The 1,105,575-nt window shown below is 38.1% G+C and overlaps 8 protein-coding genes and 3 non-coding genes across 26 annotated transcripts; 7 read left to right on the top strand and 4 right to left on the bottom strand.

The window, feature by feature from the left end:
* The first annotated feature begins 167,799 nt into the window (after positions 1–167,799).
* LOC134543239 (NADP-dependent malic enzyme-like) lies at positions 167,800–205,721 on the top strand. 3 transcript variants are annotated; one of them, XM_063388143.1, is made up of 13 exons: positions 167,800–167,940; positions 174,702–174,870; positions 180,311–180,469; positions 182,371–182,552; positions 182,784–182,964; positions 184,024–184,152; positions 185,837–186,019; positions 186,102–186,240; positions 186,880–186,966; positions 190,835–190,977; positions 191,060–191,230; positions 192,133–192,256; positions 198,836–205,721. In XM_063388143.1, exons 1-13 carry the CDS (start codon positions 167,933–167,935, stop codon positions 199,006–199,008), a joined length of 1,848 nt encoding a protein of 615 aa, XP_063244213.1. In that variant the 5' UTR covers positions 167,800–167,932; the 3' UTR covers positions 199,009–205,721. The 3 variants fall into 3 exon arrangements, with proteins under 3 accessions (XP_063244213.1, XP_063244211.1, XP_063244214.1); XM_063388141.1 differs by lacking the exon at positions 167,800–167,940 and adding an exon at positions 173,066–173,171; XM_063388144.1 differs by lacking the exon at positions 167,800–167,940 and adding an exon at positions 173,156–173,234.
* Positions 205,722–209,094: 3,373 nt separating this feature from the next.
* On the top strand, positions 209,095–294,941 carry LOC134543287 (AF4/FMR2 family member lilli). The gene is made up of 10 exons (XM_063388197.1): positions 209,095–210,476; positions 250,239–250,390; positions 253,445–253,651; positions 260,613–260,831; positions 263,026–263,163; positions 268,231–268,429; positions 276,104–276,396; positions 277,210–277,610; positions 280,693–280,907; positions 294,889–294,941. The coding sequence occupies exons 1-10, from the start codon at positions 209,411–209,413 to the stop codon at positions 294,939–294,941; spliced, it is 2,943 nt and encodes a 980-aa protein (XP_063244267.1). The 5' UTR covers positions 209,095–209,410.
* Positions 294,942–296,473: 1,532 nt separating this feature from the next.
* Positions 296,474–315,697, top strand: LOC134542849 (uncharacterized). The gene is made up of 10 exons (XM_063387418.1): positions 296,474–296,557; positions 298,623–298,833; positions 302,275–302,385; positions 305,049–305,122; positions 305,219–305,257; positions 305,890–305,987; positions 308,740–308,916; positions 310,498–310,656; positions 311,579–311,708; positions 312,720–315,697. The coding sequence occupies exons 1-10, from the start codon at positions 296,482–296,484 to the stop codon at positions 315,110–315,112; spliced, it is 3,468 nt and encodes a 1,155-aa protein (XP_063243488.1). The 5' UTR covers positions 296,474–296,481; the 3' UTR covers positions 315,113–315,697.
* Positions 315,698–319,708: 4,011 nt separating this feature from the next.
* Positions 319,709–1,097,807, top strand: LOC134543067 (heterogeneous nuclear ribonucleoprotein Q). Of its 14 annotated transcripts, none has more exons than XM_063387814.1 (15): positions 319,709–319,794; positions 645,464–645,552; positions 887,484–887,536; positions 1,034,097–1,034,243; positions 1,039,046–1,039,278; positions 1,044,053–1,044,160; positions 1,044,243–1,044,419; positions 1,045,629–1,045,764; positions 1,046,184–1,046,389; positions 1,060,711–1,060,860; positions 1,062,398–1,062,665; positions 1,078,943–1,079,088; positions 1,080,654–1,080,719; positions 1,081,009–1,081,174; positions 1,095,989–1,097,807. In XM_063387814.1, the coding sequence occupies exons 4-15, from the start codon at positions 1,034,099–1,034,101 to the stop codon at positions 1,096,180–1,096,182; spliced, it is 1,995 nt and encodes a 664-aa protein (XP_063243884.1). In that variant the 5' UTR covers positions 319,709–319,794; positions 645,464–645,552; positions 887,484–887,536; positions 1,034,097–1,034,098; the 3' UTR covers positions 1,096,183–1,097,807. The 14 variants fall into 14 exon arrangements, with proteins under 14 accessions (XP_063243884.1, XP_063243882.1, XP_063243880.1 ...); XM_063387812.1 differs by lacking the exon at positions 1,045,629–1,045,764 and adding an exon at positions 1,045,200–1,045,335; XM_063387810.1 differs by lacking the exons at positions 319,709–319,794; positions 645,464–645,552; positions 887,484–887,536 and adding an exon at positions 1,013,939–1,014,092.
* LOC134542799 (myrosinase 1-like) lies at positions 324,463–345,998 on the bottom strand. Its single transcript, XM_063387333.1, has 11 exons — positions 345,843–345,998; positions 343,572–343,705; positions 341,271–341,405; positions 337,845–337,967; positions 335,312–335,492; positions 333,502–333,596; positions 332,270–332,417; positions 331,465–331,625; positions 328,178–328,312; positions 326,786–326,892; positions 324,463–324,668 (listed from the first exon to the last, which is right to left on the bottom strand). The coding sequence occupies exons 1-11, from the start codon at positions 345,973–345,975 to the stop codon at positions 324,542–324,544; spliced, it is 1,479 nt and encodes a 492-aa protein (XP_063243403.1). The 5' UTR covers positions 345,976–345,998; the 3' UTR covers positions 324,463–324,541.
* Positions 595,508–596,071, bottom strand: LOC134543286 (protein atonal). The gene has a single exon (XM_063388196.1). The coding sequence runs from the start codon at positions 596,069–596,071 to the stop codon at positions 595,508–595,510; it is 564 nt and encodes a 187-aa protein (XP_063244266.1).
* Positions 606,124–606,196, top strand: Trnaa-agc (transfer RNA alanine (anticodon AGC)). The gene has a single exon. It is a non-coding gene; the product is annotated as a tRNA-Ala (tRNA).
* Positions 618,709–618,781, top strand: Trnaa-agc (transfer RNA alanine (anticodon AGC)). The gene has a single exon. It is a non-coding gene; the product is annotated as a tRNA-Ala (tRNA).
* Positions 622,582–622,654, top strand: Trnaa-agc (transfer RNA alanine (anticodon AGC)). The gene has a single exon. It is a non-coding gene; the product is annotated as a tRNA-Ala (tRNA).
* On the bottom strand, positions 630,769–642,349 carry LOC134542822 (glutathione S-transferase 1). Its single transcript, XM_063387369.1, has 6 exons — positions 642,311–642,349; positions 639,508–639,663; positions 636,677–636,735; positions 636,020–636,161; positions 634,634–634,751; positions 630,769–632,587 (listed from the first exon to the last, which is right to left on the bottom strand). The coding sequence occupies exons 2-6, from the start codon at positions 639,649–639,651 to the stop codon at positions 632,340–632,342; spliced, it is 711 nt and encodes a 236-aa protein (XP_063243439.1). The 5' UTR covers positions 639,652–639,663; positions 642,311–642,349; the 3' UTR covers positions 630,769–632,339.
* LOC134543285 (cubilin) lies at positions 689,586–985,217 on the bottom strand. Its single transcript, XM_063388195.1, has 14 exons — positions 984,720–985,217; positions 901,988–902,051; positions 776,322–776,417; positions 728,123–728,300; positions 713,977–714,188; positions 711,398–711,605; positions 709,543–709,751; positions 708,956–709,184; positions 705,828–706,024; positions 701,708–701,936; positions 696,394–696,614; positions 694,472–694,654; positions 690,689–690,818; positions 689,586–689,775 (listed from the first exon to the last, which is right to left on the bottom strand). Exons 3-14 carry the CDS (start codon positions 776,407–776,409, stop codon positions 689,586–689,588), a joined length of 2,274 nt encoding a protein of 757 aa, XP_063244265.1. The 5' UTR covers positions 776,410–776,417; positions 901,988–902,051; positions 984,720–985,217.
* Positions 1,097,808–1,105,575: the final 7,768 nt, after the last annotated feature.

Raw genomic sequence — 1,105,575 nt, 5'->3', positions numbered from 1 at the left:
CAATAGGCTGTAAGAAAGATCTTGTAACGGCAAAATATCCAATGCATTTGCTCGCACTACGGAAATTATGTAATCACATTATGGCTGACCGAACGAAGCTAGGTCAAAGCGATGTTTACCGGAAATGACCATAGATGACAGTAGCTAGATGTACCTACATACTAACAGAAAATTTCTTGCACCTTGGTGCAAAACAATGTCTAAACACTGGTTCTGTTCCAAAACAATATTTACTTTATACTTTAGCAAAACAATATTAATTAAGTTTTTCAAAGTTTTTACAGTTATTTTGGAATCTCGATGTGCTTCACAATATTGACCAAATCTGCTTAACTGTTTTAGATTTTAAAAAAAGCAGAAATTTTAAATAAAGTTTTTAACATTACATAACTGAAACATTGAATATTAATCAAGTAAATAAACTTACATTTTACATAAATATAAAGGAATTACCCAGAAAAATCATTGACACATAGGAAATATGGCGTCCAGTTTGCCATGAAGAAACATTAACACAAAAGGTTAAGCAAAATTGAGCACATGTTGTGCAGTGTCACTGTGCCACGGAAACTCCCACTTGATTATGGGCTATTCCCCTTAACTTTCACAAACTTTAAACTTTTTTTTCAAGCAAATCGCCATGTATAGCCGTCGTTTCAGTTCCACGGTCGCTGACGCAGTTACGGTGGAACCCTCCTGAGAGTAAAACAAGTACATAGTGAATTTAAGGAGGGATAAGAATCAAAATAATTTTTAGGAAACAAATAATTTTCTATGACTTGATTTTAAAAAATTGGCTTTGTTAAGAAAACAGTATAAAACATAACAGAATGTATTAACGGCTGCTGCAAATAGTTACCTCTGTGAAGTCATATAGGCGTTAAGACTTGAATTAATTTTCGGGGAATGACTGTGTAACATTTACGCCCAAGGTTGTCGTGCAATTCTGTGTTTTTTTTATCTCCGTCTGTGATCTTTGTAAAAATCTCCACTTAAAATATATTCTACATATTGTGTGAGAATATCTCTGGATGTAAATAGGAGGAAATTTACAAACTAAATTATGAACATAATAATTTCATTAACAACTCTGAAAAACAGTTTATTATTTGAAATATTCAGAATCATTGTAATGAGTTTTTTCTTTAACACTGTCAAAATATGCTACGTAAATGTGTAAAATTTCCATTCAAAATTAATTTTATAGTCTGATAGTAGCAATGTAAAATTTAAGAATGTGCCACATGTATCAATCGGCAAATTACTTGTGCCGCTTAGGTAGAAAGAAATAATTTACATTAAATAGCCGTTAAATTCTCAGGGAAAAATTTGTGAAAATCATTTATTATTGTTTTCAAGTACATTTAAATTCGTGGAGATGAAAGTTTTTATCTCTACCTCTGTACGCGGAAAAAAAAAAACCAATGTCACTGTCATAAAAACAAACGTAAACACTTAATTAGGTCTTTGTTTGATTTAGAAGTGTTTTTGGTGCCTGTGTGTGTTGCGAGGGTAGCTTTAACTCGTCGGCGTCACTAAAAAGTGTACTCAGTGACTTACCAAAACGGCCAAAATGTCCGATGAAAACTGATGTAAACTTAGTTTAGCCAAATAAAAAGAACGTAAAATGATGTACTGTCCAAACAAATTAGCACAACTCACTTTATGTGTCTTCGGGCACAAGTCACACGCAATAATCGTCTCGCGGATTACACAAATTTTCACTTTAAAAATGTCGATTGCGACTGGTATAACTTAAGTCGTCGTTCAATAATTCACTTCAGTTCCATTACCCAGCATACCGATGGCTTAGTATTCAAGTATCTCAACAGTCTAGGCTAGGCCTAGAAAGATTGAATATTGAACAGCGCACTGTGTTGACACCTCGTAATACGCGCGGTGGTTTTAAGTAAAACTTGAAATATGAAATTATATAAATAAGGAATTATGGACTGTAAATAAACCTAAACAAAACTGTAAAACATAATAATTATTTACGTAATACGGACATTAAATTAAATAAAACCAAACAAAATATTGGCAAACAAACAGTTGATTGAAGTCAGTATTAAATAAAATAAAAACTGTACTGTCAAACGTACTCTGTAAAATTGTGTTTGTACAACTGCAATTATAATAGCTAATGCTCTCAATAAACAATATTTCATTTTCATTGTAAATCTGAAAGTGTGGTGTTTACCTTTGCTATGGTATAAAAACTATTAACACCAATATGTCGACTTATGGTTCATATTTACTCCCTCTTAAAGATTTACAGAGACAGCCAGCGTAAAAGACCTCGCATTACCTAAAACTGATATGCCATATTGATTATATTACCTACGAAATATACAGGATGTGTCTGAACTATCGACACACTTCTCCTGCATGTTCATCACGAATATAATAAGTTGAAAACACACACACACACTTAAACTCGGACTGTAGTTCACATGAAGCCACCTACACTTACCAACCCTCTTGCTGAGTCGGAACATATTTGTGTGTGTGTGTGTGACTTGTGGCCCAATGCTGGTATGCGCTTTTACAGTATTACTATAAATAATTGATTGCTTGTAAGTTACTTAGGTGTTTGGTGTGGCTGTGTAAGTTTGTAAGTAGTATAGTCATCAAGGCTGCATCAAGCAGAGGCTAAAATTAGCAATTACATTTTCAGGTGTTTTACAGAAGCAGTATTGAATAATACAAATAAACTGAGGGTTATATGCAATGAAGGAATAGTTGAATTATCCAACTATTCGTTTATTTTATTCGTGGATTTCAAAGTGCTCAAACGGTTGTACGTCAGTGACGTAGTGGCCGTCAGGAGAGGGCTTTGCGGAGGAATCACTCGAGACTCCTTATCCTCGGTAAACAAGGACGTGGCGTCTAATCCAGGTTGATTGAAATTGTTAATTACCTTACTTCCATTATTTACCGTCAGCGGGTAAGCACCCCTGGATTTTCCGCAACACCCGACCCCCTTGTTTTTTCTCTCTTTCGCCATCCCCTCTCCGCCACACCCTTTACCAACTTGACCGCGTCACACTTTGAGATATTAAACGCGCCGCGCTGTTCGCTGGGCGGGATCAATTCGCCCTCGCAATAAATACAGAGGCGACGCGCGGCCTGTCCACTGACAGCGATCCATTATCATTTAACCGCGAAAAACCTATTTTTGTCTGTCATCCGTCATTCATTACTCCCCTCCTCTCCTCCTCCCCTCCCCCCCACCCTGCCCTAACCGAAAGAAACCTTTCGCGTTTGGCGCTGGAACAGCGGGGAGGGGGTCCGGCATAGCGAACGACGTGTCGCACGTGCGAAAGTGCATCAGCTCAGTGGCCCGCGCAGCCCGCAGCGACGTTTCAAACAAAAACGAACGTAAGCTGCTTTCCCGAATGTAGAACCGATTGCGCGCAAAGCGAAGTCGTTTTCACTCCCGCTGCAAATATTTACTACCGATGTAATGCACACTGGTCGCGAAACTATGCGAGTTGGTTGCGAGTGATAAACGAGATAGTATATATATATATATATATATATATATATGCGTGGTTACAAATATCCTGTAAAACCCATCGCTCAGCCACAATTGCTTCTAAGGGAAACAAACTCCAGCGAATTAGGCGCTGTATGTGCTCTGAAGTCTGGTGTAGCAGATTCGCATTGCTAGAAGTGCATTTGTAAGACCTGGCTGGCAGTGAATTATGCTCACCAACATTAATAGTGTTCTAAATGAAGAATATAAATATAAACATGTGAAACCAAATTCGCTATAAACGAAAACAGTAAACAGAAACTTATAAAATACATAAAATATATAAATAATTATTTTTCATTTGTTACGAACTTCAATATTTGAGTACCAAGCTTTTTATAATGAATATTACATTATATATATACGTATATACACTCTAATAACCAATTCTTTTCAGGGAAAAATCATAGAATGTTTAAATGTGTAGAGTGTTCTGTGCTAAAGCAGCCACGTTTATGTTTCTGTGTAAATATATAATTTACACACCCCTGTTGGTAAGCAGAAAAATATTAAAATTTTTCGCCATCAATTAATTTTTATAAACCATACTTAAACTGAATTGATTTCAAATATAAATGTGTTAATAAAATATTGCATTTTATTTAAAATAATCTCCATTTAGTGAATGTTCAAAATATTTAAAAAAATTCTACTTAACTTTACTTAAATATATTGAACCTAAATGAAAACAAATACAATAAACTCCCGCTGCCCAAAACGATATGTTTTTGATCTTATTGCTTACCGTTTTGCGAGAAACCAGCTTAATTTAGCATAAATTTATGTACTTACCGGATATTTGAAAACTAAACTTTTTGTATGCGAGCTACAATGTGAAAAATAATGAAAGTAATCTTTGAAAAAATTGAACTTTATCACCTAAAAAATATGTTTAAAGAAATTAATTTTAATTTTTTGAATTTAAAATACTGAAAAATAAGAACACGAAAATATGGGGGAGTAATATCTGCTATATAAGTTAAGTAAGTTGAAATATTAATGAAATTTTAACTGTTTATTAATATAGTGATTTTTAAAATCTTCAGGGGATATGTGCAATGGACAAATATTGAATTACCTATGGAACAATTCATCTTCATATTTGTGCATGTTTTACGTTACAAGTTAAATAGTTATTTTTTTAAGTTCTAATCACATATATTATTTCCTGAAATATCGTAGCAATTATTTTCTGAAAAAAACAAAGTTGAAGTTTCTGCAGAATAATATTATTTTATTACAGTGGTTTATAGACTAATTGTATTTTCAATAGATATTGGCAACACTGGAGAAACGAAACATGTTTTCTATAATGTTTCTCATTCAAATAAAATTGCACGTTATATTGTTTGAATGTTTTAGTAATTTTCTCGCTCTTTTTTCTTTTGTAAGCAGCTGGCACCTTCAACAGAACTTTTTGTACTAATTATAGTTTTGGTTTTGATGTTCAAAACGCATTTCTCACTTGTTATCGGGGCGCATCGAGGTAGTTCCGTGGCAGTGAATGCCACAACGCAACCTGATGTGTTCGCAGCAGGGGGAATCTGCAGTGGCTCGGCTGCCTTCCGCATTATGAAGGCCAGTGTTGGACACAACTCCCGCAGTAATGAACCCAGGGAAGGAAATTTTGTGGAAACCCCAAAAGCCAGCAGAAATAAAATAAACGATATTAGTACTACTAGCATGAGCAAAGGAAATGAATGAACGAATGATGCTTTACACGTTTCTTAGAGTCATAAGTGCTATTTTATCGGGAATATTTTGTTTAAATAACATTTAAAACTAAACTTTCTGGTATAATGTAATATTCATTATAAAAAGCTTGGTACTCAAATATTAAAGTTCATAACAAACGAAAAATAATTGTTTATATCTTTTATGTATTTTATAAGTTGCGGTTTACTGTTTTCGTTTATAGCGAATTTGGTTTCACATGTTCGTCATATTTATATTCTTCATTTAGAACACAATTAATGTTTGGTGAGTATAATTCACTACCAGCCAGGTCTTACAAATGCGCTTCTAGTAATGCGAATCTGCTACACCAGACTTCAGAGCAAATACAGCGCCTAATTCGCTAGAGTTTGTTTCCCTTAGAGGCAATTGTGGCTGAGCGATGGGTTTTACAGGATATTTGTAACCACGCATGAAGCGACACCAAGAATTCTCGAAATGTGTTTCAGCGTGGATGGCACCACGATTATTTTTTCCCCCGCTTTTGAAATTTATCGATGTGCCAGCTGAACTTCAATATTTGTCTAATCAATATGTTGCCTGCGCATACATCATCCGTGGATTTGTGCAAACGGATACGGCAATAATCTGTGTGTTCGTGCAGAAATTGCTTCAGACGAGAGTAAAAACGAATTTTTCTTTTTTTTGGGCTTGATTACTATTAGTCCTAAACCAAACCAAGAATACAATTTTATTTAATCAAACGATATATTTGTCTGCAACAAGCGTTTCAAATTAACAGTATGAGTTAATATTCGTGTATCTTTAGTATTGTTTTATACAAAGCATAAATGGGTAAGAATGAAAACATTGGTGTTCTCATTTGAGTTTGACAATGCTGGAAACACAAATTACTGCGATACAATGTTCAAACGGTATTCCATTATTTAATTTTATTACGCTTAACGTTAGTTTTAGTGTAATTTATATTTTAATTGTTTGTTTACTGCGTAAATTATATGACAAAAAGGCCTATTCCTTTTTCTGCCTAAAATTTGAAGGTATTTAAAAAGATGATTGCGAGTTAGGTCAGTTAAATCTCTTTGCAAACTGTTGAATGTGACGCCATTCTCTACTTAATACACGTGACGTATGCTATAAATACTAATTTATAATTTTCTTGCACATGTTACTCTATAGTAAGTAAATATATCGTAAGCTTTACAGATAAATTCAAATTTTGCTGACACACTGCGCCACAATTAAAGGTACGTAAATCTTTGTAGTTAAATTGTTGTTAATCTATCTCAGAATGCTAGGTAAGGAGTTGTAACAGTGGAGCTTTGCCTTTATATTGTATATATTTCAAATTGTTTCGCGCGTTCTTGCAATAGAGCTTTTATCGTCAAAAGACTGGGCAGCCAATTATCCTCGTGACTCAACAATAAATTAGCATGGAAAACACATGTTCTTTGGAGTGAAGTATTTTTTTTTTCATTCCACGTCTGAAAAAGGAAATTATTTTTTGCACACATTAATATGTGATGATCAGTGAGGACAGTGATAAAACTTAAAAATCATAATAGATTTACCATATAAATCGATCAATTAAGAAAATAATACGTAATTTACTTGGCGCTAGAAGTTGTGCCACTCTGTTTTATCTATTATCGTTTTATTAGACTTTCCCTGCTAAATGATCTGCAGTATCACCTTGTTTCCCTTTATTTTTTTTGACACAGTTCTATCGCAGCAGCCTTTGTAAGTATGTAACTTATCGCTAAATTTATTTGCGAAATGTCGTTGCGCTGCCCATACAATTGACCATTGGGAAAAAAAAATAAAACATCACATAACCAACCAAAATGGTATGAGGTATTCAGATATCCAGAAATTTGCCTTATTTTTGGTATCGGTGCCAATAAATTTCAAATTTTATTGGGAAGAAATATTAGCCGGTACCGATGACAGTCTTTCTTTGCGTCTTCTTTGCGGCAGGGCAACTTGCCAGACATTTCAACGGTATCAACTTGCCAGACATTTCAACGGTATCAACTTCCCGAAAGCTGTTGTTGAGTTGTTGATGGAAAATAATTTCCTCCCTCGCGGCTGGAAACTTCGGTGCGGGCCGTTTCGTCGACGGTTAATACGCGCAGAGAAAACTCGTTGGTATCGCCGGATACTACCCACCGTCGCCGCTGACTCTGAGTTTCAGCGCATCATCGCCCAAGTTTTAAACGTGGAGTCGGGCTCTCAAAAGAGCCAGTTCTCAGCACCGCTGGGGATGGTAGGACGGAGCGGCGATAAGCGAGGGCGGATAACGAGATGTTTGTTTGTTTGTCTGTCCTCAGACGAGGCTAGAAAACAGCCTCATAAAGGGGATGGTACTCACTTCACCCGTTGACAAGGAAGGGGGGGGGGGGAGTTTCCTCGGGCAAGTGGCGTCTGAAAACACTAAAGCCTAATTACGATTGGATGGTACGTGAATTCTTTGGATGAGAAAAAAAAGTGCAATAATCTCAGTAAGTTGGACAGTTGTTGATACAGAGACATAACAAGAACAGTTTTGTAGCCGCCACGAAACATACAGAAAGTCACTAAAAGAATGTCCATAAAAGAATGCCCCAGTTTTAATAGTATACTATAAAAGTTCAATTTAAACTCTTTACAAAAAATCACATCAACTTGAAGGAACCGTTAGTGAACCTTTCGTTATACGGCACACATCCAACCTAAAGTCCAATTCTTCCCACACATTGGTTAACAAGTATACGGAGTACTGGAAGCAATAGCCTCTTCAGATCTGTGTCCCAACATTGGAAAATTATTAGGTAACGGCGGCATATAGACACGATCTTTTATAAAAGCCCGAAAGGAAAAACATTGCACGGCTTTATGTCAGGTAAACGTGGAGGCCAGCGAGAAAGAGCTCTGTAATCGCGGCCATCGGCGGATTTTTTTTTTTGCTTCAATAAGGATCACAATTAAACTTTAAAAGAAACGTACGTCGAACTGAAAAAATAACAAATTCACTCTTAACAAAATTGCAGAACACAAAATGCATTACGGTCAGGAGTCGCCATTTTGCGTAGGTTTTTTCCGCTGCAAGCGAGAAAACAGCAATGCATGCGCTTATCTTAAACTGTTTGAGTTATAATTTGATTTATTTGTTGGCAACTCGTTTCCAAAGGAATATTTTGTAAAAGCACAGAAAAAAAATTCTGTGTGCCCTGTGGTGGAAGGTGGTATAATCTCCACTTTAAAAACAGCTGTGGGATGGTGTGTAGTCGGAGGAGGCTATGTAAGAGCTTGAATACGGCAGCCCACCCCGTCGCCACTCGGAAACCAAGGATCGCCGGCGAAAAGCCTCCCTCGCAGGGCAGTCTCGAATTGGAAACACGCGATCTTAAACTGACTTATTCGGAGATTCGTCAACCCTGCCTTGTTTTCGATTCCCGGCTATTATTCATATTAGGAGGTTGTAAGACGCCTAAGACACCCGTTAAAAAAAAATTGGTTGTCTGTAAAGTCGGTTTACGGACGATAGTTTAACGTGACAACGTCATAACAAAACATTAATGAAATGATTGCATACTTTATGAATAAAATTGAATCATTTTTATTTTAATAATAAAAGAATAAATACTTGAAGTTATACTAGTAATCAGATTTTTAAAATGCAAGAATAATTAACCTTTATTGCCGAAATTGTTGTTGTAATAAGCAATGAAAACCACATCAACTATTCACTTCACTTTATAAACAGTCGATTGGAAGAGAGATAGATGCGGCGCAAGCGTGCAATGGGCGTAATGGGACACAGCGTAACGGAACTATGTGCGTAACGGGACACTTTTTCGTACGTGCAGCCGGCGTTCATCGATTTATTAGACGTTGTCACGTCAAAAATTACGAATATACGAAACACTTTAATTTAATATAAACGAAATTTTTATTTAATTTCTTATAATATTGTGCAATTTTTATAATGGATGTTACGGCGACTCGAAGTTTCATTGTGAACAAATGTCAAATCCTTCAATTATTTGTCTAAAGTGAAGGATTTAGTTTCTCAACGTTAAAAAAAACTAATTGATAAACAGTACCAGCCAAATCATTTTTTGTTAAGTAACAGAAAAAAAACTTTTTTATTACCTTCCTTAACATTTTATTAGATTTTGCTTTGAATGATATTACACCACATGATTTTTATCTTTTAAATAATTAGCCACTGTTTGCAATTCTATTATGTAATTTAATTCTTTGTTTCCACAAATTACACGACATAACTTTGGAACCTTATTCAAAACAATCTTCGCAACTTACTGTAGCTGTTACATTAACGGCAGCCAGTCATGTAAAATGATCAGTGATTTCTTCCTTATAATGATATGCTGGAGGCTTGTACATTGATACAAGACTATAAATGTTGTAGGAAAACATCATAATATTTTTATTGCTTGTCGAGCTAATTATTATGAAAAATATTTTAGAATAAGAAATGGGGGAAAATGTCATAAATTCCAATATGGTGATGTATGTTTCCCCTGAAAAATCCAACTTTACCTCTTGACGTAGTTCAGAAGTACAGTTACTTGGCTCGCACTATACTTGAACTGGTCACTTTAAACGTATTTCACAGGCTTACAAATACGAATCATTTCCTGATTGAATTATTCCGTAGTATTTGCCCATTCGCTCGCCACGAACACTCAAGCAGCTTTTGGTAAATTGTTAGGAACGTTTTTCTTAGAGCAAACAAAATATATACCAGGCTTTGGTCCCTTCTTCTTGCATCAAAACACCAGCTTAAAGATTTGCCAATATTCTTATTTTTCTTTTTCTTAACTGACAATGAAGTGTTATTTGATACATTCCGCATAGCACAATGAATTAATTTATATATATTGCTTAATATATTATATAGTCAACACAATGTTGCACAGAAATATAAATTGGCTCAAAAATTTAAGAACTAAATTTTAGTAGCTATTCATTATGTAATAATTTTACTAAAGTGTTTAAAATTTTCCAGTTTGGGTTTTGTTAACTTCATATTTACACGGAAGAGTCATGGGCGAAGATTTGTTATTTTTGGTAAATGATAAATCGTCATAAGCTATATCTTATAACATTGCTTCAAATAATTTTTCGTTTAAACGATCTAAAATCTGAAGAAGAACGTTACGTTCAGTAATTTTCAGGTAATGTTCGTATTGAAGTGACGTAATGTCATTATATATATATATATATATATATATATGTATATATATATATACATATATTCAGAACTATTAAGTTTCATTGCCAGAAAAGAAAAATACACGTTGTCCAACATTGCGCCCTTTGTTTTTGGAAAATTTCTGCGCGCTCATTTCCGGTTTTATTTCCGTTCCAGTCGTTGAAATGCTAGATTCGGAACGAAAGGCTTGTAACTAGATGTTTCGGTTTTTTTGCTTTCGGGCTTGTCGTTGCCTGCTGTGACTCGGAGGACAGGAGACGATACAGGAAGAAAGGGAAAATAAAAACCAACGCCGTTAAATTTAATTTCCAACTTGTCGTGTCTCGTCGTGAACTCGCCTCCAGAATTTCGCACGCCGCAGCGCCAAAGAGAATTTCGAAATGGTGCGTGCTGCCGACCTGCGTGATTTCAGGACGCAAAAGGCGAGGGGTAAAAAAAAAAAACAAATCTTTTGTAGAGCGGAAGCAGGGAGAAAGATAAGCATCGTGGTCTCCGCTACCGAAGCCGGGCCCGAACGGGTAGCTAAATCGAATTTTAACGGAATGAATCGATAAGTTTTTGAATAAATGAATGAATTATCTCTTCAGAGATTTTATACAGTCTCATCTCTAGTGATGACAATCTTTTGTAATTTTCATATAAAATTGAGTGGTGACAATTTGGTTTTTCTCGCACAAGTAAAAACTAAAATTCTTTGAGGTATTTATTCATTATTTTTGTTATGGTGACGATGAATATATTTTCATTTAACAAATTTACGAAAGCGTTCAATTTTGTTGTTGTGATTTTCAGTTAGCTTGAAAGTAATTATTTCCAAAGAAAACTAATAACGTATATAGTCACATCAATGAAACTTGTTCAGGGTATAGAAAACTGCTAGCAAGTTTCGCGTGGGTGTCCTCCCAGCCCATGCTTTATTGTGTACGTTCCGTGCTCAAAGCAATCGCCCTTAAACATACACAACACTCCACGGGTCTCACTGACATCAGGGTAACTAGCTAAACGATGTGCGGTGATGAGACGAGAGCGGAACATTGATGGAATGCGAGCGTGGATGATGTATAAGTACTTCGAGAAATGTCACCGACTCGGGGCAACGCCCGCTACGTTTCCCACTTGCTAAAATTCAGGGATCAACCACGCTGCTAATCGAATACGGATCGCCATGACCGTACCCGTATTTGAAATGGTTTTGTCCAGAAAGCTATGGTCTGGTCTGCTGTGGTTTTATTTACAATAAGTTATTTGCCGGTTAACTGAAAATTGCACTATACATTAAGTAATACTATAATTTAAGGGGAATTATGCCCCGCCATCTTGGATTTTTCCATGTTTGTGCTAGAACTCTAATTTTGAAATATGTATCCCAATTTTTGGCATATCAACGCATAATTCATATCCCCCCAACTTTCTTTAACTTGTTTTAAACACATATTTATTAACAGGCTCTAGCATGCAAGCGCAATATTGACATAACTTCTTATTTCACGTGGATGACTACAACTATCATGATAATCACACCAGTACACAAGTGTTTATTTCAACAAGCAGCTAAAGCTAAGTCCTATGCCCTGCCAAAAAAAAAATACTACGGAAGTTTAGTTGCAACCAGTAGGTATCGAATAATTTAAAATTGCAAGATGGCGAAGCCTAATCCAACTTAATAACAATATTTAGCATCGCTGTAGTAAAAAAAAATCCATAGTTCATCGAATACAATATTGTAGTATACTCGATTGTGTCTAACCTGGATTTTACAAAAATGAAAAGAAAAAATATGGCGGCAGTTTATGGAAACCCTTTTCTTCCACCTATTTCATTCCATCGCCGTTCCATCCACACAGCTTCGCCTTTTTTTTCCCCGTCATACCAATAGTCTCGATGTTGCCGAGCTTCAAACACTAACTCAATTAATTGTAACGCCTCGTCAGTGATAATGCGATGGGCGGGGACATTTGGCTACGGAATCGTAACAAACAAGAACTTTGGTAGTGGACTCAAGCTAACTAAAACGTTTTCATGAGGATCATATTTCTACGTGAACTACTTTTTTTAATCAACTGTAATAATTCAAAAATTTTCACATCTAGTAATCACAAATGAATGCATCAGTGACTATCGTAAATAAGAATACTCTTCTTTTTTCGCAAGGGCTGTTGAAATAATTACATTTAATTAAGCTCGGTTTGATTTGTTCAAAGCAACAATAATTTAATTCTTCCGGAGTGTGTGCATCCCAAAAGCCTACATTAAAAAAAGTTTATAAAATAAACTAAACAGGAAATTTCTTCCGATTGGAAATACTGAAATACTACTCTCGGTGCAGGAAATGGTAATAAATATCCCTTGGAAACTTTTTGTTTTGTTTCTCCGTACCTCTATTCGCTTTCCATTTAAAACCTCCTTTTATTTTGCTTCTACCTGTATACGAGGAAAAACAAGTTGGAGCCAGGTTTAAAATTACAAAACAAATATCACGACTGTATTTTCATTTATTCGTGATGTAGAACTCTTCGTTTCTTACAGTTTGTAGGCATTATATTTTCTTTACTGAACCAGCAGTAAAACAAAAGTTAAAGGGAGAGATTTCCAAATAAGTATATTTTTAACTTACGTTTCATATGGATTCAATTTCAACCTCAGTGTCGTCATTTAATAGCACCCTGCCAAATAACAGTTGTTTGCCCGCGGTAGATGATCATGTCTTTTTTTGAGTAATGTGTCCAACATAAAATTAGTCGATTGTAGTAATATTCTTCGAAATATAAAATAAATCGCTAGTTCGCATATATCTCAGAAACACTTTAGAATAAATTAAAATTAATTAATAAGGGACATATTACACCAATTTCTCAATTACTGACTGTGTTAAGGATGCCGAAGCGTTTTGATTTATTAAATAACTAGCCAAACCCGCCCGCTTCGCTGGACGTGAAATAAGGTAACTGCATTGAAGTCAAATAATTAAGTAATGACTGTTATACGCAAGACCCCATTAAAATTCGTATAGTAGTTGTGTAGAACACCGCGTACAAACATACAGACAGAAAAAGAACTACTGTTTTATTTTAGTGAGATAAATTATTCTTACATGTTCGCATCCATGCAGTATATGAAAAATCAGCATGCATAGCCCTATACCTATAACTAAACGTAGCTGCTGCCCACGCTTTTTCCGCATGGAATTTTGTATTATCTTTCACCATTTAGAAATTTAAACATTATAACATAACAGTTGATACAGTTGTAGTAGTTTTCTTATGTTCACAAATGATAATTTTTCTCATCTCTATTTCAGTCTTTGCAATAAAAATATGTTACTACCTAAATTTTGGGTAAATATGTTTCTACTTTCAAATGTAATGTCGGGAAGACACTTCATAAAATTTCTTTGTAAACCACATTTACTGTTTTCCCGTCTTGAGCTAGAATGTTAAGATTGTCTGTCTTACTGACCCGCGAGCAAGCCACATACATCTGGCCGTGGGAAAAACAATCAGACCTTAAGTCGACACCAGCTGCCTTAAGGCTCTGACCCTGAGACTTATTATTGTCATCGCGAAACAAACTGCTATTGGAAACTGTGTGCGCTTGAACCCGAACGGGAAGTTATTCGGGATGATAGGTATGTGTGGTATGAAAACAGTTTCACCTGAGCCACATCCAGTAAGAAACTCAGCTTCGATTATATTTCGTTGTAGAGCAATTACTTTAAGTCGGGTTTCATTGCACAATTTTGGGGGAGTAAGGTTCCTATGAAGCATTATTGGAACACCGACTTTGAGAACAATTTTGTGAACAGGAAGACCACTTGCAGTGAGAGAATTCAAAAACTCAACTGGATAATTAGTGGCGTCGTTCTGATTAAGGACGTTGTTAAACGATGTATAAACCACTTCAGTCCCATTCAATTCGTTTAAAAAAAATTTCATTGATTGCAGCAGCTTGGTCATTTCTTGGAGTGAGTATGGCACGTTCACATAACCATGTATGTTCCTGATGTAGTATGTTTGACAGATCCCCGAACACCGAACGTATGAGTTCGTCTTCCGAAGATACGACTCTGCCAAGTATTTTTGGAAGCGTCACCTGACCGTGCTGCTCAGGGAGGGCACCTTCTCCAACTTTTAATAGAACACCGGAAAATTCTTGCGCATGAGAATTACCACCCAGCTGTGCTCTCATGTTAATTGTTAATTGCAGTTTTATTTATTTGAGGCCAGAGGTAATAATTCTTCAGTGAAGCTTTGATTTCATCGGCTTTAGTCCCTCGACTTACAACTGATAGAGTTTGCCGAAAATCTCCTGAAAAGAGTAGTGTGACATTCCCCATTGGCCTTTCATCGCGCCTAATGTCCCGTAGTGTCCTGTCCACAGCTTCAACTGCTTTTTTATTCGCCATCGTGCATTCATCCCAAACGATTAGAGAGCAATCTTGTAACACTTTCGCCATATCACAATTTATTGTTATCGAACATGTTGGTGATTCATTAGTGTCTTTATGAGAGCAGATTTTCATGAAATAAATCATTCAACGATAAAAGCTGTTTATTTAATTTAACTAAGCGGACGGGTTCGCTCCAAGGAGAAAATGGAAGCGGCGAGACCTCGTGGACATAGAGAAATGACACACACTCACTATTTATGTGTCTATGAAACATGATTTTTTTTTGCAATTTAAATTGTAATATACAAAAAAGGGTATTGAAAATTGAAACAAATATGGCGACACTACAAACTGTCAGGATATTTAATTTTTTATTACTCTCTACTTAGTTCCTTACAACAGCACAACCTAATGGCTTCTTATATTGATTATATTGTATGTCATAAAATTAAGATGTCTCTTCTTTCCTTGAGCCGATTTTGATGAAATAAGGCTTATATTTTTTTCTCTGCTACGCTCAAGTTAACTTGAAAACCCCATTAAAATTCGTATAGTAGTTTTGTAGAACACCGCGTACAAACAGACATACAGACAGACATACAGAAAAAAACTACTGTTTTATTATAGTATAGATAACAACCTTTATTGTCGTAGTAAAGCACTGAGTCTAGTCGCTCTCCGCTACAATCTTATTTCTGTATTTCTCTCGTAAACGAATTTTGTAAAGATTTATCATTTTATTATTTTATTTTATACAATATTGTCTCAAGATTCAGAAATGTATAATTTAAAGTGCAGAACTGTCGACACAATAAAAAAAATCCAGGATTTTACGACTACCACAATTCAGAAACGAAGTCGTGTGACAGGTCGTAAAATACTGTAAAAATGATACAGATAATATTCCGGTAGTTGTGACACGTTTTAATGTAGTGAATTGACTTTATAGTTTATACAAAGTTTTTACGCTACATCATTTAAACTTACTCTATTACCCACGTGAATAATAGACATTTCAGGTAAGGTAACTGATTTCGCGTAGCACACAGCCGCTCGTAACTGAATCATTTCTGCCTCATCTTTAGGATGACGCAGAAATGGGAATCATTCCAAGCGTGAGGCATGATATTTCCTGATTTTAATCTCAGCTTGAGATGCCAAAAAAGTTTATAAGTACCTATATTCGACTGAAATTTGTATTGGAAAAATACTAAATGCTCTCTACGTTAACCACACTTACTGCTGCCAATCTGGGTGCGAATGTTACAAAACGAATGTTTAGTAGTGTTGCTACGTTGACAAACACCACACGAAATATTTTCTGAAACAGGTCGTACGTGAATGAAGCTACGGTATCACGAAGTAAATAGGAGATTGTATTGAAATGTAAAGATTGAAGGAAAAAGTGAGAGCCCGATGTAATACTCCACCCGTTATCTTGATGCTGCACACTCAAAATACCCAACTGTAAAATCTTCTGAGGACTGAAAAAAAATTTCAAAAATTGCTTATTTTAAGAGATCGATACTATTCCAAGGTATTTTTACCACAACTTTGCCAGGCAATTCCTAGTTGGTTTCTACGTATTGTGTGATTGGACATTCGCTCTAGAGAGCCTCCAACAACGGTAACCATTTAGTCGTCGTTGGTGCTAAATCCGTGTGAATAGTGAAGACGGAGATGGGGCCCAACGCAACCAGCAACCGATTGACATTCAACCGTACCTCAAGTAAAAATAGGATCGTGGATTCTAACGTGGTGGTAAAACATGAAACGGCATGTGTAGAGATGTGCAAAATTCGCTTTATTACTTGATGATGGTCTGGAAAACATAAAATTTCACACATTAACAGCATTTTCATTAGTTCAGACAGGAAAAATCTGCGGATTTATCTTACAATACGCTGAAATTAAAAAAAAATAGACACCTCAAATATTCTTCTGGTATTGGCTCACAGCTAATATGGATGGCTCTCTGCAAATGATAGACCCTTAACTAACCATGTAGAGAATCACATGTTACGCAGCCTGAACATTTTCACAAGGCAGCAGCCAACGAGCAGGTCACATTTTCCCGAGTATGAAGAGTGTTTTTGGAGTCAATCCTAGAGGTCACTGATCCCCGAATTTTTCCGATAACTACTCATTAGTAGAGACCCGGAAATTTGACAAGTTTAAACTACAAATACTATTTTTTGTGACTTTTTTCTATTGGGTCACAGTTGTTTCGACACACCCTAAGGTGATCTAAACCAGTAACTAGGGGCACGTATTTTTCGCGAAAATATTTTGGAGACCAGCTAAGAGTTAAAACACTGTAGCAAACACTGTAGCATTGCTTGTGATTGGTTGAAAAATTTTCAGGTACATTTTAACTGTTAGTACATGAATCACAGCCATTTAGTGTGGAAGCAAACGCGTCCTGACTGGCCTGGTCGAATAAGGTAATTGCTTCTCTTGCAGATGGTCGTCAATTACAAGGCAAAAACCGCTGGCACGGGCATGCCTTATTGCAATCTAACGTGCAGTCACATTTCTTTGCGAAAAAATTCATTTCAACTGACACAATAATTCTGGTACTGTTACAGTACCAATTTTTAAGAACTTATGCCATTTATAACCGTGTAAAAATGCTACATTTCTATATGTGGCCTGTTGTGAAACATCTTTAACTAAGAGAACTGCCACTTCTTAGGGGTCCCACGTAGCGAGGGGTGACTTAGGTTTAGTGAGACATGGGTAATAAGTGCGACGCTCGCTGATGCTTCTAGCGCGGTATCGCCTCTAAGCACAAGGCTGTGAACAAGTGCGCAGCCTTCTCTTCGTGCATAGGTCAACTATGAGGTTTGAGTGATAACCACAACAATACATGGCGTATGAATGAAGCTAAAGGTATAATGCATATCCCCTGAGAGTTTTCAAGAAACTGTATCGGATGTCTCATGCCTGAAAACTACTCTGAAAACCAGCGTTTTAGCCCTTTTCACGCTCCTAAATATATGTATAGCTTAAAAACTAAATACGGAAATAGTACTAATAATTCGCCTTTAAATTTTTCTTAAATACTTATATTTACACATATCCCACTTGGATAACTTGAAAATTTGTTAAATTGCGTGGTTTTATCTGAAGCTCTGCACATCGTATGTGTGTCAAGGTGGGCGAAATCCTTAACATGTGACAGACTTGGACTAATGGACAGCCGTGCTATTATCGACAGACGGTGTGCAATAGAACAATAATAGATAATGTGGCAGTTTGGTCACGCAGCACTCTCAAAACCAACAAGATGTAAAAGTGACTCATGTCAAGTAAACCTGTACTTGAAAATTTCAAGTTTTTTTTACGAGGTTACGGACTATTTTGTGATATTAGGAATGGGTGTCACTCAGACCTTTTTAAAGGTTTGGCATTATTGTCTTAGGTGCAAAATGTATAAAATCTCAGGGGTCAATACACAAGCTATTGTATATTGAAATTAACAGCGTTGATTAATGTTTGAGCTGTTTGAATACTTGCGTCTGGAATATTAGCTCCCCCTTTCCAAACAAACTCTAAATCCGACTAAATTATTCAATTGTTTTTCACTAAAACTTCAGTCAGCCAGCGTTTTCTGACCTCGAAAAGTCGCCAACCTTCGCTGTGATTTATTCAATGAGCTTGATGTTGAGAAATTTCAGTACAAAATTAGTGGAAATCCCCACAAATCACAGGGACAGTGAGTAGGATTTTAGGATTTTGCTTTGCCAGGTGGATCAGTCATTACTCTCTGATATGAAAAAATATATATTTTTTTTTCAAATTTAGGTTGCGAAGCGCCTGCTTGGGCATAGAAACGGAACAACGCTGACGCAGCACGGTGCGCACCGAGGAGATCAACGATACACAAAGCCGCGACTAGGAGAGCTGTCATCGCGTAGCTTGCGTGTCGGCGGACCGTTTTGCTTTCGTATGGCGCGACGGTGGGGGGGGGGGGGGGGGGGGTCGGTTGCGGAGTTGTCTGTGCGGGATAAAGCCCTATGGCGAGAACTATGGAAGGGGCGGAGGGAAACTGTAATTGCCGGCAGCGAAGTTTTAATTAATGCTGACGCGACACGCCGTAATTAAGGGTTTAATTCCAGTCCGTTCCTGTTGCCACCGCGATAAACCCCTTTCTCTTCCCAGTGGGATCGTGTAGCGGTCGAACATTCCGAGCCGGCGTGTGTAGCGCTGTGTTCGTATCCCGCGCGCTGTTTTCGCGCCGATATACAGGGTGTCGCCCCCGGGGGGGACGAAGCGAAACGACGCGTTCCCGTTCGGTCATTATCATAAACCAATTTCAGGGCAGGGGGAGGTTAGTTGGGGCTCTAGAACGTTCGTCGCGCCCGGGAAATGATGTCGGATAGCGCATAACTAATTTTACGGCATGATAGCGTAAGCTTAGTTTTGGAAAAAGGAGTGGTGGGGGTTGGTGGGCCAATAGCATTCGTGCGCCGCGCCGTTATTACGACGATTTTCTCGTTCTCTGCCATATGGAGTTTAGGGCTATTTCTGTCAAATAAACACAATACCTCTCTTGAATTTGTCGTTCTCGAACAATTATTTTCAACTGAAATTACTGATAGTTTTAAAATATCACTTAAGTGGTAATAATAGCCAACACTTGCACAAATTTTTACACCCATTAAACTACATAAAGTGACTATCTGTTGAAAATATTTGTGACGGAACAACCAATACGAGAGTGGCATCGTGCTAAAAATTTACATATAAAACCTTTAGAGAAAAGTAAATGTATACAAATGGAAATTATCATCTTTCTGTGTGAGACCGAGCCTTGGGCAAGATGATTGCTTCTTGAAACTCGCGGGATGATTCTCGAGTGTGATACAAGCGCGGCGTGTTAGTTCGTCAGTTGACACTCGTGCGCTACATGGAGAACTACTTTCCTCACTCTTAAATACGTTTGTTTGCACTGCACACAATTTACGACTATTCTGAGACGTGTTTTCTAACTTACGCCTGAAAAGAACAAGCTTAAAGAATTCTAAGCAGTTTACATGCTAATATCTAGGAATTAAAATAATTCCAATAAGAATTTTTTTTAAATAAAATTAAATAATAAGCCTTTGCATAGTTTTCTAGTCTTGAAAGTGTAAAAATCCGTAAATTGCGTAAAATTGGTAATAATGTAACGAATGAGCTTATTCTGGATTTCATCATTAATTTATTAATATTATGTTTTAGGACAACTTATAAAAGTCAAGTATACATTTGTCGCCAAGAAGGTACAACAAACTGAAAAAAAATGACTACAGTCCATGGTAATAAAATAACACCCAAAATAATAATAATAATCAGCTGGCTTTATTTAAAGAGGTTAACAACCATGAATAAATTGTATCTTAATGACTTTCATTAATAACAAAAACTTCAATTTTATGTGATATTCTCTATGCATTTATTTTCAGGCGATATTAATCAAATGTTTTTTTCTGGTATTGTTTTATGGGCTCCAAAACTGGAAAAGGTACAAATTTTCAAGTATATTCTAAAGGATTTTGCTTTTAGAATTTTTACATTTAACATTTTTTATAAATAAATATTTTGAAAATATATTTTTTGTTATAATCATTTATCTCTGAAAGTACAGAACATGTAGATAATGAGATACCTTAAAGTGACTGGTGTAATTAACACAATAATAATGTTTTTAAATTCCTTTCTGATATCATACAGGTAGCATATAGCGTATTGTAAATATATGGCGATAAAAGAATATAAAACTCTTTTCTTCCTTCTCGTATACCAAACAAATCCTTTAGAATTGTCGTTTATGCTATAATGGCGTAAATTCGTAATAACACAGCGTGAAATATTCCAATATAAATATGTATCATTAATTTACAAATGGACTGACTTCCCGTAGAGTGCGATTTAATTGATTTCCTGGAGAATTCCATTTATAATCTAGTAGATAGTAAATAAAAACCTTACTTTGGTATAGTTTTTAATTTACTTGAATCATTTGTACATGCTAAAGTTATAATAATTTGAATTACTATGGGTGACGACAATGCCAGTGGGTTTATTTTAGTCCTTCTAGTATATAAGTAAACGTTAACTAAAATTGTATTTCGAATAATTTATTTTGTGTTAAAAATTCCAGTAAACACTTTGGGTAGTTATGGCTTATGTCAATAACGTGGGTTTAAGGATCAGTTATATAATATATCTAGGCAGCTTATGGCTATCCCAAAATTAATGCTAATGGAAGGAATGTTCATTGTAAGCAATGACAGCATATTTAGGCTAAAGAAGTTTCAACGAAGAGATACTTCGTTGTTCGAGGTAACTGTATATTCGTAGAAACCATACCGTAATCAGTCCTTGGAATTCTCTGCTCTGTTGTAAACAAGGTAAACAAACTCTTTTAATGAAGAATAGTGTTTTACTTTAGAATTGTTGAAGTCTGTGTTCACACTCCAAGGTGATTCTAGTGAATTCACGTTTAAAGTGAGTAAACCTTATATCCATAAATTTACAAAGATTTTTGTATAATTCGTAACTGGCTCTATTCGTAGGTAAATTTAATGTGAAAAATAACAACAGTGAGGTACATAATTTTGGTCTGTATAAGAGCAAAATTTTTCCTCAGCATAAAAAAACAAGGTTGACGCGCAGTAAATGGAAAATTATGTCCTAGCACGATGCTTGGCCTGGAGTGGAGGGGAGGGGGGAGGCTTTTTAACTTTGCGAGGATTAAGTTAAGGGTTTTAGCTACTTTCCAATTCATTCCAGTGGAATTAGATTGCCTGAAAGTGTAATCGCCCAGTGTAGTTAGCATGGGGGGAATTGACCGGGGGGAAAGGGGGATTGCAGTTGATGTATGGGGTTAAATGGGAAGAGAAAGTGAAAGGACGTTGTTTGGTGGATGGGAATGGGTTGGGTGTTGGGTTGATGGTCGATGACATAAAAACAGCGGGCGCCGCAGCTGTTTCCGGAACATTTTCGTTTCTCTTTACACTTTTCTGTGTGACTTTGTCCCCGATTCGCAGGTCGGGGAGATTCCACAGAGAAAAAAAACACAAAACCCTGTTTGCTTTTACTTAACCTTTTTTTTTCTGTCTCGCAAACCCTCTGCGAAGCCCAGAGTTCACTCCTCATCTGTTATTTGAATAAATCAGAAGGTTTATGCCCAACTTAACTTCGTCATCACAGAAGCTGAGAGAACTCCATTAGAAACTTGTAGGCTAATTGCTGTAGATACGTGTAGCTCACAAAACTTTACGGGTAAGATGCCATATCTAATGTGATTGGGCTTAACCAAGTAGCGCACTTTAATAAAAATTTAATACAGCTATGAGGATTATTTAGACTTACTGTAAAATTGCATTTTATCAGAACCCTGCACAAAAATTTTCTAAGAATGAGCAGATACATTAGCGAAATAATAAATTTCCTCAATAAGTTTTTTTTATTAAAATGATTTTTTCCTCAATGTTTTCCGATAGAGCACATAATATGCTATGTGCTGTCTGAAGTCAGTGACAATTCAAAATAAACTTCTTGTTTTCGGGGGACAAGTGACAAATTTGGAATTGTTTAGGTTTTTTCAAGTGAACTTTTTTTAAATCCTTATTCAACTTGCATACTTTTAAAACAAAGCAACTGTTATGCAGTACAAAATAACATTCTTTGCAAATGTTTAGAATAGTTAGCTGTTAAAGTGAGATTTATAACTTTTTTGGTACCTGAAAAATGTTCTAAAGTGAAAGCCTCCTGGTTCAAGGATTTTAAGAGATGGAACGCTAAGGTTAATTGTAGTTCGCACTTCACATGCTTCGTAAACTCTACTCACAATACACTGAGCAAGACAGCAATTATTTAGCACCTAACGCGGCTCCACAAGATTAAATATCCTTACAACATGCGGATGTATACGAAGATGGGATACACCTCCCTATAGCCTACCACTTGAAATGTAGTTTTCCAGATTTTTTAATACCAATAATATACTTGAGGACAAAAATGTTCTAGATATTTTGCTGAATAATATTCATTATAATAAAATCAAACTAGCGTCGGATTGTTGATATCTTAAAATTTCTTAGTTTCAAATTTCTAATAGGTCTTATTTTTTCTGTGCATCAGGTTGCGGTTCAAGCAGGAAACAAACGTAACAGAATAAACTTTTTCTTGCAGTGGTTCAGCGCAGTATTGACAACGTCCGCGGCTAAAATTATATTTATATATATATATATATATATATATATATATATATGCCGGAACAGCAGTAAACAAGCTGCCCACACTTTCTCTGGGGAAGTATAGAAGGATAATTAGCCCGTAGCGTCGGTCTGCACAATTTTTCATTGTTTTTTTTTTCTTTTTATGAATTAAACAATCCGGGTGGTTTTGTCTCCTCGTTTAACTTGTTAATGAGCGAATCCTGTTCCCGAGCGCACTGTTGGGAATATGCTGAAATAAATACAAGCCCTCCCTTCGCCCCTTCTCCGCAAAAACCACCGAGCACGCTCCGTTGACTGAAGGTCGTCGCCAACTGGATCCGCTCAATCTAGGTTGGCGCAGCTAGGTCCCTCCCTAACCCGGATCCCTCCAACACATAGACTTAGTTTTTAGTTACGTTAGGGGAAAAAAAGTGTTTCGATTTAACTCTTCTTCCATGCACAAATTATTATCGCTATTTACAAAATTTAGAAACATGAGGACAAGAATCTCTAAGTGGGAATGATTATTTCACGTATTTACGAAGGTAACACTTTGATGTTAGGTTTGCAAAACAAAGAGGAGAAAAGAAAAAAAAAATTCCGCGATAGCAGTATACGTTGGTGTTTCTGGCTACTGGTTCGCAGTTGTGGATTGTGCTCCGCTGAATTGGATTATGATGTCACAGTGGTCATGTTCGATTTTTTAATTTTTTATTCGAATTATAGAACTAATTTAAAATAATTCCTGTATATATAAAAGTTTTGAAGTGAAACTTATTTACAGCTGGTAGAGTAATAACAGAATCGCAGGCTAACGAATATTGTTCGATGGCGTGGGGTTTAATGGAAAGGTTTTGGGTTGAAACATCTTTACAGCCGGTCACAGATGACAGCAGCAACGCATGGTATCGTATACTTCCTAATACTTGTGTAAACGTTTACATACTTTCTCATACTTTGCATATTCTGGTCTACTTTTGCTTATTGCTGCATACTTCCGTAACTCTTAACTCTCAACTCTGAGGGTGGATCTATTGTTAAAATTATAAATGTTTCAATTAGTATATACATTTCCATTAGGGTTATGCATAATATTTTAAACATTATTCATTCTTAGATTCCATTAAAGATATAGACAATTACTAGTACACAAATATCTATTTTCAAAGCATTATTACGCATGTGTCGTATATTAGGTTACCCTAAAAATGTACTATCACACTTATCTGTGAAATTTCACTTCTAACACGCGTAGTGGCCACGAACACATGTTTTTTTTTACATCGATAGTTTCTGCCATTGATTAAAAATATCATATTAAGTAGCAGGTTGGGTCCGCTCCATAGATTATTCGTGAAAACGTCGGGATAAAATCATAATAAGCGTTTCGTATTAATATGTAATTTTATTATCTTTCTCTTCAGTACAGCTTGTGTTTTCTATAATTCCGAGCATATTACGAGTCATATCAGACGACGTATTTATTTATTTTGTAGCAATCGCGCGCATGCGCCTACACTTGTACGATGACGTCAAACGCAAAAAAAAAATAATTACTGCGCGACAAACACGTACAGACATGAACTATCGGCTGTGGGCTCAACCAATTTTGATGTAGCATTAATCTCGTTGTTAGTGGTTTGTCACAGAAAAACTTTCGACCGACTATCGCTGAAACAAGCGAATGGACGTTTTTTACTTATAAAAAAATCTACCATAAACTCCGAAAGAAAACAACAGTTGAACTGACGTGTGCGACTGCAGATGAAATACAGGTAGTAAATAGTTGCACTAGGCCTTCAACAAGTGTTTGTTGTTGAGCTGCGGCGTCGCCGTCCTCGACCTTGACCGGGATTAGTGCCCTTCGACATCATCTCAAAATTAGATTTTAAAAAATTGGTTATCTGTAAAGTCGGTTTACGGACGATAGTTTAACGTGACAACGTCATAACAAAACACTGATGAAATGATTGCATACTTTAATGAATAAAATTGAATCATTTTTATTGAATTATCACTATTTTGTATGGATACAAAGAAGGAGTGAAATGAAATCTGCAATTTAATTGATAAATTTACTTCTATTTGCACTCATTAATTCAAATATGTTTATTACTTTAACGAAGAGATTATTTCAACCATAACTTTCATACATGTTTGCTATTTAACTTCTTCCAATCTGTGTTATTCTTTTAAGGATAGGACGATGATAGGAAAAGTAGGAAACGAATGGGAGTGTTTCAAGATTAATGTGCCTCGAAAACGTCAAATCGATGGTTGTTCCAATCGAGTGTAAGAGAGATAGATGCGGCGCAGGCGTACAATGAGCGTAACGGGACACAGCGTAACGGGACAATGAGTCATCCTTTTTCGTGCGTGCAGCCGGCGTTCATCGATTTATTAGACGTTGTCACGTCAAAAACGGGAATTTCCACCCTTGAACGTCCCGCGAATCTCTCGCCGCCCGTAGCGGAGCCACTTCCTCCGCTGTTCCTCTCGACCGGCGCATTCCCGGGCCCTGCACTTGCGGCCGACGTCCGACGGGGTTACGCCACTGACGGGCTTGCAGCGAGGAGCGAACTCCCGGAGAAGGGCAGCGACACACACACACACACACACACAGAGAGAGAGAGAGATAGAACGCGTGTGTCACAGATTGCTGTTGCCCTAATTACATTCCGCACCCGTCTTAAGTCCCCCCCCCCCACCACCTTATTTTCCCTTTCCACACCGGAGGACGGAAACTTCGCAGGAGCAACCACCCTCTCCTCCCTCCCCCCCCCCTCACGGACAGACAACCAGCACCTGGTGCCGCCGCGTTGGCGGCGAATTGTACGGATAACACTAATTACAACAGAAACACCTGAGCACTCTCCCGCATATCTCCCCCCCCCCCCCCGGCGACCATGCACTCACACGCTGAGAGCCCCAAACAATTTTTTTATACCCTCCTCCGTTCCCTCTTGGCTGCAAATGTAAATGAGTAACAGTTGAAAGTTGTTCGGGCGAAGAGAGAGAAAAAAAATAAATAAAAGGATGTGCAGAGAGTCGCTGACAGCTGCGGGCCATTCATTAAACTTAATTGAAATTAATTATAATGGCGAGGTAAAAACTACCTGAATTGCAGCCCGTGCAGTTTCCAACTAATCGCAGCAATTTTTTTCATGTAGGTTCTAAAAATTATATACATGCGTTGCAGTAATTACGCCAGGTGAAATTTCACCCCATTTCTCTCATTTCAGAAAAGTTTTTCTTTTTTAACTTTCGTTGTAATGTATGATATGGAGTTTCAATAACTAAATTATAACTTGATACTGTAGCATATACCACTAGTTAATCTTAGTTTAACTGTAGATAACAAAAGGGGCCACAATTGAAGAAAAAAAAAGCATAAGCTTATCAAGATATTATTAAATACAACTGTTGATAATTAAAACCTACTGTTACGTTTTTAATTTTTCTTAAATATTAACGAAGTTCTAAACCACCGCGATATCACATTAGGTATTATTTATTTAAACAGTAAAGTATCAGTCAATAATGTTATGTATCTTAATGAAGTAAAACTAAAATATTAAATAACTAACATTTGCCAAAAATTAAAAAAATATTTAAAATGGCTTCTTACAATCCGCCAGCTTTTATCAGTTTTTTTTAATTGGCCATAGCGTTCAGTATACATTAATTATTTAACTTTATGTCTAAAAAGACACAAAACTTAACTTTCAGCCCTTGTTAAAGCTCGTTCTTACACGTTCATGTGGTTATTTCACTTTCTTGTAGTTACTATCAATTAAAGGATTTTGCTGTACAAATATTCCGAAAGCTCGTTTGTCGTTACGTCACAAATTTTGTCATAAGATATTCACTTAACTTAATTCTCGACATGTAAAAGGTCATGCAAGTCACAATATTTATGCGTGACTTTTAACCGCTATTAGATAACACTAAGTGAACTATCAGTGACAAAATTTGTGACAAAACACAAAATTCAACAGAGCTATAGTGATAGGTTTACAGGAAAAGTCCTCATACAATAGCAATTACAAGAAAATTAACTATATCCAACATAGCGTATGAGACCGAGCCTTAAAATAAACACTGGTGTCTAGGACTTTGATTATAAACAATGCAATGGTCGCAACAAAGCAAAACATACCTACGTAAATAAAGCACGGTCGTTTATAAAGCAAGAAGTTGCCATATTTCACCAACCCCACAACTTAAATTGTAAAGCACTAGAAAACCTGTGAATATTTTGTTGATTCATAGTTAAAATAAAAATATATGAAAATCTGCAATATATTTTATTTAAAAGTGTCAATTATTTCACTGTGCGGAAGATTAACAAGTGAAATCGTGACGTACCTATATGTATAATAAAAACAACAACGTTGTCATGTATGCAAACAAATTCTGCGTATTTAAAATATTTCGGAACACTTCACTGCAAATGTGGAAGGCGTAAACGCAAGCTAAAACGCAAGAAAACGTAAAGTTGGTCGATCCTTACGTTGGCATTTTTGCGCCGTGCGTAGTTTATAAAGGGGTATTTGAAAACCTCGTTGTTGAACTTTTTGCTTCTTGCGTTTCTTGCGTTCCTTACGTAGATTATAGACCTGGCCTTTGCTTAAACTTTGCGTAAACTGCGGCCACACACGGGAAATTATTAGAATTAACTCCCGAAGGTTGGAAGTCTAAGCCTCTTAATAAATACTGGACGAAAACAGCGTGAGACCAGGTATCATAGCAAAACCAAATTCAAGGAGGCCGTGTATGACCTGCATTAGCCTACGGCTGCAACGGATGCGTGTTCTGACGAGTTCGTCAGAACGATCAAACAATGCGAATGAGTGGAAGTGTTTACACTGCCTGCAACCGCGTCTGCAGGTTATGTACCAACACGTCAGAACTAGTTGGTCATTTGAACCAGTTTGATTTTTCGCATTTAGTTGTGACGTACACGTGCTTGTTGTAGGTTATTAATAGGTCATAAAAACGTATGTATGTAGTCAGAAAAAATAATTACCACAACAGAGATATTTATCAGTAGAAGTGGGACATATTATCATTTGATACTCTCCTTTATCGACTCCTGCAGCCAACAATCCGTTAGAATATGCAGTTTTTTCACTACTCGTATTTAAATACTTTAATATCGGACTTTCGAAGACATACGCATCGTCTATGTGTGCCATCTTCGCTGGTAGATAGAAGCAAGCTGATATCATAACTTACATCCGATGTAGCCGTAGCCCTAAGAGTAGCGACGCGTGCAGTTTTGACCGGCAGTGACGCACGCGGCGCGTAAGCGATTGGTCCCATGGGCACCCCTGTTCGGGAAGCTCCTTTTGGCTGCGCGCCTCTCTGAGTGCCGCCAGCCTGTTTATCCGAGATTAGCGTGAGAGCTTACCGCCGGTGGCGGCTGGCGCTGTTCGGCCCGTGGCTGCGCCCGACAATCCTCGGCCTTATCGAGCCGCCGGGCTCTTCTCTAAATGCAAATGGCTACACTCCGGGAGCGGCCATGATGCATCCGCCAGAGACATAATTAAGAAAGGGGAAAAAAAAAAGCGAACGAGGGAGCCGGGAAGGAATTCCCAAGTAGAAGAAAAAAAATGTATGCATGTACTAATGTACGCTCGTTACAAGTTAAACTTACTTAGCGTGATAAAAAAAAACTAACTTTAATTTTGCATACAAATAAATAATAGAAATAAAATAATAAAATGACTGGACTGATATTATAAATACGGTTGGTAGAGTATAAGTCCAATAAAATTAAACACTTTAAATGAATACTCATTATTCAATATAAAATAAATAGGCCTACGTGTATAAAAAATGTAATTAAGTCAAATAATTATGATAAATTTTAATTAATAAAGAAAAATTAAGAAATTTTTGATGGTACAATTTAATTTATTAATTTAAATTATGTATTAAATAATAATTAATAATCGAATAAGTTATGCATACCTGTATATAACCTCACTTATATGAATAAACTCAAAAAGTTTATAAACACAATTTATATCACTGATAATTACAATAAATAAATGTATTTTAATCACATGGACCATTATTTAATATCAATCACTAAAGTATAAGTTTTTAAGCGCATTAATAATTTTTTTACTAGACTTTATCATCCTGTGAAAATATTGTTGCATGGTGAGCGCGCATCGTGAAAATTCACTTTTATCATTTTTTTTCCATAATACGTCGGAAAGAAATTCCGAAGAAGAAGTTATGTACTGTTTGTGTAATCATCTTTATATGACAATATTTCTCAGATTTTCTAAGACATATAATCGAATGTGCGCCATCTGACCACCAATGTGGCCTATAGCCTAGATAACATGTAGTGAATTGCTCCACCTGGCTACAGATGTACCCTTGTACCCTGCCTGCAAATGTAGCCTTGTAGCCAGTCTGAAATAGCCTTGTAGCCTGTCTGAAAATGTAGCCTTGTACCCCAACTACAAATGTAACCTTGTAGCCTGACTACAAATGTAGCCTGGCTTCAAATTTAGCCTTGTAGTTTTGATACAAATGTAGCTTCATAGATAGGTACAAATATTGCTACATCTGGATACAAATATAACCTTGTAGCCTGCTTGCAAATGTAACCTTGTTTTCTGGCTACAATTGTAACCTTGTAGCCTGGCTATAATTGTATTCAGTATTGTTTCCAAAAAAAATATTTTATATGCTAAAATATCCATAGTAATTTGTTGTAAAAAATTAAAATATCTGCAAAAAATTTAAAATTTTGAATTATGTTTTATATAATCAAAAATCTCTAAACTATATAAAATATAGTAGAATATAAAATATTTTGAGTTATTTTTTAAAGTTAATTAAAGTGTGCAATTAATTCTGGAAAACTTTTCGGGGAACGGTTTACAAATAACTTTAACTAATGTAGGTACTGGGACATAAAAAAAGCATTATTGCCCGGATAAGAATCTAAACCCAGTATTACTAGCTTTTTTTTTGTAAAGATAAAGTTGCTCTAAATTAAATTTACAAATTTACAAATATCTTTTTTTATTTTTTTTTTTATTTTTTATGATCATTTCAGTTTTATTTACAAAATATGTCTACAATGTATTGTCGCCATCTAACCTCTTGCGGAAGGTCATTTAAGGAAGCAATCGCTACCTCAGGCATACTTTATTGTAGTCTATTAAGTACAAGATTATTTCGCGAAAAATGCATGTCCTCAGGTATAACTTTACCCACAAACCCCCATCGTTAGCTGTTGTGTATTCTAACCCACTAAACCAGTTAAGCAAGCTGCAATTAGGCTCATTATCAATACCTTTTTTGTATTTTATTTGTGAGTCGTAATGAAAATGAAAAAAGAAAGCGCCCTACGCTTTTTTTCCATTAAAATTAATTTATTTGTTTATTACTTGATTCTCATATTGATCTCATAAAAATTACTTCATACAGAGTTATAGTTAGTTCATTCTATCGCTGTTCAACAAATTACTTACATTTAAAGATAATTTTTTTACATTTTATTTTTTGCAACAATAAAAGCATGTTGCGTTTTTTTTTAAATAAAATTTTTTATAAAACCTAATTTATATCTAGTGGCAAAAGTTGTGACAAAACATAAAATGCAAGAGTAATCGCGATAAATTTACAGGCTAAACACTTGAATACTAGTAACGACAAGGAATCTAAATAACCATACAGCATTTGAGACCAAGCCAAAATAACCACGGAATCGATTGTATGTGTTAATTTATTTAAGTAGTATTCAATACGATTTTACTGTAATGCCGGTGCAGCAGTTTTCACAATTTTTTATGTAGCATTTCACCTATCTGCCGCAGGGCCCAGCGAGTTTCTCTTACCAGCTGAGGTCCTGAGCGATGTATCATCGGTGAACGTAACGATTGTGTTTAACTTCATACGGTTATGCTCGTGGACTGAAGGCGACGGGAATTCCGGGATTGTAGCGCACTCAGAGCCACTTTCGACAGTCGAACTGATGCTTGCTCGTGGGTCTGATCCATGCCGAAATGTTGGTTGCGAACCCGCGACCCCTTCGCCACGAGAGCGTAACGCGACAGCCATCGAGGACCCTGGAACGTGGGTTAGCTGTGCGTTGAAGCAAGCCCTCGGAAGGCCGATACTTGGTGCACTTCCCGTGTCCAGGAAACACCTCTATAACTCTACATCTCCATCACCCCGTAATCATCTCGTCGTCAGTGGCTTGCGGAGGCTCTAGCCTGGGGGAACTACGGGTGGAGAGTCGGGTAGGCCCCCACCCAACCACGTGTCCTTTGGGTCCAACAGTGATGTGGTGCGACAAGGTCAGCTTCAGCTACAGCTTAGGTTGTGGGGCTTTGAGCCTGTGCGAACTAACTGGTCAGCGAGACGTCTCAAATGCGATGAAACGGCGTACACACTTGTGTTTCGAAGTTTGGTAAGGCTTCGGGCCAAGAGCACTGCGTTAACAAGCCAAAAAAAAAAAGGTGTGGCATGGGATGTTTAACAAACGTATTTCCATGAAAATGAATCGAACATGACCTGGCAGGTGAAAGAGTGTTTTGGTATCTGCACCACCATAATGTCTTCCTCGGTACAGCCTCGTTTCACCGATTTGCTTCTTCTACTTCCTCTTGAGACGCCAGTCAGATATTTCAAGGCTTTTCACATCCTATTTAACCAAAAGAACAATCTACAAGTCAAGGGAAAATAGGCCTTAAAACAATTTAAAATGATTAAATAAATTTTGTTCCACAAATGTGCAAGTAATCACTTGCACCTATGTACTTCCACAAGTCTGTTTCAAGTTTAACTAACTTAATGTGTAGGTATCTCGTTGATACAAGTTTTTGTTGGTGTTATTTGCCATCTGCTTTGAGATTATATTATATTGTTTTGATTTCGCTGCTTATCCCTCTGTGTCCTGGGTTGGGGCATCCACCTACAACGGTGACAGATGGTGGATTGCAGGCGGCGGTGTCCTGTGCAGATAAGCGAGGCGAGTCCCGGGGTCAGGAAGGACGAGGCAAGCCGCACAGGCGGACCAACTTGGGCGTATCTAGTGATTCGGCCGGGTTCGCCCGGGAGGAGGAACAGTTAAGTCAACACGGCGAGCATAAGACGGCAGGATTAGCAGTGTTTGCACGCGAGATTTAATTAACTCTGCGGCGTCGATCCCGTGGGTGAGGGGAAGGGCGTAGGGGCTCCTGGAACAAGATATTCACCAGATACCCTTGCAGCTGTTGGACCTGAAAGTCTGTCCCGCGTGGTTTTCAGAGTCGCACATGGGTGATCTTTCCTCCGGAAGTACCTTCAAAAACTAGCCAATTCTGAAATTTCTCTATCTGGTTGACCAGTCATCGCAATGATCGTAAATGCACACCACAAAATTTTGTGATCAGCTAACTCATACTTCTTAAACGTCTTACTAATAAAATCGCTTCTTGAAAACACATTTTTAATGTCATATTTTGCCCTTTATAAAAGAAGAAGATACTAAGTTATTATATCAGTACAGTTTGTGACTAGAAAAGCCCCATGACAGTCGTTTTGGAATCCAGCGCAGTGAAACCCTCGTTCGGCCTGATACTCACCGCAGTGCCAGAAATAACCCGAACGTCCGACTGTCGCAGTTCGATACCACAGACCTGGAAATTCCTGCTTCTTCCCTTCCGAGCGATCAAACAGCAGAGTTCCTCAACCATTCACGAGCTCGAGAACTTCGAAGAGGCCGCGTCCGTGCGCCGCTATCTTGCTGCCGCCGGATAACTTCATCCGCGGGCCTCGCCCGCAAGTCTCGCAGTTAATTAAATCTGACTCGCGGGATCTAATCAAGGGACATCCAGTCGTGCTGCCGACCCTTCCTCTGGGGTGGCTGAACACGACTGTGTCTCGCAGTCAGATCTCACTGTCTTCAGGTCGTTGGGTCTAGATTCTCTCCCTCTCGATCGCCTCTTAAGTTAATTAATATAATTCTCAATTATTTTGCTTCTAATTATTGTTTTTTTTAAACATTAAATTCATAATAAATATTATTAAATTGTTAACAAAATTGTTATTTTTACCAAAAAAAAACTTTTAATGGTTATTATTAAATTTAAGCCAAAATGTGTATGTAAATCAAAGCATATACTGAAAACATTAATATATTTTTATAGTTTTGGACCAAACCATTTTTATATTGCCAGTTTATTGATGTGTAAACAAATTAGCTCTCGTATACGGCATCTGGTAGGAGTAATTTCGTGAAAGTAGAACGACAAAGATGTCGGACCCACGTGTAGCAACGTTAACATGTGTATAGTCAACTTCGTTAACATAAGGGGAAAATACCAAATGTATTGGTGTGCCAAATGGAACTTTATGATAGTGAAACTACCCTGGAATATATTTGGTACATTAAAATAGTCATAGTAAAAAGTAATCACAAGTTTTAAAATACCTAAGAAAACTTGCATTACTTTTATTATGATACTTATAATCCTTCCAAATTCCCAAGAGGCTGGCTATCACAACAGTAGTGCTCGCAGTTGGTAACCTCAAGGGGCGTGCGTGGCTCATATATTGTCACTATAAAAAAATTTCAACTTCTTTGAATAACATTATAATATAATAAAGTGGATTCAGCACAAAAGGCTAGGATATGTTTTTAGGAAGTAGATACAGGCATATTTAGTGGTTGAAGCAAAAAATAAATATACTAGTATATACTTAGGGTTATAAGAGGTATGTGTTTTATAATGTTTCAGGTTAATATTTTTGCAATGCCATAGAAGTGTAATTTCTAACCTGTGCGGAAACAACTGTTTAGTTGAATTTTAGCAATAAGACAGTATTTTAATACAATTCATTGTCGAAAATCAGGTCCAAATCAGAAATTTTATAGGGGCTGTTTATAATAGTTTAAAAATGTTTCGTGCTGCTAATTGCTATCTCCATTTGATGGTGGCAAGCAACGTTTACGATTCAGACAGCGAATTATAGCTGCGGGCGCAGAAAGTATATTTGTATTCGCATCCAAAAATGTTGGTATTTAAAAAGCGACTGTTTATTTTACACTTGGCGTTATTATAGAAAATTCTACGTTAAATTTTGTGACAGATGTTAGTATTATAAGTTTATTTGCAACATTAACAACGAGAACACGTGAGTTTGTTCGTTACCTAGGTTATATATGTGTATACATCACTGGCGAGTACTGAACGACTCGCTCACATTTCTTTTAGTTTATCATTTATACGTCAATAAATATTAGATAATTCCAAAACCACAGAAACCTCAGTTATTCGGGGTTTGGTGTAAATCTTTTTTTATTGTTTTATGAATGATGTAAAAAAAAATAAAGTTTTTGAAATGAAGGCTACATACAAGCAGTTAATAAAGTATTGTAAAAAAAATTCATTTTTCAAAATATGCTAGGACTGTCATAAAAATTTGTCATTAGTTCATAATAAACTAATAAACATTGAATATGGACTTGTTTAATAGAAAAAGCCATTAATGAAAAATTAAATACAGTTATCTAATGAATTATTTTAAAGCCATGTGAAAAAACATGAAATATTAGAATTGATATTCTCTAAATTATAAAAAAAAATTCTTTACTCCAAAGAAACTTAATTTTTATATATTTATGAATAGTATTAAAAAGTTTTAGAGGTTGCATACCAATAGTAAAATCAAAATTGTAAACTACAAAACTGTAAATACTCTCAGTTGGTGCTACGATTGAAATAAATCTACCTTTGGAGCTATAACATAAAAACATATTATTTTGTTAAAATCAGTTACGATCAGCCACCAATAATTACGGTATTAATATCAACACTAAATTACAGAAGCAAAATAATTATGAAACTACCCCTTTAAGATGCCACGCCTAATGTTGCTTAACTGTGTGATACAGATGATCACTGGGACGCTATTTCGAATAGAGCGTTTAAGAGGCCACTCCAGTGTTTCAGGGACACTACGCAACCTGCGTTAACCTCATAAGATTCAATGCTATTTTCATTTTGCTTATAACTAATTAACTACTATAGATTTTGAAATGATGCTTGCTTGATATGTAAGACAACGATGCTCTTATCAAAGCCCCTTTCTTCAAAAAGGTACATAAATTATGGTTTTATACTAATCTTTACTAATATGCAAACGTGTATTGTCTAGGTTTGAACCATAATTTAGGCACGTTTTTGAAGAAAGGGGCTTTGATAAGAGCATCGTTCTCTTACATATCAAGCAAGCATCATTTCAAAATCTATATTAGTTAATTAGTTACAAGCAAAATGTAAATAGCATTGAATCTTATGTTGTTAACGCAAGTTGCGTAGTGCCCCTGAAACACTGGAGTGGCCTCTTAAGTTTTGTCAATAAAAGAAAAAGAAATTATGATTTCCCCAAAGAAAACATAGTAACAAGTAATCTATAATTTTAACTAACTTTAAAAAGGCTATAAAATATCAGAAATACTTTAATCAGGACACACCGTTATTATTAATTTCTAGCTGTGATACTCGCATGGGTGAATAAAATTTTTTAACAGAATATAATTTTTTTCCAATAATCGCGTTACAAAAACTTAACCATTCATTAATATCAACTTCTTATATATTTTTTAAATCAAGCCTTCAAAGACGAATCTATTAAACCAAATAACTGAAAGGTTGGATTATGATTTAAAACGTGTGTTAACTTGCGATACATATATACACGTGTGCATCTCATGTTGGTGTGACATGATTATATTATTATATTATTATATCTGTAAAGATTTAATCACCGTAAGATAATATCGCAGTCATACTTATAGGTCGTTTACCTCCGTTAGCTAGAAATACTGCTACAACTTACGGTACCATAATTATTTTAATACTGCATCTTTACAACGACGAATGACTGATTTTGCCACCGTGGAAATTTTTGAGTAATCATTTTGATACGAACACAATGTGCGATTTGCTGGTATATTGTGGGAGGGCGTAGATTTGTCTTGTGCGTGGTAAGAACTTAGACTAAAAAAAAATAGTTTTTTGAAATTTAAACTTGAAGCAACTAGAAAAAAAGATATACAATTAATTGTGCTTATATAAAAATATTATATATTCTTTATTGACGCCAATTGAGGTATTTTAAATCAAATGTTTTTACATCCGTTATTTTATTTATTTTAAAATTGCAATGTGTGATGTCTAAAATAAGAACAGAAACACTTCGAAGAAATATAAAAATTAGATAGGAATAACGTATGAATGAAACACTTTATAAAAATATTTTTTGACGATACAAAAACTTTACAAATGAAGAAAACGCTTTTTTTTTTAATAATTGTAATTGGGAACTAATTAGGCGTACAATGGCAGTGGTAGCAATAAGCTTATTTCGCTTGCGATCCCAGAGGTATTAACTCGCGGGATGTGAAGTGATTCACACTATTGGCGAAGTAAGGGTGCTCAAGTCTCGCGAAGCCGCGTATTCCAACGGCTCATTAGGATCCCATTAGGAGCGGCCCGCCGCAGCCCTTTAGGTGGGGAGTGCCGTGTTCGGAGTCTGCAGGCAGGGAGGGGTCGGAATACCCTCCAGCCTCCAGAGAATCCAGTCTAAAGAGTCTCTAGATTCCAGAGTCTCCAGCCTCCAGATTCTCCAGCATCCAGAGTCCTCATCCTCCAGTCTCCGGCTTCCATAGTAACCTGCCTCAACCTCCAAAGTCTCCGGCCTCCAGAGTCTTCGACCTCCAGTGTCTCCGGCCTCCATAGTCTCCGGTCTCCAGTGTCTCTGGCCTCCAGTGTCTCCAACCTCTAGAGTCTCCGGCGTCCAGTGTCTCTTGCCTTCAGAGTCTCCAGCATTAAGCGCCTGGTCTTGTCTGGAGCTCACTCCCCGCTACCTCAGAGAACATAATCGCAATTATTTTGGCACCATCTATCATTCAATAATGTCTCATTTGAGAGCTTTCCCATTTGATGTTATGTAATGTGTTAAACAATCGCCTCAACATTTTAAAAATGCACTAAATTATTTTTTTCTTTTAACATGTAATTCCAGACGTTTGCCGGGAATAATAATGTCATTTACTGTGTTGTACGTATGCTGATTTGTTTTGCAAATATTTTTGTTTATGTATAAAAATCTTTAATTAATAACTTTTATTACTTGCAATATGAGTAGCCTACTATTTTTCTACAATACATATTTTGAGTCAGAAATATAAATAGTAAGAAGTTAATTCAAAAACTGCTGAAATGATTTCAAAAATAATTTCAGTATTAATGCTGCATTATTTCAGATGAACATAGGGAAATAATTAATTTCTGAAAAGTAATGTGCCAAAGATATAGCAATATTTTTAACTTAAACCGGAGAAATAGCACTAAATTTACTATTTTCTTGCCTTAAGCTGATGAAACTATTACAGATAATGATTTAAAAAATTATGTTAAAGTTCATACCCGAATAATCAGCAGAAACTTAACATTTATTCAGATATCAAAAATTAATAATAAATCTTAACTTGCTCTGTTAAAAACCTTCATCTACCAGTGCAAGCCAGGTACCACACTTAGTGTTACATATACCAGAAATGTAACACGTCTTGGATGGGTGTACGATAACAGTTTTCTACGAAACCAAATAATGACAGTAGAATTTGTCTAGTCTTTTGTATATTCCAGAAAATCTGAATACTTTTCTTATTTATTGTTTTAATTCATTTAATATTGTGCTTAAATTCAAAACAAATTATTTTTGTAGTATTTATGGTGTCAGAGGTTAAAAGTGGTACACTGAAAAAAAAAATGTTTTTTTTTTTTGTTTTTTTCAGAATGGACCTTACAAAATAATTTTTACTCACTAAGTGACTTATTAGGGACAGTGAGGTTTTTTGTCAGCAATAAATAGTTTAATTGAAGGTAAAAAATTATTTGGTTGTCACCACAAAATATTTGGTTGTCACAAAAACATATTTGGTGGTCTGTGTTTAGGAAAATAATTCATCACTGCCATGAAACTGCTTTATTTATCCTTTATAACAATTAAGTATTTTAAAATAGAATTTTGTTTACACGTGAACAGAAATGGCTGTGAGTCGATTCCAAATAATGAGGTTAGATGGGACATGGAACGCACTATACGAAATGTTTCCGAGCTTTGCACCAACCCTTTGATTAAGCTTTATTTTCTCTGTATTTGCATGTTTAATTTTTTTGTGTCGTATATTTATATTTTTTGTCCGTTATTCAGATTTTTTATGACATGCAGTATAACCAGCCATGGGTTATGTCCAAATTAACATCTTTAAACAACTGTCGATTAAGTTTCATTACGCGTACACTGAAAAAAAAATTGTAAATCGAAATTAAATAATCATATAAAATTACATATTTTTGTAAATTCGTGCATTTACATGAAAAAAACTGCATCGCTACAAAAAAAATGTTCGCAGTAATACTGGGTTTCGATTCTTATGCGGAAATGTATGTTGTGTGTTGTCCCAGTACCTCCAAATACTTAAAATTATTTGTAAACTGTTTTCTGAATTCCTCTCCATTATTAACTGCGCAAATTAATAAGCACAATAAAACAAAGTGAAAATTTTGAATATTTGATTATCTTTTCCAGGGTTTCAAATAATTTTGCTATTTTTTTAACATCAGAAAAATTTTAAAATTTTGCGTCAAGAAATATTCAGAATTTTTTTTTTTTTTTCAAAATAACGTATTTCATGTTTGTACAAAATTTACAATATTTTTATAGTAGTATTACAAACTATTTCTTGGAAAATAGTTTCCAAAGGAATCTTTCGTAATAGTACCTACAAAAAATAGAAGAGGTGCAGTTAAACGTCAGGTGGGAATGGAACTCACAGTGCAAGTGTTTTCGAGCCAAGGAATCTCGACAGTTAAATATCAGGACACAGTATTTTTTCCCCTCCCTACCACGGTTGGTTTGATGTGGGGTGGAGAGAGGGGAGACTCACTCCTGCTGGCAGTTCGGTAGAGCGCGCGCGCGCAGATTCATACGGCACGGTCCAAAAGATCGGATCCATTACGACCCGCCTCGTTTCGTTCCCACGCGCGTAGTCCCCTCCACCCCCCCCCCCCTACCCGGGTTCCGTTCCGGCCCGCTGAGTTATGAATGTAACACCCGATATCTGTCTGCGTCCTCGAATAGCCCGCGCGGCTTCGGCCGGCGAAACGCGCTCCGCACGAGTGGAAAGGGTGTATGGCGAAGCGGTTTTGGTGAAGGGGGAGGGGGGAGGAGCGTAATGGAACGCTTGTTGCGGCGCGGTTGTTCGAAAACTGCGCGTGTTTATTCCAGCTCGCGAACTGACTGCACGTGAAACACGAAAGTCACACATTTCGAACCAAAACATACCGACTATGCGTTATCCAAGGTCGTTAAGAGTGCAATCGTTCTGATCGAAATAGCCTGTTTTCTGAGTTGCTAGTAAAATTTAAAAAAAATATATATATACGTGTGTGAGAATTTTAATTTTATTTTGGTGAGGTTTAAATAAGTAATAATATTCCTCCTAAATCTTATCGTCAGAAACAAAGGCTTAAACAAACCAATAGAATAAATACATATTAATACATACACGTATGTATGCAAATGTATGAATATTTAACATGTCTTTGCTATAAGCCGTTGCTTGTTTACGCTGCTTGTCATAAAAAAAACCTCATGAATTGGCAAAAAATTATGAATGCATAAACACACGAGGAACAAGCCAAAATCAGCTGATGTTAAATGCTGCATTCTTTTAACAACACAGAGAAATCCGTTGTTCATTCCTGTTGGGTTTTTTTCTTCCTATTGCCAACCGCGTATACCAACAATGGGGAATGTCCTAGATCTACTTTGTAAAACTCTAACACTGACTGACAGACAGACAACACACAGCTTAAGCCTGTGGGTCTATAAGCACGAAATTTTGCATAGGAGTTCCTTTTCTAACTAAGGTGAGCACCAAGAAAGAATTTTTGAAAATTCTTCTCCAAATGGGGTTAAATAGGGAAGTAAAATTTGCATGGAATTTCGTCACTTTTGTAGTTAGATGTATGGAAATTGGTGTTTAGGCTTCTGTTTATAATTCATCAAAAACGAGGCAAAAATACTTTCCCATCGCTCACACGGCTATTATTATATAAAATATAACTTCCCCATTGCAAAAAACATTTAAAAAAACTCGGAAAATATGAGTATCCAATCCAGATAATTACGCAGAAGTAGAAAAACATAATGATGGTCTAGTTAGTAAACCTTGCAAAACGCCTTTTTTTTTGTCAAAAATTATTATTTTTTTAAATTTTTCTCGGAATTAATTTTACAAGTTCTTGCCAAGTCTTATAAACGAGAAATTTTTCTATGGAACAAAAATACAAATTTACTAAACCTCAATTTCAAAGATCTGAAGACTGAATTAGCAAACATTCTATCTCTAAACTTAATGAACGTTTGTTTGGTTTGATTCTTTATTTCAAAAAGTTCACTGTATGTATATTTTACAATAGCAGTCATTTGCGAATTTTAATCTTGCACTAGTATGTAGTAAGTATGTAGGAAACGAAGGTAAGATCTTAAGAGACATGAGGTAGGCATAATTTTTCAACCAATAATAACGATGGAGTTACGAATTTGGATGATTGTCTCCTTTGTATGATTTGTTTTCAAGATATTAAGGGGTTTGCTTACTAGACCAGCGATAGTTTGAATAATGGCATAAAATACCACGCATTGAAAACTTAAATTTAAAATTAAATATTGCCGAATATTTAGAAAGCACTTTATAAATGGTAACATCTTATTTTTTGCCTGCAATTGATAATTTTTGGTGGACTATACTTTTCATTAAGAACATATGACATGACTTGTTGTTACTGTACAAAAAATAGTTTGTTTGAAACTTGCGTTAGAGTTTTTTTTCCTTTACAGAGCGCAGAGTATCGCTTTTTTTTCCCCTTTTGTCTAACAAATAATTAAGGTACGAGGGTTTCTATATAATAATTCATTCATTTTTTGTGATAAAGAGATTTTGTTTCTAAGCCGCTTATATGAGATTTCATTGTCTAGCAGTTCCTGTAATAATAATAATTTCGACACGACTGTGGCATGTTTAAAATTCATCGTTAACGTGCTTACGTGCTTTTTTCTTTCTTAAAATTAATTTCAAAAAACATTTTCAACATAAAATAAAAGAATGTGAGAAAGTCTTTCAGTACTCGCCAGAGATGTTATGTAACATCTAACCTCGGTAACGAGCAAATTTATGCGTTCTCATTTTTGTATTACACTTACAATACGAAACTTATACACGAAATTTAACGCAGAATTCTTCAAAATAATTCTGGGGTGATAAATATACGCAAATTGAGTTTTCAACTGCATTTCTCGAAGCGAATTACACGTAGTTCCCGCACCCGCCACTAGAATTTGCTGCCGGAGCAGCTATGTGCATCATTTCATCAGCAGACCAAAGTTTTAAACTATATAATGAAACTGCTCCGATAAAAGCGGGGGGAAAAAAATTTTGAAAAGATACAAAAACCCGGATTTGGAACTTATTTTAGACAATTAATTTTATTAAAATTCTGTCCACCTCGCTAAAATTCCTTAAACCATGAAAGATTTTAAGTTTCACTTTGGCTTTGTGAACTTTGGTTCGCGCCATCCGTCACAGATGGTAGCACCGTGGTTACACATTTCCGTTCCATGTGACTTCCGTTTCATTCACGAAATTACTCCTACCAAAATGCCGTATGCCGAGAGCTAACATGTAAAACATCAAAAAGACAGTTTCCACTGTGCATACACGAACAGGCGGGTAGACGCGCACTCCTAGACCTGTGCATTCAAAGCATGTCGGAAGCTGCAGATAAAACTAGTCGTTCACGTTCGCTCCGTTAGGAACGGCGACGCTTCTGCAACCAGCGGAAGCATCGAAACGCGTGATGCGTGCGTCTAATTGCCACTCCGAAGAAGACAGAGCCGTGACGCGGAGACATTTCCCTAAACGCGCCATTTCGTTTCAAGGCTGAGAAGATTTTCCGCGATCGAAATAAGAACCCAAAAAAAAAAAAAAAACTGCTGCCCGTTCGGAAGGAATCCTTAGAAACAACTTTCCATTCAGCTCGCTTCTGCGCCTCCTGCCTCTCTTTTGCCCCCCAATACACCCTAACACCCCTCTCACCCCTCTTCTTGGTCCACTCCCGCCCAATCCTTTCTGTTCGCCACCCCCTTGAGGGTCTCTCCGAACACCCGCGGAACAGAAATACTTCGTAATTGCGAGATTCGAACGAGGGCGAACGGAGTTTCTTTCTTGTTCGAACCCAGAAGCTGCCTTCCCATTCAAGATATATATCGTGGGTATACTGTAAAAAGTGACCAAGTGAAAAAGTCGCGAAATGAGATAATTTAAATTAATATCTGCTAATAAGGGATGGAATTTTACTTGAAAAATGCCCTCGTCAACATCGGCAGACAGGGAATAAAAAAAAATTAATTATTCTGACCAGGTCTCAATACCAAAGATTTTGTTCGGCAAAAATTGAATGAGTCAACTTAATCAGTTTTTGCCGCTTATTGACTTATTATAGCTTTTTGCAGTATTACCACGATATATCTATCTGTCTCTCTCCCTCTCGTTTTCTGTAGCCTGCGGCACGATATGACCACATAGGTGCGTTCCCACACGCCTTGATCTGTTGAGCAAGGCACAAGAAGTTTAATGACAGGGAAAGTATACTTATAAGTTCTTTGAATGATTCTTACATAGGGAAAGAGTGATTGAAGATAATATCTTGAACATACGCGGATGCTTATTTACGCTGGCTGTCATAGAAATGAAGGAATGAAGATGAATGAATGAACACGCAATGAACAAAACAGGCGAATACCAGGTCATTTGAAAAGTTTAATTGTTTGTTCTCCGTGTGTTTTATGTATTCATCTTTGTCCATTATAAGTGTTCTTTCAATTCTTTTTAATCATTTTTAATGCAAGAAACACTAATAAACTTCGGGGAGTGGAGTAACTTTCGTTAGTAAACGTGCGACCCGAAACATCTGGGCCAAAGGCTCGGATTCAACCCAAATTTGTTGGACTTTCTTTTTTGTTCCTGCCAACTCCAGATTTGTATTAATAAATGTTTCAAAATTGTGATTTTAGAAGTAAATATTTTGGCATGTCCCAGCTGTGGAAATTCATGAGATTACTTCTGCAATCAATAAAAAATATTAACTCTGAGTATTTGTCTGAATATTTTCTAGTATTTCACCTCAAACTTTTCCATTTTTAGTGTTGGTACATAATGACCAAATTCATAACCCCCCATTCATATCTAAAAATAAAATAAAATTGCGTCCTCTGACAAACGCACGCTAAGCCCAAAAAAATGTAACATTTCAATGGACTCAATTAGCATATATAAAAAGAGAAAAATTTGGGCCACGAAGTACAAAATGGAATCCTTAAACAATATAAATAACACATCGGTAAACATTGTCTTAGTTGAAAAAAAAAGCATAGAAAATTCAATAATCTAACTTGGCAAGTTGAAACAAGAAAAAAAATTATCATACTGATTGGTCAATAATGTATGTGGGTATTTTATTGCCCATATCACCTCGGTAACACGAGCCCAGGATCATATTATTCATTCACCAAACATGTTGAAAGATTACTAGCGAATCTCGATTGTGTCCGTAATTTTCACGTAAAATTGCCACATCGTCCGCTACCTGGGCGCACATTCGGTGTGAAAGGCTTCAGGAAAACCACGTGATTAAAGAATTGCTAAGGAACCCCGAGCGAGATCTGTTTACGAAAAGCATTTAAGAATACGCTGAAGGCGGACGAGTAGTTCTATTTCCGGATTTAATTTTTAAACTTTTATTTCAAGGTGGAGAAAAAGTTTAAACGCGTATTTTCAGAATAAATTCGTGAAAGCACTCAAGTGAATTGCAGTGCAACTTTATCTTCATGTCTCCGTCATATAATGCTATGGTCACCATTTAAATTTAACAGATTCCCAATGCACGACGAGAAGACTGCGCGCCGGTTCAGAGCCTTCCGCTTGGAGGTGTCACCGCGCTAGAATCATTAGCGATTGTCACACTTGTCCTGCCTGACCAGCACAAACACACCCCTTATTGGGCAGGCGCTGAGAGTTTGGGACTCCAGCACGCAGATGATAGCAGGTACGTGCGACGGGGGTTGAGTCTACAGGCACGTCTCAAGGTGCTTGCGCACTGGATACAGCGTGGCCACGCAGAAGGACGTATCTCTTCTCCGTCCCCAGACGGGAAGAGAAGACTCGTCGTGCATCCTTTTTCAGATTACAGCAGTGTCGAGCCGAGAATTTTGTATTTGTTCACGATTGTGTGACGCAGAAAAAAAAAGCTTAAAATAACATTTGAACGTTAACATCACACTGGCCTGGTTAAAATTTCAATTCGCGGGAGATTATGTATGATTGTTGTTGTCTGCAAACAGTTAAGAATATTATAAAAAGGTTTATTTATACCGATTTGAAGTTTTTTACTTTGTGACCTAAAAAGGACTACTCTAAGTATTAAAGTATAAGATGAAATACAAACTACTCGAAATGCGACTACAAAAGAAAATATTACCTCTACCCCTGGATTGTTGAAGGAGGAGGGGGGTTATGTGTATACCTATATCCCCCTTCCCCTTGAATTTGCTCCTGGGCATAGTTATTAAATGGTTACTATAAAGCGCAATGTCAGTGGGAAGATAATTCCTCATTCATCACCATTAATGTCGTTCAGTTATCTAATTCCTAATTCATCACCATAAATGTCGTTCAGTTATCTTCCTAACTTTACTACTTGCAAAAATCCGAGCGTTTGAGATATAAATTTTATGTCATCGCGTTGTAGTTGTATCAAAACTTTATGCCTCCATCAACGTCAAACCTCAGGGTAAACAAATCTCCGATTCCTCTCCGAGAGACGTGTTTGCCAGGCTCCTCCGTTCCGAACCGCTTCTCGCGCAGTTTTCTTCCCTGGAGAAGATGCGAAGCTCTGCGGACGCGTCTTTCTCCGTCGAATCTCTTGCAAATTGAATAAATATTTGCGGTCGATGATGCGTCTCCGCGGCACCTGGGTTTCTCGTGCTTCGGGGAGGCTGTGGTGTTCCTCGCTCAGGATACTCTGTAAAACATGTTTAGTTGGTTTACACGTCATGTATGTGTAGAGCCAGTTTAATTTCGCTTGACTTTGCAAAATCAATCTTTTGTTTTTAGTGTTCATAGGGTCGATATCGATAATAATTAGAGCCCGGAAAAATTCGCGGATTCATTTCGCGACAGGCTAGAATCAAAATACGTTTGCCTTTTTACCGCATAAGTGATTGGGCAACAGTTTATCTGAATGACACTCGGCCAATGATACACTTTCAACAAAAGAAGTATCGAATCACTAGTGTCTCAACTAACAGGTGACACGAGTCAGTAGCCAAAGAGCAGACGTAATTTTCCCGCGTGCATAGAGGATCATGGAGTATATCCTACAGGTCATTGAAATCGCGAATTTTTCCGGTCTCTAATAATAATGTAACATTCTTTGGTGGGCTTCACGTGATTGGGTAACCACTTATTATTCTTGTCTATACCTGGGCCAGGTTCATAAAGGGCGTGTCAAGAGCACTGCAGTCCAATCACGAAACGTGTGTCAGACGCATACGAGGTTCAAGTCTACTTTGTTACTCAAATATTCCGCGAAATACTCTTGGCTATATGTATGTGGCAGCAGACACTCCAATGTTGTAGGTGTTTTTACACCTAATATGTACGTGTTTTTAAAAATAAGTTTAAGTACAAATAAGTACTATCAAAAATGTAAACATAATATTACTATAGTTTGGTAAATTTTCCACATATGTTTGTGTTTATATTACTTCCGGTATTTAAAATTTCATGGACAATCCATATTTACCTACATTTGCCACTTTTAAACTTTTGAAACTTCACACATTATATGATAGTGCAAAATTGTACCGATTCCAATTATTATATTTCTACTTTTTGTAGCCCAAGCTGGTGATCCATGATATGTACTGTTAACATATATTAAGTTTTATCACATTTAATGATTAATTAAGAGTTACTACTAGAGTGAGGAAATGGTAAGGTATTGAAGTCGCGACCTATGGATTGATAGTCTATTTTATTGCTTCTCAACCATCGTGTACACTGACAGATAATTAACTAATGAGAACATCACTAGCATAACTAGCATAACGATGTGTTTAACAAGTGCTAAATTAAGAGTAACCACTCATTAATTTGTTGAAATTGTGACAATATGCATATATATTCTGGTCGTTTTGGAACTATTTTTGAAATTATACACTTTTAAAATGAAGTTTTTTTAAACAATACAAAGTACTGATAAAAATAGGACACCAATTTTAGTTTCTGTTATGTATATATATGTCCTAACGTGCAATTTTAAATTTTAGTTATTGTAACTAAAATGTATGTTTGCGTAGTATAACCGAGACCCAGATTAGCCTGCAATTTGTTCTCTTCGAAATATCTGCGTAAAATTACACAATTTTATACTTATGTCAATGGTTACACAAAATGAATTTTAAGGTTACTAAACATTTGTGAAAAATTCAATTTAAGAAATGGTTTGCAGTGTAGTTGGTTATTCAGACGACACCGCATATGTGCAAGTCACAAACTGTACTTTCGTCACAGAGATAGTGGGCCTCGCGGTACGGATGTTTTTCCGGGAATCGAACCTCGGACCCGCCAGGAAAACCCAGGTGCCCATTTTCTCTACTGATAGTGTACGGAATTTAAACTATAATTGCAGTAGAAATATCAGGAGTCTGTCTTAAAAATATTGTGCTTGAATGAAACATAAATTGAAATATAAAATTATGTGCCAATTTTCGTAAAAAATAATCAGTATTATCTGGAAATTCGTATTTAATACATGCAAAAAATAACCACAGCCACGCATAGGTACAAAGTTACAATATTTCCTGTTGCAAGTATTACAAACTATTTCTCGGCAACTGGTTTCCAAAAAATATTTTGTAAAAGGACAAAAAAAAATTTTTGTATAAATATATAGTTGTAAACTGTCAGAAAAGGGGAGTAAACGACATGAATGAGATCCGAAAGAGCGGGTTCTAATCCCAGTGTAAGCAGTTTCAGCTGAGCCGTCCGTCCGATGCACCTGCTCATAAGGGTTAGGCCTACACGTTCATTCTGCTGCTCGTTGTCTGTGTGGTCGGTAGATACTTACAGCAGTGGCTCATGTACAGCAATGCTTGAGAGGGAAATTGAGGTGGTGCAGAGGAAAACAGCTGGGTGGACGAAGGGAAAGTGGAAGAGAATCGATAGAAGCGAACAGGGAGAGTATCTAAATACCTCGACAGAGCTGATGAAGGAAATGGGGTGAGAAATTCTAAAGGACATAAGACAGAAGGAGAGGTTAGTTAGGATGTACAAAGTGGTTGAGTGGGTTAGGAGGTTGGGGAGATCTGGGTAGACGAGTTTCGATGGGGAAGCCTAGAAAAAGGAGGGGAAACTCTAGGAAAGTCTTGAAGGAGCGAAGAAAGACGGGAAGGAGAAAAAAATCTAAGTTTGTGAGAACGATGGAGTAATGGAATTTATTGGAAGAGAAGTGTGTGTTGGCGAGGAGTGCAGGAGAAAAGAGAGAGGAACGTAGGGAGAATGCGTGTCACCGGGTTTTTGCCCAATCGCAGCAGTTATCGATAATATAAATTACTGCATTATCGATTGTATTTAGTGCTGTGAACTCTTGCTAGTCCTGAAATGCCCGTGAATCGTTGTAATATGAGACGTCTCCTTCGCCGGGGCACAGAGACGCACTCTCCCTTCAGTGTGCGTGTGTGTGTTGGGGATGTGTGGAGGGGGGAGGGATAGGTGCCACAGACTTGGCAGCAATATGACGTTGGCTCGTTCTAGCTTCAATCCCCGCCTCCCAATTTTCGCGGTGAGGGAGAGAGGAATGGAGGGGTAAGGGTGGTCTGCTGGAAGCATGCGGTGTGTGACTAGGGGTCGGATCCTGGAGGGGAGGAGGGTAGGTTTCTGGTGACAGGAGGGAGAAGGGGGAATTGAGCGATATGGTGGAAATGCTTCAAAAGAAATCACAGTGACGGTCTTTTCCCGGGCAGGGGTGGTTTAGGGTAGGGTGGGGAAGGGAATATTTCAATAAAGCCCGCCGGCGCCGCATTCAGCAGAAGTTGGCTAGGAGGGAGGTCGGCGGTGTGTCGCAGAAATGCGCGCGTTTCCGCGCACGTGGTGGATCCGACAAGGGATAAATTTCGCCTCGAACCGGGAAAAGTGTTTCGGAAGTAGGTCGTGCGTGACGTGTGGCTGAACGTCTTTGCTTGTTACAGGGTGATGAACTTTCCAAGGTAATATCATGTGTGATCCGCGATTTAAATTTATAGAAAATTGTTTTCAATTATTCAAACAGCGTCTATACATAACTGTTAAATATCAACAGTGCAGTATAATAATAAAGGTTTGGTCACTTAACATTTGAAATAATAAAACCGAAAATAAATTAAAATAATAGTAAAAGTTTTGTTTATGATAGTTTTTCATGAATAGGGGTCATGAAACTGACCATTTAGACTACAATCAGGTATACCTCTTTAGGCGATTAATTCCTTGTAATTGGCGGACGTCTGCAAGAAGAGACATTTTCTTATTTTGTTCGGGCCATTCAGAATATGTTTATTCCCGCACAAAATTTCTGTGATTTGTGAGTCGACAACAGGCATGTACCTAAAACCAAATCGAACCAATCGCGAAGCACAAACGATATGACAGTATTTCAACAGACAGACAGCTGGTCTCAAAATATTTTCTGCGAAAAAAAAAAATATATATATACATAGCTTTTATCGGAGCAGTTTCATTATGCAGTTTAAAATTTAGTTCTGCAAATCTAATTATTCTTGTAAATATTATGGTGGTTTTCTCCAAGTGCTTCTGGTTACAGATGAGAAATTAATCTCCGCATGAAGGACTTTTTACCTAATGAGTTATGTCTTTTTATCTTGTGATGCAAATCAATTGTTAATATCTGGTACTAAATCAGAACTTATATTTTTTTTTATAATGTGGATTTCAAAAAATAAAAAAAAACATTACTCAGTCCAAAAATATCTAATAAGACGGAAGAGAAACACTATCACGAAGGACGAACTTCTTTCTCCTTGTTGTCTATCGAAGACTTCCTTCTTTTGCGATCATTAGTGAGCATCCCGCATACCACATAAAATAAATAATATTTACCTGCAAGCAAAAAAATGTGTCGACATATGTCGTTGACAAGCAGAACTACTTGCTTCAATTTGCTTTGCATTAGATAATTTAACTCTCGCTGATGAAATATTTAAAAAATTATATTTAAAAAAATGGTTCCAATTGGAAAACTGTCAGTTTGTATCTAACATTAGTCACATAAGCTACCATGGTTCATGGTTTGTTATCTGCAGCTGAATCGGAAGGAATCCGCTGTAGATACTGTGGCAAGGATTTTGTCATGAGAAGGAATGCTAGACGTCATGAGAGGAATGATTGTGCTAAAAACCCACTACGCAAAATGTTAAGCTGTAATCGGTGTAGCAGGTTGTTAACACGAATTGACAGCTTAAACAGACATGATAGAACATGTAAAGCCAAGCCTACTTACGGCATAGAGGACATTCAATAGTCAACGTGGCTGCTCGGACAGCGAATTCTAGCGGCGGGTGAGGAAACTACGCGTGATTCGCGTCCAGAAATGTATTTGAAAACTCAATTTAAATATATTTATAATGTTTTGCATTATTGCAAATAATTCTACGTGAAATTTCGTGTCGAAGTTGCGTATTTTTAGTGTATTTGCAACATAACACATGAATTGGCACGTTACCAAGATTATATGATAAAAATTACTGGCGAGCATTGAAAGACTCGCTAAAGTTTTTTTTATTTTGTTTTAAAAAGTTTTTAAAGGTTTATTGTTTGACATGATCGTTAACGCGTCAAATCTCATGAGCCGAGGATCGTGTGCTCGAACTTAACAAACCGAAAAGACTCAAATGCATGAGTACTGATTCGGTATCCAAGTGTTTCGAATCCAACTTTACTCTTAAAATCCCCGTTGTCGTAAGTTTCTGTTTTACGTGCAAATCGTGTAACGCGAAGCCATTTCAAACAAACCATTTCACAAGTACAGTCTTTCATGTAATTTTTTCAAACTCGACAGTTACCAAAAGAAGTACCAACGGTCCACAGATCATTCCGCAACTGTGTTTCTATCAACAGTCAAACAACTTCGTGTGTTGTCATTGTACAAAAACAACAATTACTTGATACTTTACTAGTGGCAGTTGGGAAATGGATATACCACTGGTACTGCTTTGAAAACAGTCAATTATATTCCAAGCAAGTTACGTGACCCAGACTAGGCCTATACGAGATATTTTATGGTGAAAGAGTTTCCAATCGATTAATTATTCCCGTTCGCCATTTTGGCACGTAGATCATTATTGCTAATGGCCTTCAGATTCTTCACCGTCATTATAAAAAAAATAACCTCAGCGCCGACTGAAGCGAGCTGTGAACAAGTTTTACGCAGATGTTGGCTTGGAGGAAAAAAATATGTTTGGGTGTACTTTTTTATGTACGCGCGTTTGAAGTTATACTTAATTGGCGTAATAACTACTTTAATTTTGCATAGAAATAAAATAATAAAAGGAATAGAGTGAAATTATAAATACTGCTGGTAATTTAAAAAAAATCTCAGTTATCAATATTGATTAAGACACGAATATAAAATTAATTATTTAATTTAGTAAAATAATCCATATAAATTTTAATCACTAATGAAAATCAATTAATAAGCAAATAAATTATACACCCGGGAACGTAACATCGCTGATAAAATAATACATTAAAAATATTTACAAAAATTCAAATTTATATTATTAGAATACACAATAAATAAAGGTTTTAAATATATGGATCAGTATTCAATATCAGTCACTAAGTACGTACGTATATAATTTTTAGTTTATGTAGCCTTTTTTCTAAAATGTCATTTTTTTAGTTGTATGCTGTGCAGGTATCGGGAAAAAAAATTCTCATAAATTTTTTAAAACGTGTCTAAAGAGGTATAACTAACAAAAAAAACTTTTTTATGAATTGCGAAATCCCTGACTATTTTTTTTATATCGCCAGGCGTTCGCCCCGCCGCCTCGCTCCCCATCGACGCCCGACGAGACGAGTCCTGGCCCGGGCGTCCCTCGGCGCGGCGGGCGTCGCGACGGCCGGTCAGCTCGCCCAGTGGCGTCCAGCCGCGCGCAACAGCGGCTCAACTCGCGCGCCGAGCCCGGGATACCGACCATGGTCACGCAGTATGTTTCCGCGAAAAGATCTGAACACCAGCTGTGTGTTGAAACACTTCGGACTTTACATTATTTATATTTTCATGTCAATAGTATATTTCATGTTATATTTCGTTTTCAATGTATGGATAATCAGGAGCATACCAGGAAACGTTAATTTGGGGGGGGGGGTTATAAAAAAACCCTCCCCCAAATAAAAAAAATACTAAAAAAAAAACTCTATCATTCCCACCAACAACTGCAATGAATTTGAAAGCAAACGGCAGGGAAATTGTTACCGTCCGCCCTCTCATTCGAGAAGAAGATTGTACGTAAGCTACTGTGACTTATATAAGTAGGCTTAAAACACCGCACCTAGCATAAATAGGTTAGTAGCTATCACGAGCAAGCTTGCTTTTGTGAGTTTTAAATTTCCTGAAAAATCGAACATTATTGTGTAAATTATGCAAAAAGAATGGGGAAAATAAATAAACAACACTGACGACCTCTCTGCCAACGAGACGATGGAGCCAAAACAAAATGAAAATAAGAAAAGGATCGGATGGCCGCGGTGTGAATAATTTCCGTCGATCACGCCGATAGTGCGCGGAAGTACGTGCAGCATACGTACTCATCACCGACGCCGCAGGGCGGAATGCCGAGAGGAGCGTTTGGTGTTGAGGGGGAAGTGGGGCGGCGCGGCGGAGGATGTACGTTGTTCGCGCGCGCGCCATCAAGGGTGCCAATTTCGTAATGCGATTAGTCGAGCGGAGCTAGAGAGGGACCGACAGACGCTGTAGCCAACAGCAGATAATCAACATCCCTCCGCCTACAACTCCTCCCGTCCTTCCGAGCATGAAGGAAAAGGAGGAGGGGTGGTTGAGGAGGAGGAGAGGGGGAAGATCCGGCGACGTTGTTTCCCGCGGGGACCAGAAATGCGCTGCGTTAAGAGGGATGAATTCAAAGGGGAGGGTAGGGTGAAACACGGCGAAACACTCCTCCCACACACTCTATCTACCCTTCGTTCCCCCAGCACAGAGATAATAGACGGTCGGTGTCGCCGCGAAGCTTGCGGCGGGCCCGGAAAACAGCCATTTCCGACGAGCCGGAATTTCGGCGGCGGCGCGGCGTCGCGCCAAGTTGGGCGTGACCGCCATCTTGTTTCCTCGCTCCAAACCACTGCGCACAATGCGCGTCAGGGGCGCACGCGAGCGTGTTGGATCGACACCAATCACTTTGATTCGTGGGCTAGCTCGAGGATCACTCGTCTCCCTCCCAAAGGCGATCCGGACATCTTGCAATTATATGCTAGGACGAAAGTCGGCGGAGGTTTTTTTTTTTTTTTTTTTTTCAAAATACTCTCCTCCCCTCCACCCATTCACTCACGTCACGCTGAATTTTTTTTATGTATGTAAACGGAACAGAAATATTCATGTAAAATTACAGTTATTGGTAAATTTGTAAGTTGACATTAAAAAAGACGGTATCACTTCAAAATAGTAGTCGCTGTAATACTGGGTTAAGATTCTTTACCCGAACACTTTATCTTCGCTTGCTTTCTATGTGTTTGCACATTCATGTGTTTTGTATATTCGTATTTTTTTTTGTCTGCTATTGAGGTTTATTATGGCATACTATGTAACCAGCAATGGCGTATGTCCACAAATAAAATAAAAAACTTAAATCAATCTTATCCATTGCAAGAGCCATTCAAAGAACGCAAAGAGGTGCATGTTTAAGGCAAACTTGCTTCTTCGCCATCTCGTTTAGAGGTATAGCTGCGCCTAAAGATCTTGCCGCGGCCCAAGAAGAACGCACGGCGCTATTGAACTATAACCGCCGCTGAATCCTAACACGTGGAGTTTCGGGCGAGCAGAGGGGCGGAAAACCCCCGCGCCGCTTGGACCGCATCCAAAAACCCCCCCTCGCACTCGGCAGGACTATCGGGAACAAGGGTTGGCAACTTCGCGGCCGCAAAAGTCTCGGATATTGGAGCTGTAGCAAAACTAGCGCTAAGATCTCGGATCTCGGAGAAGGGGGGGAGGGAAAAGGAAATTCAACGACTTGGGGGTTAGATTGTGTGTGTGTGTGTGTGTTTGGGGAAGGAGAGATCGAGAAGAGGGGTGTGAGTCGCAATGAGAGAAGTTTCGCGTCGAACAGACGTAGTTAACGCCGTCCTGGTCCAAACAAGCCTTCTACCAGAACTTGGTCGCGGATTTCCCCAGGAGGAAGTGAAAAAAAAAGCACCCTGGAAAAAACAGTTAGCACGTGGAAGTCAACCCTGGCGCTCGTGCTCATGACGGGTAACGGCTTCCGCGATACTCGGCGCAACTGGCGCGACACAGGCTGCGTTTCCATCGACTGCGGTAATTGCTTCCTCGGGTTGATTGTCCTTTCCTGTTTCTGACCCGTACACGTCTGTGAGCATCTGGTGGTCGAATCGACAGCGCCATGGACTGCATCGGATGTTTTTGTGAGAAAGGGAGACAGAATTATTATTATTTATTAATTTGGAAGTTATACTTCTTTGTGAAAGTTGTTGGTAGTGTAATTCTAGCTCTTGGTTGCGGTTTCACAAACAGAAGTACTTGCAAACAGAATTTCTTGCGAACTGTTTACAGTCTTTAATGGCTGAAATCTCTAAAAATTGCGGATCGGCGTAATACATCCGTATATATTGCTTTCGTGAACATCACAGGACATACACAACCTATAGGTATTGAAAAGTAAATCTTTATAATACGTAGGCTTATTTGTTGCAGCCTTTCTAAAAAAAATTAAAAATATGTCTGTGGCTGCTGTTTAACGGCTCCTGTCATGTTTTACCTTCCGGCCGGATTGCGCGTGATTTGAATTTTGTAATGTTGTTGTTAAATTCCTGTACTGTAATTATTTTTGTAATGGAACAGAAATATTCACGTAAAACTTCAGATATATATATATATATATATATTACATTTACATGAAAACATCTATATCATTAAAAAATACTGTTCGCAGTAATACTGGGTTCCGATTCTTCTCCGGGTATTTATGCTTTTGTGCTGTTCCAGTACCTCCAATAGTTAATGTTACTTTTAAACCGTTGCCTGAATAGCTTTCCACTATTAACTGTGTATATTATTAAGCATAATAAAACAAAATCAAATCCAGTCATTGAATAATCAATTTTTTTCCGTGGTTTGCAAAAATTATGCTTTAATGAAAAATAAATTACAAAATTAAATTGTTCACCAGTTTTTGTAACAGTTATTCGGTGTTATTTTGAAAAAACATATTTCATACATTCACAAATAACCATAGCCGTGTGTTTTCCAAAGTTACATATCTTTCTTGTGTTATTTAAAAAAAAGTTTTGGCAACTATTTTCCTAAGGAATCTTTTAAAAAAGTAAGGAAATTTTTTTCTGTGTGTCCTTCGGGGTTTGTCAAAGCTACCTACGGACCAATTAAAATGGAATAATAACACGAATTTTACCCTTGTCTACTAATAAGCATTATTTATTTCATTTCTATTCGGAAATCTTTATATAATCCCAATAAGTTGTTAGCCTAAGGTACTGTGGTAGTGGTCATACAAACAACGACTAATGAAAACACGCAACTGCCAGTCTACATACTTGTGAAGTCACGGAATTTTGGTATTCATTTTAAATGTTCTTGAACTTTGACTAGAGAAATATAAGTTCTTTAATGATTGCACTGGAAATTTTATACAACTGCGTTACTGACTATCCACGCAACTAAACAGCAATTCTCCAGTGTATCTCAGCGAGCAGAGTTGCTGCTAAAGCTGTAAAAGGAAATATTTACGAACCTATGATCTACGACAGTTCTTCTTCATGAACATTTCTTGTTTATGTACCCGTAGTTTGGACACATGTTTTAAAACAAATTGTATTTTATAAAGTGGTCCTTTCTATCAGTTCCACTGATTTTGAAGGGGGGGGGGGGGGGAAAGTTTCATGAGAATCTAATGTCAGGTGTATTCATTCCAAATATGACATGTTAACCACTCAGGCAATTCGAAGTTCAGCAGCTCCAAAATATAAGGTTTAATGTATTGATTATGTATGGATTTATTTCGTTCCAATTTAAAAAAAAATTGGTTGTCTGTAAAGTCGGTTTACGGACGATAGTTTAACGTGACAACGTCATAACACAACATTGATGAAATGATTGAACCAGAAGAAAAGGAAATATCATATTCGGCCTGAGACTGAGCCGTAATAGGTTTTTGCAACCAAACCATTTAGTCATTAAAAATATAATATTCTTTGAGGAAGAAATTTTTTTCTATCTTTTGTATGATAAAATCTACCTCTGCATACTTTTATGAATAAAATTGAACCATTTTTATTGAATTATCACTATTTTGTATGGATACAAAGGAGTGAAGTGAAATGTACAATTTAATTAATAATTTTACTTTTATTTGCATTCATTAATTCAAATATATTTATTACTTTTGGAATGTTGCGTGCGCCGTATTTATTTTTACAAGTACAAAAAAGTTGTCGCAGCTGCCGGGATTCGAAGGAAGTCAGCAATGCTAGCCAGATGGCCACGAGGCCATATTTGAAATGTGATAGTTTCAGATGTTATATACATACAAAATTTTGTTCACGGTAGGGGAATAATATTATTTCGTTTTCATAACACGATTTTATAACAAATACGCATCCCAAATACACCAAACTTATTTACAACGTGTTACAATATTTTTTAAAACATTGTGCAAAAGATCCCTGGTTTAATTTGAATTATTGTGTAACTGTAAAACACCATTGTTGGTTCAAAACGTTTTTGAATATTCAACATTACTTTTAAATAACCGTACCGATTGTGATGAAAATCGGTGGACGATCGTTAAATTACATAATATTAATAATTCAAACGACGAAAATATGATTGAAAAGTCAAATCGATGGTTGTTCCAATCGAGTGGAAGAGAGATGCCACGCATGCGTACAATGAGCATGAAGAGAGATGCCACGCATGCGTACAATGAGCAAACAGGACACATCCGTAGTGGGACATCCGTAGTGGGACATCCGTAGTGGGACACTTTTTCGTGCGTGCAGCCGGCGTTCATCGATTTATTAGACGTTGTCACGTCAAAAAAAGTGTCTGCTTGATTATTTGGAAAATAGAGAACTTCAAGTGCGAATCACCTAATTAAATTCCTAAAGGAGAAATAGCTTCCAAATTACTCCTCCAGCCTCAAGCAATCAAGGTGATGGTTACGCAAGTTTCAAGCAGTGAAGTTGGCGCGCGCGCTTTGGCAGTCGTAAATATCCTGCAAGTTTGTTCATAAAATTGCGCAATGTTGTTTCGCAAAGTTAGAATTTAAAGCTCTACCAATCTCCGAAACATTCACCGTTTCTCTTTCTCGTAAAAGAGTAAATGCATAAATACACTGAGGATCCCGATTCCAAGCGAAAGGTAATAGTTTAATGCATTTAAAGTCAGAACTTAGCAATCAACAGAGTTAATTTATTTTTAGCAATCACTAATTAATCTACTCCATGATACGTGGAATATAGTATTTGGTAAAATAAGTTCTTTTGTTTGAAATTCACTTGCTAGTTTCCGTCTTTTTTTACAGCTTGACAAAATTTAATTAATTAGTTTTTGCAACCTTATTTCGAACTGTAACAATTTTCATCCTGGTATCCTCAAAGCAAATAATTACAGCTGTTGCCATTTTCATGTGCTAATTCAAAAAAAGGCCTAATTGTAATTTTTAAAAAATTTATTTCAATTAAATTATTTTATTATTACTAATAAGTAACGTTTAAAATTTGTTGACATTTTTTAAATAGCTTAAGACCATGCTCTTATATTACTTTTTACTTAAATGTATTAAAACGCACAGAATTAAGATTTCCCGACATTTATTTGTGAGGTATGTTATTCCCGTAAATATGACTTTGCAAATTTTTTCTAAAACTGAATTACAAAAATATTGTTAACATTTTGTTAGCTTAAAAAGAAAGATTTGATTAAACCTTCTTGTAGCAAAGACAATACGTCCTAAGCATCTGTATAGTTATTCTAAGGGAATTTTCGGGTAGATTTTTCTCTCGATAATATAGGCCCAATTTTTGATTTGCGTGCCAGTCCAGAAACAGCAATAAAACATATTTTATCCACAATCTTCAATAAATGTATATATATATATATATATATAGAGAGAGAGAGAGAGAGAGAGAGAGAGAGAAAGAAAGAAATAACTTAAAAATATAATTTAATGTCACTCAAAAAAAACCTTACTCGAATATTAGTTAAAAAATGAACTTATGAATATTTTTGGTTTCTCGTACAGTAGTTCCATTACGCGTGCAAACCTTTCTTGAACTTCTAACACGCTACTGCCAATTAACTAACTTTTATTATAACAGTACCATTTATCTGTTGCGTTGCATTTTCATACCGTGGTTTCTATTGTATTGAATGAGTGTAAGATTAACACTGTTACAAAAAGCATTCACAAATACGCCGTTTTTTTTTTTAACTGAGTAGGATTTAAATTACAAAAGCGCTCATTGTCAGCAATTGTATTAAAAGGCTTGAGATAATTTCGGGATTAAATAGTACATCTGAAAGTGCGGAATTAACCTTGAGCAATTTACAACTGAGAAGCGCCAGTGAGCAGGTGACTGTCGTGGACTCAATTACTGTCCTTACAGCACAATTGCAGTCCGACGCCATTTACCGGGCGTCACACCGCGGCGGTAGTTTTGAAATGAGGCCGCGGCAGCCAATCAGGCTGAATTCAATCGGCGCTCGCTGATTGAGAATTGCGTGAGCGGTGTCTGTTCGGGGTTGGTTCTCTTTAATCGCGCAATCACAAGCAGTTAATTGGCTCATGTTTATTTGTGTCAGGAGAACATTCGGTTAAGCGCCGGTTCTGCGAAAACCAAGCAAAACAATTAATACGCTTAATATGTTATTCGGACATTATTGAAATGTTTAGTATATTTTCCGCAATGTTTTTAAACTGTAAACAAAATGAAACGTGACTTAAAAATATTAATTTGAAAGAAACAGTTGACTTGAAATTTTTAGTATTCTAAGCGAATCTCCTCTTCTATTAATTATTACTATTATTAGGAAAGTTAACATGGTTTATAATTATTTAGGCTGCATGTTAACGATAATTTTTTTTAATCTCCGTACCAAAAACGTGGAATCCCATTGTCTGCCGATATCATTGTCTAAGTGTATTTTAAGTTAAACTTGATAACCTAAAGTGTATTAAGAACAACTTTAAGTAATGTGAAACTACCCTTGTGTTTGCTGCAAGCTTAACTGGAACACTAAAGAGAAAATTTTGTAAATGCTATTGGAAAGATCTACATTTCAGCGCAAAATTAAGAATTGAAACGAAAATGAAACTCGGCTTTTGACTTTAATATCAAATCAGACGAAAATAAGTTTGTAAGTTAGTTTATCGATATTCCATAAATTTTCCCAGTATATTCTCAGCGTTAGAGTGTAAAGAGAAGTTTTATACTAATATCCAGTGACACGAAGGGGAATAAACGTGTTTCGTTGAAAATATACTAAGAAGTTTTCCCAAAGCCGTTTTCCAATTTCCTCGCAAAAATTTGGAGTGCTTTCGCGCACGGCTACATTATATGTGTCTTTAATAATTAGCATACTTTTTTTTTACCTCAACAGTAAAGTTTTAATCAGAATTTAATTTGCTAATGGTGGTTATTACAGTATGTAACTCATGAATTCTGGCTAGGGAAGGATAGAGGCAGGGGCAGGAAATTCCCCAAACCGAAGCTGGCGAACATTGGAAATACGATTTCAACGTTTTTGTGAGCCGAACGCTCTAGGAACCCCTTCACAGGTCGGAACCCGCTACGTCAATGAAGTAAAAGCTCGTAACTGGATTCCAGTTGGTCGGAACATTGACGAGGTAAAAAAAAACTTCATCCCGAAAGCCTGGAGCTGTTCGTTGCCTTAATAAGGTTGCGGGTCGCATCGTTTTGCGATTAGATATACTATTCGAGTGAGACGTTATAAAAATTTCGATTGAAAATGCATGAAGCATCCTGTAAATATAATAGCCAAAGTACATTTTATTTGTTTCCTTCCACAACGCATATGTGTGTGTGTGTGCACGGGAAAACTTACGGAAATAGTTTGGCAGTATGATACAGCATTACACAAAGTGAAACTTTCGTATATTTAGATACGTTTACCAAATAAACATAACATAGTTAACTGGTCTGAATAAGTTTGGATAAAATAAAAACCCTAAAAATTATTTTTATAGTAAAACTGTTATAGCTAAATCGTTATGGTTATTTTTATTTTGCAGTTGACTTAGTTTGATTAAGTTGCGTGCTCATTCGGATAAAATCCAAGTATGTAAATGAGAAAAATATTTTTGTATTTGTTTATATTTTTAATTAACGCTGCTAAATATTTTACAGCGAAAAACCTATTATTTTGAAGCAAACGATGTCGAAACCTGTACTTAAGGCTAACTACCGTGTCTACCACTAATGTTACACTTAAATAATTCTATTCCAAATAATTTTATGATTCATTATTTTTAATAAATTTATTATTTCTCTAATTTCAAAAGTACTTAATCCTGAATCTATGAATCATTGCTATCCGTACTTCTGACACCAAATTTTACAAGGGTGAGACAGGTCCGGAAAGGATAGCCCCATTAATTAATTGCAGTTTTATTTATTAGCTAATATACTAGTGGAATTACAACAATTTTAAATCTGTCCAAAAAAATTCCAGACTTTCATAAATTTCATAAGTCCGCTATTTACCCTACTGGAGCTCGGCTCGATAGTGGATCTCTCTTCTGTTAGTCTCTTGCTGCGCAACTCGGTCCCGAACTCCCAACTCACTGCCGCTCACTACTCACTCGTCCGCCGCGTGTTGACACCGTCCCCGATGCTCCGATCTTCGCGCACGTCTCTCGTCGCCCGCTATCGCTCGCCAAGGGGTCACTCACCCTCTTCCCTTCCCTATCCTCGCAGGTCGCTCTGAGGACTCGCCAGGATCGCTGGTGTCCCCACCAGACTATAGCACTTCACGTCACTTCACTGCAGCTCATGGATTGGTCTCTTTCTTTTATACACACCTGCCGGTTACTCACGTGGGAAGATCTTGTAGCCCTTCGAAGTGTTGCGTCATCAGAATCCCCGTCCTAACACTCGAAGCTCCTAGAAAAATGGCGTTCTAAACACGCCACTTCACGCAGACGCTCCCACCGGCTGGCTGGCCAGCTGCATTGCTAGCCGCTTCGTGACCGTACTATAAACGAATCATTTCTTTTTTGAGAATTATTACATAGTGCAAAAAATAGTTCTTCCTGAATCGTGAATCCTGAATTCTCGTGATCTTTGTGGTGTCGAGGCAATATTGTGTGTTACTGAGAGGAAGTCGTACTTTTAAGTCCTACTTCCTGAAGAGCTTTATGTAGTAGCTTTTGAGAACTTCCGTCACTAACTCGACTGAAAATTGTAAGCAACTAGCTTTAGTAACTATTCATATGTATTTTTTTATTTTGAAATATTCGTGCCATCTCCACTTGAATGGGTTCACGACTTGATGTAAGCTTTTGGACCTATGCCATTGCTAAGCACTTTTTCTGTAGAAGAAAACTAAAAAATACCCAAAATACAAAAAAAACACAAATTAAGCAAAAAAATTGCTGTTGTCAACAGGATATAAACACCACATAATTATCCATAACAGGAATATTGTCAACAAACAAAGAAAAACAAAGAAAAATGGACTAAGAGAACGAAAAAACACAAATGATCACAGCACAAAAATATTGAACCCAAAAAAATTCAACAGAACTGTTGAAACGAGACAAAAACACGACGAAACGAAAAGACAAAACAAACACAATAGTTTTCCGGAACAGAAGAGAACGAAAAAAAAAAAAAATGATGACAGCACAAAAACATTGAACCCAAAAAAATTCAGCACAACAGTCTTTTTGCTTAATTTGTGTTTTTTGTCTTTTGGGTATTTTTTTAGTTTTCTTCTACAGAAAAAAGTGCTTAGTAATGGCGTTTGTCCAAAAGCTTACATCATATCATGCACTCCTTTGCACAAATCTTTCAGAGATAATTTTAATGGGTTCAGATTTTATGCTGAAACAATTTAGCTTAAGTAGCGCAGCACTCAAACCTTGTCTTCGGCAGAAACACTGTTCTTCTTATTGTCGTGCGCCTGCCCTCGGCCGAAGCGTTTGCGCTGTCCTGAAGAGGAGGGTCTTTAGTACGATTCAACTCCCCCGCACAACTCACACTCGCGAGCACCGAATGGTATCCAAGTGTTTATAAACTCGTTGTAATCTTGATGAAACCTTTTGATGATTGAAATAAAGAAAAAAAATTGTGGTACAGAAGTCGTATAAATAGACACAGGAAAAATTCGCGGATTCCTTTCACAGTAGGCTGAAATTCAAATAGTTGAAACCCTAAAGCTGTTTCTGCTATTGGTTTACAACAATTATGTAGGACTCATGGACTATGGGAAACACTCAAGCAAATATGTAACGAATCACAGGCTACTACGTTGGGACGTCTCACAGGACAGCAGCCTATGAGTTGGTGACATTTTCTCTAGTATACTTAGAACTGTGGAGTCCATCCTAGTGGTCATTTAATTAGCAATTTTTTCTGGTCCCTACACATAAAGAGTAAATAAGGAAGAAGCTAATAGAAGAAGGCCCAATAAATAATAAATATAAGTCAGGCACTTAAGTAAATTAAATTAAAAGGGATTTTATATAAAAATGTTTAAAAAAATAATATTAATTAATGGATAACAATAGAGAAATCTTCAAATGCCCTCTCAGAAACCGCGTGAAGAAAACCTCATCCTTTAAACTTAGTAGTTAATAGCATAAAGAAAGGAAATATTACGATGAACAAGATCAACCCATTCCCGAAGTAAACATTCAATAGGGACAAGATCAAGGAGGATAAAAGTTGAGATGTAACGCTCTGACTGAAAGAATCTTTAATAATATTGTAGGTCCCGTCGCGCTCATGCGTTAATGACCGTGAGACGTAACACCCCGTAAATTCTAAAGAAATTTAATTTTATAAAGTTTGATGTTTATTTGGATGTCCAGCTCAACGATTTGTTGAGCAACGGCGTGAAATAAATTTCTCTTGGAGCGTAAGCCGCGAGGTGAAAACGGAACATGGAATCTCCTTGAAGCGTGCCACGAGTCGGAGCTGGAGCGGGGACCTCTCTCTCCTCGTCGGTCGATCTCAGCTGCTGCCGGTGGGATCCCTATCATTCAATTACCTCCGCTGTTTGGCGGCGAACCCGCCCGTGGCGAGGGCGCAGCCAATCACAGGCGCGGAGAAGACGCGCGCTACAAACCGCTCGTTCCCGCAGGGACGGATTCCCCGGATGGGAGGAAGCAGCAGACGGACAGTTAGCTGGGATGAGGTCGCAGACGTGAAACCAAGGTCACGTCAAAATTGGTCACGTAATGGGGATGCGGCAATAGGCCGAGAATCATTAGACCGAATGGCACTAGACCGAAAGTCATTTAGCCCAAAGGCACTAGACCGAAATGCACTAGACAGAAAGTCATTTAGCCAAAAGTCATTTAGACCGAATGGCACTAGACCGAAAGGCACTAGACAGAAAGTCATTTAGCCAAAAGTCATTTAGACCGAATGGCACTAGACCGAAAGGCACTAGACAGAAAGTCAATTAGCCAAAAGTCATTTAGCCTAAAGGCAGCACTAGACCGAAAGGCACTATACCGAAAGTCATTTAGCCAAAAGGCAGTAAACCGAAAGGCACTATACCTGAAGGCATGAGACTGAAATTGTAGAGTGGACATACCTTTCTGCAGTCTAATGAGTGGTCATATCTTTTCGCGAAAAATACCTGCCCCTTATCATCATGTTTCACGCTCGCGACAGAGCCTGTAGTGTTTTTTTTTACCATGGTGGTAATGGTGGGTTCTTAATGGTCCATCACGTCCGTCAGTCAACCGTCCATCCTCCATCCGTTCATACGTCAACTAGGCAACTAGCCGAGCGATTCACAACATTCCGCAAATCCGTCATAAATCTTTACCATTTGTATGCTGCCAACAAACTTAAAGGCTATAATCGTGTTGAAAATTTCTCTTGCATAAGAAAATAATAGTGCTGTTCATTTAAGTTAAACACCTTTAAATCATTTAAATCAATTTTTTTCTGCTTTGATTTTTATTTTTTAACTACGATCACTTCCTGTTATTTTTAGTGAATTTTCCGTTGAAACGTCCGTGATTTAACAACAATTTCTAATATTGCAAGAGTTTTAAATTTTATATTTTAAAATACAATTCATCCTTTTCCATCTTCGTTACGACGAAACACACGAAGGATAATTTTTCATCAGAGAACCTACATCTTTTATTCTACAAATTCTTTTTTTTTCCTACCGCGTATTTCTTTCTTGTTTACTTGAAATACCGTGTTACGAAGCATACGCCATCTACCTCGAAGCACACCTAGTCTATACGGCCACTACATAAGCAGAAGCTGCAAAAACGTAACTTCCAGAAACGCTCTCATGATGTATGTGCGCAGTAAGAAATTTTTTTTTTTTTTTTTTTCATTTTTACAGCGGCAAGAACATTGCACGCGGAGGAAAACTTTTGTGGAGAAGGGGGATGAAGTTACCTCGGGGATTTACTGGACGTGTGCGGTACGACCGTTAGAGTAATGGATGAGGGAGAAGGCATAACAGGGGATTAGACGGAGTGGCCGGTAAAAAGGTAAGGTCGGAAGGAAATGAAGGGAGGGGATTCGAAGAGTTGGAGTATGCATCACAGGTCCCACATCAGTTCTTGAAGTGCATCGCGCACTCTTTGTCTGCTGCAAGCGGTAAACGGGTTCTGGACAAACAAGCATATTAGGTTTGCACAGTACATATATGCCTTTTGTGAGCCACACGAGGAAAAACAGCGCTACGTGGGTAAACGAAAAAATGAAGACATAATTTACATTACGCCAAAAAACTAATAAGTGAAATTATTATAAATATACTCGTATGTTCGTAAGTTTTGAACTGACTACAATTTTAACGCACAGAATGTTTCTCAAAAATATTGGAAATATCTGTTTAAATTAAAACTTATATTGTATATTTCTAATTTTTGATTCGTAATGTAATAAAATATTATGTTTATTCTGCATTATTCATGGAATGACTAAATCAAGAGCTCAATGGCTCACAAAGTAGAAGTGAGCTATAAGACTTAATTAAACATTTCGGACTATTTTACCAACGAATTCCTGTTGTAAGTTAACATTTTCAATACTAAATACATCTAACAGTAATTTGATTTTTTTCAGCTTGTTCTATCTGGAATTTAATAAAATTTACCGTATAAGATAGCTTCCAGCTACTCTGACTATACTGATAAGAGTACAGCTAAGTTCAATTTGTACCTCATTTTATTTTCCTTGATGAATGTGTGGCTGCAGGAAAGGATCTTATGTGCACATAAAACTAAAGAGTTTCACTGTAGATTCCATTTAAGTTGTAGTCTAAGTAATAATTTTTCCTGCTAAACTTCCTACACATTAACTCTGAATTATACTCTCTAGCAACTCATGTTAATTATTTGACACTTCCGGATTTTTTTAGAAAGTCGGTGAGCAAATTGTCGGACAACATAATTTGTTTTTAGAGGATTTTTACATTGTGATTAAAAATTTTATTTAAAAAAAGTGCATTTTCTCGTTAAAATTTTATAAAATTTTATAAAATTTATACTTGGCAAAATATATCCAGCCAGGAAATAATTTTAATGTTAATGTTAATATACGTATTAAAATTGAAACATTTCTTAGAAAAAAACTGTTCTTTACATCTCAGTACATTCAATTTTTTTTTTTTCAGTCAAACACGTACAACAGAATAACTTTTTTTGGGCTAGGAGATATATTTTTTGCAAACGTGTACAATATAATAATACATACATAACAAATAATTGTTATCTATCTAAAAATAATAATTGAAGAGTCTATTCATTAATAATTCCTCGTTTACTTAGTAATATAGCTTATACGACAGTTTTAGTTACCTTGAAGACAACCGAAATATGTTTTAATGTGGCCAATAATATTTATAATATTTTAGATTGTTTCACAACAACAATAAATGTTTGAAAACTATCGAGAATAAAAAATTTTACGGAAATACATAGTTTAGAACCAAAAACTCAAAGGGATATTAATTTAAGCAAAAATATATTTCGTTTGTCGAAAATAGTTTATTCCAAAGTTATTTATCTACTTCAGAATTTTGAACACGATGCTATACTCATTTAAGGTGGTTGGCCCAAATAAGGCCACCTTAAGCTTTAATGAATTTTTAAATTTTTTCAAATAAATAATAGAAGTTACACAATTTTATCAAACCTTGTTTGATCCATTCTAATCATGTTAAAAAATTCTTAACTCCAATATGTTCATAGTTATCAATATATTTATTTTTACTCGAAAAAGTGCAAAGTGGCCTTATTAGGAGCGAGGTGCTACAAATAAGGCCACATAATAATATTTAAAAAGACAAGTTACAAAAAAATCGGAACAGGTATAGAATGGTATTTAATTGTTAAAAAAGAACACAATAGAAGCTTGACAAACTCTGAAGGTACTAAATATTTAAAAATGACTATTCATAAAAGCAAAAAATTGGCAAATGGAGGACAATGCAAAATCTCTTTGATTAATCCGTCCAACACACACTTAACATTTATTATAACACACACGAAGCTGAACAAATTCTGAAGATTTTATAAACTTAATAATAAGTAGCTTTTTGTCAATGGCACAAAAACATTTTTAGGCACACTGGGGAAAATAGAAGATCTCTTTGTCTGATTTTGACAACCCAACACACTCCTCGTGCACATACTGCTTACAACTTTCACAGAGTCGCATATCAGCAAGACTATCTTGGTCACAAAGGAAGCAGTACCAGCTGTCAGATGTCTTGAATTTTCTGCTATGCTGTGTTTTTCTGGTGCTTGGCTGTGACAGAGTTCCGCTGGTGCTTGGCTGTGACAGAGTTCCGCTGGTGCTTGCCTGTGACAGAGTTCCAGTGGTGCTTTGCTGTGACAGAGTTCCAGTGGTGCTTGTTTGTGACAATTCTCTTAAAGTCAGTCTCCCTACTTGGTTGCGTAGATTATTCGGCACTTTATTTCACGGATATTTAGTCACTGCTCTTGAATTTTTTTTCTTGAAATAAAGATTTAACGACTTTTCGAGCCTTCGAATTGATAGATTTACATCGCTGGGTCTTTTGTGATTTCAACTTTGGTGTGGTAAGGATTGCCGAGAGTGTTCGACCAGAAGTGTTGATAGAATCAATGGAATTTTGGGCGAGGGTGTTTGTTGGAGTAGAGGAAAGAGTGTCAGTCGGTGCACGAACTGCAGCACACACATTTGTAACATTAGGTTACAACACAGTTGACCGAGAAGAAACATACTGAAAAGGAACATTTAAAGTGGGAACTGAGGGTTAATCTTCTGATTCTGAGTGTGCTGATGCAGAATAAGGTAGGCCTATATGTTCCCTGTTAATTTGTGAAGTGTCTTCTGAGACACAGGTTAGATCGGGACCATCATTTGTGAACTGAGTGTCAATCAAAGAGGCAGGAGCAAATGCTACTTCAGGGACAATATCAGGGTTATAAGGGTAAATTCCTGTTGCTTTAAATCTTGAGATTATATTTGCTGGAGTCATAGACCTGAGCCATACTGTGGAAAATATTTTTTCAAATGTGCTGCGATTTATTTTTCGATTGGGATGAGTCATCCAAAATTTCAAGACTTCATCATCCCAAAAAAATTCGAATGACTTGAAAACTGATTTGTCTAAGGGCTGCAGCTCGTGGGTAGTATTGCTAGGTAAACAAAACAATGTTATGTTATGTCTCCGCAGCTGAAACAATATTCGCATCTAGATGCGAGGAAGCGCCATCAAAGATTAACAGTGTTCTACCTATGCTGGCTTTATACTTAGCAAAATGTTCAATTCACTTTGAGAAAGTTTCACATGTCATGCTTCCTTTTGGTGTCATTACAGCAATGGACCCTGGTGGCAAGTTCTCTTCTCATTCAGGTTTCAGTCGTTTGCCTTTGAATAAAATCATTGGTGGCACAAATTATCCCATAGCATTCCCACTGCGGACGGCTGATATGGCTGCATTCATTTGCTCACTTGTCCACTGAGCTCTCCGCACTTTTGACTGCACGGGAGCCATATTTATCTGTAATTAAAACGTATAAGAATAATTTTATGTTTCGTAAGATCATAGAATATTTATTATCTGTGTAACTGTAACAATATTAGTACTGGTCAAATAAAAGTTTTGTCAAGCTATAATTATATTATATTTAAAATATTGACAATAGAATTAGTGACACCATAAAATCTTTATAAAAAATTATACCATTATTTTAAATGCATCGCAGCTACTACAAGATCTTTGACACTAGGTACCTAAAAGTTTAAAAGTGTAAATAGTTTGGAATCTTGAATAAAGTACTCTGTGGTCCTAACAAGGCCACCATAGACCTTTATAAGGCCACACATGGCCTTATTCGGGGCAACTACATGCTTATTTATTATTAAACTTTACAGCATTACATTATTACTTTTAGAATATACTATGACATATGCTTAAAGAGCACTTATTATAGTGCAAGAATACATATAAATAAGTATTTTTAAATTATACTTATCGCTAATTTTCACGCAGATATTGAAACTAAATATTATAACACACACACCTCATAAACATTGCTCTCAATATGGTCTACAACGAACGAGAGCAAGTAGTTCAAAACATAGCCATCAGATACTGCTGCAATGCAGATCAAGTAAATGCTGCCTCCTATGGTGTTTTCAATGTACTTTTCAAGATATCGATAGGTGGCCTTATTAAAAGCATGGTCTTATTTGGGTCAACCACCTTACTAGTCATTATGTCTAGATACGCATGCTTACAATTGTACTCCAGATATTTTTGTCCAATAAATGGGCAAGGGATTAAATTCTGGATACTCCAAGCTTGAAATGTCTTGATATTATCACGTACGGATCGGAATGAATCCAACCAAGTGAACAGACTTTACACGAATAATGACAAACATTTTGAGCACCGTCCTTCACATGAGGTGGGAAAAAAAACTTTCGCGAAAGTCCACATTTATTCTATTAAATATTTCTTAGTTCAAGTTATTTTATACATATTTTAAATATAATAATTACGTTTGAGTTTTAAAGACATTTAAATGCATTTAGATAAATATAATTATACCTGAAGAATAGGCCTATAAACGAAACATATATTCAAAGACAACAGTATCCCAAATATAATGAAGTTTTTAGACTTGCTACTATTATGGTTGTTCGTTGTATATCAAAGTTAATAATGACGTTAGCCGAGAGACATATCTAAACAGCTGTCAGGTGCAACTGCAGAATCTGTAAATTATTCATAACGTTTATTTTATCACGACGATTCTTGTTGTAAATCTTCTCATACCAATGGTATCCAAGTAAAAAAACATGAAACTTCAAACCACTTATCTGACTCGCTTTCAGCGTAATTTAAATTGTATATCAGGAAACGTATATTTTTGTGTATTCCTACTAGCCAACATCTGTTAATGTCTCAGGGCAACATATTTTTTAAACCGAAGAAAATAAAATCGAATATTCATATGTTTGAATTAATTTTGTTGTATCATGCCTATTTATGTGCCCAATTAATACTGGAAAGCTATTCAGGGAACGGTTCACAAATAACTTTTAACTATTGGATGTACTGGAACAATTCAAAGCATAAATGCCTGGGTAGTAAATTCAAGCCAATATTACTGCGAATAATATTTTGTAGAGATACAGTTATTTTCTTGTAAATGTACAAATGTACAAATATCTGTAATTTTACATGAATATTTCTGTTCCATTTACAAACATAAAATTATAGTGTAGTTCCAGATATTTGTTTACGAACTCTGGAAACCACAAGTATGCAAACACTGTTGACGGAACAACAGTAGCACCCGAATACGTAAACCACTATAACTTCTTTCGAGAATTATCAAATTTGATTGGCATACATAGACCTCGCAGAGACAAAAGTTTGTTCCGTACAAACAAAAAAAAACATCTTACTGTATGGCTAAACAAATATGTATTTGCTGTAAAAATGTATTTTTCGGTCTCACCAAATTTTTTTCTAACAAAAATTAATAATTCTTACAACATCAATAGTCAAGTTGACGGAACTATTTTGTTGGGTCAACAAATATCTTTCCTCCTACAAAATTAGTGTCTGAAACAACTGTAAATATTTGTTTTGTCGTATGCAAACTAATATAAAATATTTTGTCCCGGGAAAAAAACATTTCTTTCATCGGTGTGTAGTAACAATTTGTGCGAGGAAGTTATGCTTTAAAGCCAATGGAAACCAATTTTTTTTAAATAGTGAATTCAGTTCGAGTGCAAGTTGAAGAAGATGCAGGGCTGGCGATGCGCTGTCTGTCACCACTCCCGATGGGAATCAAACTGCGCGTGAGGATATTCCCTCGTCGCTCCAACTTCTCCAAGTTTCGTGAGGATAATGGCGAACTCTCAAGTTTGAAACACGTTCCGAAGCGTGAACAACCGGATTCGGGCTCAAAATAAAAAACGAGCGCTGTAAAAAAAAATTAATCACCATCTTCCTTCCTTTTGCAGGGGGTTGATTAAAACATAAGTGAAAATAATATTATGCAAATATTCGAGTCAACGCATTATTTTTTTGATTTTCGCGAGAAAAAAAAACTTTTAAAATAACTGTTAGAGCGGACGTCAGTAAATATGCGAACAGCGAATTCAAATATTAAATACAATAGAAAAAGTTTGAAAGGATTTTTTTTTTGCGAAAAAAAAACACCTGGGGGCTATTTTTGTTTAATGAAATGAATTTTTTTTATCATCCTCTAATATATTAAACAATTTGCGGAATAAATTTTTTCCGTTTTTTTTTTATAATTTCGTTTGTTTTTTTCACTTCTCGTCAAGTTGGTCAGGGAAAATCGGAAGCTTGAAGCCTCGGCTGCAAAGCTAACAACACAGGATAGGCCTACGTTATAGTGAGCCACAAGGACTATCAGTTTCCTAAATTAATTACATGTGCAGAATATCGCAATATATGTCCGCGCAAATGTTATATATATCTGATTTTAATCGACAAAGTGAACGTGCAAGGGTAATGCTGGAATGGCAATTGTGCAGCGGGAAAGAAACGATAGTCGCGTAGCGAATTGAATATTTTTCTTACCAATCATTTACGACACTTCTGTGACGTTAGCGTCTCCAAAATGATGGACAAGACAGAATTTCCGATTAGAAAGTGTGTGTATGTGTGTATGTGTATATAGGTGGGTGTGTATATGTATATGTATATATATATGTATACACACACACATATATATATACACGCTATTTCCATCACTTCGCGGGTGCGATGTTACTGAAATAAACGTTAGACTTGTTAATAATATTAGTTTCCTTGCATTTTAGAGTTTTTATTTTCTCAATTCGTTTGGGAATCTATTAAATACGTTCATTTACAACGACGTTTTTCGAAATAAATCTTAAATTTGAATAACACTTCATTATTTTCTCAAGAAAGTCAGTTTCAACAAACTTGTAAACATTGATGGCTGTCGTGTGTGGATTGCGCATGCATTGGCAATAAGTATTTTATACGTAGTTGTTTGGTTTATGTTTGTCGCGCGTGGTTTGTAATGGCATGCTCACAATAATGCGTAGAGATACGGAAATATCACGTATTATTTTTTATTACAAAGTAGACTTTAAACATGCATATCTTTGCATTGCTTCGATAAATTGTGGGCATAGCATTCGTAGGATTTTGAATTTTATCCTGAAGACAAGCAAATCCGCGAAATTTTCGGGACCCTTATATAATGTGTTTATTATCTGTCCTTCCGGTCAAGTCTGTCCCGCTGTTGTAATTCCAGTACGAGAAATACTCTCAACTTCGACATTCTATAAAATGAATTGCTCGCTAAAATTTTCCGTAAAAGTTTGTTACGCTCTTTGCTATAGTGAAAATTGAGGATGGTGGGTGGAAAGGGGGGGGGGGTAATTGATGAGTTCATGAACGGCTAAAGGTTCAACCTCCCTTCGAGGGCTGGAGCTCTTTAGAGACGCAATATTTCGAAAAAACAAACTTTAGTTAAAGTGGGGAATAAATTGGCTTTAATCTTTGGTAAGTGAACAGAACGGTGTCTGCGTAAAGATGAGGGAAGCTGGACTACTAGGAGTGTTTTTTTAAGTAAGTACCGTTTTTAAATAAAAACAAGTAGACTTTTATTAACAATTTTATCTTTACACGAAAGCCTGTACCTTAATCTACTTTTCCACATAATTTCCACCAATAGTAAGGCACTTATCGCCGTACATACAAACTTTTTAATCCCATCCTCATAGAAATCTGCCGCTATATTTAAACTCATCAGATAGTATAAAACGAATCACAGCGCGTATTTCACAGTCGACGGGATTCTCAATCGGCGGAGGCATTTTAAATACTCACAAATAAACGTAAACACAGTCGAATGTTTCCGTAATGGCGTCTGTGTCATTCCAAAAGATGTAGGTGCACAGTCCGCATGCGCGGAATTGCAATTGCAGCGCTGCAGCGGCCAAATTTCAAAACGACGCTTACTTTAAAAAAAAAAAAAAAAAACTCGTTCAATTTCAAGCCCGTCTCATCCATACCAAATATGGATCAAGTGCTCTACCATTGCGCCATCTCGTTTGGTCACGTGCTGAAACAACTTAACTTTTGATCAATAATTGAAGGCGAAAAAAAGGTAAGTCCCACTATTTAACACTGTAAATGATTTGGTATTTCATTGTGCTTCATCAATGTTTAATAAACCCGTATTTATAAACACCTTGCACGTAATATTCTCGTCATAATACAAATAGAAAGTTTGAGGGATTATTTCAAGTTAATGTAGAATTTCTGTCTGCATGGAAAAAAAAAGTGATTCTTAGTAATTTGTTTTCTGTAGTTTTGTCTGTCCTTTCTGGGTTGTTTAGAAAATAGTGGGTGGCGTTTCAAAAAGTGAAAGTCGCGTCTTTTAGTGCGTTTTGCTCTTAAGGCTCGGTCTCACACCTCATGTTGTTGTTTTTTCAGTTTTTTTTTCATTACTTTAATCTAAGGACTATGTATAACATTTTAAATCGATACCACCCCAAGAATGTTTTGTTCTGCCACTAATATTTTCAACAGATATCTAGTTAGTGTAATATCGTGGGTGTAAAAAGGCGCCCAAATGTTCGTAATTATCATTACTTGCGCGACTTTTTACACAATTGATACTACATTACATAAATAGCTGTTGAAAACATTTGTGACAGTAAAAATTGAGAGGGATGTGTTAAAATTTTAGAAATAACCATAAAAAAAATCAATAAAAAAACTGGAAAAATAACATCGATTTGGTAATTTCATTTTATTGTCTTTACTGTTATTTGAGGGCTTCTCCTGAATTTTTTGCACAACATTTGTCGTGCCGTTCATGTTTCGTCTGAAACATTTTTAACAGATATTTAATAAAAAATTATCTAATAGCTGTAAAATGTTACAGCTCGAAAATAACGTTTAGTAAACGTCTGGTGAGAAAATTTGAGACTCAACAACAAATGCATGAAAGGTATCGGAATAAATTTAAAGGAAAATTTCCCACAAAATCTTAAGATGGCCGCCCTGCTGTGTTGCCAAAGGCGTGCGGAACTCCAGGTGTTAACGCGCCATTTACAAACCGCTCAATATTTATTGAAAATGTATGATTACAAATAGCTTTTAAGAGCCACTGCATGTTTCTACGCAAGTTAATTTTAATGGTTTCTTCTATAGCGTGTATTATTTTAACAGTTAAAAAGGCTAAAAACGGGAGTTTTCACGGACGTTTTTAGATATGAAAAATTATACGCATAGTATTGTAGATGGCATAGCGAAGTACAGAGAGGCTTTATCTTTAATATTCTACCATAAAATTACAGAGTCACCGCTCAAATTTCCGTAGAGGCGCGTTACCAACGCGAAGACTGCACGCCAGTTCGGTGCCTTGCGCGTAGGGTCGAAGATACGTGTTACCCTTAGCGTCCCCACGCCTTTACAGCTTAAGGTGGTCCCCCTTAAACATCAGTGTCACTGAAGATGTTTCAATGCTAAATGCTTCCACCAGCCGCTTGATTTATTTCTTCTTTTGCACCTCTCGGGGCGTCGGCTGATAACGAAGGAAAGGAATCGGCCGAGCTCGAGTGACGCGTTGAGGGGGAAGTGGGGGGAAAGATTAAGTGTTTCGTAAATCACTCTACCGTGATGTATTTCTTCAACAGTTTCCAAGATCGACGGCGCCAACTTATCGGGACAAATTATTTCGTTCTGTCGAAACGCAAATAAATCTTAACTTGCGATTCGGTGCTGGCTACAAAGAAAAAAAAAAGCTGAAAACGAGATTCCAAAAATCCCGTGAAAGGTACGAAGTTTTCTCTACCCGTAACTAGCTTATTTTCTTGGTTTTGTTCAATTTTCACATGAAAAAAGGTTCAATTATTCTCAGTCTGTCCACATATAGTTACTCATACTTTTTTTACAGACAAATAATACTCAAATTTAGGCTGAGCAACTTGTATGAATATAAAACAACGTGTACAAACAAAAAACCTTATTTTCATAAAATTATCAGGGAGGAGTGGTAAAATATTAATTTCATGTTTACAGACAATCATAAAATTATAATATGACAACTCAAATGAGTCAAAGGATTTCAATAATTTTATCGCTTGTAAGAATTTTTCTCAAGCGATTTTAGTTAACACAGGGAAACTAAAATTTTTACATTAATCACTTTTTTTTTTTAATGTTAGAACTTTTGCCGCCAGTGTTTATCTTATGCCAATATTTCAAGGTTTGCTTGAAATTTCTGAAGCACAAAGTCTGTAACCCGTGGTAACTTCTAAGCAATAGTAGACAATGAAATAAATAAACATTTAAAAGTAATATTCACCACTGTTATATAGCTACTAGATAACATCTTAACGTGTTGTTCCGGTGTTACATTTATACCGCTGACACTACTCGAAGCGTGGACAAGCTCGGAATTTTTTTAGACCCAAATACTGATATCTAGCATTTCTGGGACCGAGTAAAGTATTGGATAGTACAACATAAGACTTTACCTGCTTTAAATGCGTTGCAAATCGATATAAAGATGTTCGGAGTACATTCCTTTTATAAAAACTGGGGAAATTACACGTACCTATACACATTTCATTTCAATAACGTAACCTATTTTCCACTTCAGAACAATTTTCGCTATGCCGTCACAATTTATATTCATGAGTTCAAACATGCCGCGGCCCCCTGGCATAAATGCAGAGAACTAAACTATTTATAATTTTTTTTTTTTTTACAGCATGAAAATGTCCCCTCTCCAAGCCAGAAAAATTATTGGCGGATGGTTTGTCAGCTAGGTCTGAAATCACATACACCCGAGGCGATGCTAGAACCAGCACTCCGGGGCTTCAAGTCAGATACACTGTCCCCTAAACCACCGAAGCCGGCAGTTTTGAACAAAATCGCTACGAAAATATTTTCCATAAAATGTATGCTAGGTATTTGATAAAATTTTATGTGAAATTCTAATGTTAGTTTCTAATGTTCTGAAATCTTGTAAAACTAAGCAAATAAAATCTATGTTTGTAAAAAATATATACAAATAGTGTTTGAAACTAAATCAGTATTTTATTTGGCACAATTTTCGTTTTATGTAGCCAATTGTAGAAGTAGGGTTTAAATTTACAAGTAAGTATTGTTATAACTGTCACCTTATCAGCAACACACTGTTTGAAAAGCACAGCCCGTTTTATTTCATGATCAATAAATAAAATCCAACGGAGGTTTCACAGAAATGCTCAATCGTGCATTAGCAAAATAAATAACGCCATCGGGTTCTGTTTTCCTACGCTTTCATTTTTATGGGTCGCAACAACGCGTGAATTTAAATTAACACAATGTAAAAAAATGCGAAAAAAAAATAATAAAGAGGAAAAACTGAGGTGATTTATTGAGTGTTTGAAAGCTAGGGAGCGATATAAAAAAAACTTTTGGGGATCTTTATTGTACCACAAAAAATAGATGATTATTATTGGTTAGAGACAAATTGCATGATTTTTCGTGAATCCGTGTTTCAGTATTTTAAAATATAGGCCTACATGAGATGTACGATCTAAAGAAGTATTTATACTTTGATGCTTAAATAACGGGTAGTAAAAAACTATTTCATCGATCATCGGAGCTATTTATTACAGCAAACTTCCGATAGTCCGGCAGTTCGGGGATTTGCTGGTTTCGGGCTATAAAAAAAGCCGTATGAAAAGCGCTAAGTTTTAGCGCAAATACGTCTGCAAGATGGTTTTCTGCTGCAGATACTGTTCAGCAGGAACATAACGATGAACATTCCAACGCGAACACAGGCCAATCCGAGCGGATCCGAACTGTTTCCGTGTTGCGCAAAGCACTTCCAGCTGCCACTTTTGTGCGTAATATAAAAGAGTTTTTCGACCTTAGCAATAAAACTGCAGGTTAAGTTCGCTTATTTGGCTTAGGTCCGTACATTCCTAGGTGGTGCCGGACCATCAGGCTTTCCATACCTTTGGATTCCGGACTACTGTATCTTCAAACTACGAGATAAAAAAATTTATTGGAACTGAAGAATTTTTTTAATAGTATAAATCTTTGTAAAATTTAAAAAAAAATAATGTTTTCTGTAGTATTGCAAGGATAGTAACAATAGCATTACCAAAACTATTTTTGTATTGATACAGAAATTTTGTAAGCGCTCATACCACGGTCAAGGGACACATTATGTTAAATACCATCTGGAACTGAATAATATTTTTTGTGCTTGTCGCCAGCCAAAACCAGGGTGTAACCTTATGTTTGCTCCCCATATTTAGGCCGAGTCCGAATTAAGTGCGCAGTTGTGTACTTGCGCACTGACAGTTCCGGACGGGTTCAATATTTATCCTCTCCAAGCGATATTACCCAGCCGAATTAATACCAATAAAATATAACAAAAGGGTTTTACAAGCCTTTAAATTACTTAAATATTATATTAAATATAACCCACAAAACGTTTTGAAAATGGCAACTTTTTATTAACTGGAAGTTTTTGCATACTTACATACTTCACTTCCAGTTTGAACAACCCTTTTGATGTCAATTCCGGGGACACAAACGTATAAGTATTTACGTGTACCTCAGACAAATTTGGACGTGTAGTTAATAAGTACGTGTAGTTACTACGTCAATCTCTTTGAAATAGGCTCTACTCCATCGTCGTCGTGTTGCACTATTCAACGATTGCGACCGACGCAGTAGGAATACAGGTAACTTCGTAGATCCCTAAACCTGATGCATAGAAATCAGATATTCCTAATCATTGAACTTCCTGAAGAGATCTACCTATTGACGCGGTCGACACGAATCTTTATGTTTCTCGTGCGGGCTCTGAGTATTCGGAAAGCCGCTCACACATAGAAACGTCTTGCTTTCTTAATGGCGTACTTCAATACACTCGATGTTTTAAAATCGAAAGTTCTCTAACTTATCATGTAACAACCAAGGAACAAGAAAGCTATAAGAAATACTAAAGACTGAAACTAATAAAACCTTGGAAAAGTGAAAAATACTGAAGACATATGTTTGGTGAATGGATGTTCTAAAACGGAATAATAACTGAAATAAATATGTAATTGAAAAACAGAAATTAAATAGTACCAAATCAAAATCTAGGTGGAATGAAATGGCTCCTACTAATTGTGCGAAATAAAGATATAAAAATAGCAAAAAATAAAATAGCACTTTGTCTAGGTTGAAAAATTAAATAAATATATATATATATATGTTTAACTTAATCTATACTAAAACATTTTTTGCAGACAAACCCCGTTCCTCAAAATAAAATCCTGGTTTCGCCCCTGTTACAAAAGCGCTACAGGCGAAATGTCTTGGGCGTCAGGAATTTGAGAAAGTTTGTTTGATTTGCGTATAAAAATAGGTAAGTATATATCGTTGACTACTTTCAGTGCTTCCTGCATAAACGCGGACTTCATGAACTCTGCGGCACGGCATCGCTCCAGGTGGACGGGTCTCTTAAACGAGCCGTGTCCGAGATGGGTGCGGGAAAAGGGAAAGAAGGAGGGAGGGAGAGAGAGAAAGAGAGAGAGAGAGAAGGAGAGGGTGTAGCTATGGAGTCGTCCTGGTCTGTATCCCCGAGAAGCACGCGACGCGGGATGTTCTTCCTGTGAAAAGGCCACCCACCCCCCACCCACCCTCTCGGCGGTGAAGAGACAGGAGAACTGCTGAATAATGCACCAAGGGGAGACGCCCGGAGTTTCCGGTTGTGCGCCCGGACCGGAATGGACCGCCGAGTACCTACCCCCTCCCTCCACCACCATGCAACCTTTAGCGGCGCGCTTTCCGGTTCGCTTGTCTCGTGCAGGTCTGGCCGCAAGAAGTCCAGCCTCTCTCTTCCCCCACCCCCTCTGGACCAGCGGGCAACTCTCCACATTCCGTCCGTTCGTATAGCTGTCTTCGGGCCCGTCGACATCCCCCTCCGCCCCTTCAGGGAACTCCTTCCTTCTTCCTGGGAGCGGCGCCTCCTCCATCGACGCAGCTCGACGCTGCGTGAATGACCCGCGACTGTCGGAGATTCGCTGATCGTGCGCCCCGATGACAACACGACCAGCTTCGCCCAACCTTTGAATATATATACTGTATAGAAGTCGCCAGCCCAGGTTAAAAATTTCTAATACGGTTTTGAGGTAGTTGGTTAATTCACCGCCGCAATCGCCACCATCTCCAGGGCATCGACTTGTGGTGGTCCCTAGCGGACAAGTGTCGAACTCTTCAAACACCCCTTCCCCCTCCCGTTGAACGACCTTGAGCTGCAGTGAATGATGGGTGGGGGGTGCGGGGAATGACAGCGGGCGTCAGTGCTGCGCTCTAACGTGTAAATAACAACTAAGACGATACAGGGCGTTACGGCAGCGCACTGCAGCGGTGAAGTTCCCAAGCTGCTCATCATACGCTCCTGAAAAACGTAGAGTTAATCCTATCCACTCGCGACTTCTATACAGTATATATATATTCAAAGGCCCAACTCGCTCAGCCGATGAGAATCAGATGTGTCGCGACGTGGAAACGCAGCCGCGGGATGTCTGAAATCCCGCCTGAACTCGGGCAAGGCGTCAGATTACATTTCTACGCATATTATTTGCCTTTGGTAAAAAATAAAAAGAAATAAATTCATGTGTTGACAGGCTTTGAGATTTCCTGCGTGTAGTATAGATTCAACAGCAAACGAGGTGCGCGCTGTGATAAAATTTATCCGGCACAGAAATCTCTTTAACACTAATGGGCCTGTCCCGAAATTCTTTCAAGCCCATGGAAACAACGGTTCTAAACCGTAAAATTTTTAACGTTTTGAAATGTTTTAATTTACAGTCTTGCATGTCTTCAGATTAACTACAAGTATATATATATATATATATATCTCTCTGTGTGTGTGTGTGTGTGTGTGTGTTTGTGTAGGTGTGTGTGTGTGTTTTGAAGGAGGATCTAGTCATGACCAAATAATAAAAGCTTTCCATTTATATAGGAAGGCACTGGTGGAACTACTTATTACGGAAAGGAAAAGTCATATTCATAAAAACATTATTCAGGGTAACAACATTACATAACAAAACATTTTATTGTATGACTATATAAAATTGAATATGGGAAACGGCAATTTATGTAATTTGGAACTCAAAGCAGTAGTTATTTATACTCTTTTGTCTGTCTTGTCTGTCTCTTTTATTGTTTGTTTATTCCGGCATCACGCAAAAACTATTGCATATAATTTAATAAAAAAATTTTTTATTGTGAGGCTATTTTTCTTAAGAGGAAAATTGGTACATTAAGTTTAATAATAAAATAAACAAATTATACCTAATCATTTTCCACCTCTTTCCTGGGTAAGTTTGGTTTTATATTTTAAAAATATCAACAAAGAAAATGAAATGGAAATTCACATATTGAGAATAAATTGTAAACATACAAAAAACTAAAAACTTATTTTAACAATCATTAAAATTACGCTCTTAAATAATTAGAGGGAAATTTTCGTTGGTTTTATAAATATTAATATTATTTCTGATATTATTTGTGATAATGCTTAACTACTTGTCTAAATTACTGTTCGGCCTACCACCGTCAATTATTTATTTTCAATTTTTTATTGCTTGATTCCTGTTATTCATTTTGTTAATGTTCGTTTTAATTTTTTTTGCTATGATCATCGTCTGCTTGTCACCTGTGAGACTCCTTGCTTTTTGTCTCAAGGTTTCGCCCTATCTGCTAGGAATATAGAATTATACTAGTCTAACCCTTAAGTAATGAGTTGTATTCATTTTAGCTCAAATGTTTTTCGTTATCTTAATTCGCTGTAGTTTGCGCTCGCACGAGCCTCTGCCTATTTTTCCTAGACACTGCGCGTGTTTTCAAATAATTCTAGTTCTTTGAACATTTTTTTTTTGCATTGAAATATTTTTTTACCTCTTTATTATTCATCTTAAACCTTGTTGTGCTTGAAACTTCAACACACTTAAAATCCTGATTGTTGTAAAGCTGTTATTGAAACTATGCTGCGTTTTCAAATTGCTGTGAATATTAATATTATAAGGCCCGCTATCATGTAGCTTTTTAACATTAACATTAGTATTATACAATGATATTACATTGTTTTTAAAATAGTTAAAAAGAGTTTTTCCAGCGACGGGATTTGAGCTCTCGTGAACAATGAGCACGTACTCTGCCACTGTACCACCGAGACCGTTAGTACATTATAAGGGGAATATATATTACTAGCTGCCCGACCCGGCTTCGCACGGCTATACTAATGGAAAAAGAATTATGCCACATCTCCCATTTACAGTAATGGTAAATAATAAAAAATTCCGTGAAAATTTATTACAATGCTGTATAATGTACCGATGGTTTCCCGACTCGTGCACGCAACATAAAACTGATGTACCCGTACTTCGCTACGGCAGTCTACAGGCAGATCACTCTTGCGCCGCTCATAATACATGCCCCTCGTTGTGGGTACGCCACTGCCGCGCGATGCCTGTTGCCATGGAGACGCAGAAGGCATGAACAATGCAAAATACTGTTCTCATGCAGACAAAGTACCCACTGTTGCCTGGTTTTAACCACCTATGCTATGGGATCTAATTTTCGGAAAATGTCATCCTGCGTAACATAAGGAACATTACTGTGAAGTTTCAAGTCTGTAAAATATATATACTTGAAAAAAAAGGGTAATTTTTGATATTTAAAGTACTTGCAAAATTTCAACGGTGATGAGGACTGCACTAACAATGAAATAGCCGTTGCCATAGAGACGAATGAAGCATCAAAAAAGCAACAGCCGTTACCATGGTGATTTCCTACCAAAAACTGGAAATAAAAAAAAATTTAGGGGTGGACTACCCCTAACATTTAGGGGGATGAAAAATAGATGTTGGCCGATTCTCATAGATACCGGATAAGCACAAAAAATTTCATCAAAATCGGTCAAGCCGTTTCGGAGGAGTATGGCAACGAAAACTGTGACACGAGAATTTTATATATAAGATAATGTTATAATGCTAGATTTCTTAGGTATTTAAACTTAAGCTTACTTTCTACTTTGACTAGGCCTATTTTAGTTGACTAAATATATTCCAGGGTAGTTTCGCTATCACAAAGTTTCATTTAACACACCAATACTTTTGGTATGTACCCTGATGGGTACTTATCTGTTATCTTCCCACCTACCAGCGACCAAATCGATCTTCTCACCTACCAGATCGATAATATACATCGATATTTATTTAAAGATTTTATAATTATTATGAATCTATAATGTAAAGGTTAATTCTACAAAACAAAAAATGACGTATAAAACGAATTATTACGTTTGATACACGCCATGACAATATGTTTTATACGTCATGTTACGTGCTATCGCACGAATGTGGGAGCTTTGAAGTAAGTTTCGCATTAAAGAATGTTGGAGTCCTGCGTGAATCCAGTTAATTTTTTGGGACTACTTAAACTTAGATGAATTCTTCGCAGAAAAAAGTCCGTGAATTTTCTGCCATTACTTTGCAGAAAGTTGACTTGACAATGTGGGAGAAGCGACTGAAGCATCAGCAGGAGGGACCGGCCTCGAAGGAAAAAAGAAGGAATAGCTGGAGAATCTCCCCGGAACGTTGACCGGAGACTGTCGCAGTCGTTCCAGGGAGTCCGGGTTCCTCGCCATCACTCGCGACAGGGAGATGAGTGGCCGCCGCGAACGGAGCAGAATACACGATGCGCATCGACCACCTTGTACAGTGCGGTTCAGACGTCATGCGAGCCGGACCCCGCTGTTGGATGGAGAACGCGTTGCTCGGAACGGACCGGCATACCCGAACATAGCCGGTTGAAGCCTGCGGAACAGAAAAGGGCCTACTTTGAGACTGCTCTGTGGAGGCGGCCATGCGCGTACAGGAAATCCTCATTGAAAAAAGCATTCGGGATTTTCTCCAGAAGTTTTCACAATTTTTTTTTAATATATATATTTTAGCTGGATTCTAATGGAAAGTAATTTTGTGACGCGCTTGAATTTTGCGGATTGTGACTGGCCTTTTTTTATTCTCTCGATTTCGATTCCTTGTAAAGCTATGTCTTGCCAGTGAGAAGATAATCTCGTCAAACAGCCGAAAAAGAATCGACGCGTATTCCCGCATGTATCGACTAAGCGCGTGAAATACTGTTGCCCGGTGAACGTCACGGGCGAGCTTGACAATCGTTTAAACACGGCCAATGATTTTTTTTTTATCCTTCCTCACGCCAGACAAACGCGGCCGATGTTTTCTTCTTTTTCCACGTCAGACCGACCCGACAGGGAAGGATGGCGACCCGCACATTTCGGCGCTGCGGCCTTCTCTCCGCGGCCGTAATCCAGAGCGCTCGTTTCGACATGAATCGATAGGCGATCGCACGGGGCGCCTCGCAAAGCCTCTCCTAACGCCATTAGGTTATTGGCCCTCTCTCTCTCTCTCTCTCTCTCTCTTTCTCTCTGGCCGTTGAAACAGCGGTCGGTGTGATGCATGAGTTTGTTTGCAACACTTTCGCGTCGCATGGCGATAATTCTCATGGTCGTCGCGAGGCTGATCGCCCTCCTACTCTCATGTTTTTTTTTTTTTTCATTTTGAACATATCGTTTTGTTTTTATTAGAGATCTTTTTATTTTTTTCCTAACCTAACTAAAAACTAAGTGTACTTAGCAGGGGTCCGGGTTAGGAAGGAGACTAAGTGCGTCTCAGGCCGAAGCCAATAAATACACTCTAATCATGCAGGGTTTAAACCATGCAGGAGAGTTAGCATGCATCATGTGCTAGGAGGGGATTGGTCAGACATGACTAACTCCCCTCACTGACTATTCTAGAATTAATCTAGATTAGTTGGGCCCTGGTAAAACCTGCATAGACACAGGGAGAACCCTGGACGCTTGCATGTGGGATGCAAAAATACCACGCATTAAAATCAAGCAGGTTGCTTACAGGAAATCGAGAAAGCACTACTGCGGCCTATATGGCAAGTGCTGAAAAGTTGACATTAAAAAAGTAATTAACTGCAGCTTATATATATTAATATAGATAGGATGCCATCCCTCCCCCCCCCCCCATCCACAAACGGAATTTTCTTACGATTAAGGTGTGATCAATGACGCTGCATCATTTTACAGAGGGTAAAACGTAATGCTTTAAAACTGTGACACTGCAAAAAATTATCTTCTCTAAATTAAATATATAAAAAATAATAAATTTTATTTTTTTTGATGTAGCGAGCGAATTGTGTGCGTACAAAATCTGCAATTTGAAAATTTTTAGAAAGTTATATAAAATAAACTCGCGAATTCGCATCTGCAAAATTTTAATATGCAAATATTTAAAACGCCATTTAGCGGGTGTATCGAGCCTTTAATCCTCACGTCATGTTAATTTTTTCTTCATTATTTTCATGGTTATTTCAGATTTTAAACTCGATACCTCCCTTGCTGTTGTTATTATGCTACAAATATTTCCAACAGATGTTTACTTAGTATAGCATAATGGATATAAAAAGTCGTGCAAGGGATGATAATTACTTGCGCGTTTTTTTACACCCATCATATTACACTAAGTGAACATATGTTGAATTTTTATTTAGCAGATCAACAATTGCAAGAGAGGTATCGAGTTCCAAATTTCAACAAAAGAGCCCTTGGATAAAAGTAACTGTGAAAAAAATATGTAATCGAGAGTATATATTTGAGGGATACCTAAACGGTAAAATGTAATCCCTTTTTTAAAACCTGTCCAAAATTCTGTCTAACAAGATGGTATTATTGTATTATCAAGGCTAGCCAAACAACAGGATTAGCAAACGCGTTCCATGTAAATAACTCAATGCTGATCATGTAACATTTCTCCCTAGACCGGAATTATCATTGAGGTGATTCTTATTAAGGCACGTTTAGGGTGAAAATTTAGTATGCAACAGAAATATATTGAAATAAGCGCGCATTACACTACATACATTTTACAGGTTGAAAGTCCAATACGCATGCATGCAGTAACTGCTATAGTCACGAGCCGAGTCGTCAATATGGCGGACTCAGGTGTGGCAACATGCACCCGTGCATGTTGCTCGAATATCGGGTTATATATTAAGCGTATTGGTGTGCAATAGTATACTCTATGATAGTGAAACTATTCTGGAATACATTTTGTAAACTTGAATAGTCATAACAAAATATGATGGCAACTTTATAAATAACTACAATTTATTTGCTAGAAAAATTGGGACAAACGTAGCGTCAAAGATATTTAACATTTTTCTGGTTCTCTAAAGAATTACGAATGTGACGCTATCTTTCCGTTATTTTTAATACTAAAAGTTGCAGTCAAATTGATCCCATCTATGGACTTTTTTTTGACCAGACATTTTATTAAAATACTGTATATCGTGTTAAAATTCATTAAGCAGTTAATACTACAAAATTTCCGCACACGTTTGAAGTTATACTTCTATGGCAGGACTATAACATTTACCTGAAACACTTGAAAACACATATTATAACATTAAGAATATGTTTCTAAATTTGTTTTTACCCAAACGATTGAAATAATTCTTTCAATACTTCCTACAATCAAATCTTAACCTTTTTAGACGTTTTAACATTATTATTATATAATATTAATGTATGTGATGATATAAAATAGTAAAAAAAAACATTCCCAGTGGCAAATATTTGAAACCCGTTCCCTTTAACATGAAGCTATCGGGACAATTTTAGTTTAGGGAAAAAACCAAGGGCAGTATTCCAAGATGTTCGGGTAAGGTAGTGAATAAGTACTGCCTTGTTGGGACACAACTGTAACCTAACATGCAGGCCGTATTCCAGAACGTGTCCCAACCCAATCCCAGTAAGAAACCAGAAAAAATACTAGAGACAGCAGCACCATCACTAGAAATTATAACGGCCTTTCCAGTATTCTCAAGTACTTTTAAAGTTGCTATTATTTCTTGTTATGGCCATTAAAATGTACAAATTGTATTCCAGGATAGTTTCGCTTTCACAAAGTTTCATTTGGTATAACAGCACGCTTAGTACGTCCCCCGATGTCCACAAAAATGAATGTTTATATATTAGTTAATGACGCCAGATGCGGTTACGCCATCTGGACAAAATCAACGCGGTATTTAGGCAACAGAACGGCAACGAATAGGACTAGCCATGTCCTATTTACACTAGTAATACGGTTAAAGTAAATGTGTAGCATATTCAATACTTTAACCCTTAACTTTGTGTCTTTGAATACCGGCTCAAGTATTATCAAGAGTGTAATGCAATTTTCCTAACGTACTTTAAAACTTGGGCTTACTTTTTAATATGACCAATTTACTTTACCAAATATATTACAGGGTAGTTTCATTATCATAAAGTTTCAATTGGAACACCATAACGTGTGGTATGTACCTTTTTTTTTTTTTTTTTTTTTACGAAATTGACTATAGTATACGAGTTTATGTTGCTGCAGGTGGGTCCACCATTTTTGTGACACATTTCCGTTCATACACTTCCGTTCAATTTTCACCAAATTACTCCTAATAATGGCGTATACTGAGAGCTAAGATGTTAACACATCAAAAAAAAAAATTAACATGGCGATTGAGAACGAAATTTAAAGCTGAACGAGCGATGGTCAGTTGCACCCGCAAGTCACGTGATCTTCCGCACAGTCACTGCGCTACGACTACTCTCACTGCAACATTTTCAATCATGGCGCAGAATTTTCGACGTACCTTAGTTTCCTGATCGTGCCTGGATTATCTAATACCTTAAAGGGTTATCTTTAAATTTTATATTTGACATGAAGCCATTTTTTATAATATATTTTGCATGTGTGCGTACCTCACAAATCGACTACATCCTAACAGTTTAGAGAAGGCAGTAAAATATCTAGAACAAAAAAAAATGTTTTTTTTTGGACTCCATCAATTATGTATATGTGTATATATGTATATTATATATATATATATATATATATATATATATATAATATTCTTGCCAAATAAATTGAGGTAACGCAAATAATTTTTCCGTTTAGAAAAAAAAGTAATATTTGAAAATTCCATAGAAAGTCATTACTAAATTATTTCGCCCTCCCCACAAAATTTTGGCAGAGTACGGAATTAAAAAAATATGTCGTGGAAGGTGTAAATTATTTGTGTGTGGTCAAGATGGTTTTTAGCGACTGGTCAAAACATTTTTTTTATACATAAGTTACTGATAATATAGGTTCTGTATGATTAAGTCTGCACATTTAAAATAAACCTTACTCCAGTAAAGCAAAAATAGCTCAGTAATTTGTATTGAAGTAATTTTTGCTGAAAAATACCTGGCGAAATAATTTTTCTTCAGAAATATTTCAAAGGTAAATTAAATTTCCGGTATCGTTGGATTCACTAAATCACTACAGATGCTATTTATATCGTAGTTACATTGGCAGAGAAAGTGTTTATTTTACATCTGCGAAGTCATTTACTACTACTTATATCAGTTCAGCGTAGTGACTGGTAAACTTAAATTGTTGAAGTTGGTATTTTTAATTCTATCATTTATAAAATGACTATAAATTGAATCATTTTATTAGTATACAATATTTTGTAGAAACGTATGACCTTCAACCCCGCAATATTTTACGTAATTTATTATAGCACGTTGTATTATCATAATTTGAAGCGTTCACATGTGATTTAGAGTTAATCGTACTTGGCTTTTATTATCTTTCGCTCAGTCTTCCAACATAAAGTGAGCACTTTAATATCTGACAAAAATATTAAAACAAGCTCCTATAATGTGAATCATACTCATAAAAATACATTACTTTTTTAATTATAAATTTTTATATTCATGAAAAATATAAAGTATATGTTAATCAATAATACAAGTATTGATCAATAGTATATAATATAAGTAATCAAAAGTGACTTAATTTTTCTTTCTACAGACACTAATTCTTTTCATACTATCTCATACTATCTATGTTTGAGTTATTATTAATGTCAATGTCGTTTCAAGGCTGAATTCTCTATCCCAGGACATAAATGTAATTTATTGTGGTAATTGGAATTGGAAGTCATGGTTAACTATTAATGACCCACAAATTAAGCTAAATTAAAAAATTTTTTGTAGGATATCTGTGGTAAATCAGCATGAAAAACGCTGTATAAATCACTCTATCACGCAAATAATAAATAATAAATCATTGTAATCGTCGCATTTTCAAAGAAATGAATGCAAAATATAATCCAGTGCACACTAGAGTGATGTGTTTGTTATACTTTCGACAAGCAATTCAGTTAGCTCTTGATTTGTCGTGCGTCAAATTGATTCCGTAAATCTGCCGTCGTTTCCTTCAACATTTACTCAGATTTCTCAAGGGCGTCCACATTTCAGCATGCGTGGTGTTGCAGGAAGCGCGAACGACCAACCCCCTTTGACTTCAGCCAGAAACCGAATCAATGTCGTGATCTCAGTGAGCTCAGTGTGTGAACACACGAGTGGTAGGAACATTTACATGAAGAAACGGTCTTTAGGGACAGTAAGCGGTTCTGGGGGAAGAAAACAACTTTTTCCCCTTTGTTGTTTTTTACTTGAAAACGTATTTCATTTCATTTTATTTTGTCCAGTAAATACAGTATACATGTTTTGCACATAACCGTATTGGACTTGTCTATACAGTTATTTTACAATTTATTTACAACAAATAATTAATTTTCACATTATAAAAACAAATTATAAATTGACATTATAAATAACAAATTTATAACAAATTTATAAAATAACACAAAAGTACTAACATATAAAAACACATTTTGCTAAAAATTATAAAATAATCATCTTATAATCTATGTAATTTTACTGGCATAAAATTCTTCTAAAGAATAAAGAGAATGAGGTTTTAAAAATTCCTTGAGTTTATATTTAAATTCTTTAGGTTTTCTATTCTCTCGTTACAGTGATAGTCGGTCGAACTCTCTTGCGTGACAAAATACCCGTCAGATTAGAATCTCTAATAACTACGAGGCTAACAATGCATCAACAGTGGTTGAGCCCACCACGGATAGATCATGTCTGTACGTGTTAGTCGCGCAGTATTTGTTTTGCCTATGACGTCATCGTGTCAGTGTAGGCGCATGCGCGTGATTGTTACTAATTAGCTTTGGGTAAAGATATAAATGTGTGTAGCGTAAAAACTCTTTTAGCAAGGACAGTTGTTCGGGCGTCATTGCGAGGAGCTTTTGTAGCACTACCAGGACCCAAAGTGAGACAATAAAAATTTTCGCCGGAATATAAGAGAAAATTACAAAATAATTAAATATGTCGCCTCACCTGACTCGTAAATATGCTTCGGAATTATATAAAACGCAAGTCAGAGGAAATCTCACGTCGAAAGTAATCTTAAAAACCTAATACATATGTCCAGTTCCGAGCGAATGCGATAACTACGGCAGCGTCGAAAAGGATATAAAAAAAGTCACAAATCGATTACGTAGCTGGCCCATCGGGCATACAGCGGCCAGCGACAGTTCATACGTCTACGGATCATGTAACAATTGTACTAAATATATTGATAATTAAGTTACATATTAATACGAAACACTGGTTATGAATTCATTCTGACTTTTTCGCGACGTTTGACAGTTGTATAGTCTAAATATTTTTATGTGATTGCTGCGTGTACCTGGAAAAACTACTCGAGTTCATCATACCTCAAAATTCCCTTTCCATATTTAAGAAAACATAATTCAGGTACCTGCTAGGCTCTGATGATCAGGTTAGCTGTGGTGTCAGTAATGTGTGACTGAATATCCGTGAATGTGTTTATGTTTTAAAATTGTTTATGTCTGGGTTAGTTTTTATAAATATTTCTGGCAAAAAATATTTTAAAACCATTAAAACTATAGATAGCATTAGAGAGATTTAAAAAATCGATCTTTAATATCTTATACTTTAGGTAAATCGTTTGTTTTTTTTTGTGTGCTAATTTTATTTAATTTGATAATTGATAGTAATACTGTTAATTCAATTTTTATTTTATTCTATTTGTGAGTACTTTTCGTCTTTTTTTAGCTATAGTTGTTATTAAGCTTATCTTTCATGTGCTTACTTAGTAATGAAGTCTGTGGTCAAGTGTAAGGCAAGGTGGTACGCCCTAACTTCGCCACTTAAAATAAGACAGTGTTAACCCTAACTGCACCTTTCGCTGTTTTTTTTTCTTTTGCTACAGAGCTAGCTTAATAATAGGTGCTTCCACCTCATGACCGTTCATTTCGTACCCTTTTCACCCTTATTAACACTTTTTTTCCCCTAGGCGCCCTTTTCAGTTACTGCTCCCTTTTGTAATTCAATACAGGCTTCGCGCGCGAACCGCCGCCTGCCCTTCCGCGCCCGGCCGACGAACGCGGGAACACGGATAAATGGGAAACAATCATACAAGAGAAAAATGTCCGCGATAGTGAGGGGGAACCATATTTCACGAGGCGCTGTAGATATCATGTACGCTTCATTATCTGCTTTAACCTTTCCTTCCTTCGCGAGATGCCACTGTCCGAGACGTAATTCACTGCCTCGAAAAAAAAAAAATTGTTACAAAAGATTTTGAGTCCAGTCTGAACGCGAAATCTTTTTTAATGTCTGGCACTTTATATAAAAATAACATACTGCCATCATCCGCAAAATGAAGTCATGTAATTTTGGGCAGGATGCTAAGATATGTTTGAGTAATGCAGTTACGTTTCATGACGCGTATTTTTGTGATCTATGACCACTGAAGTAAACCTACTTAAAAGCAATAAAGAATGACTGGTCAATATTTTGATAAGGATGTTTTTTTTTATTTGCAGCCCACAGATTAGAAACTCGCGTAAATGGTTAGAAATATGAGTAAATTCAGTTTCCTGCAAAAAAATTAATATGTATTTGTTAAAAAATATGTAAGTTATAATCATAAATAAATTATAGCATATTCAGGGTAAAGTCGTTTTACAAATAGTTCATTTTTTTACAAATATTAAAAATTAATATTTTACAGCATTATCACGTTACATTTTTGATGTGTAACATCTTAGCTTTCGGTACACAGCATTTGATGGTAGTAATTTCGAGAATACGACGTAAATGTGTAACAGGAAGTAGGAAGAAGGGCTCTCCCAACAGATATATCTAGGTTTCATTGACTCCGATGTAGACGCCCAAATAATCATCTTATGTATGTATGTATGTATGTATGTATGTATGTATGTATGTATGTATGTATATATATATACATACATATATATATATATATATATATATACATATATATATATATATATATATATATGTGTATATATATACCCTAGATGCAGTACCCGACGTTTCCCGGGCAGAACACAGAATGAAAAGGACTTTTTTTTCAAATTCAGATGTAGACAGTAATTGTCTTCTTAATTTTAATGTAAAATGTGCAAAATAATTTCTATCACTGGCATAACTCGGCAGACGTTGCTGTCTCAGTGTATAATTATTTACCTCTATGTATCCAAAAATGGATGGCCTGTCTGTAATCTATACTCTATAAAGTACTATATAAAAAAAAGTGGAAAAATGAAATATTAGTGATATTTAAGAGATTCCATTATCTAGATAATGCTCGGCATGCGTTGCAATGCTTCATTAAATTTTGTTTTTTAATTTATTTAAGTAGGTACATATATGTATACAAAGAATCTCTCTATCCCTCTAAATATATATCCATGCCTCTCTTTACCTCTATCTACATATATATATACATATATACATATATATACATATATATTTATATATACATATATACAACTTTACTTATCTCTCTATCTCTACATATATACATCTATATCTCCCACTATATCTACATCTCTCCTCGATATCCCAATCTCTATACCTCTCTTTATATGTCTCTACATAGCTATATATATCTACATATATATTTAACTCCATTTAATTCTCTATACTTCGCTATATATCCCTCTATCTCTCTGTATATAACTATCTCACTCTATCTCTCTTTTATATTTGATTCAATTAAATTTTTTCATGCGTGCGCACTCGTACAACGAAAACAGACGAACTGCTGCTATACAATATGAAATAAACACATTTGTTGAAAAGACTCTCGGGCTACCTATTGTTTACACACGAACTGAAATCTCGCTGTTTTTATTTCATTGTATTCAATTCTGTTAATTATTGCTGTATCTTTTTAATTCATTTCAATTCTGTGATGTGTGCGCACTCATGCACCGAAAACACACGAATGCCGCTAAACTATAAATATGAAATACACACATTTGTTGAAACGATTCGTGCGCCAACTACTGTAAAATAGTTGCACTAATAGTAGAGGATCCGCAATAGAAACTACCTTCACCCATCTGTTTAATGGATGAAAAGTATTTTATATCAAATTTAATATATTATAAATTACATCTCGAGTGGGTTGTCTAAAAAACTCCTGGCCAGACCTAGATTAATTTAAAAAAAAAACGTTGTCTGTAAAGTCAGTTTACGGACGATAGTTTAACGTTACAACGTCATAATAAAACATTGATGAAATGATTGCATACTTTTATTAATAACATTGAATCATTTTTATTGAATTATCACTATTTTGTATGGATTCAAAGAAGGAGTGAAATGAAATTTACAATTTAATTGATAAATTTACATTTATTTGCACTCATTAATTCAAATATGTTTATGACTTTAACGAAGAGATTATTTTAACTATAACTTTTATACATGTTTGCTATTTAACTTCTTCCAATCTGTGTTATTCTGTTAAGGATAGGACGATGATAGGAAAAGTAGGAAACGAATGGGAGTGTTTCAAGTTTAATGTGCCTCGAAAAAGTCAAATCGATGGTTGTTCCAATCGAGTGGAAGAGAGATAGATGCGGTGCAAGCGTACAATAAGCGTAACGGGACAAAGCGTAACGGGACAAAGTGCGTAACGGGACAATGAGTCATCTTTTTTCGTGCGTGCAGCCGGCGTTCATCGATTTATTAGACGTTGTCACTTCAAAATGCCTAAAAATTGTTTTTTGTGTGAATCGGACGATTCGTTGATTGAGTTTAGTGATTAAACTTTTAAAAATAGTTTATTGAAGTTAGCTTTACGGAAAAAAAGTATTTTAAATACAACGAAGTTGAGCTAACTGAAGCATCACTCGATTTTGTTGGTTACCATACCACGTGTTATAAGAAGGTGACTGTTTTGGGAAATAAATATAATGAAGAATTTTGAAATTTTAGCACGGAGATTTTTTAAACCAACAGGATTTATTGGGAACCAAACGCCAATGAAAATACAGGACATTGTTGAAATTACGGAAAATGAAGACGATTGTACCGAGTAATAAGCAATAAGTTATGCGGTGTAAAACTGGTTAACGCGTCTTTGCGTCTTGCTGGTATCACAACAGCGCCAACGACACAGTTTGACAACAAATAATATCGCATTATTGTAAACAAGAGGTTTTAACAGCATAGCGATAAATTGCTATAATACATGAAACTGTAAAAGAATAATTAATATTGAACCGACTTTATTTTAATATTTTTCCAATATATTAGCTTTTAAAGTGTAGTTTATCAAAATAGTATTATGTATTAAATTTTTCTTCGGATCTGTGACATGCCTATAATTCGATTATTAATATGAAATTTAGCAATCAGACATATTTAATTTTGGTATTTTATGTAATATTTTATTTCAAATATTGTGATTCTAGTCTTTACACTTTACTATTCGAGCATCACTCAATATCACTCAAGAGTTCAAGTGTAATTCGGAATTATTTATTTTTCCGTCCTAAAAAAATGCTCTTTACAAAATATATATTTTTATTTAATGTTGCCATTCCTTGCACTAATCAGCTTAAAGTTTTCTCGTATATGTGTACTGTATCTATATATATAAAGACTTTCCATTTTAACACTGTTTTTCCCTTCATTGTTTAACTCTGGAAAACTCTTAAGACGGTGAGATTAAAAAGTCCTTTCTGTGAGAGCTTTTTCTAGTATAACTTCCATGTTGTCTGGAAATACTTTATTTTTATCTACGTTTTGAAGATTTCGAGGAAGCTCTCTTTTAATAAAAGAGCTCGTGGCAGGCGTTACTCCTGGCAATAATTATATTTTCATTTAATTACTTCTTTTTTTTTCATTTTGTTTATTCCTGCCATGCTTTCAGCAACAAATCAAGGGAAGCACTCCGTCATCATTCTTTCTGGGCGATGGCCAACACGTTTCGCGAATAATTTGTATTTGAATTCCCTCCTTAGCTTGAGGAAGATATATTTGCTGGAAGCATGCTGCTTCCTGGACCTTGTATTTAACAGACATGAATTTGAATATAAGCATCAGATGCACCGCCAACGTTCACTAGACACGTTCAGCAATGAAAAAAAAATACATAAAATTTTCTATAGCACGGAAAAGAGAACGTCGTGAATTAAATACACTTTATAAATATTGCGTTAGTTAAAATTCCTTATTTAATGCACTGACGAATTAACATTTATATTAAGTGGAAACCAACTAATTCGATAATGAAGTTGTAAAATTAGTTCGAACTAACCTTAAAAATGTTCAACTAATTTTTTTAGTTTCCTAACTAACATTTTAATTTTTTTTTTGGGAGGGGAAGGTTGATAAAGTCACATCAACCGCATAGGCATCTAATTTAATAAAATACAGAGTTGGTCTGTCTATAATTTAGCACCCTATAAACGGTAACGCCTAGAGCTACGAAATTTGGTATGGGTGATACCCAGGGAGGTCCGTTTTTTCCTAGATTTTTTTTTAATTAGTTAAATTTATTAATTAATTTTTCTTTTAGCAATTTTCTACCACGTTTTCCCGATATTTCCCATGTCAACGGATGTTTCATTGTTGATGATGCTGTATTCACCTCGTGGCAACGGGTATTTCTTTGTTTATGATTCAATTTTGGATCAAAATCTAGTCTTTCTGTCTGCTGGTTAATATTTCTTCCGGTTATTATGGTTCAAAATATTTTTTGTAATTCGATTTTCAAAATTCGAATTAGTTTTTTGTTAGTGGCGTACTCACGAGGAAGGGCACGTATAATAAGCAGAGTTCTGCCAGTAGACTATCGTAGCAAAGCACGGGTGCGCATCAGCTAGTTAGGATTGACAGACAGCCATGGCCCAGTGTAAGGTTGAATCCCAGTGCTTGCCTGAAGCGTCTTCGGGAAACAACGGGAAACCGGAATAAGGATGGCCGCGGCCGGGATTCTCGAGTGATGAGTGAAGTGTGTTACCGCTGCGGCACCTCCTCGCTCCTCGTCACAGATGCGCCCAGCCTACGGACACTCAGGCGGTCTCAAAGCCTCGCACCCACGATCAATCCAGGTGTTAAGTTCGGACCGAACTGACAGTTTGGACTTTAACTGAAGCCTTCCCCACGCACGATCAGTCTGGTGTTTTCTGTTTCTGTTGGCTGTATCGTTGCATCGTAGAATATGGAAGAATATTGGGATTTTGCAGTAGTATATTACATAAAGGGGGATTGGGACTGGGTCCTAGTTCTGGAGCCGGTGGAGCCGACCACCTCTGACGTCACGGTGGCCATCTTGGATGACCCTGACCTTTGACAGTGACATTTGACATTGACCTTTGACCTTGTCCTCAGTCGCCATCTTGGATTCCGCCATCTTGACATCGAACGCTTCAATCCCTGAATGTTGCAATTTTTGTTTTGTCCTGCTGTTTCATGTAATATAGATTTTTTTTTTTGCTATTCATCCCGGCTCTTAGACTTTCATGGTTCGAATCACAGTGCTTCCAATGTACTTTGTAAAAAGAAATTTAATTTATTGTGTCGATAAGGACCACACCATCATTCGCAGGTAATGGAACATCGACCTTATGTGCATGAAGTAGAGCATTTCTGGTGCTCACTAGGGACAAACAGCAGTCTGTGTCGGTATCTTGAGGCCTTACTTAAGGCGCTCGAGTTTAAAGTCGGAGATCGCAGAAGGGAGTACCAACTAAATGCAGTGAGAAATACGGTCCCTAGGCAAAAAAGAATGACCTGGATAATAATTGAAAACATCACTGCCTGTTTACTATTTAATATTTCCGCTTGGCATCGGCTTGGTACATTGAAATACAGAACCATTTACACAAATCTGCAGAAGATCTAGATCTCGCATTAAAGAAAAGGACATCTAAAGTAATCACATATTATAAACACTATATTACGGGTAATTATACAAATATTTAGAAAGCATTAGTTTTTCCCTAACAGGTCCGTTGATTACAATCCTGGATGACGTAATTGTCTATAACTGTTGTTTAGGCACAATTCCCAATGTTTTGGTCAAACCGGACTCTCGCTTCGACGTAATTATGCGAGTCTCACATCCCGCACCACAGCAATGTGTTAAGTCTGGCTTGCAGTTTACGTAAATTCTCACGTAGCGTAAAAAGGAGAAGTAGAGTTTATTTCGCCACATTACGATTCAAGAAACTAGCAAGATAATGAATTTGAGTTTATGATCAGTCAAGTCTCTCTGCTCATTGTTTTTCCTTGAAAAACCAACCCGGTGTCCGGCTGTTAATAGCGGTTGCGTCGAGGCTTACTTGTAGTTGCGCAGCATGGTGGACGATAACCCGGGCTGGGCACTCGTCGATGCGTAGGTGAATGGAACAGCCTTTCCATTTTAGCAGCGGCGCAACACGCCTGCACCCGCGAGCCGAAGTCGACTCCACCAGCCGCCAGCACCGTCTCCACGCTCGCCAGCCGCAGACCGTCGCAGGTTAACGCGTCACCATGACGTCATAAGGCTTCGCGCGCCGCGCGGTGTTGGCTCGCGGAAACACACACAAGCGCAGCGCCGCGAATGTCCGTAATGCTTTTGTTTTAATCGATCTTCAAGACGAAAATGAACCAAGTGCCAAACAATCTATCATAACATATTATATAATTAATTACCAAATTAAAAGGACGTTAAAACAAACAAATAATAAAAGTAAAGTTAATGGAGGCGTGGCAAACGCCTCAATCTAAGATGGCGGCCTCCAGCGGAACAGAAAAAACTAAGATGCGATCGTGTCGTCATCCAAGATGGCAGCCTCCAGCAGACGACAACAGAATGTCTCCTGTGTAGTCAGAATCCTTGGATGTTGGACATGTTATTAGAATTCAATATGGCGACCGTAATGAAAGTTGCAGCATTCAGTGATTGGGTCACTCGATTTCAAGATGACGGAATCCAAGATGGCGACTGAGGTTAAAATTAAATGTTAGGTATCTTAGATGGCCGCCGTGACGTCACAATCCAAGATGACCACCGTGACGTCAGAGGTGGTCGGCTCCACCGGCTCCAGACCCAGGACCTATTCCTAGCATTCCATTTACTATACTACTCGTTGCAATTGCAGTTGCACTTTTTAGAAAAAGTGGGGGAAAAAAATAGCAAATATAACCAAAGAGTAAAGATGTCTGCCATAGACTGACGGGACTGGTTGTCTGGTCTGACAGCTTGGACTGACGACACGCAGTCGGGACTGTGGGCTCTCGAACATACAGTCCGATTTGACGGGAAGCCATCAGTTCGTCTGTCCGTCAGTTCTCGACTGATCAGTGCACCGTCCTTCCTCAAATCACGACTGATAATTTCCTACTGATAAGTACGAACTGATCGTGTAGGTGTGTGTGTGTGCGAAGCTCGTTGCTTGTGCTCGCGGACTTTGTCGTCGACGACAACGATGCGTTTCGGTTCTCTCCCCCCCCCCCCCCTCCATGCCCCAAAAAAACCCAACAACCTCACGGACAAACTTCAGCGCGTCTTGATTGTCGCTGTTTATTAAACTTGTTGTTGGTTAACGCGAGAAGTTCCCAAAGAGAGAGAGAGAGAGAGAGAGAGAGAGAAGAGCTGTTCCGAAGAGCCCACGGTTTTAATTACCTGCCGGGATGTGCGCGAACCTCGCGGCTGCGCGCGCCTGCAGCTTATTGCGGTCGTTGGAAACTTCGTCAGGAACACCGGCGCGCATTCTCGATTCACTCGTTCCGATGCCCCGAACGCCTGCGCGTAAAATAGAGAGGCCTTACCCATGTGGGTAACTACTTCACGGATGTTAGATCAACGATAATAACTAGAGTCACGGAAATTTCACGGATTCATTTATTCGCGAGCTAGAATGCAAACCTCCACACTGTCGCACTGTGCTCATGATTGGACCGCAGTTGTTTGGACACGCCCCTCTACGACCGTGAGCCGACGATGTCCAGCTAGGAGAGATGTAAGCGAATCAGGTAGTGCCAAATAACAAGGATAAAAATGTTCTCGCTAAGAAATCAACCAATGGGAAAGTAAACATGGGTCGAGCACACCTATAACTTAGAATTCTATCCTGAGGCCAGAGGAATCCGCGAAATATCCGGGACTTTTAATAATAACCCCTCTTGGCGGTCATATTACCGAGATGGGTCTTGGCCAGGTATTGTTTCACTAAAGCCCACCCCACACGATGCCCATTTTCTGCTATAACTTCTGTTATACCCATGGGTATAAAAATTTTCATAAAAATTTGTATAGCAGAACCGCAGAAAGATTTCTTAACTCCATACACACGATACCTAGAATGCTAACAGAAAACCAGCCAACGCAGTTGCCGACCAAAGCAAACATATCAGGGGAGGATAAACCTGTCGAAGTCAACTTATCAAAATCCTGAAAAAAAAAGTGAAAGTTACACCTGTTTGTGTTAAAAATTATGTAACTTGCGGAAATATTATTTGATATTTTATCTTATATTTTTCATTTGCAAATAAATAACAAAATTGGTTTAGTATTTAAAAACAAATTAAGAGCAATTTTGGAATTACAAATATATTTTTAAGTTGTAGGTTAATTTCAAAATCTAAAAATATATAAATTTAAATGATACAAGGGACATTGGGTTTACTAAATGTAGTTTATGTACGGTTTAAATTCTAATATTAATTTAATTATACAGTTAATCAAGCTAATTTCATTGTAATAGTAAAAAATGCTACCGATTCATATATGTTATATATAAGATTTATTGATTACTTATATATTTAACTACATAATTAGAGGAATTGTAACTAATATTTTTTGTAACCCAGTGAGACAAATAAACACGCACATACCGCGTAATAAATTTAAATCTTAGGTGAAGAAAAACATTTTGCATGTTTTTTTTTACCCTCACAGGTGTGTCGCTATGAAGTATCAGTTTATTCATTATTAATTTATGGACACTCGTTTCTTAATAAACGTTGGCGTTTTAATTATAAAATTAACTTTTGGTTTAAATTATTTGTGAACATGTGATTTTACTTTACTTTTTTAAAAGTAAAAATAAATCTAGGTACGTAGTACTATGAATAAAATCAATGGAATGAGACACCTAAATGTAGTTAATAATATTATATCATAAATTAATTCTAATAATTTATATTTGCAGAAAGCACAGTATGTTCAATTTAATTATCTGTTATTTAAAAAAAAACTAAAAAAAATTAGACTGATGAGGGTTCGAACCACATTCAAAATCACCCTTCTACCACTGCCATCGTGCCCTTCGCCACTACGCTACCGCAACTTCTACGAATGTAATAGGAGATAATGGGTAATATAAAATGAAACGTATTTTCATAACGTATTTTAAAATTTCCGATTACTTCTTTCTGTGGCAATTTCAGCTTAACAAATATATTCCATAGTAGTTTTACTATTATAAAGTTTAATTTGGCATACCATTACATTTGTTACGTCCCTTAATGTTGACAATACAGACTATATACGGGGTTATATTGCAACACGTGGGTCCGCCATCTTGAAGGCTCCAGCTCGTGGGTATAGCAGAAAAATAGAACACATTCTATTACGGTTTTGGCTAAAGGTGGGTCTACACTGTATAACAAAACAAGTTATAAAATGTTATATTACAAAGTTATACAACATGTTACAAAATGAAAATAATGAAAATTATATTACAAGTTATACAATAAAGTTATATAACTTGTTATGAAAACGTGAAGAAAAATGTTATATAACACCATGTTTTATAACAAAACAAGTGTTATAAAACAAGTTATATGTTTCCCATGCAGTGTCGGTAAAGATCAAAGGAAGTTAAATAACTTGTTATATAACATGTTGGCCGTTTGTCCACACTGGTATACACATTTAAAAACATGTAACATGTTATGAAACAAGTTGTATTACTTGTTATATAACTTATTATTTAACTTGTTATGTAACATGTTATGAAACAAGTTGTATAACTTGTTGTATAACATGTTACAAATATAACTTGTTTTTGTTATATAGTGTAGACCCACCTTAAGACTTCGGTTATGAAAACTTTTATACCCAGAGCCAGACCCCTTGGAAGGGTGCTGAAATGTTACCCACACGGGAGCAGGCGCGCTAGCATAAAAATTACATGAAAACTGCTAAGGAAATGGGTGTCGTGTGGGGCAGGCTTAAGGAAGGTTTTCCCAGATCCTTACATTGGCGGGTAGTTGTGCTAACCAACCGCCTAATGTCGGAGGGAAAATGTGAGCCATTCTTTCAGTACTCGCCAGAGATGTGTAACTTCTGATCTCGGTAACGAGCAAATCCGTGTGTTTTCATGTTGCAAATACAAATATAATACGAAACTCGGATACGAAATTAAAAAATTTATTAATGTACTAAAATTGTGTTTCTAACAACATTTTTGACACCAATCATACGTAGTTTCCACACCCGCCACTAGAATTCGCTGCCGGATAAGCTACGTCGACCATAGAATCATTCCATTTGCAGAGCGAAATTTTAAACTTTATGATGAAACGACTTCAATAGAATCGAAAAATATTTGAAAAAAACAACAACTAAATATCGGCTTTTGAGATGAATTTCGAAAAGCTATTTCATTAAAATACTGTCCATCTGTTAGAATTCACTATACAGTTAATACTATAAAGTTTTTCTTTGGTTCGCACCATCCGCCACATTTATGCGTTTTTGCGTAATTACTTCTACTAAATGTCGCATACCGAGAGCTAAGATGTTACACATAAAAAAAAATACAAAAATTTGGCTTCGCATTCGGGAGGGACCGGATCCAAAACCTTGTCCAGCTATCATGATTACGGTTTGTTTGATTGATTGTTCGATTCATTGATTTTTTTTTTCGTCAATAATTTCCCTGAGTTATAAAGCACGAGTCCTACTCAAACGGCGAGGGTCATTATGTCGGGCCCAGAACTCCGATATGACCTTCACTTGTGACCACTGAGTCATTTGCAATTGGTTCGGAGAAAACTGTAACCTTGGATGTTACTATTTTTTTTTTTAATTTAGTGGTTTTGCTCGTGATATTTAATGATTGAAGTGTCATAATAATCGTTTGAATTTTTATTAATGATGTTTAAATTTAATAAAAGTTAAATCGTTTTTTTTTTAATTAAATGTCAGATTATTTTTAAACATTAGCATTGTTTGCAGCAGTAGTAACACTGTTCATTTTTAATGGCATATACAATAGATAAATCAAAATTAGTTCAGTCCACTATCCTATAAACCTGATTTTTTTCATTGTTTTAAGTGAACCAAAGGTTACACGCAAACGGTTTTCATAGCCTTAATTTATTTTATAATTAGTTATGATTTGGCCATAAATGATCTTAAAATCATTAAATAAACATTTACTGAATTACTGAATCTTTTTTTTTCTTTTACATCTAACGCCAGTTAAAATATTAATTTTATTTAAAGAGTAGCTACCAAGAAACATTGTCCCTTAAGCCTCTGCGTACAGCTGTCAAAAGTAAAAACGTGTCAAAATCAAAGTAATCAACCCTAAGAGTCGCGTGTGTTCAGTCGTGGCTTGATTCACAACAAAGTTTTTGATGAACCCGAAAAATATTTGTTTGTTTTTTTTTTCTCACGTGACTATGCAAGCGGCCCCCTTTTTTTAAAAAAAAATTTTTGTCCGTAAAGTCGGTTTACGGACGATAGTTTAACGTGACAACGTCATAAAAAAACATTTATGAAATTATTGCATACTTTTATGAATAAAATTGAATCATTTTTGTTGAATTTTCACTATTTTGTATGGATAAAAGAAGGAGTGAAATTAAATCTACAATTTAATTGATAAATTTACTTTTATTTGCACTCATTAATTCAAATATGTTTATTACTTTAACGAAGAAATTATTTTAAATATAACTTTTATACATGTTTGCTATTTAACTTCTTCCAGTCTGTGTTATTCTGTTAAGGATAGGACGATGATAGGAAAAGTAGGAAACGAATGGGAGTGTTTCAAGTTTAATGTTCCTCGAAACAGTCAAATCGATGGTTTTTCCAATCGAGTGGAAGAGAGATAGATGCGGCGCAAGCGTAAATGAGCGAAACGGGACAATGTGCTTAACGGGACACTTTTCCGTGCGTGCAGCCGGTGTTCATCGATTTATTATACGTTGTCACGTCAAAAAATTAATTAGCACATATTATCCTACAAAGAAAATCATTTAACCGATTGAAAGCACTATTTATTTTTTTTTTACTTGGAGTATGCTTTTTTTTTTCCCCATTCGTCGTGAAGGCAAGAAGAGCGCGTGATGGGACGGGTGAACGTGTCTCAGACCCTTGTTTTCCGGGCGCGTCCCGACGAAACAGCAGCCATTACTCGCGCCTGGGGGAGAGTGCATTCCCTCGGGACTGAGGGACCGAAGGAACAGGCCGCGGGGCGCGCGCTCCCGCCTCCTCTCACCTCCTCTCACCACCCCCTTACCCACTTGGTGAGTGACGCACTCCCCTCCGAGACGGGAATAAGAACGCCTTGTTCCTTGTTTCTTGTGTTTCTCTTCCCTGCGCTCTTTACTCTGCCCCTACGTTCGACGGCAGCTTCCTTTTCTTTTTTTTTTTGCGCGTCGTAAAACCAGCAAGCCGATTCATCGGACACGGAGGTAGTTAGGATTTGGTTTTTATGTGTCGTCGGCAAAGGGGAACCAACCGCCTAGAAGGAAGTCACAAATTAGAACGGTCATGAACCAGAAAACCATAATTTATAATTTATAACTGTCCTTACTTATAAAGAAAGGTGTGTGTGTGTACTTACTTACGCGTGTTAGAAGTTATAAAGTAATTTTTTTTTTAATTTAAGACTCTGAAATATTTTATTTTTACAAAAATTATTAAATAAATATACAGTATTCAAAATGAATAAAACATTTGTATAAAATTAATTATTTAATTTTGTAAAATAATTGCGATAAATTTAAATTAGTAATGATATTTAATAAGTTAAAATTTTATTCTAATTTAATAATTTAAATTATTTATAAAAAAATATTGTAATAATTTATAACATAAATAAATTATACATACAAGAATATAACGTCACCATAGAACAAGGAAGAAAATTTATAAGTGCGACTCTTACAGTAAAAACTGAAACAATATTTCTCTTTACATGTGATGATATCGGTTGGGTGGGCCCATAACTACTAGCAAAAAACTTTGGCTAGAGTTTCAAATCCAAAGTTTTAGGTTTAGAATGTTTTTGTTTTAATACTTGACGACTTATTGTTTAGTAAAAGAGATTTAAACTGTGCGAAAAACACAATGCGGTTTGGTTATAAAAAGCATGTCTATATAAATGAGTAGGTAGGAGATGCAAAATTTCTGATATGCCACCTCACAAAATGTCTGGCTACCAAAATTAAGTGAATTAACTTTCACTGATTTTATTGCCTTGTTATATTTTAAGCATATCTCTCACAATCAATGCAGCTATGTTAGTAAAATATTATGAAAGCTTCTTTCTAGCATGTTGCCCCAAAACTACTTCGAAAAACCAGGTCTCATTCTCGGCAATTAGAATTTGTCCCCATTCTATCTCTGTGTCGACTCCGGCGGCCGCGTCTGGTGGGTCTGTTCCTTCTGGAAGGTTTTCCCTTGTTCTCTGCCATTCTCGGTTTTTCCCAACGTCACAGACTCAGGGTCTGTTCGCCTTCTCGCGCGCGCGGCGCTAAACATCACCGACCTGGGGTCAGCCGTGGTTACACAGGCGTAAAGGGGCGTTGCGGAGGTAACGCTCGCAACAAAGTGAAGCTACGTTGTTAGTAACATTGGCCGCGATTATGCGAGAATATAACTGGGAGAGTAAAATTATGAAGAAATATTTATTTCGTACCTGAAAACAAAACGCTACAAAAGTACAGTACGTGTTACGTATCGCTATTTTAAAAATATATCGTTGTAATCATATATACTTACTTTACTTTAATCGCCATAGTATTTTGAATTAACAATCATCCATTACATTTATATCTAAACTTATACGGTATCCATTTATTCGTGAACACAAAAAAAATGCCGCAAGTACACGCTTTACATAAATTTCTATCATGGTTTCCATGTTAATTTAATATTTCTGGTACCCTATGCACGTTGTGTGAATGCGTTTGTTATTAATAATAATTATATATGAACCCATTTCTGGAAATTTTCATTGAATACACACATGTATAAATGTTTATGTGTGATTGTGAGTGACGAATTGGAGGTATTTATGTTTCATTTGAAGAAGATATTAATGGAAAAGTACGGTTACAAATTTGAACCTAAGAAAATATGTGTTCGCAAGCATTGTTGCATGGCTCAAATGAGAATAGCTGAATCCAGGAAAAAAATACGAAACGTGAAGGTTTATAAATAAACATCATTATTATGTGTGAAGATAAAAGTTAAAATTTTCATTTTGTTTTTACATGTGGGTAGGTTGTCTCAACGATATGGATGAGCGATCTGCATTTCATGAGGCCTGTCTAACGGCTAAAGTGCACGCAAGGCTGGAAATTAAACTGGGCAGTAAAACGCGCCGCTTCACGGCTGTGTGTGACCTGGGCCGGGCCAGCCGTAACTCCCGCGGAGCTTAAGAGAAACGTTTACACAGGAGCAGCCTGCGTCTCGGCGCGCAGGCAATCCGCCGAGCAGACGTGTAATGCTGGTTGCCGCGGAGAGCAAACACAGGCGCGCCAGGGGCTGTCCCTGGAGGCCACGGCTCCGGGCTTCGCTGGCAAACAGTTCTGCGGTCGGCCAACTTTCCCGGGCGCAGCGGCGACCGTGTGTCGCATCTCGCTAGCGTTCCGCCGGCCTGCGCGCGCTCGCACGAGGATCTCCCTGGAGGAGGGTCGAACCCCCGCTCTCGAGCAAGAACAATAACACTTGTAGAAAAACTCTTTGTTTTGGAAAGAATCTACACAGAGAAAAAGGTTTGTTTGAATCAAACACATATTTGTTTATACATGGCGAAATAAATATTTACTTGGTGGAACAAAATTTTTTGTTAGTTTAACCAAACTCAGTAAGTAACAAAAATAATTTGTTACATCTAACCAAATATACATTTTAGTTGACAAAATCATTTTGTTGGGTCAACAGAATCTTTCCTAATACAAAATATTTGTTTGAATTAACAAAATATATTTAATTCGCCAAATATAAACAAATATTTTGTTGATGCAAACAATCCTTTTTCACTCAGTGTACTGTACTTTGCAACGACGCTTTTTGAAGTGAAACTTCAACTTGCTGAGGGTGCAACAATTTTCGAGCGTTACGAAATTTTCGATTGCATGAGGGGAATAGCTAGGTACGCGGTAGTGGAATCCGTGGAGGAGGAGAGTGCGACGCCACTCCAATGCATGCACTAGCGGTCGAATGGAAAGACGGCATGGAGGGGGGATCGGTTAGTTGTAACGGTCGGAAGGGGAGGTGGCAGGGGAGAGATATAAACGACGTAGCAGTGATGCTACAAAATTATCGTAACGCTGCTTGTGTTTGTCGAATCCTCTCTTTTCGTAACGGTTGACGAATTACACTACCATATTTATTTTATTGTATTTAAAGTATCTCCAATTTCATTCATTCATGATTCATTCGTGTGGAAAATAGTTATTGATTTGTGCAATTAACTTTGTAAGTTTCTTTCATTTTTATGTGAACAGTGTATTTGTAAAAGTAAAAAGGACATTTAGACTTAAGAGCTTAGCTATAAATGTAATTTATTTTTGGTATGTGAATACTGAGATTTTAAATGTAATAAGGACTTATAGACTTGTGAGATAGACTTAATAAGTGTAAAATATGTTTGTTTGAAGTGTTCTATTGTTTTTTTTAATTTTGTTAAGCTGGACATCGTGAATTAAAATCATGCCTAAAAATTATAAAAAGGCAAAAGCAACGTGGGAATAAACCGCTAAAAGAGGCGCCAAAAAGTTACGGTAAACGGATGCGAGAGTATAGGACACGGAAAAGGGCATTTTTTTTCATTTGAGATCAAACCCGCATCCTTACTGTTCTCAATTATTATCCATTTTTCAATAACAAAATTTTAACTATTAATTTATTTTTATATATACATAATATGCAAGAAGTTTCACTTCTGTCGCGCGTGGATTTCACGTACACATTCTTTTTTTATCCACTTCAAAAGTCACATGTGTCTTTAATTTTCGTCTAGTTTTCCAATCAAACGCTTGAAAAACTATCAATGTTAAATCAACATCTATCAATGTTTGTTTTGGCAGGTATAATTTGGTGGAATAAGAAGTGGTGGGATGACATTCAGTCACTTCTCTTTCATTCTGACGTCATCCCGTGCTCCATACTGTCTATGGAATGAGTAGTGATTTTTTATTTTATTTTTAATTTTATTCATTAATTTGAAGGTTAATGATCTCAAATTTCATATCTCTTAATATATTATATATTACAAACTAAATTTACAGAATATACTCCAGATATAAACTCTAATTAGAAACAATTTATGAGAACAAATGTGTATTCAACTCATAAAAAACGCAATTTTAAAAATGCAGTATATATATATAGCCTTTCGTCACTCGAAGAAATCATTCTTGAAAAGCTTGGAGTATTTTATCTGTGACTTCAGCTTTTCTATTTGGTATGATTATTTATTGAGCACAGTTTACATCAGGAATGAAAATTATTGTAAATTTAGTAAACTTAAGTATGCCAAGGGAGTAATTGGTTTTTAAGTGAGCATGGTGTAACTGGTTTTCGAAGGTCGAGACACATTTTCTACCTAAAACTGTGGCCACTGCATGTGGCATCATGAATTTAATCATGCTGGAGCAACTCAGTTTTCATGTAAGTTTCGTCATATTTATATTACGTATACATTTATATATATACTTATATATATATATATATATATATATATATATATATATATATATATATATACTAGCTGCCCGACCCGGCTTCGCACGGATGTATTAATGGGGGGAAATGAGACCAAATCTCTTATTTACAGCTATAATAAATGAAATAAAATTAAAAATAATTAATTTTGACAAAAACTAAATACAATTCTTTGTAATGTACCGAAGAAAAAACGAATAGCACCGATGGTTTCCCGACTCTCGAGCACGCAACGTTGTCATGGAGACGAAGTACCCACTGTTTCCCGGGCTTAAACACCAATCAACATTGATAATCAGTTTATTATTAATTATAAATTATTAAGACCATTAATCGAAATAAAAACTATCCTATCTCTCAAGTTGGAAAAAATTACACATAAATGCCAATTTTCATCGAAATCGGTTGACTTGGTGAAGAGATCACTGGAAACAAACATCAGGACACTTGATTTATATATATATATATATATATATATATATATATATATTAAGATATATATGTGTGTGTGTGTGTGTGTAATTTTACAGTAACGTGTTTCTCTTAAACATTAGACAGCACAGAAGATGCAGCAAACGATTGAAGTCCAACGTACATGACGATGCGAGTGAAGATTCTTTCGTGAGTCGCTTCGCGTCACAGCTCAGCGTTTACTTTAAAGTTTATCTTCCCCGACTTTATCTTTTTCTCTCTCCACGTTGAAGACTTTCACATAGCAACCGGCATAAACGGTATTTATGAACCCTTCTGTAAACATTATTTCGAAGGAACTTTTCTTAAAGCCAACTGGAGCGAGTGTTCCGCTTGGATTCTTCCCCCCCCCCCCCCCCTCCTCTATTATGCAGACGCGCAGGAGAAGAGAGGCGGGATCATTCACGTTACATCTCCTTTCTCGAGATAGCAGGGTCGTGTACTACCCTTCTACCCCCTACCGCACTCTTTCGCTCTCTCTTCCACTCCCCCTTCCCCCTCCCATAACCCTGGTTCTGCCCGCAGTACATCCCGCACATTTTGCTTTCGTTTAATATCATCCGCCTTCTTCGAAATGCCAGCTCTCGCGTGAGCCCTTCCCAAATATTTCTTACCCAGAGCAGAACTCGCGTTCCAGCACGATGAAGAGATTCAATTTATTAAAACAACAACATGCCGTATTGTAACTTAAATCTGACATCGAACGTTCGATGCTCCGGTCTATTTCATTACTACAACGGGAAAAAAAAAAAATGTTTTTCGTACTTTAACAAAAGATTCCTTTTGAAAACCGGTTGCCAAGAAATGTTTGTAATATTTAAATAAAAGTACTTTAACTTTGTACAACACATTGCTATTATTATGTTTGCAAGATTTTATTCGAGATAATACTTAGTATTTCTTACGTACGTGCCTGGGTAAGAATCCGAACTCAGTACTACTGCGAACACTATTTTTGTAGTAATGCAGTTGTTTTCATGTAAATGTACAAATTTACAAGTACCTGTAATTTTAATAAATATTTCTGTTTACAAAAAGAATTAACAATGTACGCGTCGCAGTTGTTAAAACATGTTAAACATTGTAAATAATATTTGAGACTGTCAAATTCCGTACCCAAGTCGACAAGTGTGTGGTGCTTATACAAAATTATTTTGTGCCTTGGATGTGCTTCCTGTGCTTTGCTGGTACAGAAAGTCGATGACCATGAACTTATTTTGCCTGAAAAGAGGATTGCCTAGCGGTTAGGGCAAATGATACGTGCCCACAGCAGTGGCTCAGTGGTGACCAGAGCAACTTATTGAGAAGCTTGGCTTCTATGCTAACCCCGGTGCTAGCAATCACAAACAAAAATTTACAAAGTGTAAAATGTAGTTAAAAATTGTGTTAGTTTCGTGTTGAATTAATCCCCACGCTTTTCTCTAAATAGAAGGAAAACTTACTTGAAATTTTCCCGCGATATTCTTATGTGAAGGAGATGCTTAATTTACAACCTAATATGTTTAAATTACACTTTTTTCTAATAAAATATGTTTCTGAGAGTAGCTGATTCTTTTGTAGTAAATAACTCTAAACTAATGATTAATAGCGTCAAGTCTAACTAAGTTTTTTTTTGTAATAAGCTAAATATTCAGCTTATCGTAGCGCCACATCTTTAAGATTATTTTTCTGGTATAGTTCACCATAACTGCACGTTTTGAAATTATTTAATATAGTTTGTCTCCTGCTACATATAGAGGGAGAAAAAAAATGATCTTGACTGTCGTAACTACGAAAAAAAAAATAGTTTACAACAGTTGAATAACAAACATTCCTCTCAGGTTTTTTTTTTTTTTTTTTTTTTTTTTTAACGTTTTCAAACAATAATTTCGACTAACACACTTAGTCCGTCGCTAAACAAACTTTTCTTCGGTTTTCTTTTCTCCTTTATTTCCCTTCTTGATTTCTTTATTTACTATTTTTCTGGAGCAATATTTTACTGACATTTCAAAATAAGTTCTTTATTGTTAGAGTCAGTTTTTTTTCATCTCTGCCAGAGACAGTCTCGTTCGAGTTTCTTTCTACAAAACAAAAAAATTCAATTTGTAATCTTAAGAGAGAAAATAAATTACTGTAGGGCCTATGGTCTCTAAACGATGAAAGCAAAATTTATTCCTCAGTGAACTTAAAACTGTGTAATATACTTGTTTTTAAACAGAGCGTGCATAAAGGTTCATTTTAATGTTTTTTACACAACACAAAAAGAGAGGTAAAATTGTATTCCGTTTCAACTCTTGAACATTGATGTACGTTCTCAGTACGCTACGTATTTCTGCATTTTCATAAGTAATTATTAATTTATCTAAAATTAAGGAATTTCGTCTGTCACAAAAATGTGAGCTTCTTTATAAAATGTAAAGATAACGGTTTTACGTGAACACAATCATTTTCTTTTCATTGCCATTAGTTTAATGGCTATTCCCGTAAATTTATCACGACATCTGTTTTGTATTTGTTGTTTGGTCCCACGTTATTTGCTAGCAGCAAGATTTCACGCATTACTATTATAAATACTGTTATATAACTCTTAGTATATATTGTGATACGTAGTTATGGTAAAACATATAATTCAAGAGAGCTGTCGTGATAAATATATAGAAACATCCCTTAAATAATTGTAAATGTAGTAAATTAAAAAAAAAAAAGAAACTGAACGTCGAATGAAACCGAGCTTTAAGATGATGAGATGGAGGACCCAAAATTTTGAAACGGCCCTAAGCCACTTGGGTAATGACTCTGCGGCTTATTATTATTATTATTATTATTATTATTATTATTATTATTATTATTAAGGCACCTTCTCCTTACGAAGTTTGGGGATCCACGTAGCCAGTTCTGAATGTGATGTTGCAGCATGGAAAGTTTCTTCTGACGTGCAGTCATACCATCTCTGATCTCTGAATGTCCTTCAGCCACGAATTCCTCTTCCTCCCAACAGAACATTTCCCTTGTATCTTCCCTTCAGTGATGAGTTGCAATAGCTCGTAGCTCTCTACTCTCATAATTTGCCTTAGATGTTGAGTTTCCCTTCGCTCTGTAGTAAGCAGCCAGTTTTTTTTCATACGATGAAGGACTTCGTTTGAAATTTTCAGCACCTAGAGCACGCGTAAGAGACGGCGATATAGATACATTTCAAAGGCATTACATTTTTTACTCTAGATTTTGGTAAATGGTCGAGCTTTCACATCCGTAGTGAAAAAATGGATAACACGTAGAAACGAATCATTCACATTCTCAGTTGCGGACTAAGATCCGAACATTCAAATAGTTGTTTCATGCTAGTAAATTGTCTTCTGGCTTGTGTACTGACTCGGTGCACATAAATTTTAGTCTTTCCGCATTTTGGGATCGAGCACATTTCTTCATGCCTGTAATGGAGAGAACTTACATAATACGATACACGACATTATAGTCAAAGAAAGAAAGAAAGATAGGTATTATTATACTGTTTAATTTGCGACTTTGTAATTAAATTAATAACGTACGCATAAATGTATCATGCCAAAAATCATTATCCAAAACTACATACTGAGAAATGTTTCAGTTTAAGTTTACCAAAACACCGATCACCAAACACTTCCACGATCTTATGAATAGTCCTCGTTAAAAAATAAGGACATTTTAGTTTTAAAAATAACACATTAAATAAAATAAGTATCACATTAATATTTGTGAAAATTGTAGTTACTTTATTCCCACCATTAATAAAATAGAACAAACACAATAACATAAAAAATTATTTCATTTATTATAGCGAACGGTTAAAATTACATTAAAAAAATAGTCTCGTATTCACAGATACATATTCACAAGAACTGATATTATTTATTCATGTAAATAAAGTTTTTGAAAAGCTTTCAAAGTCAGTTTTGTTGATTCTAAGTTTTTTCCCGTACGAAATCCAAAGGGAAAAAAACTGAAAATATATGTTTATCTTACTTTTACAAATGCTTCACAAACATAAATATATAAAGTTTTAATAAGTGGCTAAGGAAGCGTGCAAACAAACTCTAACTCAATATCAGACAGTGATTACTGAATGAGAAATAAAAAAATGTTTATATCAGCTTGTATTGATATTCATATTGATTTATGACTAACTTAAAAAGACTAACATATCATGATTTAATTTATCTGAACCACATACGACAGGGTGTTCCACTTATCATTTAACTAGGTTTAAAAATCGCGATGTTGCGCTTGGTATCAACAAGAAAAATCGTTCCTATTTTCATGTTATCGTAAAATTTAATATCAAAAGGAATGAATAGATTGTTCTTTTTTTAATTTTTACGGCTATTTTAATTTGAATCTTTTGCCTGAAATCTCAGAAAAAATATTAATTTGATTTGAACAAACATCACAAACGTACGTACCAGCATTATTACATTGAAGCCATTATATTTTGTTATGCACTTTTACGCCTGGGATGAAGAGCGATTAGAAAATGTATCCATGCACAGTTGATAACACACAAGTTTTTTTTTTTCCATCAATTCTTCATAGACTCGATACGTACGTAAATAAAATTGTTGGCTGAAATATTTATTTACTAACCTAGGCGAATGCCACACACCACGATGTAGTATAATAGTCCAGTGATGGAGAATTCGTTTAATCATTTATACATATAAAATGCTGTGAGCTTAAAAGGGATAATCCCGCTTTATATATTATTTTATTTTATTTTATTTTTATTTCCTAATTTGGACTTATCGGTGCAAGTTGTTGACATTACAGAGCATGAATAATATTTTTTTCCGATCCTTTGTTTTAGCTTATTGCAGTCTGATGTTCACTGTACTAGCTTGAAACCACTGGTAGAAAATATCTTATTATTGCACGCGGGTGACTATGCATATCAAAATAATTGCAATGGACCATGAACATTGATTTCAACATATTATTAAAAATGTTTTCTATTGCATAAAAAGCCACATAATTGTAGGGATTAAAAATATGTGCTGAAAGCTGTAGCTTGATATAAAAAAATTAATTGATTTCGGCACAGCCTTTAGGCGCAGGTAGATTGCGGGGTTACTATTTCTTCTGGAACGTTACGGGAAATTATATAAATTATGGGACATTCTAAGAATTTAATGCATGTTGCATCCTATTTGTTCCCCAATTTTCCAAAATGATCGGTAACATTTTTCTCACATTATATGCAGCTAAAAGATTTCGAATTTATTTAACTCATTGCATCCAGCATTGAATGGTTTAGTACGAATTTCATAATATGCTTACTGAAGTAGTTGTGGATTTTTTGACCTTAAAAAATTATTTTTCATATAAATTTTCCGTATAAAAATTTGTATCGGGCCAATGTTTAAGGCCATATTTCACAGGTTTTTTTTGTGTGTGTAAAAGAGTTGTGTATGGATACTTTAAAATTGTAGTTGTTTGTTCTGTAAGAAGCATAGTTTTCAAAATATTTCACTTCAAATCTAATAGTTCAGGGCTTTTTTGTACGATTTTTTTTATTAACTATCCATTTTTTTCCCTAATAAATTGTAGGTATTTGATGTGATCTGTACACATTTCCGTTCCGTGGAACTCCCGTTCCATTCACGAAATGACTACTACCGAATGCCGTCTTAAATATTTTGGAATGGTCAGTTGCGCGTAACACGGCGAACAGTGACAGAGAGAGGCGGCGGGCGTCGTGGAACAGGCTTTACGGCGGGAACAGGTGGCGAACACGCGGTCGTAGAGCGGCAACGGCCGCGAGACGCAGCCCCGACGATGCCCCCCGCCAACGACACCCGGGGCGTGAAGGACAGCCCAGAGAACGTTGGCGTTCCTCTCCCGCCCCGTTTGCGTCGCCGACGGAAGGGGGTGGTTTTTAAGGGTGGCCGGGCGAGCTCTACGAGCGCGGGGAGGTGCTAAGGGCGACACTGGCTTGCTCATGAAACGCCTCTTTGCCTCTAAGCACCAGGCACCCCACCTGGCGTCCAGACTTCGCATCACATGCCTCTGTGGGACGTTAAGCGGTAACACTTTACACTGTTACTCTAAAAAAAAAAAACGCCCGCTAAACGACCAGTGTTTGATTGATCCTGAACAAACAAAAGCAACTCTATAATTTACGCCACCAAGTGATATCAAGTGTATAACCCGCTTTATTTTATTGGTTCATTTTTTGTTGTTGTAAATTTTGTCTCCAGTTTGACTGAAATGGCAGTAACTTTGAAATTTTGTTACGGAAAAATAATATTAATTTTAACGGGGAGAAGACTAATAAAAGACTTTTAAAACATTTAAGAATAACTAATTTGAACAGGGACAAGACTAAGGCTTTTAAAACATTTAAGAATAACATTGTAAGTCCACCCGTCTTTATCACAGTTCTTCGTATAGTTGATTTTTCTAAACTTTAATTTTGCCAACTGATGCTTCTGGCTCAGGAATTCGACTGTGATCGGCAGCCCTTCAATTTTGATTTTTATATCCTCTATCAGCCAACAAGAGAAAAGCATCTGCAATTAATGAATTAGAATTAAAAGATAAATATGAAACATTGAAACCATAGGGAAGAATAGTGGCTCTCAAGTGCTATTCGCAGTAAGACACATTTCAGAAATAAGCGGTTTGGTAAACGGCGGGCTGACTCCTGAAGGTGGAACGTAAATATGTAACCACGGTGCTGCCATCTGTGGCGGATGGAGAGAACCAAAGTTCACAAAGCCCAAGGAACACTTAAAAATATTAACTGTTCAATTAATTTTAACAAGATGGGCAGTATTTCAATCAAATTCCTTGCAGAAAGCTGGTCCGAAGCCGGGGTAGAGTATTTTTTCAAGTCTTTTTCGCTTTTATCGGAGCCTCTTCGTTATATATTTTAAAATTTTATCTGCAATTCGAATGATTATATTGTCGATATAGCTGCTCCGGCAGCGAATTTTTTCAATGGGTGTGGAAATTACATGTGCCCGAGTGCTTTTCAAAGCGAGTCCACTGTCTTGCCACTGCGCCAATACGTTCCATACCGAATAAAAGTGTCGCACAGAGTATAAAAAAAATATTTTCGCAAGAACCAACTACTGGAGCTCGCATGGGATCATTCAAAAACGTTTTCACTGAATAAATTTAGTACTCGATACTTAATTCATACTTATGTGATCTTTTTTTTAAATGTACTCAAACGATGTTGAACTTTTACGATATTTAATATTATTATTATAAGAGTCTACTACTACAAATATGTTCCACAATTTTAACGCAACGGTATTGCATATTTTCTACGTGTCAAATTTTGACGTTTTTTCAAAGTGATCTACATCGCTCTTTCGACATATTTTTTTCTCGCTTTACAGGAGCACAACACCACCACAACCTGAATGCCTGCATGTTCCTATAGTTTAGGGAAAATTCTGCAGAAAACTGCATGCGACCAATTAACTAAACGTATCAGTAGACTATACTTAGGCCGGCTAGAACAGTTGTGACTTAAGGCCAATATATTTCTTCTGAAAAGTTTTTCCTTGGTTTTAATTTACATGAATCTTCAAGAGGCACTTAGTCTTCCGTAGAACTCTCCTCATTCCAGCGGCAATGAACGCTTGCGTGGGAAATTCCATGCCAAAACCTCACAGCAAAAAAAAATCAATAACCTCGACTATAATAGCTCTATCAGACCGCGACGTAAAACCATTTTACCGACCCGCGCGTTTAGCGCGAGGCTCGTCGTCGTGTCTTTCGTGATTCAGCTTCAGCCGCGGTTAATTACCCGTTTCAGCGGTCACGGCCCGGCAACCCAGAGCCCGCCAGTTCGCGTCTGCTGTCGCAGCGAACGGAACTGAACGTCGAAGCACTCCCGCGTGGCGGACTCGATTGATGTGACGTCCGGATTTTTGAGCCGCGAGATGACGTTTCGTCTCCCCCTGCACCCTGTGTTTCCGGCCGCGCGGTTGGACTTCCTCTGTGTGTGTGGGGGGGGGGATGGGGGGAGGGGGGTGGATACGTCAGGGCTGACTGGCTGACGGGATTGTTTCCACGATTGGGACATTTGCAGGCCGATGCGGCGGAAGCGTACGTCGATAGCATGCGGACATCGACGCAACACTGCGGATTTTGCTATCCGCCCGGACCGCAGGGAAGTGTGTGTGTGTCAGGGGCGTAGCCAGGGAAGGGGGGGTTAGGGTTTGAACCCCCCCCCCCCCTTAGCTCCAAATCTTTAATTAATTTATTATTCATCACTCAAACAAATTTCATATTAAAATTAATAAAAATTTTACCATTACAATATTTAAATTTAAGTACCGAAAACTGCTAAAATAACACTATTTTACACCTTAAAAACCAATCAATTTTCCCGGGGGAGGACCCCCGGACCCCCCCGCTTTATTACGGGGGGGGGGGGGCCATGCTTCTTAACACCCCCCATACACAAATTCTGGCTACGCCACTGGTGTGTGTGTGTGTGTGTGTGTTTTGTGATAGGCAGGCAAAAAGAAAGATCCTGAGCCACTACACAGGATGAGTAGGAAATTCGACCGACAAACTTCCGATGCAGGTTCATCGCGCCAAAATAAATTGAAAACCTCTGTACTACTTATGGTCTTAAGTGCTTCCCGAATCTAGCATACTTCTTTGAAGATGGGGATGAACAACATTTTTATTGTAAATAATAGACAAAGTATTTAAGATGGAGCACTGAGCGTCTGAATGATGTTAAACAACTACCAAGATTTTTTTTTGGATGTAGCAAAATTATTTTATTGAAATAGTTGGGAGTAACGTCTTTATTTTCTACATATTTTTGTGACGTAATACTTCCCCAATTGTTTCAATGAAATAATTTTTTGCAGCCACAAAATCAGAGGTAGTTGTATAACTTTATTCAATTTAACATAATCGAGACTCTCTATTAAAATGGAGAACTACTTTACTTTGCTTCAAGTTTCAATTGTGAAATCTTGGGTTGTATTTTCTTTAACCTTCTATTTTGGTGTAGCGTGTGTTATTAAAAAATGCTGTCAAAATAGATGCATAGAAAATGAAAATCTGCAATCGAAGCACAATATTTATTGAAAAATAAATGAAATAATAATAACCCGATAGTTATACAAGCTTCTTTATCAGAAAAAAATATATATAATTGTACAACAAGGTGATACTTTTACGAGTATTTTTTATCACTATTCATTTCCATGTTCTATTTCTCATTTATAAACATTATGGGTGTTTCGTGAGAATAAATATACACGTTTGTTTACCACAAAATACAAATCCAGTTGTGACCTCCCCACCCCCTTTTTTTCCGTCTGTTATCATCACAGAAGAGCACATTTAAGTAAGATTCGAGAGGTACACCTGTACTGGTGTATAGGTAGACTAATAGTATGGCCAAACTGTTAAAAAATAATAATTCAAAAATTACCGATGAACTCTGGTAACAAATTAACAATGTAACTTCGTAGATTTACGGATACATTCGTAAATTTACTGACTTTGAACATATTTGACGTTTTTACGTGAACTCACAAGAAGATGTATTTTGAAGAATTTTCTTCGAAGATCCAGTTATTTCAGACGAATTCATCGTTGAAATTTCCGCAATTTTTTAAAAAAAATTGTAGTATTATACCGCAATCCATTCTACCCAAGAGTATACAAATTTAAGATTGATTGTAAAACTAAACAAAATTAATTTAAAAAAAACAAACTCTCGTGCTTATTAAATTTAGCGCTTGAATAAACTTCGTATCAGTGTTCGATGGAGTAAATCTCGTATAAATCAAACAAACTTAATATCTTGAACAAAAGTTCGCAGACAGCAGCAAGATTGCAAACCAAACAACGCCTCTCAAATTGAGCTTGTCCCCGAAACTTCCCGCTACTAATATATATATATACATATACGCCCCCACCAACTTTAAAAGAGCCAACTTTGACGTTGTAATCGCCCCGGGTATAAATTTACGACGCGAGAAAACATGGTTAGTGTCATTACGCCACGGCAATGGGGCGAGAGGGGGTAAAGGGGTGTTATCGTGTCAGCGCGAATTTATGAAGTGCCTCTCAGTAGTTCGCATGGAAATATTATTAACCTCGTCGCCATGAGGCGTCGCGGCGCGGGCGAGTTTAATGAATATGAGCTCGGGCGCCGCCGAGGGTGCTTGTGATCCCGGCAGGGGCGGGAGGGGAGGGAGCGAGTGAGAGGTCCGTCGCTGCACTCGTGCACACTGTGCGCAGAAGTGGCCGTTCCGTTACTATGCCTCCGAGGGCGTGAATTCTCCACGCGAGCATGTTCATACACTGTCGTCGCAAGTTGTGATGGCTTGACGAGAACGATCAGTTTTGATGTGTGACATCACAAATCTCGGTGTACGGCATTTGGCGGGAGTAATTTCGTGAATGCGACGGAAGTCAAGGAAAGTAAATGAGTAACAACCATGGCGCTGCTGTCTGTGGCGGATGGCGCGAAAGAAATGTCACAAATACAAAGGGAAACTTCATAGCATTTACTACACCAGGTTACGGTTGCTGCTTACCAATATAGCAACGTGTGTTAAATCGTGAGATACCACACGAATTTTGAGATATGGAGCTTGGAAAACAGAACTGTCGGCTGAGGTAAGGTCTAGTCGGCAGTGATTTCACCGTTCACTGTTTTCAACCGTTAAATTTCACCGGAACCTATATTTCTCTGGAACCGAATTCACTGATACTCAAAAGTAACAGGTACGAACACCACCGGTGCGGAAACTAAGTATTATTCGCATCCATAAACTTAGTTGAAAACACAATTTGCGTATATTTATCACGCTCCGCGTTATTTAAAAAGATTTTACGATAAATTTCGTGTTAGATTTTCTTATTTATAAGTGTATTAGCAAAATGAGAACGCATGCATTTGCTCGTTAGCGAGATTAGATGTTACACATCTCTGGCGAGTACTTAAAGACTCACTAACAGTTTTCTTTTAATATCTAGTTGATTAATAGTCAAATTTGTTGATGCTTAAGATGCGCAAGTGTCTAGCTAGTCGCTACGGAAGCAAGCGCAACTTTGAGTGACTCCCTAAATGACTAAAGGACATCGTAGAGTAAATATTGTAGACACAATACATTGTGAAGTAAAATTAAGAATTTTAAGTTAAGCACGTTTGTACCATGACCGTTCCAGATTAGAGATGTTGCCGAATTACCGTACGGTTCTATAGTTTTAACGTAAATACCAAACAATAATAAGTATACAGTTTGATGATATCTAAAACAAGTTGTGATAAGCTATGCTATGACAAGAAACGTTACAAGTGAGCGTTTCTGTTTCAAAGAAAATATCCTGGCGGTAAAAGTCAACAAACTCCCGAATTAACAGGACCGTTGCCGGATTACAGAATGTGCCCAACCAAATAATACCGGACTTAAAGAGCGCCTACTTTATTTTCCAGCGAGTGCTGCCTCGATTTCGATAGCGAAACACCGAATCGAACGTGCGGAAGCCGATCCCCGCTGCTCTTTGCGGAGTTTCGGAACGGCGAGATGCGGGCTTCAGCGTCGGTGTGTGTTCGTGCGAGTAACGGGACGGCGCGGCGCCCTGGGTGAAGAAGCGGAGCTGTGTGGTGTAAACACGGGGAAGGGGAAGGGCAGGAGCCAGGAGGGGGAAGAGTGTCTGGAGCTTTTTCGGCCGCCGCTGGGGTGCCTCCGCGAACAATTTCTCCTTCTTTACTTATTCACGACCCCCTCTCTCTACCCGGCCTTCATTGAAACAGCGCCGTCGGCCGTCGTGAAAGAGAAGGGGGTGTGGGGGCGTCGCACACCTCGTAAGAAGATAATGGCCCGGGGGAGGTTCAGCTCGGAACCCGAGGCGACGTCGAACCAAAGGACCCCGAGGTCATTTCGAGGGCAAAAGTATGATGGCCTGAAAGAGGGGGGGGGGGGAAGGCACACGCGTGTACCTGCTTGCGGATGTATTATGCATCCGGGCTACTGACGTCCTTGTTTGAAAAGTTTGTAGGAGAACATGAAAAAAAAAAAGTGAGCAGGTCTTACAGTACCCGCCAGTGATGTATAAACATCTAACCTCGGTAACAAGCAAATTCGTGTGATCTCATGATGTTCATGTTGCAAATAAACTTTTCGACAAGGAATTTTATCAAACTATTGTCCACCTTGTTAAAAATTTACTTCAACGTTAATACTTTTATGTTTACGCACACGTTTGAAGAATATTAACCTGAAACATTTTAAACGCATATTATAAATTTAACTATTTGTTTGTATATTTGGAATTTTGATTAAATGATTGAAATAAGTCTGTAAATATTTACTACAAACAAACCTTAAATTTATTGAGCTGGGTATTATTATATTATAATGTTATTAAATATGATTCATTGACGAATTTTGAACCACGTCGCTTGGGTTAACAAGTGGGCGCTTTACCACTGTGCTTCAAGCCCGTTTAAATATACCAAAGAGAATATGTATTATAATCAATGTAATGTGGGTTATATTAGGTATTTTAAAACTTGAGATTTTTTTACTATGACTATTTTAGATGACCAAATATAGCCTATTCCGGAGTAGTTTCACTACCATAAAGTTTTATTTGGTACACCAATACAGTTGGTTTGTCCTCTAGTGTTTACGAAAGTAACTACATACGGTTTTATGTTGCTACAAGTGGATACGCCATTTTTGAATCACATTTCCGTTTATCGACTTCCGTGGGAAATTCTACTACTTTCACCTATAGTTTGACTTTACACTTAATTTTTTGCCCTGATTTCACGATCCCTGTTTCTTATCCCATTCATTTATATTCTTGACCACTGGACCTCCTTTTCGTTTGGTTCCAGAGGGGTTCAGAGATGGTCCAAGAGTTCGGGTCTTTCTCCGGCTTTCCAGTTCATCGCTCAATTCAGCCACTAGTTTACATCCTCTTCTTTCTTGATTTGATATGAATTCCACCCGCCTCTCCAGCCGGCTAACATTTGAGCCGCACTCCTCTTCTCCTCGCTTCTAGTCACCGCCAGTGAACAGTCACCGATATCTGATGATGTTAAATCAGAAATTGTTACCTAAATTATATATAGTCCCGCACTGGTCGGACTAACAAGTGTTTTAAGGCAGTATTTTAACCATGAAATATCCAAGTAAAATTTAAATGTTATTTTTTTGTGAAAGCTGGATTATTAGATGTCTTTGTTGGTGAAAGAAAAATGTTAATTTGTTTTCCATGTAAAATTAATAATCTGTTTGTAATCGATAGTTTTGACGACCGGGGCCCCAGTAACTTTGCTCTGTGTATTTTGTAATTTTTGAAACTAACGAGATCCGATTTATTATTTAATCAGTTATTGGTTCTTCTAATACTGTTAATGGATATAGTTCCATCTGCGATCCTTATAATGCTAAATACACAGGGTAAGCTTTGAAAAAAAAAAACACATTTTATTTATTAAACTGAATCACCACTAGATCCACTTTATTCTCCTTCTTTTTGAGAGTTATTAAATTTTTTAATGTCCCCCCCCCCCCCCTTCACCCAGGTGTTCGCACGGTTTTACTTGTACTCCCCCTTTTTTTTTTGCCCGAGCAGCTTCCTGGGCTTTTTATGAACTATTTAATGATGTACTTAAGAGAACACAAGGGGCGTAACAATTTTTTAATTCCACCCCGTTTTTTTCAACCCCCTGCAGCATTAACTCATATTATCAAAAATTGTTTCAAGTAAAAATTTTAGATAAAAATTATAATATTTACTAACAATTTTAAACGGATTTGATGGTGTGATTAAAAAGGTATTTATAAATTTATTTTTGTATTTCAACTACTCTTTATCCACCCTTTACAGCAACAGTTAATTGTATCAAAAATTGTTTGACAAATTGTTAGATAATATTTGTAAGGTTTACATACAATTTTAATGGATTTAATGTTGTAATTACTAAAGGAGTTATTAATATTTTGTCCTTCAACCCCTGTTATATATGTATATAATATGTTATATATGTATAGAAATTCTTTCAGTCGAAAGTTGCAGATAATAATTTATGATTTTGCAATAAGTTAGAATGGATTTAATAATGTGCATGGTGCGGAATTTATGATTTTTTTTTAAATTCTACCCCTGTTTTTAAAATCCCGTTTCTTCAATGGTTCGGTCAATCAAATTTTTTTCCCACAAATGTTTTAGATAAAATTATAACATTTACAAAAATTCAAATGGATTCTATAGTGTGCCTACTAAGGGAATTGTGATCATTTCCCCCCCCCCCCTTTTTTCCAAACTTTGTTTTTTCCACCCCTTGCAGTTATTTTTGGTCGTATCAAATATGTATTTAGACAAAAGATTTTGGTATTACCCTTACAAGTTATAATACGTTCAAAAGGATGTGATATTTATCATATTATGGAAGTTATAGCGATTTTTCTGTTTTTCAAAAAAACCTTCGCCGTGTATACCCCTTTGGTTGGATATTACCCATTAACGAACTCGACCGAGATTTTCCATAATTATATTTTATGTATCAGTTTGGAAGTATTTTTTGGAAAATTACGGCAGTTATCGTGTTCCTAAAAATGTTATATATAAATTATATATATACTTTTAAGTTTACAATGTTTTTGGGGTATATGGACCATGAAACGAAAAACTATATTAAAAAATTCTGGAAGTCGCACCATGGTAACGGCTACAATATGTAGTATTTCTTGGAAATCTACCTAAAATAAAACACTTTAAACGGTTTCCTGACTACGCACTACGATCTTTTATACTTTCACGAAAAAAGAACACAGAGGAATATTGCCGCTGCATTTGCGACACCCCGCTGGGTGTGAAACGAGGTCTCGCATTCCTGTGGAAAGTTATAAAAAAAAGGCATTAAGTTTGCGTGTCGCAGAGCGAAAGGGAATCTGTGCGAACAGAACTTTTCGCTCGTGTGCGTATACACGCTCGGGTGAATAAAAAAAAGGCTCTGTAGAACGATTTCTCATTGTTGTAGGATTCCCAGGCACGTCTCATATATTTTTTTAGCACATACAAAAAAAAACTGTGCCATTTTCCACCCTCAGTAGTGACACAGTTCCAAAGCTAGTAAAACATTCGATGTTTCACTGCGCACGGCAGTTCAATTAAGTAGCCTGTGCCAAGAATGTATGACTCTTTAAGTTTGCGAGATATTAAAATTAAAATTATAAATTTTGTAATTAATTTTATCAATAGTTCATTATTTAATTCTCTAAAAAAAAATTGGTTTTGTAGAAATTTTAGTACGTTCACAAGCGCTGTACCGTTGGTATCTGACACTACATGAGCAGTATTTCAATAAAATTCCTGGTCGAAAATCACTGTCAAAAGCCGGGATTTAGTATGTTTTCCAGTATTTTTCACTTTTATCGAATGGTTTTAAAGTGAACGTAGCGGAAACTACGCGTGATACGCGTCAAGGAATGTAGTTGAAAACACAATTTTCGTATATTTTTTTTTATCATGCTCGGCATTATTTTAAGGAACTCTAACGTTAAATGTCGTGTCCTAGTTTTGAATTACTAGTGTGTTTGCAACATTAGAACACAGGAATTTGCTCGTTACTCAGAATAGATCTTTACACATCACTGGCTAGTGCTGAAAGACTCGGTCGCTTTTTTCCTTACCACACACAAAAAGGTGAAAAGAAAGATCACGAATGTTAGGGAAGAGAATTTCTAGACGGCAATAAACGCCCCAGTGATCAAGCGTCAATTAATTTCGAGAAGATAATCGATACCTTTAATTAATTGTCGATAATTGATCGCGTGATAAAAAAAACGTGGTTCGGAGACACATGGAATCGTTTTTTTCCCCTTTTGCTGCCGAAGGATAATGTTCTCCAATAAAACTTTTCGTCGAATTACACTTAAATAAACGCGTGGTACCTTCGAATCGAACAACTTAAAATGGAAGACACTCAAACTGACTTATCAGCTGATCCATAATAGATTTTTGATTTAATTTTCTGCGTTTATCACCTAACTATCTTTTGGTCACTTAATTTTCATTTAAATTCAGTAAGTTGGGGGAACTTCTACTTACACGTATATGTGTACCAGTTTAAGATATATATAACTTTCAGTTCTGATTTTGAACAAAGATAACATCCCCAAAAAAAAATCAAAGCAGACATGTTAACGAGCGACTCTTTTGTTACAAGCACTGATCACCGTTAGAAGTAAAAGCAAGTGTCTGCTTAGTAATATTGTTAATTGGTTAGATTCGCCCATCAAGTGTGATTTGCAAGTAGGTAGTGTTTTTTAAACACCTTGTAAAACTCTCCTGATCACTATTAACCAAGCAAGGACGTTCAATCTCTTTTAGCTTGCTCCCTTCTTTAAGGCAGAGAAAAAAAATATTAGAAAACAAAAAAAAATTATTCAAAAATGTTTACTCTACTGCAGTTTTCAGTTTTGCTCATGTACAATGAAATAATGACATTGTCTAAAATATTCATTGTTATTAATTCTTCATATGTTATTTATCGTTAACTGAACGCTGAATTCGTTAGATTTTCAAAGCAAAAATTCTACATTGCAGAAACATAATTGAAGGGTAGATATCAAAAACAACACGAAACCATAGAAGCAGAAGAAAATTTTGCCTTTCCCAAGACCATTGATAATGAATTTTTTTTTGTTAACATCACCACTGCTTGTATACACTTCTATTATCGCAACCTCTTGAGTTATTTTCTATCCTTGGTTCCCACAGTACCAGCTCAAATTTTGGTACTTGTGGAAAATGGTGGAAAATGGTTGCCTGTAAAAATTTAAAGGGCAAGAATAAATATCCCTAATTGCGACCACCTTGTTTATTTTCTGTAATTTACTCATGCGCAAACCCAAAGATTTTACGGAATTTTTTTTCGGACACTGACTACGGAAAAAGTGCTCCACAGACCATTTTGTTGACTGGGATTTGAACATGTGACTTCCTTCATGCTGTTTCAAGGTTTTACCGTTGCGTCAACTTAGTAAAAAAATTATCTATTACCAACATTTTTACTGATGATTTCCTTAAAATATGTACTATTCTGTAAGCTTAAATGATCAAACTGCTTCTTTTTAACATTCTCATATTTTGGACACAGTATGTTTCCTGTTAAATTTATTTACCCAGAGCTCCCAGTTTCTCCTTAAACGTATTAATGGAGGAAAGTATTTTGTTCAATGCAAATAAATATTATTTTGTATACGACGAAACAAAATGATTTTATGTGTGAGAAAATTGGTTTTGTTCACCTAGTAAATTAATGGTTGGGTTGACAAATTAATTTTGTAAAATAAACGAGATATTTTCTATTAAGTACGAAATATTTGTTTCAATCAGCTCAGTATATTTATTTAGCCAATATAAAAACACGTATTATGTTGGACTGGAAAAACCTTTTCTGTCTGTGTAGAAACGTTCTGTCAAAAACGAAATAATTAATCGACTAAAACAAAAATTTATTGCCCTGTCACACTGTCAAACTCCTACTTCCAATTACTTCCAAAAATGGTGGTCAAAAAATGTTGAAGGTTTATGACGGTACGAAAAAGTGACTAGCGCAGCCTTGATGGTTAGATATGTTGGATTCTATAAAATATTTCCCCTCTACTATGGTTTCTAAAATTTGTTGAATGTTCGACGGAATCAGCCAATCTGAATAATTCCAAGCGAAAAACGTAAATGGCGGTGTTTTCAGTTCAGAAGAATTTTTTAAAAACTAATATCAAATACGAGAATAAATCGGTTATAAATAAAAAATAGTATTCACACAAATTTAGTTTGTTAAGATGGTATTTCATTTTTAAAAAGGAATGATGTGTCTATAACTTTTAAAGATCGCAGAAAATTTATGTGATCTAAACGTTCAATTGTTTTAAATATTAAGAGACGCATTACAATCATATGTTCAAATTTTAAATCAAGGGTGGAGATGCATTACTTTTATTTTAGCATTACTTAAAAATCGAAAAGTTTAAGCTGGTTCAGCGAAAAAATAAACTTTCGTAGTGTGACGGCATTGAAATTTTTTGGAGTTTATTTTCTAAAACACGTATATCACAAATGATTTTAATAACATTTGTTTCTAATATCTTGCATTTATCACATTTTCCATAATAAACAATATTGTGTACTAAAATTTGAGGCTTATTTACGACACCTCTAACTCTAGGCATGTTATTGCTCCAACCTGTCACAAGGCTCATACCCCTAAGTACTATTGGTCATGACATTTTTCAACTTATATTATTATTTTATGCACTATGACACTGTCAGTGTGATTTTAATTTTAAAACTGTGATTTTCCACACTAAATTATTTTTGCTGACATTTTTGGTTGCGTGATTGTTTCCTTTTAAAACGTTTTATCTGCACGGCCTTCCAGCTAATCAAAAACCAGAATACAAATTTAAGTACATTTTTTAATGAACAATTAAGAACTTTAAGTCTTCTATAATGATGATGAATAATGAAGTCACCCTTATGCTAAGACCCTCGTATTATGACAGTGCTAAAGTAATTTAGCTTATATGCAACAATACTGAAGTATTTTTATGTGGTCTTAAGTGTATATTTGTAAATTACGAGATAATATCGACAAAGATATTTACGGTAGGAGTGTTTTAAGTAAGTAGCCTACCGTTTGTACTGGCGCTATTTTCACCTACATACCGACATTATAACATTTTTTTTTAAACAGACTTAGATGTCATATATGTAATTGGAAAAAAAAATTCTGATTTAACGTAAATTCACATGAATTTTTATAATAAACGCATGCATTTACAAGTAAAATTTGAGACAAAGACATCCAGAAAATGGTATTTTCCTTCTACTTCCACCTCCATTGTGAATTGTATGTTCGGATGAATGTTTTTAAGGTGTTCCAGGGAGTTGTGCAGCTTATCTTTGCCATGGCTCCATATCACAAAGATGTCATCTACGTACCGGTACCAGCAAATGGGTTTTAAATTGCTGGTATTTATAGCATTCGCCTCAAAATATGATGATGGCGACTGCTACGTTGACCGAAACGTCGGTGATATCCTCACCTTCGACGCGGCTAGCACCCAAAAGCCAAAAAACTCAGTAAATTAAATTATAAGTTAAATTAAAGTATAAGAAAAGAATTTATGTTTTACGTCCTGATTGTTTATTTGATAACTGTTTGACTGCTAAGACCGCCGTTTTTTTTTTGTTTTTGTTTTTACCTAAATCTGGCTCTTATAACTTTTTTAGGTTTGCCAATCATTGACGCCAATAAAGTTATTGTCAATGAAAAAATTTCATCAATGCCACAAAATAAAATATTGCTACTTTTCATTACTAAAAATTAATTCAGTGACATTTTGTTTTGGAGGAAAAAAATTAAATTCAGCAACAGTACTTTGAAATATGTAAATACAAAGATGTAGTTAAAGAATATAAAATTAAAAATACTAACTACAGAGATTGTAACACTGTAAAAATATTTGGCCTAAATATATATATTGCTAAATTTTATTATAGATTTTGGGGGTAAAAATCACTCGCAAAATTGCGTGAGTCATTTTGAGTTTTTTAAATTTATTTTTAAACTTTCCGTTGAGCTGTTTACTTTAATTTCCAGTATTTGTCTTCCAAATCGCACTTATTATTTCCGCAGTCATAAAACATTACGGCAGGACTACTCTCAAACTTTTTTCTTTGTGCTTTCCCCTCTTTCTTTTTTCCCCCCTTCCTTATTTTCCCAGCACAGACGCGGGCCCTTCAAAGAAACTCGCGACTCTGCCTCCAGCGATATGGCTTAACGAGTCGGGACTCTTGCCATGCAAGCAGAAGTCAGCGATTGTATTAAGAGGGAATAAGAGGGTAGGTCTGCCTTTCTTCTGTAATTAACTTTTGAAAGTGTGGAGGGTGTCCCCCTGCTTTCAGAAGAAAAAAAAAAGTTTATTAAAATTCATAAATTTTGATCCAGTATCCTTAGTGCGAAAATGGACTACGGCATGAATGAACAAAATCGTTTTAAATCCGTGAAAAAAAATTGTGCGTTCCAAAAACTAACAACGTATTATATATATAACATATTATAAACAAAATGACGTTAGTCAATGGCATGTATCGTAACTTTGGTGTTAAGGTATGAAACGACTGAAGCAGTTTTTCCAGGAAAATAAACAGTTTTTTTAAGTGCGGTATTTTCTTTCGTTTTCATTACAAACTTTTCTACACTAAAAATAAAAAAAAAATTAAGAACATATTTCCCGTAACAGTTTTGTTATTATATTTAGTTCATATATGTGTAACATTTAAAAGTTATCATCTACAATAATCTCTGGCCTTCGCGCCTTGCATGATTACATCACCACTTTACACGGACTAACTGAAGTACAATTCGGTACTAGGAAACATATACCGATGTCTCTTAATGTTTGGTACACGAATTTCAGCCATTTGACATTGATGGCAAACAATAGTACCATTTTAGTTCAGTTGTTAGAATTTTATGTATAACTTCATTGACATATTTTCCACGTCTCGATTTTCTTATTCAGTTACCATGAAACACAAGATGATTCTGTAAATTTCAGTCTCGACTCCAATTAACCTTCATTTATATAGGTACCATCTTTATGGTCAATATATATGCTACTTAACGGAGATTAAACATGCTTACTATTTTTCTTGAGCCAGATGTCTTTTAGAAGAAATCTAAGTTTATCTATTTTTTATTCATAAAAAAGACTTCATTACTAACAGCCAAATAATCACAACTATTAATTCACAGCGCTGTTAAAAGTGTCAATGATTTTACAAAATTGCTTTACAATAAAACACTTGCGTATATTAACACACAAAATAGTATAACTTCACTTCAAAACGTTGGGACACAGTTGTGTAGATGATACAATAATTACTTAGCTATAATCCGATTTAAGTAGACTTAATTTAGTGACGCTAAATAGCCATACTACCCCGTATCATAATTTTTCTTCCATCACCCATGATGCAAAGGGCTTAAAAATTCTAGTGCATCAACAGCATAGCTTAGTTCAAAACACTGAAAATTTCGCTGTATTGGCAACAGCCAATCACTGCACTTGATCAAATTTACGCGAGAGATTTCAAACATTCAACTAAAAATAATAAAATCAGTTTATAAAGACATATGTGACTCTCAGAATATAAATAAAAATATTTCAATACAAGAACAAAGCCGTTTTAGAGATAATATTTACGTTCTGAAGAAATATCAGTTACAGTAAAAGTGTAAATGTTAAAAGAAATATCAAAATTACATTTAAAATTACCATGCAACCGATAATAAAAGTAAATAAGTAATGTTTCAACTACTGATGTACGTGTGTAGTCGTACAATACTATCACTGACTTATAACTCGAACACAATTTTTTTCTCCCTATAAAACACTTTGTCCACATTTTAAGATAGGACGGTCAATAAACACAGAAAATTTTCACTAAAGTGAAAGATTGGTTTCTGTGATTTATTTCCTGATTATCTTAATGATATATTACTTAGCCTATAACTATTGAAGAAAACACAGTACGAACTTTATGATTTACAAACTTTTAAAATTGGAAAATAGGCATGGGTGTAAAACAAACTAAAAAAATGTATTTCGCTAGTTGGTAAATTACATTTTCAAGCTGTTTAGGGGTGGATATCGATTTTGTAATCTGCATTAAAATTTTTTTTTCGGCAAGGTTCCTTAACATTCAATAGACGTTACTGATTTATATATATATATATATATATATATATATAGTGAACTTCCTTTGAAATAATTGTTATGTGAAATTTTAGTTGTGATGCTAAAGATACTTGGGAATTAATTGTACGTACTTTCTTATGCCATGAATTAATATGGCAACTTTTTTAATTGCTTATTCCAGCGTAGTGATGCGATCGGATACTAGTTTGTTATACTTCATTTATTATTTTTTTGCCAAACGAAATATTGTGAAAGTACGCTCGAACATTAATGGTCCTAAGACGGGGGCGCTGGTTCGTACTGCATCCCCTTGGCTCGATGTCCGTGAAATTCGACGCTTGGGGGGACTTGGTGAATTTCTCCCCCGAGCGCGCGGGGTGTTGGGGGTTGGGGTAGACGCTATATGTAGGGGTGGGTTCGGGGGGCGAGTGCGCCTCGTCAACCATCAAAATTTAACGAACTCCCGTACCCAGGACTCAACGACACCGCGGCAGATAACGACGGAGGGGAAATGGAGGGGGCGGGAGGAGTAGCGGCTCATCGCAACATTCCAGCCGGTGGCCGGCGTGATCCAGACGCTCTCGAGCAGCATTTTCCCCGGGTCGGAAATTTTCGCGGCGAACATTTTTTAATTTTATTTTCCAAGAGTATTATTTCATTTAAGCCTTCGTGGACCGGCTTTAAATTGTGCTGTGCGAGCAAATCTAATACATCCACACAAAAAAACTTTAAAAGTACCTATTTTACTAACAGTAAAACTATTAAGTCTGAGTGAAGTATGGGTTTGGAAGAACTTTATTTGAATTTACGTATGCCAAATACATACACCAGATTACGAAATATTGTGTACTGATAAAATATTAGCAACACAGTTTTAACTGTACGTTTCTGTACCGGACAACGTGCTCCTAAATATTCATTTGTTAATTACATCTTCAGTGTTACTCAGTAGTGTTCCATGTTTCAATATTTCTTATGTATGTATACAAACGTTTAAATGATTTACGACGTAAAAAAAAACGAGCCTCAACTTAGGCCAGACTCATTCAAAGAAAAGTCTTTTGTCTAACTCATTGACTTTTCCACGCTCACACACTTGTCACTTTCTTATAGCCAAGAATAAATAGTTGGCCTATTTCAAGCCACCATATTTAAATTCGTTATGTGGTTTTGTGTTTGGTCACCCGCATTGCCGTGACTGAAAGATGAATTATCTGTCAATTGTGATAGCTATTATTTCTTTATTAATAAATTAATCTAATTTAAGCATTGAATAATTTATGTTTTAATGGCTAAATTAATAATCTACAAAAAACACTACCACTTCAATTACGCTACTTTAGCTTCAGTGCTTCATATCTTTTATTTGAGAGAATTTTAAGCCATTTGGTGTATTGTGACGGCAAAATAAATAATTGACAATTTGTAATCGTGTATTTGTGTTATTTTGAACATGAACATGTATCCCAGTGCCTAAGTTTAATCACATAAAAAAAATCTCACGTAGCACATGCGACAACGGAGGACGTAAATAAAAAGCATTTAATATCGACAAGTCATTTCATTGAGCTCTGTCAGAGGAAGTGACGTCAAGAGTTTTCTGGAATGTTTATAGAAGAGCAATACCTACGGTCATGAAATTATAGCTTTCGTACAGTGAAATATATTTTCCTTTCGACTCTAGCGGCCTCGAATTACATTTCACAATGAGTTTCGCAAAACCGCTACGCCAATGTTTTTTTTAGTATTATTTTCAGCAACCTTTTGCAATATTCCATCTTCCCATGCGCATTCCTTACTGTTTTATTTTTCTATAACGTTTGTGACCCTCGCCATTGACAACATGCTTCGCTTAGCAAAGCTTCCTTTTATCTTTCTTTTTATCCTTTTATTTTTCTTTTGACGATATAGTTTTCAATTGTCCATCACGTCTCTTAACATGTGCAAACGTGAAGCATTTTCGTTTGAAAAGTGTTTATTTTTACTCATACTTTTGTTGGTAGCCGTGTTATTGCTGTGCATTCCTTTTCAAGATGGTGTTTCATTTTCTACTCAAGCAAATTTTTATTTCCTATGCGGACGAGTAGAAATTGCCCTTTATGTCATGATGGAAATACCTAGCTTTTATTTTTGCCTTTCGGAACTTAGATTGCATACCTAGAGAATTCCCTCGCTTCCCCAAACAAATTTATTTGTAAGAAAAAAATTGTATGTCCTGCGTTGCACCATTGGCTATAAATAATTATATTAATTTTTGCTCTCCAAAACATGGAGGTAAGATGTTAGGGATTGGGTATGTATAATCTGTCATATAATTATTGAAGTCAAAATAAATTTATCTTGTTTTTTAAATTATATTTATAATAATAAATTTGAAAGTAGATAATTTCTTGCTAATTCATTTCAAGCTATTTAACAAACTTATAGCATTAGCCTTAAAACACTACGATTTGTTTTGCTGATCAACTGCTAATCAAAGAGATTTCAACTGTAAAATCAGACATTCACTCAAAAAATCATTAATTATCCATTTTGGTTTCTCTTCCTTAGACTTTATAAATCTTTGGATAATTTTATTGTGTCTTCCCTGTTTCCTTTTCCAGGAATTATTTTCACCCAGCATGACTCTAGCCTCAAAGTTTTACCTTCGTAGATACGTAAAATCATTTCAACTTAGTGAAACTTGTTTGAAGTTTCTGAATTTTGTAAATAATTATTGTAATTTGTGCATTATTGTGACGACGCATCTTTGATTCCTAGTAGAATCATGGAAGAACAGTTTTATGCAAACAATTAAATTTTATGAATGCAATTGTACAATACTAGCTGTGTTACCCGACTACGCACGGGTAGATGAAGATATCAAAAAGGGCAAATTTTCTTTTAATACTCACTAAGAAAACTGATATCTTAATAATGTCAAGTTACTACTAATTATTTTGCATCTGCCTTTCAAATTGAATTTTTTTTTTACCAACACATTGTCGATATGATAGAAAATATAATTACAGAAAGATTAGCTTATGATAATAAAATTATGCTCACTTGCAAGACATATATTTTAGGTATATAAGTTAGCCTGTATTATAATAAAGCATATTTCTAATACGTGTTTTCACCACGTAACGGCATGACATGACTATTTTGTTACACCTGTAACAATTTAAACAGCGTACTTCAAGGAAACCGTCCAATTGCAACATATTGGGTTGCCAACGAACCAAATAACTTACAATACTGTGTAAGAAATAGAGAAAAACCAATTATTAATGGCAAACATAGCGGAGGGAACCACGTTATAATACGTGGTAGCAGGTGAAATATACTAATCTGTATTAAGCGAACGAAAATCAGAATGACAATAGTTTTCCAAAACACAATCAAATGACAGTTTTATTATCAAACTTGAACGTAAGCGTAACAAGTGTAAATGACTAGAATTGAAAACAGTTTATCAGCATTTTCTTTAGAAACCATGAAGGTAACTTTTACAAGCTATAGCTTGACCGAACAAAATATAACGAGAAATAATACTGCAAATAGTACGCCCTAAGGTATTATAATACTCAGATTTAATACAGACATTAAATATGAGGCTACAAATTACACTGAAGGGGTCACAGAAACGTAACATGACAACATTACGAAACTGAACAAGAGAATATACATTGCGCGCGCACGCGTCACTCAAAGTGTAATCAAAACTAAGCGATAAATCCAACGTCTTATTGCACAAAAACTTGATCAATCTGCGGGCAACAGCAGTTGCGATAGAAAACTTTCCGGGGGGTTCGACTGCCGAGCCTCGGTGCATCGGTCCCCAAAGGGCCCCATAGTGAATGGATCAGGCCCCATGGTAAAGGAAGGACTGGGTATGGTGGTTATGGTGTCGGGCGACCGGGCCTAATAAAGGGCTGTAAACTGCTCGACAAGGTACCCCCTTGGCCCAGCAGTCGGTGGAGGTACTGAGGCCACCCCCAGGTGTCTCCTGCCCAGGCACTGTAGTTGCCATTTTCCAGCTGGGGCTGACGGCGGTCGTCGCCCGACGAGTGCAGTCACATCCGGGCCTTAACCGGCTGTAAACCCGTCGGGCCGAGGTACGGCGGGTCGGAGGGTACTCCGAGGCAACGAGGACACCCCGTGGCTGCACTCAGAAGCGTGACGGTCTGGTCTAGCTACCGGCGAACAGTCTGCCGAGTAGACAAAAGTTGGTAGTAGTACGGGGAGAATCCACCATGTTTGAATGGTGCCCCGCTGAGGTTTCCTCTAAGACCCAGGATTCTTGTTGGGTAGGACACGTACTTGGGAGTGGTGCCTCGAGTGCTTTAGGGGCAGGTATCAGGGTTCCCTAGCCCTTTGACGTACTGACGTTGGGAGCGACGAGGACAGCTCCGTTAACCAGCCTGGACAGCTGGAAGAGGTTGGGTAGGCCTCCACCGGACCGCGGGTTCACTGGGTGATTGAGGAGTCCCAGTGTGAGGCGGGAGACTGGGGTAGGTGCCAGAAGTGATGACAACTCCAGAGGGCTAAGGGAGCATCCAACTTTCTGGTGAGCTGAGTGGGGTAGGGGGCCGGAGGTGGTACATAAGCTGGGATGGGTAGCCTCAGCCTCTGTGTATAGCCAAAAGCTCTAACGCCTTTCCCGGTTGCGTATGCGGCGTATCCGCATCCATGCCCATGGGGGCCCCAGGGCGGTAGGGCCTATCGGCTAAGAGCACTGGGTCAAAAAAGAAAAGGGGGGGGGGCAACCCCTTGCCTGGCATAATCATGTACGTAACACCTAGCAAAAAACAGGGAGTATGAAAATGGACTCTTCCCAACGAAAATTGCAAAAACAATTAAACGGTAACACGCCAGGCAACGCACTGAGACTCGTCATACCACATAGGAATACGGCTGTCAAAAACACACCAAGGCCCGCAGGCACAACTACTTTACGACCAGACTAAATTTGGAAGGTGATAGGTCGAAACAGGAATTTTGAAAAAATTAAAAATTTACTTGATTTTGCATTTAATCTACCGGTATGACCACCACATACCATGCAAGCTGACGGGAAAGCATACAACAGCCATGACTATCTCGAGCAACGACTGAAACGATAATAAGGCCGAGGCCAGGGCTTACAAGGATATTTAAGCCCTACCGAAAGTTCGTATGCGCACGAGTGACAATTGGGGCGGGGCAAGTAGGGAAAGTAGTGGGATAGCTGGAAAAATGAGTGGAGGGGGAAGCGGGTAAAAACAAGGAGGTCGCCGAAACGCCACCGAGAACACATCTTGCAGTTTTCGTGAGTCTGGACCCAGTGCACATTTGGTCGTTTTCCTTGGTTTTTTTAGTTACGAATTGCATGTTTCTATATTTTACAAAAACGAAATTTAAAAAAATATATATTTTTATAAAACATAGCCAATGACTATCTGGAATAATGTATCATTGTAATTAACAGTGGAATAATTTTTTTTAATCGGTACAGTAATTTTCGAGTTTATTTCTTACAAACAAACAAACTCTCACTCTCTCTTTGTAATATAAGTATGGATACCAATTTTATCCACGCAACGGCAAATCCAAAAAATGTTCTTCCTCCTCTCCTCCTTCCTTTTTTCCCGCAACAACCTCATGATCCAGGAGAAATATAACATTTTCCAGCGGGCCATGCATCCCCGCCGGGAGCAGAAAAAGACTACGTGATCATGGAATGACTATATCACTAATTACTTATATATATATATATATATATATATATATATATATATATATATATATATATATATACACTCTCTAGCAGCAATATCCAAACCAAAAGCAGTTGTAGTCCACAATAGATTCGATATTTATATTTCAATGTGTTAAAGATTTTTTTTTTCTTAAAATTATGAATATACTCATCTCAACGAAACATTTTCCGTTGAGGGTCTAAACTAAACTCGATCATCGTGTGTTTCTTTTATAATGAGATGCGCTGTATCCAAAAAAAAATTCAAACAAGAAAAAATGTTAATAACTTTTTAGGGATGTATTTAGTTTATCAAAAAACAAATGGTATTGCATTTTGGATATCAGTTCAATTTAGTTTCGATAGGCACCGTTTCAGTATCCGTGGATCGCTTTCACTTGTTTCCAACTTAGATGGTGAGCCATCTCGTGTCGAAACCCCGAAATGTCCACAAGTTGGCACGTTTCCGTGGGCCGGAGGGTGTTGCTTTCCTCGGGCTGCTCCCGTCTACTCACGCCCGTTCGTTCTGTCAGCGCTCCGTTCTCACCTCGTCGCCCTCTCGTCTGCAATGACGTCGTCCTCCTTCTCCCGGAGTCTCCCCCTCCCTCGTCGTCTGAGGCCTGCCGATTCCCGGCTCCCTCCAGCACCTTTCAGAGCCCAAACGTCGGGCAAGAAATTTCATCACGGGAGATAATCCTAGGAAACTCGTGAAGGGGAAGGGAATTTTGCTGGTAGTGGGAGGAAGTTCGTGAGGATGAGAAATGATCTCGTGTCAGGGCATAGCCACCCCCCTCCTCATCATTCTACTTTTTTTTCTATCTCTCTAAAGATAGGTTTACGATTAAAAAACTTTAGAATTACAAACTTATCCTGTAAGCGAAAAGTGCGTGGTTAATTAATACCCAGTTTATGATTGAATTGATGCTCGTTAATTCCAGCCAAAAAAAAAACGGGTGAGATAGCAGCCATTTTATTTAAGTTCATTTTTGTATTCGTAGGTATCGTCTACATTTTTAGATGCATTTCGGTTTGGAATCGTTGCCGATTGATAATATTTACAAATGTTTATTTTTTACCCGTGGTGGAATTGGTTATGTACCTACTTTAAATACCAGATACATGGCTACGATTGAAACTAAATTTTTTAACTTTTCAGCTCGTAACCTAGGGTCCGTATACAAAACAGAATCGAAGATAGTTAACTTTAATATATAAATACTAGTTCACCTAATGATAATATCATACATTACAAGCCACAATAAAGTGGCTTTACAGTAACAAAATATATTCATGAATTTGTAAATACACATTTATATACTCGTATAGTAGCAGAAACCGATCAGAATAATAATTTTCTGGAATCATAAAACAATATAAATTTTCAAATCAGAGCTTTTTTATTTTTCGTATAATTTTCTTTAAAGTATCTTATAATTTCTTAACATGATGCTAGTAACTCCGTATTTCCTAATCCTTTCGTACTACATCATAACCTGCTTTCCCAACGAAACATTATTTCGCGCTAACAACACATCTACTATGCTCTGATTGGCACTTCCCTTAATTCTTAAGAAACAATTTAAAATATAACCATCTCTGTTCAGTCAAAATTTTATTCGCACACGACCCGTCAAAATTCATAAACGACAATCATAAACCATTCCACTAGTATACAAAGAGTAATATGTTAAATACATGACTGACTCTTAACTCTTAATTTTCTATCATAAGCCCAGTTCGAGTGAAAGCGGGTCGCGGGACTACCGACATAGCTGGAGCCGCTATCACAGAGATAACAGCTGTATCATAATACACAGGGATGCATCCATAGCACACACATCTCTACATCTCTTAGCAAATGACGCAATATCCGAATACTTTTACAGCTAGCACCACCTGTTGACTGACATTTGGTCTTACTAATGTACACGGCATAGCTGTTTTGAGTAGTGATATCTACGAATATCCAGCAACACGTAAATAACAACGACCCATTTTTAAAAAAAATAATGTAGCGTGGATGTTATAAATGTTAGCGATCAAAATATATTTGGTTATGAATCTCAAAATATTAAAACTACTTATAGTAAGCATTAAATACTTAGCTCTGTATGTTTAAGGTTGTCTTTCGGTAATTTTCATTAACGTTTCTGTTTGTCTCTATTTGAGTTATCACTTGTGCTTATAACGTTTCAAACAAATCTAATGCCAAAAATCTAAAGTAATATTATATACAGACAAATTAAAACACGATTCCGAAGAAATGGATTTAGGGACGCATTAGTGGATGCGAGTGTCGCATCCCTAAAAATCTCGATTTTAGTGGATGCATGTATAGGGATTCCGATGGATCCCTCGTGAGAATTCGGAAGCAACGCAAAGATGGCCGCGTCCACTACGATGCACTTCTAGTGAATCCCTTAGCTTCGCAGAGCTTCAATAAAAACAACGTGATTTGAAAACTACTCAATATATCGGAGTGGGGTTTGTTTACGAAAAGCATTTAAGAATTCGCTGAGGGTCAACAAGTACTTTTGTTTTCATATTAAGTTTTTAAACTGTACTTTTAGAAGAGTTCAAGTGACTGAAAGGCATGTTTGTCAGAGTAATATTTAGGCATATTACAACCGGTACAGATTCTTGAAAGCACTTAAGGGACTTGCATTACACTTTTACCTTCATTTCTATATCATATAACGTTACTGTCACCGCTCAAATTTCACAGTTTTCCTATGGACGACGAAAAGACTGCACGCCAGTTAATAGACTTGTGCTTAGAGGCGATACCGCGCTGGAAACACCAGCGAGTGTCGTGCTTATCATCCCGCCTCACTAACACACACACACACACCTTGACTAGGTGGGCGCGAGCACTATCCTGCTCGCTTCACGAGCCATGACATGCGAGGCCTTGTTCGTACATCGCATGGCTTAGCGACACCCTTCTGTGAAGCATGTACACACCTCGCGCCGTGATTCCGCTAAGTCCGGTATTTCAAGAGACAAAAATAATGGTTTAGTGTTGAATGTGCTACACCTGTTCCCTAACCGTATACATTGTGCAAGTTAGGACACGGCCGGTCCCTTCTCCAAAATATACCAAAATTTCCATTATTTATTTTACATTCCGCCGAAGTTCTTTAAAAACTTTTAAAAAAATTTAATTCCATATTTGAGAGGGGGGGAACCCTCAAAAAGTCTAAAATTTGGAATTTTAAAAACCTCAAAAAACTTTTGTCTTAGAAAAAAAGTCCTAAAAGTGGCTTAAGACTCCTAAAAGCAATCCGCCATAAGCCACCGCGGTCATGACCTTGACAATTAGGATGTCATGACTACGATTTTGAATTATGGCATCATTTTTGCAATTTTTGTTACACCGCCATATTGAAAACCTTTTTTTCTAGGAAATTGGACATTGTCCGCCATTTTGAAAACCGTACGCCACCTTGTAATTACGTGACATTTATCCAAAAATCGAAAAAAATTTGATATATGAAAAAAATTTAATGAATAAAATTTTAATTTAAAAAAGGCTCTTTGTCATGGAGTTCTCGGTTCGAAACCGGTGAGGGCAATAAAATGGCAACAGAATCTTCCTCCATGGAAGCTACCTGGGCATTAGTGGTGGAAGGTCAGTAAGCCGGTAGCTTCCATGGATATATTATATATATATATATATATATATATATATATATATATATATATATATATGTAGCCAGCTAATATGACGTTAAGTCCGCCATCTTGTTTTCGTCCCTTCGTTGTTAACTTCTACAGCTGAAGTTATTAAAAATTGTGTCTTTGATGTGAAATTATATATAATGTTTCTATTCTTCACTCTTCGTGTGATTATCACAGTAATCATTTCAGTATAGCCCTGTATGAATTTTCCTTGCGCTAATTTTAAGTGGTACACTAACAATTATCATTTTTTCTTCGAGTTTTATTGGGTAATACATAATACTTGACTATAAACTACCAAAATCACAATTTAAAATGTACACAAATTATGTTATTAAAACTATGCACTCATATCTATAGTCAAATCTAAGCACAAGGGTAAGAAAATAAAAATTTTGAATTTTATGAAGTAAATCATTTTGGGGCTAAATTTTTATTTAAATTTTGTCATGTTAGATTAATTTGATGAAAGACTCACCTAGAATAAATAATATATGAGTCTGATGCTTCAAAAACACGTTTCGATTCTTATCTTGCTACCAATTGAAAAAAAAAAAGATTGCGAATAAAAAAAAATTAGTTATATATCTAACTCAATCTCAGTAGAACCTTTGAAACAGGAAGGAAAAAAATGTTTCTTGTCGGCAACCATCGAATTCTTCTAAAAAAGATCTTGATTTCATCGTCTTTGCGAAGCTCTTTCTTGTAATGATAAATGAAGCGACGGCTGTTTCAATTAACTAACGGACGCGATGTTCCAGGAAGCGTGTGCGTTTTGTGCATGGGGCAAAAAAGCAAACAAACAGAAGATGGAGGAAGCAATTGATTTCGTTCCTTTCCGCCCGTCGATTCCATCACAGTAAGTAATGGACTACACGAGGGAAACGCCCTGGTTTTGGGCGTGCAAGCCATGATACTTCATTTCGTAATGCTTTGCCGCTATGTTAAATTGTACTATCTATGATTTAAATCATCATTTCAGACGTGCGCCATTGCTAGTTTGCACTGTACGTCATAGAGAAAACCTGAAGAACGGACAAAGAAAAAGGAATACACAGATACATAGAAATCAAGCCGGAACCTGCCGATCTCATATGTTATACGTACAGATAGCACAGAGAACGCTGCGGAAGTATTAGTTAGAACAATGTCTCTACTGTTTTAAAACTTTCTCGTCGTTTTCAGCCCTGTGCTGTTATATTATTTTCAATAATTCGTTGACTGCTCTGGCAGCGAATTCTAGCGGCGGGTGCGGAAACTACGTGTGATTCGCGTCCGTGAAATTTTAGTTGAAATCACAAATTGCGTATATTTATCACGCTCGGCATTATTTCAAAGCATAATACAACGTAAAATTTTGTGTCCGAGTTTCGTATTGTAAGTGTACTTGCAACATGAGAACACATGAAATTGCTCGTTACCAAGGTTACATGTTACATATCTCTGGCGAGTACTGAAAGATTCGCTCACATTATTTTATGTGTAAACATCTTATTTCTCGGTATACGACATTTGGTAAGAGTAATTTCGTGAAAATGGAACGGAAGTCGATGAGCGGAAATGTGAAACAAAATTGGCAGATCTACATGTAGCAACATAAACCAGTATATATGTAGTAACGTTTGTAAATATAAGGGTACATTCCAAACGTTTTTTGCCAAAAACTTGATGATAGTGAAACTACACTGGAATTTAAACTAAAATAGTTGTATTAAAAGTAATCCCGTGTTTAAAAAAACGTGAGAAATCTAGCATTATTTATAATAATAACTAAAATTCCTGTCAAACATACTCCGTAGGACTGATGGCACAGTGGTAAAATGCGCGCATGTTAATCTTGAGCATTAGGATTCAAATATCGTTAAAAGCAAAATTTTCTTTTATGTTTATTATATAATAACGTTGATTCAGCTCAACAAGGTTAAAGTTTGTATGTAAGAAGTATTTACAACTTTATTTCTGTCGTTTGAACAAAAACGTGCATACAAACATATGTAGGTATGTGTTTTAATAGATTTCAGGTTAGTAGTGCCATAGAGGAATAACTTCAAACATGTACGGAAACTTTATATAAATAACTGTTTAATGAATCTTTTTTTGTTTGGTTTGTATATTTTTATAACTATTTCCTTAAGGCTATTACTTAGTTACTAGGGCTTAGATACTAATGTGCATTACTTAAATTGCTACTATAGAGGAACTGTCGGCGTGTAGAAGTCAAAGGCGGAAAAAAACAAGCTTGTTTTTTTTTAGTTCAGACCACGAAGTTCCACGAGCGAGTGACGAACTTCGGATATGTTCGGGTCATGATCGGGGTACGGTGAATATTGGGCTTCCATTTCTCACTTGCACAAATCAAGATGGGAAGTTGTGCGGTACACGCGTGAGGACATCGTGCACATAAATTTTATTCCCGCTGTCACGTGGCCTCTACCCAGAAGCCAAAAGAAGTAGTTAAAGCGCCTCCTTATCTCTGCCAAGCAACCGCGCGTGGGAAATTTTTTTTTCTTTTCTTTTTCTTTTTTTTCGATACCGCGTTTGGGACTATCTCCCTAACCTCGGGTTAAAGGAAAGGGAAAGTGGGAGGAGGAAAAAAATCTCACGTGAAATCAAGTCTTCGTCGTCCTTCCGTGACAAAGTAACAACGTAACGCAGGGGAGTGTGGGCCGCCCTTTCGCGCTTCGGGCCGCGCCCTTCCGTCATAAATATTTCGCGTGCGGTAAATTGGATCAGTCGGCGACGGTGAAAAGGCACAGCGATTTCGGGGGAAAAAAGGGGGGAGGGCGGTGGCGGGTTTGTGCTGACGAGAAGAGAATTGCGAAAAGAGGGAGGATAATGATGGTAGGGTGGAGGAGAGAAGGGAAGGCGAAAGGATCCCGAAGTGTGATGAATGAGTTCCTAATCCTGCAGCTCGAAGGATAAGCTTCCTGGCTGTTTTCCGGCTAAAGGTGCAAGAAAAGAAAGACGATGAATAAAAAAAGAGGAAAGAAAATGAGAAAGAAGGAATTTACATAGCAGAGTGCGTAGGGGACAATTGGCAGGCTGACGCCAGAATTACAAAGTTTCCGGCTCGAGGGGAAAGTCGGGCGAATTTCCAGCTCGGAAGAAATACCCCCGAACAGAAATGTAAAGTAAAAATAAAACATATGTATAAGAGTAACAAACAAATTTAGCAAGAATTTTGAATCTGTCTTTGATGCGCCAAGCTCTGACACAAAAATTAAAGAAACGAAAATAAATATTTGTGGTTCTTCTTTTTAGGCAATGTATTATGTATTATATGTAAATGCGTGCATGCTTCTATTTCCCAAAAAAAATTCTAGCTACGATTTAGAAATTTAAAACATATCGACCAATAAGTGTTCTCATTTAGGCAAACATTTTCGATCTACCAGCGTGTAATTCCGAAGTTCTGGCTCTTTATGCTAGTTTAAAATTATCTAAGCTAAAATAATTATACTATTTAATAATATCGTGAAACTTGTGTAGTATTTGGTGGTCTTGTCTGACGACTAATCTTATTTGGTTATTACATTACATCCATGGAAACAAATGGAAAACAAAAAAAAATAAGTAGGAAATTATCTGAAAATACGCTAAAAATTACGTTTATTTGTGGAAACATGTAATAAAGTGATCCTTGTTTTCACGCCGCATTAAGAAAAATTGGTGTAGATCTCTGTACGATAATATTAAATTTTACTCGGACTTTTCGTGTACTAAAAATCTCTTAAAACATTTAAATTTATTACTAACGACTGTCTTGGGCAAAAAAATATATACATCCCGGATGAAGAATGTAGTACTTTAAAATTATTTATGATCTATGTATATTCCATTACATAAATAAATAATGCTAAAAGTAAAGGCCACGACAAAGGCTTGGATTCCATTATTTATTTTTTACCGAAACTAAACACGTTTACTTTTACTCACATGTGTGTTTTGTTAAAAAAAAATCCTTTAGGCTACTAGAAGATAATTTGAAGCTTCAGTAAAAATAAAACTGAATAACTAAACCATTGTTTGCCGATAATAATGGACTATCAATTTTCTATTTGTGCCGTGCTTTATCTTCGTTTCCCCGTCGCAATTGTTTGTGCTCGGAGACGAGAGACGCTAGCGTTCGATATAATCGATTATCCGACACCACAGTGAGTTATTATTGTTTGTGTCGCAAAAGCCGCGGAGAACAATAAATTACGGTTTGCTGCGGCCACATTTCTCACGCTGCATCCTCGACCATCTCTCTCGCGTATTCTCCCTCCAAAAATGTATATATACATATATATACTCTTATACACATGCACACACTTATATGCATATATACAACCATATACAGTGGTGGATACAATATTAGTTTCAGGAGAGATTTAAAAAAAAATTAAATTTGAATATATGTATAAAAAAACTTAACATCAATACAAGGGGTTTGGACTGTTATCATTTCGTAACATTCGTCACTTCCTGTATGTTTTGTAGTTCGAGATATTATTATACTATCTCACCTTGCATCACCCAGAATGGCATACCCCCTTCGTAGAATATTGCAAATTTCTTTTTTAAAGATTGGGAGAGGGGGATATACATCACCTATCCTCTCTAATTTTACGTACGCCACTATGCATACATACCGCTAATAAATACACACACGTGTGCTTAAAATTAAGTGCCGAATTCCGTAAACCGAACTCGGTTTATGTAGGCTTTCGCTAAGCGGGTAGTCGTACCTACCAGACATTTCTCTGATAGCATGATTCTTGTAATGGTAATTGTATATATAATATATTATGGTATATTATATTTATATATATTATATAATTGTATATATATATATAATTACACGCAACATGTTTGTGGCGTCAGTGCAGACTTTATAGACTTTCCGATTAAAAAGTTTTATTTTTATTTTCATTGCGTTAAAAAATGAGCGTCAGGATGTTTTTTGTTTGTTTTAATTATAATTAAACTAGTGCATTGGTAATACAATATTTATTTTTAAGTTTTGTTTATTATAATTGTTTGTCACAATTTTAATTAGTCTAAGTACAAATACTTTACCGTATAAATTTTAAATTGTGAATTAATTAATTTTTGTTTTCAAACAGTTTCATTCAGTTGTATATCTAGTGCGAATGTAATCAAAGGAAACATTTTTTTTTTAAACCGCATGCTTGAAATAACTGTCATCGCGTCTGTCGCTCTTATTTAATTCCAGCATAACGTGTATTTTTTTTTTTTTAATTTCCAGTCCATTGCTGTCGCGAATTGGCTCAAATGAGCCTATGGGTAAACTAAGTGCATTGGCAGGACAACATCGTTCGCGAGTTTCTGAAATTTTTGTGGTGATGTGCAAAATCCTTATGTTTAGGAACGTAGACGATGGCTACGCATTAACATTGCTTTGCAGTGCATGTTTGGGAGCCTCGCTGGCAGCGCAAGAGGGGCTTATGTTGCCCAGCTCATAGATTTCAGTTTGTTTTCGAACGGAACCCGAGCCCTGTCACCCACGTGTGGAAAAAGCGTTCAAGCTGCAAATAGCCATCGGTTCTCCACTGACGCATATTTAAAAGTGTTTCAAGAGTTTCAAAGTGTTGTTGTATAGACTTAATTTCAGAAGAATCCCTTTTGTTTTGACTGTTCGGTATATATTGTTTAAAATGCTTGATTCAGAGGATAAATATCATTTTTTTATTAAATATTTATTTTTAAAACCTCCAAATAGTTGATGGTAAGAATCCAGTAAGTATAATCATATCCATGTTATTCCAAACTTTTGTTGAGAAGTGTACTTTAAAGGGGCAATATGGTATCTGATAAGTGTAATGAAATAAATAATAAGACAAAAATCCACATATCAAATTTTTCACCATTGCGGAACCTCTACTGAGTGAATAGGCGACTTTGCTATCATTGAAAGTGACACTTGCTGAGCTATTGGAAACACGTCCATTCGCGTACATATTGTCTTATGCGGTTACAGCAAAAGATAAGGGAGGAGGGGCGCCAGTTACAAGTGCCTCCCCACCCCCTTAACATTAGTTGCTGACTTTGAGAAAGTTATAGAACATTTTGTTATATATAATTTGTGTAACAATATGTTTATATGTATGTATTTCTTGAATCTACCTTATAAACAATGACATTTTTGAAGTTTTAATTTTTTAGGCGTGTTATGAAAAAAAATTATGTGAGTGAATTTTTACGGGGCGACGGAAGACTGCCATATCGGAAGAATACCATAATGACAGTATTCCGCCTAGCCTCTTCGAAAAAGGCGGAAAAGTAACATATCGGAAAAGCGCCATACGTCAAAAGGACGAAACGGAATTCTGACATATTTTCTTACAACCTCCATGGAATGAGTACAGCAGCATTGCTCTCGAAGTAGTGTATAGAATACTCGGTAGGTAGCGCTGTTTTTCAGGTTAACTTTAAAGATTACAGATAGCGCTTGTGATAGTTACAATAACAAATAACTTCCAGATCGCGGACGAGAAGAAAGAAATGTTTCCAATAGCACTCTATTCTTATTACGACGATTTAAAAATATATGTATATGGTAACTAGTATTCCATTCTGCCAAAATTTCTTATACATTCTACGGAAAAATGTAACTAGCTTCATAGAATTTACATTTTTACACACTGGAATAATTGAAGTAATTGGTAGATCATTATTTAATGAGTGCAAATTCAACGCAAATATTCAAGGATTTTCTTATGTAATGTTTTCATTATTAGGGTGACTGAACACAAAAAACTCAGATATTAACCTTTTTTATGTCTGTAATAAATTATTTAAAATCTACAAAATGTGTTTATAAGACGCTGAAATGCGAGGGAAATATTTTGTGTGGTGTAGTTTGTTGGCACAGGTCAAGCAGTACAGGCGCTCTAGGGGAGGCATAGTCTCGTTCATCGAATGTTGATGGGCTTTGCACAGGCTTGCAGTCATTCAAAAATAAACTCTGCTTAAATTTATGTATTTTTATATTAGAAAATAAAAAAAATTACTATACGCAGCATATTATCCTGCTTCATTAAAACTGTCAGATCAAATTGAAATTCAGTTTTTTGTGCCTTACAGACCTATAGACGAATTATGACATAAAATAACAACAAAAACACGAAACAACACAACACACAGATAGATAAAGATTGATAAAATTCATGTAAACCAATTGGTTACTTTTATTTTCACAAAAATCTTACACTGAAACTAAAATGGTGTATACAAATTAAATATGTAGATTACAAACGTTTTACCAATGAATATTTGTAGATTATTCAAAATGTGTTATAATTTTTTACACATTTTATAGTTACTAATAGTTTTAAAAGTGTCACTAATTCTGTAATTGCAAGTTTGAATTCTAAATCCAAACCGAGTCATTATGTCTGAACCAACAAAAATGGTAATAAAATGTATTTTAATAAAAATGCATCACTAATCAAACGTCTAATAAATATCAAATGCAAATAGGATATATAGGAATGTAGAATATTCAAAATAATTTAAATGCCTGACATTATTAAATATTATTTAAGAACTTTTTCCACACTTTCAATTATTTTCTAATTAAAATCATTTGTTGCAGAGAAAGTTTTAAATTTAATAAGACGTAAAGATCTTCATGTGTTGCTAATAGTATTATCTCCATGTTGGTGAAAAAAAACTTGGCATCATGTTTAATGTCATTACTTACTATGTGATAATTCTATTAAATAAATTAGTTTATTGACTAAAGGTTATAAAAAAATGCTATCCTAATTCAGAGACGTTTGTTAACTTGAAAATCAGATCCGGACAGCTGAAATATATTGCTGAATAGATTCACAAACATATTTCCCAATTATATATTTTTTCATCAGCATCTTTTCTTGATCAAATCTGATTACAGTTGGAATAAAATTTATTAAATATTAAAGAGTAGTTGAGATAAACTACTACTTTGCGGACACTTAATACCATGAAATTGCATTTGCAAATTTGACTGAAAAGCGTCTATTTGTATGATAATTAAAACAAATATATACCACTCATTGCTTGACAATGCCACAAATTGATAATTTTTTTAATCATAATATTATGTTGGAAAGTATCAAAGGCTTTGCTCATGTTGAAATAAATTGAATATTTTATTTACATGTGGAATTATACTGGTACACACAAACAAAAAACGCGTGTGTTAAAGACTGATTAAAAACAATGTGGTTTTACAGAAATAATATGTTTAGGAATAAAATTAAAGTGCCTATAAATATGTTTTCGCAAAAACTGCTACAATACTACAAAACAAAGGTTTCTGAATAGAAATTAACCGTCAGTAATACTTCAAGAAAATATATACCGATAAATGGTTGAACACACAACCACTCACAGACTGATGCACAATTAATTAAAATATTTTTGTACAAAAAAAACTTTTTTTAATGTTTTAAATGTTTGTTTGAGCTTTATTTATAACATGTTGGAATGATAATGCTACAAACTCTACAAAACTACAAAAAAAAATTTTGCGAAACTCCGTTCCCCCAGAGAAACCCCCGGAATGGCCACCGCATGGGGAGCCCAAGAAATAAAAGAAACGGGCTCTCCATTTGGAAGCCATCCGGTAGGTTTTTTCTGTTCCACTCACCGTTTCTTTGGTAGCCTGACTTGTTACAAGGGATTGTATTCCTACCAGAGAAAATTCCACCATTTTGTCTGGGCAATCCGCCTTGGAGGAGCCGGGACGCGAACCCGGGTCCTACAAGTCACAAGGAACCAGAGTGGTAGAGCGGATACTTGCAGTCTTATTAACACTGACATGATGTTATTCCACGAGTTTACTGTAGTTTCGTGTGTCAATAACACGTGCAGTAACATCTAACCTCGGTAACGAACAAATTTATGTGTTCTTATGTTGTTCGTTTAGCATGAATTATGTAATTTCATAACAGTGAAATATAATTTGTATAACTAGTCTGGATATTTTAGTTAATTTCCTGAAAACAAACATACAGTCCTGCTGTACAATAATTATATAGAAATATAGACTAGTAAAAACATATGTATGAGCTTTCACTGTCGATGGTTAGTTAATTTGAAATAAATGTTAGATATTAAAAGAGTGTGTTTAGTTAAATTTTGTATAAACATTTTATTTATTTGGTTTTAAAGCCAAATAAAAGTTAACTTTTTTATATTACTTTTAGCTTAAATTTGTTTTACCTTGCTCAACATGCGGAGCTAATACTGGAAAGCTATTCAAAGAACTGTTTGCAAATAACTAAATAAGTGAGGTACTGGGGCAACACGAAGCATAAATGGTAGCAAAATTCGGTAGTGACACAGTTATTATAATATATAACAAATATGTAAGTTTACGTGAATATTTCTGTTCCATTTACAAAGAAAATTTACGGTGCACAACGGCAAACAGATTAACTCAACGATGAAACATAACAGATAAAAATTGAAAAAACAACGGCTATACAGAGACACACATGAGTGAAAAAACAGATATTTTTAAAACCATAACGATGATAGCGCAGACTAACACAGTATATGATTCCCAAGATAACAGTTGCGACGTTTCCGGAAAGTGATCTATTCCCTTCTTAAGGCACAAACAGACTGAGGTTTGTCATGACATACAGTTTAATGAGTAATGGCGTATGTCCGAAACTACATCTTGAATTTATTGCCCTATTTTTTAAAATGTTGTTTGTCACTGGAAATTTTATTTAATGAACTACACTGAATTTTTTGATATTCACATAGATACCGACTTTCTTTAAAAATATTTGTGTTTTGTTTGTTTTATGTTTATATTTGTTTACACTTCTGTTAACAAGGCAGAGTAGCTTATATTATTCAAAACAGGAACCTGTTGCTGTAACAATAATTGTCAAGAGCGGGGGGAAGTAGGTTTGCCAGATTTATTTAGACAAAGAGTTTTATTTTACAAAAATTACAATGGCAGAAATTTCAAAAAGTACTTAAGGGATCTTCAACTAACTTAAGAATGTATTTTCAAGCATTATCTTTGTAAAAGAGTTTCCGGAGGAGGGACTGGCTTCTGCCCTCCCCTTCCACAAATATTGTCTACACCCATGGTAAATGTGTAAACAAAATCACATGTAGTTACACGCACTAGTACACGAAATAGTCAAAAGACGTGAATTAAGATTTTGGAGACCGTAATTTTTGATAGTTGTACTTATAATATTAGATGTCAATATTTTTTCAAGACATGTAATGATAGTCTAAATGGAGTACTGTAGTTTGAAACTATGTATAAGTACTGTTATGCAATAACTGCACACTCACGCCTGTAGCATAAGGAATCACTACTAGACAATCTGAAGATGAGAAAAGATACACTATCGAAGTTTATGGACCGAGTCGTTAGACACTTCGTTAGACACTATATTCGTATTCCAGTGAACATTGGTTCAAATCTTGACTGGTAATTGTCATATCATTTTGACGTAAAACGTCTTGAAAATCACAGCGAAACATATGGGTACCAGAAAAAGTCTGACGAAAAGGAAAAGGTCTGTATCATCTCGCTTTAACATTTTCCTAGCTATATAGGCTTCGGCCTGAGACCCACTTAAGTCGTCACCCAGATCTCCCAAATACGAATATGTTTTAATTTAAGGTCGGAAAAAAAATTTGTATTCAGTGTAGCTTACGACTCAGATGTAATAGCGCGGTGATTCGTGTGATTGTGTTTAGAGAACTGACAACACTGGGCAATACATATTGTACGTTCACCAAAAAACATTTATTTTTATATTATGCCTAGTACCTCATTTATCATATCGCACGCCAATGTTAAACAGAATTTCCGTCGAATATTAATTGAAATGAATAGTAAGCTACCATTTAGTGTCTGTTTTTAGTTTAATTTTTTAGTACGTAGTCAATTTCTCGTTTTTTTTTTTTTTTTTTTTTTTTTTTTTTTTTTTTTTTTTTTAAACCATTACACTAAAACCGACACGTTGACATAGAAGTTTCACGTGAAACCAACGGCCGTGAGTCTCGATACAGCCCCACCGATTTTTTCTAGAAAATTAGTAGGATGGTTCCGTACTGTAGATCATGGCTAATCCCTTTCACATTGTCGCTCTACCGTGGCGTTGTGTTTTGCCGTCTGCATTGACCTCGCTATTAATATGTTTACGGACAAGCAAGTATTTCAGAATAAGAAGAAACATAATATCGGAAATAGGCTTTTCCCCTGGTAAACATACATAAAAATGATTTCAAGGCTTTCATAAATTAATATTATGAAATGTTTTCACTTAACTAGCTCATTACAGTATTTCTAAATTATATCTTAGTCATTGAGGCAGTTAAAACATAGGTTAAAACATCAGTATAACTTAAACAGCTAACGTAAATCGTTCTCAAGTTACGTGTAACAAATATTCCGTAACAGTTCACAGATTGGAATTGCTGTGATTATTTTTATCTATTCTTAATGGCAATTTTTTTTGTGCATCTATATGTTAAAATACTCTTCTAATGGTTTTCATAGCACATGCTAAAAACATAATGCTGGAATCACAATAGCCTGTAACATCCCCAACATGACAAAAACAACACCACAGCCATTACAAAGTTAGGTAGTAGTGAAGTCAGCCCACGAAAAGTGAACCCCAATAGCCTATCAGAAACATAATGTGGGTATTATTAATGATTTAGTAACGTAAAAAAAATATATTTTTTGTGAAATCATTAATGCTTCAGGTTATTTTATTGTTCTTTTGATAGACATTACATAAAATAAACTCAATTGAATTGCCACCTCAGTAGTATAAATGACTATACACCTGATGGTGATAATCTGTCGTAGCATTTTAAAGATATGATATAATTCATGCGATTTTTTTCTTACTTAACCGTTGGTTGTCAGCAGGGGCGCAACAACAGGGGGGGCAAGGGTATTTTGCCCCCCCTCTGAAACCATTAAGTGGGGGCAAACGGGGCAAAGAAAGTGCTGTGTAATCAATTTTTAGATAATAAAAATGCTTAAATAGCACCATTTTCCACCTTGAAATACAAATTTTCCCGGGGGAGGACCCCCAAACCCCCTGCTTCAATAGGGGGGATCGATGATTCTTTATAAAAAGATATATTGCCCCCCCCCCCCCCCCTTTGGAAATTTAGTTGTTGCGCCCCTGGTTGTCAGGGAATTGTGATTTTCGATCACTAGATTGCATTTCATTTCAACTAGTGGCCTGGAGTTAAAACTTTAATTAGAATCGCATCACTTTGTATGCTGCTTATTTATACAAATTCTTTCTAAGATAATAGACATAATTTACTCATGTCGTTCGAGTATTAGGACTGTGTGGTCACGTTTTAACTTTTGGTAGTTTTCCGTCGCTCCAGGTGGAATTCTTCGATTATGGTAGTCTGCCAGTATTGCAGTCTTCCCCCCCCCCCCCCCCCCCAACCCAAGTCAAAACAGGAGGAAAAGTGCCATAATTGAAAACTACCATATTTTTATTTTTATAGATCGCGTTTATAAGTATATAGTGCTGCTTCCTATCACCCAATTTGGAAACATTTGTTTCTATTAGTGCGCGATCTTTTGAGTTGATTTATGACTGGAACTACAAAAAGTAACCGTCAGAAGCGCTATCTGTAACCTTTTAAGTTAACCTAAGAAACAGCTAGGGGGTTAACAGTGCTACCTAGTGACGTATTATATACATTACTTCGAGAGCAAAGCAGCTGTACTCATTCTATGGAGTGTATAAGGAAATATGGTAGAATTCAGCCTCGTCCTTTGAACTTATGGCAGATTTCCGTTATGATACTTTTTCTGCCTTTTTCGAAGAGGCCAGGCGGAATACTATTATTATGGTAGTCTTCCGCGCCCCCCCTTTTTTTTTTTTTTTACGAAACACGCGCACTATGCAACAAAATATTCACAGGATGAAATAAAGACTACAAACAAATAAAAATTAATTATATACATGCTTTTAAATCTTATATTTTAGTGTGTAACGTTGAATACTGGTCTATATAATTAAAAACATTTATTATTTGTTGTGAATATTAGTGATAGATATTGTGTTTCTAACCTTTTTCGTGTGAATTTTGATAAGTGAGGTTATGTTCCCGTATACAAATTATTTTCATTAAAAATTATAACGTATCTCTATTATTTTGCTAAAATTATTAATTTTAAGAATAATGAGTATATTCTTATTTTCTTGCTTTGATTGAATTAATACTTTACCAACCGTATTTATAATATCACCGCAGTCGTTTTATAATTTTATTTTTATTGATTATTTGCATGCAAAATTTATATTAGTGTTTTATTATGCCAAATAAGTAGTATAACTTCTAAAACACGCAACAATGTTCTTTTTAATTTAATAATACCAGTAGAATTTAAAAATATTTTTTTTTACAAATCTTTAATTGACTTAAAAGTTATATCAAATATCACACATAACCTGCAAAACTTTGTTCAAATGGTGACGTTTAATCAACTCAAAAGTACGCAAGAAGTACAAAGATTCGTTTACTTGTGCGCAAGTGGGCGCATGGTGCGCTAACTGCCTGTTTAGAGGGCAGCACATTCGCGCGCTGCACGTGCTTCCAGCGAGACTAGTGGGTTGCTGTTATGACGCGCCACCGCCACGTAGCGCTGGTAGGCGCATGGTGCACTAATTACCCGTTCAGAGAGCAGCACAGTCGCGCGCGGCACGGGGTTCCCGCGAGATTAGTGGGTTGCGGTTGCCTTGCGCCACCGCTGCGCGGCGCTGGTAGGCGAATGGTTCGCTCACTGTCCATCCAGAGGGCAGACCAGTCGCGCGCGGCAAGTACTTCGTGCGGGACTTTTTCTGTTCATGCATCATGTCTACAAGAGCCACTGGAAGGCCTCGTACCTACTGTTTACAATCCTATAAATACAGACATCACGACACTTATAGACATCGGTTAGCCAACTAACTGAGGGCGTAAGGGTGATTTCCCCCTGCCTATTAACTACACTAAATAAATCGGAGCCAAGCAACAAAGCGTCCGCTATATTACTGTTTTACTTTACTGGACCTTGAACCACTTTAATCTTAAAGTCGCACACTTCGCGCCCCGCCGTCGTTTCTAATGATTCGAACAAATTGACGGGGTCGCGATCTTATACAGGCCCTGATTTACAAACGAGCCAACCGGGCATCTGCCCAGAGCGCCAGTTGTTGAAGGGCGGGAGAATTTGAGGTGCTAGAATAATACGACAAAATACATGATAGTTCGGGGGGGAAAAAACTTTTTTTTAATGTACAGCAATGATTTGAATTTTCAAAACTACATGTCAAGGTTAATTGTTGGTTTATACTAACTATCGCAATTCGTTTACAACTATTATACCTTAAATCAATTGCATTAGAAATATATTCAAAACTCGTTGAACAATAGGTATTCATTATACTATAAAACTCATGTTTTAATACGGTAGGTATAACAGCCGTATAAAACTGGAACAACAGTTTTTTTACGTTTAAAAACCTTAGGATTTGGTTGCAGGATGTGCTGTTTTATAACTGATAATAAATAAACATTGAATTTATAAAATTTAATGATGTTGGAGGTAAAGTGGAAAAGCAAGGGGGACGGCTAAACATTATCTGCCCAGAGCGCTAGTTATCTGAAATCGGGGCCTGATCTTATATTGTAATCAGGGGCGTAGCCAGGGGGGGGGGGGGGTTTTAGGGGTTCAAACCCCCCCCCCCTCTTAGCGCCAAATCTTTAATTTATTTCTTATTCATCACTCAAACAAATTTCATATTAAAATAAATAATATTTTTTCCATTACAATATTTAAATTTAAGAACCGGAAAGTGCTAAAATAGCAATATTTTACACCTTAAAATCCAAATTTTCCCGGGGGAGGACCCCCGGACCCCCCGCTTTAATACGGGGGTGGGGGGGGCAAGCTTCTTAACACCCCCCATACACAAATCCTGGCTACACCACTGATTGTAATCCCACATAGCGAGTTAATGGGAGGATTCTGGTTCCTGGTATCGCTGTCACACGCTCCCGGCCGAGCGTGTGAGGAAAAGGCGGTGGTGGTTGTACTTTAGCATAAGCAGCGAAAGTGGCAACTAACTGGAGCAAATCACACACTTGAGTGGCGTTTGATGTTAGAGTGCAGTACAGCGAGGTGTTATTTCATATTTTTTTAGAGCGATTATTATGCAAATTAGATATTTCGGACTGATTAATTGTACATTCCGCCCCCCCCCCCCGGCCCCTTTTGTGTTTACAGGAATTTACTGATAAGCTGATAGTTTGCAAACGCAAGTGGGCCTCCGCAGTGAAGGGCTTTTTAGTTCAGGGGGGCGGCCACTCCAGTCCCCCCCAACCCCATCATCCTTGGGATTTACGCCCATTCTTGTAATATTTACAAGTTTATGATCTCAAATACTGAACTTCAGAACCTTAATACATTTGCTAAAAGAAAATTTCAAAACACGAATTTAAGTATTAAAGCTAACACATCTTATATTCACATAAATAAAATAAATATATAAATCTGGGGTTTATATGGGGGCTGTCGCCCCTACCAACCCCCCTTTGGAGCCGCGCAGTTGTGACCTCACACCCGTGCGGCAGCACGAACTAACTAACTGGTGACTGCTCTTCTGGAACGCCCTGTGTCCGAGGCGGGAGTCGGTATTTGCGCAGCGAGACGGCCGTACCCGAGAGATGTTTTTTCTTCCTTTTTTTTTTTTTGGGCCAAGGCTGTAGCTGTCGCGTCGACAAAAAAAAATAATAACAGTTGGTGAAGCATTTCCTGTGTTGCACGCGGGCGACACAGTGTGTTCGCTGCACCAGGCCAGAACCCGCTGGAACAATCAAGGAGTCGCGCTAGGGACGTCGGAACAGGGGGGGGGGGGGGGGGGCAGCAGGGGCGAGTCGTCCCCGAGCTGTCATGCATGGGGGGGGGGGCGAGAGAAGCATTTTGCCCCCCTCCTTTTCCCAGAATAAATGTTTGGTCCTAGTAGTATTTTTTTTCAACCAGTAGTTACAAACCTTGCATTGGTGATCACATTGATTAGAAAATCAAATTTATGATTGTCAATATACTGTAAAATGATTGCAAATTCCTAGATGGTATTTTATTTAAATTGTACTACATCTACTGTCAGAGTGGTATTTAATACATACTACGTCATCGAATTCTTGGAATGGTATATTTAATATTTTGGTTCGGAAACTCATTAAATAGCACAATTTTGCATTTAAAATTCCAAATATTCCCCGCTCTAGGACTGAGGTAAGTGTGATACATCTTTTCGCCCCCCCCCCCCCCCATGCATGAAAACGTTCCGACGTCCCTGAGTCGCACTGATAGAGCACCGAGGGGAGCACTTCACGCGCATCGGTTCTAAACACTCTTCCGCCCTCCGCGTCTTGACGGCTTTCCCGCAGACAGCGGGTTTACAACGGACAGTCCCGAAACTGTTTATATTAGGTATGCTCCGGTTAGTATCCAGTATAAACAACTACACTGAATCTCGAACCATTTTCAGGCGCAACGTTTGTTGACGATAGAGGTTTTCTGTGTATTTCCGGAAGGCTAGGCGACTTTTCTTTATCTCAAGAGTCCAAATTTTGAAGAAAAAATCATTGCAGATTATGTCTTTAAAGTTCAAACCACTTAAAAAAATTTTTTCTGAAGAATTTAGTTATACTTCTTTGAATGTCTTCTTGCAATGCGGAATGTTGATTGAAAAAGGTTTTTTTTTTAGATGCGTCGTTGCTGTTTTACACTGTACATCATAAAGAAACCACGATAACGAACAAAACATCTGAATACGCATACTCACAGAACAAACTTAAAACAGCCGATGTCAAAAGATAAATGCGTAGTGTAGTGATGCTACATATATATTTTTATTTATAATTTAATTACTTATTTTGTTTTATTACGTGTATGTGATTATCTAATCATATGCACACCTTTATTGGGTTATTGAGAGATTTCCTTGTAAATATTAAACACAGTGCGTTGAACTGAATAACAAAATAAATTTATGTATTATTCACAACAAAAATAATTATATATTCCTCAGCATTATAATCTAGCGTAGGTACATATGTATGATTCTATCTTGGATTAGCCTTTTGAAAGAACACATTTAACATTTACCATAATCCGTACTAGTCTGTTTCTTGATAATTTACAGGAATTAGAAAATGTCTTTGAAAATGACTTAATCATGAATTCTTCATTTTCACTCAGTTTAAAACATTTACTAAATTTTAGTTGATGTCTACAATTCATTACTTCAATTATTCTTAAGTTTGTTTGGGTTCGTTTACGTCCGGCTACTTAGAGAAGACAATTTCTTATACTTAGGATCTCTGAGGTCACGATTGTTCTGACTTTCTGTATGTTACAAATTTTAATGAAATATTTCACTTTTTATTGATATTGCTGCAGTAATACACACGTTAGCTGCCTTTCTTAACTACAATAAGTAAACACCAATTTAATTACGTTAATATAAAATTTCTAAGCTTTGGTGTCTGTTACGTTCACAATTATAAGTGTAGAACATAGTTGCTGTTAAAGACTTACTGCATATTTTATGTCCTTCACTGTCACTCCTGCATACAGTTTCGTAAGGAATTGCCTTAACCATTTCACTTAGCCATTATTAGACAATGGTATTTATTCGTCGTTGTACTGCGGATGCTGTAAATTTGCTAACTAAAACACTTATTAGTTGCAGACACAAATTGTTAACATTGTCTTTTTCCGAGGGCGTCACTAACTCTCTAAAAGTTCTTAACTTAAGCTATTAAAACTTAACATTGTTTCAAAATTCTGTCGTTCCATTGGCTGGCTGATACGCTGATAAAAGTAACCAGGCGTAGCAGACCAGAACTTAAACATAAACATTAAATTGCAAATATCCCAAAAATAATTAATTTTAAAATAGTCTTTTCATTACAATAGTCCGTATTAAAGAGGCATTATTGGGATAAAAACATATATCATTGCCTCCTAAAGGGGTTTTAGACAATAGGATTGATGCAGAATATGTGTAGACCTACATTCTGTAGTGCCGTAGACACGTACACAATCTTGAACATAACAAAGGTATAAGAAAATATATAAATAATAGTTAACTATCGATATTTATATTAAAAATATATACAACACAGATAAGTCCGTGTAAAGAATTAGATAGAAAAATATCACAGCACAGACTTACACAATGGACTGAAAACACGACACAGTTGCAACAAGAACAGTAAACCCATGCAAAATAAACGACCTTAGATATCACAGCGTTGCACAGTCGAAGCCAGCGATGATATTGTGGACACCGCAACGACGACAGCACAGGCAATCACAACAGGCTTCCAAAGACAAAACCGTGGCGACGTTTCGGAAACTGACATCTGCTCACGTCATCAGGCACAGACAGACCGATCAGTGATAATGATAGTTATAAAAGCCAAATTCCAAAGCTTTAGTTGAGCCAGACAAAAATTAGAGACCAGACCGGGGCTGTTGGAAAAAGTCCACTATCTGCCCTTCTTGCTGGTAACATGGAAATGGAAAACTCAATATAAATAAAAGAGCAGAGTATTTTTTTTTTCGTGTAAATTTACTCTTTTTTTGACGTGATAACGTCTTATAAATCGATGAACGCCGGCTGCACGCACGAAAAAGCATGACTCATTGTCACGTTCCGCCTGAGCCAAGCGTGCAAGAACCGGCCAACCAACGTGCGAGAAAATCTTCTATAATATCAAACAGGTTAATGCGGGCTTTTTAACTAATTGTTCGTGATTATATTTAAATAAATTATTTAAATTAAATTTGCAAAAACTGTAAATAATATTTGAAAATAAAAATGTATGCAATTTTTCATCAATGTTTTCTTATGACGTTATCACGTAAAATTATCGTCCGTAAACCGACTTTTTATTAAGTCTCGTTTGGTCCTGAGATACAGTTTTAATGTCATTTCAAGTGTCTGGGGGTTTTAGATATATTTTATCGCCTCTTTTCAACAACCCGATTGACATAAAATACTGTCAGATAACAGGTTTCTATACTCAGATTAAAAAAGAAATAGAACATATCACTCTTCAGATAAGCAGGTGTAATAAAATTTGCTAAAACGTTATGAGATAAAAATAAGGAACGAGTCTTTCAGTACTAACCAGGGATGTCCAACATCTAACCTCGGTAAAAAGCAAATTCATGTGTAAACTAATAGAAATAAAAGATAATAATAAGTAAACTATATAATTAAAACCTCTCCATGGTAGAATTATGTTAAGTGATGTCCAGGTTTCTATAAAAACATTTTCATAAATGTTATATTCATAAAAGGGTTAATTTGTTTTTGTATACACGATGTTTAAGCATTTTATTTTTAAATAAAATTTAAAGCAATGCTAAATGTTTTCTTGTGAAATTTGAAAGAAATACTGTCGATAACATTCAATTTCTTTTCTCTCTTGGGTTGGAGCGTCATATAGCAAATGCAGTAGCATAAACATCTCTTCAGTGCAGGCTGAATTTGTCGCTAATTTGGTATGTAATGCTCTTTTTTTTTTTTCAAAAATTGACTTAATTGGCTCCGCCATGCTGTGGAAGACCTTCTGTGGCGTTCGACCATTGTGCCGTTTATTGGTGAGTGGAATCATCTGTCATCACCCTGCTTCGGCAGGGTGCAAGAGATACCTACCGATTGAAGAAACACCCCCGTCATCCGAGAGTCACCCCTCCACAAATGGTCGTGATTGAAAGTCAATTGAGTGAACCCCAACAAAATTTATTCTGCTCTTCGCGCCGAATTTTACCTGGTCGTGAGTTCTGAACGACAAAATTTCATAAATCTTGATATGCCAGTGGACAGGGGAGAAGTTTTTGCTAACGATGTAAAGTTATATCTTCAGTAGTTGTGACTCAAGAAGAATCGACCCTTATCGGACATGGTGATATTGTAATTTTTTTTTACATAAGATTCAAAACCAAGGCAATATATTCTAACTATTTTTGTAAACATTTCACTATGGCTAGAACCTTGTTAAATTTTCGCTAGATTCGCGGTCCGGACTCGCTAGCACTATAAGTTGTGTTCATGTTTTCGTCATTAATGATTACTAAGATGTTAAAATGCTAATTTGTTGATCGATGTTTAATCTGCCTTGATCTTTTCTGGTGAAATCTATTAAAAGAAAGGTTATGCACTACCTAAAAGAATATTAATATAAATAAACCAGGAAGCCTACAGATCACATGACTTATTTTGTTGTTTTTATTTGAGTATCTATTTATATCTACCGATCCACTAACTTCCAAATGGATTGTGTGTAGGGAGTTCCTAAATTGTTTTGTTACCCGCCTCGTGCTACCTCTGGTGATGTTCGAATTTTATGTCAATTTTGTAGCTTGTTGCTCAGCTGTTTCCTAGGACTTTTAAGAGGTGTTATAACACTATAAAAATCAAGGGTACGAGGGGCGTTACACCATCATCTTGCAAGTTCGTCTCTTGCGCACAGTGCCTACATTTAGTTATCCTGCGAGAGTACTTAATTTACAACGGCGCTTGTAACCTGGACGCAATGTAAACGTCGCGCAGTGATCTGGACGACTTGGCAGTCACGCTACGCTACGCCTCAAGGTCAACCAATCTCAAGGTCAGCCAATATCAAGGTTGACCGATGCGGTCGTGGTACTTCCGAGATCTCCCAAGTTCTATTTTGGAAATATCAAAGTATGTCGAGATGAGCGACATATCGGCCCCTTTTATTAGTACTAGATGACAAACCCATTTAACGGCTGCAGTTCTCGGTAAACGATCGATTTGGGGGGGGGGGGGGTATTTATTGGTCTCATCAGATATACTGCCATTATAGAAGACATTATTATATCACTAAAATAAAAATGAACTCTCCTTCCATTTAAAATATAATTATTAACCAAAAATATACAGCGTTTTGACAAACATTTTTAAGCCCTTCAGGCATTTTCGTTGCATTGCAGTTTTGTAGATTAATTAAATTTAATATTCACTAGTAACATGGAGAATGTTTTACCATATAGAATATTTACAACGTATTATACCGAAGGTAACTAACTCATTCGTACGCTTAAAGTTCAAAGAAATCCCAACATTATGATACTTACTATTTAATGTTCTGAATGTTCCGACAAACTGATACATTGAAACATAGGTCACATGGCTATGCACAGAGGATAAAAGCTATGCAATCTCCCTCGTATCATCGTGGGCTCCGAACTACCTGGCCATAAACGCGATGCTCATAAATCAGTCAAAAGCTAGTGCGCCATATTATTAGAAAACTGATCTCAGTAACAAAAGCAAGTTAAAAAAGTATTTTTATTTAAAGCATGCCATGCATTCAATAAATTAATTTCACCAACGGGAACAAACAGGAAACCTTAACTATTTCTAGGTTCAATAAAAATTAATTTGCATAGCGAAATTTTAAAGAGAAACTATGATAAACATTTAGTTTTTGTATATATTTTTCCCTGTGTATTTCCTTACGATTGCGTTTAAACCTTTTGGCAGTGGTTTATTTAAATCAGACACAGGAACTGTTTGTACTTACATACAGCGTCTAATTAAAACAAAAAAAACCTGGCTGTTATACCTAGATCTGTTAGTAGACATAAAATAAACCATTGTGGATATAATTTGATAAACAATTAACTTTATATACCACCTATTTTAAAGAGTTCTAACGTAAAATCTCCGGGTTTTTCTCTCGCTATTTTAACAGCTTATTGTAGAACAAATTGCCATCCGAAACGGCACGATTTTCATTCTTCGATGTTCAATGTATCGACAATATTAACATCAATCCGTCATTCACTGAAAAAGTTGTGAAGTATGCGGTCTGGCCAAGGAAACTTTGCCTGCTGGCTCGCCTGTCTGGGAGACCTAAGATGCACATAAAGTTCTGCCATTCCCGATTACACCCGAACAATTCACCTTCGGCCAACTTCGGGATTTGTTTTATTTTTGCGCAGGAAAAATGAATTCAAATATTAAAAGTGGTCGGTTGGGTTAGCTACATTAAAACACTTTAAAACACTATGGACGGTTAGTTAGGTTAGTATAGCTACGTTAAAATAAATAGAGAAATATAAATATTAATAAATAAACCCGAGGTTGGCCGAAGGTAAATTGTTCGGGTGTAATCGGGAATGGCAGAACTTTATGTGCATCTTTAGACTTCCCAGCCTGGTCTACTCCGTCGCGCTCGTTCTAAAAACATCATCGCGCTCTAGTCGTATATGCATGCCTGCGTCACTGGAAGTGTTTTCGTCGCTCTTGGAGCGTTCCGTGATCTCCGAGGTGCGCGGCCTCGACCCAGAGCTAAGAAACGAAGCACAAGGCAAGCGCTATTATCAGTTACTGTTCAGCGCCTCGTGTAAATACGGGAGAATGACATCCAGTACAGCAAGTCATTGCGGCGCATCTCGGAATGCGGCCTTCAAGTCTGAGGAATGAAGACACATCGTTTTTGAATAGCGAGTGTGTGTCCGTTTACCGACGCAGCCTTAACCAAAGGCTGCGTTTAGTGAGAAACTAGACGTGAAAGTATTTTAGAATTTTATCTATACTTGCGCAACCTGGTGTTTCAACAAAAGGGATACTTTTCAACAATCATTTGTTTGCTTTTACAAATTTTTCACACTAATTTTTTAGGTTTTTTTTTTAATTTTCACACTAAGTTAATCTTTTTACAGTAATAGATAAACAACATAAAAAATGGCGTGTACAGAAGCTGACCGGCTAAGAAACAGACCGTCGTTATATTTTTTGACGTGTAACATATTAACTCTCGGTATACGGCATTTGGTAGGAGTAATTTTCGTGAATACGATGTGTAACCTCGGTGCTGCCATCTGTGGTGGATGGCACGAACCAAATTATTTCACAATGCCAAAGGGAAACTTCATAGTATTAACTGTTTAATGATTTTTAATAAGATTTAGTAATTTTATATTTATTTTTGGCTTTTATTAGATCCGTTTCATTATATAGTTTAAAAAATGTTGCCTGCTAATCAAATGATAAGCCGTAGTTGATCTGTGAACGCATTCTAGCGGCGGGTGCAGAAACTATAAGTTATTCGCGTCAAGAAATGTAATTGAAAAAACAATTTGCGTATATTTACCACGCTCGGCATTTTTTTTAAAGAAATCTACGTTAAATTTCGCGTCCGAGTTTCGTTATTATAGTTTTATTTGCAACACGAGAACACACAAATTTGCTCGTTACCGAGGTTAGATATTACACATCACTGGCGAGCACTGAAAGACGGGTCGTTACCACAACGCCGAAATACCACAACGCCGAACGTACAATAACGCCGAATACCATAACGCCGAATGCCAAATTGACCGCAACGCCGACAGCTAGAAAACTGCTGTGTACCACAACGCAGAAATACAGTAACGCCGAAAAATGTTGCTGCGTGGAAGGGGGGGGGGGGGGGCACAGGAGCAAAATTAAAAACAACTGAATGAATTTGTGTGTGTTTCTTAAATGTACCTTAACGCCGAAATACCACAACTTAACCTAATCTAGGCTAGCCTAACCTAGCCTAACCTAACCTAACCTAACCTTACTTAACCTAACCTTTGTGACAGTCCTGCAATGACATTTTTCGGCGTTAATGTATTTCGGCGTTGTGGTAATTCGGCGTTGTGGTACACATCAGTTTTCTAGCTGTCGGCGTTGTAGTCAATATGGCATTCGGCGTTATGGTTTTCGGCGTTATTGTACGTTCGGCGTTGGGGTATTTCGGCGTTGTGGTGCGTCCCCCTGAAAGACTCACATTTTTTTTTTTTAATATGGTGTTACATTGCACGGTTATGCACATAGTCTTGAGGCGAGTGGACTCAAATATCATAGTGGGGCTCCGAACCACTCTGGCACCGACTCAGCACTCGTGAATATGAGTCGTGCTGGGGAGTTGGGCTCGAACGCGCGGCCTTCGCCATAGGAGACCCCGCTGATTATTTGTTGCTGCTGTTGTCGTTGTTGACTGCTGGTGTCTCCGATGACCTCGTCAATGAAGTGCTCAGAGGAAAGTATTTGATCCTCATGTTTGATTAATCACCAAAATAGCTAATCAAACTGAAGCCTAAACACCAACTTCCATATTTCTTACTTACAAATGACAAACTTCCATGCAAATTTTCATAAACCTATTTAACCCTCTTAGGGGATGAATTTTCGAAAATCCTTTCTTATTACTCACCTGCGTTATATAAGTAACTCCTATGCAAAATTTCATGCTTCTAGTTCTAACCGTTTAACCTGTGAATTGACTGTCAGAGTTTTATTAAGTAAACTGCATAATGTAAAGTTTAAATAAGTTAAAATTAGCTTAAAATTGTAATATGTTTTCGTTCTAAGGTTTTTTTTCCAATAGAGTTTATTTTATGTTGTTTTAATAACTGTACAGCCATTTTTTTATTTTAGTATTTTTTATATTATATTATTTTATATTAAAAAAAAAGCTTGTTTTAAAAATAAACTGTGTTTGTGAGTGTGTGAGAGAATGACATTATCATATTAAAAATTTTAATTGTATTTTAATATTATTTTTTTCTATTTAAACCCATAATTAATATGTTTAAGGTTAGTATTAGATTATAGTTTAATTTGTCTGTATTCAATCTATTATTTTATATGGCTGGCGTTAGTAATGAATTTGGGTGTTAAATTAGTAGATTATTCATCAGTCATTGCTGTAATTTGTAATTTGTTAGTATGTAATTTTATGTTTTATTCCTAGATTAAACTTGTTATACGTTGTTTATGTATCGTGGGTCAGTTTAAAGGAAGGCGTACACGCCTTAACTGTGCCAAACTGAAGTCGAAATAATTAAATAAAATGAATATAGAAGGTCTGGGAGATATGATTTATGCCTTGGCATGCCAAAGAAAATAGGGATAAATAGTTGTTAGTTTGAACTGTAGCAAAAAGATGGCAAAATATGCCAGATGGCGGGGGCCAATACCCCTTAGAGCAAGCCTGCGCGGCGACCCACTGACGGGAAACATTTTCACAGACGGGAGAGACAAACTTCCGATCGTGCATCTTCGGTTGTTTTTTTTTTGTTCATTGTAAATAAATATGGCGGTGTTGATATAAGGATACTAATTGTCAATTATGTTAGGTTAGCTACATTATAAATACTTTAAAACATTGTGGACGGTTGATTTGGTTAGGATAGCTACATAAAAGATACGGGAAAATAATCATGAACTTCGGGGAACTTCGGGTTTTGGCTCTCTCGTCTGTGAAAAGAAGGCTTCCCCCCCGCTGACCCGGACCCCGGCGCGCGGGATCAGGGACGGAATAAAACCCCCTGCAGCCCGAGCGTGCGGCGATGTTGGAACTTGGAAGGCTTCCAGCGCGCGGCTCGAGTATCTTTAGCAATCTGGCCGCCGAGGCGCGCTAGGTGCGCGCGGGAGGTTTCCACACACACATCGGCACTTCGCACCTCGGATCCGGCAGCCGCACTCTCAGAAAAAAAAAAAAAAAAAAAAAAAGAAGTTCACTTCCACTTCACGCTGATTTGCAAATTATCCAGGGATCTTCGTCCATTCACGGACGCCGAGTTCACTTACTTCAAACGTGAAATCCAAAAGCACGTTCTTTGCTATGCTAACAAAACATTCAAAAAACTACAGCAAGAACACGCGTGTGTTCACTTTTGCTTAGAACGGAACATACAACTCGCCAAATAAAAAAAAATATACGGCGTAGTTTCTAAGAAGATTTGGTTATTTGAAATGACAAAAAATCTTCGTTGATTGTTCGTTGAAAACCCCGTAAATTTACTGTAATTTCTAACAGCGCGGCCGCGGTCGGACCCGGGGCGGGTAATCTCGCCGCGCATGCCTAATAGTCCGGTCAAATTAGACCAAAAAATGGGAGTGAAGTTACAAAATTTCGCACCCAGCAGAAAATTGGTAGGATTGTTCAAAACAAATGAAATCTTAAAAGTCCTCATGGATCCGACACCTGGAAAATAATTTACTCGGGGTCAAAGGTCACAAAAACGGGTTTTTCACGATTTTCAGAAAAACGGTAAGATTGATCATAAAATTAGTCCAGACAATAATTGTAGATCAGATAATTATCTATAAAAATGCCAAACTATTTTATTTCCTAAGAGCCACCGTTTTTGAGATATAACGATTCAAAAAGTTGAAAGAGTTGTAATCGTCATAATATGTATAAGTACACCACGTATATACATAACTAAAACTGTAATACAAGTAAAAATATTATGCTATCGGTCAGTGTAACTTACACATATAAAATATTATAAATATGAGAATGTCGGGGGAAAAGAAACCCAGGCCCACATTTTATACGCCAGTGTAACCTTGAGCAACATCTGTAATAATTTGTCTTCCTCCAACCTCAGCGGCTGCTCAACATCTTTTTCGGGTATATTACCAAGTTCAAGTGCGGCTTGGTTATCAGCTAGACCCAAAGGACGTTGGGAGTTGGAAGTTGGTTGACAATACATTAGAACCAGTTCAAACTTTACTCCCACCTGCGCCGGAAAAACTGCTCAACACAATTTTTTGCAACTGTAAAAAGGGATGTAGTGCTAAATGTGGTTGCAAAAACGTTGGACTGTTTTGTTCTGTAGCATGTACAAATTGTCAAGACCGGTCGTGCTCCAATGTTGAATCACCAACAATTGAGGATTCATTTGATACTAACGAGGAGACATGCGATGTGTGATTATTGGGGCAATTTACTTGCACCATGGATGAAGAAGAAGAACAAGGAGAAGAGGAAGCAGAAGTATTAGAGAATTATGAATTAGATGGATAAATTTCCCTTTTTTTTATCACTTTTATAATTTTCAACCCTTACCAATATCTTTAAATATTCAATAGTTTCAAATTAAACAGAATCACAACAGATCCGTGACATAGACCTACCGGGGAAACCACATTAAAAAATCGCGCTAAGTACACTACCTCAAAGGAGGCGTGGAGACGTGCACATTATGACGATTACAACTCTTTCAACTTTTTGAATCGTTATATCTCAAAAACGGTGGCACTTAAAAAAAAAGTATTAAGACGTTTTTTTATAGATAGTTATCGAATCTACAATTTTTGTCATGACTATTTTATGATCAAACTTACAGTTTGGCTGAAAATCGTGAAATAACCTTTTTTGTGACCTTGGACCACGAGTAAATTTTTTTCAGGTGTCGGATCGATGAGGACTTTTTAGATTTCATTTATGATGGTGTTTTGAACAATCCTACCAATTTTCAGCTGGGTGCGAATTTTTGTACCCTCGGGTGTCTAAATTGACCGGACTACATCGAAATTTTCAAAAAAACTTTAACACGAAACAAAATACCATAGTCACATACAAATAATCTGACCATTTTGTAATAGACATCTGACAGCCATTCCCATGCCATCCGTCCTTTTTTTTTTTTTTTCCTCATTACTTTTTTTCCAAGGGCTATTTCTAAAATTTTGTCTCGATACCTTCCTTGCATTTGCCGTATGCCACAAATATTTTCAACATATATCCACTTGGCGTAATATCGCATGTGTGTAAAAATTCGCTCGCATCTTTCGAAAATTCTTGTAGGAGAAAAACAAACGTAGAGAAGCTGACGAGTTACAGTTTTACAGATAGCCTCTAAGTATATTTAATTACAAAAAAAAATGGCATGTAAACGCCGACCTGGTCACTGCTCAAAATATCAGAGTAGGGTCTGTTTTCGAAAAGCATGTAAGAATACACTAGGAGTAGGTGAGCAGTCCTGTTCCCGAATTTCGTTTTCCAACTTTAATTTTCGGTGATTGAAAAGGGCTAAAACGTGTGTTTTCAAAATAATTTTTAGGAAAAATACACCCGGTACAGATTTTTGAAAGCACTGAAGGGGCTTGCATTATAACTATCTTAATTTGTCCACCAAATTGTGTTATGTTTACCGCTCAGATATCATACTGCATAAAGACCCATTATTTTTAGCACATACATTTCGTCACCATAAAATATGTCAAAGCAGACCGAACATCGAAAAACAAGTGTCACACCCGAAAAAAACTTTCTATTTATTTTTCATAATAGGGATTGTAATCTAATATTTATTTATTTATTTATGCAAGCCGAACATACATTGTCCAAAACCGGCTTGAGCTATATAAAAACAAAACAAAAAATACAAACAATTGGCAGTACAGGGATAAAAATAACTTTTCCTGTACAGTGGTGTACCTATATCTTCGGACGGTGCACAGAAATGTAAACACGCCCTATATCGATATTTACCGAACGTATTCAATGTTGTAAAGGAAATTTCCACAGTGGACTGTATCCGTACTTAGTCTACAGTTGAAATGCATATGACAAGTTCATATGTCTTGCGTAAACATCTCAACATTTTGTGTTTAACTTCGTAAGTGAAGTGATATTGATACCTAGAAATGAGACTTCCAACAACTTCCTGCACGATCTAATTCTGTCACCTGTCACGGAACCTTTCGTACGTTTGTGTGCCTTGCGTTTTAGCACAGGCTATTTTGATTTGCGAAGCAAACAGAACTTGGATGCCTCTCTTAAACTGTGTTCCCACTACTTAGTCTCGGTAGGTATCTCACAGGACACGAAAGTCACGAGAAATTTTATGAAAATGAAGGACTAGTCACGAAAGAAAAGATAAAGTATCGAAATAAGCAATAACGTGCTAGAGGTCATTAAATTTTAATATCCAACAATCTTTCGCTAGCCTGCGATTTCTTTTACGCCTTACTTCAGTATACAGATCACATTTAATATAAATATTAAGACTGTCCGCTTGAATCATTTGGAAACTATGCCTGAAAACGTTTTAATTAACTTTCTAACTTAAAATCATAACGTTCATGCAAATACTTCTACATCGTATTTCATTTACGCATGTTTAATTTTTCTTATTATTATACATAAATATTCACCCTGAGTTATAAAAAATATCTGAAAGATACGTTTACTAAAATGTCCTGAAAATATCCAATATTTGGTTTTACAGAAATTTGTAGAAACCCTGTCTTATAATCTCATATTTACTGACAACCGTTTTCAAGTACCGAAATATTCTTCAGGCAAATAAATTAGACTGTTATCTACTACTCATGGGCATATGAAAGTAATGGAAAAAGGCAAATACAGTCCTGGTTGCTTTAGGCTAATAAATTTTTCATACGTTCTTTGTCGTAGATATACTTACTATAAATTTTAGCTTGTTTTTACCCTTTGAATCTTCCAAAGTCCCTTTTAAAAAATCAGAGGGTGTTAGTTATGTATTCATGAACATCAAGGCATTTTGTCTACTCTTATAAACTAATTAAAATCAGAAAAATTAAATTTGAGCATTAGGTATCTATGAAATTTGAACTACGTTTTCACTCGGTATTCCGAGAACCATGTTACGATGCTACAATAATTTAACATTGTGCCCTATTAAATTTTCAGACTCAAACGTAATAATATATATATAATTTTGACATTGTCAATACCGAAAAAGAACTTAATAAAACTGATTTCGTTCGGAACGATCTGATGTTTATATTTGTAAAAGTAAACACAAAGACTTATAATTCATAATTCAGTGCATAGAATACATGTATATCTTATCTATGACATAACACAAATAGCGTTTGTCTGATCGAGTGATTTGCGTTTGATTTAGCAACGTCAGTGTAATACATACATCATGACTGCTGTCACATAAACAACTTAATCTGCAAGATGTCTGCGTAAGTAAAACACGCAAAGATCAAACCATTCCCTTACAACACGAAATATTCAGATTATAATTTATCATAAACTTAACAATTGCAGATAAAAAAGGAGGTAGCATCATAGTTTTGAAATTTTACTGAAACATTGTGTGCCAATTGGTCGCGAGCTATTTGAGTTCAAGAACTACAAATAATGATAACTATAGGGCTTTAGACTCGTTGTTGTGCTATCAGAGACACATTGACGGATTCTCCGATACTACAGTGGGATCGGTTAATTTCTAGAGTCGCGCGTCATTTTCTGTAAATAAAATAACATTCCGAAAGTGGTGTTCTTTTAAACATTACAGATCTTAATCTGTTTACGCGAAAAACAAAGTTGCAAAATTCTTACTGGATTCCGAGAAACTCACTTTTATAGGTGAAGTGACATCAATATAACACTAATATCGCCATGTTTAACTACGTGTGTATATCATGTATGAGTTGTGAATTAGTATTAATAAGGAAAATATTACCGTATGTAATTTGCTTTGGTAATACTTGTGTCAACTATCGTTTTGTATTAATGAGGAAAATAGTCCCGCATGTAATCTATAACGTATTCCTAATAACATTCCTGTCTTTTTGAAAAAAAAGCCTTGGCTACGCTATATCCCTGGAAAACCACAGTATCAGGTTGGGGGGCGCGAAAGACTACAATATCGGAAGACTACCATAATGACAGTATTCCGCAAGGCCTCTTAGAAAAAGGCGGAAAAATATCATAACGGAAATCTGCCATAAGTTCAAAGGACGGGGGCGGAATTCTACCATATTTCCTTATACACTCCATAGAATGAGTACATCTGCATTGCTCTCGATGTAGTGTATACAATATGTCGCTAGGTAGCACTGTTCTTAGGTTAACTTAAAAGGCTATAGATAGTGCTTCTGACGGTTTCTTTCTGTAGCTCCACTCATAAATAAACTCAACAGATCGCGCACCAATAGAAACAAAAGTTTCCAAAAATGGGTTATAGGAAGCAGCACTGTATACTTATAACCGCAATCTGTAAAAATCAAACTATGGTAGTTTTCAATTATGGCACTTTTCCTCCTGTTTTGACGGGGTGCGATGGAAGACTGTCATAATGTAAGACTGCCATAATGATATAATTCCACCTGGGGGAGACAGAAAACTACCATAAGTTAAAACGTGACCATACATTCCTAATACTCGAACGACATGAGTAAATTATGTATATTATCTTAGAAAGAATATGTATAAATAAGCAGCAAACAAAGTCTTGTGATTCTAATTAAGTGTTTTAACTCCAGACCACTAGTTGAAATGAAATGCAATCTAGTGACCGAAAATCACAATTCCCTGACAACCGACGGTTAAGTAAGTAAAATATTACATGATTTATATGATATGTTTGAAATGCTACGACAGATTTTCACCATCAGGTGTATAGTTATATATACTTCTGAGGTGACAATTCAATTGAGTTTATTTTATGTAATGTCTATCAAAAGAAAAAGAAAATAAACTGAAGCATTAATGATAACACAAAAATATATATTTTTATGTTACTACATCATTAATAATACCCACATTATGTTTCCGGTGGGCTATTGAGGTTCACTTTTCGTGGCCTGACTTCACTACTACCTTACTTCTTAATGGCTGTGGTGTTGTTTTTGTCATGTTGGGGATTTTACAGGGTATTGTGATATGTTTTTAGCATGTGCTGTGAAAACCATTAGAAGAGTATTTTAACATATATATGTACAGAAAACAACAATTACCATTAAGGATAGATGAAAACAATCACAGCATTTCCAACCTGTAAACTGTGAATACGGAATATTTATTATACTTTACTTGAGAATGATTTACGTTTGCTGTTTAAGTTTAGCTGATTAAGTAGTTGTGAAATTAGACCTATCGGTATTTTAACTGCCTCAGTGACTAAGAAATAATTTAGAAATACTGTAATGAGCTGGTTAAGTGAAAACATTTCAGAATATTGATTTATGAAGCCTTGAAATCAATTTTATATTAGTTTACCAGGAGAATAGCCTATTTCCGATATTATTTTTCTTCTTATTACGAAATGCCTGCTTGCCCTTAAAAATATTAATAGCGAGGTCAATGCAGACGGCAAGAAAAAACGCCACAGTAGTGCGACAATGTGAAAGGGATTAGCAATGACCTACAGTACGGAACCATCCTACCAATTTTATAGAAAAAATCAGCGTGGCTGTATCGAGACTCACGGCCGTTGGTTTCTCGTGAAACTTACATGTCAGAGAGTCGGTTTTAGTGTAATGGTTTAAAATTAAAAATAATAAAAACGAGAAATTGACTACGTACTAAATTTTTAATTCAAAACAGACACAAAATGGTAGCTAAATATTCATTTCAATTAATATTCGACGGAAATTCTGTGGTATGATAAATGAGATACCGAAGGCATAATATAAAAATTAATATTTTTTGGTGAACGTACAATCTGTATTACCCAGTGTTGTCAGTTCTCTAAACACAATCACACGAATCACCGTGCTATTACATCTGAGTCGTAAGCTACACTGAATACAAATTTTTTTTCGACCTTAAATTAAAAATATTAGTATTTGGGAGATCTGGGTGACGACTTAAGTGGGTCTCAGGCCGAAGCCTATTAGCTAGGAAAATGTTAAAGCAAGATGATACAGACCTTTTCGTCAGACTTTTTCTGGTACCCATTTGTTTCGCTGTGATTTTTAAGACGTTTTACGTCAAAATGATATGACAATTACCCGTCGGGATTTGAACCAATGTTCACTGGAATACGAATATAGTGTCTAACGACTCGGTCCATAAACTTCGATAGTGTATCTTTTCTCATCTTCAGAATGTCTAGTAGTGATTCCTTATGCTACAAGCGTGAGTGTACGATTATTGCATAACAGTACAAATAAATAGTTTCAGACTATAGTACTCCATGTAGGCTATCATCACATATCTTGAATAAATTATTGACACATGATATTATAAGTACAACTATCATAAATTACGGTCTCCAAAATTTTAATTCACGACTTTTGAGTATATCGTGTACTAGTGCGTGTAACTACATGTGATTTTGTTTACACATTTACCATGAGTGCAGAATTTATTTGTGGAAGGGGATGGCAGAACCCCAGTCCCTTCTCCGGAAACTCTTTTACAAAGATAATGCTTGAAAATACATTTTTAGGTTAGTTGAAGATCCCTTAATTACTTTTTGAAATTCCTGCTATTGTAATTTTTTTAAAATAGAAATTCTTTGTCTAAATAAATCTGGAAAACCTACTCCCCCCCCCCCCCTCCTTTTATTACTACGCTCTTGACACTTACTGTTACAGAAAAAGGTTCCTCTTTTGAATAAGCTTATCTGAAGTGTCAAAAAATATACACATAAAGCAAACAAAATAAAAATATATTTAAAGAAAATCAGTATCTATGTGAATATCAACAAAGTCAGTATAGTTCGTTAAATAAAATCTCCACTGACAAACAACATTTTAAATAATACTAGGTAAATTAATTCAAGATATAGTTTCGGACATACGCCATTACTAATTAAACTGTCTGTCATGACAAACCTCAGTCTGTCTGTGCCTTAAGAAGGAAATAAATAGATCACTTTCCCGAAACGCAGTAACTGTTCTCTTAGGAATCATATACGTACTGTGTTAGTCTGCGCTATCATCGTTGTGGTTTTAAAAATATCTGTTTTTTCGCTCAACTGTTGCTGTCATCACTGTTTATTCACATCGCTGGGTTCACCTGTGCTTCTCTGTATAGCCGTTGTTTTTTCAATTTTTATTTGTTACGTTTCATCGTTGAGTTATTGTTTGCCGTTGTGCACCGTAAATTTTCTTTGTAAATGGAACATAAATATTCATATAAACTTACATATTTGTTAGTTTTTGCAATTACATGAAAATAACTGTATCACTACAAAATAGTGTTACCATTTTTGCTTCGTGTTGCCCCAGTACCTCTAATATTTAGTCATTTGCAAACAGTTGTTTGAATATCTTTCCAGTATTAGCTGCGCAAGTTAATCACGGTAAAACAAACGAAAGCCAAAGTAATATAAAAAGTTAACTTTTCTGTGGCTTTAAAACCAAATAAATAAAATGTTTATACAATAACTTCATGCTAGTAAGCACACACATATTTCAACTAAACACACTCTTTTAATATCTAACATTTATTTCAAAAAAACATTACAATCGATAGTGCAAGCTGGTACATAAGTTTTTTACTAGTCTATATTTCTATATAATTATTTTACAGCGGAACTGTAAGTTTGTTTGCAAGAAATCAACTAAAAAATTCCTAGACTAGTTACACAAATTATATTTCACTGTTATGAAATTACATAATTCATGCTTAACGAAACAACATAAGAACACATAAATTTGTTTGAAATTAGATGTTACTGCACGTGTTATTGACACACAAAACTACAGTCAACTCGTGGAATAAAATCATGTCAGTGTTAATAAGACTGCAAGTTTCCTCTCTACCACTCTGGTTCTGGGGTAGAGCGCCTGCCTTGTGACTTGTAGGACCCGGGTTCGCGCCCCGGCTCCTCCAAGGCGGATTGCCCAGACAAAATGGTGGCATTTTCTCTGGTAGGAATACAATCCCTTGTAACAAGTCAGGCTACCAAAGAAACGGTGGGTGTAACAGAAAAAAAAACCTTCCAGGTGGCTTCCAAATCGGGAGTCCGTTTCTTTTCTTGGGCTCCCGATGCGGTGGCCATTCCGGGGGTTTCTCCGGGGGAACGGAGTTTTGCAAAAATATTTTTTTGTAGTGTTTTAGTTTTTAGTAACTGTAGCATTTTCATTCCAACATGTTATAAATAAAGCTCAAACAAACATTTTAAACATTACATTTTTATTTTTGCTTTTGTACTGAGATAAAAAATAAAATGTTAGAGGCTTCAAAATGAAACTGTAGTCACACATTGCATATAACTGTGACGCCACCCTTCCGAATAAAAAAACAAACTTCATCGCTATGGCAGAAGCCTTGGGCAGAAGCGTCACGCCGGGGCACGCCTTCATACGATCAGCTTCGACTCTACTCGGGTATCTTCGTATACAGCCGTCGGCGACGTTTGCGCAGACGCAAACCAGCGGCCTAGTCGACCGACAGGCTGGGCAGCTGTTCGGGGACAGACGGAGAACATGGTTTCTGTTATTCCAAGGGTACTAGTGTAAGTTTTCTGAAAACCAAAATATTTGCGGATGTAGTCTTGTCGTAAGTCGTTAAAAAATGGGTAAGTATAGTAGTTATTTGAAATGATTCAGGTGAGGAAAAAAAATTATAAAAAAATTTGCAGGGTTTTAGCTCGCCCAAAAATAGCTGTCGTGAAACGATCAATAGTGAAATTTGGCAGAAGAATACAATAGAGATAGTAGGAATTGTTCAGAAAATATTAAGCTATGTCTATTTTGTATATTACGTTTAATAGATGGAAACATTTTATATGATTATACATAATATTTTAATTTTAATTTCAAAGTGTAATTATTTGTTGACCAATCATAAATTATTTCGCCAATGTTTTTGTCGGCTTGCAAGTAGATAATACAACAGTACGGTTAGATTTCACCGTCACTAGTACCCATAGTAATTTAACAAACAGCTGCTAGTGTAATGAATTAAAAAAATCCCCATAATATAACTCGAATACCAGAATATCATGATAAACTGGACAAAAACATTACCAGTAGACTCTGAAAATCACATTTATTTTATACAAATTTATATTCCTTACACCATTTTGAGTATTCTCAAATTCAACCTAGGGTAATAAAATTGGGTTTTTATAGCCACTACTGTGATTCATGAAGTACACAAAGATAAAATTTTCATTTAAACAAATTTCTAAAAAAAAAAAAATTGTTATAGCCTATTCAAAACAAATGGCATTTAAGTTGTCCGTTTGTACAATGGAAAATTTGGTTATATATCTTATACTAACCAAAAGTAATGCCTTTTTTTAGACAAAATATAATTTTTTTATTTTAAATTTGCAAGTGGTTTCGTTTTTATTACTTAATATACTATTTAGATATAAAGTTAAAGAAATTGTTTGTAGATTAAACTAGTTATTTAGAAACTATGCAACCTAGAAATGTGTTACCTATTAAAAGTAACAAATAATGCTAATAAAAGTTCCTGAATACCCGAAAGATACAAATAATTGCATATTATGAACATTAGCCAACACATTACTATATTCTTCAAGGCTTCTTAAGTGTAGTATCAGAATTTGTATTTGCAAACATTCAGTTTTTAAGTGGAGTAAGAAAACTGTTTGGTTCGGTGGCAGCTCACTTACATTTGTGCAGAGGAAGGTACAAAGGGAGGAGAGACAATGCGTGAAGATGAACAGTGTTCCTGGTGGGGACAGGGCTGGAGTAGAATGGGCTAGAGGTGGGAGGTGTGAATGAACTATGAAAAGAGCTTAAAGTGAAGGGAGTGTGAAGTGGAGAGAGGACTCCTTGGCACTAAGGTGGAAGCGTATTTGCAAGTGGGTTCAAAAAGCAAAATAATAATAAAGTCAAAAGTTACAAATTCAGGTTCAATTTATTTAAGCATGTTTAGAATTGTTTAGAACCGCAAACATTTATTTTCCTCTTGTGTGACAGGATAATGCAAAGGATTTGAGCGGAAAGAAACTAAAATGTGTTGGTTTAACCGCACGCCGATCCATGCTCGAGCTTGGGCCGTGTTGCAGGGAGAGCCTGGGGGGCGTGGTCCGTGGCTCTCGGCTCCTGGGGAACAACTTGCGTCTCGTGTCGGTCGTCCTCTCCCCGAACCGCCTGTACCATGAGGTCACGGGAGACATCATCTGCCCCAATGTGGTGCAGGGCATCGACCACTTGCGAGACCCCAGGTTGAATAAGGTATGCATTGTCGCATCCCTGCGAGTCTTGATAACTAACTAATTGCCATGAACTTTTTATGTTCTCCGGCAAATCATTGTGCTAATGTTGTGGACGTTTTAGATTAGTACAAAAATAGGTAAATATGTACAGTCGCGGTAGATGCCAAAAAAAATGCTAAAAATCTGAAAATACTTTTATTCTGTGCCCTTTCACTTCCTCTTTTCAAATCAACCGGCGGAGGTAAGAAATTCCAAATACTTTAGGAGATATTGAATTTTTAAATTTCATCATATGTAGAGTCGCGGTAGATGCCAAAAAAAATGCTAAAAATCTGAAAATACTTTTATTCTGTGCTCTTTCACTTCCTCTTTTCAAATCAACCGGCGGAGGTAAGAAATTCCAAATACTTAAGGAGATATCGAATTTTTTAATTTTCATCACAATACCTGCGTAGTATGCGGCGATGACCATTGTTTCTTGTCATTGATAATAAGGTTTCTTGTTTACGAGTATCATGTTTCTTATTGGACAATTTTGTCACGTGACTGTTCTGTGATTGGCCAGTATTCAAATTAACCAATAGGTGATTATTTATTCCGTGATTGGTCAGTATTCAAATGAACCAATCCGTGATTATTTTTTCATTTATTGTTCAATACGATGTTTAATTAATCGGTGAACTTCTGCCGTGAACGACTGCATCATTTCCTTATAGTGGCAAAGGAAATGTACCCGCCTCCAACTTAGGTGAGTTTTTAACGTTTCTAATTTTAAAGTATTATTTTTTTATTTGGATATTGTTGCGCAAGTAATAAGTAAAAAAAAATTACGTGAGTTGTTAATGTTCATCATTTGTCCGGGTTTTGTTAGGTCAGGTCAGTTACATTATAAATAATTTAAAACTAAAGAAGGTAAATCTGTATTGTACGGATTAGCGCCAAAAAAAATCGTACAAATATGAAATAGATTTCATTATATGCACTTTTACGTCCTCTTTTCAGAACCGCCTGCGGAGATAAAAAATTCCAATTACTTCTGGAGATATTGAATTTTTTAATATTCATTTTTTGGCTATTTTTTAAAAAAAAAATTTAAAAATCCGAAAATACCTTTATTCTGTGCTCTTTAACTTCCTCTTTTCATTAAACCCGGCGGAGATCATAAATTCCAAATACTTTAGGAGATATTGAATTTTTTAATTTTCATGTTGTGCACTGATGCGGCATTAAGCGGGAAGCCTACGATTCACACATCTTTCTGGACATACCCGAATACTCACGTTGGCAAGCCTTCTTTTCTTAAAATTAGCAAGAAGTAATTAAAAATACTTTAAAACATTGTAGATGGTTGGTTATATCAGGTAAATATAGCTACATTAAAAAAACTGTAAAATCATTTTATGGTTGCTTAGCAAATAACATTTAATATGTAGCTCCAGCGCTAGGAAACCGTTTACATGATTTCACAGTATTTTTAATGTAGCTATCCTAACCAAATCAACCATCCACAATGTTTTGAAGTATTTATAATGTAGCTAACAACCTAATTGACCATTAGTTTTCATGAGTTGCATATTTATTTACAATAAACAAAAAAAAAACCGAAGATGCACGATCGGGCGTTTGCCTCTCGTCTGTTGAAAGAAGGCTTGCCAACGTGAGTATTCGGGTATGTCCAGAAGGATGAGTGAATCGTAGGCTTCCCGCGTTCACCATTGTTGCTTGTTTACAAGTATTATTATTTATTTTTTTCGCGACGTAGTTGAACGACTACATCACGTAAAAAGAAAATTACGTGAGTTCCTACTGTTCATCCTTTTTCCCGGTTTGTTAGGTCAGGTCAGCTACATTATAAATACTTTAAAACTAAACAACCATTAAAATTAATTTTTATTATTTTTAATGTCCGTTCAGTTTCAAAGTATTTATACTGTAGCTGACCTGACCTAATCTACCTTTGTCCCGTTTTGTTAGGTCAGATCAGTTACATTATAAATACTTAAAACTATACAAGTAAAATTAATTGATATTTTTAATTTCCGTTTATTTTGAAGTATTTATCATGTAACTAACCTTACCTAATGGAAAATTTCTGTTATTTAGGCATTTACGCACACACGGCAAAATATAAAATTGCGTCTGTTGAATGATTACATAGGGCTTGTATTGCAAAATAAGAACGGCGATATCTCCAAAAGTAATTGGAATTTTTAATCTCCGCAGGCGGTTCTGAAAAGAGGACGTAAAAGAGCATATAATGAAAGTTATTTCATATTTGTACGATTTTTTTTGGCGCTAATCCGTACAATACAGATTTACCCTAAAGAACCATTAAATTAAATTCACATTATTTTTAATGTCCGCTTAGTTTGAAAGTATTTATAATGTAACTGACCTGACCTAATCGACCATTTTATTTATTACGCATTCACTAACACACGTCTAAATAAAAAATGGCGACGTTCGAAGGGTTAAACGGGCGTTGCATTGCTAAATTAAAAAATTCGATATCTCATAAAGTATTTGGAATTTCTTATCTCTGCCGGTTGATTTGAAAAGAGGAAGTGAAAGAGCATAGAATAAAAGTATTTTCGGATTGTTAGCATTTTTTTCCGCATGAATACGCAGGTATTGTGATGAAAATTAAAAAATTCGATATCTCCGAAAGTAGTTGGAATTTCTTATCTCCGCCGGTTGATTTGAAAAGAGGAAGTGAAAGAGCACAGAATAAAAGTGTTTTCGGATTTTTAGCATTTTTTTTGGCATCTACCGCGACTGTACATATTTACCCAAAAATACTTTCGTTTGTGTTTTAGTACGTATTATCTTTTTTGAGTTATCTAGGAGAGAAGCATGTCTTAAAGAAGTGATTAAAAATATGAAAATGCAATTTTTTTAATGCCATGAAGTTTTTTTATTAGTTTGTATAATGGCAAAGCTACAATTTAATTATTTCATTACCGGAAAGAGAATTATTTTCTAGTTGCGTGTTCATGGGTGTACATGGTATTCACCATGTTGAATACTTGGAACAAGACGTTTGCATGTCATTTGAAATGTGGATGTTGTGAACGGTTGTATGTTATTGTGAAGGTGTGTTATTTAATGTTTACCTGTTTACTTGTTTTTGAGGTTAGATTTTTGAGCGTATTGCTGATTCTTGTAAACAGAAAGGTTTGTTGGGTCAGGTAACTTATATTAATGAAATGAGAATACGTAATGAATATTGCTGACATGATTTCACCAAATATTTACTTGTTTTTACACAATTTTTAATGTATCCAACCTAACCAATAATTAAAATTTTAAGTTCTGGGAAACTACTTGAAATATTGCAATGCCATTTTACAGAATAGTTATAAAAATATCAGGAAGTAAAAAAAAATACTTTTCTGTTGGATGCATCCTTTATTTAAATTCATTATTATTTTCATTGTAGTATTAGTTGGGCAATCTATTTCAGAATAACTGTTGATGACAATTTTAGCATAGTTTTTATGCTTGTGTAGTTAAAGAGTTGACATTTACAGGGTTCTTCCCAGAGACCAATTGCACTGCTTCTACTTAAAGTGTTTTAAATATCGGTTTATTTTTTCTCTGAGAATATAAAACCTGACTTAATATATTAAAGGCTTGAATTACCCCTGTTCAGATTTCAGAAGTGAGTAGTCTAAACAGATTTACACTTGGAAGAAAGATAGATCCATCTATAAACAAATAGCCTCTTAAGATCTTGATTGCCCTTAAACAAATTTGAAAAATGTTGATTTTCATTTAGTCATAATTTGTTTACAGAATAAAAGATATTTGATTATTTAATAGTTTTTTTTCTGGCGACTGAAAATAAAGTTTCAGGGAATGTTGTAATGTATTTTGTAAGCACAACGTGAAGCTTGAACAGAATATTTAAGGTAGCAAAATATAGCTAAGTATTACTTATTAAGATTTTTGTATAAAAAAATTTATTTTATTGGCTGCATTTTATAGCTGTCGGGTAGGATGGTGGTACATACTGTAAATTTTATTTAGCAAATTTAATTTCTGTTAGTGTACATTTTTACAAAATTCATTATTTCGTGCACTATAAAACTATAATGCATGTCTCTACTGTCATAATTATTATTAGTACAACTTATAGTTATCCCTCAAATATTTTCAATATTGGTTCTTGATCTGTAATGAAAACATAATCATTTTGTAGCAAAAAAAAAAAGACTGTGCCTACTTTGTAGGAAAACATTTAGTCATTCATTAATGTTAGAATTAGATAGTGAATTTTATATGTATGATTTACTAATGATTTTGTAGTGGAGAATATGTAGTTTGAATGAAAACTGACAACTAAAGTATTAATCTGTGCAGATACGTATTTCTTCTGTAAATGCTTTGATATGGAACAAAATAAAGATTCTTCTAAAGTTCATGATCGATCAGTCATAAGTGAAGAAATTTTATAGCTTCATGTAGGCTAGTAGGAAAAATTATAACAAATGAAAATATTCATGGAAATAAATACTCAATTTAAAATAAAATTATATAGTTATTCACAATTTCCAAATGATTGAAGATTATTTAAACACCATTTCAGAGAGAAGATATACCATTTTTATTTCTGCAGCTAAGTTACAGTAACATTCCATTCATACTGTAGTAATGTATGTTATAAGATATTGATTAAAACCTAGAAATAATTGTATAGGTGAGAATACAGTAAACATGCAAGACATAAAATTATGTTCATTATGAATGCAACTCAATTATAGTAGAAGTTAATCTTGAACTGAAGTAAGTATGAGCCTTTATTTTCACTAATGTAATACAATACAACGCAACAGGTTTGCTACGCCACTATACGCCACTATAGCCGAGTTTAATATTGGCATGGAGGAATTAATGTTCTGTTATTTTAGAGCGATAATTTTTATGTAGAACAATTTTGTCAGATGTTCCACAATATATGCCTTTCATTTTGTAGCAAATTTTGTCACCAGATGTATGGTTCCTATTATTTTCTTTTTTTTTAATAGTCTTGCAAATATTCATAATTATAATTTTTGCTTGACTAATTGCCATTTTGTTCAATCACTGTAAGTATATTTTCTGGTTTACGTAGCTCATTTTTAAAATATTCCTTCTGCGTTCAGCAAAAGGCTATGAATTTCTCACGGGTGTGCGAAGCCGAGCCTAGTGCTTGGATGCTTTCACGGTCTTTACTGCCTTGTCCCACTTCCCCGGGACGAGTGCTTAAGTCCTGTCAGCGCCCCCCACCCCTGCGGACGATGCCTGTTCCGTCATGTGCGTTTGAAGCCGAGCCTAGTGCTTGGATGCTTTCACAGTCTTATCTGCCTTGCCCCACATTCCCCGGGACGAGTGCTGGAGTCTTGTTAGTGCCCCCCCCCCCCCCCAACCCCTGCGGACGATGCCCAGTCTGTCACGTGCGTGTGCCTTGCGGGCGGCAGGGGCTGGCGTTCACCCTGGAGGAGCGACAGCAGCTGGGGATCCACGGGCTGATGCCGGCCCGCTTCAAGACCCAGGAGGAGCAGCTCGAGCTGTGCAGGATCAGCGTGGAGCGCTACCAGGAGGACCTCAACAAGTACCTGTACCTCGTGGAGCTGCAGGTGCGCTCCCTCTAGGAGCTGTGCTCGGGCCCGTATTCCAGGCGGAAGAATGTTCACACTGCAATCGGATAGCGCTCTTTCCGTGTTGTCGAGTGTGTGATGCGTGCTCAATGCATGTTGTTGGTTGATCACACATTTACATGCTTCGGTATAAAATGTTTAGAAAAACTTTAAATATTTGGAAAAAAATTTGAAACAAAAAATCCTGAACCTAAAATAGGATTATATTCACACATATCAAGGCCATAACAGTCAATCAATATTTGCACCTACATATATATATATATATATCAATTTATGATTCTTTCAGAAAAAATGAAATATTTTTGGGTGAGTGTAGGTGCAAATGTTACAGGAATGTACTCAAAATTTCATTTGGTAGGTCGGAGGGGTAATAGAACCATGTTTTCAAATTATTTTGGTTTATTGGTGGGAATGATAGAATTATTGGATTTTGTTGTTCAGGGGGAGGGGATATATCGCCCCCCCCCCCCCCCCCCTTCCTACGTATGCTCCTTAGTGTGGATGCATTCTATATGAAGAGTGCACAAGGAATTTAGGGAGAGTGTGTACATGTCAATGCTGGGTTTTGAAACATCAGAAATAATGTTATGTGGATAAACCTATAACTCTACATCACAACATGAGGTATGTGAAACTGGGAAATTAGTTGAAACTAAGTACTTTAATGCTGATGTACTTGTGTAAAATAAACCAATATTAGTGATCGCCACATAAATATTCCTTTTTATTAATACTAGTGATATATTAAGACATGGAAATCCATTACCATGTTCCTGGAAATTAGAGTGGTGTGTCAATACAGGCAAAGCTTTTTCCTGAAAGTGTATTATGTAAGATGCACTTAGAATAAAAATATTTTTTGCGAGAATGTGCAGTATACAATGCAGTTACAATTATTCTTTGTATTTATACTGAATGGCAAGAAACACTAACGAACTTGTCAGGTCCGTAAAGTAAGTTAATGGACATGGGCACAAGTACTCTTCGATAGACACTTTTTTTTACCATAGCTGTGTGGCCTTTACCTTTTGCTGGTTACACTTGGCTTCCTCATCTGTTTTTGCAGTGTGAAGAAGTTGGTTCAACTGTGACCTACAACATCACGCCTACTTAACATTGTGTTTGTTACACAATGATTCCTATCTGTGTAGATCAGTGTGGGCATAAAAATTTTATAAAAAATTTTTGTGTTAATATTTTTAGGTAGTTTTCAGCCTTCTACCTGAGAAGATAACTATCCAAAGTTGTCATGTTTAAGAGTACCTCTCTCCCATATACTCTTACTTGCACTTAAGCCAATAATTGTTTTCACCTATTGTCCATTGTGTCGTACGATGTGAATCCATTCTTGCTTTCATTCTTATCCTTAAAGGTTTAAATTTTCTGAAAGCATTTTTGCTATCTCAGAATTTTAATTTCTCTAAATACTTATATTTTTTAGTATCTTAATGTTTTATTGACTTGCAAAAAATATAAAGCAATAGGCCAGCACAGTTAAAAAAAAAAAAAAAAAAGTTTTTTTTTATAAAACACTGCTTTGAAACTTACTGAAATTGAACATTTAAATTGCTAGTACACACAATTGCACATGCTAGGCCTGTGGTAACACTAGATTTTTGATGCAAAGCCAATATTAAATTGAATTTAATGCATTACCTAGAATATGTTCTTTTAAATCTTTTTCTCAAATATTAATTCTTTCAAGTGCTAATGGTTTGATGGTATTTAAGGATTTGATACGACAATCTCTGCAAATAATAATAATATATAATTGGTAGAAACAAGAATTAAAAGGTCCAATTTCATTTTTTTTATTTTTCATTTTTATTACAGCCAATGAGAATGCTTTATGTTTTATAAGTTTGGTTGTGTGGCAGGATCGAAATGAGCGCCTGTTCTTCCGGCTCGTCTCTGAGAACGTGGAGCAGATGATGCCCATTGTGTACACCCCGACGGTGGGTCTGGCCTGCCAGAAGTTCGGTCTCATCTACAGGCGACCCAGGGGCCTCTTCATCACCATCAACGACAGGGGTCATGTGTTTGATGTGTTGCGAAACTGGTAGGTGAACGTGTTGAATCTCATGCTGAGATGTGATGTGCCCAAAATTTATAAAACTTTACTATGAATGTCATGCTGAACCAGTTTTTTTTTTTCAGTTTAATCAAGGCATATCTGTTTGGGATGATTTTACCTTCAAATAAAAATAAATTAACCACAGTAAAGAAAAATTTCAACTCCAGTTCCATATCTAAAGTACTCTTATCATGAAGTCTTGTTTGTTTTCCGCAGGCCCGAACCGGATGTGCGTGCGATCGTGGTGACAGACGGTGAGAGGATTCTGGGGCTGGGTGACCTCGGAGCATGTGGCATGGGCATCCCCGTGGGCAAGCTGGCGCTCTACACTGCACTGGCGGGCATTAAGCCTCACCAGTGTCTGCCCATCACAATCGATGTGGGCACCAACAACGAAGTTAGTAACTGTCACATTGCTCTCATTTCCCGGTAGTGATTGATGGTCTGTGCAGGAATTTCCTCTCTGTTGTTATGTATTTTTGATAATTCCTTGTCTTAAAGCTTTAGTCATTATTACCTAGTTTTAAAGGGGCCATTAAAATTAATTGCAGTACATACACTATAACTAGAGACACCTGTAATCAGTCAGTTTCATCATTAAAAATATGTTAAAGCAGTACTTAAGTCAGTGAATAAACTGCATAGTGGTGTAAAAATGTTAAAATTAAGTAAAAAATTTTTAACCAAAAAACATGTCAGTGTGTAGTATTAGTTTAATCTCTCGGTTTATGAAATTCTTTCTAAGTTGGTGCACATCACCATGGAACAGTAACAGTTACAAACCGAGTAAACATATAGGCCATATTGCCACTGAAATGTATGCAGCAAAACAAAAGTGTAATTAATTATGCATTGTAACTCTGGAAATGTTGAAAAAAAAAATCACATTTAATGAGTTATGAAAATGCATAGCTTTCATGATTTTCTAACTAATCTAATTACACAAGAGAAACTTTCTCCATAATTTTAAGTTTTCTCAATATCTGACAGCATTCAAATTGAAAAATATCATGATAGACGAGTGGATTGTTGTAAATCGATCTGCGATGGACAGACGTGACGAGCTATTGTAATTCCGGCTATGTTACGTTAAAACAAAATTTGTTGTGGATTTAGCATTTACTGTCTTTTTTTTTTTCCCCTTTTTATTTTTGCAAATAAAGCACGTCCATAACTATCAGATCCCTACAAGATGTCTTTCATTTTTGATTACTAAAATTTGTGTGTTTCAAATACATTGTAATGAGATTTCATTGTATGTTAAATATGTACCTATAATTGATTTTTTTTAATACCAAATTTAAATACTAAAAACCTAAATTTGTTTGGAATTGCCCTTTTGTAGCAATCCAATCTCCAGTCCATGCATTTTAAATTCTTATCAGTGTCTTAAGTGAATTTATTATTTTTTCACCTCAAAATTTTTTCACACCATCATGTTATTTTTTTCTTTCAGGAACTATTAAATGACCCACTTTACATTGGGCTACGGCACAAACGAGTAACGGGGAAGGAGTATGATGACTTCATCGATGAGTTCATGCAAGGTGTCGTAAAGCGCTATGGTCAGAACACACTTATACAGGTTTGTCCTATCTCCATTTAGTCATTTGGCCTAAATTACGTTATTAACTTTTAATGTTTTATGTTTACATTGTGGAACTAGAGTAATTGATCAGGTAAAATTCTAAAATGTTTCCCAATAATAAATTTTGGTAAAGAAGAAAATACCAGAAATTCTCTAAGGCATTAATAATGAAAGAGGTATTTAGGTTTTACATATTGTTGAAATGGACAAATACTACATACTACAAGTCAGGGATTCCAATTTTAAGGTACCTACCCACCATTTGCCTGGGGTGATGATTCCATGAAAGACCAAAATAAGGATGAATTGATTGGGATTAAAACCTGAAGTCATTCTGAATGCGAGTCCATTTTACAGTTGGCCTCGTCATTTTATCTGAAGTACCGTATTGACCAGTATAAGCCACTCCCTTGAATAAGCCTCGCACCAAACTTTTAAACAGAACAGGTGACCATATTTCAAGTTTCTATTCAATGTCTGTTCAGGACTTTGGTAATCATTCAAACTTATAATATAATTGCCTTAAATGTTTTCTGTAAACCTAATAGCATTCTCGATACTGTTGTTGATGTTTGCTGATTATTTTTTAAAGCACTCTTTATTCATAACACAAGAGTACTATTAGATGTATCAATATTTCCAGCAAAAATCTTTTTGAAAATACATAACCCTACAGATATTAGGCAGTAAATATTTATCTATTGATTAGTTGTGATAACGTTTACTTTGGCACGAGGGAAAAAGCATCATGAATGTAAAATAGCTACCGACCACAGCTGTTTTGTTTACTGCAGTGAAGTACCATTAACATCCCAGCCACGAATGACCAAAATCAATGCTATGTTACAAAGATTATAGCAAAATAATTTGGGAAATTTTGAAGAAGTGCACCCACAGAAAATTCTCACGTTTCAAATAAAAATTGTATTTCAATATATCATTACTCAAAAACACGGATTTTTCAGCAACCTGCAATCAGTCAGTAATTATTACGTCTTTTTCACAGAAACCCACACAAACCACATGCAAGATGTCCGTCGTACATTAGCAATAGCAAGTTGTCCTATCTTGGAGCTTGACGGAACTTGTGCTCTGCAGCGTTGTAAAGTTTTGAATAAGCCACCTTTTACGAACAGTTTTGCTCTGGTTATTTGGGTAAACATAGTAAATGAATTTTAGTATTTTTACACATTTACTGTATTTTATTGTTGAAACGTTGAAAGTAAGTACATATTTGCAAACATTTAAATTCATACTACTTTTAACAATCTTTTCAGTCAATGCTAAGTCAACCAATATTATGGTTTAATAATTTTGCAGTCATTAGTCAAGATTAGTTAAGGCTCTTACAATATTTGTTTATATCAGTCTTGTCTGTTAGTTCATGTATTATTTAACTATGGAATAAAAATCACTCATGTCATGATTTTTCTCTCCTCCACCCAGTCCAGCCTTTTATTTCTTTAGACTTCTTAAATAAACTATTGTATCTATCTCAAGCCAACTGACAATTTTTTCTTCTTAAATTACCAATATTTGTACTTTTTAGTATCGGAGCCTTTAAAAAAATTGCTTCATTTTTGTACAATTAATTTTTAACTTGCCAAAACTAATTTTCTTCTGTTTTTCAAGCAATTGGTAGTTTGATTGTTTCAAAGCCTTGCTAGAAATTATGTTTCAGTTTGAGGACTTTGGCAACCACAATGCTTTCCGTTTCCTGGACAAGTATCGGGACCGGTACTGCACTTTCAATGACGACATCCAGGGGACTGCATCTGTGGCTGTTGCTGGTTTACTCGCATCCCGTAGGGTTACCAACAAGAAGCTCTCCGACAACAAAATACTTTTCCTTGGTGCTGGAGAGGTAAAGTTTCCAGATTGTGAAAATGGTTATCTCTCAAGCATTCACCTGTTGCAAATTGCTGAAATTGTATGGTTCTTTACAGGCTGCTATTGGTATTGCTGATCTGACGGTGAAAGCAATGCAGGCTGAAGGAACTCCTGTTGAAGCAGCCAGGTCAAATATTTGGATGGTTGATATAGACGGTCTTCTAGTCAAAAATCGCCCTGAAGGAAACTTAGAGGGTAAAATTTAAATTGTACTCTAAAATATTATTGTGATGTTAGTGTGTACTTTTTTCATGCTAGTCACCATAAGTTCTTTTATTTCTCCCTTTATATATTATTTTAAACAAATGCTAGTTATTTTTAGCTGTTAAATGAAGATTTGATTTACCAAATAATATGTTTATAGATTATAGATGTTGTGTTTTTACATTCATAATATTTTTTTTTATATTTGTAACACATGAGTCCATTGGTTGACAGGCAGTCTAATTTTTTTTTCAAAATGAAAACCATTGTAGATTGTTTAGTGTTTAATCACCAGTTTTGAGTAAATGGTGGTAATACACATAAAATATACAATTCTAAGTCCACTGGACTTGTGTGATATAATCTATTAAAGAAATTATTAATTTTTTGGTTTTATAAATTTTGGCAAGAAAATGTGGATCCTTAGTGTAATTATGCTTTATAAAATCTTATTAGGTTTACTATTATTGTTGGACTTTTTAAGCTATTTTAAAATGTAATATAATATGTATACAATTTTTAAAAATTATTAATAGTTAAGGTATAATTAATTTTTCTATTTTGGATATTTTATTCTTTCTTATGTCCATTATTTGTATGCAGTAATAATTGACAATTTTGGTTTTCTAGGTCACAAACTGTACTATGCCAAAGATCATGCTGTGACAAAATCGTTACAGGAAGTTGTCAGAGAAATCAAGCCCAGTATTTTAATTGGTAAGTTTTTGTACTTAAATAATATTTTTTTTCTGACATAACCTATTGCTATCATTAAAGCATGCCAAGGAAGTACATAGGTAGTATACGTATACGTAATTGCATAATGTAAAAGTACCAAAATCCTAAGCATGTAAGGTATTCAAAGTTAATATATTCAATGTAGGATTGTACTGTAGTATTAGGTAACCAGGATCTAGGCATGCACTTGAATAACCCTCGCAACAAACTTTTGAAAATATAATTGTTACCGTATTTTTACGTTGGTGTTAAATGTATATTTTGGACATATTTATAAAAAATTATTTTTTATTGACCATTTTCTAGGATTCTTTGTACCAGTAGAGTATTGACATCTGCAAGTTGTATTTTTTGGCACACACTATTCTTGCAACAAGAATAATTAGGAACACCAGAATATGGTAAATAAAATAACTAAATACATTGGCTAAATCACACAAGAGTGGTGCTAAATATCTTAAGACCGCATCAAAAGAGAAACAAAACAATTACAAAATGTTGAAATTTTATTATTTTTTAAAGCTTCCCTTCTAAGAATTTGTACAGAAAACATATTAGTACCGCAATTGCCAAACATTTTTTTTTTAAATTTATAAGCCTGCCGTTGAGTATTATGATACAAGCACCATGTCAATGTTCTCCACTTAAAATTTTTTCCTCAGTTTGGTCAAAATGTACTAAAAAAAATGCTCTTTCGCTGTCTATATTTGATGGTGGAATCCAAATAGAAGAAATGGCACTTTCTAAGAAGTTATTGTGGTTTTCCTTCAGCCCATCCAAAATTTGCAGATCATCAACATTGCTTTCTTCTCATGAAGTAGCTTGAACTAGCTTTTGGAAAGAATGGTACCCGTCTAAAAACACACACTCTTTGATACGACCAAGAAAAGGAACAGCCTTTGCTACCTGGCGCATATTTTTTTTTAAATTTTTTTTTTTTTTAATCGTTGTCCAAGATGTAAAAGCCATCTTTCTTGTATTCCCATTCATGTTCGAATATTGACATAAAATGTTTTAATTTAGTTGTATACTGTTAAATTTAATCTTTGAGAAGAAACAGAACACTTCAGCATGTCCGTACACAGATTACACAGAAGATAATGTAATAATCAATTTTATAATTTTGCAGTGCTGTCACAGTAGCAAGATTATTGCAAATTAGTATTTTTAATTTTTTTAATTTAAGGTTATGATTAATAAAGTTTCAATTGTGCCTGGCTAAGGCGACAACTGTTCCTTGCACGTACATCAACACTTGAAAATATCCCATCTGAAGTTGCAGGTAGTGGGGTGAAAAGTTCTGTTAATGATTACAAAATTAATCAAAACTTTCCATGGTAGCATTTATTTAAAAGAGTTTATTATTCTTACCACATAAAATTTACGTGTCCATTCCACAAAATATCCGGCAGTAAACTAACATTCACTCACCTTCTCTGATCGCTACTCCCAGTTCTGTGCCTTCACAAAATAATATCCCTAGTGACCTCGTGCCTAGGTACGAAGAAACATGGGAAACTGTGTCCCGGTGGACCATCGGATCACTTGGGCCCGCGCCGCACGTCTGGGGCCTGCAAATTCTAGTTAACAGTCCAAAACAAAGGCAAAAACTTGTTAAAACTTAGTAGCGGAATACAGCCCCGGCATCCAGACGTGAAAATGCTTGCCCTTAAGCAATCATTGAATTATTTGGAAAGCAGCCACTCCCGTACGTCCTTTCGGCACAGTACGTTTTCAACGACTGACGAGACAAAGCACAGTACACAAAAAAAAACACAAAAAGTACAAACTGGGGACTTCCCTGGAAAAGTTTCCTTTCTATTGGCTACAATAATTATTCTTCCAACTACTACTATGGTATTTCCCGGTTAGAGAGTTCCTCCACGGTCCTGGATACGCCTGTGTCTCTCTCTAACACAGGATGCGATAAACTATTGTCTTGTCATTTCGACGCCACAGTGTCAGGCATCTTTCTTTCTTTCACAGAACCACTGTTTCAAGTTCTCCAAACATCCCAAACAAACCATGAAACACATACGTAGAAAAATGTATTCATAAAAAGAATATTTAAATGAAATAAAATAATAAAAATCGCTCATAAATATTTCTTTAGCCAACAAATTGAAAACCAGTAAAAACATAGTTAACAAGTTTTCTAAATAAAATAGTTAAATAGCTTAACTATTCAAAAAATATTAAAAAACTGGAGAGGACAGGGGTCTACACAGTAAAAATTTTATGGAATTATCAGAATCATCAAAATATATCAGGAGAACAAACACACAATTAACGTGGCAATTCTGTTAAAACTTCAATCTCATTTCATTAGTAAACCACTTATTTGAATGTACAGTGCTTGGATGTATTATCTCAGATATAGATTTAATCTGACATGGTAAAACAAACATGTACACATAATTTTAGGGGCTATGGAACTAAAACTAAAGATAAATGAATTTGAGTGTGCATGAACGAGCATTTTTCATGTTGCATAGATTTTAGTTACACCATAATGTGTTGCATGGACTTTTTGTCATCCATCAACGTAACTATAGATTGGTAGCTCAAGATTTAATTTATTTTGTGTGAGACATTAAAACAGAGCTTTATTGAGGGTAATGACGTAGATATCCATGTGGGTTGAGTTATGAAAACACATTTGGACCAAACAAATTAGTTTTTTAACCAATTTTTGTACATATTTGTGTGTGTCGCAATTGAACCAATGCAAAAATGTTATGTCCTTAAAAAAATATTAAAAGGAACCAATAATTTCAGTAATATAAGTTATATAAAAATAAATGCTAAGAGATCAGGCAGTAAATATTTTATTTAAATATGAATTTAAATTATATGTTTTCCGTGATAAGAGGGAAAGTATCGATTGATGTAAAATTGCTATGACAGCAGCTGTTATGTTTATTGTAGTGAAGTGCTATTAACATCTCGGCCATAAATGACTGAAATCAGTGATGTATTTCAAAGATTATAATCCATATAAATATAAAAACATGAAGAAGGTAACGTAACAAATTATCACCTTTCAAATAAAATTTTAATTGGTATACCACCATCATTCAAAAATAAATAATTTTCGTCCTCAATCATGTATGGGACTTTATGCAACCGCTTATTTTTTTCCTGCATTACAATTTCCCATTTACTCAGCTTCTTTGATCAATTTTTAGTTTTTCAGCAACTTTGGCATACATTGAAATTTCTTTCCCACATTTTCACATACTAACAAACATTTTGTCTCCATCCGATAAGCAACAGCAGGTGTTCCCAACCTTGGAGCTTGACGGAACCTGTGATATGCAGTGTTGCCATGCGACGATAAGTTTTGAATAAGTTGTGCACCGTGTTTTTCTAGCGCACAGTTTACAAAAAAAATCCTGCATGCTTTATTTGGGTAAATACTGTTAATTTTTTTTAAAACAAAATAATTTGACTATTTAGATACTTAAAAAATTAATTAAAATCTTTTCCATTGAAAACATTGGTATTTTCCTTAATACAGTTCAACAGCTGGCAATTTTCCATTACTATCAGTTCGCTTATTAACATTTAGCAATGGATGTTAAGTTAAAGAAGAATGTGCATACTGTGCTTGATTGAGTTAAGATATAATCAGAATTCTTACCAAAATATTATAATAATCTGGATATATGAATGTTGCCTAATCACACAATACAAATAATAATACCGAAAGAGTGTAATCAGTTCGAGCAATTGTTTTTATTTAAAGCCAACTTTAACGGCATAATGCTCAACTTTGCACTGCTGTGTATGAAAAATTGACATTCAAGTCAGAAGAATGATGTTCAATGTAGTGACTTTGTTACAGGTGCCTCGGCGTGTGGTGGAGCATTCACCCCTGAGATTCTGAAAGACTTGGCCTCATTCAACGAGCGGCCCATCATATTTGCTCTGAGCAATCCTACCAGCAAAGCCGAATGTACGGCCGAGCAGGCGTACACAAACACAGACGTGAGTCGTATCTTTTTGGCAATTTTGTTTATGCCTCATGTGACATACTAGTTTTCACCGATGCGGTTGCTTTTGGACGCAGGGCCGTTGCATCTTCTCAAGTGGTTCACCGTTTGCGCCAGTCAACTACAAGGGGAAGATGTACTACCCGGGCCAGGGTAACAACGCTTACATATTTCCCGGAGTGGCACTGGGCGTTATTTGCATGGGCATCCATCACATTCAAGAGGAACTCTTCCTTATTGCAGCGCAGGTAAGTTTCCGTAGTTTAGGTGGCGTGATGTTTTTCATTGATGAGGTAGTTTTTATAGATCTTTGCTGAGAGCACGAATTCTAAAATCAGGCTTAAAATTTTTGTGCATAAATTGCTTAATGTATATAGTAGCTTAAGGTAAAATATTATAAAATTGTGTGGTTGAATCTACAAGTGCTTCTCGAATATCCCCAAATGTACATTTTTCTCTCCTGTATTCTAAGAAATTGAATTGTGGAGAGGGCTTTGAAATAAGGCTTTGAGACATCTGAGTTGAACAGGATCAATATTTTTACTGTTCATCGCACAGTAAAAAAAACTTGAAAATTGCCTTAAGCTAATTTTTACATAACTAAGACGACACATGAAATACTGAAATGAGATAAAAATAACCTTCAATTCAAAATATTCTAGGTTCATGTTCACTTACAATTTTTACCTTTGCACCTTTAAATTTACATTTTGTCATCAGACTTAAAAGTAACTTAGGATGGGTGAAATCACAGTGTTTCATTGTTACTAACCTAACTGTGTCTCTAATGGATGATTTACAGGTAATCATTGCTAATTGGCACTAACCTAGATGCAGCTTTTTACTCCTGTGCTAACTTTACTTGTCAGTAAGTCCATATTATATTGGCATTTTTATATTTTCATTAACAACTACTAACAATTTTATAATTGTGTATCTTCATCATGATCTAGGCATAATTTTTCTCTGATAAAGAAAATTTTTTTAGCGTACTGTGCTCTTGTTAATATATTAAATTTTGTTCTGGGAAGATAAACTAAATAATGTAAAATTTTGATAAGTGAAATCTGTTGTGGTTTTGCTACCAAAAAGATCTAGAGTCTTGTGTTGGTCTGTCTTCAGTAGAGTACATGCTTTATGTTTTGGGCAGACCATTGCTGATCATGTGACAAGTGAGGATATCAGTAAAGGAAGTTTGTATCCTCCACTACGTACCATTAGAGAATGTTCTTTGAAGATTGCTACCAACATTGCTCAGTATGCATATCAAAGAGGTAAGTGTCACAATTGAGTCTCTACAATATCTTGGTACCAGTCTTGGTGGAATCACTAAATTAATTATTTTAATATGATTTTGTCTAGGATTGTAGATGATTCTGGTCACCAGTTATTTCTTTGGATCAGGGGTCTCCAAACTACGACCCTCGAACCAACACCGGTCGGACATGCCCGCCATAGTTTTATACTATGTTGGGATGATGACCCAGCTAGGTTTTGGCCCATGGGACTTTCCCTCTTTTATCGCATAATCGTCGCACCTATATTTCAGGCCGTCAAAATTGGGATAAAAAAACTTATCGCGTAAACGTCACATTTTGTTTTTGGTCCCGCTATTAGATGCAGAGCGCTTTATGTAGGTATCTTTTCCGTATGAAACAATGTATTTTAAAGTAGAAGTCTAATATTTATTTGGACATTACCTACCACTTATTTTATTAACGAAAATATGAAGTTGTCAAAGGGTAAATTTTCTTTTAAAGCCTTTTAAAATATTATTAGAGACAGGTGTTTTAGGTGAAAACATTTGCACAATTTCGTTACTTTTTATGAGATGATTTTGGTATATTTTTCGCTATTTCATCAGTAGTTTCGTCAAAAATTTAGTTGATTTTAAAACTGCAATATGAGGTTTATAAATATAAGTTCTACGTGAATGTGTTTAATATATGATTTAAGAGTAAAACTATACAGTTTCATACATAACTTTACCAAATACTTGCACAGAACAAGCAACAATTCAACAACTATGCAGAGGAAATAAAATAAATCTATAGATAGCACACATCAAAAATTAAATGAAGGTAAAGTAGGCCAAGCAAAATATTTTGAAACAAAATACTACACATAAATAGGACAAAGTCAGACAGTATTCCTTCAAGTGACAAAATGAATTTCAACATATACTTAGTCGGACATTGCCAAAGTTAACATCAGTTCCATGTTATCCGCACAAAGGTTTGTCCTTCGGTCAGACATGATGTTGTTATATATTGAAAAGGACCTTTCTGAGTCAACATTGTCGACAGGTATCCACAATGCCTTTACGGCAGCATCAACAAATTTGCTATGTTCGGACTTTAACAATAAAAGAATTGCAACAGGATCATAATCTTTACCTGACTTGCACAAACTTGAAGCCTGTTCTCTGAATACAAAATATGGCACAATTAGTTCTGTTGTTGCAAGATCCTTGAGCATAGGGATATTTTTTTACTAAAAGACAATTATCATTACTTTCTACACTACATTTAATAATGTTTCTATGGTCAAACAGCTGACCAAGAGATGAAAAGAAATCTTTTGCACTGTCAGAATCTATCAGCTGGTTCATTTTGCATAAACTTTTTTCGCCTACATATTTAAACAAACCTGTAAGTTGTGTCTGACTGTGTTTTGGAAGTTTGGAAAGTGCAGCAGATGTTTTTTCAAAGAAAAAGCCGTCATTAAGCAAGACAAAACTCTTAGATAAGTCATTCAATTTTGAATTGAGTGTGTGTGCCATTGGAATTTTACTACTTTCTAGTGTTAACAGTAAGTTGCAGCACTGTGCACAGTGTTCAACAAGCATTACAGCTTGACAGTGCATTTTGTTGACTTCACACGAAGCCAAAGCCTTGAAATAATTGATTGCAACACTTTCTTCTTCCACACTTACAACAAAGCCAACAATGTCATGTAAAAATTCACACAAATACTCTACGCTCTTGAACCAAGAGTTCCATCTGGTTATAACCGGGATGGGGAAAAGTTTAGGTTTGCAACTTTCATCGTTCATATACTTTTCAGTCAAAAATTGCATGTATGCATGCTTTCTTTTCCATGTGTTCAAAAACAAGTTTTTGATTTGTATGACACAGTTGTTGAAATCACTTAACTGTATGGCCCAAATATTTCCTACCAAGTTCAGTTTGTGAGCCCAGCACTGCTTATGAACCAGATCTTCAGACACCAAGATTCTGATGGCGTTGATGCACTTTCCCATATATCTGGCAGAATCTGAAGTTATCGAAACAATGTTCCCGTAATGAATCCCTAACTTATGAACAACACCTACAATTGCCTGGGAGCATTCAGTAGCATTTGCATTTGCTAGAACTTTAACACCACCAACTAAAAGTTTTTGAACAGACACATCCCCACAGCCAAGCACTTTTATTAGGACTACGAACACACACTGTCCCTTTCTATATGACGTTTCATCGCAGAGAATGGAAACTCTCTGATCCTTAACAGCTTCTTTCAACCTCTGTTCCTCCTCGCTAATAACCACTGGAACATAGCCTTCCGTATTCTACTGGCAGACGGCAAGTCCCCAGCGCCTTAGAAAAAAAAATAGTGGTGGATGATTAAAATGTGTTGTAAAATTTTTACTGTAACATAATTAAATGTACTCTCTTATACAAACCACAAAAATGAATACTTTTCTAGACCTATGTATGCCTTTTAAACTCTGTAACCTGTAAGGCCTACCACAATTCCGAGTAGGATAATTCACAAGATATTATTGCACAATTTATACAAACTTTTTTGTCTGCATAGTTCAGGTTTTAAAAAATGCATATATTTACTAGGCCTAAACATGTTACAAAGCACAGTACTGGAAACTGTTTTAAAAAATTTACTGACCAAAAAAAGCTCAAGTCCTAACCTAAAAACAAATAAGTTATGTCTATTTTTATCTGTGGCTAGGTTATATCAACTTTTTCCAATAAGTGCTGTAAAAAACACGACTCGCAGCTATATGAATATTTCAAGTGTAGGTAGGCCTAACAAAATTTATTATCGTAACGTTCTGTTTATCTGCTTAAGAATGCACAAAACTGTTAAAATATTGTACGCTTTAGCACCTACCTGCAATGTACTTATGCATCCATTGACGAAGTTTCGGGTCATCCAGTTTTTCAATTGGGATGTTCGCTTCGATAAAAGCTCGAGTTGTTGACATGATGAACTCATTCTTGTCAAATTTTGCTTTTTTTGCCGTCAACAAGGCTGATTCCAGCGAAACTTGCCTTTTTGCACCGGATTGTTGACTTTCCTTGTTTTTGTTATGCGAGGCACTGTTTTTTATGTGTTTCAAGCACGTGTCTTTCCGTTGCCACTCTATTCTAACGTTGCAGTACTTGCACATGAGAATTTTTTGCACTTTGTCAAAGACATAGAATCCTTCGCTCGCAAACTCCGCCGCCCTGTCAAATACTGTCACAACCATTTTAAAATCAACGTTTTACAAAAAGAAACAGAGCAAAACCGTTAGATTACATGCACGCCATTTTAACAAACTGTGGCGAGTCGATAGCGCAACACGAATACGACTTCCTAGACTATCGAAAGTCGTTAACAATCGATTATAATCGACTGCTGTTATCGAGTCATCAAAATACGGACGTTTAGCTATTTTCAGTGTGTTTTTTCTTAATTTTTTTTGTGATTTCTCTAAGTAATTGATAATTTCACATTTTTAAGTTTATGTATATTAATTTAGCTAATATTTCGCGATTTCGCGCATTGCTAAAAACACCTGTCTCTAGTTATTACCTTTATCTGTTCGTTTGCGTCGTCATGACGTACCATTTACAATAATGTAGAAAGTGCTAGTTGGCATCATTCGTGTTTGGTTATGTTGCTTCCTGTATAGAATGTGCACACGCAGTCGAATATCAATATCTCGCATATTGCATGCCACACGCGCTATCTGTCGAGTGCTGAGTTAACTACATCTGAAGGCCCGCACTCTTTCGTGGGAAGTGTGTACAATGACCATAGTTACGCATTAGTTCATGTCACAGATTCAAGTGGCTTGCTTTCGTGTCACAGTTTTGGTTTTTCTACTTATTATAGTCAAAGAAAGGTTTTAGTTGCACGACTTATTAATTTAAATTGTTTGGCGTGCTCTTTTAAACTTCACTTTTTAAATAAATGAACTTTCCATGAATGGGTTATGTATACAAAAATATCTTTATCTAACAATTTTTTTTCTCTCTCGTAATCATCGCACCCCTACTTTTCAAACTTGATTTTAGAATAAAATGTGCGACGATTGTGCGAGAAAACACGTGGAAGAGACAGTGTGGCCCTCAGACTAACAAGTTTGGGGACTCCTGATTTAAACAAACAATTATTGCTTAAGTTTTTATGGCTATTGTTAGAGAGAAGATTTTATGGTTTTATTTGTAATTCAATTTTGTTTTTCAAACAGAGAATTTTGGTATTTTTTTTTTATTTATTTTTATAAAAGCTTTTTTTTTAAATACATACTCCACCAAAATAGGGGTAAAGTTTATATGATGCATTATTATGGTAAAATAATTTTTAATAAATTGATTAAAAACAGATATAGGAGCTAAAGAAATTTTTTTTTAATAAACATTGGATAGCGAATATGTAAGACAATTGCAGTATGTGTGAAGAAACTCAAAGAGGGTGGGGTTAAAAAGAATATACAGTGAGCAGTTGTAATGTATAGTCTAAAAAAAATTGTTTAAATGTTTGTTGGGAATTTTTTAGTATGTGAAAAAAAAATATATATATCTGTGTGTGTGTGTGTGTGACTATTTATTGTAACATAATTAACATTTATGGATTATATATTTTAGCTTGTTTAAACCAAAGTGTAGGAACACAGTAGCTGCTTAGAATGTTCCTCTCTTTTTCTGTCCAGTGTATGGGGTGAAGTCCCCCCCCTCCCTCCCTTCCCTGGAGAGACTTTTTTTTTTGCCTCTGGTGACACGATAATTACAATTGCATGAGCTGTCACTACGCCAGGAGTGTGTGTGTGTGGGTCTGTATCACACACAGAGACAGACAGATACACACAGACACTACTACAAATAGCCTATGAGAGAAAAAACAGAAATACATTAATTAAAATACACCATTTCACATCCAAATTTTTGCCAGTTCATGATTAGCTTAAGACCACCCTGCACAAACCCAAATTCTGCAACCTTCTGTTTTGCCCATGGGTGTAAAAGTGGGCATAAAAGTTTGTATAGCGAAGAAAAGAAAGAATGCATTACTCCATACACACGATACCTTGAATGCTAAAAGAAAACCAGCCAATGCAGTTGCAGACAGAAGCAAGTACATATCTGATTCATATATATTATATTATTATATATTATGTTTTATATATTATATTAAAATTGTTGCTGTTTATGTTGAAAATTATGTAACATGGTTAATTTTTAAAAAAAATATTTTTTCTTCTATATTTTACTTGCCAAAAATATATAACAAAGTTTTTAGTATTAAAAAAACAAACAAATACAGAGCAATTTTGAATTTAACAATATTGAATTTTCATTGGTAGGTTAGTTTCAATATCTAGTAATATAAAATTAAAAGTATGTAAGGTAATTTGAGTTTGCTTTAATGTACTTTATTTATTATATATTTATAGTATGACATTAATTAGACAGCTCATATAGCTAATTTACAGAATTGTGCTAATTTCACTTTAATAGTTCATTTTTTATGTATGTTAATTGATAAATTACTTATTACATAACTTTGAAAAATTGTAATTAACATTTGGTGTTAGCAAGTGACACAAAGAAACATGCTTAGTTTAAGATAGTAGTAGTTCCTATAATAAACTTAAATCCAAAGTGAAGAAAAACCATCTTGCATTTTCCTATAGGCTAACAGGTGTGCCGTTTCTATGAAGTATTAGTTTAATCATTAATAATTTATGGATATTCACTTCTTAATAAATGTGTTTAATGGGAGGGTTAAATTTTTTTTTTCAATTATTTTTGAACATATAATTAATTTTTTTTTGTAAATTCCAGTAATCTGTTATTAAAAATAAAAGTAAAATGTTTTGACAGTGATGAGTTTTGAACCTCAAACCTTGCCCTTCCCAGCCAGGCTGCGCTACCAAGACCATTGAAATAATTAAGGATACTATGTATTATCAGTAGTGAAATGCCAGATATCTTAAGCTTTTTAAAATTGGTGCCTACTTCTTTCTATGACTATTTTAGTTTACCAAATATATTCCAGAGTAGTTTCACTATCATAAAGTTTCATTTTGCACACCTATGCATTTTATATGAGTTCATGTTGCTACACGTGAGTCCACCATCTTGTCGACTTCGGCTCGTGGGCATAGCAGAAAAATAGAACAGTTCTAGTACGGATTTGGCCAAGACTTCTTGCATGAAAACTTTTATGCCCAGAGCCTGACTGCTTGGAAGGGTGTTGGAATGTTGCCTACACAAGAGCAGGCGCCACTAACAGGAAATAGGTATGAAAACTGCTAAGGAAATGGGTATCATTTGGGGCTGGCTTTATCAGCGAGTTGCTGTGTGAGATAGAGGCCCCCTTCGCTTATAATATTCAAAAGCACGTGCAACCATGCCAGAGTTTCAATTGGGGCTCTCATTGTTTACAAATACGTGTTTACTGAAAGTTAGCGATTGTTTCTCTCCACTATAGTATTTACTTAAAATATTTGGTGTAGTAGTCGGTTCTCCTTTATTAGCAAACCAATTTTTAATTATTGAAGTTAATATTTTTATTTTTACTCTCCTAGAAATCCCATTTCAAAGTGATTGTTCTATTTTAAGGCCTGGCATCAGTATACCCAGAGCCAGAGGACAAACGTGCCATGATCGAAGAGAAGATGTACAACTTCAACTACGACAGTCCGTTGCCTGCAACGTATGCTTGGCCGGAACTCCCAACATTGGAGAATCCCAAGATAGTCAAAACTAGCAAAGCTAGAAGCATAGAAATTTAATTTTTTTGTGTCTGCCTGTGTGTTTTACCAATATATACATTATACACCAAAAAATATGTTATTCTTTGTAGTGTAAACAACAAAATAACTACAACTGAAGTTTATTTATGAAACAGTATTATTACAAAAAATTCCTTACCAAATGGAAAATTGTATTATTTTAGATAATTCTTTTGATTTTGACTGCAACGGGAAGCAAAGTGCTGCTGTTACCAGATGTATTTCATAGCAGTATTGTACATGCTGTGATGGGTTTGCTTCCATTTCTTGAATAATATTTAAACTTCAGAAATGAAATTTGAGAAATGGATATTCATTTTTGTTTATATGGCAGAGTAGTAATTTTACTGTATGATTCATTAAATCTATTTTGACACTAGTCAAGAGTATTCTGACATTAGAAAGCTTTAGAAAAAATAACAATTTCAGTTTGTTTCTTACAATATTAATAGTATTAATATTTTTTTTGTAGGAGTTGCTCCTTTTATTGTCATTAGTTTCTACTCTCGATATGCTAATATGTGTTTAGTTTTGTGAAGTATTATTATAACTTATAAGGTAGTGTATATTGTGTAGAACTTTAAAGGTAATACTAAAATTAGTACTTACAGTATTTTTTTTTTACTATTTTTGTAGTATTCAAATAAACTACAAATAATAGGCTTTTAATGCTTGTGTGGCACATTTTTGAATAATCTTAAAAAAAAAATTATATTATTTTGATTGTCATATTGTAATGTATGTGCTGCAAGTGCGACAAACTAAAATGAACTTTGTAAAGCACATCTGCACTTAAATTTTGTAATGAATTTAGTTGTTTGAATTTAAATGTTTTGTCATCCTTAAACCTATTTGAGGAAGTTTATGTATTGACAATTTTGATTGTTTGGGTAGTTTTTTAATTAGTTGTCATTTGAATCATTGCAGTATTAATACTTTTAGTCTTCATAATTTTTTGTATTAATACTATGTTACTGAACATGTACCATTTACATAACATTTTTCTTTCATCAAACATGTGATGGTATTGTTATTTAATAGAATACAAACTTATTTTTTATGAATTGATCAGATGATCACAGCTAAGATGGTGGCTCTGTATTGGTTTTGGAATAGATATAACCTTTAAATTTTTGAGGTGTACTTCGCACACACAAGAATTTGAATTAGAAAAAGTCAATGTAATAAAATATTTAGTTTAGAACAAAATAGTTCTTTGTTAGACTCAGAAACAAATTTTACTCGACATACATGCATGGAATTTCTGTGCAGATATTTAAAAAGTGCCATACATTGTTAAAATTATTTCCTCGTATTTTAAAGTCTAGAAAATATTGACTTTTCAAGAGTTAAAGGATAGTTTTTTATTTGCATATTTTTGTTTATTTATTGCTTAAGATTATTTTTTTGTATTATTTACATTAGTTGCAGAAAAGTTGGTGTGGTCTTAAACAAACATTTTGGAAAGGATTTGTTCATTTTTTAATGTTATCATAAATGTTGATTTTTTTGCAATAGTTAAATTTTAAGAACAAATGTGCTACTAGTTTATTTATCTTATGTTAATAGCTGGCAAATTTATTCATAAATATTTCCGCAGTTATTACGATGTACAAAATCAGTCTTTTTGGTCATTTCCATTTGTGGTTATTTGTAGACTTGGAATTTCTGATTATATACAAAAATTTTCTATTGAGTTACAAGTAGAACATGTAGGTATTTCTTATCAGCTGATGTTAAAATAGAATTTAAGTAAAAAATGTGCCAACTTGAGTATTTGTTCATTAATATAATACAAAAAGGAATACTTTTAAATTGCAGACATAAGTTGCATGTGTGTTTTAGGGTCATAAATATTCACATTTACAAACGTAAATATCAATTTTTTTAATTCAGAACAATTTTAAAAGTACAGTAATACCTCTTAAGAAAATTCCACTTAAGAAAGTTTTCCACACAATAAGTTTAAAAAATGTTGCACTTGATCTAGTATTACTTACAATTTTACCTTATTAATAAATTTAGTATTTTCTGTTTATATGTTTTAATTTATAAGTAGAATTATAAAATTCTTAGCAGTTATTGACTGTATATATTTGCAACTTCTGAAAAAATGATTATATAAGTCCTGACTTGTTTGCATGGCAAGATCACACAGTACAAAGTAAATATTTAATACAATAAAATTTTATTTTAATAAAATTAGTAAAACACACTTTTTTGGTTGAATTAACTTCAAAAAGTAAAATTTATCTTTAAATTTAAATAATTTGTTCAACAGTGATGGAATGGAGAACAACTTAGTAATACGTAATTACTCTGTCATAAAGAACAGCAATTATTAGGTAGAACTAATATCAAGCACCCCACTTTTTTTTCCATTAAAATTAATTGTTGTGTTTATTATATCTTTTTTTAAGATTTATAAAAAAAATTGTTATACAGAGTTACTCTTTCTATCACTGTTGAAAAAACTACTTAAATTTAAAAATTATTTTTTACTTTGTAGTTTATATTGAATTAAATTTTTTATAAATTATTTGCAATGCACGACAAAATCAATTTTCAAAGTCACTGAAATTTCTGGAGCAACTGACCCCCACCCTCCAAGGAGGTCGGATGGTGCCTGAAGTCATTGGAAGCACGTCAAAAATAAACTACTTTAACTGTCCCAACTTTTGAAAAATCAGGGACAAATGACCTCTCCCCTGAGGGGAAGGGGGGGGAGGTAGAGGACCCTGAATGGCTTGGAAACACTCAAAATCGAAAGAGAATATATTTTTGAAATTTATGATTTTCCTCCCCCCCCCCCCCCCCACCACCACCCCCCCAAAAGGGCATTCGACTATGCCTCGGACTCATGGATATACAAAAAGCATGATTATTGATTATCGAACAAAGTAATGGCTGAAAGTTGTTCAAGTATAGTTAATGTACTAATTAAATAGAAAACTGAACTGATTTTTTCACATATGTTTAGAGATATTAAAGTATTTAGCTCTTTTTACAATCTCTTAACTAATAGGTAGAGACATGCAAAATTCGCGGATTCATTTCGCAATAGGCTAGCATCAAAACAACTATACCTTTGTACCGCTTCTGCGATTAGCCCACATTTTATCCGGGGAACTGTGAGCCAATGGGAAACACTAAACCAAGAAAGTGCCAAATTACGGACAGCCTAGTCGAGACGTCTCACGCGTCAGTAGCCAATGAACAGGCGTCATTTCCGCGAGTATTTAAAGGACTGTGGAGTCTATCCTAGATGTCAATGAATCCGCGAATTTTGCAGGTCTCTACTAATAGGTATTTAAAAAATGTGAACAATCTTGATATCTGTTTCAAGTATTATGTTTTAAAAAAATAGATTATCTTCCCATACTTGCAGTGTGCTACATAAATAATGAGAATTTATACTTTATATAATGTGGTAAAAGCACTTCTTTATTTGGCACCAATAATTTTGGTTTTATTATCTTACTCATTAGTGTTTAATATTTCATCTCTCCCTTCACCCTCTCCTTCCTCATTTTATTTGATCATGCTAGATAGGGGTTAAGAATGTTTTGCAATAGCATACTTTTTCTTTCTTGTTATGAAGTGGTTTTTAAAATTACTGTCATTGTGTTTGTCATTTCTTGATTGTTTCATGAATGAATGTTAAAATGATTGGGAAAAGTATTTTTATGGGGTAAGAATTTCAGGAGTCAAAATTTGCTATGCTAAATGGAAAATAATTAGTGAAAAAGTGGTAATTTTTTTGTATTCAGTTTACTGTAAGTTTTAAATGAATTAGGGTTACAGAACTGTAATGATTAGCAAGAAAGCACTTATGTATTATGTTAGTGTACTATAACATGCAAGACTATGTCAGGTGTGTGTATTTAGAGGAGCTAAGTGGCTCAAATTGACAAAGCTATGCTTACAGTGTGACCTATTTAAATTTAAGAGAACTTCAGATGTCATTATTTTTCCACAAATTTAGTTACACAAAATCTATTCAATGTGATGATACATCAATAGCAATACAATACATGTTAAAACTTTAATTTGGTATGGAAAAAAAATGTTATTGTTAAATATTTCAATATTTGTCAATTTACTGAAATATTTGCTTGGCGGTGAATCAGTAGCATTTGCTATCTGAAAACCTCCTTTTAATTTACAATTTTACAAATGCGTAAGGTTTCAAGTGGTAATTACAGTTATCACTATAAATTGGATTCAGGCAGTGTGGACAGTTATTTATATTGGCTATTTGTTAAAAAAATACTTCTAAAACGTTTTTGTTAAAAATGACCCTTAAGATTTGGGCAGTTGTAGAAGTACATATATCATGTTTTGATAGTTATCGTCTGTATTAGAATTTAGATGGGATTGTAATTGTGTAAAGTTTTTTTTATGTCAGTATTTTCAACTACCAAATAATTGTGTAGTGACATGTTCATGTTAATATGATGTGTGGTGATCAATAATTCATACTGTGAAGATTTTTGCATAAGTTTTAATTCAGTTTTACTAGTTTATAAAGATGTGCTGGAGTGTTCAACAAAATAATTTGATAGGTTAGTGTTCTTAGCAGTCTGGCATAATACTTTACCAGATATCTTTTTGACAGTTAAACATATAAATACAACTAAGTTAAGTGTTGTAACGTTACTGTAAATGCCTAACAAACTATATCATGCAATTTTAAAATGCTGGTTCAAACAAATACTCCTAAAGAAAAAAAACTACCTGGTGGTTGTTTGTCAGCATGCTAGTAAAGGTGCCTAACTGTAAACTTTGGAAACAGAGCTTGTGGTGTGGGAGGCAGAGAAAAAGTGTAGTGTACAGGAATATTTGTGTTATAATGCAAAATGTACTGTTTCCTTTCATTGTTTAATAACAATACATTTTGTATTAAAACAAGTAGTGTAACAGTATTATATACACATAATCATTTGGGCACAGTTTGTAGGTTGTCTTTGTTTGTAGTATATGACGGTGGTTTAATTAGTTACTTGGTTTGAATTAAGGAAAACCATTTGAGCTTTTTAAATGTACTTTATCTTATGATATAGTTCCCTTGAAGTTCAACACACTAGTCCCAAAATTTTGTTAGCTTTGTAATTCTGTTGTGGAAATGAATTTTTTCAATGCTTGCAAAATAGTAAAATACTATTTTACTTTCTGTGATTGTGAACGCAGTTCAAATCGCAGCTCAATCAATTTTTTTTTCTAAGCGATACTGCTTAAATGCACCAATGCGACTGATAAAACATGTTGATATTTAAACAATAAATGCACTGATTTTCGCTAAAACTTCAGAACAACTACCTAAGTGGTTTAACTTCCTTTGATGAAGAGAGGTTGTAAATTGTGGGTATTAATTCTTTTAGAGAAAGTAAACATTTAAAAAATACATATTTCAACATTTTTGTAACAAGCCACTTATAATCCAAATCCATTATTAATGAATGGTTTGCAATTTTTAATAATCAATGGCATTACTCCTTCAATTAGCATGGATAGTAGGGTTGCACATTTTTGTTGTTATTTTTACATTTTTGTGTAAACAACTGTTTGACAATGAATTACTGTCCAAATGACTAAAGACCTCTGGTTATTTATTTATAGGATGAAAACTTGTTTAATGTGTATTCAGCTAGACTATATATTACTGTGTGAACCAATTTATTTATTAAACCACCCTAGTGTGTTAAAAAAATCATTAATGAACATGTGGCCAGTTCGGCTTCCTTCTGAGTATTTGCCTTCCAAGGATAAGGACTCTTTGTATATTTCAGGAAGTTGAATATGGTTCTTTTCACGAAGTGGTATTTTTGCTACAGAAAATGCTCCAAATGTGCATCATTAGCATCAACACAACCCGGAAGACATAAATGGTGTGATTGAGTAGTCATTTTATTGATCCCGCGTATACATACATATATATATATATATATATATATATATATATATATATATTTACTGTCTGGAATAAGCAGCATTCAGGATTATAAACAGTTGATATCAAAAGTGAGCTAGCCAGTTTGATTGTGTTTAATAGTTGCCATTGAAAACTATCAGACTGGCTGGTTCGTTCTCTGCAAATGTATTTTGGCTCAGTCTGCAAGCACTCTGCCCTCTTCCCTGTCTTAAGGAGACAATTACTCGTGAAGGATGTTGAGTCTGTCGTGAATTGGTTAATATTTTGTTTTTAATGATTAATAATATGATTGAGTAGCATTTTCTGTACTACATTACCTGTAGTACAATCTGTAAACAGTGCCCATAATTTTTTAAGACCTTTATTTGTATCTGATCCATTCATAATTTAAAAATATAAATTTTTTGCTGTATGAATACTGCAGCTTTCTAATTTTAAGATGGCTCATTTCTACTATAATTTTTACTTATTACTTTTTTTTTATAACATATGTGGCTAATTTTATGAGAGCTATTATTCAGAGGTGCTAATTTTTGTACTTTTAAATTCAGCGTCATGTATTCTAGAGCGTAAAGATATTGAAGATAAAACTATTTTGTTAGTGTTATACATTGACCACATATGTGGTCACTAATGTTCTCCATCAAACTTGCCAGACCTTTGTGGTAATAATTGTGTGATCTGCATTTGAGAGCAGTGTTACATGTTTGACAGCAATTCAAGGGTTAGAACTGTATTGTTATATCTGTTGACTTTATAAAATAAACATGATTTAAAAATATAGATTTATTTATTGAAATGGTTTGTTGTAGTTATCTACAGAATTATATGGCCAGGACAAATACATATGTTTTATATGGTTTTAATTGTTTCGCATATTATTACCCAAAATTAAATATATTTAGTTTTTTTTATCAACTTTTTCAGAATTGTACATGTGTCAGAATGACATATGTACTAAGCACACATTTGAGAAGTTCAAATAACAATCCATAACGAATGTCTAAATGCAGTGTATAAATCAAAATCACATTTAATACACTCCGTCTCAAGATTGTTGGTTAGATGTAGTAGATTTGGTTTCCTTTTTGTTTAAGTTGAAAGGTGTGTAATGAGTAGGGATAAAAGTATAAGATGAGTTGCAATAAAACTGAAATAATACTGAAAAGCTTGTCAATAACACCATAAAACACTAAATATAAGTTAATAGGTACACCAAAATACAAATAACATGAAATTAATCAGCATTTGTAAACAAAACAAAACTCAAATCACAAAAATGTATTATATTAAAATCCATGCATACAATGTATTCAGCTTGAAGTTTTTTGAGGTTGAGCACTTTCAGATTGTGTGGGAGGATGCGGTAGGATTACTGATTAGAGTGGAAAAATTTATTTCGCATTTTTTTTATTTTACAACTATTATTAGTAGAGTCAAGATTTTATGGTGACATAAAAAAAAGCAAATTTCATCATTAAAAAAAAGTGGTTTTTGACTATCGTCATTAAAAATTAAATCACATTTAATAATAAGTACATGTCAAGCATAATTACATTGATCAACTGCTTCAACAATTCGTGGTAAGACACTTCATACGTGTACATTAAACAATACTACTACGTATATTAATGAGAGTAAGTTAAACAAAAATCTGCAACTAAACCTTTCAATATTAAAAAATAATACAATGTTAAAAAATCAAAACTATTATACATGCAAATTTTCTTGTGATGTATTTCTACATGACTATGGTATCAGCTATAGACTGCTTTTATTTACTTTTAATTTGATAAAACCATGGATAGAAACAAAATAATATGTATTTTTTTTTATTCATACGCAACATAAAATTTTAGGTTTTCAAATAAAAACCTAAAATAAATATTTTTGAAAGGAATTTTATTTTTTATTACTTAAAATAAGGTAACTGAGGGGAATTTAGTTTCTTTTAAAGTTATGCGGTGTTTTGACTTACATTTCGGTAATTGGTGATGTATTATTCACTTCAATTTCAGTGTTTGGCGGTGTATTCACTTAATTTCACTGTTATTTCGGTTTTATTGCAATTCACCACATAATCTTGCCTCTAGTTATGGGTAACTCATATTTACATTATGATATTGGTACATTTTTCAAACAAGAACTTTTAGCAGATTTATTTTTATTGTTCTGAGTGCATCATCTATAAGTCAAAATGATAATAAGAATCATAAAACATTTGTATCACATGTGCTCAATTATTTATGTGCTTATCTTTATGAATAAACTGAATTCATAAAAAATGAAAATATTAACATTGAGATCTCTTGTTTTAAAAACCAATTTGGCCTCAAAATAAAACCATACAATCTTGTCTCTAGTAATGAGGTATATGTTTGCTATGCCATCTTATTTTATATTTGTGTCCAGTTTCTAGCTGAAAGTTTGGAGAGTGAACCAAAAGGAAAAAAACACGTGGTAGTCGTGTCAAGGACATGACACATTCGTCGGGCGCACGTAGTGGTCAGGTGAGTGAATGGTGTGTGTGACATCAGGCCAGTTAGCGAAATACCCACAGGCATTCCACGAGAGGGCGAGCACTTTCAGATTGTGTCGGAAGATGAAGTAGGATTACCTTGGTCGTCTCCAATGCTGCTAGCTAATTAGCAGATAGAATGAGTTCTGGTTCGACCGTCTACATCCAGTAGACCTGTGCAAAGCTTCAACTAAGCAAATCAATCTAAGCTCCTTCTAATATTCAATTTAACTTCTACAGGAAATTTGCTATTAGCAAAGCTTTACATTTGTTGCAAAGCTTTCAAACAGAAGCCTAAGATTAATTATTTTCACGAGCAAGTTTTTTTTTTGTTTTATTGAATGTGATGTTGGGTACTTCAAAAATAAAATGTGGCACTCCGTTTGCTTTAATGAATGCATATTATGTATGGTTATTCTATAACTTTCATTGAATGATGTTATACATAGTGCCCAATTGGTTAGTTAATCAGTTCAAACATTAAAAAAATGTTAAACTTTATTTTTTTTTTACTTCAATCTGGTATTTTATGAGAATGATATTCACAGTTCAATTAGACCATGAAAATTTTAATAATGTGTTTTTATGTTTACTTTCCTTCATAAACTAGCATTTGCAGAAGCCTAATGTCCAGTGTTCAAACATCGATGACATGAGACCAGGATCTATAAGCCAGATGTGCGGAGATTAGTATGAACGAGGTGACCATGTCGAGTGGAGATGGTGGCAACCAGCGGAGGTAGCATAGGCTAGCGGAGCTGCATCAGGTGTCCAGCATCTAGGAAAACCTGGAAATAACAGGAAAATTTTTATTTTCTATAATAATAAGGAAATGTCAGGAAAATACAGGATGTCCGTAAAAGAATATCCCAGTTTCAATGCTATGAACAATTTAAGACTATATTCAACAAATGATACATCAAATTGAAGGTAAACTAACCTAGATTTTTTTTTCCACAAATGTTCAATATATGCACTTTTAGTTATACGGCAGACATCCATCTTAAAGTCCAATTGATCCCACACTTAGGTCAATACGTTCGGAGTAATGGAAGCAATAGTCGCTCCAATTCTGTGTCTGAACTCTGGCAACTATTAGGTAGTGGCAGAATGTAGACAATCTTTTATAAAGCTTCAAAGCGTCCCTGACCTTGGTCTGTTCTGCCTGGTGCGTTATCCTATCATGCTTTATAATATGATTACAGTATAAACGTGCCACGATTGACTTGTCCGATTATCTGGTTTGCATGATGATACATGGGAGGGCAGCACACTAGATGGTGGCTATAGATATTTTAGCTTTCGTCATTAACTTTAGGCAAGATTAATGTCGATGAACTGATGGGATTACTACATATTTCTAGAAAATTATTTTCATAGATAAAATTCATGTTTATTTTTAAACTATTTATTATTTGTACTTCAGGTACTTGATTTTCCGTTTCAAATTAACTTATTGGCGAATATTGTTCAAATAGCACAGGTTCGACAGACGGGACTGCGCGGGTGTGGCAGACCCTTAACCGGCGGTCTCCCCAGCCGGACAGGCGGTGGGGCGCTGGCGAGGGAAGCGGTGTCGGTAAAGGGGGGCAGTGTCGAGAGATGAGGTGGCGGCGTAGCCGCGGAAGGGAGGAGGCGGCGGCGGAGGGAGTTGACGGGAGAGCGTAGGGCAGGGGCACGGATCCAAAAACTGCCTCCGCGTCGCGAGCCAACTGGCGTCCATCGCGCGCGCGCGCCCTCCCCAGTCCGCGGGCCGACGCCGAGCGTCGCAGCACGGGCGAGTACGACTTCTTTCCCGCGCCACCCCCCGATGCCGAGTGACAAAAGTTTAGCTTCGTGACCGAGGAGGTGGTGGTGGTGGTGGTTATGGCCAGTTCGACCGTCGTCAGATATCTCGCCGACCATCGCGTTCGCTTTTTCCCTCCGACGTACGCTTGATAGGCGCCGCAGCCATGGAGAGCGAAGCGGAGAGCCCGGCGGTGGACCGCGCGACCCCGGAGGAGCCCGCGGCTGCGGACGGTCGCCCCGACAGCCCCCTCGACAACCCGGACGGCGACGACGCGGAGCGGAGGAAGCTGATCAGCGACGCGCTGCAGCAGGAGGACGAGTTCCTCGAGTACCTGATGTCGCTGCCGGCGGCGAAGGAGGCGCAGCAGCTGGAGACGACGGCCGCGGGCAAGCCCGCGTTCGCGCGGTCGGCGTCCACGCACAGCGCCTGCTCGTCGGCGCCCACGGTGGGTCTGGACCACCTGGACAACCTGTGCAAGCTGATGGAGCAGCTGGGGGAGCTGCGCGAGCAGAACTGCAAGCTGCAGCGCCGGGTGCAGTACCTGGAGGACATGAAGAACCTGCAGGAGATGCACCGCCAGCTGCAGGGAGAGACGGCGGTGCGGCGGCGCGCGCGCGGCAGGGACGACGGCGGCGGCGGCAACCTCACGGACTCGTGCCTGCTCGACGGCTCGGACGACTCGCTGCCTCGCGGCCGGTTCTCCGGCGGCGAGGGGAAGTCTCGCCGCGGGCAGGCGCAGCAGCAGCAGCAGCAGCAGCGGGGGCGCAGCCACAGCGTCGGCGTCGAGGAGGAGGAGGACGGAGACGCCGGCGACAAGCAGCGCGGCGGCCGGGCGAAGCGGCGCGACAAGAGCCACCAGCGGCGCTCGCTGGCGGCCGCGGGCGAGGTCAAGGCCAAGGTGTCCAAGTGGACCAAGGTGAAGGAGGCGTTCCGCTGGGAGAAGGCGGCGGCGAGCGTGCTGCCCGAGGCCAAGTCCGCCGACAGCGGGCTGGGCGGCGTGGCGGAGGCGGTGCGCTACCTGCGCGTGCCACCGCCGGGGGCGGGCGACCACTCCAGCGCCGGGGACTCGGCCCTCAGCGGGCACTCGTCGTCGGCCTGCTCGTCGGCGGGCGGCCAGTCGCCCGGGCTGCGGCTCGGCGACTTCGTGCTGCCCCCGCTCGACACGCTGTCGTCATCGTCGTCGTCCGAGGACCTCGACCTCAGCTTCTCCGACATTCTGCGGGAGATAGGTGAGTGCGCGCGCTCTGCCGCCCGCCCCTCGCAGGGAGGGATGATGTCAGAGAGAAGGGGGGTGGTGACAAATATCTCCTCTCCTCCCCCCTCCAATATAACCCGGAAAAAAACATTGCAAGTTCCTCTTCTGTAGTTCTACGCGTTATTTTATCTTTAGTAACATTTGTAATAATGTAATGATAGGTATTTACTTGCACATTGTAAATACTGTATGTTTACTTGTACATTGTAATATTGTACATACACTTCATGTACTTTAAACCTTTTCTTAAAAAAATAAAAAAAATAAAAAAAACTTGGATAGATGTCATGGATTCATAGGAAATATCATTCGTAAAAGCTAATTGACCTTAAAATTATTGCCGTGGTACATTTCCGAACAATAGCTAAAAGGTGCAGTCTAACATGAATCATACCTATATGATCATACAAAAATTTCACGTCGCAAATTAAATTTCATCCACACCAGTTAAACTCCGTCGTTCAAATGCTACAAAAGGTATCTACTACTCCTAGTATCCTTAATACACTTTTTTCCGAAAATTTCCTTCCTTTAATATATTTTGATATAACCGTACGCGTAAATCACCAAGTATAGGTTTATAGCCAACGGTTATTGATGGACAAATTATATATAATTAGTTTTGGTTCTTACTCAGATAACCTTACCTTGTTAACCCGTTCTCTACCCCTCCCCCTTCTGAAATATGGGGCCTCTGTGGTTTTTGCACTGAAAAAAAAAAATCTGTACTTTTACAAAAGATTCATTTGGAAACCAGTTTCCAAGAAATAATTTTTAATACTACAAGAAATATATTGTAAATTTGTACAACACGTGGCTATGGTTACTTTTGCGTATATGAAATACTTTTTTTGGAGATAATCAGGGGCGTAGGAACCGGGGGGCACAGGGGGGACGTGTCCCCCTGAACTTTTTGGGTGGAGGGGACTGTCCCCCCTAACTTTCTAGAGCGTGATATTTTTATTTTATAATATTATTCTGCCCAACTTTATTTGTAATTTCTTCACTCATCAAATTTTATCTTAAGGAAACAATAATAATTTTAACATCGATGTATCCAATTGCAGGCTAACGGGGAGGGGAAAGCCCCCACCGCAGCGTGCTACCTCAGCGCTCCAGGCAAATCACAAGAAAATCCCCCGAACCGCAGGGAATACCAAACTAGAGTGCGTCCCTTCAGTTAGGGACGAAAGCAGATACAAAAACTGCTTAAAAAGCGCTATTTTGCACTTTTAAAATCAAAATTTTCCGGCGGAGGATCCCCGTACCCCTTAGTAAGAGGGGAATGGGTTTACATGACATCAAAATCATTATTTGTCCCCCCCAACTTTATGAACACAGCTACGCCAATTGAGATAATATTGAGTTCTTCGTACGAAAGTTGGTGCATATTTTATATTTTAATTGATGTTTCATTCAATCACTTATTTAACTATGGAAAATCTTTATATATATCTTTATATATATATTTCTTGTGTGCGTGTGTATGTCACTGAACTCCTCCTAGACGGCTGGACCGATTTTGATGAAATTTTGTGTGTGAGTTCACGGGGATTCAAGGATGGTTTAGATTCACAATTGGATATTTTATCTCGATTCTGAGTTAAGAAAAAACTAAAAAAACACGCTTTAAAAGCAAAAAAACTAAGCATTGTTGATAATTAGCCTCCATGGCAACGGGCTTTTGCATTGTTGTTGCCTTCTGCGTAAACATGGGAAAGGTTTTTGGTAACGGCAGTGGCGTGCCCAAGAGGAGGGGTATGTATAATGAGAAGATACAAAATGTCCAGCGTAGAAATACTTACCGCCATATGTACATTTGGGCAGGACAATGTCTGTCGGGTCCGCTAGAAAGATATATAGAGATATATATGTAGAAAGATATATAGAGATAGAGATATAAATAGAAAGATAGAGAGAGTTATAGAGATATACATAGAGAGATAGAGAATTAGAGAGATAAAGAGAGATGCTTAGTATACGTTTAAAAAATTGATTGAGGCATTGCAACGCATGCCGGGCATTATCTAGTATAATCTAATATTCAATGATGTGACTATTTTGTTGTATCATACTTATTATGTGCGTAGTAATACTGGAAAGCTATTCAGGTAACGGTTTACAAATAACTATTGGACAACACAAAGCATAAATTCCCGGGTAAGAATCCGAACCCAGTATTACTGCGAACACTATTTTGTAATGATAAAGTTGTTTTTATGTAAATGTACAAGTTAACCAAATTCTGTAATTTTACATTAAAATTTCTTTAACATTTACAAAAAAACGCTGGTTTCAGCAACGTGCAACTGCCTGCAATGCTGTAATTATAAAATTTATAATCTAATTAGCAATATGTATACTCTCAAACCAAATTTCATATGTAGCTGGTCTCCATCGTACATGTAACTTTTAATCGTATGTTATTAGAGATCTACCAGACTAATTACTAGAGCTAGCAGCAGCCCAGGACATCAAAAGCCAAGTTTTCCGTTCGGCCGCGAGCCAGACTGTTGGGAAACGAGTGAGCCGTCGGCGTATCGGAGATCTCGCCGATTATATCACTGATAATATATCACGGATATCAAAGCGAATGTTCTCTTTCGTGACTCGACGAATACCTGAAGCACGACGGATGCTATTTTCACTTCTTGGAAAGCTCAGAGGGTGGGATTTTTTTTTTAAGGGAAGGGGGGGGGGGGCGGTGAGTTGTAGACTGGAATTCATTATAGGTCTCCAACCAGATACACAAGTTGTTGAACTCGATAAAATTTACTACAGCAACTTCCAGATTGCTCACTTTATGGCTAGGCTCAAGGGAGTTTCTTCATGTGATGCACTTTGCTAAGCGTTAAAAATTTAAATACACTGAAATTGTGCTTAGAAATCAGTCAAATTTCATACTTTATTAAATTGTGTGAATTTTTAAAGCATAAAACAAATACATATAACGCAAAAGTTGTATTTTCAAATGTGTCATAGTGTTTAATACCATTTTTTTTTCGATGTGAAAACATCTTAGCTTCTCGCTATACGGTATTTGGTAGGAGTGATTTCGCGAATGGAACGGAATTCGCATGGAACGGAAATGTGTAACCACGGTGCTACCATATGTGGCGGATGGCGCGTGCCGTATTTCATAGATACAAAGGGAAACTTTATATTATTAACTTTTTTGTGAATTTTAACCAGATGGACAGAATTTTAATAAAATTCCTTGCCGATAATCAGGTCCAAAGTCAATGTTTAGTATTTTATCTAGTTTTTTTTTTTTTTTTTTTTTTTTTTTCGCTTTTATCGGAGCCGTTTCATTACACAGTTTAACATTTCTCTCTGCAAATCGAATGATTCGATAGTCGACGTAGCTGCTCCGGCAGCGAATTCTAGCGGTGGTTGCGGAAACTACGCGTGATTCGTTTCTTGAAATGTAATTGAAAACGCAATATTTGCGTATACTTATGACGCTTAGCATTTTAAAAAAAAAAGAATTCTACGTTAAATTTCGTGTCCGAGACTCGTATTTTAAGTGTATATGCAACATGAGATCACATGAATTTGCTCGTTACCGAGGTTAGATGTGTACATAAATCGTACTTACCAAAATCGTACTTTTAAAACTTTTTTTTTTCAGTTCTAGTAATAGTTATATATTAGTTTAGTATCTCCTGTTGCAGTCATGTAAGGAAACAACTCTGGTTCACTAATATAATAGGAACGATGTTGTTGGGCCTGTTCATAATGCGGTCTGTGTTATTTGCTCATACCGGCAGCACCAAATTGTTATTTTCAGTCAAAGAGAAATCCTCCGGTTAGCGCAGATGACAGATGTACTAACCTGCAAATTGCTGTAGGAGCAGTGAATGCAACATTATGTAATATGATGTTAGAAACTCTGGAGACTTAAGCATGATGTCCAGAGTCGGTTATCATATGTACAGCAACAAAATTCTCCGTGTCAAAATTTAATAATGAGTACCCATTCCCCGTGGTTTCGATAGGGATAAACAACGTTCTCAGACTACAAATAACTGAAAATACAGAAAAATGGAACATTGGTTAAAGTTTATGTGTTGCCTATTCTCAAAAAAACCTTAAAACTTTGAGATAATTTTTTTTTCCAAACATCATGGATCACTTTTTCTGTAAAACTTCTTAACAGCCAACATGGTAAGTCAATATGATGACGTAATCATAGAGTGGGGAGCTTGACATGTTTTGTATTGCAACACACTTAAATACTTGCGCACCTTGATACTTATTTACTTCCTCACTCGCATGCTTGCACACATTCTAGTATTCTAGTACATTCTAATACCTCCATCTGTAAAGTTACTCTTCTAACGCTCATGGTGGCCAAGTACCCAGGTGTTCGTACCCAGGATTTTTTTGTATTTGTTCATTCAACTAAACTGCATTAAGCCTATGACATTGTAGTGGATATTATAAAGCCACTATGCCTGTCACACGATGGAAGTTTCCTTGGAAGGTCTTCCATGGAAACAGGTATGGATGATTCTGTGGACGAATTAGCAGAGCGCTGGCAGTTTTCATGGAAGTTTTTGTTATAGATCGTGTTCGAATGTCTGTGAAAAGATTTTGCAGAAGGTGGATATTTTAGCTAATCAGAATTAAGTGGTGGTGTGCCCCTAGTGTTAAAAACTGTTATTTATTTGGGACGAATTGGAGTTTCCTTGATTATTGATTTGAAACTCGGTGAATATGTAGTCCGTTGAAGCAGTTACAGTATTATACGACAAATATGAGAAACATCCATGTTTATACAACACAAAAAAAGTATTAACTATCATAACAAAACTATTCTAACAAAATAGGCCTACACCAGTCACATTTCTACGCTTGATAGTTTCTTCCATAGAAACATCCATACTTGCTACCATGGAGCCTTTTCTAACAGTTTTGCTGGTAGATTATAGTGGAGCCTGTACGAAACCTTACATCAAGTGATACAGACTTAAATGTTAAATCATAAGTTACATTAAATGGTTTTACTAATAAGTTTGAACTGTATAATTGACTGTCAAAATATTTAAAGTTGGTTTGTCGACACTAATACGTAAGCAACGCCATGTGAAACAAGTTCAGCCCACAATTAACTAAAGAGACACCTTACCTAACATTCGAAAACTTTTCTTTTGTTGGTGAATTTTCGAATAAACATTTTTAGAATCCATACAACACTAAAGTTTCAGTAACATTTCTGTAATGTTGTAGAAACTTTACGTTTAAATTTCTTTCCTGAAACATTGTGTGTTGTAGGACATGTTTGCTTAAAAACGTTAAAGGCATGTAGGTAGGTATTCCAATGCATGATGAAGCACTTTGTTGAGCCAAGTGTGCGTTGAACAAATACGTTGGTGGTGCATTGATTTGCTGTAGTGCCAGGAAGGTTGGCACCACTTCACCCCACGTTACGTGAGCCCGCTGCCCATTGGGTCGGGGGGTTTCGTAGCCGACGACGACAGATAATGTCACAGTTTGTCCTTCGCGTTTCGCACGACCGTAATTTTTTTTCTACTTCCTCTGAGAAAAAAAAAGTGAGGTGGCATTGGAACAACCGGGCGTAAATGGCGTTGCCCCATCGCTAACTACGGGCCGTAAAACTTTCCGTGTGGCGGCCTGCCAATGCTAACAAAAACAAAAAACAAAAAAGTTACGGAAAACAAAAATACACCGAAAAACACCTTGCAGGACTGTGCGTTAAGAATAAAATACAGAAATAGACGCTATCTTGGATTACAAAGTTACTTATTTTATATAAAAAAATTTAATTACGTTAAGACGCAGCACCCAATTTTGTGTAATACCTGCTCTGTTAGAAATCGCACAAGATTTACCGACTTTGCAACGAACAATGCACTCGAGATAAATGAAGTGTTTTACGCAGTTCCATGCAGTTACGCCGGATTCGTGACTTCTGCAAATGTTTCTCGCTGTGTGACATGCGCGTGGTGGGAAGAAGAGAGTGTTTACTGAGTTTATGAAGGTTTTGTTAACACTTCAAGATGGTCATTGTGAGCTCACAAGTAACCATTTGAGTCATGCCATTAAAAATTTAAGATATATGACAGCACTCTGTCAAAGTTTATACCAGTCGAAGAGGGTACACCTGGATCCATTTTCAAAAATTGTTAAAGTTGATGTGGAATGACCGTAACTAACATTTCTTGAAAAACTCCACAAAAGTTTAAACTGTCATAAGTTAAAACTATTGTAAATTAGAAACACACAACTTAAAAATGTCGTAACTTAGAACCATCGCAACTTAGAAACTCGTGAGTTAGAAAAACGTTTCTGAAAACATAACTCTGAACCATCCAAGTTAGAACCACGTAACTTATAAAGGGGTTAACGTAAGACAATTATATCCCGTGTGTTTCTAAGGCTGTATGTTGCCAAGTTATAATAGCACCTCGCGGCAACAACCATCTTTCGACGGCTTCGGTTGCTCGGGAGTTGAACGGTTCTTCTTCCGCCCAACCTGTTGTGGTCCACCCTCCCCCCTCCACATTTATCCATCAAGGGCTAAATACACGGACGGCAGCCGTAAATCTCCGTCGGAACAGCGCCCTCGGTCATTGCGATTGCATATTTTGGTTGAGCGCGGAAAGACGTCGTGTGGCCCCGCGAATGGGCTTCTTCCGTTGGAGGAGGGGGTGGAGGGGTGAAACCACGAGTTGTTTTTCCCCCTCCCTGTACCGGAGCTCCGGGACGAGTTATCTCAACACTGGGTCGTAACACTGCGTCAAATCGTTACAAAGTTAACTTGGTTCCCTCGCGATGTCATCATCGGGAGCTCCCAGCCATCCCCCCCCCCCCCCCCAGAGTTCTGATTGGAGATAAACGTATGCATGCTGTAATCACAGTGAAGTAATCACGAAGGATGCGATGCGAAAGCATAATATAGCCTTAAAGTGAACACGTGACAAATAAAGATAAACAATTAAATTTAAAAAATAAAATAAAAATTCTTGTCATTTCGTACATATCGAAATCGACATGTTAGAGAAAGATATGCTTAGTAGAAATTTAATACTCAGTTGGAAAACTCACTGTGCATGAACACATTTCAGAGTGCACAGATAAACTTAGTAAACAAAATATTGACAATACACGAATAATAATTATTTTACCAATCACCCGCCTAATGTTTTTTTTTTTTTTTTTTTTTAAGAAAAGTTTCTGACTCTGTTTACAGTAACGTCCACACGGCGGCGCGATGGGATTATAAAATATTTATTATCGGGAAGTCTTTCACGTCCCATGTTACATCGGCTCTCATTATTTAAAATTCGTGTTAAAATCTAATTTTTAATACCTTTTATAGAGAGTAGTATATAAATGTAGATATGTCAGAGGACTGGAGTCGGAATGAGGAGCTGGAACCGATGTCCGCCATATTGGATTGTGACGTCATGGCGGCCATTTTGGATGATCTTGACCCTTGACCTTGACATTGACCTCGGTCGCCATCTTGGATATGCCATGTTGGATTCCGCCATTTTGAATTATGACATCACATCCACCATTCTGCTTCCCGCCATCTTGGTTTTTAAAACTTTCCACCATTATGAAAATTATCTCGTTACCGTTGCATTTTTCGTTACAGTTTCCATTTTGAAAATCAGTAAATTTCATTAGAAAATAATGAAAAAAATATAAAATTTATAAAAAAATAAGTAATACAATTTTAATAAAAACGATCCGTCAGTTTGTTGTCCGCCAATTTGAATTATAAAATCACCACTGTAATTTTCGTTGCGATCGCCATCTTGAAAATCCATAATTATTATCAGAAAAATTGAAAAAAAATTAAAATCTATATAAAATAATTAATAAAATTTAAAATAAATGTTCCGCCATTTTCCCCGCTATTTTGAATTATGATGTCATTACGTTCGACATCTTGAAAATCTCTAATTATTGTGCTAGAAAATCGGGTAAATTTTTTAATTCATATAAAATTATGTAAACATAATTTTATTTGAAAACGCACTAATATCATGGAGTTCGGAATCCTAAGTTCGAACCCGGTGAGGACAAAATAAAAAGGGTGACGGATTGTTTCTCCATAGTGGCCACCGACAGACTGACCTCCCATGACTAATACCAATGTATAGCTATATTACATAAGCTAGTATGTCACATCCGCCATATTGTTTTAGTTTGCTGGAGGCCGCCATCTTGGATTATGATATCAGAGTCGCCATATTGTTTAGTCTGCTGAAGGCAGCCATCTTTATTTTCAGAACTTGCTGCCAGGAGCGCTAGTTTCGCGTAGTATACATGTCAGTACACATTGCACTGCCACCATATTGGTTTAATTTTTACCTGCTAGAGTGCATTAGTATTTATTGCCAGGGCACCCGCCAATTTGTCAACTAACTTGGCCGCCATCTTGAAAATCTGTATTCATTAGCTATAAATTCGGAACTTATTCCGAAATTCATCAAAATATCACTCATTAATATATTGATTTGATTCATTTAAGTACTTGGTTCGATCTTTGTTCGATCCAAAAATTTAATTTTATGTAAAGAAATAATTAATTTCAATAAATATGGTGGAAAGTGCTAAAAGAGGCTTAAATTACTCTTCCACCAGTATCCAGTAAGCCGATGATAGCATATTGACCGCCATATTAGTTCATAATTATTTAGCTAGAAATTCTTGAAATATTTCAAAATTCGTAAAAAGATTCACTCATTCAAATATTGATTGCTTCGATCCTTTACAGCTAAGTTCGATCTTTGCTCGAAGGAAAAAAATAATATTCAGTTAAAAAATATTTATTTTATTAAATGTAGTGAAAAATCTTAAATGTGGCTTAAATTCCTATTTTACCAGCCGCCAGCAAGCTGCTATCATCCATCTTCGCCATCATTCTGAAAATCTATGATTAATTACCTTCAAATTCAGAAAGTAATTTTTAAAATCGTCAATAAATCGCCTATTATTGTAATGATTGATTCGATAGATTTTCGTCCTTGGTACAATCCTTGTTCGATGCAAAAAAAAATATATTTAAGTAAAAAATATTAATTGACTTTAATTTAACAGTGAAGTGACAGGTTAAAGAAATACAACAACAAATTACAAATAAAAATATATTACATAAATTCTATAAGTACACTAAGCAAATCAAATTACTAGTGTTTCTCGATTTTTGTAGTCTTTTTAGATGGCTAAGCGAGTCCTTTGCATGTGTTTTCAAGGCAGTTGTACATGCCAGGCGACATGACAGTCAGTAACAAGGCACACGTCCAGATAGATGACCATACCTATAACCAAGTTTACTTTTTTATATATAGTTTGGAATTTTTTAGAAAATTCTAAAAAGTTCCTCGAAAGATCCAAAACTTTGTAGAACATTCTATCATGTTCGTACATCTTTGCCACCCAACCGTTACACTTCGCTACTCAGTGAGTCTATTCTTAAACACCCTAAAACATTTTTGACTTTTCATGAGAAACCAATGTGTTCAGAAAAGATTTTCACCTCCCACTCCCCCCTACCCCCCCCCCCCACCCCAGAAAACTGATACTGTTTGTTATCCAACTCTGATATTATCAGTGGGGGACCAAGAGCTATGTGGTATACATGTGGCATATATGTGGCATTAGAACATGGTTGAGATGAATCTAGAACACACAAAGATCTAGATAGCAAGCAGAAACTGCTCACTCTTTCACAATTTGGCTATCTACGAGAGAAGATTAAAGCCTGATTTTGAAGTGGCTGAACAGATCCAAGAGTTTTATATATATCTAAGTTTCTACGCAGTTATCTGCAGCAAGTTATTTGAATCAAAAGCAGCAAACAGCAAATGCGCATCTTCCTGAGGTCTATATACATTAAAACTGATGTAAGAGATATTTTAGCTTTGCGTGTAGGCTTGTTGCCAAACTATACTTGAACCATTCATTTAAACCTGAGTGGCGACAACAGGGAGAATATAACGTTCAAGGCCAGCTTCTGTGAAGGACTGGCTATTTTTAGTTAATTTTTATTTACACTTTACCAGTAATCTGTACGATCAGTTTGCTGGGTAAATAAGGTGCCTTTAGAGGTGGCAAATGTTTGAAAATATGTAATCATGTAATCATCTTTCTCAAGGAAAATATTATTTATCGCTATAAACTAATCGAATAACATGTATTTCGTTAAAATTGTGTTAAAAGTTGTATTCAGCGAGCGAAAATAATGTATATCCAAGTCCATATTTGTTCATTCTTTTTTATTTTGTTGCTTTTACAATTGACTCAATTCACAATGAAAACTACGACAAATACGTTAATGTGATTTATTGGAATCTGCTTGAAATTTTCTGACGTCCAAAATGCATGCTTTACAATAAATGAAAACAAAAAAATGTAAGGGATTGTGCTGTCTGAAGTAGCTACACTGCAAAAGTTTATATATAATTTTTGAAACTGTAATAAAATTATCCGAATTTAACGCGAACAGAGCATTTTACCCATATACGACAGAAGTATCTTAAACATCCGTCGGCTACAGGCGGGGTGATATTGAGTGCGTGTGTTTGTACCTCACGCGGCTATTTACTGACGCCTTGCTGTGCTCGTAAGGGTGGCACTGGCTTGCGCATCTTACGCTTCTTCGCCTCTACGTGCCAGGCACAGTACTGGCGTGTAGTCTTCGAGTCGGCAACGCTCTTTTAAGGTACTCTATGCGATGACCTTATAATTCTTTGTTGGAATATTAAACACATGCAAATAGTACCTAATATAATACAACCAAATTGTTCATAACATCTAAAAACACACGAGAAATCACCCTATTTAGCATATTCGGCATTTATTGCTGTCAAAAAACATGTTATAACTAGAGACAAAATTTTATGGTTTTACTGTTAGGCCAATTTCGTTTTTAAAAGAAGAGATTTCGGCGTTAGTGTTTTTATTTTTTATAAACTCTGTTTATTCATTAAGATAATATATTTTTAAACAAATACCATACTTAAATATTAAAAGACTCTATCTTCATCAAAACAGTGTCATTTTGACAGAAACCTGATGAACGTTTACAATATGATAATTTGTTACAGTCATTCCTAACAGCTAGGAATAATAAAAATAAATCAGCGAGTGTATGCGCGTTTGAAATAAAGGTGCCAATGTCGTAACATGAAAATTAGTTATTAATAAAAGTTGCAATATCAAAAAAAAGCAAAAAAAAAATATCCAGTCTATTTAGTAGGTACATTTTGGTACAAACTCCATGCAAAATTTTCATAATTTAATATATTTAAATATTACGTATTTGTAATACAAATTGAGTTTTGATTAAATATGTTGAATAATTTCATTATTTTGGATTTATTTTTAGTGCTTTATGGTGTATTCACGTGCATTTCTGTGTGATATGGTGAATTTATGTGATTTTCGGCGTTATTTCGGTTTAATCGGAATTCACCATGTAATCTTGTTCCTAACGAAACCGCGAAACTTTAACCAGTAAAGGGGATTGCGATAGCTCTTAAATACCATTTGTAATCAGGCACTTGTAAAACATCTTGAACGGTTTGTAAATGGGGCGTAAACAACCGGAGCTGTACACGCCAATGGGCTACGGGCCATTTCGGATTCCGAACCGGTGCTCGTGAAATGGCTCCCATGAGGAGCTGGGCACGATTGTGGTCCCGGCTACCGGGAACTCGACCTCGAGAGAGTCCTTTATTTTCGCGCGGGCTGCACGACCGGAAAAACCGACGCGACTCTCTGGACGTCGGCTCTGATAATAACCCCCCAAAAAACTGCTTGCGTTATAAAAGAGCGGGCGCCTCATAAAACGCGGGCGCTCAGCCAACTTCCGCAACTGAAGTTAGCAACACGTTTACACGACGAAGATGTTCCCGCGGGAACATTAAACAGCAGTTAGCCTGCCGTCGTCTCTCCCGGCTACAATGTAGATGACCCGAGACAAGGAACCGCCGGCCTGTGACTTCACAGTTCTTAGTCGTCGTTCTTATGGAAGTAATTTAGGTAAACATAGATTGTTACTAGTGGCGAAGTAATAAAAAAAAAGAGCGCGCGTAACTCAGTACACGTGATAGAAATGAAACTTCTTTAACAATTAAAACCCCGAATCGTTAAGTTTACCGTAAGGGATAAAATGGCAGAGGGGGAGAGAGAGAAGACAATTATCTAAATAATTATTACTCACTGTTAAAATAAACCACAAAGAAAAAAAACTGTGCGTGTTACTGTTTCTTCAAACAATTCTGCCATTCGGAACACGCCAAATCTCTGAAAGAAATATGAAATTCACAATAGGTAACGCTATCTATGCGGGAAATTCAGGGACTGTCTCAACAGCACTCTGTACGCTGCTGGTTGAGGAACCTGAGTGCTCTGGTAGCAAATATATAATTTAAGGCATTGACAGTTGACTCTATAAGATACCTATATCTATTTTATGAAACAAGCGCATGCGCACACTCTGTCTTATTATTTCATTCATCAATCTCTCCCGGTTCTATTTTCTTTTTTTTTTGTCGGGGGACGAATCATCGCACAAAGAGGATAACGAAAACGAGCCTAGCAATGTATATAGCATACTGCTCTCTTTATATCCCTTTGACCAAGTACCTATTCTGTCCTTTTTGCGTCAGAAACGTTTCACAACAATGTTTCACGAAAACGATGCATTCAAATTCGGCCTTGAAATTTTACTCTAATTGCGCCCAAAGAAGTTTCAATTCAAAACTATGCGAGCTATGGTGAAGGTTAATTTCTTATTTTGGGTGATGCAATGTGGGCTGTTACGAAACCTGGAATCACAAACCGCAAAGGCAGTGATGCACGTTGAAAATGTTAATGTAACGGCCCAAACCCCATTTTATTGACATAAGATTTTTTCAAATCCCCTCCCGAAATAAATTATTGTGTCAGCCACCGGTTGTAACGTCACGTGATTGTGAACAACTATTCAGCAATATGTCTGTTCGACACGTATTACTCAGATATCCGTAAGCACAAATGTTCACAGTTGTATTACAGGTCAGGGTAAAAATATCACTCGAGGAAAAAAAAATTTCCTCCCGAGCGCCAGTCCGGGTGTTGTATTTTCCTTCGCCTCCGTACTGTATTAGGCAGTGAGAAACCATAGCAGAACCACATGTCCCGTTAAAACCCCAGGAACACTGCCCACTTCCATCACCGCGTTGCTACCTGGCTGCCATAGTGTTCTAATTTGAGCACGAAGGACACATCATTGCCCCGATACTGATAACTTCTGACCCAACAGGGAAAAGGGAAGGGGGGGGGGGGGGTTGCATGTTATTAGAGCTAACCTCTTTCGTACCTCTTTTGGTACGAGGGGTTGAAAATTTTGTGTTGTATGTATAGATTTAAAATATCAAAAGCCAGCAAAAACTGCCAAACTAAATAAAATCAATGTTAATGAAGAGTCTTAAAAGAAATTTGGTTGGTTCTTTGGTAACCCACGGGCATACTGTTTTAAAATAAATGTAATTAATTCAAATAAATCAATATAAACATTATAAAGTGAAATGACATTAGATCACTTTTCTCTCACCAAGGCGTTCCGGGTTACATTCTCGGCGGAATTAACCCCGAAATTTTCGCGATTGAGAAACTTGGTGGATGTTTCCGTGAGCCGACGGGTATTATTGTGGTTCTCCTGTTTAACTCCGCCCATTCACTCCTTCAATGCTCCAGTCTCCTCTCATCACAACACATCGAGGCGTTAAGTCCATTTATTCAGGCATTTTTTCACCCACTCCGCGTCGGGTCACTATCGTGGGGGGGGGGGGGGGGTTGTCCCTCACCCTCTTCGCCGATGTCGCACCTTCGCTCACGGAACTCCGGAACTGTCACGGGACTCGCTCGTAACTCCCGCGGAAGCCGGCGTCGCTGCTTAAGTAACCTGAGGCGCCCTTCTCGAACCTACGAGAGCGGATGGAACGAATCGCATCATCCTGGGCCGACCCGATGCCCGAAACATCGAGAAAGGCGGCGTCCATTCAGGTCACTACGCGCGGCCACCCGCGAAATTCCCAAGGCCGCTCAGCTGTAGATAACAGCGTCGAGGAAATACGATGCGCGGGGATAAGAGAGGGGAGGTGGTAGCGAGGACCCTTGTAATCCAGCCAGGCACGCGTGGCATGCCTTACGTCAGTGGAGGGCACGTGACACGGCGCGTGACGCCAGTGGCCTTGCAGGGCCGCCAGCCAGAAGAAGTGCGACTCCTATAGTGGAAACTGATACCATGATTCGCGCGACATGTGACTCTATCTGTTGGGTGTTCCCATAACCACTTACAAACAAAAACTCGGGATAGAAGTTCTGATACAAAGTTTTGGGTTAATTATGTTAATTTATCCACTTGACTCATTGCTTACCTAATAAAAGCGATTTCAACTGTGCGAGAAACACTTGTGAAATAAAAAAAAAGTAATGTTACATATAAATTAGTAGGAGATGCAAAAATTGTTAGTATGTCCCACTACAAGATATGTGGCTACCAACCTAGAGTGAATTAATTTACACTGGTTTTTTTCCTGATAATAGCTCATACATCATTACTTCTCACAATCAGCGTAGCTATGTAAACAATATATTATGAAAGCTACCTAGCGGGTGGGCCTAAAACTACTTCAAAAAGATCCCGGGTGTAATTTGAATTATTATGTGTAACTGTAAAACACCATTGTTCGTACAAAAACGTATTTGAAAATTCAACATTGCTTTTAAATAACCGTACCGATTGTGCTGAAAATCGGTGGACGATCGTTAAATTCCATAATATTAGGTAATAATTCAAATGAAAACATGATTGAAAAGTCAAATCGATGGTTGTTTCAATCGAGTGGAAGAGAGATAGGTGCGGCGCAAACGTACAATGAGCGTAACGGGACACATCGTAACGGAACAATATGCGTAACGGGACACTTTTTTTTCGTGCGTGCAGCCGGCGTTCATCGATTTATTAGACGTTGTCACGTCAAAAACTAGGTCTCGCTCCGGGCAATTGGAGTTTCTCCCCCGTGGCTACGACCACAGCTAAGTCGAGCCCAGACACGGGGATGTGCGGGGTGCGACGCGGCAAGCAGGCGGGGTTCAGGACGACGAGGACGGCCCGGAAGAAGAGTCTGGCTGGGTGGGAACGTCTCCACCACGAAGGGGGCTCGCGCGCTTGGACATCGTCACGACAGGGGCTCCCCAGCTGTATTTGTGTGCATTAGGTGTGCCCCCCCTCCTCCTTCTCTTTCCCCTCTCGCACGGTGTCGGCCGAGAGGGGGGTTCAGTGTTCGAAGTCGAGCCGCGGGCGGCAGTAGCCAGGGTATTTCTGGGGGCGACGCGCCGTGCCCCCCCTTTCCACCCCCCCTCTTCCTGCACGGAACACCTCCTGCGTTCCCCGGGCACCGGAGCGAACACGTGTCGCGATGAACATCGGTCACGGCGGATCTCCGCTGACTGGCAGCCGCACGGGGCGACGATATTTATAACCGTCTAAAACAAAACATAGTCTATGTCCGTTTTTCTATGGGAAGCCTATGATGTACATTCTGTATTGCACAGGCCCGAACAAGCCCGGATATCTACCTTCGGCCAATTCCTAAACAACCAGTAAAATGATTTGACAGTATTTTTAATGTAGCTATACTAACCTAACATAACCAACCATCCACAATTTTGTAAAGTAATAAAAAAAATTATCCCGTAGTTGGCCGAAGGTAGATATTCGGGCTTGTTCGGGTCTGTGCAAAACAATATGTACATCATAGACTTCTCGTTTTCTATCAGTACGAATAAGTGAAGGTAACCAAAATTAGGTTAAATAAACACTCAATTTTTATTCGCATTTCCATATCTCTTTGGCTTATCTTTATTTCTTCCTCATATACTTACATGTCTTCAAGATATACATATGTCTATGCTGTATTTGTTTTCTGTTATTTTTAAGTATTTTATTATACATCTTTATTTATTGTCTTAAAATTAAAACATAGCCTTTGTCCATCTGCTGAAATAATTTAAATTAAAAGAGTGAAAGAATTCTTTAAATCGGTTCAGTAGGTTTCGAGAGTACTTCAGACCAATCTCACTCTATTTATAAAATTAATAATATATATTATAGAAGTATAGATTTAAATTTTCCCTAAAGAAATTTATGTACATTATTTATTGTCAAAATTCTTGTTTTTTTTAAACCTCAATAAATATGAATTAACTTTATCTTAAGTAGTTAGTAATTATGTATTGAAGAAGCCATAATCACTGACTCCAGTGGCGGATACAGTGATTCTTTACAGGGAGGAAATAAAAAATAGATGCAATTAGAATCTGTGCATAAAAAAAGCCAAACAAGGGGGTTGGACTGTTACATATATCTCAACATGAGTTACTTCCTATTTAGTTTATTAATCTAAGCATTGTGAGAGAACATGTTGAATAACCAAAAATAAATAGCATGCCACTTTCGACGAAATTTCGCAATTTTTTCTTAACTTTTGCGGAGTTGGTGGGGGGGGGGGGGGTGTTACATATCCTCCAATTTCCCACCTCTACTCCCCTTGCGTCCACCACTGACTGACTTCTATACTAGGAAGTTTCAGAGTCAAAAACCAGAATGTTTTCTGTTTGGGTAGACAGCCAATTTTGCAAAACGGATTTGCATGATATTTCTATGTTATTTTATGAAACGCACGACTCTCAGAAGTCTTCACGTAGAGTCGTCGAAAGCGTTTAGCTGGAAGATGCGTGAAACAGAACGACAGAAGCAATTTGCAAGCGTCATGGGGGGGTCATGTTGAAACCAGTAAATCAAGCGAGGCCATAATCCGGTCAGACTTGTCGCCCCAGACACGCCAGACGTCGAGACGCTGCATTCCGCGGGAAGTTTACAACGACGCTAACGGTCGTAGCAACACCAGTCTGCGTGGCGGCCACGAATAGTTCCTACGAGTTCTTCGAATCGCAGAATGAAACCCTTGAATTCCTTCCGCGCCTTATTAATTTCAATGCCTCGACAAAATACCTGGACACACACGTTCAAAGATAAGAACCAATAATTGTAACTTTCTTAATTTTTACTATGAATACAAATGAATACAATAACTAAATTATTAAATGAATACAATAACTATAAACTTTTTAGTTTACATTTCTGCTAACTTAAATGTTGGTTTCATATTCCAGTAATGATTTTGAATAAATATTTTTTTTAATAAAATTAGGGGGGGGGGTTTATAATACCCCTTTGACCAGGGGCGCAACAACAAAATTTCCAAAGGGGGGGAAATATACCTTTTTTTATATAAAGAATCATCGATCCACCCCTATTGAAGCGGGGGGTTCGGGGGTTCTCCCCCGGGGAAATTTGTTTTTCAAGGTGGAAAATGGTGCTATTTAAGCAGTTTTATTATCTACAAATTGATTACATAACACTTTCTTTGCCCCCGTTTGCCCCCACTTCAAGATTTCAGAGGGGGCGGGGGGCAAAATACCCTTGCACCCCCCCTGTTGTTGCGCCCCTGCCTTTGACAAGCGGCGTGTCAGAGGGATCATCCCCCAAATTTTGTTTAAAGATGATGCTTGGGAATAAATATTTAGGATATCTGAGGGCTTTTAATTGCATTGTCAAAACCTGAAATTCTTAGATAAAATTGTCTCTTATGAAAGGTAGATCCTTACACTGCTTATGGTTAGGTATTGTTTAAAGGTAAGGGGAGCGTGATACTATCTGATTTTGCATATTAAAAAAAATCAAGCCATGCATTTATCTCTTCGCGGAGTGGTTCTCGGCCGCACCCTGCCCCTACCTGACCACGGCCTTGAGTAGGTGTTTCTTTTCCCAACGTGAACTGTTTATTATTGTTTGGATCACGGCCAGTTAATGGTACGTATTCGTTCAACAAATCCGACAAATTAATGATTTTAAAGGAAACACTTTGTTGCAAAACTAATACGCAACAACTTAACTGACATGATGGAACAATTTAGCAATGTTATTAATCAATTGAAACTAAAAAAAAATATTTAAAAAAATGTGTGTCTCCTTCTCTTTCGTACCATGTAATAGACATCTTTGTTTATTCGAGAATATGGTATAATCTCAACAAGATCCACCTGGCATAAATCATCAAGTTTATGTACTACAACTTTGCGACGAATGTATTCTCGTATTGCACGAGCGTGAAGTTCACAAACGATTCCTATTCGCGCATAGTATATAGCCTACTTCCTTAAGTTCTTCGAGTATGGAGACTATTTCGTTGGTGTGCGAATAGATTCCTGCACTAAGAAAAGCTAGCAGCAGTCTCAGCCGATCAAATAATTCGTTTGGGTCGTCCTTACACACATAGTCAAAGATCTGTATTTATTTCAGGTACATGGTGTTTATCATCGACGTGTATAGGAAGTTCACTTGGGCCAGGCCTGTGAAATCTAAGAATGAGACCGATGTAACCATGATAATGGCAGACATTTTTTGGGACGGATCTCAGCAAAAAACATTCTACTATGCGATCTTCAAGTTTTTTTATTGAAAATGTTTAGCATCAAACAATACTCTACATTTAGTAATGTCAAAGCCTATGTAGTTCCAAGATGCTCTGAGTTTGAATTGACATGTTCTGGACTTGTAATGTTAGTGAGGTTCTAACATGGTGGTTTTGACAGCAGTCTGCTTTTGACGGCCACCGCGCAAAAGATTTACTGGCTATAAATTTGAACACGGGTTTAACTTACCACGAGCAGCAGTTAAATAAAAAGTCTTGGCATCGAACTCTGGTCCACTTTATCAACCCTCCTCTCCCGCCACAATTCCTCCCCCAAGGCCCCCAACAGGCCAGTTCACTGGAGCTAATGTGTGTGCTCTCTTGCCAGCTATTACCCCCTCCTTTCCTGACCAACCTGTGGAGTCAGCGTGCAGCGCAGCAGACTGCGGCGTCGAGTGGGACAAGATGGCAGCGTGGAACCCGCGGGCACTCTGCGCATGCGCCGAGCGTCGGGCCAATGGAGTTGGACGCCCAACAGCAGTTCTGAACACGTCCGCAGTCCACCGTTGGCTCGTGTAACTTAGTACATGTCGTTTGTCCTAAAAGTTTATTTCCTTCGTTTGTCCTAACACCGCTTGTGCAGACCCTGATGACAGCGTCGCCAATGGTCATGAACATCCCATTATCATCTGTACCATCATCTACAGAGGTTCCAGTAGTGGTTTCACCAGCCGAAGAGAAATCTGAAGATGTTGTTCCATCGCTTATAGTTTCGTGAGCAACCTCGGAGACTTCAACTTACGACGGACGTTTATCGCACTTGTGCAAATACTGTGATTCATCTTTCACCACAACTTCAAATGCCCGTCGACATGAAAGAAATAGATGTCCAAACAATGCACAATGAATACTGTTTTAATGCAGCAAATGCAATTAACTAATTTCACGACTAGATGGCTTGCAACGACAACGACACTACAAAATATGCTCTGGGAAAGTTAAACGCAAGCAGGAAGAAAATGTTTAATGTTTTGACTCAAGTATTGTACCAGCCACTGGGGGTATATATAAGTGAGGCCCAGACGATGAGAACCTCAGTCCACCTCTAGCTGTGGTCAGTGCGAATCGGATGATTAGACTTGTCTAACATAATATTCCAGTATCTGGCTAGTCCTGTGAACTCGATGGTATCATTAATGTCGACCTGGATGGAAGGCCTGCCATCAACAGTGAACACCTCATTGACAGCAGAGCCAACAGCTGCAGTGGTCCCGATGGATGGTGCACCATCAACATCGGGGGCCCTGATGGCAGTAACATCGACAGCAGCGGAGACCTCGATGACAGCGATGCCGGCAGCAGCAAAGATCATGTTGACAACAGCAGCATCTGCTGCTCCAGCACTGTGCGACACCAACTGAAGAGAAGACAACGGAAACTTCCACGGTTGAAGTGTCACCATCGATTTCTGTGACTTCAATGGACGGTGGACTTTCATCGCGCCAGTGCAAATACTGTGGCACGTCATTCACTAACACTTCAAGTGTGCGCAGACATGAAAGGAGCAGATGTCCAAATAATGAACAAAGAACACTGTATCAGTGTTACAAGGGTAACAAACAGTTTGGACGTCATGGTTACTTGAAAAGGGATCTTATAACCTGCAGTAGGTCTCTGGCATTCTCTCGGAAGACATAAGTGAGGCAAATGCGATAAGGTTTTTTTCACATTTAACAGTCTGGGTAGCCACTATAAGATTTGCATAGGAATACAAACAAGTGCTAGTATGATTCAATATCATCAGACATCATCATTTATTTATTTTCCCGAGTCGATAGTCAACAAAAAGCAGTAGTCAATTGCCTAAACTTGTACGATCAGTTTTGTTTTAAATTGAGTATTTTGGCAAAATTTGTCGAAGGAAGTTATAAAAACAGTGTTATAAGAGGTATTATTCTTTGGAGAATATGTACAACTTTATTGGTCTGTACTATCCACCACCATTAAATCAGATAAATTATTTGAGAAAAATAACTTTGAAGTTTCAGTTAATGTGTATGCGCTAAATGAGGATAATAAGGTGTGTCCGATTCGGGTAACTAAACAAGAAAGAAAATATAATTTCGATTTGTTTCTTGTGACAAATGAAAGCAATGCTGCACACTACTGTTCCATCAAAAACCTTTACCGACTTGTGAGACCTCAGGTTACAAAACACCAGCACAAGATTTGTGTGTGTAAGATGTGCTTTAAGTATTTCGTTGATCAACCTCGAAAAGTGTCTTGAAATGCACAAAATGAAATGTGGAAAAAAATGTTGAACATAATTTGTTTAGGTAATCTAATTATTAAATCAATGCTTTGTGTTTTTTTGTAGTAGTGCAGAATTTATATAATTTTGTTTTGTTTTTAAAAGAACTATTGGTGTGAACCTGACACTTTTATGGTATTTTAAAAATCAAATTACTTTTTTTTCATTGACAAAGGATCGAAGCAAGAACATGAATCCATGGATTCGATCAGAAAATTATTGAGCGATTTTTTGAAAAATTGGGGATTTTTCCCCCGAATTTCTAGGTCAGTTATTACGAAATTTCAAAGTGGTGGTCAATATGTCATATCATCGGCTTACTAGAGGCTGGCAGTAGAGGAACTTAAGCTTATTTTAGGACTTTCCTCCATATTTATTGGAACTAATATATTTTACATAAAATTATTATTTTTTGCATTGATCAAGTATTGAACCGAGGACGGATATCGATTGAATTAATAATTATTGTATTAAGTGATTGTTTGATGCATTTTGAAATATTTTATGAATTTCTAGGTGAATAAATATAAATTTCCAAGCTGGCGGCTATTTAGGCTTACTGGAGGCTGGTAGATGAGGGACTTAAGCTGTTTTTATGATTTTGAACATGATTTGTTAAATAAGTAGTTTTTGAGTAAAATAATTTTTTTTTGCATGGATCAAGTATCGAACAAAGGATGGATTTCGATAGAATAAATTAATCAATCAATTGCTGATTTTTTGATTTATTTTTTATTTTTTCCCGAATTTCAAGCTTAAAGTTATGGATTTTCAAGATGGCGTTCAACATAGTAGACATCATGGCAATAAATGGTTTCTGCACTCTAGGGGATAAAAATTAAACTAATATGGTGGTAGTATCATCTAGCATACGAAAATAATATGGCGGCCTCCAGCAGACGAAAACAAGATGTTGTCCTCCAGCAGACGAAAACAAGATGGCGGACATGTCGACATACTAGCTGACGATATATAGCCTACCTACCTTGGCATTAGCGGTTGGAGGTTAGTCTGCTGGTGGCTTCCGTGGAGGAAGGATCGGTCGTCATTTTAACTTTTGCTCTCACAGGGTTCGAACTGAGGACACCATGAAGTAAGTGCGTTTTTAAATTAATATTTTATTAAAATTTTATTAATTTTTTTATAAATTTAAAAAACAATCAATATTTTTCTTATAAAAATTGTGGATTTTCAAGATGGAAGCCATAACAAAAATTGCACTGATGATGTCATAATTCAAAATGGTAGGTGTGAAATTCAAAATGGTGAAATCCAATATGGCGGATCCAAGATTTCCGCCGGGGCGAAGGTCAAAGGTCAGGGTCATCCAAGATGGCCGCCGTGAAGTCATAATCCAAGATGGTGGTCGACAGTTACATCACACCCTGAACTCTGGGCCAGTATGATCATTTATATACCTACTACTATTCAAGATGATTTTTTTTTAGTTAATGTTAAAAGTAATTAAACTCTATACTCGTAAATTTGTACTTTTACGAAGAACCCTGGAAAATTTGTAATCAGCATTCTTCGTAAATTCAACACTGTTAAAATTTTTCACCTTCCATTGTATTGCTGTTTAAAAACTATCCTCGGATATTCATAATTTACGGACACTGAGTTCACCTACTTGGGGCATGAATCTAAAAGAATATTTTTAGTATATTTTGTCCACGCGTGTGCTTACCCTTGTTTACAACGAAACATTGAACTATGATATGAAGTTGAAATACGGCGTAGTTTCTACGAAGATTCATTTATTTTAAATTACATTGATTTTTTTTTTTTCAGTTGAATTCTTCGTTGAAAAGTCCATACAATTACTGTAACTTTTAAGAGTGAAGGTGAAAATTTTTAACAGTGTGCTGTGGATGCGCCATCGGGCGTCAACTTGAGCATGCCAACGATTCTGTGCTTTTTACTCAACGTTCCTCTTTGACCCAACTCTTTAAAAAGCCAGGAATTAACCAAGGATGCATTTGTAAACCTAAGAGGTGGTGTTACAGCACATCCTTCCCAGTGCTCAGCTTCTTTATGATGATCGTCTCTACCAACCAAGGACATTACAGATAGAACTCAGATACCAATAGATTTGTTACTTTACCTCCTCCTGCGCACGCCACCAAAATGGCGGAAATGGCCAGCTGACGGCGGAACACAATCCGCAAATCATTGCCCCAGGGGTGAACCGACCAGAGGTGTCAGGCCCGGCCAATGCGAGATCTTCCACAACGGGGAAGGACCAATCAGATTGAAGGCCATACCTACAGCCCAACTAAGCATTGTCACTGCGTGAAGCCACTTTTTGTCCAGCTGTTTGTCTGCGCCATGTTTTACTGGACACCAAAAATCAGTTTATTTTATGGAAGCGACCGTGATTAACGACGGAAATTCTATTCAAAACTAATCAGTTACAATTAGGCGTGGCACAATTTTCTCAATGTTGCAATGTGACGATGGTGAAGTAAAAAAAAAATATTTCAACTACGTCACAGCAGGTTATCTCCTGACAATTCCTAACTCCGTGGCCCACAGACGCTTCTGAATGTTGGAGTGTACCGTGGCTCCACAGCGGCTGCTCTGTTCTTTGCGGCGGAAAGCACGCGCGCCTACACTGTTGAAAATTGTTTACGCCTTAATAGAGATTAGGCCCAGCCATCTAGGATTTTTTCATCACTGGGCTATAATTATAATTCTGAACTACTTATTCCAATTCTTTGCATGTCAATTGATAAATCATATCTTCCAGACCTCCTACACCTTTTTGCAAGCACACATTCACTAACAGGTTCTAGTCTCTAAGCGCCGCGAGGAAATAACTTATCATTCCACGCGGACTACATCTATGACGATAATCACTCCAGTTCACAAGTGTTGACTTCAACTAGTAACCAAAGCTAAGTTCTATGCCATGTCAAACAAAAAAAAACATTGCAATATTTGAAATTGCAAGATCTAGACTTGAAGTTACAAATAAAGCTTGTTACACAATATCAAGGGATCTTCGTTAATTGACAACTACTGAGTTAACTAGTTCTTACATTTATCCTCAAGAAACCCTTTTGGTACTATAACAAAACATTAAAGAAAAACGGAATAAGACCACAGAAAATAAAAATTTCTCTTTCTTCCACGTGTTTACAGCAAAACCGTTGTTAGTGTGAAGATCCGTTTACACTGAAAATTCTTGGTTTATTAGAGATGGATAATTCTTAGCTTGAAAGTTTGAATGCACTGTAGTTTCCAAGAGCGCGCCCGACCACACTCCCGGGGCTTATAGCGCCGTGACGTCGCCGCCAGACGCTGACCCACTTCGCGCGACGACGCCGACGCCGCAGCGCCTCGACGCCTGGCGCTGTTGCTCTGTGACCGTGGTACAGTTTGGCAGCCCGACAGTGGACGCGGGGACAGAAATAAGCCGCGAGCTCCGTCCGTGCGAGGAGGGGAACCCCGCGGCGGAGTGATCCAGAAACTCTGTGACGCGTCTGGCGTTAGTCACACTGGGTGCCTACATGCTGTGCAGATGTACTTCCGCGCCTTAATTATTGTACTGTGTCACTTGTACACTGGCAGCAACTGCAAGCGATTTCCATTTGTGCCGATGGAATAAGTAATTAACGTCACGATAAATTTTTCTGAGTATGGAATCTATACTAATATTAGACAGAGAGAGTGTGTGGCTAGACCGATTTCAAGAATTCTTCCAATTTTATTAACCTTCATTATTCCAGATGGACATACGCCAGTTTTATTATAATTAAAAAAATTAATAATAAAAAATTTAAAAATAACCTCTTTTCCAATTTCATGACAGCATTGATTTTTTTTTAACAAGAGCATAATTTCGAGGCTTCTCTTGTTTTGCTTGGCGGACATAGAGAAAATTCGTGCCCTATGTTTAGGTTTATAATAATTGTTATCCTGAATATTTAACTTCAATGTTTTTCATTACATGACATAGTTTACTTAATTTTTATCAATATTATAAATAATGCCTAAAATAAAAGCGCAGTTGTCTTGTAACACTTCCGTTGCTAGAAAAAGAATATCAATCCTCTCAATGGAAGTGAAAAATACCGAGAAATCAGTTTGTCTCAAGCATGGGCCTCTCTGGCGGGGGGGATGGGGGGGACATGTCCCCTCCAAAAATTCCTTGTGGAGGGAACACAATAGCACTCAAGGGTAATTTTTTTCCCCTTTATTTCATTCTAAACAATTCTTCAATCAACATTACATTATTTCTATTATTATTGCATTACATACAATACATTCTATTTGTATATTTTTACTTCTCTTCGCCAAATATATTTACATCCCATGTCCCCCCCTAAATTTACTTACCAGAGAGGCCCATGGTCTCAAGTTTTAGCTGCTGTTTCTTTGATATTATCAAGAGAATAAAGTTCTCAGCGCTCAGAGAGGCTTTTCATCGTATATCTCAGAAAATAGGAGGCACGAGTAAGTGAAAGCAGTAATGAACGCTCAGAAATGCTTGCCAATCAACATAATAGAACATTACAACTTCGAACCATAGAATAAAGTACTGAATTTACTGAAAGACGTACTTACTACTAGACATAATGCACATATCCGTGAAACTATAGGTAATCTTCACAAGGGCATATTACAGGAAATATTAACTACTTGAGATCTGCTTTCAAGTATGGTTCTAATGTTAACTATTATCAACACATAATATCCAGATTGGCAACAGGAACAATGTGTGTAATAAATGCAAAGCAAAGGAATGGTGTGATGAACGTATTGGATTATGTTTCGCTGCTGGCAATGTAGTTTTTTTTTGCCAATCCTGAGCCGCCACAACCAATTAAAGATTTGTTACTTAGCAATCATCCGCTCTCGGAAGATTTTTTAAAATAATATTAGGCTTTACAATACCTTATTTCAAATACTTCCCTTGGTGCGAATTAATTAATTGTATTATTATTTAGTGTAAAATAAGTAAAATATTATTTTTTGATTAATTTGCTACAGTCATTTCTAATACATATCGTATCTTAGCAAACAATACCTCAGTGACATTTCAGTGACTTACGAGGGTAAAAAAAATAACTTATTTTCAAGTAGGTATAATGTGTATTTAATGTAATGCTATTTTTATTTTCAAACAACTTTTTGAATACTTTTATTTATATCAAGCAAGGGTAACCAACTATTACCTCAGCATGGAGCCCACTGCAGTGGCTGCTTTGTAGATTTAGGCGGTGCCAGTATTGTGCGATGGTGCTGCTATCTCTAGGATTTTTTCCCGAAGAAATTTAGGTATCGGTGAATACGAAACGTTCTCTAGAATGCGTTGAAACCAGTTTATAGCCTCGCGCATGGCACCGTTTATTAAAACGGCTGCAGATATGATCCCCCCCCCCCCCCTTACTGAGTTTAGGTTTGGAATCGTTCTGGAATACGGCCCGCCAGTTAGGTTACGCTTGTGTCCCAACAAGGCAGTGCTTATTCGCTACCTTACCCGATCGTCTTGTAATATCGTCCTTAGTAAAGGGAATATGGGAGGGCGTTTATGTGCCAAAACACAAAAGGTTCAATGTAGACATGTAAGGGCGGCGGCTGGAAAAGTGTGTCGACGATGGTACCAGCTAGACCTTCTACACCGTAACAGAAAGAAAGTCGGACTGATCCACTTTAATATTTCTGGTGAAGGAATCGAGATTTCATAATCCACCCACTACATTCGTAGCTTAATGCATGAATAATTTTGGGAAATTTTTAGAAATATTGGCAGTTGATGTTTTTAGTCAGCTCAGTCACGTCAAATTGGTTTAGCCTCAAGTGTAATTTCTCGTGTGTTGGGTAAAAATTGCATTACTTATTTTACAAATAGGCAGTCTTGCAAGTGAACGATACATGAATACCTTTAGTTAGCTGTGCACTGTGTTTAGAAATTGGCAAGTTTCAGCGACTGTGGCCAATGTGTTTTTGATATTCAACCAAGTTGATTTTTATCAGAAGTTGCACAGCTTTAGCCGTGTTTGAGTTTTCAATTCGAACACGGACACGTCAATGTATTTTGTGTTAGTTTTTAGCTTTGGTAATTTTTTTAAGGATATTAAAAATGCATCTTTGCTATTGGACTTAATATTTAGCTCCTATTAACATCGCTGTAGCGTCGTTAGTCTATGAAACGACACAGGATTTTCAAAAAAATTTCAAGCATCAAGTTTATAATATTTTGGGATATTGTTTTAAAACGTTTTGAGAGAATTTTAATGTTTTAATCAAATTTTATATTTATGTTTTTTTTGGGTACTCATAATTTGTGAAATTGTTTAGTTAATTTCTTCTTGCTGCCTTTTAGATTTTAAATTAAGTTTTAATGTAAAATCTTTGAGCGTATTATGGGAGCATAGATATTTCGGATCTTTTTATTAACATTTAAGGATGCGGTTTACATAACCAGGGTACCGCGTCGTTGCTTTTAAAAGGGTTTTTAATCCATTTGTAACTGCGCGTTTGTTTATTGAACATGCACACTACGCTAAAACAGGATTCCATCTGCTCAGTTTGAAAAAAAAAAAAAGGGTCATTAGGAAAATCTGCAAGTATCTTTGTTAATATAGTTATAAGAATGTACTGTGAGCCACCGATAGCACATTGAAGTGTTTAACATAACTTTAAAAGATACCATAAGTTTGGATAGAATAACGGGTGGCATCATCTTTGTCTTTGCTGGTAACTTCCGTCAAATTGGTAATATAGTTGAGGCAGAAGTTTTTTAGACGATGTTTTTTTTTTCAGTTTTTCTTTTTTTACCGTTGGTAAACATGCTCGTCCGTCGCAGCAACTCCGCGCCAGGCTCGTACAGTCCACGGGAAGCCTTCTTTTCACAGGCGAGAGAGTCAAAACCCGAAGTTCCCCGAAGTTCATGCTTTTTTTCCGTATCTTTAATGTAGCTATCCTAACCAAATTAACCGTCCACAATGTTTTAAAGTATTTATAATGTAGCTAACCTAACCTAATTGATCATTAGTATCCTTTTATCAACACCGCCATATTTATTTGCAATGAACAAAAAAAAACCGAAGATGCACGATCGGGCGTTTGGCTCTCTCGTCTGTGAAAAGAAGGCTTCCCACAGTCCACACCTCGGAGCACGATGCCAGCGCCACGCCGTGTCCCGGGAACGAACCACAATTTGCGCGGTAATTTCGGTACGCACGGAAAAGTTCCCAGAAATTAAGGCCATTCACTGGTGCGAGGCACGTTTGCGGGACGGTATAATGTTTGTCAAAAATTGAAATAAAATCAACAGTTAAAAAATTAATTATTTTAGCCAAACAATGCGTGTGTACTTATGTGCGCGCGTTACAAGTTATACTTCTTTTGATTTAAGACACGGAACTATTTTGAAATTTACTGTAACAATAATAAATGAAATAAGTACACAGTATTCAATATTAATATAACCATGTGTATAAAATAACATTTTAACCATACTATAAAGTAATAAAATGTATTCATGTATATCTGCTTAAAGCAAAATTTGTATAATTCGGCAATTTGTAATTTAAATAAAGTAAAAGAGTTTACATTTCTGAGTTTCGAACCAAGTTAATTTAGATTTTGACCAGCACGCTATAACCACTGGGTTACGAAGCGTGATTAAGCATTGTAAGGAGAATATATTATAATGGTGGTAATACCAGAATCTTTAGAATTTTTAAAACTTAAAATTACTTTTTATTATGACTATTTTTGGTTTACCAAATATATTCCAGGGTAGTTTCACTATCAAACAGTTCCATTTGGCAAACCAATACGTCTGGTATGTCCTATAATTTTTATGAAAAGGACGATTTGTGGGTTAATGTTCATAAACGTAGGTCCGCCATCTACCTGTGGGAATTTCGTATCATGGTGCGCGCGCATCGAAAAAAATTCATTCTAACCATCTTCCCATAATGCGCCTAAAGTATAACTTCAAAATAATATTTAGTGAAAGTAACTAAACAAAAATTTTAAGTAGGAAGACCAACAAGTTAAAATACGAAATCGATGGTTGCGAACATAATTAAATTAACGGAGAGAGGCGGAGCAACACGCCTCAAACAGTTAGCACACGTTTAAGTCTTGGAGCCGGCATGCAGAGACTTGAGAGCTGTGTGCATGAACTCCACTCACTAGTTGGCAGCAAGTCCGCCGAAAGTTAATTCTTCCCTATCCAGTTTGATATCCTGGAAGATTCATTTTACCGCTGAAGAAAGTTTTGAGTCGGCGAGCCTGTATCAGTCACGTAATTTTATGCGTGCTTCAATACCTTACCCATTAACTTTGCACGCGAAAGTAACTTTAAAAAAATCTAATTAGGTAATTTAGTTTTGAAAAGGTAATTATTTTACAGAAAAATTTTGCAGTGCAAATAACTGTGAGACACTTGACTGCGTGTTTAATGTGTGATTTGCCAGCTCACAATAGGTATGTATAACTTAGTTTTAGGGAAATCTCACGCGGATCATTTAGTGTAGAACTGCATTTTGTATTGCTTATACAAGTGTTATTTTTTTTTCAACCTCCGATCGGCTGTAATAAAAAAAGGGAATGAATTGGAAAATTATTTTAATGTCAAAAGAAACGTACTTCTTTACTCTATATTTCCACATAATCACCGTGCAGATTGAGGCATTTGTACCGATGCACCAGCTTTCCAATACCCTCTGCATAAAATGATGCCTCCTGCCTATTCAGCCACGTTTTAACAGTGCTCTGCAGTGTGATTACAGTTTCATTTCTCCATGGCATGCCCATTAATCGATACCCTAATCGCTCGTACACGCGCATTTCGCCGTACAGTTTATCGTTGCAGCAATGTTGACATTCCCATAACCAAACTTCAACTGAGGTGTGAGTTGGCCGCTCCACATGGTTGGTGGAAGGGGGTAAACACTATGAGACGTGACGATTCGTGTACGAGCGATTAGGGTATCGATTAATGGGCATGCCATGGAGAAATAAAACGGTAATCACACTGCAGGGCACTGTTAAAACGTGGCTGAATAGGCAGGAGGCATAATTTTATGCAGAGGGTATTGGAAAGCTGGTGCATCGGTACGACAAATGCCTCAATCTGCACGGTGATTATGTGGAAAAATAGAGTAAAGATGTACGTTTCTTTTGACATTAAAATATTTTCCCAATTCATTCCCGTTTTTTTTATTACAGCCGATCGGAGGTTGAAAAAAAAAATAACTCTCGTATAGTTTAACCTGCCTGTGATTTTAAATATAATTTCTGGCACACAGTAAACATCTGATACTGCTAAGCTGTTGGGGGTGTAAATGTTCGCTCTATTAAGGCTGAAGTGGAGTTTGTCTGGGAACAATAGTTTACGAGGAAGTTGAACATTATGAGTGTGTGCCTCTTAACGCTCATTTGGCAGCTTAAATACGGTTCTTTTGCCTTTTTTGCGAAGTTACCTAAGGAACAAAGAGGTAGTCTGGTATAGAAATTTACGTTGGTGGAAAAGGCCTTCGTACATCGCAGCAGTTTACACAAAATATGTGTAAAATAAAGGTTTTACTTAAAAATATTTCAATGACATAATTTAGCTATAGCAACAAAATCCACGGTGGTTGTAGAACATCATTATGTTAAACATAATACAGACGCATTATGAATCCATTTTAAATACTTTCTCTATTAATTACAATAAAAATTTTGTTCAACTCCAACTTCAAACACATATGCCAGCCTTGGTAAGCACTTGAGACCATATTTGTTGATTAAACTACAGCCGAACTTCGTCGGTCGAATTCAGAGTTAACCTGTATCTATGTACCTCGGAGACATAAGACAACTTTGTCACATAAACCGTATTTTTCACGCGAACAGTAATAGAATTTTAAAGAGTGCTTCACTTATATACTCAACTATTTTCTACCCAAAATATCTTAATCATTTTTTTACGTATCGTAGATCTTAGAGTTGTATGCCACTAGAAAGAAATTCAGACGATTGGCCAAGTTTGTGGTTAAAAAAAATTGGTTGTCTGTAAAGTCGGTTTACGGACGATAGTTTAACGTGACGTCATAACAAAACATTAATGAAATGATTGCATACCTTTATGAATAAAATTGAATAATTTTTATTGAATTATCACAATTTTGTATGGATACAAAGGAGTGAAATGAAATCTACTATTTATTTGATAAATTTACTTTTATTTGCACTCAATAATTCAAATATGTTTATTACTTTAACGAACAGATTATTTTAACTATAACGTTTATACATGTTTGCTATTTAACTTCTTCCAAATTGTGTTATTCTGTTAAGGATAGGACGATGATAGGAAAAGAAAGAAACGAATGGGAGTGATTCAAGTTTAATGTGCCTCGAAAAAGTCAAATCGATGGTTGTTCCAATCGAGCGGAAGAGAGATAGATGCGGCGCAAGCGTACAATGAGCGTGACGGGACAATGAGTCATCCTTTTTCGTGCGTGCAGCCGGCGTTCATCGTTTTATTAGACGTTGTCACGTCAAAATGCATGTTGTCCATAAGTTTACATGGCGTCTTATGCCTCCGAGGTACAGATGTAGTAATTTTTTAATCGATAGTCAGTCAAATAATATACCAAATGCGAGAGATAAAAAAAAGTCGGTCACCAAGTATAAGACAGCGTTCACGTGATTGTCTGAAGGAAAAAAAAAACACCGCAGTGCTTTCCTCACGCGGGTTGCGACGCAGAACCCTGGCCGCCAGCTGGTCTCTCGTCGCCCCAATGTCCGCCCCGTGACGTCAGCGTGGCCGTTAGTCAATCGCCGCCCGACCACGCGCGCGACACTGCGTCATCGACGGCATCTCGGAAGAAGAAGGACGGGCGAGGGGGGGATACAGGGTCTGCCACACCTGCGGGCCTAAAAATAATGCGCTCTCGAGCGCACTTCTGTAAGCTCCAGCCGGGGCGACTGAATTGTTGCCCTTTGGATGGGCAGCCCATCAGGATTTTTCTGACAGTGGTTTATTTGTACAGAGACTGGAAGGGCAGCCCATCCAATTTCTGAAAACACGCTCCTTTATGAGTTTAAATAATCCTGAAAACTTGCCCCTTGGATGGGCAGCCCATCAGGATTTTTCTAAAAGTGGTGTTTTTGAAAGGTTGTCTGAATTGTTGCCCCTTGGATGGGCAGCCCATCAGGATTTTTCTGACAGTGGTGTTTTTGAAAGGTTGTCTGAATAGTTGCCCCTTGGATGGGCAGCCCTTCAGGATTTTTCTGACAGTAGTTTGTAAAGTGACCTAACCCAACCTAACCTAACCTTACCTAATCTAACCTAACCTAACCTAACCTAACCTAACCTAACCTAACCTAACCTCCAGCCTAGGGTCCTCCCCCCCCCCCCAACTCCACGGTTCACGTCGACAGCAATTGAACGGGCGCATAAACGCCCGTCTACAATTGCAGTGTCCTTAATTGTGTCCGTCGACGAAGACCGATCGCTGATTCACCCACGTGACCTTCTGATGTCACAAATGGCGTGGGCGATCGTCCGAAGCTACCTGGTCCGAATGCATTGGTCAGCTTGAACCTTTTTGTCACAATCTGTGTCCTTTGATAGCATAGAATAAGGGACACTCGTCATATTTGCTGGATTCCGGTACTTGTTTAAAAAAAATAAATATACAGACAATAACGAACTATGTAGTAGGAACAGGAATGCAAGGAAACCTAGACGAAATATTGATTAGTGCCGAAAGTATATATTGGGGGCTCTTGGCACAGGGTTTCTCGGGATATACTGGTTGGGTTGAGGTGCCACCCGCTATCTTCGATTCTAATGTCACATCGGCTATCTTGGTGTTAGATTTCCGAGACATTCTTCAAAAAGACTCAAAAATCCCCGAAATTCTTGGAATTTTCTCTATTTCGAGGGAAAAAGTAATGTATTAAGGGATAATTTCCTTTTTTTTTTCTTTCTAAAAATAGGGGAGGGAGAACATTTCCTCTGAGTGAGGAAATTTTTTTCAAAAGCCCCAGAAGAGGATCTGACCTTGACAATGAACGTAAAATTTAAACTCTTAATTTTTTTACCAAAAAATTCCGAAAAGATTAAAAGATAAAATAAAAAAATAGAAAAAGTATTTACTTCAAAAGTTTATTTACTTAAGTCATTTCAGACCTCGCTTCAATTTCTGGTAAGAGTAAATAGCAATTGTTTAATAAACAATTTAAAAAATTATTACTTACAATTTAAATAAAATTTGAATAAAATATCTTGCTTACGTCACACCCAACATCTTGGATTCTAGAACCTACTGCCATATTTAAATAGTAACATCACGTCCGCCACCTTGAAAATCCGTAATTTTTAAGATAGAAAATTAGGAAAAATTTGAAATTATATATAATAAAATTTTAATGAAAACACACATCATGGAATCCTCGGTGTGAACCCGGCGAGGTCAATCGATTAAAAACGGAATTCGACTAACGGAAATGTGTCACAAAGATGGGGGACCCACGTGTAGCAACATAAACCCGTATATAGTCACTTTCGTAAACATTAGGGGACGTATCAAACGTATTGGTGTGACAAAAGAAACAATGATAATGAAACTATCTTGGAATATATTTTATAAACTAAAATAGTCATAGTAAAAAGGAATAAGTTTTAATATACCTACGAAAACTGGCATTAAAATGATTATAATAATAACCCTCCTAATTTATTAAGAGGCTTTGTAGTTCAGTGGTAGAGCCCGCGATTAGTAATATCACAGGGCGTTTCAAATAGTTTAAATTTCCGATAGGTTCGGGCTGCTAATTGCTATCTGCGTTTAATTGTGACAAGCAGCGTTTAAGATTCAGGCAGCGAATTCTAGCGGTTGGCGCGGAAAGTATGTGTGTGTGATTCGCATCCAGTAATTTTGGTATTTGGAAAGCGTTTATTTTATTTATAAGTTTATTTATCAAGATCGACATTATTTTAAAGAATTCTACGCGAAAATTCGTGTTCGAGATTTGTATTATGGGTTTATTTGTAACACGAACAACACGAGAACACATGAATTTGCTCGTTACCGAGGTTACATGTTTACACATTACTGGCAGTTATACCCCTCTCTTTCATTTTAGTCAACCTTCGTTGAGAAAGTCCTGTCTTCGATAAATTAAACCCAGTACTTTAATTTGTTTCCTTATCTTTACATATACAGTACACTCCCGATTATCCGCGAAATTAAGTGGCAGGGCCACCGCGGATAGTGAAAATCGCGGATAATCCGCAAAAGAGCCGAAAATGGGAAACAAAAATGGAAACATTAATTTCAACTTAAAAATCTAAACATTTATGTACAGTAAAAGTTACAATGAAAGTACAATTATAAATGATGCTAAATTTTTTGTATTTTACTGAGTAATTAACATACAATACATTTCAGTAATGTAAACATAAAAGTGTTCAACCATACGACTAGAAACAAAGTGCGACAGAGACAAAAATAGCAACGCATGCCAGCTTACTGAGTGTGTTCCGAGAAGGCCTGTGGCGTTTTACTGTATACTGCACACAATACACTCGTCAGTAGAGATAAAATTTTTTCACTTGTAATAAAATACAGATTTACATATATGCTATATTTTTTCGTAGCATGCGCGGATAATAGGGAGTTTACTGTATGCAGAATAACATAGAGTTTTCCAGGGAAAAAAGCAAGCTTGTGTATGAGTGCTACTGGTCTACGATACACGTGGTATTTGAAGTATATAAACGTTCGTTACTTCACCTACTCACCAGGTTTTAAGCATTCATCAGAAACACGACACATTATAAACTTACAATCAGAATCCTCCATAGAGCAAAAGACCAGTCACTCGCCTTCCACCAATACGATACCCGTTCGAATCGTAGAACTGCTTACTAAAAATTTTTAAATTTTATTTAGATTATTTACGGTTTTGTAGGTAAAAGTTAAGGTGATACACCTTCTTATAAACATGATAAAATTTGTAAATTAACAACAATTGCATAAACTATTTAACTTAACAAAAATATTTTTGAAAAATGGAAGAGGTAATATTGATGCTGAAAAACATACTTAAGCGCTATTTAAAAATACAAAACTCGAATTTAAACTTTACCAAACCCAAAAAAAGTAGGCTAATTGAATTTTAATTTAAATTAAATCCAAGCATAAAACTGCTGCAAATAAATAGTGGGTAAACATACAGGTGATAAAATAGGTGGACGTTGTCTGTGAGTGTTTTCCTCCACCACTGCATTGCTTGGCTGCAATGATAGCACATTCATTCTGCCATAGTTATCTTGGTAGATAGTCTCTCATGTACACGCCCCTAAAGTATTATTTTTTAAATTTCCCTTATTCCTTTCTTTATATTTTTTGGCGGTAAAGGGACAATCGGGTAAATTATTCACCGCCATGCGTAACTCAAAACCTCAACTTCTAAGAGAAGTCAAAACCATAATACATTCGTAAGATGTAAAGCCAACTTCTTTTTTTATACGCCCACCCACATGCGACGATGTTTGAAATGGAGGAGTGGAGTTCAGAGATAACGTGTTTCCCGACGTCTCCCCGTCAGCTGTCGGCTCTTAAGCGAGGCCTCGACTGCTCGCAGAGTGGCCCGTCCGTCTGACGACGAAGGCCACCTCACTGCCTCCCCCCCCCCCCCCTCCTTGCTCAAGGCTTTGTGCGCGTTCCCCGCGGGGACAGAAGAAAATAAACAACGCCATTTCCCATCCCGTCCTTCCAGCGCGGGTGATTTCATCCCCGTCGAGAGGCGGGCGGGAAGTTTACTGTCCGGCGCGCCGCGGCGGCGCCTCTGAACTCCGCGAGGGCATCTAGCTAGCGCACCGCGGCACGGTGCGGCGAGTCCTCTGATCTCCAGTGTGTCGTCTAGCGCACCGCGGTGGGACCTCTGATCTCAACGAGGGGATCTAGTGCACCAGTGCACCGAGGTGGGGACCTCTTGAACTCCGCGAGGACATCTAGCGCACTACGGCTTAGTTATCTGATACACGCAAATGAGTATAGCACGGTGCAGGGAGGGAGTCCTCTGATCTCCAATGTGTCGTCTAGCGCACCGCGGTGGGTCTCTGATCTCAACGAGGGCACCTAGTGCACCAGTGCACCGAGGCGGGGACCATAGAACTCCACGAGGACATCTAGCGCACCGCGGCTTATTTCTTTGATCCACGCAAAGGAGTATAGCACTGTGAGGCGATTCCTCTGATCTCCAATGTGTCGTCTAACGTAACCACGGTGGGACCTCTGATCTCTACGAGGGGATCTAGCGCACCGCGGCTTATTTCTCTGATAGAACGGAGCGGCGAGTCCTCTGATCTCCACTGTGTCGTCTAGCGCACCGCGGTGGGACCTCTGATCTCAACGAGGGGATCTAGCGCACCGCGGCTTATTTCTCTGATAGAACGGAGCGGCGAGTCCTCTGATCTCCACTGTGTCGTCCAGCGCACCGCGGTGGGACCTCTGATCTCCACGAGGGGATCTAGCGCACCGCGGCTTATTTATCTGATAGAACGGAGCGGTGAGTCCTCTGATCTCCACTGTGTCGTCTAGCGCACCGCGGTGGGACCTCTGATCTCAACGAGGGGATCTAGCGCACCGCGGCTTGTTTCTCTGATAGAACGGAGCGGCGAGTCCTCTGATCTCCACTGTGTCGTCTAGCGCACCGCGGTGGGACCTCTGATCTCAACGAGGGGATCTAGCGCACCGCGGCTTATTTCTCTGATAGAACGGAGCGGCGAGTCCTCTGATCTCCACTGTGTCGTCTAGCGCACCGCGGTGGGACCTCTGATCTCAACGAGGGGATCTAGCGCACCGCGGCTTATTTCTCTGATAGAACGGAGCGGCGAGTCCTCTGATCTCCACTGTGTCGTCTAGCGCACCGCGGTGGGACCTCTGATCTCAACGAGGGGATCTAGCGCACCGCGGCTTATTTCTCTGATAGAACGGAGCGGCGAGTCCTCTGATCTCCACTGTGTCGTCTAGCGCACCGCGGTGGGACCTCTGATCTCAACGAGGGGATCTAGCGCACCGCGGCTTATTTCTCTGATAGAACGGAGCGGCGAGTCCTCTGATCTCCACTGTGTCGTCTAGCGCACCGCGGTGGGACCTCTGATCTCAACGAGGGGATCTAGCGCACCGCGGCTTATTTCTCTGATAGAACGGAGCGGCGAGTCCTCTGATCTCCACTGTGTCGTCTAGCGCACCGCGGTGGGACCTCTGATCTCAACGAGGGGATCTAGCGCACCGCGGCTTATTTCTCTGATAGAACGGAGCGGCGAGTCCTCTGATCTCCACTGTGTCGTCTAGCGCACCGCGGTGGGACCTCTGATCTCAACGAGGGGATCTAGCGCACCGCGGCTTATTTCTCTGATAGAACGGAGCGGCGAGTCCTCTGATCTCCACTGTGTCGTCTAGCGCACCGCGGTGGGACCTCTGATCTCAACGAGGGGATCTAGCGCACCGCGGCTTATTTCTCTGATAGAACGGAGCGGCGAGTCCTCTGATCTCCACTGTGTCGTCTAGCGCACCGCGGTGGGACCTCTGATCTCAACGAGGGTATCTAGCGCACCGCGGCTTATTTCTCTGATAGAACGGAGCGGCGAGTCCTCTGATCTCCACTGTGTCGTCTAGCGCACCGCGGTGGGACCTCTGATCTCCACGAGGGGATCTAGCGCACCGCGGCTTATTTCTCTGATAGAACGGAGCGGCGAGTCCTCTGATCTCCACTGTGTCGTCTAGCGCACCGCGGTGGGACCTCTGATCTCCACGAGGGGATCTAGCGCACCGCGGCTTATTTCTCTGATAGAACGGAGCGGCGAGTCCTCTGATCTCCACTGTGTCGTCTAGCGCACCGCGGTGGGACCTCTGATCTCCACGAGGGGATCTAGTACGCCTCGGCGGGTCCTCTGATGATCGCGCGGTCATCCAGCGACATCTCTGCCGGTCGTCTCGACGGTCTAAAGATGGCTGGTGTGTCCAGCACTGGCCCTGATTTTATGTTACGAATTCTATTAAAACACTTTCCATCTTATTAAAATTCACTAAACAGGTAATGCTTTAAAGTTTCCCCACACGTCAGAAGTTATACTTCTGGTGCATTACTAAAAGAGGATGAAAGGATGAAAGTTTCTTTACCTACTACTAATCATATGTACATTTTAACCTGTTATACGAGAAATGCTTTCATAATTTTTTTTTTGCACGACTAGAACACATATCTATGCTTATTTCTTTCACTTATGTTAAGTACTTTACAGAGGCAGCAGCAGTAAAAATTAGTTTATTTATCCTCGAAAAAAGTTTTTCATGAGCGCTATGGCTAAAATAATAATAATAATAAATATATATAAATCCAGTGTCCTGATGTTTGTTTCCAGTGAACTCTTCACCAAGTCAACCGATTTCGATGAAAATTGGTATTTATGTGTAATTTTTTCCAACTTGAGAGATAGGATAGTTATTATTTCGATTAATGGTCTTAATAATTTATAATTAATAATAAATAAATAACCGATCGCCATGAGAAAACAAAAAAAAAATCATAGATCATAAACATACAAACAGTAATTGTGTGAGATTTCTCTATGTCCAACACACTGCCATATAGCGCTATCCAGTTTGCTTTAACTCGCAGACAATAAAGCTCCATGTGTTTAGCCCGGGCAACGCCGGGTACATCAGCTAGTAAATATATACATATATATTGCTGGTCTGCGCCGAGCTACGCAGGGATCGCGAACCGCCCTTCAGCGACTGCAGCGCCGCCCCATTGCGTAAAGCAGCGGTCGTCGGCGGGAGCACGTGCCCCCCCCCCCCCCCCGACAAGGAGAGACGCCGGCCGCGCCTATAAGCGGACCCCCGGCAGTTGTGTCTCGACACCCACCCGGCCGCCGCCCGGGCGCTCGATATAAACTAGCGACGAGCACCGCGCTGTGACTCTCCTCCCTGCAGTAGCACAAGGCACCGTGTCAACAAAAAACACTTCCCCCCCCCCCTTCATTAAAGCAGTTTAAATAGTTCTTCGATTATTTTCGTGTTAAAACATAACAAAAATCTCAACAACCAAAAAACAACGCCTCTCGCGATAAACAAATCACAGTGCTGATTCAAACCAGTGCGAAGCACGCAGGTGTTTGATCGGCCCCCGGAGGTTCTAAGGGCTGAATCTCATGTCTGATGGGCATGACTCGCCTGGCAGGCCTCATTTCCAGTGCCGGCTGTTTCCGAAAGGCATGAGATTTTGAATCGCACGCTTCATAACACACATTTGCAGGGTTGAATCCGGCGTCATAAATTGAACGGATTTTTTTATTATTATTTCATACTTCCTATTTAAATTGGACTGGCTGGCAGCCCGGCGGGAAAAACGACAAAAAGTCGCCCCCGGAGCAACCAGTGCCACCCAAAAAAAAAAAAAAAAAAAAAATCCGGACAGCAATGTCTAACACCCCAACCCCCCCCCCCCCTCATGGTAGACTCTTTTCTACTGTGTCCAACTCTTCTTCCAGAACCATCCTTCTGTTTCTCGTGACCAACCTGCTTGATATTTGCATCCCGCATGCAAGTGCCCAGGGTTTTCCTTGTGTTCATGCAGGTTTTACTTGTGCACAGATAATCTAATTTTAGTCTAGAATAGTCTGTGAAGGGAGTTAGTGATGGCTGGCCAATCCCCTTCCTAGCACATGATGCATGCTACCTCTCCTGCACGGCTGACACCCTGCATGCTCAGAGCGTATAGGCTTCGGCCTGAGACGCACCTAGTCTCCCTCCCTAATCATGAACCCTCCCTTTAGTTAGGTTAGGGGGAAAAATAGTTACATTAAAATTCGGCCTGTAAATCGTACTGTGATCGTGTCCAAAGAAGTTCCGCGTGTGTCACGACCCCCCGTCCCGTGTGCCCCTAGGCCCGCAGCGCAGCGCCTCCGTCGCGGACTCGCGGCCGGCGGCCAGGGACGCGCGCCGCCACTCGCTGTCGCGCCTGGCCGAGGAGGAGGACGCCTCGCGCCGCTCCAAGTCCCTGGACGGCGACGCCGCTGCGCTCCTGCCCGCCGGCAAGGTGACCCTCGACCCTCTACCCTCAACCCTCGACCCTCGACCTTAGCTAAACACTCGTTACCACACACGGACACGCATATTTCTCAGCACTCGCCCGCGGGGAACACGCAATGTGTGTCCTTCGGAGTGTTGTTTGGAGACCGCGGTGGTCACCCGGCGAGATCCGGGTGTTCGTATCCCGTCGGGGTTAGAGAGACCCAAGTTGCATTGCAAGAGGGTATCGTGGCGGACGTTCACAGAGAAAAAGGTTTGTTTGAATCAAACAAATAACTGTTTATACATGGCGAAACAAATTTTTACTTGGTGGAACTAATTATTTTGTTAGTTTAACCGAACTCGGTAAGTAACAAAAATAATTTGTTACACCTAACCAAATATACATTTGAGTTGACAAAATCATTTTGTTGGGTCAACAGAATCTTTCCTACCACAAAATATTTGAATTAGCAAAATATATTTATTCCCCTATGTAAACAAATATTTTGTTGAGGCAAACAAACCTTTCTCTCAGTGTTGCTGTTGCGATGTGAGCTCTCAATCCCAAAAGGGCTCGCATCGGCGCCGCACCCCTGCAGGAAGGGAAAAGGGCTAAAAAATTATGTAAGACATGTCCAAAATTCTTACTAAACTTTAACTCCTCTCTATCTTGAGGTTTTAGTAAAGGTGAAATAGCTAAACGTTATCTGAGTGGAGGTAAAGTTGTAAACCGTGTATAAACTTATATAGAAAAAAAAGACTAAAGTTTAAAAATTCTAAATCTCCAAATGTGTAATAAATGCAAAATTGATGATCGTTGCATAAATAATAAAAAAATAATCATAAACCCAGCTTACTATTTGGCACTGATATTAATCTACTTAAATTTATACTTCAAGTTATAATTTTATACTTTCTTTAAATGTAATTTGATTTAATATCGTTACTAAGAAATCCCTAATGTTATTATAGTTTTATATTTGCAAATCGCTAGTAAATTTATATATAAAATAATTATAACTTAAATATGGGTTACGAATAGGTTATTTTAAATAACATTTAATTTAATGCGTAAAATTAACTTTCTTTGTTTTATTGTAAATTTTAAAAATTAATTATTGTTTATGTAATAACCATACCAGAAACTTCCATTTTCTAATATTACTTTACAATTGTAGCTTAAAACTGCAATGTTGAAATAAACTATTTCAACGTACTTTAGAGTGCATTAATGTGCTTTTTTCCTGCAAGTATTACTATCAAATTTAACTAAATAAAATCATTGGACGCTTCAAAAAGTTAAGAAGTATTAATATAAAATAAATATATGCTATAGGTATAGTTTTCACGCATTATGTGAGATGTACTATAGATATTTTATTTTGCTTGGTCTTTGATTTCTCTCGTCGGCAACGAGGTCGTGTAGAGACGGTGGCGCACAACGATGCAGAACATGAACATTGGTGAAGGACTCAGACGTATACTATGATAAGGAACCATGGGAGGACCGTAATCGAGATCGGGAAACTTGGATTCGAACCCGAAGGCCTGGAATGCGAGAACAAACGTCTCACCTCGCTAGGTTCTTTGACGACCTCGCCATAGCCCATGGACGTAGCCCGGGGGTGGGGGGGGGGGGATTTCCTTGGGGTCCGGACCCCTCCCTTATAGTTTTAAAAGGAGAAAAAAAAAACTCAAGCAACGACAGAATAAGACAATTACAGCAAATTAGCTAAATAAGTTTACAGAGAGATCAGTTCGGAAGGATTATTATAATCTTTAGTGGGCTACAATAATAATGTATGTCCTCCCCTTTATACCATTACAGCCCGACATGCCTCAGTCGCAGAAGCGGCAGGAATTGTGTTTTTGCAAGTTGTCTGTGCCGGTTTGCCCAAGTGTTACTGTAAGCATGACTTTCATACGAACTTGACATAAGTGTTTCATGTATTTAATAACATTAACATGTATAAGTATATATGAATTGTTTTAATATAATCATCCAACCATTGACTTAAGAACAAAGTATTTAATATAGCTACGTAAAAACCAAAATACAAAATTTTCCGTCTTCTTTTCTCAAGCAAAATCGTTAGGTACTTAAATTTCTACGTGTAAACGATGGAGTTCTAAAAAGTCTTCTATTCCATTAGATTTAAAGTGTGACAATCAATTATTTTCTTTTGCCGAATTACATAATGCTCCAAACCACAGAATGTCGCATTATAAAATGTGCCGTGACATAGAATTCAGGATTACATAATGTGCTGAAACATAAAATGCCGGATTACATAATGCGCGCCGAACCATAGAATGACGGAAAACATAATAGGCCGAACCATAGAATGCCGGATTGCATGATGTTCCGAAACATAGAATGCTGTATTATACCATTTTTCCGAACCATAGAACGTCGGAATGCATCATGTGCCGAACCATAGAATATCGTATCACAGAATAGAATGTCGGAATACATAATGTGCTAAACCATAGAATGTCGTATCACAGAATAGAATGTCGGAATACGTAATGTGCTAAACCATAGAATGTCGGATCACAGAATAGAATGTCGGAATACGTAATGTGCTAAACGATAGAATGTCGGATCACAGAATAGAATGTCGGAATACGTAATGTGCTAAACCATGGAATGTAGTATTAAAAAATGTATGGAACCATAGAATGCAGTATTAAAGAATGTGGGAAACCATGTAATGCAGTATTAAATAATGTGGCAAACCATAGAATGCAGTATTAAATAACGTGGGAAACCATTGCAATAAAGATGTATTTCTCTGGCGGTATGATTAAAGGTATCACATTTTTGTGCCTAACACGCCAGCCTCTTGATTTACTGAAATCTGTAAACCATGTAGGAAGTTTGACTAGGTACTGAAATCTGTAGTCTACACTTACCATCCATGTTTCGATCTTCTTGGATCTCTTCAGGTAAGTGTAGACTACAGATTTCAGTAGTCAAACTTACTACATGGTTTACAGATCTCAGTAAATCAAGAGGCTGGCGTGTTAGGCACAACAATGTGATACCTTTAAACCGTTGCAATGCCACTGCATGCAGCAGGAGGGCGCGGGGAAGGCGCCGCCCGGCGGCAAGGCGCACAAGACGCCGTGGGGCAAGGTCAAGGACATCATACAGACGCGCAAGGACAGCCTGAGGAAGCGGCACCGCGGCGGCGGCAGCAAGGACCGCGACGACGACGCCTGCACGTCGGCGGACATCGAGCCTCCCCCTTCGCCCGGCGACGACAACCCGCAGGACTCCGTCGTGAGTGCACTTTCTTCCTCCCCTTCCCCCTCCTCCCCTTTACCAGTCCATACATCCCCTCCACCTTTGAATATATATATACTGTATAGAAGTCGCGAGTGGATAGGATTTACTCTACGTTTTTCAGGAGCGTATGATGAGCAGCTTGGGAACTTCACCGCTGCAGTGCGCTGCCGTAACGCCCTGTATCGTCTTAGGTTGTTATTTACACGTTAGAGCGCAGCACTGTCGCCCGCTGTCATTCCCCCGCACCAACCCCACCCCAAAACAATCACTGCAGCTCAAGGTCGTTCAACGGGAGTTTGTGCGTCTCAAAACTGTAGGGTTGAGAGGTGGGGTAGAGGGTGGGTGGAGGACAACGCATGTTTGAGGGAGGGTGGGGAAGGGGTGTTTGAAGAGTTCGACACTTGTCTGCTAGGGACCACCACAAGTCAATGCCCTAGAGATGGTGGCGATTGCGGCGGTGAATTAACCAACTACCTCAAACCGTATTAGAAATTTTAACCTGGGCTGGCGACTTCTATACAGTATATATATATTCAAAGCCTCCACACACGAATGAATCAGGGCTCAACATTGCCAAAGTGCCAACCAGCTATATGCCCCGAACCAATACGGGACAGCAATGTCCGAAGTTCCCGCTCCCTTTCTTGGTAGTTTCTTTCTGCCCCGCCCAATGTGTGAGTTTTAAAACCCGCACGAAAGAGCCCAGGGATTTCCCCTGTGTCTATGCACGTTTTACCTTGTCCCAGCTTATCTAGTTTTAGCCTAGAGCTAAGAGTGTGGAGTCATGGCTCCAATCGCTGCCATGGCTGGCCAATCCCCCTCCCAGCACATGATGCAAGCTACCTGAATGGCTGGAACTCTGCATGCTTAGGCGTATAGGCTTTGGCCTGAGAGGCATGTAGAGTCTTCCCTACCTAGGCTCATCCCAAACATACTTAGTTTTAATTTAGATTAAGAAAAAGTCGCCATAGTGCCAAATGGCATACAGAGCCATTTACATACCGTTCCAGATTTAGTACAAGTGTCTGATTACGAATAGCATTTAAAAGCCATTGCACTTGTCAGAACAAGTTTCGTTTCATGGTGTCGTATGTAACATGTATTTTTATGACATTGAAAAATACTACGACTGGCGTTTTCATGGACGTGTTTAGGTATCACAAATTCTAAACCTAATATTGTAAATTGTATAGAGAAGTGCAAGTGCCCTTTGTGTTCAATATTCCATCATGGGATCACAAGGTAACCGCTTTAAGTCCCGACCGACGAGGGGACAGCAAGCCAGTTCGCTGCCTGGCGCGTAGGGGCGAAGAGGAGTATGATGTCGTGAGCCATTGTCACCCTTAGCGCCCAGCCAGTCAAACAGGGGGTTCATATACGGCATCCTGATTTAAGTTTTCCTTGGTTTTCTGATATAATCAGCTCCGGGAAAATGCTGGGATGGGTCCATGGCCGATTCAGATTCTTTCCCTAGTTTCGTAGAAAACCCTTTTTCTAGTCTAAAAAAAATCTAGTACATTATAATTTGTGCCACGTCAATTCCGGTCTGTTTGAACATTAGGTATTATCTGAATGAAACTTTTTTTTTTGGCAGATTGTAAGTCAGCGATTGGATCATGCGCAGGAGACGAAAATCAGTCGGCGTTATTATCGACCTATAAATCGTCGAGTCAGCTGTCCCTCCTACCCACATACAGAGTAGTCGCTGCGGGAGGGGAGGGGGTGACAAACAAACCTGTAACTAACCTCACGACCACAAATTACGCTGAAGGTGGGAATCTGGCGGGGCACACGAGCTCTATAAAGCTCTGGGACTGCTAAGGGTGACATTGGTTAGCGCACCACACGCCTTCTTCACCACTACGTACCTGACACTTAACTACGTGCAGTCTTCGTGTCAGTAACGTGTTTGCTTTTTTTTTCTTCAACGGGACTTAAAAAGCGATGACCTTATAAATTTTAGGGTGAAATCTCTCTTCATTTACTTATGCTACACACAATACAGTGTACTAATCATTTCCTGTCCAAAAAAATAGAAAGGAAACCATGAAACAAAACTACTTTGGAAAAGCTTAATGGTTCTTCAATGATATTCGTAAATAAATATGCTGGTACAAATTACAGTTTGAATTTATAAATATTGTGGTGTAACTTAAGTGAGTTAAATATTTTTTATTAATATATTTTATTATTTTTTTGTCTTTATAAATCTCATTTTCTCATTTCCTACCATTTATAATGCATTGGGTTCAATTGGGTTTCAAGATATATTTTATAGTTCATGGACTGATCGTTCTGATTGTTTTCTTCAATCAGAAGAGTCCCGTAACAATTTAAATTCAAACTCACTGCTGGTACATTTTTAGTATCTCTGTTTGAAAGGAAAATCTCCCAGAATAATAATTACAATGCTCTTGATCCTTCTTTTGGACCGTGGTCTATGTTCCGACAGAGAATGCTCTTGGCAGTCAGTTTTATAGTTTCGTAAAAATTCCAGTCGTCTCTCGTTGGCAAAACAGTGATATATTAGAGTCTAAAAACAGACTACACAGAACGTGGACGCTGAACAGTAGATATTATTAGCAAGAAGATTGCAAGGAATCTCTGAAGAGTTCCTATTTTAGTCCTCTCTTATAGTTGAAGAAATTGGTTGGGAAGAATGCCTTACTTTAAAAATTTAGAAATCTTTTAAAAGTACGATTTTAAATCTTTACAAATTTTATAGCTTCTTTACGAGAGTTATTTTTTTCTCGGCTGATAGGAAAACATAGCTTGAAATCATTTTATTTTAGCGATATCAGCCACAGATAGTAAATTGATATACATTACACTGCACGTCTAATAGAAAACTGAAAGGAAAATATGTATTGTGCTTTTTAAACTGAAATTTTTTATTGTAGCGCTTGAAAAAAAATACAAGTAATTAATTCACTTCATCGAATAAGCTAACATGGGGGCCGAATGGCCAGTTGCACCATTACATTACACCACACCTGCATTACATCTATTCACGAGCCAAGATCACATTCGTTTATGAGCTAGAATCGATCCATAAAATTATAACACAACTTAAAATTGACACTCGACCTGAGATCGACTTCGGTTAGTTTTGGAACCACCTATTTTGTTTGTTTAAAGAGTCGATCCGAAATATAAGTGTCTACTTTCGGCGAATGAACATAAATATTACCAAGTATTATACTTCGTTGCAGCTTTAGTGTAAAATAATTTTTTTAAAGATACTACAATTAAAATTTCATTAATAAATCAAGTTAAAATCATCGTTTATCTTAAAATTTGTCTCACAAACACAGTTTTGGTTTGAGGTGTGCGGAGATAGGAGCAATTTAAAAAAAATATATATATATCACTCCGTTTTGTGATCAATGATAATTGAAAACTGAAACTGTACTTTACTTTCCGACATAACCGCCGTACACACTGAGACACTTGCCACAACGTTTAACAAGTTTTGAAATACCTGTTTCAAGAAAAACATCAAATGCCTGGAATTAATAATGACAACATCGCGAAGTGCATTGTGACTGTCGGGGCATACTGAGTTCCGCTACCAAAAACGTTTGCAGCAGTTATGTTCGAATGTTTTTGATCTTCCCTCCGTATAGCCCCGATTTAGCACCGAACACAAAGCAAAGAAGATAAACAGTTACAACTCAATGCTATAACTAACGCTCTTATTTTCTTTGGAAATCCGAGAACTGTGCGGTATTTACAGGCGACCTAACACCTTAAAGTTGTTAACTTTTCTAAGGTAAATGTTGAAAACCTTGATAATGTTTCGTGGTCGTTCGTTGCTGGGAATATTCATCATATAATGTTAAAGATTAATTATTCTGCAATACGGAATAAATAAAACACTATGTTAAAATGCTTTTATCGTTTGTTTCAAAAATTAAAAACTGTATAGCCGCAAAGTATGATTGTTGAAAACCCTAATCAAAGCTTCAATTGCAAAAAAAATTGCACGCGTGCACATCTCTGCTAACCATATCTTTGAAACTAAATTAACATTTATGTTATGGAAACAACGTTCAAATACTAATAATGTGAAAATATACTTCATTTAATGCCTAAACTCTTTTCCAACCTGTAAAACGAAAGGGTAAAAAATACAACAAAAAAATTGCAGAATTAGAATAACTGCACCGTTACCGAGTGATAACCAATTCTTCAGGAACATGAAACTATGGCTTGTGACTCACCGCTTCGATGTTGTCATTGCACTTTGCGATGCTGTTACAAAGTTGCAAAATATTGTTTTACTGCATCATAATTTTTACGGGTCAATGAGAATGAATGTTTAACATTTCTACCCGAGCTTAACATTTGGATCCAAGATCGATAATCGATAAATTTTGCTCGTGGTACATATCTCCAGCGGAACCTTGTTCGAACGAAGTGGAACTTTAGAATTATTCGATCTCGGATCGAGCCAATCAATGATGCAAATGGCCATAAGTCACATCGGAGTCGTACAACAACCCTGACATTTCTGCTGACATTGAAGTTATCATTTTAAGGGCAGGAGTTTCATGTAGTATGCTCCTAGAACCCACAAATCGAGCAGATCCATACAGTGGCCGCAAAAGCCCATTAACTTTGTAAATTATGTTCTGCACTCGTTATAATTTTTATGACATTACTAGCTAAACCCGGCCACGTTTTGCTGTGGCACAGTTTAATATTATTTCATTGTTTAATTTAATATTTTACTGTGCATCCCTACATTTTTCGAAAAGTGAAATTAAAATTTTTTATCACTGCATTTATGCCCAGACCGTTTAAATGCTGCAGCGTCATAATCATCAAGTCGTGTTGACGCATTAAACATTGATCAATTTTCTAATTATGTATGGGGAAAAAGTGTTCAGAACTTATTTTGACACAACATGTATTCAACTTGTGTAAATTTTACACAATACTCTCTTGGAATTTATTTAGATTTCAATACATAAACGAATAGTCTTAAAATTTAAACATTATGTCTAATTATAATTGTAAGGCACACATTCCTGCCTTAAAACCATTTATTTTTACAGAAGGCAAATTCACGAGGTATTTTGACTTTTATAAAACACAACACGATTTTTCATACTTTGGCACCATAAGGTTTAATGATAGTAGCCTACATAATTCATATTTCCAGTGAAAAAATAAAGTTAAATTATTTCCAAGATAAAAAAACTATATGAATACAAAATTCTGAAAATAGTGTTTCATTAAATCACAATTTTTTTATAAAACATAAGTTTACTCACTTTACAGATGAAATCCAACCAATTCAATTCTTTAATTAAACGTTTATAAATGATACCATACACATAAACTGGTCACAGTGACACATTTTGTGCTTAATCAATATTTGGCTTATTAGAAAACAAAACAAAAGTGTTAAAAGATTATTGTTGGAAAAATCAACAAACACATTTTGCTATGACAACAGGGTTGATATGACAACCGGTTTGATATATCAACAATTATCATAACAACGTACGTGATTATAACAAATTAAAATAGCAATATATAAGATACAAGCTATAAGATAAGAATTATTTAATTTTCAAATGTATTGTACGAAATGTATTTTTTAATTTAAATGTATTTTTATCAATAGAGTCGAAAGAATATAGTTTCAAATTAAATAAAGTTTTTTATTCTTTCTTGAAATATCTATATATATACATATTTGTGTAAATTATAGTCGTCAAGGCACAATGGTCGAGTAGCCTGATGTGCTTCAACTTCGACTATATGGTACAGCATCGTCGAGCGTGGTCACAACTAAGTTGGGTGACCATGATATTTAGTTATAGAAACTTTTTTTCCGACTTTTCCGGTGGATTTTCTCAAACTTTTATTTCATATAAACACTCTTCTGTTAAGATGCAATGTTCTGTAAAAATTTCAATCCAAACCATCGTATACTTTCCGAGTTTTGCGGCCAAATACATACGGAAGCTAAATTTTTATATATATAGATTGAGAGGAGTAACGAACGAAAGGTAAGGCGTAGATAATTGAAACCGGGGATGAGGGTGTTACATTACAAATAAAGTTTATGTAATGATTTAAGTGTTAGATGCCACTACCGTAATTAGTTTCACGCACTTAACAACGTAGGTACACTCCAAACCTTCAGGTTCGTTGACATCACTTGTCCCAAATATTTCTCACCAGTTTCCCACATTGCCCCTGTAACTGCATATCATTCAATTCAAACACAGCCAGGTTGACACACTGTCAATTTGGCAGCAAATCATGGAAGGCAGCTAACGTTTAAAATAAAATAAAAAACTTACTTTAAGGGGTGCATCCACACTATGGCGAATCGAAAGCGAATCGTCTCGTTCGACTCGAGTCGAATAGGAAGTCGCCCAAGTCTGGACGTGATGAACGAGTCGCTTGTAAGTTGAAAGTCGAATCAAAAATGTGACGTATCCAACCCGAATAAAATGAATAGAGGTCGGAGTTGAAAAAGACAAAATCGAATGGGGCTGCCTCGTCTGGACGTGTTGAATCCTCTCGAATCATATCGCGGCAACTTACTCAGCCTCATTCTCTCAGTCCTTGCAAGAACATCTCGTGGTTCTCAGTTTCAAGTGATTTTTTTTTAAATTAAATAACGGAGTGAAGTGGTGAAAACACTTTTATAACGCGCAGGGATATCGTTGTGGGATTCAAGGGAGAATGCTGATTTGGAATTAATAAGGAGGAGGTGTAACGCAAAATTAAAAAATTTACAGAGATATAGGTATCTTGAAGGAAATCTCTTTCAACCCTTTAGACTCGTCCGCACTGCAAATCCGTTTTGACGTAATGACGAATCGAACGGGTCGAACGGAATGAGACGTACGACTACGTTCGTCGTAGTGTGGTGAATGCGCCCTCAGACACGGAATCGGAGGCGAAGTGACTGTGGAGTCGGTGTCGCCAGCGGCAGAAGCGGCAGTCGGCGGCCGAGCTGTCCGGCGGCGGGCGGCGGCAGCCAGGCAAGATCTCCACCTGCTCCCTCGGCTCCCACCCTCTGGCTCTGGAGCCGCCCCCGGCCAGCCGCCGCCTCACGCCCACGCTCACCATCACGCTGCCGTCCACCGAGGAGCTGCGCAGCGCCCCCGCCGTCGCCGCCGCCGCCGCCGCCTCCGCCGCCTCCGCCGTGAGTACCACGAGTCGAACCTCGAGTGTTAGCTGCGTCGATGGATCGATGTTGGCGCCGTAGAACAAGAAGTGCGACTCTTGCTGTGGGAAACCGAAACCATGTTTCGCGCGACATGTGCCGCCGAGAGAAAATACTTGTTTGTATATGGCGAAATAAATCTATATTTTGTTTTATTCAAACAAGAATAATTTGTGCTAGGAAAGAATCTGTTGACCCAAAAACTTACCAAGTTTGGTTAAGCTAACAAAATATTTTGCTACAGCAAGTAAATACATTTTTTTCGCCACAATACGAACAAATATTTGTTTTGATTCAAACAAACCTTTTTTTTCTCTGTGTGACGCTTTAACTAAAAAAAAATACACGTGACAGAATTGAAACTTCTTTGACAATTCAAGTGCTCTCTTAGTATCTATTTCGCTTCAGAAACTTTTCAGAAATAATTTTTCACTTAAAAATTGCATTAAAATTCGGCCTTTAAATAGTCATTTAAATTTTACTCTCATTGCGCTGAAAGTAGTTCCACTTTAAAAATTTATACTTGAGGGTCCCATAAAAAGTTTTAGATTTATAATGTTAATTTAACTACTTGACGACTAATTACTTAGTAAAAGAGATTTAAACTGTGCCAAAAACACGTAATGATGTTTTGGAAAGCATGTTCTATATAAGTAAGTAGGAGATGCAAAATTTCTGCTATGCCACACCACAAAATATGTGGCATCTAAAATAAAGCGAATTAGTTTACACTGGTTTGTTTATATGGTAATAGCTTATGCATTACATTTCCAAATCAATATAGCTATGTTAGTAATATATTGTGAAAGCTCTTATCTGGCGGGTGGACCCTAAACACCTTAAAAAAACTAGGTCTCGGCAATTATAGTAACATCCCCCCCCCCTCCATTATGGTTGGCGCACAGATCAGGAGCCGAGCCATGAATGGGTAACTGACAGAATAAATTGAGGGGGAATGTACGCGGAATTACAATACCCCGTCGCCTCCGTCAGTACGTCATCCGTACGTTGGTCACGTGACCTACGGACAGTCATATGGTCCGGAAAATTCCTTCCGTCCGTCCGTCGAAAGCTTGACGAGCTCTAACTCTTGACGGACGGACAGATGTATTATTATATCCATGGCTTTGGCCGCGGCAGTCAATTGTTAGCAGGACACAGGCCTGTGGTGTTTGTGCAGGTCGTTCAGATGTTACGTATTAAAACATTGAGATTCTTAAAAACTTGTGTCCAAACAAACCTTTTTTTTCCTCTGTGTAACGCTGTAACTCTAAAAAAAAATACACGTTACATAATTGACGGGTCCTAAAATATGTTGGATGTTAGTTGCGATCAGCCAATCAAAATAATGCCTAGCGAAAACGGAAATGACGTCCGATTCCGTCACAATGAATTCTTAAAAGATGAAGCACAAATGGGCGATTAAAGAAGTTATAAAGGTAAAATAATGTTAGTAAGAATGTCGTATGCAAAATAATGTAATAAGTTTAAAGTAACCTATGAGTAATTATCCCTAAAAAAAATAATTGAACATTTATTTACTAATGTATTCATATGAGTAAAATTGACAGAGATGTACAAAGCCATTAAATGCACAAAAAAATCATGCAAAAAACTTCAAAATTTCCATCCAGCAATGTGATGCATAATTTAATTTTAGTATGAGAGATGAGAATTGAAAAAAAAGTTTGAGATACTAGCTCAGACCAAAAGTAAACTTTGATAGTACGACATGACTTGAAAGATATTTGAGGTTAACTAATCCAACTGGAAGCCATTTTTCCCGTCCAGCTCGGAATGAACTCCGGGAAGCCTTCTTTTTCACAAACGAGAGAGCCAAAACCCGAAGTTCATGTTTTTTTTTTTTTTTTTCCGTATCTTCAACGTAGCTATCCTAACCAAATCAACCGTCCACAATGTTTTAAAGTATTTATAATGTAGCTAACCTAACCTCATTGAACATTAGTATCCTTATATCAACACCGCCATATTTATTTGCAATGACAAAAAAAAACCAAAAAAAAAACCGAAGATGCACGATAGGACGTTTGGCTCTCTAGGTTGTGAAAAGGCTTCCCTTCCCGATGAACTCGGGGGACGGATATTCGGCAGCGCGACAGGGCCCTTTAGGGGGCGAGCTCTGACGGCGCTACGCGTCGCCTCCTGTCCGCAGCTGCCCGCCGCCAGCCCGCAGCCCGAGGAGCGCGGCCACCACAAGACGTCCTCGTGTTCGGCGCCCGGCACCGTCGAGGACGCGTCTTCGGCGTCGGTCGCGACGTCCTCCAGCGGCAGCGAGTCGAACAGGTGCCAGGTAAACACGGCGTCGAGCTGGAACCATCAGGCCCCGCGCGCGCGCAGGTGGCGCTACGGCGAGCTGCGGCCGGAGAACGGAGGCAACTGGTGCTCCTATGCAGGGGCGCAACAACTAAATTTCCAAAAAAGGAGGGGGGGGGGCAATATACCTATTTATAAAGAATCATCGATCCCCCCTATTGAAGCGGGGGGTGTCCGGGGGGTCCTCCCCCGGGAAAATTTGTATTTCAAGGTGGAAAATGGTGCTATTTAAGCAGTTTTATTATCTAAAAATTGATTACACAGCACTATCTTTGCCCCCGTTTGCCCACACTTCAAGGTTTCAGAGGGGGGGCAAAATACCTCTCCCCCCCACCTGTTGTTGCGCCCCTGCTCCTATGGAGGGGAAGCCTGCAACTCACGTAGTTTCGGTTCCCTACAAGAATTTCCGAAGATTTCCGAAGTTTTGCGTTTTGGTATTAACGCCACTTCAGCCGCTAAATCAGAAGTTTCCAATGAAAACAAGCATGTTGTGACTGACCTAACCTAACCTAACCCTTCGATTTTTTTTTAAATTTCAATTTTTGAGAGAAATCCGAAGTTTCACGAACGTGGTAGGGAACCGAAACTACGTGAGTTGTAGGCTTCCCCCTATGGAGAGTTCCGGACATGGTTGAAACCAAAAAAAGATGGCCACATCTGCATGGTTACATGGCGACCGGGTGTAGCCGTTTATTTCCAGCTCATGCCCTGCGCCATGTTGGTTAGACGCGCATGGCATTGGCTTGTAGTTTAGTTTGTTTTTTTTTGCTATGAGGAAACAGTTTTAAATTATTTTTTTTAAGTGACTAGGTTTAACGCCGTAACGCCGTATACAACATCAGACGTGCCCAATGTTTTTGAGACGTTTGAAGTATGGCGATGGCGAGGTAAAAAAAAAAAAAAAAAAAAAGAAGTGACTTCAACTACGTCACAGAATGCCGTCTTCTGACAATGGTTAAAGTCACGAAAAATTCTGTAAAATAATGTTAATCTGCGTCTTTCCTTGGTGAAATGTGAAACAATCCGTGTTTACCTAAGTGTCCAGCCTATGACTTTGGAATTTTTTTATTGTTTGCGCTTCAAATCTCGTCATCAGTGAGGCCATAAGATGCGGTACCACACATTGACGCTGACCAGGAAAATTGGGCAGGAACTCGGCTATGGCCCTACAGTAAAAGAAACACCCCTCTATACTAGACCACTTCAACCTATTCATGTAAACAGGGTTGTTTACACTAAAAGTACATATTTTCATATACAATCACTTGTTTTTGCTTTATTCCTTATTCCTTTTTAAGAGTTGTGTTACAAACAATATAGAAGAAGCAAGCAAAACAGTAGGAAAATATTCTGTTTATAGTTCATTCAAGTCTCTAACCATAAAATACTATGATATTTTAAGTTTTAGTATCTATGCTCTTATAAACTTACGTTTCGTGTCAATAGCTATAACCATACAAATAAAAAAAAAGGAAAAAAAATATTTACAATAAAAATTGGTGACTCGATACTTTACTTGGGGTGGTTTAGGGAAATCATGTATTACCGAAATCTGGCTGATTAGACCGAAATTCAAACCTAGGTCCTTTTAAATGCGTGTTCATTGTCTTACGGTGATGGGGATGAGATAAAATTCAATAATTTGTAGTGAAAACCTGATTAAAGTAATCAGGATCCAAAAATGTGTCGTTATTTTGTCGCAAAGTTGCCCAGTTCCTAGGTTTTCAGTTGATTCCTGGCCGAAACGATGGTTTCAGACAGGAATAATTATTGAGGACGATACTTGCTAAAGGTTTTCTTATATTTAACACACGTTTAAATGTTCCAATACTTATCCAAATATGGATGTTGTTATTTGAAACAGAAGTAACACGAGCTTTGTTTAAGTTGAAATGTGTGCAGTTGTTAACAGGTATAACTGGCTGGAGTATTTTACAAATATGTGATTAGCTGAAAAGCGCTCAATGTGTTTCTGTTTCCATTCACCCGTCTCTCTGGCAGGAAAGTCATAGACTAACAATCAAAATATGATTAATTCAAGTACATATTTCTGTGTACAACACTGTTTATCGTATAGTAAAATACTGGAACTCTTGACAAAATACGATACTGGCTCCAAAAACACTGTTTGCTCCATTCATCATGAAAACTGTCTTTCTTAAAATATTTTTCAAGGATTGTTGTAGTAGTTTACAAGTTAGGCTTGGTGTTCATACAACTTTCTTTAGGAATTTTAGTTTGGCTTTAAATATTTCCATGAAAGTGACTAACAATCAAACTAGTTTGATTTCACTCACACACAGTGCAAAAATAATTCACCAGTCCCCGTTGAATTTAATATCTCTTTAAAGACTGTATCTGCAACAATAAGTTATGCGTGCGTTTATAAGCAGCTTCAACTGGACTTAGGCCTTCTCTTTTGTGAATCACACGGTATAAAATAATTGTCTCTCATTCCTTCTCTCGGCATGCCAAATGCCGGAGGCAAATCCTTAGCCAACAATTTCCATTGCGTCGACTGATGCGTCATTCTGTTATTCTTGGCTTAATCGCTGGCTAATTATCCAACATGTTACTGTGGTAACTCACTTACTAATAAATAATGGATAAAGTACACATTACTTATCATATCTTACAAAATATATACATCTGCCCTCTTAAAAAAACCATGTAAATACAGATACTATAATCATTATTTTAGAATTTCGAATTATTTTTATCCACTGTGCACGTATAAAAATGTAACGGTTTATAGTATTTCATTGATTACAGGTGGTCACATAAGAAAAATCTATCTCAAAGGAAGCCACAAATAAGTAGGCACATTTTTTAGATCCACATTTCTCTCAATGGAAGCTTATAAATAAATACAAGCCGAACATTTGGAAAATCGCCAAAGTGCTCCAGATCTTTGAGTGGAATTTTTGAGAACGAAAAATAAATTCCAAAAAATCGAAATGATAGTAAGCGTGAGGACCTAAACCTTTTGGGATGCATGAAATATTAGTCTAACGACGGAACACATTTTTCTACTACAATATTTCGCTAGAAGAATACGAGATAGTTACGAAATAAAGTTTCTAGCTTTTAGCGGGAAATTTTCATGGAAAGCAAATAAAATAAAAAATACTTGCTAATTTTGTAAATAAATTTGTTCGTTTAGATTGTTCCTAACTTTTAATTACTACATTTCACCATACATGAAATGGCATTTACAGGGAAAAATGTTTATAAAATAGATTTTCCAGAATTTCCATCTCTTCCGTGTATAAAAATAAGAGTGTCTGTGGGCTTGTTTCTTATATAAATCTACAGTTTTACTCCGAGTTTGATGAAATTTTTCACTCTTTACTTTTCAAACAAGATAAAGGTCGGTGTTAGCATGAGATTAGGAAAAATCACTCTATCCCCTCTTTCACCCATGAAAGTAGTATTTGGGTACTAATTTAACGAATTTCACACTTGCCATTCAAAATAAGAGGAAAATTACAGTTTACATATATCTGACTAGAAAAAAATAGCAAACGGTTACACGGCACAGCTGAATTACTTTTAATGATTATGTTTCGATATCCATGTATTTGAAAAAAATACTTGATTGAGAAGAACGTATTTGTCAGGTTAAACGGGTAACGATTTCTCACAGCTCGAATCGATGAAATGGTTATACCTGTGTTTCAGTGTTTTTAGGTCGTGTCATTATATTACTCGCTTAAAACTAGAATTCCACACAATTATTCTGTATTGTTATTGACTTACATAAAACAAATCAATTAATGTATTTTATTAATTTTCTTGTCTATTTTTCTGCTTCTGCGCGACTCACTTCGGCCATTTTTTTCAGCTATTGTTTGGTGACGTTAAACAAGCCAATACAAGCAACCACAGTAGATAAGTCGCTCTGAAGATGTACGTGTTTGGTTTGGATGAGAAATTACACCGATCGGAACATGTTCTGAACACATGTAGCCAGTTGCTGAGTCTAACATAGCTAATCCCAATGAAATATTTCAAAGAGCTGTATAACCACGGCCTTATACTTATCTAGTTCTGAACTACAGACAGTTCCAGCACTGCGAGGGTTTCGCCTTGCCGTAAACATGCCTTCAGGACACTAGAATAACGACAACTTTATTTAGGTAAGTGGCGGAAGGATACTGAAATTAGGTCAGAGCTGCAGGAAAACGTCCTTTAAGAAAACGTAAACGAAAGACGGAATCTTGTTTTCACAACTTTTATGCTGTTACAGATAACTGAATTGTAATAATACTATCAATATACACTATTCCATGCTTTTCCAAAATCTCTTTTTGTGTGATAGATGCCTTAACAATGCGAAACTCTAATATTAAACGATAAAAAAATTACAACATAGAAACTGTTGAAACCATAATAACTTATTTCGGTTACTGTGTCTCCCCCTTAAGGCTCGGTCTCGTAAGTCATGTTGAATTATTTAGTTTTTTCGTCATTAATTTCTGAAATTTTTAACTCTGTGCCTCTTTTTAATTTTTCGATCTTCCAAAAACAATTTTCAACAGATTTTCACTTAGTGTAGTATGCGTGTAAAAAGGCATCCAAGTGATAATAATTATGAAGACACGCACGTATTTTTACACCCATGATATTATACTCAGCGAGTATATGTTGAACAAAAAAAAATGTAAGGAAGGTTTGGGGTTCAAAATTGTAGAAATAGCCCTTACAAAATAATAATGACTAAAAAACGAAAATATAAATCAACGTGTCGGGTGCAGGAGCGCACGCAGACTTTCATTTCGTTGTTGGGTGTACCTACCTTAGTGGGGGGGGGGGGGGGAGGCGAGATAGAACTACTTTTTTCGGCTGTTTGCTGTTTGCTTTCAAATTATTGTCTTTTGTCGGTGGGAATGATGATTTACTTTTTTTTAGGATTACCGTGGATGGAGGAGGGGGGAATACTCCTCCCATACACACCCAATCCTACTGTACGTTCTTGGGCTTGTGAGACCGAGCTTTAGGCGTGAACCAGCTGTAGAGACGCGATGGTGCTGTCGTGCGACAGGCGGCCAACGGCGGCCGGGCCGCCCCCGGAGGCGGCGGCGGCGGCGGCGGTGGCGGTGCCTCGTCCCCGTCGTCCCAGCGCGCCGCCTCCAAGTGGACCAAGGTGAAAAAGGTCTTCCTGACGTCGGCTCCGGGCAAGAAGGAGGACAGCTCGGCCCCCGCCAGCCCCAACCGCCACTCCAGCTTCAGCTACGACTTTGGTGAGCCGGCCGATCCCACTCTCATCTCGCTTGCTTCATTGTGATTGCGATTTTTATTTGAAGGTAGTATTCAACATCATTGTTTTCTTTTCATTATACAGTTAAACCTCGTTTATTCCTGACTAACTGGAAACCAAAGGCATTCCAGACAATCGAAACCCGGATTATCCAGGAAATATGGGTAACAAGCAAAATAATTTTTTTTAAATAAGCAGACTTGTTTTAAAAACAATTTTTTTGTAACAAAATATACAGTATGCATTCCTTATATTTTTAACAATTTATTAAGAGCAATAACGATTCACATCATTTCTTAACAAAGAATTCGTGTAATTTCTTCTGTTAAAAACATGAACGGCGTTTGAACGAAGCACGATCAGGTACATTTTCGTGTGCTAACCGTCTTTGTTTGCATAGCGAAGAATAAACGAACATTAAATAAAATGTCAACAAATCTGACCCGGATCACCCGGAGATCCGAAGCAACGAGGGCCGGATAAACCAAGTTTTACTGTGCTCTTGATTCCAAATGACGGAAGGCAAATAAACTGCGCTGCAGTGAGAAGTTGTTCCAGGCCTCGAAACTTATCAGACCTGCGAAGATAAACGGCTGTGCTGGCCGTTCCCTTTGTTCCCTATCTTCTCCTTTCTTCTGCGGCGATGACGTCTATGGCCACCAGCGAGTTAGCGGCCGCCGTCTGTTGATTTTCTGGCGTCCATCACCATCGGACGCCTCGCGGGTTCCGTCCTCTTTAAGTCCCGAAACTAAAGCAAACAACTTATTCTTCGATTTGCCCGGTATTCCTCCTCCATCTTCGTCCAGCTCTTCTCTACACATCTGTCGTGCATTCAGGCGACGACGTAAAGTTTCTTCAGCAGGAGGTTTAGCATATACCATTTGAAGAGTCGCTAGTAGCGTCGACTTTGGCCTACAACACTGTTCAAAATTTTCATCTTATATTTACGAAGAACTCTTGCTACAAATTCTCCAGGGATCTTCGTAATTTCACTGCTATTTCGTAAATTCACGGGCACAGAGTTATCTTGCTTTGAACACGAATACAAATGAATATTCTTGGTACATTAGCAAAACATTCAAAACCTGGTTAAGTATACAGTAAAAACACTCTTCATTCGTTCATGTTTGTTCAGAAAGAAAAAAAAAACATATAACTCGGAAATCGAAATACGGCGTATTTTCCATGAGAAAAATTCAGTTCTTTTGAAAATATGAAGAACTATTCGTTTATTTCAGTTAAATTCTTCGTTGAAAATTCCGTAAATTTTACTTTAATATCTAAGAGTGTAGTGAAACAGTTATTCCAAATGATTTTGCAAACAGGGACGACGTTATTACGTGATCCGAAATTGAAAAGATAAATTTTTTTCGCTTGATATGCAGGGAAAAAAATTTTTTAGTTCTTCCATTTAATATGTGGTCGGATGCAATGAATGTTTCTGAACCTGCTGAAGCAAAACGAATGAAACGCGCACCAAGTGAGCTGAAATGAACCGTCAACGATATTGTCATCTAAACGATCATCCACGGTAGATGGAGCGTACAGACAATGAAATCTAAGGCTTAGAAAGTTTACAAGATGGGAATGTTGCGCGAAAATATGAAAGATATACACCGCCACGGTAAAATAATACAAGTCCTACTGAAAAGGTAAAACCCACTTAAGCGGGTATCTTCCTTAATTGTTTTGCTTCTAATATTTCGTGTTTTTGCTAGTGATTTTAAATTAATTCATTATATAACCATATCCAATTGATTATACAAGATTGTTTTCATAAACTTAAAGGCATTTTTTTTAACGTCAGTACTAGCATATACTGAAAGCACGAAATCATGTTGTATACAATTTTGGATTAACCGTTTGTATGAAGCATTCGTCTTAAAACTATTTATTTGTAGTTCATAGAATAAAAAAAAAATTATGTTTTTCCAAAAACTATAGAATCCTGAGTTGTTCAAGCAGACAGCACTTGACACGGGAGCGATGCTAATGGCTTTAATAATCAACGTGGAACGTACACTCCACGACAGCGAAGCGTGAAGTACCCTACATTTTGGCAAAAGGTTAGCCTCTGCCATTTTGGCAAGCGATGAGTTGCAAACACTGTAGGCTCAGCCGTGCACCACTCGGCCCCTTGACGCCACTCACTTCTCTGAACTCAGGAGCTCTGAAACCAGGATGTGGCGAGGGTGGAAAGGGTGAAAAGGGAGTTGGGAGTGAGGTTTAAATATGCCACAGACGGATACTCTTGCCTCCACCCGGGTCTGTGGCAAGAATGTTAATTGGTTGTAAAAAATAGATCCGCGCTGGGCCGTAAATTTCTGGTCTTTAGGCGCCGTCGGCTCTCAGGGACTCAACGAAAACAAAAAATCCCCTAAGGTGAGTCGAAGGCAGACGAAGAGCGACACTTCCGAGGAAGACTTTTAGGTGCAAAGTTCTGCGAAATATTTTTTAATAATCTTGACTTGAGTAATATGAATTATTCATTACGGTTTATACTTAAATATTAGAATTTTTTTACTAGCGAATCGCCCCGGTTTCGCACGGATGCGATCTACTAATGTGGCGTCATTTATATGTAATAGGTAAGTACTATTAAGTATCATGTTTTCGTAAGTGGTCCGGTGTTTTCAAAAATTATATACCCACTAACACGTACTGCCCACTAAAGAATTTCTTTGTAAACAATGTTGGCAGCTTTTCCCTCATGAGATAACTCAAACAGATTTTGTTTAGAAGTCACACGAGAAAGGTCTGCATGTAGCTTGTCCACGTGAAAAGCACTCAAGGCTCAAGTCAATTCCTTTTTAAAACCTACAATTCTGTAGTACATTAATTTGATGTATCAGTCATGTATAAGTCAGCGTAACCCATGTAAGTGCCCTAAATAGTCTTTTTACGACTTGATTGAAAAAAAATCGAGATTTCTTTATTTTTTAATTTGATATGAAGGTTTGTACACATATACCTTTCGGATCAAATTTTTTTAAATGGAGTTGAAAACTGCTACAAAAACAATGTGTAGTTTAAAAGTAAGCGAACAGAGAGACGCAAATAACGTCTTTGGTTTACACTATTTAGAGATTTAGTAACTCTATTTTTAAAATATTCTTACGAAATATTTTCTACTTCTCTTTAATTTTTTTGCTTTTTTTTCAATAAAAACATTAAAAATATCTACTCCTACTCAAATTGAGACGAAAATAAGTTTCAAACGAGTATTGTTTTAGATCTAATATTTGTTTTACGTATCTGTGTCTTTATAAGCCTATTGCTTATTGCTTATTATACACCTAATTTTGTTCAGAAAACGTGATGGTTTTTCTTAAATACAATTAGAACTTCAGATTGTATCTTTACACACACTTTACTGAAATTACAGACATTCGGGAATTCTTTTTTTATTTCAGTTATCATGAAATATTTTGGGTCTGAAGTAACTATAGAAGCCGGTTTAAGCTCATTTTGTAATGTAAAATGTAACTTAGGCATAGGGTAACCGTATGCAATAACGCCATGGCTACAATAACGCCACTTTTTTTGTTCAGTGGTATTTCCAGCGCTTGTACCTTGCCCCGACTACCTGCTTTGGGTTGTTGTAATCCCCACTGGGTGAGGCTTTAGTCGAGTCACAACAGTTGTGAAAGTTGGTCGCACAAGAATTTGGACAGCGCTTCAGAAATAGCATCCTTGATGCTAGCAGGTGATTCCAGTAAGAAAAAATTTATGTCGTGTTTAAACAATTGGCTCTTTGTTAAGAATTTTATTCATATGCATCTCCGACTTTGCGCATATATTCTCTTTGACATGTCAATAAAAACAAGTACTGCAAAGAATATCCTAAAAATTTTTTTTTTAATATTAAATAGGAAAATATTAAGTAAGTGTAATTGTATACAATAACGCCATACCTCATGGATCCAATACCGCCACTTATATGAGTTATGAAGTTATGAATTAATATTGCTATTTTATTTTGAAACCTTCCTCGTTTAATTACCCAAGTATTTTGTTTGTTAAGCATGTAACTGAAAACAGTCATTACTTAAATATGTATTTATATATAACGCCTTGGTTACCACATTAATTATTAATGCATAGGCAAATTAAATTTAAAAAAATGGTTTTCGAAGAATAATTTTACTTCGCGTTGTGAACCTACTGTTATTATCTTATGCATACATGTCATGGGTTTGAGTTCTAACCAGGTGATAAATAAATTAAGTTTTTTTTTTAAATTATTGTTAATGAAGAATACCTATTTAATTGAAAGTTTGCTCAAGATTCCATCATACACATGTTTGTTCACTGGAATCCGAAGAGTACTGTTATTACAAAACTATTTTTGTTTAGTATAAAATAAAACATAATTTAAAATACAATATTGTTTCGTAATAATTTTAGGAGGAATGCTCGATTTTATCGTAACCTACTTACCTCAATGCATTACCACTACTGATTATAGAAAAATGACGTAAAGACGAACTTAAGCCAAGATAAATTGAAACCACTTCCTTGCACTGGACTCAAACCCAGAGACTCACCGCTTAATTAAAAACACGCTACCAAAATGTTATTTAATTTTATTTATTTTTTTATTTTTAGCGGAAAATGGGGCGATACAAATCACAAGGAATTCGCGGCAACTGGACGCAGGAACAGCTCCTCAGGGCGGTACAACTCGTTCAGCAGGGATCCAAAGTAGCATCAGCTGCTAAGGAAACTAATGTTCCTCGAAGAACATTACGTGATCACTTGTTACGTAACAGCTGTTTCAAGAAACTCGGACGGGACAGAACATTGACACAAGAACAAGAAAATAATCTCGTTTGTAGAATAAAGAAAATGCAAGCAGTTGGTTTCGGTTTAACAAGAAAGCGAGTTTGTGAGGTAGTTTATAATTTCTGTTCTTCAAATAACATCAAAAATCAGTTTCGTGGTGAGAAAGCTGGAAGAAGATGGTTTGAGGCTTTCATGCTTCGTCACCCTGAACTGTCTATGAGAACTCCTGAACCTCTCAGCTACGGTAGGTTGATGCGTTTCAACAAAGAAACAGTGGGACGATATTTCACGCTTTTACAAGATAAAATTTTGGAAATGAACTTGTCAAACACACCGCAACTTATTTACAATGTTATTGAGACTGGCCTGCAGTTGTGCTACGGCTCTCCTGAGAAAGTGCTTGCTCAGAAGGGAAGTAAAAGAGTTTATGCAGCAACAAATGCTGAGAAAGGAGAAACAGTTTCTGTTGTAGGCTGTGTAAATGCTACAGGAACTAACTGGATTCCACCTTTCGTGATCTTTAAGGGTAAAAATAAAAAAATGGAGTATGGGGATGAACTTCCACCTGGGTCAGTTTTTGCAATGACTGAAACGGGCTACATGCAAACCAAAGAATTCTGCAATTGGCTGCATCACTTCAACAACCATCGTCTACAGGGAACTGTTCTTCTGATTCTGGATGGACATGCAAGCCACCAAGACATCAGTGTTCTGGATACAGCCGAATCACTTGGAATCCAACTTTTGATTTTGCCTGCCCATTGCAGTCATGAGCTTCAGCCGTTGGACAAAGGAGTTTTCAAAGCTTTAAAAGTTTACTGGACAGAAGGGGTAGACACATTTCGAAGAGCGAATCCTGGTCGTCCTATTGGAAAGCTCCAATTTGGTAAAATCTTTTGTGGTGCATGGTTTAGATCAGCCACTTCTAATAACGCTGTTTCTTCATTCCGTGCAACTGGAATACATCTGTTTAATCCTAACATTATTCCACTCACTGCATTCGCTCCTAGTACACTTTCAGAAAAATCACAACATTCAAATGATCTAAACCCCACTGTAAGTGCTGCTACTGGAACTTCCCCATCACCCTCAGTGTCTGAAACCGACGCATGCCAGGCTGCTTCTCCACCTCGCAAAACGTCCTCATTCAGAACTTTAATAGAAACGCCAGAAATAAAAAGAACGCAACCCAGTACAAGAAGGTCTAAGAATGTACATGCAACAGTGCCATGAAAACTTTAATTTCCTGGTATGTCTAAAACGATTCCATCAGCATCAACTTCTGCAAGTCCACATGAAACCAGCAACCTAGATACTTGTACTGATCCCAGCAATTATTGTGGAGATTGTGGGGGATACTACTATGATGATGCAGGAAAGAAAGTAAGCTGGGTTCAATGCACAAAATGCAGTCGTTGGTTCCATGAAAAGTGTTGTGCAGGGATGGTATCCAGAACTGGTTTTTGTGATATCTGCACTGACTATGACAGTGAATAGACTGCCCCATCGCCTCTGTCAACATATCTAAGTCAATTTTAATAATTGACGAATGATTTGTTAAAGTTTAATTTGTTTAAATGTAATTTTAAAATATATTTTGTAATATGGCGTTATTGTAGCCAATAGGGATGCAATAACGCCATTATGCATTTAATAACATTTGTTAATAAAAAAAATGGAACCACTATTTACTCAATTATTTCAGCATCAGAAACATTTGGTATTATTGTTGGTGTTCACCTATGCATAATATTACTTTAAAAAAAATTAAATGTTAAAGTAAAATGGAATTTTGAAAAGTAGTGGCGTTATTGCATACGGTTACCCTATGGATTTACATTAACGTTGCCATACGTTAGAGATTAAGTAATATAGAATCAAATGATTTGTAAAAAAAAGTTTGAATTTTTTTTTAACTTGTGTACCTACTTACATACAACTATTCTTTTCATCCTGTGAAACAGAGTGCACTTGAAGGCCAAACCTAACTGTTTCACTGTCATAAAGGACTTTTAAGGGACGTTTAAACTTTCCATGTTTAATTCGTTATTATTCAGTCTTGACTTAGTACTATTGGCTTTTATTTCGGATGAGAGGGCCTGTCTAAAAAAAAATTACATTAAAACAACTCAATATTATAAATGTAAATAAAAACTAACTACTGGCATAATTACTACATGCATGAGATAGTTAAAATAGTAACTTTTGTATCAACGCAGGGATGTCAACTTTAGCGGGGGGAAAAATATTAAGGATTATAATATGTTACTAGTTAAATTGATATGGTTAGTTGATTGTGCAGAAGTTGTTAAATCGTGAAAGGTTTGGTACAGTGTTGATAAAGGTTTCTGCAGTTGATCTGCAGTAGATGCGTCGCACGCAGCGAGTGGCGCATGGGCGTCGCAAGGATATATATATTTTTTTTTTGGGAGCGGGGGGGGGGGGGGGGGGTTGAAATTGATTTATTTGTTGAGGAATATCCATCCCCTGGGAAAAAAGTGGGGGAAAATTTGGGGTTTGAAGGTGCAAAAGGGTGGTTTTTAGGCATTTCTCTTTCCTAAATATTCAAATTATAGTTGGTTGCAATATATAATTTATTTTTTATAAAAAACATATTTTCAGAGTACAAATTTGTAAAATATACAGTGCTCACATTACCACGATTGGACTAAATGCACCATGCGCAACGTAAGGAGTTATATCACAAAGATCATATTAATAATGTAACTACGAAACTAAATATTTTATTGGAGGGGACGAAATGGAAGACTTTTATTATTGGTGGGGGCGGGGGACGTGTCCCCCCCCCCCGTCCCCCCCGGTTGCGACGCCCATGAGTGGCGAGTGACGGCCGCGGCGCGTCCCGTTGCAGACGGCGACGAGCTGAGCAGCGGCGACTTCACGGAGGCGGCAGCGGAGAGCGGCGACGCCGCCCCCTCGCCGCCCCCGCGCCAGGCACTGCAGGCCGAGGTGCGGCGCAACTACGAGCAGCTGCAGCAGAAGCTGAGCCTCGAGTTCCACCGCAAGATGTCCGAGTGGGAGCGCATCAAGAGCGCCGCCGCCACCTCCGGCTCGTCACCCGGGTGTGCCGCCGTCGACGACGACGGCGGCGGCGGCGGTGGCGGCGGCGGTGGCGGCGGCGGCGCGGCCGGCCAGCACCACAGTGTAATTATCTCGGAGTCATACTTCTTCAGGGGGCGTTGTTTGGGTGTTTCACTTCTGCGACGTTGTACTTATACGCAGCGTGATGTGGGAGATCGCGGAAAGCGCGCAAGCAGTGCTGATAAAAGTCTCAGGGCTCAGGACACAGCCAACTGTCTGGTCAGCTGAGTGCGGTAAAGGGGCTGAGGCGGTGACTATGCTGGGTTGGTGACCCCAGCCGCTGGTCATTGCCGAAGCCCTAATACCCTCCCGAACAAACAAAAGGGAGCGATCTCTAACAATTCTGTTTTTTTTATTCTTAAAGCTTTGGAATGTTATTAAAAGCGAATTGGAACGCTACTCTTCCACCCTACCCTATTAGGGCGCATATGTGGGAGGGGAACGTGAGAATGCCGGCCGTAAGGTCGGAATAATCTGTACTGATGGGAACCATACATAACTTAGAAAGTCACAACTTAGAACTGTTATAACTTAGAAAACTTGGAATAATCCACGTAACTTAGAAACACACAACTTAGAAATATCATAACTTAGAAACACACAACTTAGAAACACACAACTTAGAAACACACAACGCAGAACCACACAACTTAGAACTACCATAACGTAGAAAGTCATAACTTAGAAACACACAACTTATAACTGTCATAACTTAGAAACACGTAACTTAGAAACACGAAACGCAGAACCACACAACTTAGAAACGTCATAACGTAGAAAGTCATAACTTAGAACCGTAATAACTTAGAAAATTCTAAGTTATGTGTTTCTAAGTTATGACAGCACCCCTGCACTGACGTGCACGTCGCTGTGCAGAGCGACAAGAGCTTCCGCCGCAAGCTGGAGGAGTGGGAGCGGCTGCGGGGGCGGGGGAAGGACGACGGCCGCCTGCTGCTTCACGAGGACAACTTGTCGGCGGACTTCCGCAAGAAGCTGCACGAGTGGCAGCGCATCAAGGACGCGGGCCTGCCCAGGAGGCGGCAGCAGCAGCCGGCGGCGGCGGCGGCGGGCTGGGACTCGGGGGCGGAGGACACGTCCAGCCCGGGCGTGTCGCGCAAGAACTCGGGCAGCGGCGGCGGCAAGGCCAAGCGGGGCCCGGACAAGGCGGCGGCGCGCAACAAGGACCTCCAGTGGCTGGAGAAGGAGCTGCACAAGATCGACCGAGAGAAGCAGCGCCTGGAGCGAGAGCGGGAGAAGTTCCTGGAGAGAGAGGCGAGGTGAGCTCGGCTCGTAGGCAGGCCTGCATGCGTGTCATCTGGCCTATCACACTTTTGATCATTTACCCTCCCCCCCAAAGATTACCCTATTTTATGTGGTCTTTTATATCTAAAAATCTGTCAAACTGGCCCAAAATAATAATTAAATTAATACAGTTGACGATAAAAAAATATTCTTATAATTTTATTTAGTTTTCTTGTAGTCATAATTTTATTATTATTTTTAAGAATAAATTTCAAAATTTAAAGTTTGATAAAAAAGTATATTCAATACAGCAATATCCAAAACGATACGTGAAAAGATGGCATGGTACAGAAAATAAAATAATAATTATGTAATAACGTTTTTATAATCTTAAGTATACATACTACTTATGTATTGTATTCTGGATTGATGTCACTTCTGTGAAAATATTGACCTTTTGGCAAGTTTTGTTTTCCTACTGACTGATTGGATATTTTCTTTTAACCTGCGCTGTATTGAGAAAGATTTTAATATGGGTAACGTGTGTATGTAAGTTTATATATATATAATTTGCAAATATAAAATGTTAATAAAAATTTTGAAAACCTTACTGTCAGGAGTAACTGTATCTCACAAAAACTATCTATTGTAAGAAGTAATCATGTTTCTCTAATTTGTCTAAGACTGTATGGAATGAATTCATTTTTATGCTACAATTCTCAACTAAATTTTCTTGAAAACAGAAACAAAGTAAAATAAATCATAATTTACCGACATGATAAAGAGCCTACATAAATAAATATAGTTTAAAAAACTAAAGAAACATGCTTTTAAAGATTATCAAACTAAAAAGTAAAAAATAATTTTAAAATTAAATTTATGACAATAGTATATAAGCAATACTAGTATAAATGAGAAAAAAGCTTGAGGCGCTTTGTGCCATATTTTTTGAATATTAAGCGCCCCATGCTTTTTTCTCATTTATACTAGTATTGCTTATATACTATTGTCATAAATTTAATTTTAAAAATATTTTTTACTTTTTAGTTTGATAATCTTTAAAAGCATGTTTCTTTAGTTTTTTAAACTATATTTATTTTTAACTTTTTAGTTTGATATTCTTTAAAAGCATGTTTTTTAGTTTTTTAAACTATATTTATTTTTAACTTTTTAGTTTGATATTCTTTAAAAGCATGTTTTTTTAGTTTTTTAAACTATATTTATGTATAATTATCATAGGGAAATGAGTTACCGACACTACCTATTACCATCTGAGATAACTATTTGGAGTTGCAACGTCACAAAGAAATGGTAAAGTCTCTACTTTACAGTGATGAGTCACTCACTCTTAGTCGAAAGAGTTACAGACGGACAGACAGAGTTACAGACGGACAGACAAACATACAGGTGAAGCTAATATAAAGCATGTAAAAAAGCTAACAGTGCTCGGCTTTCACCATAAAGTCTTTGCCAAAAATGTTGATGAATAACGGCCTTGAAATATAGTTTCCGAAATGGTTAGCTGTGATTACTGACCACTGCCAGTTTTGTACCTTTGCAACCTGCCCGGTTTGAAGACAAGTGGTGCGGAGGGGGAGACAACTTTAAAGCAACATCGCTCCTTGGCATGGCTTTGAGTTCGGTGATTCTGGGACACGATTGACGTTAATGGCCGTAACGCGCCGACGACGACTTTTACGGCATAGTTTAAAATAAATGTTTGTTTCAAAAGAGCACAACTTGCCTGTGCTTTCTGTTTCCTTTTCCTCTGCTTGCATACTAATTGGTTTACAGTGTCATGAGGAATGTAAAAATAATTTAAATTATTTTTTCGTGAATTTTTTTATTAATCTGAATAATTTTCGAAAAATAAAATGAATAAGAAATATAAAACAAATTCAGATAAATTAGATTGTTCACTCATATCTACGTATACAATAAAAAAAATAGGCTATGTCCTAATCCACAAGGAAGTGATTTCTTATGCAAAAATATGGAAAGTTTTGCGATTCCTCGTGCAGCAGCACTAGCATGAACCCATTGTATGAAGGAGAAAAAGACCCGCCAGTGCTTTGTTCAACAGATACGCCGTACTTCTGAATTCGTGGAAGGTGATATTATTCCCCCCTCTTTCAAACATGTTTGAAGGTTCGCTTCACTCACCTTTTTTTTTATTTTTTATTTTTAGCTATTTGCAAATTTATTATTAATGAAGGAATTTGTTTCAAAACGAGGCTACGAAAGTAGAATTGTATGCAACTTTTTCAGCAGTGGAAACACGGAGAGAAAAAAAAAACTCCCTAGAAAAATAATTCTAAGCATATCTTCTTTGGCAATTCAAACCTCATCTTTGAAAGATTTGTGCAATGGGAGTGCATGACTTGATGTAAGCTTTTGGACATACGCCTATTGCTAAGCACTTTTTCTGTAGAAGAAAACTAAAAAAAAAAAAAATACCCAAAAGACAAAAAAAAACACAAATTAACAAAAAAAAATTGCTGTGTTTATATCCTGTTGACAACAGCAATTTGTTTTGCTTAATTTGTGTTTTTTTTTGTCTTTTGGTTTTTTTTTTTTTTAGTTTTCTTCTGCAGAAAAAAGTGCTTAGCAATGGCGTATGTCCAAAAGCTTACATCAAGTCATGCACTCCCAATGCACAAATCTTTCAAAGATGAGGTTTGAATTGCCAAAGAAGCTTAGTATCATTTTTCTAGGGAGTTTTTTTTTTCTCTCAGTGTTTCCACTGCTGAAAAAAAAATTGCATACAATTTTACTTTCGTAGCCTTGTTTTACAAACATGACTCCTTCATTAATAATAAATTTGCAAATAGCTAAAAAAAAAAAAAAAAAAAAATTAAAAAGCTGAGTGAAGCGTGCCTTCAAACTTGAATAATATCTATCACCTTCCACGAATTCAGAGGTACGGCGTATCAAGTCAATTCAAACCACCTCGACTCGCAAGCATATCGTGAGGGGTAAAAGAGGGGGGCAGAGAGAGAGAGAGAGACAGAGAGAGAGAGAGCTGGTAGCAAATATGAAATGACGTATCCGTGTGACTCTCCGAGAGAGTTCGGGAGACCATCCCGACGGACGGAAGGCCCTCTCGCGGGTTTGCAGACTGGAGAAGATGCGGTCGGCCATGGGCTCGCGGCCCAGCCGCCAGCAGGAGGTGCTGATCCGCACCTCGACGGGGTTCTTCCGCTTCCCCGGGATCTCGGAGAAGTTCACGCGCCGCCTGTACGAGTGGGAGGAGGCGCGCGGCATCGGGCCGGAGGCGTCCACCTTCGCGCTGCTCGAGCCGGGCTACAGCGCGCGCCTGCCCGGCCACCGAGGTGACCGACTGTTGTTTTTGCCATGGGCCTCTCTGGCGGGGGGGATGGGGGGGGGGGGGGACATGTCCCCTCCAAAAATTCCTTGTGGATGGGGATACAGGGACAAATTTATATGCTGTTTCGATTAATTACAAGTGTCTATTCTGTTTGAAGTAACCTTCGAACACTGCATAACAGAATAAATAAGTACCTAACAGAAGCGACAAGGCATGGTTTTTATCTAAATTTATTATCATTACATTGTTACTATTATTATCATTACATTACATACAATACATTCTATTTGGATATTTTTATTTCTATTCGCCAAATATGTTTACATCCCATGTCACCCCCCCCCCCTCCTCTAAATTTACTTACCAGAGAGGTCCATGGTTTTTACCCACCTCACAATTTTACAACTGTGGGTGGGCATTTCACACATTTGATCAAACAACAACTAACCTACACCGTTCTGCTCGTATATTTAAAAAAAAAAATTCCTTAATAAAACTACCGTTAATTGATAATAAAATAAATTATTAGCTTAGCTTCTGGGTTGTAGCCGTGTCCTTGGCGAATAATTAATATTCACCGAAGTTTCGGTCGACATTGCAGTCGCCATCGTCAGGGAGCAGTTAGTTAGTTAGTTACCTGCTCACGTCGCGTCGGTGAATTATTCGCCAAGGACGCGGCTACGACCCAGAAGCCAAGCTACTTCAGACAATGGCCCTGAAAGCCTGCGAACATTATAATTATCAAATGTTTTTATCAATTTATTTAATGGTTTTCCATACAGCTAAGTCCCGTATTTATGTATATATCTCAGCATGAATTAAAAAAACATGTTTTCTTGTTGTGTAAAGTTTTTAATAAGATTTCCCAATATTCTACAAACTACAAACAAACCTACCTGACTGTTGTTTCAGGGTTTGGGTAAATCCAAATTTTTATTCAGATATGAATGATCTACAAAAATTTAAGTAATACACACAAACGATTACTTAAAAATAATTTCTACAACGCGGTGCTGGCTGGTATTAATTCCCGATAACCCCCTATTTTTTTATCTACTTACTATGTGCGATGTTTCAAATACTTTCTTACCTACCTACCTACCCTTACCTGGCTCACCTGTTCGTTTGCTTCCGCCGTGTGTCACCAGGCGCTCATGAAATGTAAAGAGGTGTAGAGGTAGACTCGAGCGTTCAGACCTCCTTGAATGTTCTGGCCGCCTAATACTCGATGTGGCACTTGGGATGAGTCCAAAATAGGTTAACTCAAAACGTTGTCACAGTAAAAAGCAATTAAAAATTATAAAATAGTATGAAAACTAGTATTACAATAAGTATGATACATATTACTTGCAAAACGCCAATAGGCTCGGTAACACAGCGATAGAGCGCGCTCTTGTAAATCCAAAATGCGAATTTTTGACGTGGTTAAAAAAACCTCGACACAGGATTTTTTTTCTCACTTTTTGAATAACATTATTTATTATGTAACAATATTGAATCAGCTCAATAAGGTTAAGATTTATTTGTAGGAAGTATTTACAGACTGATTCCAGTTGTTTAAGCAAAAACAAATATACAAACAGATATTAGTGTATTAAAATGGTTCAGGTTAATTAGTGTCATAGAAGAATAACTTCTAACGTGTGTGAGAACTTTATGGTTTTAATTTTTTTAGTAAATTGTAACAAAATGGGCAGTATTTTAATAAAATTCTTGGTCGAAAATCAGTTCCAACGCCAGGGTTTAGGATATTTTAAAATATTTTTCGCTTGTATCGGATCCGTTTCTAATAATTTAAAACTTCCTTCTGTTTATTACTGATATCTACGCGTGATGGTGGCAAGCTACTTTAATGATTCGGCAGTGAATTCTAGCGGCGCGCACAGAAAGAATGTGTGAGATTCGTATCCAGAAATGTTGCATTTAAAAAGCAAATATTTTATATATCAGAATATTTACCAAGCTCGGCATTTTTTTAAAGAACTCCGCGTTAAATTTCGTGCCCTAGTTTCTTATTATAAGTTGATTTGCAACATGAACAACATGGGAACACATGAATTTCCTCATTACCAAGATTATTAGATGCTCACACTTCTTTGCGAGTACTGAATGACTCGCTCAATGTTTTATTTTTTAATTAATTGAACTGTAATAAAACGGTTTTAAGACACAATGGTTTTGTAAACTTTTTAATGTGTGATTTGTGCTTGAACGAAGACACATTATCAGTATTAAACTATAAAATATTATTATGGCATAAAATCTTTTGCAAGCAATATGACGTATTTCGTTTCCTATCTCTCCCCCATGAAGTAGACTCTTGTTTACATCAATAAAAAAATTGCCAGCATAACAACGAGCGCCTAATCACGAAAATAAAGAGCGGTTAGAGCCGATATACTCGTTTGATATTAAACCAATCACACACAACTTACTTACTTTCATACTTACTATTTTCACTTGTAATGCATTTCACTAACTTATAATATCCTGTTTAGTCTATTATTTCTACCAACTGGCTAACAACTCTGGGCACAACATGTGAAAAAAAAATTACCGTAGTTTTCCTTAAAAAAAAATAACCTACCCAAATGAAACAGAAAGACGTAATAATGTACGTGGTAGAGAAATTTTTTGATTTGATGGTGTGCGTACTAAGGGAGTTATAAATATATTGTCCTTTAACCACTGTTTATTACATCCTTTGCAGCAATGGTTTAGTTGAATCAAAAAATGTTTTAGACAAAAAATTAAGATAACATTTCAAAGGTTTACGACTAATTTTAACAGAGTTATAAGTGTTATTCTCCTCCAGCCTTGTTTTTTTTCTTCACCCATTGCAGTAATAGTTTGTCGTATATAATTTTTTTCGAACGAAAGTTGTAGATGGTAGCACAAGCACAATCACGTCCCAGTGTGTCAGTGAAAGCATGCGCGCATCTCGGGGCAGTTCATAATCCTTCTCGGCTGCAGCCAACAGTTACACACGCGGAAGAAAGTTAAAGCAGGACCCTTAAATTAGTTTTGTGACGGAGTAGCGTTTGTTTTCTGCCTCCCCTTTCGGACGGAACGAGAGCTATGTCCTACCACGTGTCGGTCTCACTGCGCCGCGCCGCGCGAAGAGAGTGGGGACTCGATGGGCACACGAGCCTCCATGGGTCTCTCGCTTCCGCCACAGTCGAAGACGTCTTGTCTTCCGCGTTAGAAATAGAGCGCGGATTTATTTACGAGAAGCGCTCAAAGGCGAATTGGGGAGGGGGGGGGGGTGTCCAAACGACTTGGTGCGAAGGGGGGAAAAATAAAAGAAACGGGTCGATCTCTTTGTACTTTTTTTTTTTTTTTTTTTTTTTAACGACGTTTACAATCGCTTGAGTTATAGTAGTATAGGTTAGTATGTTCTGGCACAGGCGGCAGGCGGTGGAGCTGTGTGTCCTTTCCGCCATCTTGGATTGTGACGTCACGGCGTCCATCTTAGATGACCTTGACCTTGACCTTTGACCTTGACCTGGAATTTTATCCTCAAAAATCGCCAAAATCCGCCAAAATTGGGCAAAATTTGCCCAAAATTCCTCAAAAATCGCCAAAATGACCATTTCTGTGGAAAAAATTTCCGCCAAAAAATCTCAAATAATTCCACAGTTCAAAAATTAGGATTTCGAAAATCCTCAAAAGTCGCTTTGCCCTAGAAAAAACGAAAACTCCTAAAAGCGGCTTAAAACTCCTAAGAGCTAGCCGCTTATAAGCCGCCGACCTTGAAAATAAGGATGTCATGGCAGCCATATTGGATGATGACGTCACCGTTGCAATTTCCGTTACGGCCGCCATCTTTAACTTTTTTATTTATTATCCGATTTTAATGAAAAAAATTTAAAAATTATAAAAAAATTCATTTAATAAAAATTTAATAAATTATTTATAAAAAATGTACTTTACGACACGGAGCTCAGAGTCCGCGGTTCGAACCCGACGAGTGCAAAAAAAAAAAAACTAAAAATGACATACGATCATTCCCTCGTGGAGGGCGCTGGCATACTGACTCCCACCACTTTTTTCAAAGCATATATATATTCACCTAGTATGACGTCATGTCCGCCATCTTGTCTTCGATGCTGGAAGCCATCATCATTGTATCGTCGGCTAGAGTGCGCTGACGCCATGTTAGTTTAACTCTTACCCGCTAGAGTGCAGTAATCATTTATTACTAAGGTGCCCGCCATCTTGAAATTTGGCCGCCATCTTGAAAATCCGTAATTATTTAGCTAGAAATTCGGGAAAAGTTCCAAAATTTATTAAATAAATTTGCAATCAATATACTGATTGACCCGGTCAGTTCCTATCCTTGGTTCGACCCCTGGCCGATACAAAAAAATTAAATATAACATCAATTTAACATAATAGTAACAGGTTCGAGGAATTAAACACCGCAAGTTCTTTTACAAACAGAATATTTATTACATAATTTCTATTCTACTACAGGATCACTTACGAAAGCTAGCAAATTTATAATCAATCATTTAGTTCCGCATCGGTGTGAAATGACTTATTCTTAGCTCCAATCGGTTTATACTAGACAGAGTCCAACCAGATCCTTTACTGACATAGTTCTCCTCTTCTTGACAGAGTTTCTGGATACCGTGTTTAACAGTTTGCTTCACATCGTTAGAACTGTAAATTACTGTAGCCGATGTCTTGAATGCACACTTTTTCACTTTGTCATCTAACGGATATGGCTTTCCATATAGACAGTCCAACCACAAGTTATATTTTAATGGTCCGTTTGTTGCTACGTCATCAGTAAGCTGATTGATTATGTCCTGTCTGATATCATCAAGAAAAGTACAAATATCCTTCGACTCACCGAACGTATTTAGATAATAGTAGTCTTTCAACGTTCCACGAAATGCAGTCTGCGCCAAGTAGAAACCATTATCGTTCACTTGTAATGCTCCGAACACAGTCTTAGGTTTAGGTCCATGTTCAGTCGTCATAGCAATCGGTTGCTGCGCATCTGTTTTTTTGATTGTACGCTCACGAGCCTTCAATCTAAAGCGAGGAGTCGAAATGTCTGCAGGTAGTTCAGCAGTAGGCACACGGACTTCACCTTTACATATTTTCGCATGTCGTCGCAAACTATCAATTCGAGTAAACCATTCATGACAATCATCACATCGAAACTTTATACGAGAAGGATTCTTTTTGCATTTGCTCCGCTCATGTCTTCGTGCATCATGGGAAAATGTGAACGACATATCACAGTAGCTGCAAGGATACCGTACCGATGTAGACGAACCTTTCAGACCCGATCCAGATATGGACGTTGCAACAGTAGTACCATTTCCAGGCATACTCTTATGAACATCGACGCATCGCTGTTGCACCGAAACCTTTACTTTCTGCCGCACAGCAGGACCTTTACATGTCTTCATGTGCGTTTTCATATTATCTTTTCTGGCAAACTGCTTATGACATTTCTCACAAACAAACATTTTACGATATAGGTTCTTGGCACATTCTCTCTTCTCATGCCGTCGAGCATTGCTGCTGTTTGAGAAAATCTTGTCACAGTAACAGCACCGATGTTCGTTAGTTGTTGTCGATTCGGCATCCATTGAAGTCTCCATCGAGGGCGAAACGAAGTTCGTCGAGTTTTCCTGCACAGCCAGCACTACCGGGATTAAAGTCTCTTCTGCTGGTGGTATCGCGTCTGTTGAAATCTCCTCCAGTGTTGTCGACGTGGTTGTCAACGGAATCTGCTCCTTCTCCGTCGTAGCTGTCGTAAAGGTTCCCGTAGACGATGGTACAACCTCCATCGAGTTCGACGTTAAAGTCGGTAAAGATGCCATCGAGTTCGCAAGAACAGGTAATTACGTGATTAATGCACCAGAAGAAATAAACTAGGTGATCCTTACACCGCCGACGTCAGTAACAAACTGAGCGCCCTGCTGTCTAGGACTCGCTTATATACATGCACCGTATGGAATAATACGCTAGTCAAATCAAGAAACATCTACAATAATACTAGAGTCAAAACAACATTAAAAATAGAAGGACCATCAACAAAAAGGAAGCACATTCTGGAAGCACAATAAAAAAAGGCAGCACATTTGGAAGCACCGACAACGAAAAGGCAGCACATTTGGAAGCACCGACATCTAAAAGACAGCACCGCCATCGAAAAGGCAGCACATTTTGGAAGCACCGACAACGAAAAGGCAGCACCGTCATCGTAAAGGCACGGACCGCAAGTCCGGATCATGTCAATATCAGACATATAGACCATGAACACAGTACACACAGGAAACGGATCGTACACACAGTACACACAGGAAACGAAACGTACACACAGTACACACAGGAAACGGAACGTACACACAGTACACACAGGTAACGGAACGTACACACAGTACACACAGGAAACGGAACGTACACACAGTACACACAGAAAACGGAACGTACACACAGTACACACAGGAAACGGAACGTACACACAGTACACACAGGAAACGTAATGATCACACATACAGTAGCGGAAACACACACAGGCTTAGTTGGAAATCAGAATACAAGAAATAAAAACATTAAATTTTTACTTTTAATATTTTATTACTTCTCAACATTACACAAATACAAGTAAAAGAAGCCATTATTGTATGTAGCCAGCTTTCCTCAGTTCTTTGAGTATGAAGGATATTTCTTTGATGCACGGATAGTTTCCTGCACAAAGCGAGCCATGTAGAAGTCTTAGCCGGTCAACCAATATGTTTGGATCGTTCCACGATGTATAATCAATCTCTTCTACCACCATCTTACTTGCTTGTTTATTATAAATACTTTTAATATCACAATCGTCCCAGTGATCATAATAAGCATTATCAGATTTATTTATTATAACACGACGTTTCCATCGTTTCGGTCTCAGGACATCGCCACATTCTTCGATCTTGTCAGCTCTAGGTGCTTCATCACAGTCTATGCCTTTGTCAACAGCCTCAGAGTCACTGTAACAATCACTGTAGAAGACATCCTCTTCACCCAGATTACCGTATGAATTCGCTATCGATGATGTCGAAGTGTCTTCATCGTCTTCATGCTTCCTTTTTAGGAGTCCATCATTTTTACAAAGAATGGAGGATCTACTGAATATAGGCTTGAATGTATTCTCACTTTTCACGGTGTTGATACTTCCATTAGTTTCAGTCTTCCTGAAGCCATTAGCAGCCTTCAATTTATGTTCTTCCTCACGATCGGGTGAGCTAATACCATCACGTTCAGGACAAGGAAAATTATTGTCGTAATACAGATCACTCTTCTTTAGTCTAGTGGATCCATCGGTGTCCTCTATGCCGTAAGTAGTCTTGACTTTACATGTTCTATCATGTATTTTTAAGCTGTCAATTCGTGTTAACAACCTGCTACAACGATTACAGCTTAACATGTTGCGTAGTGGGTTTCTAGCACAATCATTCTTCTCATGTCGTCTAGCATTCCTTCTCATGACAAAATCCTTACCACAGTATATACAGCGGCTTCCTTCCGATTCAGCTGCAGATAACAAACCACGATCCATTGTAGCTTCTGTGACTAATGCCAGATGCAAACTAAGAGTTTTAAATTAGATCCAATACTTAAATAGAAATTTTTTCATATTTCATCAGCGAGAGTTAATTTATCTCATACAAAAGTACTTGCTGCAACTAGTTCTGCTTTTCAACAACAGATGACGTCACGTATTGCTTGCAGGTAAATAAACTTTAGTTCTTTAATGCAGGATGCGGGATGCTCACTAACGATCGTAAAAGAAAGATGGCTTCGCTAGACTCCAAGGAAAAGGAAGTTCGTCTTGCATGTTGGTGCTCCACAGATGTCTCATGGCGTAATATTAATTTGACTGAGTAATGATATTTTTTAATTCCACATGATAAAAATATTACAAGTTTTGATTTAGTAGCAGAAATTATCGAATTAAATGTAACTCCAAATAAAATGACATGTCTCATTAAGAGTAAAACTCCTTCATGGAGAGATCGGTTTCTCAGAATAGTCAGATACACTTAAAGAAACCACAGGAATGATTGCAAGAACACGGGAAAAACCATCAAAATGTTGACAAAAATAATCAGGAGCACAGGAGAAAACCATCATTATTTTGATAAGAATAATCAGGAGCACACGGAGAAAAAACATCATAATATTGACAAGAATTATCGGGAGCACACGGAGAAAAACCATCATAATATTGACAAGTATAATTAGGAGCACACGGAGAAAACCGACATAAAATTGACAAGAATTATCGGGAGCACACGGAGAAAACCACCACACATTTTCTATGATATCATAAAAATAAAAAAAAATTGAAAATAAAAATAAATTAATAAAAAATTTAAAACAAAAAAAAATCTACAAAAAAAAACACATAAAATTCTGGCTTGTACTAAAACTCTATCTTTGCTCAACAATGATAAGTTTACAAGCTAGCAGAATCTATTTATGTATTTTTTTGTAGATTTTTTTTTTGTTTTAAATTTTTTATTAATTTATTTTTATTTTCAATTTTTTATTTTATTTTTATGATATCATAGAAAATGTGTGGTGGTCTTCTCCGTGTGCTCCCGATAATTCTTGTCAATTTTATGTCGGTTTTCTCCGTGTGCTCCTAATTATACTTGTCAATATTATGATGGTTTTTCTCCGTGTGCTCCCGATAATTCTTGTCAATATTATGATGTTTTTTCTCCGTGTGCTCCTGATTATTCTTATCAAAATAATGATGGTTTTCTCCTGTGCTCCTGATTATTTTTGTCAACATTTTGATGGTTTTTCCCGTGTTCTTGCAATCATTCCTGTGGTTTCTTTAAGTGTATCTGACTATTCTGAGAAACCGATCTCTCCATGAAGGAGTTTTACTCTTAATGAGACATGTCATTTTATTTGGAGTTACATTTAATTCGATAATTTCTGCTACTAAATCAAAACTTGTAATATTTTTATCATGTGGAATTAAAAAATATCATTACTCAGTCAAATTAATATTACGCCATGAGACATCTGTGGAGCACCAACATGCAAGACGAACTTCCTTTTCCTTGGAGTCTAGCGAAGCCATCTTTCTTTTACGATCGTTAGTGAGCATCCCGCATCCTGCATTAAAGAACTAAATATTATTTACCTGCAAGCAATACGTGACGTCATCTGTTGTTGAAAAGCAGAACTAGTTGCAGCAAGTACTTTTGTATGAGATAAATTAACTCTCGCTGATGAAATATGAAAAAATTTCTATTTAAGTATTGGATCTAATTTAAAACTCTTAGTTTGCATCTGGCATTAGTCACAGAAGCTACAATGGATCGTGGTTTGTTATCTGCAGCTGAATCGGAAGGAAGCCGCTGTATATACTGTGGTAAGGATTTTGTCATGAGAAGGAATGCTAGACGACATGAGAAGAATGATTGTGCTAGAAACCCACTACGCAACATGTTAAGCTGTAATCGTTGTAGCAGGTTGTTAACACGAATTGACAGCTTAAAAATACATGATAGAACATGTAAAGTCAAGACTACTTACGGCATAGAGGACACCGATGGATCCACTAGACTAAAGAAGAGTGATCTGCATTACGACAATAATTTTCCTTGTCCTGAACGTGATGGTATTAGCTCACCCGATCGTGAGGAAGAACATAAATTGAAGGCTGCTAATGGCTTCAGGAAGACTGAAACTAATGGAAGTATCAACACCGTGAAAAGTGAGAATACATTCAAGCCTATATTCAGTAGATCCTCCATTCTTTGTAAAAATGATGGACTCCTAAAAAGGAAGCATGAAGACGATGAAGACACTTCGACATCATCGATAGCGAATTCATACGGTAATCTGGGTGAAGAGGATGTCTTCTACAGTGATTGTTACAGTGACTCTGAGGCTGTTGACAAAGGCATAGACTGTGATGAAGCACCTAGAGCTGACAAGATCGAAGAATGTGGCGATGTCCTGAGACCGAAACGATGGAAACGTCGTGTTATAATAAATAAATCTGATAATGCTTATTATGATCACTGGGACGATTGTGATATTAAAAGTATTTATAATAAACAAGCAAGTAAGATGGTGGTAGAAGAGATTGATTATACATCGTGGAACGATCCAAACATATTGGTTGACCGGCTAAGACTTCTACATGGCTCGCTTTGTGCAGGAAACTATCCGTGCATCAAAGAAATATCCTTCATACTCAAAGAACTGAGGAAAGCTGGCTACATACAATAATGGCTTCTTTTACTTGTATTTGTGTAATGTTGAGAAGTAATAAAATATTAAAAGTAAAAATTTAATGTTTTTATTTCTTGTATTCTGATTTCCAACTAAGCCTGTGTGTGTTTCCACTACTGTATTTGTGATCATTACGTTTCCTGTGTGTACTGTGTGTACGTTCCGTTTCCTGTGTGTACTGTGTGTACGTTCCGTTTTCTGTGTGTCCTGTGTGTACGTTCCGTTTCCTGTGTGTACTGTGTGTACGTTCCATTTTCTGTGTGTACTGTGTGTAAGTTCAGTTTCCTGTGTGTACTGTGTGTACGTTCCGTTTTCTGTGTGTACTGTGTGTACGTTCCGTTTTCTGTGTGTACTGTGTGTACGTTCTGTTTTCTGTGTGTACTGTGTGTACGTTCCGTTTCCTGTGTGTACTGTGTGTACGTTCCGTTACCTGTGTGTACTGTGTGTACGTTCCGTTTCCTGTGTGTACTGTGTGTACGTTTCGTTTCCTGTGTGTACTGTGTGTACGATCCGTTTCCTGTGTGTACTGTGTTCATGGTCTATATGTCTGATATTGACATGATCCGGACTTGCGGTCCGTGCCTTTACGATGACGGTGCTGCCTTTTCGTTGTCGGTGCTTCCAAAATGTGCTGCCTTTTCGATGGCGGTGCTGTCTTTTAGATGTCGGTGCTTCCAAATGTGCTGCCTTTTCGTTGTCGGTGCTTCCAAATGTTATGCCTTTTTTTATTGTGCTTCCAGAATGTGCTTCCTTTTTGTTGATGGTCCTTCTATTTTTAATGTTGTTTTGACTCTAGTATTATTGTAGATGTTTCTTGATTTGACTAGCGTATTATTCCATACGGTGCATGTATATAAGCGAGTCCTAGACAGCAGGGCGCTCAGTTTGTTACTGACGTCGGCGGTGTAAGGATCACCTAGTTTATTTCTTCTGGTGCATTAATCACGTAATTACCTGTTCTTGCGAACTCGATGGCATCTTTACCGACTTTAACGTCGAACTCGATGGAGGTTGTACCATCGTCTACGGGAACCTTTACGACAGCTACGACGGAGAAGGAGCAGATTCCGTTGACAACCACGTCGACAACACTGGAGGAGATTTCAACAGACGCGATACCACCAGCAGAAGAGACTTTAATCCCGGTAGTGCTGGCTGTGCAGGAAAACTCGACGAACTTCGTTTCGCCCTCGATGGAGACTTCAATGGATGCCGAATCGACAACAACTAACGAACATCGGTGCTGTTACTGTGACAAGATTTTCTCAAACAGCAGCAATGCTCGACGGCATGAGAAGAGAGAATGTGCCAAGAACCTATATCGTAAAATGTTTGTTTGTGAGAAATGTCATAAGCAGTTTGCCAGAAAAGATAATATGAAAACGCACATGAAGACATGTAAAGGTCCTGCTGTGCGGCAGAAAGTAAAGGTTTCGGTGCAACAGCGATGCGTCGATGTTCATAAGAGTATGCCTGGAAATGGTACTACTGTTGCAACGTCCATATCTGGATCGGGTCTGAAAGGTTCGTCTACATCGGCACGGTATCCTTGCAGCTACTGTGATATGTCGTTCACATTTTCCCATGATGCACGAAGACATGAGCGGAGCAAATGCAAAAAGAATCCTTCTCGTATAAAGTTTCGATGTGATGATTGTCATGAATGGTTTACTCGAATTGATAGTTTGCGACGACATGCGAAAATATGTAAAGGTGAAGTCCGTGTGCCTACTGCTGAACTACCTGCAGACATTTCGACTCCTCGCTTTAGATTGAAGGCTCGTGAGCGTACAATCAAAAAAACAGATGCGCAGCAACCGATTGCTATGACGACTGAACATGGACCTAAACCTAAGACTGTGTTCGGAGCATTACAAGTGAACGATAATGGTTTCTACTTGGCGCAGACTGCATTTCGTGGAACGTTGAAAGACTACTATTATCTAAATACGTTCGGTGAGTCGAAGGATATTTGTACTTTTCTTGATGATATCAGACAGGACATAATCAATCAGCTTACTGATGACGTAGCAACAAACGGACCATTAAAATATAACTTGTGGTTGGACTGTCTATATGGAAAGCCATATCCGTTAGATGACAAAGTGAAAAAGTGTGCATTCAAGACATCGGCTACAGTAATTTACAGTTCTAACGATGTGAAGCAAACTGTTAAACACGGTATCCAGAAACTCTGTCAAGAAGAGGAGAACTATGTCAGTAAAGGATCTGGTTGGACTCTGTCTAGTATAAACCGATTGGAGCTAAGAATAAGTCATTTCACACCGATGCGGAACTAAATGATTGATTATAAATTTGCTAGCTTTCGTAAGTGATCCTGTAGTAGAATAGAAATTATGTAATAAATATTCTGTTTGTAAAAGAACTTGCGGTGTTTAATTCCTCGAACCTGTTACTATTATGTTAAATTGATGTTATATTTAATTTTTTTGTATCGGCCAGGGGTCGAACCAAGGATAGGAACTGACCGGGTCAATCAGTATATTGATTGCAAATTTATTTAATAAATTTTGGAACTTTTCCCGAATTTCTAGCTAAATAATTACGGATTTTCAAGATGGCGGCCAAATTTCAAGATGGCGGGCACCTTAGTAATAAATGATTACTGCACTCTAGCGGGTAAGAGTTAAACTAACATGGCGTCAGCGCACTCTAGCCGACGATACAATGATGATGGCTTCCAGCATCGAAGACAAGATGGCGGACATGACGTCATACTAGGTGAATATATATATGCTTTGAAAAAAGTGGTGGGAGTCAGTATGCCAGCGCCCTCCACGAGGGAATGATCGTATGTCATTTTTAGTTTTTTTTTTTTTTTGCACTCGTCGGGTTCGAACCGCGGACTCTGAGCTCCGTGTCGTAAAGTACATTTTTTATAAATAATTTATTAAATTTTTATTAAATGAATTTTTTTATAATATTTAAATTTTTTTCATTAAAATCGGATAATAAATAAAAAAGTTAAAGATGGCGGCCGTAACGGAAATTGCAACGGTGACGTCATCATCCAATATGGCTGCCATGACATCCTTATTTTCAAGGTCGGCGGCTTATAAGCGGCTAGCTCTTAGGAGTTTTAAGCCGCTTTTAGGAGTTTTCGTTTTTTCTAGGGCAAAGCGACTTTTGAGGATTTTCGAAATCCTAATTTTTGAACTGTGGAATTATTTGAGATTTTTTGGCGGAAATTTTTTCCACATAAATGGTAATTTTGGCGATTTTTGAGGAATTTTGGGCAAATTTTGCCCGATTTTGGCGGATTTTGGCGATTTTTGAGGATAAAATTCCAGGTCAAGGTCAAAGGTCAAGGTCAAGGTCATCCAAGATGGCCGCCGTGACGTCACAATCCAAGATGGCGGAAAGGACACACAGCTCCACCGCCTGCCGCCTGTGCCAGAACATACTAACCTATACTACTATTGTCCTTTAACCACTGTTTATTACATCCTTTGCAGCAATGGTTTAGTTGAATCAAAAAATGTTTTAGACAAAAAATTAAGATAACATTTCAAAGGTTTACGACTAATTTTAACAGAGTTATAAGTGTTATTCTCCTCCAGCCTTGTTTTTTTTCTTCACCCATTGCAGTAATAGTTTGTCGTATATAATTTTTTTCGAACGAAAGTTGTAGATGGTAGCACAAGCACAATCACGTCCCAGTGTGTCAGTGAAAGCATGCGCGCATCTCGGGGCAGTTCATAATCCTTCTCGGCTGCAGCCAACAGTTACACACGCGGAAGAAAGTTAAAGCAGGACCCTTAAATTAGTTTTGTGACGGAGTAGCGTTTGTTTTCTGCCTCCCCTTTCGGACGGAACGAGAGCTATGTCCTACCACGTGTCGGTCTCACTGCGCCGCGCCGCGCGAAGAGAGTGGGGACTCGATGGGCACACGAGCCTCCATGGGTCTCTCGCTTCCGCCACAGTCGAAGACGTCTTGTCTTCCGCGTTAGAAATAGAGCGCGGATTTATTTACGAGAAGCGCTCAAAGGCGAATTGGGGAGGGGGGGGGGGTGTCCAAACGACTTGGTGCGAAGGGGGGAAAAATAAAAGAAACGGGTCGATCTCTTTGTACTTTTTTTTTTTTTTTTTTTTTAAACGACGTTTACAATCGCTTGAGTTATAGAAATTCAGATGAGAGATCTTCGAGCTAAGAGCTACCCAGACACCCGAGCTCCTGCAGTTGGATGCAAGCTGGCTTTAGATGCGTGAAGGGTTTTTGGGTTCGAGTCCTAGGTAAACCGTAGGTGTGAAATTTAAGCCTACCTCTTAAATAAAAATTTAAAAAACCTTCATCATTAAGGATCTAATTAAATTTCGTAATTAAATATTTACTTAAATATTTCTAACAATTTGAACGAAATGTTCTTACCGGTTGCATCTTGTTTGGGCGGATCCATGCTGTTAAAAAAAAATCGGCATAGAATTTTCATGCCACTTCCATCCAAGCTTCACTCCTTTTTATTCTATCGCTGAGTTCCTCACACCTCGTATCCCATATCACGGAACTAATGCGAATTCCTTCTTTAAACTGCTCCACATTGAAACCGACAGGCGGAACGCCCTTCATTGCGACCTCGGTAAACTCGACTAGGCGACTGGTGCGAAGGACGAATGCCTAGAGGAAAGACTATGTGATGGATAGCGTTAGCCAGAAATAGCATCGAAATTGAAGTCAGTACACCGCCAAACACCGAAATGCAGAGCAAAAACACAAAATGCAGCGAAAATCTCCTTAATAACCTCATTTTATCTGTTAAAATATAGAATGCATTTCAATAAGCTTTAGTTTTGGCTTTTATTTAAAAAAACTTAAAATATCATGTAATAAGTAAAAAAATATTTAGTTTACATATATATATATTTAGAGTAAAGAAAATAAGCAGTCCACAGTTGATTCCACACTGACGTTGCTAAATGCCTGCAGAGAAACATCGTAAGAAAATGTATAAGAATGATTATGATTGTAGACTTTTCTTTGCATACTGATTTTTTTGATTTATATGAATGGTTTTGAAAAAAATAAGAAAGTGACAGTAAGTAAGCTTTAAATTTGAAAATATGTTGGTATTTCGCGTGTTTTAATTTTCAATGACGGTAAAGACGAAAACCCCTCTCTATAATGACGAATTATTCAGCGGCGTCGACTGACCTCGTGCTCGGCAGGCGGCGGCGCGGAGGCGGCGGACGGCGGCGCGCTGTCGCGCTCCAAGTCGGCCAGCAGCGTGGGCAACATGGCGGCGGGCGGCGGCGGCGGCGGCGGGGGCGGAGGGGGAGGCGGCGCCGGGGGCATGTCGCACCAGCCGTCCAGCCTGTCTCTCAACGACGTGGGCGCCCTGGAGCAAGCCGAGCCGGCCGCGCTGGAAGGTACACACACCCAGTCGCCTATGGCCGCGAGGCGCGCGCCAGGATCATTAAGAGTTTGCGTGTCTTCCCGTTTTTTTTTCTTTCTTCCCTGTTGTGAAAGTAAAATGCATGTTAAAGTTGGTTGCATAAAAAAAAATCTTCAAAAATAAATTGAAGAATTGGATGAACGAGAAATTATACAATTTGAAAAAAAAATTAGAAAACAGTTAATAAAGTTTATTTAGGCCTACTTAATTTTATTTTATTAAATAACTAGTCACGTCAAATTATCATAATTATACATATATATTGTTACGGAGAGAGAGAAAAATAACACCTTCATTCAACGTACAAATTAAAAAAAAATAAATCTTAGAAATTTTTGCATGAATCCTTTATCCACTCATGTCTTCAATTCTTCACCCAGCCCGGAAGGGTAGTGTTTATGCATGTCTAGGTGCCCGAAACTAAAATGAAATGATGTTTTAGTTCGGTTAGCGACATTTAATTATACGCGAATATCTTGCAAATATATAAATTTTTGCAAAAATTATATTAATATTACTATTAAGACTGCGAAGTTGCAAGAGCAAGAGATGAACTTCGGAATATTATTCTCATAACCTAACTAAAAACTCAGACCGAAGTCTATACACTTTTGCAGGGTTTTAGCCATGCACAACGGTTAGCATGCATCACGTGCTTGGAGAAGATTGGCCAGCCATGGCAGCTATTTATGCCATGACTAGCTGCCTTATTTTAACTATAACTTGTTAAAGTTGGTTCCAGGTAAAACCTGCATGGGCACAGGGAAAAAACCACACGCGGAAGAAAAGAGAAGGTTTTCGCTGTAGACCATAAATAAGGTTTTCGAATGTTTTGTTAATATAATAACTATATTGTTATTGATTCATGTTCAAAGTGAGGACCTCAAAACACCCTTAAACTTACGAATATAACCGTTAAATTAACGAATATCTCTGGATAATTTGTACCCAGCGTCCTTAGTAAAATTTAAGGAGAAAATTTGTAACAGTGTAGCCGCTATTTCACTTCCATTTCTTTCATTCATCCTTTGATTTATCATTTCCGTATTATTTCTTGATCGTCAGTTCCACGTTAAAAAAATAAGTCCATTCTTCATCTTCGTGATATCTTCAGATCCTCTTCTTTATAATTCGTCATTTTTCTGCCAGATGCTCTGTTCTGTTCTTTTTCCCGCTCGTGTTCGCTCATGCTCCCTGCGGTCGCCGCGGGCAGGCTCAGAATAATTGCTTAACGAAGCAGTCTCAAGCAGACTCTCTTCTGACCGACATGGATCTCATCATCGCCGGTGCGGGCCTATAGGGGGGCCACGAGTGCCGCGACTTGGCATCGAACCCCCGAGGCCCGTGTAGGAGTCCCAGGTCGCCTACTTGCGACCCATAACCTCCTTTTTTGACCTATAAAAGTTTTGTTTTGACTTGTTTTTTAAAATTGTTTTCTAAACTATGCTGCGAAGCTGTGGGTGAATGCAATTGGCCTTGAATATTTAAATTTAATTTCGTGTTGTGTCTTTACTTAAAACTCGTGGTGTTGTCCAGCCCTCAGGGCCGGTGCAAGGTCAATTGGCGCCCTAGGCGAAAATCCTTAACCCCCCCTCCTCCCCCGCCGGCACCCCCCAAAAAATTTTCCTTGCCTCAAAATGCATCACGTAAGCCTAAGATTTTGTCAACAATCAACTGTAAGCAGGCTTGTGTTTTTTTTTTACTTCTTTACTTATTACAAATCATAAACAGGTCACCGTGGACTTTAAATAATTACTTATATCAATATAAACATTCCAAACTGTTACAAAAATCCATTTTCATCTAGTTTGAATAATCGTTAAACATATTGTATCAGCTGTTGTGTGTCGTGCTGCGCCGCCCCCAGCTACTTGGCGCCCTAGGCGGTTGCCTAGTTCGCCTACATGGACGCGCCGGCCCTGCCAGCCCTCCCTTTAAGTTGAAGTTTAAAGGGGGAAATGGGGGTGGGGGTGAATATTAGGGCTGCTCAGGTCGTCTTGTTTGTTATTGAACGTGTTGATTGATGCGCCGCGGGGCAGACGCGCGCGCCTCCTCGGAGCCGCCCCCGGGGACGGCGGAGGCGGCGGCGGAGGAGGAGGAGGAGGAGGCGGGGGCGGTGATCGTGGACGTGGAGGACGTGGAGGAGGAGACGGCGGCGCCCCTGCTGGTGGCGCGCGGGGCCCAAGGTCACACCCCGGTCTACTGCTACGCGCCCGACGAGGTCACACGGCTCATCGACTCCAGCGGCAGGTCAGCATCAGTTTGCGATCTGCCTTAAGTTACGTACACCGAACAAACTTCGGCTGCTGGTCCATCACGTGTTAATGTGTGTGTGTGTATATATATATGTATGTATATATATGTAAGTATATATATATACATATATACATATATACATAAATATATATATATATATATATATATATATATATATACTGAATATAGACGTAGATTCATGATTCTTAGACGTCATGAGGTACTGATTTGCATGCTTTTGAGGAAGATTTGGAGTTATTGCAACGGAAGTAAATGATACACACACCTATATATACACATATATATACTCACATACACATATAATATATATATCTTTAAAGTTGGACCTTAACAACTGGATCATAGCAAACCACGCAGAAACTATTTAAAACGGATATTAAGTGTCCGGGGTATGTTTAACTAAAACCAAACTATCTTTAATTTTGCATGCAAATATTAATAAAAGGAATGGAGTGATATTATAAATACAACTAGCTAAACCCGGCCACGCTTTGCTGTGGCACAGTTTAATATTAATTCATTGTTTAATTTAATATTTTACTGTGCATGGCTGTGGAATGTAATAGAAGAAATAAAAATGTGTTTAGCTTAAATATTTTTATTGTAAAGCTAATGGAAGTACTACATTCCTTGTTTTCCCATTTTTTGCATAAACATATAGATCAGATGGTTTGCCGACTCTGGAGCACCCGACATATAACTGTCCATGAGAGAAGCATTCATTTTCTAAATTCAAACCGCACACTTGCAAAGATTGTCCTTGTGCTTTATTGATGGTCATAGCGAACGCAAGGCGTATTGGAAATTGAAGTCGTTTGAACTCGAACGCCATATCTGTCGGAATAAGTGGCATTCGTGGAAGTAATACGTCTTCACCTTTATGAAGTCCAATCAAAATTGTTGCTTCAATAAGATTATCCATTAATTTTTTAACTACTAATCGTGTACCATTACATAATTTAGGCTGACAGATATTTCGAAGCAATATAATTGGCACACCAATTTTCAAATTCAAAATATGTGGTGGTAATCCTGGAACATCGAGTGAATTGAGAAATTCCGTTGGAAAGTTCACTGCTTCATTTTGGTGCACTACTGAATCAATAGATTTGTATGTCATTGTTTCACCTTCGATTCTGTTTATAATACTATTGTTCATATCGTGTACGTCAACATTTTTAGCCGCTCGAATGGCTCTTTCGCTCAACCATGCATGATTTTTGAATTTTGTTTCGATGTTTTGGAATACCTTGTCTACTAATTCCTCTTTTGAATCTACGATGTTGCATAAATCAGATGATAAGCTGATTTTTCCTGTTTCTGGATTTGTAGGTACAGTGCCGTTACCAACTTCAATTAATTGTCTTGAAAATATGACTGCTGTTGGATCGTTCTGAAGTTTAACTCGCATATTCGTGGTTAAATGCATTTTTTTTACTGTGCTCCAAAAATTTGAATATTTTTTAATTTAAACGTATTTTTATCAATAGAGTCGAAAGAATATACTTTCAAATTAAATAAAGTTTTTTATTCTTTCTTGAAATATATATACATATACATATTTGTGTAAATTATAGTCGTCAAGGCACAATGGTCGAGTAGCCTGATGTGCTTGAACTTCGACAATATGGTACAGCATCGTCGAGCGTGGTCACAACTATGTTGGGTGACCATGAAATTTAGTTATAGAAACTTTTTTTTCCGACTTTTCCGGTGGATTTTCCCAAACTTTTATTTCATATAAACACTCTTCTGTTAAGATGCAATGTTCTGTAAAAATTTCAATCCAAACCATCGTATACTTTCCGAGTTTTGCGGCCAAATACATACGAAAGCTAAATTTTTATATATATAGATTAGTGAAGATTAAAATGAAAACAAAATTAACAATTTTAAAAAAATACTCAGTATTAAATATTAATATAAACACATACAAATATACTTTATTAGTTAATTTAGTAAAATAATCCAGATGATTTCAATTAATTATGAAACTTTAATAAATGTGTGGAATGTTTATTCTTATTTATTAATTTTAATTATGTAATAAATAATAATCTTATAATCAATAATTAAAATAAATTATACATACAGGAATATAATCTAACTTATATAAATATACTTGAAAAGGTTCATAAACACATTTTTCTATCACTAGTATTCACAAAAAATAAATGTGTTCAAATATATGGAACCGTAGTTCAATATCAATAACTGAAGTAGTCGACGTAGCTGCTCCGGTAGTGGATTCTAGCGGCGGGTGCGGACACTACGTGTGATTCTCGCGTCGAGAAATGTGGTTGAAAACTCAATTGGTATATCTATATATTTATGATCCTCGGCATTATTTTAAAGAAACCTGTGTCCGATTTTTCGTGTCACAAGTGCATCTGCAAGGGTCGTTACCACAACGCCGAAATACCATAAACGCCGAAATTTCAAAATTGACCACAACGCCGACAGCTAGAAAACTGCTGTGTAGCTACCACACCACCGAAATACCACAATCAAACCTAACCTAACCTAACCTAGCGTAATATAACCTAACTTGACTTAACCTAGCCTATCCTAACCTAACCTAGTCTAACCTAACCTCGTCTAACCTAACCTAACCTTTGTGGCAGTCCTGCAATGACATTTTTCGGCGTTAGTGTATTTCGGAGTTGTGGTAATTCGGCGTTGTGGTACACAGCAGTTTTTTTTTAGCTGTCGGCGTTGTGGTCAATTTGGCATTTCGGCGTTGTGGTATTTCGGCGTTGTGGTGCGTCCCCCATCTGCAACACGAGCGAGTATGGGATCGTCCATTAATCACGTGAGGCTCAAAGGGGGGGGGGGGGGGTTGGGAAAAATCACGAAATATCACAAGGGGGGAGGGGGGTGTAGAGAGATATCACGTGTATTTATTTTTTCGCGCGATTTCTATTAAACCGAAAAGCGACGCGTGACCTTGACTCGCCGTAGCCAGGCAACAATATCCCCGCCCGCCGCAACATGAACCACCCGACTCGGCTTGCCAGTCGCCAGTAAGACTGTGATTTTGGCGCCGAATACATGCGTAAATCACATATAAGCCTTTCTTTTATTATTTTTATGCCAGTGAGAATAAACCTGCAACCTTAATGTGTGTCTGGACATTTTTATCACTGTGCTTAATTTTCCAGAATTAAATTAGATTATACCTATATCTAAAGAAAATATTCAGAAATTTTTTAAAAAAATATTTCATACCAAAAAAATACACGTGATTTATTGGGGGGGGGGGGAATTCTAAAACCTCACCACAAATCACTAGGGGGGAGGGGGGTTAAAAATTTGCTAAAAAAAACATCACGTGATTAATGGACGACCCCTATACTGGAAGACGCGCTCACACGTTGATTCCCCCCCCCCCCCACCTCTCCTTGCCCGCCGCAGCGAGAGCGACAAGGACAGCGCGAGGGCAGCGCGCACCGAGTCCAGCTTCAAGCTGCTGCAGGAGGGCATGGACCTGCTGGGCCGGCTGAAGATCCACGAGGACGCCTGCAGGTCAGACCCCCGGCGGGACTGTTCGAGCCAGAAGCACTTGCCAGCCGAACGTGGGAACGGCCCTTTTTTTTTTTTCCCCTTCTTCTTTGCCGACGGAATCACTGTGTCAGGAATGTTTCACGTCGAGTCACAAAAGTGTTTTGAAATTTTTTTTTTTTCATCGTATGATTTAAAGTAATTAATAATAACTGACCATTGAAAACAAAAATTAATAATAACGGGCAACACGTTTCACAAGATCGCTAAATAATATCTTCATATTAAAAACTAAAAACTTTCACAGTTTCTAATGAACTCCTTAACCTTCTTATATATACTATTTAATAATCATAAACGACTTTGCTATGTAAAATGATTTTATTATATTTTGAGACTGAGACGTGACGGGTGTTTTACTGTGCAAAAAATAGTCTGTAAAACTTTTATTTACGGAAAACCAACAGACGTACAATGAACAATGATATAAATATTGAATATAGTTGTGGAAAATATATAATTCGATAGACACATCATGCCTAAGTTTCACGAATGTCCACAATCTTGTTTTCGTGTAGGTAGTTTTCTATTGGCTGTAAATTGCTAGCAGATACACCAACTGGCAAATAAAACACATCCTTTCTGTAAATTCACTGCCAACCTCTGCATATTATCGATTGCCAAGCCGTCGTAGGTAAGGCGCCTTAGCGATGACGGGAGAGATATGACGATGGGATCCGTGCTCGCATTTTCACGCGGCCGTCATAACTCCGCCGTCATACCGGCGACGCGCCGTCGCTATGACGGTGGCGAGGAAAAGAACCATGCTCGACCCACTGCAGGAGACGAAACGCTGTGACGGTGGTTGCAATCACGATTTAACCTCACCATATCGTCATGTCGCAAAAAACCCCAAAAAAAAATAATTCATAAATGGTACTTCTTCCACGCCCGATGATGGTTAAAAGTTATAAATTAGAATCCCCGTCGTTATAAACACAAAAAAAAACCTTCATAAACTACAATCCTTTTAAAACTTGTTGCAATCCACCAGTTCGACAAAAATTTATATCCGTTATAATGATACAACTGTCATGGGCCTTGTATCATGGCGCGTTGCTGAAGTTGTGACAACTGGCGCCACTTTATATTTCCGTATTTTAAAGCAGTTAAGTGCGTGCGTTGTGTTTCATTTAATGGTGCCTTTATATATACCTTGGTTCCGAGTCAAATCACTACTGAACTATAATAATAATTTAAGCAAAGGCGCACGTGTTTGTGGTAGTTTCGTTTGTAAATAAACTATGGCAAACATAAAGTCAATTATGATTTCATGGACAGCATTATACCATTAGCCTATGGTCAGCAACCCTCGACTAGAGATCAGGAAACTGTGCAGATGGGTCACGAGTCACACGTTTATGAAAGCCTCCGCTCACCCCCCACCGAAACTTGAATAGTGTTGTATTGCGTAACAAGTCCTACCTGTTGTCTCAGTGAGGGCCTCCGTAGCGCAGTAAGTTGCACGCAGGCTCACAGGGCGAGGGTTCTTGCATGAGTGTAAATTTGTAATCGTCTAAATAACTCACAACACTTTGGCACCGTCAGTGAAATTGTCAAAGCACAAATTAAGACTGTCACAAATTAGTCACTAAATGGGGTTGTCGTGCTATAAAAAATTTAATACAAAATTTAATAAAAAATTCAACCAAAAAAAGCAAAAAAAAAAGTGTAATGGTGAGCTGAAGGTCTTGGGTTCGAATTCCAATCGGGTTGGGATCCATAGGAAATTCCCTTCTCTGGTTAGAGACCAGTTATATTGTTGTCCCGTTCATCATAAATGGGAAGGTAATGTGGAATCACCGCATTTATCATCTCGCCTAGCAGCCCCCCCCCCCCCCCCAGTCAATGTCGTGGACAATACGTCGCTGCAATGACTGAGGGTCAAAAATCATAGCGACCGGTCAACCCTCGCAATCGTGTGTCAAAGCGATGTGAAAAATAATAAAATAGGAACCAAAATACCATACCTCAACCCTCCCAGACTGTTAGCACAGGGAATAGCCTGGGTTGAACTATTCCTGCAACACACAGAACTGTTATGAAATATGGTTTAGAATGATGCATACAGTGAAAACTTTACGGGGTGAGTCATAAGTCTCCACACAGATTTTGAAAGTGGTGTTTCTTTTATTTTTTTATTTTTTTGACAAATGACAGTATATTGCATTGAAGTTTCCTTCAATGAAGGAAAAAAAAAGACCTAAAATCCGATCATAACAAATAAGATACCTTGTTATTTGCATTCTGTGTGTTGCATTGATAGTGCGCACTTCATGACAGGTGGTTCCATTCCTAACCAACAAAATAATGTCAATCCGTTCTTTCTTCGTAATGGCATCTCTTTTTGAATTGGTTCACCTTCCTGAAAACGAAAAATAAAATATACACCGCTTTCCTCTTTGTATGGAGGCTTATCATTCACTCTTTATTCATTATAACTGAAGTTTTTTGGTAAATAAACTAAAAATCCTATTCAATAAAGGTCAAAATGCTGAATTTGTTTCAATTCATGTTTTTTAGAATAATAATAATTTAATTTTCCATTAATTTATAAAGCTCTGATAGACAAAATTGTGCCTTAAAATATGGGTTTTCTTTTGATAACTAGTATTGATTTTTCACAGGCAAATTGAAAGTAAGATGGGAAATATAGAAGCGAAGATTGACCACGTGACAAAGACACACGAGGAAGAAATTGGTAAGTTTGTAGTAATGCAGATACAAACTATTAACAAGCTACTGTCTTTGAAATTTATAGCTAACCTTTGAAATAATATTTGGATTTTATTTATAGAGAGACTGAAGAGAGAAGAAGAGGATATGTTCTCACAAGGTGAGTGTAGATAAATAAAAATATATTATGGTTATTTATTTTTGGTATACCTACTACGTGAATCATGTATAAATTCAAATTTAAAGATTCAAAAGACTTGGAATATTTTACCAATTTGGAACATTTTATTTTTAAAAAATCATATAGTACTAAAGATACCATATTAGTTATTTTATTAACGTGCCATGAAATTTGTGCAAAATCCTTGTTCTTCCAAATTGAATAAAAATTTTAAACTGAAGCATATATTTTACGAAATGTGAAGTTAATGGTTATGATTCCAGCCAATTGCAGCGAATATATCTTTTCCAGTTGGTTTTTTACCTACTGCAAACAAATATAGGTGAAATTGCTTAATATGTTTTTTATTAATTGGAGTCGTAATTAACCTTTGTATATAAAGGCTATACAAAAATATTTTCACATAAATATTTCAATAATGAATCTAAGAACAATTATTTTATCTTTTTCTAAGTACCTATGAAGCGTTTTCACACTTTATAAAATACAATCTTTGCGAGAACTATGAACCATATGTTTTAAACTTTTATCCTTTGAGTGGTTTTGGCGTAATTTAACTGATTCATAAAAGTGAAGTCTGTAATGTATTTTGTGTGGTATGCGTGATACAGAAGCATCCACTGATGATCGCCTTGGTCAGCTAAGAGACCGGATTCTGGACTTGGAGATAAGGCAGCAGCGGCTTTTGAAAGAAGGAGCAACACTTCAGGTAAAAACAAAAATTATTTTTTGCATTTCTATATATTTTTCTTTTCTACAACTTATAAAATGTGTGTTAGTTACTTTTTGCGCTTCAAGCTCAGAGACTGTCATATGATTCTGACTCAACGCGGTGAACATAAAGATCCAAGAGTTTTTTTTTTTTTTAATGATAGACTTGTAATTTATTGGCGAAAATAACTTTAGCTCTTCTCTATGTATTGTATTCATTTTCTTAAACTATTTCACGAAGTCAGTTACGACGTTTTTTAAAGGATTTTTTATATATTTTTAATTTATTGTGGAAAATAAATCAATTTTCCCCGTTTATTTGAAAAAATCAGAGATTTAATATTTTAACCAGATAAGCTGAAAAATACCGTGATAATGTTCGTACGAAATGTAAATGATGAATTATCGACAGTATTTTGGCATTTCTGCTAGATGGGATCTGATGACGAAACCAGCCCTTAATGTCACACCGCCCGTGGATACCTGTATGGAAATCAGCTGTTAATGTCACACCACCTGTGAACTCCTGTATGAAAATCAGCCATTAATGTCACACCGTCCGTGGACTCCTGTGAAAACCAGTCAATGTCACACCGTCTGTAGAATACTGTGGAAACCAGCCCTTAATGCCACACCATCTGTGGACTTCTGTGGAAATTCAGGGCACAGCCTGGAAACAGTCGAGTTGTAGGGGGACTAACCTACATACGTTAGAGTCGCTTCATCTAAATCGGGAGAGCGCAGATGTGCAGCTGACGACTCGTGGCGTGCCCATCGATATACGTGGAGATGCACGTGATGAAGTTCTACCTTCGTCTCAACCCAGTCTACAAATTGGAATCCACGAAAAAAACTAAGTTAAAAAGAAATGTGAGCAAGTCTTTCAGTACTCGCCAGAGATGTGTAGACTATATAACACCTAACCTCCGAGACAAGGAAACTAATGTGTTCTCATGTTGCAAATATCTTTATAATACGAATCGGACACGAAATTTAACGTAGAGTTCTTCAAAGTAGCATAATAATCTGAAGCATTTTAAAACACATGTTAAAAAACTAAGTGAATGTTTGTATATTTGTTTTTTCTCAAACGACTGAAATCAGTCTGTAAATATTTCCTTCAAACAAACTTTAACTTTATTAAAATGATTCAACTTTTAAGATTTCAAAGTGATTCAAACATTATTCGACTCCAACAGTATTTCGCTCCAACAGTCTTTGTCTCCAAAAGTCTTTGGCTGAAACTCTTAATGGCTCCAAAGCTCCAAATGCTCCAATGCTCCAAAACTCCAAATGCTCCAAAGCTCCAACAGTTCCAAGTGCTAAAAAGCTTCAATTGCTCCAATGCTTCAACTGCTCTAACAGTTCCAAGTGCTCCAATACTTCAAAAATTGCAAGTGCTCCATGTTTCCGATGCTCTGAGTTATACCATTGTTTCAACGCTCCAAAGCTCCAAATTCTCCAATGCTTCAAAGCTTCAAATGCTCCATATCTCCAAAACTTCAACTGCTCCAATGCACCAAATGATACAATGCTCCAATTCTCCAATGCACCAATGGTCCAATGTTACAAGTTCTCCAACAGTTCCAAATGTTCCCACGTTTCCAAGTGCTCCAACAGCTCCAACTATAAGCATGGCAAAGATGACACACTCACTTGCTAAACGTCGTACCTCCATGGATGTGACGTTGTTGCTGCGTGTTGTTCGGGCGCGGGACGTCGCCATTGGTTGAGATGAAGAGAACAGGTGTGGTTTTGGCCCGGGCTGAAAAGGGGAAGGGAGAGGGGTTGGGGGGTAATGCTCCATGTGCGCCTGAGGAAGACGTGAATGAACCGGGCCCCGGGCCCCGACAGACGACGGCGGTGCAAGTGGCTATTTCAGGGAGCGACCCTCCCGCCTCCCTCCCCGAGCGACGGCGACGTCAAAGAGAATGTCCGGAAGGGGGGAGCGGGGGAATTTGACGAACCCTAACCACGCCTGCGCCAACGGACTTGGCGGGTGAAAGTTGGTTACTCGCGGCGTTGTCGCCGCAGGAACTCTCGCCGGTTCAGCGACCATGCAAGCGAGGGCAATACAGTTATTATTACCTATAATTATTTACATCTTGAAAATTCAATGAGCATAGGGGTCAGACCTCTGACTGTGATGTTTGGGTGTTCGATTGACGCCTAGTGCACAGGTTTTTTTTTTTTATAAAAAGTACGTTCCTAAACCGTTCCCCACTTAGCCTCAATGCATAAGGAGAAGACTTCAATATTATATATATATATATTACTAAAAAAAAATGCAATGTTTCGCGAATGCGAGAAAGTCAAGGGGAACGGAACTGTTTAACAGCCACGGTGCTGCCATCTGTGGTGGATGGAGTGAAACATAATTATTCTTAAAGCCAAAGGGAAACTTTATATAGTATTAACTGTTGGGTGGATGTTTAACAAGATGGACGGTATTTCAATAAAGTATTTTTTTTTCTGTTCAATATTTTTGTGCTGTCATCATATGTGGGGGTTGTTTCGTTCTCTTACTCCATTTTTCTTTGTTTGTTGACCATATTCCTGTTATGGAATATAATGTGGTGTTTTATATCCTGTTGACAACAGCAATTATTTTTTTCTTAAATTGTGTTTTTGTCTTTTGGGTATTTTTTTTAGCTTTTTTTCTTCTACAGACATAGGTACATGTGCTTAGCAATGGCGTTATGTCCGAAAGTTTACACGTGGAGTCATGTATGTGAACCCCCGCCGTGCAGGAATCCTTCGCCGAGCAGTCGGAGCAGCAGGCCGTGATCGCGCGCAGCCTCGCGGACAACTTCAGGCTGCTGAGGGCGTGCAGCGGCGCGGAGGCCGGCCGACCAGCCGAGGTCCCCTGCAGCCTTGGAGACGCCGTCGCAGCCGTCCAAGACCTCGCCTCCGGCCTGCTCGCGCTGGTGCGTGTAGTGTGGACCCCAGCATTGTTCCCCTCCCCCGCGCACGCGCTCTGTCTGTCAGCATAGCTGCCTCATCCAGCTCTTGCGAGCCAGAGGATGCTCGTTACGTGCTCGAAACACTACAAATGTATTCATAATAGCAGGAACTATGGTCGGAGGTGTCATTGTGATGCATTTAAAAAAAAAAAATTAAAAAAAAAATTTCATCATCCGGGAGGGTAACAGACCGAGGGCATCATACCAGAAGGGCGTATCAACATTTTTTTTTTTTTGCAATATCGAGATAAATGTAATATAACCCAATTAGGTTCATAAACACTTATTCAGAACTTCTGAAAAACATAACCATGAATCGAATGATAATACCATGTTATGTAGACAGAGGAAGGGAAAAAAAACAGCCAAACTTCAAATGACTCCCCTGTAAGCTTGCATTTTCGTGGATACGCCCTTTTGGTATGATGCCCTCGATATAGTATTTAGTAAATGTGCTGAACTTACTTAACAGTTTATCAACAGTTGGTCACGCTGTATGCTGTTAATAACAAATGAATGGAAATCAGTAATGCTGCACTACAGAAAGAAATATTTACGGTCAGAGTATTTAATGAATAGCAGCATATCTTGAGTGAACGCATCAAAAAATTTTTTGAATAATTCATCTCGCGATAGTTAAAAATTCTTTAAACTATTATTCCTACATTATTTTATTTTTATTAAGTAACATCGAATCTGAAAGCTTTCATTACTTCATATATTAATAATCTCTTGAAGGATGGTGCAACTACATGTTCATACCAGCTTTCATTATTTGTGTTCTTCAATACGACTCCCGCCAGCTGAATACATGCGTTCAGTGCACGTTCATAGGCATTTTTAGACAGATGCATCAAAATTGTAGTTTTAGTTAGTTACTCCACGGTACATATCTACGGTTGACATAAAAAAAACACTATGACGCCTGTATTGGTTTGCTATAATTACAACTAATTTCAGTTATAAAATCAATACTAAAATCGTGTATCGAAATAATGAAAGTTTTAGTTTGATTTTTTTTTTTTTGGAATATTCTGAACGGCTTGCAGAACGTCGTATAATTTTTTTTTTCATTTCCTTTTACATTCGAGTTCTAGACTTTTTTTTTAATAACAACTTGTCAGAAAGATTTTCGAAGCTAATATCAAGCGATCGATGTTTGTTGCTCGTTGATCGCCTCCTGAAAGGTTGTATGTACAGCCAGGGGCGTAGCCAAGGGGGGGGGGGGTTTAGGGGTTCAAAACCCCCCCCCCCCTTAGCACCAAATCGTTAACTAATTTCTTATTCATCACTCAAACAAATTTCATATTAAAATTAATAAAAATTTTACCATTACAATATTTAAATTTAAGTACCGAAAACTGCTAAAATAGCACTATTTTACACCTTAAAAACCAAATTTTCCCGGGGGAGGACCCCCAACCCCCCGCTTTAATACGGGGGAGGGGGGGGCGGCATGCTTCTTAACACCACCCATACACAAATCCTGGCTACGCCACTGTGTACAGCAAAGCTACGCTAAAGGGAGATAGTTGTTTCATGCAGGCGGAGCGACTGGAAGCCTCGCTGGCCCGGAGGAGCAGGGACAGTCGCTCGCCGAGGCTCGGACGCGACGGGCAGTCGAGGCCGCCGGCCCCGAGGTTCCGCACTGGCCACCAGCGGTATTCCGAAGAAGGAACGTCGCTCTCCGCGGGATCCCTACACGTGAGAAGTGGTTTTACCCCTCGCGCACCCTCATTTGGTCGGGCGTGGACTGAATGTGTGGGAACCAGCACGATCGTCAAGACCTTCCATCTGTGTTTCATACAGTTCACGTCTAACAAGATTTTTTAACACCAGTATTTACTCGATTTGAGTTGAATCGATTAAAATGTATTTAATCCGCATGAAGAGTTGGCACAACCTTTATTTTTTTTCTCCCCTTGGGATTGGTATTTATGAATAACTCACAATTCGTCATTATGAAGATTGTGAATGTCAGGAAAAAAAAAAAATATCGTCAAAATTCAATTCTCTGTGGTATTTTTTTTTCACTGGATGCGTTAAAAATTATTTTAAAAATATGTTAAAATTTTTCATTTTAATTTACTAACGCTGGTTGCAAATTAAGATACAGTTATCGGGAACTACGAAGACTCCTTCGTTTTTTTTAGGCTTATTCTTCGTTGAAAAGTTCGTAAATTAACTGTAACTTCTGAGAATTGAATCACATTACTTTTTTACAGGTTTCTCACAGGTGTGATTACAACATGACTGTATATTTTGAAAACAACACAAAATGATCTATGAATCCTTTTTTGATGTGCAGCATCTTACCTCTCTATCTCTGGCAAGACCTGAAAATACTCACTCACATCTTTTTATCTTGAAATATACCCTTTTTCAAAAAAAAATATTGTAAGAAAATATGTGATGTAAACTTTCCTTTCTACTTTAATAAATAAAACTTCTTTGCACATAGTTAACAACGATTTCTTTGAGACTCATTACTTATGACTCATGACTTAGTCTTCGTCGATGCTGAAGCTTCCCCGTCCCAAATCATTGAAACTTCCAAAGGTTCTATCCTCCCGACAGACCTGGCGATGCTTGTGAATTGTTCCTGTCATTCGGCCTGTGTTTCCAGAGCGAGGATGGAGAGAGTGGTTCGCTGGTGGCCAGGCAGACCTCCGAGGACATAGCTCACTTGCCGGCGCAGCTCGCGGTCAAAGTGCTCGAGCTGAAACAAGCGCTCAACCGAATGTGCGCGCAATCAGGTCAGAAAATGACTTCCTTGCTGATGTCTGGTTTAGTGCTTACTACGTCCAAATAAATGCATTAAATCTTGTCTCAAATATTTGGAGAAATTCCCTTGTATTACTAATGATTGATAGTAAATTGCAAAATATTTATTAATCTACATTGTATTAATTTCTAAAATTCATCAAAACTTCAAAGCAATCATAATAAATTTAGTGAGTCTGACGAGGGTATGGTCAATGGGTTAATAGCTGTAGCCATCGCCTTGGTATGATAAGTGTGCCGAGACTGATTTTTTCTGCGGTTGAATACCTTTACCTCTTGCAGTGTGGGGGTCAAGAGGAAATACCTAACTCCATCCTAAGCCTAGGAAGTAGATTAACAATATATAAAATATTTTCAACCTGACTGGGAATCTAATTTGAATCTTTAGGCCCATATTTACTTGGTGTCAATATTTTTTTAATGATTATGTTTATTCTTGTTTAGATAAATCAATAATCTGATACCAAAATAGTTTGTTGTATCCAGAATACATAAAATACAAGAAAACAAGAAGCCTCGATAATTTAAGTGTAATTAATGCTTTAATTAGTACACGAAAAAAGGTTTTGCCCCCAGGAAAGTATAAATTCATTAAAATGACAAGAAAAACATCATGAAATAATAAATAAATAAAGATTACATTTGCACCCTTCCTTCCCTTCCTTCCCTTTCTTCTTCTTCTTTCTTCAAATTAACAGCAACTGGCTTAGATTTATTTTATTCTAGTGAGAGTTTATTTGAAATCATTTAAAAATATTATTTGTTGCTGAAACGTTCCCTATGCGGTGTGTGTGTTGGCTCTTTAAGTGGAACTAACTTGTTTTAACATTAAAGTTGTTTAAATAAATTGGAAAATTACAACATAATAAACAATATTTCTTAATATAAATTGTTCGGTCAGTTGTATTTAAAGTAAGAGCCATTGTTATAGAATTTTCATAAATATCCTGCAATGGTGATTTTTTTTAAATATTTTGTTGCAGAAGCAAGTGCTGAAGACCAGACCGGTGAAGATAACGCCGCAGCAAGGCCCTCCGAGGAGGCGTCCACCGCGACGTTCGTCGTGGAGGTCGGCAAGAAGAGGAGCGTCCCGCAGGCGGCCGTGCACGTCGACTCGGAGGGCAACATGTCGCCGGTGAGCGTCACCATCACGCCTGCCTTCTGGAAGAGGAGGCCGGAGGACGCCGGCGCCGACAGGAACGACGCCACGAGCTCGACAGCACGCGGCGACCCCAGCCCCGACCCGACGACGGGTTGCGCCGACGCCGCGGGCACAGATCGTCCGGACGCGGCGACCAAAACATCCCGGGCGAAGAGTGGTGGAACAGACGATGCGCCATCCGAGTGTAGATCCAGCGACGACTCAAACATAAATCCCGAGGTGGAAAATAATGCAACTGTTGGTGAGACATCGGCAGCAGCACCAGAAAACCAAAATAAAAACGAGAAGGGCGCATTTTCAAAAGAGTCCAGCAACCGGCTCAGCAGGCAGAAAAAACTGCTGAAGACCAGACGAGTGTCGGATGTCCGCGTGGGATGTGACGGACAGAGCGAAGGGAAAGCCAAGATAATAAGAAGACAAAAAGAGTGCGACGAAAGGTGCGAAAGAGATTCCTTGGATGGAAGTGCTCACAGGAAGGACGATGAGAGGCAGCCAGAGCCAAGAACTTCGCTGCAAGACGTAACTAGAATCACGCCAGAACTCACATTCGAAGAATACAATTTTTCACGGCATGGCTGGCCGTCATCTTCGGAAGGGCCGATTGTCAACTCAAGGACAACATTTTTAGTGAACGACAGTAGAGGTAAAACCACATCCAGCTCACCGGTAAACGTTTTCGTGCCGACCACGCGGAAGATATTCTCACCGATCCGACGAGACAGCAAAGGAAAAACATCAACCGTCATCAGCTACGTTGTCGCCGAGAGCAGCACGGAACGTCCCTCGAACCTCCCAAAAGAACCGGAATCAAAAGAAGAAGGCGACAAAGAGGAAAATAAACTATGCAATGGGATAGCTGCAACCCCTGCTGCGCGCATTCTTCGGGAGAACAGGTCGCACTCGTCGTCGCCGTGCTTGAAAAGAAAGCAGCTGTGCAAACAGGAGCAGACCTGCAGGTCGAAGGAAGAGCTACGCGAAAGCCCCGGCGCGGACCGCGAGTCGCGGCCGCTCGCGAACGGAGCGGCAAGTGAGAGCGAGCTCGACTCCTCAGACAACAGCACTCGGAAGACGGGGGAAGAGAGGCTCTCGCCGTCGAAGGCCTTCCCGCCGCTGTCCCCCGGCCCGGCGAAGCGCGAGTTGAACAGGTCCGTGTCGAAGGAGACGGCGCCCAGCATCCGGCTGATGATCGCGCGGTACAACCAGAAGCTGACGGAGCAGGAGGGCGCGGGGGGGAGGTCCCCGGATGTGAGCCACAGCGGCTCCGGCTCGCCCGTGGCGTGGAGGTCTCCGGCCACGGAGCGCCGGGTGCGCCTGCAGACGGAGAAGTACCAGGAGGAGGTGCGCAAGGTCCTGCAGGCGGAGGTGCAGAAGTCGGCCAGCGCCGGGGTCATCAGGTCGCCGGAGAGGAGAGAGGAGCACGCCAGACACCCGGTGGGCCGCGACGCGAGCTCGAGGAAGCCCCCCACGGCCGTGGTGCAGCCGCGCGGGATACTGAAGTCGTCTAGCGCAGGGGCCATCAAGCCGGCGTGCCAAGGGCAGCCCCTGGGGCCCGGGGTGCTGCCCCCGCCGGAGCAGTTCAAGGACGGCTCCCCCGGGCCGTCGAGCCCGTCCTCGCCGGAGCTGGAGGAGCCCTTGCGGCTGCGGCAGCTGCGGCTGCAGCGCGCCAAGGAGGAGTTCCTGTCGCGGGGCCCGGGCGGCCGCAGCTGGGCCAGCGAGGGCGGCGGCTGCCGGCTCAGCCACGTCAGCGTGGGCAGCGAGTCCAGCTTCGACGAGGGCCCCGAGGCGCCGGCGGCGGCGGAGGCGGACCCGCTGCTCGTCAAGTCGGCGAGCGCGGGCATGATCAGCGTGGAGCCGGGCGCCTTCCGCCGGCTGTCGGCCGAGGGCGAGGAGGCGGCGGCGGCGGCGGCGGCGGCGGCGGGCGCGCGCTCGCGCTTCGGCCTCGCCGGCATCGCGTCGCGCTTCCGCAAGGTGAAGATGCGGCGGGCGAAGGGGAGGGACGCGCCGGGCAAGCTCAACACGGTGTCCATGCTGTGCCGGCAGTCGCTCCTGGTCGACCTGCACCAGGCGCCGCCGCCGCCGCCGCCGTCCAGCAAGAGCTGCCCGTCGTCGCCCGTGCTGCGGAGGTCGGGGCCCCCGGCCGGCGACGAGGCGGCCAAGGCCACCGGCAGCTGGCTGCGGCGGCCCGCCAAGATATTCAAGCCCAAGCAGCAGTGAACCACGCCCTGTTCCGGAGTCTGCACTGCCACAGCGACACTGTACCTCGGTGCCCTCCGCTTTAAGCATCATACGAACAAAATAACATTTTCTTCTGTTACAATATTTTTTTGCAAATATTTATAAAGTGTTTTACTTCAATGTGTCCTTTTAGAAGTAACATTAGTTAAATATTAAAGCCTTATTTAAATAAGTACATCTACTTAATTTCTGCTTATTTTATTAACTTTGATTTCTCTAGAGCCCTTATTTTATTTAATGTAAGAACATTTTCTTTCGTAAATTTATGATAGGCCCAATCAAAGGGTCAAATTATTCAGTTTGGTTGTGTTTGTAATACCACGCGTGGGAGAGTGTAGCAATAACTCTGTTCTTTGTTTTTTTTTATACTGATTGTGCTCTAAATAGTGAGTTTCATTTAAGTGGTGTGTCATGCTTTTATTTACATTTTATGTGTAAACTACTCGTCCTGCAAAGTAGCATTTATTTGCCAAGAGAGTCTTTCATTTGTAGTGTTATAGATTTTTATAATATAATGTAGCTTGAAAACTGTTAAATGTTTCCCGAAGAAAGTCCTAAATTAAAGGTAGAGAATAAAAGTTTTAAAATTGTTAATTTTTAATTTGTGACTTCATATATTGATGTTGTTACGATGTCACATAAAAACGCATTTTCAACTGTTGATTTATCACAATATTTGCAACAAATTGTCTAGTTATTTATTGTGCATTGAAAATTTATCTGCCTTAGATTTTTTAATGAGGTTATTGTTTCTGAAATCATGAACAACATTGTTTTAAATTAAATAAAAGCGTGGTAAAAAGTAAAAATTTCCTTTCTCTGCTTCTGCACCTTATTTGTATATTAATTTATTGCTTGTGTTATTCATCCCACATTTCAGCACGATCCTAAACCGGAATTATTAAATGAACATACTTTCCTGTAAAAAAATAATCAGTACAACATATAGCCTTCAGATAAAAAATTATAGATACTTAAAAAATATAAATTACATTTCCTTAATTAATATAATGTTTCTGAAACAATACAGCCATGTTATTGAAACTTCTGCACTGTATAGTCAATTAGGCATACATATTCTTGTCACTGGTGTTGGTCGACTATTAACTGCAATATTTCCATTCTTAAATAATAATATGTACCATTAATATTCGAAAGAGGAATGATTAACATATTAAATGAACAAATATCTTATTGTAGACGCTGAAGTAGAAAATTTAATACGTTGGTTGGAAAGATATACATACAGGGGCGCAACAACAGAGGGGGGGGGGGGGGGGCAAGGGTATTTTGCCCCCCCTCTAAAACCTTGAAGTGGGGGCAAACGGAGGCAAAGAAAGTGCTGTGTAATCAATTTTTATATAATAAAACTGCTTAAATAGCACCATTTTCCACCTTGAAATACCAATTTTCCCGGGGGAGGACCCCCGGGCCCCCCGCTTCAATAGGGGGGATCGATGATTCTTTATAAAAAGATATATTGCCCCCCCCCCTTTTGGAAATTTAGTTGTTGCACCCCTGTACATACATGTATACATATTGTTACGACCTATGTGGGGAGAACAGGGTTCGTAAGGAATAGTCCATTTAATTTTTTTTAATTACTAATATTTATATTAACAATAAATAATTGTACTTAAAAATGTCCGATCACAAATCACTGGCACTTAAAAATGTTTATTAAGTTACTCAGTGTCTGTTAAGTTCAGCAGTTCGCACTCGTCACTGGAGCTATGCTGAACCGTGTTTCGCCCCTTAACTTGCACCTGTCCAAACACACAGTCTCGCGTCACTCAGTCACCGCACTCTCACAATACATTCGAACTCCGCGTCGCGCCACTCTCAAGGGGGGTCTTTCACCCTATTCGCCGATGTCGCACCTTTGCTCTCGGTACTCCGGAACTGTCGTGGAGGCCGGCGTCGCTGCTTAAGTACTCGTGGGTCGTCTTTCCAGAACCGACGAGAGCGGCTGTGACGAGTCGCGTCATCCCGGGCCGACCCGACTCCCGAACAGTCCAGAAGTGTGGCGTTCATTCGTGCCACTCCACGCGGCGGCCCGCGGAATTACCAAGGCCGCTCAGCGATAGATAACAGTGCCGAGGCGGGACGATGCGTTGGGAGCAGAGGGGGGAGGTGGTAGCGACGACCCTTGTAATCCGGCCAGGCACGAGTAGCATGGCTTACGTCAGTGGAAGGACGTGACACGGCGCATGACGCCAGTGGCCGTGCAGGGCCGCCAGCCCGATCCGAACCTGGCATCGCGGTTGGGTAGCTATCGTTCATAACAATACACACACACACACACATTGCCAAATATTTTTCTGGAAGAAAAAAAATGCGTTTCCTGTCCCAAAAAAAAAAATTTGCTTACTCTCGATAATAAGTCATTTTGTGGCCACTAAATAATTATTTTGTTTTTACAACAAAATAGTTGTTAGATATTTTTGATATTCACATAGTCGTGTGTAACTTTAGTTTTAGTTAGTCGAGTTTATTTTTATTTACGACACCGGCGTATGTCATTATGTGGGTCACCAGGCGTCGTTGACAAGAACCTCGCTGCCTGTGCCTGTGATTTCCGGCTTGGCACCCGGGGGAGGGCAGGTTTATTTCTGACTCCTAGCCCCCCGCCTCCCGGCCAATCAACACTTTATGGTACTCTCAGGGGCCTTTGGAAGCGCCACCGTCGCCTATGGCGCTAAGTTTGGTGTACAGCCTATTCAATGTAAGTATGTGTCAGATGGTGCAGGTAGTCTCAGGCTGTGGTTACTGTACGAAAGATAACTTTATGAATAGGAAAAGGGAACAATATTATATATAGGCTGTTCACAAAAGAATGTGCCAGTTTCAATGTTATATTATAACAGTTTGATTTAGACCATTTACGACAAATCATGCGTCAAATTGAATGTAAACACTGACCATGTTTTTTTTACGTTCAATTTGTTTGCCTTTCGTTACAAGGCACACATCCCACCTAAAGTCCAATTCTTCCCACACTCTGGTTAAAACAACCGAAGTAATATGGAAGCAATAGCCTCTTCAATTCTGTGCCTCAACTCTGGAAAATCATTCGATACGGCAGAACGTAGACACGATCTTTTATAACGCCCCAAAGGAAAAAAGAAATCTCATGGCGTTATGTCAGGTGAACGTGGAGGCCAGCGGAAAAGAGTTCTGTCGTCTAGACCATTACGACCAATCCAACGGTCAGGGACTTCGACAATCAATATTTAAATGAAACGCACGTTAAACAGAAATTGCAGATTCACTCTTAGCAAATTGCAGAACCCAAACCTATTTACGCTCAGTAGTCTCTATTTTGCGTCGCTGCAAGCGAGAAAACAACAAAGCACTACTCGCGCATGCGCTTGTCTAAACCTGTTTGAGTTACTCTTTAATTGTGACCGTTACCCAAAACTCTACTACGTTTACAGTTGATACTATTAAAATTTTTAACTGAGACATTATTTTATGGACAAACTGTATATTGAGTTGGTAATCACATTCAGATATGTATGCTGGCTTGGGGGGGGGGGGGGGGGAGCGAAGAGGGGATACATCCCCCTCCCCCCGAAATAAAAAAAAACATCATTCCCACCAACAAATGGAAATAATTTTTAAAAATGTTATATCCCCCTTTCCAACGAAATTAAATTCTGCTTACTCTCCTGATCACGTTCAATTACACAATCCTCGTTGCGAATTCCAACGGTTTGGTTATCTGCTTGTCGTGCAATAAGGAAATGTTGGCTAACGGTCTCATTGCAAATCAACAACTTCTCATTTAGTTCAAAGCGGTTTTCTTTAAGACGCAACGGCATTGATAGTTTCCCTTACTTAACCCAAACTTATTTCTTTAGTTTGTATGAGTAATATGATCACGTGTCTCAGAGAACAAGGTGCATACACTATAAGGCTGAGGCTGAGCTGTCATCTTGGATGCACCGTAATGTATTTGCTGGATTTAAGCGGCCATATTTGTTTAATTCACCCTGAAAAAATAAAACCAACAACTTACATGATCTATCAATGATTTATCACCCTCCTCAACCCCTTCCACGTATATCTTTGAGTATCTTACTCCAAATATTTAAAATGAAAACTAAGGTGATTCATTCCACAGTCACACACACTCTGAAAAGTAATAAAACATCGAAAAAATAATAATTTTTTTTAAAATGTGTTATATAAATTTTAAATAACGCATGTTCTTCTCCATAACAAAAGTACCTACTTTTACCGTTTCCTCCTCACGTGCTCCACACCTCAATGTCTCTCGTTAAGTTATTTTTAATTTATTCATATTTCACCTTTTATATATTTAGTATTTATTTATTTATAACTCTTTTGGTTTAATCGAATTGTTTTGTTTGGAACGGAACTTTTTTTTGTGTCTGAGTCTGCCGATAAATTTTGCCGCTCAGCTGTCAGCGTACAGAAACTATCGGCTTTGGCGTGTGTTTCGTTTCCACGCCACTGCACGGCACCGCCGGCGCGTAGAAACTGAACTGTGGCAACGTCGCTCGCCTTGCACGGAGACTTTACGCGAGACCTCGGGCTGTGACTTGTACTTGTGCTACTGTGGCCGAGCTGTGAGCATCTCGGGCGGATTTCGCGCCCACGACTAGGAGGACTGCAGAGTCGCTGCTTCATAACAAGTAAGCAATGTCATCATGCGCTTGCAGCCAGACATCAGCTGTGTTTGGCGCGTGTTGGAACTAAAGGCCGGTCCACACGCAACGTTTTGTACACAGTTTGACTGCGGAGGCAAAACTGTGCAAACAAAAGGTTGCAGTTTAGTCGTGTCCACACAACACAGTTTGCAGCCAAGTTTTATCCTATCAGTTGCGAGAATTCCTTACTTTAGCAATTTCTTTCCGGTATACCGACCTCAAAGAATTAATGTGTTTTTTTTTTTTTTTTTTTTTTTTGTGATTTTATTTCTGTTAGCCGCAATGTCAACCTCTTTGTATCTTTGCACAAGTGCTTCATACGCTTGAATTTATTTTGTCCCTATCGCTATATTCTTTTGATTTGACCCGTCACAAACACGGAAAGGACTTGTACAGACAAATGAACTCTGTTAAAAATTCACGTGAACACTGTCGCAAATCGGTCATTTTTGAACAGATTACACTGTTCCGGCACAAATACCGAGGGAGAACTGAGCCCCGTGTACGGAGAAGACGGAGGAAGTGTCCACACGCTACGACAAATCTGTGCAGGTCGACTAAACTGCGCGGACATAAATGCTGTTTTCCTTCTCTGTGTTCCGTCTCCGCGCAGTTCACAAAACTGCGCAGTTTTACTGTCTACACGCTACGTCTTGTCTACAACGATGTGACCTGCGCAGGTAAATCGTTGCTGAAAACGTTGCGTGTGGACCGCCTTAACTTAAACGTATTACACGCATCGGCTGTGGCGTTCTTTTACACGCATCGGCATTTTACTCGCCAGGCCCTTTCAGATATCTGTTATTTGAGCCTGTCGTTATAAGCTGCTGCAATACAGTACAAGAATTGCTGTAGGTGGTGCCTCTCTTTGTGGATTGAGCCATTTTGACTTAGACTGGGGCTACTTTTGAACTGGTTTTCGTTTCGACGGTCATTTTAAGTGCTTGGGAAGCCACAAAAGACTTTTTTTTTCTTTTTTTTTTTCAAAATTTCACTTTGCTATAGTAGGGTTGGACACGAATCTCTTTGCACATCAGCAGGTATTTTGTTGGCCTTAGGTGTGACGCTGGGACTCTTTAAAGTTTTGCAAGCTATAACAGTCAAATATTTTGCCTTAAGGTAGCTACGTTCGCTAATCTATAGCCTCAGCGAGCATTCTAGGAACATTAAATTGACTTTGGGACCGGCAAAGAAGTTTGGGTCGCGCAGTAGTTGTGTTCTGCGCCGGAGTTACACACGAGTGTGGAGGCGTTCGCTCGTGTTCCAAATGGACATGGCGTGCTAAATGAATATTAGTGTGTTCTTGATGCACGCTAAAAGTGAATGATTATAGACTTACTTTTGCGAGAAGTATTTATAAGAAGTACTTAAAACACTTAGTTATTATATCGACGCCTGTCATGATGAACTTATTCGTTGTTCAAGAGACTTTCAGCTCCGAGGAAACTTTTTTTTAATTTTTCTAATTTTTAGTAATATTAGGCCTTGTTGCTGATATGTGTAGGTTAAATTTATACAAGCAAGGACAGTTGCGCGTGTAATGTGGATTTAAATGACGTTCATTGCATTAGTTTAGCTTTGCCTTTTATCGTAATTTTTTTTTGTATTTACCTTTTTTGGGGCTTTCTAGCATTGATTGTAAATTTTATATTTTCTAGTATGCACCTAACGTTTTATATCATAAAATGTATTGCTTTAATAAACCTAGCATGCCAGGTTTTTTACTATAATTTCTCTGATATATATGTGCTACAGCACTTTATTATTTTTACCTTTTAGTGGCCCGAGTTCAATAGATGCTGGTGATGTTCTTCGTGAATCAATTTGCCTCACAGTAATTAAATGTTTGTCTATTATATTTTAAGTATTTCCTTTAAGATGCCTTACATATATTACTTTTATTTAATTCTGTGTATATTTTGGTTTTGGCAACTGAGACTGCTACTTCTATCTCGGGTCGACGTCAGAGCCCCCTTTAACGCCTCAACTTCAACCGCAACAACCACCCCACCAACCCAACAAACTACACCATACCACCACTTACCTGAACACGCTACACAAATTTATCTAATTTAGTTGAACCACCTTTATTCTTCTCAACATTTCATTTTTAGTTCTTCTTCTCTCTGCCACTTCACTTTCGGCCACGAATTTAACGCATCGCAAGCATAAAAGCAGAGTTTATTAGCATCGATATTGTTATTCGACAATTATAATCAGACAAATTTATCTTATGTTGTGAAATTTCACTTTTTATGAACTTTGGTAGATTACGAAAATGTTACCTAACTGAAACTGACTTAACTTTATATGCTCTAAGCATCAACATAGTTCACAAGTATAGTTCGCATATGTTACATACAATTTGTCACAGAACCCAAGCCAAGCCGAGAACAGTTCAAACGCCAATTTAATTACGGTTCTAAATTTTAAAAAAAAACTGAAATTAGATAGTGTCGTAGTTAATAGTGATAGGCTATATATATATACATATATATACATATATATATGTATATATATATAAATTTTAAAATCACTCAACTTGATTAAATTATTAGATTCTGTGACTACAAAAAATTGGTTTTGTAATCTTTGATAACCATAATATTGATAACAATTCAAAATAAAATCAAAAATACAATTTTTTAAAATTATTTTGGCACGAATTATGTGGTAAAAATTTTTAATCGGGTGCCGTTGACTGTTCATACTGTAATAAAATTTATTATGCTAACTTAGGAAGTTATTTGATTAAAAGTTATGCTATTTTTAACCACACAAATCGTTACAAAGTAGAGAAAGAAAAAACCTGTATTACTAAGCTACCTAAATAAAACTATTACCATGAATAAAATACTTCCAAGGAATAGAGTACTATGCTAACTAAATAAATAAATTAGTAGCAATTTAAAATATGTGACATATAAGAGACAAATATAATTTTTTAGTAAGAAATATAAATTAACCAAAATTATTCAGAAAATATTTCAATCTAACATCATAATCTATCTATCTATAATCATAAATTTAATAAAAAAAATCATATTTAGTTAAGAAAAATTAATAAAGGCATAACACTTAAAATAAACAATCTCTAAAAATATTTTACGTGTATTTACTAATACTCAATCACACACTCTTAATACCACAGCTAACCTAAACAATTAAGTAAATACCTGAATATTTGTTTCCTTAAACACTAAACCCCACTATGTCTATACTCTGCTTGGTTTGCGCTTTTCAGACATATACATACTGCAAGTCAGCTTTACACCAGGCTTGTAGAAACATTCGAAGGCTTTATTTGGTACAAATGACGTATTCCATAGATTCATTATAAGTAACTTTATCACTGATAGTCAACAGTACCTTGATTTTTCATTACCTAATGTGGTACAGACATCTGACTAGACAGATGTTACAATAAAAAAAAATTTAGTATATTTTAGCACAAAAATTCATTTTCCTGTTCAGGAATGTGTACTTGTCTGAACGGTCTGTCATATAAGCCCTGGTTGAACTTCCTCGCGAGATTTAAAAACAAATATAAATATATTCCAATATTATCTAAAACAGCGAGTTAGCTTGTTATCGAGATAAGGTCTTAAGGTACATTTTAATTAGAAGAAAGCTGAACTTAATGCATTGTTTAAAAATTGTCAGCTAATATATACCAGATTATGTATATATTTTTTATTAAAAAAATTTTAGTTATTATTTAGAATTTTTTCTTCAAGAACTCATTTTTGCAACAAAAAAAAGTTCAAAATTCTATCTAGAACACCCAAAAAGTCAAAATATATACACAATATTAATTCATAAATTAAAAAAAAAAACAAATATTTCCTCACTGTTCTTACTTTTTTTGGTGACTTATTAATAAAAGTACTTTAACATTTTTGCTGAAGCAACTAGAATCTGCGTACGTTGCTAAAGCTTGTTTTATTATCTGTCGACTTTTGGGCTATGTGCATGGTGTATTTGAACTTTTTGGAAAAATGTTGCTATGCCAATTTTAATGGAAGACTGTATAGTAAAAAACACAATTACTTAAGAACATTACCATCTGTAAAAAAAAAGTATGTAGATTTAAGACTTAAAGTTTATTCAAGTACCATATCGTTAGTGATACCAGTATTATGTTAAATTACTAGTTTTAATCAACTTAAACTCTTTGTCGCACGGTGATAGACGTAATTTTACAACAAATAATTTAAAATTTAAAATTGCTATGTTATTTATAATATTTTCAAATTAACATTACCTGGAAAGATTTGTAATTAGCGTCAATCAGATGCTATTTTTAGATCTTTAACACTAACACACTACCGCATATTACAGCTTCTCCAACACTATTCGCTTTGGAAATAAAATGGAAGTAATTCAACCATTTTAATTTGCAAAAATCATAAAACAAAAACTAGTCTTGTAATATCTGATATATTTTATAGAAAATTTAACGTGATTCATTGAACTTTACCATCTTGAATGAAACTTTTATTTATACCATCTAAATATAATAAAGCGATACTAATGATAAGAAAATTAACTTTTTTACCGCGTATTTTTTACTGAAAATGTAAAATTACTCAACATAATATTAGTAGTAAAGAAGTTAAAAATATCTAATGAGAAATAACTTTGATTCAACAATATTTGAAAAAAATTTAATAAACTAATTTTTACAAAAACACGTCACTTGTAGTTTATAGTTTGTGGAAGTAAGTTCTTTTTAATCCAAATATTTTGCAGGCACTGTTCTATTCTTTATGATATCAGCGAAGTATTTGGTGGACTCCTTTGCTACTCTTGTTCTGTTCGGGCTGTTGAAGTCCACGTGATGAAGGCCAAACCGCACACTGGAACAGCATAAATTAGGTCAATCTTCAATTTACGAGATAAATACTTATTTCGTATTTAATGAAGTTTTTTGGAAGTACGCCATTGCAGTTTTAAAAAACTTTATTTGGTACAAATTACGTATACCAGCAGAGAGAATATTATGGAACAATATCACATTACAAAATAACACAGTGGGCTGACCAAAACGTGACATTTGCAACAAGAACAGTGAATACAGTTTACCAACAACCTTGGACAACACAGTGACAATCAGAAAAAAACCCAACAATGATACTAAACGGTGGAAAACACAACTACGACAGCACAGACTAACACAGTAGACCACAGTAGACTTCTTAGGACATTTGACTGATTTGGACTTGTTTTCTGTTACGTTTATGTATTGGTTTTTTTCTTAGTCCATTCTTCTGGGTTTTCTCTATGACATAATCTGTAAGTTTTTCACGTGTGACGTCATGTCGGAACGACTAAACGAGGTAACTGCTCAGTAGGTACTTTTCTGCGGCAATCGGACCGAGACCGGGGACCTCAGTTACTTCAGAGCGACTGACAGTTGGGTACCTCAGGTCGACTGACAGTTGGGTACCTCAGGGCGACTGACAGTTGGGTACCTCAGGGCGACTGACAGGTACCTCAGGGCAACTGACAGGTACCTCAGGGCAACTGACAGGTACCTCAGGGCGACTGACAGTTGGGTACCTCAGGGCGACTGACAGGTACCTCAGGGCAACTGACAGGTACCTCAGGGCGACTGACAGTTGGGTACCTCAGGGCGACTGACAGTTAATCAGGTGATTGTTCAGTCCCGTCAGTTGCATGCAACATTTTGCGATGGTCGCATAGAATAAGCAAGACACGCAATCCATCCTTGAGCTGAGGGATCTGGAGACAGGGCGTCCACATTCTGAAAGGTCAGGGAAAGTCAGACAAGTTGAATTGGTCAGGGAAATCACTTTAACCCTGGAAAAGTAATGACAATTCCTCAGTAACAGTAATTTGAGAGGAAGTGTCATGTTTCTGTCTGCCATCACTCAGATTTTGAACACATTTGTTTTCCAGATGGCGTTTTAGTGCATATTCATACAATCTGTAAAACGGCTAATGCAAGGTTATGCTTGAACCCTGATACTACAGGGATGGTGGAGGTTGGATTGTCTTTATTTCTTTAAAAAAAATTCAAAATAGGTAAATATTTAAAAAAAATTGTCAAGGAAAATTGAAATTTTGGTCATGGAAAGTAATGGAAAAGTCAGGGAAAGTTACTAGTTATTGAACCATATGCTGATTCACGAAGAAATTAAATTTTTTTAGCAATCTTCGCTCATTTTTCCGGATAACTGACACAACTGAAAGAAAAACTTAGCTGTGGCTGCAATTTTAAATATTTAATATTGCTTGCAATAAAGCATCCGCGCTAATTTTTGTTTTGTTTAGCGTAGCATCGGACTTAGCTTTGTCTGCTTGTTGAAGTCAACACTTCGTCGCCTGAGAATTGGAGTGTTCTATGTCCATTGAAGTCGGAACTGAGATATAAGCATTTGAAATTTCAAATAACTTTGAATATCATGACATAGAACAAAATAATATTGGTCTTAAATTAAGAACAAACATTTTTATGTGCGTAGACGTGTGTGGATATAGTACAAATGAATACTAATGTTAATTTCGTGTCCATAGCATAAAAAACCTAAAAAGTGGACATAGAACACTCCAATACTCAGGCGGCGACTTGTGAACTGGTGTGATCATCATGCTAGTTGTAGTCGCCCGTATGAAGTAATAAGTTTTTTCATCGCGGCGCTTACAGACTAAAGCCTGTTAGTAAATGCGGGGTTTCAACAAGGTAAATAATGCCTGGGATATGTTTTATTTATTTATTGAAAAAAAAAACAGAAATGCGATAAGTACTTCAATATTAGAATCCAACGTAGCGGGGTCATTAATTGTTCAGTTCAGTCCTCCAATCAGGATTCAGGTAAATTTATAGATAAACTGATAACGTATAGGGGTCCAGACCAGTGTAAACCAGAAATGGCGTATGTCCAGAACAATGTGATGATGTGATATTTCAGTCTAATGGGGACTGCCGGAAACGTGTGGGACGGGTACTCACGTGTAGCCAGTGGCCCATTCAAACGTGTCCACTATGCTCCACGCCGAGTGGCCGAGAACTGTGATGTTGTCCAGGTGTATCGCGTCCAGTATCCCGGCCATGTAGTTCTGAAACCGCAGCGCATTTCGTCAACAGCGAGGTCTTGTTAGTGGAATAACATTTCTTTTGATTTGGTTCTGTTTAACTTGTCCAAACTCTCAAGACACGCTGTGAACTGCACGCAAATTCGTGGCTTACCCGCAACTCAGGCTCACCCTTGACACGGTAGTCATCTAACCTTTAACACTGCACAGTGATTAATATGTTCTTGGTTCAGCAAAAGCATTTTTTTTTTTTTTTTTTTTTAGTTTATAAGGAATAACTCTAGAAGTTTGAGTATTTTTCTACTGCTTTTTATGTACACAAAGCAAAACTTAATCAAAATCATTTACATCTGTAATGGCAGACAAAACTTTGATATCATATGTTTCATTAAAAATAACATGGATTTTATAAACCACTATTAAATATTAATTCAAACATAATTTTTATATCTAATGCAATAAATGTGTCCCCATTAGTACCGACATGTAACTATTTTTTTTTTAATAATGGAAATAAACTTCACTCAACTATCAGAAAAAATAAATAACAATATAAATAAGGCAAATTTTACGAAGTGATATGTCTTATAATGTTTAGTCAATATCATGATTTTAATTATTGTGATTTTCAAGAGGAACAAAGGTTATATTAGAGGCTTTATTGATATCAAGCGACCCACCCCTGGTTCGCATAGTCGCGATCTACTAATGTGGCGTTATTTAGCATATTATATGTCGTGAAGGTCAACTTTGATTTAAATTAAATGCCAACATATTTAATTATAAAAGTATAAATACTATACCAGCCAAAATATCTTCGCAAATAACTCATTATTTTTTAACCAATTTTAAAAGATAAAAATTGTTATTCTGAGTCATCCTTAGAAGATAAAATATGCTATCGCGGACTTTTATGTGGTTTTTTTTAGAACTACAATTCTTTCTACGTTAATTTGATGTATCAGTCATGTATAAGTCAGCGCAAGCCAAGTAAGATCACTAAAAGCGTCTTTTTAAGAGTTGATTACAAAAAAAGAGATTTCTAGACATCTTAAAACTTAATATGAATTTATTATACACACAAATCTTCTGGAATGAATTATCTAAATGATATTTAAAATAGCATCCAAATCCATTTGTGTGGTTTGGATGAAGTAAGCGAACTAACAAGACATACATGTATAAAGAATTTGTTCAGCTATGTTAGGATTAAGAATACGTTATACTAAAAAAATATACAGGTTTTAACTTTCAAATGGATTCAGAAATTCTTTTATACAAATTTGAGTTATTGTCAAACACAACTTACCGCGAAATATCGAACTCTCATGTCGTCATTCAGCGTTCCGTGGTCGCTCCAGCCATTCTCCGTGATGAGGATATCGACACCGTCGTAATTTTTCCACACCCAGTTCAGAACCTTCCTCATGTCCTTGGGTGAGTACTAGAAAAAAATGCAACAATATTTAACTGTTCCCTCCAGACATGATCAGCTAACATTAATCATCGACTCAGAGTAGGAAAGTCTGAATGAAGCAGGACTTGTTACCGTCCATTCTAAGAAACAGGCTAGAAGAAAATAAAACAGCGTGTATTCACTTCTGTCTTCATATGAAATTATGTTTCTATGACCATATGCGTGACCTTGTGCGGTGAAAAAATAATAGATTTTATTGTGGTCGCAATTTTTATTTGCAATATATTTGTAAAATATTTTTAGGAAAAAAATGGTAACAAAATGTTTGGAAACATTAATGTGCACTTTAAAAAACTAAAAATTAAAAAAAGTATGCAATATTAAATTTTAATTTGTAGAACTTCAGTCTATACCGTAAAAAGAAATTTGCTTTATCTACATTTTATTTACTATTTGCTTCTTCGTGTGGGTTCGAGAGTGGTAGAAATTAACTTTCCCATGAACACAAGAAGAGGGTTTTATACTGTACTGCAAATGCATTCATTCCCATGGCAATGATATATCCAGAAATATCTCATCTCTACCTTCTATTGCGCCGCCTAATCGCGTCTCTGGCGGTAAGTCTTGAGGCGGGAGCCATGCGCCCCACTCTTAGTCTATCAGCCTCACTGGCGACTAACTTCGAAGAAGACACGGAGAAGCATGTTACCTCGATCGTTTTGGATATTGTGCAGAAAAATAACTAAGCTAAGACCATCCTGAACTTACGGTAAAAAATTATTATGTTACGTTAATTTGTCTTTTTTTTTATAGCCCATCGGTGGTTGGAAAAAAAACACTCGCATGAGTAAATCATTGCTTAAAATTATTTTAAAAGCTCTTTATTGAACGTCATAGGCTTACATATTAATAGTTAGTTCTTTGACGTTAGTTTTTATTTCATAGTTATAAAAAACATACGTTTTGACAAGCTTTAGCGTTTGTATTAAATCGAAATTAAATAACTTCAAGTCATATAAGAAAACATGAAATAGATACCACTCAAAATTGTGTGCCATCACTAGTATTGTAGTGTTTACATTGTACCTGTGTGTACTGTGTACTGTGTACTGTGTACTGTACTGTACTGTACTTTCAATGCTACAAATACGTTTAATATTATTATGTATGTGACACAATCTCTCTCTCTGTGCTTACACTGACCACATGTTTATGTATTTAATATGACGTATGTGTATTCGTGTATGTTTATATGAGTCTGCATGCAATTAGTGTGACAAAGTTAGGCGACAACACTGAAGCAATTACAATGACATGTACACTCTAGATCACTTACGTATTTATACTGATTGCTATAGCAATATTTTCTGTTGAGATTAGTAATGTGAAAAGAGAGACAAAATATAAAGTAGGGTTCAGAATTAACTAATAGTTAATAATAAAATTAATTTTAGTTGGAACAAACACACAAAATATTTTACGTACTATATAGAAATCGGATTTACAAAATTATTTGCTGTTTAGACAATGAATTCTGCACAAAAACACTCCATTTAATAAAATTGTTTCTTTCAAAAATATTCTTGAAAAAAAAACTGTTCTATTATAATTCTGTTTCCTTTTAATATTGGAGCATCCAGACTGTAGGGACCTTAACTTGATAATTTTCTGGATGATACGTTGGACACAATTCATACAAATGTCTCTTATAATATTTTACGGCCTCTCTCCGAATCTCAATATCTCAGTTTATTTGAGAAAAAAAATAAATATGTATTGATTTAAACGTAATTGTCCGCCTGATTGGTTCAGTAGGTTCACACAAGGTCTTAAACATCAGAGCTCTGATCCACGAGTCACTCGATCGACTATTACCGCTTATTTGAGGTAAAACTATTTCCTAACAGAATTGTTATTATGGTAATTGATAGAAAAGTCTTTACTTTTGAGATTCTGCTCGATTCACTATACCAAATAGATACGTTTTTATTATACCCCCTTGGCGTCACTTGAAAGAATGTAGGTAAAATGGCGTTGTTGAATCAGTGATTTAATGCGTTTTTTTCCAATTGCACGTTCCTTCAGGGATATAACTGTCAGATAAGTCAACAAAATTATTAACATTTTAAACATCAATACAAAGAGGTTTCCTACACCTGACCCAAAAAATACACTTTTGTTTCGGTCAGTATCACTTAGATATCTTGCTAAAACTATGGTTAGTCGTAGAAGAACGTTTTTAGTAATGAAACGTTAAAATATTTTTAACTGTCAAAAACTGAGTTTTGATTGGTCCTTTGATGTGCTACTAAATCTTACAAGTCACAGCAAATCAAATGAAAACGTAAAAATTGCAGTAAAAGTTCCTAAAAGAATTGTTTTCGAAATAAAAATAGTTGAAAAGTTTATGCATTTTATATAAATTTGTTTAATAAGTTCATGGCATAGCCAGTAAGCCCTTAAAGGGTTCAGCTGAATTCACATCAACATAGAGTTGTTGACCTAAAGACCTGTCTATTGTATATTTAATAACAGAACACTGTCGTGTAAATATATCTACATAAATAAAACGGTCAATGATATATATATAAATAGTTTAAAACCCATCTGTAGCATTGGTTTGGTTCAGCAGAATAGGTAAAAAATTCGGAAGGAAATAAAATCAATGTTGTATTTACAAAGTTAAATAATTAATGTGAATGAACTCTGGAACTCTCATGAACATAAATAAATAATAAATACAGAATCTTTAACAAGACAGTGGAGCGAAACGTCGCCGTTCGTGGCAAGCCTATTCAATGTTCATAAGAATAAAATTGTTTGCTTTCATTAAATAGTTTTCAAGCTTTTAAGATCTAAAAGCAAAAAGCAAACTTTTTTCTTTAAAATTTGAATTTTAGTGGATCGTCCTTAAGAATTATCACGCTATGCGTTATTGCCACTGTGGCTACATCTTGCACAAATTATTTTTGGCTGGATAGTTGTCTTTTTTTTTCCGAACGCTTTTCTTAGAGTGCACATTGCAGGTCTCTCGATGATGCATTAGGTAAATTTATCAAAATCGAACATGCAAACGACTGATCTAGAAGAAATACGCGTAGAAACTGGCAAACAAACACTCCTGTCCAAACCGCATGAAGCGACACTGGCCCGAGATGACGTCAGCCATCGACACTCACCGCGAAGTCTGGATTTGGTCCCACAATCCAGCTCGGGTCGTTGCCCACCACAGGGTTGCCCATGTCGTTCTCCAGGCTGATCACGGAGCTGTTGGTGGTTGAATTGGGTGCGCTCACTAGGTTGGAGCTGTAGTAGTTCATGCCGTAGAAATCGTGTGTTCCTGTGGGAATAAAATCTCCGTCATTCAAACTGTGGGGTTGAACGACTGTCCAAATCATTTATTTATTTATTTCAAAATTACTCTCATACAAAGGTGGACTGTGGAACTTTGGAATGAAGTATATTTATATAAATAAAAAAGAAAAGTTTTTTTTTTTTGTAGTTTGTACCTAGACTAATAATCTGACTACACGCACCAGTAGCAGATCCAAGGGTTACTGAGAGGATAATATGTTTACGAAAGAAAACAATGGAGGTGTATATTACTTTTAAAAACTTCTTTATCAAACACTACTGTGCACTGCATAACCACTATCATTACAAATAGCTTTGAGGGTGTAATTATAAGAATTTTGTTCACAGAAGATATGATGAACCTGTTTGTGAGGGTACTATGTATTATATTTACGTTTCAGAATGTTAATTTCAATAGAGAATATAACCAAAAAACGATTTTTTTTTCGGTAGTAAATTGTCTCGTAACGGATAAACTTCCATCTTTATTCGTCCGTTTGATTTCCACTTGTGATCGCAGATAATGTCAAAATTAATTCATTTTTAAATGCTTATTTAATGAATGCTTGGTTACAATTTGCTGACGAATTGATGCGTATATACAAAAAAGAAATCAGGTACAAATCAAACCTCTGATGTAGTTGACCCAGTATTCACTGAACTTCGGAAGTCTTGACCTGCGAAGTCCTTCCGCCATGCTTTTGTTGTAAACACGCTCCTTCACGATGTCTGGGTAGTCACCTTTCTTGCTGTAGACTGGGTGGGCCATCCAGTTCAGCTGAAAGAGAAAAGATAAACATGGATATAAATAAATCATATATATAGTTACGCTAATCACTTTGTCAACCACTAAAATGTATGATTTAAAAGCACATAAATGATTTTTATTTTTAGTTAGCAATTTTTTATGTATCCTTTTTTCATCCCGCGAAAATTTTGTTGCATGGTGCGTGCACGTCTAAAAAATTTACCTTCGTCATAATATTTTTGCAGTGCACTTACATAAGTATAACTTCAAAAATTTCGTGTGTATTAAACAAAAGTGTTTTCGCATTCATCATCTTAGCAGATCCAAGGGTTACTGAGAGGATAATATGTTTACGAAAGAAAACAATGGAGGTCATCATCTTTCAACGGGCGCTTTAGTCGTCTTACATCCTCCTAGTATTATATATATAAAAATGCTCGTAAAATTATTTTAAAGTTAATCTTAAGAATAACTTTTGCAGTTAAAAACTGCGTCACGTTCAATGCAACAAGAATGTTAACAGAGATTTTAAGAAGTATAAATAGCTACAAACCAATCACCATTCTCTCAGCCTTTATGAAGTGTGCTTAAGTTTCAGGTACCTTTAATTAGTTTTGCAGCTTAATGTTTTATCATCATAAACTTGAATAAAAAACTATTATAATAAAACACGCAGTCAACCAAACCAACAACAAAAAAGCAAAATTATACTTCGTGTGTAAAAGTTACATCCATATATGTCGTTTGACTCCTCTCTCCATTGTATTCCTTGATTTAGTTTGACAACAGTGCGTTGTTTACATATCGGGGATAGTAATAATAATATTCCCATGAATCGTGTTAATTTACGTGTTTGGTTTCAGGAAAATGCTTTGAAAATGACTGTGCCTACAATATTATTGTTCGGTAATATTTGCAGTCATTAATTTATATTTTTTCCCCTAGTATTGGGGTTGGTGACATTGGCAATTGGGTTTCGTCACCAAATCGATGTGACGCCTTAGCAGATAACTGATAAAGAAGGCTCAAATAATATAAGCTACAGTAAGAATAAAGCTACGAATTGTTTTCAGTTTCCAAAGAATCCACCAAAAAAAGAATAATTCAAACCTACCGTGAACTGCTGGTAAAGTTCCGCTGCTTCGATGTCAGCTGGTGATTGCGTTTTTGGGTCAGCCATTGTTGTGCCCAAGGCCATGCCAATCTTACCTGAAAGAAAAAAGACCACGTGAGTGAGTCTTTCAGTGCTCGCCAGTGATGAGTAACATCCAACCTCGGTAACGAGTAAAATCATGTGTTCTCATGTTGCAAATACACTTGTAATTCGAAACTTGGAGGCAAAAGTAAACTTAGAATTCTTTAAAATAATTCCGATCGTAATAAATATCTAGGAAAATTGTGTTTTCAACTACATTTCTGGACACGAATCACACGTAGTTTCCGCACCCGCCGCTAGAATTCGCTGTCGCAATAGCTACATCGACTATCCAATCATTCAATTTGCATAGAGAAATTTATACTATATAATTAAACGGCTCTAATAAAAGCGAAAATAACTTTTTAAATATACTAAACCTTGGCTTTGGACCTGATTTTGACAAGTAATTTTTATTAAAATACTGCCCAACTGGTTAAAACTCATTAAGCGGTTAGCCAAATAAATTTTCCTTTTGGCTTTGTGAACTTTGTTCGCGCCATCCGCCGCAGATGGCAGCATAGTTGTTACACATTTCCGTGTGACTTCTGTTCCATTCACGAAAGTATTCATACGAAATGCCGTGTACCGAGAGCTAAGATGATTTAATGCAGTTTTTTTTTGGACATACGCCATTGCAGCTTTGCACTTTTTATCATGAAAAAAATTCCTAAAATAATAAAAATACATAAAAATTATGAAGATAAAAAATTCACAGAAAACAAGACTAAATCAGCTGATGCGGACAAACAGAACCAACGATGGAACTGAAAAAGTAAGAACCAACTATGAAACTAAAAAAGTATTATGGACAACACATCGACGAAAACACGGACAATATGTCCCATGACAAACAGTGCAAAACTGCAATGGCGTAGATCCAAAAAAACTGCATTAAATAAAAATTCCCCATTGCATGAATCATTTAAATAACGAGAGTTAAGATGTTACCCATATGAAACACACACAATTACGCTCACGTAAGGGGGAAATTATGCATGCAAAATGCTAACCATCCCCGTGTCAGGCATGAAACGTAAGATGGAACACACGCTGTTAGTAGTTCCATTAGCCTATTTCTAATTGTTGCTCAGATATAGCGCCACAGACGCCTCAAAGGCCACAAGGATGCATGAGAGGATCCAGTGCGAATCGTCCTTTTACGGAAGCATGCATTGGCGATTCAGTACTGTTCCCCTGCTATTATTCGTAAAGTCAACAAAAGAGGCTGTTGTACTTCAAGGGCTCCGCCTACCCTGGCACGCATACGGTGTGCAGAGTTTATGATTTTAAAGCTGCTCGAGATATCAGAGTGGTGTCGGTTTACGAAAAACATTTAAGAATACGCTGGAAGCGAATAGGTATTTCTGTTTCAGTATATCGTTTTTAATTGCTAAAACGCATGGTTTTAGTATACGTTTTAGGCATGAAACACCCGGTACAGATTCTTGAAAGCACTCGAGGGACTCGCATTACACATTTATCTAAATATCTCGACGATGTAATATCATAGCTGCCGTATGCGGGACGAGAAAACGGCGCGCATTTTCACAGCCTTGCGCTTGGAGGAGATACCGCGCCAGAAGCACTTTTCACCCTGCCTCACAAATTCAAATACACCCCTGGCTAGGCGGGAATCCTTTTGGTCAAAGGGTTCTTTAAGGGAGTGGTGTTCGCGAACCGCGTCAGCCCGACGCATCAAGAAACGGGCGCGGGTTGCCGTCGTCACCTTTCTGCGTGCTCCGGAACTCGTCGTCGTACAGGTGGTAGGCCCTGGCGTGCGCCTTGAGCAGGTTGTGGATGACCAGGTACTCGCCGACCCCGCACACCAAGAGCCCCGGCGCGAAGCACTGGCTGCGGTACCCGTACAGGATCGTGTACGGCTCGTTGAACGTTATCCACCACTTCACCTGGCGGAGAACAGCGGACGTGAGTATTCGGTGGCGTCGCACGGCTGAGGGTGGATGGACATGGGTATTTGGTGGTATGGAACACCTCCCAGTTAAATGGGGAGTAGAAAATTTTGAAAAAAAAAAAAAAATGTGTGCGTGGAGTCCACGACGTTGGAAGAGAATCTTCTTGATTATTAGGTATAGAGAAATAAATTATTAATATTTTTGACGTGACAACGTCTAATAAATCGATGAACACCGGCTGCACGCACGAAAAAGGATGAGTCATTGTCCCGTTACGCTCATTGTACGCTTGCGCCGCATCTATCTCTCTTCCACTCGATTGGAACAACCATCGATTTGACTTTTTCGAGGCACATTATGAACTTGAAACACTCCCATTCGTTTCCTACTTTTCCTATAGTCGTCCTATCCTTAACAGAATAACACAAATTGGAATAAGTTAAATAATAGCAAACATGTATAAACGTTATAGTTGAAATAATCTCTTCGTTAAAGTAATAAACATATTTGAATTAATGAGTGCAAATAAATGTAAATTTATCAATTAAATTGTAGATTTCATTTCACTCCTTTGTATTCATACAAAATAGTGATAGTTCAATAAAAATGATTCAATTTTATTCATAAAAGTATGCAAACATTTCATCAATGTTTTGTTATGACGTTGTAACGTTATACTATCGCCCGTAATCCGACTTTACAGACAACCAATTTTATTTTGTATTGTAATAGGGATAATAATTTAGGATAGTAAGTATGCGGGTATGATCTCAAATGAAAAAAAAATTGCCTTTTTTTTCGCGCCACGTACACTCGTATCAGCCCACTGGCCATTTTTTTGCGCCACTTTTGACGGTTTATTCCTACGTTTTTTTCGATAATACCTCTTATCTTCTTCTGCGTTTTTAAAATAATTTTTAAGCCTCCCGCTCAATAAAATGAAATAACACAAAAAAACACTCCAGTCTAACATAAATTACACTTATAAAGTCTATCTCACAAGTCTAAGAGTCCTTTGGACATTTCAAATCACAGTGTTTCACATACCGAAATTAAATTACTATTATAAAGCTTGACTCTTAGTCTATGCTTCTTTTTTTTAATTTTCAATTACACTATTCACAAAAAATTAATAATAATTATAAAGTTTATTGCACAAATCATTAATTCTTTTCCGCATCAAGAGTTATCGCAAGTTTTGCGAATATCGGGACAGAATGCACCGCGTTGTTAGTCCACCCGCCTCACAGCGGCGTCGTGAGGGAGGGGGCGATCAAGGCGCTGGCCCTGTATCTCTATTCATTGGCGGCTAACTTCTTCCGAGAAGGCATCGAGAAGCTTGTATTACGATATGACAAATGCCTCGATATTTTTTACGATTATGTAGAAAAATAAGTAAGACCATGCTGTACATTTGGTGATAAAATTATAGTTTTATGCAATTTGTCTTTTTTATAAGCTATCGTAGATTGAAAAAAAAGCCCTCTTATTTTAGTGAAGCCTTCACTGCAATGTGTGGAAACCAAGTAGAAATGAAAAATGTGATTTTGATACGAATACGATAAAATACTACGTATAAACAGAGTTTCAGATTTTTTAAATTATTACTTTTTGAGAATTAATTTAATTTGGGCTACTGGTTCTTATAAATGTGTTGATTTTTTTATCGACAACGCGCCAGAAATTTGTTTCTTTATAATTTGTGAGTTTTACTGACTTTGACATATTTTGGTAACGAATTCAGGCTGTACCAATTTACAGTTATGCCTTTCTCGGGACTTGAACCCAGAATCCTTCCACACTAAAGGGCGGCAGGCGCCCAACTGAGCTACAGAGTTAGGCGTTCTATGACATATCCTCATATCATTTTTTGATACCCGAATTTATGGTGTTCTCAACAAAAAAGTTCGACTGAGAGTAGTTAGCTATCTGTTACACGTTGTTTGAGCAGCATTTTTATTTTTGCTTTTAAAGGCATATGTAAAACATGAAGTTAGCGTGAATATCTCAGTTTTCATTGTATTGTATTACATTTCGTGTCTACGGTGGCGAAGATTGCTTCGTTTAGCTGACAAATAGGAATTAGACCTTGTCTCCCGCAGGTACAAGAATAAAAATAATTTTATTCCTTTAAAATTAAGGGTATAGGTTCTGTTTTAGAGTTTACTTTTTTTTATTAATGTAGAGTGTGTTTCGTAAATTTGCGATATATTTTCTTTGATTTAAACTTGACATTTAAATAATTATTTCCTTTTAAAAGTTAAATGCTCCATCCTGGAATAACCACGTTTGCACTGAATTTAGTATTTATACATAAAAATTGTTTTTTTTTTAAATATTACTTACCCTGTCACCAAAATGTGTGAACAAAAGCCTCGCATAGTCCTCGAAGTAGTCCACTATTATCGAGTTCATCATTCCTCCTAGGTCTTGAAGATACTGGGGAAGATCCCAGTGGAAAATGGTCACCTAAAGATAGAATACAATTTTAATTAAAACAATCTTTGCAAGGAAGATATCAGTTCATTTTGTAGAGTAAAATTATTGCAAAAACCTTAAGATTTCGTATATGAAATTAAAAATATATTCATTATTTTAAATATTAGAAATTATTTAGGATCCGTGGCTTTGTAACTGAGGCTAAATACTATTTAGCATAATTTATATCTAAAAGCATGAGTTTTTGGATTCACATCTCAGCCAAACCTTTTACATATCTAGGCGTGTATATTTTAATGAATGCATCTAAGAGAGAAAATCGTGATTTTTAAATGTATTTCTGTAGTATTATTTATTTTATGTAAGATTTGACCAAACTAATAAACTTGGGTACGGTTCCAATTCAACTGAAGTACCTGTACTTGTCGCGTACTTAGAGTTGAAGAAACGCCGCAATTTGAAACAAAAACTTTTGTATAGATTTTAATTTATAAAACTTATCTTTTTATATTTTATTTTAATACATTAGTTGGATAAAAACTAATATTCAAACATGTTTATAAGGAAGTATTATCAAATACATGCACATACACACCGATCGCAACTAAGAATCACAGGTAGAATTTAAATATAAATACGACACTAATAAAGTGATCAAAATTACTTATTTCAGTTAAAAATCGGTTTTCCAATAAAATGTTTTGTTATAAACTGTTCAGCTGGCTGATATCGTTTGAAGAGGCCTAACCACTAAACCCGTCTAGAATCGTTAAGAACGCAAGTGAAGCGCTTGAATTCGGGCACGGTCCTATTTAAGGCCCGTGTACAACAGTCCCAACTTGTGGGTGGTCCGTGTTTTTAGCCTAGTGTTAATGACTTTACATTGTCGCACGGATAACATTCCTGTCTACAATTGGGATGTTCGATGTTCGAATCAACCTATTTGTAAAGTAGTCACCAAAGGCGCAGTAAATATAGAGCGCAAAAATAAATGTTTTCGATTGTTATTCTTTCACGTGTTGTAAATGAGTACGCAACTAGGTTTCGTATCCGTCAGTACGTCATCCATCCCCGACGGTCACGTGATCTACAGACAATCATATTGTCCGGAAAATTCTATCCGTCCGTCAAAAGCTTGGCAAGCTGTAACAGTTGACGGACGGATGTATGTATTAGGTATATCTATTGTTTTGGCAGCGGCAGTAAACTGTTACCAGAACAGACCTGTGGTGTTTGTGCAGATCGTTCAGATGTTTTGTACTAAAACATCGAGGTTCTTAACTCATTTCCCAACAATTTAATCACGACTCTGAAATTTTTTCCGAGGAAATGCTATTACAATACGTGCTTAAACACGACGTAAGTACCAAACAAAATCTGTAACGAATCTCCGAGAGAAAAACATGGATTGTTGGCAGCCCTTATTTGGGCAAATATTCTGACGGACGGATGAAGTCAAGTTGTAAATCGCTTGGCTAGCTGCGTGTCGTTTACAGACGAAAGAGAGACGGACGGACGGACGGACGGACGGACGGACGGACGGACGGACGGAGACAGACGGAGGCGACGGGCTACTGTAATGCCACCTTAGGCCAGTCGAGACGATGTGGGTTTGTCGTCAAAAACTCCGGCTGACTGGGTTCGAGGTCTGACGAGTGACTTGGATTGACCGAGCGAGACTCGAAAAGCTCCGTCGAATCACGTTGACTGCAAGCTAATAAAAAAAAGGCCCGAAAAGCTAAATCCGTTCGTCCGTCAAAAGATTCCCGAGGTGTGACTATTGACTGGCAGGTGGATTAAATTATAACCTCCAAAACGTTAGCAAGGTATTGCTAACAAATGTTACTATCTTAAAAGGTTCTTAAGTTTATTTTTTTAATTTGTTTAGCTGCTTCCATATGTTTTTTAATTTACGTCTGAACACATTTTAATTTTGATTTTTGATACAAAAACTAACCGAGATATATATATAAATAAATTGATTAGGTACGGTAAAACTCCTAAAATATAAATAAATATCAGTGTAAAAAAATTGTTTAATGATATTTTCCCAAACATTTCACCATTCTATTCTTTTGGTAGCATCAAAATGAAAAAGTATTTGAGGGACAGGTAGATTATTGCGAGTGGTCTGGCTTTTAGCGGGTACAATTCGAAAGTAACTCGTCGCTGAATGAAAAATAAGGTGAGAATCTCCTTTCGTCTTAAGTGCTAGTTCCCGCATGACTACGAGACTATCTGCGCCCGATTTAACTGAAATGAAGTCTTCACGGATGTGTGCTGCATGAAAGAATAACACTGGGGTTTGAAAAAAAAATGTAAATTGATGAATTAAATGTGTTTGCTTCATAGCTTTCTAACGGGCTGGTGATAAAAGTTGGTTGTAGTACTGATGTCACGAGGCCAAAAACGCTTTATATTTTTAAGGTATTAGGAAAATTGATGTTGTAAGAGTTATGTTAATGTTTGTACTTGCTTTACACTTAAATACGCCACTGCTTGTTTTTTCTGGTTATCATAGAAAAAACATATACTAGAGGTCAAGACAATGTCAACTGATATTGCTATCAGTTTTTTAAGTGCTCATTTTGTTGTTTATTCGTGTATTTTTTTTCTTTTGTAATATCTTGGCTTAAGGTATACGACATTTTATGGGAGTAATTTTGTTAATGCGACGGGAGTCAAGGAACGGAAATGTGTAACAATCACCGTGCTGTCATCTGTGGTGGATGGTGCGAACTAAAATTTTACAAAGCCAAATAAAAACTTCATGGTAGTAAATGTTCAATGAATTTTAACATGATGGGCAGTATTTTACTAAAATTCATTGTCAAAATCAGCTCCAAAGCCGAAGGTTAGTATGTTTACAAATTGTTTTCGCTTTTATTAGAGCCGTTTCATTTTATAGTTTAAAATTGCTGTCTGCAAACTGAATGATTCAATAGTAAACAGCTGTTGCGGCAGCAAATTCTAGAGGTGGGTGCGAAATCTACAGGCGATTCGCGTAAATACATGTAGCTGAAAACACAATTTGCGAATATTTATCTTGCTCGGCATTATTTTTCATAATTCTACTTTAAACTATGTGTCATAGTTTCATATTATAAGCGTATTTTCAACACGAGAACACATGAATTTGCTTGTTACCGAGGTTAGATGTTACACATCTCTGGTGAGTGCTGGAAAAAAAGGTCACATTTTTTTTTATGACAACCAGCGTAAACCAGCTATAACGTACGTTCAAGATGCCATGTTCTATCCAAATTGTTGTATCAGGTTTCAGTAATTTTAAGTAATGGTTAAATTTTATATTGTCTGACACTTGATACGTACAACAGGGAAGATGCCATTTGCCAGCAGTTCGTTGATGAGATTATTGTAGTAGTCGATGCCCGCCTGGTTGATGACGGACAAGTCTCCTTTGGGTAGAATCCTGGGCCATGCAATGGAGAACCGGTAGTAATTGAACTGCAAAAGTACATGTAACAATATATGATTTAACATTCCCCTTTGATTTCTGAAACTAATTTAATGTTTAAAGTACTTAATTTTACAAAGAAATCAAATGCATATTTAGGTCAAATATTCATAGAAATCTTTCATATGTTTTACCAATAACAGCTTACCCTTAAGTTAGTTTTAAGGCTCAGTTTCATGAAAAATTCAATTGATGTTGAAAAACTGTAAAACATGCTTCTATGCATTGTTATCCATATTTACAAAATAATAGCGTCATGAGCATATATATAAAAGTACTTATACGCCCCAGAATTATATTGACATTTCATTTATTTTTGTTAAATAAATATTTTTGTTAAAATATATACACATATAAAAACTTACAAACCAATGCACAAAACACCACAAAAATTGCAAACATATACAGATGCACACAGGTGATTTCATAAACCATTCTTCCTTCTAAAAATTGATTAAAAATATTAACAGATAGCATAAGTTAAAATGGTTCTTTGCTTGGACTTACATGTATCATACATATCAAACTATCCTGCCTTTATAGGTATTTTAGTTTGATTTTTTAGGTAATTAATGATTATAACACGAGTTCAAAGAATTAAAAGCATTAAATTTAAAATGCATGTGTAACAACAGTGGATATACAGGAATAAAAAAAGTTCGAGTTTTGTTATACGTATATAATTTGAAGCACATAAACAGATTATCGAAGTTTTTTTATAAAAAATGTGAAAAGTTTGTTTAATGTCTCAGTGACGAATACACTTGTTACAGGGTGGCACACTAGGCGGACATCAGGGTTAAAGCGTCATCTATAGTCTGTCTCACGCTCAGATGACAGTTAAGAGTAAATTGCGAACGCTGTTCCCAGGTCGATTATACCCGGCTTGTTAACGTTAAAAATAAGTTTCAGTAATTTTTTTCAGCTACACTACTTCTGGATATTTCTAGGACCGTAAAATGGTATCACCTAATAATATTATTGAAGTTATACTCATTCTCACAGAAAAAAGAGATAAAATGCTTATCGCCAAATATTGTTTCAAGGCGAAATATTTTTTTTAGAATTTAATCACTATTGATAACAAGTCATTATATGAAAGTATATGCTATATACTGAAAAAAGCCAATATCTAAATGTTTTAAACAAATTCGTTAGCATAAAACTATTGAAACCCAGATTAAATATTTTAATTATGTAGGATAAAATCAGAAATTAAAAAAAAATAATTAATATTATCAGTTGAAACTCTTGATAAAATACAACAGAAAAAAAGGTATTTTAACAATTCTCATTAAAAAAAAATTTTTCTTTACAAAACACAAATTTTCAGATACATTAAAAAATTTTATTGCATTAAAAAGGTGTGTCTGAAACTGTTGCGCTCTATGGCGTGCATCTGGCAACAGAGCACACCGAAACAAGGACCGAACTGATGTTAGAAATCACGCAAAGGGAGAGAGAGAGAGAGAGAGAGAGAGAGAGAGTAAATACCCATGTACACGCGCACTGCAATCTAAGGACCAGAGGCGCTACGTCTGTGAAGCTCGGACCAGAGATTAGGGAGCACAAGGTCCGATTATAGCCGATAAAGGGGAGGGGGGTGTTAATCCGAAATGAGAGGGGAATTTCAGTGTACTATTCGTAGCAATATGACAGCTGTTTGTATAAAAATGTATCAGCTGTACCCGAAATGGGAAGAAAAAAATTGTCAACTCATTTCTTTTGTATTATGAAGATTTTTTGCCTTATGTATATTAAAAAGTTTACAAGTAATAATTTGATATTATTTTCTTCCGAACAGCTTTACCACAGTCGTTAATAAAAGCAGGCTGGACAGCTAATACAAATATAACTAAACGTCCGCCGTATTGGTATGTGATGTGTGAACATCAGAAGAAAATTGGAAAAGGGAGGGAAGGAAGGCTTCACGTCTTACCAGTGGCGGATCCAGGATTTTGGTTTGGGAGGGGCTTGACCCAACTGAGGCTAGGCTTTATATCAAGGCAAACACTAAAACAATAGTGGACCCAGATGCTTTTGGAGGGGGCTTGAGCCCCTTAGCCCCCCCCCCCCCCTCCCCTCTGGATCCGCTACTGCGTCTCACGGCTAATGCTCCACATGTGCCCCTTCCCTAATCTCTGGCTGCGACTCACCCCGATGTTCTTGATGAGCTGCACGTCCTCCTTGTACTTGTGGTAGGAGTCGGCGGCGACGTCTGCGTTGTCGCGGTCCGCGATGCAGTCGGGCCTGGTGTGGATCAGCCGGTCCCAGATGTTCTCCCCTTTGCCTGCGACAGCGACCAGCAGCACTGTCTTTACAAGAGGTCGCTGTCGCTGGCGTGATAGTCTTGTGTGCACGATCTGACTAATGGATAGGGACCGGAAAAATTCGCGTATTCGACGACCTCTAGGATAGCCTCCCATTATCCCCTGCACTTCTCAAGTAAACACGCGTGTTCATTGGGTTACTAAATTGAGAAGTCGTCTCCACTGGGTAGCTTGTGATTCGACGCTTCTTTGGTCGACAGTCTCTCATTGGCCCAGAGAGCTCCAGTTAAACCGCGAACCAATAGCACAACTAGCAGAATTGTACACTTTTTTTGAATTTCAGCCTATCACGAAATTAATCCGCGAATTTTTCCGGTCTCTACTAATGGAAGTTCGCAACATTTTACATCTGTATTAAAAAAAACTAGCTAATACCAGGCATGCGTTATAATGCCTCAATCATTTTTTTTGTTTGTAATTTGTCTGAAGTATGTACACACATACAAAACTTATCTATATCTCTCTGATTCTCTAAATATATATCCTTCTATATCTTTTTCCTCTATATGCCTATATATTTATTTATATGTCACTCTATAGCAATGAACGTATTAAAAATCTACGTTTTTGCCTATCTATCTTTTAACAGTCAGGAATGACATTGATGTATAAAAAGAAGCACGTATTCCAATTTCGGAGCAATCGGTGAAGAACTTTCGGATATTTAAGATTTTGAACGAACGAATATTTAAATGTTTATTTATATAGATTTCCCATGAATCCGTAGTATCTCTCAAATATTTGTTTAGGAAAATGTCCAAGCAATTTTGTGTGGTTAATATCCCCCTACAACTGTACATTTGAAAACTTTCATTACACATCTAGGGAAACGACCAACGTTTCCTTACAGTGTAGGCATACATTGTGTGTGAAATAAATTCTAACGAAAATCACTGCAAAACAGAAGACTAGTACTGTGATGACCACTATTTTTATTTTGTTTGCTTCTTACGTTTATCAAAAATTCAAGCGTGGTTCACCTTGACAATTGTCAACTACAACGGGTCATGACAAAAATAATAATATTCTTATCTTAAGATAAACTTTATATCACAAATCAAAAAGTTAGAAAACAAACATAATATGAAAAAATTGTAATGTTGAACAGCGATGGCACAAAATTTATTTGTTGGTTTTTAAACTGCATGAGAGTGAATTTACGTCCAGGCAATTAAAAACAAGTTAGATGATTTTTGCTGTCGTTACAAATTTTCTATTAATACAATAAGTAATTTTTTTCCAACTGGAAATTATTTAACTAAGTGCAATACGTCAAAAATATTTTGGGCCATAACAAAACGCGATTAAAAATAATTTCATGGACATACGCTTTTGCGGCTTTACACTGTGTCATAGAAAAACTTCAGGGATGGACAAAAAATCGATGAATACACAATAACACGGCCTTTTCTCCGTTTGTTTATGTATTCGTATATGTGTTTCACTCTTTAGGTTTTCCTATGTCATAAACAAAGAAATCTATGAATAAAATCAAACAGATATTTGTTCGTAGATGGATAAACCAATTTTTACTTACTGTAACAAAAAAAAATTGTAGGCCTAACAAAATTTGTTGAGTAACAAAATTGATGTGTCACACCAAAAAAATTATACAGTTGTGTTTAAAAAAAATCATTTCGCCATGTACAGATTATTCCGACCTTACGGTCGGCATTCTCACGTTTCCCCTCCCACATATGCGCCCTAATAGGGTAGGGTGGAAGAGTAGCGTTCCAGTTCACTTTTTAAACATTTCAGAGGTTTAAGAAAAACATAACTGTTAGGGATCACTCCCTTTTGTTGATCGGGAGGGTAATTAGGGCTTCGGCAATGACCAGCGGCTGGGGCCACCAACCCAGCATAGTCACCGCCTCAACCCCTCTACCTCACTCAGCTGACCAGACAGTTGGCTGTGTCCTGAGCCCTAAGACATTATCAGAATCCCACTTCACGCCATATACAAACAAATATTTTGGTTAAGGCAAACAAGCCAGTGTTAAGTCAGCAGTGGCGCCTGCCCGTGAAACTGTTCGAAATGAGCCATGCCCTGCTGAAAGAGCCACTCGGAAGAACGTGGTGTGGAATGTGCCACTCTACCGCTCAGGTTCCAGGCGCCCTCGACCTGGTAGGACGCGCTGACTGTGCCGAACAGGAAGCCGTCGGGGAAGGTGAGGTTCCTCGCCGCAGTCGCCGTGGCGGCCAATAGGAGCGTCGCTAGCAAGGTCTGCATGGCGGAGGAGTTGCTGGCCTCGTGGTCCCTACCGACCCGGGTGGAGCTCTTTATAGCGTCGGCGGACACCTTTCACCTTGAACTGTTGTTTGTTACCTTCGCACTCGTCGCCCGCGATAGGAACAATACCAGCCACGCTCCGCTCGCCTCGAGTGCCCACTCCACGCGCCTGTGACCGCTCGCCACACGCCAAGGTGCAACATCTCAGCTCTCTGCGCACGGCATTCGGTGGGAGTAGTTTCCGTGAACGGAATATAATGCGAATGGAACGGACATCTTGTAACAACAACCCACGGTGCCGTCATCAGTGACGAAAGGCGCGAACCAAGTTCACAAAGCGAAAGGGAAAATTCATAGTATTAACTGCTTAGTGAATTTTTAGCAAGATGGTAAGTATTTTTATATTAAAATTCTTTTACAAATACCAGGTTAAAAGCCGGTGTTTAATCTTTTTTTTTTAAGTATTCATCTCTTTTGTCGGATCCGTTTCAATATACGGTTTAAAACTTCGGTGTGCAAGTGGAAAGATTCGACAGTCGACGTAGCTGCTCCGGCAGCGAATTCTAGCGGCGGGTGCGGAAACTACGTGTGATTCGCGTCAAGAAATTTAGCTGAAAACACTATTTGCGTATACATTTATCACGCTCGGCATTATTAAAAAAAAATTCTAAGTTAAATTTCGTGAACAAGTTTTGTATTAGTATAAGTGTATTAGCAACATTAGAACAGATGAATTTGCTCGTTACCGAGGTTAGATGTTAACACATCACTGGCGAGTGCGGAAATACACACTATTTTTTTTTCTCTTCATTACTTTTATTAAGGGCTCTTGTTGAATTTCTTACACTATAATTCCCTTGCATTTTATGTTCTGTCACTAATATTTTCACCCAATGTTCACTAAGTGTAATGCAAGGATGTAAAAAGTCGTTCAAGTGTTTCTTAGTTATTATCACTTGCCTGAAATTTTACACACATTATATTGAACTTAATGAATATCTGCTGAAAATATTGGTGACAAAACAAAAATAAATGCAAAGCAGGATCTATAGAATTTAGAGAAAGAACCATTAAATAATATTAATGACGAGGGGAAAAATTAAACTTTAGGGCCTTAATCAAAAATTTGGCAAAAACTCGGAAATAAAGCTCTTAACTTTCTAACAAACGAAAGAAAGATTGTAATTTAAATATTTTAAAACCAAATAATGTTTACCTTGTAGAACTTACGCCACTGTTATTCTGCACACAATATTAATTAAATATGCTTAAAGAAACTGTAGTGATATACTATCATATATATACCCATAATTTCGTTTTATTACTATTAAAAATTTAAAATAACTGATAATGCACGTATTGTTCTGCTGAATTTTTTTTTTGCATCTGTGTACAAACGTAGATCATAGCCCGAACGGTTAGTAATAAAAAAACCTAAAAAGAAAAATTTTAGGAAATTTTAGGTGCTTTCGTTTTGAATAGAAATGTTATTTACGAAAATTTGATATTTTTTGAGTCATGAGCAAAAAACTGCCAAAAAATTAGATTTTTAACGTTTTGAATTTTTTTAACGTTGTGTCACGAAATTTTGTTAACAAACATGAAATTCGGATTCTGCACCCCAAAAAACATAAGCATGGATGAAATCAAAACTACCCCAAAACTTTCCTGTTAGGGGCCCTTTGGAGAACAAATGGACTGAATTATTAAATGATCTTTGAAAAAGGCTGAGGGTAATTTCGCTTGAACTGCGTGTGGAGTGATGTTGGTGGGGTGGGGTGGGTTTTCCCTCGAACAACATTCAGCGTTCACCATGTCCCACTCACCATCGCAATGCGTGCGCAGCTGTTGCTACAGTTTCAAGTGACACGTATCTACTCTTATCAATCAATCAATTAGGTGGATTTTTTTTTTTTTAGATTTTAGTTTCTGTCAAAACAAAAACTTTTCCAAGGTCAAGAGTTCAACAAAGACGGGCTGCATCGATAAGGCAAAGTTCACGCTTTCACATATCTCTGAAGATAAGCGAATGATGTATTGTGAACAGGCAGCGCCCACCTCTTGCGGTTAAATAACGTGTACAAGAGATAACACGAGAGCCATTTCGCCGGAAACACTGGATGATGAAAATAATCCGCCGAGTGAATCGTAACTCGGATGGTGCCAGATTGTAACAAAAGTTTAAGATCAGTTTGAAACATAACTAAATAAAACAATACACACATTTCAACTCTATATAAAGTTTTATTCACAGAAAAACCATTCAGGGTTTAAATTTCGAAGTGGTGTCTATTTAATTTAAGTAATTAATGCGTGCGCAAGAGTTTATTTTTTACCTACCATTATCATTCATATAATCACTTTAACTCCTTTATACTATCTATATATTTGAATTAGGAAGCGAATTTTTAAAATTGTTAAAACACGCATTACTTACTTTTAAATATTATTGTACTAACTCACACATTTATTGTTTAATTTTATCTAGCTATTTACATAGTCTGAAAAATAAAAAATTAATATGTTTTAAATAAAATGTAAAACACTCTCCCATTTTATTTTAATAGATTTTAAAAAACCAAATTATTAATTATCCTTATAACTGGATTCGTTAACATATTAGGAATCGGTATTACACACCATGTTTAATGATTTTATTTTTCTGTCATTGCTATTAGTTGTGGACTATTTCTTTAAACAAGCATTGTTTCCCCCTTGAAATTCTTAATTTGTCACAAATGCTTTGAACAGATATTCACTAAATGTAATACAAGGTCATGCAATACAGAAAGTTGGAAACCTGATTTCAGCAGGATGGTGTGACATCGCACACTGCAAGGCAATCAGTTGCAGCTTTGCGGGAATAGTTTGGTAATCGTGTCATCTCAAGATTCGGTGACATTCATTGGCCTCTAAGATCACCGGATTTATCGGATTGTAGTAGTATGTTCTAGTTCATACTGGGACAGGTATCAGGTTGTGGTGCTTGGTGCTAATCCGCCATCTTGGATTGTGACGTCACAGCGGCCATTTTTGACTCAAAAAATCCTCAAAAATGACTCAAAATGACTCAAAAATTCCCGTTTAGAGGAAAAATTTCCCGTTTTCGAGGGAAAAATTCCCGTTTCGAGGGGTAATTTCCCGTTTTAGTCCTCAAAAATACCAGCAGCTAGAAATGTCCATATGTAGGCTTAAGCGTCTATGTCTACAGCCTCAGATAAGCCTCTGACGTCATCATGGATTATGACGTCACCGCTGCAATTTCCGTTACGTCAGCCATATGTAAATTTATTATCCGATTTTAATAAAAAAAATTTTTAAAAAATTATAAAAAATTCATTTAATAAAATTTTAATGAAAAATATTTAAAAACATACATTAACGACACGGAGCTCGGAGCTCGGAGTCCGCGGTTCGAACCCGGTGAGGGCAAAAAAATAAAAATGGCGACCGATCCTTCCTCCACGGAAATCACCTACAGACTAACCTACCACCAATAACAAGGTCAACAAGTATGATGTCACGTCCGCCATCTTGTCTTCGTCTGCTGGAAGCCATCATCATGTTATCGTCTGCTAGAGTGCGCTGACGCCATGTTAGTTGAATTCTCACCCGATAGAGTGCAGTAATCAAATATTATTGCTGTGTCACCCGCCATCTTGTCATTTGGCCGCCATATTGGAATCGTGTAATTATTTAGCTAGGAATTCGGGAAATATTTTAAAATTCATTAAATAAATCACTCATCATTTTACAGATTGATTCGATCAGTTTCAGTCCTTGGTTCGATACCCGATCGATGCAATAATGTTTAATTTTATGTAAAAAAATAATAATATCAATAAACCATGTTCAACATTCTTAAAGAGACTTTAAAACCTATACTACCATCATCCTATAAGTCATCAACACCACCATCTTGGAAAATTCGTAATTATATTGCTAGAGATTCGGGAAAAAGTTCAGAAATCATTAAATAAATTTCCAATCAATATACTAATTAATTAGATCGACTAAGGTCCTTGGTACGATCTAGGATGATGCAATAAATTAAATATAACATCAATTTAACATAATAGTAACAGGTTCGAGGAATTGAACACCGCAAGTTCTTTTACAAACATAATATTTATTACATAATTTCTATTCTACTATAGGATCACTTACGAAAGCTAGCAATCTTATAATCAATCTATTAGGTCCGCATCGGTGTGAAATGACTAATTCTTAGCTCCAATCGGTTTATACTAGACAGTCCAAACAGAACCTTTACTGACATAGTTCTCCTCTTCTTGACAGAGTTTCTGGATACCGTTTTTAACAGTTTGCCTCACATCATCAGAACTGTAAATTACTGCAGCCGATGTCTTGAAAGCACACTTCTTCACTTTGTCATCTAACGCGGATATGGCTTTCCATATATACAGTCCAACCACAAGTTATATTTAAATGGACCGTTTGTTGCTACATCATCAGTAAGCTGATTGATTATGTACTGTCTGATGTCATCAAGAAAAGTACAAATGTCCTTCGACTCACCTAACGTATTTAGATAATAGTAGTCTTTCAACGTTCTACGAAATGCAGACTGTGCCAAGTAGAAGCCATTATCGTTTACTTGTAATGCACCGAACACAGTCTTAGGTTTATTTTCATGTCCAGACGTCATAGAAATCGGTTTCTGTACATCTGTTTTTTTGCTTGTACGCTCACGAGTCTCCAATCTAAAGCGAGGAGTCGAAATGTCGGCAGGTAGTTCAGCAGTAGGCGCACGGACTCTACCGTTGCAATTTTTCTTCGCATGTCGGCGCAAATTATCAATTCGAGTAAACCATTTAAGGCACTCATCACAGCAAAACTTCATGCGAGAAGGATTCTTCATGCATTTGCTCCGCTCATGTCTTCGTGCATCATGGAAAAATGCGAACGACGTATCACAGTAGCAGCAAGGATGCCTAGTTGAAGTCAAACCCGAACCAGATGACGATGTAACTGTGGTTGTACCATTTCCAGGCATGCTCTTATGCACATCGATGCATCGTTGTTGCACCGATACCTTTACTTTCTGCCGCTCTGCAGGGCCTTTACATGCCTCCAAGTGATGCTTCAAATTAGCATTTCTTGTAAATTGCTTGCGACACTTAATACAGCCAAACATTTTACGATAAGGGTTCTTAGCACATTCTCTCTTCTCATGTCGACGAGCATTGCTGATGTTTGAGAAAATCTTGTCGCAGTAACGGCACCGATGTTCGTTAGTTGTTGTCAAATCAGCAACCATTGAAGCCTCCATCGAGGGCGAAACAGCGTCCGTTGAGGTTTCCTGTACAGCCAGCACTACCGGCATTAAAGTCTCTTCTGCTGGTGGTATCATGTCTGTCGAAGTCTCCTCCAGTGTTATCATCGACGTTGCCAACGGGATCTGCTCCATCATCTTCGTCGCTGACGTCATGGTTCCCGTAGACGATGGTACAACCTCCATCGAGTCCGTCGTTAAAGTCGTTAAAGATGCCATCGAGTTCGCAAGAACAGGTAATTACGCGACAGTAACAAACTGAAAAAATACAAACATTCTGCTAGCTTGTGAAATTCTCTTTGATGTGCAAAGTTAGAGTTCTAGTACAAGCCAGAATCAGTTTTAGAATTTTTTTTCGTTTTTATTTTTAATTTTTTAATATTTTTTTTTTTGTAATTTTATGATATCAAAGAAAACTTGTGGCGGTTTTCTCCGTGTGCTTCCGATTATTCTTGTCAATATTATGGTGGTTTTCTCCGTGTGCTCCCGTTTATTCTTGACAATATTATGGTGGATTTCTCAGTGTGCTCCTGATTATTCTTGTCAATATTATGGTAGTTTTCTCCGGGTGCTCCTGATCATTCTTGTCAATATTATGGTGGTTTTCTTCGTATGCTCCTGATTATTATTGTCAATATTTTGATGGTTTTCTCCGTGTGCTTCCGATATTTCTTGACAATATTATGGTGGTTTTCTCCGTGTGCTCCTGATTAATCTTGACAATATTTTGATGGTTTTCTCTGGGCGCTTCTGATTATTCCTGACTAGACATCAAATGGTTTTCTCCGAGTGCTTCTGGTTACTGATGAGGAATTGATCTCTGCATGAAGGATTTTTTTACTTAATGAGGCATGTCATTTTTATTCAAGGTTGCATTTAATTAGTGAACTTCTGCTACTTAATCATCACTTGTAATATTTTTATCAGGTAGAAATTTAAAAAAAATCATTACTAAGTCGAATAATAATAATCTCTGAGAAATCTAAGAAGCACTAACAGGAAGGACGAACTTCCTTCTCCTTGGAGTCTAGCGAAGCCAACCTTCCTTTGCGATCGATAGTGAGCATTCCGCACCCCGCATTAATGAAATAGATATTATTTACCTGCAAGCAACATGTGTCGACATCTGTTGATGACAGCCAGAACTACTTGCATCAATTTGCTTTGAATTAGATAACTTAACTCTCGCTGATGAAATATTTAAAAAATTCTATTTAAGAAATGGTTCCAATTGGAGAAAACTGACAGTTTGTATCTAACATTAGTCACAGAAGCTACCATGGATCATGGTTTGTTATCTGCAGCTGAATCGGAAGGATGTGAAAAGTGAGAATACATTCAAGCCGATATTCAGTATATCATCCTTACTTTGTAAAAATGATGGACTCCTAAAAAGGAAGCATGAAGATGATGAAGACACTTTGACGTCAACGATATCGAATTCTTAAGGTAATCAGGGTGAAGACGGTGCCTTCTACGGTGATTGCTACAGTAACTCTGAAGCTTTTGGCGTGATCGAAGACTGTGCTGAAGCACCTAGAGCTGACAAGATCGAAGAATGTGGCGATGTCCTGAGACCGAAACGATGGAAACGTCGTGTTATAATAAATAAATCTGATCAGGCTTGTGATGATAGCTTGCTCGATGATGAAAGTTACCCTGAGGTTGGTGTTAAAACGGAAGACACCATAGATCATAATATTTATTATAAACGTGCAAGGAATATGGTGGTAAAAGAGAATGGTTACACATCATGGAAAGATCCAAACATATTGGTTGACCGGCTAAGACTTCTACATGGCTCGCTTTGTGCAGGAAACTATTTGTGCATCGAGGAAGTATCGTCCATACTCAGAACTGAGGAAAGTTGGCTACATACAATAATCATTTGTTTAACTGTCATGTGTGTGTACTATTGAAAAATAAATTAAATATTGAAAGTAAAAATTTAATGTTTTTATTTCTTGCATTCTGATTTCCAACTAAGCCTGTGTTTCCGTTACTGTATGTGTGATCATTCCGTTTCCTGTGTGTACAGTGTTTACGTTCCGTTTTCTGTGTGTACGTTCCGTTTCCTGTGTGTGTACGTTCGTTTCCTGTGTGTGTACGTTCCGTTTCCTCTGTGTGTACGTTCCGTTTCCTCTGTGTGCTGTGTGTACGTTCCGTTTCCTGTGTGTACTGTGTGTAGGTTCCGTTTCCTGTGTGTGTACTGTGTGTAGGTTCCGTTTCCTGTGAGTGTACTGTGTGTAGGTTCCGTTTCCTGTGTGTACTGTGTGATCATTACATTTATTGCACGTAAATTGCATGTATTGCGCGTACATTGCGTACATAAGGTGTTGGAGCTGATGGAGCTGATGGAGCTGTTGGAGCACTTGAAGCTAATGGTCAATTGAAGCATAGGAGAAAATTGTAGATGGATCTGATGACGCGAATTGTAGCTCTTGGAGCCTAGCGTATATTGGATAGATCGAATTAATGAGACGAGAAAGTAGCTTAACTCATCAAATTTGTTTCGATCATATGATCTTTTTTTTTTTTAATGTAGATTTGACTCTAGTATTATAGTAAATGGTTCTTGATTTGACTAGCGTATTATTCCATCCGGTGCATGTATATAAGCGAGTCCTTGACAGCGGGTTGCTCAGTTTGTTACTGTCGTCGACGGTGTACGGATCACCTAGTTTGTTTCTTCTGGTGCATAAGTCGCGTAATTACCTGTTCTAGCGAACTCGATGGCATCTTTAACGACTTTAACGACGGACTCGATGGAGGTTGTACCATCGTCTACGGGAACCATGACGTCAGCGACGAAGATGATGGAGCAGATCCCGTTGGCAACGTCGATGATAACACTGGAGGAGACTTCGACAGACATGATACCACCAGCAGAAGAGACTTTAATGCCGGTAGTGCTGGCTGTACAGGAAACCTCAACGGACGCTGTTTCGCCCTCGATGGAGGCTTCAATGGTTGCTGATTTGAAAACAACTAACGAACATCGGTGCCGTTACTGCGACAAGATTTTCTCAAACATCAGCAATGCTCGTCGACATGAGAAGAGAGAATGTGCTAAGAACCCTTATCGTAAAATGTTTGGCTGTATTAAGTGTCGCAAGCAATTTACAAGAAATGCTAATTTGAAGCATCACTTGGAGGCATGTAAAGGCCCTGCAGAGCGGCAGAAAGTAAAGGTATCGGTGCAACAACGATGCATCGATGTGCATAAGAGCATGCCTGGAAATGGTACAACCACAGTTACATCGTCATCTGGTTCGGGTTTGACTTCAACTAGGCATCCTTGCAGCTACTGTGATACGTCGTTCGCATTTTTCCATGATGCACGAAGACATGAGCGGAGCAAATGCATGAAGAATCCTTCTCGCATGAAGTTTTGCTGTGATGAGTACCTTAAATGGTTTACTCGAATTGATAATTTGCGCCGACATGCGAAGAAAAATTGCAACGGTAGAGTCCGTGCGCCTACTGCTGAACTACCTGCCGACATTTCGACTCCTCGCTTTAGATTGGAGACTCGTGAGCGTACAAGCAAAAAAACAGATGTACAGAAACCGATTTCTATGACGTCTGGACATGAAAATAAACCTAAGACTGTGTTCGGTGCATTACAAGTAAACGATAATGGCTTCTACTTGGCACAGTCTGCATTTCGTAGAACGTTGAAAGACTACTATTATCTAAATACGTTAGGTGAGTCGAAGGACATTTGTACTTTTCTTGATGACATCAGTAAGCTGATTGATTATCTTCTGTCTGATATCGTCAAGAAAATTACAACTGTCCTTCGACTCACCGAACGTATTTAGATAATAGTAGTCTTTCAACGTTCCACGAAATGCAGACTGCGCCAAGTAGAAGCCATTTCGTTCACTTGTAATGCTCCGAACACAGTCTTAGGTTTAGTTCCATGTTCAGACGTCATAACAATCGGTTGCTGGGCATCTGTTTTTTTGGTTGTACACTTTCGTGTCTCCAATCTAAAGCGAGGAGTCGAAATGTCGGCAGGTAGTTCAGCAGTAGGAGCACAGACTCCACCTTTACATTTTTTCGCATGATGTCGCAAACTATCGATTCGAGTAAACCATTCATGACAATCATCACATCGAAACTTTATACGAGAAGGATTCTTTTTGCATTTGCTCCGCTCATGACTTCGTGCATCATGGAAAAATGCGAACGACGTATCACAGTAGCTGCAAGGATACCGTGCTGATGTAGACGAACCTTTCAGACCCGATCCAGATATGGACGTTGCAACAGTAGTACCATTTCCAGGCATACTCTTATGAACATCGATGCATCGCTGTTGCACCGAAACCTTTACTTTCTGCCGCACAGCAGGACCTTTACATGCCTTCATGTGCGTTTTCATATTATCTTTTCTGGCAAACTGCTTATGACATTTCTCACAAACAAACATTTTACGATATAGGTTCTTGACACATTCGCTCCTCTCGTGTCGCCGAGCATTGCTGTTGTTTGAGAAAATCTTGTCGCAGTAACAGTACCGATGTTCGCTAGTTGTCAAATCAGCATCCATTGAAGTCTCCATCGAGGTCGTATCGTCGATCGTCGTGGTTTCCTGCACATCCAGCTCAGTAGTTATTAAGCTATCTTCTGCTGGTGGTATCACATCTATTGAAATCTCCTCCAATGTTGACGTCGTCGTCGTTGCCAACGAGATCTGCTCCACCATTGTCGTCGCTGACGTCAAGGTTCCCGTAGACGATGGTACAACGTCCATCGAGTTCGACGTTAAAGTCGGTAAAGATGCCATCGAGTTCTCAAGAACAGGTAATTACGCGACTTATGCACCAGATGAAATAATCTAGGTGATCCTTACACCGCCGACGTCAGTAACAAACTGACCGACCTGCTGTCTAGGACTCGCTTATATACATGCACCGTATGGAATAATACGATAGTCAAATCAAGAACCATTTACAATAATACTAGAGTCAAAACAACATAAAAAATAGAAGGACCAACAACGAAAAGGCAGCACATTCGGAAGCACCGACAACGAAAAGGCAGCACATTTGGAAGCACCGACAACGTAAAGACAGCACATTTGGAAGCACCGACAACGAAAAGGCAGCACATTTGAAAGCACCGACAACGAAAAGGCAGCACATTTGGAAGCACCGACAACGAAAAGGCAGCACCGACAACGAAAAGGCAGCACATTTGGAAGCACCGACAACGAAAAGGCAGCACATTTGGAAGCACCGTCAACGAAAAGGCAGCACATTTGGAAGCACCGACAACGAAAAGGCAGCACCGACAACGAAAAGGCAGCACCGACAACGAAAAGGCAGCACATTTGGAAGCACCGACATTGAAAAGGCAGCACATTTGGAAGCACCGACAACGAAAAGGCAGCACCGACAACGAAAAGGCAGCACATTTGGAAGCACCGACAAAGAAAAGGCAGCACCGACAACGAAAAGGCAGCACATTTGGAAGCACCGACAACGAAAAGGCCGCACCGACAACGAAAAGGCAGCACATTTGGAAGCACCGACAACGAAAAGGCAGCACCGACAACGAAAAGGCAGCACATTTGGAAGCACCGACAACGAAAAGGCCGCACCGCCAACGAAAAAGAAGCACATTTGGAAGCACCGACAACGAAAAGGCAGCACCGCCAACGAAAAGGAAGCACATTTGGAAGCACCGACAACGAAAAGGCAGCACCATCGACGAAAAGGAAGCACATTAATTTGTCATTGACTCCAATATTCATTGGCTCCAATATTCATTAGCTCCAATATTCATTGGCTCCAATATTCATTGACTCCAATATCCATGAGCTCCAATATCAATTGGCTCGAATTGCTCCAAAAGGTTCCATCAGCCTTTTGGCTCCAACAGTTTTTTGGCTCCGATAGTCATTGGCTCCAATAGTCTTTGGCTACAATATTCATTGGCTCCAATAATCATTGACTGCAATATTCATTGGTTCCAATATTCATTGGCTCCAATATTCATTGGCTCCAATATTCAATGGCTCCAATATTCATTGACTTCTAATTTTCATTGGCTCCATCAGTCATTGACAACTACAGTCTTTTGGTCCCAAAAGTCTTTTGGCTCCAAATATATTAGGCTAGAATTCTTCGAGTCTAAGAGACTATGAGACCACATGGTTACAGAACTACGTGACTACGAATCTTCAAGTTTACGAGACTGCGAGGCTACAGAGCTACGAAGCCTCTAGTACACAGGTTTACGTGACTGCGAGGATACAGGACTACCAGTCTGCATGAGTACTTGACTACGAAGCTACTCGTCTACAAGGCTACAATTACAGCATCTGTTTTCGTCAGAATTTTCTCTTTTGCTCCAACTGCACCACCAGCATTATGTTATAAGATTACAAGGCCGCTTGCTTACGTAGCTTCAAGTCTACGAGGATACTTGGATACGTAGCTTCAATTCTACGAGGTCCTAAGACTTCATGACTACGCGACTTCGAGCCATGAGGTTACGATATTACGTGACTACGAATCTTCATGTTTACGAGACTGCGAGGCTACAGAGCTACGAAGCCTCTAGAAAACGAGTTTACGTGACTGCGTGGATACAGGAATACAAGTCTGCATGAGTTCTTGACTACGAAGCTACTCGTCTGCAAGGCTCCAATTGACACATCTGTCTTCGATGGAATTTTCTCTTTTGCTACATCTACACCATCAGCATTATGTTATAAGATTACAAAGCTACTTGCTTACGTAGCTTCAAGTCTACGAGGCTCCAATACATCATGACTACGAGACTACGAACCATGAGGTTACGAGACTATGCGATTGCAAGTCTTCAAGGTTACGTCATCGCGAGGCTATAGGACTACGAAGCTTCCAGAACGCATGGTTACGAGAATGCATGACTAATTGACCGCATGGCTACGAAACTTTATGTCTCTAACTGACTACAATAGCACTATTCAGTGGTGAGAGTTAATTTATTTCATGCAAAGGTACTTGCTGCAAGCAGTTCCGCTTTTCAACATCAGATGACGTCATGTTTTGCTTGCAGGTAAAATAATATTTATTTATTTTATGCGGGATGCGGGTTGTTCACTATCGGTCGCATAAGAAGAATGGCATCGATAGTCTTCAAGGAGAAGGAAGTTCGTCCTTCCTGCTAGTGCTTCTCAGATTTCTCACGGTCCGCCATCTTGGATTGCGACGTCACGGCTGCCATCTTGGATGGGTGTGACTTTGACCTTTGACCGAAACCGCAGGAATGATCGCAAGCACACGGATTAACCATCATAATATTGATAAGAATAATCAGGAGCACACGGAGAAAACCATCATAATATTGGCAAGAATAATCAGGAGCACACGGAGAAAAACGACACATGTTTTCTTTGATATCATAAAATTACAGGAAAAAAAAATATTTAAAAATAAAAATAAATTAATAAAAAAATTTAAAATAAAAACAAAAAATACATAAACTGATTCTGCTAGCTTGTAAACTTATCATTGTTGATCAAAGATAGAGTTCTAGTACAAGCCAGTATTTTATTAATTTTTTGTTTTTATTTTAAATTTTTTTATTAATTTATTTTTATTTTTAAATATTTTTTTTCCTGTAATTTTATGATATCAAAGAAAACATGTGTCGTTTTTCTCCGTGTGCTCCTGATTATTCTTGCCAATATTATGATGGTTTTCTCCGTGTGCTCCTGATTATTCTTGCCAATATTATGATGGTTTTCTCCGTGTGCTCCTGATTATTCTTATCAATATTATGATGGTTAATCCGTGTGCTTGCGATCATTCCTGCGGTTTCGGTCAAAGGTCAAAGTCACACCCATCCAAGATGGCAGCCGTGACGTCGCAATCCAATATGGCGGACCGTGAGAAATCTGAGAAGCACTAGCAGGAAGGACAAACTTCCTTCTCCTTGAAGACTATCGATGCCATTCTTCTTATGCGACCGATAGTGAACAACCCGCATCCCGCATAAAATAAATAAATATTATTTTACCTGCAAGCAAAACATGACGTCATCTGATGTTGAAAAGCGGAACTGCTTGCAGCAAGTACCTTTGCATGAAATAAATTAACTCTCACCACTGAATAGTGCTATTGTAGTCAGTTAGAGACATAAAGTTTCGTAGCCATGCGGTCAATTAGTCATGCATTCTCGTAACCATGCGTTCTGGAAGCTTCTTAGTCCTATAGCCTCGCGATGACGTAACCTTGAAGACTTGCAATCGCATAGTCTCGTAACCTCATGGTTCGTAGTCTCGTAGTCATGATGTATTGGAGCCTCGTAGACTTGAAGCTACGTAAGCAAGTAGCTTTGTAATCTTATAACATAATGCTGATGGTGTAGATGTAGCAAAAGAGAAAATTCCATCGAAGACAGATGTGTCAATTGGAGCCTTGCAGACGAGTAGCTTCGTAGTCAAGAACTCATGCAGACTTGTATTCCTGTATCCACGCAGTCACGTAAACTCGTTTTCTAGAGGCTTCGTAGCTCTGTAGCCTCGCAGTCTCGTAAACATAAAGATTCGTAGTCACGTAATCTCGTAACCTCATGGCTCGAAGTCGCGTAGTCATAAAGTCTTAGGACCTCGTAGAATTGAAGCTACGTATCCAAGTATCCTCGTAGACTTGAAGCTACGTAAACAAGCGGCCTTGTAATCTTATAACATAATGCTGGTGGTGCAGTTGGAGCAAAAGAGAAAATTCTGACGAAAACAGATGCTGTAATTGTAGCCTTGTAGACGAGTAGCTTCGTAGTCAAGTACTCATGCAGACTGGTAGTCCTGTATCCTCGCAGTCACGTAAACCTGTGTACTAGAGGCTTCGTAGCTCTGTAGCCTCGCAGTCTCGTAAACTTGAAGATTCGTAGTCACGTAGTTCTGTAACCATGTGGTCTCATAGTCTCTTAGACTCGAAGAATTCTAGCCTAATATATTTGGAGCCAAAAGACTTTTGGGACCAAAAGACTGTAGTTGTCAATGACTGATGGAGCCAATGAATATTGGAGTCAATGAATATTGGAGCCATTGAATATTGGAGCAATTGAATATTGGAGCCAATGAATATTGGAGCCAATTAATATTACAGTCAATGATTATTGGAGCCAATGATTATTGTAGCCAATGATTATTGTAGCCAAAGACTATTGGAGCCAATGACTATCGGAGCCAAAAAACTGTTGGAGCCAAAAGGCTGATGGAACCTTTTGGAGCAATTCGAGCCAATTGATTTTGGAGCTCATGGATATTGGAGTCAATGAATATTGGAGCCAATGAATATTGGAGCTAATGAATATTGGAGCCAATGAATATTGGAGTCAATGACAAATTAATGTGCTTCCTTTTCGTCGATGGTGCTGCCTTTTCGTTGTCGGTGCTTCCAAATGTGCTTCCTTTTCGTTGGCGGTGCTGCCTTTTCGTTGTCGGTGCTTCCAAATGTGCTTCCTTTTCGTTGGCGGTGCTGCCTTTTCGTTGTCGGTGCTTCCAAATGTGCTTCCTTTTCGTTGGCGGTGCGGCCTTTTCGTTGTCGGTGCTTCCAAATGTGCTGCCTTTTCGTTGTCGGTGCTGCCTTTTCGTTGTCGGTGCTTCCAAATGTGCTGCCTTTTCGTTGTCGGTGCTGCCTTTTCTTTGTCGGTGCTTCCAAATGTGCTGCCTTTTCGTTGTCGGTGCTGCCTTTTCGTTGTCGGTGCTTCCAAATGTGCTGCCTTTTCGTTGTCGGTGCTTCCAAATGTGCTGCCTTTTCGTTGTCGGTGCTGCCTTTTCGTTGTCGGTGCTGCCTTTTCGTTGTCGGTGCTTCCAAATGTGCTGCCTTTTCGTTGACGGTGCTTCCAAATGTGCTGCCTTTTCGTTGTCGGTGCTTCCAAATGTGCTGCCTTTTCGTTGTCGGTGCTTCCAAATATGTTGCCTTTTCGTTGTCCGTGCTTCCAAATGTGCTGCCTTTTCGTTGTCGGTGCTTCCAAATGTGCTGCCTTTTCGTTGTCGGTGCTTCCAAATGTGCTGTCTTTACGTTGTCGGTGCTTCCGAATGTGCTGCCTTTTCGTTGTCGGTGCTTCCGAATGTGCTGCCTTTTCGTTGTTGGTCCTTCTATTTTTTATGTTGTTTTGACTCTAGTATTATTGTAAATGGTTCTTGATTTGACTATCGTATTATTCCATACGGTGCATGTATATAAGCGAGTCCTAGACAGCAGGTCGGTCAGTTTGTTACTGACGTCGGCGGTGTAAGGATCACCTAGATTATTTCATCTGGTGCATAAGTCACGTAATTACCTGTTCTTGAGAACTCGATGGCATCTTTACCGACTTTAACGTCGAACTCGATGGACGTTGTACCATCGTCTACGGGAACCTTGACGTCAGCGACGACAATGGTGGAGCAGATCTCGTTGGCAACGACGACGACGTCAACATTGGAGGAGATTTCAATAGATGTGATACCACCAGCAGAAGATAGCTTAATAACTACTGAGCTGGATGTGCAGGAAACCACGACGATCGACGATACGACCTCGATGGAGACTTCAATGGATGCTGATTTGACAACTAGCGAACATCGGTGCTGTTACTGCGACAAGATTTTCTCAAACAACAGCAATGCTCGGCGACACGAGAGGAGCGAATGTGTCAAGAACCTATATCGTAAAATGTTTGTTTGTGAGAAATGTCATAAGCAGTTTGCCAGAAAAGATAATATGAAAACGCACATGAAGGCATGTAAAGGTCCTGCTGTGCGGCAGAAAGTAAAGGTTTCGGTGCAACAGCGATGCATCGATGTTCATAAGAGTATGCCTGGAAATGGTACTACTGTTGCAACGTCCATATCTGGATCGGGTCTGAAAGGTTCGTCTACATCAGCACGGTATCCTTGCAGCTACTGTGATACGTCGTTCGCATTTTTCCATGATGCACGAAGTCATGAGCGGAGCAAATGCAAAAAGAATCCTTCTCGTATAAAGTTTCGATGTGATGATTGTCATGAATGGTTTACTCGAATCGATAGTTTGCGACATCATGCGAAAAAATGTAAAGGTGGAGTCTGTGCTCCTACTGCTGAACTACCTGCCGACATTTCGACTCCTCGCTTTAGATTGGAGACACGAAAGTGTACAACCAAAAAAACAGATGCCCAGCAACCGATTGTTATGACGTCTGAACATGGAACTAAACCTAAGACTGTGTTCGGAGCATTACAAGTGAACGAAATGGCTTCTACTTGGCGCAGTCTGCATTTCGTGGAACGTTGAAAGACTACTATTATCTAAATACGTTCGGTGAGTCGAAGGACAGTTGTAATTTTCTTGACGATATCAGACAGAAGATAATCAATCAGTTTACTGATGATGTAGCAACAAACGGACCTTTGAAATATAACTTGTGGTTGGACTGTATATATGGAAAGCCATATCCGTTCGATGACAAAGTGAAGAAGTGTGCATTCAAGACATCGGCTGCAGTAATTTACAGTTCTAACGATGTGAAGCAAACTGTTAAAAACGGTATCCAGAAACTCTGTCAAGAAGAGGTGGACTATGTCTGTAAAGGTTCTGGCTGGACTCTGTCTAGTATAAACCGATTGGAGCTAAGAATTAGTCATTTCACACCGCTGCGGAACTAAATGATTATAAGATTGCTGGCTTTCGTAAGTGATCCTGTAGTAGAATAGAAATTATGTAATAAATATTATGTTTGTAAAAGAACTTGCGGTGTTTAATTCCTCGAACCTGTTACTTTTATGTTAAATTGATGTTATATTTAATTTTTTTTGCATCATCCTAGATCGTACCAAGGACCTTAGTCGATCTAATTAATCAGTATATTGATCGGAAATTTATTTAATGATTTCTGAACTTTTTCCCGGATCTCTAGCATTAAAATTACACATTTCCAATATGATGGTCTTGATGTCTGATAGGATGGTGGTCGTAGAGGATTTAGAGTCTCTTTACGAATGTTGAACATGGTTTATTTAATTTTTTTTTACATAAGATTAAACATTATTGCAACGATCGGGTATCGAACCGAGGACGGGAATCGATCGAATCAATATGTAAATTAATGAGTGATTTATTTAATGAATTTTGGAACTTTTCCCGAATTTCTAGCTAAATAATTACGGATTTTCAAGATGGCGGCCAAATGACAAGATGGCGGGTGTCACAGTAATAAATGATTACTGCACTCTAGTGGGTAAGAATTAAACTAGCATGGTGTCAGCGCACTCTAGCCGACGATACAATGATGTTGGCTTCCAGCATCGAAGACAAGATGGCGGACATGACGTCATACTACCTGATGGTATATGTGCATTGACATAAGTGGTGGGGGTCAGTCTGCCAGCAGCCACCTAGGGGGAAGGATCTGTCGTCATTTTTAATTTTTTTTGCACCCACCGGGTTCGAACCGCGGACTCCGAGCTCCGTGTCGTTAATGTATGCTTTTTAAATATTTTTATTAAATTTTTATTATTTGAATTTTTTTAATAAATTTTAATTTTTTTTATTAAAATCGGATAATAAAAAAGTTAAAGATGGCGACCGTAACGAAAATTGCAACGGTGACGACATAATCCAAGATGGCGGTCATGGTATCCTTATTCCTAGAAATGGCTTAACTGAGGCTTGAGTTAAGGATGCTTAAGCCAGTTTTAGGAATTTTCAGCCGCTGGGATTTTTAAGGACTAAAAACGGGAATTTTTCCCTCGAAACGGGAAATTTTTCCCTCGAAATGAGAAATTTTTAATTTGTGGAATTTTTTAAGATTTTTTGGCGGAACTTTTTTCTACAGAAATGGAAATTTTGGCGATTTTTGAGGAATTTTGGGCAAATTTTGCCCAATTTTGGCGGATTTTGGCGATTTTTGAGGATCAAATTCAAGGTCAAGGTCAAAGGTCAAAGTCACAAACATCCAAGATGGCCGCCGTGACGTCACAATCCAATATGGCGGACCGACAATCTCAATCCACCGCCTGAGGCCTGTTTCCGGACCGGCCAAGCTATACTACTCACAGTATATATGTTTATTGAAATAATTAAGAAATTTTTCCCAGACAATTTTGATCATATAATAAGATATTAATTGCAACTGAATGCTAAACACATAGTAAAATTCAGTTAAACACAATTTAGCTTAGCCACAAGCATCTGAATAATTATTCCGCTGAAATTTTAGCTGATTTCTGGTTATTATTAGTATTTCTACATTATGAATTATGCTATCTTTAAAGTTTATTGAATTGAAAACATATTTTTGAGCATTTACATTCAAAATCCATATGAATCAGTCCAAACAATACTGATCGAGTCAATAATATACCAAAATTGATTTTGACCTAGAATAATTATACCTATATATATATAATCTACAAGGTTATTAATTGCTTATTGCTCGCAATATCATTTCAGTGTAAACGATGGATTTTTACCAAGTTTCCTTAGAAATAAAACTATGTCCTTGAGATATATTTTCTCATGATAAAAGTTAAGTGTTTGAAGCTCTTTCAGCATGACCGATTAATATACATTCTCTCACTGAAAACTTTTAAACAATAAGAATGCATTAATTATTCTATATGTACCAGTAGCCATTGGTCCACTCTAAATTGTCTATAATGCTCCAAGCAGTGTGACCGAGCAGTCACGTTGTCCATATTCACAGCATCCAGCGCTGAGGCGAGTTTAACCTGGAACAAACAATTAGTATGAAAGCACTTATAATATTTCTTGGAAAATAGCCAGAGTTTTTATTTTCATAATCTAGAAATTTCTATAATTTTTTTCAAATATTTTGTGATCATAAACTAATTTTCACAATAATAAAAATTAAAAAATCTATTTGTAATATTACACAATGCGAGACACATTTTCCTATTGCTAAATCTCTTAGCGTTCATAACATAACCTAGAAAATACTTATGCGGTGAAAGTCAATTCAAACATGGGGTCAAGGAAAGACTTTGAGAATTCTAAGGATAAATGTATTTTAAAATCACAGTTATCTCCAATACCATTTACAGTTAAGTAATTTTCTTTGGAGACGTTTATTGTGATTTGTTATTTTAAGAACTATTAATTTATTCTTTTGACGTGACAACGTCTAATAAATCGATGAACGCTGGATGCACGCACGAAAAATTGTCCCACTACGGATGTCCAACTACAGATGTCCCACTACGGATGTTTTTTTTTCCTAACCTAACTAAAAACTAATGATGTTTGGGAGGGGTCCGGGTTAAGGAGGGACCTAAGTGCGTCTCAGGCCGAAGCCCATCACGCCTTAGTCATGCTGGGAGTAGCCATGCAGGGAAAGGGTCACATGCATCGTGTGCTAGGAGGGGATTGGCCAGCCATGGCAGCGATTGTTGCCATGATTAACTCCCCTCACTCTTATCTCTAGTCTAAACTACTAGTTAAGTTGGGCCCAGGTAAAACCTGCATAGACACAGGGAAAACCCTGGGCACTTTCATGCGGGATGCAAGTTTGCATGCATTAAGTGTAGGAAAGTACAGGAGACAGAGGATGGTCTTGATGAAGAGTTGGCCAGAGTAGAAAGAGTCTACCATGCGGGGGTTGGGTGTTTGGACTCGAGGTCCGCTTTGTTTGTGTCCAGGACTGGAATTCGCTGGCCAGGAACGGAGGCGCCCCTGGCGGTGAGGGTAACACGAACCACTCACATCCGCTCGACAGCAGCACCTATAACTAAAAGAAATAAAATTAAACATCTTACATACTAGACTAATTTTAGTAGACGCATGTTGCGCGGGCTAACATGCCTTAATAGTACTTTAATTAAGCATAACTAAACTATGTTTTTGGTTTTTAGATTTTTCTTATTTTTTAATTTTGTTTTATTAAATATATAATATATAGCATAATATAGGCTAATATTATTATAATAACATCTACTCACTAGTTATAGTGGAAGAACTGCCGGAGTATGGGTTTAAGGCGAATGGTGAAAGCATTCGTATTTTATTTTTATTTTTATTAGTTGAGGTTTTATATGCGTGCCACTTTCAAAGGACGTCGCCCATTAGCATACAGCATTCCACTCGTCGGCCGGCGTTCGAGGTTATTGTTGTGCACCGCGCCACAGGAGTACATATATTCGCAAGGAAATGGCGTTCTTACAAATACGTATTATTATAATTACTAGTGTAAATCAGTATATTTAAACAGTGTTGTATGAGTATTGTTTTAGCTGTGTAACTAAATATTTATTGCTGGTATGATACTTTTCACGCTTTAGTTTGACATTGGTAATTATTTCTCATGAGTTATTATTTCATCAACTAAATCACACACCGTATTATAGTTATGAGCCCCTCGAGCGTGTAAATATTTCGAATCCAACAGAGACTATGCTAGTTAAAAGAAGTTCAAACAAATATCGTGAGTGGAATATTATTAATTTATAACATCTGAAACAATTGTTTCCAATATGGCCTCGTGTCCGTGCGGTTAGCATTGCTGACTTCCTAGCTAAAGGATGATGGATCAAATCCCAACCGCTACAATATTTTATTTTTGTACTTGTAAAAATAAATACGGCGCGCGCAACACTACAAAAGTAATAAATATATTTGAATTAATGAATGCAATTAAAAGTTAATTCATCAATTAAATTGTAGATTTCATTTCACTCCTTCTTTTTATCCATACAAAATAGTGATAATTCAATAAAAATGATTCAATTTTATTCATAAAAGTATGCAGAGGTAGATTTTATCATACAAAAGATAGAAAATTTAAAAAAAAATTCTTCCTCAAAGAATATAATATTTTTAATGCCTAAATGGTTTGGTTGCAAAAACCTATTACGGCTCAGTCTCAGGCCGAATATGATATTTCATTTGGTTCTGGATCAAAAATTTCATCAATGTTTTTTTAATGACGTCACGTTAAACTATCGTCCGTAAACCGAATTTACAGAAAACCAATTTTTTTTATATAATTTTTCGTTTCATGGTCCATTGACCCAAAAAAATCAACTAAAAAGTGTGTGTATCGAAATTTTTTAGGCACGATAACTTTCGAACTGTCGAATTAAAAAATATATATATTTCCGTACCACATACAATATAAAATTCGTTATTCTTTATTATAAATCCTTAATAATTATCTACAACTTTCACCCGAAAATTTTTTTCGTAGGACCAAATATTATAGTAAGGGGTGAAAAAAAAAGTGTTGAAGGCCAAAAAATTCATGATCCCCTTAGTACCTAATTTAAATCACAATAATATTCGTTATATAACGAATTCAATTTTCAGATATTTTTTTAAGTCATGAGTATCATAGTTTTATTTTTACGCACGAAATTTTTTCGCATACGACAATCATATGAACATTATTTTAGTTAAATTTTTAACCTCTGTAGTCGGCCATGTGCTGTTCGCCATTTCAAAGACTCGTTGTGACGGGAACGGATATGATTTACTTTTTCGCTCGGCACGATTTTGATTGGCCGAACACATCCAACATCTAATTTATTTTATAACCCGTCCCATGTGCAAACATTTTTCATGGAAACTCAAAATTATCCAACTTGCCAAAACAAACATGGCTGCGCTAATGACATTCATCGGTGACTTCAAAACCCTCCAACTTTATTTGACAAGAACGTGTCGGAAGGGGTTGCAGAGCGAAAGTTTGACGGCGTGAGAAGGGAAGATGGACGCGAGTTGAACGCCAGCAACGGGGCGCGTGAAGACGGGCGTCTGGCGCGCGCACACACTCGGTGGGTCAGCGGGTCGACGCTACCTGCCCATTATCACGTGACGCTAGGGCGGGATGGGGGGGAGCGAGGGTGGTGGTGACGGCAATGGGCGCAAACCCCCCCCGTGGGAAACCCTTTGAGCCGCGCCGCCATCGCCAACACGCAAGCAGTGCAAAGATAAAATAGAAAGGTTAGATGGGGTCGATGGAGGGGGGGGGGGGGCGCTGCATTCTCTCCCACCTCGCCCTTGCAGAGGCCCACGTCACGTGTCAGTCAGCCGCGTCGTACCGTCTGCTAGACGGGAGATCACGCGGAGAGTAGTCTACTGCAAATACATAGGGGAGGACGGGGCAAGTTGGCGATGTTAAGAGTTCACCATTTTTTATAATTTTAATTTTGGAAATACGATTTCCTTCTTTCCAGACACTATTAGAATAGTCTTTTGTCGTGGTGTAACTACATGAAAAAAATCTATATTTCTATATTATCTCAAAAATTCTGCCCTTTTAAAAATATAATGCAAATGTGCCATCTTGCCCCGTTACCGGGGCAAGATGACTTTGACTACGGGGTAAGATGACATTTTTGACACAAGTTTAAACATATTTATTCTTAGAATGCAAACTACTGTAAACTAACTAATTTAACATTGTTACATGCGTTTTTACATATAAGGCATGTTATTAAAGGCTTGGTTTGTTGAAAATTACAATTAATAGTTAACTTACATAACTAATTCAGAGTTGGTGTTTTATAAACAATACTCGCACACAAAGTTTCCTCCTTCAAAGTTCGAGCAGTCCTCGTGCCACCATGTGTGGCATTTGCAACACTCGATCCAGTCTTCTGATGGAGGATTGACATAAATCTCATCACACACTGGACGCTGCACTTCGGATATTTGAGCTGAAGTCATGCCTGTCGAAAGTTGGAGCTTCTTGGATTTTTCTCGAGAATCGAGCTTCAGTTTCTTAGTAACAGTTCCTTTTTTGGCTTCTCTAGACTCTTGTCTTTGTTGCTTCAAACGTTCTTGTTCTATCCTCTGAGCTCTCCTCTGAACCAGAATCGCTTTCATGGATGAGCTTGTGATGACACTTGCATTTTGCTTATGAGATTATAAAGCTCAGAAAATCAAACAAAAGTTATAAAAGAGTTGTATGTGGATACCACAAAAACCGTATAAAGCACTTGGGGCAAGATGACGAGTCGTCATCTTGCCCCAGTCAACTTGCCCCGATCAGCAATGTTATTAGTATTGGATTTTTTCGCTAGGAAAAAAAAATAAAAGGTTAACAATATATAGTGGTTAAGAAAAGTATATAGTCTAAGGTAATAATGTGTGGCATTGAATATCCAAATATCTTACCTGTTTGTCCATGAGATATTACTTCGAAGTTCTTGAAAATTACAATACGTCAGACCAAATGTACGAACATCATCTAACAAACAACTAAATGGTGGCAGCGGCTTCACTGTGCGATTCTTTAGTGCCCACCAGTGTGGAGCGCTAGTAGTGTCTGTTAGGTGGTGCTATCTAGTGCCATGACGTGGAAATAAGTCATTCGTCATCTTGCCCCGCTCGTCAACTTGCCCCGTCCTCCCCTACGTCATTCTCTGGATCGGTCCACACAGAGAGCTTCAATCAATAAGACCGGCAAGATTAAGTTTTACTTTATATATAATTGTGTGTGTGCACACACGTATACATATGTAAGGGCGTCGCTCACTGGTGCTTCTAGCACGGTATCGCCTCTAAGCGCAAGGCTGTGGACTGGCGCGCTGTGTCCTCGTTACCACTCGGAACCGCGGCCGTTGTTCCACTACCGGTAGTAGTAGCTGGCGCGAGAGTGGGGGTAGAGTCGCCTGCGCGCCAAATTCACACAAAAAAAACTGTAAATTAAATTACTTTGAAATTAAACTTTGTTAACTTGAAACACCTTCCTTCAGTGAAAAGAAAATGTTTTATGGGACTCAAGGTCTTGTAAGGTTTGATGTCCTGCCGTTTATTGAAATGATAATTTGACGACGTTATTAGTAGAGACATGCAAAATTCGCGGATTCATTTCGCGATAGGCTAGCATCAAAACAACTATATTTTCGTACCGCTTCTGCGATTGACCCACAATTTATCCGGGGAACTGTGAGCCAATGGGAAACAATAAACCAAGAAAGTGCCGAATTACGGACAGCCTAGTTGAGACGTCTCACGCGTCAGTAGCCAATGAACAGGTGTCATTTTCGCGAGTATTTAAAGGACTGTGAAGTCTATCCTAGAGGTCAATGAATCCGCGAATTTTGCAGGTATTTAGTTATTAGTTGTCTCTGAGGTCGCCAATTAGCCTAAAGTAGTAAATCCTGTGGGCCAGTTTTCACTGGTCGAGCGGAGACTCGTCTCTGGACGTGACATCGCCCCGTGGCTGGCAGAAAATAGAATTTAAATGGCAGAGACTCCTCTGGCTTTTGTATGACTGGTTGAATTGGTCACTGAATGACAACAGCGGATCCTGTACACGGCGCTACCTTAGACTTGGGCCTGTTCTACACCTGGGGCCGTGGCCCGATGCGGCACGTGTTACCAGAAACGCTATGGTAACAAACTTTAACGAACGTATGCAGATATAAGTTGCGTAAGGGCTCTCAACCCTTCGTAGTTCAAGCAACTTGCGCAGGCGCGTATGGCTTGATGTCTTGAATAAAACTCGGGTGGTCACACGTAGTTACGTGCGTGATACGTTCGTGACGCGCAGCTCAACTGAACAGAACAAAGTTACAAATCACTTCATGTGAGCGCTACCCCCGTTAGCGACGTACATAACAAAGGACACTAAACGTCACATGAACCGAAAAACGAAAGAAACCACTGTCGTGTGGTGAATATAATTACATAATGTACATAAAACTAAGCAATGTGGCTCTAGGCCTTAAATTAGTCCAAAGCCACATGGGCGAAACCAACAGTGATCCCGCGAGATCTCGGGATGAATTAATTGAGAAGTAGTCTCTCGCATGTATCACCTGACCGATGGCCCTGTGCGGGCGAAGATGAAAAAAATTCTTACAACTAACATCCATCATATGAGGCCTGGGCCGCAACCCACGCCCAGACTGAACTCGAAAATTGCATATAATGCAGAAACGTCCCACGATAGGGCACACATGTTTACGTTACGCGACCGATGAGCTCGAACTGGCCGAGGAGGGCTAGCCGCGGGGCCGATGTGAAAAAATCCCAGAGACTTACATTCTTGTAAAGAAGATGTTAAGCTATGTCCACACTTATGCGCTTTCATCTTCCTCTTTCCTTTCAGCTTGCAATTCCTCTTTCTTTTCAACTTTCCTCCAACTATATGCGTTTAACGCATGCCTCTGATCAAGCTATACCTGTCCAAATTGGTGGGTCAGTTTCGTTCAACACTCATGGTGGATGTTGCGGACGCGAGTTCACTTGTTATGATAAGTGCAGCTTATTTAGTCATTAATAGTGAGAAAAAGAAGAAAAACCACAGGCAACACTCAATGTGGATGAAGACGTTTTTGAAGAAACAGGATTACAAGATTTTGAAGGAAGTACGTCTGGATCATGGCATGTGCAGAAATTTCTCAAGAATTTCAGAAGCAAAGTTTGACACTTTGTTGAGTGTGTTTCAGCGGAAAATTAAAAAACAAGACACTCATTTCCGAGAGGCGATAGTACCTCCAGAATTTAGGCTGGCAGTCACGCTTAGATATTGGGTCACAGGTTATTTCTTCACCTCTCTTTTTTATCTTTTCAAAGTATCCTAGCAAAGCATATCAGAAATGATACCCGTCGTTTTGAAGGCCATAATTGAAGCACTTCAAGATTACATCAAGGTAAGTGATAAATAAAAACAGTATTACAGTTTGCTGTTTACATATAATTATTTTTAAGAATATATGAATTAAACATATATTAAAAAGTAATCATCGGTAATAAAAGTGTACATAGGTAGTAAAAATAGGCGTACTAAGAAAATTACTTAAATGAAAGAAACCACCCCATATCAAAATCATCCATATGGTGAAGTGTTCTGTAGCTGAATGTACTCATTGGTTTCCTCAGTCGACATCGACGATGACAGGGAGGGAGTTCCAGTGTAGGAAATACTACAAGAATGTTGTGGTGGTTGAGGGGAGCCCATTTCTTGCTTTTCCATCTTGAATAGGAAATTTTGAATTTGATTTTGAGCTACTGCTTTGTTTCGAGGGCTAAGCTTCCTGACTTTGGCCGCTACCTTTATGCCAAAAATAGCAGCTTCGTCTTTTTCAGTCAATTGAGAAGCAGCTAATTTCATTAAGTGATATGCCTCTTCTTCTCTGCTATTTTCTTCGTTTTTCTTTTTGACATTCCTCTTGTTGTTCAGAGGTGGAGGAAAAGGGTTGTCGTGTGTACGAGGTGGGGTTTCTGAAGGTTGCTGTTCGCAATCACTTCCTTAGTAGGCATGTTCTATAAAAGATTGAAGAGCCCTGCAGTGCGCGAACGCGTCCAGCCTGTTGAAAGCGGAAGTCGAAATGAGCGGAAACGTGCCATGTGATAAAGAATACATCAGCAGGGCGAGCATGGTTCTCTTTTTCGCCCGTCATAAGGACGACGCGTCATCGGTATGACGCTTCGCCACTAAAAGCGAGCATGGATCTTATTTCGCCTTCCAGCAAGACGCCTTAGCCACGACAGACCCGTCATACGTAAGGCGCAATGGCTTGTCAGTCGTAGACCCGTCATAGCCGTCATAACCCCGTCATACAGCCGACTACGTGTGTAACTTTCATTTAATACTGGGAAATAATTCTTTCAAATTAGTTAAATAATATATTTTCGTGATATTTAAGGTTTTGCCTCAATTCTATTTACTCAGAAATTACGTATGTGAGATATACGATGTATCTAAAAAAAAAAAGTTATGTTTTTCTCTGAACAAACTTTGAAACAACTTGTTTCCGATAATAATCACGCCGCATAAATAAATAGCTTCTATGTTTCGTGTGAATAAGACACATTGATTCTTTTTTCTCGTTATTTTTAACGGCACAATACTGAGTTTAAAAAAATATATCATACTAAAAAAACTGCCAATCTGCCTACTTTTGTCATATCACATAATAAAAAAATAAAGCTCAGGACAAAATAACGTAATATTTCAACAAGATAGAAGATTAACATCACATTAGTTAAATATTCTGTATAAAAGTTAAGTGTTAAACACCTATAAGCGTGTGGCTTATTAAACTTCTAAAAACAACTAATTTTCCTTTCAGCTTTTTACGTGTAATAAAACAAATCACTTGTAAAAATAAAATACATGCATTGATAAGATTGAAAATACACAAGAATGCCGCTGATAAATACATAGTAGTCTGATGGTTATTTTAAACGTTCGTTTTATTGCATTTTAAACAGAAAGCATTTCCTCCCAAGATTTAGTGACTTATAGGTTAGGCCTACTCCCCACCCTCGTTGGTGGTGTAACGCCCCTCGTGCCTCAAAATAGAATTATTTTAAATTAATTAAAAAAGCCTTGGAAACATGCTGAAAAAAAATTAGTTAAATAAATTGATTTACCAGAGGCGACACGAGGTGGGGAACACACAAAATTTAGGAACTTCCTGTAACAAGCAAGGAGGAAGTTGGTGTGGATCGTTAAAATCAATAAATAAAAACTACACGATTAACTTGATCTATAGTTTCCCTGTTTTATTTGCCCTGAAGAATTATCTTGTTTGGATTATTTTACACACACAAGGTTTTAACAAGTTTCAAAGATTAACAAAAGGAAAAACGAAAATGGGGGCCAGCCCTCGAATCTTTAAACACTTTACATTCTTAGTTTGACATATAAACATTTGCATTATAAGTTTCACACCCAAAGTTGTATGGATCCGATGATTACATTGATAATTAGTTCTATTCGCTCTACATTTTCTTGAGAAAAACACTGGTCGCTGGTGGTTTGGTCATCCGCTTAAAATAGTTAGTAGCTAGGTAAGGGGGAAATGTTTAATTTACATTACCACCCAGGGTCTTCAAAACGATCACGTCGGGTAGTAGAAGCGTTTCTTCTAATGTGACCCACGGAACAGAAGGGGGGGGAGAGTGGGCACGAGATGAGAGCAATCAATCTCTCCCCGTCATCGAACCCTGTCTGCAACAGTCCAAATCAAACCTGATTAGAACTTGTATACAGGCAGTCTATGGGGCAGAAAATGCCCAAAGAAATTTAAGGGAAAAAAGGGGGGGTCGCGAATTATCACTCACCAAAACAGGGGAGTTGCCCAGCACGCTGCCATCGTGGAGTCAGCCAGGGTCTGGAGCTCGCGAATAGCGCGGCAGGACGCAGATGATTTCTTCATTATTAAATTTAAAAGAGAAAAATTTCTAAGGCAAATAACTAAACTATACAGACAGACTAATCTACTAGAATTAACTTGAGGGATAGCATCCCTTATACGAAGCGACTACATAGTCGTTAGCGGTCGGATGAAGTCTTGCCGATTCGCCGATACTCGATGGAGGTCTGTCTGCAGACGCGACGTGAGTTGGTCTGTGTCGCGGCAAACCGCGTCTCGTAATTAAAGGTAAAACTTGAATCAAAAGTGGAGGGGAGGACTGGGAGTCCGGACCGAAAGGTCCCGAAGTTCCCCGAGTGAGGGCCATAAAAAAAAACTCTGATTGCAGTCTCGAAGCTGGTAGCATTGCGTCGACTTTAGCGCTACCTGTTGGGGGCTGTCTGAAATAAAAAATAATCGACTCGCCCAAGCCGTCTGCTTAAACCAAGGGTTAAAGGGCGCAGTCTAGTGCTACACTCTGGCGGCCTACAGGGCAAGTTGGCTGGGTGGTTAGCGAGTTTGCCGCTAGGTGTCGCGGGGTGGTCCATCCTGGCACACACATTTTTTTATGCAAGGCATCCTGGGAGACGGTCGCTGTCTGCTGGGGTTTCTGACCTGTCATTGGCCTTAGGCGAATTCTTAGAACCGAAAGAGAGGGAAGGGGGGGGAAATGCATCGACGCTGAGAACAAGCGTCCATGACGTGCTTTTCGAGGAGAGAACCTAATACGTATTCGTGACCAGATTTACTTCTCTCAGCAGCTCTCTGAGAAGTAGCGGCTTGCAGCCCAGAAGCTGCTCTATGCAGTTAGGGTCACGAAGAGAAATGATATTACAGGCTTGAGGCGTGACTGAAGGCGGGGGTAATGGTAAGCGGTCTGCCAGTCAGGGGTTAGGCCAGCAAAACATCCGATACGCCGATGGGAAAGGGGCTTCAGGGCACTGAGACAAAGTTTAACTCAGAGGAGTACACCAGACTAACAAATTAAAATTACACTATAGTAGAGCAAATAAAATTTCCACACAAAAATTTAAAATCATAATAAAAATTTAAAATATATCGTGTCGAATTTACTAATTAACGGCACAGTGGCTAGGATTGCTCCTGCTGTATCACATATTGAAACGTATTTTATTCACCTAATATTTGCTCAAATACTATCAGTATGATTAATTGTAACAATGTAGGAATAATAGTGTTTCACGTAGAGTTGAGAGGTTTCGTGTTTATAGTTCATACGAAAATTTTAATTTGTGAGAGGAGCGGCTTGTGTGAAATGAAAGAAAAGAAAGGTGGTTTAAGGGTATTTTTTAGTTCTACTTTCTGGTTGTTATAAAATGCAGACACAATACTTTCAACTACAGTTTACTTAATAAATTATATTCAGGCATTTAATTAACAACACCGAATTCGTGTTATATTGTTTCAAGCTTGCAAGAAGCTAAATAAATAATATTATCAACGTATTCAACCAATACATATGCTACAGTACAAAATAGTATGAATAAAACTAGCAGTGCACTAGAAAATTTGCTATAAACAAGTCTAAGGATAATGTAATTAAATATAGCAGTAGTATTTTTTGAACAGTAAGGTATTTAGCCTAAGGGACGTATAGCACACCTAGTTGTACCTTCAAATCGGCAAATTAACTTTAACGATGACAAAAATTACCAAATAATGATTAAATCAGGTCTAGTATTGTAATGTTTCACGTCGAATCACAAAAGTGTTTTTAATTTTTTTCTTCATCATATGATTTAAAGTATAACAACTGACCATTGAAAACAAAATTAATAATAACGGGCAACACGTTTCACAAGATCGCTAAATAATATTGTCATATTAAAAACTACAAATTTCACAGTTTCTAATACACTGCTTAACCATTTTATATACTATTTAATAATCATAAACGACTTTGCTATATAAAATGATTTTATTATATTTTGAGACTGAGACGTGACGGGTGTTTTACTGGGCAAAATATAGTCTGTAAAACTTATATTAGCGGAAAACCAACAGGCGTACAATGAAAAATGATATAAATATTGAATATAGTTGTGGAAAATATATAATTCGATAGACACATCATGCCTAAGTTTTATGAATGTCCACAATCTTGTTTTCGTGTATGTAGTTTTCTATTGGCTGTAAATTGCTAGCAGATACACCAACTGCCAAATAAAACACATCCTTTCTTGACGCCGTCCCCGTTGCCTGGTCTGATTCTACGTGAATTCTAACTGTTTGATTAATTTTGGATCTCAAGGGTGGGGTTCCTGGCCTCATGGCTACAGGCAGGGACGTGGCGACAAAGGGCCCCCCGGGCTGTTATGGCCTCCCAGGACGCCTGATTAATGAAACACGCACATACTTGCAGTTGTTTTATTACGTAGCACAATCTACACGTCACACGATCACGTAACTGGCCGCCTCATCGTCGACCTAAGCTCCGCGCACGATGCACCTGTTCTGGCTTATGCGAATGTCCGTGGACGTAACGCGAAGTGCGTGAGTGATAGGTCCCGCCAATTACTTATGAAAACACATTACACTATAAGGGCGGTAGGTCCCGCGAATTGACTTATGAAATCACGTTACACTATAAGGGCGGTAGGTCCCGCGAATTTACTTATGAAAACACGTTACACTATAAGGGCGGTAGGTCCCGCGAATTACTTATGAAAACACGTTACACTAAATCACTGTGATAAGTCCCGCACAGGAGGATATGCACAGGTGGCTAGTCCACGTGGTGGCGAGGGCCACGTTAAGCTGGGTACGGACACGGTGGAATCTTGAACGATATCACACACGTGGCCGTGGCATGTCCCAGTTGATGACTCGTCCAACTGTTTGTGGTCGCGTTTGGCGCAGTGCCGCCCTGCGTGGGCAATGAACTATGTCCCGAGGTGGGGCGTTATAGAGTGAGGCGCAGGTGCCACTAGGGGCCACCTAATTAATTACGTAGGAAATAAAAGGTCTATGGATGGACTACACACTTTATTAATAGACCGCGCGAGGTCGCTAACGGCCGATTTGGGCCGACCGGGGAGCTGATATAAAAACGATTGGGCTATAATTACCTATTGCAGTTACAGAATGTTGGCGCGAAAGTTGAAGGCTCCCCGTGCGTGGGCTGCCGGCCCGGGCGAGTGCTGGATGGCGACTGACTAACCTCCCTGGCCGCCGGGGCCAGGGAGGGGGGAAATTCCGCGGGAAAACTGCGGAGCGCGGAAAGATGACTTCGGCCAGTTTTGTGAATTATAACCTTTTGTAACATGATAGTTAAATTAACAATAATTATTAATGGTCTTAGACTTATTAGTTTCTGTTTATATTATCCAATGCATGAATACACAATACCCTTGCGCAGTGCCACACCCGGCCGGGCGCTTTGCACACGTAGGAGGCCGTGACTGACGTCACGCCATTCGGGGCACTGCACTACGTTGCGCGCACGGGCGCGTTCGGGGCGTGGCACTTATCAGGTGTTGAGGACACATAACGGCCTGTGCTCTCAGAGGGAGCACCGACGGCGGCGTCAAATGCCCCCCCCTCGACGAGGCCGCTATGTGCCTCAACACCTTTACACACGGCGGGTCGCAGCACTCTGACGTTGCACTGGTTCGCACTCGGGTCTGGCTAAGCTATGAGTATGACACTGGGGCAAGGTGTGGTCCCTCCAAATGAATAGGGCCCCCCCCCCCCTGTGGAGGCTGGGTGTCCCTGGCTGTGTGCCCCCGGTGAGTGCTGACATTGTCCCCAGGAAGTAGTCCCGGAGGTGGGTAGGGGCATGATGAGTGCGGCCTAGGCGGCCACGGGGGCCTGGGGGCCCAGTTTCGGACCGGTGGGCGCGAGTGGGGGGCCCCGGTCCCCCGGTTGCTATTTGCCTCCCTGTCGGCCTGGTCGCCGGTGACGTAGTCACCTAGGTGCGAAGGGGCCCGTCGGTCCCTCTGGGACCGGGCCGTCCCTGTGTCGGCCTGTCCGTTTAAGTCCCTTGTGTCTCTGTCTGCCCTAGCCTGCGGGCCAGCTGCCCCGTCTCCTTCTCCCCCTGCCGGCGGTTCTCCTGTACAGCACGTGGGCCGCACCAGACGCCGCCTCCGGCGTGGATACCTCCTCTCCACTATCTCCTTATCCACCTGCCTCGGCCGCCGGTTCCTCAATCACTACTCGGAATGTCGACGTGCTCAGGTTTAGGTCTAGCGGCCACCACGGCTCGTCCTCCTCGTCCGTTTCCGGTATGTCGGCCTCGTCGTCCGGGTGACTCAGGACGGGTGTGGTCTCGCCCGTGTCAGTGGGGTCAGTAGCGGGGTGGTTACGGGAGTACGTCGTCGCCCCTGCCCCGTCCGGTTGGTCGTCGGTGAGTACAGCGACTGGACTCGTCGGGATGTTGACGTCAGTGGGTACAGCGACTGGACTCGTCGGGATGCTGACGTCCGTGGGTGCGGTGACTGGGATCGTCGGGAGGTTGACGTCAGTGGGTACGGCGACTGGACACGTCGGGATGTTGACGTCCGTGGGTGCGGTGACTGGGATCGTCGGGAGGTTGACGTCAGTGGGTACGGCGACTGGACTCGTCGCGATGTTGATGTCCGTGGGTGCGGTGGAATCGGGGCCCCCCGCGTGTCGCCCCCTTGCCTCGTCGGTCGGTGCGTCGGGGAGGGTGGTCACTAGTCTTAAATCGTCCCGATGTACCTTGGCCGGACATCCGCTCGGGGTGCGCACGGCGTAGGTGGACAGCCCCGTCTTCCACAGCACCTGCCGCGGCGGGGACCACTTCGGGGCCAGCCCGGCGCAGAAGTTTTTTGCCCCCGCCGAAAGGTGGTGTTGGCGAACGTAGACCCACTGCCCGGGTGTGAGGGGTCAGGGGCGTGCGTGGTGGCGGGTGTTTTGCGGGCGATGAACTGTGCCTGTCTCTCCCGCGCCTGCTCTCGCATGGCCTCGATTTGGGGCCGCAGCTCCTCTCCCCACCAGTCCTCGGTGGCTGTGTTGGCTACTCGGCACTCTCCCGGGAGTGCCAGGTTTTGCCCCTGTACGAGCTCCGCGGGAGAGTGTCCGGTAACGGCGTTGACGCGCCGCCTCAGACAGTACAAGATCTTTGGCAAGTGAACGTCCCATTTAGTGTGGTCATCCCCCAGGCGTAGCCGGAGCTAGGCCTTGATGTCCTGATTTCTCCTCTCCGTAGGGTTGGCGCGGGGGTGGTACGTGGGGGTAGTATGGTGGGTGATGCCCCAACGGCGGCAGTCCGCCCGCCATTGCTTGCCCATGAACTGGCTGCCGTTGTCCGTCAGGAGGACCTTCGGGAAGCCGTACCGGGAGTAGACCTCCCCCTCCAACAGGTTGGTGATCGTCCGAGCCCGGACGTTAGACGCCGGAAACGCCTCCACCCATCGCGTGAAGAGGTCGGTGACGACCACGAGGAAGCGTTTCCCCCTGGGTGTCCTTGGGTACGGGCCCATGACGTCCAACGCCAGTGTGTGGAAGGGTGCCTGTGGCCGGCGGGGCTGTTGTTGTTCTACCCCGTCGGCCCTCCGGGCCTTGCGTTGTTGGCATGGCTGACAGCCCCTGACGTACTCCCGTACGTCCCGCGCTACTCCAGGCCAGTGAAAGGTATGCCGCAGCGCCTCCTGGGTCTGTTCCGCCCCGGGATGCCCCGCCAAGTCATGATCGTGATAGAAGTGCATTACCGCGGGACGGGCGGCGGCGGGCACGTACGTGCGCCAGCTCTCCATGTCGCCGGGGGCGCGTGTCTGTAGCTCGCCGTCCAGACACAGCTGGAAGGAGCGGTGCCCGGCCGCGCACGCGGCCACGTCGGCGCGCGCTGTCGCGTCCATCAGCTGTGCGTGACGCACGACCTGAACGAGGCTGGCCAGATTGTCGGGCCAGGGGGCTTCCGGTGTAGCGGTGTTGTGGGTGGCGTACAGGGTAGCTGTCCCCCCCCCTCGGGCTGGTCCTGGGAAGTTCCAGGTGGCGGCAACAACTCCTCCCACGTCCCCTCGTCCTCGAACTCTGTGCCCGGGTCGGGGTGGCGTGACAACTCGTCGGCCAGTTGATTCTCCCGACCCGGCACGTGCTCCACATGGAAGTCGAAAGTCTGTAAGGTGAGTGCCCACCGGGTGAACTTGGATTTCCGTCCCTGCACCGAATCCAGCCACTTCAGGCACTGGCTGTCCGTCCGGAGAGTAAAAGGTCGCCCCTCGAGGTGGTGCCGGTAGCGTCCCACGGCCAACACGACCGCCAGACACTCCTGCTCGTTTACGTGGTAGCGGCGTGCCGCCGGCCCAAATTTGGAACTGGCGTATTCCACGACGCGCCACTCCCCGTCGGGACCCAGCTGATACAGGACCGCGCCCATGCCTTCCTAGCTGGCGTCGGTCTGCAGGTATATGTGCTCCGCTGGATGTAGGCGAGCAAGGGTGTGACATTCCCGAAATAGGCGTTTGACGGCGTTCAGGGCGTGGTCGGCCTCCGGGGTCCACCGGAACCGGTACTTTGGCGACAGAAGGTCGGTCAGGGGGGCGGTGACGACGGCGAAGTCGGGTATGAAGCTCCTGAGCCAGTTGAACAGCCCCACCAGCTGTTGCAACTGCTTCCGGGTACGTGGGGGGGGCTTGGACTCGATCAGATCGAGCTGGGCTGGCAGAGGCCGGCACCCGTCCGCGCTCACCATGTGCCCCAGGTAGGCTAGCTCTACCGCGCCGACATGGCACTTGCGGGGCGCGCAGGTCAGGCCGTGGCGGGCCAGCCGTTCGAGGACCATGGCGAGGTGGTGCGCATGGTCCTCCCACGTCCGCGACCAGATGATGACGTCATCCAGGTAGACCGCGGCAAACTTGCCCACGAACCCGTCCAGGACGTGCACCATCATGGTCTGAAAAGTCGCGGGGGCGTCCATCAGCCCGAACGGCATGGCGCAGAACTGGAACCTGCGGCCGTCGGGCGCGGTAAAGGCCGTCTTCGGCCGGTCCTCGGGGCGGACGGGTACCTGCCATTACCCTGACTTGAGGTCCAGTGAGGTGAATATGCCTGCCTCCCCCAGTCCTGCTAGTGCGTCAGTGATGTTGATGATCGGTGGAGGGGCGGGGATGGTGACTGCGTTAATGGGCTTGAAGTTTACGCAGAACTGGAGTGAGCCGTCCTTCTTCTTGGCCATCACCACCAAGCAATTGTACGGCGACTCACTCGGTTCGATTACCCCGTCCCGCAACATCTCCGCGATCTGGGTCTGAATCGCCTCTCGCTCCCTGGGTCCGAACCCGAAGGGCTTGACAAAGCGGGGTTCGTGTGGTCGTGTTGGGATGGCGTGTTGGGTGACTGTGGTCCGCCGCAGCATGTCCGCGGCGGCGAACACCTGCGCCTGTTGGGCCAGTACCTCCTTGAACATGTCCCTGTACTCTGGGGGCACCTCATTCTGCAGGTCCGCTAGGGTGACGACGGGGGTTGGCGGGGCTGTCCCCCTCTGGTTGACACTGTACAGCGTCCTCCTCCCCTGACGCCCGACGTGAATCCTACCCTCACCTACGTCGATGGCGGCGTCCTCCTGCACGAGCCACGGTAGTCCCAGGATCAGGTCGTCCCTCAGCTCCGGCACCACCAGGGCTGTTGTCCGACTGCACATGTCCCTGATGTCGATCCTTACCTGGGCGCGCCCCGTCGTGAGCGCGCTAGCTCCCCAGGTGGCCAGCTGGACGCCTCCCTCCTGCTGCTCCAGGTCCGTCTCGGACACCAGGTGGGCCGCGACGTAGGTGTGGCTCGCCGCGGTGTCCACCAGGGCGTGGACGGGCTGGCCATTCAGCAGGACGGGCACCCGCATCAGCTTGTCCGTGGTGTTCCCCGCTCGCCCCAGCCGCGGCGATGGTGCCTGGTCAGGTCCCGCAGGTGGCGCCGGGTGTGTCGGGGGCGCCCGTGACACAGCGCCGCTCGCCGACGACCCGGGGCGGGACGTTGACGGGTGCTGGGACACACAACCGCCTGGTCTGCCGGGCGGCGATGGTGCCTGGTCAGGTCCCGCAGGTGGTGCCGGGTGTGTCGGGGGCGCCCGTGACACGGCGCCGCTCGCCGACGACCCGGGGCGGGACGATGACGGGTGCTGGGGCACACCACCGCCTGGTCTGACGGGCGGCGATGGTGCCTGGTCAGGTCCCGCAGGTGGTGCCGGGTGTGTCGGGGGCGCCCGTGACACGGCGCCGCTCGCCGACGACCCGGGGCGGGACGATGACGGGTGCTGGGGCACACCACCGCCTGCTCTGACGGGCGGCGATGGTGCCTGGTCAGGTCCCGCAGGTGGTGCCGGGTGTGTTGGGGGCGCCCGTGACACGGCGCCGCTCGCCGACGACCCGGGGCGGGACGTTGACGGGTGCTGGGGCACACCACCGCCTGGTCTGACGGGCGGCGATGGTGCCTGGTCAGGTCCCGCCGGTGGTGCCGGGTGTGTCGGGGGCGCCCGTGACACGGCGCCGCTCGCCGACGACCCGGGGCGGGACGATGACGGGTGCTGGGGCACACCACCGCCTGGTCTGACGGGCGGCGATGGTGCCTGGTCAGGTCCCGCAGGTGGTGCCGGGTGTGTCGGGGGCGCCCGTGACACGGCGCCGCTCGCCGACGACCCGGGGCGGGACGTTGACGGGTGCTGGGGCACACCACCGCCTGGTCTGACGGGTGGCGATGGTGCCTGGTCAGGTCCCGCAGGTGGTGCCGGGTGTGTCGGGGGCACCCGTGACACGGCGCCGCTCGCCGACGACCCGGGGCGGGACGTTGACGGGTGCTGGGGCACACCACCGCCTGGTCTGACGGGCGGCGATGTCGATGTGTGGACTGGCCTCGTAGTTGGTGCGTTGGCCGTGATCCAGGAACAGTAGCCCGCCGGTATCCTGTTCCCTAGCGGGCGTTTCCCGACTGCATTGCGCCGGGCCGGCGATCCTGCCATAGCGCAGCCCGTGTGGGGCACACCTCGTGCCAGTGGTAGGCCTCCTCCCTGCAGTAGCGGCACCGTGGGGGGCGGTCTCGCTGTCCCTCGGCCCGCGGGTTAGCGCGCGCGGCCCGTGGCGTGGTGGTGTTGGCCGCGGGCGCGGCGGGTTGCGTCGTGGTCCCTCTCTCCCTCACCTCGCCCCCCCGATGGGTGGCGCCGGGAGGGGGAGGGGGGTTCACGTACGGTACTACCGCCCACTCGTCCTCCGGGGCCATCGTGGGTGACGGGGACGCCCCTCGGCGGCGAGCTGCTGTGTCCCGCGGGTGCGGTGACAGGCGTAGGTCCCGCTCTATTTCCTTCGCCAGCTGGACGAAGTCCTCGAGCTCCCTGTCCATGGCCCCCCGCAGGTGTGGGCGCAGCTCCCGCTTCATCAGCTCTACCGTCACGTCAAGCGCCGCGTTGACTGGCCCGCCGGCGTCCAGACGCCGGTGTAGCCTCATCTTGGACCGGATGAAGGTTTCCACGTCCTCGTCTGCCCTTTGTGGTTCGCAGAACAGGGCGCGCTGGCACTGGGCGCGTGCGCGGGCGGCATTGAACCGGGCCTCCAGTCGTGGCGCGAAGTCCTCCCATTCCACTCCATACTCGCCCGTCATGGACCACCAGTCCAGGGCTGGCCCTCTCAGCTGTTCCGTGACGCGTTCTGTCCACTCCTCTTTCGGGACGCCGTACCTGGCTAGGCGGTCCTGGCACGCCCGTGTGAATTTCTCCGGATCTTCGTATGGGTGTCCGGAGAATTCGGGCAGCTTGACCCGGATGTTGTCCCGTCGGATTTCGCTTACGGCGGTCACGGGTGCGGGCGAGTTAACCTTGCTCTCGCAAGTCGCGCACATGAATAGGCCGTCGCGAAAGTTCAGGAATTCCCTAGCTTCCGTGCACGTGCGGTGCCTAGTGGTGCCGCACTGGTGGCAGTAGGCTACCTCTTCGAGCTGGCGGTGGCACCCCACGGCGTGGCAGCGTCGCGCCGACGTGACCCTGACCTCCCTCTTGACCTGGGCCATCGCTTCCCGCGCGCCGTCTTCCCGTGTGGTCTGTGTTTCAGTCCTTACGGCTCCTCCCGCCCCGCTTGTCAGGAAGTCCGTGTTCCACCACTCCCCCATGTCGATCGTGACGTCGGTCTGCATCGCGCCGCGGCAGGACGACCCAGGCGGCGGGTCGTGACGTCGCTGTCCCGACTCCGTGGTGGCGCGGCCGTGTGACGTCACCCCTCACAGCTGGTCTAGGGGTGGAGCGTGGTGGGAAGGGGTGGTGAGCGGAGTGAGGTGCGGGCTGAGGGGTGGTATCGGGCGTAGGAGAGGAGGGGTGGTGAGGGGAGTGACGTGCGGGCTGAGGGGTGGTCTCGGGCGGAGGAGGGGAGGTGTACTGCGCAGGCAGGAATGCGGGGTGGGGTTGTCCGGCTGGCGCGGCGCCGCTCCGTCGCGCGGTGTTGCCACGCTGCACGCTGTTGCCCTGTCCCTACTCGAGCCCTTTGTCTGCTAATTTCTCCGTTTCGTTTTCTTGGCTTGTTCGTCGAAAGAGTTTGGTGATGTTCTAGCCACACTAGTTGGGCGCCATTTTGACGCCGTCCCCGTTGCCTGGTCTGATTCTACGTGAATTTTAACTGTTTGATTAATTTTGGATCTCAAGGGTGGGGTTCCTGGCCTCGTGGCTACAGGCAGGGACGTGGCGACAAAGGGCCCCCCGGGCTGTTATGGCCTCCCAGGACGCCTGATTAATGAAACACGCACATACTTGTAGTTGTTTTATTACATAGCACAATCTACACGTCACACGATTACGTAACTGGCCACCTCATCGTCGACCTAAGCTCCGCGCACGATGCACCTGTTCTGGCTTATGCGAATGTCCGTGGACGTAACGCGAAGTGCGTGAGTGATAGGTCCCGCCAATTACTTATGAAAACACATTACACTATAAGGGCGGTAGGTCCCGCGAATTGACTTATGAAAACACGTTACACTATAAGGGCGGTAGGTCCCGCGAATTTACTTATGAAAACACGTTACACTATAAGGGCGGTAGGTCCCGCGAATTACTTATGAAAACACGTTACACTATAAGGGCGGTAGGTCCCGCGAATTACTTATGAAAACACGTTACACTAAATCACTGTGATAAGTCCCGCACAGGAGGATATGCACAGGTGGCTAGTCCACGTGGTGGCGAGGGCCACGTTAAGCTGGGTACGGACACGGTGGAATCTTGAACGATATCACACACGTGGCCGTGGCATGTCCCAGTTGATGACTCGTCCGACTGTTTGTGGTCGCGTTTGGCGCAGTGCCGCCCTGCGTGGGCAATGAACTATGTCCCGAGGTGGGGCGTTATAGCGTGAGGCGCAGGTGCCACTAGGGGCCACCTAATTAATTACGTAGGAAATAAAAGGTCCATGGATGGACTACACACTTTATTAATAGACCGCGCGAGGTCGCTAACGGCCGATTTGGGCCGACCGGGGAGCTGATATAAAAACGATTGGGCTATAATTACCTATTGCAGTTACAGAATGTTGGCGCGAAAGTTGAAGGCTCCCCGTGCGTGGGCTGCCGGCCCTGGCGAGTGCTGGATGGCGACTGACTAACCTCCCTGGCCGCCGGGGTCAGGGAGGGGGGAAATTCCGCGGGAAAACTGCGGAGCGCGGGAAGATGACTTCGGCCAGTTTTGTGAATTATAACCTTTTGTAACATGATAGTTAAATTAACAATAATTATTAATGGTCTTAGACTTATTAGTTTCTGTTTATATTATCCAATGCATGAATACACAATACCCTTGCGCAGTGCCACACCCGGCCGGGCGCTTTGCACACGTAGGAGGCCGTGACTGACGTCACGCCGTTCGGGGCACTGCACTACGTTGCGCGCACGGGCGCGTTCGGGGCGTGGCACTTATCAGGTGTTGAGGACACATAACGGCCTGTGCTCTCAGAGGGAGCACCGACGGCGGCGTCATTCTGTAAATTCAATGCCAACCTCTGCATATTCTCGATTGCCAAGCCGTCGTAGGTAAGGCGCCTTAGCGATGACAGGAGAGATATGACGATGGGATCCGTGCTCGCATTTTCACGCGGCCGTCACAACTCAGCCGTCATACCGGCGACGCGTCGTCGCTATGACGGTGGCGAGCGAAAGAACCATGCTCGACCTGCGGGCCATGTCTCGGGCGTGATCGAGCAAATCCAGAAGTTAGTTAATTATTATTACATAATTAAGGCAATGAAAACAATGTCTATTCTTTCTTAAATATCTTAAATAACAACTAACAGTTACAGTACAGGCGGCGGCGGCGGTCGTTCATCTTGTTGCACCATATTGCACTCTGCTGCACTTTATGCGTTCGTGATATCCATCCCGCTGCACACACGCCCCTGTGAGGCAACGAGATGGCATAACGATCAGTGCGAGCAGAGGGAGTATTATCGGGTGTCATCAGGTTTTTATAAAAAAATTAAATACTATCACAAATAAAAATGTACGTCAACTTAATTAGTTTCCTGTTCCATGGTTTCCTTCGTCATAAAATGATTGCATTTGTCATTGAAGTTATGACATACAGGACACTCATATGAGGTTTGTAAATTAAGTAATGAGACTCATTTTTATAAACTTGGTATTGAAATACAATCACAATTACATATTGTCTCCCTCAAAATAACTTCAGTGCTGGAAATGGTTCTTCCAGTCCTTATAACAGCGATTGATTTCTGGTTGTACTCAACACCCAAGACTCGTCACCGGTGAGGACATTTCACAGAAAATGGGGATCATTTTCAATCGACTAAAAAAGGCCAAGGTAACATTCCCTCCTGATGTCCTTTTGTTCCTGCGAAAGTTTTTTGGAACCATTTTTGTGCAGTTTTTTCTCATCCCCAATTAATTAGTCAAAATCTGATGAACGGTAGCTTGAGCCAAATTCAACTCTTCCCCGTTCATTCTAAACCGTCAACCGATGGTCTGAACGCACACGATCCCGAATTCTGTCAATGTTTTCATCGGTTCTGGAAGGCCTTCCGTTTCATGGTTTATCTTGAATCGACTGTATTCTTACTGAAAATGCTATAATCCACCGAAAAACTTGGGTTCTTTACAAAACACATCTCCATAAGCTGGCTGAAGTTTTGCAAATGTTTACATTGCTCTGTGCCCAAGTCTGAAGCAAAACCTGATAGCACACTGTTGCTCTAAATTGATGTCACTCATTATTAGCAAGCACTAGAAATAAATGTTTCACTAAAAAAATCACCATGGACGAAATCTCTCGAGCAAGTTAAATCTTATTATGAAAGCATATCACATGTTCACCTGCCGCCCCTTCAAGTCTCGCATCTCCAAGGTTGCCAAATCGAATGCTACATTGTCAGTCTCGTTACTTAATTTAGGCTACACACCAGGGACAAATACTTATTTAATCATGAGGGCACACTTGATTCGTATCCAGGAAACGGATGTGATCCGTCAGCAGGAGTGGCTACTAACAGGGTATAAACCCGGATTTAGCTGCTACAGGAGGTACGGAGTCAATTTAGGAATCTATACTGAACCATTCAAATGTTCCTGCAAGAATGTAAATAATGTATCTCAAACATCAGCACTGTGTGGAATAAAATAAGTTTATTGTTATATTCATTAAGTACAATTTTCTTAAAACATAATTATTTTGTTAAATGGCTATAACACATATTAATTCTTATTTCCTCCAAAAGCCTTTTTTTTAATTGGATACCTATACAAGAATATACACATCATTATAGAAAATGCAAAACAATCACTTCAATGCGTCCAGTTAGTACAATGCTGTTAGTTATTTCTATAAAAAAAATTATTAATTTGACGTCGACCGGGGCTACGCCCTCCCTAAGCCCGATGTGCCTCATGCCGTCGCCACCCCGCTCCCCCACCAACACCCTCTATTACAAACCTCCCGCCCTGTGTGCAAGTGTGTGTGTGTGTGTGTGTGTGTGTGTGTGCATGTGCGTGTGTGCGTGTGCGTGTGAGGCTGACAACAAGAGGCGAGATTAGAGTCTGTGCCACGACCCCTTTTATTTTACATTCAATTTTAATGTTTACGAAATTGGACCTGTCTTATCTTTAAATAATATTCCCTAAGGATTATGTTTGCAGTGCTAGTTGGTAAGGACGGCGCAGCACCCCACGCAGCAGGCAATGGAACTACCCGCAACCAGTTTGAACCATAATCCCAATTAAAATAATTAATACTCAACATAAATAATTAAAAGGAAACCTTGTTATAATTTTACTATAGAATTTTAGTGTATTTGTTTTAGATAAATAAGTGGTAATAAATAACAGGAGAGGCTAACGGTAAATCCAGCGCTTTCCGGCCGCCATGCTGCCCTGGCCTCTGCAGTCGCTTCCGTTCGTCACCCGGGGTAGGATGCTTGGTGAGCACCTCGCAACTTCATATTTTTCTTAATCAACTGATCTCTTAACATCCGCCGGACTTTTTATAATTCTTAAAACCTTTTTGTATCTGCGAGGCCTACTCCGGGTGGCCGACTCGTTTTAATAAATATTTAAGTTCATTTCGAACATTTAACCACGAGCCGCATTCTAAACTCGCGAGGCCAGGCCACGAGGTGACCTGGTCAGCCTGTAAACTGATTCTTTCCCGCCGTTGGCTTTATTAACAGTTTCATTGAGTGTATGTAGATGTAGCGCAATTGGAGACGTGTTGTAACGTAGCTGGAATAAAAGGAGTACATCGAACTTGTGATTTTTAGTCGAGTGACCACGTGTTCCTGCTCCTGAACCTCGAGGCGTGTGGGAGCCCACTGGAGCGATATCGCGTGCTAAGGAAACTGGGCCTAGCCCTACACGGGTCACGTCACGCCCTGAAGGGAGTCTCCGCCGGTGGTGGCGCCCACTCCGACATTTAATTTGTTCGATCCCTTACCTCCCTATTACGACAAGTGGCGCCCAAGAAGGTGGGGATAGGCAACGATCCGCGAAAAACCGAATGTGTGAGTTGTGCGGTTGTGCTACGGAACGCGTGGAATAACAACCATTGTGCGTCCGGACTGCCTAACGGTATTCCGGCCGGCCGAACACGTAAACAACACGTGCGCACACGGAATTCCGGACCACGTGATCGACGAGGTTCATCACAGAGGTGAGTGGGACTGTTAGAGAGTGCCTGGATATGTACGAGGACGAGTGTGTTGGGTGCTATTATCCGCGACCTGAGTGGGACTCGGGCCACAGGATAGCCAAGGGGTACGAATGTGGTTGGTGCTGTGAATATCGCATGTACGGTGTGACATTCTGCGATGCAAGAGGAATATGTCCTGGAGGAATCGGTAACGGGTATCGCTGCCAAGAATGTGCCGGCCTATGGCATCGGGGCTGCATCGGCGACCAAGAACGAGCCATCTTGCGACGGTACTTCACGTGCACGTGCCCGTCATGTGCCACCTACAGAGACGCCTGAAAGCAGCACGCTACCTCGACGCCGACCACTCACTCCATGAGCTATCCTCAGATGCTCCCATACTCGAGAATGCATGTCTTGACAACACCCGTCATTCCATGTCCGGAACTTCCTGTTTCCAGACCGCCACTCATCGATGTAAGTGTTCCCGACCAGATCACCGAACAACACCCTTCGCCATACGGCTCCCTGCCATTCGTCGACAACACTCCACTGGTCCTGACCACACACTCCCTCGGGTCCCTGCGATTCGTCGACAAGAGGCCACTCGTCCCGATGAATGCGCCACCGACGCCGACCTAGAGACGCACGTCACCGACCGGCTCGCCGCAGTCAGCACCGCTCCCAGCGACTCGTCGCTTGTCCACGACGTAACCCGACGCTGGAACTACCTCGCCCCCGCCCGCCGCCACCGCTCGCCGCCCAACCCCGCCCCCACAAAGGTACTTTCTGATGCCGCCCGACTCATCACAGACACTCGACCCGCTGCTTGCACGGCCTGACTAGTCACCGACGCCTTGTGACTCGTCGCCAACTTCAGGCATCACGACACTGCCGCCTACTGGTTTCGACATCATCCTGCCATGGAATCGCCCTGCCACGCCTGGCGTCCCGACGCCGACGCGACGCCTGATTGACACACCGCCACCCGGATTTGATGCCATCATGTCACCGGTCTGCCCAGCCACATCACAGCCAACCGCACCAATAGTTGAGAAAGTGCCATGCAACGAGACGCCTGGCACCCCGACGCTGATGCGATGTCTCAGTGACGCACCGCCGCCCGGATTTGGTCCAATGTGTCTGCCTGGCTTTGAGACACAGCTGGTATGGCCCTCGAGCTTCCATCCGACGCCGACTGCGCCACTATCAGTCCATCGCGCCGAGATGCCCAACACACCAAACGAGACGTCCTCCAAAACAGACCAAGACGCCTCAGGCCTGTCCGAGGCGCAGGTTGCGAGGAGACGCCGGCCTACGACTCCAATCGTACAACGGAAATTCCACCGCCTGGTCTGGCTGCCCGAAACATTTCGTGCGTGTCGCAAGACGGCTGGATTGCGATGCCCAGCAAAGAAGCCACTGCGGTCGCCGTCTCAGCTAGTGTCAATGTGCCCGCCTGACGCGGTGCAGGTTGACGCCGCGACGCCCCGCCAGTACACTCCACAAGCCACGAGCGTGACCAAGACCCAGGCCGCAAGGCATTCCGCCCACCCAACACCGGCCGCTAAGCACCAGCCTGTCAGCGAGGCAGAGCCGGGCCATGCCGAGCACCGCCCGCGCCTGCTGCCCGCCCGCAACGAGCCGCCAGACCGTAGTCACTCCACCAGGTGGCCGGTACCTTGGCCGCCGCCGATCCAGAGCTGCTACCGCCGCCCACCGCAAGGGACAGCTGGTGGGTCGCCACCTCCAGGTTAGTGTACCAGCGCCCTGTGTCTGTGTTCCTCGACCACAAACATAAACATTGCCACTTGGAAGTGCACGACGTAGGCAGTGTAGGCCCCCACCCCCGCGCCATGCTACTTCCTATGACCTCGGCGAGCTGCGGCGCCGCCCCGATGCTGCAACACACCGGATGCCATAGAATCGTCACATCGTGCTCCTTCAGGGGGGGGAGGGGCAATTTACGTCGACCGGGGCTACGCCCTCCCTATGCCCGATGTGCCTCACACCGTCGCCACCCCGCTCCTCCCACCAACACCCTCTATTTCAAACCTCCCGCCCCATGTGCAGGTGTGTGTGTGTGTGCGTGTGAGGCTGCCATCAAGAGGCGAGATTAGAGTCTGTGCCACGACCCCTTTTATTTTATCATTCAATTTTAATGTTTATGTAATTGCTACCTGTCTTATCTTTAAATAATAACCCTAAGGATTATGTTTGCAGTGCTAGTTGGTAAGGACGGCGCAGCACCCCACGCAGCAGGCAATGGAACTACCCGCAACCAGTTTGAACCATAATCCCAATTAAAATAATTAATACTCAACATAAATAATTAAAAGGAAACCTTGTTATAATTTTACTATAGAATTTTAGTGTATTTGTTTTAGATAAATAAGTGGTAATAAATAACAGGAGAGGCTAACGGTAAATCCAGCGATTTCCGGCCGCCATGCTGCCCTGGCCTCTGCAGTCGCTTCCGTTCGTCACCCGGGGTAGGATGCTTGGTGAGCACCTCGCAACTTCATATTTTTCTTAATCAACTGATCACTTAACATCCGCTGGACTTTTTATAATTCTTAAAACCTTTTTGTATCTGCGAGGCCTACTCTGGGTGGCCGACTCGTTTTAATAAATATTTAAGTTCATTTCGAACATTTAACCACGAGCTGCGTTCTTTACTCACGAGGCCAGGCCACGAGGTGACTTGGTCAGCCTATAAACTGATTCTTTCCCACCGTTGGCTTTATTAACAGATTCATTGAGTGTATGTAGATGTAGCGCAATTGGAGACGTGTTGTAACGTTGCTGGAATAAAAGGAGTACATCGAACTTGTGATTTTTAGTCGAGTGACCACGTGTCCCTGCTCTTGAACCTCGAGGCGTGTGGGACGCCTTAAGAGCCCACTGGAGCGATTATCACGTGCTAAGGGAACCGGGCCTAGCCCTACACGGGTCACGTCACGCCCTGAAGGGAGTCTCCGCCTGGTCCACGTGCCCACATCACGTGGTGGTGCCAACTCCGACATTTAATTAGTTCGTTCGCTTACATCCCTAGTACGACAAATTAATTTGTTATACATGTCAGACATATTTGTAATGTTTATTTAGATAAGTCAATATGTTTAATTTATTTAATCTTAGCATCATCTTTGGTTTTGGGTTCGAGACCCAGTGTAGGCTTAGTAGGTGGCTGGGTGAATTTAAATAATTTAAATTGGCTGGAGGTTGCCATGTTATCTCTGTGTATCTGGCCAAGTTTTCTGTCCTGGGTCGTCAGCCCCAGAGTGACCTACGAGGGTCGCTGCCTCAAAAATCGAATGTAATAAAAAACTAATTGTTATAGTGTGTTTATTCCTGTTTAACAAGGTGCAAGTTATTCGAAATAACATACAGTTGTCTGAAAGATCCGTTTATCTTGCCGTCGTCCGGGGTCTCGGGCTCGAGTCCGGTGTGGCTCCTAGTGGGAAAAGGTGTCTCTTGATACGTATTGTCCGGGTGGGCACCAGACTAGCTCGGCTCTAGTCGTGAATTTGGGGTCGTGGATGTATGTGCCCCTGCGTGGCCCACTAGGGCCGGCGGCGGTGTTGCGTGAGATGATGTTTAAATAAGAGACGTGAAGTTGAGGTGGCGGTGTCGTACCTTTTATTCATAGGAGCGAGTCGTACACAATACAACACTCTACAGAGGTCCCCGGGGGGGTTTACTCGTTATTCCGTGGCGCCGTATTGTTTGTGTTCCGCGTTACGTGGGCCTCGGACGCTGTTACGTCTCATACGTCTCACTGGTTACGCGGGTAACGTAATTTCGTAACACAAAGGCGGGACACAAAAGTACACTGAATTAAGGGGGCGCGCACAAATTATGTGGCGCTCGTTACTCGGGTAACGTAAGTTAGTAGTACAAAATACGGGACACAAAAATACACTGAATTAAGGGGTGGACGGTTGGAGACGGCCAATCCCGTATACGAATGTCTCTGCGCGGGTGTTGTGCCCACTGTGGTGAAACACGCACCGCAATTAAGTTTGTCCAAGCTCCCTTGCGGGTTTGTGGTCAGCGCCGTGCGCGTGACCTTCAGTAAAGTTCTGTGAGTTGCGGGAGGCGGCCCGTGCCGTATACTGAAGATCAACCCCGTTGACCAAGTGTGGTGCGGGGTGTCTTTAAATTGATGCGGTCGGATTAGGTCCTGGACCGAAAAGGGGGACCGGGTACTCACGGAGAGGTTAAGTAAAAAAAAGGGTTCTGTTAATTAGTGACTATATTTACCGGACGTTACTTTCGATGAAGACAAAGGCTGTTGCTCCTCTGTGGGACGTAGGTCGGCCCCGGTCCGTGAGCTGTGCTGAACTGCCGAACTGGCATGGCGTCCGAGGGAGGCTCGGCCTCTCTCGTGCCAGGTCTGACCTCATTACTCTAGATTCCTAATGGGTGTGTCTGGAAGAGACTTTATTGTCGCTAAAATCCTAATTTAATGTTCGAGGAGAAATGGGTACGGTTCTTCTCTTGTCTACTCAGGTTTTCGCGGGTTTGCCTTTAATCACTGTTCGGCTCGCCTGACTCGGGTGGGCCATGGCCAGGGGTGTGTTCCGTTAGCGGGAGCGTATACTGGCGGGTGCAGGTCGGGCTCTGGGGTGGTCGTCGGCCGGACGACATCAAAAGCGCCCCCCCCCCCCCCTTCCGCGAAGCCCGACCTTGCGCCGCTTATGGTCCCGCTAACATGGGGCCACCCCTAGCTCCGGCCGCCCCATCCCGGCGTGGTTCGCGGCTCAGCAGCTGGTCGGCTCCGCGTACCGGACCCGGTGATCGTGGCTGACTGGGCCAGTGTGCGCGCCGCCCCGGTTGCTATCGTGGCAGGCGTGCCGGGGGCGGCATCGTGGCGCCGGTGTGGGGTCAGCGGCTGGTAGGGCGAGCGCACTGGACCTGGTGATCGTGGCTGACTGGGCCAGCGTGCGTGCCGCCCCGGTTGCCGTCGTGGCAGGCGTGCCGGGGGCGGCGTCGTGGCGCCGGTGTGGGGTCAGCGGCTGGTAGGGTCAGCGCACTGGACCTGGTGATCGTGGCTGACTGGGCCAGCATGCGCGCCGCCCAGGTTGCCGTCGTGGCAGGCGTGCCGGGGGCGGCGTCGTGGCGCCGGTGTGGGGTCAGCGGCTGGTAGAGTCAGCGCACTGGACCTGGTGATCGTGGCTGACTGGGCCAGCGTGCGCGCCGCCCCATTTTCCGTCGTGGCAGGCGTGCCGGGGGCGGCGTCGTGGCGCCTCCTAGCTCCGGCAACAGCTCCACCAGGGTGGTGTTCGCGGTGGCCACAGTTGGTAGGGCCCGAGCACCTGTCCCGGGTCGTTCCACGCCGAACATCCGGGGGTCGACTCGTCGAGGTGGCCTTGCGGCTGACAGGCTCTGCGCCCTGGTCCCAGGTCGTAGCCGGCTAGGTGAGCTGGAGGTCTGTGGGCCCGTCGGGGTCGTTCCGCAGGCTCGCTGGCGGGTTCGCTTGTCCCCGGTTGATGTCCCGGTCCGCGGAGGTCCTCCTTCGGCGGCGGTTGACAGTTCGTGGACTGGTACGGACTCTGTTCCCGTTCGGGTATGGCGGCGATCTCCGGGTCGGTCTCTCCGGGTTGCGTGACGATCGGCATTGGCCCGTCGTTGTTGCCCGCATCGGATGGACCTATGCTGTGCGACAGCTCGGTGATCTCCACGGCCTCTGCTTCATCGCCCCGTGTGTAGTATTGCGGTGGGGGGCTCTCGTACACCCCGCTCCCCTCCCAGGGTACCACTGCCGTCTCCGGTGCGTCCTCGTGGACCTCTTCCGGTTCGTCTGGCATGTCGTGGGCGGGGTCGCCCCCGGTGTCCCCCGTGGTCATGCTAAGGGCGTAATCGTCGAGGTACGTGAGCGGGCGCCGCCACCGCCGTGGTCGTGGCCTTGCCTCGTCGTCTGATGCGGTCTCCGCGGGCGATGTCCCGGGCGTGTCCGCGGGTTCGTCTCGGGGCCTGTTGGACGTGGTGTTCGTGAACACCAGGGTGCGGTATGGGCTCTGTAACACCCCGCTCCCCTCCCAGGGCACCACTGCCATCGCCGGTGCGTCCTCGTGGACCTCTTCCGGTTCGTCTGGCACGTCGTGGGCGGGGTCGCCCCCGGTGTCCCCCGTGGTCATGCTAAGGGCGTAATCGTCGAGGTACGTGGGCGGGCGCCGCCACCGCCGTGGTCGTGGCCTCGCCTCGTCGTCTGATGCGGTCTCTGCGGGCGATGTCCCGGGCGTGTCCGCGGGTTTGTCTCGGGGTCTGTTGGACGTGGTGTTCGTGAACACCAGGGTGCGGTATGGGCGTGGTTCGGGTCGGCTTCTAGCGGGGGTCGCTTCTGGCAAGTCGTCTTCTTCGTGGACGGCGTCGCTCTCCGGCGTACGGCGTCCGTTTTCGTCCGGAGTGGGGGGTCCTGCGTCTCCATCTGGGTTCCTCTCCCCAGGTAGGGCGGTGAGTCGGATGTCGTCCCTGTGTACTTTCTTCAGGCGCCGTCCCTCCGTGCGGACTAAGTAAGTCGTCCTGCCTACATGTCGCCGTACTGTGTATGGCCCGCCCCAGCGCGGGGCCAGTCCCGCGCAATAGTTGCGGGGTGCGGCTGAAAGCGGGTGTAGTCGCGCGAACACCTAATTGCCGACCTGCACGGCGGGTGGAGGATGATCTGTGATTGGGGTGATCCGGTTGGCGTATCTCTCCTGCCTGCGTCTTGCCTCGTCGTGCAGAGTCACCCGTCGTTGGTCGCGTTCCTCCGTCGTCTCGTCGGTGTGTGGAGTGCCGTGTGTGGCCCATTCTCCCGGTAAGGGCAGGTTGTGGCCCTGTATCATCTCGGCCGGTGTGCGGCCGGTTGCGGCGTTGGTGCAGCGCCGTACACAGAAGAGGGCGTCAGCCACGTGTAGATCCCACTGCGTGTGGTCCGCCCCCAGCCGGATCCGGAGCTGTGTCTTCAGTTCCTGGTTCCGGCGCTCTGTTGGGTTCGCTCTCGGATGGTAGGCGGGCGTCGTGTGGTGCTCGATCTGGTGTTCGTCGCACCAGCCCTTCCAATGTCGCCCCAGGAACTGACTGGCGTTGTCCGTCAACACCGACTGGGGGTATCCCCAACGTGACAGGAATTCCCTGGTCAGCAGGCTGACGATGGTAGGTGTGCGCACGTTCCCGCATGGATACGCCTCTGTCCACCGCGTGAAGAGGTCCGTCACGACGAGGAGGAAGCGTTTACCGCGCGGCGTGCGGAGGTAGGGGCCCATCACGTCCAAGGCTATCGTTTGGAAGGCGGTGGTGGGTTCCCTGGGTTGTTGTTGCTCCTCGCCGTCACGCCGCCTCGCTTTCCTCGCCTGACAGATCTCGCATTCGCGCATCTACGTACGTCGTACGTGATGCGGGGCCAGTGGTAGCGTCGGGAGACTTCTCGTCGTGTCTGATCGGTCCCCGGGTGTCCAGCGAGGTCGTGGTCGTGGAAGAACCGAAGGACCGCTTCTCGGGCTTCCATCGGGACGTAGGTCCTCCAGTCCACCTGGTGTCCGGGCGTGTGAGTCTGAATCAGGCCGTCTCGCACGCGCCACGCCTCATGTCCGGCGGTCGCTTGCTGGCGGCGTTTTGCCGCGTCTATTGACGTTTCCTGTGCTCGACGTACCCGGTCCTGGACGTCGGCCACGGTGTTGGGTGGGTCTTCGTCCCTGTCCGCGTCGGCCGTGATGCGCGCGCATGCCGAGTCGTGCGATGCATGTCCGTGTGGTGTGTCCGGGGGTAGAATCTCCTCCCAGTCGTCCTCGTCCGTCAGCTCTGTTCGTGCGTCGGGTTCCCGCGACAGTAAGTCGGGGAGCTGGTTCTCTGTGCCGGGAACGTGCTCGACGTCGAAGTCGAACGACTGGAGGAATAACGCCCATCGTATGAGTTTGCCTTTCCGCCCCTGCATCGTACGCAGCCAGGTGAGGCAGCGGTTGTCTGTCCTCAGTGTGAAGCACTTCCCCTCCAGGTGGGGCCGGTACTTTTTCATGGCCCAGACTACGGCTAGGCACTCTTGCTCGTTGCTGTGATACCGGCGTTCGGCCGGTCCGAGCTTTGCGCTAGCGTAGTCGACGACCTCGCGGTCCCCGTTCGGGTCCGTGTGGAAAAGCACCGCGCCCACACCGAGTGCGCTGGCGTCGGTCTGGAGGTAGACGCGGCGTCCGGGGTCTACTCGTGTGAGGGTGTGACAGCGAGTGAAGGCGGCTTTTATTTCGTCAAAGGCGCGTTGCGCGGGTTCACCCCAATGGTACCGTGCCCGTGGTGACAGGAGGTCGGTCAGCGGTGCGATGGTACGGGAGAAGTCGGGAATGTACCCCCTGAGCCAGTTTACTAGGCCGATGAACCGTTGGAGTTGCTTCCTCGTCCGCGGTGGTGCCGCTTCAGCGATCTTGCGCAAGTGAACGGGTTGGGGTCGGTTGCCAGCCGCGCTTACTAGGTGGCCCAGGTTTTCGACCTCCTGGGTCCCTATATGACACTTTTGGTGTGCGGCCGTTAGATGGTGTGTGGCTAAGCGTTCCAGGACCAGCGCCAGGTGTCTGGCGTGGTCCTCCCACGTCTCGGAGAAGACGATCACGTCGTCGAGGTACGCGATCGCGAACCGGCCCAGGTACCCCTCCAACACTCGGGTCATCATTCCCTGGAACGTGGCCGGTGCGCACTTAAGCCCAAAAGGCATGGCGCGAAATTGAAACTTCCGCCCGTCTGGTAACATCAACGCGGTTTTTCCCCTGTCTTCCGCTCGTATGGGCACTTGCCAATACCCAGCCTTCAGGTCGAGCCTACTGAAGACTTTCGCGCGGCCGAGTCCGGCTACGGCGGCGTCGACGCTGATTTGAGGTGGGGGTGAGCTAATCGTGATGGCTTTTAACGGCCGAAAATCGACGCAGAAGCGTAGCGAACCGTCTTTCTTTGGGGCTAACACGACGCAAGCGTTGTAATGACTGTTGGACGGTTCGACTACCCCGTCGCGAAGCATGTCCGCCACCTGCTCCCGGATGGCCCTCTGCTCCCGGAACCCATAGCCTCTCGGGGGCCCGTGTACTGGGTTGTCGTGAGTGGTCGGGATGTGGTGTTCGGTGATGGTGGTGCGCTTCAGTGGGTCGGCTACCGCGAAGACGTCCTGTCTTTCTGCCAACACGCGTTCAACTGCTGTTCGGTGTTCGTGGGGGACGTTGTGGCGGAACTGGTCTAAGGTTACCTTCTCCCCCTGACACTCGGGGGTAGTGCCTATGGCGTACACCGTGAGTCGCTCGCGGGTGCCAATGTAAACTCGTCTGGGTTTCATTTCGATTACCGCATCTTGTCTCGCTAACCATGGTTTGCCTAGTACTATCCCTTCGTGTAAGTCCTCTACCACCAGGGCGGTTACTGTGGTGACGTCGTCCCGAATGCGTACCTCGAGTTCGGCTTGCCCCACTGTCGTTCCCGGTTGTGTGCTGGTTGCCAACCGCAATTCGGCTTGGTGGGGCTGCAGCGCGCCGGGAGGTACCAAGTGGGGGGCCACGAACACGTGGCTCGCGCCCGTGTCTACTAGGGCTGCCGTGGGTCGTCCGTTGACTTCCACTGGGATGCGGAGTAGGCCGTCGCGTGGGCGGACTAGCTGGTTTAGCTGCGGTGGGGCTGCCTCCGCGGCGGGTGTGGGTTGGCTCGGGTTGCTCAGAGGCGCAGGTTTTACCGCCGCGCCTCCGGGTGGGCGTTTCCCGACGTGTTGGTGACGGGTGGTGTTTGCCGGCGTGAAGGGCAGTCGGCATGCCAGTGGCGTGTACCTGCGGGGCAGCCCAACTGGCATCGCGGTAGTGGGGGTTCCTGTTGAGTCGATGTCCCATCGGGCCTACCGGGTGGTGGTGTGACCTCGATGGCTCGTCGCGGGTAGTCGGGTGGGTAGCCCCCTGCTTCCCGGTTCTGGACACTGGCTATTCTCGGACCCATTGGGCGTCTGACCAGGCCCCGATCGGTGTTCGTGGGGTCGTAGTGCCGCAGTCCCCGGATGTTCCGTTCCGTGTCTATGGCTTGTCGGACGTAGTCCTCGACTTCCTCCGCGCGGTAACACCGCATGAACGGTTGCAGTTCATTGTGTAGGAGGGTGGTTATGGTTGCGAGCGCGGCGGTTGGTGCGGCGCCGGGTGCTACTCGGTTGAACAGCTGCATTTTCTTGGCCAGAAACTGTTCAACCGGTTCGCCGTCGCGTTGGCGTTCGCCATAGAACTGCGTAGTGCATTGGACCAGTGCGTGGTCCGTGTCAAATCGGCGGTTGAATGACGTTGCAAACTCCTCCCAGGGCATGCCGAAGCGTCCCCAGAGGCTCCACCATTGGCGGGCGGTCCCCTTCAGCTGTTCGCTCGCTCGCCCCGACCATTCGTCGGTCGGTATTCCGGACCGCGCCAGTCTGACCTCGCAGTGCGTTAGGAAGTCTCTGGGTACATCGTGCCCTATTCCGCTGAACTCGGGTAGTGCTAACTTCCCTGTGTAGCACGGGTTGCGTGTGTGCATCCCCGTGTTTGGTCCGGTGATTGCGCTTGGTGGTTGGATGTATTTGGGTGCCAGATTGGTCCGGGCACTCGTGAAGCACGTAGTCGGTAGTATGCCTCCTAGTGTGACGTTAGCTGGTGCCTCAGTCTTGAGCGGTGCCCATGACCACGGTAATTGGGTGTGCTGCTCGCCGAGTAGCGTCTCGCTCCAGGGCTTGCCCCAGGTATGGTCGGTGACGTCTGCCCGGGTGTTCGCGCATTGGCATGTCTATACCACGGAGGTGATCCCGTCAATAGTTCTATTTCCCTTGGTAATAGGCAACGCGTGCACACGAGGTCTGTAGGTGGTGCCTGCATGTTGAGCTGTATGTTGTACGTTCAAGTTCGCCGTTTGTGACGGGATGTTTGTAGTCTGGGCGCTTGTTGTAGCGCGCGGGTTTGAGATCGGCGGTGGGCAGGTGCCCGGACAGCCGCACAAAGAGGAGGCGAAAACGGTCCGCGCGGGTGGTGGTATCAGGATGGTTGCCCGAAGCGGAGAGCGTGAAGAGGGGTGACGAGATGGGGGCAGGTGCCCGGACAGCCACACAAAGAGGAGGCGAAAACGGTCCGCGCGGGGTGGGGTGGTGACATCGCTCCGTTGCTCGCCTCGCCGTGATGACGTGCGGGGTTGGGGGGTTGGGGTGTCCTTTGTCCGCTCGCCTCGTCGCGCCGGTCTGTCTGGCCTTCGACCCTTCCTGTGTCCAAAATGGCCGTTTCGTGTCTCCGCTGTCGCCTGTTGGTGAATTTATCTCGAAAATGTCCAGAAGGGGGAAAAAAAAATTTTCACGTTATTTTCTGCCCCACGCAGCGGGCGCCAAATGCCGTCGTCCGGGTTCTCGGGCTCGAGTCCCGGTGTGGCTCCTAGTGGGAAAAGGCGGCTCTTGATACGTATTGTCCGGGTGGGCGCCATACTAGCTCGGCTCTAGTCGTGAATTTGGGGTCGTGGATGTATGTGCCCCTGCGTGGCCCACTAGGGCCGGCGGCGGTGTTGCGTGAGATGATGTTTAAATAAGAGACGTGAAGTTGAGGTGGCGGTGTCGTACCTTTTATTCATAGGAGCGAGTCGTACACAATACAACACTCTACAGAGGTCCCCGGGGGGGTTTACTCGTTATTCCGTGGCGCCGTATTGTTTGTGTTCCGCGTTACGTGGGCATCGGACGCTGTTACGTCTCATACGTCTCACTGGTTACGCGGGTAACGTAATTTCGTAACACAAAGGCGGGACACAAAAGTACACTGAATTAAGGGGGTGCGCACTAGTTACGTGGCACTCGTTACTCGGGTAACGTAAGTTAGTAATACAAAATACGGGACATAGAAATACACTGAATTAAGGAGGCGCGCACAAATTACGTGGCACTCGTTACTCAGGTAACGTAAGTTAGTAATACAAAATACGGGACACAAAATACACTGAATTAAGGGGGCGCGCACAAATTACGTGGCACTCGTTACTCGGGTAACGTGAGTTAGTAATACAAAATACGGGACACCTAAATACACTGAATTAAGGGGGCGCGCACAAATTACGTGGCACTCGTTACTCGGGTAACGTAAGTTAGTAGTACAAAATACGGGACACAAAAATACACTGAATTAAGGGGTGGACGGTTGGAGACGGCCAATCCCGTATACGAATGTCTCTGCGCGGGTGTTGTGCCCACTGTGGTGAAACACGCACCGCAATTAAGTTTGTCCAAGCTCCCTTGCGGGTTTGTGGTCAGCGCCGTGCGCGTGACCTTAAGTTCTGTGAGTTGCGGGAGGCGGCCCGTGCCGTATACTGAAGATCAACCCCGTTGACGAAGTGTGGTGCGGGGTGTCTTTAAATTGATGCGGTCGGATTAGGTCCTGGACCGGGTACTCATGGAGAGGTTAAGTAAAAAAAAGGGTTCTGTTAATTAGTGACTATATTTACCGGACGTTACTTTCGATGAAGACAAAGGCTGTTGCCCCTCTGTGGGACGTAGGTCTGCCCCGGTCCGTGAGCTGTGCTGAACTGCCGAACTGGCATGGCGTCCGAGGGAGGCTCGGCCTCTCTCGCGCCAGGTCTGACCTCATTACGCTAGATTCCAAATGGGTGTGTCTGGAAGAGACTTTATTGTCGCTAAAATCCTAATTTAATGTTCCAGGAGGAATGGGTACGGTTCTTCTCTTGTCTACTCAGGTTTTCGCGGCTTTGCCTTTAATCGCTGTTCGGCTCGCCTGACTCGGGTGGGCCATGGCAAGGGGTGTGTTCCGTTAGCGGGAGCGTATACTGGCGGGTGCAGGTCGGGCTCTGGGGTGGTCGTCGGCCGGACGACGTCAATCTTTATTCACACCATTATATGCATGTCACACATAAACTCAGACTGTAAGCTTTGTGGTACAAGTTGAACACAATACTTGACGACCAAATTGTAGGTGCTCCCTCTGGTCGCAACAGTCGTTATGCTTCGTCACTGCCTCAACCAGGTGTTTGCAGCAGTTATAGGGTCGTGCGATGCACCGAACACTGCCAAAGTGCAGGCGAGGGCACTAGGAAAACTAACTGTGCGCGCTGAATTGCGACTCTGTCTACTCTAACCTGCACGTTGGTCGACCCCAGGTTTTTCTGTTTCACTTAAAATACAGGTACAGTTGATACACACTAAATAACCAAAATGCCATGTAACTATTTCGTAAACATTCTTCTATACGAACTTAACCTAGACATGACCTAGATTTATTACATGTCTCCCATGCAAACGGACCCCTGGCAGCAGTCACTCCTGCCAAGGGAATGAATTTCCAGCTCAACTTCTATAGGGGGTTGGTGGGCATCAGCAATAGTGTAAGTTCACTTTAATCATTATGTCAGTCTTATGTTCACTCCCACTCGGCCCATTTCATATGTGGGCTTTCTAACCTAAATGCACATTGTACCATGGCTATGTTAACATGTTTGGAAACGAGTTGTGTCCAGGCCCTTAATGGTTCAGACCAGTACTGAATCACCCACACTGGGCCATTATGCCAGTGAGCTTCCTCATTTTTACTAAGGACAGGGAACCTTCACTGCCCTCTACTTAGTCGCCCACAGGATGTTTTCGACAGAATTTATAGCTCACCTTGTTTTTAACATAATGCCGAGAAACTGGCACAGGTACTACCCGAGGACTACCGTTGGCAACCCATGCATCATCTGCCCTTCAGGAATATTTGTAAATGTGAAACATGTGTTTTATTGACATTTGTAATAACATAACATCCCTTCAGTGCATTTTGTAACAACCCATGTATCACCAGAACTTCGTGACATTTATAATTGCATAACTTGCACTTCAATACACTTTATAACACCTGTGCATCACTTGTACTGCTGTTACATTTGTAATTGCATAACTTGTGCTTCAGTGGCATTTTTATTCATGTGTTATGTATACTCTCGTAGAACTAGGGCTTGTATCTGTCATGCAAGAATCAGCAAAATCTAGCAGTTGACTTCCACCAATGATCATTCACAGCATGCGTGTAAACTATGAAACATGTAACGAATGTCTCCTACCATGTACAGGGAAAAGGTCACGTCATATAGTTTCTGTACAAGTGTGACTGTATAATAAATGTTCTCATAACCGATGCAGATTCTTTAATCATTAGCCTAACATCCTAGGAGGCTATAACAACCTTGAGTAACTCTGCTTCGTTAGCACACTACTGCTCCGACTGCTACATGGCAACGTCACGTCCTGTCACCAACAGTTTTATCGTTCTGTGAGTTGATGAATGGGCAAATCACATCTCAACTGGCATCTCGGCATCTCCACTTTAACCATCATCTACAGACATGCAGACAACTTGCTAGCAGTAGTCGCTCTGGGGTTGTTAGGGCAGTACTGCAAAAAAAAATATATAAGTGTGGAATTGGGGTAGAGAGTTGAGTGCCATTACTCTACACTAGTTTTACTTAAGGCCTGAATATTCCTGGCCAGTGTAGGCATGGTTATTAGCAAAAACATCTTCTGACACGAACCACAGTTGTTTGATGACCTAGTCACACTATGAGTAGCACGTTATTTATGCAGAAACACACAGAGCATCCACTCCCGCGGGAACGTGTTAATATATGAGTTTGAGTGTCCCCCTTGTGGCCTTCTGCCTTAATCAAGTGTAGTGTTATGTCTACCAAGTTAGGCCTCCATGTTTTAACGCATAAGCAATCACTAGAGTAGTCAACAAGTGACGAACAGTCCTAGTGTGACTTTGGATTTTCAAACATAATTTTACATAAATTTCATTAGAATAATAGGCCTTCTGTCGCCTAATTTGCCTAAAACTAATTATTAATAGAATTTGTGTACAATCATAACTTACTCATGTTTCATATTTTTAGAATAACGGCACTTTAGGAACCTTGGCGCGAGAGAGCACTCACCCCCTCCCTCGCGCTAGGGCAGACACCAGTACCGCGTGACTCGCGAACCGGGGCGGACCTAGTGTTCCACGGGGAGCTACATTTTTGTCTTCACTGAACTGTTCATTCTGGTAACTATTAACTCATCATCCTAACCCTTTTTCTTAACTACCCCCCACGTCCTTTTACTGTGCAGGGCTTAGCCTGGCCACTTAATGTCTTGCTCACGTGTGACTTTGACCCAGATTGTAGTCACTTCACGGCACAGGATGACTCCCGAGGACTCAGAACTTTATTTAATGTGTCAGGTAGGTACACGAGTGCCGATATCAACCGTGTAACACACTTATTCGCTAAATTTAATTTGGACAATGGCTCACACAGGTGAGCCCGGCCTCCGCTCGGCTTGTAATTTACGGGATTGGCCGCCTCCAATCACCATCCCAACCGAAACTGGCGTTAGGGTATCATGTAGGAAGCAGTTCCTGTCAACCTACGTAGTTTTACAGTGTAATGTGTAGTGTAGCTTCCTTTGTAAGGTATCGTGTAACTTCATTTGTAACGTGTCGTGTCATTCCGTATGTAATTGCAAACATTCGTACAGTGCAGGATATGCCCAATGTGTGCGTGCTGCGCAATTAAAAGACTTTTCAGAAAACCTGTGTACATTATTTGTAGTAAGTACCACCGACGATCCTAGTAGAGCACGCAAGGGGCGAAACACCCACACCTACATCATGGTTAGAGCAGCTAGCCTGGCACCCACCCGGAGAAACACCTAAATGCCACATATCTACTAGGACATACGCCCGGTCTCAAGCACGAGACCCCGGACGATGGCAGAGCAAAACCTACCAAAAGTAAAAATTTTATTTAAGCGTTAATTTTCTGAACAGCCGCAATTTGTATACTAAACTTTATTTTAATTTAAAAAAAACATAATTGATATTACCACACACGATACTCATTCACATTATAGATATGACCTAGTTATTCAAATTATTTCAACACTTTCGAACGAAGAAGCAGAACTGCTTGAAAGAAATATGGCGTCTCTATCACAGGCACTTTTTAAATTTAATTGCTCTCTAGCTTGTTTCAAATATGGTATTTTGGTTTTCCAATTCTGCCGGTAGATAGAAGCGTCAGTCATGTATCTTATTAATTTTCCGCGTTTATTTAAATTCTACGAAAAAGTTAATACTTTTCTTTTAAACGTTTGAAAGAAAAAACAAACTACATAATGAATATAGACTAGCGGCCAATAAACCTTGACGTTAAAATGTTTTTTTTTGTAAAATAAATCCCTTAATGTCATAATTCTGGGTACTGCACAATCAAACGGCTGTACGTTGTAGTTATTACAACAATAACAAAGAAAATATGAAATAAAAAATTTAAAAATATTAAATTTAAAACAATTTACATAAAATATTTAGAATAATGAAATATACAACTGAATTGTGTCACATTTAACTATATTAGTTTACCTTTTTGGTCATAATTACAAGAAATCCGATGTGTGTTTTTTTGTCAACGAGGGAATTTTTTTTAATATTAATGACAATAATTACGTATTTAAAAATTATTCTAAATACGTTGGTTTGGTGCTTTAAGTGAAATGTTCCAGTTTCTGGCAGAGTGTAAGTTAAAATAATTTTCAATTAGAATCGTATAATTTTGAGTTACAATAATGTTTTATATTTTATTCATACCAGATACTAAATAACTAGGCATGTTTTGATGTAAGTTTCCAAAAATATATTTATACATTTAACACTTTAACAGTAGGATATTGCGTGGACAAATGGCCGAAACATGATGAAGTGGTGAGTTTTTGAGACTGTTACATGTTTATTATTGATTGGTTTGTATGATAACTAAGTGTGAAACCAAAAATATTAAGAATGACTAGATAAAGAGAGCTTTTTGTTAGATAAGTAACTGTTATAAATTCAAATATTTCTAACATGTGGCTCTGGCTATGTTGAAGATAGGAGTAAAGTAAATAGGTACTTCATTAACGACTTGAGCTTGGCTTTTTGGATTGACGCCTGCTTAATGATTTGGCATTGTTGTATTGTTGCCTACCTTTGTTTAGCCTACTTAGCGTCTCCGATGTCTGTAAGGATAAAAATTCGTCTGAAAATAAACATAAGTATATATATATTTTAAGACAATTTATTTGTTTCGAGCTTTTTTAATTAAGTTGTATCAAACATTTTAGGCTTTAATTACTTTATGTATTGGTATTATGTAAGAAGTTGAATTTTTATAAACAGACTACAAAACTATTTCTCAATTTTTGAAATGAAAATATTATATCTACTATTATTTTGAAACTATTATTTTTTGTCCAATAAAATGCGTAATAATATTGCGTTAAACTTTCATAAAGCATTTCCTACTAATAGCAAAGCAACGTTAAAATAAATAAACCTGAAACCAACTGAAAACTAGTTCTCCTGAAAAGTTATTATTTTGTGACATGGTAATCTCAAACCTCCAAGGTAGGTTATTTAGTACAGGTATATATGTGTGTGTGTCATTACATATGCAACCCATGTACAACAGGTATCAATGTTTACAGGATTTTTAATCGACATGTTTAAGAGAAATATGTTTAACTTTAATAGTATTCATTTGAAAAATAAAACACTAATCAATAATATTACCAATGCAGCAAAATATCTTTCGAAGACCAAATTTTAACGATCATTTCGGTAACATGACACCCGTTGATGGAAATAAAAACATTTCTAATCGGAAAGTCTTTTGCGTCCGCCATTTTGTCTTGCACGCCGGTGTAATGCCGTAATCATAAGACGTAATCGTTAGACGCGATCCGACAGCAATTAATCACAAGGTTCTCGCCATGCGACGAACAAAAATAGAAGGTTAAATTTAAAGTGTTTTTACATTAGGTACATAAGCAACAAACATACGACAGCCATCAACGTTTAATTGGAAAAACCACCGTGTAAACACATTTAAGATATTTCACAAATACATTAAAACTGTTTATAAATACGCGAATTTCCACCAAAGCACCATTTTAATCATCTTTAAAAAACAAAATTCTGACGTTCATCTCAGTAATGTAGCGCCTACTAAGCGATGGAAATAGAAGGTTTTTCTAATAGGGAATTCTGTCGCATCTGCCATTTAAGCCGCGTTGACGTCACAGATGTGTCGAACGAGATTGGTTAGAAATTATTTTTATTCCCGTTGCGTCGATCGCATCGCGTCCATCGCGCTCTTGCGATTCTAGCATAGCGCTCTTGTGGCGATATGATCTCCCGGCTTGATTAGAATTTATGTGCACCAAGTCAGTACCAAGTACCCTAATTTGTTTGGAGCCATTTGCGTACAACCATGCCTTGACCTTAATTATTTTATTATAATGTTTCCCGTTACTTTACAAAGGATGTAATTGTATAGAGATCAGTGGGAAGAGTTTTTAGCGAAAAAAAGAAGATATTAGCAATGTTAGTTAGGTATGGATTGTAGTACCTGAGGTCTTGAGCTCATTTCATTACGAGATTATCCATCCGTGATCTAAGAGCTACACTTCTTTATAGCTTATTAGAGCTGCGTGCATGATAAGATCTAAACCAGTAGCTAGTAATTTTTACAGCCTTGTGTCGACAAAAGAGACGTACGAATGAACGTCTGAGAAGGCGGGGCACTTTCCTAACCACTCTTTACAATCACGTCAGGGATGTCCAAAATTGAGCATCCATTCATTTGTGTTTTATTGATCATCTGCGGTTAACGACGTGACAGCCTTGGATATGTTTTGGTTGTTTTTTGGTTTTGTTTTTTCCCTATTGTTCCCAACAGTCTAGCTGTGTGCAATTTTCCAAGTTTTGGAATTTTGAGCCTCGGCAGACTTTGGTACTTTGGTTTGTCTACCTTAGTTTTATTTAAAAACGAAGAATGTTAAGTTTTGAAATTTAAAGCTACGAGGCAATAAGTGCTACTTATTTTTTCTAAATAAACAGGGTAGTTAATGTGTGTTGTGCCAAATAAATTCAACGTGGCATAGGTCTAGTTCAATTAAATTGTGTGTAAATAGTATTTTCTAACGTTTTAACGGGTCTAAGCATTAATTTTGATATTATGTTATTAGGTACATTTAGCGAGTATTATTAGCTTGTTTTGAAGTAAACCCTATATTAGTAATAAATTACTAAAGAATCTTCATAAATGGTATTTAATTTAACTCTTATCTCTTTTTTTCTCATAAAATTCATAGTTGTGAAGTAGTCTAAAATAACAACAGGAGCTGTAGTCGGTAATTTTTTTTTTGAATTTGCCTATACTGAACTTAAAAGGAAGTACTACAGTATAATTTTATTTTGAAAGTGCCTTAAATGTATATATGTTTTGCAAGAAATTAGCTGGGCGAGTATATTCAAATGTGGACGGAACCGAAGAGAGTGACGAGTTTAAAGGCTCTCACACACGATCAGTCAGACACACGGTCATATAGATAGGTCTGGCAACTTCCTATTCTTTGCCTTGGCGTGTCTCGTTGACTTGGTGAAGCTCGCGGCGGCCTGCGAACTAACGGCGCTAGTAGTAGTTAGTTGAACCCATCATTAACATTGGATTAAATGGTAGTTTAAAATAAAAGTAGGTATATTAAAAAAAACTTTCGATTTAAATTTCGGGTAATGTTAAGGGTTTTATATTTATTTGGAAGCTTTGTAGGGTTTTAATACATAGTGCATAGCAATTACTTGTAACTTTGTTTTGTGTAAATGTGAAACGTTTGGGTATGCGTACTTTAGCCTCTGCCGACAAATGTACCACTGTAAATGAACAATTTGCCAACTGCCTGAAACTGTTTGTCAATTTAAAAAAAAAGTGGTAAAATGCATGTGGGTAATCCTAGCAGGTATCGAACCCGCACAGTTACAAGTTATTGCTATGTATTCAAACCCTACAAAGCTTCCAAATAAATTAAAAACCCTTAACTTTACCCGACGTTTAAATCGAAAAATTTTTTATATACCTACTTTTATATGAAATTCCGATTTTATCCAATGTTAATGATGGGTTCAACTACAACAAGCGACGTTAGTTCGCGGGCCGCCACGATCTTCACTAAGCTGACGGAGAATGAAGGTAAGTTGCCTAACCTATCTATATAACCGTGGTCAGAGCTGTCGGTTCGGACTTATCAGTCGGAACGAATGGACTGACGAATTGATGGCTTCCCGTCAAATAGGATTGTGGGTTCGAGAGCCCTCAGTCCGAACTACCGTGTGTGGGAACAGCGTCTCGCCAGTCCAAACTGTCAGTACAAACTGTCAGTATACAAACTGTCAGTCCAAACTATTAGTACAAACTGCCAGTCCAAACTATCCGTCCAAACTATCCGTCCAAACTATCCGTCCAAACTATCCGTCCAAACAGCCAGTCCAAACTGCCAGTCCAAACTGCCAGTCCAAACTGCCAGTCTTAACTGCCAGTCCTAACTGCCAGTCCTAACTGCCAGTCCTAACTGCCAGTCCTAACTGCCAGTCCTAACTGCCAGTCCTAACTGCCAGTCCAAACTGCCAGTCCAAACTGCCAGTCCAAACTGCCAGTCCAAACTGCCAGTCCAAACTGCCAGTCCAAACTGCCAGTCCAAACTGCCAGTCCAAACTGCCAGTCCAAACTGCCAGTCCAAACTGCCAGTCCAAACTGCCAGTCCAAACTGCCAGTCCAAACTGCCAGTCCAAACTGCCAGTCCAAACTGCCAGTCCAAACTGCCAGTCCAAACTGCCAGTCCAAACTGCCAGTCCAAACTGCCAGTCCAAACTGCCAGTCCAAACTGCCAGTCCAAACTGCCAGTCCAAACTGCCAGTCCAAACTGCCAGTCCAAACTGCCAGTCCAAACTGCCAGTCCAAACTGCCAGTCCAAACTGCCAGTCCAAACTGCCAGTCTAAACTGCCAGTCCTAACTGCCAGTCCTAACTGCCAGTCCTAACTGCCAGTCCTAACTGCCAGTCCTAACTGCCAGTCCTAACTGCCAGTCCTAACTGCCAGTCCTAACTGCCAGTCCTAACTGCCAGTCCTAACTGCCAGTCCTAACTGCCAGTCCTAACTGCCAGTCCTAACTGCCAGTCCTAACTGCCAGTCCTAACTGCCAGTCCTAACTGCCAGTCCTAACTGCCAGTCCTAACTGCCAGTCCTAACTGCCAGTCCTAACTGCCAGTCCTAACTGCCAGTCCTAACTGCCAGTCCTAACTGCCAGTCCTTACTGCCAGTCCTAACTGCCAGTCCTAACTGCCAGTCCTAACTGCCAGTCCTAACTGCCAGTCCTAACTGCCAGTCCTAACTGCCAGTCCTAACTGCCAGTCCTAACTGCCAGTCCTAACTGCCAGTCCTAACTGCCAGTCCTAACTGCCAGTCCTAACTGCCAGTCCTAACTGCCAGTCCTAACTGCCAGTCCTAACTGCCAGTCCTAACTGCCAGTCCTAACTGCCAGTCCTAACTGCCAGTCCTAACTGCCAGTCCTAACTGCCAGTCCTAACTGCCAGTCCTAACTGCCAGTCCTAACTGCCAGTCCTAACTGCCAGTCCTAACTGCCAGTCCTAACTGCCAGTCCTAACTGCCAGTCCTAACTGCCAGTCCTAACTGCCAGTCCTAACTGCCAGTCCTAACTGCCAGTCCTAACTGCCAGTCCTAACTGCCAGTCCTAACTGCCAGTCCTAACTGCCAGTCCTAACTGCCAGTCCTAACTGCCAGTCCTAACTGCCAGTCCTAACTGCCAGTCCTAACTGCCAGTCCTAACTGCCAGTCCTAACTGCCAGTCCTAACTGCCAGTCCTAACTGCCAGTCCTAACTGCCAGTCCTAACTGCCAGTCCTAACTGCCAGTCCTAACTGCCAGTCCTAACTGCCAGTCCTAACTGCCAGTCCTAACTGCCAGTCCTAACTGCCAGTCCTAACTGCCAGTCCTAACTGCCAGTCCTAACTGCCAGTCCTAACTGCCAGTCCTAACTGCCAGTCCTAACTGCCAGTCCTAACTGCCAGTCCTAACTGCCAGTCCTAACTGCCAGTCCTAACTGCCAGTCCTAACTGCCAGTCCTAACTGCCAGTCTTAAATTTCAGTCCAAACAATTAGTCCATCAGTTGAGTGTCATGGCATACATCTTTGTTTATACTCTTTGGTTACTTTGCTAGATATATCTTATATATATATATATATATATTTTTTTTTACTTTTTCTAACTAAAAGTGCAACTGCAATTGCAACGTTCGAAGTTTCTTCCATATTCTACGATGAAACGATTTATCCAACAGCAACAGCAACCACACGACTGATCATTGGTGGGAAAGGCTTCAGCTCAGTCCAAAATGTCAGTTAGGGCTGTTCGGTCCGAACTGAGCACCTAGACTGATCGTGTCTGCAGGGGGCCTCAATTCAGTCCGAACTGGGAGCTGGACTGATCGTGTGTGAAGGCCTTAAGGGACCCGCCTCGTCAAGGGTGTATCTGTGTTAGTGAGGCGGGATAATAAGTGCGACGCTCGCTGGTATTTCTATCGCGGTATCGCCTTTAAGCGCAAGGCTCTGAAATGGCGCGTAGTCGTATCGTTTTTCATGGGACACCTATGAAAATTGAGCGGTGACCGCAACATTAAATGGCCGAGAAATGAAGATAAAGGTGTAATGGAAGTTCATAAGTGTTTTCAATAGTCGGTACTGGTTGTTATATGCCTGACTATTACTCTAAAACATGCCTTTCAGCCATTTTAACTTTTATAAAAATACACTTTAAAAACTTAATCTGGAAACCAAACTACTTATCGGCCCTCAGCGAATACATAAATGCTTTTCGTAAACAGACCCCGCTCGGATGTCTTGTAGTTTCCAAAACGCGTTGTTTTTCCTGAAGTTCTGCACAATGCATGTGTGTACATGTAGGCGGAGCCCTTAACATTGTAATTTTTGAACGAAGCTGCAAAGATTAATGCTAGAAGTTTGCTTGAAAGGAACACGATAGGAAGAATAATAAAAAGCCGGATGTTCACATTTTGACATCAATTTTTAATATTGCAATGATTATACTCTCTTTGTCTCTAACTTCTTACCTCCATGCTTTGTTCATTGTATCATTAAGAAAACTTTTTTCATCGAGTGGGCTTATTGTTCAGAAGGATGTTTATTGTTTATCGTCATTGATCGTTGACCACTGGCTAAGTGTCAGTACAAAAATATTATTGCAGCTGTTCTCTTGAAACTAATCGCATTTACCTACCTATAGTTCCTTTTGTCATATATATGTGTGTGTATATATATATATATATATTAATAAAAATAATATTTTTTTATTGTATTTTTTTATTTCACAGGAGAAATAATGGATGCTATTAAATCATAATTATCTCCAAAATGCCTGTTGGAGGATTTTGCGTGCCATAATTTGCTTTGTTTTGGATATTTTGTCGGTTGAATAGAGAAGTAGAGATTATTTATAGTGGAAAATATTTGGGCTAAAACAGCATTTAATGAACTGTAACTGTTTATCCAGACACTTAGCCTCCACTGCATTTTGTTTTGTAAAATATGCAGAGATTTTCATGTAAAATTACGGAAATTCGAAAATTTGTTCATGTACATGAAAACAACTCTATCACGGCAAAATAATATTTGCAGCAATACTGGGTTCAAATTCTTACCCGGCGCAAATTCCTTTTGCATAAAAAACTAACAAAATGCCTCTCTTTTTTTACGTTTTTGGTGCCAAAGTAAAAAAAAAGAGCTGGATTCCACAACGGATACTTTCGTTATGAATGCCAGTGTTATATACTCTATCAATAAAAAATTATAATTAATTTAACTCAAATTAATTCATGTGAAATTATTTATGTGTAACAATCTTCAAATATTTCAAAAATTTTCATGCCAAAAAAAGTTGCGTACTCTCTCTTAAAGCCGTGTCACACTGTAAAATTTTCGCTTCCAATATGTTGTGAGAAATAAATTTTGCTAGTTATGACGTCACTGAAAACCTCACTAGCACAGCCATGTTTTTTTTAACAAGTTCAATGACTTGAGTTACCATAAACTATTTTGAATAAAGAACTGGTTCTTAAAGATGTTGGATGAAATTAGCCAGTCAGAATCGTTTCTATCGGAAACAGAAATTACATCTGTTTCCGTCACAATGATTCTATAAAATGGCTATTAAAGAGGTTATTTAAGTTAAATAACTAAAATAATGTTAATATGAATGTCGTGTACGAAAGAGTTATTTGTTTAAAAATAAAATTATATTTATACATTTTTGAAAAAATAATTTAATTTCATTATAAAACTAATATTATTGTAAATTAAATTTCTACATCTTCAAAACCATAAAAAATGCACAAATATCATAAACAAGTTCAAAAATTCCATCCTGCACTGTGATAAATTATTTAATTTCAAATTTTAGATTAAAATTTAAATGTTTGAAATAGCTCAGAACAAAAATAAAATTTGATAGTGTGACATCATTTAAAACATATTTGATGTTTTCTGTCCAAATGCATTTGATGGAGAAAATTTGAAGCCATTTTCCGTCCAATACTTCCCCTCCAACTCTATTGTCAAATATATTGGAGACAAATATTTGACAATGTGCCAGGGCCTTTAGAGTTATTTGAATTACGTCATGAAGTAGCCAGCATCATTTATTTTTAACATGGGAATATTTACTCCTTTCGCGTGAGCTAATTCAGCGAGTTTATTTTTCATCGAGAAAATAATATTACTTAGGTCTACAAGCAATCCAGTGTTCAGCGTAAACATTAAATATTAATCTGCTCGGTACCAAGCATCTTAACGGGGAGGATAAGAGCCGATGGACACCATATTTATTTTAAGAATTAATTATTATATTACAAATTTTTACTTTGCCTTCGTTAAGACAGAGTTCACACATTACGAGATTGTCAATGGCAATAAGATAGTGTTTATAGTCAAATGAAACTACGGAAAATTGTTATGGCGTAAATACTGTTAATCAAGAATGTCCCTTTAAGGAGTCGGCCTAGTCCCGGATGTATCTGTGTTAGTGAGGCGGGATGATATTTGCGACGCTCGCTGGTGTTTCTAGCGAGGTATTGCCTTCAGCTGCAAGGTTGTGGGCTGGCGCGCAGTCTTCTCGTCGTGAATAAGGCAGTTATGACATTTTAGTTGTAACCATAACATTATATGGCAAACAAATGAAGATTAAAAAAATATTTAATGCAAGTCTCTTGAGTGCTTTCAAGAATCTGTACCGAATGTTTCATTTCTAATAATTATCCTGAAAAAACGCGTTTTAGCCATTTACACTCACTTATTTGAAAAACGAAATACGGAAACAGAACCACCTATCTGCCCTCAGCATATTCTTAAATGTTTTTCGTAAACAGACACCACTTGGATATATTGGGCAGTTTCTTATGAATCTATGTACACCGTATGTGTAGGGGCAGGCATTTTTCGCGAAAAGATCTGAACGCCTATTAGAATGCAACAAGGTATACCCGCACCAGTGGTTTCTTTCTGGTGATTGGCGGCCGTCTGTGAGAGAATTCGTTGCCTTATTTGAACGAGCCACTCAGGAACGCGTTTGCTTCCGCACTGAATCGCTTTGATTGGTGTTGTTTAAATCGATATGTACCTGGGAGAAACTCACCCAATCACGAAACACAGACGATGCTACAGTGTTTTAACTTTCAGCTAGTCTCGAAATCTTTTCGCGAAATCTGCATGCCCCTACGTATGTGTGTCTGGGTAGGCGGGGCGTGTGATACAAGGGTCTCGTTGTTGGCCGCCCCTGGAAGAAGAGACGTCTCCTCTCGAGCGTTCTCCTTCACGCCTCCATCCTCCTCCTCCTCTCGTGTCCCTCCCGAGCGAGCATTGAGTCGTCCGCCGCGGCCTGGCGTGTTTTGACAGGTGCCCGGGCGTAACGAGCCGTGGCAGGGCGCGCCCCAGCGGCTCGACCAATTAGCGACGCGTCTGCGCCCCGCGATGCCCCGCCCACGCTCGCCCTCGCCGTACTTTCACCCGTCCTTCGCTTCGTCCGAACATCGCCGGACCTGCAATTACAACGATTAAATCACGCCGCTCGCGGGACGCGCAGTCCGAAAACTCGTGAAGAGAATCGGTCTCGAGATCGGATGATGAAAATACCATGACATAAAATATATATCTCTTAGATAAAAATAACGAAAAAAAATATTTTTTTTTTGTTATTTTTATCCAAGAGATATTTCTACAAATTTTAACTCGATGACTCTTACAAATAGTTTCAACAGATATTCACTTAGTGTAATATCATGTAGGAAAAAAAAGACTTCATTACTATCATCACTTGCTCAGCTAATTACACTCATGATATTACATTGTATAAGCGAATATCTATTGAAAATCACATTTTTGAGTTAGACGAATTTGTCAGAGCAGGATCGGAGATAGGGTCCACCATTACTGAGGTAGGCTGTGTTGCTGACGAAAACTCGAGGTAAGAATAAAAGTTTGGTTATGAACATCGTTGCCTGAACAGTGACAGCTAGCAATGACAGCGCTCTAGTGCTGGCGTTCCTCCACTGACGGAAAACTACCGGAAGTGGGTGATTACCATGTCACCATGTCACCAGGCCAGATCCTCTCCTCAGCCATTCTGCTTTCGCTGCTCGGGCTAACAACAGTGGATTTTCTCGGGTTCAAAAGGTGTTGGAAGAGCTAGTAGCAAGGCCGTAGCCATTGAAGGTGGAGTGGGGCAGCTTCCGAAACGGAAAGTATGAAACAAAACCAAATAGAGCAACAAATTTCTGAAAGAGTAAAAAATGTGGCTTGTTGGTACTTCAGAACTTTAAAAGAAATTATTTACGAATTAGAGAACAAAAGCACAGAAGTAAACGCACCTGACGTAAATCCATCCGAATTTTGGAAAATAATTCTAATAATTCCCTACGTGAAATTCATGGAATCACCTTTATAATTCAGATTTTCTGATTAATCATCTGCCTTTTTTTTGACACGTTTCCATCCGGGTAACATGAGTGGTGTTTCAATTGGAAGTAATGGTTATAAAGAACTTCATATTGTGTAATATTTTACAATTTTGAAGGCTTCAACAGGGAAGGGTATTTATGGTTAAAAATGTTAAATGAGGTACAGGAGAGGCTAGATATTTCATTAAAGTTTAAAATTAAAGAGCGAAATATTTTCCCGGCCATTAGAAAAACACTACTGATATTACTCTCACAACCCTGCACAACAAGCACTACAGAGCGTTCATTCAGCTGCCTTCGCCTAACTAAAACATGGCTAAGAAACCATATTGGTAAAAATTTGTTAAATGTATTAGCTATGCTAATCTTCACTGTCAATAGGTTTTCGCATTCAAGGAGTTGTAATTTATAAAATTTGTAACTAAATCTCACAAACTATTGTTCGATTTTTTTATAAATGATGTTCTTCCATTTGTTATTCCTTATTATTGTATGGCATACAAGACCTTCCAATTTCATGAAAATGTTGGAATTCCAATAATTTCTCCCTTCCCCCCTAAGTTTGTAACTGATTACATTTACGCCATTGGCTGGTGGTTATTACCACAGAACTTGTATCTCTCGCTGAGGCCTTACTTAAGGCGCTCGAGTTTAAAGTCGGGAGCCGCAGAAGGGTGTACCAACTAAATGCAGTGAGAAGTACGGTCCCTAGGCAAAAAAGAATGACCTGGATAATAATTGAAAACATCACTGCCTGTTTACTATTTAATAATCCTGCTTGGCATCGGCTTGGTACATTAAAATACAGAACCATGTACACAAATCTACAGAAGATCTAGATCTCGCATTAAAGAAAAGGACATCTAATGTAATCACATATTATAAACACTATATTACGGGTAATTTTACAAACATTTAGAAAGGATAAGTTTTTCCCTAACAGGTCCGTTGATTACACTCCTGGATGACGTAATTGTCTATAAAGGTTGTTTAGGCACAATTCCGAATATTCTGGTCTAACCGGACTCTCGTTTCGACGTAATTATGCGAGTCTCACATCCCGCACCACAGCAACGTGATAAGTCTGGCTTGCAGTTTACGTAAATTCTCACGTAGCGTAAAAAGGAGAAGTAGAGTTTATTTCGCCACATAACGATTCAAGAAACTAGCAAGATAATGAATTTGAGTTTATGATCAGTCAAGTCTCTCTGCTCATAGTTTTTCCTTAAAAAACCAACCCGGTGCCCGGTTGTTAATAGCGGTTGCGTCGAGGCTTACTTGTAGTTGCGCAGCATGGTGGACGATAACCCGGGCTGGGCACTGGTCGATGCGTAGGTGAATGGAACAGCCTTTTCCATTTTAGCAGCGGCGCAACACGCCTGCACCCGACGAGCCGAAGTCGACTCCACCAGCCGCCAGCACCGTCTCCACGCTCGCCAGCCGCAGACCGTCGCAGGTTAACGCGTCACCATGACGTCATAAGGCTTCGCGCGCCGCGCGGTGTTGGCTCGCGGAAACACACACAAGCGCAGCGCCGTGAATGTCCGTAATGCTTATGTTTTAATCAATCTTCAGGACGAAAATGAACCAAGTGCCAAACAATCTATCATAACATATGATATAATTAATTACCAAATTAAAAGGAGGCGTGGCAAACGCCTCAATATCCCCCCCTTAAAAAAAAACTAAATTAACACCAAAAACCAAAGAAATTTAGGTAGCTTCGAGCCACTATAAGGCGAGAAAACGGGGAAGCACTCAAAACACGCCATTCAAACAAACGACCTCAAAGAAAAGCAAGAAGAAAAAAGCACACAGTGAGAAAAAACACGCGAAGAAAAACACATGAGAGAGACAAAAAAAAAACAATGATTAAGACCAAACAATGCTTTGTGCCACTTTCCCGTTTACTCGTTAACAAACAGCAACAATATTCCTTACTAGGGGGTAGTAACCGTAATCCACCTCAGAGACACGTAAGGCGCAATAAGAAACCTACTCAGCAGCATTAGCCCTATACTTAAGTCGAGCAGCCACCCAAAAAGAAAACAAAAATTTAAAACCCCAAAAAAAACTAACCAATACGACGATAAAAAAAAACTTTTAGACCTCAAGTCAAACCCGACAGTCACGAGCAAAATGCCCTAAACGCCCACACCTAAAACACGTACCTGCCTTCTTAACTTTATTTGGCCCTCGCGAACTTTCACTACTTTTGCCCACCGCGCCTTGCATTAATTGCTTTTTGAACTGGAAACTGGTAAAACAAACGTTTTCCACCGCCACTGCCCACTCTAATAAATCTGACAACTTATGTGGCTTGTTCACGTAACACGACTCATGACGCACCTGTGGACAAACATTTTCGAGAACAAGACTAACCCATTCCTCCTCAGTCTTACTCACTCCTAGTGCCTTCGCATAATCCAAAATCTCCTGCACAAAATGCAAGACGGTTTCATTTAGCTCCTGAAATCTATAAACTTTACTCATAATTAATTGCTCACGAACCCGCCGAGGACAAAGCTTATTCCACAGCGCCTCCTTACAATCAACCCATGACATATGACTCTTATAACCCGCAATGACTATATCGTAAGCTAAGCCTGTGCAACGCGAAGCAACAGCCAAAATTAAATCACTCTCATTGGAAAAATAATTTGCGTTTGCTAGCTTGTCCACGGCCATGCAAAACTCTAATATATCCTCTACATTTGCTGACTGCAGTTTCGGAACGTTTTCTAGTGATCGCAAAGCAAACTTATTTTTTAGAAAATTTGTACTAAGCGAGCCAGACCCACTCGCTTCTGCCTGTTCCGTTTGCCACGAAACTCTTTCTCCTTTCAAATGCGCCACAAACTTTTGTCTTAAAACATCTATGCTTTCGTCCGCACTGTGCTCGACTGACGCAGCTTTTAAATTAGTCATTATCTCCTCTTTATGTAATTTATATATCCAAGCCAATGCCATACTGGTGATATAAAAAATCAATAAGTATCTTAAACACCGAAAACTACCGCGTCTGCGACTCTGACTAGCAGAGTAGCGCAGTTTTGAGGCCTTACTTAAGGCGCTCGAGTTTAAAGTCGGGAGCCGCAGAAGGGTGTACCAACTAAATGCAGTGAGAAGTACGGTCCCTAGGCAAAAAAGAATGACCTGGATAATAATTGAAAACATCACTGCCTGTTTACTATTTAATAATCCTGCTTGGCATCGGCTTGGTACATTAAAATACAGAACCATGTACACAAATCTACAGAAGATCTAGATCTCGCATTAAAGAAAAGGACATCTAATGTAATCACATATTATAAACACTATATTACGGGTAATTTTACAAACATTTAGAAAGGATAAGTTTTTCCCTAACAGGTCCGTTGATTACACTCCTGGATGACGTAATTGTCTATAAAGGTTGTTTAGGCACAATTCCGAATATTCTGGTCTAACCGGACTCTCGTTTCGACGTAATTATGCGAGTCTCACATCCCGCACCACAGCAACGTGATAAGTCTGGCTTGCAGTTTACGTAAATTCTCACGTAGCGTAAAAAGGAGAAGTAGAGTTTATTTCGCCACATAACGATTCAAGAAACTAGCAAGATAATGAATTTGAGTTTATGATCAGTCAAGTCTCTCTGCTCATAGTTTTTCCTTAAAAAACCAACCCGGTGCCCGGTTGTTAATAGCGGTTGCGTCGAGGCTTACTTGTAGTTGCGCAGCATGGTGGACGATAACCCGGGCTGGGCACTGGTCGATGCGTAGGTGAATGGAACAGCCTTTTCCATTTTAGCAGCGGCGCAACACGCCTGCACCCGACGAGCCGAAGTCGACTCCACCAGCCGCCAGCACCGTCTCCACGCTCGCCAGCCGCAGACCGTCGCAGGTTAACGCGTCACCATGACGTCATAAGGCTTCGCGCGCCGCGCGGTGTTGGCTCGCGGAAACACACACAAGCGCAGCGCCGTGAATGTCCGTAATGCTTATGTTTTAATCAATCTTCAGGACGAAAATGAACCAAGTGCCAAACAATCTATCATAACATATGATATAATTAATTACCAAATTAAAAGGAGGCGTGGCAAACGCCTCATCGCTTTATTACCCCCTCCCCCCGATAACCAAACCCACACCCACCCACAATCATGTCCCTTGGTAGGTTTATCTTAGACTTAGTACAAATCAATACCTTGATTGTGTATTTAGTTTTGGCCTAAAGGCTTTCCATCAACTATATGATAGTCATGGCTATAATTTTAACATCCAGCATGAACATCTCAAATGTTTGAAGTATCGAGACGGTGACCTAGTGGTTCGGACCCCAGTGAAATCGTGAAGGTCATGATACTTTGTTACAGTACATAACCGTGCAAAAACCCAACCTTTAGAACTTAATTTTATCATTTTTCATGGCGTGTCTAAACTCAGAACTCAACCTGATTTATAAAGAATACTTATTAACGTTTGTTGATGTAGTTCACTATCTAAACGATTTGATATTGAAGATATTCAGCAGTTAAATTTTACTTATTTTTTAAGAAAAGGTGTTTCGTTCTACATGTTTTGATAAAAACTATTTTTGAGCAGTATTTAAAATAAAGTTATTCTTTGTTGCGAGAACAGTAAACACCCCAAAAACATTATTTTTAATGCTTGAATTATGAGTCTAAAACGTGTGGTGTATTGTGATACGAAATATTGGATAAAAACTCTATGTAACCAATTACTATAAAGCTTTATGATACTTGCTTTAACTTGTAGGCTCGGTACTGCCATCAAAAATGTTTATTTTCTCACACACACTTAACTTTTGGGTCATGTTTTTCACTATCTTATTTAAGGCCAACTGTGCAAATGTATGTGATAAACTTGAACTGAACTTTGATCTTTGAATAGCTTATTATTTTATAAATATATTCATTATCTATCTATTATACTTATTCGGAACATCTATCTGGTAGTCCTTAATTTGATTCAGTATCTTAAAATCTGGCAGCTTACAGAGAATCCGATTACGCCTTTACCCTAAATTAATATTAAGGGTCAGTGTCACATGCTATGTGATTTTATCTTCTTGAAATTACTATTATTTAAATGCTTAACCTGTTATTTTATCACAGTAGCTGTTGTGTATGTTATGTTTCTTCTCAGTTTTTTTACCAGATATTTATTTAAATTTATCTAATAGCAGTAAAATGTTACGTAATTGTTCACACTAAATTATGATCACTTATGTGACATTTTACAGTTCAAAATTACCTTTAATTATATATCTGGTAAAAAAATGTGTGACCCAACAACAAGAACACCAGACCTACGGAAATTAATTGACAGGAATAGCCTTTATATAATAGTAATGACAAGTAAATTAAATGACAATTAGGCGTGTGGGACTGAGCCTTAAACTTATTTTTTGGATACTGTTTCTATACTGAATACTAACACTTTTAGAAAATGTGTTCATTTTAAAAATTATTTTAATACTAATGGTTTTTTTTATTATGTCTACGTTAATGAGTCATAATTTTAGTACTGTTTGATTCTTAAATTTTATATGGTGCTTCCTCTTTATTTATTTTTAATTAGATTAGCTTATTTATTATTTTTAGTAAACCTGCTTGCTGGTAGAGGTTTGTAAAGTGGTGTAATTTTTTTTATAAGCAGCAATGAAACTTCTCCTTTAGTAAAAATTATCAATTAAACCTTCCGTTTAACCTGGTCCCATTACGTCAGACCTACCGCGCTCAAACAATAACCATTGATTTGGTTTTCTTCTAAAAAAAAAAGATAGTAAACTGTGAAAATTAACAATATCACCTTAAACTACACAGCGGGATAATGTACTGTTGCATTATTCAATATGAAACTCTTCGTCCACGACCACTACAGCTCAAGGACAGTCCTGCCCGCGGCTGTTTGTATTCCAGAAACAAAACCTACGCTATTATATATTTTTGAAGGAAGATATTCACTACCAACTACTTGTAATGGGCCGTCATAAAATTATAGAGCGGGGTGGGTGGGACGTCAACGTAATGTCGCCCTCCATAAACGCGGCCCTATAAAATGGGTCGCACTGCCGCTGGGTTGCACCAGGTAGACGGAGGGACGATAAGGCACTCCGGCACTCTCAAGGTCACCGCATCACCGCGGGGGTCGTGACGGCAGCCGAGGGCGGCAATTTGCAACCCTAATAGCGTGAGTCAACAACCCTTCGCGCGCCGAGGCACTGTGGGCGCGACGAAGGAAGTCGCAGCACGTGTCGTCCTGGCGAAGGTGTGCGCGCACCGCACATTTAACCAACAAGTAGAGACCCGGAAAATTCGCGGGTTCAATGACCTCCAGGATAGACTCCAATATCCTCTACACACTCGGGCAAATGCCAACTGTTCATTGGCTGCTGACTTGTGAGTCGTCTCGACTGGGTGGCCTGTGATTCGACACTTCCATGAGTGAGGGTCTCTAATTGGTCCTCAGTCCTCCAGATTAACAGTGAACCAATGACAGAAGCAGCACTAAGGTATAATCATTTGAATTTTAGCATAACACGAAATGAACCCGCGTATTTTCCGGGTCTCTACCAATAAGCTACTACTTACGAGGGCTATGCGTAAAATAGGCTCCGTTCGGAAATTAAAAAAAAAAAAAAAATCGTGAGGAAAACAATTTTACAGGCAGTTTTAATTTACTACATGTCTACTTCACATAATCACATAATTAACATTCAGTTCCAAAAAAAAAAGGTTTTCGTAACGCCGCAGAAGTTTCTTTAACCCACTCTGCATATAAGTCCGCCGCCTGGAACGGACGCCTTTGCCATAGGCATCATACACTTCGAACACGCAATGCGTGTAGCCGTATTACAGGCGCGTGGAAAATAAAATCCGGAAAACGTTTAAGCGATATCCGTTTTTTTTTTTTAATGGAAATTGCGTCGCTCTGGTTGATTGGATAAAACTTAGGTAAACAATTACAGCAAAAATTACAAAATTACGATTTTCAACTGGTTTAATTCCCAGACGGCGAACGTCTATGTATAGAGGTTAGAGAAACTGGTGCAGCGTTACGAAAAGTGTTTGTAACTGAATGGGGATTATGTGAAAAAATGAAGTAGTTCTGTAGTAAAGTAAAAATGTCAATACAATTTTTTTCTAACGATATAATTTTTTTTAATGACCAAATGATTCTAACTTTACTAATAACTCTCGTATTACCTTTTGTAATCCCTCATTCGCTCTTTTGACATGAATGTTTGCAGAATGGTGTGAGCGTGTCAGATGATTTTTTTTTGTGATTTAAGATGATTTTTTATTTCTGTCTTTTTACAGCATTTTAGCCACAATCTGTTCTTAAATGGCATCATCGCTAACGCATCACTCACATGGTGAGGGTCGAGATTAACTCATATTCTGCCAGGGGAAAGAATAATGTGAGCTAGTCTTTTAATACTCGCCATGAGATGTGTAAACATCCAACCTTGGTAACGAGGAAGTTAATGTATTCTCAAGTTACAAATAAACATATAATATAAAAATAATATTTATGCCGTGCGTATTATTTACTTTCACTGTGCCAAATTTTAACAAAAGGAAATCATCATGTTTTTAATAAAAACCACATCGTAGCCTTCTTTCTATGGACGTAATGTCTGCGTCTTTAAAAGTTTCCGGAACACTTATATTCCAATATGGCCGTCGAAAAAGCAAGCAAAAACGCAAGAAAGCTGCACATTGAACAATACTTGAGTTTCGTTATCATGCTTTGCGTAGTATATTAACCGGTACTCTTAAATTTGTTTGCTGAATTTTTTTTATTCTTGGGTTTCTTACGTAGTTTATAAACCCGGCCTCATAAAAGCCACATGGCAATGCATCGCGCTGTTCAATGCTGAGCGTGATAAATATTTGCAAAATACATTCTCTAGCCCTTGTACCATTTATTGAAGAAGCTTGATTTTAATAAAGCCGATATCTTATTCTCGTAGGTTTTCAAATACCTACCAACATTTCTGGACGCAAATCACACACGTACTTTCTGCACCCGCCGCTATAAATCGCTGCCTGAAACGTGGTTTACCACCTTTACGCATAGATTAGTAACAAGAAACATAGAAAAATTATTTAACAGTCTACAAATAATTTTAATCTATTAGAAACGGCTCCGATAATTGTGAAAAAAAAATATGAAAAAAATAGGAAACCCTGGCTTTGAACTTTTTTTGACAAGGAATTTTATGAAAATACTGCCCATCTAGTTAAAATTCACTAAACAGTTAAGCCCACCCCACAAAATACTAAATTTTTTATAGATATACATTCTGTTATACCCATGGAAATAAAATGGGCGTAAATTTTTGTTTAGTAGAAGAGAAGAAATAATTCGTTACTATACCCACGGTACCTAGAATGCTAACATAAAACCAGCCAACCCAATTGCCGACCAAATCAAACATATCGGGGTAGTATAAATATGTTGCTGTCCTTTTAACCAAATACTGAAAATAATATAAAACTTGAAGCTGTTTATTTAAAAAAAATTATGTGAATGATTTTTTTTTAATTTTTATCTTTTTTCTTCTACACTTCACTTGCAAAAAATATATAATAAAGTTGGCAACTTAAATCTAAAGTGGAGGAAAACCATCTCGCAATTTCGTTTATCAGGTGTGGCATTTCGATGAAGTGTTAGTTTATTCATTAATAATTCGTGAACATACATTTCCTAATAAACGTAGTTGTTTTAACTAGAGAATTATTTATTTGTTTAAATTACTTGTGAAATGTAATTATTTTAAGTAAAAATAAATTATATAGGCCTACATTGTATGAAATTAACAATCCAGTGGACTAAGCTATGTATTTAATAATAACTATAGCAATATGAAAATAAACGTGTCAATATATATTTGCTTAAAGCACAATTTGTATAAACCAGTAATCGGTTATTATAAAAGGCAAAAAGATTTTGCAGTGACGAGGTTTGAACGACGTTAAAAAGTTACTCCTTGAGCTTATAACACAACCCCCCGAGATTCTTCAGGATTTGGAAGTAGACTATGTATTATCAACAGTGTAAAGCCAGTTTTCTTACGTATTATATTCCAGGGTAGTTTCACTATCACAAAGTTTTATTTGGCACACCAAAACGTTCGTGTATGTCCCCTAATGTTTACGAAAGTGACTACATACGTGTTTATGTTGCTGCACGTGGGTTCGCCATCTTGACGACTTCGACACCGTGTTTGACACATTTCCGTTCCATGCGACTTCCGTTCCATTCACGAAATAACTCCCACCAAATACCGTGTACCGAGAGCCAAGATGTTTACACCTAAAAAACAGTAGATATAAGTCAACTATTGACTAATCCTTTTTTTTTCCTACAGGGATTCTTTATTTTCAAAGCTATGTCGTTATGTCGTGAAAAATTGTTTGCTAATGACTTATACTACTAAGACCACGTCCGCAGGTTTACGTGTTAGCGAACTATGTAATAATTTAATTTTGGCTATTTTGTGACTAAAAAGTTTTTTTTCTTGGCAGCCTAGAATTTACCTAGAACGTACACAATAGTTTGATTTTAAATACTTCCATTCGTAAACCCATGAAATTAAAACGACGTAGTTGTTGGTTGGCGGGATAGGTCAACCCGTGCTGCTCCCGTCGTAGAAGAGGCGAAGCGTAGGCACCGCAGGAGCACGGGCTATGTGCGGCATGGCTTACCTCGCGGGCTCGCGCCCCGGGCTGCGGCAAATTAAGAAATTATCCTCCGGCGCCCTTCACGGGCCCGCGATCTCCCCTCCCCCCTCCTTCCACCCTCCTCTTCCCGAACCCAACCATGCCCGACATTTACAACGTAATAGCAGGGCGCGGGGCGGCGCGCACCCTTCGGGCCCGGCGGGAGCAGCGGCGCTGTCTGGGGGCGGCCGGACAACCCCCCCGTGCCCCGCCCCCCGTGGGCGGCCGAGGTGCTGTATGGTCCTTTGTCAGGGACATTCAGGGAATAAAAGACAGCGCAAGAAAGGGAATAAAAAAAAGAGGGAACTCTGAAGGACGGAATCGTCACATAGGACCGGAGTGGTAAATTAATTCTGAACTCTCATTTGAGTTATACCTACTGTTCGGAGAGAGAATGGAGAGAGAGAGAACGAGAGAAAGAGTACGAAGGATGCATAAATAGAAAAGAAAAAGAGAAAGAAAAAGTGAAGGAGAGCGAGGAAACTCTGAAGGACAGTATTGGTAAGTAAGAACTGAGTGGGAAATAAATAAATGCTGAACTCTCATCCGGAAGGTACCCTATACCTACTGTTTAGAGAAAGATAGAAAGGGGGAGAGAGACAGAGGGAGAAGAGAGAAAAAGAGAAATAATAGAGATCAAGAAAGAGAGTAAGAGAGAGAAGAAACACTGAAGGAAATAATTATGACAAAGGACAAGAGTGTTTAATAAATCCTGAACTCGCATTCGGAATGAATAATTTTCAGATTCCGATTTCATTCTGGTAAAATTTATTGAAAAGTTCCTGACATAAGGTTGTATGGGTCTCTCCCTTAAACCCAACTCCTTGGGTGAGACGCACCCAACTAGCGATATGACTGGCACTCAACCACTGTATTCCACTATTAGTGCTGAACAATTAGTATTTCCTTCCCTCAGACGTTTCCTGCCAGCTTCTTTACTGCAAATAGTAACATTTTATAACAGTTTAGTGGCCGTTAATATACTGACTCCACACAACCTGAAAATCAGGGCCACATGTTGACGATATGCAACTTCTTGTGAGTATTTGCAGGAGCGGCCCGAACTGGGTATAAACAGCACTAATCGGTGCGTTTTTGCTGGGAAGCTTTCCTTGTAGACTGGAGTGTACACACGAGCGTAGTAGAAATTAATCCGCACTGAAAATGAGATGTTTAGTTTCATCGTTTTTCATATTGTTATAAGACTGCTAGAGACGATACCGGCGCGCTACACGGATTTGCCATTAGTGGGCTTTTTTTCTGTGCTGGATGTCCGGGTGTGTGTCTGTCTCGATGGAAGGTTCAGCATGTTCCCGGAAACGCCGCGTGAAGTGGCATAACTAGGACACCATTGTTCTCGCAACTTCGAGTGTTGAGTCAAGCGATACTTGGGAGGGCTATGAGACCTTTGCATGGCGGGACCCGAGAGCTATAAAAGGCCTATGCCGATCTGCGAGCGGCAATTAAGTGAAGAGGGTGAGTGACCCATTGGCAAACGATAGCGGGCGACGAGAAACAGACTTCTTTTTCAAAGATTGGAGCATTGGGGACGGTGTTGTGACGTGGTGGTCGTGTAAGTACACTGCTAGAAATTACAGTAAATTTAAGGACTTTTCAACGCAGAATTTAACTCAAATAAACGACGAGTTCTTCGTAATTTCAAATAACAAAATCTTCGTAGAAATTATCCCGTATTTCAACTTTTGAGTGGTGTGTTTCGTTCTAAACAAAGGTAAACACACATGTGGACAAAAGAAGTGTGTTTTGGCTGTAGACTTAGCTAGTTTCTTAAATATTTTGTTAATATACAAAGACTATTATTTTGGATTCATGTCCAAAATAAGTAAACTCAGTATCCCTAAATTAACGAAGATATCAGAAAATTTTACGAATATTCCTGGATAATTTATAACCAGCGTTCGTATTTAATTGAAGGTGAAAATTTTTAACATTGCAGTGCTAATCAGTGTGTTGAGACCGAGGTTTTTGGTAAGAGACGAACAATAGAAAGAGCGACTGTCGATACAAACTCTAATGGGGAGAGTAAATAGTTTACTTATTTTATTAAGGTATGATTAATTTTTGGACTGTCATTTAGATTGTTTTAATCTAGGCAAAAGTGTACATAGTAGGTAATAAATAAACTCTAGTTAATTAATAGCACTATGCTTTCGGGACTGTATTGCTCAATCGCAACAATAGTGATAATCTTTTCCCCACATACCTTTATTGATATTCAATCATTTCTACTTCCTACCGCTTGTTCATACTTGACATTTTCCAAATTGCTTTTTTTTTTTTTTGTTTTATTTCCACTTACACGGTCCTAAGTGTTTAAAGATCGGATCGCGGAGCGCGCGGTTTCAGTTCAGGCTTCTCACTGTCAAGTGTCAGAGTCCCAACTCTCTCACACCTTGTGTTGACGCGTCCTCACCCTGCCACCTGGCGGTAACATGCCAAACTAACACGGCCAAAAGCTCTGATCACCATTGCCAACTTTGATTCTGATCCCAAACGCAACGTATTTAATTCAAACACAGTAATATTAACGTTAGCAATATCTGAATTTACAAAATTTAATTATAAAATAGGTTAAATGTAAATATTGTGATCGGAGAAACAGAGCTGTTGTGCCAATTGGAATCATTTCCCAAATTCTCCTTTTTATTTTATGTCTCCGTCTCTAGTGACTTAGCAGGTGACGGAGAGACAATATTAATAAATAATCATTTTATCTTACATTATTTCGTAATGGTCTTACAGCAGCTCGTTTTTAAATATTCACGTTTTTAAATAACACAGTTAAACTTGACTATTTTAATTACGTGATTTCATGAAATAAAAATATAATATGATGCATATTATCCATAATTTTCTGTAGACGTCCCGTTTTTAACACATTGGAGACCTACCTACTAGGACAACTAAATATAAGCTTTCTCTAGCAAAAGTGTATTTGATACTGGCTACATCATAATAGAATAATTATGTCGATATTTTACATGATTTTTAGGATAGTCAGTAGTTATCAAGTTATTGGTAGGCCTAGGACTAAACTTATTTTTTCCAGAGTACGATATTTTTTCTTTGTTTCTTTTGGCAAAATATGTTAAAATTTTGCAAATACTATATACAAAATAAATACTAATTGTCTTTACTTCGTAGACGAGTTAAAGGCTCGTTTCGTGGCAAAAAAAATCTAACGCACTCAGTTTCATAATAGTTTATTTTATAATTACATATTAGCTTTTAAGGCATGTAATTTTAAGTTTTCTATATTATTGAAAGTATGACAAGTCCATTTTTTATTTAAAATGTTTAAATACTGTGTTATCTGAATTAGATATTTGCGTTCTTACTGAAAATATCGGCAACGAACACGATTCAGTATATCACCTGACGTTATATAAACAACTATCTCTCGATAACCGTAAGTACCAAATGTTTTTGGAGACAATATATTTTCAGATACATTTTCATCTCATATTTATATTTATTTGTGTCTGACCAACGGTTTGGCCGTATTATAGCTAAATTTCGGCAAAAGAACATAATACGGTTAGTTTTGCCAGCTTTTTAAACATCCACTATCTTGAAACTGCGAAATTTTTGAAGAAAAAACTGTAGTCATGTGTTCTTTCACGGCACTAAAGTATTTTAATGGAGAGTTCTAGTTTTAGCATTTGAGTAGTTTCTGCTTGAAAGAACAACAGATCCTGCAGATTAAAAAAAAAAACTTGTATTTTAAATAAACAATTTTAATAATAGATTCTGGGATTGATCGATAAAAGAGACAATTCGAGAGTATCCTACTGTGAAACGCCTCCAGGGTTTACGGGCAGTTATCGGGAGCTGGTCATAAATCCACACGGCCGAGAAATAAAAATAATTTCTTTTCCAAATATTGGCCTCTGTTTGCGTGCAGTTTACACTGTTAATTGACACTGGGTGGGGGGGGGGGGTTACGGGTTTTGGGGAGGGGGTTAGAGTAAGGGGAGGAGAGTGTAGCGAAGAGGAATTGATGCTGAAGTTTTTTTTTCCTCTCTCCCCCCCCCCCCCTCGAAAAAGAATCGATGAGGAACTCATCAATAATGATCGCTCTTGTTTGCGCGCGGGAACAAGGCATGGCCTGCTTTTGTTGGCGTCGGACGGCTTTTGTTTCCGGCGGGCTAATAACTCCCTATTGTTGCGGGCGCCCGTCCCAACTTGGACCGTATCGGCGAGTGGACTGTTGTAACAAGTAGCGGCACAATGATCGCCCGGCGATTATCGCACAAGTTCAACCCCCCCATCCTTACCCCCTTCCCTCTTTTCCAACCCACCCACACCCGGCGATCGCTTGCCCTTGGGGACAATATTTGAAAACACCAGGGTATCAGTTTCAATAGAGCAGCTTGTTTTGTCGATGCATGGTGCAGAGGGCCAGTGTAGTACCGGGCCGAATGCACACTGTGAGCACTTGAAAACACAGTTAGTTGATCGAAACTCGCTGAACAAAACTGCACACTTCTGCAGGAACATGACACAAAATTACCAAGCTATTCAGGTGGTAAACCTTGGACTGACATTTAAAAAAAATAGAAACTTATTAGTAACTTACTTAAATATCGCTATTTTCAATATTTATAATTCCTGTTGTGCAAATAAAAAGTATGTAAGGGATGAATTCAATGCACTTCATTTTGAAACTAATATAATTAAAAAATGTATGTTAGATTAAAAGTAAGTAGTTTAATAGCGATTGATAATATTGCCCAATCAATTTTAGGACTTCCAAGTAGTCTTGAGATATTGCGTACGGTTTAACTGTTTGTGTATATTGTATATTTTTTGAAAGTTCTGCTTTAATATCTCAAATTTGCTTAAAAAATAATAGAATGAATGACACTTTCAATATGATAAGTAAACAGAAAAGCTTAATAAATAGGTGTGTTAAAAACTATAATACTTAATGTTACAAACTAGAGCATTTCACTGGAAAGAAAATTAAACAGAAATATATTTTAAATTTATTATAATATATGATTTTATTTTTTGCCGTTAATTTAAAACATATTTGAATTCTAGTTATAATATTTGTGGAGCTGAAAAAAAATTAAAATCTATTTTTTAAAACAATATTAATAAATTATTTTAGTTTGTTTTGGGTGTTAAAATTGTTAATATATTCTTAGAACGAAGAACATATTTAACATATTAAATTTTTAAGCAAATTTTAAGTCTATATTTTAACATACAAAATGAGGCAGTTAAGGTGACTAATGCGGCATTGCCTTGTATTTTGGTGTTTGGTTGTGTATTGACTTCACTTTCGTTGTTATTTCCATTTAATTGCGATTTCCATTTCAATGTTTTTCAATGCTATCCTACCGTAAAATCTTGCCACTAGATACACGTAATATATTTCTCATACGTTACGTTACGTTACGTTACGTTACGGCAGCCAATAATGTGATTTTTTTTTTGCTGACTAACATTTCAGTATGGTCATGTTATAAATGTGTTTAAAAAATCATTTGCGTGTACACGAAATAGTAGAAGAAACGTAATCGTTAGAGACCTGCAAAATTCGCGGTTTCGATGGTCTTCAGGATAGACTGTACATACCCCTGTACGCACTCGGGCAAATAACGCAAGTTCATTGGCTGCCGACTTGTAAGTCGTCCGTCTCAGCTGGTTTGTCTGTGATTCGATCCTTCTTTGGTTGAGGGTTCATATAACTGGTTGAGAGATTCGTCCAGATGAACAGTGGGCCAACAGCAAAATTATCTAGGAGGTATATGTGTGTTTGAAGTCTAGCCTATCTCCGAATGAATACCGCGAATTTCGCAGGTCTCTAGTGATTGTAGATGATGCCCCCGCAAGCCTGCGTACCGCGCGTAGCCGCTCGACGCAAAGCCCTGACGGCCTGCAGGCGGCCTCCTCCCCCCCCCCCCCCTCATCACTCGGGACTCGGCCGTCGCCGTCGTGGGAGAGAGGCGGACCTGGAGGACGCGTGCGAGGAGTGCGCACTTGTTGTTACTGCGCACGCGCCGAGTGCGGAGCTCCTCATATCGCACGCACGTGGTCGGGCGTGCACGCGTGTGGGAACACACGACCCGCCCGCGCAGGAACAGGCAAAACACGCTGGAGGTCTTTTGTTGCACCCGAGGGCACGCGGCGAACCGCTTCCCCGAAGCCCTCACGACAGACGAAATCTGCGATGATCCGTCATCATCCACGCTCGTTACCACAGACCATTTTTTTTTTTTTTTTTTTTTTTTGTGAATTTCTAGCTGGGAGTGCCAGTGCGCTTCGCTACGGCAGTCATGCAGGCGGAAAACTATCGCACTGCCGGTTAATACTTGCCTGCTTACACCGAGAAAACATTATTTCGCCCCAGCACATTTTTTAACTGTGCTCTGACTGGTGATTTCCATAATTCTTAAGGAAAAATATAAAATGTAACCGTCTCTGTTAAGTCTCACATAATGGTTCGCAAACGACCCCTCAGAACTCCTACATGACAGTGACAAACCATCCCACTAATATAGTCGTAAGTACGCGACTAACTCTTGATTCTAAATTTCAAATCGTAAACCCGCCTTTAAGTCTCGGACAAGCGTCCCGACGGTGCTCTTTCGCAACCAGCACGCCAGCTCACAGCAACCCCCCTCTCCCCCCCCCCCCCATCATATTATTCCCGGGGCTGTATCAAGGTCGCCGGCTGGTGGCAGCAACCCAAACAAGACTCAATATTGTGTGAGATAATATTTTTGGAGGGTAACAATGGCGGAGCGGGGTGCAGGGAGGTGGTGCTGGCAAGACAAAGGAACATTGCCTGAATGAATTTGGAGGGAGGGGGGGGGGGTGTTCAGGAGCTGCCGTCAGCCAGAAGGGGAGGGGTGGTGAGGAGTGGGGAGGAGTGGGGAGGAGGCGTGTATGAGCGAGGGAGGATTGAGAGCAGCTACAGACAGAGAGATGGAAACTGGCCCACAAGGATGGTTAGGTAAAAGGGGGGGGGGGGGGAACACGGGCCCGGCCAGTAGTAATCACGGTGCCGTCTGTAATAACGCCCGTAAAACGTCGGTAAACACCCTCCCAGCCTGGTGATTTTCTTCTGTGCCGCCTTTTGCCTTCCTCGCGCGCAGGCTTCGTTCGCTCGTCGCGCTCGAAGCGCTGGGCTCCAGTTTCAGTTGCTTCGCGTGCACAAAAAAAAATTGTATATTTTTTGAAAAGATTCCTTTGGAAAACAGTTGCCAAGAACTAGTTCGCGATACAACAAAACATTTATTGTAACGTGTACAACGCATGGCTATGGTTATTTTGGATATGTGAAATAAGTTTTTCGAGATAATATTGAGCATTTCTTACAACAATTGGAACATAATACAATATTTTAATTTGTGTGTATAAAGTTCTATCAGATATTGAAAATATTCGTCAGTGTTGGAAATTACCAATTATGACCGAAGAGGACATCAAATCTAATGTCAATTCGGAATAAACACGACAAGCCAGTTAAACTTAGAAGAGGCGGCGAATTCAGGACAGTGGGTTCACCAGTTCCTAGCGTGTCCAGGACCTAGAAGGAAGGAAGGAAGGAAGGATACGTTTTTGGATTAGTGGTGTAGACTATTAAGTAACGGAGTTAACGTAACTTACACGTATCGTTTTATGCCTCTGTTGGTTTGCAGTTTATGAGATTCTGTTCTTGATTCTGGCAGTCCCCTAAACACAATCTTAAAACCACCAGATGTACTTTCATGGCACTTTTGTTTATCTTACAATGTTATAAAAAGATAGTGACTGCTTAGTCTTGTAGAGAAGAGTGAAAAAACAATGCAAGCTGGTTCAGTGTCTTGTATAATATTCTACAAGCCAGTACAGTAGTAGGTAGGGAACAAGCGCCAGGAAACAGAGCGCCAATTGAGCCGCTCGTGCATCACGTGGGCGATGTAGCGCATCGTCGGGCGCGGGGATGAACCAGCAGGTGTGGTGGGCGGGCGGTGCGAACCGCCGACATCGATACCCCCCTGCTTGCGCGTAGCCGCCGCCGTCAGCGCGCCGCGTCCCGTGACACGCTAATAGCCGGTGATCGGCGCCGGGGGTACGGTGGTTATTAGGAGCCATCCGAGTGCACGGCTGAAAACATCGACCTCCCCACACCGGCGTTTTCCACGGAAACCATCGACCACGGTGCGCAGGCGTTGTGTTCTGTGTACAACAGTGGCGTAGCCAGAATTTCTGTATGGGGGGTGTTAAGAAGGATGCCCCCCCCCCCGTATTAAAGCGGATTTTAAGGTGTAAAATAGTGCTATTTTAGCAGTTTTCGGTACTTAAATTCTTAAATTTAAATATTGTAATGGTAAAATTTTTATTAGTTTTAATATGAAATTTGTTTGAGTGATGAATAAGAAATTAATTAAAGATTTGAAGCTAAGGGGGGGGGGAACCCCTAACCCCCCCCCCCGGCTACGCCCTTGGTGTACAACAGTGGCACATGAAAACATCGGCAGTCTCCTCCCGCCTCTTACCGTATTCATAGGCATTGTAATCTGTCTTCATCGGCGTCTTCCCTTCCGGGGAATTTGTGAAAATATCGACCTCCATACGGGCATTGTGGTCTGTCTTCATCAGTGACGACTATAAAACATTGGCCTCTCCACCAAAGGCTACAGTGGAAAACATCGACCAACGTACAGAAGCTGGTCTGTCTACAACAGTAGCACCTGAAAAAAAAAATCGGTCTAATTTGCCGACTTTTTCGTGAAAAACATCGACTTCCATACAGGCTTTGTGATCTGTCTTCATCAGCGACGACTGAAAACATCGGAATATCTTCACCTGGAATATCCGTGAAAACACCGATTATGTAAGCCTTGCGGTTTGACTCAAACAGCCGCTACTTAAAATGTATCCACCCCCCCCCCTCCCCAATTCACAAAGAGTAGCGGTGAAAATGTTGACTCCCATGCAAGCATTGTGGTTTCTCTTCGCGGCGTCTGAAAACCCGGATTTCAGTGAAAGCATTGATCTCTTATAGGCACGCATCTGCGACGACTGAAAACATGTCTCCCCTCGTGAAGCTTCCCCGAAAACATCGACCCCGTAGACACTGTGGTCTGACTTCAACGATGGCACCCATTTCTTTTTTTCCAACGTACGCATTTTTAAAATAGTTGGTCCACTAACCTCTTTACTGAACTGTTTCAATTTGTTAAAATATACCCTTCAGTTTATGACCTCCTTCGCTTGTTGATAGATTTTACTTGACACCACACACTTTTTTTTGACACACTAGCTTTATTTATATTCGAGACTTTTTGACATGATCTTAAAAAAGTTATTTTGTATGTATTTTTAAAAAGTGTTCATGCCGTATCGTTAGTATACGCCTAATTAATATTAGTTGCATCCATTTGAGTAGAAATTAAGAACCAATCACGGAAGGTTTCCCGACGCCGTCAGGTGTGCTAACATCGCTCACGCAGCCAGTCATCAATTTTAGCCTCGTTCATCCCCGCGTTTAGGGGATGTTCCTCCTCCGTGTCAGTGATGTACTAGCGAAGGGGTTGCGCGCTTACCCTCGAGGGTTCACTTTTTTTCCTGCCACGCAAACGAATTAATAATCAAAATTCAATTAGTGAGAGACCATGTCAACTTCCTTTTTTTTCTATTTAACTTTCTTTGCCTGAACAGAGCTTGAAAAATAGGCTTTGCTACCTAGATACATTCTCTAGGTTAAAAAGTTTCCATTCAGTCTAAAGAAATAGTAGAGAAGAAATATACATTCTCATATAAGTAACTGAAATCAAAGGTCTGATTCTTGCATCTGATACTTTTATGTTTAACACTCCAAAAATTTAATTGCATAACTTTGCTCTTCCGCTGACATACATATTGTAAAAATGACGGCCAGACATCTATTTTATGGTTTCTTTTTCACGCAAAAACTGTGCATCGCAAAGACAAAATAAAACTAAATTTCACACAAATTGTCTTTTTCTAATTAATGTATTTTCTAACAAATTAAACTCTAATGATAGAAATAACATTTATGATGAGCGGTATAATTCGTACTTAAACTTCTAAGATATTACCGTTACAGTTTTGCATATTTTATATTTTTAGTTTCAATGATTTCTTTTGCAATTGAATATATCGTTTATTGGGGAATGTAAGTAGTTATGTCAGCAATATATTATGGAAACTACTATCTAGCGGACGGGCCCATTACACTCACATTTCTTCCAAATCAGAAGCTTTTTTTTCGCTGATAGAATGTACAATGAAATATAAAATATAAAACATATGAGGCATTAATCTGGTATTACTCACACAATACAGAATATTGTTTTCAAAGTAGCTAGACAAGAATAATATTTTGCTGCCAAACTAGAAACGTTGCTAGTTACCTGTCAGAAAAGTATACCCGTTCACCACATTTACTGCGTAGCTATAAAATGCTATCGGAATGTTTATTTTTTAAAAAAATTCTATAGGGAATTAATTGTAAACGAGTAATAGCAGGCAAGCATAAAGATTTCATGATCCTTAACAAAAACATAGTAGGTTATTTATATTATTACTACCAATAATTTATAACAACCATTAATAAAGCTTGGGGAACTTTTAAAAATAATCTTTAGATTATTTAACATAGTAATATTTTATTTTGATGTCACGCGGTAGAGCGTTTAACCGATCTTTTGTTTACTGAAATAAGTGGGGAAGTTCAAGTTTGATTGTTAAAAGAGTTAGTCTAACCGCTAACCGCTTTTTCAAAGGATTCTACGTGGCTGTTGAAATCGACGTTGCGGACCCGAACTACCATAGATAATTATAAAAAAAAAGAAAATCATTTAACTGCGAACCAACCGATTCGAACGTATCTCAGGTCCAGGCCGTGACGTGGCAGCTCAGCGACGCGGGTTTCCTGCAAGTCTTTGGCCTTCGGGCGAGGGTTGGGACGCGTACCCGCGTGGGGGCGGCGATTCCTTCTCGAAAGGTTACAATTTTCTCACCCCCTTCTTCCCTCGCCCCCCCCCCCCCCTTCGATATTCAACCTTTTACTCCCTCAGCCTTGTGTAATTAAGAAGGGTTTCTTCAACTGGCGCCGCCGCCTCCGCCGCCTCTCTCTCTCTCTCTCTCTCTCTCTCTCTCTCTATGTATCTCTATCTTTCTCTCTCGCACTCACCGCGCATGCGCATGAATACACGCGCCCTCGCCGTCTCCTGACCAGACCTTCCCCCCCCCCCCCCCTTTTCCCTTGTCCCACCGTGGCGCGGGACAATGACAAGACGTGAAAGCTACAAGGCGACACGTTCCCTCGGTTTCGATCTGGTTTGTGGAAATGGGTTTTACCACATCACGTCAGCCGACGACTATTTTTGACGTATCTGAAATCTTGGTGACCGTTGAACTTAATTTTTTGGACGAGGACAACAAATACTATGTAGTCCGAGGTTAGTATTTTCTGCGTAACAGCTTTTCAACTTCAAGTATTTAAAAAATAAATAATCGCAAAATAAAAAAAAATAGACCTTGCCCTTATTTGAAGGTATCATGTTGCAAGTAACAATAGTACCTATAGGGCAGATGCAGAATAAATCTTCTCTAAAGGCTTACCAGTAATTTGGTTTTCACAGTTTCAGATATTTTTTTTTTTAGATATTATGATGTGAATATTCTCTTGTAAACGTGGTGATATCTGTTAAATCAATTGATATAGCTCAAAGTTACAACAAAGGCAATGAGCTTTTTTTAAATAAGCCGTTTATATTTTTTTTCATCCTTTAAATTTGAAGCAGTCGAATCTGCTCAAAAAAATTATAGTATAAATCATTTAAAACAGTTACAGTTTTGACCGCATATTGTAGCAGTATATTTCATAAAGAAAATTTATCTGATTTATCAGTGTTTTAAGCTGATATTTTAATGAGTTACGCTACTGCAATAACGTATTCATAATGAAGTTAGTGAAACAGGAGTCAGTAACAAAATGTTAGCAGAATTTTCAGTAACTATCATTTCACTGATTGAAATCACAGATTTTAGTTTAGATCGTACTTAGCCTACTCTGTAGGGATTTTTACTATTTGTATTCAAAATGATTTGACACTGTTTGTTGGGTTGGATTCATCATTCCATTCGTATGTATAATTTAAGAGCCATGATATTATTATACACAATAACTAAACATGCAGTCATTTTCAAAGAGTTCTTTATTCTAATAATATTAGTTTAAATTTACGCTGCTGCTAAAATTATTATAGTGTTCTTTTACTATGCTAGAGCGTGAGTTTTATTTAATGGAAACACTCAATTTTTTTTATAGTTACACTAGCATTTCTTCTTCTAACGTCATAAGCTTGATTCTGACCTTGAGGCGACGGACTGTTAGCGCCACGCCTTACTGATTCGTCCCTCAACTATCACGTGATCAGCTCTGTTATTACTGACTCCTCGCCTGTCATTCGCTTTCAGTCGGCCCAGAACTGCCAGCGCTTGGGTTATTATGTGCGGTCCCAAATTATAGGATGTCACTTAACATTGTGTACGCCGCTTCAAGTATTAGAGTACGTCATTTTATGGGGCTGGATCACACGGATTGTACACACAGGAGAACAATGTTCCTTGCTGCCCCAGTAGTTACTGTATCTAGTTGTAATTGCCTGTATTGCCACGCGACTAAGATATAAACATCGAACATAACACCTGTTGATGAATTAACGGTCATCATGACTTTAACTGTCATCATTCTGGAAAAAGTTTTTGCTGTATTTTATAACTGGCTATTTGCGTAATGATTTAAAGAAAAAAATGTTCAATATTAGGTTAAATATATATATTTTTTTAATTGACCTGCTAGAGACACTAAAGTTAAAAGCTGATTCTGTTCTCCTGTTGAAAAATAGAGTAATTTCTTTTACGCTATGAACAAAAAAGTTCGATAAATCATCTAATTTTTTTAAGTGTAAAAATCTTAGAATAATACCTCTGAAATTTTTACATGAATGCGATTTAAATCTGAAAAAAAATATTATTTCAGTCAGCGATCAGCGAAAGGCTTTTCATTAAAACTTTAGACTTCGGGCTTTTGTTGGTTGCAAATGATTCTCATTCTATTTTTTTTTAATTGTTGGGGATTTAGAATTTAAAGCGTGGATTTGAAGAAAACGTCGTAAATAAATATTAATTTTCAAGCATATATGATGCTTGGCAAACAAATGCTGAAATTATAAATGTTAAAAAATAATTCTCGGAGAACCATATTAAGAATCTCAGGTGCGTGATACATATTGAAAATTTTTCATAATTTATCGAAATCACCCCAGAAAAAAATTTGGGATGGCTTCTTACCTTAGGCAGTCCAGGAAAAAATTATTCTCAGATATCCCCGATAAATGTTGCCTTGAGTTTCGTCTCTTATTACTTATATTATTGCCAACCAGATATTAAGTTAGATTTTTTTTTATGTTTAAAAACAGTTTTGTACACCAATCAACATTACTTCTCCGTATTCTAGCTACTGGCCCCAATCAAGGGCCAGGCCAAGAAGCTAGGTACTCTGTTTAGTGTCTCGGTGTCATTTTTTTTTTTTACGACGCGTCGACAACGACAAAAACGTCGACAATGGGACTATGCCTTAGTCTGTCTTCCACGCGACAGACGGGACAAGAGAGAAAGAGAGAGAGATGGATACACGGACCACTCTCCCTCCATCACACCTTGGTTAAGGGCACTGTAAAAAAATTCATAAAATTACATGTACAACAATTTAGTAATTTTACATTTTTCACGTATTATTTTGAAGGGGGGAAACCAGCACAGTTGGTGTAATTTTACACAAATATTCTAGAAAACCAAATTGTGCTAATGTATTCAGTAAAAATACAAGAATATTCATATTTTATTACAACTAACTTGTTAAATTACGCACGTGGTTATTTAGATGTAATTACACATGCATCAAGTGTTTAACTAATCAGTGTCCTGTTTTTTTTGTCAGTATGCTGTACTTGTAGGTACACACATACGCTGTTGTAAAAGGACAAAATGTTTATCAGAGTAAATTTACAACTACCAAGGAACTGCGAAAATCAACAAAGTATTTTGCATTTTGTACTGGATAAACCCTCATTCAATTTATATGAGGTTACGGAAGAATGTGCACAATGGTAAAGTGGTGTAGACGGTAGACTAACAACCAATAGGTGGTGAGTTCTATATTCCTTAAAACACACACATTTTTAAGATTGTAACTTGAAAAAATAAAGGTGATAAAACTAAAAATTTTGTGAAAGTACACATTGATCATTAACAGCTATAAGCTACAGAAATTTTTTTTTTGGAAGTAGGACAACTTAACATGTTCATTGAATATGTAAAAATACTCAACTATGCATTTAAAATTTAGTGACAGTAATGGTAAATATACACATGTATGTATGCACATGTATTTATAAAATAACGGAGTAAAATCAAACAAACAGCTTTGACATATTTACTTAACCACAGTTCACGTACTTTAACACATTTTATAGTATTTTAACTCGAACACAAAAGTAAAAAAAAAATCAACAGCACATGAAGGTGTTAAAATACACTAACTCTACTGCCAAAACATTTTATGTAAAATTATACAAGTTTGTACTTGTAAACATCTTAGCTATCGGTATACGGCATTTGATAGGACTAATTTCGTAAATGGAACAAAAGTCGTATGGAACGGAAAGTATCAACACGATGCTGTTATCTGTGGCAGATGACGTGAACAAAAGCACACAGAGACAAAAGGAAACATTATAGTATTAACTGTTTAGTGAAAACGAGATGTGCAGTATTTGAATAAAATTCCCTGTTGAAAATCAGGTCTAAAGCTTGGGGTTTAATATTTTTTCAAGTTTTTTTTTCTTTTATCGGAGTCGTTTAGTTATATAGTGTAAAATTACGGTCTGCAAATGGAATGATTCGATAGCTGACGTAGCTGATCCGGCAGCGAATTCTAGCAACGTGTGATTCACGTCAAGAAAAGTAGTCGAAAACACAATTTGCGTATACTTATCACTAGAGACCTGCAAAATTCGCGGGTTCAATGATCTCCAGGATAGTCTCTACTACACTCTACACACTCGGGCAAATGCCACCTGTTTATTGGCTGCTGACTTGTGAGTCGTCCTTTGAGCGAGGGTCCTCTAATTGGCCCTCATTAATCCAGATTAACAGTGAACCAGTGGTAGAAGCAGCGCTAAGGTATAATTATTTGAATTGTAGCATATCACGAAATGAATCCGCGAATTTTGCAGGTCTCTACATCACGCTTGGCACTATTTTTAAATAATTCTACGTTAAATATCACGTCCGAGTGTATTAGAAGTGTATTTGCAAAATGAGAACACGTGGATTTGCTTGTTACCGAGGTTAGATGTTCACACATCTCTGGCGAGAGTACTGAAAGACTGGCTCACAGCGGTAGGGCCTACCCCTCTGCTTATCCCCGTTAGCCTCCTCCGCGGCCCTTCCGTCGCGCGAGACCGTTAAAATTGGAAACGACACCTCTGCAGTCGTCAGCACAAATCGTCGTCTTGATGGCTCTCCCCATCGGCCCGTTACGCCCTTGTTCGGAGCCGCACTATTTCACCCCCCTACTATTTCGCCCCGGTGATTACGGCAAGGATATCTCACCGTAACGAGACATTAATCAAATGTCGGCGAGGGAAAGTGGGTCTTCCCCCTGCGCCAACCCCCCCTCACCATCCCCTTTAACACAACAGACAGTCGAGAGCAGCCTAGTTACAAGCGAGGTGCTTCGTCGTGACAAGTTGGCGGCCAGACACTGAGAATTCCGAACTAAAAATTTTGAAATTATGTATATTCCACACACCGTACATTTTATTTGTGTACATGGAAAAGCAATTTTAATGTCAACCTACATATACATTTATAAATTTGTACATTAACATGAAAGCAACCTTTATCACTACAAAATAGTGTTCGCAGTAATACTTGGTTCAGATTATTACCCAAACATTTATCCTTTGTGTTGTCCTAGTACCTCCAATAATAAATAAAGTTTTTGTAAACCATTCCGGAATAACCTTTCACTTTTAACCGCGCACGTTAATAAACATACCTAATAAACCAAACAAAGTAAAATTATTGAATGTTCAAGTATATTTTCCATGGTTTGAATGAAACTTATGATTGAATGAAAAATAAATTAAAATATAAAATTATGCGCTAATTTTTGTAAGAAACGCTTAATTTTATCTCTTAAAAACTTATTTCACACGCACAAAATTAACCATAGCCATGTGTCGTACAAATTTACACTATATGCTTTGTAGTATTACTATTTCTTGGCAACTGGTTTCCAAAAGAATCTTTTGCGAATATTTTTCCGTGAGGACAGTTCTTGGTTCGATCCCCGATGGAATCACTTATAAAAAAAATTACGGAGAAACCTGTCACAAACCGTAACACTAAGGAGATCGACTTTCACTCCTACCGCCGAGGCATATATTACCTCGCCTGCGACATCACAGCGGCCATTTTGGGTTCTCTTGACGTCCTCTAGAGTATGCTAGTTTCGGTCGCCATATTTGTTCATGTGTTGATAGATCCGCATCAGTATGGAAAAAATGTGTTGGATGCGATCTTGGAATATACCAATTTGTGGGCAAAGTTTTTACGTCATGAATTAGTGCTCGGTTTGTGCTGCTCACAGCCAAAATTTTAAAAAATTTGCCCTATGAAAATAAAAAAAAGTTACATCTAAGTTTTTACATAGCTTGACGTCAAGTTGTTGCCCACAATCGAAATTTCGAAAACAAATTTTTTGAGTAATTAGTGCTCGATTTGTGCTAAATGTGCAGCAGAAAACTGAATGGACGCCAACGTCACATACGTTTCATCTCGTCTTCAGGGAGACAGTATTTCGTCCGCGTAGCTTATGGGAAGAGAATGTCCTGAATGTTCCCGAAAATAATTTTTTTCATAGCGGCGCCGTGGATTGCTCTTGACAACGAAATTTCAGGTGCTTTTGGTATCTTGGCATCGACCTGCTTTTCATAGCGTAACCGGCACACGAAGAAACGTTTCTATAATCTCAAAGTAATGAGTATCTATTCGTACGTAGCTAACCAACCTACAGCTTCGCTCGTGAGAATCTTAAGATAGTACTAAAATTGTAAGAAAATAATGATATTAAATTCAAACATCCGTAAATAAAGCAAAAGACAAAATAAAATTTCAGGTCTTTAAAGTTTAATTCAAAGGGAAAAAAATTAGGATTGGAATTTTTAATATGGTCACATATTTAAGCCTTGTTTAATTTAACAAAGTTAATCCAGATGAAATTGCAATCACCTCCTTTTCTTTTTGTTAGTACGCTAATTTTGAATAATGGTAAAATATGCGCTTCTGTTTCTAATGTAGGTAGTACCAAATTTCATCATTCATGTTTCTTTGAATTTGATTTCATAAGAAATCTTAGTAAATTAAAAACTCAGTTTCCATCTCGTTAGCAATCAAGTTTGAAGAAATTGTGAAACACTCACGCTTTTATTTGTAATTTGATTACGACAATCAAATCTCTTTACTCCCGTAACTTTGGATTTGTACACATTTGTACATTTGTTGAGACATAAGCTGAAGTCATAATGCCAAGACGAACACGACACGACAAATCCGATTAGGTGTCATTCAAGGTCAAAATACCACGACAACATAACACGACGAACTTTAAAAGGGCGGTGGGCAAATATACATTTAACGGAGGCAAATCTACTTATATTTAAGTAAAGGTTAAAAAAAAATTACCTTCAGTATTAGGCAGTTTCCAGCAAAAATAAAACGAGTCGTTGAATACTTTAAAGCTTAACTTATTAGGATTTCTCTATCGTCATTATTCGCAGTGACTTGCACTAGTTTTCATATCCTGTGGACTCACTCCCAGTAGGTATTCATGTTTCCTTGCCTGCCCATAAAGTTTCGTTTGACTTTTTTAGTATCGTAAAAAAACTTTAAAACTTTCGTAGGTCAGAATCTATTAAAAAGGAAACGCGAAAACTAAATTTACGCATCATTTCGAGAGCTTTGCAGCCACAACAAGTAACAACATTTTCGTTTCTTTTCCGCTGGAGACTTACAATGCGTACTTGAAACTGACAAACATGTGTAGAGAGTGCGGTGCCATAATGAGTCATTGGTTATTGTTGCGTTGGCAGCACTAGAGGATGTCAGCGCTCCTGCCGACGAGATGCGGAAGTACAATATACTACCGCTCCCTTCCCTCGCACCAATGGAAGTGAAGTGCTGTTCAGTCTCGAGCCCTCTTCTGCTGGCGATGAGACATTGCAGTTAATTTGAGTGCTAAGAAACTGAGAGAAGAAACAGATGCAATAAAACGTTTTGCCCTAAACGTGGCAGAAAAGAATCATTGTGAAGGTTTGATTTATTTTCTATTTTTATTATTTTTTTATTCATTTAAATTTTTAGCCTGCAAGTCATGAACACTTCAAGTGACTCTCATTGAAATGGAAAATTGTAATATAAGGAAGTTTCCTTGCCTCAAATTCAGCACTTTACTTTCGTATATTTTACGAAATAGACGAATAGAGACGATTAGCACTTAGACAGAGGTAGGTTTATATATGTGAAGAACCAAAACTATTTTTTCTTTGTTGCATCTTGGGCTTTGGATGGCACTGATATCATGGAGAAGCTTTTCCGAGGATGCTTCACATTTAAATATTATCTAATTGGTACGTACTATAGACCCATATCTTAATTTGCGCTATTAATGTGTTGGAATATTTAACTAAAATTATTGCAGGAGTTGCTGAGGTGACATTAGATATGCTAAAATGCGTGTTACAAAAGACAGTAATCATAAATATGGATATCTACCGCAGTTATACCGAACCCTGAGTATTTGCAGCAATTTAGTGTGGTAAAAGCGTTTTCGAGTGTTGATACATACAACCCATAAAGTCACACTTAAGTCTTGAAGTATTACTATGCATTCAGTGGTAGCTCACTTAATTACTATGTCTTATATGAAGTGAAACTTCAGTTATTTGAATAAATTCAAATAAACATATTGCTACTTAAACTTAATAATTATATTAATGTAAGAAACTATATGTGTGACCTCTTTGAACTTTGAAAGAAAATGTTTAGTTTCAACTGAAATAATAATGGTTATTATTTTTCACATTTACTTCATTTATTATTATATTTATAATTAATTTAAATGTGATTTTTATTTCCTGGGTTCGTATGTGTTCATTGTGTGATATTGAAATTAACACGGCATTTATACACTATATTCAACACGCTACACTAATTTCATCATTTTATTATAATGATACATTCTGTGGGCTGGCATAGGCACATTGGTAAGAGATTTTGCATGTAGCAAAGACCATGCCACCACCAGTCGTGTACAATTTAAATTATTAAATAATATTGCAATAATGTATAAATTATACATTCGGGAACACAACCTCACTTATATAAATACAAATGCAGATATACTTGAATAAAATCATAAACACAATTTCTATCACTAATATTCACAATAAACAAATGTTATTTTTTTAAATTATCTGAGCCAGTATTCATTATTAATAACTAAAGTATATTTTAAAGCTCATGTATAATTTTTTATGTGTATGTAGCTTTTTTTCATTGTTTGATTTTTTTTATGTGCAGTGGCGCGCGCATAGTAAAAATTCATTCTTATTATTTTTTATAACGCTACTAAAAAGTATAACTTCAAAAAATAATAATTTGATGAACAATTTAAGTGGTTATATTATGAAGTTATCTAGACCGGTGGAAAAGGAGATGAAATATTATAAACCGGACGAAATAATCTAGGATACTAGCTCGTTATGGTCCCGGCTGTATGTGTGGTCCGGAGCGGCGGGCGATATGGTGATCGCCTCGTTATGATAATGCTCAGGGTTGTTTCGGGAGCCTCCTCCGAGGGCGCGCTCCCGCGGTTCGCCGGGGTCAGGGCGCGGTGGAGTGGGGGGGGGGGGGAAGTCACCCCACGTCGCGCAAGTGGCGAACCCCACCGCTGGAGACCGGGCAGCGCGGCGCAGGGCGAGCGGAAACCCGGTAAACGACGTGGATGGGCTTCTCTCGTAATTCACCCCGAGAGCATCTGCGTCCTCAGAGGAGGTCGGGAGGGTGGTGCGGTGGGGTGGGGGGGTACGGTGCTTGGACGGAGCAGAGCGCAGATGTGCAGATGACGGGGCCTCTACGGGAGAAGGACTGGGGCACCGAACCACGTGGAGATCCAGCCCACCGACGACACTATACTCCAGCACACTCGTTTAGCAACGAATTGGAAATGCGCATTGTTCACACGCCATTTTTTTTTTTTTTTAGATTTTTCATTTTTTTTTTTAAATTTTTATTTCTAAAATTTTTGCTGGATACCTCCATTGCATTTGTTATTTTTTTTTACACAAAAATTTTCAACGGATATTCACTTAACTGCAATATCATGGCGCAAAATGTCGCGCAGGGGATGATAATTACGAAGACCGTCGAAGGTATATAAGATTACATTGCAACCTCAGTTCAAAAGCTTATCGTGGCAACCTCCCTGCAAGCCGGAGGCGAGGAGACTAGCTGGAGGTTTGGTTCAAGGCTTGCAGGCTTGTACGCGCAGGCGTGCTATCAGGGTATTTATTGCATGTACCAATCTGCCCCCTGATAATTACGGGAGAAAATACGGAGAATCTCTCTTTGAGGGATGGCTTGAGAATTTCACATCTTTCAGGCTTCGAGCCAAATTCGAGCATAATTTAATCTACAACACCACGCTTCTCGCATGTAATGACACGAGTGTTCACTCCTGGCGCCAAAAGGGAATGGGTCCACCATTTGGTTGCCCAGATACCGCCCGAGCCTGACGGGGAGGAGGCGGGTCAATCCTTGACCTGCCCGCGGTGGACCGATGGCCTAGGCTGGGGACAGTAACGACACTTTAATGGGCCCGGCGGGGTGTCCCAGGGACAGAGGTCTCTCGCTGGACCGCCGGTAATGACCGTGGTGCCGCCCTCCTTCCCGGGAACAAACAGACGAACAGCCCAGACGCCACCGCAGACTCCAGAACACTGGCTGGCTGGTGTCCCACCAAAGGCCCGCGGGTTATCTCCACTCCATTTGCTCCACTCTCTTCAAAATGCATCTTCTCTCACAGAACAAAGTTGTATTTGTACAAAAGATTTCTTTGGAAAACAGAAATAGTTTGTAATACAAGGAATATATTGTAAATTTGTGCTATAGTTATTTTTTGAATATATGCAATACGTTTCTCGATATAGTTGTACTTAGTAATTTTTTTTTTACGAATTTTGCCGCATAATTTTAAACTTTGTTTCTTCATTCAAGCACAATTTTTATTTTAAAACCGCGAAAAGAAAATCTAATATTCAAAACTTTATTTTGTTTTACCGTACTTATTAATATGCGCAGTTAATACTGAAAAGTTATTAAGATATTACATAAAGAAATTAATAATTACTTTAATAGGCATGCCATCAAACCCGTTCACATTGTTTGTAAATATTATAATTTGTACCTAAAATATTGTATGAAAACATTTTTGATTATATAAACTATTACTGTAAGGGTTGATAAAACTTGGGGTGAAATACGGAAATAAATAAAACTATATACTCTATCGAATTAATGTACATTTTTGTTTAACTTTTTTAAATATTGATTAAAATTTTGTATAAAATATTTTTTTTGTAACAAACCATTACTGCAATAAGGTGGAAATAACAAGGGTATAAAGACAAATAAAGTAGTTACTTTTAGTCAAATCCGTTATAATTTATTGTTTTACTTTAAAGATTTGCCCAAAAAAAATTTTACGTGACCACATATTAGTGCAAGAGATTAAATATATTTTTCAAAGGTAAAAAAAAAAAAAAATATTGCGTTACTTCTTTAGTAGGCATAATATGGCATTCGTAAAAATAATTAATACTATATGCATTGAGTTAAAAACGTTTAGAATATTTTCGCTGCATGGAATATGATAGAATGTTTAAACGATTATTTTTTTAATATTGGCTCAAACTCTGTGCGGTATTTTCCGGCAACCTAAGAACGTAAGAGTCGTTATCTATTTTGAAGGAAAATGTTGACTACCTTGTCTTTTTTTATTTTTTTTTTGTCGTTCGTTGCTGGGAATATTCACCATAAATGTTTCGGATTATCTATTTTCCAATACGGAACAACCATAACTCTATTTTAAAGTGCTTTGTCTTTTGTTTCAAAACTCGAAAACTGCAAAGTGACGAAATACGAGTGTTGAAATCATAACTTAAGTTTCAATTGCAAAAAAAAAAAAAAAATACACACGTGCACATGTAAGCCATGCTTATTTAAAGACGATTCAATATTGTCAAACGTTTTTTCCAAAGTATAACATTTTGCAGTTTTACTCAATACACGCCACTGCTGCGTTAATGCACCATTCCATAAATTCTGAACTAATTCCTTTCTTATTTAAGTAATAATGTTCAATAAGTGTTTCCTTTTTATTTAAAACTTAATTTTTTGATGTTGGCATTTATCAACCGAACAGTTTTTGACGTGACAACGTCTAATAAATCTATGAACGCCGGCTGCACGTACAAAAAAGTGTCCCGTTACGCACACTGTCCCGTTACGCTGTGTCACGTTACGCTCATTGTACTCTTGCGCCGCATCTATCTCTCTTCCACTCGATAGGAATAACCATTGATTTGACGTTTTCGAGGCACATTAAACTTGAAACACTCCCATTCGTTTCCTACTTTAGATTGGAAGAAGTTAAATAGCAAACATGTATAAAAGTTATAGTTAAAATAATCTCTTCGTTAAAGTAATAAGCATATTTGAATTAATGAGTGCAAATAATAGTAAATTTATCAATTAAATTGTAGATTTCATTTCACTCCTTCTTTGTATCCATACAAAATAGTGATAGTTCAATAAATATGATTCAATTTTATTCATAAAAGTATGCAATCATTTCATCAATGTTTTGTTATGACGTCACGTTAAACTATCGTCCGTTAACCAACTTTACAAACAACCATTTTTTTTTATTTATTTTTTTTAGTGGCCGTGTTCCGCCTACTCAGTTGCGCCCCCCTGGTTCGACTCGTATCGGGCGTGGTTTGCCAGCCCTGGTTTCCTGCCACGTCGATGGCCTCGGGTTAGCTGAAGTGGACTGTCCGGACCCCCGGAGATGCCAGGGACCGAACGTGGTGGGCGAGGGGGGGGGGGTTCCTTCAGCCTAAACGTTGCGGCGAAACGAGTTAGCTCGCCACCTCTGCCCAGGGGCACACCGGCTCGAACCCGACACTGTCGTAACACGAGTCGCTCCCCCCCCCCCCCCCTCAAACCCAGGGAGACACGCTACACCCGAAAAATGCCGGAGCCTTCCGTGATGGGTAGGGATGGTTAGGGGGGGGGGGGCAGCATCGCATGTCTCATCGGACACGCTCACGGGCCACGCGAGACACCGTTGTTGGTGCGCGAGCAACCTTGGAGAAATGCAGATATGTACCCTCAAAAACTAGACAGCATTTTAGAAGGTCTTATTTTATAGTTGACATTGACTAAAATGAATTGCACTCGTGATAGTGCATTTAGCTTACAATGACGTTCCCTTTCATTTTAAAATATATAGCCTCTATGTATTATATATATATATATATATATATATATATATATATATATATATATATATATATGGACTTACAGCCCCGTGTTTTCCATGCACTTCACATTCATTTAGAATTGTTGAAATTTTTTTGAAACAGTTTTTAAGGCAAAGGCCTATATATATATATATATATATATATATATATATATATATATATATATAATATATTTGCTTGATGGATGGGACACTTCGTGCATGCTACAAATTGCAGCATGAAGCAGCATTGGCGTAGATTCCGGTGGTGACAAGGGGGGGGGGACCTTGCCCACTCCCCCTCCTACCCGGAAATTTCCGCGGGCCCCCCTTGCTAATGCTATAGATTTGCGCCCTTGCGCTGCAGAGATGAACATTCCGAAAAAAGGATTTAAGTACTGTCGTGGTTTTATTTTTAAAGTTTGGTGTAAATTGAGATTCAGTTTTACTCTCTTTACTGCGAGGAGAGGTAGGGATGGTTTGGGGGGGGGGGGGGGAGGAGCTGGAGTTCTCGCGCCGGCGCCCAACGTGTGCGGTCGCGTCGGCCCAGAGACCAGCGAGGCGCGTGGTTCCGTCTCGCACCCCTTTTTGGACCAACCCTCGTCCCCACCCCTCCCCCCCTCCCCCCGCGCACGCACGTCCGACTATGTTAATTAAGCACTGCAGAGGGTGGGCGAGGGGCGGGCTGGAGCAGTGGTGCAGTCATGTCTCGTTTAACGGTGCCTGCCCCCGAGCGACACGTCACACCCGAAACAACAGCGGGGAGGATAACAGGGTGGGGACTGGGTTACGAGCCAGGAAAAGCTTAAGGCGGTAGTATCCCTAATCTTTATTTTGCTTCTAATATTTCGTTTTCTTTTGCACATGCTTTTAAATAAATATCTTATGTAATTATTTATAATTTTTTTACTAAATAAATCCTTATTATCGGTTTTAATTAAATAAAGGCAAATTTATGTCAGTCCTAGCACGTACTGAAAGCATGAAACTACGCGATATACAGTTTTGGGTCATTTCGTATGTAACTTTAGTCTTAATATCTTTATTTTTGGTACGTAATTTATTAAATCAATATATAGTAAGTTTTCCCAGGACCATAGTAACTTTAGTCTTTCAGGGTTTTGGAAATAAAAACCATATATATTTATTTCTTTATTGATTTAATAAATTATGGGCTAACTGTAATTATGGGTAAATAATCACAAAAAAATTTTAGATACCAAACAAAACTGAGCACGCATATCCGGGGAGGGAACGCCTGGCGCGCTCGCGTGTCGACCATACAGTGTTGCCACAGCCAGTCACCGCCTGCCATGCGGCAGGGACTGCTTTGCCACAGACATGGTTGGTTATCTCGCGGTCGTTTTTCGCACCAGGCTATAAACTCCACGGAGTCATTAATCTAGGGAGTGAATGTCTGTCTGTAGTTGAAGTCAACTAGTTAGCAACTGGATAGCAAAACAAATCGTTGCTGTCTAAAGGCTAATCTAACTATATAAGATAGGATGTTGGTAGGTATGTATGTGTGACATTGATGAACTTGTCCATCGTTTTACCGATCGCCGTGAAGGTTGGCACGTCGAAGTGTTATTTCATAGAGAAAGTTTTTACGCTATCCATTTTTTGGAACTCGCCGTTAGATGGCACTGCAGCACATAAACTTATAAACATTTCAACCGATCGCCATGGGTAAACAGAAAATCATAGACATACAAATAGAAATTGTGTGTCATTTCTCAATGTCCACCACAATGTCATGTAGCGCTATCAATTTTGCTTTTAACTCGCGGACAATATAGGCCTATCACTCTGTGTTCAGCCCGAGCAACGCCGGGTACTGCAGCTAGTATGCCATAAATTTGTTTAAGAGCTTGAAAATAACTCGATCGGAAGACTCGCAAAAATTATATCATGTAGTAAATATCACTACCACACATAATACCAACACTTCTGCAAGAAATTAGCGGTGAACTTCAATATAACCAAACATTGTTTTTCTACGTATACCTATATAAAAAAGAGGGTGGTGTGAAGTCGCTTCTATCTTGACTTTAAGTATAAACATGGCGGAGATTGTAAACACCAACTCCCTTAATTCTTACCTCAATGATAAACTCAGTTTCTCTAAACATGATCAAGTTTCACTATTAATGTGAATATTGGTACATACATTTTTGGATCAACTGTCTCCCTCCTTGTTTATTACGGATGGAGGGTCATCCTTGACTGGTCAGTCGTCAAAGTGAAGCAGATGCACATTTCCGTGAATCCGTGAAGACCTCGTAGCCCTGAAGTGTTTCCCACGCTTATTTGGCAGTACAGAGTAGATGGCGGCCTTTTTTGCCGGTTTGATATTACACGGCTTGTTAATTTTAAAAGATATTGATATGTATATATCCTATCGTTGACTAGAAACGATTTAATACATTTTAAATTTTACCATTTGTGATTTTTTTTGATACTTTAAAATAGGGTATACAATATTACATATCACAGTGGTCATTCTGAAAGAACGAGAAAAAAAAATAAAAAGAAAAAAACCCTGCTAAATACCAATAATTATTTCAAATGAGAAAGTGTTTGTAGCAATCGGTCACTATTAATAACAAGGCATTTTAATTATGAGATATGCTCAAACAGACCCCATTTTTTAAATATTGAATGATTAAGAAAGTTAGTTAGAAACAACTGTTCAGACCAAGATTGCGTCTATCAGTGACGTCTCCGTAGATATGAAAATGTAGACGATCTTGCTGAAATACAAGTAAATGTTTTTCCAAAATTTTCATCCAAATGATATTTACATAACAATCGGATAGTAATAATTTATATTTTAATAATAATTTCGGATAGTAATCATTATATTTTTAAGTGGTGTGTAAATAGAACACCGAAACAAGGACAGTGCCAATGGCAGAAATCGGGCACTGGAAAGAGAGAGTAAATTCTCATTAAAATGGACCCTGCAAACTAATGATGAGACACTCTATAGCTATAGTGTTCACCGCGCGCGCGTCAGTCTATGCTAGCCTCGTAAACGTTTCGAACCTAACTCTCGCTTTCTGTTCAACGTCCAGGAACATACGTTCCTCAGACATATTTTTAAAAATAATTATTTTGAGTTTTGTAGTGTTACAAGCGAGTTTAAGCGTGCATAAAATACTGTTTAGTTAGAATTCTAGTCTAAATGAACTCGCCCAGCCATGCGAAATTGTATAATTTGAACAAAGCAGCATGGATTCTAGGGTTGCGTATATATATATATATATATTATAACCGTAATTTTTTTTCTCCCTGCGAGATTAATAATAACCCTGGCGAAAGTTTCTTTTACAACTGAAGATTGATTTTTTTTTTTCTGGTAGGGAAAGACTTATTTCTGGGTCGACCGCTGGGGGGATGCCATTGTGCGCCAACAATCCTCATCTATCCGTCTCGTCCAGATAATTGTCGGCCTCCCCGCTGCCGCGGACAATGGAGGGGGGGACCCACGCACAACCCCTCGGGACCCACCACGAAGGAGAGGCGAGAGCTACCGCCGCGCAGGGGAGCGGGGAGATAGATGGGCGCCGCGACTTTACACGCCTCCGAGTCACGTAAGTGATCCCATTTCTGTGCCGTCCACTTTTCAAAGGGTTCGGTGGAGAAAAAAAAAAGAATTTTTTTTTTTTTTTAATGTTTTACATTTCAGCTACCGTAATACTGCACTTGGTAGGAGCTTTGAATATATATACTGTATAGAAGTCGCGAGTGGATAGGATTTACTCTACGTTTTTCAGAAGCGTATGATGAGCAGCTTGGGAACTTCACCGCTGCAGGGCGCTGCCGTAACTCCCCGTATCGTCTTAGGTTGTTATTTACACGTTAGAGCGCAGCACTGTCGCCCGCTGTCATTCCCCCGCACCCCGAACCCCCAACAAACATTCACTGAAGCTCAAGGTCGTTCGACGGGAGGGGGAAGGGGTGTTTGAAGAGTTCGACACTTGTCCGCTAGGGACCACCACAAGTCGATGCCCTAGAGATGGTGGCGATTGCGGCGGTGAATTAACCAACTACCTCAAACCGTATTGGAAATTTTAACCTGGGCTGGCGACTTCTATACAGTATATATATTCGAAGGTAGGAGTGATTTCGTGAATGGAACGGAAGTGTGTAACCACGGTGCTCCCATCTGTGACGGATGGCGAAACCAAGGTTCGCAGAAGCGAATTTCCAGCGGCGGGTGCGAAAACCACGTGTGATTCACGTCCGGAAATTTAGATTTTGAAACGCAATTTTGCGTATTTTCATCACTCTCTCATCTCTGGCGAGTACTGAAAGACTCGATCGCCAATTTATTATTTTTTTCCCTTATTTAGTTCTTACTGTGAAAAATCTAGCAAATCGTTGAAGGAAATAAAGCTGCTTTATTTGGTACTTTTTTTTCAATTATTCGAAACAACTGCTAAATATTAATAGACTTAAATATGACCTATTATGCTACCACATAAGACACTGACCTTTCAAGAGATGTAATTAATCATTCTAGTAGAATTGAATTTTAAGTTCACTTACTTGCGTATAGACGTTTCCAGCAAAGCGTTCAAAATTATGATTACCTTTTTAAAAAGTTTTTGCCTTCTACTGATCACAGGCATGAAGGATAATGTTTGCAATATATTATTAGGCAATGTTATAATGTTATTAGCTTTATCATCCCATAACACATTACTTTATCATATATAAGATTCAAATCGATGTAAAAAAATATTGATATATTATCATAAAACAGTGTTCTAAAGAGTCATTAAACATGTTTTGAAGAATTTTACGCAAAAGTTTAGATGGTAAATTTTGAGAATAGTATATACAAATTATTTTTGCCATATTCACAAGCTAACATATAAGTTTAGAAAAAAAAGGAAAAATAAATGCTTATCAAAGAAGTCATTTCCCTGGTTTGCCTGGCCATTCAGGACGTGTTGGGTTCCGCACTGAATCGCTGTGACTGGTGTACCTGAAATAAACCCAGCCAGCCACGAAACACAGGCAATGGTACGAAGTTTTAACACACATCTAGTCTGAAATAATTTCACGGATAATAATTAGGGGCAGGCATTTTTCGCGAATAAATCTGAATGACTATTAGACTGCAAAAAGATGAACCCACACCAGAGGTTTCTTCCTTGTGATTGGCGTCCATTTGCGAGAGGAGTCGTTGCCTTTTTTGACCGGGCCACCCAGGACGCGTTTGCTTCCGCACTGAATTTCTGTGATTGGTGCTGCAACATTTTACATGCGCCTGGAATAAACTCACCCAATCACGAAACACAGACGATGCTACAGTGTTTTAACTTATAACTAGTCTCGGAATCTTTTCGCGAAATATGCATCGCCCTAATAATAATACATGGCCCTACATATAGTCTTTCAAGACGTGCCAAACACCTCGTGATCCGATGGCTTGCTAAGTTAGATCTTCAAACATTTGCAACCTATGCTGTCATCAAATTACAATAACGCGAATTGTACAGGTCTCAAAGCTGCTTGAGTGCAGTCTCGGCCAGTTCTTTTGAAAGATGAGATGTGCGAAACCTTCCACGGGCAGGGATGCCAACTTGGGGGTTCCCCCCCCCCCCCCAAATTTAGGAGGAACAAAGCCGTAATGGTTTTTTTAGGGGGTAAATTTATTTAGAGGCATTTTTTTAGCGGGTACATTATTTAAGAAAATTTTTGAGGGCGTGAATTTAAAGTGTATATCTTGAAAACAAAGTGGAAAAAAAAAAGCAACACAATTGGCGAAAATAATTTTAGCTCTCAAATGGGTGTAAAATTACAACTTTAGGGGTTTTTATTAGGAATCTAGGGGGATTTGAAGTTAATCCTAGGGGGAACACACTGTAGGAGTTGGCATCACTGTCCACGGGCTTAACAGGGCCTAATCAAGCCCGTAACAAACAGTTCGGCGGGCAGTGTCGGGATATCTGCCACACGCTGCGGTCAGGCCCCCCAGAATGGCAGACCGCAAAACAAACGCCACGTGACCACAAGTTGCTGTCGGAGGGCACCGGGGCGATGATGACCTTGGAAGTTAAGCGTAGCACTTTCGGTCTCAACAGTGAATCCTGACGTGCGGCTCGCCTGCAGGGCGAGACTTCATGTTCTACCAGTACTAACCAGGATACGATTTCAGATCTGTATGGCTTGGTCTCATACGAAATTATGGATAACTATAACAGTTATAACAAAAATGACATAGTTTCAGACGACATGTGATATAAATATAACTGCCATAACAAGAAATGGTTTAGTTTTAGACATTATTTTGGATAACTATAACCTTTATAACAAGAAATGGCTTAGATTCAGACGACATGTTGGATAATCACACGAGTTTTAACAAGAAAAAAATTTATGACTTAGCTTTCTTGCATTTTATATTTCATCACAAATATTCTCATTATATATTAATTAAATGTGATCAAATATCTTTGAAACGTCACCTAAGAGTTAAAAATTACGGTCTCGTACTTGCTTGACAATTTTCAGCTCTTATGTTACTAGTACATATCTGGTGACAAAATTTGTGACGAAACAAAATGCAAGAGAGCTATCGCGAGAAATTTTCAGGAATAGCTCTTAAATTACAGTAATGAGCTAATGACAAAAGAAAATTAAATAACTGCCTCTTCACATTTTTTTTTGAATGAAGGACCAAGCTAAAGTCTTGTGGGCTGCACATAGTATTACCTACTAAAATCATTGCGATGAATGTTTGTACGAGGGTTGTTTGTTGTTATTTTGCAAAACAAAAGACGTAACATAAATCAAATTACTAACATTAAAATATAAATAGTTAAAAAAGGAATTGGTAATGGATTGTACTTAACACGTATTTTTGTTTACTAACTAATTTTCAGTTTAATGTGATTGAACGTTTGTATGTATTGAGGTGTGGAAAAGTGTCAAGAAAGGGTATACGATGAAATGGTGCTGTTGAACTGTAATGGAATGCATTTGTGGGGGAAACGAAAGTAATCCGGATCACAGCAACTTCCACCACGTTTTCCTTCTCGTAAAATATTGCAAAAAAATGCAGAGCAAAGAAACAAATTATTGGTTTCGTTTAATTGCCTAAAACAGAGGCGAACCAGCTTAGAAAACTACCGAGAAACGTAAATATAGTCCGTATCATGTAAATTGTCTCCAATTTGACAGTTTTCAAAAGTTATAACAGCGGTATCCATTTTCCAACTGTCACTTGCAAAGAAAAGCATCGCATGTCGTTTGCTTACGAACAATGACAACACGGAGTTATTTACAGATACTGTTGACTGAACACATAGCAGGAGGATACGAGGTACCGCTTTTGCGAACTCTGAGACAAGGCTAAATTTGTGAACTGTCATATGTGACACACTTCACTAATAAAAACTCTGTCAATACAAAACTCTAATAAATACGAAGTGTTTTCACGGTACCTACAAATATAATTGTAATTATTGTAATTATAAGTAGTTTTTCATATACATACGTAATATGGTTATTATGTAATAAAAATTTGTTTTTGTTCCAAGGGTAAACAAATACAACCCATAGTAAAATATGGTTAGTTCAAATATCCCAAATTAATGTAAGAAATCAATGCGAAGTACAACTAAAACAATACTGATTGATTTTGTTCGTTTTAGATTGGGATATTGAGGTGAGAAATTTTATTCTTCCAAATTGATGGCAGTATGTTTTTTTTAAGGTAATTTATAAACCTTTGCTTTAATATTCTGTCTTGAAACCTTTTACGTGTGATACAGTAGATAATAGTTGTTTGAGCAACAGATATAGAACGTGACACAGGCTATGTTATAGTGGTGCGTAGAATAACAAACGCGTAGAGCCGGAGATGGCCGGTTTTACCACCACGCGCGCATCTCTCGACTCCCGACTTTTCGCCACTGTCATCGGCGCGCCAGGGAGTCGGAACGGCGAAAAGGGGTTGGAGGCTGAAAATTGAATTAAAATTGCTTCCTGTGAGGGCGTCCACCTCGCAGGGATTCTGGAGAGGAAGGGGCAAACCATCAATGAGCGTAAAACATTTCTGTGATTCCTCCCCAAGGAGGAAGAAGCAGCCGGCAGGAGACAAACTCTATAATCACCAGCTGATGCTCTCAAATTACTGTTGTAGGCCACAAATGGGGACCTGTCTCTCTGCTCGCCACTCGTTGTTTCAGAGAAATAATCCTCTTTTCGTATCCTGAGAATGGTTTATATATAAAAAAACCAACCGCGAAGGAGGGGTAGATCAAGGTCACTACGAAAGGACGTGTAGTACTGTTCCTGTCACTACTGAAGTTAACCGTTTCAAGAGGGGTTTGACTTGACTTTTGTGGAGCAAAACATGCAACCGGTTATATATTTGTAATTCACTCCTACTATTCAACAGTCCTATTGCGTTTTTCCTATATAACTTGATTAATTTCCAACTAACTCAATATAATAAATTTTAAGTTATAATGAAGAACTTCTAAATTACGTAATTTGCAGTTTGTGACATTACGCGTGTGTTTACTTCGTGTAATATGTGCTCACTCACGTTAAGTTTCGTCAATGAAATATCTCTTGATACCTAAAAAAAATGCGTTCATTTTATCACTACCCTTTTCGTACAATAATCCATATAGGCCTATATATATATGTCTACCACACAAGTCGGAACTAATTTTAGGCCGATGTGTACCATTACGTGAAGTTTGAGCGCGATGAACACAATATTAGTCATCTTACTATCGCAGAAAACAGCCTTGTGGGGCCCCTGAACATTTTCAGATCTGTTGCAGTGCAGAGAAACAGTCCTGGTTGAACTTGTGATGCATGATATATTCTTGTCTGGGCAATATCGTACAGTAGACATCCACAAAATAATAAAAAGTTTTTGAAATGGTGTATTTTTCTTGTAACAATTTCCATGAAAATACTGGGAAAAGTTTTATAGAAGCCCTTTTGTAATACCCTTTTAAGACCGTGGTAGACAATTTTTCAATGTGTTTTAATGCAGGCGATAAGAAAAGTTGATAATCCTATGTAATAGTTCTTTTCAACCTATATTACTTACATAAGATACAATTGACATAAACGTGATCTTACTTCCCAACGCTAATAACTTATAGTTAAGTTATTATTACAAGTTGAGCCCACCAATTCTCACTTGATTAGATTTTAATCGATGGTTTGTAATGAAGTGCTTGTGCGAAGTTTCGCATCGAAAACTAAGTTTAATGATTCCTGTTTCTTCAGAAAATGAGAACTAACATGCCACTTGTATTGCCTGTGGTTATTTTTCTAAATTATTAAAAAAAAATTTAAAAAACAGTCAAAGTATGTTTTTGAAAGTTTTCAAATGTAGTGCAGAAACCACACGATCATTTAGCATGCTATTGGAACGATATTGAAAGCTTAAATCGTTATTGTCAGGGAAAACTTTTGTAAGTTTCCATGCAGGAACGAAATGTCTGCCCTTTCAATCACGTGTAAGGCGCTCATAGTGACAGCTCCTAGGTTTAATCAACATCACTAGTACAAGGTCACGTGAGCTTGTCTATCTCTTAAGGCGGTAGTTTCCAATATCGTTGATTGCTTATAATATAATATATAATGTTAGGTTTGTGAAACTTAGAAACCATTTTCAATGCCAGTCTTGACATGAATTATAAACATGTGTTTGGTATACAGTTTGAAATTAACCGTTCGTATGTATCCTTTGACTTAAAAGTCATTTCTCTTAGGAGACCCTTCATAAATTAATAAAAACCTGTTTTACCCGAAATCCTGGAAAAATCTTTTTGTTATAGGTTTTCGTTGGTTCCAAATTGGTATTTGTTAATAAGTAATATTATAAAAGTAAGTGGCATGTAAAACGGTTATTAATGTTTCTAATTATTTTAATTATACTCTTATTAAATATAGAAACCATAAGAATAAACTTATTATGAAATTATTTAAATATAATAATCACTAATTTAGGAAACCACCTCCTTGCTCTGTGGAACTCCCCGAAGACCGTCGCACCCATCTTCCGCGCCGGGCTCTTCTCGCGGTGGTTGCTGCGGCAGGGCTGCTTGGAGGAGCGGCATCGACCACCCCCCTCTGCCCCTCTGCCCCACCGCGGTCCCCCAGCCTCGTGTTCCCAGATGCGGAAGATAACCGCGAGTAAACAGCGAGGCGTGTCCGGCTTCGCTCTCCGGTCAGAGGTCAGAGGTCAGCCCCGGGCGCTCCGACCTTCCCCCACAGACCTACATTCGGCCGGAAGTTAGGTGGCGAGGGAGGGAGGTGGGGGCGCAAGTAGCGAGCGCTCGTTCACTCGAACTGCGCCCGTGAAATGCCCTAAGCACAAATTGATCCATAAATCTCCGGACATTAAAGTCTAATAACAGTTTTTTTTTTTACCTGCCACAACTCGTTTAGTTACAAGAACAAATCTTTTATAATCCATACTAATACCTTGTTTTTTTTCTTCCTATCTACCACGAACATCTATATAACATAATGTCATATTCATAGACATCCGCTGGAGTAGATATGAGATATATCTGATAGTCACTTGTATCTTTTCCCCATATATAGTAGAAAAATTCTGCGTCGAATCCAGGTAGCAGAATTTCGGAGCTGTTTCACTGTCCTGAAACTATTTCTGTGAATGTTCTGCTGCTGAATTTCAGCATTCAAGATACACATGAGCCATTTTAGATTGTGCCTAATTTTTTTTTTTGCTGAAGATAAAATGAAATTCTATTATGAAAAGGTACTATAAATCAAATGGTAATTATTATTGTCTTTCACCACGTAACATATTATAATAAACTAGCTGCAATACCCGGCGTTGCCCAGGCTGAACACAGGGTGTAGTTAGTAATTGTCTTCTTAATTTGAATGTCAAGTGTGAAAATTAATTTAGATCACTTTCAGATCCCGACAGACGTTGTTATGCCAGTTTATAGTTATTTACCTGGTCTGTATGTAATGCAATATAGAAAAAAGCTGAAAAATAAGAGATTACTAATATTGAAAAGAGTCCATTATCTAGCTAATGCTCGGCCTGCATTGCAATGCCTCATTCAGTTTTGTTTTGTAATATGTTTGAAGTAGTTCCACATATACAAATAATCTATCCATCTCTCTATATATATTTATCTCTATCTACATCTATATACATCTATGTATCTCTCTATCTCTATTTATCTCTTTATATCTACATATATACTTCTCACTATCTCTAAATATTCTATATATGTTTCTATATAGCTCAATACATCTATAGTATATCTCTTTATCTAACCCATTTCATTCTCTATACCTCACTCTATCTCAACTTATCTCTCCGTCTCTATCTGACTATATATATATAAATATATATATACATATATATCACTCTATCTCTGTCTCTCTTTTATAGGCTTATTTAAATAAATTGTGTCATGCGTGCGCACTTATACAACAAAAACAGACGAAGTGCCGCCATATAAAATGAAATAAACACATTTTTTGACACGATTCGTGCTCCAACTATTGAAAAATAGTTATACCGTCTCAGTAACCTTCATGGGCATACGCATAACAAATCACCAAAATTTCTTCACAATCAGATGAATGGTATAGGAACGCATACGGCACAAACAAACGAAAATTAAAGACATTACAAACGCATCAAACGATGGTGCGTTTAAAATTCAAGGCAACTCTATCTATTGACGAAGTTAAGAAGAAAACTGTTATTAGCACCTTTATTTTGCTAGCCGCTGCGAGCTCCACTAAGCGGACTGGTCTCACCAAGGAGAAAAATATTAATTTGCCAGACCTTACTATGTGTATGATCGTGTATCAGACATAGAGAAATGACACTCACTCACTATTTGTATGTCTATGACCTATGATTTTTTCCGTTATAAAATGAGATTATCACTTTTTCACTCCCTTAGGGATGGAATTTCATATTAATATGGGGTCTATGTGTTAATCCAGGTTATGAGCTAGCTGTAGGCCAAATTTTATTCAAATCCATTCAGTAGTTTTTACGTGAAAGAGTAACAAACATCCATCCATCCATACTTACAAACTTTCGCATTTATAATATTAGTAGGATCATAACTTTTCATTTGTGTTAAAATTAAAATGGTCTTTACAAAATAAAACCATAACTTAAAATAAAGCTACTACATAATAGTTATTATAAAAGTATATAAGTTACAATAAATTTATATAGTATCTTTTGGTTTCACATTTCATTGGAAATTAAACCTAACATGATTTTGAGTACAATTTTCCAATGTAAATAAGTGAATGCAACTGACCGATTATTTTGTTTCACCAGATCTAATATTGTATCTAGTCAGTTTTAAAAATAAAGTTGTTTTAGAATAATTTCATATTTTTTTTTACTTAAGTTATACATGATAATATACTGCATTACAAGTGACTTACTTTATTCTTAACATGTCATGAAAATATTTAACAAATTTCCCAGATTTGACACATTTCCCAGCTCTCTAGCTCCATGTGAAATAATTAATCATTTACGTTATTTCTAGTTACTTTCGAAGGAGCAACAAGTAATACTATTAATATTCTCGGAGGTTATTTGTCGCTAAGAATTTTAAGGTAGTTTTCTATAAATAAAAAAGGGGGTATATCTGTAAAGTCTGTTTACGGACGATAGTTTTACGTGATAACGTCATAAAACAATATTGATGAAAAATTGCATACTATTTAATTTTCAAATATTATTTACAGTTTTTGCAAATTTAAATAATTAGTTTAAATATAATCACGAACAATTAGTTAAAAAGCCCGCCTTAACCTGTTTGATATTATAGAAAATTTTCTCGCACGGGGGTTGGCCGGTTCTGGCACGCTCGGCTCAGGCGGAACGTGACAAAGAGTCATGTTTTTTCGTACGTGCAGCCGGTGTTCGTCGATTTATAAGACGTTTTCACGTCAAAAATGATATTTAGTTCCTATCAAATGTCTACATGATAGAAGAAAGAAGACGCTGTATTGTGATGAGTTTAATTTATTTTGCTGGTATCTGTGTTAGTTCTCCCTAAATATTTCGTTGATCAAATTATTCAATAAAATATACCATAAATAGCTTAATACAGCTTCGTTCCAAATAAGATAACATATTCGATTGAAGAAACACCCATCCGAGGTCACTCGAATGGGTCTGCTGTTTTTGAAAGATAATATTCAGTAGACCGAAATTCATTTGACCGAAATTTCTGGTAAATGACTGTCTGACAAGTGTTTTCTATATACATATTTATATATATTACTGACGGACAAGTGTATTTTTGGATAAATATCTCTCTGGAAAGTATCTTTTCGAATAAATTATTGCCGAGCAATTGTCTTTTCGGTTTAGTTGACTGTTAAGCAAGTGTATTTTCGGATAAACGACTGACGAGCAAGTGTTTTTCCCCCCAGATAAATGACTGTCGAGCAAGAGTATTTTCGGTTAAATGATTGTCGGTCATGGGCCTGTCTCCAGAGTTAATATTTTTTCCCCCCAGAAATATACATTTTCGGGTTTTTGGTCAAATGACTTTCCAATTTAATGACTTCATAATTTAATGACTTTCGTAAAAATGACTGTGGGTGTTCTTCACGTCGGTCAAACAATGTTAGGTCTACTACCGAGGCCCAGTTTCAATTTACTTCGAGTAAAACTGAGATTACAGTTTTGTGTGCTATGAATGCAGTTCGTAGAGTAGGTTCCATTGGAGGGGGTGATAACAGCATCGCCAGCATCTGAACTTTAGAGAAGATACTGAGGTATCCTCGGAATTCTTTGCTAATAAATTATACAAAAAAATTATATCTTATTAATTTTATTTTAGAAACAGATCAAACCGTTTTTATACTTCATTCGACTAGAAAATTAAGTATACACACTCTTGATTTTGTATTTATCTAAAGCATACGGAATCTAATTAAAATTTTTATATTATTTTTGGGGAACGTGTCACCCACGATCGTTATTGCTCACTCATCACGATTTATGAGGGTAGTCTCATCCTTATCCCAAGGATGACATTTGTAAGTGTACCTTAGTCGGCAGCCAATACCTTCGGAGCTGACAATTATCATGGAGGTCCATAAAAATTACTTAAAAATAAATCGTTATGAAAATTTCAAAATAATTGTTTGCGGTAGTTTTCTTCACGCTAAAAGTATATTTGTAAACCAAATCGAAGAAAAAAAACTATCGTCACATGTAAGGAGCCGGAAATTTTGTGGATTCTTCTGGTCTCAGGGTAGGATTCAAAGTCATAGGTCTGCTCAATCCGTGTTTGCTTTCCCATTGGCTAATTTCTCAGTGAAAACATTTGTATCCTTGTTAATTGGCACTATCTGATTCACTTACTTCTCTCCTAGCTGGGCGTCGTTGGCTCACAATCGTAGAAGGACGTGTCCAAATAACTGCGGTTCAATCATGAACACAGCGCGAGCGTGTGAAGGTTTGCATTGTAGCTTCGCGACTTAATGAATGCGCGATATTTCCGTATCTCTTATAGCGTCGTTATAAATACTAAATGGGTTACAATTTTACGTCATACGATGACTTTAAAAACAAACCCCGTGGGCAATTCATTACACGTCAATTTAATCCCTTGCGTGGCCACCTGGCAATGGAAATGGACACGCCATTACATCACGATTTGGAGTTGTTTGAAGAAGGGCTCAATGTGAGGCTGAGTCAACCCATCTCAATAGAATTGACAGCACCCAACTCCCTTAAACCACTCATCTAACTTGAGGTTGACACAAAAGAGGATCTCATTTTGAGAATACCGGAAGGCGCTTTTCCGCGCACATTTTAAGCTTGAATTTTTAAGTGTGATCGAACTACTTACCTCAGATTGTCGTCGATGGTCCAGAAGCAGAGGTGAGCCGTCGGCCACAATAGAGAACTCAAGAGCTCTGACAATCGACAAAAAAGAAACCGTGCAGTTCTTTAAACGGCCAGCATACCGTACGTCACGCTCGCTTGAGCAGCCACGCCTGAATCTTGAAAATTGATTCGCAGGCTCATTCGCCATTCTTTGATATCTCTTCTCTTTTCCAGTATGTTTTGTTGTTTTTTTCATCACAGAATGCCTTGTAAATGGGGGGAAAACAATAAAGCAATGAAAATATCATGACTGGCTATAGCTCTTGTAGGGAAAACTAAAAATATTAAAGCTACATTTATAAACCCCCTAAAACAAAACAAATTTTGGAAAAACTTACACCTGTATTTTGTTGGTTTCTGTTCTGGAAGATGCGATAAATATTAAGCTAGGGTATTTTGTCATGATGTTATACTTAATAAGTATGGGCATTATTTTTCACGTAATAATATTATCGCCCATTAGACTGCAATAAGGTATGCTTGCTCTAGCGCTTGTTCCTTTGTAATTGGCGGCCGTCTGCAAGAGAAGCTATTGCCCTGTTTGGCCGGGCCATTCAGGACGGGTTTTTGCTTCCGCACTGGATGGCTATGACTTGTGTGCCCAGCCAACCACGAGACTTATAAAATGCTACCAAGTTTTAACACACGGCTGGTCTGAAAAATTAATGCAGTTTTTTGGACATACACTATTGCAGTATGTCCAAAAAACTGCATTAAATCAGTATTCCCCTTTGCATGAATCATTTAAAGAACGTATGGTCTGGAAAGTTATCTCGAAAAAAAATGATCATAATAATAAGGCAAACAAAAATGTAACATGCACGATGATATTAGCAACCTAGCCAGTAACTGATTGGAAATCGATTGAATACTTATAAACTGTAATTAATTAAGATATCTTTTTCGCTAGTCATCGTTTCTTGTCATACAGACGGTACATAACACGCATTTACAGAATGACTTTTTGTTATTCTTGTTAGTGGAAGTCGCAGGAAATCTTTTCTTAGTAAGGAATCACGCCTGCTTAGAAATTCCCAGTCGTTTCCCTATCTCAATATGAGCACCGGAAGAGGGGGCGGTGTAAAACCAAGTAACAGTGGCATCATAAAATTCAAAGCTACTTGATACTATATTTATGTTAAATATTTTGTAAAATTTTAACCAGCGCAATAAAAGTGGAATACATTTATGCAGGCACTGAATTATGATTATAGATTAACACCTTGATGTTATAAAAAAAATGAGGTTTTGGTAAGTCCGAAGGCCGGAAACCTAATTGACCAAAGTCTTGTTATCTACGGGCAAAAAAAAAAAATTCGGCCCCGACCCTTCTACAGTTCCCGTATTTCTTCAAGCCACGGATACAGATGAAAAGGACCGACGCTATATAAACAAGACCGAACCTTTTCAGCCAATCAGGCGCGCTTGCGGTTCGACAGTTTACAGTGTTTGCTTTTGGAATCGTTAAAAATAGGAAATTGGAAGAATCGACCGATAGTTTGTGGAGTTTTTTGAGGGGGCGAAGTTATTTCGGCGCCGAAGAAAAACAAACTAATTTTCCCCGGAAAGTATACGGTGGGACGGGCGCTGTAAAGGGTTCCACGTTCACCCGCCGCGTACGATGGGGTTAGGACCCAAGTGCGTGAGGGTTATGTATTTTTTTTTTTCCCTCCCTCGTCGTGGCGTGGTGTTTGCAGGGGGTTGTAATAAAGTTATTATCGGCGATCGGATCGCGGCGAGCGGCGAGAATTCCGCCACCCCGGGACGCCGCTTAGTGATCTCGTCGCCTACCTGGGGTGATTTATGGCGTACAGTCGGGGCGAGGTACAGTCCGCAACCGCGCGAGGCGCCACTGCCAGGAGGTGGCGCTTCGCTTCGCTTCTGTGCTCTCATAAGACATTCCTTTGGATACCAGTTGCCAAGAAACAGTTTGAAATACTACAATAAAGATATTGTAATTTTGAACATCACATGTCTGTGGTTATTTGTGCATATATGGAATACGTTTCTCAAGATAATACTCAGTATTTCTTACAAAAATTTGCGCAAGATTTTATATTTTAATTGATGTATCATTCAAGCATTTTTTTTTTCAAATCATGGATAATATGTTTGAATATTTAATGATTTGACTTTGTTTTATTATGTTTATTTGTGTACGCCGTTAATACTGGAAAACTATTCATAGAACAGTTTACAAATGACTTTACACTATCGCAGGTACTGGGACAACACAAAGCATAATTGCTCTGGTAATAATCCGAACATTATTGTGTAGCGATAGAGTTGTTTTCATGTAAATGTACAAATTTACAAATATTTTTAGTTTTATACGACTATTTCTGTTCCATTTACAAAAAAAAACTACACTGTATGGGAGTGGGACTGTGCGACATGTATGGATGACGACGTGAATATGGACACGTTAAGTTTATCGATATTTCTGTGTTATTTTAAAATGACTTGAAGCGAACAGGGGAGACCGGCGCACGTTTACACTCGAAGCATGTTTACAAAATGACGTTTATTAAAAAAAAAAGCATGGATTGCGCACCGCCGGCCGGTTAGAATAGTTCAGTGCTGCTTCTTAGCTGTTATTTAAATATTTGCAGTGTTTTCGCAGCTATCGTCTTTGTTCCATAAGGATTTATGTACTTTTTCTCAATGTACGTAAATTTTGTGTTGAAACATTTGAAAATCAAAAAATTTCTTACTTAAAGAAATGAAATAAAATAAAAAGACTTGCACAATTTAAAAGAAGAAATTTTTCACTACATATTGCAATGCGTAAGTTTCTAAAATATATTTTTTTTGTTTTAAGATTTAGCTACTTAAAAAATAGCGACGAGGCACTTTTACAAAAATTCGCTGGGGGCACGTTTGCACATTGTGTAAACTTTCCCCGTCATTTTAATTTGTTTCATTTATTTAAAAATATAATAATTATTGCTATGTGGTTAAAAAACGATCCAAAGTTTTTTTTTCAACAGGTAAACCACCATTTGTAGTGTAATCTCTCCCCTTATTACAGATGACAGGAGTGAGGCACAAGAGGGATAAGTGTAATAGAGATAGTGGCAAAGTACCGAGTTCTGTAATAAACATATTTATGAACAAACTCCATTTACAATTTGGGCCATTAACCTGATCAATTACAATTCCGTATATTCTGTTATGACTGGTCTTCCAGTATGCTGCCTTATTTCTGCAGAGCTCTGCGAACATAAAAATTTAAGGTTAAAACACTAGCCTTAACTCGGATGTATACAATACCCTTAATTGCGATAACTGCTAGTACACCTTGAATGTGCCGTTATTGCACTCAAACAAAAGGTAAGTAGTGTCTATGAGGCATTTACAATGTTAAACTATTAACAATAATCACCTACTTGATCCATAAATCGTTCGCAGCTATTTTCAGTTATCTGAAAAATCAGCATACTACCATTATTTTTCTAAACGAGATCCAAACTCGTGGGTATTTTTAAATCATTAACAAAATGTTCGTGCTCTCTAGTCCAAGTGGAAGTGGTTTGAATTTTAAATTGCAAAATTTGAAGTAAACAAACAAGCAAGCTTAATCAAGTTAAATAAATGCATGTAAAAAAACACATGTAAATAAACGATCGACACATTGCTGTGTTGTAAAACAGTGGCGGGATAAAATCGGTCACTTACCTCATGTATTTGTAGGAAAACTGCATCAGTAGAGATAGGAAAAATTCGCGGGTTCATTTCGCGACAGGCTAAAATACAAATCGTTACACCTCAAGTGCTGCACCCTGCTATTTGGCTCACAATCACCTGGATAACTCTGGGCCAATGAGAAACGCCCGACCAAAGCTTTATCGGATCACAGGCTGCTAAGTTGGGACGTCTCACAAGACGGCAGCCAATCGGTGGGTGACATTTGACCGAGTGTACGTGGAACTATGGAGTTCATCCTGCAGGTCATTGATACCCGCGAGTTTTTTCCTATCCCTATAGCATCGGTAACAAATGGAGCGGCAGCTTTGTAGGTACGACTCTGGGCGGGAGTTGCCGAAGAAGTGTCCGTGGACCGCGACTCGGTGGTCCGTCGGATGCTGCGAGTGGGAGAGGGAGGTTTAGCCCCAGGGCAGTGTTCGGGGAGAGGGGGCGGGGGTAACAGGTGTTGGAGCACCGGCTGTCAGCGGGAGGCGCCTACCGGATACACCCCGGTGGGGGAGCTCTCCCCCCCCCCTCTCACTCTCTCTCTCGGACGATCTGACCAGCACGGGACAGGTGCGTCAAGCCCCGATGGCGACCGTTACAACACGGGTTCGAGTGGAAGGTCGCGACCATTACCGGCGGTGGCGCAGCGCGGAGCTGACGGGGAACATCCGGGCGCATCCTTTTGAGCTCCCGACGTCTCGAGTCATCATCGTTGGAACTGCTGCTGGCTTCATTTCCCACTCCTCTGCCCCTGCGCTCACGTGTCGCAAGCTACATTGAAACTCATGTCTTTCACGTGATGTTACGTCACGAACAGCAAGCAAGAAACCTGCCTCTTATAACAAAACAAGTGTCTACAGAAAATGGCTTCATTTCCCACACCTCTGCCCCAGCGCTCACGTGTCGCAAGCCACATTGAAACTCATGTCTTTCACTTGATGTTACGTCACGAACAGCAAGCAAGAAACCTGCCTCTTATAACAAAACAAGTGGCTACAGAAAATGGCTTCATTTTCCACACCTCTGCCCCAGCGCTCACGTGTCGCAAGCTAAACAGAAACTCGTGTATTTCACGTGATGTTACGTCACAAACAGCAAGCAAGAAACCTGCCTCTTATAACAAAACAAGTGTCTACAGAAAATGGCTTCATTTCCCACACCTCTGCCCCAGCGCTCACGTGTCGCAAGCTAAACAGAAACTCGTGTATTTCACGTGATGTTACGTCACAAACAGCAAGCAAGAAACCTGCCTCTTATAACAAAACAAGTGGCTACAGAAAATCTCATATATATACGTTCTTTGAATGATTTTTGCTGTAAGGTATGTTGATTTCAAATAATTTTATTGACATACTCCGTTGCTGGAACAGAAACATTCATGTACAATTATAGATGTTTGTAATTTTTTTAAATGTATATAAAAACAACTGTACCACTTCAAAAAAAGTGTTTGCAGTTATACTGGGCTAAGGATTCTTACCAGGTAGTTTATGCTTTGTATTGTCCCAGTACCTCCAATAATTAAAAATATTTGTAAACTGTTTCCTCTATAGTTTTTCAGTATTAACTGTGCACACAATAAGCATGATACAAAAAACAAAGTCCAATGATTGAATTTTCGATTATATTTTCTATAGTTTGAAAAAAAATCTTGAATGAAAAATCAATTAAAACATAAAATAATGCATCAATTTTCGTATTAAATACACAGCATTATCTCGAAAAACGTACCTATTTCATACATGCAAAAATAACAAGTCTTTCTAATAGTATAATAAAGTATTTTTTGCTGACTATTTTCCATAGAAATCTCCGCGTATGAGAAAGAAATTATTTTAATGAGATATAAAAACATGATTTTTTTTCTTCGTAATTTCAGAGCGAGTTATCGGAGTTTTGAGACAATCGACTCACATTCCAGATGAACCCAGTTGGAGTTTCTGTCCGGCAGAACTGATATTAGTTCTTACATGGTTCGCAGAGATCCATCCATAAAAAAATGGCCATACCCGTTTCCTCCCCAAATGTCCCCGAAAATGTAGTTTTGTATTCCAGTCAACTGTAACAACTCTCTCGATGAAACGTGAAACTCATTTCAAAACTACAATTTCCTCGCACGTATGCTTCTTTTCCTGTTAATGCAGCTGCGTTTCAGTTGCAAGACATCTTTGATATTTGAGGAGAGCAGTACATTATTTTCAACAAAACATTGAGAGTGAACTGCACCAATGCCTTTAACTTAAAAAATATGGCGGTTTGTTGAAGAGGAGCTATTCTTATAAAGCAAACCAATCAAATACAAAAACTTTAAAGCTGGAAATGAATGAGAGTAATGTGTAATACCCGATGCGGGCCTAATGTTATTCTTATTGACTTCGTGGCTTACTCAGTTGTGGATTACCCATCGTCAGGAATCGGCCATGTTATGGCGTGCCCACCGCTCGGTAACTATGATCAGGACCTCGGCGGAAATTTTTGACAACTCCACATCCGCCATCTAAGAATCCGCCATTTTTGAAAATCTGTAACTATTCACCTATAAATTAATAAAAAAAATGCCAAAAATCATCCAAATATTCGCTTATTAAAATAATTATTGATTCGTTTGATTTCTGTACTTCGTCGGATTCTTAATAGATGCAATAAAATTAATTTCAGGTAAAAAAATTATTAAATAAAATATTACGAAAAATCTTAACAACTACTTATATTCCTAATCTACTGGACGTCCATATTGGCCGCCATCTTAGAAATTCGTAATTATTTACCTATAATTTTGGGGAAATTCCAAAAATCATCAAAAATTTCACTTATTAAAAAAAATATTGATCCGATTGATATATTTTCTTGGTTCAATCCTTGACTGAAGCAAAAATAATAATTTTAGGTAAAAAAATATTCTATAAAATATGGCGAAAAAAACCTATAAACTGCTTAAATTCCTCATTCCCCAGCCGTCAGTAAGTTACCGAAGCCATCTTGGCAGCCGTCTTGGAAATTCGTAATTATTAAGCTAGGAATTCGGGAAAAAATTTCCAATAATCATAAAAAAATTGTTTGTTAAAATAATGATTGATTTGATCGATATCTGTCCTATGCGACTAAAGGAGTAGAAATGGGGAGGGATATTAAAAAAAACATAAAATATTTATTATAACTCCCATAATATTATGAATATCGCCTCCGTTTGAACGTATACAATTGTAGGAGTAATACCAAAAACATTTTTGATACAACCAACCACAACTTGAAGGGTTGGAAAAAACAAGGTTTGGAGGACACAAAATTTCAAAACTCCCTTAGTATGCACACAATGGAAACCGTTCCAATTGTTTGAAAATCTTACAATTTTTATTTTCAACTTTTGACTGAAACTATTTTTGATAAGACGAACCATTTCTGTAAGGGGTTAAGAAAAAGCGGGTAAAATTTAAAAAAAATCCTCACATCCGTACCATTAACACTATTAAATCCGTTCAAATGGTTTGTCAACCGTATAAATATTATCTAAAACTTTTGTCAGAAATAATTTTTTTTTGGTAGGACCAACTATTATTGCAAGCGGTGGAAAAACAAGGGATGAAGGACAAAATAATTCATCACCCCCTTAGTAAGTACACTATCAAATCCGTTCAAACTGTTTGTAAAACTTAAAAATGATACCTAATACTTTTGTCTGGAACAATTTGTGATGGAACAAACCATTGCTGCTAAGGGTGAAATAAACAATGGTTAAACGCCAAAAAAATTAATTCTTAACTCCCTAATTAAGTAACTTGTAAAATATATAATAATTAATTGTAAATATTTTTAAAATTATCTAAAACTTTGGACAAACCATATTTTGATAATATGAACCATTAACTGCAAGACCCTGAAAAAACAGGGGTTGGAATTTAAAAATTAATAAAACTTCCGTACTATGTAAACTATCTTATCCTTTTTTTAATTATTTTAAACTTTGTAAATATTGTCTAAAATATTTGTCTTAAGTATTTTTTTAAGTAACAAACCATTACTGCAAGGTGTGAAAATAACAAGAGTGAAAGACAAAAAAAATCATAACTTGTTTAGTAGGTATACTGTGAAGTCCGTTATAATTTATTGTAAAAATTCTTAACATTACCTAACACTTAAGCTCAAATAATTTTTGAGTAAACAATCTATTACCGTAAAAAAGTGGTTGGAACAAAAACTCAGTTCTTCCTTACTATCAAATTCGTTCAAATATATTTTTAATCATTTTAATATTATTTAAACCTTGGCTCTAAGCTAATTTTATACTACTAAGTATAAATTCTAAGTTTTTTTAATGCTGGATGCATTGAGTTAAAAAAAAAATTCAAAACATTTTCGCTGCATGGAATATGAGGAAATATTTTATCAATCATTTTGGAATATTGGACAACAAATGGGATAACATGTACATAAAGTTCTTAAATTGTTCCTGAAGTTAAGAGAAGTTTCCACAACATTTTCAGAAGAAATAATTATGTACTGCGAAATTTACCTACGCCTGCAGACTTTGACAAAAGGGATTGTTATTATTTTTTTTAGAATTTGTTGTATGATTCTGTCTTAGTTGCAGTTTGGGCGATTCTGGGAACTAAGCAAATATGAAAACCACTCTGAACAAATAAATATTATTAGGCATTTACATGGTAATTTATATGTTTACCGGGAATGGTAGCCCTACACACCCGGCAGGTATAAAGTAACCTAAGGGTAGCCAAAGTTCGGTGAAAGTTGATTGCTGGAGAAATAGTTTGGGCGCGGAAGGTTCTCAGGGTCAGGTAGCCCACGCTCAAACGTTGACGGTGGAAAACGTTGTTTTTTTTTGCTATAAAAATGGGTGATAACACTTTAACCGTATATAAGTGCATGCTTACTTTCTTCCAGAACATGACTCTACATTTTATGTAAATTTTCTGTGAATTAATGTTAATTTTTAAAAACAATATGGTTGTGAAAATAGTCATCAACCGTCAAAAACTGAGTACATATATGAGCAAGCGAGATTTTTTAAATATGTGCATTGCATTTAAAGCTTTGTAGTCTTAAATACTCATAAATTTCCTACTCAGAAATTAACGCTTATTCTTCTGCCTACTAACAATTGGCAGAAATAGAAGATCAGGGATAAGGTTCCGAAAAAAGTTGGAAATTACAAACATAGGCCCCTACTTATTTGATTTTTTGTTTAAATTGACGGGTGACCAGCCGCTTTCATATTGCTAAAATGTCAAAAAGATTATTAAAAATTAATAAATTGTAATATATTTCTCTGACGTAGGAATTTATTTTTAAAAAATTAAGGAATTTTTGTTTGAGGCAAGTTTATTGTATACTTCAATTGTACATTTTTATTCTCTAGTATTCTTTACAATAATTAATCTAGTAAATCGCTAAAATGGATGATATAAAATTATCATATTTGTATAAAAAACTAGAATAAAAAAATTAAAGTAGTTCAGAAAAATAATTCATTCCTTCGTTTTTATTTTTGTTGTATTTATTTAGTTTTTCTATTAAGTGACGTGCTGAAGTTTTTAGCCAAAGTACGTTATTACAATTTTGTTACGATTTATAATGCGAGAAGAACTGGATTCGTAAGAGATATAGCAATTAAGTTTTATTGCAGTTTAATTGATTACTAATATTTACATTATTAATAAATAATTGTACTTAAAACTGTCCTATCACAAGTCACTGGCACTTAAAAATGTTTATTCTCAAGTCACTCAATGCCCTGTCAAGTTCCACAGTTCGCACTCTTCACGCCAGGTTCAACAATGTTTCACCCCTTACATTCGCACCTGTCTCCCCCCCCCCCCCCCCACACACACACACACAGTCAGGCGCCACTCGGTCGAACTCTTACGATCCTGTCGCTCCACGTCGCGCCAATCTCAAGGGGGACTCTCACCTTCTTGGTCGATGTCGCACTTCCCTTCACTTGGAATCCGCTCGGAACTGTCGCGGAGGCTGGCGTCGTGGGCTTAAGTACTCAGGAGCGCCCTTCTCGAACCGACGAGAGCAGCTGTGACGAGTCGCGTCATCCCGGGCCAACCCGACGCTCAGACAGAGTCCAGAAAAGCAGCGTCAATTCGCGCTACTCCGCACGGCGGCCAGAGGAATTCCCAAGGCCGCTCAACTATAGATAACTGCGCCGAGGCAGGACGATGCGCGGGCAGTGGAGGTGGGAGGGGGTTAGCGGCGACCCTTGTAATCCGGCCAAGCTCGCGTGGCATGTCTTACTTCAGTGTACGTGTATGGCACGGACACTGCGAACCTGGCGCGTGTTGCGGTCCTGCGCTCGTAACAATATCTAGCACGTTTGCTCAAAATGCGATCATAAATATTGTATTAAACACCCTTCAGTTTTAAATATAATACTAACTTTCTCAGTGTTGTTGCAGTAAATTTCCGTTTTTTTTTTTGCTGTTGAAAAAACGGGGGAATACATCAGGATGTAGCAGCATTTACGTGAGCTGATGAGGTTGGTCCAGCCATTAGTTCTATTCCGTTTTTCACAGTTTGAAATCTCGGTAGAATTTCGGTACAAGACCGTTTCGAGTACTAAGAAAGATCTAGGATCATCGTAAAGACCCAATAGGTCACCGGGTCATAGGAGATAATCTCTGTTCAGTACAGGACGGCGGGCACGTAATACCATCCCGTTACGCAGTTAACCGTAGGATATCGTTGCACGTAGTTTGTGTTACGCTTCCATTGTTCCTCTGTCGGGCGTGGCTTCCAGGCGAAACCGTTAGCTGTGTGTCGGTTGCTGAGGACCAGCTCTTGGTGCAGGGAGGGGCGAAAGAGTGGAAAAAAAAGGGGGGGGGGGGTTGTTGAGTTCGCTTTGTTGACGCGATTTTTAAGAATTATTTACCTCAGCCCTGCGCTTATTGACCTCAAAATAAACCTTACTCATTGAATAAAAAATCACTTTCTGCACAGTCTACAGGCGTAAGTAGATTTCAGAGTACCTATCTATAATATTCTATACATCTGTAACATTTTAAGAACTTAATATACATAACATTCAATGTGATCTCCAATATTTCAAAATGGCCGATTAAACATTGTCATATTCGATGAAGCGAAAATGTTTCAAATGTTTTTAACTAATGCATCCAGCTTTGTCTAACTTAGAACGAATTTCATATTATGCCTACAAAGATATTAATTAATATTTTGACCTTAAAACACTATTTTTCATACCTTGCACTAACACGTGGTCGTATAAAAATTTGTTTGTAGCAAAGTTTAGGTTAATATTAAATTTATTAAAATTATTTATAGAGAATTTGACAGTAAGGAAGTTTTGTTTTTGTTTCAACCCTTCCTTTTTTTTACAACAGTAGTTCGTCTAAACAAAAGTTGTCTCAGCTAAATATTTTAGATAATGTTGTTGATTTTTACAATAAAATATAACGGATTTGATAGTACCTATATATTTCTTTAAACCTTGTTATATTCACCCCTTACAAAAAGTATTTGAGACAAAAGTTTTAGACAATATTTAGAAATTTTAAAATAAGTATGAATGTAGAATAAAATAAATATAAAATTAAAAAAATTCATAATTTAGTACCATGTTCTTTATTAAATCTGTTCTTATTTATTGTAAAACCTTATCTACAACTTTCGTCTGAAATAACTTTTTATACGACCAACCACTACTGCAAAGGGGCAGAACAAACAAGAGTTGGAGAACAAAAAAAACTTAACTCCTTTCGTAGTCACAACATCGAATTCATTCGGATATTTTGTAAATCTTATAAATTTTATCTAAAAATTGTGTCTCAAACAATTTTTGATTAGCCGAATCATTGCTGCAAGGGGTTGAAATAATGAGGCGTAGAATTTAAAAACAAATTTATAATTCCCTTAGTAGATATACTATCAAATCCGTTCAATTTGTTTGTAAATCTTATATTTTTTACCTAAAACCGTTGTCTGAAACATTGTTGATAATACAAACCATTAATGCAAAGGGTGGAAATAACAAGGGTAGATTAACAAAATGTCATTACTTTTTTAAAAAGATAAAGTACATATTAAATCCACTAAAGTTTATTTTAAAATGCCTAAACATCATCTAAAATCTTTTTCTGTAACAATTATTTCAGTATTTCAGTTCATTTGAACATGAGCCGATAGAAATAATCTTCTGGCATTAACAACATTTTCAAAACATTGTGAAGTCTACAGTTGCAACACACTCATTGCTTCCACGTTCGTGTGTACCCCTTAAGGGGGTGGTTCACAAATTGTCAACAATAATGGTGTTTTTCTTTTGAAAGTAATAAGAATGTTAATCGGAACGGAGCGTCGTTTCTGCTAATAAATGGTTACATGGAACTGCGAAGAACCGCATTCTTGGTAGAAAAACCCCTACGTTTACTATAATGGTGTTACTGTAATTTTGTTAAGTTTTCATCAAAAAGAGACATGGTTGTACACTGTAATATTTTTTGAAAATGAAACAAATATTCATGTAAAATTACAGATATTTGTAACTATGTGCACTGGCATGAAAACAACCGTATCACTACAAAATAGTGTCCAAAGTAATAAGGGGTTCAGATTCTTACCCGGGCATTTATGCTGTGTGTTGTCCCGTTACCTCAAATAGATAAAGTTATTTGTAAACCGTTCCCTGAATAGCTTTTCCAGTACTAACTGAGTATATTAATAAGTAAGTAAAACAAAATAAGTTCAATTTTTTAAATATTCTTTTATCTTTTACGTGGTTTTTAAAAAAATATGCTTGTGTGAAGCATCAATTAAAATACTCAGTATTATATCGAGAAAAATAACCAAAAATAACCATACCTACGTTTAGTACAAATTTACAATATCTTTTTTGTAGTATTACAAACGATTTTTTTTTTCGGCAACTGGTTTCCAAAGGAATCTTTTGTGAAAGCACAGAAAAAAAAATTTCTGCATATTGCTGATATTTTATGCGAATGTTTAAAATCGGTGCTAAAGCGTTACTTCTACAACGCTATCACCCGCTTCGACGCGAGTCGGCAAACACGGCGCACAAGCGCATTTCCACAAAGCCCTTGCAGGGGTGGCGTGTGTTTGTCGAGAGTCCCCGATTGTCGGGCCTCTAATCGCCGATGCAAACAAGCCGGGGCTGGGGGGAAAAGAGAGCGCCCATTCTCTTCGCCCCAACGATCTCCCTGCAAAAGTTCATTAAACAAAGTGCACTTGTGCGACAGAGTAGGGGGGCTGAAGGTCGCGTACGCTAGCAGAGGAGGTGCGGACCGACCCAGCCGTGACGCGTGTGTTTTGGACGACTGACAACCCCTCCTCCCTCCCCCCCCCCCCCCTGCTGGTTGCCGTGGCCGCCACGCTAGTTAGAAGCGAAACTTCACAGAGATACGAGATTGCAGGGTACACAAATACCTCGACATGAAGGCGGTAGCACTCGTCAGCAAAAATTGGGGAATGTGTTTGCGCATGCTGTGGAATGTACTCTGTGAATTTTCAGCTATTTTGGAGGGGTAGTTGGTTTTAAACAATCGATTATGTGAGTCGATGTGCATGTTTGCGTGAAAATTAAAAAAAAAAGTATCGAGCTGTAATAAAATATTTGTTTTTGACAGACAATATGCCCATGCAAATTAAGAGCTACTTGTATATTGTGTATGGGGACTCTCTACCGTCATTTGCTACTGTGAATTGGTGGCTTGATCCTTGTTGGAGATTTTTTGTTTCTTTTATTTTCCTGGCTTGGTGAATTCGTCCTTGGTGGTAAATTGTTCAGCTTTACTGTCGTGGTGGTTGGGTTGTTCAGTGTTCCTGTCGTTGTGGGTTTGTCTTTGGTGGTAATATTTTTAACGTTTCCCTACTTTGGTTTGTGACGAACATGCTTTAGAGTAGTTCATTCAACACAGATAATTTTTTTAAATTCAGCAAGTGTATTCTTTCACTAAAGTAAACTGTAATTTATGGGTGATGTTCTTAATACATTGTCGGTTGTAATATGAATAATTCATGTTATAGCTAATATTTGTACAAATGTTATCGTAAAAATCTTTAAGAAAGGGTTTTAATAATTTTCAAATTGCTTGGGATGCACTAAAGTTAGTATTTCTCTACTTTAACCTTTGCTCGAGTTGGGATTGTTAATATCATAAAAAAATATTTTATCGAAATACAGATGTATGTAAACCTAGAGACCCAGGGCTATATTTTACCCTTCAAGAATGTTTTTTTTAACAGTTGATTAAGTAATAGGATAAACATTGTGTAAAGCTTTTGATTAATATAAAGATTGCTAGTATAACATTAGTATTTGTAAATATCCATAAACAATTTGCATCTTTCTACGTACGTAGTTAAAAGCGTATTTCAAACAAAACTTGGTGCCCTCTTGTAACCCAAATTCTGGCCAGTTAAAACTCCACATCGAATTTAAAGTCATGTTATCAGCAGCTGGCTTACTCTCATAACCTGAGGTATAGGGTAATCTGAACGTTTTGGGGATCGACTCTTGAGGTTCACACCTTTACAACAACTACAAAAAAAAAAAGAACTAAAACGTAGAATTCCTTTAAACTCCTTCATATGCCAAACATAAAACGTGTAGTTTTATAGATCAACTTTTTTTTTACTCAAAGAAGAAAAACAGCAAACACATATATTTGTCTCACACAATCCGTGTTGGTCATATCATTTTATTTATCATTACTATTAATTAAGGAATATCCCTGTAAATCTATCACCATGTTGCTTTTGAATTTGTTGTTTGGTCCCAAATTTCATTGCCAGATATGTACTTAACGTTATTAGCATACAGTAACATATCATGCTGGTGAAGAAAATGTGTTAGGAAACATAAAATTTAAGATAGCTATCGAAATGGATTCACAGGGATGACCTTTAGTTAATAATAATGACAATGAACAATGATATAATCAGCCTGGCGTGTGAGATAGAGCCCTAGAAGTACCTGTGGTGGCTGGAGCTCACCACAGTGGTGTTGCGGGGGCCCGGGGAACCGGGAGTAGGGGGTGGGGGTGGAGCTCGTCGGTCGCGGGGACTTGGCCGCAGATCGATTCCTCGCCGGCCAAGTCCTCCACACAAAAGGCGAGGTTGGGTGTTTTCTGCGCGCGTGCTCCCTGAGGCTGAGGCGTTTCGGAGGCGGCCCCTCGATACCTTCTTTCCAACCATCTGTCGAGGAGGGGTGGGGGGAGGTTAGGTGTGTGCGGCGAGGCCGGGGGGGGGGGGGGGGGATAGCCCCCGAAACGCCACATGGGGGGTTATTGTCTGAACCAATTCAACCTCCACCCTCTCTCCTCCTGCCGCAGCAGCCATCCTACCGAAGGCGAGCACCTGATTGCCCGAGCGTCCTTTAGCTCCGTGATGCACCACGGAGGCGCGCTCTGACGTTGAAACGGTAAACATTTCCACCCGAAACCAAAATTGATGCTGCACATGGATCGTATGAATTTTTTTTTTGTCGCTCCCCGGGCGAATACTTTTTGAAGTGAAACTTCTTAACAGCTTGCTGAGTAAGTCGAGGCGATTACGTCATCTGTAGAGACCTGCAAAATTCGCGGATTCATTCGGTGATAGGCTAGAATTCAATCACATATACCTCTTAGATAATTTTGCTATTGGCCTACTGTTCATCTGGTCGAATCTCAACCAGTTTTATAAACCCTCAACCAAAGAAGGATCGAATCACAGACAAACCAGCTGAGACGACTTACAAGTCGGCAGCCAATGAACTTGCGTTATTTTCCCGAGTGTACAGGAGTATGTGCAGTCTATCCTGAAGGCCATCGAAACCGCGAATTTTGCAGGTCTCTAGTCATCTGAAAACTCGGATATCAACGGAAAGTGGCGCGTGTTTGCGCACTTGCATACTTACGTACTTGCGTGCTTTTTAAACTTACGCACTTGCATATTTTCACAAATTCTTATACCTCTAACTGGAAGTTTCCATTTTTAACGCACTTGGCCGCCACGCGCGTATGTGTTTTTTTTTTCTTTCAGATTATAACTTTGTTAACGTAATCTTTTGCAGCATGTTAATTCATATCAATTAAAATTTCACGGTTTTACACACGACAAGGAGCAGTCATTTTTCGCGGGAAAAAAATCTGAGCGCCCATTAGACTGCAATATAGTATGCCCGCGCCAGCGATTTCTTCCTTGGAATTGGCGACTGTCTACAATAGAATATGGGTGAAGTGTTCAGCCTTTGATTGGGCCCTTGAGAACACGTTTTCTTCCGCACTTAATTATTAACATTGGTGTGCTGACGACAGTAGACCATTGCTTAAAATAAACTCGACCAATCACGAAACACAGACGGTGATACAGTGTTTCAACTCTCGGCCAGTCTCGAAATCTTTTATTTTTTGGATATGTTATGTGGTATGTATATCATGTTATAGCCTAGTTATAATATAAATTAACTATAAACTATATAAAATTATAAAAAAAATATTTTTTTTTTAGCCATGAAGAATCATGTCCATTAGAATTTACACAATAACTCTCACATTCAAATTATTTGATACTCTCTATGTATTATTGAGATATAAATTGTTCACTTCAGTAGACGAATAGTACATACCTGTGTAACCTAAAACACCGTCACACCAACCAGTAAACAAGCATATGAGAATATGTTTGTTGGTTTTTTTCTACTTTTCATTTAATATTTATGAAAATGAAACTGAAATATTACTTTACTAAAAAAAAAAAATATTTTGATTCGATATCATTGCAAGGGCAGATTTTACATATTTTATAAAAATAAACGATAAGTTAATAATAGAACACTAGATATTCTTAATTTTAGAACAATGTTTACGTATTTATAACATGAACAAACATGGCTACCACGGAAGCCAAGCACTCGGATTCTACTGGTCACACGGAGTGACGTAAAAGGAAGAGCTGAGCACTGCCGTGCTAATCCTCACGGGCCCATCTCCGTCTGCGTGCTATTGTAGGATCTCTGTTCCGGAAGGTTCTTCTCCGTTTACATGATCCGTCTCAGTTTCCGTGTCTTCGTGGAACGGGCCTTAGTCTGTGTGTACCACAGCTTTAACGCGTGGTTGTTGACCAGCTCTGTCAGCCGCGTTGTGTGAAGCGCGCACAGGGCAAGTCACCTGGTACGCACCGCCACTTGTTAAATTTCGGCCCGACTTTCTATCAAGTACCTCTTTGCTAAAGTATCTTTTAATACAGCATGGTTGGAAAACACCCGGAAAACATTTCCATAATTTTTTTTAGAAAGCCTGCAATTGGAAATGGATTTTCGTCGGTGGCAACCGAGCCCTCACCAGCATCTGCGGCGTTGTATGAAGGAAATAAACTTGGGTGACGTTGGAGAATGTTAATGGCTATAGTGGAAAGATGTACTTTTGCACGTACTGCTCCAGCAATTTTTTTCGCAGTGCTTTTTTTTTTGTGTTGCCTCTTTTAAAATTTTAAAAACCTTTTATTTGGGGACCCGGCCAAGAAATGTGTAATGAAATGCTATGGCCCCTAGTGCAGGTAATGGAGCACGTGAATTTTCGCTTGAATCTAAAAAATTTCCTAGTGTGTTTACATAATTTGCGTTTTTTTTTTTTACTTTGATGAAGAGTTTTTACAATCGGTACACCGAACTTTAGAAGTTGACTGTAATTTTGATCCAGGGGGGGGGGGGGAGGAATTCCCGTTCGTACTGTCCGTACCGTTTTCTCCTCGACTTTGTCCCGCCAAGGCGAGATGGAGGTGCGATCAATTCTCCCTGGACCTCCCGTGGCGCGCACGTATCCCAACCCTTCCGCGCAGGGGTTGAAGAAGCTCCGGTTGCTCGCGACGGGAGGGCAGAGGGAAATGGGTCGACCCATAAGACCCGCTACCTTACGCTGATTGCCGGGGCTGTTGATTGGTCGAGCCACTGACCTGCCACACCAAATGACACTACGTTCTGGACCTACCGCAATCGCGCGGCCTACACTCCGAGCAGTATTTCAAGAACCAGACTTGGCCTGGTTCTTGAGCTGTTACACGGAAAAATAAAATTCTGTACTTTTACCAAAGATTACTTCGGAAACCAGTTGACAATAAATAGTTTGTAATACTACAGTAAAGAAATTGTAACTTTGTACAACATAAGTCTATGGTTATTTACACATACATTAAATACTTTTTTCGAGATAATACTGAGTATTTCTAACGAAAATTGGCACATTATTTTATATTTTAATTTATGTCTCATTCAAGTATAACTTTTGTGAATCATGGAAAGCATAATTGATTATTAAATAATTTGACTTAATTTTGTTTTATTAAGCTTGTTAATGTGCGCAGTTTATACCGGAAAGCTATTCAGGGAATGATTTAAAAATAAATTTAACTATTTGTGGTACTGGAAAAAAAAAGCATAAATGCCGTAATAAACCGAACCCAGTATTACTGCGAACACATTTTTTTTAGTGGTACAATTGTTTTCATGTAAACAAACAAATTTACAATAATCTGTAATTTTACATGAATATGTATGTTCCATTAAAAAAAATATGGTGTACGGGATAATTCGTAAATGGCGAATCTCACTATTATTTTTAATCAGAACTCACACTTCGAAAAATTACTGCTCTTGAGTGTTTCATTTCTATATGCCAATTCATTGCCCGAAATTATTTGTCATTCCGAAATTAAGATATATATTATGTTAAAATTGATACGGATCACAGATATTTTATAAACTATACACATCATCCATTAATCTATCCATCTTGCATCTTTCTGTTTAGGCAACAGGTGTATGCTCATTGTTTTAAAATTATTCTTTATTACGACGTAGTAAATGTGGCGTTATTATGGAGATAAGTGTATATAAAAAACTAAATTTTAAGAAAATATTTATTAGTGGGTTTAATGAAATGTGAATTTCAAATTTGACAATGCGTGTTATCAACTATGTGTTTCAGTTGTTCCATTATAAAATATAAGTTCATTTAATTTTATACGTGTGTGTTAAATTGTTTGACGGTATACCTATTTAAACTACGTGTATACTTTATTTAAAGTGTCTAGTTTAAATTTTATTTTCTCCTATTTCTAGCATTGCTGCATTTACAGTTATACGCGAGTACCTACGCTATTTCATTAAATAAACTAACTAATCTGCACTTTTAAATGTGTCCATCGTAATACAGTTATTTTCCTTAGCTTAGCTACGAAAATGTTAAAATAAACCTGAAAAAAAATTTAAAAATATATTCTCAAATTATACCACGATTTGTTTAAATAATATAGCCGCTATCTGAAATCTAATCTCACCCTTTATCTCTAACCATGCTGAAAAGAGGTGAACTATTCCGAAAAAAATAATTTAATTAAAAACAGCTTTTCACTCAAGAATAGAATAATGCATTCCATTGCAAGATATGAAGGAAACACGCAATGTAATTATGTAACAAAATCTAATCAATGGGTCCTCTGGTCTTGAAAAGTATGCTGAATTCAACCGTTTAAAGTGTGAGTGTGTAAGTACGTTATTCATCAAAGGGGTGGTCGGATGTACGAGTTACAACATGGGCAACGGCATTAATATATATAAGTTTGGTAGAAAAATAAATAAAAATATAGGTTGAATATTGCAAACCTAATATAATAAAATTTATTTGGCTCTTTTAAAAAATGTTGGAAATAATAACATTTCGTTGTCAATAATATGTGTATTAATATTTTAACTTAAATGAATCAACTCTGCTATAAAGTTTCAGACTATTTTTATGGAAACTATAAAATGCTAAGTTCCCAAGAATAAATAAATGTGTAAGTACGTAGTAACAAATCACACGACCGTTAACGTAACAATAAATAATGTGTTTATCGTTGCTGGACCTAATCATTGGAATTGCTCTTGCGTACACAGTAAACAACCTGAAAGCACTATGTAATAAATTAAACTAAATTTGTTGATAAACTATTAACGGCAAGCAATGGCTGACATCTTCGAAAAGAATTTTCAGGAATTCAGCCTATGGTTTTTGAGACAAAAAAAAATTTCTCAGCAATTTTTTGTCTTATATGTACGATAAATCGCACCTTTAATAATTAAGCGGCGTGAAGTATTTCTACGAAAACCTCATGTTTAGGATGCATCTAGTAAGTAATAGTGAGATGAATAGTTTAAAAATATTAACTGTATAGGCCTAGATATTATGGAGATAAGCATGATCCATTTTATTGACGTTTTGGCCGGTCACAGCAAGTGGTAAAGTTGCACGAACAACTGCTAGAACTATATCCAGAGAGGGAATGCTGTGTGGGTCGGGCGTAAGCAATAAGGCGAGACGGTAAATATCTGTAATTACTCCTGTAATGTAGCACTCCTGATGTAGGGCAGGCGGTGAAACTATGGTCCTTGCTAGAGTTTGTGACTTTATATCCAGACCGCCTTCCCCTCCTCTCATCAGAACTAAACATCTCTTTCGAGGGCACCGTGCGTGCTCTGCTTCATCACGCGGCGTGGGTGGGTCACAACACAGTTGACATTAAATTTTTTTCTGGAAATTGATTGCTAACCCACACTTAGTAAAGTGCCATTTATAATTGCAGGATTCTATCTTGAAAAATATTAGGCTTTTACTAAGAATACATCGAAGGGCATATTCGAAGTGGGGGGGGGGGGGGAATTATACAGAAAAAATAAATAAACTAACAAATTCCTGAAAGGGTGTTGAAAAATAAAAGTTTGGTTATTGGTATTTCAACACTTAAAAAGACCCCAATTTCGAAATATAGACATTGCAGCATCTGCGAGAGGTCCTAAGAATATAAAAAAACGTAAAAGTTGGATCATGAAAAATGCTCGTGGTCCCCCGGCCCTTTTGTTTTAATAAAATACGCTCTTGAATACACCTGTGATTACGTAAAAACGACGTTGAGTCGTAAAGTTCCAACATTCTGCATAACCTAGGTTTCTGTTAGTACAGTCCAAGACCATTAAGGCCGGCGGGACTAGATGTGTGCCGATTAAGATAGTCTCTTACGTCATGTTGGGTATGTCATTGCTACAAGAGAGATATCCTTGCATATTATTTATCACAGAGTCAATAGCTATCCTCCATTTTTGGTTTGGTTTGCAAGTTTTTTCATGGGTCATTGGCCAAACATTATTTATTAAAAAAAAGTTGATAGTTAAAAAACGATGTCGTGATGTTAAAAGTAAATATAAATAAATTCTAAAATATAATTTTAAGTAATTAGATGGCGTATTAACTGTTCTCGGCGTGGCAATGATTTATGGGAAAATATGTATCAATTAGGCTCAAATAAAAAGAGGCGTCTTCAAAACACACACCCCTTCAACCGTGGCGTTAAAACGTTAAGTAAATAATTTATGTAATAACTAGAGACCTGCAAAATTCTCGGATTCATTGACCTCTAGGATAGACTCCACAGTCCTTTAAATACTCGCGGAAATGACACCTGTTCATTGGCTACTGACGCGTGAGACGTCTCAACTAGGCTGTCCGTAATTCGGCACTTTCTTGGTTTAGTGTTTCCCATTGGCTCACAGTTCCCCGGATAAAATGTGGGCCAATCGCAGAAGCGGTACGAAGGTATAGTTGTTTTGATGATAGCCTATCGCGAAATGAATCCGCGAATTTTGCATGTCTCTAGCTAATAACACCACAATTTTTGATTTAAACAAATTCTCTTGTTTCATACAGTATTTAAAAATTTACTTGCCGCACTATGTTTTTTACCTGTTGTATACAGTAGTTAATGTCGCAGTTAAAAATTAGGACCTAATTTTCCTAATCTGCAATAAAACACGTTAAATTATTTGATTGGCAATTATTTTATTAAAAATAAAGAGGTGCCAACCATTTACATGATTGGGGCGAATACTGCATTAACTGACTCCATTTTTCTCATCTTTATTGAATATATATTTTTTTGTATTAATGTAGCCCTACATTTACAAACTTTTCTTGCGATACTTTTCGTACATTTCATAATATCCCTCATAATTAAGGGCAGTTAATTTTCGCAAAAAAATCTGAATACTTTCTATTTGCAAAAAGGTAGGTATATGCCCGCGCTAACAGTTTTTTTATTTATTCTCCTATTTGGCCGAGCCAATCAGGACGCATTTGCTCCCACGCAAATTTGCTGTAATTCGTATGCTAAAAGTGGTCGTGCACCTGAAAGAAAATCAACCAATCACGAAACACAAACAATGATACAGTGTTTTAACCCACTACTAGTCTCAAAGTCTTTTCGCAAAAATACATGACCCTATTAATAATACACTTTTAGACCCCTACCATCCCTCAAGAGGTTCTATAGCCCTTCCTGCTTTGAGATAGAACTTTGGGTGTCTTGTATCAATCTTAATATTTTCGGGTCAAGAATAACCGGTAAAAGTTTGTACGCTTGTTTCTGAATCAAATAGTAGTTTTTTTTATTTCTGGTGATTGCACGCCATCGATTTGACAGCACCTTTTACCGCCCAAAACACCAAGTCCTCCAAGTGATTTGAAGTTGATTCCGGTTTCCTCGGGCTCGTTAAAACTTGACAGCTCCTGGTAGTTCGTCTGCTAACAAGATTGTGACTTCCGGCCCGTCGCCGCGCTCGTTTGTTTTATACTTATATATATTTATTTTCCTGCGCGGTGTTTTGTTTTCCCTCCAGCCTTTATTAGAGGGCCAGGCCGACGAGACGCGCGTATTTAACCCTCTTCGCTCTGCGTTCCGCTGAGTCACCGACGCCTCCAGCATCGCAACGTTGTCAAAACAGTGACGATGGTCAGCGTAACATTGTTACAAGCGCCTCACTCGAACCGCTCCCGTTGTTTGAGTTAATACTCGTTCGGATACTTCGTCAAGAAGAAGGGGGAAAATGAACCAACAATAATTCAAGAGGATGATGTGGATGGTGGAGGTTCCCAAGAATAATTTTTCTGTGTTATCGTTTACTTTCACTATAACATATGTAGGTCATAATATTGAAACATTATCTCCAGGATAAAATTTAATGATTCATATAACAAACTGTCACGCTTACTACTTTTAAATATTATTTTTTTTTATATAAAGGTTACTTTTTAGGACTATTTGCAATAGCGGATTGTTTAGGAATTTAACTATTATTATCTTTAAAAGATTTGTGCAAAGGGAGTGCATGACTTGATGTAAGCTTTTGAAAATAATCCATTTAGCAATGGCGTATGTCCAAAAGCTTACATCATGTCAATTTAATTATTACCGTTTATTTTCAGTACAAAATAATTTCAGTTACATTCTGGATAAATATAAAGTCTCAAATTTTTCAACGTATTAACATGTATTTACAAGTTATAATTATTGTTTTCAAAGAAAATTTGTTGCTGAGACTGTAATAATTGTTATGAATGGGAACGCGAGGAGACACAGCCAAATGGATGGAACCGGCGGACGAAATGGCAAGCAGTAAGTAGTGCATTACTTAAATATTGACTCGACACGCCTCATTTATCTCGGGGCCTCGCTGATTGAGTGGTCAGATCACTCGCACTCCCGCCCCGGTGATCCACCATTATTTTCGCAAGTGAGAAACGTGGCAGACGTTGCTAGGTTTTCTCGGGGTAGGTGTTCCATTTCACCAACCATAATTTAATATTGCCGCTGCACCAAAATGTCCATGCCTTTTTTTTTTTTTCAATTTTCTGTAGGTACAAAATCAACATTCGTAGCCGACACGAAAAAAATTTGTGGTTAGAACGAAAAAAAAATCGGGGTGCACTACAAGTGGCTAAATGTTGCTGTAACTGATTGAGTTGGCGTCCAGAACAATGCTGTAACCCTGATTCTTACTAAATGTGGATTTAAAATGGGAAAAAATGGTGGTTCACCTAAATAGTTCTTGGCACAAGGCAGGGATGGTAAAATCATTAGGTCGGTACACATCTTTCATTTTAATAATGGCCTTGGAAGTTAAACAAATTATGCAATAATGTATGGTCATGAACTTTTCGCGAAAATGATTTTCAGACCAGTTGCGTGCAAAAATGTTTTAAGCTAGTACTTACTGTCTGTGTTTCGTGGTTGGCTGGGTTTATATCAGGTACATGCCTACTCGCAGCACACACTTCGTAGCTATCCAGAGAGGAAGCGAACGCGTCTTGAATGGCCCGGTCAAATAAGGCAATGGCGTCTCTTGTATATGACAGCCAATTGCAAGGAAGAAACAACTGGCGCAGGCATACCACATTGTAGTCTAATGAGCGTACATATTATTTTCGCGAAAAATGCCTGCCTCTACCTATAGCTAGAGACCGGAAGAATTCGCGAATTCATTTCGCGATAAGCTAAAATACAATTAGTTATACCTCAGTGCTGCCTCTGCTATTGGCTCACAACTCACCTGGATGACTCTGTGCCATTGAGAAACACGCAACCAAAGCTTTATCGAATCACAGGCTGCTACGTTGGGACGTCTCACAATACAGCAGTCAATGAGTGGGTGACATTTGACCGAGTGTACGTAGAACTATGGAGTTCATCCTACAGGTCATTGAACCCGCGAATTTTTCCGGTCCCTACCTATAGCTATGAAATCTTTTTCTCTAGAATCAGAATGGAAAAAAATTTTTGTTGGTTACAGCTTGTTCTGGGTGGATATTCAATTAATGGTTTATGTAAATTAATATCTTTGTTACCCCGAAATATTATATGGGATCTATACAGACGAAGATGTGTTTGTGTGCGCTTCAGAACCCTACCCCCCCCCCCCACCCCCTCATCAAAACCTCGCGAGGAAGCAGCGGTCTCATTCAGGAGAGAACCCTCCTCGCCGGAGAGATAGCGAGACGCTGGGAAACGGGCCGACTTCCTGGGTCTAAACGTTTCGCCCAGAGCGATGCGGCGGCCCGTGATTGCTTGTAATCGCCTCGTTGCGGCGTCTTGTTTATTCGCCGTGGACTGCTTACGCATGCGCACAAACCCCTAGTCCCGCCGAGCCGGTCGCGCCTAAGCGGCCGGGCCCGGACGAGGGCACGGCCTGGCGTGCCACATCAAAAGGATTCGCGGCGGTGGTCCGGGAGCGGATGGCGCGCAGCTCCAAGGCCGCGGTGACACACTCTGCCTTTCTGCCGCGCGGCTAAAAACTACCGCAACTATTTTTTTTTTGTGCGGAATATTCCTTCCACAGCTTTTTTTTTTAGAGCGTACAATTCAGTCGTCACAATCAAAATCGAACATGTCAATTATGTATAAACTGGCAACCACTCCAACCAAACTGCATAGTGAGATACTGGCCTGACATAATGCTTGTTGATGTGTAACATCTCACCTCTCGGTATACTGCATTTAGTAGGAGTAATTTAGTGGAAATGAAACTGAAGTCCATGTAAGGAAATGCCACAAAAATGGCGGACCTTCGCGTAGCAACGTAAAACCGTATATAGTCACTTTCGTAAACATTCAGGAACATACCAAACGTATTTGTGTGACAAATGAAACTTTATGATACTGAAACTACCCTGGGATGTATGTGGTGAACGAAAATAGTCATAGTAAAAGGTACGTTATATAATACCAAAGAAATTTGACATTACAGTGTTTATAATACATATTCTCCTTCGACATTCTCAAAAGGCTTAGCACAATGGTAGAGGACGCGTGCTTGGTAACCTTAAGGGGCGTGGTTTATATATCTTATTATATAATAAAATTATATAATAAGGTTGTATCAGCTCAATAAGTTTGTAGAAAGTATTTACAGACATATTTAATTCGTTTAAGCAAAAATAAATATACAAGCATATAGTTAGTTTTATAATATGTATTTACAAATGTTTCATGTTGATATTTTAGTAACGTCTTAGAAGTATATCTTTTGACGTGTACGTAAACTTTATAGAATTAACTGTTTCGTGAATTTTAACAAGATGGGCAGTATTTTAATAAAATTCCTTGTCGGAAATTAGGTACAAATCTGGGGCTTTGAATTTTATCAAGGGTTTTTGCTATTATCGGAGCCGTTTATAATAGTTTAAAATTTCCGCTTGTTTTATGCCGCTATCTGCGGGTGATGGTGGCAAACAACGTTTACGATTCAGGCAGCGAATTCTAGCGGCAGGCGCAGAAAGTAAGAGTGTGATTCGCGTCTAGATATTTTGTTACGTACTTGAAAATGGAAATTTTTATCGATCAGTATGTTTCACTCTTGGCATTATTTTAAAGAATTCTACTTTCAGTTTCGTGTCGAATTTCGTATTTTAAGTTTATTTGCAACATGAACAACTTGAGAACACATGAATTTGCTCGTTACCGAGGTTAGATGTTAACACATCACTGGCGAGTACTGAGACACTCGCTCACATTTTGTTTTTACACTGAATGTCTAGAGTTAATGAGTTTTCTGAAAGTTGTGAAAGAGTTCACAAAACGAAAGGACGGGTCAGGAAATTCACTAAAAAAATACTGAAATAAACGGAAAAGAGCTGGATGTAACGGAATTTTAATTTCCAGCAGACATTTTATTATTTACATTTGATTTCTTGACACCTCACTTTGTTTATAGCGGTGCCATTTATACTTACAAATAGTTGTATATTGTTAACTGAGTCACGTGTAAATTATTTCTTAGGAGGCATGTATGTTTCTAACTTTAAAATCGGCTTGTTCCTGCGAATAGTAAATATATTTTGTTTTATGTTCAGTGCAATATTTATAATTAATTTGTTATAAAAGTTGTAATAAAACCTTATTAAAAGGTCTATAAAATATCATACATATCAGTACTAATTTTTAGATACCCCTGTTAATTTAAACATTAAAAGAAAGTCCCTCGTTGTAAAACTGAGTAACGACAAACTTTAAAAAAAAAGTATTAAAGATTTTTCTAAATTATTAATGTTTCTTAATATTTTTGTTGTGAAAGTATACATTCTAAAGAGGAAGATCCTAAGAAAATAAACTAACGACTTCATAGTCAAATGAGATGCTAAGCCCAAATAAAACAAATCTAATTATGGTAGTCGACTCCCAGAAGGCAGTTTGCTGAACGAACAACTCGGCGCAACGTGTTGTGAGTTCAGATCCGGGTTGATACGTGTATGTTTGTCACTAAAGAAGGGGGCGTTTACGAGCCCGATAAAATAAATAAGAAGCAAAATATACTGTCGCTTTCCAACTCAGTGTTTATAAACCGATAATTCACGTCGAGATTGGATGCCAACTGTCCCTATTTTAAACGCCTCGTTAACATGACACCGTAACACTTACGAAAATCGACATGAACTCAACCGCTTTGTCAGTTGCTCTTGAGAAAGGACTAACTGTACACTCCAGCAGCAAAGGTATTCTCCTCACACATCAACTTCACAAGGGGCAGGTTTGTTTTTGTTTCTTGTACATTGTAAAACATCTAAATGGATCACTTTACTCGGGCAGCAAACGGCATAAACATTTATTCTGTTACAGCAGTTTACGATACTGTTGTCTTCAAGTTTACTTTGCTGGCTTATGGCTACAGGACGAGACCTACCACACGGTAAACTCTAAAAAATGTTTATCATTATATTCAGCCAGAGAAGTTATTTTCAAGTTACGAGGTACTTTGTTCAAACCTGGCTAAATCATGGCTGTATACTTCGTTCTTAACTGTTACGTTACATTATTTAAGTATCTAGGTTTCTATTCTCACTAAGTTTATATTTTAAAAATGTTCGGTTATGGCATAAGTAAGGACCAATTCTGTGTCTGAAGTTAATAGTAGAGAGCATAAATTTACCTTTAGATCCAGACCAGTTAATTAATTTTGAGATTAAAGGATAATAGAAAAATACTTTCCAGCTATTTAATACCGTAAAAAATATTAATACAAACAAAATTAAAAAACCAAAATAATATTTAAAAATTTTTGTGTGCAATAAATTTTAAGTGGGAAATATCTGCATTTTTTTTTCTGAAGTATACACTTGTCGGGTAAATGTTGTAGCTTAAAATAAGAAAATCTTATGATGTTTTTTAATAGCTTGTCTACAAAGATGACTACTTATAATTCGAAAGTTATGAAGATGGAACAAAACTGTTTTAATTATTGTTCTCTCGACATGTATAGTAGAGTGCATTTCATTACCATATGCAAAATATGGGATTTTAAATGAAGTTTGAGATTTGACAGCAATGAACTTAATTTATAATATCCATAATAGTTTTCTATGAGATATTTGGTAATTGATTTTTTATTACATATCAATAATATTGTTTTTTTAAATTTGGATAGTGCCGCAAGAAAGACACTGGAGATTGACAATAAAAACTAAATGTTTCTATGAGGCTTTGTTAGAAAATTGAGATTTAATCCTCAACCGATGGTTTCTACAGCTATAGTACAATATAGGCTAATAAAAGTACCAGATAATATTGTATGCTATGTAAATAGTAATAAAATAATACTGTTTTAATTGTAGATACTTAATTGGATTAATTTTATTATCAAATAAATAAAGTAATATGTACTATTTTACAACTTAAACTTAAATTTTACATATCTCTGAATAAACATTTTGTGTGTTGAAACATATGAGGTACAGCAAGTAAATAAAATGAAGATTTTAAAAACAAATTTTTAAATTAATTATTAACAATAAAAAATTAACTTTTCTTCTATTTATTGTGGAGCACTCTTACAGTTGTTTACTCCAGGCTCGACACCATCCTTCAATAAGGGTTACTAGGTTTTCATTCCGTTATTTTTTATTCAGGACAATGTATTCGGATGTGCACCTTTGTGTTTTGTAGTAACATTTGTCTCCATGTATACGCTATTCACTATCTTCTATTCGTAAAACTTCAGGCATATATATTGATGATTAAAAAATTTTGCTGACTAATTACGCCGCTGTCACTAACTAGAAATTGAGTGTCTGAACTTCCATAGCTGATTAACACGTACCAAACTGCTTCTATAATTGAATGTTTGAAATACTTCTTCACAAAAATATGCAGTAATTAAAAAAACATTATCAAAAAAATTTAAATTTTATAATACTTCCAACTTTTTTACAAAACTGATGTGATTTTAACATAATTTTATTCTATTCCATCCTTAATTTTCTTCACAAAAAAGCCAGTACCTAAGCATGTTTTGTATAGGTAAACCCTTCTATTCAGAAATAATTTGATTTAATTTGTGAAAAAGTAAATCAAAATATATTTAACAATATAATGCCTACTTCTGACTCAGAGTTTTTTTCTGGTTCGTTTAGTACCGCCAGTAAATTTTTTACCGTAAAAGTTGTCCAATAATACCTATGTCTGTAGACAAATTGCTGTACACATACTGCCGACAGAATGAGTCCATAATGCTGATTTGATCCAAACCGAATTAAACACTAGCTTACACAGAGAGTATTAATAAATTTACAGTTTTAGAATTTGATAATTTTTATGAAAATTTTTAATATCACTACTAAGAGATTTAATTTATTCGTATTTATATTCATTACGGTTTCCTATTCGTAAATTATTTTTAAATCTGTAAATAATCTAAGGGTTTGTCAAATGTTATATGTATATGTGTAATAGGCATACATGAATTTAAAAGTAACAATAATCCCGGAATAAGTACTCTAAAAAATTGAGGTATGCAAAAATATAATATAAATACAGAACTTTCCAATTATTTGTAGGAAGAAATCTTTTTTTTTGATGCTGAAAATTCTATCTTAAAATATTTTTTATGAAAGTTTGATAATATTTAACGTAGCAAAAAAAAAACCGTTTTCGAGTCATTGGTTGTCCAAGACGTATGTATTTTGCTTAGTAGTTTTACAAACTGACTATATGACCTTTTTTAAATTTATTCAATATAATACAAACACTTAAATACATGCATATAAAATCAGTTATCACCCAGATAATTTTTTTTTCATTGCGCACTTTTTCTCGTAGCTACAAAATGAGTGATATTCATTAAAACGAACAGCATTCTTTTACTAACCATACAACCTTGTAAATCTGTATAAATTTAATTTTTACGCATCTGGATTTTTTTTAAGGAATTGCAGCTAACCGAGATAACATCTGGAAATTATTTTTTGTGACAGTAAAGCAATAAGGCGTCTGATAGTACGCTAGGAACACATCATCATCCTGCATTATGAACGTATAATTCACACAGTGAAGTAAGACAACGGCGAAAGAGAAATTCTTGCGCTGACCAAGACCCCTCGGAGCATAACAACACGCTCTGACGAGAATTCGAGTTCCGTTTTGTGTGGGACGCCGCGCCGAGCCGCAATCAAGTCAAAGTATCGCCCGAAGAGCATGAAATCACGTTAAGCCCCTCCCCATTACCGGCGGGACCTGCCCTCCCGCGCGACGGTGCTGCCGCCAAGTGGCGAGTTATTGAAATCACAATGGGTGGCCCTGGAAAAAAAAAGTGAATTAAAGTCGCATTAGTTTTGTGCGCTGAGGGCCTTCAACCCCCCCCCCCCCTCCGCCGCACCACAAAAGACTGTCGCATGTCTTTCGGGAAGAAGGGGTGAGAAGCAGAATAAGAGAGATGAAAAGTAGGAAAAAAGTATGGGTTGGGAACCATGGAGGAGAAGAAAGATATTCTAATGAAATGAGGGGAGTGCCTGACGAGCAGTTCAAATTGGTAGGGGAGGAAAATAAGCAGGTAGACGGAGGGGTCCTTTCGAACGCTGTTGTGGCATACGCTTGGCAGGCATAGAGGAAGGACGCTTCTGGAGACGTCCTACCGAAGGGCGTTAACGAAGCACAAAAGGCAGGCACAGCGCCGGCCAACCTGTTTCCAAGAAAATTAGTTGGATGCCTAGGCCAGGAAAATTAATTTCGTTCGAGGACTTCCCGAATTTCCCACCGGAGCACTGCACGTTCCCGGGGTTTTTAAATGAGAAATAACCTGCTGACAATTTCTTGTGCTCCTTATTGTCATCAAGTAACAGTTTTTAAAAGCGATACAGCAGACCATCTGCTCGCTAAATCTTAAGTTATTTAAATACAGGTAACGTTGAGAATCGAATAACAGTAGATTTCATTGTACATACGTAGTTAACGAACATTAATGTTAAATCGATGATTTTTTTTATCTCGTAAATATTTATTACTGAGACAAAATTTTGAAACTAGCAATTTAAAATATTTTCCTTCAGGCTCGTTGGCTTATGTTTTATTCATTTATTTAGAGTCAGTGTGGTTGCTAACGCCACCTTACTTATTGTCCACAAAGGAAAAATCTATCTTTATTTAGGACTGTGACTGAAGTCTCGGATTTCCCTCTGATACTTTTGCACGGCAAACTTATTATTAATGAAGAATTGCTCTGCCCTATTAGATAACTCTCTCGGATAGACTATTTTAATTGATCTGGAATCATATCACGTGGTTCAGTTGACTACGGTGGTGGTGCAAAATCTACAATTTTAGCAACGAAAAAAGTTATTTTTTATTTTTTTAAACTATATAACCTGGAAAATTCAATTTTGCAAATTAGAAAAACGTAAGCTAACGAATGCTACCTGCAGATCATTAATATCGACGTATTTTAAATTACTGGGGAAATATTATCAATACTTAAACAAAAAATGTTAACAGAAATTAGTTAACGTCGTTTGTCACTTATATTTACCATTAAACTCTACGGAACAGTTTTAAGAAGATAAATTATTTACTCTTCCGTTCGAGTTAACGTAAAATGAATAAGTTGTGGATCAATATAATAACGGTTTACTCAACGCAACTGAATACATTATTGCACATTTTTTCCCCTATATTGGAGAAAAATATACTGAAATTAAACCAGGTTTAATGTGCCGAATAGCTTATCAGTAAGAAATATTTAAAATGCATTTCAGTTCAAGTACTATTTTTCTAACACACAAAATTTTAATTTTTGAAACTATTATTTGATTCTACCATAAAGATAATTAACTCGGTTAAAAATTGAATTTTTTTGTTCGAAAGCACGTTATTGTGAACACAGTGGCTTAAGAAGATGTTACCACCAAGATTTTTAGCGATCTCTGATCACTGACACCCAGATCATAGCTGATATTCAGGAAGAAGTGAGTAACATGCCTGTCACAAAATACCTTCTCTAAACTCCTGTTTGTATGGCTTTTGAGTGAAAGTACATAGTTGAATGACTTTTATTAATTTTTATTTTATAAATAATTGGTCATATGGATAGTATAAAAAATTACAACGAAGATTTGAAGTAAACAAGGAAATAATGTTTAACACATGTTAAATGCATAGGTACATAAGCCTAGTAAATCCAGACAATTACCATTAAATATCTCGAAAATTATGTTCAACATAGGTATTATTTTGTCTCTACTAGCTGAGCCCACAAATTCGTTCGTTCGGAATCTAGGAATTCCGTTGGAGCATTTGAGAGCGGATGCCTGAACAAAAAATTAAGGCGCGTGCCCTGCGGGTATGATGAAATTTAGCCAGATAAATGGTGTCCTGAATGTTGCTGCATAACATACGTAGTGTATAATAATACAGTTCAACATCGTCTTTAAGATCCACTGAAAAGTTTTAGTGTGATGCAATAAGCAATTAACAGATGGACAAATATTTTGCGAATTGTTTTTTCGGTCTTCTGCATGAATCCATGAATCCATAACGGTCTTGAAAGTAAATTCTATGTACAGACACGACTTTACCACAGTTTTACTATAATTATGTGTAGAATAAACAAGTGTTCGTATTGCTTTTTCAAATGCAAATCGTTGTGAATGTACAAAATGTCTGTGTAAAAAATCTAAACATATATAAATCATTTCATTATAATATGTTTGTATTGAAAAAATGCAATATTTATTAAGGTTTAGGATAGTATTTAATTATATTTTAATGTTTTATAATTAATATGCTTTTTAGTACTTGTCTTGGATGTTAAAATGGTAGATGATTCATCAGTATTTGTTGTAATTTTTAATTTGTTAGTATGTAATTTCATGTTACATTCCTAGATATTACTCATTATACTTTGTTTGTGTCTCATTGTTAGAGACCTGCAAAATTCACTGATTCAGTGACCTCCAGGATAGACTCTACTACACTCTACACACTCGGGCAAATGCCACCTGTTCATTGGCTGCTGACTTGTGAGTCGTCTCGACCGAGTGTCTGTGATTCGACACTTCTTTGAGCGAGGGTCTCTAATTGGCCCTCATTACTCCAGATTAACAGTGAACCAGTGGTAGAAGCAGCGCTAAGGTATAATTATTTGAATTGTAGCATATCACGAAATGGATCCGCGGATTTTGCAGGTCTCTACTCATGGTTCAGTGTAAGGGAAGGTGTTGTGCATGCCTTAACTGCGCCAAACCAAAGTCGAATGAATGAATGAATGAATGAATAAATAAATCATCTGGAAGAAAGTGTCTATGGCGAGGTGGGAAGCGGGATAGGTGCTGTGACTTGTTTGTCGTCTGGCCAAGCAGAGTGTCCCAAGAGCTCGGCCAGGCGGCAGGCACGAGCCAGCTGATACGCGACCTTTTAGGGCACGGCCCAACTTAATTTTTTGGTTGCGTCGGGTTGCGGTGAGGGGGTGGGGGGAGAAGAAGTATTCCCCGGAGGGCGGAAACTGAAAGACGACCCAGCGGCGCGCGCGACGAGGGCTTCTTCAGGGGACCTCACTTCCGGCCGAGCGAGAAGCCCTCTCCCCTCCCCTCCCGTCCCCTCGCTCTCCGCGAACCCTGTGGTCAGGGGTCAAGCGCGCGACACCTGCCCTGCTGACCTGCTGATCTGGCTGGCGGTCGCGGGGGAGAGCGTGTGCCCATGCGCCCTTTTCGCGTCAGCCAGGCAGGAGGCAAGATCACAAATTTAAAAATTAAAAAAAAAAAAAACGGAAATTTATTTTTTAATGTTTCTTACGTTTCCCAGTATTGCACAGGAATTATTTAATTACCTATACTTGGGGGGGGGGGGGGGGGAGGGGTGAGGCAATCCACGAAATGTATTCCCTAAATTCCTTTGGAATTTCGCAGTTAAAACAAATACTGCTCGTATCTCTGGATAGACGTTACTTGGAATCGGCTTATTTATTTTTACACTTAGTCTTAGATAAGTTAGTAAAAAATACAAAAATAATAATATTTGAGTAATAATTAATACTTAAACATATTTGTCCATTCTGAAGTAAGAACCTCTTTTATCTACTCCGACGTGCAGGACACAGAACGCGGAAGTCCGAACGTAAGATATATTTTTACAGAGATGTAGTACATCTGAAAGCTCGAAGTATCCTTCGTGAACTTGGGCGCTTAATTTGTTGAAGTCGTAAAATCGTAAAATTACTGCAATCTCTGAAGACGGTATTGGCGTAACGGGCCGGCTAGCGAGTGTAACTCAGGACTCGACAAATGGGGCAGTGTGCGTGGCGAAAGGCCGGGTGGAAGTGAGTGGGGAGGGAGGGTTCAGAGAGAGAGAGAGAGAGAGAAAGAAGAGAGAGAGAAAGAAAGAGAGAGAAAGAGAGCGCAGAGAGCTATTGGCCCGAGCCATGTCACGCTCCGGGGACCACCGGCCGCCTGATTGGCCGGCGATCGGAGTGCGGATAGCGCTCCCGACCAATGGCCGCTCCGCGCGCGCGCATGCGAGCACACAGCCGCGGTCGATGTATTCACGCCGCATCGCTGTGCACGGTTGGAGGGGGGGGGGGGGGGGGAGGGCGAAACAAACACGGCCGGGTGGGGTCCGATGGCTGTAAATCGTTCCTTCAATTGTTTCTGGTTAGTTTATACCTGAGTATATGCAGGTGTTTAGATAATTAGTGTAAGTGGTTTGTTGTATTGTGTGTAGGCTGTTTATATCAGGGAAGGGATTCAGAAAACAGAATTTAGTGTCCAATATGGCGTGAATAATTTAGTTAGGTTTACGTTTTTATATTTTTACTAGCGATCCGCCCCGACTTTGCACGGATGCGATCTTCTAAGATATTAAATTAAATGATATGGCGTAAGGGGTCACTTTTGATCTAGATTAAACGCTTAAGGTAACTAATCTATTTAGAAGGCTTCGAAATAAATAATTTTTTGAACCAATTTTGCGGACTTTTATGTAGGCCTTTTTAAGACCTACGATAATATGTAAACTAAAAAAGTCATTGTAGTACTTCATTACAAAACATCGACAATTTTTTACTTTCTTTAAATATGAATATATTAAACACACAAAAATTCGGGGATACTTTCTCTAAATGGTGGTGAAAACCGCATGAAAATCTATTTCATTGTTTAGTATAAACAAGCGAACAGACAGACAGATAGATATATTTTGTTTTACCACATAAATTTGTGTATTTTATTTTTGTTCGTTCTTATTTTATTAACAAATATTGTTAATTTTTTTTATAAACTGCTAAGATCACCGATGGTAACACGTAGTAATCAAATCCATATTCCATATTCTTTAACCATTCAAATAAATAAGACATAACAGTACTTAAAAATAACTTTAGTAATATAGTGATAATATATTTGTCTGTAGTTAAATAATAATAATCTAGTGTTTTTTTTCATTGCCAATTTACTAGGTAATATTCGTAATGTTGTAACTTTTCACCTTGAATATTATTACTTTGTAGTGAAATATATATTTGTTTTTATAGTACAAATGTTTAAATAAAATGTTATTTTCCAGGCATTGGGTTTTTTAAAATACAAAATTGTATTTTAAGATAAAATTTTAAAATTCTCTCTCCAGGATGAACAATTTTAATTTTTTAATTTTTGTGCTATGTGGTTTGTTTTACAGTAATTGTTAGAGAACGGAAAAATTCGCGAGTTCAATGACATCTAGGATAGACTGCACGATCCTCTGCATACTTGAGCAAACATCACCTGTTCATTGGCTAACTGACAAGTGGGACGTCTAAAATTGGTTACACGTGATTCGATCGTTCTTTGATTGAGGGTCTTCAATTGGCCAAGAATCATTCAAATTAACAGCGAACCAATAGACAAAAGAGCACAAAGGCATAATTATTTAAATGTTAGCATATCACGAAACAAAACCGCGAATTTTTACGGTCTCTAGTAATTGTATTGTTTTTTTTTCCCCCTTCAATATTTGTATGTAATTGTTGGAAATGATTCACTTGCGCATATCGCCACACAAGTGTTTGTTCGAAAGGAAGCCTAACAGGGGAATATGTCTGACGTGGCGGGTGACACCTGCCCTAGAGGCGCGCGTGCTCCGGATCTCACTGCGGGCAACACGGGCTCAAAGGCGCGACCCCCCTGGCCATATGTCGCGCGCAGCCGGCGGCCTACCCGCCCAGGGGCTACAGGTGCGCGCGCCAGGAGGAATAAGGGCTGGCCGCTTCTTCTTCCTCCGGCAGCGTCAGTTGGCACTTCCGGGCGCGCCGGCTGCCAAAAAGCCCCTCAAGATGGCCGCCTCAGGGGTGCACACGAGTTCCCCCGGGGCCCTGCAATCCAGCGGTCATTAGGGTTTTTCCCAGGATGCACGACGTCGGTTTTGCGATCCGACCATCGTTGTGTTTCGATGCTGACAACAAAATCACTCCTGGTTATTTCCTAAGGGAAGGCCTTTTTGTGCCCAGGAAGGAAATTGGGACGATTCCATGTGTTTTTATTGGCTGCTGCTACATTTCACTTCTCCGGGTCATGCATGATTTGGTCTTTTATTTTCCTAGGGGCGTATCAAACAACACGTGATCCGATGACTAGGGACGTTCAAGAGTAAAATCCTATGCATTCTAAATTGTCGCCAAAAATTTAATGCTTTACCGTTCTATTTTAATCATGAGTGCCATGCGCTTTTCGCGAGAGAGAAAAAAAAGTGTGATAAATCTTTGTTTGTGTCTCGTGGTTGGCTGAGTCTATTTAAGGTGCTTGTCTGCTGTCAGCATCCAGTGCGGAAGCAAACGCTTCTTGAGTGGTCCAGCAAAATAGGGCAATGGCTTCTCTTGCAGACAGCCTCCAATTACTAGCGCGGGCATGTCTTATTGCAGTCTGATGAGCGGTCTTATTATTTCGCGAAAAATAGATGCCCCTATTAATCACTTTATTCCAGGGGGCCCGGCCCTCTCTGCCCTCCCCCCTTTTTCGAATCCACGCCCATGTCGGTGATTATAAACACCATAAATATACTGTACTTATATTTAAATAAAGTAAGTATAAATACTAGTACGTGTAAGCATGACTGGCAAAGTTAACTTCGAGATAATATATTTGGTGACCGGTTCTACACCTCTATTACAGTATTAATTATTATTAAATCCCAGTCATTGTCTTGCATATCCTACCTTATATTTTCTTCCATCGATTTATTCCATAAACATGGATATTTTCGTAATCTTCCAATTAATTTTTCCGTCGCGACTTGACCATTTAAAGCACGATACTGACAGAAATTTAACTTCATAAAAAAAAGCAAACACAGACGTCCAGCACAATTCCGCGTGAAAACCAATGTTTTTGTTTATATTAGCATGCGCGAAGTCAGCGACGTTTTATAAAAAATAGCCGAGAACCGAACACCTGGAGACGTCGCCAAAATAGCGAACACAGCTTTGTGTGGCCAGCGACACCCGAGATGCGGCTGGCTATATTTTACTCGCGTAGCGAACATCGCGAACATAGCGAGCATAGCGCCCTGTGTGGCCGTAGCTCAAAGGCGGATCCAGAATAATGATCAGGGGAGGGCCAAATTAATTTTTCTAATACAATTTTGGTACATTTAGAATTTAAATACTTAGTACATTTTATTTTTTTGTTAAAAAAAAAGTCCTATTATCTATAGCACTGCAGTAAAATAATACTTTATTATGTTTGATTAACTATGATTAGCAATTTAAAAAAAAAAATCTGAAATTTGTGAAAGGAATCTGTGGAACCTCCGTCCGGATCCGTCACTGCAGTAGCTTAGGAGGACATTTTTTTGTAAAATATGGACTGAGTACAGAAAAAAAAATCTAATATGGCGGTCATTAATCCACCTTAAAGTATTCACAGGGTGGTTTCGGCGGCGGATATCCGCAAGTTTTTTTTTTATTCATATTTGGGCTGACCGAAGGCCGGGCCCGGCGGAAGCGACTCGCCCCCCCCCCCCCCCTTCTCACGAGCGGTGCACCCCGGGCCAATCTACGAGACACCTCCTCCACCCCCCCTACTCCTGGCCCTCCTCCGCAGACGACGTGTTCCGGTCTGGCGGGCGGGCCGCTCGCCAACTGTCTCAGGAGCGTGCGGGGCGCGTGGTCGCGTACAGTCGGGCGCGCTGGCAACTGGGGCCCGCGGTCTCTTCGCGTCGGCAGGCGGCTTGCCTTGACGCGTTAACCTCCTAGCTCTCGGGTGCATGACACGCAATTCTGTGCCCGGCCGTGCGTCGTAGGAGTGAGGGTCAGGTGATTGAAACGGCGTCTGGATGATGCCTGGGTCTTAGTCTTCCGCAACTCAATGTTTCTTCCGTGGTTAACGTTAAAATTCACTTTTGGCGTTTCAGTTACTCTTGAATAATTTTTGAAACAATGTTCTACCAAATTTTAATGGGGTCGAAACTAAAGTTTCCTTTTATTTACCATTTTAAACTCGGCAATTCGTTTGTATCACGATCCTTTTCTTGCATGTTTACGATGACGTTATCGAACTAAACTGAGTAATTATTAGTCTTTTTCTTGTAAGTGAGTGTTCTTGATAATTTTAATACTGAAGTTGGGGAATAACTAATGACATTTGGCATCACAAGGTGGGTCATAATAACTCCTGGTTTAATTTACAGCGACCAAGTGGCTTCTTCCTTTTATTATTGGGTTAACTTTGTTTAGGAGTATTTTCCTCTCCTGTTGAAAGGAAAGCTTGACTGTGTTTATTTATTTATTTGTATGTATTTATTGTAGATGACGTGGAAGGTTTCACCTCATTTGTTATCACTATTTATTTTATTAATAAATGTTATGTGTTCTATTGTTTTTAGGGTTATCTTATTTTTCTCAGTATCCTGATTTTTCAGTTCTTGTACAAGGATAAACCTACTGAAATGATTCTAGTGCCGAAAAGCTCTATGGCTAGTTAAAGTTTTTGTTTTATTATTTATCTGAGCTACACTTTTAAGACGAGAAACCCCTCCCCCTGAAAGTGAGACGTGACAATATATAATTTTAACATCCATCCACTAGAATATTCACAACTTGTAAAATATTTCCCCAAATAATAATTTCAAATCAAACGCGCTAAATCCCTCCACATAAACGCCCTGGATTGGTCACGAAAAATACAATCGCGATTGTATGTGTTTGTATTAGAGAGGCGAAATTATAACGTGAATGCAATACTTATTTCATGTATTGTGCAACAATGAAATCCTGTAAAATTAAGTAACCTAACAATTAATTAAGACAAAAATTGCCTGCACCCGCTGATAACACTCGCAATATAAATGCGTGCCAAATTTCATGTTGCCAAAAAAACTCCCATTCTAGCTATATGAACAGTTTGGAACAAAAAACCTAAAATCTAAATAAAAATAAAACTAACTTTTTTTAGTGGTGATACTATGACTATCAGAAACCTTTAAAAATACATATTGAGCATTTTTTGTATAAGCTCAAATTCTTCAAGGTGTTTTAAGACTTAACAGACGGCCACCATGAAATATTCTTGAAGTACTTTATGAAGCTTGTTTGAATTGAATTGTTTTAGGAATATACGTGCGATTTCTTTGCAAAATAATATTGTTAATGAATACAAAACATTGTATTTTTTTTGTTTCGAGAAAATTTTAAAGTAATGTTTTTAAGTTTGCTGCCATGGGTTCGATTTCAAATGAACAAATTTTAAAGCTTTGCTTTAGATATCCATTGGTACATTCGACGCATCCCACACATGTCTAATATGCGTTAACGTGGCCTAACAACTTCCAGTTTTTTTTAATACGAATACTTAGCATTCCCGTATTTTCATTTGCATATAAAATAAAGTAATCGAGTTCATTGGCATTCATTAATTCAAATATGTAACTTTTCATTTGAGCTTATGAAGTGATAATATGTTCGATATAACAAGCAGTTTTTTTTCCTAATTATGATTTACAGTGTTTAGGTCATAGAAACATCTGTGCTCCACCTTCACGGGCACAGACTATATTCTTTCCTCCTTAACTCTGTTTTATGGCTTCTATCGTACAGCGTGACCCGAAGTTTTGCTGATCTTAATAGTTAAATAGAATAAATAATATTAAAATGACTTTCTCTATTCTCTTCGCCCTTAAATTAGGTGTGGGAACACTCCGCTTGGTTTATAGTTATTTTTTTACTTAAAAATTAACTGTCGTCAGATGAAATGATAATCAGCATATGCATTTATATTAAACATGAATCCATAATACGAATTTCATACTACATTTTAGTGCATATTGTATTTTGATGAATTTTGCTGTATTTTATTGTATGTGTGCTTTAACCATGTAGGCTATATTGTTCGGTATTTATGTTACTATTTAGCTGTAAAATGTTTATTTTTCTTCGTTTCACAAAAAAATAACAAAGTGCTTATCTTAAGTGTTCTCAGATATTTTTCAGTTGATTTAGCTTTTCATAGGTTTTAAAATTTTCTTCACTAGATCTCTCAATCGTATGAAAATTCAAAACATGTATTCTGAGTAGCTATAGAAAAAATTTAATAAAAGAATGCTAAAATCCAAACTGATGTAGTGACACAAGTTCACAATGTGTGTTTATTTGGTCGATATTTGTAGTCACATTTTAAGTTCGCGCTGTACAACGATATAATTAATAACAGGATTTGGTTTAGTTTAACTCCAGAAAAATTATTGGTTTGGATATATATTTACATTTGTGCGTAGCTACATAGTTGTTTGGATTCACGATGGATAATTTATTACCTAGGACTATTCTGATTCTTATTTTGATAACACAAGCATTTTATTCTACTTTTATGTTAAGTAGTTATTTTTTATGATGTAAACTACGAAATTAAAAAAATACAGTCTGCAATATGATTGGTTATTTGCCACATCAGCAAGTAAATTAAGTTATTGCGTTACACTATTCCTAAATTTGTGTCAAGCACCGACTGTACGTGTCGCAGTAATTCGAAGGCTGCAACCTACCGGTAAGTTTTGCCGAAGCATTTGTTACTTATTATCCCTGCCTTCGTCCACGGTACCTCATTTATTGTTTTTTTTTTCTTTCTTTCTTGGAGCGTCAAGTTCGGCTCGGACTGGCAGGCTTCCGCCGTCCATCGCCGGGATAGCCGTCGACTAGGCTCCTCCCACTAGCGTCCCCTCCCGCAGGCCTCATCCCCACCCCTCCCTTCCCCCCACCTTCTCCTTACGGTTGCACCTGAAATATCACCCCTTTCTCTCTCGCCTCGCCGACATATGGCTGGCATTGTCTTCTGTTGCCTTGTAGCCACCGCCTCGCTCCTTCGAAAACACATCGGTCTATTTTTTTTTTTTTTAAGCACGCTTTGTGTTCGTCAGTATTAAAATCGATACTAAATAAAATAAAACAATGACTGGCTAAAAAAAAAGTAATGGTTTATCATCGCAAGCTTTTGCTCACCAGGGATTAAGACGCCCGCCTAATCAATAACGTATTTTGTGTGAGACGGGATGATAAGTGCGACTCTCGTTGTTGCTTCAAGCGCGGTATCGCCTCTAAGCGAAAGACTTTTTGAACTGGTGCTCATTCTTCTCGTAGTGCATAGTTTAACTGTGAAATTTTAGCGGTAACCGTAGCATTATATGGCAGGGAAATTAAGGTAAAGGGGTAATGCAAGTCCAGTGAGTGATTTCAATAACTTGTACTGGGCCTTTCGTGTCTAAATACTACTCAGAAAACACCCGTTTTATCCATTTTAACACTTCTAAAAATACATTTTAAAACCTAAATATACTTATACATCAACTTTCGCTACCCCTTATGCGAATCCGGAGTTATGCGATTTTTAAATTTTCTCGTCGGTTGGAAAATTGTCAGAAGATCTAAGTTCAATTGAAAAGGGTTTATAAATTTTCTAAAACATGACTCAACGAAGAGCGCATTCCAAAACAAGGAATAAAAAATATGATTAGCGTGTTGCGAGGAAATTTTGCGTGAAGAAAAAAAACTTTTCGATCTGTCCGACCAATTTCTTAGATTTTATGAAGTCTTCTACGTCAAAATAACTTCGATTAGGGTTTTTTAAATTCATAATAATATAATTTGTTGTATTATCTAAGATTTAAATTACACATTTTATTCGAAATCATTGTTTTCTGTAGTTTCTGGTCCCAATTAAAGATAATTTGTATGTATGTATTAAATTAAAATAGTACCACCACTTACGCGAATTCGACCCACACGGTTATCGCTCGGTCCCACCTATCGCGTAATTTCAGGGAATTATTGTATGGAAACCGCAATACTCTTCCGCCCTCAGCGTATCCCTAAATGCTTAAAATAAACAGACCCCACTCAGATATCTCGAGTAGTTTCAAACCACGTGGTTTCTTCTGAAGCTCTGTACACCGTGTGTGTGCCCGGGTAGGCTGGGCCTTTAAGTGGAAGGATAAGAACTTCTAAAAGCCATATTGGTTAACAGAATTTTTATGCCATTTCTATATTTGTTATCGATTATTGTTAAATATTTGCTTTGATAAGGAAATTAGCACACACTAATCGATTTTCTGAGACCACAAACTAGTGTCTATTGTTAGTATGATTTCATTTGTAGCTATCCCCACAGTTGAATTCAATATTTAACGTCAGTGAGCACACATGGTAAAACATTCGTAGCAGATAATAGCTATTAACTTCAGGAAGTTCATTAAGTTATATTCTATGCTTTAACGAAGCCCATCGTGCAAAATTACACATTTAAATAATTGTCATAGCCTAAAAATTGTTAGTCATTGTAGTGCCTTTCGGTTCCTATCCCTCCGCCTTAAGTCAAAACGACGTGTTGAAATTACACCTGGCTCCAGATTGCGGAGTTTTCAACTTTGTGCTCGTAAAAATTTATATTCCAGGCGCCACATTCGAACTGCTAACTTCCCCACTGACATGACCCTTTCGAGGACTCTGATAATAACTAGTAGTAGCTTAATAACGAGAAAAATATCGTTTTTTGACTGTATACCTAGATTGTATCTATGTATGAAACCTGGATTTGTAACCTACAAAAACTTCGAAGCATTTTCTATAGCAATGCCGCTGTTTGATTTCATTATTTATATATACATCAAAACAAGAACTTTTTCTTTAGAAGGTAATGAAGCATCTATGATTTTATATAAAAGAAATCTAATCTTATTGTGTTACTTATTTACGTCAATATATTTCATGACCCAGACTAATATGTAAGGTTCTTATAATTATGAATACTGATAACATTAGGGCTACTATGAGTATTAATACACAAACTAGTCTACCCGTGCGGGATTTCGCAGTGCGTGATATATTTATTAAAGTTGTGTTTGTATATTAATTTTTTGACGCGAATCAAATGTATTTCCTCTTCCCCCCCCCCCCCCACTTCCGCTACATTTCACCACCGGAAAATCTACGTCAACTATTGGATAATTTTATAAGTAAACAAAAAATTTTTAGTGTTATAATGAAACGGCTCCGATAAAAGAAAAAAAGGACTTGAAAAAATACTAAACACTAGCTTTGGCCCTGGTTGCCAACTTTTATTTTATTAAAATGCTGCCATCTTGTAAAAATTCATTAAAACACATAATACTATGAAGTATACATTTGGCTTTGAGAACTTGGATTCACGCATCCGCCACTGATAGCAGCCCCGTGGTTGTTACAAATTTCTGTTCCTTGACTTCCGTTCCATTTACGAAATTACTAAGATGTTACACACACAAAAAAAAAAAAAAGAGCGTTTAGCTCAGTACATGTGATTGAAGTGAAACTTCTTTGGCAATTCAAACCTCGACTCGTAAGTATACCGTATGGGATAAAACAGCAGATATATATATAAGTATATACATAATCAGAGAAAAAAGACAATTTTCTAAATTAACATGAATTTAAAAAAATTGATACTCACTTCAAAATAACTGCTCAGAATATCAATAATTATTGATAAATCAATATTGATTAATTAACAATAAATATTGCTTACCGTTGAAAACTCACACCATAAAGAAAATTTGTTAAGTAAATATCAAAGCTAGGGTTGAGTATATTAAAATAGTTTTTAAATTTAATTTGGTATTATTTATATGTTAGATGTGATTCAGTTTTCTAATAGACTGATGTTGTAGTTCTGCAAATATCACCTGATCATTGCGAGCTAGTTCAACAGATTCTGCCAATAGTCTACATATACATACTGCAATGCTTTCATAGGCATTGATAATGTTCTGCCGTCGATTAAATGAACAATGGATAACATTTCCGCCGCTCCGCGAAGCGATAACTAAATGGCACGGACTTACCTCGCGGTTATTCTTTACATTATAACCATATTGCCACAAAGAGGAAATAAATCAATAAATATTCTACGCACGGTATTTGTTTGAACCTTTTTTAAACTAGCATGTTCTTGGTTGGACTTAACATATTAACACGCTCATAGGATCATTAGTATAATACGGTGTGTGATTTAGTTAAACATATAATAATTACTAACAAATAATAACCCTGTCAAACTAAATTGAGAAAATAATTATACCAGTAAAAAAAAATTAGTTACACAGCTAAAAAAAATTCCCATACAACACTGTTCAACAATACTGATTTCTAAAAGTAATTAAAATATATACGTACTTTAAAGAACACCATTTTCTTGCGAATATGGCCCATGGCACGGTGCACAGCAATAAGCTCAAACCCCGTTGTGTTGCCTTCTGCCCAGATACTCCCTTACTAGATGCCAGCAAGTCGGAGTGGCGTCAGGCGCAGGCGGGTCCCTACCGCCGCATGGCAGTTTTAAACCACGTGGAGCCCGCGCAAGGGAACGGAGTCCTACAGGTTTTCTGCGCCGTCCGCAACCTATTAGCGCCATAAATCGTTTCACAACAATGTTTCACGTAAACATTGCATGAAAATTCGTCCTTGAAATTTTACTCCCATCATTCCCAAAGAAGTATCACTTCAAAACTCATATATCCAACTGGTGGATGAAGCTAAGACTTTAAGGGATACAGATGCAAGGGTAACTATCAATCGATTTTGAATCTTGAGTGATTGCTATTATGATAAGGAGCTAATAAATACATTAACGCACATGATACTCGTAGAATACTCAATAATTTGGACTTAAGCTTGTATGACGAAAATATCGGCTATTTTTTGACCAAACTCATAACTACACTAAAATTTGAAATAAATACATTTTAGATCCTGCTAGTAAATACCACTTTTTTTATTTACATCTTAGTTCTCGGCGTACGGCATTATCTGGGGTAATAACAGGAATGCGACGGAAATGTGTAATAAGAAGTAGCGAGAAGCGAGCGCCATTAAATTTTTCTGCGTGGCCTACAGCTTTCTCTTGATCATTTGAAAAGAGATAGAGGGAGGGAGAAATAGAAAGAAGACACACCTATTTACCGTTCGTTCAGCTAACAGTCTTGAACAGTGCGTTGCATTGCCATGTGGCTTTTCTAATACGTTAAAAATACGCTGTTAAATAATATGAATAATTATAAATATTATAAATTTTTATATAACATAAATTCAATAATTTTATAAGTGTGTTATCTAAATATATGTGTTTTATAATATATAGATTTTGATACGATAGGTTAGATGTTACATACACCATACACATCACTGGCGAGTATTGAAAGACACGCTCAATTTTTTTCTGTCAATTATTCTTTCAGTTTATTTTCGTTTAATGAATCCAATCATATTTCTTAACACGTATAAGTGTTGTTACGGACTAAGTTTGCGGTTCTGATGACGCGAAGAGCTGTATGAGATATAGTCTTTCTGTTGCACAGTGCCGGGTTGTGGGTTGCCTAAGAACCATATCACAGGCGGAGACGCTCGCAAGGTTGAACACGTACGCGAAAAGAAATATCGGTAATTAACAATAATTGGCTGTCAGGCAAGTTAATTTAAGTAATAAATAAATTGTATTGACTTGGCGCGTTTTCAATTACAACCGTTGGTTCACAATACAAGTCAGTCATACGCGTACGTGCCATTTAAAGCTACTTTTAAATGTCCAGTTACGACTGCTTGGAAAATCGCGTCACTAACGGTCTTGCCTACCCGAAGATATATCTGTCAACGGGATAGGGTGTGACGTATTAAATACTACCAAGCATTATTGTACCGTCTTCCACAATATCATTTTCAAACGAAAACCATACGTTTTATTACAAAGATAAGAACTTATTATGAAAGAAAGAGAGTTTTGAATGTTTTTAAGGTATTTGAATATTAAAAACTTAAAAATAAAAATATATAATTGATTTTCGTACTTTTTATAGCCACGTTCTTCGCTTCACAATGCTAAGTGCGGTTTTTGTTTGAAAGTGATATTGTAAAAAACAGTTTAATCGCGCCAAATATTATTTACCACTTAGAATCCTGTATGGGTGGAACTATGAGTAGGCTAAACCTTTTAAAAAAAGGAATACCAACGCATTCCTGCATTAATAGTCTTATCGATCGCGTCTGTGAGAAGCTGTCCACGGAAATCGGTTTGCTAAACAAATAAGTGAGGGAATAGCTTTGGCGAAGGACGCTATGGTGTTTATTTCGGGCACTCCAAGGTGAAATTCCTATAGAACGTGTTACGCACGCGTCTGTGTACATTCTTGAACGCGAATCACACGTACTTTAGACACCCTATGTTATAATTCGCTGTCGGAGTAGCTAAGTTGATTATCACATCATTCCATTTGCAGAAATAAATTTTAAAAGAGATAATTATACGGTTGCGAACCCCCCCCCCCCCCCTCCAAAAAAAACTGGGAAAATACTCAACCACGGCTTTGGACCTGATTTTCGACAAGGAATTTTTTTACTAACTGTTAAAATTCACTTAACAATTAATACTATAGCGTTTCCCTTTGGCTTTGTGAACTTTGATTCGTGCCATTCTACACTAATCCGTTCCATGCGACTTCCGTTCCATTCACGAAATTACTCCTGTCAAATGCCGTATACCAGGAGCTAAGAGGTTACATAACAAAATATATTGCGGCTAATAAAGAATATGGGTAAACGGAGAATAGTTAGTATATTTCTTACCTGAGTTCTCCAAGAATTCCGCCATTTCTCTGAAAGCACCGTTTATCGCAGTTTGGCCCTTGTACAGCTGTAAATAAATATCGTAGATGCAAGAAAACTTAGAAAACATTTACAGAAAATTCTTCATGATTACCCAGTGCGAAAAGTAAGTTTGCTTCAGACATGTTTCAGTGTTCTACCTGATGGCTGCGTCTTTAGTTCTCTCACGTAGCTGGTGATGCATTGTGGACAGCAGTCTCATATTGGCACCGACCTAATAATCGTCAGTACTTTCATAACTTAAGTATTGTTATGTTTTGTACTTAATTTTAAAGAAAATTTTGGATTATTTCATGTCATGTATCATTTGTTAAAATCTGCCGAGTATATGCATAATTGACACTGTTGTGCACTGTAGAAGTGTTTTGCGTCAGAAACACTACGCCAGATGCTCTATAGAAATTTCGCCTTAAGGCGTGGTCTCACGCGGTATTTGGCGTCATTACGTTTATTTAAGGGCTAATGAAAATTTTTTATCCACACTCCCCTTGCATTTGTTGTTCTGTCACAAATATTTTCGACATATATATATATACAATATAGTGGATTTAAAAAGTCACGTAAGTATTCGTAATTATTATCACTTGCACGACTCTTTACACAAATTACGTTACACATAGTGAACATCTGTTGAAATATTCGTGACTGAACAACTAAAGCAAGGAAGGTGTCGAGTTAAAATATTAGAAATGGACCTTAAATACACGTAATGACTTAAAAATGAAAAAAATTATCAACATGGCGTTTGAGATTGAGCTTTAAAGGCCCGACTTTGTGGACACACATGCGGTGTGTAGAATTTTAAAAACAAACAAAAAAACCGCTATTTTAAAAACTTCTCAAGATAATCAGAGTAGTCTCTGTTTGCGAAAAGCATTTAAAGATGTATTGAGGACGGATGAGTCGTTCTGTTTCAGTATTTCGTTTTAAACTGTATTTTAAGAAGAGTTTAAAATGGATGGAACGCGTGTTTTCAGAACAATTTTCAGCCATGAAACATGCGATATAGATTCTTTAGGGACTTGCATTGCAACTTTATTTTAATTTCTCTGCCATATAATGTTATGTTTACCGCTCGAATTTCCTAGTTTTGTCCTGTGAACGTCGAGTAGACTGCGCGCCAGTTCGGAGCCCAGAATCTAGAAGCACCAGCGGGAGTCCCGCTTATCTTCCCGCCTCGCGTCACCTGCAGCTGGCGAAGCCCGAGACGGACAAGTGGTGTGCAGCGGGAAGTTAGGAGCCCGCTAGGAGGATTGCCGGAGCTGAATGCAGCGCTCGCTACACCACGTCATCACGGCTCCCCGGCCTGGAAACACCGGTGTGCGAGCTGCTACCTGACCCTCCACCCCCCCCCCCCCCGCAATCATCGAGCGATGCCCAACGTCGGACGAAAAAAATTGCAGGTGCCTCGATCCGCTCGGGGCATCGCTAATTTTAACAGGAATACCAACTCCTGAGTTTGTCAGTTTTCGAACTACCTTTAACATAGTATGTTTCGGCCCCAGGATTGAGGTGTGGTGCTGTCCGCCAAATTGGATTTTGACGTCATGTTGGCCGTATTGGCGTCAAAATTAACCTCGAAAGTCCTCAAAATTACTAAATATTTCCCTATTTAAAAGGTAAATCTCCCATTGTTATCTCAAAAAAATTCAGAGGGCCAATTTTCTTCAGAGGCTTGACTTTCTTCAGAGAGGCTTAATTTTCATCGCTGGGGCTAACAGTCCTTAAAAAAAATGGCACAAACTAAAGCATCTGGGTCATGACCTTTACCTTGATCGTAAAACTCGAAAAATCTTTAAATTTTGATTTAAAAATTTGGAAAATATTTATATCCATTATTTAATTACTAAGTCAATTCCTGGTGGATGCACTAGTAAATATATAATGGTGTCATGTCCTCCTCATTCAGAATGAGTACACAATTTAAAGCCACGATTGCAAGGTCCTTTGGACTACCTACTTCAGTGGAACATTTTTGACTCAGCAACTGGTTGAGTGTATTCTGAACATTTTACGATCGGGGTTATTTCTATTTCAAAATGAACATTATTTTCAAGTACTTCAGAACGTTAAATCTTCTATGCTTGTTCGTGATCGGTTGGTTTAACGCTAACGAACCATAGCTAAAATTGAGGCCAAACGCGAGTCATGCAATAGCAGGAAAACCAACCGGTAAATGAAATAAATGTTTTGCTTGAATAAACAGATATACAAAATAAAACTTAAAACATGCAATTGAATAAACACAACAAAAATTAACATAAAAATTGTAATATATTATAGATAGGAGCTGTCCATTCCTCTGTAATCCGACAAGCACTTAATTCTTAAAAAAAAAAGTTTCAAAAAATATAGCTTTCGAAACATATCATTTAGACAAGTTTATCTTTACTGTGTTCCATGTTCTTTTTATTTATATAATTAGGTCTGCGTTATTTTTAGTTGCCCGTTAACTTATTCAGAAGGAAACATGAAGGTATGCAGTCCTTCTGTTCAAAATAGCGATGCTGGAATCACAATAGTGCGATGGTGGCGAAGCGACGCGAAGATTACAAACCGATCATGTTCGACACATAAATGAATTCAATGCGAGAAAACAATGTTGGCCGTGGAAGACTTTCAGATATTATATATTATATTATATTATAATATTTTCTACTTCCATCGCGTCGCGGGCGCTGTGTTACTGAAATACGTGTCAGAATTTCGTTTTCGCAAAATGTTATAAACTGGTGCATTGGTAAATCTATTGTAATTCCAGTATTTTTAGGGTTTTGGTTACTAAAACTTTTTTTTTAAAATCTCTGAAATGTGGCAAATAGAATGAAAAAATGAATGAATTAAATCATAACGTTTGATTGACATTGGGGTCATTAAGAACGGTGATAAGTTTAAAATGGAAGGGACAACATAAGTGGTTGGGGTACACGGGTGTACTCCGAGAAAACCCACAGTTTCACGGCAACGTCCGCAAAGTTTCTCTACCGGCGACCTGTGTAGGACCCCGTGGGGAATCGCACTTGGATAATCTTAGCGGGAGGCGAGTTATGTGTCTATACATGTGAGTCGACAATTTTTCTAATGGAAATTTTTGTTCGGAAAATTTTCTGGAAAAAATAGAACCAATTTTTCAGAAAAAAAGATTCATTTTTACCTTTATAACATAGATTTACTTAATTTAAAATAGGTAGATATTATAAATAATAGAACAACGTCCCCCCCCCCAAATAAATAAATAATTCCCGCTCTGTGAGTGCCCGCTTCCACTTTCAAAATTGTAACTGTAAAACGGGAATAAGAAACATAAATCTGACCCCCTTCTTTTTCTTTCATATTCCTACGGCTTTTAACAGAAAATGTTTTCAAAATTATTCACGTGACAACGTCTAATAAATCAATGAACGCCGGCTGCACGCACGAAAGAGTGTCCCGTTACGCACATTGTTCCGTTACGCTGTGTCCCGTTACGCTCATTGTACGCTTGCGCCGCATCTATCTCTCTTCCACTCGATTGGCCTATGCGTCCGAGGAGAAGTAAGACAGTGGCAGCACACAACTTACATCTACACGTGAACTGTTTCCTCGACTGTTTATAAAGTGAAGTGAAAAGTTAATGTGGTTTTCGTTGCTTATTACAACAACAATTTCGGCAATAAAGATTAATTATTCTTGCATTTTAAAAATCTGATTACTAGTAGGTATAATTTCAAGTATTTATTCTTTTATTATTAAAATTAAAATGATTCAATTTTATTCATACAAGTATGCAATAATTTCATCAATGTTTTGTTATGACGTCAAGTAAACCGACTTTACAGACAACCAATTTTTTTCCCCTTAGAAACAGCGTCCCTGATGTGACCACTCAAACCACCATGTTCCCGACCGCGTATAAAGGACAACCTTAATTAAATATATGTATGTCATGTTTATTTTAATGTTGTTTAATATCATATTATGTTAGTTAAAATTTGTGTATTATCATCGATCTCTATGGTTGTTTAAAATTTATAATCTATTATAGTCTAGTACGATAGATTTTATCTTTGTAAAAAGAATTGAGAACTAATAAGAATGTTTGGCAGAGCCATTAGCTTGTGAAAGGGATTTTATGAATAAATGTCAAGTCTGAGGTCAGCAATATTAAATGTTCGTAAGTTACTGAAGTTGCATCATAAAATTATTTAGTATAATTATAGAAATAGACTATAAAATTACTTCAGTACCTATTTTGAGTGAACTCTCAAGATTACCTACTACATACTATTGTCGTGGATGGATTCATCCATGGTGGTACGATTGATTTGTCGCGCTAAAGAAGAAACTACCGACTTTACAAGTGAATTAATCGTGCGATTATACATACCAAGAGACGCACTATTAAAATTTGATCTACCTTAACATGAGAGTCTTTGAGAACTGATGGTGTGCGTGTAATCACTTCAAGAGCCGCACCTTTACCATTCTATGAATCAAAGGAAGAGTCTCCGAAACCAGCACTAGTCCTTAGAAAACTACGACCACCAACCTATAGAAGCTGGATTCAAGCATCATCCGTGTTAAAGATCATCAAACTGTGATAGACGACGCGAGTTACGTTGATTTTTGGTAACGTCGGCGATTAGATTGTCCGAAACGAATATATAGACTTCGGTATTGATATGCGGTAAGTGCAACATGTAAATACCAGAAGATTGAACAGGTTCGAGGTTCTAACCCCTGGAATATCAAGAGGAAACTACGACCGATACAGAGACTATAACGTCAACGATTGTGCGAACGCTGGACATCCTTGAACTAGAGATTTTTTTTTCATAATCCTGAAGTAATATTGAAAAGATATGAACTAAGTAAGTAATTAATTTTAAGTCTACAGTCTTGTTAATATTGAGTTCAAATTATAAATAAGCCTAACTTCTCGAACTTTAATAATTTAAGAATTTGTTAAAGTTAAGAACCTAGCTTCTAAAATTTGTCCACGAATACCCTGCTCTTTAACTAGCCGATGGCAGATATAATTATATCTATAGGAATATTTTACCGACTGAGTTTAAAATTTTCAAATAGTTATGTAGATAAACAACTCTCAACAAATTAGTCGTTACAGTGGGACTCGTTACACGCGCTAAAAAAAAAATCGGTAGGAGCAGGCATATTTCGAGGAAAATAAAATTCTGAACAACCAATTAGACTGCAATAAGGTATGCCCTCGCCAGCGGTTTCTTCCTTGTAATTGGCGGCCGTCGTCTGCAAGATAATGCCATTTCATTATTTGACCAGGCCATTCAGGACGCGTTTTCTTCCACGCTGAATGGCTGTGATCCGTGTGCCGACGATAAAACGTGTGCCTGAAAGAAACTGAACTAATCATAAAACACAGACGATGATACAGTGTTTTTACTCGCAGCTGGTCCTGAATTCTTCTCGCTAAAGAGATACATGCCCCTGACTGTGTGTTATTCTCGCGTTGACGCCTGCGGTCTCGGAAGCGGGGACAAGGAAGACGGCCGCGCACGTACGTACGTACGTAGACGTACGTGGCGTGTTTCCGCTCCCAAGGCCGGCGGCCCCATCGTGAGAGTCCCAGCCGGAGATGAGTTCCACGGGGGCCGGCAGTCGAAAACTCTCCTCGTCAATGGACGGCGGAGACAACAGGTGACTCAACATCCGGACTCGTCCCCCGCCCCCTTTTGGTCCCCGGGACGGCCTCGTACACGGGGCCAAATTTCTCACGTGTCGCACGACGTTGCATGTACAGCGTGCCTACTTCGCTGCCGACCTCCGTTCAACGACTACTTCGGTGTCAGGCTTTTCGAATCCCATTCAAGGTCTTTGAACTAAAAAAATTTATACTTTTTTAGTTTTCTTAGACCCAGCTGCCCCCCCCTTTTTTTATTCCAATCACTCATTAGAAAAATTCAGAAGTATAAAAAAGAACAAATAAATTTTTAAAAAATAATACTTTTTTTACCTCATTGCACTCTAGTTATATTTTACTACGTTAGTATATTTACTTAAATTTATTCAATTTTTTATGAATGTGTCTAATCACAGACATTAGTAGCATTTCCTAAAGACTGTAATAAAAATTTTCACTCGTTCTTTTTCTAAAGTTTTAATTTAGCTTGATATAATTTCAGTCATGCACAACTCTGAACATCATGACTTTACAGAGCCCATCGCTATTTGAGCATCTTGGCACGAAATCCAGTTTGTAGATACTAGTTGACCTAATAATTAATGAAGCTTTGATTAATAACACTTTCCGGGGGCGCTTCGTGAAAAATTAATTCAATTTTAACAATCATAAATGGTGAAATTTTGAAATTAACTTCAAATCCATCCCCAAGATGTTATATTTTGTTAAAGTCAGTTCATTAAGTGTTAGTTGAATTTGTATTTTTATGTAATATTGCGCAAAATCAGTTTTAAATCATTCGATGATTACAGAAAACATCATGACATTCTTCATTGAGTATGTTATTCACCTGAATTGGCTACCAACTCTCAGCTCTCAGTATAGCCGAATGTGGCTCTACCTCCTTGATTTGTACTGTACTTTAGTCATTTGCTCATTTTAAAGGCGCTGGAGTACAACTGTTTACCAGAACCTGAAGCTTAAAAAAAATTCTTTATTCAATATTTAGAGCATTTTATGGTTAAGTGATATAAGTGACAAAAATTAGATTTTATTTTTGTTATGCAAGTGGATTTAGAAACAATCGCCCATACTGAGCATTCTGATCAAAGTCCAGCCGACATTTCCTTATAGTTCAAAAGCGAGACGTATTTGCCAGAAATGTAACTTGCTGGATATATATATATATACATCCTTTTCTGACTAAATAAAATCAATAAATATTACACGCACAGGATTTGTTTTAACCATTTTTAAACTAGCATATTCTTAGTTGGACTTAACATATTTAAACGCTCGGAGGATCATTATTATAATACGATGTGTGATTTAGTTAATCATATAATAAATCCTGACAAATAATAACCCTGTCAAACTAAAGTGAGAAAAGAATTATAACAGAAAAAAATATTATTTACACAGCTAAAACAATTCCCATACAACACTGTTTAAAAATACTGATTTCCACAAGTAATTAAAATAATACGTACTTGAAAAAACATCATTTTATTGCTAAGCTCACACGCCGTTGTGATGCCATCTGCTCAAATACTCCCTTACTAGTTGCCAGCAAGTCGGATGACGTCAGGCGCAGGCTGGTCCCTACCACCGCGACCCGCCTATCCCTGCAACATGGCGGGGTTCAACCTGAGCCGCACGCCGCCACGTGGAGCCTGCTCAAGAGAACGGGGTCCGACAAGTTGGCACTAAAATTCGGCCTTGAAATTTTACAACCATCGCACCCAGAAAAGTTTCACTTTAAAATGAATAATGGCAGTTTTTTTTTTCGATTACGGTTTTACATCATCTACTCTTTGGAAATAGAAACTATCTGTTAAACCGGATTACCAACAAGTAATGTGTGGTATATTAAAAATAATACCAGGTAAAAATCATTATTTTGAAGCATTTGAGTTGTCCTATTTCTAATAAAGGGGACACGATGGTTGAGCGTCCAGATTACACGCCGCCTACAAAGGATTTCCGGGTTCTATTCCCGGTGGGATCACATTCGGATTTTTCGCAAGTTGGAAATGAGGTAGACATTGCCGTTATCTCGAGGTATTTCCGCTTCACACATCCATTCTTTCTGTCAATACCCCATCGTCATCTCACCATCGGTGCGACGTGTATACAACATCTAAGATGGCGGCGACACACTTTATGGCTGATTATATCGTATAAACTCGTTTTCTATCGAACCATAACATCGTTAACTCACTCAAAAAAATATAGGAGCCTAAGTCCAAAGCTTCAGTTATGCTAAACCAACGTACGATAAGTCCAGTAAAAATTATATGTACCTGTGGCTGTTGGAAAAAATCCCCCGTTTAGAAATTACTCATAAAATACTTCTTGAGGACAACACGTGAACGTTGATGGAAAACAAGGATTAATTTTTCTCAAATAAGAGTTGTTTTTTTTTAACTCGCCCGTAAATTTGTCAAGATTGTTGCTTGGTCTCCTCTGGTTCTGAGGTACAGTGGTATTGGTACTACAGACCGTCTCACGCTTAGATTGCATTACACGGCTTTTGGCGCGCCTTGTTGCCAGATCTCTAACACGTTCCGAAGAATTTCAGGGGAATGTACTCTTTTGCAATTTTGAGTGCACAAGAAGAATTTTAAGACTCCATTTGAGTAATTTGTAATATTTTTGGCGTATATATATTATCACGCTCAAAAATCTGGAATACGTGTTTTTTTTACTTAAAAAATAAGCAATTCACAAACAATCATTGATTTGAATTCTTGCGAAATTTTAAATGTTCACTTGATAAGTAAATAAGTAATTTTCATACCTTCAATGTCGATTACTTATTATATTTGGCAACAGTGCGCGAAAAAACTAGGACAATGCTTACGGCAGACGGCGTGTGTTAGAAAGAGAGAGAAAGCGCTCATTTACGTCCACACTGCCACAGGCATATACGTAGATAGGCCTGGCAACTAACCTTCATTCTCCGTCCGCTTAGTGAAGCTCGCGGCGGCCTGCGGAATAACGGCAGCGGACGAGACACGTCAAGTCCAAGGATTTTATATACGCATATATGACCGTGCGCACTGCAGTATGAGTGGGACGCTCCACAGCACCACAACACTGTTAACTTCGCGGCGTTGCCAGGTCGACGGACAGCCGCCGGACTCCCCGCCTTGTACGACCGCTCGAGGGGGCGTTAAAGCGTCGCAGTTACAGCTCGTCGGCCGGCCCCGCGAGCTCGTAAACACGGCTGATGACCGCACGCGCCGTCAGCCCCTAACCCCGGGATGAACTCGTATCCCGCCCAGACACTTTTCCAGCGCGCTCGTTGCCGCGGGCCGCTGGCTACACTGCGGGACACTGAAACGAGGACTGTGCGGTAGTACGGCTACACCTAGGGACACAAAAACACGACCGCACAACTGTGATCCTACATCCATGGGTAGAAACTGGAAAAATTCGCGGATTCATTTCGTGATAGGCTGAAATTCAAACATGTGTACAATTCTGCTGGTTCTGCTATTGGCTCGCAGTTTAACTGGAGCACTCTGGGCCAATGTGAGACTATCGACCAAAGAAGCGTCGAATCACAAGCTACCCAATGGAGACGCCTCACAATTTAGTACCCAATGAACACGCGTGTTTACTTGAGAAATGCAGAGGATAATAGAGGCTATCCTAGAGGTCATTGAGTCAGCGAATTTTTCCGGTCCCTATCCGTGGGCGTAGATCCCTGTGAATAATAAGCCACTCACTGAGGGGGGGGACTGCCTTAATTGCTAAAACGTGATTGTGAAACGGGTTTTGGTGTCAAAACTATGTCGTATGGCAAACTTTCTGTATATTTGAAAGTTTTCTGCTTATTGCATGCATGTAGTCCAAAATATGAGCAGCACACAACATACAAGCACCGTATCCAGGGATGGCGTGTCGGGCCGCGCGGGCCTCCCTGGAAATATCACCGGATCCCCCTTGCGAATTCTACATAAGTATTTGCGCCCCTCTCTACACACGTACACAAAGAAACAACACAGTACAATAGCAAAGCTACTATGATGGACAAATAATTCTGACCGTTCACCTGAGGCTACATTTTTGTACAACAATACATAAGTACACAATAAACGAGGCAAAACCGTTGGACACGGAGAAAAATATACCGTACAACACCGAGACTGCACATCTGGACGTGGGAACATGACCGTTCATAATTTATTTATGTATTTATTTACCCACATACAGTTCAGCCAAGAACAGGTTTTCAACAATTACGTTTCTTTCATTTGCCTATATTTTACACACTTTATGGAAATGATTGATCTTATAAGTGCCTAAAATTAAAAAAAAAAACTACAAATACTTAATGAAATTATAATTTCATTACCATGATTAACCTAGATTAAATTTAGTTGCACTTTTGGAGCAATACTCTCAAAGAAATTTTTGTTTGTACTTAATTTTTTGTAAGTAAGTTATTCCTCAGTTTGTTTTCCGTGTACGCAAAGGATTTTATGGAAACTCTTTGTCTATGGGGCTGGGACTCTTATTCTTTTTGTACATGGTGCAATGACCCTGCCAAGGTGTCAGTTGCAATAGCTTGGTTAAGAGATATTAAGGCTTGTTATGAAATTCAATTTTTGTTAACTTTGCTAGCTAGTTGGATTAGTTACCTATTATCCATATTTATTGATTTATAACATTGCGAATATTATGCTATATGTTGTCGTCTGTTCAAGTTGTATGCATATGCAGGCATGGTTTCTGAAGTTTCTGGAGTATAAACCGAATTGTAATTAAGACTATAGTTCTGGACACGAAAAGACGGCCGTTTACCAAAGATGCTACATTACTAGACACACAGATGCGATTGTTCAATAGCGAGGGTACATCACACGACACGGAAATACGGAAACATGACCGTACAAATGTCCCCTTAATGACATAAGATCGCTTAGGCGTCACGCCTGTGGGGCGAAGGCCTCGGAATCCATCGAAAATCCTGCTACGCCTTAGTTCACGAGCAGTGAGGTGGTATTGAAGTGGATCTGAGCCACGCGTTACCTTGTAAGTACCCTTGTATTTAGTCTTAGCACACAGTACCATACAGTAACGAGGTTACCCTGTTGTCACTTATGTGCCATTTAGTGGACACTAAAATATTATTTTGTTTCCAAGTAATTTTTTTTTTTAATCCGGGTCTATATTTACAGTGGCCAGACACTTTTTTGGTGTGTTTCATCTTAGCTCTCGGTATACGGCATTTGGTGGGAATAATTTTATGTATGCGACGGAAGTCAAGGAACGGAAATGTGTAACAACCACGATGCTGCCATCTGTGGCGAATTGGGCAAACCAAAGTTCACAAAAACAAACGGAAACTTTATAGCATTTACTGTTTAATGAATTTTTATAAAAAAGGGCAGTATTTTAATAAAATTATTTGGTGGAAATCAGGTAAAACACGGGGTTGAGTATTTTTTTCAATTAATTTTTGTTTATCAAAGCCGATTCATTATATTGCTTAAATTTTTTTGTTGGCAAATGGAATGAATGGTTCGATAGCCAACGTAGCTGATCCGGCAGCGAATTCTAGCGGTGGGTGTGGAAACTGCGTGTGATTTGCATCCGGGATTGTAGTTGAAATTCCAGTTTGCCGTATACCTCAGCTTCATTATAAAGAATTCTACTTAAATTCGTGTCCGAGTTTCGTATTATGAGTTTATGTGCAACATGATAACAAAAAAATTTTTCTCGTTACCGAGGTTAGATGTTGCACATACGCCCACTTTAGCAGCGCGATGGACAGGGGCGTAGGAACCGAGAAGGGGGGGACAAGGGGGACGTGTCCCCTTGAACTTTTTGGGTGGAGGGGACTGTCCCCCCCCCCCCACAACTTTCTAGACTGTGATATTTTTATTTTATAATATTATTCTGCCCAACTTTATTTGTAATTTCTTCACTCATAAAATTTTATCTTAAGGAAACAATAATAATTTTAACATCGATGTATCCAATGGTTAGATACAAAAACTGCTTAAAATGCGCTATTTTGCACTTTTAAAATCAAAATTTTCCGTTGGAGGACCCCCGGACCCCCCCGTCTTAGTAAGAGGGGAATGGGTTTACATGACCACAAAATCATTATTTGTCCCCCCCAAACTTTATGAACACAGCTACGCCAATGGCGATGGAGCTCGTAGCTAAACGCACGGCGTCGGACGGTCGGGTATGTAAGCCGGCTGCCGCGCTGCGGTCTCGACGACGCGACGCCCCTCCTCCCGTCCTCACGCGAAGAGGGGCGCCTGCGTCGGAACGCCGGCGTCGATACCGCCCCAGCCAACCACACCCCGAGACTGCGCGGAGGGCGGCCGTGCCGGTCAGGGATTGGAGGAGAGCCGGCGGCGGCTTCCGAAGCACCTTCCTCAGAGAATTATTTGGAGTTCAACTAAAGTGAATTCAATACTTAACGATATTGTTCAAGTTTTTTTTGACGTGACAACGTCTAATAAATCGATGAACGCCGGCTGCACGCACGAAAACGTGTCCCGTAACGCACATTGTCCCGTTACGTTAGGTCCCGTTACGCTCATTGTACGCTTGCGCTGCATCTATCTCTCTTCCACTCGATTGGAACAACCATCGATTTGACTTTTTCGAGGCACATTAAACTTGAAACACTCCCATAAAAGTTATGGTTAAAATAATCTCTTCGTTAAATTAATAAACATATTTGAATTAATGAGTGCTAATAAAAGTAAATTTACCAATTAAATTGTAGATTTCATTTCACTCCTTCTTTGTATCCATACAAAATAGTGATAATTCAATAAAAATGATTCAATTTTATTCATAAAAGTATGCAATCATTTCATCAATGTTTTGTTATGACGTTGTCACGTTAAACTATCGTCCGTAAACCGACTTTACAGACAACCATTTTTTTTAGTTAGAATGTATTTATGTAAGCTGTATCAATTAATACTTTTGTTCATAACGTTAGCACAATGTAGTGTATAATTAATTAGATGTATAGTTTTGGATGACCTTGATATAAGAGATTTGTATTCATTATAAAAATTTGTTTTTCTTTGTTTTAAGGCTAGGGTTTACATGCCGAACTTGTTATATATGTTTTTCATTAATATAAATAAAGGGATTTTTATTGTAAATTTATTTGGAGATATATCTTGCATTCGTTGATGGGTTAAAAATATTCTCACCCGATATTTACGGTCTACTTGCGTGACTATTTTTACAAATTAGTAAAGACATTTTTGAGAAGATTTGAGATTAAACATAATATGCATTAGAGTTAGAGCTATAAGAGTTTAAAGAAAGCCATTTAACTGATATAGTATTGATAATAAATTGAAAAAAAAATGGCTTGAGAGACTGAGCCTTAAGGGGCCCGTATATTCTGGGGTGCATTTTGTTTAGAGAGGCGGGATGTTATGTGCGACTCTGGCTGGTGCTTCTAGCACGGTATCGCCTCTATGCACAATGCTCTGAACTGGCGCACAATCTTCTCTTCGTGCACAGGGAAACTGTAAGATTTTAGCGGTAACCATAACATTTTATGGCTGAGAAATTAAGATGAAGGTGTAATGCCAGTCACTTGAGTGCTTTCAAGAATCTCTACTGGTTGTTTCATGCCTAAAAATCATTATGATAACACGTGTTTTAGCCATTTTCACTCATAAAAAAATACAACTTATAAACTAAATACGAACAGAACCCGTCAAATGTCTTCCGCGTATTTTGATATGTTTTTTGTATAAAGAGCCCATTCTGATACGTTGAGCAGTTTTCAAATCGCGGTTTTTTTTTCTTCTGAAGCATTGCACACCGTGTGCGTGTACAGTTGGGCGGGGACCTAAAGGGGGGATTAAGCCCCGCCATCTAGGATTTTTTCCAACGTTTACCTATAATAGCCAATTTCGAACTATTTATTCCAATTTTTGGCATGCCGAGGAATAAATCATATCTCCCAGACCTTCTATACCATATTGCAACCACAAGGCTCTATTCTGTAAGCGCCGCGAGGAAATAACTTATCATTCCACGCGGGCGACTACAACTGTCATGGATAGAGCCCCGGAAATTTCGCGGATTCCTCTGGCCTCAGGATAGAATTCAAAGTTATAAGTGTGCTCGACCCATGTTTACTTTCCCATTGGTTGGTTTTTTTAGCGAGAACATTTGTATCCTAGTTATGTGGCACTACCTGATTCGCTTACTTCTCTCCTAGCTGGACATCGTTGGCTCACGGTCGTAGACGGACGTGTCCAGACAACTGCGGTCCGATCATGAACACAGTGCGACAGTGTGGAGGTTTGCATTCTAGCTTGCGACTAAATGAATCCGCGAAATTTCCGTGGCTCTAGTCGTGGATAATCACATCAGTTCGCGAGTGTCAAGACTTCAGCAAGTGACCGAGGCTATAAGTCCCGTGCCATGTCGACGGGAAGCTTCGCTGCAAGCGGTGTGAAAAACATTTTTTGAAACCCGCGAGGTGGCGATGCCTCGATCTCCCTCGGAGCGCATGCAACCCGTGTCAGAACTAGAAGGACGGCGCTGGTTCTCACCGGTCTGGAGGGGGACCCCCCCGGTACCGCACGAGATAGGGTGCGGTTAATGAGCGCTGAAGGAACGGATCCAAATTGCTACCCCTTCCCTGCCCGCTGACGGACAGCCCGTGTGGCGCTCCAACCCTTCTCCCCCCAGGGGGGGTGAAAGGTCACGAGGATGCTCGCCTCGGGCGGGCCGATTAGCCTGTCTCCGCGGGGCCTGGAGCACGCGAGCTCCGAGCACGGCGTGCCCCGGCGAGGACTCAGGTGCGCTGCAACTGCCCTGCCGCACCGTCAAGGGAATCATTCTTTCCATAGACCAGAGAGCCAAACTCCCGATCGTACATCTTCGGTTTTTTTTTTTTTTTTGGTTCATTGTAAATAAATATGGCGGTGTTGATAAAAGGATACTGATGGTCAATTAGGTTAGGTTAGCAACATTATAAATACACTTTAAAACATCGTGGACGGTTGATTTGGTTAGGATAGCTACATTGAAGATACGGGAAAAAAAACATGAACTTCGGGGAACTTTGGGTTTTGGCTCTCTCGTCTGTGATAAAAAGGCTTCCCTCACCGTCAAATACACTTCCTCCAACACGTGTCGAATAAAGGTCGAGGGTTATGACGTCACCCACGCACGTACCCCGTGGCGGGTGGGGGAGGGGGGTGCTTAGCGAACACGCAATAAGAAAATCATAGCAAATCAGCTACTTAAAGATTATCTTATAAGGATTATCGTAATACTTGGTGAGCTGTAGTGATGTATTACGTCCCCATTACAGCCTGACATGTACTTCAGAAAAAGAAGCGGCAGGAATTGGTTTTCCTGTTTGCAAGCGCGTTTCTGTAAGAATGTCTTTCATACAAACTTGACACGCAAGTTTCATGTATTTAATTACGTAATTATATATGTATTCATTGACTTGTTTTAAAATAAATCATAAAATAATTGACTCAAGAATAAAAAAAATAAAAATAAAATAAACACCAAAATAAGAATGTTTCAGTTTCTTCAAGCAAAATCATTACTTAAATTTGTGCTTGTAAAGGCCGGGGCTCTAAACGTTTGGCTATTCCCTGAGATTTTATTTAATTGTGGTGGTAAATTTTCTTTTAAAATTCAGCTATAGAGAAAAGTTATAATATATATATAATGTAATGGTGTACCTTTACGAAATCCCGGCTACAGACCCAAAACATCATTAGTGCGGCCATGTTTGTTTCTCAAATTGGATGACTTTAGAATATTTAGCATATAGGAAGGGTTATAAAATATCTTGGATGTTGGATGTAATCGGTCAATAAAAATCGTGTGCAGCCTAAATGACATCCTTTTCCACCACAATGAATCTTTAAAACGGCGTAAAATACACGAACGATTAAAAAGGTTATAGAAGTGAAATAACAAAAATAATGTTGAGTTGAATGTCGTGTAAGAACAAAAATGTATTAAAAAGAAGTTATGTTTGTATAACATTACAAAAAAATAATTTTACATTTTATTCATTATACAGTGAATATTATTGTTAATTTATTTTGTACATTTTCAAAAAAAAAATACACAAAGAGCATGACAAGTTAAAAAAATCATCCAACTCTGTGATGCATTATTTAATTTAAAAAGTCAGATTAAAATTGGAAAAAAAATTGAGATAGCTCAGACCAAAAATAAACTTTGATAGTATGGCATGATTAAAAACATATTTGAGGTTGTCTGTCCAAATATATTTGATGGAGAAAATTGGAAGTCATTTTCAGTCCAATACTTCTCCTCCAACTCTATTGTCAAATATATTGGAGACAATCATTTGACAGTGTGATAGGGCTTTGAGGACGAGGGTCCCCGCACCGGGCACATAATGTTAGTGGACGTGGCCTCAGCCCAAATTCCAATAAGTAAAGTTAATGGCTCTGGCCACGATAGCCAACGTTACGGATTTGAAATGTACGCTCTCTTCAAAACCAAAAAAAAAAAGTAAATTTAATTTGCATGCAAACGTTGAAGCTAAACGTACGTTAAAGTTGACTTTTACTCAAGGTTTGGATTGTTTATTGGAAGAAAAAAAAACTTCTGTGCTTTTGTACTCCCCAGGGGAGAGTGTTGTGGACTGGTAACGGTCTGAGGTTTCGTGGACGGGCGTAAGGAGTAACGGTCACGCGTATGTTCCGAGCAGGCGGCGGGCCTTGTGTCGCCCGAAGAGACGTCCGGAGATGTGTTCGCGAAGCGCAGTGTTGGCGCAGTGTTGCCAGCCATAGCACACTCAATTCCCATACAACTCGCCTTTACATTCGGGTGCTTTCGGGTACAAGAAGTTTTCAGTTCGGGGCGTCATTCAAGTAATTACACCAAAAAAAAATATGAAAACGAAATATTGATGTCTTCTTTAATACAAATATAATATACGCTGTTCTGATAAATCTCATAATAGTGTGACAACATAAAATGTTATAGTTTAAGTAAATATTGGCTCTTCCTGCTAGGGCTCGCGAGTAGGCGGGGGAGGGTGGGGCGAATGATGTAAACGTTGAATGCTACTTATTCCAGCCGTATGGGAAATGTTGTAGTTTCAGGTTAAATGTTTGTGGAAAATTATTGAAAATATTACCTGTAATATTAACCTCTAAATTTGTGTTGTCCTTTAATACTATAATCGACAGTGATGATCAGGAAAAAAGACTGTTTTCCACTCTGATTGGATTTCCATTCCAAGTAAAAAAAATTCAATATTTTTTTACTATTAATTTTTTTTCTTTTTCCTAATTTGGGGTGCATTTGCGTATCCGAGCGGATCTTCTAGGGGTACCGGGTTTAAACGCAGTAACTTAGGTACATGCACCCGAGTTCAGGCACGTCTGGCAACACCGTGTGGGAAGGGGGGTAGGCGGGTTGTGGATGGGGGAGAGGAAAAGGCAGAGCACGCGCCTCGCGGCCACGCGGGTCTGGGTTCGCAGCCGGGACAGAGCGCTCGCGAGGTAACGCCCCGCGCGCCGTTTTAACTGCCCTTTGTTCCTCCTCCAAGCGAGGGAGGTTGGATTGCCGTTACGGCCGCAATTATGCGGCCTGGCGCGAAAGCGGACCCTTCGCTTCCCCGAAGCGCCACGTGCTGAGTGTCGGCTCGAGGAGTTTCCAACCCGTCGGTCACCGTCGAAGCGTCTCCCGAGGGATTCGCTACCCACCATGTTGGATTTTGTATCCGTTTGCTATGGTGCCATAATTAGCATTGACACGACAATGCATAGCTAAAACCTTTCCAGGCAGTTTTACGCTGCTGCGATCTGGTAGTGATGGACAAGGTTCCGCCAACATGCAACCCGACTGCAGATAACCCAATAAAAAAACACTAGGTACGGTATTCCAAGACACAGAAACAAAGGGTTAAGGTGTTGAATAAGCTACACGTGTACCCGAACAGTATTCCCTAGTGCACAAAACCGCTCCCAAACCTACAGCTAGGACACGGTCAGTCCCTTATTTCTAGGGATCGGATTTTGGTGGCCTATCCGTGGTCTATATGTTGCCCAAACCTCCGCGCGTGCGCAGAGCTGACCTTTACGTTGATTTCGTTCAGATGATGGACCCACGCCTGATGCCATTAACTCGTATATAGTCACTTTCATGAACATCGGGGGATTTACCGAGCATATTGGTGTACAAAATGTAGCTTTACGTTAGCAAAACTATCCTGTAATATATTCCGTGGTTCTAAGCAATGGTAGTTCTAAGTTGTGTATTAATAAGGTATGAAGTTTCTGAGATATGTGGTTTGACCTTGTGAGTTTCTAAGTTTTTACATTTCTACGTCGTGTGTTATTAAGTTGACGGTAGTTATAATGTATTATTTTCTAAGTTATTTGTTTCTAAGTTACTTGATATGGTGTTGTGTGTTTCTAAGTTACGTTTCTTCTAACTTATGAAAGTTTTAAGATATGTGTATTTTTTCCCCCGAGAATTATAAGTTATGAGTTCTAAGTATTTTCTTTCTAAGTTATGCCTGGTTCCCAAGGATGGGTTAAGAAAGACGAGCGGGAAGTTTGAGAAGGAGGACTACAAACATCACCTTCCCCCCCCCCCCCATCCCTTCCTAACATATTACTAACATATTCGAAGGCCGATTGTTCCTTTGCGCCAGTGGCTAGTGGTCGCCTGGCCCCTTGTGTTTACGGCCGACGCACCTGGAGTGAAAACCCCTCCCCACCTAACTCCTTCCGCAACTTCTTTACAAACACAACCCCCCCTCCCCCTTTTCCAACCTACATGATTTGTGCCCGCGCTCAGCGCCCAATAAAACATGCTGCAGTCCTTCACGATTAAATAGTCTTGAGGCCGTTGTTTTATTGCATTTTTCACGTTAGTTATTTTTTATTTCAATTCCTACGAATGTTTCTCTAGGTACTTAAACAAAGTCAATTTCGTTTAGTTATTAATTTTTTGTTGGAAATAATCCACGTGATATCTGCTGTCTGTATAAATATGTTCATAATAAAAGATTTTACTCGATTAATGACTTATAGCGTCATAATCACTCACTAAAAGTTGTTTTTGTATTCTTTTACAGCTGAATGATGCATTTAACTTTACTATATAGTCCCATTTACGAAAAACATTTATTCTTAAATATGTCAAATTGTGAAATATAAAAATTTGTAGAAGGCCGCCATGCGCATTATAAATGAAACTTCACCGTTTAATAATCCACTTCAGCGATAAAGCTAAACAATAAAGTACACAAAAATATACTAAATACGTTAAGGACTTCGAAATGAAAAGTGGGTTTGTCGCCGTGTTTCCAGGAATGTTTTACTAACATACTTGCTTTAAGGTTTGGCATACTGTACCGGAGCTATCTAAGCAGTAAACTGTTATTTCAAATAAAACGCTTATTTTCATTGAACAAGTACTCTATAAAAACTTAAAAAAACTATCGGAAATATCCATACAAATGTTCACATTTCTTAATTAGTTGAATTTTTTATTTTATTTTCGAAGAATAATCTCTGTCGTTTCCAGCGTAACGAAAAGTGCAGCAATGTAACTTTGTTTTACTAACGCTTGTATGAGATTGAGGTTGTGGGGCGCTATACCCCCCCTCCAGTTTTCCGCTTATCGAGCGCGAACTCCTGAGCGTTGCACTTTTCGTTACGCTCTTGTGATTCAACGCCTCGACTCTGCCTACAAACATGGACGGATGAAGCCGTGCCTTAAACTCAGCGCACGTGCCCAGTCCTTATATTACCGTGGAACCAATCAGTGTTTTAGTGCTGATAGGTTTTTTTTTTTTTTTTTTTTTACCTCCTGTCGCAATAAATTTTACTGTTATTGGATATGTCCTTGTGGCACGCGAAGCTGCCATTTGCTAATTGTGCCCTCCGTCGTGTGTAGGTAGAATGTGGGGAAAAAAAGGGGGGGGGGGAGATAACATCGTTTGATCCGGGGTCGAAGTTCAAGCACTTAGTTTTGTTCTCTCCCTGGGAAGCGTCTGATACAATCGTGCAACGTACATTTGTAGCCGCCGCAGCCCATTCGCAGGGAATGGGTTAAAAAGCGTATTTAAAACGCATCCATTTTCAATGTGAGCTGTAGCGTTAATATCCATGGAGACATTACCTGGACATCATAATATTAAGATGCGAAGGGGGAAAAATTTTTTTAAGTTACTCCTTAATTTCTCAAAAAAAAACATCAAGTGGACATCTTACGCTCTAAAAATGGTTTTTCCTCGAGTTACGTGGCTACCTAAAGTTTTAATGGCTCCGTTTGTTACTTATTCCATTTTCTTGCCACTGCTTTTAATTGAGATGTTATATTGTTAATTTATTACGTTAGCTAATTTGCATTTGTTTTTATTCAAATATTTTCTCACCAGATAGTTACTAACAGTCATTTTAGCATTAAAAGTCTCATTTTTAAACGCTGTTAGTTAATATTTAATAAAGTTAATTAACTTAGATAAATAATACCCGACTCAGCATGTGAGTCATAGCCTTAACAGTTCAAATTTGGTTACTAAAAAGGATATAACTAGGCTATTATTTTATTGGAGTATTCGTCACATAGCTAGAGGTGTAATTCATTTTTGTAACAGACTCCAAGATATGTTTTGGCTGTCGTATTTGGCGATGTGTTTGATTTAGTTTCTAATGTTGTTTGATTGAACGAAATAATATTTTTGTAAGTTTTGGAAATGACTTGCATCACATTGCAACTGATGTTCATAGATGTTTGTAAAGGTACATTCTCTCACAAAAAAATACGTACACTCATGTTCTTTCAGGCACGAGTCCTTCGTCCACATAAAGGACCTTGTTTACATTAATGCCCTTGTGTGCTAAGTCTATTCCAGCATAGTGACTTTCATGACACGTAAACGTAGCTCCAGTTACGTAACCTGCGTATCTTTACGTAACGCTGTTGTTTGTCCTAAAATTATCAGTCCAATCCAGGGTTAGAGCCGTCCAATGCCTCCAACCACCAACAAACTCTACGTCATCAACCACTATCAGGTGTACATGTACATCGTCAAAGTTCATACGTAATGCAGTACACGTAAAGTCCCAAGTCATGCTGTTTGGCCACAAAAGTTGAAGTCCGAAACGGACTTGGAATAATTTACAACTCCCCTGCAGCGATCCTTTTTGACTATTTTCTATCACCTGCAGTACTCAGCGAAATATTCTATCACCAAGCTTAACTTAGTTGGCGACGGTCATACCAATTTCCATAGTTCTAGCGACGACGGGCAGCATGACGTCATGTGGCAAGTCGGAGCGTTGGGGCTGCATCGGCACGAACTTCTTCCAGCAGGCGACTGCACTCGGCTGTCGAAATTAGGTTCTTGTATTCTCGTCATGAGTAACAATCGAGACCGCCTAGAACATTCTACTGCGAACTTATGGTTGCTCGTGACAATGGCGGTCTTCCGATGACGCCATATCCGTTTTTTTATATCGGAGCCATTTTTTCATCACTGTGACAGTTTTTTCTTGGGTGTTCGGCGGGCTGCCTGTACCACAGGTTTACGGAGCGCCGTGCGTTGCCTACACCACAGGCTTCAGCATCGCCAAAATAGCAACTAGCCCCACAGTAAGGGATACATCCAAGAACGTTAGGGGTGGATTCACTTCACACCACAACAGGTTTGCCATTTTGACGATCTGGTGTGCTAAGCACTTATAACTGATTGAACAAACTTTAAAAATTATTTATTTAAATCGATTTTCGTGGCACCGTTTATTATTAATTACTTTTGTGTCTCAGACATATTAATTTCAAATATCAAACTTAAAACGTATTCGTAGGTAAGTCAAAAACACAATACGGAAGCAGCTAAACAATAAACAAAGTAAAAAAGCTTTAAAAATAAAGGACATTTTTAAAGTTATAGGTAATTTCACCTGTCCATCCTTCGAAAGTTAAAGCTTGGCAAGGTTTTGGTAGACGGATGGATAGATGGAAATTTCTTGGCCATTTGATTCTCTGAACGTCACTTGATTGACGGACTTACGGGTGACGGACAGATGAGACCATCTTTATTGTAGTTTCCAACAGCGCGAAGAAAGAGCCATCTAGGCGCGGCGCGCGCCGCGACAATCAATTTCGTAAAAAAAAAAATTCTTCCGCGTGGCGAATTGTCGCTTGTAAAAATGACGGAACACAATTGTCATCCATCCCCATTAGGCAGACTGTTGGGGAAAAAAATCAATTTCCACCTGTCACCGACTTGAGCTTTCTAAGCTGGCCTCTTTATTAAACAAGCCGTTGGCTTTATGACTTTGACGAATGTGGCTGGAACGATCTGTGATTCACCTACTGTTTTATTGCAATGACGCTTTCTTCTGCATTATGGAAGGTAAGCGTATTCCAAACAATTTGCCGTTGGTTGTGGTTTATACTGTAAAATTAATGTTGCCTACTCTGTGAAGAATTCAAAAATTACGTAAATTTTTTAACATTTTTGGTTTTAATATTTTTTCTATCCATCTTAGACTATTAAACGAGAAAATCCTAATATAAATAGATAAACATATGCATATCGTAGTGGTACTGGTTTTCTATAAAATTGTGCGCTCTTAAAGATTTACAGTAGTTTGTTATTTTCGATTACTTTCTCCCATTAATTACTATTTTCACCAATTTGTTAACTTATATATTCAGTTTTATGCATGTGTATCTACACTATGTTGAAAGAAATGATCGTCTTGACACAGTACGACATCAAAGTACGATTTTTAATTAGTTTTGCTTTACCAGTGTGGCTGTTGTAGTTGAACGAAACAAAGCTTTTGTGTCACAAAATTTAAAAACTGGAACCTTCGGCAAAGAGACTTGGAAGACACGTTGGTAATGCGTGTCTCTTGTGCATTCTCGTTCTCGGTACAGAAACATTAGTTTATCCACGTGCACACGCTTAGCTATATTTCAATAATTATTACTGTCTTAGCGTTTCGGAGGCAAGAAACTCGCAATATATCTATCGAATTTAAATGAAGTAAATTTATTTATTTAAATAGCAGTATGTGTACAACGCAAGTGATACTGGTGGAATTAGTACTAAATGTAAATATTTAAAAAAAATTAATCCAACAGTTTTACAAGGAATACTAATTTCCCCAATAATTGGGGTATGCACCTTATTTCCCGAAAAAAAACCTAGTCACTTAATTAATAGGAATAACTTTATTCAGTGTTTAAAGAAAGCAGCTTTTCTTTTTGACGATTTTCACTCCCTAAAGCTTGATCTTTAATTTGTTATAAAAAAATCATAGCATCCCAAAAAGGGTGGGCAGCCTACAATCGACTTCAGCAAAAAAAAAAAAAAGTAATTAAATAGATATTCTCGACATGATGTAAAAGGTAGTGGTTTGTTGACAACTAAGATAAAGGGGAAGAAAGGGGCGTTAGTAATTTTCAACCCTCAGGCTTTGGCTGCGGATAACGGTGCAGGAATGTCAATCTCGGCCGAAGACCAACTAACGGCTATCCGTGTGTTAATAACGGGAATCATCGCCCTTGTGAAACTTGAAGGTCATAGTTAAAACGCGAAAGGGTGCGGTTAAAATTAGTACGCTTCAAATACATTTATGCGTCTGGTCGGCAGCTTCGAAAATGAAGTTTGATGTTATGCGACATTAATTATCTTTGTAACGTCTTCCAAGATAACAGTTTTCTCAGTAATAAGTTCGTAAGTAAACCAGCATTTAAATACAGTTATCGTATGCTTCTGTGCGTTAGAAACATGGTCTGTTCTATTTCTTTATTTGATAAAAACTCTTACGAACAAGTAAAAATTATAAAAATATAACCCAAACTCAAAAATACAGAAAAATAAATGCGCCAGAGCCAGAATGATGATGGAGAAGGAATGTTAAGAAAATTTGTAAATTTAATGTTTATATTTTATTCAATACTTTTTATTGCTGCGTAGTGATTCAATGTTTGAAACTAGGCTTAAGAGCATTCACACCTGCGTGTGAATTGCAAGTTATGGCCCTAATTTTGTGTTTGAGTTAAAAAAAATTTTTTTTTTACAAATTTAACTTTTTCGGACACTTAAAGTATAGATATTTTTGTTAGTATAATTATACTGTATTGCAACCGAAAATATTAAAACTATACATTAAAAATATCGTTAGTGTCTCAACGTTTTAAGAAGAAAATTATATATATTTTACTGTTTATTATTTTTCTTTTTCGTCATTTATACAAATTAACCTTTTTTTTACAGGAAAAGCTAGCTTGTTTTGAGAGCTAATAGAGTAATTTATGTCTAAGTGCAGTATTCTTATAATTTTTTTATATTTTATGATTATGACACAAAATTTAAAATTATATTTTAAATTCTAGATGCTTGAACAGTGAAATCATTGCAAAGTTTAAAAATATATATCATTCAATATTAAGATTAAAAGAAAATAATTATACATAAGATACCACAGAAAAGTAAACCCGACAAAAAAATTAAAAATATATCATCAGTTAAATGGTCCATCTATGGATTAAATACAAAAAAAAAATATTTTTCGTTAAAATTTTTTCAGGAAGATTAGCTACACAATTTTGGAAACAAAAATTCTAAAAATCACTAAATATATTTTGATATTTTCAGTTTCAGATTTACATTTCTTTGCTGGGTGGCATTTCTTAATTTTTCCAGAAATTATTGTAAAATTTACACATCATATCCTCAAATGGCTCAAAAACCTGAGTTTTTCGATCCCAGGCAAATGAAACTGATTTTTACGTTTTTTAAATGGTTATTGCAGTGGGGAAATTTGATTTAATGCAGATTTTTGGACATACGCCACTGGTTTCGATTTTCGGTATTTTTCCACGACAAACAGTGCAATACTGCAATGGCGTATATGTTCGAAAAACTGCTTTAAATCATAACTGATATTTAATTGCCATGCGCGAATGTCTACACTTATAATTGATTGCTAAACTGTTTAGCCATAAATTGAAACTCACTTAACTTGCTAATGGTTCATCAAAACAATGCGACGTTTATTACCTGGACTCCAATATAGAGGTCGCCGGCTCACGTCCGGCTTTCGCAACGTGTGTTTCGCTGAAGAGATGCTGGTGTTAGCTCATACGCCTTCTTGAAGATCTTTGAAGATGTTTAAGTTACGTTAATGAAAAACTATCGAAATGTGATCAGCTTATTTTTTTTATATCCGTTGTAAAATTACTTACAGAGAAGTATTTTATGAATATAAATAACTGTTTTATATATTTTTTTCATTATAATTTTAATTGTCAGTATCTATAATTTATTAGTTTCAGAGAGAATTTTAAAGAAATAGACTGTTTTAAAATTAATAATTGTGCTTCTTGTGGCCGAAAAAAAGTTCTAGAATGTAAATACTCGTAGAACTATACAGACGTTCGCAATTTGTTCTTCTGAATTTTATATTACTCAAGAATATATTACTGAATTAATTACAAATGATAAAATCTACGGAGAATAATACAAATTTTTAAGTACATGCGATACAATTTAAATTAGTGTATGGTGCGCTTCAAGAAAATTCTAGAAAGACTACAGGCAAGAACTGTGGTGCAGTTGTAATTTCTCTGAGTTACCGAATCCATGATCCAATATTTAAACTTTGGGCCTGCAACGCAAAACTTATTTTGTTATCAGGACAATAGCCGATATTTTGAATCCAGAAGTGTTGGAGAAGTGTCCAGGACATCACTTCGCTAGTAGATGGAAAATGACAGTTCGAGGACAGGCGCAGGATCGAGGATTCAATATGTGAATTAGTCAAGGTTGTGTTAGAGTGATGGGAGATGGGGAGTGGTTAGGAGTGGTGGGGGGGGGGGGGGGGGTGTCCGAAACGGGGTCTGCTGGAGGTAGCAGTAACGTAACGAATAAATCGTGGGCATTATTGCGAGAGAGCGCTAATTTCGCGGTGTATTTTTTTTATTTTATATATATATTTTTTTTAATTTTAAGTGCAGTGCATTGTGTTTGAACCGCCGGGTCTTGATAATAATAAAATATAATATTGAAAAATAAACACCTTTAATCGCTCTAACACTATGAAATTTTAAATGCATAAATTTATATATAATTATATAATAGTTTAAGGGTGAAGGGGCACGGGAAAGGGGGGGGGGAGGAGCGTGACGTGTCGAGTAGGCATCAAAATGACCTGGTGAGGTGTGGGGGTGAATGATAATGCTGTCTGCTGGGGCGATCATCTTATGCCACCTACTGGAGCACGCGATTATTGCCATCCACCACTATCATCCTGAATTGATGTATGCTAGCGATACACATTCTAGTGTAATACCATTATATGGTTACTGCCCAGTACTCATTTGGTTATGCATTACCCATTTGATATAACACTAGGATAAGTCACATTAGCAAGTATGTCATCATATTTATTTACATATATGTATGCAATATATAAAACATACTAAAAGCTTAAATCAATTGTAATAATGAAGGATGTATGTCACTACAGAACAAATGTAGACTTGTAGACTTAGTCTCGTAGCCTTGTAGTCTTGTAGTCTTGTAGTCTCGTAGACTAGTAGCCTCGTAGCTATGTAGCCTCGTAGCCTCGTAAACTAGTTGTCTCGTTAGCTATGTAGCCTTTTAGTAGTGTAGCGAAATTTCGTTGGAGCAGTTGGAAAAAGTATGGCTTCACAAAACAGTATTATAATTTAGACACATGACGTGGACCTTGCTTACAGTACCGGCTGATTGGACGGCTTACAGGGAGATAGTGTGCAATATTCAGTGTTTTGACAGTTTTGAATATGTGGCCCCAATGATGGAATTATGCAAATATTTGAGAAAAAGGGAAATAACATACAATTATGATAGACTGCAAAAAAAAAAAAGGAATGGAACGGCGTCCATTTATGTTGAAATAACTAATAGTTTATATACCTTACCATGTGCAACACTCTTTATAATCCAGAATATTCTTTCTTTCGCTTGTCTAAGCACTGGGTGAAACTTCTGGTATCACATATTTGTCAAATGAACGAGAAAGTTCTTATTCAACCTCGCTCAGGCTTCGAGGGTCGCCTAACTTACAGGAGAACAGAGGGGCCCTTTGTACTTGGAAATGCTGCGGGTTGCGTCCTTCCAGGGATGCGATGAAACACTATTTGTAAGTTGTGGAGGAAAACCGTTAACGGGTGGGTGAAAAACAGCCCGTTACATCACTAGACCAAGCACCATCTCTGAATTTTTTGACGTGATAACGTCTTATAAATCGATGAACGCCGGCTGCACTAACGAAAAAATTGTCACCTTCCGCCTGAGCCGAGCGTGCAAGAACCGGCCAACCACCGTGCGAGAAAATCATCTATTATAATATCAAACAGATTAAGGCGGGCTTTTTAACTAATTGTTCGTGATTATATCTAAACAAATTATTTAAATTAAATTTGAAAAAAAAATGTAAATAATATTTGAAAATTAAAAAGGTATGCAATTTTTCATCAATGTTTTCTTATGACGTTATCACGTAAAATTATCGTCCGTAAACCGACTTTACAGACAACCCTCCCTTTTTTTTTTGTTGTTTCGATATGGCGATGGAGAGGTTAAATGTGACTTCAACTACGTCACAGCGTATACCATCTTCTGACAATTTCCTAACTTCACGCAATTTAGTCGAAATGTTTGACCTAAACATCGGCGTGCGACGACTGTACGACGGAGACAACCATTCATCCACCGCGGCTTTTTCGACGACCCTGTTCAACGGAATACTTAAGTGCAAGAGCGATTCTGAATGTCGGTCCCTTTGATTTCAGCAAACATGCGCTCTGATTTGACAACAGATTGACGCTCAGCACTTTCCCCCGCTTTGAAAATGGCCGCCATACAGGTAAACCACTTGGCTGTATCCAGCCAGACGACACAGAAGCGATGTCGAATGTCAGTCGCTTTGATTTCAGCGAACTCCCTCTCTGGTTGGACAACAGCACAAATGCAAACAAACACCCGACGCCAAGTGAATGAACAAAATTTCCATGCTTTGCCCTGTGGAATCGTGCGCACGGTCGCACAAGCATTCAACGCACAGATCGTTGCAGACGGAAGTGGGATGACCTAGGGCTGCTCGCCGGCGCTCCGGGCGCGCCGTGCGCACGAATGGCGGGTTACGGAACACTGCCCCAGCCGCGGGGGGTCAAGCCGCGACGCCCGGGCGGGGTCGCGTTGCGGGGCGGCACGCAACCCCTAACAGCGGCGTGCCACGAGCCATTACCCCGCCGCGTCGGACAGCGATCTCCCCCCCCCCTCTCTTTCCGTGTTCATCCTGGGGTGAGTAGACGCAATCACTAGGGACCGGAAAAATTCGCCGGGTTCAATGAACTGTAGGATGAACTCCACAGTTCTACGTACACTCGGTCAAATGCTACCCACTGATTGGCTGCTATCTTGTGAGACGTTCCAGTGTAGCAGCCTGTGATTCGATAAAGCTTTGGTTGGGTGTTTCTCATTGGCCCAGGGTCATCCAGGTCAGTTGTGAGCCAATAGCAGAGGCAGCACTGAGGTATAACGATTTGTATTTTAGCTTATCGCGAAATGAATTCGCGAATTTTTCCGGTCTCTAGCAGTCACTGACCAGAACGTATCGAAAAGAACAACGCAAATGAGTGGGACTCTCGATGGCGAATAAAAGGGAGGGGGGATAAATAATAAAGTGGAGAGAGTCGGACATATATTTAAGACTCCGTGATTTTCGTCGTTATGTTTGTCACAATTGTGAAACTACGTTCTGTACTTTATAGTTTTAAGCGTGTAATTAAAGGATGAAGTTTCACTTCTAACAGATGGATGGTGAGGATGCAGGGAATAGGTAGAAATGACGCAGCAGGGATGCTACGGAATTGTCGTAACGCTGCTTGTGTTTGTCTACTCCGCAGTTTTTTTTTATTTCATATCACACACGCATCCATAAGTACTATTCGCAATTAATATCTCTTGTTCAATGAAAAAATAATAATTTACATCTAGCTATACTTAAAGTAAGAAGTTTAACTTCTGTCGCACGTGGATTCCAGCACAGACTTTTCTTTAACTTATTCTGTGGTTTAACAGACATTAGGTTTTTGTTATAAATAAACGAATTTCCGCACTACAAGGTTTTTGTACATGTTTGAAGAAGTATGAACAATTTAGGCATACATTTGGTAGACATGTGATTGGTTTGTGTAAAAAAAGAAGTGTAAACCAACGTGTAAATACGCCTTGTTTGAGAATACGATAAATATAAACGCTTAGTCTTGATTTTTTTTGTAACTAGGGCAGGGTACGCATCCATAAAAAAATGTAAAGAAAGTCCGTACCGATAGGTATATTTATAATATTTTTTAGGTCCTGAAATATTTCTGAACCATGTTGTAAACCGGCATTGCAATATTTCAAATAGTTTAACTTTTAATTGATGGTTAAGTTAGGTTAGGTCAGCTACATTCAAAATACTGTAAATACTTATGAACAGTAGGTTATGTTAGGTAAGCTACATTCAAAATACTGTAAAAACTTATGAACATTTGGTTAGGTATTTGGTTAGGTTAGGTCGGCTATATTAATTACGTACCTAATAGTACTCAAAAATTGTTTTATTTATGGGACAAGTGTCACGAAATTTTTCTCAAATATCGCAACACGCGCAAAACACTAATTTAGAAAAATGTATGAATAAATATTAAACAATCACAAATTCTAGGAAATATGAAGAATTATTAAATACCTCACTTAACTTCGCAACGACTCTTCAACAACTCACATCATAAACGTTTAGGTAGATTTCAAAGAAATTCTACCTATTTTAACCGTTACCATGGTGCGACTTTTTTTCGTTTCATAGTTCATTGACCCCAAAACCATCAACTCAAAAGTTATATATAACTTATATATATTTATATAAACATTTTTTGTGGACACGATAACTGTCGCAATTTTTCACTAATCACTTCACTGATGCATAAAATTTAGTGGAAAATCTCGATCGAGTTCGTTAATGGGCACCATCTGACCAAAGGAGTAAATATGCGGAAATTTTTTTTAATCAGAAAAATCGCTGTTACTACCATAATATGGAAAATATCACATCCGTTTGAATGTGTTATAATTTGTAGGAGTAATACAAAAATCTTTTGTCTGAATACGTTTTTGATACGACGAACCACAACTGCAAGGTGTTGAAAAAATAAGGGTAGGAAGACAAAAAAGTCTTGATTCCCTTCATAGAAACAGCATCTAACTCGTGATAATTTTGTAATAATCAAATAATATTTGTCTAAACTTTTGTGTGAAACATTTAAAAAAAAAATACAAACCATTTTTGCAGGGGTTTTAAAAAAAAACTTGGGGTTGGAATGAGAAAATAAATCAAACTTCCCTCCCCGGTACACTATCGAATAATTCTTATTTTTGTTAACAGTCTAAATATTGACTAAAACTATTCTTAAAATATTTTTTTGCTAACCCAACCATGCAAGGGGTGGAAATAACAAGTTTGAATGTAAAAATTAATATTTTTTTAAATATATATACTAGCATTACCGTAATAATTTATTGTATTAATCCTAAACTTCATATCAAACTTTGGCTGAAACAGTTTTTGTGAAACAAATTATTAACGTAAAAACAAGGGCTGAAATTTAAAAATAAAATTCAAAACTTTGTTAGTATCAATTTTGTTTGAATTTATTTTAAAACTTCTTAGTATTATTTTAAACCTTGGTGAAATGAAATTTTTTATAATCACATTATTAATGCAAGGGATAAAAAAATAGTATTTGAAGGTCAAAAAAATTTAATAAATACCTGAGTTGGTATATTGTATTAAATTCTTTCTAATGTAGTCAATGCTGCGTTGTAAACTATTGAATGCTAGATACATTTAGTTAAATATATGCGTAATATTTTCGCTGCATGGAAAATGAGCAAATATTTATTCGATCATTTTGTAATATTGGATAACATAAATATATTACGTACATTAAGTTCTTAAAATATTCCAGAAGTTTATAGAATTTATCCAAAATATTTCGAGGGTAAATAGGTAGGTACTTAGAAATCTACCTACGCATGTAGGCTGTGCCGGAAGGGATTATTTAAAACGTCACGCGAATATCATGTTCCAAATATTACACGTGGCAAAAATCACATTCTTTCGAGAACATGCTACCAGAAAAATAATTATTTCAGGTCACGGAATAATTAAATTATAGCTGTGCCATCAAACGCAATCATTTTAAATTGATGTCAGTACGTAAAATAAATTTGTTTTCAAATTTCCGTCGGCAAACTTTTTTTTCTTTTTTTTTCGGATGCCTCTTTCTTCTTCCTGCGGAAAGGTTATCGGAGGTGAGGGTCGCGTGTCGCCAGGCCCCCGCGGTGTAATTAGAGGCGATAAAGCGCGGCCCACACGCGTGTAAATAACCCCTAAAGCCGGCCTCGGCGAGGCGGCGACAGTTCGCCCCGAGTCCTCCCCTCTCGCGCGACTCCGCCGCAGGGGCAGGTGGACGATGGCGTGGCAGGGGGTCCACTTCCCCTCCGGCAGCGGGGGGCGGGTGCCGAGGGCCCCCGCAAGGGGGGGGGGGCAGCCAGATCTTCCCGCCTGATTCCCGTCGGCCGCCGCTCGAACCGCATAACCGAGCACCGGGTAGGTACGTGACAGAGTGGTTCCGGAGTCCATCTGATCTTCCAGATCCCGTCACTTCCAGCCTCTGAGCATAACAGTGTGACGTATAGTTTTGCCTGTACAACTACAGTGTAGGAAATACTTCCAAAACTTACCAAACTAATGTTTGAAAATGGGGGGAAAAAAATTGTTAGTCTTTCAGTACTCGTAACAGAGACGTGTAACATCTAACCTAGGTAACAAGCAAATTCACGTGTTTTCATGTTGCAAATACACTTATAACACAAAGCTCGGACACGAAGTTTTACGTAGAATTCTTTGAAATAATGCCGAGCGGGATAAAAATGTACGCCAATTGTATTGTTAACTACATTTCTTGACACGAATCACACGTAGTTCCCGCACCCGCCGCTAGGGATTTTTGTCGAAATAGCTACGCCGACTATAGATTAATTCTATTTGCAGAGCTAAATTTTAAACTTTAGGTTCAATGAAATTATTTCGATAAAAGCCAAAAAGTCTTTTAAAAAAATAATACTAAACCCATAGCTTTGGACCTGAATTTCGACAAGGAATTTGAATAAAATACTGCCCATCTTGTTAAATTTTATTAAACAGTTAATACTATGAAGTTTCACTTTTTTTTATACTTTGGTTCATGCCATCCGCCACAGGTGGCAGCACCGTGGTTGTTACACATTTCCGCTCCTTGACTTCCGTCGCATTCACGAAAGTAAAACCCACCAAATGTCGTATACCGAGAGCTCAGATGTTAGCACATCAAAAATGAAGACGGTGCTTTTAGCTTCAACAGACGATTGGCGCGATCAAAGAAGAAGACGCGCGTGGTCCTATGAAGACGAAGGCGAGCTATAAAATTACATTTCGCTTTTCAACGTTGGCAGAGCGATAGCCCGCTGACTTACCAAGTTTGAAGTCAGTCGTCGGCCGACGCTGGGAAGGCACCTACTCTCGCCACATTCACGTCATCGTCCCTAGTAGCTTGAGCGGTGGTGTGGTAATTTCCTCGTCCAGGTTTCCATAGTAAGACACATCTGCGCACAGAGATACGGGGGGGAAATATAGGTGGTAGCGGCTAGCTGCACTTACGCCAGGCAGACAGGCAGGAAGGTCACTTTCTTATCATTTTACAACTAAACCAGCCGTTGCAGATAATTTTTTTTTGCGCGAGCTTAAAGTGTTCTACGAAGCAGCTAGTCGGCATGTTCTTTAATGTATTAATTACGTCGTAGAGAGGATGCATCGTGTGTTTTCATCGCGAGTGCCCGAGTGCAGTAATGACCACGGAAATGAAGGACGGCGTAGAAAGCAACATTTGTCTGTTATTTAGTCTTTCTATCGGTTGGTTGCGCGAGAGGTGATACATTGTGAAATTAACGGACGGTCTCTTTGCTATGTTACTCCGAATGATACACTATTTGCTCCTTCTGCTCAAAGGTGGTTTCACAGGAGGTTTAAAAAAATATATAAAAAGCTTTGCTACTTAACGGATTGTATTATATCATAACTGATTTACGAATTACGATTTACATCCCAGGCAAAGCAAAACAAAACAATCAATTTTTTTTACTTCAAGCATCTTCTCATCAACCAAATTTGGAATATGACTACACAGGAAAAAAAAAATCTGTATATTTACAAAATATTACTTTGGAAACCAGTTGCCAAGAAATCCTTTCTAATACTATAAGAAAGCTATTGTAGCTTTGTATTACAGATTTATATTGTAATTTTTGCATATATTAAATACGTTGTTGAACTTCATTCAACTAAACATAACCCAGAAGCCTGGGGAAGCATTTTAAATCATAATAATTATTGTAAATGATTTCAATTTATTTTGTCGTAATTAACCTACGGCAAAGGTTTATCGTTCGAATTTAGAGTCACGCTGTATCCTGTTTTTTTGAAGTTCTTAAATGTTAAGATTTTAATTTTTTATCTTTTGTAATTACAATTTTTAAGAAAATTATGTTTCGTTTCATCACCTGTCACATATTGTTTTAGTTGTTTTCTACTTAATAGTAAAACATTAAATTTTTTTTTTAAAAATTAAAAAAGCACACAAACATAAGTTTGACAACCGGTTTCGATTACCTCCGAACATGAATGTAAACCTATCCTGTACTTGGCGCATTACAGGTAAATGATAATGGATTCCTCTTTGGCGAAATCTGCATTTCGTGGAATGTTGAAAGAATACTAACAAAAAAAAAGTGTACTTTTCTTGGCGAGATCAAGCAGAATTTAATCAGCGTTCAGATGAAGTAGCAATGCACGGATATTTGAAACATAACTTATGGTCGAACTGCGTGTATTTATGGAAAACCATATTCGTTCCGGGAATCGACCAATTGATGTGCGCCTAGCCCTGGACTCAAGTTTTAAACAAAAAGAAAATTATATATGGTCTTCAAAAATAGTTAAAGTTGGGCATCACTGCTCCCCTGCTGGAGGGGCTCCGCTGTGTTACGGGAAGGGCGAGCGGCGGGGTGGATAGAGGGAGGGACGGTGGACTTAGTTATGGTGGCTGTCGCGGCATCGCGCGGGGGGAAGCATATCCAGGTCCACGATCGCCGCGCTAAATATGTCGCTGTTGCCGGCGGCGGGCCCACGTCGTATCTCCGCCTCGGTGACGCCGTGGGGTGACCAGGGGGTGGAGGGAGGGGAGGGAGGGGCAGGTGCGCACGCCATGGTGAGCCCGACGACTTACGGTGCGCAGCCGCCGGTCCAAACAGTCTTGCCCGCTCTTTGGACCTCTCTTCCCAACGGAACCGATCATCGCATCGTCAGAGGGCACGCGTTTTCTTATGTGTAAACATCTTACTTAGACCTCGGTGAACGGCATTTTGTAGTATGAGTGATTTCGTGTAACCGCAGTGCCGCCACCTGTGGCGGATGCCGCGAACCAAAGTTCACAAAGCCAACGAGAAACTTCACGGTATTAACTGGTTGATGAATTTTTTTTAACAAGATGAGCATATTTTAATAAGATTCCTTTGTCGAAAATAAGGTTCAAAGCCGGTGTTTAGTATGTATTTTTTTAAAAGTCTTTTTCGCTTTTATCGGGAGCCGTTTTAATATTTAGTTTGAAATATCTGTCTGCAAATGGAATGATGCGATAGTCAACGTAGGTGCTCCGGCAGCGTATTCTAGCGGTGGTTGCGGGGAAACTACGTGTGATTCGCGTCCAGAAATGTAGTTGAAAACACAATTTGCGTGTATTTATCACACGTTCGGCATTATTTTAAAGATTTCTATGTTAAATTTCTTGTCTTAGTTTCGTATTATAAGTGTATTTTTATTGGTTGGATTATTTTTGGGGTACATGTCTATACCATTTTTGCAAGCGAATCGCAGCAATTTTTGTGCATAAGCTAACTCGATCTGATTGTCCCGGTCAGAGGTGGCAAAGCCTCACTTGCAGACGGCCGCCAATCATAACGAAGAAACTGTTTTGTGCGGGCATACTTTGTTGCGGTCTAAAGAGAGTTCAGATTGTTTCACGAAAAATGCATTTGTGTTTTGGCCCGGGTGTATAGACATTTACAAAAATAATATTTGCTGAAAGACTTTTCGAAGGTAAAAGAATCCTGCATCGTGGATATTCATCCAAGTTATCTTTTTTTTTTTGCCTTGAATATTGTTTCCTTATAACCAAACATGTCAAATTTTCACAATACCGTTGGATATTATATTCAAATATATTTTTGTTACATAAGAGCGTTTTCAAGACTAATGCGTAGTTATAAAAGAATGAGCTGAAACTGCATAGAACGCTAAAGAAGCTCAATGAAAACTAGCACTTTCGGTACATTTCCACCTGATGTTGCTGCAGCCACAGTCTGCGGAAAGTACACAGTACGCACGCAGTTCCCAACTTGAGTGAGCTGACTTTCTTGCAGGGGGGCGTCCATGCATTTACATACCACTACATGGATACTGCATGAGGCAGTTTTTTGTCCTGATGGTGGTATGCGCCATGTTTTCTGTGCACCCAAAACATTGTTTGAAGTGTAGCGTTTTCACTGCAGCAACAGTTGTAAAGGACTGTGTTTTATGGAAGTTACTGTATTTAGCGACGACAAATATTACTCATTCTTGCCCAGGGCCGCGCCTACCTGGGCGCACATACGGCGAGCGGAGCTTCAGAAAAAACCGCGCTTTTTTTTAATACTGTTTAGGATATCCAAGTGGTGTCTGTCTTCGAAAAGCGTCTACGAATACTCTGAGGTCAGATGGGTAGTTCTTTTTGCGTATTTCGTATTGAAACTGTATTTTTAGAAGAGTGGAAATAGCTGAAAACCCCTGATTTCATTAAAATATTTAGATATGAAATTCCCGGTACAGATTCTTGAAACCACTAAATATACCTGCATTACACTTTTATCTTCATTTCTCCGCTATCAAATGTTATGGTTATCGCTCAGATTTTACAGTTGGCCTATGGACGACGAGAATACTGCGTTCAAGTCCACAGCCTTGCGCATAGAGGTGATACCGCGTTAGAAGCACCAGCGATCGTCGCACTTGTCGTCCCACCTCACTAGCACAGATACACCCCTGACTAGTCGGGCTCCTTAAACATCGCCAGACGTGGTAAAGCATCATTTCCACAATGATTTGGGTGCAGCAATGTGGCTATGATGAAGTAAATAGTGACTTCAGATACGTCTGAGCATGCCATCTGCTGACAATTCCTAACTCCATGCTTAACTCGCATCCCACCCACATCGTTCGAGGGGGCGGCGGGAGGGGTGGATGGGCGGGGTTTGGCCAACGAGGGGCGAGCTAACTCTTTGTATCCATCACGCCGCTAATCGCCGCTAATTGCCACGTTGAGCGCGGCCGTAGTAATTGAATCGGCGTCGAGGCGTGGCAAGCCGTTTATCCATTACCCGGCAACATAGTTGGGGGAGGTCAGTTTTCTGCGAGCGGTTATACCCGCGGTGATTAATCGGAGGCGGGGGAAGGGTAGCTGCTTGATGACTGCGAGCCCTGGAAGAAAGTCGGCCATCGAAGCTATTCCCTCACCCCTTCCCTCGTTTACCCTTCCTAACAGCAGTAACGACGCTCGACAGCGTGGAGCGAACGTAGAGGTAGAGTGTAAGGCGGGACAATGCAGTGCAGAATTTTCGTGACCAACTTCTACTTTGCAAACAAACATGTGACAGAGCCTCTTGACCAATCAGCATCAATTATCAGGGTCAACAATTAAAAACATGAGAAATGGACACTTCTTTGTTTCATGTTAACACAACTAGATCTGAATATCAAAAGTGAATAAAACTTGTTCTTCTTAAACTTGTATTTAAACTCAAAAAAATGGTTCATAAAAACATCAGTGACAAAAGTTGTGCAAACCTGTGGAACAACGTAATTTTTCACATCTCGGCTCGGAATTAACCAACAATTATGTACGGGAAAAAAATGTTTGCTCATAATGCGCAGTAGCCCGAACGTGCTCTATAGCTATATATACTGTACACTCGAAAGCTTCTCCTCCAAATGTTCTCATGTTTTCAGAGTGGGTAGCATTACGATCCCCCAACACTTCAGAAACCTGTCCAATTTCGGCGTCACTAGGCTTTGCATGTAGAGGACCTGCGCTCCTAGCCACTAAAGAGACCTTAGTAACTTTTATTTTCACAGTGGTGTGTCAAATAATTGTGTATAAAGAGTACCTATATATGACGAATTTTCTGTACTACCCCCCTGGTAACACAGCAGTTCCAGCTACCCTGCCAGACGCGTCAACTCTTTCGTTGACGTACGATTTACAAATAGAACTGTTAAAGTAAGCGGATGTAAACAATGAACGCGCGTTTGTTTGAAATGGTATTTCAAAATATGTACGCTTTTTATTTAAACTATTAATTTTAAAGTGGTAATTTGAACACATGTATATTTTAGTGTAGGCTACCAGACATGAACAATCAAACACTATATTATTTGAAAACAAGTGGTTAATATTGGAGCAACATAATTAATTTACCGCGCTTTTGGCCATGTCCAGATCCAAGTGATTACTTCAGTTGTGTACTTGCGACCTTGCGACCTTGCATACTTAATTTGCCCTTGTGGTGTACTTAAGAATCCGGACAGGTACAATGTTTGGCCTCTTCATACGGTGTAAGTCGAATAGGTTGTTTACATTTTTTTTCGACAGTTTGATTGTTATTATTTTAAAGCGAAGTTTAACTGAAATTCTTAATTTTTAACATTTAATTAGTGTCACATAAGTTTATAGGATTTTACTTTATTATTTTTACCTGTGTTTCGTAGTTACGATTGGTACAGTGTGTATGTGCTTGTAGTTATTGAAAATTCCTTATAAAATGTTCACAAATTATTTTTGATTGTATTAATTAAAAAGTAAAAAAATGAATTTAATAGTATTTAAATTACTTAAATGTTAAAACAATATAACCTAATAATTTTTTTTTATTAAATCACCTTTCGAAGTACGTGAGAAGTACTCAGATTCGTTTACTTGCATTATACTTCAGGTGAATTCGGACACGGCTTTCAATAAGCTAAGCATAATATAGGTTGAAGGTTTACCCAGAGATGCAGCTGTATTTAGCAGGTGCGTGTAACAAACACTTCCTGCAGAGAGGTATCTCGACGGGCGATACTCACGCCGGCATTCCAAGCCAAAAATAAGAGTTTCGGTGTTTAGCATGCTACACCTGTACCCTAAACGTATTACAAAGTGCACAATAGGACACGGCCAGTCCCTTATTTTTAGGGAACGGATTTTGCTGTCGTATCCGTTGCCGTTCTGTTACCCTAAATATGCGCATGCGCAGAGTTAACTTTTTCGTTTAATTCGTCTAGATGACGGACCCGCGTCTGGCGCCATTAACTCGTATATAGTCATTTTTGTGATCATCGGGGGTCGTTCTAAACGTGTTGGTGTGCCAAATGAAACTGTATGATAGCGTAACTATCCTAGAATACATTTTGTACCCTTTAATGGCCACAATAAATAATAGCAACTTAAAAGGTTCTTGAGAATTTTATAAAGACAATTATATTTGTGTGCGATGGTGCTGCTATGACTAGTATTTTTGTAATAACCTTTGTATCGATGGTTGCGAAACGTCCGCTAGAATGCGTTCAAATAATTTTCTAGCCTCGCGCAGGGCACCGTTTATTTAAACGGTTGCCGGTTTCTTCCTTACTGGGCTTAGGTTTGGACACGTTCTGGAATACGGCCCTCGAGATAGGTTACGGTTGTATCCCAATCAAGGCAGTGCATTTTCTTCACCTTGCCCGTCCGTCTTGGGATACCGCCCTTGCTGGTTCGCTGTTCGGTGCGCGGCCGCGGGTGATTACGGTGTCAGTGCAGACACCGTTCGCTTCGCCTGTTTCTTCTTCGAACGACGCCCGAGGTCGGGAACGCGAGGTGCCGGCGGCGAAGAAAGAAGAGCAGTCGGAGACGAGCGAAAGACGGCCTAGGACCGTTCCAAGAGGCTGGGGAAAAAAAAATTCTTAGCCTACTGCAAAAGTTGGTCCAAAGGAGGATGGTATACCATCGTCGCTTCCGGGGTCAGCAGACGTGCACGAAATAGGAACAAACGGTATTTTTTTAAGCCACGAGTATTTGGACTGCGTAGTTGCAGATTACGTGCTTAATACAGAAGGATAATCCATTTTATGGTATTGTCATGAATAATCCGGACCTATACTTGCTAGAAATGAATCTTCGGTTTGAAATAGAAGTACTAATACACCGAACTTATTCATAGATATGTTTATTCATAACAGGTCTTCGTACATCCACCTATGTGATGATTTTTTTTTTTTTTGTTTAGATCCTCGGGCTCTTTTCATCTCCGTGAAGTTGACTGCTTCGGACTTAGTGCTTCCTAGCCGAAATTTTTCTTGCATGTTTAGACGGAAGTTGGACTGGAAAGGCTTGCTCCAGAACAATCTCGGTTGCTAGATAATAGTTTTATTTGCTTTTTATATCTCAAGGCATACCGTGTTTACCAAAGCTCTCGTGAAGGTTTTGAGCTCTCTCTCTCTCTCTCTCTCTCTCTCTCTCTCTCTCTCTCTCTCTCTCTCTCGAGCAGGGTTTGGTGTCATAGCCACCATATTAAAAGTATATACATTTTTATAGTAACTTATTTTTAGTAAGAATATTTAGAATTTTTTTCTTCGTTCAAGCAAATGTCACACCTATAGACTTTCTTAAGCATACAGTGACTACTGATATTATCGTTTACATTTTGAAATTATATTTAAAGAGAATAAAATATTTAACTTCATTATATAGCATAAGGAAGTAGTAGATGGATGTAGGCAATTACCATCAACTTCAGGTATTTCATTTAATTTTCCATACCTACAGACATACCTTATCTCGTTATTTTATGGTACCAGGATGAACTTAAAACACTCGTACACAATTAGTAGAAGCTTTAATGTCCATTGGCTATTCCATAATTTACTTTCCAGCCGGATTGCATTTTTAAAAAATGTTTTTTAGTTTCTTGTCCTTCGTATTACATTGTCCGAGTAGAACTCATTATAAGTGTCTATAATGGTGCACTCCAAATAATACCTATCTTATCGGTCTCTATGGCTTAGCGAAGAAAATATTTTAATATTAAAGGGGAAACATATGAACTGACACGCGCCATCTTGGTTTCAAAAGTTTGAAGTCAATAAATATTTTTCTCTTTTAATATTAAATTTAGCTTCGTTAAAACCTAGTATATTATTTAATAGCATGGCTGATGATAATAGTAACGGATTGCTGAAAATAGTTTCCTCTGTTACTTAATAACATTTAGTATTGAATTATTATTTTTGGAATTGACTCTAATGGAAGTAGTACTACCACTATACACTATGCCATGTTCTTTGAAAATTTCTTGATAAGTGATCTTTGCATTAACACAAGCCAATTTTCAATATCAAACGATAAAAAATTGCAATGGAAAAAATATTGAATCAATGTGGGTCTTTTAGTCCTGATCCCTCGCCTTTAAGACTCGGTTTCGCATGGCACGTAAATTTCGCAAATTTTTTTGTCATTACATTTTTAAGGCACGGATTTACGAATTGTCAGGAGACCGCATGATGTGACGTCTATGAAGTTACTTTTTAACCTTACCATCGCCACATTTTTTTTCGCCCAAAACATTTTTTTGAAATGGTGTTTGATAACAACGTTTGATGATGGTAAGTAAGTATGAATTATAATCTTTGTCGTTCAAAAAAAACAGTAACTTTAATACAAAAAAGCAATTTAAAACTGTTTCCACAATAATTCAAACACTACACTTCGGCCAATGTTTTGTACGTCTAAAAAAAAATGCAACAATTAGCAAAAGAAAAAAAATGTTTACACGAAAGAATGCTGGCATGGCCATCGCTTATTCAAAGTGCTATTTCTAAAATTATAACTCAAATTATTAAATTTTTATTTGTTATTCTAACACGAAATATTTCTGACAGGTAATCATTTGCGCGATATTTTACATCCGTGATATTATTACACTTAGTGTATATCTGTTGTGGCGGAACGACGAATGCGAGGCAGGTATCGAGTTTCAAATTCAATGAACAGTCGTTAAAAAGTGAAGACAAGAATGCGCGCGGGACGAGAGGCTTAGCGGTGCGCCGCGACTGTTGAGGTTTCCCCCCGCTACGGGACGGGCCGCCGGGTCGGGTCGCGGACGGACGGTAGCGGGCGAGTAGTCGGGACGGCCCGGCAGACGAAGACTGATGATGGAGTCTCTTCCCCCGCCTCCCGTCCCGCGGGGAACAACTCTTTCCTCCGCGCCGGGTCACGACCGGCGGCTCCCGCCACGCCCCCGCGGACTGGTGGCTCGCCCGCCGGAGAGCAGAGCAAACAACGACGATCCCGCGAAGAGCGGGGAGTCCGGGGCGCCAACCCCGCTCCGCAACTGGGCCGAGCCTTTGTATACATACACTGTATAGAAGTCGCGAGTGGATAGGATTTACTCTACGTTTTTCAGGAGCGTATGATGAGCAGCTTGTGAACTTCACCGCTGCAGGGCGCTGCCGTAACGCCCTGTATCGTCTTAGTTGTTATGTACACGTTAGAGCGCAGCACTGTCGCCCGCTGTCATTCCCCCGCACACCCCCTACCTATCATTCACTGCAGCTGAAGGTCGTTCAGCGGGAGGGGGAAGGGGTGTTTGAAGAGTTCGACACTTGTCCGCTAGGGACCACCACGAGTCGATGCCCTAGAGATGGTGGCGATTGCGGCGGAGAATTAACCAACTACCTCAAAACCGTATTAGAAATTTTAACCTGGGCTGGCGACTTCTATACAGTATATATATTCAAAGGCCGAGCGGTCGGGTTTGCTGCGCACCTACCTACCTAGCTTCTCGTTTCACTGCTCCTAGACCCCTCCTCCACCGGACCGCGGGTTCACTGGGTGATTGAGGGGTCCCAGTGTGAGAGCGGGAGACTGGGGTAGGCGCCAGAAGTGATGACAACTCCAGAGGGCTAAGGGAGCATCCAACTTTCTGGTCAGCTGAGTGGGGTAGGGGGGCTGGAGGTGGTGCATCTGCTGGGATGGGTAGCCTCAGCCTCTGTGTATAGCTAGCGACTCTAACGCCCCTCCTGGTTGCGTATGCGGCGTATCCACATCCAAGCCCATGGGGGCCCCAGCCTTAAAATCCTGTTAGGCATGAAGGCTGGGTCATCAAATAGGAGGAGAGATCCTCAAAACTTGCTCCTAGACCCCATAGCTAGAGACCGGAAAAAATCGCGGATTCCTCTCGCGACAGGCTAGAATCCAAAAATGTTTACCTTTTTTTACCGCATCAGTGATTGGGCAACAGTTTATCTGAATGACACTCGGCCAATGAAAACCTTTTTTACGAAATAAGTATAGAATCACTAGTGTCCCAGTTAACAGGTATCACGCGTCAATGGCCGATGAGAAGATGTCATTTTCCCGCATGCATAGAGGATCACGGAGTCTATCCTACAGGTCATTGAAATCGCGAATTTTTCCGGTCTCTACCCATAACTATCCTCACCTCTAAAGTATAAAATTGTTTTGTATTTTTATGAATGTTTGTTGGTCCCGTATGCGTTCCTACGCCATTCAACCGATTGCGATGAAATATTCCACCCTGACCTTCGAAACACGAGGAAGGTCACGGTTTGGGTGAGATTTAGAAGAAAAAAATTCAATCCTCAAAGTATAATTTAAGGTGGCGCGTGAGTAGTCTCGGATAATTACCAGTAAGTATTTTATGACAGTTCCTCTTTTCTATGACCCGAATAATAATGGTGACGCGCGAGTCGAGAGGTAGAGTTAGAGATAGATAGAGATATATGGATGTATAGAGACAAAGATTTAGAGGTATGGATAGAGATTAATATATATAATATATATACAGAGGAATAGAGAGATAGAGTGTAATGGAGAAATAGATAGAGATATCGAGAAAGATGTAAGGGAATATATAGAGAAATATAGAGGGAGATATAGAATGATATAGGTAGAAATAGAGAGATGTTTTGTATTAAACAAATTTTTTAAAAAATTTAAAGAGGCATTGCTACGCATTCCGGGCATTAGGTTGTGTGTGTGTGTGTGTGTGTGTGTGTGTGTGTGTGTGTGTGTGTGTGTGTGTGCCGTTACAATTTTTCGTTGCTCTCTAATGACCAAGTCATTGCCTCGACTTACTCTACCTGCTATAAAAAATGTTTCACCTAAAAAATCTGGAACACATTGGTTTTATGTGTGTGCATGTGTTTGAGTAGGTGTTTGTGTACACACAAAGGTTTTTAATCAGCTAGCAGTGTTTAAGCGTCACTGCTACGAATTGTATTTTCCAATGTATTATTTTTTACCCAAATGCTCATACGCCTAGTATCTAGGGCCCTGCAAGCAGTGAGCAATCGAGCGAGGTGCGAATAGCTCCACAAGGATTCTCACCCGCAGGGAAATGGAATGAAAACCTTCCCGCCGAGAAGCCATGGAGAGGCGTGAGGACGTTAGAGAGGCGGCTGGCAAGGCGATAGAGTAACAAATAGGCTGGCCCGAATCCAATGTGTAAGGCAGATTTATAAAAAAAAAAAAGAATTGGCACGGTAACAGCCCCTGGGGAGGGGGGAGGTAGTACTTTTTCAACCCACTAATTACAGCATCTTCCTCGTAGCTCGTGGCTACAATCAGACTCGGGGGTCGGGGTTGGGAAGGGTGTCGCTAATTAATTTCAGGCTCGGCTGGAGAGGGCGGCTCTCCTTTCTCGTCGTGTCAGGGGGGTGGGGTGGAAGGGGGGTGGCGGGGGCGAGAGGAGGTCACGGGGACTCCTCAGGTAGTGAAACAGATTCACCTGCACCGGAGGTAGGTATTCGTTATCGTGCGCGCGTATCGCACGACAAGTTTTATTGGTCCTGCCGTGCCCCCTGGCATGATTATAATTTTTTTTTTTTAATGTCGTGCCATTCTTCTCTTGCCTGACCCTTGCCGAGATCTCGAGCGGTCTTTCCTTTTTGTACCGCCGACAGCGTTGATGGAGGGGGGAATTAGCGGAAGCGTGCGAACTCTTTCAAGTTTGAATCTCTCATTACGTGGTTCAGCGCACTGTAGGTGTTTAAATGGAAAATGAGACATTTCCACCCATCTGGCATATTGCAATATTTGCTATAATTCAATATGTGAATAATATCTTTACAAGCCTTTTTTATTATTTTTGTTTGATAACATTATCCATCTTGAACCACTGACGGGCAGTAGTTAATAATGCTACGCAAAATACTTAAAATTACTTGAAAAAGTGTTTACGGACTTTGGATAAAGAATAATATTATGAATGGGGTAGTCTTCAGAGGGAGGGATAGGATCCTAAAGATCCCATCTTGGTTTGAACAGTTTATTGGCCATAATATTTTTCTTAAGTTTCAAAGTTTGGTTTTGTTAAAGCATAGTTCATAAATATACGATCTCTGCATACCCGTACGGCACACATACGGTTGCAGAGCTTCATCTGAAACCACTCGATTTAAAAACTGCTCCAGATATATGAGTGGTGTTCGTTTACGAAAGAACATTTAATAATGCACTGGGGGCGGATGGGTAGTTCTTTTTATGAATTTTGTTTTTTTAACTGTTTTTTTATGCTAGTTAAAAGGGCTGAAACGAATGTTTTCAGGATACTTTTTAGACGTGAAACATCCAGTAAAGATTCTTGAAAGCACCCAAAGACCTTGCATTAACACTTTTATCATCATTAACCTCTCGAATTTCATCGTTTTCCTATGCACGACGAGAAGAAGACTACGCGCTTGAGGAGATACCGCGCTAGAAGCACCAGCGAGCTTCTGTCTTATTGACCCGTCTCACTGACACAGGTTACAGCCATGACTAGACGGTATCCCTTAGAAGTGGGAAAAAGAATTTTTCATGAATTTTTTTTTTTGAAACCGGTATCCCTCCGTCGTAAAATGTCAGTGGCGAATTGAGCCACGCGTGTTTTGCCGTCGTACGAAAGTGCGTATCGCACTGGAACCAGGTGTGGTGTGTCGGCACGGGGGCTCGCCAGGGGGTTGGGGGGCGGCTATCACCGGGGGTGGAGCGCCCTGGCAGCCCTCTGGTGGGGTCCCAGAAGAACCCGCGGGTGGGCCCTAATGAACCCGTCCCCGCTGGGGCCTGCGCCGCGCCGCGCCGCCGGTAAAACAATTCCCGAATCGCTCTCGCGGTAACCTCCGCACACAAGGATTCCTCTTCTACCATTTTTATCGTGACACGTGAGCGATAGAATTTATTTTTTTTTCACGTCATAAATCAGCAAAAATATAAAAAAAGGCAAAAAAAAATTCCAGACAAGTTCTTCGGAACTTCAGGGTAACATAAAATGTCAGAACGTTACTCTGAAACTGGATAAAAAGTATCACTTTATGTGATAAAATTAACATAAAGTTATTTGAATGAGACAGCAGTAGATTGTAAATAATTGATACCCTACTTGTTGATGTGTGAAATTAAAAAAAAAATCATTCGTGTCTTTATACTTTGATATTGAAGTCACAAGAATCGTTTTGGGAAGGAAAAAATCCTTCAAATACTTGTGAAGTCAACATACACTTTCTGGACATGAGAAAATTTTTATTGACTATGTGTTTTATTCTTTTTGTTTTACTATATAAAAAATGTATCTTCGTGTGCAAACTTAATAGCAACTAAGATCGATTTACCACTAAGTTTTTACATCAGTGCTATAATTTATTCATTGTACCATTTATATTATATTTATATTTATATCAATTATCATCTCACTTGTTTTACATTAAATTAGACTTTGTTCATGATTTTACACGATATAGTCATTGTCATTCAGTGTAGAAAATTATTTACTGTTTCGCCAGGCATCATTTACAAAACGAAAACATTAAATTGAGTTCCACTGCTTCCGTGAAAACTACAAGAAGATAAAGCAGGACCGTGTGTTTTCAGTACATTTATTGCACTGGAACCTAACCAAAGATTTACGCTGAATAACAAACAATTTCAAAATGATTGCTTGTCTACGGTCGGAGTGTTGGCGGCATGTGATGTTTATACTCTGGCCGCAGAGACTCCTCGTTAATTGTTCTCGCTTGAGATGATGGCAATTTGCTTAACGGGTATGTTTAATGAGCTTTTCCTCGTGGGGACACTTTCACCCAGATGTGATTAGTTTACGCTCACTCATCGCCAATGGAAATCTCAAACTACCGTGTTGGATGCGGCGATGCGCTGAAATTGCGTGATAGCGTCGAAGTAAGAAACCGTCGTTTGGTACTTGTCACAATTGACGATATTGTCTCAGTACTGAACCAAGTATGTTTTTGAGAAATCCCTTGTTTTCTACTCTCCAATTGTTTTTTCTTTCGTTATTCTGTTCTAGAGGCGAAATTATTCAGTTCTTTGTGATCATATTTCTACCTTAGAATGCTGAAATTTCAATCCCTTGTATTAATTTGAATTTTATCTGTATTGTATATTCTTATTTGTGTGTTCGATTCTATCAGACTTAATCTTGGTTTTTCTTATTATTGTTTTCTGTCTTTTGATGCATATTAATTATTTGTCCACAAAACTTCCTTTCCTTGAAATTTCATAATTACACCTCTCACCCACAACATTCTTTTACTTTTTCCCTCCAACTAAAAACTTTCTCACTGAGTAAAAGAACAAAATTGTAAATAAATCTAAAGTTATTCAATGCCTCAAGATGATCTCGCTGTGTCTCATAACGCCATATGGCCTTCAGGGAGTTAGTTTTCGCTCGATACTCTAAACTTCTGCCCTCCCTCCCCCTTCCCACCATTTGCACACAGCGAAAACGAAAGCGTTTCGACAACAGGGGTGCGGCTAGAGTCGCAGATCCAATAACGTCAAAACTATTATTTCTGGAAAGAAGACGTCCGTAATGGCTGCGACCGCAAAAAAAAATTTTTTTTTATTATTTCGAGGAGGAGGGAATGTCATATTTTAGGCGTGCTCAACCCTGAAAACGTCTTCATCTTCGTCGTCAAATTGGAGCAGCGGCGCATAGATGTGGAAGTAAACGAACAGGAGAGCGCTCGCGACCGGAAACGACCATACGTCACGTGTGATTGCAGTAATTTCTCCTCCTCCCCCCCCGTCCCCCCAACCACCACCACCTTTAGTGGCGACCGACACCGCCGCCAGGAGCGCACCGGTCGCCGCGGGTGGCCGGGCGATTAGCGGAACCAGCGAATACGAGGCCTTCGACGGCGGGAGGCCGAAGTACCATAATCTGCGCGGGAGAGCAAACAGCGTGTCCGGCAGTAATGACGGAGCCAGTGAAGTGTCCGGTGACGCTAATTCCCGTTTCCCTTCCCCCCTCCTCCTTTGGGCGGTGGTCCCCCCCCCCTTCCCGGGCCAGGAACCTCGCGGTCGAGTATGTTACAAAGAGGAGACCGCCAAGTCTGTAGAAGGCGCGCGTCCGTCTAGACGGCCTAATGCTTTCTCTGGACCGTGGGGGCCTGTTACTGTCGCCAGAACGAGAAAAAAAAAATACTTTCCGACTTGACCAGACGTTCGCGTTGTCTGAAACTACTTTTTTCGCTGGGGGAAAAAAAAATTATAATGTGCACACGAATGAACATTATTTAAGGGGTAGTTAATGGTTTACAAATGACATATGTTTGCCGACATTTTAAAATTATGTGTTAAAATATAAGAATTATAAAATGTAAAAGAATATAAACAACCGATTCTATTGGTACTTAGTTTTAACTGCATCCCTTACATCAGTTTTACCAAGACGTCTCTGAAGTTTGTCTCAATCGTATAACAACTCAAAAATTTCCATCCAAGATTAGTGTTTAAAAAACGTACCAATAATAAAACAAGTCTGCTTTAAAAATAGAAACAGTTTGCACGTGTAACCTCAGTTGCCGATGATTTCGTAGTTCAACATTCTTCTGAACAAGTTCAGTTTCCCAAACTCCAGCACTTTTAAAAAAAAAAACTTGAGTTCTATACATTTTAAACCAAACGTTTATATTTCAAATAGTTATTTTTTCCTTTAGTTCTGACATATATATGTGTTTTATGTGCTCTTAAAATCTTTCTGTACTTTAGCCCACTTAGAACTCTGAGAACTATGTCCTTGGACCCAAACTTATTTCTCTGAATATAAGAGCTTCAACGATTGAAATTTTACTCCAGAATGAACAGCTTCGAGCGAGCCGAGGTGTCTGTAGCCGATTCAATTTTAAAAGTTCCATGCCCATCAGCATAAATGTATAGAACTGAGAGTATAATATAACTTGTAGTGATTCTTTTTAATTATTGAAACGATATAAATAAAGATATTGAAACTTGTACTGTGGCGAAAATAGTATTTATTCGAAAAATTCACACTGCCACACGGGTAGTCAGGCACTATGCCAAAATTCATTTGACCTAAATTTTGGAGGAACTATTTTCGGTCTAGTGCCTGTTCGGTCTAGTGCCTGTTCGGTCTGGTGCCTGTTCGGTCTAGTGCCTGTTGGGTCTAGTGCCTGTTGGGTTCAGTGCCTGTTGGGTTCAGTGCCTGTTGGGTTCAGTGCCTGTTCAGTCTAGTGCCTGTTCGGTCTATTGCCTATTGGGTTCAGTGCCTTTTAGGTTCAGTGCCTGTTCGGCCTAGTGCCTGTTCGATATATTGCCTATTGGGTTCAGTGCCTTTTGGGTTCAGTGCCTTTTCGGCCTAGTGCCTGTTAGGTCTAATGCCTTCGAGCTAAAAAAATACTCTCGGTCTAGTGGTTTTCGGCCTACTGCCGCGTCTTCTTCGCGACTCAGAAAGTAGCTGAATTTGGCTACAACTTTAAGTAGCAAATATTTTGGCAAAGTGAATTTTCATAATATATAACAGGCGGTCAGAAAAAAAAGTTCATAAATGTTATTTGTGAAGCAGCGCCGACTGGACTTGTCCGAGACGGGTTGTGGAACTCGCACGAACAATGAGTCCCCGCGCAGCTTGCCCGCGGGCGCGCGCCTGCGCGGTATCGCGACCGTGTCATCGCCGGCGCGGCGTCGACGGCGCGGTAATGAAGGTCTTTTGTGGCGCGCGCGACACCTGCGGCCACGCGACCACGCGACCTCTCGACCCTGCTCGGCGGGCGGGTCAGGGGAGTGAGGTCAGGGTGCCCCTGGCCGCAGTTGGCTGGCGGCAACCCCCTCCCCAGTCCTCCTCCTCCGCCGCCTCCCGGAACCACCCCGGAACCATCCAACTAACAAGGAGGAAACCCGAACAATGGAACACCGCCCCCTCCCCCCGCCGTTCACCCCTCTCATTCCGTGCGCAGCGGTTTAAACCTCCTGATAGATTACGAACTCGCCGCATTTAAATTACGGCTCGTTTTAAAAAGTTTTTCGGAGGTTGCGTGCCTGGAGCGCCCTGCGCCTTCCTCCCCTTCCCCTTATCCAGCACGCGTGGCACGAACGGGCGGAAACGGCGATGGGCGAAGAAACTATTCGTGTGGGAGTTGTTACAAAAAAAAAAATAAGTGAGGGTCAGAGCTAGACCGAAGAAGAAATATGTCAACGCATTACGAAGGTTCTATGGACATCGTCCCTTTGCGGTAGATAGCGATGACATTAATTCATAACGTCTCAATGTTCTTTTTCTTCAAGTTATTGCACATATTCTTTAACAATTGAGGCGTAAGTTAGAAGTGACCACGATTTTTCTCGTTCCACAAATATTTTTCCTACTACATGTGAAGATAAATCTATTGGTGTAGCATGATTTTTTTTTTTAGTTCTAAGGTTTGTCTCTACACATGAGCCATAAGAATTAAGTCATTCAAATTGTAGTCACAGTGCTTATACTACTTGACACTTGTGAATGTCAATTTATTATAAGCGTTATTCGTCGCTAGGTGTTTCTTTTTAAAAGGTAAATATAGGTCTTAATTTTGGATCCTCTTCTTCCTACCTAACACATCCCATAAATTAATTGTTATTTAAATAATAGGTTCTGAGTGTTTCAGTTACGGCGTTACAGGAGTCACCAGCTAGAGCAAAACTTGAATAATAGCACCTAATCAGTCAAATTTGAGTTGCAAGCTATAGGAAATAAAATACTGCTGCACTTGATCTGGTTAAATAATTCCTGTCGGGATAGTCACTGATTTCCCTTTCATTCTGAAGGGTAAGGGTAAAGACATAGTCTACTAGAGGTCTGGTTCAAACGACTTAAAGGAATTTTATAAGATGTTACTACTCACATATGAACATAATTTTCACTTATTTTCATTTCTCCGACTGAAATTTCTTATCCGGGTTAAGCATACTGAATCACTATATGTCTGTTTGGAATCGAATGGAATTGCCGTTTCTTACAAATAAAGTAATCTAAATTTTTCGTAGATACCTACAAGTTAAATAATACAAAACTATCATGGATATAAGACGCAGTAGGTTAGTAACTTGATTTAAATGTGCTCTGAATTTATTGAGTTTTAATTCGATTTTTCAAGGTTATGCTGTCATGCTGTCAATGGGTTTTTAAAAATCACTCGTTTGACTTCCTAGTCTATAAATTTTTAACCAATGGAATATGTAGCAAACCTGGTAGTAAAACAAGCAAACTTGCCCGACGAAAAAAAAAAAAATACTACGTGACAGTACCCAAGATCGTACTGGACATCTAACTACTTGGATACCGGGTCAATGATAAGAGCATCCTCCACTAGCATGGAGCTCGTGATTCGTAAACAACAATAATGGCGGTGCATGGAGTGATTAGGGCCTATTATTTAGACAGCAACAAGGAAGCGCTAAGGATGACACTGTCACTTAAAGCAAATGCCTCGTCTCTATGCACAAACGTGTTTTTCTTAGTCTTACATTTAGCTACGGGGGACTGTAGTGGGTATGATACCCCGCCATCTTGCATTTTCAAAACATGGGGCACAGCTTTCAATAAACTTACGTACTGATATATATTTTTTAATATATTTTTTGCTCTAAAACCACGGTAAATAGCTTTGGAACCTTTATTCAAGTCAACATTCGTGGCTAAGTGTAACTATTACGTATATTAATGCCACTCGCGTAAATAAACAGATACATCCTTCCTACCGTTGCATTTTTATCTTTAATACCATGAGATAACAGAGCGAATAAGCTTGGAATGATAATGTGCGTTTCTCATCGTACGATTAATTTAAAATCGATATTTCAAAAGAATAATTATTACAAAAAAAAATATTTATCCAACGTGACACATTAGGTTTCCCCATTAAGCCATGATTTTAACGATAATTTTGCAAATATTTTATTAAATGTTTTAAAGCTCAAAAATGCGAAGTAGTTTCTTTTTTTTTTTTTGTTTCGTTAAAGAGATTTAATAAAAATATTTACAAGTACGTGAAATGTCTTTAAACTAAGAACTTTTTTGATTTTTTGTGCAGAACCAAATTACGAGTACGTGAATTTCAAACACTCTGCAGCGCAGTTTCTACTCTAGGTAGACGTATTAATCTTTATTCGACTTCGCAGGTTCGCTCTTTTATCTGCCATTCAAGTCACCCACGATGATCGAGTATAGGTCGTGCACTTTAGCAGGATCGCGCCGCGAGTCCTGAAGAGGGGAGGGGAAAAGACAATACTCTGGTCCTGATATAAGCAAGCGCCTTGTGCTAGCCACTCGTTGACCCACTAAAAAAAAAGTAATATTAAAAATATAATATTAAAATTGGGTCGATGGCTTGACGTGTGTCACTGAGTGCCATTACTTAATACTATGCAGTATCCCATTATGCACTGCACCCTTCCGCCCTCTCCCGAGCACATAATGAACACTCCTCCCCCACCCCCACACATCCTTTTTACATTCATGCTTTCTCATCGTGTGAATATCGGTTCCAGTGCGTGATGCAAATAATGTTGTATTATCTATTAGGCACTCCCTAAGTCTCAATTTTCGAGACACGAGCTTTTCGTTCTAGATGCCTACTGTAGATGAAAGTTTTAAGATAAGATAGCATAATAATTTTTAGGTACTGGAACTAGGAACAGGAAGACGTTAAAACTCATAGTATAAGTACTCTACCAAAGGTTTTGTTTTTATAAGAGACTATTATATGCCTTTAATAAAATTATTGGAAGAATGTGTAGATTAAAGAATTAACATAGGTGAGTAACTTGGTAGTTTCATTCATCAAAATCCAAAAAGAAAAAAGTTATACTCTAATGTATATGTTTTTTCCATAGATAGAATTGATTGTTAGTTTCCCAACTGCGTTTTTTGAGTGTGAAAATTTCTCACTCTTCTTCAATTTTCTCCTAGTTCTATAATAATTTATATATTTTTTTTAAATCTCTACGCCACTTATACTTTTTCTCAATTTGTTAAAATTTGGTTTACTTTATTTAAAATCATATTTATATTTTATATGCGAGTTATTGAAACCACACGGTAGTTTGTTAAAGTAGACTTAAAAGAAAATAATTCTACAAAAATGTTTGATTTGTATATTTATCGCAAAGAAATTTACAGAGCTCTGTATGTACATAAACTTCTTTTTCTATTTTGTTTGCACGGTAGTTCACTTTTATAAGAGGTTGTACTAAAAATGTGGGTTATCTCAGGTGATTTCATGTCGGACGACGGATATCCCCCCTCCCTTCTCCATTTTTTTTTTTAGAATGATGAAGAATGATTCGAAAAGAATGGGGCCACTCATCGACAAGAGTACCGTCGGGTGGTGACAAGTCCCTTTTCCGGGCTGAAGTCGCGGTAAATATTAGATCATGCAGAGTCTGATGGAGTAGGCCCCCACCAGCAGCCCCCTCGCGTGTCTCTCGTGAAAGGACGGGTGCTCCGCACAATCAGTGGCGGGGGACGCGAGGGGAGGGGGTGTTTCAGCCGGTCGCCCCGCCACTTGAAGCTGTCGCCCCACGAGGGCATGACGGCACGAGGGCACGAGGGCACGTGGGCTCGGTGACACGTGCCGCGCCCACTCTCGGCGACCGGCGGTCGGCCTCCGGCTGATGCCTCCATCCGCGGTGCGGGCCTATCGCCGCGGCGCGGAGCAAGAGGGGGTCATCTCTCATTGCTGTGTCTTCCATTGCTGCTTCGTCGAGGACTTAGGCTAGGGCCACACTTGCGACCCGGTCGCCGCGACCAGGTTGCTGCGACCAGGTCGCTTTAATGCATTGCATACTTACTTACGAGGCTGGCCAGACACGGCGACGGGCGACAGCGACACGTCGGAAAACGCTCGAGTGAGCGTTTTCGGGTCGCGGCGACAAATACGCTCGCCTTTATTTTTCTTATGTTAACCTTAGTTTTGTAACTTGATGTAAGCTTTTGGACATACGCCATTGCTAAGCACACGTATGTCTGTAGAAGAAAACTACAAAAAAAAACCAAAAGACAAAAATACAAATTAATTTAAAAAATTGCTATTGTCAACAGGATATAAACACCACATAATATTCCATAACAGGAATATGGCCAACAAACAAAGAAAAACAAAGAAAAATGGACTTAGAGAACGAAAAGAAAAAACCACAAATGATGACAGCACAAAAATATTGAACCCAAAAACTTAGTTTTGTAATCACAGCTGACATTAAATTTGCTAAAGTATTTTTTTGGCGCTAGAAAGATGACCTAGAATATGATTAAAAAACTTCTGTCAGTCAAGTGTCGTTATTTAACAGATAGCTTTTTTTATTTATGCATCGTAATCAAAAAATGTCATTGCATTAGTTATCTCGAGTATTGTATCTGAAGGATCCTACAGATACAGTTGGTTCAGAGTGCTGCATTATTGAGAAAACAATTATGTTCTTTGTTATAGTGAAAACATGTGATAACAAACTCGACTTTTTTTTAATTCAAAGGAGTAGAAATACTGGTAATATTGTAGGCTAAAAAAAAGAGAGAGAAGTTTTGCGGATTACTTAGATGCTTTGTGTATTTCGTTATTATGGTTATTTTCTTCGCTGTGCTGAAAACAAACTGTGTTACGCGTGCCGCAATGTTAAACACAGAAACGGAGACAATCACGCACAAAAAAAAATATATTTAGAAAAATTGGGACTTGATAAACATCACACGTTGTTTGTTTACAAACACTAACAACCACTCGAAGTTGTTTACAAACACTGTCCACAGAACAAAAACGGTAAAAATGTTCGTAGACAAATAGTTTAGACAAATAGTTTGAAAACTGTCAAATTTGAGAACAAATTATATCGTTACCAATAGCTTCGACATCATGACGTTAGACAGTTACTAAACAAGCAAGTGTTATTAACACTGACTGATCAATAAGTTCATTGCTCTTATAGTATTTTTTATATGAATCTTCAACACTTTATTAATATTAATATTACTTTGCTCGTTAATACAAAAAAAAACTGAAGGCAATACCCTCTAACAAAATCTTTGGCTGGACTAGAGAAACTTATTTTGTTAATTTTAGTATCCAACATTTATAACATTGGTCTTAAAAGAATTATAAACACCCAACGTAAGAACTGAATTGTTCTTTTCCAGTCAAAATCAGAAGCAAGAGCTGTTTCGCGGTCCCATTAGTTATTACTGCATGCTTGGTCACAATCATCACATACTACAAATAACATCACAAAGAAAAAAAAAATAAACTTTATAGGTTGATCTACTGAATAAAATCATAAAAATTCAAATAAAATAAGATAAAAAGAAATAATTTAAAAACGGATATAATTATTTAATTAAGATATATTAAAATAAAAAATTCAATATAATAAAAAACACATGAACAATTCTAAATCCATGCAAACAAAGGGAATCATAAAAAGGAAAACAAATAAAAAATTAACATTTTATTTAATTAAATTATAAATTACATGCCAGATTATCGTTTGGACCCCTCAGCGTAGACAAGGGGTGATAACCGCGCGATTCACCAAGTCGCGGGAGATGATTCTCCGAGACAGATCCGCTTCCTCGCTCCTCTCGCAACAAGGAGGACGATGAGAAGGGGTTGAAGTGGAAGGGGAAGGAGCAGTAAGTACCCCAATACTTCGCCCGTCGCTCGCAGCCACGGGGCCACCTCGTGCGAGAGCGCGGCTGCTGCAGCGGCAGCGCCCGCCACGCGAGCCCTCCGCCCGCGGCGAGTTAGTGAACTACTGTGCCCGCGCCGCGGAGGAAAAAAACCAGCCGTCGACCGCATTAGTCCGTGCGAGACCAGGTTATAGGTACCCGAATATCTATCCTCGTTTGAAAGCCAAAGTGGGTATGATATGATACGTAATCACAAACCAGCAAAAGAAAATTAAATATGGCAGTCTATAACAAGGTCGGTTTCGCCACTGGGAGTTTGTGTGTGTGTGGGGGGGGGGAGGGGGAGGGTGGCATGGGGAGGGGCTGCCCTCCGGACTGGGGCGGTGTATAACGGAACGGGGCTCAAGCACGCAAGTGCGGGACGTGAAAGACTGCCTTGCCTCTGGCGACGCTAGGCGGGCGGTGTGCCGCGTCAAAGACCCTCCACCCCCCCCCCTCCTCCCCCTCCCCCTCCACCTGGTGTAGCTTCAGGGCGCTCACGCGATTGGCCGAGCTACCTTCCCCCGGGTGCGTATCCGCTAACGTTTTGGCGCGTGCACGTCTATTAAGGCTCCATCTCACACGCCAATGCTGAACCTTTTTTTTTTATGCACAACATCTCAGCTCTCGGGTATACGGCAGTTTGGCTGGAGTAATATTCCACGAATACGACGGATTAAAGGAACATAAATTTATGTGTATGTGTGTATGCTATGTATATGGCGGATGGCAGAACCAAAGTTCACAAAGTCAAAGGAAAATTTTATTTTGTTATTTACTGTTTAATGAATTTTTAACAAAATGGGCAGTATTTTAATAAAGTTCCTTGTCAAAAATCAGGCCAAATCAGGGGCTTAGTATTTTTTTTTTAATTCTTCTTTCGCTTTTATCGGAGCCGTTTAATTATATAGTTTAGGATCTAGGTCTGCAACTGGAATGATTCGCATAGTCGACGTAGCTGATCGGGTGGGCGGCGGGTGCAAAAAACTACGTGTGATTCGCGTCAATAAATGGGTATCTGAAAACACAATTTCCCGTAATTATTCTAAATAATTCTACGTTTAATTTCGCGCCGAGTTCCGTATTATACGTACATAAGTGTATTTGCAACATGAGAACACATGAATTTGCTCGATATCGAGGTCAGATGTTACACATCACTGGAGAGTAGTAAAACACTCCTTTACAAAAAAAAAGTCATTACTTTCATTTAAGTACTATTTGTAAAAATTTTATGCCGATACCTCTCTTGCATTTGCTGTTATATTGCAACATATATTCACTTAGTGTGAAATCATTGGTGTAAAAAGGCGCTCAAGTCTTGGGAATTATCATCATTAGTGCGCCTTACTAAACCCATTACATTGTGAATATCGGTTGAAAATATTTATGGCACAACAGCAAATGCAAGGTAGGTATCACGATAGTAATTTAGAAATTGCCCTTAAAAAAAGCAATTATGGGGGGAAAAAAACAAAAAATCAACATAGCACGAGAAATTGAGTCTCAAGTTTGGAGAGACAGGATCCCGGAATACACCGTATTGGTATCCAAAGTTGTTAGGCCAAAACAATTTTTTAACTTTAAATAATGAAAATTTTCCTTCGCGTAGGCAGAGATCAAACATTCAAAGGCTATGTTGTTACCGTTGTAGTCGTTCCCAGAAAATGAAATCAATATTACACGCTTTGACTTCATTGCCAGTCACTTTTAAAGAGAGTTTCACTTTAAAAAAAGATGTTAAAGAGGAACAACATAAAATAGTTATGGCCTTAAAACATTTGAAACAAATATAGTGTATTTTAGTTTGTACTTTCCTCTCTTAAAGGAGGGCCGCTACTCCACGGAGTTATACGGTTATAAAAATAAAATTATTATTTTATGGCGAACTCTTTGAATGTTTTTGCAATAGAATCGTCAATTATTATGTTTTACTTCAAATTATGCCACTAAATGTGTGGTGCACAATCTTTCAATTGTAAAAGGTGAAAGATTTTTTTTTTTTGCTTGTAGCTTCATGCTCACTCATTTGAAGAACATTTTCCTTGTTTACACGGCTGGGTAATTCATGAAACTTATATTGTATGGTTACATAGCTTAGTTAAAGGTTATTCATTTGCCGCGCTGCGAAACGGTTTGAAGAAATTCAATTGAAAATTGTTTATTTTAAAACTCATTAAATGTTTGGAAACGCTCGGGCCTGAATAAAATTAAGTCTGTTTAATGTTACATTATACATTTTTGTGTGTGTATTTTCTTTGTTGATAGTGGTAGGTTCCAAAAAAAACTCTTAACACACAATATTTCACTTGCACGCTTTCATCCTTATTACTTCGCCAAATTCACAAATGAACGCCTGACGGAAATACTGCGCGAGAGTTTAAAGCCTTGCGTTCAGTCAGAGAGGGACGGTCCTAAGCATTCTCTTATCTTAGGTTCCGAGCACTAACCCTTCCAGCTATATGCTACCATTTTAACAATTGATCCCACAATCTTTTAGTTTTGATGTTCAAATTAAATTAATGGCCCGACACGGCATACTACAGTCTTACCTACTACACTGGATACTACCATTCAGTTTCATTTGGCATTTGAATACGTTTGATATGTACCCTAATATTTATCAAAGTGACGATAAACGGGTTTCTGTTGCTATACGTGAATCCGTTATATTTTCGAGGTTTCTGATATTTCTGTGCAAACGCAGCATCGTTGTCCCGCATATCCGTTCCATTTAAAAAAAAAATTACTCCTACCAAATGCTTTATACCGAGAGCTTAAATGTTTACACATCAAAAAGGTTAGTAACACCACAAAAACTACTAAGTGGACCAGCAACGGAATGAATGCAGTGGTTGGGTGAAAATTGTAAGCTCCTAAAAATATAGTCTTAGCCATGCAACTTGTCTCGAATTTGAAAATTCTCAAAAGGATTACAAATCGTTTACATATCATTCTGTGTTTTTCTGCCAACAGTTTTTGTGAACAACATCATGTGATGCCTTGCAAACGACAATTTTTTTTTTTTTAATGAGGACGACTGGTTATACTGTCAAATTTGAGACAGGTTACATAATACAGACAGTAAATTAATAGCTGTTGGTGACTATCGCCATGTCTAGCGTGTGCTATGTTCAGATTTCTGATCCCTCCCAGGTGCTCAAAATCTTGAATATTTTGATCATCGAGGGAGATACCACAGAAGACACCCCGCCATGAATTAAAGTGTGGAATTTGCTCTGCTATGATTCCCGTTATCAGAACCGTAAAAACCACAGCTCGAAGTCGTTATTTTTTTTCCCCGAAGTGTGACTTCGTCAGCCTGCAGGGTCTCTCGGCTGATGGATGGACTCCTCGCGCCCCCAAGTCGGCGACGACCCGGGTCGCCCCAGGGGGGGGGGGGGGGGTGTTCCGGCACCTCGAGCCGGAGAGCGCAGTTCACGCCCGCCGATCGCGTGACGGAGCTTTGGCGGTCAGCTGACCTCGATTTCCGCCGCGAAAATGATCAGGGAATGGGAATGGGGAAGTGAGGAAACTAATCTTCGGTGCCCGATTTGTCGGGGTTCTCGGATGAGAGGAAGCGTCTCAAAAGTCCCGGCAGCGAGAAGTGGGACAGGTGATGTTGTTTGCCGATCTGCCTTTATTTCACGAAACCATTGTTGACTGCGGAAATTATCGCGTGTCGTATGTTGTGATTCCAAAGATGTAAATAAAATTTATCTAGTGAGGAATTTGCAGCCCCCTTGAAATAATATGTTTATTTATTCATTAATTTACAATTTGAGTAGGCTACCTGCTAAAAGTCATGGCTTTCAAGGGAAGGCACTGAAGCAAACACTTGTCCTACTTATTTGTGTTGTTTGTGACCTCGATTGCCGCGGTGCACAAACTTTAAAGTTATTGGAATATTTTTTATTATCATCTGTCGTAAACGGACAACAGAAATCTAATAAATTGGTGAATTTGAATATTTATATCACAGGCACTCAGCTTTCTCGTGTATAGTTAAATTTCAGGGTGGAAATTCATTGAGCCTATAACTCATGAATTACATTGTCTCATGTAACACACTTACTCACTTTCTCTTTCCAATGCACAATTACATCTTTTAGCGTTGTCTCTTTTTCGGCGTTGCATAAATAAACATAAAAAAATTTAAAATTAAATGTTTTAGGTATTATATTTTGTTACTATAAAAATATCAAATAGTCCCGCCTTGTCAGAAAATTATGAGCTGTATTTTACGTGTTTTATGTCTTTAGGAATATTGTAAAAAGAAAAACGTTTGCTAAATACATATTTTGTTTACTACTGAAAAAGTGAATGGTACTAATTATTACACTGTTTTTTAAATTATATATACATATATATGCTTTTTGCACCGCAGCTACATATTTTTATAAACTTACACTATGAAAAGTCACGCAGGAGAAGTTACTTTTGTTTATTAAGTTATATGAGAGATGACAGTGAAAAATATGCTAATATTTTCAGATTCTAACATATGTTTAACTTAAATAGCAGGCTCAATTACAGTAAATAATCTCATATTGCTTAGTTAAGGAAAGTGAATACACACAATTTTTATAATGAAAGATTTTTTTTGTTAATAGTTAGCAGGTACGTAGGTATCGGACCTTTCGTTTTTGTCGTATGTTAGTTATTTAGAAAGATGATTTAGAAATGTCCATGTATATTATGTTTCTGTGATAAAGAGGTGTTACCGCGAAGGCTCACAGCTTAGTGCAAATTTATCTTTGTCGGAACTTTAACCAACGAGACTGAATTCTTTCCAGAAATGAGGGTTTTCTTAGCACAAAAAACTAAATTCCGTAACCTCCTTAAACACAAGTTTGCCTTGGAACACAACAGGCAGGCTCTTGGGTGAGACACCGCCGCTTCCTACGAGGGTGACGAGCTTTGCTGGTCGGAGGGTTTGGAGGGAAGGAGAGTGGTTAGACAGCCAGATGGGAGTCCTCGGGAACAAGCTTGAGGTTAGAGGTTCCCTCCTTAGAACCAGCACGCGATCATTGGAGGCCGGCGCGACACCTCCGGTGAGTTCATCGACCACTCGGAGCTGCTCTTTCCTGGAGACTTTAACGGTTCATTCGACGGGTAGCCTCGACGTGAGAGGCGCGCAGGCCCAGTCAGTCTCTGTAATGCCAAAATAAAGAGATCATTCGTCACGTAAATAATACAGTATTTAACGTGTTATACGTGAGTGACGAACTATATAAAGTTTTGTGTAAGCGACTTAAGGTATGCGCCGAGTATTGCCCGCCTGGAGGCAGGCTAGCCGCGTTTCTTGCCGCCTGGTGGTGGGCCACCCGCCAACTCGTAACATCGCCGCGCGGGCCCGTCGCCACTTTCAAAAGTTGGCTGCCTGCGTCGGCCCTGACGTCATCGCCACGAACCCGAGTGGCGACTACAGTATGGAACATTCTGGAAAGAGATGGGGGACCCGAGCAGGCCGGGAAGCAGAAGCAGAGGCAGAGGAGATGGGTGACTGCCTACTGCCCGAGCACAAGCTACTGCCGAAGCTGCCTTCACACCGCACCTACTGCCACGCAACGCCACGCAACTCCACGCTGCCCGACGGAGGGTCGCCGAGGACTCTGCTGGACTTAGCCGTTGTCGCCCGGTGAGACACCAATCTTTATTTTGCATCAAGGACCTCGCCCATCTTCGCCGAGGACCGAGTGCACAACGTGAAACGAGTACATCGATAGCGACGTGGTAACGAGTAAACGAAAGTTTGAAGTTGTACTAGCTACGTCTACAAGAGACATGTGCAGTGCTACAAGACTTTTAGGGACTTGGTAGCGAATAAGCCAAGCTGACAGTGACGGAGCTTGTAAGCAAACGAAGAGTATTGCAGTTTGTTTTATGCAAGACTCTGCTGGAAAAGAATTACGTTACATTTAAGCGACTTTTAACATTGAGACGTAAGGCAGTTGTTTAAAATGAGGTCGGCAGGCATAAGGTGCAGGCAGCTAAAATATTTTAAGTGTGCTCTTTACGACACGACTGGCGTGGCACGAGAGACGAGCGAACAGGGTCGCCATCCAAAGAGTTGTGTTCACTGCTGTACGGAACAAGAGCGTCACGTGGATCAGTTGGAGACTGTGAAGCTGCGAGTTCTCCTCGCCATTCCCAAGATGGCCGAGCGAGTCGGCAGCTCGAGAGTCTGGAGGCGGGCGCCGGGTGCTGCCGCGACGAGAGGGGTCAAGGCAGCGAGGAAGTCGCTGAACGAGTACCCCACTCGCTGTGATGACTTGTCTGCGCAGTCCCACTGCAGTGACGCCGTAATAGAAGGCGAGTGACTCATAATTTAAACGCACTATTGCGAGCGGGTATAAACTAGGGAAGTTATACTAAGGAAAATACACATATAAACAGTTCATAAATTTTCTCAGATTTCATGTTTTAATTTCGAGATATAAATAATTTTTAAATATAAATAATTTTCTCAGGTTGCGAGAAGTAAATTCGATATTCTAATTTTACAAATAAGTAATTTTGTGAAAATTTTAATTATTTATTTATTATTTTTTATTAACTCGTATGTTGTGTATAAATTTATGACAGCCGATGTATTTCGTAAAGAAGAGTCTTAATTAAAGTTCAGGTGAATTGTAATATAATATTGCATACCCTTAATTACGTTTTCAGAAAATGTCTTGTAAAAGTAATTTTAAAGAAAACGTTTTAATTGTGTTTTCAGAAAATGAATATTTAAAGCAAAGGCCTTTTAAATAATGTGTGTTAAATCTTATATTTTCATGCGTGTAATTACGTGTTTTGTATTCACAGAAAGTCTATCATGAGTACAACTTTACTACAGGACCAAGTGTACGAACCAAAGAATATGTAAAATGTTTAAGTTTGTCTCATATTTAGTTTGAAAATAAAAGTATATTTTTTCATAGAACTTCTTTCGCTCGTTATTAAAAACTACCGTTTAGTGTAGCACCTCCCAGGGTATAGCACTGGGCAAGAAACGTTGCATATTCATTATCCGGGCCCTTCAGATGACTGCAGTTTCATCAATATATTATTTAATGACTGCCATACAATTTCGCTTTTATAATCTCTTTATTCTCTCCAATGACAGAAAAAAACCGTCATTTTATTTAACTTAACATACGAATTCTGTGTTATTGATATTTTTAAACATTAAATATACCAACATATTTCCTAGATTCCTCAAAGCTTAAGATGTAATATCTGTTAAATTAAAAATAATATTGCCAATCCAATAAGGCAAATTCTTAAATAAAAAATTAATAATAACATTTTTAATACTAGTAGAAAAAACAAGCTCCGGATATTCCTCAGTGCTAAAAACTTATTGAAAAATGTACCCCATTCGTTTTTATCCTCTGAGATGGGGTTTGCCTTCTAAACGCATTTACATAATTTTCCTGACAGAAATCGTCCTCAAACACAGGTTTCTTCATAATTTAAACGTGCTGCCTCCTCTGCAAGTGATTAAGTATGCATTGTGCAGACCACGGAAAGTAACTGGGATTGCTAGCTACGCGATTAGAGCAACGTATACCTAGTGATCAGAATCTCTTTAAGTGTGAAAGGTCAAAACAATGGTTTACGTCACGCGGTTATGCGAACAGTGGTTTTAGACGGTGGTAACTCCAAGATTTTAGTGAGTTCATAATCACATGGCTACAAACTCAGTAATCATAAATTATTATTACCCATTCCGAGGGTTTTTATTGAACGTAGGTAAATCTAAAAGAGCTTTATGACTAATTAACCATAAAAACATACAATTTACCAATTCACGTGCATTGAAACGTTCTTACGTATGCATGTAAAACATAAGAAATATTTTTTTTTATCAGAAATTCGAAGATACTGATAATTTTGAGAAAATACCAAAAGTTAACCCTTTCACTCCTGGTGTCCACTGTAATGGACACAAACTTTGAACGAAGTTTTATTTCAAACTAAGCGGCATTTTGCTCCACACAAGTATTGGAACGCACCCTTATTCAACCCAGCGCACTACCTGATGTGTGGTGCTATCTTGTGACGAAGGTTGGAACTGCCTGGCCACTCTATCTCTTGCATGTCGTCATGGCGCGCAATAGACAAGGTATCATCATTTTGTCCTTACATTTTTAATATTATTTTTAAGTGGTTTTAAATGTTTTATCATTTGTGATTGCATTGCTAAGATAGAATGAAGTTGTAAAAATATGTATACCACTGTTAATCTAAAGGTTTTATCATAATATGACTTCAAATTGTTTGTCCATTAGAATGGACATATCGTTTGAAGAGTTGCAAATCGCCTTCAAGCCTTTTAAATACTTTTGTCCACTGGAATGGAAATTTATTTGATATACATGCAAATAAATATTATAAAACTTTACATATATGTATGAATAATGTATAATTAATAATTACACCTGTCTACAAAATAAATTCTAGTATAAATTTCATTTTAGAAACAGGAATAATTTGTTTTACTACATTTTGAAGAGTTAACTTTATGTTTACTTGTTTTTCAGAACGTTTCAATCTGTCGGATCCTAAAGACGTGGCACGTATTTTCGATTTATTGGAGAATGCCTACAACACTCTTGAAGAAGATATTCCTCAGAGAGATTTTACATCTCCTACAAACAACTTACCAAAACAAAGGATATAGGGTGGAGGCGAAGACCTTTCGACCCACCAAGTATTGAGTGGAATGATTCCGAGGTGTGTGATAGTGGAATATCAGAATTGACCCCTGTTCAGTACTTTAGTAGATACATTTCAGATTAAGACATTTCGACTATTTCATCCATGACCAACATCTTTGCTCTCCAACAAGGGACTTCTTTTATTCCAACAAATGACTTGGAGATACGAGCTTTTATAGGGTTGCACGCAGTCATGAGTTGTCTGAAGTATCCCAGGATAAGCATGTACTGGGAAAAATCACTACAAGTAAACATTTTTCCAGATACTATGACAGTAGATCGGTTTTACAAACTACGTTCACATATTCACATTGTAAACAATTTGCAACGACCAAACGATAATACTTACAAATTCTATAAAGTCAGGCTGATTTATGATGCAGTACGTTGTCGTTGCCTAGAGTTGAATGTGGAACAAAATGTTTGTGTAGATGAGCAAATGATTCCATTTCGAGGAACACTCCAGACAAAACAGTTCATGCGAGGAAAGCCAAATCCTTGGGGGATAAAAAACTTTGTTCTTTGTGTGAAAAGTGGCTTATGTTATGGTTTTCTTCTTTATCAGGGTAGTAGCACTGAAATCGACCCAAATGTGCTGAAAACATTTGGTTTTTGTGCAGCAATAGTGATACACTTGTCAATAAGACTGACAAAAGAGCATCACATTCTCTTCTGTGATAACTATTTTCATACCTACAACTTAGTTGAACAACTCAGGCAGCAGAAGTTACACATTGCTGGAACTGTTCGTGTCGCTAGGTTTGGTAAGCCTCAATTTTTGAGTGACAAAGAGTCAGCCAAGACAGGGCGTGGATTTTGAGAAGAGCTTGTGAGTCGAGATGGAGAAGCAGTTCTCGTGAAATGGACTGATAACCGCAGTGTACACTTGGCATCCAACTTCATCGGCACTGGTGAATGTGATGAAGTCAAGAGATGGGACAAAACTAAAAAATCTCATGTAAATGTGAAACGTCCACAATTTGTCAAAATGTACAATGAAAGCATGGGTGGGGTTGACAAATACGATATGTTAGTTTCACTCTACAGAGTTTACTTGAAGAGTAGAAAGTAGACCCTACGTATGTTTTCCATGCAATAGACATGGCTATCGTGAATTCATGGCTCGAGTACAAGCAGGACAACAAACACATAAATGACAAGAAATTACTTGATCTTTTACATTTCAAGTTGAGGTTAGGCGAGTCACTGGTGAAAATGTACAGACCTACTTCAGGTTCTGCAAAAAACCGAGGGCGCCCGAGGCAAAGTGATAGTCCAACAGTAAAGTGCAAATCTCTTGAAAAGCGACCACTGGAAGAAGTTCAAAAATAATTGACAGATCATATGCCAGAGTATGATGATGCCAAAGAAGCAACACGTTGTAAAGAAAAGAAATGTCTTGGAAAAACACATGTTTATTGTGATAAATGTAAAGTTCATTTGTGTTTCGTGTAAGGAAGAAACTGCTTCAAGAATTTTCATATAAACTTGACTTCAAATTTACAGAAAAAATCTTCAAGTCAGAGTGTAATTTTCTTGAAAGATATATTCAGTGTGCATATCATCTGCTACTGACAATAATTCTTTGGCTAAAGAATTTTTTGTGATAAGTGTAAATTTATTTGTGCCAAATATGTGTTTGAAGAAATTTCCACAGACGTTTTCCATGGATCGTGTATCTAATGACTGAAAAAAAAATTATGTTGTACAATTATCTTTATTTTTATACATTACAAGGGTAATAAATGTAATTGTAATAAGTGTACAGTTTTGTATGCTCTGTAAAAGACGGGACATGTTTCAAATCAGCGTTCACGGTCTGAAGCATAAAAACCTTTGTAAATGGAATTATTATAAACATGTAATTTCCTCAATTTGAGGATCAATATCACTTATAAATGTCTTAAACAGTGTTTATGCTAATATATGACTTGAATTTTCTGTGTCTGTAACAAATTTGGTGTATGTTTACTGATTTTATTGTAATTTTTTTACTTGCAGCATTAAAAATAATTTCACTCTAAATTGTCACGGTTGACTCTATATGTCCACTACAATGGACGTAATCAAATTGTATAAAAAAAAATTAAATATTCGTTTTTATGAAACTATTTCTAGGGTAAATAAGTCATTTTAAAAAAGAATTTCATAGCCAATAATTTTTTTACCCAATAAAAAAAATTTTAGAGTGAAAGGGTTAATAGAACATTTATCATATTTTTCACTTACATAGTTTTTCACTTACATAATTATGCATAGAGTAATATAAAGATTAATTTACATTAAAATACCTTTGGTACTCATTGTAGTCAAATGGCTATCAAAATTCCCGTTTTATGATAGGTTTAGTAATAAAACCTTTTGATAAAGAATTTTGAAAAAATTTTAAATCACTCACCAAAATAACACTAAAATGTATATTATACATTTACAGCCAACTACAAAGACCATTTATGCTGTAGCTTCTCCGCCCTAGAACCGCGTACATAAATTAATACTTGATTCACGATGTATTACTGGAAAATAGTTCTGCGTAGGATCAATCTGTGTAGAATTACCAGGATTTAATTTTTAAATAATGTCACTAGTATACTGAACTGAACGCGTCACGGTATTGAATTTTCCAATACGCTTAAGGCGCGCAAGTGATGATGATAATTACGTAGACTTGCCCGCCTTTTTACACCCATGATATTACACTAAGTGGATATCAGTTTATAATGTTTGTGGCAGAGTTACAATTTTAGAAATCGCTCTTTAAAAAAAAAGTTTGTATCAAACGAAGTAGATAGGTTTAGTTCAGAGGTCAAGGTCACGGTCATCCAAGATGGCCGCCGTGACGTCAGAGCAATCGGCCGGCTCGAATACCTGAATCCCGCGCCCCCAGCCCCTGTGCCAGAACGAACTAAACCTATCTACTAAACGAGAAAATCGGTATGTCATGTGAAACAAGAGCCTTGCCCCATCACAGGGGGCCTCAACTCCGGCGCATTCATTCTCCGCGCTGGCTCGAGACGTCGGTCGAGAGCGCCTCGCGAGCACGTGATTCAGCGACTCCGGCGGGGTAACGGTTTTGCGCGCCGACCTGCAAGCGTTCGCAGGGTCGCACGTTCGAATCCCGAGGGAAATACGTCGAACGTCGAACAGCTCTGCGCCGCTTGATACTCCCTCGTTCATTTTAGTCAATGATAATTATTACCGTGGCATCCAGTAATTACTAACTCAAGACATTTTCAACTTGACCGGGAAAGTATTTTTTAAAAGTGTAACGTCTTAGCTCTCGGATTATACGGCATTTGGTGGGATGAATTTTCGTGAATAAAGCGGAAGTCGCATGGAACGGAGAATTGTAGCCACGGCGCTGCCATCTGTGGTGGATGACGCTAACCAAAGTTCACAAAACCAAAGGGAAACTTTATAGTAGGATATTAACTGTTTGATGAATTTTAGCAAAATGGGACGCATTTTTACTAAAATTCCTTGTCGAAAATCAGGTCTAAAGCCTGTGTTTAATTTTATTTTCTAGTTTTTTTCGCGTGAATTTGAGCCGTTTCATTATATAGTTTAAAATTTTGGTCTGCGAATAGAATGATTCGATAGTCGACGTAGCTGCTCCAACAGGGCATTCTAGCGGCGCTTGCGGAAACTACTTGTGATTCGCTTCAAGAAATGTAGTGAAAAATACAATTATATACTTATATAAATGATAATAATGTGTATTTATATATAATGTATATGTGTCAGGCTCGGCATTATCTTAAATAATTTCAATTTCGTGTCAGAGTTTTGATTTACAAGTGTATTTGCAACATGAAAACACATGGATTTGCTCGTTACCGAGGTTAAATGTTACACATCTCTGGCGAGTACTGAAAGATTCGCTCACATGTTAATTTTTGTCACGAAGTCGCCGAGAGAATTTACAAATTGGACTAAGTTGTGCAGGGTAAACTTTGGATTGTCAGAAAATCTGTAATTTTTCTGAGGGAATAAAAAACCAGAACAGCATGGAATTATACATAGGTATTTATGTGGTCAGGGAGTTAAAATTGAATGGTTGCTCAAATTCCTATCCTGTAACACTAACCCAATTCTCATGGCATGTTTTATTTTGCGTTCAGTCTTTGTTTGTTGCAAAGTTGTGGTTCCTAGGTTTTTTTTTTTTCATTTTGTGTAAAGTCTTTTTTTTTTTGTACGTGATGTTTTATTCCGTATTTGTTGGTGTCTTTGACTGAGATGTAACAAACATTACTTTATGCATTGTTTCGGGGTTTTTGTTACTGTAAAAACAGTTTGGTTACGACATTAAAGAATATGGTAGTACGTTGTAACAATGACTTAGAATGTAACAGGTAAATGAATTTGCTTGTCTTCTATAAAAAAAAAGTATTACGTTTTTCTGTCAATGGAAAAAATATTGATAGACATCTAAAAGTCAGTAAATCCTATTTGTTGGTTTTTGATGGACACCCTGCTTGAAATTTTTCGAGCATAGAGTTTCAAAGTTTATGAACAAATTATTATTTTTAAACTCGTATCATGCGTGTTACTTTAATTATTTATTACGTGTGAACAATATTAATGCAATGTTAAGTTAAGGCAAAGTTGGTGCGTTTATTTGTCATAAATATGCTGAGTTCAAAGGGTTAGTTTCTGGAATCGCATGCACAGTGTCAATTACAAAAAAATATATATAATAAAGTGGCCACTGGTATGCTAAGCACTCCTTAGGAAATATCACACCAGTGGCATTGTTTGAAAACATGGAATCCAGCGCGAATACTTCCATCGTGAAGGTATGACGCAAATAGACATAGGCTATGCGGTTCGGGGCCTGCTGCATATGACGTACTACCTTTACCTTGCGTTCCGGCAAGAACAGATATATTTCACACGGGAAGGTATAGGGGGAAAAGTTAAAAAAAAAAAAAAGGAAAATCATAAATATACATCAAGGTCCAGCCACATGGAGGAAAGAGGTGAAAGGTCACATCCATTTCCGCGAGTCACTGACTCGGCCGACCCCCGCGGCAAAAGGGGTTCGTTTCCCCAACACCCCCCATTCCTTCTCAAGGCTGCGGGCCGGCAGTTAAGGGTTGCGGGAGGGCTGACGCCGCGCGGAATTGAAATACTTGCCGTTATTTACGGCAGCAACCCCTCCTCGGGGCTGCCGGGGGGGGGGGGGGGGGGGCTGCGCGGGGTGGTCCCGGGCCCCGCGCCAATTCGCTTCCCGGGCGCGCGGTCATTCCCCTAATGAACGGCCCCGTAACTCCGCGGCCGCGCCTTCGGCGGGAGAGGCTACGCTGTCAAGGCAGACTTCACCCGCGCTTTGGACGTCTGCCTTCAAGCACGGGGCGTACAGCCTTCAAAAGAATATTTTCATTTTTGACGTGACAACGACTAATAAATCGATGAACGCCGGCTGCACGCACGAAAAAAAGTGTCCCGTAACGCACATTGTCCCGTTACGCTATGTCCCGTTACGCTCATTTTACGCTTGCGCCGCATCTATCTCTCTTCCACTCGATTGGAAAAACCATCGATTTGACTTTTTTCGAGGCACATTAAACTTGAAACACTCCCATTCCTTTCTTACTTTTCCTATCATCGTCCTATCCTTAACAGAAAGATTGGAAGAAGTTAAATAGCAAACATGTATACAAGTTATCGTTAAAATAATCTCTTCGTTAAAGTAATAAACATATTTGAATTAATGAGTGCAAATGAAAGTAAATGTATCAATTAAATTGTAGATTTCATTTCACTCCTTTCTTTGTATCCATACAAGATAGTGATAATTCAATAAAAATGATTCAATTTTATTCATAAAAGTATGTAATAATTTCATCAATGTTTTGTTATGACGTTATCACGTTAAACTATCGTCCGTAAACCGACTTTACAGACAACCATTTCTTTTATTTCATTTATTTGGTTATGTTTAATGTGTCATCACATGACATAAAAATCAAAAATATAAAACATACATTAACATGCAAAAAAACACAGTTGTACAAAATTTTCTAAAAACATACAAATTGAGATATACATAAAGAGACAATACACGCGACAATAGAACACACAGACGGACACATATATGTGAAAAAATTTCATAACACCATATGTTTTATATATTTTTATTACTTTCCGAAATTGTGACAGTTAAAAAAAGATTTTTCACCAAAATGAAGCTAAAATAATGTATTATATATATTTTTTTATTTTTACTGTTTTCTCAAAATTATGATAAAAATACAATATTTTTTTTTAATCTTATCGACAAACAAATTAAATTATATTGTATAGACCTAAGAGTTTTATGATATCTTTGAGTTTGGTTTTCTTTCCAATGAAAGGTTATCATGTGTGACGGTAAGAATTAAAGTTTATACACACCTACAAGTAAACTATATATGTATTTCAAAACCAATGTAGAACTTTTGGAATATCAACTACATTTGGCGTAAAACTACAAAATGTTTTGGTAATTTTGCACAAGGAGTGTTTTCTGATAGGTACACAGGGATACAAGTGAGTAAAATTACATTTACTAATAGTGTTTTAAAATGCACATTGTTTGTGTAAAATTACTCACGCCCCGTTAATGTATTACTATTACAAAATAAAATGCATTATTTTATTTATGTTAATTAAACATTACTATAAATTGTTGGAGTGAAACTATAAGAAGATTAATTAATTTGCCCCTCAACTTTGTATTTTTACACTAATGTTAAGTACTTAGAATATCAACATACATTTGGTGTAAAACTACACGATTTAGTAATAATTTTTCCCAAGGAATGTGTAAAAATACACCAACTGTATGTGGGTTTTTTTTCCCTTCGAATAACACGGAAAAAAACTACACTAACATTTAATGTGTATATTTACACAATTTTTTACAGTGTGCGTTTATTTTATTAACTTTTTCCGAAGGCGACAAATCGTAAGGGTTTTCTGGGGAAGGCCAAGGTATCTGCGGCCCAAGTGTTTTGCGCGCATGGGGTAACCGACGAATGCCATGCCACTAGGTTTTCTAGACATAGGCTACATGCACGCTGTAAGCGGAAATATGTATAATATTTTCCTAAAGCATGGTTTTGGTATTGTTACGTTTATCATCCTCGTTTCGCAATTACGATTACTCCCACAAAGAGAAGCTAACCCCAGGGCGCCCAGAACCCAACGCAGACATCTCACCAGTATTGCGCCCGGGAGGACCCGGGTTCGAATCCAGGTTATTCCAGTCCCCATTTCGGTTTCCCCATGGTATCCCGGAGTCACTCCAGGCAAGTACCGTATTGGTACCTTACTACAGGCCAGCAACAATCCCTTCCCCAAATATCCCATCAGTACTAATTCAGCGTCCCGCCTACGACAGCGAGGATGGATACGTGCAACGTAAGTTTTTAGGGAATTGTAATGGTATCGCACCCCTTTGACATGTCGCGTCATCAGGGTTGATTTGACGCCCGAAACTCCCAGAACAGTGGTGTTCTAGTTACGCCACCCCACGCGGCGGCCTCTGGAAGTGCGCAGAACACTCCAGGTGGACGGCGAGATCGACGACAAAGCGCCGCTTGAGGAGCGGGGGAAGGATGGCTGCTGATACGGGGAGGGATGCGCCGCGCGTCACCACGCCCCCCCCCCCCCCCTTTCTTCGCGGGGCTAGCGGGCCGCTGGCTGGCCTGTCTCGGGCCCAGCCTCTCGTACGCTTGCAATGATATTTTTCATCCGAGCTAATCTGGAGTTTGGAGTAGAATGCATTCCTTCATAGGCCTGGTAACCAGGCATAAGGAAACACGTAATATTTTTAATTGTACTACATTATACTGTCAAAACAGTATAGCTATGGGGCTTTAATAAAACATGTATACATTTTAATTGGTTCAAATCATCCGTTAATGCATTATAGGGGATACAAATTCTTAAACATAGTCCTTGTATAAAATATTTGATCAATAATGGAACTTCATATAAATGTTTGAATATAATAAAATTATTTGGCTTAGATAAGTAACATTTAATTTAATAACTAGGTCTAGTGTTTAACAACTGGGATCCCCTCAATTTATTTTTTCGTAATAAAATACCTAAATGTGGGTTTTAAAAAATCAGTTGAAAACAATATTTTAATGCCTACCTACTCCTATTGTGGCTAAAATAATTATTGTTTCAAATACATAAATATTGTATTCTACCTTTAAAATATAATAAATAATTTTTTTTATTTTTATTTTAAGCGATCATTATTTTCTTGAACTATTGTAAATTTTTTTGTTTAAAATCTTGGTGTCTGCCAGTGATTTTGTCTTAAAAAAGTGAAACTATAATTTTTTAGCAGATATTAAAAAAATTAAGATAGACTTAATGCTAATTATTATGGAAGAAATGTTTGAACACAATATTGTACCGCATTAGATTTTTCGTATTAAAATATAAAGTTATTCTTATAAAATGTTAATTGCTTGTTGTAGTCCTATTCATGATTATCATTTTATGTCACTAAAATTACTTTTAATCAAATGACCTTAATTGCAATAAAAATACTTGTTTTACCTTCACATATAATTTACGGGTGAAGGGTACTTTTTTTCATCTGTTACATTTAATTCACTCGCTATTTCCAAACTCTGTCGTTATTTGGATCACCCTGTTCTGCTACATCGGCGTCAATATGGCCGGTACCCTTGAAGAAGAGGCCACGCCCAACCCTTTGCAGTGTAAAGGTCTGAGGTCTGAGGTCTGTGTCATACCCACGTTTCTGCCAGAAAAGCGTGTTCAGGTGAGGTAGGCCCGGTGCAATAAATCTCGCCCTGGATCTCACCCCACGCACCTTCGAATTTCCTTCCAAAACGTTTTATTTTTTCCGCTCGGATGAAAACCCATTTTTCTAGAAATCCGTTCTCTTTTGCCTCTGCATTAGGCAGTTTTTAGCTCCAACACAGCAAAAGTATTATAAAATGATTTATTGATACCTACTGTTTAACATCATGAGGAAGATACAGTTATTTATTCAAAGTGTGTGGATTCTAAGTAGTATTTGTTTTGCACACTTAATGAGTAAAATTTTGTAGTACTTTTATTTTCATCTTAGTGCTCTACGTTTAAGACGGTTCAAACAACAGAAGTTGCTGTGCCCGACAAATTCTGAAGGCCAGCAAACATTGATCTTTATCGTATTATCTAGTAGTTAAAAAGAAACTTAGCTTATAACTACTAAATATTTACGTAAATTGGAAATAAGAAATTACTCCTGGCGTCGTGAGACCTTTAATGCTGAGCCACACGACAAGTACCAATGGCTGTGGTCTATGATGCGTCGCGGACATGTTACAAGGGTCGCGGTTTTGATTCCAAAATCTTGAAGTGACGTCTATGAGCACCAAGTCGGTATGGGACACATAATAATCTAGGACGCTTCGTCGATCTGAATCCCCTGAAATACCGCGGGACATGGAACCCAATACATGGTTTTACGTTTAGGCTGCAATATCAATTTCCTAATATTATTGCAGGCTTTCGTGGCACTGATGTTTCGTGGTACTTGTGTTAAATTCACGTAAAATTACCTAAATTGGACCTTCAATGTCTAAAATACAGATCTTATCTCCCTAAGTTTCAAATAAACGAAATATGTGTAATTTATGTAGCTTCGGTATTTGATGCCGAACATTGCCGAAGTTACACGAAGCATTCCTATGTGCGTGTTCCTATCAACAGTCGCAACGATCAAACTATACACGCATATATTTTTAAGTATTAAAATGTTGCACAGACGCACTTGAAAGTCGTCATAATAGCAGAAAACTGCTACTGTTTGGAATTGCATTTATATTCATGTTTTAAATTCACGCATTTGTGTATGTAACAGGGGACATAAGGCAATAAATAGAGTCACAAACTATTAAATGTTTGTTTTAGTTAAAAACAAACCAATTTAAAAATAAAACTTGGTTTATTTTCGTACAGATTACCTTCCAGATCAAGATGGTTTTTTTTTCCTTCAAAAATCAATTTCCTAAATCATAAAACATAAATAAAATTCTTTACGGGAAGTTCCTTAATGATTGCGGAAATATTCCGTAAACGTCCTGAGTCAATGTCAAAATTTAAAAAAAAAAAGTGTCCGTGAATTTACGAAGAAAACTGTAATAAACGTTTACCTAGAAAACTGTAATTTTTTACGCCTCACAACCTTGCACACACTCTGAAGATGCCTACCGAAGTATAAGGCGAAACGTTGTTTAGAGCAAACCCCTATGACGTGACTTTGTCCCGAAAGCCAATAATCCATATCATTATCCTGTTCGCTACACAGAAAAAAATAATTCTTTTCTTTTACGAATGATTCCATTGGAAACATTTTTAAAATACTACAATAAAGCCATTGTAAATTTGTACAACACGTGGCTATGGTTATTTTTGCGTATATAAAATACGTTTTCGGAGGTAACACTGAGTAGTTCTTACGAAAATTGGCTCATAATTTTATATATCAATTGATGTTTTCATTCTAGCATAATTTTTTTTAACCATGGAAAAGATAATCGTATATTCAATTGTTTGACTTTTTTTTTTTTTTTTTGGTTGTATCGTTTTTGTCTATTGGAGGTACTGGGACAACTCAAAGCATAAATGCCCGGGTGATAATCCAAAAAACCAGTAGTAGGCATTTGCTGCGAACACTATTTTGTAGCGAGACAGTTGTTTTCGTGTAAATGTGCAAACTTTACAAAAAATCTGTAATTTTTACATGGATACTTCTGTTCCGTTTACCGAGCGCATGTTGCCACGTGGTGGAGGCGTATCTCGGCCCTCAGAAAAGGGGCGTGCTCGACGCAGCGATGCAGCGATCAGGGGCGTAGCCAGGGAGGGGGGGTTAAAGGTTCTAACCCCCCCTAGCAACCATTTTTTTTTCTTATCTGAAAGCAGGTTAGCTGAAAGCCGGGGTGCCTTACTGCAATCACCGGCCACTGCACTGGAGGGGAAGAGTAAGCGAGCCCTACCGATTCTCCTTCCCAAGTTTTTAAATATCGTACACCTATTGCATTTAACTAGTGCGGTAATTATAAGCAGGTGGTGACTGGGTAGTTATTCAAGCTAAAGCTAATTGTTTTCAGGAATAGGCCAGTTCTGCCGAAACCCAACCATTTTTATTCTTTTTTTTTTGTAGTGTCGAGCTTCGAGCATGATTTATGATTTTGAGTGGACGTGGACAAGGCACTTGGATTGATTAAAATTTCTTTAGTTAATTTCTTACTTCATAACTCAAACAATTTTTTTTTTATTAAAACAATAATATTTTTACCATTACAATATTTAATTTAAGTACCGAAAACTGCTCAAATAGCACCATTTTACACCTTAAAATCCAAATTTTTCCGGGGGAGGACCTACGGACCCCCCGCGTCAATACGGGGGGGGGGGAGGACACCATGCTTCTTAACCACCCCCCCCCCCCCCCAATACACAAATCCTGGCTACGCTACTGGGAGCGATGCGCCCAGCCGTCGAGGATCGTCGGAGACGGCGCCTGCGTCGGGGCAAGTGCGGGCGCCGCGTCGCCGTGTCTGACGAGACCACCGGCGCTTTAGCCTGCTCCGGACAGGCCCGGACGGAGCCAATCACACGCTGTTTAGGCCGGTTAAGGCACCTCGCCACTCCGCGACTTCATCCTCGCGACTCGGGCTGACAGGGTTGCGTGCGACGCGGGATTAAGGTCGTAGTAATCCTCAATTATTTTCCTTATTCTAATATTTCGTGGGTTTTTTCTCTACATTATTTTAATTAAATTCATACTATAACCATATTAAACTGTTTATAAAAGTCTCTTCCCTACTAAACAAATTGCTTATTTAATCGTTTGTTTGAGCATAAAGGAAATTTTTTATTAAGTCCTAGCATGTACCGAAAGCATGCAATCGTGTGGTATACTGTTTTGAATTATCCGTTCGTATGTAGCCATCGTCTTTAAACACTTTATATTTAATGTATCATTCAAAAGTCCGTAATAATTATGGCTTAGCAACGAATGGCAAATAATTCCAAAATAGTATAATGATTTCATGCTTTCATTACATACCAGCACTAACATAAAAAAATTTTCTTTACGTTCATACAAACCATTAAATAAGGACTTGTTTCGTAGAAAATAACATTTATAAACAATTAAATATGTTTTATTTTGTGAGTTTATTACAAATAATGTGCAAAAGCACGAAATATTAGAAGCAAAATAATTTATGCTACTACCCGCTCAACGAGCATTGTCTGCATCCGAGTACTTGTAAGCTTAAAGGTTCCTAGCCCTTTTTTTCTCTTCGTGACGTAGTACACCAATAAAATTCAGAATCTATTTCTGGCAAGGCTATTCTCGGTAATTTTTTTTTCAAGAGAATGTCGCGGAGTAGTGTTGCCGTTATCCTGTTGAGCTCTACTCAGGCTGCTACTGTTGCACTCCGCCAATGCAGTACGACGCTGTTATATCTGAAAACTACTCCTCTCATTCGACTCCAATGATCTCCATGTTGACAAAACCTAAAAGATTTTTCTGGTGCAAAAATATTTCGGTGACAATCTGGTGATTTGAATAGTTGTGTAAGACCGGAACATATGTTAGCATGAACATGGCAACCACAAAAAACACTTCTGAGACACCCTGACACCTACTGAAGAAACCTCGCTCTTGATTTTGAAGTGGACTAAATACTCATAAACACGTTAATTGTGTTTAAATGTGAAACTAATACTTAATGGCTCTGCCTGCCCGGGGACACACATGATGTACAGAGCTCCAGAAGAAACCACGTGATTTAAAAACTGCTCAGTATATCAGAGTGGTACCTATATATTACGAAAAGAATTGAACTAACTATATGCTGAGGGCGTATAAGTAGTTTTGTTTTCGTATTTTGTTTTAAAACTGTATTTTAAGGAGAGTGAAAGGGCTTAAACACGTGTTTACATAATAATCTTTAGACACGATACGCCCGGTACAGATTCTTAAAAGCACTCAAGGGACTTGCATTAAACTTTTATCTTATTTTTTTTCATCTAGTGTTATCAAATTTCATAGTTAGGCTACCGTATACGCGACGAGAAGGCTGCGCGCCAGTTCAGAGCCTTGAGCTTAAAGGCGATACCGCGCCAGAAGCACCATCTAGCGTCGCACTTACTATCCCGCCTCACAAACACACAGATACATCTCTGACTAGGTGGGCGCGGACCTCTCAACAGAACTTTGAAATATTCTTTCTGTTATTTATATGCTTGCACTTCTTTAATTAATAAACAAATTGATTTGTTGGTGGCAGGAACATATTGATGTTATTGCAGGCACGGAACGAATTGTTTTCTTGTATTGATGATGGAAAATAAAAATAAAATTTCCTAAAATGCGTATATGGTCATAAACTAAAGAATATGAATATTGGACTTCAAATTTTGACGGCAAAGAACAATTTCTCTTTTATGAATCGATTTAATAACCGATTATTTAAATCATTTGGTGACTTGGCTTACTGAGTTTTGTAAATTTTATCTCCTTTTTTTAATGCTCATTAATTATATGTTATTCATGAATACATACAACACTCACAAATAAGTAGAGACTGTCAGCTTAAAACTTTGGTGATATTAATTAATATCTTTACGTAATTCCTTGCGAACGTGTAAAATTTGTAAGGCTTGCAAAGGGCCTTAACCAAGTAGGCGACACCGGGCGAAGTCAGTCAGTCAGCCAGCCATCCGAAACTTGTGAGCGGCCCGAAATTCGATACAGGGCGCTGGCTATCGGGTGGCGGTGTTGTGTTCGTAGCATACAACACGCGACCTCTCGTGATGTACTGGCTGCGTCGCGGGGTGTGGGAAATTTGGGGGGCGGGCTACATACACCCTTCATCCTCCCCTCCTCCCCTTCTCACGGTGCCCTCGTCATGCCGATTGAGAGCACGCCAGTGTTAATTATCCTCCTTCAGGTCGCTGGCCTTCCATTGTCTGGCGATCTTTCAAAACAATTCAGGGCTGTTTGAGGGAAGAGGAACCACTTTGGTCTAACATCTTCAATAAAACTAATTATTTTTATCGCAGATTTTATTGGAAAACGTCAAATTATTTGCACATAAAAAAATATCTGTACTTTTAAATAAAGATTCATTTGGAAACCAAATGCCAAGAAATAATTTGAAAAACCGCACTAAAAGAAAGAAATTGTACATTTGTATAAAACATGGCTACGGTTATTTTTGCATATATGAAATAAGTTTTTCGAGATAATACTGAGTATATCTTAAGAAAATTGACGGATAATTTTATGTTTTAGTTGATGTTCCATTCTATCTTTTTTTTTTTTAACCAAGGAAAAGATAATCGTATATTCAACTATTTGACTTTAATTTGTTGTATCATGATTCTCATGTACGCAGTTAATACTGAAAATTTATTCAGGGAACGGTTTACATATAACTTTAACTATTGAAGGTACTGTGACAACACATGGAATAAATTCCCGGGTAAGAATCCAAAACTAACATTACTGGGAAACCTTTTTTTTGTAGTTATACAGTTGTTTTCATGTAAATGTACATATGTACAAAAAGTTTAATATTACATGAATATTTCTGTTACAGAGTATTCTCGATGAATATATCTATGAATATTTTAATCATCATATAATGCTTCGGCGAGTACATCTATAACATAAATATTGTTTTAATCATAAATAATTTGAATTTCACAACTGCGATAAAAGAAAGGATGAATTTTGTGTTATTTGGTTAATGGATATTGCCATGTTTACAGATTTATAGTTCTGAAGGAGAGGGATGAACAATTTTGTGATTTTTGTTAAATTAATACCAAGCATAGCTAAGAGTCGATTCATACGTTGGATAAGAAATAAATATGTAGTTCAAAAATCTTAAAATAATATAGATATCCGTAATAAGATGTGATTATTTAATATTCTAGGTATAGCTATAACCAAAATAAAAAATAATGTAAGCGTAAACGAAATTAAAATGAAGTGGACCCGTGTTTCATTTTTTTTAAAATTAGCTAACTCCTAAGATATAAAGGTAGTGATGTGATTTCATTAATGTAAAATATATCTTAGAATTGAATAAAACGGGAATTATAATTTCTTTTATTTAATTTATACCAAAAATTGAAAAGATTTTCAAATTACCACTTCATAAAATATATTATTTGAACAGTTTAATTATGAATTATAGTTGTATACTCCTGACAATTAATTGTGTCCATTTCTTAAGTAAATATTTTTGAAGTTAATCAAATATTTTTCTTACAATTGTAAAATATTACCAATAAAGTAGTATATAAATGGGGCTCCGAGCCCAGGCTTCAAGGCTGAGGGGTCATGTGCCGGGGTTCAAACTGTGGATCGTGACTCTAGTAGACGAAAACAAGATGGTGGCCTCCAGCAGACGAAAACATGATGACGGACGTGACGTAATACTGGCTGGCTATATATATACCTTGGCATTATTGGTGGGAGGTCAGTCTGTTGGTGGCATGCGTGGAGGAAGTATCTGGTGCTGATTTTTTTTTTAATTTTACCCTCACCGGGTTTGAGCCAAGGACTCCATAATGTAAGTGCATTTTTAAAATTATAATTTATTAAAAATTTGATTATTTTTTTTTAATTTTAAATTCTTTCCCATTAAAATTTTATAATTATTACAGATTTACAAGATGGCGGCCATGACGTCATCATCCAAGATGGCAGAGTGTTTTTATATAAATTTTTAATATTTTTTATAAATTTTAAAATTTTTCACATTTTTCTAACATAAAAATTACAAATTTTCAAGATGTCGGCCATAACGAAAATTGGAACAATCTAGGATCCAAGATGGCGGACGTAACTAAACGTGCTACGATGACGACATACTCATTTAAGATGGTGACCGTAACGAAATGTTCAACGGTGTTGTTAAATCATATTTTGTTAAAATTTAATTTATTAAATTTTCTTGTACTTCTACAATTTTTCCCGAATTACTAGCATAAAAATTAGGGATTTTCAAAACGGCGGCCGTAACGATAATTGCAACAGTTTCGTCATAATTCAAAATGACGGGTGTAACGTAATAAATTGTTATTAATTTTTTATTGTTTATTAAGAATTTTGTTAGTATATTAATAATAAATGACATGTTTAATTTTGCTGGGAATCTCACCAAGAGCAGAAACATTTAAGTAACTACACATTTTAAGTAAGCAATTTTATTTAATATTTTTTGAAATTTTTTCGGAGTTTTTTGGTCAAAAATTAAAGATTTCAAGTTTATGGTCATGGCTAAGGTCGTGACCTCGGTGGATTAGGGGCGGCTTGTCGTCGGGGAATTTAAGCCATTTGGGGGAATTTTGGTGCTTTGTAAAACAAAAGTCTTTTGATGTTTTTCGAACTCCGAATTTTTCAATTTTTGAGGACTAAAACGGGAAATTTTTTCCTCAAAACGGAAATTTTCCCCTTGAAATAGGGGAAAAAAAATTATTTTTCAATTTTTTTTAGATTTTTTGTTGAAATTGTTAAAAAAAAAACTGGAAATTTAGCGGATTTGGGAAAACAATTTAGCAAATTTTGAAGGTCTGGGTCAAAGATCAAAGTAATCCAAGATGGCCGTCGTGACGTCACTATCCACAGTTTTAACCCCAGCACATGGCACTTCAGTCTTGAAGCCTGGGCTCGGAGCCCCATTCATATACTACTGCAATACCCTGAAATTACGCGAGCGAAGCCGTGGATTAATATCTAGTAATAAATAAAAGTGTCGTTTTATTCACCATTTTTCAACGGGCGCCTTAGGCGCCTAACAACCTGTTGGTGTATATACATATATAGGTATATATAGGTATATATAGGTATATATGTATAGGTATATATATATATGTATATATAAACGTTGTAGGAAGTGATGGTTAGGTCTGCGACCTCCTCACATTCTCACCCCCATTGGCTAGCATTGCCCAGGCTGAACAAATCACGAAGAGGCTTCTTTAAGTATTACAAATATTAATAATACAGCAATCCAATAGTCTTTGTCTGGATGTACCGAATTTATGCTTGAAGGGGTGTGAGAATGGAGGATGGGGATGTTTTCTCTGAAATTTCACGTATACATTGAGCTTAATTCGTGTTTCGAAGGTCAAATGTGAAAAATATCATTCAGATCGGAGTACAACGGTAGATTTGTATAAGAAAGAAACAAAGCTCTTGTTTAGTACTATTTAACGCCCCCACAACCATGGGAGCTCATTTTTGGAAAAACTCGTTCTCAGTTGATGTCTATGTAGTACAACGAGAAATTTGGTAGAACATATTTCTGAAAAATATCAACAAAAAAAATAGATTTTTAGTGTTTCCCCTTCCTTCCTTCAACCATGGGAGCTGATTTTACGGAAAACCACGTTCTCACTTGATGGCTATGTAATATAAAGAACATATCTGCCGAGTTTCAAGTCTTAAGGACATACCTATAGGTTCTTGAAAAATGGGATTTTTGATCTTTAACGCCTGTTCAACCCTTCTTGGGAGCTGATTTTCGTAAAATCCGGTCTTAGAGGAATCCTATGTAGCAATAGGAATATACGTACCAAATTTCAAGTCTGTAGGTCTTATAGTTCCGGAGAATTTGTGATGATTGTATCAGTGAGTCAGTATGTGGTATAATTATGTATGTCTGTGTTGGTGTGTGGGTATGTTTGTATGTATGTATATACCTATATATATTTAGAATTTCTTTGAAATATGTTTTTGTGAGCGCAAACATTCGCAGACCCATTTGGCTGTTGGAAGACATGTTTCGGCGAATATTTTCCAATTGTGCGGCAATCCGGTACCTCCTACAGTTCTATGTTTTAATAGTTTTTAAATAAAAGTTTCGTAAGTAAAATGTACTTTGAATTCTCTTCATGGATCTGCATACTAGTAGTCTACTTGAATGCAGCATACATCGTATCTTCAATACTTACTTTAAGTCTTTTACATACCTTATTGAAGATGATATAATAAATCATGGTGTACCATTGGGTATTTTTTATTATGTAGGACGTTTGTTTGAGTAGATGCTGGAATTTCTTATTGCTAGGCTTTAAATATCAGATATTTTTGCAGGAGATTTTAATACATTTATTAAAATTAAAAATACTTTATTCTGGACGTATTAAAGTAACAATCATAACCAGAGACGTTAAAATTTATTTTATTTTACAGGTTAAATTTCAAAACTGCTTATTAGTAAACCCAACAAAACATTATTGGCAATACTCACCAAATAAAAATTTCCAATGAGTAATTTTTTTTATCTTTTCTGCTGCAATAATCAAATTCTTTTGTCTTCCTTACATTTTCCCCTTCAAATTAAATTTTTTTCAGCATCATCAATCTATAACGTTATAATTCAAGTTAATTAGTTTTGGAGTCATTCCGCCAGAAGGATATTCCGTAGCGTATGTTTCTTGAGAGCTTATGTATTCATTGAAAACCTTTTGAAGTAGTATGTGCTATGGAACAACACCTGAATTTACAAAATATGCATAGCACCTATAAAAAATGATGTTAATGCCAAGTTTTGCGTATACGTGAGAGAAAAATCTCAAACTACAACAGCCATAAACAACATAAGTTTTTCTTTAAAGACTCAAATTGACACGTAATATTTCGGAATTGTTATGAGATTTTTCATAGTTTATGTATAACTCTTTGATGGAAAAATGTCTGAATATTAATGATGTTAACAATTAAAATTATTTTTTTAAATAAACCAGATCATCTTATATTACTCAAAGTAGCATTTAGACTATCACTTAAAATAAAGAAAAATATAGCGTGCTATTTTTAATACTCATATGAATATAGTTTAGTGTGACTAATTTTTACACCAAATTTAATAAATCTGTAACATATGATAAGTGTTTTAAAGTCTATAGATTTATAATATGTAACTATAATAAATATTTAGTTTAATATTCTCATTTAAAAGTATATTTCATGTTGCAAATAATATTGCTGGTAAATTTTAAAGCAACAATTTTTTTTATTAACAGTCACAAGAAAATAATTCCATGAATTTAAATAGTGTTGGTACGTTAACAAATTAAAACTTTTCTTTCAACTGAATCAAAAAGAAAACTATCAGCAGTTTTGATTGTAAAGCGTCAATGTTTTCTTTTATTTAACCATTTTAATTGCACATGCATATACACAAATAAAAAAGGTAAACATGTCAATCTAACACTAGATCAAAATACCAAATTCGTTTTATAAATTCAAAAGTTGTAAAACTATTTTGAAAATCAAATTAAATCGCAATGTTTACATTTTTTCTTTACATATTTTCTACATTTAGTCATCTTTGCAATGAAGACATTGTTTTGCTGTAAATTAACATACTATCAGACAAAGAATAACTTACATGGACAGAATCACAATTGAAGCATAAAACTGTACGAGTAAGTGAGCAGACACGGATTTCTTCATGTATATTGTTCAATATGTCAAATAAAAACAAATAGAAGCAGACACTTGTTTTTCATTTTAGTGCTGCAAAATCAACTAGCAATACTAATCATGAATTACTTATATACATATTTACACTTTGTTTGCACGTTTATAAAATACTTGAAACAGAACATTTAACAACATTTATATTCAAAGAACTTATCTAGTCAGGTGTTTAAATCACAGGAGAGTGGAATACTTCCAGAATATTATGTTTATCAGTCTTAGGACTACCTTCCAAACTAACATCAGTAAAACAGCCTAAAAAAAAAAATATTCGAAAATCGTTGTTTCGAGTCTAGTCAAACTAGCAGCAGCACATTTTTTAAATAAGCTTTCTCCGACACAGAGTTCATAGCGCACTTCTGAACTACAAAAAAAAAGTCTTAGTCTCACGAGCAACCTTTTTCCACTGATTTATACGTCCTTATTCTTAATCCCACAGGACGTTCAACGAAAATTGCATAAGTCGTTCGGTCGAAGATCACTTTCAATCCAAGAGCCCGTTTATTTAAAAAAGTTCAAAATTTTAAACTAATATTTTTTACGAGCGTAAATTAAACGTTGTAATGCAGGAAAATTCGTTGACTGAATTACTGAGTGGGCAAGTACGAGTATGTTTAAAGCGTGGTGATGTAAATGTTAGCGCTTACCACGTTTTTCGGCTCTTCGTCGCAACGTCCCGCAAGCCGTCGCGCGCGTATACCGCACCGACCGACACCCGCGCGGCGCACACTTCGTCGACAAGTGTCCCGCGGGCGTGGCGGCGGCCCCCCCCCCTTGCAGCTACTGCAGCAGGTCGTAGAGCGCCGTGATGTAGGTCTGCGCCATCTGCAGGGTCTCGTACTTGGACAGCTGGCGGTCGTTGCCCAGCGAGGGCAAGTGCGTGCGCAGCCGGTCGAACGCCTTGTTGAGGTTCTGCATCCTCCGGCGCTCGCGCGCGTTCGCCGCCAGCCGCCTCTTGCGCAGCACCAGCGGGCTCACCGCCTTGCCGCCGCCCGGCCGCCGCCCCGGGCACCGGGTCGCCTTGGGGTCGGCGTCGTCTTCGTCGTCGTAGCTGCTGCTGTCCGCCAGGTCCTCAAGGTGGTCTTCGTCGTCGTCGTCGGGCGTCGTCGCTCCGCCCTCGGCCCGCGCCGGCGGCAGCAGCGAGGTGTAGCGCCTCGCCGCCGGCTCGGCCACGTCCGACGAGGGAGTCGACGACCTCAGGCTGTCCGGGCTCGGCGTGATGCAGCCGTCGGACAGGCCGTCGAGGCCTCGCAGCCCCGGGTGCCGGTGGTAGGTCAGCGCCGCCTGCTCCTCCTTGCCGCCGCACAGGTACACGTACCTCAGCATGTCCGCCACGGCGGTCATCGTCGCCCACGTGCGCGACGCGTGTTCTCCGAACTCACTCCGCTCCACGTGTGTGTGTGTGCTCCTCCGCCGCCAGCCGCTTCGCGACTCCTGCGGGCGGAGCGACCTGTTTTACTGTTTTATATCGCGCGCCTCCCTTCGTCCGGGGCGGTTGTTCCTCCCCGGGGGAGCGCGTGCCGCCCGTCCAATCAGAGCCGCGCGCTCCGTCCCCCCTTCCCCCCCACCCTGAGAGTCTCCCCCCCCTGGAAGGGGAGGGTGGTTGAATGAAACCGCCGGAGCGCGGGAACCTGTTGCGGTCGCCGGCAGGCAGGAGAAGACACGGCGCACCTTAGCGCCGTCTCGTCTTCATCTCCTCGTCTGGGGTCTCACAGTCATTTTGGGCGAGTTTGCCAGCTTCTCGCCTGCGAAGTCACTCGCCGAGAACAAAAACTCGCACGCCGCTTACTTTGTTCCAGAGAGTCGTACCACCATTTGTTGTGTTTTTATTACTATTTGAAGTCTCCGCAAACTTTTAAATTGCAAAATTGTTTGAAATAAACTAAACAATAATTTTTTTATTTTTTTATTTTACTAGAGAATTAAAGAAATTAGGAAACGATATGATTTAAGAGTAAACATATGACAGCCTACAAAATTAGTTTTACTGCCCTGTGTTATCAGCGCTCGCTCACCTACGTACGATTGTTTTTTTTTCTCAGACCAAATTAAGTTGAGTTTTTACATGTAGCAGCTGATGTCATTAACTGAAATTTCTGTAAGATTATTGAATTGGAATTTTATAAAATGTTTTATTTAAAAAAAACAATTATTTTAAATGTTTTATTATGAAAAATATTTTAAGAACTTGTGCACTCCTCTTTACGGGATTTCTTTTCTTTTTCTTATTGTCTATAACATATAATTTTTTTTTGTCCGACATTGAAGCTGGCTATAACGCGTTGATTGCCAAAGTGCAGAAATAGTGGTAAACAATCTTCAATATGAGAGCTGAAAATCTTCATTTTTACTATCCAGCAATTGACTACAGCTGCGCTTCACCGACGGAAAAGCTACACGCCAGTTCAGTGATCCGCGAGCGGAAGCCACAAGGTAGTTGATATGTAAGCCAGCGCCGTCTTTAGCGCTCTTGTTCTTGTAGATTTGCACACTGAAAAAAAAAATCAATTTTGTTGTTGGCTCGAAATTTTTTTGTCAATATAGACAGTATGCTGTGACAACTGCAAAATTATTATGTACCTTAAATAACACCATTTACAAATTATTGTAATTAATTAGCTACTTTGTGGACTTAAAAAAAGTATGATTGAAATGTATTTTATGGGATCTATAGCGACAAAAATATTTCGTGATCGACAAAGAAAGTTGTTTTAATCCATGAAAATTTAATTTTTAGCTAAACAGCTTAAAGGTGGTGGGCGAAAAAATGTTCAACACCTATAATAACCTCAAACAACATAATAGGCTAATCTCAACAATAGTCGGTACTTAATCTAGCAAGTGGAGAAATAAGAAGTTGCGTTTTTAGGAACAGCTCCAAAGTTGTTTTTCAGTTAATAGAGGCAAGTGGTAGTTTCACGTTGCAAAAAATCTAGCAGTCGGTTTTATTATCATTCTTTGTTTTTTTTTTTTTTTTGTGGTGCTGAATCCTAATCTGAAGCTATCCAACTAAATTTCCTGGTTCGTTATGAGATATTTATAAAAAAACAGCGAAATTTTCGTACTTTTTTTCATTCTTTCCCTTATAATTTCAACATTATATATGGTAGCGAAAAATTCAGTCTCAGTGTATTTGAAGAAGACTTAATGTGCCACAATTACATAATTTTATTCACAAACGAATACAATTTTATTGAGTGAACTAACTCAATATCACACGGTATAAAAATCAAGTCTTCATTACCTGTGATCGCTAATGCGTCGCGCGCATGTCGTGAAGTTCGCTATCATTACTCAAATTTATGATCACCAGTTTGGAATCCTGGTTGTTTTTCAACCCTATGTTCGTGGTGACCCCGTAGTGTCCGGATAAGATAGTGCGATACATGTACCGCCAGGGGCGCATACGCTTCTGGATACACAAAAATACCGCGCAATGATTAAAATTGAAATTGTAGACAGCAAAGTCCAGGTTCCGAATCTCCAGCATAGTAATCTTTCTATCTGCCTTCCTTTCGTCCTTTACTTACCCTGCTTGCTGAACGCATGACAGCTGAACTCCCCATGAGTAAGCTCAGCGTTTTCCCTTTTTTAAAAATTAGAATTAATATAGGGGAGTTGTAGTCATGGCGCCAATCGCTGCAATGACTGGCCACTCTCCGAACAAAGCACAAGATGCAAGCAGCCATCCTTAATACCTAAAGCTAATTCTCAGCTTGGTTTCAGCGTATAGGCTTCAGCCTAGGACGCACCCAGGTCCATACCTAATTCAAATCCTTCCAAAAAAAACACTTTAGCATTATTTAGATTTAAAAAAAATGTATCATATAAATCAACAAAAACCCTGAGAGTAAATCTGTGACTATACAGAGGAGATATTTATAACTCGGGTAAAGTAATTTTTATCTTAAGGTTTATTTTACTTATTACTTGTTTATTTATGTCACTAAGGATAAACATCTATATTTAGTGACGTAACTGATCATTCTTCCTTTTTCTCATATTTTTTAGAAGTCAAATTTTGAAATAGATTTTATGATTATATAAAAAATATATCCCTAATGAACCATGAAATATTATGAATATAAATCTGCACCCTAACGCGTTGATGGTGTAAAGGTTTGCGAGTGTTCCGTCGTATGTGTTGTGATGCCTTGCTGCTCTCTCTAGCCGTCGCGTCATGGGACTCGGGCGTCTCCTGGCTGCTGGGAACACGTTGTTGTGAGGCGGTCAGACTGCGCGCCTCTTGCCTGGGTCGTTACCACAACGCCGAAAACCATAACGCCGAATGCCAAATTGACTACAACGCCGACAGCTAGAAAACTGCTGTGTACCACAACGCCGAAATACAGTAACGCCGAAAAATGTACCACAACCTAACCTAACCTAACCTAGCCTAACCTAGCCTAACCTTACCTTACCTAACCTAGCCTAACCTAACCTAACCTTACCTTACCTAACCTAGCCTAACCTAACCTTTGTGGCAGTCCTGCAATGACATTTTTCGGCGTTGTGGTACACAGCAGTTTTCTATCTGTCGGCGTTGTAGTCAATTTGGCATTCGGCGTTATTGTACGTTCGGCGCTGTGGTATTTCGGCGTTGTGGTGCGTCCACCTCTTGCCTCCCGCGCCAGGGAAACGTTGTGGAAGTTGCCGTGAGCCGGTGGGTTTTATCGCGGTGCTCCCATTTGCCCCGCGACTGCTCCACGCCACAGTGGTTCCAGTTGGCTGAACGTGAACCAATATAACTCTGTATCTACGAATTTACAACCCAGTTGATAGCAGTGATAGTAGACGAAGATGCTCGCCGATATCTGACGGACGAGCTTTGTCAGCTTCTATTAAGTTCATCCTGACAACACGGGAAATAAGAGCACGTTACAGGCACCTAAAATTCACACATCAATTTACAAGCATTATCTCACCTGCATTGCGTGTAAGATAAATGTAAATAACCTAGAGGGAAAGAAAAAATATGTTTCACTTGTCTCGTTCAAGGAAAAGTATAAGTTCTTCTTACTGAATAAAAGGGGTTAATAGGCAAAGTTAAATTTCTGTACTGTAATGGTTTTATAGATTTTTTCATTTCATTGTATTTTATTATTGTATTGGTATGTAACTAACTTAATATTTTATATTTAATTATATAATTACAGCAATGATTTTTCCCATGAGTAAATAAATATCTAAAAATAATTATGTATAAAATTAAAAAAATTAATTTAAAATTAAACTTAATGTGGCTAACTACAGTTGCATTGGAAGCGACGAGTGCCTACCTTACTGTAAGTTTCTTTTTGTGCGATTATAAACGGAAATTACATCCACGAATTTATTCCAGTTGTCGTATTATCTGTGAATCACGGAAGGGTCGCATTTAAAGTCGCCACGGTTTCCTCAATACGACCACCTACGGGACCAATATTAAAAGCTCGCCGTTTTGTTGGGTGTTAAGGATGCAGCCACAATTTAAGTATGGGGGGTGTCGTCATCAAGATATTCTACCTTGAAAATTCGCTGGGAAATATCGGTGGTATTTAGCTTTTTTTTTAGTTAATGTGGTGTTTACGTCTTTTGAACCACTAGGACATCGGAGACGGACATGTAAAAAAAAGGCAGCTAAATATGGCGTGTGCTGATCAACAGTGGCTTGTTTTAAGGAGTCGTCCCAGCATTTTCCTGGAGAAATTTCGGGGAACCATAGCGAACAGGCAGCCTCTCAGGATGGTCTGACCTGGGTTCGAACCGCAGCTTTCCCGACCTCGAGCTGCGTGGTTTCCCGCCTCGCCTCGCCTCGCCTCGTGCTCCGCGGGCGACGGGGCGTCCGCCCCTTCAATCAGAGAAAGAGGCCACTTCAGGCCGACGGGAACGGCTGTCGTCTCCATACGGCCCGCGGCTAATCGAAGCAACATATTCTCCATTTCGGATCTGGTTTTGTGCGCTCGCTCCTTCCCTAATGACGACGTTGTCTAATGGGTTAGCGGCGGCTGGCTCCTACCAACCCCCTGTGCCGCGCTTCCCTCTGCCCCATTTTTTTTTCGTCCTCCGCTCCCCCCTCCCCTTCCCCCTGGATCCAAATTCTCAATGACCGCGAGACCATCTGGCACGCGCCAAACAAAGGTTCGAGAAACACCGGCTTCTGCGTACACCGCTGGCAGCAAATCTTCGCTTCTGGCGTGCACACCCCATCTAAAAAAATTTTACACTTTTATTTTAATTCTGTACAAAAAATAGTTAATAAACATATTTATTTTAAATTCAATTTATTTCTTTGCATCTACAAAAACGATCAATTTTGCACTAACCACAAACTAGCTCATTTTATTTGTTATTCTCCTTTAAGTTTAACTTTAGTCCAACTCTTTGGAATTCTTGTTAAGATGTGGTTATACACGCCGTGTTGATTTTTTTTTTGCTCTGATTACTTTTAGTTAAGGGTTCTTTCTGTAAATTTAACACTTTACCTCTCTTCCGCTTATTGTTTGTTATGTCACAACTATTTTTAGCAGATGTTTACTAAATGTTATATAATGGGTGTAAAATTCGCAAAATTGATTGTAACTGTTATTACTTCAACGACATTTTAAAGCAATTATATCAAACTAAGTACATATATCTTGAAATTATTTGTGACAACAAATGCAAGAGATTTGTGGTGTTAAATTTACAGAAGTAGCACTTAATTAATAGTAATGAAGAAACTAATAAAAAATCAAAATCCACGCTCGTCTTTACCCTTCATTCATTTTGGATTATTTCATTTTCCCGTAATAATTTTGATTTCATTATAATACCTCTGGTTGTTTCACTATATAAGCATTTCATATTATATTATGTAGTTAATTTTAGCGTTAAATATATTCTACACGTTATCTGATACATGTAAAATATCAGGCACACATTCTAAATACAATTGTTGGCTTACTGATTGCTTATATTACTGTCTGCGATTCCACAGCCGGCCAATGCATACAATTTTACTTCTATAGCCACTTTTTTCGGAATATATTTCTTAAGAATCTGCAATCATCAAACAAATCCAATCCGAGCCTTAAAGGTAACACGTGGAGTTATAGATTGAGTGGGTTTCTTTGTAGGTCTGCAACTTTGAGAAAAAATCACTACAAACGTATTTTAAAAGCGATACAGTAACTGCCATAATAATCATAGAAATGCTATTGAATTTGGGTAAAATAGAATAATGTAAAACATTATTATGTTTCAAAATTATTTTTTTTCACTTTGTTACTTTATTTTTACTAAACCTATCTTAAACTAGGTAATATAAAATTTATTTTCATGTTTTTTTTGTCTTTTTCCAGAATTCTTCGTATTTTGGCGATCACGGGACTATTTCTATACTCCTCTTAACTTCAATAAAATTATATGTATTTATTTGTAAATAACTAAATTTGTATATAAATAGAAATTAAATTATCAAAATTAATTTTATACAAAAGTTAAATTATCATAATTAATTTATACAAAAATTAAATTATCAAAATTAATTTTATACAAAAATTAACTAGCTTTTAAGGTCTAACATACTCAATAATGGATAAACATAAAATTATTAATTCAAAAATATCCTTGGTGACGATCGTTGAGGAGTCACGCTCATGTCACAAATGTCGTCGGTTCTATCCTGACTCCTGTCGTGATGAGACCGGGTTCCTATTTTCAGACTAGAATATTTATTTCGTTATTTATTTTCTATCTGTTACAGTAGCTGAACAATACGTTACATCACAAGTTCGCTACAACTTAAAGTGATTATAATAAATTAACTCCTAATTTTCTGAGATTTAGACTTTTTTTTTTCTGTTTTAGCTATTCGCGTTAACACAGGCTACATAATATTAGCTGCTCAAACTGCTTAACTGCTTTAATATTAAAGTTAAACAAAAGTTAAGTAAACTCAGAATTTTATGCAGGTAACAGGTTCTATAACAGCTTTATTGTTATAAGGGATGTTGAGATAGCACAAATTATTTATTTGTACAAATTCCTTCATTTAGTCATGCGTGCTACCTTCGTTAGAGGCCAAACTAACATGACAGTAATGTGGTAATTTGTATTTGATGACTTGCGAGCATCTTAGCGGGACCTAGAGGAGGGGGGGGGGGTTAACGCAGAGCACAATCACAAAAAAATATTTCGTTAGCAAAATTATTTTATATAACTATGAAAATCGATAACTAGAACACAGTTCCTGTGGTTTCGAGCCCACTATGTTGTTTGAGATTCCGTCAACCATGCATAACTACGTGAGGCAAAACCCTGTCTTAACCTTCTTTTTTTTTTTTGCCTTATGATAGGCAAATGTCTCCTGTCAGCTGTAGTAGTGTGGCAAGAAAAAAAAACTTTTCATACTTGGTGAAATAATTTAGCTGACCTTCGCATCACAAATTAATATATGTAATCGCACCTGTTGAAAGGAAATGCCGATAGAATGCTAATTTTCATCATCTTGGGCATGCTTATTGGGAAAATCGAAAACGTATTCATTTATAAATAAAAATTTCAACGGTGTACAAAAATCCTGGAAAGATGGCCGACAAGAATCAAGACGCACCAATGTGTGAGCTCAATGTGATGGTGTTAGTTGCCTCCTTGCAAATGTCGTAACTCTCCTTTCTTTTTTTTTTTTTACGACGGTTACCCTTTGTTGCACCACTGCCTTAGCTTATCATGTGTAGTGCGAGCTGCTTACTTCCCAGGCTATTCAAAGTTTACACTTTAACATTCGTGGTCATACCCTATAGTGTTCCGAAACCACGTATAGATTTTGCTTGTTTTTGCCTTATTTGTAAGAAACATTCCAAAAAAATCGATTAAATATATTTTAGTTTCAAAAACATTTATGTTAAAAAAGGTTGACAACGCCCAATTTTCTTAATGAAGTTAAACGACATTGGCAGCCATAATTTCACTGGTGAAAGGTTTCCTTTTATAGGAACATATTCACCAATTTGTGTCGCTTACATATGGAATTTATTTAAAATAATAAAAAGGTTTTATAAACATTTTAAAAAGCGGGAAATGGGAGGGAAGTTGAAAGACATGTTAATAAGGATCGCAGGTTTTCGCGGCTATTGACTGAATTTACTTGGCTTTTGGGCTCTATCCGCGTCGAAGGCAAAGATTTAACCGACGTTTCGGTCGACCTTGCAGTCACTATCTTCAGGGTATCAGTTATCTAACGAGGTTCTTCTATCGGTGGCGGCAAGAACCTCAACAATGCAATAGTTGTTGCTATGGAGACGAAGAAAGGATCAACAATGCAACAGCCGTTGCCATGGAGATTGTTGACCAAAAACGTGAAATTTTGATCCTTAACAAGATTTAATGGAAGAATTATACACCGGAATACAATTAAGTGAAATTACTCTTGTTGGTAGGGTTTAAATATGCAATGTCTGTGTAAAATTACACTAACCATGTTGCGCTATTATCCAACACAATGTTTTTTTTTTTAACTTCAAGTAATGTACTTTTATAAGGATATTTTGGGTGTAAAACAATCAGAAGTATCGTTAAATTACACAGAAATTGGGTATTTTTAAACCGGTGTTGAGGCTTCAGGATATAAACCTACATTTGGTTTAAAATTACGCAACGTAGTGGTAGTTTTACACAAGGAATATGTAAAAGTACCCAAACTTTGTCTTTATACATACCTGTCTAGGTTAAAAACACACTTCCACATGTGCACTAAAAATACACCTACATCAGTGGAGATACAGCTGCCCCCCTACACCGGTGTAATATTACATGGTATTTCGTTTACATACATTTAGAATTTTGAATTCAAACTAACATTAATTGTAGTTTACAAACATATTATAAGCCCTCCATTGTATTTCAAGAATATGTAAGTGTACCAGAAATCAGGTTGGGATCGCATGCCGTTCTCTTGTTTTTACTGCCATTAAATAATGCCGAGGGAATAGCAAATGCATTTACATTATGTTTTGCCGTCACGATGTGGGTGTCGCTACCCGGGGCGGGCTCAGTGGTGCTACTGGTGCTGGATTTCCGGAGTTGTCGGGAGGGCGCGAGGCTAGCTCCCGAGCCCGGCCGAATGCTGTTTGCGTTGGTCGAATGCTCCAGCGCGTGACTGGGAAGCCTAATATGTACATCAAGTTCTGTCCCTGCCCGAACACGCCCGAATATTCACCTTATAGGCCAACCTCGGGTTTATTTATATGTATATATATTTCTCTGTTTATTTTAATGTAGCTATACTAACCTAACTAACCGTCCATAGTGTGTTTTAATGTAGCTAACCTAACCGACCACTTTAAATATTTGAAATTAATTTTTCCTGCGCAAAAATAAAACAAATCCCGAGGTTGGCCGAAGTTTAATATTCGGGCGTGTTCGGGCAGGGACAGAACTTGATGTACATCTTAGGTCTCTCGCGCGTGACTAGGCTAAGAATCAAACTGATCCCAGGATGTGCACGCATAAACCATCGGGAAGCGCACCTCCAAGGCGGCGCTGTCAACGGCGAGTGCGATGGCGCGCTTTAGACGTCGCTGACCTTCCGACTTGCACTAAACCCCGGCTCGCGCGCTTGGAGGGTCTGCGGAACACGACCGCGCTTTTAATCTGCGGGTCCGAGAGCTAGCTTTACGTGGTGATTCCTTGCAGCACGGTAAGGTACGTCGACATCGAAGCGTAGCGAAGGAAAATATATTAAAAAAAAAAAAATGGTTGTCTGTAAAGTCGGTTTACGGACGATAGTTTAACTTGACAACGTCATAGCAAAACATTGATGAAATGATTGCATATTTTATGAATAAAATGGAATAATTTTTATTTTAATAATAAAAGAATAAATACTTGAAATTATACTAGTAATCAGATTTTTAAAATGCAAGAATAATTAACCATTATTGCCGAAATTGTTGTTGTAATAAGCAATGAAAACCTTACATTAACTTTTCACTTCACTTTATAAACAGTCGAGTGGAAGAGAGATAGATGCGGCGCAAGCGTACAATGAGCGTAACGGGAGACAGCGTAACGGAACAATGTGCGCAACGGGACACAGCGTAACGGAACTATGTGCGCAACGGGACACTTTTTCGTGCGTGCAGCCGGCGTTCATCAATTTATTAGACGTTGTCAAAAAAAAAAAAAAGAAGTACAACCCTTAGAACGTTGGGACAATTGACGGAGAGGATAAGGGGAATTACTAATGTAATACAGTATATTCTCTGCAAGGTTTTTTTTTTCGTCGCTGTGTCCGTTACAATTGTAAACCCCCAGTGTTAACCTCCGGAAGCGAATCGATTGAAACTCTATAGAGAACCGGTTCTGTCGGCAGCTTGATCGCTGGACCACTGGCGCTGCGGAGAAATTGCCGTTCTAAATTAACTTACAGCAACGGGGGCGTAGCTCAGATGGTAGAGCGCTCGCTTAGCATGTGAGAGGTACCGGGATCGATACCCGGCGCCTCCAGAGGTTTTTTTTAATGCATTTATTTATTTAAATTATCTTCGATCTGACGTCAATGTCTCTGCGAAGTCTGGCAAGCACGTGCTCGTTTCTTCGCGGAAAGCGCAGAAGCCAATACCGCCTTCCTATAGTGATGTGTAAACATCTTAGCTCTGTGTGTACGGCATTTGGTAGGAGTGATTTCGTGAAAATTTAACGGATGAAGGACCCACGTGTAGCAACATAAATCCGTATATAGTCACTTTCGTTAAAATGAGGCGACATACCATACGTTTTGGTATGTCAAATGAAACTTTGTGATAGTGAAACTACCCTGGAATATAATATAAGATTACGCAAACTATAAGTCCTCCCCAGCTGTGCGTATCGCGGGCTGGAAACAACGACCTCTCGCAAAGTGACCGACGGAGAAAGGGAGAACCGAGACCAAGCAACCAGGTGACCAGGTGTGAGGTCACAGTCAGACAGTCCAAGTGCTGGAGTGTGGACAAAAATGTGGTTGGTAGATCTTTGACGGTTGAATTTTTTTTCTGGCGTGCTAAAGATCATCGCAGTCAAGTTGGAGTGAAAACACTCCGTGCTTTTAGTAATTAAGTTGCGATATTCCAAATGTATAACACAAACTGTTTTATGTAATAGTCCACACGAATTTTTTTTAAATAACGTAAAAGGTAACACAAGTTTCACATAAAATCATTTGTGATGTGTAACATTTCAGCTCTCGGTATACGGCATTCGGTTGGAGTAATTTCGTGAATGGAATGAAAGTCGCATGGAACGGAAATGTGAAACCACTGTGTTTCCATCTGAGGCAGATGGCGTCAACCAAAGTTCAGAATTACAAAGAGAAACTTTATAATATATTAACTGCTCAGTGAGTTTTAACAATATTAGCCTATTTTAATATAATTCCTTTTTGAAAATCAGGTTCAAGGCCGAGATTTAGTATTTTTTTCAAGTCTTTCTCGCTTTTCTCGAAGATTTCACATTACATCGTTCTAAATTTCTGTCTGCTAATCAAATGTCGGCGTAGCTGCTCCGGCAACGAATTATAGTGACGCGTGCGGAAACTGTGAGTGATTCGCATCAAGAAATGAAGCTGAAAACACACTGGTGTATATTTATCACGCTAGGCATTATTTTAAATAATTCTACGTTAAATGTTGTGTCCGAGGCCGGAGTTTTATATTATAAGTGTGTTTGCAACATGAGAACACACGAGTTAACTCGTTACCAAGGTTAGATGTTACACATATTTAGCGAGTACTGAAACACTCGCTCATATTTTCTTTCTTTGCAATATGAGGTGCTCAGTATATTTTTGAATGTTAAATTGTGTTGATATCCCGCTTAAAGTTTTCGGAAATAATGTAGAGTTGTTTGCCAAATAGTGGTTTGCACATGCTCCACGAAAAGAAATTAAGTGCCTACCGTTTGAGATTTCAACGCTCGTACAAAAAACGTAACCTTGCACCGTCCAGCATACACCAAGCCTCCATTAGGACTCCTCCATCTTTCCCAAGGTGCTACACGCACACGGAAAGTAAATTTGCCCCTTGGGAACCATTACCGCGCGAGAAGGCGTTATCTGCTCATACCCCGCGACAGGCGCGGTGGGAAACAAAAACGGGTGGCGCTTAAATTGTCCTCTGTAAATAATGAGATGTTTTGCTACGCTCTACACGTCCATTTAATTGGCTGCTGCAGTATCTCCAAGTGCTTCGTGAAATTGAAAAATGACACAAGTACACGATTACATGTGGTAAGTTTTTTTCCCATTAAGGTTACCAGCAACTTTTACATTCATAATTTTTGTAGATAAAATATGAGTACCTAATTTTCAAAAAGTTTTAATTACTATAACATTTATAGGCTTTGCTTATTATGTTTGATGGTTTGTTTAGAGATATTTATTTAATAATGAGAAACATGGATATATATAAAATACAATATTTATATATTAGGCCCCTAATTATATATATATATACATATATATATAATTTACGGTTGTTTGTTTCTTAAAGTCAAATATACAGTATTACACCGATCTCGATGAGATTTCTAGAAAACCACCCCTTAAAGCAGATTTTAATTATTCTTGATGAAATTTCACAAATGAATTTTTGATGCTTTCTGCGTCTCCATGCAACGGGCTTTTGCATGTTTGATGCCTTCTGCATATCCATGGCTACGACTTTTGCAACGGCAGTGACGTACCCACGAGGAGGGGCATGTGAGATGAGAGATGCGATAGTGTTCTGCCCGCAGAGCACTGGTACTCCAGCTAGTTAAATATTTTGAAGGCAAGGATAAATTAAAATATCATTGCTTGTTTTTGAAAAGTATTTTTTTATTTGTTAAGACACCTTAAATATGTTACCCTGAAAACCAACCAAAATACAATATTAACTTCTTAAAGTTATTTTGGTCCGTTGCAAGTTTCATGAAATAAACATTAGCTAGTGTCGTTACAATTTTGACGATGAATATATCATTAATCGAATGTAATTAAATTTGCTGTGCATTTGTAAATGCACAAGTATTAAGCATTCGCAAGATTTAATTTTTTTTTACTTGAAGTACAGAATAATATTTTGTTTATAGTGGTATAAATTTTATCACATTCTGGTGGTTACCATTTTATTTTTATTTCGACCAACGCTATTAAAACTTGCTGGAGGTAAATATTGTAACCTATATAAGGATCTTATAATCGGTATAATGTTTCTGAGGTTAATGTATGATAAATTATATCTATAGCTTACAAATTTTCACTCACATTGTTTTTTTTTTTCAGGTTATATTCAATAATTACCAGTTTAATATAAAATGGTGTGTGCATAGAGCCATATTGGTGTGAATGACCTCACACTCTGACATTAATTTTTTATGTGAAAATTTTTAACAGACGGTTGAGTAATTCTAAGCTATTACTCATAATAGCTTAACGAAAACTGCAACTTTCAGGTGCAGGGCGCTCGATGGCTGATGAGGGGAGCGGGTGGGGGAATATATAATACGACTGTAAGAATATTTGCAGATTTTTTGCCATCGCGTTTGTACAGTTTTGAACCTCTACTGTTAACCTTAATTGTGTATGCTACCTTATTGTTTATTGTTTTATTGTTAAAGAGAATTATTTTTTTAATGTAAGTTATGGCATGCCCTCAGTACATACCTGGAAATTTGCCAGGTAGTCCTCCTGGGTGAGAGTTGTCTTATGGAGAGGGGGGAAGAGGGAAGGCATTACGGATAGTACAGTCGCGCCTAGAACATTGCAGCCGCGCATTCAGCAGACTTGCTGGCAGGTAATTTGGCCTTAAGCATGATTTTTTTTTAACACACTCCCTTCTGGATCGGTTCATCCCCTGGGACCACGACTGTCTGAAGAGTTGACGTAAAGCCGTCGTCGGGGCGCGGGGCCCTGACTCCGCAGCGGGCGAGACGCGCACAAAAACCCGCTGGAACGAAAGAGGTCCGTCTGGGGACGCACCACAACGCCGAAATACCACAACGCCGAAATACCACACCGCCGAAATACCACACCGCCTAAATACCACAACGCCGAAATACCACAACTCCAAAATGTCAAATTGACCACAACGCCGACAGCTAGAAAACTGCTGTTTACCACAACGCCGAAATACACTAACGCCGAAAAATGTCATTACAGGACTGCCACAAAGGTTAGGTTAGGTTAGACTAGGTTAGGTTGGACTAGGTTAGGCTGGACTAGGTTAGGTTGGACTAGGTTAGGTTGGACTAGGTTAGGTTGGACTAGGTTAGGTTGGACTAGATTAGGTTGGACTAGATTAGGTTGGACTAGGTTAGGTTGGACTAGGTTAGGTTGGACTAGGTTATGTTGGACTAGGTTATGTTGGACTAGGTTATGTTGTACTAGGTTATGTTGTACTAGGTTATGTTGTACTAGGTTATGTTGGACTAGGTTATGTTGGACTAGGTTATGTTGGACTAGGTTATGTTGGACTAGGTTATGTTGGACTAGGTTATGTTGGACTAGGTTATGTTGGACTAGGTTAGGTTGGACTAGGTTAGGTTGGACTAGGTTAGGTTGGACTAGGTTAGGTTGGACTAGGTTAGGTTGGACTAGGTTAGGTTGGACTAGGTTAGGCTAGGCTAGGTTAGGCTAGGCTAGGTTAGGCTAGGCTAGGTTAGGTTAGGTAAGGTTAGGTTATATTACGCTAGGTTAGGTTAGGTAAGGTTAGGTTATATTACGCGAGGTTAGGTTAGGTAAGGTTAGGTTATATTACGCTAGGTTAGGTTAGGTAAGGTTAGGTTATATTACGCTAGGTTAGGTTAGGTAAGGTTAGGTTATATTACGCTAGGTTAGGTTAGGTAAGGTTAGGTTATATTACGCTAGGTTAGGTTAGGTAAGGTTAGGTTATATTACGCTAGGTTAGGTTAGGTTAGGTTATATTACGCTAGGTTAGGTTAGGTTAGGTTTGATTGTGGTATTTCGGCGTTAAGGCACATTTAAGAAACACACACAAATTCATTCAGTTGTTATTTCGGCGTTGTGGTACACAGCAGTTTTCTAGCTGTCGGCGTTGTGGTCAATTTTGGCATTCGGCGTTATGGTATTTCGGCGTTGTGGTAACGACCCGGTCCGTCTCATCATCATTACGACAGCCGCGCGGACCGGGAGCCGGCGCGCGCGAGCCGCCCGGTAAAAACAAACGGGGGGGCGCGCGCGTCATCAGCGCGACTGCGAGGCCTGCGCTAATGCGGAGTGGCGCGAGCCGCCCACGTCCCGTCGCGGGCACGCAACAGCAGCGTCGCTCGAGGAGGTGGCGCCATGCCATGGAAGCCCAGTGTTTCATTTTTAAAAAGACGCCAGTTTAATAATAAACTACGATGTCATGATATCGAAATTTCTGCTCATACAAACCTCTAATGCTAATTAAATAATGCCATTAATTTGCCGGATACAGATGACTATAGTTCAGTTCCTGCAATATTTAAATTAATAATAAATACAGATGTGGTGCAATATTAAGATTTCTATAGTAAATATGTGATTAAATATAAACATCTGCATAGCTAATATATGGTGCAATATTAAGAACAGTATTCAAAAAAATGTGGTTCAATATTATTAAAGTAAATATGTGATGAAATATAAACATCTGCATAGTTAATATATGGTGCAATATTAAGAACCGTATTCAAAAAATGTGGTTCAATATTATTAAAGATGTTGCGCAATATAAATATATGTTTAAAATAGAAATGTGAGGCAATATTACTTAATTGTACAGCAAAAATGTGGTACCTTATTAAGAACTGTATAGTAACGATATGGTGCAATATAAAGATCTGTATCATAAAGATTTTTTGTAATATAATAATCTGTAAAAAAGAAAAAAAGTTATATATTAAGTACTAATGTATGCTACTTCCACACTGTAGTATGAACTACTCTGTGGTTACGTCTCAGCTCCATTATTCTCGGTGCTCAAAATTGTCCGGCGGTTAGGGGATTGCGGCGGGGGGATCGAGGGGGCGAGTTTGCAGCCGGCACGCGAGCCAATTACCCGCAGAACTATTAATCCGGGCGTCATCAGGAGACGGGCCGTAAAAACCGACACCTCTGCTTGGCGCGCGCCAAGGTCGCGACGCAAGGTGGCGGGTCTGCCTGCTGCGCCCCCTGCGAGGCTCTTCCCCCTCCACCCTGACCACGGCACTGCTCGGCCAGAACCAGATCGTGCTTACATCACATCTGTCTTTTATACGGATCTTTATATTGCACCACATCTTCACTAAACAGATCTTAATATTGCACCACATTTCTACCATACAGTTCTTAATATTGCACCACATCCGTCTTTTATACATAGCTTTGTATTGCACCACATATTTACTGAACGGATCTTAATATTGCACCACATTTATACCCTATAGTTCTTAATATTGCACCACATCTGTCTTTATGCAGATCTTTATATTGCGCCACATATTTACTGAACTGATCTTAATATTGCACCACATTTATACCCTATAGTTCTTAATATTGCACCACATCTGTCTTTTATACAGATTTTTATATTGCAACAAATTTTTACTACACAGATCTTAATATTGCACCACATTTCTACCATATAGTTCTTAATATTGCACCACATCTGTCTTTTATACAGATCTTTATATTGCAACAAATTTTTACTACATAGATCTTAATAATGCACCACATTTCTACCATATAGTTCTTAATATTGCACCACATCTGTCTTTTATACAGATCTTTATATTGCAACAAATTTTTACTACACAGATCTTAATATTGCACCACATTTCTACCATATAGTTCTTAATAATGCAACACATCTTTTTTTTATACATATATTTATATTGCGCCACATATTTACTGAACGGATCTTAATATTGCACCACATTTCTACCATACAGTTCTTAATATTGCACCACATCTGTCTTTTATGCATAGCTTTATATTGCGCCACATATTTACTGAACGGATCTTAATATTGCAACACATTTATACCCTATAGTTCTTAATATTGCACCACATCTGTCTTTTATATAGATATTTATATTGCAACAAATTTTTACTACACAGATCTTAATATTGCACCACATTTCTACCATATAGTTCTTAATATTACACCACATCTGTCTTTTATACAGATCTTTATATTGCAACAAATTTTTACTACACAGATCTTAATATTGCACCACATTAATACCCTATAGTTCTTAATATTGCACCACATCTGTCTTTTATACAGATCTTTATATTGCAACAAATTTTTACTACACAGATCTTAATATTGCACCACATTAATACCCTATAGTTCTTAATATTGCACCACATCTGTCTTTTATACAGATCTTTATATTGCAACAAATTTTTACTTCACAGATCCTAATATTGCACCACATTTCTACCATATAGTTCTTAATATTACACCATATCTTTCTTTTATACAGATCTTTATATTTCAACAAATTGTTACTACACAGAACTTAATAATGCACCACATTTCTACCATATAGTTCTTAATATTGCACCACATCTGTCTTTTATACATATTTTTATATATATTGCGCCACATATTTACTGAACGGATCTTAATATTGCACCATACATTTGCTATACGGATCTTTATATTTCATCACATCTTGACAGTACAGAACTGGTAGGTCCCCAACACACCAGTGATGGTTTTCAAAAGTGTTGACCTCGATCTCGACTTGGCAGTTTGTTACGTGGTCCTCGAAATATCGCCCTCAGATTGTCGAACAGAATTTTACAAAAGTGATATCGATCCATCGACATGTCTAATGTGTCAATGTCACAATCACACGTGTCGATGTTTGGCACACACCCCTATGCCGAGGTTCGTCGGATGCGCCTGCCTTACCGCAGTGACTTTGCATTTTAGATTCCCACATAGGTTTGTTGTGGGATGATCAACATCTAACCTACGTCGTGAATGGTGACTATAAAATGTTTATAATCAGGTAATTTTTTTCCCCCGCGTTGTGAGTTAACAACCGATCTGCAAGGAATTATCGTTGAACTTGATTACAATCAATAATTGTTTTGATATTCATGTAGGAAAATTGAGTGGGAAGTCGTTCTGATTTTAACTTCAAGTATGACAAATATTGAACTTAGTAACTCCCTTACTTCTTACCTCCATTATTTAAGGGGAACTAGGCCTCGTCATATTTCAAATTCAAACATTTTGATACTGCTTGCAATAAAACTAAACGTTTTGGTCTGACGTGCTATAGGACTTAGATTTGAAGTCAACACTTGTGATAGTTTTAAGTCACCCGCGTGAAATAATAAGTTGTTTTCTCGCGGCGCTTACATACTAGAGCCTGTTAGTAAATTTTGTGGTTGCAACAAGGTATAGAAGATCAGGAAGATACGATTTGTGCCTTGACATGCCAAAAAATTGGGATAAATAGTTCAAAATTAAAATTGTAGCAAAAATATGGAAAAATCCGAGTTGGCGGAACCTTATCCCCGTTATTTTTATGTCACGCCAGTTTATCTGGCACACGCTCGCTAGTGTTGGTAGCATATGGTTGTCCGGTACCGGTGTCTAGTGTGTCCGTTTTTGGTGTCTAGTGTGTCCAGTATTGGTGTCTAGTGTGTCTGGTACTGGTGTCTAGTGTGTCTGGTATTGGTGTCTAGTGTGCCTGGTACTAGTGTCTAGAGTGTCTGGTACTAGTGTCTAGTGTGTCCAGTATTGGTGTCTAGTGTGTCCGGTACTGGTGTCTAGTGTGTCTGGTATTGGTGTCTAGTGTGTCTGGTATTGGTGTCTAGTGTCTGGTACTAGTGTCTAGTGTGTCTGGTACTAGTGTCTAGTGTGTCTGGTATTGGTGTCTAGTGTGTCTGGTACTAGTGTCTAGTGTGTCTGGTACTGGTGTCTAGTGTGTCTGGTACTGGTGTCTAGTGTGTCTGGTACTAGTGTCTAGAGTGTCTGGTACTGGTGTCTAGTGTGTCTGGTACTGGTGTCTAGTGTGTCTGGTACTGGTGTCTAGTGTGTCTGGTATTGGTGTCTAGTGTGTCTGGTACTAGTGTCTAGTGTGTCCGGTATTGGTGTCTAGTGTGTCTGGTACTAGTGTCTAGTGTGTCCGGTACTAGTGTCTAGTGTGTCTGGTACTGGTGTCTAGTGTGTCTGGTACTGGTGTCTAGTATGTCTGGTACTTGTGTCTAGTCTGTCCAGTATTGGTGTCTAGTGTGTCCGGTACTGGTGTCTAGTGTGTCTGGTACTGGTGTCTAGTGTGTCTGGTATTGGTGTCTAGTGTGTCTGGTACTAGTGTCTAGAGTGTCTGGTACTAGTGTCTAGTGTGTCCGGTACTAGTGTCTAGTGTGTCCGGTATTGGTGTCTAGTGTGTCTGGTACTGGTGTCTAGTGTGTCTGGTACTGGTGTCTAGTGTGTCTGGTACTAGTGTCTAGAGTGTCTGGTACTGGTGTCTAGTGTCAGGGTGGCCAGCCAACCGGGAAATCGGGAAATACGGGAAATAGCCAGGATTTCTTAAAAAAAACCAGGAATACCGGGAATCAACCAGGAATTTTTATTAGAACCGGGAATTTTTTTATGAAGTAACGGTTACAATAACATACGGCTGTTAAATGATCACGTTCACCACCCGTCGAAGCACGACAGCGTGCTCGTGTGCTATATTTTGTGAAAGTTAATTTGTTCATATTGCATTTAAAAACTTTTGTAGTACGTAAGAAACCGTTAACAATTCAGACTTCCATACTTATTATGTTTCTGTATTCAAAAGCAACAGCATTTTGGCTGAAAACGTTGTTGTAGGGTGGTAGTAATTTCTCGCACTGCATGTTGGTAGCACTAGTTTTGTATGTATATTTGTTTCTACTTTGCGCTCATGTTGTTGCGTCACGGTATCACGGATACTTTTCTCGAGTTTTTTTAAAAAGTTTAGTTGTGCGGGACGTTGTTTTGAATTTTTTAAACTAACATGTAATTGGCGCAGACTATCAAAATGTGAACGAGTTCGGTCACCACGTACAATGACAAATATACGGAAGAGTTTGAATGGGTGGAGAAAGATCCAAAGTGCAGGACACACGCTATTTGCAATTTGTGTAATGTTAAAATCAATATCGGTAGCATGGATGGGAAGAACAGCATTAGCCAGCCACGCAAGAGAGGCAAAACACGTGCGTTTGGTGTCAAGTAATTTTTGTGACGTGAGATTATAAATTTTTTGTTGGTGGTAGGTTTTGTTTTAAGCAAGTTCATTGATTTAATTTTTAAGCCTATAGTTAAGTTGTCTATTGTTTAACGCCAATAAAACATCATATTGTGTGTGCTTTGTGTAACAAAAATGCAAATTGTAGGCAAATATTGATAAAAACCACCCTTGAAAAAACCTGGAAAAAACCAGGAATTTTATTATCCCAGAAGAGTGGCCACCCTGAGTGTGTCTGGTACTGGTGTCTACTAGTGTGTCTGGTATTGGTGTCTAGTGTGTCTGGTACTAGTGTCTAGAGTGTCTGGTACTGGTGTCTAGTGTGTCTGGTACTAGTGTCTAATGTGTCCGGTATTGCTGTCTAGTGTGTCCGGTACTGGTGTCTAGTGTGTCTGGTACTGGTGTCTAGTGTGTCTGGTATTGGTGTCTAGTGTGTCTGGTACTAGTGTCTAGAGTGTCTGGTAATGATGTCTAGTGTGTCTGGTACTAGTGTCTAGTGTGTCCGGTATTGGTGTCTAGTGTGTCTGGTACTGGTGTCTAGTGTGTCTGGTACTAGTGTCTAGTGTGTCTGGTACTGGTGTCTAGTGTGTCTGGTACTAGTGTCTGGTACTGGTGTCTGGTACTAGTGTCTGGTACTGGTGTCTGGTACTAGTGTCTGGTACTAGTGTCTAGTGTGTCTGGTACTGGTGTCTGGTACTGGTGTCTGGTGTGTCTGGTACTGGTGTCTAGTGTGTCTGGTACTAGTTTCTGGTACTGGTGTCTGGTACTAGTGTCTGGTACTGGTGTCTAGTGTGTCTGGTACTGGTGTCTGGTACTAGTGTCTGGTACTAGTGTCTGGTACTAGTGTCTAGTGTCTGGTACTGGTGTCTAGTGTGTCCGGTACTGGTGTCTAGTGTGTCTGGTACTGGGTTCCGCGGGAGCCTCGGAAGCCTTCTCCGCCGCAACAAAGACATTGTGATCCCGGCCGCGACGAAAGGGGAAGGCGAGTGTGGATGGCGGAGGATCGGCCGAGACGTCGCTGGCTCTGGACCATAAATCATCGCGCGGTCGGGCGTGCGCTGAAACGCGGGTGGCCCCCGCGCGCGCTGATTGAATCATCAGGCGCCCCTGGGAGCGCGATGACGCCGGGGCGAACACAGGAGCAGCGATGATGAACGATGGAGATTTCATTGGCACGCATTTCGCCGCTCTCGATCTTCCGCCTGATCAAAGCCGCTCATTTTAGGCTACAATGGTAGGGACGATGTTTCATTGAAAAGAAAAAAAAAACCGCTTTTAACGAAATGTTTTTCCCATTCATCTCCCCCGAAAAAATATTTTTTAATATTTCATTAAAAAAAATAGCACATAATGCTTGTTATTAACTCATGACAATGTCACTGCTTAAGATCATTTTTATTACTATTTTTAACGTGCTATTACTACTATTTTTAACTTGCTATTACTATTTTTAACTTAAGGTTCGGAATGTGTTTTGTAACACTGGCAGTCTTTCTTAGGGAACACTAGATTATGACATCACGTTCTCGCGTGCAGGTGTATATCCTTGGAATTTGAACTTTCCAAAAATGCAAAGTGATATTCATGACGTAAGGGAATTTTCTTTGTTAACTTTTAATGATGGCCAAAATTCGTTTCAATGAATAGATTTGCAATTTATTGTTACACTGAGGCAAGATCCAACGTAAAACTAGACTAAAATATGCATCACATTATAAAAAAAAATGTTTAGTGTTCCCAACTTAAATGAGTTAGCCATACGCAGATTGATATACATGATTACCCTTCGTAGTATGAAATTCCCAGTTTCAGGCAGTCGTTGCCTAAGCCGTACGAAGGTCTTCCTATTTAGTACAAGTTTGTTTTGAAAGCGTCCTTGGTAAATGCGCACTGCTATTGATGCAATTTTTTTTTCGCTTGGCCGTACACCATTAACACATCGCCCATCTCTGAGAACGATAATTCTGCCTTTGCAATTGCTGTTGTCAAATATGTAATGGCAGGACTGTACTCACTAACATTCAGCTCTGCGCTAATCGTTCAAAGCCAAACGTGTAAACGTAGATACAACCACCAACCACCCACTGTGCTGGTTGCTGGTAGGTTTGACTAACTCTAAACGTCTCTCGTCGCCAGCTTCCCACGCAGCATCTGAAGGCAACGGCCACTTCAATCACGTGCTCTCTCAGCCAGTGGGGTAGTCCCCTGAAGCCCGCCAAGTTCAAATTTTGCGCGCTACAGTTCGCACTTGTAAATTTGCAGGCATTCGTTTCTAGGCATATGTTCGTTAACAACAGGTGCTTGTTTTGACATTTTCTGCTACCCATTTAATTTATGCCCCACAATTTACGAACAACCTGTGTAGTTAAACTCACAAAGTTCAAAAAATAAATTGTAACTATATATAATTGTGAAACTAATATTTTTCATTTTAGGCATTTTATTAATTAATTAGCTGTTGTAAAGATCAAAACTAGGTGGTCTTTAATGAAATGGAATGTTTACGAAACATTATTTAATGAAATAATGTATTTAAGAACATTATGATTGTAACGTTAGTAGCATGAAAAATTTGGATTAATTTCCAAGTTGTAGTTATTCATAATATTGGTACAGCACTGTGGAAGTTAACTCGTTCATTTCCAAGCTGACGTAAGGAAAGAGTTGTTCGCCACTCCAGGTCCTCGGGGCACAGGAGTTGTTGAACCTGATTGAACTACGTTTGGTTGCCAGAAGAGAAAGTATCCTCCAGAGTGACAAGCATAACTTCACTGAGCCAACACTGGTAGGCACATGGGGGCGTAGCTCAGATGGTAGAGCGCTCGCTTAGCATGTGAGAGGTACCGGGATCGATACCCGGCGCCTCCAAGTTTTTTCAATTTTTGTTTTACATTGAACTCGGCAAGGTACTCCATTGAAACCGTCATCTAACGTGCTTAAACATGATTAAACCATTGAATTTAAAACTCGATGTCGGTCTTAAATTAATTTTGATTTATATTGATTATTTTCAAATGTTGGTTGGCCTACTAGGCAGTTGCCTGAAGTATTATTTTTCAATTTTTTTTCACCAGGGACAGCATTGGTTTATTTCCGACTTAGTCGAATAATCCAAATAGCAAATGAGTAAAAATGTCTGCTTGTGTGGCTGTTATGTTTTGTGGGTGTTTTATCTACTGTCGGTTCGTAAGATGATAATATTCCCTACGAAGATGTAAAAGCGATTTCGATCTACGTAAAGCGTAACAGTTTCAACTCATTGTGCAACCGTGATATTCTAATAATCTTTAAAATTATAATGTTACCAGTTTTATAAGCGAACGATTTTCAATACCATCCGATTGTGACGTTAAAAATAATAAAGTAAGAGCATAGAAAAAAATTTGAAAGAAAGCATAACAATGTAAATGGGTATTAGGGTGGATTTGGTGATACATGCAACAGTAAACACACCATTATTCAGTCGCACATCCACATCCGTGGGTTGGGTACTGCCACTTACAAAATTAGAGGCCTAGGAACAGGAACACAATATTCTAAAGGCCAAAAAAAATTCCCTTTCGGCACAGCCTGTAGGCGTAGGAATATTTCGAAGCACCTATCTATTCTGGAAATGTTTTGGAAACTTCTAGAATCTTCTGGGAACATTTTAAGAACTTAATGTACATAAAATATTTATGTTATCCAATATTTCAAAATGATTGATTAAATATTTGCCCATTTTCCATGCAGCGAAAATAATAAAAATATTTTTAACTCAATGTATCCAGCATTCAATAGTTTACAACGCAGCATTGAATAGCTTTGAACGAATATCATATTATATGCTAACTAAGGTATTTATTTAATTTTTTGACCTTCAAACACTATTTTTCATCCCTTGCACTAATAATGTTGTCGTATAATCTTTTCTTTGCAGCAAAGTTTAACATAATTTTAAAATAGTTTAAAATAAATTCAAACTAAATTGATACTAACAAAGTTTTGAATTGTTTTAAATTTCAACCTATGTTTTTACGGTAATAATTCGTTTCACAAAAACTGTTTCAGCCAGAGTTTTAGATTAAGTTTAGGATTCCTACAATAAATTATAACTGGTATGATAGTATATCTATTAAAAAAAAGTTATGATAAATTTTACCTTCAAACATTTTTATTTCCACCCCTTGCAATAATGATTGTGTACACAAAAATTATTTAAATGATAGTTTTAGCCAATATTTAGATAGTTAAACAGAAATAAGAATGAATTCGATAGTGTACCGGGTAGGAAAGTTTTATTTATTTTCTTATTCCAACTCCAGGTTTTTTCAACCCCTTTCAGTTATGGTTGGTCGTATCAAAAACCTATTCAAATAAAAGTATTTTGTATTACTCCTGCGAGTTCTTATACGTTCAAACGGATGTGATATTTTCAATATTATGGGAGTTACAGTGATTTTTCTGTTTTTTTTTTTTTTTTTTTTTTCAAAAAACCTTCCCTATTTCTACACATTTGTTGGATATTGCCCATTAACGAACTGTACCGAGATTTTTCACTACTAAATGTTATGTATCAGTGAAGTGGTTTGTGGAAAATTACGACATTTATCGTGCCCACAAAAAAGTTATGTATATTTGAGTTGACGATGGTTTTGGGTTCTATCAACCATGAAACGAAAAACTCTATTACAATTTTTCCTAAAGTCCCATCATAGTAACGGCTACAATAGGTAGTATTTCCTTGACATCTATCTAAAAGACGCTCTAAAAAAAAAAGCTTTTATTTTTCAGTATTTGATACCAACCTGTTTTCTATTGGTAATCTTACATATACTTCGGAGTAGTTATTGCAGCGGCAAAACACTGATCGCAGATCATTGTTTCCAAAATCACTTCATGCTGGCAAACTCCTGGATGCTTAGTTTATTAGGGTCTGAGTTATCTGACATTTTCAATTTTAATCTGATTTTAAAACTAAATATTGTAACACAGTGCTGGATGAAATTTCTGAACTTGTAACGCTATTTTTGTATTTTATTTTTTTGCAGATAAAAATTTAAATCACAATTATTTTATTACATAATAAAAATATTTTTTTAATATTATTTTTTTAATTTGTAGAAACTAAATTTCATTTTTACACAAAACATATTTTCACGTTCGACATTCATATTAACATTTTTTTAAGTTATTTAACTTTTATAACCTCTTTAATAACCCATACGCTCTTCGCCATTTTAAAGAATTGTTGAGACGGAAACGAAAGTCATTTCCGTTTTCGCCAGGCACGATTTTGATTTTCTTATTACATCTAAAAACCAACATATCTTAAAACTAAAAATATTTTATGGGAACTCAAGTCGTCCAACTTGTCAAGCGAACATGGCTACGCCAGTGACGTTTTCGGTGATGCCGCAACCATCCAACTTTATTTGACAAAACGTATTGGAAGGTTTTGGAAAACGAAAATTTGACGGTGTGACAGGGCCTTTAGAAATGCGTCATTTATATTGTGGCTGGTGTTGCTAAGGGATGTGGGGATGTGTGCCCCGTGGAGTTAAGGACTCGTACCCTGTGTACGTATTTGGAAACAGCCCATTGCTCAACGGCACTTCCGCGCTACCCGGCACGTGATGTACACGTGCGTTATGAATACAGCTTATTCAAGATGTTGTTTTGGACATACGCCATTGCTGATTAAACTATGTGTCATAAGAAACCTCAATAACTGATAAATGAGATGAATATACGATGAAGATTAAAATGCAAACACACAGAAAACAAGACAATGTCCACCCGTGTCAAAAGTTAAAAATCATAAACAGCACTGGAAATCACTTGGAAAGAATTGAACAAACCCACCGGACACTAGGTGGGCTAACAACGACTAGACAGTAGCGACAATGGTAGTAACCAGAAGATGAAACGACCTTGGATAACACCAAACAGACGAACCCAACGATGATACTATACAGACAAAACAGAGACGCACAGGCGAAACCCAGCGATGTGACAAAATAGAAATTTTGGACACCACAACGATGACACTACAAACACAGTAGGCTTTTTAAGGCAACAGTTGTTTCGGGAACTGAGATCTGTTCCCGTTTTCAGGCAGAAATAGACCAATCGCAACTGCTGTTCATTTATTTGTTTCGCTCTAGAGCTATTCGTGAATGTTAAGTGCTGTATTTATTGTACCTGTGAGCTGTTGAAATAGTTTGGTTCGATGTTTCTCCCTCGAACATTCAAGAATTCGAAGTAGTTGAATTGATCTCTCATCAACTCAACATTCTTCAGCAGTCAGCTAGAAGGTTCGTCGCTGTTGTGAAACGCATACAACGCTTAGCCCTGAGCTAATACTGTATCGTTCAGACTGCGTCTAGCAAGGAGCAGGTATATGGGCAGAAATCAGAATGGTATACAGATAACTTGAACAAAATTTGTGTTCCTATCTTGAGAAAAAAAAATATTTATCTTCATGATTGTCAATACCAAACTGCTAGTTTCTTTAAATTTAAAATTAAAACGCTGATTGGCGTAGGTAGCTTGTTTGTCTCAACGGTGAATCGATTGAAACCATGTGAACCGGTTCCGGCTGTTTGATCGCTGGACCCCCGCTGGTGCTGAAGAGAAAGCGCCGAACGAAACTAAAGTATCAGAGGCATGAGTAGATGTGTAACAACGGGGGCGTAGCTCAGATGGTAGAGCGCTCGCTTAGCATGTGAGAGGTACCGGGATCGATACCCGGCGCCTCCAGGTTATTTTTTTTATGTTTTTAATCAAATAATCAATTGAATATTGCTCAATTTCAACCACAGCGATGAAATGTCACAACTTTTTTATTTTTCACTGTTTTGATCAACTAAATTCAACCATTATTTGCACACAAACTTGAAAAATATTTTATGAAATTGAAAATAGGTACCAACCATCAAAATAGAGAATTTTTACGTTCAACAATAAGAAAGAAAAGTATAGTTTAAATGTTGATGTGAATGTGTCTTAAAATGTTTTCCTAAAATAAAATAAAAACTGTTTTTATACAGTTAATAAAATATTTTGCAGATGTTACTTGAATGAGTTAAAGTTTAGGTATTCATATTATATTTATTTAAATTTTCACAATTCGTGTTATTCTTTAGTATCTATTTCAGAAATAATGTTCTGTCTGGTTATTTCTTCAGAAATTTCTCTTTCAATCATAGTGTTCCCGTCTCGGTCTCGAATGAGACACTCGTAAATGTTTTTCCAAACCCGGTCGACATAAAATAATCAGCAGTAAGAAACATTAGGGCTCAAGTAGGTCAACAAGCAACATATTCCTTTGACAACACACCGCTAGGGCTTTATTTAACGCCTTATAGCCGCTAACAAGGCGTCATTTGTTTCTTGTTGTCTGTGGAGGATAACGAGGTGGGGTAGGTCCAGGTAGAGATGAGCGTTCTGGAAGCTTTGGTTGTTTTCCCGCCTTTTCACTTGCGTGTCTGTGAAGGTCATTAACAGTTTTTGTCGACCTCATCTTGTTATAACAGATTTGCTTCACGAGCTTTTGGATGTGCTAGGCTGGGAAGTATGAAATTCATACGATTTGGCATTTGTCGATGTACATGTCATGATAATTAAAAACAATAAAAAAACACACACAGAAATTAAAACGTTTTGCAAAATTAACTAGAACAAGTAGGCTCTGAAGAACAACGGAATAAGAACAAGTAAAAAGTGATTTTAATCAATTACTACCACGTAAATTTGTGAGAAACTTTAAAAAGTACAGCTTTTGTATCAAGACAGAATGTTGAGTACTTACCCAACGACATCTTTCAAACACAATATGTACCATATCGTACCAATATTGTTGCTTTTTTTTTTGCCACTTAAGTAAATATGAAGTTATTTCTAAGGTAGGTGTTACTTAAATTATGCAGTGTAAATCATGGCAAAAGTAAATAATTGAGACTATTGAAATGGAGAAAAATATATAGATCTAAATTAAACTAGATATATAAGTACTAAATGCATACACACCCACAAATTCGGGTTTAGAGTGTATGTATACATAGATGTATATATAATATATAAATTTTCAATAAAAGCAAGAACGTAATCTATAATTCTAAGTTTTTGGTTAAGTTCAAATACAAATGTCTTCCGGGTCTTTATTAATGTTCTGAGACACTTTCCGAGGTAAGTTTTTTGAAACGTAACGTTTTGTAATCTTCTTCAAAAAAAATATTGTGCCAAAGTATGTCGAACTCTACGTCAGTCATAAAATATGAAATCTTCAACGCAAAGCCTCTGTATGAACGGAGAGCGTATTTGGTGGTCCAATGCTTCATAGGGCCGTTATGTCCAAGGAATGATACGCTCCTTATATTGTGATACAGCTGTCAGAAGTTCTACTAGAGCCTCAATCTAAATGAATTTTTTTTTTTTCCCGGCGGCATTGCTTGCGTTACGCATGGACACACGATGGCGCATCGATGCGACAGCTCGCCTCTCCTTGAGGTGAACAGGGTTTAGAATCCAAGCCGATCCGACTCGGATTTCCCGCAAGTCGGAAGCATAATGAAAGTTGCCGAGGGTCGGTGGGGTTTGGGGTTTTTTCGGGATTTCGACGTTTACCCTAATAATGCTTTCGAACACTGATTCCCCCCTCCCGCTTAAAACCAAAGACTAAATCGGAACGAGGTTGGAGAGCGAGCTTTCTACATTGAGTTTTAAACATTCACCTATTCACATTAACCATGCATCGTTTGGTGAGAGGGGCGTACAACATGTTTTTGGTTTTATTTGAGCTTAACATCTCTTCGACATCGAGATCAGTAGAGAATGACCCACACAACTAACACAATGCAAGATATTCGGGCAGTGGCGGTTTTCCTCTTTGGTGTGTGTGGGAGGGGGGGGGGGGGAGGAGTTATGAAAATTTTTATGTGTAACATCTTACTCTCGGTACATATACCTACGGCATTTGGTTGGTGTAATTTTGTAAATGAAACGGAAGTCGCATGGAACGGAAATGTCTTAACCACGGTGCTGCTATATATGGTGGATGGCGCGAACCAAAGTTCACAAAGCCAAAGGGAAAAGTTTTAGTAATCACTGTTTAATAAATTTTAACAAAATTGGCAGTATTTTAATAAAAATATACTGTCGAAAATCAGGAACAAATACGGGTTTTAGTACCTATATTTTTAAGTCTTTTTTCGCTTTTATGGGAGTCGTTTAATCATATAGCTTAAAATATCGGTCTGCAAGGGAAACGATTCAATAGTCCTCCGGCAGCGAATTCTAGAGTCGTTTGTGGAAACTAAATGTGATTCGCGTCCAGAAAAGTAGCTGATAACACAATTTACGTATATTTATCACTTTAGGCATTATTTTAAAGAATTCTACGTAAAATTTTGTGTCCTAGGTTTGTATTATAAGTTGTTTTTTTTTTTTGCAATATGAAAACACATGAATGTGCTCGTTACAGAGGTTAGATGTTACACATCTCTAGCGAGTAATGAAAAACTCGCTCACATTATGTGTGTGTTGTGTGATGGTGGAATATTATTTTTGGTGATGCAGGGTGAGCTGTCACAATACCTGGAAAAAGCAAGCTATACAGAAAATGACTAATGTTGAGATTTATAATGCAACACTCAAACCCCTCGTTGTTGACGTATTTTCTCATAAAATTTTTATTTTTTTAATAATCCACACCCTAAAACATATTCCTGTATCCGCCATGGACTTTGGTAAGGACCCCCCCCCCCCCTCCCCCAGCATCAGCCTGAGTTATTTTCTGGATACCGTGAGCAAAACTAAATCAGGATGGCTGGCACGTATAATTCGATACCTGGCTCCTTCGGAATGCGAGTACAGTATTTTACAACCGCGAGCGCTCGCACGGTAACAACCTGTGATTTTAAAATTTCGCTGTGCAACATGTTTCGGGTACACTTAATATAATGCTCAACTCGCTCTGCGTGAGTGCAGATAAAAACACACACACACAAATAAAACAACAGTTCCACCTCCCTCACCCTCCAAAATTAAATTCACATTAAGGTGCCGGGCATACAGTCTCCCCCCCCCCCCCCACACACACCCTCCCCAACTCGTCGCTATCACAATTTAGCTTAGGTGTCACAGACACAAAGATTTGTTTTTTTAGACAGGTAAACACCAGCCTGGCGCAGATTAGGGCACGAAATAAAAGTGACAGGGGAAAACAAGATGCTTGATGATAAAGAAATACACGGATCTCATAGGTAGAAGAAAGTAGGCCAGAGATGCATCAAATGAATTCTTCTACGTCCCTGTAAACCTTGTGAGAGGATGGTGTGTGTTTTATGAGCTTGTTGTCTAGAGCGTGCTCCACAAGGTTGGTCGAGGGCATTTTGGTGAGTTGTAAAACGATCTTTATGTCTGTTTTTTTTTCTTCCTTTTCCCTTTAACCAAGCGGTCAGGTGGATAATAATGTAACAATGTTCACAAGAATCTCTTAGCGCTGACAACTTTGTATCCCGAGATATTGCACGCTTGTTGCATGCCAACTTCCGCGGCCTCGCTCGCATCTCACCAAAGTGATCCTTGTAAATTATATCGTAATAGCGCAATATGGGAAACCCTGGACAGTTACCACTGGCGAAGCGCGAGAAAATTTACTGCAGTGCTTTCAAGTTTTTTTTTGCACTCCACACCGCTATATGCCACTAGAGTAAACCAATTTTTACGCACTTAAAACGTAGGTACACTCCACACGACCAGATTCCCTGGCATCAAGAGTCTCGCGTATTTCTTACCAGTTTTCCATACTGTCCCTATTATAATATTTGTCCTTGTTTGTTTCCTGGCTCAGTAAACCCACAGTAATTTTTCCTCGCAAAAGTCGGGAAACGTGGTGTACGTTGTGTGAGCCTATGGGATTTCTGCAGTTTCCCCGAAGTAACGCACCATCGCTTCAGCATTCTCATCGCTTGCCTCTCACTGGTCTTAATGACCTCAGTATCGAAGAGAGACTGCACTTTTAAAAAGATTTCTTTGGAAACTAGTTGCCAAGAAATAGTTTGTAGTACTACAAGTAAAGTATAGAAACATGGTAAAAAAAAAACACATGGCTATGGTTATTTTTGCATATATAAAATACGTTTTTCGAGATAATACTAAGTGTTTCGTACGAAAATTGGCGCATAGTTTTATATTCAAATTGATGTTTTATTCGAGAATAAATTATTTTAAACCCTGAAAAAGATATTTGAATATTAAACAATCTGTCTTCATTTGCACGTATCATGCTTATTATGTGCGCAGTTAATACTGGAAAGCTACTCAGTGAACGGTTTACAAATAACTATTGGAGGTACTGGGACAACATAAAGCATGAATGCCCGTGTAAGAATATGAACCCAGTATTACTGCCAACACTATTATGTAGTGGTACAGTTGTTTTCATGTAAATGAACAAATATACAAATAAGTGTAATATATCAGAAAAAATAATAATCTATTTTCAAAAATAATTACAGTGCAGACCCTAATTGATTGATTCATTAATTCATGTACTCATTCATTCTAACCCTGCATAAGGCAAAGTTTGAATATACTGTTATCAATCAAAAACTTTTCCACAATTTGATATTTTATATTAAGTAGAACGATGAGTACCTACCTTAATATTATAGTTATGACATTATAGTCATATTAAGTTTTCCCGCATCATTTTGCACGAATTTGTGTGCTTACCTGCTGAAGTTCAGAAGCATTCTCTGTAACAGTATATATGTTTGGGCTATGGTTACATTATATCGTTTGTGCAACTGGAGACAATTTTTTTTTCTGCCAACGAGATAAAACTGTACTTATCAATTTTGGTAATGTATAAATCACCAATAAGTAACGAGCTCTGCACTGATGAAGAAACAGTCTTCTTTGCCTTGTATATAATAAAACACCATATTTATAAAAATTTAACCTTCTAAGTAAAAAAAACCTGATGCGCAGTATGGGCAAAGATATAATTCAAACGTCTAATTTAAAATAAAAGTAGTTAATATCAGCGCGAATGTAACTCTTCATAACTGAGAGCCAAGATTATATCGCAGGGAATATTTATCCTCGTTAAATTCACAGGAGTCTTGAGAAAATTAATATAAATCATAATTTATACATATAAATTGGTAAAATCAAAAGAAAAATACACGCATCGGTGTTTTAATTCCATTATAATTATAGCTACGATTATTTCACGAGTTCATTGGGTAACAAAGTAGACTTGAAGCAAATATACATCGGCCTCATGTTGTTGATTGGACTACATTGCTGTGAAACGTCCGTGGTGACGATCCTTATTGTTACAAATAAGTAGGAACATGTATTTTTACGTGAAATAATCATATCGCTCACTAGACCGCAGTTTCTTCTTTTGTATAAGGCGGTCGTCTGAAAGAAAAGCTATTGCCTCATTTCACCGAGTCAATCAGGACGCGTTTGTTTCCGCACTGAACCTCTTTGACTGGTTTGCTGACAGTAGACACGCGCCTTGAATGAAGGGAAGCCTTATTTTCACAGACGAGAAAGCCAAACGCCCAATCGTGCATCTTCGGTTTTTTTTTTTTTGTTCATTGCAAATAAATATGGCGGTGTTGATAAAAGGATACTAATGGTCAATTAGGTTAGGTTAGCTACATTATAAATACTTTAAAACATTGTGGACGGTTGATTTGGTTAGGATAGCTACATTAAAGATACGGAAAAAAAACATGAACTTCGGGGAACTTCGGGTTTTGGCTCTCTCGTCTGAGAAAAGAAGACTTCCCTTGAATGAAAGTCGAAGTGTTCAATTCTCAGCTAGTCTCGATATCCATTTCGCCTGTGAATGGTGACTCCGACCCAACGTGGACCTGCCTTGCTGCTGATGCCCTTGTCGCACGCAGCCCGGGGTCCGACGGCAGTCTCGGGGGTTCGTCTGGGCGCCGCGGGGCGCCACATTGTCCTGCGCCAGACAGTATTGCCCGTCGCGACGCCAGACCGACTGCGCCGGCTGACTTTCTGGGTCAGTGTGTCGTCCTGATTGTTCCCGGCGCGGCGTGTTCAGCACATTGTAGCCACCTGCTGCTGCTCCTTCGCGCCTCCCGACACCCGTCACCGCTTCTTCGCCTCGTTCGCGTCGTGCGTGCGGCGGTGCCAACCTGGCGACAACTGGCGAAGGAGTGGAGGGCGAATGAAACATGTCGCTTCAACTCAAGTGTCGGTGGAACTCTTTGTAGTTTCCGGACACCCTCAACGCCAGTTTCACTGCAAATTACAGGACATTTCCTCGTCTATACCTATGAAACAGTACCGTGACCGACTGACTTACTGACAGACTGACTTACTGACAGACTGACTTACTGACAGACTGACTTACTGACTGACAACGCACAACCTAAACCGGTGGACATAGGGAATCAAAATTTCGAGAAAATATTCCTTGAGTACCCTAGGAGTGCACTAAGGAGGGATTTTGTTTTTTCATTCTATCCTTAAAGGGGTGAAAAGGGGTGGTGAAGTTTTTATGAAGATAAATTTTTTTAAGTTACGATGATGGCATTTTGTAAAAAATACGTTCTTAAAATGATTCATTCAATGGAGAATTTTGTTTCAAAACAATTTCTTGGACATACACCACTGCAGTTTTGAACTTTTTGTAATGGAAAAAAAAATCAAGAACGCAAACTAAGAAATAAAATGAAAACATAAATCCACAGAGAAAACGCCTAAATCAGTTATGTCAAACAGAAAAACCCAACGATGTATCTAAACAGCTGTTATGGACAAAACAACGACAGCACAAACGAACACATTTAAACTGATTTTTAATTTGAATGTGCTCTTCTTTGCTGTCGTCGTTTTGTTATCCATAATAACTGCCGTACGTTCCTGTGGCTAAGCGCAATATACCGTGGATGAGCGCCCAATTTATCCACAGTTTTTTCATAAGGGGCAAAGTGGCAGCATGTATTTTACTGGAGGAAAGGAAAGTAGGTGTAGTGAGAAAGAAAACAAAAACCGTTTATACAAGTTAAGAAATGACAGATTACTTAACCTAAAGTGCCATCAAAATCGTGACGTGAAATCCAACTTTATATTTTTTTTCATTTTCTCCCTCTGTTTACAAAAAAAAAATTTCCAAACTCTAAATACCCCCGTTTGATGCATCATTATAGAAGTTTTCCAACAGAATTCACTAACAACACGTTTTGAAACACGCAGCCTCTTTAGTATGTGATATTCGATTTAATTCTGAAAATAGCTGTGTTTAAATACTGCATCTCCTGACAATTTTTAAATAACGTAATATTTTTTATTTAAATTAGAATATTTAGGTATTTCACCCAAAACGCTTAACCCGAAATTTGGTATTTGAAAATACTTACCATCAACACTTTTTATACACAGTGTTAAATACAAAACTCTGCGTATACGAGATTTATCCTTAAATTTATTTAAACCTCGTAAATATTTGCTATCATCTCAAATAAAATAAATTAAAAATTGAGAAAAAAAGAAAAATTTAAGATGTATGAAATATTTCAATTTGTATGTCATGTTAACATTATTTTGACAAGTATTACACAATCTAGCATGATATAGATATATATATAATACTCAGTCTGTAAAAGCAAAACGTTCAGCCTTAGATGTGTATACTTTGTTCTGAAGTTTTTTTTTTTTTAATATAATACCATTATTGAGGTAACAGAGGATACGTCCCTGAAAGTAACACTTTACTGTTACACAAACAAAGAGATACATTTCCAAGGTAATATAACATATGAATGCTGTATATTTATCATACTAATAATTGTACTTCCTTTGATCACTTTATAAAACCTCATACATTTTGTGTTAGATATTTATTACAGTAGTGCATATACATTTGTAAAATTGGCCAAAATATTTTATAATACATTAGCTTTACACTTGTTTAGCATTATTTTTACTAACGGCATTAACAATAATAATATTTACTTGATATTCCTGGGATTGTTAACATTTGTTTAGTTATTTTATTGTTCATTTGTTAAATATTTTATTATATTGTGTCTGTGTATGTATTTTCTCTCTGTTTTTGTTGTTTTAGTACTTTATAGTACCAGTCTGTTCTGGACATTATCTATTGGCTAGCATTAAAAAAAAATTGCGAGTGAGTCTTTCAATACTTGCCCGTGGTGTGTAACTTCTATCTTCAGTAACGAGCAAATTCATGTGTTCTCATGTGGCAAATGTGATGAGAAATTAGGACACGAAATTTATCGTAGAATTCTTTAAAATAAATATAAGCAAATTATGTTTTCAGCTACATTTATGGACGCGAATCAAACGTAGTTCCCGCGCACCCGCCACTAGAATTCGCTGACCGAGCAGCTACATCAACTACTGAAACATGTGATTAGCAAACCGAAATATTTTGACTGTATAATGAAGCGGCTTCAATGAAAGCGAAAAGACTTGAAAGAAGAAAAAAACTTGAACCCCGGCATTAATTAAACAGTTTCCCTCTATGTATTTGTGGATTTTTGGCTCGCGCAATCCGCCAAAGATGGCAGCGCCGTGGTTGTTACACAATTTCCGTTCCTCGACTTCAGTCACATTCGCGGAAAAGACTCCCACCAAAATGCCGTATACGGAGTGCTAAGATAGTACACATTAAAAATAAATGTCTAAACACGTGAGTAAGTAAACAGGTGTTTTATTTTTAATGAATATCGTTTGAGCGGACTAGCACCGCACAGGGGCGTAGCCAGGTTTTCTTTTCGGGGGGTGTTTACTTACACCCTGCCCCCGGAAAAAATGTTGATTTTAATGTGCAATTTGGTGCTATTTAAGCACTTTCGTAATTAAAATATTGGATTTAAACAACATAAGTTTGTGTCCCGACTATATTATATGATATTTTTAACGAGACACTGTTGAAAACTCATTGCTGAATATTAAGGGTTATCGGCTCAAGGGTTCTTTCTTAGTTTCATCCAAGTGCATTTGCAACAGCTAGACAAGTGTAAATTTTGTCATAAGTGCATATATACAGGGGCGTAGCCGGGGGATTCAAACCCCCCCACCCCACCCCTTAGCACCAAATCTTTAATTAATTTCTTATTCATCACTCAAACAAATTTCATATTAAAATTAATAAAAATTTTACCATTACAATATTTAAATTTAAGTACCGAAAACTGCTAAAATAGCACTATTTTACACCTTAAAAACCAAATTTTCCCAGGGGAGGACCCCCGGACCCCCCGCTTAAATAGGGGGGCCATGCTTCGTAACACCCCCCATACAAAAATCCTGGCTACGCCACTACATATATATATATATATAAATATTTCAAGGGGTGTTTGGACACCCAAAACACAAACACACACACACACACACACACACACCCTGGCTACGCCACTGCACCGCAGCGCTAGTGGTTGGTTCGCTTCTTGCTCGTGGGGTGGATGGGGTGGTTCAGGCCCGACAGGTCCGGCGGGTCTCTGTCGAACTGCCGGATCTCCTTCATCCCCCGCTCCGCCACGCGCCACAGCGAGGGGAAGTCGCCCTTGAAGTCGGCGTACCACCGGGCCACGCGCGGGTACGGGCTCACGTCGAAGTTGATCGCCTCTAGGCACATCGTCGCTGCGACCAGAGCCAAGTCGGCGATGGTCATTTCGTCTGGGAATGCGAAATAAAACAAGCATGTCGCCTCTGTGGCTCTATAAATATATTTAAGGTACGGTAGGGCAGTTGATTTTAAAAACTGTTAATTAAACATGTATAGATACATTTTTCAACCAACAATTACTCCCAAAGTCCATGTGACCTAGTAGGTACTTAGTATGCTTTGGAAATAGTTTATCTGGCTTTTTGGTTACATATCAAACGGCACTTAAATATATTGTTAATCATTTTTATTACAATTTTATTGAAATTGTAATAAAATTATTTTTTTATAAATTTTCAATTTTTCCCCGACCTTTTTTTTTATAACTATTACCGATAGTCAATATAGTGACGTCAAATTGAAAATGGCTGAATCCAAGATGATAGAAAGCTTTAGATTCCAAGATGGCGGCTGTGACAATCCAAAATGCTGGATTTCAAATTATGGAAATTTCTAGAATCCAATGCCGCTACACGGCATTAAAAATTCTGTGCTTTAGCAACAGAAATTCCTTTGGAAAACAAATTGCTAACGTAATAGTTTGTAATACTACAAGAAAGATATTGTAACTTTATTTAAAAAAAAACATAGTAATGGATTTTTTTAGCGTATGAAATACGGTTTGCGATATATTGTCGAGTATTTCTTACGAAAATTGGCACATAATTAATGTTTCACTCAAGAATATTTTTTTAACTAAGTATATAAAATAATAAATAATATTCAATAATGGGACTTTGTTTAGTTTTATGATGCTTATCAATGTGCACAGTTAGTACTAGAAAGTTATTCAGGGAACTTATGGGGGCACTGGGACAACACAAAGCATAAGGCTATTGGTATAGGTACCTTAACACTCAGTCCCAAAAGATAAACAGAATGATTAATACTTAGTGTTATCGTATGTAATAGTTCCTTCTGTGGCTTGTGCTGGTGCGAGGATTAGGATTGGTTTAACGCCATCTTGTATTGAGACGTAAAGCGGCCATATCGGATTACCCCGACCTTTAACATTGGCCTTAAAACATTTGCCCAAATTCGCCTAAATTGACTTTAAATTCGTCGAAAGTGATCGCATTTATTAAAAATGATTAAAAAATTCCCATTTTTCGGAAAACATTTTCACAAAAATATCTCAAAAAATTCTAAAGTTAAAAAAATTTCATTTCTACGGAAAATTTCCCAAAAATTGGCTTCAATTCCCCATACTAGCCGCCAGTAAGTCGCTGAGATCTTTGCCATTAACCTTAGTTAGGCCTTGACCTTTCACTTTGGCCTTGAAAAAGGCTGCTATCTTGGATTCCGCCATCTTGGATTCTAGAAATTTCCATAATTTGAAATCCAGCATTTTGGATTACTTATAATGTCACAGCCGCCATCTTTGATTCTAAAGCTTTCTATCATCTTGGATTCAGCCATTTTCAATTTTACGTCACTATATTGACTATCAATAATAGTTATCAAAAAAGTTCGAGGAAAAATGAAAATTTATAAAAAAAATTTTTATTACAATTTCAATAAAATTGTAATAAAAAAGAAGTTAATTCATGAACCTTGGGTATTCGGCTCGAACCCGGTAAGGGAAAAATTAAATAATCCTTCCCGCATGAATCTATATAGGTATATGTATGTATGTATGTATGTATGTATGTATGTATGTATGTATGTATGTATGTATGTATGTATGTATGTATGTATGTATGTATGTATGTATGTATGTATATATATATATACATACATACGTACAATGAATCTATAAATATATTGTAAGATACGGTAGGGCAGTAGATTTTAAAACTGTTAATTAAACATTTATAGATACATTCTTCAACCAATATTTACTCCCTAAGCCCATGTGACCTAGTAGGTACTTAGTATGCTTTGGAAATATTTTATCTAGCTTTTTTGTTACATATCAAACGGCTTTTAAATACATTGTTAATAAATTGAATGAAAATTTTATAATAAATTATAACGCATAATTTCAGCAACGTGTCTAATGCCTTCGGAGAAATGATTTCATGCATTACCAAATACGTTATATTGAATAAACTCACCTCCTGCGGCAAATTTGGTAGCATTCCTCTCCAAAATAGTATTGAACACAGATAGTCCGATGTTAGTTTTCTTGAGACCAAGCGCTGTTCTCTCGTATGCATAGAAGATTGGCGCCATCTGGGAAATATCACCGGAGACGTTGTAAAAGGAGATGCATTCGTTATTTTCGTTTGCGGATTTACAAATCACTGAATGGGTCAGAGGAATTGCTGTTTCATACACTTGGGCCAGGGGAGCAGGAGTGCTTTACTTTCACTATCCAAGAAAAATCATGGACAGCATGGCTTTATGCACTAAAGATTTACTTTGTCCTGCTACCTGAATTCTATCCCTGTACCATTTGTTTTTTTATTGCACAGAAAAAAAATTATGTACTTATACAAAAATATTCCTTCAGTTGCCAATAAATAGTTTTTAATCGTGCAAGAAAGATACTGTACTTCGTAAAACACATGGCTATGGTTATTTTTGTATAAATGAAATACGTTTTCTGGTATAATACTCATTATTTTTAACAAAAATGGTGCATAATTTTATATTTTAATTGATTTTTCATTCAAGCATGTTATATTTGAACAATTGAAAAGATACTAGAATATTAAATCACTGGACTTTATTTTATTTTATTATGGTTATTAATGTGTGCAGTTAATACTAGAAAACTATTTGGAGAAATGTTTGAAAATAACTGTAACTAATGGAGGTACTGGAACAATACAAGTATTTCTGCGAACACAGTCGTGACTTAAAAAAATAAAATTATTTACCTGAGAAATATTTTACCTATATTTAACTTCCTCACTTTGTAAGCGATCACAAGTGTTGGCGTGTAATGTTGCACATATAATTAATACTCAACTAGTTGCAGTAATTAGGTTTATACTTTTTGACAGAAGCTAACAGTGACGTTACAAATGCTTATACATATTTTCTAGTCATATTATTGGATGCACACACATTTGAATAAATAATGTTTAGTTACCTTTATTGCATTAAAAATTTAAAAAAAAAATTGTTTTACTTCGTTAGGTTTTTCAGAGATCGCTTAGGGGCTCTTGATATATATGGTCGCCCTGGATGCTATATAATACGTCGTATTAATGAATAAGCTAACTTTTGTGGCAGTAAAAAGAGATATTTAGAGCCAACACTATGACATTATTACACTTGATATTCCGCTGTGATAATTCAAGAGTTTATTTGGAGTATTATACTGAGATAAAATTATATTTTAACCAGTATTATAATTAATATTTAAATTAGTATTACTTTTTATTAAGCTAATATGCATGATGTTTTAAAATAAATTTAATGAAAATAATTGACTAATAAGGCCGCACGTTAAATTGGCACTGACTGTTCTCAGAGTAAAGACCGAAACTTACCACATACTCACTAATGTACTGATAGTAAGTGGACAGGTTGAAAACTAGTCGGTGGTTCACAACAGCTCTCTTCTGAGGATCTCTGGGGTACAGGTCCTCGTTCTTGCCGTACCGATCTGCCAGATACTGCAGGATTGCAACACTGGAAAATTAAATGTCTTTCATTGCATTTTATACCGATTTAATTTCATTTGAAATACTCAACATAAAATAAAGAGCTTAACGTATGATGCAATTCATTTCCCAATCATGTGTGGGCCCATGTACTAGGTTTAATGGCAATGATTGAATAAAGGTACGGCATGGATGACGAAAACCAGATTCGTGGTCGAGCTCTTCAAAAAAATCCTTTTAATTACGAAGGATTTTTATGTTCAAAATAAAAATAAATACATAGATGGCAGCGGTAACGGTGGATGTAGCGCCGTTAGTGAGCTGACGTAGAACTGCGACCAGTCTATGAAGTTTCACTTCAAACGCGCGTGGCGTGAACGAGCTATTAGTTTTTATGTATTAAAAAAACACTGTTTTATTTTAAATCTTGTTTAAAGTAGTGGTTTAACATTTTAATTCTGGTTTAAATTACATAAAGATAGTAACTTGTAGTATAGCTATATACTACCACAAAAATAATAGGGAATTTAAACAAATACCTACCTTTCACTGAGTAGAAAACCATTATCGTCTATACACGGTACTTCTTTTTGAGGGTTTATCTGTAATTGAAACACAAACACATTTTCAAATTCATCACGAGGTTAAAACATTCAAACAATAATAAGAATTAGTGGTTAATATATATGTTTTATTAATAATGCGTAATATTTATACAAACCAACAAAAAAACGGATAAGAAGGCTTGTATACATATTCGCATATACATAACTGTCCACATTGGAAAGTGTAAAAAAATACACGTACGTCTGCTTATAAACGGTACTCCAGTCTAAATGCCGCACACTCCACTGTTTGGCAAGGAGAAACATAGGAGTCAGACGCCCGAATAATCCACGTTCGTGCATTTTAGATTTTTTTTTCATTTGCTGTTTTGAAAGTAAAAGGTATGATATGCTTGCTTTTGCATTTAAAAAAATCATAGGGTAAAACTTTTTTTTTTTTGGAAAGGTGGGTTTTAGCACGTCTAAGTGATCGTGACCAAAATTACAGTTTGGTTGGGTTAAGTCAACGCCATTAAAAATATTCTAGAATCGTGAAAATGTATTAAGTTTCGCAAAAAAATAATTTTCCCTTAACCTAACCAAAATTATGTGTATTTGTAGAAGTTTTCCGGGTTTGGGGAGGGACCTAGGTGCATCTCAGATGAATAGGTGCATCTCAGATCAAAGCTATACGCCTAGTCATGCAGAGCTTATCCATCCAGGGATGTGTCGCTTGCAACATGTGCTTTGTGCGGGGACTGGCCAACCGTAGCAGCGATTGGCGCAATGACTTGACTCCATTATCTTATATCTAGATTAAATCTTTGTTACGTTGAGCCCAGGGAAAACCTTCATAGACTCAGAGAAAACCCTGGACACAGACATTAAATGTGCAATTGGCATATATTCAATGTAGAAGAATTGGTGCTTTCCCCCCCCCCCCCCAAATCCACGAAGTTGCACGAAGTGAGTGGCAAACTTCGTATGTGTTCGGGTCTGATGGGTGAAAGGGATGGTTCATTCAAATACACTAGAGACTAATACCGGATAGCTCCAGGGTTTTTGTGTGAAAACCTGGCGTCGTTGTTACGTCAGTCCGATAGTTGGCTGACGGTAAGAACAATGTATGGTACCAATATTGTGACAATGAAAATAAATTTATTTTCTGTTAGAAAAACCTTTTTTAAATTCACTGTAGTAGAGATTTACGGGGGGAAATTAACCTTCTGTGCTTCTAATTTCTTTTAAAAAACAAGTTTATCATGTTTTACACTAGATAATAAACCTTCAGAAAGCAAAAAAAAAAATCACTGAACGTTGTTCAACTAATATGAAAACTTCAAGCGGACACGCCACATTGTTAAGAGCAATATTGAGGCACAGAATAAACAGTTTATTCTGTGATTGAGGTTATACACAAAAAAAAAAATTAACCGTCAGATGTTCTCAGCTCCTCCAAGTGATGCTAAACCTAATCATGAAAGCATAATACTGTTTCATTCATCAATTTGTGTATTTAATTATTGAATGCCCCTCGTGATATATACCTACTATTTATCTATACAATATTTTGTGGTCACGCCTCATGCCGCTGGATTATTTTTCACACTCCCCTGTGTTGTTAGAATAGCGCTGTCCGGTATTAGTCTCTAGTGCAGCGGTTCCCAAACGGTGGGTCGCGGAAGGGTTACAGGTAGGTCGTGACTCGATCCTAAAACTATCAGAAACCATCGAATAAACCGTCAGAAAATATAATAAAAGTCGAAACAAATCGAATTGTGTGCAAACACATATCTATTGTCAAATAAATAACTGTTTTGCTACAAAGTGCTTATATTTTGTCAAACCATTTTCAAATCAGAACACAAATTGTTTATCAATAATCAATCGGATTCTTAAAAAAGCAAATATATATTTTTTTGCAATATTTGATGGTAAATTATGTATACGTAAGATAGGGATACGATACAAATAAGGTTTTTTACTCCACCATGGACCGATAGACCGTGGAGGTATTCCTATAAGGAAAGGTGGGTCGCCAGCTGAGAAAGTTTGGGAACCACTGCTCGAGTTTGCTTGGTTGGGTGTGTAGAGGGGACGCACCACAACGCCGAAATACCACAACGCCGAACGTACAATAACGCCGAAAACCATAACGCCGAAAACCATAACGCCGAAAACCATAACGCCGAATGCCAAATTGACTACAACGCCGACAGCTAGAAAACTGCCGTGTACCACAACGCCTGAAATACACTAACCCCGAAAAATGTCATTGCAGGACTGCCACAAACTTTAGGTTAGGTAAGGTTAGCACACAAATTCATTCAGTTGTTTTTCATTTTGCTACTGTGGCCCCTCCCCGCAGAAACATTTTTCGGCGTCCTACTGTATTTCGGCGTTGTGGTACACAGCAGTTTTCTATCTGTCGGCGTTGCGGTCAATTTGGCATTCGGCGTTATGGTATTCGGCGTTATTGTACGCAGGGGCGTAGCCAGGGGGGGGGAGTTTAGGGGTTCAACCCCCCCTCCCCTTAGCACCAAATCTTTTATTAATTTCTTATTCATCACTCAAACAAATTTCATATTAAAATTAATAAAATTTTTACCATTTCAATATTTAAATTTAAGAACCGAAAACTGCTAAAATAGCACTATTTTACAGCTTAAAATCCAAATTTTCCCGGGGGAGGACCCCCGGACCCCCCACTTTAATACGGTGGGGGGGGGGCATGCTTCTTGACACCCCCCCCCCCCCAATACACAAATCCTGGCTACGCCACTGATTGCACGTTCGGCGCTGTGGTGACGACCCGGGTGCGTCTCGCACCTGGGCGTAGCTCTCGGTGAGGTGCTCGCCGGCCGCGAAGTCGACGTCGACCAGCTCGTGAGGGAGGTCCAGGGCCGCCAGCAGCATCCTCACCGCCAGGGTGGGCGGGCTGTCCGACACCGAGTACAGCTTCAGGCCGGGCATGGTCCGTCGAAGCTGCTGCCGGCATCCCCACGTCACTCAGAAACGGTCACTCATAACTATAGGGACCCGAAAAATTCGCGGGTTCATTTCGTGTCATGCTAAAAATTCAAATAATTATACCTTGGTGCGGCTTCTGCCATTGGTTCACTGTTAATCTGGGAGGACTGAGGGCCAATTAGAAGACCCTCGCTCGTAGATGTTTCGAATCACAGGTTACCCGGTCGAGACGGACTCGCAATTCAGCAGCCAATGTACAGTTGGCATTCACCCGAGTGTGTGGAGGATATTGGAGTCCATCCTGAAGTTCATTGAACCCGCGAATTTTTTTCCGGTCTCTGGTCATAACTTCGGAATTCTTGAATAGAACCACATAACTTAGAAACACAACGCCGAAACACACAACTTTTAAACATGTTTAACTTAGAAAGTCATAACTTGGAAAACACACAACTGAAAAATATACACATCTTATAAATGTCATAACTTAAATTAAAACAACTTAGAAACACACAACTTATAACTGTCAACACGTAGAAACACATAACGCCGAAATACACAATTTAGAAATTCATGACTTTTTTTTACTTGGAAAATTCTATCTTGTGTTTTTCTAAGTTGTGTGTTTCTAAGTACTGGCAGCATCCCGCTGCCGCCTGCGCCCTGCCGGATTCACGAGCTCTTCTGTTTGATGGAGTTGTGCGTGGATAACAGTGGCCTGCGAACCACTTGGACAACTCGTAAACCAACATGGACAACTCGTAAACCAACATGAAACAACCCTCACCACATGGGCGCGACATGTGAACGACCACATCCACCTAGGACGCTGCCCCAGACATGGCGTTAGGAAGTTGTGTGTGTGTATGTGTGTGTGTTTCTATCTCTCTCTCTTTCTCTCTCTCTCTCTCTCTCTCTCTCTCTCTGCGTCATGTTAATAACTGAAGTCAACATTAGAACGCTTGCTCCCATTTGGATAGCAAAACAAATTTTTTGTTATTGTGTGATAATGAAGTTTAACGCTAATTACTTGCTGATGTGTTGTAAACATCTTTGTTTAACAATACTCATTTCATAATGGCATTTTTTACGATTCTTCCGAGCAATTTCTCTCCAAGCTATTAAAAACCAATTTCAAGAATTATCCCTTGTGCAGCTACGGCTTGTTTTGCTAACGAGAGGTTACTTCAACTTACAGAACAGGCACTCACTCCATAAACTAATACCTCCATGGATCCAGGATTTTTTTTTTTGTGAGGAGGAAGGGAATCTACTGTTCACCAATTAACGTTTTTTCCCCAATTTCCCTCCTTTTCCACTGTTGGTTTCAACCAGGAATGGAAACGGGGACGAGTAGGAACATTTCCAGCCCTCGAGCAACGTAGCAATAACCTTGGCTTTCAAATAGGTATTTGTGACAGCCGATTGTTTTATATTTAACCATCACAGAAAAAATTAGATAATATTGTAACATTTTAATTTGCAACCCAATAAATTATAAAAACAGATAAACTATCACGTTCGAATGATCATATTCTACATACATTTGTTTCACATACGATAAAGTGATAATATAGCTTACGTATGTTACATCATAGATACCAAAGACTTATATTAAGTTGATTAAAACAAAACATTTTTTTTGTTCTGTTTGTATGTTTGTCCCCAAGATGAGAGCAATTACTATTTGGTACACAAATGCTATCATTCCTATGGAGAGAAAAAAACGCCTAAACTAATGCAGGACATGTAGGGGAGGCATAAATTTCAATGCCTGAGTATTTGACGTTAACAGTACTGTTACGTGGGACGTTATAGCGGCAACATGATGATCATGAGTCGTTTCACCCATTACTGGCTGTCTTGAGCTCAGGAAACGACCAGGTGATGACAGCCGTGGCATCCCTATGTTACTTATATGATCCTGCGGTGGTTTACCGTTGTCTCACGCCAGATAAAAGTGAAAGGGACAACACAATCACCCAGTCCTGAACCCAGGCTGAAGGTTTTGAAAAATCCCCCCCCCCCCCTCCTCCTTTCCAACCAGCCGGGAATCGACTTGACTAGCCACTAGACCAAGTGGGCGCACATCGACAACATACACAGGATTTTAAAGCAAAAAATAATATGCATTTTAAGAAATCGGAAAGGGTACCTTTCCGGTTTCTACCCAGCTACACTACCGCCACCAAAAGTATGAAAGGTACCCTTCCCAAGGGGGTACACTTCTAACGTCCCGAATTCGCTGCCGGAGCAGCTAGGTCTACTATCCAGTCATTCCATTTGGAGATCGAAATTTGAAACTATTAATGAAACGGATCCGATAAAAGCGGTAAAAAAACTTGGGGGCGGGGGGAATACTAAACCCCTGCTTTGAACCTGATTTTGGACAAGAAATTTTATTTAAATACTGCTCACCTTGTTAAAATTTACTAAACCGTTAATACTAAAAAGTTTGCCTTCGGCTTGTTAACTAACTTTGGTTCGCGCCATCCGCCACAGATGGCAGCACCGTGGTTACGCATATCCGTTCCATTTACCGAATTTACTCCTACTAAATTCCGTATACTGAGAGCTAAGATGTTAAAAAAATTCTGAACCGGTAGTGTAATCGTATTTTTTGCCCTGGCCGAGTTAAGTCGGCGTGGTTCTCGACACTCACAGTTGGCGAAGCGGGTCCAGCCTGGCCGCGCGCGCTCCGGACACTGGAGGCAGGCTCGCGTGTAAGTGGGTCACCCTGCGCCGCGCTGCTCTCGCTCTGACGTCACGCGTGCCCGCTCCCGCGGGGCGAGTCGCTACTCCGCCGACGAGCTGAGGCCGCAGCTTCACCGCAATATATAAAAAAAATTGGTTGTCTGTAAAGTCGGTTTACGGACGATAGTTTAACGTGACAACGTCGTAACAAAACATTGATGAAATGATTGCATTCTTTTATGAATAAAATTGAATCATTTTTATTGAGTTATCACTATTTTGTATGGATACAAAGAAGGAGTGAAATTAAATCTACAATTTAAATGATAAATTTACTTTTATTTGCACTCATTAATTCAAATATGTTTATTACTTTACCGAAGAGATTATTTTAACTATAACTTTTATACATGTTTGCTATTTAACTTCTTCCAATATATGTTATTCTGTTAAGGATAGGACGATGATAGTAAAAGTAGGAAACGAATGGAAGTGTTTCAAGTTTAATGTGCCTCGAAAAAGTCAAATCGATGGTTGTTCCAATTGAGTGGAAGAGAGATAGATGCGGCGCAAGCTTACAATGAGCGTAACGGGACACAGCATAACGGGACACTTTTTAGTGCGTGCAGCCGGCGTTCATCAATTTATTAGACGTTGTCACGTCAAAAAAATTAAGTTGGGAAAAAAAATGATACGAATTACGGCCCACAGTGCTTCCCAAGGCTAATACAGCTCACGCCTTTCGAAATTTGGAGCCAAACAACTGGTGAACTGAAGATAATAGAGAAAGTATGTGATGGAACAAAATTCTGCAACCGCCACAAGCGTATTTAACTCCTTGCTGTGCCCATACCTCAAATCTACGTGGTACGCATGCAATGGAAACAAGCATTGAGATGAAATCATGCTTTGGGAATGTTCAAAAGCTGTATGACATATTTTCAACAAGCCCTTCAAGATGGAAAAATCTTCAAGACAAAGCTGGAATGTCTCTCCATTCAACTTCAAAAAACAAGATGGAATGGAAGAATAGAAGCTATCAGTCGTCTAGCAAAGAACTAAAACAATCTATTGTCAGCACTCAATGCATTGGAAGATCTTCTTGACCTACCAGCTGAAGTTCGAGCTTATGTTAATGGCTTGATTGAATTGATCAATTCTTATGATTTTTTTTATTTTTACCACAGTATGGTACAAACTTCTCAAGTGTAACGACGTAGGAAACAAGATTTTACACAGTCCTAAGCTTTGCCTTCCTAAAGTGACTAAATACATAAAAGAACTTTCGGTCAATATTCAGTTGATAAGAGGTTCATGGGTTTTCTTGAAGAATAAAAAAAAATAGCTATGGAACTTCAAAATGATCTCCAGTTAAAATTGACCAGGTTCCAAGAAAAAAACAAAACAGATTTCATGACGAAAAAGGTGTTGAAGAGTATATTTTCAATTCACCTGAAGAGAGACTTCAAGTGTAAGTTTTCAACCCAGCACTTGATATTCTTCTAACACAGCTACATGATGTGGTTGAAAGTATATCATGTGTTTCACGGATTTTTTCGCCAATACTATCGCCACCATTTAATGAAGAACAAGAGTACTGCTAAAGCACAAAATAAAATGGTAATCCCACAACATCAACATAACATGTTTTCAGTGAAAGGCAAATCCGTGCACAAGCTAAAGAACTTGACAGCTTATCCTTCAAATTAAAAAAAAAATGACCTGAAAGATGAAATTGATAATTTTTTTAAGAATTAAAAAAGAATCGAAACTGTGTGTGTGTGTTTGTGGTCATATTTCATCTGCCCTAGACATTCTTAACATGATTTACAAAAAATGATTGCAGTCTCTTTCCTCAAATCTGTACGGCTCTTCGTCGTCTCATAATGGCTCCAGTAACTGTAGCATCTGGTGAGAGAGCTTTTAGTAAACTGTCATTGATCGAAAACCGCTTACGATCAACCAAAACTGAAGATAGACTTAATCACCTAACTTTATTAAATATCGAGCATGAACTTGGAAACAAGCTGTCTTTTCACAAGATTATAAATGACTTTGCTGCAATGAAGGCTAGAAGAAGAAGGTTTTAATTGACTTGTGTATAGCCTTAAATGTGTCATGTGTGTAGCCTTAACTGTGCCATGTGTGTGTGTGTGTTTTTTTTTTTTTTAATTTTCTTGCTTTTAAGTTCAATTTCTTAAGAAATAGATAAGGTTTAATACACTGTTTTGAAAAAGTTAAGTGTTGGTAAATAGAAGCACTATTGTTTTATGATATAATTGAATTTTAAGAGCTATCAAACGACAATTCGAATATAATAGTTTAATTTTAAAAGAATATTTTTTAATACTAAAGTTAGTGATATTATATTTTTTTAAACGTCATTATTTTTTATTTGTCCGAAACATAAACCATAATCATCCCAATATATTATTTTTCTTAACTAACTATATAAAGATCTGGTAGTATAATCCTATAGAGAGAGAAGATACATCTTCAGTTTCAGGTGAATAGTGTGTAAATGGAAAATTTTGGACGATGGAGTATAAAAACTATTTTCTTTTAGGGTAGGGGGCAACAAACCCAAACTCTGCCCCGAGCTACAAAATGTCTGTGGGCGGCCCTGCTGATAACTCAGTTTCGGAAATGCCGCTTTTGTTAAGGTCAATAAGTTGCTTCATAAAAAAAAATTAACGATTTTTTTTCCGTAACCAGTTAATATAGTTGACATCCTCCAAAAAAATTTTGATAACTGAGAAAATATAAATCTCTTGTCATCAAAGGAAACTAAAAGACTGAGTAGTTACGAACTTTCAGCTGGCGGTGGGCACAAAGACTATTTTTAGTAGTGTGTTGTTAAAAGACGAATGCCGCCCTGGGCCGGGGCCTGGTGAAGACTGCCGCAAAAGGGGTGACGCGAGAGATTGGGACAGCGTCCCGTCTCCTTGCCACAAAACCCACACAAAAAAAAAAGTAAAATTAAATAATTCTAATTGGCACACTTGCCCTAATAAAAAAACACTGTTAATTTATGTGACTATTTTGTACCCTTTTGCAATTACGTTAGTTTATAATTGCTAAATGTTTCAACACACTGAGTCAGGTTGGTGACTGTTGGCAGGGTTCTTGATTCGACCGTGGCCGCCGGCTGGTGGGAGCGTCTAGCAGGCAGCGGTGACTGCTGTTGGTGGGCTTCGGGCATCGTGAGAGGTAAGACGTCAACTTGTTGCAAAAAAATAAAATAAGAAGAATTAAGGTTACAGTATCACAAATTATATATATTTTTCTTAACAAAACTTCACCACATACTGTTACTTAAAAGGCCCAGTGTTGACAAAAATAACGCAAATGCTCCGAATGATGCATAAATTTAACGAAATGCGCTCGCAAAGTTGTTTAATTTTCAAAGGTTGATTATTATAATGTTAAAATTATTCTTAATGCAATGGAAACATGTTTTTTTGTCGATGGACATCTCGAGAATAATATACCATAAAAAAGTAAATAGGAACTCTAGGTGTAAAACGAAATTGTAAGCACTGAGTTGCGCAAAACCCGTGAAGACAAATAAAATTAGAGTGAAATGGATTGGATGCGCATCTATGTACCGCCATTTAATCAGAGAAAATATTTGAATATTTTGTATTATTTTTAGTTATTTTAATTATACCATTCGAAATGTTTTTTTTTTTTAATTTTTGGTATTTATAAGAATAAAAATAGTTGGCTAAATATTATATTAAACATTTTTTGTAATTATTAATTATAATAACGATGGTACATTACATGCTGCTTTTTACTTTAGGTACTAACTCAATTTTTTTCTTTGTTCACAGTTAACTATTTTATGTCCTATTCACTTATAGAACATAATCATAATAATATCATTGAACAATTTGATATTTTAATACTTTGAAAGTAAATATTATATATGTCATACATCGGCAAAAATTTCTTAACTACTTATGGACGTCCGATACAGAGAAAAATATTTCATGTTATTCGTCCCCCCCCCCCCCCCCCCCAAAGTAAGTGCTTGCATGCGGCCCCAATGGATGACCGAGTAGGAGTGTATAAAATGTGAGTAAATCACTGCTACCAGAATACCCTATTTTCTTTCCGTCTGCATTAGTAGCATCCCAGGAGGTTTACACCTAGAGGTATCACTGTCGGGTCAATACACTATTGCTCATGGCCACATGGTGACTGAGAGTCATCGTCACCCCTGTGAACTAGTACACAGGTCTGCCAGATCTGCTCTTTGCTTTTCAGTTGGCAAACTTGGCAATCACACAACCCTGATACTGACAGATAGCAGTTAGTAGCAGATACAGAAATGTTTTGGGCGGGGAAGGAGAGGCAGATTTTAAAGGAAAAAAAATTGAAAAAAAAAAAAAAATCAAATTTTAACAAGTTTATAAAGAAACTTACATTACTATTAACACTAATACACTGACATATAGACCCTGCAGTAATAGCCATAGGTGACGTGGCTTCCTATACAGAATCTTCACTGATAATTTGCCCATTTTGTCATAATTTCCGGGTAGGGGATATAATCTCATAACCTCCCTGCCACTGATAGCAGTAGACTACAACATTTAAATTATTTTAGGCTAAGAAAAATTTCTATAAAATAATTTACATGTCATATTGGCTTATCCTTGACTCATTAAACAAGGTCGCATCTTGCTTACTTACCTTGCTTGACTTTTACCAATCTGAAGGGTAGCATCATATGGCAAATATTCTATGGACTAAGCTTAATAAATGGAGCACAGTTAGCTGAAATCAATCTTACTGCAAGCTAATAGAGGTGTAAAAGTAACGAAAAAAAAGCGTACCCGTATGTATTCGTTACTATAAGAATCAGTACTCGTTACTATCGTATCGTTACTCGTTACTTCTGATACCGCATAACATGCAACGAATCGAGTCGTATTGCGTACGCGTACAGTATGACGTCGCGTAAATAATAATAAATAGAATATATACAATTAACAATATTTGATAATTAACAGTTTTTGTTAACCAAGAAACAATTAAATCTCATTAGAGCGGCTTTATTATATTATCTCTTATAATAAAAAAAACGTGAAAATTTGCGATAAAAAACAAAAACGTACATATTTCTAATTTGTAAAATATACTTTCTTACGTTGTTTCTGTTCCAATCTCAAACTTTATCTACAAACACAATACCTTTAATAAACAGTAAAAAACTTGGACGACCAATTTCCAAATTATACTTTACTTAATAAACAAACATCGTTCTTTGTAACGTAAATTCATCGAATATGCGCGCGCATGCGTGAAACATACGAAAGATGCGAGTAACGAAATGCAGCCGTGTGTAACGTTTCGTTACTAGTATATAGACGGCGCACCCGTTACTCAGTAACGAATACATACGGTTTGCTACAGCTCTACAAGCTAACATAGTACTTGCAATACGAAGTTGTCTGCAAGCCTTTCATGACAAGCTTGTCATGAGTAAACTAGTTTTTTTTAATAAAGCTTATGTAAGCTAACATAATTTTCATGACGAGCTTGCTGCAAGTTTGTAGGCTTATCGTGTCACACTTTTCGCAAACATTTAGGCTTGGCTTGTCATGTCAAGCTTGAATCAAGCCTGTTTTGCTATCTTGGGTGCTATGTGGCGGAGAAACATTGTTAGTGTTCCAAACTCAAACATTTAACTTCATAACTACGAGTATAATAAAACTTGTTTGTAATTTTATTATTAGAAAACTCATTCTATAAAAAAAAATTTTTAGAAAACGTTATAGTAACTGAAAACGCCATATTAGTTTCAACCATTTGTTTTATCATAACAAATTTATAATGTTTGATATTGAAATTTTGCTTTCGTTTAAGCAGTGAAGCGGTATTCTAAGATGTTTGGGTAAGGTAGCGAAAAAGTACTGCCTTGTTGGCATGCGGCCGTAACCTAACTCGCAGGCAATATTCCAGATCGCGTCCAAACCAAATCCCAGTAACGCAACAAATCGGCATGCTCAAGGCTAGAAACTGTTTTCAGCGCATTCTTGCGGACGTTTCGTAACCATCAATACAATTTTTATGGCAAACCTACTAGATAGCAGGACCATCGCATAAAAAATGGAACCACCATTCTAAATATTTTAAGTATTTTTTAAGTGCGATTATTCCTTGTTGTGACCTTTATAGTGTACAAAATATATTCCAGTATAGTTTCGCTATCATAAAGTTTCATTTGGCACACCAACATGCGTGGCACGACCCCCGATGATCAAAAATGACTAAATACGAGTTAATGGTGCCAGACGTGAGTCCGCTATCTGGATGATATCAACGGAAAAATGAGCGCTGCGCATGCGCGGAATTTGGGCAAAAGATAGGTCACGGATAGGACACCAAAATCCGTTCCCTAAAAATAAGAGACTGGCCGTGGCCTATCGTTAACTAGGAATACAGGTGTAGCATATTCAACACCTAAACCCTTATTTTTGTGTCTTGGAATACTAGCCTAAATTTCACTGTTACAAAAAATCTATTTAAAAGAAAAAACTTTGCATGCAAGAACAAAGAAGTTCAGGATTTAAATTTATGTACTGAGAAATAAATCACAAAGTACTGCCGTCGTCCGGTTCTCGTGTTCGAGGTCCGGTGTGGAGGTGTGGTTCCTAGCGGGAAGGCTGATTTTTTACTGAAAATGTGTCCAGGAGGGCGCCAGGCTAGCTCTGTGGCCAACCACGAGTTGGATCGTTGGGTGTGAATGCCCCTGCGTGGTCCGCTAGGAACGGCGGTGGTAGTGGTGGGAGGGATCCCTGGCTATTGGTACACTACTGGCCCTACACAGCATAGCAAGCTGATCCCTGACTGGGTTAAGGAAGTTCACAAAATAACATACACGAGTCTGGTTTTGCACTGTCGTATACACGTCGCGCACGGAGTGTGCGGAGTGGACGTTTAATTGAAATCGACAGTTAAACTTGCAGTTACAGTTACACTATGCACACTAATTTTCTCTACACACGTTACACTAAGTTGACACTGGGCGCTCTGATGCACTGTCACTAATATTAAATCCTCACGCCAGTCGAGGTTGAGAGGGAAGTCGATTAGAGGCGGTGAACTGCCCCGCTTAAAGTTTAGTGCGGGGAGTTTACGTTTAAGCGGCTGGGATAGGTCGTACACCGTAAAAGGACCAGGGGCCCACGGGGAGTTAAATACGAAAAGGTTTTGTAGAGTGACTATAATTACCAGGGGTGAATGCGGTGAAGACAAAGGTTGAAGACTCCCCGTGGGACGCATATCCATCCTGGACCGCGAGTCGCTTGGTACTGGCGTCTGGCCCTGGCGCGAGGGGAGGGTTCAGCGTCCTCTCACGCCAAAGTTTCTAAAGTTCCGTTATTCGAAAATTATTAAATTAATAAGAGATTGAAAGTGGCTCTAAATTCACACATTAAATAATAAAAATCAACCTAGTTTACAGATGCTCTCTAATAATTAGATTTAACAAGTTTACATTAATTAAATTTAAATAATAATACGAGTCACACCGGAGACTGTTCGTCACTTGTTGACTGCTCCAGTGGCAAATGATATACAAAAAACTGGAAGATTATAATTACGTCACACACTACTTTATTTAATTAAGTCTGAAGGCCCCAAGGGGAGCACTCACAAATGTATTAATAAAAATCCATACATGAGTGACCCGGGCACTCTTACGTCGCACTTCCCCTGCACTGAGTTTTTAATTAAAAGTGATGTTAACATTAAATTATGTTAAATTTATAATGCACAGGGACCGCTGGCTGGTTCATTAGGGCATGGTCTTTAATTATACCTTTTATTCTGGTGCTCGCCTGACTCGGGTGGGCCATGGCTAGGGGTGCATTCAGTTAGCGGGGTCGAATACTGGCGGTTGCAGGTCGGGCTTTAGGGTAGCCTTCGGTCGGACGACGTCAGTACCAATGACAGAACTATTGATGGCCATGCACTTAAACAATTTTTAAGGTACATATTTAAATAATACACGGTAAAGAACATTTGTAGGTACTGCTGTCACCCGGCCTCTGTGGAAGGCCCAGGAAGTACCTGATGGGCACTACGGGCGTCGCGGTGCTGCTGTTGTCCAGGGGGCGCCAGGCTAGTGAGACACTAGGCCGTTGATGGTGGGTCGTGGGTACTCTGCCCCCGCGTGCCCCGCCAGAAACGCGGCTTGAAGTATACTCTGAAATCCCCTGAGGCCGCTCGGCCATGTGGAGGACAGGGTGGCACGAAATAATTGTACGCAACACCGGTGACGTTGATTTACATTTATGCTAATATGCTATGCGGCGTCTGAGCCGTTGTACAGTACATTAACATACATTATTTACAGAACACACGCGACACTAATCTCACACAATGAACTCGCCACGGCAGTCTCGCGGGACGCGGTTACGAGTGTCCTGGAGACGGCCAGTACCGAAAGTCTTAGGGTGGCTCAGGGAGCGTGACCTTAAATTATACTTACTTGAGGTTGCGGCCGACAGGCGTATGCGCGGCGGTTTATGAAAAGCATGTTGGCTGGAGTCTGCCAGTGCCGTACGTATCGTGGTCCGCGACGCGGTGCGGAACCACTAATGAGGGCGGTCGGGATAAGCCCGGGCCTGCAAAATACACACTGAGTCGATGTGAGCAGCGGTGAAACAAAAGAAAAGGTTTAGGTATTAAAATGAATGCAGAATGACCGGTCGGTGAAACAAAGTGAAAGGCTGCTCACGGACACACGTCTGTTCCCGGCACGGAGTGGTTGGAGACTGCCAAACATGGCCGCCTCGCAAGAAAGAGAAACTTTCTCTTCTTTATGAGTCGGCACCAAAAACTTATAACTTAATTTGTTATATGATGAGTAAAAAACATACTCCAGGTGCTTGATTAAAACTTTGCACCTGGTAAATAGTTGCCTAAGGCTTAACAGTTGTTTTAATTTATTTACTAATTTAAAAAGCGGCACCAAGTTGGCGACTGTAAATTTAACTACAAATTGTCTCAATGTGCACTGTTTGGGTTTGAATTCCCTTAGTTTGGCTAGACCACTATCATAGGCCGATTAATCAAAGCCAGTAGCCGCTGTGGCTAGTAACGAGGCACGCACGGAGTCTCTACGACGCACTTGCTCACTGCTTGTGATTAATTAATTTCGTTCTAGTTCATCGTTTGGGAATTGTTTTCCGTAGTCGAGCCCTCGGGGTTTCGTGTCCTGATGTTTAATTCAGTTAATTGAGGTCACGCCCGGGGCGCAATCCGGCTGGGCAAGAGGCGCGCTCCAAAAACAGGATACGGTACTGGCGGTGCGGAGTACGGGCTTAACGGCCATGGTCGGTACGACGTCAGAATATAGATAGTGCTCAATGTTAAATTTGGTTTGAAATAGTTTTATTGTAATGTTTTGTCTTATTTTTCAGCAAAACCAATTGAATAACATATTGAAAAGTTTTAAACTTACTGTGTATAATTATCAAGCGAATTGTACATTTTCTCAATTATGTATATAAGTATGATTTTTATCATGTGTAGGTAAACAAACGTTATTGAGCTGATTCAACATTATTATGAGATATTAATATGTTGTGTTACTTAAAAAGTTAAAGAATTGTTTCCAGTGATAAGGTTCCAACTCCGTAAAAATTTCACCTTTAGCATTTACAAGCGCACATTCTACCACTGGGCTACCGAGTACGAATACACCGGTTCTCGTCCGATCAGAAAGTGCGGGAAATCGTGTATGATAATTTGTGCTATTTTGGTTGGAATATGCGCGATTTTTGTGCATTAACGAGTGAATTAGTGCGCCTAAACACCTTGTGAATGGTCACAAATAAAGGTGAGACTCGGCATAGCCGATTAAACGGTGAATTAGTGTAAATAAAAGTCTTAATGAATGTAAACAATGTGTGTAGGACAAAAACAAGTGCCTGCGAAAATCGTTCGTAGAATGTAAACAAATCATTGACTACCATTCGCATAGAAGCGATCGGAGCTGAAACAAATATGGCGGATGCACTAAATCAACCTAACATATCGAGGCCTTACAAAATGGCGTCTGAATACAAAAAAAAACCTTTATAAAATTTATTTCCCAGCAAAAAACGAAATAATTGATAACGACTCTGTATATTTTTATTGCGGGCATTATTTCCTGGTCGGAACAGATGACGAAAAATAAGTAATGTTGTGTGTGCACATTAGGGAAATTGTTAATGAACCCGCACTTAACCACATATGTATTAACAGACTTCAAAGAATTTCAAGCACTAAGTTTTGAAGAGGACGAAATTGTACCTAAAATATGTGAGACAGAGTTTCTCAGATATCACCACTACAATGAAGAAATAAACAGAGCGGCTTCTAACACACCACCACCAGTGTTCCCAGTGACAGCAGGAAATGAAAACTGCACAACTCATGTTTCCCCACCACTCACACCGATGGAGGATGAAGAGTGGCTGTTTCCAAGGAAAAAAAGAACACTGCAAAGCGGCAATTTGATTCGGTGGTAACTCATGGGAGTTCACCACCTTTAAAGACAAACCGTTTTGCTTCCCTTGCAGAGTAGTGGGAAACAAACCAACAACCCCAGACCAGTGCACCAGTGATAACGCAACAACAAACAGTAAAAACAACCAACAATCACCCAGCAAGACCAAATACGACAACAAATCCGACAAGACTTAGCATACCCCCAGTGACTGTTAAGACAGGGCTCAACAAGTCCTTCTTACAATAAAAACAAGCATTGAACACTCTTTTAAAGGACAACTACACAATTAGTGCCCCCAGGTACATTATTAAGATTTGGACAGCCACACCACAAGACCATGACAATCTGAAACAATTTCTTAAACAAAGAGAATTCGAGTTCTTCTCTCACCTGAGGCAAGATCAGAAGAACTCCAGGTTTGTCATGCGGGGACTAGATACAGAGTATGACCTGGCAGTGCTAGAGGGCCAAATAATCTCTCTGGGTGTGAACGTCGCCAACATATAGAGGATGGACCGCCGCACAAGCACCAGGGAAACAATTCCAGTGCCACTCTTCCTGGTGTCACTGCATGGCACCACCCAGCTCTCTAAGGTCCTGGACACACATCACTTGGACTACATGAAGGTGAAATTTGAGGCCTACATGGGCCAACAAGCAGTGCAGCACTGCATCATTTTAGTTAGTTTACCAGCATTTTAACGTTTTAAACAGTTAAATTTAGCAAAATACTTAATGGTAGGAAATTATCAAGTTCATTATTGAGTTTATTTTCCCCTTGATTTAGGTTAGGATATGTAATGTGTGATGTGTTTATTAGTACTATTATTTAAATGTTTTATTTTAACTGTAGCTGTTTTTAAATTAAAAAAATATTTACAACTGTAAATATGTATGAACTACATTTTTTTCCCGAGAATTATACATGACAAAACTTTAATATTACTGAAATGATTTTTTTTTTTCAATTAACTTAATAAACACACATATATTTTAGTCAGACTGACTGATCCAACACGCAAGAAAAAAATAGTGATGATCCAAGTGTCATTATGTGATGCAGCGGGGAAGTGAGGAGGTGGGAGCTCAGTTTCAGTTGAGCACTCGAGAGAGCACTTTGACGCACATTCACATGATATACAGGGTAAAGACTAGCACCGCAAGGATGTATCCAGCACAAAAACAGAATTGGGGGCACTTTTCATTGATGAGGAGGGTCCATGGTGCCTTACAATAGTAATCAATAACATAATTGATTAAAAACAAAAAGTTAAGCAAACTTTTCAGTAGTACTCGACAGTGATGTGTAAACATCTACCCTTAATAATGAGCAAACTCATGTGTTCTTGTATTTGGAAATAAACTTATAATAAGCGTTAATTGAGTTATTGCATTTCTTGCGTAGTTCATAAACCCAGCCTTAGAAAAACCGCATAGCAATGTGTCGCACTGTTCAATGCCTAGTGAGATAAATATTCGCTTTTCAAGTACTACGTACTTTCTCCATCCGCCATGAGAATTCGCTGCTGGAGCAGCTACGTCTACTATACACTCATATCACTATATAACGTAATGGCTCTGAGAAAAGTGAAAAAGGTTTTAAAAAAATACTAATTAAACCCTGTCTTTGGACCTGATTTTCCATTATGAATTTTATTAAAATACTGCCCATCTTGTTAAAAATTCTCTAAACTGTTAGTACTATAAATTTTTGGCACACACAAAAAATAACAAAGTATAAAAGTACAGTTTTACTATTACAAATTTATTTTTTAATACCTATGCAAATTCATGGACATACATTTCCTAATAAAAATAATTTATATTATTTTATTTTAAGTTAAAATTAAAATAAAGAATATAGGCCTACCTAGTATGAAATATTCAGTCTAATAGACTGAGCTATGTGTTTAATAATATTATAGCAATAAGATAAACAAGTAAAATATATTCAATATATATATTTGCTTAAGCCCAATTTGTATAATACTGTAATTTTTTATTTAAAAAAAAAAGTTAAAAAAAAATTCTGTGACCAAGTTTGTATCACATCTAAATTTTACCCTTGAGTGTTATAAGTATACTCATAACTGCTGTTCTAGTGGGCCTGTTTGGAATATATGATATAATGTATTACTAGCAGGTTGTAAGGCGCATAAGGCGCCCATTGAAAAATTATGAATATAACAAACACTATACCCTAATTTAATAGACACAAAATGTGTAATTTAATTTATTTGAATATTATGCGAATAAAAATTATTTCTGATATAAGTTATACATATAAAAATATAAAAAAGTAATATATATAAAGTGCATCTGTGCCAGTATTCATTAATTTTAGCACATAAAATTCAGTGTCCACAAATGAATAATATAACATAAAATTCAAAAGTGCTTAACTACTTAAATTTAATAATTAGGCATGTTCCACTAATGTAGCTGTATTTCAAACTGTATTACTTGTTACATTTCCATTTTTTATTTTATACACATCTCTATGGAGTAGGCTAATATTTGTGCTTCATGATACGCTTATCTCCAAAGTATACGTACATATTTATTTGGAGTAACATGTTCATTAAGTCAGTGATGATCTTAACTATATGTACCTGTATGTAGGATAATTGATGTAATGCCAGGTTTTTTTAGGTATTTTAAAACTTGGTATTACTTTTTACTATGACTATTTTAGTTTACCAAATATATTCCACGCTAGTTTCACTATCATAAAGTTTCATTTGGCACACCAATATGTTTGCTATGTACCCTAATATTTACGGAAGTGATTATATACGGGTTTATGTTGCTACATGTGGGTCCGTCATCTTTGTGTCACTTTTCTGTTTCTGAACTTGAGTTCCATTTTCATAAAATTACTCCTACCAAATGTTTTATTCCAAGAGCTAAGATGTTTACACATCAAAAAAAAAAAAAAATTGGAACAATAGTTTATTAGTATTATTATAAATTTTCTGTAAGTACAGCTCCTTGCTCCTTGTTTCATTTTTTTTATTCACTTTGGAATTGGGGGCAGCTTCCCCCCCTCCTCCCCCCTAGCTCCCCCCTAGCTCCATTTACTCCCTTCCTGTTCCTGGATACAGCTTTAGGTTATTTATGTTAGAGAGAAGTGTTTCATATGCGTATGAAAATTTCTTAGATCATGCTTTCCAAACATCTTTTGCCAACACTATTTGTCTACTTTTACTTATTTTATGTTCGTACCTAATTATTCATTCAGATGTCCTTTATTTTGTTAAGTTTATTACACTAACAAATGTTTCAGTATTTTATAAATAAATGTTGTTACTTAAAATAAATCTTGAAGTACTTCTGGTTTATTTTTAAGATGCCATACTTGTCAAAGTGTTCAGTATCACAATGCATTTAAAAACAGATAAAGAAATGCATCAATTGAATACAATGTTACTGAATGAACAAGAATGGTTGACCACAGAAACTTAAGATGATGGGGCCTCAGAGATTTTTGTGAGCTCCTAACCATTGGGCCAGTGACTCATACTTATAAATTTAAGTTTTAAAAAGCATTGGGTGTTTTCAAATCATTATTCAAAGTAATTTTGGTTAAGATGAGGCTTTGAAATGTTAAAGATGTCAGAAATGTTTAACTTAAAATAAAATAATAATTGAAACAGCAAAAAAAAAAAAATGAAAACATTAATGACTGATGCAAAAGTTTTACACAGTTAAAACAAAGTACTTCTATGATATTAAAAAAGTTATTTACAATGTAGCATGATGGATGGTGGTGTCGTAGACAGCCGTAAATGAATGTTTGATAAAAATTCTCAAATAACTTGGATTCAACTTTAAACTGCATAACTAACTAATGAAAAATGAAAGTCATAATAAAATATTTGCATTGTGACATTTATTTGAAAGGTGATGTCCTAATAATGGGGAAAAAAAATTTAATGCTAGGCAAGTAAAGTTAGGCATTGTTTTAATTTGCAGTGTACATGGTTCGTACTCTCTTAGGTCATTAAAAAATAAGGAATTTTAAGGACTTCTAAGGACTTGATTATAGTTTTTTTAAGGACCTTTTAGCATTGATCTACAAGTTTTAAAACAAGAATATTCTGCACGTTGGCAAAAAATGTATTAATATAACAAAGAAATCAAGTGGTGTAAGTACTAATTATACATAGTCATGCAGTTTAAAATAGGCCTAAACAAACGCCTTGAACTTACCAATTTAAAAATACTTTGCGAACACAAACTTTCTTATATGTTGATCGACTTGATAGTAAAAAAATTATAATACAACATTTACACATTTAACAGTTTTCACCAAAGTGTTCGTAGCTCCATGATAAGACGGCACTAGTGTGAATCAATAGTCAAGTACTTTATATGAAATTAGTTTGAAACCAGGTCTATTTAGTCAGATTTTGCAAGTCACTAATTTTAGTTTTGAGATCACTCAGCTCCTGCTTCTTTACAGAGATTTCTTTCCTAACAGCATTGCACTTGATAAACAGTTCAATATTTCTGGAAGTTTCTGCTTTTTGTGAAATATTATTAACTGATGTTTCAGATGTGTCAATTTCCTTCTCCAAAAGAACCCTCCTCTTTTTCAAAACTTCAATTTCATCAAACATTTCCTTTCTCTTCTCCTGTGCACTGGCAGCAATTTTCTTGGCACGTTCCTCCTCCAAATGCTGCATATATTTCATTCGGGCAGATGATGCAGACGCCCTCAATTCTTTGGTAATAGGTATGTCATGTATGGTACCACAGTAAGTGATGTAGTCATGTACAGTTCGGCGGGCTACATAAGACGATTCCTTCAGATTTTCAACTTCTAAGGCTTTGTTGATGGAAAAACCTCTTTCCACTGATGCTTGTCCATGTGAGAGAATTAGCAACATTTTAATGACATTCCATACCTTTCCATATGCTGTTCTTAAAAAATAGCCACTAAGGAAGCTGTCAAGACCTTCATTCCTATCATAGTTCAGGAACTCTGATGATGATGGTCCAACAACATTCTCTAGGAAGTCATTGAACTGTATTAAAATATCATCACAATCCTCTGCTGCAATCGCTTTCTTTTGTACAAAATATGTAAGAACACACTTCATTTTACGACTACAGCTAGCAGAATCTCTTGCCATTTGCGATGGATCAATACAGGCTGCATTTCTCACAAGTGAATAATTTACAGGACACTTAGCCATCAAACTCTCCAACATAGTCAAAACAAACTTTTGGCACTCATACTTTAGAACCACTACTTGCTTTTCAGTTACCTGTTGTTTAAAGAGTTTCTCTTTCAGAAGTTTATCTCCAACAAACCCTACACTAACATCACTTGCTGAAGCATGGAAACTTTTGCTTGAAAAATCAAACTTGCTCAATTTTTCAACACTAGAAATACGATCAAAATGAGCAGGTTTCAAGACTTTGTACAGTTGAACATACTTTTTTACAAGTTGAAGAACATCCTGTGCGAAGAAGGGTAACAATGGTTTGTCACTCTGGTATTTTTCCAAAAATGGCTTTAGAACTTTTGCCACGGAGAGAAAGAAATTGAGCTTCACAGTCATCAGGTTATCTTGTGTTGCTCCAGCGACAACACCGAAGGACTTGCATGTCACTTTTGAAAGTACACCTTTTTCAACTTTTCCCACATACTCTGTTACATCATTCCAAACTTCTAATGCCCGTTCAGCTGATGGAACATTTTCCAACCAGCGGCAGCTGCAAAATTTGACTGGCATTTTATGTGTTGTGGATAATTTTTCAAAGTCATCCCTTCGTGCTGGGGCATCTTTGAACAAAGAGTAAAGAGATGTCAGAACAGATGAAATACCCCACTCTGTTGCAGATTCGCCCTTTTTGAATGAATTATTCAAAGTGTGAAGCCCGCAAGAACCAACATCAATGCACTCAAAATTAAACTCTTTTCTCATGTTTTCCTGCAACAGTTTGAAAAACTTCCAATTAACTGATGGTCCATCCATTGATACCTGAATCAATTTTGATAAATCAAGCTTCTCTGTACATTTGTAAAACGCCTTCAGTAAATCATCAGCTGTGGCATGACCAATGAAAGCTGAAGTAACATAACGTGTTCTCACTGAATTGTCAGTATGCCAGAATCTAATATGGATGTCCATTTGTTTTTGCTGGGTGCTTTTATTCAGTGTTTCGTCAAACAGCAAGACATAGTGACTAGTGTCCTGAAAAGATTTGAATAAAAGTGTCTGGAAATGGGGAGCCAAACCAAAATGACACAAATATGCCACTTTCTTTTCACCGCAAGAGAACTGTCGTGCGACTAAACTGTCTGGAAACATTCTAGCAAAAAGTTGAGATGAATCCTCACAAGACTTGTACGAATAGTTATTACAAATACACTTTAAAGTCCACAAAATTTCTGCATCCAGAACGTCTTTCCCAGTGGTAAACAAATTCAAACTACCACTTGCTTCTGTAGCTGGCTTGCATACACCTGCAGCATTTGAGGTTGAAGAAGTTTGATTAGGTAAGTTCATGGGACTGAAAAACTCTTTTATCGCAACGGTCTTGGTTTTCTCTTCAACTAATGAAGAGTGCTTTGACCCTAATAAAAAAAAATTTCGAAAATACATAAGTTATTTTACATTTATAACAGACATATTAATACAACAAAAAACATTCAATACCAACTACATTGTTTTCAAATAAAATGTTAACCTTATTAATGTACTTCGTTATGCATTGGGTGAAAATAATCCCACCGCACACAAATCCAACAACTTCCAATACCATTCACAAATTCATATTTTCTGTTTTTAATTATTTATACATGAAACAATTTAACTTATGTAGACATACAAAAATGTAAGACAACCAAAAAAATTTTCATGAAAAACCTATAAAAATACACGCGTCTCACCTGCCATGTGTGCTTTCAAAGCCGATTCGCCCATATTCCCTATATCGAAAACTTTACAGCACAATCAGCATCTTGCCTTGTGCTTGTCTGGGTCACGGGAAAGCCACTTTTTGTACTGCTCTTTTTCGAGCCAAAGTATGTTAAAGACACACTTCCCCGGCATCACGGTCAAGATAAATTCACTAGCAGATAACCTTTCTCACAAGAAAAAACAATCACACCAAGTCAAAACAACGAAACTTCTGCATTTACGCACCAAAACACTAACACAGCTACTACAGCGCGCTCTGTTCAGTAGTTATGAGCACTATAAGCCGGTAAACCGATAATTCCGGTATATTTTGTGCACTAACAAAAGTATTCTGGTACATCGTACGACATTTACTAAGCTATTCGGCCCAATATTTGTACCATAAAAACATAGTCGTACTACCGTTACGTAACATCCAATGCGTAACAAAGGAAAAAGTAACTTCTAAAGTCAACACGACAAACGTAAAAAAGTAAGCACTTTTAAGGGCCCTTAAAAACAGTATTCAAAAATAAGAACTTTTTAAGGACTTCTAAGGACCGTACGAACCCTGTGTAAGTGTGGACACCGTCTTCCTTGGCCATCTGTGTGCCTTGCCCTCCTGTATCCCTGCTGAACCAGTTAAGGGGAGGAAGGTGCTCAAATTGAAAACCAAGCAGTTTTTTTCCTCGTGTTTGTTTCAAACTATACTGTTTACTGATGGGCTGCATATAAATGTCCAAGTGTGTAGCTGTTAGAGCTTTTGTTATTGTAATGCATCACTGCAAAACTTCTCTGTTTTTGACACAATCTCCCACTCCTTCAATTTTTTTTTTTTTTTTTGCGCAATATACTTACGTTTGTATGACGAGGGTTAGGTTATCCATGACTTGCAGTTGAAGTCTGATTCTGCAATTTCCCAGTGAAACTCAACTTCTCAGTAGTACAGAATACTTTGACATTCAGAAGTTAAACGACCCTGTTTATGGTGAACTTAATTTGCACACACCAGCAAAATGGCGCAGTTGGTCAGCAATATTTGGTGAAACACATCCGTTATTCAATGCCCACGAGCGGAATATGCGTCACACACTGTGGAATTGGCTATTCTGCTCCCAGCTCTTTTCCTGCTCCTTTTGAAAGGTATTACCTACTAAATAAGACATGAGCAGTCAGCGAAATCCTCTGTATTAATGTGCATGTATTGTGTCATTACAATTAAATAAAAAAAGTACAAAAAATTAGGTTTTCTTATTTTTTAAACATTTTTGATTGTTAGTCCCACGTCTGAATAATTTGAATACCAAGTCTGAATACTAAGCAGTAATTCATCACATGAAAACGACAGTACTGCTTAAATTACAGAAATAATTAATCGAGATCATTCCAATTATTTGGCAATATTGTATCTAATTACAGCTTTAAATACTTCTATGGTAAAACACAATATTACTACAGTACATTCCCGATTATCCGCGAAATTAAGTGGCAGGGCCACCGTGGATAGTGAAAATCGCGGATAATCCGCAAAAGAGCGAAAATGGGAAACAAAAAACGGAAACATTAATTTCAACTTAAAAATCTAAAAAATTATGTACAGTAAAAGTTACAATTAACAGTAAAAAATTTTAAATGATGCTAACATTTTAGTATTTTACTCAATAATTAACATACAATACATTTCAGTAATTTAAACATAAAAGTGCTCAACCATACAACTTTAAACAAAACGCGACAGAGACAAAATAGCAACGCATGCCAGCCTACTGCGTGAGTTCCGAGAAGGCCTGTGGCGTTTTACTGTATACTGCATACAATACACTCGTCAGTAGAGTTCAAATTTGCTCTCTTGTAATTAAATACAGAGATATATATATATATATGTGCTGTATTTTTTCATAGCATGCGCGGATAATCCACACCACGGATCATCCGCCCGCGGATAATAGGGCGTTTACTGTATTTCAATTATGTATTTAGACTTGATTTCAAAATTTGTAATTTTTAAATTAACTATATTGGTTTACTTACATAAAACATTCCATTAAAAATGTCTTACTAGTACATTGTTGCCTTATAAAAATCGTATAAACATCAGGTCAGATATTTTTAGCTAATAGACACCTCTGTATACTTCAATTTATTTGAAAGTGAAAAGAGAATAACCTAATTATAGTGGCAGTGTTTACATTAAAATAACAATGTGTATTCATGTTATACTACTTGTTACATACAATTTTTTTTTTCATTGAACAACAAATTATTTATACAAATATGTTTGGAAACAGCAAGAAAAAATGTTTGTTTTTTTCTGCTGATTAGTATGTATTACATCTCAACATGGTTCCTCATAATATTTGTTGGATATTAATTCTTGAAAAAGAAAACATTTTGAAAATGTGTACATATTTTGCTCTGAAAATTAATGAAATATTAACATCTTTCATTCCTTTTTTTCTATTTCCTCTTAATTAATTTAAAAACTTACCTCTATTATAATGACTTCATCCTTGCTCCTGTATGGTGGATAGAATAACAGTAACTAGAGGGCGGAAAATATTTTTTTAATGTGAAAAGATTGTATTGCGTGAACCAACTTATGCGTGGTAGATTACCATGAAAGGAACCTAAAACCATTTTTTTTTCTTTCCACAAAGAATTATTTTCGAAGTGATTTTTTTTTTTTGCCCCCTTTCCTTTTAGGAAGTTTAATCCACTCTGTTTTCTAAAATCACTCAAAGGGAATGGTTCCTTACTATTAAGTCCTGGTCTGTGCAGATTTTGATTTTGTAGTTTGGTGTGAGGGAGGGGGGGGGGGGGGGGGCTAAACCACTTTTTCCACATTCAAATTCTTTTCTTTTGTTTTTGGAAATGATTTTTTATATTTTTTTTTGGGTGGTGGGGGAGGGTATATATTTCTCTATAACCCACTCCCACCCACCCCCTGGCATTTGCCCCTGGTCCTGGCTGTTTCCTTTTACAAATTTCTGGTCTATGTTATTGTGTGTTACCACCTATAATCACCACATTGTCAAAACATTTTAAGTCTTAATAGGATAAAAACAAAAAAGAGCACATGGAACTCGTACATGTGATAGAAGTGAAACTTCTTTGGCAATTCAAACCTCGATTCGTAAGTATATTGTAAGGGGTAAAGTGGCAGCAAGAGAAAGAGAGAAAGAGGACAATTTTTCTAAATAAACGTGAATTAACTCACTTCAAAATAATTGCTCAGAATATCAATCCTTATTAATCAATAAATATTGATTAATTAACAATAAATATTACTCACTAATGAAATACACTATAACGAAAATTTGTATAGTTTATATCGAAGCTCGGATTTGTTATAATAAATTAGTTTTTAATTTAATTTTATATTGTGTATAGGTTAGATGTAATCGAGCATTCTAATAGACTGATTTCATAGTTCTGAAAATATCACCTTATCATTGCATTTTAGTGCAACAGATTCTGCCAATAGGCTACATAGACATATTGCAATGCTTTCACAGGCATTGATAATGTTCTACCGTCGAATGAATGAACAATGGATAACATGTCCGCCACTCCGTGACACAATAACTAAACGACACGGGCCTACCTCACAGTAATTCTTTACATTATGACCATATTGCCACAAAGTGAAAATAAAAACAATTAATATTCTACACATGTAATTTGTTTAAACTTTTTTAAACTAGCTTATTCTTAGCTGGACTCAGCATATTTACATGCTTGTGGGCTCATAATTATAATGTGTGATTTATTTAATCAAATAATAATATGTAACAAATAAATTACCCTGTCAAACTAAAGCATTAGATTTATACCAAAAGAATTATACCAGCAAAAATTATTTGGTTACACAGTTAAAACAATACTCATATAACGCTGTTTAACAATACTGAATTACAAAAGTAATTAAAATGATACGTACTCAAAAGAACACCATTTTCTAGCGAAGATGGCCAGTGGCGTGGTGCACAATAACTTCAAACCCCGTTGTGTTGCCCTCTGCCCAAGTCGGGTTGGCTTCAGGCGCGACCCGCCTATCCCTGCATAATGGTAGGGTTATTTCTGAACCGCACGCAGCCAGTGGAGCCCGTGGCCCCCCAAATTCTCTGCACTGTCCGCAACCGTTTAGCGCCATAAATCGTTCCCCAACAATGTTTCATGAAAACGTTGCATTTAAATTCGGCCTTCAAATTTTACTCCCATCACGCCCAAAGAAGTTTCACCTCAAAAACAAAACAACAAAATTATTCACTTATTAATTCTCTTACCAGCACCATTTATTATTTTCTTAAAGCTGTCACGTGCATGTTTAAAAACTTAATTTTTTTTTTCTGTTGTCAAATTTTGCAGCATTGCTTGAATTAAACTTTAAACTGCATCTGCAATTTGCATGAGAGTACAATAAAGTTTCTTGGCATCAATTTTGTGCAACATGTTATATATTCATAGTTCATACCTATACATATTTTTTCTCAACAATTTAGGAAGGCAGAAGGGTTGGGTTGAACGCATAAATGCACTCCCCTCCTTTCTCCCTTCTCCCTTTATTTAAATTCTTGTTGCTTCTTTGCAATGAATGTTTATATACAAAATCTTCATAAAACCTGTCTGAAATATTTCTATTGTGAATCTGTGTGGATGTTTATTTTTCTTGTAAAGGATGGAATGTTAGGCATTCTTTGCCTCTTGTGCTCACTAGGACTTCCACTGAGTAATTATTTCTAAACTATTAATTTTATCAGCATCAGCAATAATTTCTGTAAATTTTATGCAATAATTTCATTCATTAGACTGATTTAAGACTTTAAATGAGCACTTATAACTAATAAGTAATATTTTTCTGTAAACTGGGTAGTTAAATATTATTAATATAGTGGGAAAATATTTTGAACAGAAAAATAATTAGTTTTATGAAATTCATAATTTATTAATAAATGCCATAACTATTAATGGAACTATTAAGTACAATAATATAAGGCCTTAAATGTTTTGTGTTGTAGAAACACGATAGACTTGAACATTTCCATTGCCACTTTTACAATATAATGATTGAATCCTTGTTCACAAGTTCATGAAACAAATCAGCTGCTTGTACAAAGCATACCTACTTGTTGTGTGCCATGAGTTATAAATTTTAATAACAATATTAAAACAGCAATTTTCAAGATTATGTGTGTCCAGACCTTGAAAATTTTCATATATTAAATCTGTCTCTGACTGGTCCAGAAAGTCAACTAGTTCATCTTGATCTTCAATAAACTCGCAGATTTCTACATGAGCTTTAGCTAGTTATGACCAAATTTTACTAAAGGATTTAACTTTTAGTCAGAAAGAAAAGAGATGTTATCTTTGATCAAATTAATCATTGTTTTTTTCCCCTTGAATTCACTTGGATGTTAAACAGTGCTGGCAATACATGCTTAGGTAAACTGAATTTTTTTTACATTACTTAATATAGTTTCTTTAGATGAATTATATACTTAATGAAGTCACACTTTGAAACCGTACAGAAGTTAGTACCTTTAAGATTTTGAATATTTTGAATTTTGGTTTTAAAAATATTATCATGAGTTCTTTTTGAACATTATCTTTAACAGATAATATATATGGAGGTACTTAATAAATGCAGTGTTATTCTTTAAAATGTAGCAAGTAGATGTTTAAATAGTTAATGAGTAGGCATCAAAATTAGTGTATTCAAAAATCAGATAAAACACTTTTTTTTCTCAAATGGTTGTATTTTTATGTGGGAAAATATATTCTTAAAATGTATTTTCCACACCTAGGCGTATATTGTATTATTAGGGTGCTAATTGAAATCACAGTACAGCCATTTTTGATGTTGAATGTGTTTAAATTTTATTTAAAAAATGTGTTTAACTTAGTATAACAAAAGTCTTATGATTGTGTTACTGTGTGGAATATTTTTTTTATAAAATGTTACTGGCATATTTTTTCAGTATGGCAAATTTTGTATTTGAACATCATGTGTGACTTTTGTATTTGGTTCTTAAAATAAATTAAGTTGTCAGACAGAAATGAATTCACTTAGTTAAATGATTTTTTTCTCTAGCTGTAAACTAAAATATTATATAGAAATAATACTCTCGTTAAAGTGAATCACAAATCTAGTTTCATACATATATTTTATCTTCTAATACATAAACACATGCACTAAAATCATTATATGAAAAGTGAATTCATTTAACATTATTAAAGTTTATTGAATGACATTTGCTGATAAAGCAAATGAAATAAGGGTAAGTAGAATAAATTAATGGACAAGAGGGTAATTATTAATTAATGACACTTTACTCAATTCTTGGCGGTCTGAGCATTTTGTATAATTATTATTATGTTACATTGTTCTGATTTTTTTGCGCGACCCGTCTTGACCTTATTATTACAATTACTTTTATTTATTACATATTTATTTTATATAATAACAATCGTGGGACATTTTTGTTTTTCTCTCTAGATGGGCAGAGGTTTAACATATCTGTAGAGGGATTTTTAAAGGTCACAAAGATATTTAAAATAACTTCATTAGAAATCAAATCTTTCTTTACTAATGACATTCACACGAAAGGGATTTTTATTTTCATAGGAGAAAATTATTTGCTCGCTAAAACTTTCTTTTATGGAGTGCTTTTGACAACAGTGATTGCGTGTTTTTCCTAAAGTTTCCTTTAAGTAAAGTTGATGTTGTAATAAGACAATTCAGTTAAGTTTTGATCTCAAAACCCTGTTATAAAGTAAGCTTAATACACATGTAGAAATCAGCATATTTGTAGAAGTAAAATTTTAAATCAAAAGTTTTTTTACATCAATAATTATTGAAAATTTAAATGTAGTTTGATTTCCATTCCAATACAGGAATTTTTTGATTTAGTCTGTTACTATAATTATTACTGATTTATTTTTAAACCAACATTATTGGAAGAAATATTATTACTTAAAAAAATTTTCTATCGAATAATTTCTGTATCATTTATATTTGACGATTTATCACATCATCAACTTATTTTAAAGCGAGACTTGAATTACTACATAGTTCATTAACAATTTTTCTTCCTTTTTACACAGTGCCATAAACTATTTCTTCAAATAATTTATGTCATATCATTTTATCCAATAACACAACATCCAAACAAAAACAAACAACAGGTTTATTAATAGTTTGTCTCTGCTCTACGTTGACACACAACACCACACACCGTCGTAAATGATTGTTAAGCTAACCTACGTTATTTTTTGGCTTTTTGGCTTATTTCACGTACATTGTAGATTTAGTTTTAAGTCATTCCTTGGAAGTGCTTCACTTGAATATGTAAACAATGGCAGTAAACTTACTATATCAAGTCCAAAAGCTGTGAGGGAGGGAGTGAGTTATTAATTTCCTGGTATTTAGCTATATGTTTATCTATAACTTGTTCCAGTGGTGGTCAAAAACATTGCTACCTTAAACAATATGTATTTATTTTAAAAAAAAATTATCTTGCCTCAAAATCACTTTAATAGCTGTTTATAAGAATTTTACTCTCAATATGTAAAAAAATTACATCTGATATGTAATGAGACAGTAAAACTTAATAATTATTTCAGGTGTTGCAATGAGAGGTTTGCCATAAGATTACATTGAGCAAAAATTACTCTTTAGGCACACAACCTTGCAAAATAGAAATAGTTACTTTATAAATGCAGAATATTCAGCAGATGTTGTCTTAGAAAAATTCACACATTGCATTTCTTTGTTTACACTGGCAGTTACAAAACAACATTTCCTACAAATAATGATGCAAATTATGTATAAAATATGTGTATTTTTAGAAATGTCAATCAAATACAATAAATTTTCACAGTATTTATCTGTGATGAGCATAGCTGTTGATGAGCGAAGAACATACTGAAATTGCATGAGTGGTATATTACTTCATCCCTCTTACATATTCAAATGACTAACTCTTCCTGTGATTTATCACACTAGTAAGCTCATCCTCATCACCCAACTTCGTTAAATTTCACTACACAAAAAACGTAACAGTTGTAGAATATTTGTTATTACAATTCCCGTACTGCAGCAAATTACAACTTTTGTACACACACAGACACACACAAATGTAAACTTCATTTTCGCCAAACCAATAACAGATCACGCAATAAATTTTTTCAGTCTAAATAACAAATTGATCTTTTTAATGGCAAACTACTTGTGGAACCATAGTATCATCCTGCGTTTGAAAGATCTAACATACAGCCCATTATGGCAATCTGACAAACTTGGAAATTGACAGCTGTGATGTTATCTGTAGGCCTATTAAGAAGTTTACCTAATTCATCAGTTTTATGCAATTTCAATTTTTTTTGTTAGTTTATGCATATTTGTATGTATACATATAATGTTTGCACAATTCTGAGCGTGCTGATCACAAACAACAAAAATTGCTATTCCCTGCAATTTATTTTAGAAAACGTATTAGATACCTATATTGGAGGGAAAGATAGGGTTGATGGGGGAGTGTTATAAGCTCAAAACTAAAATCATGAATAGTATTATTTTGTTGCAGTAGTCTATGGGGAAAAATTTTGAAGGGTGACTAGTGTAATTTATAAATTGTATTTTTTTTTATAACATGTTTAGTAGTAACAGATTGGGCCATCAAGATTACAGTGGACTTTAAACCTCTGGGATGTCGACTCATAAATTATGAGTCATGCCATTACCAGTACAGCCCTGCAGATGAGAAAACAAATGAGATTGACAAACAAATTACACTCGGAGAATGTGTGTCTAGATATATATCGTAATTTGTAGTGAAAACTTTGGCAATAATTCTTGCTTCTCCTTAGCAAATATCCCTACAATATAATTAGCTACTATATTCTGTGTACCAAATCATGGGTTGCAGTACTTCAGAGATTGTCATAAACAACTAGGTACTTTTTTGTTATCGGATGTGCCACTAAGAAAATACGATCTTGTGGAAAATGTGTGAGCTAGTCAAAATGTATTGTACTAAAATACATAGTTGCAGAACTTTTCTCAGCTTCTAATTTTTTTTTTTGGAACCTTAGTTTCTTTTATTTTTTCTGGGTGGAATAAATTAGACTACTGCTATATGGCAGGAAAAAAAATTATATAATTACATACTACAGCCTAAGGGAGTACTGCAAAGCAATGTCTATGAAGCAGTGATACGACTTCCAGCCCATTATTTTGCCAGCCAGTTAAAAACATTGTTTTGGTTTGGTTATTATTTATGATGATACATGAAATAATATGTAATATAGGCATAGTGCCAGTTATCTTTGATAACTATATATTTTAAAGTAACTATGTAACACTAACATGTTTCAAATTCCATAAAACAAATTTATAAAATATACTAGATACAAATTACAGAAAATTAACAGAAAAAGAGTTATAAATTGTTACTGTGTCAGATTACCACAATGTAAGAAATTAATTTTATTTAACATAATTATGTACATATTTACTAAAGAAACACAAAAATAATATAATCACTCTTCCATGCGTCATGTGGCCACACATTATAATTGTAATTATTCCTGTTGAAAATATATTTTAACCATTTTAAGAAAACAGCAAAATCAACAAAAAAATTTAATAGACTGTTCCGTCTACACTGTTTACGTGACTATTAGTCTGCCTGAAATGGTTTGAAATATTTAGAGAATATTTTACTTGAATTGTAGATTTAAGTAGTTCTGCACATAATGAATAGATACACAGGGAAAACCATCATAAATTACAACTTCCATGTTATTGCAAAGCATTTAAACCCATGAGCATAACTTTTTTTTAAGGGGTGGGGGGGGGGGGGGGTTACCTGTCCATAAAATTTTTTGTAGCTCATTATTATTTCAGAAAATATTCGATGTCCCAGTGTTTTAACTTTTCTTAATTACTGTAGTATTACTCAAATGAACAACATTTGAATTTTTTAATATTATACAAGGTTCAGTGAAATTGGTAAAATTTAAAATGAAATAAGTTTGTAGAATTGGGTATTTTTTTATATAAATATTAAAAATGGCTCCAGAAAACAAGACTTAATGATTTTTGCAGTGGATACTAAGTTTGCTAAAGAGAAAATAGAGCAACAAAAGTTTCAGATGACTTTATTAGAAAAATTTTTAATTTTCTATTGTGATTCTTGGTGCACAGTATAATTTGGTTGTGTTTAAACCTAATAAGAAGTAAGCCAGAAAAATAATGTACATAATGCCTTGCTGTATTGAATGAGCCATAGGTTAATTAAACTGGATTGGCTATAATACACTCGCGTGCAACTAAAACAACTCACATAACATTTTATTTTTGATAGCCTAATCTTTTATCTTTATAAGGACGCCTTTATAATTAAAATCTCTACAATATATATAAAATTAACGTGATCTGAATGTAAGCTTAGCAAATGTGTTCTGTCTGTAACCAAGAGTTGTGTGCCGCAATCACCTATAAAATCCCAATTTTACAGATATTTCTCATCAGTCATCAGTCACCTATCAGACGTTGACCTGAACACACCTATGAGAGTTTTATTCATTCTTTTGGAAAAACCGTGGATACTACGTCAGAAGAAGCCTCACAAGTTGTTGCTTTGTTGCAAGCAGGCTGCAGTCAATGAGAAGTCGTTCATCAACTGACCTTGAGCCAATCTGCTGTCTCAAGATTATTCACAAGGTTTCAGGAAACTGGTACCTTCACTCGCAGACCACGTACCATCCGACGCCGGTCCACATCTGAGAGAGACAATCACTTTATCGTGTCAATTTCACTGCCAAATTGCCATCTCATGGGTGTTGATGTGGAACAGGAGCTGAGGCAAGTTCAAGGAGTAGCTGTTAGTCAAAGGACAGTCAGAAGAAGTTTGAAGAAAGCCAACCTCACTCCAAGACGGCCCGCTAGAGCAGCGATTCCCAAAAGGTGTTCCGCAGAACCCTGGGGTTTCGTTGCAGGGTCACAGGGGTTCCGTGAGATTCGTATAAAGCAGGCACAATTATTATCAAATAACTTTCTTTGAAGGAGTTGGGGTTCCGTCAAAAGAAAAGTCAATCATTGGGTTCCCTGGTCAAAAAAAAATTGGAACCGCTGCGCTAGAGGTACAAAATTTACCAAACGTCACTGCCAAGCGTGACTCGAATTTGCTCGGGAACATGTCAATTTGAGCAGTCTGTCATGTTCGCTGGTGAGAGCAGAATGTGTCTCCATGGTGGTGATAAAGAGGCCGGGTCTACCGGTGTCCAGGAGAGTGCTGTTTTGCTGAAACAGTTTTGTATGGCGGCAGTTCCTGCACGATGTGGGATGGCATATCCCTTGAGGGAAAAAACAGATCTTGTTTTCATACCTGGTGGAGGCCAGAAGGGGGGTTAGACTGCTGAACGATACATCGAGGACATTCTCCCAGATCATGTTGTGCCTTGCGTAGGATATATAGGGGAAGACTTCATGTTGATGTATGGCAATGCTCGGTGTCATACAGCACGTAACCACTCGGCAATTCATGGAGGAGGTTGGTCTCGAGATGATGGAGTGGCCAGCCCTCAGTCCCACCGATTGAGCACTTAATGGGACGAGCTCAAACAGAGGTCCGAGCCGGGAATCTAGCTCAAGATTGTGCTGGAGGAGGAGTGGAGTGGGATCTCCCCAAGACTTTGTCAAAACCTTGATAAGGTCTACGAGGAATCGCATGCGAGCCGTTGTAAAAGCAAGGGGAGGTAATACCAAGTATTGATCAACAAAGTTTGGTTTATTTTTCTTGAATGTTTTGTGGTAATTTAATTTTAAATATCCTCAATTGTTTTATCATAATCCCACACTTTGCTTGCATTTTTATTCAAAATGCATTATAAATAAAAATACTTAAAAAATGTTAATGATAATGGCGTCATTGTAAAGTCAAAACATTAGGCTTTAAAAAATAAAATGTTTCGTGAAAATTGGAAAAGTCATTTGAAAAAAAAAATATATATGCCTTTTTGTACACACTGGATAGGTGAGTCAATTTAGTTGCATGCGAGTGTAATAATGTTAGCAATAGCCACACATTGTTTTTATCTGATGCTTAAAACTCAAACCCTCATGTTCAGAAAGTGACTGTTCCACCATATAGGCTTGCAGAACAAAAAAAGTCAACACAGCCATCTCAAGAAAACATTGATGACATCTCAGCTAAACATGTTTCAGCCAAAATCACAGACTCCACCTCTGAAACAATTAAGAGGTCCACATTGAATTTCGCAGAACTATGAAGGGAAATCTGTAGGATATGCAAGGGGGGTGGGGGCTCACTTAATTCCACAGTTGGTGTTGGGGGAAGGGGGGGTTGCGGCAGAGAGTTTTGTGCATGGGTTTTAACTGACACAAGTCATCTATGGCTAGGGTCCTTATATGTTGTAGGACTGCCCATATTTTGGTCTAAATGCATGCAATAAGCAGGAAAATTTAAATATACAGAAATTTTTCATGAATCATAATGTTTGACATTTACGATTTTGCAAGCCCAAGGCACGCCCCCTCAGGGATCTACGCACATGAAAAGGCAATATTTCTAGTTAAAATCATTCATCCACATCAATGGCAGCAACCAGATGGAGCAAATACAATGATTTACTAGGCTATACGGTGACTAGGTGGTTCTTCCAAATACTGTGATGTCTGCAGGATCAAACTGTTCTGAAGCTTGGCAAATTGAAAATGGAAAAGAAGCAGTGAGCATGTCCAAATCACTTTAACTGACAGTGAATTCATTCTGTTTTGATTGCTTGTGGTTTTGCAAGTATTCAGCTAAAATAAACTAATAAATTATGAATTAGTGATATCCTGCACAAACCAGCAAAATGTGAGTATTGAAGCATTAACCTGCTTTCAGCACTAACATGCTGGTAATAATGGATCTTGAGTTTGCAGATATTGATTAATTACTGAATTTGGCCTTCACATGGTATTTACTGATACAACCATATTGGCTGATTCAAATGAAAACTCTTTTAAATTAATACAACCTATTTGGTGTTTAGTAGATCTTTCTACAAATAAAATTCTGTGGATACCTTCACATTTTTGTCAATAGGTGTGACTGCTGTTATTTGCAACATAACATGACTCTCATGGAAGAGTACTTTATATGTACTTATAAAATACACACAGTGAAATCCTTTTAAGTTGTTTCTAAACAGTCCAAAATATTAATTTTTATTACCCAGGAAATCTTGTTGAATGGGGATGAAATTAAACGTATGTTGGTATACCAGGGGCTGAATTGTTGAAGATTATTATGTACAAAAACTTGTTAACTGTAAAACTTTGTAACAGGGTTTCACTGGTTTTGAATAAAAGCTATGTGGTTACAACAGGTTGAAACAAAATTACTTTGATACCACACAGTTTTCAATTTAAAAAATGTTAAACCTCTTACACTCAATTAAAGCTGAACATTACAGTTTTCTTTATAATTAGTTTGATTTTATCATGTAGTGTTCTCTAGACAATTTACCAGTGTTTCCTAATGTATTACTTACACGTGATGGGTTGTAATTTTTTTTTGTAACTGTTTGTAGCACCATAATGATCAACATCGAAATGCAATTTATTAATGTATTTAAAATTTTATTGCAACAAATAAACATGTAACAAGAAGCAAAACAAATAAGTCAAGTATTCTTTTCACATACTGTTGCAAGCCACTCAACTGTTTTATGTGTGTGTGTACATATATTCAGTTTTAAGAAGCCACTAACAGTGTAGTGCAAAAAAAAATTTAATTTGGCATGAATCTCTGAGGAACATAGTACAGTTTCATGGCATGTATGCTGATTTTCCACCCAGTTGTGATAGCATTGCTGTAGAAGCACTCCTTTGTAATGAGCCTACTGCTGTCTCTTTTTTATGCAAGCGCACAAATAATAAATGAACCTAGTGAAACCAACAGCTAGCTGCATTTAACAATGCTTCTCTTACATAAGCCCTTCTTCTCCATCATTTGCAAGTGACTGAGGATGAAGAATGAGCACACTACACAAAACTAAGCCTTGGAAACCACTTTAATTCAAATTTGAAGTAAAAATAGCACTTTATGTACACACAACTTCACATTTATCCTGTACCAAATGGTTCAGAAAACCAAGATGTTCCAATACTTTACTATACGTAATTTAAAAAAAAGTGTAAATTTTTAGTAAAATTCACATTTTGTCTGAGAGTTGTACAAATTCCATATCATAATATTTGTAGTTTCAAATGATACAATAAAATTAAAACTTTCTGAAAGTGTTTTGTTTACATAAATTCATTACTAATCTCTCATTTAATCAGTGAAGACTAAAACATAGATAGCGGGAGAAAAATCAATGTCATATTTAACTTATGTATTTCTCTATGATGGTTCAGAAAAAAATTAAGACATAATTGATCAAATATTTATAATTAACTGGTATGGTAGTTATAAACAGCAAAATGTACATGAAAATAAAATTTATACTATTATCACACACCAAATATTTGTAATCTTTGTGAAATATAATTAATTATTTTGGCTGATCCTAGACTGGCATAATAAGAGGCTGGGAACTTGAGTCTGTGACATGCCTGCTTACGTCTGGAACCAGCCAGAAAAGTACGTATTAATTTCAATTACTGATGAATTTAGTATAAATGGACGTAATTTTCAGTTCCAACGCTCAGATGAAACAAATAAAATTGTTCTTACTAAAGTGTGAATGCATTAACTTTGAGCATGAGTCATGTGTTATTCTGATTATTCAGCTATTCAATAACCTGCACATTACTACACAACTTATCACCTTTGGCCAAAACAATCACTTTCTGTAAATTACTAGAATGTCACCTAAAAACCTACACTTTCTTCTTGGAAGCTCTGGATATTAAGAGATAACCATAATTTCCAAAAAGAAGTTGTTCATATTTAATAAAATGGTTAATTATGTGAACACCTCATTTATAGTAAAATGTGGAGGCATTCCAGAGCCTAAATGCCTTCTTCAGCTATAGTTTTGTTTATGTTATGTATATTTCTTGAAAGAAATAGTTAAGACTTTTAAAAACCATCTACAGTCTGTTCCATTGCTTGTTCATGTAGTTGTCTCATCTTCATTAAAAAAAAAAAAAAGGAGTGAGCTTCAATTAGTTCAGCGGAAATGATACCCCGAGCTGTTGGTGGGAATTCCTTGTTCCTCAAATGACCCATGGTAACATTTTTCGTTTTACAATCTTTCGTTTTCGGTGCTACACGTCACGTGTCCGATTAAATATTTTTTCATTCAACTAAAAAAAAAAAAAAATGTTTTTTTCGACTCATCACCGTTGCTTTAACTACGATGCTTGCTCACGGCATGTTATTTCCGACGCAAAAAAAAAATCGTCTGCCGATATCCTTTCTTCTCGACGGCCACTTCGCGTTCCGTGTTGCGTTCTCGAGACGCGTCGGTCGATTCCCCATCGCCGACGAGGATCCTCGTTTCACGATGAATGATGTTCAACGGTAACACGTAATGGGCTTGACACTGCGCCGGTCAGTCGCGCAGGATGTCCGGCCATCAGACGCTGTCCACGCTCGCGAAGCGCTCGCCCAGCTCGTCGCACACGTGCTGGCGCCGGGAGCCGGCGGCGCTGCCCGGCTGGCGCCGGCTGGAGCCCGCCGCGTTGCGCCGCAGCCTCGCCAGGTGGCGCCGCCTGCGCCTGCGCTTGCGGTGGTGGCACCACGCGCACAGGGCTGCCACCGCCGCGCCCGCCACGCACAGCGCCACCGCCGAGAGCGTGAACGTGTTAACTGGGCCTTCCACGAGACCTGCCGGGTGCAGTTTCATTGCATCACACCACCACCACTACCTTACAACTCTCATTCGCCCAGTGCTGTAATAGAAATGTCGTCATTGCAGTCCATAATTCGAAACATCATTGTTGAAAGAAACAATTTAAAAAAAAATTTAAAAAAAAAACATTTCATCTAGCTTTTAAAAAATTAAAAAAAAAAATTAAAACTTTTCTTACAAAACATGAAATAAATCAAAAGATAGTAAGTACCTTTTACAGGAAAAACATGTAATATTGAAAACTTTATAATATTTTTTATTCACTATTAGACTGAGTTCACTTCTTAAATTAAAACGGTAATGTTATGTACTGTCAGCTCGGTTGGTAAGGCTGAGAGTGTTGTGTTGTCTATGGTTCGTTAGTCAGCAGCTGGCATCATGGCTGATAGCTGGTCAGATAACCTATGTAACCAATGTATCGTGTAATGCAGACACAGTGCGTGTAACGGGTACATAAAAGTGGCGACGAGGAATTCCGGATCGGTTCGTGCGCGTGAAGTGGTGTGCGGGCGATAATGGCGGCGATTGGGGTTATGGGAGAGTTTGTGCCGGGTCGGGACACGTGGAAAGTTACCGCGAAAGGGTGCAGTTTTATTTTATAGCTAATAAAATTGAAAAAGACGAAGCAAAACACGCTGTATTTTTCACTGTCTGCGGGGCGGAAGGTAAATATGTAGTTGAGCGGTATTTGCGAAAAAAAAATGTTAAAAATCCGAAAATACCTTTAGTAGATGCTCTTCAACTTCCTCTTTTCATTAAAAGCGGCGGAGGTAAGAAATTCCAAATACTTTACGAGATATCAAATATTTAAATTTCATCATATGTAGTTGAGCGGTATTTGCGAAAAAAAATTTTAGAAGACCGAAAATACCTTTATTATATGCTCTTTAACTTCCTCTTTTCATTAAAAGTGGCGGAGATAGGAAATTCCAAATACTTTAGGAGATATCGCCGTTCTTATTTTGCATACAAGACCTGTGTTTATCATTCGACCGTTGCCATTTTTTTATTTTGCCGTGTGTTTGTGAATGCCTAATTAATGAAAATGGTTGATTAGGTCAGGTCAGTTACATTATAAATATTTTTAAACTAAGCGTACATTAAAAATAATATGAAATTATTTCAATGGTTCTTTAGTTTTAAAGTATTGTAACTGACCTGACCTAACAAACCGGGACAAAGGATGAACAGTAACAACTCACGTAAAATTTTTTTGTTACTTATTACTTGCGCAACAATAAAAAATAAGACTTTAAAATTAGAAACGTTAAAAACTCGCCTAAGTTGGAGGCGGTAAATAAACACCGTTTTAAAACAATAAATAAACTAAATAATCACGTATTGGTTCATTTGAATTCTGGCCTATCACGATCAGTCACGTGACATCATTATCCAATAAAAAAAATAGATACTCGTAAACAACAAACAATGCGGAATGCCACATGAATTCACTGGTATAATTGTGATGAAATTTAAAAATTCGATATCTCCTAAAGTATTTGGAATTTCTTATCTCCGCTGCTTTTATTGAAAAGAGGAAGTTGAAGAGCATCTACTAAAGGTATTTTTGGATTTTTAACATTTTTTTTCGCAAATACCGCTCAACTACATATGATGAAATTTAAAAATTCTATATCTCCTAAAGTATTTAGAATTTCTTACCTCCGCCGCTTTTAATGAAAAGAGGAACTTAAAGAGCACAGAATAAAAGTATTTTCGGATTTTTAACATTTTTTTTCGCAAATACCGCCCAACTACATATTTACCGGGCGGAACTCTACAACTTAGTTTCATCATTGTTAGCTCCACAGGCTACCGATGAGATACCTATCGCCGAGGTATTCAGCAAGCTTTCCGCACATTTCGAACCGAAACCCAGCGAGATTGTGGAGACATACAAATTTTTGAAACATGACCAGCTAGCGGATGAAACGATAGCAGTCTATCTGGTGGAACTCCGGCGATTGAGCACGCATTGTAACTTCCCCAATGTGGAGAGGATGTTGAGAGACAGACTTGTGTGTGGTGTGCGGGATAGATCGGTTCAGCACGCGTTGCTGTTTAAGGATCCACTGAGCTTCAAAGATGCAGTGGATATTGCTATGGCGGCTGAGGCAACAGGGAAGAACATATTGGACTTACGTGGAAAAGGTGACGAGATAAGTACAACGCGTGTTGACGAACATCCGGTGCATGCGGTGGCGGGCAGAAGCCATATCGGCAGACGTCCGGATGGTATTCAGGCAAACATGGACACGGGAATACGTAAACAAATGATGGGCCTCCAGGAGAACAAACGGAAACAACAGTGTTGGCGATGTACAGGGAATCATGTTGCTGAAGAGTGTTGGCATGTGACAACTGTGTGCCAGTTTTTTTCCAAACAGAGCCACATAGAGAAAGCCTGTATTACGAAACAAAAACAAGGTAGGCCTATTGGTGGGGCTCGACAGGGAAATGTGGGGAATAAGTCTAACTCTGGACTTACTCACATGTTGTCAGATACAGTAAGGGAGCAAGAGGGAGAACAGAATGAAGCAATGTACAGTTTGAATAACCTGCGAGCGTTGAAAAGTAAGGCACCCTTTGTCATGGACGTTTGGTTGGATTGCAACAAACACTGCATGGAAATAGATACAGGTGCAAGCTTTTCTGTTATTAGTGGGGAAACATACAAGGCCCTGTGGGCCGAACAGCCACCATTGGACATGTGTAACATCGCATTGCGTACGTGGTCCCAGGAACAGTTGCGGGTTAAGGGAGTTAAAACAGTCTTGGTAAAAACAAGGGGAAGTGAGGCAGTACTGCTTCCGGTGTTAGTGGTGGCTGGGAAAGGGCCGAGTTTGATGGGGAGGAACTGGTTGGAGCCCCTTGGGATTTCTGTGGAGGGCGTTTTCATGGTAGAGAGTTGCAAGGAACATAGTGTTGTGCAGAAGAGCCGATGGGTGGAGGAACTGGTAGCCAAGTATCCAAAGGTATTTGACAGCAGTTGTTTAGGACAGTATAAGGGTCCACCGGTATCCCTCGCGCTTAAAGAGGGAGCCACACCAGTATTTAGGAAATGCAGACCAGTGCCGTTTGCAATAAGGGACAAGGTAGGGGATGCAATCGACAAGCTGGTGATGCGAGGAGCTTATGAGGCAGTGCCGTATTCATCGTGGGCGACACCTGTCGTGCCTGTTATGAAATCGGATGGGTCCATTCGCATATGTGCTGACTACAAGGGCACAATCAATCCAGCATGTAGGACAGAGTGTTATCCATTGCCGACCATCAACGAAGCTCTGGCATCGCTGGCAGGGGGGAAATATTTCACGAAGCTGGACTTGGAGGATGCCTACATGCAGGTTGGAGTCGACGAGGAAACGGCAAATTTGTTGACTGTCAATACCATCAAGGGACTTTTTAAGGTCCGCCGATTACAGTTTGGAGTGAGCAGTGGCCCTGCCATGTTCCAGAGGCTCATAGAAACACACTTAGCAGGAGTAGAAGGTGTGGTAGTGCTACTGGACGATGTGTTAATAGCGGGCCCAAATGAAGTAGAGTACTGGACACGTGTAGCGGAGGTAGTGGCAAGGATAGACAAGGCTGGGTTACGGTTGAAGAAGTCCAAGTGTGTTTTTGCATCCGCAGTGGTGAATTTTCTAGGTTATAGGATAGATGCAGAAGGGATACATCACACACACGACAAAGTGGAAGCAATCCGTAGGGTACCAGTGCCCCAAAACAAGAAGGACCTGCAGTCTTTTTTGGGCTTGCTCAATTTCTATGAGCGGTTCTTGAAAGATAAAGCTAGTGTTTTGGAGCCACTACACCGACTGCTTGATGGAAACGTTGCCTGGAAATGGGAGACACAGCATGCAGCTGCATTTACCAAGGCCAAGGAATTGCTACAAACAGACTGTGTGCTGGTCCATTATGACACCACAAGACCTTTGGTGCTAACATGCGACGTCTCAGAGTATGGTTTGGGCAGGGGCGTAGCCGGGGGGGGGGGGGGTTGGGGTTCAAACCCCCCCCCTTTTAGCACCAAATTTTTAATTTCTTATTCATCACTCAAACAAATTTCATATTAAAATTTTCACCATTACAATATTTAAATTTAAGTACCGAAAACTGCTAAAATAGCACTTTTTTACATCTTAAAATCCAAATTTCCCAGGGGAGGACCCTTGGACCCCCCGCTTTAATACGGAGGGGGGGGGGGCATGCTTCTTAACACCCCCCATACACAAATCCTGGCTACGCCACTGGGTGTGGGTGCAGTGTTGGCACATGTCACGGACGATGGTGAAGAGAGACCGGTGGCTTTTGGGTCGCGGACACTGCAAAAAATGTGAGCGGAACTATGCACAGATCAACAAGGAAGCCCTAGCGGTCATATTTGGGGTGACTAAATTTCATCAATATTTGGCAGGCAGATCATTTACAGTGGTGACGGACCACAAGCCATTATTAAGACTTTTGGATCCCAAGCGCCCAACCCCGGACATACTGTCACCACGGTGGAGTCTGTTGCTGGGCATGTATGACTACACCATCATGCATAAGCCAGGGGTTCGGATTGGACATGCAGACTCCTTGAGCAGGTTGCCACAGCCGACATCACCAAGGGAAGTTCCGGCAGTGGTAGATATCGTGATGTTTGAAGCAATGCCGGACGCCCCCTTGGACGCCCAGGCCATGGCACGATGCGTGAGCAAGGATCCAATGTTGAAGAGGATGAAGTATTTTGTGTTGCATGGATGGCCACAAGAACTACCAAGTGAGGAGATTCGACCCTACTGGAACCGTTGGTTAGAACTGTCAGTCTACCGTGATTGTGTGCTGTGGGGAACTCGGGTGGTAGTTCCACAGCAGCTGCGAAGTAGCCTACTAGGAATGTTACATGCATCGCATGATGGAATGGTGCTCTCAAAGGCCATAGCTCGAAGCTACATCTGGTGGCCAAAACTGGATTAAGACATTGAGGAGATTGTCAGGCATTGCCCGATATGTCAGGCTGAACGCAGGGCACCAGCAAAGACCCAGGTGCCATGGAGCCCGCCCCAGAGACCACGGTCCCGTCTGCATGTTGATTTTGCGGGGCCCTTTCAAGGGAAAACATTTCTGGTTGTCATCGATGCCTTATCAAAATGGCCAGAGGTACGGTTGGTGCCGTCAATGTCATCTGCTGTAGTGGTAACCATGTTATTCCGGATGTTGTGGTGTCTGATAATGGGACTGCCTTTGCTTCAAGTGAAATGAAGACCTTTCTAGAGAAGAATGGAGTCATCTACAAGTATACGCCCCCATACCATCCGGCCAGTAATGGACAAGCCGAGCGAACGGTGCAAACTGTCAAGGACAAGTTGAAGAAGTTGAAAGCAGGCGACTGGAATACGAGATTACACAGACTGTTCTTTTCGTTGCGCACAACTCCCAGTACGGTCACGCAGAAGACACCTGCCGAACTCTTGATGGGTCGGAAGCTGCAGACGGTTTTCGACAAGTTGCACCCGCGGTCGCTGTCGGATGCGAGAAAAGGGTTAGTGGAGGATGGGTGTGATGGTCAAATGAGACAGTTTAGTGAAAAGGACCCAGAGTTAATACGCAACTATGGAGCTGGACCCAAGTGGGTCCCTGGAGTGGTGGCACGTAAGGAGGGTCCAGTTACATACCAAGTTCAGGCTGGAGGTCACATGGCACGGAGACATGTTGATCAGATGGTGCGACGCAATATCGCTACACGACTCCAGGGGAGCTCGAGGTTACCGGTGGGAGGAGCATCTGGGACGTGTCCCCGAGAGCAGGAAGAATCGCTGCAGCAAGCTGTCTATCGGGGGAGATCAGAGCTTCAGCAGCAACCACAGAGGCCTCCAAGCAGTACAGCGACACAACCAGGATCATCTGGTACGAGGATGAGTGGCGAGATGCCCCTCCAGCGAGCGGCCGGTTCCCTAGTGTTGGGGGACTCTGAGCTACCATTTTTGGGGTTTCCTAGTGACTGCGGATCGGCAGCTGCAGTCGATCATGTTCGTCCAGGGCAGCAAACATCTGAGGAGCTTGCTGGAACCTTGGAGTTCTCACTGCAGGAGACCCAGGGACAGCCCCAGGAGCTGAGTAACTTGCCAACGAGGGTGAGGGAGCGATCCACCCGAGTCAAGAAAACACCAAGAAACTTGAGTGACTACGTTCTCCATTATGTATAACAATACGTACAAGTGCTTAGGGTAAAAAATCACTTGGAGGGAAGGACTGTTATGTACTGTCAGCTCGGTTGGTAAGGCTGAGAGTGTTGTGTTGTCTATGGTTCGTTAGTCAGCAGCTGGCATCATGGCTGATAGCTCATCAGATAACCTATGTAACCAATGTATTGTGTAATGCAGACACAGTGCGTGTAACGGGTACATAAAAGGTAACATACAAACTATGAACACAGTCACAAACAGCAGGAAAGAGAAAGAAAAAAATTTGCATGCAGGTGTGTATGGTGCAGACTTAAAAAGAATTTGTCATAATAATCAATTAGGTTACAAAGTGCTCTACATTAAGCGAAACAAAGATTAAATTTAATTTTAAGTATCTGTGTTACTCAGACTATTATCTTAACAACTCCTTTTGCAACACTGATAGGAAATTTTGCAATTCAAACATTGAAAACTAAATCTTTTACATTTATTAAGTTTATTATGCCAAATGGTAAAAAAAAAAAAATTCACTATTCATTTCGCATTATGCATTAGTTTATCATTAATATAAAAGAAATCCTATCCATGATTAAAAGCCACAGAAATGTTAATATTAGTCCATGAAAATGATGTTAAGCAAATGAAAACTTGCAAAATAATAAACTTAAACATTGTCAAATGTTTAAAAAAATTTATTGTTCCTGGTGGTTTATCAAACAATAGACAAATCAAAATTTCAGTCCTTAAAAGTTTTTTGATTTTATCCAGATTATTCTTTATGTTTATCATATCTAACATGTGTGTTGTGAATATTTGAAAGAAATCAGCATTGCTAGTGATGTTTGTTAAGTAAACAGATGACACCATACCTTTGTCTGCAGGACCTAAACAACCCGGTCGGGGCTGCAACACCGCCGTTGCCCTAATGCGCTTCAGAGGTTGCGTTATGACTAGTGGGGGCGAGGACAGAAGCGAGAGAGCTGAAAAGCGTGAAAGTCGGGGGGGGGGGGGGGGGGGAAGCGAACGGGGAAGAGGACGAGAGGGTGGAGTGCGACTCACGTGTCCCACATGCGTCCCGCACGAGTCTCTCATGACGAGAGCAGGAGCAGAAAGCAGAGAGAAAGTAAGAACAGGAGAAGTGCGCGCCCGCACATAAGACCAGGGGCAAACGCTCCACCTGGTAACACACAACATGCCGGGGGTGAGGTAAGGTGGGAGGGAGAGAGAGGCTTAGGTACACACATCTACTTCACACACACACACACACACAAACATGTGCGACATTCACACCGAACGTAAAGCCTCCACAGCCTGTGCATTCTTCTCTAACCACATAAAATCATTTCTGCTTACGAAGGGAATGTGTGCTTGTGACATTAGGGATCGTCCATTAATCACGTGAGGCTCGAAAAGGGGGGGGGGGAGGGGGGAGGGAAAAATCACGAAATATCACAAGGGGGGAGGGGGGTGTAGAGAGATATAGAGAGATATTACGTGTATTTTTTTTTTCGCCCGATTTCTACTAAACCGAAAAGCGATGCGTGACCTTGACTCGCCGTAGCCAGGCAACAATATCCCCACCCGCCGCAACATGAACCACCCGGCTCAGCTTGCCAGTCGCTAGTAAGACTGTGATTTTGGCACCGAATACATGCGTAAATCACATATAAGCCTTTCCTTTATTATTTTTATGCCAGTGAGAATAAACCTGCAACCTAAATGTGTGTCTGGACATTTTTATCACTGTGCTTAATTTTCCAGAATTAAATTAGATTATACCTATATTTAAAGATAATATTCCAAAATTTTTAAACATATTTTGCATCAAAAAATACACGTGATATTTGGGGGGGGGGGGGGGGGTTTTTTTGTCTGAAACCTCACCACAAATCACTAGGGGGGAGGGAGGGGGGGGGTTAAAAATTTGCTAAAAAAACATCACGTGATTAATGGACGACCCCTTATGAACTTTATTTTTTGTAACTTTTTTTTTTTATATATTTATTTGGAAATTATAATTTTACTTCCAGGTTTTCTTCTGTGGTAATGTTTAGTTGGAGGAAACCTGAATTGCTTTGTTATGGGTTATTTGAAGTAGCATACTTTAAATACATACTATGCAAACAGAGGTTGTTGCCATTGGTTTGACTACAAACCATTCTGTCATTGCTATCATCATGCCCTCAATCCTGCAGTTGTTATTATTATTGTGTGGCTTTAATTATTTTGTAAAGTCTTGCTAATTTAATTTGTTGTTATTATTTTTTTAAATATTTTTTAAATGATTTTTACTGTACTCATTTATTTTCAATAAAATTATGTTTGTAACCTGCCTTTGACATTTAGTGCTCGTGAATTTCGTTAATGACATTCACTTCAAATCAAGCATCTGTTTCTGAATCACTTGAAAATAACAAAGAAGTATGAATTAATTTTTTAGATGTTATTTTTAATTAAAAAAATAGTAGGATGTTTGAAGTAATGTGCAAATAGAAAGGTGCCTAAATGTACAGAAACATTGCACAGAATATAAAATTGTGAGCATTACGTTACAGGTAGTCGGGTACAGAAGGAAAACTACAACAGTTAAGAAGAGTCTAGGAAACATTCTACCACACTTACATGGATAGTCAACTCACAAGTAACAACAGCATGCAAAACAACACATGAAATCTTACTTAATTTGTTGAATAATAGCACAAGATTATCTATTACAGAAAAAAACAAATTGGTAGAAAATATGGTGTTGAACTGTTACGAAAAGAAAAGAAAAACATAATTTACCTACTTTAAGCATATTTCAAATTACATTTTTAAAACTAAATTAGGTTTTAATATTTTCAAATTATATTTTATAATCCTGAAATTAGTAATATTTAAAAATATTAATTTGTTGAGTTATTTTTGGATTTTATATTAAGTTTTAAAAATATTTGGTTTAAAAGCAATTCAAACTTTAAACATTTCATTAATCAAATTACTTATCCCATAAATAAAAGTTTACAAAAATTTATATTAATATGTACATAAATAATAATTTGCTACACAAATTTTTATTTTTTAGCTAGGTACTTATCCATAAAGTGAAAGTAAAATTGATGTTAAAGAAATTTAAATGTGATTTTAAAGTAAATCATAAGTACTCTTTTACACTTAGCCTACAATTATATTAGGGAATAAAATGTGTATTTTACTATGATACACAACAAAACCAAATGTTTTTGCTAGTATATATAACTTTACACAGAAATATCTCAAAATTACTTACCATTAGACACCTTGCTACATTACAAGTAAGCACTTATTTAATATAAGTATACTTTGTGAACTCGGCTAGTGGCATACAAACCAGTTTCCCCACCACTCCCAGCTATCAAACTAACTTCATCTCAACTATCATGGGATTTCTTCGGAGTTAAAGAATTATACCATTGTTTGTGCTCATTTTACTACCATTAGCTTAGTGAAGTCGCAACTTATTGCAATTATTACATGGAGGATAACACCACTACTTAAATGTCAAAACTTAATTTTTGTAAAGACTCATCAAAGCTTCATATATATATTTAGTGAATATTATATGCTGCTAGAAAAGAGTAGTCATATTTTCACATTATTTATTAAAGAATAATAATAGGTTTTATTATGCTGGAATTCCTTCATGAGCCACCACTGACTAGGTTGTGTGTTAGCTAAATTTTGTAAGACTGTGTGTGAGGATATTAAGAGGAAGAGACATTCTTTTCTTGATGACTGTTAATTTCAGACTCAGAGGGGGCTGTAGGTATTGTGCATGTTTGAAGCAACTTCCCTAGAAAGTTTTTGTCTATGTTGTATTTAGATCCTCAATAGGATCCTCAATAATTTTTCACGTTCACATAACTAAGTAATGAGATTGAATTTTGTGAAAATTTTACGAAATTTTACGAAAAATTAATTTAAACAAAATTTTATTTAGATACAAGAACTCATCATGGTCAGGATTTATATAAATAATAGGATTTATATAAATAATAAAAATATACCACAAAGTAAATATAGAAATCAAATACTCTTGTACGTGAAACAATGTTTAACGTGTTTAAGACGTAAACAATCATGGCTACCTCCGCTGCCAAATACTCAGCTTATACTGGTTGTACGGAGTAATGTGAACGGAAGAGCTGGGCATTGCCAAGCTAATCCATACAGCTCCATGTTCACATGAGTCCCATTGTCGATACTCTGTTCTGAGAGATCCATCTCCGTTTACGTGATCCCTCTGCGCTTCTGTGCCATTGTAGAACGGCCCTAAATATAATTTTACGTTGTAATTTTCCCTAAGATTTACAATTGCCTAACTGTTGTTTGAGATTGCTTTAAAACAAAGTCACACATCTGCATCTCAGGTTCCGAAACAAGAAAGAAACACTTCGGATAGTAATTAAAAACTTAAAATTGTACACAGAATAACTTCACAGCAGCACATCATATTGATTATGTGGGAATAGTGTGCGAAGGTGAAGGATGTAGAAAAACGAGCAGATGTGTTTGTAAAATAGAACGGGTGAAGAAGTGATTATAATGCAGAGGAAGAAGAAAATTAATTTATTATTTTTTGTGAAGAAACGTCTAAATGCATGGTTTGGCCTGCGATTGAGGTTGGCCTCTATTGTATATCATGACTCTACATATTTGGCTTAAATACACTCGTTTAAAAATTTTATCTGTAGCTCTATAATGGAGATCTGTATACTGTGTGTTTATCATATTTCAGTTTTCAGGGCAAAGTATAAATAAAATATAACCTCTGTATCAGGCGCGTAGGAACCGGGGGGGCGACCCAGGCGACTGCCCGGCCATAACATTTCATGGCCGGGCAAAGTGATGGTTTTGCCCGGCCATTGCATCAGATGAACAAGAGGCATTGTCTTCATTGCAATGCTAAGTGGTTTTGTGGGATTTTCTTGTCTGTGCGTTACTTTATTCTTAAAATAAATTAAGACTTTTCGATAAGTGTACAGGCACAATAAATACGGCACCTGTTCTTGTTTTCTTCTAAATATTCACGTTTCACAGTGCTGATAGCGGAAATATTATTGTGGGATATAAGACCAGTAAATGTTTCCGCTTGTTGCAGTAGATTATGCTCCGTTTTTGTCCACCCTTGTCTACCTGACCTTCAGACCCTTGCATTCACCCCGCTTCGTTTCTACCTAACTGTAACGACTTGACGTGGAGAGCGCTTTCCACGTCAGTCATCATTCAACAGCTGTACGTCTTGCTTTTAAGTCCAAGAAACTTTGTGAGCCGTTCTACAGAACTGTTTAAAATAAACTTATTTATCTGTAGTATCGTGAGTGAGTAGTGCGGAATGGCAGTGATGAAAAACATATAGGGTTTAAGGAGAAAATTTATAACAGTATTTTAATTTTTGCGGCATACAATGACTCAGAAAAGCATCAACTTTTTCTTCAACAACCGTTCTGCACAATCCTGCAGTTCATCACAACCACCGCCTAAAAAGCAGTGCATATTATGCTGTACTTAATGCCTGTGAAGACAAAGATCCTAAAGAAGAGTTGGATTCCTTCAACTCAGGTATTACTTTTGAGCAGTTAGACTGAGACGAATTTTTACATGATCCCGAAAACCATATGTAATATACCTATTTAACATTAAAGATTAGTATGTCGGTACATTACTTTTTTCCGCTCGTCGCTCGTGATTATTCCATCGAGTAATAAAAAAATTCCTTAGAATCTACAAATCATTGAAGAATCTCCTGGAAATGTCCCCGACACTTGTGCAGCATTCTCTGAAAAGTTGGGTAAAGAGAGTGATACGACCCGTGCTTTGCTTGATCAAGTAACTCGACTCATGATACTCATCATGACTGTGCCTGCTTCAGCCGCATCTGCAGAGCGTTCATTTAGTGCACTTCGTCGTTTGAAGACATACTTGCGATCGTACAAATAATTCTGAGAATTTTAGAATGTTTTTATGTATTGTAAATTAAATTATGAGGAACATAAAAATGCTATGATAGTAATATGTCGAACGGCTCACTATTCCGAGTTTTGTTATATTGTGATTTGACTTTATCAATTTGAATGTGAATATAACTTATAAGATATTTAGATTTTCAGATTTTTTAATAAATGGTAAAGCAGTTTTTCTGTCACGTTTTAAATTAATATTCAGTGGACTCTAGGTACACCATATGCTTGTGTCAATACATTCTGAATATTGGCATAATCTAAGAATATTTAATTAAAGGCGTGTAACATTAAGAGTTCTCCTGTCCTGATATTCAAATGAATTTACTTAGGAGTGGGCAATGAGTGGGATAATGACGTCTTTGTTAAATTGTTTACTCAAGGCTCAGCCTCACTTAAATATTTGATTATAGCTTGTTTTGATTATTGCAGTTGTTTGTTAGCACATATTAAGAAAATGTAACTATAGCTATAGATAGTTGGCAAAATATATTATCTCACACTACAAATATTGATCTTCAACCACCGTCATGTAATTATGATGCAATTAATGAAACATATTTAAAATTATAAATACATCTTTGCCTTTTCTACAGCTCTAGATAACTTGATGATATCTGGGGACTAAATTTGAAGGTGATTGTAATTTATGTACTCTGTGCAGTGGGAAAATTCAACAAATTGCCTTTAAAATGAATTCTACGAGGCGAAAACTGAAAAGTGAACACTGTTTTGTGACGCCGAGCCTTAAGTAAATTTGTTATAAAAAAAGTTAAAATTTATGCTAGTAGTACATTCTATTTTAATGTACGAAAGATGCTTAAATAGCACCATTTTTCTCCTTAGAATACATTTTTTTTCTACCGGGGGAGAGCCCCCGGACACCCCCTTTGTTGAATCCACCAATTATAATGACACTCTCCTTTGCCCCCCCATTAAATATTTGCTTCCTACGTGCCTGCTCTGTATTCCAACAGTATATTCTTATTACATAGTTCTGCTTAGATTGAAACTTAGAATGCATAAGTTCATAATCTGTAGGGAGTTCATTAATATGTATGTACATATTTCAAACACAGCATTCTTTTGGAGCAACTTTCTGAAATGTGCCAATTTATTTATTTATTTCTTATAAGCTGTCCATTTTTCTGGTTGTGTTAAATGCAAAAATTGAAAAGTGAGCAAATTGTTTAGGTCTGTGATGATTTGATTCATGACTAGAAATGTGCTAATATAAATACTCAATCTGTACTTTGCTATACAAGTGAAAAAGTATTAAAATTGGTTTATTATTTTATTTATAATTTTTTTAGAAGCTTAAAAATTTTTCTTATATATGATCAAGGAAAAAATTAAACAGCAAATTCTGTGTCTTATTTTTTAAGCAGAAAATATTTTACTATAGGTTTTGTTAAAATAATTTTATTTCTAATTATTGGAATATTTTTAACAGTAACTATCTAGTTGCTAAAAATATAAAGAAAGGATGAAAGCTAAATTACTTTATTAAGTGATGTGAATATTAATAATGCAGATACAACAAGGTTCTTATTATGTGTTTTCAATTACAAAGTTCCAAATATTTGTATTTCAGTGTAACTAAACTTAATACTTGTGTTAATTTTAATTCTTTAATGAGAGCAGAAAATACTTACTAAACAGTACACATTCAAAACAATAACATAATTTCCAAAGCAGACACACAAATAACGGGTGAGTGTTAAGACTACCATGCACAAGTTCACTCTGTGGGGGTGAAGGGTCCTGTAAGAATTACTGTCAAGCATGACGGTCACTCACAGTTCACTTCGTCTGAGCTATCGTCACCTCCGCAGTTGGCCACCCTGTTGCAACGTAACGTTTCGGCGATGCAGTAACTGCTTTCTGCACAAAGGAACTGGTCACAGTCGGGACCTTCGCTGACTTCCGTCCACACCGCACGGAAACCTTGCGCCCCAACTGATTTGTCGCTCACAATAAAGCTGAAACAACATCCCAATTGTTGTAATGTGCAGGTAATAGCAGACAAGGCATACCTTGCAGTCTTAAAAAACTCGAATTCCTGAATGTCATTGAACTGTAAACTAGCTGATATTGGTGTTCAGATCATATAGTCTCATAACATCTTCAAAAAAGTCAAATCGATGGTCGTTCCAATCGAGTGGAAGAGAGATGCCACGCATGCGTACAATGAGCATGAAGAGAGATGCCACGCATGCGTACAATGAGCAAACAGGAACATCCGTAGTGGGACATCCGTAGTGGGACACTTTTTCGTGCGTGCAGCCAGCGTTCATCGATTTATTAGACGTTGTCACGTCAAAAAATTAATAATGCTTAGGGCAAATGAGGTTTGATAATATAGTAGTGCTCGTAAGAGAATATTTTTAGAGTTTACTTGAACCTAGAGTTCTCAAATATTTTAAACTGTTGTGACTGGCCAGAACTTGAAATAATTTGTTTTTGAAATGTGTATCAGGAGCTCTAAAGAAAGTTCTTTGTGGTTTATTTTTTTCAGTTTTATCCCAAACTCTTACTTTCTTCTAGGTAGGCAGCAGCAATCTCAGATCCAACACTGCTCAATACATTTAGCTCAGTGCATGTATGTGCATGACTAAGTCTATGGTGTTTAGTGCCGGGTTGCATTTAGTCCCCCCTTCAGATTTCCCACCTATCAGCACATGAAATGCTGTGAGCCATTAACTAAAAAAAAAATTAATAAAAAAATGTGATGATAATGAATTTTTTCTTGTTCTACTTACATTACTTTAGTTAGTTACTGTTTGTAGGTTTTTGTTATGAAGAAGTTCACTGCATATACAATCTACTATCATGCTTGGTGAAACTGACAAAGTAAAAGAGAAACGAAATTCTTGAAAGATAAACTTTCTTTACCTTATCCTCATGGAATTGCCCTCGGACAGGTACTGCCACTTATCTGTGGAGCGCTTCTCCCCACACAGCTCCAGTGGTGGCTTGTCTGTCGTGTGCCACAACCGCACCACTGTCGCAGGACAGCCACGCTCTGCACAGACAGAACGTGACTGCAGTGCCTTTTGCATACGCCTGTCTTTCAGGCAAATACGTGGAGAGTACGAGTGCTATCCAGGGCCGGCGCGTCCATATAGGCGAACTAGGCAACCGCCCAGGGCGCCAAGTTGCTGGGGGCGGCGCAGCACGACACATAACAGCTCATATAATATGTTTAACAATTATTGAAACTAGATGAAAATGGATTTTTGTAACAGTTTGGAATGTTTATATTGATATAAGTAATTATTTAAAAGTCCACAGTGACCTGTTTATGATTTGTAATAAGTAATGAAGTAAAAAAAACACAAGCCTGCTTACATTTGATTGTTGACAAAATCTTAGGCTTACGTGATGTATTTTGAGACAAGGAAACATTTTTTTGGGAGTGTCCGCTGGGGGGGAAGGGGGGGGGGGGGGGGCATTAAGGTTTTTCGCCTAGGGCGCCAATTTACCTTGCACCGGCCCTGGTGCTATCATAAGAGACTTGGGCATGAAATGTTAATGCTTCCTGCTAATACATTTGTTGTATTCTACATATAACTATATGCTCATGACTATGCTGATAAACACACTTTATACAGTTGTAACACATACACTGTCTTTTCCCACTGGGGTGTACCCAAAGATTGTTGGCAATGTTGCAGTGTCATGCACACACTTACAAGTTCTTTAGCCAACATGGCCACCTACATGGCACCACTCCTTAGCTATTTACTTTGAATACTTCAATACACTAATAAAACCTTTGGTTGATTGTAGGTGCACATAGAAGACAGCAGCAATTCACACTGCAGCCAAAACATTTACATTCATACCCTCTAATACGATTACATATGTATATGCCTGTACATATGCGTTCATACTTGTGAGGGTTAAAGCTAACATTGTCAATATGATGCCCTCCCTCTGTCTTCTGGTTTGAACTTCCCGTCTAGATGTGTGTGTGTGTACATGTATTGTGCCAGAGCGGCAGATGTAAAATCAGTGCCACGCTCCCCTTAATTATTAATTTTTTAATAACTGAGTAAAATAGTACAATGTATGTTCCATTTTACACCCCAGTGTGCTTGTTTTCTCAGGAATATAATAATAATGACAGGCAGCATTACATGCACACATTCATGTATGCACTCCGCCCAGGAGGTTCATATTTAAAAATCACCTCTTTCATTTTAGTATCAGTATAGTAATTATTATTTATTTAGCATCAATATTTTTAAGTTTACAATGTTTTTTATGGTTAATTATGTCTTGTCAATGGTATTGTTTTAAATACGACTTTATGGTCAACAAGGGTGAGAAATCTCCTTTCCTTGCGGCCATGACGCCATGACCCCTGGTCAGTCTGCAATCATCGCCACTCGGAGCAGGAAGCAGCCTCCGCATCTCATCGACTTCAACATTTTTGCATTTCTGATCTGTTAGCATCTGTCACTAATGTTAAGTATTTTTTAAATGCTTTTCTGTTTCTTTGAGGCCTGCTCCGAGTGGTGGACCATTTCACATAAGAATTCCATCACAGATATTTTAAATTAACAATGACGAACAATTTCTAAGCCAGGCTACGCGGTGCCCTACGTAAATTGATTATCTGCCGTTGGCAATTTTAGCAAATTTTTTATTATTTATGTTCTAAGACAATTCAATGAGGAGTAATTATGTTAATAAATCCACTCAAACCAAATCTCCATGAGTATCCATTACCCAACCACATGCTCTATAATATTGCAATGTACTCTACTTGTAAGGATTTAACTTCAGTGTTTCTCCTTAGTTGATAATCTCACACATACTTGCAGGATAACAGTGACATAGATTTTGGACTACCGAAGACTCCTTGCCGGGACAAAAATGACATAATCCTGTGTTTTGATTTTTTTTTTCTAGTTACATTGATATCTTAGTTTAAGACTACTCCCCTATCTTTTACTTCAGTTATCTAACATACATATCAGTTTTTGTCCCTTAACTATCTCCAGACCTACTCAGTAGCTGACAGTTTCTCACGAAGGTGAGAGATGAATTCTGGAAGATAGACTGGTCTTGGCTTTTGCATTGAAGCAGCATCATTGTATTAGAGTTAACCGATGTTTTTCTGAACCTTGCAGTCAGCATCATCAGAATACCAAATAAGCACTTGATTGCACTTGCTTGGTAGAAAACAGTAGGTCAACTCCAACACCAAGACACAGCTTCAGTCAGAAAGCCAAGACTGCCATGACGATGAAGAAAGGTGTTGCAGACCATTTGAGCAGCATAAGTAACAGAAATGATGCCCCATGGATACTGGCTAGCAGGAAGGTTAATAGGATGGAGGTGATAGGCAAGAAGCTCTGATGAGCAGGGCCGCAACTAGGGGGAGGGGGGGCAAGCGGGACATACGCCCCAGGCGCAAAGCTGTGGGGGCGCCGAAATCGCTTGCATTGTAATTCCTACTACAACTGGTAACTGGTAAAATTTTTTTTATCTTGCATGCCAGGAATGTCTAATCTGATTTACAATATAACATCTCAACATATTTATTTTAAAATACTCTGTAAAAATGTTAAGTTCATCATTAACATAAAAAATTGTAAAGGGAGAAGTTAGAAAGTTTTAATGCTTCCTCTATACGAATATAGTACAATGTTGCCAGAGAGGGTGGTACCACTGGCTGTGAGGAAGCAGTGGCGCACCGCAGGCGGTACTCAAGTTTCTCGTCCGGGTGGCGTGACGCATGAGTCATACAGCACTCAGAGCTGAGCTGTCCGGAGTGGCGGAGTTACAGTACCACAGAAACTGTTACATGTAGGTATGGAAAATGCTTAAATAGCACCATTTTTCTGTGAGATGGCCCCCGGACTCCCCGCTTTATTGGTGTGCTATGTGCAAAAAAAAAGGGGGGGGGGGGGGGGCGCATGAATCCATTCATGCCCCGGGTGCCAGAGACTCTAGTTGCGGCCCTGCTGATGAGTATGTCATGGCAGGTCAAGAGACTGAATCTACCAACATAGAAGGCCAGGGAAAGGCTATTAGAGTGCATGGAAAAAGACAGAATACAATATTTTGGCATAAAACCAAAAATACAAGATCCTGAGAAAATTATTGCAATTTTTTGCTTAAATCTTGTCATTTGAGATGGGAGACATACTGTGATAGGAATTGGAGGAGAAATAAAGCCTTGGCTATAGATGATAAACGCTACGACTTTTTGGTAGGTTCCACTGAGTCTGGATGTTTTTGGGAAGCCATTAAAAAATCAGGAAGGCCAAGTTGACATTATTTAACCTTTACCCAGGTTCTCAATAATAAAAGTTCAATTTTTTACAATGTTTCACATTGTTTGGTGTTGAGAAATGTCTTTCACCCTAATGGTCAAGAAAGATGCAACTGAAATAGCAGAAGTTGAGAAAAAGAAAACAGTAGTAGAAAATTTAATGAAGAATGAAAGTTTAAGTTATTCTGGATGCAAACAATGTTAGTCAAGCTATATATAAAAAAAACTTGTGATGACTTAGTTTTATGTAACAACTTGAAGCAGAAACCCATTCAATTTCTACAGTAAAAAAGACCTATAATATTGTAAATAAAAAACCTCAAACTGTACAAAACAGCATTCAGTCACAAGATAAAACAATAACTTAGTTTTAAATTTGAACTGTTTACCTGCAGGATCTCCTTCCACGGCAAACACTTCGAAGTTGAGCAAAATTTTGTGTTTTATTCGAACATTGATGAACCAGTTGCACGTCAAGCTGGAGATCCCTTTGCTTGGGGCATCGTAATTAAGAGGGAATTTGGGGCTGACGATCACCCCATCATCCAGATTTGTAACGTTATCGCCACAGTCTGAAACAAGATTAATGTGTGCATTACCAAGATTTTAACAAACTGATTCACAATTTTTTTTATGTATTTTATTTGATGATAATCATTTCATACAGCCTTACTGATGATTCTGTTGATAGAACATGTTGAGACATCTGAAATAGATTTGACAATAATTGAATCTGTCTCCAAGAACATGTTTTTTTATAGTGATGAATCCAAGTACAACAAATTTCAAAGACTTATTGAAACATGCCAAAATATTAAATAATATTGAGAGTCATGAGGCTATGGGAATCCAGAAAAGAAGAAATTCTATGAGACAGAAATACCATTCTTCTCTGTAAAATTTGGTAAAATTACTGAGCTTTCTTAACTGGCTATTTAGTGTCTGTACTGGCAGAGGAATGGATTAAGTTGGGGTCAAGGGAGGATCAAGAGTAAGTGTCAACCATTATGTGCATTAAATTACAAGAACTAATTTTTTTCTGGAATTCATTAATTCATTTGTTATCAGTTTTAAAGTTTTTTTTACAATGTTACATAATTTTCTTGCAAAGTTTTGCAATGCTATTTCCAGCTTTGGATTATTATAGTGGGTCTAATTGGTACAGAATGGAAGACAAAGATGATTATGATTATGATGACTGTGCACTGAAATAATCCTTCGCGTCACCTTACTACATCTTGATAGTTAGGGAAATTTCAAACCAATTCAGTTGAAAATGAAGATAAATTGTGATAATTTGTCAGTATTGAAATTAAAGAAAGTAAAAGAAATGTGTAACTTTGCCAGAAAAAAAACCTAGTACATTTTAATTCAAAAATTCCCACAAATCCACTTAGAACTTGATACAAAGCTGGCTGCAATGACCTCTGTTGTGGTTAGGTTCTTTCCCTGATTACAGTTGGTCAGCCATTACCCATAATGCAGCAGAAAGGTAAAAAAATTGTACAAGGCTGGCACGCTGAGGTAATTATTAACTATGTACTGAGGATTTTCTATTTGAAAAAAGTCCCAATTTAAATTATGTGGGTTATGCCTACCCAAACATGTAAACTAAAATTTTGACAGCTAAATGTTGCCCACCAAAGTGACTGCTGTGTTGCGACACGTTTTGTGTCTTAATTACCCCAGCACTTGCATGAGGTCGGCCAGCCTATGACTTCATAAATTTGCGTAGCTTCTGCTTCTGCTAAACTGTTTTTACCGCTCAGGCTATTTATAGTTCACTCACACACACAAAACAAATTTTAAAGGCACTTTGCACCCACAAGTGTGATTAAATAAATTATGATAATCCATTTCTGCCTTTCTTAATAATTTAGACAATGGTTAAACCAAACATGTTTACTGAAAGGATTTAAAAACCAATTATTTTGTAACCAACTATTTAAGCTTTTAAGAATTTTAGAGTTTATGCATTTTGAACAATAAAATAAATAATAATACAATTGCTGTGATTAATAAATTAAAAGTTAAAGTAATAGGCTCCTTGCCAAGCATAACTAAATCACTTAATCTAGGTCAGTAAAATACAAAGAATAGAAAATTAATATTTAAACTAGGCCCCTGGTCAAACCTAAAAATTAAAAATATTTGCCATTTCTTCCTTATAGTTTACTAAGGTGAGGTTGTTTAAATGACAATAAAAGTATACCATATAAATTTTTAACTCTGCTATATAAGCTGCTGCGATTGGAATTTCTCGGAGCACTTTCATCTCTTACAAATAAAATATGAAGAAACAAATATATACCTCCAAAAACGGATTTAGCATCTTCAAAGGTGTATCGGGCTTTAAACCCGCTGAAAACACCTTCCTGGTCAGAGTGCAAGATGACCTTGAGGCCAAACGCCGGTCGGTTGGACTTGACAGGACCAGGCGCAGTCTGGCCGCAGTACCTGCCAATCAGCTTCTCCGTGCCATCCCGATAAACGTTGTAGATTTCCAACCAGTCTTCTTGGCATATATGAACACTGTGCATACACACTCCACATCACTATGTAAACAAAACATTTGTCTTGTGATGTGTTAAAACTTTTAATCATAGCCATATTTAATATTTAGTTCAGACCAATCTTAAAATGTCTATCTAATTTTTCTAGTATTTAATAAAATCAGTAGAAGTAAAATATTTTAGCTTTTTTGCTGCCATTACCCACATCCTTGAAGTGATAAGCTATATGGGCTCTTTGTAGGTACCAAAATAATGTACTATCATCAGTGTTGTTTTGATCATTCTTGCCCAGAGCATCAGGTACATGGTCTGCCTTTCATTTCGGAGGAAAGATGGGCTACAACTAGTACACTAAATTTCTAGTAAACATCTAAAATAATAATTTTGGAAATAAATACTTTATATCTCTGAACCTTACTCGCTTTGCAGTGCAAATTTTTAATTTTTAATTTAGCAGAAACAAAAAATTTTTTTTTGTAGGTGTGTACTTAATCTGTATCCTATTACATAAAACATTTCAGTAATAGTAACCAAATCTGCAGCAGATGAAATGTGTACCCAATTTGCGTACAGTTCAGCTGAAAAAATACTTGCCACGGTTTGCCACTATGCAAGAACCAAAGTTGCAGTCTAAGCTTCTTTTATGCTAAAACAATGCCATCACGGAGCGTTGCAGTACAGTATAAAATCACTAGATATACATTCTGGAGGACTCAGATTTGAGTCCCAATCGAGCCATCTTTATTTCTGTTTTTCAGTTTTACTAAAACATTCCAGGAAAATGCCGGTATGGTTCCTTTATATGCCATGGCTGATACATTCCTCCAATATTAGTTTATTCTTATTAATGACCTCACTATCAAAAAAAAATGTTAAGCAAAATTGAAAAATAATTGCCTTGTTTTATTTTTAGAGGTGGTAACATTGGTGTAGCCAGGATTTATGTTAGAAAGGGGCCAAAGAAAGCTTTAAGAATAAATTTTTGTTAGGCCTTTTTTTTTTGTGGGGGGGGGGGGGGGAGTAGGGAGGGAGGGAGGGAAGTGGTATGAAATACCCCCAGACAAGCTGCTATCCCACAAAAGTTAAAAAAAAAAAAAAAAAGACGACTTTTTTTGCTCTCTTAGTACCCTTAAGTACTTTTACAAAACCTAAAATTTTTAAATAAAAAGTGCTACTTGTGAAAGGTAGATCCTTTCTATAGCACTGCTTATTTTTATTATTATGACCTACTTAATTAAAGCAAAGAATGCTGTCTAATTTTGCAAACTGAGTAATAGCTTAGTCATTTTAAGCTGGTTAACGAGTACTTTGTAACACGTTGCAATTGTGCCCGGCTATGATGACGATTGTTCCATGCACAAACATAAACACTTCCAAATTATCCCGATGATTGTTGCAAGTAACAAACAGTGGGGTGTAAGATTCTGTTAATAACTGTTAATTTGACTCTAAATTGTTCACAATATCTACCAAATAAAAAAACTTTCAAAATTAATTTCCAGTTTTATTTTGACTAAACGACCAACATTACATGTTGACAAGGGCGGACCCAGCGTTTGATGTCGGGGGGGGCGAATGTAGGTTTCAAAAGTATTTAAAATGGGAGAGTCTGGGGGTCCACCCCACGGAAAGATGATAGATTTTCGCATGCAAAATGTTTTTTTTTTATAACAATTTTGTGCTTAAAATGTCAAATACACTTTTGGTATAGTCGGTAAAATTTTTCACAGAAAATGAGTTTTGGTAAATTATAAAGTTATCAGAAAATAATAAATAAAATACAATAACTAAAGAATGGGCATAACATTTGTAGTAATAACTGAAATTAAAATGTCTTATACATATAATGATTGTGCATAAATAGAAGTTGCAAAACAACAGTTTTTCTCCATCATAGAATGAATTCCATCCTGCGGGTTCTCTTGCTTGCAAAGCGATCAATGACTTTTTCTTTATCAATCTCACAGCCATAATGGATATGCAATAATGCAAGTCCGGTCAGTCTGTCTTCCTTTGTGGTAGATCTCAACCACGTCTTAAGTTTTCTCAATGTCGAAAATGTTCTCTCTGCCGAAGTGACACTTACGGGTAAGGTGACTTAGATTTTCAGGAGAATGTAGATGCCTGGATACAGCTCCTCGTCACACGAAGCGAGAACATCGAGAGCTGTGGAGGGTATTGTATTGTTGATTTCTTTCTCACGGGTCCACTTCGCCTCCCATGATCGAACCTCGGCATTAGGTTGTCTTTCCATGTATTCTAGCCCATTCACTCCAATGAGAGAGCCATACTTTGTAGAAATTTTTTTGACATTTACTTGACTAGAAGAGGAAGTTGGTAACAAAGCTGACAGGCTGTGAAGCCAGGGGTGCCCACAAGGGGGGGGTAACGATGCAGAATGCGTCATTAAAATTTCAGGGGGGGGGGGGGTTGGTTAAAAGACGAGAAAAATGTATATATTATTTACATAATTATAGCTTCTAATGTGAAAATACGTTTCTGGTGCTTTGATAATTGAAAGGGATCTTGTAAATCAAATTGGCAACATCGCACTTTCCTCAACAAAAGCAGTTTGGCATCTGTCGGTTCAGGATGTAAATATTACCTGATATGACCAAAATTATTATTAGAAAATCAGTTTTAATTAATGCAAAATGTGATAAAATATAATACTAAAAAAGTATAATATTATAAAATAATTGAGTAAATCATTGAGAAAATGGCATAAAAAATTTCGGGGGGGGGGGGGGCATATCATTAGGTTAGGGGGGGTGAGTCATAGTGTTTGGGGGGGGGGGGGGACACCTCTGGTGAAGCTGTTGCGTTTATTACGAAAACCGATGTTTTAAATCTTCGACAATGTGCTCCAGAATGGGAATGAATACAGCTCTTCAGAAATATTCAACAGGGTTCGTTGATGGGTAATTTTGTCTGTGTGTTTGCCTTCTCACAAGTCGAGGTATAGTTAAATCTACTCCAAGCTCCTGAGCAAGACCATCAGCTTCGTTGAAAAGTTGAGAAAATAGCTCTTCGCACTGTGTACATTTTGTATTTAGAACAGAAAGCATATCTGCCAGAATAACTTGGGCAACCTTAAGGTCTATGGAAGTCTTCTGATATAGTCTACTCAAAGGAAGAGTGTCTCCCAGCATATCAGATAAGCAGATGACTGTGACAATAAATTCACTCTCACAAAGTGCAGTCAAAAAAGTCTTTGCTTTTGCAGCACTTTCAGCATCTTTCCAAGATGCGGCACACTCTAAAGCCAGAGCTACTTTCAGGAAAGATGTTCGGAACTGCAAAATGCCATCGTGTCTTTCGATCCAACGAGTTTCACACAGTCCAGAGAGTTGGTGACATAAAACTTTCTTGAGTAAAGCTGAGCATTTTGATGATGCAGTGAAGAACGAGATTATCGTTTTCATTGTTGCAATAGTATTTCGAATTGCTTGGATGCTGGAAGATTTTGATATGGTCAAATTAAGAGCATGATTGTGACATGGACAGTGAACAGCATTCACAGCTTCTCGCCTGACTTCAGCCACAGCACCACGAATTTCTGACACCATGACACTGCACCCATCTGTGGATATGCTAACACAAAGGCTTAGGTCAAGACAGTGATGCTTTAGAGCAGAAAGTACTACTTGCCCAATATCTTTGCCACTTACAGTTGGTTCATGTACTTCATATTGGTACTTGTCCTCACTGTTCACAAATTGTCGAACATTTAAAAATTGTAAAACATCTTCGTGCACTGAATATTTGTGTACATACCTCAAAACAAGTGTCAACTGGGACTCGTGAAGCATCAGTAGTTTCGTCGAACATGATGCTACTTTCACTGAACACTGTTCTGTCACTGACTATACAGTAGGTTATTGCCGAGAAGGCAAGGCAGTTATCTGTTGGCGCGGCGTATAGTTGGGAAGGGGGGTTGGTTGTGGTCGCACTGCAACACTCCTCACTGCACCCTCCACTCCAGTAACAGGACAGCCCAGCTTGTCGCCCGCCACCCTCTTCCAACATTCCAAGTCACGCTTTTCCCTTGAGCTCAGGACAGCTGAAAAGTTGAAGGATGAAGGAAACATGCCCAGAGTGAAGTTACTCTCTGTGTCAATGTGGCACACAGCTATCAATATTTTGGTTTCATGTAAGACAATGCGCAGGTGTTTATGTATTTGGCTACATTATCGATTTTGCTTCCCTGGGTGAAGGGGGGGGGGGGGCGATCGCCCCTACCGCCCCCCCCCCCTCTTGGATCCGCGCCTGCATGTTGACAAGCCGCCACAATCAATCGGCTCTACCCTCAAACAACTGATGAAACACAACACATCACAAACAACTAAGAAAATTTCAGTTAGCTGGAAACTTCCCCAAAATACGGCCTTATGATTGGCTACAACATTTACTCTTACAATTATAATTAAGTAACCCCGCTTCTTTGAGGGCTTCCCCTCGCTAAGTAACATATATCTGTCCTTCTCCCACACCTCCCAGCTCTTTTTATTTTCACACAGAATTGGAGGATTCCCGTCAGATATTCTCACTGTCTGGGCTAACGTCTGTCTCTTACTTACACAGGATGCGATACATTATCGTCTTTTGGCGCCGCTCTGTAGCCGCACATCTTTCTTTCTCTCTAACTACAATATTCACTGTCTTAATACCACTATAAATCGCATAACATTATTATTATTTTAAAACAAACATTTAAATGCAATAAAATACTGAAATGCTATGAAACACTGACGTTCACACTTACATAAATAATACCCAAGCCAGCAAAGTGAAAAAATCAATAAAATTATAGTTAAGAGGCTTTTCAAAATGAAATAGTAAAAAACATTAAATTTCATTACAAGAATATTACCAAGCATAAAATATAATTATGAAATCCTAGGTCACTGCGACCTTGAAGGTTATAATCAGCTGATAAATTGCATTACTGAGAAAGCATAATATTTATTCTTAAAAAAAAAATCATTTTTAAGGCTGCGCTGGGGGGGGGGGGGGGCAGAGGATTGCAACATTACAACTTTAGATAAAGGGGGAGGGAGAGGAAATAGCCCTCCCCGACTACGCCCTGGAGTGATTACGATGAAAATTTACCCGTAGGCGCCAGAAGTGGTGTTGGCGTTGTCGGCGCGCACCTTGAAGTGCTCAAACACTAGCATCACCTGCTCGTTGGGCGTGGCGAGGAACAGGTACGTGCAGTTTGTTTCGCTCGGGTAGTTGGAGGGATAGCGCGGGGAGTTGAAGTCTCCCCTCTTCTTGCTCGTGCTCCGGTACGTGAAGCTACACCGGCCGTCGGGAGCCGCCGTGCCGGGGATAAGGTATTCTGGACAACAGGAGAGTGGTGTTAATCTCTCACAGGTCAGATGTTAAGTTTTTTTTTTTTTTAGATATAGATACTACTCTGCTCGAGAGCATTTAAAAATGTGCCCACAGCAATTGTCGATGGGGGTCTTTAAATGTTTTAAATGTAGCATGCTGATCAGTAGGCTTACTCATCATCACACATAATGAGGTAACATTACATGATGGTACCGTATTTACTCGCGTAAAGGCCCCCCTTTTTTTCCAAATTTTCGACTCCAAAAAAGGGGAGGAGGCCTATACGCGAGTTTGGAGGAAAAAATAGTCGTGCGTCTTTGTTCAACTGAGGGAGGGTGGGAAAGGCATGTGCGACGCGGCGGGAGGGTGAGAGAGGCAGCGAGTCCGTAGGGGGGGGAGGCAGTGCTGTGGCAGGAGGGGGAGAGGCAGAGGCGTGGCTTAACCTCCCTCCAGCCAGCTATCACGGATAGAAGGAATGTGAAGCGGTGGGGAAAAAAAAAAAGGGAGAGCGAAGGAAGAAAGGAAGGGTGTTGGCTGGTCTATTTTTAGATTTACCCCTCCGCCGACCTAGGATGGGAAGCAACTGGCGCCGTCAAGAGAAAGAGAGGGAGGGAAAGAGAGAGACAAATGGAGAAGCGCTTGCCGTAGGTAACTGCTCCACCCACTTCCCTTCCTCCTTCACTTCCCCTTTCCACCAAACGACTAACTGCTTACGTCTGTCACGCCTCAAGACAGCCTTACAAATCACCTCCTGCTGCTCACAATACATGGCTTGCTGTTTGATGCATGCCAAGCTGCCCTGCCCTCAGATAAACCCAGAAAAACACGTTTTTAAATTTTTTCTCAAAAATGTTTACAAAACAAGGAGGGGGGCTTATACGCGGGCGGGGCCTTTACGCGAGTAAATACGGTATATACATAGTCGCCTATATACATTCAGGAGAAAAGAACTTAACCTGGTCAGAAAGTTTATGTAATTTATAAATTTTTAATTGACCTTATAATTGCATTTTAAACTCCCTTAATTTTAAAGTTAATACAATTTGCAAAGAATAAAAATATTCACAAAAATTATGCAGACAGACCTTTCTGCTCAAACAACAGATAAATCTCTATCACTAAATATCATACATACAATAAAAAAATTGTATTACTATAAAATATTTTAACACGCACACCACACAATGATAACACTTGAATTACATATACAAAAACACACAATCTGTGTAAGTTTTGTTTTCCACAGCATGACACAATAACAGAAAATTCATTTACAATAAAGATTGTGGCCAAATCGTGCTCAAGTTCAAGATTAACAGGCAACCAAATTGTAGAGTGATTATTCTGCGCACTTAGATGGCCCACACTACAAAAACAGCAATGGTGTAGCCTGCAAGTGCTAAGACACCATGGTGTTGTAGCTAATAGTAAGTAGTTTTCAATGCTTCTGGCTGCATTCAAGATTTTACATGTTTAAAAAGTACAGTAATATCTCGACTTACGCTACCCTATCTTAGGCAAATCCGGATCTACGCAATTTTCAAATCTTCTCGTCAATTTTTTCGTCTTTTGTTTTAACATCTCGCGACTCTCTATTCTCCACTCCATCCACAATATTGTTCAACTTACGACATGTTCGTACATGTTTCACGCGAAGTCAACGTTTAGCTACAAATTATTCTTTTGTGTTATTTATATTGTGTGTTTATTACATCTACGGAGACTTGATAGATTCTACTATGTCTTCTAAACGAAGAACTGATTCTTCTGCATTAAAAAAGAAAAAATAAACATTACCTTTGGAATGTAAAAGTAATATTATCAAAAACTTCAAAATTAACTAAAACTAAAAATTGTCTATTGGCAAAGAAGTTTGATCTACTGGAATCAACAGTCAGAACAATCATAAAATGTAAAGAAAATGTTCTCGAAGTTGTAAATAATGCTCAATCTTTGAATTCAAGCATCATTCGTAAATATTATGTTATTGTCACTGAGACAGAGACAATGTTAAAATTATGGTGTTATAATCAAGTAAGTGAAAATTATGAAATATTGTTCTGTTGATCAGAAAATTTTGTGTTCTAACTAAGCTGATTTTTGAGAGATGAAAAGAAGAAGTTGGGGAGGTGGCTAAAGATGAAATATTTAACGCTTTTAACGGTTGATTCAGCCAAATGAGAATGCATCTCGCTATTTAAAGAAACTCAAACAGAATAGAAGAAGGTGGCCATACCAGCCAAACCATATACAACGTGGATAAGACTGGCTGTTTTTCAAGAAGATGCTTAGAAGAACTTTTTTTACAAAGAGAAAATTTTTTATAAAGAGAAAATATTCCCATGTTTTAAGGCAGCCAAAGATCAATTGAAAAGTGAGGGTTGGCGCGAACGCAGCTGGTGATTGTAAGTTAAAACCGCTCTTCGTTTATCACTCAGAAAATCCAAGAGCGTTAAATAATAAATCTAAAGTTAGCTTGCCTGTGATTTATAAGTTGAATTATAAAGCTTGGGTTACAGCTTCCCTTTTTGAGGACTGGTTTGGTCATTACTTCATACCTGAAGTTGAACATTATTGCCAATCTAAACAGATCCCATTTAAAGTGATAATATTCATCGAAAACACACAAGGTCATCCTCCTGCTACTTTAACTAATTTCGACCCAAGCGTATAAGTTGTATTTTTGCCACCAAATACAACAACCAGCTTGCTTCAACCGGTGGACCAGGGAGTCATCAAAACATCCAAAGCTTATTTCACGAGACGATTGTTTGCGTATCTGCATGAAGCTATGAGACAAAACAATAAGATCTCTGCTAAAGACTTTTGGAAACAGTTCAATGTTCTAGGTGCCATGAGAATAATTGGACTGTCTTGGAAATAAATAAAAAAAAACTTTAAATAGTGTCTTGAAAAAAAATTGTCCATTTTTTTTTCACCACTGAAATCAGGTGGAATCATTGTCAGTGCCTGATGAAATTGGTAATGTCATTGAAGAAGTTGTCGATCTTGCCAGACAAATAAATTTTGAAGTGGATAGCGATCACGTTCAAGACCTGGTGGATTCACACAATCAAGAGCTGACAATCAACTAGCTTATATAAATGCATAACCAAGAGCAAGTCATTGAAGAACCTGATTCTTTAAACCCAGTTCAATTAGAAGATCAAATGACAGTTGGAAACTTGACGGAAGGCCTCAGTTTAATTGATAATTGGTCACAAATTGTGTAAAACAAAGACTCCAGCGTAGAGCGCATTTCTGATATAAAACAAAGAATAAAATAATTATTTGGGTGATTAGAAAAATATGTTATTATTCAGATGGCTTTGTTAGATTTTATGAAGCCTTGTATGTCAAAATAACGCTGGTTTACGTTTTTACAATTCATAGATGTATATTTTGATACATTAAGTACCTATGATTTTATTACTTTTTCTAAAATATTCTTTTCTTTAGTTTCTGGTCCCAGTTAAACACTTTTCTATCTATGTATTTATATGAGAAATTGTACCCCGGCTTATGCGAATTTGACTTACACGGTTATTTCTCTGTCTCACCTATTGCTGAAGTTCATGGTATTACTGTAATGGATATTTATTTATTTATTTATTTGATTTGTTACATGCCACACCAACAGCACAAGGCTCCAACGGTGGGCACAACATGTAAGACATGTAAAAAAAACAAATACAGTAACAGAACAAAAATAAGAACAAAACAATAAAACTTAACTGTGCAGTGAAATGAAATTTTGTGTGGTTGTATTGTACAATGTAGTGATTTAAATTACATATGTTAGGACAATCTTAGTTCGCTAAGAATCATCTCTATCCTCACTTAGCTGCATTTAGAATGGTACTGACTATCATATGAAATGATGTTGTTATCTTACCTGTTTCGAATGTGTACTTGGCTTTGAACCCACGTCCCTGCAGCTCGCCGCTGCTGAAAACCATGACAAGGCGAGGGCCGTCCGACACCACAACCGAAGGCTTACTTTCGTCCCCACACAGTTCATGGTCGAACTTGTCGTACGAGTCTGTTGCTTCCTGGCCCTTCAAGTACAGCTTCAGGTAGCCGTCTGTGCAGCTTCAAACACACAGCAGTATATTAGACATTATCCTAAATGTTGCACCAAGAATAAACAATTATGCTATTATGAACGTGCAGAAATACAGATTTGTGTTATAAATAAGCCTGGGGGATTCGAAGAAAATAATAACATTCACTAAAGCTGAGATGTATTGATTTCCATATCCTCTTTATGTCAGGAGCATTTGCTAACGATTTACATATATAAATATTATTTCATGCATAGAAATTCTAAATTTTCATCCTAGAGGTTTTTAAATGTAGCTTATCCAACATTTTATATAAAATGAGAAATCTTCATACAATTTTTGAACTTAAGAGTCCTAAAGGTTTGAAATTTGGTTGTGTATGACTTATAATAAATAAAAAAAAATTAAAAGAGCTGTAAAATGTAACCCTCTCGTTAGTAGAGGGCTGACAGTATTCTGAAAAAGCATGATCATTATATGTAAAATTGTGGTGGATCAAATTATAATTTTTGATTTTGATAAAACTACCTTTAATGTTGTACAGGTATTGTAATTTATGTACGAAACGACTGCTATTTAGAGTTAAATTACTGAGACATTAGTTTATCATTTGCTGTTTCATAATATTTAATAGCTGTGATGTAAGCAGATGGTATGCTGGGATATTATTCAGCAATTATCAAGGATGATTGTGATCAGCACCACCGTGTGTTTAAGGGCACATGGACCCGACTAAAGACTCTCTCTCTCTTTCTCGCCATGATGTCGCCGTGTGGGAAAAGGAGACTCGAACCCTTCTTAGCGCAGTCACCATTTATGTACTTAGACCTGGCCCGCACTCAGCATCGGGCACTCTCACCTCATGATTACCCTACCGTGTGAGATCTTAGGGCGTCCCACATGCCTGATGTCTGAAGGTTACTGGAACGTGACCAAGAACTAACATGATATCTCTGTAAAGAATATTTACTTACACGTCACGCTACACACTCTCATACATGATTAAATTATAACTTTTAAAAAGCCCTATGACACGAGTCCAGTTAAGGGGGAGGACCTCGTGGCCCAACGGAATTACATACGTTCATTTCAAAGTCTCTAAAAAGAGTTAAATATTATTAGTTAAAGCAGTCTGATTCCTGAGGCAGGCCCCGATGATATCAAGAAAGAGTTTGATGTAATTTAAGACGTGAAACAGAAATACTAATCAGCGATGTCAAGCGATGAAGTCCTTGGGGTGCTGGCATGACCTACTTCGGGCAGTGATGACTTCAGACTGGGCCGGAAGAGCGCTCTCATTGCGGATCGTTAACGTACCCACGCGAAGAGAAACGACTGTTATAAGTATTTGAAAACATGCCTTAGTTGTTGAAAGATAAAAGCATAAAGTACTTGAACGGTTAAGGTAATGCCATCTCAATCCCTCATTATAAATAAAACAATCAGTGATTAAATATAATTTACGTAAATACTGCCTGCTTATGGTTGGTTCAGGTCCGCTCGGCTCCGTCCTTCTTTAAGTTGTAAATAAACGTAAATTAATTACTTGGGTAGCTTAGCTGAAAACACATAACTCTTGGGAAACAAAAATATAAACAAGAACAATTATTTCCTTCAGTATCATTAAGGGTGTGTGGCACTGAAGCGACCGAGAGTCCTCTCCTCTTAACGGGGTTGTGAAGTGCTGTTCTAACACACGACACAAGCCTTATGGTACTGTGGCGGAAATAAATGCCGGTGATGGATAGAAAGGGTCGGGAAGGTAAGGGGTGATGCTCCTGGTCGACGTCAGCTGTCTGCTGCTACTAGCAAACGCCAGGTGTTGCTAAACTAAAACACATCTGGCTGGAAATATAGAAGATATCTTCCCAATACGCATTTGTATTTTGGAACTGGGATCACTGTTGTTAATTACCGTCCAATTATACTTTACTTGTACAACCTAAATTTTATTTATTGAAGATAAAATTTTGAACCTTTAGGGAACTCTATTCTAGATGGCTCTATATCTACATATATATATGCCATAACTTTTAAAACACAAACACATTCAAAATCACTTAAGGGGACTGCCTAACTACAGGTGAATTAGTGTGGGTGAAGCAACAATGTAATGTTGGCCTATCCTGCCAATCACAAAAGATCTAGTCAGTCATATGGCTTAATGACATCCAGGAAGAACATTACATGTCTTTCCTTGGAAGTTAAAGCAATCGCTGTATCTTTTTGTTATTAAAATAAAATCATTACCGTTATGCTCGTTTTCTTTTTGATATTTTCACTGCAATAATGAATGCACATGGTAAGAAAAAAATTTAAATCCCCTTATAATCTGAAGTTTCAGTCAGTTATTTAATATACTATGTATTAACATGAATATTGTATTTCACATGTTGTATTAAATACAGAATGATTCCTTAATATATTAATTTGAAGGCCCCTAACATTAAAAAATTAATGATTCATGAGAAAAAACAGCTTAAGTGCTACACATCTATGTGCACTAAAATAAGTGGATACCTACAGAGATAGCATCACATATAGTCAAACATGCGATACAATAATCTAAGATTCAAAATATCACAAAAAAGATAGAGCATATAGATGTTTAATGAGTTAACACGTAAAGAAATAAATATTTAATAAAGGTCATAATTTTACAATTTTGTAAAATTAATTATCAAAAATTTACCTAAAGATGCTTTGAAAGGACAGTGTAAGATCGTTTATAGGAATAAAATCTCTTACGTGATGCATAAAACTCTCACAAGAGTAATATCAACTACCTAGATTTCATTTGTTGCCATGAGAGAGAGAGTTACTATGACATGATTTACATGAAGTTAGTATTATAATAGTTGCTATTGCTATAGCAAATTTTGAGTGTTGCTATATCCCTGTCATTGAAGCATCCATGCTTTCAAGCTAGCATTCTAACACAGTAGGATGTTGCACTTACTCTTCTTTGTGACGCCTGGGAATGTCGAACATGTGGAACTCAAGCCTCACCCTCTCCAGGTGCTGGGAGTCTTGCATGCCGTAGATGAAGTAACGACACACAATCTTGGGAATGTACGGGAAGGGGTAGTTTGGACTGTACACCCACCCAGACGACTCCTTCTTGCTGAGGATCTTCTGGTCGCACTCCGAGCCTCGTATGTGCTCGCTGTCGTTTTTGCCTATGAATTCTGGAAAACAGTACAGCTTTTGATAGCGAACCTTCTTTGGTTTCATTGTATTTGGTGTAAATAACATCAGCATGTTCTTCCCTATCAGAAAAGCACAATGATCATGTGATATGTGGGAAGTTTGGCTTCCCATCCGAAGAATATAACTGTCAGTGTCCAGCTTGAAAATTGGATGAGGTGAGATGATAATGGGACATCATAGCGATGATGCTGGGAAAACTCACTGACTGAAAGATACGTTGGCCGACCACTGAAAATTATATAAATTTTCTGTTAAACTTAACAATTTTACACTAATTTAAAAAATTCTTGATATCGGTTTACAATATCCATTAATCAGACATTGATGTTCACTAACCTAATTTTACAAAACTTTCACTGAATTCAAAGATTCCCTTGAAGCCCCTGTTTTGAGTGTTGGCCGTCCTGGGTATCGTGACGAAAGTGACCAGCAAGGCAGCCTCGGACGAGTACAGGACCAGGTTCCTTTGTTGACCGCAGTAAGTCCCTATGACTGTGGCGTTGGTGTCGGGCCCGTCGTACAGCTTCATGTAGTCGAAAGGGCAGCTGCAAACACATGACACAAATTCCGTTAATATTTTAAAATAGTGATTCTTGTGACAGAGGTCATTTAAGTTATTACATTAGAAATTACACTGAAATAAATTATAATTTAGATTAACTCAATTCGAGTGTGACTGTAATGTTGGGTACAGATCTTTGAGTCGTGTGTCAGCCTAACTAACCTCATCATAAAGACTAAATATTTTAAACATTTTAAAGGGGATCATTTAGAATTTTATAGTGTAAATATCTCGGAATCAATACAACATTAATTTTTGATAGCAACAAGAATGAGTTTACGCCAATTGTAAATTTCATTTATGTCAGTTTGGAATAGATGACGATTGTGTACAGAATTAATTTTTTTGAATACTTTTAAGTCATCTGTAAATAACATACCTGAAGGACTTAATTCTAATGATATTATAAATTAAAAATTTAAAAAATATGGGATGTGAAGTCCCTTCTTAAGGAACTCTAGAACAACTAGCAAAATGTAAGGAGAAATTACAGTTGTTTATTGAAATTAAACAAAGAACCAACCTATAATTGTGTCACATAAACCAGTATTTCATAGCTTTTCAAGTAATATGGAGTGATTTACAGTGTCGAAAGCTTTGGCTATATCAAAATAACAAGCATCTACCTAACCTCTGTGTAACTTCAGTATGTTAGATTAAGAAAGATGAGTAAATTTGTGAATGTTGTTGGTTTTCCAATTCTATGTCCATGCTAACTATCGGATAGTCTGTTTTCTAGATTAAAAATTATGTGTCTATAATATGATTATTTCCAAAAATATTTGCTAAACTGTTAAACAGTGATAAACACGTATAGTTTGTGATATTTAGTTTACTTTTCTTTTGTGTTTTGATGCTCTTGTTTAATATGCGTTGCAATAGAGGCACGAGTAATTGTGAGCTTCATTTTCAAATAATGTTTGGTATTTTATCTGGCCTAGTTGACCTGGTGGATTTTAGGGATTTAATGCCCCAAAGTTGCCATACTCTCAGCTATGAAAGACAATGGAATTATATACAATTAAGTTACCAAGTAGGTATTAATGGATTGTCTTACTTTGAATATTTATCTTCAAAAGCTTCAAGATTTGTAGAATATGCAATTGCATAATTGCATTGGAAAATAGATCTTACCAAGTATTAGAACTTTATTTTGAGAGGTTTTAATTATAATTTATATTGACTCGATTCCAGGGTAACTGTAATGTTGGGTAGGATGAACTGATGAAAATTTCTGTTTGTTAGTACAGGATTTATATTGATCCTAAAAATTAGATATTGCTTTGTATAGTAAAGAGTTAATACTAGAATTAATTGACCAAGTTTCAGTAAGGAATAGGTATTTATTAAGTATTCATTAATTTTTCACCAGTAAGGTTTTTGTTTAAAAATTTTGAGGATGAATATTATTTTAAAACAAAAAAGGTTTAGTTGAATTTTTTTTTAATAAATATGTATGCATATTCTCATAGTTTGCATTTATAAGAATTGTATTTATTTATTATTTTTCTAATCACTATCCCATATTCACAGGACAATGCTATTTGCCCACAATGTACAATTGTTCTTTTTCCCCTGCCTGCCTGTTGAAATAAACGCATGCAGTCACGCTGACCGAGGGATACTTACTGAGGGCCTCCGAAGAAGAGATCGAAGTCTCTGAACTCGAGGCGAATCCTCTGACCCATCTGCCCCTTGAACAGATAGCTGCAGTTCAGGTCCTTGGGGTAGGCACCTGGGTACGTGGGCGAAACGATCACACCAGTCTTCTTGCTGGTCGAGTGCACTGTGAAGTTGCAAGGGCTGTTTGGCTCGGGCGTGCCCACCTCGTATTCCGCTGGAAAAAAAAAAGCTTACATTAAATGCAAATTCAACACTGATATAAAAAAATTAATGGAATTCGTTATACAGTTTAAAATATATTCTTTGAATGGCATGTACGAAAAATTAATATTACAAACCCCATTGTAGAGAATTTTTCTGGTGGAAAATGGTTATGTTTGTAATTTGTTCACCAAATAATTTACCTTAATTGTAACCGGAAGCATATACAAAAATTTCATTTCAGAGGTATGGGAACACTTTGCATGCTGTTTGCTGTCAAATTCTTTCCTTTTGTTGTTGGGAATCATATATATTTTTAGGATTTTAGTGAGAGCCAAATTCCCCTCCTTCAGTTGATCCTGATTGCAACAAACCTTTAAAGATCAAGTCCATGAAAACTGTTCAAAAAAATTTATATACATGTATATATATACACACACATATACACACACACACACACACACACACACACACACTATATCTAATTGTTACACATGTTTACTGTCTATCAATCTTCTGCTGTAATCCATGATTATTTTAATGTTATGTTTCCTTAAACACATTAATAATTAGTTAATTTGTGTTTTTTTTCTAACACAAAATAGTTTTCCATCCTCCTCCTACACTAACCTACAAGTACATTTGCACTTGTGGCGAGTTGATTTATTTCTCACTGGTTACATGCATTTGAATATCAGTTTTTTTTTTTTAGCAGAATCTCATGTTTTATTAAGTAATAGTGACTGATCAAAAATAACTATAAAATGAAACATTTAGGCTGCAGTTTTCTAGTAATTGCAGCGTTCCAGCATGACCTTGGGGAAATTAAGTCAACCACGAAAGTTGAGGTAATGGAGGTAGGTAGGTATACCCTAACATATGGTTGTGAAGTAAAGGGCACAAAATTACATGTGGAATGTTTTTCATTAATGCTAGATCTATTTAAAAACAAATACTTTCAAACAAACAAAAAAAGAGATTAATTTTCTTTCTTTATTATTTTGATTTATATCTAAAATAAAAATGTATTATTGTAAATATTTTTTTTAAGTTTTAAATGTATTATAAATGTGTTATTTATTTATGGTTTACGTATCGTCCACGGGAGGTCGCTTGATATTTAATGCTATTTTGGGCTATGAGTTTTACTGAATTAATTGGTTCTTTAAATAAAAACCAAACAAAAATTGTATTTAAAAAGAATATATATGTGATTTCTGTTTATTTACAACTCAATAACTACAGAAAATATTAAAACAAACCAGTTGACCTTAACATCTGAGGTATGTCACACACTAAAGATAGGACATAGTACCTACGTATTTATGCTCATTAAATATTAGCTTTGACTATCTTTAGGATTTAAAACTTTGGGATATTTGTTCTCTTTAATTAATTTATGCTGTGGGTTTTTGTTGATTTTTCATAAATAATCAATTTATTTCTAGCTAGCTGAATGCATTTGAAAAGTTTGCTATAAAATCAAACTTGCACCAACTGGTTCAAAAATTACCTGTTAGGTATACAATATTACATTACATATTTTACATTTGTATTATAATTCATGAATGACTATTTAAATTTTTTTTTACGTCTAGACTAAAACTGCTCCATTGGCATCCTTGAAGATTTAGTGTACTAGATTTTTCCCCTCATTTTTGTCATGTGCCACATTGAAAAGTTTAACTCAGCATACAGGACAGTAAATGTTGCTGATGTTTCTCCAAGTTAATATAAAACAATAATCTTGATATATACAGGTAGGTAATGCTGAAATGTAATCAACATTGATAAGCTATGCAGTGTACCATGGGCGTAGAACCCTTTGGAGAGGGGGGGGGGCATTTTGGAATCAGAAAGCCCCTCTCTGAGGGAGCTCGCTTGCAATTGCAAAATCGTAACTGTGAACCGGGAATGAGTAGGTACCAAATGGACATCTACGTACGTATTTTATTGAATTCACTTTAATTTGATGGCATTGTTTCCGCAAACCAAATATATATTTTTTAGAATTTTACAATTGTATTACTCTCGTAATATTATAATTCAAAGAGATAGTTTTATATGAGTTCATAAATTTTACTTCAGTGTAGTGATAAATGTGGGCTTCATATTGTTGAGACTGTAATGAAATAAGACAATGGACGTTTCCATAACTTCACTGTCTCAACACCACAATATAACTGAACGCCCAGCAGGTCATTCTTTTACAAAACAACAAATACGCAACACGAAAATTCCACCAACTTTACAATACTAAAAACACACTTACCAACTGTAACATATGCAACACAGATCTTTGCACACGGAATATAACTACAGGCTCAAGACGCATTAAAATCGCGATAGATGTATAGCCTGCCGCGTGCCGATCGGCCACTCACAATCATTAATGAAGGCGTAGCGGCCTTCGAACAGCTCGGGGAAGCTGGTGTTCTTGTCGGTGTAGAAGCCCAGGGCCAGCACGTGGTAGAGGGAGATGCGGCGGCGGGGGGGAATGGGGCCGCAGAAGCGCCCGCCGAACGGCGAGTTGATGAGCTCCGAGGCCTTCGGCTGCTGGACCTCCGAGTACACGTCGATGTACTCGTGGACGCACCTGCGAACACGCGGGCATCACGTCGCTCGGTCCTCGGTCGACGTGCGAGTCGACTCTCGATAGGTCGAAACGAGAGGTCGAAACGAGAGGTCGAACGAGAGTTCTCGGTGGCAAAGGGTCGTGGGTTCGGTGCCGAAGGCGAAGCACCCGGCGTGACTCTTAATATTTGTGAGCGCTGAGTCGGCGAGCCCGCCGTAACCTCGAACGTTCCGTCGCCTCCAGGCCGGTGTTTGTAAACCACCACGCAAGGAACGCAGGCTGCAAAGATGTCCAAATAACGACGTTTTCAAATACCTACTCGTTTATAAACCACGTAACACACGCAAAAATTAAACGTAAGCATCGCCCAAATTTCAACTTCTTGCGTTTCGACTTGCGTTTCCGCCTTCCACATTTCAAGTGAAGTTTTTTTCTAAAACTTTTGTGTTTTTATTAAATAAGTACATCACGTTTACACTTGTCAAGATTTCTCACAAAGGAAAAAAATAGCACTTTTAAATCATATTATTGACAATTTCAGTAGATTGTTTGATAAACATGATTTACAAAGGAATCCATGGGGGAAAAATAGTTTCCTACTGTTTTACAATCTCAATTTGTAAGGTTAGTGGAGTCTTGCGATTTGCGTGCTTTATAAACGGTCGTGATTTTCTCGCATTGGTTGGGTGTTGCGTCTTTGCGTTCCTTGCGTAGTTTATAAACCCAGGCTTAGACTCTTTGCATTACCGTGAAAATGTAAAACCCTATCAACCAAGCGAAACATGAAAACGATTAAAATAAAAAAAGTAATCGGGAAGGGAATTTCAACAGACATCCATAAAAAGTGATATGCATAATTTTGCTGATGGTTCCTAGTATTGTCTTAGGACTTGGTGAATTAAACAAGAAAACTGTACAACATAAGGGCATCAATATTTGTTATAAGCGGGAACAGTTATATCACAAATTTTAAGTTCCACACGAAGAATGAGAAGTCCGAAATTGAAACTTAATCAAGTTGGTCCCTTACACGGGTTAGCCGAATGCAAAAGACTTGGTTTTCCAAGGTATTCATCTGTCGCCGTACTACTCTCAGAGACAAGAAAACATAAACGTGTGGCCGGCCAAAGCGTAAGGTACTGTGATGAACTGCAGAAGGGGAGCCAGATTAGCTCATCCTATCTATTACAGAGCTTTTTTTTCTGTATAAACCGGTTTGCACAGAGGTAATCGCGGGTCGTGTTATACATATATAACGGCAACATATGATATATATGCCTACAAACAAATCTGTACCTCAGTACCAAACAAGCCACGTCACAATCTTTACCGAAGAGTAAAAAAACGTTATCTCAATGATGTTTTGTTTACGCGTGTGGCCGGCAAGAAGAAACTTACGATTAATTTATTCCAAATGGAGGACATTTTCCAACAGCCACAAGTACATTGTAACTGGACTTTCGTTGTCGAGCATAGCAATGTTTTATGAACTTAGAATCTTATATAACTCCTGCTAAATGCTCTGGAAAGCTTTATGAGTGAGTGTTTGATTCCATAGAAGAATAACTTATAAGACAATATGGAGGGAGAAAAATGTGAGTGACTCTTTCAGTACTCGCTAGAGATATGTAAAATCTGACCTCTGTAACGAGCAAATTAATTTGTTCTCGTGATGCAAACAAACTCATAATACGAACCTCTATGACACTTAATTTAACGTAGAATTATTTAAAATATTTCCGAGCGTGATACATATACGCAAATTGTGTTTTCAACTACATTTCTGGACGCGAATCGCACGTAGTTTCCGCACCCGCCGTTGGAATTCACTTCCGGGCAGATACGTCGACTATTTAAACATTTGATTCGCAGACCGAAATTTAAAAATATATGTTATGAAACTGCTTCGAAACGAGCGAAAGAGGCTTGAAAAAATTGCTAAACCCCGGCTTTGGACCTGATTTTCGACAAGGAATTATATTAAAATACTACCCGTATTTTTCAAATTCACTAAACAATTAATACTATTAAGTATTTTTTTTCTTTTGGCTTTGTAATATTTGGTTCGCGCCATTTGCCACAGATGTCAGCACCGTGATTTAACATTTCAGTTCAATGTGATTACCTGTCCATTCACGAAATCACTCCTAGTGAAAGCCGTATACTGAGAGCTAATATGTTATACATTAAAAAAAAGAGGTTGCCTCATTTAGCTTTGAGGTATAGAAATATTCATTCTATCTGCCATCATCTGAAACCACCTCTGGTTCTGCAGGGACTTGGCCAGTGAACGTGTGGCGTGAGAGCTCTTAGGTTGAACAGAGTTCGACTAGTTTGGTGGGCCGGCACACACAGCGAAAGGGCAAAGGGGCAGGGGGGGATGACCAAGAACACTTTAACTGAGAATATGGGCCCCCAACTGCAAGCCACAGCATCAAGGGCTGCGAGGTTGCCTAAAGCACAACAGTGACCGCAGTAACAATAACAGTTACCCTTCAGGTGGAGAAACACTTAGCCCTTGGATTTATTTAAGAGAGAATGAATTAAATTACACAAGTAGGTTAGGTGTTGCCACGATTCGATCAAAATATCCAGGGCGCGTCTCTAAAACGTGAAAATCCAATATACTTACACAGCCCTATTAGACACATTTTAATGAGAAAAACAGTTCCTTTATGACCCGAACGGCCAAGGTGTGGGTAGGTTGTGTTTAAAGTGGCAGGTTAATATTGGCCAGCCAAAGTAGGCAGGGAGGCAAGTAGGGGTCAATTGGGAAAGTTTTTGATCGTAACTGATGTTGATAGCGAAATGCTTTGTAAGTTCAATAATAGCAGGATACTTTTAATTGGTTTTTATCTTCCTATTATTCCGTATGTCGCCGATTGATTTCAGATTGCTGGAGACCTCTGAACGCCAAATGACTTTGGTATGACACTTGTTAAGAAGAGAAACCTTTAACAAATGGACACGAGAAAAAAAACTTGACAAATTGATACTACAAGATTGTGATACTAAAAAAATAATGAAATGCTGCCTTGATAGTTTGGGCGGGTGTGTTCCTTAATGGCCCAAATTATTTCTTCGTTTTGGCATTTTAGACCTACCACCTACCAGAAGCTCGTGAAAATCATTGAGGAGGAGGGAAATTGTTTTCCCCTAGTTTTTTCCAACATAAAATTTAATTTTATACAGAATAACTTGAATTCATTAGGAGCATTGGGGAGCGTGTCCATGTTGATTGTCCCGCATATAGCTGTGAAAGTTACCAGAGACAAAATGTTATTCATGTTGGAAGAACGTGAAGGCGTTATAGGTTGAATTTCACTGACCTGTGTACACACATTAACTAATTTTTAGGGGCATGCACATATCGCGAAAAAAAAAAAAATTCGAGATTAGCTGAAAGTTAAAATACTGTAGCATAGTCTGTGTAGAGTGATTGGTTGAGTTTCTTTCAAGTACATGTCTACTGCAGGCACGCCAATCACAATAATTCAGTGCGGAAGCAAATGCGTCCTGAGTGAGTGGCTCGGTCAAACAAGGCAACGACTTCTCTCGCAGACGGCCGCCAATCACAAGGAAGAAACCGCTGGTGCAGGCATACCTTGTTGCAGTCTAATAGGCGTTCATTTTTTTTTTCTCTCGCGAAAATTGCATGCCCCTACAAATTTCGCATCCTTATTTGGTACAGAAAACTCTCTCCTCTCTCCCCTCTCTCAATTTCTCTTCTCTCTCTCTAATTTGTCGTGCGTGACTCGGTCACCATAGCTGACTGACACTGGTGCCAGGTCGTGGAGGACTCGTCGTTAATGAGTGGTATTATCATTAGAGTCCCGGAAATTTCGCGGATTCCTCTGGCCTCAGGATAGAATTCAAAGTTATAGGTGTGCTCGACCCATGTTTAGTTTCCCATTGGTTGATTTCTTGGCAAGAATATTTTTATCCTTGTTATTTGGCACTACCTGATTCGCTTACTTCTCTCCTAGCTGGACATCGTTGGCTCACGGTCGTAGAGGGGCGTGTCCAAACAACTGCGGTCCAATCATGAACACAGTGCGACAGTGTGGAGGTTTGCATTCTAGATTGCGACTAAATGAATCCGCGAAATTTCCGTGGCTCTAATTATCATCAAAACAACGATAACAGTTGTGACTCGGGCGACGGCAACCGCACCGGTGGATATCGAGAATAACCCATTTAGGCCGGGCTTATAAACTACTCGAGAAACGCAGGATACAAATACTTCAATAACGACGTTTTAAAATGCTCGTTTATAAACTACGCATAACGCAAAACCACAACGCAAGCATCGAACAATTCTTAAGACGCAGATACTAAGAGCATAGAAGGCAACGATGTTTTAATTACATACATCCCTTGTTAAACTTGCGCACGGTAAAAAAAAAAATCTTAAAATCAAATAACTGAACATTTCCTATTGTTTTTACGATAATATTAACTATCAAGAGAAGCCCAGTGGGGAAGACATTTGTTTTATATTTCTTACAATTTCAAGCTGTAGGGTTGGTGGCGTCTTACGTCTTGCGTGTTTTATTAAACCACCGTGCGTTGGTAGCGTTTCGCATTGTTGTGTTGTTTCGTTCATTAACGTAATTTACAAACCAGCGTTAGTTCCAAATTATTGGATATCCTTAGAAACTACGCCATATTTCGGCGTCCTATCTCCGCGTTCTATTGCAAACAAGATAAACAGGTATGATGAAGGAAAAAAGTGTTTGCTGTGGAATTAACACGCCTTTGAAAGCTCTGTTAGTTGGTTATTAAGAAGATTCTTACGATTTCTTGTTCAATTTGAGTCAACTCGATATCCGTAAACTTACTAAGATCTCTGTGCAATATGCAATCGGTACTTTTCGCGTAAATTTACAGTGAAATTTTTTGACAGTGCAGCGGACAGTTTAAAATATGTTATCCTCGCCATGTTGAATTTTCATTACATTGGACAAAGCGCCCCCGTAACCATGTGTGTTACTTCATTTCATGGCTCGACAAGTCACAGGACATGTCTTGACTGGTTTAAGTTTATTTTCGTGATATAGTGTAACTGGCTATTATATGTTCTGCAGTCACCCATATAAAATAATCATAATAAGTTTTTTATTTTACCTGGTGGTTACACTCTGGAGTCTGTTAATTAATTAAAATCAGACTTTAGCGTCGTACAATGCTTGAAAGTTTAGTATTTATTCCCTCTTGACGTGTTAATAATCTTAATAATTTCAAATGATGTGCTAACAACTGATAGTTCAAACTGGCTCATATCAAACCACCTGAAGGGTTAGTTACACCAAAAGCGATTTTAAAATGGGTAAATTGATAAAGTATTACCAAATTAAAATTTTCACTTATGTTTTTATCTGAAGAAAATAGTGCGTTTTCACTAGGATTTATCCTAAAGCGAAAATTTTTAAAATGCATTTTTCTATATATTTCAAAATTAATTTTATCCTGAAGTAAAAACTGCGTTCGACAAGCGATTGATAATTTTTTAAACATAACTTTTAGACTTTTAAAAGCAAATTGTAAGCCTTTACCTAAATGGTATGTGTCAATTGTTCATGAGCTACATTTTCATCCCGGTTGTCAGATTCCATCCCACTAAAATCTGAGTTTAAATATGTGTTTTAAACTGATAAGCTCAGGATATAGATATCAGGATTGTGGTGATATGTAAATGTACTTTAACTAGATAAAATTACCTTTGGTGGTAATGGTAACCAGTTGTAAGGAGCCATCCTAGAGTAAGTAGATCTAGTTGTGTGAGGTGGCAAAGTAAGGCGAAGAAATAGGGTAGAACTTTCATGACGAAACACGTGCAAACTGAGCTGTAGCGAGAAAGTTTGACTTATTATTATTCAAATATACTTTAAAATATACAAAATAAATATCAAATATATATATTTTAACGAATATTTAGCAATACTAATTTAGAGCAATTTACGTATGTCCTAACCCTAGAAATCCTGAACACGCATATATTGCAGTTCAGATAAAAGTGGCAGATACTGTTTTTGTAATAAATTGTTTCACAAATGTTTATCACAGCAGCAAAGTACTAAACAAAATTGGGCTTATAGATTCTACTTTCAAACATAGAACATCACAATTGTTTTCGAACATATCACATAAAAAATTAGCTGTCCAAACGTTGCACAGATAATTGCAATGATTGTTTAAAAGATTTGAATCTCAATTAAATACATTTTGAGCTCTTAAATTTCAAGCAGTTTAGAAACTATTTTACATAAATATTTTATTGTTGTTGCTTTATTATCTATAATTAATTTAAAACTGGAAATGTTAATTTTAAAGTTTTGCATTGTAATGATTGTTTTAAAAGTTTTGATGCATTTTAAAGTCAATAATCTCAACGAAAGATATTTGAGCTCCTAATTTTTATGCAGTTTATATAACTTTTCATGCAAATATTTTACTATCATTATTTCAGTAGTTAGAATTAATTTAAAATTGATAGTATTAATCTTTCTGAGGTCGTTTTAAGGACCTTTTTTATCTGTTATTCATTTTGTTAAAATTAATTTAAAATTGATAATGTTAATCTTTGTTTCCTTTATTTATTGATTCTTTTGTCTTTGGCATGTGTTTGTTTTATCTTATTTTATGTTTGTGTTGCCTTTTTTGTGACTCTCTGTGTACGATTATGGGTTAATTATGTATTATTTTGTCATAATTGTTAAGTGCCTACCTATTAAATGTCGTGACTGTTGGTAAGCACTCAAATAACGATAATAATTATTATTATTACTAAGCCATTATACGCTTTTTTCGTGACTACATTGCCAGCTCTGTCCGGTGAAAACATCTGGCATGGCTCAGTGCTGGTTTCAGAGTCAAGTAAGTAAATTCCAAGCCAAATATTTCTAGGTAAATCAAATAGAGAAATATTCTTTGATGCCTCAAGACAGACAGTGAAAGCCGGCCTCAGTAGAAACCACGTTTTCCCTCATAATTTTTCAAGTATATAGTATATTTTTCGTGGACGTTACTATGCCGTATAGATACGATGTGTATGTCACTATTTGAATAAAACAATATGCAAGGGTACGGTCGTTCTTCCTAGAAAAAAAATTTCTCACTTAGTCAAGAGAAAAATGTGACTCTTAAATGCTGAGGCAGTGCTTTTTATTGCGGTTAATATATGTTATGTATGTTTAATTTGTAAATACTATATACATTGTGGAGCATGTTGTTTCGTGAAAAAGTTGTATTAACTAGTTTAAAAAGAAGACTGTAATAACTAGTGGGCATATGTATGTCTTACACATACGAAACGTGTTAAGTAGGGCTGTATCGCTTTCAGGGGAACTGTACTACACGATAATGTTTGCATGCCGTCTAACGTCTAAAAAAAAAAGTACTTAACAGCTCTACACTAAAGTATTATAATTCGTACAGCAATGTGTTCATGCAGAACTTGGCATTACAAGTATAATCTCGGTGAGCAACGAGGGAGCAGACAACAGAAAGGAAGCCAGTCACAAACGAAACGTGGAATGAAAAGTGTAACGCAATGGAAAGAAGAGTGATGAGTCTGTACTCACGCAGGCAACACCCCCGCGGCTGATCCACTGCCCAATGGAAAAGCAGAGTGTAAAACAAACAAAGAAACCACAACCAAAACACTGAAAAAATATTTTCTCATAAAAGAAATCGTACCAAACATGCAAATGAGAACAGCTACAAACATACAGTATATCCATAACACGTCACAAAGAATAAAATTAGATAGACAATGTCACTAGCTACATATTGAATACTGGAAAAAATTGTTAAAAAAATTTCATCAAACAAGACAGTGATGAGTAACGCACAAGTAATAACTACAGGTTTTTCAGAACGAACTAAAAATAAACATACGTGGTACCATTCGAAAACGAAATAACTATCTAATTTTAAATGGCCTTGCCACCAAGATTTTTCTACAGTGAAAATAATTTTCTGCTTTTGAAAAATATTATTTAAAAAATTTCTCAGTTCCGCTTATAATCCCGCCTCACACAAATATGTGTTATTTGCGACTAACAGTGAATATATATTAAGAAAAAACCATGCACTTAAGCCTAAAACTGTTACTACTACAGTAGAATACATATTTTGCATTTATCGATGCACAATATATTATATATAATGTCTATGTATTACTTACCATATTTTAACACTGACAGTAAATATGAAGTGAACAAAATATTATCCAAAATTATCATTAATCAGTGCTACGAAATATGATCTATACGCTAGTCCTAAATTCATGCTTACATACAGAAAATTCTAATGACTTACATAAAATGTACAAAGTAGAAAAATTATACACTATTTACGCGACCTTAATTAAAGCTATGAAGGATAAAACAAACTTATAATTTAAAAATAGTACTGTTTGTGATTCAAGAATTTCCTTGTCCATTGGCGTATTAATTCGCTCTTTTTTTGCCCTTTGAATTTGCATAACTAGACTCATTAACTGACACTGGAATCGGATAGGGTTAATTTCACAGGGAAGCTAATATTAATACTATGAATTTCAAAGCTATCGTTAACATGTTAATGCACTATATTATTAGCATGGAAAAAACCTTATTTGAGAAAATTTGTTTTTGTAAAGGCCATACTAACTATATCTCTGGTTTTTTTATAACCCTGAACTCTTTACAAAGAATGGGTGCGTATAGCTCTACAAAAATCAAGAAATTAAATGGACCATTTTATTCGCATTATTATAACGCTATCATTTTGTATATCACTATTCTCAGCATGTCGTCTGAAAGTTAAAAGTACGAGTAAGTATGAAAATAATTGCGAATTTTGCCTGCAGGCTGTTACATTGTGAGTTATTCTTTAAAAAAATTCGATGCTTACACATGTGGTTGTACAAGTAAATGGTTTCCCAAACTTTTTGAACCGTCTACCTTAGCACATTTATTATCTTTTAATGATTCAAGGAACAACAAATTGCCTTAGAGATAATTTCATACATGCGTAAAGACGCTCATTGTGCTACAGCTATCAATGTGTAAACATGTACGATATTTTGTAAAGAAACCAATTAAGACTTAGAATTCGAGGTAGACCAAATGCCATGCACCTTTTTTATTTTAATTACAAAGTAATTTTATGTGAGGTAATTACCTCGCAAAGTACTTTGTATATTTAAATCTATATGTTCTCGTTTGATCCATATGCTGATAATGCGAAGCATTTATAACACTACTGGGAAGCTTTTTGGTTTAACAAAAGAATAAGAGAAATAATTTGTTAAAAGTTGCTCATTTATGCATTACGAGTTAGCAGAAATAGAATGTCGCCACTTTCACTAAAAGTAATGAACTGCATTTACTACACGCTTTCGCTTAACCGCCCTAACCTGTTCCTAAGATGCCTTTGACTCAAGTTCTAAACTTTTCCGCGCATAAAAATCTTGCGGCACAAAAGAATCATTAGTAAATGAGCGAGTCCATTAAGCTAAGCAAAGCAGAAGGTTTAAACACAGCTGCCTGCTCTCTCACAATGAACAGGCTAACTAGCTAACGCTGGAGTTCTGACGCTGCAGAATGTAAAATATTGTTTGCCCGGCCATTAGCCGGCAATTACGCCTCGACTACGTCTGCAGTGGATCCAACCCCCATACAATCAACACTGCTCCCCCCCCCCCCTTCCCCCAAATGCCTCTGCGCCCCTTCCTCTAGCCAGGCTTTTGTAATTAAAGAGCAAGCCACATGGGGAAAGAACACAAAAGGGGGGATAGAGGTGCTAAGCTTGCCTTAAGAAAAATGCGCGAGAGAGAGAATTGTAACTTTTAAGTTTTCGACCCAGTGACTTTCGATAGCTTCCAGGATTCACATACAAACTGTGCTTGAATTTTAATTCCATCACACAAGCCACTTTAGAATAGAGTAAAAAAGAATCCTTATTTAAAATCAGAGTGATGATCTGTAATCAGTGTCTTATAATATATAAAATAAATTTCATATGCGCTTGTATTCTTTCTAAAACATTCCATTATGCAGAAGTTACAAGTCTTAAATACAAAACTGCAATTATTCTTAGATATAAATCTACATGTACAGTTGATTCTAATTAAAGTAGTGTGCCTTGCATGAAAAATAACATTTATTATTTCGGTACAAAGGATTGAGAATGCTTAGAGTTTAGGTACGTACAATTGAAATGAACATGCAAAAATTAGCTTCACCTTTGAAATTGATATCATTTTTTTGTATGTTTAACTGTCCTAATGTATTATTATATTATTTACTTTGAAAGTGAATAAATAATGTAAAATATTTTGAATAAATTAATAAATTTTCCATACTATGATTGAAAAGTTCCAGCTACTTTAAAAAAGCACATGGAACAAAAACATAGAAAACCGAATCATAAATACTAAAGTGAAAATAAAAGTGTAAACTATTTCTGCTGAAAACATATGTTAAATACACTGCTAATTACCTGAAGGGAGCTTAAAATATGTAATTTTTATGAAGGTGGGTTCGTCGGTGATTACAATTTAATCATGTAATGGTTTATTTAGCACTGGTTGAAATTTCTGAAAACTATTGATGAACATAAAATAAAACTATCATACTCGAGAAATACAATAACAAATGAAATATTTATAAGCAAATATTCAGGGAAATATATAGTTATTTAGTTCCTCACTGAGTTTAGCTTTAAATGTATTATTAAAAAGTAAATAAAATAAACCTTAGCTAAAAAGAATGAACTGATTCACATACCTACGTATACCTGTATTTCAAAGTTAGTTAAAGTTACGGCAATGCTCACGTATTTTTCATAAATAACTTGTATCGATTGCTTTATGTAAATTTCTAAGCAATTGTTTCCAGAAACGAAGTAATTTATTTTTTGAGATTCATTGTAGCTTTATACAAGCTGAGAAAATTCTAGAAGCTCAAGCAGGCAGGAGTGTGCATGCATATTGAAAAGCGAACATCAGTCCATTAAAATGCGGGGTATAAAATACTTTTCCCCGTGAGCATCTTCAGATCATATAGTGCATGTTGCAGTAAGTGCATGATAATGTTTTAGGAAAGTGCAAGTAATGCTTTCTGAAGCTAAAGGTATTCTTGCAAATAACTGCATTTGGGAAATATTTCGGGAACTCATGGGTTAAGCATTACATAGTTAACATAATTAGGCTCTATAAAAGGAAATAATTTTTATCTTAGTCCCCTTAAAGATAGACCAAAATTAAACAGATGCAAGATTTGCATTACACATTAAAACCATGGGCTATACGAGATGATTAAAAAATCTGCCAATTTTAATTATGTTGTTAAGTATGTTAGTGTCAAGTTGACATTTCTGCTGCTGATTATTCCAAGTTTGTAAGAATCGGAAACCAACTTAAGAAAGCACGTGAATGGTTTTAAACTCCCGCTTACGCTGGTCTTCCTTGTGATGATCTTGCAGCAATTTGATTTATATTTATGAAAAAGTGTGAATGTTCCACATTAATTGAATATACACGTTCTCCTTTTCAAACGAAGGAATTTTATTAATTAAATGGAAAATTTCACTGATAATAATAGTTTCAGGCTGGCATTATCGGTTAATTTAATTGATTTTTCTTGTTTTGTCATAACAGTTGCATATATGAATATTCAGATTCGTCATATCGTGACCCTGTTACCAATCATGCGTTTATGAATCGAAATAAAAAAGGTGTATAGTATTTTATATAGTGAAAGAGTTTAATTACATCCTTATGAAAAAAAAAGTTTGATGATTGAGAAACGGCAATGTGGCTATAGTCTAGTCACTGTATAATCAAACAGCACTTTAAAATTTGTGTATCTTATATTTTTCACTCTCATATAAAATAGTTTGAAATACGAGTAAGTTAGTTTTTAACGCTACATACTTTATAAGGAATTTCGCCTTGCTGTAAAACAGTTATTTAATTGCTAACTGGTAGTGACGAGCTTATTTTGTCGCCGTATGTTTGTCACCCTGAATGGAAGCCACGCATCTGACCAACATGGACAGACGATTATGGCTTACGTAATTTTGAGAGCCCTAACAGTACTACACTACCTGGGAACTACGCAGAACTTGAAAAAAATATAAACGCTATTTAAAAACTGTTACATATATCCGAGTGGTTTCTGTTTGCGAAAAGCATCTGAGGATACGCTGATGGCGGATGAGTAGTTCTGTTAACGTATTTTTTTAAACTGTATTTTTAGGGGATTGTAAATGGTTAAAACGTATATTTTCAGATTACATTTTAGACGTTAAACGTCCAGTAAATGTGGGTCCCTTGGTTTTATATTGTTTAACAGGGTTAAATGTTGCTCACTTATGCATAGAGGCTTTAGGTGACGGGAACTCCAAGACTAGAGTGGGCTCCTAACACTTGGTAATTGACTCAGTGCTCACTAATATTAGCCATGCCGTGGTCTTGTGTTCGAACCCACGAAACTCGCCATATGAGCGTGGCATTTACAAGGCAGAGAGATTTGAAACGTCTACCCGCAGAGGAAAAATAGCAACACGTTTCACGAGGCTACCCCTCACCCTTTTACCCTAGGATTTCCGAATAAACTTACCCTCAAAATCTTAGTGCACGTTAACTTGTATGCAATAATTGTTGGAGATACATTTTTTTTAGATGTTAATAAGGGTCAGCAATAGCTACACCAACAAGTTTTCAGTCTTAATTTATTTTATTTCGATTGAAACTATTTACTTATTCCATAATGTACTTAGAATGGCAACAGGGTATATTAAAAAATTGAACGCATAAAAAAAAGGATCTTTATGTAGGTAGTTGTTCTATTTGAAAGTCATGTGTATAAATCAAAGTAAACACACAGGCATTCAATGAGTTCTCTCTGGTTTTCATCCTCACAGATTCTTTGAGATCAGAATATTCGTAGCTTTAATTCAAACATTCGATTTCCACTGTTTTGTAAGTCCCCATCGCAGTGTTTTTCTGCTTCTCGTATATTAATGAGACATGATTGAAAGTATTTTCATAAACCATTAACTGGTGTTTCTAATAACACTAGGAACGTAGCTATTGGGGGGAGGTATATGTGACCCGGACCCTCCCTTTCCTGAATTAAAAGAAGAAGAAGAAGAAGAAGAAGAAGAAGAAGAAAAAACTAGCCAAGACAGGAATGTTTCATGGAGATTATTTCGGAAGGACATTGTAAACCTGAGTGAGCTAAAAATAATGCATTTACTCCCCATTATAGCTCGACACACCTCATACACAGAAGCAGCAGGAATTGCGTTTCCATGTGGTCTATATTAAATATCGGTCTGCACACGTGTTACTGGTTTTTTTTTCCATACAAATTTTGACACGTGTGTTTCGAGTATTTAATAACATACACGTATTTATGTACTTGTTTTAACTAAAACATCAAACAATTGACTTGAGAACAAAGAATAATTATTAAATCAATTAAATGGAAACCAAACTATAAAAAGTTTTTTTTTTGTTTTAATTTCTCAAGTACGAGTCTACTCTTCTATGAGATTTCAGGGTGATAATCGATTTCCTTTTGAAATTGCATTAAGACTATAAGGAAAACGTACTCATTAAAATCGATATGATTGTTATGCTGGACATCCTCTTTCACAAAATTCTAGCTACGTTCCTAGTGCTATTAGCAACACCAGTTAATGGTTTATGAAAATACTTTCAATCATGTCTCAATATGCGAGAAGCAGAAAAAAACACTGCGATGGGGACTTGCAAAACAGTGGGAAATCGAATGTGGAAAATTTTTGAATCAAAGCTACGAATGTTCTGATCTGAAAGAATCTGCGAGGATGAAAACCAGAGAGCCTGAAGTGTGTGTTGCTCTGGTCGGAGAGAAAGGGAGCGCTGGTTCACACCCTTTCCAACGCCGACGCCGGACTCGCCCGCCCTCGCAACTCACTCCGGCGGCGTCCCGCGCAGGTTGAAGGCGGTGAAGACCACCTCGACGCGCTGGCGGCGCTCCCCCACGAACGTGTACACGCACTGGCGCGAGTGGCCCGCGGGGTTGGCGAACTGCGGCGCCGAGAAGGTGCCGTTCTGGGGTCCGCCCGGCCGGCTCACGATCTCCAGGTCGCACTCTGCAAGCAGGCACGGGGCGGCGCGGGCCCCCGTCAGCGCCCTTCGCGGCTCCAGCGGGCAGTGGCGCGTGCCCAGGATATTGCTCTGGGGGGGGGGGTCAGGTAGAAGACTAGGGCCTTTCCGGGGGGCCTGGGGGGTATGGAATACCCCCCAGCCAGGCGGGGGACCCCCCGGGAAAATTTTTGAAAAATACGTGTTCAATATTGCTGATTTAGGCTATCTAAAACATACTGGCCGTAACTTCATAAAAGTAAGTTTTATGAAGTCTAAATATATTTTTTTTTTCATTTTATGAATTTAATATTAAAATATTTTTTTAGCCCTGGAATCGGGGGGGGGGGGGGTCCGGTCCCGCTCGTCCCCCCCCCTCCCCCCCTCCTAGGCACGCCCCTGCCAGCGAGTGCCGGCGAGAGAAACAAATCAGTGAGACTTATTTGGCAGTTCTAGGGAAGCCTTCATTTCCTACAGACGAGAGACCCACATCCGCGAAGTTCCCCGAAGTTCACGCCCGATTCCCTCCCCCCCCCCCCCCCTTCCCCGGTTCTATCTCATTGTATAAACCGGCGTGGCATCAAATTTTGCGGTCGATTAGGATAGGTTATACCTACATTATAAATACTTTTAAAACATTTCGGATGGTTGGTTATATTAGGTGAGTATAGCTACATTAAAAAAATACTGTAAAAAATCATTTGATGGTTGCTTGTGCGGTCGATTAGGATAGGTTAGCTAGCTACATTATAAATACTTTTAAAACATTTCGGATGGTTGGTCATGTTAGGTGAGTATAGCTACATTAAAAAATACTGTAAAAATCATTTTATGGTTGCTTATGCGGTCGATTAGGATAGGTTAGCTACATTATAAATACTTTTAAAACCTTGTGGATGGTTGGTATATTAGGTGAGTATAGCTACATTAAAAAAATACTGTAAAAAAATCATTTTATGGTTGCTTGTGCAGTCGATTAGGATAGGTTAGCTACATTATAAATACTTTTAAAACATTTCGGGATGGTTGGTTATATTAGGTGAGTATAGCTACATTAAAAAATACTGAAAAAAATCATTTCATGGTTGCTTATGCGGTCGATTAGGATAGGTTAGCTACATTATAAATACTTTTAAAACATTTCGGATGGTTGGTCATATTAGGTGAGTATAGCCACATTAAAAAATACTGTAAAAAATCATATTATGGTTGCTTAGCAAATAACTTTTTTTTAATATGTAGCTAGCTATCCAGGGCCAGAAAACCGTTTAAATGATTTCACAGTATCTTTAATGTAGTAGCTATCCTAACCAAATCAACCGTCTACAATTTTTTAAAGTATTTTTATTATGTAGCTAACCTAACCTTTTACAATGAACAACAAAAAAAACCGTAAGATGCACGATCGGACGTTTGGCTCTCTCGTCTGTGAAAAGAAGGCTTCCCGCAGTTCAAACCTCTACTCGTGAGTATATCGTAAGGGGTAAGACGGCATATATATAGAGAGAGAGATGGAGAAAGAAAGAAAAAAAAAGACAATTTTCTAAAGGCACATCGAGGCAGAGTGGCTCGAGTGAATACCCTGCAGGGATCACGAGCTAACAACGGGGCCGGATTTAGAGGTCTGGAGGCCTCGGGGCAACAGAGGAGCGGAGGCCACCTGGCCCCAAATTATTTCCCAAATAAAATTAATAATTTTTTTCAGTCGAGTTTTCCAATAAATAATTTATTGTGAAATCAAGTAGATTCTCTTAGTATTTAAAAAACATACATAAATATAATCGGAGACAAGAATTATATGAAATTATTGTGGGGGCCCTCCATTTGTGGGGGCCCTCCGTTTGTGGAGGCCCCGGGGCTTTCGCCCCGGTTGCCCTCCCCTAAATCCGGCCCTGGCTAGCAGCGCACTCCACCGAGTCATGGTCACAACTCCTCTCCAGCGGACAACACACACATCTTGGCGATGCAAGACACTGTAACCATCGAAGATCGTGCAGAATCGCTGCATGAAGAAAGCTGCGTGATCACAAACACAACTTTTTTTATTTATTTTTTCGTTAAACTCCGACCACTGATGACGTTCTGACGGTACAGAAACTAGACTTTCAGTACGAACACACACACGCATTTCGGACGGTATACGTCGCACCGGTGCCACGATGTAATATACCACGTGTGTATCAATTAATTGGTGGTATGAAACGAATAAGATGTTATCGATGTAATTTAACTTTTATAACTGTCCAATAGTGTGAAATTTTAGTGGCACGAATAACTGGGAATGTTAAGGAGCCAAACCTGTTTACAATTATGTTTAACGTAAACAATATTTGAGGTTAGTAGTGTTACTGTGGTAGTGATCATCAATGGTTTACTGTCTGCTATGACAATACACAAACATTGCAACATTGAAGACACAAATTTATTTTACTCCAAATTTAAATTAAATAACTATCAAACAAATCACTGGTAGTTTAAATGTCCGAAATAAAAAAAATGTATATTTAATTTATTAGTGGAACGAATTTTTCATATTTCACTGTCACAATTTATTTCAAGCACACGTTAACTATTCAGTGTTTGCTAGCCCTTCGACTGTCGCTGATTTACTCTCCATGACTTAACAAGTCTCGCGGATCGTAACGGAGCGCACACCGCATGTCGGTTAGCACGTGTGCCGGTAGAGTGTGGACAATTCCGCAGGTCTTCGCGTTTGTTCGTAATCAGCCCGCGCCCACAGGCGTCAGGCGTCGCGCCGACAGCGCTGTGAAGCTGGATCAGTTGTGGTTCGAGTGGGAACACACCGGACTTCGCATCCCGGAGGATCAGGGCTCGAGTCCCAGTCCGCACATGCCGATTGCGGTTTTCCATTCTTCCTCGAAAGCCGTGGCGCGGATACACGAATCTTTTTTTTCCGGAAGTGAGGGAGGGGAGTGGTTTAATAAAATAGAGAAATAAAAATTGTTTGTCTGTAAAGTCGGTTTACGGACGATAGTTTAACGTGACAACATCATAACAAAACATTGATGAAATGACTGCATACTTTTATGAATAAAATTGAATCATTTTTATTTTAATAATAAAAGAATAAATACTTGAAATTATACTAGTAATCAGAATTTTAAAATGCAAGAATAATTAACTTTCATTTCCGAAATTGTTGTTGTAATAAGCAATGAAAACCACATTAACTTTTCACTTCACCTTATAAACAGTCGAGTGGAAGAGAGATAGATGCGGCGCAAGCGTACAATGAGCGTAACGGGACACAGTGTAACGGAACAATGTGCGTAACGGTACACAGCGTAACGGAACAATGTGCGTAACGGGACACTTTTCCGTGCGTGCAGCCGGAGTTCATAGATTTAATAGACGTCACGTCAAAAATGTTTAAAATTTGAACACGTGTGTTCAAACAAACTTTCATTACTGTTGCCACTGTCACGCTGAAATAAGGGGTCAATAGTAGTAGCCGTACGCGAAGTGCCCTCTCAAGCATTTGGAACTGCAGGTGTTGTAAAAGCTCACCTTGCATCACCCAGAATTAGGGTTCAGAACAGGGAAATCCCGGTACTTTTGATGCAGTAAAAAAAGAACCGGACATTTAAAATCGATTCCCCGGTTATTTCGGTACTTTAGGGACTCCAAATCGACAGCATGAGATTTCGTTTTTATTGCGTGCTAAGGTTACTTTCATTTGATACTCTCCTCTTACAAGACGATAGTTGTCGAGAAGGGGGGGGGGGGGGGGGGTGAGAGGAGTGTGTCTACTGCTCCTCATTCATCAGTCGGTGTTCGGATTGCCGCGTGTGCTAGTGCATGTGGTTGTTGCGCCAATATTCTTTAAATAACCATAATTCTTTTCTTTTAGGTTTGTTATGAAAATAAAATAAAAAAATTTAAGTTAATAATTCTGTGATTTTCCATGAGTTAAAATTATTATCGTTTAAATGTTTTTCCCCGAAGTTAAAAATTGAGAGTAAGACTAAAAATAAAGTGATATGTTCACGTTAGTAGATACTTTTTTGCAATACAAATTGTACCAAAAATGTTTATCCTTTTTTTATTCTTGATCACTAAAACTTGTTTAACAGTTCAAAACCACAGTGACTAACTGCTGCACCTTTAATAAAGAATAAAACTACCGAGTACCGAAAGTACCGGGTATTCTCGCTTCCGTTGAAGACTGGTACCGAAATTCCCGGTTCTGAAAATCGGCTACAGTTCCGAATACCCTGATATTTTGCAATTTTCTTCCCAACTTCGAGATGTGTATCACTATATCTCCATCTTGCGTGCACCACTGACTCCAGGCAAATGCAGGGATAGTCATCACAACATGCCATGGCGGATTCCTCCCTCGATATCCCTGGGCTGTGTAGTTGTGTGTTAGCTCATCTAACGACCTTGCTGTCAACTAATAATATTTTGTATCAGACGTATCAAATATATATTTTTAAATATAAACACTAACATACATTTTGTAGTGAAACCAAAGTAATTCCAAAATGCAGTTTATTAGTGATGGCCAAAATTTGTTTTATTTATTTACTTAAGAAATTAATTCATTCACTGTAATAAAATCAAAGGTTGAAGAGATTTTTCTACTAAGTTAAGATTTATTCCAGTTTAATGTTTTTGTTGTGTTTTTTTTAATTCAGATAGTGTCAGCCAAGAACCGCTTTGAAACTAGGTAACGTAACTAAAATACCACACATTTTCCCCAAGTTCCTGGTAGCGGAATTTTTAAATTTTAGGTTCGGTATTTTTAATTTTTAATTTATAAGTAATGCTATTTGTTGTTTTTATAGGTCACATTGTAGAATAAAATATGCAAAAGAAAAGTTACCGATGAGAAGTCTATGTTCTTTTATATATTACAGCAAAAATAATTTTTACAGTTTATGGAGTTTTTCTTTTAAAAAGCTGGACCGACACCCCCCGAAAAAAATTCATGGGTACGCCTATGCATCAGTTCCGACTGATCAGTCCAATGCCCTTGCTCACACACGACAAATCCAACTGTTCAGTTCCAACTGATAAGTTATAACTGACCGGTAGGACTGATCGTGTGTGGAGACCTTATCGTTTCACCTCTCATGAGCTCGACGTTGACCAGGCGTCAAATACATTCATTCACACGTCCATAGGCTCATAACCCGCACACGCTGCCACTACTTGTACTAATAACGTGGTTGTATAAAATTTTTTTCTTTGCGCCAAGTTTTAAGATAATATTACGACCGTTTGAAATAAATTCAAACGTATTTGATACTATAAAGTTTTGATTTCATTTAATTATAATCCATGTTTTTTACGGTAATAATTCGTTTGATAAAAAATTCTTTCAACCAAAGATTTAGATGATGAAGTTTAGGATTCATTCAATAAATTATAACGGATATGATAGTATATCTATTTTAAAAAAGCAATGATTATTTTTTTACTTTCAAACCTTGTTATTTCCACCCCTTTCAGTAAGGTTTGGGTTAACAAAAATTCATTTTTATATTAGTTTTAGTCAATATTTAGACAGTTAAACCAAAATAAAAATGGAGTCGATAGTGTACCGAGTAGGGAAGTTTTATTAATATTTTTCATTTCAACCCTTGTTTTTTTTTCACCTCTTACAGTTAGGTTTAGTCGTATAAAAAATTATTTCAGAATAAAGTTTTAGATAATATTTTTACGGTTTACAAACAATATTCGAACGTATTTAATAGTGTTCATATTAAGGAAGTTATTTTCTGTGTGCCATGCTGGCCCAAGTATTTCTTTTCTGCGTTCCAGCAACGGAAGAATTACCGGAAGAGCTTCCTTATCGCTTCCAATATTCCTTTAGCTTCGGAGGACTGACAGCCTTCTTGCTTCTGACATACATTTGTAATCTGAGGAATTCCAGTTCACTTGTTGGATCAACCTGAGAGTGGATCTGTGTATAAAGGCAAAGCCCTAGTAACACGAAGCAGCTGTTTATAAAAACATCGTAGCAACTGTGGGTCGCTCTATGTTAGTTAGCACTGTCCGTTTTTAAAACGGTGTAATTACGAGTACTTAAATTCTTATAAGAGCATGTGTAGTTCATTATGCGGGAATTTTAATTTGTGTGTATAATAAATTCGCGCAATTTGTAACGTCACGTAACAAAAATGTTTGGTACGGCGGTAACAAATGTTATTACATTTTTAATTAACAGCAACTCACACGAACACGCCATTTGCGTATGTCGTGGTCAAATCTGAATAGGTTATGTTAACATCACAGTGACCTTTTTTTATTTCATACTGCTAATACACTATCCTGTGATAATAATGTATATAGTTTGAATTTTTATTTAAGCTCTTTTTAGAGTAAGCATTCCGAAAAATGTTTCTATTACGTATGATGCATATATTTTATCTCTGTTAGTACATACACCTGAAAATGCATTTATTTGTAAAGACAAGATTCTGTATCGCTCACTTTTGAAAAAAAAAAAAATATATGGTTTATTGTGGTTATTTTTATAATCTGAGAATAAATCTTAAGCTCCATATTATCAGCCAGTTTAAAAGTTGGAAGTTATAGAATAAGAATATATGGTAAATACGAGTTATTGCATCCATTCATACTGTAAATATCTGATAAGCTACGATGATTACTAATTTGATCCAACAATGTACAGAGCTTCTTCAGTAACTTGAGCTATTAGCATAAGAATTATTCCTTTAGCAAATTTGCTTGGCTTCCGAGATATCATACATAACTTAGATCAACTACGCATAAGACATTAAAAAATTATGTTTTACTGATACAAAAACTCGACGAAATTATTTTATTTGGTGAAAAACTAACATAATAACTATAAGTAATGCTTATTTCAGAATAGCCTATTTTAAATCGCGTGACTTAGACTGGTTGCTACTCACTTATAAAACTCTGGCTGAAATTCCTTACGTGGTATTACATAAGTAACTTATTAAATAAGAACTAGGCTACACACACAACATAAATCTACCACTTAGCTAACGTTTTTACACCAAAAAGTTTAGTGATGCAATAACAAAATTATGCCTATTTGAACACCAAAACTTAATGTACCAGATAATTTAGAGTATGCAGGTACAGGGATTCATGCATAGTACAACGACAGCAATGCTTAAGAAACGCAAATAATTACAATAGACGACAATAGAGAATAAATCTCTCTGACTTCAAAAGGCGAAAACATATTTTTTGATCTTGCCTTGAAGATGGAAAGAGAGATTACTTCTATTGCAATCTGGAATATGGCGGTTCTAGCAGCGATACAGGGTTAAATCGTACGGGAACAGTCAAAGCTAAGTACAGTTACCCATAGGAGAGATGCGTAGGAAAAGAGACTCAGAGGAGTTAGGAGTACACGTGTTATAATGTGTGCATTGAATTAAGTAATTACAATTTACTGTCTTCTTTAGCACTCTCGAGACTTCTTTAGCACTTTACTTTACTGAAAAAAAGTGTTAAATTATTGGTAATTAGCTTTTTACATTTATCAAGCTATTATTACTGCGTGGGGAAAAACCATTCGTGCAAAACAGAGGCAATTTTTTTTTCATAAATAAAATCATGCACAGCACATATATGAGCAAGCATCGTGTTATTGGCAAATATGTTGAATTTTTGTGTATCTCACGGAAGTTTTTTTTTACTAAAAGCATTCATTGAAATGGCGATCGCTTCTGAAATGAACATGAAATGAACATTACATGGTCGAATAACAATAAATGTCTGTGAAATATATTTAAATATCTTGGTTTATTTATCGTGGTTGAAAATTCGACAAGTTTTCAAATTACTTAACACGACATAAAGTTGGAAATATGAACTACGTATATTTTTAACACTATTTTTTTTTAGCACGCGGAAAGACCGGCAAGAAAAAAACAAAACAAGATAACAGTATGATGTTCGAAGGGTCGCAGAATACTTGAAGATGCATACAAGAGAGAGGTAAGTGGGTTGAGACGGAGGCTGAAGGACGGTTATCTGGAAAAGAAAAGAACACGACAAGAACCACGGAAGGCAAAAAGGTGGCACGTACTTGGAGCTTTGGTCGGATAGGGTGGGTAGAGTCCGTGCGCCGAGAAACTAGAGCAGTTTAGCAGCTTGGTCGGCTGGTCGTCGGATCCTTGAGGGAGCACTGGGTCGAACACACGAGAACACAGACAACTCGTCACCCACCGAGGGCTTCTTCACCTGTGGCGCGCGCTCGCCGCTTGCTGTAGACAACACACGCTCGCCGGACGACGCCTGCTCGTGCCCCCGACAGACTGGTGTGGTGGCTGCCCAACAGTCACAAGTGATCCGTCGCGCAAAACAAAAAAAAACTGAGATCCGACCGATAATTATTTTTGTGACAGAAACCCCGCTGATTCTTCAGTGATCTACACCGATGCGGCGCAGATTCTCGAAGTTACAAACTATACTCTTTGGCTGCCGATGGGTCGAGGCCACGTCCTTGTGGATGATGATTTGCCCGACGTTTCGGTGTGCCTTGTTGCAGCCATCTTCAAGACCTGGTGTCCGCCGATCCGTCACCGCGTTGCCATCCGGGGGCATTTAGTGTGTGCGAGGTCAGAAAACGCTTAGTGCATTGTGTAAATTAAGGTGCGCTTCACACTTTTGTAGAATCACTTGGATCATCGGGCGGAGCGCATGTTCTATGGGATAGTTTGGCGCGCGGGCCTGTGTGTGGGCTGGATTGTTGTGCAATGCTAGCGAAAGTTAAGTTTTCGTGTCGTCGTCGGGGGAGGGAGGCTCCCCACCAGTTAGATCGGCTACCTGGCGTGATGTCTGGTGTTACGAGGCTTGTAAAGGTGCTGAAATTTCAAGTGGCCTGATTCATCTCGGGTTTGGCGTGCAGTGTAAAGCTGTGCTAGCCGTTCCAACGAAACCCTTAAGACACTTGCATGGGTAGCTAGTGAGACCTTGTGTTCTGGCGCGGTATTGAATTAGGTGCCAATTGCAGCTGAGCTGTGATTGGTCTATGATGTCGGCCCTGATTGGTGGATGGTCTGGCCAATCAGGAAGGATCTTGTTTTGTGGGTGCCACAAGAACTGTTCATGAATTTTGTAAAACAAAGAATTCCAGATATAACTTAATCTCTAGCCATCTTCTCTGTTGATGTTATTGGGGTGTTTTCTGATTGCTATGGCCTCTCTGATTAACCTTAGGTTGTATTTGACAATATTATAAAAATGTTTGGCTTGGACTAAAGCATTCGCATGCCGTGTCTCATTGTATTTCTGAGCTATGGCTGAACTGTTTCGGCTGTATTTTGTGTCGGCCCCTGCATCAGTACTGCGCCAGAACACCAGGCTTCGGTTGTTAATCACCCTTAAGGGTGTATGTTGCATTCCAGGTCATTATTTTGTATTTAAGATCCACACGGTTAAACTTGCCGACTTTATAATGGCTAAACTTTCACAAAATAAAGAATCATATACATCGGATAATTTTTGCATAATAAGCTGGTAAAGTTGCGTTTTTAACGTTTTTGTGCAGTAGGGATAAGGATAATGAACTGGAATATCTAACTGGAACATTTTTAGTTTTGAAGTCAATTTTACTGGCTGCTGTGTGATATGGCCGAATTTCTATTAGAAAAAAAGTTTACAATTTTACCTGGCCTTTTAAAATAATCAGCATTTTTTATTATTTTACAGGCTAAATAAAATTTAATTTTTTTTCTAAAGAAATTTTAAACCATTCCACACAGTAGCCACCAGCATTGCCTTTAAAACAAAAAAATTTCAGTTAATTGTTCCATTTGGTTGTCCTTGAAGTTCGGCCACGCAAAAAGTCTAAAAGTTTGACCGTGTTAAAAGTAAAAATAAAATAACGACCTGGAACGGGACATACGCCCTTAAAAATGTCTGCAACGAGAAATGCAGAAACGCATCATCATTAACAAGAACGTGGCATCAACCCAACAGCGGAGAAGTGGTTTGTGACTCCGGCCACGACAGTCCTACGATCTAGAACTCTGCGAAGTCAACTTGTTTGCCAGTCAGCAAAAGCACGTTGGCTAAAGTTATGGAAAGAAGCATTCCTGCTGATGGTAATCACTCTTTCAGATGTAGAGTGTACGAAGACACAGCGGTAAGACTGCAAGGGAGAAAACCTGCCCCTACCGCAGAGTTTCATGTGGTATGTACCCGCACGTACTGTGTAACATCATTTTCAATCTCATATCTAACATTGCAATTTTTAATTTGTGTTTAACATATGTGGTAGTATATATATTTTCCTTCGTTTTGTTTCCACACAGAAAAAAATTACTCTAAAGCATCGTCATAATATGCATAGGGCCTATGTCCTTGGGCAAGAGCAGGTTTTATGTCTTTTAAAAAACCGACTGTGCGGTTCATCATTAAGCGTGAGAAGTCTTCACATACGCAGTTTTTTTCTGTACTTTCTTTAACTCCGATAAATTAAATATTATTAAACAAACATAAAATACATAAACTTATTTTCATAATTAACGTTTTACCGTAAAGTAATAAAACATACATACATAATCAACGAATATGATTCTATCGAATAGTAACACAGGCGTTAACCAATAAAAATGTATGTTGACTGGCTATAATAAATACTCCTGTGTTGTTATTATTCCTCAGTTTGTAAAGCAATATACAGATTGTTCATTTATATATAGTGTATCTGAATAGCTGCGTTAGTCAAATAGAGGCATAATTTTGAATAAATTATTAGTTATGTAGTCGTTACAGTGTACGACATTGATTCTGGTGCTTTAAAATCGTGTTACACTAACAAAACAAGACCACGCATTGCTGTGTGAGTGTGAGAGCAGTAATGAAGTCTCTATCTCATGTAGCTGGGGAAGGAATGGATGAATGCGCCAAACTAAGGGCGCTGACATCGTAAGATTAAACGGAAGCCTGTTGGATAAGGCCGCCTTCAGTTGAACATTTACGAACGGAACACATTAGGATCGCTGCACAGTGAAAGAAGCACCCGACCCAATACGAAAGGAGCGTAACGAAATAATGAAAAAACGGATGGCGGTGGCTGAGTTGTACCTCTGCTGGTCCGGCGAGCGTGTGTGCGTGCGTGTGTTGTACACTCTGCAGGATTTACACTGCATGCAACAATAACTCCACCACCAAGACCCTCCAGTCGGCCCGTGGGCGCTGGAAAAAACACATCCCTGTGACACTGTAAACAGCTGACGTGCAGAAATGAGCCCCATATGTTGATGCCAAACCACAGGAATCCCGCAACACGAGAACACATAACATCACTGTATACGGAGAAAAAATATAGTTGCTGCCAGATTTACGAGACATCAGATGTATTGGATTGCACCGTCTTTACACATTCAAATACCAAAACTGTCTTCGACCAATTAAATATTAAAAATACTTGAAGATATGAATATTTGTTCTAAGACACGTGCAGCTGCAAATAAACCTATTATTGATTTATTTAATCATAAAACACTATAACACAATCATTTAGGCATTAATCACACATCGTTAAAAATCTTCATTTGTTTCAACATACGAACTTTTTTTATACCCCACAGAACTATATCATTTATAGCACATTCAGGCACCATGTGTAAATAAATGTAAAATACTGCCGTTTCAAGATTTAAGAGCTATACAGGAGAAGCTCTATAGAAGTTGGTTTACAAGGGTTCACTGTACGTGATTTAAATTACAATATATTTCTGTTAGGGGTACAATTAAGACGAAACTTGGAATGAACAGGCTTTGAAAAAAAAACAAAATGTCTTGAATTGGCCCAAGTTGAGAGAATTGTAACACTTTACTCGCTGTGTAATACGTGTCAAATACCACGCAGAACCACTGTTGGCAAACTGTACGCGAGTGGTTCAGCAATTTTTCAGCGGGATAAATTACTGCGCGCGGCGGCTTCAACAGTCTTCTTGAGGGTGTGTGTCCCGCTCTCGGTTGTTATCTTTTTTAATGTTAAACACGGTTAAACTTGTTGACTTCCAGAGTGGCCGAACTTGAACAAAATTTAAAAAAATATATAGTGCATACTTGTTGCATAATTATTTATATATATAATATAATTTTATATAATACCTTCCTTGAATTTTCCTATTTCCTATCTCGTTGTCGTGGTATCTCTTCCCCTGGTCGGGCACTGCGCCTGCGTGTTGCGTGTTTACGTTATAATATAAACTCTGGGAGTTGTCTGCCTCTGTTTTGTTAGTTTTTGTGAAGGATTGTCTCCCAAGGGTGGAGGGTGGCGAAGGGGTAGTACATGGAATGTTGATTGTTCCTCTCTGTATCTCTGGTGGGTGGCGACCACGCCTTGAAGTAATAGTAAACATCAACTTGTAACTATATTTTATGAATTTGTTTCCGTTCCTCCCACCTTCAAAATTACTGTCTTGTCTTAAAGTTTTGCTTTTTTCTATGTTTTACTGATACGAACCCCGCACGAGCCATTGGCGTTAATGATTATTGGTTCTGAATTTCAATCCCTCTATTGATCTGTTCCACAGTGGCACTGAGACACGTTTAGTTTCTTGCATGTATTCTAAAAATTGCTATTTCTCTCACCTTCTTCTGTGTATTCGTATTTAGTGTAACGTTATCATCTTATTCCCTCCGCTGTTGTGTACGCGGGTTTTGATTCATAAGCACATTTTTGTCTAGAATTAATGTTTTGTGTTTCATGTGTTCTCGCGTTAGGTAACATGTTCTGCGACTCTTTGGCCAGGATGTTGCAACTGCCCTCCCCTTGCGCATCACTTACATTGGCCGTCTATTCTAGGTGCTGGAAATTGTTTCACGTTATATAATTGTGCTAATGAATGCAATGCGCTAAAATATGTTTCGAGGCTAAATTGAAATTTTTTTACTACCTTTTATCTTGAGTCCTTAAATTGAACTCGTGTTCTGGCTATTTTACGTTAATTTTACTCTTGGGTGTTGATATTTCATGTCACGCGAACATTGCAAGACCCTGCTTCGAAATAATTATTGACATTAGTTAGTTGCTATGATGATGAATGGTTAATTATGTTAACCTTTATTTATGGTTGATTGTCTACCATTGTAGGCTGTGTAGTGACTTGCAATGAATTGTAGGTACAGTTTATATAAAGGTGCATAGAAAACTAAAACGCTGGTTTTTTTTTTTTTTTTTTTTTTTTTTTTTTTTTTTTTTTTGTAATTTGTTTACCAGTTACTGTCTTCCCTAAAACAGATTAGGGCCCTTTATTATTTCTCTGTGCAGAATTGTGCCGTTTTGTCTGCTGAAACATGTCAACATTGTGCAATATGTGACTAAATTGGCGAATAAACAACAAATTTAAAGGAGCGGTTAAGCCCCTTAAACCAAAGATATCTCTTAAAAATTTAATAACATTGCGTGTAAAGCCTAGTCTTAATTTAAAAAGAGAACACAGAAATTTCCGTTTCAAAAAATATTCTCAGTGGATTGTTTCAATAAAATTTTTATGGAACAAATACACGTGTTAAAATAAAAATATTAAGGTTTCCATAGGTATTTTCTATGTGGAATGTACTAAATTCTGTCCTTCAAAGTAGTTCCGTAACTACAACTTGTGCAATAAACATTTTTTTTAAAAAAGCGCTTTCAAAGTACAGATGCCCAAAAAGCTTTTTTTTTTTTTTTTTTTTTTTGCTTAAAAGTCTCAAACTAGGAGGCTCGCATTGAGCCTGTACGTTGAAATTTCAGTCAGGGGAAGACTTCGTGTCTTCTGAAGGGGGGAAAAAAATAAATATTTCGACTTGCTGGCCGGTGGTGCGCTCCCACACCAGCTGTCCCCGGGTGCCCGGTGTGTGGACGCCGTGCGAGCAGGACCCCCCAGAAGCCCATTAGCTCCGGCTAATTGATCAATGACGTTCGACGCACCGGGCACGCTGCCGACCCCATCCCTCCCCGTCGGCCAATTTCCTTTCAAATTTCCGCCGTTTCAAACCGTCCGCCCGCCGCCCCCCCCCCCCCCCAACGACTCCTTAGCATCCGCCCGATGTCAGGCAGAGCGCTCTGCCCGGCTGCCGCGGCAAACTAAGTGGCTCCTCCGGCGAGACTCGTCGGGGCCCGTTACTCCCGAGACGTCCCGTCCGCGCGGCTCTGGAGCCACGATTACTCCGCAGATTGAGTAACAGGCGATTTGCCTAAAGGCGGTTTGCCCAAACATGAATTCGTTACGGCGATTTGCCTAAAGGCGTTTTGCCTAACTCCAATTTGCCAAACGGCGTTTTGCCTAACGGCGTTTTGTCTAACTCCAATTTTCCAAATGGCGTTTTGCCTAACGGCGATTTGCCTAACGGCGATTTTCCTAACGGAGTTTTGCCTAACGGAGTTTTGCCTAGAATGTTACTATGATGACAAAACCTCGTTTTGCCTAACGGCGAATTGCCTAACGGCGTTTTGCCTAACGGCGTTTTGCCTAAACGGCGTTTTGCCTAAACGGCGTTTTGCCTAAAATTAGGCAAAACGCCTTTAGGCAAAATGACACATGCCCCGCAGATTTATAGGGTAGCAAAGTATATACAGCTGTCTCACGTTTATGATTGGACTGTCTTGACACGCCTTTGACGACCGTGAGCCAGTTATAAACAAGGGTGAGAAGTGGTTACTTAATCACGCGTATCCCGACAAAGGATATATCCTTATTATGGACCAACGAACATTCTAAAAAGATTTTATTATATAGACAATATGAGTTTAGCCTGGAGTTAATTAGTCCGTGAAATAACCGAGGCTCCAGCTGTAAGTAGCTAAAAATGTCAAGCGTTTGTAAAGTATATAAGTACATATACATAAAATGACATCATGTTTGTTTTGGTCCATACTAAATGTCAAACATGCTAAAATTTATAACATACCTATGTGTGTTTAAAAAAACTATATTTATGTTTATTAATCTTACAAATAAAATTATAAAAAATGCTGAAAATTGTTCTCTTTCAAAGCTATGTACGTAGTTTATTTTCTTGTAAATGTACATTTCAGTGTATCAATGTATCAGTTTAAATTGTAACCTGTTTTGGATAAGTAAACTGTGAATATGTAAATATGGTATAAACCGATAATCAAGGTTCAATAGAACGTAAAAATAAATATAAATAAATAAATGACGCGTCAACACCAGACCGTGCTGCCACCGTACAAACAGCGGTTGTTAGCAAACCGTTTAATTTTTTCCGCGACGGCGCGGCGGTTCGGCGGGCAGTCTTTGGAAGACTTCGTCCGGCACGCCTCGTCGCCCTTCGCGCGGCAGTGTCCCGGGGAGTGCTGGGTGAGGGGGGGAAGCGCCCTGCGAAGTGGGCAGTCTTTGAGGCCTTTGTGAGCGCGGCGCCTGGAGTGGCTGCTGCGCATCATCAGCATCCCCTCCACTCTCGTCCCACTTGGACACAGCCGCCCCCTTCCGCCCATCTCGGCGACCTTACGGGCACCGAGAGATGCGAGGCGAGTCTCCAAGTAGCCACCGTCGTGCCTTTGAATATATATACTGTATAGAAGTCGCGAGTGGGTAGGATTTACTCTACGTTTTTTTCAGGAGCGTATGATGAGCAGTTTGGGAACTTCACCGCTGCAGGGCGCTGCCGTAACGCCCTGTATCGTCTTAGGTTGTTATTTACACGTTAGAGCGCAGCACTGTCGCCCGCTGTCATTCCCCGCACCACCCCACCGATCATTAACTGCAGCTCAAGGTCGTTCAACGGGAGGGGGAAGGGGTGTTTGAAGAGTTCGACTCTTGTCCGCTAGGGACCACCTCAAGTCGATGCCCTAGAGATGGTGGCGATTGCAGCGGTGAATTAACCAACTACCTCAAACCGTATTAGAAATTTTAACCTGGGCTGGCGACTTCTATACAGTATATATATTCAAAGGTCGTGCATAGGTACGTTCCTTGACTGGTTCCAACCATTATTTTGGACATTCGCCGTGGACGACTGAGAAGAATTCGCAAACACACAGAAAACAAGCCAAAATCAGCCGATGTCAAATATTAAATGCAAAGACAGCACAGATAATGTTTTGTGCTGTCTTTGCATATACACATTTGACTAAATTTTTTTTTTTTTTTTTTTTTTTTTTACTGAGTGACAGCGATTCCATTAGCGTCGCTAACGCACGTCGTCACAAATCTGGTATGTTGGGGAACGAATGGCTTTCGCGTGGTCGTAAAGAACAATCTCAACACGTGCCTGGATTGACTTTGAGGAAACCACGGAGAACCGGAAGTCAGGATGGTAGGACCGGGGTTCGAGCCCGGGGTATTACCGTTGCAACCCTCGAAGTACACAGCGGTGACCACCAGATCTTGACGGAGACCGGGAATGGGGTCTGAAGTTCGGACGCGGTGTAACTTACCGAACCGCCTTCTCTTTTCCCCCCAAATATCACCCGCACGCGCTTTGATGGAACTAAAAATTGGGCACACACACGGTGTGCAGAGCTTCAGGAAAAAAACCACGTGATTTGAAAAATCCACAATACATCCAAATGCGGTCTGTTTACTAAAAGTATTTAAGAATACGTTGAGGGCGGACGAGTAGTTTTGTTTCCGTATTTCGTTTTTGTACTGTACTTTTTTTTTAGGTAAAAAATTTCTAAATCTTTTTTTCAGAATAATTAACTTATTAGATATGAAACACCCAACAGATTTTTGAAAGTATTCAAGGGACACCTTTATCTTCATTGCGTCGCCATGTCAACTCGAATAATTTCCATGTACACGCCGAAAAGGTTGCGCGAAAATTCAGAGCCATGCGCTTAGAGGCGATACTGCATTATAAGTACCAGCGAACGTCACATTTAATCACCCCTTACTAGGCGGGGCCCTTAGAGGGGCTGTCACGCCACCGCATGATGATGCTGGCGATCCAAGTATTCCGTATCAGAACAGAGGGCATCCAGCACAGCATGCGTCGGCGTTGAACCATTGCTATAGTCATTACGTGTCAGGAGTGGAGGTTGAACCACCTGTCCAGACATCACACTCCCGGATGCGCGAGTGAGTTGAACCACGTGATCTCGCCGAGTGTTGGCTCTGCCTTCGCCCGAACACCATCCGTCGTCGGCTTCAGTGCGACATCGATGGACCTTCTTCGCCTGCAGTCACACGTTGAAAGCTCAGAAATAATTATCTAAACATCATCAGTGTTGTATAAATAATTCAGTTCAATGCAGGGCCGTCGAGTATGTGGAAAAAAAGGAGAAAGAGAGAGAAACACCCGGAGTTAAGGCATTAAGGGGCCTAAATAATATCCGTGATTTATTTTTAACGGATGAGTTTTATACTGAAGGAATTGGAAATCATAAGTTTATAGCTTATATTTAGAATTGATTGGAAACTTTACAAATTATGCTATACGCTTAAGTTACATTTACAGCTATGACCAGGTAACACTTTTAAGACCTAAAATTTTTTTGACTTGTGAATGATTTGAAATGTTTTACAGTAAATTGTGGTTTTAGGGGGCCCGAAAAAATTATTTGACCCAAGGCCCTTAATTTCTCTTGACATTCCTACTTACAAGTATGCGGATGCAAAACACCAATGGGCCCAGGACGTCTTTTATTATTCTGTGGATAGTAGGGCCTACTAGACGTTAGTGTAGGGTGTCAATATGCCAATTAAACAGATTCTTATAATGGGCTGAGAAGTGACATGAATATTAACATTTTAAATTTATCTTTAGAGGAAACAATTTGCAAATCACAACTGAAAGACTTTGGTATTCAAAACATTCATCACTTATTGTTAATAAATTTTTTGACTTGAAAACGTCTATTTACTTGTTACAGGATATTCGGCCGAACTTTCTTGTATCACAAAATACCGTCAGATTTGAATCGCTAATAACTACGAGACTAACAATGCGTCAACAATGGTTGAGCCCACAACGGATAGATCATGTCTGTACGTGTTGGTCGCGCAGTGTTTGTTTTGCGTGTGACGTCGTCTCACCGGTGTAGGCGCGTGCGCGTGAACGTCACGAAACAGTTTTGTGTAAAGTTATGAATCTGTGTGGAACCGCTTTCAGCCAGGACAGTGACTCGGGCGTCAATGTGAGGAGCTTGTGGAGCGCTACTAGGACCCAAAAGTGAGACAATTCAAAAAAATATTCGCCGGAATATAAGTGAAAATCAAGCTTTGAGTTGGCTTCTTGCATCAAAAAAACCTGTTGGTAGGCTAGCTCGGTGGTTAGTTAGGTTGTCCGCATTTAGTTACGAAGTTCATCATGTGCGTGGGACTGAGAATGCTGTCGCTGATGCACTTTCAAGAATGTATTGTGAGGATGAATTTATACAGTCCACAGTCCCTGCAAACATTCAACCTGAATCAGCTGTTAATACTGTTGAAGAAAATTCTGTCTCTGTAATACAGCAATTTCCAAGATTGTTTGTCAATATTAAGGAATATCAGGAGAAGGATAAAGAATATCAGGAGATACTGGGTAGTATTGCTAAAGGAACATCAGATTATTGTTTAAATAAGGGACTATTAGGTTTAACTACCAAAAAAGGAAAATTTCGTATTTTTGCACCAGAGGAGGTTCGTGGTATGATATACGACTATTATCATAATTCATTTTTTGGTGTCCATGTAGGGCGTGATAAAACAATAGCTCGGATCACTGAGTTGTTTATTTGTCCGGGTTTGCATAAGGAGATAGAACAGAAAGTTAAGGCTTGTGTAAGCTGCCAAAAGGCAAAATCGCGTAATAAAAAAGTGAGGGTAAATATGCCGCTAATTTCGCCAGTTATCCTTGGGAGCATTTGTATCTAGATGTAGTAGGTCCTTTGCCACGAACCACGTCAGGTTATACAGCTATCTTGGTAGGTGTTGATAGTTTTACCAAGTACTGTTTCTTTTTCCCTCTGATAAATATTAAAGCAAGTGAGACATGTCGACATCTGGGACAAAATCTTTTCCCTAATTTTGGGTCCCCAGTTTCCATAGTTTGTGATAATGCCACCTATTTCTCATCAGTAGAATTGAAAATTTTTTTGTTCGATTGGGGAACTAAGTTGGTGCACACTTCACCCTATCATCCCCAAGGGAATATTGTGGAAAGGTACAACAGGACCTTAAAAGTAGCTCTTCGAGCTCTGACAGATGATTCACAGCGCAAGTGGGATGAATCCATGTACTAGCTGGCCTTGTGCTTCAATAATGTAATTAATGATGCTACTAAGCATACCCCCTCACAACTTTTCTTAGGAAGAGTGTTGTTTCATCCTCTGATTAATATGTGGTCATTGAATCCCTTTGTATGGGAATCAGAAAATAAAAAAGATGGATGATGTTTTGGCTGATGTGGTTAAAAGTTTAACTCACTACCATCAAAAGTTGGCAGAGAAATATGATCAGACTAAATTGGATGTTTCATTTAAAGTGGGAGATTTGGTATTGTTAGAATCTCATTTTCTTAGTTCTAAGATTGACTATTTTTCAGCTAAGCTGGCCCCTCTGTGGTTGGGTCCATATAAGATAATTAAATTCACAACAGATGTGTCAGTTGTATCGGAGGAAATAGATCAGCCAATGAAAAGGTTCAAAGCCCATGTGGGGCAATTGAAACACTTTAATTCTTAGAAATGTAATGTGATCTCTCTCTCTCTCTCTCGAGATCAAGTCTTTTTATCTAAGAGTATCCTGTTGTTGTTGATCTTTGTTGATATTATGATTGTTAAATGTGATGTGTTCAAAATCACCATGCTCCTTTTGAGACTCTATACGCTTATTAATGATGTGTTTTTGTATGAAATAGTTAAAATATGTTTAAAATATGTTATCTAGTCGAGCTTTGATCTGTGATATAGTCTGTAGGTTGTAAGATGAGTTTGTTTTTAACAAGATAATTGGTGTCTTTGGAGGTCTCTCTCTCTGTTTTTTTTTTGGTGGGGGGAAGGGGTTGAATTAGGGAGGTCTCTCCTTATACTCCTCTTGCTCCCTCTTTTTCTGGAATTACCTCGACAAGAGTACACCGACTGCTGCATGAGAACTTCATTTCTTCAAGACCATCTACAGTTCAGCATCCAGCGGCAGAAGCACCCTGCCCCCCGCTACAATATCACCCACCAGTTCCAGTATCAGTTACAACATCAGCGCTGATGGAAGCTCGCCCACCAGCAGGTACTTCGTCCGCTTCCTTGATTACTTCGGCTTCTAGACCTGTGGAAACTGACAGGTGAAGATCTGTCTTGTGACTGGCCATCCCAAGACTTTCCATCACCTGGAAGAAGATGCACTCCTGCAGTGAAGTTTCAGGGGAGGAGGATGTGACCGTGTATGGTCACGAGATGTTAATTTACAATCTACCACAAAACATTTAAGGACATGAAGAAGCTTACCTTTCATGTTGATGTGTAGGAATAAACTGACATCTTGTGACGTCACGACTCATAGATAGGCTACGGCTGTGTGCGGCAATAGACAGTTCACTTTCAAACAAAATACCATAGACAAAGTGGAGACTTCATTCCTACACAACATCGAATTCAGTGTTACCAACTCCGGATTTAGCAAGAAGAAGAATAAATCCCGGAAATTGGTTGTTTATCGATTATGTGAACTGGTATGAAGATCCTTCTAGAACATTCGAAAATCATCTCTATTAATCCCGAGATTTGGAGGGGCAATAGGAGGGAAGGGGGGTGAGAAATGGGTATATAAGCTCGGATTTTTGACCAGTTAGCCATGGAGCAGCAGGACCATCGCCCACATCATCATGAGGCATTAGAGAGAGAGAGAGAGAGAGAGAGAGATTGACAGAAGGCAAGGTGTTTTGGAGAGCTAAGTATGAGTGTTGTAATTATTTGTTATGATATGGCCAGTAGAGTTTAAAGTTTTTGATAATGATGAAAATAACTTTGAGTAGTATCTTTTGGACTTGTGTTTTTATGCGAATATGATGCACCTGTTTAAACTTAGTGTTGCTTAGGTGCTCATAATGTGGATTGGCACTTGGTAAAATTTGCTGCACTCCTGTGCATTTTGCTTGTTGTTGGCGGCCATATTGCTTTGAAAAGGAAATGAAATCCTGTCATTTTCAAGAAAAAAATCTACGGCGCGAACTTGAACTGCTTTTTTCCTTCTTTTTTTTTCAATTTGCGTTTTAAAAAAAAAACTTTTTACGATTTCAGCCAGTCTGACATCCAAGTTTCGTTGGTATTGCAGTAGCCGATGGGAAACGAGCGGCCCATGCATGACCGCGACAGAAATGCGGGGGGGCGGGGCGCGAGGACATGACACACGCCGCCTGCCTGCAGGAGCTCCTGCGTCGTGCCCGGGACACACTAGCGCCCCTGGCGGCGGAATTCCAGCGCCGTGCGCCCCCGGTAGCGCGGGAGACATTCCGCGGGCGGCCTCGCTGTGTGTCGCTCATCGCCCTGCGGGTCTCTGGCTCCCCCCCCCCCCTTGACCGCCACCACTACCCTCCAGCTCGCCACGTGCCACCAGCTTGCCGCACCCCGCTTCTACCCTGGGCCCAACGTCACTACACCGCAACCCTTTTTGACGTGACGACGTCTAATAAATCGATGAACGCCGGCTGCACGCACGAAAAAGTGTCCCGTTACGCACATTGTTCCGTTACGCTGTGTCCCGTTACGCTCATTGTTCCGTTACGCTGTCGGCGAGTGCAGTAATAATAGGTTATGTTACAATTGACTAAAAAAATTACGGTGGTTCATATAGTTGATGATAGATATTTGATTACAGTTTATTTATATGAAAACTTGTTCATAATTATTATATTTAAACTTTATAGCTAAATGCCAGTTTTTTTTTTAAATTAATTACAAGTCATCTACACGTGAACTGTTTCGTCGACTGTTTATAAAGTGAAGTGAAAAGTTAATGTGGTTTTCATTGCTTATTACAACAACAATTTCTGCAATAAAGGTTAATTATTCTTGCATTTTAAAAATCTGATTACTAGTATAATTTCAAGTATGTATTGTTTTATTATTAAAATTAAAATGATTCAATTTTATTCATAAAAGTATGCAATCATTTCATCAATGTTTTGTTATGACGTTGTCACGTTAAACTATCGTCCGTAAACCGACATTACAGACAACCAATTTTTTTTATTCTCTTGGGGCACCAATACAGCTTTTTTTTTGTAAATGGGGCGGAAATGGGCCTATTCACGTAAACTTGCCGGTATTTGTAAATTTGTACATTTACGTGAAAACAACGGCATCACTACGCAGTTATACTGGGTTCGGATTCTTACCCGGGCATTCATGCTGCGTGTTGTCCCAGTTCCTCCAATAGTTAAAGTTACCTGTAAACTGTTCCCCGAGTAGCGTACAGTAGCGTTACAGTATTTACTGCGCACTTATTGCTAAGAACGGAAGAATAAAATAGATTTCAGTTGTTTAATACTCGACTATCTTTTCTATGGTTTAAAAAATATGTGCTGGAATGGAACATCAAATAATATATAAAACTAGCAAAACCCAGCACACGTTTTCCTTTAAGTGTTTATTTATTAACCTCTAAGTATCCAAACTGGATTGTTTGTATGTAAACTAGAATATATAAAGCTTTTGAAATGGTATTCCATTTTTAACTCACTCACCAAATACTAATCTCAGGTCTTAATCATTATTTGTTTTTAATTGAAGATTAAGGACAGTAAAGATCACAATATATAAATTTTCATGGCAATCGGCTGAACGGAATAGAAGATGATGCGCTTTAGCGCTATCTAGTAGCGAGTTATGGCAAAAGCAATAGTGTGAAAATATTATCCGTTTTTAAGTACCCATTTTCATCAGCAGGTCTCTAAAGTCGCGATATGATCAGTAACGAAGCTTGACTTGTCGACATTTTAATTTACAGCAGTATTTTACTAACTTTATTTTTTACGCATAAATTCAATATTTAGTAGCACATTAAATAAAGGTACATAGTTGGAGACTGTATACTTAATGCATGTGGGAATTATCTCTGAAAAGGTTTTACCTTTCTAACACAAAAATTGGTGTGGTCCTGCAAATACTAGATTGATTCCATGGCAATGCTTTATTTTGCTCCTATAATGTATAAAAAATTACTTTGTGATATAAAATAGTAAGACAATGTTATTAAAAGTTCTTCAAAAAGTTCTGAAATTGGTTCAAAGGTATTTGTGGACAACCAAGTTAAGGATGCGCCAAGCTAGGGAATGGGAGAGGGTAGTATTTGTAGTCAGACGGGATGGTAAGTGCGACGCTAGCTGGTGAATTTATTAGAGTATCGCCTCTAAGCGCAAGGCTTTGAACTGGTGCGCTGTCTTCTCGTCGTCAATGTAGGGCAACTACGAAACTTTCAAAGGCGACCCTAGCATTAGAAGGAATAGAAATCAACATATGGTGCTTCGAAGAATCGGTATCGGGAATCTTATATCCAAAAAAAAAATTAAAAACACCCGTTTACAGCCATTAGCACTATAAAGACAGTTAAGAACGAAATTCTGAAGTATAACTGCCATTCCTAACTCACCATATTCTTAAATGCTTCTAAAAAAAACAGACACCACTCGGATATCTTGAGTTTTTCTTCTGTAGCTCTGCATTCCACATTTGTATCCCGGTAGACGGGATCCTTAACCCAAGAGGAATTCTTGTATGACGAGACCTCCAAAAAGTAAAACGGCTATGCCTGTATTCTGATTTACAACTAAAGGTTGGGTGTGAATTTCGCTACGTTGCCTGCGATTATATGGTGGGACGCCTAGGATATCAGTTTTTCGTAATACAAACAACTTCATTTTCTAAGATAAAGCAGTGCCAAAGTGGTGGTCAAAAATTTCGCTTTAACATGAAAGCTATGGAATTGTAAATTTGAAGTTTTCGCTTATATCATTCAATAAAACACCTCTTAACATCTAGTTTTGGTACCGGGAAGACCACAATAAACCCTTGCACTTAGTTGTGGATTGTTGTAGTGTCACAGCCCGTCCCTTTAAATTACGGCCATACTTTTGGTAATATAAATACTTGTAGACATATTTTATTAAAATAACTAGCTAAACCCGGCCACGCTTTGCTGTGGCACAGTTTAATATTAATTCATTGTTTAATTTAATATTTTACTGTGCATGGCTGTGGAATGTAATAGAAGAAATAAAAATGTGTTTAGCTTAAATATTTTTATTGTAAAGCTAATGGAAGGACTACATTCCTTGTTTTCCCATTTTTTGCATAAACATATAGATCAGATGGTTTACCGACTCTGGAGCACCCGACATATAACTGTCCATGAGAGAAGCATTCATTTTCTAAATTCAAACCGCACACTTGCAAAGATTGTCCTTGTGCTTTATTGATGGTCATAGCGAACGCAAGGCGTATTGGAAATTGAAGTCGTTTGAACTCGAACGCCATATCTGTCGGAATAAGTGGCATTCGTGGAAGTAATACGTCTTCACCTTTATGAAGTCCAATCAAAATTGTTGCTTCAATAAGATTATCCATTAATTTTTTAACTACTAATCGTGTACCATTACATAATTTAGGCTGACAGATATTTCGAAGCAATATAATTGGCACACCAATTTTCAAATTCAAAATATGTGGTGGTAATCCTGGAACATCGAGTGAATTGAGAAATTCCGTTGGAAAGTTCACTGCTTCATTTTGGTGCACTACTGAATCAATAGATTTGTATGTCATTGTTTCACCTTCGATTCTGTTTATAATACTATTGTTCATATCGTGTACGTCAACATTTTTAGCCGCTAGAATGGCTCTTTCGCTCAACCATGCATGATTTTTGAATTTTGTTTCGATGTTTTGGAATACCTTGTCTACTAATTCCTCTTTTGAATCTACGATGTTGCATAAATCAGATGATAAGCTGATTTTTCCTGTTTCTGGATTTGTAGGTACAGTGCCGTTACCAACTTCAATTAATTGTCTTGAAAATATGACTGCTGTTGGATCGTTCTGAAGTTTAACTCGCATATTCGTGGTTAAATGCATTTTTTTTACTGTGCTCCAAAAATTTGAATATTTTTTAATTTAAACGTATTTTTATCAATAGAGTCGAAAGAATATACTTTCAAATTAAATAAAGTTTTTTATTCTTTCTTGAAATATCTATATATATACATATTTGTGTAAATTATAGTCGTCAAGGCACAATGGTCGAGTAGCCTGATGTGCTTGAACTTCGACAATATGGTACAGCATCGTCGAGCGTTGTCACAACTAAGTTGGGTGACCATGATATTTAGTTATAGAAACTTTTTTTCCGACTTTTCCGGTGGATTTTCCCAAACTTTTATTTCATATAAACACTCTTCTGTTAAGATGCAATGTTCTGTAAAAATTTCAATCCAAACCATCGTATACTTTCCGAGTTTTGCGGCCAAATACATACGGAAGCTAAATTTTTATATATATAGATAACAGGCAGATTTCTTATCTAGTGATAGAATTTATAAGTTCTGAATTCAATGGTTACTTTCGTTGAAAGAAATCAGACGCCCAGTAAATGTTTAATAGAAAACATTTTTTTTTAATTTGGGTGTTTCTTACTTAAAATGTTTACGAGTAAATATTTTAGCTCGCCTTTAAAAAAATTGAGGGAAAAAAATGCCAGTTCTAAGTGTAATTCGAGAATGGTAAAGCTTCTGCTCTGCAAAATAATTTCCTTTGTTTATTTATTTTTTCGAATATAGGCTACGGTTTATTGTTACTTCCTTGAGTAAATATATACATTTTTTTTAATTACAGGTGCTTCTTAAACTAAACTTTTCTCTGCCTCTCTTTATTCTGTCTTTCTTGCTCTATTTCTCTGACATGAAAGAATAATAATAGGAAAAATCCATATGAACAACAAGAGAAAGTGAGAATCGGGAAGTTCCGAGATCCCTGAGTTCGGCGAGACATTGCTCCAAGTCCTGAGCTGAACTGCGGAAGTCTGTACGTCGTTATTAAAAAAGTTTGAGAAAAGCGAAAGTATAGGAGATGGTACCAGGAACATTCGGGTAGGTAACCTCGGATCAAGGAAAGCACAGTACACTTTTAAAACGAAAAATGAACACTTTCGATTCAATTAGAACTACAAGAAATACACTAAGACAAAACCATATTCACGCCTTTTTCAACCCTTTGAAGCTGAATTTCGCATGGTTGTAAAATTGTGTTTGGTAGTTTTCGTATGTTTATTATTGGTAACCAATATATTTTACTATTCTTTATTAAATATCTGGGATATAATTATTAATCTTAAAAATATATTTACCGCATTTTCACCCTTTTACGGGCGGAATTATGTAATTATATATAGCCTAATTTTTAAGTTGCCCAAAGATCTTTCTAATACAATAGTTTCATCAAAATCGGTCAAGTAGTTTTAGAATTGATGCTGAAACAAAGAGACAAACAAACAAAATATTAAAAACAATAGTTTTGAGTTCTCAATATAATGTAAATAGTCATTTCGTTTTGTTCATGATTTCATGCAGTGTACATATTTACCCCGAAAGAAAGGTTGTATGCATATTTTCAATCCAATATTACAATTTTTTTTTAAACTGACGACTGAAAGGATGACTGCAGACGACGAAAGCAATCCTCAAGGTAACAAAGGAACATTCCCCGGTTTGAATCATTGTCGAGGGAAGCCACTTAATGCTGCTTAAATTATGTGCTGTACGATGTAACTAATCTGCATTTAAATGAAGTGAAGCGCAATGAAGCACGAAAGAGTTATAGGAGACGTAAATTTAAAAATCAAGTTCCTGAGCCATTTTTTTCTGAAACAAAGTGTCGAGCTAAACCATTTTCTACCCGCAATCATATTGTTTAAGTAATTTTATAGAAATGAAGCTTAATTTGGATAACATTAATTGATTTAAAATTTAAAAAAAGCCACCTTCACCTTTTCTGATATATATCTGAATTTTTTGCAGTTGTACAAGTTGAGCTGCGTTAAAATTTCGTTGATCGATCACAATAGTTGTAAATATTTTGGTAGACAACGTTTTATGTTACCAGGACTGTCTCTGTAAAATAAATAAATCATAAAAGAATTCAAACCAGAATATTGCAAAATCAGGGTTTACAGGTATTGTGGAACAGAGAACAGAGAAACAAGGAACAGAGAAAGTAATGCTGTTGGTGTTCTAAAGGCTACCCAAGGTACGAATTGGTTTGCTGGTTTGTGGGGTTATGCGACGCACAGAGGCTTAGAGCGAGGTTGACCTCCAAGATCATTGTGAGCTCCGGACCTCCATGGTACCAAATACACTAGATTTTAATACCGGACAGCTATTTGGTAAAAAAAAAAAAAAAAAAAAAAACCCAGGCGATAGTGTGAAAAATAGCCTAGCGGCAAGAGGTGTAGCTACAGAAATATTAAATAAATAAATCGTTAAATTACATGTCAAATTTTCTGGTGTCAAATGCTTCATTACTTTTTTTAATAAAAATTCTAAACACCTGAGGTTTATTTCCCCCCGATAAAATTGTGTAATTTTTAAATACGTTTTTCTAAGAGATTGTTATTTTCTTCAATAAAGATTGCAAGTTTTTCGCGGCCATTGTCTGGTGTTGCTAGGCTTCTGGGTTGTAGCCGCGCGCGTCCAAGGCGAAGATATCGCCGACGTTTCGGTATAGACGACTGCTCTCTGATGATGACGACGACTGCAATGTCGACCGAAACGTCTGTGATAATCTTCGCCTTCGTACGCGGCTACATCCCAGAAGTAAAGTTGTTTTCCGTTGTCATGATGTTTGTAACCACGTACATTAAACAGCTGCACTGTTCATACTTGGGCATACCGTCTGCCACACATCGGAATGACGCGAAATACAACGCCAGGTGCACACTCGATGTTCTTGTAGCTGTCCGGTGCTGGTCTGTAAGCGTATTGATGGCACCATAGCCCCCGGGCCCGAGCTGGACCGACGCCTCTGGATGGTTGGGGGAGGGGTGAAGGGGGGGGGGGGGAGCTGCTCGCATCGATCCCCGCGAGAGAGGCGCAGGGGTCAGGCACCTCGGGGAACACGGTCCCAGACAGTCGCGCCGCGACTCCAGGCATAGCGCGCGCAAGCCCCGCTCCCTCAATCCGTGGTCGCGTCGCGGTCGGTCACAGGACGTCGGCACCACGCCATCAAGTAACGGAACTGAACGCCTGGTCGGCGAAAGTCTCGAAGGTCGTCCCCCGATAAAACAACATATTTCGCCGGAAGTCACGAAACTTTTAAGATTTTCAGCAGCCTTCTGCTGACTCGAAATTCTTTTTTTTTTTTTTTTGGACGCCTTAATTCAGTTTACGGTGGCACGTTAAATGTGATTGATTTTGGATACTGTACCCTAAAATCACGTGGAAATTATCTCTGAAAAGCTTTTCAACTTTCTAACTAGAAATCGCCATGTTCCTGCAGATTCTAAAAAAAAAAAAAAAATCGTAAAATATTTGCTTATGTTCCTTAAGATCGGAGGCTTTCGCGGCCATTGTCTGGAGTTGTTTGGTTTTCGATGATATTTTCGCCTCCGACGCGGCTACAAACCAGAAGCCAAGCAACTTCGTGTTTAGTTTATTGTTTGTATGTATTTAAAAACAAGCTTTTGTTTGAAGGGGGGGAAAAGAGGGAAATTTAACGAAAAGGTCCTGAAGAAGTAGTGAAATTTGTTCCCCGGGTATTTTGACACACCCTGTGTCAGTAATCAGGGGAACCATCCTCTCCCCCCTCCAGATGTAGGACACTTCTTGACAGCCGACAGGATGATTCGAGGCAATGAAGTCATCAGGGCGCAACGAGCGAGAGCCAGAAACAACTGTTAAGACTCGTCGCAGGTATTTTTTTCGCAATGTTTTGTCAAAATTGTGAACCTCCAGCGTGTAAGTACTTTATTTAGCTATCAAATGAGTTGTCTGAAACACAGAAGGCAGCAGCAACAGTGGTCGATGTCATGTTTGTATCACAGCGCACTTGTCTACTTGCCCACTCGTGTTGCTAGCCATCTGTCACGAACGGAAGCGAAATGGCATGAAAATACTTTATTATAGTTAAATTATATTAAATGACAACTCTGTCAAAATGTTTTGGTGTATTGAAAATAAATAAATCAACTGTTACGGGGGAAAATAGATTAAAGATTAGTACTGAAGGCCCCCGCTTACCTGGACATACATACGGTGTGCAGAGCTTCAGGAGAAAGTACGTGATTTGAAAACTGCTCAAGATATCGGAGTGGTGTCTGTTTACGAAAAGCATGTTCGAATACGCTGAGATTTGATAAGTGGTTTTAGTTCAGAATTTCCTTTTTTAACTGTGTTTTTAGAAGAGTAAAAAGAGCTCAAACCATGTTTTCATAATGATTTTTAGGCATAAAACATCCCGAACAGATTCTTGGAAAGCACCCAAGGGTCTTGCACTGCACCTTTATCTTCATTTTTACGCCATATAATGTTATGGTTACCGCTAAAATCTCATTGTTGCCGTATGGACGACGAGAATAAGACCGCGCGCGAGCCCACAGCCTTGGGCTTTAGGGACGATACAGCGCTAAAAGCAAAAGCGAGAGTCGCACTTATCATTCCGCCTTACCAACAGTAACACATCCATTGGCGGGTACCTTAAAGGCGCATCATATCGTTCAAACTCACCTACTCTTTACTCGACTTCGACTTGGGTGACTCACAACATTTTCAATCAAATTTTATTCGTTGGTAGAGCATCGTTAGCGAGATGACCGGTACACTTAACTGCACGCTGAATACTTGCATACTTGCACACTTTCTTCGAATATTTTCAAGTTAAAGCTTGGCAAGGTTTTGACGGACGGATGAGATGGATCATCTTGAAACCAGCTTAATACCGGACAGCTCCAAGATTTTGTGTGAAAACCTGGCATCGCTGTCACGCCAGCGCCAGTCCGACAGATGGCAGACGGCATGCCCAGTATGAACAATGTATCTGTGTAATACATATAGTACCAACAATATGACACCGCAAATACTTCATTTTCTATTAGAAAAAAACTTCCGTAATCATTTTACAGATTTATGGGGGGAAATAAACCTCCAACTCTTAACATTTCTTAAAAAGAAGTTATTTGGCACCAGAAATTATCATGTATGATTTAACAATTTTTCTATAAAATATTTTTTAGTTACATCTCTTTTGCTAGGTTATTTTTCATACTCTCGCATGTGCTGTTACTATAGAGATATCTGGTATTATGGGGTGCTGTCATAACTTAGAAACACACGACTTAGAAACACACATGATAGAATTTTCTAGGTTGTTCCTGTTCTAAGTTACGTGTTTCTAACTTACGACGATTTTAAATTTTGTGGTGCGGTGTTCTGTATTTATATGTTATGATAGTCCTAAGTTGTGTGTTTCTAAGATAGGTGTTGTGTGTTTATAAGTTACGTGTTTCTAAATTACGAACGTTATAATTTGTGTATGTCTAAGTTATAATTGTTTCGGCTTATGTATTTCTAATTTATTACAGTTATAACTTAGACAGTTTTAAGTTATGTAGATTTATTTTTCGAGAGTTCTAAGTTATGACGTTCTGAGCTGTGTGTTTCTGAGTTATGTGTGGATCCACGGTATCATAGTGTATTTGGGGCCTTGCATCGCGCGACTGAAGGGACTTGGCCTGCAGCCAGTGGAGCGCGCGCCTCTCCGAAGACGGCCTTTACGACGCCAGGCAAGGGAACTGTAGCGGCCCTTCGCCGGCACCTTCCAGCCCCGGCATCCGAGGGGGGAGGGGAGGAGGAGGCCATTATGTCCGGGAAGTTTCGATACATATTGTGTTTTTTATTCGCTCCCGCCAAGCTCCGCGGAGAGGGGGTTCTCTGAAAGGGACAAGGCGGCGGGGTGGAGATGCGAAAATGCTGTTGCCGCCACCTACTTGAGACCCTTATTTTTTTTATTTAAGCCTCTTTTTTTTTTCTTTCTGATATTTTTTTTCCTCCAAAAAAAACTCTTCACCGATACTGCTTTTATTATTTCTCCCCCCCCCCCCCCAATCCTTTTATTTTGCCAGTATCGCGTTCATCTTGCCCTCTTTTACACATATGACGTGTTTACTGCTGAGGCCATAAGTGCGAAATACCTGCTTTCTCGAGCGCAGCAAAGAACCGACTCGAGTGAACGAATAAGTCCTTGTCCGCACGTCCGCAAGAGAGACAGTGGCGAGACATCTGCACTCGTCGGGCGAGTGAGCGAGTTGCGAGGCTGGCAGCGGCCGGGCGGCATTTTGGATCAACATTTGCGAGGACGCACACGCCATGTTGGGTGGTCGCGTTTCCATTCTATTAGTGTAATTATGCATGATTTGGGTGTCATTTTTATGTTCTAAACTTCACTCACATCATCACGTTGATAGCATAACTGCGAGTGCAAATAAAACAAAACGATAGGGCTGAGAAAACATCAAACTTATTTGGCCAACTCTCCTGAGAATACTTTGTCAGTATTTCAAGTTGTATAGTCTAAATTAGAATATGGTTCAGTCATCTGGAATTCTATGACAAATACAGACTTGAACCATCCAAACCAAAGTTCAGATAAATATTTAATAAACACCTATTAAATAACCTTCCTGAGCGATCAACTATGGCAAAACCCTCGAAGCCCTTAACACGCATACACTGCAGTTGAGAAGAAAAGGGATAAATGTCTTTCTTTGTGATAAATTGTTTTTTCAATGTTTAATTCAGCCTCGAAGTTTGTGAAAAAAAAAATTGGACTGGACGTTCTGTTTTCCAACACAGGACACCTCAGTTACTTTAAACACGTTACAGAAGTCATGAACCGACAAAACGTTATACAAATAATTCTAACACTTGTTTATAAGGTGTGGATCCATCTGCTATATAAAAAATTTCAATGAAAGACATAATAAATTATTTATTATGGCGAATATATAAAAATTTACACTTTTTTAGTAATATATCTAATTATATTAAACTGTTAATTTAAATATACGTGATTTATTCTGTTTTTACCCAGATTTCCTGGTTCCCTTGTCTTTTAAATGTCTTTGTTAGTTATGTTTTTGTCCTGGTCAGGTTGTTTATGTTATGTTTTACTGTTTTTAGTGCAATGTTTTATGTATGTATTGTATTATTTGTTAAATGCCTGCCTCAATGTATTTGAGAATCGCCAAGCACTCATATTGTAAATTTATAAATTTATTATTATTATTATTATTGAATGACTTTTTCTACGGATGTTCCACTGCATTTAAGTAGTGCAGAACTGCCATTAAATACATGCTATACGTTATCTGTAACATATTTTTTTTAAAGTTAGGTAAATGTTCTGAATTCAAAGTTTTTGCTCAAATAACTGAGGAACTGCAAAACATGGTGGTGTACGTAAATAATCTTTCAGCTTTGAGCTACCTACACATTTGACTTCTGAAACGTTCAAATAATAACAATTATTATTATCTATGGAATACTGAAATCTGCAAAGTTATTGACTTATATCACTATTTTCCGGAGCCCCTCAATTACTTCGAAAATTTTCTTCTAGTCATATATAAATAAATATAATATATAAATATATTCTGGAAAAACTAACACCAAAAAAATCCAACATGGCGGATAAAGCTGAGTCATAGGCTCCGCCTCACCCGCCATTTAGAATTTTTGGTTTTCCGCTAATTCCAGTTACACATCACCGTGCTGTGCGAGCTTGTGCTCGCGGCTTCGTCCACGTATGATTACAACCAATAGCTTTCTCACCGCGGAGTTGATGATAGTGTATACTTACACTTTATTAAACGTCTTGTTATGTTCACTCGATGCTCGCGAGCAGGTAACATATAGTGGAAACATAACATATGAGGAAAACATGGAGTACCCCACCAATTAAATTATTGCCCAGATGTCTTATTTGTCGTCTTTGAAAATGCTACTGTTAATGGAAACTGTAGTTTTGCTAACTGAAGGAAAAATTATTGTATAAAAAGGAGTTTGTAGTGTTTATACCTCTTTCATTCATATCCAATATGTTACTTACCGTTTGATAAGCTTGAGATATATACCTAATTGATTAGGTCATCCCCTTTGCAGTCGAAGTTATAAAAATGGAAAGATACACAACGTCTCTCTTTATGTATGTAATTTATGCTCAGTTTATTACCTTCGGAAGATTCTGTTGCATCAATGTTTTTTATAAAACTAAATCTACCCCATTTTAACCCCATAGAATAGAATTTCTCGAAAATTGTAAAAAATAAGCGTCTTTATTGTCAGTGACTAATGTATTATTTATTACTGTAGATAAAATAGATTATTATTATCTAAATAATCTTTTTAATTATTTTTAGTGGTTAAAATATATTTAGGTGGTATTTTTGTTTATTTTAGCGTGCGTCAGTGCAGACTGTGGAATAAACGTCAATCAAAAGAGTCGCCGACATAGGTAAGGCGATCAACTATATAGACCTACCCTTGTGTCCATACAACAAACATTAGTTCCGCATCAGGCCGCGCAGTTCCCGGTTATGCTTTGCTTTGCGATATGACTGCCAGTCACGGTATGTATGTGTGTGTGTGTGTAAGGGGGGGGGGAGAAGAGACTAAGTGGTGGGTGTGGCCCTCCCTGCCAACTGCTTCTCGCACGGCCAGCTGTGACCGATGTTCGCACATTGCCGTGCGTCAGTTTAACGGGTGGCAGGGAATGTCACAAATACGCCTTTTTTTTTTGTTTGTTAAGGAACACATGTCCGGAAACAGAACTTTGCAAAGTTTCAAGCGCTTAACAGTAGCGTGGAAGTTTGAATTTGGCGGACTTCAGAGTACTTACTACTCCACTGCACTGTTAAAACATTTTCCGCCACGTTGTTTACTAATAACGCTGGTTACAAATGATCCAGGGATCTCTGTCAATTTACGGATTCTAAATCCACTTACTCTGAACATAAATCCACAAGAATTATCTTGGTATACAAAAAAAAATCATTCAAACAACTGGTCAGTACTACTTTTAAACCCCATTTATTACTTACACTTTTGTGTTCATATCGAAAAAAACAGACCTCGGATGTCGGCGTAGTTTGATGAAAATCAACGTGGTGGTTAATTTGACAGTGAGAGAGGGTGTAAGCAGCTGCCGTCTCATCCTGGCATGCGGCTCGTCTCATAATTGCGCCGAAACGACGTCTTCAACCAAACAAACCCCCGCGATGGCGTCTTGAAGGCCAGTTTCTGAAGTATTTGAAATCCGGGCGGGAAATGGTGTCGGAATATGCGAGCCAGGGTGAGCCGATAAGCCGTCGGCGTTGTACGCAGAATAAATGGATTTAGTAGATGAGGATGGGGAGATAACGAGGCTTAGCTCCGCCGAACTCGCCCTTCCACTGGGCCGTTGCTCGTAATGCGAGAGGTCGGCTGGTTAATCAACGAGCCGAAACCGTTCCCCCCCTTCTATCTGGCATCAGCGCCCGGCGTCCCTTCGCCCCTTCCAAGTATCCGACACTTGCCCTTCACCACCCCCCCCCCCCCCCCTTCTCGGGTATCCTCCCCAACTCGACCCAACAGCGACACTACCGAGTTACACTCAGCGGGCTGCAGTGTTGCCACATGCAGTCAACAAAATGTCGCCCTAAATCGTCAAAAAGTCCCAGTTATGGAAACTCAAATCTCTGAATTTCTCTAAAAATAAATTAACACGTGCATACATTTTTGCCTTCAAAACTAAAAAAAAAAAATGTGTAAAATTTTTGTTGAATATTTTAATTATGCATTATATAATAATACTGGGAAACGTGCTCCTCCTTGTATCCAACAAGTTGGTGAATGATTGGTTTACTTACATTTTAGTGTACAGACAATCCTTGTGTATGTCTAAGTTATAATTGTAAGTTTGTGTGTTTCGGCTTATGTATTTCTAATTTATTACAGTTATAACTTAGACAGTTTTAAGTTATGTGGATTTATTTTTCGAGAGTTCTAAGTTAAGACTGTTCTAAGCTGTGTGTCATTGTAACTACGAGATATAAATGACCTAAATGGCCCAAATAGCCCGGAAATTAGAAATTGCCTTAAAAAAAAAGTCGCTAACCAGCATCCCCCCCCCCCCAACTCACACATACACACACCCTCTGTCCATGTACAGCACATTTCCCCCCTTGTTTTGTAAGCTTTTTTTTTGTACACTTTTACTTAGTGGAAAAATATTAGATATTCTTGAAGACTGAATTTTATACTACACCCAGAGAAACTGACAAAAATGGAAGGTTACGTTCTTCTTTTGCTATCTTGCGTTAATTTCTGCATGAATTGGATAGGAATTTTCTAAGCCCATGTAGGTTATTATATGGAAATTTTAAACCAAAGTGTCCCGTGATGGTGATGATTGTGTGATCACCAGGAGTGTGGTTTTGAACCCCCGGCCGTCGCCACTAGGAGATTGCTGTGGAGAGATTGTGATGCACCAGGCACAGTATCATCTCGATACTGTAGTGTTTCGCCGCTTCTTTCCGCAGTGTGGAGGTCAAGGGACTACTCGACACCCCGATCAGGGACCCAGGAAAGAAATCTTCCCCAAGTTCAATTATCTCAAAACAGGCTGGGATTCGAACCCAAGAACTTAGGTGAGCCGCAACACTGAATAAACTGATTTCATAAATCAATTTTCACGAAATTAGTTTCATGCTTATCGCAAATCAATAAAACTATTTTTTTTCTGATAGTATCCTACAAAGAAGAGGAAGTTAGAATGCTATATTGGTAGCTGCGAAATAAAAACTCCACCGATTCATCCACTTATTCGTGTTATACAACGCAGTAATTATGTAGTTGTAAATTAAGTGGCGATGAGTAGAAATACAGAAGTTTTTACAAAATGTCTCAAACTGATAAATTACGATCTCCATCAATATAAAATAAAACAAGAACCTATAAACACGCCAATTATATAAATATTTGTGAAAACAGTATCAATATTTCCATAAATAACAAATCTCACGAAACCTTGGTTGCGTAGCTGCGTAAAATTTTGGTCAGGTGAAATTCAAGAGTGCATAAGTTCTGGTTAACGCATTCGTTTCGTAAGATTGAAGTTTGACTTTTAACGAAAACTCGTTTCTTAAAAAGGTTTATTCAGTGTGCGGCCCGCCATTTAGCTCGTCCGCTACAAGCTCTAGCCATAAAAATTAATAATTTGGCTTTCATCTATACTCTACAAAAGGAGATCGTGTTTGCATTGGACACACGAGTGGTTGAATTGGACATTGTCATTTTAAAAGTTACAGGATGGCATAATTATAATTGATGCAAAATAAATAATTGTCCGTGCCAAACTAAACTATCAACAAAATATAATAGTTTGTTTTTACGGTACATTAGAAAGACTATAATTTGTTGTGAGGTTCGGACAAAATGTAAGCGTTTCCTTTCTCCCATCCTGCGGACAACCCTAATCACGCGTATGTGTAAGGAAATGGGTAGTTTGCTTTGCGCCTTGCTTATCAGCATTACTCACGCATGAGCTAATTTGAAACTAAGTACGTTTGCAAACCCATCTTGGAGTTCCTGTCGTCCGCAACGCTAAAGCTGCTTTCACCAAAGAAGCCACGAAAAAGAGAGCAGCGGTCTTGTCGTTCAGCAACTAATTTTTTTGTAGTACATTACCTCCTTTTTTTTCCCCTCCAAAAATATTATATTATCCAGTGTCACACAGTGCTTTTCTGCCGCTGCGGTTAAAACTTCCGCAAGGGTTTTTTTTTTCTGGATATTCTTTCGGCCTCTTTTCTTAAAATAGTACACAATGGTCTCTAAAAAAAACAGGTAAATTTATAAAAATTGAACATGTAAACAACTGATACGTAAGAAATCACCTAGTAAAAACTGGCAACCGCTACGGTCCAACCGCATAGTTGTGACACAGGCCTAAGCTGGTGATGACAACAAGGTGACGAGGGGATTCCTCCATTCTTTCCACCATCCGCCCTCTTTTGCACCGTGTTAATATTTTCACCTTCAATTTACGAATAACGCCGGTTACTAATTATCCAGGGATCTTCGTAAATTTTCGGCTTTCTTCGTAAGATTACGGACATTGAGTTCACTTACTTTGAACATAAATCCAAAAGAATATTCTCAGAATATTATTGAAACATTTAAAATCTGGTTACGTGTACAGCAAGAACACTCTTATTTTTTTGGTCCACGCGTGTGTTTTATTTTGTTCAGGACGAAATATACAACGGGGAAGTCAAAATAAACAGCGTTGGAATTATGACGAACGCTTCAAGTCTTCGTTGAAAAGTCCGTAAAATTTTTTCTGTGATTTCTGGATCGGCCGCTGAACACAGGCGGTGAGAACGACTAGCACGGGTGCGGGATCTGACGTGCATCTCTGCGGGTGCTTCAGAGACTCCCCTGCATATCCTGATCACGTGGTTTCCTTTCAGTCCCCCCCCCCTCCTTTTTACACCAAAAGGCGGTGCTCGGCGGTACGACGACCCAGCCATTCCTTGTCCTCTCGCGGGACTCGGCGTGCGGCGAGGTGGGGACGCCCCAGGTCGGCGTCCCACGCCACAGCCTCGACGGCCGTCGACGCAGAGGACGGTCCGGTTTTCGAGGCGCGCGGGAAAAAAAAATTTTTTTTTTGAACGTGCTGTAATGATCTGATTTTTAAAAAAAAATGCACTTCAAATGCTGCAATTAAAAGCACAACGGGAAGACTTGGTGTAATTTCCCCGCCACACCTCAGAGCACTGCCACGCACAGAGTCAAGGGGAGATGTTAGTTTGCGCTAACTACTGCACATTAGGACTTAATGAATCCAAATACTTTTTTTAATAGATTTCAAACTCGTTCAACAATATAAGGTTTACTACATAACTCATGTTTGATTGTGGTAGTTACAACAGCCGTTATAAACCTGCAACAACCATTTATTAAATTTAAATATGTAAAAAGACAACCAAATCTTTGAAAAACCTTAGCATTTAGTAACATAATGTGCTTTTCTAGACCTGATGATAAAGAAGATTGAATTTGTAAAATTTAATGATTTTTTTTGGGGGGGAGAACTGGAAAAAGAAAGGGGGGCGGCTAAAGATGATCTACCTGAAATCGGGGCCTGAAGGCAGTCACACTGTCTTCACAACCCCCTGCGGTATGGCTCAGCTCCTACCCAAGTAGTAGTCTACGGCTCTCATGTAAAGTATATGTTTTGATATATAAAAAAATGTTTTTTTAACATAGATTTCCTGCTGCATCTAAATGCCAGTGTAGTATTATTTTTTTTATATCTATATCTTTTATATAGACAACACTTTGTTTCTTCTTTCAATCTGTGTAAGATTTGCAGTGCTCTTATTATTTTTATGATATTTCCATAAATAAGTTCAATTTTATTTGTTTTTGTCATACAAGTAACAAACTCAGGCAGTAGAATAAATAAGTTCTATTAAAATAATTCTGTTAGCAAATATCAAAGCACCTATAAGTTTTGTTTTTAAAATATATTTATATTTGGAAAAAGCACGCCAGTGCTTGTTAAAAACTCAACAATTGTAAAATGTGAGTAGTCAGGAGGCTTATCCAAAATATATTCTTACAGCTCTCTTCACCACAAAATCTCTCCCCCCCCCCCCCCCCCCCCGGGCAAGCCCAACCTTTTCCCACAACTACTGACTACGCACATACCTCTATCCCTCAAATTAATTTATGGTAAACTTGAATTCGCACGAGATTCAGTCTGAAACGTCGGCGGGGAAGGGGGGGGGGGGTGGAAGAATTAAGTCATGGCATTAATCGCTGCCATTGCTGGCCAATCCCCGAAAAATAGCACACGGCGCATGCTACCCTCTCAGCGTGGCTGAAACCCGGCATGACTAGGCACCTAGAGTCTTCCCTAACCCTCCAAAAACTACTCTTAGTTTTAGTTAGGTTAGGGGGAAAAAAATGGGTGCGCCGGTGTGAGAAGCGCGCGTCACAGGACATCGCCTCCGGACATCCGCGGTGTAGACTAGCGGTGGGTTGGTAACACCGTTTCCCACTAAATCTCCTTTGTGAAATAAAGTCCGCTCATGCCTGGGCCTCAGGGAAAGGTGAGGGAAAGTGGGGAGGAGGGGGGTGTGTGCTAAACTGGGGCAGCCGGGCGCGGGTTTGTCGGAGGCTGCGCTCGGAGAGAGCCCCCGGGAGGATTGTGCGTGCAGATCTCCACTCCTCGACTCCCCCCTCCCCCCTTCCTTGACGGGGACAATCGATACCGCGCGAGGAGAGGAGGCCAACCAGGCGCGAGTGCTGCTCACCCCCCCCCCTTCCCCCGTCCTCCTCCCCCTGCACTTGCCAGCCAATCAACTGGGCCGGCGACCGGGAAATAATCGACCTTTTTTTTGCCGGCCGCAGCCGCCCGAAGGCAGTTGTCGAGTTGTCGTCCTGCCCTTCGTCCACTCGTCTCGAGGTCCGGCCATCTGCCTTCTGGCCGACAGCGAGGCGTGCAGACCCACGGTTAACCAACCCACTTCCTCCTCCTCCCCCCCCCCCCCCAGTTTGTTTATAAACGAGTCGTGGTGCCCAACGTAGTACGTCAATTTCCTCTTCGTGACGAGCAGCGCGTGCGTGGGACATGTGATTGATTGCTTGCTTTCAGAAAATCGCAACTTTCGTAATAGGTATCCGATCTTTTTTTTAAGATGAGTTTTAAACGCTTTAAATAATTAGAGTAAATATGACTGACTTATTGGGACTTTTGAACAACTGACCATTTTCGTTCGCGATCATTCATTGCTTTCGCAAACTCGTGTCATCTAAATGTTCACACCGATCTATACTCTTACATTATAAAAATTCTCGAAAAAAATTTTTTAAGAGAGACAATATAGAGAACATTTGTATGTGTATAATATGTGTGTGTAAAATTAAAATAGTAACAAACCTTAAATATTTCAATTTTAATATTTCTTCAGAAAATGACAAATAATCCTTTTCACGTAACATTAATTCGTAAAAATATAAAAATACGAATAAAAAAGTCTTGTGTCTATAAGTCCAACTTTAGCAAGATGTTTTAAAGACAAAGACGTTACACGAAAGTATGACATTAAAAAATATATATTTCCTAAAAGAAACAAACTCTAGATCACCCGATCGCAGGTTCAGTCAATATCAAAATGTCAAAAGGTTTCTAAATATCTTTATTAATTATTGTCCATAACACTTGATCGTACAAGACTCTCATTCACGTAAAATCCGCAGTTGTACTGGCCACTAAGCTCACAATACTAAGCGCAGAATTCCCACTATTAAAATTTTTGTATGGAATCTCTCTTTACACAAAAATAACAAATTTTCAACATATCTATATTGAATGGAATGCCAAATCCCAAGGGGTGGAGTGTGTAGCAAAGGGTGTGAACGACACCTGCTGTTATTAGCGGTAGATAAGTCACGCTAGGATATAAGTTTGAGTGATGGTATTGTTTACTAAGCATATTTAGTTTTAATGCACCCGAGCTTCTTTATCTCATTAGTTAAAATAAGAGATTTATTATATTTATTATTAATTTATTTATTTTTATTTTTATTCAAAAAGTAGTTAATATAATATAGATAATAATTAAATACTTTAATATTTACAATATTATATATACATATACAAATTGCAAACCTTGATCTTGCTTCAAACACATTCTTTCGTGAAATTCCAGCTTTAGTTTCAACTTTAACTGTAAAATACGAGTCTAGTAGAAAAAAATATATCTTTAAAGATACATTTTTTTTATGTTACAATGTGATGGTGGGAGGAGAATTATTATTTATTATAATGTTGAACGATTTGTTTTTTTTTTGGAGTGAAAAATATTTTCTAACTTTTATAGTATTTTTATTTAACACAAATAACAACAGAAACACAGTGCAGTAAACTACTCATGTTTGCTACATTGAACTTATATACTTATGGATATTAAATAATAAACAATCAATTAGTTTAGAATCCTGGCTTTAAATTGTATAGTCGAATATCTTAGTAGTATATGTATTATTACTTTTTATTTTAATACTAAAGTGTTAGCTAGTAAAATGGTGTACGTAAGTATTAATAATTCGTGCCCTGTTCTTTATGCAAATAAAATTTTCAGATGTTTAAAGTTCTACATTCTGTGAGATAGGTTTCAAACGTGTGATGATTTAGTACTTAAAACGCAGTGTTCGAAACACGTGTTAGTATTAAAGAAGAAAATTCTAAAGCTTCTTACTAATTGTGCTCGACGAATAAATATGTCAAATCATTAGGGACTTTATTTATAAACCATTTTTTTTAACGAATTGAAAGCTTTAACCAAATTGTATTGCTTCAAAAGTTCTCATTTGTGCTAGTGTTAAGATGGTAAGTGTGAAAATATTGTTAATTTGTTTTTACTTATAAAATTACAAATTTGATTTGTTTATGCGAGAAACTTGTGAATCTGGTTCTATCAATTTTACTCTAATTTAAAATGTTACGCAACTGCGTCTGTGTCAATGTTAATTCGTCCAAGTTAATGCTAATCGCCTCTTCTCCATATACTGTGTAAGAACTGATCACTTTTGCAATATCCTACAACTTTCGACACCAGGCTTCGAACTGAGGTCCAAAACCGATCGCCCGCAAAGAACGAGCGCACAAGGATAACCAAACAAACTACTGCATTTGTGCTACTTTTACTAGTTCACATCATACTAAGACGTGTAAATTTCACTATAGCGTGCTTTTTCTACAGGATACTACACTATCGACTTTTACTGGTGTCAAAATAACACACTATTATTAGTAAGTATTGTGTGTTCTTTAGAGTGTGCACTTTTGATTGGCCGTGGTATACTGACAGAGGCACGATCAAATTATTTTAATCCGCCATAAGAAGCGAGAGTGTGAACTATGTATGTACGTTGATTTAAACCTGATATTTAGTTTAGGAATGTTCCAAACTTAGCATCTGCCGTCTGATATGTACATGACCTACATTACAAGCATGGCTGTTTTCGCTGTTTATAATTTTATTATTATTTTGCCTGTGTAGCAATTTGTGTATGTAAGTGCGACTTATACCAATATAATTTGCACTATGAGTCGGTATAAGGCTTAAAGAGAAAGTGTTAATTCTATATCTGAAATATATATTTTTTTGTTATATTAAGAATTGTCGCGATCTTTCTGGGCTACTACAGAAAGTTTCGCATAGTTCCATTGGCTTTGTCCCGTGAGATAACACCCTGACGTGGCTTATGATTCTCTAACGAACTCGTGGTCGAAGCGTGGCGAAACTCGGTACTTCATTGGCTGCGTGTGCAACCTGGCTAACAGCCAAGTACTGCCGGTTGCAGCTCCCCGGGATTTCACAGGCGCACTCGATGAACGGTCGACGTCGTTGCACACAGCGGTTACTTCCAGACGATTTGTCATTCATGTACGCATGCATGTGATAGTCGGAGGGGGAGATGAAAACCACAACTATACACATCCATGCAACAGGGTAAGGAATAATTCATGCGACATTTTTTTGTTTAACAAACACATTTATTTTTTACGATTGAGCCTGTTTTTTCTGTAGACAGGTTGCATGTGGGAGGCATGGTTCGTCCCCGACGACTATGACTAGCTGGGTCTGTTGCGAGGGTTGTTCCTGGAGGAAGGAGGAAAGGGTCGGTAAGGGAAATGATGGTCACCCCCTAGGCGGTTTATGTTACGTGTCCAGGGTGAACCGCTAGCAGTCAACACCACACCAACACGCAACGAATTACCTTACGAACCCATAGTCTGGCCCACGACGATGATCAACACAATGAACACCGCCAGGAGCACCAGGATGCAACATATCGCTACCGCCATCATGGTGAAGGGGTCGCGGTGAGACGTCGCGTGTCGCGACGCCTGGGCGACTGGCTGCCAGCGCTCCCCGCGGCCGCACTGTCGCTGTCACGCCTCCCCTCCACCGCGCCACCTCCCCGTTGCCATGGGGATGAAATATTGATTTTTCCCCCCTCTTCCCCTCAACCTCTAGGGCACGCTACCCCCTCTCCGCCCTCTCCCTAGCCCCTCGGGCCCGCGAGGCGCTACACTGAGCAGTGCTGCGCGTTCGAACCGATCGTCTGTATTCACATAAACGCCACCCGCCCCTTCTCCTCCCCCCTTTCGCGAAACACCCACAGCTACAATTCCCCCCTCCCCCACTCCTTCCCCTTCCTGCGTGCTGTCGCAGTCATTCACTCGTCTTATCGCGGGCGGACGGCGAACTGACGCAGTCGGGGAACTGACGCCGCACGCACAAAAGACTGGCATGCGTACGTGCGTTCACGCGGCGCGGCGAATTGTTCACGCGCCGACCCGGCGCCAGAGTGAGGCGCCGTTTGTTCCTAGTGGATCCCCACCGGCATGCGGAATAAAAAAAAAATACCTTCGTAATCGTTACCACATATCTTGTAACCACTGAACGTGGTGGTTACAGGTCACAAAAGTTACAAAAGAACTGATTACGAATGTAAAGAAAAAGTTCTTAAATATACAGAAATGGTGTGGGAAGCCAACAAAATTTAATTTCTAGCACCTATTTCCAAACTATCGTTTTTGTTTTTTTCACGCTGCATTACATTTTATAGTTGCATATTTAATATAAAGGTCAGAACAGTTTATTTAGAACGATACTATGAAGTACGCCTAATTTTCTTATAGCAATCCTTTTATTTGTTACGCCTTAAAATGTATTTTTTTTTAGACGTGTTGTGTTGATTCATTGCGCATTCCCAAGTAAAGTAACTTATTTACTATTGGTTATCAAGTTTCTGTTCCGTCATGTTCCTTTAAAAAATTAGTATTTTTCACGAGTCTGTTTTAATAAAATGGACGAATATCATTTTCCGTTTCCAACCGAATTTTTGTGTGACTCGAGCAAGTGTATTGAGTGTATTAATAAAATAAGGAAGAATTCCACTATGTTTTTGTTGCATCCATTCACTAACAGTCAGTTTTGTTAGTGATATGTTTGGTTTATCTTGACTAACCGAGAAAGAGACTCTAGCAATACGTGTGATTAGTGTCAAAAATTTTACTTCAAGCTTATTTTCGTCGTAAAGACGTTACTTGATTTTGCCGAATGCCAACTCCAACTTTCTTTTATCCATCACAAGTTTAAGTAGAAAATTTATTTCGTTGGATGTTGCTGCATTTTTGGAGTGAAGTCTGCAAAGAAACACCGATACTTGTTTCTTCATGCTAAACAATATGTACTTCTTGTTTTTTTGTGCATTTTTGAAAGTTTCTTAAAGACAAACTACTTTTTCTGTGCGTTTATTAATCTCTAACAAATATATATAATCGCGGAACTAAATTAAGCCTCACTGTACTAAACTGACAAAAATTTCCATATTTTACAAGTGTCTGTCTCGCCATTCATTTTTAGATGGGTTTTTATAAATTACGAAACTTCTAAAAAAATTATTTCATACAAGCAATTTATTATTTGATGCTAAATATGTCAAAACAAATAGCAAAATTATTTTTTAAAAAAACAGCATAAGTCCATAAGCTAATGCCAATAATCGATAAAAAAAAAAGTCACGCTATTCCTGTAGATGGAACTACTGCAGCCATCTGTTGGTAAGTAATTAACTACCTGGGATAAATGTTTCCAAATGGGCCATGTGGATCTATTGGTCCAGGCTACTATTGATTATACCCTTTGGCACTGCTGGAAACAGAAGCTGCCAGAATTGTACCCGTGAAAGACTGCATAGGAATAAAAAAGATCTAGTTATAAATGTCATTTAAAATTGCTGATGTTGAAGATTTATTGGTGAAACTTTTGTTTTCGTTTCAACGTGTTCACAGAGTAATTACAGTACCTTCGATAATGTGAAATAGTGTGAGAAATTATTCTTAGTAGTAGTTTTCATCAAATAAAAGTCTTTATGGCAGAAGTTATCAAAGTTATTATTGGAAAACAACAGCTCTTGCCTTAACTTTGAATACAAATTTTTGTTCAAATAATTATTTTTCTAGTTTAGTCTTAAAAATCGACCAAGATGTGAAATTTTTCACTTTAAATCCTATATAAGTATTAAAAAAACATATTTTTGTCTTTTTATCTGTAACTATGCATAACGTGTTTAGAGATATGTTTTACGCATTATTACTACATTATAGTAACTAAACACAATCCAATTACAAAAAAAAATCTGAGTGTGAGATTTATAATATTTACATTGTTTAGAGACAAGACTGGTTAAGTATTGATTTGGTTGGTTTAATCGGATAGACTGTAAAAAAATATATAATTCAGATACACGCAGCCGATTAAGTAAGGCTATGTAATATACGCAGTTATGAATACGCCCAACAGTTAAATGGTTAAAACATTTACCTGTAATAATGTTAACACTCTTGATTTTGGTCATAGATTCAACTGAACAAATTAATTAATTTGGCTGAAGTACCTATATGTGAGAAAAAGCTGAAGCCAGGGTTATTATGTGTTCTGTAAATAATTTTACTACATCATTTTAATAGATTTAACAGAGTTTCTCAGAGAAGTTTACTTTTCGTATTCATACTTCTAGCTGTATGACTGTGCTGTTTTGTTGCAACTGTTATGTATTGCAGAGTTTTGTTACAACTATAATTCGAGATCATAAAAAACTTGAATTGTGAGAGTGGAATATAACCGGATCCATTTACAATTTTCAGTTGTAATTTACATATTAAGGAGGCGTAATGCTTTTGCATTTTAAAACCATCATTGCCTTGCCTAATTAACTCCAAAACCAGGTCAGTACGTTCCCAGACTCAATTGAAATATAAAAAAACACAAACCATTTTTTTTTCAGTGAACTTCAGTGTTTTTACGGTTATGATTACTCATTCGGCATTATGGTGCTGTTGCTCGAGATTAGTGGATACTTTATATAGCTGAAGTAAAGAATCTGAAGGAAAAAATCTGCGCGAAAATATCTGCTTTGCAGGCTGAATACTATCTCGCGTACTATTCAAGATAAAGGCGTTTGAAACTCATTAATAGCAAACAGCACTCTACTTTCCAGTGTTCAGAGTTTCAACCCCTACTGGAAAATTTGTGCAGTAACACAGCACACGCTCGATTGCTGACGGTTTCTCAAAATATATTTGCACAAGAGATTTGGTAGGAATTTGTTTACATAATATTAATTTTGATGTTATATGCTGATTTACTGTGTACGAATCACAAAACGTTTCCGGCTTTGTCAATAGATTCACTGTATATTCGGGAACTTCGCTTGACAGCCGCAAGGTACTATTTATGAACGTATCATAGGACCTAATGTTTTCACTTACAAAGCAAAACTACGGTACATTAATGTGGTCACATACATGGCAATGACATACATATACATTTAGCGGGAAAATTTTACTATTTGTTAAGCTTATACATACTTGTTTAATTGTTGACTGGGGTTGGTGAGAATTGTTTTTCCGCACTTGACTGAGACAGCGACAAAGCCGTTATTGTACTATTAAACGTTCATGATTTGCCTAAAAATAGCTTCGTCATGTTACAGTATTCTACCAACCAAACCAGTAAAACAAATGTAATGTGTTATGAAAAATATCTTGACACAGAATTCTTCACGTATTACTGGTTCTCTATGCATATAGCATGTTGGAAGGAATTAAAACGCGACGGTTCTAACATATTTTTTCAACGAGCCTCTAGGTCGGTGACTCAAAAGGAAGCTTGGAAATAGCTGGGACGGCATTTTGAGAAGCTCAAAGGCTAAAACTCTTTAAAGAAGTTATCGAACGAGAAAAAAAAATCAATTATTTAAAAAGGAGTGTCGCTATTAAATACTGTTACAAAGTAGTTAGAACTTTTAAAGGTGGTCGCGCCTTGGCATATAAAACCAGCACTGAGGTTGCATAATTCCTGATTAAAATGTGACGGGAAAAAAATGCGGTCACGTTGGCTGATTTTTACTTAAATTATCGTATCGTTTCTTCTATCTAATAAACAACAAGCGAATTCATCTGCACATTAATTGACCAAACTCAAAATATGTCAAGAATATAAAGATGACAAAAGTTGTAAGATTGAGCGCATTTTTTTTTTCATTTTGAATGAATAGTAAAATTATTATAAAATATTATTTGAATAATTTCGCACACTGTTTACAATTAATGTTGTTTAATCGACGGCGAATAAGACAGGTACAGAACACAATATAAATAAAGGAAAACTTTTGGGGTGGATCAAAGGACAGTTGTCAAACATAACACTAAAAAATATTTTAAAAAGCGAACATTAATTATTATTCTACGCTATAACATACTTTTTTGTGATGTTAGCTCTTACCCAATATACAAATCTTCATTTCAACTTATAAAGGTTCAACTTTCTTGTTTATCACTGTCACGTTCATTGTAAAAATAAAAAGAAAGTAAAACTCCCGTCACAAAACACACAAGTAGTTTGTAAAATAATTTTGGAAAATATATTTTAGCAACCTGCAATTTAAGTTAGTCTCTTCATTCTATTAAACTTAACTAATCGTTGCAAGTCACGCATTTGTGTGGATTCTAAACAACAACAAAAAAAAAAGAAATTGTTCCTTACAATATTTTTCACACGCACAAACATCCAAGCGCATACAGCAACAGCGCTGTCGTAAGCAAAGCAACTGAACTACAGTAGCTTCGTCTTTAAATAAGCTATTTCTTAGTCCGATTTTATAAAAATACAAAATAATAACTCTGCATATTTTTGTAGCCAGAACATTGTCTGGTAATTGCTACGCTAGTCAACTTGGCAGTTATCTAATAAAAGTAATAATGACTAAATATATTATTTTAATGTAATGTTGGATTTGCTGATCATTTGAAAAGTTTTCTAGTTCGTAAATGTTACATGTTTAAGTAAAGTTATGTTTAAGTTACAGTCATAGATGTAATGCAGCTATCTATATATTGAAATGTCTGTACTCATCTGTGTCAATGCTTCTAACACTATCGGGTTTGGACGTCGGGACACGAGCAGGGGATGGGCTATCGGGAGTTGAGGATGAAGAGCACTTACCACTGGTAACTTGCAGTAGGCTGGCGAATAGGCAGAATTGCGACAGAACCAGAAGTCTCCCTGAGTAGTGCCGTAATGCTGGGGCCATACTGTGTCCTGGAAAAAATAAAAACGTACATTCAAAATCACCTTTAACAATTTACCCTCGCTACCATCAGACATAGTATAAACACAAATCATTTCATGATAGAAAGCTTTGTACTTTCTAGAAGAAAAAAAAAGTTTAAAGTCCGTGGATAAACAACCATATCTGCATGGTAAATTTCGCATATAATCGTACTCATCACTTGTTTACAAATTTTATCAGAGCATTTATTTTCAGATTAGCCCGCATGTTTACACAACGTATTTCTCTGCGATGGATGTTTTAAAAGAAAAATAGCTGTTAATAAAATAAAATTCCCTGCAGTCGAACCCAGATTTCCTCGATGTGGAAACGTGGCAGACGTAATTGGCAGTTTGAGTTTCTCAGGGTGCTTAAGCTCCATCCACGAATGCCTTCCGTCATTCCTCCGTGGTAGGGCCTCATTCAGTGACAGCTTTTGGATTAAGGCACACGCCAAAAAAAGCCCTCAGTTCTGATATGGTTACTATGGAATACCAGGATCAAATTTCCTTTATTCTTCCAGGTTTACCACACAAAATAAGATATTTCCAGGCAATTTCAAAACTAAATTTGCACACTAAAATACAAATTTATAACTTTTTTAACTCAAAATTTTTGTAATTAATGTTTACTCTTGTATTCTACGAAATTTTATTTCATTCGACACCAATTTGTCGTGCAATCCCAATTATTTTACTGACAGCCATTTGCAGTTAGAGAATGTTGTAGTTTTAATGAAAATAATTTAGCTAACGCTGTACTTTAGATTGAAATAAGTGATTACTTTTTCTGATAATGCAGATTTTTTTTTCCACACCTTACAAAATGTTTGACATACATACACAGATATTTCCTGGCCGCTTTCAATTCCCAGACTTTTACTGATTTTCCTTCCTAGCAGCTTGATCAATAAAGTAGTAACTCATCACAGTCAAAGGGAACCGAATCCAATAAATGTAAATAGTTGTTTTAAAATGTAGTGTAGTGATTTTCAACGCCATCAGGTGACTTTTTGCAGGCGGCGGCCAATGTTTCAGCTTGGTAAATTTTTCGTGTAACCTCCACAAGTATACGAAGTGAAGTCTAAGTCTTGTAGCACTTTTGTGACTGCTCACTGTCTGTCATTTTATAACTAATGCAATGCATAGGGCAGGCAATTTTCGCGAAAACACCTGATTCGACTACAATGTGGTATGCCCGCGCGAGATGTTTCTTCCTTGTGATTGGTGACCGTCCGAAAGGGAAGCATTTGCCTTATATGTCCGGGCCATACAGGTCGCGTTTGCTTTCGCGTTGGATCATTTTGATTTGTGTGCTGACAGTAGACATGTATCTTGAAGAAACTCAACCAATCGTGAAACACAGACGACGCTACAGTGTCTTAATTCTCAGCTAGTCTCGAAATCTTTTTTGCGAAAAAGACATGCCCGACTAATGTGAGAAATCTGGCTTAAGTTCGTTTCATTCACTAACAGAAAAAAATATACAAAAAGTAAATTTTTCTTTATATATAGTTTTTAGCCTTCCCGAATGTGAATTGAAATCTCAAATTTTAAATTAAAATCTTTGAAAAAAATGTTTTGGCAGATGGAAAATAATTTTTAGTATAATACAGGTCATCTTACAAATAAATGAAGGAAAAATCGTCGTGAAAAAAGCAAACGTAAAGATTATGGTGACAGTATGTGTATGACACAGTGCGGCCCTTTAGCTGAAGAAACAAATGGCCCTTGATTAAATTTTTAAAAAAAAGTTGAATAACATCGATGAAGCTTATTACGGTGAATGCCAGTTTTCGTGAGGTGAAACTAAGAAACCATATTTATTATTCTTAAAGTTGATTACATTAAGTTTTGATTTACTGCTTCCGTATTTCTTTTCTTTCCTTCGGCCGACATAATAACGACCCGCCTCGAAGCTACCTGGCGGCGCCACATCTCTCTTCTTCCCTGCAGCTTCCACTTGCCCGCTCGCGAGGAGATGCCGATAGTCTCGTCCCCTTCTCACTGCTAACTTCCCTGCCTCCCCCAACCCCCCTGACCAGGGCCAGTTGCGGTGCAGTGTGGGCGGATAATTCATCTCGGGGAGGTCGGGAAAACTTCCCGAACTCTCTTAGTTCCTCCTCCTCCAGATCCTCATCCTCATCCTCGTCCGCAGAACGCAGGAGCATGAAACATTGCCGTGCTCGTTAAGAAAAATACGTGCGCGGGAGAATAATCGATCACCTTTCCTTTTAAATACCGAAGAGGGAAATGTTAACTTTTCCTTACATCGGTGTCTCGGAGACAAACAAGCTCAAGTCTCAATTTGGCGATTTTTTTACGTTCTTTGAATGGTTCTTGCAAATGGAAAGATTGATTTAAGATTTTTATTTTTATATTGCATATGTCATAGCTGGTAACAATGTATATCGTAAGTGACCTTAATTACTGACCAAAAAAAGGTGAAAATGCAAACACACAGAACACAAGTCAAAATCAGGGTCTGTGGGAGTCTGTGTTATCGTTGGGTTGGCCACATTATTGGGTTCGTGTGTGTTGCCCAAGGTCGTTTGCTGTCTTATTGACTGTTGTTATTGCAACTGTCTCGTCTTTATCAGCCCACTGGGCCCGTTTGTGCTGTTATATTTTTTCTGACTTTAATCCTTCTACGGAATTATCTGCGCTGTCTACGTTTTTAACTTTTGATGTCCGCTGATTTTGGCTTGTTTTTTTTGTGGTTTTGCATTTGATTTTTTGTGTCCGTTATTAAGTTTTCGTATGACATAGCCTCAGTGTAACCAACATTGGTGGTTTTTGGTTTCATTACAGATTATATCTTAACAGCTCGTTTTCTATCGCACAATAACATCGTAATTCACAAAAAAAAAAAGTCGTTTTATAAAGCATTTAGTAAGCGTTGTAATAGCCTCGCTGAAGTATTAGTCGAGAATATGTTTTTTACGGTCCCGTAAAATGGCCTATTACTTTGATTTAGGCTCATTTGGTTCTGAGGTAAAAGTGCCTGTCACCGCACTTATGATTGTGATATTTCCCCAAGTGTTCACAGCCAAAATCAATACACTGTTAGAAATTTTCACCTAAAATGTACGAAGAACACTGGTTAAAAACTATCCAGGAATCATTGTAAATTTACGGATTACTTCATGTATGTTCGGATGCTGAGATTACTTACTGAGAAAAAAAGTCGATAAAAAATCATGGTCGATACTTAACATACCCTTCCAAGACTTAAATCTACAGTGAAAACACAATTGCCGTTCTACGTGCAAGTTTACCATGTTATAAAAAAAACAGTACTAGTTAGTCGAAGTAAATTCTATGAAGATACAGTAATCTGGAACTGCGAAGAATGCTTCGTTTATTTCAGGCACAATATTCGTTGAAAAGTCCGTAAATTCACTGTATTTTCTAACAGTGTACTTCAGTTTTCTCAGACTGCTCCCGTGTTCCATAGCCGCTGCTATTCCGCCTCTGCTCCAGTCTCACTCGAGGCAGCCGGCCGGCTCTGTGTGGTAGTCTCTTCTCGTCTCTTCTCTTCTCTTCTCGTCTCGTCTCTTCTCTTCTCGTCTCGTCTCGTCTCGTCTCTTCTGGTCTCATCTCGTCTGTATTACAATCAACAACCCTGCCTTGCTCGCGAGCAGCGCGCTGCTGCTTTTTTTTCCCCCTTTATTTCTCTTTTGATGTTTTTTGAGGTCGAGTTTTTTAATGAATACATCTCCATGTTGATTAGTAACCAAATTAAAGAGACGCCTTCTGTCGCGTCAGGAATTAGCAATTTGAAGTGCTCCTTTTTATCTTCTAGTGCCTCCCTTTTCCAGTGGCAGCTTAAACTGACGCGTCCTCGCAGGGTACAGTTAAAATATATTCTGGCATATTCCTATCAAATATGACGTTCCAGTTAAAAGTTATTTTCGAACAGCAAAATGTGATTTCGTAAACTAACTCCAATCTTCCTTAACTGAAACTGGTAAAATTGAAAGAAAGGTTTGGTACACATACAATTAAGTGTAGGAGAAGGAATTATTCGAGAAAAAATATTAATGCAATAACTTTGGCCAGCGGAAGCTTCTTTGCAATTGGTAAATATTGGTCACAGTAATGAGTAATTTCAAGTTATAAGTATACATTATAATACATAATTGTAATACTTACACTATTATATAATAATTACATAATTACATAATTATAATACAAATTATCCTTGCAACAATATTATGTTAGACTTTGTAGCGCAATGGTTATATTGCGCAGTTATTAAGATAAAAAAAACTTGGTTAAAAACTCGGCAGTGAAATTTTTATTTTACTTTTTTTAAATTACAGATTACTGGATTATACAAATTGTGCTTTAAGCAAATATATATGAATACATTTTATTGTTTTTCGTATTTTTATAATATTATTAAGTGCATAGCTCAGTTCATTGTATTAATTATTTCATTCTGGGTAGGCGTATACTATTTATTTTTACTTAAAGTAATATAAAATTAATTGCGTTTGTTAGGAAATGAATTTCCATGAATTCGCATAGGTAACAAAAAATAAAACTTAATAATAGTACAACTATCCTTTTAATACTTAGTAATTTATAGTAATCTAATGTGTGCGGAATCTATATAGTATTAACTTTTTAATGAATTTTAACAAGGTGGGCAGTATTTTAATATAATTCCTTGTCAAAATTCAGATCCGAGCTAGGGTTTAATATTTTTTTCAAGTCTTTTTCGTTTTTATCGGATACGTTTCATTATATAGTTTAACCTTTTGCTCTGCAAATCAAATGATTCAATAATCGACGTAGCTGCTCGGGTATCAAATTCTAACGGCGGGTGCGGAACTATGTGTGAGTCACGTTCACAAATTTTTTGATTGATATTGAATACGTACTAGTCCATATGATTAAAAATATTTGTTTATTGTCAATATTAGCGATAGAAAGTGTTTTTATAAACCTTTTTAGGTGTATTTATATAAGTGATGTAATGTTACGTACGTATAATTTATTTGCATTATAAATTATTGCGGTATTTAATAAATAATTAAAATTAATAAATTAGAAGAAGAATTTAGCATATGTATTGATTTATTAATGTTATAACATGTTTATGTTGAAATTGAATACGGAGTATTTATCTAATTAAATTCTGTTACATAAATTTCAATACCTATGGTTTGTGTCTTAAATAAAAAAGAAGTTTAACTTATAACGCGCGTACATAAGTACCTATATACAACCTTTTTTTATTACAAAATAGCATTAAGTGTTTCTCGCACAATTTAAATCCTTGTTACAAAGCAATTAGTCGTCATGTAGTTAAATTAACATTATAAACCTAAAACTTTGGATATGGACCTCCCGTGTGAGTTTTTTTTTTTGTTTGCTAGTATTTACGGGCCCACCCAAAAGATGGCGTCACATGTCGCGCAAAACATGGTTTCAGCTTCCACTGCAAGAGTTACGTTTGCGTCTCTCTCTCTCTCTCTCTCTCTCTCTTTGTTCTATGCTCAGTATGGCGAGAGTGAAATGCAAGCTCCTGAAGAACCGCGAGGTCTAAGCGCGCTCGGGCACCGAGGACCGTACCCGGGACAAAATATTTTTTTTTCGGGGTTCGCGAGTCTATTGGAGGGAGAACCGCCCCCAGCGCTCGCCAGGGGTGACACGGGAGTCGACGGCTGCGCCGCCTTTCGGGGCAGAGGAGCCCAGGTCAGACCCGACGGGGCCGAGGGCGGGACGTATCGCCGTCGCTTCTGCAGCGGGCGGGGGGGGGGGGGGGGGGAGAGAGAGAGGATACGAGAGACGGGAGGAAAGGAAGGAAACCACCGGAGTATCGGCGAGACGCCGCGGTAATACCATTAGGGGTGGGAGGTCCCGTCGACGTGGCCGCCATCTAAAAGACAAAAAAAAAAAAAAGGAAGAAGAAATCGGTCCGTACCAATTTGTTTGATGCGCCCCGGCGGCTGGAGCGTCGAGAGGTCGAGTCGCCCGATGCCAAGGAACATTTAGCCTCCCTCCGGGTTTCGTGGACGCCCGAATCCGACCCAGTTTCCCCCTACCCCTCGCCCTCGCAAGGCTAGTCCACCCGCGCCGTCCCCCGAGTCTCGACTCCATGCTGATGCCCTTCGTTTTCCCGTCATTACAATTTCTTAAGCCCCTCCGCCAGTGGCGTAGCCAGGATTTGTGTATGGGGGTGTTAAGGAGCATTTCCCCTCCCCCTCGTAGGTATTAAAGCGGGGGGTGGGGGTCCTCCCCCGGAAAAATTTGGATTTTAAGGTGTAAAATAGTGCTATTTTAACAGTTTTCGGTTCTTAAATTTAAATATTGTAATGGTAAATTTTTTATTAATTTTAATATGAAATTTGTTGAGTCATGAATAGAAAATTAATTAAATATTTGGTGGTAAGGGGGGGGGGGGGTTTGAACCCCTAACCCCCCCCCCTGGTTACGCCCCTGCCCCCCGCCCATCCGCGGGCGGTGTGCTCAGCGCCAGAAAAAATAAAAACACTTTATTTCAAAACTGCTCAAGATATCCGAGTGGTGTCTGTTCAAGAAAAGCATTTAAGAACACGATGAGGACGAGTGAGCAGTTAGTTCTGTTTCCGTAATTCGTATTCAAACTGCATTTTTTTTTTAGGAGAGTGGAAAAGAAGCTAAAACGCAAGAAACAACCGGTGCAGATTCTGAAAAGCATACTCAATTTGGTTTTTCACTACAACTTTATCTTCATTTCTCCGGTATGTAATTTTATGATTACCGCCAAAAACTCGTGGTTTTCCTATTCACTACGAGAAGACTGCGCTAATCAACAGCCCTCGCGCTTAGAGGCGATACCGTGCTGGAAGCACCAGTGAGCGTCGCACTTATCATCCCGTATCAGCAACATAAATATACCTCTAACTAGTTGGGCCCTTTAAGGGCTAAAACTGAAATATTCAACACGATTCTTCCCTTACATTTGTTGTTTTCTCAAAAATATTTACAACTGATATTCACTAAGTGTAAAATAATGGGTGTTAAAAGACTCACAGTGAAAATAGTTACGAAAATTTGCACTTTGCCAGATTTACACCAATTATATTATACTTAATGTAAATTAATGTGTTGTAAATATTTGTGAGAGAACAATAAATGCAAAGGAGGTGTCTTGTTTATATTTCAGTTTTAGTCCTTAAGTTGTTGTAAGCTTGTTTACATTGGGCCAGTGATTTAGTCGCGTGGCAAGTGGCGAGTGGCGAGTGGCGAGTGGACGAGAAAAAAGGCAACTAGACCAGTTAGCGTTCACACAAGGCAAGAAGAGAGTTTATAGAATGTTCGATTGTCCAGCTGAGAATATAATGATCATGTCACGGAGAAGGTTTCGATGAAACCATTAAATAAGCAGCGGAGCTCGTCGTCATCAAAACTTCGTAGTTCACACCTTTCCAGTGAAGGGCGAGTGATGAGTGGCGAGGGGTGGGGAAGCTATTCTACCGTCCATTATTCACTTTACTGGATCGAGCTTACTCGCCGTTTGACTAAACCACTCGACCAAACAGTTCCGTTCACACACGGCGAGTTTACTCAATTACTCGTCACTCGACTGAATTACTGACCTAGTTGTAAACCAGCCATTACAGCGAGGTGGCATGGCACAGTGTTTAAGTCTGGTCCGCGTCAGTAGAATTGGAGGGCGAGTAAAAAAGGGCGAGTTTTTGTACTAGGTCTTCTGCTCGGCTAGTGTGGACACAAGGGTGAGAGTCGAGTGACGGGAGAGTCGGGGGGAGACTTCCGCTCAACCACTTTCTGGAGTTCGCCTTTCCCCACCACGCAGATACTTTGTGTTTCCTTCGGCTCGTCCGTGGACTGTCCGTGGAGCTGGCATCGCGGTATCAGATGCCCAGTGGACCGGTTTCACGATTCACTAAAAGTTATTTTAAAACCTACTTCAAAATGAAGAGGACGAAAAAAGAGACATTGATGTTCTTTGAACTTTATCGCGACAGTGACTGGTTGTGGAATCTCGCCAGTCCATTGTACAAGAACGAAAATATGCAATAAACAGCGGTTGAGAGCCTAACAAAGGACTTCCACTACTTTGTTTACATCCTCTATCAACAAATCGAACAACCTACTTCACGCACTTCTTAAAAACAACGCGATTTTCACGAGACATTTTTTTCTTATTTAAATAACAACAACACACATCCGAATTCGTGATTTTCTTTAACCGTGTGTGAATTGACTGTTCTTAAGATATGGCGAGCACAACTAGGCAGAGTACTCTTCCGAGCCAACTCAGTTCAGCTTACGAGACTTAACGTGAACAGGCTTTTAAGGGGGATTAGGTTCGCCATCTTGCAGTTTTAAATATATTGATACCGCTTGTAATAAATTATCCGTGCTTAATCTTTTGGTGTGGCATGGCAAACAACTCAGTTCCGAAGTTCTTGGAAGTTTGCCGCTCACTCGTGCAACTTTGGTAGCAGCTATTGTAAGATATAGGGGGCAATTAGTTATGTGGATTAAGCTATATTTTAAATCGGTAATTTCTAACAACCGTTAAAAATATCTTACAGTACTTGTTAATGTATCTTACCTAACGTAACCAACCCAAAATACCGAACACACTAACCAACCATTCACACTTACAGTATTTTTAATGTAGCTAGCTAATCTAACCCAAACGACCATTTTCACGATATAAAAAATATATATTATTTACAACTAACCTAAAAACTCGTTAAAATACCGAACCACTAACATATTGGATTTTTTTTCTCATACAAATTATTTAACCAACCATCATAAACCTTCTAACTAAATACAGAACTAATGCTACGTGTGGATGTTTAATATTCAGATCCTCGATTTGTTAATTTTAGGTAAACACAGAGAGAGAGAGAAAAAAAATTCCGAGACGAAAGAAAACCGAATATGCACGAACGCGGCCTCGGAATGGACTGGTGTGAAACTCGGGTTTCCCCGGCGTGACAAGTAGGAGGAGCTCATACATACAGTTCTCCCCAGGTGCGCCGAAGAAAGACTTCTCGCGCTCTCTCGAGGGAGTGGTCCTGGGAAAAGGGGAGGGGGGACATTGGGAGTGTGTGTCTCTGTCAGAGCAGCAGGAGGGGGGGGGTGTCCATAATGCACGCGGGCAGTAACTCGGGCGTCAGGAGGGGGCGGCGTTCGCCCGTAAAGGGGCCGCGCCAGCGCCTCGAGCGGACGCTGCGGAAAACTCTGCCTGCCTGGAAATCAGGAACCGCCGAGGGACTCGGCCCAGTTGCCGCCATTTTCCAGAAGAGCCGGATCAAACACAGTTCAAAAAAAAAATTTGCGCGTTGAGTCCACGCACGACAGAGGTGAAACTCCTTTATTTTTAGGTATATATAGAGATCAATTATTTTAATTTTCGATCAAAATGTCCACATAGAAATGAATGATAATTATAAACTCAATTCCACAAATCAATAAATATATTACACACGAGTAAATAAATTGTATATTCTTTACATTAAATAAAAGAAATGTGGCAGTGTCTGTCGTCAGCCGTTACGAAAACTGAGGAGTAGACAAACACATGCAGCGTTACGAGAATTCCGTAGCATCACTGTTGCGCCATTTCTACCTTTTCCTGCCGTCTCCTCTTCCAGCCGTTACATCTAGCATATAGCATGCTCCGCTACGTACCTTCTCCACCCCCCTTGCGGACCCCTGCCTTCTAGGATTAAAAGTAAAATTTAAAAAAAAAACAATTGAAAACATAGTAAGAAAATAACAGCAACTTAAGTTACATAGGGTGCAGAGATATTATTTTTGAAGGATTTTTGTAATACCTTACAGGGCTACAATAAAGTATTTCCTCCCCATCACAGCCCGACATATCTCATAAACAGAAAAAGCAGGAATTGTGTATCCAAGTAGTCTATATTTAATTCCGGTTTGCACACGTGTTACTGCAAGCATGTCTTTCATATAAACTTGCCATGTGTGTTTCGTGTATTTAATAACATTAATAAGTATATGTATTTATGGCTTATTTTAACGAAGTAATCAAACCTTTGACTTGAGAACAAAGTGTAAAAAAAAAGTTAAATAAAAGTCAAACATCATTTCTTAAAATTCTATGTATGAACATTGCAGTTCTGAAATGTCAACTCTTCCCTGATGATATTTAAGTGTGACAATCAATTCTCTTTTAAAACTCAATTATGAATAACTTGCTAAAAAAAATTATATAATGGTGAGATTCCTTCACATAATCCTGGTTACGGCCGTGAATATTAACCTTTAAGGTCATAACCATTAGGTAACGACATTATAATTTAAAAAACTTGTGAAACAATCATATTATGTATTCAGGGGTGCCCACAAGGGGGGGGTAACGACGCAGACTGCGTCATTAAAATTTCAGGGGGGGGGGGGGTGGTTTAAAAGACGAGAAAAATGTATATATTATTTACATAATTATAGCTTCTAATGTGAAAATACGTTTCTGGTGCTTTGATAATTGAAAGGGATCTTGTAAATCAAATTGACAACCCCGCACTTTCCTCAACAAAAGCAGTTTGGCATCTGTCGGTTCAGGATGGAAATATTACCTGATATGACCAAAATTATTATTAGAAAATCAGTTTTAATTAATACAAAATGTGATAAAATATAATACTAAAAAGTAATATTATAAAATAATTGAGTAAATCATTGAGAAAATGGCATAAAAAATTTCGGGGAGAGGGGGGGGGGGGGGTGCGCATCATTAGGTTAGGGGGGGGTGAGTCATAGTGTTTGGGGGGGGGCACCTCTGATGTATTTATTTAATATCACGAGCAGAAACAAGAATTAATAGAAGGTAACTGATCTAGGATCGGTACTTGTTCTCCAGGTCTGAAGTGGTCCTCGCTCCACATTGCTCATTAACATCGGTGTTGCCGGGCTGCCGGGATCAAACCCACGTGGAAGCGACGCCACTGAGGGAAGCTATCTGCTCGTGTGATCGACGTCTGCAGAGGCGGCGGCAATCAGCGGCGAGTGTTCCCGACAAGGCATTCTGCCCCTTCGAGGCGCGCGGTAGGGAGGGAGGGAGGGAGGGTCTGTCTGGCAAGGGGCCTGAGGAATAATTCAGCAGACCGCCGGGTGCGGGCGAAGGCAAGGCCCTTGTCGCAGCCGACACAAAGACGCCCCCCCCCCCCCATACATTAAACATTTGCGATGCTGCCCCTGCCCCGCGGAGCCGAGGTTCGGCGCCCGGTCGCAACTGGCGACGACGTCCCTGCGACCGTGTCGCAGTTAGCGCGACCGGCGACCGGCGACCGGCGACCGGCGACAGTCGCGACCGAACGAGATACCGTCAGACTAACACCGGACAGCTCCAAGAATTCCTGGCGTTGCTGTCACGTCAGTCCGGTATGTGGTAAACGGTATGCCCAATATGAACAATACATCTGTTCAGTACATGTGGTACCAACGTTATCACAACAACAAGAAAATCTTTCTTTTTACCCTCGAAGAATTTTTTTTTTAAATCATCACACAGATTTATGGTAGATATGAACATCCAGTTCTTAAAGTTTTTTTTAAAAGAAGTTAATAATTCTTAGCACCAGATAATGCTAAACATAATTTGACAATTTATCTATAAAATATAATTTGTATTTACACATCTTGCCGCTAGGTTATTTTGCTTCCACCCTAGCCTGTGTTGTTAGTAAAGAGCTGTCCGGAATCAGTCTCTAGTGTTAATTTTAAACAGTTTTGCGGACGCAGTGCGCTACCTTACATTTGTGTTTTCTGACGTGATTACATCTTATAAATCGAGATGCCAGTTTGAAAATTGGAGTGTAACGAAAATAGGATTGATTTTGGAACGTTATAAAATATAAACTGAAAGTGCGCCATTATAAACAGTTTTATGTATATTCAGAGGTCACTTCGAATAATAAGCAAATTTCTTGAGCGTTAGATTCCGGGTGACGACTCTACTATGAGAGTATCATTTCACACACTCAATTTTTAATATCATAAAACTCATTTTTGTGCTAAAATTTGTGAACTGTTTAAACTATGTTTGAAAATTTTTAATAAAAATTTAAGATAAAACAAAGGTGAGCCGAATCTACGAAGAATATTGTGAAAAAAATTTACAACGTTGAAGTGCACGGGGAATTAATACGATAGTAATTGCAAGAAACGACGATAATTAAAAAGAACAGCTTATGACGATTCCAAAAATGTGCTACTCACCGGTGCCAAAAGGATCAGACTCTTCAGGAAAAAGCCCTTATACAAACAGTCGAATGGAACTACTGTCTTTGTTTGAACTTCCTATTTACACGACTTATTCACGTTAAAAACTTGCGGCCGTGTCCCGACACAATCTATCCCATTTTATTGACGTGACAACGTCTAATAAATCGATAAACGCCGGCTGCACGCACGAAAAAGTGTCCCGTAACGTACATTACGCTGTGTCCCATTACGCTCTTTGTACGCCTGCGCCGCATCTATCTCTCTTCCACCCGATTGGAACAACCATCGATTTGACTTTTTCGAGGCACATTAAACTTGAAACACTTCCAATCGTTTCATACTTTTCCTATCATCGTCCTATCCTTAACAGAATAACACAGATTGGAAGGTGTTAAATAGCAAACATGTATAAAAGTTATAGTTAAAATAATCTGTGCGTTAAAGTAATAAACATATTTGAATTAATGAGTGCAAATAACAGTAAATTTATCAATTCAACTGTAGATTTCATTTCACACCTTCTTTGTATCCATACCAAATAGTGATAATTCAATAAAAATGATTCAATTTTATTCATAAAAGTATGCAATCAATGTTTTGTTATGACGTCACGTTAAACTATCGTCCGTAAACCAACTTTACAGACAACCAATTTTTTTTTTGTTGATAAAATATATATGCGTATATTATACTCATAAAAAAATTGTTGGTAGACTTGCGGAACACGTATACGACGTAGAAGTGTCAGTGGACGTAGGTCGTAAATGCTTGTGTTTGTTTTTTTTTAGAGTCGCGTTGCCGCGTGCACGCAGATGACACCGGGTCCTTGTTACGTGGAATGCCATACGCGGCAAGAGAGACAACCAAGCGTACGTCATGATGCGGTTTGTACCGTTCGAACACCCGCAGGACCGTCGCGTCGTCAATGCCCGTGTTCCAAACCTCCTGTGTTCGTCTGACCAGTGTTTGCGATGACAGGCATATACCCCGAGTTAACGGGCCCTGAGACGAACGTTTGAGGCCTCGCAACATGGTAGTTCGTGACTGGTGGCTTTGGCGACCTCAAGGGCCCCGTCTACCCGGGCACACACGCGGTGTTCAGAGCTTCAGATGGAACCACGCTATGTGAAAAACAGATTAAGATATCCGAGTGGTGTCTGTTTAAGAAAAAAACAATTTAAGAATACGCTGAGGGCGGATGAATCGTTCTGTTTCCGTATTTCTTTTGTAAACTGTATTTTTTTTAGAAGAATGAAAATGGCTAAAACGCGTGATTTCATAATAATATTCCAGAATGAAAAACACTGTGCAGATTCTTGAAAGCATTCAAGGAGCTTGCGTTAGCTCACACCTCTATCTTAATTTCTCCGCCGTATAATGTTACGGTTACCGCTCAGATCTCGTAGTTGCCGCATGACGGCGAGAAGACTGCGCGCCAGTTCGGAGCCTTGCGCTTAGAGGCTATAACCGCGCTCGAAGCATCAGCAAGGGTTGACCCCATCCCGCCTCACTGACGTAAATACACCTTGACTAGGTGAGCATCATAAGAACCGCGGTATTTTCCCAATTTTTTCTAACGTCGGGAACATTCGAGCTTAAAAACTAAACGGAGATTTTTATACCACTATTTTAATTTAGACAAGGGTGCCCACAAGGGGGGTTAACGACGCAGACTGCGTCATTAAAATTTCAGGGGGGGGGGGTGGTTAAAAGACGAGAAAAATGTATATATTATTTACATAATTATAGCTTCTAATGTGAAAATACGTTTCTGGTGCTTTGATAATTGAAAGGGATCTTGTAAATCAAATTGGCAACCCCGCACTTTCCTCAACAAAAGCAGTTTGGCATCTGTCGGTTCAGGATGGAAATATTACCTGATAGGACCAAAATTATTATTAGAAAATCAGTTTTAATTAATGCAAAATGTGATAAAATATAATACTAAAAAGTATAATATTATAAAATAATTGAGTAAATCACTGAGAAAATGGCATAAAAAATTTCGGGGGGGGGGGGCGGCCATCATTAGGTTGGGGGGGAGGGGTGAGTCATAGTGTTTAGGGGGGGGGGGGGCACCTCTGATTTAGATACCACATAATTTGTATCAATGGTATACCTGAAGTAGTGTTCGTATTATACACAGCCTCGGGGCTGTTGAATATTTTTTTTTACGGCAGTCAATGTTTGTATTTTTGTGCATAACAGCTATAGGAAACTCGACGCGTTCTCAAAATAAATGTTTGCAGATTGAAAGTTAACGCGTGCCCTTGTTCAAGGGTGGTTTCATTGTTCGCCAAGATTTCAGATACCCCGCACAAACTGTAAGTCACAACAAAAAAATATATACTTAAAGGGCCTAAAATTTACGGTTGCAGAAAAGCAAAAACGTAATCTGAAAAATTCACAAAATAATATGAAACATAAGTTATATGTTCAGTGGCGGTCCTATGGGAGGGTAATAGAGGCGATCGTTTTCCCAAAAACCCTGCAGAACAAAAATAATCTACTACATGCCGCATTTTACCTTTGAAATCGGTTCAGTTGTGTTTTATAAAAAATATTAATTAACTTTTTTAGTGCTACTTTACTCAGTTAAATTATTATAAAACTTAGTACTCTAAAAATCAGATTAAACCATAATTTTGATAACGAATTTTCAAGACTTCATAAATGCGTTAGAATAGCTTATTAAACAAGTTTTTTTTTTAATTTTTGGACAAATTTTTTAACAGGGATGTATTCCATAACCTCCCAAAACCCTCCGGCCATAATATCTCTACACATCTCTATCTCTATGACACCTCTAACTTCCTACCTCTGTATATTTTCTCTCTCCCTTCTCTCCCTATCGCTATGTGTCTCTATCCATATAACTCTCAGTGCCGGACCCAGAAGTGGGATAGGGGGATATATCGCCCCCACCCCCCTTCCTCCCCGGCCTCCGAAATTATAAAAAAAAAATAAAAAACATAATTGAATACAGTATGTTATTGTGTGATAAGGCACTTGGACGTGGCCTACGGCCTCTACTGTAGGCTCATATGTCATTGGGCCAGTGTCCATAGTAATTTAAGTATTTTTTTAATACACAAAGTAGCATTTTAATTTTTTTTTCCATAAATCCTTTCTCCATGATAATAATTTTTCCTGTACTCTCTCTCTTTCTCTCTCTCTTTCTCTCTTTCTCTCTTTCTCTCTCTCTTTCTCTCTCTATTTCTCTCTCTCTTTCTCTCTCTCTTGCTCTCTCTCTTTCTCTCTATCTCTCTTACTCTCTCTCTCTCACACCTTTCCAAATTCAAAGCTGGGTAGTATAGGTTCCTCTGATACACATTTAAAAATTATTAACACGAGAATTGTAATTTTTGATTATTTTCTCGTCTGCAGACTGTGTCTCGCCGGGACAGCGAGCACCGGGGGCGCCTGTGCGGGAGCTGAGAGCGGCGGCCGGCGGCCCCAGGGAGGTCGTGTCGCGGCCATCAATAATCAGGCGGCGGGGAACGAGTTCGCGGGAGACACGAGCGCTCACTCAATCGCGGAAGGCAAGAAGTCCCCCCCACCGGGGCGGCCTCCATGACTTATTCAACCGTCGCCGACGGTCGCGGAAGGAATCAATTATTCCCAACGGCCGAACGCGAGGCGCGGGGCCGAGCTGCGACAGGTTCAGCGCTCTCGGAACGGATTCGCGTCCGCAGTCGTTCAACTCCCGAGCACGAGAGCTCGGAACTGTTTAACTGCTCACCCGCGAGTGTCCTCGACGTAGCTACGCAATGAGCGCTTAGGGAAGCAATCATTTCACAGACGAGAGAGCCACACCCGAAGTTCCCCGAAGTTCACGCTCGCTTTTTTTGATTTCTGATTTCACAGTATCTTTAATGAAGCTATCCTAACCAAATCAACCGTCCACAATGTTTTAAAGTATTCATATTGTAGCTAACCTAACCTAATTGACCATTATTTATCATGAGTTACAATGAACCAAAAACAAAAAACGAAGATGCACGATCGGGCGTTTTTCTCTCTCGTCTGTGAAAAGAATGCTTCCCGAGCGCTTACGGTTAACCCGTCTTTCAACTACTTGATGAATAAATTATGTAAAATGGTGGGAAAACTGCCGGTGAAAATTATCCAGAGACTTCCGTAATTTGTTTTATAATTAAATTTACAACGTTTTTATGTTTAATTGTGCCATTTGATTCTTAAAGATATAAAAAAATAATAAATCTTACAGATTCATAGTAAATTATGTTGATAAACTTGTGAGTAGACCGAAGATGTTTTAGGTTCATTAAAAAAATTATTCTATATCATCCATGGTCTCCAAATTTAGCTTCAAAAATGAAACTAATACATTCAAAAATTTACTAGACATTACACATATACTTTTATATTAGGTACCAAGACAACTCTGAATATAAAAATAAATGAAGCTGTACAAATTAGGTTAATGACAACGGCTGTGAAGATACAAACTGTCTGCAAATAATAATTAAATACTCTCACTGTGAGAATTAAAAAAAAAATATGTATTGTTGTTTGCTTATATATATGTTTACTGACATATTGTTACTCCGGCGAGGGGTGTGTGTGTGTGTGTCGCCTGGCCATTAGCGGCCTGCCAATCACAGCCTTCCCCTGCTCCCCGCGTCAGTCATGGAGTGGGGGCTCGAACAGTCTGGAGGGATCAAAGACGTGCCTGGACGCCGAGAGGGGATGATGGGCGAAGCTTGCGCCATCGTGCCAGGGCCACTCGTGACGTCAAACAGGCTTTCTGGGTGTTCCCACGCCTGACCAGGGCCGCTTACACGCTGTTTTCTGGCTTCTCACACGCCTGGCCTCCGCGGGTTTAAAAGGGGAGACCTAAGATGCACATAAAGTTTGGTTACTGCCCGAACACGCCAAAATAATTCACCTTCGGCCAACTTCGGGATTTTTTATTTTTTATTTTTGCGCAGGAAAAATGAATTCAAATATTAAGAGTGGTCGGTTAGGTTAGATACATTAAAACACTTTAAAACACTATGGACGGTTAGTTAGGGTTAGTATAGCTACATTGAAATAAACAGAGAAATATAAATATATATAACTAAACCCGAGGTTGGCCGAAGGTGAATTGTTCGGGTGTAATAATCGGGAATGGCAGAACTTTATGTGCATCTTAGGCTTCCCGTATGAAAGGGCTCCGCCTCCGGGAGTGTAGTGGAGTGGAGACAGTCTCCACCCACCGGCGAGTGACACCGGCTGTACCCGCGCGGCGACATCGGAGCGACTGTTCGGCGGCGACATCAGCGAGGGCGACCCGCGAGAGAGAGAGAGAGAGCGAGAGAGAGAGAGAGAGAGAGAGAGAGAGAGAGAGAGCCTCTTCGGCAGGAGTCGGGGCGACAGTGGCGACAACAGTCCGGCCCGGTGCCGCGGCGCGCCGCGGGCGAGTGGTGAGGTAGCCGCAGGGTGTCCACAGTTAGTACTTTCGTACTATATCTAGTACTTTTATAACTTTTTTAGTGGTCTAGTACAGATCTAGTACATTTTTCTTTAACATAATAATATTATAGTAACTCCAATATATTTTATTATTAAGCGTAATTATTTTTAAAAACTATGGAATGTATGTGTGTGTGTGGTGTGATATTTAAGTTAGAGCATTGCAATGTCATAATAACTTCCTAAATTGTTAAAAAAAACATAAAAAATTATAATTTAGTACTTTTTTTTTTTTCAAATCTAGTACTTTTTTCTCGCCTAAGTTGGTACGAAATATTTTTTCTTAGCCGTCGAGGACAGAGACTGTCAGAGCGAGCTACTGTCGAGCCGAGCTCCAAGTGTGCAGACTAGTGTGTGACTGCTCGGCGCGGGACTAATATCAACGGTCAAAGATTGGACTGAGATGTTTCCTAATTAAATTTATAAAGTGTATATATTTGTAATTAATAAAATTGTTTAAGAATTAATTTGGCCATCCCTTCGAACCCGTTCCCCCCCCCCCCCCAATTCGTAACTATTTTCTTCTGAAGATACACAACAAACTAGTGTAATTTTTTCCAAACTATAATTTTTTTTAATTACAACCTGATCAAACCTCTATCTCAAAGCTCTATTTTTTAATATCCACACAAGTTACTGTTAATTGAATCAATTAATTCGGTTCGCTCGTCAGGAAGCTCTAAAAATAAGATTTATATTTGATGGGTTGTATTTTTGACCACCTCTCGAATCCTACTTCATCTGAATTAACGTCGTTCCAGGTACTTTTTTTTTACGTACTTCAAGCTGGGACAAACAAAAACCGCTTTTTTCCCCCCCCAATGAGGAGTCTACAAGTACAAATTACTATAAAAGAGCTTCTCGCTGACTTTCAGGAAGAAGCTGAAGCGGGAACAGTAATTAAATGTTTCCCGTCTCCTTCCACTTCCTGTCCGGCAAGGACTACTGGCTCGTGTCCATTATCCGTGCGATTGGATTGTCTCGTCTTGTTGGGATGAGACGACCACAACTCTTACCTGCAGCGCGGCGCGGAACTGTACGACGCCGTAAAGGAAGGCCCGATCGTACCCGTAAAATCACTTTGTGTGGTTCGTTAACGTGGCCACAAGTGGGTCGTACTCGATCTCGTATAGGCGAGCTATAAAACGGGCTGTACGGGTCGCTCTTTCAGCGATGCCCCGAGGATCGGGCGTCACTTGCGGATTCTTCCCAAAAGTGATTTTATTGTCTTTATAGTACTGACGTATTACGATGATATGTCAGCCCTGTGTTATTTAATGTGGTTAACTTAGTTTTAAATGCATCTTGGGTGCTCAAAAAGATTTTATAAACAATCTATAGAATAATATCGAACAAACTTTAAATTATATTTTCAGACACGCGTAGTGTAATGATTATTTTTTTCCAGTTCGATGAAATAAATATACAATAAATGTTAGCCCGTCTCTAATGATAGCTACACCATAGTAAAGACCGCTCTGACGGCGACGGGAAACGTTGGCACCAACCCCCTCCCCCCCTCTCTCCTAGCGTCACCTGCAATGACGTCACCGCGCGGCAGCGAACACTTAAAAGGCGAGCTAGCAACGAAAGTTCTTGGTCGATTCGCTCCAAACAACTTTTATTCTTTACGTTAGAGTTTAAAATACGTATTGTAAATGAAAAAAACACGTCAATAGTTTGTGAACAATATTTTTTTACGCAAGTAGCTAGGAGTAATGCCCAAACCAAAAGTGAAGAAATCTAACCGGCCACCTAGACTTTGGAATGCAGATATATGTCGGCTGTATCGATTAAGAATGAAAGAATGTAACGGTATCGGCCGAGGTGGCCCAGAGCAGGGGTGCAACAACAGGGGGGGGGGGGCAGGGTTGCACCCCTGGCCCAGAGTGGTGAGCGCGCAAGACGAGATACGACGCCTCCAGCTGCAACCGTCTACATTCCAATATAGAAACAATGGACGTGGACAACCCAGAACTCGCATTCTACTTTGTAACTTGAATCGAATCTATGGAGGAGAAAAAACAGCGGTAGTCCGCCCCGACTTCTACCAACTCCATTTTTTTTGTTTTCTTAATGAGGGCTGGGTACAGACAGCAGCTGGCTCCAAACGAAAGTTGTACGTCAACTTACAGATTCAAACGGCCTACCGGCAGGTACCTACTTCAGATCTGGAGGAGACCTTGTATTTCGCGGGACATGTCAACGACCTGCCGAGCTGAAAAATGGGGGGGGGGGAAGGGGGGGGGGGCACAGGTGCCGGAGAGAGGGATGGGTAATTAACAAGCGCCGCTGCTGCCACCCACGTAAATTTTAGCGGGGAAGGGGAGGATGGGGGAACTAAAAAAAAAAAAAAAAAAAAGCTAACGAGCCGGTGTTTTTAATCCTGTCCGCCCGTGGTCATAACCGCGCGCCCCCTCTCCTCCGACACGCGCGCAGTTTACGATCCTGCGAGTCCCCGCGACCTTGCCGTGACCCCTGGTGACCTCGCGGTGAACAATTCGTCACAACCCCCCCTCCCCCCCACCCCAACTACTGCCACGTCGTGGATAGATTAACAGCCGGACGGCTTCCGTGCCACGTCCTCGCGTGGCCGTCGCGCGCTGTCCAGGCCACTCGGCGGTGACCTGGTGGTGACAGCCGCGCCGGGAGTGGGCACTACGTCACGCATCGTGCAACGCCGCGCGACGCGCACTCTTGCGCACGCAGCGATTAGCGGTTCAAGTGTTAAATCGACCCTTTTTCACTGATGTGCGTATACGTATTTCCGTCCTCGGTAAAAAATTTTTTATCGTGACAACGTCTAATAAATCGATGAACACCGGCTGCACGCACGAAAAAGTGTCCCGTTACGCACATTGTCCCGTTACGCTCATTGTACGCTTGCGCCGCATCTATCTCTCTTCCACTCTCGATTGGAACAACTGTCGATTTGACTTTTTCCGAGGCACATTAAACTTGAAACACTCCCATTCGTTTCCTACTTTTCCTATCACCGTCCCATCCTTAACAGAATAACACAGATTGGAAGAAGTTAAATAGCAAACGTGTATAAAAGTTATAGTTAAAATAATCTCTTCGTTAAAGTAATAAACATATTTGAATTAATGAGTGCAAATAAAAGTAAATTTATCAATTAAATTGTAGATTTCATTTCACTCCTTCTTTGTATCCATACGAAATAGTGATAATTTAATAAAAATGATTCAATTTTATTCATAAAAGTATGCAATCATTTCATCAATGTTTTGTTATGACGTTGTCACGTTAAACTATCGTCCGTAAACCGACTTTACAGGCAACCAATTTTTTTTTTTTTTTTACGATTACTCCCCTCTTGAGCGAGACTGGAGACATCTTGAGCTTCTGGAAGCTTTGGTAATTAAAATATATATATATCGAAAATATTATTTCACAGAGAACATGTTCATATTATCCCTCGCTCACAAACAATATGCATCTATAAAACTTATTTCGGGTTACCAGTGGCGTATATCCTAACATAAACATATTACTTTAAGTGGTCAGTTAATTACACTGTTACAATTCAAAGGTGCCTGTGTTGCAATGAACCCAATCTTCAGCCACGAAAGGACATAAAATGAAAAGTTACGGAATAAACAGTAAACATAATTATGGACTTTTACTACTGAATGATGCGAAGCCAATAGTGTTCCGCAACTGACTTTGCAATTTGTTTTGAGGTTGGGTTCCCCGTCCCCCCTACCCTTGCTAACACGTGGTTATTGTTTCGCACTTCATGTACCGTAGAGAGTTAGCTCCTCCAAGCACTAGTGCATATCGCTGACTAAGAAATTTAAAAAAAACACGAAAAAATAATGAAACAGGATTAACAGGCAGAGATTTGTAAATTATCCGTTTACTTCTTCGTGTTCTTATATTTTACCCTAGGTTAATGTATGTGCGAAATAAGTCCATTTCGAAACTTGATGTTGCCAACCTAAAAAAATAATCTACTAGTTAAATTTCCCCCACATATTATAGGTCTTATACACTTCAATTTCGGATCAAAACTTTTCAATTTTATTAAAATTCAGTTTTATATTATCTGTGAATAAAATCATTTCAAACTTAGTTAATCAGCAAACACCTACAGTAGCAAAAATAAGTTATCTAGCTACCGACAATAAATGTATTTATTATGTCCTTCTTTGAAGTTAACTGGTTTCATTTACTAAATTGAAACCGTCGCACTGTTAGATTTTTTTAAAGTATTAAGTCAGTGAAGTTACAAACAATAAATATAGCAGCAGCAAAAACTGCCATTCAGGAAATGCTCCTAAATATACAAAAGAGGGAAGTGTGGTAGAATGTAACTTTTCGGAAAAGAAACACGTTCGTTCACGTAAAATAAAAAATAAAAAATCTGAGAGGATTTTTTTTTCATGGAGAGTGGGGGAAAAAAGGGGGAGGGGAGAGAAATTGGCAGTAGCAGGTCTGAGCAAAATTCATGAAAGATTTTTTTTTTTCTGTGACTCGTAAATTATTGGAAATGCGAGGTTTGCGAGGCACACGAAGCTAGCCATGCGTGGCGCACGTGGAGGTTGGAGACGGGCCAAAATCTCCGCTCAAGTATCCTACACATTTGATCTTTCTTTCTTTTTTTATTATTGTCTGTAAGTGATGGCGATCCACGCCGCTCGGCGCTTTGTGCTCGGCGCGTCGCATTTTCGTGCCAGCGCGCGAAACGGCGACCAATTCTCTCGGCCATCCAGACTTGCGAGCGCTCTCCCCGTCTATTCGTCGTTCATTTCGCACTCGCAGCTCGGATGTTCCGGTCGATTTCACGCCACGAGAAATATCGGTTTCAGCCAACTAAACTTTCGGAGGGGTGTGCAGCGAAACACGTAAACGCAGTTACTTCTCTGAAAGTGCGATATTTCTTTTAAAAAAAAAAAAGATCACGTCACTTCGAAAACAATATTTGACGTCCGCTTGACGACTTTCCGCGGATTGCTGTTCCCCGAAGGGAGAAGATGGATGGTTATTGGTTCGCACTTCACGTTCCGTAGGAAGTTAGTTTGTCCAAGCACTAGCATCGCACTAGTATCGCTAACTAAGACAATAAAACAAAACTACGAGAAAAATAATTAAACAGGAGCACCAGGCAGATATATGTAAGTTATTTGTTTCCTTATACGTGTTCATATCTTTTACTTCGGTTAATGAATGTACCAAACAAGTAAATTTCAAAAAAACTGATCTTGCCAAACTAAAATAAATATACTAGTTACATTTTATCACATATTATAGGCCAAAACTTATAATTATTCAATTTTAGATCAAAAATTCGGTTTTTTATTATCTGTGATAGAATTTATTTCAAACTCAGTTAGCAGTAACATCTAAAGAAGCAAAAAAAAAAACCTCTAACTACCGACAATATATGTATTCATTACGTTATTCGAGCTCCTTGCTGCTACACTTGCTTAGCAGACTCATCTCGATTGGACAGGCTCAGCCAATCATAACCACACGCAGGAACCAACCACAGCTGGCTATATTTTAGAGAAACTAATTATTTGAAGAGCAAGACAATCGGCTAGTTGTACTACTCGGTTCAACTCTTCATCCAGACCATCCTCTGCTTTCTCTATTCACATTGCACTTAATGCATGCAAATTTGCAACCCGCATGGCTGAGCCAAGGGTTCTCCCTGTCAACGCAGGATTCACCTGGGCCCAAATTAACGTAGTTTTAATCTGGTTTGTAAAATAGGGGAGTTAGTCACCGCTATGGCTGGCCAATCCCCGCACAAAGCACACGATGCATGCGACCCTTCCCTGTGAGGCGTGGCTAGGTGTTCGTCCGGCGCTGGTATTTACTACCTGGTGCACGTGTGCTTATATTTAGTTTATTTAATTTAGATGTTGATACGCTCCAGTCGGACTTCTTATTCGTTGCTCCGAATAGTGTAAGTCGTCCCAGCGAGCTCGGTGGTGGTGAGTGGTGTGGTACCTCGGTACTCATGGGGCGAGAGGGGGAAGCTCGGACGTCTTATAAGGGAAACGATGTGACGTCAAAATACGAATGGACTCGGAGGGGAAATGGTCTGAACTGGTGGCATTCGGCATCAAGGGGGCGCAACTGAATAGGCGGAATATGGCTACTAAAAAAGCTGTGCGGTTGAGAAATGCCAAAATAAAAAAATTAAGATTTAATTATTAGGGAAATATAGAAATTTCTTTAACAGTGCTGTGCATGCAACAGTGCAACTGGCAAGGCCTCAACAAAAATTGCTACATAGAGGAATAAAGCCTCGTTTAACCGAAGGAAAAAAAGTGTTGCTTGTATCATGTGACCTGGAAATGGATTTCTTGCCACTCGGTCATGGACGGATTTGAGAAGGTTCTTCCTTATGTTTCTGGGCGACTTGGCCGAGTATGTATAGGCCCCAGCGAGCTGTTGCAGGGAGGGGGGAGTTTCAGCAGAAGCCCTCGGTGAGACTCGCCGATTGAATACCGCTACACTCGCCCACGCTCCAGAACGAATCTACCAGAACGAATCTATGTCCGTCACCGTTTATGTATTTAACGAATAGAACTATGGTATGTTGTCATGACTATTGTAAGTGTGGAGATAGAATTTTGTGGTAACCAGTAGTATGGGGCTTAGAAATGTTCGTCGAATACTGGTGATAGAATATTTTTGGATTAAAGTATCTTGTGATGCTATACATTTTTGTTTTAATAATAAAAAAAATTAATTCCGACGTTTTTTATGCGAATGATTTTTTTTTAATTTCAAGCACTGTTTTACCGATAAAAGTTTGTATCATCAAAAATTGTTTCAGCCAAAGGTTTTAGATAAAATTTATGAGTTTTAGAATAAAAATATAACGTATTTGATAGTACATCTATTAAAAAATTAATGACTTGTTGTCTTTCTACCCTTATTAATTCCACCCCTCGCAGTGATGTTTTGTTACATAAAATTTATATACAAGTTTTCAACAATATTTAAAAAGTTAAACAAAAATAAACATTTATTCGATAGATTACATTTTAGGGTAGTTATATTTATTTTCTTATTTCAACCCCAGGTTTTTTCAACCCCTTGCAGTAATGGTTCCTCTAATCAAAAATTGTTATAGGCAAAAGTTTTTGGTAAAAATTATAACCTTAACAAGCAATATAAACGAATTCGATGTGCTTACGAAGGGAGTTATGATTTTTGTTTTGTCCTGCAACTCTTGTTTTTTCAACCCCTTGCAGTTGTTTGGTCGTATTCAAAAATTATCCAGACCAAAGATTTTGGTATTATTCCTTCAAATTATAATACGTTCGAACGGATGTGATATTTTCCATATTATGAAAGTTACGGAGATTTTTCTGTTTTTCAAAAAAAAAACATTTCCCATTTGTGCCCCTTGAGTCGGAAACTGACCATTAACCAACTTGACCGAGATTTTCCACTAATAGATTTTATGTATCAGTTTGGAAGTGGTTTGTGAAAAATTGCAGCAGTTATAACAATGTTTTCACTGGCAGCAATACCCAAGCACCGACGGAGTTCAGGAGATGAGAGGCACATGCTGAAATACTGCCCGCCGGTAAATGAACTGGTGGAAATTTTCTCGTCTTCAATTTTCCAACATGTCGTAGCGACCAGCGACCACCAGGGGCCAAACTCCATCAGCTTCGCGCGGAGGAACCTTCTGTGATCGGTGGGCGGGGTTTTGGGTCGCCAACCACGAGACCAGGTTAACACGAGAGGAGCTGTTACCGCAAGAATAGCTTCCATTCCTTCTCTCTCTATCTCTCTCTTTCTCTCGGTCATCCTAAGTAATATGGGCCGGTTCCACCAGCCCCGCCATATTGGCCTTCCTAATTGCAGAGACGCTGGGTAAACGAGATCCCTCCTGGCGTATCCCTAACAGTTGCTTCCCCGTTTCCTGTTACCCCCCCCCCCTTCCCCTTACCCCCTCTTCCGAACCCATCCTACCCGCAAAGACCGTGATTAAAACAGTCTCCGGAGACGACGAGTATAATTCTGGGCGGGAGGGCGCGGAAAGCGGGAGATGGGGAAGATATGCACATAGATGTCCGAGGAGGGTGGGGAAAAAAAGGGTGGGGAGAGAGAATTAACCTACCCGAGAATATCGGTGATGGATGAGGGGGGGGGGGGGGAGGTGGACGTTCGATCCGATCCTGTCAACGTGTTGGGTGACGTAGCGGTATCAGTTACAACTTGGGATGGCCAAATTCATCTTTAGATTCGATACATTTGAACAGATTCTGATCCTAACTATCCGATTCCTATAGAAATTATAACATAAACATTCCATTCCTTTCCGCTCGATTAAAATAACATTCCGCAATCACAATACTAAATATGACTAAAATTTACTTTCTAAAGACTACTGTTCCACGTACCTAACTATTTTCAATAATTCCCATCAGCTTTTATGACCACACACAAAATTCGACTTGGAGGAATCGATTCATCATCAAAACTTCCGCATCGATTTAATTACCTAAATTATTCGGAATGATTGAATCGATTAAGCCACTAATCGCATCGGAATTATACAGACATCCCTAGTTACAAGAATCTCTTAGGATATTTCTAATTAACATTATTCCAATTTTACTTAGTCACTGAGCATCCTGCTGAGTAAGCTGAAGATGTTCGACAGGAATAAGAGGTTAATATTTTAATTAAGTTGTTGCAAAATAAAATACCTAGTATCACAACTACTTGAATTACTTAAAATACTTAAACTCATACTTGCAGTTCTTAAGGGGTTATTTGAAAACTAATTAAAATTATGAGATGGATTTTGGCTAATAAGTACATTAAAAAAAGTTACCCATCCGTTTATTTGCTTCATTTTTTTTACTGATCTATAACTGCATTTTTAGTATTACTATAAGTGATATTTAAAAAAAAAATTGTATCGTGTTCATATTAGGTACAAGTGTGCGCGCACGCAATGCTATGGAAAACCACTCGAGTTGTGTTAGTTTGTGTGCGCGTGTCAGCTGTGTTCTTCCTTTGGCGTCGTGCACGCAGCAGGCCGTGACGGTAGTGATCAGGATCAGTATAGTTGCAAACTGGTCCCCCCAACAAGCACATGGTACCGTGGATAGGCATACTGAAAGCAAACATTGAGAATTTATTTCAGGCATAAGAGTATCGTTTACGTTGCCGTTATCTTCCTCCCCACGCACGCGCACACAACCTGCCTCCCCCCCCCCCCACCCGAGGTTATCCCCCCGCCTCCGGTACAAGGAGCGGCGGACTCCGGACTGACACGAGACGGGTGGAAAACTACCAATATTTTTCAGAAGCAGCGGAAAAGAAATTTCGGAATTTAAAGCGACGACTATTGGTTTTTATAATCAATTTCTTCAGGAAAAAAAAAAACTTTTATGCCTATAGTTTCACATTCTTTCTTTCATTCTCCCAAACAGTACAAAATTGACCTAAATTTGGACATTTTATGATTTTTTTAAATTTATATTTTTATGTATAAAATTAAAATTTTTAAACTATACTCACAATTGTTGTTGTAGTTTCTTTTCGTGGGAGAAATAATTTCAGGTTCGTAGCGTCGATAAGTAATGTGCTGTTATGTTCCAAAAAATGTAGTGTTCACTAACTTTTGACGCGAGGGAGGCCGCTGCCTCGTCAGGGGTGTGTCTGTGTCGGCGAGGCGGGATGATAAGCGCGACGCTCGCTGGTGCTTCCAGCGCGGTTATCTCCTCTGAACTGGCGCGCAGTCTTCTCGTCGTACATAAAACAACTATGAAATTTGAGCCGTGACCGTAACATTATATGGCAGAGAAATGAAGACCAAAGGTGTAATGGAAGTAAGTCCCCCAAATGATTTCAAGAATCTGTACCGTTTGTTTGTTGACTAAAAATTACTCTGAAAACACACAAGTTTTAGCCATTTTATTTCATATAAAAAACAATTCAGTTAAAACAAACCCCACTCGGATATCTTGATCAGTTTTCAAATCGCGTTTTTTTTTTCCTGAAGCTCAGCTCACTGCACGTGCTACCCCCAGATGGGCGGGACCCATAGGTGAAGACATGCACAGTTTTCAGCTGTATTCATAGGACATCTACTCGAGTGTGGAATCACCTCAGCCCTCCTCCCCCCCCCCTCAACTGGGTTGGCCGGTAAATATAAACTAGTCGGGGGGGAAGGGGGGTGGATAATAAGCTCCAATTCTGTTTAACGACCACGGGAAGGGCACTCGCTCCCCATCAGCTAGTTCAGCGAGCATCCTGTTGATGGAGGAGAGAGACGAGACGCGCCGTGTGCTGGAGCCACGCTGGCTGCACCTCTCTTTCCCAGGGACGTAACTGACTGCGCCCCGGGCGGGGAGGAGGGGGGGGGGGCGCTTATCCGGAAGAGTAATTTTTTACTACATATGACTATCATAATGTTAGAACACAAAGAAATGTTCGAGGATAGATTAACTGAATTATTTGTATTTGAAAGATACATGCCTGTGTGATCGTCAAATATTTCACAAAACTGGTATATTTCGCGCACTGTCCAACTTGCGATGTACTAAAAATGAAACGACTGCAAATAAAATTGTATTTATGCACCATCTATATTGAAACACAAATATATCTTGTAATAGTGGAATTAATGTGTGGCGGCGAAGTGAGGTGGTGTCGGGAAAGGGTTTGGCTTGGTTGGTTTGGCTACAAAAGATGAGTTCTTGCCCCGGGCCGGAAACCAGTCTAGTTACGTGCCCGCTCTCCAACCCGAACATTGAGGCTCGGCCTCGTCCGCCATCTTGAATTCGTTGTTTAACCAATATCCTAAAAAAAAAAATCATGATATCGGTAAAACGTATTTTTAATCTATTTAAATAATAATGTACTAAAAAAAAAAGAGTTTTAAGACGAAGGCTTCATACGAACGGTGAATCCAAAACTGCATACCGCGTGATCTCATGCTTTCAGTACATGCTAGGATTGACATAATAATTTGCATTTAGGTTCATAAAATCCATTCATTAATGGCTTGTTTAGTAGGGGGAAAAAACTTTTTTTGTAAACAATTAAAAGTGGTTATATTAAAAACTTATTTATTTAAATCCATGTGCAAACACGTGAAATATTCGAAGAAAAGTAATTTATGATACTATCCCCTTAAATCTTGCAGTGCGAATGTATTATTTAGTTTTATGGCTCAAAATACCATACTGGAAAAAAAATTTAAGTAAAATTGCATGGTTTAATGTATTTGCTGCGTCATGTGCAGTGTTCGGTGATTTTCACCCTCGTGAACATTCTGAGGCCTGTTCATTACTGCCAGACGATGGAAGTTTAAAAAATCTTGGAAATATATATGTATATTCTTTTCGTGTCAATATGTAATATAAATATTTAAAAATAGGAATTTATCACATACAAGATGGAAGGTGTGCTCCCCCTTTACAGTCATGACTAATCAATAATTTGAAGGAAAAAAAATATATATATATAAGTTAGAGTCAGGAATTTAAAGGATGAACATGACTTTAATCAGCACTTTCACTTGAAAATATGGGGTTAGCTATCCAGGTGAAATGCTGCCTTAGAACGATTCAGAAAAAAAAATGCATGAAAGAGAAAATTGAAGAAGTCCCAAATTACCACAGTCCAAATTTCCCATGCTCAAATTTTTATTCTGAAACATTGTAGACAATGTGAAAATGACGAACCAGACATGCTTTCAGTAAGGTTATTAAGTTTGGCATTTAATTGAACCATTTTCGGCGGGATCACTGTTGTAGCCTTGTCGCGTTCCCCCAGATGTCCATGCTAAGAGCTAGTGTCTGGTTCGAGCTTAGATTGCTGTACAGAGCGAATGGCACCCACTGTTTCCAGATTGATAACACCGGCTTGTTAAGATTACAATTCTTATTTTGTTTATAGTCAATAATTATTATAGGTTTTGAATTTTTTAAATTTTAATACTTGTTAATTTTATAATACCATAAAATAGTGTATGCTGACAGTATTATTACAGATATATACATTCTGATTGTAAAAGGAATACATAAATTCTAAATGTGTACCTAGTATTATTTTGCAGGAGAAACTATTTGTTGCAACCAGTCACTATTAATAAAACATTCTATTAATTATGTACTATGATCAAACCGAGCCAAAAAATTTAATACTGAATTATATTTAAAAAAAAGTATGGCAAATACGGTTGAGCACAAAATGGCGTCTTTCAGTTACGGTTTCTTAAAAAAATAATTGAATGTTATTATTATGTGATGCTATTGATGCAATACGACAAAAAAAATTTGTGTTTCCAAGATTCTAATTCCAAATGTTCTTGTACAAAATATAATTTTTCTATGATAATGTTTGGGTGTATCTGGCAACAGAGCACAACGAAACAAAGGACGGCGCTAGTAGCAGGTATCGCGCACGGGAAAGATGGCCATTCGAATGCACACTGCGATCGAAAGGACGAGACACGCTGTAGCTGCCGGCGGAGTGGGCACGCCGGGAGGTCATGCCGCGAACGGCCGCCGTCCGAAAATAACACGCCTGCAGAATCGGTAATGTCCAAATGGAGGTCCGGCTGAAATGCGCTTCTCCTGTCCGCGGTGTTCCGTGCAGGGTTAAAAGGTTGTGGGTGTAGGGGGGAGAGGGCTGCAGCGCCCGCCGAAAATAACAATGTCAGCTGCTTCCTCCGACACACTTCTTGCTGCAAGCAGGCTCTACGTGAGCAATGTCTGCACCGACATTATGTACCTGATGACACTGTTATACTTGCAGACATTCGAAGCAACCCGCGTTCGTGCAATTTTTTAAAAAAAAATATATCCGTTGGATACAAACGAGATGAGTCAAAACTCTAGCCACAAAAATTCGGTTTTACGGAAAATAAATTTTGTTAACCTGTCAATAACGTCAATGAAATATTTCGTGGCAGCTACAAGTTTACGCAGTGATTGTAGAGCTTATTTTAATTTAACATCGCCTACTGCTACATCGTCTATTATGTGAAATTTAAAAAAAAAATCAGCTACAACATGAAAGAACCTTAAGGCACCCTGAAATAAAAAAAAAACTCCTTAATGTGAACGCAATCATAGTTGTAAAAAATAAAGCCAAAATCATGTTTTAAGGGAAAATTTTTGAACATCGATATTGTGACAAGCGTATGGCAACTATTCCCACACTCAAGCCCCGCGGGGTCCTCCTGCGAATCCTAAAAATCCCCCCCCCCTTGGAATTAGTTGTCGTAGTTACATTTCTAACGTGTTGATGACCTTGACGACCGACCCGAAGGCAAAACAACGTCAGTGAGGCGATCCTTGAGGGCGTGGTCGACCTGAGATCAAGTGGCTTCGAGCGCTCTGTGGACTCGGGAGGTTACGTGCACAGCCTTGCGTCCGAACACGAGCCTAATGGATGTCTTAGCTAAGAAATCCACTATAAGTTTGTCGTAGTGTACGCGGCCGTCTTAGCGTTTCTTCCGAATCCTCTCGAGGGACGCCGATGCATCCCTGCATGCGTCCACTAAAATTCTGCATTTCTAGAGATACGACACTCGCATCCACTGGTACGTCCCTACGTCCATTAGCTTCGGAATCATGTTTTACTCTGTTATATAGCTTCAGATTTTTGGCATGATATTTGTTTAAAACTTTATAAGCGTGCGTGAGAACTGAAATAGAGGCAAATAAAAATTATCGGAAGGTGAATTTAAATGTATAGGAGTATTTAATACTCATTATATAGCCTATATATATATATATATATATATATATATATATATATATATATATATATATATAATTTGAGGTTCATAGCAAAAGTTTTATTTTGATCGCTAACATTTACAATATCCACACTAAATTTTTTAATTAGTCGTTGTTATTTACGTATTGCTGAATATTTGTAGGTATCACATCTCAAAATGGCTACGTGAACATTAGAACGACCAACTATCAACCGGTAGTGCTAGCAGTAAAAGTATTCGGATACTGTCCAGCCATTAGAAATGGATACTTTACAGTGCGGCTGCATTTTCTAAGAGATGTAGGGATGTGTGAGCTATGGACGCATTCAAATGTATTCGGATACAGCCTATATCCAATGAACAAATGCAACTTTTTTTTTTAATTACATAAAACTGATATCGCCTAGAGTAATTCCCATGACGTTTTTAGTGTCAAAATTCTCAAATTGTAAAGTAAAATAAAGTGAATAAATTTTAACGGAGAGAACGTAATAAATATCTCACTAAGCTTTTGATCTTATTTAATAGCATTTCATGTCTGGTGGTGGTCAATGGAAAAAAAATGTAAAAAAAAAGTTTGAATTATTTTCTATTCTAATCAATTTTATGAATTTACTTTTTGTAAACTGGCGGAATGAATGAGTAGGAGTACACAGAATACCACTGAGAAAACCCACCGAGCTCGTGGCAATGTCCATCAATTTACACACCTCCGAAAAAAATCTCAATTTTGACAATTACAGAGTGGAGTTGCTCCTAAAATACTATTAAAATACCGTCCAATTTCCGGTAATTTTTTTAAATCGAAAATAGTGTTTCTTTAATAAAATTTAAAATGAGAGAAGTGGAGACCGGGACAGTGTATGAAGGCTGCTTGGTAGCATTTTGCGAGAGAATGGCTTGAGCGATAAGCCCGCAGCTTGGTCGTCACTTCGTGTGCAGCATGTTAGCTCCTCATTGCCACCCTATTTTTTGACGTAGCAAGCCCGGGCTTTGACGGCCTCCATCCCACCAGCGAAAGGGTTGAGGGAGAGGGGTTTGAGCGATGTATTGGAAATGCATTATGCCCTGCCACAAAAGCTTCCGTCTTTTTTTTTTTTTTTTTCAGGGTTGAACAACAGGGTGTAATAAACGTGCCAACACTTGTGTCCGCGAATCTTCAGATGGAGGGAATATGAAACATTTTCTGGCAACAAGGGCCATGGAATATATTTTTTTGTTTTTGTTTTTTTAAATGAAACTAAATATCAAATCAACGGTATTTATTTTTAGTTTATGGAAATTCCCAGCGCAGCCAAGAGTGGAATAATAAATAGCGGGAACATGTCCTTGCTTGCGCGCGAGGCGTTGTTTCTTTCCCCACAGCGCGATCTTGGCCCGCACAGCCCCTTGATGACGTGTGCGCCATGGAAATCAATAGGTGGCTCGTTCAAACCCTGGCGCGCAGTTAGTTCCGCTGCTCTCCGCTCGGCGGCGGCACGGACGACGCTGCGATGCTGCCATCTCGCGGCGGCTGCGGGGATGAGTTCCCCACCGCGGCGGGGACCACACCCCTTTAACACTGTCTTCATAAAAGTTTATGGACGTCATCAGATACCCTCTCCCCCCGCACTTAGCTCATCGCCTCGCTTAGTGGGAAAAGGGCGGAATGTTAACGATTGGGGAGGGAAGGGGGCCATCGCAAAATTACCGGAACGAGGGTGAAGCAGCCAGCCATGGAATAAGGCGAAAAATACAAAGATTCGTTGCAACGCATTGAGCGAGCTTTAAGCGAATACTTTCTTCGAGGTTCGAGCGTTTCAAAATAACGCAACTGACAGGAAATAATTAGCACAGAGGAAGTAAGTTATTCTTTGTTTCTTAAAGCATCTAGAATTGAAGAGTATAATTCCAAAACTCGCTAAGTCCATTTTTGGCGAAACTAAGGTAATTGCAGTTCAACTCAGTTAAAATATGTCTCCATCTTTTAAAATATCAATCGTCATCGAAAGTAGCCCGGTCCCTGTGTAATAGGGTTCCAAAGATGCAAGTATTTCTCATAACTTGCTCAGTCCTTGGCACTGTCGTCCTGAAAACTCGCTCAGTCCAAAAACCCATCCAGTATGCCATATGATGGTGGTAGTTGCGTCTATAATATCATTATGAGCAATACCTCATTTTTATATGTTATTATAACCATGTACTTAAAATTATGAGCAATTAAAATGTAAAAAATTACAATGTTGTGACTCATTGATCCTCAATAATAATAGGTGAATATATTTTTGTAGTATTTGTTATTAATCATTCATTTTAAAGATTTACACATATTATACTTTCAGCTCATAGTCACTCACTGTTGTTATTTTATTAATACTGTCCTATTTTTTATCATAACAAGCAGTAAGAGAGCATGTTCGATAGGTGCATTACATTATGGAACAAACCCACTTCGTTATTGTGTTTTTACGTATTTGGTTATGGCCCTGTATTCACCTTGTTTGGAACCTGTGCAATAACAGATTATATCTATCACAGTAAGTATCCCTTATTAATAGCTTTGTGTGTAAATGTATGCACTTAATTTAAATGTATAACCAAACATGGCTTATATTATCTCATAGTATAATTGAAAAATCTAAAGGCATAGTAACATAATTTGTTGGAATTAATTTATCAATCAACATTTTATAATGTGAATAATATTTTAAACTTTAATAATAACACTGAAAACTCGCTCAGTCCTAAGACTGAGCTGGTTTTGGGATATATTTTGATATTTATACAATTAATAAAACTGTAATGATTTACACGCACCTTATCAAAATGTTTCTAAATATAATAAGGATTACACCTGGTAATATCACAACGATGTATTAAATAATTGAAGGACAGCAACAAAAGTGAATTTTCCCACAAAATAGGAAAATGGACTTAGCGAGTTTTGGAATTTCTCAGGTGCAGTAACGAAATACTACCCAATTTATTCATTGATTGAGAACTTGATGATATTTGTTTTTTTAATGTTGCACGAACTCTCTCCAGTAGTATCTAGTAGTCAGTTGTTGATTTGAATTTTAAGTGTGATATTGTGAACTGTGTTAGTATCTATAACGGCTGCAATAAAGAATCAAGAAGCTGTCATTTTTCAGTGCATGATTGAACATATTATAATTAAACTCTACAAGCAGTTCCACTATTTATATTATATATTACCAATGAATTATTATCATACTAACCGAAGTTACTACTCACTCAACACACACAATCAAGCTTACAGTTATTGAATTGCTTTTTGACTTGTCCTATACTGTGCATATGTACAGTCTACGATATGTTTATTAAGAATAAAAGCTGTTAACCTACGCTGTTACGCAATGGCGGATGCAGGAATTTTGTGCGGGGGGAAGGAAATTTTGAAGATATATATATATATATAATTTAAAATTCTGACACGTACACGTGTATTCAAAAGGTCATAATACTACTGGCACCCACATACTGACACATGGACCAACAGTAGTAGCCGCATGCGATGCGGCTTCTCACATAGTTGCAGGTGTTGTAATAGATCACCTTGCATCACCTAAAATAACATACTAATTGCTCTGACATTTTGCTACTTTTTCCGCCTATCCCCCCTCCCCCTTCCCCAGCATCTGCCACAGGATGTAGTGTTGGTGACGTGGCGTGCAAGTGGTCAGTATAGCCTAGTAAATGAAGGTTTTTTGTCGCAACTAATTCCGGGAAAGCTGAATTTTTGTCAGATGTTAGACCCTTATAAGACACGTATTTCCTCAAAAGTCCCCGCCTCTCCCCGTTGTGCTTACCCCCCCCCCCCCACCCCTCTCGGAAGTTCTAAATTGTTGACCTTTATACAATCGCTTGTGAATACGTAAATAATTTTGTAAAGTATTAAATATATAGCGTATTTTGTTTCCAAAAATCTGGTTTTTAATTTTGTTTCTGACAATATTTTCTTTAATGTTGATGGTTAAGGCGTTATAAAATCACAAACATAAAAAATTCAAGTAAATTTTGTAGCACACTTCCAGCTTTAAAATTATGTATAGTTTATATCGGGGAATTCATTGGTTACTGCTGGGTAGGGGGGGAAGTGAGCGCATGCGTATGGCTAGCGTGCACCGACCTACTATGTGCATCCTTTTGTATTCGCAATCCGTTCGCGTAGCCTTCATAATTATTTGATGAATAATATATCTAGTTTTAAACAGTATTCACTTTATATAAAATAATTCATATAACAACTAACATACATTTTTCTTTTTTGCACTTTATGTTAACAATAACATTTTATGCAAATACTTAAAGCAATTCTGTGTACATAAATTCTTTACTTAAATACGCATAGCCAGATTTGATTCGGGGGGAAAGATACCCCTACCCAATTAAGGGCCTTCCATTATCCACCACCTATGGACCCGCCGTGTCCCGGACTGGCTAAAACCGGTAGCTGTCATGATTATGAATAACTTTAAACAAGTTAAAAATGTTTTAAATATTAAATTGTAGTTTAGATGACAGCATCACGGACCGCCCACCCGCCTCTAATATAAAAGTAATATATCCTTAATTTTTAACAAATCGTCCTTAATCAATACATGTTGACCTTCATCTGCATCAGTCATTGGCATTTAAAAACTTTACTATGACACTAGTCGTCTGAAGGAAGTTCAATTTATTCGTCGAAATTTGGAGAGTTAAGGCATGATAATCCATTACAGTTTCCACACATAGCAGAACAGCTTAGGCCGGATTTTCTGCATTTGCAATTGTTACCGCATGAAGTATTACAGCTGCAGGAAACAAGACAAAGGTCATCAGGGACAAAGGCTTTGGTACTGGGAACAGGTTTTAAAACTTTATTTTTCCTGCAATTTTCCTTTACATATTCATGCCTCCAACCCCAATCTGTAGGTGGAAGTTTATTGCCCATCCAATATTGCACCTGTAGGTAAACTCGTAATAGATGTTGGTGAGCTGCTTCTGATGTGGGGGGCAATTTCGATAAACCAAAGTTAGATTTTAAAGCAGATTTACTTGTCATGGATGTAAATTTGTAGTAGCGAGCTTTATTCAGATTAGAATATCTCCTAAGCCTGTACATTTCAAGTATGAATGTCTGTCCCTTTTCGAGTAATTCATCGCGAGATACATATTTTTTCCAAAAATAACTCTGCTTGAAGTTTGGCTTGTGGTACAACTTTGATCACAACAACAGTTTTTGCCTTTCCCAAACCAAAAAATGACAAGGTGGTGTCACAGCCTGTAATTGCATATGCAAATAAAAGAAGTTTTCTGATGCTCTTGTGCACATTTACTAGTGTTTGTATGTCATAATAAACAACGGAAGGATTTTTGCCACAGATTTCTTTTCGAAAGAATACAGAGTTATTTTCAAGCGCAAGTGCTACAAGCAGTATCAGATGATCTGTGTCTGATCCCACATCTATGACTACATTGAATTTATTGAGATGTTCAATTCCGGTTTTTACGATGTCTAAGTCAGCATCTCCCTCGGCTATGAATGAACTTATTACCCTTCTATTTAAGGGCTCGGTTCAAGGTCACGGTTGTGATTCTGTCCCGCTGGAGAGCGCTAGTAGTCGCGATCAGTTGAACACTCGTTATCACAAACATATATTCTTCCCGGGCGCCGCTGTCATCCGGGTAGAAGCGGGAAGGGGGGGGGGGCACGATAATTACAACGCGGTGTTGCCAAGCGTTATCTGACACGTGACGCTCGCACCAAGGGCTATGGGCTACCGAAGACAGGCGGTTCCGCGGTCGCTCTGCTAGCTATCCGAGGGCAGCTAGGCAGTGCCTTCTGCTTCCGAATGGGCCCCAATGGGCGGCGTGTGCTATTTGCTTGCTGGTTTAACCATGGATATATTGAATAGCAGTCCGTGGACCATTTGGCCAGCTGGTGGGAAAGGCAGTCTGGTACGATTAAGGAAAAGTTAAATAGAATATTACCTACAAAATTATATTCAAATAAAAAAACACAGAACTAAGGGCAAAATCCTAATAAGTGATTCAAGAATTAAAACAGAATTATTTTTTTGTGTATTCTCAGTTTAAAGTTATTTCCATAAAGGACATATATATTTATTTCAATGGTTTCGATTTTGACAAACAATATTTTAATAAGTTAACGTAACTTTTTTTAGTTTCCTGATATCACCATCCAATCGGTTTTAAGTACAATAAATATTTGATACATTCAGCAAAATACGTAGGTACCGTTTGTTTGTTTCAAATGTTACTATATTTATATAAATTTGAAATTGTACCGTATTAAACTAACACTGGATTGAAAAGAATATGTTGTGTGACAAAACAGAAATTCTTCAGTGCAATATATACTAATCCAGGCTAATACATTTTTACCAATAAAATTTTTATATCTTTGAGGCCTATTGACTCGCGTTTTGATTAGGCTGGGACAATATGTTACAAAACGCAAGCAGAATTAATAATAAATAAACGACATTTTAGCATTTTTTCTACAGTTTATTTTCATCTCGTGGTTCCGGGTTATAAATGTCCAGAACATTGAATGCAATACTTTACTTGACCCAATATTTTTCACCCAAGATATATGTATCCCGCGATTGCCTTGAGATCCTAACAATCTGGAGCCTCGGCTTATAACTTATATTGGACACAAAAATATTTCCTTCATTGCTGCGATGAACCTCCCCGTTTTTCACAGTCATTCGAAAGGAAACTTGACATTTGACTATTGTAAACGTAAACACTGCTTTATATTAACATAATTCCATGTAAACAATTTAGTATTTATCGAAATAATTTAGGCATTAAATAAATAACGCCTAAAAGCACCTCCTGTACTTTGAACCTCCGGAAAATCACGAATTCTACTCATTGAAAACAGAGACTTTACCACTCGCATCGGAGCTACACATGCAGATTTTATTTAATTCCAATAAATGATTGATATAAACTTAACCACGCAATGTTATGATTTATTTTCATTACCTACTTTCATTTTCTTACTAAATGAATATGACTGAATTATGCACAAATAATCAAATACCGAAGTGTCACGTTCATCCGACCTTTTCTTATCCAACATTTCGTATTATCCGACATCTCAAAAATAAAAACTATTCTATCGGAAACATAAACGACAATTTGTGTCATAATATTTTTTGTTGGTCCTGACTCTAGGTACTGCAACTTATTATTCAGCCAGATATTTTTGTTATTTTTTGGTTGTGAAATTTTTTATTAGGTTTGAAATGTTTAAAACATTAGCAGTTTTTTTTACTTTTAAGATGTTTTTATTAGCAATTCCCTATTAATCCGACATTTTAACTATCCGAATTTCTGCTGACCCGTTTATGTCCGATAAGCGAGACACAACTGTACGACAACACCGGGACGGCCTCCACTGGGTGACTGAGGGGTCCCAGTGTGATGTAGGCGCCAGCAGTGCTGCTCCAGGGGCTAATGTGAGCTGAGCGAGCAGGGGGCCGAGGTGGTGGACATGCCTCAACCTCTGTGCATAGCCGGAGCTCTAGCGGCTTTTCCGATTGCGTATATGTCGCATCCATATCCACGCCCGTGGGGGCCCGGGGCGGCAGGGCCTTATGGCTAAGAGCGCCGGGTCAACAAAGAAAAGGGGGGAAACCCCTGAAAGGTCTATGTACGACCACACCAAAGATGTATAATGATTTTGTTATAGGTATTCGATGAAACTCAAGCAATATTTAGTTTGCCAGGTACTCTTGTAGAGTTACAATGTAGATCGTTAAAAAAATATATATATGTCTCCATGATGCGATTTTGGTTTGTGATTATTTGAAGTATCACAATTGATTTGTCTACTATTTATATCAAATATGATGTATTAATTACACTTAGCTTTATGTTAAGTAAAAAATTGGCATTCCAAACATATAAACTCTCGTCAGTGTTGTAATGTTACACAAATTTAGGTAAGTAAATATAATGATTTACCGTGATGAATGTTTCAATTTTTCAAACATCATACATTTCACTGATTACAAAACCTAAATTCAATCACAGAATTTGATTTAGTCTCATATTACAATAAATCCAGCTACAGCTTCCTTAAAAATAGAATAATTGTGTTAATAGTTTTAAGTTGTTTTCTAGGAATTGTAAGAGGGTTGAATTGGTCTGCACTTCAAAGTCAAGATAAATCTTCTACCTGTGTCGCTGTAGTTACTTCGGGATCAGGAGGCTGGAAGTGGGGTCAGTATAAGAAATACTGGAAAATTCGTGAACACAATGCACAGTGATACAAATAAGGCCACAACTGTGATTAATTAATTGCACAAGTACTGCAGTCTTCCTTACTTTACTCTCTAGTTTTGAGTTCATTTCAAAATCGTACTATATGGTAGCAACTCAATTAATAAACGTTACCCACTAATTTTGTGAAGATAGGTAGTAAATAATCAATATCCATGTTTAACTTGAGTAAGTCCCATAAAGAATACATTATTATCAGTTAAAAGTAATAGGAAATAAATATTCTAAAGACCATGACGAATTTCTTTTTTGAACTGAGTGGTTCCTGCAGTGCACTGTCTTGTGTGCTTTTCTTGTAGGTTTTTCTTGTAGGTTTAATCAATATGATATTACATATGAGGGTCTGAATATCCTGTTTCCTTGTAAATTTATCCACGAAGAACTCTCAATTTGGGTGTTTTCAACAATGAGGTTTGGTAAATGCTCATTAAAATCTTCACAAACAGCCGAACTGTTAAAATAAAAATAAGAATAAAATGTGCTTAACAATAATAAAATAAGAAATTAGTACAAATACATATTTAACTTAATGTTAAATACATGACTATTGTTAAGAAAGCATGCTTATTACACAGTTATGATTTGGCATTTGATTCGGAAATATTGTTTTCAGACAAAGACGTGTAATGATGCAGAATGGTCATATGTTAATGAAATGTATCGCTACAAAACCTCGATATTGTATAATCCTATCATCTTATTAAACGTTTTTAGGGCTTAAAAAAACAAACTTTTTTAAATAATTATTAGTTCTGATTTTACTTAAAGACTTTATTATTAATGAATGCTCAGGATAACATGCTATATTTTGTTCTTATGTTGAGAATGACAATGGAGAATATTCTGTATGAAAACTAAAATTATTCATAAAATGTTTGTTCACATCGTAATTATCACTGGAGACAATAATTATTCATTTAAGTGCATTTAAAGTAAATCTTAATTTCCGCATCGTAATAATGTAAGATGTAAACTAGCCCTATTATGTTAAAATTTTCCGTAGCAGGTTTCCTTTAAAAAACTTACTGAGATGTACATCTAAATAGCCTTAGTTAAATATTTATAATTGTTTAATTATTTCATGTATTAAAAATAGCAAGACAAATAGTGGAACAATAATAATGCTGTGGCTATCAGTCCTCGCGTATCTTTATATTATTTTTTTTCTGTCGATGTTTTCCCACTACTATGCCGAAACACACAAGACCTTAAAAATCACAGTGAAAACCTACAGCTATAACGAACATTTCTCTACTTCTTAAAAATGAAAGTAGCTATTTTTTAGTGTTTTTTTTCCTGTGTATAAAAAATTATTAAGAAGTTGTGGTTCCCAGATAAAAATGAAATAGCTTCACACGAATTCTTAATTCACACTTTTTTCCAACTCTATTTAATTATATTTTAGCTTTTTAACTAATTTCCTCAACTCTTTCAGCTCTAATATGTATTGCAGTTGTATTTTGTATGCGCCGGCTTGAATATATGTTCTTTTTTGGGGGAAATATTTATTTGCACTGATCTGACCTGAAGAATAAAATTTAGAATACATTTAGATTATAAAATGTTCATAAACTAATTCTATCAGTTAAATATTTCGTTCATGTTTATCTTTTTCAAATACATGGTGAACAGCGTGCGCTGTGGATGTAATAAACAACATTTATTATTTTATTTAACAGTCTGAAATAAAAGATGGAAATATTCAGTTTACCTATCTATTTACAATAAAAAAATGAGTTGTACAATTTGTCTTGCTTTGCATGTCGTTTAAATGTTCAGTATTTTGAATATATACCTATATTCATAAATTAAGAGGTAAAAAAATCGCTGCTACTAATAACTGTCCAAGCAATGTCACAACGACTCATACATCTAGTTGCTCACTCAGTGGTCCTCAGAAAAGCACTGTTCACCGTAGCTTAAATTGCTAACAGCTCGGCTGTAAGCAGACTATTACCAAGATAACGCCTGGACATTGAGTCAGAAGTTCTTTGATGTGGTAATGAACAACATCGTGAAAATTCGCCCGCTAAGAAGTTTGGCGCAAATTATACTGAAGATTATGGGAGAAAATAAACGTAATTGCAGTTACTAAGTGACCACTTCACTACATAAACCTAAATGTAATTTATATATATATGTATGTATTCCAGCCTCATGAACCATCTAAATTAACTTACAATTAACTTTGTTTAACATAGGCCTAATCAATGGCTACCATATCAAAATTATTTTCAAGGGCCTGCCGAATTACTGCAATTTCGTAAATATAGTTTGTAAAGAAAAATAATTTTTTCCTGTTGTTCGAATCAAATACAACCATGTTATAAAAAGAGCAACATAATAACATTGTGCGTATTATAATTGTAGTCATTGGATGATGATAGTATTACATTCTCTTGTAAGTAAGAAATTGTTTAACTGATAACAATGTATTAATATCCTACTTAGTAATATTAATTTTAAAACATCCAATATTTCAACTCCATTAATTTCAGCACTCACTAGTTTTAAAAACTTTGATACCTTATTTTATTTTACAGGTTCCCGTGTGCCGGCGGGTTTGTTAGGGCTCGGCGTATCAACTACCTAATCTTAAGAACACTAATGCCTAAATTTATTGGCCAATAAATGCAAGACAATGGCCGCGAAAGCCGGCAGAATCTTTATTACTAATGCCTAAAATTTATTTCAAAATCTCTGATCCCGATTTAGACGTCCAAAGGTTTTTTGATAGTTTAAATAGTTTCATCGCATTTTTATGCAGTAATTAAGCTTAGATAGTTTCTTGTGAAATTGTTGCTTTTTAACGCTCGCTTTTTACGTCTGCCAGTCCGGGGCGGATGGACAAATAAATTATATAAAAAAAAATTATACAATTTTAACTAAATTCATGGCACACCCGAAATTCTGATCCAAATTCCTTCCAGAGGTACAATAGCGACTTCAGCTACGGTCACCTGAAATAATACTGGGGAATATCGCATAGAGTGGTCATTTCATGTTGCACATTTAAACTGTATTGCTTGCAATCTTTTAAAAAGGCTTGCTGAATTTATAGGCAGGCAAAATAATAAAACTTTAAAATGTGTATTGTTTTTCTTGTAAGGCTGCATGTACCATACACAACCTATAAGGCCAATGAAAACATTTTACGAATGAAATATATATTCATTTCCCGCTGGAAACCTTTAGCCCTAAGCCGGTTGTTCACTACAGAATTATATACTGTACTGACTGTGTTGATTTCAAAAGCATACTGTAGCCGTAAAACCCATAAAAATCGTATGGACGAGTGGCGCGTTAGAAGTGATGTATCAATATATGTAAGTGATAGGGGAATAATAATTTCTACGAATGTGTGGATTGTGTGCAAGTATGCAAGTGAGCAAGTAGACAAATGCGCAAGTATTCAATTAAGCGAGTGTGCTATAATGCAAAAATTTCATTGAGCACATCACTCCTGAGCCCCGTTCCCCTATCCTCCTTCGAATACGACACTGCTGATAGTTAGTTACCCTGTAAGCGTTACGCTTTTGTTATGCTGATTACAACATCGCCTCATCTTACTTTACCAGCTGTAAAAAGGTTACAATTAAATTTTCTTAAAATAATTGTTGCATCATATAAATATATACCATTTACTTTGACGTTTAGATGCTAGAAGAAGCTTCATTCGATTTTTCATGGACTTTCTACGGTGAGATGAAGGTCGCGAGATCTTGAAACACTTACGCCAATTTCTTCCCATGGCTGTAGCGTAGCAACTGGAGATTTGAACCGAGGAACAAAATCACTTGAAGTGCGGGTTTACTGTCGCGTGACAGCTGAAGATAAGGGGTGGATGAGGGGGAGATAGGCGAAGTGGCAACTAGGCCCTTCATTCTCTCATTCCACGCGGCCCTTATCTCTTGTCCGCCGCCGGCGGAGCACATCATATTACCAGCGTGCATTTCAGCCTATACATCAGGCACTTCCACAATATACATTAAAAAAATTTGGTGTTGCTTGTATATTTAACCAGATACATTGCCAAAGCCAAGGACTTTTCGTGAGATTGAGATATGACCAACGTTGTTACGAGATGATTAAGGGGGTAGAACATACTGACTGATAATTGTGAGAAAATTAATAGAACATACTGACTGATAATTGTGAGAAAATTAAAACTTAATTTTACAATATCAAACTTAAAAACTGAAATTAAAATTCTTTTCGTAGAAACCTGTATGCTTATAATATCTACAATTTGGTGTTTGTTTTAGTTTTCTATTACAATAACTGACGGAATCGCGTGCATTTAAGTTTAACCTGTAAATCCCTATCCCGCCATTCGGCTAGCATGGGAGTGAACCGAGCCCTTAATGCTTCAGACAGTTTCATAATTAATTTTTTTTTGTTATTCGTATTAGATAGAAAAGCTTCCTTTTTCGTGATACATTTTGTATTTGTCTCAAATTCTATGTTACATGATGAGTGTTTAGCAGATATTCTTGACTGTTCTTCTCCCTTAGTTGTTGACTCTGAAGGGTACCCATCAAAAACAATCGTTGAGTTCATTCCATATTTTGTGACGATATATGTGCAGTAATTTTCAATGATTTCTCCAAAAGTATCTTCAATTGGCCATGTTACACTATGGAGGAGAAAGCCTCCATCAATAACTATACCAGTACCTGTATCTTGTTGGGGTTTGATTTCATCAGTAATGCCCTCAGAAAATACCTTCAGGAATGATGACTTCGCTCCTTTACGTAAAGAAACATCATCGAATAAGGATGGTGGTCGAGAAGCCAGTTCGTACGAAAGGTAAACTTTTAATCTAGTCGGACCATCACACAAACAGAGTATTCGATTGAATAACTGTTGAGGATTCACAGTCACTCGCTTTGATCGAATAGCCACAGATTTGTGACTAGATTGAGTCAGTACCATATCCTTCCTATGTAATTTCAGTTCTCCGAAAGACTGTCCCTTCATTTTTTTCATAGCTGCCCTGCAGCCTGCCCGCCTCGACCCTAACCACTAAACCACTCTTCACGCTATTGCCGAGATAAGACAAGAACGTGTAGCCCACTCCCGCTCCGTCATCGCGAAGACGAGGCGCAATAAGAATATGCAGTGGAGGATCCAGGATTTTGGTTTGGGAGGGGCTTGACCCAGCTGAGGCTAGGCTTTATCGAGGAAAACACTAAAACAATAGTGGACCCAGATGCTTTGGGGGGGGGGGGGGGCCTTGAGCCCCTTAGCCCCCCCTCTGGATCCGCTACTGAGAATATGCATACGTGGTGTGCCTGCCACTTAACCCAGTTCTTGCTGCCAAGGCTCAAACATATTAACCCTAAAAGCCACTTGACCCTCATACGTTTTATGGCAAATTTACCATTATATAAATAATTTCAAAACGGGGTTGCAGTGATCCAGTTATTGCCTTTGTCAAAGGCGATTCGGGTTCGAAACTAAGCAGGAACTCCAAGATTTTCGTCAACAGGAATCGATCCGAGACTATGACGCAGGCCAAAGTGTTTCATCGGAGGGCTCTCGTTACTTCCGCCCGTAATATGTAGAAATAAACACGACCGAACAATTATTTTTGATTCCATTTTGTATTGCGAATTAATACATAAATATATTAATAATTAGCCTACTATTAGATTTAGGTTCCTATTTAAATTTTAAAGTTTTAAATCCTGCATGTAACAGAGGAATATTAAAAATAACAATCTCATGGTAAGAGTATATTGTAGGGAAGCCGGGTATATAAATGTACTAGTAGCAGGTCGGAGTGTGCTAGCCATACGCATGCGCTCACTTCCCCCCTTCCCCAGCAGTAACCAATGAATTTCCCGATATAAACTATACATTATTTTAAAGCTGAAAGTGTGTGCTACAAAATTTACTTGAAGATGTTTTGTGTATTTCCAATATTTAAAAACATCCAGGACGAGAACTGCGCATTTTGACATTAAAACCCCGTTTTTTTTTTATGTTTGTGATTTTATAACGCCTTAACTATCAACATTAAAGAAAATATTGTCAGAAACAAAATTAAAAACCATATTTTTTGAAACAAAATACGCTATATATTTACTACTTAACACAATTATTTACGTATTCACGAGCGATTCTGTAAAGGTCAACAATTTAGAACTTCCGAGAAGGGTGGGTGGGAGGGAAAGCACAAGGGGGAGAGGCGGGGACTTTTGAGGAAATACGTGTCTTATAAGGGTCTAACATCTGACAAAAATTCAGCTTTCCCGGAATTAGTTGCGACAACAGGCGATTTTTGGCCTTCATTTACTGGGCTAGTAGTGAAAGAGTGTTCAGGAACAGTGGTGCCCGGACAAGAGAGTGAGTCACTGCCATTTCAGACTACAGTGACGTGTATGAATAGTAGAGTTATTAGGTTAGTTTCCTATGTGGACAAGATACCGGACTTATTTTAAGTGTAAAGTATAAACAATGTAGTAAAACAAGAGACTTGGGCAACATATTACAGAAAGAAATAGACGTAGACTTGAAAAAATCGCGGCTCTCCTTCATACTCGACATCTCCCACGCTTAAAAACTTTCTGGTGCAGTATTTTAACCATTCCCGCTACCGTCTACAAGCAACCATTCCAGAGACGCTACACTAGTAACGCCTCCTAGCGAGAAGACGACCCAGCGGTCCGCGTACCATTTTTATTGTGTATGTACCTAGGTTTTTACACAGTGTAACATAATCTTGTATGCTCTGCGCTTCAGCCGTACGGCGTATGGCAGTTACCGCTTCAGCAGGGTGCTGCGCTTCAAAATTGTTAGGTTTGTCAGCCCGGAAAGGGGTTTCAGATCCGCATGGGGCAACACACATTGCCACGTATCTTGTGTTACTTAATTACGCATTTCAATCATTATTTAAATAGACTCTCGTTTTTGATTACTTTTGAAAACCCTTTGAAGTTACGAAACATACTAGCTGAAGCTCCCGGCCTTTTTACGGGCTGAACACATCTTGAAGAGGCTTTCTTTTTAGTGCGAACGGATAGTTTTTTTTCCCCCGAAATCTCATGTAGACATTGACCTTTATTCATGTTTCGAATGTCAAACTCTTATACGTGTATTTGTAACGCTCCAACATAATTACCCCCCCCCCCCCTTTTTTTTTCCTCGGTAACTAATGTCATATAAGGAACATCCCTACCGAGTTTCAAGTCTGTGGGAAATATAGTTACACGAGAGAAAATAAAACGGGTTTATTTTTTGTCTTTGACGCCCCCGCAACCCTCCTTGGGAGCTGATTTTCGTAAAATCTGTTCATATGTGGCAAGAGGAATATACGTGCCAAACGTCAAGACTGTGAGTCGTGTGGTTCCGGAGGGTTTTGTGATGAGTGAGTCATGTGTAGAGACCCGGAAAATTCTCGGGTTCAATGACCTCCAGGACAGACTCCAATATCCTCTACACACTCGGGCAAATGCCAACTGTTCATTGGCTGGTGACTTGTGAGTCGTCTCGGCTGGGTGGCCTGTGATTCGACACTTCTACGAGTGAGGGTTCTCTAATTGGCCCTCAGTCCTCCAGATTAACAGTGAACCAATGGACAGAAGCAGCAATAAGGTATAATTATTTGAATTTTAGCGTGACACGAAATGAACCCGCGAATTTTCCGGGTCTCTAGTCATGTGCCCACGTGTCCGACAGGTTGAACTGTCCTCCGAGGACCCTACGGGCGCGTGGACGGCGGGATGCTACTCACGTCTCCGCATCGAGCGGACAGACCGCGTTGTGCGCCCCTCTTGGCGTGCGGGAGGGGGGTGGGCGGGGGACAGCCGGGGCAAGGGGCTGTATGTTTTATGAACAGCAATTCTCCTCGCGGCGGCCGCCAGCCGAGCGCATGCATGGCCCCTTCCAGAGGAGGAAAAAACATGCCGCGGGCTTGTTTATTCATCTCGCGAGGCCGCCCGGGCCCTATGCTGTTAGGGCCTGAGTTCGGTTGACGCGATCTTGTGGGCTGTTTTCCCCCATGCATAATAAATGTGTCATTTCGTTGCGTTATCATCTTCGTGGGATAAGCCTTTCTTTGGGGGAGTCGGCTTCCGCTTCCAACAGCTCGTCGAGGAACGTTTGTTTTTTTGATGTGTAACATCTTAGCTCTCGGTGTGCGGAATTTGGTAGGAGTGATTTCTTGAATGGAACTGAAGTTGGCATGGAAAGGAAAATTTAACCACAGGTGCTGCCAACTGTGGCGGATGGCTCGAATCAAAGTTCACATAGCCAAATGAGAGACTTTATAGTATTAATCAGATGGGCAGTATTTTAATAAGATTCCTTGTCTAAAATCAGGTCCATGGCCGGGGTTTGGTTGTTTTTTTTCATGAAATTTTCGCTTTTATCGGAGCCGTTTCATTAAATAGTTTAAAATTTCGCTCTGCAAATTGAACGATTCAATAGTCGACGTAGCTGCTCCGGCAACGAATTCTAGCGGCGGGTGCGGAAATTACGTGTGATTCGCGTCCAGAAATTTAGTTGAAAACTCATTGTGCGTACATTTTTCTCGCTCGGCATTATTTTAAAGAATTCTGTGTTATATTTAGTTTCCGAGTTTCGTACTAAAATAATTTGTTCTTAACGAGGTTGGATGTTACACATCACTTGTGAGATTTAAAAGACTCACCCACATTTTTAAAAATATTTCTGATCGGTACAACACTTATCGAATGCAGTTTTTTGACGTGACAACGTCTTATAAATCGATGAACGCAAGCTGCACGCACGAAAAAGCACGACTCATTGTCACGTTCCGCCTGAGCCGAGCGTGCAAGCGAGAGCGCGGAACAAGCGATAGAGAGGCACGATCGGCTTGTGACGCATCTATCTCTCTTCCACTCCATGGACCGATGCGTCCGAGTAGAAGAGAGACAGAGGCAGCACACAACCTACACGTGAACTGTTTTGTCAACTGTTTATAAAGTGAAGTGAAAAGTTAATGTGGTTTGTATGCAATTTTTCATCAATGTTTTCTTATGACGTTATCACGTAAAATTTTCGGCCGTAAACCGACTTTACAGGCAACCCTCTTTTTTTAAAAAATATTTTTTATATTAGAATTATTAACTTGACGTTGAGTGTGGGAGTAGCCGCTCCGGCGGCTAGATGCCCCGCCCGTGTCCCTCGATAGTTCCCGAACTCCTCACCAGGCGCTCCCACACGTCTCCGACAGAACACTCGCCTCCCGACAAGATGGTCCGAGGTTGATTCCCAGCGGGCGTATGGGTCCAGCCCAGTGTCTTCGCAAGTGGGAAATGTGGCGGACGTTGTCACGGCCTGTAGGTTTTCTCGGGGTTCTTCCGTCTCACTCGCCAAATCACCCCTCGCGCACCTTTCAAACTGGCCGGAACGACAGGTCTGTCCCTCGGGTAGGTTGGCTTTGCTCCTGTGAGTGTCGGCACCATTCCATCCACGTAGACACTGCTTTCGCTATAGGTACATATCCGCTGGCCACAACTCGTGACGAAAATAATTCCCTCTTCCCAGCGCTTGGATGTGGTGTTTGGGTTAAGAACTTTTGTCAGAAGACATATTTGAGCACGCCCTTCGCACAGGCTTAATTATACTTCTTCACCTCTTCTTTTGGATCATCAAGGTTCCACAAATCCGTGAAGTCCGACAGCGCAAAAAGACAAGTTTTAAAGAGAGGCCTCTCCGGATGTTTCTCCGGAAGGGATGATAAGACGCGGTTTGAATAGTCGATGACTTTCCGCTCATCAGCTTATCACATGTCAACAGGCCACGGCTGAATGGTAGGTACACTTGGGCTAAAACATGGGCTGAAGACAAGTCGACAGCTCTTTGAATAATTCGGCGAGGAAGTTATTATGTGGAATTTTAGCATAAAACCAATAATTTAAAACTTATTCTGTCCAAAAGTTTGTATTAAAATGTTAATCCCAAGTCTATCATTTTTTTTAAAGAATTTTGTATGTAATAGGGTAAACGATTTACTACCAAAAAACGTCTGTACAGCACAAAGAACATAACAATACACAAAAGTTTTTAGAATTTACAAAATGACATTAACTAGCAATCTATAAAGACATATTTCAAAATATATTATACAGCCTAGTATTTTAAAACTTACTTATTACAAGAAATTGAAAATGAATAGAATTAAATATAGCGTGAGAATTTTAAGTCATATTAATTAAACACAATTGAAAAAAAAATAGGTGCATCCATGTAACATTTGAAAATCATACATAAAACACTCGTAATAATACACATCATTATTTATAGTAGTAAAAATTATATTAAAACAATTCCAACGATTTCATTTTAAAAATAATCTGCTGGAATAAACAAAACAGCTAACGTACAAACTAGCCAAAAGTCCTCACTCGTTGAATCTCAAATAAAAATCAAATATTAAATTGTTTTATTAAAATGTATTACATGGTTAATTTTGGTAAATTAGTTATTAGGTAAATTTAAAACTGGTTCTGCATGACAATCTCAAGTCTCAGGTTACTAAATTTGTAATACCTAATTGTGCTATAGCTCATAAACACTAATAGTTAAATTGGGTGGTATTGTCCACAAAAAATACTGCCAATATTACAGTTTGTAGTCATCAAACACGTAACAAGTGCCCGAAAACTCGTTGGCGTCACTAACGTTTGCACCGCACCGGTGTTAAATAATGTTCCAAGATGTCATACCTTGGATGCTGCTAGCCTGGTCCACTGAAATATTACGTATTTTTGCAACATTTGGCCCAATCATCGCACATATAGTCCCACACCCGACGTAATGATACTGTATATCATTGGCACACAACTTTATGTGCCCCAATCAACTTTTTACTGTTAATTGATAAAGTGACGCCAACTCTTACCAGACTTGGACCTGTGAACTCTCCCAACATTCCAATACCCAATATGCAACGGGTCAAACGCACAAAAGAATAAAACAATCACATTGTTTGAACCTTTGAACGCCGCGCCGCCGAGACAGCAGCCAATCACATCATATAATAGATAAAACTGAATATAATAAAGAAAATAACCATACGCGGAGACTTAAAATCACAAACAAAAAAATGTGATAATTGTGACCGTGAACTAACTCTCTACAGTTGATACTATTAAATTTTGTAGCTGGGACTTTCTGTTATGGACATATTGTATTCCAGGCGCGATATTTAGAGTGACTTTAAGAATTAAATTATTGAGAATAGCATTTCTTATGCATGACGGCTTGCACAGTTGTGACGCGAGGACGATGAAATTATTACTATATTTGATTAACACGCTAAATTTTTGTTTATATATTCCTTGCTTTAGTGTTTAGAGTACCTCACCGAAATTACATTCCTTATTTGACTTAAGTGTGACGCCCCCGTAAGCCCCAAGGGAGCGTCGCAAACCGCGAACAACTGCCGGGAATTACCTGGTATAGTGTATCGCCATCCGACATATCAGAAAAATAGGTTACGATACACAGTTCACCAAACCTCTCGGCATTCAACACGGGTATTAAAAATTCAGGGCTTAAATTAAACAGCGAAAGAAAGGAATTTGCTTGAGAAAGCACCACTTTTGCGGCAAGTACGACAAAACATTATTTATTAATCTGAACCTCTGAAATCAAACTATTACAAGCATTAAAAGAATATAAGCATTCGCCGGTACATATTAACTAAATCGGGCCCGATGCTATAAACTATATATATATATATTCATACCCAGCACATGATAAGGAAATATAAAAATACCCTAAACTTAACATCAGTTACAATATACACCTTATAGTGATTTAAAATCTCTGATAAACCAAGTTCAAGCTAGTTAACACCTTCCTTGTTACGCGACGTGCTCAAGTGTTCGGGGGACGGGTACCCTTAAAACGTTCAACGCGAGTCTCTACCATTTGAATTTCATCATAAGTTTCAATTATTTACTTCACGTGTCCATATCATAAAGTTGTTAAATGTAGCTGGGGAAAAACAGACCTCCGACGTAAAATAACACTCTCAGGCTTGACGTAATTATTTCTGCCACCAATCTCTTGCAGCATAACCCCGTTGCACAAGGGGAATCACAAGGGAAGTCACTTATGTATCGGCTCGTCGTCTCCGTTGAATTAGCGAATCCTCGCTAAAACCCCACTGGTCCTCAGGCCAGTCGGTGCTGACGGCATAGGCGTGCGCAGGACTTCAGTATTGGTGGTGCCAGATTACACAACAGCCCTGTCATTCACGGACCCCGAGCCTAAAGCGGGGTGTCCGGGGGTCCTCCCCCGGAAAAATTTGGATTTGAAAGCGCAAAATGGTGCTATTTAAGGTGTTTCCGAACAAAAACATTAAATACACAGATGTAAAATTTTTAACATTTTTTATGACAAATTATGGCTTTGAACGTTATAATCACCAGGAAAACTACTAAACTATTTACAGTTTTAAGCTTTGTTGAGCCATAAAGTAAATTGCACAAATTGTTTGCACGGAATTCATGCTGGTGGCTTTAAAAAACCGTACTTATATGTTTTCTGAAGACACCAAATAAATGCTAGAAAAAACATTCTCAAATGTTAAGTTTTAAAATCAACAAATTAAGGGAGTTTTTGTAACATACCTAAAATATGTAAAATAATAAAATAATAAAAATACACAAATAAGAGTGGGCAAAAGTTTTAACTTTTGGAATACAACAAAAATGTTTTGTCGGCGACTGCATATAAGTCATCAAGTAAGCCTATCCTTTTAACTAACTAAACTCTCTTTTTTAAAATAAACCCTGGCGGACGGCGGCTATTATTCCGTGCGCCTGCCGAGTGGAGTGAACAGTGGACACCGAGCGCGCATTCTATGTAATTCGAGGAGAACTATGAGAAGTATTTACATTTCAGAAGTTTCGTAGCCGCGGCCCGCGTTTACAACACAAGTAATAATTGCAACTGGCTTGTTTCCGTGTGTATAGTTGGTTCGATTGATAATTGATATACTGATAGTGTTATGAGCACAATCTGTAACTCGACACGATTGGAAAACATATTTTTGTGGAAATAATACGGATCTTTGTAAGTATGTATTATTTCTGCTTGTAAAAAACAAAATAACGTTAACCCTAATGGTGGTGCCAAGGCACCTGTGGCACCTACTGTGCGCACGCCTATGGGACGGCTATACTAGCCGGAAGGAGCCTCGTTCCGCCGCGATAGCACCGCGACTATCTTCTTGACGAGCTTTACAGCTACTCTTGCACACAGATACCAACGAGTTATTTTGCTGCCCAAGCCGGCCCCACACTCGCAAAAGTCATTTTTTTTGCGAGGCCGCTTGCGCGGACCACCTAACACACCGGCCCGTCGTCCAGAACAGCTGATCGCCTGCCTCCCCTCCCCTCCTTCAAAACAAAGGGAGGGGAAAAAGTCTGTCTCCCTCGCGCGCATGCGCGCTGTGCTCGTGATTTGTTTCATTTTACCCCGATCACCACTTGTCCAACTTTGCTATGTCGCATTAATAATTAAAATAGTTTTATACAAATGCAAATATATAACTACATTATAAATATAACTAATAAACACAATTATTTAATGATATTCTCACTAACTGTTACCAGGTGCTCTCGGGCGACACTAGCGCTGAAAAACGTTACCAACATTTCAAAAATACCGCCGTACGGATAACACCAATACTCAAATAAACTATACTAAAGGAAAACTATAATATAAACTTCCTTTTAATTTCCTTGTAAAACGGTACCCCGAGAAAGGGGTACAAGTGTTAAGTTTTTGAAGTGAAAATAATTGTGAGTAATGACAATTGTAGGTTACGATCAGGAGTGTGGCACTCGATTGCATGTTTTCATTATTCCACACTTGCGCAATTACATAATTGCGTTCTTGCACACATTATTATACATTATTACACTTCTCAATGTGAAATTGAACTTATTAGCACGTGTTTTGGCCATGCAGCCATGTGTCTTTTACAATGTTGAAAATTTTGGGAATTTGTATATTTGTTTTTAAGAAACACAAATTTCAATAACGCTGCAACAAAATGTTATTAAAAGGTAGGTAGGTATGCACTTTCAAGTTCAATCCGCATACCTATGAGTTAGATTTTTCGGTGGCTACGTAAATTTTAATTTGTGGATGAAGGTCAAACAAATTGAATTTTGATGAAATCCTTCTACTTAATCACCAAAATGTAGATTTTGACAGTAGTTTTCCTTACTCAAGACCGAAATTCTTGGAAAGAGGGTAACTTTGCGATCGATAGGTGTGCATCTTTATCGGTGTGTGTGTACTCTGTAATGTTTGGCGATTAAAACTTTTAATGAAGTTCGCTAATTCCTACCCAACTTGTTACATACACCCACCCCATCAGCTAGAGGCGTGACAAATTTTCATCGCTGTTACTTTGAAGCTGTCATATTAGCTCCGCCAGTCTCGATTAAAATGTTATTTTGTACAATAGCAATAAATATATGCCAGAATTTTTTTTATATCTTCAGAATTGCCATTTGAAATTAAAAAAAATATTTCAAACACTTAGGTTTGACTTATCTGTATACTTCTTCAAAAAAAATTTATCTAAGTGTAAAATAGTGTTTGTACCCACACAAATCAGCGTCTCACTAATATCCTGTTATAGCTTTTTTATTTTATGTAATTTGCCTTAAATGATTTTTTAATTTAAAGCGCTTAAATCACCATTGCTGTTTCTGAATTCTTAGTGCTATACAGACCTTCGCTATCCCTCTGATATTTCACCAAAGCGAAAAACTCAAAGCGTGCCTAAAATAAATCTTGTTTTCAAATTGAATAGTTCAACTCAAACCAGATAAGGGGACATTTATAGTTTGTAAAAAAAACTAATAACACTGCCTTTCACTGAAGAAGCATTTGTTAGGAGTGAACAAAATATGTAGTTTTAATGTAGGTAAGCTAAAATATCTTTTGAAAGAAAAACAGACAATGCAAACATAAAAAATGACATTGATAGACTGAATGATAATAGTGAAAAAACAAATAATTATATATATTATATATTTTATAATTAAATTTAACTGTGTTTATATTAATTCAATGAGCAAGAACAATGACAGTGTAAACCATCACAAACCTTATAATACAATATTGAAGAAAAAATAACCTTCAAGAGAATATTAATCTTTATTTTTTTACTTCGTGTTTTTCACGTCATTAAATATTTTCTGGTAAGAATGTTTGTACTATACATCTAAGAATATAATAATTTCCCAAAAATATTCTCTCTCCTCTGCACTGGTGATTTTTTTTTCTCTGAGAGAATCCGTGCAACATAAATGTGTAAAATTAATCTAAAGGATGCCCTTTATCAAAACCTTTCCGATATAAATTTAACCAGGTCTTGTAGAAGAACTCATTTCTGAGGCATTTTTAATAAGCAGTTTACTTTATAGTGATTTGTGGCTATTTTTCTCTATGAAAATGTATGAACCGTCCGTGGATCATTAAAAAACCTCACATTTATTTTACATGTATCGGTATCACTGTTATAACTACGTCGTGTAACTCTTCAGATACAAATATTTACGGGTTTCCACTTTCAATGTGAGAAAAATCGAGGTCGCATGTCTAGAAAACTGGACCCAAGAACCCGAAAATTGAGTTCAACAGAATTGAAATTTCTTAAATGCACCAAATATACTAACAAAACTAAGATCGTGTATTAATGTGTTTTCTGAAGCACGTGTATTCCTCTAAACTAACGAATTTATTTTAAGGCTAATACTACTCGTTATATGTATAGGAGTCTCCAAACGATTTATTGACTCTTCAACTCGCAGTGCGTATACAACCTAAGCAATTTCTTTGTCAAATATATGCTCCCTAAAGTTATAACAAGACACCTTTTTTTTATAAAACATAAAATATTGATTAGTTGTGTAAACAAAAAATTTAGATGTTTGCATATATCGACATAAACAAAGCGGATTACTTCTAGAAAACTGAGAAATTGCACTAATACTGGTCAATGATTATCGTTCATGTTTCATCTTGGTTAAATGTGTCGGAAGTTTTTTTTTTTTTTTTTTTAATCCATGGCTCTGGGCACTTGGCCCGTGCCAAATATTCAAAGGGGCGACTTTTCTTAGTCAATTATTTGAAATTTAATTACATTTTTAGATCAAATATTTGAATATATTTACACATAATACATATGAGAAATAAATCTTCGCATTGCTAAGATATTACGCCCACCCCCTCTTTTACCCGAGCACATTTTCCAACATAACCTAACATTTTGGATCGGAAACACTCTAAATCGAAATCAACCTAGGGTAACAGTTGACCTGGTCCAAATTCCCACTATGCCCCGATCTCATGGATTGGTTATTACCCATAGCTCGAAATTATTAGTTTTTTGACCCTCTGATCCCCTCTCCCCCAAATACCCCTTTAACAAAAAGGTCTTAAGTTATCAAAATATTGTATTTTCAGAAGTTTTTTTAATATGTATGTAAAATTTCGACATATTTGGACGTCGAAAATTGGGTAAAAATTGAATGGAAAGATTTTATAGATACAGGTGAAGCTAATAAAAGAGACAGGCTTTAATACATTACCCTTTATAAATTCCAACACTACATGGTCTTGTAATAAATAAAACATATTTTAACCTAACATTTCATTACTTTATTTAACAGTAATTACTGTAATTAGTATTTTATGGCCTGATTATTCTTCAATATTACAATAATTTCCCGAGCGAAGCCGCGAGTGGCAAGCCAGTTTAACATAAATACGGGAAGCTTAAAGAAAGACGGTTTCAGAGCAAATAATTGTTTTAGAGAAATTTTTAAATATACTGGACAGGCAAGATTATTTTCTTACAGTTTTTATGTCTATCTACAATTTTCTACTCATTATGAGCCCCCTTCTAATCCATTCTTTTGTCATGAGGATAACAGGGGTAACGATGAACAAAAGTATAATAATATCTTATTATTATTTCCTCTTTTTGGAATGGGCATTATGAAATTAATTTATTTGCCCGACGTGAACTCACTCAAGCTGGAGTTCCGTTGCTACGTGAATGACGCGAGACACATCAGCAAGCTCGGTCTTCCGTAAAGGAAGGATGGGGGGGGGGGGGGGGGGAGCGCACGAGCTTGTTTTTCTCAGGCCGATATTCCAAGCCACGAAAAGATGTTGAGTATGCTACACCTGTACCTTACCGTATTCCCAGTGCACGATATGACACGGCCAGTCCCTTATTGCCGTTCTGTAGCCAAAAGTCCGCGCATGCGCAGAACTCACTTTTTCGTTGATTTCGTCAGGAGGGCAGACCCGCGTCTGGCGCCGTTAACTCGTACATAGTCATTTTTTGTGATCATCGGGAGACGAACCAAGCGTGTCGGTGGTGCCAAATGAAACTTCGTGGTAGAGAAACTATCCTGAAATACATGACTTAATGTAAGCTTTTGGACATACGCCATTGCTAAGCATTGGAACATTGTGATAGATCAATTAATTTATTTTCCAACTTCCTCAGAGAAATATGCATACCGGGTCCATACCGGACATTGATTTTGTACACTTTAATGATCATAACAAGAAATAATCGCAACTTTAAAAGGACTTGAGAATATTATAAAAGGCGTTCTATTTTTTGTGGAATGGTGCTACTGTCTCTTGTATTTTTGCCGTAAAAAAATTGTATCGGTGGATGCGAAACGTCCTCTGGAATGCGTGGAAACCAGTTTCTAGCCTCGCGCAGGGCACCTTTCAATTAAAACTGTTGGCCTGTTTGTTTCCTTACTGGGATTGGGTTGGGACACGTTCTGGAGTACGGCCCGCGAGTTATGTTACGGTTGTATCCCTACAAGGCAGTGCTTATTCGCTTCCTTACCCGAACGTCTTGGAATACCGGCCTTAGTATTAGGGTAATTCCAGGAGAGATGCCGCACATTTTGAAAAAAAAAATATATATTGAATTAAATTTTACATACACAATGTTACATAGACTACATTTTGTGCTTTATCAGAAAAAAAATATAGTTATAGTAATTACAAGATGTCTCGAAATAAGTGAATGTTTTCTGGGGCTTGTTTTTTCTCAGCATAACACTTCCTACAGGAGAGATGCCGCACCAATGAGGATAGATGCCGCACTTTATTTTTTTTGTTGTAAGTTAAGTTTTCTCTTTTCTTCTCTTCCGCATTCATTACATAATGTGTTGTACAAAGTACACGTCTCATGAAGCCACTTTGCACACATGTTGCACTGAATCCAGTCCACCTTGGAAGTAGTTTTGTAATAGTTCTCCCAACATTCACAACAAATATTATCAATGTCATTACCAGTTTGAGTAACTGAAACACTTTCATTTTTCTTGTTAAATTCTTTACGAGATGTTTTCTTTCTCTTCAATCCTTTAACTGAAGTCACAGGTTAGGTTATCTCGAGTGATGCTGGCATGGGTTTGTTTTTCTTTTTCTCTTTCAATCTTTCTAAATTTTCTCTTGAGGTAAGAATTTGTGCACATTGTTTGAATATTCTTTTCTGATGAGGAGGTAGTTGTGGGAGTGGACTTATATCATGGAGATGCTTTGTTGGAGTTTCTTTAGATGTGGATGGTGTAGGATCTGTTTTACTTTGATTTGTACTCTGGAATAAGATTTCAATTGGAACTGTAGATGACTCCTGTGACTGAATAACCTTATTTTGGTACATATGAGCATTAGTAGGCCTATGTCCCACAAGTACTTCAAAATTCTCAGGAGAAGCATGACTACATCCCGTTTTCACATAAGCCGAAGATGCATCAGAAATTGAATATAAATGGTCAGGAATCGCATCAGGATTAAAAGGAAAAATCTCAGTCGCCTCAAATCCTGAAACAGCATTACCAACACTGGCCGCTTTTCTCCATGCATTACCAATGAGCTTCCCAGCTTGGTATCTGGTTATATTCCGGCTCGGGTGCTCTCGCATCCACATACTAGCCTCTTTGTTGTACATTCCTTTCAAAGGCCCAAAAAACGAACGATCTAGTGGTTGGAGTGCTTGAGTTGTATGGCTGGGCAAACAAATGATAACAACATCTTCCTTTTCAGCGATTTCCAAAAGATCTAGGGCACTTACATGAGAAGCATGTCCATCGAGAATGAGCACTATTTTTCCTGTTGGTTTTCTTGGTACAAAATGTTCTACAAACCACCGAAGAAATAATTCAGCACTTATGTAGGAGGATTTTGGATTCATGTACACATCTGAACCAGCAGGTATCTCATCACAGAACTCCTGTTTTTTGTGTACACCTTTCATTATAAGGACAGGTGGTAAGTACCTTCCTTCTGCATTAAAACATCCTATCAAAGTGATGTTTTCTCCCATTTATTTAGGTGTCAATGTGTGGACATTTCGGGAACCTTTACTTGCTAACACTTTCCCTGGTTTGTTAATGAGAGGGAATCCCGATTCGTCAACGTTAAAAATATGCCCTGGTTTGTCCATCAGATTATACTCCTCTAACACTGACTGTAGCATTCTGAAAAAATGGCATGTCTCGTCACGATTCATCCCTACACCTCTTGCAATAGAAAGACCTTCGGCTTGTCTTATTGTTAGTTCCGGATTTCTCTTGAGAAAGGCGTTCAACCAAGCATACCCTGCAATTTGAGATTCCCTAGAAAATTTATGTTTAATGTTCAATTTTTCGGCGAACATGTAGGCTAAAACACGGACGGTTTGTCTGTCAGGAGCAAATCCAACTTTGCAAAGATTTTTGATGTGACGAACAAGTCTTTTCTCATTTTCTGTACCCAATGTACCTTCTGGTCCAAGATCTTTCTTTGTGCAGTCGTTCCTCTCAATCCTCGAAGATATGGTCCGGGCTGGAATGCCATAATAACGCTCTGCCTCTCTCTTGCCAATGTCCCCTGCCTTCACTCTGGAAACAGCTTCTTTCAAAGTTTCTTCTGACCAACTTGCTCGTTCTGACTTCCTTCGGTAGCAATTAGGCATTTTCCTGAAACAAATACAAAATATTTATTAGGATATAAGTTATATCCTTACCTGAAATAAAATTTAATACATAAGTGATGATATAATTTGGTCTATTTTATTTTATAGCATATAAAATTCGTTTATTTTGATCTACTTATTATGACATAACATATGTATCTTGTATGAATTATTTGTAATTATAAATCCAAAAAATTATACAGTTTTCAAATTTATTAAACCACGGCAAATATATATATAACACTGTAAATAAATCATTCTGTAGCTATTCGTGAGTAAATAGACTTAAGAAATATACTTTTGACACTGCGGCATCTCTCCTTTATTTTTGCGTGGCATCTTTTCAAATGTTCAAGGAGAGATGCCGCACTCATGAACTGCAGTAAGGAAACGGTTTTTTTTACCATGCTTGTACATCACAAGATTCACAACACAATAGAGAAGTTAATAAAACCATATTAAGAAATAAACTTATAAACACAAGTAGTAACAAAACTTTTCACATACCTTCATTGAAGTTTTTCGAGTCAAAACCCCTTGCTTTACATAAAAATTCGACTGATACAAGCGTAATGTAGCAGCTATCCCGGATTACTAACATGGCGTCGCTTCGTGGATACAAAACGCACGTTCTGCTCGACCCGTGCTGCGATCTGTGTGGAAGTGTAGTAACTACGACGGGTGCGGCATCTTCCCTGCCGCGGCATCTCTCCTGGATTTACCCTATGTTATATCGTCAACTGCAAGACCTTTAAGCAACGATGCTGCCACATTATTTGGCTTACGTAGAGATGTGAGGAGCAGCAAGTCAATTTGTGAGTTATTGCTAGGGACCGGAAGAATTCGCGGATTCAATGACCTCTAGGATAGCCTCCATTATCCTCTGCATTTCTCAAGTAAACACGCGTGTTTATTGGGTACTAAATTGTGAGGCGTCTCCACTGGGTAGCTTGTGATTCGACGCTTCTTTGGTCGATAGTCTCTCATTGGCCCAGAGAGCTCCAGTTAAACTGCGAGCCAATAGCAGAACCAGCAGAATTGTACACATGTTTGAATTCAGCCTATCACGAAATGAATCCGCGAATTTTTCCGGTCTCTAGTTATTGATATTATACTGTATTCGCTTGCTGTCTCGATTCGTCTCTCTCTCTCTATCTCTCTCTCTCTCTCTCTCTCTCTCTCTCTCTCTCTCTCGCTGTCTCTCCATCGCCCTCCATCACTACATTTCCTTCCCCAGCGCACATGCAACCTCTCTGGCTACTCATGCCGCAAATTTTAAACTGTGCTAAACGGGAGTTGGGGGGAAAAATCAATTAGCGTGGAAACATCGTTACAAACCACTAGGCGGATTTAAAGAGCCGCCACTCCTTCTCTCTCCCCCCCCCCCCCCCCCTCACCCACCCACCCAGCCAGCAAATTCTGGTTGCTGGGGCGAGGGTTGTCGAGCTAACAACCGCGGCCACGTGACAAAATTTAATTGGCGCAGCTGGCAAATCGGAGTTTTCGCAATTCGGCGCACAATGACGACCCGTCTAACTGCATGTGCCGGCGGAGCGCCTCCTCGTAGATGCGCGTCACGTGAAGCTCAACGAGCCCACAATCACCTGGTATAGTCTACGCGCTGTACTCGCTTGGTCGAGTCTACGAGCTGTACTCGCCGGGTTTAGTCTACGCGCTGTACTCACCCGGTCGAGTCTACACGCTGTACTCACCTGGTCGAGTCTACACGCTGTACTCACCTGGTCGAGTCTACGAGCTGTACTCACCTGGTCGAGTCTACGCGCTGTACTCGCCGGGTTTAGTCTACGCGCTGTACTCTTCTGGTCGAGTCTACGAACGTTAAAAATTCTCATTCGTAAGCTCAGTTGCTTTTTAAGTTACATTCCACTCATGTCTCATACTCGAGCTGGTTGCATCTTGTATTTACTGGTCATATTTTTACCCCCGAGTAGACATTACTATACATACAGTACCTAACAAAAGTTTAAGACCACAAGCTTATTTTTAGATAAAAATACCCTAGTTTTTTTAGTCTTTTTTAGTTATCATTTTATGAATATTTGTCAATAGTGCATATCATGAGACATCTACCCAAAAAAAAAAAAGCATTGATATACAAAAGTTAGTATTCAAGGTATCGTTTTTTTTAAATTTTCAATACTTACTTAAAAACAAGTCTTTATAGTATCAAATATTTTGTAAATAATTAACCATTTGATTAATTTCAGGATAATTTTTACCCCAATATTTTAAGATTTTTGAAATGATTTTCAAAAAGTAAAAACGTTAAAAAAATTGTTTACATACCAATTTGTTTTTACATTTTGAATAATATAGGGAAAAAAATGACGTGTATTAGCGGGTTTAAATATTAATAAAAATATAGTAGAGTAAGCTAGCGAGACGGTATGGGCACCATTTCATAGCTTGTACAAGACATTGTTTGATGCCTATACGGTTTCGCTAACTCTATCGATAAAATTTATATTTATTTCTAAACCTGCAAAACCACTTCGTTGTTTTTCCCTATATTATTCAAAAATAAAAAATATAAGTTCTTATGTGTACCAAATTTTTTAATGTTTTTATTTATTAAAAACAATTTCACACATCTTAAAATACTGTGGAAAAAAAAAGATAATGAAATCAACCAAATGGTTTAGTATTTACAACATTTTTGATACATGAGACTGTAGGTTTTTATAATAAGTATAGAAAATTTAAAAAATAGTATCTTGAAAACTAAATGTTTGGCAATATTTTTTGTGTATATAGATAGATGTGTCATGGTCTAATCTATCCAAAAATGTTCATGAAATGATAACAAAAAAAACTAAGGTTATTTGTATTAAATGGGAAGTTTACATTGAACTGAGAGGAGTAATGGTGGTTTTCAAATTAAATTTATCCAAATTTTGAAGGCACTGCAAATGCAAAGCACCATGTAAATGTGTGTAACTTGTCTGATTGAATTTCCCGCCGAAGCATAATCGCGAGGGTAAAATACAACAGCTGTAAATCAATTTTATTCTGTATGGCCTGAGTAATCAATGGCTGCACTCGGCCACAAATCACATACACGAGGCGATGACCCGATGAGATAAATACCGGTTTTAACAATACACTTCAGAGATGAAAAGAAAATGAAACATACAGATGGCGGAATTGGGTTTCAAAATGTACTTGTAGTAATAAAAAAAATCATCAAATTCATTATATTCCTTATTCTCTAATAAATGTCCCGCTTCAGCCAACTACAAACCAATCCAAAATCATTTGGCGGTTAATGCTTAAGGTATATACAAATTTATGATTTTTTATCCTTTTTTACTATTTAAAATAAAATATTATTAACCTGAAGATTACGCTACGAAAGGGAAAGGGAGCTGGCCGAAGTACAGACGATCCCGGCTAATAGTGACTTCTAAATTGAACAGCCACGTTTTCTGAACTTCCGGAAGGGCTTCTAAATGCCCCGAGCGCCCTAACAGTTAGATGCTGTCCTGCTTGACGCCTCACACTGGCCAGCCCCACGATAAGGCATGAGTAAAGAAGCTTCACCAGCACTCGCTTGGACTGGGAGTGTAGAAGCACTTTGGTGAGAAAAAACACCTCCCTCGACGCAGACGGGAAGCCTAAGATGTACATCAAGTTCTGTCCCTGCCCGAACACGCCCGAATATTCACCTTCGGCCAACCTCGGGTTTATTTATTTACATTTCTCTGTTTATTTTATGCAGCTATACTAACCTAACTAACCGTCCATAGTGTTTTAAAGTGTTTTAATGTAGCTAACCTAACCGACCACTTTTAATGTTTGAATTCATTTTTCCTGCGCAAAAATAAAACAAATCCCGAGGTTGGCCGAAGGTGAATATTCGTGCGTGTTCGGGCAGGGACAGAACTTGTACATCTTAGGCTTCTCGACGCAGACAGCCGCCACCGAACCAATGGCCTCCTGATCGCGTAAAACTAAACCTAAGTAAATATTTTCTTTAAGTGACTACCAAGATTTAAAAAAAAAAAAAAAATTGTGTGTGAGTCTTTCCGCACTCGCCAGAGATGTGCAACATCTAGCCTCGGTAACGAGCAAATTCATGTGTTCTCATGTTGCAAACACACTTAAAATACGAAACTTGGACACGAAATTTAACGTATATTTCACTAAAAATAATGAACAGCGTAATAAATATATGCAAATTGTGTTTTAAAATAAATTTTTGAACCTGAAACTCACGTAGTTTTCGCACCCGCCGCCGCTCACTACCTGAGCAGCTACGTCGACTACTGAATTAATTGATTAGAAAAACGAAATTTTAAACTATATAATGAAACTGCTCCTATAAAATCGAGAAAGACTTGGAAAAAAAATTCTAATAACTTAAACCCTGGGTTTGGACCTGATTTTAGACAAGAAATTTCTAAAATTACTGCCCATCTTGTTAAAATGCATTATTCATTTAATACTATAAAGTTTCCCTATGTCTTTGTGAATTTTGTTTGGCCCCATCCGCCACAAATGGCAGCACCGTGGTTGTAACACATTTCCATCGCATTCACGAAATTACTCCCACGAAATGCCGAATACCAAGAACTAAGCTGTCTCACAACAATCTATGTTTGAGAAATTTCTATGTTTTCCATATATTTAAAAATTAATTTCCGATGTTGGCATTTCTCAACCGAACAGCTCTTTTAGTGGCCATATTCGCCTCTACAGTTGGCGCCCCCGGGCCTTGGCACGTCCGGTAAGACATCGCGTAGCATTTCGCACACATCCGTGACAGGCAAACCGCCGACGTAGCCTTATGACGGAATTGTATTTTCTCACTACACCCCCCCCCCCATCAACAGTTTAATCCTATCACCGTCCCCCTTTTTTCTTCTTCCTCGAACTGTTGTAGTAAGAATTAACCTCTTTCCTCCTTTTTGAAGTTGCCCCTTGGACTGGCCTCCCTCCCGCCGTTCTGCAGTGCCACGACATCTGTTAATTCAATCTAAGTACTATGTTACTCCCTCTTTCTCCTGATAAACATTCTGCAGCCCACCTTGCCCCGCTCGGCCGCTGTGCTCTCTCTCTCTCTCTCTCTCTCTCTCTCTCTCTCTCTCTCTCTCTCTCTCTCTGTCGTCCAAGGTTGAAACTGCCTGGACCTGCCTCAATGCTTGTTCTCTCGCCTGTCATGCTATCTCGCGGCCACTTCGGAAACTAAATTCAGACCGCTATGTCTCTGTTTCGAGCTGCACCCGCCACCGACAGCCCTTTTAGGGAACTACTCGCTATTTTCCCTCTCCCTCCCCCAAGCCCTTTCCATTTCCTTCTGGCCCTGAAAGGCGTCTTCAACTACTCTCGTCGCGTGGCCCCTAGAAGCAGTTGTGTTGTGTCTACCGCTACCGACGCCTACTTGCAAAGAACTGTGACGTAAGTCCGATGGTATAGGATGTAGACTCAATTTTGGGGAATTGTCCCAAATATATTTTGTGTTCTGATGTAGGGCGGTAGTTTTATTCAGTTTGTGTTTTATCTTCGGCTACTTCAACATCTCCTACATTACGTAACCACGAGTTCCTAGTGTCCCAGTTCTGAAGTCCCACTTGTGGAATCTGGATCTCTTCAGCCTCTCCTTCTGGGCCGCCTTCCTGTGCTCATCCCCGAGACTTGCGGAGAAGTTCCTGCCCCCGGCAGTCCGCGGGCTCCCGTTGTCGGCCAGTCGAACGAGGGAAGCCTAAGATGTACATCCAGTTCTGTCCCTGCCCGAACACGCCCGAATATTCACCTTCGGCCAACCTCGGGTTCATTTATATATTTATATTTCTCTGTTTATTTTAATGTAGCTATACTAACCTAACTAACCGTCCATAGTGTTTTAAAGTGTTTTAATGTAGCTAACCTAACCGAACATTTTTTAATATTTTAATTAATTTTTCCTGCACAAAAATAAAACAAATCCCGAGGTTGGCCGAAGGTGAATATTCGGGCGTGTTCGGGCAGGGACAGAACTTGATGTACATCTTAGGCTTCTCGTCGAACGAGGCCGAACAGCGCACGGCAGATAAGTGAAAGGAACGTGAACGGTCTCTATATAATTTTCTTCATCTGTCTCTTTGAACGTCAGTGTGACTAAATTTTGAATCGAAACCACGACCACCAAGTGAATTCCGTAATCATTACCCTAATATATGTCTAACCAAAAAAAATTATCTTGTTGAAATACTATGCTAAGAAAATAAAAATAAAAATGCTTTTACACTCCCACTCCAAGCGGGTTCTGGTGAAGTTCATTTACTCATGCCTTATCGTGGTAAGATAAATCTTAGCTAATTTCCTTTTATTTATTTACCTGGTCTAAGTGATAACGAGCCACTAAATACAAACACTTAGTTTCAGTCTGTAGGTATAATATAACATAAATTTATTTTGTCCCTGTGGCTCTACCCCTGGTATTTATTAAAAAAGAATTTTTTATATTACTTTCTACTATTTGTTTTTGCTACAGTATGATTCCTATTAATATTAACTCAGTACTCGTACAACCTGTGTTTTCTACTAATAGACGCCACTAGGTCATTTAACCCGCGGTTTACTCCACTCCCGATAGATATGTGAGTGGGAAAACTCTAGCAGGTAAATGTGTACAGTAGTTACCTCACATTAAACCTGTATTCCAAACGTTTTATACCATTCGTAATAGTTACTGTTAACTCTTATATTACAACAAAGGTTTTAAAGATTCTTTGCTCAAAATTATAAATAGGGTTGTAGAAAAATATATGTATGTACAATAAGAGAAAATTAAACCTTTTTTTTTTTTTAGAAATAATTAAGCCATTAGCTGGTAAATAAATGCCAAATTTATTTTTTGTTTGTGCAACAAACTTTGATTAAATGTACTATCGTGTTTAGGCGAAATCAGTATTTTTTTTTTTTTTTAAAGTTTTATGTTCCTTAGTAATATTTCTCTGGGAAATTACAGTATGTCTACAAAAGAATACCCAGATATAAATGTTAATAGTGTCAACTATAAGTGCTGTAGTGCGTTGGTTCAAGGTTACAACTAAAAAGTAACTCAAACCGTTTTAGATAAGCGCATGTGCGAGTACTGCTTTGTTGTTTTCTCGCTTGCAGCGCCACCTACGCAAAATGGCGACTCAGCGTAATTTCCCCAGTAGTAGAGGGTGAATCTGTAAACTTTATTTGGTAACAGGATGGAGCCCTTCCCCATTGGAATCTCTTTGCACGAGAGTGGTTGAACGAAGAATTCCCTGACCGTTGTAAGGGACTGAGCTGAAGTCCGCTCTATCCGGCGGCTCTATCCGGCCGACCGGGATTGATTGCTTGGAACAACAACAGCCTAAGTCATTCCTCGCAAACAAGGCAACTACCGTCCAAGTTTTCATTTTTTTTTACAAGAGATTGTGCAGTCATAACGTACTAACAGTTACAAGGTGACCTAAATTCATCTGTTGACTATTAAGAAAAATTATATTTACTATGTAAAAAACGTACAGGTTGCCCTAGGGCCTTTGAAAGACACCAAAGTGTAGTTATTTGATGCGTATTTCACAAAAATGACTTTTTTTCGGAGCCTTTGGCCAAGGGTAACGATAGAGCTGATACATAGGGACCTTCCTTAAGGTCTACGCTTTCAAATAATATTTTCATTACCGAGCAAACTATCGTAAAAATTGTCCCAGAGCCTCTGAAAGACACCAAAGTGTAGTTTTTTGATGCGTATTTCACAAAAATGACTTTTTTTCGGAACCTTTGGCCAACGGTAACGATAGAGCTGATACGTAGGAACATTTCTTAAGGTCTAGGCTTTCAATTAATATTTTCATTACCGAGCAAACTATCAAACATTGTCCCAGAGCCTCTGAAAGACACCAAAGTGTAGTTTTTTGATGCGTATTTTACAAAAATGACTTTTTTTCGGAGCCTTTGGCCAACGGTAACGATAGAGCTGATACGTAGGAACATTCCTTAAGGTCTAGGCTTTCAATTAATATTTTCATTACCGAGCAAACTATCGTAAAAATTGTCCCAGGGCCTCTGAAAGCCACCAAAGTGTGGTTTTCATGGAGTATTTTACAAAAATGACTTTTTTTCGGAGCCTTTTGCCAACGGTAACGATAGAGCTGATACATAGGGACCTTCCTTAAGGTCTAGGCTTTCAATTAATATTTTCATTACCGAGCAAACTATCGTAAAAATTGTCCCAGAGCCTCTGAAAGGCACCAAAGTGTAGTTTTTTGATGCGTGGCTTTCAAAGGTACTGGGACAATTTTTACGATAGTTTTCTCGGTAATGAAAATATTAATTGAAAGCCTAGACCTTAAGGAAGGTCCCAATGTATCAGCTCTATCGTCACCGTTGGCCAAAGGCTCCTAAAATAATCATTTTTGTAAAATACTCCATGAAAACCACACTTTGGTGGCTTTCAGAGGCCCTGGGACAATTTTTACGATATTTTGCTCGGTAATGAAAATATTAATTGAAAGACTAGACCTTAAGGAAGGTCCCTATGTATCAGCTCTATCGTTACCGTTGGCCAAAGGCTCCGAAAAAAAGTCATTTTTGTGAAATACGCATCAAAAAACTACACTTTGGTGCCTTTCAGAGGCTCTGGGACAATTTGTACGATAGTTTGCTCGGTAATGAAAATATTAATTAAAAGCCTAGACCTTAAGGAAGGTCCCTATGTATCAGCTCTATCGTTACCGTTGGCCAAAGGCTCCGAAAAAAGTCATTTTTTTGAAATACGCATCAAAAAACTACACTTTGGTGCCTTTCAGAGGCTCTGGGACAAATTTTACAATAGTTTGCTCGGTAATGAAAATATTAATTGAAAGCCTATACCTTAAGGAAGGTCCCTATGTATCAGCTCTATCGCTACCGTTGGCAAAAGGCTCCGAAACAAAATCATTTTTGTGAAATACGCATCAAAAAACTACACTTTGGTGCCTTTCAGAGGCTCTGGGACAATTTTTACGATAGTTTGCTCGGTAATGAAAATATTAATTGAAAGCCTAGACCTTAAGAAAGGTCCCAATGTATCAGCTTTATCGTCACCGTTGGCCAAAGGCTCCGAAAAAAAGGTCATTTTTGTGAAATACGCATAAAAAAACTACACTTTGGTGCCTTTCAGAGGCTCTGGAACAATTTTCACGATAGTTTGCTCGGTAATGAAAATATTAATTGAAAGCCTAGACCTTAAGAAAGGTCCCAATGTATCAGCTTTATCGTTACCGTTGGCCAAAGGCTCCGAAAAAAGTCATTTTTGTGAAATACGCATCAAAAAACTACACTTTGGTGCCTTTCAGAGGCTCTGGGACAATTTTTACGATAGTTTGCTCGGTAATGAAAATATTAATTGAAAGCCTAGACCTTAAGAAAGGTACCTATGTATCAGCTCTATCGTCACCGTTGGCCAAAGGCTCCTAAAAAAAATCATTTTTGTGAAATACTCCATGAAAACCACACTTTGGTGGCTTTCAGAGGCCCTGGGACAATGTTTACGATAGTTTGCTCGCTAATTAAAATATTAATTGAAAGCCTAGACCTTAAGGAATGTTCCTACGTATCAGCTCTATCGTTACCGTTGGCCAAAGGCTCCGAAAAAAAGTCATTTTTGTGAAATACGCATCAAAAATCTACACTTTGGTGTCTTTCAGAGGCTCTGGGACAATTTTTACGATAGTTTGCTCGCTAATTAAAATATTATTTGATAGCCTAGACCTTAAGGAATGTTCCTAGGTATCAGCTCTATCGTTACCGTTGGCCAAAGGCTCCGAAAAAAAGTCATTTTTGTGAAATACGCATCAAAAAACTACACTTTGGTGTCTTTCAAAGGCCCTAGGACAACCTGTACGTTTTTTACATAGTAAATATAATTTTTCTTAATAGTTAACAGATGAATTTAGGTCACCTTGTAACTGTTAGTACGTTATGACTGCTCAATCTTTTGTAAAAAAAATGAAAACTTGGACGGTAATTGCCTTATTTGCGTGGAATGACTTAGGCTGTTGTTGTCCCAAGCAATCAAGCCCGGTCGGCCGGATAGAGCCGCAGGATAGAGCGAACTTCAGCTCAGTGATTTTTTCCCCTTTTGGGCTTTATAAAAGATCGTATCTACGTTTTGCTGCTACCTAATGATTTGCCAGAGTTGAGGCACGGAATAGAAGATGCTATTGCTTCCGTAACTCCGGACTCGTTAACCAACAAGTGGGAATATTTGAAATTTAGGTTTATGTGTGCCATGTAACTAAAGGTGCACCTATTGGTCATTTATAAGAAACAAACTAGGTTGGATTACCTTTAATTTGGTGGATGATTTGTTGTAAATATTCGACATTAAACTGTTACAATATGTCATTGAAACCGGGACATTCTTTTATGGACATCCTGTAATATCTGTAAGCTACAAGCTTTGAATATATATACTGTATAGAAGTCGCCAGCCCAGGTTAAAATTTCTAATACGGTTTGAGGTAGTTGGTTAATTCACCGCCGCAATCGCCACCATCTCTAGGGCATCGACTTGTGGTGGTCCCTATAGCAGAGAAGTGTCGAACTCTTCAAACACCCCTTCCCCCTCCTGTTGAACGACCTTGAGCTGCAGTGAATGATTGGTGGGGGGGGGGGGTTCGGGGAATGACAGCGGGCGACAGTGCTGCGCTCTAACGTGTAAATAACAACCTAAGACGATACAGGGCGTTACGGCAGCGCCCTGCAGCGGTGAAGTTCCCAAGCTGCTCATCATACGCTCCTGAAAAACGTAGAGTAAATCCTATCCACTCGCGACTTCTATACAGTATATATATATTCAAAGCTACAATTAACTTGCGCCTGGAGCGATCGTGGCGGCAGCGGGCGGAATCAGAGGACTCCCCCCCCCCCCCCCTTCCCCAGGGTTTGGGCCGGGGCGTCGCGAGAAGGGGCGGGCAGCCCCGGGAGGCAATCCGTCATCGATCTGTCGGTCCGACGGGACACGCGCGAAGTATGGGAGGAGGGGGGAGGAGGGAGCCTACGCCCCACCCCTTCACTCGGCGGATTGCAGCCCCACCAAGTGGCTAGGCCGCTAGGGAGTTACCCGCGGACAGAAGGCAGTGGCGAGGATTCAAATTCGCGTGTTCGTGCCCACGAATTTACTCACTGCAAGCATTTACAACTTTTTTTTTTTTTCACTTACACAACTGAAAGTTCCCTATTTTCTAAAGGAAAGATAAAAATGACGCACTGTATATTTTTTTTTTTGAAAATGCAAATATATATATATATATTCATGTAAAATTACAGATATTTGTACATTTGTACAGTTACGTGAATACAACTATCACTACAAAATATTGTTCGCATTAATGCTGGGTTAGGATTCTTACCCGCGCATTTATGCTTTTTGTTGTCCCATTACCTCCAATGGTAAAAGTTATTTTCAAACCGTTCTTTGAATAGCTTTTCCAGTATTAACTGCGCACATAATAAACACGATACAACAAAATAAATTCAAATTGTTGAATATTTGATTATATTTTCCATGGTTTAAAAAATAATATGCTTGAATAAACATCAATTAAAATATAAAATTACGCGCCAATTTTTGTAAGAAATACTCTGTATTATCTCGGAGAACTTTTTTTTAAATATGAAAAAATTACCAAAGCCACGTGTTGTAGAAACTAACAATATATTTCTTGTAGTATTACAAACTTATTCTTGGCAACTTTTGGAATCTTTTGTTAAAGTACCACTGAGATTTCATTTGGCAAGGATTAACGTCGCACTGTTATGCACAGAGTCTTAAGGCGATGGGACTTGGCACAAACTCAGTGATAGTGCATTAGTAAGGGCATGCATATTTCGCGAAAAGATTCCGAGACTAGCTGAAAGTCAAAACACTGTAGCATCGTCTGTGTTTCTTGATTGGGTGAGTTTTCTTTCAGGTACACGTCGACTGTTACAACACCAATCACAGTAATTCGGTGCAGAAGCAAACGCGTCCTGAGTGGCTCGGTGAAATAACAAAACGACTTCTCTCACAGACGGGCATAATCACAAGGAAGAAACCGCTGGTGCGGATATACCTCGTTGCAGTCTAACATGCCTACCCCTATGCATTAATCATGTCGGGTTGCTGGGTTCGATTCCACGTACCTTGTCACATGAAGGGGTCGCGTTTGAGACCCATGTTCACCATACCACTAAGTCTAAAATCGAATGGTGGTATTATTTCCAAGATTGCTTTTGTGCACTATTAATTTTTAAAAATCTTTTTTTTACGTTTCTAAAGCGTCGTTTAGTGACTGTTGACTTCAAAAAAACGGCACAATCCATGTTTTGTTCCCCTGCATTGAAAGTGCGCGCTAGAAAAACCATTGCCAGGTATCGATTTCAAAAAGGTCGTCGCGTAGAAGCTGTAGGCCTGGGGTCGTCGTGACAAAGAGGTGAAAATGCTGTCTGTGGAAGCGTACAGCTCGGCCTTGTGACCAATCCTCCAGGTACAAGGTCGCGGGACTCCTACCTACTCTTAAGTGGAAAATTCTCGTACATCTCAAATTATTTTCCTTTCTCGTTCTCCGTATCTTAAAAATCACAAATTCTACAGTAAACCACAAATTAGTTACAAATTAAGTTAATAATTAACACATGTTTAATACAAGAAAATATTTAATTATCCAAAAGGCCCGAAACCGTACGATATTGATCATTTGCGCATTTATAAAACCTCATTGATTGGTTTTGAAATTTAGAGTGGACAAGCATTTCTGAAAAACGGTTACGTGCATAGAAATATTAGAGGAAAAGCTTTCGGTTGTCTGTGGTTAAACTCAGCCTCTTAGCAACTAAGTTATTTTCAATAGTGAAACGAATTTGGGGAAACGTGTCTTTTCCCCGCATAAAACCCCAACCCCCCCCCCCCCCTTTTATTTAAAACTCAAATGCTTCCACCGTTCCCACCGCATTTTCCACTCCTCTTGAACGAGTTAGTTCACATCGAGGCTGAGGACGACGGGACAGCTTCGAAACAGTTGGATTAATGCATGTTCATCGTGTCGTGGGACCGTATACCCGGAGGGCTCAGCAGCCCTGAACGAGCCTATGCCACGATTATTGGGACAGGTAATTATGTTTGTTTCATCTTTCATCGACTGTGTCAGTAAAGACGGGCGCATACAGTACAAAAAAAAATGGGGAAGAAATATGCTTTGATCTATGTATATATAGTAAGGACCAAACCCAGATTTTCCTGATGGGGATTTCGGAAAGACAATGGAAACAACATAGATCAGGATGGATGTAGTGGTTCGAACCCGCATCCTCTCTGATGCAAGTCCGGCGTCTTCACGTCGCGCCAGCTCACTCGGCGGGACCGATGCTCTGCTCTATCATGACTTCCGATGACTTTTATTCGCCGTACCCGGCTGATTTGGTATCCTTCCGAAACTTGTCGACGTCAAGATTAGATCAGATCCGATCCCGCGGATCTAATAGAAATGTAATGGCCAGGGGTGTACGCTGATTATCATATCCGGTGAGGGGGAAGGGGGGGGGGATAGAACTTTAAATCAAGTAATCCACCAAATGTAGTTAATTCCATTATTGAGGAACACAAATCTCACATTTAAAGGCCGGAGGAATTTTCCGGAGAAATTTTGGATTAAATTTGGATTTAAATTTGCAAAATAATTCTAGTCAAGCATAAACATAAACGTAACGGTAGAAATTGAAATACACAAGTTACAATTAACATAGGTGAAACCTGCACCAATAAATATTATTTATTTATATTTATGTGAAATATGTATTTAAAAATCACTTAAATATACTTATATATCGAACACTCGATAGAAATAAACTATGGCATCAGAACCTGCAGCGCTACACACGGCCCGTTGTTTGCTTTTGTAGGTGGGAATGAACCTCCCCCATCCGCCGCCATTCTTAAGCCCTTGGGAGTGACGATACTTTCATTTCAACTCTTAGCCGGTTTGCACAGTCGTGACTTGGGGTGAACATGGCTGCAAGCGGGCCTTACTCTAACGTTCATAGAGACCGGGAAAACCCGCGAATTAATTTCGTATTATGCTAAAATCCGCATACATATGTCATTGAGATCTGCTATTGGCTCTCAGTTTAAGTGGAGGACTTTTGAGTAAATGAGGAACCTTCGACCGGGGAAGCATCGAATCACAGGCAACGTCTCACACGTCAACAGCCGAAGAACAAGTAGCATTTACCCCAGTATGTACAGGACTGTGGAGTCTATTATAGAGGTCACTGAACCGGCAAATTTTCCAATGCCGATTCATAAAACCAAAAAATATTACTTATTTAAATTGTCGATAATTCAGGCAGATATTGAAATGTTGAATTGAGATAACAATGAAAGGAGTGAAGTGAACTGAAAATATCAGCTATGTGTTGGGGGGAGGGACGAATGTGTTGGAAAAAAGGAAAAATCAAGAACAGAAATACGGATCGGATACTGTATTGACAAGAGCAATTGAGAAAACTAAGAAGGTAAATTTTGGTAGATATGAAAGTCAAAGAAAGGTATGAAGAAACAAAGATCTCCAGAAAGAGAAATGTGGAAGTCCACGCAAAGAAAAGACCCGCTTAGTGGCAGAATAACACTAAGGTTATTTACGATCACTTTGAGTGTGCGTAACAATGTCATACCGAGAAATCGTGGAACAAAAATGTTTTTTTTTTCCTCAACTAATCTCGCACAATTCAGCTGGCAGGTTTGGAAAACTCAAATTTTAACATCAACCAAAAAAGATTTTTTTTACAAAATAGTAGTTAATCTTCTCACTTCTCTTACACTTCATATACAATGCGTTCCTGAATTTTAATAAACTAAATGTATCTTCTTACTCTCTGATGACGTCATATCGTTTAATGTCACATGATGGTAAATGAAATATTGCATATTCATACTCATACAAAATCCTACATAATATTTACAGCCACAAACATATTATATATAAACATACCTTAAGGACAGAAAATTTATTTCTCCGAATACGATGTATTAATTCGATAATAATTACATAAAGAAATTTAGTACAATTTTTATAGATACGGGCAGTATTCCATGATAACTTTGTTTGGTGTCTAATAAATTTACTTGGAAAATAATGTTCGTGTGAATTATAACTAAACAAACATTGCAGACAAACAACTATTTTCTCCAAGTATGATACTCGACCATAATTTCCTAAGAAATTTAGTGCCATCTTAATAGTAACGGGCAGTTTTCGCAAACAGCTTTATTAAATGTGTAACAAACTTACTTGACTCTTTATTCATAAGCGAAAGTTTTCACGTCGGCATTGCTTGCCAGCTCTTCGAGGATATAAACTATAAAAATTAAGAAAAAAAAATTGCAGCCATTTGTAAGTATGTCTTACTAATGACATAGTGCAAATGTAATCACGAAAATGTTGTGGCCGACGAAATGTTCTCGCGAATGTATCCAGCCACGAGTCACGAACTGGTCTGTCTGTCTCTCTCTCTCTCTCTCTCTCTCTCTCTCTTTCTCTCTTTCTCTCTTTCTCTCTTTCTCTCTTTCTCTCTTTCTCTCTTTCTCTCTCTCTCTCTTTCTCTCTTTCTCTCTCTCTCTCTCTCTCTCTCTCTCTCTCTGGCGGTTGAACGTCCTCTGAGAGGTGATGAGGAGGGGGGGATCGGGGCATTTGAAAGGAATCATCGCGGCGGAAAGGCTGGGACCGAGAACTCCAGAACGCTCATTAGACGGCCGAAGTAACCGATTAATTAGTGGAAGTTACGAAATCACGGGAGCTTGTCGGAATCTGCTTTCATTGCCATGTCGAGGGGCAACTAGGAGACGTGACGATGACACTCCACCACCAACAGCCGTCACACGTTTTTTTCAGCCGCGGCCAGTTAACAAGTTATGAATACCAATTTTTTTTAACTCTTGTTATCGACGTCTCCAGTAGAACTCCGCATTTTAGTTTCCTAAAACTTCCACAAAGTGAGGACCTTTCCGTTGTTTGGAACAGCAACATGTAGACATGCTGGTCACGTTACAGATTCTTAACGGTCAATCGTTTGATCAAAAGATTGAGTCGATCGATTGACGCGCGCTTCAATCAACCCGTCAGTCAACTCTTAAATCTTTTGGTCAAAACTCATTCGTATTGGAGTTTCCGTATGGAAGGTAGTATTCATTTTTGGTTGCGAGACTTTTCCGAATTAATGGTGAAATTGTGCTTCTTTTTTTTTTTTTTTGTTGCTACGTTTTCGTGGCTTGTCAAATATAGTGTGTGCCTACATACCCACCATTGAAAAAAATTGTTTCAAGTACAGGTGCTTGGCTCAATCGTCAAACGGTCAGTCAAGCTTGAGTTAGTCGATTGACGCGATCTTTTGATTTAAATGATTGACCGTATAGGGCCTACTCAAAAGTTTTGCCTATCTATGTTTACAGGTTTTGCACCTAAGGTTAAGTGAAACCATTTTATTTATGTTCTGCATTCAAGTCTGTCTGGGGCTTCTAGCTTGTTAATAGAATAATCTTTAGTGTTAAAATTATCACTTTAAATATAGATTTGACACAAAACAGAAAATCTTGCCTAACATTTGGTGTAATTTTTTTGTCAGTTGGGAGGTTCATTTAAAAATAACTTCTACGTATATTTTGTTCTCACAGCGAAACATAGTTTTATGTGTCGACGTTGGGAAGCCTCGTACAAAATAGAAAAATTTTGCTGTGTAATAACACGCTGGCCTGAAATTAAAAGTCATACCTTTGATGTCAACCACCATTAGCGAAACTATTATCGTCAGAAATAAGTGGAAGTTTTACAAGGTCGTCAGCAGAACACTCGGGGGGGGGGGGGAGGGGGGGAGGAAAGCATGGCTCAGGTGTCTTTGACCTATCGAAATTGGATGGCGATCAAAATTTTAAGGTGAACGTCGTACTTATAAAAGGAAAGTCAAATATGTTAACATGCGCATGTGTGACATCATCATGAGTTCCTTATGAAAACGTTATACGAAAATGTTTTATTTATTTTAGATTAATTATAGGTCTTCGTTCAAATTGGCAGATTTGTGCTGTTTTGGTTATCTTTCCAATACTGGAATAATGAAGTAGTTAATAATGTGAAATTTACGTCCGAAAATAAACAAACTTAAATATAATTTGCAAGTTAAAAGCAAATAATTTTTCTCTGTTCATGACCCTATATGCTCTAATACAAATCGATCTTGCTCGATTTTTACTTACTAAGGCTTAGATGCAAACATCTATGAACCTGGTAGAAAATGTATTTATTTATTTTAACAAGACCTATTAATGTTAATATCTAAATCAAAAACGGACGCTTATGTGTTGCCTTGACTGTGTTTGGATGAGAATGTTTCAACGTTTGCCCATTATTTCAACTCATAAACACTCGCTAGCCTTCTTTAGCGGGTCTTTGTGGGTCCGCGAACGCAATTTAGGCGTGTAAGGAAGTGAAGTTGACAAACGATAATATTTTTTAAGCTAAAAAAAAAAGGCTAGAGATTGCTGGGTAAAATAAGAGGGGGGAGGGGGTAAGTTCGAGGGTGAGAAGAAAGCGACAGGATACGATAGCGTTATCAGTCACAGGGGAAGCGAGGGGTCTCTTCCGCTGAAACTTTAAAATGGCCTCTTCCCCGCCTACTTTTCAAGTCGACTCATCCGAAGTCTCATTATCTGCGCCGAGTATAAAAGCGGCACAACGTGCAGATAAAGAGAATAGGTAAAGTCGGGCGAGGCGTCGCTCGCGGCCGTAAATATTTACGACGCCTGCGCGCCGGTCGATGGAGGAGGGGGGAGGGAGGGGGGGATGGGGGTTGACGGTTGGGTGTGTTGGTTGAGAAGGTGCCCGGGGGAGGGGGGGGGTGGTATCCCTCCGCGTCTCCCGACACGATGGTGGCGAGGCCGCGCCCCGAATTAACGTTCTCCGCGGCGCCGCGCAGTCACCGCATCTCATCAAACTTTCCCCACGCAATTACAGGCCGCAATTAACATTCATGGCACGCGATAAGCACTCTTAAAAGCAAACCCCCCATCCCCCACCTTTATTTCCCCTCCTCCTCCCCCCCCCCCTTCACCTTGTCCCACGCGTGTCGTCACGCGGCATGCACCCCGTAGGGGTAAAAAAAAAACAAAAAAAAAAAACACGCCTTCCTTCGGTTACCCGCGTCGCAAGGTCGAGGTTCAGTACCTGCGCCCCGCGCAAACGTTGTTGCTTGACGTAAACAAACATTAACCAGGGGTTACTGTACACGGGTCTGTATATTTCAACTTTAACATTGGTTGGACGAAAGCAAGGTTTTTATTTGTATTTCCAAAAAAAAAAAAAAAATACTTTATGTGTGATATCAGAATGTCTAACAAAAATTTTAATGATTAAATTAATTCTCTCCGTAGGCCTAATATGTAATTATTATTTTTTGTTGGTTTCGACTGCATTAATGTAGTCTTTACGTAAAAATAATATTTTTTGGACTTATAATAATCATCACGATGAATTAAATTCATAATTTGGCTGAAACAAGCTGTAATTTTGGGTGGAAAATCAATTAAATTTGTTACTTGTAAGAACATACTAACATTTGATTAAGAATGGAACGTTTATGAACGTATGCATACGAATACTACCAACCACAATTTTACCATTTTGACCATTAAAACGCTAAGGTGGTGAAAGGGGATGGTAAAAAATCGAAAAAATTATCACTTCCTGTTCAATTATAACTAGAAGTAAGAAACTTAAGGGGAAAAAATCTTGCTTCTAGGGTTACGTATTGAAATTTTTTTTCATTTGGTTTAAAGAAATTTAAAAAAAAACGTATTTTCGAGTTTAATACATCCCAGGTTAAAAAATTAGGACTGAACAAAGGCATATAGAGTTACGAATAGCATGTTTTTTCTTTTCAATTGTCTGCATTTCGACTTTTAATGGTGTCAAAATTGAGTAAGATTTGTTTTATAATAAAAACACATATCTCCATAGCACATTACCTGAATGAAAGAAACAGAGTGAATAACTTGAATAATAATTAATTAATTAATTTAGAATTGTTTTATAATGGACTGCAAAAAGGGCGAAAGGCGGGCATAATTATTATAAAAGTCGTATCTCTGAAGCTAATCAAGCGGTATGTAAGTTATGCTGTATGATTTATAAGTGTGCAAAATCTACCAACTATTTTTCACTACTTGCTGAAGTTCTACTTCTTAAAGGGGTGAAATATTGTAATTACTGTTTTAACATTAAAAAACAATATTTTCTGATAAAATCAAACTTAATTACAGATATTGGTAATGATTAATAAACATGCAGTTTCTTATTCAACTCTTTCCGAAATATCATCTCTAAAGTTGTAACAGGGTTTTATATTATTTATAAAAATACTAGCTCATGTCGGGCTGCTTTGCAATTAATTATTTTTTGTAATTTTTTTTAGTTTATACGCACATACAAAGTATCTCTCTCCCTCTATATCTCTCTTTATCTTTCTGTAACTCTATGTATCTATACGTACATATTTTAATTTCTCTATATCTATTCCTCTCTCCATATAACTCCATCTCTCTCAATCTCTTTATCTCGGTATATCTTTATATCTTACAATATATCTATACCTCTCTATATCTCCGTATGTATCTTCATCTTTCTATATATAGGTCTATGTCTGTATAATATAACTGTATATTTCTATATAACTCTAATACTTTTTTTTATCTCTCCGTGTATATATCCTATATTTATCTTAATCTATATATCACTCTCTTTATCTCTTTATCCCTATACCTCTTCTATATATATATATATATATATATATACCTATACCTCTTCTTTATATATCCTATACCTCTTCAATATATATATCCATCACTCTATATTTCTCTATCACTCTATATCTCTCTTTATATCACTCCATCATTCTCTTTATCTATCTGTATATCTCTCTGTATCTATCTCTCTCTCTCGACTCGCACGCCACCATTATTATTCGGACCATAGAAATGAGGAACTGACATAAAATACTTACTGGTAATCATCCGATACTACTCGCGCGCCACCTTAATTTTTGCTTTAAGGGTTGGTTTTATAGGAATTTCACCTAAACAGTGACCTTCCTCGTGTTTTAAATATGAAGGTAAGAAGTAGGGTAATTGGTGTATACAATATTTGCCATGTTAATACTTAAAGTCAAATGAGATCGACCTATAACACCCCACCCCTTTTTTTCCTTCTGCATAGCAAAACAATGTTTTGGTTATAATGAAGTTTGGCTCTAATTTCTTGCAGTTGTGTTGGTATTGTGTTTGTTTACCAATATTCATTATATGGTGGCATTTTTACGATTTTTCCTAGCTAGTTCTTTTCAAGCTATTAAACAAATTTATAGTATATTAGCCGTTATAAAACTACGATTTGTTTTTCTATCTAATTGCTAACCAGTTGATTTCAACTTCAGAACAGACAACCACTCCATAAACTAATACATGGTTTCAAAGGTCAGGTGTGATTAATTTCATAGATATCGGATGAACGATGAGTTATCAATAGAATGGCGAAATTTTATCAATAATAATTATTTTCTGTTTTAAGGATTGGTTGTATCGGAATCTCATATAAACAGTGACCTTCCCCGTCTTTCAAAGGTCAAGTGTGCAAAGTTTCAACTCAATCGGTTGAACGAAGCGCTAACGCATAGTAGACGAACACACGCAAACTTTCATTATACATATAGGTATACCTATATATATAAGATTAAAGAGTTATGGAATCCACAACATCAGTATTGGCAAGATAAATTTAAATTCAATATAAATGTAAGTTTATTATAATTATTTTGGAGTTCACATCCACGGTAAAAAAAAAAAAGCTATTTTATGTCGGGTTTTATTTGGTTAACGGATATTGCCATATTTACTTAGGTAAGAATTTTTACATAGTCATCCCTGCAGGAAAAGAGGAATTTACTAACATTTTTTTTAGAAATAAGTTTAAATAATACTATGCATCACTAAGAATCATCTTATACGTACGATAATAAATATGATTTCAGTACTCTTCATCTATACTAATATTATAAAGCTGAAGAGTAAGTTTGTTTGTTTGAACGCGCTAATCTCAGGAACCACTGGTCCGATTTGAAAACTTATTTCAGTGTTGGATAATATATTTATCGAGGAAGGCTATAGGCTATATTATATTATCAATAACATTAGGGATCCTTACTAAAAGTCCAATTTAGAATCAAATTAATTGGAGGGGGTTAGATACAACATGCAGTACACGTACGAAGTGTGTGTTGACAATGCCGCAGGCGCTAGAAGTTTATTTCCTATTGCCTATTAACATTGTTGCCACGCACTAGATGCCTTATCATTCTTAATTTTCCCATACAAGTAAAAAACACCCGTGTAATATTAACAACGAAGCAATCAGTACCCTCATAAGCGTTCAATTAGTATTTAAATACTTTTTATCACTTTAAATCGCAAACCTAAACTATTGTTTTTTTCCTCTCTCTGTGTTTAATTTGTTTTTTTTTTGTCTTTTACTAGAATTATTTTTATTATTTTTAATTAATTTTCATTTTTCGGACCATCAATAATTTTCCTCTCCCGTTACAATTCTGACAAGGACTTGTATATATATATATATGTATGTATGTATGTATGTATATATATATATATATACATATATATATATATATATAAAAGCGAAATACCACTCACTGACTCAATCATCACGAGATCTCTAAAACTATACACCCGATTGACTTGAAATTTAGCATAGTTACTCATTTTGTGATGTAGACGCTCACTAAGAACGGATTCTGCGTAAATCCGATCCCAAGGGGAATTTCGGGGGCGTAATATATCAAAATGTCCAGTTTTTGGTAGGAAATCACCATGGCAACAGCTGTTGCTTTGTTGATGCTTCATTCGTCTCTATGGCAACTATTTAATTGTTAGTGCAGTCCTCATCACCGTTAAAATTTTGCGAGTACTTTAAATATCATAAATTGCCCTTTTTTTCAAGTATATATATTTTACAGACTTGAAGAAACTTCACAGTAATGTTCCTTATGTTACGCAGGATGACATTTTCCGAAAATTAGATCCCATGGGTGGTTAAAACCAGGCAACAGTGGGTACTTTGTCTGCATGAGAGCAGGATTTTGCATTGTTCATGCCTTCTGCGTCTCCATGGCAACGGGCATCGCGCGGCAGTGGCGTACCCACAAGGAGGGGCATGTATAATGAGCGGCGTAAGAGTGATCTGCCTGTAGACTGCCGTAGCGAAGTACGGGTACATCAGTTGTGCGTTGCGTGCACGAGTCGGGAAACCATCGGTGCTATTCATTTTCTCTCCGGTACATTATAAAGCATTGTAATAAATTTTCACTGAATTTTTTTTATTCACCATTACTGTAAATGGGAGATGTGGCTTAATTTTTTTCCATTAGTATAGCCGTGTGAAGCCGGGTCGGGCAGCTAGTTTCAAATAAAGATGCGAAGGTTTCGAATATCTTAAAATAATGGAGGTATTTGTAATAAGAGTTTTTTTTAAGTATTCTAAGCATATATTCAACCATAATAAATGTAAGTGTACGTGTAAACATTGATATAAGCGTAATAAAAATGAAACAGGCGCGTATTTAACAATTTTTTAAACTTTTTACCTCATGAAATGAAACGGAGGTGTGATTTTATCATGTTAAAATATATCCCCGAAAACACTAAAATAAGAGATATAAAATCACATACTTAATCTGTATTTTATAATAAATAGGCTTATGCACAATCACTTAAGAAATAATATATTAAACGGTTTTGTTATTAATCTAATCTCTTATGTACCTGACAGTTTATTGTTTAACTGCAGATGCTGGGTTTCGGCCTTATCTCAGCTGATATTTGACATGTCAGGCGAAATTTGACACCTTAATCTTATTTTTACATAAAATATAAATATCTACAAATTCTATAAATATTATTAAGAATACCTATTTAATATTCAATATAATTCGTAGACCACGGTTCGAATCTGTCAATGGCAAAAATTAATTATATGATAAGCATTTTTTTTAATAATTCAGAAAAAAAATTATTATATTTCTAAAATATATATAAAAAAATTACGTCTCGGACTTCAAAGTAATCGGTTCAATTTCTGCATAAGAAGTCTGAAATCTAACAAACAACTCAAATGTTGTATTTTAGCAAACATAATCTATTTCCATTTTGACGAGTTATTAAGCATCATCTCTACGGTTAACGACCATATACAAGACAGCTGTCTGGCTAAATACATTTTCTACTCGATGTCATTACGCCTATCATGGATTCTGTATTAGAAGCTTAAATTAATTTAAGACTTCTACAATACCAACGAAAATATTTCGGAACAAAAATATGGGGCCTTCTTATTTAAATACTTCGTATGCCTTTCAAGCAATTAATGCCCAATGTCATTTATACAGTCTAAACGTCTCCGAAACACGAAGCCTTTATTGTCAATACTTAGTGTACAATACGTCCAAGTACAGTGACAAGATATAATCTAAGCGTCTCCGAATCACGAGTTCTGCTGTACGGAAGTACTCAACTTGCTTTACGTTTATTAGAAGACCTATTACAAGAATATGGGACGAGTGTCTGAAAACTGCCAGTCTTACAATATGCTTATAAGTTGAAGTACTTAACGAATACTATAAGATTTATTATAATCCCAATGGGAAAGTCTACAAATTACAGGACTAAAACTGCAGACATTAATATGTTTATTCACTAATGATATTCGATCAAAGAGTTGTATAGTGATCTTACTCAACATGATAAATGCGATTATATAACCAAGAGACACTGATCCATTGAGACGTCTTTGAAAGGTGTAGGCTCCTCTTATAAAGTAGTAATATTTTGGCACTCTTAAGTTCAAAAATAAATTGAAAATTACGTTCTATCTTACTGTATAGTAATATGACTACAAAGACAATTATGAGATTGCATGTGCCTGTGGGAATATATTTATCACAAAACATATTCGCTTAAATGAGTAAAACTGTGTTTTTTTTTTAACCGTAGGCCTACTCCTAGACTTTGGTGGTTAGAATACAGGATAAGAATAATTCACACGTCTTGAATTTTGTTTCATTTGGGTAGTATATTGTGTTATAGAAATAATATAATTATTTGGGCATAACCTTATATTGTTTTACTTATATACGACGAAAAATATGTCAATATTGAAGCTTCGCACCTTTCTTCGTGTAGTTCCAAGGAAAGCCCTCAGGGGTGGCATCATCTTATGATCAGGCTATACGACATACACTAGTCTAACCACTCGGAAATAGTTTATAATACCATACGCTGGAAAAAAACATAACATTTGAAGCCGCTACAAAATATTATATATAAACCTTAACAAATTTTATGTTGACATTAAAAACAAATTATTCTATCCACTAAGTGGCTTACTTGTGTAAACAAGCCTTTTAATTACTAATAAATTGTTTTGCTGGGACTATAAAATTATTTGTTGTCATCACAAAAAAAATATTTTGTGCTGTCTATACTAGCAAGAATAACTGTGACTAACACAAAACTATCTTTTTTTTAATGTTGCTGGGGTAAACTACGTCCTTTTGTTGTAACTAGAGTGCCGGCGGTCAGCAGAGCAGATGACAGAGAAGCAAGAAACCTCTACAATATCACGCGTTTTAATGTTCTCAGAATTATAAAATGTGGAAAGAACTGAAATGAGTAAACTTCAAATTTGTGTGCAGGAATTTCGGTCAGTTGGGAATAAGATGACTTAATTAATAGAGCAACTATGCCCAATGTGTGATCCGTGGCTCTCTAATGTCACCGAGCGTCGCAAAGGACAGCGCGGCTTTTCGCTGATTAACTGACCTAAGTGAATTAAAAATTAATTAGCAGCACAAAAGAGCGCAAGCCTTAAAGGTACAGTTAATAAAATAAAATATTTTAATTAATGAAGCTTGCCAATGTTTATTAGAGAAAATTTTTAATTTTATAAAAAAAAATACTTTTATGCATTAGAGTTAGTGGGTATGTGCTATAAAATTTTAGTTTAAAGATTTTTGGTACGAACCCCTTTTTCGTATTACAGCGTCGCTGGAAATAATCTGTCTAATAATAAATAATTTGGCGCTATCTCGCATGCTGTGCACACGACACAGCAAAGCAAAATTATATATATATAATGGAAAGTCATTCCTTGAACTTAAAGCTTGTAGTGATAAGATGGCGCTCGTATTCTCGCTGGTTGAACATAATGAACGAAGTTGAACAGTCAGCCGTGTTTAAGGTCTCGGCCCCTGATGCTCATGTTGCGTGCACAACGTAGTGTTAAACAGATTGCAGGTCATTTGGATAAAAAAAAAAGGGCGTTGCTGGTTACAGCCATAGCAGACAAATTCCGTACCTACCGTCACCAAAAATTTTTATTTTTTTGTAATTTAATTAATATTTGAATAAAATTTTGCAAAGTGAACCTATACCATATTATATCTTTAACCTTTCCTGTGGTTCAAATTAATGAAGTTTACCGCGTGATTAAGCTTATTAGGAAATTTACGAAAACTTAGTAACTATATATATGTTAGTGGTTTACGGGAGAAAATATATAGTGTTCCAGATACTCTGAAACGATTGTTTTGTTTGTTTTTTATTTTCATTACAAACTGAGGAAATACTGCAAATATTAAAAAAAAAAAAAATGTGGAAGGAAGGAAAAAAAAATATCCGGCCGCAATTTCTGAGGGTACTTTATTTTACGTTAAAATTCGTTCCCCCCATTGGATGTTGGTCTGCGTGCTGAGAGTTCTCGCTTTCAATTTTTAATTACCGCTTGTTGCTCGCGGAGATATTCAAAATTCTCCGCCGGCGGTTCGACGAGAACTCAGCCTTCGGGCGCCCGCCCCCTCCGGCAGCATTCCGCCGAAACTTGAGAGCCGACGCAAAGGCATGTCTTATGGATAAATAATAAAAAAAAAAAAGATAACTGTGGAACTTGCGTTTCATCTCTTCGAGGAGTTGGGAGGGTCTTTCGGGGGAGGCTTACACTTGTCTGATGCGGCGAGTTCTCGCGGCCGGGGTGAAGAAGGGGTGAAGAAACACAGTTTTGGGGGGTGGGGGAGTGTGGGGGGGATGTTGGAGTATGGAGCTTGGCGAGCTGATCCCCGGAGCAAGTTGCCGATGCGGGAGGGGGGGAAGGGATGAGTGGTTGGGGGGGGGGGATGGAAAGGAGAGAATACAAAAAGGGAGGGGTGGGGCGCAAGGGAACAAGATGGCGCACGTCTGCAGTGCGTCTGGAAGTTTTATCCCCTCCTCCTCCTCCTCCTCCTTCCCCCCTTTCCAACCCCAACAGCGCTGCAACATTCCATCTCTTTCGCGAGTCATCGTCGGCTTGTCGGCCCGGGCGATCGTTGGCGACCGACCCCTCGCTCGAGGAAGAGCTAAATCGCGACCGCGCCACGCCCACGTGCCCGCGACAGCCTGTAAAGCCCCCCCCCCCCTCCCCCCCCCAATCCACCCAATGCTGCGGGCGTGTACAAGCCGGCGCGTGTACCGCCGCTAATGAAACCCTGGCCAGGTTGCGGCTCGGCAACAACCCCCTCCTGGCGTCTCCGCGAGTTCTCATCGTCTAGCACGCGATCTCCGGCGATTCCGACCATTTCGACCGTTTCTATTCCTTCTTTTAAAACTAGGAGAAAATACGAAAAAGTCATAAATACGTTCCAGAATAAATCAGTAAAAAATGATGGAAGTCTCGAACTGTTAAGTTTCCTGCACGCCATTTTGATCACTTGCATGTTTTTGACGCCTCGCTTCGGTTTGCATTCGCACATCAAACATAAATAATTGGATAGGTACTGCCCGCTTAATACTGGGAAGGTTTTTTATCTTCCTTACTTAAAAAAAATAGGTACTTTCCTGCGCATTCTATATATATTTCGTAATATGTTTTATTTTGCATATTTATACATAAATACGACTCTGTGATATAAAAAAATTGTAAGTAAATTTTATTTTAAGCACTTGAAAAATTCCTGAAAATGGTTCACCGAGTATTTGTAGACATCCTGAAAAAAAAAGGTACATTTTGAAAATCAAATGTTTTCTGGGGATCTCGTTCCAATCGAATTAAGAGCCCCGCTCTATCTGGAGTTATTGTAGTGTTATTTATTTGGACTGCCGTTAAGGATGGCAATGACACAAGAATCAAGTGTTCAGTCGCCTTTATACCTACGTGGTAAACTATAATTTTATAGTTGTAAAATCCGGAAGAAAGTTCAATGCAATGCTTTTTGGGTAGCTTCGTGGGTGTTCAGTTCATAAGTTTTTAATATTCAGCCATGTTGAAGCTTAGAATCAGTATTTACCAAACGTCAAAATAATTTAAAATATGCATTCTGGATATTCTGTAGATGTAAAGTTTTATTTTAGAGCAAAAATGGATTATGAATAAGTTATGCAGTATGCTATATAAGGTGTATTTCAAGCATCTTACAATACTTTTTCCATCCTGGCTCCAGATGTTTACGCACCATTGACCAACCATCCAAGGTTTATGGAAGTAGTTTGATTACGAATAGCATTTTAGAGCCATTACAATTGCCTATATACGTTTAGTTTTAAACTTTTTTTTTTTCATTTAACAACGGGAAGAAAATGCTAAAACGGAATTTTTCGCCGACGTTTTAGTTGAAAATTTTGGTTGGACAGAATTTCAAACAGTATTGGGACGTGCACCAAGAAATTACAGAGGCGTTTTACCGACGCCTGGTAACTGTGCCTGACGCGTAGAGGCGAAGAGACGTGCGTTGTGCAAGCCAATATCGCCCTTATCGCCTCCGCGCTCTTAGTACTCATGCACCCAGCCATGCTGCCCCCTTAATAGCGCAAGATCCAAACCACTGTACCTAAAGACAAATTTTATTAAAATATTTTTTTCTCGATAAAGGCTTCAAACAGTAAGAGGTGCAGAGAGGTAAAATTATTTATTCTCGAAACCTTCGCTATTTCTGAGTTCCGACGAAGAAAAAAAAAACTAATTTTTTTTATGTAAACATTATGGGCATAAAATTCTTAAAAATTAAGTTTAATAAATAATTTTAAACTGATATGAAGGAGTTAAAAATATTTCTTCGAAATGGGTGATATTTCATTTAAGGGTAAATCTTTAATATGTATTCACTCAAATGACGTAGATACTACAATGCGTCTGCATCAAAACCATAGTTATCAGTACTACGATAAAGTAATTTCTGCATTTTGATAAATCACATTTACAGGCGATAAAAATGTGCAAAGCTGTTTTCAATAACGTAATGGATTTGACTTAATATTTCATGCAGAAAATATGACCTGGATCAACATATGGGCTTTTAAAACTCTTTGGCCAGGACATACTTTAAGGAAGCTGCAGCATACAAAACTTACGCTGGCGTTTATCAAAACTAGTTTTTTGTATTTATTTTAGAAAGCATATAAATCTAATCTTTGTATAAAAACATTTGAAAGAAAAAAAATTAAAAAATACAATAATTAATTTCAAACATGTCACGGTTTGTCTTTAATAGTTTCATGTAACTGTTAGTCGAGGTGCAACAACTCAACTTTATAATATATGTATATTAACATAAAAATATATATTATTTTTAATCTAGCTTTTAAACAATGTTTCAGAACCTACCATTAATTAATTTAACTGTCCCTAACATATGCGAAAAAAATGTTCTATTTGTTAGTGTTGCTCTATAGAATATGATAAACATCAACGTGTACGGTTACAAATTAATTGTTCTTCAAAATGCTACTTTAACTCATTTAAAAAATATATATATATATGTTTCTCTCTGACGAATCTCCACGGGCTAACATGTGAAACATCGGCCGACCCCGTAAATAACAATGCTTTTAGGGATCTGTAACTCTTAAGCATGTACAGAGTGCAATATGGTTCGTTTCGGCATGTACACGTAAACGTTATTTCCACGTCTTGACGAGCAAATCGGGTTTGTCTGACGCAATTATTGCAACGAAAATGGCGCAACGTGTAATACCCTAGAGGCAGCAAATTTTCTCCTGCCTGTCTTCTGCTCTGTTTCTAAGCAGCAGTCTAGCTTCATTGAGGATATGGGGTATGGTGCTCCAGACATGTTTTGGAGACAAATCCCGGGTGAACCCCCACCTCCTCGAGCTGTGAAGTGGAAACCTCCAGTTCTGGAGTTCAGACAGCGGGGCTGACCTCTGGAATGTACTCAGGCCCCCCACATAATTCTGTGGGCCCCGTTGCTAGAAGTCATGATGCCTTCCCCCCTTTTTTTCTAACAGAGATAAAAAAATGTTTTTTTTCCTTTATGCACATTGTTTTAGTTATTTTTTTTTAACCTTTTCCAAATTATTATTAAAACACATCAAAACTAGTTTTAAGTCAGTTTTTCGATTGTCAACGTAAATTTATTTTGAATAATGGCAAATAAATTAGTGTAAGTGTTCTGCACTGTCAACATGGTGTCACGTCAATTGGTGGTGGTTTTGTTACTCACAGTTGTAGATTCAGACACGTTCTGTACGCACAGCATATTTCGAATAATATTACTCAAGGTGTAATATTTCATCGGTAACTAAATTTAGGCCTTACTGTTTAATTGTTTTCTATGATTTATTTAAAATTGTCTACTTTTTTGTTTTAAGTTTTTTTTTTCTTTCCTTCGCAGGCCCCCTAAACCCATGGGCCCCGTTGTCATAGCAACGGTAGCACCGGCCATGTGGGGGCCCTGAATGTACTATGTCCGGGTGTACCTCCGACAGCTAGGGGCTTCGAGGCTGGGGAGCGATGCGTGGCGAGGCCTGGTGGCGGAGCTCGGAACCCCATGGTTCCCGCCATACCATGTGCCGAGCTTCAGAAAGAAAAACACACTATTTGAAAGTGCACGAAATATCCGAGTGTCGTCTGTTTACGAAAAGGATTTAAAAATACGCTGAGGACGAATTGGTAGTTATTTCGTTTTCAAACTGTATATTTAGGAGAGTGGAAATAAATAAAACGCGTTTTTTTTCACAATAATTTTTTAGACTTGAAACACTCGGTAAAGATTCTTGAAAAAAAACTCAAGGTACTCGCATTACACCTTTATCTTTGCTTCGCCATATAATGTTGTGGTTATCGCTTAAATGCCATAGTTTTCCCTATGCACCACGAAAAGACTGCGCGCCATTTTAAAGATCTGCGCTTGGAGGCGAATACCGCGCTGTAAGGACCAGCAATCGTCGCACCCGTCATGCCGCATCACTGATACAAAAACATTCCTGACCAAGCGGGACCCCTAAGGGGGGCTGTCACTCCACTGGATGATGTCGATGATTATGACGACGACGTATCTTCAACCCGCCAGCCCTTGCACGCCGTAACCGCGCTCTTCGCCAGTCACTTTAGGTTTTACCGCTCTCCTCCGACTTTAAAATAACACAAAACGATATTCTTGCGGCTGAGAGAGGGGTAATGCTGCCCCCGAGCAATATGTTCCGCCAGGAATCTCAAACTAATTAAATTCAAATCCTTCATTATATCTCTTCGGGCCAACATTTTCTGTGTTAACTTTTCCAGACCAGCAGCGATAATGGCTTTTTTTTTAAAGCTGTGTTAGCTTCGGGGAAGAGTCCCCAAGAAGAAGAAGACGAGTCGTCACGGGGAAGATAAGCCCTTGCTGCTCCGGAGTCGAACAATGGACCTGCCACGCTACGAGGGAATCCAATCAACTGTTCTTTTTCTTCATTTTTCAACTCGGCCCCCTTCCTCGCAATTCTTTCTTTTTTTTTTCTTTTTCCTTTTCCCTCGAAGTTTCAATGCGAACGCCCACTCATTCAATATTAGCGCCTCCCTCCCCCCCTTCCCTTCCCATACCACCTCTCTTGACGACATTACGAAGGGGGAAAGGGGCTTACAGAAATTGACACGCGAGAACTTAGAGCGTAATCCAGGAACTTCATAGAAAAGACTGAACAAAAAAATAAAAAATCGTGCTATCAAACTACTACTGTACTTTCTTTGTCTTACAAGCTTTTTTTGGCTGTTAATTAAGTAGATATGAAATTGGGATGAAACCGGGAATGAAATAACTTAAATTAGTTTTTGGATGTGTGTGACATAAGATCAAGAAAAGTGGTACTAAAATTAAAAAAAAAAAAAACCAATGCCATTTTTCAAGGGTTATAAAATTGATATCATTTTGGGTACTTGCAAGCTAGCTGATAAGTTACAGCAATGAAATTGAAGTTGCAAAGCAAATCGTTATTACGAACAAGATATAACAGTGGACAAGATACTTCTTCTCGGCGTTTGTAATGGATAAATCGCAGTTTAAAGGTCTGAAATAAAGTTTCTTCTAAGATAAAAACTTTCATTGCAAAATTGCAATCTAGCTTGAAAAAACGCATTCTCGATAGTTGTATCTGTGATAGACACGTTGAAGACTATTTCTGATGATGTTTCAATAAAAAAAGGAGCTGAATATTTTCAAAAAAATCATTTTCATAGACCGATACGTTTAACAACTTGATCTTTCCCGTTCTTTGAATGATTATTGCCATGGAGAAGATTGATTTAAATTAATCTTTCACACTCCAAAAATTTTTACCTACTGTGATGGGAAAAAGTTTTATTCGAATAGGTCAGTTTTAAAATAAAAAGGGTTTAACGTAATTTGAACAACGTATTGTTACATCAAAGCATATTATCGAGTAACCATCTTCAATTTCTCATATGATGTACTTTTATATAATTTTTATATACCAAAAAAAGTATTTTGACATTTTAGTTTATGCACAATGACAAGACAGCAAATAAAAAGCAACGATTTAATATAACACTAGAAAAATAAGAGACAAAAAACCCGTAGGCCTAAATTTCAATGTATTGTACGCAATAATTAATCATTATTAACAGACAAAACTGAGACATCTCGTCGATCAATTATAGTGTAAGGTAAACAAATTAGTGGTTTGGGATTAAAATAAACTACAACATATTTTTTTAAACTAGAAACTGGATTTTGAGTTTTGCTTCAACGCTTTTGGGGAAGTTTAATTATACGTAACGCTAAACCTTAAGAATCTGATTCTATGGTAAGAATTATTTACTACGAAAAAAATATATTGATTTTTTTTTTAAATTCTTTTTCTCAATCCGGGTCCGAACAGTCATACTACAACACGCCGTACTCGCTCTGGAGAAATGAATTGATGTGCTTATCAGTGGCCGAATATGGCGTAAGCTTCGGCTTTCAAAAAACATGCTGCCGTGATGAAGATTGTCGCTTTGCTAGTGCAATGGAACCCCGACCCTGTGCGTATTTCAAAGTACGCAAACCCGTACACTTGCGTTAGGGGTGTTTATGTGTGTGTAGGTGTGTGTGTATATATATATATATATATAATTCACTCTCATAATTTTTTTTCATAACGCGCTTAAAAAATTAAAACTTAGAAAAAGTTTTGTCTATTAAGATTTTTTGTGTTGATTTTTGGCGCCAAACACATTCTAAACGTTACCTTCTCTTTGTAAAATGTCAGGTAAATGTTCAAAATCGAAATTTCTGTTTGACTAGTTGGTTCGCAGAGAGTTAATTCCCCGTGTTTCCACTGCCGCAGCCGGGTAGATATTTCTTCCTAGAGGAGATCTGGAATCGACGTGGAAGAGGGGATGTGCAATATGGCGGACGACGCTCGGCCGTGTGTCTCTCATAGTTCCACACTGAGAGAAAGGTTTGTTTGCCTCAACAAAATATTTGTTTATATATGACGAAATAAATATATTTTGTTAATCCGAACAAATATTTTGTAGTAGGAAAGATTCTGTTGACCCCACAAAATGATTTTGTCAACTCAAATATATATTTTGTTAGGTGTAACAAATTATTTTTGTTACTTACCGAGTTTGATTAAACTAACGAAATATTTAGTTCCACCAAGTAAATATTTGTTTCCCCATAATTAAAGAAATATTTGTTTGATTCAAACAAACATTTTTCTCTGTGCACGCCGCGCGCACTGGAGCGCCCCCACTCGCTGTCGGGTATTCGGGGGCCGCTGAGGGTCGCGGGTCCAATGGCAGCACCCCGGCGTCACTGACATGCTCAAACCCACAGTGTCATTCTGAAGGTTCCGTATTTGTTTTTAAACTGTGAACATGGCTAAAACCTGTGATTTGAGAGTAATTTTTAGACATGAAACGCCTGGTAGAGATTCTTGAAAGCACTCAAGGGACTTATACTACACCTTTATCCTCATTTCTACGCCCCATAGTCATCAATTTAAATCCTGTGCGCGACTAGAAGACTGCGCCTGGCGCTTAGAGGCGATACCGCGCTAGAAGCACCAGCGAGCGTCGCCCCAACACGGATACGCCAACTACATCAAAACAATCAAACAAAATCATCCCAAGTCTTGCTCACCATGAATTCTCTTCTCAACTAGGTACGAACCAGCAGGGTAATCTTACGAGGGTCGGCGCTCGGCAGGTGGTGGCTATCAAAACACCGACGACAGAGTGTGTTACCCCCGTGTTCTATCTGCGCCCCTAGGATGTGCTAAACTCGAAAGGGGTCCCGGAAACTTTTAATGTATTCAGCAGGCGGCCGGAGAGTTTGATTGTTTGCGAGTGCCCGGGCGGTCGTTGTTTGCCCGCGTTAAGCGGGCCCTGCGGAGATTCGCGCATCACGAGGAGCCGGGATGGCCTCCGGTACGACACGCCCCTTCCTCCCCCGGTCTAGGCTTCCTTGTCCCAGATACGCCACGGCAAAGCCCCCCGCCTCGTTGCAGGGGCTCAGTTCCGTTCCTTGATGCGTACAAACTGCACGCCTGCTCCTGCCTTGCCTCTCCCGCAGACATTCGCGCCTGGCCCCGCACCCACCCTCGGCTGCATAATCGCGGCAGTCTGAGGGGCTTAAGGCGGGGAAATTCTCCTGTCTCCCGCGGCGCCGTGTAACCCCCTCCTCTCTTCAAGCCAACAGTCCTGGAATAATTAGCCCGGTATTCCAACACGCAATGTGCTACACCTGTGCACCAGTGCACGATAGGGCCCGGCCAGTCACCTCGTTTTTAGGCAACGTATTTTGGTGTCCTATCCATAGAGACAGGAAAAATTCGCGGGTTCATTTCGCGATAGGCTAGAATCCAAGTGCGTGTAACTTATTGCCGCTTCAGTGATTGGAACACAGTTTGCCTGAAGGACTGGGAGCCAATGAATGACCCTCAACGAAGGAAGTATCGAAACATAAGCATCCCAGTTAGCATAGGTGTCACGAGTCAGTAGCCAATGAGCTGGTGTAATATTCCCGCCTACATATAGAGGATCGTGGAGTCCATCCTAGAGGTCATTCAAACCGCGAATTTTACCAGTCCCTACCTATACATGACCTTTATATGCTGCCCAAATTCCGCGCACGAGCAGAGCTCACTTTTTCGTTTATTTCGTCCAGTTGACGGACCCGCGTCTGGCTCCATTAGCTCAAATATAGTAACTTTCGTGGTCATCGGAGGACGTACCAAGCATGTTGGTGTAGCTAATGAGACTTTACGATAGTGAAACTATCCTGAAATGCATTTAGTTCACATTAATCATAATAACAAGAAATAATCGCAACTTAAAAAGTGGTACTTGAAGTTGTATTATGATAGCATGTCCTACGACAGATTCCAGGTTGTGGTGCGTGGTGCCGGCCCAACCTCTGAACTCAAGGCGGCCATCTTGTATAGTGATGTCACCGTTGCGGTTTTCGTTACGGTCGCCACATTGAATTCTGACGTCACGGCTGCCATTTGAGGTGACCTTGACCTCAACCGCCATCTTAAATTCTAAACTTTCCGCCAATTTTGGTTCCAGAACATTGCACTTTCCGTTACGGCTGCAATATTGAAATTCCGTAATTTTTAAGATAATAATCGGGGGAAATCAGAAAATTCATAAAAAATTTAAAACATAAAATTTTAATTTTAAAAACTTTCGTCGTTTTTTAATTTGTCCACCCAATAAGAAATCCTTATTTTTATGCTAGAAATTTAGAAAGAATTTTAGAATTCATAAAACAATAATTAATAAAATTAATAAAATATTGATAAAAATATACGTATGCCCAGCGAAGTGATTCGATCAAAAAAAAAAGTGACGAATCCTTCCACTACGGAAGCCACCGGCATACTGACCCACCACTAATTCCAAGGCAGATTTTACGTCAGCCAGTATGACGTCTTGGCGGCCATATTGTTTGCGTCTGCTGGATGCCACCATCTTGGATTCAACATAGAAGGCGGTGCTGAAGTATTAGTTTAATTTTTACCAGCTAAAGTGCAGTAATTATTTATTACCATGGCATCCGCCATATTGCCAGTGGTATTGGCCGCTATCTTGAAAATTTGTAATTATTTCGATAGAAATTTGGGAAAATTCCAAAAATAATTAATTCTACCCCTGTTTTTTTTTTTAAACCCCTGCAGCAATGTCTCGTCTTATCAAAAATTGTTTCCAGATAAAAAGTTTTAGATAAAAATGATAAGAATTACAAAGAATTTGAACGGATTTGATGGTGCAATTACTAAGGTAATTTTTAATTTTTACTAAGGCGTAGTTGTGAAAACCACATCGACACGGAAATCAAAACTACTAAATCTTTTATTTTTTTTTTGTTTTAAGGAATTGCTGTTTTTCGTAGTGTTTTCATTATTTTATGAAATGGGTATACGATTTACACCTCTTTTAAATGTTCCTAAACGTATAATAGTTGGGTTTTTTTTTTGTAGGATATGTTTACAGAGGGTCCCACAAATAATTATACAAAATTCAGCAAACATTGGTGTCGGCAACCCGTTTGTTTGTGAATTTTCAATGTAATGTTCATGAAAGGTATTTAATCCGGCTCGTTCGGAAATACGGCCATGCGGTAGCGATTCTACTGGATCATCGAACGTCAATATAGTTTTAACGGGAATATCAAATATAGGAATGTGAAATGTAGCCTGCTAGAAAACACACAGAAAACAAATTCTGTACTTTTACGAAGGTTTTCTTTGGAAACCAGCTACCAGGAAATAGTTTGTAATACTACAATAAATACTACAACACATGCCTATGTTTTTTTTTTTAACAAACGGAATACTTAATTCGAGATAATACTAACTATTTCTTAGGAAAATTACCGAAAATTTTTATATTTTAGTTGATGTTTCATTAAAGCATTTTTTTAATCATGGAAATTATAATCAATTATCCAGCAATTTGACTTTATTTTAATATATTATGCTTTTTAATGTGTGCCGTTAATACTGGAAAACTATTCAGGTATATAAATAAATTTAACTATGGTGTGTGCTAGGACAGCACACAGCATAAGGTAAGAATCCTAACTCAGTATTAGTGAGAACACTGTTATGTAGCGTTGTTGTACTGTTGTTTTCAAGTAAGTAAATGTACAAATTTAAAAATATCTAAGTTTACGTGAGTATTTATGTTATATTTACAAAAAAAATATTCTAGTGCAGGAAACATCACACTGAAATGAAAACCGACATGCTTACATGATTTGCCGAACCATAGATGCCGAATGAATAACCTTTCAGTTGAATTGGTTCACTGTTAATTATTTTTTTGTAAATGTAACAGAAATATTCACGTAAATCTACAGATATTTACATGAAAACAACTGTATCACTACGAAATAGTGTTTGCAGTGCTTTGATGTTTCCCCAGTACCTTCATTAGTTAATTTTTTTTTTTGTAAACCGTTCCCTGATTAGCTTTCTATTATTACTGCCCACATAACAAGCATGATAAAATAACAAAAAAAAAGTCAAATTGTTGAATATTTGATTATTTTTTTTGTGGTTATAAAATATAAGATTGAATGAAAAATCAATTAAGGTATAAAAAATTATGCGTCGATTTTCTTAAGAAATACTCGGTATTATCTCGAGGGGAAAAAAACGCATTTGATAACTGTAGCCATGTGCTGAACGAAGTTACAATATCTTCCTTGTAGTATTACAATCTATTTTTTTGCAACTGTTTTCCAAATGAATCATTTGTAAAAGTACACAAAAAAATTGGTTGTCTGTAAAGTCGGTTTATGGACGATATTTTAACGTGACAACGTCATAACAAAACATTGATGAAATGATTGGATACTTTATGAATAAAATTGAATCATTTTTATTTTAATAATAAAAGAACAAATATATACTTGAAATTATACTAGTAATCAGATTTTTAAAATGCAAGAATAATTAACCTTTATTGCCGAAATTGTTGTTGTAATAAGCAATGAAAACCACATTAACTTTTCACTTCACTTTATAAACAGTCGAGTGGAAGAGAGATATATGCGGCGCAAGCGTACAATGAGCGTAACGGGACACAGCGTAACGGAACAATATGCGTAACGGGACACAGCGTAACGGGACAATGTGCGTAACGGGACAGTTTTTCGTGCATGCAGCCGGCGTCCATCGATTTATCAGACGTTGTCACGTCAAAATTGATCTGTGATGTGATATTGCGAGGTGTTGCTCCCAGCCCCCGTATCAGCGCGTGTTTCGCGCGGGGCGCCGACGGGATATGTCTGCCAGTCTGAATACGCCACTCCGGCGAAGACGCTATCTCCGCACTTGCCTGACGCGGGTGACGTTAGGGGGGCTGCGGGGGCGTTTCCGCGGCTCTCCACAGCTGTCACGAGTATGCGCAGTCACGCGCCATCTGACGTGGTATTGGTATTATTTTTTTTCGGCTACACGTCATTACCTTTTTTTCAAGTTCTATTCCTATAATTTTAACGCTATACCTCCCATGATATTCTTGTTCTGCCACAAATATTTCCAACAGGTAGTCATCAAGTGTCATTGGTGTAGATAGGTACCTATTTGGGCAAGTTTTGATAATTACACAAGACTTTCGCGTATTTTTACACCCATGATATTACACTAAAAGACTATGTAATGAAATTTGTGACAGAATAACAAATGCAAGGGAGGTATCGAGTTAAAAGTTTTACAAATAGCCCTTTAGAAATGAAATGATGAAAAAACAAAAAAATCATCATGGCGTGACACCTAGCCTTAAATATAACATGAAAATATTAGTTGGCCCAAGGTTTATTTTTTTTTAAGACGAACATGTCCTGCTAACGAAGTTTTAATACAAAATGTCCTGGGGTACAATTATTTTAATTTAAAATATTCATGAGTTTCGATTTTTTAACCAAAATTTTTTATTTCTAGTGAAATAGTTACGCCTTATTCGGTTTTCGTCTCCAAGTAACAGCGTGAGTAAGTTTTGACGTATGTAAGTAGGGCATTCAGTATATCCTGATCCTCAATATAGACAAAAAATTTGTAAATTACCAAAAACCTTTGTTTATACTATATATTATCTATGCTTCTTTATTTTCATTTTGATACCGCAATTTATACAACATATGTTATTATGGAAACCCAGAGTTAAAAGTTATAAACGTACCTCACTCAAAAAATTCCCTGTTTGCATATGATTCTCCAAACTGAAGCTTCGATTAAGCCAGATTTCCGAGTTTTGTTTTATGATAACTTGAGAAATACTGCAAATATAGCCCAATTATATAGATAGGTAGTTATAATATATTAAATCTATCTTAAAAAGTTTTTAATGCGACTTAAATATTTAGTCGTACTGTACCAAAAAAATTCTCATACAGAGCAAACTTGCGTGAACGTTTTAATAAGCAACTAAACCGTTTAAATTGTATATTGTTCATTTGTTTAAGTTTATAGTCAAAAACTATTGTGAGAAATTATTTGGTGTTAAGTCACTGTGTGTTGTAGTTATTTCAGGTAGATTATCGAATGAAAGTTTTCTGTAAAATGTGAAAAATAGTTTCCCGTTAGCAATTCTAGAAAAAAAATTGGTTGTCTGTAAAGTCGGTTTACGGACGATAGTTTAACGTGACAACGTCATAACAAAACATTGATGAAATGATTGATCCAGATGAAAAGGAAAAATCATATTCGGCCTGAGACTGAGCCGTAATAGGTTTTTGCAACCAAACCATTTAGGCATTAAAAATATTATATTCTTTGAGGAAGAATTTTTTTTTAATTTTTCAATCTTTTGCATGATAAAACCTACCTCTGCATACTTTTATGAATAAAATTGAATCATTTTTTATTGAATTATCGCTATTTTGTATGGATACAAAGGAGTGAAATGAAATGTGCAATTGAATTAATAAATTTACTTTTATTTGCATTCATGAATTAAAATATATTCATTACTTGTTGCGTGCGCCATATTTATTTTTACAAGTACAAAAAAAAATTTCGCAGCTGCCGGGTTTCGAACCGACAACATTTAGTTTATGAGTTAGGTACGCTAACCACACGCCCACGAGGCCATACTAAAATTTTGTTGTTGTTTCAAATGTTATATATATATTTATAAAAACTTTGCTCACGGTAGGGGTATAATATTAACACGATTTTATAACAAATATGCATCCTCAATACACCAAACCTATTTATAATGTGTTACAATATTTTTTAAAACATTGTGCAAATGATCCCGGGTGTAATTTGAATTATTATGTGTAACTGTAAAACACCAATGTTCGTTCAAAACGTATTTGAATTTTCAACATTACTTTTAAATAACCGTACCGATTGTGCTGAAAATCGGTGGACGATCGTTAAATTACATAATATTAATAATTCAAACGACGAAAATATGATTCAAAAGTCAAATCGATGGTTGTTCCAATCGAGTGGAAGAGAGATGCCACGCATGCGTACAATGAGCAAACAGAACACATCCGTAGTGGGACATCCGTAGTGGGACACTTTTTCGTGCGTGCAGCCGGCGTTCATCGATTTATTAGACGTTGTCACGTCAAAAAAATATTTTTATAGAAGTTGAATAATGAAAAAGAATCAGTTAACAACATTAAACCAAGCTAATATATGAGAGACTTGTAATATTATATGTGATTATTATTTTTAATTATGAATAAGGATGTCGCGTTATAAAACACTGCCACAAAGCAGATTTTCGTGTCAGTTTTCGGGTGAAATATTACGTCGCTCTTATGAGATGGGTAAGCCTTTCTTGGGTCAGAAGGAGTGGCCATAAAAAAGCGGGTCACTCCACCAATATTACGGAGCGATTTAACAGGCTGTAACTATTGTGCGCACGAGACGCCAAGTAGACGAAAAGTTACGTGCATTCATTGACCTTGGATATCTGATATATGGCCATTGTAAAACTGATTTTATGGAGTACGCCATAAAGAATTCTCATGGGGTCGTCTAAAATCATTGCGAAATTTCACGAACTGAGAATACTATCAATCAAAAAACCTATGTTATAAGATATACTCTGCTTTCAAATGATAGCCATTTTAGTTCCCGAGAGATATTTACAAAAGTGATTCTGTTTTGAGTCTGTAAGTATTGAATTTTACTCTCAGCAACCTTTTACACCTAATTGGTTTGCGCTTAACCTGGTACACATTAATTCAGGTTTACCTGTATTTAGTTTATCAGTAATTCATTTTAACAGATAAATTGTGCATGCACTATTTCAGTTCATCCGAGGCACAAACGGTCTGCAAAATCAAATTTGACACTAGTTTTATTGAGATTAAAATTCATTTGATTTAAATTCTAATAAATATGTTGTCTCTTTACTGTGGTTATTCCTTGTTCTCTCGGAATTTTTTCTTCTGAACGACTGAGTGCACCGATAGAAATTGTATGTGAATGACTTTTGAGAATTTTGCACCTCCAAATAGCTTATGAAGCTTCTAAAAAAAGTTTCTATTAAAAACACAAAGCCGAATATAATATATGATGATGCTATTTTAAACATTAGATAAATTGTGCTGAAAGTTACGAACATAAGGAAATTACAAATAATAAAATAATATACGTGGCTCAAATATATATTTACGAGTTAATTCTTGTTGTTAAAGTCAAACATATAGTTTAAATAATCCATGCGCAATGAGATTTAGAAGCTAGCTCAGTTTCACATACTGTTGTGAGCTAAGACATTAAGATGCCAAAACATATTGCATTTTTATCCAATCATTATGACTTCGTGGCAAAGAAAAAATACATTTAATAATAAGCATTTAAACATAAAATGTTTTATGCCAAAATTTTAACAACAAAATACTCCATGGTTTTTGTGAAATAAACTCACATATACGCCAACTAAATTATATCAGGCTCAGTATTTTGGAAACAGTAACGGTGAACTTCAATACAGAGGATGATGATGATGATGATGATGATGATGATGATGATGATGATGATGATAATAATAATAATAATAATAGTTTTGACGCAAGGAAAGAAAAAATTGAGTTTACATAGTCTGCAGTAAACATTAACACGAATTACTACTGGTAGAAAAGTCTTATCAAAGCACCTTAGAACACTGACCATGTTATATGGCATTAAATGTCACGAACAGCCTGTTTATAGTAAGAAATTTAATTTTTTTAAGTAAAAGTCTGATTTATTCATTTTTATATCACGCAAACGTATATAAGCGACGAACACCAGTAAAAGGTTGTCTCGGTGATGTTTTATCGAGCACCTAACAGCCTTGTAAATTACGGTCACATTGCGCAAACTCTGTCACCAGAAGCAAGCTGACCTATATGGTGTTTTCAAGCAGTCTGACCACTGTTTAATTTAGTTGTATATTTAATATAAAAATAGTATCGATTCGAGAACATCTCAGCAATACTAAATGTATATATGTTTACAATCCCAAAAATAAAGTTGCGTAAACACACATTTTCTCTGATAAAAAATTTATAAACTTGTATTTTTGTAATCCATACTATCCACGGCTGATACATCAGAGTGGTTTCATTGTATTCACGAAGGCTCGGGTTTGAATCGCGGGTATTAATTAAGCCTCCTCCCCCTTCCATTTCTAAAACCACGACAAATCCGAGATATTTAGTACTTTTATTAAGGTATTTAATACTTCCATGCTGAATTTTAATAGGGGGTTATGCTTCTTTAAATGATCGCGTATTTTGTATATTATTGGAAAACGTTTGAAATTGAATTCTCGCGATCTTCCTGCACAAAACTAAGGCCGTCAATAGCACCCACTTGCTGTAAATGTCTCGCACACAATGGGGCGCTGGACGTGGTAGACCAGCAACGTTAGATATTGCTGACCGGCCAAGTGCTTGATGAGCACTCGCAACGCCCTCAAAGGGGAAGCCTAAGATGTACATCAAGTTCTGTCCCTGCCCAAACACGCCCGAATATTCACCTTCGGCCAACCTCGGGTTTATTTATACATATATTTATATTCCTCTGTTTATTTTAATGTAGCTATACTAACCTAACTAACCGTCCATAGTGTTTTAAAGTGTTTTAACGTAGCTAACCTAACCGACCACTTTTAATATTTGAATTCATTTTTCCTGTGCAAAAATAAAACAAATCCCGAGGTTGACCGAAGGTGAATATTCGGGCGTGTTCGGGCAGGGACAGAACTTGATGTACATCTTAGGCTTCTCCCCTCAAACGGCCACAGGAAAGTAACAACATTGCCACGGCGTTACGGCCTCCGGCTTCCGGGGGGGGGGGGGAGAGGGGGGGGAGGAAGGATTTTTTTTCCTTCCTTCCTTCCTCCTCCCCGGAGGACGCCGAGCTCGATAAATAACTGTGAGCGCGGGGTTCGAGTGACTCTTCGTTCGTGCCGCGCCGGGCATCTCAGTCGGGGCGTCTCCAGGACTCTCCAGGCTCCCTTTGTGCCGCGCCGCTTCGCGAACACGCGGAGGATAAGCTTCCCGGAGGTTCTCCAGAGGAGCGACTCGCGAGTAGCCGTGGATCGCCACGGCGTTTACCCATGCAGCGCTCGTGCGTGGTGGCTGCGTATCCATGCATAGCTCCCAAGTGCTCTCCTCGGCGGATAAACTCAGTTCCTTGAACCAGCTGTTCCCAAACGGTTGGTTACAGGTGGGTCGCGACTAGATCCCAAAACTATCAGGAACCTTCGAATAAACCATCATAAAATACAAGAAAAATCTAAACAAATCGAATTGTGTGCAAACACATATTTATCGTTAAATAAATAACTGTTTTGCTACAAAGTGCTTGTATTTTGTCAACCATTTTCAAATCAGAACACAAATTGTTTATCAATAATCAATCGGTATCTTAAATATATATATATATATATAATCATATATATATATATATATATATATATATATATATATATATGATGGTAAATTATATATACATAAGGAAGGGATACGATACAAATAATGTTTTTTACTCCACCATGGACCGATAGAACGTGGAGATCCTATAAGGAGATGTGGGTCGCTAACTGAAAAAGTTTGGGAACCACTGCCTAAACCATATAAGAAAAATATTTGGATTGCAAAAAATAGTATAGCTAGAGCTTCCAGTATGTCGAGCTCAACACTAACACAAATGTTCTCGATTGGACAAATGCAAACCCAAATTTTGTTCAGAGTTTGAATTTATCTCGGGGTTCAAATAGATTTAAAAGTTAATTTTTTTCACCAGCTAAGCTTAGTCTATATTACAGGAGATCCCTCTCTCACACATCTGGTCTTGAAATACTCATTTATCCACATACGCTAATTCACGTATTTTATACAATTTAATGTTTTTGGCATAAAACCTAGTGTAAAATAGTACAATTTACCTTTTTTAATGTCATTGGTAACAATATTTATCAATTAAGTTTAATAAAACACTCAGTGCGTCACCAGAATGTGTATGTGACATGTCGCTGGGATGACAATCCGGCGTCATTGATTTTACACACTCAAATTAAGAGACAAACCAGTGACAAAGTTTAAAAAAACTATCACAAAAGCACTGTTATAATTACAGGTACACTTTTCACACGTGTAATAGTGCAGATGTTACAATATTATGCTTTTTTTTCATTTACTCGGACGTAAATTCCATAGATCAATAAATTCCATCCATCATGCTCTCTGGCTTAGCATTCAAACACTCAGCAATCAAAGCCAAGCTTAGACGATTCAAACAATGGACTGCGCGCTGCATTGGTGGTAGCCAATGACAATCGTGAACCAAATCTACGTGCGGGTATTTAAACGTACATTTAAACATCATGGAATTAATGCACGTAGGCGTGAGAGAATCCACAGACAATCTTTTTAACAAATTGACAAAACAGTATCACGTATAATATTTACGTGGTGCAATAATGAACGTAAATGAAAACAACAAAATTACTGTAAAAAATTACATTTAATTTAGTAGTTCGTAATAACCCATTTAATTTTTTTTTGTTATTATAAATGTAATTAAAGTACTAGTGAATTCTTAATATGTATTAATTTAAGATTTCGTGTTAAATATTCAGTAATTCCAACTGTGGACTACAGCTTGGCCGAACGTAATCCTTCTAGAGTTGTCCGCTGCCAAGGGATGTCCTGTTGGGCTGCTCACCAGCCAGGGTGACCGAACCGTCTTTATTTCCTACTGGCCATTGAGGAAGCTGTATTTCTAGGCTAGCTGAATTTTTAATTTAAAAATGTTTTCTAAAATATCATGAGTGTGAATGTCACAAATAGAAAAAAAAATGGTTGTCTGTAAAGTCAGTTTACGGACGATAGTTTAACGTGACAACGTCATAACAAAACATTGATGAAATGATTGCATACTTTTATGTATAAAATTTAATAAATTTTATTGAATTATCACTATTTTTAATGGATACAAAGAAGGAGTGAAATTAAATCTACAATTTAATAGATAAATTACTTTTATTTGCACTCATTAATTCAAATATGTTTATTACTTTAATGAACAGATTATTTTAACTATAACTTTTATACATGTTCGCTATTTAACTTCTTCCAATCTGTGTTATTCTGTCAAGGATAGGACGATGATAGGAAAAGTAGGAAACGAATGGGAGTGTTTCAAGTTTAGTGTGCCTCGAAAAAGTCAAATCGATGGTTGTTCCAATCGAGTGGAAGAGAGATAGATAGATGCGGCGCAAGCGTACAATGAGCGTAACAGGACACAGCGTAACGGGACAATGTGGGTTACGGGACACTTTTTAGTGCGTGCAGCCGGCGTTCATCGATTTAGTCAGACGTTGTCACGTCAAAAAATCTGGCCATAAACGTGAAATGTAGCTGCGGAGGCGGAGCTGGTTGGCGGCCCGGGAGAGTGCAGGGCACTGAACTGGCCTTCTCGGGGGACGGAGTCTCGATACTGCCTCGAAGGCGCATTGACGCGTCCGGTCTTTTACGGGTCACGGCACCGTCTGGTATTCGATCCAGTCCTGGGGCCTGAAGCGTAAACGCCGACCCCAGGGAATTAATTGTATCCGCCTGTGGAGGCACGAGATATAGTTTATTGAATGATAATTTTTCCGTCCGTGATTTACGATAGATTGCTTATGGCAAGAGACCCGGAAATTTCGCGAATTCTTCTGGCCTCACGATAGAATTCAATGTTATAGGTGTGCTCGACCCATGTTTACTTTCCAATTGGTTGATTTCTTAGCGAGAACATTTGTATCCTTGTTATTTGGCACTACCTGATTCGCTTACTTCTCTCCCTAGCTGGGCATCATTGGCTCACGGTCGTAGACGGGCGTGTCCAAACAACTGCGTGCCAGTCATGAACACAGTGCGAGAGTGTGAAGGTTTGCATTCTAGCTTGCTACTAAATGAATCCGCGAAATTTCCGGGTCTCTACTTATGGCAAACAAATAATTGTTTACGTTAAACTCGTGATAAATCGAACCTCTAGCAGCCAATCTTTTTAAGCGGCCATTACTTTTAATTCGATCGTTGTTTCACTCGTCTGATCTCGCAACCAGTGTTGTGTTTTACCCTGTCCTAGCCGGAGCACGAAGTAAAACATATCAAAGGACGTAACTGCCGACATCCCTAAGAAAAGGACGGGTTACAAGTTTGAATAGAAATATAAATAAGTAATGTTTCAACTAACCTTTAAAATTGTTTTTGTATACACGTGTCCTAAATGACCATTACTTTCAATGATTATAGTTTTTAAAAGTGTACCGATGTTATTGCAAACTATGTTCTTTTTATCTCTATTCTTTTTTACGTATAGAGATTTTTGGCTGGTTACACTCGTTGCAGAGCCAGTGGCGGTTCCAGGAAATATTAGAGTTAAAGAAATATTTGAACATTCGCTTATTTAACTTGTCGTTGTATCATTATGTGCTTTATAAGATGACTTGTCCAACATCTTTGTGCAAAATTGTACCCGCAAAAAAAAATTAATATATTAAATACACACTAAACCAAACTAAAACTAGCAAAGACAGAAGACTAGAAATCAAAGAACTCGAATTATCAAATTTTCTTTCTAAAATTCATTAAAATTTATTTTGTTAATAGTTGCCAGATATTTAGCTACCAAAAGTAATTGTATTCATCATACCACAACGAGCGGGGTTGCGCAGTGGTGAATCAAAAACTGGTTTTTCGGGAGGATGACGGGTACCCTCAGTTAAAATAATAATAATAATAATAAAGCAGAAATGTTTTTAGTAAAAATGCTACCTAAAGCTAAAGTTTCAGTTTTATTTCCTTACAAGAAAAAAAACGCTGACTAAGAAATGGAACTAAAATAGGAGCGTGGAATGTTCTTGAATTCTATTCGTGCTCAGACACCACTCAGAATTCTTGAGTAATTTTGATTTTTTTTTTTTCGTAGCTGTACAAATCAAACGTTGCCCTTACCCAGCTGCTGCCTCTTCGAGGGACAAATAACGTTCTTTGAATGGTTATTGCAGTGTGTAACATTGATTTAGGATGTTATTTTGGACAAACGTTATTGCTGGATATACTGTACGCCATAAAAAAAACTCAATAACGGACTAATATATGAATATGCAAACACGCAGAAAATAAGCAAAAAAAAATGTCGATGTCAAAAGTAAAAAAAAAAGACAGCACAGAAAATCCCGTGGAATTAATTAGTCAGAAAAATATTACGCCGCAGCCAGACACAGTGGGCTGACCAAACGACGAGTACCTAAGTTACATCAGGAACAAAATAAAGACAAAAAAAAACTTACATCAAGTCAAAAAAAATTATGTTGGACAACACAGCGACAAACATCGTTGGGTTCGTCTGTTTGTCGGTGTGTCGTGTTTTGTCTTTGTAACTGTTCTTTTTGTAACTGTTTCGTCGTTTCCAGCCCCCTGTGTCCGTCTGTGCTGTAACATCTTCCTGATGTATTCCTTCAACGGTAATTTCTGTGCTGTCTTTTTTTTTTTTTTTTTTTTTTTTTGCTGTTCATATCAGGTGATTTTGGCTAGTTTTCTCTGTATTAGTTTTGTCCGTTACTGAGGTTTCTTATGACACCCAGTGCAGTGGCGTAGCCAGGATTTGTGTATGGGGGGGTGTTAAGAAGCATGACCCACCCCCCCTCCCCACCCCCCTCGTATTAAAGCTGGGGGTCCGGGGTACTCCCCCGGGAAAATTTGGATTTTAAGCTGTAAAATAGTGCTATTTTAGCAGTTTTCGGTACTTAAATTTAAATATTGTAATGGTAAAATTTTTATTAATTTTAATATGAAATTTGTTTGAGTGATGAATAAGAAATTAATTAAAGATTTTTTGCTAAAGGGGGGGGGGTGGTTTGAACCCCTAAAACACCACCCCCCCCCCTGGCTCCGCCCCTGACCCAGTGTAACCAGTGTTATAAAATCTGAAATGAGAGGGACCAATGCCCACCAAGTCGGCTGGTGCTCGGGTGTTTCCGCCGTGGTTCGGCCGGCGATAGCGCAGCTGGAGCGCACGAAGCAAGCGCGCAAGGGCGAGAGGTCAGCGGGTTAAGCCACGGGGGGCAATCGAGCCCCTCATCACCGATGCAGGCAGGTAATTAAGTGCGTGGCCTGGGGTGCCGTCCGCCCGCGAACCAGGGGCCGCCCTCGGAGCCGCTGTTGTAGCCTGCGAAACTCCCTTCGCCGTGCTTAGGAGACCGTAACTACCCGGCATCTGCTTGGGTTCGTTCATCAAACTTTCTTACTGCTGGTGTTTCATCTAATCCAATATACAGCTTGTCTATAAAAGATTGTCCCGTTTTCATTTAGACTATTTACAACAAATCATACATCCAATTGAAGGTAAAATAACATAATATTATTTTTACAAATATTCTATATGTGCACCTTTAGTTATACGGCACACATCCAATCCAAAGTTCATTTCTTCCCCCCCCCCCCCCCCAACCCAGTTTGGTTAACACGTCCAAAGTAATAGAAGCAATAGCCTCTTCAAATCTGTGTCTCAAATCTGGAAAATAATATTAGGTAGCGGCGGAACGTAGACACTGTCTTTTATGAAGGGCCCCCCCCCCCCAAAAAAAAAAAATCGCATGGCGTTATGTCTGGTGAACGTGGAGACCTGCGAAAAAAAAAAACGGCTTTTTCGTCTCGAGCATTACGATCAATCCGATGATCAGGGACTTCGACGTTCAACCACTCTCGCACAAAGAGATTCCAATGGGGATGGGCTCCAGTCTGTTGCCAAATATAGTTTACAGGTTCAGCCTCTACTTATTGGGAAAGAGCCATTTTTTTCACGCTGCAAGCGATAAAACACCAAAGCAATATTCGCGCATGGGCTTGTCCAAAACTGTGTGAGTTACTCTTTTAATTGTGACATTTAGCCAACACTCTAAAACGCTTACAGTTGATACTATTAAAATTTATAACTGGGACATTATTTTATGGATTTACTGTATTTTGATAGATCTCTTTAGGCTACCTAGTGAAAAGTATGTGGAATTCTCAAAATTTGTTTACATTCATTTATTTGGTTACATAGCGAGAAAGAGAGAGCGAGATAGAGAGAGTGAGTGGATACTTCATATAATATTTTCCCTAAGATACTTATGTAAAAAGTAATTGGTCTCCGCCAACTTGCATGCATTTTTTTATGCAATTTACATTAAGAATTATTTATCCAAATTTTTATTTAGTGATGATGCATAAAATACAATTTTTCAGAGATTTTTCGTATGAACTTGTCACAGCCAAAGAAATAAATACCTGGTTATTAATTCAAAACGTATCCTAATCTTTACTAATATGTATAAGTGTATTGTCTAGGTTTGAACCATAATTTATGCACGTTTTTGAAGAAAGGGGCTTTGATAAGAGCATCGTTGTCTTACATATCAAGCAAGCATCATTTCGAAATCTATATTAGTTAATTAGTTATAAGCAAAATGAAAATAGCATTGAATCTTATGAGGTTAACGCGGGTTGCGTAGTGCTCCTGAAACACTGGAGTGGCCTCTTAAGGTTGTAGAGCGCTTTGAAAGTATTTTCCAGCACCCGGGCAGTGGATGCCATCAGGCGACGTGGAGACATGCGTCGGGAACACACACACACAGAGCACGTCACGCATCGGTCGCGCTCCGCGGCGCGTGGATACGACCTCCTGAAGGCAGGAAGAGCGCCCCATCGGGCGGCAGCTGCCCGACGACCCGCCGTTTACGGCCGCCGCAACGCGCGCTGCCGGAGGGGAAGTGTCCATTACCAAATTACTCTCAGGACCAGCAGAAGGGCGGGCGACAGTCGCGCGGCGCCGGAACTGGAGGGCGCGGGAGATGATCGGGAGACTTCGCTGCAGGGGTGTCCAGCACACGTCGCGCCGAGTCTTCCAGCCAGGGACCCATTTCACAAAAAATGCAAGTCTTATAGATAACATTTGTAAGAAAAAAAAATCACTTGTAATCACAAGCTGTTACAAAAAGGAATTACATATGGATTTAAAAAAAAAATTGGTTGTTTGTAAAGTCGGTTTACGGACGATAGTTTAACTTGACAACGTCATAACAAAACATTGATCAAATGATTGCATACTTTATGAATAAAATTGAATCATTTTTATTTTAGTAATAAAAGAATAAACACTTGAAATTATACTAGTAATCAGATTTTTAAATTGCAAGAATAATTAACCTTTATTGCCGAAATTATTGTTGTAATAGGCAATGAAAACCACGTTAACTTTCCACTTCACTTTATAAACAGTCGAGTGGAAGAGAGATAGATGTGGCGCAAGCGTACAATGAGCGTAACGGGACCCAGCGTAACGGAACAATGTGCGTAACGGGACACAGCGTAACGGAAAAATGTGCGTAACAGGACACTTTTTCGTGCGTGCAGCCGGCGTTCATCGATTTATTAGACATTGTCACGTCAAAAAATGCTAGTAACACGATTTGGCAACAGAACCTCAGTTAATTGATGTACTGGAAACATTTTTTTTCTGCAGCATAATTTTTTTTATGATTTTAGTCAGGGAAGCAACTGAGGAAGGATGGAAGAATGTCCTTGGGATCCGAACCCCTTCCTTCTAGGAGTAAAAATAAAAATGTTAAAAAACTAGTGAAGACAGAAAAAGTGAATCACAGAAACATTAGCTACACAAGGGTACAGAGAGATTATTTTGGAAGGATTTTTGTCATCCTTACATGGCTACAGTAATGTATTTCCTCCCCATTACAGCCCGTGTTTTTTTTTTTCTTCCAAGAAGTGTATATTTAATGCCGGTTTGCACACGTATTACTTACTGCAAGCATGTATTTCGTACAAACATGACATTGTTTCACGTATTTAATAAAATTAATATATTCACTTATGACTTATTTTAAAGAACTAATCAAACATTTGACACGAGAACAAAGTATAAAATTTTCAGTTTCAAAATCATTTCATACAATTCTATGTGTAAACGCTGCAGTTCTAAAAGTCAACTATTACCTGACATTTAAGTGTGACAGTCAGTTGTTTTTTAAAATTCAATTATAAAAAAATACTCAAAAACTCACATAATCCTGGCTGCGGCACTGTTGGAGTTCATCTGGATTTTTACTAAACACATAAGGAAAAAACTAGACCACAGCATCTTTCTAAGAAGATTATTAGTTAACTTTAAAATGTAACTTGCCAATAGAAGAAAGTAGATAATTATTAGTAGACAATAATAGGTGTCAGCTAACAGTTTAGTAACTGCATTTGTCAGTAACCTAAAGTTTCAGATGGTCTACAAGTAAAAAATTTGTAAACTTGAGATAATTAACTTTCCATTGCAAGAGTACTTTTGTGAAACACGTGTAAGTGTATATTTTGAGGAACTTGTGAAGTGTTACATGTAAGTTACAAACTAGTAAGTACTCTTATGAAATGGGCGCAGGTATCTGTGATGCTGGAAACCACCCGCCAGCTGCAAGGTGCGGACGGCTTAAGGTGAGCGAAAAACCTTAACCTTACACTTCTATGTAAAATGTTTCTTGTTATTACAATCACACTACATGCATGTACGAAAGCCATCATAATTCACAATTATGTTTTAATGTACAAGTTTGAAACAAATATGTTATGATCTTTAAAAAAAAAATGTTTGTACGTATGAAAATTTCACAAACGAATTTAGCAAACATTTATTTTTCCTTATCTACTAACACTAAGTGTACTCGTATTTTGAAGGCGGGGCGGGTTAGGGAGGGACCTACGTGCGTCTCAGGTCATGCCTATACGCTTAGTCATGCTGGAGTTAGCCATGCAGGGAAGGGTCGCACGCATCCAGGGCAGTAGCCAGCATTATGTGAAGGAGGAGTTCCGTTTTAAACATTATATATATATACATATAATGAGTAAGTTTACTTTATAATTGAATTTTAAAAAGAAAACTGACTGTCGTACTAAAATCCTGGGGAATAGTGGACTTTTAAAACGCCAAATTTTACACACTGAGATTTAAGGAATGATTTGGTTTGAGAAAATATAACTGAACATTTTATATTTTGGTTTCTATTTATACTGTTTATTTGTATAGAAATTATAACGCAAGTTTTGTGTTGCGCCAAGTCTCAAAGGCCACGCCTACCCGGACACACATACGGTGTGCAGAGCTTCAGAAAAAAAACACACGTGAGTTGATAACTGCTCAAGATATCCGAGTGTAGTATGTTTAAGTAAAGCCTCCGCTAATGCGCTGACGGCGTATGATGTATTTAATTTAGAAAAATGTGATTTCAGAGTAAATTTTGGGCATGAAACATTGGGTACAGATTCTTGAAAGCACTCGAGGGACTTTGAATTCACTCTCATCTTCATGACATCAAAACATTGTTTTATGGGAAACGTACTGTATATTTTTTATAGTTTTATGCTCATTGCGTGCATATAGGCCAAAATATATGGGCACGATATCCGGAGATGTCTTGCGTGTGTTGAAACCCACGCCCAAAAACCCCCGCGGACCTTGCGAATCCTACGTCCCTGGTTTGAGCGCTCCAGATGCCGTTAGTTCTGCAGGCGTGCGGTCCCACCGGGGAGGCGTCTCTCATCGAGATTGGCTGGCTGGCAGCCCGGCGGGAAACGACTAAAGTCGCCCCCGAAACAACCAGTACTGCCCAAGCAATGCGCACAGCAATGTGCCAGCCCCCAACCCCCCGCATGGTAGACTCTTTTCTACTCTGTCCAACTCTTCATCCCGAACCATCCTTCTGTTTCCCGTATTCAACCTGCTTGCCAATAATGCATGAATTTTGCATCCCGCATGTAAGTGCCCAGGGTTTTCCCTGTGTCTATGCAGGTTTTACCTGGGCCCAACTTATCTAGTTTAGTCTATAATAGTCAGTGAGGGGAGTTAGTCATGGCGCCAATTGCTGCCATGGCTGGCCAATCCCCCTCCTAGCACACGATGCATGCTCCCTCTCCCGCATGGCTAACCCCTGCATGTATAGAGCGTATAGGCTTCGGCCTGAGACGCACTTAGAGTCTCTCCCTAACCCAGACCTCTCCCAAATACACATAGTTTTAATTTAGGTTAGGAAAAAGAAAAAATCATTTTCTCATCGAGGCCTCGAGCAGAGCGAGGCAGTGGAAGAGTGGCCTAAGCGCGGTCTCGAGGAGAAGGGAGTGGCCTATGCGCTGTCTCCCGGCAGCTCCCGCGCTTCTGTTCCTTTTTGCGCCCCGACCCCCTTGCGCAGCTGCGACATAAACCAGAGCTCGAGCTCGCCCGGGTTCCCTACGTGCCCGCCCGCGCGACCAAGAAACCCTCTTATCTGGACGCGGACCCGGAAGAACTAGAACAGCGTGTGTGTGCGATGTTCCAAGTCTCTCCATCGGCGAGGTCGTTAAATCCGGTTAAAACATGGTCGGCACGCATCAGGGGGGGGGGGGGGGGAGAGAGAGAGATGAGAATCAGCCGTTGAAAGGGTGAACAAAAAAGAGGGTTGGTGAGCTATGTTTCTGGGTTTTTTTTTAATGCATGAGACCCTGACAGTAGTACAAAATTATGAGTCTATCTCGCTAACAGAAATTCAATGGAAACCGTACAAGGTATGTACCACGTGAAAGTCACATTTACAGATATGACCACGGTATCGTTTACAGTATAATTTTTTTTATAGTGGTGTTTGAAAAACGGGAAGGGGACCCGACAAAATAATTTGCCCTGTTGACGGCTCTGAGAACCATCGCAGAAATTTTTGTCTGGCTCTAACTTTTTTTTTATTTTGATACCTCGTCATAATTGTTTCATTATTTTACTGTGAATATTGAATGGGTATGAACGATTATTAACTTGAATTGCTAACTATTTAAGCTTTCGTAGATACGTGTAAAAATCGCGAAAGTAGCGTAGATTTCTGTCATAGGATTTATGTAAGTAACATTAATTTTTTTTTTTCATCCAGGGCGTCTTCAATTACTCATTGGCCATTGATAAAAATAAACTTTAAAAAAATCTCTAATAATGTGAAGTCTAGATTTTTACGCAGTAACACGAATTTGACGGGTGTTTATCAATGAAGACGCACTGCTTAGAACTCACTCAACTTTTAAAAAAAAACTGGTAGATTGTGAACTTAATGCCTATTTGTGATGCTATTTATTAATGGGGAACTACGAAATCTGGGTGACTTCAGTTAAAAAAGCATGTAACAATAAGTTTACATGTTTATCCTGACTCTTAGAAGAAGTTAATTTTATTGTGCTCCATGCTTCGTTTCCGAAAATGTTCATGTAAAAATGTTATACTTCCAGTAAGGAACCATGAATTGTTCATATAAGATGTATATGTAATTGTAATCAGATAAACCAAGCATGCGAACATATATAGATTTTTGGTGGGGGATGGAATTGGTCAAATAGCTAGTTCGTGTGAAAGAGCACATGCTTCCTTCGACAACGGGCGAGATAGCTTCGCTCCAGTAGCGAGCAATGCAAGGGCTGCGAGGTGCCCGTGGTGGCAGGACCAGGAGGGCAGATAGCGCGGGCTTGGGCGCCTGGTGCAAGTACTGCAGGTGTGGAGATAGCGAGCAACTTTCATCTCGTTACTCACGCGCTCTCCTCCGCCCCGGCACCCCCCGCGCCACCCCTAGAAGCAACTCGGGCAGGGGTGATAAAAGTACCGGGCTATCCCCGGCAACTCTGCATTATTCACTTCTGCCGACGCACCAGGGAGAAGGGGGTAGGCTGTGCAGCGTCAGTTGGCTTATCTCCAACCCAACTGCGCCTGGCGCCGTCTTTACGTTTGATGCCTGACAACGGTTCTTGTAATACGCCTCACTGATTTGTTCAGGATCTGCAGTCGAAGACTTTGATTAAATGCAACACCACGTCTTTTCCATTAAAATAATAAACTAAAATTTCTTAAAAAAACTGTTTTCCGTAATACAAAATATCCCAACAACAACTACTACTACTAAAAATATACGCTCCTGTAAATACACTTGTCCCAGTCTAATCTATACTAATATTATAAAGCTGAAGAGTTTGTTTGTTTGTTTGTTTGAACGCGCTAATCTCAGGAACCACTGGTCCGATTTGAAAAATTCTTTCAGTGTTGGATAGTACATTTATCGAGGCTATATTATATTATCAATAACATTAGGGATCCTTACTAAAAGTCCAATTTAGAATCAAATGCGTTGGAGGAGGTTGGATACAACATGCAGTACACGTACGAAGTGTGTGTTGACAATGCCGCAGGCGCTAGAAGTTTATTTCCTATTGCCTATTAACATTGTTGCCACGCACTAGATGCCTTATCATTCTTAATTTTCCCATACAAGTGAAAAACACCCGTGTAATATTAACAACTAAGCAATCAGTACCCTCATAAGAGTTCAATTAGTATTTAAATACTTTTTATCACTTTAAATCGCAAACCTAAATATTGTTTTTTTTCCTCTCTCTGTGTTTAATTTTTTTTTGTCTTTTACTAGAATTATTTTTATTATTTTTAATTAATTTTCATTTTTTGGACCATCAATAATTTTCCTCTCCCATTACAATTCTGACAAGGACTTGTAAGTGTGTGTATATATATGTGTATATATATATATATATATATATATATATATATATATATATACACACAAGCGAAATACCACTCACTAACTCACTCATCACGAGATCTCTAAAACTATACACCCGATTGACTTGAAATTTAGCATAGTTACTCATTTTGTGATATAGACGCTCACTAAGAACGGATTCTGCGGAAATCCGATCCCAAGGGGAGTTTCGGGGGCGTAATATATCAAAATTTCCAGTTTTTGGTAGGAAATCACCATGGCAACGGCTGTTGCTTTGTTGATGCTTCATTCGTCTCTATGGCAAAGACTATTTCATTTTTAGTGCAGTTCTCATCACCGTTGAAATATTGCGGGTACTTTAAATATCAAAAATTGCCCTTTTTTTCAAGTATAGGTATATATTTTACAGACTTGAAACTTCACAGTAATGTTCCTTATGTTACGCAGGATGACATTTTCCGAAAATTAGATCCCATGGGTGGTTAAAACCAGGCAACAGTGGGTACTTTGTCTGCATGAGAACAGGATTTTGCATTGTTCATGCCTTCTGCGTCTCCATGGCAACGGGCATCGAGCGGGAGTGGCGTACCCACAAGGAGGGGCATGTATAATGAGCGGCGCAAGAGTGATCTGCCTGTAGACTGCCATAGCGAAGTACGGGTACATCAGTTGTACGTTGCGTGCACGGGTCGGGAAACCATCGGTGCTATTCATTTTCTTTCCGGTACATTATACAGCATTGTAATAAATTTTCACTGAATTTTTTTTTATTTACCATTACTGTAAATGGGAGATGTGGCTTAATTTTTTTTCCATTAGTATAGCCGTGCGAAGCCGGGTCGGGCAGCTAGTATAGGATATTTTTGTCAATTTAATTATAGAATAACAATTATTTTACTGGTCTTGATTTTAGTTATTTGTATTGTTTAATATTATTTCTTGAAAAAGGGAAATCAATACCTGCAAGGAAAACGTTTTTATTATCTGTACATTTCATTTAGGAATTATGGTAGCAAACATTTAAAATATTTATATTAATGGTATTTTAATATCGCAAAACAAACTACGCAGCAACTTTAGAGTTGAATACCGAAAATTGATTTTATATTTGTGTAGCATTCACGTTTTTAATATGGAGATTGCCTTTCCTGTGGAATAACTAGCGTTCTCGGTATTTTGCTCTGAATACCTATAAAAAAAACATTTACAGAAAGCAGTGCGTATGACTCAATAATATTCCTTCAGCTGTGAGTTTTGCAGAGACGAAACGTCAGTCGTAAAAGCGGGCTACAACGGATTCAAGTATTTCTGGAGAAAAACGCTGGCCACGCCTCGTTAAAAAAAAAGTCCCCCTTCCCCTCTGCATGGAAGTGTGCGCCCCTCGTCTCAAGAGAGCAACCTCTTCGCCGTCTTCGTAAACTAGCCGTGGGTCTCTTTTGTGAGGAGCATAAAGAAGAAAACGAAGGCAGACTGTAAAGAAAGCTCCGGCTCGACCCCTCCGTTGTTTTTATTCTGCACTCAAGTCAGAGTTTCTTCCTTAATTTCTTCGCGAAGATGGTACAAACGATGTTTGAAACATAGGAGCTGTATTTGCGGGATTGTTTGAAGATGCGCGCCGGGTTCGGACTCGAGTGGGAGAAAGAATCTCCTTCCCTCTCGGCCGCGTCGTTTTTTTTTCCTCTTCGTCCTTCCTTCTGCTTCACTTTTTATCTCTCTCGCTCTCCCTTTCGCAGTGCTAAACGCTACAATCAGAAGCTTGCAAGAAACTGACGCGAAAAGAAAACGTCGAAACAAAAGAGCGGCCATTTTTTTTTCGTCCCCATCGCGAAATTGAGTTGCCTTCTTCCGCCTTGACGACGTTCCATAAAACATTTTTCCTCGGATGGTATAGGTCGGAGGTGCCTCTACGGATGTCCCCCCTCCCTTTTTTTTCATCCTTTCCCTCGTTGCGTCAATCAATTGCGCATGTGAATGACTGCTCTTTGTGACGAAGGCCCCGGCGCTCTGAAAGACAAACCAACTTCTCGGGTAACCCAATCCCATTACTTTAAAAGCTTTTCTGATGTTATTCAGCAGACTTTAAATTTTGTTTGTTTATTCGCCGCTTGAATCCTACAGTGAATAGTGCAAGATTTTTTTTAATATATTTTTTTTTATTCTGAAGTACTATGTACGTCCCCGGTTTTCTGTTTAGTAATTTTTATCATAAAATTTGTAACTTCGTTAGTTTTCATGTAATCTCTGTATTTTAAATAATTGCGTTTTGATACACCGATTGGTTTCATGGATTAGATTGAAACTGTGAAGCGGTTTTCTGCATTGCACCAGTTTTTGAGTCGTGCGTTTGAATGTTTTTATAGCCTGTCGCACGCTTCGATGGCGCCCACTGCTGCTAGATTCATAATTCCAGGATAAACATTATGAACATGCAAACACACAGAATACAAAACAAAATCAGCTGATGTTGAAGTTAAAAACATAGACAGCATGATAATTTCTGTCCTACTGTATGTGTGCTTGTCTTTGTGTTTTCTTATTAATGTTTTTTTTTCATTATTGCGATTTAATATGACATACAGTGTAGCTAGCAATGTCGTATGTCCAAAAAAAATAAATTAATCCATCCATTTCAAGAACCATTCAAAGAACCTTCAAAAATTCCAATCATATGAATCGTTTTGCTGTGAACTCGAGTCCATACGGCCTCATCCGTCTGTTTTGTACCTATTCCAGTGCTTTTCCGGTTTCAGATTTTCAAGAAGATTTTTTTTTTCAAAAATGAGACTACAGTATTAATTTGCGTGCATTTTCCAGCTTGTAGACACACGAAAAACAAACTTATAGTGCGTGGCCATTATGCAATTAGTCAATCAAGAAGTTTACAAACAGCTTCTTATAGAAATCTCTCAAAAAAAAAATAATGGCATTAAACCCGAAGTGGCTGGTGAGGCCAATCTGGAGCCACAATGCCACGACGGACACGACACGACAGGCCCGACACGACAGGCCCGACACGATCTCTAGCTAATGAAATACAAGGTCACCGTGACGTCAGCACGACAAAATACGCACCCTGACGGTCCGCAAGAAGTAGACTCTATTTCTAATTTCGTCGTGTCGTGATGCACGTTGGTAAGCAAAACGAAAACCGTACATAACTAAACTTCAAAAATCATTACCTACTATGTTAATCTTTATTTTGGAAAACGAAATTTCGTTTCACATTTCACTTCAACTGTTTTATTACGTTTATTTTTTTTATTTTTAGCATAGCTAACAGTGGAATTATTTTCCGTTCCTTATTAACATATCTATTAGCTTTATTTCTTGTATCTAAAATAAAAATCTCACTTTATGCAATAGACGACCAAATATTAGATTGCCATGCACTTCAGATATCAACAGGAAATAAATATATCTATAGGGTTGACACTGTTTTTGGCGCATTACATACTGCATTTTATGGACGTATTTGACTTGGAATGATTTGCCGACAGCCATATTAGAGTTAGTCGTGGTATTGTTGTCGTATTCTGCCCCTTCTCTATTAACTCTGTAGTGATTTAATACAATTTCTTGGGACATTATGCCATTTCAGTTTTGCACTGTGTGTCATCGAAAAATTCAAGAACGCAAATTGAGAAATAAAAATGAAATCAAAAACCCACAGAGAACAAGCCTAAATTAGCTATGTCAAACAGGTATAAGCAACACAACGACTGCAGCATAGTCTAACACATTCAAACTTAAATACCAGACAGCACAAGGATTCCGTGAAAGGAATTGAGTCGTAAAAAATAATAATAATAACATCACAGACGAACACAGTGTGCTACCAACGACGAGACAGCTTCAACAACAACCGTAAATACAGACAGATAACAAAACCTGGACAACGCAGCAAATATACGAACACAAATATGAAGATAAATAGATATTATGAGCATGGCCGTCGCAAGGATATATTTTTTTTGGGGGGACTGCAATTGATTTAGTTGTTGAGGAATATCCATCCCCTGGGGGAAAATCGGGGGGCGGGGGGGGGGGGAATCCGTAGGTCCTCCCCCGGGAAAATTTGGGGTTTAAAGGTGCAAAAAGGTGGTTTTTAGGCATTTTCTTTCCTAAATATTCTAATTATAGTTGGTTGCAATATATATATTTTTTTTTTATAAAAAATATTTTCAGAGCACAAATTTGTAAAAACACAGTGCTCACATTACCACGATTGGACTAAATGCACCATGCGCAACATATGGGTTAAATCACATAAATCATATTGTTAATATAACTACGAAACTAAATATATTATTGGAGGGGACGAAATTGAAGACATTTATTATTGGGGGGGGACGTGTTCCCCCCCGTCCCCCCCCCCCCCCCGGTTGCCTCGCCCATGATTATGGGCAACACAACGACAACACCGACGAACTCAGTAGGTTTCCTGTGACAAAAACAGTTGCGCCGTTTCGGGAACTGGCATCTGTTCCCCGTCATCGGGCGCAAACAGACTCTGTCGTGCTTGAACGATGTATACGACGCCTAATCGGAATTGCAGTGTCGAGTTGGTCGTGGCATTGTGACTCCAGAGTGTGCGGGGACCAAGTATAGCTCGTCTGGAGGAGTGTCCGTGTGAATACAGGTGTCGTCCTGGCCCCGTTCTAAGAGTGCAGCTATAACGAAGTTCGCAAACGCGGACCCGTCACTGCGAGCGGAGCGAAGAACAGCGAGATGGATGAGGCGGCGGCGAGGAGCGACGTAATGAAGAAGCGGCGGGAAACAGATGCGCCTCCCGCCCGTGAAGAATATCCGCGTCGCCGAAGTGGGGTTCTTCTTTCGGAAATTTCCCAGAAATCCCGGAGACACAGGAATCCCAACGAGATCTTTTCTTGCGTGGGTTCATGGTTGATTTATGCCCTGCACAGTCGCTCGTTCCTTTCTAATTTTTTATTACAAGTGATTGTTTAATGTACCCATTTTGATAATTAGGAATATACGTTGCATCTTAGCTCTCGGCATTTGGTAGGAGTCATTAAGTGAGAATGGAACGGAAGTCGAAGAACGTAAATGTGGCACAAAGATGGCGGACCCACGTGTAGCAGCATGAACCCGTATATAGTCACTTTCGTAAATATTAGGAGCCATACCAAAACGTATTGGTGTGCCAAATGAAACTTTAAGATAGTAAACTACCCTGTAATATATTTGGTAAACTAAATTAGTCAAAGTAAAAAATATAAACACAAATTTTAAAAAAACTTAAGAAGGCTGGCATTACAGTGATTATAATACATGTTCTCCTTCTTGATTCACGAATATACTTGGTGTTATAATATGTAATTTAAAAATTTTCCGGTTTAGGTTTTGGTAATGTCAAAGAAGTATAATTTCTGACGTGTGCATAAACGTTATAGTATTAACTGATTAGTGAATTGTAAAAAGAGGGACAGTATTTTAATAAAATACCTTTTCAAAAATCAGGTCCAAAGCCGGAGTGTTATCGGAGCTATTTCTAATAGTTTAAAATTCTTGGTTGTTTCGTGCTGCTATCTGCGCTTGATGGTGGCAAGCAACGTTTACGATTCAGGCAGCGAATTATAACGGCGGGCGCAGAAAGTATGAATTTGATTCGCGTCCAGAAACGTTGGCAATTGAATAGCGACTAGTTTATTTACCAGTTTATTTATCACTGTCGGCATGATTTTTTTAAAGAGTTCTACGTTAAATTTCGTGTCCAAGTTTCGTATTAAAAGTATCTTCGCAACACGAGAACACATGCATTAGGTCAGATATTTACACATCACTGGCGAGTACTGAAAGACTCGCTCACATGTTTATTATTTTTTAATGATCGAGAGGGGCATGTATTTTTTTGCATATTTGCCTAGGTAGGCGAGACTGCCAGACATATTAAAATCAGGAACAACTCGTTCGCAGAACTTTCAGTGAAGCTCGGACAGCATTTCTTACAGGACTTTGAAGTTCATCTCGTCTTTGACACGTGGCGAAATCGCGTGGAGTAAGAATCCAGCAGGCCATTTGGTATTTTTCGTTCTTTAGCGGCGAAAAGAAACATTTCCGACCTCATTCGTTGATTTGCAAAAACAAAATTTCATATTTTTTTTTTTAACTTGTGCCAACTACTCCGGAATGTAGCAAAACGGGCGCCAAGCATGCTACGGATTACGCAATCAAAGGAATGATAAAGTGAGCGAAGAAGTTTACTATTGGAACTCTTTTTTTAAAAAAAACTCCTGTTTCTTGTGGAAATGTTCTCTTGCTTTCTGTTCCCTCCCGCGCTTTCGATAGAGCGGGAGGCGCCTTTTAATCACGTCCGAAACACCATGGATTTGTGTTGGGGGGGGGGGGGGAAGGGGGCTAGCAGATGAAGGGCGTTCCGGCTGAGCGACAATCGGTGGATTCGATCAAGGAACGGCACTTTGCCCGCTGAAGAAGTCGACAATAGGATGTGGTCGCACCCCCTCGCACCCCTGAAGCGTCCACTGATTCGTGTCTGGCCTCTCGATCCCACGTCCAAGCATTCCAGCTCATCCGAGCATTTTCTAGTACTTGCTGAGTGCAACTCAGCTCTCAGTATATGGCATTTGGTAGGAGTAATTTCGTGAATGGAACGGAGTTTTGTGAACACAGTGCTGCCATCTGTGGCGGATGGTGCGAACCAAAAGTTCACAAAGGCAAAGGGAAACTTTATGGAATTAACTGTTTAGTGGATTTTCACAAGGTGGACAATATTTTTTAATAACATTCCTAGTCAAAAATTAGGTCCAAAGCCAGGGTTTAGTTTTTTTAAGACTTTTTTTTTTCGATTTTATCGTTCATTATATGGTTTAAAATTTCGCTCTGGAAATCGAATGATTCGAAAGTCGAAGTAGCTACTCCGACAGAAAATTCTAGCGGCGGGTGTGAAAACTACGTGTGATTCGCATCCAGTAATTTAGTTGAAAACACTAATTGCGTATATTTATTACGCTCGGCATTTATTCTAATAATTCTGCGTTAAATTTTTGTGTCCTAATTCCGTATTATAAGTTAATTTGCATCATGAGAATACGTGAATTTTCTCGCTACCGAGGTAAGCTGTTATATATCTCTGGCGAGTAATGAAAGACTCGTTATTTATTTATTTATTTTTTGTGACGAAGGCAATTTAATATGTACTACTTTATCTGGTGTGTTGTCAATTAGAATGTGTTAAGATAGGCAGGAATCGATGTCGGAAGAACATTTTTAACTGTTCAAATTATCTGGAATTCAGTTTAATTATTTGCGCTTCCACTAGCCCATTCGCAAACCTTTTTTTTTTTTTTTTCCATCAAACAAACAACCCTCCGGTACATAAGATAGAGATATAAAGAGGATAACACTGTCATCACCTTGTGATGACACGCAAGTAACATGGCTGAACTCCGCCTCCTTTCTTTTCCCACCTGTTCCTCAGCAGGTGTGAAGGGGCACGGGGGAGGGAGCGCGGAGCAATATTTCTTTATAGGTGATGCTTTATTGTTCAGAGAGTGTCGATGTGTCCACAGGGAAGGGTGCTCTGTCAAGATTCTAGATACGCCAACGATCCGGGAGGTGAGGCACACGTATTATTGATATCGACAGGACGACGAGGTCTTGAGGGAAAAACGGTATAGGTAAAAAAAAAAAAAAAAACATTCCCAGATACCAATCATTTCGCGTGTTTTTTTTCCCTTACAGTGCTTCTAAAGTCAATGCATTTGGAGCTCTTCAACTTCTTTATAATTTAATCACTAAAAATAGCAAACATGTACTCATTCTAAATGTTTCTAATAAAAAAAAATCAATAAACAAAACTTACGCTCTCAATAATGAATCTTTGAAGTAAGGAAGTAGTAAAATTTAAATTACGACGGAAGAAGCTAAAACACCCTTTTCAATATTTGCAGAAGCTTTTTTTTTTAATAGATTATAAAATTTTGAACAGTTCCTGCGTACTTAGCATTTTGTTTTGCGATGCGTGAGCATTATTACGTAGGACTGTATTATAGATGTGACCATCCATTTGTTTATATATATATTTTTTCCTATTACAAAACGTCATCAACTTCATATCTTATGAATAAAGTTAAGGAGTCCATATTATAGCGCAAACATCAAAAATTCAGTGTGCAAGTATTGCCAAGTGGTTGGTTGTATAGGTACAGGCGCTACTTCAATGTTGTGGACTATGTTCCCGTTGGCCGATATTTGCAGAAGCCAATCTGGAACTTATTTTACATCATTTAATAAATATATACATACTAATAACACCTTAATCAGGGGGGGCCTTGGATATAAACAAGTCATCGCTGGATAGGCTGTTTGTATGTTGTTCACTGCCCATATGTTGGACTATATGCATGCAAACAACAGGAAACTTAAGAATATACAGATATTTTTTTTTTCATAAAACATAGTTTTGACGTTTACGTTTACCAACTCCATTTCACAGTCACGATCAGTGGATGCTTCTTAATTCCAGAGGAGCCGGGCCTTCCCCCCCCCCCTTTTATTTTCCCCCACATCATGGATCTACACCCGTGCCCACAGCAAATATTTGGGTATCTTACGAGTATTTCTAAACTCTGCTACAGAACTCGAAAGTCTTTCCCACGAAAGCATCCCCTACGCCATACAATTTATGTAAATGCATTTAAATGCATGGAGTTCTGGGTTTAGATTATTTCGGCCAGCTTCGGCTATCTATGAAGTTATCGCGCCTGCTTCCAAGCCGTGGGCTAGAGTTCCACCGGTCGTATAAAATTTTTCTTCTATTATTTTTTTCATCATTAGCACCAAGCCTCCCGACGTAAGGCGAGAACGCTAATGTCCTCCAAGAAAAATAGTTCATCGTGCAAGAAGCCTCCCGAATGGCAGAGTAAGCGAAACCATTGGTTTTTGGGGGGGGGGGGAGGGGACGGGGTTAGATTTTCAAGAAATATTGTTTATCACGCAAAGATAGAGAGGCTTATGGGACAAAAGATTGCGGGTGACGTTTTGCCGCACAAACCCTAGGCCTTTGAAACAAATTCGCGGTCGTTAATCAAGCTCGCTGGGTCGGCCCCAGCGGCGACGCACTGCAGGCCTCGTTGTGACCGGGGAAAGGAGTCGCCTTATCGGTGCGTGGGAGCGAGGGAGGGGGTGTTGGAGAAAAAAAACCTAGGGCTCGTTAACACGTTCCTTCCGTCGGGCGACGTTCCTTGGCGCCGGGGGGTGGGAGGAAGGGGGTGGGGGTAAAAACGATCGCCTCGGCACCGAGGGGAAGTGTCGCGGTCCGGCGCAGGAGATAGGGGGTGAAGCGGATTGCGGGAGGGGTGGCGGGATGGTAGGGGCCTAGGAAAAGGTCGGGTCGAGATTGATGAGGTGGTTGCGGCGGTACCCTGGTTGTGTTTGCGCGTCGACATCAATCACCTAGCGACATCCTTCCCCCCTTCCACCTCATACACCACTTTCCAACTCGCAGACCAGCACCTAGCCACTTTCCCCTCCCCTCTTCCCACCAGCCGACCCACACTATTAGATTCGCACTGCCCGCTGCGTGCCGGACTAATTAATGACGTAGACACATTCTTGTATTTTGCGTACGAGTCCAACATCGGGCAACACAACTATGGAATTCAGCTGGTGTAGCTACTCCAACATACATTCGTCTTTTCTAAAAAAGTATTTCACTTAAAACATCAATTTGACGCAGAACATGTGTGACTAAACCAAACGAGTAAACTCTGTAACAAACTGAACACCGCCATGTCTACGAAATGTGCAGCTGGCAGACGGCATGAATGTGTGATTGTCTCAAGTGTTCCGTGTTTCCAGTGGGCAGGCAAGGACGAGTGTGTTGCAGTTTGTCAGCAGCGTAAAGTGGTGGTTTAGGGTCCTCAGAGGCGCGTCAAGAGAACTGTAGTCGAATCAACAACGTGAAGCATACGCGGGGGCGCAAATCTGCAGGATTCCCAGGGAGGCCCCCCGAGGCCCGGGGTTTTAACCAACACAAATAATCCCTGGGATAGGGCGCTTGTATGTTGTATACTGCCCATAGTCTGGTATATATGCATGCAATATGCAATTAAAACATACCTGTTTCACAGTCACGATTTTTCATGCACAAGCAGGCCCATTTCAGTGAGGGTCTTCTTAGTTCCAGGAGGGCCAACCGGCCCCCCCCCCCCCAACCCCAACATCATGAGCATATATGTATATATCTTTCAATTCTACTTTACTACCCAATCAATCCGTGGAATGATCGTGTCTCTACTGATGATTCATCGCATCGACTTACCGTGCCGGCTGTAAAAAAAAAACTTTAGTTAGTTTTGGGGAAGGGGAGGGGTCGGAGGAACGCACTCACCATATCGTCTGTGTCCGAGCCTTGTCCGGGAGGCGAAGTGAAGCTCGCGGACACCTCAGTTCACCTGCAAACAGCAACACACACACACACACACGTCACGAGTGGCCCAGCGGCGGCCGAGCACGGCAGCACTAGCCTGCAACACATCACGTGCGAGTCGCAAGTGACGAGACTGAAGGACCGGTCACGAAACATCCTTGCAGTCTTTGACTAGCTTCCATTTAGATGTGTAAACATCTTAGCTCTCGGGACACGGCGTTCTGTTGGAGTGATTTACGTGAAAATGGAACGGAAGTCGACGAACGTAAATGTGACACGAAGATGGCGGACCCACGTGTAGTAACATGAACCCCCGTATACAGTCACTTTCGTCGATATTAGGGTACATACCAAACGTGTTGGTGTGTAAAATTAAACTATATGATGGTGAAACTAACCCGGAATATATTTAGCAAACTTAAAATAGTTATAGTAAAAAGTAATGAAACTGGCTTTAAAATGATTATAATACATATTCTCCTTGCAGTATGTCTACGGACTCGATAGCACAGCGGTATAAAGCGCGCTTGTAAACCTCAAAAGACGTGCTTTGAATCTCATCGCTGAATTGTTTTCACTTTTTTGATAACATTATAATATAATTGTGGCGGGTGTCATTTTGAGCTCCGCAACTTATACACAGAAGGAACCCCTAGTGGCAAACAACTTCTAAGCTTCGCAGGTGGCGTGTCCTACCGGCAACACCCCGCGCAGCCAATGTCATGTGACCAGGAGCGTGTCACGTGATACGCAGTAGTCACGTGTCCCGGATATAGTTCCTGCGCCATATCCCTCCGCAAGCCTTTCTACCCTGCTCTGGAAGGCGAAGGCGGTTGGCGCCAAGGAGTATAATAGGGGCTTTCCGCGAACATTTACAGGGCAGATGCCGCTGACACACGGACAGTGAGGGAAGCTTTACAACGGCTAATGTCTCTACGCCGCCTTGACCTCCACCGCTGCCCGGCATGACGTCACGCTGCCGACTGCGCGCCGACTCGACATTCTGGACTCAGCCTCTGAACTGGGTAAGAACCACCACAGTTATGTTATGTGTTCGGACTTAGCTCGATCACCGGAAGCAGTGGCAAACATCAGGGCAATAGTGCGTCACAAAGAATAAGGTACCTCGCCCGAAGACTGACGCAACTCGTCGTGCGAGTTGGAAAACTCTCTGGGGCGATTTTTTTTTTTTTTACTCGCTTTCAGATTTGGATGCTATTGGATGGGCGGCATAGTACCTTAGAACCTAAAAAAAGTCTCGCCGTGCGATATCACCATTTTTACTCGCCGGGCGAGTGAAGAAGGAGCGAGTAGAACGAGGTTGTTTGTACTGGAAGGGCATATGTAACAGGGAGAAGGCAGCAACGACCGGAAGTGGTAGACTGGTCTAAAGGCAGGCTGGTGTGTGTCAGTTACCCATTTGGAGACAATAATCAATCAGTAGAGACCTGCAAAATTCGCGGTTTCGATGGTCTTCAGGATAGACTGCACATACCCCTGTACACTCGGGCAAATAACGCAAGTTCATTGGCTGCCGACTTGTAAGTCGTCTCAGCTGGTTTGTCTGTGATTCGATCCTTCTTTGGTTGAGGGTTTATAACTGGTTGAGATTCATCCAGATGAACAGTAAGCCAATAGCAAAATTATCTAAGAGGTATATGTGTTTGAATTCTAGCCTATCACCGAATGAATCCGCGAATTTTGCAGGTCTCTATCAATCAGCGACAAGCGACATGTGTGTTGGTCCCGAGGAATGGCTGATACGTAGTCGGTTGCGCCGATGTGTATGCGGTAAGACAGCGTGAGTACAACACCTTGCTAGGAGTGTAACAGGAGCAGCGAAGCGACACTGGCCCACGAGACGCAGAAGGTGGGGGAGGTTGACTGTGGCTTTTACTTCGCCCACGAGCTGGAGTCGGAGGAGGAGGTGTCCTGTGGGGTTCCTCGACGCCGTCAGCGAAGACCGGGTTGAGTTCTGCAGAGGGCAGATGAGCGCTCCTTGGCAGACGTGTCGACGGGAGACAACGATTCGCCGTAGGCCCAGGGACCGTATGCCATTACACGCACCTTGAGGCGTCTGTAACTATCAACATTCCTTTAGACAAATGAGCAAATCCGTTGTCAAAATTTACTTTAAAGTTTGGCTTAGAAAAGTTTTTTTTAATAGCCTTTTTTTAATTTTCGGAGGAGGGTATCAGAAACCTTTTTTTAATTATATTTATGTGGCTATTCCATGACTCCCTCCCCCGCAGCCCAACTCCAGTAAGGTCCTTCTCCAAAATATTAGGGCCTCGCAAATTTAAATGGCCCGGAGCCCCGCACTGATTACATGGACCGAAATATTTTTTTTTGTTTCGTTTAGCATTTCTGTGAGAATACTGTGGCTTCTGAACTCTATCTGCTGATAACTATATTCTACATGCATGTTCAAATTAAGACGGTTTGCACACGATGGCATACCTGATATAGTATTTTCATGTTGGCCGCTCGTTTAAGCGGGCCGTCACTAGCCGGTCACTGGGGTTAGGTTAAACGGGAGCATCCCGAGAAAACCCTCAGGCTCCGCCACGCTTGGAACTCGCCGGGAATCGAACCCCGAGGCGTCTCTGGTCGGAGACGAGCGATCCTAACACACGACCAACCGAGGCCCCTGACATGTTCGGTGGGTGTGGCGTGTCTCTGGTCGAGAGACTCGCGGGCACGAACTGCTCGCAGCGTCTACACGGCGTCTACGCGGCGTCTACACGCCAAGTTCACCGGCTGCGAGAAGTTAGCGCAAGAGGCGGTTGTTCTTTGCGTAAGAAATCACGCCGCCAATATTATGATGGCGCGTTACGCCGAACTTTGTGATGCCGTTCGCGAGTCAAGTTGGCGCTTGCATTACATAGGAAGGGCGTATGCACCACGGCTGATAAACAAGAGTGCCGTGTGCACAACGGAATCCGCTTATCCTTAGGGGCACCCTCCATAACTACCACCGACCACCGTGAAAACATGTTTAGAAGTGAAAAAGTAATAACGATCATGTTTGAACTCAATATCATTTCAATGACTTTCAGTGTCAGTTTTGCATGGTAATGATCAAATGTTGTAACAACAAAATAATTTCATTAGAGAGGTTTGCTTTTATATAAGTTATCCCCTTAGATACTATCATGTACTAATTAATATCCTATTTAAATTATAAAGTAATTTTACTCGCTACAAAGACAATAATATCAAATATTACAGTGGAAAAGACAATAATTAAAATGAATTTAGCAATGAAAGTGTTAAAATGTATCACTGTATATACCAATATAAATATTTTAAAACCAAAACTAATACTTTAGGAAAATGACGCCTTTATCGGAGTATTATTTTCTTTGTCTCTAAACTTTACTAACACATTTATTTCCTTTAAGAATGTTCTTAATTCATTTTGTTATAAATTTTTATCGTGGTAATTTTTTATGTTCCAAAAAATTAATCGGTGTGCCTTTATCTTTGTAATTACAAAATAAAACGACAGGATGACTTCTTAAATATTCCATACGAAATTAATTCACGCCAGTGAGCTAGCTACCTTGCAGGTGTATGTGATAAATAGAGCCAAGATTTTATGGTTTCACATTTTGACCAATTTTGACATGAAAAAAATTCAGATTTTGTAGTTATAGTTTTTGTTGTTATACGTGTTGTACATGTGCCACTACTATCGTACATAAATATATAAAATTCGTCAAATTTTGCATAGCCTACATAGAATTTTAACTATCAAAACAACACCCGAAGTTATTGGAGCTACTAAACTTAAATAACGTTTTAGCAATAGCCCAGCGAGGGAACACACACACACACACACACACATTATATATGTGTATATATATATATGTATATATATATATATATATATTAGTTGGGAAGGGGGGGTGTTTGACATGGCTTCCATTTCTTACTGGTACTGACATAGTTTAAAATTTGAATTTTTTTTTTTCATTTTCTCGCTGTTTTACTATCGCGATACTATGTATTAATATGAATAGGCCAAAGTCAAATTTCCTAATGAATTTCTTGTGACATACATATAAGATATTAACAGCTTTACTTAAGATTTGCGAATTGAATTTTATATTTCAATAAAAAAAATTAGGTAATTCAGGTGAATTTCGTTGTATTTAGTGTTTTTCCGTGTATTTCGGTGTTAATGCAGTGATTGGCTTCCATTTCGGCGTTATTTCGATTATATCACTATCCACCATATCTATAGTTTTGACTATAGTATAAATAATCTAATTTATAACGTGACCACGCAATAAAGCCTAAGTTACGTAGGACTATCAGAGCTGTCGTCTTTCACCGGGCTCTGCCAGCCGTTAAAGAGCATGTAAGCCGGGGGGTGGCGGGGGGACGCACTGCACCCATTTTTTTTTATGAACCGCATCTGGATTCCGGCAGTACAGCGAACAGAAATCGCTTTGACTCAGAATGCTATGCGAACGCATTTCAGGTACGTTGTGTAAACACCCCTCGACTGTGCTTAGGTTTGGTACTCTCGCGCGCCAATTGGTGAAAAATTGGACAGCAGTGGCTGTGTGCGCTTGCTTGCGTACGAATCGACCACTCAATAATATTTATTTCGTGATGGATGCCTCAGTTCTTTCAATTATTTTCGATTTGTAAATACTTAACTTTCGCACCATCGTACACATATTTTGGATGTTATTACCCTACTATTCATGGCAACTAGTCTATGAATGCACACCACGCGATTTTAAGAAAAGGAAAATTCTATGTTTTTTTTTTTTACTAGCCGTGTGCTCGATCTTCATTTTTGACGAATTACCAAAAACGCTGATACAACTGACTTTTATTTATAAACAGAAGCCTAAATTCCAATTTCCATGTATCTGACTTCAAAAATGACATATGTCCATACAAACTTTCATTCCTATTTAATACCACTAGAGGTTGAATTTTCGAAAAATACTACGTTATATAAATAACTCATATGCAAAATTTCATGCTTATAGACCCACCGGTTTAATCTGTGCGTTATACGTCAGTCAGTGTTAGAGTTTTATTATGTCGATCACTATGAAATGTTGTGTGTTTCTTCGTGATTTATCGTCGATAAAAGGTTATTAAAATGCATTCCGACTTACAAATCGCTTCCTGAAGTAGCAGCTGCGATCAACACCTATAGTAGATTCTTCGTAACCACTTTCTTATTTAAAAAACACTGTAATTATTTTGAATCAATACTTAATTCTATGTAATTAAGGGTTTAAACATGTACCTACTCAATAAACTGATATGATATCGTAATTAGCTCGAGATGATTTCGTATTTAAACCCAGATAAAATATATTTTTTCCCCTGTTTGTGATACTGGCCTTTGTTTTTATGGTTTTGTATTGCTCATTATTTTCTAGGCAAAAATATGTCAATTATTTATTAAATTTATATATTTTTTCTTGAATAGGTTGCTTGTTTTTAGTTTATTAGCACACACAAAAAATAATTTCTGAAATTTTACAAAAGATTCTTTTGAAAACCAGCTGCCAAAAAATAGTCTGTAATACTACAAGAAAGATATTGTAACGTTGTATAACACATGGCTACGGTTATGTTTGAAATTGTGAAAACTTTTTTCGAGATCATACTGAGTATTTCTTACGTAAGTTGGCGAATTACTATTTTTTAATTGATGTTTCATTAGGCAAAATTGTTTTTAAACATGGAAAAGATAATGGGTATCCATCAATTTAACTTTATTTTATTAAATTATGCTTATTAATGTGTGCAGTAGATACTGGAGAGCTATTTGGGGAACGGTATGCAAATAACCTTAACTATTGGAGGTACTGGAACGACATTAAGCATGAATTTCCGGGTAATAATCCGAACACGGTATTACCGCGAATACTATGTTGTAGTGATACAGTTTATTGTGTTAATGCAAAGGTACAAATTTACAAATATCTGTAATTTTGCATAAATATTTGTGTTTAATTCACAAAAAAAATTACAGAATACTTTAAATTTACTTTTTTGTGTTATTTAAATTGTAGTAAATGGTAAATCTCGTGTGGTTAAGTGTTCGAGAAGGTCGTAACTTCGCCGCTGAGAAAAAAATAAGAGCTTGGAGTTCGCGGACAATGATCGCACGGCCAAAAAAAAAAAACTGCCGTGCCTAGCTCTCCTTCCTTCAGCCTGGCTGGCACCCGGATCCTTCCTTTCCCCTTCCAACTTAACCCCCTCTCGCCTTCGTCCTTGGTCAGCAGTAAACCCGCGTATACACTCGGAAAGCTACGGCATAAAGTTTTATAGCACCGAGCTCGCGTCTCCCCTACGGCTTCTGCAATACCACCGCCCAAAAACATCGATCCTTAATCGCAATATGTCCCCCTCTCCCCTTCCCAAACAACCCCCCCCCCCCCCCACGGCTGCACGGAGATAAAGCCTTCGTTTCCAAGATGGCCGACCGCGCGCCGGGCCGGCATAAACTACTGCTGCGTCTGGCGCCACGCGGATCGGACAGGCCTCGACGGAGTAGCTCACGCACGAAGACGCTCGCAGATGAAAGCAATGCGGGTGGTTGTTGTTCCTCTTCACTGCGAGACCCACGAGGCATTTCACTAGCAACCAAGTCCGCTGAACGACCGCGTCAAATCACAGCATGAATTTTTTATCGGCCTTACATCCTGTAGTAAATTCAACACGGAAATAATTTAAACGTAGGGCCTACATCGTGGAAAAGCAAAAAAAAATAACTTAGTAAAACTAATTCCATAGGAAAATTATAAAATTTAATAACAACTTCTGCTGTGTTCTTTACATGTAGAATTAATGTTTTTATTTATAAATGTAATGATAGGTTATGATATTGGAAAAGTTCATTTGTTTGGTCGTAAATCACTAGAAATAGATTCTATCGTGTTGTCAGATTATTTTGTCCAAAAACGTGCATCGTGTCGCAATAAATATCCAAAGTGTGCTCTAAGAACATCATCACAGTACTGTAGAAGTATTTCAAAGGAAGATCTCACCCTTGACACTAAGTGGTGGTTGGCGCTGATGTGTGACGTGAACTTCCTCAACAATAGTGCTGTAAACTAACATTTTTACGAGATCCCCATTAGTATAAATTGAGACATTCATACAGCAAACATGCTGCTTTTGCTGCTAACGAACCACTCACAGCAACTTTCTGAATAAGGAGGTTTTCAACAAGGTAGAAATTTTTGCTATTTAGATGTTTTTAAGGAATACCATCTCAAATCATCTAAGTTATCAGTGTGATTTTAAAAACAACATATGATCCGTTTAAATTATAATATCCTCACACGGAAATTATCTTACTCATAACGTATTCGTATACAAAAATAAAAGAACGTATTTCCTCAGTAAATTCATTCTAATTTATGCATTTATAGATTTTACAGGAGCTCTGAAATAAATATGTATCGTGTTATTGGTAGAAGCAGATACGATTGATCTCCAATGAGTTTTGGGACTAGACAGTCCACATATTATCACCGTGCTCTTTTGGCTTGGTTAAGGGTCCCGCCTACCTGGGCACACATTTGGTGTACCTACAGCGCTTTAGATAAAAACCACGTGATATCCGAGTGGTGTCTGTTTACGAATGAGGGTGGATGGGTAGTTCTGATCCGGTATTTCGTTTTTAAACACCTTTTTTTTTTAGAGGCAAAATGGCTAAAAACACTTGTTTTCAGAATAATCGTCCCGTAGAGATTTTTTTTAAAACACCCGAGGGACTTGCATTAGACCTTTGTCTATATTTCTCACCAGCTAACGCTATGGTTACCGCTAAAATCTCATGGTTGCCCTGTGCACGACGAGACGACCGCGCGCCAGTTCAGGCGCGACACCGCGCTAGAAGCACCAGAGAACGTCGCACCTTATAATCCCGCCTCGCCAGCGCAGAGTCAGTCCGCAGGGACCCGCACGGCGAAAGAGAGGGTGCCGACGCGCCTTAATCCCCCCACGTCCACGAAGCCGACGTGAAACGAGCGAGTTTCGCGCCGGTCTCGGCACTCGCGGGCAACTTAATCCCCCGCTTTCTTCCTCCTCCCTGTACTGGAGGTGTTCGTCCGACAGGCATGGGGCATGGGGCATGGGGCATGTCAGCGGCTCGCCGTCTTCACGCTCTTCGCCGCGTCCGACAGGGTGTGCCGGGACCTCGGCATGTGACCAGGGTGTCCGCAAGGAAAAAAATATTTCGTACCAACTTAAGGCGAGAAAAAAGTACTAGATTTGAAAAAAAAAAAGTACTAAATTATAACTTGTTTCGTTTTCAAACCATTTAGGAAGTTATTATGACATTGCAATTCTCTAACTTAAATATATCACACCACACACACACACACACACACATACATTCCATAGTTTTTTTTTTAAATAATTACGCTTAATAATAAAACATAAATTGGAGTTACTGTAATATTATTATATTAAAGAAAAAAGTACTAGATCTGAACGTAAATGTACTAGACCACTAAAAAAAACTTATAAAAGTACTATATCTAGTACGAAAGTACTAACTGTGGACACCCTGCATGTGACATGACCTGTGTTGAGGCCCCGCCTACCTGCTCACACGTGCGGTGCGCACTTGAAAACCACTCAGCATATCCTAGTGGGGAGTGTTTACGAAAACCATTTAAGAACTCGCTTCAGTCCGATAAGTTTTTTTTTTGTTTCCGGATGAAGTATTTTTAAACTGTACTTTTAGAAGAGTGAAAGTAGCAAAAAAAATGCATGTTTTCAGAGTAATTTGTTTGGGCATAAAACAACCGATACAGATTCTTTAAAGTACTTCAGGGTCTTGCATTACACCCTTTATCTTCATTTCTCTGCCATATAATGTTACGTATGTTTACTAGTCTGTATTTTCAACTAAGCTCGATTGAGCTCGTAACGTTTGTTCTCCGAAAATCAAATGTATTTCAAACATAAAGTTAGAAAGGCTTTCGATTTTTGATTTCAGAATGGAAGTTCTGTGAAACTGGAACTCATTACTCAGCGGTAAAAAAAAAAAACTGGAACTGCTCAATGATTGGAACCCTAAAACGCTTTCCGAAAAACGCACAGAGAAAATAATGTAGTGCATGTTTCGTGGAAGCTCGTTTCGTAAAATACGAAACGCAGCATTAATCAGATAAGCAGTCTCACACTAGAATAGGCCTATTAGTGTGATAATAATGTTCGCACGCTGGTATGTTACAAGTTTTAATTTATCAGTAATTGTGTTAATTTATTCAAATATAATTTAATGTTAATTTTTGTTGTTTTTGTTGTTCATGGGTGAATAATGGGGTATATGCTTTAACTGCGCAAAAAAGGGCTGAAATAAATATAATTCATTTGATGTTGAGAATAAGATGTTTTTTTTTCTGTAGTGCATAAACTAGAAATATTTATGATAACGAATTTAAAATATCTTTCTGTCTATCTAGGACGCTGGTGGTTCAGTAAAAGTACTTTGTAGCGGCATATTATTTGTCATTCATAACTTAAAAAATGTCATGCATTAGTGTGACTCCAAATTACAAATTAAAACTTAATCCGTGACTGAATTTAATCTAAATAATACCATACTATTTTTTTTAATTTTCAAAAATACTAAATAAAAAATTGCGTACACATTTGAGAAATGCATATAAAATAGCCAACATGTCAGTTTAACGACTGGAAAATAAAATAGGAAATGAACAAGACAAAGAAAGAACTCTCGTTCTTTAAGTTGGTTTTCCAATTAACTCCCTCCCCCCTTTCTCTCCCCTTCTCCATATAAGGTAAGAATGTTGAAAATACAATCGAAAATTTTCAATCTGACACGTTCCGTACCACAGCCATGCCGGATTAGCGATTTTTCGCCGGATTATCGAACATCAATATAATTTCATCAGGAATAATAAATATGGAATGTGAAATGTAACCAGCTGGAAAACAGATGACGCTGAACTGAAAAGAAAAGTATCAGTAACAATTATTGTTTACGAATACGTGTATCAATCTAAAACAACGTTAATTTGGCTGCACTGCCATTTACTTTAATGTGCCTGCATCACTTGTCATCAATCCAACACAATTCATTTTCAGTAGTTCTGGAGATAACCGGCTCATGCATTTTAACAGAGATAAAATATGAAGAGTTTTTTTAAAAATAGTTGAATGATTATACCAATTGTATGTAATAAAATTTCAATTAATACCTTTCGCGTGGGTAAGAGATCAAGATAGAAGTATTTTTAAGTAGAATATAAATATATTTTTTTTAACTTTCGCATTGTAATTTTAATATATTTTTATGTAGAAAAAATATGTATATACATTTATAAGAAACGCCATGAACAATATAAGCAATACAAATGTATGAAAATGTGCAAAATCACATAATTATTCACACTTTAAGAGGTTTTAATTACCTAAAAAAATATGTATATAAATGCTAACATAGCATGTACATGATTCCTCTTATGACTATTCAAAGTATAACTAGCAAATGTTTATTCAAACTTCCAGTCACGGTGCTCACTATTACGAAAACTTTCGTTTTGTGGCGTTAAAACATTGCTAGAAAACAGGTGACAATGAAAAGAAAAGAAAAGTGACAGTAACAATGAACTCTGGCCGAAGTAAGTCTGAAAGTGAACGGCTCGAGTGGAGTGTGCCGAACTACAGAATGCCGGAACAAATTTTTCTCGGTCCATAGTGTGCTACATACAAACAAATATGAATATTTACCTTTTAGAAATTACTTTTAATAGAACTACCGAAAACGCATGCAAAAGTAAAATTGATTCTGAAACACAGTTGTCCCGTGGAGTTATCGAAGTTTATCATTTTGACAGTGGTACACTTGTAATACCTACATGGACGCGCGTCAGCATGAACTAAAAGTTGCACAAAAAAAATTAAATCACAATACTTAAGATAATAAAAAACTATTTTTTTGAAGTTATGTAAAGGACCACTGACATGAGACTATAAACACATTTTTAAAACATCTATTATAGCTTGATAATTTCTAGTTGTAATCATGGTTTTCACCAAAAATCTTTTGTATTCTGGGTACGCAGACTTAAACCCTATACACTAGTTATTTGTCACTGTCAGTCCATAAACGAATCTCCATAAGAGGGCTCGCCATGCTGCCGGAAATATGACCCGGAAAGCTCGCAAGGCTAGCTGATCAATCACTCTTCACTTTTCTTCGATTCCTTTTACTAACACGGTCAGCAAAATTCGAGTTCTGTAAAGCTTTATCACAAGTCGAAATAATCTTTGCCACGGGGGCCATTTAAGACGTTCTTTCTTAGCTTTGGTCCCTGTGCTTGTCAGAAGAGAATTTGGGGGGGGGGGGGGGTGGTATGCTTTATAACGGTATAAAAAATTTTTTTATTTTTATTGCTTCAAAAATTCTCACACTCCATGTTGGTTATATGCTTTTATTATCATTCATTACTACTGCTTGAGGGCTTTCTCTGTAACACAAGTACAAGTAACTAAGCTACATATTTTTTAAAAAAAAAACATGGTTCTCATCCAGTGTAAGTTACAAAATGTATTCTTGCAAGAACGTATCATCTTGTTTAATTTCTATTTAAGTAGCAGTCGGGTAGTGATTTTTCTTGTGAGTAAACATCAGTTTAGAGAGAACGCGTTATGGATAAACTACGTTTAAGGGGCCCGCCTTGTCAGGAGTGTATTTGCGATAGTGATACAGGATGATTATCGCGTCGCTCGCTGGTGCTTCTAGCGCGGTATCGCCTCTAAGCGCAAGCCTCTGAACTGGCGCGCAGTATTCTCGTCGTGCATAGGACAACTATGAGATCTGAGCGGCAGCCATGACATCCCATGGCGTAGAAATGAAGATAAAGATCTCATGCAAGGCCCTTGAGTGCTTTCAAGAATCTGTGCTGGTTGGTTCTTGCCAAAAAGGTTATTCTGAAAACACGCGTTTTAGCAAAATTTTCACCCTTCTAGAAATACAGTACAATAACGAAGTACAGAAAAGACGCCTCTCTGATACCGTGAGAAGTTTTTGAAATCGAGTGATTTTTTTTTCTGAAGCTCTGCACACCGTACGTGTGTGCCCAGGTAGGCGTGGCCATTCGGGCTAAGGCCTTCAGGGCAAACGATGTTCAGGTGATACGTGTTCGCATGAAGCATGCGTGAAGCACGGACAGTTTTTCAAGGGCTCCATGTCAGATTGGCGTGCCGTGACACCGCCCGGTATGCCCTCGACCCTAGCCACTCATCGATGCCCGTCGCTTCCCGATCGCGGTGGAAGATCGGTCAGCTCACTCCACTTCCATTACCGGCACGTTCATATATATTTTTTTTTTCACTATTGATATGAGGTGGAAGTTGCCGTGAGAAGCATTGATGGTTGCGTGGAAGGGGGGGGGGGGGGGGCGAAAAATAGCTATAAATTCTCTATTTACCCTCACACCCTAGTAACTATAAAAATTTTACAAGATTTCTGTGTTGCAAGGGGACTAGTAAAACAACACGGGAAGTGACGCTTGTTTGGGAATTACAAGTTAACAGTTCAAGCCCCTTTGTTGCTGAAGTAAGTTTTTTTAACCAACAAATTATCATTTTTTCCCCTCTTAAATATAATCCCTGTATCCTGCATTGGTGAGTAGTTGGTTTTCCTCACTGGGCTCCCGTTTAGGGAAGCCTACAACTAACGTCGTTTCGGTTCCCTACCACGTTCGTGCAACTTCGGATTTCTCTCAAAAATTGAAATTAAAAAAATCGAAGGGTTAGGTTAGGTTAGGTTAGGTCAGTCACAACATGCTTGTTTTCATTGGAAACTTCTGATTTAGCGGGCTGAAGTGGCGTTAGTACCAAAACGCAAAACTTCGGAAATCTTCGGAAAATTCTTGCAGGGAACCGAAACTACGTGAGTTGTAGGCTTCCCTCCCGTTTATCCCCTGAATGATCCACTGTGTTGTGATCGCTCCTCGCGGTCCGTGACGACACCGGCTGTCGACGCCCTGGGGGCGGGCGCGTGGGCGGCGGCCGCCTGTGACCCTGCGTGACCCTGCGCTCGGGCCGCGCCCCATCGATCCGCCGGCTGCGGGCCGACCCGCCTCCCCTCTCCCGTCGCGGGTTCGAGTCCCTGCCCAGGTGGCGCGGCCGCCGTCATCTCGGACTGCAACCAGGAGAGGCTAGCTGCTGCAAGGAGAGGAACAAGTAGCGTGGAACACGCGAGAACTGGAGTAAGAAGATGAGAACTGGAGTACGAAGATAATAACTCGAGTAAGAAGATAAGATCTGGAGTAAGAAGATAAGATCTGGAGTAAGAAGATAAGGACTTGAGTAAGAAGATAAGAATTTGAGTAAGAAGATAAGAACTGGAGTACGAAGATAATAACTGGAGTAAGAAGATAAGAATTGGAGTAAGAAGATAAGAATTGGAGTAAGAAGATAAGAATTGGAGTAAGAAGATAAGATCTGGAGTAAGAAGATAACATCTGGAGTAAGAAGATAACAACTCGAGTAAGAAGATAACAACTGGAGTAAGAAGATAAGAAGATGAAATAATTCTGACAGCTGTTAAGAAGAGGATGTTTGCGGACAAAACGCGGAATATGCAAGGAAGACAACCGAAGCAAGAAGATATAAGATCGGTTAAGCGACAGGATGGTGAGAGATTTGGAAATACAATATGAATAATTTGTGCTAGTGGTCTGAACAATCAAAAGAAAGGTTCAGGACAATGAAAGAAGACAGGAAATAGTTTTAGAATAAATAAAGTACACGTATGATAACAATATTTAAACCAAAGGAACAAGCTAATATCATAGAACTGAAAAATAAGATGAGCCCCTCCCAACCACCTGAATGAAAAACCAAGGAGATCAATATAAATCATATTCAAGAATTGCAGGAATAAAGATAAAGAACTGGCAATACCTAGTACATCCTCAACAGGTATAGGATCTAGGAGTTAACAATTCAATAAATGCCAACCATATTGGACTAATCTATCATCTCAGATCGTGGACGATAACCTCCGACGGTACTATCGATGAAGTGAACAAGGTGTAAATAGCACTCCAACCAGAACAGGTAGCCTGCTGCCTGACGGCCAGTTGCACTATTATGGCCTTCGATCCAATAATCTTGGCCCAAGAGTGATTGATCCAGAGATAAAATCCTCTCACCGTTGCGCTAACACATACTGGGACTACACTATCGTCGCTCATGTGAACTGAAGTTCATACAACCCCGATTTGCGACAACAGGCAGCAGCAGTGTCTGTTGGTGGGCTGGAACGACATGAAAAAATTACAAGAGGTTGTGACACGGCGAGGCAATCAGTAATGCTGTTGCCAAAAGATAGCAGGCTGACTGACAAATCAGCGGGCTACGCTAAGAATCGGTGACTTTTTTTAGGCATTCCCTGAAAAATAGGTTGAAATCAGCGCGAAATTAAAGTAAATAACTTGATATAATGGTTTAAAATGTCTCACAAGTGATTATAATTACGAAGTTTTGCGCGACGTTTTACACCCGTGATATTACACTAAGCCCACTCAGGGGTGTATCTGTGTTAGTGAGGCGGGATGATATGTGCGATGCTCTCTGGTATCCTAACACAGTATCGCCTCTGAACGTAAGGCTCTGAAAAAGCGCGCAGCATTGTCGTCGTGCATAGGACAACTATGAAATTTGATCCTAACCATAATATTAGGTGGCGGAGAAATCAAGATAAAGTTGTAATGCAAGGCCTTTGGGTGTTTTCAAGAATCTGTGCAGGGCGTTTCATGTCTGAAAATAACTCTGGAAAAACGCGTTTCAGCCATTTTCAATCCACTAATAAAATACAGTTTAAATATGAAATACGGAAAACGAAAATATCCACCCGCATTCAGCGGTTTCTTAAATGCTTTTCGTAAACAGACACCACTCGGATATCTCGAGTAGTTTCAAACCGCGTGGTTTCTTCTGAAGCTTTGCACCCCGTGTGTATGTCCGGGTAGGCAGGGCCTTGAATAAAAGTAAAAACGAAAAAAAAAAATCAAGATTACGTGTGAGACCGAGTGTTAGGGCGACATGACCTCCAGTATTATAGTGGACTGCTGACCACTTTGGAGGCCAACTAATCACTCATTATTATTTGAGCGATGCCATGTGTGGGGATCGAAACAAAGATCCTTGTCGCTTGAGCGTAACACTGGAGCCGCTGTGATTCATACATTGTCATGTAATACAACCCGTTTTATAAAATAACTATTAGAGGAAAGCGCGCAAGAAGATGATAAAAACCCTGTCTCTCTCTTTGTGAAGTTTTGCGGCAAGAATAATTTCCTGTCAGTAGTGTCTTCGTTAATGAAGCCTCAGAATTTTCTTAGCTAGTTAACGGTGTTGGGTTTTTTACTGGCCTAGACGCGGGAAAAGTTGGATCGGTATTTTTTTTCATCCTCCATTTGAAGTTTCTCCTGATTACCTCAAAAGAATTACTGCAAACGTTATATAGCCTAAATAACTAATGATTGCGCGTGGCGTGGGGATAAAAATAACTACTGGGAACATCAGATATTTATCTACTTCACAAATTTTAGACTTTAAAAAATATCAACAGTTGGTGAAGTACTTAAATAATATTTATAATACCCATTTTAAGTTCTACAGTAGAAGTATTTAGACAGTTTTTTAAGCTCCATGAGTTGATTTTCCCTTGCCTTTTTATGATTACTTTTCACTGTAGCAGTTGCGATAGCTCGTTTTTTTTTTGTCTCGAATATATTGGTATTCATGTATTCCGGCCAAAAAAATAAATAGAGGTAGGCACCTTGGATTTAAAAATTCCGAAATGTTTTGACAGACGAACCAGCGTATATTTAAAATAGGGATTAAACGTGAACAAACAACATCCACTTTCAACTGGTATATTCAAAATATTTAAATACAATTCGTCAACCAACTTCCTGCCTGTTCGGCCGTTGTAACGTTTACGTGCCAAAAATACATATCATGAATTTTAACTTCCCTGCATTATTGTAGCATTAATGTTTATATTAGCTCATGTACTCAGCAGCAGTAATTTTAAATCTGGCCAAACTGTCTAAATGTACTATTTAGAGGTAACATCACCGCAACATGTAGTGGTTGCTATAATCTCATTAATGACTTCATAAATTCATCTGAATATAAATGCACAAAAATACAAACTTGCACATCTAATATTAGTTTTGTCATTGTGCTTGCAGCAAGACACCCTCTTATTAGATACGTCTACGATTTTTTGCCCTCTTGTGTTGTCATATATTTATTTTGTGGTGGCTCACTGTTGTTATTTCTAATACATTTAGGGGGTTAAAATAATATACTTAACATGCTTATGATAAAAGAGTAAATACAACTCTCATGTATAAGTAGATCTAAAGCATTAAATGCCTTATTATGTTTATATTTTCGGTGGGCGCAATCTCTAACACAAATAACTGACAGATAGGTACGGCTAGGAAGCTGGAATATTTATGGTTTCAGATACAACGTATGAAAAGACACGGTGCCAAATTTATAGTGGTTCAGAAAAATTATTTTTTATAATTTTTAACGAGAAAAAGTACGACAGCAGATTTTTTTTTTTTACAAAAAAAAAACTTATGTTTAACAATTATTCCGAAAACTGTGAAAAATTATTTTTCATCAATATTCAAAAAACGTATTTAATCCTGTATTTAAGATAGATATATGTAACCAATCCATAGCATATTGCCATATTGACGTGAATAAAATCAAGTGTGCAACCCTTATGAAGTTAAATTAGTAGCGACGTTTGAACTAAATTTTGGTTAATGTTAGCTGTACTACTTAATAATGTCTCATTTATTACATTATATGTAAAGACGCATGAGAAGCATTTACTTGTACCAAAAATATAAATACATTTAGCTAAGGGACATCCTCAGCCTGTGACATTTTGTAAACATTTTTTTTAGATTGCGTTGACGGCTGAGTCGCTTGGCAGAAACGATTGCAGAAATATAAAAATCCAAGCACAATGTAGATACGTCAGGTTGTATATGACTGTTAGTGCTTATTTCATTATTAAGTTAGCTTTTTTTGTTTGAAGATGTTTGCGTCACGCGGTTTTGCACATAGGCTTAAGGGGAATTAGTCCCCGCCATCTTGGGTTATTCCACCTTTTTGCTATAATTTAAATTTTGAACTATTTACCCAAATTATTGGCATGTCAAGGCAACAACATATTTACTAACGGGCTCTAGTCTGTTAGCGTCGCGAGGAAATAACTCATTATTTCACGCGGGCGACTACAACTATCAGTTCACAAGTGTCGTCTTCAGCAGCTAAGTCCTATTCCATGTAAAACAAAACAAAAAAATAAGCCCGAAAGCTTTATTGCAAGCGGACACTTTCACTCTAACGAGAGAGGGAAAAAAAATAACTTAAAATAAGTCGGGATCAATAAAATCATAAATTGCGTTTTTTTTTTTTTTTTTTTTTAACTAACAATCAGTTTTCTCCAATCGGGGCCTCGCTTATCAAGAAGTCCCGCTGATTCAAAAGTCAGATACAACTCGATTTCCTATTTATATATGTTTTGCTGTAGCTGAAATCTCTCATTCATCGACCGCGGTACTTTTATGCCAGAAAAACCACAAAACTTACATTTAAAAGTAAACGTGTTTGGGGGTGAAGGGGGGGGGGGGATGCTAGATATTTGTGTAATGGTGATTTCTGAGTGAACGCGGAGTCAAGGACGAACGCCGAAGCGGAAAGGCGGAAGGGCCGCTAATTGCCGAAACAAGTGGCTGTCGGCAAAACACGCCCCCCCCCCCCCCCACCCCCCCCCCCTCGCCGGTGCTCGCGACGAGAGGCACTCGACCGCCGCTTCCGTAATGCGCCCCCGCCCCCTCCCTTCTTCCTCCCCCTCTCCACCCCCCCCCTCCATCAAGAACGGGCGGGTGACTCGTGCGAACCCGCGGTCGGAGCTGGTGTCGCCGACGACATCCACAGGTCGATCCTAAACTTGTCCAAGTCACTTACAGCCTAGCTGAATTCCTTGGTAATCAGTATCAGACACGGTTGAATATGTACAACTATTTGTAATTAATAGGGACCGGAAAAATTCGCGAGTTCATTTCGCGATAGGCTAAAATACAAATAATAGTTATACCTCAGTGCTGCCTCTGCTATTGGCTCACAACTCGCCTGAGCCAATGAGAAACACCCAACCAAAGCTGTATCGAATTACAGGCTGCTACGTTGGGACGTCTCACAAGACAGCAGCCAATGAGTGGGTGACATTTGACCGAGTGTACGTAGAACTATGGAGTTCATCCTACAGGTCATTTAACGCGCGAATTTTTCCGGTCCCTAGTAATTAAACAACTATCACGGGGATAGTGTGTTACGCTACGGAGACCTACGTTGTATCAACAATTCAACACCACCCTGCTTCCCTTCATCAAAATTAATAGTGTGTGGCATCCTCATATTGCGTAAAAAAATATATATATTGAAAATTATTTGAAATTAAACCATTCAGGCGGTAGGTAGTGTGTGGAGTTCTTCACTCTATTAACAAACCTTTAATGCCTCCTTCCAATAATCAAAAATTAAAAGATGGTATACAAAAGTCGGCCCTGCGACAGGAGTCGGAATGAGGTGCTGGTGCCGGGTGTTTGCCATCTTTAATTGTGACGTCACGGTCGCGATTTGTGCTTTCCTCGACCCTTGACCTTTATCCCTGCTGCCACCTTGGATTCCGCCATTTTGAACAATTGCACTACAGTCGTCATTTTGATATTTAATTGTGAAATTACGGTGACCACCATCTTGGATGACACTGACCTTGAAATTTGTTTTCGACCTTGAACTTTATCTTCAAAATTTGCTAAAATTCGTCAAAATTGTCTCAAAATTTCCTAAATTGCCCCAAATGTCGCCCAGTTTTAAAGTAAAATTTTCCACCAAACATTTTTTAATTAAAAATTAACAATTTTCATTTTCAAGAGAACATTTTAATCATAATTTAAAAATTGCAAAAATTCTTAATTCCTCAAAGAATTTTGGCCTTTAAAAAACTAAAAGTCATAGAAAAGTTAACAATCTTTCAGAAATTCAATTCAATTCACTGAGCCTGAATATTGACCTTAACCTTGACCTCGGCTGCCATATTTGATTCCGACATCATGGATTATGACATCATATCTACCATTGGTTTTCTAGAACATTCCGCCAGCTTGTTTAGGCCATTTATATTTATGTAAATTACAGCCGATGTTTTTTTCCCGCCATTTTGAATCATGCTTTCACGTCTTCCATATTGAAAATCTTTAATTACTAACCAAAAAATTGGAACAACTTTTAAAATATTTAAAAATATATATTTTATTAAAATTTTAATAAAATTAAAATTTATAATGGACTTAGGAGTTCTAGGTTTGATTCCCGCCTAGGGAAAAATTAATTATCCTTCCCTCATTCTGGCTATTGGCAGACTGACCCCCACCACTAATATTCCGCCAATCAGAATCAGAATCAGACGTCATAATGGCCATTTTCATTCGCCATTTTTTAGTCTGGTAAAGTTTGCTGACACCATATTGTTTTTTTTTTTTTTACCCGCTATAGTGCAGAAGAGTCAATCAACAGATCATAGCATCCACCATTGTTTCGGTCATCTTGACCGCCATATTAGAAATATGTAATTATTAACCTAAAAATTCAGAAATACAATTAAATTCATTAAACAAATGACCTACTAATATATTTATTGAATTGGTCGAATAATGTTCTCGTTAGATTCTTGTAATTTTAATTTTTGCTTAAAAGTATTTATTTAATTAAATATGGTGAAATGTCCCCAAATATGCTTAAATTCCCCATCTAAGAGCTGACAGTAAGCCACTGAGGTTATATTTACCAGCACCTTGAATATATCTGTAATTATTAACCTAAAAATACAGAAACAACACTAAAAATCATTCAAAAATTATCTATTAATATCTTAACTCGATTGATTCCCATCCTTGATTAGATCCCTTGTCAGTGAGTAGAGTAATTAAAACTCAAAATCATTATTTAAATATTTTCCCATCACCTTTTGACAGTTTATTAATCTTCATTACTAAAACAAAAGGCTATTAATTTAAGAGATCAATGCCCAGCTGAATATATACGTTATACAATATCACTATGCCTACCATGGAGGCCATATTCGGCACAACATTTGAGTACCAGAGTTCTATCTATAAGCAATAGGCCAAGTATCTCCGAACAATGAGTTATTTTTGTCATGACTAAGTATGCAATACGTCCAAGTAAAAACAATGACAATAGAACGATCGTCTTCGAACCACGAGGCCATCTTTTTCTATACCTGTCAAAACTTTTAAACAAGCAACCACCTATTCCAAGTAAACAAGACAAGTCTCCGAATTGCCATCTCAAAATTTACCATTGCATAAATCATTATTTAAAGAATCTTCATCGTCTTTAACGACCCCGATGCCGACAATTTATTTTAATTCTTTTTTTTTTTTTTTTTCGTGTTTTCATTCAATTTTCGCTTCTAAAGTCCATTTTCCAATAAAACACAAAATAATTAACTAAATTTATTCCTTTCTTTTTTATTTGCTATTTTTAATCTTACCCAACTGTTTGGTCTAGTAGTCACGCACTTAAATGGGTCAAATGTCCCGGTTTCAATTGCCGGCCCGAGCCTTTTTTTTTTTTTTTCACTTAGGGAAACTTTCCCTCATACGTGCCGGACTATGTGCTGTGTTGTTCTTTCATCTCCATACTGCGAAATATAATGGCAAACCAGCGCCGAATAACCCTGCGTTAAAAACGTCAGGAACACTGCTGCATCCAAACACCTATGGGGTCAACGCGGTCGGAATCAAACAAGAATGGCGCATTATTTTGATTTTGTTCTTATTATTATTGCTACATTATTTTTACTTATTTGTATATTATATAGTTTTCTCATTTTGTTATAGTTATATTCCCAGCATATTATTATGCTTCTTATTTCTCAAGCAGGTTTCTTATCCCTCTTAATCATTCCGGTTTACATTTCTTATTTGATTGTTCTTTATTGATCCAAATCAAGGTCATGACATGCTTCTCCGTGTTCTTTCTTGCTATTTTATAGATTACTTGCCGAGTAATCAGCATAATTATCAAAGAGTGATTAAAATACTATAAACGATCTTCCAAAATATTACCATTGCTATGGGAAATAAACAGTTGTCTGTATAGCGGATTCTTTTACATAAATAGCTGACGAGAAGAGGTACGAATGAGGTATTTAGTGATTTCCGATACCTATTAAGGATTTAAAGGGCGTGTTGAGAATGAACAGAGTGAACGTGAGTGATCAAGCCCCGCGCGAGAGAACAGTTAGTGATGCCTCGTTTGCTGGCCAGGCGAGCGGTTGTTTACGAGTTGCCCAAACACTCCCTAAGCCATTTAATGCGCCGCCTGGACCGGCGGGTCGCTTGTTGCGCCGTCATGTCATTAGTTTTGTTCCAGGGCAATTCCCGCGGATGTTTCACTACACGAGCACCGCGTGTTACGCTGTTCCGTTAATTTTAACGTCACGTGCAATCCACACGTCAAATACTATTTGCATGAAGCCAGGGCAAATATTCAGGATTTTAAATTTCTCGCCTGCTGGCTAATTGCATTCATGGTCACTCACTATTAAGTTTATTTTCTGTGTTTTTTTTTTTCCACAGCTGATTTTATCATCATCGTAAAGTGACGCTGTGATATGAGCCTAAAACCTCCGAGTAGAAGCAAAACGTGATAAATTAAATAAGTGTTTTATGTGAAGGTAACTAAGTTCAGGGCGAATAAGCTTAAATATCAGTAATTCTGTATTATTTTGCCTTTTGAAGCGACACGCAAAATCAATTTAGGGGAATCCTTTGGTGACTGGCGTACAGTAAATGATTGTGTTTATTTTCGTGTATCTTTTAATGATCAAGTTCGTATTTGTCCAATTCCTGTGTGCTCTTCCACGAAGGCAAGTACTGATGAGATTGAATTTTGCGTGCTATTAAGTAGTTGAAAAAATGTTTTTATACCTACTTGTCTTATTTTAAGATTGTTGGAAATACCCCAAATTTTGCATATACAATTTAACTAGTAATAAAATTTTGATTTATAAGTACGGGAAAAATGGCCCGTGAGACCGACTAATAACAAGAGAGTTATTTTACTACGTGTGATTGGGAAATATGAATAATTGTTCATAATAAATAACTTATTGAATTTGCAACGAATACTACCGCTTTGCGTGGCATTTTTAATGACTTCCCACTCATTTAAAATAATGTAAAAATAAGAAATATTTATGGAAACCCTGGTGTATGTACGTATCCTCTCTGTAAGGGTTTAAGATCGAATAAAACAATGACACCGAAGTTAACTCCAGGAATCGATGCATCCATTTTCTTTGGGGATAAGCTCTCATTTTCGGAAGTAATACAGGAATAAAACATGCAGTGTGATTTTTTTATTTTACATATTGTTTGACCACATTTCTGTGGTATGATGCATAACAAATATATAAACATATATAATATATAATAAGGAACACATAATTTAAAACATCATTATACTTACAATAAAACTATGTGAAACTATAAAAGTTAGTAATAAAATGTGCACCATATCGTATACAACCACAATATTATATATATGTGTGTGTGTGTGTGTTGAAGTTATCCTACAACATCTATATTATAATTTTTTATTTGCATAAAATTTCCAGTTTCTTTGAAAGAATAGAAAAACTAATTTTGTGCTAGATTTTGCAACTCTGTGTAGTTAAATAAAATATTGGCAGCAAAAAGGTAGAATTTGGTAATAAATAAAGTAGAATGCTGTTCTTTTTACTGCTCAAGATCAAAATACATTCCCTGACTTCAGTTTGTTGGCGTGTTACGTCAACGCCGTGGTGCTTTCAATTCCAAACAAAGTAGTTGATTTCCGACTTTTTTTTTTTTCAAGGTTTTAGTTTTGTTTCCATACACCCAGTAGTAGCTGCGTCTCTGTAACCAAAATAAATATGATACATGTCTCCTTGCTCTCGTCTGAAGGAAAACTGCAAAAAAGCGACCACGACTCTGCGCAGGACTCGCGAGTTGTTGATACTTTTCGGTAAGGGGAGGAGGGTGGGTGGGGCTCCCCCGTGTTCCAGGAAATGGACTGCGCATACAATCCTGAGATTCGCGGATACACGTGCGGCGTCACGGGAAGGGAGAAGGGGGGGGGGAAAGAGAGGAATGGGGAGGAGTTTCGCAGCGCTTTAATCCTTGTCCCTGCATTTCCACGGGATTCTCCGCAGACGACCGCGGCTCTTCCTGGAAGAGAGACGTCCCCCCCCCCCCCCCCCAACGCTCCGGCTCCCTGGACTGCTAGCAACCCCCAGCACAACCCTCCGCCCCACCACCTCCCACCAGCTCGATTCTACGTCACCAAACCCGCGCGCAGCTGCCAGGCCGGGGAATGTATCGGAGCTCGGCGAGGCAACTTTCGAGGAAGCCAGCTTCAAAGGAATCCTCGTGCGTCGCGCAACACATCCCTTCCAATCAGAGGAACGAAAAGAAGGAAACGAAATGAATAATTGGCGTAGATTAAACCCATCCCGGCATTGCACTTCAACTAAAAACCCTACCATAATGTTTCGTACTTGGAAAGTTGTTAGTAGCCTACATTAATATATTTTTATTATTATTATGTGTTGCTCATGACCTAACGGCACAAAATTATCCTTTATTTTTCGCCAGTCCGTGATATATAAGAATATTTTATACTTTTACGAACTAAAGACCACTTGTGTGACGACATAATAATAATAATAATAATAATAATAATAACCTACGAAATATCTTGAAAATAAACTTATATGTATTTGAATTCATATTATTTACTAAGTTGTTTACTAAGGCGACAATTTTTTTTTTAAATTTCATTATTGATTTGTTATCAGTTACTCTACTGCGAGATGAATTTTCATTCTTCTTACAGCTAAGTTTCAAGTTAGCAGCGTATTACTATCTAAACTGCAGCTAGTATCATTAACAATGTTGAATTCGCTGTCTCATTTTTAGTTTCTCGATTTTGTGCTCTCATTGTGATACATAAGGCTGTCATTTATTCTTCACCGATATAGCTACCTCAGTCGATACTTGAGCGTGATGATGACTTAGCAATTACAACCACAGCCAAGTTTGATTTTTGTTTTGTTTGAGTAGATATGTTATTAATATGTTCCTGTAGTTTCAGCTTAGATAAATCCCTCTTTTCAATCAAATATGCCAGTTCCGAACTCAAACAATCTTTGAAGTGATCTGTAAAGTATGTATCAAACTTAATCTGTCTCGTAAAAGTAAGTACAAGCTTAGTAATACGGATCTTATGCATTCCAAAAGTGAGCTTAAATTAATCACAGCTAGTTAAACAATTTGGAATTCATGCTAATAAATTTGTTTTCAGTTATTAAAGCGTTTAGAATTTAAAATTATTGTCATAATGCGTTTTCGGTTGTAGTATGTGTATTAGGTTGTCAGGTTTAATGTTTAAATGTTTTTGAAGTTAAACATGACCAGCGCTGAGTGTTAACATGTAGTATTTATACAAGCGTACAGTGGAAAATGGTGCTGCTTGACTATGTGCATAGACGAGACGGTATGGAGTATATAAATTTTTAAAAAAGAACCAAAGAATACTATATTTTTTTTTAATGTTTCATTATTAACTTTGATATTTTTATTTTGTTAGATGCATCTACAGCAGATGTTTCTTAAATATGACCATGCCATAAACTAACCTTTGAACAACGCGTCAATGGAAGTAGGTACTTGTTAAAGCCGAGTTACGACTCAAACCCACGCCCAATATCTAGTAGTGAGACTTGGCTTTGGTCACAAGTACTAACGACCTACAACGAATAACCAATTCAGCCTCAGTAATCAAAAAAAATACTCAGAACGGTGTTTACGTCTACTCTCCTGAATAATGCTTCGGGATTTTAATTTGTTTCATACGAGCGCCGATTTTTTTTATCGGGAGCTTAGTTATTATTACGATCAGATGAAAATTGTAATTGGTTTAGGTACATTGAAAAAGCACATTCACTGGCTGCCACGAGGTTCGTGTGAATGTCGAGTTCACCCTGCAGAATTCGCTGCACGTGAAATTCATATCATTGTTGACATTTTCAAATTTGTTTTAAACAGTTATATTATTACTAGTAATTCACCATGCAACATCATATATAATAAAACCCAACAAGTTGAATGGTAAGGAGATTGTTAGGGATTGCCACTTCATGAGTGATATTAAATAATTACACGGAACATTTATTCACAACTCACGTGTTTTAGTTTTTGTAAAGGCCTATGTTTTTTTGAGGAGCCTTGAATTGGTATTTAATTGTATTTAAAAGTAGATAAAAATATATACGGTACTATATGCAAAATTCCAAATTTCGAAACAAATAAAATTATATTTATTTAATTAATCAGTATTAATCAGTATTTTAACATCATGTTAAAACTTATTTATTAATCAATGCATTCGTATTTGCTTACAGACTATAGCTAAATTATTTTTACATTTTTTTGATTATTTTGCAGAATATTTGATGAATTCATGCAAGCCTATGTAATTAGAAGTATAAGCACAAGCTACAAAAGTTCTCATTTTAAACATCGCGCAATTTAAAACTTCAAATTCACATTTATAAGAAATGCTAAGAGCGAGGACAAATTGAATGTAATGACAAAAAAATAATATTTTGCGTACCAAGAAAACTAGAAAAATTGGCAAGAAACGTTGCCATATAAGCTTTAAGGATATAATTCACTCAATCCTATAACATAAATGACTTGGAAACTGCCTTGAGAATTATTGAACAAAATTTTTTAGAGTATTGAGAACTGGATGTTTATAGGCTATATCAATATTAAACTCTTAAACTTTAAGTTCTAAACTATCGATCATAATGAAACTCAGCCAATTAAACAGTAAGCACCTCTATATTCCCTCACTGATTTGGGTTCATTTGCTAGCGAGTAATTTATACTGACTTACGGCGAGTTTTTGGAATTTCGGGGATTTGGTGAGGGAGGGGGGGGGGGGTTATCATCCATGGATTATAGTAAAGTATAATCCCAGCATTTGCCTCGAGTGATTACGGTAAACCATTGGAAACCGAAATCATGATGGCCAAACCTGGAACCGTTGTGAATTTTGTTCTCAAAGTTGTGACGTATTTCGATCTCAAATAAATCACACAATTACATATTATTTCCGGCATAGATATATCGGTAGGTAAATGTTATTTCATTATACAGGGAAAAAATTATGTACCTTTAAAAAAGATTCCTTTGGAAACCAATTGCCAAGAAATAGTTCGTAATACTACAAGAAACATATTGCAACTTTGTACAACACATGGCTACGGTTTTTTTTTCATGTATGAAATACGTTTTTCGAGATAATACTGAGTATTTCTTACAAAAATTGGCGAATCATTTTATATTTTAATTGAAGTTTCATTCAAACATAGTTGTTTTAACCCGTGGAAAAGATAATCGAATATTCAATAATTGAACTTTATTTTGATTTATTGTGCTTATTAATGTGCGCAGTTAATACTGGGAAGCTATTCAGGGAACGGTTTACAAATAACTTTAACAACTGTAGGTACTGGGACAACACAAGCATAAATGCTTGGGTAAGAATCCGAACCAAGTACTACTGCGAAAAGTATTTTTTAGTGATACAGTTATTTTCATGTAAATGCACAAATTTACAAATATCTGTAATGTTACGTGAATATTTCTATTCCATTTACAAAAAAAAATTACAGTGTAGTTTTGAGAGTGAAACACACAAAATTAATTTGTACCAATTAATTGCAAGTTATTTAAGTGTACTTCGCATTTTAAGACTCGTTTGAACAAATGTTATGTATTTGTATTTCTCTTTCTGCTAAATATCTAAATGAACCATCCTTAATGGCTCCTCCTCGGAACCCAAGTTTTGCATTCTGAACGTAAGGGTCGCCCACACAGGATATTCTCCATTATCTAAGCCATTCTCGCAATCACAGAGCACCGGCGATAAAGAGCCAATTTCAACCTTAATCCTTTCCAGCAATTTCTTGGCTTCTCCACAAACCGAACCTTCAAGAGATTTACACAAATTCTGATTCTATCTCATTTTATGTATTTGAACCGCCAAATGGAACTAACACTGACCTACCCTTTCGTCGAGCACGTGATGATTTTTTTTAGAAACAAATATTTTTAACTTTTACAACAATTGTTATTCCAAATTCTATTAAATGAAAATAATTTTTTATGTGTAACATCTGAGCTCTCGGTATGCGGAATTTCGTAGGAGCAATTTCATGAATGCGACAGAAGTCAAGAAACGGAAATGTGTAACAGGAAGGACGGAGGAGGGCGCGTCGTTCTATTTTATTTTGAGAAATCAATAGTACCATCTTCTTGAACAGAATTATTGTAGGTAGGTTTTTATAATTAATTTTTTAACCTTTTTCCCTAAAATTAATACTTATAAAGTTACAGCCAAATTTAAGATTTGAAAATAACTCCTCCTCTGAAGTATACTCAGAAGTAAAACAGGGTTCAATTAAATTCAAGAATATCAACGAACCAATTAATCACTCCAGTGTGACAGTGATATAAGTACTTATTTTACATAACCAACAGTGTCATCCTGTTAAACAGAAATAGGTTTAAGTTAAGTTTTTAAAATGGGGAAAAAATTCAGTTTTTTCCCTAAAACGAATACTTCAACGACGTCAGTCTGTAAATACTTCCTACAAACAAACGTTAATATTACTTTTATATAATATTATTATAATATAATGTTATTAATAAAATTAAAAATATTTTAATCACGTCCCTTCAGATTAACAAACGCGCGTTCCACCACTCACCTATCGGGACAATTTGAGTTTCAAAAGGAGACTATGTATCATCAATAGTGTAATTCCATTTTTATAATGCATTTTCAAACTTGGGATTACTTTTTACTATGACTATTTTAGTTTACCAAATATATTCCAGGGTAGTTTCACTATCATAGAGTTTCACCTGGCACACCAATACGTTTGGATTGTACCCTAATTTTTTTACAAAAGTGACTATATACGGGTTTATGTTGCTACACGTAGGTCCGCCATCTTTGTCCCACATTTCCGTTCATCGACTTACGTTCCATTTTGACGAAATTACTTCAACTAAATGCCGTTTACCGAGAGCTAGGATGTTCACACATCAATAACTAAGCACACTCGAAAATTAACGAGCGGAAAAAAAATCAACTTAATCCCCCAGTAATTTAACTTTGTCTTAATGCACACGTAATTGAAGTATATTTGCAGGAAAATATCGGTCAGAGTATGGTTCCACGTTACTTATTTTATTTAGTTTCGGCTTAAAATGTCAATCAACAGCTAATGTAACGTCCGCCTCATTTCCCACCCCGCAAGTGCATCGAACCCGGACACCCTTGGTGGCAGATGAGTGGTTTTCCGGGGGGAAAAAACTTGTAGCCATACACTGTAAAAAAAAGTACTCTTGTACAGAGTAAATCCTTGGAAACTCATTTGTCAACGATATCACTTTTAAAACTGCAAGGCAGAGCTTTGTAAAAATGCAAATGGTGCACAGCTGTGCCTAGAAATTTTACAAATGGCATCGTTGGCAACTGAGTTTCCAAGGAATATGCTTATAAAAGTATAAAATATGTTTTACAGTGTAAAGGAGCCGGCCTGCTTGGGTGGCTATGGTTTCTTATTATTTATTTACTCCTATTTTCAATTGTGTATACCCAGAAAAAAAAATTGGACACTTACAAAAGATTCCATTGGAAACCATTTGCCAAGAAATAATTTTTAAGTACTACAAGAAAAGTATTTTTAATTTCTGCAAAACATTAATTTGATTATTTTTTCATATGTTAAATACTATTTTAGGAACAAGACTGAATATTTCTCTTTGCGCTCACAATAAATTGGCGCATAATTTTAAATTTTATACAAATATTTTTTAAATCATGGAAAAGATCAACAATTGGAGATTGTGTTTTACAATGCTTATTTTTATTATTATTTATTATTATTATTATTAGTGTGCTCAATTAATAATGTATAGCTATTCAGAGAACTGTTTACAAATTAATTTAACTAATGTAGGCACTGGGACATCACAAAGCACAAATGCCCGGGCAAGAATCCGATCTCGGTAGTACAGCGAACTTTTATTTGTAGCGAATCAGTTGTCTTTTAAATATACAAATTAATTGAAATATTTGTTTTGTTTTTTTCATGATTACTTCAGATCCATTTACAAAAACAAGTTACAGAGTAACTTTCCTTGGACAGATAGGTCGTTAGTGACATTACAGTCATCAGGGGTTCCCCCCCCCCCCTTTTCTTTGATAACCCAGCGCTCTTAGCTTCAGCCCTACCGCCCTGGGGCCCCCACGGGCGTGGATGCGGATACGCCGCATACGCAACCAGGAAGAGCGTTAGAGCTTTTGGCTATGCAAAGGGACTGAGGCTACCCATCTCAGTTTATGCGCCACCTCCGGCACGCGAAGACACGGGGCAGGGATATGTGTGACCTTGAGGAGACCAAGGCTAAACCCCGAGATCAGCCGGGATCAGTTGCGGCCCTGGACTTGTGGCCGTGGACTACTGGAAACCTGGAAAATTTTTAAAAATTTTAAGCCAACCTGAAACTTAAATTCCGACGATGGTTTTGCTAAAATGTCTAAAGAAATTACTATTTTCTTTCCTGATGAAATATCCTCGGGTCAGTTTTATAAATGGTTACAATTAATTCCGGTGTAATTAAGTAATTGTACGTGGCAATTAATAATTTACAAGTGTTTATCTAATACGAACTCATGAATTGAAACTGACCAGCACTTTAGTTGACGTGCTAATAAAATTGTAGTTTTAATGTTGCCATTAATGTCCATTTTTTAGCAGGACACCAAACAAACAAGTAAAATTAAATTGTTTGCTTCGATCAAGTACCTAACCTAGGACATGATTAGATCAAATCAATCAGTACATTAGTGAGTGATTTTTTTTATGAATTTTGGAAAATTTCCCGATGTTCTACTAAATAATGACGAATTTCCAAAATGGCGACCAAGACGACTGACAAAATGGCGTATGTATCACTGTATGGTGATACTTCACTCTAGCAGGTAAAAATTAAACCAAAATTGCGGCAGTGCACTTTGGTAGATGACGTGACACTAGCACTTCTGCTAGCAATTACTGAAAATAAGATGGCTGCCTCCAGCAAACGAAAACAAGATGGCAGATATGTTATAATCCAAGATAGTGGCTTCCAGACGTCGAAAACAAGATGGCGATTATGATGTCATAATCCAATTTGGCGGCCTCCAATAGACATAAACAACATGGTAACTATGATATAACCCAGGGGCGCAACAACAGGGGGGGGGGCAAGGTTATTTTGCCCCCCCTCTGAAACCTTGAAGTGGGGGCAAACGGGGCACCGAAAGTGCTGTGTAATCAATTTTTAGATAATAAAACTGCTTAAATAGCACCATATTCCACCTTGAAATACAAATATTCCCGGGGGAGGACCCCCGGACCCACCGCTTCAATAGGGGGGGGGGGGGGGGATCGATGATTCTTTATAAATAGGTATATTGCCCCCCCCCCCCTTTTGGGAATTTAGTTGTTGCGCCCAATATAACCAAAGATGGCGGCCTCCAGCATACGAAAACAAGATGGCGGACGTAAAATACTAGCTGCTGTAATATATATTGATATTAGTTATGGAAGGTCAGTCTGTGCAGTGACCTCCATGGAGGAAGAAACCGTCATCATTTTTATTTAGTCTTCTCCGGTTTCGAACCGAGAACTCTGAGCTCCATGTCGTAAGTGGGTTTTTTGAATTTTAATTTTAATAAAATTGTATTTAAAAAAGTTTTTTATTTAATTAATTTATTTCCGATTTTTTTGAATAATAAATACGGATGTTCAAGATGGTGAACGTGACATCATAATTTTAATATTACAAAATTACAAAATTTAATGTTCATATTTTAAAAAATATTTCTAATATCTTCCGATAAAAAATAATGATTTTCAAGATGTCCGCTGTAACGAAAATTGTAACGATGACATCACAATTCTAAATTGTGGCCATGATATCCTAATGGTCAAGATCAAATGTCTTCAGAGGTTTATTGGATGCTTTTAGATGAGGAATTTAAGACTTTGAGGATATTTCGTGTTTTTAAAGGCAAAAATATTTTGAGGTTTTTTAATTTGATTTTTTTTCATTCATTTATGTGAGTTTTTCACCCTAGAGAATGGAATTTTTTAATTAGCAAAGAATTTCAGATTTTTTGGCGGATTTTGACGGATTTTTTTTTTTTAATCTGGGCAAATTTTGAGTCGTTATTGTTAATGTTTGGCCAATTTTGAAGGGCAAGGTCAAGGTCATCCATATTGGCCACCATGACGTCACAAAACAAGGTGGCGGACACCACCACCACCACGTACCAGGCACGATGCCCTATTATATATGCTACTTAAAGTTATGCGCCAATTTTCGTGAGAAAATCTCAGTATTCTGGTTTCCAAAGGAATATTTTGTTAATTTTGTAAAAGTACAGAAAAATTGTTTCTGTGTAATTTTCTTGTTCTGTCTTCGAGTATTTTATTCTTCTCTCTCTCTCCTCTCTCTCGCTCTCTCTCTCTCTCTCTCTCTCTCTCTTTGAGATCCCGGAAAGAAAGAGTCCGGACGTTCGATATTTTGGCCGTCGCACCGTCACCGTCGCGTAATTGCTATATCCCCGGCACCAGGGGGCGCAACAACAGGGGGAGGGGGCAAGGTTATTTTTCCCTCTCCCCCCCCCCCCCTCTGAAACCTTGAAGTGGGGGCAAACGGGGGCTAAGAAAGTGCTGTGTAATCAATTTTTAGATAATGAAACTGCTTAAATAGCACCATTTTCCACCTTGAAATACAGATTTTTCCCGGGGGAGGACCCCCGGACCCCCCGCTTCCATAGGCGAGGGATCGATGATTATAAAAAAAAAGGTATATTGCCCCCCCCCCCCCTTTTTGGAAATTTAGTTGTTGCGCCCCTGCATAGGAACACGGACGGCGGAGGAGCGCCGAGAGCCCCCGGCCGCGCGCGCACGTGTTGTTGGAGGCGAGAAGGGGCGACCCGCGCCACTGCATGCGGCTATTGATCCGGGGGCCGGCGGCGGCGGCTCTCTCCCCGGTCCCCCGGCCCACCCGCGGGCCGCCAGCTGTTTGGCGCGCGCGCACACACACGCGCTCTCTCGCTCGCTGTAGCGTAGTGACGTGCGGCGGCCACGCGTCCCGCCCGTCACTGAACAATCTTGACAGTTTACCAGGAGCCCCCCCCCCCCCTCCACAATACTTAACGCACAACACCCAGTGGCGTAACCAGAATTTGTGTATGGAGGGTGTTCAGAAGCATGCCCGCCCCCCCCCCCCCCCTCGTATTTAAGCGGGGGGTCCGGGGGGTCCTCCCCTGGGAAAATGTGGATTTTTAAGGTGTAAAATAGTGCTATTTTAGCAGTTTTCGGTACTTAAATTTAAATATTGTAATGGTAAATTTTTTTATTAATTTTAATATGAAATTAGTTTGAGTGATGAATAAGAAATTAATTAAAGATTTGGTTTTAAGGGGGGGGGTTTGAATTCCTAACCCCCCCCCCCCCTGGCTACGCCCCTGACAACACCCAAGATTTAAAAAAAAAATGGGTGCGTGTACTTATGTACGCGCGTTAGAAGTTACACTTTCGGCGTAGTGAAAATCTAACTTTGTTTTTTTGCATGCAAATAATTAACAGCAATAAAATAATAAAAGTAATGGAGGGATGTAATTAAAAAATCTCAAAAACTCAGTATTTAATATCGAAATTAAATTTATTAAAATAAATTAATATAGATTCATTTTAATATGCAATGAAAATCAACAAATATGCTAAATTTTTATTATAATTTATTTAATTTTAAATTTAAAACCGAACAAAATCTTATTGATTCAGGAAATTATTATTAAGGAAATTTTTTGTTTTATTATAATTTCGTTAATTTCTTATGTACAAATTTTAAGAGGATTAATTAACACGGTATTAATAGGAATGATCCTCAAATGTTAAAAGGACTTTATAATATCAATTACAGAACTTATTTATTAATACTCACTTTATACAAATAACTTCCAGGAATAAATTCTTGTCGCAAACTACATTTGTATTAGATAACACGTATTCGAATGAAATATTTTTAAAATAATTGTTTTTTGTATTATATATTATACATTATTACTTCACAACGTATTTATAACGTGTTAGAAAAGTCACATGGCAATGTGTCACGCTGTTCAAGACTAATGTCTCCCTTCCTCTCTCTCTCTCTCTCTCTCTCTCTCTCTCTCTCTCTCTCTCTCTCTCTCTCTCTTTGTTTCCAAAAGCCATGGAAATGTTTGCACTCGCTGACTCGCTACAGCACTAGCGCCGACTGCAGGCCGGACCGAAAAATTGAATGGCGCGCGTTTCTCCCTACTTCCTGTTACACACTTCCGTCGCATTCACGGAAATTACTCTTAGCAAATGCCTTATACCGAGAACTAAGATGTTACACATCAAAAATTGCAGCAAGCTTTTGGTCGATTGGCGAATCTGTAGGCATTGCGTTTAATGAACGAGAAAAGTTTGTTCCAAGTAGTAGGTACCTACCTAGACCTGTAAAATTGTGATCTTCTTACACACGAATTTTCTATCCTTCGTACACGGAGAAAAAGAAAAATATACCTGTTTCACCCAGCTAAAAACTCTCGTAAACATTTGCACTTTAACGTTCAAAAGCGGTGGTTCCAGAAGATCCTAAAGAAAGAGATAATTCTCATGTTTATTAATTAATTTTACAGTTTCAAAAAAACGTAATACTATCCCATGCAAGTTGCATCATAGGGGATGCTTGATTAGGGGGGAAGTATGTTGAGGGGGAGCGGGGGAGAGTGGGTCATTCTGTTTCGCAAGCTTCCTGTTTGGATTTTCCTCTGGCGGGCAATGAAGAAACTTACACGCATTCACGTACGTGTAAAGTTTCTCAAATACCTGTAGTATTTGAAGTCACGCTCAGAAATATTACAATAACGTACGGATTTCTAAAGTTCTGCACGCCTTTTAGTCCATAACAGCCCACAATCATGTGGCGTAAAATCTTACCGCTACTATACTCAAACTAGAATGTTATCGAATCAAAAACCTAGTGGAGCAATGTAAAAAAAAAAATTAGACCCGAGAACTCCGGTGTTTAACATCCTCATATTGGCTTTCCATACTTTCTAGGCTTGTACTGGACTGTTCCTTGTTGCTGCGTTGTATGATTCAGGCCATGTAATGATCTCGCTAACGAATAGACGTAAGGTTAGGCATCAACTCCAACGTTGAGTGATTGCGTGTTCGTGTTGTTAGCTTCAATTTACGGACAATTCATACAGATGTTTCGATAAAGAATCATTGCATGTTATGTTTTGTTGCAAACGTTGTCTCCAAAAAATTGATATTTTTAACTAGTCAGGCAAATATTCTGTGTTTAACCTTTACTTACTAATTACGATATGGTTACTTTCTAAAAGGTAATTGTTTTATATGCTTCCACAGTTGTACAATTTGTTCAACTTGATTTTTACAGTCACATTTTCAGATTTTTTTTTTTAAATATCTGTAACAAAATACTAATGGGTGCGTGCCCATCACACACTTAAGAAGTGAAACTTCACAGGCTGGTTGGAGTTCTAAGTCAGCTCACTAACGTTGCTGCTGCTGATATCTATGTGTTTTCGGCAGACAACTTGATAGCTAATATATGATGCATGAGTTCGAGATTAGAGAGGCTTCAATTGTTAAAATGCTGGAACAGTAAAAATGCGGGTTATGTTTTATGTGTTTGCAAATTTACATCAACCTGAAAATTCAGTTTATAGTAGTAATAATATGGTTTAAAATAAAGTATGCAACGTGCAATTGACTTATCCGCAGCCACAAGGCATCGCCACACCCAATATCTCTGTGTCGCACTAGAAGTGCAAGTGTAACAAACATGGTGACAAGTTGTAAGGCAGTTACACCACACTTTTCTTGAGCTTTACGCTCTGATAACGTCATCGCCTCAAGTGTGTACTTGTGTACGCGCGTTATAAGTTACACATATTTTTTATTTAAGACACTCAACTATTTTGAATGTAATGTAACAAAAATTAATGAAATAAGTACTCAGTATCCAATATTAATATAAAAATGTGTATAAAATAATATTATAGCAATACGATAAACAAATAAAACGTATTTATATATTTGCTTAAGACAAAGTAATCTGTAATTTAAAAAAAGTGAAAAAAATTTAACCTGGAAAGTTTCGATCTACTGTCCTTTTGCTTACTATCCGCGCACCATGATCGCTGCGGTACGAAGACTGCCGGGCGAATTTATTCAGAATGTGTATTATATTGGTTGTAATGCCAGAATACGTAGGTTTTTTTAAAACTTCAAACTACTCTTTACTATGACTATTTTAGTTTGTCAAATATAATTCAGGGCAGTTTCATTATCATAAAGTTTCAATTGACACACCAATACATTTGGTATGTCTCCTAATGTTTTGAAAGTGACTATATGTGGGTTTATGTTCATACACGTGGGTCCACCATCCTCCTGTGAAAATTTCGTTGCATGGTGCGCGTGCATTATAATAATTCACTCTCTTCATTTTTTTTTCCCGTAACGCGCCTACGGAAGAATAACTTGGAAAACAAAGTGAAACACGGGTGAAGCCAGACCTGGGAGTGTATTCTTTATATCAACGTTTCATAAAGACAGTCACAATGATTGTCTTTATGATAAAGAGAGCTACAAAGATACTTACTTGTAACTATCTTTATGTCATATTCTGTAAGTGGTATCTTTATTGATATCTTTGTTTAATAATGAATGCTTGGCAACACCGCAGGCACCGCTCCGAAAACACGAAAATTGACTAACCGAAACAATATTTCTGGCTGTTTCCTTCTATCTTGCTTGCATCCTTCCTTTTCGGCGGAGCAAGGTAGTATGTATAAACTGTAAACATGGAAAAGAAGTTTCGCGCTAGAAAGACCACTTCGAATCAATTTGAAGTAATGCTGGATTTTATGCGAATGCATCCAGAATTTTTGAGAGGGAAGTTATCGGCGACTTTCACAAAAATTAAAGAAGAGAGAATGTGGGCCGAATTAACAGAGAAGGTGAATTGCCTGGCATGTGTTCCGCCAAAATCAAATTCCCAGTTACGAAAGGTAGGTACTAATTTGTCTAATACTGTTAGACGAACACACTACCCCAATACAGAAATTTTTTTATGTATACACACTTCACTGGAAAAAAATTAAATGTACACAATTAATTAACAGCAATTTCATGTATTATTGGTGGTGTTTCAACAACATAATATAAATACGGCGGCCATTGTATTTACGTTGCTGCTCATAAAGATTCAACAGAAGCCTGTCTTAATATAAAGATAGTCAGGAGTCCACTCAAAGACAGCCAGAGTGACGCTTTGCGGTAAAGAATACCATTTCGTCTCGTAAAGAGGGTTACACGTTAACCATCTTTAAATAAAGACAGCAAAAAGTTGGAGAATTCCGGCCCTGGTGAAAGGGCTACGGAACGACACGGCGCGGGTTCGCGCGCTGTTCGCCTCCCTGCAGAGCAGCACAGCCACCGGCATGGACTCGCGGTGTATACGAGCACCGGGTCTGGAAAGCCGCGTCGTTTGGCCCCGGCCATAATCTCGCCGGGCTGCCGTCACGTGACCTACAAACCTGCCTCTCTCGCGCGCACGGGGCACAGGCGTGCGCACTAGTTCCGCCTGCCCCTCGCCGAGCCAGTGTTGCCGGATGGGGTGCTGTCATAACTTAGAAACACACAACTTAGAAACACATAACTTAGAATTTTCTAAGTTATGACAGTTCTAAGTTATGACTCTACGTTATGACGTTTCTAAGCTGTGTAGTTCTGCGTTGTGTGTTTCTAAGTTACGTGTTTCTAAGTTATGACAGTTCTAAGTTGTGTGTGTCTAAGTTGCGATAGTTCTAAGTTGTGACTTTCTACGTTATGACGTTTCTAAGTTGTGTGGTTCTGCGTTGCGTGTTTCTAAGTTACGTGTTTCTAAGTTATGACAGTTCTAAGTTGTGTGTTTCTAAGTTGTGATGGTTCTAAGTTGTGATGGTTCTAAGTTGTGACTTTCTACGTTGTGACGTGTCTAAGTTGTGTGGTTCTGCGTTGTGTGTGTCCAAGTAGTGTGTTCTAAGTTGTGACTTTCCTTCCTTCAGTAATTTTTGACAATACACTTCCTAGCGACCATGACAATGGAACTGAATTACAAAATGAGGAACCATTAGAAATGCCAACTTCGTCAGCCAATTTATCTGCGCAACAAAATTATGAAAACCAAACATCTTCAATTGCAACCACATCCTTTTCTGTAGTACTGCCAACACCAGAAAAAGGAAAAAAAGAAGAAAATATTGACCAGAGCAAAGGGATCAGCGTGTCATATAACATCTCCGGAACACATTGAAAAAACAAGAACGAAAAAGAAATTATTTTTTAATAAAGCAGCACAGACAAGAAACAAGCCAAGTTCTATCGAACAGTTTCATAGAAAACAGAAGCGACAGCGCAGAATGAGGAAACAAAGTGAGAGCGCTACGAGCTCCGAAGAAATTTTGTCAGAAACATCAGATGAAGAAAATACACCATGTGGCTTCTGTGGTGTTAGATATTTGGAAGAAAAGTCACAGAGTAAAGGTGACTGGATAAGTTGCCAAAAGTGTTGCATATGGTTCCATGAAATTTGTGTTGGTGCTTATGGGAAAGAAAAAAAAAAACAATTTATTTGTGGTAAATGTGTTTGATGATCTTGAGAACTGTTTTAGACTTTATTATTGTGTTAATACATGCACTATTAGGCAACAAATTACGTGATCCAAATAGCCCCTTGTGCAGTCCAAATAGCCCCACGATTTTTGGATGGTCATGTTGGAGTAGTGCTGTAGTTAATAATTTTTTAAGAGGAAATGACTTGACTAAAAATTTTGAAGTTGATTTCATATGATGCAAAAATTGTAACATTGATGTACGTAATTTTTTTATTTGATCGGATACAATGTTGAATTATTATTAAGCTTTAAACTTGAAATGATTCATATAGCCCCACCTTACCCTATTACTTTCGTCAGTGTAACGTCGGCGCAACCATCTTGGACCCGCCATTTTGTTTTCGTCTACTATAGTGTGCACCCACCATCATGGTTTATTTTTTACCCGCTAGAGTGCAGAAGTGTCAATCACCAGACTGTTAGCTGTCGTAGCGTCGGCCATCTTGACCGCCATATTAAAACTCTGTAATTATCGACCTAATGATACAGTAAAAATTCTAAAAATCATTCAAACATTTACTTATTAATATATTGAATGACTCTTTTAATACAGTTTTTTATTCAACCCTATAAGTGATAACAAAAAATATAACAACACAATTTCACAAAAAAAATATTTTATTACATAAAAAACCACTACATATATACACATAACATAAATATAACAATACATGCGTTTACTTCTGTAGCGAGTCGAAATTACTAATTGTCAGCTCCAGTATTTCAACCGACGTCAGAGTTTAGCCAGATCCTTTCCTCTCATAGTCTTTTTCTTCTCGGCAAAGTTTCTCAATTCTTTGTTTCCCAGACCGCTCTGCTTCTTCAAAATTGTAACTGGCAGTATTCATTACTTTGAAAGCGCACTTTTTCACTTGGTCCTCGGGTGACTCAGGTTTACCTTATGTGCAGTCCAACAATAAATTATATTTTAAAGCTGCATGCGTCGATACCTCATCAGTAAGCGGTTGATTATATTCTGCTCGATGTTACCAAGAAAAGTACAAATGTAGTTTGCTCCACCAACGTTATTTAAATAATAGTAACATTTCAACGTTTCACGAAATGCGGGTTTTCCTAGGTAGAATCCATTATTATTTACCTGTAATGCACCAAGTACATCATCATCGAAATCGATTTATCTTTATCTACTTTACTACTAGAATTTTACGCATGCGAATCTTCAACCTAAACTGAGGAATCAAAATGTCAGCAGGTAGTTCCACAGTCGGCAAACGAACTTCACCTTTGCAGTTTCTCGCATGTCTTCTCAAACTGTCAATATAAGTAAACCATAGATGATACTTATCACAGCGAAACTTGGTACAAGAAAGATTCTTCTGATATTTACTCTTCTCGTGTCTTCGTGCATCATGGGAAAATGCAAACGACACATCACAGTAGCTGCAAGGACGTCTTTTTGATGACAAATAACATTTAAGGCCCAAGCCAGATGCAGTGTTTGCTGCTAGTGCACTAGTGCTTGGTGTATTCTAAAAGCATAGATAAATCGCAGATGAGGTGATATCTTTATTATCTGCCGCCCAGCACGGCCTTTGCATGTTATAAATTCTTGCAGACTGCTTACTACATTTTTTCACAGCTGAATTTCCTGCAAGATGTATTCTTCTAGTCCAGTCGATATAATTAAAAATAGGGGGGTAGCTGGAAAGTATTCCGAAGTTAATGAAATTTTGATATGTCATTTGGGGGTACTCTCGGGTGTAGAATACGAGTTTTCGACCTCGAGGACCCTGTGCTAACTTCGGGGGGCCCAAAAAACCTTGATATTTTTGGACTTTTTTTCAGTTTTTCTCTTATATCTCGTACAATAAGTGTTTTTGATGTACAATATTGTGTTACAAAGTTGTAGAGCATTAAATTTCCTTTAAAATACACTGTCTCACATTTTTTCGACTTAATATTAACCGGTATACAGCCCGTCAAAGTTAGAAAAAATTTCTCAAAATTAAAAAAATGCAAAAAAAAAGGGTTTTTGCTCAATAACTTTTTATTTTCACCATTCACACCAAACAACTACGACACCTATGGACACCCCCCCCCCCCTCTTCGCTCCTTCAAAAGTCAATACTACATCCTATTCCAATTTGAGAAATGCTTTACAAAAAACCGTTCTCACGCCAACAACCCAAACATTGTACACCCTTCTGCGTGTAAGGGATTATTGGGGAAGTCAGCACAATGGAATGAACTCTCATAACCCCTTGCTCAGGTATAACATAACGGGATCAGGGACAGGTGTTTGGGCGAGCCTTATCAACACCGATTCAATAGAAGGCCTGAACGCTGGGGAAAGTTAAGGGCGTGAGGGCCGGACCCTTCGCCCTGCTACCTAAACGAGGGAGGCAGTCCTTGCTTGCTGTTGTGTTATGCTTTCTGTGGCAGTCGGCAGTTTTCATTTTAGTATTTAGCTGCTTTGATTGTGCATTTATGTGTTAATATTTCTGTAATAATATTACAAAGATCTATTTTTAAATGTTTTTCAAGTGAGTGTGCAAATTGCACAGGAATTCATACGAACGGACCAACAGTGCACGTGTTAAAATTTCTACAAGATATCGAGACTAAAAAATGGCTTATAGCTATTTTAGTGAAAATTTTAAACAAAGTCGATGGTCAAGGGTAAGTCTTAAATTTTAGTTTAAAAACTACGTACCACTTTTACTTAAATGTCAATTCATTATTTATTTTTAAAAAAGTAATAATTTTTCTTGTGTTATTGAAACAATCGTAGTGTGCTTGTACAAGAAGCCACATTTCAGGAGGGCTGCCAAACCTACATGGACTATGTTCAAAGGCACTTTGGGAGCAATGCCATTGTAGTTTTTGATGGATATCCTGTTGGGATCAGCTACCAAAGCACCAAAGCAGTAGAACGGCATCGGCGATCATTGCTGCATTCATCAATGAAGTTTGTCTTTTTAAAGACAACATCTATCAGTACAATTTCACAGGCGAAATTTCTCTCCAATGACACCAACAAGAAGAACTTCATCACCATGTTGAAGACTGAAATGCAAGCCAAGGGTATCCAAGTAAAACAGGCATTAGAAGATGCCGATGTTATGATTGTGGAGACAGCTGTTTCAGCAGCTGACAATTTTGACAGTGTCACCATTACAGGGGAAGACATTGATCTCCTTGTGCTACTCACTGCATTAGGTTATTCCAAAGATAACATGTATTTCCATAAGAGTGGCAAAGGTAACACCCCCACTGTTCTGTATTAATCCCATTCTTTCAAGTATGAACCACAAGATATTATGTTCCTTCATGCAATAAGTGGGTGTGACACCACCTCAGCACCCTTTGGAATTGGGAAGAAGAAGGTGATGCAAGTGTACAATAAGTATCCTTGGCTTTCGAAAATGTTGGAGGTGTTCAAAGATCCCAAGGCAACGCCTAACCAAATCGCCGAAGTTGGGGAGAAATTCCTTGTGATACTGTATGGAGAGACTATCAATACTGACAACCTAAACGACCTGACGTACCGCACATTCTCAACCATGTTGGCAAAGCCAAAATATGTCAACTTGCCAGACTGCCACCAACAAGAGATTCTGCCAAATATCATTTCTTCAGGACATACCTGCAAGTCCAGACGTGGATGGGAAAAGAAGGGAGGTCTCATCAGAAGTTGCCTTCTGCTTGGGGATGGAGCCTGACCAAACGAGGTTAGTATTTTATGCATTTTGACAACATGTATGTCATGATATAGTAGTACATTGTAAATTTTTAAGCACTGGCAGACGATTTCCTATTTCTTCATTCATTGTGCTATTCCAAAATACATGTATTAAGTGAGTGATTAATATGTTTATAGGTGTGGTCCCAATCACCACAACCATGAATGCTGCTCCAGAGAACCTGCTCCACATCATCATCTGCAAGTGCACCACTGGATGCACCTCTGGAGGCTGCAGCTGCAAAAAGGCAGGACTCCGGTGCTCTGCCATATGCAAGTACTGCGTTGGCACTGCTTGCGAGAACTATCCACATCCAAACATCAATGAAGAGGACTCAGACGACGAATGCGACGATCAGGCCAACCTCCTCCAGAAAATGTTGCCCCAGGAAGAAGACATAATGGACGACGGCGACGGCAATGACGACCACGACACAAACATGCCAGTAGCACCAAAGCGATCAAAGCGTTTGGATACTGATGTGCATCAGGTTTTTCAGTTGTTGATATTGATGAGTAAGTACACTATTCACCTGTAAATGGTGAAAATAAAAAGTTATTGTGCAAAAACCTTTTTTTTTTTGCTTTTTTTTAAATTTGAGAATTTTTTCTAACTTTGACGGGCTGTATCTCAGTTAATATTAAGTCGAAAAAAATGTGAGAAGTGTGTTTTTAAAGGACATTTAATTCTCTATAACTTTGTAACACAATATGTTACACAAAAATGCTTAGTTTACGAGATATAAGCGGAAAACTGAAAAAAGTCCGAAAATTTCGAGGTTTTTCGGGCCCCCCCCCCCCCCCCCCCCCCCGAAGTTATCACAGGTTCCTCGAGGTCGAAAACTCGTATTCTACACCCGAGATTACCCCCAAATGACATGTGAAAATTTCATTAACTTCGGAATACTTTCCAGGTAAAAAGTGGATATCGACTGGACTATTCGGAGATTCTCTTATGTCAGTTGTTGAACATTACTGTTCGAGAACTTCTTTCCACATTGGTCACATTGACACTCGGAAGAAGTCAGCAAGCCACCGACGGTCAATACTGATGCTAGTGAAACTAAATTAATCAAAGTCTCCTTCATTGACGAAACGGCTTTCACCAAGGTCTCCTCTTCAGACAGCACTGCACATGTTAAAAGTCTCCTCTAGTATTTTCGATGACGATGGTACACCTTCCATCGGAATCTCCGCAGCCGCTCGAAATCGATATCATCGAGATCTCTGATGAATGACGATGCCATATGTTCCATATGGATCTGCGCCGTCGTCGGCATCGCTGCCATTCAGGATATCCACTAACGATGCTACACCTTCCATCAAAGTCGACATTGGAAACGTACAAACAACAACTAAATATCAGGACACTTAGCGAAGAGAACTGATCTGCAATCTACCAAGGCCGCAGAAAAACTAAAGACAAAGTCGTCTGGTCCCCAGTTGTATACTCGCTGCGACTAGTCAAAACAACGTCCATTTTCTTTTATTTTAGTGCAATATATGTTTTTGTTAACAAATTTTAGATTTACCTATCAAATTCGAACAGTGAATTCAACAGTTCAAAACTCAAAACACACTTTATGCATGCTCAAGGAGCGAGAATCGTTGAAATAATTATTTTCATGCTAACTACAGAACCTAAAGTCTTTTGCCCATGTAATCTTCGGTTTTAGCTCAAGACTTAACTGAGCTCAATCGATAAACATAATGTAGGACACATTTATAAAACAAATTACAAATATGTGAACTCACATTAAGACACACATTCAACAAAGAGGACGCTCAATGTGTTGTTAGAAAAGGATGCACCATTGGACACACATTCGACAAAAAAGCACCATAGGTCACACATTAAGACGAACATTCGTTAAAAAGACGCGCTATTGGAGGCTAATTCGTAAATAAGGACGCATATTCTAAGGGCTCTTTGAGCAATTGCAGAAAATGCTAAGTTGTGGCAAGTGTAACTTTCGGTTTTGACAGAGTGATAATATTTTAAAAAAAAAAAACACGTGAATACGTGAGAACATACACTTTATTCATCTGCTGAAAAAAAAAAGTTAGTTTTTGTGCCGAATGTATGTGTAATTGGTATAAATCAACACACTTTCACATCTGTATCGCCTACATTGAAAGTTAATGTGATTCATAAATCGAAGAAATGGCAACAGGAAGAAAATTTCGAGTTTCTTAAGATGAGTCATGAATTCCTACAGAATTATCTGATGGATTTTCTGTTACGAAAGTCGAAGAATTAAATAATAAAAATTAAAACCATGACAAGAACTTTACAGAAAATATAGAATAATTTGAAGCTGGCAAGACTCTGAGACCAAAAATTTGGAAACGACGTGATAAAATAAACTGAAACGAGATTGCTTCTATTAATGATGCTGATAGCTTCAATTATGACGATAGTGACTTTGAGGCTGGTTATAACACAGAGTGTAGAGATTACCTGAATACTGACAGTAAACGTGTAAATAAGTTGTATGTAGCAGAAGAGACAAATTACACATCGAGGGACGATTCAAAAGTATTTGTTGACAGGCTAAGAGATTTTATTGCATCTCTATGTACAGAAGACTATACTTGTACAGATGAGAAAATCCTCCATACTTAAATTCCTGCGAGAAGCGGGATTCATAGAATGAAATATTAATATTTTGGTCAAAGAATTTCATATTTTTTAATTGTACGTTTTCAATGTCGACTTCGATGGAAGTTGCAGCATCGACAATGGATACCCTGATAGCAACGGCGCCACGTATCATTGGGATTTAAACCGTCCACTTCAGAGGGCGAATAGGCTGAAAGGATTGACTGGCCATAATGACGGTGAGTTATATAGTTGCCGTTCGTGTGGTCGGAGTCGAGAGAGCGCACGAGAGCGGCGCATGCAGCGAGCGACACGCCCTGTCGCGCGGGCCTTAAAAGGGCACTGCGGATCCGCCCCGTTCCACCCCTCCTTCACCCATCCCCCCTCCCACCAAGAACACGGCTTCTCGCGCCCTGGAGGGGAAGGGGGTTGTGGGCGTGGCGCGGCTGCAGAAGGGAGCATGATCTCGTTAGGGACAAGTCTTCATGGTTTTATTTTTGGTCCCGATTTTCTTTTTCATGCAGAATATTTCCGTGATAAATTTTTTTTTTTTGCGTGACAACGTCTAATAAATCGATGAACGCCGGCTGCACGCACGAAAGTGTCCCACTACGGATGTCCCACTACGGATGTCCCACTACGGATGTGTCCTGTTCGCTCATTGTACGCATGCGTGGCATCTCTCTTCATACCCATTGTAAGCATGCGTGGCATCTCTCTTCCACTCGATTGGAACAACCATCGATTTGACTTTTCAATCATATTTTCGTTGTTTGAATTATTAATATTACGTAATTTAACGATCGTCCACCGATTTTCAGCACAATCGGTACGGTTATTTAAAAGTAATGTTGAATATTCAAATTCGTTTTGAACCAACAATGGTGTTTTACAGTTACACATAATAATTCAAATTGCACCCGGGATCTTTTGCACAATGTTTTAAAAAATTTGTAACACATTATAAATAAGTTTGGTGTATTTTGGATGCGTATTTGTTATGAAATCGTGTTATAAAAACGAAATAATATTATTCCCCTACCGTGAACAAATTTTTTATAAATATGTATATAAAATCTGAAACGATTACTTTTCAAGTTTGGCCTCGTGGCCGTGTGGTCAGCATCGCTAACAAAGGTTGTCGGTTCGAATCCCGGCAGCTGCAATTTTTTTTTGTACTTGTAAAAATAAATACGGCGCACGCAACATTTCAAAAGTAAAAAATATATTTGAATTAATGAATGCAAATAAAAGTAAATTTATTAATTAAATTGTACATTTCATTTCACTCCTTCTTTGTATCCATACAAAATAGTGATAATTCAATAAAAATGATTCGATTTTATTCATAAATATATGCAGAGGTAGAATTTATCATACAAAAGATAGAAAAATAAAAAAAAATGGGTTGTCTGTAAAGTCGATACGGACGATAGTTTAACGTGACAACGTCATAACAAAAAATTGATGAAATGATTGATCCAGAAGAAAAGGAAATATCATATTCGGCCTGAGACTGAGCCGTAATAGGTTTTTGCAACCAAACCATTTAGGCATTAAAAATATTATATTCTTTGAGAAAAATTTTTTTTTTAAATTTTTCTATCTTTTATATGATAAAATCTACCTAAAATCTACATAAAAATATATATGCTTTTAAATAATATACTGTAGTGATTGATATTGAATACTGGTCCATATAATTTAAAAAAAACATTTATTTATTGTGAATACTAGGGATATAAAGAGCGTTTATAAACTTTACTAGTGTATTTTGAAGTGTATTGATATAAGTGAGGTTATGTTCCTGTATGTAGGTATAATTTGTTTGCATTATAAATTATTACACTATTATTTAATGAATATTCAAAATTAATAAATAAGATTAAACATTTAGAATATTTATTTATTTTCATTATTAATTACGATTTATCTCGATTATTTTACAAAATTAATTAATTTTATATACGTGTTAATATTTATATTGAATACTTTGTATTTATATAAATGTTTAATTTGATTGAATTTATACTTTACAACCGTATTTACAATATCACTCTAGTCCTTTTATTTTATTTATATTAATTTATTTTTGCCTGCAAAATTAAAGTTAGTTTTTTATTGCGCCATGTAAGTATAACTTCTAACACGCAGTACATAAGTGCACGCAACCATTTTTCATGCTTGAATTGACTGATGGTATTGTGGAAAATTATAAAACTGTGCACTGCGTCAGCTCATAAAGTTAGATTTTAAAATTTGTCACCACTTTTTTAAATATTCCGTTTAAACATTTGGGTAGTTCGTTGTATAAATGTCTCTTTAAATTTGAATGCAGTCACTACCAATAACGCCCCAATGGGAGGCGCGATGAGGTTGTACAATTATTTAATCATATAAAATCACAACTTTGATAATGACTTTTTAAGACCAGAAATGTATTTAAAAAGTATTTTAAGGGGCTAAAGATTTCGGTCACAATTTAACCATGAGGTATTATTCCACCCTAAGCTCTCCCCAAGAGTTGAGGCAGGACCCACCATTGGACAATACAAACCGTTTATAAAATTGGTACCCCACAAAAACACAGTGTTTTAAAGCGGTAGGATACAACAAACGTTCGCGCATCATTTTTCATGCCACATTGTTTCAACAGCTTTAATGAAAGTTCGTGAGGGAAACGTTTAATACATAAGTGAACGCAAAACATGAACAAATTTGAAACCCGCCTTCCGATCAAATTGGAAGGGAGGTCCCGTCCCCGACTCACCCTGGGTAACAATCAATACAAAAAAAAGGAAAACCAAAAAAAGGTAATTCGCTCCAAAAAGTCGCACCCGGGCGGTCGAGCTATCAAAGGCATAAATACTACGAACGTATACAGCAAGACTTTGGCACATTTCAACAATCAAAAAGATTAAGGCTACTCAAAGTTTTATTATTAATACCATCTTCAAAAGATCCAAAATACCTATATAATCAGAAAATACAAATACTATAAAAATACTATATAATAAAAACAATTAATTATAAAAGTCCAAAAAGAGTCCTACTGGAAGCCGGATTTATTTACGTGCACGATCATAAATATTTGCAGGTCTTGCTTCCAAGAATCAAACAGCTGATATCCGTGACCTTCAGAAAATACGTAGATATAGTTCAGTCAAATGCGCCAGGCAAAATATCACTCAATCGCAAGGAGGCGGTTGCACTAAAAATGTTTTTAGTTCTGAGGGCAAATCTCGCAGGTAAACATAATTTAAAGAATAAATCTCTTCATAGTTCAGGCAAATTAGACCAAAAAAAGGCCGTGCTTCCCGAAAAATCGTCCAAAGCTGGAAAGTGTTTTAATACCTTTTCGGGGTCCTAAATAAGAGTCCTGTGAGTTTGCGACGGATTCTGACTTCTGCTTAAGTTTTGGGAGTCAAAAAACCGCGGAATTTTCGCTCTTTGTTTAGTTTTTCGCTTATAACTCCTAAACGACGCATCCTACAGAAAATTGTAGTTAAAGATTTTTTAAATGACATTAAATTATGCTTCGAATGGTGTTTGGTGCGTCAAAATCGGCTTAGCCGTTTAGCCGCAATCTATTTTCAAAGTTGGGCCATTTTTACCAACTTGGGTAAAAAGTTGATTCCTTGTTTAGTTTTTCGTTTACAACTCCTAAACGATGCATCCTGAAAAATACTTTACTCATAGCTTTTTCTAAGAGGATTAACTTCTGCGTCGAATGGGTTTTAGTACGTCAAAATCGGCCTAGCTGTTTAGCCGCAATCGATTTCTGAAGTGGGGCCATATTTTACCAACTAGGCTAAAAAGTTGATTATGCCCTTTGAATGAATCATATGAATCATTTGATGATGTTTTATTCAATGACAATCATCCAGGGGCGGATCCAAGAGTGAAGGGAAGGGGGGCACGGGCCCCCCTTTGGAATTTCAAGTATAATCCTTATTTTTAATAAAATATTAAATATTAATTGTTCTGGGGTTTCAGAAATTATAGGATTCGTGCCCCCCCCCCCCCCCCCCCTTCTACTGGATCCGCACCTGGACACTCCAAAATGATGTTATGTGGTTTCAAAATGTAAGAAGGCATTATAATGAATAATGTTTTAATAATGGTAACAAAAGATGTATACATGTAAACGATAACGGTATTAGTTGTGTACATGAAAGATGTATTAGTTGTGTACATGAAAGATCATAATATGAAAGATGTACAACGTACTCATGTTGACGATTTCTTTCGCCGTTTAGGAGAAGACGGTCGCTCTTCGCCGATCACGTCATCTAGCTCCTCATCCTCGGAATCTTGAGAATGAGGATTCATTTCTTGCTCTCCTTCGATGATATCAATCTCCTCGTCACACTGGGTGGCATCCAGTATAACATCCTTGTCTTCAGAGATGGAATTGAGGCATGCGTGCCCTTTGCAGGTTATGCACATGGTGGTGCATTTTATCCCTGCCTTTCTACAGGAGCAAGCTGCTTTGCACCCTTTGTTACATGTGCACGATATGGAGTTGAGAAATTCTTGTGGGGCCGGTGGATCAGTCGTTGTGATGGGAGTTAACCCATTGGTGGTTATTTTCCATCCCCATCTCTCTGGATCTAGTACATTACTCCTCCATACCTGCACCTGTAAATAAACTCTGAAGGAGTGCTGGCGAGCAGCCGCTTCTGTAGGAGGCAAGGATTGAAAGCGACCTCTGGAAGAGGTCAAACCTCACTTGATTGAGGGACTTGCTGCTGCCACCCGTGTACAAGGTTTTTATGAAGTGAACGCCTGCCTCTGCAACTTGATCAGGAGTTGCGATCGGGTCAAGAAAAATAGAGGCCTGATGAAGGAGGTTTTGGTCTGCCATGAATTTCTTGAATTTTCCGCTGGCAGAAAAAATGAGGATGTGGTGTCGCACCCCGTGAAGGCATGGAGAAACAGGGCATGCTTCCTCATGTTTTGAGGCAGCCGGCAATTGCTCGGACTGTAAACGACAGTTTCCTGGTTCTGCTTCCCGGGTTTAATGAGGAACACGTTGGAGATGGGCTCTTCAAAGACAGCAACATGAAAGAGCAGGACCAACAGATCGGTGTCCTCTCCCACTATGAAAACATTGCCTCCCTCTATAGACCTCTCCATTACTGTGCTCACAATGAGAGAATATGCATCTTCTAAGGCTTGTTTCACGTGAATGCCCTCGTCCATCAGTTTGTTTGTCAGCATCGATATGAGACGTTTCTTGTTGTGATCATTCAACAAGAAACGATTTTTCGGCATTGTGGCCTTGGTATGTTCCTGGAATATAACCGACGAAGATGACATAGCACGGGCTCTTCGCGCTCTTTCAGCAGACTTTATACTCTTCTCGGCCACATCCTCTGGGTATCCATCGAAAACTATGTTGATACTGTCAGACTTGTAGTTGGATTTCACGTAATTTACGTACTTGTGAATGATATTGGAAAACTGTTCTCCGCTGTTCCACACAACTCTGTGCAGGAGGAAACCACCATCCACTACGTAGTCTGCATTCACAGTGAAATCCACTTTGATTGGAGTGAACAGCTTGTACAGTTCAGATTTTCTACTCTTCCGCATCATGCCGTCATCATAAAACAGTGGGAGTGGGTACGAGGCCAATTCGAATCCAAAGTACGATTCAAGCTGAAGCTGTGATTTCATGTGAAATGGAATGCGGCGGAAAATCGTGTCCGGACTGATAGGGGCTGATTCTCCGTTGTCTTTGCTGTAGCCTTCACGGCTCGTAGAGGCACCACTAGATTTTTTCTGCTAAGTTGAAGTTCTTTGAAGTTTTTCCCTTCAATGGTTTTCATACTGGCTGTGCCCTTTTCAAAAGCTTTGTGGCAGTTGATGCAGTCATCTGCTATAACTCCTGTGTTGATGGACATGAGGGAACTCATTTTAGGGAATGGGTCATGGCACTGAAACCATTCGCTGAATTTCTGCAAATCGCTGTCGTCCCTCCGTATTCTGGAGTTTGTCGTGTCAACATGCTGATCGGATGTTGAGAAGGAGACCTCACAGTACTCTCAATTTGATGAAAAACATCCACTGCAGTGGGCATGCCAGCGATCCACCAGGCTAGAGTCCCATCGCTGATTCCCCGCCCACGGGATAGCCCTCCACAAGAAGATATTGCTCTCATGAGCACTTGCTCGATGGTCATATCTGACCATATTCCGGACCAATGCTTTTCGCTACTCCTTATTGTGAAGTAACCTTGTACAACGAAATGTAGATATTCAGCATGGGTCAGTTTTTTATTGAGCTCCTCCATATCCTGCAGGTAGAGTTGACTAGCTTTTGCGTAGTTGAAGTGTCCGCTGGGGCGTGGAAATATGGAATCATGTTTCTTATGCTCTGCAGGTGTAACATCCAATTCCCAGTTCTTTCAGCCTCGATAAATCGCTTGAGGACTGACACCATCCTGAAATACTGCACCCACAGCTGTGCTGTGCTTCCTCGTTCCTCTAAGATTTCCAATTGTCTTTTGAACTTTTCCATAAGACTGTCAACATTTGGGTTGTTAATGTCAAATATTTCTGATGTAAAATCCTTTATGAGATACGATAGTGCATCAGTCTCTTCGTCTGTCAGCTTTGTTTCTTGAGATGTGGACATCGTCTGTAGAATTATTTTGGCCAAATCGAGCTGGGCCAATATATGAGCTCGTACAGCTCTGGAATAGTAGTGGCCTGACATCATTGTTTTGTGGATGCCATCGCGAAGCAAACACTCCACAAATCTTGGAGGCCGCTGCCGTCCATAATGAAGCCAATTTTGCCCATGTAGGACATGAGCAAATGAAAACCCCCAAGCCGCACGACAACATAACTCAACTCGCTATTTGGGCCGACAGAAGCAAGAATTTTCCTTGCTTTTAACCAGAGTGGATGGTCCAAAGTGACAAAACAGCAGCGTTGGCGGAAATTCGATTGCGGCTAAATGGCTAGGCCGATTTTGACGGAGTGAAAACCATTCGACGTAGAATTTAATGCTCTTAAACAAAGCTATGAGTAAAATATTTTTCAGGATGCGTCGTTTAGGAGTGGTATACGAAAAACTAAACAAAGAATCATCTTTTTACCCAAGTTGGTAAAAATGGCCCAACTTTGAAAATAGATTGCGGCTAAACGGCTAAGCCGATTTTGACGCACCAAACACCATTCGAAGCATAATTTAATGTCATTTAAAAAATCTTTAAATACAATTTTCTGTAGGATGCGTCGTTTAGGAGTTATAAGCGAAAAACTAAACAAAGAGCGAAAATTCCGCGGTTTTTTGACTCCCAAAACTTAAGCAGAAGTCAGAATCCGTCGCAAACTCACAGGACTCTTATTTAGGACCCAGAAAAGGTATTAAAACACTTTCCAGCTTTGGACGATTTTTCGGGAAGCATATGTCTAATTTGCCTGGGCTATCAGGGCATAGCAGCAATTTCTACACTCCACCTTTATCATAGTCCAGCCAAGGAGCATTGATCCATTTTATAGAACGGGAAGGTCTAATCCATAAGCTTGCACCGTTATACGCAGTTCATATAAAAGTTGGCCTCACAAAACTATGCTTCTTTTTAATAATAAATCTTGATCCACAACCCGCTACTGCCAAAGCTATGTGTCGCCTCTTTACCTTAGCGTAGCTTGCGAATATCTTGCCGCTGAAGACGCCTCTGGGTAAGGCAAGGCCCCATCTCAGCAGGCCCCGGTGAGGACTGGCCGGTGCAGAGTCGAAAAGCCGTGTTCCCTGCCTCTGCGACACACGTCCGGTCGCGGCGACTCCCAAAACCAACAGACCGCGGTGCACAGTTCAGTTCGCCCCCGCCGGCACTCGACCGCTCATGACGTCATCGGTGCATCGAACCCGCGCTCCCAGTAGCCGGCCATGAAAACACAATCGATATATATTTAGAATAACAATAAAACTAGAATGACACCAAATCAGAATAAAACTATAAAAGGAAAAATTCACAATAATTAAATAATTAACCAAAAATAACATTAAATAAGATTTAACAAAAAAAAAATCATTTAAAATGGAAATAATTCGTAAAATCAATAATAACTAAAATAAATAAATAACATAAATGTGGCCTGGGGGCCACAAATTATAAAATAAATAATATACACAATATTAAAACACGACATAGATGAGCGAAAACATTTTAAGGGCGAAATAGGGAACTAAAGACAACATATTGTTTCAACAATATTTTTTTTTAATTTCGTAACAATATTTTAACGTTTGAAATAGAATATTTGACTTCGTTTAGGCTGAGAGCAAACGTCAAAAGATTTTCAGACTATGCAATCAAATTAGTAAACAAACGCCAATGACTCCACAGTGAAAACTATTTGTTGTAGCTAGTCATTACTAACTTCAGGTATTTCGCCTAATTTTATTTTATGCTTTAACGGAGCAAAATTTTGAGTTTTTAGAGAGTATAAGAGTATTATGACCTAAAAACTGTTGAAAACATTATGACGTATTTCGATTGCATCTCTCCCTCTTATGACGCCCTGATATAAATTTTCTCTCACTTTCTGCTACTAATTCACTCACCACGTGCAAAACATGGCTGAAGGCCTAATAGCCAAGTTCCATGAACAGATCACTTAAAAACTTTAATATGTTGGCTAGCCAAGCATACCACCGCATCAACAAACCTTCCATAAAGCTGTTTTCAACTGTTGATATTATCTTTGTGTTATTTCTGAAAACAATGTGGCTGCAGTATTACTACTCCTTCAAAGGAAATGTGAGAATCGGACTACCGGCTGAATACATTTGATGAATACTTTTTTTTTTGGTTCCACTAAGCGGATATATTAACTGTTTTCCGTGTCTGGCTTCAAGTGACGTGAAGCTTGAGGGGGGAGGGGGGATATGGCTGTCCGTGGCAGTAGAGGTTTGGCTTCCTAATATATATATATATATATATATATATTAACATTATGAAATGTTTCACGTAGTTTCAGTAGATTTTAATTTTAGTCCATAGGTCATCTGTGATAGCCTTACAGGAACTTAAAGGATAGTTCTCGCACGCCAGTTTGATTTTTTTTTTTAGTTGATTCATTACTATAGCCCGTCCCACTCTTAGATTGCAGTACACGGCTTATGGCGCGCGCTGTTGCCAAATCTCTAACACATTACGAATTTCAGGAGATGCGTGTATTTGTAATTTGGATCGAACAAGAGGAAATTTTAAGAAATCATATCGTAATTTATAATATTTTATACTATTACACATATAAAATTGTAATAATACCACTTTTATGTAAATTTCAAATAAAAACTACCTATTGTAGACGAAAATTTCTTATAGTTTGCTTTTCTGTTCTAAAAATCCCATATATATATATATATATATATATATATATATATATATATATATATATATATATATATATATATCACATTTTCATGGGCCCGATAAATGCCGTATTTTTGGACAAGTCATGTCCAAAATGATAAATAAAATACAGTAATGGAAATTCTCGGTCGAGTAAGTTATGGGAAAAATCCGAACAATTGGTTCGAAATGGGGAAGATTTTTTGAAAAACAGGAAAATCGCAACAACTACCATAATATGATAAATATCGAATCCATTTTAACGTATGATAACTCGGATTACCTAATGCCGAAAAATGTTTTCTAAATACATTTTTGATACGACCAGCCATAACTGCATGGGTTCGAAAAGAATTTTCACCGGACAAAAAAACGTAACTGCCTTAGTAGACACCTTATCAAATCTGTTTAAATTGTTTGTAATAATATCATAGTTATTTTCCAAAACTTTGTCTAAAACAATGTTTGATAAGATGCTTGGTGTTGAGAAGGATAGAAAAGTAATTCAACATTTTGTACCATGATCGCTATTGAATTCCTTCGTATTTATTTCATACATTTTACATATTATGTTCAAGAATCGATTATAATATTTTTTGTTGACTAAGGAAGCCATGTATTTGAAATTGCTTGTAGGACAGAACCCCACTTATCTAAACACACGACCCTGTTTCCTCTTACGACGGCAGCGCGCGCTCTTGTACTGATAAGACACATCTTTAACAGCTATTTCCACGGAAACTATAGAAGCAATTGAGATGGGGCTGCTTTTAAAAACTAATTCAATTCATTGTGAACATTTTTCTCGCTTTCGTCCTCCATCTATCTTTAATAGAAAAATTTTTTTCCGCGGGTCAACGTTTTGATGTTTCAGTTTGTGAGAAAATGCATTTCAATATATTAAAAAAATTATTTAAGTGAAACCTGTACAGTTTTTGTCTTAACATTTGTTCGGTGGCGTCCTAAGGCATTAATTTACTAATAAAAAAAATCTGAATGAAATACACATGTAGGTTTTCTTTTTTTGATGTGAAACATATCGGAATACTTCAAAACAGTTCGCAGCGAATAAGTTATGTTTTTTTAATTTTTCGGACACTTAAAATATTGTTAAGTATTCAAAATAAGCATTGCCTGATGCGTATTTTGATTCTATACAATATGAAAAAAAGCTTGGTCCAAAAATTAAAATTTTAAATTTCGTTTGATATTTGGCAACAACGCACGAAGAAACAAGGACAGTGCTAACGGCAATCGGCGTGTGTTAGAGAGAGAGAGAGAGAATGCGCCCATTTACTTCCACACTGCAATCTAAGAGTGGGATGCTCTATAGAGACCTGCAAAATTCGCGGTTTCGATGGCCTTCAGGATATACTGCACATACCCATGTACACTCGGGCAAATAACGCACGTTCATTGGCTGCCGACTTATAAGTCGTCTCAGCTGGTTTGTCTGTGATTCGATCCTTCTTTGGTTGAGGGTTTATAACTGGTTGAGATTCGTCCAGATGAACAGTAAGCATATCAAAATTATCTAAGAGGTATATGTGTTTGAATTCTAGCCTATCACCGAATGAATCCGCGAATTTTGCAGGTTCCTATTCATTACTTTTATTTAAGGGCTATATCTAACATTTTAACCTGATACCTCCCTTGCATTAGTTGTTCTGCCCATTATGTTTTCAACGGATATTCGCCCATGATATTAAACTGCGTGAATATCTGCAAAGAAAAATTGCCAACATGACGCGTGATACCGATCCTTAAGGGGATTGGTGCAGGACAAAAAACAGTCATTCGTCAGAATTTGTTGGAAATGAGCTTAAGTGTTTCATAAATGCTTGTTTATTACTACTATATGGCCAGCCAGCACGTATATAAGCTAGCGGGTGAGATTTGGCAAGTTAGTGGCGAGAGAGCTTCTGTGAGGGGAGGTTGTCGAATGTTGCAGCTCTGAGGCCTGCCATCTAGCGGGAATCTTTCGAAGGTCTTACACAATATCGCCTTTCTCTCTCTATCTCTCTCTCCAACACGGACACCCAACCAGCTCTTATCTCTTCCCATCTCGCCTTATCCTTCATTCTCGGATCAGGTAGCCGCCCTTCCCCGCGTAGACTTTCGTGTTACTCCAGGAAACCAAGACAACCTTTTGAACAATTTGTCCAAAGCTGAATTTTTGTACTGTGGTAGAGTTGACTATGCTTAATAACATACCGAAAGTTTACCGCTGTAGACCTTGTGCGTTATCACCGAAAATTTGCATTTAAGTCCTAGGTGACAGCAACTTGCATCAGTCCATTAAAATGCTACCCATTTATACAGTTTTTAATTTAGACTGTCCATAAACTTACCAAAATAATCTAGAAACTTTAATACACCCATTAATGTTAGAAAAAATTTAAATTTTTAATATATATATGATATAAAGCGATTAATTCACGACATATTTTTTTTTTATCTTTGCCACCCAGATAAAAATACGATTTACACCGATTTGAAGAGCCCAATGCGAAAAAATGTCTAAATAAATGTTTTTAATTATACTTTTAGCTTTAATATAGTATATTTATAAAGAGTCTAGCATAATTAGTTGCCTCATTAAAGCTGCCCGAGCGTTGCAGTGTACTGCGGCCGTACTGATCTTTCACGGCCGGCGGGCTTTGAAACACGCTGCGTACTGCGACACTCAATAAACTTGGTCTTATTTATGGATTACTTAAAATATATTTAATGCATATGATAGGGTGTATTCATGTTACATCTATTGAGATATACATATTATTTTTTTATATATGAATGATTTTTGATACAATAAAATTAACAATAAACAATTTCTGCTTGGAACTTGTAAATCAAAATTCTAGAGGACCTCTGGTTTTATATATGTGTGTTCGTATTTTGTTACAAAAATTTTATTATTAAAAATTATTTTAATACCAAAAAATATAATTATTTTTTATTTCTAATACATTATATTATTTTAGATCAGAACTGTGCAAAATTTTAATGTAGCCTATATTATAATATATATATACCTATATATATATATTGTATGAAATTATTTTACTATATAACAATTGAAGAAAACGATACACCGTTAATGTGCTTATTGAGTTTTGTAACTTTTATAACATAATTCGGATGATAATATTATTTTTTTCCAGAAAATAAATAATACATAAGTTGTGTTGTAAAATGTATTGATAGAATTACATATTTAGTAATTTTTTTTCTAAGTTAATTCATTGGAGTGCTGCGCCTAGCTTACTTCGTTGAATTGCTAGTGGCAAAGAGCGGTGGTGGATGTTTTTGCAAGAGTTTGACCGTATTTTATGACCCCAGCTGTGAGAGGGTGTTCGTCCCAGAAATCCTAACGGTCAAGGAAAATAGCCTTTCTCTGTAGTCACGTACGGGTCTGCTACTCGCGCAATATCGTCAGTTTATCACAACTTTCCGGGAAGTTCTATTGTTGTTATTTATTTATAATTTAGAAATTAAAGAGTCGATCATACTAACATTTTTACCTAAGCAAATTGCATCCTGGAAGATTTTTATCTACGTTTGCAGCAAAAATCACTTGCTGTTAGGAAACTTTTATTCTTTCAGAGTAAAATTCAGTCTGGAATTACCATACATTAAAAACCTTAGTTTTCTGGAGCAAAAAACGTCCCAGCACGAGCGACTTTAACACTGCTGCACCACACACTACGCAGCTTGAAATACATCAGTGGTCAGACTATTGTACCAGACACTCAAAATATACACATTTAAACGTTAAAAAAAAAAACACAGACAATATTTATGAAGTGATTTTGACGTTACGCTCAACATATTTATGTAACATGTAGTCAAATTTCTATAAAAAAATATTTTTTTTTCTTACCTTTTATGATTAAAATTACCAATTTAATAATAGGACGTTTTAACTTTGAGGTATTTATCACAGTTACCATGTAAGACATTATTTTATATTACTTTGGTGCCATAATGAGAACCGACTTAAAAAAGTATTAAAGTTATTAAATTTACGAAACATTTTTGTGTATCATTGTAGAAATTATCATTAAGGACTCAACTGCTCATTTATTGGTGTGATCACAAGGTTTCATCGGTAAACTTTTGACGTGTTACTAAGAAATGTTCATTCTACTACTGTACAAAATTTTTCCTTTGGGATAATTTTCCATGTATTAAAAATTTTTGTTTCTTAACAGCGAAATTCGTCTCGACCCGAACCTACTTCGACAACCTCGCAGTAGTATACACTACGCGGCTCGGATCGCTTTAGTGGTCAGACTAATTGTATGAGACACTTAAAAAATATACCAATTTAAAGATGAATAAATATGCAACAACGATTACTTTAAGCGATTTCCACGTTGGGCTCTTTAAGTTTATGTAAGATGTATTTATATTTCCTTAAAATTGAATGAAAGTGAATTCGTTAACTTAATGATTTAAAAGGTCTATTTTATATAAACATGTTAAACTTTGTGCTTTTTATCACTATCCTCAGATAGGGCAATGTTTCTAGATTATTTTGGGTTCCATACTGAGGTCTACTCCATAAACTGCATTTGCAATATCCATTATTGTGGATCGTTGCAAAAAAATTTAATTTTGGACTTAACTACTCGTTTTCGGTGTGACACACAAGGTTTGCGGCAGTACTTACACTTTTGACGTGTTACTAAGAAATGTTCATTCTACTACTGTACAAATTTCGGCTTTGGGATAATTTTCTATGTATTAAAAACCTTTGTTTCTTCACAGCGAAATTCGTCCCGACCCGAGCCTACTTCTGCAACCTCGCAGTAGTATACACTACGCGGCTCGGATCGCTTTAGTGGTCAGATACATTGTACCAGGCTCTCAACAAATAAACTAATTTAAAATTTAAGAACTAAATCGTGATCGTAAATTGGCCGCCATGGTGATTTGCGAATTTATGGAGAAATAAAAGCAGTTAAAATCTTATGTAGTTTCCAAGAGACATTATTACATCACCAATCATCTTAAGTAACAGGTTTACAAAATTTCAACATATTCATTAACTAGTCAGTTTTTTTTCAAATGTGTTAGTATTAACAATCTGGACCATATCTTGTCGGTGAGGTCTGTATTGTTACAGACTATCTGTATTCCGGTATTTGGATTTTGAAGCTACTTAATGATTCGCTTTCAATGTCTATTAAAATATACCTAATGCTAATTGCAGGAATATTTCTACTCGATTTCAAAATTATAATTCCTGAACATTTGTAGCGGACACATTTCAATGTAACACTCACTGATTTTCGAGTTGTGTTGAGGTTTCGCATGCCACTTCGTGTACACGAGATGGCCCCTGCTCTGGTAACAATGAGTAGGGACACCTGTATTTCGCGAATACATTTCGTGTCAAGGTATTTCACAAAATACTGTAGCTTTTTATAAGAGGAAAGGCAAATTGTGAGGGTGCAGCAGTACTGTGACCACATTCTCATTGGCCTCGTCAAGAGCGGGACGACACCTCTCACCGCTCTCAGCCAATAACCACAGGAGAAAAGCTACAGCATTTTGTGAAATACCTTGACACGAAATGTATTCTCGAAATACAGGTGTCCCTAACAATGAGTCATCACAACCGGTGCCGTCTGTACGAGCGTCTTCATAAGTTATCCTGAAATATGTTCTTAAATATTAATTCAAGTGAATTCTTAAAATCCTACAAACCTTATCTTAAGTGTCGTAAATGAATCGTTATATTTTGTAAATCCATATAATATAGGAGCAACCATGGCGCGAAGCGATGGACGCGATACAAATAATATTTTTTTTACCAACCACTACATCAGTAAATATTTGTGGTTTCCATTCGCTATGAATTCAAGCATGTAACATTTGTACTGCTTCTTCAATTCGGCCACAGTTAAATGGGAGGCTCTGAATCCCTGAAAACTCCTCAACAAAATCAACGATGAATCACAGGCATTATAACAAACAGTTGTCACAAGTCAAGTAGCCAATGAGCATGTGACATTTTTCGAGTCCGTAGAGGATTGACTATCGTACAGGTCATTGGCAACACGCCCTTACGCGCATGGTTAATACCCGCATGAGTAGAGCAGAGGTGCCCACCTCCCGCCCCAAACACTATGACTCACCCCCCCCCCCCCCCCTAAACTAATTATGCCCCCCCCCCCCCGAATTTTTTATGCCATTTTCTAAATGATTTACTCAATTATTTTATAATATTATACTTTTTTAGTATTATATTTTATCACATTTTGCATTAATTAAAACTGATTTTCTAATAATAATTTTGGTAATATCAGGTAATATTTCCACCCTGAACCGACAGATGCCAAACTGCTTTTGTTGAGGAAAGTGCGGGGTTGCCAATTTGATTTACAAGATCCCTTTCATTTATCAAAGCACCAGAATCGTATTTTCACATTAGAAGCTATAATTATGTAAATAATATATACATTTTTCTCGTCTTTTAACCCCCCCCCCCCCCCTGAAATTTTAATGACGCAGTCTGCGTCGTTACCCCCCCCCCCCCCCTTGTGGGCACCCCTGAGTAGAGTGTAAAGGCGTAAGCATGAGACACATCTAGGTCCTCATCTAACCGCGCACACTTAGATTTAACTCAGGATAGGGTGAAAAATATTTACTAATTTTGCAGTCCTAACAGTCACCAACGAAACGCCAGCAAAATAAATAAATAAGGCCACGAATATTGTTCGTGAATGAAGGCGAAGCTGATACTTTGGAAACGTTACCAGCATATATTAAATAATGTTTAACTATTATTTACGTAGCTTACTTCTTAAAACTGCATTCATGTAAACTGATTTTGTGTGAGACTATGTTGAGTGTTTTCTGCTACACTTATTTTTCTGAAAAAAAGTATATTGTGGCTTAATAAACTTGTTAACATTGATGCCTGTCATAAAAAAAAATTCAAACGTAATCATACGGATACATGTTGAGTATAGTTTATGAATGGTTCACGCATTGCTGGAAAAAAAAAGCATGTTTACAATTTTACACATCATTATGTTGTCGCATCGCGTCCATCGCGTTGTACATACGCAACTCTGAAAAATAAATGTATGGTAAAAAAGCTATAATAAAATAATCTCTTATCTTTCTTTATTCTTTTTTCTAAGCGCTCTAATGGCTTTCGATAGTTTTGTTCTTTTGTGTACCATGCTTGGTGGAGGTTTCTTCGGCATTTTATTCCTGAATAAATCTCACGCTTACAACAAAAAACATCTAGCTAAATCACTGTGCTAAATAATAACAGAGAATAACCATTCAATTATACGCCGAGCTAGACCAAACACGTTCTCTTATCTACTGAAAATGAGTACGTTGACCTTCATATCAGTTTCGCGCGAAATCCCGTCTCCCCTTCGTAAACAGCAGACAGCTGAGGCAGGGTGGGAACGAGAGAAAACACTGGTTGCAAACAGTTCGGGAAACTGTCGCAAGGTGTCACTACTGTCCAGCGCGCTCCATAATTTCTCGTATCCGAGCTTGCACGCTGCTCAAACTTCTACAGCTACGTTTTTACTTTAGGTCCGACTGCAATAAGCTAAAGACTAAAATAAAGTCAATCATTCAGCCGACAGATATATTGGCGTTTGAATTACAAATGAAAACGCGAATGTTATTAAATTCGCAAATGAATATCACGCAATTTCGTAGCAGCTCATTTATAAAAATTCAAATTGTAAATACGTTAAATTAATAATGATTACAGATAAAATAATGGTCACAGTCATATCTCCCGTGTCTGAAAATTTATCTGCGAAAGTTTTACCACTGAATTCTTTATAGTTTATTAATAAAGCTTGAATTTAAAAAATTCCCGAAAATCAGCAATAACTTAATTAAAATAAAAAAATTAAAAAAATAATTTTACACCAGAATGGTTCAAATCTTCTCTAGTAGCTGAATCATTAACAAATATATTGTTTTTTTTTAATACGATGCTGGTGCACCAATCCCCTTAAGGGGTTAAGGTATAAATGAGAAATCACTAGAAAATAAATATAAATGTGAATACATAAATAAATAAATAAGTAAATGGAGTCGGCGTGGCTGGTGCCAACAGCTGAAGAAGTCATTGCCGCCAGGCAGTGTGCAGATCCACGGCTAATGCCCGACATCCGGGCTACACGCGTTACCGTAATCCGCCTGTCCCGGCCCGGATCACAAGCGCTCGTTCCCGCCGCTGCGACGAGCACTGCAGCGGCGTCCTGTCACTGGAGGATGTTCGTGTCGCCAGGCGTTGCGGGCCGCTGCCCGAGCTTGCCCGAGCTTGCCCGAGCCAAGTGCTCGCGAAGAGTGGGGGGAGGAACAGAAACAGAAAGACGCCATCTTGGTTTAAACACTTTTCAAGCCGTAACAATTTTGTATCGTTTAGTTGTCCATATCTGGACACGATAAACCATAGTATATAACTGTGTGGAATCTCTTAATTTAATTTTTACTGGCTGCTAACAATAGTTTACCCTGTGAAGCCATTTCCGTTTAGCTTTGGATTATTTTTTTGTGAATGACTAAAACGATAATAATACTCTGAATATGACTGTGTTATGGTCTTTGAAAATCTCTTCAGTCTATGATCTCTCTTTTACAGAAGGCATATTTTCAGATTAAACATTAGTATATGTTGTAGCATAAAAAAATGTACAAACAAATATACCTCCCTCTTAGGCTGGCTTGGATGATCAGGCAAGGAAAATTTCAATAAATACTCTGTATATGAATCAAACAGAGCTATTATAATTTTCTGTCTCATATAACGGCTGTGCAAGCGTGACTTAAACTTAAAATGACCTTTCCCCTAATACGATTCGTAAAGAGTTTAAAATGTTAATAAAAACAACGAATAGACAATTTAATAAACGTGGGATTGTACGAGAAATGAAGTCGTCTGTAAACACGTGCGCAAACGATGCGCTCTTGTAACGAATAATCAAACGATAGTTTGCAAGAGATCTGGAATTTTCATAATAAATTTATTAGTACAGAGTCTGTACCGACGATGTTCGGAGCGCCATTATAAGAAGATATTTTTCTGATTAATTGATGAGGTTTACCTGTGAGTTTGGTTTCGTATTATTCTTCCAAGTTTTTGTCTTCGCAGGGCATCAAATATTAATATGTAATTTCTAGCATGCAATTGCCAAGACAAGGAATGTCAAGTAATGTCCAAACATATGTATTTTTCTCTGTCAGGCCGTTAAAAATGGACTGCAAGCTGTAGCTGGATTTTTTTTAAATCCCAAGACAGCTAAACTGATCCCCTTGAAGTATATTCTAGTATAAGCATGATTGGTATGAAACCCTATCTTAAATTATTAAGTTTCTTACATTGCGTGTACACTGTTAGAAATTACAATAAATTTACGGACTTTTCAACAAATAAATTAACTAAAATAAACTCTTCGTCATTTTAAATAACTAATTCTTCATAGAAACTACGCCGTATTTTGACTTCCGAATTGATGTTTCGTTTTGACAAAGGTGAACACACACTTGGACAAAAGAAGAGTGTTCTTACTCTAGACTTAACCGGTTCTTGAATGTTTTGTTAATACACCTAGAATATTCTTTTGAACTCGTGTTCAAAGAAAGTGAACTCGGCACACGTAAATTCAAAAAAAATAGCCTAGATTTACGAAGGTCCTTGGTTAATTTGTAACTAGCGTTCTTCGTAGATTAAGGTGAAAAGTCGTGTGAATCGCACAGCACTTCTGGTGATAACATTTTACTTTTCTAGCGACCTCTAACGTATGCCCTGTAGATTGCCGTCGGTGACGATTCCCTCCTCTTCCTCACCCCTCTTTCCGCACGCCTTACTGCTTGAGCTCGACAGCATGAACCATGGTCTGTTTGCTGAGACAACTTAACGGGCGCAACAAGCCTTCAAATCGCTGAGTGCGCGACCTCGCGTGTTTGCACACCCTGCTGCCCTTACCTCAATCATGTTTCCCTTACCACCCCTCTTGCTGCCCTTACCTCCCCTTCTGCTTCTCTTACCTCCCATCCAGCTGACCTTACCTTCCCTCCTGCTGCCCTTACCTCACCTCCTGCTTCCCTTACCACCTCTCCTACTTCCCTTACCTCCCATACAGCTGCCCTTACCTCCCATACAGCTGCCCTTACCTCCCATACAGCTGCCATTACCTCCCATCCAGCAGCCCTTACCTCACCTCCTGCTGCGCGAAACCACGCGAGATTAAGGTGGAGACATCCCTTTTCCTTAAAGTACTTTTTATCCTTGTGTTATGACTCCCTTAAGATTAAGTTTCAAAAATCGAAGCTGGTCTGGATATCCGTATTTCTCGTTAGACGAAAAAAAATTTGTGAGAAAGTTATACTTCTATGGAATTACAAAAATATTAACATGAACAATTTTAAAACACATATTAAAACACTAAGTATGTGTTTGTATATTTTTCTTTGCTTAAACTACCGACATCAGTTTGTAAATACTTCCTACAAACAAACATTAGCCTTATTGAGCTGATTCAACATTATTACATTATTATGTCATTACAAAAAAAGTAAAAAAAATTCCCGTAACGAACTTAAACCTTGCGAGAGCGCAATATACAAACTTCCTGCCGCCAAACAAGATGAACTTCGTTGGAATGTGCGTACAGCAATCACCTCAGCTGGTCCGCCTAGATCAAATCTGCCGCCTGATGAACTCAAGGCCATCAAAACTCTGAAATCCGACCATACCATTGTAATCCTCCCAGCTGATAAGGGTCGTGCTACAGTCATACATGACAAACCAGACTATGACAAAAAAAAATACTGATTTGATCACCACAGATCAATATACAACTCTGGTAAAAGACCCCACAGCCAGCATTGAAAGAAAAGTGTACCAAACTCTAAAAAAAAACCATCAGAATTACATCCCAGAAAAAACTAGATCAGAACTGACGCCACACAGCAGTAAAGCACCCCACATTTACGGTCTTCCAAAAATTCATAAACCCGACATGCCTCTGCGCCCGATCATCAGTTGTTGTAATTCCCCATGCCAGAAACTATCAAAATATCTCCTGAAAATTGTTGATCCACTGGCAGGACAGACAGATACTTTTGTCGAAGATTCTAATCATTTTATTTCTATAGTCAAAACAGTGAAAATAGAAAACAATGATATCCTGGTGAGTTTTTTCGTCCAAAGCCTCTTCACCAATGTGCCAGTAGCCGAAACACTCAGCATTGTCTGGCCAAATTGGAGGCTGATCCAAATCTAAAGGACAGAACTATAATACCAATCCCATCCATCATGGAAATGATTACCCTCTGTGTCACCACGACATATTTCCAGTTCAAGGATATTTTCTACAAACAGACCGATGGCATGGCAATGGGCTCTTCTCTTTCACCATTTATGGCCAATATATTTTTGGAAAACTTTGAGCAAGAAGCACTTAGCAAAAGTAAAAGCCCTCCTAAAATATGGCTCCGTTATGTAGACGACACCTTCACTGTATGGCAACATGGACTTGAAACTTTGGAGGAATTTGTGATCCACCTCAACTCTCTGAGGTCATCAATAAAGTTCACCTATGAAAAAGAAACCAATGGTAGCATTCCTTTCCTGGATGTACTAGTCAGCAGAAAAAACAACAGCCTGAAAACTTAAGTATACAGGAAACCTACGCACACAGGCCAATACCTTAATTTTGCATCCAACCATCCCAAAACAAAAAAAAACTGGCATAATTCACACACTAACCAACCGAGCTGAGATTATTTGTTCTGATGAGAAATCTATTGCGGTTGAACACAATAATATAAAAAAAGGACTCATAGCCAATGGTTACCCTGTCAACACCATCAAACAGCATATGAAATCCAACAAAACACTCAAATACACAGAAACCGAGAAACCGGCAGGAACCCTGGTCATTCTGTATGTTCAAGGGCTTTCAGAAAAAATAAGTCGCCTGGGAAACAAATATGGACTTAAAACAGCATTCCGTTCTAAATATACTATTAAAAGTATTGTTACCAAGGTGAAACCAGCCACAGAAAAATTACAAACCCACAACTGTGTGTATCAGATCCTCTGTGAATGTGACCACAGTAGGTAGGTGTAGTAGTAGTGTAGGTGGAACTGGCAGAGCTCTATCCACCCGAATCAAAGAACACAAAAACAACTGCAAGAAGGGTGAAACCCTAAAATCCAGACTTGCTGAACATACATGGGAAAATAGCCACAAAATTCTCTGGGAAGACTCCACACCACTCATACAGGAACCCGATAAAATAAAAAGGAAAATCAAAGAATCAGCCTTTATTATCAGCAATAAAAATATTTTCAGCCAGCAGAGCATTGAATTAAAAAAAATATGTGGATCCCTTTCCCAGCCCCTACTTAAAAAAAAAAAACCTACTCAGTCGCACCTGTGTTTTCGTACCATGTGCGTCTCTGCCTGAGGACGGAAGCAGATAGCAGTTCCCGAAACGTCGCTTGTTTCTGTTTTGGAAAACTTGTAGCATTGCACAATGAGGATTTGTTTTATATATATTGGGTCATAATAATATTGATTAAGAATAACTATGATATGAAGGATAATAATTTTTTAATGTGTAGATAAGGATAATGGTTCAGAGCTGTTAATAATTGTTATTAATTACTTTGGTTAAATTTCATGGAAAGTCTTAAAATACTTAGTTTCTTGAGATACTTAATTATTAATTTGTGGGTTAACTCCAGTTCATAAAAATTAATTTTGATATTTGATAATTAATCTCAGTAATTGTTTGGTTTAAAGCAGTGTAGACTATGATTTTACAGGATATAATGTATAAACTAAAATTTTTAATACGGTATGAATTTCAACTTTGATTACGAATTGTATTTAAATTTGTTGGGTAATTCTAAATTCTATTGGATATTGCTAGTGTAATATTTCGAGAACAGTCTGGAAGGTACAGAAGGAAGAGCGGACAGGCGCGACACACTGGCGCCAGAAAATTATTTTTCACCTTGTAAATGCGTGTTTGGGATTTACGCGTCACATGGACGCACAGCTGTAGCGACCGTCGGGAAGGTTCTCTAGAGGCTACCACTAGCCAGCCAATCAGTACGAGCCCTGGCGTGGAGTGATGCGCCCGTCCGAATTTCCTCATATGGTCATGTTTCTGAATTCTGTACTCTGATTGGTCATTTGGCCCACGGGGTTGCCTCCCTTGTCTTCACCTTTACAAGGGAAGGTAGTCTCGTCGACCAAGCCACTTGTCGCTCGATCGTCGCCGAACCCGGTTACGTCGTCGGAAACTCACGCCATATTATGGAAAGTTACTAAGGGACAACTTTACGCCTAGGGGCTGGGGCCAGGCCGCATTTTTTTAACCTAAATTCTGTATATTCGGATAATTTAATTGGAAATTTAGGCCCTAGGCGTCGGCATCGGCCCGACTTCGCGTGATTCCGGTCCGCGATCGACGGTACCTTGAGTTATGTAGTTAACCAAGGGACATTACTAAAATATTATTATTTTTTTTTTTTTTTGGTGAGTGACAAGACTTCTCGACCATCAACGGCAAGATGTATGTATTTGTGGTATGTATTTGGACCTCATCCTATCAAAATTCAAAGACCTCGTAAAAATTTGTATAAGAAAAAACAAAAAACTGTGCAAGTAACAAAACTTTCGAAATAAATTCATGTGTAAAATTGTGTACTGATGCCATGTAACGATGAGAAAAAACATTTTTTTGGAAAGAAATAAACAAAAGTAATTTAATAAACTCTTTTATTTCCAAATAACGTCGAACGCAACCATCGTAATGAAAAACTCCTAAAAAAACATTGTTTGTCTTTTTTTACGTTTTTCTGTGTGCTTAGCCGGGCCACACATAGAATGTAAAAAAACTATTGTGTTTGTTTCGTCTTTTCGTTTTGTCGTGTTTTTGTCTCGTTTCAACTGTTGTGCTGAATTTTTTTGGGTTCAATATTTTTGTGCTGTCATCATTTGTGGGGATTTTTTTCGTTCTCTTCTGTTTTGGAAAACTATTGTGTTTGTTTCGTCTTTTCGTTTTGTCGTGTTTTTGTCTCGTTTCAACTGTTGTGCTGAATTTTTTTTTTGGTTCAATATTTTTGTGCTGTCATCATTTGTGGGTTTCTTTTTTTCGTTAACTTAGTCCATTTTTCTTTGTTTTTATTTGTTTGTTGGCCATATTCCTGTTATGGAATATTATGTGGTGTTTATATCCTGTTGAGAACAGCAATTTTTTGCTTAATTTGTGTTTTTGTCTTTTGGGTTTTTTGTAGTTTTCTTCTACAGACATACATGTGCTTAGCAATGGCGTAGATCCAAAAGCTTACATCAAGTTTAACCTTGCCTCTTGAGGTTACCAAGCGTGTGCTCTACCTCTGTGCTAATAAGCCTTTTATAAATTTACAAGGAGGACATGTATTGTAATAATTTTATTGTAATGCCAAATTTCTTAAATGTTTTAAATCTTGAAATTACTTTTCACCATGCCTATTTTAGTTTAGCAAATGTATTCCAGTGTAGTTTCACTATCAAGTTTCATTTTGCACACCAATACGTTTGGTATGTCCCCTAGTGTTTACGGGGAAAAAAAATCTGTATACGGGTTTATGTTGCTACACATGGGTCCGCCATCTTTATTACACGTTTCTGTTCATCGACTTCCGTTCCATTATCACAAAATTACTCCTACCATATGCCGTATATCGACAGCTAAGATATTTACACATTAAGAATTTCAGATAGTTACTTTCGATTGTGGTAACGAGAACGGCCAGATTAACACCAGCAGAACACAATAAATCTTAGAAGAACTGGCAAGATATTACGTGTCACCTGACAGGGCCATTTTTATTTAGACTCGGTCTCTCTCCGTGTTGGTTATTTCTTTTTGTTGTCACTGCTGCTATTTAATGTTTGTTTGTTTTTTTCTTCTGTAAATCAATTACGATACTCTTGTGCATTAATTGTTTGGCTGCAAATTGTGTCTCCAGATATTTACTAAGCGTTATTTTCAAACTGTAAACTGTCATGAAAGTGACTTTTCACCACTGTTTCATACTTAGTAAGTATCTGGTGTCGAAAGTTGTGATGACGCGTAACACGAAAGGGAGCTTCCGTGATAAATATACAGGAAGGAAAGACATAAAATAATACTAATGACAAGAAAATTAAAAATATCAACCTGGTGTGTGGCACCGAGCCAAAAAAAAAAAAATATTTATTATAATCAAAAATAATGGGACCTTTCGGCTGACATCATCATCATCATCAATAACATAATACTTTAGATGTAATTACTTTCCGACCTATGTCGAAGAGAATGTTAAGTCTGTCGGTACTGAATGTTTATCTTCCCATTAAGCATTAAAATTATTGGATGAAAAGCTAACAGTTCACAATTCCTGTCTCATCTAAGTTAATTCTCATTTTCTGTCTCATCTAAATTCCCGTGTAAGTTCGTGTGACTCGGGGAAAAGCCGGAAACTCGAAATAGACTATACCAATATTTACCTACTTGCCGCTTTCAAGTGTCCCGAAAAAAAAAATTTCAAAAAGAAAAAATATATACACAATAGTAGGCTACGTGACTATGTGAACGTAAAAGGTCTCATAACTAAGTTTCCACGGCTAGCTTACCCAGTAAACGTAACGGTTTTTAAACTGAATTGATGGCGACATTCGATGTTGGGTCGGGCCACTACTGCGCCAGAGGATGGTTGACACTTAGCGACGGTTCTTAGGGTTATTTACTCATTGAGGCATCATCCACTAAAAACACAGCACTGTAGCTGACGAGGCCTCATTAGCGAGATGGCTGCCTCGCAGGCGTGGTCAGTATTAAAGTGCTCTCAGTTCTATATAGGAAAGCGGGGGGCGCCTAGTGAAGCCATTCACTGACCTCTATTTTAAAAAGTTCTCTGCACACTACTGCAACAGGATAGCATCTCGTTCGCGTCACTAGCTGGCGGTATATTCGCCTCGACAATTGTTTTGTAATCGACATTCAATTATTTTCGCTCGGTCGTCCCTTTTCGCGAGTTCTAATGATGTGTTTTCTTATCCTTTTTTTAAGTATTTTATTTCTTTGGGCTATTAAAACACTTTTTTTTTGTAGTAATAGATCAGAATTTGCATTATTCTCATAAAATCCCACGATTTTACCAATGAATCCAACAAAACAAGTAACAAGATATGGTGTCAAAACAACTAGCAAATAATTTCGCGTAAGGATAAGGATAGTTCCGATAATCACGAAGAAACTAACCAACAAAAAGTGTGTGTGGAAACCACGCGCTACAGAAGTTAAACTTCTTGCTTATTAGTTATAGATATAGATAAATTACTCATTTTTTATATAAGAGAATATAATTGAGGAAAATAAGGACGCGGGTACATATTATCTTAAATAAAGTTTCTCTTTTCCACACGAATAAATAAATTTTCAATTACTTGGATTTAAAAAAAAAATTACTAAAATTTTTCTATCGTACATCTAAAACAAACTTTGATTTTAAATAATTCTTAAACTTGAAGCGTACTGATAATTAGGTAGTTTATGCAACTTAACTAATTGTCCAAATAGACGTGTGTAGTCTGAGGTAGGTATCTGGCATGTGAAGGTGACACTGCATACGTAGGACCAAGCTCAATGATACTTTGTTGAGCCACAGTCTCTCGCAGCTACACTACAATCGAGAAATATCTACGCCTCTTAGTTTAACTTAACATAATTACACACTCGTGGGCTCGTAACTATAATAGGGTGTAATTTAGTTAATTAAATAATAATGCATGATAAAAAAAATTACCCGTGACAAACTAAAGCGTGAAAAGCATTATACTAGCAGAAATATTTAGTTAGCTAAAATAATACTCATAGTATAGGATCCCGATATAAAACGACCTTCACCGAGATGTTTATTCCATGAAACGTATTTTATATTTAATTTAATATGTCAATAAATATATTGCATATGGGTTGCCTAACAAATTTTAGTCCAGGGTATTTTTAATTAATAATTAAAAAAAAAATTTTGAAACATTCCACCGGTGTGATTATTAGATAAACTCTATACCAATCGAAAGTATGAAGCCCATAGAATATGCAAACGTTAGGTTGCCTATTTTTTTCCGGTCACAACTATCGGGTAGCCAGGTATAAACAGGTAAATCTATACTAGCATTTTGCAACGGTCTGCTTATTGAATTGAACTTAAATAAAATTAAAGATTATTTAATTATGAACACGGTGATATAGGGTTGCCTGCGAAAAATCAGTCCCTAATTCCGGTTGTCGAATTTTAAAAAGTAAAATATCGCTGCGAGTGAATGTGTGCGACTGAGAGGTCCCAACCAACCATCCCATGCGATAGAAGAGGACACAGCATAGCAGCTGTTTAAGGTCCTTCCATTTAAAGAAAGAGAGTGCCAATGCTATTTGTGCTTGAAAATGAAAAGGATAGCGATAGACGCGTATATGCTGTGCATCATTTTGGAGTAGATTGTTGCTATAGATACAAGTGAAAAAACGTGCTACTATTTATTGTTTGAAAACATGGCCAAAAAGTGTTTTTTGTGTGATTCGGATGACGAAATAATTGATTTTAATGATGAAACTTTTAAAAACTGTATATTAAAGTTAGCTTTTCGTAAAAAAAAAAAAAACTTTAAATACAACTTTGTTGAGCTATCCAGTGCGTCACTCCAATTTGTAGGTTATCATACTACGTGCTACAAAAAAGTGACCGTTTTGAATAAAAAATATAACAAAGAATTTCTTCAATTTAGTGCTGAATATACAGTAAGTATATAATAATTAAATCTTTAAAATTATCTAAGCTAATATATCTTCTATATTTTTGTCATGTTGAAATAATTTTTAGTAAAATTCACTAATGGTTTTGTTAATTTTCGACACACATAATTGTTTTGTAATTTACTTAAAAAAAGGTTATTTATAAATTAAACAAGAAAATGTTCTGATTTCCTTTTTTTTTTTTTTTTTTGTAACAATTAAATGAGGATGTTTTCAATCAACTATTCTTTTCAAGAAGTTTATAAAATTTATATATCTATCGCTATCCTTTTCATTTTCAAGCACAAATAGCATTGGCACTCTCTTTCTTTAAATGGGTGGACCTTAAACAGCTGCTATGCTGTGTCCTCTTCTATCGCATGGGATGGTTGGTTGGGACCTCTCAGTCGCACACATTCACTCGCAGCGATATTTTACTTTTTAAAATTCGACAACCGGAATTAGGGACTGATTTTTCGCAGGCAACCCTATATCACCGTGTTCATAATTAAATAATCTTTAATTTTATTTAAGTTCAATTCAATAAGCAGACCGTTGCAAAATGCTAGTAAAGATTTACCTGTTTATACCTGGCTACCCGATAGTTGTGACCGGAAAAAAATAGGCAACCTAACGTTTGCATATTCTATGGGCTTCATACTTTCGATTGGTATAGAGTTTATCTAATAATCACACCGGTAGAATGTTTCAAAAAAAATTGTTTTTAATTATTAATTAAAAATACCCTGGACTAAAATTTGTTAGGCAACCCATATGCAATATATTTATTGACATATTAAATTAAATATAAAATAAGTTTCATGGAATAAACATCTCGGTGAAGGTCGTTTTATATCGGGATCTTAGACTATCCCATAACATTGTTTAAAAATACTGATTTCTACAACTAATTAAAATATATACTTACTTTAAAGAACACCATTTTCTTGCAAATATGGCCCATGGCACGGTGCACAACAATAAGCTCAAACCCCGTTGTGTTGCCCTCTGCCCAAACACTCCCTTACTAGATGCCAGCAAGTCGGGGTGGCGTCAGGCGCAGGCGGGTCCCTACCGCCGCGACCCGCCTATCCCTGCAGCATGGCGGGGTTCAACCTGAGCCGCACGCCGCCACGTGGAGCCCGCTCAAGGCTGCTCCAGCGATCACCGACCGCGCCAACGGCCCCGGAGTGAGGATAGCTCGAGGCGCCAACCCAAGAAACGACCCCTCATGTGCAAGTGCACAAGAGGGCGAGAGCGCAAGAGCGCAAGTATGCTGCGTCATTTCTACCTTTCCCTGCCTTCTCCTCTATCGGTTCCCCCACCACGCACCTAACTATCCCCCTCCTCTCCCGATTCCCCCCTCATGCGATCGGAATTTTTCGTAACGCTCGAAAGTTGTAACCCTATCAGTTTCACTTCAAAAACATAATGTATAATCAAACTGGTGTACTGCGAGGACGCTGAAAATAATACTAGACGATACTGCGAAGACAATATCTGCGAGTTTCGCAAAGAACAGGGTCACTGACATAGGTCCTTTTCGCAGGTGAATTGCTACCTCATCATACATTTTCATTAGTTTGCATGACGAAGGGCAGACTTTCTGAGACTACAGTTTCTACCTCTCAGCACAGGATTTTCAGCCATTTGTTTTCTGCTTGTGCTCACAAACAGAAATATTGCCACGAGGTTATTTTAGCAATGAAGAGATCTGTACGTATTTTACTCCATAAAAGGTACTCTACTCTCTTTACAATATAATATAACCTGTTGCAGCCTTTGGTAAGCCAGTTGTTTATTTTCGTCTTTGAAAGTACGGGGATAGTCTTGCTTTCAATATTGCTTCATAAATACATAATTTTTTTTTGAAAAATGAAGCCTAACTTGCAGACTTCTATACACATTGCTATCTGTGATGCTTTGGTTATATCTAAAGTAATTTCTTACACACCATTCTAATTATATGTTTACTTATCACTACTAAAAAAAAAAGTTGGCGAATTCACATGGGAAACTGTACAATGCAAGTCGCTATGTGATTTAATCGTGATCCTGAAAACTATAATGTTTAAAATTAATACGATCATCCTATTTTAAATTGTCTAAAATTCTGAGATAATTTTTTTGACATTGATTTATCTCAGTTTTGGTGTCTGATTGCATCAGTAAAACATTATGCAACTGAGCATAAATTCGGTACATTAGCTGTCTTCAATTCCAAAGCCTGTGTATATGTATGCGTGCAAGTTTTTTTCGTTGTTAGGTAATATTGTCACTTTTTGCATTGGACATTCATGTAACGTCGAATAGTTCACTTATATCCCAAACTCTAACAGACTTTTTACGTGTACTATGCCCGGCAGATATCTTGGCGTCTGAGCTCCCTAGTCCTGTCTGGAGGGGAGGGGAGGGCGAAGAGAAAGCGATACCCTATTGTCAAGGTCAGCGGCCAGGTTTGTACTAGCAGAACAGAATACATTCGGCGCGTGACTTCCTACACTACGTAAGTCTGTTTCCACGTCCGTGGGGTCCCCAGGGCGGTAAGGCCTTTTGGCTAAGAGCGCTGGGTTACCAAACAAAAAGTGAGAAATCCTATGAATTGTACTTGTACTACGTAAGTGTAACATTGTGTAAATTGCAGTGGTTGTGCTCGACTATTTGTACTCATCTGTCAGGAAAAGTAACAAACTATTATCTAAATCTGCAACGTTTTACTTTGTCCCATTAAATATACTTACGGTGCCTGCTAATTATTATGCTAACCAAAACTAATTGAAATGTTAACTCAGTAACTAGCGAAAACCAGACACGATTTATTTTGGAAAACTAGGTCACTTAGTATGTAAAATAAATGTAAAACTATTCTTCTCAATTCATTGTGTTCTCAAAGTTAATTAAAACAAAAGTCTTACAAGAAAAAGCAAACGACCAAAACATTACGCAATTGTAGATCTCCGCGCGAAAGCTATCTCACAGTTGATGACGCAGGAGCCAGTCTAGCCCTTATCGTTCTCCGGTTTCCGTACCTATAACGTTCCATTTAGCGCTGGATGTACATTTAAGTAAACATGGAGCTTGTTATGTTATATTTGCTGCTTTAACTTCATGTTAGTCGTTTAGGAAAGACCTGACTACCAACGTTAATGGCATTTAAAAAATGCTTGTGTATGTGTGGCTTTATATTTTGATGCACCTATAATCGATTATTTATTATAAATGTAAATACAATTTCCATTGTACTTCCACTTTAGAATGCAAATTATAACCTTCAAAACATCATATATATTATGTGATCTGTTTAATGTAAGTATGAAGTTCTCTTTCCATGATAATTGATTGTATTAGGTGACGAAAAACCAAATTAAGTTTAAATTAATTACTATTATTACTATTCTTATTACTTTCTCTAGGTACTCCCGTTTTCCCCGTTCTGTCATTTCGTCAACGCTTCATACTCATTATTTCTCCACAATAGGCTATCAAGACCTTACTTGTTAATAGCCGCCCAACTCACACACACCCTAACTGCCCAAATATTTTACTCCACTATACACTACGTAACAGTAACGTAGTAAAGATATATTTCCATTGTTTATTAAATACTTAAAATATCTGTTTTTTCCTGGCGTAGTCTGTGGGTCATGTGGTTGTTTTTTGCTGACTTTACGAATCCTGACTATGGACCGTTCACTCACACCCGTGTACTTCGCTGCTCTTGCCGTCTGTCTCTGTAAAGGCTCGAGCAGACATTTATTTTTCGCTTCTTCATCACAAAACTGCATCACGGTTTTTATTATTTCCCGCTCTCCGCTATGTATCACTTTACCGCGCCTCTGCGAGCTGCCACCTTTGCCTTCCATTTTCGGGTATACACTGAAGGGCGATATTTTCCTAACAGCCACTACACGGCTCTCGGCTACGTGTCGCCTGCTTACCCCCTCTTCTTTCTCCGTTCCCGCTGTCCCCGCACCCCCGCGCTGAGACACGCCAAGATAACTGCCGGCCACAGTATAGGTTAAATTCCTAGATAAGACAGTTGTGATGTAGTTTAGATATACGAGATACGTGTTTCATTATGTAACACATTTTCTAAGCTTAACTTAATTTCTAAATATATTTTAATATTTAACTTATATTTATGTAATGCATAAAATTCAATTTCTAAACTCTTTTTTGTGACGTAAGTTAACGCAAATTCATAATATTTACAATATATCACATTAAGGTAATCCAAAACTCAAACGTACACGTTTTCTACGAGGGCCTATGTTAATGCCATGCAAACATTGCAAAAAATAGATTGCTCATCATCACAAAAAGAAACTAGGCCTGAAAATACTACAACCTATGCATTACAAATTTTACCTAATCTTACGCAAAAATATTTTCATAATAAAATTACTAACACTTTGTGCGTGAGAAATTTTTTGCAGGAATAAGTTTGGTAATGTATTAAACGTAACTCCCCCATTAGTGAGTAATTGTATCGTCTGTAGGATAGAAGATTTGATACCCAATTGTTATGAAGCCCAGTAATCTCGGGAGGCCGCTTGCCATATGACATGCAACCATGGGTTTCTGTCTTCAACATCACCGCTACTCGCCTTTACGTTGTGTAGTGCGGGTTGCGTCCACTTGCTTTACAAGGCGAGTCTGGTAGAGCTGACGTTTCTATACTCTTAATTAAATAGTTCATAATAAATTATAGAATTTTATTTGCTTAGCATATTTCTTCTAACTCTATTTTCCTTTAATTCATTTAATGTTTATCTTATCAGTAAAGTTTTTTTTTTTTTCCTTTTTTTTAGTTTCATCTTATTCATTCCAAAGGACAAAGTATTTAATTCAGTTCCTTTTGCATGTTGTTTACATAATTGCGAAACATTTTTCTCGTTTCAGGTTTTTTTGTGAGCTTTCCTAATATTATTTTTGAATAATCATTTTTATAAACCACTTGTTTTATTAATGTATTTACATAATATTATGTTTTTCGATCTCATAGTCTAAACTAAACATAATTATATTCTTTATATTTCCGACACATTTTTCTTCCTAGTTTTTTTTTCCTATTTGCTTTTGTTGTAGCTTTTATAATGCTATCTTAACAATCGTTATTGGAAAATTTTAAATGACTTCTGTTTTCAGATATCTTAGTTTAAACTAATTTCTAAAGAGCGTGTCTCCCGTGTAACATTCGGACTTACAACATTTCATCTTCTACCCTGTATTGTTTTTTTAGTTCAGTATATTTTTTTTCAAATAATCTTACTATCTATACAAATATTATCTTATTTATTTTGCTACTGTCGAGAAACACACTTAAATTTATTCACCTTTTTTCAGGGTAAATGGTCTATTCAAAACTCTTAGAGATATTTCTATCAGATCTGTCATCAGCATAGAATAAAAAAGTAAATGGCAGGGGAAATTCAAGTTAAATATACCTGTATGTAAAAGAATATACGCTGCATTTGGCTTGATTTAACTATTTATATGAAGGTCAGTTGAAGTAAGATTATTAACTTACCTCCTGATATACAAGGAATTCTGATATTCACAGCATAAACATTTTTATTGTCAGTCAACGAAGGCTCCTTATAATATTATAGCTGTATAAGTGATAATTCAGAGTTTTGCCTGTGTAGTCCCTGAAAGTATACGAGCAAAGTATATGTTTTTCCCTTATCTACACCATGAAACTGGTGTTGGAAGCAAAACTATATAAGAGAGGCACCAAAATTATTGGCCTTCTTCTTTACCTAAATTTAAAAAAAATAATAATTATTATTAGTATTTTAAGTTACATATCATTTAGCTGTTTTCTTTACTCAAAAGTGAAATTGTTGATGGAAACGGAAACGTATGAGAGATGCCAGAATTATTGCCCCGGCCTAACCCACACAGCACAGACTATTCTGATGCATTCATGTAATGTTGCAGGAGCATTACAATGTTGCAAACTACAGTGTTATATGAGGGATGTTTAGTAAAGTACAATTTGGTCGTTAAAAAAATAAACTCATGAGAAAAAGTTTTCATTGGCGGTCTTAGTTTACTACATATTTATCTACTTCACATTTTCGCATAGTTACCACTCAGTTCCAAGCACTTTTCGTAGTGCTACACCAGTTTCTTTAACCCCTCTGCATAGAATTTCGCCGCCTGGAAATTAAAACCGTTGAAAATCGTAATTTCGTTTCAAAAAACGGTAGCCACCATTTTTCAATTCTAGTCGGAGATCTTTTAAACCTTTTTCGGAGATTTTTACAGAGCGCCTATACTTAGTTTACACGCACTGCGTATAAGAAGTCTGTAATGCCTATAGCCAAGGCGTCCGTTCCGTTCCCAGGCGGCGAACTTCTATGCAGAGAGGTTATAGAAAATGGTGCAGCGTTACTAAAAGTGCTTGAAACTGAGTGGCGACTATGCAGTAATGTGAAGTAAATATGAAGCAAATTAATACTGTAAATTAAAACTTCTTTCTCGCAAGTTTATTTTTTTAATGTCCAAACGGTAGGTGCTTACTTTACGTACATCCCTCGTATTTCTGAAAAAATTTTAAACATCATGTGATGTAAGGGAAGTTTTTCTATTGACGTCATATAAGTTATACCTCAGATTGTATATATCAGCTAGCTGCCCGTGCTTTAGATTTGTGTCCCCGCCACTCACCCGAATCATTAATTTCCAGCCATTTAGCCTTGGTTGAAACTGCGTGATGTTTTTACTACATTGTCACAAATTACTCATGACATATCGCACTGAAATTGATGTACGTTGTCTGCCAGCTATGTCTACAAATGCCCAGTCGTAAATGTGTGTCGCGATGAAAGGGTTAACGAAATAGTAAGCTACTTTCTCCTTTTTTTCCAGTACGAAGTAGAATATTTAACATTTATCATTTAATTTATTAAACTATTTAATTCATTAACACACTTTACACGTTAAAAAGTAAAAACCTATAGTTATTTAAATGCTGTATACACTTATCAGTGTACTGATATGTGTGTTTAGGAGGGCCCGTTTACCTGTATACACTTGGCTCGCTTCATGTTTAGGAATAAAATAGCGATAAGGTTGGAAACCTTACGCACATCGAGAGCTCCATCATCTCTATTATTTAAGGCACTGAACTGGCTTGTGGCACCGCGTGCAACTATGAGACTCAAAGCTACGACTCTATTTTTTTATTACACACGAAAAAGTTCAATTATTCTTTGTACCTATGATATTTTTGTATTCTAGGATCTAAATATTCTTAGCCGAAACTCGATTATAAAGTTCATTTTTTAATTTATTCGAACATCCACGTGACCTGGTTTTAATATATTAAATATTATATAAAGTATATACATTATAGTTTACATTAGCTAGTATTATAAGACATTAACTGACATTACTGCCAGACCCGACAGCAAGATGCTCAGTAGTTTTACAATAACCAACTGGGGTATGTAAATGTGTAAGAAAAAAAGTTTAAACTGTAATAAAATTATATGCAGGTGGTTCGTGGGATGCCCAGAAAATTTCGAGAGTTAATTACTTGTGTTAATTAATTTAGAGTATATTTAAATCTTAAAAATCAATTTTATAAATGGTATCCATGCAAAATGAGGGAAACCTTTTTAAAAGAAATTATAATTTCTGGAAAAGGATTTTATGATACGGAGTTATTTTTAGTATTAACCAACTTAACATAATCCCCTTCCCCTTTTTTCATCAAAATATTAGGGCATGGCGCCCTTCTTTCACATAAAAATAATTATGCCTTCCGATGTTTCATTGAGAAGTATGTCATCTATATAAATAAAAATTTTAATGTCTGTTCGTTCAAAATCTTAAATCTCCGCAAGTTCTTCACCGATTGCTTTGACATTATGACACAACGTTGCATTCGAATACGCGCATGTTTTTTTATACCTATGTCACAGCTGTGAAAGATAAAAAGATAGATAGCAATAAAGATTGTTTAAAAAAGTAGATTTTTAAAATTTTCATTGCTATAGAGTGACATATAAAGATGTAGAGATATATAGATATAGGTGTTCCGAAGATAGATAGATATAGATATATGTACAGAGCTATAGAGAGATATAAAGATATACACAGAGAAATAGAGAATTATAGAGAATTGCAGAGAAAGAGAGAGATGCTTTGTATATGTGTACCACTTCAGACAATTTTAAAAAATAAAAAATAAAAAAAAATGAGAGGCATTGCAACGCGTGCCGGGCATTAGCTAGTAATGACATAAAAACACCCTTCTTGTTTCAACTGGCAGGATGTGCCGTTTCAGCGGCAATTCTTCCTGGGAGTAGTGTAGTTCGTCGGCCTCACGGGTGTGATCTGGGCGGCGTCCCAGGGTTATGCTGCGGAGAGCAGGCGCCGACGTGCGGCGACGAGAGTACAGAGACCATGCCACTCCCCGCGCACATCAGACGACGAGCTGGCCTCGCCGCACTCACTAGGTTTTACTCTTGCGTGCAGGGTTGCCTATGCCCAAGGCGTTGTAATCAATCCGGCCGAAACAGCACACACAGACTATAAAAATAAATTATTTTATATTCCTCTGCTCCACGAAACAACTTCTCAGAAATATTTATAACTTTTGCTTTCGAAAAATTGTAGCTATTCTTTCTAAAAATAAAAATGATAAAATAAAAATTATTGTACATTTGAAAAAAATATCAATTTGTGCCTGGATAGTTTAACTGATGAGATTTCTCAAATAATTAAGTATGTAAAGTTTTCTTTTTTATGGTAGCTATGTAATTGTTTTTATTTTCAATTTAATTTTTTATTATAGTTATAGTTTTAAATTTTATGTATTTTTGTATCAGTGTACTTCTTTGCCTGTCATAACAGTCAATTTTCATTTTTTTTGTACATCAAGAATTTAAACTAATTAATTAAAGGTTTTTGTGAATTTTTCATAAAAAGGTTTTGTCCTACAGTAAAATTACCGCACGCAGACATTAAGTATGCTGGTAGCTCTCACATAAACTATAGTTTTGAGTGTTATACTTCCCTATATGTAACTTTGAGTATTTGTGTGAATTACTAAAAATAAAAATTCTAATTAAAAAAAGTGTTTACCTAGAACACTTTCAAAAAGAGAGGTTTCTTTGTTAATTATGTCATAATGTATGATACAATGGCATCAAATATCCATCACATTGTAAGAAACAAATTTTGTATGCACTAATAGGGTGCCATCCCATATTATTTTTATGATTTTTTTAAATAGGACTAATTCACATCATGGCGACAACTCTATCCCCGCGATTGTAGTTCAGTTTCAAATGGTTTTCAGGGTGACTATAGCCTTTAGAAACTGAGATTGATAGTAAGAAATTTCTTCCCGAAATATTTGGGGTGAGTTTCCGAACAACCTGTATTTGATCTTGATGTCAATATTTTTGAAAACTGCATCATGAATAAATTTTAATTTTCCTTCAATTCCTTTGTGCTAGGTAAAATCATCGTCTGTTATAACAACAGCTTTGAACTAAACAGATACCGAATTATTTTCGCTTAAAAAATGAAACGTTTAATATATTTAAATATGTGATATATTTTACCATATAAAATCATCTTATTCGAACTTATAAATACACAGAAAGTAAATTTCACGCTTGAATTGGTACAGTAATGGGGTTTTCTGTGTTAAATATTTTTACCAAAATATCTGTGGTTACAACAGTAAATGTCATAAAAATTTTAATAAAAATATTTTACAAAACTATGTTACAATTGTAAGCTACTATATATTCACTGTATTAAACTATCCAAAATTTAAGGCAACATAAGAAAAAAATTAAATAAATATATATACTTTTTTCATTTCCTGTAATTTTTTAATAAAACTGGTATGCTGTTTGTGTTAAGTAAGTACTATTTGTTGTTTTTAATTAATTAATAATGCTTTATCAATTAAGTGGAAGTGAACTCTATCACCACATCACAAGCCACGTTTCTAATCTTGATTAAGCAGAAATCATTCCAAAATCCTGAAACAATTTAAAATTACATCAATCAAGTTTAAAAATTAATTATAAATTTCTTATGTATGTATCATATTGTAAAACGTTTTACTTACCGTACATTTAATTATTAATTTTCATGTCAGCAAATTATGTAAGAAAGTACGATTTTACTGTAAGCAATGGTCTTAAAACAGTAGTGATAAATTGCTAATGTTTCGAAATTAATATACGTTTCGGCATTTATTTTTAAAATGTTTTAGTGTTGTTTCTTTATAATATTAAAAAATAGTTTAATGTATATGTTTACTACACGCTCACAGATTGGGGTTAATTCTTTAGATCTTATAACGTTTTACCTCCTATGCAAATGTTTTTGGGATGTTATCGAACTGTTGGTACACTACGGTTTATTTAACATGGATAATTATGTTAATATATTAAAAATAATTACATTAAATTTGGTTTTAGGTATGAGTAACTTAATAAATTCAGCGTTAAAACCTTCTTATCAAATTTAATGAGAGGTTACTGTTAACTTTGAAATAGTACTTCGTTACAGAAACAATAAAAGTAATCATCATAAAAATGTGTATTTAAGACTCAATTTTAAATAGTTTAGACAAATTCTACCAATGTTGGGTGAGGCTGAAATCTTATATTATATTAGAGAGGTTTTTCCTCCTTCATTGTTGGGAAAAGAAAAAAAAACCTAAGTCTGCAGAAACGATACTTAAGTTTAAAATGTCATACTTTATTTCGTTACAAAACTACGTTGTGTGACATTCTAGGTTTGTAAGTGTAATGAACTTGCCACGCCCATATTTTAACAAAATGATGAATATTTCTTATAGTTTTTACAAAATAATAAGCATTATAAGTAGGGTGTATAGAGATACACTGAGAACCTTATTATACTGTGTTTATTACAAATAAAGGCGCATCTTAATAAAAAAATTGCCGGTATGATTATTGAAGTACGCTCACCAATATTGTCACCATGCCACAGATTAAAATATGTGACAGTAGTTAAATACAGATCAAATTTTTTAAATATATGTATAAACATTACGTAGAAATTATTAAACTAATGAATTCAGAACTATTATTGGCGGAAGAAAACTCACCCTGTCAGTGAACGCTGTTCTGTCGGCAGCCATGTTCTTCCCTTGGCGTCAAATTGGACACACACACGTGGGAAAAATAGTGTAACGGGGAATAGACGGAAATCGCGAAAAGTGTGTTATACGACCCGGCAGTCGACAGGTTTATGAGCACTTTCCTCCAAACTCGCATCCACGATTACACCACGTTGCAATCTGAGTGAACACACGCATTGGCTGAGAGAGCGTCAAGTGTGTGTATTTAAAAGCGTGCGAGTTTTAGTTTTTCGAGACGCGAGCATGCTTAGGTATTGTCGTCCCCTGGCCAAGTGTGGTGCCGCCTGCTCGCGAAGAGTCTTCCCGCGGTTTCCTGTTTCCCCTGGAAGGCGACTGGACGTCAGGAGAGCGGGCGGTCCAGTTCCGGCGTCGCACCCATGTCCCGCTGTGCCCCACCCCGCCGGGGGGCCCCGACCTACTTGGCTGCCATGCGCGCGGTGCCGCCTTCAGCCCGTGACAGCTCGCCCGAACGGTCTGGCCGGAATGGGAGCGGCTGGCTGCGGCCCGGCTCAGCACAGGGCGAGTCCAAACCCGCCCCGGCGGGAGGGGTGGCGGGCAGCTCGCCGGGGAAACAAACCCTCCCCCCCACTCCGCTTCTCATACCACCCCTCCCTCTGTGCGCGCGGCCGGGAGATTACCGGTGGTCTCGGCGATCGCTCCCGTGCAGGGTGTCCACAGTTAGTACTTTCGTACTAGATCTAGCACTTTTATAAGTTTTTTTAGTGGTCAAGTACAGATCTAGTACTTTTTTTTTCTTTAATATAATATTATTACAGTAACTCCAATATGTTTTATTATTAAGCGTAATTATTTTTAAAAACAATGGAATGTATGTGTGTGTTTGGTGTGATATATTTAAGTTAGAGCATTGCAATGTCATAATAACTTCCTAAATTGTTAAAAACCATAACAAATTATAATTTAGTACTTTTTTTTTCAAATCTAGTACTTTTTTTCTCGCCTATGTTGGTACGAAATATTTTTTTTCCTTGTGGACACCCTGCTCCCGAGTTCTCCCTGTGTGCATCGCGTGGACAGGGAGGCAGGCTGGGCTGGTCGGTTTCAACACCTGCCCGCGGTTGTCGTTGCTGTGTCGTCGGCCCCTGGGAAGATCAAGAGTCGGCGGCCGCGACTGGAACAGGCCGACACCTTCGTTTGCAGTTACTAGCGACGGGGGTGGGCCATCCCCGTCGAGGGAAAGTAGTGTTATCTGTTGCGAAGGTAGAAGAAGATACCTGACTTGCGAGGAGCCGAGGTCCCCGGCGAAAAAAGAAGCAAAATTTTGTTTTTGCGGCCGGACGGCGGCGTGGCCAGTGGGCAGCTTGGTGTGTGGCGCGCAGCCGCCGCGTGGCGCTAGAGGCCGCAGTGACGCGCCCGTTCGCCGTCCGAGGGCAGCATGCACTGCGCGCGTCTTCGTGGGGTTGCGAGCTCGCAAGGCCGAGTACAGGGGGCTCTCTCGCAACTATACACGTTGATATTCCCCCGAGATTGACTGGCCGGGCCCCTGCTCGACTGCAGTGAGCACCATGCTGTCACGTGTTACAGTTGTACAGAACACAGCACACGGTCAAGCCATTAAATCACTTAACCTCGCCAGTTATTCGACAAGACTTGGAAAATGGGGGGGGGGGGGGGGTGCCCCTTCTCCGCTACATTTGTCTTCTAAACAAATAATTTTGCAACGCACCGCGGACCAGGCACGGGGCGAACTCGGCGATATCTAAAATAAAACTTCTTAGCTCGTTAATCTCATGTTCAATTAAAGCCATGCATGGGCGTCGCAACCGGGGGGGACGGGGGGGGGGGACACGTCCCCCCTCCCCCCAATATTAAAAGTGTTCAATATCGTCCCCTCCAATAATATATTTAGTTTCGTAGTTATATTAAAAATATGATTTCTGTGATATAACCCATATGTTGCGCAATTAATGATATTGTGTGGATATAGCACCAGCAGATATGTTAACTGTGTTTTTACAAATTTGTTCTCTGAAAATATTTTTTTATAAAAAATAAATTATATATTGCAATCAACTAGAATTAGAATATTTAGGAAAGAAAAATGCCTAAAAACCACCTTTTTGCACCGACAAACCCCAAATTTTCCTGTGGGAGGACCCCCGGACCCCCTCCCCCCCCCCCCCTCTTTTTTTTCCAGGGGATGGATATTCCTCAACATCTAAATTAATTGAAGTCCCCCCCCCCAAAAAAAAAATATATCCTTGCGACGCCCATGAAGCCATGACACTTAACTTCAAACTTGAGGGTCATGTGTGACCTTTGGTCGCCTGGTACTTCCTCGCGGGCTCCCCCCGGTGTCTTCTTAACGCCACGGCGACATTCCAGTTGCGGCTTCACTGCGGGCTTCACAGACAGCATCCTGAACGACTTCCGTCGTGTGCCCGCCCGTGTGGCGTGGCGTGTTTGGTGTACGCCGTCGCCGCAGACCGTCACAATTTCCCACCTCCTTCCGTTTGGGTTTGTTTTTGATTGTGGATCCGAGACCGGATAAACTCGGGTCGTGAAGCGTGAAACTGGGACACATTTCAAAGAACTTTTCCGAAATTAATTATTTGTATTGTTACTATTTACCGCGGGTTCGTAAAGGATATCCCAATTAAAGATTTTATTACACTACACAGTTTTATTTATTGCCACTACTTATGTCACAAAAATCTTCTAAAATGGCAAATAATTAATTACACTTAAAGAAAGGTCTACTCCCCAGTCACTCGTTCCACACACCTCGTTGGGCCGCACCTCTGACACCTCGCTCGCAACTTCGCTCGGGACTCCGCCGCGCCCGCGACTCTGTCGCCCGGAAACTCCGTCGCGGGAGAACTCCCAACTGAACACTCCGAACTGACTCCTCGGACATATATATATATATATATATATATATATATATATATATATATATATATATATATATATATAGACCCCGGCGCAATTCCAGAACTCACGAGAGCGGCCGGGGCCTGTCGCGTCATCGCGAGCCGTCCCGACGGCAGAAATCTCTCGAAAACACGTGTCGGCGGCTCGCGTAACTCCCAGCTGTCCGGTGTCAGTTACGCGTCAAAGGCATGGCGCCGCGCGGGGAGTGCGGAGGGCTGGAGGGAGATAAAGCGGCGACCCAGGTGCGCACGGCACATCTCATGTTACGGCGTGCACCTGCGCGTTACGCGGCCTTGCTCACGTTCGTAACAATATGTTTAGCCTCAACTTACACGTTTCAAGCATTGTGCTCACGTGGCAATTTCCCCTCAGTTCGAATCATGTTGTAATGCATCGACACTATTGCTGTATATACAGCATTATTTTGTCGAGCACTTCATCCGGAAGCTAAACCGCGTAACCAACCTAAATATACAATACAAATATTTGGGCAGGCTCACACGAAGGCGAACTGAGGCACTTGGATGTACTGCGGGTTGCGTTCATACAGGAATGCTACGAAACATACTTTATACACCGTGATGAAAAACGTAACGGGTTGGTGGAAAGCACCTGCTACGCCTTAACTAATGCGATCATATTTGCTAATGTTTAAGGATTGTGCGTATCACTGCAAGAATCATTCGAGGTGAAACAGTATTTTTGTAACAGTCTGTATAGTTAATATGTCCGCAGATAATATGTAAGTCGAGTAACTAAGATATTTAGCTGAAATTATTTTATATGAACAACAAATTTTACCAGCCTTAATTTTATAGTTTTTCTCTTCATTAAAACCACACAAAAAAACATAAATAATGTTTATTGATAAAAATCGTGCAATATCATTTTTTAGTATTTTTTCCATACTTGTCATAATTAATTAACATTCAATTCAACTATGTGGAAGCCCTCCTTAAAATAAAAAAATAAACAGTATCCCTCCACCAGCTGATAGATTCAACTTTACCATGATGAGCCTAGTGGCTGGCGTGCATTTGAATACACGCGAAACTAATACCATATGAGTATTCTATAGTTTTATTTATGAGATGTTCATAATCATTAATATGTTATTTTTACATCAAATCTTGACCCTAATATTAAAAAATATACAAATTTAATTGGCCAATCAGGTTCAATGTATCGTTGAGACATGCAACTGTGTTTCTTGATTTTCTGCCAACGTGGTAAGGTGCAGGCCCTGGCTGGTCGTGTGTGCGTTGAATTAAATGCAGTTTTCAGACACTGGCTATTTTCAAATGTCATATTCCGAAAGTGTTCGAGTAGATGTGAATGGACTGTGTGTGTAATGTTGCGAGCACTCCTCCTCAACTGCCGCTGCCGTCGTCGAAATGCCCCAGACCAGCTGCGCCTACAGCCAATGACACGCTTCCGGGGACGAATAGCCAACCCCTTCCACCCAGAGGCGGATTCAAGGAAAGGAAGAATTTTTCCCTCCCCAAGAGCCTAACCTTGCAGAAAAAAAAAATGGAATACTGTTTATTCACATCAACCCAGATGCATTTGTCAAAGCACAGACCAGAAAGACGTTTCGTATTATTAATGAGAAATGTATGCCCTTTTCGAGGAATTTCTCATTATTAAGCTGGCAACACTGTTTGGTAACTGTAGTGTTCAATATTGTTTTGCGCGCTGTAAAAGTAAACAAGCAGCAGGACCGTGGTAGTGAGTGTTTTATTCGGTAAACCATTTGTTTTATGAGCTGTTTGACTGCAAGGTGAGAGACTCATAGAATACCCTACTTTAGTTACTAAAAAAAGCCTTGCATTGCAGTCAACACAAGTTTGTGTGAGATATTAGAAAGATATCTCACTATGTTATAGAGCATAAATCAAGGAAGTATTGTTAAATAAAGTAGAACTTTTTTGTGCATCTTATTGGACCTTAAGGTTAGTTTTCAAACGAAAATGTTACCAGGATGTGAGTTAATATTTTTTACAGGCATGTTTTAACATGATTTTTAATTTCTTTTTCAACTGAAAATTAATTGTATTATAAATTTTTGGGACACTTGTAGGCTTTTCAGTGTTACAGAAGGTATTTTTTAAATGGTGAAATATATGTTTTAGTAAGGAATAATAACCGAGGTATTAAGTATATAGAAAGAGACTTAGGTAAATTGTCCCATGAACAGTGTGTTGTCGATATCTTTAAATGTTATAGGAAAGAAGTCCTCAACTTACATATTTGGTAATGTTATTTTGTGATTAACTGGAGGGGACTGGTTCCCACCCCCTTTTTTCCAAGACTTATCACTGGGTCCGTCCCTGCTTCCACCCGTCTGGAACTCATGATCCTTCACGGTACTAACCGGGGTGCGTGAAAATGATGATCAGATTGTATAAGGAAGTCCCAGGGAATGGGTAGGTATGTGCTGTTGATTTTGACAACCTGGTGGAAATTTCGGAATCGTCTCGAAGATGTGAGTCAGGTCAAGATTGTGTTGTGGTCTATGTAATGGGGTGGATGCCACCACACAAAAAACATAGTTTCATCAAAAACATGTAGCAAAACCCAGCATAGTTACCATGGGGGAAAAATAGCTTAACTCCAAGTCTTTGTGAATAAGAAAGAAATGTGTGCAAGGAAGACAATGACATACGGTAGGTGGCATTGTTACCAATCTAGATATACCAACGCCCTCCCTCTCTTTAGAACTTTCCATGCCAATCGAAGAGCGACAAATAATGGCCCCTAACACCTGCGTCCCGAGAACACCTGAGCACTCCCGAAACAGCTTCGACCGAGCGACACCCAAGCTGAGCCGAGCGACACTGAACAAGCAGAGCCAGCACACTCGATAACCAGTCTAGTCCCCACCAAATCAGCTAGACAAATGTGTGTGAAACAGTCGGTGCTCCTCTAGTCCGCACAAGCCACAATGGTATATCGCCGCCTCGCCAGAGCATGTGCGACCAGAACGCACCCCAGTGCTATGCAGGGCAAGAGAGTGTAATGCTACCAGCTCCAGCCACCACCGGTGTATCGATCGTCGCCAGAGTGGCAATCGACCAGTATTGTTGCTGTTACTTTGCTCCTCATTAATACTGTTCAAAATTAAACTAGGCAATTATTAGAAAATATTACCATTCCAATAATTATGAACTAAATATTAACCACTATATGTATTAGCATGATTAGGCTGAGAGTATAGCCTGCATTACTGTTTTGCACACGGCACATTTTCGCGGGATTGAAGTTTGGGGGGGGGGGGGGGGCACGGAATCCACAGCCTCTGCAGTTGGCCATCACTCTTGAAGTAGACTAGGTATGTATAGCCCCACGGGGCCCATCAACCTTGCTTTTCTTAATTTACCACTACACTATTGTAAGTCGTTCTGCACTTGGCCCCGCGGGCAATCTGTACAGCCGGCCGGTAGTCACTGAACGCTTAACTTGAATATGTGTACCTTCATGAGGGACGTTTTATATTTTACGTAATTTTTTTCATTTTCGTCTGGGTGCACGTCGCGACCCAGAGTTCAACAATTAGGACTCAATTCATTGAAATGTTCTCAATTACATCCACGCATGGCTGCCGGTTAGGTGAAACGCAGCGGCTCTTTTCAATTAATATGGCCCGAGGACTTTCGGGACCCACATTTAGTTCCACCTACATGGCGTAGTTCTTAGATTTTGGTGTTATGCCAAGGCAATATTTCTGCTTAATTAGTAATACTAGTAGCCTATGCGTCAAGTGATCATTTCGTATGTCATTGGTGTTAAGGGTTTTTGAATTTGTTTTTGACCATTGGGGGATGGCCGCAACATGTAAGCACATTTCCCATGTAGACAAACGTGGCCTACCGCAGATTCTCATGGTTAGTGAATTAGTTTTGTAGAAACTTGGCGCATTTAGTCCATAGACAGCCCAGCGCTGGCTAAGATGGAAAAGATCGCAAACAGTACCTTCTACCCGAGGATAGGTGCACGAACGTGGCCCGTCACTAATGAGGTAGGCAATGTAAAACTCGATAACATGTTACTTGTTTCGAAAGAATAATGTGTTGGGTTATTTCCAACTGCACCAAAAATGGGGCTGGCCACGGGGCCGATGCAAAAGGATTTAAAACTAATGATGATGGTTACAGTCGGAGATGACAAAATGTTATAAGACCCTGTGGTCCGCGGATGTGTCCAACCCCTGCGTCGAGCGAATGGCGACTAACATGGACCCGGGAGCCTGGAGCTACCCAGGGTCACATTCAGATTGCAGAAAAGACTCGGCCTGATATTTGCGGAATAGTCGCACAGTAAACAATATTCTTTTTAATGGGAAAGACGAGTGATGAAGTTATTTTAATTAATAATTAGTTATTAAATTAATAAATAATAATGTTTTGGGATATATGTCCGGTAGACGAATACATACACAGCAGAGGCGGAAGAACAACACTACCTACTCGATAGCCGTGCGGGCAGCTATCAACCCATCGACCTCGGGGTTTTTCCCTTCGCTGCACTTACACAAGCGGTGCGATCGCTGTATGCACATGCTAAGGGGGCGTCAATGTGGCATAACGGCTGATGGAAATTTAGGGCAACAGTGGAAAAAGAAAAAAAAAACATTATATACTTAAGATAAATGCATTTAATCTGAAATATGAGAACACAAACAATGGCCAACATACTTAAACAAAAGAGAAACAAAATATTGAAGCAAATAAAGGTATTGACAACAATCGATATCTCCAAAGAGGTTCATATAAGTACACTTTCCAACAACGGAATGTGCGACAGAGGAGCACCGACGGTTGGCCTAAAAACAATACGATAGAAAATTATATTTTTAGTAGTCCCAGAAGCCACTATTCTTGAAGTTTGTACATTTATATGCTTTCCCAATATTTGCTAAGGATTTGTTCTATTAAAAGGTATGTTTTTTATTTACTATTTTTATTGTAAAAATCAATGCACAAATTCATAACAAACTTTTTGAACGAACAAACATCACACAAAATTTATTTTTTACACATAGAACACGAAAATGTAAATAGAGATTGATCTTAGCAAACAGAAACTGTAGGCTGAAAAAAATAATAAAATGTCTTTAAAATAATCCTATTGTTTATAAATATCTAAATATGTGACTAATTTTTTTATAAAAATGTATGTTTTGTATAAACAAAAGTACATAGTTATTAATAAATTATGTTAACTATTTTATTGTAGTTACTATGGCTGTAATTAGATGATGGCCATGTCCGTTTTAATACATAGTAGTAAGTGTGTGAAGCCATTTTTTTCTTCAGCTAATTGGTTCATCGCATTCGTTAAACGCAAAAATCATCCGATGAAGTGTAGTGTTTTAAATGAATTTGTTTATTAAGGTGACTTTTTAACGATGGAGATTCTAATTTATGCTTACTGAAAAACATCAAACGTTATCACGCACCATTTCCACGATGTTTTGGACGGAACAATATGGTGATGGCGAGGTTAAAAGTAACTTCAAATATGTCACAGATAGGCAGTCTCCTGACGATTCTTATCTCAATGGGTGAAACGTGTTATACGTTATTCCACATAAAAATGTCCACTCCTGCTACCATGAGGGATTGGCTAACAGTTTTGTTGGAAGCTTATAGCAGAGCCTGGACGAAAAATTCCATTGTGTAATACAGGCTTAACCAACATCAGACATTTTCAAGCATCATTTCCACTATGTTTTGAGAAAAATATGGTGTTGGCCAAGCTAAAAGTGACTTCAACTATGTCACAGCACGCAGTATCCTGACAATTCCACCCTCCAGAGTTTCTTTAATATTTGATACAAGTTAAATGTATAATTCTTATTTTGAAGTGAAACTTCTTTGCTGAGGGGGGCTACAATTTTCGAGCGATACGAAAATTCCGATTGCATGAAGGGAATAGTGAGGCACATAGTAGGGGAATCATGAAAGAAGGGGATTAGTTAGGTGCATGGTGGTGGAACCGGTGAGGAGAGTGCGTCAACAGCAACGCCACTCCAATGCATGCACCAGCGGTCGAATGGTAAGATGGCAAGTATCTACAATTATTCATTTGTCTGGCAAAAAGTTACTGATTTTTGCAATTAACTTTATAAGTATAATTCATTTTTAAGTGCATAGTGTGATTGTAAATGTAAATAATTTATCTTACTCGAAACGCACACTTTGTTTTTATCATAAACCCTATTTAAAACCTATAAAAAGGTTTTGATTTTTTTAACGTACAGTACAAAATAGATAAATCCAATTGGATAATTAAGTAGCTATACTTAATTAAATTAACCATGCTTCCTGCTGTACATTGCAATACAGCTCATTAAAATTATTCCTGTGATTTATAAAAGTGTAATATTTATAAAATGTGTCTTGGATGACTATGTAGCCTAATAATGTAGTGGCTATTGACATATTTAGGGCCAATTTCACCACATTGTTCTTAACAGTAGTTTAAAGTTACGTAACCTTTTTAAACTTCTGTTAAGTTTTGTCACTTCACCACACCCTTCTTGTGTTTCTTTAAATTAATGTTGCTAAGTAAAGTTTAACTTTATAATAAAGATTATTAAACATTCAATTACAAGCAGTAGCCATTGTATTTTGTTTGTTTGTGGGTTATAACAAGTTAAGTTTGTAAACAAATATATTTAATGAAAAATGGTAAGTATTTAATTACTTAAATATTCGTTACATTAATTTTACAAACAAGTTTTTCTAAAGTACATAAAATGTTAACATTTTGTTAGATTATTTCTTATCGATGAAATTCAATACCTATGTGTAATAAAATTATGAAAATGTCTCAATGATGTTTTCAAAAGTGCATGTAAAATTTGGATGCAATTGATAAGTACTATATGAAATATCATTTTGGCCTTTGATCTTTCTTGCTTAGGTTATTGTGTGAAATCATGTTTTCAATAAATATGTAGGTCTTTATTCGTAGTAACTTAATATGTTAGAATTATACGTGATATTCAACTCATAAAGATGTCCAAGCATTTTGTATTAATCTTTATGGAATAAATTGAAAGGTACTTTGGGTCATTGTTCTATAATGGTTCAGGTTTGTTTCAACACTGTGGTGATATTGGTTTTAACCTCTTAGCAACCTCTTTGCATGAACATTGTTTAACCTTCAATATTACCTCTTATTTAAATCTATGTATTAATTCATGTAAATATCTAAGTCATGTTTTGTGCTTAATAAAGCCCTAGTTTCTGAAGATAAGGTTTATTATGTCAATTTATTAAGCACATTCTATCAAGAAACATTTAATACAAACAATGGACAAGTATTTCAAGCCCGAGAGATTTGAAGCAGATCACACAACTGGGAAAAGCTCCTCACAATGGAATCACTGGAAGAAAACATTCGAAGTCTTCACAGCATCAATCAAGGCTTCTGAAGCTGATAAGCTGTTACTACTCTACAATCATGTGAGTCACAGTATATACGAACTTATTAGCGAATGTACTTCTTATGCGTCTGCAATCGAAAAGCTAGATCCACTCTTTATTAAACCTAAGAATGAAATATTTTCAAGGCATAAACTAATGAGCCGACACCAGCAACCTGATGAAAGTGTAAATCAATTCTTACAATCTTTGTGTCTCCTTAGCTCTGACTGCGAGTTTAAAGATGTTAAAGCAGCAGCTTATAGGGACGAATACATTAGAGATGCATTTATAAAAGGTCTCTCATCGAACAGTATCCGACAACGTTTGTTAGAAAACGCAACTCTTAGCCTGGATGAAGCATTTGCAAAAGCACGATCATTAGAATCAGCTCATATAATTTCTGAATCCTATATTCCTAGCCAGACACCTTTAGCCTCAACTGAGCCGGTTCAGCAACCAAATTCTCCTGTAACCACAGCCAGCAGTAGTCAGAAATGTTTCTTCTGTGGGTTCCCTCGTCATCCTCGTTCTTCCTGTCTAGCGCGAGAAGCTACGTGCAAACTCTGTGGTAAGAAAGGTCATTATGCAAAAGTCTGTAGGTCAATTAAGCCCAAAGATCGTACTGCCGCCTTACCTGACTCTCCTCAAGACACAGATGACTTCTCAACTGTTGCTTGCCTTCCTGCTAAGTCTCTGGTTTTCCCTACTAACCAATCTAATCGTAATCGTAAGACCAAACCAACATCTTCCAAAACATCAGCTGCTTCTCCAACTAGCCTTTCCAAAACCATTGTCAAACTGAAAGTAAATGGTTTTCCAGCTGAAGGGCTAATAGACACTGGGAGTTCGGAGAGTTACATAAATGATGGTTTTGTCTCCAAACATAAATTAAAACAATATCCTACATCATCTGAAGTAGCTATGGTATCGTCCTCTTTGGCCATGCCTATAAAAGCTTATTGTTCCGTAGATTTACAAATCTCGGACAATATATACAGAAAAACAAAGCTTAACGTTCTAAACAACTGTTGCGCAGATGTTATATTAGGGCACGATATATTTAAGCAGCATTCCACTCTCTCGATAGTTTTTGGTGGTAATAAACCTGAACTGCAAATCAGTAGCTTAGCATGTGCCAAAGTCGGTCCGGCCACCCTCTTCGAACACTTAACACCAAATTGTAGACCTATCGCGATCAAGTCCAGACGACACTCAAACGAAGACGAAAAATACATTCAATCCCACATAGAAAAACTTCTCTCTGACGGTGTCATTGAAGAAAGCAACTCACCCTGGAGGGCGCAGGTACTAGTCGTGAGTGGAACACATCGAAAACGTATGGTCGTCGACTATTCTCAGACTATAAACCGATACACGATGTTAGACGCTTACCCAATCCCTTCCATAGAGAAAATAGTTTCCGATGTAGCTAAATATAATATCCACAGCACAATAGATCTCAAGAGCGCATATTATCAAATACCAATAAGGGTTGAAGACAGGCCATACACCGCTTTCGAGGCAGCAGGAAAACTCTGGCAATTCAAACGTATACCAATGGGCGTCACCAATGGAGTGTCTGCGTTCCAGAGGAAGATGGACGAGATCAATACCAAAGAAAGACTACAAGGAGTTGACATCTACTTGGACGATGTGACGGTGAGCGGAAAAGACCAATCTGAACACGACTCCAATCTACGAAAATTTTTAGACGTCTGCAAGAAATATAATTTAACCATTAATCAAGAAAAATCCCATTTCAATTTGAAGTCTCTTAAGCTCCTCGGTTATCTCATCGAAAACAATATACTCAAACCAGATCCCCACAGACTTAAGCCACTGATTGATTTCCCTATCCCTAGAAACAAAGCATCCTTGCAACGAGCACTAGGGATGTTCGCTTATTATTCTAAATGGATTTCAAAATTTTCAGATAAAATACGTAGATTAGTGAACTGTAAAGTATTTCCTATAGCCCCTGAACTAATCCAAGACTTCAACAATTTACGGAACTGCATAGTTAAATCCTTCGTCGTTAACATAGAGGAAGACATCCCATTTTGCGTCGAAACAGATGCCTCTGATGTCGCCATCGCCGCCACTCTGACTCAAAACAAGAGACCAGTAGCCTTCTTCTCGAGAACCCTCACTAAGAGCGAACAACACCATTCAGCTGTCGAGAAGGAAGCTTATGCGATCATTGAAGCCCTTTGGAAGTGGAGGCATTACTTGATAGGAAGAAAGTTTCAACTTATAACCGACCAGAAGTCTATTTCTTACATGTTTAACATTCGGCATCCTGGTAAAATCAAGAACGAAAAATTTACAAGATGGCGGTTAGAACTTGCTCCTTACAACTATGACATCATCTACAGACCGGGGAAGGAGAATGTGGCGGCTGACGCTCTCTCTAGGACTTGCGGCTCGCTCCATACCTTCGACAGACTTGTCCACTACCACAAGGTTTTGTGTCACCCAGGGATCACCCGGATGGCTCACTGGGTGAAGATTCAGAACCTTCCCTACTCCATCGACGAGATACGCCGAGTCACGTTTTCCTGCAGAACATGCTCCGAAATCAAACCTCGCTTTCACAACAAGCGGAGCACCCTCATCAAGGCCACAACACCCTTCGAACGGCTCAGCGTTGATTTTAAGGGACCATTACCATCCAACACTCCTCGGAAATATCTGTTAACGGTAGTCGACGAGTACTCCAGGTTCCCTTTTGCCATCCCTTGCAACGACCTATCCTCCACAAGCGTCATTCAAGCACTAAATCATATCTTTACACTCTTCGGATATCCTTCATACATTCACACAGACAGAGGCACATCCTTTATATCCAGAGAACTTCAATCATTCCTACATTCCAATGGAGTTGCTACTAGTCGTACTACACCATACAATCCGTGTGGAAATGGCCAAGTAGAACGTTACAATGGGATAATATGGAGAACTGTATCGCTGGCGCTGAAAACGAAGGGACTCGTGATAACGCAGTGGGAGAAGGTGTTACCTGAAACGTTGCACTCCATCCGCACACTGCTCTGTACTGCTACTAACGCTACACCCCACGAACGTATGTTCTACCATAAGAGAAGGGCCAGTTCTGGAGTTACTCTTCCTTCGTGGCTTACTACACCAGGGAAAATTCTAATGAAGAATCACGTCCGTCAGAGTAAATATGACCCCCTGGTGCAAGAAGTAACTCTGCTTGAGGCGAACCCTGACTATGCTCTGGTTCAACTTCCAGATGGTAAGGAGACAACAGTCAACCTCAGGCATCTTGCTCCTGCAGGGGATATTGTCAACAATGAACCTAATTTAGAAGACGTGAATTTTCCAAACCTCGCTGATGATCCTAATCAACACACTGAAGCATCTGAAGACACCCAGCTGAACCTCACTCCGGAAGATTCACCTGAGAAGAACATGAATGATCAAGACCTACCTCAAGTGAACCCAATTCCGACTCCACCCAGATATCCTCCCAGACCTCAACCTCCACTCCGGAGATCTTCCCGCACCACTAGACCTTCTGAATATCTCAAGGACTATGTCCTTAAATGAAGAGGGGGCGAATGTGGTGATATTGGTTTTAACCTCTTAGCAACCTCTTAGCAACCTCTTTGCATGAACATTGTTTAACCTTCAATATTACCTCTTATTCAAATCTATGTCTTAATTCATGTAAATATCTAAGTCATGTTTTGTGCTTAATAAAGCCTTAGTTTCTGAAGATAAGGTTTATTATGTCAAACACAATTAAAATGAGAACAGATAGCCATATTAAGTGTAAATGGTTATATATATAACTTTGATTACAACCAAAAACTAAACAATGAATTATTAACAATTAGAATATGAACTAATTAATGTAAAATCTATCGCATAAAATTATATTTGAAAATATTTCTTCGTACAAATAATATAAACGACATTGGGTTGATGGAAACATAAGCAGAAGTTAACTTTCCGTTAGCACATTCTTTCTTTGCCGTAACCCGGCCTCTGTAAAAGGCCCGGGAAGTACCTGACGGGCGTTACGGGCGTCGCAGTGCTGCTGTTATCCTGGGGGACGCCAGGCTAATGGAACACTAGGCCGTTGGTGATGGGTCATGGGTACTCTGCCCCCGCGTGCCCCGCCAGGTACGTGGCTTCAAGTCTAACCTGAAATCCCCTGAGGTCGCTTGGCCGTGTGGAGGACGGGGTGGCGCTATATAATCGTAAGCGACACCGGTTATGTTGATTTACGTTTAATTAACGGATTTCTCCGGTGGTATGCATGGGTACTCAGTACTCCCTATGCGTACTCTACACAGTGGCAGAACCGCTACAAACCTATGCGAATGCACTATGCAGCGTCTGAGTCGTTGTACAGTTACATTAACACATGCTGATTACAGAACAAAACACGACACTGAATGAATTCGCCGCTGTAGTCTCGCGGGGCGCGGTTACGAGTGTTCTGAAGACGGCCAGTACCGAAAGTTAACTGTCTTAGGGTGGCTCAGTGAGTGTAACCTTAAATTACACCTTGCACTTACTTGTGGTTGCAGCCGGCAGGCGTATGCACGGCGGTTTATCGAAACCATGTTGGCTGGAGTCGGCCAGTGCCGTACGTGGTGTGGTCCGCGACGCGGTGCGGAACCACTAACGAAGGCTGTCGGGATAAGCCCAGGCCCGCAAAATACATGCCGAGTCGACGTGATCAGCTATGAAGTAAAAGAAAAGGTTTAGATGTTAAAATGACTACAAACTGAACGATTGGTGAAACAAAGTGAAAAGTTGCTCACGGATACACGTCTTGACCCGGCGCGGAGTAGTTGGAGACTGCCGAACATGGCCGCCTCGCCTTTGATAGTCGGCGCCAAAAACTTACATAAACTTAATTTGCACTATTATGTATAAGCTAAAAACATGTTCCAGGTGCCCAATTAAAATGTAGCACCTGGTAATTGAATGCTTAAGGCTTAACAATTATTTTAGAGTATTTAATTATTTGAACTGTGGCATCAAGTGGGCGACTGTAAATTTATTAACATATTGTCTCTCTGTGAACTGTATTAGTGGGATTTCTCCTAATCCGACTTGATCATTGTCACGGACACTTTAATTAAGGCCAGTGGCCGCGGTGAATGTTAATGAGGTTCGTTGTCTGCTCCGTGCGTGCGGTGCTCGCACAGAGTGGCTACGACACACTTGTTTAATGTCTGGGAATTAGTAATTTTGTCCTAATGTCTTTTCCCTTAATTGTTTTATGGGTTCGAGCCCCAGGGGTTCCGTGCCCTTAAGTTTCTTTATGTCTATTGTGGTCACGCCCGAGGCGCTCGCCTGACTCTTTCCCGCTGGGCTTGGGGTGCGCTCCGAAAATGGGATCGGATACTAGCGGTGCGGAGCACGGGCTTAGAGGCCATGGTCGGTATGATGTCATATTTAGTTTTTTAAAAAAATGCATTAAAATCATTATCACACTATCATATTTATCTAATTTTCCTTGCTTAAAAATTTGAGGTTATTTAAGTGTCTTGTTTTTGTCTTCAAGTATCACCTGACACTATTGTGCTGACATGTGAGTGTGTGCTAAACTTTGGTCAAGAAGTTAAAAAATATAAATATAGCATTTAAAGTTAAGCAATAGTTGTACATCTTAAACGAAAGTAAATATTTGGTGAAATGTTATTCGTTTTTAAACGATTCTTAAGAGTTGTTCTGCCCTGTTTAAAATCTTAAACGAGTGTATAAATTGGCCCTAACAATTATAACCATTCGAAGTACTGAAAAAAAATTATTAAATGCCTTAACCTACATTGTAAATTATATGCAACAGTTAACAACTATGAACTGCATGCATTTTATTGAATTACAAAATTTGCTTTTAAAAAAAAGCAATAACATTTTTTGAATAGCAAACTATGAGATTTGTTGTGGCAAACACTCCTGAAAACAATATGGCGTACTTAGGTTTGTAGCCTTTCCTTTAATTTTTCATATTTCATTATTTAATTGCTGGAAGTAATTAACTTATTTTTTCATTCGAGTAGTTTTAATTAACACACAAAATTTAATGTACCATGAATGTAAAATTTAATAATTGCCACTAACTAGGGCCTTAATTTTATAGAGTTATAAAAATTAAATTATTCAGAGTTGCAATGATACATACATATTATCAAACAGAGTACAATTTGGGAAACTGGTAAAAGACCTGACACACTGCCAAATTTTCACTTCAAACACTTTCCAATATGTTTTGTCAAATAAAGTTTGATGGTTATGATGTCACCATAAACAGCACTAGCGCAGTCATGTTTATTTGACAAGTCGGTTGACTTGAGTTTCCATCAAATGTTTTGCAATAGGACAGACTCTAAAATATGTTGGATGTTTGGATGCACAGATATAAGAAGTAACCAGATAAGAGTTCATGGCTGCGAATGTGTAACCAAAAAAACTTTGACGTGGAATGTACCAATATGGCGGCCGTATTTATATTCTGCCGAGCCACGCCCACATTGAGAACCAAAACATTGCATTGGTGCTACAGGTTTTGATACGCAACAACATGGTTTTGAATTAATTGAAGTTCTTATGCGAGTATATGAAGTAATATTCGATGAAAATGAAATCACACTTGAATAAAAATGCTTTAAATATTCCTGTGGTTTATTTATATCATTTAAATGATGTGTGTCGCTCTTTGGAGCACAATGAGATGTGATAGTTCTCGCCTTTTTATAATACATGTTCTTAAATTTGTGTTGGTCTCCACTTGTCTTGTTGAATTATGCAATAGTTTGAAACTTGGAAACTTAAATTTTGAGTTGTTCGATGATTATTAATGTGAACTCGATGACAACATAATAAAGTTGTAAAATTACAAATAATTACACAATTGAATGTCCGGCATGCTGAACTGGGATAAAATATAGCAAGAAGTTGCTAAAATAAAAAAAATATTGGTTATTGTACTTCTTACAAATGTCTCGAAAATTCGTTTTGTTAGGTATTACATCAGGTTTTGTCTTAACACTGCAATGTAAGCTCAAACTAAAACCTACCCATGTCTTGCACGTGAGAGAATGTCGTGAATATTGTATAAGTAATGATGTCTGTAGAGTTCCCATTTTTCCGGATGAAACCAAAACACCATTGCTTGGTATACTTATTTTCATTGAAAAAAATTATGTCAACGTAAAACCCTAGCATACACTGCCTATGTTTATCCTGGCAAATTAATAATTATTCATATAATAAAGCCTCTCAAAAACAATTAATGTCTTATGAATGGTACCTAGTGGCCTTGGCTTCTCATGTAACGTCACTTTAAAAACACGCAAATAAATTTAAAATAGCAAAAACATTATTTCATTCTAAGTAACTTACAAACGATACAAATTCAGACTATGAAGAAACCATCTCACAACCACCATAATGTTCTACGAAGTGTCAATAACACAAACGTTATGTACAAAATTCATAAACAGTTTATGTAATTTAGGCTAGTAAAACTGTTGTTGAGCAAACAAATATAACACAGAAAGACAATGCAATCATAGGACACAAATGTATCACACAGTAAAAAAAAATGAAATACATGAATTAATACCCTTTGAAGAGTGTTAATTTGTTGAAAAATTGTCTCTTACTTTCTTATTTGTCTACTGTCCTCTTGCAGACGTAGTGCTTTCTCGCTGTAATGTACTTCTCACAAACACTTTTCATCAAGTGAAACTTATGATTGTCAAGTGTGTTTTGGTCAAGAACATGATCACTAAGTGTGGGGGAAAAATCATAAGCATAATAAGACAGTGTTTCATAGCACAGCACAGTAACCTGTCTACTGTGTATCTACTAAGATGTTTTCCTCCACTTACTGCTAAGGCAGTCTTCATTTTTTTTCTGAAGATCTGCACAGTCGTATTACATCCCTTGAAGCATTAAATAAACCACCTCTATCTTTCATGCTTGTTAGGGTACCTAAAACATTTTCCTTCTCGACAAGAGCAGACAAGCAATTTTCACATTTAATGACTGATTTAATGACTGCCGAATGCTGCACAAGTCATTTTCGTTTATCCCATATCTAGTAACATGAAATAATAAAGGAAGCAGATCATGTGCACATTTTTTATATCAATACATTCACGAAATGTTAGTTTTAAGCCACATTTATACCAATTTTGAAGCTCAACACCACCACCTGCCCAATGCAATCTTATGAGTGTTTTTCGGAAAGTGGAATCTACCAATATGGCGGCCGGACAGTTCCAGCTGATTCTCCCTCATCCCCCTCTAAATGTCATACCCCTCGGCCATCGCACGACCTTGTGCTACCCCCGTGTTTGGATGCGTTCGGCCAATTAAAATCGTGCCCAGCGAAAACTGAAATGACACCCGTTTCCATCTCAACGATTCTTTAAAAGGGCGAAGAGCACATGGTCGATTAAAGAGGTTAAAAAAGTTAAATAACTAAAATAATTTTATTTTAAAAGTAATATGCGAAAACATTTATACATAAAAATGTAATTATGTTTTTAAAACTTGAAATATCTCTGAAATGTATTTTATTATGTAAGGAATATTATTTTATATAAATTTAATGCACAAACATAATAAAAAGTTCACAATTTCTATCCAGCAATGTGACAGCATTATTTATTTTCAAAATCGAGAAAAATTTGAGAAGTTTGAGATAGCTCAGACCAAGTATACATTTTGATAGTGTTACATGATTTTTAAAAAAATTGAGGTTATCTGTCCAAATAAATTTTATGGGGAAAATAAGAAGAAATTTTGCCATCCAATACTTCCCCTCCAACTATATTGTCAAATATATTGGAGTCAAATATTTGACAGTGTGACAGGGCCTTAAGAAATACGCGAACCAAGTGATGCCAGCGAACCTGGCAGTGTGGAGTGTACCTACGTTATAGGTGCATAAAAATTAGTTTACAGTAGTGGTATCTAGCAGCTTCGAATGTAAAATAACTTAAAAGCAATGTAGTAAATTGTCTCGCGCTTCGCTAGTGCTAATTGGCCAGAGTTTCCGATATTGTCCTATTACGATGTTTGATATTATATACATCTAACTATGTCACTTTTGTTTGATGTCATAATGCCTGCCTTGGGTTGCGACTCAATGCATTGTTGATATTCCAGGGTGCAAACTAATGGGTTGCATGTGTGCGCTAGTACATATGAATATCTCTCAGGGATGTGCTGTATGCATGTGGCTGGAAGGCAGCTGGTTTATAACCTTGCAGAGAGACTCCAGGGTGTCAATTCCCCGTGATGCTACTAATGTTGACAAAAAGAAAGCTAACCTGTTCTGGTATGTTGGTTTTAGTAACATACACTTTCCTTGTACATGCTATATTCGCTGCTCATGTACATGGCTTGTCGCAGTCCTGAAACTGTTGTGTGACATTTGTCATAAGGAACTACCTTGTGACAGTTATTTATATTTAAGTTGGATTTGCCATCAATGGTGCTTAACTATGTGGTATGAGCCATGCGGCTTTAAGCTTATCCACTACATGGGTGCAAACATTAAATAATACACACTTACAAGAATACTGAATAGTATCACTCAGGGTCTTTGGAGGGGGGCAGGAGCGCCACAATCCCTTGAGCTCGGTCACCAGGGGACTCTGAAACCTAAAGTTATGCGATATGCTCATATCATGTTTACAGTAATGGCCATGGATACTTTGTACAAGCAAATCAGTCTGGAAGAAAGTTGTGATAGCAGACTACAATGAGAGACAAATATATTCTCCCAGCCGCCGAAACTGCATTCCTCGGGTACTCTACCTCTTCTTGCCAAACTGACATTTCTTCAGACTGCAGCTTAAGTGGTGCATCTGTAATAGATCAAGCATCTACTTCTCTTGCTGGAAGTGTTCCTCCCAAGTCCGAAAGGAAACAAAAATGTCACCCAAAAATACCAGCTGTGCAGTTATGGATACAGGGAATATTTCTGGAAGAAGGATTTAAAAAATTGAAATTTGAATACATGTATTAAAAAAAAGTGACATTACTATTGACACTAACACTTTGACTTATGGGCTTATATTATTAGCCGTGGATGATGTGGCTTCTCACACAGTAACATACTGTCTTACTGATATTATGTTTATATATATATATATATATATATATATATATATAATTTCGGTTGTTATTTCCCCTACCCCACCACCATACACCTACCCTCAGCGACCACCATTGCAGCTGAGACCGATGAGACCAGTCAGGCTTGCACCGTTATTTGTATATATATATATATATATATATATATATATATATATATATATATATATATATATATATATATCATGTTGGCATACAAGCATCTAAAAATTATATTATTCTAAAATCACAGTATCTACAAAAATTAAAATCGAATGTTCCAAAAATTTTTGTATGGAAGTAGGGTTTTATATTACGCTCCAAAATATATTTCTTAACGTTAAAGTCACGAATTCTCAACTTGACGATTTCGAAAAAATTTTAATTTGAGTTTAAGTCAAATAATGTGATTGCCGGAAACCAATGATTTTATTTTTGTTGTACAAAAAGGATCGCATGCCACAAGAAGGAAATAATTAAGTTTTCTATGTGATTTTTTATTTTACTACGACTGATGTAACAATTTCGTGACGCCATGTTACGTACTTGCAAACTAAATGTGTCCTGATTCTGTGTTGGATAAGTAATCTCGGGCTTCAGAAACTAATGTTTTACCCAGTTTCCAACAATAAACAATTATATTATCACATTTTAAATACAATACTGATCTGAATGGACCGGTACGAAACAGAGGGGAGTATAATAAAACTTACATTTTCCACTCTATTCCCAAGTACCTACTTTACGTTCTCGCTTAGCTCAGTTGAAAGTTGCGTGTATCTCATAGCGTTCACGTTTCATTCCTGCCGGTTCGTAGGCTATCCTACCTACCTAAACACTCATGTACTCTATTAAAGGCAAGGTGAGACTTAATTTTTATTATTGCAGCTCCAAGAGACATTCAGAATTTTATAGTTTAGTGTTCTTACAAAATTTAACAAAATAGTTGTTGATACATTATGCACTAACCTAGTGATACACGACACACTGTTCGTTGCGTTTGTTACATTATAATATTAAGTTGTCAAAGTCTAAATATTCCTTGCAGCACCCGTCAAAAATGTCTCACGTTAGCTAGAACGGAGTGAAGGCGAAGGTAGGTAATTCAAAAACAGCTCTAAATATGAGTGGAGTCTGTTTAACGAAAATCATTTATGGATATGTTAATATGGGAATGGTGGTTCTGTTTCCTGATTTTGTTTCGAAGATGTATTTTTTGGAGAGTGAAAATGGGTTACTAACGGGTGTTTTCGGAATAATTTTCAGATATGAAACTGTTAGTACAGATCCTCGAAAGCACCATTATCCTCATTTCTACACCATTATAATGTTTAGGACTGGATCTAGTTCAAATTTCGCCGGAGGCAAGGAATCACTTAATATTATCCCATTAATATTATTATTAATTTTTTAAAGTACGCGAGCACGCCACTTCAAATCTGTCGCCCTTCTAGGTTCGGCCCTGTGTTCCAGTCATCATTCAAAGTCTCGTAGTTGCCTTATGGACGACGAGGAGACAGCGCGCCAGTTCAGAACCTTCCACTTAGAGGCGACACGACACTGTAAGCAACAGCGAGCGTCGCAATTATCAACCCGCTCCACTGATACAATTATTATAATCCTGACCAGGGCCGGTGCAAGGTCAATTGGCGCCCTAGGCGAAAAACCTTAATTCCCCCCCCCCCCCCCCCACGGGCCCGGACACCACAAAAAAAAATTTCCTTGCCTCAAAATACATCACGTAAGCCTAAGATTTGGTCAACAATCAAATGTATGCAGGCTTGTGTTTTTTTTTTTTTTACTTTTTTACTATTACGAATCATAAACAGGTCACCGTGGACTTTAAATAATTACTTATATCAATATAAACATTCCAAACTGTTAGAAAAATCCATTTTCATCTAGTTTCAATAATCGTTAAACATATTATATCAGCTGTTATGTGTGGTGCTACGCCCCCCCCCCCCCTCCCCCTCCTTCCAGCTACTTGGCGCCCTAGGCGGTTGCCTAGTTCGCCTATATGGACGCGCCGGCCCTGATGCTGACTAGGCGGTATCATGAGTATATGGTAACGGCAATGGTTCGCACCCCCTACTTTCGACATCTATAGTAATATTATAAATACAATATGTGAGTATGTTTGTGAGAAATAAGTTTGACCATTACGGCGGACCTAATGCAAAACTTATTTCAATGTTATAAAACTGCACATAGGCTATGTTTAATTTTATTTATTTTAAGATAAAGCAATATCTATAACAAAAACAAATGTCAAACGACTACATTGACTTTTTGCAAGCTTACGCTGAGTAAAGCGTAACAGATGTAACTTAAACTATACAATAAAACAAGCTAAATGTTTATTGACACTTTAAGCGTAGATAAATGTTTATTGACACTTTAATCGTAGATAGTAGGCTACTCCATATTTTTATCACTAATGTTGTCCGTGTTGCCGTGTGTTATCTTTATAAATAAAATTGAATGTATATCTCCTAAAAAATAGTGTTTTTGTAACGGATGAAAAGTACCCTATGATGATATCTACATATTACTTTATCCACCCGTGCAAAGTGGATTTCAGGTTCTAATAATGAATGATTCCAAGGTTGGAGGTTCCCTCGTCGTAAACGTTTCTGTGCGTAACGTAACCATGTAACGTAAACGCCAAGAATTTTTTTTCTTCAAAATTCTTTACACAAGACACGCCAAAATTATTTTTATACAGAGCAAATAAAATAAGAAGATTTATAATTTTCTTCGTGTAATTAACATAATAACATTAAACGTAGAGTTTTTGTCGTTTTAAGATGAACTTTCAGGACAGCTGGGGCGGAGATTGACAGTGCCCAGATGCTTATGCGAACTGCATGTTCTCATGTACCGGCTGTAGGTAACGACACGTGGAGGCTACCTCCGTCTCCCCCTTCTGCACTTTCAGGCCTCTTTTTTCTTTCTTTTCAACCCGCTTGCAAGGGGGAATAACACAATAGCGGCTGCTAACCGGTATTGCTTTGGACCTCCTACGTCTTGCACTCCCCTGCTAGATCAAACAGTAGGTAGTACGTTACATAACCAACATAATGTCGCCTCGCTTCTTTAAAATATGGTCTAGAAGCACAAAAACATATACTTTTGATTGCGCTTTCTATGCGTATATATTTGTTATTTGAACATATATTATGTTTTACTTTATTTCCACATGTAGCTATATTATATTTTTAAAAAAATTAAAAAACAAAAGTTAGTTTGTTAGTGACAGCTACTAGTCTATTTTAGGTCTACGTGCTGTAGGTTTTTTATATGTACTAATAAATTAAAATTTTCACACACCAAAAAAAAATATATATTTACAAGATAAAATAACACAATTATTTAAATATTAAATAAACAAATTTACAAAAAAAATTATAAAGGTTTTCAGTTTCCATCAATACAGTTAATTCTGTACAAGGTATTCTCCCCGTGACTGATATTTATTTTCAGCAAGCAAACTGTACTATAGTGATGTTTATTTCGTTGCCAGATTTTTTGTCTTTTTGAACTTTATTTAGCCTGAGTATGGAAACTATGGTAATACTAAATAGGCATATATTTTTATTTACCTAAAAACTAGATTCAACCCTTTTGGAAATAAGTAATGTGTGCTCCTGCGCAACGTGTTCTCACCTCTTGGATGAGAAGAACAGTAAGTAGACTCAGTGGCGTAAAGTAAGGGAGAGGCATTTGGTGGCTCAGAACACCCGCGGGTTTACACTCATAGATACATTCGAAAATTAAACCTACCATTTCATTGTTTCTACTAACGACATTGTTATTTTATGAATTTAATTCATGTCAAAAGCATAGCATCATCTCAGCAATTGATATAGAAACCTATATAAATTACAATACAATAGTCTACTACGTTCCCACCTGCCTGGGCACACATCGCAGTACAGAGTGTTTTTTGACAACTGCTCCACATAATCGAGTGCGGTTTCTTAAAATAAAAAATTAAAAAAAAACTGAGGGCGGATGGGTAGTTACGTTTCCGTGGTTCGTTAAACTGTGAAGTTTTTAAAGAGTGAGAAATTATTAAAACGCATGTTTTCAGAAACATTTTTAGGAATGAAACTCCCAGTACAAATTCTCTTGAAAGCACTCAAAGAACTCGCGTTACGCGTTTATCTTCATTTCTCCGCCATGTAATGTTATAGCTACCGCTCAGATATCACAGTTGCCCTATGAACATCAAGAAGACAGAGCGCCAGTTCAGAGCCTTGCGCTTTTAGGTGATACCGCGCTAGTATCACCAGCTAGCGTCGCGCCTAAAATCCCGCCTCACAACACTCATACACCCCTGAAACTCGCTCTCTCTTGGAAATTTCTTTCGTACGACATTAAAGTTGTTGGTATAGTAGTAGACATGACTTTAATGAGGGTGGTGGAAGGAATTTCACATTATGTATTATGTTGTTACCGAGGCCATAGGAGACGAATACACGCATACAAAACACGACTTAGACATAGATATGAGTAGAAACAAGATTGTATGGTAACGGATGAGGGGTAACGAGATGAGAATGGAGCTTTGTCGTTATGTGTTGGGGGGGGGGGGGGGAGAGAGAGAGAGAGAGAGAGAGAGAGAGAGAGAGAATGTGCGAGCACACCAAGTAAACCCATCGGTTCACGGCAAACATCCGCCACGGGAATCGAGACCAGCTTGCTTTGGTGGGAAACGGTTGACCTGAACACTGAATCACCACGGCTCCTAATTTTAAGTAAAGGGAAAAGAGGGGCAAGGGTGTAGGTAGTGTAATGGATTTTAGGTACGTATCCTATATACTAGGGGTACACAACCTTTAAGAAGTGAGGGCAAGTTACAGAAAAAACTCAAGCGAGCCAGTTGTTATCAAATGTCTTTCTACTCGTAGTATCAACAAATAACACACCCCTTTCCCTCTTTACTATGATATTATGCCACGTTAGTTTGTGATAGTACATAATTAGGTATAAGTATTTATTAGTGAAAACACAGCTCTCATTTACGAAGTTCGAAAAATTATTTATATAGTAAAACTTTTCACGAATGAGTTATTTTGTTTTTGTCTTTGAATATACTTAAAAATATACCTGACAATAAATTAATGGGAAAATGTGTTTATAGAGTCTAGTCTATACATTTGGTATGATCCTAATTCTATATAGAAGCTAGGTGGAAAGTGGAATATGCAAAATTTTGTCTAGATGGTTGCAGATTTAGTATAGGACATAGACTACATATTGGGAACATGTGAAACTATATTATAAACAACTCGTTAAGAAGTTAAAAGTTTAGAAAACAGTAACCGTTATCAGCGATATATATATATATATATATATATATATATATATATATATATATATATACACACCCCTCTCTCTATATATATATACACACACACACATACACACAATATAATCTGCGAAAGTGTGTTTGTTAGTTTGTCCTTCTTTCACGCAGCAACGGAGCAACGGATCGACATTATTTTGCATAGAGATAGTTTATGGGCCGGAGAGTAACATTGGATACTTTTTTATCCCGTAAAAATGCAATGTTCTTGTGGGATAGATGTAGAGCATAATTCTGTAATTTCCTCTTCATACCAAAATGGCTGAACCAAGTGCAATAAAAATCAGTGAGTATTTATTTATGTCTGCCACACGGTCATATAGTAAGGGCTGGCATCTTCTTATCCTTCTTCGTTTTGTGGAACAAGTGATGGCTATAGAACAAGAGGGTTTAGTTTTGAATTTCCTCAATAGATGGCGTTGCCTTGAATTTGGTGCGTACGCTATGTCTTGCCTAGGGGTTACCTGCCTTCCCACAAATTGGAGCTGAAAGTTGGCGTCCCGGGTTGGCTGATGCGTAACTAGGATGCTCCGAGATTGTGTAACGTTACCAGGATGTGCCTGGATCAGTGGCTTAGCCAGGGGGGGGGGGGGGGTTAAGCGTTCAACCCCCCCCCCTTCCCCCTTAGCACCAAATCTTTAATTAATTTCTTATTCATCACTCAAACAAATTTGATATTAAAATTAATACAATTTTTACCATTACAATATTTAAATTTAAGTACCGAAAACTGCTAAAAAAAAGCACTATTTTACACCTTAAAGTCCAAATTTTCCCGAGGGAGGACCCCCGGACCCCCTCGCTTTAATACGCGGGGGGGGGGGGGGGCATGCTTCTTAACACCCCCCATACATAAATCCTGGCTACGCCACTGGCCTGGATAGAAACATATTCTCACCGGAGTAGCTAAAGGAAAGAGCGTGTTGATTACTCACTTCCCAAAAATTCCCAATGATTGGCCATTACAATTTAAGATGCCAAACAATTATAGTGGCAGGAATTCATTTGAGCACTCCATACTTCTCGCATGTTAAGCTCTATGTTGGCTGTTTTAAGAGTATCGAGTGTCCAAAGCTTGTACCTACTGGCGTAAAATATTAAATCGTAGAATGGTGTCTACATATATATATATTGCATTTACTTAAGAGTGAGAAACAATATATGAATTTCGCGACTCTACCATGTCAATGAAGCGCATAAATGCAGTACAAATAACTCTCATCTATTTATATTTTTTTATAGAATTATATTTCCCTCTTTATTCATTTCCCTCTGGGTCCAATTCTGAAGTCCACGCAGATGAAGTCGGGGACAAAACTATGTAACAGGTACTTAACTTATAAAATAAAGAAGGACTTCGAATAATTACTTTAAAAATGGTCATTCTTAAACGGTTTTGTTATGAATTAAATTATGCACCTGGCAATTTATTGTGTCTATTTCTATAGTCAAAGGAATTAATCACATACCTTCCATTCAATGGTAAGATATCAGAAATACCCTGAAATTGCTTGAGAATAGCCGCAGGTTATTGGCTAGTACATATATAAAGTTTAGTTAAACCATAACCTTTTGTATGTTTGTATATGTATGTATACATATATAAAATTGAACTTTACCAATTCAATTTTTTTGTTTAAACTTGTAGGATTTATTTGTACAAATATAACTTATTTGTAATTTAAGTTTAAAGTTAGTTTCATGCTTCGTGTTTCATTTTAAAACATAAATATTTCTTTGTATTTCATATTCTTAAGTTACTGTTTTTCTGCCCTGAAGTTGCATGGAGGAGTGAATATATTGTAAAATAAGAGTTGTTAAATCAATTAATACTGCTTAGTTCTATATACCTGATTATCGAGTACCTACGTCATTTAATTTTCATTTATTTATTTATTTATTTATTCATGCACTCCGTTTAGTCCCAAATTAGGGACATGGAGCAAGTTAAATACAATTTAATACAATAGAAGTTATATAAAAATCAACAATACAATCATACAGACATATTACACATTGTTAAAATAATAAAAATTGACGGTTTATAAACTTATATCAGTTATAAAATAAATAAATGATAAAATACACACACACAGTAGGGCTATGATACAATCAACACCAAGCTATAATTATGCAGAAATCAGAACTAAACTTGTACATACTAATATTGGTGATCCAAATATTCAATTATAGTATAAAAGGTATGTATATGGAGAAATTCCTTTAATTTTTTTTAAAATAAAATACTGTTCTGAAAACAGAAAATTTGAAGATCTTTGGGCAATTTATTAAATAATTTAACAGCTATACACTCTATGCCTTTTTGAGAAGCCGAGAGTGACGAAAATTTAACATGAATATTATTTTTTGATCTTGTTCTATACTCATGAATTTGACAATTTAATACAAACTTATCCTTATGATTTGATACATAAACCAAAACATCTAAAATATACTGAGATTGTAAAGGAAGAATTTTTAGATATGTAAATAGAGGTCTACAAGATTCTAGTTTCTTTTTATAACACATGATCCTTATTGCTTTTTTCTGTAATATAAAAACCTTACGGCTATCAACAGAATTTCCCCAATACATAAGACCAAACTTCATTAAGGAATGAAAATAAGCAAAATAGATTAGTTATTTTGTATAGTAAGTAAACTCTAGTTTATATATTCAGCATTATTTTTTCAGGAACTAACTTTTAATTTAAATAAGTTAATTTTTTGAATTAACGTAAACTTAAGTTAATATTTCAAACTAAGTTACCCATTTCAGTCCATAATATAGTGATTTTGCTGAAAAGATATCAGAACTAGAGTGCGATACTATGAAAATACAGTTCCACAAAAGTGATACTCCTGATAGCACCAATAACTAGCAGTTACATAGTAAAATTATCTAATGTATTCGCAATATTCAAAACCGTTATGTTTTCTGCCAGTTTACATCTTCGGAGGTCTTTTAAAGCGCAATGTGTAGGACGTAGGTGAATGACAGAGGCGGGTATTTAAAATAAATAAAAAATGCAGTTTATTTAGTTAAACTGCAGTCATGTGTATAAAAAAAACTCCTACTTTATACATTGAAAGAGCCACGTATCCCAATGTTTAACGTGAAGTTAGCGAACAGAAGCATCATATTTTCACGAGACGAGCTGTGGTACGCCGTTCGCATCGCAGCTGCTCTTGAATAACCCCCTTCCCCACCCCTTTTTTGAATATAAACGACTGGTGTAGATACTACTAGTAAAACAAGTTCTTGAAGATGCTAACCGCCTCCGCTTCATTTGAAAGGAACCCGCACTCGGCTTCCCCCTCTTTTTTTCAGTAGGCGATGCGTACAACCCACTACTGCATCGTGCTGTGCGAATAGCGTGCAAACCTTTGGCGGGAGTTATCGACTTTAATAATGTAATTTAATTCGCGCGCACTGAGCAGGGTATGCCACGCCCAGTCTGAGTATTTATGATAACAATACTTATAGGATCACCAGATTTGGTAAGTTTTAAATTGAAATATACAAAATATTTTATTAGTGTATTGAAATGTTTTCGTTACATATTTTTCTGCACACAGCAGAATGATGATACCTTCATAGTGATTGGTTGATTTAAAGTTTAATACTAAGTATAATTATTCTTAGTTTCTATTTTCTTACTTAGCAGTGGTATAGCGCAAATGAATAATTATGTTTATTTGTAATGTAAAATAAGAGTACATAGCCGTGCTGCTCAGTTAAAAAAAAATTGTCATTTAGGATTTGACCGCCATTTATTTTTGCTGGCCAATGAAGAGCGTTGTTGCTGCTGCAAAGTGTCTTCGTTGGGTCATTGGGTTTGAGAGTTTCCGTGCGCGTCGTCATGTGAACCCCGTATAAACGCGATCACGTTGACGTTGTCTGCCGCCATTTCCCTGGAGGAGGTGTAGTGTTCTAAATTTCTGAAGGCAAAACTTTTGGTTTTTGTAAGTAATAAGATTCATTTACACGCACTGTGTTATACCAACATTTTTTTGCAAAACCAAAAATTTTGATGGTTGTGTTTCTTTGTACCCGTGCCTGCGCGTGCCATGTTGAAAGCTTAATATTGTTTTGAATTGTAACATGCTAATCCGTTGGCTTTGCCGGCCGGTATTGCAAATGTGAGCTCTGGCGGTTATATGTTGCGTGTTGAGTTAGGGATTGTTTTATACGACGTGTTGATTGCGTAAGAGTTATGCCGAATACTCGTGCCTAAACGTGGATACGATTGATGATGGAATTAGAAGTTGTGTGTTCCTGCGGACTGCATTATGCTATTCGCGCGTTCGTGCAGCGTGTGCACACGTACTGCGCTTCCTTGTGAAATTTTGTGCGTGTTTCACAGTTTCGGGAAATATATTTTGTTAGTGACATGCTTTCGCTATTTCAGGACAGGTTTATGTTATCAGAATTTTATTTTAGTCCAGTGTGTTAGTGGTTTATCTATTCGCATTTAAAGGTTTTAGAAGGACACAAAATAGCTACATTTGTCTGTTGGAGGTATATAGAATTCAAATTTATAGACATTTATCAATGTTATTGTGTATTATGATACGTGAAACCTTTTAGGAGTTGGGGGCAGGTGGAGTGATAATTCAAGATTCTCAAAAAATTGATGCCTAGGCTGTTGTACACTTCCAATTTTATATGCATATATAAAGTTAGGGTATGGGCATGGATATTGTTGATCTCATCGTTCGGGGCACCCAAAAACCTTAAGTATTATTGGCGTCCTTCCTTTCTTTATGTAATAGTGTTTTATGCCCACCTAAACAGTAAAATGAACTGGCATTTACGAGGCAGTGATTTCTTAAGGGTCTGCCACAGTCAACATAAGCATTTCACAAGCACAACAGAATTATACAAAGCAATTAAACTACATAGGCCTAATTCAGTATAAGTTTTAATGGAACATTTACACTAGTGCAATATTAGTATTAAGTAGAGATTGCCATAGGTTTATGTCGCTTAATTCTGTATTTTTACTAAAATGTTCTTAGCCAATTAAGTTTTTATTTAAGAACTTATTTATTGAAAAAGAAAATGTGTGTTGACTAGATTGTGCTGATTATTTTACTGTGTTTTTAATGTTCACATAATGTTGGTGTGCTGTAAATTTCATGGCACATTTTCTGAAGTTAAATTTTATTCGTTTAATTTCAAAACCCATTCTCTAGTATGGATGTTTGTATTTACCAGATGTCGCAGCTTTTTAGAATGGAAAGAAATAATCGGAAAACATTTTCTCACACTACTACACATCCCTAAATTTACTCCAGGGATGGTTTTGTAATTCCTACTAGTTTGTGAAGATAAAAAATTATATATTTCATAACAATACGCTGCTGCCGCCATTCATTTTTTACCCACTATAAATAGGAACATATTTTCCATGTACTAGAGACGTTCCTGAATTAACCCTGCTAGGAAGGTTTCTTAATTCCTATCGGTTTGTGAAAAAAATAACAGTTTACAGCTTACATTACGATACTAATGTATTTATGCAATTTCTGACATTCATTGTTAATGTTTACCTGAGAGGGTATTTAAAAAAAATTTTAAAGAACTTTAGTCAATATGGATAGTGATGGAATAATGAAATTCGTTTAAATGACTGTATTGAAGTTGTAAGGATTTTTTAATGCTTGTATTTAATGTTTGTTGTTTTATTAGAATAAGTAATTGTATTGCAAAAAAAAAAATTTTTTCCCTACGTTGTATTTAAAGTATGTACTATTTTGAGTCACTTTACCGAACAAGTCTAATGGGAGTCTAAAATTTGAATTGAATTATTGTTAAGGTTGTTCATTTTCTGTAAGGAGTACGTGCTGAGCACTGGAGTAGCTGACACAATGAAGTAGCTGACACAATGAAATAGACAGTCTTTACAGGAAATTTATTGATTACAGCCATTGTATATTCTGTGTTTATAAAATAGCTCATGTTTCATGTATCCAAGTTTATCCCTGAATCCTGAAGGTGTGATCCTGATGGCTTAATCATGTGGTACACGATGCTTGCTGTTTTAGTTCAGTGTTTCGAAAGATCCTGCACTTAAAAGAAATTGTGAAATAAAGAATTATGATTGTAGGTTGAAAAAAATCCTTTTTATTGGACTTAATGATCATAATTAATTATTATATGACAATATTTTTATGTACAGGATCTTCTGATTTACTGAATTAAAACAGCAAGCATAATGTACCACAAGACCATGCTATCAGGATCAAGCCTTCGGGATCCAGGCATAAACTCCAATATAGGAAACGGAAGAATTTTTGTATTTTTAATTCCCCATATTGGCTACAGTTGTGCTAAACAAAGATTCACAAATGCAGGTAAATGGTGGCAGCAGCATAAAAGCACAGATACTGTAATGTAAGATATCAATTTCTTTTTTCTTTCACAAACTAGTAGGAATTACAAAACCATCCCCTGGGAGTAAATTTAGCGATGTGTCTTGTGTGTGAAAATCGTGTTTTCCTATTTTTTCTTTCTGTTCTAACAAACAGCAACCAACATCCAATAATTATGCAATAATGGTACAAATATCAAAACCTAGTATAATTGTTAACAATATTCTATTCAAAATATATTACGTAGTAAAGCACATTTATATTTTTTGAATTTAAAGCTTAAAATTTGCTTCAGTAACATTATAGGTTCTGTAAGCATATTGACGTATCATTTAAAAAATGCCACTGAAATATGTTTGTTTTTACTGCAAAAGCCTATCTTATAGAGCTCCACCAGCTTTAGTAGAATTTTGCCTTTCAAGGGCACAAAAAGGTTTTTGTCACTGTCTTTAGAAGTAGGTCTAATTATCTAGAAGAGGAGTAGAAGTAGTCAGTAACTTATTTTTCTTCCAACTATAGAGGTAATAAGTTTCAAATAATCAAGTTGTAATGGTTGTAAAATAAAACATTGCTATGTTCGAGATACAGAGGTCCAATTTAATTTTTCGAGTTATGGAGGGAAAATCTGTACCAAAATGGCTTGGAGGGACTCATTGATTATTTTGACTAATAGAGGGTTGGGATTTCGAGCAACGGATGTTTTGGAGCTTGAATGGAAGGTAAAACAACATTTTTTCGAGTTTGGGAGGTTTTCAACTTATCGAGGTTCGACTTAACCTTCGACAAATCACCTTAGTTTTGTTACATATCTGTGCACTTGGGGCCTTTTGAGACCCCAACTTAAAATGTGGGTAAATGTATATAAGTTGCACATATCTTGTAATGTTACAAATTGCCATGTATTTATTATCTATTTTAATGTTACACTACCCAGTGTTCTAATTACACGTTACAACAACATTTTAGGGCACATGGGGTCTTTTAGGACCCCAATAATATTTGAGATTTTATATATGTAATACGCCATGTAGTGATTTACATATTTGTACTCATAATATTTTACGACATTTTAGATGTTTCACTTTGGAAGAATGTGGACAACCACAGAAAGTTTTAATGATTTTTACATTTTTAGTCATATTTCTCAATCATTTGAAATGTCCCTGTCAAAATAACATATTTATGTCATTATAACACACAATGTTGTTGTTCTTGAAAATGTATGCTCACATAATTATATAGTATGTCTAATTTGCAGACATACAAAACGATTTTTATATTCACAATATAATTTTCAATCACTCTCTGCAGCGCAGCTAGAACACTTGACAAAGTTTTCACTATGCGAGCTGCATACATTGTATCCACAGGAGTTGCACACAGATTTAATTTTTTTATCTTTGGTTCTTGGACACAAGTGACATCGTTTTCTCTTGTTACTTGTAGGAATATATTCACTTGATGTTTGCTTTTTGTAGCCAAGTGCAAGAAGGCCACTTTTCACACCCTTCTGAATGCATTTACCATTCTGCAGCCTTTTTTCTATGTATGGATGAACAAGCTGGCGTCCCAGTTGTAACAAAAAATGACGCCTTTTGTGTTTTACATTTCCAAAATCTTCAGGGTTATAAAATACCCAAACGATAAGTGATGCAATACCAGCAACATCCAGGAGATTATAAAATAACAAAAGTGGCCAGCGCCTTGTGTTACGTTTGCAACTATAAGTAGCCACCATTTTGTCCAGTGTATCTACACCTCCTTTCTTTGAATTGTAGTGCATTATTATCTCCGGCTTCTGTTCAGTTCCTTGTACAGTTGTGGAATGGTGCATTGACGAAATAAGTATAACTGAACTGGATTTTTTAGGCACATATGACACCATAGTTAGATTACCAGCAAAACCAAATACAGATGAATGGATTTCTCTACATTTATGAGGCAACATTTCCTTAGGAATTTCCACCTTATTTTTACGCAGTGTCCCCACGAATGTTGTGTTCTCTTTCAATAACTGTTGAACCAAAGGAATACTAGTAAAAAAATTGTCAGCAACAATGTTTCGTCCTTTGTTTTTCCATTTTCTGACTAGTTCATTGACAACCCTAGAGCCTTGGTTTTGGTCTCTCGTACCGTGTGTGGGCTTGCCCAGATATATTTGGCCATTTAGCGGAAAAGATGTATCAGAGTCACATAACCACCAAATTTTGACGCCATATTTTGCTGGTTTGCTCTTCATGTACTGACGGAAAGGACATTTTCCTCTAAACCCAACTAACTGTTCATCAACTGTCATGTCAAAACCAGGTACATATGACTCTGAAAGTTTCTGTACAAATGTATCCCATATTTCACGCAAAGCTGCAAGTTTATCTTCCTGTTGGCGTGCCACACGTGTTGCCTTATTATCAAAACGAATCATCTTTGTTATCTCTTTGAATCTTTTCAAGGGCATAGTAGCTCGGAATATTGGCCTGCCATGTTCCTCATTCCATAGCTCACTGAGCTCTTCTCTGTTAGCACGATACACACCAGCACACAACAATAGTCCAATGTAAGCCTCAATTTCCATTTCGTTTGTATCTTTCCATATTTTATGTTCAGTGTTCGCATCTGATATATTACAATCATTCATAACTCGTTCCGCTTCTCTATTAGTTTCCCTTACAATAGTACTGACCATTTCTGGTGTCACAAATGTCCCAAATGCTTCTTTTACTGAACCCGGGCGATTACACTTCACTCCAGGTTTATCACGAACTATATTGTGCTTCAACGTTTGCCTTTGTGTTGGTGGATCCCTAAACCATTTCATTCCATTTTTAGCTATGTAATACTGGCCAGACAAGTTACTTTCTATTTCCGAGTCATCATCTGATATTTGTAAAGCATCATCTTGATAATCTTCATCTTCAAGTGCATCACTTTCATTTTCAGTTGTTGGATTACTGTCACTTGAACTTGAAATATTTTCACTGTCACTTATCTCTTGCAACATCTTTAGTAATATACTTCTTCCTTCTTCACTGGAGTGGCGTTTGCCTTCAATTCTGAAATAAACAAAAACATTTACCCTTATTTTCAAGGTGAGCGGATGCCCACTGTAGATAGTTACTGTGAACAAAATACAGTATCTTAGTTTTTGCAAGGAAGGAATAAGTGGCATTGTATAATATACGAAAACAAGTTTCTTGTATTTATTACTAATACTCGAATGCAGGGATGGACATTTTTATTGGTCTGTTTATTGCTATTTTTATGCTGTACAATATAAGTGTAATATATATATATATATATATATATATATATATATATATATATATATATATATATATATATATATATATATTATAAAATAATTTATTTATATTTTGAATTTTTCCTAGAAACAGCATTGGCGTTATAAAAGAACAACAAATTTATGGGCATGGAATTGGAAATATGGACATTGAGGAACTTCAACTATTTTCTGGAATGATAGTTGCAAAAACCACTATAATGCACACGACCGAGAGCAAACACACAACCTCCAGAGTTTGCATCAGATATTGTAAATAGTGAAGTGTTTGAACGTTATTATTGTAAAAAAATTACTGAACACAATGTAGCTAGAGAATACGATTTTTTATGAACTTCCCATGCCTGTGAAAATTAGTAGGCTATACAAAAAAGGTATGAAATGTTTCAAACCGTAGAACATCAAAAACGATCCACCGCCCGAGAAAAGCAAATGGCACTTGAAAAAAACATTGTAGAGTGTAAATGGACGCTTTCTCTATGAGTCAAAACAAGCTCACTTTGTTACATCTGCTTTGAACTTTTATAGGGCACGACGACAAAGATGCCCAAAGCGAACACATCCTATTGATAAAATGTATTGAAAGCACTAGTAAACTTTTGCTCGTAAAATAAAAAATATATAAGCAGCCTAGGCCATCATTTTGAATGATAAAATGCGCACTAAAATTGTACTGCTACTTACATAATTTCTTCATCCATATTTTATGTTTTTCTATATTCTTCTTTTACGATTCATGTTTCGTGGAATATATTGTTCCTAAAGAATATGCAATTTTATAATCACGTCTCCACAACTTGTAAAATATAACGCTAAATAATGATAGTTCAAAACTAGTAACACAATCACTCCACGCAACAAAACTCATGGGTACAAATACAACTGCCGAGCAGTTGCGATAGCTGATGCGCCAAGAGGATACCATTAGCGCTATCTGTTTACTCATTTAGGAACTGCCAGTAGAGTTATTTCTAGCTCCGTTGTCTCAAGCAATAATATAAAGATAAATTTTTTGAAAATTAATTTTATACATTAGATATAAGTTATCTTTGAGTGGGGGTACAAAAGACCCCAAGTGCACTGTGAAAGAGACTTAAAGTTAAAATATTTATTACACAGATATTTTGAAACCAAACATTTCCAGAATTTGAACAAAGCACCTAAAACACATTTTAAAGAAATGTCCTAAAATAACATAAGTCACAGGCTAAACATATGAATGCTACGAAGTGAAACATTTTCGTGGGGTCCAGAAAGACCCCACGTGATGTGTCGAAGGTTAAAGAGGTTCTACTGTATATGTACAAGGAATGGTTTATTTGTCGACATTGCAAATGGTCTAAAATATATCCATAATACACTTATAAAGCCTAAGTGTTTGGTTCCATTACTAAATTTGCACACAATTAAAAGTTTAAGTAATAAAATATTAAAAGTAACTTTATTTGAAACATAGCTACAGTAATGAAACGGTAAAACAATGTAGATAAAGGAAATATTAGAAGTTTTGTTACAAACTATTCCACAAAAATTCTAACAAGGCTTTCGGTTGGCACTATTTTATACATTCGTTACACAATGGTGTGGAACAGTGGAGGCAAACTGGCCTATCTATTGCACTGATTTCGTGCGTATGATGTCTTCCTGTCTTTTCCTGTAGGGCAGAGGCTGCATTGTCTTGTGTTTTTTCATAGGAGCTGTTGTTGATGTACTGTCGTCCACGCCAAACAATTTTCCCATTGCCAATTTCAGTTCTCTCTGCATAGAAGGTGCTTCATATCGTCTTTGCATGTGAGACTCAATTAGCTGTGTTCAGAGTTCATCCACAAATGCAAATCGGTCGACTTGTGGATTATTTCGGAAACTCTGATGTAATTTATTAGTTACTTGATGCAATATTTACTAGAATTTAGAAAATTGCCATTGGCCATTGCTTTGTTCTGCTATTTGGCGGAGTAAACAGAACATTTATTATCCAGCGTGTCAACACCCCCTTTAGTCATGTTATAGAAACATATGATCTCTGGTTTTCCGGTTGTTTTATCAGTTACAGATTAATGATGCATTGACAATATCAGAATTACTAATTTTCTTTTGTTGGGTACGTAAGCAACAATAGTTTTTTTCCCTGTAAACCCGTAAAGTGAGGATGATATAGGCCTACTTTTGTTTGGTTGAAACTCAGGAGGTATTTTGCACTTGTTCTTCTTTACAGTCCCCAAATATGTAAGACCCTTTTGAAGCAATTTGTCTACAAGTTGTACTGATGTGAATCAGTTATCGGCTGTAACATTTCGGTTAGTGTCTTCAATAGGAGTGCACAACCTCAGAACTGCATGGGTAGGTTTGGCTAAGTTCCTGTCTTCTAAAGTAAGAGTAGTACCATCTGTGTCTTACCAGCATACACACACACACACACACACACACACACACACACACACACATTGTAGAAGTAATTATTTCTAGCATCCGTGAGACATAAAACTTTTATTCCATATTTGGGTAAATATGTAATGTAGCTGTATTTGCGGGATTTTTTTTTTTAAAAAAAATCGGAAAATACTTTTTTTATATGCTCTTTCACTTCCTCTTTTCATTAAACCCGGCAAAGATAAGAAATTCCAAATCCTTTAGGAGATATCGCCGTTCTTATTTTGCAATACAAGACCTGTGCAATCATTCGACCGCCTCATGTTTTATTTTGCTGTGTGTTCGTGAATGCCTAATTAATTAAAATGGTCGATTAGGTCAGGTCAGTTACATTATAAATACTTTCAAACTAAGTGGACATTAAAAACAATGTGAATTAATTTTAATGGTTGTTTAGTTTTAAAGTATTTATAATGTAACTGACCAAACAAACCGGGACAAAGGATGAACAGTAGGAATTCACATAATTTTTTTTTTACTTATTACTTGCACAACAATATCCAAATAACAAATGAAACATTAAAAACTCACCTAGTTAGAGGTGGGTACAATTCCTTTGCCATTAGTAGAAAATGATGTAGTCGTTCACCTACGTCGCGAAAAAAAAATTCATAACCGTAAACAAGAAACAATGGTGAAAGCTGCATGAATGCACAGGTATTGTGATGAAAATTAAAAAATTCTATATCTCCTAAAGTATTTGGAATTTCTTATCTCCACCGGGTTTAATGAAAAGAGGAAGTGAAAGAGCATATACATGGTTGCTACAGGACTAGAAAACCGGGAAATGTCAGGGAAATTTAAATGTTGAGGGAATTCCGGGAAATGTCGGAAAATTCTACGAATTCTGGAAATTTTAAAGTTGCGTATAATTCAAACAAAGCTTTGTTTTGATGCGCTCGTACCGCTACCGAACGACTCCGCTAAAAGGCTGCTGCTTAAGGCACACGGCAACTGCAACTTTTTTTTTTACTTGGTCTACGATTGTCCGTTGCAATAGGCTGTTACAACCACCCACCATAACTTCTGGCCAATCCAAGCACTTGTTTGTTCACTAGCGAATCCAGGCCTTCATTTGTTCGTGTTTTGCTCCTTTTTAATTTGCCCTTCAGACTTCTTATTATGTTCCGTTCCATGCAATGAACTACAGAACGGGTATGGCGTCGTTTATCTTTTGAAGGCTATTTTCACGTGGAATAAGGTGAGTACAAAGCTTGTTACGTGAATTCAATGGCGTTGTTTCAAGTGAAGTTAGTTTTTGATGCGATCATAATAAAATAAAGTGCATTTTGATAAAGAGGCAATACCAATTATCATTTTGAAAACTACCAAGCTGATAAGAAAACACGCGGCTTTTGTGTGCGGTTATGTTTTTGCATTTTTTATACCTATTTTTTTAATTACTTTTTTTTCAACCGTTATAATCCCTGAGTTCTGTTGCGTGACACTTACATTATGTATAAAAAATATGCATAACTGAACGTGTTTTCCCCCAGAATCTTTAGTTAACATTGTAAGATTGTAAGAGTATTTCATGTTGTAATGCTGCTATTGTAATTCTCTAAGTAGGCCCGTTATATTGCTGGGTGTGAATTTGTAATAGTTTTTGTATTTGTGTAGTTATATTTTTTTAAGAATTCATAAACAATAATGTTTTAACCTAGCCTGAAAATATTAATATGTACTTTTTTTTAGCTTAGAGATGTCGAAGAAAACTACTTTTAAGGAGAATAGGCTCAAGGAGCCACAGTTACAGCATATCAAACCCTCTGCTAAAAATATAAATTCTGCGTACTGCATTTTGTGCTACAAAAGTATTCAACTGAGCAATATGGGTCGAAGAGCTCTCACCAGCCATGTCGAAGGAAAAAAACACATTCGTGATTCTGCCGTCAAAATAACACAAAAAAAAACCTTATTTTACCTCATGTTGAAATTTTTATACTACATTTAATCATATGCACGTTAATATTTATGGCATGTACTTCAAAAGAAAGTCAGGGAATTTTACTCTTAAATTTCTGGAAAACAGGGTAAACTCAGGGAATTCTAAGATTCTATTTCTGTAGCAACCATGATATAATAAAAGTATTTTTGGATTTTTAACATTTTTTTCCCGCAAATACCGCTACACTACATGTTTACCCATATTTGTTACACTTGTTAGGAATGTACATCTTGAAAGCACATCCACCCCTGAATCCTACGAGCATTTTATCAACACATGCATATTCACCTAAAGAAAAATTATTTTGGCAGTTGTTGATAAATGTCTGAAAAATGTACGAAATAGCTGCAACTGAATCATGTGTTTTCCTCTGATTTCTTGTAGTAGCGTCATCAAATCTGAGACAGGCTATAATGCAACAAAACCTTTCTCGGGACATCACACATCTAAAAATGTCACGACCTTTACCTCCAGATGAAAATAACGAAGTTAGTCACTCATGACCAGATTTGTAAATTGCTGTTAGAAGTAAAAACCCCAGAATTGCTTCAAACTCTGTGTTTATATTTCTCAGTTCAGATCTATTGGAATTAGCATGCCTTAACCTGTACTCACCAATCTTGACATTAGTCCAGTTAGTATTTCACTGCAGAACTCATCATCAAACAAAAGTCTCCATAATTCACGAGGCTCTGCTTTTGCACCTTTTTGAGTGTGCAGGTCCTTTTAGGCCTGGCAAATGTGTAACAATATTTTTACACGGGGTTCTCAAAGTTAGGCTCATTAACTCGTACTTGTTTCCATAATCCAGAAGACGAACTTGCCACCGCGTGAATAAATACCAGAAGTACACATTTACTGGACCTGGGTCTCACAGACCCAAAACGCAGTGTTTACTGAACGACAGTTTCCCTCCGACCGACAGCTGTATACCGACACACTACCCCCTTCATAATATGAAGGTAGTTCGAAAAAATAAGCAACTACTGTACAAAAAAAGGATTGGTAGGGTCTCTCAGACCCAGGTACAGTGTTAAAGGGTTAATGTCCTATAATGAACTAAAGAACCAGGTGCAAATGCTACCAACTGCTTAGCACCTATTTGAAGTTCATGTGCATTTTCCAGTGATTCATAATAGTTCATATTTTTTATGCATGATGGTACAAGTAGTTCAGATTTTTGCATGGTCTGCAAATGCACAAAATGTTTATAAAGTTTTTTAAAAAAAATATATTGTGTTTGTGATATTGTTCACTGTACGGTATGTCCATAAAAGAATGTCAAAGTTAGAAATGTTACTAGTATCAACTGTAAGCATTGTAGAGTTTTGGTTTCAATTCAGAATTAAAGCGTAACTTAAATAGTTTTAGATAAGCACATGCATGGATACTGTTTTGTGGTTTTCTCACAGCGCCACCTACGCAAATTGGCGACTCCTGAGAGTAAAGCGTATTGTATTCTGCAATTTGCTAAGAGTTAATCAGTAACTAAGCCCTCCCCATTAGAATCTCTCTTGTTTGAGAGATTGAATGTCGAAGTCTATGACTGTTGGATTGGTCGGAATGGTAGAGATGGCAGAGCTCTTTTTCGCTTGCCTCCACATTCACCTGACAATGCAACCTGGGGGGGGGGGGGGGGGGGGGGGGCTTTTATAAAAGTTGCTACGTAATAATTTTTCAGAGTTGAGGCAGAATTGAAAATGCTATTGCTTCCATTACTCCGGATGTGGTGACCAAAGTGTGGAAAGAATTGGACTAGGTTGGATGTGTGCCTTATAATTACAATTTGTACATATTAAAGTTGCACATATTGAACATTTGGAAGAGATACTAGGTTAGTTTACCTACAATTTGATGTATGAAATGTTGTAAATAGTGTAAATTAAACATTGAAACTGGGACATTCTTTTATGGACTCTATGTATTATTGTTGCATCACATTTTATTTTGCCCTGGCATTAGTGGTTGTGTGCAAGTGTTATTATTAGGGCCTCTGAAATTTGTGAGGTTTTGGATATATATATATATATGGTGAATTGCTATAGTGGTAGTTTTCTTTAATATGTCTCTAAGTGTATCCTATGATCATGATAATATCTGTATGTATTGATCCTGTGGTACATGATGCTTAATTAATTACCCTGGACATTAAAAAACTTGCAGTAGGCCTATAGCAATGAATGATCATATGTTGCACAAACAAGAAAATGTTTTTTGTAATCAACTTGTTATTATAATTGGTATGTTGCTTACGGGTTATTTCCATGTACTAAATTAAAGCAGCAAGCAAGTATCATGCACAACAGGATTAAAATATACAGAATAATGGCATCAGGATATGGCATTGGATATGTGATACAAAACTTTTACCGCTATAGTTTTCTGTGGTTCTTCCACAAATGCTAATTTTGGTAATTTTATAGAGTCGCTGCTTTTCTGTGTATTAAAAATGAAATTACTAAAGTGTTGTTTTTCTAACACAACAGAACTACCTTTTTGTACACTACAAACTGTTGAAAATTCCAGGTAGAATTTGAGAACTTAATTTATAGGTTAAAATAGGTAGCCTGTGCAGAGTGATGTGGCCACTGCCATTGTGCTTAACCCGTCATTGGTCGCATTGTAAAATATTACACCAGTGGTCGCACATGAGCATTTTGCTCACAGACTTAATTTTACGATTAGATTCGTGCTTAACCACTTTTAAAAGGCCAAATATATTTCTTATTGCAAATGAAAAACTCTGCTTGTTTAAATGATATTTTATCTTATCACATAATTTTTTAAAAAAAGTTTTATAATAATCATCACAATAAACTACTTGGCTGTATAGTGAGTTTCCTTATTCCGGCCTACGAATACATCAACAATAAATGCAGATGTGTTGGAAGCAACAGAAAATCACACATTTTTTTCACAATTTCAAAATTCTCTAGAACAAAAATTATTAAATCTACTGAGTCTTTTGAGGGCACACTAATTTATGTTATACATTTGAGACTATGACTAATAGAACACACATTATGCAATAGAGAATATCTACATCAAAATTAACTGCTTTCATGGAAATTTACATTTTCTAACACCTAACTTTATTAGGATTTTTCAACATTATCTTTGTCAATATTTTGATCATTGGCGGCTGCTTGGTTTTCAGGTGGGCTCTCCGGCAACCATGGTGGAACCACTGTAAATACAAAGCACAGAAAATATATTACATTACTGAAAATTCTAGTGAAAAATAAAATAGAAACATAAAACTATGGAAAGACTACAATTACACATCTTCCTCTGGAATTCCTAATTGCTTTTCCAAAATTATAAAATCTTTTCTCACTTCTATCCAAATTCAGCTTTTCAGCTTCTGTATTCCAAATTAATTTCTTATTTTATACGAAAATCAACAATTTTGTGACAAAATGTTAATATTTACTATAATTGATGTTAATTGATGTTTTATGTAATATATGTTTTTTTTTATTTTAAAAAAAAATATTGATAATTATAACACTACTTACCTGTTATGGAACATTCAGCTATTTGTTGAAGAGCCAAAGCCACAATTTTCTTCCCCCGATTCATTTCAATAAGTAATACCACGAAACATTTGATTTAGTCTCACAAGAATATATTCCACGACTAAACACAGCACTTTGCAAACCGAACAGTCGTCACAAGTGTAGCAACGCGACTGGTCGCACTGTGAGCAAACTGCTCATGCAACGTGCATGCCTGTAAGCGATATCTTATATCAAGGCCAAGTATCAGTTACATCCTGTCAGCCACCTAGTGACTTAATAAGGAAGGTTCAAAACTCAGCTAGAAAAAAGGACACCCCCAAGCAGCAATAAAAACAATAACAGTAAAACAATATTTCTGAGGGTGAGCAAAATGCTCATAGCGCGACCAATGACGAGTTAAGCGTAGAAACTTGATCTTGTGGTTCTCCATTTTTAATTACGTGTATGTTTTGAGTTTGAAGTATGTGACACAAAAAGTGGAAGATTAATTTGGGGGGGGGGGGGGGGGTGATCCCATTCAGCACAGCCTACATGCATTGGTAGATTTTGAATGTACCTATTTGTTCTGGAAATATCTTGGAAAAAATTTTTTCCAAGAACTTAATGAAAAACTTTTTTATGTTCTCCGATATTACAAAATGATATATTAAACCTTTCTTATTTTCCGTGCAGCTAAATACTTCAAATTTTTTTAACTCAATGCATCCATTATTGAATAGCTTAGAATGAATTACATATTATGTCAACTAAGGTAATTATTCAACTTTTTTACCTGCAAAAGCTTTGTTTTCCAAAGAATATCGTAGTTTTTGACTGGTCCATCCCATAGTTTTGGGATAGATGGACCACTTATTTTAGTGGTGTACATGGTATACTCGTATATGTGTAGTGTGAACAGGGTATTTTGAAGGAAGAGTAGCCTAAATAAAATAATTGGTAGATAAAGATTGTAAAATTATTGTTGAAGCCGGTTGTGGCAGAAGGTTTTCGTTTATAAAATAACTGGCCTATATACATAAAATAAAAATAACAATTAAATATATGCTATTTTAATAATTGATAACTTATTTTGAGAAAAAAACACGTTTGATTCTCCGGCAAACATTTTACTCTTTTAATTATAATAACAATGAAAAAATAATTTAACACGTTTGTCAAAAAATTATACTCACAGATATAGATACTTCTGATACTTAGGGCACCGTGGTTTGTTTTCCTTAATATTGTTATAGCAGCTAGGCGCATTGCTTCGGAAATTGTACACTAATAAACCCTTATGTGATAATTTAAATAATTTTTTTTTAATTATGTGTTCTTAAAACCATGAGACATGCTGTTTTTACTAATTTTATCAGTAGACTATAGTAGTTAATTTATTGGGTCCTTTTTCCCCCTAGGAAAATGCCAACATTTTACCAGCTTAAAGGCATTTATACTCGAGGCCTATGGACAGGGGAGAGTCTACATAGAGCGGTTGATGCTGTTGGTAAAAAGCTGATGGGTGTAAATGAGGCTACCAGAAATTTTGGTATACCCAAAACATTGCTAAAACGAAGACTGCGATTCAATAATGTCACAAGGAGAAGTCTTGGTCCCTCATCTATATTAGGTGAAGAAAATGAAAGAAAAAGGCTGAGCACGTTAAAAAAACTTCAAAAGCATGGATTTGCACCAACAAGAAACAGTGTTCGATCGATGGAATTTCGCTTGGCAGAACGCTTGAATCTTAGCCACAAATTTGACAGAGAAAAACAAATGACAGGATACGACTGGCTAAAATCATTTTTATCTCTGCATTCAGATCTCACTGTCAGAAAAGCTGAAGGAGTGTCAGTAGCTCTAGCTTTAGGAATGAATAAAGTTTCTGTGACGGAGTATTGTGATTTTCTTCAAGAGTTAATGTCTGAATACCGCTTGATTGGTAAGCCCGGGCATATATTCAATATGGACGAAACGGGTCTGACACTAAACAATAAGCCTGGACAGGGTGGCCAGCCAACCGGGAAATACGGGAAATAGCCAGGATTTCTTGAAAAAACCAGGAATACCTGGAATCAACCAGGAATTTTTTTTATGAAGTAACGATCGCAATAACATACGGCTGTTAAATGAGCACGTTCACCACCCGTCGAAGCACGACAGTGTGCTCGTGTGCTATATTTTGTGAAAGTTAATTTGTTCATATTGCATTTAAAAACTTTTGTAGTACGTAAGAAACCGTTAACAATTCAGACTTCCATACTTATTATGTTTCTGTATTCAAAAGCAACAGCATTTTGGCTGAAAATGTTGTAGGGTGGTAATAATTTCTCGCACGGCATGTTGGTAGCACTAGTTTTGTATGTATATTTGTTTTTACTTTGCGCTCATGTTGTTGCGTCACGGTATCACGGATACTTTTCTCGAGTTTTTTTTTTTAAGTTTAGTTGTGCGGGACGTTGTTTTGAATTTTTTAATCTAACATGTAATTGGCGCAGACTATCAAAATGTCAACGAGTTCGGTCACCACATACAATGACAAATATGCGGAAGAGTTTAAATGGGTGGAGAAAGATCCAAAGTGCAGGACAAACACTATTTGCAATTTGTGTAATGTTAAAATCAATATCGGTAGCATGGATGGGAAGAACAGCATTAGCCAGCCACGCAAGAGGGGCAAAACACGTGCGTTTGTTGTCAAGTAATTTTTGTGACGTGAGATTATAAATTTTTTGTTGGTGGTAGGTTTTGTTTTAAGCAAGTTCATTGATTTAATTGTTAAGCCTATAGTTAAGTTGTCTATTGTTTAACGCCATTAAAATATCATATTGTGTGTGCTTTGTGTAACAAAAATGCAAATTGTATGCAAATATTGATAAAAACCACCCTTGAAAAAACCTGGAAAAAACCAGGAATTTTATTATCCCAGAAGAGTGGCCACCCTGCTGGAGAAGTTATCGCAGAAAAAGGTTCTCGAAATGTATCTTTGATCACATCGGGTGAAAAGGGTGAAACCATATCAATTCTGGCTTGTGTGAATGGAGATGGTTCATTTATTCCTCCATATTGTATTTTCAAGGGCAAGAACTCTAAAAGACGAGTACACGGATGGAACGCCTCCGGGATCTGTGGTTAAGATGTCACAAAAATCAGCCTATGTAAATTCTGAAATATTTTTTTTGATTGGCTTTGAAACCATTTCACCTCAAGAAAACCACAAGGATATGTTCTACTAATAGTGGATGGCCATACATCACACTAGCAACATAAAAATGCTTGAATTTGCAGAGAGGAATGGAATAATTTTGTTGAGTCTCCCAAGCCACACAACACATTGGTTCAAACCATAGTCTCTGAAGTCATACTACTTTAAGGCATGCAAGTTCATGGCAAACAACCCTTCAAGAAAACTAACAAGGCTGCAGTTCGGAGAAATGCTGAGTGCTGCTTGGAACAAGTCTGCATCAGTTGAAAATGGCATCTCTGCATTTAGAGCTACTGGAATTATACCTTTAAACCCTAATGTAATCCCAGAATATGCATTTCTTACAAACACCAATGGGCAGAACCTAACTTCAGATGGGACCCAGCCAGAAACTGAACATGTTGATATGCCGACTGAACAAAGTGTCATCAGTTCTAGAACATGTTTTGTAGTAAATTCAGGAGAGAATATTTCGTCTTTCCAAGGGACTTCTGAAGTTCTCTTCCAGGATCTTTGACAGAGAACCTCTCCTATTTGCCTGTGACTTCTCTTCCAGGGACCTCAACAGAGAACATTTCACCATCCCTTGGGATTTACGATAGTGATACAGCTTACGTTAAAAGATTCAATGTTGCTACACCTGAAAAGATATCGCAAAACATTTCGTCGAAAGAGTTAACACCCAGTAAAATGTTGTGTGATATTTCTCCAGTGCCCTTGGTAACGAAAGCTGAATTAGTACGACGAATAGGTAAACCAGCACATCTAGCCAAAATTCTCAACTCTCCTGAAAACGTAGCAGTGTTAAAGGAGAAGAAAAAAACACTATAAGAAGGGCAAGAAAAGAAATTGAACAAAAGAGTGGAACGAGAAAAATCCAAACAAGTAAAAGAACAAAAACAAAAAGAGAAAAAACAGGTCAAATTTAACATTAGGAGGACACATCATGCAAAAGAATAGGAAAATCAATTTTTCTACAAGAAGAAATAAAGGAAATTCAAGTCTGCCTCATTCATCGGAAAGTGAAGACTCTCCAGTTCTAAATGATGAAAGTGGCGATGGTCTACCAGAAGAGTGGAATGAAAATTAATGTGTTGGTTGCGGAGAAGATTATAACGAAACACAAAAGTGCGACGAGTGGTTTCAGTGTGTAATGTGTCATTATTGGCTTCATGAAGGCTGCAGTCAATATGAAAATGTGTGTCACGAATGTGGAAAAAAATTACTATAATGAAGGCGTAGGGCAGATTGAATATTTCATTTGGAAAGAACAATATTTTAAAATTTAGATTTTAGTTTGATTGATAGTTAACTGTAATTTTTAATACAGATTTCCTTTTCAGCTGAAATTAGTTACTAAAATAATATTTTTACTATTGTTTTAAAATCATATTTAATATGTTGTTACCGTCCCTAGCAATGCCTTTATTGTATTAAAAAAATTAAAAAGTGAAATGTATTTAGCAAACTATGATTTTCTAATAAAATTTTATAATTCCTGGTCCATCTATCCCATACCATGTGGACCATCTCGCCCATAGGACTGTGGGATAGATGGACCATGCACCCTTTTTTTTAAAAAGGGTTAAAGTTATACAAAATATTCAGATTCAATATATTTATGTCCCAAAACATAAAGGAAATATCACTGTGCTTCATTTGGACTAATAATACATGTCGTTGAACACAAATATTCAGAATAATATATAAAACAAAAAACCTGGTCCATAACTCCCAGAACTACCCTATTAATATGAATGCCTCTAGTATAAATAATATGCGATACCTGTTTAAACTTGAAAAAATGTACCCATTGAAGCTCTATATGTAGTTGATAATTGCAGAATGTAAATTGATGCATGGCAGGCTATCTGCAATTTGTAGATAATTTTTAATTTTTAATTTTTTTATGCCATTACTCGAAACATGTTGAGGCATGACACTAAAATTTTTCAAAAAAGAAGTTTTTTAGCAGGTGACTTGAAAAAATTTCTTTCCTGCTACTTAAAGAAAAATAAGTTATATTTTGGCATTTAAGTGCCTAATTAAAATATTGATTTATTATTTATGTGCTTTAAGGTGTATTAATGAAGTAGTGTGCTAAGAAAATTGATTCACGTGTAAGTTACGGTTTATTGATGTTGGGGGAAATAAATTCCTTGGTTATTGAAAGTAGTCATGTTTTGGTAAGTAACAACAGAATTTAAAAAGATACATCATGTTGTGGGGGGGGGGGGGAAATAACGAATTATAATTTAGTTATGATGTTGTACATTGAGCACAACAGAACAGCTTAACCCGCAATGTTGTATCATTGAATTTTAATGTCTTTATTATAAATCTAGGACTATATCTTTAAATGTTCCACTGAATAATCATTACATTTGGTGTTCTGTAGTGAATATTGTCACCAGATATAGGTATGATACTTGTATGCTATGTGTATAAAGTCAGAAAATCATATTTGATATTTTTGCTGGACTATGCATTATCAGTAACTAGAAGTTCATTTTCTGGGTTTCTGGAGCTGGACAATACAAAAATTGCTTATATAGTTTTTTTTTCCTTAAAAATGTTTCTTAGAGAAAAACAAAAAAATTAACTTGGTGGTTGAAGTAGAGCATTAAGTTTTATTGGAAAAGTGGGGAGGGGGGTAGTTTTTAAGTTTGTTTGTAGGCTATCTGGGAAATTATAGTTAAGTGACTATTTAATGTTTCTGACTTTTCTTTTGTATTTTTATTTTTAGTTATGGCGGAGGGGAACGGCGAAATTTCGATGGAAGATAAAGTTGTAAAAGAAGAAACCATAGAAAGGACAGAAGATTATTCAAAACTTTTGGATTATGGATTAGACCAGAAGGTTGCTGGAAAACTTGATGAAATATACAAGACAGGTAATTGTGATATGGTGTGCAATAATTTGTAATACCTATTGAAAATTACATTATAAAGCTGTTTGGAGTCTTGAGAGTTGTGCCCATGCCTTAATTCCTTAAGTGAAAGATGAAGCGGCAGGAGTTTGGCTTCCTAACATAATGGTGTCATGAGGGCAGACTAGGCAAGATGGTGGTGGTTTAAAATATATAAGTAATTTATTGTATTATGCTGAAACATGATTGGGATAGTCTAGATTTTATGCAGTATTTCTCTACCGATGTAAAAATTATTTTCAAACCACAGTAAATAAATGGTGTAACAAAATATAATTTTGCTGGCACACATCTGATATAGCTTCAGTAAGTTTAGTGTTCTCACACCAGCATTATATAGTTATTTCTGAACCACTAGCCAATTAAATGTAATGTCTAAACCAAGTGTAAAAATTTTTTTTATATAACAAATTTATTCTTTACGTTCTTGTTTTAATTTTAAGTTATTTTGCCAATATAACGGGAAAAATAAATTAATGTGACAAGAAGCTATTTTGTATCTGTAGAAACCCAGAAAATAATCTTCTAGTGATACTGACAAAAGTTTGTGAGGCAAACATTTCTAATAAGAATATTTGCTGCCTGACATTTTAAACAGAGCAGATAACATTTTAATTTAGCATATTTGGTGACAAAAAAAATTAAATGCTTATACAGGATGAGTTTGAATTAGTGTGAAAAACTTTGTTGTAGGTTCAGCATGGAAAAATGTGTTCAAATTTTGATCTATAAAGTGCTTTCCAAGGCTAGTATTCACCTTTGAGGTTGGACCTGAACATTTAATTTATTGCAAAAAGTAGAGAAAATATATAAGTATCTGAATAATGTTAAGTTAAACATAGTTAAGAGGTAACACTAGTTTCCCATTGATTTGTGGCAAAAGTGTGAGGGTAATATTGATTATTATTCTGCATATCAAAATTAAGTTTTAATATTTATTATGTGTTTTCTTTAAAACGCCTTTATAGGCATGTACATTTTAGCAGCTAGTGTTTCACACTTAAAAATGTGATTTAGCTTCTAAAATACTTTTTGTGCTTGTGTTTTGATTTAAAATGGGGAGTATTGTTATATTGTGAAGAAATTTATTGATATTCATATATATCTGAATTCTATTAGGTCCTTAAAGTCCTTAAAAAGTCTTAATTTTATGTGAAAAGGTATGGCCCGTGTGCTTGCCTGAGTGTGGGGCTCAGTCCATTACCTACTGCTTCACGCCTAATCTGATTAGCTTCCCCTTCTTCAGCGCTGTTATCATTGAGAGCAGAAGACTTTGGCTCTATTGTCATAAATATTATTTACTGAATGGTTGCTTAAATTGTACAATGTTGATGTGTTGGGAATATCAACGTTTCAGTGGTTGATACATTCAAGAAAAATATTTTTTTCTAGAGGTTATCGTAATCTGCATATACAGTAAAACCTCACTCATAAGGCCCCCGGTTCGTACGCACACCTCGGTCGTACGTACAGATTTTTGAGAGAAAATTTTTTAAAAATTGAAGTAAGAAATACGTTAAAGTTAATTAAATTACAGTCACATTCTGCAGCGTTCAGAACAAATACGGGCTACATTACACATACGCATTGCGCCACAGTAAAAAATTTCAGCAAATTGATAGAAATTTACAGTCAATAGCGCGCCGTGCGTGGAGAAAGGTCATTGTACTCGATCAGCTGTTGTTACGACGCGGCGTAGCCGCCGGCTGCCTCTCTGTTCTCTGAGCTGCGCATGCACAGTATAACTCACTCAACGCTCCGCCCAGACTCGTGACCTTCCATCAGCAGCCAGTTAATAGATGCCAGCTTAGCGGAAAAAAATATCAGCTACACGTCCCGTGTACCAGTTTTTTCCAGTTCTAATACCAGTTTATTGGTATACGCACCAGTTTTCTCGCTGCCGTGACATGTTCAAGTTTATGTTCATCTTGATGTTATAATAGCAATAATTATATATGATCCCCAGAAATAAATGGTTAGTTTAAAAAATATGCGTCAACTGTACAATACTTCCGAAATTATAAAATACGTATAAAAAAGTTCCCAAGACTCCGCTCATTTTATCTTGTGAAGTTTGTCTCGTACCAGTATTTCGGCTAAGTTGTGACATAAATACAGTATCAGAACTTAAGCAGCCATGTAATATTCCCGACATTCCCGTTACGTTTATACATTCGTGAGTTTACGTTTTTCCCTCGTGCATTTTAGATTGTCTCCTGCTATAATTACTCAGACTTTTACACGCCTAGGCTTAAATTATTACATGTTTAGAAATAAAAGCAACTTTTCATGTTATAAAATATGTATATTTTGCGATTTAAAATGTTCATTGCGACTATAAACGTTACGTTTTTGACGTGACGTCTAATAATTCGATGAACGCCGGCTGCACGCACGAAAGTGTCCTGTTACGCACATTGTCCCATTACACTCATTTTATATTGCTCTTTGCTAACCTGAACCTCCTAGCATTGCGACAGAGTCCGTGGCGTAATTCTGTTTTCATGCATTTCAATGTAACATTTTCATTGCTCTTTGCTAACCCGTTCCTCCTAGCATTGCTGCAGTCCGTGGCGCAAATATCTCTCTTCCACTCGATTGGAACAACCATCAATTTGACTTTTTCGAGGTAAATTAAACTTGAAACACTCCTATTCGTTTCCTACTTTTCCTATCATCGTCCTATCCTTAACAGAATAACACAGATTGGAAGAAGTTGAATAGCAAACATGTATAAAAGTTATAGTTAAAATAATCTCTTTGTTAAAGTAATAAACATATTTGAATTAATGAGTGCAAATAAAAGTTAATTTATCAATTATATTGTAGATTTCATTTCACTCCTTTGAATCCATACAAAATAGTGATAATTCAATAAAAAAGATTTAATTTTATTCATAAAAGTATGCAATCATTTCATCAATGTTTTGTTATGATGTCACGTTAAACTATCGTCCGTAAACTGACTTTACAGACAACAAATTTTCATGATGTTTTTAGGCCTACTGGGTTATTGATATAAAATATAAAAAAATGTAAACACGGGTCTTCCGACACTGCCTTCTTGTCGAGTTTTTTTCTTTTTCGTTTGATTAGTTTAAGTGTTGTTTCTGCATGAATAGGATATAATTTCGATTGAAAATACATCAGCATAATATATATACACGGCAGGTCATTTCCCGTGGCAGCAGGCCAAGGCAGCTGTGGGAAAAATGGTGGGGGGAGGATAGCCACAAATGGACGTAATTTTGCCTCGCTGGTTCATACATACAACTCGGTCGTAAGGACAAATTTTGGAGAACGTGAGTGTACGTAGAATCGAGGTTTCACTGTACCCTGTTACAGTATTTACATGTTATAAATATTTGGTAGGTAATTATTGAAATTTCGAAATTAAAGAGCTGTACGGATCATTTCATTTCAAGTCAACCAGCTAACTTGACCATTGAAATTCTGATTATGTTTGTTGCGAATAAATTTTTATCTTAATTTTGGTGATATTTTTTTAATTAAAAATGTTATTTTTTTGTTATAATCTTTGAATCCTGGAAACACATAGGGATCATTGGCTACGATGAAAACCAGTGGCAATGTTTTAATAATTTTAAATACCTTTTAGTCTATAGTGCTAGCTTCAAATTTGTTAGTTGAAAAACATATATTTGTTTTAGGGTTATTAATTTATATTAAGATCTATTACATGTCTAATGATTTACTGAGTATACGGACTGTATGTATCATTTTGAGTAAACAATCTGCCAATCACAAATGTTATGGCACTGTGCAGAAATTATGTACAGACTTGCTTGATTCATGTTGTGGCAGGAGTGTGACTCATGCTTACTCCAGTGTTGCCAATCATACGGTTTTGGTTGTACATTGTACAGTAGTTTTATTGTTTGTATAGACCACAAATTTATGAGTTGGAGTGTTTTCTGATAAACCACCCTGAATTTTTTTGAATAAGTTTTAATAAAATTTGATCCTTCAACTTTTCATAAAAAAGTTTGACTCAATTATATGAAAACAAAAAGTCCAAGAAATGTTCTTTGTTAAACTAAAGATTTAGAAATTGCTATTTTAGCAAACTATAACTCTTTAAGTGCTAAATTATTAATTCTACCATTTTACTATATGAGTCTTACATGTAGAATTGAAAATTGAGTTCATTATTGTGTAAATATATAATATACTAAGAGAATTATAATCCATTAATTGGACAGTAATTTTAATATTTTTGCCATAACTTCTGATCCAATATAGATCAATGTCTAAAAATGTTAGGATTTAGATCTTAATGGAATATATAATGTTTATTTGTTTAAATAAAAACATCATTTGAAAATTAATGTAAAAATTGTTTATAAAATAATTATTTTCAAAAGATAGGAATAATTAAGTGGGCCAAACATCTTTCTAGGTTTAATATAACGCTAAAATGGTGGATTGTAAAAGTTTGTGTAAACCAAATATGAACAATTTAAAAAAAAAAAATATTTAATGATTAAACAACCAGAAATAAAGCTTAAATTTAAATAATAGTTTTAATTATGCAACTGCACATTCAGTCAAAGCTTTGTTGAGTTTAATATGATTTAAGAAACTAGTGTTATCGCAAATTAATATTGGTGTATAAAGTCTGTTAAGGAAAAGTGAATCATCATGGACCATTTTTACAAATTCTGTTTCATTGATAAATCATTTTGTCACTATGGACTACTTTTCTTGAATTGTTAATGTTAACTTGTTTGGTTGGCTTTCTATAGGTAAATTAGCCCATGCAGACCTTGATGACAGGGCTCTGGATGCTTTGAAGGAGTTTCCTGTTGATGGAGCACTTAGTGTCTTAATACAGTTCCTGGAATCTAATTTGGAGCATGTATCAAACAAGTCTGCCTACCTTTGCGGTGTTATGAAGACATATAGGCAGAAGAGTCGTGCTGGCCAGGGCTCAGGTCCAGGGGCCCAAGGAAAAGCACCCGATGAGGACAAGATAAAGGTAAAAGTGTGTATGTGTGGGTTTTGTGTTACGTTGGCCCGTTTGCAAGTGTTTGGTGTTTTTGGCTTGAGCTGTTGTAGCTTGTAGAAATATTGGTGTTTTGCTAATACAGAAGCACACTCAGAAGAGGTTCCCCATATTTGCACAATGAATAAGGACATTTTATAAATACTTATATGCAAATTTATGATACAAAATTGCATTTGTGCTTTTAAAAGTAACGAGAATCCACTTCGAATTATCTTAATACTGCAAAAATTGATGTTTGAGAGTGAATACATATTGATTTATGTGCTTTGGATCCAGAAATTGCAAGTATATAAAAAAGTATCTGCATGTGTGGTTTCTCTCCGTACTATTGCGAGTTTATTTTTTATTCATCTGCATCGTCTGTTCTTAAAAACTTTGCACCATCGCTATAAACAGGATGTTTCATTACTAAATACATGAATATAAGAAGTGAGACACTGAAAATTACACAATGCTGTGTTTTATTGAAATGTCAAAATTTTGGGTAAAAAAAATTTCTCATATGTCACCTTATATCTTTGGTACCACTATTTGATTCAGTGCCTTTTTTTTTATTTTTTTTAGTAGTAGTAGTAGTAAACATGGCCTTGCCAAAGATCACTGGTCAACACCTATCAATTTTCTTGTTGCTGTCAGGCAGTGTGTAGTTATAATGGGAAAATACAGTAATTACAATTACAGTAAAACTTGTTTAAGATGCAACACTACAATACAATTTCCCCTCCAATACGGTCAAATGTTTCAGTCCCGCCATTTTCGCTGTAATATGTGATATAAATTTCCAATGTGAGATGGTGCCTATAACTTTTTTCCCGTGGAAAACAATGTTTCTTAAATTTGAAATACATTATTCATTAACAGTAATACAAAATTGTCTGATGTGTAAATTTTCTTTTAAAGATTAATCAAACTTTCATCTGTTTGTTGCCGCTGCGAAGCGCGTATAAAAATGTAGCCAGCACTAGTTGGCATAATTTATGTTTGGTTGCATTGATGCCCATATAGGGTGCACACACACAGTCGAATATCAATAGCTTGCCGATAGCATGCAACAACGTGTGCTCTCTCTTCATGCAGAGTAAACTACAGTCAATAGCCCATGTTCTTTTGTGTTGAGTGAGTTTTATGACAATAGTTCATGCGTCACAGTTTTCTATTTTAATGTCCTTAAAAAAATTTAGGTTAATACATTAAGGACTATTAAATCATCAGGGAAAATGATTGAAAAAGTGCTGTGTTCGTTTATTTTCGTAGGTGTTTATGATACTAGCATATTTAGAGGTTATATATTTTTATTACTGAACAAACAGGTTTTTTGAGTTTGGTTCGACTCTAGAGTCTTTTTGGCCAGCAAGTATCCTAACCCCTATCTCCGGTCGACTTGGAGCAGTCAAAACATAGCTGGTCCTGCTAACTGTTAAACTGCTGTAGCAATCTGTGCTCCAGGCAGGCCGTTATCTGCTTTTTACTGCTTCGCTATGGAGAAGCTTGACCTTGGTACTATCTAGCAGATGTTTCATGATTTTTTAGTAACTGCTGAAGCCACTAGATAGCAGTGGTTTACAGTTTTGCTTGAGCAGTTTCACTACAGCCTTTTCCTGAATGTATTTTACGAGCTGTCACCGGGCCTTGATAAATGACTTCGGTGATTGACTGCACTACCTTTTTTAGGATGACTTGACAGGATAGTTATGAAAAAATAATTACAAATTATTTTCAATTACCCTTACATCCAGTTATTTTGGCTCCTTTGGTGTTTAGAAACTCATCTTTTCTGTGTGTTTGAGAGCTGTGCGGATGTACGTGTACGTGCATTGTGGATCTTAAAATATATATTTTTATTTATTTAAAAAATATATACACCGTAAAGTAGGCTCTTGAACTGATCCTCAATAGTAATTTTGATAGTGTAACTAGTAAAGATGAATTGCCATCGGAATATCAAGAAACTTCTGCAGCACAGTCTACTGCAGACACACAAGACTTCTTTAGCCAGTACTGCTACTTCCGCAGAATTATCTTCAACAATTCCTTTCACATCAGGCACTTTTCTGCAACAGATGCACATTCTTCTTCAGTAATAGATTGAATCCTCAGTAAATAGCATCAGGTACCGCAAGCTGTTTTTTCATATTAATATGACTGTTTCCAATTTGTATTTTTATACAATAAATTTGTCGCAAAAACTACTTTGTATGCTTATTTTCTAATTAAAATCTTGGAACACATTTTGGAAAATTACAACATAAAAAGAAGAAAATCAGGCGGAGGAAGATCAGACTTTCACCGAGACTGACAGCAGAACCTCATCTTCCTGATGTATGGAGTGCATTCAGGACATGGGTTGTGTTCAAAGCACACAATAAGAGAAAGCAAACTAAAGTTTCTTGCAAAGAATGCAATACAACACTGTGCCACTCCATGCTTCAAAATTTATATAAGTTTTCAATATAAAATAAACTGAATTCATTATCTTTTTAGTGTAAATTATATAAATTTCTGCGGAAATCCGATCCCAAGGGGAGTTTCGGAGCCGTAATATATCAATATTTCCAGTTTTTGGTAGGAAATCACCATGGCAACGGCTGTTGCTTTGTTGATGCTTCATATAAACATGCTGCCATTTTCTATATTTTAAAACTTTATAAATATGTTAGGTGTTACACAGTTAGCTTTCGGTGCAAACAGAATTTAGGTAGTCAGACATTAACTCTTATAAAAGTATGTAATAAATGTTCTCTTTGTGTTATCAAATCATATCTGATTTGCATCAAATCACTGGAGTGTTTTGCTGTAAAGTGATATCATAAATACCAATATTTAATCAAATCTTGTCAACATAACTGATAATGCAGTAGGTGCATGTCTACTTTCTGATTCATATCTGTGTATTCATCAATTTTAGTTGAATCAATATTATTTGGATTTTTGTCTTTATATTCTATATAATATAAACTTCAATTTACAAGGGAAGAAATGCAGAAATATAGAAGTGTAAAAAACCATATTTGTAATGTTAGTAACAGCTAATTCTAGAGAGTTAATTTTGTAAGATTTTAGGTTATTTTTGAGAAAACTGCTTTAAATTATGTAATGCTGTTTTGTATATTCATAAGCCTATTGGTTTCTCAATTTTAATATGTTGGTTTTGTTAAATTGATTATAGTGAACAATAGGGGTCATGTTTTTGGGTATGTTTCATATACAGTCAAACCTCGCTCGTACGGCCCCCGGTTCGTACGTACAGATTTCAGAAACCGTGAAAAATGAGGCAAAAAATTAAACAAAAAGTTTAAAAATATGAAAAGTGTAAGAAATACGTTAAAGTTTATTAAAATACAGTCGTAACCTGCAGCGTTTATAACAAAAATGGGCTACATAAACATTGCATCACAGTAAAAAATTAAAAAAAGCCGCAAATTGATGGAAATTTACCGTCAATTGTGCGGAGAAAGGTCATTGTACTCGGTCAGCTGTTGTTACGGCGTGGCGTAGCCGCCGGCTGGCTAAAATACGTATAAAACAGTTACAAGACACCGCTCATTTTATTTTGTGAAGATTTTATCTCATACGTACCAGTATTTCGGCTAAGTTATGAAATAAATACAGTATCAGACCTTACAAGCGGCCACGTAATATTCCAGTTACGTTCATACATTCGTGAGTTTACGTTTTTCCCTTGTGCATTTTAGATCGTCTCGTGCTATAATTACTCTGACTTATTGCTACTCTTAAAACTGACTACGATTTGGATTTTGGTTGGATTACTTTGGATTTCTTTTTCTTGACGTGGCAACGAATTTCACCTGGATTTAGTTTTTTTGTTTCATTACTTGAATTTATTTTGCTTCCGTTTTTGAAGACCTTCGCTACTTTTTGGACACACATTTAGTACATCATGAGCGGAAGCAAGAGAAAAGTTATTACACTTATGGAAAAATACGAAATAAAATAAACTTTTCTTTAAAATATATATATTGCGATTTAAAATGCTCATTGCAGCCTATAAACGTTACGTTTTTCGTGATGTTTTTAGGCCTACTTAATAATCTTATCTACATTATAAAGAACCCACTGTAATTTTTTTATTTGAGGAAATATGTTATGTGTTAATTATTATTACTTTATTGATATAAAATATCAAAAATGTAAAAACACGGCGTACGATACTGCCTTCGTAAGCTGTATATTTGGCCTAAACATAGTGTTGTCTTTTGTTTTTTATTTTTATGTTTGATTAGCCCAAGTGTTGTTTCTGCATGAATAGGATATTTTTTCGATCAAAAAAACACCAGCATAATAAACATACGTACATGTAAAAAAATTTACTTGTTTGCCAAAGGCACATGTACGTGCCGTGTATAGACACTGCAACGGCAATTCATTTCCCGTGGCAGCGGTGGGTAAAAGGGGGGGGGGGAGTAGCCACAAATGGACGTAATTTGGCCTCACTGGTTCGTACGTACAACTCGGTCGTACGGACAAATTTTGGAGAACCGTGAGTGTACGTAGAATCGAGGTTTGACTGTACCAATTATTCATGTCAGTTTGGGGCAAAATTTTAAATCATTTCAGAATTGCAAAAAATTCTTTAACATTGCTCATAATATACCAAGTAGATTTTGCAAAAATAATGTTTTTGTTATACTTTATTTCATTAAATGTAATTGTATTAAATAGGTCGGTGTGTTATAAGTAAGAAACGGGCTGTTCACATTATTGATCCAGGTTTGTTTCTTTTTAGTCGATTTTGGAACGGACAGGGTACACGTTGGATGTGACAACCGGCCAGAGAAAGTATGGTGGGCCACCTCCGAATTGGGAAGGTCCTACACCGGGTACAGGTTGTGAGGTTAGTGAGCATGCAATTTAATGTCTTAATGTGCCAGGGTATCTGTTATACATTTTGTGAATTTCTTGAATTGTGATTCCAGGTTTTCTGTGGGAAAATTCCAAAGGATATGTATGAAGATGAGTTGATACCGCTCTTTGAAAAATGTGGTACAATTTGGGACCTGAGGCTCATGATGGACCCAATGACAGGCTCGAATAGGGGCTATGCTTTTATTACGTTCACCACCCGTGATGCTGCTCAAAAAGCTGTAAAAGAGGTGAGTTTATTTCAGCAACATTAAAGTTGATTGCCTTGGACTTCAATAATGTATATTGATATTAAATTATGATCTGTCAAAAGTGAAGTAACTTTTGCGAAAATAGTCGTACCATTAAGTAGTTTAGCTATCACTTCTAGTTGTTGGTACCAAACTTACTTCTTCTTGACAATGATAATTATGTTGTATTTTTAGCTCAGTGTTAATTAAGCTTTGCAAAAATCTTTTCTTTCAAACTGTCATTGGGGATGGAAAGTGGGTTGGCTTTGTAGTTTGATCAAAATAATAATTGCTTTTAGCAGCAGAGCACAGTGAGTTTGAACCTTATGAGTGTTATTTTTGCTTATATGTTTATATTGTAATCATATCTTTCCAGATCTCCTCTTTGCTCTGTGGGCAAAATTGGGACTGGATAGTTTTGTTTCCATCGAGTGCTTAAATTTCAAACTCATTTTTTGGCTCTGTAGCAGAAGCTGTCACGTTTACTATGCAGTTGTATTACTTAAAAAAAAATGGAATGTGTGTCTTTGTAGTTATCCACTATTTCGTGAGCTTTTTTTACAAGTAGTTAGTCTTGTCTTTTTAAAAATACAGTATTTGAATCAAAATCTTATTTTTCAACTTTTTGGAAATTGGCGTCAAGGGAAGCAGTAGCATGCCTGTTTCTGTAAATAGTAGTTGGTTGGTACAAAATTGTCCTTTTTGTAATCTCTAAATTGAACTGTTGATGTGGCTCTCATCAAAATTTGGCATGTTTGTGTTTTTCTCTTGCTCCCACAGCTTGATAATCACGAAATCAAACCTGGGAAGACTCTGAAAGTTAACATTAGTGTTCCCAATCTTCGGCTTTTTGTGGGCAACATTCCAAAGTCTAAAGGCAAAGAGGAGATTCTGGACGAGTTTGGTAAATTAACAGGTAAAGTTTTTAAGAAAAGATTTTTTACAAGTAGTATAGAGCCAAAAAAAGAGCTAAGCTGACCGGAGGGGTTGGAGGGGGCTGGCTCGGTCTATGACAGTCGATCAATTACCCCACTATTCGAGCTCTTCCCTGCCGTGCTTCCACCGATTCCTTTCCGAGGTAAGGATTGGTTTAGAATACGGGGTTAACTGCGATGATTGGCCAAGTCCTTCCATTCCCACCCTGAAAGGCAGCAAGCGCATATGCAGAGCAGCGTAATTGGCTGTCTTCCTTCCGCATTGTTCTTGCAGCTCAATGATTATGAAATTCGGAAAGGCAAAAAGATTGGTGTAACCGTTTCTTATAACAATCATCGCTTATTTGTTGGGAATATTCCCAAGAATCGAGATCGAGATGAATTGTTTGAAGAATTTTCCAAACATGCACGTAAGTTGAGATTCCCCTTAAGTCCATTAATCATACACTATGAGCTTAAGTTATTCTAAAAAAAATTATTTTGAGTTGTTTTAATTTTTTTTATTTTGTTCATTAACAAAATCAATTGGTTTTTATTTAATCTTACTATAACAATTTCTCTATTTATCTCTTAGGGGTGGGAATGTTGGAAGGGTTATTCATTACAAGGAAGTTAAATAATTAAGGGTGGAAAATTGGTGGATGGAAAAATCCAAGTCCATCTTTTAGTTCAGGTGTGCTCAATTTTTTTTTGTTCTGATTTGAAATATATGTTTTCTATTCATGCAGATAAATGTTTCTCTTTTCTCCAAATTCTCACGATTGCAGTTTCAGTTAATGGTTCGCTGCTGGATGGGCAACTTGAGTGGGGCCTTTTTCTGTTCTCACAGCTGGTTTGACAGAAGTGATAATATACAGCTCACCAGACGACAAGAAGAAAAATAGGGGCTTTTGTTTCCTTGAATATGAGTCGCACAAAGCAGCATCATTGGCCAAGCGACGCCTTGGAACCGGCCGCATCAAGGTGTGGGGCTGTGACATTATTGTAGACTGGGCGGACCCACAGGAAGAGCCAGATGAAGCCACAATGTCCAAGGTGAGCTAATAATTGATACTTGGGTTTGCTTTGTGCATTTGTGATATCTTTAGAAGCATCGTGTTCTTAACATTGTGGAAATTAATTTTTCTGGAGATACCAGCAAAAGTATTATGCAGTAATCTATCCTCAATCTGACATATTCACTTAATTATATCAGGAATACAAAAAAAATATGGGTAAATATTTGCAAAGTGATACATTTGAGACCTGCATTTGTCCGAGATAAAAAAATTAAGAAATGTTTTTTTATGCATTTATTGTGGAAAGATAAAACTGATCATTTTGTAGCTTGAAGTAACCAAAATAATATTCATTTCCTTTACAAATTAAAAACAAAAATACTGAGCCATGGGACTAACACAGGTTGGTTCCGGGACTGACATCTAACTTTGAAAATATAGACAGTAATGGCTTAAGTCAAATTGACTGGCTAAAGTACAAAGATATGGCACAAACCTTTGAAAATACACAGCAAATGACAACATGGAAAACTCATATTCATTATTATGCTGATGACAAAGAAATAATAAATGCTTAGAAAACTGAATTTTTGTACAACATTCATTAAGTCACTGATGCTCGTGCACTTCTACAAAAGAAGGAAACTTATAATAGTCTGTTCCCTTTAACAAGAAGACATGGCTGGGGAAGAACCTTAACAATATTCTCTGTATTAATATATGTTACGTTAGTGTCATCGATGAGAAACACATTTTCATTTTTGATACAAGTTTAAGAAATACAACTTTTATTACTACGTTCTTGTTTCTTCTTATTTGTATGCACCTGGAGAACTTCTACTAACACATACATTCCTGTAGTAACACTTGAAAAATCATTTTCTAAAGTGTCTGTGCTATACACGTCCTCGTATTGAATTTGCGAGCTGCTGTAGCTGGAAATCATACCCAGCTCTTCCTCACTGTCAAGACCTGATGTTTGTGAATCTTCATACGTCAGTGTACCAATCTCATAATGACAGGACTTATCTGAACAATTGTATTATGATAGTCTTCGCAGACTAAGCCGTTTTCGATTATTGGTTGCTTTCACCTGGTGAACTTTTAGTGTTCCCTTAAAATGCAAAACTTTCCCTTTTTCAATCACATCAGAAATCTTTGTGATCTCTGTTTCGGAAACTGAAAAAAATTTTGACTCCCGGACAATTCTCTTGAAGAACATCGACCACAGTATCTATGTTGAGCAAATCTCTACCTTGACCCATAATCCTGTCTGCTGTGCATTTGCACACACCTCTAATTCCATCAGGTGCGCCTTTGCCATGGCCTGCTTCCTGATAGTTCCATGTAACATTTGTAACACCTGTAAAACGATTTCCTATGTGATTGGCTAGAAACGAAAACATTTATTTGTTTCTGTACTGGCCAGATGGACTATCGCTAAGAAAATGTACCGTGTGAATACTTTTTGAAACAACAGCATTCATCACCGAAAACAGATGAGCCCAAATTGCTGGAGCATTGTGTTGCAGAGAGCATGATATTGTGCAGTAGGGATGTACCGATATTGAAAAACCCGGTTACCGGTTACGATTAACGATCCACTAAAAAAATTCAAATTCAGCCAATGTTCCAAACCGATTAAGAATACCGATTATATTTGCCCGATTATTACATACATAAATTAAAAAAGAAAGCAAAGAGAACAACGTTGAGATTAAAATTGATGTAATGGAGGCATGAACCATAAGTGTACATACATATGTATAGAATCCAGACGAAATCATTTTTATTTACATAAATATTAAGATTTTGGTAAGCTAGCTAAGGCATCACAAAACATTAATAGCTATAGTTAATAGCTTTTAGATTTTTGTGAAGAAATACAAGCTGATTGACTTTGTGTGGCTTCAAGTTGCATCGCTTCTTCTCACTATAAAGTCCAGCTGAAGAAAATAATCTCTCTGATGCCAATGAACTTGATGGGACATTTAAAAATCGCATAACGACACTTTTCATTCCAGGAAACATGTTTTCATGTTTCCAATAGTCTAGTGGATTTGAAGCAATTGGCTCTATCTTCTTCTTTAGATAACTTTCCACTTCATTTTCTATCTGATCTGAAAGAAGAAGAATAAACTTGATACATACTGCAAGTTAACATTTAGGCTCTTCTTTTATTCGCATAAGACATTTCATTATATAGGCTTGCCTAACACACCAAAATGTAATTTATTTTTCAATTTACCTTCATTTTCCATTGAACTGTCATCTTTCTCATCTATGAGTTCTTGGAAAATGTTTACAAGTGAACAGATTGCTGTTGAGCTTGAAGAGGCTCCTTTAGGACTCTGCATATAACAACCAGTGTGTGATGATGCCAAATTAATGGCTTGTGTCATCTCTTCACGAAGCCACAGTCTGGATTTTCTTACTACCTCCTGGGAAGAAAAAAGTTTACACTAGTAGTGTGGGTCCAATGTGGTTGCCAAAACATGTGGCCGTGAATTCTCATGAAATGAAAACCTCAGCTGGTTTTTTTTATAGTATGTTTTGTAAATATTATGAAATCAGACGTAAATTTGTAACATAAATATATATACAATAAGATGAATTTAAATTAGTGGTGCGCGGGATCCCGAATTTCGGGAAAAGTTTCGGGAGGGCATTGCTTTTTTCCCCGCCGGGAGGGAATAATATTTTTCCCGGTATTTTCGGGGAAAAAATTATATTTGTGACAACGGCCTGTTTGGCCTACAATAAAAGGAAAAATAAAGATTGCTTTACGGGTTAATAAAGATAACACGTTTCTTAATGAAATTATTTTTTAATGTCAACGTATATCCATGGGAAAACAAAATCCTGGAAAATGATATACCTACATCACAATCTTCTAAACTTACATAAGCAGTCGGACTGAAACGCAACGCTGAACGAGACATTACTTAAATAGTTTGCTGCATTATTGGCAAATCCAGTGTATATTGCACATTTCGTAATTTTATATTTGTATTAATGTTTCTGTTCACCGGAATGAAATCGTACTACAACGTCTAAAATTATTTCATCAAAAAATCAAGACAAAAACAGTGACGTAATTATCAGGGACAGCTGCGATTGGCCAGTGCGTCACTTTAGAGGCGGGGTTACGCTACAGCCCACAGAAGATGGCAGCACCATCAGTTTTTTTTTCCTGTGACACGTAAATGGTGAAAATAAGATTAAATTGAATAATTTACTTTTCTGATGTTTATTTGAGGTCCACAATATTAGGGGAATTTTACATGGGCACGTAGTAATACAAAATTATGGTTATATATTTTGTTATTTAGTTCACGTTTCATGTTGGTTGTTTTGTAAACATGGCTGAAGAAAAGACGCGTATTTGTTACTACTTTAACTTTGCTAGAAGCAATGATAAACTTGGTGCTAAATGCAAGACATGCAATAAAACTCTGGACAAAAGCTACGGCAGCACATCGGGTCTCATGAGGCACTTGACTCAACATCCAACTGTAAAGTTGGAATATGAGACACTGCAAGAATTGTTAAGTTCACGGCCCGTTATGGCAAATTCTTCACAACCAGGTCCATCAAAACAACAACGGATTGAAGATGGAAAGCCTTCTTTTCACAGACACGAGAAACCCCCGATCGTGCATCTTCGGTTTCTTTTTTTTGTTCATTGTAATTAATATGGCGGTGTTGATAAAAGGAAAGACCATAAACAAAGCAACTGTATTTATTTGTACGCCGCAATATTTTTCGTTTGCTGTGTGTCCGTGAATGTTTATTTTGGACAACTCATGATAACTAATGGTCAATTAGGTTAGGTTAGCTACATTATAAATACTTTGAAACATTGTGGACGGTTGATTTGGTTAGGATAGCTACATTAAAGATACTGTAAAATCATTTAAACAGTTTCCTAGCGCTGGATAGCTACATATTAAAAAGTTATTTGCTAAGCAAACATTAAATGATTTTACAGTATCAGGGTGACAATTGGTCGGGAAATTCGGGAAAACCTGGAATTACCCAGGATAATTTTGCCTCTGGAAAAATACGGGAAATACCCAGGAATTTATTCACCCCTTGGGAGATTCGCTATTCTTCCATATTGTAATTATCGTCTAACGTTAAAGTCGTTGATTATGTACATTTGCAATTGATATCGATATTGAATATAATATATTATATTTAATAGCAATGGATTGTGTAATAAATATTTATTTTTAGAATAAGAGACGACATGGGAGAGTCAGCATCCACAGACGAAAGTGTGATTGGCAATCCTGACGCCATTCATGTTTACGTGTGTGACTGTGACACTTAGAGAAATGTTTTCAGAACCTGACGCCAGAGCACAGCAGAATTAAGATTGTTTACCATGCGTAATTCCAATTTTCTTAAAAAAAAAAAAATGAAGTTTAATATTTTATTCATTGGATAATTTATGGATTCAGTTTATTAAATTTTCATACGGTATATCTTTTAACTAATTGTTGGTTTTATAACAGCTAATACTTTTTTAGGTGTAAACTTTTATCTTGTCAATAGTTGGCAACACTTCATCTAATGTACCAATATCATTGTATCTGCAATGTGCATTTGCGCGGAAAGTAACGTAATTCAGCATTTTGTTAGGATATGTTTACGTAGGCAGGCTTGGAAGTAAATTTAAATTTTAAGTATAATTTCGTATTACAAAGAACGCATAGACTTAGTATAGAAAATGAGTTAAATATTCTGGAAAAATGAAAATAAATTTCTGGAAAACCTGGAAATACCCAGGAATTTTATTCTAGGGTTGGAGTAGTCACCCTGAGTATTTTTAATGTAGCTATACTTACATAATATAACCAACCATCCACAATGTTTTAAAGTATTTATTATGTAGCTAACCTATCCTAATCGACAGCAAAATTTAATGCCACACAGGTTTATACAATGAGATAGAACGGCGTATGACGTATGAGTAAGCTACATCCCAAATAAATACACCTGTTGTGGTATGGAAAAAAAACCGAGCATGAACTTTGGGTGTGGCTCTCTCGTCTGTGAAATGAAGGCTTCCCATTGAAGATACCTTCCAGTGGCCTTCTCATAATCCAAAAGCAAAACTCATTACAAAGAACATTGCTGAGTAGTTGGCCGATTCTATGCTGCCGTACAGTGTAGTAGAAAATAGACATTTCCAGAAACTCATGCAGTCATCTCAACCATTGTACAAAGTACCTTCCCGAACCACATTCTATAGAAACGAAATTCCAAATTTGTTACTTCTGTAAAATCGAAAATCTCTGAGTAACTTTCTCAAGTAATTGCCAAAGTTGAGTCAATGTCATTTACTTGTGACCTGTGGACATCACGTAGTGACGATGCTTTCTTGGCATTGACTTGTCATTTCATCAGTAACTTCACTCTTTTAAAATACTGTCTTGGATGTGTTAGTTTTCCTTAGAGCCACACACCATTAGCAATAGGTGACAAAATTACTGATATTTTGAATGAGTGGAACGTCTTAAATAACATCAGTGCTAGAATTCCTTTGTTTATTATTACTGAATGCAAGAAACATCAAGCTGGGGTCTAGTCTTTGCAAAGCACCTGTGACACATTTGCAGTGTTTTGCTCATAATTTGCAGCTTGCTCTTGGAGATGCTAAAAAGTCTCATGAAAAAGGCCCGTGGTATTGTAGGTTACTATAAGCACATTGCATCAGCAACGTCTGCATTTCACAAAATTCAAACAGAAATGGGACTTGCTGCACAAGGTCCAATAAAAATATTTGTAACTTCCTTTGTAGTTGAGTGAGAACCTTGATGTAGGGCTCAATAGAAAGCTAGAAAAGTATACTTTGAGATAAAAATAAGTTTTACGAATTTTAAAAGAAATTTGTTTCAAGGTCATGTTTATGTAACTTGTGACCTTGCAAATTTTGAAAAGTGTATTCTTGAAAAATGTGAAAAAATTATATGTTATGAAGTGCATTATTGGCTATAAGTGACATAAGTTTCATTTTGGGATGGATATGAGAACATTAGCTACATCTCAAATACTGACTAGGGATGCAGTGGAATTGAGCCACTTTTGCACCCAATGTTCTTAGAACAAGTTCAGACAAGTTTAAATAATCACGTCAGTCTCACAAAGCAAGGTCAGTCTTAGTGCATCTTTGTCATTGACAACAGTGCTATCTATACATTTGGTGTGAATTTCTTAAGTTTAGCTGTATTGATAAATACTTTGCAACAATAGAAAAGAATTACATAAATACACAGTGCTGTAATCCGTTTAATATTCAGGGTCACAAAATCAGCAGAAAACAGTTGAGAAATGTTCTTCGGTGGATGATACAGAAACAACCACACCTGCAGACTGTGTACCCCCCTTAGACCAAAAATTTGCGGAAGGCAGGATACAAAGAATTGACAGCGAAATAGTGAGTTAGTTATGTATTATTTGGTTCTTTATATGACCATAAAACAAATATAAACAGAACATGCCAAACAATATATAAGTATATTAAATTCAACAATTAACAACAGGGTATATCAGGCTTCGCCCCTCTTGACTAGAAGTACATAACACAATAAAATAACAAGTATACCTATACCCCCCCCCCCCCCCTCCGGTGCACCACGGGTGTCGCACATGAACTAGATGCTGTTCTGACTTGGTTAACCTCAAAAACCACCACAATAAATATAAAATACACCAATCCCTCGCATAGCACGTCTTCAATTAATGCGAATTCAGTTAGCACAATGTAAATTTTACTGCCCTAGTCTCGAATAGCACGTCTGTAAATTTCAGTTAGCACGAAATCGCCACAGGCTAAAAAAAATCTCGGAAACGACGCGACGTCAGGTATGGAATTCGAGGGGGGAAGAGTGGTTTGGAATGCGAGGGGAAAGAGATGCGCACGCAGATAAACAAACACCGGGCCGTACTGTTGATGCCCGGCCGCAGACCAGGCCCTACCGTTGATGCCCGGCTGCAGACCAGGCCGTACCGTACAGAAACCAAAGCAGATGAAATTGGACACGTTTTTTTAAAAAAAAGCAAGATGATAGTGTTAATTTCACCCCAGAAAATATTTAACTAACTTTATGTTTTGTATATGTACATATTGTACATACAGTAAACTCCCGGTATATCGCGCCCCGATTGATCGCAGAATCGGGTATATCGCGGGTCAAACCATGTCCCCCAGTCAGAAATGAATAATAATCATGGAATAAATGGTTGACAGCCGATTAGGATAATTTTGCGTTGTAACTAACAAACTAAGCATCGGGCAGAAAAAAGCCTAGGCGTAGAAAATGTCCGCAGTAAAATTCTAAACAAGATATCTCCGTACATTATTCCTCTATCTTGTAGGGTTTTCAAATTATGGTCCAATCCAGCCCAGTGATATTTTCTGAAACACTAGTTCTTAACGTCGCTTTATCTCACAAATGAAGCATCGGAACGGGGACCTGATAAAGCCCACCGTCCAGCGACATTATCCAGCGTGACTCGGCTGGGGATTGATGTTGGATAGGCTTGGTTGTCGGCAAGCGCTGGGTAGGGAGAGGCGAGCCGAGAACATGGAGAGAGGTAGAGATTAGAGCGGGCAGAAACACCAGGGGGAGTGGGGGAGGGAATGTGTTCACGCAGCACACAGGCAGAGCATGAGTCACTTGACTGAGCAGCGTCGCTGCGTACAAGGCAAAATCAGGTAGTCCGGTGTTTAAAATTCCACTCCATAATCTTAATTGGTACTTTACTGGACATCTGTATATAAATGTTTTGTTACAACTTAAACCTACAGACGTAATATTATTGGGTAATTCATTGTATTATACAAGTTCATCTTTTTACTTTGGTATAATGTTTTAACATTAAATAGTAAAGTAAATCGGCTAGCGTATTTTTAATCTTTGCCCAGGAATTCCCAGTGGTCCAATATTTACGTGAACCATACTGTACCACTTTTGCCGTGAGGTAGTAAACAAGTCCCGGAAATGTTTATGTGTAGCATGTTTATGTGTAGCGGTCTCCCGACCTTTAAACAGAGGCTGGAGAATATAACACTTGCCGATCCGAGCCACACACACTCAGCAACTCGACACAGCGTTTGGTGAAATAAGTAAAGACAAAGTTTAACACGGTTTTTAATACGGCGTCACTGATTGCGCTAAAATTAAATTGGCGCAATTTTTGTTTCCCACATGTGACCATTTATAATTTACTGTAAGCATGTATAATAAAGTTTAACCACTTGACACGATAGACGATTCTTTATTTTTTATTGTACGAATGCTAGAATCGTTTTTTTCCTGTATCTGCGGCCTGCTTCTACAAAAGACAAGCTATCTGTAAGTAAATCTAGAATTTTTATTTTGTCAATCAAACTCGGTACTTTGCGATTCATATTCGGTTTGAAGTATCACTACGGCCTTTCTTTTTAGAAGACTTTGACCACAGAATCGTGTGTAACCGCACACACTGCACTTACTTTGTTACGGACACTGACGAAGCAGATACTGTGGCTAACACCACGAGACTGGCGGCAGCAGCTTGTGTGCCGCACATGTGTATGGCGGCGTGTGGCGCGCTCGTAGGCCGTGCGACAAACTGTGCGCGGCACGCGGAAAAATAAAAACAATTCAACATTTAATATTTATCTTTAAAATTTATTATTTTTATTTTTTCACCCGTGTTTAGTGGAAACTGCGGATGCAAAGTCCGCACAAAGGCGGGCCGTCTATACTGTGCGTGCTTGCCGACCTATTAGAACACAGGCGGTGTTTTATGCCTTTTGACCTTGGTCACATCGAAACATTGCGGTTATTCAACAACGCGGGTAAAAGTTATGTCCCCCGACAACCGCGTTAAATAGGGAGTGTACCCGTATTTCAATGTTATGTTTGTGCTCTAGGGAAAATCTAAATCTGTTTATCTGTTAACTGATTTGTTTACATAGCCGCTTTTATAAGAGGTGTGCATAACAAATTAAATGTTTACATATGGCTGTGTGTTTTAAAGTTATATAAAACCGGTTCTTAATTTCATAAAAGTTTTTTAATTTTGTTAAGTTTTAAACGTAATAACAAAGGATCCAGCTGCTTGCAACAGCAGGCAGACAGACGCGCGCGCGTGTTGAAGGTCACGCCTAGGCGGGCAAGCCAACCTGCTGACTGACGGTAAATATGTTACCACTTATCTCCCGTTACACTGTGCCATGTTTTCTTTATCTAACGTATTCGGTGGTAGGCTTAAAAAGATAAATGATATGACATATGCATTTTCAAGTATTATTCTACGCATTTATATTATGTAAAGATTACTTCCCTAAACATCTTGGAACACATTAAATAATTTAGCCTTATATTTATGGGGAGTAATGCTTCAGAATACGCGATTTCGATTAACACGAACATTTTTATGAACAAATTAGTCGTGCTAAGTGAGGGATTGGTGTACAATATTACTTCAAAAAAACAATATCACTTAAAACTGCAACCTTATATATATATATATATATATATATATATATATATATATATATATATATATATATATATATATATACACACACACACACACACACACACACAGTGAAATTCCGTTACAACGTACTTCAGAATAACGTATCTTTCAGTTCAACGTATGATTTTAAATTCCCGCTCAAAACACCAATGAAAACAATGTAAAAATATTTCACTTTAACGTTAAATACATATCCTACCTTTCATTACAACGACCATTCTTTTGCAGTTATCAGGAAAATTTTACATAATTGTTACTGTGTTTGCGGCGTGGTTCTTTTATATAAATGTACCTACATTATGATTAATTTTTATCGCTTTCAAGAATCGTTAACAAGTATAAAACGTAAACAAACACTGTCTCAACGATTCATAGAATCATAGTACAGTATAACGCGCCATTCTTCCTCCATGGATCACACACTTTAGTGCACGAGACGATCTAAACAATCGATTGCTGTCTCGCCCCTCTTCAAGACAATTGTTTTTAGCTGCGCAGCTTTTGGTTATTTGTAGAGCACGTTCTAAAAGTTTTTATTAACGCAGATACAAACGTTAAATAAAAATTATTTTTTAATATATATCCAATTTTAATATTTGCAGGTTAAGTTTTGAATTGTTTGGTGTCACAACATGGCCGACATGCTTTGTGTTGCCATGAAGATAGGAATGTCGCCTGGCACAGCCATGCTCCCAGCGCGTGCTACTAGTGTGGTGCTATTGTTATCTATGGATGCGAGGTTTGTTTACGTTTGACGTGGCGCGAGGCAAACAATATTGTTGATTGAATATTTTAATCAGGATGGATGGCCAAAAAGATAAAAAGAAACGCAAGCAGTTTACTTTAAAAGAAAAATGTGGAAATTTTAAAAGAAGTTGACAAAGGCGGAAAAAATGCAGATGTGGCACGGTCGTTTGGTTTGGTGCCCACTACACTGTCAACAATAATAAAAGATCGCAAAAAATTATTAAACTGTACGAACAGTCATCTTTATCTGCTGGTCGCAAGAGACTTCGCCTAAGAGATGACGAGGGAATTCTATCCCAATAAATATAAATATCTGCAAAATAGATTAACCCATTTGTCATTTTGTGTTCGACAGATATAAATTTTGTATATGGAGGCCTAGAATTTAGGCTACTGTATTAAGTTCAGTATTTTTTTTATTTTTTTTTTTTTTAATTCTTGTTGTTTTACAAATATATTTGCTTCCAAGCTAATGTAGCATTTGATCCCCTACTACTTTATTTTTAAAAATTCAAAAATACTACATTTTAAAGGTAACTTTCAGAATAAAGTACTTTCATTACTAAGTATAAAAATTGAGGCTTTATTGATGTACTTTATAACGAGATTCTACTGTGTGTGTGTGTGTGTGTGTGTGTGTGTATATATATATATATATATATATATATATATATATATATATATATATATATATATATATATATATAAATGTAAAATATTAACACCTTTCACAAAATAAATTAGGTGCTTGGTTCAGTCAATCTACTCATTCAATGTTTTTTGGCAAAATAATTACTTGTTGCCTCAAACTTTTCCAGTCCAATTCGAAAGTTCATGATCAGGCAGTAAAGAAAAAAATATGTATATACGATAAATGATTATAATAGTTCACAGCCAATTTTCTGCCTCACAAAATACCCTATCGAGCACCTGACTACACACCTTTAGAAATTAACTTGATAAATAGCTACATAAAAATTTATAATGTAATAAAAATTGCAACAAAAAATTACAATAACATCTCATTAAAAAAAAATTTACCCAGTGCGCATAACTCGCACAAAGGGTACAAAATATTAACAATTTCCCTCCCAAATAGGTAACGACTCAATTCCAGACTTGACGACGTAGTTACTTGCGGCTGTGTCTAATAAAAAAAATTTGCTTCAAAAAAATACAGTTATATTCAAACGTTATCTCGAAGGTGAAAAATACCGGCGTAGCGTAGGCCACAAGGTCTACCCAGCGAAGGTCCACAGAAGGTCCGTCTGACGTAATCTAGACGAAGACTAAATTTCAAAACTTACAGTTTATCCGTTGCCATCTGCTTCCGGAGATATCCAATCAAGAAGCCTCAAAATCAAGCATTTACACTTCCTCGCAGACAAGCCTTAACCGGGCTGAAGGAGGATCAGCAGCACGCACGGCACCATTTGACATCCACGACATTAGCGACTAGGCTCACTCTACAAAATTTTAAAATTCTCAATATACTAAAAATAAAATTTTTCTCCTCATTGGTAATAACTGCGTACAACACTGCTGCACTCGAACATGGTATAACCGACGGAGCAAAACCTGCCGTAACTTAAGTTCTTATATTCCACCAAGGTTTACCGAACTTCCACACTAAGTTACAGCCATGAATTTAATTCCTGCAGCCACTCCATCGGCAGTAAAAAGGTAACCCACTCAGGCCATGGCTCGTAGCAGACAGACCCTCCCCAGAGAAAACTCGTCAACAACTCAGCGCGCCACAGGTACCAACCTCAACCCACCAAAAGGAAAACACATGACAAACGCAAACACCGAGTACCGAAAATTGCCGATCAGAGCCTCACAAAAGCACGAGCTGCTCTAGATCCTTACAATCTGAAACGTGCCCGCGCTCCTAGATCCACACCGGCCAAAACAGCAAATCTGAGGGTACGGCTCGCGCCGCCACATGGCTAACGGTAAATAACACTGCGCCAGTACACAAAAATAACCGCCACCAAATGTGACGTGACACACACGTCACAACTGGACAGAAGGTATTTGATTCATGTCTGAAACAAATCTCATCAATAGCAAGTGCAAGTACTACATGGGAGGAAGAGTACAGTGAAGAGGAAAGCTCAACTGACAGTGATGAAGAGGAATCAAGCATGGATGTAGTGTTGCACACATTTAATAACAGTCTACCAAGTATATGGGAATCACCCATAAAGAAAAGTGAGAACAGCAAAATATGCAAGGAAAAAAGTAATGAAAATATCATCTGCCATTCAAGAAAGAATTTTTCAATATGATCTTATAGAAACATTGCATAAGGCGGGTAAAAACATTAGAAATCACAGCAAAACTACAAAAAAAGTTATATAAAGTGGCGAATAATACAATTTCAGAATTATTTAAGAAAATGTGGATAGTGCCGTTATTAGAAGTGAATGATCACACATTTTACTGTCCAACTTAACCTGCTGATAAAACTCATGCAGCATCACTCAAGCATTTCCCTTCAGAAAAAGTAGTACATAATTATTGTAAATAAGTTTTTATATTTTATTATACACATAGATATGATTAGATGAATTGAGTGCAGCAGATGGTGGATGCAAGATTGTGGAAAGTACTATTAGGTGTGTGTAATTTTACAAACCAGACTCTTCAGGATGATATATGTGTTTGTGTGTGTGTATGTATATATACACACACAAACACAGAAAATATTTTGACTTTGGTTAGATAGTATAAAATGTACAATAGTTAGTAATTTATCAGTTTTAATCATAGAGTAACAGAATTGCAGTGTTCGGCCATTTAAATTTTTGTACTGGATTGGGAATTTTAAAAGTTGGCAAGAAGTAGAACATAGCATTAAAACTGAAACTGCAAACATTTGAAAATCAGAGTAGGGTCATGACACTTATAATGTTTCAACGTACCAAAAACCTTTCCCTCTCGGCCATAGGTATTGCTATACTTAAGTACTAGCATGAAATGGTGCTTTAGGGTTAATGATTTTGGCCTGTTGATTAAAGGCTTGTGTCATGGCGCCCATACATAATGGAGTTTGTCATAGTACCATACGTAATGGGAGTTGTTTACTGTCTGACGGCTCCATGTTATTTACCAGAGGAGTAAAATGTAAATATGTGCAGGATTGTAATTTAAATGGGAGTATATCGACCCAACCATTGTAAACATCTACGAACTTCGCTGTTTCCCTACATATCAGTTTTACTTTTCAAGTATCTGTGAAAAAGGATTTATTTAGTCCATTAAAATGGCAGGCCTGCTGTAGTGTAATAAAAATCTTTTCTTTCATTAGGTAAGAAGTAATAATGGGTGTTTAATCCTTTTTCCTTAATTATCTCATAAAATTTTTACTGCGGTGTATTTCACTTCTTTCTCCCTGATCCAAAAAAATTAAGTGTGAAATTAATATGGTTGTCAAAAAGAGGTGATCTCATTTGTGCGTTAACAATTTTTCAAACGCATTATATAGTAAGGAACCTTTTAAAGAACTGTTAGCAAAGTTTGGTATAGAGGTTTAAAATTTTGTGCTTTGGTATTTAAAAAAAAATAACTTGGGTATCTGTAGAAGATACAACTTATTGGTTGTTTAAAATTTTGTGCTTTGGTATTTAAAAAAAATAACTTGGGTATCTGTAGAAGATACAACTTATTGGTTTCCTAACCATCAGTGTGTAATTCATTGCTTCAAAATTGTTGATCATTGTTTATTTTACTCCATATGTTTATGTATAGTCCGTTAGTTTGGATTTCCACATCATATATTTTATTTTTTCATTGCTTAAAATTTTGTATACTAATTTGATTTGACACAGTCCTAAAAATATTGATTCTTTACAATCCAGCACATTTGTGGTTTTCTTTTGGCAATGTTGTTTTCTGTATGTCCATATCAACAGTTTTCAAATTATAGTACAGAAATACGTTCAAATGAAAGGTTCACTGTATGATTCTATGCTTTGTTTTTGCCAATACAGTACTGTCATGTTGGACACATTTTAACATTTTTTCATTTCAAAGTGAGAAAGCCATTTTTTGAAATTTTTTATTCAGGTGAAAGTCCTGTACGTGCGAAATTTGACTCAAGACTGCTCTGAAGACAAACTAAAGGAATCATTTGAGACATATGGCAAAGTGGAAAGGGTGAAGAAGATAAAAGACTATGCCTTTATTCACTTTGAAGATAGGGACAATGCCATAAAGGTGAGTATAGTGGCATAAATGTTTTTTGTTTTTTAAATGGCATTATATTAAATAAATTATAAGCCTTATCTATAAAAAATTTGTTAGCTAGGTTGTTACAATTTTTTGAATTTTTTTATGAGATTACAACGCCTTAACAAAATCAAGTTGCAGCCCCTTTTATCTTTATAAAAAAGTCATACCCAAAATGATTTTTTAATTTGTAGCTGAACTACTAGGGGACAGACAGTGTCCGCATTACATGTGTTAGTGCTGTTCGGCTGGAAGAAAGCAAGTTCAGAATACTTCAGGATTAATTCATCCGCTGATAATGAAAGAAACATTAAATAAACTGCAAGTCATATTAGGGGTGAGTGTAATACCTAAGAATGCAGTTAGCTTGAGGTCTGTTTATGTAATAATGATGAGGTAGGCATGTACACATAATTGTTACTGTAACCACTTGAAACTTTCTGCTGCTGTTATTAAAAATTGATATCAGACCAAACTGCATGATTCTTGCTGTCACTGCTGTACACTTGTATCCACCACAGGAAGCAATACATAATGTTTGTAACTATAGGAAGTGTGTGTAAAGTACAATTTACATAAGACAGCTGTTTTCTCAATACCATTAGTAAATTGTGAAGAAAGCTTCACCTATAAACAATGTTTTTGCCACTGAAAATTTTTATCCTGTTTCAAGTTGGCCATTGTCTCTGAATTGATGCAGCATAGACAAGTAAGTGTTTTATATGCTTTCATTACAGCAAACACAGGATTGCAAGTTTAGTATTTATAGTATAAGTTAACATAAACAATAATTGTTTTAAAGCAAGAATGATATGAAAATAGACAATACATTAATTAGTTACGTGGCAGTTAAAAAATATATTTAAAAATTGGATTTCATTTCCCAATTTTTCTAGTGTTATGGAACCACAGTAGGAGATAGCATCATCTTTTTAAAGAATGGGTTGGGGAATTTATGAGACCAAGAGTAATATTAAATTGTTTCAATAGATTTATGTGGCCAATGTTTTAGAAGTTTTGGGTTATTTGTTATGCTTTTTATTTGTAATTTCAGCCCTACAAATAATATTTTCTATTGCAAAATTGTTTTGGATGTAACACTCCAGTTCACACTTTGAGGACTCTCCTTGTTTTTATCAATGAAGCTTTGCTTTCTGGACCAAGCAATAAATAAACATTCATATTTTTAGCTTAAAAATCTCAACTCACATCAAATATATTTTTGTGCATTACCACAATTTCACCCAAACACATTTTTAATATAGGTAATTTTTAGTGACTGACATAATTTCAATACATTTTCGTGCATTAAAACTTAATTTCAATTGACCCTTACCTTTACCATCCCCTTCCATGAAACTTTCCTTTACAACCATATTCTAGACGTTAACTAGGTTATACCTAAAGTCATGTTTGCTAGACCACTCGGTATAATTATATTTTCCAGTAATGGGGAAATGGTATCCCTTCCATTTGTCTCGGTTACACACACATGCACTCATATTAGCTTGTATGGTTTTATTAGGCAATGAATGCGTTGAATGGCAAAGAAATGGGTGGATCGCCCATCGAAGTGTCCCTTGCCAAACCCCCGTCTGACAAGAAGAAGAAAGAAGAGATCCTGCGAGCACGAGAGAGGCGGATGCTGCAGATGATGCAAGTGCGAGGAGGTGTGTCTCCACAGCACCCCAGCATGATGCCGTCTCCGATGCCAATGAGGGGCCCAGGAACTCCAGGCCCGAGGGGAGCACCAGCCAGCACAATGAGGGGACCAATGGGTCGTGGCGATTATGGTGAGCTGCCCATCATGCTTTAACTATAGTGTGTGTCTGTGCACTTGCATCTGATTTGTGCTTTTTGACGTGATGTGATCTGTATTATCAGTTGGTCTAAAGCTGAGGCATCAGCAGTGACATTGTGCCATATGTGTGGATGAATAACATTTTCCAGAAGCCTTTTGTTTGTACACATTTACACTAGTGATGTCAATTCTACTGTTTCTCGGTTTGATTCCAGTTCTTAAAATTCTTTTATGTACAGGGTGGCCACCAAACCGGGAAAACGGGAAAAACCGGGAATATGTCGGGAATTTGAAAGGGCCCGGGTAAAACCGGGAATATGTCGGTAATTTGAAAGGGCCCGGGTAAAACCGGGAAACTGTCTGGAATTTTATTTCTTTCCTGGGCAAATGCTGCGGTGTAAATGCGCACAACTTATATAAGACGTACATCGCGGCGTCTGATAATCACGCGGCAAATCTGTACAGTGTCATGTTGGCAGCGACTGTAGTGTTCCCAGGTGTGTCATGTTTCTTCTTTCCTCATAGACGCAATACGTGACTAGGTGGCGGAGGGGGGGGGGGAATATGAACCGCACTACGGCGTGCAACACGGGTTGTTGTTCTAATTTGTTCTGTTCAGTACAAGTCTTCGAGCGGTTTTAGTCTTACACTGTGCAGTTTGTTAGGAAGCTATTGCGGCAATGTCTACTAGGTAATCCTGTCGTTATGAGTCTTGAGGTTTCATGGGCTACTGAGGATGCGAAAGACAGAACTTGTGCGAGATGCAAGATATGCAATAAAAGTTTCAAGATCGATACGATGGGTAGGGGAGCATTTACAAGCCATGCCAAATCTAAGAATTACAATAGAGTTATAAATAACCAATCAAGAATCCTGCAAGTTACAGAATTTTGTTTCCACTCAACCTGCTCAGGATGAAGCCCACGCTTCCTGTAACAAAGTTTTATTAGTACTTTAATTTATACTAGTAGCTTCCAACGGTTTAGCGGTGTTATAAACTACGACGTCTTGTAATCCATCGCTTATCAATAAACTGTCAAATAAGTCCAGTAACTAACGACACTGCACGTTTTTTTATGAATATTCACAGCGTGTTGAGGTCGGCCGATAAACCTTCCGCATTAACTTACCTTTAACGTCGGTAATGCTATGTTCACTTAAAATTTGTAAAATAATAATACTAAACATATAATTATTATGTACACCAGAACCCCGATTTCACGAACACCGGATTTAACGAAGCAGTGATTTTACGAGTACATTCTCGGGAACCGTAAAAAATTGGAAATTTTGACCAAAATGTGGAAAACAGAAAAAAATATTTAAAAAAAATGCAATGAAAGATCATATATACAGAATAAAAGCATGTTGGACCTCCTGCGGTCACCAGCAAAGCATAAACACGACCCAATGCGTGGTGCAACTGCTACATCGCTTCGTTATTGCTCGCGCGAGAGGCGAGACGTGGAATGTTAGAAGAAAGGAAGGGGGAAATGCGGGGGATGACAGACAGCAGCCAGTGTGTTTCCTGCGTGGGGAATAAGTGGCGTAGCTCCTTTTTTTATGCTGTGTGAAGCGACCTTTTTCTATCAACTCACGGGAAAAGATAATTGCTTGAGCTGTCAAAATAAACATCGCTGCGACAGTTAAAACAAGACGCGGGCGAGCATCCGGTAGGTCGATGTGTGTATCTACTCGAAAAACGTTTCTCAATTCATGACACTAATAAGATTCCTTATAACTTATACGTATAGCCTGATGTTTTCAGCCTGATCCATGCAAGTTCTTTAGCCACGTTTTGAATGAAAACAACCACCAGCCGGCCAGTGTTGTGCCCTGTTTAATACGCACAAAATATACCAAATATATTTGGTTCAAAAAAAAAAAGAACCTCAGGGAACTTAGGGCAAAAAAAGTCAAAATAATGAGTGATGCCTTAAAAAAGACCGCTCTCATAGACGAATAAATTTTTAAACACAAAAAAGGTTAAAGTTATGTGGCAAATATATATTTAGTAAACTGCCACCTGTTTTTTTAGTTGGGTATGTATCACATTTTGTGAATTTTTGTTTTATATTTAGTACTATACAGTTCCGTGTTTTAAAATGTGTGCTTTGTATCATGTATTACATAAATAAAAACATGTCATTTTGTATATATATTGCAAAACCTGGAAAATCTTGGAAAAACCTGGAAAAAACCTGATTTTTTTTATCACAAATATAGTGGCCACCCTGTATGTATTCTTAACCACCAAAAAATTTTCATTAACACCAATAATAAGAGAATGTTCTGATAGATGGCATGTTTATATGTTCAGATGACTTCAGAGTGCCCTATTTTACCATAATACCACCACAAGTCACCTAGCACCTAGGTAGCACAGAACTTGCACATCCTGTGATGGAGCAAAATCTTGTAATATATATAACTGTTTTTTAACTAATCAATAATTTAATTAGGTGTATAAAAATTGCTTAAGAAAAATCTAATGATGCTTTACAAGTGATTGAGTAAATTATAAAAATAATAATAATAAAAAGCAACTAATGCGGTAGCAGCACCCCAAAGCAATTGCAAGATATGTATGTTAAATAATGTATGTACCCCTCAAGTTGACGAGGGTTTGGTGTGTGTGTGTGTGTGTACATACACACAGTAAACTCTCGTAAATCCGTGGGTGTCTGGGTTTTATGACCTTCGGATTTTTGAAGAATTTTAATTATAAATTTAAAAAAAACGAAATTCTAAAAGATTGGTACGGTCAATGAACATGTACTACTACTACCATCACCACCACCGAACATCGTAATAAACAAGACACTTGGAAGCTAACAGAAAGGTACGTCAGCAATACCAGTATAGTCCATTCATAGTAAAGCAGTGTTTTTCAATCTGTGGGTCGCGAAGCCTTACTCGGGTGGTCGCCGGCTGAAAGAAAAAGGAAACACTATTTTATTACCTGAATCATAGTATTTTGCTGCTGACTAAGAGCTTTCAACTTTCGTTCAAAGAAATCCAACGGCTTATCAGCTTCTTTTTTATGCTTGGTTGTGAGATGCCACATCAGCTTTGACGGTTTCATACTCTCACGTGATAAAACATCGCCGCAAATTACACGTTGAGGTTTATTATTTATGACTTTGAACCCGTATTTCAAATAACTGTCATTGTAATGTCTATTTTTTTTTTTTTTTTTTTGTTTGTTTCACCACCACCACTATTGACACTCGTACCAGATGTTGAAGGCTGCAATCTTTTGAGAAACTTATCCATTTTACAAACGCGCCGAGCAAGTGAAAAACAAAAGAATGACGTCCGTACTCATCGGTGACTACGCTTAACTGGGTGAGATGAGAGTTGAAACAAAAGAACATTGCGGGCGGCGGCGGGTGGCGCGCGCGGGTCGCTTCCTGTCGCCGCAACGACAATGCAGCGTGGCAACGTGGCCGTCGCCGACGCAGTTTGGCCCGCGGGAGTTGGCGTCCAAGTTAAGTCGCACGTAGCCTTACCAACTTACCTCGTACTTACTTTAAAAACTCTCGCGGCTTCCTGCAGAGTGTAGATCCGAATAATAGATAATTGTACCAAAATAGAAAATACCATTAACGTAGTCTTTTAATTAAATAATTTGTGTCTTTCTGTGACACAAGGGGGTCGCCGGAATTTTTCAACTTGTAAAGGGGTCGCGAAATCTAAAAGATTGAAAAAAAACTGTAGTAAAGGAAGCACCTGAGAAATTTTTTTTTTTTTTTCTGAAAATTTACAGCCTGGCCGGGTTAAATTTTTTACACTCCCGTTGTTCAAGTTGGTAGTAAATTGTGTAAAAAGTAATTTAGAAGTCATCTTAAGCGAAATTAATGGCACCCAAAGTCGCACTTTGTTGTGAGCGAGCTATACATAGCAGGTGGCAACGTGACGTGCGCTGAAGCGGGAACTCTATGGGAAGGGGAAGTGAATGGGGAGGGGCGGGAGAGAGTAGTGATAGGTAGCCGGCAAGAGACTGCAAGGGGAAAACGGGAGAAATAATAAAATTCGTGAGGTAATTGTACTTACCACAAAACATTATTCCTTTATGATAAAGCCCTTAAATAAAAACTGCACACACACACACACACACACACAAGTTTTGGATTTAAAAAATAAAAATTGTTGAATTTCTTGTTTCATAAACACAACTGCACACACGTTATTTTAATTACTGCTTTTTGTACACACATGAACAGTCCCAGAAGTTGAAGCAGGTGGAAGACTGATTCTGTGTTTCTTGCATCACCATGTGCTCTCGAATGTCGGACTGTTTAATGACCTGTCTTCTTTTGTGAAGAAATGTGGAATGCAGAATATGACACTTCATTACTTCCAATATTGAAAAACAGTTTTTCTTGCTCTCAGAAAATGCAGCTGCAGCCTCATTCCAAGTGACGTCTGTATCATCACTACCATCATGACTTTCATCCCCACTAGTTTCAGGTTCGTTGGGGTTTTTCATCGCATCTATTATCTCTTCTGTTGTAATTGACATGGCAACAGGAATGTGTTTGTCGACCTGTAGCCACTCATTTAGATCTGTCACGGATAGTATGTTCAGGATTTTCCATGTCAGCACATTCAACCATTTGTACAATTTCCGTGTATGTATTGTCTCTGTGTCCTGACACGTCTCCACCTCCGAACCCTAGGAAGTCTTCCTCATTATCCTCGTCGTCCGTCACGTCTTCGATTGTTGTTGTAAGTCATAGTTTGCGTCAAGATTTGTGTAGAGTTTCGTTTTTCACAGAACTCCACACACAAGACACATTACGTATAGTATCTTTTAAGTTGTATTTCTTTTGAAATTCAATTATTTTGCCATCATAGTTTGTCAACTGCCTCATGAAATCACGTCTGTATAGCATTTTCAGATTTTGAATGACACCCTGATCCATGGGCTGAATCAAGCTAGTCACATTTGGGGGCAAGAACATTGCTGATATGTTGCCTTTCTTGAGTTCTTGTGCAAGTGGATGATCACGGCAGTTGTCTAACAATAACACGACCTTTCTATATTCTGGCAGTCCTTTCTCTCTCAAGTTTTCCTTTACACTTGGCACAAAAGCATTATTAAAGCAAGCAAGAAAAATTTCAGCAGTCATCCAAGCATTACTTTGAGCTCTGTAATCAACAGCCAAGTGAGTGACGTTTATCAAACACCTTGGTTTTGCATACTTTCCGATGACTGAGAGTTTTACTCTGTGTGTACCTGCCGCATTTGCGCAAATGAGTACTGTCACACGTTCTTTATTTTGCTTAAATCCAGGCGCAGAAGTTTCATTGCCGCTAGCTAATGTTGTTTTTGGCAGACATTTCCACAGTAGACCACTTTCATCCGCATTGTACACTTGCTCGGAGGTTAGGGAGTTTTCACTTACTAGCTTCGCAAAACTGGTACAAAATTCTTTCACAGCATCTACATCAGCAGACTTCTGCTTGCCAGACACATCCAACTTCCTAATTCCGTGCCGGTCCTTGAATCTAGTTAGCCAGCCTTCTGAAAATATACATGGTTCGGTGAGCATCATTTTTACGTAGAACTCTTTCCCTTTTTCTATTAACATAGGTCCTGATAAGGCAGCACCTTCCAATCGTTTTAAAGAAAACCATTTGTACAAGGCACCGTCCAAGTTCTGCAGTTAAGCTGTGTGGAGCGTTTTGCGGTTATCAAAACCTTTTTTCCGACTCGCTGTTTATCATAAACTTTAAGCATAGCACTACTTTTTTAATGTCATAAACCGTAGTCTCGCCGATGCCATATTCGTCCCTGATGACAGCCACCTTTATACCACGTTCCAACTTTTTGCAAATTTCCACCTTTTGTTTTAGTGTTAACGTCACATGCTTTCGTTTCACAGGTGCCATTCTTGCTACACAGAAAGTAATGAGGAGATTGCCGCGCCGATTGTAGTCACGTTGACTTTGGAAGTGCTGGGCTAGTACCGTTAAATAGCTGCCACTCTGGCAGCGCAGTGCAGCACAGCACTAATTGGGAAGCAGCAGCTAGGCGCGGCCGCGCGGCATTGTGAATCGTGACACACACGTCAAAACAGTAACGATCATGTCACTTCGGAAATACCTCTGATTTCTGTGAACTTCGGATTCTCGGGCCACGGACTGGCGAGTTTACTGTATATATAATAACACCATTGTTTAAGTTTGAAATCGATGTGGGACTGAAAAAGTGGTAGCGAACACGTGCAGTTCATGAATAGTAGATAGCTTTGAATCATGGTAGTTTGTTTTTAATTTAAGACATTTTAGTTTTCCATGGGTCTACTTTTTGTTAAAATGATCATTTCTGCCTCCTAATGAAATGAGGGACAATAAAAAATGTTATCTTGGCAAAGAACACATTCTGGCCTTGTGTATCTTTTCATCTGATGGGGTAAAGTGAGGGGAGGGAGACTGGGGAACCTGTTTCCTTTACCACAATTTTTCAAGATATACGAATCTTTGGGTCTCAAAAGGGTTATAGTTGTGTGCATGGGTCACCGGAAATTTGTCCCCCTACCAAAGGTCTTGTTTTCATCAGGAAAGGATAGGTTGCTGAAGCTTTCGGTGGTACCATGATTGGGTATTATTTATGGTTCTCTTTGCCAATTAATTCCATTATGATTTTTTTCTAATTGTTAAAAGGCATCTATTTTTTCATAGTATTATAGTGTACGTAACGTATAAAGGTTTTACTGTTTATTCATATCAAAGTGAGTTATCCAGAATGTTAAATTTCACTGAGTAACTGAAGTTTACTTTTCCTCTTGTTAATGCCCAGTCTAATTTCACTGCCAATCTCATTACTATTTTACTGTAGCTCATATTGCATACTGTATGTCTACTTGGCAACACATTGTATCCTTGTGAAAAAGTGGAATTCTTAATTTTAAAGTGATGCATTTTGTTATAGATGGTGGGTGTGAGCATGTGTGCACAGCTTGTGTTTGAGACTGCAGTGCTTTTGGGGGTGGTGCTTGTCTGATATTGAGACCGGTTGATAGGTTATTGAAACATTTTTATCATTTTAAATATAAAATACTTTTCATAAAACTGCATTTAATGCAAAATGTGTTGGAATTACTGAAGCTAAAATGAGTTAAAAATTTTGGATTGGCTTTGTATAAAAGTTTGAGTGATATTAAAAGGTAATAAAAGTTAACGGGATATCTTGTCTACTGGGTCACAAAAAGCCTGAAACGTAGAAATGAAATGTTTACAAATATCCAGATATACATGACTTTCTCTTACATGGAAGAAGATATTTTCATTCTTGTACAATTTAAACTTAATGGGTTGTCATAAACGTTTGTAGTGTATGGGAATTTTTTTGGCTTGGTTTGTTTGGTGCAGTCAGTATAATGTATTTGTAATCTCCATGAAGTAGTTGCATCAAGTGCCCAATAAGCAAATAGGTTTTGACAGTTTTCTTTAATGCCGTGTTTTACTTCTTTTAAATACCAAAAAATTTGTCTTCGGTTTTTTGGCATACATATATTTGGAAATACAGTAGAACCTCGATGATACGTTCCCGTTTCATACATTTTCCCGTGTCATACGCCGATTAATTTTGGTCCCGCCGAAAGTACTATGTTTACAATGGTTTACTTTCCCGGAACATACACTTATAAAATCATTAATTTCCCGTTTCATACGTTTTTACGAAGAGTAAAAGCCCAAAATTCACAAATTTTTTTGTTATATTCCTCCTGATAAACTACGTTTTAATGCTTTTATTTTGAAAAACGTTCATGGTTTACATTTGCAAACGTAAGAAAATAAATTTATCCCACCATAGATATTGATAGTATCAGGAAGACTGTGCACTTCGCTAGAAGCATCTATGGCCAGCACCAAGCGAGACTAGTGGCGCAAACTAGCAATGATTATGAAAATGGTGCACGCGCTTTACCAAGGCACGGATTTCATATTTTTTACATTCATTAACCTTTGAACTGAATATACCCGTTTTTGTTATTGTTTTCTTACGATCGGAGTGTTTTGTATTTTACGTTTCTCAAGTTAAAAATATTATTGAAAATTATTCTGTTGCATAAAGTTGTTTGTAAAAAGAAACAAACAAGCATAAATTTCTGATTTTCTTTTTACAATCGCCTAATTTTTTTAATTTCTAATTTAGGCTTGGTGACTTTTCCTGCCCTCCAAGAAAGGACTTCATAACATTTTGTAAGGCCACTGTTTCTCATGTCAGCTTTACTTGATTATGGACTGTATTTTACATTTCTGGTGGTTTTATTATATGTATATATAATTATGAATTCATATCTTTCATATAATGCAATTATTTACACATTATGTATTTAAGTTTAATCTGACATTGTGCTTGTATGCTAGATTGAAAAAAAAAATTATTTTTGCCATTCCAGGGTGGCCAGCCAACCGGGAAATCGGGAAATACGGGAAATAGCCAGGATTTCTTAAAAAAACCAGGAATACCTGGAATCAACCAGGAATTTTTATTAGAACCGGGAATTTTTTTTATGAAGTAACGATCACAATAACATACGGCTGTTAAATGAGCACGTTCACCACCCGTCGAAGCACGACAGTGTGCTCGTGTGCTATATTTTGTGAAAGTTAATTTGTTCATATTGCATTTAAAAACTTTTGTAGTACGTAAGAAACCGTTAACAATTCAGACTTCCATACTTATTATGTTTCTGTATTCAAAAGCAACAGCATTTTGGCTGAAAATGTTGTTGTAGGATGGTAGTAATTTCTCGCACGGCATGTTGGTAGCACTAGTTTTGTATGTATATTTGTTTTTACTTTGCGCTCATGTTGTTGCGTCACGGTATCACGGATACTTTTCTCGAGTTTTTTTTAAAAGTTTAGTTGTGCGGGACGTTGTTTTGAATCTTTTAATCTAACATGTAATTGGCGCAGACTATCAAAATGTCAACGAGTTCGGTCACCACATACAATGACAAATGTACGGAAGAGTTTGAATGGGTGGAGAAAGATCCAAAGTGCGGGACGAACGCTATTTGCAATTTGTGTAATGTTAAAATCTATATCGGTAGCATGGATGGGAAGAACAGCATTAGCCAGCCACGCAAGAGGGGCAAAACACGTGCGTTTGGTGTCAAGTAATTTTTGTGACGTGAGATTATAAATTTTTTGTTGGTGGTAGGTTTTGTTTTAAGCAAGTTCATTGATTTCATTTTTAAGCCTATAGTTAAGTTGTCTATTGTTTAACGGCAATAAAACATCATATTGTGTGTGCTTTGTGTAACAAAAATGCAAATTGTATGCAAATATTGATAAAAACCACCCTTGAAAAAACCTGGAAAAAACCAGGAATTTTATTATCCCAGAAGAGTGGCCACCCTGCATTCCCTTTTCATACACTTTCCCGCATCATACACCATTTTTGTGCCCTCCGTTGAAAAGTGTATGACAGGGGTTCTACTGTACAGAAAATTCGTATTCAGTTTGTCATCTGTGGTTGAAAAAGTAACCGTTAACCAGCATAACAAAATCATGCATTTGCCAAACAGGTCTTGATTTGTGTATGTTTTAGTTATTATAAAATTTTATATTTATCTTAACAATGTTTAAAATTTCTTAACCAAGCAATTCATGCACTGGGATAAAATAATATTCACTTCTCCAGGAAAGTTCTGTAAGTCTTTACACCTCGACTACCGGCAGTCCCTATGACTGTTAGTTCCCCCCCCCCCCCCCCCCACACACACACACACACACACACACACCTTTATATGCCATTATCTTGTTAGGCAGAAGCTTATAAAAAAGAGGGCAGTTTCTTCAGCATTGAAAATATTGTCTGATGAGTACAACTTTAAAATACTCCCAGCTTTTCTTCCTTCCACTGGTTTGCTGCCTCTGTCTACATCTTTATCCTCCCCACACACAACCTTCCATGATATATAATGTTGTTCCCGGAAGCAGTGTAACCACCCTGAACTAGCTTGAAAGTCTGATGTCCAAAAGCAATACAAACTGTTTTGCTTTAGCTTGTAACATTGGGCCAGGTGATCTCCGGAACGAAGACTTTTGCATTCACAACCAAAAATTCTTCATGCTTTTTTTTTTCTTCTTTCAATTTTTGCCTAGTCTTTAACAATCATACTTACAGTATTTTCCCATGCCATATGTATTTGCAACTGCGACCTGCTTCCTTCCATTTTCCATTTTTTTCCTTAAGCATTAATTTGTTTTGTTTCTTTTTATCTCCATGATCACTCATTTTTGTAGCACAAATACAATGAGGTGTCTAAAAAACATAACGTGAAAATAAATTCAAAACAATACATTAGCTTGACACTTTCCTCTGAATTAATACACTTTTCTCTTGAACTTCAGTGTTAGATGCATAGGATTGTGTTGTGTTGTTCACGCCGTCCGTATATTAAGTACGTTAATCTATGGTACTGCGTGCAAATGTTTGTTTTGAGGTTATAGAGGTTATAAATTAATTTTGTTGCAGTGGTATGATTGATTTCTGTTTGTTTCTTCTATAACATTAATAATTTAGTTGAAAATTTATTTACCAGTTTAAGTAAATTTTGGAGTATTAATGCCATCCTATTAGTGAAATTTATAAGTTACAGTGAAAATTATAATACTTTTAACCTAACAATTTTGCATTGAAAATATATGATTTTCTGTGGGGATTTTTAAAAAAAATATGTTATAGTGAGGTACGTTGTTTGTACCAGTATTCTACTGTAAGTGTTAGTATGCATCATGAACAGCTCGAGCAAGCTGTGCATGCTTTTGCTCCATGTGCCCTTGTGAACCATGCTCAGGTTGGTGCTGGCAAGGGCAAGACTGTTATCTGACTCACGTGAGCTATAATGTGCCTGCATAGTTTCAAGGCAGCAGTCTCAACTTAGCAGAATTTTTTTCTGTCATAATCTTAAGATGTAATGGCCAATAATAAATGCAAACAGGTGTTAACTTGACATTCAACAAAAATTAAAAATGATTGACACCTGGACATTAAATACAGCAATGTTGTAGTGATATAAACTGCAACTTTTGTTTTAAATTACATCTAACAATTTAGTGCCTATTACTTAAAAAGTTTAGGCTGCTCTGCACACACCAGTGAGGCAATGGTGCTGTGGTCGGTTCTGAATCCCCTGATGAGTTTAAAAACATTCTTCTTGGAATTTAAAGGATAATGTTTCCACTCACCCTGTGCATATGTGCCGCTGCAAGCAGTGCTGTCGCCGTTGTCACATACCGTGACAGCTTCATTACTTGTGAAAACTCACTGTCCATTGTGAATAGAAATCAAGATGAAAACAGGGTCGGTGAAGTTACATGGCAGCCATGGCAGTCACATCACTGGTATATGTGAATCGGCCTTTATACAGTGTTGTCTAGATACCCTGGATGAAAAAATTCAACTAAACCGTTTTTCTCTGATAACCGTGTTTTCTGTTATCCGTGGATTCCTTGCCAGTCATCACCCTGGACAATCAAAAGTCTACTGTAACTACCAATGTATTTATTACAGAGTTTTTCTCATTCTTAAAATGTTGAAACTTTTCCATATATTTTAGATTTTTTTAATTTGTAGTACTGCCAGTTTATTGATTACTGTAATAGAAATTTATTTCTATAATAGTATAAAACTTTTTGTATGTTTGAAATCAACTGGCCAATTAGAACATTGCAACAATTTGGCAAACTGCTACTATGTGTAACTAGCTGTAAAGATGTTTCAATTCAAACCCTTTTTTAATCCCATGCCTTCGAGCAATATTTTTTACAGACATATCTCAGTTGCCTCTCACTTCATTACCCTGGAATTCTGATATATATATATATATATATATATATATATATATATATATATATATACGTATATACACACTAGCTGACCCGGCAAACGTTGTTTTGCCATATCAATTATTTCTAGGAAATTTCTAGCTGCAGTACCCGGCGTTGCCTGGGCTGAACACAGGGTGAAGGGTACCTTTTTCGAAATCAGATTTAGTTAGTAATTGTCTTCTTAATTTGAATGCCAAGTGTGCAAAATAATTTATATCACTTTCAGATACCGACACGTTCTGCCAGTGTATAGTTATTTACCTGTATATATCTCAAAATTGTTGGCCTATATGTGGTCTAGACTCTATAAAGCACAATAGAAAAAAGCTTAAAAATAAGAGATTACTAACATTGAAAAGATTCCATTATCTAGCTAATGCTCGGCATGCATTGTAATGCCTCATTCAGTTTTGTTTTGTAATATGTTTGAAGTAGTTACACGTATACAAAACATCTATCCATCTCTCTAAACATACATTTATCTCTTTATATCTACATATTTACATATATACCTCACACTATCTCTATCTCTTCTATATATAAATCTCTATATAGCTCTATACATCTATATCTCTTTTTCTAACCCATTTCATTCTGTATACCTCGCTCCATCTCAACTTATCTCTCTGTCTCTCTCTATCTCACTCTATATATATCACTCTATCTCTGACTCTCTTTTATATTTAAATAAATTGTGTCATGCGTGCGCACTTATACAACAAAAACAGACGAAGTGCCGCTATATGATATGAAATAAACACATTTTTTGAAACGATTTGTGCTCCAACTATTGCAGAATAGTTATACCGTCTCAGAAACCTTCACGGGCATGCGCATAACAACTCACCAAAATTTCATTGCAATTGGATGAATGGTATAGGAACGCATACGGCACAAACAAACGAAAATTAAAGACATGACAAACGCATAAAACGATGGTGCGTTTAAAATTCAAGGCAAATAACTCTATCTATTGACGAAGTTAAGAACAAAACTATTATGAGCGCCTTTATTTTGCTAGCCGCTGCGAGCTCCACTAAGCGGGCTGGTATCACCAAGGAGAAAAATATGAATTTGCCAGACCTTACTATGTGTATGATCGTGTGGCAGACATAGAGAAATTACACTCACTCACTATTTGTATGTCTATGACCTATGATTTTTTCTGTTATAAAATGAAATTATCACTTTTTCACTCCCTTAGGGATGGAATTTCATATTAATATGTGGACTATGTGTTAATCCAGGTAATGAGCTTGCTGTAGGCGGGGAAGGTTGATCAAGTAAGTGATAATTGATCAGCTATCGACCGGGGTTGAAAAATATAAAATTCTATTAAAAATTAGGGGTTGGTGATAGAAGGGTGAAAATTTAGGGTTGTATGTATTTTTTAATTCCACATTATAAAAAAAAATTATAAACATCTTTTGTCCAAAAATTAAAAAAAAATGTTAGGGGTGGACAACCCTTATCACTTAGGGGTATGAAAAATAGATAGTAGCCGATTCTCAGACCTACTGATTATGCATACAAAATTTGATAAAAATCGGTCAAGCCGTTTCGGAGGAGTATGGCAACGAAAACTGTGACACGAGAATTTTATATATAAGATATATATATATATAAATAACACATCAGTTTGTATGTGGCTAAAAGACAAACTGATCAATCCACAGGTAGTCCTCTTATTTTGTAGGGATCTGAGAGTATTCTAAAATATTTAATATTCATGAATAATTATATTTTTATACAATTCTCAAACTAAATTTTACTGGTTAAGATATCACTCTAATGTTGCATGTATATTTCTCTCTTTTTCATTTTCCTGTATTTTCTAAAGTCAGGCAAATATTTATAATTAAAAAAATTTTTCCTGGCTAACTGCATCCTAATTATTGACTCACAAATTTATTTTCTGAGTTTTTACAGTTTGGTAGCAAATACAAAATATCATTTTTTGAAATATTTCTTTTAAATATCTGAAATTAGCAGAAAGAAAAACTATTAACCAGTCAAATGAAGCCAATCCTTAGTGCAAGTATGTAAATCTGGTGGCCCATTACAATGTTCAAAGTGGGTGGGGGGGGGGGGGGTGTTTCCCCCTAGTTTAATGATGCGACAGGCATCAATAAACTATTTAAACTCGCTTTATAGATTTTTCATTGAGTCTGTTGCCTATAGATCTTGTTGACGAAAAATGGACACCACTGCCTTAAGGTTTTATTACCTGGGTATGCAAGTGGGTCTTAAGTTTCATGGGGGTTTTAGAAAGTAATAAAAGGAAATATTTAAGGTATTGTAAATGCACCTTTGTAAAATTCATTGAGTACATTTTATAATGAACTTCACTCGTGCCTTTTAAACCAGTGAAAATAATTTGAGAAACAGATTTTAACAATATCTAAATGCGGATTTCCTATACCATTTTCTGTACTTAAATCAATTATTCTATATTTAGGAAGATGGTTAGTTGTTTGATGTTCTTAGTGATGGGTCGAGTCACCCTATTTCAGCATCGAGTCGAGTTCGAGTTAAACAAAGAAATTTATCTTCGAGTCGAACTCGTAGAAATTTGTCTTCGAGTCGAACTCGAGCCGAACTCATGGAAATTTGTTGAGATGAGTCAAACTTAGCGAGGTTCAAGTGGCAGAATGATGAGCGAAATAAAAATAAGTTAAATATTTCTCAATATAATATATGTAATTAAATATGAAAACTTTGAATTATTGAAGGTTTCCCTACACATTTTGATTTTTTTTTAATCTTAATACTGACGCTTTAAGTGAAAATGCACATCCAAGTGACGAATCAGATGTGAATTTGATGATGACTGAGTCTTGTATTTTTGCAGCACTTGCATTTAGCTGTCTGATGATCAAATTTTTCGAAAAAATTCCCAAATCTCTGCTTTTGATTTCTATTCGTCACTTTTTGACGTCCCAGGCCGTACAAACATATCTATTCCACTAATACTAAACCGTTTATGATTAATATGACGCCGGCGACGCAAACTCAAGTGTAAACATAAACTTAAGCAGCCTCAATTTTCCGTTCGGCCATGGAAAACTGGTTGGAGATTTCAATTATTTTTGATATCAATTTGCCAAAGTGGCAACATTCCCTGGCTGTATGATGACTTACGTAGGCCATTGGCCCGGAGTTAAAATGGTGGCTATCTAGTGTTTAGTAGTAAATATTATTTCCATCCAAAGCTGCCCAAATATTAACGTGGTCTTGTTCATGACTGAATCTAGAGAACATTTTTTAAATTCCGTTATAGTTAAATAAAGGTATTTTGTTGCAGTTATAAATATTAAGTGCATATTGAAGGATGGGATACACTGTTTGCGGTTACACACGATCGAAAATAAATAATCTTCCGACTTCGTTTTCAAGGTTTTCAGTGTTGGATCAGAGGTTTTCCACTAGGTAGGCCTAAATAATACATTTTATTTTATTTTAAAGTGCATGGTTTCGGATAAGTACCTACCTTCACTATTGGAAATTGTGCAACATTATGGTCGAGCCAAAAACTAAACTTTGACGAGACTCGAGGACACGATCTTAATCAACTCGGTTTTCGAGTCGAGTTTAGTTTCGCCGGCTCGACTCGACTCGCTCGATTTTTCGAGTCTCGACCCATCACTAGATTTTCTGTATGATGAAAAAAGTGGTATGCCTTGTTATTGGCATTTTGACATAATTGAAATTGTGTTCTTAGCATGGTTTTGTTTGTGTGTGGTTTTGAACATTTTTTTTTTTTTGCATTAGTAATTTTTTAAAAAATCCTTCCTGCCCTTGGCAGGTTTTCCTACAAACACCCTCTTTTTGTATTTGCACGCAATAAATTGCCATGCTGGGAATAACCCAGTCTTGTGGTCTTAGCGAACGTATTGCATGGCATTTAGGAAATTATTTACTCTTATTTGTGACCAGTGTAGTTGCTGTATGTGCTAGAGTATTGTGATTCTCATAATCTGTTCTTGTGGCAATCAATGTACCTTGCTGTAAGTTACATAGATATTGTATTGTAATTTATATTTTAATGCAACCTTTTTTGTACCATTACCAGTCATGGCTTCAGGTAAGTTATAATTTGACAAAGTGTGATGTCGACATATTTTTCCAATGTATATCTGGATGGTGGTAGCATTTCGACTTCACTTTTCTTTTACTTAGTCAGAAATGTTAGTGCCTTTTAATGTCTTTTTTCTATCTAGTTATTTATTATAATTTTTTGGTGTATAGCAAAATATTTTGTAGCTAGTATATTTACTTTTGGCCTCAAAAATTTTTATTTTCTCTTTTCCCGGCATGCAATTTTTTGTTACTTTTTGGAATTTTTCCAAAAGCAAATAGTTTTTCCATTGGAATTCGTGGTGGTTAAAAGTGGGTCTGTTTGTTTTATTATAGATTATGATTACGACTATTACGGTTATGGGGATTATCGAGGTGGCTACAGTGATCCATATTACGATGAGTATTATCGTTACGAGGATTACTATTTCGATTATCCGCCTCCACCGCCTGCCAGAGGGAGGGGCAGGCAGCCTCAGCCGGTGGGTCGATTGACTTTACTAAAGTTTCTCAAGTCGTTATCTTTTTCGTTCATTCGTACATTTGCTGCTTGATTGTGGCACAGTGTTTACGTCCTAGCTATGCCCACAACATGCTTCTACCTCTACCTTATTGTACCTTAATGTTTGCTTTTACATAAAGTCAGTTTTGAGCTTTAATTAAACTCTTGAGTAACATGTTCTCAGAAAATGTGTTTGGTAACTTGCCGTGCATGAGCACACAAGTTTTGAAATGTAACTTTCCTTCCTAGTGCATAACAAAGCCTTGTCAGTGAAAGTCTGCTTTTAACCTTACAACCCTGTCTTGCTAACATCCAAAGTCCTTATGCATTTTGTAAAAATAAACTAATCTTCCCTTAATCTGATCCTTAAACACAGTGCCATGGTCAAATAGCCAATCATATCTGAGCCGTTAGTACAGGCTACCCAAAATTGATTAGAAATAGCCGGGAAAAGGTTACATGACATGAGTTGCTCAAAAATTGTTAGGGCTTTTTTTTCTTTGCCGAATATGTGCCTGTATTGGCTCAGGTATGATAATGTTTATATGCTGTCTAGTTGCAGGGTTATCCAAAATATATGGCAAAGGGCTCCAAGACATCGGCAGACTGCTACAAATAATAAATGACGTCGACTAACTTTTCCTCAACAAATGAATATTTCCTCTGCAAATCAACAGGGGAATTTCGGGGATAAGTAAAAATTGGCTAACTTTATGAGGCTGTGAATTAGGTCACTGGATGATTTTTTTGTGCTTGTTTGACATAGTAATTGGTTTGAGAAATTGTGTGGGGAAAGTGGATTTTGTGCACGATTTTCCTTGGGTTTATAAATTAATGTATGCACTGATGGAATTTTAATTAAAATGCTTTTAGCATACTGCACACTTCCTAGTAGGCAATTTGGATTCAGTATCCATTTGGAATTATGCAGTGTGATATAATTATTGTGAGGAAAGGTTAAGACATGTATTTTATTTAATGAAGGAAATTAGATGTATGGCAAAGTCTATTGGTTAAAACTTTTCTATTCTTACAGCTTAGTTATTGTGCTTCTTGCTTTTTTGTGGCTGCTTATTAGAAGCTTAACTGCTTTTTAGCTGGGCGCAAGTAGATGCTTTGGCTTCCCAATCTGGCATCCTCAACCTTAATTATACTTGCTCAGTTTGGATAACCCTGCTGACTAAATTCTACTTAAAGTATTTAAAAAATTTAAAAAAAACTACTAGAGAAAATTGTTGTAATGCCAGACACACAAATTAAGATAATTCCTTCACATTGAAATTTTAAAATGCTTGCTTCTGACATCTCTGTTGAAATATATACATCAGGTCTCTTGTTTTTAATTAACAGCTTGATGTTTTCATTTTCAAAATCAAAATTTAACTCAATAATTTTGCATTTGTAGAACTTATAGGGTTGTGTTGTGTATCTGGTGTTGCCTTGATCAGTGACAATATATAGATCAAAGACATTTAAGAACAAATGCAGCATCTGAGCTATAGCTTGGTACATTATTTGTTAATCTGCAAAGTGTGTTACCTGTAGGATCCGGAAGAAATGAGGCACATGGATGGGAACCCCTTACTTCGTGGCATGCGCGGTGGGACTCAGGTTTGTGCTTGTATTCCCACCTTTTTGTTCTGCAAACTGCTGTTGCAGTGTTTTATTATAGTTAAACATTAAGATTTATGTCTCTCTCTTGGATTTGGTGATGGAAAAAGTTTCAAAATATTCTAAGGATATGTATTTTTATTATTTCTGTGGCAGTGTTAAATATTTTAGATGGTTATTGCATTTATGTGTGCACGAACACCTGCCACACTTATGTCATGAGGTTATAAACAGTTTGTGGATGGAGGTTGGTGACTACAAATGGCGCTCTGTGTATGTGTGTGTCCAGGCTGGTCGTGGGCGTGGAGTGGTAGCCCGTGGACGAGCAGGTGGGCCCCCAGCTCGTGGGGTCCCCAGGGGGGCGCAGCGCCCCGCAGCCTCCGTGGCCCGTGGGGGAGCTCGGGCAGCCGCGCGTGGGGGGGCCCGCGCCAAGGGAAGTTTACCAGGTGAGGACGGTCTGTATCTTCACACTATTTTATCCTCCCACCTTGTAGCCTTTAATGCTTTGGTGACACAACCGTGATGCTGACAAGCTAATCTCACATGCTGGAATATCTGTAGCAAAGTTGTTCCAGTACAACTTTCTTTTTTATAATACAAACAATTTTTTTCTTAATTACCAGTTAAGCATGTCTCATTCCCAAAACAACCCTAGTGCGGTAAAACAAACTTGAAGGGACTGATTTTGGGTGTGTTTGTTATAGTGAGGTTTCTTTATAACGAGGTGAATTCAAAACTAACAAGTAATATAAACTACAAAAATAAATAGTTAGTAGAGTTGAATTTGGGGTGTTAATGGAAAAACTTTGCTGTTTGATCAAATGGAGAAGTACTTTACTTTGCCTCAAGTCATAACTGTGCAAGTTAGTCAAATTTTTTTTAGCTAGGTCGACGTTTTTGCATCCTTGATCAGCAACATTTAGAACTTTCAATTTTGTGGTAAGAGATATTGCACTCTATTTTTAACATGCTTTTTTTTATCAATTATTTGCACATGTTTTGTCCAACGATAACCTAATTTCTAAGTAAACAAAATCCATAAAAACTAAACTCCGGCATTTTTAAGTTAGGTAATGAATGCATATCAGCATTTATTACTACGATAGCACATTTTCATAGGATACAGAAGATTTTTCATTGTTCCCTCGCTGTAGTAGGTGTTCTTTGGTGCAACTGTGAAAAAATACTTCGTTAGATGTTGAAATACATAAGGTTACATAGTGTTTTGGCGGGACCTAAAAGCGGCTTTGTTATAATGAGGATTTTGTTACAAAGGCGTTAGTTGGTTGAGGTTTTACTATACAGTAGAACCCTGTTATAACGAATCTGAAGGGAGTAGTTTATATGTTCACTATAGAGGGGAAACTTTATATCTGGGAAAACTTTTATATTGGCAATACATACTCAAAAGCAAAATCTTAACTACACATAGGCCTAAGCCATGAAAAGAACGAATGAAAATACTCAAAGCAACAGTTTTATGAGCAAATGCAGATAATATTTTTAATGAACTACACTTTCTATTACCTAATGGTCCTTGGAAATCGGCGTATTATCCTTTTTTCGGGCATTTAATACTCTGTGACGTTATCGCAGCTTGAGAAAGAAGATTGTTCAGCTTGTTTAATGTTGTACTTAATGTGGATGTTGCAATTCCCAGTTCCTTTGCTATTAACACGTGCGGGACAGTGGGGTTGGAGTCTCCCTTTTCAATAATGTCCAGTTTATCTCGCACAGATAATGCCTTACGTTTTTTAACACGTTTTTCACCCCTTTTTATGTACGTATTTCTTATTGAAGCACATTTGCAGCTTAATAACACGTAATTATTTTTACCGTCAAAAGTAAATAAACGAAAAATAACGAGTCTGGTGCATCAAAGATTACAACGTATCATTTAGTATCGCAGTTGCTAAAGCTGGAACGAAATTTTCTCACTTTCTATGGAAAAATTTTGTCCACAGAGTTCTATCTAGTGGTAGTCTTACGAACCTTACCCGATCAAAATGTCCGAAACGTGAACGATAAAAATGAGACGTAAAAATATTGAATTTGCTGCTATAATGTACATACGTATTTGTGTGGCGGTAACTTATTTATAATTTTGATAACATAATAAATGTACACGTGCTCGCCCATTCTTTAACTATGCAGGGAAAACTATTTTTTATTTTCACCAAACTGATCACCATTTTTGGCTACACGTACCCTACCGAGGCCACTCGAATACGACTTGTTTATAATATGAACAGTGGACAATCGAGTAGCGTATTGCTGAGAAAAACTGATCCAGAAGAGACGTTTTGTGAAAAAACTTTTAATTATATGAAAATATTTGAGATAAATGTGCATTATGTCGGCAAAATTTGTTCGTGGTACACGGGAAAACGTATCAACATTGACAAAAGTTGTGCGCTATATCCAATAAATTAATACATAACCTCAAATCATTTTGCCGGGACTGAGACGGAAATTCACAATAAACGGGAATTCATTATAGGCGGGTTCACTATAAACGGGTTCTACTGTAATTTAAATTACATATATTGAACATAGTTTATATCTTTCCTTGGTATTTATAAATTATTTTAAGTGTTCTTTGTTTTCTAGTTACAGTAAAACACCGTTTTAACGAACTTCATTAGAGCGAACAATTCATTACTACGGACTATGCCTTTGGTCCCGTCAGACGTCCATATAACATAACGTAAAAAAATTTCACTAGTACGAATTTTCTTGCTCAAATTTTTAAAATATTCTATAAATATTCATTTGAACGAACACTTTTCTGCCCGGTACGGTAAATGACAAACTGATAAAATCGTCGCCATTCTCCCACAAACTGCCATCTTATTTATTTTGATACGCTCCATAGATGACTGCAATGGACTAGTGTTGAAAATAATGCACAAAAATGGTTTAGCGACTAAAGCGCTGCATTGTGGTTTCGCTGTCGGTTCCCTGCAAGAATTTCCGAAGATTTCTGAAGCTTTGTGTTCTGGTATTAACGCCACTTCAGCCGCTAAATCAGAATTTTCTAATGAAAACAAGCATGTTGTGACTAACCTAACCCTTCGGTTTTTTTAAATTTCAATTTTTGAGAGAAATCCGAAGTTGCATGAACGTGGTAGGGAACCGAAACTACGTGAGTTGTAGGCTTCCCGGCTATACTACGAGTATAACTTATTTTTACATGTGTCGGGTTCATTTGTTTTTATAGTTTAGAAAACCGTACTTGTGAACATGTCTTCTAGGAAACGAAAGGCAATTGATGTGAAACTTGAAATGTTAAAAGCAGTAGATAAAGGAAATAAAGACTGATGTGGCTAAAACGTTTAGTATCTCCAAATCAACATTATCCACAATTCTCACCCAGCGATCCAGTTTGTAAGACAATAAAATGTAAAAAAAATTTCCTAACTTTTAAATTTTTTATTTATTACAGCATATTTGCAATCATCTTGTCTTGATTCCAAAGGTAGGCTTACTGTTTTGGCAAACAACTTACCTACGTAGTATTTCTGTATTGGACATATACATACTAGTATGTATGTATGTATCTTGATCCCAAAGTATAGCTGTTAAAGTAATTGATGCTTGTACCACTCATATTGGTATTAGATTTTCTACTTTGTTTTTTTAACAAGATCGAGTTATGTTAAAAAACCCAAATCAGGCAATCATTGTCATTTCCGTATAAAGAACTTCATTATAACAAACTGCCATAATTTTGGTCCCTTCATGTTCTTTATAATGAAGCTCTACTGTATTCTGTAATGTAGACCTTAAATTTACATTAGACTCAACAAAGTAAATTTTCAGTTTACTTGTTTGTGAGTACAGTGTCTCTTATTCACTTGTGTAGTGGTGGTTTTGGTGATGGTAAACAAGTACATTTACAGCAGATGTGGTATTTGAGTTGTCTCACATGGGTTGTGTCACCAGGTTGTAGTCTTATTTGAACAGGTAATCACAGGACACATTTCTTGTTCACAGTTTTTACTGGAATGTCATGTTAGATAATAATACAGAGGCGAGCTCTGAATTCCAGGAATCCTTGAATGGGTCATAAAGTTATATATATATATATATATATATATATATATATATATATATATATATATTAGGGATGGGTCGGTACCGGTTCTCGGTTCCTACGGTTCTCAGCATTTTAACCGGCACCGAGAACCGCAGCTAAAATGTCGGTGCCGGTACCGGTACCGGCAGTATAGCAAAACCCTTTACGAAAATAGTCCTTCACTATAACTTAACTGCAGCATGAAATGGCTCAACTCACGTCCAAACCACATATGAATTATTTTTTTGGACTTCCGTGGAATAATATTCATCTCTAACTATAAAATAAATAACACGTGAAAATATTTAATGTTCTCGCCACGTCTGTAAACAAAGTACGTTTTACAATCAAAACATAACAGTTGAAGGTGCCATAGATGTAGTTCATAGAGGTGTGCAACTCTATGACGTGCCTCAGCAGAGATGTGAGAACAGAAAGACGCCATGTTTGTTTCAATTTGTTTTTAAAAATAGGCAGTTAATTGAGTCGTTGACACGTAAGTAAGGGTGACTGGTGTATTGCAAATTCCACAGAATATTTGTTTAATATAATTAATGATTGATTAAAAATTTTCCGTAATAATTTTCGGCGTTATAAAATTTTATGCATTTTTTTGTGCAGTGCTTTGGAATGTAAGTTCACTGCATCTGCAGCCATCTAGTGTAATGGCTACTAACTTTCTCATTTAGACAAACGGGATTTTTTTGAAGGGGGAAGTTACAAAATGCTTGTTGACACTTGTAAAGTACAGTAAAACCTCGTATTTACGTTCTCGTTATTTACGTTTTCCCGCAAATAACGTCATTTTATGTAGGTCCGTTTTATTGTACATTAACTTTCGTGTTGCATTTTCCCTGAAATTACACCGCTACGTAACCAAAAAACCCGGAATGTACGTTTCAAAACACGGTAAAAATGTAAATACTCGTCACGTTAGTCATAGATGTGAAAAGTTTGAAGTAGTTCGCCTATTGTCTGTAACCTTTCGTTTTGATGTATCGACAAGTTCTATGGTGCCTCTCCTCTACTAACGTTTTAATCTTTGCTGCCATAGAGAACTTTCGTAGCAGAACCACAAACGGTTTTATTTATGGTGTCATAGAGCACTCTCGTAGCAGAGCATAGTCCGAAGCGCTGAGCTATCGATACTACCGGAAAGCGCTCATACACAGTACGTATATTTAGTAGTGCTGCATTATGTACAGTACATATCTATGATGGCTTTCATTGTTTACATTAGTCAACGTCCGTTTTGGTTAGTACGTGTTTTTTTATCGTTCACAATATTATTTATGGCAAGATTTTGATTGAAGATGGATAGGTATAAAGTTCCACGAAATACTTTATCTATTGAAGATAAAATTAAAATTATTGAGAAGTTTGACAAGCATGTGGGTACCCGAGTGGTTTTGGCCAAGGAACTGAATATTCCTGTTAGTACTTTAAACACAATAATTAAAAATAGGATTTCAGATTTCTTTAAAAGTGTTGAATTTATACTAGTATGTACACCTATAAAACTGTACTAGAGAAAATTTAATGTAGGCTTTATGTTGCATTGTTTTTTATATTTTATATTTAAGAAAATTATATTTTTGCAGTGCCCTAAATGTGTTGTAAACAACTATTGTTTGTCTTGTAGCACCAGTAAATGCTGATACATTTTTTTAAGCTAAAATTTAGCATTAACTGCCAATAAAAGTGCTTTCCCACAATTTACACTTTCCCGCAATTTACACTTTTTCCTTGGGGTTCCTTGAAAAGTGCAAATAAGGGGTTTTACTGTATAATTATTCTGGCCAAATAGAGCAAATTGTGTAAGAAATGGCATCAGAAGTGTGGCAGTAATTTACTGTTGACTGTGCAAACATACTGAATTCAATGTAGGCAATAAGTTTGATGGACAATTTAATATTCTAATTCTTTGAAAGTTCACCATCATTGTATTTATTTCCATTATTGTAACTTTTTCTTTTTATTCCTATGTTTTAAAGTAGGGTTTAATTAATATAGTAAATTTTAGTTTTATTAAGGTTGGTGTGTTTACTGTAGCTTGAAAACTATACTAAACCTTTTAATTTGCTTTGATAGCCTCTTTAAAGACTGAATCATTATGTCAATGCATTTCTTTGTAAGCATACAATAAAAAACATTGAGGACAGAACAATACAAACAAATTATTATTTTCAGTGTTATAAACAGTAAATTGTTGAAGTTGTAAGTATGGACACATGCTTTTTAGTGCTTTTTTGTAGCCAAAACAGTAAATAGTTTATTACTTAAAACACCTCATAAATAATGTGTGAATAATATTTATTTTATTTTTTTAAGTCAGAACCGAGGAACCGAGAACCGATTTTTAAGAACCGGTACCGAACCGAGAACCGGGAAAAAAAACAGGAATTGACCCATCACTAATATATATATATATATGTGTGTGTGTGTATATATGTATATATATATATATATATATATATATATATATATATATATATATATATATATATATACACATACATACTGGCAAAAACTTGGTGAATTCTTTAACTCATTGGGAATTCTAATTGGCAAACAGTTAAGTTTAAAAACTATGTGCTGTGTCTACAGTGTCACACCACGTTTGAATTCTGTATCAATTGTACAAATGGCACTTGTGAGTCAATTAAAGGGTAATGCAAGCGATACAGCTATGTTTGGCTTTTGTTTAAAATATATATGTTGATGTTTTCAGCATGTAAATATGTACTATCATATTATTTTTAGGGGGGATGCTACGATGAAATTTTATTTAAAAATTAACATGCAGTAATTTTAGATTTGAACTAGTAGATTACTTAGAAAAACCTTGATAACCTTAGGAAAACCAGAAATTTATTACTGCCCAGAAGAAGGGTTCCCTGAATTATTTTAATTGGCAGCAGTAACATGTCTGTAGACTAAATACAAGATCAAACATTAGATACCGGAATAAAAATGACTAGATAATTCACATGGAAAAGATCGTTAAATGAATGGTGTAATGAAAATAAATCACGGCCTTACAGGATTGGTGTCAACCAAGTTGTGAAAAGCGAATACGCACTTTAATTTAGCAGTACATACCCACCTATCTCCCGTTAACGCTGTGTCGAATTTGTCATACAAAGGATTCTATGGTAGGTTTATAAAAGTAAATGGTGTGATATATTTATTGTTGAGTGTTATTCTACGCATTTATATAATGTGAAAAATATTTCCCTTAACATTTTGGAACACTTTAAGTAAATTAACCTTGCGATTTATGGAGACTAATGCTTAAGAGTGCACAATTTTGGATAACACAGGACATTTTTAGGAATACATTAGTCTTGCTAAGTGAGGGATTGGTGTACTACGATCAAACGTTAACCTACAAACCTGATGCCATCTGGGCAGTTGTTTAACGAAGGTATCTACTACATCATCTACGAATGGCAGCATGCTCTCAGTCCCCCCCCCCCCCCCCCCCCCCCCTTTTTTTTTGTCCCCTTTGTATATTAAAGTTTAAAAGGGGAGAGGTATCAAATTTAATTTAATTTTTGCATTCACTTAGCAAAGATTTGGTTCATGGCCATATGATTTCCCGTGACATGTGCACAAAAAAAATTAGTAAGTTGTTTACAATGGCAAACAAAGATGCCATGACCACACACATTCAGTAACATATAATAAACAAACTTCACACTATTCACTTTCAACTTTATTGTTCTGTCTAAACATTTCTGGTGGTTTGCTTTTAAATGCAGCGTGAAAAAAATATGTTCATTATGAGAATTTATAAATTCCAGGTACGTAAAATGAGGTTCTACTAAATGGAATTTATAGTCACTAGGCCTGTGTGAAAATATTTTTTTTAGTTGAAATTGAATACGAATATCAAATTATTCACGAATATTAATATTAAATTCGAATAATAGGAATTATGTTTAAAATCCATAAAAAAAACTATAAAATTAGACAACTAAAACTTAAGTGAAAGGTTGGTTAGGTTGTCGGCTAAAACAGTTATATGAAATGTTCGTTAAAATATGAAAAATTTAAAATAAACAAATTGTAGTTTTTAATTATACTGCTAACTTAACCAACCAACATTTCAGTTCAGTTCCATTGTGTCTTATTTTCTATAACCTGCTGCTCTACATGTTGAGACAGGAAATTTTTACTAACCTCAAAATTCTGTAAAATCAAATCCATTTCCAAAAAATTTTAAATTTTGTTTTGCCAAATTAGTGATTATGTGAGCTAATGTTTACGTATTTCAAATTAGTTATTCATGAGTTTACGTTAACACAGCCAGGTATATTCTATTTAGTTCAGTAATATTATAAACACAATTTCTGCTAATTTCATTTGGAATCTTGAATCGTTATTTACCTTTTTTAAAATATATTTTTGAGTCAAAGAGTCTCAACTTCTGTTTCATTATAGATACCGTATTGGTCCGAATATAAGGCGACCATTTTTACATAAACGAGAGATGCAAAAATAGGAAGTCGCCTTATTTTCGCACCCAAGACGTCAGAACCACAAACATTAGTTCCAAGCTGAAAGCTACAGTAGAAACATTGTTAAACAAAATGTTCACGATTTTTTATATTAACTAAAACTTCGTTACCTCACACGGGAAAAACAATAAATCTATCCAATATTTTAGTAATTCACAATTGTTTAAAGTTGAAAATTATAATATTTGTTCTTGAGTAAAAATGTGAATGTTGAAGCATCTCAAAATGGCAACCTTTTATTACACAATTCATATTTGTACCTACTTTGTGTACAATCGCGTGTTAAAATTTACGGTAATTTATCTTCAGATTTTTAAACGGAAATATTTGTACTAAAATATCACAGCTATTTTCTGAACGATTGTTTACGTTTACAAACATTTTGGATGTAATGTTTGGAAATTCACGGCTGCCAACTGTCTTTCCACAATATTTCTTTGTTGTAAAACGAACATTGCTAAACACGCACGAAGACGCCATATTAACAGGAATTTGGTACGTTGCTTCAAAAGCTATTTTAATAATCCACTCTTTATTTAGGTAAAAACCTTTCAAACAACATAATTATCATAAATTATTTAAAATTCATAGGACAGAGACTCTCTGTCAGAGAGTAATATGGACAAATATTCGCGGTCACGTAACCAATGTTATTCATGGCCGTATGCTTCATCATGGCAGCTAGCCACTTGTTTTGTTCCTGCAAGCTGCATTCTTTGTTTACTTTCTTACGTTTAACACACTACTAAATAGTAATACGTCTTGTTCTGTGGTAATACGTAGCTTAAGTGAAACGGAAAGTTAAATGCTGTATTTTAAGAGTGACTAATAGCCATTGTAAAAATTTAAAATTCGTAAATACAGTAAACTGTGAAAAATGAACAATCACACATCGGTGGAACGGCGGGGAACGAGCTCTGGACAAATAAACAGCTCTGAAGATGACAATTATGCAGCTTCATTAGAGTAAACATACGAAAAAATTTCTGGTGTAATACTTAAAAATGTAAATATTTTCTAATTGTTTTCTTTGACTTTTAGGGTAGACCATACAAACTTTTTTGTAAATAAGTAATGTTTTAAATATAAATTAATTGTTATACATAAATGAAAAAAGGATTTATCAACACAAAATGATGTCTAATGAATTTTCACATTAATTTCTACCAAAATTATTTTTACATTTGTTTGGCCTCCTGAAACTGCAGGTCGCCTTATATTCGGGCCAATACGGTACATGCAGCAAGTAAGCTGTTTACTGTCTCACGTGGTGTTTGATCGGTTACGACTATCCATTTGTACGTTGTTGAAACTATGGCATTTACTTCTATTACAGTCAAACCTCATTAAGGGCCGGTCTTACCATCCCTTGGCAAGGTCCGGGTAAAATTTATCTCCTTGGCAAATGACAAAATGTGTCTTACCACCTATGAGTAGGCGTACCTGGAAGATAAATAATTGTCGATTTTACCGGGAGGTTGAAGCTCTGGGTAAATCGCTACCAGGCAGATAACTATATACTAATCTGTGCGCCACATCGTGGCATGTTTATTGCAATGTGTTGAATTGTGTTCATTTGCCAAAACGTGGTGCATGGACTGTAATTTTCTTCCCTCGTTTATCTAATTGGCCGAAGCAGGGTTCGTCGATGTCGTCAATAATGTTGGTGAGATTTTTGGAGACGATGACGACGATGAAGAGATCATTGAAGTAATCAATGCTTTTGCAAGAGGTCCACGTATTTTTAGAGAAAGACCAGACCATTTGAACCAATGGAACGATAGAGTTTTCAGCGAGATTCAGGCTAAGTAAAGATACAGTTCTGCACTTGGAAGAGCTTGAACCACTGATTAGATCGTGAAGAGACAGGTGATTGCTTTTACCAAAAAAATGCATTTGTTTTTACATTACAAATGTATGCTTATGCTATATATTCTGTAAAATTGAATGAAACTGATAGGTTTATAGGTTATATCGGACCATAACTTGTGCATAATGTTTACATTGTCAACATTGTTTCAATAAAATACTCCTGCTTTTATTTTGTAAATTACATTCAGAATGTGCTTTATTTTGGCTGTTCTGAATTCTCAAAGTGCCTTTTTGTATTCCTACCCCAGTGTCCTAACCTACATGTAAACAACAGTTTGTCATCTTGTTGCTTTTATTTCCCCCAGAAATCATGCAGTCTCGCCACTGAACAAACTGTTGCTGACACTGCTGTTTTATGCCCTGGGAACAATGCTATCCAGTGTTGGAGATTTTGTAGGTGTCAGTAAAGCAACAGCTTGTAGAATAATTAAACAAGTGACATTTGGAATTGCTTCATTGAGACCTGCATATATTAGGATGCCATCGACTGAGCAAGAAATAAGAAATGCTCAGACAAATTTATACGAAATGGTCCAGTTTCCAAAAGTAATTGGTGCTATTGATTGCACACATGTAAGACTTAAGACCCCAGGTGGGTATTTTTTAAAAATCATGTTTCATCACTATAATAGGGCATAAGTTTGCGTATACATGAGCTTTAGTTTTTTGCATGTTTTGCTGCCCCCCTTTGTTGCACTTGGTAAACAGAAACTATGGTCACAGTGTGAATTACAGCTGTAGCCTTATTTGACAAGAATTGTTTTAAAGAGAAATGAAATTCTAATTAAAACTATCGTAACCTCTTCTCCTTGACAAGTGTTTATTTATATTCCCAAATTACCGGGCGAATTTTCATCACAATGTAAATACACTAAGCCTTCGGTACTCTATGTTTAGCAAGATAAAATAAAAATCTGAGGGCCAATCACAATCATCGTTTCTTCAATATTTCTGTCAAAATTATACCAACCTAACACACATCTTCGCTATCCACAGGGCAAGTTCCAGTTAGCTACACGGAGGTGTAAATTGGATGGTAAGACAGGACCATCGGATAAAGGGTCCGGGTAGCTTATCCGCAGGGTAGCTACCTGGAAGTTTGCCCAGAGGATGGTAAACCGGCCCTAATACAAATCCGCTTAGTACGAAATTCCCGTTTATACGAAGTACTTTCACAGTCCCAGAAAATAATGTATGATTTCCTATGTTATTCAGTACTTTTAATACGAAATACGGTTAATATGAATTACGAAGTTGTTCTGATCCCTCAAGTAGCTGTTAACGTGTATAAGTAAACGGTTAATACGAATTTCACCGCCGAAGTCTAAAGTAAATTGTCTTCATAACGTCATGTAAACAAACGTTTCTCCAAAGATACATGTATGTATCCTACAGCGCAAAATGGTCGAAAAACAAGATGAAAAGTTCAACTCTAGTGGCGATGTTAGTAACTAAACTAGAAAAGATGCCATGTTGTAAATGGAAAGCGAAAAGGAAAGAACTCTATACCTTATTAATATTAGTCGTCGGAAGTGTACATACATAGAAGTTTAAACAATCTATGGAAAAAAGTTCTGATATTTTTGATTGTTCACGCACGTGTATCTTAACCTCAATTTTGAGTGTTAGTTGTTTTGTAATATGACTGCGAAACGTAAACGCAACGAACTTACATTGCAAGTTAAAGTTAAAATTATCGAAGAAGTAGACAATGGAGAGAGAACGAAAACTGAAATTGCGAGAGAATTTAACATCCAGCAATCGTTGTTGTCGACAATATTAGAAAATTGTGAAAAGATTGAATCGGCTTTTGCGAGTTCGTGCAGATTATCAACAAGAAAAAGAATGCGTGGCCCAAAACATCAAGAAATGGAAGCTACCTTGTTGCAGTGGTTTTAAGAAATGCATGCAGCAAACTTGCCAATTTCTGGATCTATGATTCAGAAGAAGGCAGACTACATAGCATTGAGGTTAGGAATTTCAGACTTCAAGTTCAGCAATGGTTGGCTACAACGGTTTAAGGATCGCAACAATCTTGTTGGCAAAACTATGTGTAGGGAGTCGGCAGCAGTAGTTACGGCCAAAGTTAAATGTTGTAAACAATGCCTATAAGAAAAAGATAGTGCAAGCCAGAATTGGTGCTTTTTTTTAAACCAAATGTTTGAATAGAAAATGTGTCATGAATGCAAGTTTATTGAAGTTTGTATTATGATTTATTCTGTAAGTGTTGCATATTGTCATGCATGTAGTGAAGCCAGCTTATACTACCAACGGTGTGTACCTATAATTTTCTTTATAATTATAAATATAGGCATTTAAAGTTCAATAAATTTTTTTGTCATGATATCCCAATAGTTTGGTTAATACAAGCCCTCGTTATTAAAAAGGGCTAAAATTATGGTCCCTTCAGGTTTGTAATAATGAGGTTTGACTGTAATGACATTCGCAATGGAGTTTCCATGTTTGTTTTTTTTTTTTTTCAATTTTGAAGTGTTTACACATTTTTGCCTTTTGCCATTACTGTTAAGTTATACAGTAGAATACTTTTTGCATGTTTAAAATGTTGTGTATTGTCCATGTTCAACAGTGTATGTGGGTATAAAACAAACTTACGAGGTAATTGATGTCCAATATTCATAAGGAAATACATCACATATTCGTCATTTAAAAGTGTTAGTATTTGAGGTCTAATCAAATACAAATATTTTATTATTCGTATTTGAAAATGACTACATGCACAGGCCTGGTAGTCACAGTACATATATATTTTTGGTACAGGGTATGGATTTTAAAACTTGAGAAAAAATGCCTATAACTATGAAAGTTTTTTTTATTATTAAAAAAAGCTGTCATTAGTTAGCCTATTGATTCTCAGCTTCACATTTTCCTCAGCAACATCCTGCAATTTTGCATTATTCTCTCCTGTTTTCATTTTATCACCTACAGAAAAATTATTATTATTATTTTGTGATCCAGTAGTAAGAAAAGATGACTTTGTACAGTTTTATATTTTTTCTTTTCTTTTTGCCAACCATATGCCTCTTCTGAGGGGAATATACCATTATCAATGAAGGGGAATCTTTGCACTTCAACCACGGAGGTGGGAGTCCATACACTGGTAGTGATAACTGTGTTCCTGTTATTACATGTAGTGCCCACCACTAAAGTCTACGACTGTTGGTGGGCATGTGACAAATTCCAAATAAATAAAAAATAAAAATAATATTAAAATAATGAACTTTAAAGGGGTTGCCGGTGTTAAGTTTTTGATTTTACTAAGTTTATTTCATTTTTTTAATTATATTTTTCTTAAATCTCGAATTGTTTATATACTAGAGATAAGGTGGAAATTGTTTGTGATCTATTTTTAGGCTTTAAGAAGACTTTGATCACTTGTATAGAACATCTTACCTTAGATTGTAGTACACGACTTATAGCTTGCGCTGTTGCCATATCTCTTAATACATTACGAATTTCAGGAGATACGTTTCTTAGAATTATGATTGTGCAAGAAGCATTTTAAGAACTCTTATCGTGATTTATAATATTTTATACTCTTGTGCATTTACATTTATAATAAATCATTACCGTTTTTACTCTTAACTTACAATATACAGTCCATTTTTATTTGTGTGAATTTGTATGATAATTGTAAAGTGAATTTTATAAAGACATTTATAACACAAACCTTTTAATCACTGTGGCTACCGCTCACCTAAGCTTAATTGCTTTGTTCACACTTTTTTTTATGCTGGAATACTTTCATCATAATCTTGCGTTCCCTTCTTTGTAGCCTACCAATTAAGTTTCTTTTTGGTGTTCCACCTTCCATAGTTTACATTTATGTAATCCACATAAAGGCAGAAAATAAAATTGCATATTTAATAAATAACCTGTCATAATCGTAACTCTTAAGGGGTCACCAGACACGTGTTGTTTGATCGCGAGACATTGGACTAGCAGGCTGGTATTCACAAATGTGTGTCGATGGAAATATCTGAACTGGTTTGCAGGTTAGAATCTCACTTCTCCAAATACACGGTCGTGATTCATCTTCAACAGTAGTTTTGGAGCAAGCCTCTATTACATCTCGCTCTTGCGCTGATCAGACACACTGCACAGTTATGGACACACAAGCCATAAGAGCAATTAAAATAGTGTAACTTTTAAAAATAAATTCCAAACACTGTGAACATTTTTCACACTTGTGACCCCCATTTAACTTAAATAGGAAAAAAAACTCTGCCGCTTATCAACTTTTTGATGTGTCGGTTTCTGAGTAAATGAATTTTGGATTTTAAAAATGATTTAACTGAAACATGGAGTGTTTTTGTCATTAGATTTATTTGGTGACATTCTAAAACATGAATTTATTAACAAAAAATCTTAGCTTAATGCACCTGTAGATTAATTTTTTGTGATACATTGTGGAATTGTTTAAAACCGTTCCCAGTGAGGAAGTTATGTTTTTTATTATTATTTTTTCGGATCTTTAATATTCCATTAAGTATGCAAAATAAATATATATATTCTTATACATATTCCAATGCTATACAACATGCGACAACTCTTTACCCAGAAAATACAATTTTAAATTTGTATGATATATGGCAACAGTGCACAAAAAAAAGGGGACAGTGGAAATTGGGAGGCAACATGAGTTAGAAATTGAGATAAAGCGCCCATTTACTTCCACAATTCAGTCTTGAGTGGGATTCTCTATAGTATGAAGTGACTTGACATTTGTTAAGCTGGTCACAACTAATGGCTCACTGGGGCCATGATTGATTGTGTAGGTAAGCGCAAGTTTGACGGGGGTCACCAGAACCAGGGGGAATCTAAACGTCGCTACCAGAGCAGCTGGGGGAATCAGCCCCTTGCGCAGCAGCCGCTCAGTAATGCGTACGGACTGTCCGGCGTAAACGGCGGTGGCTACAGCTCAGGAGGAGACCAGCAGTGGTACCAGGACACTTATTCATCCTGGAGCTAAGTGGGACTAATGGAGCCCAGTGCAGAGTGCCGAGGGGGACACAACTCTCCGGAGCCCTCCCGGTTTTAATTGCTGACGCTTTAGGGTGAAGTACGGACCGTTTGTTCCGTGTGGTCGTCGACTAGGGTCTCGAGCTAAAGTCTCTCGATCCTATTCGACGACGCTCGGAAAAGAAAGAACGTGTCGGAAGTGAAATGGATTGTTGCTCAGTATCGTAAGGAAAACCCACTTGTACGTTACAGCTTAAAATGGTCTCCACAATTTTTTTATTGAGCTTTTTCATTAGTTGTAACAACTGTTTCTTTCTTGTTGCTTTTGTGCTATTATATATCATGTGTTTTACACAATTGTTGTAGAATTATTTCTAGCGCAATAAATGTCTTAAATTTCCATAACCAAAACCTTGCAATTTGGTTACAGAAAGATACTGTTCTTGAAGCATAGTTTCCATAGTTTTAAGTTAAACAGTGCCTGTTGAGTAATTTAAGATGTATAATTATGTTAGTTACAAAATGACACTTCCCCCGTCAAACTCCTTGACACCCCCTAGTTCTGGAGACATTACACCATCAAATGGGGGATCCAAATCACCAGCTGCATATATCTGACCCCACGCCTTACTGTGGGCCCCCTTGTCACACCATCGATTTTTTATTTCAAAGCAAGCAAGGCATGGTTATTGGATTCCTGGTATTCATATTTAAATCTTTTGGTTACTGGTTTACCTTTGTCTGTTAAAATGCCAGATTTTAGTTATGTGTTTTTACTTTTTAACTGTTGTTGCAAATTAATTTGTGTGGGTTGTAATTGGCTTTGAAATATATAATTATATAGTCTTTGAAACTGAGAATTGTACTATGTAGGATGAGAATTTTTCTGCTACATATACATACTTGGCTCTTTTTAAATAAATGTTTATCGACAACATAATTGTTTATAGAGTGGGTTTTTTTGACTGTGAGTGATATGCTATGGTCATGTGTGGAATGTGCTGTGAACATGTTTGGGATGTGCAGCTTACATGTACGAGGAATTGAGGTGATACTTGTTTATCCTGTGACTGGCTGCACATCCCTTAGAAAGTTGGTACTTTGTGTGACCATAGAGCGAGTGACATGTATATGTTGAGGAGTTCGTCTTGTCAGGCGAAGACCATGGATCAAGAGTATGTTACTCTTGGGCCATGTGATTTTTTAAATATATATAAATAATATATATTAACTGCTGCTAACATTTCAACATGTGATGTGTGATCTTATTAGCAGTGGTTTTTCTTTTTTTTTTTTTTTTGACATTGATGTTACCGCATGCCTGGTAAAGCAGCATGTGAGAACATTGTTCAATCGTTTTTATTTATGAAACTAATCAATAATACAAATTATGTTGTCATGTTCATACTCCACAAATGCTTTGCTTGATTTTTCAATACTTTTGCAATATTTTTCCAGTTTGAATTATGCTGCCTTTAAGTTTTAGTGTGCTGTAGATTATCAACTTAAGTCTTAAAGACCTTTTGTTTTCCTGGTCCAGAAGTTTCAGGTAAAATTTTCTGTGAATTACCGGATGTATTGACTTGCATGTCAAAATAAAGTTGTATGTGACAAATAAATGTTTAAATTTCATGATTTTGATATGTTAATTATTTATTACCTTTTCAATGCCATGTTTACTACTATTAGTTTCTTTGCAGTATTCAGACTTTAAAAGAGGAGAATCATCATGAAAATATAAAGATCTTCTTTTGTGCATGTATCTGTTCAGCATGATGATTTCTTTGGAGATATTTTGGATTAATAAGTGTAGGGAATTTTTGATGTATTAAACTGTGTTTACATTTTGTTAAACATTATCAACAAATCTTGTGAATTATGCTAGTTTAGTTTCCATTAAAGTAAAGCAAAAGAGAATTTGATATTTAAATTGAATAGGTATTTAACAAAGGTTCTAAGTTAAACACTAAAACCCTGTTGTTAACGACCCCTCACAATTCCCGAAAATAAGTTTGAAATAAAGTGGGCAGGCGATCATAAACATTTTTGACCTATTGCTTCATATTCTTTGTCAAAATAGGGCATTTTTCACGCAAGTCAGTGTTCCATTGGCAAGAAATGGGACAACTTTTCAAACTCAAATATAAATTAAATTTTATAGCAGACATCTTCCAAAAAGAATGATATTCAAGAAAATCATATTGGATTACCTGTCATCAAAATTGCCACTAATACAGCACAGTATATGGTGCAACTCTATCTTTTAGCATTCCATTTGACACTGATTCAATCAGGAAAATGACAGGAATTTTCATTGAACTTAATTTGTGGGAAATGATCTGTAACTAACTATATTGCATGCCAGAAATGTCAAGGAGGTTACACTGACATTTCTTTATCATCTTTCACATAGGTTTTATTTAGTGGTGCACCGATATGACTTTACCGATTACCGATTCGATTACTGATTATGAGAGCAATAATTGGCAGATACCGATTCAGTTACCGATTATAATGAACAAATTTTTTTAAGTGTAATAATGCACACAAAATTTTTTATTCCCATGTGAATTTAATAACAAGATTAGGTAAATTGAGAATACAGTTATAATAACAGTATAAAAATATATAAAATACACTATTAAGTCATTGCAAAGTGTAAATTAAATTAACTTCTATTTATATTTTTTATTGTAAACAACTTGAACTACAGTCTAATAATTTACAGTAGGTAAGTTTTTGTTGCGGAAAACTAGCATTATTATCGACTATCACATAAGGTTGCATCGAAAAATTACCGTTTAACAATGTAAACATGTTGCTATATTTTTTTCACTTGAGTTTATAGAAAAATATTTCCACACTTCACCTTTTTTCTCCCTAGTCGCCATCTCACTATAATTATATAAAAATGACTCAAAACCAATTCTAGCACATGATATTTTATTAATGTTGACTGAATTTATAAAATTATAAATACTTTTTCACTTTTCACGTCACATACAAATAACACAACGGATAATGTTACCAAAGACGCCCGTAACGAGTTTGTAAAACGCAGTGATAAACTCTGAAAGGTATTGGGACCACGATTTTGAACCGCTACTATCGACTCGAAAAGATTGATTGTCATAGAATCCACTGCAACTGCTTGTGGTATTTTGATTGCGTGCCATCTATTTAACGTCTCTGGCTATAGGTAATGTACAAGGCCACTAAACAAAAGACAGAACAAAAGACGAAACGTAAATAAACGTGTAGGAAAAAAGTATTTTTTTATTGTTCGAGGCAATGAAATTTATTAAACTTAACGAAATATCTGTAATCTTGATATGACGGAGTTAGATGAATTTTGTAATATATACAAATATTACCGTATTTCGTCCTAAAATGTGTAACAAAATATTACACGGTAAAAACCTACTTAATTACGCCGGGACGTAGATAATCTGCAAAGTAATCGTTAAGATAATCGCCGATTACGATTAATCGGTAAGTACCCATAATCGCCGATTACGATTCATCGGTATCCGCATCGGTGCACCACTAGTTTTATTATTAAAGTGTGTGAAGCAATATTTTTTCAGTCCTTGGGTAGGGACCCTGAAAACTAAATAAAATTTATGAAAAGCTTTGAAAAAAAAATGTTTAAAATATTTAACTTTATAAAAAAAATTCTGTATAAAATGTTTGCCTTTTATTCCCCTAAAAAAAATTTACATACACTGTGCATTTAATGTTTGAAACTTTTGGTAATTCTGAAGAGTAAAACGTCCCTCTTTTTTTCCCAATCATTTCCGAAGAGAGTGTTTTGATGCTTAAAAGTAATTTAATGGTTTTAACAAGCTAGGTTAGGTACATTAAAAGTGCTATGATGCTGTATGGTTATTGACAGCCAAACAGCTATGTAGAGAGGTTGAGGATACCCATCTCAACATCGTCACCACCGAAACAGCCATCAACCTGCCGTATAACCCCGGGTTACCCTCAGTGCAAGCCCCCAATGAGGGACCAGTGGTATCCACATGGACCCATGCCTATCACATCCCTGGGACATCTCGTCACCCAGTTGCTTGTGATCTAGCCGAGGCCATGCCTCTATTAGCTGCGCAGGCTAGTACCCGAGCATTAAGTAGCTCACCACTTCCACTCATCAGAGCAGAGACTTCTCAGTGTGCTCAAAGCATAGGAGCTACCACTGCCACCACGAGTCCATCTCAAACATTGATCCAGGGCCGTCTCAGAAAACCTCAGTGGGGAATTCCTTTCTTCTCGTAAAGGATCAATCCAATGGCACCTTTCATATTCAGGTAGTGCTGTCCTGGTCAGCCGATGGCAAGAAGTTCCCACCGACGGCCAGGGATATCCTCAGTTACTCTCACCTTAGACTCTCCCCCGCCTACAGGTTACAGCCAATTAAAGCCCATGTTAGCCCAGCTGGAGGTTACCCGAAGCCACACAACCACCTTTCACTAATCCATTCTCATCCTTGTTTCTTTACTGTGAGACTGATGCCTTGTGACACCACCTAGGTGTTCGGATGGTCCATGGGTGTAGCCACCCGTCCTCTTCCCACTGGCCTTTCAGAATACTTGTTGCAGTAAGCAGGAGAGACTATATATTTGCATCGCACGCCCGTTTTGGAGTCCTGACGAGAGCATCACTCGGAAACTAGAGCTGGCTCTCTTTCTCTCTCTCTCTCTCTGCGCCATTGTACTCGTACAATATACTTAAGAGATTGAATTGCCAAAGAAGTGTCTCTTCTGTCACACGTACTAAAGTATATTGGTTTTTTTTTTTTATGATGGCGAGAGTAATAAATATACGCCAAGTGTGTTTTCAACTACATTACTGGGCGTGAATATCAAGTATTTTCCGCATTCATGGCTAGAATTATGAGCCAGAGCAGCTACGTCGATTATCGAACCTATAATTTAGCACATGGAAAATTTAAACTATTATGATACTGCTCTGACAAACCCGTAAAATACTTTTAAAAACACTTAGCTTTATATCTGATTTTCGACAAGGAATTTTTATGTCTGTTCCCTGTGAATGATGGTGTTCTGGGTTTGATCCCCAGTTGCTGGCTGACGAGATTGTCGATTCTCAGTGGTAGGTGTGAGCCAAGTAGCTGTGGACAGGGGAGATATGGTGATACTGTTTTGTGTGGAATTATTACGAACACTTGTTTGTAAGACATTGGTTTAATGCACAAAGGCAGCTCTGAACATGGTACAGCCCACAAAGATGGCCTGGCACACTGTCTGACAATGTTAGTAACGATCTCACGCTGAGGGTGGCATGACTTACTAGGTCCTTAACGAGAATTTGAGACACAGAACGACGTGGATGTAACGGAGAAATTAGACAAACATGCAGATATTACACTTGACATATACAATGCTGGCAATGAAGTAGTTCACACTGGATTCTAAAATTGTGTTCTGTCCTGTGGCGGCATCTACAATGTTTACACTGAAAAGAGAAATTATCTATTAAGCTTGGGCAGAGGGCCCCTGTAGGTACGCATCCCACGTGGTCACTACATGACCCATAACAATGTTCCCAAGTTTAAATTACTGTTAATTAAGTGAGGTGCATGTTTAGTGGGTGGGCCATATCCAAAAGTCCAGTTGTTAATTCCCACTGACCGAGGAGGGGTCTTCGCTGTATGGCCCTTCCTCTACAGTCCCACGAAGTCTCAACAGACGCGTCGATGAGACAAGAGAATCACATTAAGCAGCTGAAGTTAATTTCGAGCCGAATGAAGGCCAGCTGCTATGTGAAAGAAAAAGATTTTAAAGTGAACTTACTAAGACACCTAGAGACTGTGACAACAAAGAGATGTTGACTCCACGGTGTATGAGAGCTTCTGGCCTCTGTGCCAGATTAGCTCAGGGATGCAACTGAATAGGCAAAATAGCCACTAAAAATAATATTATGTACTGTTGTGAATTGCAACATCAAAAAATTAAATTCTAAATACATAGAAAATATAGAAATTTCTTTAACATAATAATTTAAGTAGAAAAGTAATTTTATAAATATTATTTGTTAAGAATTTATGAAATGGTGCCTTTATGGAGGGTTTTGAGTGTAATTGCTATCTATTATGCTTAAAAGAAAATTTTGACAATGTTGAATATCTTGGCAGCAATTAAAATAATCATTTCTGCCTGTGCAAATGTGCCTGCATCTACATGTATTTTTTGCAATTGTAACAGCAGTTTTATTTTTCAATACCTACTCATACTTTGCAGCTACACAGTGTTCAAGTTTTGAAATAAAAGATAAAGCACTTTAACATAGTTTTATTTATTGTTCAGTGTTGGAAAATAGATCATTATAAACATTTGTGGTGAATATTTCCAGCAATGAATGACGAAAAAAAAATTAAGATAGGCAACATTTTCTTTCGAAAATGTTAATGTGTTTTAGGTTGTCAGGTTGCTGATAAAGTTCCTAATAATTACCGCACCATTCGCTGATTTCCTAATAAAATAAGAGCGTTATTTATAGCATCTCCATGGTTATAGCATTGAGTTGTGACTTATTAATCTTTTCCCTTTGTTGGGTTAGCGACTGAGCTGACCCTGCGTGGGATTTCTTTCTCGCGCGAAGTGTGCAGAAAACAAAATATGGTTCAGGCCAAATCCATGAACGAAGCGCATGATGAATAAAAGTTGTAGAATTATTGAAATAAGATAACATATAAATGCCTTAAAATAAAGTAATGATGTCGTACCGACCGAAGGCCATTAGCTCGGCCTCGGCCCGCAGTACTGGCTCATGCTGGCGGAACGCACCCCTCACCAAATCTCCACCCGGGTCATACGAGCGGCGTAATGCAACAGCTCTCAATGCCATAAATGGTGTAGTGTAATTATCACCAGCGTGACAGTACACCCATTAATCAAACAGTGCACTGATCAAGTCAAATCGAATTAATTAATTGCGTTTCGGAATGTGCGTCGTAAGACGTAAGTGTAACTTCCTTAAGGGGAATGGAAAGGTACAATATTTTGGGAATCCTGGAATCGAAGATCAAGGATAAAATCTGAACTACTCATCATATTTCTTTGCGGTTTGTTTTGCCAACTAGATAATTTAATTACGGAGGGTTGTGTGTACAGCAGTGGCCACAATAATGCATAGTTTTTTAGGAAAAAAAATAAATAACTTTATGCAGAAATAAGGGGTATTATCCACAAAATTAAAAATTATACCAAAATGTAATTTTTATATTGTGTAATATAATATTATCTAGAACTCTATTATAATCAAAGTGAAAAACACTTGATCGCTGAATTTTAAAGGAATTTTAACCAATTAAAACCTGCCATGCAACATTTAGGTAAGGAAGGACACGCTTGTTGAGCAATTACGTAAAATTTTGTATTATAGAGCTCTATATAATATTGTATTACACCATTCAAAAATTATATTTTGGTATAATTTATAATTTTGTGGCTAATACCCCTTATTTCTGCATAAAGTAATTTAATTTTTTTCTAAAAAACTATGCATTATTGTGGCCACTAATGTACACACAACCCTCCGTAATTAAATTATCTAGTTGGCAAAACAAACCGCAAAGAAATATGATGAGTAGTTCAGATTTTATCCTTGATATTCGATTCCAGCATTCCCAAGATATTTTACCTTTCCATTCCCCTTAAGGAAAATGTGTTTAACGAACGCCCTTAATTTTCGTCTCGGCTCAGAGCCTCAAACTAAGCAAATCCACAAACACACGTAAAATCAGTACGTTTTAGGATTTATTAACAGTCTTTAACTTGACTCAATTTTTGTTTTTTCTCAGATGTTAACTTTAAATACTCGTAATTAAAGAGGTAATCAATAGTTATTGAAGTAATTCACGCATGAATAATTAATTAAGAAAGGGCCGTGTATGTTTAGCGATCAAGTATTAAAGTTTACACCATATAACGGTAAGAGTTTTTTTTTTTTTGTGGCTTGGCGCGCGGCAAACCCTCAGGCAGTTCTGATCAGCTTGCGGCCCGGGGCAGACGTGCGTGTACCGTGGGGAACATTCACCTTTATCCCTCTGATTCCTCGCTGCTGGTAATTATAGTCATAACCAAAGCATTTTCAACGTAACTCCCCACACAACCCCAGGTAGGTTTTCTTTTTTGTCTTCTGTGCAGGGATTAATCCGGCCGTCGCCACTTTTACTGCCTTAAGGCAGCGGGCCACAAGGCCGCCTTAAGCACAGCCACTTACGGACCTGACCGACCCCAGTCAAACAATTCTTTCGTAAATGCAACCGAGGAAATGCCTGCCGGCCTCACAGAGTTGCCTTGGGACGAATTTCATGACTTGATGCGCTACGCTAATCATAACTGCCTACCATTAACAATTTACGTACGGGCTTGGCCGTCTCCAAGCACCCCAATATTACTTCCCCACACAGGACTGCCGTAGGGAGAGTTGGCCAATTTTTATCAAGAGTTGTGTAGTGGTATGTTTTTGCATGACCAATTTCTGCCCAAACGCCAATCAGCTAGTGCGCGTGTAGAAACGTGTAATGTCTGTTCAGCAATAAATATGTACGTGTAACCATGTTTCACGAGAGTCTAACGAGTGTTTTTCTTTGTTTGTAGTTAGGCATAAGCTCCCTATGCTGCCTAGGGAGTGCACCCATCTTCATTAGCATATCGTTTCACGTAATTCAAATCAAGCCACCGAGTCTAGGGGACGCGCTGGGGCCGATCGACCCACTCATGGTTAGCCGACAGCTAGCCTGGCGCCCTCCTGGAACACACCACCAATTCTCACGACCAGCCCCTTAGACTCGCCGCGGGAATCGCACCTGAAACCCCGGCTGATGGCAGTAAATAATTAATTCAGCAACAAGTGGTGGAGTAACACAAAAATTTCGGAGGAGCACAGGTTTGTTACATGGTAGCCGCATGGGTGACTATCGATATATCGGCCTCAAGCTGTTCAACTCGCTGCACTCCGCTGTGCTAAGCTGCTCCCGTTTGCGCGTTTGTAACAACGGAATACCGACAGTTGTCACTATGTTATTATGAAAGAAAAATATAATGCAAGGCCAAAAGTAAGTTAAAATTACTTAACTAGTGATACTTGGCAGAATATTATTCCAACTATCCATCCCAGAGTGAATAATGTAGGTTTCTCAAGAACGGAAGAACTAAATTTATCAACATCAACAATGCTTATTAATCTTACTTGCTTTGTTGGGTGAGTGAAGGCTGAGCTGACCCCGCGTGGGATTGCTTTCACGCGCGAAGTGTGCAGAAAACAAAATACGGTTCAGGCCAAATCAATGAACGAAGCACAAGATGAATAAAAGTTGTAGAATTATTGAAATAAGATAACATAAAAATGTCTTAAAATATAGTAAATAATGTCG

This window comes from Bacillus rossius, assembly GCF_032445375.1.
Source record: "Bacillus rossius redtenbacheri isolate Brsri chromosome 9 unlocalized genomic scaffold, Brsri_v3 Brsri_v3_scf9_2, whole genome shotgun sequence".
Taxonomy (NCBI): domain Eukaryota; kingdom Metazoa; phylum Arthropoda; class Insecta; order Phasmatodea; family Bacillidae; genus Bacillus; species Bacillus rossius.
Note: the sequence above shows the minus strand (reverse complement) of the source record. Positions and strands in the feature narration are given on the sequence as shown.

What these genes read in the sequence shown, in the direction of transcription:
- LOC134543287 (XM_063388197.1), top strand. Translation starts at nt 209,411, where the DNA reads ATGGAGAGCGAAGCGGAGAGCCCGGCGGTGGACCGCGCGACCCCGGAG. An exon ending in CGGCCGGCCAGCACCACAGT is followed by an intron (nt 276,397 to 277,209) that starts GTAATTATCTCG and finishes GTCGCTGTGCAG; the next exon opens with AGCGACAAGAGCTTCCGCCG. An exon ending in GCGCCTGCCCGGCCACCGAG is followed by an intron (nt 280,908 to 294,888) that starts GTGACCGACTGT and finishes ATCTCGGGGCAG; the next exon opens with TTCATAATCCTTCTCGGCTG.
- LOC134542849 (XM_063387418.1), top strand. Translation starts at nt 296,482, where the DNA reads ATGTCGCACCAGCCGTCCAGCCTGTCTCTCAACGACGTGGGCGCCCTG. An exon ending in CTCATCGACTCCAGCGGCAG is followed by an intron (nt 298,834 to 302,274) that starts GTCAGCATCAGT and finishes TGCCCGCCGCAG; the next exon opens with CGAGAGCGACAAGGACAGCG. An exon ending in CCTCCGGCCTGCTCGCGCTG is followed by an intron (nt 308,917 to 310,497) that starts GTGCGTGTAGTG and finishes TGTTTCATGCAG; the next exon opens with GCGGAGCGACTGGAAGCCTC.
- LOC134542799 (XM_063387333.1), bottom strand. Translation starts at nt 345,975, where the DNA reads ATGCAGACCTTGCTAGCGACGCTCCTATTGGCCGCCACGGCGACTGCG. An exon ending in GACCAAATCCAGACTTCGCG is followed by an intron (nt 328,313 to 331,464) that starts GTGAGTGTCGAT and finishes ATTTTTTTCTAG; the next exon opens with TACTCACCCAAGGACATGAG. An exon ending in GAATGGGCCACTGGCTACAC is followed by an intron (nt 324,669 to 326,785) that starts GTGAGTACCCGT and finishes ATGCTGTTCCAG; the next exon opens with TGTGCGGTTTGGCCTTCATC.
- LOC134542822 (XM_063387369.1), bottom strand. Translation starts at nt 639,651, where the DNA reads ATGCCCGGCCTGAAGCTGTACTCGGTGTCGGACAGCCCGCCCACCCTG. An exon ending in AGTACATTAGTGAGTATGTG is followed by an intron (nt 634,752 to 636,019) that starts GTAAGTTTCGGT and finishes GATATTTCCCAG; the next exon opens with ATGGCGCCAATCTTCTATGC. An exon ending in TACCAAATTTGCCGCAGGAG is followed by an intron (nt 632,588 to 634,633) that starts GTGAGTTTATTC and finishes TCGCATTCCCAG; the next exon opens with ACGAAATGACCATCGCCGAC.
- LOC134543285 (XM_063388195.1), bottom strand. Translation starts at nt 776,409, where the DNA reads ATGGCCCCAGCATTACGGCACTACTCAGGGAGACTTCTGGTTCTGTCG. An exon ending in CCTACTGCAAGTTACCAGTG is followed by an intron (nt 728,301 to 776,321) that starts GTAAGTGCTCTT and finishes GCCTGCTTGCAG; the next exon opens with AGTGCGACCTGGAGATCGTG. An exon ending in CGTGGAAGGAGATCCTGCAG is followed by an intron (nt 690,819 to 694,471) that starts GTAAACAGTTCA and finishes CTGTCTGTGCAG; the next exon opens with AGCGTGGCTGTCCTGCGACA.
- LOC134543239 (XM_063388141.1), top strand. Translation starts at nt 173,143, where the DNA reads ATGGTTTCTGTTATTCCAAGGGTACTAGT. An exon ending in TGTACCTCGTGGAGCTGCAG is followed by an intron (nt 180,470 to 182,370) that starts GTGCGCTCCCTC and finishes GTTGTGTGGCAG; the next exon opens with GATCGAAATGAGCGCCTGTT. An exon ending in GTCAGAACACACTTATACAG is followed by an intron (nt 184,153 to 185,836) that starts GTTTGTCCTATC and finishes ATTATGTTTCAG; the next exon opens with TTTGAGGACTTTGGCAACCA.
- LOC134543286 (XM_063388196.1), bottom strand. Translation starts at nt 596,071, where the DNA reads ATGACCGCCGTGGCGGACATGCTGAGGTACGTGTACCTGTGCGGCGGC.
- LOC134543067 (XM_063387814.1), top strand. Translation starts at nt 1,034,099, where the DNA reads ATGGCGGAGGGGAACGGCGAAATTTCGATGGAAGATAAAGTTGTAAAA. An exon ending in TGATGAAATATACAAGACAG is followed by an intron (nt 1,034,244 to 1,039,045) that starts GTAATTGTGATA and finishes GGCTTTCTATAG; the next exon opens with GTAAATTAGCCCATGCAGAC. An exon ending in AAGTTTACCAGGTGAGGACG is followed by an intron (nt 1,081,175 to 1,095,988) that starts GTCTGTATCTTC and finishes TTGATTGTGTAG; the next exon opens with GTAAGCGCAAGTTTGACGGG.